We start from the raw sequence: 835,835 nt of genomic DNA, 5'->3' as shown, positions 1-835,835 counted from the left end.
TGGAACCGTAAGTTTAAAAATCTTATATAAAAAAGTGTTGTAATTGGTATACTTTTATATTTGGGTACCCTAATAAACAATATAATTTATTTTTCAAATTATTAACACAACTCCAACTTGAAAAGCTTCGTTGAGAATATATAATTTATTACAAATATGACAAAAATCTTTTTTCTTCGGTAACAAAAATTTGTGCTCCAAGCAGCAAAATCTTATTGCACACAAACAAAAAAACTATGCTTTGTCCTCTTTACTCTAACGCATTTTTGAATACGTTGTCACATTTCAAATAGCACAATGTCTAGAGAAACAATACATTGTTCCGAGTTCCGACCCTTGGAAAAATGTGATTCTTAAGACGAAGTAAATTATTTATTTTTATTTTTGAAAGTCCATTTACATATCCCTGCGCCGCGGCCGGCGCAACTTATTAATATAACGCAGGGAGTGTGTCGGTCTAGGAAGTACAATCTCGCTATGGATGGCAGGATGCAGATGTGCCCGTCATAAGCAACCTCTACTGGTGAAGCGAACCCACCTTCCAAGTTGCCTAATGCCGATGTACGTGCATAAACGTGTAGTGGTTGGCCCGAGATGTACAATGAACTACGAGTCTTAGAAGGAGAACCCATTAGAACACATCTGCCCATCTGCTTGCTATAGACGGGATTTTATAATCCCTGCCCGTCAATGCGTCTGCAGCACTAGTGTGAATCCAATCCAGTACGAAAGTCAGTAAGGAGTCATCGCAATCGTGTCGCTGTCACGCACACATTTTTTGCGTTGAAGGTCGGCTTATGGCTAACAATCCCGAACCCTCATCGCGTCTTTAAGTGTTATGACGCACTCACTGAACGCTTTTAAAGTGTTCCATGGGCGTTGGAAGCCGCTGTCAGCGTCCACCATAGTTTTCACAATGATGGGAAGCTACAGAACCAATCTGATGGTGGCGGTTTGATAAACGAAGACCACCTGGCTTCACTTGTATTATGTAATTTCAATAAATCACAAAAAAATATCTTTGCGCGATTTATAATTAGGACGCAAAGAACAACTTTCTTCATTAAATAACCTAATAATTTTAGAGATATTTTTTGAAGTGAAACTTCTTTAGAATCGTTGTGATTTCAAACCGGATGCAACGAAAAAGCGACAGTAAAAAGAGACAGAAACATTAATTCATATGATTTAACGTGGGAGAAAATGAGATAGATAAACTTCTTTCGAATCGTCGTGATTTCAAACCGGATGCAGCGGTAAAGAGAGACAGAAACATCAATTCATCATATGATTTAACGTGGGAGAAAATGAGATAGCAGGCATTATACAGCCTCTCTTTACTGCCGCTTTTTCATTTGATCGAATTTCAAACTTTCGATGTTTTAGTTTTTCCCAAATTAAAAATTTATATTAAACTTATAAATTAAAATTTATCATTAAAATATACTGTTTTAAAAGAACACACACATTTAGATAATGGAAAATGATTAATTTATATATGATTAATAATAAAAAAAATGTTTTTAAAGGTTTCACTTCTACCATGTGAATTGCACATATGTTTTTTTGTTTTAGAACAAAAAATAATCCTTTTTGAATAATAACATATTACCTATTAGAAAATCTAACGCCTGATGAAATATTCTGTTAACATTCTAGTCTATACATTATTACTTTACAATATTATAAAGAGGAAAGATTTGTATGTAAGCATCTTTGTAAGGAATTGGATCAAAAAGTACTGGAGCAATTAAAAAAAAATTCACCTTTTGAATGCTACATTATTACTGATTAATAAACTTGTAAAATAAGGTATCATACTAAATCTACAATAATGTTAAAATACTGATGATAGAACAAAAAAATCTTCCATAATATTTAAAAAAAACGTATGCATATCTAAAAAATGTTTAAAAAATAAATATCCACCCGTGCGAAGCCGGGACAGGCCGCTAGTATTAATTAAGTGTCGACTCCAAAGAGTTAACTTAACACTTTCTATCATTAATCAGGGATTTCATGAATTGTAATTGGTTTGAAATTCAATTCTAATATGTATTTAAATTACTGAAAACTATTATGTAATGATGTCAGTCGTTGTAAACAAGTGTTTAGAATCAGTCACTTCCTATTTAAGTAGGCACTCACATATTACCAATGTAAACGTGAAATTGGTTCATTGCGTGATCAGGCGTATTCAGTCAGGTTAGTTTCAAAATAACAAATTCAACATCATATATTATATACTCAAACTCAATAATATCTTTATTCATATAGGTAAACATGTACATTTATGAACGTCAAAAAAAAACTAATTAAAATAATTGTAATTTACATTTACAACCAGTTCGCAAGTCAAGGGCGTAGAGCGGGTAAGAAGAACTGGCAAGAAACTTTCCGCCACTCTTTTCAATCGCCAAGTTTTTAATACAAATTGTTTGAACAGGAGCAAATCAATCCCAAGTATTAGGATCATTTAATTCGTCACATTTATAAAAGGCTTTATTAATTAATTTACTTTTAACGAGGGCTTTGAATTTATTTAGTGATAATTGTCTTTTGGAGTTTGTTGTAAAAACGGTTGTTGGTCGCACACTCAAATTAGTTCTATGACGCGTATTATTCTGGTGAAAGTCACCACATACATACATACAACGGCAGATCCTTTCACGTATAAGTTCTTGACTTGACCATGACTATGTGACCCCCTCATGGCGCCAAAGGTGGATCAGCCCTTGCAAAAATACCTTCATTCAAAGGATTTTAATGGCAAATATTGACGGATAGAAATGATTGTGATGCAAAAATATCAATAACTTTATTGAGTTAGCGTTGATTGACTAGCCCCGCTTCAGATGAGAAAATAAGGACAAAATCAGGGTCACCTGATGTTAGTGATACAGGGATACTTCTACTACCAGAAGGACGTAAGTGCGTTGCCGGCCTCTTGTAAATTGTTATACTCTTTTCGTGAAATTAAAATAATGAAACGAAACGAAATACTTCAGTGATCTGATTCCGCATAGTTGTGGTGCACGGTAAAAATATCGTTTTTAAATTGTTATGCTCTTTTCTTAATGTAGGTTGAATCAAATTGGTTCGGAAATACTTCAGTAGGCATCTCGTTCCACATATAGGTGTTGTAAAAACGAAGTTAAAAATGCTCCGTTGTGGAACGATGGACTTCGAGGTAATACTGATTTAGTATTGTCTCTTCTTATTTATATTATATTCTTATTAACATAGCTTTTACACATTTAAAGAAAACACTTTTTTACCGGATAGAAGCTATATATTGTAAAATAGAACGTAATACAAAGGAATAACTTTCAAAATGGTATTCCTAAAATTACATATTTATAAACTATCGTGATTCATGTGCCGTTCCTATCTATATGTGTTTTAGTTGCTGTTTTCAGTTCGCTTCTTGCACATATCTTTTTTGTGTATTGACTGGAAGACATCGTTTGGAAGTGATAATTGTTCTCCTAATAATTAAACATTTCTTATACAATTTATAATTGTACTTGCGTCATTATGATTAACATCGACATAATTTTAAATTAATATTCAATTAAATAAACATTTTGACAAATTAAAAGTAATTTAAATATAAATTGAGTTTATCAAATGAACTTTCCTATACAATTAAATATACTAAATGTTTACTGTCGTTAATAAAATGGGGAGTTTCAAGTTTTCAACTCCTTCAGTCTCTGCCAATTACTGCACAATATGTGTTTTTACCTACTTACGTCCTTAATACGTAGAATATTTTTTTTTCATAGAGATCTACCTGTCACACATAGAGATCTTTTGCCGTGTCGTTTTAGCAACCTTGCAAAAACGACAGTTTTTTACGCCGGATTTTTCTCTCAGCCTACACCTCTGTTCTTTGCCGATGAGTAGGGAAGTCTACCGGTTCAAATTTGACGTGGAATAAGAGATGCCTGTATCTTATATTCCATAGTAAACATAATTTTTGCTTGCGTCGCTTACTATATTGTTAGTTTTAAAAAGTTAGATACAAATGTTTTTGCTCCTTTAGGCGCATGTGGGTAACTTTTTACGGATGAAGTGCACCGCGTTTTTGTCGGAGAAAAGGGAGAGAGCGAATGATACCGATTAAGAGAGAGTGGGAAATGGAGATCGAGAAAAAAATACACGCTGTTGGTTGATGTATTCGTTTAGCACATATTAGAAGTTTAGATGATAATTCTGTCGCATAACGACTTGTGCAGTAAACGTAGATTTTTATTTATTTAAAGTATCATTAGCGCGTAGACAGTGTGAATATAGATATACAAATACATGGAGTGATCATATACTGAGTAATAATTAATTTGCAAAGAAGTTTCACTTCTGACATCTGTACTTTGTACGCACGCACTTTGTTATGTAGGAATCGGTGTGGTATTCGGTGTCGTTCAATCAAGTTTAGTTTAATTAGTAATAACTGTTAAGATTAAATAATGATGTATGATAAATAAAGTAACTTTCATAAGTATCTGATTTTCCTGTTTTTAGCATGTGTGATCTTTAAAATTAAAACAAATGATCTAATTAACTGGATGGAATAATATAATACACATATGCACTTTACATAAAATAGCAAATGGCTCATTTGACACCTACCTTTTAGAGATACTAGAAATCAAGGTACCGACGCGTTCTGTATGCATCCCGGAACTATTTATGATACCTCATAACTACTATGATACTAATACCTAATAACAATGTGTCCCAGAATGCTCCTCTCGCTAGAATGTGCAAATATTATAATGCTGTGTGTACTAAAGTTGATATTTTTCACAATAATATTTGTAAATTTAAAAAGATAGTTCATGGTGAATACTTGCAACATTCATTCAGTTTAATATGTGTGTGTTGTTTGGTTGCAAACGTCATTTAGTTTAATATGTGTATGTTATTTGGATGATATTTAGTGAAAATGCTGTGTACAGATATAATTGGATATCAGATTTTCAAATGTTGTTTAGTGTGTATTAACAATATGTATGTAATCAATCTGTTTTTTTTTTTGTTTTTAAACCTAAAGGTAAAAATAAAATATACAATATATATGAGTGTACATTACAAACGACTAAACCGTAGAGTTGGTCAGGCAAATCCAAACGTTGCTATTTATTCATACAATTACGTAACATGACGTATGAATAGATTTGGGCGTTTTAATTGTCATTTGACGTTTATTGCGCAATTTGCGTAAAGGTTTTTTGTTGTAACAATAGGGCCTCAGAAATTTGTATATGTTAGATGATCATTTATCAATCTAAAATGCAATATGATTAAGCTACAGTGCCTGACACACGCCGTCGACTTTTTGGGTCTAAGGCAAGCCTTCGTTCGAGCTAATGTTAAATGCATACATAGATGGAGAGTCCATTAGTGCACAGAAGGGAATTGACCCTACGCCCTCAGGTATGAGAGTCCCTGAAGCTACTAGCCTAATACGGCTCTTGATTGTTAAGAATAGAAGCAAAAATATAATACAAAATTTAATGTGAGATTTGGTATTATGACAACGATTATATTCTACGGTTTAAGTGATTACTACATCAAACTTTATATTTATAACTTTCATCTAGAATTTATTATTTCATTAGTTGTTCCGGCAAACATTTTACCACACAGTTTATTTCTAGTGAATATTTTGGCATCGTTTATTGCGGTACTTATATGATGTAAAAAATTGGGGTCGGTAGAAGTGTAAAAAATATGATTGTTTTATTCGAATATCTTAAAAAATGTTGACCTCATATAAATAATATGTTAGCCAATTTATGTATATAAGATATTTTATACCAAGAATATTATATACTTGGTAGTTATTTTCGTCCGTCAACACCACGATTTTCTATACAAGTCTTATTCGGGGACTAGCAAACACGATGCTAATGAAAAATTCCCTGCGTCACAGATTAAAATCGAGCTACTACAATATTCTATAATCTATCATACATTATCAATACTAGGCAATGATGCCGAGTCTAAGGACATTCTGCTTTAGCAATCATATTTGTAAACTTTATTTATTGTTTATTATTTTTAATGATGCTGATGATTTTTTTTCTCTTCTTTAAGTACCAACATAAATAAATAAATAAAAACATTCTTGGTAATTTTATTTTATTTTGTTATCTTGTTTATGTTTTTAATTGTATTTTTTTGATTCTTATTTTTAGCAAAACTTATGTTTACATATATTGTCGTACATATTAGATAGAAGATTTTACAAAATTATCAGTAGATTTCGTAATATGTATGATGTTGAAATAAATAAATAAATGATTCGTCCTCTCTTTTAATCACAGCGTAAATACCATTTTGACAGGAATAGACTAAAGAGTACTTTAGTTAAACGAGTGTAGTAAGACTAATTTAGTTAGTCACAAACGTAAAATAAGGCGAAAGATTTATGGAATTTTTTTGGATAGATTTTTATCTTTGTTCGCCAAAGTAGTATAACTTCTAACGTGTGTACATAAATACACACACGTTTTTTTAGATATACTAGTGAAAATTATTTATGCAGTGATATGAGAAAATTACTCCAAAAATAAATTCCAACTAAAAATAAACTTCGCGTTTATACCATTTAATTACTTGTATTCTAGTGCCACACAGGGTCCCCCATATTATTCTGTATTGAATATAGTTTATTATTATTATAAAAAAAATATTTAATCAATTGTCTAGCGACCGCACATCATTTAGTATAACGTAACGGATGTTTCGCTACTAAATATTAATTTATCGAATATTTTAGCATTATCAATGTTTTACGGTCAGTCACTCTTGTTTGAACCTCGTTGAGTGTAACACGTGTTGATTTGAGCGCCATCTCGTGTCGAGTGGATAAAAATTAAGGTATGTTTTAATTTATCAATATATTGTAATGTTTTCGAAACACTTAATTTATTATTTTAAAATCATATAAAATAATTTAATAAATTTTAAATAATTAAATCCTATTTAAATTTGCAAAGGTGGATTATTGCATTAAAACTCGTTCCATATATATACAATTATTTATTTAAATAAAATTTTATTACGACTTAAGAGACTGAATATGTTTATAAAAACTATATTTTTTTAATTTATCTAATACGATACAGATAAAGGAAAATGTGGACATCAGATGATTAATAATATCGATAACATTACTAAACTGATAATGTAAAAAAATCCGCATTGTAAACAATTACACAAAATTAGGCCAAAAGTACAAAGACTTGACCTTTATAATACTAAATTTTTCAAAAAAATGCATTATAGCGAAGGTTTTAATATATTATTCAAATAATTACGCTGAAATTCATTAACCTTTATGTTTAAACAAAACATTAAAATAAATAGCTTATGTCGTAAAGTAACTTCACCAGAAAATGACGGTTAAAATATAACGCGGGGAAATAACCATATGTTTTTATTATATTACATAAATTTTAAAAATATATTTCTCGGTTTAATTATGAAATCTTAGCATAAAAAGTTTTTTCCTTATATCAGTTTCGTCCTTCTTAGAAGTCAAGAAAAAATTATTTGTAAATTTTTTTGTATGTCATGACGCAACTGTTTGCTAGGCTGAGGTTAAATTGTCAACGTTAACATTTGTCATTAACTTGTTAAATATAGGCTTAATCTACATGATTCACATCTTCGTATCTCAAGGTTATATGACCTTAGTATTTAGACGTTTATGACAGGTCAAAGGATTTCATAAGTATCGTTATTCCCGTGCATACGTTAAAAAAATACTTTTCTTATTTCTATTTGCGCCTTTGATAGCTAATCTTATAGCCTATCGCAAATAAACATCATTAGTAATTAGGATTTTTTAGAATTAATTGAATGAATTTTGTAATTGTTTTTTATTTTTACTTTAATTTATCTTAATTTAATTATTTTTTAATGTATAAGCTTCATATAATCAGAGGGTTGTATGCGCCTATAATTGGGGTAGCACTTGGCTTGTGATTGTGTTACATGCACAAACAAAATAGTCAGTGATACATAATCAGTGACTATTTTGTTTGTGCAATAAATAAATAAGTACAAAACGGATATCCAAATAAATTTTTCAAATATCTTCGCCTACGCCAGAATAGCAGGCACTAAAAACTAATCCTTTAAAAAAGTTTTATTAGTCCACAGTATGAAGACAGATGATTCTTTTAGTGTATAAATCGAAAAGAAAGTCTACTTATTAAGTCTTCCTGTGAAACATCATCATTTTTCACAACATTGACAACATAATTTTTCAGTGGTTGTCTGAAAACTGTATCTTACAGATGCGTAAGATACCCCTCGGGCGTAGTATATTGTCAAAACATGTAGTATTTAATGTGAAACCCAATTTAATTTTTTTTAATATATTACGACTACTTGTTATCCGACTGAAATTATTAGCTAAGAAAGTTCTTATCAAATTTCATAAATCGTTGATAACTTTTTAATAGTTCGATGCGTTTATCTAATGTGAACTATAACCGCAATAATTGTAATTATAATATGGTAATTAAATTAGAATTTTAACTAATGCATATTTAATTATATACCCGCGTAATAGGCGGAATACATTGTTGCTTCATTGATTATATTATATTTTTATGTATTCAAAAACGTTATGACATAACTGTTCAGTATACACTTACAAATGTTTCGTTTATTGGGAAACACCATCTTTATACAACGATTTCGCATTTTGGTCAGGATTCGTTAAATTCATTAACACTTCGTTGCAACCTTAGGCAATGTAAGAAAAAGTTTTGTTGTCCTTTTAAATTTACATCCTTGAATTTTGGTAGTGAAAGTACGTAGGTTTACTATTAAAACTGCTTCAGCACAATAACAATTTAAACTCTCCATTGTTTGTAAAATGAATAAGCCGCTGACTTTAGCATCAATACAATAATCACCGTATTTACCATGAAGAGTATTCAGAGGAGTTTGCATTAACGCCAGCTGAGCTTCATCATCGGATGTCAAGGCAGAATATTTATTTTCGGTATCACTACGAAGTCTATCTTCACTATCACGCACCGCTATATGGCACCAGCTGCTCACTGAAGTAGTTTCAATTCATTTTAGGGCACTTTAACAAAGAGAGTAGCAATTCTTAAAAGCCCGGCAACACACTTGCGAGCCTTGTAGGAATGTGTGTCCATGGACGGCGGTATCTGTTAACATTAAATGAGCCTGCCTATATTAAAAAAAAGTAAATTTGTGTGTTGATACTATATAATACGTTCGCATCTGTTTTTATTTGCTTTGCCCTGCTTGTAACATGCAGTGGTTAAATAAATAATAACGAAAATTTCTTCTCTGAGCCATATTTTTAAATAAAATTTATCGGATATAAAAACGACGTTATTTAATTTCTTGCAGTCTCTTATAAATAGGTAATAAACAAATGATAGACGTTAACCATATTTTTAAATAATTCATGTGCACTTTTTACTTTTTGTTTTTTTTATGTATCCTATATCAGTTTAGTTTATTTTTATTTCTTTTTGTTTCTGTTAAGTATGTTTTTTCCTTCTTATTGTAATTGTTATAATATGTATTTTTGCACTTCTTGTATACCTTATCTAATTTACTCACAGTGTTTTTTTCCTTTACCCACAGTGGTTGTCTGGAAGAAATCGCTCTAAAGCGATAAGGCCGCCATTGCCGCCGCTTGCTTTTCATTAAATTATGTTTAATATATTTTATGTAATGCAACGAAGTGTTAATAAATAAATAAATGTAATAACTTAAGACTTAGGTTTCATTTTATATGAAACAATATTGAATATTAAACGTCTGCTATTGTCGGTAATGCAACAATCCGGCGTTGCTTCCAATCAATAATTGCCTGTCGTAATGTATTGCTAAAATGTAAAACGGGTGTACAGGATGGATTTCAATTTTGATATTAAGTGCTGAAACAGAATAGTATTGAAAAGCCTTTGATATTTTACTAAAATTAGCTATTATGATTAACACAAACTTGTGTATCTTTTTGGTCTATTCTACTATAGACCACGGATTTTTTTCTATCTTATATTTCCTAGTAGCTGGAGGAGGCTTTTTGCCGAGAAGAGGTTGCGTTCAATGGTACAGAATGAAGTTAGGATATTATTATAACAAGATGCATGCAACAAGCTAAGATGTATATTCTACTTTTGTAATGATTGGAAATTATCGTCTTGCTTAAAAGACAGTTGTGCCAAAAATAAAATCATAAAGTCATTTGTACATACGCGATGCGGCTACATTGGTATTTTGTTTTAAAATATTCATTGCTTAGCCTGTTCTTTCATTCGCACGTATATTATGTATTCAAAATTATTAACATTTTAGGAACCTCTTTAAATAGTCTTCCTTCAATGCCATTTTCTCTTAAACAACTATCAAGTAATATTCTGAAGATAATATTATGAAGGAATACAATTGTTTTTGATTGAAAACGATACATTCTAATCGAAAATAACAATATGAATATTAATATATAAATACAATTAAAAAAAATACCTGTGCTGACACAGGTATTTTTCCCCAGCTCTTCCATAACAAACATAATTATAAATTCCTTAAAATATATACATACATATATAATACAGTATTATGTAAGATATCATTGACCTTGAAAAGTTCACAGGGCTTTTGTTTCATGTAAATATCTTATCATAATGCAATATGCTATGTCACTGCCCTCGATGCATTGATATACAGAGCGTAATAGACCGGAATTACTGGACTTTGTAAATTCTTTACATCAATCATTTAGTCTGGTAAATTGAGAAATAAAACAACCAATACTAGAGACGATTTAAAAAATTACCGAGAGTTTTTCAAATAAATCAGAAATATCATAAAAAATCACACCTTATAGTAAAAAAAATCAGTGGCGCCGCAACCTCTTTTAGGTCAGGGCCTCAGATTTCTGAATCTGTGTCATGATAATTTTTCAATAAAAAAAGGAACTAGTTAGTTTTTTTAATATTTTTTAAAGTGGACCAAACGAGTTACTAATGGAAAGGATCACCAGGCATTAGGCGTAAGGTGACCCTTAGTCCACTGGTTAAATGACCTGAAAATACCAGCTGGCAAAAATGGGCATCTTTGGAGGAGTCCTTTACGCAAACTGGGGTTCCTGTTAATTCATAAATAAATAATATTTATTAGTAACATAATCTAAGCTAACGTACTAACAAAATCAAGTTTTTTAAGTTACTGTTATATTATAACAACTACCAACAAACAGGAAATAAAAAGGCTTATCATTATTATTAATAGGCAAGTAGGTGAACAGCCTGCTCTGCCGGCAGCTGTTTCTGCGATGTCTTAGACCCAAAAAGTCGATGTCACGATGTTTTCGTTCACCGTTGGAGCGAATGTTAAATGCTCATATAGTAAACAAGTCCATTGGTGCACAACCGGGGATCGAACCTACGCCCTCAGGAATGAGTGTCGCACGCTGAACCCACTAGGGCAACACTGTTCAACAATAAACACTTACAATTCAATTTAGGGATTTATTTATTTAACACGCATCATTACATTTAGCAACATTTAGCATTTAGAATAAGCTACTAACAATAAAACAAAGTAATCATATTTTCATTTATTTTTTGATATAGGTAAGATTTTATTATCATACAATTTTTGTATTTCAGACAAAATGACGCCCTCAGTCCGTGAGTTCTACAGGGACAAATCGATTTTGATAACTGGAGCTACAGGATTTGTTGGAAAGGTTTGTCAAAAAATTTGAAATAACGTCGAGATAAAGTTATATTGAAGTCAATAAAACCCTTTTAATATATGTATTAAAATAAATGTAATTTGTTTTATTTCACTTTACTGGATATGCAGTAAAGTGAAATAAAACAAATTACATGTATCTAAGGGCGTTTTCAAAAACTAAAATAGCTCAAATTAAGATTTATAAATAAACTGTTAATTTATTTATTTAATATTTCACAAATTAATTGCTTATTTAGATTATTTAAACAAAATTTAAAGTTTCCTTTAACCTAACTTTAACCTACAAAGTAATGATTAAAATAAAAATTAATCATTATTAAAAAGAAAATCAAAACAAAGTTTAAAAGTTTGGTCCCTGTGGCAGTGTACCTCAACTGTAAATAATCATATCTTACCCAAAATAACAATTATCATATTCCGAAATCTCAAAGTTCAAGTTAATTTAACAAGAAAACATTTAAAATAAAAACACTTTTTTAACTGATTGAAGTTATGTATTATAATTATTTAAGCAGAATTTTAATTTTTTCCGACGTTTCGCGTGCTTTACAGCGTGCATAATAAAAGACAATACTTAGAAAACATTTTTCACAATCTCACATGCGGCAATAAATTTCGGTACGTATTTTATCGCTGTATGCGAGATTCTTCGTATTTTTATCAAATAACCTCAAGATTATACAGTAAATAAAGTTTCTGTAATAGTGAAAATATTTATTTCCAGGTTCTAGTGGAAAAACTGCTCCGCGACTGTCCAGATCTAAAAGTAATATATATTCTTTTGAGGCAGAAGAAAGGAGTACCAGGGGAGGAGAGACTAAAGGAGTTATGTAGTAATAAGGTAACCCGACAAAACCTCTGGGATTTTTCTTAACATTTTCAATACAGATATTTATATAGTTAAAGTTTTCCTTCACCGTATAAATCACCGTAAAAATGAAGTGTTTCTGCATTTAATGCATAAAAACAAATTTATTCACTAATTTTACTATCATAGTTATACTAACAGCGAGAATATTTAAAAGTTATATTATATTTTCAAATATATTGTATCTTTGAAAATATAATATCTTTAAAAAAAATTCTAGGTTTTTGAATTACTCCAAAACAAGAATCCATCAATCTTCAACAAGCTAAAATTCATTTCTGGTGACATTTTGGAGGAAGAACTGGGCCTCTCAAACGATGACAGGCAAGAGTTGCAGAGGAACTGTCAAATTATATTTCACAGTGCGGCCTGTGTTCGGTAAGAAAAATATAAGATAGTTTAGTTATATTATATTATATTATATTATATTATATTATATTATATTATATTATATTATATTATATTATATTATATTATATTATATTATATTATATTATATTATATTATATTATATTATATTATATTATATTATATTATATTATATTATATTATATTATATTATATTATATTATATTATATTATATTATATTATATTTTCATGTTAAGTTAAAAAACCATATCTTATATCCATCCCTATTTGTATAATTTTCATTATGTATTCGGCCATATCAACCGGGCATTTAAATTATTTATACAAATAAAATATAAAAGGAAGTTTTTCCCACTATTTAATAAAAAAGAGAGACGTCATCTAATCGTTCTATGATATAAAATGTAATTCATTGTTACTCATATTTTAAATTAAGGTCACATGATAAATCGTAGGTATTTTTTAATATTATATAATATTGAAATATGAATTAATATTCCGTATATTTTGTAGATTTGATCAGAAACTGAAAGATGCGGTACATATGAACACCACGGGAACATTGCGAGTGTTAAATTTAGCTGAAACCATGGATAATTTGGAAGTGAGTAAACATATTGTCTGGGAGTGAGTCTGTCATTTTGGATTCATCAGTTTGATTGACAGTTTAATCTCGACTATTTAGGATTGAATTTCGCTTCAGGCTGACGATTTATGTCTACATACATATATACATTTTCAAATTCATATTAGATTTGTTATAAAAATCTACTACCCCAGAATCAGCTATTATTTAGGTTATTGAAACGTATCGAAATTATTATTAAACAAAGTTACGTAATTATTCGAACGCAATGTAGTTTAGTTTTTAATTTATTAATTTTATAATTATACTTTATAGGCTTTCGTTCACCTGTCTACTGCCTACTGCCGTTGTGACCTGGATGAATTGGACGAACGACTTTATCCAGCTGTTCATAAACCTCGGAAAATCATGGATATAGTGGAATGGATGGATGACGAAACCCTTAAACATATAGAGCCGAAGTAAGTTATTTTGGAACACAAACATCATTTATTTATTTGCTTTTTATCTGTAGTTATTTTAATAAGAAGCAATAATTAGTACTTTAGGTACTAGTAATTGACTATTGTCTATTAACATTATGCTTAATATTATCTGTCTACATTTGTGGCACTGTGATCGCACGAGGCGAAATTTTACACAAATATGACTATTATTTATTAAATATATTTTACATTTATTATTATTACGAGTACAGCATCTAGCGCTAATTTGTTTAAAAAATACTCTTACAAAAATTATGCTCCTTTTTGTATGTGTATTTTTTATGAGATAAAATTTACATAATAAAAGGATATATTCTTATTATCTGTTTTTATAGAGATAAGTAAAATTGTAGTATTGTTATACTAGTCGGTTAGTTATTACCATTTCATAAAGTGTTGAGAAAATTGTCGTTTGTAAAAGAAACAATTTTGAATCAGACTACAAGTTCAGTACAAGACCTTCAATAATTGAATTCATTTGGCGCGTTAGGGAAAATTTTACGATACGAACACCGTCAGAGAAAACCGACACCCTGAAGTTACCTATAGTCAACATTTTAGTTTTTTTCTACTGTAAGTGTTGTTTTTTCTACACACGAAGAATAAGGCAAAAATATTTTTATCTTGTTACGTCAAAGAAGTATAACTTCTAACGCGTGTACATAAGTACACAGACGGTTTATTTTAATGAGGCGCTTATGAAGCCTCTTCCATTGACGTCGAGCTTGAAGCGGAAATACCCCGAGACCTAACCCCACTAAAAATATCTCAACCCTTGCATTGTATGTGAAACAGATAAGCTTTATACGTACAAGTCATTCTAAGCGCTGAGTCTATCAGTCACTTTATCTTAGCCGAAAATATTAGTTAGCACATTGAGTGCTACCCAAATTACTGCAATTTACCGAATCGGAACCGAAGCAGACAATTAACAATCATAACACACAAGTCTAACAGGTTTTTGTTAAGTAATTATTAATAGTACATTATTTTTAATGGTTATTCTATTTATTGTGGTTAGATTTTGAACAAAAATATCATTAGTGTACTTTTAACGGGTTTCGTTATAACTATTTAAACCTCTGCTGAATTCATGATAAACTATTCTACTATTGCAACGCACTTGCCTGTTGGCAATGTGAGTGTCCATGGGCGGCGGTATTACTTAACATCACTTAAGCCAGTTTATCTCCTATTACATAAAAAAATATAAAACACATTTTACGCAAACGTTAATTTATAATCTTTTGAGAAACTATTGTTAAAAAATACTTTGTAACCATTATAACCGGCGAACGTAACATAATATATATATTTTTTTTTAGAATAATAGAATCTGAGCCAAACACTTATTCCTACACGAAAGCAATTACAGAAGACCTGGTTGCGGAGTACGGCAGCAAATTTCCGATAGCGATTGGGCGGCCATCTATCGGTAAGGGTTTCACTATTTAGTTCAGCTATGTGTTACTAGGTGGCGTTTAATTAAGGTTATCTAAGATTTATTACCAAAGAAATAAAAGCAAACTACACACATTTAATTATTGCTTAAATGCATGTTATGGGTAGCCCTAGTAATACTAAGTACTAGTGGTTCTGCGGTGTCAAATTGTGATTTTAAACCGTGAGACTTTAGCATAAGTTTCATAGAATTTACATAAAATATAAGTAGATATATAAGAAACATAAGATAAATAAAAATAAGATGGTATTAATTTTAATTAGATAAGTAAGCGTTTGGAGATGGGCTAATGTAAAAAGTTATATTTGTAGGAAATAAAAAGGCTTTTTTTTATATAAGAAACAAAATGTTGCTGCCATACTTTGTAATTAAATTATAAGTTTAATTTAATTAAAATGTTTATTTCAAGACAAATAGCTGGCGACATAATAGTATATTTATGTCGCCTATCTTATTTAGAAATAAACTAGATGTTTTCTATTGCTTTACAGCAGTTGTAATCAGTGAGAGAGATGAATGAACTTTTTGATTTTAATTTTTTAGTTACATCAGCGTGGAAGGAGCCGTTCCCAGGATGGGTGGACAACCTGAATGGTCCTACTGGGCTTCTCATAGGTAGTGGTAAAGGTAGGTTCTACAAATTAAGAATACAGAAAGAGGCTCTAAAATTCCCGATGGCATATTCATATTTCGTGAATAATTCCATTTATTATGCCTATGTTCTGCCTTTCAAACATCAATGTGTGTGTGGTTCATCTATGTCTTATTGCAGGTGTTATTCGAACTATGCACTGCGAACCGTCATATACCGCCGATGCTATACCAGTCGACGTGGTCGCAAACGGCTGTATACTTATTGCTTATGCCACAGCGCTTGACAAGTTAGTATCTACATTGAAAATAGCTGTCAAATTTCTTATTCTTAAATTAGTTTAATGCATTAAACAATTTGACGGAAAGAGACGAAAGAACTTTGTTAAAAGAATGTCTTTTGTTTTTGTTTTAATTTACCTTACTTTAAGCGTTATCAAGGCAACTTACATGACATTATCATTCATTTATAGAGCAAAGGAGGCCCAATTCTTCAATATCACGTTGTCAGATGTTCAAAAAATGACTTGGAAGGAGGTGATTGAGACTGGTAAGTTAAATTTTTATGCGCACATAGACAGAAGGTCATTGCTACACAGCCAGTAAGTGATACGATGACGAATGACAGTCGCACGTAGAAACCACTAGACCAACACCCCAGTGGACGTATATGTAACTATGTATATATAAGAAGGCCCAACAGCCCCTATAGTACAGATACCGGCAGATCTTCTTGAGTATGGAAGTGGGGGAAAGTTTGCGCATCGTATCGCAGCGCGGGACACAAACGTCAACTGATTCACCAATCACGCGATCGACACCCCCTCATAACACTTGTTCAAGATGTTTGCCGGTATCTGTATTTGAACCGGTTTGTGAGATTTTTTATTTCTTTTTAAGTATGATCAAAACCAAATTCTTTCCAGGCGAGAAGTGGGTAAACACGTACCCGTTCCTCATAGCTTTGTGGTACCCTGGAGGTACAATCAAGTCGTATTGGTTCACCCATCAATTGGCCGTCATCTTTTTCCACATCCTACCCGCGTACATATGTGATGGACTTCTCTTTTTACTTGGAAAGAAAACTTTGTAAGTACCTACACTGATGACAGGATAAAGACGTTTAATTATATCAATTTACAGTCAAAATCTGTACTACTCATATTTGGTAGTTTTAACAGCCAGGAACGTTGTTTCTAAATACCTAATACAATAGAATTCAGCCTTTGATTTGGGTCAATATAACCGGTATGTTGTTCTAAACGATGTCGTCGTAAGCGGTTTTGACTGTAGTTGGTTTTTGGAAGCACTGATAGGTACACTGCATCTCTAATTGAATACGCTTTATTATAATTGCATCAACAACAGTTTTTAACACCAAACCACCTTTTAAGTAAGCAACTAGTTTAAGATTAGTTTAGCTCTTATAATTACTATTTATTTATTTTTAAAAATACAGAAATTTATGTGACAAATTTATCCGTCAACCGAAGCGTCGATATAGAAATTAGATGCTTCAAGTTCGTCTCTGACATAAATTATATAAAAAATAAACATAGATCAAAATATGAATATGATTATTAATATTGATTATTATTATATGAACCTCAAAAATATATATATATATATATATATATATTAAATGCTTATTTAGCTCAATCATAACTTTACATAAACGGAAGAGAAGAACTGGCAATCAAATCTCCGCCACTCTTTTTATTCGTCAAGTTTTTTGTTTTACACAATGTTTGTGAGCTGCAACCATTACACCATGTTCCACATGACATCTTAAGTAAATAATAATAAAATAAAAACAAAGACTTGTCCTCTATCAGCAACACATGGTGAGATAGTAGCATGCACATATATTCTCGCGGGAAAAACACGCAAATACATAGTCGAAATAACTAACATCACCGCATACACGAATTCAAGTCCGACCAGTCACCACGTCCATGGACCATAACGCAATACTCCCTCGCAATATTTTTTATAGAAAGACAACCCGACGATATTAGACAATTACCAAAGTTTTAGTTATAAATACAAGCTTGTGGAATTTAATACTTCTTCATGTATAGAACCTTAAATATAATAAGTTCTTACACTGAAAATATGAATAGAATAAGTTCTTACACTAAAAATACTCAATCTCTCTACTTCGCATTTTAGGATTACATTTTCTTAATTAAACTTTGTGTTGTATTTTTAGTATGGTAAACGTTCAGAAGCGTATAAGCCACGGCCTTGGTGTTCTTCAATACTACACAACGAAGCAGTGGTGCTTCAAAAACACTCGTTTCCTCTCGCTCATGAACCGTGTGAGTGAGGAAGAGAGAGAGATATTCTATATAGATGTCAGTAAGTTGGACACACAGGAGTATTTAAAGGACTACGTGCTTGGAGCCAGGCATTTTGTGTGCAAAGAGGATCCTAGCACTCTGCCAAGAGCTAGAAAACTGCATACTATGTACGTATACATTAAGGATCTAAGATTAGTTTTTACATAGTTTGTAAAAAAAAATTAACTTTTTTCTTCAATGCATTGATACATAATAATATCTCAAAGAAAGATTATAAAAGAACTAGAAACATCAAACAGACAACATTATTCCATTTATAATATAATTTTTCTCTTCGACGAAAAAATAGAATACGTGGATAATATTATCCATCAAGGCATGCGTATGAAAGATTACATGGACACACTAGCGTTTCATTTAGTAATATGCCATAATCTTTCAACACCAACTGAAAAAAATACTCTTAATCATTTTAATATAAATACAATTTCCTTTATTCCAGCCGATACGTGGTGGACATCATAACGAAACTCCTCTTGGTGGGACTATTCTGCTATTTTCTTTACTCTTACTCGGACCTGTTCGCATCTCTTATCTCCTACGTAAACTCTTCTCTGAGAGCTGTTTTATCATAGATCAAAGTTCGTTCGATTATGTTTCTTAATAAGTATAAATATATGAATATTTTATGTATAAAAATTCTTAGAAATCTTAGCCTCGCATACAAAATATTAAATAATATAATTTTTATGAAACATATCCATACTTATTTATGGGGAATGTATGCTTTTATAAAAGTTCAGGTCATTTACCTCTTAAATGTCACGAACTTATATCTGACCCATCAGCTGTTTTTTATGTAGCACGCACAAATCAACTTGGCACCTGATTTGGCGATAATGACACTTGGTGAGGTGCCTAGTTAACTTCTGCGTGTAGTAATGACTACGTCCGCGTCAACTTCGTTTTTTACCGTAATTGACTAAAAATTGGCTCTTTTAAAAGGATACCTGGTTGTCTACGGGTACCTAATAGATTTATCTTTAATGTTTTTTGGCTGTTAGCGAATACTTTAACTAGATCAATATTAAATTAATTCCTAGTTTTTGTCGCACGGTCACACCGTTATACCACTATATTAACCATTTTAAAATAAACTATTTTATTAAGGTATAAATGGGTATTTCTTGTAAATATTTATTAAAAAAATATTTTTAATTCTAAGTTTTTATTAATAAAGGTTTTACGCAATATGTTGTCGTGTTTATAATGTAATACAATATGGGACATGAAAGCATTAAAATACCAATGAAAAACATATATACGAGAAGTTTATTTTATTTTATATAAAATTAAAAAAAATGAGGCTTAAGCTTTAATAGTTTACGGCACAATTTGATTTCATAGTTTTTCGAAGACATTTTAACCAGAGAACTAAAATAAATGAAAACTATACATTATTAACACAGTTTATACCTCTCTAATCCACCATAAAAAACTAAAATTTACATTTATACATTTGTTTTGCATTATACAAACATCCTATACAAGACGATACTATTCTATAAATGTGGGTGTCACCTCACTGGTTCCATATGAGAAGACAGAAGAAATCCGTGTGCTGAGCCAGTACAGCATCAGACCCCAAAATAGACACCTCACTATTATATCTACGCACCACATGCTGCAAAATATATTAATAATGTTAATGAGTTTGTACTTAAATGATGTTTTCATTTGATTTAATGGCTTTATTAAGCGGAGTTTAGGATACACCAATTAATGTGTGCGTTTCGTAATGTCTAAGATACAATACACAAGACTTAGCCCGTACATCAAAAATCTATTAGATTCTAACATAAGGTAGTCAAAGTTCAATATTATACATTTTGACGCATTTTTGATAAAATTCTCGGCCCATTTAACGCGCTGTAACGTTTTTCTGTACCCAATAGTAAAACGTTGCCATTTATGTGCTGTTAAGTATCAGAAAGTCGAAAATAATATTAACAATAACGCATAATTCTATCCCCACCCCGCATCGTAACGTTTTAACCCCCCCCCCCTCACAAATTCGTTACGTAATACTTAATGGTACCTAAGTGATAAGGACAGTACATACATAGTCATATGTCTCCTCGCTGCGGGTAGTGTATCATCGGATTCTTTCAATATAAACACGCGAGCAGCTCTGATGCAGTCTTCAAAATATTTTGATATGTCGAGACCTAAAAGAATATTAGCAATTAAATCAAGACGCAGAGATATCTGTACATTTTTTTGCTTCTCGACGTTTCTTGTGGACTAGATTTGTTTTTCTGATAGACTTCAATTAAACAAATATAAATTAAAATCGAAATGGATTAAAAAAAAATCAATGTCATCAATATCTTTCTCGATGCAATTCAGGCCATTTTTGACCCCTCTAAAACTTGTTGTGAATAAAATTAGAAGCCTGTATTTCAGTCCCTGCTTAAGGGACCTTTTGTATTAACACAATGCTTAAACAATTGATATAAGTAATAGCTGGAAACCAAAATGCTTTATGGCGTCTTTTGATTAAGAAATATGTATGTTTATTATTATTTTTATTTTAATATCATTTTTCGGATCCAAGTGGTCGGAATACAGCACATTCAGTGCGCGAATACTCACATCCGAGAGATAGGGATAGCAATTGTTTAAAAATATCAACGGAACGCTCGCACGGATCCGAGTGGACGGCACCGCTACTATGACCCCGCTCCACTCGGATCCGAGAAAAGAGCACTTAATGTGTTAGGTAATTAAATAATTAACAAAGCTAACAACATTATATACTGACTGTAACAATATATAATTTTTTCTGCCATATATTTACACTGAACTTGTGTTGTTATGCGATGTATTTATTTAAAACCTATAATAAATTTGAATATTGATAACAGTAGAGGTGGATAGGTTAGGAGGCGTCCATAAATTACGTGAGGTGTTTTTTTTAATTTTCTGCACCTCCCTCCCCCCCTGGTGAGATGTCGTGAGATTTTATTCAACCCCCTCCCCCATCCCCCAATCTCACGTGAGATTTTTCAAAATGTGAGTTGCGTTGGATTGTTGTTATAAAAAAACAAATTTGCATCGTGCTTATATTTACGACTAGTGATTTTAATCGTATTACGATTACGCTTAAGATTAAATCTTAAGCATGTACAATCTGGATGAAATGGACCAAAATAGTATTATGTTTTTTTGTTTCAATCAGAAAAAAAATTGCGTGATATTTGCCGAGACCCCCCCTTAAACAACTCACGTAATTTATGGACGCCCCCTTAGTAAATAACGTTATAATTAGACAGAAGGTCCCTAAGTTATGAGACAAATTTTTGTTGCAAGTTATGTATTTGATGACATTAAATATTGTGTTAGACTAGATTTGCATTGCGTTCCATCCGGTCGTTTACATGAACTATTCATTACATTTAGAATTTAAAAAAAAACTGTGACTCACCAACAGCGTCCACCTTATAGTCTCGTCTCTCTCTTATGTTGAGTCTCTGTCGCACAGTCTGAGCGATGTCAGATTTGAAATCCCATTGATTGTTTGTGTAATACTCGAAAACGTCAAAACCCTTACTTATGCGTTTGTGTACACGCATTAATCTGAAATGTTAAAAAAAACTCAAATTTCTGTATTTATTAACTACGTCACATTACAATTTCATAAGTAACATAAATTATAAGGAATGCAACGGACCTTACCTCATCGCTGAACAGACAACCTTAAAAAGTAAAACTAAATGCTAAGTGCAAGAATTGCCTCGGTTAATTAACAAAAATATAATTAAAAGTAACTATGAACCAGCTTCGGGCCTCTGGGAAACGGCGGATTAGTGCATCGGCTTAGAAGGGCGAGATTTGCCGCAGTTTGATAGTTTGCGAGTTACCGAGGAAAAAACTAATAATTGGATTTGCATTCCCTAATTGCCAATAAAATATTTAAATCTTATTAAAGGCAAGAGTATAAATGGGGATTTTGGATATTAAATAAAACTTCAAATCTTATAATAATAATAAACAATATAGTTAAGAGGTGTTTATCTAGTAGACTTATAAAATACCTTAAAGACGCAGGCAATCGTATGGAATAGCGGAGCATATTACCTAACTTTATAGATCCTTGCCGAAAAAGAGAACTGTGATATAGAATTCTCAACATACATCTATCAGAGGTGTATTTATAGACACGTGAACAACCATCTGACACATGTCAATAATTTAGGTGTCACAATTAGTGTGTTCAATGCCCTTGACTTGTGAACTGGTAGTAAATATAAATTTACAAGTAATTTAATTTTTTTGACGTTCATAATTGACTTGTTTACCCATATGAATAAAGATATTTTGATTTTGAATTGATTTTGAATGTTTCCCTTCATCAAACGAACGTGTGAGTATAGTTAAAAGTCGAGCAAATAGTCGGCAATATTACCCGTATCGAATTAATGTAGGTTAAATAATTCTAAAAATAATCAATTTTCTTTGAAATGTTTCGTATTACATACGCACGTGCTCGTGCCTTCACGCTTCAGTTGAAGTGAATATGACCAATTTGGTAACTTTCGAACTACGATTTCAAAGTAAAAATGTACTTATTAAAACAAAAGAGCATCAAAGCATTCTGTAACTTTCGGAAACTTGTTCTAGCAGTCAAATTTCATTCTGCATATAAAAATAAATCAGTGGCAGTACAACCTCTTTAGATCCTGGCCTCAGATTTCTAAATGTGTTTCATGATCATTTTTAAATTTAATAGGCAAGTAGGTGATCAGCCTCCAGTGCCTGACATACGTCGTCAACTTTTTGGGTGTAAGACATGTCAGTTTCCTCACAATGTTTTTCTTCACCGTTCGAGCAAATGTTAAATACATAGAAAGAAAGTCCATTGGTGCACTGCCGGGGATCGAACCTACGACCCTAGGTATGAGAGTCGCACGCTGAAGCCACTAGGCCAACACTGCTCTCATTCTATATATAAGCCATAATTTAAAGGTACTTACACTGGTTTGTATCCGAGACAGAAGAGTAAGGTGTCGACGAGTAGCGCGGGCAGCCAGTGGAAGAAGAACGCGCAGATGTTATGGTATAAGCGGGAGTGCTTCATTGAACCACCGGGATACCTAAAATTTTTTTTTTTATAGAACCGGGGGCAAACGGGCAGGAGGCTCACATGATGTTAAGTGATACCGCCGCCCATGGACACTCTCAATGCCAGAGGGCTCGCGAGTGCGTTGCCGACCTTTTAAGAATTGGTACGCTCGTTTCTTGAAGGACCCTAAGTCGAATTGGTTCGGAAATACTTTGCCAACCAAAAGCCATAGGAATTAACATGGATAAATGTGCCGACGCGCCTGGTAGACAGTTTAGAGATAGCTAATATAATAAGAAATGCCAAATGATTGTGGGCTTTGTATGACCTTGGTCAACAAAATCTCCACTCCAATAAGCATTGTGTGGCTTAATTTTCTTTTTATTGGCAGTCAAACGAACATACGGGATAGTAAAAAGCTAAAAACATCACTATCACAGTCCATTTTGTTAATTTGCGCATTGCCGGCCGTATTATTGCGTCCATTTTACCAAATGCAATTTCGCAAAGTTTCGTAAAACGTAAAGTTTCAGTTTTACAATCGTTATTTATGTATTATTGTTAATTGACATTTATTTTCTTATTTATCACAATTAAAACCTTTTTAGCACTATGACTTCTTCTATCTGTCCTGTGATTTTGTCTATGGTGTATATTATTAGTACATAAAAGACTCACCAAACAACACCATTAAGCGGCACTCTGTTCATGATAATGTCTCGTCCAGCGTCAATCATCTCTGTCCATGTCACCTTGATCTCCGCTGATGATGTGAAATTTATCACATTCGACTTTTTATCACTGTAAAAAGAGTATGAGCTGGTTAGTTTAACAAGACTGCTATGGTTACATTAATACAAACCACATTGGTTTTCTAATCTAACATAATGTGATATATTATATTATTTTGTAAAATAATTCTCAGTATCTTCATCTCACTGTTAATTAAATAAAAACGCAGTATTACTAGCACAGCCTATTTCTCTTAACAAAGTATTAATTAATCACAGAACTATATCACATGCCTTTTATACTTCTTAATTTTTAATGTTTAGACCTTACCCATATGACAAATAGTTCCAAGCCATTATCATAATACCATTGATGAATACGTCCACGGGTAAATAGTCAGCATAGCTGTTGCCTTTACAATACATGGTCCGGATCACACCTTTACCCGCACCTGAAATACGAATTTAGTTAATTTTATTACACCTTTTTATCTTTTTTTGCATATATTCGTATTAAAACTTTATCTTTAATGCGTCTTCCGTAAGTCCGTTAAACAGGCTGTATATAAATAAATATATCATCAATAAATCTTACTCAAGCTGTTTTAGATAAATTGTCTTATATAGAAGTCACGCATTCTAAAGAAAAATATGTTGATTAATAAATTTGTCAGTCATTCAGTTTTTATGAATTGGAGGATTTTTTTTACTCTTCTCCCATCGTATCCAGGGACTTTTTCTATCTCACAATTTTTTTTCAAAAAAACAAGAAATATATTTCACTGCGTCCAATATACACTATTTCACAAATGTTACGCGTCGGGAAATACGCCACGGCTACATCGGTAATATTTTTATTAACAATATACATGGGCGAGCCGGGGCGCAATTTCCCGCGAGACCCGCTCTTTCGGTCTTGTTTGCCGCCTTTATATATTTAATATTTTTTTTCGCAGAACCGTTTCAGGCACGGTCTGTGCTTTATTAACATATCTTGAAGGCCGTTACGGCCTCCAGTCATCTGCATTTGTAAAAGATGTACACGTATTTATTTGTATGCTATATAGTAAAATGCTACAGATATAGTACAAAAGTTTTAGTAACGGCTGACAATCGAAAAACAAAGAAATTATAGTAGTTCAGCATGTGTCAGATTCCTAGCAAGAAAAATGGAATCGTATTTGCTTCTGAGTCATACATAATTCTTTATAATACTACGAAGAATGCAATGATTTTCATAAGTATTTTTTTTTTCAAAGATAGCCAGTATCATAGCACTCGGAGTAAATACTTTTTTGATAAAAAAATAATCACCACATTAGGTGTGAATCTTCACACAGACTAAACTCACTTCCGGCGACGTTTGTCATTATAAAAAGATGTTATCTGAGCAGCAATTCTGTGTATCTAACAGCGATCTTAATATTGAGTTTTTGTACTCATAATAAGAGAAATCAGCGCTACGGATATTGACAGATCGATCGTAATTCCACACAAAACAGGACTTACCAATAAGCAGTCCGGTAGGTCCATTTATATTATCAGTCCATCCAGGCACAGGCTCTTGCCAGATCGGGATAACTGCAAGTTTTGACATAAATTTTAAATATTTTTTACCAAATATGCTATAGATTTTTATACAGTTTACAAAATGGAGTTTATAGTAATGTCTAAACACAAACTTTACTAAAATTTTCTGTTCAACAGGATGTCGAATAAATTTACAACGTAATTATCTGCGATATTGTTCAGTTGATGAGGTGAGGAAAAAAATTCATAAAAAATATTAAATTGCAAGTTAAGCCAATTAGTGGAATGGTACAACTACCAATTGGCTAACATAATAATAGAATACCAACGATACCAAATCAAATGATTATTATTTTGATTGTACTCGTAAGTTTATAATATAATGGGTGTCTCTACTTTTTTATTCCGCTAGTGAGCTATCGTTCCGCACTGTGGTAGACTGGTGCTAAGTTAAGTTTTTTTTTTATAGAACCGGGGGCAAACGGGCAGGAGGCTCATCTGATGTTAAGTGATACCGCCGCCCATGGACACTCTCAATGCCAGAGGGCTCGCGAGTGCGTTGCCGACCTTTTAAGAATTGGTACGCTCTTTTCTTGAAGGACCCCAAGTCGAATTGGTAGTAAAGTTGTATGTAAAGTTTTTAATTACCTATAGAAGGCCGCAGTATGATAAGTGGAATATCCTTCATGGCTTCCACTGCTAAGGCTTCTCCTAAAGCCTTTGTGAAAGCGTAAGAGTTTGGCAACTTGCTGAGTAACCTATAATGAATAAATAAATGGATAGAACATGAAATAACACATTTGTTCTTCATAGATTATGTATTAATTAATCTTCTTGAATTATTTATTGTATATTTTTATTCTGTTTATATAAACATGTATTGATAATTATTTGGATAGAAATAGATCTACTAATAATAAACATAATAAATTAAAATTTTAATTTTTACTATTTAGTGATTATAAAAATCATTAATTTGTTTGTATTCAATTATTCATAGACATACTAGCGGATCCGACAGACGTTGTCCTGTCTACACGTCTTTAATTTCAAAATTTCAATTTTTAATAAGCCATTTTGATGAAAATTATTATTCAAATGTTATGACAATAACTAACGATCCAGCTCATGGTCACACACGATATAACACAATGATAACAAAACTTTTTTTAAATTTCGGGACAGACTAAAATTAAAATTCGAATATTATTTAAAATTTGACACTGCGATGGTAGCGCCGTCTGTCGGATCCAATGTAAAACATTCCAAAATCAACAACAACTAATAAATTGAAAATTAATTAAAAAAACATTGTCCAGCGGACAAAATTGTGAATCTAAACCATTCCCAGATCCCCTTGAACACACACAAAAAATTTCGTCTAAATCGGTCCAGTCGTTTAGGAGGAGTTCAGTCACATACACACGCACACAAGAAATATATATATTAAGATGAACTACGGAAGAGTTGACCCATAATTTAGGGATGTCGCAATAAACTTAAGATTGATTCTCTCTCTCTCTCTCTCTTGGACGTTCTGTGTCTCTCTTACAGTCAATCTACATACTTTAATAAAGCCTTACTTTGGAGTTATAGCAGCAATGGTCTCCTCATCCATCCACTGGACAGCTTCAATGACCTTATGAGGGTCAGCTGGTGGTGGGTAAGGACGCTCCTCCAGCAATTTCTCATGCAGGTGGCAATATGCAGTCGATATGTGGAAGTGCAGCTGAAATATTGGCGTTTTGAAGGCAAATACTTTAAAAACCTATGGCACTACAAGGGAACAAATTCGATCATTATATCAGGTCACTTACTTTTAAGTTTTTGCATTGTCTTGCCAACTCCAATACAAGTTTTGTACCGCGAACGTTCAATAGCACTGCTTTTTTCAATTCTTCGTCGAATCTACAATAATTTCACGTATAGTTAGTATTAAAGTATTATATTAGTTAAGTATTACATTCCGATCTATTAATAAAAAGAGCTTGACTTGGCAAAACTAGCCCTAATTATAACTTAAAATGAATAATAATAAAATTTAAATAAAATACAATAAAAAATATAATATAAATTAAAAGAAATACATTGAGTCTAATCTAATTCAATTCAATTATATTATAGCGCTAAGAACGAGTTTTGCTCATAAAACAATACGTTGCCAATGGAAAATTAGTTTTTCATTGCGCCTTTATACCCCCATCTGACATACCTGACAGTAGCAGCAGCATGCACTATCATATCCACTTCATTTATAAGCATCTGTCTGTCTTCTTCACTGATAGCTAGGTCTGGTTCGCTCACATCACCACATACAAGCGCCATTTTGTCGAGCAGAGGTTCTACGCCGCCTTTGAGGTTTCTTACCTTCTCGAAGAGCTGTAAATTATAATAATGCCTTTATATATATAATTCTAGATTCACAAATCAGCCCGGCAGATGGTGCTGCAGCCGGTGTCTCGTACATATATCTATATAGCGAATAAACAGCTGGTATATATAAATATCTTCATCTTATTATCATTTGACGATCCGAAGTAGTAGAGGCCTGATGACCTGTAACACAGGTGCACAACCTTTAGTAGGCATCAGTCTCACATTAATAATAACAATTACTCCAAAGAAGAATGACAATTATTTAGATACATTACTGTAACATATCATGTGTGAAGTTTTGTAAGTTTTTGTGAGAAATAAATAAATATTATTATTATTATATTATCTTCTGTGCAAGTGTTCGTAATTAAACTCCTAAACGGCAAGACGGATTTCGTTGAAATTTTTGTGATTTACATTATTAGATTTTTATTCGTCACACTTGTGATCAAGACAATGTCCGTCGGATGCGTTAGTTTACTATATAATTGTAGATGTTTAAAATATTTTCTTATTTTGGATTATCTGAGAAATATCTTAATGAGCTCCAGGTAGCCGTATGGCATACGCCTTGGCGGTTAGCATACTCTAACATTGAAGTCTTATTTTAGTTCATTGTATCCTATGTTTTGTGGCACGCGGTATTTTTAAGAAGTTTTTAAAATTAAAATTAAATGAACCCGTAAAACCTCATATATTTATATATTAAGTAATCGTCACATCTGAACGTTGTTTAGGGCTGGTTTTTGTGTGTAGAACTAGCTGCCCAATGAATCATTATCTGAATCAATCGACTTAGGGTCCTAAAAGAAAAGAGCGTACAAATTCTTAAAAGCCCGGCAACGCACTCTCAAGCCCTTTGGCATTGAGTGTTCATAAGCGGAATCACTTAACACCCGTTTTGCATGTTCTATAATAAAATTCTATTTAGTAATAGAACACGTATAGATACGTAGTAAATAAGCGTGCAATATGGATATAAGGTTACAGTTGTGTTTGTACGTGCAATAGCCAAGAGGTGTGACGAAAGGATATGTCGCAAAGTTACATACATGACTTGTACTTAGACTAGGGCTAAGTGAATATGATGTTATGTAACTATTGACTACTTATATAAAATAATTTTTATTAGAGATCCGTTCTTAACGTAATGAGCGCACGTTTCACAAGGAAGTATTTTTATGTAATAAAATCAATTGTTGACTTAATATGACACTTCTTCACGCGTTTTTTTTTATTACTTTTTCAACTCAACTCAAGATGTCATGTCGAACATGGTGTAATGGTTGCAGGTTGGTTAATTGAAAAAACTTGGCGATTTAAAAGTGCGGTGGAGAATTTATTGCCAGTTTTTCCCTTCCGTTTTGCGTCCTTGATTTGAGAACTGGCAGTAAATGTAAAATAAGAAGAATTCAATGTAAATTTTGACGTTCATAAGTGTACATTATGTTACCTACATGAATATTTTTTTTTTAATTGATTTGATTTTAATGTAATTCGAATATATATGTTATGCAATCGTGAGGCTTTTCTAATATTAACAAAACTAGATGGTGTAAAATCGTTTTAATTGCAACGAAAAATGCTACAAATAGATGTGGTTTTTATGATAAAGCAACTTGTTGTCTAAAAGAGATCGCTTATTAGCAATAAGGTAACGTAATCCATTTGTTATTTTACATTTTTTTAAATGTCTAAAGCCTTATTAATATCGCCAAAATGTTTCATGTTCCATAGAATATACATGGTTTTGGACGTGCGATCTCATTGTATAGGTTAAATAATAGTGATTAAAATTAAACTTACGGCATCTGCAAATAGTTCTTCAAGACGCTGCTTTGGGGTTTTTCCTTTCTTCGGGCGGATGAGAAGAATTATCTTACGGATATCCGGGCATTTTCTGGAAAGATTAACAAAATAAACAACAATGAATTTAAGTTTGGTGATAATATTTATTATTTAATTGATTCATAAATATTATTTACAAACTATATTCTACAACTATTAAATAATAATAGGAAATTTTCAAAATGTCATATGTTTGTGATCTTTTATTTTATAAAGCAACATGCAACTTTTTATGTATAATTGTATATATATAACTTTTAATGCATTAAGTGATTATCGCATTAAGATATAACCAAAAATGCGTCTTAAACGAGTTTATGCATTTATAAGCTCATAAAATTTTATAAATACGTACCGTAGTAATTTCTCAACAAGCACCTTCCCCATGAAGCCAGTACCACCAGTGATGAAGACTGTCAAGTTCGCGAATGTTTCCGCCAGCCGATCTGGGAGACAGTCCACCTCATTCGCCGATAAACCTTCAGACGACATTGCTCTGCAAAGAAATAGGGTATCTTAAATTGTATTAATTAATTATTCACAAAAATAGATACACCATCATTACAGTACTAAGCCAATACGATAATTTCCACTAAAATTAAATAACACGTGTTTCAAAAGAAAGTTTACATTTAGTTTCAGAGCGTTATATGAAAATGTTAGACGACTTATTGGTGCCTGAACTTCTAAACTTTTCTGGCTATTATCAAAGAACATGAATACAGCAGGACGAAGCAACGACACACAATATGTCTCTGCCACGTTAGTGAAATTTTCTCAGGCAAATTTATCTCTAGTAGAGGTGACATAAACTGGCCAACACGCAGTCCTGTTTTAACATATGATTTTTTCTTATAGGGTTATTTTAAATCTGACGCCAATAAGCCGACCTCCCTGGCGCAATGATCAAAGTATTTAAGTTGTAAAGGTAAGATTTTATTTGAACTCACAAGAGTTACTTTATATGTTTGTGTGAGTAGTATTTATTATGTTGTATTAACAATAATCAGATTGGAATATTTCTCTCTCTTTCTTGCTTCCACTCAATGTGATGAAGTCTCCTTGAAGCGCTTAATATATATAATTATCGTGGTGAGCCTTGAACCTCTCATTTCGACTCCATCTGTTACCTGGCAGAGGCCTTACACTTTGCGAGGCCCTTTGTCCTTTGTGAAAAGAATTCATTTTTTCATATTTGAGCAGAAATGCTAAAGTGATTCAAATAAATAAAATTTGAGTTTTAAAATATTTTACGTTGAAAGGTTTACAAAATTAACAAGTATGTTTAATTTTGAAACTGATGTTTGCGGCTTGCTAAGACTACCTCTAATTAAAGCAATCTAATGAAAAACCTACGTTATTCTCGATTGAATTAATAGCAAATCGGCTGAAAGCCGATCTCGTGTCATCGAGTTTCTCAGATATGTATTAATAAGGTTTGCGCGCGAGGCCCCTGCTGAGGAAACCCTGGGCTATTTCCCTGTTCGCCACCCCCAAGGCCACCCCCAAGGCCACCCCCAAGGCCACCCCCAAGGCCACCCCCAAGGCCACCCCCAAGGCCACCCCCAAGGCCACCGCTGATCTTTTATCTATTGATTCAGGCATCCCGTACTTATTTAAGGGTTTATATATTTACAACTTTTCTGTTAGGGTAAGGCTTAGAAATGCGTAGGGTTGTCAAGTTCTTAGTTCACACCTCCTCATACATTTAGTTATCTAGTGAAGCAGCTGCTGCCCCTAATACATATAAATTTTATACACATCTCACAGTCCACTGGCTGGTTAACTGTAGCTGTGTACATATGTTATGTGTACATATATAATACAAGACGAATCAGTTCGAAGTAGAAAAACTACCTTACATAATACTGACTATATATTAGTTTGTTTTTCGCATTACAAGAAAATAACCAGTTAGTATCTTCCTTATGAGGGGAAAGAGTTATATACATGAAATGCTAGACGATATAAGTATTCTATTCACGATATTCACGTATGACCTTGCTGTCTGTCTGTCTGTAATCATCAAACATCTGTACAAATTTTTAATTGAAACGGACTATAAAAACCCACATTACTCAAGATCAATTAGATTCAACAAAAAAGAGCGTACCAATTCTTAAAAGACCGGCAACGCACTCGCGAGCCGTCTGTCATTGAGAGTGTCCATGGGCGGCGGTATCACTTAACATCAGGTGAGCGTCCTGCCCGCTTGCCCCCTGTTGTATAAAAACATATGTAGGCACTTATATAAAATATATTATTAAATACAATGCCTTCCTCGGGAATATACAACTGGTTTAAAAATTCAGTAAATCAATTATAAATTTTAAGTAATTAAGTTTGTTATGGAAGAGCTGGGAACCCTAAAACAGGTATTTAAAAGGGTTTCCAAATCTTACACTTTGAAAAGAATATGTACTTAAAATGAATGAAGACTTTATTATTATTATTATCAAAAAAAACTTTTAACTGATTTAAGACATTAAAATAACTAATTATTATTGTAGAAGTTCTAATATAGATTGTAATTAACGATTGGAAGCTGATTAAACCGACGTATTGTAATACTTCCGTCGATTACCTACCTACTTTACTTCTTATTATAAAGTTTTGTAATTTATATCAACAAAACAATATAATAAGTTTTTACTACTTTAAACTAACGTATAAATAAATTCAGCCATAGTCAAATAGTTTGTGTAATTGTATATTTATTTATGTCAAAACCAATCTTAATAATGTTTTTTAAATAAAAATAAATCAGTGGAGCTACAACATTTTTAGGACTGAGCCTCAGATATCTGTATCTGATTCATGATCATTTTAATAAGCAATGAGGTGATTACCCTCCTGGTCCTGACGCACGCCGTCGTTTTGGGTCTAAGGTCAGTTTCCTCAGGATGTTTTCCTTCACCGTTCGAGCGTATGTTAAATGCGCATATAAAAAGAAAGTCCATTGCATAGCCGGGAATCGAAAGACCTCAGGGTAAAGAGTAGCACTCGTCCAATAATATTTTTATAAGCTTATATTTATGTAACAGGAATCCTCACCTGATGATACCCAATATAATACCAGAAGGCTCCCGAGTGCGTTTATTTATTTATTTATTTAGTACTCCTACAGCTAACATAAATTATATATAATTAGAAACAAATACACTGAGAATATAGCCAAAGATGGAATACATACATTTTACAACAAAAAGATTTATAAAAGGGAACAAACAAACAAAAAAAAACAACACAAACAAAAAAACTCAGCTTGTCAGCTTTAAAGCCTTTTGTTTTTTCTTTTATTTATCTTATGATGAGATGTCTTTTGTTTATGCCGCCAATTCGGCGGGAATCGAATCACCGAGAGTTAATAAGAGTTACTACACATATGACAGGTAGAAAAATGTCGTAATGCGACCTTTGATGAAAACTCATTGTAAATTACGCATACATTACAAATTTGTGATTTGACAACTTTGCGCAATGGCGGTGTAAGTAGGACAGTACAATTACTATGAATGTCTGTGGTCTTTGATATCTTCGTGCTTAATTTAACGTTAATTAAGCCAGCTGAAGTCGCGACTTTGTTGCGTTATTAACACGCCATAACTTTTATTTATACACCCGGATAACGAGATCTGGAACCTCTGGGCAACAGAGGAATGCAGTAATTAAAATAAATATTTTTTTTCAGTTGAGTCTTTCAATCAATAACTTATTACGCGTTTTTAGTATTAAATAACAATATGATATCATGTGTGTACAAAGGTAAATGGTAGTGAAAAAAGTTATTTAATTGCATAAACGCAGCTTGAACGAGATAAAACTCGTAACAATTTTACAAAGTTATATCACACAATAATTACATTTATAATATGACATTGACATTGCACGGCCCTGACACAATGAATTAAATGTTAAGATTAATTACCATAAGTACCGGAACTTTAATATTTAATTAAATTATTTTGTAACGTTGTATTTTTATTTATAATTTGAGATATTGGAAGAGTCAATGTTGGACTGTTTTCGTACAATTAAAACAAAATCTTAAGTCCTAATGGAGTCAAGAAATATGTAAGATAAACGAACTTGTTCTGTACCTTACAAGCAAAAACCACATAAATACACTATGTATATAATCTATGGAATACTATCCAACATGCTAATGCCATAAGTATTTCGCTGGCTATCGAACCCGCAGCAGTGTTGGACTGGTGGCTTCAGCGTGCGACTCTCATCCTTGAAGTCATAGGGTCGAGCCCCGACTGTGCACCAATGGACTTTATTTCTGTGCGCATTTAACATTCGCTAGAACGGTGAAGGAAAACATCGTGTGGAAACGGACATGTTTTAGACCCAAAAAGTCGACGACGTGTACTTGCCTATAGATTGAAAAATTATCATAATTCAGAAATCTGAGGCCCTGACTAAAGAGGTTTAAGCAAGACTGATTTTTTTAATCGAATCCACCCATATCATTACATTACACCTTATAACCTCTTACTAGTGCTTACAAAAGGAACGCCGGTTCAGCGATTAATGCCTACCGGCCCGAAATAAATGATTAAATTCGTTACTGAGACACGAGTTAACATTTTGCATTCACCATTAAACCAACAATCACTATTTGCAGTAGGTCTCTTGTACTTAAAATATGACTCCGTTATAAGCCTCATTTATTTAATTGTTTAGCGTAAAATTGCATTAAACTCGTAAAGCCATGCATTGCGTGTAGATCGATTTAGCATTGTAATTGTTGCAACATGCAGTTGTTGCAATATTTCACGAAATATCGCTTGCGGAGAATGTCTTGTTCTAATAGTAAAACCTTAATGCGTTAAGGAAGGTTTGAGAAATAGGAATATAGCAATGTTTGTGGTAGTTTTTTATAAAACTACCAATTCCTTTAAGACATACTTATCAGATCATTATTGATGACGTAAGATACAAATCACCGTATAAATAAAGAAAGATTGTCATAAATACGAATAATTATTAAAAGTCTTGATCTATTATTTATAGTTATAATTTTATGTTGTTTCTCAACGTTACATGTCAAAAAAATTTCATGAGAATCTATATAGAAATTTATATAATTAGTTTTAAATGCATAACAAAGTAAAATTAAAGTAATTAGATTTTGTTAAATACTATTTAACACCTGTAATGTCTGCCTGCCTGTAATGGGATAGCACGGCTGGATGTTTTAAATTTAAATCATTTTAATAATATATAAATATACTAATGATTAAAAACATTTTGAACCCGATCCGTTTCGAGTTTGTGTTACCAACAAACAAATATATAAACATTGCAGTTTCCATAGATAATTTCCTAGAGCCATTAAAAAAGACGTATCTCTTACGTAAGTCTATTATCAAAAAAAAGTAAAAATCAAGTAATGTCAACTTACGGTTAAGTATTACAAGGTTAAGTAGCCATTATATAAGTGTACATTACCTATGATTGTACTTTTCTAAATTCCGTTTCGCAAGTTTAAGAGATAATACTGTGTACATTACTGTTTAGTTTGTTACAGTTTCTATAGACGTAGCAATGAGCAAGTTTCAAGCGTGTTATAGTCAACACTAAGATCATACTTTCAAACCCCAGCCTTGCAGTACAGACGCAGAAGACTTATGTAGTTGTCTATCAGAAAATATATAAAAAAGAATCAATGAACGGAAAGAGAGAGAGAGAGATTCGGGAAGTTTGTTCGAACCCTTTATATCCATGTGAAAAATTAATTCATTCACACGAAGAAATAACCTATGTTATGATAATTGTTCAAATAAAAATATCGTAAATGTTACTTCGGTTTTCCAAATCATTAAAGTTTACTCTCGTGAAAATTTAATATTTTCCTACATCTACTTGCGATCAAGTTTTTAATTACTACCTAAGAACGGAACCCATAATTCTGTCTGGGTTATCAATAAAGCCAATGATGAATCGCTTATTTGAGGGATGAGTGATGAAGCTGTAAGCGTGTCATTCTCAACCATACAGTCATACCTTCAATCCTCAAAGTATGCCGTAAAAGTGCAGAATATTACGTACATCTATAAAAATACTAGAAAAGGATACTTTATGAGACTGAGAACCAATACAATATTGCAGTATCTTAATACTGTTTCTAATACCTTTTACGATATTTATCGTGTACAGGGATTTGAAGGCCCTTCGGGGTTGAGTGACACCAACATCTTTGTTTGTACATGTTTTAGAAGGCTCTGTACCATGAGCATAGTGCTCATAGACATAGCTCGGTTCATTATTAATTGAATTCTAGTCATTGCAACACTATCTTTGCTGTGTCGTTCTTACGCATTAATTACAATATACGAAAAAAATGTATGTTTCCTTTGATATCAATAAATGATTTTAAACGCTTTGTAACAGGTTCAGTGTGAGGTGTTAGTACATATGTAGAGAGAATTGTTTACCATATAATTGATGAATTTAATGTGATATTTGCTACAGCGGCAAAATAATTCACAATAACGTAAGAAAATATGTTTCTTGGAAATGATGGTATAATGGTTGGCATTTGACGGGACCACAAAAAATATATATTGTATCAACACACGAAAAAAGAAATTAAAGAAACATCTTACAACCAATATGTGTCCTCGATAATTTATATTCAATAAGTTTACAAATGTAAATATTACAATAAAGATATTAAACTATACAGCAAAAGAACCTAAGAGACTAACAGAATGCCTTTCCTGTAATCGGATAGGCGATCCGAAAAGAGTATGTAGGTCGAGTCAAAGTAAAATGAATGAAGATTCTACCTAATTATTTATTCTACTGGTAGTTCGTTTTATTAGCTAACGCACATTGAATGTAATTTAAAATTAGAATAACTTAACCCTAGTCATTTCCGGTCATGTAATGTATTTGACACAAAGATTGCGTTATGACGTACGAGCATTTCTGAGAAGACGAGACAAAACAATACGTATTGTTATTGTATGACATTAATGACTTGCATCACAGGGCAAGGTGTAACAAAGACAATATGAATTATTATATAAAGAGATTTCGTAATAAATTAAATAAAAGCGGTGTAAGACAAGCGCGCGAATCTCCAGACAGGAACAAACGAGACGTTGTTCGAACCTAGCCCTTTCTAACAATGGCGAAAAGCACCTAAGTTATTATATGTATAATTGTTATATTATAATTGTTTAAATAAAAATATCGTAAATATGACATCGGTTTTCATATTGATCAAAGTTTGCTCTCATAAAAATTTAACATTTTTCAACCCAAGGAAGAAAGAAACCCATAATCCTCTCTGGGTTATCAACGAAGCCAGTGTTGAAATACTTATTTGAGGAACTGGGGATCTCTAAGTTGTATTCTTAACCCTGCAGTCGTACCTTCTAATCCCGACCTTAAAATATACTGTTTAGACGCAGAAGATTTATATACATATCTTTAAAGATACCAGAATAAAATACATTGTGAGACTCAGAATCCATACAAGATTGCAGTGGCTTATTATTATTTAGTCCATTTTACGAAATTTACCGTGCATAGCCCGGATTCGAAGGCATAACCTTGGTTGAGGTTCCTTTATTGTGCGACAAGAATAAATTAATTATTTAAAAATAACATTACAGGTAGTTGGTAAATTTACTTAATAGCTCACTTTATTTATTCCAACTACGTTACATAATTCATGATAATTATATTTTTACTTAATCTACGATATGTTTTTGCACTGGTAATACTATGTTAGTAATGAAAAATTTAACAAAATCTCGAATAGTTACAAAATGTTAACATTAAAAAATACACGTATAATAACGCTATAATAATAAACGTTGATAAAATTTAATAAATAAATCACACTAATTAAACAATCTTAATATGATAAATATACGAAAATACGACGACGAAATACGACGAAAATACTTTACTTTAGGTATGTTACATAGGTATTATCATTAGCAAGGAAATAATAGTTTCGGCTTTAACACAGTTTACGTAATTTGACAAAACGATTGTATGATTACACGAAATACTTTGTTCATTAAAATAGTTACATTGATGTTATGAAATCTACTTGTAACTTAATGTTCCAAGGCCGAATCTATTATAGAGCAGAATTTGTACCATCCCTCGTTGTCTTTTTTGTTTGATAAGTGAAAGTGCAACCTCTGGTGCGTTTTATATACAAGATATATTATAAGCGCTGCTTTTGGAAGCGAGACATTTACATCATTAGTATTCTGTTTTTTTTGACGTGACAACGTCTTATAATTTGATGGAACTGGCTGCACACACGTTTTAAACAATTATTCTTATATTTCTTATTCAAAGCAAAAATAGTACTAGGTAAAGAAATGTTGCATGTTAGATGCTATCGCACGCGTTGAAGTCTTTTCCAAAGATAGATAAATAATTTATCCTTCTGCTTTAGCATGACACTGTAGAAAATATTAATAATTGAGGAATATAGGTAAGCATGATTCTATTTTGTCTAATTACCTTAGTAGCTATACGTACTTAAAAAAATAATCGCAATATAATTTCCTGCGCAAAACTAGAAGATGCTGGGCCAATTTTGAACATTTATTCCTTTAACTAGGAGGAATTTTATAAAGAGATCGTAAAATAGAAAAAACAATGATATCTTAACAGTTTTTATTACGAAAAAGAGAGGAGTCTCTCTAGGAAAAAAAATCCCATTTGTTGATATGTACCTAATTAAAAGGTAGGTTAAGTAAAAAAACATATTAAGCTGAAACTAAGTTCGCGGGGCTAAAATAAAATAAATATTATTTTATATTTCTATAGAGCGAAAGCAGGGTTGGGTTTTCCTTACGCTATTAGATATAAATTGTTAGATATAGGCTCGGTAATCTTTAAGTAAACTATATTGTTTTCACAGTAGTTCATTTTATAAAGTAACATTCATAAACAATTCAAGTTAAAGAATACTTAAAAACAAGTAATTCATTGACCTAATAATTACTTACACAGAATTCTAAGTTATTTCAATACTAAATAAATAAAATATTTGCCCTTGTTTGAATGTTAAAACTCATTTGAAATACTAATTTATTGGGAGTTTAGTTGCGTACAATTAATTGTAATCTTTAATAGAATGAATTACACAATGTAAATTTAGGTAATTATTTATATCAATCCAATTATTTATTTCGCTTTTTAAAATTTAAGATGTTTTGTTCTTAATTCTAAACACAGAGCAATTTTACTCCGTTCGCACACACATTTTTTAAAATAACATATTTTTTCAAATAAATTGCTTAAAATTTTTCAGTATACAAGAGATAAAATCCCATACATATGACAGTTTAGTAAATACTTGTGTATTTTAAATAAAAATACACTTAAAAAAATTGTTGAATAAGATACGGCTTCTAATATGGACTTGACAAACAGATAATGTCGGTCACGTTTTCAAACAAGATTTAGGTAATACGACGATGTAAATGCTTCATCTGATAAAAATAGTTGCATATATAAAGGCGGCAAATAAAACAGAAAGAGCGGGTCTCGCGGGGAATTGCGCCCCGGCTCGCCCATGAATATTGTTAATAAAAATATTACCGATGTAGTCGGGGCGTAATTCCCGACGTGTTAAATAATATCAGTGAAATATAAAGTCCCTGGACACTATGGCAGGGGAGTAGAGTGAAAATTATTTAAAAAAAAAAATGCTTCATCTGTGTAAGTACCGTAGACCTACCCATTTCAACAAAACAACATCAACCTTTGGCCTGTTAAATATTTGAAAGACTACCTCATCTGTAACCCATATATGTATCGCGTTAACCAAGGACAATATTAGAAAAGCCTGAGTTATGCAGAGTGAGAAAAGTCATCCTTGGTTTGAACTTTAAACCAATGGAAATCTGGCAGCAGTAAATAGCTTGAGAAAACCAGCAGCAGAGAATGCAAGTTCCGGCGTGTCAGGCACAGAAAAATGATCACCTACTTGCCTTACCAAAAAACAAATGATCGCGAAACAGAACTCTTAGGTAAAACCTTAAAAGTTTGTTGCGCCATTGCTTTTTGCGAGTTTCACTTACAACTATGAGTTTTCATACAAGTTTTTACAATTACGTAAGCATTTTTAAATTCTAGTAATGTTAACTTAATACGCATTTAAAATTAGTCCTGGCTGTTCAGTTATATTTATAGATAATTTAGCATTCTAATGGTGAAAGAATTTAAGAGTTTCAATTTAAGAAACACAAAAATACAAATTATAAGTCTGATTATCAAGTCTTTTATATTTGTTAACGAATAATATGTTTGTATGTTATATACATTACCGAATTGACTGAGACGTGTAAGTAATACAAATCATAATAATGAGAAACCATATACGTTGAACTATTGAATAATGGCATGTTGAATAAATACTACAGAAAAATATTCGTCGGCATCTGCCGATATTTCATTTTTTATATATCCATATAAAAAATAAAATAAAATACGTTTATTTTGGAACATAAGATCATCATGGTATCACTTATTCCACGTCTTTAAATTCGAGCCTGTTGGCATCCCTAATAATCCATCCATAAAAATTAATCATAAAAATTGTAACTTTATAGATAATGCTAGATTGTTTAAAGTAAGTTATAAGTATAAAATTTGTAAAAATATATTTAATTAGTACTGATTTTGCTTGATATGTATTGTAAAATTACAAAATGTAATACATATCATATATTATAATTTAATGTTTACGATATATAAAATAAAAATTAATCAGAAAATATGTTCCTAAGCGCAAAGTCAAAGACGGTTGTCTAACTTGAGTTTTTTTTTTAATTTACTTCTGGATCTCTGACAAAGGTGTCCAGAGAAAAAATATGATCATAAAAACCATTTTTTTATGATCATATTAAGGCGAATCGATGTTCTATAATATCGATAATATTATTTTTAATGTTTTTAATTTAAATTTAATTTATTTTATTGCATAGAATATTGCACTGTAATTACTGTTCATTTAATTAATATTTTAGTAATCTCATATATCACGCAAAACTGTCTAAAAACATCGTAAAAGAATTCTGTTGCAAATACGTAAATATATTTTTTAAATTTAAAAAATACTCACGAAGATTTTGAAAATCTAAAATTGGAAAAATCACAACACAAAACACGTTTAAATGGGTTAACAGAAAATATTGAACTGCGATCTTAGCTATGCGAATTGCAATGAAGTTTTGCAATGTACTTTGTGTCACTAGCTCACGGACCTCACTGTGTATTTGTGGCGCAAGATAGACACTTTTCTGTGATCGTTTAACAACTCAGTATTTCACACTAACGAAACAACTGTTGGATGTACTTACTGCTGTCCGCAATATTGCTTGACATAGATCTCCCGAAATTCATGTGTGTTCATTATAATCGCAAATTCGAACCAATAACGTTATAGCTAAACAAATCTTGTCGTATACCTTTTAAAATACATATATACTTATTTCCTATAAAAAGCCATTCCTTCTTATTTGACTTAATGTCGTATGGGCAATAGGCATAGTGTCCACAGTGAATCTCCATGGCGTTCGCTCCTGACCCCGTTTGCATCTTAGGGGCATTTTGGTGATTTGTACAATTTTGACTTGTATATATATATTTTCCTTTTTATTATTTCCTTCAATATTATAAATACAAAAACACCATAATACCACTAAGGTATTAAAGTTGCTGCCTGAAGGGCTATACTACAAAACAAATTATTTTTAATTCTTTACAAACTAAAAAGTTTAGACAAAAAAATACAATAATGAAACGAAAACATTAAACAAACAGAGAGATATAAAATATATCTTTAATCTTTTATTGTAAATGTAAATGCTGTCGATTTATTAGTATTAAGTATTTAGGATTCACATCAATAATTACTCATACGTTTTAGTAGATAAAATTGACAAGCTATAACGGAGTGTCCAAAAAAGCATAGCTGGGAATAGCTTGGGACATCATCTGACCCAGATATCGTTGCATAGACACTATAGAAAGATAGTGCGAGATTCAAGTAACCGATTGGCAGTAGCGCAAGATTGTCGATGGTGGCGTTTTTTGTCTTGGAGGCCATGACTAACTGTGGGTTGCGCCATCGGTGTTATTCTGTTTTAAGGAACATGGTGTAAGCACATTAGTGCCATTGTATTTATATATTTCTTATTTTAGAATTATATAATAGTAATAGTAGTAGTAGATTTCAGGTTTCTTTATACCAAAATAGAGACTAGAGCAAGAATAATACTACAGACATTCGTGAACTGTAAAAAAACGTATATGCTCCTATGTACACCGTTAGAAGTGGCGTAATAAAATTTTTTTTTATATATTGCCTTATTCTACGTTTGTAGAAATAACTACACAAACAATAGAAAAAAGTATTTAATACATTATAAGTTTTATTGTTACGCATTATCAGGTTCAATAAAGTTTATTTAAATTATTATTAAAGAAAATAAAAAGAAAAATATTATAATTAAAGAAATTGGCGTTTTTTATTTTAAAATGTTGACTACGCTAACTTCAAGGTGTCGATTTATTGCGACGGTGTGCACGCGCGTCGTAAAAATTTACATTTTTTCTCTAACGCACCAAAACAAGTATATAACTTCAAAAATAGATGACTTCAAGGATGAGAGCAGCAGAGAGCAGAGCAGCAGAGCAGCGCAGCAGCAGAGCGATTTTAATCCGTAAATCTAAAACTATATCTTAAATTTTTTTGATATAATTACAGTCGGTCGGAGTACAAATTACAGAAAAGACCAGATAAAATAAACTGCACCTATAATAAAAACCAGAGCAAATTATAGAAACTTAATACCACGGCAAATATGTTTAATGAAATAAGCAATGATCTATTGTCATACATTTTTGTTATTTCCACAAATTTGCCACAACACTTTAACGTTGTTTTAATTTAAAAAAAATTTAAGATAGTATTGAAATTTTTGTATTTAATGCTTATGTTATGTACAATGTTAGCCCTAGGTTAGGCCGAAACAACGATATGTTTAAATCCAATACATTTCCCACGTACGGTAGTCATTCTAAAAGCTTAAGTAAAAAGTAAAGTAAAAAAGTAGATTTTAGTATCAAGTTTATTGATGTAAGCCTATTGTATGTAAGTAAATAATTTAACTAACCTCACTAATTATAATATATGAATAAAACACATTTTTCTATAAGACTTTGTTATGCATTCTTGCTCTTTACCATATTCCTTTTTTAATTTTTTAACTAGGGTTGCCTAGAAAGATTGCTTGATAGCGATAAGGTCGCCCGTTACATGCCCTATAAGTTTTATGTTTAATGTTATTTATTTTTGTATAAATGTAACAAAAATAAATAAAAAAATGAAACTTATTTCTAAATAATATGCAGCGGTTCTCCTTCCGGCAAATGCTTCTTTCAGCCCAGTGTTCTCTACCCTGATTTAAGCATTAACCTTATAAAAGTAAGCATCAGCGACGACATACTCTGTCATGTTCATGAATCAAATGAATATTATGTCAATTTATTTGTATCACGGACAACTTTAACTCGGAATAACCCTAAGCCAAGATCCGTTTAGGCCCTAGTTATCTAATTAAAACTAGTATAAGATACGTGTTTCTAAACCAGGCGTTATTAAGCAATCGAAAACTGTAATGTTTGCTTTGAGGGAAATGTACAGTAGATATATTACGAAATACTGCTAGTATTAGTTTCATATGTTAAGTGAACAAACATTTCAACAAATACGGTAGGTAACATGTAAACATATACAATTCAATTTCACGTTAATGATATTTGTACTGTTGTTTTGAAGTATTAATTAAGCGTGATAACTCAATTTATTCAATCATTTCTCTAAAGTTCCGTGACAGTTGCGACAGCCGTTTGGGTCAAATTTAAATCTTTCCACAGCTCAAAATATTATTTCAAATACAAACTTTATTGTTCTTAGTTTTCCAACGCTCCTCGAGCCAAAAGTCTAGAGTTGTATTATTATTAGGACCAACTTTGTTGTTTATAATATTTATAATGTAGTTTTTTACCATGAGCTTTTATTTGAACACTAACAATTATAATAAAATAATTAACGGGTGTCACGATGACATCAGGAAATTCTTCATTGGATCCATGGTCTGCCTAAAATTTCGATTCGCTTGTGTATAATATACATATTGGATATCATGGTTTATATTTTCTGAATGTATTACAGGTAGGTATATAATATCGATTTATATTTTTGGTCTATTTTTCTTTTCACTGAATCTTTTCTTTACAAGATCGTACATTGCCGCTATCGACTCTACCGCACTTTCATTTACAAGGGTCTCATAAGTTTCATTCGATTTATAAAACCCTAAGATCTCTGTTTATCACTTTATTGTATTCTCTAGAATATTCTAATATAGGTGTCCCAAAAAGCGTGTCAAGCGGAGGTCCAGAGATTTATCTTTTTGAGGAAATACCCCCATGTATGTTCTACGACTTTTCCTAGTTTAGGAAATATAATTTGTTTTTTTTCTATTTTTTGGTGAATATCCGATTTTTAGATTATTTTTGGGTATTTCGTTAAAAATAATGAAAAAATATAGCTCAAACAAATAGGCTAGATATTTTTATAAAACCTCCAATTGCAAAAAATAAAACATAGATAAACATCAATATTTTATTCAAAAAGGTCGTAAAATGTTATTTTAATTTAAAAGAAATTTAAAAACTTTCTAAGTTTTCATTTTTTATTTAAAAGATTTTTACCTTGTTACATTTCATTTAGGTATCTCTCTTGTATACCTTAATCATTTTTCAATATAAGATCAAAGTAAAACAAATATAATTTTCGTAATAAATAAAAAACAACAAAAATATTTGCAATTGATTTATTAAAATAAAATTACAATTTTTTTCTAAATGACGATCACCATGAACGATTACAAATTCAAATGCGATATCGGGTAAAAAAAGTTCTGGGGTCCAGAACTACGATATACTACTTTTAACTTGCCAAACTCCTTTTTATTTGATTTTTTAAATTTACTTTTTATTTATTTTTTACTTTTTATAAAATTTCCTTTAATAACATTTTAATTCAATTTTAAATAATAATTAAATTAAACAACCTATATAAACTAGGCTTTCGCCCTGAAATATTCTCTGAAAAATGTTGACTTGGTTAAATGTTAAAAGTATAATGTAGATTAAAAGAAATGAAAGAGAGAAAAAGAAAAGAAACTCAGAATTTTTATTAATTTAATGAAAAGCTCATATTTATTTTATGTCGTCTCTGGTACTAGTATAGAGTATAGAGTCATAGAATAATTTACTAAACTCATACCTGGTATGTCAAATCCAGTAATCAAAATTAAAAACCAGAACCAAGTTATATTTTTACCCCTTCTAAACCTGTGGCTCTGTCTACTTTCTGTTTGTCTATCTACAGACTATATACTTAAATTTAGCCTATACTTAGTCTATAGTTTATGGGTCATTAATTTTTTATCGAGACTTCAGACTTGGACATTTTTAGGTTATACCTTGACAAGTCTTGCGGACTGGTCAAAGTTGATCTCTCACAGCAATTTATTTTTTAAAGTTGAATAAAAGTTAACAATTAAAAAAATCCGAAGAAATAACAGTGAACATTTTGTACTAACACTACAGGTATGCTTATTTTAATATGTAATTAACAGCTGTGCTAATTCCAGTTTAGGTTGCTAATTAAAAAAATAACAGTGGTAAATTATTCTGTAACCATTCGTACTTATTAATATCCTGAAACAGCTGCATAGTGTCAAACTGGGAGGTTTGCAAAAAGGTATCATTATGTAAAAGGATACCCTTTGGTGGTGACTGGTCCTTAGCTTGTCCACCCTCAAAAGACTAACTTTCGTTTATATTTTCGACACGTTGTATTACGTATAGGTAATATTTTTCATTCATTTTAGAACAGACAACTGTATTATGTACTTTTTAGGAAAGTAATTTAGCTAAATTGATTGCCATCGTTCGCAATAACCTTTAATATAACGGATTTATTAAGTAACATACATTGTTTTTTGTGTTACAAACTAACATATTTTTGTACTTTCTATACTAATAATCAGGCTTTTAAATTTCCTTTTATATTAAGAAATAATAAGTTATATGTACTTAACTTTCCTGACTGGGATATATTGACATGTGTTAATTTTTTGTTAAAATGCCACATCTGCCTAGCAAATTAAACAATATCAAATTATTCTCAGGTGTTATCAAACCCAATCAAGACTAGTCAGAACATAGAAAATAAACAAAAGTACCTAACTGGAACTAGAAACAAGACTGAAGCTGATGTAAACTTATACTCTTAGTTATTAGTATTTAGATACTTCCCCTGCAAGTATTTACCGCCATTTAGTTGTGATCTTTTATTATAAAGTTAGAAAAAATTCACAAGGTCACAAACAATTAAACCACTCAAGAAAGGAATATTATAACTGCAGTGCTAGCTAAGCTCCCATACATCAATACCAGTGAAGCATCAATCCTGAGGGCATAATGAAGGATATTAATCTTAATAATACTTCAGGTACTGCTTAACATTTTTATGCTTCCATTCTAGAACTCACTTTACATTCACCTTTGTTATTCAATAATGTGAATCAATTTTATGTTATAACTATTCAACAAAGGTAAGCAAGGGTCATAATGTCAAAAAAAACAGAACTCCATAGTATCATAACTTAATGTATACTGCTTTAGATCCTGATCCTGCTAATGGAACTGACATTGTTAAAGAAGATGTAAACCAGAATGAAAAAATAACCACAGAAACTATTAACGAAGACGAAAGTATGGAGCAGAATAACACTAGCCCTGAAGTTAGTGTCAAAGAAACACTAAATGGAAACGATGAGACTGATAATTATGTAGGTGAACAAGATGTTCCTCAATCAGAGGTATCAGAACAGGAGCCTGAAGCGCCAGCCATCACTTTAAAGCATAGTTACAATGCAGGTATGTTATAATTCATAATATACACTGAAGAGGTTTAAGAAATATTTTAAAATCGCTTTCTTTCTCTCAATTATTAATTGACTCCATTTCATATACTTACTTTATATAATATCATTATACCACTAAAGTTAAGATTTGCATGTTTTGCATTTATCTAATAATATATATACTATATATTATTAGATAAATACATATGGTTAGCTCATATTTGTAATTAAAAAGAGTTTCTACCTTGTAATTATAGCACCCAACCATTGAGCCGCATACCACATCTCAAGAAACTGTGATACATGTTTATAATTAGATCTATAGTGCTAGGAATTAATAGTATGTTTGGACTGAATATTTGAAAGTGATAATAAAGTTATCAAAATAAGTAAAGTCAGAATGAAAGTCAGGGTCAACTTATAAATTAACCTTGTCCAATATGTCATATACTGAGTAAGAATAATTTTAAAGTAAGTTAACTCCAAACTATCTGATGTCATATTTGTAGTTCTATTTTTAGAATAAAATACTAATATTGTATTTTCACAGTATTATGTTCATTTATTAAGGGTCTTGAGTCCACCTGGTATTCAGAAATTGGTTAATGTGTAAAATTTATTTATGTTATTTATGCTACCTAATCTGTAGTATATAAACTAAATATTATGGATAGGTAATGGAAAACCTTTTTGCTGAGAAATTACCTAACATATTACAGAACAATGGTCCCCTTTAAATCCAACTGGCAAGAAAGTCTATGATGTTAACCTGCTCAAGGAAATACAAGATGATCCGTTGTGCAAGACTATGCCAAAATCGCCGCTTCTTGAAACATGTAATATCCTGCGGGTAAGTTTATCTAAGTATTATTAAATTGTTTAAATGTCTAAATATATTTAATCATATTGGTATATTACATTCAGTTTTATGAATTTTAACAATTTTGAATGTTTACTGCCAGTTCTCAAATTAATGGTGTGGAACAGACAAGAAATTATTTTTAACTTCCATACTTATATAATAGATTTTATACTAGAAGGAATAAGACTGTTGTCCAGTTATTTTGTGTAAAAATAGTTCTTCTGTTGAATAGTTAAATAAATTCATCAGCTTTTTGTATTATATAATATAAACTCAAGTAATGGGAAGCTGAGATAATCCAATTATTTTTTTCTTTTTAAGTTAGTGTAATCGCTATACTGATTCTCACTCACTTTAGATAGTCTAAGCCTTAAATGATCTAACTAACTTGATTAAAGTATTTCAAAACCAAATCAATAATAGTAAAGATTACCTACTTTGCACAATACCAGATATCCTTGCTGATAATTTTAGAGACAGGAAAATTTATTAAAGATTTCATCATTTTAATTTCAATGTTACAGACAGCCCAGTCACAAGATTCATTGATTGCATTCAATCATATTAATCGCTCCATGAATGACTCATTGTTTCCGACTTTCCTTAAGACGAACTCTGGTAGCATGAGAAACCCTATTCTACGTGATGGCAGAAAGGACAATAGAAGTTCTGGTCAATCTCTAGGTAAGGACACCACACAATAGAAATGAACACTCCAAATACAATATAAAATTTCACACACCCTATGAAGCTTGATTAGAAGAATGATTAGCAATGTTTTACAGTATTATACATTTATTGGCTAATATTATTGTAAATTGTTTTTTTATAAAAATTTCAGTTAAATACTTCTAAGTAAAAAAATTTCATTCGCAATTTGCTTTTTATACAATGTATGAACTTGCAACCATTACATTATCCTGCTTATTATAATTACACACCTTTAAAAAAATTAAGTCAAAACCATTTACGAGTTTTACTATATTATATATTTTTATTTTTACTGCTTATGTTGACCAAAATCAAAGGTTCCGGCTGTATTAGGTTATAAATAACAATGTCATCAGCCAACTATCAGTTTTTATGACCAAGTGTGAGTAGTCCCTTCGATGTAGTTATAACAGATTTTGACTATAATTGTTTCAAATTATTTTGGTTACTCTTTTCACACCCAAAGATATGAATTAATCACTTTATATTTTAAGTGTTGTAATGAAATTATTGTAGGTAGGGGCAGTATGAAATTGAACTCGCCATCAAGGAACAGTGGTGGAAGGAATATTTGCATTTCACTCCGGGAAGAAGTGAAACTTAACGAAACGAAAGATGCTTGGAGACCAGCCAGGCTCAAGAAGGAAAACTTGGACGAAGCAGAGTTGAAGACACAGGTATCTACAATCTGTTTTATAAATTAATTTTACGTTTTCATTATTTTTAGAAATTTCTCCTTTACGAAAATGTATGATTATATTTCTTTCATAAAAGCTCGATTTTTTATAACATTGATGAAAAATTCAGAAGAACAGGAATCTACTCAAACATAAATATTTTAACAAAAACATTAATTTATGGATATTTTAACCAAAATTTTAAATTATGGATATTTTGATAAAAAAATGTAATTATGGATATTTTGACAAAAATTTAAACCCTGAATATTCATTTCAGGAGTTATATAAGAAGTTCCGTGGTATACTGAACAAATTGACTCCCCAAAAGTTCGATACGCTCGTTGATAAGGTGAAGTCGCTCGAAATTGATACTCAAGAACGTCTCGAGGGCGTTATCGATCTCGTTTTCGAGAAAGCTATTGAAGAACCGAATTTCTCCGAGGCATATGCTGCTATGTGTAACAAACTTTCTACCCTAAGGGTAAGTGTATAGCGATGAAAAATTATTTTTTTAACAATTAGTTTAATTTTTAAATTGTACTTTACTCAGTTTAAAATGTTTCAAATTATGCTAAGTAATATTAGTATATATAGTATGCATTTATTATACTAATAATATTTCTTGAAATTGTCAGTGCAAGCAGTACACATATAGTCAGTATTCTATTAATTCAACTATTCATTTCATAAATTTGTGTTATATATATGTATAAATATTAATAAATAAAAGTTAAATGCCATAACTTTTATTCTATGGGGCCATTCAAGTGTTACATAAAAAATTGGGGGAGCGAGTATGATTTTCTTAGGTGATTGCGTCAACAGTAGTTATTTACTTTCTGTACACTATGTACCAACACATTGTGTATACAGGAAAACGAAATGCATTTTAGAGGATTCCTACAAAAAGTTTATGTACTATTATTTTTGAGAGCTCTGCTTACTTTTGCTGACTAGAGGTGGGGGGGGGGAGAGTAAATAGCAGTAAATCTTCTTACGTAATACTTAAGGCTGAAAGTCACGGTCCAAATTATATATGAACTTAGTGTATTAAAAGAAGGCACTGTCGAATAACATGTTAACACACATTTGTTATCCAGGTTCCATCAACAAATTCCCCGAACCAATGTGTTAATTTCCGTGCGATGATCATCACAAAATGTCAAAACCAGTTCATCAAAGAGAAAACAGATGAGAATGTGGTTAAGCTAGAGAAGGAGCTCGCTGAGTGCAATGATGCTGTAAGTAGCTTTATGGCGATTAAAGGTAGTATTTTTCAGTCAACTATTTTTCTTTATAAAAGAAATATGGTTTGGTTTACGCGTGTACACGTAAAGTATGTACGTAAGTACGTACTAGTTTATGAATTAATGAGTTAAAAGTGTGATTGAGTGTTTTTATATATGTAATACAAGGGGAAAAATGTATATTCTATAGAAAACTATAAGTTTTTAAGATTAGTAACACTTTTTACAAATATAGATTTCTTAGGTGGAGATTTGATAAATTTAACAAGCGTACCTTATATAAAAAATCATGTCAATTTGATGGTGTTATTATTAAATGAAATAACTTTTTTTAATGAAATTTCTATATATTTTTATTCAACTCATTAAGAAATACATTACCAGTACAATATATTATCAGCGAAGTAAACATTGTGTCTAAATCTACGTATTTTTTATACAGGCCAAGAAAAAGGAATTGCACGCACTACTAGGAGAAGCTCAGCGTCGCGTCCGCATGCGTTCAGTTGGAAACGTTCGATTTATTGGTATGTTTACCACTTCCCATTTAACCTCCTTTTATTTTTTAATTTAAAAAATAAAAATATTGCCTATATCAGGCAACATTGCTGGAAAGAATTGAAATTATCAAATTACGTACATATTTCTGTGTCTGATATTTTTTTAACTCTACGCTTACCAATCCTTTCAGCTCTAACAACTAAAACACAAATTATAACTTTCAGGTGAGCTATACAAGTTAAACATCTTGATAGCCAAAATCATGGTATATTGTATGAATTATCTCATCGATAAGCCAGAAGAAGAGAAGCTGGAATGCCTTTGCAAGCTGCTGACCACGATTGGGGAACAGGTGGAAAATGAGGCCAAGGAACAGCTGGATGTGATCACTAATAAAATCCAAGATATTGTCAATGATCGTAAGAGTAAGAAAATTAGCAGCCGTGTGCGGTTTATGCTGCAGGTATAAAGTGATATTCATTAGTTAATATAAATTGAAAATATAATTATATAATAACTATATTAGTCATATGGTCACGAGACCATACAAGTTCCATTGAAAGAAAAACAACATAAATTAGACAGTTCCAAATTTTTTATCTATAGTATATTTTATATATTCTACTTACTATAAGGGTATACTTATTAAGCAATACTTTTAAATCATCATACCCTCCATTTGTGACTTTGTAGCTTTTTGTTTGTACCCACATTTATTTCTCAAGTAAATAATTTTTAATTGATGATTTTTTTAATGCAATTATTTCGCAGGGAATAGATGCCATATATTAAATATTCAAATAATTAAAATTTAAAACATTTTTACAGGATGTAATTGAACTGAGAAGACGCAGGTGGGTACCCAAGAGTGTCTTAGATATGCAACCGAAGATGATGGACCAGATCCAAAAGGAAGCTGAACAGAAACAACGGCATATTGAGGTATATTTTAATAATTATTATTATTTATTTATTGCAATAATATGGTACAAAATGTTAAGGTGGTACAATAATAAATCATTGGCATATCAAAGACATGTCTGTTTAAATTAATCGACGATTTAAAAAAAAAATTAGAGCTGTCACGGGACGCCTGGCAGATGTGAAACATCGACATTATTTTGTAAAAGTAATATGCAGAAAAGAACAGATTGTGATAGAAACTAAATATTATGTCATAATGATAAAATAAAATATTACGATTTTTTTCCAGATAACGATGACTATTTGTTGAATAAACTTTATTTTCATTAAATATTTTTAATGTGAAATTTACTACTGCATTTAGACTATATCATATAGCGTGGCGACGCGTCTGAGGTCGTACGTTCAATCCCGGGCTGTGTACCAATAGACTCTTTCTACATTTGCTCGAACGGTGAAGGAAAACATCGTGAGGAAACTGGCATGTCTTAGACCCAAAAAATGACAATGTCAATGACGTATGTCAGGCACTGGAGACTGATCACCTACTTGCCTATTAGATTTAAAAATGATCATGAAATTCAAAAATCTGAGGCCAGGACTTAAAGAGGTTATAGCGACACTGATTTATTTTTTATGTAAAGTAACAAACAGCCATTATTAGTAAAAGATACCAGAGTTGTTAATACCAGGTTTAAGTTACCAAACCACCGTATGTCTCATTATAACATGTTAATGAACGGTCTACAGTTGATGAATTCGCCGGTTGGGGGTGGTTTTCGACGTGACGATGGCAATCGTGGCAAGAAACGTGGCGTCGAAGGGCGGAGGCAAGGAGGCAATAACTTTATGGATAACACTTGGAAGACAACGACGACTAGAAGTAACTACGTCGTGGACACCAGCAAACTCAAGGCCATGCCGCAAAAGGTAAACTTTCGCAAATATATAAAATGGGATTCTGTGGGAAATATATAATCCGGGGTTGGCCTCTAGAATGCAAAAGGGAAGATTTAAAATCTTTGTGTTTTTGGTAGGAAATGGTAGTAATAAATGGTTATTTTTTTGCGAAGTGAAACTTTAGGTGCATGCAGTTAATTTTTTTAGGGATGAAACGTCACGAAGATGTGCAGCGTTTTTGTCGAAGAAAAGGGAGAGAGCGATTGAGAGAGAGTGAGAATGGGAGATCGAGACAAAATACACTCTATTTATGTATTCGTTTAGTAGTTATAGATTAGAACTTTTGGTGGAAATTCTGTCGCATAACATCTTGTGCAGTATACATAGATTTTTTATTTATTCATAATATCATTGGCACGTATACAGTGTGTAAACAGTCTGAATATAGATATACCTATACATCGAGGTTTTTTCCTTAGTAATAAGAAATTTACAAAGAAGTTTCATTTCTGACATGTGTACTTTGTACGCACACACTTTTTTTGTTTGAAGGCAGGAGTGAAATGTTTTTAGTTCTTGACAGAATCTGTTAAGCTGCGTAGATTATAATTTTGTATATTTGTTTATGAAATAACTCTTTTTTTTATTGAAATTTTAATATTGTTTATTTTAAATACATGTGAAAAGATAATTTATAAAAACAATTTAATACAAATAAATTATATTTTATAATACTTTTTAACAGGGGTTTGAATCGTACAATCGCAAATCAAAATTGTCTGATAAGTAATTAAAAATTAATGCTTTCAAACATTTGTTACAACAGTTCTCAAAGGGCGTCTTTTATAGCCAATAACGTTTCAATATCTGTACAGAACCCGAACTTAGGCAGCATAAAACTGGCTCCAGCTCACAGCACATGGAACCAGGGATCTGGAACTAAATCTCAAATAGCCGCTCCAATCAGGAATAAGTTCAGTATTCTGGACAACGTTCAGATCGACCTGACGACACTTACAGGTACTCTACTTAGATAATTTGTTTAGTGTTTTATATACGTAATGCCTTCTTTATTTTCGCATAGACCTCTGAAATAACTTCATTCATATAGGTAAACAAGTATACATATGAATGTCAATACAAAAGATGTTAATTGATTCTAAATTTATTTTTACTACCAGTTCGCAAGTCAAGTGTGTAGCCGACATGAACTGGCAAGAAACGCCAGTATTTTTAATCGTCAAGTTTAGTCATACTAATTGTTTGAAGTAGAACAAATGCATCCAAAGGACTGAGAAATTTAAATAATCTAAGTCATCGTTTGTTTTGATCGTTTATTTTGTAATTACAATAAGGCTTCTCAAAGTGTATGCTGACCAGATAGTGTCATAATATTTAATTCCTTAAGCGAATAACGTAAAAAGATGTCCTGCATTAAGTGAAATAGAAGTGACAATAGGCAGGGCATATAGAGGGAAGCCCCATAGACTTTAAATATGATATAAGGGGACGTAGGAGAAAACGGCGCCCTAGAAAAGAGTGCATAGTAGATATATATGGAGATGTTTTGATGAAGCAAAAGGTGAACACGTGTTCTGATCGTTGGTACTGAAGGTAGTTAGGATGAAGAGCAAAAAAAATTATAATAAACTTATACTGTATTTTGTTAACAATTATAAAGATTGTAAATAAACAGGCTTTGTTATTATGTCTCTTGTCAACTCTAAACCAATGTATTTTGTGTCCATAAAGTATAATTAAATTCATGAAGGTCGGATCTTTAAAATCAATTAAAATTCAGTACCACACATTTAATTAAAACTTTCTTTCTGAAGACATATAAACATTATTTTGTAATCTTATAATAAAATTCAAGCGTACTCTTCCCTTAAATGCCGGCAACGCACCCACTAAAAATGGGTGTCTATGCCCCTTATTATATAAAAATATAAAAAATCTTAGCTTGCTTGCCTTTCAGGAAGTAAAATTAATAGATATATTCCCTTTTACTATGAATAGTGGAACTATATTTTTTACCTTTATTTATAGCCAACAAGGACGCACCTCCCGCTGCCTACCAACAGTCTAAGTCAATAGAGAGGTCCACATTTACACGCAATGATTTCGGTATGTCTTGTAATTTTTTGGAAAAGGTTTCTTTTGAAATAAAATTAGAACTTCAAACACAAAAATAAGCTTTAAGTACATACTGTAATATATTCTGTAAGATTTATAGATACAAAATGTTGACATACAGAAGTTATACTTAGCACCTTTACTCTGATTTTTAATTCCGTAGAATTCTGACAGCTACTATTTTTTGACATGTCAGAGATTGCCGGGATTGACCTTGCCGGGAACATTTTTTTAATTTCTATACGAGTCTGAACATTGAGTCTATACAAACATTTTATTTGTTACTGAATGTAGTGATTTTATTGAGTGCGGTGCTCCACATTAAAAGCGAGTGATAATTACATCCCTTTTCATCACAAACAGTAAAAAACGCAAAAGTAAAGATTACATTTGATTTTATTAAAAAGGTTTACGAAACCTGGAATTAGTAGGCAGTGATGCCAGCTAAAGAATAAAATAAAGTTAATTCGATATATTGTTGGAGATATTGATATCTTTGTTATTTTTGTAGGTAAAACATAAATAATACATAGGATGTTTTTATCCTTAAATGGGTGAAATTTGACTCTTTTCCGTTGCGAACATTTTTAGTAGCAACACTTATGAAATGTCAGAATTCTACGAAATGAAAAATCTGAGTATAGTCTCGCCTTAAAATCTTACTTTTACAAGTGTCATGATAGTAAACAAATTACATTACTTACTCATCAGTCTCCTTCAACTCTTTCTCTCAAATTATGTTTACGCTGTGAAGAAAAGAGACAGATGTATTTTAGTTTGAATAAGGGGAAGAACTACAAAAATTTAACCCTCTATATTTAAAAGACAACCGATTTATTATAAATATTACTATAATTGATATTCATGGCTTCCTCTCAGTCTCTTCGCGCTCCGGTTCAATTGAGAAAACTAAGCCCTCGCCCTCACCAACTGAGGCTCCACCCGCAAAAACGGAAGCACCGGCCGCCCAAGAACCTCTGCCAGACTACCTTAGGAAATCTGTCAAACAATTTATCGATCTCTCGATCATGAATCTCAATGATGAGGAGTTGGTTGATGAGATTAAACTGTTTGGATCGCAGTATCATGCTGCTATGGTTACGGAGATACTCAATGTTGCGCTTGAGAAGTAAGTAGCAATACATATAGATATAATGTTTCTAGTTTTTTTTTCATATAAACAAGTACGCTTATGAACGTCAATAAAAATAAATTAATTGTAAATTTATTAATGAAAAGTTAAGAAAAGAAAAGAAATTTTTTTTAAAGAGATAAGGTATATTTAAGTGTGTAATGTGTGTGTTATTATTGTTTTGGCTTTGTATAATGCTTAGGAGCAGACGCGCTGGTCGTTCTGCCAGTGACCACAATAAGTACCTCGTTTAGTTAATAAAATTAATAATTTAAAATGAACGCAAAGCGACTGTTCTATATAAATTTATTGTTTCTAGACATCTAAAATATGTTTATTAGAATACATTTCTGTTACAGTTAATAACAAAAATCTCTTTTGCATTTTAATTTGTATGCCACTCTTATATAATACATTTTTAATGATAAATTTATTTATTTATTCCACTACATTTTTCTATCTAAACAGTTACTACTAATTCTATAGAACTCCAAAAAAATTCCCACACCAATTATCCTACATAAAAACATTAAAAAATTAAACTTATCTGCCTAAATCTTATAACTAACAATATAGCAAGCAACTCTTGTGAACTCAGCCAGTGTACAAACAAATAGGTCAACCTCAATAGAAATTTTGTTAATTATCTGTATTACTAGCTTGCTAACCAAGTTGGAATGCGCGCGCGGTACATCCAAAAGTTTATATTTAATTTTTATTATTGTGGAAACAGCATATATCTAAATAAACTTCGTATTTTTTTAGGAATGCAAAAGCAATTAGTATTCTGTCGAAATCGGTGATGAAACTAGTCAGTTTGGGAATTTTATCGTGCGAGAACTTCTTGGCGGGAATGGATGAGATCTTTGAGTGTGGCCCGGATCTATATATCGATATACCGATGCTGTATACCTATCTAGGGAAATTCATCGCTCCACTTATTGAAAATAAGGTATTTTTATGTTAGATTTTAAATATATAATGTTCGCATCTATAAAATGGGACTTTGATCAATGGGGCTTCAGCGGGCGACTCTCATACCTGATGTCGTAGGTTCGATCCCCGGCTGTGCACCGCACCAATGGAGTTTCTTTCTATGTGCGCATTTAACATTTGCTCAAACGGTGAAGGAAAACCTCGTGAGGAAACCGACATGTCTTAGACCCAAAAAGTCGACGGCGTGTATCAGGCACTGGAGGCTGATCACCTACTTGCCTATTAGATTTAAAATTGATCATGAAACAGATTCAGATATCAAAGGCCAAGATCTAAAGAGGTTGTAGCGCCACTGATTTATTTGATCGAACTGTGACTCAAAATTAAAATGTTTGTATTTTTGTCTCTACTCTGACCCCATTTACCCTTACTCCAAATTTAAATTTGTCAAAGTTTTGACAACTTGTAGTTAACGTAAGCTTTTTTTTATTGAAATATTAAGATTTGTACTTATAAAATCAATTTACAACAAAATTTATCTATTTTTAGAACTTGACTCTTCAACAAGTCCACAAGGCTGCTGGGTCCCTGGTATCGTCAGGTCATGGTCATCTGTTACTTAAAGCGATTATTACCGAGTTGAAGGACAGTATGGGGCCAACATTCACCAGAACTAAATGGGTGGAATCAGGTCTACAGTTGAAACAATGGATGGAAGATGATAAGGTATAGTATACTATGTAAAATAATTTCCTTTTTATTGAGTTGTTAATGTAACCTGCAACTCTAAAAAATAGTTTAAAACGTAAAACTTTAGAATTATGATAAAAAGAAGCAACAAAAGTCAAAATCTTTAAAATTCATACAACAAATATCGTAAAAAATATCTATGGTCAGACATAAAGTAAATAAGTAAATTTTTGCTCTGTATAGCTCATTAATATATCAATTATTTTTATAGTGCTTTCAAGATTTCTTAATAATTTAATTGTCCTGTAAATTAATGAAATTGCATTTATCATATTCTGACCTATTGCCACAGATATACAATCATGTCGTGTTAATATGGTAAACATTTTTTTTAGGCATCAAACTGGGTATCGGACAACCACTTTGAATTTCTAGAGAGCTCTGAAGATTCATCAAGCGTTGAAGAGAAGCCGAAGTTGCCTCCAAGTGAGGTGCAAAAAAAATTGCTTCAACTGATGAATATTGATGAAAGTTGTGACTGCCTCCGTGGATGGGTCAAGGTAGGTTCCTAAACTTTATAAATTATAACACGGCTGAATAGGTTTTTGTTTCCCTTGAATTTGAATATATTCCGTTTCGAAGGACCAAATCAAGTTAAAAATATTATGTACACAATAATCAATACATTTGTCAAACCATTTCTCATGAATACTCGATAGGAATAGAAATACGTCTAATACTTCACTAATTTTATTTAAGTGTCTTCTGTATTTGTCTAAATAATCATATATATGTTTAGATAATCAGCTTTCTTTTTCTTTTCTTACAATGTTATGCTACAAGTGTTTTGATACAAAGAAGCAAGCCTTGCCCGATTTATTTATTAATTTAGTACTCCTACAGCTTACTTAAATTATATATAATTACAAACAAATATACTGAGAATATAGCAAAAGATGGAATACATGATACATTTAACAACAAAAAGATCTATAATAGGGAACAAACAAACAAAAACTATTTAATACATTTGACTAATTGTGATTTAATTTAAATACACCTATCGGTGCTTGGTGAACTGTTACTAATTTTCACTAAACAGTAACATGAAATTTATTTAATATTGATCATGGCTTCAGGACAATATCGCCTCAACAAAGGAATCGTGGTTCCTCCGTTGCCTTACCCAAGCGATATGCGAGTACGCGTACTCGCCGGAAAGTAGTACGCACTTGAACGTGGATCGTATGAACAAATACTCGTCTCTGATTAGCGAGTATGCTGATGCTCAGCCGGAACGTGAAGCTGACTGTCTCTTCGGTATACAGCTTTTGGTGCATCGGCTTGAACATCCCCAGGGTGAGTTCCACCATATCTTCATATCGGGTACTTTTTTTAAGCATACTCGTATTTGTTAACAATATAATTATTAAACACTAGCTGCTTCCGCGACCTTCGTTTCTCCTTAATGCCTAGCCTACCTTTTTAGTTCATGCCAACATGGAACATTTTTCTATGCTACCCCCTTTTTTATTTTTTGGTTGATTTTTTACACCATGTGTCCGAAAAACCCTAATATCTTACGGAACCCTATTTTTATTCATGGATAATGTAGCTTTCGAATGGTGAAAGAATTTTTAAAATCGGTCCAGTACTTTATGAGCCTATTCATTACAAACAAACAAAGTTTTCCTCTTTATAATATTAGTGTAGATGACTTTAGCAGCGCTGCGTGGCCGTAAAAGTTAGTAAATCTTATTTAAGTTTTGAAATTACTGTATTTCATCAAAATTATATATTTCCAAAGGAATCTGAAGGCAAAACATCAGGACAGTAGATACTTAATGTGTGACCTGAATATATTTATTGGATTTGACGGGAGTCAGTCTCGCATATCTTAATATATATAAATCTCGTGTCACAATGTTCGTCATCAATGGACTCCTAAACCACTTAACCGATTATAATAAAATTCGCACACCATGTGCAGTTCGATCCAACTTGAGAGATAGGATAGTTTAAATCTCAAATTATAGTCGCAATTTATTTGTTTATTATTTGATACAATTCTAACAGATGGCGCTGTGTTACCTTTAACATTACAAGTTCTCCTACCGTTTCCCTTGAATAGTTTACTACTATGTAATACAATAAAAACCTAAGCCACAGCGACGCTTGGCCGAGTCTGCTAGTATGTAGTATATTTGAAGCGATTAATATGAGCCAGTTATTTCTATCGTTGTCCGAAATTTGAATTTTATTTGAAAATAAGTCGGTACTCACGTTGTCACATTGACAATTTACCTGTAAGATTATTGCGTAGTGTTGCCATTAAAAAAAACAAATTAAATCGTGTTTTTTACATAATCTCTGACATACATATATTTACATTAAATGTAGCAATAAATATTGTCCAACAACTCTCGCTAGTTTAAGCTTAATAATGTATAGAATCTTTAAAATATGTTTTGGTCACTAATGTTTTCGGCATCTGTTTAGTTGTTGAATTCATATGTAAGTGGATATTAATAATAATTAATCATAAAATGGTAATTCTTAAATATTTTGGATTTTTCTAGGTTTAACATTGGATATATTCCAATACTTGCATGAGCATTACGTAATATCGGTGGACGGATTTATTGCGTGGGAGACTTCAGAAATGGTACCCGAGGGAAAAGGTAAACTTATATTTCATAATTTCTTAGGACTTTGATTTCTTGAAGACTGTTTAAAGCTCCGGGCGAATTAACAATTTTATAAAAGTCAATTTTAATCTTTTAAACCTATCAGAATTATTTACCACTTATTACGTTTGTTTCAAATGAGTGATGAATACACATATTCATATTTCAAACTACAGAAATGATTAAACTTGGAATGTACGAATAAATAAATCATGGCTGATTTCATATGACTTTTTTCTAGGGAAATTTATTTGTATTTAATCTATTTAGTATTTATATTAGAATCTAATTCATATCACATAACAAACCTTTTTTAAATCGGTGTATGAAACAAATATTTAATGCGTCGTATACGTACGTAGGTACGTATATACGTATACAAATTATTAAGAATAGACATATGTCTATTGTCATTGATATAAGCCAAATATGAATATTTTTGCTTCTTGCAGCGGTAATGCTAAAAGCATTGACATCCTTCATCACAAGTATACGAGAGGCGGACAACGAAGACTCTGGCTCTGAAGCCTGACCGGAAACTTAATCAGCAAATCAACGGCTCTATATAATAAATAAAATCATTGGAACATCAATTTATAACGCCATACAAACCATAAATAAATTTACATACATCGGGTTTTAGACGTGCGCAGTGAAATTTTTTTTTAATAACTCATCATGCGACCTTGGTATTTTTGACTAATATTTAATGTAATTTTCATAATAAAACAATAATAATTCAGTTTTTTTACTAGTTTTTTAAGCATAATCTTGATAGACTTCATTAAAGCTTGATATTCTATTTTATTTTTATATTTTATATTTGTTAAAACTCATACTAAGAATACAGATGTTTGACAACCCATCGGGTCAATTGTCAATTTGTTTCTGAAGTTAGGACTGGAGTGCTAATGGTTTGGGATTTGACATCAAAAATATCTTATAAACGCGTGCAAATAACCTCTTTAGAAAGAGATATTTAAAAAAATACGCGTTCCCATTTCGTGTCAAAACTATTAAAAAAATATTAGTAATTAATTATTTACATCTTTTGGCGTTATTATGAATTCAACAATGGAATCGTACTGTACCATATAATTGGTTGTAAATAATGGATTTAGATTTGTCTAGTTTTTCATTCAAGGTACACAATTAATCGCGTGAATTGTCCACCATATAGGACTTATCGTAAACTTAATGTATATAGTATATTTTTCACGTGATAGATTTAGAAATATATATCGTTTTTCTTTTAGGTATCATTTCAGTATCTATAGCGCCATTTAATATTGTTATGATGTAAAAATAAACTTTTTATCAAATCGGCCTTTTTATTATCCCTTTCATGTGCAAATAATATTGAGGCAGACGCGATCCAGTTTTATCCAGAATTCGTATGCAAATACGAAAATAATAGTTGTTTTGTGTTTGTTTGCTTAAGTATTCCACATTAAATATGGTATATATTTTTTCTGCGTACAGCTTCGGCAAGCTTTTATAAATAAATAGCATGTAAAATAACTTATTTTTGGAATAAAGACAACTATCTGTCCTATGTGCATAGGTGTGTCGATATAGTTAGTTAGTTAGGCAATAAATTCATAGTTTCGCTTGTAATATAGATTTTAGACAGCAAAATTTTTCAAATTACCTTTTCACTTATACATACTTCCAACCTCATCCACGTATCAAGAAAAAAACCACATTTGTATTAAGTATTATATATTTAAGAGATCAATTAACTTAGCAAGATTATATAATACTTCAATAATTGTTGAAAATATTTACACCTGATCACAGCTTTTGATATATTACTGTGAATTATTTATTTATATATAGTCAAGGTAACCGGTAAAAGGTATTTTAACTTTACAATATAATTGATGAGTATTATTAGACTAAGTAATAAATATATTAATGTAAAATTCTTAACTAATTACGTTACTCCTCCTATATATATATATATATATAACAGTGTTATATATATATATGTCTGAAATTTTATTTTACAGACTGAATAAAATTAATACGAGGAAGGAAGTTTTATTCGTTATTAAACAATTTTTTTTATACTTTAAACAAACGTAAACATGGCAGCATTATATGTCTACATATCCTTTAAAATCGAATGACAACAAAAACAAGAAAGGAAATAGGGCTGCCTCCACTCTCGTGATATTTCGGTTTGTGTATGAATTTTATATTAAATTCCTGCATGTGCATTCTCAATATGTAATAGCTTCTGAATTATAAACAGCTCTAATTTTTTGGATAATTTAAGCACACTTCTGTGAATTCCATACGAAGGGCGCAAGTCGTTTATCCTCGGGTAACATCTGGTTTAACTCTTCAACGTCTTGGAGCGACTGAAACAATATTTCAGTATGATACTCTAATTACAAAGAGGAAAGCTTTATTTGAATTCATTCTAAGCATTTTTCTTAACTTGTCTACATAAAGTTACGTTAGGTAGGGTTAGCTACCAAATAAAAATTAAAAAATATTATTAAATTATTTCCGTATATGGAACATTTACTTGGAATTTGAATTTCAGTTTTTCATTATGTTTTGAAATGAAATACTCATTAATTGTATTACTTTATAAGTGAACGATTAAATATTTTAATATTTAGAATTATGTTACATAAAATTTTTAGAAAAAAAATTTTTTTTTGGGGTAAAAAAGGTTGAAAAACACCGCCATAGACTCGTCGCATTTTCTGTACTTCTTAACAAATAATGCTAATTTATCTCTCCATATAAACCTTCCTCATACTTCAAGAATAAATAAACAAAAATACTCCAATTATACATATGTATGTACATATTTCATTATTTATACATTCAAGGCGACAAAAACTTTACTTAATACAACTCCATCCTCAATACCTACTTTTTACTCATTCCATATAATTTAAGATTTTAGCTGATCTACTCCGAACAAATATTGCGACCGGTCTCCAGCAAGACATTCACTATAGTATTTATGCCTTCAGAATTGTGTCTGCCGGCTTTCCCACTCAATAATTTGCGATAAAATATGCTTCATACAAGCAATGCCTTGGAATAAAGTTGGGTTTACTCACCCGTGTTAGCAATGAATTACATCTAGCAAGTTGATGTGATAATTCCCGTACTCTCGCGAGTCGTTCCGCATGTCGTGCGTTGTTTCTTTGTCGTTCTACCGCTTGACTATACAGACGGGACACTTCTGTGTCTATCTAAAAGAAACACAAATAAAATTATCACACTTAAATGTGTGCAGTGGCATAGCTACCCATATAATAACCTTTTCACTGTAAAATAGGATCATACAGCTCATACAGACACCTCAATACAGATTAGTGCACACACAATAGTTATGATTCATACACAAAAAAATACACAATTAAAAATATAAAACAAGATATGCTCACTTGTTTAATTTGTGACGTTAGTAATCCTTGTGTTTGAGCTAAGGGATGTGCGCATGCTGCTAAATGAGCTTGAAGACGGGAACTTAACCGCGCCCATGGGCGGTAGTCTAGACCTGAAATAGAAATATTTTATCTACATTAGGTTTTATTTTCAAATCAACATGTATCTTATAACTCAATAAAGATGTGAAGCCTTTAGTTCAGGTATAAATGATTAGAAATATATTACATTAAAAATGTATAATACCTTCCAAGACTTCTGGATCCCTTGCACCTGGTAGTCCCAATGTTCCCCTCATAATTGGTAGAAAAGTGGGGATTTCCTGAAACCACAATGAATTCATTACTATTTGTATGGATTAAAAGTAAGTAGGCTTTGAGCAAACAGTCTGTTTTGAACTCAGGACTTCTTCCCTACATGTGTTTTAACCACTAAGCAACAAAGGTAGTACAGAACACCTGCAGCCTGCGTATATCTTCATCCAGCTGAGTATCTGTAGCAGCCTTTACAACCACAATATCTCTTGCACGTTGGGATCTCCTAGCTTGCGCCTGAGCCATTTGTCTTCTTTGAAGTGATTTTTTGGCATCACGATTTTTTGCAGTGTTCTTTGGTGAATCTGAACAGACGTTACTTTATTTATTGATGAAATCAAAATGATTTGTCTTTTTATATGTTTTATAGGCATAGGTAACTGAAGTTTATGTGGAAAAACAGTTAAAATAAAAATCATATAACCTTTCTCACAATGGTTTTAAATGCAGAATAAATCTTATAATTTTCACATACAACTTGCATACACCTGAATGCTTAGATATGAATAGTCTTATAATAAAACTTACCACCAATAGGCCTATCTACAGTATATGATATATATGGAAGTTCTGAATCTGAGCACATACTGGCTCCAGGAGAATTGTTGCCACTGGCTGATGCATCCCGTCTTCCTTCTAGAAAAGAGGACAATATAAAGGAAAACCTTTTAATATAATTTTAATCGTATTTTATGATTAAATAAAATATACTATGGTAATCTACCAACAAAACTGGTTCCAGCTATAGTGTATCCTCTTCGCACGGGTGGAGCTCGCTGTGGTTGCTTTTTGGGTGGCATGGACTGCTCAGAACCCATGTTTTAATCTTCTGTAAAATAAATTGATAGCAAGGATGGTCAAATATAGCAGTGTCGAAAATTTTAGTACTAGATTTCGACAGTAAATGAATAAAACAAGATCTTAAATAGGAAATTCGTTTTTGATTATCAATTTCGATACAACTAAAAGCAAATTCTAGTAAGTACTGATTCTCTGAAAATAAATATAATACCTACTCACTTTATTTGAGCGTTATAGCTACTATAAAATATATAGTTATAAATAATAATTATACAATATTTCTAGATGGTTTTAAATTTAATTTTAACTTAACTCCATCCCAAAATATTAAAAACAATCTCTTTATCTTATTTCGATGATAACTAGAATAATTCTAGGCGATTAACTCGATATTATTTGACACTTTACAGATGACAGTTAAGAAAAAAAGAACAAGCCGAAATAGAACTACTTAAATATAATATTTTTGACTACACAGCGTTAAATAAATGAAATATAGGGTATATACTAGTTAAAATAATATGTACCCATGATGAATGCTAAATGCAAGAGTTAAGAAGCGCTATATATATATATATATATATGACTCCCGTGTGTTAAAAACATGTTGGAAATGAGCCGGTCATATTGGCCGCATTCCCTTAATGGGAATGGCCCAGTGGGAAAAAAAAGAGAGGATATCCACCGAAACTTGGAAAGATGAAATAAAAAGAATAGCGGGAAAAATTGGAAAATCGTTGCAAGGAATAGCAACAAATGGAAGAATGTGGAGGAGGCCTTCACTCCGTCGGAGATCGAGTACTAGTGAAAACTTAAATTACTTGGACTTAGTGTAACTTTAGTGTACTCGATTAAAGGCTATTTTTATTTTTTTATTTTATGTTAGAATCGTATGGGATTTGTCATTTTACGGATTGAACAGTAGTGATATTTTGTCTATGGCTGGGACAACGTGTCACTGCGTCAAAATTAATATTATTGACACGAAAATTTAAAAGTTGTTATGATTTCGTAATTTGTTGTCGTGTCATTTAACACTTTTTACCGTGAACCTTAAACAATTATTTAACAGTCTCTAATGAATTGAATTAAACTTTTTAAAATGGTTGACGAAGGAACTAGAAAGACCCTCAGTAGCATCCCTTTACTGAAAACCAAAGCAGGTCCAAGAGATAAAGAGTTATGGACAACTAGGTTAAAAGAAGAATATCAAAGTCTTATCAAGGTATATTTTCCTAAAAATCATAGTATTTCTAAGAAAATGTATGTCTAGAACGAGCAATTTTATTCTGATATGATATTGTAATAATTTTAAATGATTTAAAATTAAATAATGATTGATTGTGTGGGGTACATCTCAGTTAAAGTCCAGTGTCGACTCAAGTAAACTTAGTTTTCCTATCAATTTTTTCATACACTTTCACTCACTTCTCTAGTTGTGCAACCCATAATATTTCTCAACTAAATACTATTTCAAATTTAGTCACAATATTATATAAGAAAGCAAAGATATTTTTAATTTTTCCAGTATGTTCAGAACAACAAAGAAGCAGATAATGACTGGTTTAAACTGGAATCTGATAAAACAGGTACAAAGTGGTTTGGCAAATGTTGGTATATCCATAATCTGTTGAAGTATGAGTTTGATCTTGAATTTGATGTAAGTACAATTATTCTAAATAAGAAAGACAGGAGCACTTTTTGTATTAGTTTCTTTGATATCTTTTTAAGTAAGTGCCTTCTTGTTCATTTAAACATTTCTACCAATCAAATTTATTTAATTATAACACTTACAGATTCCAATTACATACCCAACAACAGCACCAGAGTTAGCACTACCAGGTTTAGATGGTAAAACTGCTAAGATGTACAGAGGTGGTAAAATCTGTCTGACAGACCACTTCAAACCATTATGGGCAAGAAATGTACCACGCTTTGGAATTGCACATGCTATGGCACTTGGAGTATGACTTTTTATATATTTAAATAACTAAATGTTGTCAGATCTTATGTGAATAGATTTCTCAAATGTCTGTGTTTAGGCTTTAGTTCAATAATGGTCATTTTTTTTTGTGACAGACAGAGAGAAATTAAATTTAACACCAATTAATTTCCTACAACAATATCTACTACTTAGATTATGCATGCCAATAATTTTACCGCTTTTTACAGTTAGGACCATGGCTAGCTGTGGAGATACCAGATTTAATTGAAAAAGGAATCATAAAGTATCAAGAGAAGTCCGAAGATTCTAAGTGAATAATATTCCACTCTGTATATATTGTGTATACTAATATTAAATATTTTATACATATTTTGTTATTTATTAAAATTTTAAACTTCCTTTTTTAACTGATACATTTGATAATCTAAACATTTTATTAGGTTTTATGTTTTTAATATCTTATGAGCAACATATGTGTACACATACATTGTTTAAAAAATGAATTACAATATCAATAAAAGTTTATGGCTGCCATTCGAAACAAAATATTGTTGATGCAATTCCATAATATTCAAGATATTACAAGTGAAGTTTAAGTTTAATAAAAATGTTTATTTCATATTGGAAATGTTTGATTTTATTTTCTCTATGTTGGAAATATGGAAATCCAGTGGTTGGTATATCTTTTATTATATTATTTTATGAAAACAATTAATTTAAGTTAAATAATAAATATGTTTGCCCATAGCCATATTAATGGTTTAAAAGGGTTATTACTCTAGAGAGCTGTCCATTAATCGTGATGTTTTTTTTAAATTTTCATTCCGTCCTTACCCCATGCCCATGATGATACGTAGTGAAGTTAAGACTATCCCTCCGCCCCACCAATAATCACGTGTATTTTTCGGTACCTACAAAAATTTATTATGTATTTTTATATATATATATACTTTATACCGGTACCGGTATAAAGTATAATCTAGTCCTATTCTATAAATTTAAGGACTGATTGATTTTCTTCAACACTAACAACTGAATAAGCATCTTGCAAGTCAGTTGTTGGCACTGTACTTTGTTGAAGAGAATCTCTCTCGATCTACCGATCGATCGTTTTTCTAAGCCGCTTCTCAGTATAGAAATCACGCATTTGACGAAAAAAATACACGTGATATCTTATTATACCCCTTCAACCCCATGTGATATTTGGTGATTTTTGCCCCTCCCCCCACCGCTTTCGGACCTCACGTGATTAATGGACAGCCCCTAGACAGTAATTTGGGAGATTTTAGTCCTATCGTAATAAAGAGGTTATTTAACATACTTATATTAAGAAATAACATACCAAAATTTTTTATTAATTATCATTTCGTTTCCAGCCGGTAAGTAGAGTGAACTGAAGTTCACTATTAATTATTCATGTTATGTATATGATTTATTTGACAAGTACTTACATAAACTAAAAATTACATTAGATTACATTAGTTTGATTGAATGCATTAAAAATCAATAAGATTTAATTTTCATAATAAATTCAATTAACTTATCACTATAAATCTATATTCATTCTTTATTTAATTACCATAAACATTTACAGGTGGAAACCGACAAAAAAGAACAAGTAATTATTATTTTTAAAGAATATTATTGCACCGATATCCGCAGGAGGCTCACTCACTCGCTGATGTTAAGTGATAGGTCTACACATTATTAAACTATATTATACCTTACTGAATAACTACCAAAACGAAAATATGTATATAAAATATAATGCTATAAATGTTTTGACTTTTGAATACCAATTATTTATAATTACATCTCCACGTCAGTCATCAGGAGAAGTACGAAGGCGATATCACAATTTCTTCATCGAAATTGTTATTATTATTACATTACTTTTTTTGTGGATATTTATAGTTTCTATATAAAAAAAGTCATTTACACTATAAAACAAATTTTGACACAAACATCTTTCGGTCTTTATAATTTTTTTAATTTTCTGTGGCTTGAATTCTGAATCCGCTCTTGAATTAAATATTTTTGTTGCATGGCAAGATTACTTTTTTATGTGTATACGTTTGCTTCCGTTATTTTTAAATAAATAAAATTGTTTTTCTAGCCTGCTGATAATGTAGATGAAAATGTAAGGTTTATACAATTACTTTTACTATTAAAAAAATTTGCCCATATTCATATCAATAATTACTTTAAAAATATTGTTTTATATCACGATTGTTCACTGTATTTTTACATTTTACCTTTTTCTAGGCTGCGGATAAAGTAGATGACAGTGTAAGGTTCATACAATTGCTTTTAGTTTTATAAATATATCATAAGTACTTGCCCATAATGCGTAAATGTGTAGAATTTACTTTCTTTAGATATCTCACAGGTTGTAATGGCTCAAATGTATAATTACTCTCACCCTATTCTTTTGATTTCTAATATGGGAAATAATAATAACACCTGAAGTGTGTGTTCAGATGCTAAATAGTGCATGATCCTTTAAATATCTGGTCATAGCTATGATTAATAAACGATAAAAATTAAATATGTATTTGAATAAACGTAACATGTGATTTTAGAACACAACTCCAGCTACTGAAAACGTAAGTTTATTTAAATATTTCACAATTTATATTTGAAATAGTTTTAACACATTACTGTCTTACAGTCAGAAAAAGAAGACCCAGGTGGCGAAAATGTAAGCAAATCTAAAGCTTTAATAATATATTAAATAAACATACATTGGAAGTCGACATGCAATGGCAATGTTATAATTTATGAATAACCTCACAATTGATCGATTTTATTGATAAATTTATTTATTTGAAATATATTTACTTATACCATAGAATGGTATAAGTAAATATATTTCAAAGTTCTAAGCATTTTCTCGGTGTAACGAATCGCGTAACCACTGAGCAAAGACAATAAATTAATATGCCAGCAATGTTCCTACAAGAATCAATATACCGAAAATTCTGGTTAGATTGAGATGGCAACACTGCTGGCGTAACCAAAGTGGTAGCGGATAAAAACTTACCCGACAGTCACATTCGAATAAAAAAAAATTAATTCTAATAGTATCACACATTTAGAATGCAAATAAAACTCCTTTTCAGGTCACAGAACCATCAAGTTCCGATAATGTAAGATTTTTTATTTTTTTATTATTCCGATAAATTTTGTATAACATTTTTACTGAGACTATGTTTTATAGGCTACACAAACTGCTGTTGTAAGTATAGTGACATTATTTTTATTTGAAAGCTTAATTATTTCATTAACATAATAAACATTAATTGTTTTTAAATTTTAGCTAACAGTAAGTACATAAATAATAAGTCAGAAATTTGCGAAATTGTTGCGACTTTAACAAGAATAATCGTTATTTTAGTTAGTTATTAACACAAAATGTCAAAAGTTATACACCTAAATCTTAATTAATTACCTATATAAGTCACGCATTAATATACTGTTTTTTTTTGTCTTTACAGCTTGAGGTAATTTAAATTAAACATGTAAATTAGTTTATCAGTTTGTCTCTGGTTCGCTTGGAGGCAAACATATTTCACTTATAAAAATATATATAATATTAACAATATAATTAATTATTGGTTTTCAGCCTGATGCAGTAAGTCAGAATATTAATACGTGATTATTTTTAGTTATATTCAAATAACTCAAGTTAATTTTAATCTCTAATAATTCAAGTTAATTTTGTTTTTATTTTTAGACTACGGTAATTATGTTACAATTTTCTAAATCACCAATATTAATTATTTTATATAATCTTGACTACATAAAAATATCTGTTTTTTTAAGCCTGCGGTATGCTTTTATTTAACGTAATTGAAATATATAAAGTAACAAAATATATAGTAATATTAATATATTTTTTTTACTTTACAGAATGTCGTAAGTGATGCCTTCAATTAAAAATTCGTAATTTCTTATTCCATTTTTACTATAATATCTAAACTGTTTTGCAGTTTACCGTAAGTGTTAAACATATTTAATATTATACTTAAAAATAGAAAAATATATTAAAAATTTAAAACAGTTTTATCTTATAGGATCGCTACGTAAGTATATGTCATATATAGATAATAGACCAAAATAAATAAAATATACCTACTAATTGAGTGGTGTAGAATGATGAATATGGTATTCTAAAGAAAATGGAAGCTTTGTCCTTAAATTTGTGATTTAATTATTAGTTCTACATAGCATCGCTAAAATCAATAAATTTTTATTTACCTACTGAGTTTAATTTAAATATTACTCTCTGATCAGAAAATTAATATAAAAATTTTTTTTTCCATGATTGCACGGACTGCTATACCATAAACGTAAGTTAAAAATTGATTTATGATTCATAAAACATTCATTTGTATTAAAATTAATGTTTGATATAAAATCCTTATCATATACTCTTCTCTCAGCATCGTGTCTTATGCGGCGAACTTTTTTAACGTACCAATGACCATTCCCTAAAAAAATATTAATTTGAATTTGGAACATACACGTAAGAAATAAGTGAACGGTAACAGTAACTAGCGAGCTCTAAATCTAATGCGCTCCGATCGCTAAGGATTTAATATATCCAACGTCTCGACTTCTCGAAGGCCTCTCGGGCTTTCGGGTTTCTCAGACACTCGTCGAAGATCCACTATTTAGGTTGGAGGAAAAGTACACTATGCTTACTTGTGGTTCGATTTGTATTGACCAACATTGTTTTTTTTTTTATTTTACTAATAAAATTTATTTATTTGCAGTTAAAGGGCGTAAGTGCATTATTTTATTTATTTACATATCGCACCTCCGCTCAAATAACGTCACAACTCCAAAAACTACATTTTTCAGGAAAGACATTTAAAGTTTACCCAACTTAATTTGTTTAGTTTTTGGATCATAATTAAAAAGGGAACTATTTTAGAAGAAAACTTTCTTCACCGAGTTATAATGTTTTTTTAAGCTCTATAAATTCATATTATTAGTAATCTGAAAATCCTGAAAAAAACATTGAAATAATCTGGGTTGTGACACTATATGTACAAAAAATACAAAGTTTTATTATAATTTGTTTATTATAATGACACAAGTATTTTTAACTTGTAATGAAATACAATATATTCTTTAATATAACGTGTATTACACACATATTAGACTTTGAAATGCCTTTTTATATAAAGACAATTAAATTTTCAAACTTATAACTGAAAAAAAAACAACTTTCTATCAAAATTAAATAATCTATGTACTTCAAAACGATCAACAGTTTAATTAAAACGAGGGTAGTACACCTCTATAGCATTGAAAAAATAAATCAAATTAAGGAACTTATAATTTACAACGTCTTAACTGAAAAATAAACAATTCACACTCTATCACTATAATATATAAACACTCTATGAAAATTAAATAATCTAGGTATTTCAATACTTATTTAAAATCACAATTTGTAACAGTAAGTCTAAAAATGAACTTCTATCAAAATAAAATACTTTAAGTACTTATAACAATCAGCTGTGCAATAACACGAGAGTAGACAGTGTAATAAAAAATAATTAAACTTATAAACTATTATAAAAGTTGGCATAAAAACTAGGAATGTGGTTGTTAAGAAGTAATGTCATTAAGTCATTCTTTTTCCGTTCCTTAATCTCTATTTTAGCAGCATAAACTTGCTTTAGATCAGGAACTATTATTTTTTTATTTCGAGAAAGTAAATTAGTTTCAGACCATTCAATGTCAGTGTACGACGTTTTGTACTTTAAAATATTTGGTGCGGCTTTGGTAATCATCATCATTTTAACTTCAGAAATCTTTAGCTTATTTAAAGTAGTAATACCTAGATCACTAACTAATCTTTTTAAATTAATAAAATCGGTGTGTGATAGTTCATTAACTCTTAGTGGTTCCCCAGTTTTCTTAGCCTCTTTAATTATTTGTACGTACTGACTTGGCACGTAAATTGGACCAGTTTTCAAGGAACGTTTTATTTGCTTTTCGATTACCGAATGTATGGCATCACCTTCGTTTTGCGTATGTCCGGCTATCAAAAATTTATGAGTAATAGAATTTAAATTACTAAACTTCAATATTGCATACATGTACAATCCAACAATAAACTTATTTTTGTTTTGGCCGCAACAGTTATCCGAATAAAAAACTATATCAGCTAGTTGGTCACCCTCGTAATCATGCAATTCTTTTTCTATATAATATTTAAGCAAACAGCTACCAATCTCATCTGAACCCCGATTACCCTGACCCTCGTGCCAAAAATAACAATCGGTAATACTGTTATTTACAATAGTGTCTCCATTGTAACTATCGTCTTCAGTCTGTTGCCTTTTTTTCTTTTTTCCCGATTCTTCTGCTTTCAATTTGCTTATCGTAAAGTTCATATTATTTAATTTGCTCTTATAATAAAAAACAGAAACATCACCACGAGGTACCTGTAAAACTGCTTGTAAATCGTATACAGATACAATCAGGTTTTTGTTTTCTTTTAGGGCTATTTTATCTCGCTTTTTTTCTTCCCTGGATAAAACCTTGTCCACTAAATGTTCATCATATTTTTTTTTGAGCAACAGTTTACTTTCGGGAACTGCATTTTCATAAGCTACACATAATTCACATCTGTCTTTTTTTGGCACAAAAAATCCTAAATTAAATTCACCGTTAAAAATACGACTGTACATTACGTAGTTTCCAAAGTTGCGTCCATCTTGTTTACATTCATTCACATAATCTCTATGTAAGTCAGATATAGTCTTTCCTCCATCAATGTATTCTCGTGTTGTTTGTGCTCTTAAATAATGACTTTCAATTTTCGGTATACGTTTTATATGATTTCTTATATCATTTTTTATAGTGTCACCTACAGTATAATGTTTACCGTGTTTCCCTCTTTCATCTTCTTTCAAAAATCCTCCAGTAGATTTCTCTGTTACAGTTCTAATTGTTCTATCATTAATATCCAATGTATTTTTAAACATTGTTTTGCAAACCCTTTTTAATGAACCTTCAACCTCAAAGTAAAATGCATAGTTGATTTTTCGATTTTTCTGTGCTTTGGTAGACCGAAACTTTATCTCTATCTGTTGTATGTGTTTGTGAATGAATAGTCTCTGTTTCTCTAAATCTTTCAAAGCCCAATAAGAATCAAAGATTTGAATTCTTATTTCATCGGTAAGAAAATAGCTGCATTTAAGTCTACAACCTTCTCCACAACTTGGTTTCATTTGTTTCTTAGAAATATTTCGTCCGGACTTCGTTTGATAGGGTAATCCAGAGTTTCGTAAAACTTTTGTTATATTCTGCTTCCATTGTGCCTCTCCACGGCGTCTCTTACGTGTATTGAAATTTCCCTGTACTACGGTCTCGTTTGGTATTGGAGAATGAATACTATTTAAGTTAATTTCTTTGGAAGTTGAAGGCAAGCATTCATTGTTGTCTTGATTTGTTTGTTTATTAAGTGACAATAGTACAGAGGTAGATGTTGGAGAATTTCTATTAGACGAAGGAGTATCAGAAGAGGATGAACTAGATGAAGATGAACTAGATGAGGATGAACTAGACGAAGAGGAATTTGTAGATGAAGTACTAGATGATCGCTGACGAGAAACTACTAAATTCTTGCTACGCTTTTTGGAAGACAATTTATAATCACGATCTTTAACAGAATCGTCTGTTTCTTCACCCGTAGATTCGGGTTCTTGCAAATTACAGTCTTCATTCTCTATTCTATTACATTCTACCTGTAAGTTGGGAATGTGTGTAGTAGGTTCATTTATATGATATGTATTCTCTTTATTTGACGTGTCACAATTTTCTTCTACATCTTTTGGTTGCGTATCTTCCGCCACAATAGACAAGTCATCAGTTACTGTGTTATGATGGTCATTGGGTTCCAGACATAATGACAATATTTTTCTGGATCTGGACATAGTTACAAGTGACACCGCCAAACCGAATAACACCTGAGAACAAGATGAACAACACAATTAGTTAAAAACAATTAAATACCTACCTAAACATTTTTTAAGGTTTTAAACTAAAAAAAAAACAACAATGTGGCCTCAGGGAATTAAAAAAAAACATTATGCGTAAACAGTACCTAAAATAATTTTATACTATCACTATACGATAATTTTAAATTAATAAATCTATCACTTTATTAATAATCATAGTCAAAAACACGAGCATAATTGAAGACAAATCAGTTTTCTTGCTGACACATAGTTTTATTTTCAGTCGTTTTATTTATGAATAAAGTCAAAATTCAACATAATTCAGATTTATTATCTAATAAAACATATTGTGCCATCATCCCGATCACATATACTGTCATACATTAGTACAGGTCAGTATTAGTGATAAACAGACATGTTTAATAATATAATTTCAATCACGTATACCGTCGTAACTCTGCATAGGTCAGTATTAGTGATTAACAAATGTGTAAATTGAATTGTTTCAATCCCGTATACCGTCGTTACTCTGCATAGGTCAGTATTAGTGATAAACAAACATGTTTAATAATATAATTTCAATCACGTATACCGCCATAACTCTGCATAGGTCATTATTAGTGATTAACAAATGTGTAAATTGAATTGTTTCAATCACGTATACTGGCATAACTCGACAAGCATCAGTTTAGTTGCAAAAAAGAAAATAAAATGTTACTTACCTCGTTTACAAAGACTGTCTTGATTCGACACAATTCACTTTTACTGAACAACGCCCGTATGACCACCTCGCGCAAGTCGTAACATGACACTGTTTATGTTCGCCGCGGCACAACTTTCGGTAAACAATAGAACGTCACAAGTGCCATCTAGGGACAAATAATTGAACTACGTCTATGACGATTTATGAGCATGAAGTATGTGTTATTCTGATACGAATGGTACAATTAAAGTCATTTGACATTTTATCGAGTTATGACGTTATTTGAGCGGATGTGCGATATCTATTTTTCTATAAAATAATTAATAACATTTGCAATACGTGCGTATGAATGGACCAATGGCACTGTACCTATAAGTATTTAAAAATATTTCTCCCAAACCTGCAATAAGGTGACTAGCCTTTTATCGTCGATTGTGTTTGAGGCACGCGAGTTTCCTTCACCGTACAAGCGAGTTTCCATTGGTGCATAGCCGAGGATCGAACCTACGACCTCAAGGAAGAAACGTTGTGGACCAACACTGTTTAACTGTTTTGAAGATATCGTAAATGTTTTAAAGTAAGTTTTGGTTGTTTTTAAACTTTTATCGATAAGAATAATGTGAATAACTAATTAGAACAGTTTTATACATTTGCAGGCGCCTGTAAGTTGAATTTACTTATTTTAATTGCCTCTTCATCGAATATTGTACACCTAATTATAATATAAACCAAAAGCCCTATACAACGGGCATAACTAGTTAAAAGAATAAAAAAAACTAAACACCTACAGTCTATGAACAGAAAAATTAAAAATGACAGGAGGAGCTACGCTCGCCAAAACAGCGAGATTCCATTAAAAAAAAAGAAAACTCTATGAATACAAACAAAAGTCCCTAACTATAATTAGAACGTAGGAATTGCACAACATCCTTCATCCTCAAATGCATAGCCACACGACTAGTACTGAACAACGATAATTTTATAACTCAAGGCGTAGGTATTATTTTTTGCCATTCACGTATTAAGGATATTTAAACATGTTTATTTCTTATTTCAGGTTAAGGTGAGACGTTAATTGTGCCTTAAAACAATGTTTTAGAAAAATATGAATGAAAACTCCCTTTTTAAAGTGAAACTTTTATAACATCGTCTCAAACTTTTTGGTCTGTGGGGTGCATGTCGCGTGACGGTCGGCCGCGGAGTAGGGATAAAGTGTAAGGCGCTCGTCATAGCAGCCAAGGCCAATAGCGCACATAGTTCGCAGCAGCTGACCGTGTATAGACTATTATTCATTTGTGCCAGTGCTCCACGCTTTTTTAATATGTGTATATAATCTAAATAATTGTTAAGTATTATGTCGTACTCTCTAAGACACAGAATTCAATAAAAATATTAGTCTACTTTTATTAGTCCCATTATCATTCAAATTTTCCAAGTATAAAATTAAGATTGCTAAAGCGATTTTATACCCTGAATGGAATATTATTCCAATTTTTTTTAGTTAAATGCCTATAATGTGAAAAAGTTTCACTTTTACCGTGGTGGCAAAAAACCACCGAACATTTTTTATTTTTTGTTATGTAGTTAATTTTTGTGATATGTTAAAGTATTTATAAAATTTTTAATTTTTAGGGCCAGGTATGGTATGGCTACAATATTATAACTTAAACAGTACTTTGAGCAAAAACGCATTGAATGAAATTATTTCAGGAGACCGTAAGTACTATTATTATTTAATGTAATTATTATAGTTAATATAATATATATAAATAATAATATAAACAATAATTAAATTAAATATGTTTTTATTCCAGTTAAATGTAAGTTACTTTTGATAACATGGGAGAGGAATCTTAACGGAATAAAAATTATTCGATATCATCTAAACTTATAAAATTTATGTCATCTTTTCTAGATAACGGTAAGAAGCATCACGTTTTTATTAATTAAAATCACTTACATCTTAAATAAGTAGCGTGACGTGTTAGGAATCCATGAAAAGTTTTATTTCGTTTTACATTCGTTAAATTAATGACACTGTCTCCATAGACAAACTCTACCATTCCGAATCGATAGTATGGTGTCGGTATCCGATCGCAATTTCGGCGCGAACCGCTATCTTTAAATTAAAAACCAAAGACAACGGAAATGGCTTTCGATAAGAACCTAAATATTTAGTTTAAACCTGTGTGTGTAGTTATATACGTAAGTCTGTATGTTATGTACGGTGCAAAAAACTACTTACATAATATTAATACATGTTACCTAGTCATATATGTACTTTGAAGTTTGAAGTACGTAATTATTTATATACTAAAAAAAATATAATAATTTAAAATATTTCAGTTAGCAGTAAGTACCTACAAACCAATAAATAATAGTTTTAAATATAATTTCATAACTATTACTATTTGGAATAAAACAAATAATTGCCCGAATTAGATACCGTGAATTGGAAGTTCCGTGTTAATTACGATGGTTTCAATTTTATTTTGATATATGTGGAATGGTATTCATAGCAATAAATACTCGTACTACGTCAAATAAAATTCAAAGAGCGTAATTTGACGAGATTTCTCCGATGGACAAGCACCAATCGTATCTCTGAGCGTCGAAAAAATGCAACCGCAGTGTTGTTATACTTGACAATTCATGTAATATATATAATTATAAGGATGACTTGAAACAGTCTTCTTAAAACCTCAGCTAGCATTGGGATACTGGGCATATCAAGTGTCATTCAGTTTCGTGGTTCTTTGGAAGGAAATGCTAAGTCAGCCTCTAAGAAGCTTGGTATGCTCAGCAAGGTGAGACGGTACTTACACCCTGGGCCACCACTTGCAACTCTATTAACTGCAAATTCGGTACTGTTCTCATCTCTGGGTGAGAGGGCATTTTCAACTGCTGACAGCACTTTCGATATTCTAAAATAACTCCTAAATATCTTTTTGTCCGTTGGCCTACTATTCTCATTATTCTATTTAACTTTACAATAATTCTGGCCTTAACATATATTTTTATCCCGCAGGACGGTGGTGTAAGTATTAAATTATGAAAAATTTCATCTATATTAATACTATAAACTGTAAAGTTTGTAAGGTTGTAGGGGAAGTAATCTCTGGACCGACTGTATCAGTTTTGAAAATTATTTTACTTCTAGAAAGACGTTTGGGAGTTGTAGACTACATATAAATCCGAAATTAAAGTAATTGCGTGGTAGCCGGATTAGAAAAGGAATAAGTCGGAGAATAAACAGTCGAACAAAAACTTTTTCTTACGATCAACGATGAGAAATATGTAAATGGGGCCTTAAGAAATGTTGTAGAGCATAGTTAGAAATATGCTATTTTTTCTAACTCTTATACTATGTATATAAAAACAAGTCCCCTTCACATCAATCTAGAATGGTATATGAGGAGGGTTGAAGTATATATTTTTTTCAAGATTTACGAGTAACGTGCGAAACCGGGAAGAGGTCGCTAGTTTATACCAAAATAGGTTGCCTTTAGACAATACGAGCTTTTTAACGGTTTAAGTATAAATTAATTGTTTACTTTGTTTTTGTTATAGCTTTTAGTAAGTTACCATAATTTATATAAATTTAATTCGTTTAATTATGATTACTCGTTTATAATTTTATTATTTTCATTATAGCAAGTGATCGTAAGTTTTTAATTAAATATCACAAAAATTTCCTTTGAATTCGTAACAATTATTTATAATCTTTATATTATTTCAGACTGAGGTAACTATAAAATCTTTAAGTTTACTTAACAGCGAAGGATTGATATAAACAATGAAATAAAATGATAAATGTTTAAAACACTTAACTAATGTTATTTTATATTTGTACTAAAATAAATAAATACTTGCTTTCTTAAATTATTCATGGTTAATTTATGATATCTATTTCTTTACAGAAATGGGTATGTATATCTTGGATTTGAAAATTTTAATGCAAATGATATATGTATATGCAACAATTAATTAAATAAATTACATTTAAATTTCAGATAACAGTAAGTGTATCTAAGAACTCAAGGTCCCCTAGTAAACAAGTAGCGATATTGGAAGTCTTACGTCAAAACTATATTGGTTTGGTCAAACAGCGGACAGGTCGGGACGGCTCTGTCCTATATTAATTAGTACTATTATTAATTATACATTACAACTGCCCACGTCGCGCCGGCGCCGGCGTCGAGTCGCCGCCCCGCCCGCTGTTTGACCAAAATAAATGTATAGGTTGGTTGAAAGGCTCACACAGGAAATAAATAAAATCTTCCACGGAAGTCCTTCTTTGTTTGTAATGCGTATTTTGACTTAACTAACTTTGATTTTTGTTTGCAGTATTACGTAAGTTAAATACCTAAATTATATGATTTAATTTCTTTAAATGAATCATTATTTTATAAATCAAACTCTTTTAGACACGTGTAAGTACATTTTTTTATTCATATACACTATCCTTAAAAGTGGTCGATGTTGTCGGAGACAGCATTCAGTAGGCGCAACGTGTTTGTGGAATGACACATGTGCCAGAATCGATATGTTGAACAGATTCCGGTACCACAAACAACATTGGCGTTAGCCGTTGAAAAAATCTCCTAGGTTTTTAACAAAGAAACCAAGTTCTCGGAGAAAACTTAGGTTGCTCACCATCCAATTAACTTTAAGTATGGCCAACTGAAGGAATTTATTGTACCATTCCCAAGACGAAAGATGTTTATTATATCAACTGTGTTATCCACAAAAAAAACTTAATTCATAACTTTTGTCGTTCAGAAAATGTAACAAAATCTTATTCCCAAATATCATTTCAGCCAAGATCTGTAAGTATAAAAAAAAACTGTAATATGTATATAAAAAAATAGTATATGAAGTAATATCAAATCTAATAAAATATTTTTTTTTTCAAGAAAGTAAGTAGACTTCTGTTTCTTTTTGTCTGTTTAATAATAAGAAAGAGCTTTATTTTAATTTTATATTTTTTATTATAGCCGGGAGTATGTATAAATTTTATTTTTTATCGTAATTTTTTAATTTAATCGATTTAAAGATTAACTTCACGAGATTAAACCTTTAAATTATAAAAATAACAAACACTTTATAACGGGACCTGTTGATGATATTTTCATTTTGCATAGCAGGGGCAATCAGAAAGGAGGCTCACTTGGTGATAAAGTACCGAGTAGATACCGCGACATACTGCCAGAAGGCCCGCCACTGCGTTGCCGGCCTAATAATGTTTAAGACTGCCAACAACAACGACTTTTCCACGACCAGGAGCGATTAAGCACAGATTCGCAGAGTCAATCTATAATCTACTGACATCATGTGTTGTCCTATTTTGGAATGTTTTATTATTATTAGTATAGTATGAACTAAAATTACTAATTAGCCGATAATTTGGGAAGGATATTTTCCTAAATTGTTTTTGCAATTTAAATTTCAGTGTCTGTGTTTAACAAGAGGACCACTGCCGAGATTCAAATTGATTGGAAATATTCACTTCCCAAAAATCAAGGTTAGCCTTACTTAAGAATTACTATTTTTTATCTCTTGATTAGCATAAAAAATAAAGTGTGATTTTGTGAGTAGGTTTGGTTCCCAGACGAGAAAATTTTTTTTTCATGTAACTTTTTTCATCTACGATATTTAAGGTACTTTCCCTTGATGTCCCTGTCTTGGGACGCCCTGTATACAAAATCCCATCTTACTCTGATGACCCGAAAATCGGTATTGAGAGTCGCATAGATGCTCATGCTTGACAGTTTCCAGACTTCTCAAATTACTGAATGCCTGTTACTTTCAGGTGACCCCACCACGGTACGTGACACCTCCAACTGAAGAGACATCAACACTGTGCCCGCCCTGCATCTGCCCTCTGCCTGAAAACGTATTACCGAATGATTAAACAGTTGTGCTTTCTATTATATTTATTTACCTTTCCTCTGATACGCGTCAAATAATGTCGCTAAGAGATTCATAGTTTTTTGGGTTCTTGTAGCAGTCATTTTTGATCACCGGATAAATAATGATTTATGAACAAAGATAATTAAGTAAAATAGACTCAAGTTCGTTGGAAAATACATGACAATGAACCCTAAGAATCTGCTAGCAGACTTTTGAAGCCGAAAGATCGAAAATATATCAACTCGTTATCGCGCCCCTAAAACTAAAATTAAATAAAACAAAATTGAACTTAAAACTTTATTTCACCTAATCCAACCTACAGCGACGTTCTAGAGTCTTTTTTCCTATACGCTCGGTACTCTGAATCGTTACTTGACGAATACACAGTTCCTTTTGACATATGCAACAACTGCAAATCTAATTCCTTTTTTCCTGGATCAGAAAGAGGCACTTTCGATTTCTTATGCATCATCGAGAGAACTTTTTGCACAATGTTCTTCGAAGTCTTACTCGACATAGACGGCGTGGACGGCTTATTTTCCGTCGAGTTAGAAGTAAACGTGTATTTCGAAACATTCTCACCAGCTAAATATATCATTCCACGTTCAGATAAGTATTCATCAAGGGAATCATTTGAGAAATATGCCTGAGCACCTTTTTCTGTTGATTTGGAGATTGTACGACGAGGTTGTTCAGTGACATAACGTGTGTTAATGTTCTGATTGAAGCTCGGAACGTTTGATACGTAGTTGTGACATCGAATCTCTTTTTCAGAAGATCGGTTGACTTCAACTGATTTTTCACTAGTATCCCGTTTCTCTGTGCTTGTTTGAGCATGTTTTATTTCGTCTTCAAACATAACTTTAATTTCTTTATTATCATTCTCGAATCTTTTCATATCATTCTCCGCATCTTCAGGTATCGTATCAGATCTAGTATGTTTCCAATCTCGTCTATTAAGGCATTTGGATAAAATATCATCAGACATGCTAGCTCTGACATTTTCAGTTTCTTTCTGGCATGCTTTATAGCACTTTATTTTTTGATCGACTTTGGATGAATCACTAAGGAATTGATAATCTATTTCCGTATCCATGTTACTTGTGTTTATTAGAGGCGTCGTCACCGTCGCATCTTGTCTGTAGTTGAAAAATTTTCTTACTACTTTCTTTTCTTTAAAACAGGTACAGCTCTTCGCAATACAATAGAGTAGGGCAAAGATCAAACCACATTGTAGAACAACTATAAAACTAAGAATTATCACCGATGAATTATGACCAACGAAGCACTTTCTTACTAACATTTTGAAGTATAAAGTGTCGTCGGCTGGTACATTTCTAGGAGGCGTAATTTTAGGAGGTTTTGCTTCATTATGACTTACGCTTGTTTCATTCATTCTATTTTGTATTATAAGAATATCTTTAGTGTTTCTAACTTTACCATCATTTTGTTTCAAATATTCTATATCGTCATCACTGATAGATTCTTCGACACATTCATTAGAAAGTGGGTTGTAAATAGCAGTATCTTCACATCTCGGTACTTCTACACATCTTTTATATTTAGGATGGTAGAATGGTTTCTTAGTATTATGAAAACTATCACAATCGACCGGTTTGCAGTCATTAAGCGGGTCCTCGTCTGCGTTCTTACATATTTTAATATCATTTGTTTCATTGGCGGTAGTATCGAATTCGATTAAAACTATATCTCGTTTGTTTGTGTGATCTGAAGCTTTCGTGTCAACGAATATTGAACAATAACCATTTCTATGAATCGGGTTAAGTATTGGCGCTATTAAAACCAAAGTTTTTGGGGTTCCTGCAATATAATGTAATAGGATAATCAATATTTACTACTATATTTTTAGGTCGTACCAAATTTAAAGTAGTTAAATCTCACAATTTCAACCCCATCAAATTGCTAGACATTCAAACTAAACCTGCATCATATATAGCTGATAGTAATTGTTCCCTTCGCTAGTAACAGGTTAACAATTATTCATGACAATCTACTCTCAAACTCAGGAATAATGCCGCTTTCCAATGGGGGTTCAGTAGTTCCGGAGATCACTTCCAACAAACTCTAGGTAATGTAATACTTATACTTAGGTAATTTAATCTTATTCTAAACAATCTAACAAAGAATCATACATATAATTGGTCAGAAAAAAACAAAACTAGCAGTTAGCATGATCATTAAAATAGTTTCACAGTTAAAATTATTTCTTATAATTATACACATGTATTTTATTATATTGTCCAATATTATCGTACCATGAGGAATATAATCATAACATCCTCCTACAATCCTGAGCTCGTCACAGTCTTTCTGGCCATCTTCTACCAAGCAACATTGGTCTCCTCTCACTTCGACTGTAGAGTCATCTACATACTCTAACGTTACATAAAACTCTAATCCAATACTGCAAGGTGATATATTTACACCCTTATCAATAACAACATTCTCTATCAAATATAAATTATCCAAAATACACGCCATTAAAATATATTTGTATAAGTTCATGTCAAAATCATGTCTAAGTGACAGATCATTTTAGGGACATAATTGAATATTGGTAACTTCACTGTAATGTATATATATTTTTATAACTTTAGTACTTTAAAGCAAAATATTTCGACACGGATAATGTTAATCGAATTTACAGAATAGTAGTTATATAAGATAGGGATAGTAAATATAAGATAGGGAAGAGACGATTAGATAAAAAGGTTAACAAGAATGAATAAGAATGTAACAATGAAAATAAATATACTTAAGCGGAAATGGGCAGGGTAATAAGTAAGAGAAACAAATACGTATTAAATTGAGACCCAAGGTACAATAATCAGAAAAGAGGAAGACAATATGGAAGGTGGATAGACCAGATTGTGGAAACATCAGATCGTTGCACATTGCAGACAGAAATGCGGGATTTAGTGGTTGTCTCTGCCTAGAATGTGCACACAGATACCTTGTAATGAATGCCATAGAACAACAGTCAAAATCTGTTATAACGACATAGAAGAGGAGAGATATTTGGTCGTAAAAGCTGATGACGTTGTTATTAATTACCTACTAAAATATTATTCAGGAGGGATCTTTGATTTTGGACAATATTAACCGGTATGTAACAAACTAAATGGTGTCGTCGTGAAAAGATTTGACTATATTATTTAAATATACTGTCAATGAAACACGTCATTATTTGAAAACCTTTATTAAATAACCATTACATAAATCTAATCAATATATTTATAAAATATAACATTTAAATAAAACTAGGCCAACCGCACATACGGAGTCGCCAATACGTCAATCGTCGTCGTCATTATTGGACATAATGTTCAAATAAGCCTGATAAGCGAGTACGGCTTCAGAAAATTTGCTTTGGCTATGTCAATTTAAGGAAATATATATGCTAAAACATGTGTCAAATATTAGTTATACAGTTTTGCGCGTGACTAAAAGATTTACTGTGTTCGAGGCGTCTTGCGTCGTGTGTGCGGTCGACCGAGGGCCTAATCAGACTGATCCGAGTTGCAATATTGCACAATATCATTTTAATACATTTCATAAATCAGTCAAAATTAGTTATTATATCTATTTCGGGGTTTTTGGCTTCCAAGAAACTTTTCCACTGCTCTCTGGTGACTTCCTTCAATTCCCATCTTAAACTTCCCTCATCCCCCTTACATAAGTGAACACTGCGAATTGGTATCGGGAGCGGGGGTGAATCCTGGAGGAGGTTCAGCCATATCTCCCACCAATTCTGTGGGGGGTTGTCCAAGGTCTTGTGTCTGGGGAATAATAATGTTATTTTTTACCGTCACATAATATAATATAACTGCATTATGATTACATATATTATATATTCCTGTTTCTCATGGAATATACAGTTTAGATAAATTCATGATTGTCTATATCACAGACCTTTTGCATTAACTCCAAGACAACTTGAAAACGTCTCTTCTTGACATCCTCAGGGTCGGACTCCTGCTCCGGTTCCAGTTCATCACACACCTGACGCATCAATTTTTCTTGTTGGGAGAACCTGAAAATATAATGTGATAATTTTTGATAATGTTCAGTACTTTTGAAATAAAAATAAAAGTTAGATATCATGCTCATGTCGTAACAGGAATTTTTAAAAAGGGAAAAGAATTGAAAAAAAATTAAACAAATAAATAGCCATGTATCTATTATATATTTAACCCATAATATATTTTTATAATTGTGACACACTAGTACATAACTATAGAATTATGTAAATTACAAGGTTTCTTTTAAAAGAGGATGAAGGCTAATTTGATTCGGGATCAAAAATTCTCCTTTTTTCAAAAACTTTCGCCTGGTTAAGTTAATGGTATTGATGTACTCGGGGCGTATTTCCCGACGTAACAAGTCATTTGTAAATTGTGTATTGGAAGTAGTTAAAAATATTAAAAAAAAAAAAATTGTAAGCTAGAAAAAGTCACACGATGGCAGGGGAGTAGAGTTAATAAAAAAAAGTTAATGGTATTTATTTAAATCCTTTTTTAATGTAGCATCTTGTGGTTTTCGTTTTCAGAAAATAAATCGATAACGCAATCTTTCTTTCTCATTCTGTCTTAGTTTTGTATTTAAGACGGTAAACCTATTTTTTTCACTTTTAAGGCGAAATCAGCGTTATGTGGTTAAGTGGTTTCTAGAAATGTTAATAATTAAACAAGACTTGTATAATACTGAGACTGATTTTAAATGATGTCTGTTGAAAATAATGACTATTTATGTGGCAAAGAATATGGATAATTTGTTAATTGAGATGTATATACAATTTCATCGGAGAAAAAACTTTTTTTGTCATTGTTTAGAAGTATATTATATTAATTGAAAGGTGTTTAAATAACTTGTCAGCCAAATAATAATGATGAACTAAATTAACCTACCTTTCATATTCTGCTGGATCCAAGGTGTCTTTGTTATTCCGAAGCCAATCAGGATATTTGTCAACTAGTTCCTTTAGCGAAGGGTAGAGCACCTCCTTTGACAATAATGACTGCATCATTCCTTGCATGAAGGGAATAAAGGCGTTGCCCTCCTGGAAATAAATATCGAAATATATATTTGCAAGTAATCAAACATTTTAAACTATTCCTGTGACACACAGTGTGTGTGTTAGGAGAGTTTTAATTAGATGCCTAAAGTCTTAGTTATATATTAGATCTTCATTTAGATGTCACTTGTTTTTTTTTTATAAAACAGGGGGCAAACGGGCAGGAGGCTCACCTGATGTTAAGTGATACCGCCGCCCATGGACACTCTCCTTTTAATATTTATTAATAATTGGTACGCTCTTTTCTTGAAGGACTAAAATCAAATATGGGTATGTTTGGATTTTTTTTCTATCAAGCAAAGTTATTTAAATAGTGCATCGGTGTATCAAAATGGATACAACGCAACTGAACCATATATTTTTTCTATTAGCCCCACTAAGAAACGAAGGAAACAATGTAATTTTTTGGAGTTTGGCAACCGGATAGGTCCCTAATTAGCATTGTTAATAGTAATCGCCTAGACGCCTAATTACACGGCAATTACTCTTGTTAATACGGTAAAAGAGGCCTCCTATTATCTAAAATCCGCTTAAAAACAATTATTCAATTTAACTTTGACAGCACTTTATACAAAATTATTAACTGAAGCTAAGTAGAAGAATAGGTGCCTAAGGGTCTGTTTCACAATGCATGGATATAGTACCAAATAGCTATGCAACACATAAATTATTCGAAAGATAAAAGTTTCGAATAAAAAACTTCGGGTTTCATGACGAATAGCGCTATCTGACAGCCGTGAAACGCAACAATAGTGTTTATCCTACCAATAAGTAATAAATAGCTTATTTGGAACTTATCCGGACATTGTGAAACAGACCCTAAGTCTCAAAAATCTACAACTGTATTATGCACAGAATACATAAGAAAAGATCATAAAATCAGGCTTTGAAATATTAATTGCATGTTTACCTGACTTCCTTCAGATAAGTTGAATTCCGCAAACATATTTGCAAGGTCAGCGTCTGAGAAAGGTGTTTGTAAGTTTTCTGTATTGCTGTTAAGGTTCTGCAGCGTTTGAGATATTGCTGCTGATACCTGTTAAAATATTAAGATACAAAATGTTAATAAGGAAATTTCTGTAAACATTTACAGTGATATCAAATTTTTTTTAGCCTTAATTTTTTATTTGTCCTACTTCTAAACACATCTTTTTACTAAGGTACAGGTTAAGTTAAATACCATAAATATTTAGATAAGAAAATATTTCAATACCTTTGCATTTATAATATATTATATATAAAATCTTAATTTTTATGATACAGCATACAAAAATACATACTTGAACTCTGAGGTTTATATAGAGAAAAATCACAAAAGCCTAGTCTCTTGGGTAGGATAGCAAAATGTTCCATATTGGTATGTACTAAAGAGTATGTATTAAGGAGAAACGAATTTCGCGAGGGCAGCTAACTACAAATAAGATAATCGTTGCTTAATAAATAAATATTACCAGTCACCGTACAACCTCAATAATGTCCTAGATTCCTGTGTTTTTTTCATGATAGACAATTTCTATAAATAAGCTTAAAAAAGAAACTTACAAACAAGTCACTTCCACATAGTACCAAAAAGTTATCTTACATCATCTATCTTGCCCTGAACAGCAGGATCACCCTGTATAGGTGCATTGTTGCTTTCTCCTTGTGGCTTAAGCACTTGGGCAGCCGCCTCTGAAAATTGACTACTCTTTATTCATTCCATAATGAATATAAGATCTGTTTTAATTCCCAGTATAACAAAGACAGTAAACAATTTCAGAAGAGTGAACATAGAAGTGGGATAGTCTATTATTGTTATTAAATGTTCAGAAATTCATCTACATAGGTAATGGAGATGGGTTGTTAATTAACTAAGCCATAAGAAACTGTAAAAATAAATACTAAAACATTTTTAAAATTTTCCTTCAAGTTATAAATCATATTTGCACAGAATGTCACAAGAGACAGCTAATGTAGCTGCAAGTTCAATAACATATTAATATATAGACATGGTTTTACTACCTTTATTCCTATACAATGTTTTTATATAAAGTGAGCTTAAACTAGATTTTTAGTATTAACAGAAATTAATAATGAAATAATAATAATAAACATACCAGCCATTTTGGAGAATGTTTGTGCTATTTGGTCCTGTGAGATTTGATCCTCTGAAATAATAATGATTAATAATAATTACATTTATCTTAGAAAGCTATGATAAGTATTAATAGAACCCTACCAGGCACACCACTGAAACTGCCAAGTATAGTGGCCATGTTGCTTTCAAATTGTGCAGCAGCTTCCTTTATAAACTCCTCACTCCACATATTTTGACTTTCCCCAGTAGATACCTGGTCTGCAGAAGGTTCTTTCTTTGTCATGTCTTGTAGGGCACCTAAGAATAAAATTATTAATTAAATCTTTTTACAGTGATGTTAAATTGTGTTGTAAATACATGTACTATACATTTCAAATAGTAAATGCAGACCTTTGTGGTAAATGTGATAATCTCATATCAATATCAGTGTAAGTTATAATAAATAGAAATTCTAACTGTCAGAATATTATGTTAATTTTCTTTAAGGATCAACAACTTTAATTATAATTATTACATATCACGTGTATGTGTTTCAATAAAAATAAAATGCAAATTACAGATATATTATTTACATTACATTAATCATTAAAATACTTGAATGACTGTAATTAAATATTATTTGTAAGAGCTATAATTAAATAATGAACATTCTAACTAAAGATATTAAGAATATTCTCTAATTATCCTTGAATTTATCGCGAAATTGTAAAGATTACCTTCAAATGTTGTGTAATAATTGTTTTAGGTTACAGAAATCAAATTATATATAACTTACTGTCCAATAAATCTTCGAGTTCTGGATCGCGATCATCATCCTTTTTGTCCACTTCTTTTTTATCCGCCATTATTTTTTAATTAATTTATTAAAAATAAAATAAAATATTGCCCACTGGAGCTTCAACTTATCAGCGCTGAAAATTTTTGACTGCTTTTGACAGTTCATAGGTCAAGTGATTCTATAAATATTTCAAATGATTACTAATCATGACAATTGACATCGGCAACATTGCACGTTAAAAAAATAAATCACAAGATGTGAGCATAGACACTAGGAGGAGGATAAAAATCATAGATTTGGTTTTTAAATATTTCCATCCGACCATGCATGACCTACATAGTCGCGCACTGTGCCCCCTCCGATATCCACCGGTTACAGGTGCTTCAGTCGCGATTCATGAGAATAGCGACCGGTGAGCTCTTCTACGTGAGAAACGTCGATCTCTACCTCGACCTGGAGCTCCCAACCATAGCCTAATGAATGAAGTTGGCGTTCACACGCCACTTTGACAAGGCTAAACACCATCCCAATCCACTGGTTGTAATTGAAAATTATAATAATAAAAATAAATAACTCTCCCGACAAAAAAGGCTCGAAGGAGGCCTCGGCACGTACTAACGGAAACGGATGATCCAATCATGATAGCCAATTGCAAATTACATACTAATAAAAAAAACATATGTGCAATTCACACATGGTAGAAGTGAAACCTTCAAAAACAATTTTTTTATTATTAATCATATATAAATTAATCATTTTCCATTATCTAAATGTGTGTGTTCTTTTATAACAGTATATTTTAATGATAAATTTTAATTTATAAGTTTAATATAAATTTTTAATTTGGCAAAATCTAAAACATCGAAAGTTTGAAATTCGATCAAATGAAAAAGCGGCAGTAAAGAGAGGCTGTTTAATGCCTGCTATCTCATTTTCTCCCACGGTAAATGTTATGAATTAATGTTTCTGTTTCTTTTTACTGTCGCTTTTTCAATTGCATCCGGTTTGTAATTACGATTCTTAAGAAGTTTATCTATCTATCTCATTTTCTCCCACGTCAAATCTTATGAATATATGTTTCTGTCTCTTTTTACTGTCGCTTTTCCGTTGCATTCAGTTTGAAATCACAACGATTCTAAAGAAGTTTCACTTCAATAGTAGCAGTCAACAGATAAGGGTAAAAACTGCCTTCACCGGGGAAGGCAAGGACCTTTACTGCGTACTTCGCTCACTCCCTTTAGCTTTCGTCCTGTCCTTCAGGCGACTGACCAACCCGCGAAGGCCAAGCCGAGGTTCTAGTCTCACGAGAGACGCCCTTGCGCTAGTCGCGAGAAAACCGAGAATTCAGGCCGAGCTACGCTAGCCAAAACAGCCCGAGCTGAGCTGTACGGGCTCTTAAGGCCAACAGCAAGATTCCATTCCAAAAAAAATTAAATATTCCATTCTTAATAATGTAGTCTGTGTGAAACGAGAACCGTCGCGTCGGAAGGTTTGAGGTCACACCAGTGTTAACTATTACAAAACACTTACTAATATTACTACTAACAAAAAAAAGTGAGATATATAAAGTCCCTGGACACTACCTGGCAGGGGAGTAGAGTAAAAATTAAAAAAAAAAATGTATTACTACTAACAACGACGTTATACCTCCTTGCCGTTATAATACAACGACAGCAATCTTGATGATTAATTAAAAAGTCTATTTGGATCATTTTTATATCATTAGGATCGTTTTTTTCTAAAGAGTTCGAGTATGGTTTCTTCTCATTATTCTTAACACTGAAGGATCAACGTATAATCTACTAAAATAATAATTAATAAAACTACATTGAGAAATCTAAAAATTTATTACGGTCTATAATAAACAATGAACTAGGTTAACTAGATTTATTTTATTATTACATGGTAACTTACAAATGAGGTAAATGAAAATATTATACTTGTGCTACTACTAAGTACATAGCGTTTTACAAAATATATTTTAAAACTCTTAAACAGCTAATTGATGTTGCTATGATAAATGTGAAGTGATATGGAAATGGTAATCATCTATCACAATTTTAACCATTTATTTCTACATCTACAATTAACCTGTCCAATAACAATAAAACTAGATACTAATAATAATAAAACGATAGTACAATAATATCAATAGGTAACATTAAAATTATTTAAAGTATGATTACGCCCAGTTTAATACATAAATGCATTTTATGACATTTACAAATGTAACGTTTTATGCAGTTTGAATAGAATGTGTAATACCTGTGACACCATTTTTGTATATTGAGGTTGTTAAACGAGATACAAGTTATTAAGTTTTTGTAATTTACTATTTTATAGCCTATAGATATGATATAAATATATGATACCACTAAAATTTATGTTCTGGTATTGAACCAGTGTCTGAGTTTTATATGCAACAAACTAAATTTGAATAAAGTTATACTCGTATGTACATAAATTTTATTTTTGTACGGTAATCGTAAAAGGATTCGCTTTCATCTTTGTTCTAGCTTCGATCACATTTTTTATCGATATTGTAAGTCATTGTGACCCTTAATAGGTAAAATATTTGTTGAATGGCAACTCCTAAATTATCTTTAGTCTATGGCATTATATTTGATAGTCAAATGCTTGGTGATCGATGTCAGATGATGAAGTTGACTAGCAGAAAGTCCGTATGACGTAATAGTAGAAGAAGTAAGCTAGTAACCCGTAGACAATAGTCTGCACTAGAAGGTCCAAGTAAAACAATCTGAAATAGACAATATTAAATTATAGATGATGAGAGAAAGAAATTATAAAGATTTTACGTGGTAGGTACAAATATACACAGTTAAAAAAATTTCAGACAATGATTACTTTGTAAGTTTTATGGTGATACCGTGGTGTAGTAACAATGCCTTATTCCAAAGAAACTTATACAGTTAAAATGCCCATATTATATGCCCATACCGCATGACTAATAGACACGAGGGTTGGTTGATGCCGAAATATGAGGTATAAACGCCGTGATTACAGATTAAAGAGTGTGATAGACATAAAAAAAAAGTAATAAAATTACTGTGTGTGTCGGCGACGCGCGGCTGGTAGCGTGCTGGGATCTTCTTTGCAGCAAAACTCGCGGGCACCTTTAATGTAGTTACGGATGTAGGAACTCCATTCAACTATCTATAACAACATACAAACAATTAAAAAATTTGAAAAAAAAAACTTTTTCCGTAATCATATTGGTATTTTTTCTTGATAGGTGCAGACGAAAACGAATATCTAATGATAGATACTGAACATTTCGTTGTAACAGTTGTAGACTGGAATTAATAACTCACATAGACGCTATAGATTCCTTACAATGTAATAAAGATATACAGTTCATTTACAAGCTAATGCTAAAGTAGCAGAGGATCCTATTATATGCACAACAATGGAGGAGGGCCTTATATATATATTTAAATACTAGGTTGGAATTTTTACTTGGGAAATCGTCTAAAAATATCATTATATAAATGTCTATCCTATTAATGTTGACTTGATATGCTATTTCAAATAAAAACGTTACTCGGATATCATAATAACTTTTGACTATGATAATAATCAATAACTACGCGAACAATTATCACGTGCAAGCAGTGGCGTAGCAAAGTGGGGTTTTTGACCTGACACCCATCCGGATTCCGGTCTCTCAACTTTAAGAACAATGGCACAATGTAAAATTTCTTTTTCCGGGATTCCTCCACCAGCACTATGTAGAATTCGGGGATTTCCGCAAAAGAGCAAGTCGCTGTCGTGGGGGATTCCCCGTCCGTTAATCGCGATCTTTTAATAAATGATTCATGTCCTTTACTATATAAAATTTATTGCTTTTTACTTTCGACGGGGTGACACCACCAAATTCAGCACCGGGTGTCACCCAAAGTAGCTACGCCACTGCGTGCGGTTCTGTGCGAAACCGCGAAATGCAGCTAGTATTTAAATAAAGACTAGAAGGGTAATAATTTCTAAAATATTGTTTTATTTAAACATAATATCTCACCCTAAGATCTGTATAGAAGATTTTTCTATCGTTCTCCGAGATGAGGTTCGGTAGGGAACGGTATAATTCATTGTCAAAGAACCATTCCTTGGTAGTGTAATACTGAAGTACTTCAAGACCGTAGTTCACGCGTTTCTGGATCTTTACCATGCTGAAAAAAAATGATGTTTCCCTTTAAATGTTGTGCACACTTGTCGTTGATGCACATGTGTTTAGTTTTTTGTATGTTGTTTGATCTCTGTATCTGTATAATGTTAGTGTGCCTTTTAAAATAAATAAAAACAAATTATACACGTTAATATATGTTAAAATAATTAAATATATGTACGGGTCGGGTGCATAATCCGGATATAATGGAGAAACTGGGTCTACGGGTACCAAGTAGAAACCTGAGGTAAGCCTCGGCGTCTAAGCTTTTGGATGTACCTACCGCGCGCACATTCCAACTTGGTTAGCAAAGCGCCACTCACGCGAGCAATACATATAATTAACAAAATGTCCATTGAGGTTGACCTATTTGTTTGTACACTGGCTGAGTTCACAAGAGTTGCTTGCTATATTGTTAGTTATAAGATTTAGGATAGTATATAAGTTTTTTTTAAATGATTGTATGTAGGTTAGTTGGTGTGGGTAATATAATGGAATTCTATCGCATTAGTTGTAACTGTTAAAATAGGAAAATTTACTGGAATAAATAAATAAATAAAATAAATAAATGTTTTTTAACACTGTATATAACAAATGTATTTTAAATATAGTTCGTAGGAGGACGTCCACAAATACATATCATAGTTTGAAATGCACTAAAGATTAAATTTCTTAAAGAAATATGTGTGCGAAAAAGTTTTCTAAATGCCAGATTTTGTTACTCACAAAGTTTTCTGCCCCATAAGGAACATGAGTAGGTCCACGAGATAAGCGGGCAACATATGTGTGAGCAGAAGAGCAGCCGTGTGATGGGCGCGGGAACTTTTCGCTGATCCTCCAGGGTACCATAAGCATAGAGAGAATGGAAATTCGTGGACGTGAATACGACCTGTTGAAAAGGATTTTGTTATAACACTATTAATATATAATATATATATATATTAAAGATTCGGAGTGTACTCGCCGAAAAGGCAAAACTAAGTAAAATCTAATGTAAAAAAAAAGTAAGCCAACTTTACTATTTAGATTTACGATTGGTATTTAGGTTTAGCTTTTGAGGTACACATGCTTAACCAAAACAAACACTAGGTATTATTGTCTCAAAATTCTCGTGTCACAATGTTAGTTCCCATACTCCTCCGAAACGGCTCGACCGATTCTTATGAAATTTATTATGCATATTATGTTGGTCTAAGAATCGGCTACTATCTTTATTTCGATCCCCCGAACAATTAATTTTTATTTTGTCTAAAACAAATGTTTTTGTTATTATTTTTTATAATAAATACATTTATATAAAAAATACATGCAACCCTTAATTTTCACCCTTTTATTTGTAAATAAAAGCTTATGACATGAACAATGTTTCATATAGAGAAAAATTCACAGAATAACCTAAAAACTTTTCATTCCGGAAAACCGAACAGTCTCTGGGGTAGCAAAATGTTCCATGCTGGAATGTACTAAAAAGGTAGCGAAGTAAAATCACATTAAGGAGAAACGAACTTCTCGGGAGCAGTTAGTATAGATATAAAATACCAGTCCAGAATTCGCGAAAATGCAGTTTCGTTGAGCATTCTCCGAACTACTACCGACTATAAAACTAGGAATATTTTTTTTTTGGATTATGTGTCTGTGGTCGGATAATTTAAATACCTTGGGTATTATTAAATATAGCAATAATCTCTTACCCAAATCCAGGGCTTGTCCCCAAGTAATGGGATTGACTCCAGACTGTGTTACATTACAAACTCGCACCTCCTTTGGTCTAAAATTATCAATATATTAAAATAAAGTTTTAAAGCATTGCTTCGCGTGTTTTCGATGTCTGGAGCTGGTTGCGACGAATACAAGAGATAATCTAATAACGAATCATGTTATAGACTTATTTATTTAATAAATCGAATACACAAAGCAATGACAATCCACTAGTGATTTTTCTTACATTACCTAACTGTATAATATTATTGCATTTTAACTGCGACGATATTTTTAACTAACTTTAAAATAAAATTAAAGTAATTAAAATTATATTTTAATTTTATTTTAAAGAGCACTTGTTCTATATAGATATTATTAAAAATTAGTATCTCCCACATAAAAAATAAATCAGTCTTATTTCTTTAAGTACTCTTTCATTCCTTTCTTACAAATTGTGTCTACGCTGTGATATAAAGAATGAATTTAGGAAAGGAAATGTAGGTAATCAGCATTATATCTGGAAGAAGTTTTGTTTATTTGATTGCCTACAAAAATACAAAATCCCTGTAAGTAATATAGTAAGATGAATTTTACACGATTTATGATTTCTTCATAAGTTACGTGTAGCATAAAATAATTGAAAAGCAAGCAAGTCTTAGGTCTACCCTGCCTATTCCCTTGCTTCCTATAGAGCATAAATGTCATACCTATCTAATGCGGTGAGGTAAGCAAGGACCAGACAAGCATTGACAGCCATGTCCACAGGCATCACGTCAGCTTGGTAGCTATCGTTACAATGCATAGTACGGATCACACCTAGAAGTTAAAAAAGTATAGAATTGACATTTTTTTGACATTCCTTTACCGATCGAGCAAATGTTCCATGCAAATAGATATAAAGACCATTGATGCACGGCCTGGTATCGAACCTACGATCTCTAGATGAGACCAAGCTGAAGCCACTACGCCAACAGCAGCGGAACAAAAACTAAGATTTTTAAAAGCGTTTCAGTTACATACGAAGTTGCACATAGTATTGTCTTTTATTTACATAACTTTTACACATTTAAAGAAAAACACTTTTTTAACGGATTATAGATATGTATTATTATATTTAAACTTATAATTATTTGTACATAATTTTAAATTTAAACCGACGTTTCGCGTGCTTTACAGCGTGCGTGGTCACGGTGACTGAAGACAAAGGTGTTAAATGTCAAAAAGTATTACAGCTGCAGAAATTGCTTTTTTGGACATTTTAATTATACGCAAAGCAGATGGCACACTAGGTCACACAATACACAGAAAGGCAACACACACAGATAGGTACCTCAATGGTGAATCCCACCACCACCCGTCACAACTGCTCTCTGTCGGTAAATGTTTGTTTCAGAGAGCCCAACGTCTTTGTGATGCGGCCCACCTCAAGGAGGAACTACAGCATGTCAAACAGGTGCTACACCGAAACAAGTTGCGCATCCCCCGGCTGCATCACAGAAACAAAAACAAGACACAAACAGTTCCTCGCCAGCCAGCTTACCTGCCATATGTGAAGGGAGTTACAGATAGAATTAGCCGGGTCCTAAAACGAGCTTCCATTAATACAATTTTCAAGCCGCACAAGAAGATTCAGCAATTCCTAAGACCAATCAAAAGTAACACCCCATTGCAAGATGCAGGTATATACAAACTGGATTGCGACTGTGGCCTGTCTTACATAGGGCAAACTAAACGCAATATGTCCAGCAGACTCAAGGAACACATTGCGGACATAAGACATAGACGACACACAAAATCAGCAGTCTGTGAACACACACTAGATAGGCCTAATCACTACATACGCTTTGACCAACCGAAAGTACTTGCGAAAGAAAAAAGATTTTTCCCAAGACTGGTACGCGAAGCCATTGAAATCAAAAAACACGCCAATTTCAATAGAGAGGACGGCCTAAAATTATCAAACACCTGGGATCCAATAATATCCAAATTAAAATCTCAAAATAAACAACCCGCGAAAATGGAGGACACCGTGAGCAATTTCTGCAAAAACCCTACATCTTTTAGTCGATACCAACTCCGGGGAAATAAATACAGATAACACAACATTTTCTGCAGCTGTAATACTTTTTGACATTTAACACCTTTGTCTTCAGTCACCGTGACCACGCACGCTGTAAAGCACGCGAAACGTCGGTTTAAATTTAAAATTATGTACAAATAATTATAAGTTTAAATATAATAATACATATCTATAATCCGTTAAAAAAGTGTTTTTCTTTATACATACGAAGTATTACTAACAATTATATGTCAAAACAAGAATTACAGACAGTTATAAAGACACCTTATACAGAAACTGTGGAAATTCATTTGCGCATCCCCTGACCTAAAACGTTCTAGGGGTATGTGGGACTCGACCCACACCAAAAACTCTGTTATTCAGAGATTGGGTGATCACTACCCACTAAAACCACATCGAAAAGTTCCAAATAGCTGCGTTACAGGGACTCCTACATATTATAGACACTTACTTTTACTAGATGAAATATTAATAAATTATAACACTGAAATTGTAATTGAGTTATTAGGCCAGTTCCATTTTATACAAGCAAAAGGCAAGATATTGACATACCTTTGCCAGCTCCAACAAGCAACCCAGTTGGACCATTCATGTTGTCTACCCATCCTGGTATAGGTTCCTTTAAGGCAGCCATTACTATAATAAATTAATTGTTTAATTTCATAATTCACAACCAAACCCGTATTCCATTTAATACACAAAATAATAATTAAACGTAAATAACTTAAATTGTTTATTTATAACCAACCATATAAAAAAATAATATTATGTGCAGCTGAATTAGTCATGGAGGTATGGTAGATATCACTACTCATCGGCAGAGAAGACAGAGGCTGAGAGAAAAAGCCGACGAAAAAGATTCTAGGTACTCTTTTAAATTAGCAAATCATCAAACAACATTTATTTTAAAACAACCATACACACACCCTATAATTTATCAATCAATCGATCAATACGTAATCTTAATTTGAATTAAAAGACACGTAAAACATACGTACCAATCGAAGGTCTTGCGATGACGATTGGAAATTTGCCCTCATATTGACTAACGAGGTCCTCTGTGAGGTTTTTGGTATACGCGTATGTGTTTGGCTGCGGCTCGATCAATCTATAATAAAAAAAAATGATGTTTATGGAAAGATTATGTTCTATCTCGCTCGCATTCACTTCTGTTTCTCAAAATATCGGACGTAATTCGTTTTATTAAGAGAAATGTAAATACATGCACAAACGAAAATAAGCTCAACAAAGCCTTATACGGTTACTGGGTCACTTCGGGTGCTAATAGAGAATTTAATGTTTACTCCATAATTAACCATTAGCGTACAACAACAGAGCACGCGAAATTGTGGTAATGTTAATTGTATTAATGTATGCAATGTTAAAGAGAATTCCAACATCTGACTTTACTCTCGGGACGTAAAATGCTTGGCTCGTACAAGCCTAATTTATATTAATAATTTAATTGAAAATATTCCTTCGTAACATTCTATAAATATTGCATTATCATGACAAACAATTAATCGACTGGGGAAATAATGAGAGGAACTATTTGAGTATAAAACATAAAGATAGTTATTGAATATTTTGTTAGTTATTTAGTATAAATATCACTAAATAGACAAAACGATTATTAATTGTTTTCTCTGAATTGTGTTTTATTATATAATAATTGTTTCCTCCAAGTATGATTTTGTTCTCTTTGGAGTCTTGGACTGTGATGTTCAAGTGTACAGGTGCCAAATAAAGGCCCAAGCGTAAGTCATACTTAGGCTGTAGGTATGTAAGTAAGTCATCATCCATCCATTTCACAGTATGCACCACATCCTTTGGCGCGTGCTTCGCTGGGTACAAGCGCTCTTCGAGAGTGTGGACTTCACATCGGCAGTATGACGTCGATACATGCTCGAACACCTAAAATATAAATTTGAAAGTAGAGAAGTGCTTTGATTTTAATGTAGCAACTATTTACTAAATGAAATCTGGTTGCCATATAGTCTAGGTGAAATTTAAACAAATTCCTTTTTCTTGTTTTGTATGTAATCTTTCAATGTTTGTGTATCGTATCGTAGTTTCTATCAAAAATAAACGTCTGTTTTATGTACTGATTTTTTGTCTTTTATAACTCTAGATTCTGAGCACAATGAACAAGAGTCCGATATACCTCAAATTTTCTACTACTAGTATGTTAGTTATGTTTTAACTCCAAAACCCGAAAAAAGGAAAAGTATAAAAGAGTTCTTTTGTTTAATTAAATAAAAAATATGAAACTGTCTGACTGAAAATTTTATTTAAATGTGCTATTTATGTAAAATTATAAAATAGTTACAAACCTCTAGATTTTTAATACCCTCCACCAGTTTCAACACTTTCATAGTACCCAGTGTGTTCATATTAACAGCATCACGAATGAACATATCAAATCTGAAATCGTATAAAGTTATATTGTATCAATTCATTAACTTTGCAGCTTTACTAACTTTACACTTCAGATTTAAGTCGATAGTTATGAGGATCTTACTTTAATTAAATCTAGGCTTTAATGTGCCGCAAAGTAACATTAAACCAAAATATGGTAGCGACAGACAATTGGTTGAGGAGATTATAATAATACAGTCAAAATCTGTTATAACAACTTCAAAGCAACTCCTCATATTTGGTCGTAAAAACAGTCGTAACAGCCGAAGACGTTGTTGTTAAGTACCTAATACAATGGAATTCGATCGGGACCTTTGATTTTGGGCAATATAACCGAAATGTTGTTCTAGACGATGTTTACGTAAATGATTTTGACTGTAATAATAATCCAACAGCGCTACATTCATTAATTAGTCTTGGCATCAAATAACATCAAATTATTTGAAAAAAAAATTACTTTTAAGTATGTGATCAGGATTTTATCCGAGCCAAAAAGAATAGAAGAGAATTAGAGAGAATTAGAAAATTTTTGGACAAAAATCTACGACTTCGCTCGCCGAACAACGTCGGTTTTCTCACGTTTCCCTTTTATTATAATTAAATACTTATAAAATTAAAGTCTTTAGATAAATAACCGTTTTATTATGTACAGAAACGAAAAGGCTGAGTATAACGGGCGGCTTTATCGCTTATAAGCGATGTCCGCAAGGCAAGCAGTACTTAAAAGCTATACCTGACACACGCAGCACAATGAAAAACGCATTGCACTTCCTCTTGTATTGTCTGACGATGTTCTTCAGAAATGCCAATGTCCTCTTGCAAGATATCACCCGGTATCACGTGGAGTTTCGAGAAACAATCTGGAGATGTCGCTCGTAAACTCTCGTAGACCTGCAGCAGTTGAAAAATACAATAAAATTACTTTTAAGACCGTGAAAAAATAAGAATAACATTTTTTTATACAACGGGCAAGAGGCTTCTCCAATGTTTAAACATTGCCGCTCATAGAGATTTAATTTGCTAGAAAGCTCGTGAGTGCGTTGTCAGCCTTTAGGAATCTGTTTACTGTTTTCTTGTTTCAGAAATATCTCGATGTCTTATCAATAAATTTCTACCATTTACCAACTTACCTTACAATTAATAAAATCGTGCAGCCGTTCCTTCGTGCTTTGTCCGCGTTTGGGCCGCATTAGCAAGTATATTTTCTTCACATCTGGGCAGCATCTTAGCATCTTCTCTATAAGAACCTTTCCCATAAACCCAGTGGCGCCTGTTATAAATATAGTTTTATTGGCGTAGTACTCCGCCACGCCTATAGATGGCGCCATTTTGACTTTCGCTGCCTGAAACACAATGGTTTTCCATTCAATTTTAAATAAATATATTTTCATAATTACCTAATATTGGTGTTATGTCTTTAAACATTGTTTCATGCCGAATTGACAGTACCCCATAATTACCCAGGCATTGTTTTGTGTTTGTAATGATTTTTGTTTAGGTAAGTATCACTACTACAATATTAACTTCTAAACACCCATATAAGCACCAATTCCAAAAAGTACTTTTCGTTATAAAATACCCTTTATTTTAAATATTTGTTCGAGGAGACAAACACAATGCTCGCAAACCATTGTAACAGATGATGTAAACTTGTATTAGTTCAATGGAGTAACGGATGACGAGATAATAACTGACACCGCAACGCTATTATGCAGCGATGGAAAATCTCGGTTAAACTTTGCATTGCGTTTATTAACACTGATTGTTAGAAAACAATTAATTACGATTTTACGGGAATAATTACTGTTATTCTTGATCAACAAGGATCGTAGAACGAGTACTCTAAACAGTCGTGGTAAGGAAAACTTATAATTTGTACATGTTTTTTACTTATATAAATGCATTGCGTTTATTGCCGCGTCGCGACTTGTTAGTGCTGAAGGGTTATGCGGTTTGCTATTGTGCATGCCCACTAAAACACTAGGTCACCATATCGCTCTAGGTGGGAAAGTCAGTCCTATCCGCTTTCCGACACGCGATATGAAGCTTGTGTCTGCCTCTCTTGGCGATTAAAAAGAGTGGCGGAGAGTTTATTGCCAGTTCTTCTCTTCCGTTCTACGCCTTTGATTTGGGAACTGGCAGCAAATGTAAAATTAAAATCATTTAATGCACTTATATTTCTTTTTTTTTGACGTTCATAAGTGTACAATATGTTACCTATATGAATAAATGATTGATTTGATTGATTGATCTCCACGCCAATTGCCAATCTCAATTAAAACAATTATCAAAACTGTAATTATCTTATTTTCCTGTTGTTTGTATATTGCGATGGTAAAAAAGAACCAGTAAAATCAGATTGATTAATTATAAAAAATCCGCCTTTGTCAAAATATCGACTTTGAAACAAATGGTCTACAGGGTAGAATTCCAACGGCCCGAATACATTTTGAACATTGCTGCGTTATTTGAGGCCTAAACACACATTTAAGTTTATTTATGTGTTTCCAAGTAATATTTTTGTCTAGTGCTATGCCTAAAAAATTAAATTGATAAGGTTTCTTTGACTTTTTTAAAGGCAATTTTGAGTTAATTGGATATGCTATTATTGTAATTGCGAAGTTTTAGTCCGTTTTCTCTTCTTTAAAATAAAGAATCTCAAACTATATTCATAGTCTAATATTCATATAATCCATTCTTGTTTATAGACCTCATCTAGATAAAATGCGAACAAGGTTTATCGGTTTAAACAATCTATATCGTACATTTGTCAAAATTATAACACATTGAATTAGATATATTAATATATTATATCTTTAAACGCTACATTAATGCAAATACTACTTTTTAGAAATAAATTAATATTATTTAAACATATATTTGCAAATAGATAATTTTATACTATTAATTTAAAAAGTTATGGAACGTAGATTGTATTAAATTATTATCAATTTATCGTTTTACTGTAATTGTCAAATTGGGTTGCCATTTTTAGTTTCATTTGGAATCGGATTCAAGACTTCATAGTTTACTTTTTATCTTGATTATTAGGTACTTAGGGTAACATTAGACTTAGCATGACTTGAGTCTCAAATATATACACGTATTTAGAAATTAAAAAAATAAAAGGATGTACAGTTAAAAGACAGTATTTTGCACTGCTAAATAAACAATTGAATGTCATCCCTCTATCTAAATTTGCCTAACTTGGTTCTTTTATTAAATTTAAATAAAATACATAAATCAAACAATAAGAACTAACCTTAAAATGTATTAACTAAAATATATTATTGAAAGGAGTTCCTTTAGGCAAGGTTCCGAAGATACTGGCAGCTTCCCCTTTTGAATTGCTTGACTAATTCTTTGTCTGAGCCAGCTCTTCGGTCTCCAGTGACGTCGACTAACTTTTTTTTATATTTCCTTATATGCAAATATAAGGTCCAACGGTCCACGGACCAAGGGTCTCGACACCGAATGGGACAATTTGGTTTTTATGCATGTCCCTTCTACATGTCTTTTGTATGATAAAAACGATAACACCGAATCTAAATAATTATTACGTAAACGAATTAATTACACATTATCAAAGGTACCTTTTGCGAGTCACGCCGCGGGCGGAAGTATCACTCGTAATGAAATAACTGGCCCGCTTATTAATAAGTGTTTCAAGGTCACTGGTGGTCATATATAGTTGCCAACATGTTTGCATAACCACATCGTGCGAACCTTTTCCATAGTAATTCGAATTCATAAAAACATTCACCAAATCGAGCGACAGGAGCCGTCTTTGCAGTCAACGAATGAGTATCGGAATACAGCGAACACTGCCGCATCAATCAAACTTTTGGAACGAAGTTTCTTATCGCACGATGCGAAAGAAATTAAGACCAAAAGTTGTAACGACACTTTTTGCTATAGTTGTAAGCCTGCGACGTGCGCGTGTGCACAGAGAGCGAGTTCAGTTGGAGTTTTGAACGTGCGGTAGTGTTTTGTTGCGAATTTGCGATGTTGTCGAGTGACACGGGATCAAGTGAAGACAGTGATTATGTATACAGAAAGAAAAAGTACATATTATCTTAAGCATAGAAAAAAACGTGCAAGACGGAGATTTTGGTTATGCCAGCACATTCGAGAAAGAACATTGAAAGGGGAATATAGGCTATTCTACGATTTAGACGATGAAAAATTTAATAACTATTACAGGGTTAGTACTTAGTAGAGAACAATTTCGGGTGATGAAAACCGCGAGCGAGTCCGTTTCAAACTAGTGGGCGAGACCTTGCCACAGCGGACTCGTTTCAATCACTTTTTACTCGTTCGTTCCGTCCCGCTCAGCACTTTCTGTGTGGAAACGCTACTATGTAATTTGTCGCTGCGAGTTGAACGGACTCCGTAATTACTCCGCTCCGCTCCCTAGAACTGAGCGAGTTCCTTTCAACTCTTTCTGCTCGCTCAGTCCTTTCCGCCCGACTATTTGTTGGTGGGAATACAAGTATGCAGTTTACGTTTGCGAGTTAGACCGAGTCCTTAATGGGTCCGTTCCGCTCGCGGTGGAAACCCGGCTTTAGAGGTTAGCTAAGTCCTTCTTGGGCTGTGTGTGCTAAATAATCACAATTGTTTGCAGTGCTTCGAGCGGGACAAATTTACTCACAGAAGAGCTGTTTACGCGTGTCTTGCGCATCCTGAATGTTATTGCATGTGTTTATAGTTATAAAAAGGTTTAGGTTTTATGTTTAAATTATGTTTTTAATTTAAATTTTTGTATTTTAATAAATTTTCTATTGTGAAGTTAGTTACTGTAAAAATAGGAAATAAATTTATAAATCATTTTCATACTGCCAAGGAACTAGACGCACGATGATGAAATTCAGCTAAAGTTCTTAAACCGAACAACTCTTCAAGATGCAGAGACCCACATCTATACGCGACGCCAAACGTTCAATCAGGTCGGAATTTGACTGGTCGTCGTTGATTCGAATCGCTCTTAAAATATTAATAGGTATATACTATTTATTTCCAATAAATATAAAAATAAAATAATTATCATTATCATTATCATTTGTGATCGTCATTTATTAATATTCAAATGACGTCTTTGTTTTTGTTAGTTTAAAACATGTACAGCTATGTATACTGCATCCAAATGCTATGCAAATTTAATATAGTTGTTTGGTTCACAGTTTGTCTTTATCGGCATACAAGTACATATAATTTTGAATAAATACTTATTGACAAAGAAGTGTTGTTTCTCATCGTGACTTTCCGTTATGTACTCATTAATAGTAATATCAACATATGTTTATTGATTTATTTCTTTTTGCAATTGACTACTATTACTGTTAGAAAACCGGCATATGACTTAAGAGTCATATTTACTTAATAATAAAAGAAGGTTACAATTTCAGGTAATTTACATTAAAATACATTTGTATTTCTAGTCAGTCATCAGTCAGATACTTTTTTGGCGTAACAAGATTTTTTTTTTCAAAAAATTTGATCGACGCTTGTTGAAAAAACGATACTATAGAAAATAGGTATTTAATGCATCGCAAGTTTTATTCGCAACCAGGCTCCAGAAGAACTACTCCTTATATGGAAACGTTTTTACAACAAACTCCCGAGCGAAATTAGAGAACTGTCACTAAATAAATTCAAAGCCCTTGTTAAAAGTAAGTTAATTAATAAAGCCTTTTATAAATGTGACGAATACCTAAATGATCCTAATCCTTGGGATTGATGTGCTCCAGTACAAACAATTTGTATTAAAAACTTGGCGATTGAAAAGAGTGGCGGAAAGTTTATTGCCAGTTCTTCTTACCCTACGCCCTGGACTTGCGAACTGGTGGTAAATATAAATTTACGATTAATTTAATTTGTTTTCCTTGACGTTCATAAGTGTACATGTTTACCTAAATGAATAAAGATATTATGACTATGACTATGACTATTATGCATTATCTAGTTAATAAAGATTATTTAAATATCACAAAAAAACTAAATTGTTAATTGTAGCTAACAGGGTGTCGGTTTTTGTGACGGTGTGCACGCGCTTCGTAAAAATTTACGCAGCGCGTGCTTCCTAATTTTCCCTAACACGCCAAAAGAAGTATATAACTTCAAAAAAATTATAAAAAGGACATAGGCATTTGAAAATTACATGAGAACTCAAGAAGGCTAACCATATCCATGCAACTTCCTCGTAATCAAGTAGCCCGCAATATCGCAACACTATATGTTTAATCTTATATCTGTTGTAGATTTTTCTATGAGTAGGTGTGTATTATATATCTGTTGTGGATTTTTTAGCGTTGGGGTGAGCCGTAAAGTCAACTTATTTGGTTAAATAAACAAATAAAGTTCAAGTACGAACTTGGAGAACACACGTCATTTCCCGTAGTGTTCTTTACACTAAAACAAGTATGTAATATTTATTTATTTTAGGCCTTATGTTCTAAGAATAAAATATAGTGATTACATAACCTTCGGATTCGACAATCATACGCACACTAATAGGCTAAAATTTTATTATTATTAACATATTCCTATACTATACGTGGGCTTTAATATTATAATTTATTTCATAGAGAAACTAATAAATATACATATATGGTAATTTGTATATAAATAAGTAAATATCTGTATCTTTTGTCTCTGTAGTTGTATCTTTAGACTATAAACTTGAAGAGAATTCGGTATATTATAAATAGAAAATACGTGTGAAGACTTTTTGTCGACAATCATCCTAAACCAACAAAAAACGTTTTCAATTAATAAAATATGTGAATTTATTGCTCATAATATCATGAATTGACATTAATTGATAAAATTAGTAAAATTATAAATATAAATGTGTGTAGCGATGAATACGATGCATTCCGCGCTACGCAAATCTGACTTCCATACGTCAAAGTAACTAAATTTTATGGTTTTAGATTTTCACTTTTTCTTCAGGGGGCAAACGAGCGAGGTTCGCCTAATTTTAAGTTATACCGTCGCCCATGGATACTCTTAATGCCAGCTTTCAAATATTGGTGCGCTCTTTTCTTGAAGAACCCTAAGTCGAATTGAATTGGAAATACTTCAGTGGGCAGCTGGTTCCACGAAAACTGTCTTGAGAAACGCTCAATTGTAGAACGGTGGACGTCGAGGTGATACAGGTGGAATTTCGTATGCTGCCTCAACGTCCGATGATGAAACTCAGCTGCAGGTGTTAATCATAACAACTCCACTGAACACTCTCCATCATAAATGCGGTAGATGATGCAGAGTGACCCCACATCCCTACGCAACGCGTCCGGTTTCCGAATCTCACACTAAGGGATTGAAATTTGGATAAAATCAATATTAAAGTCGGGATAGCTACAGGAAGTTATAGAGTAACGATGCTTATTCCAAGCCGCTAAACGATTTCGCATATAATCCTAGTAAACAGTTATGCAATAAATATTTTGTGTTTGTCTATAACTGTCGCATACCTAACCATGCTATTATGAATTCCCACAAGTCGCGGAAGATGTCTCACTCGTGATATGAATTTGTAAGCTGTATTTATTTTATTTACAACGGATCATATGGTTTACAAATGATTCGTATCAAAATATTAAACGTTGCCTTTAATTGTAACTGTATTTTTTTTTTGATACATTGTCTTGTTGCTGAGACATAATCTAGCCTAATTTAAGACTAATGAGTAAATGAAGTCTCATTTAATTTGCCAATATGGATATTTAACATTATAATAAACATTCGTTTGTCAAAATTAATTTCGGATTTGTAGTAGTCTTTAATTTGCTTACCCAATTATGCAAATAAAATTTAAAGAAAACAAAAGAAGACTGAATTTATTAATTTTTTTTGCATACGAGGCATCCAAATTATATTTGTCAAAATCTTGTATTTTTGGTCAACCTCGTACATGATTTCTGATCTGATGACAATAATATCGTAGAATATGTTGTCAATATAAGTGCGTAACAATTTTTAAAGCAAAAGTCTAAGAACTATGTCTTTATTTTAATTTACTGTTACAAATTTAATAAATATAATGTAATTAATAGGTATATTTTGATAAATAGTAATACTACTAAATACTACAATTATTTTTAGAAAAAAAAAATCCATAATCACCAAAAATATACTTCTGTACTAAATATTTGAACAGGAAATATTTGATTTCAACCAAATCAATTCTTTTAACAATTTTTTTAATGAATACAAATTAGGCAAATCCATAAAATTTAATGGCGGTGATTCATATTGAACATTAAGAAGTCTCCGATGGAGAATCAAATGACATAATAAATAGCAATGGTTTTTACGCGGATGAGTGACTATATACTAATTTTACATTTAAAACATCGTTAACTTATAATAGTAATACCAATTAACAAAACTCAGACTAGGTACATTAATCAAATCAAAATCAAAATATCTTTATTCATATAGGTAAACTTTTACACTTATGAACGTCAAGAAAAACAAATTAAATTAATCGTAAATTTACATTTACAACCAGTTCGCAAGTCAAGGGCGTAGAGCGGGTAAAAAGAACTAGCAAGAACAAGCAACTGGAGCAAATCAATCCCAATGATTAGGATCATTTAAGTATTCGTCATATTTATAAAAGGCTTAATAAGATCAATTGTCAAACCAGCTGCCTAATAAAAAATATTATAGGGTGCAAAAGTTGGAACCTTATATAAAAGAAAGTACACTACGAATTCTTGATGTGAATTCAAGGGTTAATATTGCTCAAGAGCTTCGTAGATATTCGTTGATATAGCTTTAACAAAATTTATTTTTAAGATAATTGTAATAAGTTCCGGACAGTTATCACCGCTGCGGCAATATAACCTTTTTGCTGTGTAATACATATATAGATATATAAGATTTATAGTCGAGATAAATATTTAATAATATAAATTTTACATATGACTAATATATTTCGCGTATAGTGGTAGCTGGTTTGACAATTGACTTAGATTCAAACGATAGTGTGTTGACAGTTCGCGCCATATGATTATTGTTAAAATAATATTGGCGCGTTCTACTTTGTCCATATTATGTTGTCTGTGGTTTTTTGGACTACACTACTATGGGTTTGATACTCTATATTCAGTTAATTTGCTTTTGATAACTTTGACTGGCTGTAACTATTTTAATCTCTGCTATATTAACAATAAAACTTATTCAAGGAGTAAATGATTATTTAATTACAACCACACTCTGCACACACAACAGTTATAAATGAATAAAACAATGTTACTTCAAATAAATATTATTATAGGCTTTCCTTACATCGAAATAAATAAAAAAACCACCACAGAAACGAAACAATTACAAACACAGGCGGAATGAAATAAAAAGCTTTGATATAAGTGTTTTATATCCAACTTTGATTTTGTTTTCTTTTGTTCGTTTAAAATGACCGCATGGTGACCCCAGAGCTGGTACATTCCTCAGCATAAAAGCAAGTATCCAGGGAAGAAACAATGCCAACATTAAGGGTACGTAACTATTCAGCCAAATTTTTCAACTCTGTCTCACCGAGGCAGAGAGTGGTTAGATTTTGATAGGGAGTTAAAATGAACCATGACGTTGAAAACACGAGGTTCTAGTCCACGTTCCAAAGTTATATGTATACACAGTACCAGTAAACAAGTGTTTAACGCAAACATCGAGTCATATTTGATAGATCGTGTGAAGTAGCGTTTCTTGTATTTACACTTGAATCTTGAAGCCACAATGAGATCATACAAATACATGTTTATTCCTATATTTTGTTTAACTCGACAATAACATGCTATTAAGTTTTTTTACTAATAAAGCTAGCTTTTGTAAATTACTTGACTCAAGGTCCCGAATCCAATTCGAAATGGATTGTTTTTCAAAACAGTTTTGATATAATTGATGTAATATCAATAAGGAAAACCGTGGTTTGATTCGTTTAAAATTTATCAATAACAAACACATTGTTCTCGGATATATTACTAGACATAAAGAAAAGTTATTCTATCCGTTTCAAATTCGAAAGAATTTCTTAAATTTATATTAAGAAATAATTGATCTTTCTTTGTTATATTTAAAAGGATATTTATCGTCTTCCTTTAAGTCAATAAAAAATATTATTATGTTGGTTAATGGCTTACTACATTGACACACTGTCATCTATTTATAATTATGTATTCGTTTTCTGTGAAACTCTTTGTCTCACTTTATATTCTATTTCTTTCTGTTTCGATTAAAGATCTGTTTGTTTCCTGATAAACAAACAATTTATAAAAATACTATTTAGCCTCTGCCTTTACCGCTGATCTTTATAGCCCTTTTCAAAATGAAAAATTAAGAAGGCTGAATCTAGGACTTTTTAAAATATGAACTTTCAAAGGTTTTTTATAATTACAAATATGTATATGAAATGGACGTTTCAACTTCGTAGATAGCTATTTTTATTTAAATAAAAATGCAACGATAAGAAAGTGGTGTAACCGGAATTCAACCTTCACCGACATAACAGCTGATTGTATGAGTTAAGGAATTTAAAAACGTAGTTTTTAATGTGCATGGGAGCCATGTGAACAGATAGAAAAAAAAAACATTTGTCTTTTAAATGGTTTAAAATCAGTTTTAATAAACCAATAGAATGAAGACATCTTAAAATATATATATGAGATCCTAACGAAGATTATAATTCGAGTAAAAAAAGTAATAATTTTATTACAAAATAAATTTCGTTTCGTATTTCGTAATAGATTAATGGATACCCCAAAAAAACCGGATGGTCGTGTGTAGGCCTAATTAGCTTAATATTCTTATTTAACAAGCCGGTATTAATTTTGATTATTTCTTAATGTTAAAAATGTAGATTAGTCCGAACACGATTTGGCATTTCACAAGAATGTTACACTTTAAACATGTTCTTATGTATTTAGTTTAAATTGGTATAAAATAACTAAATGTACATTACTGTAATTTTTCTGTCTTTATTGTCTCATGTCTTTATTTTCGAGAAAGTATTATGTTGATGAAACAGAGATTTATATATAATATATATATTTATATATATTATATATTTATATACCACTCTTTATATGTTTTTAAATTGCATTAAATTTTTATGATTGTTTGAAAGAATTACAATCTAAACGAAAAGTATCTTCATAGTTGCTGTTGCTGTAGTTATACTAACCTAATGAGAAACAAAGCAAAAATTCTAAAATAAAATTACAGTTACGTACTATACATCGCCCAAGGAAGTCAAAAACATTAAAACAGTCGTAATAGTACATGACGACTTTGTTCCCCGAGGCAAGCGATATATCAAAAACGAATTGTATTTTGACATACGCAAGTCATCAAATTCTGTGTCACGTGATCTATCACCGCTTTAGCGAATAATGATTTTGACACAAAAATTAGAAGAATCTTGTTACCGGAGAACACGTGAGGTCACATCATGCCTCGGGTTGTATTAAATGATTTCGTAAGTCATTGAACACGCCTTGGAGGAGCGTGGGGTAACACGGACAATGTTACTACATCGACACACTGACCTTAAGCGACGAAAGGTTCAGACAAGTGTGTCACTGATTAAACCTGACCTCTAACATAACCTGAAATTTGATTAAATCTAATGAAATAGCCAATCAATATATCTAATAGTACCAACCATTGAACTATCATTAAATACATCTTTCACGCATTAGCTGTACGCCTACCTTAACAAAACTTTAAACTTGTACACAGCCGAACGTAGCCAGATTTGCTTCTTGTACTTTACTCAACATTTTTCTTATTTTAGTTTTTCTCTTACTAGGTTTGCCTGGAAGAGATCCCTTGTTAGCGATAAGTTTACTCCTTGCATCCCTTATACATATTTTTTTATTGTGTTATTTATGTTTTATATAATAAATAAATTAAATTAAATAGTTGTTCCAGTCATTCTGAACTGTAATGCACGATAATTATTTCCCGTTAAATATTGGTGCATAAGGTATTTATAGGAAGACATATGCATATGCGTATATGTGGAGTTAGTGTATTTATGATACATAAAGGCATTTTATTACAATAACGAAATTATTCATTCACGCCTCTTTTCCCCTCGCGTGGCGTAATCTATTCGCACACGTTTTTGTATTAGTGCAATATCATTCAGGGAAATATTACCAAATTATATAGTATTGCACACTAGGATTTAGTTGTGTTTAATTCAACTTATATAATTGCTAAAAACTACAATCTCCGTGGCTCAAGTTAATTTTATCAGAATAGTTAATTTAATACATTTTAGTAGACTTTAAAACCTTAATTTTAATGTATGCTCTTCTTATGCTGAACTGACAAATGAACAACAGAAACAGAAAAATTATCTTAGTTGCCTCCGCGAACTTAGTTCTTCTTTAATATTATGCTTTGTTTTTGAAGAATTAATATATATAATGATTTTCTCTCCATAAAAGCTTTTGACAGAATTTAAGGGATTATTAAAAAATGCATTGATAGAGCAGTGTTCGAGATTTTCACTAATAACATAATTTTCGATTAATTTTTATTTACAAAAAATGAAACTGTTACAAATTTATATTTTTAGATTTGATATAGCTGATTTTGCTTGTTATTATTATGTACGACTTTTTATTATTAAAAGAAAATTTGAATGCAGTATATATAGTGGGTTTATTACTAACCAACTAAGTACATAGAAGCACCTGGATGCGATTATTTTATTGTGGTCGTAACACAAACGCAACCTTAACAATAAAAGTATGAACCATTATAGTATTCCTTTCAGAACTAGTGCAGCGTTATTGACCTAACTTGGCTGCGTGCTGGAGGCCAAAATTTTCAGGTAAAACAACCTGAATTATATGATCAGAACAACAGTGAACGAGACTTAAATAATGGAAAAAACAATACTTAAATTAAAATAGCCCAAACGTCACATATACGACGAAGATTAAGAACTGACAATTTCAGGTGTATGAGAAGACGTAAAATGCTGGTGGGTTTCCGTTTTAATGTGGAAAGAATGCATTCTACTTGCTGATTTCTTTTTAAACTACGTGTTTGGAGTAATATAGAATAAGTCGAATATTGAGTTTAATATTTTAAGGAATTCGTGCTATATGATTGTTTCATTAACCACTAAGCCTGTATCTTTTTCGTCAAGTGTTAGTTCAAAACGTAGACAAATTCTCGACTCATACATGACTCATTTGTAGCCATATTTAATGTAGCGGTTTATTTGAAACATTGTTTTTTAAAAACAATTTGTAGGCAGCTCATTACTTACAATCGAATATTTATGATAAAATTTTATTGGCAAATATCATGCAAAATAAGGTAAATAATAATTAAGTGCTATCGAATATTATTTTAACATTTAAACACACACGTAAGCATAAGAATAGTTGGCATTTAAAGAGTTTTAAAATATAAAATTGGATACAATAAAACAAAAAATAACTTTTAAAATATTAATTATAAACTTATTATTACTTTTGCATGTCATACAAAAGAGAATTATTCTCGTGGTTTCACACATTAGGTATAACGCGTTATAAAATTATTAAAATCAAATAATTAATAATTAATAATTTAAGAACGAAAGTTACTGTGGTTTAAACTGATGTTGTTATCTATGTGTATATTTATTGCAATTTTATTACGTTTATTTTTTTATGTTTCAAATAATGATAAATGCGTGACATAGAAACCGGTTGCACATATAGGTAGACAAGGAATTATATATATTAAATTTTCAATATGTTTTAATGGTCAAAATTAACTTGGTTTTCACTTGTGTCATATATCAGATATGTTACAATTCTGACATATTTGGCTATTAACAAAAGACTACAAAATATAAATAAACATTTTGGGCCAAGATTGTTTTGGCACAATTTATTAAATTCAACTATAGTTAATTATTTCATATAATATAACAGTATGATGTAAGTACAATTCTATTGACGGATTGTGCGTCCATAACTCTGGGATGGGGGTTGCACCAAAGTCAAATTATTCATGTCAATATACTAGTTTAATTTAACTTTTTAGTCCCAATCCCTATCCCAAAGTAAACTATGTTTAAGAAGTGTTAATAGTTGCTTCTTTAAGGCAGACAGGGCGTTTCTGTCGAGTATGTCCAGACTTGTGAATTACAATTCCAAGGAGTATTATTCATTTATTTATTTATGTATTGCAGTAACAAAGTAGTCACTGATACATGCATGTAACACAAACACAAACACAAGCCAAGTGCTACCCCAATTATAGGCGCATACAACATTCTAATTATATGAATCTTATACACTAGACAAATCATTTTCTTTCATTTATTGATTTCATTTCTTTCATGAAACAAACGCTGAAATTTATATTTGATATTTTATTGGGAATAGTGTGTACTGGGAATTTTAATAGATAAGTTATTCCAAGATTTGTTCTTTAAGTAACTAGCACTCAAATAAGACCCCTCTTTTCAACATTATGCGAAACATTTATATTTCGAGTAATTATTTATTGTGACGTAATTTAGTTTCATCAAATGTTGGGTAACGTGTGCAGTATTGCGCGTGAGACACTTTCTAAGAGTTGTATAAATTAATATATTAAAAAAAATATAATAATCCCCCGCAGATGAGTTTTAGCGAGCAGAAACGTTTATAATTGCCCAAAAATTCCAATCGATTACTAAATTTGTAGAATATTTTTCCTGTTTTAAAAACATCAGTGCGCCATTGAATCAAAAAATACACTGCATTTATAAGATTGATCAAATCAAAATTATCATCATCATATCAACAACTTGTTATGATAACTTGAACCCTTTGGAGTTTTGCGATCGATATGTATGACGTACTAATTAAATATTTTTGTATATAATGGCAAGTTGCTCCAAAAATGGAAAATAAAAGCTAGTGCCGCGAAGTCAGTAACGTGACTTTCACCCTTTGAAGAGGAGTAGGCCCGGCCCACCTGTAAAGTTGAACCAATGTATTCACAGCGATTGTGTAAGATATCTTGGCTTATATGATGATTGTGGATTAACGTGGAAGAACCCCATCATACGTAAAAAGCAGGTACTACAGCTTAAGTACAACCAATACTGGATGCTAGGAAATTCAAGACTTTATCTAGGCAATAAAACTCCTTACATATCAAGTCATCCAGAACCCTATTTGTGTCCAACTGTGGGGCAGCGCAAGGATACCAAGATGAATATAATCCAGCGACAATAGAACAGGATCCTAAGAGCAATTGCAAAAGTACCATGGTACAAAACCATGGACGGAGTTCACGCACAAATTGAAATGAAATCAAAGAGAAAATTCTTAGAGTGGCAGCTAAATACAAAATAGTTTATCTGTCACACGAGCATGCTCACCAACTAATGCCAGAACAGTATGTGACACGACTATATTCTAGCTAACTGGCAGTAGATGAGTAGATGCTTCCAATGGAAAGCCACTCCACTTGGCAAAGCATAGATTCGCTCATCGCCTTAGGGCTGATGATGACGCACAGAAGAAAAAATATAATGGCTAGTGAACCCTTGCTTCCCCAATATATTTTTGTTTTCTAAAACTTATGTACGGTGTTGATTGATTCGATACAAAAAAATCAATAATTCTAATTGAAAAATTATTCATAGAACTTTCAATTATTTTATTATTAATATTTAAGCTTTTAAACTCACCCCTTTGACTGTAATACGAAACACGCCACAGTAACAACACAATCACAGGCACTTAAATCAGTCAAATTACAAATTAGTTCTGGCAAATTTAGTTTGACGAAATTTTTAAATTAGTTAAGACTAATTTAGTTTGACTAAATTGAAACTAGGCACAGGCTCTCAGGGGCACTCGCACTCTGATACTGACTTTGAGATTACAACCTTCATATGAGAACGCGCGTTGGAATTTACACGTCGCTATAACTTACTGACAGACGATCGTAAGTTATTGTGACGTTTACTACAAAGTATATTTATAGTTTTATATAGAACTCAAGTTGTTGTTGTTAATAATTCTTAAAATAAAAAAAAGAAACTCAGCAGGTTGAATATTTTTTTTAAGTTTTTGTCAATAAATGACAAATGTTATGTCAATTAAATTCATTAAATTACAGTCAAGTATAGTATTGTATTGTAAGATTTTACAATGTACGACCCATATTTACGAGCATGTAAAATATTATTGAACAATAACGAAAAAACAACGCCGTAAGCAAAAAGGTAAAAGCCTGTGCATTAAATGGAATATAAGAATATAAATTCAAGATTATAATTTTTTTTTAAGCAATATTAATTTTTAACATACCTTTCATTGGACTTGAAACGTGTATCTATACATATAAATAGATATATGTATTTTATATTAAATTTTCCATCATAGCTTTTAAGTAAAATTTACTAACATATAGTAAGACCTGTGTTGTCCCACAATATTATTAAATATTTTATAATATTATCTTATATTATTTAATGAAAAAATAAAATATAAAAATATCTATGAATCGACATCTCTACCGTGTTACAAGCCTTTTTTTTCTTTTTTATTTATTCGAGCTGGAATAGTATATTTCATTACAAGTGCGGAAAGCCTGTCATTGCAACGAGTTCCGACGAATGTCTACCCGAGCCGAGGCGCAGCCGAAGGTGAGGGTTGACAGTCGGAACAAGTTGCAATGACGGTACCGCACGTGTACTGAACGACTATTTTTAATACAGTTGCGAAAAAATTAAGCAATTTAATTAAACTATTTGCTTTTTTTCTATTCTCTCTACGGAATAAATTCGTTGCACGTAGATATGTAGCGACTTATATGTTTCCGGTAAATTGTTCTCCGAAGCATTTTATGCAATTATACTGCGTTCGGGTGGTATTCATTCAAATAAAATATCGTCGAAATTACTCATTTTGTGCAACAAATAACTCAACTCGAAAGAACATTTTTGGAAAATGGCGCCAACCGCAAAGAATATGAGCAAAGCTTGTTTTTTCTTTTCTTCACCCATTCTGGGTAGGCAAAGGGAACTTGGCCCATACAGCCAATTCAGTAGACTATTTTTATTGAAAGAAAACCAAATCTAACTCATTGAGTCCAATCATTAAATCTGATATTTAAACAAATAGTAGCTTCTTTTTAAAATATTTGCATGAATCATAAAAACTTCTGTGATTTTTTTTAGTAAAAACTTCATGGTTAGTTTTTTCTTTTTAATATTTTTTTTATTGATATGAAATATAATAAACCTAACCTAACTTATTGAATCCAATTATTAGTTAACTTTTTAATAATACGTATTTGCATATATTATAAAATTCTTTTTAATATTTTTTTAATTGATATGAAATGAAAAGAAACCTAATCGAACTTATTGAATCCAATTATTATAATATTAAGAAATCATATATCATAAAAACTTCTATGAATCTTTTTAATAAAACCTTCGTGGTTGGTTTTTTCTTTTTAATACACATTGTTTTGACAGTTGGCAAAGAAAACGCACGAGTGCGGGAATGGCAAAGAAAAAGCACGAGTGTGTAATAGCCCACTTTCCGAACGCTATACCTCCCTGCAATATGTCACTTTTTGAGCAACTGTATTAAAAATAGATTTACGCATCCCCTGCCCTAAAAAGTTGCAGGGCTATGTGGTACTCGACGCACACCAAAATCTCTGCTATTCAGAGACTGGGTGAACAATGTAACAAGCCTAGAAATGAAACTAAAGTAAGAAAAAAAATATATTTAAAGATATATTTTTTTTGTTTCTGCCTCGGCATTCGTTTCATCCCTTCACTGACCAATAAGTCTATCTAATCAGGACAAAATAACAAAATATTTAGTATTCATAAGACCTGCTTGTAAATCAATGTATGTAATATTTATAAGTTTAAGCAGTAATTAAAATTAATGATCGAATTAATAAGGGCCACATCGTCTCGCCCATTAGTGATTTGTGCAACCATGACTAAACATTTGCACTTTGCATATCTTGATGATGACGCTATTCTTGCTTTTCTTTTATTGTTATACTGTTTTGTTTCAGATTTTTAGAAACAATATAGTTTTAATTATTTTAAGTTACATTACATTGTTATAAAGGCGTAATTATCTGTCTTTTTTATAGTATTTGTCTTTTATTAACATACCTTTTACACATTTAAAGAAAAACACTTTTTTAACGGATTCAAGGATAAATTTAAAATTATGTTTAAATAATTATAAGTTTACAATAATACATAATTTCAATCCGTTAAAAAGGTGTTTTTCTGTCTTTCTTATTTCAATGTGTTAATAGTAAGAATGATCTGTCTAAACTAAACATTACTGGAGCCGTGGCTTCAGTGTGCGACTCACATCCCTGAGGTTGTAGGTTCGATCCCCGGCTGAGGGCCTTTCTAAATATGTGCGCATTTAACATTCGCTCCAACGGCGAAGGAAAACATCGTGAGGAAATCCGCTTGACTCAGACCCAAAAAGTCGACGACGTGTGTCAAGCACAGGAGGCTAATCACCTACTTGCCTTTGATTGAGAAATGATCATGAAACGGATACACAGATAATCATACTTAAAAAGGTTGTATATATTTATTTTTAACGAAACATTCCGTCTACAAGTAAAGTGGACAAAAATATGTACGCTATACTGCAGCTACATGCACACCAAATTCTTCTGCGTATTTAGATGTTTATGTGGGTTATCCAGATAAGCAGTTCATCTGTTCTTCCTGGTAGGAGGTGTAGTTAGACTGTGGCCCAAGGTGAGCTACTAACAGGACTTAAAAAGAAATATTTTGAAATATTTACTGTGTAATATGTACATGTAGGCTGTGGCCATGAAATCTCTTTTACATTAATTATATGATCTGAAACCTGTTGGGTTGAGACATTCGGCCCGGAGTTACCAAATTTATCTGACGAAATGTACCCGTCGGTTACTTTGCGTAAGAATGAACAATTATTGGTAACTACACTCGGCCAAGAGATGGCACTGTACTACGATTAATATAATTAAGATTTTAAACAATTAATATTCAACAATTTACAGAAATGAATATTTAAACAAATAATTTCTGTAGCTATTATGCATTCTTGTTTGAGCGTCATCTATCGTCATATTGCGGAAGTACCACCACAGTACCAGGCTTAACTTTTTAATGAACTCGACTTTTTATATGCCGCTAGATGACGTGATTTGAAATGTCTACAAATTTGTCGATAACGAAGTGAAAATAATAAGTTGTTTAGAAAATGTAATTAAATATTTGAATTAGGGTTTCAATAAATTTAATTATCAACTCTACAACATCATGAAATCATATGTAAAATATTTCATATTCACATGTATTATTATTCTTGCTAGTAATGCTAGCAAGAATACGCATCATGTACAGTAGATTTTTATATAGTTTTCTTTTCTCTCAACTCTTTTGTTTATACTGAATATAGTAATTTTTGACCCTTCAGGTACAAGGTTAAACCTTTTACTCTTTTTTATTTTATGTTATGCTATATAAAAACTACTGTATTTCTATTTTTCTTCTAAAAGAGTACAACGCGCATGCAGCTTGTTATAGCACACAGGTAGAGTAATAGTTGCAGGTTTGAATGTTACAGGGTGCCAGTGAGATACAAAATTATACAGTATCAATCAGTTATTATCATTTAACACACACCTTTACACATATTCACACACACGGGGGGCAGCTCCCCAGTACCAATTCCTTACACTTGACTGTATTCAACGCGCGAGTGATACGTCGACGACCAATCACTTTCCGTGCGATGAGATAAGGAGTCTCCTTGCATGTTCTACCGCATTTACTATGGACAGTGTTCAGAGATGTTAAGTCTAATACCTGCAGCTGAATTTCATTATCGGACGTGAAAGCAAAATATAAAATAATATCCGTCTCATCTCGATGTCCGTCGATCCACAAGTGAATTTTTGCCGCGTACCTCCACTATGTGGAACCAGCTGGCCACAGAATTATTTCCTAACCAATTCGACTTAAGGTCCTTCAAGAAAAGAGGGTACTTATTCTTGAAAGGCCGGCAACGCACTTGAGAGCCTAATGGCAATGTGAGTGTCCATAGTTGGCGGTATCACTTAATATCAACCTCCTATTACCTTAAAAAATACACAACTACTTATGATTTAGTTTTATTTTGTTTCTTAGTAAGTCAAGGTAAAGGTTATATTGTTCTATTATAGGAACCAGCCTCTCACAAAGATGGTAAATAACTGTAGGATTAAAACCTGGATGAGGCGAATACTTACTATTATTACGATAATTTTATGTAAATATTACGTGTTCTTTATAATATATAAAAATAGATACAAAAGAGTTCGAGATATCGAGACAGAGATCGTATTCTAATAAAGATATTATATATTGTATGAGTCAAGTCATTTTGTTCACTGAGGCTTTCTTAGTTTTACGGAAAAGATACAGAAACCTGAGGCTTAAAAACAGACTTAAAAACTTTTAGCGCTAATAATTTATTTTTAATTTTTTTAAATTTGTAGAAAAATATTGTATTGAAACTTCTGCTTATGTTTTCAAAGCACCTATAGTGGTTTCGATGTTAATGTCACTGTACAGTAGTAATAGCTTTTAAATTCAAATATAGGCCGCCCGCTCATCTTCGACTGTATGTAAGTGTGGTCACGTGGTATGCGTGAGTAAACATTGTGACGTCACACGACAGTTAGCGAAGTAGGAAACGAGGCGGGCAGTGAAAGTGGACTTACTGCATTATGCGATAGTGACCGATGTACGTATCGATAGAATAATAATCGATATCGATGAATTAATTTAATGCCGTTGTTGAATATACTCGAATGGAATCAACCATCAAGATTTTTTTTATGGGACAGAAGGCAAAATTCTAAAAAATAATTAATCCTGTAATGGCAGCTGGTTTCAAGAAGTGGTGTTACGTGGCACCAAGACTCAGAACTCAAGTTAAAACGGAAGAAGAAGAATCGGTTTTTGTAATTCCAGATAATTTTTTAAAATCAGACTTTGTTTAACAAAAAATTTTTTTATGGCCGATCTAAGAAATAATGAAAGAAGTGTTATACCACGTTAGAATCCTTATTAAATGCGCAAACTGGAGTAGTACATTTTTTTTTCAGGACGATCAGTTGAAGTAGTGCGAAAATTAATTTTGAAAACTTGGTACGGTGTAAAATGACATTTTCCTAACAGTTGGAGTGATCGGCACAGGGTTTAGGATCATAGGTTACATAAAGCAATATTCGGGATGACGTAAGAGAAAAAAAATTTGGCAAAAAGTAAAGATTTGTAAGAACAGGAATGAAAAAACTGTCACATGGTGTACATTTTCTGGAATAAAAGTAAAATTTCCATAACTTGAAAAATACTTGACTTAATTTTTTTTTTAATTTTTCTGATAACTGGTGTGGCATTACCTATCAGAAAATTTCGACTTGACGTCGACTTTTGGGATAACCTGTATATATATGTATATGTATGGGTTTAATATTATATATGTATGGGTTTAATATTATATATGTATAGGTTTAATATTATATATGTACCTTATTATATTTTATTTAATGTTTCTCGACATTATCGTCTGAATCGTATCGTCGCATAGACTGAATTATGAACGATTTGCTTTTTTAAAAGAGTACCGAAAGTTTTTTACGCCGGCTTTTTCTCTCGGCCTACACCCTCTGACTTCTTTGTTGTTGAGTAGGGATGCCTACAGGTTCAAATAAAGTAATAACGTGGAATAAGTCTGTCTGATGTTCCATAATAACCGTATTTTATTTAAATGAAACTGTATGTTTTTCTGTAATAAATAAAATAAATAAATATTAAGAGCAGTGTTGGCCAAGCTGCTTCAGCATGCGACTGTCATGGAGGACGTCCCTGGAGTTAAATCAAATGAAATCATTAATTCAAACGTCAAATAGAAATACAAATACTTATAATTTTACATTTACTGCCAGTTTCCAAATCAAGGGCGGCGGAAGAGAAGAACTTTCAATAAACTCTCCGCCAAGTTTTCTGTTTTACACAACGTTTGTAAGCTGCAAACCATTGCTCCATGTTCCACATAATCATACTCATACATCTTAAGTAATTTAAAATAATAAAATAAATTAAAAACAAATATTGTACTCTATCAGCAGGAGGCATAGTGAAATATGAGCACGCACTTACATTCTCGTGGCAAGAATACGCAAGTCGTAAGTTTGATCCACAGCTGTGTACCAATGGACTTTCCTACTACATATTTATGCGCATTGAAACTTGTTCAGATGGTGAAGGAAGACATCGTAAGGAAACCCTAGCAGGCCTTAGATCCAAGTCGACGGCATGTGTCAGGCATAGGAGACCCATCACTTAATTATCTATTAGATTGACAAATAATCTTTAACAGATACAGAAATATGAGTCTCAGACCTAAAAATGTTGCTGCGCCACTTATTTCTTTTATTTTATGTTGAATATTACTCAATCGCTGTTTATCGACAATTCCCATCCCTAGCTGGGACCGGTCGGTAAGTAGGCTCGTTACGTCACTAGCACATCCATTCAGCAATCGATATTTAGTTGGAAATTATGAATTTGGATCAAATATTGTGAAGAAACACAAAACCGGCCGGCCGATTTGTTGCCCAACTCGTCTTAGCCTAATCGACCTCCTTTAGCGTTTTTGACCCGGTTCCTATTTTCGAATTACGGATCGTTTAGATGATGTAATGTGCTATAATATTTTACTCAAAACCTCACAAATGGTATTAATGGTATACAAAAAATGGGAACGTAAATAAACTAATTATACAATTATTCGTAGAAAATAATACTTACTGTAATTTTATACAAATCAAAAGTATTAAATTTATTTTAACCCCATCATGATACTTATTGAACCAGCTACATAAAAGTAGCTTAATAACGAAACGATATAAATGCGTGAAAAGTGCGCCAACGCATTTCAAACCCTCTAGTACTGCAATTGTCTATGGTCAACTTAACCAGCAATCACAGGTTGTATATAAACCATAAAAAAATAATGTTACCAGTATTACTAGTATCGGCCTAAGACTAATCTTACGCAAACGTCATATTATGTCAGGTTTATGTTATGTATTTTGTCCTTGTCTACAACTTTCTTTTTTACTCACACACGTTTCGTCCGGTTTTGAGGTCAAAAGTTCGAAAGCATAGTTCAATCGAAAAGCTCCACAGTATAGAATACAATCACTAATTACGTACTTTGTGGAACCAGCTGCCCACTGAAGTATTTCCGAACCAATTCGACTTAGGGTCCTTCAAGAAAAGAGCGTACCAATTCTTAAAAGGCCGGCAACGCACTCGCGAGCCCTCTGGCATTGAGAGTGTCTATGGGCGGCGGTATGACTTAACATCAGGTGAGCCTCCTGCCCGTTTGTTCTATAATTTTTTTTTGTAATACATGGATACGCAATTTAGACATTTAAAAATAATCAAAGTATTCTTTATTTAACTTAATAAACATCGGCCGTCCATTCTGGCAGCTGTTTGAATTCAGATTTACTTGAACCCCTAAATGTCACGTTTAGAGGCCGCCAACGCACTTGCGATCCATCAGGCTATGTGAGTGTCCGTTTGTCTCATAAAATAAAATAAAATAACGTCATCTACCAATAAGCTTTAGTGAGCAAACATTTTCCACTGGATTTTAACTTTAAATTTTACATTTTGAATAATCTTGGAAATATGGCAAATTTTTATCTCTCTATGTTGGATTTATTTGATTTGGCAATCTTACTTTTGGTTCAAAATATTTTTCTTACTATCAAAGTTCATTGTCCTCTGTAAGTGCGCAGGTCAGTTGATCAATGCTTTACTTTAAAAGAATAAAAGTCATCGAAGCTATAAGGAAAACCGAATATTCGCGGATGTGTTGTCGTCGCGTACAGTTACTTCCTCTTCTATTCAGTTAAACTACTTGTTAGTATTTCGCAAAGTTCCGAAAACTCAACGTAACAGCTAATACAAGATTTTACTTACGAAATCCCATTATATTTTATGCGTCTGCGTAAATACAACAATCTGCTCATTTCTGTGCGTTCTATATGTGTATAATAATCACAGTTATAACGTGCCACGTCTTTTATAGCTTAGTGTTTAAGAGATCTTAGATTTGATTATGATAACAACCTAATCTAATTTGTCTTGTCTTGATTTGACAGACAAATATAATTGACTTCGTACAGAAAAAAATAAAGAATCTTGAAGTTAAATTAAAGTTTTTTGTTGGGGTAATATGTCGACTACAAGTAGGCATTATAATTCTTTAAAGAGAAGAACTTAAATTATCTGCTCTTAAACACTTTGCATATAGCACTGAGTCGGTAAGACATCTCCTGAATGTTTAAAGTACCTATTAAATACTATATAAAGGAAAGATTTAGTGTAGATAGTAGTGTAGTCGAGGAATTTAGTTTTTTTTTTAAGAACAAAAGGCAAACGGGCAGGAAGCTCATCTGATGTTAAGTGATATCGCCGCCATGGACACTCAACGCCAAAGTTTGTAACTTTGTAGTAATATTGAACTAATTAAGAATTAATTTGAACTTAAAGTAACTTTAAATTATAGAGTCCAAAACAAGCTATTTTGTTTAAATTTTTCATTACAAAATTTCAAATTTAAAAGATAAGGCAGACTTGCCTGAACTAAATAGAATGTGAACCAATATCGGTGCAGTCAAAGGCATGCAATCACAGACATAGTTAAATTTAAATCAAAGTATAGGATTAATTTAGATACATTTTATAATAATCGAACAAATTTGTCTCAAAAGGAATTCTACAGAAGTTACATACGTTATGAATTGTATCAATTAGTCCATTTTTATATTATTTGTAGTGATAATCTGTCGTTAATATTGTTTTTGACAAAATATTTTTTTTTGTTTTTAATTAAAATTTCCAGAATAATTTTTAGCACAGCTAATTTCACCCCATATCTACTTCGACACCTGTTTATTAACGATGACTTAAAAATGTTTATGTTGTAATATCTGTATAAGATTTTAATCTTCAGTGCTTTAAACCAAAGTTTCGTAAAAGTCCGAAGTCCGAGCGGCTCGCTTGTATTTGTGAGCGTAAATTATGTAAACGTATAGTTATGGAATGTCCTTGTCAAAAACTTTCTATTGAAATATAGCATTTTTTGTACATTTTGTAATCACTTTACATATTCGCGGTAAACTGACCCCGCAAGTCTGCATCCAGTCGGCGGAAAGAGAGATAGTTTTGTACATTTTCCCACACATTTTTTTATCCACAATTCATAATATGTAATTGATTATTGACAATATTCTTAACCTACATAGTAATAATAATACTTATTAATTTCTTTTTTTTATAGAACAGGGGGCAAACGGGCAAGAGGCTCACCTGCTAATATTTATAAACATAAAATTAACACAAATTTAAAGAGCGTGGTCCTTGAGGCATTGTAGCTTTCAGCAGCATTTTCTTGCTGTAATCTTTCAGAACAAGGCCTCCTGTAGTTTTGCGAACGGATGGCGTAGTTTTGCTTTTCGCGAATTTTGTAAACGTTTTTGACTAGACCCAAAAAGTCTACGTCGTGTGTCAGGCACTGGAGGCTGATCACCTACTTGGCTATTAGATTTAAAAATGATCATGAAACAGATTCAAAAATCTGAGGCCAAGACCTAAAGAGGTTGTAGCGCTGATTTTTTCTTTTTATTAATTGGCTAAGATACGGTAAATACTTTCATGTAATGCTGATGTTTACTAAGTTACGCTAGTTAAAGCTTAGTTATCTAACCTGTGTAATCCTTCAGGAGCGGACGGATATCCGTACGCACGTCATTACATTGTTACGCGTTACGACGCACAAAATGTACAGATACGATGGTGAATAATGAACTGAAACGCGCCTCAAACGCCAGTAATATTCGATTGAAATTTTGGTTAAGTGTTATCCCATGACTAAGATATAGTCTCTAATATTTTGAGTTTCAGTAAAACTTGAATCAAGCAGCCTCGTTTCAGCACCGTACGAGCCGTATGAATTCTAAATTTCACCAACATCACCTTGATGGCTGGAAATCTTCCACAGTCCGTTTCACAAGGTATTTTCTTTTGCGAACAAGCGAACTGTGGAATCGACGCCCGGTGGGGGTCTTCCCTGAGAGATACGACCTCCAACTATTCGAAATTCGAGCTTACTTCTCCCTCAAAGCCAAGCAACACCCACTAAAAGTGGGAATCTATGGCCTGCGATGACTGCTCCGTTTTGGGCATCCCGCAGACTCGTTTTCCCCCCTATTATATAAAAAAACATTCAAATTCATACCACTTAAGGCACAAAGTATTGTATGTGCATTTACATTTTTTTATAGACCATTCAATCAATTATATTATTAATACTATGTTGCATTATTAAAACATATTTTAGATTTTAAATAATCATAAAAACAATATTTTCCAAAATAATAACAATGTTTTTCTATGTTTATGGTTTGTTTATAAATTAAAACAGTTACCATTTAAACCTTTGAAGTTACGCGCGAATCAAGTCGCGGCGAACTCTCTCACAATTAACTTACGTGTGTTTTCACACCGTAGTAGCCGGTTACAGGTGCGTTACGTGAGCATCAGTGAAAGCTGCGTCTCGGAGACGCGCGGCTGCGTCAAACATGACTCCAAACTAATTATATCATTAAAACGACGCGAGTGCGATTAGAACGTTTCCCTCTATTTTCTGTAAGTTATGTGAATTATTGTCATAATATCGTGATTTTTTTTTTATATTTATTAAAATATTTTGTGATATTTAATTTCAATATTGGAAAATATTGTAGATATTAATATTGTGGAAGCATCACGCACAGCGGAACAGAACATCAAAATGGATATGTTAATGTGAGTATATTTTATTAGTGCTTGCAATTTTAATATTTATTAAATTTCCCAAACTCTTCTTAAAACTTGTTGCTAACATTGAAGGTACACTGCCAAAAGTACAAAACTTTTTAAACTTTTAATTAAGTATTACATATTGTAAAAAATAAATAAATTGCGAAATTACACAAAAATACAGTTGAACTAATTTTTATTTAATTCAGGAAACATCGGCTAAGACAAATATAGAACTTCTAAATTTTCATAAAACCTTTTCGTGAATCTAAAGATAAATAAAGTAAGACATCTGTTACAGTTAAATGACTCTTATTTAGAAATAATATACAAAAAATATTTTAAAAAACTATTCAAAAAATTAAATCATTGCTATTGCCAGTATATCGCCAGTTTATTATAAATACTTTGTGTTTTCACTAATGAAATTAACTGCAATAATTAAACTGTCTCCTATTCCATATTAAAATAAGCAAGCGCACGTAGCCGTGTTAAACACTTGAATATTTTACTAATATTAAATCATGTTTCAAGTGAAACATTTTAACGTGAAAAATCATTACTTCCGGTGCATTACAAACATTGTTTCATAATTACAGAGTTACCTAATCACTGTTTAAGCATATATACAAACTTTGACCTAATATATAAAAACCAGTGGCGGTGTAGCCTCGAATGTTGGCCTTATTTTTAGGTGTTTCATTGCAGTGATCTTTAAGCAAGTGTTGCAAGCGAGGCAAGTGATAAACACTGTCGTCGCTTTGATTCAGAACACAAGAATAAATAAATAAAAAACACCAAATCTGCCTCGTTGGGGTTCAAACTATCTCAATGTTTAGAATTCGCTTAGCTTAACACAACAGCTATCAACACTATTGACGATTATAATAGTAAAAAACATAGTATAACAGATATTATACCTAAAGATAAATTGGCTTATTTCGATTGAAAACAAAGAAGGCATTTACTTCTAATATTTTAATAGCACAAGAGGCAACGCGGGTCCCGCCGGCCAGCGGCCGACTAGCTCATAAATATCATAGAGATATTTGCGGAGTAGTTGTTGCCCGGGTCCGGCGGGAGACGCCATGCCCACCAGACCTAAGTTTAAGCAAATAAAGTCCCTTTTAATGAAATACTTGACACTTCCCTGCTTTCTCGCCTCTCTGCTACAGATCCGCATTAAATTTTTTTACGTTAATTAAGTTATAGTCTCACGGTTTTATGTTGCAAGCCTCAATTGCTTAAGAATATCACGTTTGTAATATTACAAAATGACATGAAAGTAAAAAGGACATTATAACTCAGTGACCTTGTATAGTTTTTGTTTAAGAGTCTAAAACATTTGGGCCCTTACTCTTTAACTTCCAAGAGAGAAGAGATTTTGATTGACGCTATTCCAAGGTTGCAAATGGTTGAAATTACAAACAAAAGTTCGATGCCGCTGTAGCACTAGCAAGTTTCTAAGTACGGGCGCTGCTGTCATGGCGCAAGTGACATACTTGATACGCACTGTTTTACTTTGAAATTGATTCGGTAGTGTTAATTTAAATACGGTTTGCGACATCCTAACAACACGTAGGTTGTTAATGTTGCATTTTTTATTAACAGGGGGCAAACGGGCAGGCTTACCTGATGTTAAGTGATAATACAGGCTTGTATACTCTCAATCCCAGAGTGTTCGCTATTCTTAAGGGAACTGTCTGTTTGCCTGTTTAAATCGGCAGAAGTAACATAACATATTCTGGACAGGTATGCCCTTTAATAGGCCGCATTTAACTTTAGGTGGATAAAGCTATACGTGAACGTATTTAATAATTAATGATACTATTATAAAGTTAATGCAAATACTCTGTTTCATGTAAATTGACAAAAACGCGTGTGAAAGTGTCTAGTCTTACTCTCTATGGTTCTTTTTTATATTAAACTCCGAAGATATACTTGAACTTTCAAAACAATTTTTTTTCTTTTATCATTTATTCTTTGTTTTATATTTTACTTATTATGTCTTTGTTGTGGTGCCTTATTTCTTTCATGATGGTCTACAAAAGTCCTTACTCGGTAGGTAGCTAACTCTCTTCTCGTATTGAGGCTTTACGCTGATAAATGAGTACGTATATTTCTAAAGCTTGCTTATGCGTAAAGTTGGAGTCTTGATAGGCGCCGTCTTTTCATTAAATATTCATTAATGCCGCCGTTAGGACGCGTTCCTTCATACTATATGAAGTTACTTTAATATGTTCTTTAATCCTACAGCAAAGATGAGGAGTACATAAACGCCAACGATCCGTCCCTCCCAGACATGAATCGGGAGGTGCTCGAAGGTTCCATAGAGGGAATCGCCGATTTCTTCACCAACGCCGTAATTCTGGTCACAGGAGGGACGGGATTTGTCGGGAAAGCGTTGTTGGAAAAGCTGCTACGAAGCTGTCCTGGAATTGACACAGTATACGTGCTCATGAGACCCAAACGAGGACTGAGTGTCGAGCAGAGGTATAAGGAACTGATTAAGAATCAGGTAAGGTACAATCATAATAGATTTTATTTTTATTTAGTCATGCCGTCAAACATGTGCGATTTTAAAGAAGAGACACAGAGAAAATATGGAATAATTCAAGAGAAATAAAGATCAAATTCACATAAGAACTTACGAACCAGAACGACTTCCAAAAGCGATATCAAATTCAATCCTAAGATAGCCACACTATTGAAGGTCGCTGCACCAGATCCATTCAACTCCATTGCCGTACTAATATAATATATACATTACGTCTTGTGCTAATGTATAAGGTATACTTATGGCAGCAGTGTTGACCTAGAGGTCTCAACGTTCGTCTCTCATACTGGTTAGAATCGAATTAACATTTAAAACTCGCTTGTAACGGGGAAGGAAAACATCGTGTCCAGAAGGTAGATCACCTATTTGCCAATTAAAAATCATCACGAAGCAGATAGAGAATCTGAGTCCCAGGATTCAAATGTTTTCTGTAAGGTTCTTAAACAGCTCGGCGCAGAGGTCTATTTAGCAATATAATATGTTGTGCAATATCTGTAGTATCTGTTAAGCCAATTTGTAAAATATTAATAACATTTTAAATGACAATTTTGTAAGGCGTATGTCATGTGTGTATTTTTTTTGAAGTGGAATTTCTTTAGGCTCATGAGGGTAAAATCGTATCGTCACGAAGATGTGCAGCGTTTTTGCCGAAGAAAAGGGAGAGTGTGATGAGACCGATTAAGAGAGAGTGAGAAATGGAGATCGATAAAAAATACACGCTATTGGTTGATGTATTCGTTTATTAGTTACATATTAGAACTTTAGATGGCAATTCTGTCGCATATAGTCTTGTGCAGTAAACGCAGATTGTTTTATTTATATTATCATATACAAATACATGGAGTGATCATGTACTGGTATATGATCATCTATTGGTTACAGTAATAATTAATTTACAAAAAACAGTCACTTCTGATATGTGTACTTTGTACGCAAGCACTTTTTTATAATTAACGTATAACACATTGTAAATGATATTCTCCAATAGGTATTCGATCGTATTAGGGCCAGATATCCACAACGTCTTGAAAAACTACATGCCCTAGCCGGGGACGTATCCGCGCCTCGTTTGGGGCTCACGGATGCGCAGGTGGCTTTAATGGGGCGCGTGAACACAGTGTTTCATTCAGCCGCCACTGTGCGCTTCACGGACCCTTTGAGGAACGCCGCTGCCTTGAACGTAAGAGGAACAGACACGCTCATGAAGCTTGCCAGGGATCATATGCCATTGCTTAAGGTTAGTATTTTTTGTTATATTTTCTTCGTCAAATGTCTATTACCAAAAACAAAAAAAACACATTTATTAATTTATTTGGAATCAAAACAGATACATTTATACAATAAAAAAAAGTTTAAAATAAAGATGTATCCACAAAAGGTTTCACTAATAAAAAATATGATACAGAGCAACGCAAAACAAAACCAAACATGACAACACAAAATTTATAAATCCGGACAACGACAAATACAAGAATTAATTGTTCCCTATGTGATTATTACTAGTACCATTTCATTAGTTAAAAGTTTAAAGATGTTCTAAAAATAAAAATAAAAAAGTAAATTATTAATAATATAATCGACATTACTTGTATTATCCATTATTATAATATGACATTTGAATGTGGCTAATAATTCACTCGTCATTAAATATGACATAGAAACAACACAGAGATTATTATAGTTAAAAAAGTTTACTAAATAAATATAAGGCAAGAGGAAATTCTTGTAACATAAATATTATACATAATTTGCATTAAAATGAAGAATTGCATCGAAACTCTAATTAGCTTGATGTAATTGTCTTAATGTTAGCATTGAATAAAGATAATTAGGGATCTCTAAAATCTTAATATCTCAATAAAGGTTAGATCAATTATCGTAAATAATAGAGCTGATCATTAATTAAGTTCATTTTAACAATGTAATCCTCGTATTCGTAAAACTAAATCTTACTGCATTAACAAAATTTCTCTTTCATCTCTTAGTATTTCTTCCGCATGAGGTTCTTTGTTGTTTTTTTTATATGTTTAGCTCTAAATTTTTTATTGATACACTAATATCTGATTATCCTATGTTCAAGTAAATATTTTTAACAGTTAGAATGTATCAAGAACTAAACTAACTAACAAAGGATCTCCGGTAAAGGATTACTCCAAGGTTTGCCATCTTTCTCTATCCCATATTATATAGTCCCGCAAATTAGCCTGTCCATGTCGTAGGGGATTCTCCGTTCGATACATGCAATCTTTTAATAAATGATCATATAAAATTTTATGCTTTTTACTTTCAATGGGGTGACGCCACCAACTTACGCCGCACCGGGTAGGCCACTCACGGTAGCTACGACACTGACAGTTCCACAGCTTTCACAAGTTCCTTATTTATATATATATTTCATTTTAGGCCGTGGTACATGTGTCAACAGCGTATAGTAATGCACCACGCTCAGAAATCGATGAACGAGTATATGAACCACCTTGCGACCCACAGGCTTTGTTGTCCTGTGCCGACCTCTTGCCACCAGACACTTTGGACCGACTTGCTCCCTCGCTACTCGTAAGAAAATCCACGGGAATAATTTTACTAATCTTAATATATATATTTCTTGTGTGCGTGTGTATGTGACTGAACTCCTCCTAAACGACTGGACCGATTTAGACGAAATTTTTTGTGTGTGTTCAAGGGGATCTGGGAATGGTTTAGATTCACAATTTTGTCCGCTGGACAATGATTTTTTAATTAATTTTCAATTTATTAGTTGTTGTTGATTTTGGAATGTTTTACATTGGATCCGACAGACGGCGCTACCATCGCAGTGTCAAATTTTAAATAATATTCGAATTTTAATTTTAGTCTGTCCCGAAATTTAAAAAACGTTTTGTTTTCATTGTGTTATATCGTGTGTGACCATGTGCTGGATCGTTAGATATTGTCATAACATTTGAATAATAATTTTCATCAAAATGGCTTATTAAAAATTGAAATTTTGAAATTAAAGACGTGTAGACAGGACAACGTCTGTCGGATCCGCTAGTAATCTTTATATAGTTATGAATTTGACAGTTTTGCCGTGTGTAATAAATGGCGGTGACTTCTAATGCCCAAACTCAGTAACCTATCTAAATCCATTTTTGACCATCTGAGATAGACATCTTAATCCAAATATTGATAAAAGTTTGCCAATAACCAAGATACAAGCTATTCATGGTAGGTCGGATTGGTGTATGTGGATAGACCTTTGTATGATGACAGTTCAACTGTGCCAATATCCTATCTTAAGATTTTAATTGACACCAGCATTTATAATAATTAAAAAGCTATTTGATAAGTTTTAAACATAGACAAGTATATTTTAATATCATTTCTACGGTTTTATTTACTTTATTTGGTTTATATATTGAATATCAAATATAAGTGTAAAGTGCGAAGAGTTTGCATTCTATACGTCGCCAAAAATAGTTTGTCTTCGTAGGGTTTGGGTATTAGGATACAGATAGGAGATCGATCGACTGTTACGGTCTGATTTGGATTAATTATTGGGTTCGGGCGTAGACTTGACTCCTTTTGGTCCGGCTTAATGTTTAAAGTCATTATACTTTTTAAGAAATGTAAAAATTGTGAAATTGTGGAAAAATATATTCATTTTCTTACAGGGTGAACATCCGAACCCGTACACACTGACCAAAGCAGTAGCGGAAACCATCGTTCATGGCTACACAGACTTGCCTGTTTGCATCGTTAGGCCTTCCATAGGTAAGCACAGATCACTTCTCTCCCTAAAATATGGCGAGGGGGCCGATGGCTGACCATGCGTCATACTCGAGAACGGGTGCTACTTGCGACTGGCCGAACTTGAATTCGTGTATGCGGTGATTTGTTATTTAGATTATGTATTTGCGTGTTGTTCCCAGGAAAATTTAAGTGCATGCTCCTATTTCACCATGCCTACTGCTGATAGAAGACAAATCTTTGTTTTTAATTACTTAAGATGTCATATGGAACATGGTGTAATGGTTGCAGCTCCTAACAAACATTGTGTAATATAAAAACCTTGGCGATTAAAGAGTGGCGGAGAATTTATTGCCAGTTCTTCTTGTCTGTTCTACGCTCTTGATTTGAGAACTAAGCAATTTAAAATTAGAAGCATTAAGCTTTTGAGTCTTATATATATTTACTGACATTCATAAGTGTACATTGTGTTACCTAGATGAATAAATGAGTTTGAAGTTGTAACAGAATCTATGGATAAATGAACATATATAGATTATACATATTACAGTAGTTATAATAGTTGTACCCTTGTGAATGGTCACAGCTGGGTAACAGGTGTACGTTCCCAAGACGCGATGAAAACTCATTTAGTTCATAAAATATTCATTCACATTCGTAGTTCATGAAAATGGGGCAAATCAGTACAAATTAAACTAGTCTTTTTCATTACTTCGAATTTAATTTCTTATATTTCAATTATTTTCCAACAATCAGTAATATATTATAATTGGTTTTATTAATTTATTTTATATTCTCACACTAACATCTTAGAGAAATAAAACAACACTTTCCTGAAAACGTTATTCAACACTACACTTACTTCTTATGCCTTACTCCATTTGTGACCCTTGATAATGGTTATATATCGATATACCCAAAGGTTAATAACAGCCCACAAGTTCATATAGCGAAGAAGCATTAAAATTTCAATGTTCTGTCGTATTATTTATCGATTTCGATTCTTGTGTCATTCAGAGTTGAGAAATGTTATGTTTTAATACTAAAGGTTATTTACCAAGTATTTAAATATTTTATGTAGACTATTACAACGACCCACAAAAATTTAAGCAGTCAATAATATCTAAACGCAATATTTTGTTGATTGTATTAAATAATTCAAAAGATAAATCTGTATTTTCATTACATTATCCATATCAATTGTCGTTCATATGATACATGCTGTGTAGAAGTTCACACATTTCCTTTTCATATATATATATAATATATGGTGTGTTATTCTTGCAGTGACGGCTGCGTACCAGGAGCCTTTTCCAGGCTGGATAGACAACGTTTATGGAGTTACAGGTTAGTTTAAAAAATATTACGGCTCGAAGAATTTGTTTTATAATAGTCATAGCCCTACCAACTTGAAGCAGCATTTGTTACGGCGCAAACCGCTCTACGTACGACCATAATGTCGGAAGAAAACAAAATAATGGAACAAGAATGCATCCAATGAGGCTTAAATCCACTAATAATACCAATATTATTATTAAATTGACAGCAATTAGGTACAAATTAATTAAAATTACACCCAATTCGCAAATTAATTGTTTCATATTATAATAACAATAATATCGTTATATCCAGGTATAATAATGGAGATCTCTCGGGGAACATACCGATCTGGACTTTGTCGGGAGAGATATGTGGTGGATCTGGTACCAGTAGATGTGCTGGTCAACTGCTGCATACTTGCCGCTTGGAGACAGGCTGGGAAACGGTAACTAGATCCAACCACAGAGTTTAGAGGAAATCCTATCTAATATATTCTCAATACACCTTGAATTATATACAAACTATTGTTTTTGTTCGTCATAGGATAAAAAGTTCAGGGACCACAAGAAATAGGTTCGTTGTGGTGTACCTTCGAATCTGAAAAATTATTTTATTTTATTTACTATATACTTTTACACAAGATTACATTACTTATAATTTTTTCTACTAAATATTAGTTTTATCACATTCCTATTCTTTTTCGCGACTGAGGCGAAAAGCAGAATTATCAGCGCTGAGGAACACTTTGCTTCTCAGCATAATGCTGAGCCAATTACAATTGCACACACGCATTACATACTTAAAACGTACTTTGTTCTTTAAAAAAAAATTACCACCAATTCTTTTTTTTTAAGTTTCTCTTTGATTATTATTATTATTGTGTGTTTTGTTGGTAATAAATGTTATGTCTATCTATGTCTATGTCTATGTCTAATTCTAATCCAATTTATTCGGTTAAATAAGTATTTGGTTTAAGAAAATATAGTGATCGTCTAAACTATGAAGTTGAAAAATTTCTTCTTCTTTTTTTTATTTTCACTACCGTTAGTTCTGAAAAAGTTAATTTAACGAAACCTATCGAGGTTTTCTGAAAAGACAGTTCTTGAATGTACTTTATTTTTCAGAGGTGGCAAATGTCCTGTATACAATGTGACGTCAGGGTCTGTGGCCCCATTGCAGTGGGGTAATTTTACCAGGCTGTGTGTTCGCTGGGCGAGAGAGAATCCAACCAAGTAAGTTTTTATTATTGTGAACTTTTTTTTCCAAGAGCGCATCGTGCAATCAGTCTTCTGACTATGAGCAGATAAGTTGTAGGAGGACTAACGGGTGGAGACATTCCTCAATAGGAATATCTACAATAATAATATTAGCTCAGACAATGTTGCCGAGCTCCAGGGTTCTTCGTCTTTTGAGACGGCTTATACACTCGGGTAGGGTGAGTTGAACACCTAAGTGGTTACGAGATTTTTATTGTGAACTTACGAATACTTGGATAAACTCCAAACCGACCGCCAACCTATTAAGCACTTATATATGCTTATATATTGGGGTAGTTACTTATATAGTTAAAGTTATATGAATTCTTGTAAATAAACTTCTAGCTATCATTAAGTTGATTTTATTATTATTATTTATTTATTAACGATTTTATTTATAGAAATATTTTATTGTATTTAAATAAAAAAGCTATAAAAATAATTGTAACGAAGTGCTGCATATACATGAACGATTCTGTATGATTTTGGTATTTGCTTTATATTCAATTTGTATGCTTACAACTTACGCGGACGAGGTTAAATCACAAAGAATAGTTCTCTTCATAGTTTAATGTGTTTCAGATACGTCATGTGGTACCCGAATTTCTCATTCACGGAGTCAAGAGCGCTAAACACTTTCTGGGAGCTGACTTGTCACTTTTTACCAGCTTTCCTCTACGACCTTGTGTTACGAGCGCAAGGACGAAAACCCATGTATGTATCTTTTTTATTACTTTGCTAAGAATAAATTATAAGGCGCCTTTAATGGAAGGAAAAATCTACCTATTTTATAACTAGCCACAACACGCATAAAATCTTATTACTAAAATTGAATGTTAAAGAGTTCTTTTATCTAGAATGATCTACTTATCTAGTTATACAAACATTAAGTCTTCGATTTTTACTTTTAGGCAAACGTTTAGGACTGAAAAGAATTTTTTTTCAAATCTATACGAATGAAACACAACATACAAAAACTACATTTCATATACGAGTATGTACATCAATGACAAGTATGCACAACATTTAAAGTGTAATATTATAATGGATAAGAGAAAATAAATAATCCAATAAAAATAACAAAAATGAACTAATTAAGAAATACATTTATTAAAGGAAATATGCAGTTCAAATGTTTATTATATTTTTTCTTTGCTATTGTTATTATTATAGATGACAGAATTTGAGACGTATATTCTCAATTTGTTTTATAGCATGATGAAGCTTGCACGTCGTTTTAAACTGGCTGCTGCAACAGGAGAATACTTCGCCAATAACGAATGGCATTTCGGTATCGAAGAACTTACAGCGTTACATATAGATGGCGCTTCAGCCCCAGACGGCGCTATTTTCTCGGCTTGGCCTCAACAGTTCTCGTGGGATTCCTATGTTGGAGCGTATATGCTTGGAATCCGACGATTCATATTAAAGGACACATTGGAATCGCTACCTGAAGCTCGTAGTAAACTCAACAAGTAAGTTACATTAATAAATACGGATTATTATTACTAATGTTAACCTTTTACACGGACTATTATTATTTATGGTGACTTATAGCTACAAGTAACAGATGTCGAATAAATATTGTCACTCCATAGAAGTTGATATCTTCATTAGCGTCGTGTAGTAGTCGTGTATCTTTAAAGGTAGAGCATAACAGATCGTACGTTCAATATTTAATTTAGATTGGTTCCTTTTATCACTACAAATAACACTTGAGCTTAGATTATTTGGTAGGTACTTAATAAGTTATGATTTTAAACTATGAAACAATTAAGAAACAAAACACAACATATTATAATTCTTAGAAATAATAGAAGAAATTTACCAAAGCAACGCTAAATAATTATCATAAATGCATTGATCAGTCATTTAACACAATCATAGCATCATCACATTTCCTGTCATATATATGATAATGAAATATAATTGTTACTCTGTGTGGCTTCAGTGTGCGACTCTCATCCCTGAGGTCGCAGGTTCGATTCTCGGCTGTGCACCAATAGACTTTATTGGTGCGCATTTAAGCATTCGCTCGAATATCGTTACAAAACCACCTTGCTATTGACCCAAAAAGTCCATCGTGTGCCAGGCATAGAAGGCTGATCACCCACTAGGATTTTAGATTGACCAATTATCAAGTGATACAGAAATCTGAGGACCGGATCTAAAAAGGCAATAATCACCACTGATTATTTTTTTTTATAATTGTAAAAAGATCATTAAGGATTTTGACGTACTTAATTGCACGTGATACATATTATCAACAATGAGTTCATCTCTGAAAGAGTGGATTATTTATAACACTTTTACTTTGAGTATATTTTTTCAGATTGTATTGGATACACCGCGTGTGCCAAGCGGCTAGTGGATACTACTTATTCCGATTACTGGCATCTCGTTGGCCTCTCGCCAGCAGTTGGTACCACAGACAATAGAATGGTCATTGTTTTAAACGTTTATCATATGTAAGAAAAAAGCTTAATCGTTGATTTCTTACTGGAGAAGAATCACCTTTTCCATTATTATCAGTGGTCATACTCCTCGACATAATTAGTATTATCTGTGGATATTCCCACCCTTTATGCTAAAAGAGGCTATAGCAAGATTTTTTACAAACCTAAGATACATAAACAGTCATTACACGGAACAGATAATGTAGATGATAATTGTATTAAAAAGAATATCTTGTCTAGTTCTATTATCCTTTTGAAAATCTGTGAAAAATGCTTAGTGTAGTATTATTGCGCGTTTTATATATTACTCTATCATTATTATGTATCCATTATGTTGAAGCCAATTTGACGATGCATGTAAACATTACAAAGATATCAGAAGTGATGTAAATTAATAACGTTTTAGAGATGAAATTTTGCACTGACAGTAGTGGTGATATTATATTCACATGTGTTTGTATCAAAATATTTTATCTGAATTGTAAATTATATTTTAAATGTATAATATTCACGTGAAGGATGATTCAAACTTCGAGATGTCGAGACTTTCCTGATTGTCAAAAGCATATTGGATTTGACATATTCATACTTAGCGCTAAGAATCGACTTTGAATCTGTGGGTTGGGCTGTTCTAACGCAATTTATTATGACTTGAGTGTAGTGTCAGCGAAATTTAGGGAAAAATAAATTAATTCATATAAGTCTTATAGTATAAATTAAAGAGAAACTGTCACACATCTCTAATGTTTATTTTTTTTTATTATATTATTATAAATAAGTATTACGGTATGATGTAATTAAAAAATTAAATTAATTTCTAGTTTTTTTTACCTTTATTATAATCATAATTTAAACTATACTTTTTTAATCATCGACAATATTAACTTTATCTAATACTACGAATTCGTAAAATATATAAATAATTTTTATTTGAAATAGTCTATAATCGATATATATTTTGAAATATATATCGATTATATGTAAGTAATTAATTATTCCTCTCAATTTAAAAGATTCTTCTGTGGCCACGACAGCGCGTCCAAGAATATCAAGAAAGCGGCAGGACCGTAACATTCTTTTCTCGAAGCGACAGGTTCTTCTATCTGAAATCGGTTACCAAGCAAGCATTGCAAAAATACAGTATATTTTTTATTTAATTCCATTAGAACCAAGTTTCTTAATCTTTTCACTTACTGGCTGATCGATCATCAAAACTATTAGGCTAACCTTCAAAATATTTAGATTTTTTTTTACAAGTTATGTTTTTGCTAGCATAATATTACATTATTATTTCCATAAAGATTAGTGCGTTTGGAGTGTTACTAATATGAGCTTTCGAATAGAAGATGTAACGCTGCTTCTGGTCAAAGTATAGAACGTAAGTAAAAGGTATTTAACGTATTTTTGTACGACAACTGAAAATAATTTCTAAAAAAATCCCATTGTTCTCGTTATCTTGCATGTATGTTTTCAAACATCACATTTCGCTAGTCACTACAATTTTACGACTTGAAGTATTAACAAGTTTTTAAAAATAGAATCTCGAATTGCAATTTGGCGCCTTTTTCTAAATTTAAAAAAGATATTTTAAAAGTAACGACTATTTTGTTTTGACACATTTTTATCAGCCAAATGTCACATTGTGATTATGATACAATATTTTATAGAGTATTCTGTGCAACGGTATTAGGTATAGCATTTACATTCACAGTTATTTTGACTAATGTCTTCATTGATATTGATGGGTTGTTATCAAAGAAAGGTTAGTAATGACTAATTAGCGGTAGATATCTACTATTCTAGTTTAATTATTAAATGGGTTTCTTGGTTGAAAGATTAAAGAGATTTCGATATTTTTAAATATTTATAAAAATTGCCAGGATAAATCTTTCCTAAACTATACAAAAAGATACAAAAGAACAAGCTATTCTCGTTAAATTACTAGGAAATTTGCTACTCCATAAACTACTATAGACCTATTTTTTTAAAGTACAATGAGCGTGATAAAAATATTTTTAGTAATTACAGGATTGGTACTAATAGCAATAAATTATTTTGTTTTATCGATAACATATAATTATAGTAAATAATTTAGTTGGTTCCGAGAAGGTGATTTGCGGATAGCAGTTGTCCTGAGTAAAATATTTAGAATGCTTTTTGAATTACAATAATTTTGATTTATTTTAAAGACACCGTCACGGAGTCCACATCCAACTTTGAAAGTTACAGAACAGAAGATGTTAAGAATGATGTTCAATATGATGATGGGAGTGATGACGCAGATCCGTATAGGGGTAAAAGATCAATAGGTTTGTAGTTATTACAGTAAACGCTGGTTTTTCCTACCCACGAACTAAGTTACTATATAATATTACAAAATGGCTATGTTTTCTCTGGTTTGCCATTATTTAAAAATGAAGATAAAAAATTATTTGCCATATAGACATTAAGTAGAAGGGAAAGACGTATTTGTTATTAAAAAAAATATTTCAGAACCCGACAACTTTTTGTTTCAAGTTAAAAACCCAAACATAAAGAAAATGTTAACAAACAAACTAGCAAATTTACTTGAAGAATTGGACGAAGAAGAATCAACGAAAACGAACGGTAATGTTAGACAGCCGAAAGAAGACACAGAAAATATTGATAATAATCAAAAAGATAAAAATACAGAGCAAAATAATGATAACATGCTGCACTTAGCAATGCACAATATTCTTTTACAAGGTATTATTGGTCATATGGATTTAAACAATGTGTACAAAAAGGTGCACCTCCTTGTCAAGAATTTTTACGAACATAACACCGGTAAGTTTAATTTTATTTTAGACTACCAAATGTATATTGAATACTCTATTTTTTGTGTTTGTTGTATGTTTTATTTTAGAAGCGCCTAAGAATGCTATAAAAACTTCAAAGGAAATACCAGAATATACAAAGCAAAATGAAGAAGAAAAGTTTTTTGAAGAGCTCTTGAAATGTAAAACTTTAAAGAACCAAGTCAATGATATAAAAAATAATAGCCAACAAATTAATACACAGAAAGGTGATATGGGTTTCAGTGAATTTTAGCTACGGTGTTGGTTTGACTTATTTAACCACGTCTCTATTTATTTTCAGAACCTAAAGTAGTAATTAAAACAGTTATTGAAATAAATGATAAAGGAAAACTTCAGAGAGACAATAGCTCGTAAGATAGTTTTACATAATATCAACAAGCTAATTTTATTATACTTTAATAATATTTTTTTCATGATTTCAGACACAATAACGATATCATAGGCTTAATTAAACTTATATATAACGGAAAGTCAATAAAAATTGAAAAACTTGAAGATTCATACGTAAAATCGGGCAATGACAATGACGGACAAATGACTTCAAATGCGCAAAAATCAAACAAAAAGTCGACATATTTTACTGGCATTCCTCCTATTCCAGAGAAACAACTGTCTGATCCAAATTGGAATAAAATTATCGAGAATTACCTGAAACAATACCCAGTCGGTAAAGATTTTGTAAAAAATATAGAAAATAAAATAAACCGAAAAAAACGACAAATTAAAATTCATTACCTCGATAGCAAACACGCAACTGATAAACCTAAAACTGCTGAAAAAATTAAAAAAGATGATGAAGAATTATATATTGAAATTGAAACACATTTTGATGGTAAAGGTATTAAAGGGGAAAAGAAAAAGAAGTTAGTTCGAAGTCTTATCGATAAAATTCAAAAGGCAATTCACGATGACGGGCACACTACAACTCATAAGAAGAGTATGTCAAATCACATTAAAATCATGAAGAGGAACCAAGATCCAATCAAAATGAAAAATGACTTTTTCTTAAGCAAAATTGTTCCAGCAATCCGCGATATTGAACATAGACAATTAGATCCTATTAACAATATAATATCTCCTATTTATGATAATTTCAATTATAACAGTGATAGAATTTGGAATTCGAAAGTAGTATCCCCAAAAGTTTACTCAAGACCACCACTAGATGCCGTTGAAATGGGCAACTTTCTAGTGAACTACAATAATAAAATATCTAAAAGGGACCAAAAACCAATAACTATTGAAGAAAACAGATTTAAAAATACAGATAATGATCTAAACAACGTTACATTTTATTTGAAAGATATTGATGGCTCTGGGTTTTCAGTTGGTTTCAATCAATATGTTGATGAGCCACCAGACATGGAAAGCTTAAAACTTTTCAATGGTGTAGAAAATCTTATTCAAGAATATCATAATACTTATGACAACTCTAATAAAGTTGATAAGGTCTCAGTCAACGTAAATAATGAAAAAGTAGAGAAGTATATTGAAAGAGAACAAGAAAGTATATCAAATTCTCATGTTTTTCGGCGATCAGTCAACAATGACCCAAATTTAAATTATTCGTATAAAAAATTTATTAAAAAATTAATCAAACCATTAAATTACTATAAACCCTGGAAATTCAATGGCAAATCATCAAACAGAATATTTAGGAATAGAAAATATAAGACTAGTCGCTCGCCCGGTACAATAAATGTTGTGTCGAAACCAATTAAAATAAATGATTTATCTGTTGCTTTTATAAACAACTATTATAATGAGATACCAAAAAAATATAAAGTGGATTCTTTGGAAAATACATTAAAAAGACGTAAACGATCGGTAAGTGTGAAAAAAATATCAAACCTTAATTCTAAAATTAAATTAAATAGATTTATAAACATCAATCCTAAATTTACTAAAAAAACATTCAAACCTAGTAAAAGGAACAAAAGAGAATTGAATAAAATAAGAATTATAGCTAGAGAACGATCTAAGGGAAAAAAATCAAATGAAGAAAATGTAATTTTATTATCACCAAGTGATGTGTACTCGAAGACCAAAGGAAACATACCAGAAACAGATGCAAGTGATACCCAAAACAGTGACACGGTACCATTTTCTGAATTCCTTAATTTAAACTATCCCAACCAACCATTAATTGATGAATATCGCAATGAACCTCAAACTTTGTCTATGCCTCAATATCCTCATATATTTTTTGAAGAACAGACGTCAAGAGAATATTCGAGAGAGGATATCTCTGTAAAACCTTATAGAATTCAAGCTAAGCCAAATGTCAGACAACTAACCAACCAACCATCTGAAGTTATAACTGAACGATCTTCAGCTGTTTTTTCTAATGTAAAGCTACCAGGTGTTGAAGAAATTGTCAACGCTATTTTACCACCCAAATCCAATTATAAGGTCACTGTTAAAATATCACCGAAAAATACATCTGGTATTCACAATGGTTTCAAGGAAGTTCACACAAGTGTAAATAAAAGTTACGACCGGAACGGTTTCCGTTATTTTTCGTTATTAAATGTATCACAGTTTTCTAAAGTTGAAAATGTTAATGAAAGTAACATCATGCCTGAAAATAGAAGAAACATACCATTCACACCTGTTAATAACGAATTGAAAGAAAAAGAAAAACAAATACAAACTTTATTTCAATTTCATAAAAAGAGAATTGATTCACAGTTAGATAATTTGAAACAAGAAAAAACATTTATAGAAAATATATTACATAAAAAGGAGATATATGAGGACACTACAATTGAAACAAATGAAAATTTTAGAGATCCAGATAACATAATAAATGTAATAAGAAAAATTGAAAAACCACGTACTACCACTCCTAAAACATTTTGCACAGTAACACAAGCTGTTCAAACTAAGGAAAGAAAACAACCCGTTGACCAAGAAAAGAAAATTCTAATAAGCACAATACAAAACAATGAGCAAACTACGAAGGAGATTTTAAAGAAAATCGATATTAATACAGACTTACTGCGACAATTCCTACACAAATTAACTTTACAAACAATATCATCGACGACAGAACATTTTGCTAGAGTATATGAAGTTAATAATTATTACCATCAAAAAGACTTACGGAATAGTTCCGAAAATAAACCAATTTCATTACCACAGAATCATTACGCGGAGGAAATGGTTAAGCATAAATTTTCGACTCAAAAACCGGATTTTCAGATAAGAAACAACCAGTCAAGATTCTTCATAGACGATCTAGAAGATTACAACTCGGTTTCCGCTACTATTAAAATTAATACTACTCGTTTGTAAATATTATATATTAATATAAGGTATCACAATTTTCTTAACCTACAAAGTAATAACATAAATAAATAAAAATAATTAAAAGCCAGCGTTAAAGGTACCAAGCTTTTTAAATTTGTTTTGATTTTCATTTTAATTATTTTTAATTATTTATATTATTGTATATTAAAAATATAAAAATTTCATGTGCCTAAGTTATTTCGTTCCCCAATTGCCCAGATATTTAATTTGATTTAAAAATGCACCAACAATTACAATGGTATATAAATATACATGAGTAATATAAATTTAAGATATATAGATAAAACTATAACAGTAAAAGATAAGAGATCATTTAAGATAAATTTTCAATAATTAAAATACAATTAAAGTGTAATAGTTCATTAAAAACTGTGATTCTTTAGTCGCTTGGTTTCTGTGTAGTGGTATAGTTGTTAAAATGTGGTGTTCAAAAGTAAGTTTTTAATAACTAGATTTTATCCATAGTTATCAGTAAAAGTGCATAATATCTCGTTTTGGCTTATAAATAAAGGAAAAACTTTACTAATCTTAGAGATTTTTCTGGGCTCCGTACCTAGTAAGATCTAGATCGGACCTCAAGGACAAATACACTATTTACAAAATAGAGTCTATAAGAAACAAATATTATGAAATACTTTTATACTATTTCTTCCTAATGACGAATTCCCGAGTTCTAAGTTCAAAACACTTGGAGGATATGGTCCTAAGTTATTCTACTTACTGTTTTCAACTCAGTGTAAAATAAAAATTCCTTATACGTACAATATTCTGAAATAATATTTTGTCTCTTTCGTACGTCATTTCAGGTTCATTTTACTCTTATCCTATTCGAGCTGCATTTTATTGCTTTAGACTGCCATCCAAAGCCAGAGGTAAGATTAATTCTCATATAAGTGAAGACTGTTTCATTTCTACGTAATGTACCTTATAGATTTATACAGTTGTACTACGACTTCGAAAAATTCTAAAAAAAACATTTTACTCACTCTAAAACAATAATTCAGACTCATCAAAGACCAATATTCTAATACCGTACTCAAACATAATATACCTTGTTTCGTATTTTTTTTTTATTAATGTAATCTATTTTGGCTTTGTTTATTGTCTGAGTGTATTCTTTAATTATATGGATATGTTTAGCAGTAAGACTACTCATAAATGTGTTATGTAGATTGAATTAAGCAATACTGTTTAGAAAGTTCAAAAGCAATGTTGTTTTGTGAAAAGGAAAAGACTGGCTGCCCACAACACAGGGAATCCTAGTGTGGGGACAAGTGCTCTCTACTTTATCGAAACATTCCTGTATATTGTGTCTAATAAAGTTCTTTCAAAATAAATAAATTTCAGACCATTATTGGAATTCCTTTTGAAATAAATTATTAATTACAGACAAACAACACTGAAACATTCGAAGTAAAGCAATTACCAGATGAAGTGGTTGAATTCATCAATACAAAACCAGACGAACCATTCATAAGAGAGATATTTTTTTATCATATTGTTGAAAAACCATATTTGAAGAGGGATCACAAGACGGTAAGTACAATTATAATCACTAGCAATGGCTTCTGTGTATTCATTTACAACACATAATAGAAGCATTTACGACAACCACAGCAAAGTTTCTTTTAAAGCGTTCTGTTTCAAAAAATTTATTAGGATGTGTCAAATTTGAAAATCACCTTATAGCTAATGTACTTTTCCATATGGACTTATGTTATTAACGTATCGCACTTTCCGACCTAAAAATAACTGCAAAACCATTGCGTAGGTGCATACTTAATCCGCACTGTATTTTCTCTTCAGTCGCCTGATAATCAAGAGCTTGACTTCGATGAATCCGTCAGACCCTTCACAAATGGTCAAGGTTATCAATTCTTCGACTCGCAGTCAGAGGTAAGTTGTAGTCGTGTGTGACTGACAAATTGTCAATAGTTTGCGAAATAGTCTTTATTATGAATACTTAATATATAATCTTGATCCTATATCTATATACTCTATATCATTGTAAGTTCTAATCTAAGGAGAAATGATCATACCTTTAAATAATCACTTGATTTTATCCGAAAATTACTTGTATCAGATTATAACTAGTCTGGCCATAAATACTGTTACATAAAAACTTTTTAATTATTTTGAATTTCGACCACGTATAACTTGGCGCCAATTCACACATTTTTTCGCGTTAATTATCAAATTACGATATGGAATGGGGTGTTAAAGAAAATAGGATTGCAGCGATCGCCTTGCACAAGGTGGGTATGGAGCCGTCGGCCATATTCTAGAATGTAGATACTTCAAAAGTTTGGTATCAGCCATATGTTCTTATATCCGGAATTGGTCGAAACCCCATTAGGCAGCAAAAATTCTTATGGCGAGGAATGAAGATTCCTGCTAGGACTCTGACGCGTTATAAAACAAGACCTGAAGGTCGGTGCTCATCATCGATTCGTCTCTTAAAAACGCAGTGGCGAAATTTCCCTTGGAAACACTACGTAAATTCATAGATTCTTCCAAAAAGATTAAAGGCCTGTATAAAAGCGAAGGGTGGCCAAAAAACAAAAAAATATTGTATTCAACAATATTTTTTTGTTTTTTGGTGAGACCAATAAATATGTAAATATACATTTTAATAATATTACATTACTTCATTTAACAAAAATGCATATGTAACAGAACTTATGGCTGGACTAGTTATTATAATTAGTTAGTTATTATAATTATTAATTTAATAATTATTATATTTATTATAATTAGTTATTATAATTGTGACATATATGCTACTATACACCATCAATTTGCTTAGGAGCCAACGGAGAAAGATGCTGATGACAAAGATATTAAGATAAGAAGGGATTTTACCATAGATACCAACGACACGTCAATTCCTATACATGTTGGTAACACTAATAAGAATGTTGAACGGTACTTAGACAAGGTATGTATTCAATCGAATTAAATCAATTGTGTTAGCCCACATTTAAATCTAATTTTCTAAATCATATACTTATAACCATATTCCGTCGTCGTCGGTATTTGGCTGTCATCCTACATACAAATTACTATACCACGACGCGTTGCACCGTCGCGCGGCGTCGCACCGCAAGCGGTAAAACGTATACCGCACCGCAACACTCTTATGGCACCCTATGTATCGAAATAATTGCGCACCGTTACCGCATCGTGTGGCTTTTACCTTAGACATTTCCCTTCCTTTTCCATCGTCATATCGTTTACATACAACATCGGATATTTCTATCTAGCAGAGGTTCAAACGCAAAACCTAAGGGTTAATGGTCGTGCGCCAATACAGTTGCTTAGTATATACAAATGTAATGAAATATTTATTTAAAGTTATAAATATTGTATTTCAGAATAAAAAAACTGAAGATGAATCAACCAAAAGAACAGAAAATCTAAAGGTGAGGGTGAAGTTGCAGCTTAAATAAGTTTAAATAATTATATATAATATTATTAGTATACATATTTTTAGGAACAATCCAGCAATAACAGACGAAAACGAGATATTGGGGTAACTTATTTTCGAGTTATTATATGATATACTTCTAAAGATTCCACAAATAACCCAGACTTATTTCAGTATCAACCAGTAATGGACAATCATCGAAATGTTATCTATACAAATTCACCAAAAAACATGTATGCTGAGAATAAACCGTTTAAAAATAAAGTGAAAAATATGTTCAAAAATTTACCAAATGCTAAACAAAGGCATACGTATGGTATGAGTCTGCATAGCGGATTTGGAAATATATGGAATGTAAGTTCTTATGTTTAGGCTACTTCTAATTAATTGCGATATTTGTTTTAAAATAAGTGCTGTTTGATTATTTGCTATTATAAAAGAGTACCGAGAGTTTTGTACGACTGCTTTTTCTCTCGGCCTACACCCTCTGTCTTCTTTGCTGATGAGTAGGGATGTCCATTCAAATTTAATGAAGTGGAATAAGTGATACCTGTATCTTATATTCTACTTTATGGAATACTATCACAGTTGTAGTACCTACATTGAATTACGCCTTACTTTTAAAGTATTTAAAATTATTTTTAAATTATTACTTGAATGATAAGGATACAACATTCAATACTAAAAATTTGTTATTTGTTTGAAAGCCAAAATTGTAGCCATTTAAATTTTCAGAATATACAATCTCTGCCATTTATAAATAAGATTGGATCGCTGTTCACACCGAAGGTTCATAGTGAAATACCAATTAAGAATAAGAAGGATATGGAACCGGTGGTAAAAGAAAATTCCTTACCACCACATATAACAAATCTGGTAAGTGGAGTTTGGATTACCAATAACAATGCGTAATAAGCTTAACATAGTTGTTACTGTTATGCCCGTTGTATCAGTAACAGCAAGACAATACAAAAGAAAGACACCATCGCGAGAGACCTAAGGATGAGCCGTAAGGAAGTAAGCGCACTATGTACCCCACTTTGTACTGGTCTTATTATCTCAGTAAATATGTACAGCCATAATTGTCAATGTACCTTAAAAGAAGGGAAAATCATGGAACATTTTCGTTTAACAAAAAAAAACGTATTTCTCATTTGAAAAGAGAAAAAGTATCCAATACAAACGAACGTGCATTTAAATAATTAAATTTTTATTTAAAAATATAACAATACATTTAATTATTCATAATTATAAGATTGTCATACCATTTACAGGAAATACCACCCACCCCAAAGATTTTGGATTCAACAAATATAAAACCAGATACAAAAAGTAGATCGAATACATCCATGGAAGAGCAATTTTATTTAAGCAATGTATTAAGTAACAATTCGCAAGATTTTTATAAAGATTCGAGTTTGGAACCTGAAGGATTTACGTCAGAAAAAAATGAAATAAATCCAGGAAAGATTTACGTAAATGAAAACCAAAATACATCGAATGATGATAATAATGAGCTGCCAGAAAGCAATGACTTAACTGACGATACAAAAGAGGCTTTTGTCAATGAAAATCATATAAATTTAAGTAATAATAAAAATAAAATTGATGAAGCTCCCAAAGACAACTTGCAGTCAGATGTGGATGAAATAGACATCAATCCAATTCCAATAAAGACAAGTATTGGCAATAACGAACACCGTTCGTTTTATGAGAAACTAAAAAACTCATTCAAAAATCTTTTAAATAAGCTACCATTCAAACGAAATCCATTGCGTGAAAATAATGTTAAGGAAAATATAGGATCTAAAAATGTTCCGACAACATTGAACGAAAATAATTCAGGTACATATGGGATGAGTTTAAAAAATAATGGAGGATTTGTTTGGAATGTAAGTAAACTTAATTACGTTACAGTTTTTGTTTTTTAATTTTTATAATTATATCAAACTATTGCAGTACCTTAAATATCTATTCTAATGATATGAAACTAAATGTTTTCAAATGAGAAATTGTAACCTATAACTGAAACATTATTTTTGTGTTGGATAAAAGGAAGCCTATTTATATATAAGGTTAGGCCAATAGGTTTTTCCTCAAATTAACACGAGTGAAAAACTGGCTCAACTAGTTTCATATTTCCAGCAATCCACTACGTGCCTCTTTCTTTGTCTAATAAAGATAATATGTGTATCTTCTTCTATTGCTTCTTATGTAATTAGTGTTGTATTTTTAGGATTTAGACTCCAAACATGCCACACTCATTAATGTAGGTGAAACACCTTTGGTTGACACAAAAGTAAGTCTATAAACATCTTATTTTACAAATATTTAAAAAATCAAACAACTTAGTGAAATAATTGCAATTTTTCAGAATCATGAACCTACAGAACCAAATGCAGACCCAACAGTCGTCCTAGCACATTTTAAAGATAATATTGTAAAGACAACAAGTTCAACTACCGCAACTAATATACATGCAAACCAACAAATTGATTCAATTGAAACAACTTCTCATATTCCTACCAAGACAGAAAATACGTTTACGACAAAGAATATGGAAACAACTACCATATTAAAGTTTAAAACTACAATAGGTAACAGTCATAAAATTACTGAAACCGATTCCACTACTGCAAGTGATATAACAACACCCAAATTAATAACTACCACAGATACCACACAGACTCACGTTTCAGATACTTCAAAGACAACTGATGCTGTTTTAACAACTACAGAAGTGATAAAAACTACAGCCAAACAATCTACTTTTAATGACACCCAAAATACTACAGATAATAGCGATATCACTACAACCGAATATGGACATACCGTAGCAAATATAACTACTATCGCTACTAAAGAAGCTAATACGAAAATTGCTAATCCAAGCCAAGATATTACAACTCAATCTTCAAGTACAAGTATAGCCACTATTGGACCCGAGGTGTCAAAAAATAATGATATTGAAAGTACCACGACTACAAGTTTAAATAAAAACAGCGACGAAATATCAGTATCGAATGCTAAAAATTCAACAGAATCTTTAAAAAGTAATGTGACTACGACGGAGAGTCCAAAAGTTAATAATAGCTCAATAGAAGCTCAACAACAATCAAAACATTCTGATGATGTACCACAGGTACTTGTCAAGGTTTTTAATTTATAAACATCAGACAATTTAATCAATTAAAAATATACTTTTTTGCTTTTCAGAAAAACGACACAAAAAGTCATTCAAAGGGAGAGTCCATAAAATCAGACTTAAATAAATTATTGGAAAAGGTAACTAATTTACTTAAAAGTATGCATTTAAAATGTCGTTTAATTCTTATAATATTTGAATTAATATTCTATACATGTTTTTTATAGAAAGTGTTTTGGGACTGGCTCACCGCATGGACATCGGTCTATTTTGAAGTTTTAGATGAGGTACGTACCTACATTAAAAAATCAATAATTTGCAACGATGCACTATTTAGTTGCAAACGTACCTACTTCAAAATATAACGTAAACTTATTATTGGTATCGTTTTAAAAGAATAACTATTGGTGGTATAACTGGCAGTTTTTTTGTGAAATTTTAACTATTTTTATTTAAACCAAGATCTCAGAATTCCCTTAACGCGTATTACGGTTCGCGATTATTGATATACAGACGTCAAACTATTTATATTTATCTTGAAACTGTTATCTTTTTATAGAGTGTCAAGGAGCTAGTGAGAGAAGAAGTGGCTTTGGAAGTAAAAAATCTAACCGAATTAGTAAAGAATAAACATAACGACGAAGCTGGTGTATCAACAACAACATCGATACCGGAAATTAATTCTACCAAAACAAACGAAATAAGAAAAAGTCAAAACGACACACATAACCATATAACAACATCAAAACCATCTGCCAACACAAACGATATTGAAACAAACGAAAGCATAAAATCTAAAAATTATAGCAGCGTCAACATAGCTGGAGATACTATAAATGGCAAAAGTGTTGATGTTACCAACATATTTATATTTATGAATGACAACCAGAACAATTCTTTAAAACCAATAGTAAATAAATATTTAAAAGATGTAAACGACACTAATATGAAGATTAGTGAATCTACGGAGAACGTAGCCGTTATTGTAACATCTACATCCAGAACACTTCTGTCCGAAAAAGACAAAGAAAAAACTTTGTCTGAATCAAATGATACTTCTAGCATAACCAATAATAGTCATACAATAGAAAATAATACAGACTCAAGTTTAATAATCTCTGTAACTACCACTTCTGACAATTCTGCATTTACAACAAATAAAATCCCAGCAACAGAAAACTCTACAAACAGTGACAGAACCACAGAAAGAATATTAACAACCATACAACAACCAAACTTAGCAGTAACTATCCCTTCGACACAAATAACTTCCTTTGAGAAATCTGATTTTGTTACATCAGAAAATTTTAATGCATCTACAATTTCTAACAACCTAGCTACAGAAAAGATTTCAACAACTTTAACTACGATTGAAAAAACAAGTACTATTAAATCAACTAGTGTAACTGAACCTTTAATAACAACAAAATCTACAAATATTTCTTTGGAAGTGACTACCTTAACTACTCCCTTGGAAAATACCATGACAACTGCTAAAATATCGCCGATAAACACAGAAAGTCGTATTGTTAATGTAAATACAACAAAAATAACAACTCAACCGGTTTTTCCTAGCAGTCCTACTTCAGAAAATATTGAAGCAACTACCATTTCTTCCAACCTAGCTACAGAAACGACATCCACAACTTTAAGTACGATTGAGAAAACAAGTACAATTAATTCAACCAGTGTAACTGAACCTTTGTTGACAACAAAATCCGCTAATATTTCTACGGTATTGACTACTTTAACTACTCCCCTGGAAAATATTATGACAACTTCTGAAATATTACCGATTACTACTGAAAATGGTATTGGAAATTTAAATACCACAAAAATAACTACTCAAACGATTAGTTCTAGCTCTACTATGTCCACTACCGAAGCACTAAAAGCTGATTCTATCTTAACTACTACAACTACAGACAGTAGTACTACGCCCCTGAATAAAAAGGATTCTAATCTAACAACTACAACAACTCCCGCACTACATACTAACAATAATGAGCAAACTGCTACGCCATTGCATAACACAACCAATTCAACAATGTCTACAACAGAAGGAACGACCACAGTGAGTACATCGTCTCTAGCTACTACAACAACCTCGTCAGAAACCAAAATTGGAGTAAATGTCACTACAGATCCCTCTATCGTTAACGGAACTTTAATGAATTCTAAAATTAAAGAGACAAATTCCAGCGAAAGCAATAAAAAAGATATAAATTTGACAACAGAAGTGACTACGATGAAAGAATCTATAAATAATACCGAAACGCAAACAACATCTTCTGAACCGCAACCAAACACTGAAAGAACTTTGGCAAACAACTCTACTATCAACGATTCTCTACCAAATATAACTACTGTTGTGCCCAACGCAATGAATATAACAGAATCTTATACAGATAGTAAGAAGACTCCAGATACTAAGACGACAAATGCAATAACAGCAAATGCTACCGAACCTACTACAATAAGCACCACAGTACTAGATAAAGCAAATAAAAGTGATACAAACATAACTCCAAATAAGAGATGAAAATAATTTAAAATATGTTTAATATAGGCTAAGCTACAAACAGTTTTAATAAATAACTTATTTTAAGACATTCACCATCAAACGGTTGACACTTTTAATTATTTATTTTAATAAAAAAAAATTCCATGAAATATGTATGGTGGTATAATTTACATTTTACTAGATCACTTATTTTGTTAATAAGATAATTAGGTATAAATAAAACATATATATTATATTGAACACATTTATTTATTCATAACAAATGGCACTTACCAAATTCATTTTAACAATTTGTGCATACATTTTAAAAGTAATAATTTTAAAAACATGCATTATATATGGCAGTATCAATTAATAAATTATATATTTATTATAACTGTTGTAAATAATCTATTAGCTTATTTAAATATGATAATTCGTTTAAAATAAATCAAAACAAAAAAAATTAAAGAGGAAGTATCAGACTCACCTAAAAAAATTTAAATAGTGGTAGAATTTGAGCATGTACTACTGTTTTATCAACAATTGCCTGTGGCCCGTTAGTACACCACAATATTTTGTTCTAGTATTATTTCAGACAAATAAACGCTATTGATTATAAGTTGAATTCGTATCCAACATTAGTTACATGTTATTTATGATAGCTGTTTGCAAGTAGGTCCCCGTTGTAGTTTTTCTAGTCTATGGTGTGGCTACAGAGTACAATTCTCTAAGGTTAACCCTTTCTTGAACAAGTTAATCTTATACTGCGTTAAGATTAGTCCATAGTTCTAGTGATTTTCTTTGTATATTTTTAAAAACATGGCTTTTTATCCTATATCAAAAATATTATGATATAAAATCAATGTTTTTTTTTAATGTGCGTATAGAAATCTGCAGTTACTACTCTGTAGCAGTATCATAATTAAACATATAATCTATACTCTTAAGCTTAACATATTTTAATATAATAATAATATTAATTAAGAAACACTCAAAGAAAATTTCTATTTTTTCTATTATTTGTGCTATTTTTATATTGCTTGATTTTAAATGCGCACAAATTCAATAATTTGCACTTCATACAAAAATAGACATTTCTAACAGAGTAATGATTAATTTTTCTACTTTAAACACTTGAAATCATCATAATCAATAGCGGAAAATTGTAATATAAGTAGTTAGGCTTTAAAAAATATTGCTCTTTTTTTATAAACATGAGTATTCATAAGAGGTAAGGTTTGGCAGAGGATATAGGAACTATTTTTTGTACATTTGTCAGAGAGATATATATTTTAATCATCATATAAAAATATAAGGCAAGACAGTTAAATATTATGATAATTTTTTTCAGTAAACTAAAGTAAATTCTATTTCTAGATTATTCTCCAAATAGTGCTACAAACATGTCGGAACCAGATCTGACAGATTTGTAGCACGATCCCGCTTTCCCGATGAATTACCAATTAAGGTTTATCCACCGTCTAGGTCTAGTTATCTGTAATCCTTAGTTCGGCTAACTCCTTCTCCTCATCCACTTCATCCTCATCATCAGAACCGTGGACTGAAGCGGCTGGTGTAGTGGCTCCTGGAATGTGTAATGTGTAACTTAACTGATATGTAGTAGTAATCAAGGAGTTTAAAACGAAACACCGTAGATAGATGCTTTACACCAAATTCCCACCTGAGAGATCACCAAAACGGTATTTTAATCTCTTTGGTTACAAATTATAAAACAAATACAACATGTAACACTGATACTACATGTTGAAATGAATAAAGCAAATTCCTTGTTTTTTGGGACCAATCTAAAACCTACAATCTTGTAAAGTAAAAACTCTTTCAGATTAAAAGTCCCAAATTGTGCCTTGTTTCCCAAATGTCTACATAAGACCTTCTACCTAAAGACCTCACCAAACAATGTCTAAGAACCTTTAATGCTTGTGTCGGTATTTCTTAAATATTCGTAGCAAACTCGACAAACTATGACTACATTTTGTTCACCAACACGTGCCAAAAACTTCATACTGTGTGATAAAATGTTACACAAAAACCTTCCTAGTACCTCCTAAACAATTTCTATCCAACGCTTTCTGCTAGAAAAATATGAGAAGCAATATTACCCAATTTAATAAGTTCATTTAAGCAACAAATATTATGTGCCTTTCCTATGCCAAACAGTGCTTTACACTCAAATACTATTTACGTACTAATTTTTCTCAACACAATCGTTGAGTTTGGCGATCAGTTGTTCGATTTGTTCAGCAACAGCTGCGTTCAACGGCTCAAACAGGTCTTTGGCGTCAAAATTTTCGTTGACTTCCAGCTCTATCGCCTTCTCGAATCTCACTTCAATATCTTTCGATATTTCTACGTCAGTCACTTCTAGAATTTCTAGTGACTTTTGAAGTCTAACTTTATCCTCCAGATCTAGACTGGTCTGTATTTCTTCGTCTTTTGTATCTTTGTGTTGTTCTATTTCTTTGTGGTAGGATGCGGTCAGCCATGAGCTTTCTTGTCGGCTTTTAATGACTGGTTGCGGAAAGAAATATGTTGGAGATTCAAAATACATATTTTCATTATTAGAATTGACATGTACTCACCTATCTGTACGCATTTTAATATTATATAAGTTAATTTAAAATGAAAGAAGATATTTCTAAAAAAATATTTAAATGTACAATTTTTGGATAAAACCATAAGTTGGTTTGCGGTAAAATATAAAAAACAAATTAACACATAGTTATAATTATGAAATATAAAAGATATATAAATAAAATACGTAAAAATAAATAGTATATTACGATAAATATACATACAATACACACAACATAAATATTATAAAACACCAATAATTTTCAGCACTAAAGTCTTAAACAAATTTTTTAGAAAGTAAATAAAGCGGCTGAACATAATATGATGAAACTCACTGGAATGTGTGGGGCTAGGTGGCTCGGATATTGGGCGTGGGTAGTTAAATCGTTTCCCGAGTTCCATATGCATGTGGTCAACATAATCAGGATATACGATTTTTAGTGCTTCAGCTCTCGCCTGACGATAGTACTGGAATAGCGAAAACATTAAACATAACAGACAACGGTTAGATCTTTTTTTCATTTTAATGATATATCGCTAAAATATACTCAAAAACCTATTTAAAAAGATAGTTATACCGTGCAACAATTCTCTTTACTAGTCTTGGATATATTTTAACGAACATTGGACTCAATGTAAAATTCATCTATAACAGAATTATCTATGGAGCTCCGCCAGGAAGCACATTATGTCCAACATTATTTTTAATATACATAAATGATCAGGGGGAAATATTTTTCATACATATGATACAGCTGTACTTTCCAAAGGGTGTACTTGGACTGTAATTAAAAATAACAACAGTTGTAGGACTGATAACTGGTGCTAAGTGGCTTGAAATAACAAAAGATGTTGACTTTGAAGGTTTTTCTATTTATAAGAATTTCGCAAATCTAATTCTAATTCCTGAAAATCATGTATAGTATAATAACATTTTAAACATTTTTCCGATAAATAATTATTGAGAAGCACGAACACATTTTAAGACACAAAAAAAATTATAAAAATATTTTACTTACAATTCCCAAATTCCTCCAATCGAGAAGATCGCTCAGTCTCTCCGTTCTATTTCTTTGTATTATCCGTTGACGTCTTGTTAATCTGTGGATTAATTTCGACTTTAATAAATGTATTTTCACAGTAGAGTAGTAGCGAAATCTTCAGTCTACGGTTACCATTCACGTGCTAGGTTATTTCGCCCACTTTCTCTTTTTTCTTTTCACGACATCCGAAGACAAGCACTTAGCACAGCTATCTTATTAACATGTATATATATATATCTATCTATAGCTAGCTAGTATATAGCTTATTAATGTGCTAGTGTGTTAACTACATGATAATATTAATCCTTAATATTATGTTTGCCTGTCATACTAGTATTTTTTATTTATGTGTAAAAAAATAACTATTAAAATTTCTAGTGTCCTATGTTTTGATTTATATATCAAAACAAGCTACACTAGCGCCTTCAACGGAAAAAGATGACACTGATCTAGATGATATAACATTTTGTTTAGGAGCACGATTTGCTTTATCGTATTTAAAGAATACGCTCTCTTGAAGTATCATTCAACTCACTTGGTAAAGTCGAACATGTACTGCGCCAATTGTTGTACAGAGCCCTCTAGCGAGATGTAGCGGCGGTCCACGACGTATATGCCGTATGACATCGGATCAGCTATGTGGTCTTGCATGAAGCAACCGAAGCCTGGAAAATAATCAGTTAATAAATAACTTTAACAATTTTTAGAAGACAGCAGGCTACAACCCTTAGTGTACGCTTCAGACGTGTGAGCAAGTAGGTGATAACTTTCTGAACGTCGCCGATTTTTGGGTCTAAGGAATGCTGTTTTCCTGACGATGGTTTTCTTCACTGTACGAGCTTCAATTGCGAATTAAAACAAAAGTCTATTGATGCCATGATGATGAGGGTTGAGGGTCTCTCATGCCAGTAAATCTCACCACTTTGGATATAACATTACAAAACATAACAACGGATTCTAACTATAAATGACTTAGGACAAGGTTTTTACAAGGAAATCCATAACACAAAAGTTATAAAGAAAAATTAGGTAAAAATGAAATTTTATATGCATTTGTAGCGCTCCTAAACAAGAATAGAATGTTACAATTGTCACATACAATCATGATGGTTTTCTAATGTAACATATTATATATACAATATTCCTTTTTTTATATTGTGAAATAATATATACTCTTATAAATATAAGACATAAAGGATAATAGAAGTGCGGTGCATCGCATTAAAAGTAGTTTTACGGTGAGTAATAATTACGTCGTACGGACAAGTAAAGGTAACATCTTATTTTATTAAAAAAGTTTACCAAACCTGGGATTAGAAGCAGTGATGCCAGCTAAAGAATAAAATAAAGTAATAAAAGTTATTTTTTACGTATTGATCGTGATATTGACATATATGTTATTTTTGTATTAGGTCACTTGAGTAGGCAAATATTAAGATTTACTATTTGGTAGGTAAACATTAAAAATACGTAGTATTTCATTTTTTATTGCCCTCAAATGGGTAAAGGTCCCTTTTTTCGGTGGAGATTTTTTTAGTAGCAACACTTATGAAATGTCAGAATTCTTTGTAATAAAAAATCAGTGTATGATTAAACTAATTATTTAATTTAAAAAAATTAACTTCCCATGAATCGTTAAGAAATTAGTAAAAGAAAATATTTTATACTCACCAGACAAATTAGTTGTGACGCTAGGTATACCCATAACTGTGCATTCGGCGGGCGTGTAACCCCATGGCTCGTAATATGAAGGAAAGACGCCAAGATGACAACCTCTGACAAACTCTTCATAGTCCAGACCAAATAAGGGGTTGGTGGAAGACAGGAATTCCGGGTGGAAAATAACCTAGAAGTATATAATTTTTATTCCTCAAGTAAAATAGACTAAGGGTCTGTTTCACAATGCCCGGATAAGTTTCAAATAAGATATTTATTACTTATTGGTAGGATAAATAGTATTTTTGCGTTTCAAGACTGTCAGATAGCGCTATTTGTCATGAAATGCGATGTATCTTATTCGGAATTTTTATCTTTCGAATAATTTGTGTTGCATAGCTATTTTATCCATACATTGTGAAACAGGCCCTTAACATGAAATATATGCAATCGTTTAAAGTACTTAACTGTCCCTTTTATTGACATTGTAAACACCATTTGTCAGTAAGAGACAATCTTATACAATACAAAAGGAACATTAAAATTAAATCCATTTCAGTGTATTAATTTTATTTATTATATATTTTAGCTTCAGAAGGCATATACATAATACATATACAAACAAATAATATTTTATACAAAACATACTCACTTTAACTTTATCGTTCACTGTATTGAAAAGTTCACACCTTCGAATTGAGTTGAGAACCGGATCGCTCCAATCTTCCACCTAACGAATAATCACATTTTTAACCTTCAAAAAAGGAAGTTTAGTTTTATTTTTTAAGCTTACAAACAGTTGAGATTTTTTTGTTTGTCCCATATTGATATCCTTGGTTTAAATCGGGTAGTAGCTTAGGTCCAAGTTTTGTTAATTCTGGAAGATTCTCCCATTTCCAATTAACGAAAGTATTTAAAGTATGTTTATAATTTTTCTAATTGATTCACTAGAACAAGTAAATACATTTTCAGTCAGCCTCCTAAGAAACCCATCAATCCTATTCATATAGAAAAAGGTCAATTAGTAATTACAATATAAATAAATAGTAATAGAGTTTATTTCTGAAATAAAAACAAATGAGCAGCGTTTTTTTTTTATTTGTTTAAAGATTTAGCGTTGAAGACTCAACTGTATCAATAGTATTTTCACTTTTATTTGCATAGCGGAGGCTAACAGGAGAAAACCGGATTTTGGACCAAGACACCAAAGATTCACAGAAGGTTGATCACTTGCTTAAATATAAAAGAGTTATCAAGAAATAGGATGTAATCTGATCCATATAGGGAAGTAGCATTACTGGTTTATTATGTTGATGATACTAACAATATTGTGGGTTGTAACAGGTGGAAGACCGTCGCGTTGCAACGCGTAAATACATCTTTTTAGGCGAACGGTGTCTTCCTTCTGTAGTAGGGCTGATGTGTCGGGTAGATGGCCTCTGAAATTATAAAAAAAATAAAGACGTTTTAAATTAAAATATTATACAAAAAGTAATCCAAGTATAACACGATATTTTGGATCTACGTAATAAGAAACGCCTCGTAGGTGTATTCTCGCATAACGCGCTTGTGTGACCCGTATAACGCATATGTACAATGTTTTTTTTTCGTTTAACTTTTACTCGTTAATGCGAAATGGATGTTAAGAAAAACTATGCTATGAACGAAATAAGTGCGTACAAATCATTACAAATAACGTGTGCAATATCCGCGTTATATGGTAGAATACCCGTGTTATCGAGGATTGACATCGTGTAATATTAAGAGAGAGTACCTTATAATAGTACCATGCTCGAAAGGAGTTTACTGTATTATACAATCTAGCCCAATTTACGGTTTACAATATATGAATTATTATTTAAGTGATAACAATAATTATAAGCCTCAGTTTGTCACAGCCTCAAAATAGGTTTTTACTTAAAATAAATCCTTGACGATAATTAAAATTATAAAGCTATATTCAACATACCTCAAGCATATATCATACATCCTCTTTCCAATCTGCTGTTGAACATCCTGTATAGTGTCTCTAAGGGATTTGGTGACCGCGTGACCTCTTAAACTCTCAACGTTGAAGTTATTCGTCTTAGCGGGAAATATTAGAAATGCTACTACGGTCATTTCTGACCCGGAAGCCTGAAAAAAACCTTGTTTTTATCTTCACCCAGGAATGAGCTGGAAGCTAAGAAATGCCATGAACCAAATCACTACATAGTATAAAACAAACTCGCTTTCTCTGTCCCTATGTAAGGGACATAGGGACAGAGAAAGCGAGTTTGTGGTGCTTAAATCTTTGAAACTACGCAACGGATTTTGATGCGGTTTTTTTTAATAGATAGAGTGATTCAAGAGGAAGTGATGTGATGTAGTTATAGATGTATGTATGTCTATCTCTTATGGATAACCTACATTTTTATATACAATGCTCACAGATTTTCTGTAGTGTATTTAGTATCAGCATTGCACCCGTGCGAAGCCGGGGCGGGTCACTAGTAGATTATAAAAATAAGTTTTTTTTCGATTTGATTTATATAATTTTTTAAGAGCAGAAGGCTAACTCGATATTAAGTGAACGCCCATGGATACTAACAGTTCCAGAATTCTCTTTTCTAACAGCTCCCGATATGTGTTATAAAAATTAATTGTAAATAATGATAAATCTTACCTTCAAGTAATGATAAATCTTACCTTCAAATAATGGTTAAGCCGTGCGAGTGCTTCTATAAAGATATCGGCGCCCTTGTTACCGAACTCATATCGACCAGCGATGAAGAAATATAAAGTTTTGTCCAGATCAAAATTGAAATGCCTGTAAAATATTCGTAGTACGTTAGGCACAGAATAACTTTTTTTGGTATAGAAAAACCTATGAAGAAAATATATCCACAGAACGCGTACTAGAAATCTCATCATAGCTTATCAACTATCCAAAACGCTTTTAGCTACTATTCCAGTTGCGCCTATTAGTATGATAGTAAGAACTGGCTGGAATTTTCTTGAAAAGTTATAATTAGTTTATATTACCCATAGAAATGTCCTCTAGCGAATTCATTGATTTTCTCCTTAGCTAACGCGTGAAGATTCTGAAACTCATGAAGCGCTGAAAATTTCTTAACATTCAAACCATTTGGTGTTATGAAATCCGGCTTTCGTTTGAGAAGGTGTTCCGCTTCGAATCCTGGAAGAAATAAAACGAAAAGTAGAAAAACCTTTAAAAATTGAATTAAAACAAAATAAAATCCGGAATAGATTTCTTTTAAGAAACATTTATTTAAATAATTTCTCTGTTACATCACATGTTTTAACGAGTTTATGCTCAATATATTAAAAAAGGATAAATAATTGTAAATCTTTTTTTGACATATTGTCAATAATAAGAAGATTTTTATATCACTAGAAGTATTCATTAATCTATATTAAAAATTCAAAAACATTTGCAATCGTTTTTTTATAATTTTTATTGAACAAACGGGCAGGACCATCACCCGATGTTTGATGCACATTGACACTCAATGCCGGAGGGCTCTCGAGTGCGTTGCCGCCCTTTAAGAATTGGTAGCCTATATGGTTCGGAAACACTTCAGTGTTCACCGCTGGTTTCACATAGTGGTGGTGCGCAGCAAAAACTGTCTTAAAAACACTTAGGAAGGACGTGGAGTTGATACGTGTGGATAAACTCTGTTGCAGGTTTTAATCCGAACAACTCTTATGCTCCTATGAACAATCTCTATGGTAAATGGGGTAGAAGATGCAGAGTGACCCCACATCTCTACGGGATAAAGTTGATTCAAGAACTTACCACTAACCCTTTGATATAAATCAAAAGCTTCATAAATAATCTCTTACAATACCTGTGATATCGGAGACTGTGGTGAATGTATGCGTCATATGGGCCGCTGCGCGCTCCATACAATATCTGTGGTATATCTGTCTCTTTCCTGCCTCTTCGTCAACTGAGAACTAAAAGATATACATACAAATATATGTATTAAAAACCTGGCGCGACCGCAGAGCAGGAGGAAAATAATAAACCTTCCTCCAACTTTGATTTTGTCCCCTTTGTAGTAGATTCTCTTGGGCCGAGGGATTATAGATTTGGCGTCTGGCAGATAGAATTGGAGAGCCCACAGCTGTTTTCATGGCTTCAACGAATTAGTATTGCAATACAGCTGGGGAATGCTATCAGCATTATAGGTACAATGCCACAGGGACCAAACTTTTTAAATTTGTTTTGCTGTCTTGGTATTCATTAGAAATTATTATTACTATTTATCTATATTTATATCTAACATGGCCCTAATAAAATAAACATTACTTATATATTGACTTTTGTGTTTTTCATAGATTAAAAAATACGTGAATTTATTTTATAATATAATTTAATATTAAGATTTAAGATTTACTATAACGACATATAAAAATGTATTTTAGTATAACAAACCTTATCCAAATTATTGTAGAAATCAGTGTTGCCAGCGCACAAATATCTTCCAAGGAGTGTCGCGTGCGTCGTGAACACCGTCGCTACGTCCACATGACGAACACTGGCAATAAATATATTTAATTAGAAAAAATACTATTGTTTATAGTTATTACTATGTAGTTTAAGTAAATTAGGTTTATGTACAAATATTTTACTTTCTTTTAAATTTTATGTATATAATATGATATTAATTTGCGATATTTGTTTTGTAAAGTTTGATGATTTTGCTATTTTAAAAGAGTACCGAGAGTTTTTCCGCCTGCTTTTTCTCTCGGCCTACACCCTCTGTCTTCTTTGCCGATGACTAGGGATGCCCATTCAAATTTAATGACATGGAATAAGTGATACCTGTATCTTATATTCCAAAATAAACACATTTATTTTTTTTATTTAATGAAATTGGTTTCTGAACTTACCGCAATACAATGAGACCAATTCCCGCCTGCCATTCGTGGAAATGTGCCACAACTCTCGGTGGTGTATCACTGTACTTCTCAGCTGCTTTGCGAAACTAAAAATATTTTATATTAAAGAATATGTAAACCCAACAGCCATATCCCAGACGTTTGTATATCCTCTATTAAAATAATCTAAATATATAAAACAAAGTCGTGTTAGTTCCACTTGTAACTTAAGATCGGCTGGAGCGATGTAAGTTTTTGACTGCTAGTTCTATTACGTCATATGTTCACCTTTTTTTTGTTTGAAATGATTTACACGACTAATATTTCGCTTTTGCTACTAAAATACCTACTATAATACAAAGACGAATCCACCATACCCATCTATACTGTTATATTTCAAAAATTCTTTGACCATCTTTATTTATTTATGAGTTTTAATTTCTAAATAAAAAGAATAGGAATATTATTTACTCATACCTCAGTGATAAACTGCGCAACCATAAAGCCAAGTATAACAGCATCATTGGCTTCCACATCCAGATGTGGTATTCCAATGGAACAGGTGCTCCAGAGTTCCTGCTTGTAGCTGTCCATCTGCCACGCGGCTGATCCGATGTCAAAGAGAATTATTTGAGGGTTGCCATCTACAAGCCAGGTGCCTGTGTGTAACTGGAATCAGCAAATTGTATGTATGTATGCGAAATCTGAAGGTGATAAAATACCATACATTGGATCACCGATTGATATAAAAAAAAATTATTCCTGAAGCTAAGAGACCGTTCAAGTATTACGTAACGAATTTGGGGGAGGTGGTTTGGGGTAAAATGTTACTATGCGGGGCGGGGATTAAGTTATGCGTTATTGTTAATATTATATCCGACCCACCGATACTTTAAACCACTATAATGTCAACTTTTAGGTTTAATGACTCGGTGGTAACGAAACTTTTTCTATTGGTTACGGCGGGTTACATGGGGGAGGGTCAAAAATCTCAAAAAATTTCGTTACGTAATACTTGAACGCTCCAAACTCAATGTAAACTTATTGACGTTAGTAAAAAAATGGTTTTAGTTTACTACACAAGTGAATGCCGAGGCTATTCAACTTCTTGACACCACGGGCCTAGTGTGAAGATCGAAAATTACTAAAATCATTCGAATTTGTGTGAGTGTAGGTTAGTACACAAGAACAGAGTGTCTTCCTCTTAAGAAGACACTCTGTTCTTACTGACACTTTCTTAGGTGATTAGTAAATTAGGTTAGTTTTAAATTATATAGTAATGCTAAGTTAGGATATTGTTATGTTAAATATGTCCTAGTGCAGACGATTTATAAAAAAAAACTACCCGTTCTCAAATCAAGGACGTAAAACGGACTACAAGAAGTGGCAATAAACTCTACGTCATTCTTTGAAACAGGCAATTATGTACCCCATCACTTGTTCAAACAGGTAATTATTACTACCTCTGACTTACTTAGTATTTATAGTATTGTACAAACAAAAACAAAAATACAAAAAATCCCTTAATTAAGTTTCTGGTCTTAAATATACATTTTTGTACATCCCTTTTAAGTTCTATAACCTGTGTCACTCTTTCCTATATGTTGTTTCTTAACAAAAGTCTAATCTAAATAAAAACAATGTTAATAATATAATAAAGTATATCTTCTAATATTGCAAAAATTAAAAATTTATATTGTTGTATTAGTCTGCTACCTAAATGCAACCTTACCAACGAACTGAACCTTCTGTGATGAGAAATGGATTACATCATATAGTAATAATTTCATTTGTATTTATATAACAATAAATTATAAAAAGATTAGTTAAAACATCTAGGCTTATTTATTTTTTAGTTTATAAAAACGATTTTCATTATTTTAAACGCGCTCCTTTCTAATACATTTAAATGAAAGAGATAAAAAATATTTAATTTCTTCACAGTTGGTTTTTAATTTTTTTATTCTAAAAAATTAGTTTTCTAATAAATATCCTTTAAATTAATATTTTGCCTGAGTTCTATATATTTTTACGGAATAACTGTAAACATTGAGCTACCTTATATCCCTGACTTCTCATGGCGTTGACTGCTGTTGTGAGAGGTGAATTTGGTGGGAAGTCCTGTTCTTCCACTTCTTGACGAGCGCAGGTCTCCTTGAAAGGACCTAAAATGCATGATTTTAAAAAGACCAACGAAAAAGAGAACGCAAAATTTTAAATTCGGTTGATTGAAAGAAATTATTTGAGAAATTAATGTCAAAAAAATTTAAAAAACTTGATTTAATATTTATATATTTAGATCATTTATTCACCTGAACAACTAACATCGAACGTACTTGATGTTACTAAATTATCTATCTCTATAAATTATATTCACGATGTTACAGTAATTATTTAATTATACATTTACTGGCATTATAATGACATACATTCATAATTACTTGCTTACAAAGTCGTTCGGGGGACAAACCAGAGAGACTTTTTTCTGACTTTTCTTCTAACAAGACCGCTGTTTGTATTATACAAATATGTAAGAGCGCGAAAAATAAAATTCTTACCTAGTAAACAGTAGTTTTCACCCATCTCCTCAGTAGAAACAAAAGCTTTGGACCGTATCACTGTGTAGATTCCTCCCACTGAAATATAAATACAGTTAAACATTTCTATTCAGTTTCCCTTGCGAGCGTTAGGGTCCGTTCAAGTATTACCTATCTGCTTACTGCAATTAATCCCCTCCCCTTCCTCTCGTCCGCAACACTAATCAAAGCTCTCAAAAATAATTGTACATAAACGTATTATTTTTTTTGTAGGAATCATATGTCAGGATAATACACATGTGTAAAAAGGAAAAACTAAAATCAAAGACATGTGTGTATATAGGACGTATGTGTGACGCTTTATATAAAAAGAATCAATAACTCAATATAACCTTTTTTTCACATTTTTTAAAGTTATTTAATTATCGCTGAATTGTAATTTATAACTTTAATTCATAAAAATATGTTTTCGAACTCAAACAATCATTTCATCTTAAAAAAATGTTAGGACATATAGTTTGAATTTAAAGTTTATTCTCATTAAAAACATACAGGTGATTTGATGAAAGATAATATTTTTTAAAAAATGACGCCGCCAATTACAGCACCAAAGTCCATGGCTGGCTCCAAAATCAGTATTCAGTACCCATAAAAGAACACCACAAAGCAGTAATTTGACACGCATCGTAAGGCAAAATTTAGAAACTATAGGATTTTGACATACGGTTGTCATAGCTAGTAGCAATCGCGTTTTGTTAAGAAGTTTTAAATTTTATTGGATAAAAATTATTTGAAAGGATCATATATATTTTTACTCCTCAAGTATGACGTAGATATTATCTTGTAAATGCAAGAGCAAGGCTCAGACAATGCATCTTTTGTATATATTCAGAGCGAGAACGTAACCGGTTTTAGGTTCAGAATCACTTGCGACTTAAACTAGACTAGAAATTGTGAAATACATGAATATAAAATAGTAAACTGTTTGCCAAGGGCGTGAACCATTGTTTTAAGCGAGTGTTTTTTTTAATTTAGACTGGAGAAATTCTGTGTTCAAAAAGTCTACTACAAAATAACTGCAACGCATAAAAAGGATTACGTCTATTTACTATATTGTGATGTGGATATAATTCAATCTTGATTTGATCTTACTTTTCTGTTACAGGAACTTATTTTAAATAAGGTCCGCGCGAGCATTATTTCATAGCAGCCAGTAACATTTACCTACAATACTCGCGATCGATCTCTTTGGTGCTGGAAACACTGATATTCCAAATTCAAATCTCTTTTGATGAGGGAAGTCAAAAATAGTCAAATCAAATTACAGACCACGGGGAATTTAAGGATCACGTTGATAAAGGGATGGGCTACCAAAACTTTGGCTATATAATAACAATTTAAAATTTTTATTTTAATTCGAGATTTCGTGCGTCATACAGATCCGTACTAATGACAACTTGCGATAGAAAACGACTCATTGTCCAGTCTATAGAGTGCAGTTTTCCAATTAAACAGTTGGTTGACCTTCGTATCCTCTACTATGTATATAGGTAATGAACGAACGCAATGATATATATATCTAATAGTTATCTTTTTGGTTTATTATATTTCTATAGAACAGGGGGCAAGCGTGCAGGCTCACCTGATGCTAAGTGGCACCGTCGCCCATGGGCACTCTCAATGCCAGAGGGCTCGCGAATGCTTTGCGGGCCTTTTAAGAATTGGGACGTTTCTTTTCGAAGGACCCAAGTCGAATAAAGTAAATAAGTCGAAATACTTCAGTGGGCAGCTGGTTCCACATAGCGGTGGTGCGCGGCAAAAACTGTCTTGAAAAACACTCAGTTGTGGAACGGCGAACGTCAAGTGTATCAATAGTAGGTACCTTTATTTGCAGCCTCCCATGCGGTTTCGAAGGTCCATCTATTCTCGTCAATAGCCGCCTGCCCGCGGTCCATGTAGGAGAGGAGATCATGTGTGGACTCGGACCGGTAAAAGCGTCGGGAGGATCTATCTCGAGACATGTTGCCTGAAAATATTAATTAAATTGTAAAGCTAAATACATTATTTACTCTTTAACCTACACAATACATAAGTAAGTGAAAATGGAAGACTAAAATTTTTCTTTTTATAGAACCGGGGCAAACGGGCAGGAGGCTCACCTGATGTTAAGTGATACCGCCGCCCATGAACACTCTCAATGCCAGAGGGCTCGCGAGTGCGTTGCCAACCTTTTAAGAATTGGTACGCTCTTTTCTTGAAGGACCCTAAGTCGAATTGGTTCGGAAATACTTCAGTCGGCAGATAAAATAAAATGTTTGCTCGCCGCAGGTTGTTTTTATACCGCATTTCTTCCGCACTCTTTGAGTGAGAAAAGTACCAGCTTTGGGTTCACTGGTACTAAGTACTAGGCGCCAACTTAAATATTAAATTAGCGCCTGTGCACTTGAACCCCGCGCCCAAGAGCCTCTACTCTAAAGGCAACAAAATCAATGAACAAAATTAAAAAAAAAAATTGGAAGAGAAACTTATATTTTCGTCGTTTATTATTTTCAGTTAGCCTTTTTATAAACATAATTATTGTTTTTAATTATGTAGTATAATGGCTTCTTAAACGTTATGTAAGTCCAAGCTATTAAATGAAACAAAACGGTCATTAACATAACGTTGAAGGTCATTCGAAGCGCTGCCAGTAACTTCGGAACCTTGCCTAAAGGGACTCTTTTAAATAATATATTTTAGTTATTACATTTGAACGTATATTGATTTGATATTATATTAGAATTATATTTATAAATGTTATAAATGAATAAATATATTTTGAAAAACAACCTTTGAACTACTGATTCTTTCAAAAACCAGTTAATTACGAGTATGTATTATATTCGTGTCTTCTAAATGGTTCCTGTATCTCCCAAATCGAAAACGCGTATTCAGTCACATTTATGTTTAATAAGGATATGACATATTTAAAACTTTAACGATTTTAATGTTATGTAAATAAACACCAGAGATACGTCAACTTTGGCAATAATCCAAGGCACATCATCCAGTAATGACTTTGTAAATATGCAAATCTTAATAAATATGCTAATATTGCGTAATGACCGATTAGATCAAGGTCAAACCAAAATTTATTCATATCGGTAACTATGCACGTTTATGAATGTCAATAATAAAAAAGAAAGATCTAAATTAACATATAATATAGTTTATCAATGTAATCTGTTTTAGATTTCTATATTGTCTCAGTGTTATCTTTTTATGGATGTGTAGATTACATTTAATAAATAAACATTTAATACCAGTTCGGAAAAAGGACATAGAGCGTGTCAGAAATCGGAGAAATCATTCCCAACTCTTTCGCCAAATGTTGTACAAGGAACTTGTAAGGAACTGCAACTATTACACCAAACACTTGACAAATTGATAAAAAATCTCATAACAATAACGTAACAAACGCTTAGCATCACCTAGCAATAGCACAAATCCTCACATTAGAGTCAGATCAACACACTAATACGAGTGACTTAATAATTATGAACGACGAAATAACATATCTATTAGAACAGATATATATTTTGTTACTCAAAGTTCAGGAAGATTTAAATAACGTCAACAAAAAAAACTACGAATTGAACTTACAAATGTTTATAAATCTAATTCATGCTGGCTATAATTTTAATACATTCGTCACTCAATCAATCAATCAAGGCAATCGTATCCAGCCGACGTATTTGATTACGTCTAAGTCTAAGTCCCGACTCCGAATCTCTATCTAAATTTTCTTTTAATAACTCAAATAATAAAGTAGGTGATCAACCTTGTGTCTGACACATGTCATCCATTTTTGGATTTGAGGCATCGGTTTCCTCACGCTATTTTTAATTACCGTACAAGTCAGTGTTAGATGCTTACAAAGGCAAAAAGTCCAATGGTGCATAGCCCCCCGGCTGTTCGTACCTACGACCTCAGTCATTAAAATCGCTAGCTGAAGCCACTAACTTAAGCTAGGTAATGAATTATTTCTTCCAGGAACATCTAACACTAACTATAACTAAAATAAAGTACTTAATATCTTAAAAACATCAATAATATAAACAAAAATGTTAAAGCTAATCCAAATGTTAATGAATCACAATCTAATATATAAAACTCTCGTGCAACGGTGTTCGTACTTAAAGTCCGCCGAAATGGCTCAACCGATTTTCGTGAAATTGTGTGTGCATATTGGTTAGATCTGCGAATCGGAAATCTAATTTTTACCCTCTTAAATGTGAAGGGTGGTCGTCAACCCCTCAATTTTTTTTGGGAAACAATTTTTGGTCTTAATTATTTATGATACAGGATATAAAATATGTGGTAGAATAATGATTCCCGGATTAGCTCGGTAATAATACATAATATGTAGAAGAGCTGTTTAGTATTAGTAAACGTTACTAGATGCATATTTAAGTAAAAGTAAAAAGACATTTTAATAATTTGTAACTAAGAATAAAATGTCTATAAAATGATGAATGGTGTTGCTCCAAATAATACATAGCCATTTAATATTTAAAAATAACAAATTTTATTGATTTTATAAGTCTGTGCAAACAATTGATGTTTAATGCCCTAAAGGTCATATCATTTTAACATATATTAATTAAAAAAACCAAGATATATTGTCATGAATTTGTTAGAAATTTCTGAGCAACAGAAGTTGTTACACAAATTATTTTGCAAGCTGCATTAGGATATATGCAGGCCATAATTTTAACTAATACAATATTAGGCTTACCAACAGAAAACCCACAAGTTCAGTGTCAAATTATAAAGTTTGTTCTGTCTAGGATTGTTCTCTAAATCAATTATCTGTCGCTAAACCGTGAGTCTAAGTAAACTAATAAACTCTCATACAAATTCTCTGTGTCAAATTATAGGTATTTAGAATCATTTTGGAATACCTCAACCTAATAATATCTATAATATGCGTTATCACATGGCCCTGACTTTTAACAACAGATAATTGATAATCTATGTTAGTTTTATGTTAATTTCTTATTGTTGAGTACATGTATCCACCATATTGCATTCTCCCTTTTTTTAATAAAAGAAGTATGTATATTGGACTATGGTCAAACTTTATTTTTGTTTTCTATAAGCTCTAACTTAATTCATATATTATACATAGTTTATATGAACTTTTGTAAGTAATAAATTTGAAAAAAAAAGCAATAAAAAAATGTGTTTCATATTTATTTACTTAATCTAAAACTAAAATTACAGTCCTAACATCAAATATGCATTTGAAAAGTATGTTTATGGAAATTTCAAAGCAAGTAAACTCTTGTTGTTTAAAATGAAAAGGAAAATAGAAAATCAAATAAGTATAAATATCACCAAATACTCAAGATTTATTTTTATTAATTTTATCTATTAAATATGAAATAAGTGTAATGGTTCTTTCCAAAGCCAGTTGGGCTTTATTATCAATATAATTATAATTTTAATGAATTTATTTATTCACAGGATAATACTGATATTAATTTATGATCACATTTTATTGATTATTGTTTATACTTGATAAATGATATTATAAAAATTAAATTATTGTCGTTTAACTTTACTACCCTACGTAAATTAATACCGGTCAGCCGGCACTTAATTACATCACACGTGTATGGAAGACGTAATACATATAAATTACATATACTTAATACACGAGCTCATTCAATAACAGGTGATAAAGTTATTTATAGATACTCAATGAAAGACTTGTAAGCCAAGAAAGTAAAAAGTTTAGGTACGTACGATTTTAAAAGAGGAATACGCCGCCGAAGTATTTTTTTATTGGTTTATCACAGAAAACTTCACTTATTACGTGGCACAGTTTGATGTTTAACACAGGAAAATCGCCGTAAAGGGTATTTATGAATTTCTTTTTATAATTAACATGTCTACGCGGGTAGAAAATTCAAATTAGAATAATCTTCATTCTTCAAAGTTTAGAAACGTCAAAATCGTCGACGGACAACTTGTTTTGAAGGTCACCTTCAAGTGACAGATGGGTTTTTAATTTATGACATGACAATAGATACAAGTCTTTCAGAAACGTCATAATAAAAATAGTTTAATATGCACATACTCTGAAGAATGACCTTACTATCAGTACTGAATAGAATTCTACGTTTTAATATGATAAGGATTACGAGTAAATTTTATCGTGGACTGAGTGCATATTTGATAACAATTTGTTTCCATAGCAAAAACTATCATTTCTACTATGTATTACTAGTACTACTCTACTTCTATTATTAGCGGTAATATAATAGTTTAACATTTATGTCATAGCCCAATTTACCTCATAGAATGGTAATTAAATGAAATTAATATTATTAACTAGGAAATATTACTTTTATTAATTTCTCTAACAGGAAACACTTTATTTTATGTGGGAAAAACTAACATCCTTATTTTATAAAACAATTCGACAGTGTTTTTGATGTTTTCCCACACGTAAGAGACCTAGTAAAATCATATATATGTACTTTGATTTGCTGGCACTATATTCCATGGGATTTTGAAACACTTATCAAATATTGTTGTCATAGTGTGATTGATTACGATCGGATACTTAAGGCAAGTTAAAGAAATAATATAAAAACAAATGAAACTTTTTATTTGGTCTTACACAATACATATAAATATAACAATCAAAATCTTTAGATTTAAATATAAAGATAGGTTTTTTATAAATCACAGTTATTGTCTCTAATATTTAATCTAAGCTTAGTGGCGGGCTAGCGTCAAAGTCATCGGCAAAAGGATCGGCTATATTATTTACGTTGTTAACAACATTAAAGTTTAATTTTACAGGATTTACAGTTGGTTTCTTCCCAGATCTTCTAAGTGGCAACACAGGACTTGTCTCTATATTTGAATTTTCTTTATTGAGAATGCTTGATTTTTCTGCACAGGTAACTTGTATATTATTTCGAGTAGTCAACGGACTTTTGAATGCGTTAGCTGCATTTTTTGATCCATTTATTATATTTATGGTACTTAAAGGTGGCGGTTCCCCGTACATTTTCAATTTAGCTATTTTTGCGTTCACTTTTTCCTTACGTAATAGTTCCTGCGGTGCCATATCTTGTGTATCCCTTTGTTTGAAAGTGGACTCAAAATCTAGACCGCTAAGATTAAAATTAGCGTCTTTGGCTATAGGTGAATCTATAAATATCTTGTTTTTGGAAATATTGTAATCGCTATTATTCATCCTGTATGGTGATACATCGTTGCAATGTTTTATGCTAGCAAAATTATTCTTGAAAACTACACAGTCCTCTTGAAATTTTCTTTTATCCAATCCAGAGAAAATTTTTATCAGCTCTTCTGAAACCTCTCTTATACATTTATATTTAGATGTTTTTGTAAAATATGAAAACTCGGTGGCACGATATTGTGGTATACTCTTCATTGTGTTGCCAGATCTCTTTTGCAAATTGATACAAGCAACGATTTGACCTGTATCCAAAATATGTTCGAAGCCAAACTTTTTTATTCCGCCCCAAAAATTGACACAGATTATATTTTTATTTTCATCAGCGAGGAATACGTTTTGATATAACTGTTTTGAGGTTTCGAATTCTCTAATTGAAGGTTCGATTAAAAAAATAAAACCAACTGTATCAATTTCGTTATAGTCTGTGTTTAAAAATGAATTTTTGGTTAAATCTCGAATAGGGTAATATCGTCGCTTCAGCGACTCAATAATTGTATTTTTCGTAAAGTTTTTAACTTCATAATTTTGGAATATCGATTGGCGGCTAGCTGAGAGCTGAATCTCTGAATATCTGTAATTTATTTTACATATTGTTACTGTAAAGATTGAAAAACAAAACAAAAATTGTTTTTATGACTCTAAATATTTTGTTCATAAGAAGTTTTTAATTAATCTTGTAATATTTGTAGGACTAACATATACCTAAGCAGTGTTGGCCTAGTGGCTTCAGTGTGCGACTCTCATACCTGAGGTCGGACAAATGCAAATGAACACTTAAATATGTCCAAATGACAGATGTTGATGAATTTGACAGTTCATACTAAAGCTAAAGGTTAATGTAGCCATGTTGCATTAGTATAGTGGTTCGATCCCGGACTGTGCACCAATGGACTTTCAATCTATGTGTGCATTCAACATTTGTTCGAACGGTGAAGGAAAACATCGTGAGGAAACCGACATGTCTTAGACCCAAAAAGTCGACGACGTGTGTCAGGCACTGGAGGCTGATCACTTACTTGCCTATTAGATTTAAAAATGATCATGAAACAGATTCAGAAATCAGAGGCCAAGACCTAAAGAGGTAGTAGTGCCACTGATTTATTTTAACACATACCTATGAGCTGTGGGAACTACATTATAGACTTGAATCCATTTTCCTTCTGTTATTATTTCCTGTAATTCCTCATTTGGCCGCCATATTGATATCATTCCTGGAAAAGAAACAGAAATTCCGTAATATGTTTATGAGAGTTTGCTTACTTTTGCTGACAAGAGCTAACCTACAAAAGCTTAAGGTAAATTAAAAATTATAATAATACACGCTCTCCCTATATTTTATATACTGTGTATTGTAAAAAAATACCTTTACAAATTTTAAAATCCTCTCCAACGCTGGCAACACGAATTTTCATAAGGGGAACAACATTTCTGGCAACATTTAGGCTGCTAGTTTTTATTTTCTCCCGCACTTTTTTCTGTATACGTTCGATTTGTTTGTCTTTTTGCTTATTTGTATGGTTTTGAAGACTCCGCAGTTGTGATTCTGTTAATGATGCCTGAAAAGATGTCTTGGTTATCATGAAAAAAACATGAATTTTTGATTCCACTAATAAATAATTATTGGCAGAAAGCCTGCCCCCTGCAAGCAATTTTTCTAGCAATTTTTTTTTAAATGATTTAACATCATACATTATATTTCAATCTTAAAAATAATAATTACTCTAAATTCAGCAGGATCAAAGTGTTTTTTCATAGCTCTCGCAATCTGCGATCCTGTTTCTAGTCTTTTATCAACATCTACTCCTTCAGAATCCTGAGACTCCTAAAAATAATTTTAATTAATTTTACGTATTATGAAGATTATATAATATATGAATAAGGTCTATATTATAATAAAAATGTAGGAAAAAAATTGAGTGATTCAAAGACAAATGCAAATGAACACTTAAATATGTCCAAATGTCAGATATGGATGAATTTGACAGTTCATACTAAAGCTAAATGTTAATGTAGCCATGTTGCATTAGTATAGTGTTGTTTGTAAAATGTTTACCTGCTCATAAAATTCTTTCTCAACATCTTCATAAATCTTCTCAAGCAGCATTTGACGTTCGGATTCATACTTCATTTGGTGTAAATTTTCCAACCTCTCTGAGCGAGTAACTTTAAAAAGAATTAAATATTAATAATATTTTACGTAATATATTCTGCGGCCCATTGCAGTAATTCCGCACCAATTTAACTTAGGGTCTTTTCAGAAAAGAGCGTACCAATTCTAAAAGTCCATCAACGCACTCGCGAGACCTCTGGCATTGAGTGTCTATGGGCGGCAGTGTCACTTAACATCAGATGGGCATTCTTGCCGTTTGCCCTGATCTCTCTGCTCTCTGAAAAATCTATTTGCTTTAAACTGATATATGAATAATAATAAAATAAAACGCTTTCAAAAAGTAAAGTTACATTTAGTTACATCAAGAATAGAGAGCCTCTTACCCATGCTACCATCATCAAACTTCTCAACATAAAGCGTAGGATATACGCGCGTAACATACACCCGTAACTTTGATACTTTTCCGCCGTCAGCTTTAACAGCTGACAGTTGTGTTAAGATGGCGGCGTTGCTATGGTAACCCAATCTCGTATCCCAGCGAGCACGGCGTGTCGAGTTACCGAATAATCTTAACCTTACGGAGGATGTGTCCTACACAAATTTTAAAATAAAGATATAAATTAAATTTACACACAACATAGCTAAGGTTTTAAATGTTAAAACATAAACACATGATAATACCGTAATTGAAGATCCCTATTATTAAAAACAAACACAAAAAAATACCTCCCATGGAGAGATTCCTTGGTCGCAATTAATCAATTCCGCACCATTTATTACAAGCTTCGTTCCAACACATATCTTGCCCTGACACACATACTTTGCCAATAGCCTATCTATACATGCCTTTATGCAGTACCAACCATCTGTTAGTAGTAACTCTATGGTGTCGGTTGAGTTGGCAACACTGAAATGAATTTATATTCAGTCCTATATTATAAACCAAATTTATGACTACTATATTTAGTTAATATGAGTATTTATGTACTGAAGAGAAGTATTAATGGCTTAAAAACATGCACAATTAATAGATTACATATATAGACAGACAGAAAGAAAATCATACCTGCTTACATAAACACCATTTATATAGAAACCAACAACACATACAACCATAGTTTTTGTTGGTATGTCATCTCGCTCTAATATCTTTCTAAAGGCAGGTCTTTGAACATTATATAATTCCCGGTCATATCTATATTTAAGTTGTTCCATTACTTTTTTCATTGAACAAGCTTTGTAACAAACATTTGGATATTTAATTTCATATGATACTAACTTCCATATAATCAATTTCAAATGATTTTCAATCCAGCCAGTTGGTATAATTTTTTTATTTACAGATTCTTCAAACATCTCTTTTATACTATTTGTAGTTAATTTTACCCCAGTCCAATCATTTCTCTCACTGCTAAATTCAAATTCCAAAATATTTTCAAAGTTGAAACCAAAAAACTGAGTGTCCATAGTTTTAGATTTATATTTTTCTTCAAACATATTCAAATCTTTGAGACTAAAAACTTTGTGTTTCTTATAATTACTGTCAAAAACAAATGTTGCTTTTCTATTGTTTTGACAGCCATTGGGGTTGATATTCTTTATAACCCTCACTGGTGCTTCAAATCTGCATTTTTTGGCTTTAGGACATTGCAGAATAGGGCTACCAGACCTCTTACATGTTGATGATGTTTCTTTCGAAAAATCCTCAGTGTATAGAGTTTCTTCAAAGTTATTTATGATTTGACTATCTAAAATATTGTTTAAACTGATATCTTTCAGTTGTTCTAAGTATGCTTCATTTTGTTTTGAATCTGCATTGGCATTGATGCTATAAATAGCATTCATAGAAATGTTACTATTTTTATTCTCAGCCATTTGTAAACTTTTACAATAGAGATCAGTATTTAGTTGTTTTTGGCTGGCTACAATTGCTTTTTCAGAAACATTAACTGCTTTGTTATTTGCAGTTTGAAATTGAAATTTTGATTTTATATGTTGCTCTAAGTCTTTAAACTCATTTGATGGTGTTTCAACAATTCCATCAAAAAATTTCTTGGCTTTATTTAAAGTGTGTTTAGATATGTCAATTTTTCTTTTACTAGCAGTTTTAAATCCAACATTTCCCAAACTAACGACATTTCTTACATCTTTGTCTGTTTTAGCATTTATTATTTTTTGACTGGCTTCAAAAGCTTCTTCGGTAACACTAATTGGTTTACTGCTTGCTGTTTGGAAAATGTACTTTTCTGGTTGTAATACGTCCTTATATTCTGGTAACTGTATGTATGTATATGCACATTCATTTTCTTTATTTGCAATTCCTAAATCAATATTGAGCATAAGTTTGTTACTTTTAGCCTTAGAGATTTCTGAGAAACTTATGTTTTCATTATTAACAGTTTTAATTTTAATTAACGGGGGATCTTGCATTTCTTCTTCACTAGGTGATTTTGTATATAGATTTTCATCCATTTCAGTAATATTTACATCAATACCATCAAATACTTTCAAATAACTTGCAAGTTTTTCTTCTGGTACATTAATTTTTTTATTGCTAGCAGTCTGAAAACCTTGAAAACTATAACAATCTCTTAATGTTTCTTTACCTTTTGCTATTGTCTTCGACACATCAACTGTTTTTTGATTTGAATGTAGATGAAATTTAGATTCATAATTGGTTATTTTAGTTACATCTTTAGAAAGATTTTTACTACTTTGATGTTCAACTTTGTGTATGGCATTACTTTCACTTATATCAATGTCTTCAAAAATGTTTTTATATTTATCAATTAATTTTGAAGACACTATTATAGGTTTATTATTTGCAGTGACAAAACCTTGGAGCTCTATTCCTGGTTCATATACCTTATTAGAGGTATTTCTAATATTTTCTATATCTTCTTCCAAGATATTATGAATTATTTTATCACTTCTACATAAGGCTTCTTTAGACACTTCTGTTTTATTATTATTTGCAATTTTGAAGGTTTCAAACATATCTGAGTGTGTTTTGCTTAATCTATCATTGTTTACCGTTACGTCGGAATTTTTAACAATATTCTCAAAAACTACTTTACTTTTTAATAAAGCTTCTTTAGTTACTATTATTTCTTTATTACTTGCTGTTGAAAAACCTTTAAACGTTGGCATTACACATGTCCCAGATTCTTTGTTTTCCATATCTTGAAATGGTTCCAAAACATTTGTGAAATCTATGTTATCTAATATATTTTGATACTTCAATAAAGTTTTTTCCGAAACTGCAATACTTCTGTTACTTGCTGTTTTGAAGCCAGATAATTCAGTAATTGGAGTTGCATTACATGCATTTTTGATCTCAGGGCTATATTGAAACCTTTTGGTTTTTTCTATAACTTTATTTGATATATTTATTAGTTTTGAATTAGGCATTGAGCCTGTCATCCCAATATATTCTTTTGGGTATGACAGTGCATTATTACTTTCTCCCTTTTCAACTAAATTAGTTTCAAACTCCTTTATAATATTATCATCATCTATTTTAACAAATGTGTTTTCTACATCATTGATGATTCTATTAATTTGACATTCAACATTATCCTGTTTTATTATCACCTTACTTGGTAAAGAAGTAGTAGTTTTAATAGTATCTTGAGTATGTTTATGTTTAATGGTTTTAGTAAGATTGCAACTGTGTGCTTCCAAGTGATTTTTATATTTATTATGTGAACTTTCTTGTGATTGTGACATTTTACCATTTGTATCAATATCTTTAAATAGTTCTGCTCCTTTTATTAGTGCATCATGAGATATATCAATTGTTTTACCATTAGCCTTTTGAAAACCAAGAAATATATTTTCACCTAAACTTTGTTTATCAACACGATGGTTATTTGTTGACAAGCTAATATTTGTATGATTCGCCTCTATGTCATTTGTATTGTTTGAACTTCTATAAGAATTGTCGAACATGTAAACAAGGTCTGTGAAATCTAAAGTTTCAAGCTCATGACTATTTAAAAGACTTTGGGCCTTAATAAATGAATCAGAATGTACTTTTATGGTATTGTTGCTGGCAGTCTGAAAACCTACATACATTGTTTTATCTAAAACACCAGTATAGTCATAAAAAGAAGTCTGTAGAGCACTAGTCAAAGGCAAATCTTCACCAGCATTTGTTGAATGGTTATTTTCTTCATCACTGCTAAACAAAATTTCATCTTCACTCATACTTTGCTGAGATTTATGTTCAGACGTGGAGCATATGGGGATATTATAATGTTTTTTAATGTCAATGTTAGATTTTAAAATTGGACTTGTGTTAAGCTTGTGGCTTTTCAAAATTGGATCAACATTTGTCTCAAAAAATAATTCTTTACTTTCAATTTGGGAATCAATGACTTTCTTCGCAACTTTTAAATCAGGATATTGCTCAATTATAGGCAGAGCTAATGCTTCAAACTTTTCAAATGAATCCAATTTACATACTAAGGATTGTGGAGTTTTAATAAAAGAAGGATTAATTTTACTTATTATTGGGCTTTTTTCCAAATCTTCTAATGCTTGATAGTGCTGAAAATCTTCTGAATCTGAAATTTCTTTGCATCCTTCAATTGTACCTTGAACAATATTATCTAGCTTCATGCTTTCTCCATTTTTTACGATTCCATTTAAGCCACTAGAATTATCATTATTAGGTGGGCCATTTTGTCTGGAATCTGTATTACTACTATATAAACATTTAGTGTTATTACTCTTATCAACCTTTTCGGTACACACACGTTCAGAATAATCAGTATGATTAATTTTTTGACAAAATGAAGTATCAAATTCTTTTATTATACCTGTATCAACTTCTTGTGCTTCCACAATTTGTACTATTTCAATTAACTGTGTGTCTGACACACATTGCGTTTCAAATTTGTTTGGTATATTTTCCATTATTGTCTGAAATGCAATAATAAGCAATTAATATAAAAACCCAAGGGAGAAATCTCTTAAGATGTTCTCTTAAGATCAAAAATGTGTGTGGAAAATAACAATATTATGTTAAATTTACCTACCCCCTTTGACAACAAACCATGCCCTGAAGATTTGACATTGTTTATATTATGTTGTTTATTTACACAATCCGCGCTCTGCAAGGCTTTTATTTGTTTTGAAACGCTTAATATCACATCCTCTATTTTATAATTATTTGAAATTAAATTCGTATCTGCTGAATACAAAGTACACTTATTTGAACTCTTATTTTTCAACGCTTGTTCAAACTCCAACATCTGGTCTGCACATTTATCCATCCTAAATCTATTTTATCAAAAATGTAATCTCAAATATTTTTTTCTGATAACATATTTTATGCTTGTTCAAAATTGTGGCTGTGAAGTGTGAATCAAAGAGTAATATAAATATAGGGGAATTGAGATTCGTATTCGTAAACATGTTTCATTGTTTTCCATCATATTTTTCAATTTTTTCATAGATATAAAATAACTCCATGTAGATGTACCACAGAGTACCACAGAACACGTGACTAAATTTTGGTCGTGGCAATGGGGCATGAAATTATTAAAAGCATACAATTTCATTGCAAAACGAGGTTTTGAAAGCATACTTGACAGATATATATATTATCTATTATTGCATTAGTCCCTTACACTTCATTACTAAAGGTATATAATATTATATACCTTTTGGTTATCTTTGTTAAGAAATGCTAACCAAAAAGAAGCCAAGGCCAGAAATCTAGCCAGAGCTTCTAATTCTGTACTTAAATAATAGATAAAGCAGTTTCTAAAGCTTAAAAGTTCGTTAAGAATTATAGAATATATTTATTGAGTTTAATTTAATTATGTAAGACGATGTAGAGTGTTCAATATACATATTATATAATGAAATAAACATATCAATATAATCAACAATCAATTTCAAGTCGGTCCAACAGGCTTTAACTAAAAATAAGATAGATGATAAAATATGGATTTCTTAGCATTCAATATAATGGAGCTCTAAATATAGTAGAGCTATTGTAATATGATTGGCAACTATATCGTTTTATCAGTTAACAGCCAACGAGTTCACCAAGATCGTACGATATTTTTTGAAGCATTCCATCACAATAGGCGCTGGACACAGCTCTACACATTTTTTGTATACTTAGACGACGTAGGCTTTGTCAAGGGCAAAACTGCTAAATTTTTTGAATTATGATACAATAAATGCTGTCAAATGCCAGCCCGCGTGAACGGAGCATGCTTTTGCGTGTTATGAATAAAATTTTATCGCGAATTAAATGATGCGCACTCGATGATCATTAATTAATAATTACAGTGACCGCGGTAATAATATGACGTTTTGATTTGATTTTATTGGCATGCCGTGACATTGATTCAGTAAGACTAAGGGACACTCGCGTAATTATTAGTTGGCGGGAAGACGTGTGTTTTTAAAATTCGAATGGCTGTGTTGTGTTGTGTTTTTGTTATTTAATGTTAAGCATTGCTTTTTTTATTGGAGTTTTCGTTATCTGTTATGCTGTAAAATTTTTCCTTAAGACGGAAGAAATACCAGGTAAATTAATTAAAATAATATAATGAAATAATATTTAAGAATTGTATTAATAACTACAAATAGAAATTGTATTGTATGCAGATATTCTATTATTCTATTATATTATAATTATTGTAGATAATAAATTCTATCACGAATAATATACATATATCTTAAGTGCGATATTGACATTAAAACTACTTTGACAGAATACAAAAACAACTTAGGTATATACAACAAAAAGTTAAGTAATGAAACCCGAGTTAAGGCTATGACTTAGGCAGTTATATCTCTATTTATTTAAGAATTTACATGATTAAATTATGTAAAATTTAATTAAAACTATAAAACTGGTTTAACGTTTCGCGTACATTACAGGCTGTATGGTAAATTGACTTAGGTCTTAAATTACATGGCTGTGCAAAAAGATAGTGAATAAGCTTAATGTAACAGTTACAATTATATATCTTGTAATATAACCAAGATATGAGGAACACACGCAGAGCTCAGCCGATGCTCCATCTAGACTTGGGCGATAATCCTTTAATCTCGGCGTCATCTCAAGGCCTTAATACATAAGTGCATGATAGGAGATACTTAGTATGCTTGTTTTAGCTTCTTTAAGTTTCGTCTTATAAGGGTTTGCAATCTGATGCTCAAATGATGATCAAATCTGCAATCGCTACAGGCTACCTTCTCTATGGTCCCCATACGACCTACAAGGGAATTGCTGAGCGATTATAATGTTATGTCCGAGATATTCATAGACTTAAACTTCAGTTACCAGATCAATACGGGTCCATACAACCCACTAGAAGCGATTTCCCAGAATCGTACCCAATGTAGTCTAGACTCTAGGACGACAGCGGTAGCTAGCTATCTCTTTAATACTGTTACTTTTAAAAACTGGACAATAAATAAAATCCTTCAAAGTTGACGGTTGATACTTTGACCTCTTGACGAGAATTAGAATTCAATGATACATAAATTATATTACTATTGTAGTTACGTGAGCTACATTTGAGGAATAATTTTTTGTTTAGTCATACATACTTCTGCTTTTGAAAACATTTTTATGGCTATCTGTTATTACATAGATAAATATAATGAAATTAGGTCAAATATAAGCCTTCTATTTACCTAATTACATCTCAAACCACAGTCAAATTAGACCATTGTCAAATATGTCAAAGTTCACATAGAAAAAATTTTTTGACAGTTTCACCTAGATTTGAGTTGAAATAATGGCTAAATCTAGTCCATCGGTATATATACAACTTCACTTTCTTCGTTTTGGTACACCAGGGCTTAAACGCGTTAGACAGAATATTAAAACTATTACTATTATTATCACTTAGTAATATAGTTAACGTATACCTTTTGCCCTTAAATCTTTGATAACATATACTAATGAGACATGGTTTCATTATATGTAATATGTTAAGAATTATATATAGACTGTAAAACGGGTATATATAAATTAATTGGTACGCATAAATGGTAATCAAGAATGTTCACCAATGCGGTTACCTACTGTTTAGTTTGTGGGCCAAGGATCCTTGATGATATAAAGATCTAGGGAAAGATTTAGAGTCAAGACTAACTACGCGAACTATTACTTGTGAATCCCGTACGTCAAGATTGTGATAAATTCTGCCAAACGGACTTCATGGAACGCGTTTCAACTTTGATTCTTGCCCATATAGTAATGCACGTCTAGCTGTATCAAAGACTATTATATAGTAGGCTATAAAGTATATAACGGTACATAACCTAAACGTTTTTAATCATGATGTATGAGATAGATTAAAAATATTCATAGCAATGTGAAGGTTTGTTTATACCTTCATAAAATAAAATAATAAACTGTACCCTTGGACAGAACTTGTCTCTTAGTATTGCATCCTGTTCAACTAACTATATTTTTACGAACGAGTAAATAGATGACCCGAAAGTGTTATTTTCAATTTTCTTGATTTTGCGAGGCGAGTAGCATGGGTACTGATCAATATCTGATACCTAGTAAAATGGGTTATAATTTTCTTTCAACACTTTAATGAGTAGTTTTTCTGTCTTTAAATGTTTGAACTGTCAAAAGTTTTTCACTACCACCTTTTTTGACGTATGCCGGAAGCTACGGACTTCGGATAGTAATTTGGACGTAGAAATGTGAATCCTTGGTAGAATAAAAACGTATAATGTAAAATTACATTAAATTAAATAACAAACTCATTTTATAATTTGAATATTTACTTAAACGCTCAGTAATAAAAATAATAATTCTCGTTTAAATTAGTATCTGTTAGCGAAATTCGCGCGAAGCGTATAATTCTCAATTACGACCTTCAAACCGTAATGGTAATTAATAATTACAATATAAAATTATAAATTTACATTATTAAGTACATACAAGTAATCAATTCTTTCTGGATAAATAGAGATGTGTTAGCAGGGTTAACAGTTACTGTAAAATTATAGAGAATAAATATTTTATTCACGTAAGTAAGTACATTGAAGTAAAGATTGAATAATTAATGTCGGAACATCTAGGGATTTTGTCATAATTTGGGTGTTTTGAGCTTTTGTTAACGTTAACAATGACGTGGTTATTAAAACTCAGTAACACTAGGAACTAAAAACTGCTGCATGAATTTTCATAGGAGTCCACAATGAGTGGTTAGATTTCAGAAAATTCTACATTTATTCAACATTTAACACAACTGGGTATTATGAATAATAATTTTAGAATTAATGTTTGTAAATATATAATAACCTCGTCCAACGATAAATATTTTTTTCCCGTCTTAATGGGTACTAAACGATATTATTTAATCTGCATATAATTAAATATGTTTATATACGCAAGATTCACAAAATCAGTCCCCTTATGTAAAACCTATACTTATTTAAAGAACTTGGCAAAACCTGGCAATATCACTTTATATTTAATATATATAAAAAATAAGCAATACGTGGTAGGTACAGTCTTTATATTATTTATTGAAAGTAATGAATAATGAAGGCTGCGTGGTCGCTTAACCGTATGGAATTTTTTGAATACTCGTTTCAAAGGAAATTACTTATTTTTTCAAACAAACAAAATGGCGGAAATTTAAAAATAAACTAAAAATTCTAATTGTCTATGATCTTCGTCATCGTGTTGGAGTTGGTAACCAAAATAAAGATCTTAAGTGTATGAACTAATTCCTTTAGTTTTAGGTACATCTATCGCTGCTAAAATACGCTAACCTGGGCCCATACAACTGTAAACCAGTTCAATATTTAACTAAACGGGTTCCCAGCCTATGAATTTCGATTTTGTTCAAGGTCGTTTGGTCAATATAATCAATTTTGGGACTAGCTCCACCATTTAGTTTTTATGGCATATCAACAAGTATGTATGTGTTGTGGTATTTGAGAGGTAGCTATTTCTTTTAATGGACAATACAAGTACTATAATAAAGTGATTTGGACTCACTCACACTCACTCTGTTGGCTCTGCGCGCCAAAAAGTGCCTCCGAAAACGAGAAAATTACATCGCTCCCTGTCCTGTGCCACTTCCCGGCTTTCAGATTGGTTTCTCAAGAGTCTGTGATTTGTTGTCTTTTTAACATGAAGCTACGTGGTCTTAGGGTAGCCGGTTTCTTCTCGGTATTTTCCCTTTGCGATTTTTAAAATCGCAGATGGACGGAAACTCGGTTCTAGAAAAGAGCGTACCAATTCTTAAAAGGCTGGTAACGCACTTACGAGTCATCTGTCATTGAGAGTGTCCATGGGCGGCGGTATCACTTAACATCAGGGGAGCCTCCTGCCCGTTTAAAAAAATACAAATATTAAAATATGTATAAGCATACAGAATTACGCTTTTGCAATCCCAATCAAAGAATAATATTACAATATTTTTCATACATTTGTATCTTTTCCAATATATTCTAATTTTGTTCTGCATTATGAACAATGTAACTATCACAGATGCATTATCTAGTTAGGTTCAAATGTCAATTAGCTGTACATGAAGGTGAAATAGGACATTTATTATCTTTAGGAAGTTTTCCGTAGAGGTCATTGCGGAGAAATATATTATTGCGCGCTTTTTTTGAAAATGGAATATCTTAATATATATATTTCTTGTGTGCGTGTGTATGTGACTGAACTCCTCCTAAACGACTGGACCGATTTAGACGAAATTTTTTGTGTGTGTTCAAGGGGATCTGGGAATGGTTTAGATTCACAATTTTGTCCGCTGGACAATGTTTTTTTAATTAATTTTCAATTTATTAGTTGTTGTCGATTTTGGAATGTTTTACATTGAATCCGACAGACGGCGCCATCGCAGTGTCAAATTTTAAATAATATTCGAATTGTAATTTTAGTCTGTCCCGAAATTTAAAAAAAGTTTTGTTATCATTGTGTTATATCGTGTGTGACCATGTGCTGGATCGTTAGATATTGTCATAACATTTGAATAATAATTTTCATCAAAATGGCTTATTAAAAATTGAAATTTTGAAATTAAAGACGTGTAGACAGGACAACGTCTGTCGGATCCGCTAGTATATATATATATTTTCTTTAATGATGAAGTGAATACAATTTTGAGGCACATGGCTGGGCAATTATGTAATTAGCCAAGAATACTTACACTGATTGACTGGTAGAATAAATTCTTAAAATGGTGTCTTATAATCTTGTGTTGTATTTAGGTAGGTAAGTAAGAATGTAAGCCGAATGAATGGGAGCAATTCTAAAGGAATTCCTTTTGATCAGACCCATATAAATGAGTCACATTCCACCTTTATTGAATTTCTCGACTATCTTCGCTGTCCGTATTTCAATTACGTTTTATTTTTGCTCTCAAACAACACATGTTAAAACGAGGGAAATCAGATACTTATAAAGATCTAAGAAATCATATACACGTCTGAAAATGACAGAACATGAGAATTCATTATACATATATTTTCAGATAAATTAAGTTTTCGACTTTCTACATACACTACTGGTAATGCAAACTAAACCCAGATCCTTGGTACTTCCAAACAATCGAGTAGCCCATAATATCACACAAGACAAGCAATTTAAAAGATTAAATACGTAAAAAAACGCCTACTAATATAATCATAGCAAAATAGTGTAACTTTAAGAGATAAGATTTATTATTGTAAAGACTGCGCTCTGAGACTGATTATTATGTATATTACTATATACATGAAGGGTTGAGGTTAATTATTCATTGCGCCGCATCGCGTGTTGGGAAGCGGATAAGGCTCTGCTGTTACCGCATCCCGCATAAGGCGATTGTTGGTGGCACCTTGGGGTTTTAGTGGGTATGCACAATGGCGAGTCCCACATAATCCTTCTGCACCAAGCAGTCGCGCCGCGGAAGGGTATGCGCAAAGCATTTCCCCAAGTAAAAAAAAAAAAAATTATTATTCATTGCAGTAGAGACGCACATCAGAAATATTTATTGATAATTTACTTTTAATGTATAATATACGGATTAAAAAACTAATTATGCAAGGATCTGTGGAAGTGGAATTACAATTTAATGTAGAAGTAATATTTCGTTTCAGAAAAGATGGCGGAACAAGAGAAGGAGCAGATACGATGCTCGTCAAGTGAAAGCGAAAACTTTGAGAAGATCGAATCGGAAGAGGCACGTGGCAATTCTAATGTAGGTTTTATTTTTTGTTATTTAAAAGGGATTCATAGGGATTACAATCAAGTATTTACAATTTTCTTAACCTTCAGAGTAATAATTAAAAAGAAATACAAAACAATTTTTTAAAACTTTGCTTGCGATATTATATTGCTTATTCGATCACCGGTACTATTTACAAGGCGCCAACATTATACCTACTATTATTAGATTTACCAAGCGTTTACTTAGAGTGATGTATAAAAATGCTATTAATGTAGCGCAAGTGATTTTAAGTGACTGAATTGGTCACAAACTTAAGCCTGATTTGGATTTCAATTATCAATATTTGGTGCTCAATAGGATTTGTTCATTAAGTAAGCGTTGGCTTCGGCGTGCTTATCTCGTTCCGGGGTTTGAGGGATGTTCGATATCTATGTACCAATGGACTTTCTGTGTCTTCTATGTTCCCATTTAACACTGGCTCATACATTATATAGATTATACACAAAAAGTCGACGTTGTGTGCCTATTAGAAATTGTCACCAACATGAGTACCAGACCTTAAACTTTGTAGCGACATTGGTTATTTATATGTATATATACTGGTATGTTTCTATTTGTAAAAAAAGATTGATCGTACTAATTCTTGAAAAATCGTACTTGCCAACCCTCTGGCAATTCGACTATGGGCGGCGGTATTATTCTGTGAATAATAAAAAATACGATAAAATTTTGCCTACTAACATTAAAATTTAACGTATAAAAACAAAGTAGATATTAAATCACGTGCGTATAAGTGAAAAAATCATCAGTATCTTACGTAAACTTGAAGTGCTGAATTTAAATTAATTACTGTCTTGAAAAATACAACAGTACAGCTATCACTTATAACGGATACTATCAATATTTATATAATAGCGCCTGCCGCAATTCGTTTACACATATAAAATATTTACACTTTATTTTTTTCGCAGGATGAAAACCCTCACTTCAGATTGGGTGATGAAACTCCCTCTGGGGATGAAGGTCCAGCAAATGAGGGAGGAGATTTCTTCCCCAATGCCCCACCACCGAGTATACGTCGGATGTTGACCCCAGCACAGCAACTGGCTCTTGCTGAAAGAAGAAGCAAACTGAGGTAGTTTATTTTATTATTAAATATCACAAAATAAATAGGGGGATAACCCTGACGAAAATAATCTAAATACAAAGTATGAAGGTGTGTTGAGTTGAACGAAGGAGCTGAACCGGCCATATCATTAAGTAACCATATATTTAGCTGCTAAACGCTAATTATTCATCGATCTAATCTATAATATTATATTACATACATAACATATATATATATATATATACATATATTCAAAGCAGACTCGGCCAAGCGTTGCTGTGGTTAAAGTTTTTGTTACAAAGTAGTAAACTATTCAAGGGAAACGGTAGGAGAACTTATGTGAAAGGTAGATAGCTTTGTGAAACGTCAGTACTTTTAACACAGTGCCATCTGTTAAAGTTGTATCAAATAATAAACAAATATTTGCAATAAAATTATATTGCGGATAAAAATTCAGATGTCAGCTATCCTGTCTTTTAAGTTAGATCAAACTGCACACAGTGTACAAATTTGATTAATATCGGTTCAGTAGTTTAGGAGTCCATAGCGGACGAACAACGTGACACGTAATTTATGTATATTAAGATATTACACAAGTATAATGTATATATCTTATTATTATTACCAACAGTATATTTCTATACAGTATTTACAATATTCGAAACCTACTACGAGAAAATGTTGCCAGCGTTGAAGGTATCCCACATATGCCAAATGCCTTTTGTTTTAATAAAAAAAATGTTTATCTTCATTTATTAATTTTTAAGTATCATAATTATTGTTAGACTAAAGTTATATTTTCCTAGAGTAAGGCTTGTCCATGCTATTGCTTAAGACATAGGAACGAAAGAGATTTTTTTAATAAAATTAGCTACCATTACAGATTACTCCAATGCTTACTTTTTTTACAAAACAATATACATATTGGGTATATGTATATTGTTTGGGAAAAACATAACACAATATAAGTAGTTGTAGTAGCAGTAATAGATTAAAGTATTTACAAAAAGACGGACAATTTCTTATAGAATAGTCAATAGACACTCTTTTTTGTCTTTTGTTACACCAAACCGAGATGCAACACAAAGCAGTTAGCACCCTAATACCTAACAAATTCTTGATTTGGACATATTTTAAACTGATAAATCATTTTAAAGTAGACTAAATATAAACATATTGATGGCGTCTTTTCAAGAATGTACTATTGGAACTTTGATTGCTACAATGTATACGTAAGAAGTCTCGTAATATTAAATACGCGTCCATTGGCGGGAAAAATGTGTCTTAAAAAACCAGTTAGACGGTAAATGCCATAGAGGTCGCGCGGTCCTCACGACTCGGTGTGTTTTGGCGCGTAAAGTGACAGTTTACATCAGGATTTTTTTAGTTACCAGAAAGAATTTCTAAAATAATAGTGCTCATTGTCCACACTGTTCGACTATTAATTAAATAATTTATGACGTGTGTAGAATCTGTGATGACGTAATAATCAAGATTAGGCAAACATTAAGCTATATGGTCATTTAATTGGTTATTATTTAGATAATGGTAATGATATTGTGTTAATTATTTTTTAGGCATTCAGGTCACATTGAATGGCGAGTTTTCGTATAAAATTGAGTTGTTCACCTAGAGATCGGCTTAAAGAAAACAAACAACTTATACGGCAGATAAATTATCACTCCTTATTTACTTTTTATTATGCATATATAATAAAAAGTAAATATATATCTATATCTATAACTTATTATATTATAATATATATATATATATATATCTATAACTTATTTGTTTTTTCATATTATATATTATATTTTATTCATTCAGTCATGGTTGAGGGTTATATTTAAGTATTTTCAATGTATTATATCAAGAAACTATATTAAAAACCTATCTTAAGGAATAATATTTATCCTGATCTACACCTTTATTAATATGCTGACATTGAAGAAATTGGGTGTTAGTGATAAGATTTAAATCAAATATAAATTTATGAAACCTATAATTTCACCTTGTGAGTTTGGAGGTTGTTTCCAACAATCAACACAGTTAGTTATTACTAATTATAAATACATGCCTTCTCGCTTAACTCATACATAAACAACCAAGGGCCTTTTAAATTAAAAATATTTAAATCTTAAAAATTAAAGGAGCGTACCAATTCTTAAAAGGCCGGCAACGCACTCGCGAGCCCTCTGGCATTGAGTGTGTCCATGGGCGGCGGTATCACTTAACATCAGATGAGCCTCCTGCCCGTTTGCCCCTGTTCAATAAAACTCTATTAAGTATAAAAAATAATTGTAAATATATATACGCGTTAGCCGCGATTAAACGCAAACGCAAAAATTAAAACACAATTATATGTGTGATTAAAAATGTGACTGGTTCTGCAATCACAGCCCAATGGATTCACATCCATAATAAATTCGTAAAAGATTTACTTCACATTGTAATTCTTCAACCGTAAGCTTTAGTTTGTAGCTTTTAGTTTTTATTATTTATTTTAGATTATGCAGTGTTATTATGTTGAATTGGTTATGCACTTTACGCCTAGTATTTAATTTTTATAGTTGTTCTTTTTACTAGGGTTGCCTGTAAGAGATCGCTTTTTATCAATAAGGCCTTTGCATCCCTTATAATGTTTGTTACTTGCTTTTATTTGTAATGTAACGACGTAAGTTTGCGATAAGAAGTGAGACTCCTCCGTGACTCGAGACTGTCCCAAATTATAAAAACGTTAGTAGCAGCCGTAGCTGCTAGTCAGTGTAGCTATATAGAAAAGGTCTTACAAATAAATGTTTATATATATATACTTGCGTCACATACAAAACATATATCTGATAATGTTAATCATTGTTGACTCCACTTGAACTCAAAAATTTTATCCAAATCTGTCCAGCCGTTTAGCAATTTCATTACGAACACGTGTACGTGCAAATGTATACGTTGTTTATTTGCTGTAGATACCGACAACAGCGCCATCTGCCGGGCAGATTTTCCAGGGCGCCATCCAAACGCATACAATAACAATCATTCAAATCGGTCGAGCCGTTTTATAGATGTTCAGTGACGTAAACATGTATAGTAGAATATATGTAGTATATACATATAGTATTCCAACAAAATACTTTTGCAGAAATTATTTAGATTCCTATTAAACTTAAATGTAATTATCCTTGAGGCGTAAATGGTCAAACCAAGAGGAAAGATAACAAACTAAGGCTTTTCCTTATTTGTCTCCGTTTTAAAATCCCGTATTAGACTTAATCATTATAATAATATCCTTCATGCATTCCAATATACTATTTATTTATTTTGTTTTGTAACTTCGAAACATAAGACTAGATGAATTCATTCTAAGAATGGATTCTGGAACGACGGTCTCAACTAACCAGACTCTGCTAGCTCAAGGACCCAAAAAAAGCCGGTCTATATATAAAACTATTCTTTAACATAATCAGTATTCATAACAATCAAATATACAGTATGTTACTTAACCACTTTCTGAAACAAAATGATTTATTATTATGTATATTGTAAAAAACAGAACCAATAGGTATAGGCGCAACAGGCATAGTAGCTAAAAGTATTACAGAAAACATTTAACAGTTAATGCTTCTGTAGATGTCGCAGTAAAGTAGTTAAATCAGAGATTTAATTTAATCTCTAGACAGTTAATTAAAGATCGATATTCAATTGCGTGGAAATACAGTAATTCTACCACCACCACATTAAAGCAGATACAATAATAATAAATAAAGGGGACGTCAGTGCATTTTCCTCAAGGGGCACTACTAGGTGCAGGTTTTAATAAACTATAGTACTTTATTTCAAGAAGCCTCAATAGGAGTTGCTGTGCAAGATTTGCGTCTTATTAAATACCTTTTTGTTAATCTTCATAGATTCAACGTGCTTAAATTAATTAAATACTGAGATAACTTAATATCTAATGAAACAAATCTAATCAAAATCACCTGATAAATCGTTTATAACAAAACGATTTACAATGATTTCATATGAGATTGATTTATTATTTTAGATTTCAGTAAGCTGATTACTATAAATATATTGACTTTAAGACCAAATAATAAACAGACGTAAAGGTTTAACTTTAGTTAATACGCGACATTCGTAGGTTTATAGATGTATAGATTCTGTATATAGACACATCAACTGCTATTTGTTTGTGTCGCTAAAACTCGGGAATGGCTGGACCGATTTGGCTAATTATGATCAGAAGTGAAGTTCAGAGAAGGTTTAGACAGGGAAAGAAAAACAAAAAAGAAAAAAAGACGAGTATTTTTTTAAACTTATTGTAGCTGGGAAATATTTCATCTAAGTTGTCTTTATAGACAATTAAATAAAAATGGCTGTCATAGTAGCCTATATTTCTAGATCCCTTCAGTTTTATGACAGTTGTATGAGGTTTACTAGGTAGGACTCTTTGGTCTGCTTTCAAAAATAAAAAATAAATTGACCCAAATATATGTAGATGATAATATGAAGTACACAGGGTGGTTTAGTCTTTAATAAATATAATATTTTATAACAGCTGTGGACTGCTATACAATTAAATTGGACATTACAAACACAATGACAACAAGTGTCACCAATATATAAAAATTTCATAAGATCTTGCGTGCGTAAAATCGAATGATGACCAGTTTTTGTATAAACGAAAAAATCAACGTACGATTATAATTTACGTAATACAATCAAGGTTGGAATAATTAAATGGCATTAATTCACATTTGGGCGTTCTTCGCTTTACGTAATTTCTTGCATACTATGGAAAAATAATAGATTTTAGCTTGATTATTGTTAGAAATCTTTATGATCACGTTCCTTAGAAAGTACATATAATAAAGGTACAACTTCTTTCCAGTTAGGAAATTTAAGTTCTTTATTTATAAGTAATCTTACAGTAAGTAACATACATATTATAAAACAAAACACTTAGACAATACACAAAGCCAAAACACGTTTTACTAGAAATTGGTAGTGATTTAGCTTTGATCAAATTTAGTTTACGCCCGAAACCAATAATGAATCCATAATCTGAAGACCGTGACAGTCGGTCGATCTCTTATCTGCATCCCAATAACCAAACCCTACGAAGACCCTCCATTTTTGGCGACGGATAGAATGCAATCTCCTTGCTCTAAACACTCATATTTGATAATCAATATAAACCAAATAAAGTAAATAAAGCCGTACAAATAATAAAATATACACAATATCTATGTTTAAAATATACCTACCTTATAAAATATACATTTTTACCTCTGAGCCACTAAATTGATATAATAAATTTCAAGTAAAGCAGGCGATAGGTATAGCCTTAGTGTAACGAAATTAAATGTGCAATCTAGGAGACTAGAAGACTACTCTAATCTTAGACGACCTAGAAACATAATCAACTTAACCAGGTTTTGCTCAAGTAAGCAATTTTTATATAAAGCTTTGCCTTATGGATTCAATTGAATATTATGTTTCATTTACGCAAACGCAAATTTTGAGTGATTTACGGAAATCGGGGGTTTTTATCTGTGATTTATTTTTATTTTACAAAGCTGTGTTATATGTTTATGTGTATATTAGCATCTATAAATATTACAATTTAAATGCCCGTTTCGTATTATATACTTACACTGGATGAAAATATAACTTTTTATTACGCTATTATATAAATTATTATGTAAGCTAACTTAAGTTATGCCTGACTTTGTGACGTGTCTTAAATATTTACAATTGATCTCCTACGAAGTGGGTGTGTGTTTTTGTTGATTGTATTATTGCAATATCAGATATAAATAATTCGAATCGCACGTGCGTTTTATCTATTAATAACTTCACGTATTTCAAGTAACATCATTGTTGCGAACAGACGTGTGGACATCACTAGCCTTTTGGATGAAATATTCAGAAATACAGTACAATAAATTAACTTATAGTTTTCCTGTAACTAGTTAGTTCGCGTATTGACTTACAGTGTTCGATGTACTTTGTTGTTCGAAATTTAAATTAATTTATTTGTATGAGTGATGTTCGAAATTTGATTAGTGAACAATTTAAATTCGAATTTTAAATAGTGATGCATTTATGAATTTTGCGGTTGAATCCTTCGTATCAATATCAACTAGTGTGGGGAATTTATTCGGGATGATGAAGAGACGAACATCGAAGCGGTTCGTACTTGGTGATACGACCACAGATGATACAAATTATGATGATGAGGCCTTGGATGTGATTCCTAGTGAGATCGTTCAGAAGTTTCAAATGACTCTACAAGCTGATACTGAGGCAAACGATGAGGATGAGGATGAAAAACAAGAACAGGATAATAAATTGCTGAGATTACCAAAGCCCACATTGACGTAAGTATTAACGATATTTTAGTTAACTTTTTTAACCGATATGAAAAACGCGAATATTATAATCCGATGCTTTTTCTACTCCACGCATAAGGTAGTAAGTCAATTAAATTTCTAACTACTTAGCAAAAAAATCTTCATAATAAAATCTTAATTTACATAAATGAAAATAATTACAGTTCTTATAACAAATCAGATTGTAATGTACGGTAATTGTAATAGGTTTTGATTTGGATAAAATGTAGGGTAGGCCTATTGTGCATCACACAAATAATGCTTCATAAATGAGAGAGTAGAGGCAGCGTAACAAGTGTTCTCTGGTACCCTATGTTGGGAAGCTGACGTGACCTGGGGCGTTTCCAAACGACTGTCAGGGGGAACAGGGAGCCAGTAGAAGTAGGTATAAAGGATGATAAAGTACCTGTCTGGATAACTTCAACTTGACTGAAAAAAATATATAAAAAGGGGGTTTTCGGTTCCCTGGCGACATAGAGTTTAATAAAAAAAAATTCAAGATAACTATTTAATAGTAAATAAAATGTTTAATGACTTTTTAGTAATTAGACCTTCACACTGATAAGCAAATCATTTACACTGCGATTTTCTTTATTGACAGTATTGAGAACCGGTTATATAATATTTTATGTCATACTTACTTTGACCTTGGTATTCTTAAGGTATCGAAGATGTGCTAAAATGAAACTACATATAAGTAATATAATTATTTTATTAATATTTAATTCTTTTTATAAAAAATATAATTTGGTTTATTTAAACACAGGTCTAGCGAGGACGAAAAACAGGAAAGTGGATGGTAAACTAATTTTGTTTTGTCATAGCAATATGCCTCATTGAGGAGGTTAATAACAATTATATTTACTAAGATCTTCATAGAATAGACTAATGATAGGATTAGCGTTGCGAAGAGATGTGGGGTCACTCTGCATCTTCTACCGCATTTACGATGGAGAGTGTTCAGAGGAGTTGTTCGGATTAATACCTGCAGCTGAGTTTCATCGAAAAGAGCGTACCAATTCTTAAAAGGCCGGCAACGCACTCGCGAGCCCATCACGATGTTGAAATAACTCTCGTATCTAAATGTCAACCTGAGAGTCGATATGCCACATACTTTTCTTGGCCAATAAGAGCGTCGCCATAGTGGATATAAGTATTGCCAGTAAATAAAAATTACCCACCATAAGGGGAATAATTTGAAGTCAGGCAGGCTTAATACTTTATTGAAATGTCTAAATAAAACAATACATACTAGTATCTAGAAAATAGTTCTAGTCTGAAATAAATGTGACACAAACTTACGAATAGGTAACTAATGTGATAAATTTTGTTACTTGTACTATTAATATAATATCGGTTAGGACACCCAGCTATAAGAACCGTTCGATCATTAAATTTGGACATTCTTATTAATAATGCAACGAATAAAAATAAATACATTTTAGTTGTGTGATTTGGTGGTTTAGTTATATACCTTACCTATACTGGGCCAAAAGAAAAACGAAAAAAAAAACCAAATTAATGACATATAAAAGGCGAGTACCGAAAGCCAGTCAAAAAAAGTCTATGGTATATAAAACTATTGATTTTTCTATTAATTAATAGAGGGAGAAAGTTATAATAGCTCTGGGTCCTTGAACATTCTTTAAGCCGCACATATATAGATATTATTATAAATTACAACATTTTCGCGATCATCATGATACATAGATATTGCTGTATTTTTCCGCACACATACTGATAATACGACAACAATCAATTGAATCAGTAATTTACTTTATAAATGTCATGTATGCTTAACTTAACCCGTTTTGAACGGGTCTGTCCCTTTTTCCAATTACGGGTCCCGTTATGGCAGACGCAAAATTGTGTCGTATTCAGAAACCTCGCAAAAAATTTGAGCAGTAGATAGTGTAAAAAAACGTGCCAAGAGTTTCATTTCTTGAAATCGCCACCAGCTATTTCAAAATTCTTCTGATAAATATAACTAAACATTAAGGGTACCTACCTATATTTTGTGATTCGTAACTTTTAAGCCAACTAAATAAACTTTTAAAATAGTGTTTTTTTTTATTGACTACTTATTATTTGACATAAATTAAACCAGTGTCCCGTTTCAGTGAAATAATAAATGGTCACTTTATGTATCTATGCTTTGTATATCTTGAAATAATAATAAATCCCGGTAGCGCTACAATGCTGTATTGGCTGCACATTGCTTTTTTTTCATAGACAAGGAGATGATTAACCTAAGATTTTTTTATAAACAAGAACTCCTTCATCCTAGCCTAGCAGGCAAGCAATCGGGCAGATATGTGACCGAGTTCCTAAGCACTAAGCAGTATAGGGGAGTGTCGAACCTCCCCTTCCTTAAAAAGGGACATTATTAACTTAAAGACTTGGCGTCAAAAAATTACAAAATTACAAAATCAACACATTCTTATAAAATATCTATAGTATTTCATAAAAAGGTAAATACTTAACTTTTTTAAAATACGTCTTTTGACGTTAAGTTGAGTATTTTTTTTTTATAGATTCTACTACATCTAGGCTTTTCAAAACACTTCACATTGCAGGTAACAATTTTCCACGCACGAACACAGCGCAAAAAAAGTTATAGTTGTAATTATTTCGATGCTTTTAATTTATATAATATTTCTAATATGTATCTAATAAAATAATGTTTGTTAAAAACAGACATTGGTAAGTTGCTAGTAGATTCCATGCGCATTTTCTCACATACTATATTTATATATTTTATTACGCGCGTTTTTGTTATTGTTGCGTGTGAATTATTTATCGATATCGAATTAACCTTAGCTATTGCAATAACACACACTCTGTAATAAATAATACAATCGCTCTTCGCAATATTCAATAAGTACTCGTAATTTCAATTAATATTCCTTTCCAGTTTCCTGCAAACTTAACTAATTTACATCAAGTAGCCTATCTCTTTTATACTTGTACTTTCAAATGATTTTAGAGCAAGAGCGTGAATATATCATACGATTCGTCCTACGATTTTGATTGGAGGGCCTTACGTCTTGTCATATGTCAAATCATATAATAACAAACTGTATTTCCAATCGGCATAGCAATGATCGATGTTTGTTGTTTTTATTATAAATTTAGTTATATTATAGAGTTATATCTTTGATTTGTTATTTATTTAATAAGTGTTAAGTGAAATATGTATTCTAATATGAATGGATTGTATACAGAGAGCGCTTACAGGTTAGAAAATTATTTTTAAAGAAAATTTCCTATATTTTCCATGTATTGAATATTTTATAAATTGACTAAATATTTTCAGTGAACATTTTCAACAGCTAATAATCTTATAGGCATTTTCAATGTGCTGAATATTCTTATATTGCCTAATTCGTAATAAAGTTTTCACTTTTAACTTTCTTTTTTACGTGTTTGTAGAAATCACTCATAAATTAACGGAGGCTTAAAGAAAAAAATATTTTGACTACAAAACTTACCAAGGAATTTTGCCAAGCTCAATAATTCGCAAATTTAAAGTTATTTAAATTGTGTGCTAAATACCGAAATTTCTTACATTTTATATATTTTATATGTGATTTCTGTTTAAAAGTACAATGTCTACAACAATTAAGTTTTTGATGTAATATAATAAATAGTCTGCTTTTATCATTTAAAGATTTCATGGAACTATCTATATAGTAATTATCTCTCATCAATTATATATTATTAATTCAACTGCTGATTTTTATCAAACCAATCAAATTACACAGGTGATATGATAATAATCAAAATAAGATATGCCAATGACTGAATTCTATTTATATCCTTTTTTACATTTCAAGTTCAACCATACTTCAACACAGTTCACCTTCTAACATCTGTCTATATTCTTCATTAACAGAATGAGTTACAGGTATAAATCAGGAATAAATGTTTTAATATATATAACAAATTGCTTTGGCCTAACTTACTATTTTAGGGCATTGTGTCAAAGCTTGAATTTTGATAGTTAGCCCTAAAACTATTGCACAACTTTAAATGTCTCATTATTTCAATATTATATTAATCTTCAAAGTAATTTTCATTGTTTTAATAACTTTTAATTATTTCAAAACACCTATGATTAATAAATTTATAGGTAAGTTAATTAAGTATTAGTTATTTAAAGAACATAACTCTTTCAGGCCGTCAATGTCTCAAGGAACTGTGATTCACAGCCAACGGTTCCAAGAGAAAGACTTCACAGTAGCTACACCAGAGGAGTTTGTAAGAAGATTTCAAGGAACAAAAGCAATAAACAAAGTGAGTCAATATTTATCATCTTATAAGATAACTATAAAAAAATTAATCTGGTTATGAATATTATATAAAATATAACATCAGTGTAGGAGAAGCCCTACCAGCATAAAAGTTGCAACTGTAATAAATAAAGTTAAAAAATTAATCATTAACACATCCATATTACAGGTTCTAATAGCCAACAACGGTATAGGTGCTGTAAAATGTATGAGATCTATACGAAGATGGTCCTACGAAATGTTCAAGAACGAGAGGGCTGTGCGCTTCGTTGTTATGGTAAGTATATATAAGTAAACATATATTCATAGGAAGTGCAATTTATTAAATCATTTGCTTATCTTATGAGATTGTTATCATGATATCTTTATAAAAATGTAGGTTATGATAGAATTTTTAAAATATTGATTAAAGTAAGATAAAAATTGGGGATTACAAGAATCTTCTTGTCTATATGTGTATGCATTGTTTTAAAGGTAACACCAGAAGATTTAAAAGCAAATGCAGAATATATCAAAATGGCTGATCATTATGTACCAGTACCTGGCGGGTCTAATAACAATAACTATGCCAATGTTGAGTTGATAGTTGACATAGCTACTCGGACACAAGTTCAGGTAAATGTTAAAGTTAATATAGAAATACTTTATGGAATTTGACAGTACATGAACTAAAACCCTTTTTTATTTTATTGTGCATGGTTAAAAAATGCTGAAACTTTGAGAAAATTTTGGTAGAAAGCTTGATAGGGAAATAAGATAATCTCTAGAATATATTTTTACGCCAACTATGTATTAAGTGTGGTAATCCGCAACTAACTAGTATAATTATTGGAAAAAATTACCAAACTTTTTGAAATGTCCAACAGATGGCGTTAGTTGTCATCTGAATCGCGGTAATATAGTTATGTATAAATCGTATATAGTGTATTGAGTTTGGTAAAACAGTTAACTTTGCGCAGAGGCAATATCGTAACCAATGAGGTTTATCCGAGGTGCGATTATTGCTAGTTGAAAACTTTACCAATACCCCGCCGTGTGGACGTGAAATACCGTCCGCTATGGCAATTTTTGAACGGCCGTTAAGGCCATATAATATTAATAATGATCAATTAGCTGTTATACGTGAAAATACTTACACAGCGAGAAAACCTCCGCTTATTTGAACTGATTAAAAATAAGGTTTTATTAAATTTCACTAATAATTTGTCAATTATTATTACGTGAACTCGCCATTAACTAAAGGTGAGTCGTACTCGGTTAAAGACAGACCAAGTCTTAGGAGTACAAGTACTTAAAAAAATTAGTTACAAATACTAGTTCCACGAGTATTTAGTAAAATGCGACTGTGTCACCAAAATATAGGTATTACTTACGTAATCTTTGATTACTGGCAGTAACCAAACAACAGTTAAATTGATCTCTGTAGTACAGAGAAAATTACTTAAATAAGCCTAACAAGAATCAATTCAAAGCATAAAATTATTTGTAGTAATTATCACTTTATAGGCAACATATAGAAACGAAAAACTTGTCCAAATTTTATTATAGTCAATATTTGACGTGAACTTAGTAACGCTACAGCACGTTAAACAATATAAGTTGTGAACTTGTACATACAAGTGAACTAATTATTTTAATTATAAACAAATACATTATCAAACAACAATGACTATATGGCTAAAAATTATATTTCTAATTTAGGCCGTCTGGGCTGGTTGGGGCCATGCGTCGGAGAACCCGAAACTTCCCGAACTTCTTCACAGAGCTGGAGTAGTCTTTATAGGTCCACCTGAGAAAGCTATGTGGGCTCTCGGTGATAAGATTGCCTCATCCATAGTAGCTCAAACAGCTAATATACCTACACTGCCATGGAGTGGTAGTGGTGAGTAGTGTTTCTATTTTATTACCCTTACTTCGGAATTACCGACATTTGTCATAGAAAAGCCGAAAAAAATTTGTTTATCTCATATTAAATGTCTGCTATAGACCTTTTAATATTAACAATATATTATTTTTTTTGTTATTGAAGTTTAGTGAAGCTTTGAATTAATCAAAATTAATTTATCTTTCAGAATTGAAAGCCGAATACAACACAAAGAAAATAAAAATTTCGTCAGAATTATTTGCAAGAGGATGTGTGAGTACGCCTGAACAGGGATTACAAGCTGCGACTAAAATCGGTAAGAATTTATCATGAAGGGGAAATAATAATTAATGTATACATAGTTTTTTTAAATAAAAGTTTAATAAAAAGTTAGTAAAAATGACCTGACTTATCTTAACATTGTCAAACACCGAAATTAATTAATAAACTATACAATAAAAATAAAATATATATTTTCTTACACAAAATCTCATTTTCCGTATAAAGTATTAGTTTTAGGATTAAATTTAGTATTAACATAAGTCTTTAACTAAACTTCATGCAAAGAAAATTATCTGGTTTTAGTATTATGATTATTATATTTTATTATTTTATTTATGATTCATTATAAATATATGTTTAGGGTATATATAAGGCTCATGTTTTCAGGATTCCCTGTGATGATTAAGGCATCAGAAGGTGGTGGTGGAAAGGGTATTAGGAAAGTAGAAAACCCAGATGACTTCAACAATATGTTCCGACAGGTTTGAATGAAAATTTTGTTTCTGGCATTTTTTAAATCTTGTTTGATTGACGTACTTGCACTTGTTAGTGACTCCAAATTCTTAATTTATTTTAACACATTTATTATAAAATTGTAAACTACGTCATAATTTTGAAATATATCATATACAAAAATAAAATTGGTAAATAAATTTACGATTTTAAAATTACGAATTAATTTTTTTTTTAAGTCAAAGCATTTTATTAGTATAAGCATATAAAAATAAAACCATTTTTTTAATGTAGGTCCAAGCTGAAGTACCTGGTTCACCAATATTCGTGATGAAGTTGGCGAAGTCAGCTCGTCACTTGGAAGTACAACTACTGGCTGATCAGTATGGTGGGTACATCTTATATAAAGGAGTATACCAGTTTGACATGTATTCATATCTATATGTGTTATTCGAAACACATTCTGAGCCTAGAGTATAAAGAAATAAACTTGTGGCACCCGGGGTCTGCCGCGGTAAAGTTGTTGCATACCAATATTTATCAAGTTGTGGAATTATAGTTATTTATTTTTTATTAATTCTGTATTTTTTTCTTTGATATTAATTCGAACTATCATTTTAATACTCTACCAGACTCAGACTAACACGTCTATATAGTTTGTCTCACTCTAAAGCGTACCTACCCCACTCTTAACGCGCTACGTCACCGATCACGCCAAACCGATGTGAGACGCAGTATGCCTTCTGTCCCACTCCAACGCGTATTTACCTTTATTACGTCATCGTGTGTTAGGTTTATTTTCGTTACGGAATTTCTGGATCCGGTCGCCGTGCTCAAAGCCCGCGATAAAATCTATGCAATAGCTTAATAATAAAACAGTCCGATGGCGACGTACAATTATTATAATAATTAAGTACTCATATAAAAACAATGTATTTAGTTGCAAATATTTATTTACAGGTAACGCGATATCACTATTCGGCCGCGACTGTTCCATACAAAGACGTCATCAGAAGATTATAGAAGAAGCTCCTGCCGCCATTGCTAAGCCAGACGTGTTCATCGAAATGGAAAAGGTATAATAACTAGATGGTCTTTTCCCAAAACCTTTTTGTAGGCATTATCAACATTATAGCATTAAAGAGAAAGCCTATGTCCAACGGTGGACAGACCTAAACCTAACAAGCAATCCTAACTGTGAAAGTATTTTTTTTTTCAATTCAAAATCAATGAAACTTATAATCTATTATAATTAAGTTTTGGAAATAAAGGCTATTACTATTACTATAACTTTAAAACTTAAATATCTCTTATCATTAAGGCTAGGCGCGCACGACCAATTCAATAATTACTAAATTTTATTGAGCGTACCAATTCTTAAAAGGCCGGCAACGCACTCGCGAACCCTCTGGTATTGATAATGTCCATGGGCGTCGGTTTGCCCCCTGTTCTATAAAAAAACTTTATTTTTCGGCATGAAATTTTGCCGCAGGATTTTTTTTGTACTCCTACAGCTAACATAAATTATATATAATAGCAAACAAATACACTGAGAATATAGCCACATATGGAATACATGATACATTATATAACAAAAAGATTTATGAAAGGGAACAAACAAACAAAGTATTTAATACAATTACCTAACTGTGATTAAATTTAATTAATTAAGCCTAAATTAATAAATAAATGTTATTAAGTTTTCAATTTTATTGCAAGCAATTACATTTTATAGACAGACAGTCAAACTAGTGTTGTATGGAAGGAAAGAAACTTCATAAATTCAGAAGATATACTAAAACAATGAACTATTCCCAGGCCGCTGTACGCTTAGCAAAAATGGTGGGTTATGTGAGTGCTGGTACAGTGGAGTACTTATACGACCCAGCAGCGGGTCAATATTACTTCCTGGAGCTGAACCCTCGACTCCAAGTAGAGCATCCTTGCACGGAGATGGTCGCTGATGTCAATCTACCCGCTGCACAGTTACAGGTAAAACAATTCTATTTTTAATATCTAATTATATTTATTTATTTATTCACACTTCTTTGCATTAAAAAACATATAACGTAATATATAAAAATTAATAGGTGGCTCCCTATTTATTATTATTTCATGTTAACTGTTGACTTCCTTATAAGGTTAAATAAGTTAGGGTTATATGAATCAAGCGATCAAAAAGCGATATTTTGCATTAAAATAAAATTGTAATTAATCATTAATTTAACAATATTTTTTACATGTCAGTAGTCACTTGAAACAAAACGGTAACAGATTCGTCGATACGATGATTATAAAATATATATATATATATATAAATGTATATTTTTGTTATTTCAGATTGCTATGGGTCTTCCCCTATACCAGATAAAGGACATTCGTCTCCTATACGGGGAATCCCCATGGGGTAGCTCTCAGATTGATTTCGATGAACCCGTACAAAGACCATCTCCTTGGGGCCACGTCATTGCCGCTAGGATCACTTCTGAGAATCCTGACGAAGGTATTGAAGCCATTTTTTTATTATTTTTTATTAATGCAGTATTTTTTCGTTGATATTAATTAAATAACGCCTATATAGTTTGTTTCTCTCTAACGCGTACCTGCCCCACTCTAACGCGCTACGTCACCGATCACGCCAAACCGATGTGAAACGCAGTATGCCTTCTGTCCCGCTCCAACGCTTTAAATTAATTACGTCATCGCGTGTTAGGTTTATTTTCGTTACGGAATTTCTTGATCCGGTCGCTGTGCTCAAAGCCTGCGATAAAATCTATGCAATAGCTTAATAATAAAACAGTCCGATGGCGACGTACAATTATTATAATAATCCTTGGGGCCACGTCATTGCCGCTAGGATCACTTCTGAGAATCCTGACGAAGGTATTAAAGCCATTTTTTTATTACGGACATTATATTTTTAAATGTTACCTCTTTCAATTTTTAATTCAAGATAATTATTATTTATTTATAATTATATTACTTTGTTTATTATTATACTATAATGGAAGTTTGCCTGACGAATGGTACAGTGTGGTATTGTATGCACCACACAAGAGTAGTAATGACCATAACTTTAAATACCCCAAAATATCGATTAATAACCGGTACAGTTTTTATTATGCTCTAGGTTTGACAGATAATCACAAATAAATATTTTTTTTTAGTTACGGTCTCGCTATGATTTTTGTTATAAGTCTGGTTAGGTTCGAGGCTGAATATAAACTGTGTATAATCGTACATTTTTTTAAGTAATTATTTTTTATTGAAATTTAAAAAATTCCCCTTAAATAAATGTACCTTCTTAAAAACCGCTGGGCTTATTAATTCCCCCAAAATTTATGAAAAACCTCCCAGGTTTGCATCTCTGTCTTAGATCAACTACTCTCTCGATATACCACACTTATATTATAAACATCTTCAATAAAACTTCATAATATGAACGCCTAAACTCTATGGCATTGTTTTGCTTCGTGTTTTACACATGTACAACGCCATCTTTTTTTTAGGTTTCAAACCATCGTCTGGTACAGTCCAAGAGTTGAACTTCCGCTCATCGAAGAACGTGTGGGGCTACTTCAGTGTCGCCGCTTCTGGTGGTCTTCACGAGTTTGCTGATTCCCAATTTGGGCACTGTTTCTCGTGGGGAGAGACAAGAGAACAGGCTAGAGAGTGAGTTTACCTTCTATTTTTGGGATACTGAATTTTTGTGGCAGCCCTAAAAAGGCCCTATGTCCGAATTTTATCTTTTTCAAGGCTATCGTGGATGCAACTCATATAAATAACTACAACTTTGACTTCAGTAACTTTTGTGAAAATTACTAAGAAATAAAAATAATTTTAAGGGTTTAAAATGTTCCAACATTGTTTATAATGCAACATTGACAATATCATTTACAGTTTCCATCGACATCTTTTTATCGCTACTCATAAATAACTACAGAAAACCGGCCTTGCATGTGAATTAGTGCGTTTGGTAGCATGTTTATTGGATACACAATATAACTTCTTTTTATCGTTTTTTTAAATCCTAACAAAATATTAAATTTGATTTGGTGGTTATATTATATACCTTACAAACATAATCGTTTTAAGTATTGGAAACAAAAAAAAATGTCTATCCCTGGGTGAAGTCTAAAGAATTGTATGTTATCTACGCATATAATATTTCGTTCATAACATAGATTTTATTAGTATTCGTTTAAATTTTAACGAGAAAAGTTTACCGCGAAACAATATAATGATAACTGAATAAATTTAAAACTCTCGTTTAATGTAAATTAATTAATGAAGCCTTTTATAAATTTGAAGATTATTTAAATGATCCTAATCCTTGACATTGATTTTCTTCAGTCCAGATGACCAATGAAATTTGATTTGTATGTTCGCAGAAACCTGGTGATAGCTCTAAAAGAGTTGAGCATTCGTGGTGACTTCCGTACTACAGTGGAGTATCTCATCACCCTATTGGAGACGCAGGCTTTTCAGGAAAATAATATTGACACGGCATGGCTGGATGCGTTGATCGCTGAAAGAGTAAGTAAAAAAAGATTTCTCTAGAAAATTAGACGAGGTGAAACGTGGTCAATGGTGTTTGTCAAAATTAATATTTTTTTTAAATTATTAGTTAATACTATCACCGTCGTATATGAAATTTATTTAATAAAAACACCAAAATAATATTTATTTATTCACACTGTTTAATTGTACTGTTACGAAACACGTGTTCTACATATAAAAATACTAGAATATACAAGTTGATAGTTATTTTCCTAGACCTAACTTTACGATGTCCAATTCAGGTGTCGGTGTGCGCGCGCATTGTAAAAGTTCACTCTTATTATTTTTCTCCATCGCGCCAAAAGAAGTATAGCTTCAAAAATAAAATCAACGGTTAATTGAGTCGAGCATAAAATTCCCTGATCATTCCCAAATACGTAATACTTTTGTATCGGAACGAAAAAAAATATCACCTTTACGATGCTCCACATCAAATGCTATGTTTATTAGATAAATATTTATTTATAATATATTTTAAAATCTCATTTTAGGTACAATCTGAAAAGCCTGATGTGATGTTAGGAGTCCTGTGCGGTTCCATACTAATCGCTGACAGCATCATTACTACGCACTTCCAGGAGTTCAAGAGCGCTCTAGAAAAGTGAGACTACTACTATAACCGTTATTTAGTTAAATATTTACTTTTAAGATTTTAGGTGCCAAGTCTGCTTTAATTTTATCACTCGGATACAAACAATGATTATAAACATTAATTTTGTAATATGTTAACTTTCGTACTAGTTTTATTATAGGAGTGCCTTGTCTTCACATATATAATTTAACAAATGTATACAAATATTGTGAATCCTATTTTAACAGAGTAAGAGTTTCTTGCACATTCTTCTTCACACGAAGCTTTTGGAAGGGGCAACTAGAATCGTCTTTAGTGACATTTTAGGTGGTCTCATTGGAATAAACCTTTTGACTTTGAATTTCTGAATATTAATCTTCCACTTACTTACTGTGTACCTTCCGCTATTTAAAAATAATAACGATAGCGCGTTTTATAATTTCGTCAGCGCCATCTAGTGGTGCATTATTTGAACTGATTTAAGTCTTGGTAGTATTTATTTAAGATAGCATTCACTCGTTTTATTCTATACTGATTCTTGTAATTATGTTATTACTAGTATATTTATATTTAAAATGAAAATCCATACCAGTAAAATGTGACCTATTTACAGTAAAGTGGGAAGGTACCATCTTAGCTTGCTTTTCTTTTGTTATACATACGGCCAGTTTTTTCGTTTAGTTTCGTAGTTTACCATTTTGGTAAAATTAAATTAATACGAAATTAATTATCCTAAAAATTATACTATTTTTATTAAGAATTTTTTTCCAGGGGTCAAATTCAGAGTGCGAGCCAGCTTTCAAACACAGTTGAAGTAGAGTTGATCCATAGTGGGAACAAATACAAGGTCCAAGTGACCAAATCGGGTCCGACCAGTTATTTCCTAGCCATTAATGGCAGTTTCAAGGAATTGGAGGTTCATAAATTAGCTGATGGAGGTAATATTTATTATGTTTTTAAATATTTAAATTAATAATACCCATGCAATAAACAATAAAAGATTTTAAAAAAAGTTTGCGTATACGCGTTAGAAGTTAATTATTTCTTTGCCTTAGCAAGATATTTTTTAACCTTTCGCCTTATTCTATAATCTATCCGTTTCCAGAAAAAACAACACTGACAATATAAAACTAAAATTTCGACTATAGTTAACTTCAGGGTGTCGGTTTTTTGTGACGGTTCGCTCGAGCATCGTAAAAGTTTACTGTATTTATTGTACTCGATAACGCTTTTTAAATCCTTGGGGGTTCTATACAAGAAATATTCGATTTCTCCATATTTATTTATATAAAATGCATCAAATAACTGTGTCATTAATAGTTCAGTAAGATTCTCGGTAATTTCTTTTCTTCAGGCACACTTCTTTCCGTTGATGGTGCATCATACACGAGTTACCTCAAAGAAGAAGTCGACAAATACCGTATAGTGATTGGAAATCAGACCGTGGTCTTTGAAAAGGAGAAGGACCCTTCGAAGTTAAGAGCGCCATCTGCAGGGAAACTCATCAATTGCCTGGTGGAAGATGGCGGACATGTGGATAAGGGACAACCTTATGCAGAAATTGAGGTGATTTTAATTCGTAGAATGCGTTTTGTGCTTCATTATCAAATTGATTAAAGTTGATAAATGCGCAATAGACGAATTAGTGTTAGTAAAATTGCTAGTTCAACGTTTGAAACAATGTATTTATCCGTCTCATTCCAACACATGGTATACACAATTTGAGAGAAAGGGACAAAATGCTACTAATAGTACTTTAGTTTAAAAGGTATTATTAAACTGATGTAGTTCTTATGAATAGGAGAAGTATATATGAAAATAAAATAAATATAGAATATTCGAGTACTATGCTAAGGATTCCATTAGTTATATTCTATTATATTTAATATAAGTCCAACAGAGTGTTTAATATGAGTCCTCTCTCCTCGAAATTCTTCAATTTGTCTTCTTCTTTACTATTATGTCTGCTTTATCTTATTTCATCTTACCATCTTTCTGGTGGGCGTTTCTCTATTTTTCCAGCCATTCGAATTAAGGGTATTTTTGATCCATCTGTCATCACACTATAATATACAGTATGTTCTATTCGCGAAGTAAATATGTTTTTAATATAAATTAATTTATCGTTATTTACAATTATACTTGATTATAAAATATTACAAAAACTGTCAAATATATATTCAACTAATTTGAAATGATTAAAGGTAATGAAAATGGTGATGACCCTATCAGCTCCGGAAGCCGGTAACGTCACCTGGTGCATGAGACCTGGTGCTGTACTGGATCAGGGATCACTTATGGGCACTTTGGGTAAGTGTCTCGCTTTTTTGTCTATTTACTGCAAAATATATATATGTGCAATTCCCACGTGATAGAAGTGAAACCTTCAAAAACAAAGTTTTTATAATTAATCATATTTAAATTAAACATTTTTTACTATCTTAATGTATTAAACTTTTCATTAAAAACAGTATATTTTAATGATAAATTTTAATATAAATGTTTAATTTGACAAAAACTAAGACAACGAAAGTTTTAAATTCGATTAAATGAAAAAGCGGCAGTAAAAAGAGGCTGTATAATGCCTCCTATCTCATTTTCTCCCACGTTAAATCTTATGTATATATATTTCTGTCTCTTTTTACTGTCGCTTTTTCCGTTGCATCCGGTTTGAAATCACATCGATTCTAAAGAAGTTTCACTTTAAAAAATTACTAGTATTTTTCTTCATTATTCATATCTAATAATATATCATCATAAGAGTTGCTAGCTATATTGTTAGTTATGGATAGATAGATTTAGGAATATAAGTTAAATTTTTTAATGTTTTTATCTAGAATAGTTGGTGTGGGATTTTGGAATTTTATCGTATTAGTAATTACTGTTATGATAGAAAAATGTAATGAAATAAATATCATAAATAATAATTTCAGAGTTAGATGACCCCTCGCTAGTAACGACGGCCGTCCCCTACAAGGGTCAGTTCCCACTGGGCGATAATACATCTCTGTCTGAGAAATTGAATTATGCGCACATCAAATATAAAGTTATTTTGGAGAACACATTGGCCGGTGAGTAATAACATTTAAAATTACTTATGTTAAATTCGTTCTCGGTTCCCATATTTCTATAGGTAAGAATAAAAAAGGGACTTACGTATACAGTTTTTAAGATTTGAACAACAGCAAAGAGATAAAAGAAATATGTTTTTTACAGGTTTTTGTCTCCCGGATCCATACAACACGCCCCGTTTGAGAGAAGTAGTGGAAAAGTTCATGCAGAGCCTTCGAGATCCTTCTCTACCATTGTTGGAATTACAAGAGGTATTGTAATACATATTTGAAATTTCTAATCAATGACGTTTTAAATACAAGGGTTGTATTTAAAAGAAACGCAAATATTTCAGAAAATTCAATGTCTACACTATTTTTTTTACATATACCAAAATGAAGTAATAATAAAAAGATACCATTTTAATCCTATATCTTTTGATGATTTACCCTAACAAACTAACCGCGAACTATGACTTTCATATATAAAAATTCAATACATTTTCACTTAATTTCTTTCAACTTTGGAAAATTTGACATTGCTAATTCCAGTTAATCAAGCAACGCTCCGTCTTCTTGACTTTTAAAGTACACATATAACATACAAAAATGTTTTTAACATTTTGTATGTTATATGTGTACTAATAAGGTTGTTGTTGTACTACTTGAAGGTTTCACTTAATGTACACATATCAAAGTACAAACAATCAAAATCAAATTTAAAACTGCAATTATGTGTTAGGTGCTATCATCTACTTCCGGTAGAATTCCTCTATCAGTGGAGAAGAAAGTGAGGAAGTTAATGGCGTTGTACGAACGAAATATCACAAGTGTGTTGGCGCAGTTCCCCAGCCAGCAAATCGCTAGCGTCATTGATCAGTGAGTATTTTTTTAAAATTATTAATTAACAGTTATATTATAATAGTGATATATAAATATATTGTGCTCTCAAGAAAGTATTTTTCCCCAGATATCGCTCTTAGTTTTTTCATAATGTTATATATTTTGCTTTTTATAGTATTTTAAACTATTTAAAAATCCTTTAAATTAATAAATATATCACATGGATTGACCAACTTAAATAGTGTATACAATCATTATTGGCATTATTTTTGCTTAAAATAAATATCTGATATGAGCTACAGTGCTTCCCAAAATATTACTAACTATACTATTAAAAATACAGTAATATATAGCATTTACATGACAATTAAAATAAAAAAATTAAGTAAACTTTAAACATTATTTATATCGATGTTTGCTTACAATAGTGGGCACAGGAGACTGTTCAGTGACAGATAACTACTTGGCAAAGCTAAACAAATGATTTTTCTCAGTCATGCTGCATCCCTCACTAAACGCGCAGATCGTGATGTATTCTTCATGAGCACACAGGCTTTAGTTGTGCTCGTACAGAGATATAGGTGAGTAATTTAATATTTGAATTGTATAAATATTGTTTTTTAATCAAAGATATTATTACTTATGTATATTTTTTTTTATTTATGTTTTATTTTATGGCCTGGCCAATTAAGCCAAATTTTGTTGACTATTTTTTTTAATTATGTAATTTCACATTTCTTACATCATCCCCACAGTATTTTTAACGTTACATATGTATTTATATAACTTAAAATTTGCTCTATAACACTTTTTGTTTTTGAGCAAATCACACAACTGGTGGCGGGAACAACTGTACCTAAGTTGTTTGTTTGTTTGAATGGAAGTTTTTAACAATTATACAAAAAAATTATAACTAATACACAGCAAAGAGAGGAAAAAACCATAGATGATCATAAATCTAATTAAACGAACAACTATAAGAAATGGCGCCTTGTGTCCCATTACTTATTTCTTAAATATTTTGTACAATATTTCGTATTTTTATTCAGTACCTTGCGATAACATCTTATTTAGGTTGTTAGTGTGATGTGGTTTTTACGATATTACATAATATATAACGAAATTTAAATAGATGATAATCAAGGGTCATATATATTAAAAGTGTGTTTATTTTATTTTTTACAGAAACGGTATCCGCGGACGTATGAAGGCAGCTGTGCATGATCTATTGAAGCAATACTATCAAGATGAAAGTCACTTCCAACTTGGTAAGAGTTTTAAAAAGAGAGTTATTTCCTTTAAAATAAGTTCGCTGGAAAATATGTTATAATTTTTTATTATAGGCAAAATGACCTTTTGTATGAAGGAGTTTTTAAGAAGCGAATGGGATAAAGATATCATATATATTGTCTTCTTTATATTTCTTTTATTTTTAAAAGAGTAATTGTTTCACATCGATGGAACCATACTCCTTCCTGAATGCCAACGCACCCGCTAATATGAGTGTATACGTACATGGGCTACGAACACTGTTATCTCGTAGGCTCGTTTGGTCGAACGTATAAGAAACCTATTATGATAATAAATTCTTTATGGCATGATTATTTTGTACGTATTTCATTTTTTTCTGGCGAAAATTTTCCACTTATTCTTGCTCGAAAACGAAGGCTTTATTGCAACCTGTTAATGTTCAATGATGTGGAGTCTTCTGATCTTTCTAAAATATCTTAAAGGAGACGCAGAAAGGATAAGGAAGTCTTAATACAAATTATTATTGTTTGTTAAAGGTTCATACGACAAATGCGTGATGGCGCTCCGCGACCGATACAAGGATGACATGCAGGCCGTGGCAAATATTATATTCTCGCACAATCAAGTTGCTAAGAAGAATTTATTGGTAAGAATATAACTTACATTATCAATAAAATAAAAGTATATATGTTTATTTTGGAATATAAAATACAAGTATCACTTATTCCACGTCATTAAATTTGTATCGGTAGACATCACTACTCATCGGCAAAGAAATTTTAAAAACTACTAAAATTAAAAAAAAATCATATTCAGTCGAAAAAAAGGTTTGCGGGTGCAGCTAGTTATTTCTATAATAATGTGTTCCTAATGTGGACGTTTTTATTAAACTTTTTGATTTAATTTGGGGTGTGTTATATTATTCACATACGATTCATAAAAAACATTTCTGTTCATTGCTGGCTGGATTAAATAAATTTGCATTTTTGTACGTATTTATATTTGTACCCAGATTTTTGGATTTATAATCGTTATCTCTGTTGAAAACTATATTAAGTACTATTTTAGGTGACAATGCTGATCGACCATCTCTGGTCCAACGAGCCGGGTTTGACGGACGAACTAGCGGCCACACTCAACGAACTTACTTCGTTACATCGCGCCGAACACAGCCGAGTGGCGCTTAGAGCGAGACAGGTATATTGTCTATGTACTCATATATAAGTGCAATAGTGCTGTTCTTATCGTTCTTGTGTCTAATAGAATCTCAGAAGTCAAATTTTGTATAACCACAAGTTCAGCATTTACATTTTAATATAAGGAACTGGTAACTGGTGGAAGGAACAAGCGAAACTTATCACAACAACTGGAAGTTACTCGCGTTAAAATAGTATAGCATAAATTACATTTTCAAAACAAACTTTATCGCTAGCGCTGAAAATATTTATCGAAATCTCAAAGTACGTAGTACGAACCCTCGAGACGTCAACGTATACTTTACGTACTCGGTCAGTAATTTTTTTGAAATAAATGTCTGCAAAACTAGGCTGGTAATAAATCTAGTTCGAGAATGTTCAAGCAAGGGAAATATCTTTAATTGGTTATTTTTTTTTGTGAGTAAGAATTTCAATTGAAATTTGAGTTTGCTACACTATTCACAATATTATAAAGAAGAATTGGTTGCGTGTTAGTTCGTATTGTATATTACCCAAAGTACTATGTTCATGAACTATGTACATCAAAGTGTGAAAAGCACAAATTAAATCCCTAATCGAAATCTGTGGAAACTATTGACAATAGAGCAGTGGAGTTTTACAGTTTTATATCTATTTTAATATTTATATTTTCATACTTTCCCAGGTCTTAATAGCAGCCCATCAACCGGCGTACGAATTACGTCACAACCAAATGGAGTCCATCTTCTTGTCAGCAGTTGACATGTACGGTCACGACTTCCATCCGGAGAATCTTCAGAAGCTTATACTTTCTGAGACATCCATATTCGATATACTACATGACTTCTTCTACCATACAAACGCTGCGGTAAGTGGATTTATATATTATCAGATCGTGACTTCCGAAGTAAATGTTAAGATTTATTATACAATAAAAAAACATGTGGCACTCGGGGACTGGCTGATTATAATTATTTATTTATATTTTATTAATACAGTATTTTTTCCTTTGATATTAATACAATCTACCACTCTACCAGAGTCACTCTAACGCGTACGCTCCCGTATCGTGTGTTAGGTTTTGATTTTCGTTACGGAATTGCTTGATTCGGTCGCCGTGCTCAAAGCACGCGATAAAATCTATTCAATAGCTTAATAAAAAGTATCCGATAATTATTAATAATTACGTGTAACTGAACAAAGATAGGTGAATACTTCTTTTCTTCTTTTTTCTTCTTCCTTGGTCTTTTGGAGTGCTTTAAATAATAGAGAATTTTAGTTTAACACTTTATTAACCACTTGCGTACAATAGGTATACGCGAAATAATAAAATATTTATTTCTATGAAACGGATTAATGCAATGTAACACGAAGAGAATGCCTACGTCTGACTTTACGGGACGCAAGTCGGACGATTTAAGAAATCGTCACGCTTATTAATCTAAGAAAGCCTGAGTGAGCATAATGTACTAGCCTTGTGTACAACGCGTCTGTAATACAACTTGTATAAGCGTACAGTTAGCGTACTCTCTAATCTCCATTGGAACAGCAATTTTTGTATTCAATATCGGTGTAGTCTCAATACCAGTATACTTTAGTAAAAAAACCGCAACATTGGAATTGCAATCACTATCGCTATAGGGTTTTATTGAAATCCTCGGAACAGTGAGATCGCTCCATGAAGCGAAGTGACCAGAAAACTTCAGTGCTTCTGGAAGGCGACAGGATGGTTTAGTTAGCCAGGACTTTACGCACAACGGAACTAGTGAGAGTCTAAGTGTGGAAACTGAGCCCACCAACCCATACTATACCATAAATGGGTACCATTTATTGAATACCGGTGCCGGTATAGCTTTGCATTTTATAAATTAAAACAAAATTGATGTACATTTTTAATTTCATAAATTAAGATCGCAACAGCGTGTACATTGAATAAGAAGTTTGTAATATCTGAAACAAACAAATTCATATAATCTACATATATTAGTATTGATATAAAATATTTATCTGATATCAAAGTATGCGTATGAAAACGTTCATTAATAAAATGACATGCTTTTATTAATTGGACAGCTAAGTGGATAAAGGGCCGGTCGCTGTATGGCTAAATAGTTCGTAGGTTAACATATAAAACATTTTTTTATTTATTTTCTTAGCCTACGACAACGATACAACGATTATAACGGTAATATAATTTTTCTATTCCATTTTTATAGTACATATCTTTAGCCTAAAAATCAGCGTCAGTTTCGGCGAATTTTTTTTTAATACTAAAAGCGCCATCTATGTGTCAGACTACGAACGTTTCAGCGCACCTGTTCTTATAGAAAATTATCAATTCGTTGCTAAAATTACTGGTTAATGATTTGAAATAAATTTTATAAAATAACATACCGAAACAAAGAGATCCATATCGAATATGAGTTTATTAAAAGCGGTGATCTCTAATGGTATCTGCGCACGCGCAACCATGAAGAGTACCATTTTCCTTATTGGAATGTTGTTTACGTGCTCCCAACCAGAAATGTAGAAAAGTGTTGCCGTTTCCACGGACTAAAAATAAGTTTTTCGTAGATATAATTTTGTTGAATCATCTTGTAATTGTGTGTTTTAAACTGTCTTTGTGAGAGCATAGAAAAATAACTGTGTGTTAATTGTCATACATTATAGCAACATATTAATATAATCATTACAGAAATACTTAATAAACATTATGAGCGTGTAGGATTTTTATAGAAACCCTTCTGTTCCTAAACAACACTAATAAATATACTTTTTCATAGAGGGCGCTATTTCAAATTAAATGTAGTTACAAAAACTTCGGGTAGATGGCAGTCAATGTTGTTCCGCCAATTGTAAAACACGATATTATATTAATTTCGTTTTACCTTATATACTCCAGAGTACATTATTTACGTATCGCTTCTCGGCCTTTTGGCTAAGATCAAAGTGTAGTATCTGTTCTTTTCAGCTTAATATCTGAAAGTTCCCGCATAGCGGGACCAGTATATTAAACTGATTTTTGGAAACTGACGGGATGTTCGGGGCTCGCTCCACTCCTGTCACGGGTCGGCCTGGCATTGCAGTGCCGCCGGGATCGGCCCAATAATTAAAATGAATTACTTTTAAGAATACTTAGGGCCTGTTTCACATTGTGTGGATAAAGTGTCAAATAGCTATGCAACACTTAAATTATTCGAAAGATAAAAGTTCCAAATAAGATACTTCGAATTTCATGACGTATAGACTATCTGAGTTGTGAAACGCAAAAATACTATTTATCCTACGAATAAGTAATAAATAGCTTATTTGGAACTTATCCGGACATTGTGAAACAGGCCCTTAGAGGTATAATTTTGAAAATAAATCATACTAAAAATATAATTATCTCAGGAAATTGTATAATAGTCTGTGAGGTGTGATTGATTGTTTGATTATTTATTCTAGGAAAGAAACTATATAATGATTATTGATTACCATATGTTTTAGCTTTGCGGAATATCGACACGGTAGATATATATGAATGATTGTACCAGTTATGAATATAATATATCGTAGATCCAGTTCATACCCCTGTAACAAAGGAATTTTTAAATATTTCGTTGAGATAGACAATTCTGAGTATGCTAACCGCAAACACTTCATTCTTTAGATAGGCTATTTATATAAAACGAGCAACACACTAACCAGATGTTAACTGTCACCTCCGCCCATGGACACACCCGTCTTGAAGGACTCGAAGTCGTATTGGTTCAGAAATAATTCAATTGATAAGCTAGTTAGCCACATAGTGATGATGCGCGGAAAAACTTTCAGTTGTGGAATCCGTCTTTCACAACTGAAAGTTTTTCCGCGCACAATGTCGGTGCAATGTCGTATTCTGCATCGACGTCCGACTGTGAAACTCCTCTAAAGTGTATGAATTTTATTTACCTCAGTTATATGATACATGCAGTTGCATATTTGAATCATTGTAGCGATCAATATTATGCCAAGCCATACATTGAACGTGTCTTGTATAAGATTCACATACCTTAAAATTTAATGATACTTCTTAATACTTAACTAGTGTTAGATGGGTGCTATACATAAAAAACTTGGCTACTGTCGATGATTATACCGACATCAATATTGAGATTTTGCGACACGTTTAAACTTTAATTAAAAGTATAATGCTGCTACGTCACGATTATTGGGTACAGAGCAGTCTGTAAAATTAGCTAAATAAAATCTCAGTAAGACAAACTTATTTAAAACACAATAACTTAAGATATGGCGTAATGCGTTTTGCAATGAAACATGTTATTTGACAGTATATATAGTAAAATGTTTTTGCCTTTTAAAATAAGAATTTAAATTAAAAATAAAATAAAAAGCAGTAGGGGTTTGAAGTTCAGATTTTTGATAGGACACCATATGAATGTCATAGAAAAAAATTATAGTCCATGATTCCTGTAAAAATATATGCAGATTTGAACAATTACAAATTTAATTGAAATGATAATATATTATGGCTCAGGATATTTTTTCTGTGCCCCACAAAGGGACTGGGTGTTCCTTACATGAGGTAAGTTGATCCGCTGTCAACTCCAATCATTAAAAAGCTTATTTTAGTTGGAAAAAGCATGTATAAACCGAATAACGCACATTAACTGAATTTTTAATAAGTCCTGAATATTCATTTATGAACAGTATATATAAGTATAATTGAAAATATTATTGATACGTCCTATTACTGTCCTTTCCTATGGAGTATTATCTTCTGTGATAATTAAATAATATATGTATTTTAAGATTGATAATTTACACGTAAAAAGGTTGTTAAAGAGAAGGGTTGACAGGCATAGTACATCAGTAGGCAGGGTACATCATAAGGTTAAGCATTTTCGCGAAAGAAGCCTCTTAAGCCTATAGAATCAGATAGCCTATTATTTCCAAATAAGATTAACACTTACTCAAATAGCCGATTCTGTTCTTTAATAACACCTACGATCTTTTCGTACATATCCTCACTTGCCAATGCCTCTTTAAACGCTTGACAATACAGCTGCATCTTCAAACATGCGTGATTAATACACAAGCCAAAGAACCCGTCATAACCAATAAAATTGACGATGTACAGGGAAGCGCAGTATACCATATAAGCGAACATGATTTCGAAGTATGGAGTATCAAACCGTTCCTCGGGCTCCCCATACGGTTTTGGTAGGTCGTGTACCATATATTTAGTTGGTTCGGACTTAAATGTGAAATTGTATACATTCAAAACAGCGGCCATTACAGGAAATATCAGTACGACAAATAGGACTGTTATGGCCCAGGCTTTTTCGCTGTATTTCAGCGAGTTGGCGATGGATGCGTCGATTATATCTTGATACGATGGCGACAGTGTGTTAAAAAGTTCGTAGTCGCGATTCATTTCATTTATTATCTGCATTGCTGTTTTTTCTTTAAAGTGCATTATCATTATCTGAATATTTATCAAAGAAATAAATATTATAACCTTATAAAAACTAAACACCTTATAAAGTAATGGCAATGTAAACTTCTTAAACAGGGCGCTGTCTCTATGGAATGAACTATCTGGTAATGCCTTATCCACGCAAATACTTTTAAAACCAATCAGATTGTTTTTCCATATCCTAATACACACGCATTAACATTGTGCTGCCAGTGTGTGTACTAAATAATAATAATTGTATTTATAAGGAGATTTATTCCGAAACGAATGGCGAGTCTTTATCATTATATATATTATATGAAGTAAAACAAAAGCAGTGTTAAAATTTTACATACAATTCGATACACACAGGTTCAAGTAATTATTTAATTAAGTCCATTTTTAGAATACAAATTCGTTTATTAAATCGTATGAAGATTTTCGAGAATTGCAGCTTTTCAAAGGTTACTTTTATCTATATTTCATTATACGAGCTTATCAATTCATCTCATTAATTCATATTAGTAATTCTACGTCGAGTTGGAGATATACGCCTTGCAGACGTCCAAAGACTATGGGGCATAAATCTTAAAAATCGTAGATAGGATATTCTTTCTTTTATCTTTTGGACATTCAGACATTGCCAGAAGGCTCGCAAGTCAGTTGCCGGCCTTTTAAGAATTGGTACGCTCTTTTCTTGAAGGACCATAAGTCCAATTGGGTCGGAAATACTTCAGTGGGCATATTTTTTTGCTGATTGAAGACTATTTAATTTTGAAAATTGAGAAGTTATTACTGCATTCCATTTTTTTAAATGACTTGTCGTGTAGCTAACAATAGCAATACATGGCATGAGGCTCACGTGGTGTTGCCATTTAAGAATTGGTACACTTATATAATCATTGTATCTTTAAAATCCGAATTACCCACTTAAACGATTACATGTTACACTGTGATATTGAACGTGCTTAAATTAATCATTTTAATATTACAAAGTGATTAATTTATTATTACAAACCTTACAAAATACTCCCAAGAACGGTCCAACTATGGTACAGTGACGAATGACAGTTACGAAGTTCTTGACAAGAATGGACTTGTATATGTCTATGAAGATGAAAATGCATACAGGCGTTACAGAGAGGAGCATAGAAACTATAACAATATAAGATTTTTTTTCAAAAATCTGTTAAACTGTTACAATCTCTTCAAATCAAGGCCACTAAAGATTTCTCTATAAAATATCGTATTAACATACGCACGCCGATCACCAAGATGCATCTACACAAGATGCCAATGGGTATATAGTATTTAACAACTCGAAATTAATAAAATATTGTCTCAATCAGGATTTAAATACATTTTAATTCACAACTAGTTTGAGAAAAATTAATGAATCGAAAAGTGTTGCACTAAACTGACATTGTAAGCCTCGGTTTAAACTTTAAGTTACACTTAAATAAAACGTACCCTAAGAGCACACAGAGCCAGGACTAAACGAATTAAAATATATAATAATTATTAATTGTCTGTAATATGTATATAATATATTTAATTGTGATGTTTTGTCGCATTGGTATAACTTTAAAGATATAATAAATATGTGGGAAAGTAAATAAATAAAATGAATTGGATTCCTGGCTGAAAAATATTCTATTCTAAGGGTCTGTTTCACAATGTATGGATAAAATACCAAATAGCTATGCAACACATAAATTATTCGGAAGATAAAAGTTTCGAAGAAATTTCGCGCTATCTGATAGTCATGAAACGCAACAAAAGCGTTTATCCTACCAATAAGTAATAAATAGCTTATTTGGCAGTTATCCGGACATTGTGAAACAGACCCTAAATATTGTAAATTGGACATCACTTCAAGTGTAGAATGCTTCTGAATTTATTGAAAAGTATTTAAAACTTACATAATGCAATAGCACGCGCTCTGTGTAGCTCGGGTTTTGGATACTGAAAGCCCACCAGCATCATGAAGGTTATAATTTTATATGTGTGTGAAAAATCCGTGTATTTTTTCGCTGAAATATAAAATGTTGATTATTTTTATATTAAACACAGTACCTGGATGACCGAGCTCTGCTTGATATATTTTTTATTTTTTTATAAATTGTTTTTTGGAAATTATTATTTTAGTACGAATTACCTACTAATAAAATGATGAAATATGAATAATATTTTTCGATCTTGCCGATAGAATAATAAAAAATATGAACTATTTATTTAAAGAAAAAAATCATGAGTGTGATAAAACACGAATAAAATAACATTTTCTAGAAATGATTCCTAGCTAGATCGATTTATCGCCCCCGAAACCCCCCGTATGCTAAATTACTGAGATTCCAATTATATACTACTATATATATACAAGAATTGCTCATTTAAAGATATAAGATAAATCAAATCTTCTTAAGTTATTGTTTCTCAATATGCATTCGTGGAGAATAAGTATACTTTTAATGTATTCCTATAATTATGTATATAAAGAATTAAGTACCTATACTTTTCTAAACGACATTATTTGGAGGTTCGTACTTCGATTTCCGTCTATAGAACTTTTAAACTTTCAACCAAACCCTATTTTTGTCAATCTAATACGACACCACGAATCTAATACGATATATCGGATTTTGAGTATATCGTATATCAAATTCTAGAAATTATAGGTTACTATTTAAATCATTTAGAGACTTACACGGATAATTTTTTATTTCCATATTTGATTTTTTAAAAATTCACTTTACGAAATGTGCAAATTTCCTGATTTTTTTCTCATATATAGAGAAATTTTATCATTTTGTAATTATGAAGTAATTACTTACAATTTTAATGTCGTAAGTGAATGTAATTGATAATTACATATTATTTAAACTCAAGAAGCAAGAAATTCCGCAATTTGCCAATAATTGCGATAATTTTATAAGCATCGCCTGGTACTTTAAGGGCATTAATCAAATTCTAATGAACTATATTAAATTATATGATAAGAACAATCTACTCACTACTTTATCTATTCTGTGTTTTTTTAGACTCACAATACTTATTTTTATAATAAAGGCCGGTCTTTACTATAATGTCGTTTACAGCTCCTATCGCCTTTTGTCAAAATATTCGTAAACGTGTTTCTTGTTTGAGAATATTTTACCAGTTACCTAAAAGAATTAGTCTTTTAGGTAATTGCAGACGGATTTAGTGTGTCCTCTAAATTCAGGGAATGGTTACTATATATTAAAAAGCATATTCGTATTTATATATCTATGTATATTTCATAACCTATGTATATAATAATTTTGGACACAAATATACTATTTACTATTTATTATATATCATACAAACTATCTTCAATAGTAGCGTAGGTAGTGTTCATTCTTGTGCCAGCAATGGAATTGTTTAGTCCACAAATTTTGCCCATTTATCTTTGTGCAACCTGCAAACAAACAAACATGTATAATCTAAACTTATCCATCTAAGTATATCATATATTTAAACAAACTAGTAAGAGTATATCAATTTCAGGTTTGCAACGCATCTTTAGAGGTGTACGTTCGTCGTGCGTACACGTCATACGATATTACGTGTCTACAACATTTAGCGTTGTCTGGTGAACTTGGCGTTGTCCACTTCCAGTTTGTGTTACCTACTGGACATCCTAATAGGTGAGAAATAGATATTATAATTAATTTCGACGTTAAATGGATTTGAAATGTTATGTGGGAATATTTTTAACAGAAAATCAAGCCAGCTTCAAATAAGTGGTTGTTTTTTTTATTTTACCAATTTTTATTATGAAAAACTCCGCTTACGTTAATGAAGGTTATTTATTAAGTCGAATTAAATATTATTAAAAAAGATTACCTAAAATAAAATTTGTATTGATGAAAATTTTTTTTTTGATGAAGGATACCGATTAGTCAATCAGAGATCGAGTTATCAGCTGCCCAAGATCAAGAGGGCGTTCCGGCGGAACTTTCGACAGCTGCAATGAGGAAATGTCACCATCGTACTGGTGCTTTGGCGGCGTTCAATTCATTTGAACAGTTCGTGGAGTATTCTGATGAGTTACTGGATCTGGTCCATGATTTTGCCAGCACGGCTACTGTTAGACGAGAGGTTAGTATTGCTAGTGTCTGATATGATTTGTTAGTTATTTATGTATGTAAAATTACCTATAGATAAGTAAATAAATGAATCGTAAATTGATTATGGGCTTATGACTACATCACTTTTCGTCAGGCGTGGCCTAAAGCTAAACGAAGTTTTATAAAAAGACTAGCTTACGTTTTTTTACATAGATCATTTTCATTCGTTTGACGCTAGTTAGTCACGTCTGTTTTTAATTCAGTAGAATATAGGCAGCTATTTTTTGACATGTCAGAGATGGCAAACCTTTTTGGCCGGGCGCATTTATCAATACGAGTTTATTTTAGGTCTATGCATACATTTTTTTGTTAGTGAATGTATCCATTTTGCTAAGGCTCCATATTAAAAGTGGTTTAACGTCGGATGATCATTACGTCCGTTTTCATGACACACAGTAAATATCACAAGCACAAGTAAAGATCACATATTACACCTAGAAAGGTGTACAACCTTTCTGTGAAACCAGGGATTAATAGGCAGTTATGCCGGTTAAAGAAAAAAATAAAGTTATTGAAGTTAATTCGATATATTGTTCGTGATATTGAATTTATTACCTCTTTGTTGGTAAAACATAAAAAATACATAGCATTTTATTTTATCGTCTTCAATTGGGTCAAATTGGTCCCATTTCGGTGGAGAATTTTTTTAGTAGCAACACTTATGAAATATCAGAATTCTACGGAATGAAAAATCAGAGTATTGGTTTTTTTTTATAATACAAGACTCTCCTCAGATTTTCTCTACTAACTAGTAAGAGTACTGGCATAGCCATATTATATTAACGGGAATTTATTAAATAAGTTTAGTAAAATTCGTTAATAAAGTTATTTGTTTGTAGAAAAAAATATTTTTGTATATAGTTTTTTTTCTAAAACGTATTTCGACTTTTAAATTTTAGGATCTTCAAGCGTTACAAGAAGGCAGCGAAAGCCGAGACAGCACTAGTATTAACGTTGGCATGGACTATAAGCAAATCGTTGAAGAGGATGTGGTAAATATGATTTCTCTTAAAATATTATTTTAGCGTCCATCGTTAAAAAAATTATGTGTAAGTAAAGATTTATGATCAACCAGTTTAAAAGAAATTTCATTCTCACATAGTTCGATCAGTATGTGGAAGCAGTTGCCCACTGAAGTAATTCCGAAACAATTCGACTTAAAATACTAGCGTAACAATTTTTAAAAAGCCGGCAGCGCACTTGCCTTGTGGCAGTGTAGAAAATAATATGCCAATGGGCGGCGGTTTCACTTAACATTCATGAGCTTCCTGCCGGTGTGCCTCTTAAAAAAAAAAGGTGATGATACTTTGACATGTCCCACTCATTCCATGAGTTATGAAATAGTCTAGAATTTGCAATTCTCAATCTGGATAATCTAGAAAAAAAAGGTACATATCTTGATGAGTTAAAAGCATAGCAACATAGTTGTGTACATCTCTTGCGTACATAGCCAGTATCTGAAGAAGAAAAAATCTAAAAAATCCTTGCTAAAATAATTTGACTCTTTCAGCCCCTAGAACCGATACATATTCTAATGATTGGTATCCGAGACACCGGTGAAGCCGACGATAGCGCGGTATCGCGTCGTTTTGGACACTTTTGCCGCGCACACGCCAGGGAATTGCACCAGAAACGCATACGACGAATCACTTTTATGTTGTTGATCAAGTAAGGGATTGTTTTTTATGGTTTATTTTATTTATTTAGTTTATGTTAGCTAATTATATAGACGTCCCTGTGTTGTGGTTGATATATAAACAGAGTATCTCTGTCCTCTTCCGGGGTATATATAAATTTTGTATATAAACAAAATGTAAAATTAATTTTAAAACCAAACTAGATTTGTTTATATGTAAAAGAATAACGAAACTATATAAAAATATACAAACTATAAGATACTGTGTGTGTGTTTGTTAATAATATTTTTTTTTTTATATTTTAGATTTTGATTTAGTTTGTTATGCATTTATTGCACTCCACCCTTAGTAGCCTTTTATAGGATTCCCTACTACGGTTGCCTGGAAGAAATCTTTGCTTGTTAACGATAAGCAGGTTGAATTACTTGATCTTGAAAATTAAAGCAAGTAACTTCAACCTGCGGTATTACAGTGAAATGTATTTTATTTTGTTTGTTGAAAAAATAAAAAAATAAAAATTGTGAGATATATAAAGTCCCTGGACACGATGGCAGTAGAGTAAAAATTAAAAAAAAAAAAAACAAAACCTGCGGTATTATCGCTTTCAAGATTATCTGAAATGCGACTAAGGAAAGAACCTCGAACCCTCGAAAGAATCCCTTCGCATGCTGTAAAGTCACTACGCCAACACCGTTCTTTAAATTTCAAACACATACAATACAATTTCAGACGCCAGTTCCCGAAATTCTTTACGTACCGAGCTCGCAATGACTTTAGAGAAGACACAATCTACCGGCATCTGGAACCGGCATCCGCCTTCCAGCTGGAGCTGTACCGCATGAGGAGTTATGACCTGGAAGCGCTGCCCACAAGCAATCAGAAGATGCACCTGTATCTTGGAAAGGCTAAGGTAATGTTAACTTTTTTTTTAACTAACAATTTTTTTTTAAATCTCTCCTATTTCGTGTATATTCTAGATTTGTCGAATGAAATTTCCTTCGTACTAACTGTAATACACCTAAGATCTAAGGCTTTGTGTTCACATAATACTAAAGAGCGCACCAATTTCTAAAAGGCTGGCAACGCAATCGCGAGCCCTCTTGCTTTGAGAGTGTCCATCAGGAGAGCAAAAAAAATTAAAAACAAAACAGAAAACATGATTTGATTCGAAAAAAATATAGTTTATGAAGTCATACATTAAAATGATTTTGTATATTTCTAGGTAAAGAAAGGTCAAGAGGTAACCGACTTTAGATTCTTCATCCGATCCATCATTAGACACCAGGATCTCATCACCAAAGAGGCCAGTTTCGAATATCTCCAAAATGAGGGTGAAAGGTAAATTTATAAGCTTTTTTTCTTTTTTACTTTTGTATGATGTCAAAAAATTATTCACTATTATTAAACTATCATATATAACCTCAGAAGTTTAGTCGTTAACATGGCGAATATTCTGGAGCATTCCAACCTTCGATATCCGGCAAAGAGACGAAAAAATAGAAAGAAAGATAAAAAAGAAAGATAAAAAAGAAATTGACAACGTGTCGGAACATTAAACTAAAAGATTAGCATATTTTTATTCTTATCTCACAATCTCGTCTTGAGCGCTGTCAAATAGGTCAAACTTCTTACAGTGAAATTGTTTTGAAAGCTCTTGAAGCTTTAGAAGAAGGTTTTATTGACAATATAACTTCAGCTTGGGATCAGAAACGAGGGCAATTTTCATACAGATTTGCGTCAATCATAAAAATAGATTGGAAAGAAGAGAAGAGTGAAATCTCTCGATCATTTCATTAGTAAATAATAGAAAAAAAATATAGATTTAATTAAAAAAGTTAAAAATATAATTTTAGTTAATTCTGATATACCTAATAACTAATCTTAAAATTAAATTATTAAAAAATATTATTAAAAGGAGTCCCTTTAGGCAAGGTTCCGAAGATACTGGCAGCGTTCCCCCTTTGTATAGAGAGACTAATTCTTTGTGCGAGGTAGCTGCCAGCTCTTCGTTCTCCTGTGATGTCGACTAACCTTTTTGATATTTCCCTAAAAAGCCTTAACGCGCTAGGACCCCACGGACCAAGGGTCTCGACACCGAATGGGACAAAATCATATTCAGAGCCTAGACCCCTGTATTTGCAGGCTTTAGCTTTTCCAGCCGCATCAGCTCTGTTTTTGGTTCCATGAAGATGGAATAATAATATAATTGATTATATTTCATTAATTTTGATCATAATAGCCATTTTTAAAATGAATTATTGTTATACAGGATGTTGTTAGAAGCAATGGACGAATTGGAAGTGGCCTTTTCACACCCATTGGCGAAGAGGACTGATTGTAACCATATCTTCTTGAACTTCGGACCTACTATTTTGATTGATCCAGCAAAGGTAATAAAAACTATTTTAGTTTGTAAAATTCTATTAAATTTTTCATATATTATATTCAATATAAGTGTTGTGTCTATGTCTATTATATGAATAAATGTCTTTAAACCTAATACTGTATAGTAGAAAATAAATATAATTCTAAATTTTATAAATATATCATTATGTTATTTCAGATAGAGGATTCAGTGCTCGGTATGGTGATGAGATACGGTCCTCGTCTTTGGAAGTTGAGAGTTTTGCAGGCCGAAATCAGATTTACCTTGAGAGTTGGTATGTATATATATATATATATACATATATAGTTCCTAAGCTCTCTTTCCCTGGTGGTTCATTCTTTGTTTTCCGGTTTTCTCATTATTACATTTAATAAAATAAATATATAACTATTTATTTATTTTCTATCACAGGTCCCGGATCACCAACGAAAACAATTCGTCTGTGCCTCTCAAATGGCTCTGGATATTCCCTCGATGTATACAGTTATGAAGAGGTGTCTGACCCAAAGACTGGTGTGGTTAGTATGTCTAGTATAATCATATAACAATACATTGCAATGTATGACTTGGAAACCCTTTTAAGTAAAAAAAAAATTAGGTTTCCCACTTCCCAGCTCTTCAATTACCAAATAAGGAATATTGTAATATATTTAGTTAACATATTATTTTTGTTTAACTACCTATTTACAATAGATATAAAACAAAGTTGTTTTATATCTATTGTAAATAATAATAGCGTTCTAGCGTTATAGTTGTTAGTTACACCACTTATAACGCTAGAACGGGTGGTCCGATGTTAGTTATCTCTTTTTTGGCGGATTGGATGGAGAATAAAAGTTGTATTAATGTAACCTTAATGAAATCCTATATTTAATTTTAAGTTTTTATTTATCCTAAAGTTAACATACTATTAGACTTTTAGGTGGAACAAAGTTAGCCGGGTCAGCTAGTTTAGTATATAGAAGCTATATTTGGTTTATTTTTATAAAATCATAATTTTATAATCAATTAAAATTCGTTCCAAAATTATATTATTTCTTTACAGATAATATTCCAATCTTATGGCCCCAAGCAAGGGCCGATGCATGGTCTTCCGATATCCACGCCTTATGTTACTAAGGATTATCTGCAGCAGAAACGGTTTTTGGTAAGTTCCATATAATTACACACACAAAAATACATACTTAAAGTCTTCATAAAGACTCATTAGTTGATTTAATATACAACATCCGTCACACAGTGTTTTCAAACTTAAGTTGAGTTGGAGTGCGTACTCCTATTTCACCATGCCTCCTGCTGAAAGAGGACCTTTGTTTTTAATTTGTTTTATTATTTATATTACTTAAGATGCCATGTGGAAAATGGTGTAATGGTTGCAGCTCCTTACAAACGTTGTGCAAAACAAAAAACTCGATTAAAAAGAGTAGCGGAGAATTTATTGCCAGTTCTTCTCTTCCTTTCTACGCCCTTGATTTGAGAACTGACAAGTAAATGTTAAATTAGAACTTAAAGCATTCCATGTATATTTATTTTTTGACGTTCAGAAGTGTACATTGTTACCTACATGAATAAATGATTTTTATTAGACTTGAGTGCTTCTATCAAAATCAGAAATCGTAGCGTATACTCTCATTAAGGTCAATACAATAATTACCTGTTCTCAAACCAAGCTCATCAAACGGATAAGAACGTCAATAAACTCGTCACTCACTCTATCTCTATGTCAAGTCAATAAAGCCATGGCAGAGGGCTAGAGAACATGATCTTTCATGTCGCTATCAAAATCAGCACGAAAGTTGCGATAGTTTTGTCAAGCATTGGTATACGTTAATACGATAATTTACGTATTATACGCAAATTGCACGTGCGTGCTTAAACTAAGGATCTATTAATATATCAGAATTTTATTACTGTTTGTCTCGCTTAAACTTGTGAATGGTTGGAATGCAAACGTAAACATTTACAATTTTGTAATACACACTGTTCGTTTGTTTGTAGATACCTCCAGAAATTTGTTTGTTACATAGCTTTAGTATAAGGTCCGATATCCGTCTGTTTTGAAAATGTTGTATTAAGTGTTGACCCAAATGTATGTTCCAAGTTCACATGGTAAACATATAAATGTGTTTTAGGCCACTTCACAAGGAACAACATATGTATACGATATACCGGATATGTTCAGACAAATGGTGGAAAACCAATGGCGGGACTATATCGAAGAAGGATCTGTTGATGGTATGTGTATTTATAAAATAGTACACAAAATTATCATAAACTTTCAAAACCAACGTTTAAAACAATAGGAACAGCTAGAAATTAAGAAAATAATCTGAAAAACAAAAGACGAACAATAATGCGTTTCGCTTGATAGTGATTGGTTAACAGTATCAGCAGTCCTAACACAGGCCCTGCGTGACGCAAATCTTCGTTTGTCAATTCTTTTTGTTATATTTATTTCTATATTTGTCACATCATAATTAAATATGTAAATTGTTTAAAATATTTCAACATTCCGGTAATCATAAATAGAAAATTGCCTTAGGCTTTTTTCTATTTATTATTTAATATGCATATAAATGCAACATTTTTATTTTGATAACTAACTGTTAATTTCTTGTGTCGTTCATGTGTATGTCTTTTTATGGATTAAAATAAAGCTGTGAAATTATTACTATAACTTTTGGAAATCTCTGGTTTCATTTCACAAGTACTTATAACTAATTGTTTCTTTTATGGCAAAATACGGCTGTAAAAAGCGCTTACTATATATAAATCAACTACTTATAGAAACAGTAGCAGGGCTTTGTAGATAATTACTATTATATTTTATGTAGGTCCAAGGCCAGACAACGTGATGAATCTGGTGGAGTTGGTGATGGAGAATGATGGAGAGAGACGCATCATGGAAGTTACCAGATTGCCTGGCCAGAATAATGTAAGTCACGCTTACAAACATTTCGAAACCTGTATGAAAAATTGTACTGTCAAAATAAATGGTTAAATTGTCTTAAATTAAAAAAAAAACATATTCTCGTGCAGAGATCTAACCTCGCTATTATGTTCTTTTTTTGACATTTGTATATGATCTCTGGTCATCTTAGGTCCGGCCACTGGAACGCCTTTAAACTTTTTTCAAAAGCGGTCAAACTAATATATTACTCAAAGTTTGACATGTTTGACAGCGCTGTAAAGTGTAAACGAGATAAGACTTGAGATAGCAATAAGAATATGGAAATTGCACTATTTCCCAGGTCGGTATGGTCGCATGGCGCATAACCCTATTCACCCCGGAGTATCCCGAGGGAAGAGATATTGTCCTCATAGCGAATGACCTCACTTACTACATGGGGTCCTTTGGACCACAAGAAGACTGGGTGTACTTTAGGGCATCGGAATATGCGCGGGAGCACAAAATACCGAGGGTGAGTTAACAATAACTGTGAAATCTTTTCTGTAATATTTGGAACGAATATATTAATTTCATTAAATAAACAATAGTTTATCATTTTCAATCGATATTTTGAAGTAAAACTTATTTATGCGTATAAGGGTAAACATTTTACGGAACGTCACGAAAATGTGCAACGTTTTTGTCGAAGAAAAGGAAGAGAGCGATTGTTCATTACTTTAATCTTGTAGAAATATTTTTTTTTATAATGCTTTATAATAAAACTTTCAATGTATTAAATACCTTTTTCTGTTGTTAGTGTCGATTTTTCTAGAAACGTAAAATCATTTTTTTGAATAGATTTTTATTTTATAACGCCAAAGATAACAGAGTATAACTTCTAACGCGTTTTGTTTTATTACTAAATCCTGCAAATGTATTTTTATCTGAGTTTTATTTTTACTAAATATAATTTTCTATAGGTGTACGTGAGCGTAAATTCAGGTGCGCGTATCGGAGTCGCTGAGGAAGTGAAGTCTGAATTCAAAGTAGCCTGGATTGACGCTGAACACCCCGATCGGGGCTTTAAGTATCTCTATTTGAGCCCCGAAGCCTACTCTCGATTGGGTCCTATGGGTTCTGTGAAGACGACATTGATAGATGATGAAGGGGAGACCAGATATAAGATCACTGATGTTATCGGTAAGTGTTTATGTGTTCGTAGTTTCATAACTAGACGCAACCACCGTTATGTGGAACCAGCTGTCTACTGCAGTATTTCCGAACCAATTCGACTTAGGGTCTTTAAAGAAAATAGTATACCAATTCTAAAAAGGCCGGCAACGCACTTGCGAATCATTTGGCAATGTTAGTGTTATTGGGCGGTGGTCTCATTTGACATCAAGTGAACATCCTGCCCGATTGTTAACTTTCTGAACTTTTTATTCTTTACACGAATTAAGTTTGGTGATGGTTGTTGAATGGACGTTTAAAAAACTTTGTTTGAAGCTAACTCTATCTTTAATGGTTCAGAACAAGATCTTGAAACTAACATAAAATTATGGGCTGGCTAAAAACTGTCATGTATGGATTCTTAAAACTAGTAACACATCTGTTACTTATAACGAATATAAGTGATGTAGATATATTGGACATGATTGAAAAGGAGAATGTTTTATTACAATTTATGAGTGTATGAAAAATTAGAGGGGTCACTTTTTACTACCAAAAGTAACATTTTAGATTTTATTGGTATAGTTAAAGTATTAACATAGACATAATATTTATTACGAACAAAACATACACACATAAACATACAAAACATCAATAATCGAAGAAAAAACAATAAAATAAATAAGAATGAGAGATAACAACTTTGTTTTAAAATAACTAAAATATATATTAACTCACGTGAGAAATGTTCAATTTTCTAGCGATTTCCGTATGTGATTTCTAAAATTATTCACAAAAGGCATTCAAATCAATTCAATTCACACATGTATCTAAAACATAGCATTACTGATTGACAGGCAAAGAAGATGGCCTGGGAGTGGAATGTCTACGGGACGCAGGTTTGATTGCTGGGGAAACAGCACAGGCGTATGAAGACATCGTCACTATCTCCGTTGTTACGTGCAGGGCTATTGGTATAGGATCTTATGTTGTCAGGTTGGTAATATTTGGTGGATTATATTTATATCCTTATATAAATTGATTCATATTGAATAAATTGCATAGACTCTTCGCGCTTTTGCTATATCCAAAATGTCTACATAAAGCTGCTTAGGAAATTTCAGATTGATAAAATTACGATAAATTATACATATATAATTTAAGTCAATAAAGAAAATTGTTGTCTGATGTGAACTATATCCATCCATATTTTAGTTTTTGTTATTTATGTTGTAAATTAATTATTTATTTATTTTATTTATATATCACACCTTTTTCCCGAACGGGACAGAGACCACGGGTCTCCATGCTATGGTCATGACAAACCTCTCTCTTTTCATCCATTTTCGTGACAATCACCATGTATGCTAGCTTGGGTTATTTTTAACTATTCCCTTCTCTAGTACATCATGGATTTAGTTTAGCTATGGCCGACAATGTCTATCCAACCCGACTTCACCAGGGTTGACTTCTATTCTACTTATCATCTGTTCTGCATGACCATAGCACCAAGACATTCCCGTAGATCTGTCTCCAGGATACAAATCCTTGTCATTATGTCCTCTTTTGACCAGTCATACTAGTTTATCAGTAAATTAATTAAAAAAACATTGACTAGTGTTTGCTTAATTAATTACAGATTAGGCCATCGAGTCATCCAAGTAGAATCGTCGTACATAGTTCTAACCGGTTATATGGCGTTGAATAAATTACTGGGCAAACCGGTTTACGCCAGTAATAACCAGTTGGGTGGTATACAGATTATGTACAATAACGGTGTGACACACGCCGTAGCGCCATCAGACCTTGAAGCCATAAGGACCACAGTTAAATGGCTCTCGTACATACCTAAAGTAAGTTGACTTCAAATAATTCTAATATCTGCTCCGCCCTCGCCCCTACAAAAATTTCGTTGAAATTGCACATAAAATAATATTTTTTTGAGCACAAAATTATATACAAACCTAACCTAGTCTAGCAGTAGGACTGATTTGTATAAAATGATTTTTTTGAGTTTTTAACGTTAATTTTGTTAAAATTAGTTTAATATCGCTTTCTATTTTTAAATTTTAAATGTTTATCTTTACATGTAAGTAAGATCCACACCTATTTCCGACTATAAAGACCTTTACTTTATAAACATTGAACATCAATTATTAATTTTATTTTTAGGACAAACTAAGCATAGTGCCAATACTGCGTAGTGCAGATCCAATAGATAGACCAGTAGAATGGGTTCCGCCGAGAGCTGCTCATGACCCACGGTTTATGCTCACGGGCGAAGGAAACCGACTCGGATTCTTCGACGCCGGTTCATTTGATGAGATTATGCGTCCGTGGGCACAGACTGTTATAGCCGGTAAGTTTTAATACAACTAAAATTTATACAAGTCTAATGAAACTGTGAAGCTATTCTGTCTTTGCGTATTATTGAGATTGAACATTTTATAATTCCGGCTTGAAGGACCAAATTCCACAGTTACTATCTTTTTGTGAGGCTGAAATAAGTAATCGTACAATACGGACAAGTTACGATCACCTCTAGCATATGGAAATTATTTACATATGCACAGTTAGAGAGAGAGAGAGATAGAGTAAGCTTTTGTCGAAAATTAAAATTAACATTCTGTTCTAGGTCGTGCCCGTTTGGGTGGTATTCCCGTGGGAGTAATAGCAGTTGAGACTCGTACAGTGGAATTGACCTTACCGGCTGATCCAGCCAACTGGGACTCTGAGGCCAAAACTGTTCAGCAGGCTGGACAGGTTAGTATCAGAGCATTATTTAGCTAAATCTTTAAGGCATAAGGTTTTCTTCGGTAAATTAAAAAAAAATACCAGGATATACCAGCGTTTTAAAATTCGTATTCCCTAAGGCACTAACGTATATAATTTTGATATTTAAACAATTTAATTGTTCACTTAACAAAGTATGATAGGGTTTAGTAAAAAACTACTGGAATTATTAACGAGACAATAAGTAAATTTTCAAAAAAAAACTGAAATTCAAATTCTAAATAATTAAAAAAAGAAATTGTATACCCCTTCTTAACAATCAAATTGAATTTGATTTTTTTTTTCAATTTCAATTTATTATATATAAAAAAAAATACTTTATTTCACAGATAAAAGATTCTTCTATATAGAATTTCTAATATAAAAAACTGTTGATCTTACAAATATGTAATAATAATATATTTTTTCCTCGTCACAGGTCTGGTTCCCAGATTCATCCTACAAGACGGCTCAGGCTATAAATGATTTCACTCGAGAAGGATTGCCCATTATCATATTTGCTAACTGGCGAGGTTTTAGTGGGGGTCAGAAGGGTATGTATTCTAGATTATATATTTTTTAAACACGCCGTTTAAATTATATGTTAGTAACACTGAATATGTTGCCTTTTTTATTACTACATGTAAAAATTTTAATAAATAGGGAGACTTAGGTAATTTTATACATTTATTATTTTTATTTAATTTATAACCCTTTTAGATATGTACGAGCAAATCCTGAAGTTCGGAGCTGAGATAGTCCGAGCATTACGTGGGGCAACGGCCCCAGTTATAGTTTACATTCCTCCAGGGGCGGAGTTAAGGGGCGGGGCTTGGGCGGTCGTTGACCCCAGTGTCAATGGCACTAGGATGGAGATGTACGCTGACAATGATGCCAGGTATGTTATAGTAATATGGTACAAGTTCGCATGGTAACAGTTATTTTTATATGGAAATAACGTAACAGTAGTAGTCAATACGTTGTGTAAATCAATGTTTTATTAAAATTTTCGATTATAATATTATATTTTATTAGTAGAGTGTGTGTAGATTACGGGGAAGTTTTTAATAGAATTGCTTCTACATTTTTGAACAAATTAAAAATAACGCCACAGACTTATTTTACAACCCTTTTTAGGCCTGGGCCTCAGATTTCTTAATCTGTTTCTTGATCATTTGTCAATCTAAAGGGCATGCAGGTGATCAGTCTCCTGTAACTGACACACGATTTTTTTGGGTCTAATACAAGCAAATCCTTCACCGTTCGAGTGAATGTAAAATGTGAGACAGAAAGTTGGGTGTACCTCAGGAGAGTGGCACAGCCAATACTATACTATACTAACTACTACTATACTATCTTAATATATATATTTCTTGTGTGCGTGTGTATGTGACTGAACTCCTCCTAAACGACTGGACCGATTTAGACGAAATTTTTTGTGTGTGTTCAAGGGGATCTGGGAATGGTTTAGATTCACAATTTTGTCCGCTGGACAATGTTTTTTTAATTAATTTTCAATTTATTAGTAGTTGTTGATTTTGGAATGTTTTACATTGGATCCGACAGACGGCGCTACCATCGCAGTGTCAAATTTTAAATAATATTAGAATTTTAATTTTAGTCTGTCCCGAAATTTAAAAAAAGTTTTGTTATCATTGTGTTATATCGTGTGTGACCATGTGCTGGATCGTTAGATATTGTCATAACATTTGAATAATAATTTTCATCAAAATGGCTTATTAAAAATTGAAATTTTGAAATTAAAGACGTGTAGACAGGACAACGTCTACTATATAATAATATGCTCTTTACATAATATCAATCACTTCCGTATATTCAACACTTCCTTCAAATAGATTGGGCAGTAAAAGACAATAAATTTTTCATTAATACAGAATCAGCCCACAATAATACCGTTCTTCGATAGTTTCACATTAATATTTGATCGATATCATGAGTGGTTTTTTTATCCTTTTAGGGGTGGTGTATTAGAACCTGAAGGAATTGTCGAAGTCAAGTTCAAGCAGCGGGATATTGTTAAAACAATGCATCGTTTGGATCCGGAACTGTTGAGATTGGGCGCAAGGATATCTGGTTTGTAGCATACTCGAATCTTACTAAAATTATTAACTGTCTTCAATGCTTTGAACCTTAATATTTGGTAAAACTTCACAAGACGGTCAAAATCTGCTACATATGAGTAGTCACTTTAATGTCGTATCGAAGGGACTACTCATATTTGGTCGTAAAAACCGAAAGTTGTAACAGCCGTTATTAAGAACGTCATATAATAGAGTTTAGCCGGGACCTTTGATTTTGGTCAATATAAGTGGTATGTTTATTTTTTATTGCCACTTTACATCGACATTTTTTTATCGTTACTCGCAAATAACTACAGAAAACGTCTTGCATATTTCTTGTGTACGCAAGAACGCACGTGCGTATATGTGCGTACACGCAGAAGAACGCACGTGCGTATATGTGCGTGCACGCAGGTAACCAGGTGCGCGTAGTGTTATTGAATGCTCATATATGGAATTTTTATATATTTTGTAATAGTATCGAAACATTAAATAAATTAATTAAAATGGTGGGTAATTTATCTACCCCATTATATATGAAAAGTGATTATTGATTTGTTTATTTGATGTTTCAGAGCTGAAAGAACAAATTAAGGATATATCAAAGAATTTGGATCGAAGAGGCTCTGTGGACGAGGTTCTCATTAAGACGGACGTCGGCAGACAAGGTAAACTTAAATTGAAAAGACGAACAAAAAAAATTGTTTTTAGACCTCATATGTTTAAATTAAAAATCATATATAATTTTTCAGCTGAAAGTAAAATAAGAGATTTGGAAAGCGAATTGAGTGCAGGGGAGAAGAATGCCAAAGCCAGGGAAAAGGAGTTGGCCTCTGTATACCACCAGGTTAGTGAAATTAAATATAAGTATTGTACAATGTAGATGCTTAAAAATATTAAAATATTGAAAAAAATGGGATAGATATTTGATCTTCTTTAAATTTATAGATTGCTATCAAATTCGCCGAACTTCACGATACAGCGGAACGTATGCTCGAAAAAGGTTGCATATTCGACATTGTCCCCTGGAAGAACTCGCGGAAGATCCTCTACTGGAGGCTGCGGAGGCTCTTGCACCAGAACCTTCAAGAGAGGAGGGTTCAGAATGCCACGGGGCCGGATAGCATCGACCAGAGGGCCGCAGCCGCTACCTTGAGGAGGTGGTTCACGGAGGACCGAGGGGAGACACAGGTACGTTTGTAGTTAGGCATCTAAGATGGTAAAAAATAAAATACGTTTATTTTGGAACATAAGATCATCTAGGTATCACTTATTCCACGTCAATCAATTCGAACTTGTAGGCATCCCTACTCATCGGCAAAGACAGAGGGTGTAGGCCGAGAGAAAAAGCCGGCGTCAAAAACTCTCGGTACTCTTTTAAAAAAGCAAATCATCAAACAATATTTAAAACAAATATAGCAGATTGATTAGAGGTAGCATGCCCAGCACTAGTCCCAGGCCCTTTTATCAACTAGATAATCACTAACTTTATAGTAAGCCTTTTTACACAGCTTTTCTTTAATACATTTCTTAAATTTATTAAAAGGCAGAGATAAAAGAGCCTCTGGGATTTCATTAAAGAAGGTAACAATGGTAACGCTGCTAATTTTGGTATTATGTTACCACCTTTGAAGACTATGTTGAAACTTTGTATAGAATTATGTTATGTTGGTTTGTGTACCCTTCAAAAATTTGAATTTCAATTTGACAACGCCATCTGTCGGAAGCGAGGAAAACACTCGCTGACAGACGCAATAGTAATGGCGTCACATGAGAAATAATACTCGTTCCCTATTAAATTGTTTATTTACAATAAAATTAGGTATGTTGTGAGTTCCCGAGTCAGCAAACCAAGATAGATATGTAGATATAAAGACTATCTGGGGGTCTAGTCAAGACAGCTTAACAGTAGTGTATGTAGAAAGTCGAAAACTAAATTTGTATGAAAATGACAGCTAGTAGTTGGTACCTGTCTCATATACTAGCTGTCATTTTCATACAAATTTAGTTTTCGACTTTCTACATACACTACTGTTAAGCGTCTTGACTAGACCCCCAGATAGTCTTTAAATCTAGGTACGCAGACAGTGGAAAAACCAAAAATATTATATATCCACAAGTATTGCAAAATTAAACATATATGAAATGTATTCTTTATTTTGAGTCTCATTTCTCAACTATTCGATCGCAATGTGCCACAGCTAGTAATTTCTATAATAAAATAATTATTTTATTATGTATTGACGATTTTTTTCAGAATTTCTCTGATTTTTTTTGCTATTTAGATTAATACTATACACATGTTAATTATTATCAGTGTTTTTTTTATAAACCAATCATTAACTTCCTAACTTTGGTTTATAGTTCATTATAAAGCTTTCTGTTACATAAGTAACATTTTTATTTTGAATAGTGTGTGACTTGATCCAATTTTTTAGTCTCACCAATGGGAGCACGACAACGAAGCGGTTTGTCGGTGGTTGGAACAGCAAGCTTTGGACCAGGATTCGGTTCTCGAGAGAAACCTGAGAGCTATCAAGCAGGATGCTGTACTGCAAAATGTTAATCAGCTTGTCATGGTTAGTAAAATAATTTATATATTTTTTTTAAATGCCTTCGTATAATTTCAAAGTAATCTGCCCCATTTAGTAATAAATTACATAGCTTTTACGTAAAACCAAGTAATTATTATTGTGTGTTTGTGTGAAGTATTTGAGTGTTTTGTATTTTTTTAAATATGCCTGCAGAAATTTATCAGGATATCGTTGGTCTGTTGAAGTTTTGCATTAATTTGAGACAAACATACATAGGTGATGTTAACCGGGTCATTTAGTGTGTATAAAAATTTGTTTTATTGCAACGTTAAAACATTAAAAGCAATGTATATTGCAATGTTTGGTCATTTCTTAGATTTATTGAGTGGGTCTACAACTTGCGGCCTATGACATGGATAATTTTTAACACTTATGCATCAAGTATGACCTGAAAAATATATTTACTGGATTTTTTCACAGGAACTAACTCCGTCCCAACGTGCTGAATTCATGAGAAAATTATCGGCTTTAGAAATAGAACAGGATTACAATAACTAGTCTCTTTCACTGTCCACAGTTGTGAGTGAGATGGCAACACTGTTTTGGTATTTGAATTTATTTGCAGGTTATAAATGATATATAATGAAATGGCCGGGGGATTTTTTATGATTTAGTACTAAATAATCATATTTATTTTAATGTATAAAACCATGACAAAAATAGTAAATTTTATTTATTTCATCAAGTTTCAATAGGCCAAAGGGATTTCTTTTTTGTGATCGAATTATTTGACAGTGAGTTTGGGATTGTTTGGTTGAAATTTAAGCGATTAGTACAATTTAAATAGAGGGTCTAGTATATGAACGTTTATGTCAAATCGTTATTAATAAGATAATAAAAGTTAATATACTATATAGTATATAATATTCAAGTTTTACGGAGGCCGATTTACTCCTTACCTTTACCGGAAGAGATCTCTTGTCGGCAAACGTAAACAAAGCTCTTTAAAATCATTATATATAAACGTCTTAAGTTTTTGTGGGAATCGTCGAAAATACATTTCATTTTCAAGCATAAACAACTGAGGGTAAATAATAAATAGTTACTGTTGAAGTATACTATACGGCCCGTATATATAATAATATATATACTTTATCAGTGTGATATGTGAATGTTTATAAGCTTTGGCACATTGATAGTGTCATAAACACTATATTTCACTTCTTTAATTGTATGTTTGAATTGTGTATTAAAAATATGCAATTTTTAAAGCTAATTTTGGAAACAATAATCATGCTTATTATTTTGTTAATTAGTTTTATACTAAATTTATAAATAGTCTCACTACTCGATTTACGATCATTACAGATGTGTTGAGGCCTATTATTTAAAAAAATGTGTTCGTAGTTATGAATTGTTGAAATTAAATTATTCATCTCGAATTTAAGTGGATTTTTTTTATTTTAGCGAATTATACACGAAGTTTTAATTTTAACTGAAGATTGGATATGCAAATTCTCATTTTTATTAGCACATTCCATTATACGTAGATTTCTACGGATCAGAAATCTCCAGATTATTTAGTTAAATTGGTCGTATCCGATAATTTTTACCCTTAATACAAAAATTTCATGACATTAATAGCTAAACCATAAACAATTACTGAGTGTTTTTGACCATAAATAATTTTCTGTAGATTAAAAAAATTATAATCTGATATGGCCAATTTGTGTGATTGTCACAATTATTGTATAGTACGTGATAAGTATACGTCAAGTGTGATTTCTTAGTTAAAACTAAAAACAAAGATATACATATAATCATTTTATTATAATAAATCTAGATTGAATAAAATAATGTCGATGTATATAATAGTGGTCACGCTTGGCGTAGTCACAAATTTCGCTTGCGGGTATATTTTAGTTAATTTGTGGGACCATATGTATGTTGCTTTGTAAACACAAACATGGTGTTAGGAAAATGTTTTGTATAAATAGTTAATAAATATTTAATAAATTTATGACTTTTTATTTTTATTCTAAACCATGTAGGGCATTATGATTATTTGCCGACTAAGCTTTTTTTTTAAATGAGGTTAAAATACGCATACGCAGGCCCGCGCGTTTTAACCTCTCCCCGTCTACAACTCAAACCCCTCTGCTATTCAGAGGGGTAGCGAGACCTCATCCACTAAAAACACCTCAGCCCTTTACACGCCCTCCGGGTTCGCTAGGGTTTCTACCTAAGGGACCCAGGCATATCCGACATAGTTGCCGATTAATCTACGATGGGTTGTGTTAAGTGCCGCCAACTCAAAAATATTAAGATTCTCTGAATGTAAATTCGGATGTTTACTTTTAGACGCCGCTAAAAGTTAAACACGACTTAAAAAAAAATAGGTAAAAAAACTTTTTAAGTTCGATAATTAGTATATTGTATTGTGCTTGTTGAGCCCTTTCATTTGATACCCATATTGATGGGATTAATAAAACATAAATGATCCGCCATTTTGTAGCGGCGGCCATATTGAATTTATAATGATAATGAATAAACATAATTGTATTGTCACCAAAATCCAAAGTGTATACAAAATTTCAGATTAATCGGTTGACAGGAAGAGGGTGAAATTTGAATTACTAAATTTGACCCAAGAATAATAAATAAAACAAACGGGGTGAGCTAAATAAAACCGTTTAAAAAGGAGCCCAAGTCAATGTGCAATAGAAAGTGAGTTTTGAAAACAAATGTGTCCCGAACATAGAACATGCTCACAGTTCCAAAATATTGTACTTACGATTTTTAAAGTGAAACTTCATTATCGGCATTATTGGAAAAAAAATACCGTCACATTTTTCGGTTACGAGTCACATTTTTCCGTTACCAGCCATCCTTTTCTTGTCACTACCATGGTTGATTCGAAGCCATAAATTACTAAATTATAGACTAACGATAATACTAATTAGTTAATTAATTTACAAAAAATATATTTTATATCAGAATTTATATTTAGTTTTTTTATTTAATTTTGAAATTCTCTAATTTAACTTTATTTAACCTAAGTTAATTTCTGTAAAGTAGATCATTTTTCGAAATATTTGGTCATAAAGTAGTTTCAGTTCTTAGTTCTTACGTGTGTACACTTTTTCTCAATATATATTTTTAGCTCAGGGCAAACGAGCATATTAGAAGCCCAAAACGGGCAGTACTCACCCATGGACAACCATTTTTAGTGGATGCTTTGGCGGCCTTTTTTATGCCACAAATTTTAATGCCTTCCTGGACAACATTATTTTCAATAATTATTTCAGTGAAACATTATTAAATTATAGTAATGTTATAATTAACAACACATTTTAAAGAATATAAAACTTTTATGTTTAACTTGTATATTAAGACCAATTTGCAGCTGTAGCCAGTTCATGAAAAGTAAACGTGAATTTATTAAAAAAATTAAACACACAGATTAATACTACAAGTTGTATTTTAAAGAAAAAACTTTCATTTGGCAATCCATTTTATTTAACAAAATAAATCCGTACCCACAATGTTATTTAATTCGCATATTAAATCAATTTATTTTAATAATATGAATTAGGTAATATAGTAATGTCACAAAATCATATATGTAATTTAATAATTCGACTTCGAATTTCATTCAATTAATGCTTTTTAATACACGTCATGACATAACATTACGATAATAAGAGTATTTAAACGGTATTTAAAAGTTATGCAATATTTAAAAATGAAACTATGGCTATATAAGCATAAAAATTAAATATCTACTCAATTTTACCTAGACTATAATTCGATATATTTTTATATATAAGCCATATATAAAAATATATAGAATAAGTCAAAATATTGTATTCAACTAACTACAATACCCATGGAATGTCATAAAATATCGTTGCTAAACAGTATAGATGTCTTAGACCTTCTCAAAGACCTAAGGTCATTGAACTTCTTACTGATATAAACGGGAATTTATTACCGATATATACGATTCGAGTGTTTTTCTGCAATAATGTATGTAATAAATTCACATTTGTATAAAGATCCAATCTATTATAAAAATAATACGAACGGATAAATTTGCAAATCAATGTTTAATAATAGAAATAAATGTTCCTAAAGGTTTATTATTAATCATTTAATTTTAGCATTTATTAGTCGGATATGATAGCTCATTCAGAGTAGATAAAATAAAATAAATGTCACAAAGTTAAATGTTTACTAATATTTAATAATATTTAGAATACCAATTCATATATACAATTACATATTTTGAGCATTATTCGGTGGTCGATTTTTGGCATCAAATGTCACAATTATAATAATTCATGTTATACCAGACACCCGGTGATTACAAATACAAGATTTTGTTAAATTATCTTGTAATTAAACAATAAAAACAACTATGGTCAGAGACTAAGTATGACTCCAGTATATAAAGTAAGTCATATCTTATGTAACTATTAATTTTAAATAACTATAAGGCTCATTCAGTCATGAGAAATGTTTTTTGTTTACGATATATAGCTCAGATTTCATCAGCGTCAATATAGATAAATGAAATTCTTGAAACAAGAAAATATTAGGGTAGTCTGGATATAAGTAACAATTTAATTATCATCGAAATATACAAAAAAATAATAATTCTGTAATATGAATTACAATACCGGTCACCCATCATACAATTGACCGTTACTCGAGACGTACTCTACTAAACCCTATAAATGCTTAAAATTCACATTAATTTAAAAAAAACAGTAGTAGTAGTAAAGTAAAATAAAGAAATAAACCCGAACGAAGTAGATAAAGTTATTTTGGTAAAAATTAATGTGAAGTAATTATTATTTCTTACAGATCTTAATTCAAACCGCACATGACACTTCAAGGCAATTAATACAACTGAAAAATAATCAAGTTACAATTTTATAATCATCCATAATATTTTTATTAATTATTTAGTACATTTAATGGAATTCAGTAAATAGTTTCTTAAATATTTATATTATTACAGCTATTAATAAGTTGTCGGCATACATACATATGTGTATAATTAGCATTTAAAGTGTCATATGTATGGTATATTTGATTTCCTATATTCCAGTTAACACAAAACTAACTACACTATCCCTGCCCGAAGTACTAAGTATATCTGAAAAGAAACATATTCTAAAGTCTCTAAATGAAATATAAAGGTCAAAGTTTATGGATCTGTTTTGTGATCATTTGTTTCTTCTAATAGGCCGGCAACGCAGTTGTGAGCTTTCTGGCAATATTTGTGTCCATTGGCGGTGGTGTTACCTACCATCAGTTGTCTGACACTAGTCAAGTTTTTGAGTAGCTCAACATGCCGGTTTCCATACGACGTTTTTACTTTAACATACACACATACTGAAAATATATTGCTGCACCGCTGGGGTTTAAACCTTTGGGGAAACCAGAAGTCGACATATATTTCAAATAACAATATTCTGAAGTAAATCATAATATAACAAAATCTAGTCTTATAGTACAAAATCTAAATATACCATCAATATAATTCCTAAATGAGCTATGTACTTTCGGTTCTCGGCGGTTTTAAGGGCGGTGTCTGTACCGTATCCTGAAAAAAAAAAATCATCATATTAGTTTAAACCGGTGATTCCCAAAGTATCGACCCCTAGGGGTCTATGACAACCTGCAAGAGGTCTACGTCAGCGAAAAAAAATTTGGGGATCCATGAAATGAAAATAGGTTCCACGATAGTGGATACACATACACTGGTAGAACCTATTTACTTACATCATACTATTTTATAATATCAAAACAAATACATTATTTATAAAAGTCCTTGTGAAGTAAAAAAAATTATATAAATAAAATAAAATAGTGTAAGTTGTAGGATGTTAGTATTCGCTATGTGGTCGCAAAACATTTTGAACTTGTAAAAACAAAAAACAAAATTAATAAATGTATGAATTAACCTATGCTTTTACTTAAGTTTTTAACACTTAACATCACATACAGTTAGAAATTTACAGGAAATCAATATATGGTAAGTAGGGGTTCTACCTAACACGGAAAAACATGACAAGGGGTCTACGACACAAAAGTTTGGGGAACTCTGATTTAAACAAACTCCAAAATTATAAATATGATTAATACATTTTTTCGCTTCTTGAACTCATATAAAAATGTATAACACTACATGGTACATGATAGAAGATACAGACTAAATAATATGTCATTGATAAGTCAAAGTATGGACTAACGGGTAATGATGATCACGTGACCAAACGCAAGTAAATTTAATTCCCATACAATTTCGTTTTTTTGCCACAGGACATTTGCCTACGATTCTCTGCAGTCTATGCAGTCAATTGAATGTCCCATACATACGATATACCTTTTCTAAGCTCTCCGAAGACGTAAGAACTCCATTTTTAATAGACTCTTTGAGAGTGTCTTCCTCGTCAGACGGAACGTCATAAAATTCTTCACTGTCGAACTCTATATCTGTGCCTGGAAATGATTATTAAATTGATAAAGTTTTTTTATATTTTTAATTTATATTACATATTTTAATAATCTGCTAATATTGTGAAATATATATAACATTTATTACTAACGAAACACACAAAGTGTCTTCACTTATTACCTCTTGCCTTATTCAATGTTTGTAGAAAAAACGACACTATCAATAGAACATTTTTAGGATTTCATTAGTGACACACATAACGTACTTCTATGCAATGTGTTACCAGCCTGTTTAATGCCTTGGTAAATAAAATGAACATTATCCGATTACTATGTATATAGTATTCTTCCAAAAACAGCCTGATAAACAAACGGCAGGTAAATCCATAGTTTGTATTTGTTTTCATTATCACACATGTGCTACTTACCAACGAGTGAATGACAATCGGTATAATATTCAGAATCGGTTGCGTCCCCAGCGGGGGTTACTTCACGACGTACTCGGGGCTTTGCTTTCGCTCGCCGCGCTAGTCTGAAATCATTAACTCCCGTTGTCAAAGACGTACAGCGTCTGACTGACTAACTTTGTGACTACCATTTCTACGAAACACTTGTATATTTGTCCACACTATGTTTTTAATAAGTATAATATAAATCATAAAAAATATCTTAATTTTGTTTAGATTTATAATTGTTTGGTTTACTTTTAAAACTAAAGAAAATGTAACAGATATAATCAATCTATGTTTGCAATAAATGTAATAATGCATAATAAACAAGACTGTTTATAGAGATCATGGTGCTTATTATCATTTTAAGTATATGTATGATACAATTGTATCATTTAATAAAAACTGTACCTAACACGCTGTGAGGACTCGCTCTCATTTCTATTACGTCTTTAACAACAGGAGTAGATAATATTATGTTAAAAAACTTATGTAATATTGTGATAGTAAATTACATCTGTGCTATTTACATTAAACATTGAGATATTCAAAACATATAAGCATGCATTGTGCATAGAACCATACTCTAGCTTATAAATGTCATACTACCATGTGCCAGATATCTGAAACAATCGCAGCATCATGCAGCAGAAATAGTATTTACAATATCATGTGCCAATAGTAGGGATTATTAACATACACAGTTATTAAACATTAAATAATCTCCTACTTAATACAAAGTTATATGTAGTAACAAAAATATGATTTTAATTTATGTAAGTTTAGCAAACACACTTTAATAGTCATGAGAGTAAATAACTGTAATACATACGTTTCTTTCTGTAATTCTCTTAATACTTCCAATTCTGTGCGCATGCTTGATACTTGCTTGTCCAATTTGGCCACTTCACTTACTGAAAATATTTTATATACTATAATTTGCATTTCTTATCATGGAACAAATATCTATGTTTTAAAAATTGTATGACATTAAGTATATTATTGTAATATTTATAAAGAAAAATCACATCATTCAGTATATAAATACTAATTTTACTAATCATCAAAACACTAAAATTAAATAATTGTACATTATTATAAAAAAAAAACTAGCATAATAACATTCTAGTAGTAGTATTGTACCAGTTATAGGTCGCTGGGTGCCTGTATTTTTAAATAACATTGTTTATAAATATCGAAATTACAGGTTAGTCGAAACTTAGGGCTAAGCATGGTCACTGCACAAATCTGGTTTACTTCCTGAAACTAGACCTGAAGTAATTCTGAAGGGAAGATCGTACTTACATAACATAGCTCTCCTTTTCTCAGCATAGACTTGTTCATATAGAAACATTCCAGCAGCGCCCACAAGACCTACGATAGCAGCACCCATCATCAGACGAGGTGATAAATAACTGTTCATTTTGGATTCGATCTTGCTGGTTGGTACAGAATACTTTATCAAATATTAAATAGGGAATATTATGCAAAATCTTCGTGTTATATCCCAATAATTCTCATTTAATGACATACATTGAAATGTTTTCGTGGTGGCAGACAGAAGGTACTATGACAATGGTCGAGCTTAATTTGAAAAGCTTAGTAAATATAGTTAATGATGCAGAGTGATAAATCGGCTTTCTAAATCTTTAAAATATAAAATAATAAATGGAAAAACTTAAACATCCAAATACCAAAGTGAAATTTGAACCCGATCAAAAATCCAAATAATTGTATTAGAAATGTCAGTGTCAACTGTCAATAAATTAACAACTTAAAATTTAGTGGTATTAGTTTGTAAAAGGTATATATTTTAAAACCTAAATAAAAGATAAAATGTACGACAGTTTGGTTGGAACTTCAAGCTTATATGTATGTTATAATATTTTTAATAAACAGTCTTCACGCGTGATACTCACTTTCTATCTTTGTAATTAAGAAATTACAGGTGAATTGTCATAAGCACAGAAGTCAAGTAAAGACGTGATTTGTGACTTTAGATTTCATATCACATTCACATATGTCATAGTTTTGAAAATTTGTGAGCTGTTTAGTAAATAGTAACAATAATTTTTAATATAGAAATAAGAAAACATCTCGTTCCTGCATATTAATTGCTCTTGGTTGCCGTATACAATAATAAGAATCTCTAACTAAAAAAAAATGCGATTTGTCGGTGTTAATTTTATGTCTTTAGTGTAGCCGTATTTTGTAAGGTTCATATTTATTATATTCAAGTAACCTAAAACCAAAATTGTCCGTGTATTGTTATTGTTATGAACAAATTTTATATACTATAAATAAAACTTTTTGAAAATATGGATTCTTCTTCATCAGAAGCTAGCAATGCTAGTAATAATGTTGATATGAACGTTTTATCTAATAGTAGCGAGAATAAAATATCAAGAATTCAATCTCTTGATGTAATAGTTAAGCCTTTGACTTCAATAGAAAATTTGAATGAAAAGCAAACCAACTGTGTTAGCCCAGGTGAAGACATAGAACTAAAATGGTATGATTGCGATGATAATGATGAGCAGAGTGTAGAGGACTTAGCTGATGAAATGGAATTACTGAAAGATTCTGAAGATGAAACTATTTCTAAGAAGGAAAGTCGGCCTAAATTAACCATGACTGACAGTAAAATGCTTAGTGAAAATTCAGTAGCACTAGAGGATTCTGATAATGATATCTTAAATAGCATTGAAATAGAGGAATCAGAATTACTAAAAGATAAACCTTTACTTACTATTGATGATAACTCTGTTTCAGTGAATACAGGAATAATAAAAAAAACTCTTAAAGATCCCAATGTTATGTTGGAAATACCCACATACATAGATATTAGTAACAGTGATTGTCAATTGAATGATACATTTAATATTATGGATTACAATAATGATGAAGATTTAGTAAAAAATAAAAAAAGATCTTCTGAAAATGTTAAAAAAATTGAAGAAGACCCATCTAAATCTAGCCACATAGTGAAATCGCAAAAAAATGAAGAAACAATAGTTGAAATTGAGGCTGATAAAATGAAAAGAATACCATCCAATATAGAAGATGATCTTTTGAAATCCCCTGAAAATGAAGAGAACTTACTTGATGATGAACCAATATTAATTGATTCTGAGGATCCAGAACCTGAAATTATTAATATTATAGAAGATGATGATATATTAGAGCCAACTCCAAGCACATCCAATACTATCTCTGTTCTATCACACCATGAAGATTTGCAAGAAACCCAGAAAAGATTTACAACAGAATTGAATGATCTCAATAGAATGTCTCCTCAGAAATGTGATGCATCAAATGACAGACCTACTTCAGATACTGAAGACCTTGATCAGTCTGATAATAGTTTCTTATCTGATATAGATGTAATTCTGCCAACAGACCCAGAAAATATGACCAAAAATGAAGATACTGTTTTATCGTTAGGAAATATAGCAACCCAAACTAATTTGACAGTTAAATCAATAGGACTACAAGTAACAGCTAAAGAAAATGACAAAGAACCCTCTATTGAATTGCCATCTGATAAATACATAGAAAATGAGTGCATTCTTTCAACCAGTGACATAGGCCATAAAATAGATGAGTGTATGACAACTGTAGCTGAAACCAATAATAAATCAAATATGTGTGTTAGCACTCCTACAACTTTATCATGTCACAATAAAGATCAAATTTTAAACCAAAAACCAAGAGATAATTTAAAAGCAATGCAAGATAATATACAAATATCTAGCGAGAATGTGAAAGATCCATTGTTGTCCAAAGACATACAAAATAATGATAATTTTCATCCACTATCATCAAAAGAAATTGGAAATGATGAAATTTTAAACACCTGTAAAGAAACTATACATAACTGCTTGGACCAAGACAATATTTCTTCATCATCAAAAGATCTAAAACATCAAGATCATAAAACTCCAAGCACATCAATAGACTCTGGGGAAGAGAATTCAAATTTAATTTCTGAGATTGCATTAGAAAATACTAAAGTCGATAATGACAGTACAACAATTCTAAAAGACCTAAGGGTAGACCACCCTGCACTAGATGATACCAAAAAAGAAGAAGCCATGAAACCAGATGATGCCGTTCCAAGTAAACCTAAAGATCTCAAAGATGCAACTTTAAAATTGGATAATGCTGTTCTATCCACATCTAGGAACCTCAATATGACAAATGATGCTATTTTATCCTCATCCAAAGTGTTAATCCAGAAACTAGATACAATTCAACCCATTGAAGACCAAATACAGAAAGTTAAAGAAAGCACAGACCCCATTCCTTCTACCTCAAAAACTGATGAAGATGCACAAGATACATCAGACAGTCTTGGACTCTTGGCTGAATCATCTCATATGATGGAAGACGATGAGGATCAAGAAGAGGACGAAGAGGCTGATAATGGGGATGATGAAGAAGAATTTGATCCAGAATATGGTGAGCACATTTTCACAGTCTTTAATTTATACCAGATAGTCACGCTGAAGTCTTAACATATTTTCCATTTGTGCTATTAACAGAACCCTGGAGTATGTCAGTACAAATCAGGAGGAAACCTGGCATGTCTTAGACCTAAAATCTACATACATTTGTGTACATGTATGTGACTTTAAAATATATATATTTTAAAATCATATATATACATATTTCATTACAGAAAGCAGTAACCAAATGACAGTTGAACAGTCGGAGGATTCAAATACCCGTCAATCAGAATTAGATGGCAAAGAAACCAAAGAGGATGAAAAAATTGCTGACAGGCCGTTTGAGTTTAGTGTGCAGAAGGATGATCAGGTATTCACTAATCTAGCATAAACATAAACTCTAAACAGATCAAAAACATTGTTTTAAAATATTTTCAATGTAGTAGAATGTAGTATATGCGTGTATATTATGTTTGTACAAAAAACTACAAGCCCTTTTTTTCAATCTTACAAGTAAATCACAATATTTGAATTAAAAGAATGTATATAAATATACTTATTGACAGAATATGAAGCATAAAAAAAGTTACTGTTAATAAAAGGAAAATAATTTCAGTTTATACTTGAAATAAATTGTTGCTATGTTATTATTATTTCTAAAACACCTGGATTAGTAAAACAATATTTTGTTTCTTATATTTATATTTATTAAGGGCTAAGAATAAGTATGCCGTCATACATGCATGCAAGTACTTGCATAACGGAAACGCGGCTGTTTTAAGATCTTATTTGTATGTATGTATAATATATCTATATCTAACAATATATATACTATATATTCTTAGATAGATTTACGCAGATTTGCCGGACGGACGTTAGTAAGATTGATTCGCATTGTAAAATAACTTCACTTCGAGTTTCATTTCAAGATTAGCGTCGGTGGTCAGACTTCAGTACAAGACAAACAACATACAGCTATTGGACGCTTATAATATTATGTTTGCAATAAGACCATACATTTAATCCTCCTTAGAGAATCAGAGAATAAACACATAAATTAGTTCAAAGCTCAATATATCAAAATATGCATAGATGTCGCTATTATAAAAGTATAAATATTAAAACTTCCAGCAAGAAGAAAGTACTAATGAGGCTAACGAAAACGAAGATGCCGAGGAAGTGGTATGTAATTGTTGATTGTTACACTTAAATTTTACAGCGTTTTGTCTATGACTTAAATTTAATAATAGATTTATTGAAGTAAATGTGATGTAAAATTCGTGATACACTAATTGTATTTCCTGTTTCTTTGTGGAAATATTTCTTGGAAATCTTAGCAATTATGTTTAAAGAGAACCCATTCTCGAGGTGAAGGCCTCCTCCAATAAGGACCGGGATTTTCCTTTTCCATTAAACATTTACATACTTATTCATATAGGGATATGAAAACCATACTTGTACTGTTATAGTTAGTTAGTTGTTATAGTTTTACAGCTACGGATAGTGCAATCCACGAAGACGAGCCCCACTATTCCTCCTAACCGTTTATAGTATACGTGTGCAAGTTTCCGTCAATGTTTGAGTGTTACGCACACTACAATGAATCGCTGACGGTTCGCAAGTGACGCTCGATGCAAACTCCCCGCACCCCGCGATCCTCTCAACCTAAAATTGGTGGGGCGCGTCTTCATGAATTGTACTATCTAAAAACTGTCTGATTAAATATCCCGTATTTCCTAACTCCTACTCCTCCTACTGAAGTTGTAGGTTCGATCCCCGGCTGTCCACCAATGGACATTTTGTCTATGTAAATATCACATTCGCTCGTACGATGAAGGAAAAACATCGTGAGGAAATCGGCTTATCTTAGACCCAAATAGTCGACGGCGTGTGTCAGGCACAAGTGGCCGATCACCTATTTGCCTATTAGATTGACAAATGATCATGAAACAGATACAGAAGTGTGAGGCTCAGACCTAAAAATGTTAAAGCCGATTTATTTTATTAATATAGGTTTTAGTGTATGGTATTATAATTTTTTTAAATGTTTTACAGACTGTCGAAGCACAGGATTCAATTGACATAGAATCTAAAATATCTGACAATTCTGATGACGAAAATAAATGTAAAGGTACGTTGTTTTTTTTTTAATAAAGTCATGTTTTTATAATCATTTATTTATTATATTAAACATAACCAATAAAAATATAGTGTTTAGTAATAAAAATAATTAAAAATTAATAAAAAATAATTTAAAAATTTGTTGTTAAAAACAAAGGAGAAGAAGTAGAATATCCTTAGATTAATAATAATACCTCTAATTGAATTGTAAAAGATCTTTTATCATTACACCGATCAGATTTACCAGAGGAAAAAACTGAAACATCTCCCAGCGCTGTCAACACAAATGTTGTTGAATTAGATTCCGAGGATGGTAAGTGATTTTATCCTGATACCTAGATAATTGGTTTAAAGACTTTATTTTTTCAAAACAGACAAAAATCTAGATAGATAATAAAAACTGAAAGAAGTACTCTCTGAACTGATATTTTGTAATTAAACCTGTTAAACCTGATTAAAATGGCTGGACTATTTAAATCAGATTTAACAGGAATAATTGAAAGGAATGAAGAGGTATAAAACTGACACTTGGATCACAAGCAAGAGGTTCACCGGATGTTAAGTGATCCGCCCATGGACACTCACATTGCCAGAGGGCTCGCAAGTGCGCTGCCGGCCTTTCAAGAATTGGTACGCTGTTGGAGGTGGCCTAAGGGGCCGTTCAAGTATTACGTAAATACTATTGGGGTATGGGGGTAGGGGGTATTTACTTTTTTACACATATTACCCAAACATTGTCTATTCTGAAAACGAGATACTTTTCTGAGGATTCCAACAAATTTTATACGTTTTTTGTTCCATTATTTTTGGGAGTTTTGCTTATTTTTGCTGACAAGAGGAGGGGAGGGGAGGGAATCTGCTTATGTGCGGATGGTATTTTGTAGTCTGAGTCCTTGACGTCTGATAACGAAACTCAGCTGCAGCTATGTATTATATATGTATTTATATATCATAAATATGAGTTGTTGTTTTTATATAGACTGCATTTGACCTACGTCCGATTATAGAAAATCTACGATATACCAATAGTTACACGAAATAATTATTTGTAATGTTTTATCATTTAGATGTTCAAGAGACAAAAGACGATTCGAATGTGACGTCAGTGAACCTCCCGGCCGGTATAGATGTCATTGCGTCTCACTCTAGCATAGCGAATACCGATATACGAGTGAAAGAGGGGGAGATAGTCATAAGCGGTATACCGAAACCGGCGGCTTGTAAAGTTGTAAGTAAATAGTATAATATGGCTATTCGTAAAATGTTTGAGTGTTGTTTTTCTAAAGACAAAGCAGTTTAATCTGTGTTGTCGGTCAATAAATGTCACTGAGAGTAGAAATCTACACTTAATGAATCCCGTTATCGGTATGTTGCAGCAAACTAGCTTAATTAGCCGTTCAATTAACATCCCAGCCGTTTAACTAACGGCCTGAAAGATATTCTGCCATAGCGTTTATTCTAATTGAGTCAAATTCACATTATTATTGTACTTGTTGTTTTTCATGAAACTTTGTATCACACCATCAAAGTTGTGGTTTGCCGACGCCATATTGACAGTTTGAAGAGTTTTCTTTCGAGTTTGAGAGAAGTAATGTCGTCAATCCAAGTCATTTGCTTAGCTATTTAATCAACTAGCTGAATATCTTTTAGGCCGTTAGTTAAATGGCTAGGCTGTTAATTGAACGGCTAATTAAGCTAGTTGGCTGCGACAGATACATAGGTATCTACGCACGTACTCTGACTCTTTATTGGTCGTTACGATACAAATCTAAAAGTCTACAAATATATGCTTTTTTATTGTGACACTCCGTACTACTTACGTTTCTTTACGCAATACGCAGATTTTTAATTTATACCTATCCCATTATCGATAAGCACCTCTACAATTCTTACGCACCTCATTACACCAAGATATGTAAGTGCGAGCGAGACAAACAGATGCATATCGAACCTTCTTGGTCTTTTATAACAGGAAACTAAATTTTTAGTCTATGGTTACGGCTTTCCTAATATTACATAAATTTACAGGCGAGACTGAATACAGCGGAGGTGTCTATAAAAACGGTAAGTTAATTTTATTGGAGTTAAGTTGTTTAAGAATCCCATAATTTATTTAAATACGTTTTACTTTATGATAATAAGATGTGAGATGGTCTGGTTTGATTTCTTAAAATTGTTGTATTCCGTGATTAAAACGTTTTCCCTCATTTGTCTCGAATGTTTTACATCAGACCATAGTTAATTGCGTAAACCAATGACAATATAGATTTTGATAAATTATTATAGGCTTATGATATTTTAATTCTAAAACTTTCAGACAAAAGTCGCACTATTCGAAGTATTTAATTTGGATTCTGATGAGGACATGGAGGTTGATAAACAAGGTATTTATGATGAACATGAAACAATGCTATTAAACCACAAATTATAGAAAAATAATCGCAACACTTATTACTTGTACGCGTACTTACCTAAATAATATGAATAAATGAGCATAATTATTAAAATTTTGCTTTGAATGAAAGTCTGTTAAGCGCTTTGTAATATCATTGGTGGCATGTTGAAGTTGACGATGTTATGTGACTGTAAAAAGGCTCGCGAGTGCGTTGCTGGCGTTATAGGAATCGTACGTACGGACTTTTTGGCAATTTGTCCATGGTCTTCGGTATCATATTTAGTTTCATCTGGTGATAAGGGTGTAAGGATAATTTAGTATTCTGACTCAACTTTCTCCAAAAGTAAAATAAAATTTTTGATAAGATTTTTCTCTTGTTACACAAATGAAGTATAACTTCTAACCCTTGTACGTAAGTTTTTTGTAAGACATTTTTGGCACCACCACTATGTGGAACCAGCTGCCAACTGAAATATTTCCGAACTAATGCGACCTAGGGTTCTTCAACAGAAGAACGTTCAATTCTTAAAAGACCGGCAACGCACTTCCGAGCCCCTTAACGGAAAGAGCGTCCATGTGCGGCGGTATCACTTAACATAACATGAGTCCCCTGCCCTTTGTCCCTGTTAAATAATACCTAAATTAATACTAAACAGAACCAGATAAACGATCAGTTTCTGCAGTGATTATGTATGTTCTCACGAGTATGTAAGTGCGTGCTCCTATTTCACCATGCCTCCTGCTGATAGAGGACAAGTCTTTGTTTTTTAATTTATTTTTTTATTCTTTATTACTCAACTAGCGACCCGCCCCGGCTTCGCACGGGTGCAATGCTGATACTAACTACACTACAGAAAATCTTTGAACGTTGTATATAAAAATGTGGGTTATCCATAAGAGATAGACATATACCATCAGGGACTTTTCTGTAGACCTTTGCAATGTGTACAATACTTAGTACATTATTTTGATAAAACTTGTAGGGTTCAGCCTGCGTTTGCAATGTAAGCGGAAAAAATGTAATTATTTACGACATCACATTAGAAACCTCAAAAATAACAGTACTTCTTCACTATTTAATGGATGTTATTATACATATAAACCTTCCTCTTGAATCACTCTATCTATTGAAAAAAACCGCATCAAAATCCGTTGCGTAGTTTCAAAGATTTAAGCATACAAAGGGACATAGGGACAGAAAGCGACTTTGTTTTATAATACATAATATGTAGTGATATGTCATATGGAACATGGTGTAGTGGTTGCAGCTCCTTACAAAACATTGTGTAAAAAAAACTTGGCGATTAAAAAGAGTGGCGGAGAGTTTATTGCCAGTTCTTCTCTTCCGTTCTACGCCCTTGATTTGAGAACTGGCAGTAAATGTAAAATTAGATTCATTTAAAAAAATGTTGACATTCCCAAGTGTACATTGTGTTACCTATATGAATAAATGAATTTTGACTTTGACTTATCGAATCCTCTTAAATATCTAGACTATAACTTGTCAAGGGTTCCTTTACAGTTGCCGAAGATAGTACTGAAGATACGTCGGCAGTAAAAGACTCTCAAGCGAAACGTATGAAATGTGTCAACGACGCGTGTCCACACCTGTCGAACGTATTTTATGTGGCGGACAGTAGTGCCTTGTCGTTTTACAACGCAAAGAAATTGCGATATATATGCGAGATATGTGCGGAGGCTGTTGTAAGAAGAAATGAGGTAGGTGTTTTGTATTATTCAAAGCTTTGTGGAAAGTATTTATTTTTATTTAGCAAATATTATACAAACAAACAATTACAATAAAAATATAGCCAGAGATGGAATACGTATTTACGAACAATAAAAAATATTCAATACTAAGTAATACCTAATTTGGCCGTGTTGTGTGATGGTGTAAAAGTATGGGTATGTACATAAATGTTGGTATGTGCTCATGATGCGGGTAATTTTAATCTAGTTTAAAATTCGGCCTTTTAGTTGTAGTTTTAGACTTTAATATGATGGCCTAGTTGCTTCAGCGGGCGACTCTCATCCATGAAGTCATAGCTTTGGTCCCAGGCTAGGCACTAGTAGAATAGAGATAGAGAATAATGGAAGAGATAGCTTATTAGCGATAAGGCATCGTTGCATCCCTTATAAATTTTGTGTTATTTGTTTTTTGAAGTTATACTTCTTATGGCGCGTTAGGAATGATGAGGGTAAATTTCTACTATGCGCGCGCACACCGTCACGAAAAACCGACACCCTGAAGTTAGCTATAGTCAACATTTTGTTTAAAATTATAATAGAAAATAAACTATTCAACTATATATATGCATGCAATGTATTAAATACCTTTTTTCTATTGTTAGTGTCGTTTTTTCGACAAATGTAGAATAAAATTTTTGAAAAGATTTTTATATAATGCGTAGATAAGTAAACACACTTTTCTTTTTAAATATAACAAAGTGTAAATAAATAACTAAAAAAATAGTGTAGGAAAACATCGCGAGGAAACCGGCTTGCCTTAGACATAAACAGGCGACGGCGTGTGTCAGGCACAAAAGGTTGATCACCTTGCCTATTTGACTGACAGATGTTCATGAAACATTACAGTCGTCATTATATTTATAAATTCTTTTCAGAGACTCATTGAGGGTATACGTAACTTCGAAAATCTTGTCCTGCTAGATTTGGGCAAAGATATAAAGGATTCAATAGAAGTTCTGGATTCAGACTCTGATGATGACGTGGATCCCGTGGACTTAGCCAAAGAGGTTGTGGGAGAGGAAGGGGCTAAGTAAGTAGAAATAACAATGTCTGGCTATTTTCTCCAATTCTACTTATAAGTTTTAAAAACATCTATTTATACATATATATTCTTAATGCCAAACAGTTATTTGCTGTCAAAATACATATAAAAAAGTGTTTATTCATTTTAAGCCCCTTTTTCGTGGGCTCCAGAAATATTTCTGATTATTGTGGTGACTCACTTTAAGGACGATGGAGGTCGTAATTTCGAATGTACCAGGGATAATTTTCGCATTCGCATAATAGTAGCTATGTACATACATTAGACTGCATAAGTGTATGTACAAAAGCACTCGTCAATTCATATATCATAGTCATATTCTTTATTACTCAAGATGTCATATGGAACATGGTGTAGTGGTTGGAGCTCCTTACAAACATTGTGTAAAAAAAAACTTGGCGATTAAAAAGAGTGGCGGAGAGTTTATTGCCAGTTCTTCTCTTCCGTTCTACGCCCTTGATTTGAGTACTGGCAGTAAATGTAAAATTAAATTCATTTAATATTTCTTTTTGTTGACGTTAAGTGTACATTGTTACCTACATGAATAAATAAATTTTTAATTTGAATTCATCAAAGTCTATATGACAAAGGCTCATACTAGTTTTAATGTGCTTTCCTGAGAATGTAGGTTTCCTTTACAATTCTCTAAAAATTACAAGGGATTTTTTTAATGTCTACTGTATTTTAGGTTACTTAAAGAACAATTAGCTGATATATTTAACGAGCAATGGGATAAATACAATATGGAAACCAGATTATTGGAAAGTGTTGATAGTTTGAAGACGGAAATGGAGGACCTTGAGAGTAAGTTAAATATTGTATTTCCTTTTGAATTGTATAGACAATATATTGTGTATTATATAGGGATTTTGATTTTTTTTTTATTATCTATGTTGACAAAAAATTATAACTAGCCCTCGCGAACTTCGTGTTTCCTAAATGCCTAGACTAGCTTTTTAGTACCAACATGGAACATTTTGCTATGCTACCCCAGACTGTTTGGTTTTCCGGAATGAAAACTTTTTAGGATTTTCTGTAATTTTTCTCTTTATAAACCTCACCAGTTCAAGTCATAACATCTTAACTAATAAATAAAAAATAAGGGTTGATCGTAGAGGGTAGATGAAAATTAGTATGCTGTATTTTATTATTATTATTGTGTTTATTTATTTTTATAATAAGTAAAAACAAAAAATTTTGTCTAAAAAATTAAATAAATATTTTAGGGTGGCCACTCCTTATCACTTAGGGGTTTGAAATATAGATTGTAGCAGATTCTGAGAATATGCATATAAAAATTCGGGTTGCCTGGAAGAGATCGCTTGTTAGCGATAAGGCCGCCCGTTGCATCCCTTGTAATTTATATATATTGTGTTATTCGTGTTTCTTTCTAGCAACGAAGTGTAAATAAATAAATAAATAAAAATTCATTAGAATCGGTCGAGCCGTTTCGGTGGAGTATGGCAACGAACATTGTGACACAAAAATTTTATATATAGAGATGACACATATCTGCCGATATTAAATCCAAAAATATATTTTTTTAATACCCTATAGGCCCCGCGTTGGCTTAATCCGGCAAAGTCTAAATCATAAACACTATTTTCATGAATCGTGTATTTAAAGTATTTAAATATTTCTCTAGGACAAAGCAAAGAAGTAGACGAAATGCTGAAGCAATGTCAAAAATCGACAGACAATTTTCGTAACGAGTTATATGCCACATTCAAGCCTGACATAAAGCAATTACCACCTCTTAATATATCTGATACGAATCAGGTGAGTGTGCTTCAAATTTCTGTATGTTTCGGGATATTTTGTTTCTAATTTTTTCTATAAAAAAAAATTCTTCCCCCTACTAGACTGTCTAAAGTTAGTAATTCTTTTTTAGGAAAAGGGATACTCTTCTTTAATAAAATCCCAAAGGCTCTTTTATCTCTGCCTTTTATTAAATTTAAGAAATGTATTAAAGAAGCTGTGTAAAAAGGCTTACTATAAAGTTAGTGATTATCTAGTTGATATAAGGGCCTGGGACTAGTGCGGGGCAGGCTACTTCGAAATTAATTGGCTATATTTGTTTTAAATATTGTTGAATTGTTTGATGATTTGCTTTTTTTGAAAAGAGTACCGAGAGTTTTTTACGCCGGGTTTTTTCTCAACACCCTCTGTCTTCTTTCCCGATGAGTAGAGATGTCAACAGGCTCGAATTTAATGACGTGGAATAAGTGATACAATGATGATCCTATGTTTCAAAATAAACGTATTTTTTTTTATTTTTAATAGGCAAGTAAATTTTTCGTACCTGACACACGCCGTCGATTGTGTCTAAGGTATGCTACCTCTGTGGTATGGTTTCCGCTCGATGTTTTCCTTCACCATACGTGATGTATCTGCATATATACACTATACGAGTGTTAAATGCGCACATGGGCAAATAGAGAGTCATCAGGCTAACTGAATATAATGAAAATGAAATTGATGCATGTTGTATACGGAAAAAGTTCCCAGTGAAAATGTAACGGATAATCACTATAACTCTTTAATCTTATCTTATTTTATATCTTTAAACGAGCAATTCTTGTATATATATATATAATTGGAATCTCGGAATCAGCTTCAACGATTTTCATGAAATTTAGTATACAAAGGGTTTCGGGGGCGATAAATCGATTTAGCTAGGTATCATTTCTAGAAAATGTCATTTTATTTGTGTTTTATCAACTTAAACATAGAATTGCTCGTTTAAAGATGTCAGTCAAATAAAAACTTAAATATGAATATAATTATCTTTATTCCATAATTATATTCATATTTCATAATTTTATTAGTAAGTAATTTGTACTTAAATGAAATTTCCAAAAAGCACGATTTATAAAAAAAAATGCCGAGCTAAGCTCGGTCATCCAGGTCCTAATAATTAAATGCAATCCTTGTTTGGATTTGTGCCCAGGTTTCTGTATTTTCTTTATTAGCTCCTTACTCCAAGAAAATTAATTTTGCGTAAGGGTCCTTGGGTAACTTCGCAGTTGAAAAAACGTTCGATGATCTCTGGAGATAATTTGTATTCAAATGAACTTAAATCATCTTCTAATTGGTTGTTTACAGGTTACGTGCCCTGAAACACATAATATGGAGGTATGTTATGGAGTTTATAGATTTTTTTGATTTATGGTTTACTGATTTGGTCACGCATTCTCATTTAATTTAATATTATGAGACACATAGTACATGAACATTAAGTTATATAAGATTTATTCTAAAATGCATCAAAATTACATTGACTTAAAACTATTTAAAACGTTGATTTTATCTATAAATATAGTTTTAGAGATTACGTACGTTTGTATATATACTTCAAACGTACGCAGTTTCTCAGTAAAGACGTACTTAAACACGTGTTGATATTATTAATAATGTCAACTACACGTTCAACCAATAAGATATAGGCGCATTTGATTGTTCTCACAATAATACTTGATATATAGCTTAGGGCAATATATCAAGTTTCTTATTTTATTATTATAACATTTCAAGTGAAACATACGAACGAAGAGTTATGAATATTCAGCTCATTTCGCCCGCTCAATACTCCTCATCTTCACCTTTTTTAATATTATTATTTATTTTCTACTGATTTTTTTATTATTTACCAGACGCGTCTCTCGAAACGGCGTATGGCGTCAAGCGTCGAGACACCCGCGAAACGAAAGGCTGATAGCGAGAAAACTAACAGTGTGAGTTGTTTATTAACAATCTCTAGAAAATGCTTTTTAGAACACTTAGCTTTCTTTCCACCAATTTCCTGGAAGCACTCCTGCTTAGCCTTTATATTAAAAATTTTTGAAGTGGAATGTCTTTAGGCACAAAAGGGTAATTTTTTTATGGAACGTCACGAAAATGTGCAGCGTTTTTGTCGAAGAAAATTGAGAGAGTGAGACCGGTTGAGAGAAAGTCTGAAAGCATTCGCATAACGTTTTGTGCAGTAAACGCATATTTTTATTTATTTATATTATCATCACAGTATACAGTATACGTAATTATCTAATGGTTATCAGACCTTAATATTAATTTAATGGTTTTTTCTTGACAGGATAATACAGGCGTAACCGGTGACAAAGGTGACGACGATGTGAGTAATTCAAATTTAATAAGCTATTTCATAGATGTTATCGCGGGCTTTCATCGCGGCGACCGAATCAAGAAATTCCGTAACGAAAATAAACCTAACATGCGATGACGCTATTGGTGCGGCCAATAGGCCTTAGAGCGGGACAGCATACTGCTTATTCTCACACAAACTATTTTAATTTGATCTTGCTTCGCATGTTCTCATTTAGACTAAAACGACGTGAATGCGCCTTATAAAATTGATAGAGAGGAAATTTCCCACAGAACATGGACATAACAGTAGTACAATTGTCTACGGAGAACGCACCGCCGGATCTGCCACCTGTCGGCGAACTAGAACGAGCACACTTAAGACCTGGAATGCCAGTATATGCCATGAGGAATATGTTTGGGACATGGGGCAAAGCGCATATCGTTGAAGTAATTGGGGCATCGGTGAGTTTAGTTTAATTAATTAATCTTAAAATAGTGAAAGCAAAGTATTTAAAAATGTTTATGAAAGTTCGTATAGTTTAAATGATTTTGGAATCATGGCGGTAACAAAAGTTGTACGTACGTACGTAGGAATACGTGAACTGTAGTTTATACGAAACTTTCGTTGATAGTATTGGTGAGCCATTTGTGTCACTAACAAATACTGTTACGGCAATCGAACCACCGTGTTGGCAAGAAATATCTACTTTTGTTACAGAGTTCGCCATTTTCCATGTGTCGTATCAAATTCGATAAGTCCCAGAAGAATGTGTATAAGACGCTCAGCGCACGAAATTTGGCTTATTGCGAACCAGCCAATGCGAGGATGACTATTGGTAAGTTGAATACTATTTGTATCTATCTGATTCATATTTAAACTTATTGTTAGGAGTAAAGGCATCTAATAAAAAATAAATAAATCAGTTGCGCTACAACCTCTTTAGGTCTTGGCTTCAGATTTCTGAATCTATTCCATGAACATTTTTAAATCTAATAGGCAAGTAGATGATCAGCCTCCAGTGCCTGACACACGTAGTCGACTTTTTGGGTTTAAGGAATGTCGGTTTCCTCACGATGTTTTCCTTCACCGTTCGAGCAAATGTTAAATGCACACATAGAAAGAAAGTCCATTGTCGCAGCCGGGGATCGAACCAACGACCTCAGGTATGAGAGTCGCACGCTGAAGCCACTAGGCCGACACTGCTCCTTCTCAGGCATCTAATAAAACCGAACCTAATACTCTTTGCTAGTGAAAGTAATACTACATTGCCAGAACGAAATATTTAATTCCGTCGTCTGGTTTTGAGGCAGGATACGAAATGCCTGTTCCACAATTAAGAGCTTTTTGAGGCACTTGGGTCGGGAACACTACTGCTAGCTCCTGGCATTGCAGGTCTATGGGCGTCGGCTATCAATTCAAAGTGACCCATACCAATACCTAGCTTGCTCGTTTGCCTCCTGCCCACAAAAACTCTGTTGCTGCACATGAAACGCTGAAAATAATTTTATTTCGATAATTTAAGCCATCTTTAATAGTATTGTTGGCACGTAATTGGTCTATTAGTAGGTATATGCACACATGGATAACATTTTGATAGATAACCAGAGATAATCAAAGTGACATTTGACAACTGACAACTTCAAAAGATCACCACAGACTTTTGTTTTTAACGTATATTAGCGAAGCAGCAGGTTTAACGTGAGTTAAATCTATTGTAGGTACACGGGTCATAGCGCTGTTTCAAGGATCTGTTGAGGTTGGAAAAGACAGTAAGCTACGAGAGAAGTTCTATTCTGGTATTGTGGCTGAAGTCCCTAATCCTGTTAATAGCTTCAGGTAAGAGTTTTAATATCGTCCAATACAGATGCAAGCAATCGTATATTGCTTGCATCTGCATATTTGACTTGTTAGCTTCGAAGAGTGTAGATCTGTGGGAGAAAATTTACTTAAATGAATTAACGAGTCTTTCGCAATAGAAAGACAAATCCAATGATGCAGCCGTGATTTAAACGCACGAACTCGATTAGAGGCTCATACTATGTTTTATATAATATGTTATATACTTTGTATTACATTTATAATTTTAAAAAATAGTATCTGTAAAGTGCTCTTAACTATAAAACTAAATTATCCTTCTTCGAGGTTTATTGGTTTAAATATATTACAGATATTTAATATTCTTTGACGATGGCTACGCCCAATACGCGACCCATGCCGACACGCGTCTGGTCTGTGAATATTCCACTCAAGTGTGGGAGGAAGTTCATCCATTTTCGCGACTCTTTGTGAAGGAGTACCTCTTCAATTACCCCCAAAGGCCGATGGTCAGATTGAAGGCCAACGAGACAATTAAGACTGAGTGGAAGGGTGAGTTACAAAGCATTAATATAGTATACTAGCTGACCTGGCAAACGTCGTTTTGCCATGTATATAATTTATATTTAAAAAATAGGGGTTGATAGTAGTTGAAAATTTAGGGTTGTATGTATTTATTAATGCTGTATCATAAAAAAAATCTAAAAATTAAAAAATAAAAATTGGCTGGACTACCCTTAACATTTAGAGGAATGGAAAAATAGATGTTGACCGATTCTGAGACGTACCCAATAAATTATATAATTAAAAAAACATATGTGCAATTCACACATGGTAGAAGTGAAACCTTCAAAAACATTTTTTTTATTATTAATCATATATAAATTAATCATTTTCCATTATCTAAATGTGTGTGTTCTTTTAAAACAGTATATTTTAATCATAAATTTTAATTTATAAGTTTAATATAAATTTTTAATTTGGGAAAAACTAAAACATCGAAAGTTTGAAATTCGATCAAATGAAAAAGCGGCAGTAAAGAGAGGCTGTATAATGCCTGCTATCTCATTTTCTCCCACGTTAAATCATATGATGAATTGATGTTTCTGTCTCTCTTTACCGCTGCATCCGGTTTGAAATCACGACGATTCGAAAGAAGTTTATCTATCTCATTTTCTCCCACGTTAAATCATATGAATTAATGTTTCTGTCTCTTTTTACTGTCGCTTTTTCGTTGCATCCGGTTTGAAATCAGAACGATTCTAAAGAAGTTTCACTTCAAAAAGTTTTTAAGTGGTTTATTTATAGATTTATTTATAGAATAATATAATTTAAATCATGATTTTGAAAAGTTTGAAAATATTTTAAGTTAATCATAGTTGTGTGGCCCTGGGTATCCGGAAGCTATATACAGGATGATCCCTTCCCTCGGTAAAATAATTTGCGCTGGGCTGTCGCGTGTCAGTACAATAAAAGGAATCCATCAATCGTTAAGACTAAAACTAGCACTAACCATCAACGGTGGCGTGTCACACTCCAAACCCTGGATCCTTAAAAAAATAAATGAATAAAATGCGGTACAGTTTGCGGTCTATATTAAGTGCGCACGCAACGACGGTTAAAATTTAACTAAATCCCTCTCCGGTTCGAAGAACAAAGTCAAAATCGATAATTGTCATCGTTCTTTGACTGACAATGATTTAGCGTGAACAGCAGTCTTGTTTACGTAAAAATAGTTCTTCAACTTACTTTTAATCTTTAATTTAATCTCGTCTTTTTGACATCTAGAAAAAAGTGTTCAATTAATTTTATTTAATTCCTTACAGACAAATGGTGGCCATCAAAGGTTGTCAAAGTAGATGCGTCGCTAGTTCTAGTGCAGTTCCTAATGGGTGAATCTAAGGCTAGGCTGGAATGGATTTATCGTGGTTCCACGAGACTCGAACCCCTTTACCGCGAGATTCAGGCTGCGGGTAGACAGCGGCAGAGAGCTATGCCGCGACCTCAAGCGGTTTCGAGGGTATTTCATCAGTTATTCTATTCTCTTAATTTTCTCAATTTTTTTTTAATTTATGTCATTACTAAACCCTGTTATATACGCTCAGTTGGGGCAATTTCTAAAATTTGTGTCCATAAAAACTACGTTGATTTAATCACTCAATAATATATCAAAAGATATCAGATCTGATTAATACTTAACAGAGCCCTGCTGCTATATTGATTTATTAAATAAATAAAAGTGAAAGATTTTATTATTGTATAATTTTTTTTTCATAATAAATTAATACATTTTTTCCAAATTGTATGAAGTCAAACGAGGCCTGCTTGTAAAAATCCATTTAAAAAATGACAATTATTTTTCGACCGCTACAAATGTATCTAACTTAAAAACTAGTTCTTTTTAATCAAATTCAATTCAATTCGTAATCATTTATTCATATAGGTAACACAATGTACACTTATAAACGTCAAAAAATAAATATTTCTAATTTTACATTTATTGCCAGTTCTCAAATTAAGCACTTAGAATGGAAGAGAAGAACTCTCCGCCACTATATTAAAAACAAAGATTTGTCCTCTACATCACTATTTTAACTGCCTCCAAACTAAGCGTAAGATAACGGGGTCTAGTTATTACGTATACATATACGTAGTACGTATGTCCTTCGGTACTACAATTCGTGACACAATTTTGTTTTTATTCAGAAGAGGTTTTTATACCAGTACTGCTGAATAAAGATATTTTTCCGGGGCTCTCAGCAAAGTTATATTCTAATTACGGATATTTTTAAACGATTTTACGGGTACAGTAATAAAACCCAGGACAGAATCTTTGCCATAATCATGCCTATATAGGTAAATTTAAATATGTTTTATTTTTAGCCAAATATGCCGATTGTGGAATACATGCGGTCTGATGAACAAAAGTCGACGGAGTTGCAGAATATCAAAGATATTAATAATGAGGTATATTGCAGAGCTATTTTAATTTTAAACAAAAAAAATTTTTTTTCTTTATTTTATTTTTATATTATAATTTAGATATATGTATATCAGTGGCGAAGGGTGAAATTTTGGCAAAGGGAAGCCGGTCCAAAAAAATGTTGAACAGCACTCTATATGAATTAAAGCCATAATAACAAACAAAATCCACAGTATTTAACCAAATCTGCGATTAAATTACCTTACAGAATCAGTCACAGTTTAAATAACACAAATATTAAAATATAACAAACGAAATTATCACGCACCAGTGGTATAGGAACACATGTCACATACTAAAAATAATCTATTTTCAACCAAACGAAATGGAACGCGAAAATATGCCAAAATAAAAAGAATATGACTTGCGAAGGATTTCATTATAACGCTAATTCTTTTTAATTTTGTCGTGTTTTCTTTCTCCCGTGCCGTGGTTCAATAACAATAATTTCTTTGTCTCTTTCTAATAGAGGAGAGGAGAGAACTGCAAGCCGGTCGCGATCAGCCTTATCTTTCTTTAAATTTTACGTACAGTTAGCGAGCATTAGAAAGAGATGGTTTGACACGCTCTGTCTCTTTTCGCCTCATAGTAAAACGTTGGCCGAGATAAGCTGTAATTCGTCGAGTTACCTTTAATGTAATTTAGGTACGAAAAATTGACGCGCTGATTAATTTACGACTATAAAATGAAATGTGATACTTAGGGTATTGCTAAGAATTACTATTGCTATTGTAAATCGCGCAGGCATTTAATTAATAATACTTTGTTAATGAAATAGAATGTAAATACTTTTGTATGAATATGGAACTGATTTTTGAAAGGTAACCCGGTGGGAATCGGCTTGTATGGACTCTTCGCCACTGATGTATATATTTTTAATTTGAATTTAATCTATGGGTTTATTAAATGTTTGATTTGACGCAATGGCTAAAAGTTTGTACCTATCCGTATTTAAGCTTTTTTAAACAAATGACACAATTTTTGACAAACACAAAATTTGTAGGAATTACTATTTTATTTTTTAATATCCATATGTTAAATCTTCGTATCTACTGCCACTGATTTAAAGGTGCCATAAATATGTTCACTTGTACTGGAAGCTACCTTCCCTCAGGATCTTCGTCGCCAACGCGCAGTAGCGAAGAAGTCGACAGCCACGCCCACGCCCCCACCAGTGTCGAACCCCACACCCACAAAGCTAGACAGCTTCTATAGTCGAGTCGTGGTAAGCTTATTACTTTAAAAAAACTTGGATTTAAAAAAAAAAAATGACACGTACGTATCAACGTATACGTACTAACTAAAGCGGTTAGTACTTATCAAACTCATGTTAGATCTATTGTTGGATATGAGACCCTATAGTTTTGAGTTAAAGTCCATTTTTAAATGACAGCCTTACATTATTTCCTTTAGTGAAATGAAGCTAGAACGTTATTACAAGGTTCTTAATTATTCATTTTTTATTTAGTATAACTTTTTTGACTTCTTTGTCCAATTTATCCATATTCGTTAAAGAATGCAATAATTTCGAAAAAGGTCCTGACTAAATTCTTATTAGGTTTTTAATAAGAACGTCATCGGTTTTTACGATGAAATATTAGTTGTCCCTTCGTCGTTATAACACTTATGACTGTAGTTCAATTTATTGTATTTCCAGTACTATACTCCAAAAAAAGCAGTGCGTCCATACAAAATATCCGCGAATCACGTCTGTGGACCGAATTGTAAGAGAAAGGATGTCTTGTCGTTGAAGGATCTTCTCACGTACAATCCACTCGCAAAACCACTGCTCAGTGGTTGGGAAAGGTTGGTAGAAATTTTCCTTAGGTAAAGACTCTATTTTATAGTATTTAGTTATTTAAAAAATTAAAAAATACGTTTATTTTGGAACATAAGATCATCCTAGGTATCACTTATTCCACGTCAATCAATTCGAACCTGTAGGCATCCCTACTCATCGGCAAAGAAGACAGAGGGTGTAGGCCGAGAGAAAACAGCCGGCGTAAAAAGAGAATAAATTAAGATAAATATAATTAAGACACAATCACAATTCACAAGGCCCAGAAAGGATTATCTTGATTATTTATCCTATATTTCATATTGTGTACAGGCAAATAGTCCGGTCAAAATACGACAAACGCGTAATGTATCGCGCGCCTTGCGGACGTCGTATACGTAACATGGAGGAACTGTTGCGTTATCTGCAAACGATCAAATCGGATATGGGCGTAGATCTGTTCGACTTTGGACCTAACACACATTGTTTGGCCGAATTTGTTATCAATAAGTACGTCGTTTCTAAGAAGGTGAGTGATGAAAGAAAAAATTGTTTTTTTCTTTCCCTTAATTGTATTGCATTGGTTTTAGATATGATACACTAAAATGGTGTTAAAACTTGTTTATATATCTTAGTAATGCTTGTACTGTAAATTTATTTTTGTTAATTCTAACTAAGATTCTTTTGTAATCGTGATTTCTGCATGCTTTTGATTCTTCGTAAGCAATTTCTCCTAGAAAACTAGAAGCCTAGAAAAAACTTTAGGTAATATCTAATCTGTGAATTGTATGTTTTTGTCATACCCTTCTTGTTGTACGTGTATATAAATAAATTAATATATCATATTATATGCCAAGACTGCATACAGATATACAAGTTTCTACTACAATAAAGTTGAAATAACTACTGATTAATTGGAAAGTACAGTATTTACTTGATACGTATTCTAGGATCTAGCGAATGGCAAAGAGAACGTACCGGTCCCGTGCGTGAATTTCTACGATGGGTCGCTGCCTGAATTCTGTGCGTATAGCACGGAGAGGACCCCGACAGCGGGAGTACCACTTAACTTGGACCCGGAGTTTCTATGTGGTTGTGACTGTGAAGATGATTGTGAGGTACGCATTCATTTAAAAGTTATTCAAGACTAGAAGGATATGCCAATCATTATTAGAAAATTGGGGATGAGTTCGTACCTACGTACAATGTGTACGTACTAGCGTATATCGTATGTAAAATATATGTCGAACAATGAATTTGAAAATGTTTTTTTTTTTCAATTTAACCGACAGAACTTTACTAGATCCAAAGTGTAATGTCTTATTTCATTTTTTAATTTCCTTATCGTTAATATTTTACTGTTCTGTTACGATAACATGTCACATCACTATTGTCAACGATACATTGTATTGTTGACAATAGTGATGTGACTAACTCGTGTAATTTAATTTTTTAATTATATATTTTTTACGTCAGATGTTTCACTTTCTGCTTCATGGTAAGATCGTACGAATGGCCTAAGTATTAGCTAGCCAGTTTATTGCATGCAAACGCTACAGCTAAATATATTTCAGGCGACTAGTTAAACGGCGCTGTTTAGTTGAAAGGCTAGGCAGTTAATTGAATGGCCTATTAATCTAGTTGACTGCGTCATACACACCCGATGACATAATTTTAACACTCCTGTTTAAAGAAATATATATTTGAATGCAAAGTAAATGGTGCTTTATGTATTTTATAACTGTTTTTCAGGACAAAACGAAATGTGCCTGCTGGAAGTTGACACTAGAGGGCGCTAAAACTATCGGAATAGAGGGAGAAGATGTCGGATATGACTACAAACGCTTGCCTGAACCCTTGCGTACAGGCATTTACGAGTGTAACTCTAGGTAATCAGAAAGTGGAACCCATATTTAAAGTGGGATATCTAACATTTCAATTGAAGAATGTCATACTTCAAACAAAATAATAATTCTAAAATTTGTTGTGTATTGCAGATGCAAATGTAAATCGACGTGTTTAAATCGAGTCGTTCAACATCCATTACAATTGAAATTGCAGGTAAGTTAAAGCAAAATATATTAATATTTCATACTGACTGTTTTGGTCCTTCGAAGCAGAATGTTATGCAATTGCAAACCAACTATTCTTATAATGGTTACAACACTTTCTTGAATACTTAATTTTAAGTTTAATGTTATTATCCTTTATAAAAGTGTTATATTAAAAAAATAAACTATACCCATCCTCTACGGGAGGCATGGGTGAGAAACAAGACTTTCAGAAACTTGTAAAATCATGTTCCTCACAGCAGAAGCACATGCTGTGGTTATCAAACTAATTTGCTTTAATAAATTACACATTTTAGGCTAAGATTATGTATGCCGTATGATAGTAAAGTTTGGTAAAGATAATTTAATTTTTTTTCCATATAGGTTTTTAAAACTCCGAATAGAGGATGGGGAATTCGGGCTTTAAATGATGTTCCCAAGGGTTGCTTTATTTGTATTTACGTTGGAAATCTACTTACAGACGCTACTGCCAACCTGGTGAGTAGAACAGATTGATACAGAATTTATAAAATGATAATATGTTAATTAAGAAGAATAATTATCTTTGATTGATTCCCCGACGTCACAAGTTATATAAAAAAAATTGAATGCAGTAATACTTACTTCTAAATTAAAATATAAATATATATATAAAATAAAGGCTTAATAATAATAAAAAAGTGTGTATGTACAAAGTACACATGTCAAAAGTGAAACTTCATTGTCAATTAATTATTCCTATATAAACTGTATACGTGCTAATGATAATATAAATAAATAAAAAATCTGCGTTTGCTGCACAAGACATTATGCGACAGAATTTCCATCTAAATTCTAATTCTTCCAACTAAACGAATACATCAACCAATAGCGTATATTTTCTCGATCTCGCTTTCTCACTCTCTCCTTTTTCTTCGACAAAAACGCTGCACATCTTCGTGACGTTTCAGCCGTAAAAAAATAACCCTCATGCGCCTAAAGAAGTTTCACTTCAATAAGTCACAATTGCCTTATTAGGTATTCCTAAAAATATAACAAATATCATTCTGGAAACTTTGGTAACATTTCTCAAACCAATTAAAAAACTTGTATGGAATTTTTAGGACGGTTTAAACGAGGGCGATGAATACTTGGCCGAGTTGGACTACATAGAGGTCGTGGAGCAGACAAAGGAAGGCTACGAAGAAGACATCCCGGATTCCATTAAGGCTCTAGATAAGGTAATTGTAGATAGCATTTGTTTCTTTGTGTTTTGAAAGCAAAACGTATTAAGCGCCACTTTCGCATTTCGAACTTCATACACAACATTTATATACAAAATATAATTCTTATATATTTCATATAGCTACCCACAAAACGAATTTTTGTGATGAACGCTTTTTCTCCTTCCGAGGCCCATCTTTAACCACTTACTTAAAAATGATATTCTTACTAATTGTATTTTAAAACTCACATTACCTATATAAATATTCTTATTGTTTACAGATAGTTTAATTTTAAATTGTGTTATGTAGAAATTATTGTCAAGTACAGTTAACAAGTCAAAAGTAAAAGAATGGCTGCCCACAACACATGGAATCCTAGTTTGGGAGCTAGTGCACTTTATTTTACTTAAATATCCTGTTATTGTGTATAATAAAGGTTTTTCTTCCTTTAAAAGGCCCAAAACTCACTTGCGAGTATTCTGTCAATGTGTACATGTGCGTATAACTTAATATCTAGTTTTATGTCATCTCCAAAATGCTCTAATAGAAAATCCCGATCTAGTTAAGATAGTTTTTATCGATAGATAACTATACATTTGATGATTTATCTCTTGATTCGTGCTAACTTTAATCACTATGGTCAGTTTGCGGTTAAATATATAACAGGCATTAAGTCTTCTTTAGTTACGGCAACGTTTTAGTTTAACTGCTATTTTGTCTTTAAAAATACTGGATAGAGAGGTTCAAAAGCTTCCGAAAAAAGTTCCGAAACACTTCTAGAACGTATTTATGTGTCTTCATTCGATCAGTGGTTTCGGGCCCTCTACATGTAATCGTTTGACAACGACAAACAACATTGCTTTATATTTATAAAAAATCAAGCAGAACTTTCAAAAAAATGTCTAAACAAGAATTTCAGTTACTTTCAACTCATTAAAATATTTGCGTTACTTGTAGGCCCGTTATTTTTTTGTTTATTTGCATGGTGTGCCAAAACTTTTGAGATTTTAGGGCTTATATGACAGAACACTTACAGAAAGAAAGTACTAAAACATCAGACGAGAGTGAGACTGAAGAGGAGGAAGAAGAAGAAGAGGAAATGAAGACTCAGAGCGAGGATGAAGAGTTCAAACCTGTTGGCTACTCACCCATACCTGAAGCCGTACAGTTCAAGTAAGTTGTTCGGGATATGTGCAATGGATGGGCTGATTTTAATTTCTTAAATATGCGAAATACTAGTTATAGTAAAAAGTAGTAGTAGTGTGAGTAATGTGGGTAGTGTGAGTGAGTAGCTATATTCTAGAAATTCCACGTTCTATATGGGACCATAATAATAATTACTAGTATCATTAGTAATTAACTATATTTATAACTAGACCAGCATACTACATCAAAAAACTAGTTAAAACAGAAACAAGAAACTGAATATAATATCTGTATATTATATGTTTGCTCTTTATTATATCTGCTGAACGTGCGTATGTATGTCACTGAACTCCTCTTAAACGGTTGGATCGATTTGAATGTTTTTTATATGCGTTTGGGAGACGTTCTGTTTGGTTTAGGCCGGCAGATGGCGTTGCAGTCAGTACTCTCATACTTAGTTTAATATACTAATCGGCAACGTCTGTCAGGTCTGCTAGTTTTTTTTAATATTTTCCTGGTTTCCTCTCGTTAATTCCGCACACAGATAGAAAAATCCAATTCACAATCGTCTCCTCGAGCAAGCACTGCTGTTAATTTTAACTGGCAATAATTTGATTTGTATGAGTTTATTAATTTTCAGTAAGCGTTTAAGAAAACGAAAGATGGAAGAAGAAAACAAATCGATCAAGACTGAATTGAAACAGGATGAGACGGAAAAAGAAGGGAATGGCGAAGATGGATGTATCACAATCAGTGATGATGAGGAAGGTTGGTTGGTTTTAATTGTATTTTTTAGTATTTGTAGTTAATGGCAAGTATATTTTGTATTTTATTATTTAAAATCAATAATATTTTTGATATTTTAAACTTAAGTTATATTATTGAATATTACGCGCTAAAGTGTATCTGGAGTAGTTTGATCTGGAATTCCGGGTTTGATACTCGGGATATATAAAATAAAATATGCTAAAATATAGTTATATGATATTAGTTAGTTTTTTTAATGAATCATATTAATAACTAATTTACAGTTCGTGAGCCGTCTCGCTTCACAGCTGCAGCTGGAATGGGGGACGGTGATTTTGTTTCTAGACATAGGTGAGTAATTATGCGTTTTAATTTCCTATCTTTATATATATAATTCTTCTGTGAGTGTGTATGTCACTGAACTTCTCTCGAACGACTGGACCGATTTTGACGAAATTTTTTGTGTGTGTTCAAGGGGATCTGGGAATGGTTTAGATTCACAATTTTGTCCGCTGGACAATGTTTTTTTAATTAATTTTTAATCTATTAGTAGTTGTTGATTTTGAAATGTTGCATTGGATACGACAGACGGCGCTACCATCGCAGTGTCAAATTTTAAATAATATTCAAATTTTAATTTTAGTCTGTCCCGACAGTTAGCGCTGCGATCAAATTAAAAAATAGTTTTGTTATCATTGTGTTATTGTAGACCATGTGCTGGATCGTTAGATATTGTCATAACATTTGCATAATAAATTTCATCAAAATGGTCCAGAATGTTTTAGCTTATTAAAAAAAGTTTGAAATTTTCAAATTAAAGACGTGTAGACAGGACAACGTCTGTCGGGTCCGCTAGTATACAGTAAAAATCTGTTATAATAACATCGATTACGAGTATCGTAACAGCTGATGACGTTGTTATTAAAAACCTAATACAATAGAATTCAGCCGGGACCTTTGATTTTGGTCAATATAACCGGTATGTTATTCTAAACGATGTCTTCGTAAACGGTTTTGACTGTACATATTTGATTTTTTTTAATTACGATATTTCAAATCTTATAAAAAAATTAATAAAATAAACTAAAAATTAAAAAGCTTATATCTCGGATTCATGAATTGCGAATTGCAAAAGTCATGATTAAGCAAAGGATATGGTTAAGAAATTAATTAATTCCAGTTTCTTTTGCATTTGTTAGCGTTTGCTTTGTAATGGGTATGTCCGGCGGGTGCAATCCACACTAGCAGATCATATGCGGAATCCATTTTTTATTCGGATTCTTTCAGGCACTAATCTAGCACCACGATATAGCTATAAAACTATTTAATCACCTTCATAGAAGTTATGATCACTGCCGTGATTCTTTCATTGGGAAGGTGAATAAATTTTTATAGGCAAGGTGCCTTTATAGCGTAGGCGAGTATTTAGATCATAAGTATGATACCAATCATAAATAACTGATTCTCATGACATCATGTTAATGTTCTTATTATATGACATTGTAATAATTAATCTGACATTTGCATGCCTATCTATATATTATATCTATATATATAATTGTACGACTTTGTATTATCTTAAGAAATAAACCGATTAACAATTGAAACAAAATTGTTTTATAGATCTGTTCGTAAATTATTTGGCGAGGACGAGGCGTGTTACATCATGGACGCTAAGGTGCAAGGCAACATTGGGCGATATCTTAACGTGAGTGAGCTTTTCATATACTAGAAAGCACACAGCTGATATGCAAGTTCTTAAAATATATGTAAAAAGTTACCACAGGATAATCAATTTCATTTATTGAACTGGCTTAAATTTATGTTGTTATAAGTTTGCAGCAAAAAATGGTTGTCTATAACGTCGGTTTTCGGACGATAATTGATTCTATACTTTTATGAATATAATTGAATCACTTATTGAATTATCACTATTTTGTATGGATACAAAGGAGGAGTGGATCCTCGGACGCATAGGTCGATCCAGAGGAAGAGATTAAGCGGAAAATGAGTAAAGGGGACAATGAGCGTAACCGGACAATGAGTCATATATTTTCGTCCGTGCACCCTGCGTTTATCGATTTGTTAGACGTTCTCACGTCTATAATAATTCTTGAACCGTGAAGAATGCGTTTTAATCTTATTAAAAAATAATAGATTGTATTAAATTGCGTCTACGTCGCTAAATAGCCTTTATTCGATGCGATTACACAATTTATAAAATCCTACCGTCATCCTAGAAGACAAATCAAATGGTCAATGGTCAATTTACTTTCTTTTTTCTCGATTATTGTTTTTAATGAGCTAGTTTTTGCACACAGAAAAATCGAATAGTACACAAAGGAGTTTAAATGCACTAGTGAGTAGTAGAAGTGAAGTAATTTTTGTTTCCAGCACTCATGCTGCCCGAACGTATTCGTACAAAACGTGTTCGTTGACACGCACGATCCGCGTTTCCCGTGGGTCGCGTTCTTCGCGAGCACGCACATAAAGGCCGGCAAAGAGCTGACCTGGAACTACAACTATGACATCGGTTCGGTTCCCGGGAAAGTTCTGTACTGCTACTGCGGAGAGACAAATTGTAGAGGACGACTATTGTAGTTGGTATGTATCCATTAGTTTTCAATTAAACTTTCCATCGGTACTTTTTTAGTTTTGTAACTAGAATAAATAATTTTTACAAAGAGGACGTTGAATAATTAAAATATTCCAACTGGAACTAAGATTCATCAAAATCATTTCAGTAGCTTTCGATATGTATAGTTATAGCCGAATATTGTTGACAGTTATTTGAATTATTATTTGCTTGCAACATAAGAGAGAACATTAACACGTAATTAAAAATGGTATTTTTTCTATAATTATTAAGTTATTTCTGACATCAAAGCAAAAAATGTAAAATGTCTTTAGTTTATGATTTAACTAAAAAAAATCCGGCTCGAAGGACCGAGTATATGTAGAAACAAATAAAAACTTATAAATAGACAGAGTTATTCATCGGGGCGACTGAAGTTTAAAAAATAGATAGGAACCGTTATGAAAGGGTTACTAATACAATTCTTTGTTTCAGTATTATCTGCCTTCACTGCCAATATTTGTAATCTTCATATTTGTGTTGTGACGTCATAATTAGTTAATATTTTCGTATCATAATAATTGTATTAGATTTATTTCCCACTTTCTGACTGGAGAGTATAGCAATTTTTCATTTAATACTTATTGTAACTACATAATAAAAAATGTAGTTAATTATCTAACCTTGAGTATTCGAAATACCACAGCCTTTAAGCGAAAATGATGTTACGTTTAACAATTTACGTTAATTTAAAAAATATATAGGGTTCCCATAAGCGCAATATAGAATTTTTGTAAGAAAACGTTTGCAGCGATTATAACATCTTTAAAATATAATTTTGTTTTGACATCTTTTCATCCACGATGGCCGCTTGTTTTAGTTGATTAATTATTTACGTTTATCATCTAAAATTATTAAAAATTATGTTTTTTTTAATCAATTGTAATTATTTGAGTACAGGTTTAAGATATCAATAGTTTTTAATCTGTTTTATGTATATACTCTGCGGTTGCCGCCTGACATAAGTACACTGTAAGAATACATTTTTTATAACCATTAGTTTTCTTAAGTTAATATTTTGTTGTCCATTTATTCAATATTAAAATTGTCATTGATGATGCAATAATCTTTACGTAGGTGAGCTTATTGTAAACTTAAATTAATGTTGGTCTGATTTGACAGACCATTAAAAAAAGCACACTACAGGAAATGTCCTGTAGTAAGTAAAATGTAGTATTCATATAAGAAACAGGTTCTGGTAAATTGAATAGGGTCTGGTCTGATCATGTCATCTTTAACGAAAGTCAATCGTATAGGTTAATAATCATAACTTAGTAGTTAGTAATCTTTGGTTTGTAATTCTTAGAATTGTGATAAATAGTTTAATTATGACTGGAAATTGTATGTTATTGTAATTAACTGAATTGTGAATGAATAAAAAGCATATACTGAATTTTGTTTCCTTACATTTCCTTTTTATTATTCTAATTTTCCCTTATAAGATATATAGAACATACAGAAATTGCATCATATTGATCTAACAGTCGAAAATTAAAAAGTATATATATGTAATACATAACAGCAAAGTGACGTTTAAAACTTTTTTGTTGTTATACTCTGATTTTTAAATATGTAGAATTTTGACAGCTATCATGTTTTGAAAACCATTTTGGCCAGCCATTAGGAGTGAATATCTTCTATACATACATTTTATATACATATAAGTTCGGTACTCCATATTATGCTCTACTTGCGAAATGGTAGTAAATGTTAATTTACAATTAATTTTTTTGACGTTCATAAATGTACTGGTGTACCTAGATGAATAAAGATTTTTGTTGTTGTTGTTATAAGTAGTTAAACGGCGACTGATAAGTACCTCCCTTTTCATCCCTAACAATATAGATAACATTTTTTTTTAAGTTTTACTAAATCTCAAATTAGCAGTGATGCCAGTTAAAGTTGTTTGTGCTATTTATATAGTAGCAACATTTACGGAATGTCAGAATTCTACAGATGGATCTGATGATGATGATGGATATCAGAGTATGTCACAGGTATATCTCAACAGGAAAGTTGATAATAAATTAAAAAGACAATTATCACCTCCCGTTTGTTATTTTGCCTATCAAATTACATAAGGCATTAGGGTTGTGCCTAACCATGGTTAACCTCATGGACAAGTAAGACACTAATTAGTACAAATAAAACACTAAAACTTCTTTAAAAATCTATTGTCAATCTACAATCCAGGCATAATGTATGCGATATTGTGTAAGGTGTCTTGTAAAAGAGCGGCAGGGGGCGCTATAGCCGGAACCGCCCTAGTGACAGCCACCAACGGAACCAGCGAGCACAGAAGTGTGTCCAGCAGAACGGACACAGAACCCGACACGGCAATTTGTCCCTGAAAAAGTTAAAAAGAATTTTTAACCGACTTCAGTACAAAATAATATATTTTTAGAAAATTATAATATTGTAAGTATATTGTTAATAAATGATTTGTCTGTATTAAAATTAAAATTTGCTGAAAATTCACCTTTTTAGCAATATTTAATAGAATAAATATTTTTTCTATTCTATTTATTATATTCTATTTCTGTTTATTACTTAATAGGCTTAGAGTACGAAATTTTTAATTCCAATAAAAAATTTTAGATGAGAAAATAAATGTTAATACTTTTTTATCGACGTCGTTGTATATATTATGATAACGATATGTTAAATTTTCTATAGCGCCCGAAATTACGCAGTCATTTCAGCATCGCTAAAGTTTACACTATATAGAGTAGATACTATGGAGGCTTTAGAGGTTTTTTAAATACCTCATGTTCCTTCAGCCTCTCCCCGATGATGGCCAGACTTTCTCCCAAAAGCCGTAAATGAGCAGCGACCTCTACAGCCCCACAGCCCGTGACCCGGTACATGCCACTGTTATTGGCACCGCTGCTTGTACTAACCGGCTGAAAAAATATTTTTTCCAAAAATAACCAGAAATAACAGATCTCTTCAGTGGCGTACCAGGATGGCACCCGGAGGTTGGTGGTGTCGTCCCATCGAAAGTAAAAAGCAATAAATTTTATATGATAAAGGACATAGATCATTTATTAAAATATCGCGAATATGAGACGGGGAATCCCCCACGACAGCGTCAGGCCCTTTTGCGGGAATCCCCGAATTCTACATAGAGCTGAGCTAGTGCTAGTAGAGGAATCCCTGAAAAAGATATTTTTTGTACATTGTTCTTAAAGTTGAGTACGTTACGCGGTAGTTGTTAATTTACCGCGTAAGTTTAAATCGAGTTATAAATTTATTTTATTTAAATCGCATTTACTATAAAGCAAAGTTTAACCATATATTAAATGTAATAATAAAGTAGCTGTATGTCAGTCAGACCCGAAGTAATCTAAGTGGGTAAAGTTCCCCAAATAAAAAAGGCCACCTCAAAAAACAATACTCACAACAAGCGCCTGCTGCGGTGGCGTAGTGTGAGTGGGTGGCGGCCTATGTTTGGGCGGCCGACCCGGACCCGCGTGACGCACTGGGGTCACACCTGGAAGAATAATGAACCAAATGAGTCTTTAAAATATTCATCATTATAATAAACAAACCAAAAAAATATTTACTCATATTTATTTCCTGGTTAGTAGTGAAAAGGACATGTAGACAAAATTGTAATTAAGAGTAAGAGGCGAGACCCAGAAGCATAACCCCAGTTGCTGGGCCAAATATGTTAAGGTTCTTACGGGCATTAATATTAAATAGTAATGCCTTGGACAAAGGGAAATGATGCTATACAATATTAACAGTGCCTTGGATATATGATAAGATATAAAGGAATGAGGACAAAAGATTAAATAGCTATTAAAAGCACAGTTCAAAAAAAATAAAGCAAATTTTAATATCATATTCATATAATAAGTGGGACAGAACTTACTGGGGTTTGATATGATCTTGGTAACTCCCTGCGTTTCTTGAGATTTCATAATTGCAAAACGTTTTGCCTTTCGTTTCCACAAATAACGCTCATTGTAATTTACCTGCACATTAAAATCAAATATCTTAACTTAAAGCTATTTATTTATTAAATACTTAATGCTTAATCAGTGATAACAGAAAATATTTTAACTTTTTCTATGGTTATTTTAATTTGAACTGTTTTTGAAACCATTAATGGATGTGGTTAGGTTAGGTTAGGTTAGGTTAGATTAATTTAAAACATACATTAGCCCACATTTCTCCCAGTCGTTTTGAAATAGCTGAGAAGTCCATATCAGGATGTTTTCTTAGGAGATCATTACGGGCCTCCTTTGCCCACATCATGTATGCTGTTATACGGGTTTTACCTAAAATTCAGAAGTTTGTGTGTTTTCTTATGTATACACATTAAACACCAAAAAACATTACCTGGATAATAAATAATATTAAAATAAATTGATTTTGCAGATGTAAAAACAAGCAAATTGTTTCATTCCACTTGCTAAATAATAAAAAAGTTTTATTACAATAGATAATTATATAAAAAGTGAATCTATGTTGTTAGCTTGTAATAAGCATAATAAGATGGTTGAATATTAGTGGTTCAACAAAGATACAAGACAAACCAAGCTTATGACTACCATCCATCCAGAATGGCTGTGAAATTTATTTACTAATGTATACAAAAAACATATATTTATAAATCTTTATATTTACCTTTGTCTTTTCTCTGAGCCTTGGCCCTACCAACTACCTTTCCGTCCTTCACAATTAGTTTCTTCTTACTTCCACGCTCCATCATGTACAAGGAATTTGCTGGGGTGCGTGGCGACCCTTCTTCAGACCCAGAACTATCTGTTTCCATACTGAAATATTACTTATATTATATACCAAAGGTGCTTATTTTTTATAAGGAACTTACAAGAATCTGTAATGAATACAGAAAAGCTTTTTATTATATGATAGTAAAAGGCTATTCTGTAATTTATATGTAAATTATTTATAAAATACAAGATTATGTGGATTCAGGACTTTGAATAATTAAAAATACAATGTTACTTATAAAATGTCTACAAATCATTTTTTGCCACAGTTCTGGCTAGAAATTTACAGCATTCACAATATCAGTGTACAAGTATTTACCTATCAGCATTTTCAGCGGTATTTTCATAGTAATCAGACTCGCTGCCAGATGCAGTTCCCTCCTCTACTGGCTTTTGTTGGGCTTCAGGAAATTGCTCTTCCTCTTGTCGAAAACCCGAATAGGATTTTACGGGAGTCTGGCGTCTATACCTCGTCTCAATATCATCGGGCGACTCAAAGTCCATCAACTTAGAGCTTTTCTTCCTAACACGACCGCTTCGAGATACGCCAGTTACTTCTAATGGAAAAATTATATTTAATTTCTAACATAAAGACTAAAAGCAAGCTAAATAAAACCACTACTTACCTTCCTGCATTGTTACAGTTAAACTTGTCTTTAAATACTCAAAAAAGTTGATTTACGTCTATTTGGAAGAGAAACTAAGTGTTTTTACCATCAATTTTGTTTTGCTCACAGGACACAGTTGGAATGGGATTTGACGTTTGTTCAATTTAGCCCATGCGAGCTGCCACAGAATACAGTATCGAAAGACTGAACAGATTAAGTACAATACAGCAAAAAATATTTATTATTAAATAATATTTATATTAAATATATTCATTTCATATTACAATATTTATGTTGAGAATTTAAGGTTTATAGCGTCAATTATACCATTGTCTACTTCCTTCTGACTTATTGCTAATGTTTAAGGCCGGGCCAATTAATGTAGAATATTGTGGAATAGGGCTGTCTTCTATTAAAATAAAAAATAAGGTTTATGAGGCAGGCAACATTCTGCTATGTAAAAGTTTGGCCTAAAGGTAAAACTGGTATTTAGACCAGGCCATAAACTCAAACAAAAAAAAAGTTTGAAAGTGGTTCCATGTGACATCACTTGAGATTGTTCTAAGAATACTAACTACACTTTCTACTTCTACCTATATAGAAAATAAATACTTAATCAATATGAATATTAATTATTAAAAAAAGGTTTTTATATGAAACGATTCAACTTTCGTCAAAATAAAAATTCCGAATTTGTATTTTATACTTATCTTTGAATTGCTGTATTTTGCATAATATTCTTAGTATAGTTAAAAATAAAATACAATTAACAAAGATAATTTATTGTGCTAAATCAAATATAACAAAACAAGCCATAGATATCCTTACATATTAGTACAAAAATAACCCTTTTATAAGTATGTACATAAAAATATAAAATTGTTAGCTGTGTAGTGAAATTTTAGAATCAACCATGTATACTAAATCATATAAGATCTTATCAGATATGTAATAAGTAAATAAGATCATGGATCTTATTTACTTTTACTAACAAGCTTTGATGAATAACGTTACTATCTAGGAAATTCGAATTAATATCATCATAAAACGCGACGCGCTTTTGTCGAAAAAGTGAATTCAAATTCAAAAAAAGTTTTCGTTAATTATTAACTGTTTAGTTGTTACCAAGTTGATTAAAAGTACCGTATTCACCCATGAAAAATTTGTCGCGCAAAAAAGTCTAATACTTTTAAGAAGTTACTATTACTTAGTTTAATTAGTTAAAGAGTACCTGCATAAGCAAAATGCAATATTTATTAATGAAATATTGAAAGCGTAGATTTCTAAATTAAATGCTAAGTGTACACATATGATTACCACATCACATTAAAAATACAGTTCAATTATAAAGTCAGAAAATCGTTTACATTTTTGTCTACTGAATCAACTTACACGGCCAAAAATATTACCGAAAATTACAACTACACACATAAGAATACCAACTGCGGTTAAAATTTGATTTGTTTCCAGAGTGGTAGCTGGAACTACTTTTTCGCGCTCTTTGTCGTCGTCTAAATCTTGGTGAACCACAGATAATGCTTTTGCTAGTTCTGCGTCAGATTTCGCGCTTGTTTGAGCGGAAGCCAGGACTAACTTTTTTAATTCCCTAATTTGAATTTCGAATACATGCTCCTGGTGATGCAGATGATCTGAAAATATATAGCAAGAATTATATGCATGCAAAGAAACAAAAATTACTAACCAAATATTGGCCATTGATTATCTATTCATAAAGCACACTCACAGAAAATACTAAACTAAAAAACACAGAACATGTATGTTTAATTTTTTGCCATTGCAAGTTTGCACACACAAAACATTAAAAAATATCTGACATTCACTTTTTTAATAGTAATTGAAGAATTAATAAAGTAATACCTATTAATGATGCCTGCTTATTGACTAGATTGTTGATGTTATCTTGCATTATAGTTAAATTTTGTGCCAGGTGCTCCTGAAACATTGAGAACAGATATTAAATACATTTTCTTATCAATACATTACTAATAACTTAATAAATGACTTCTTAAATTAAATGCTGAGTTTGATGACTTGTGACGATTAAAATAATGTTGAGACCACATAAAATATTTAATGTATCTATTTATGTATATAACAAATAAATATTTGCTTTTTGGTATCCATAGTAACACTGTGCTACATACATGAGTATGCACTTCAGTGTATATACTTTTTATTTATCAAAATTAATCAAATAAATCATGATAAATACCTGATAAGCAAACTCGGTCTTCATAGCTTCAGTGATATCAGTCCGACTTGCTGTTCCACCCCCTGCAATACTATATAATACACTTGCACTTCTTGCCATTTGTTGTTCCATCATATCTTTAAACTCTGCCATCTTTAGTCTGTTGTTTATTGTAGAGCCAGCAATTCCAAGTACAGTGCCTGCAAATATATAATTACTCCTAATAATGTTATACAATTGTATATTGTAGTAGAATAGAAGAATTGAAAATAGTGATTGTGCATGTGTGTGATAGTGTGATTTACTTTCTGAATTAGATTTGTTTTTATAAATTGTTTCTATATATTCTTTTTTTGCATTGGAATGAAATATTGATTACCATATATCTTTTATGATGTTCATAATTATGGAATCTGATTCAAAATATCATCTAAGCAACAATTTAAAGATCAATGCACAATTTAGTACTAAGACTTACCAAATATAGAAGCAACTATATACCAATACTTATTTCTTTCAGCATGAGCCCTCTCTCGTTCGTGTCCCAGTTTAACTGCTGCTGACATAGTCGCAAAGAGTTCTCTTTCCTCTCTCTCTGCTTCTGAGAAGAGAGTGCGGGCAGCACGCTCTTGGATAATTAGCTGTTAGGTACAAGCAAAGAGAATTAACTTAGTAGTAATAATTTTTATGTGAGATGACAGCCCTTATAATGATTAAACTTAGCAGCATTCATTTCTAAGAATGAAGTGAATCATTAAAATAACTAGATAACATATTATGTAATAGACATTATGGAGACTTAGCCACTAATATTTTTAAAATTTCACAATCCTTTTGTAAAATAGAATCCCTTGTCACCTTTGCTGACAGCCTTTTAAACCCTTTGGAATAGGATTCTGACGAAGGGTGCTAGTGTGTCCTTTTTTCGAGTCTGGGTTGTGAGGCTTTAATGGTCATTTTACCTTATGTTCCTCGGTGCACAAATGTAAGTATTTCTCATCACCCTTCATAGTGTTTTGCATTTCAGCATGAAGTTCCTTCAATCTCGCTTCAATTTGTGCCAGCTCACGCCCGAGTTCACGCCGTCTATCTTGGGCTGTCATGAATTTTTCCTGTTATATTTTATGAAAAAAAATGTATTTATTATATATATATTATTTTAAGTTGAGGTTTATAAATATATATATATATTGTGAATCATAGAAGTAAGATGTTGATAAGTAATCAGATGATTTAATTCAGGATTTCATGAAGTTTTTTATTATGGATTATTAGAGGGTAAACCACCTTGAATTTACATATTTTATAATGCGATTTATGAAAAATATTTCACACAAATAAAGCAGTGTGGAACCTATGGTCAGGTTGGTATGAATCATTTAAATTATATGTAATAAGTGAGGGTTTACAGCAAGGAAATAATAATATTTATTTGAAATTTTAAGCAAAGTTATATTAGCATAAAAAATATATAAATTTTATAGTAAAATGTACTCGTTTATTTTTTCACTACCTTTATAAAAAAAATTGCATTAAGATTATCAGTAATCTGACTGTTATGTAAATAAAATGAGACCAACAATAAGAAATATTACATAACTGCATGTTTTTAAGCTAAACTGTAATTCATACTACAATTATGAAGGTGAAAGAGGAATATGATTGAAACAGGGGGGCTTAGATGCCTTAACAGTAGTGTATATACAAAGTCAGAATTATCTTATTTACTAATCTAGTCTGTCATTAATAAATGACAATATTTTTTTTCTGATACCGATAAATTACAAGGATAACGTCAATTATAAAAGATGATCTGCACAAACCTGTGCTTCCACGACCGTGTTCTGAATCGCCATAATTTCGTCGATGCCAGTGAATTTCTCATATCTATTTACAATTTCCTTCACTTTGTTAACGACTGTTTCTTGTTTAAATCTATTAGCCATAGCAGAAACCCTTTCGGCAGGTACATACTTGGAGACCAGTTGATCTACTCTTTCCCGGCTATTTACATTCACTTGTGCAATTTGAACCTTGTCCTTGATCTGTTGTGCGAATCTACGCAGACGATCAGCCATAATTTCATCTTCTATCACTTGCTTTTATTTAGAAAGAATTCAACATTCAGAATTCCAGTTTTTTTGTTGACCAATGATTTCATCTCTGATCTCTTCGCTGATTGAAATTTTGAAGTTTAAAAACTTTTGTGATCTGTCAAATATAATTTGTCAATGTAAGGTGAACTGTGAATTAAGTGTCAACGCCAAATTTTCAACGTAACAGTAAATAGTTCGGAATGCATTTAAATTTATTTTCTAATTCTAAATTAAAAAAACTAGTTTATCATGCATTTGAAATACATCAATCATCCAGGGCGCCACCCAAACACATACAAAATATATTTCAAATCAGTAATACATGTATAGTAGAATTGTATATATATATATAGATATTGTGTATTTTATTTATTTATTTATTAACTCCGTAACATTACAATATAAAAATTTAACATAATTAAATGAAAAGGAGGGCCTGGCGGCCTTATCGCTTTCGAGCGATTTCTTCCAGATAACTACTGTATTTTATTACATGATTTATGTAATGGTGCATACATAGGTTAGTTGTTATGCTTTCACGCTTTACCTAAATTGGTCCGTCAAGAAAAGAGTACGTACCTACCAATTCTTAAAAGACCGGCAACGCACTCGCGAGCCCTCTGGCATTGAGATTGTCCAGGTGGCGGTATCACTTAGCATCAGGTGAGCCTCCTGCCCATTTGCCCCCTGTTCTATAAAAAAATAGATCAATGATTTTTTGAAGGAAAGTTTAGAACATAATTATTCCACTTTATTACTTAATGGTCATGCTTTGAATAAAAATCCGCAAAATTTGACCTCCCACTCGTAGTTGTCCAACGTTGACCTTTGACCCTCTCATGCTGATAATTATGAATACTGTTATTTAAACAATAGGTATTATATAAAAAATATTAAGACAGAAATGGCTCTTACAATATTTTCCATTTACTTATAGTATTGCTCAATAGCAGTCTTGGTCTTGTGGCATTAGAGTGCAATTCTCAGACCTAAGGTCGTAGGTTTAATCCTCGCTGTGCACCAATGGACTTCTTTCTATGTGCGCATTTAACATTCCCTCGAATGGTGAAGGAAAATATCGTAAGAAAACCGGCTTGCTTTAAACCAAAAAGTTGACGGCGCATGTGTCAGGACAGATGATCACCTGCTTGCCTATTAAATTGACAAATGATCATGTAAAAGTTAATTCCAGACGTAAAATGGTCGTATCAGTGTAAAAATATTTCGCTGTTAGTTGCAAGATTTAATTTTAAAAAAACTCGTGATTTTTTATCTACCGATTTTTTTTAACCTGGCCGTACATCTTGCTCACTCAGGCTTTCTTAGTTTTATAAGCACGGCAATTATCTAAAGTTACGCCCCCAAAGTAGGCAGATGCAACCATTCTCTCTGTAGATGACATTGCATTCATAATACTCTTATTTAGTGTAGATACGTCTTAGCACATGCTTATGAACGTCAAAAACGTTTACAAAATTCGTGAATGAGCAAGACACCGAGGCTTAGTTCTGAACTTACAAGAAACTCAGCAAGTTTTATCCTCTCTACATTAAAATTATTCAAAGTAAAGTGTCATAAACCACAACTCCATTAATGTTACATAAGTAACAAAAATCTTTTCTGTGATTTACCACATTGAGCATTTTATATATATTAATAATAAAATTAATTAGCTTAATTAGGGTTAACACCCCTTGCCGGTGCCATACAGCCCCGAAGCAAATTGTTAAGTTTTCATATTTTATTCGTTACAATATAGCAATTAATTATCATCATTTTTTCGCTTATATTTTACTTAAGACGTAGTAATATAAATTATTAAATACGAATAATATATTCTATTTTCTTTGGGAAAACTATTTTTTTGTAATAACTAGCTTTAATTTTCTTTAACATGATGACGAAATTATCTATGATGAATAAAATAGAGAGTTCGTCTTTGTGTCGAGTATAGTAAATCCTTCAATATGTTTTCCGGTATGTTACGTACTGAATATAAGCAGAAGAGATAACGTTATCAAAATGTCACGACATTGACCGCGAATCTAGATCGTTCGTCATATTCAAAGTGGACTTGAGTTATTATAACTTTTTAGCTGTGTGAAAGATAAAAGGTTTCAGGGTGAAACATGATTTTTAACCAGCCACACAATAACAATTAAATAAAAACGTTCGTCACGTATATTAATTCAAATATTGATAAATGTGTGCTAATAACCAATCGACAAATAGTAATAGCCATCTGTCGATACAAGCTATCAATTGCAGATCGCATCGGTGTATGTGGATAGACCTTTGTATGAAAATGACAGTTCCAATATCCTATCTTAAGATTTTACGCCAGTTTTTAAAATAATTAAAAAACTATTTAATATCTTTTAAACATACATATTAGACATGTAAATTTTAATATTATTTGTATGGTTTTATTTACTTTATTTGGTCTATATTGATCATCAAATATGACTGTAAAGAGCGATGAGATTGCATTCTATCCGTCGCCAATAATGGTTTGTCTTCGTAAGGTTTGATTATTTGGATGCAGGTGGGATATCGATCGACTGTCACGGACTGATCTCAGATTGTTTTCAATCGTGAGATTGTGGATTAATTATTGGGTTCAGACTTCAGGCGTAAGATGACTTGAATTATTATAAATTTTAAGGTGAAAGATAGTAGGTTGCAGAGTTAAATATAATTTTTAACCAGCCACACAATAATAAAGACCAGGAATATAATAAAACTAGCTGCCCACGTGACCCTATTTGCTCCTTAATGTGATTTTACTTAGCCTACCTTTTTGTATATATACTAACATGAAATATTTTGCTATGCTACTCCAGAGACTGTTAAGTATGTATGCTGTATCATAAAAAAACAAGAAATGTTGTCTAAAATAAAAATGAAAAATAAATGTTGTCTGAAGCGCAGACCAAACCGATGTACACAAAAAATCACGAAAATTGGTCCCATTTCGGAGGAGTTTAATTACAAACTCCGTATCACGAGAATTTTATCTATGTATGTGTTTACATAGATTAATTTTGGGACCCCGCGGAATAATGTACGTCATGTAAATTTGAAGCTAGAACATTTCGTTCATGGTATCATATTTATTACATCTTAACTAAAAACTTAAACAGGACTTTTACAGAGTTAAAAATGCGTAAAAAGTACATAAAACAAAGGCAATTTCAATATATTTATATATAAAATATATATAAATATATTGAAATTGAAAAATATATATTATATATTATTTATATATATTTCAACTTACGATATTACTCTATTACTGGCAATAAGTCTGGTTTTACATAAAGAAGTAAAAAGCTTTACGTCATGATCTTGCTTGTTTACTTGTATGTAAAACATAAATGTTAAATTGGTCCAACTCCGTGACGTGGTATTAGATAAATATGTACATAGATACATGCGTAATTTTTATCTTAATAACAGTATCTAATATATTAATAACAGCTCTTAGTTAGATTTTTCTTTACTTTTTATAATTTAATTTTCAATGTCTTCATGTATGTCATGTGTATATAAATATGCCTTTTATGTTGGCAATCTTGTATAATATAACAATAAATAATTTAAAAAATAATTATTTTTTGTCTTTAAATTATTATCGTCCTCAGAAAGTACATGAACCTTCTGATAAGCGTACAAGCACCGCCAGCTATGTATCTAAAAGAGCGGTGCTATCACTTGGTTAATATTCTTTTGATTTTTCTTTTCAAGTGCAAGTACATTGTCGGATTTGCAACGCATATTGATTATAGATCGCAGATGGTTTACTTTATGGGGTATTTGTCTCATGTCAAAGTCAAAGTCAAAATAACGTTATTCAGAAAAAAAAATATTTTAATTCTAAATTTAAACCTGCCACATCGCAAGTCAATGGCGTTAAGCAGACTCAAAACTCTCCGCCACTCGTTTTAAAGTATAGTGTAATAAGTATAAATTGTTTTAACTGGAGCAAATCAATCCTAAGGATTAGGATCATTTAAATATTCATCACAATTATAAAAAAATAAATAAGATTTCTCGAGTTTTAATTTATTAAATATCTGTAATTTTGTTCGTTGGAAAAACGAATACAATTTCCAAATGTATGATGTGGGGCAGAGGGCATTTAGCGTAGAACTTAACCCTGATCGATCATGGTCAGTTCTTTTGTCTTCAACCCAGGTCATTTCACCTTCTGCTGCCTCTGCAATGATGCTTCGTTGCCAGGTTTGGTTTATAGGGTCTCGTTTCCGCTTTGGTTATTCTAGTCGAGAGCTTGCTTGGTAATGTGACTTGGATCCTTCCGGAGCGTTTGATCCACTCACTTCTATTGGGAGATTCAGATGTTAATATAGTAATCAAAATGTTCTAAGTGATTAGCCGGCCTTATACATTTAAATTCTACTTACGAGTATATGAATTAAAAGATTACATAAAAGTAAGAGTAAGAAAGAGCTATGTTTAGCACCTAAAGCTTATTAGCTTATATTTTGGTGATGAAGTGTTATTTGTCTGTTGTCGTTGGTTGATAAAACAGGAATAGACAAGAAAAGTGGTGCTGCATAGTTGCATTGTAGTCAAATAATTGGATGCCGGGAAATGAATCAAAATGTATTAAGTTTGATACCTAGCCGATAAAACCATGACTATAACTTAACATTGGTCATGTTTGAATAAATTACGGACGACTTGAATTACGGGAAAATGAGTTTATAATAATTTATTATTGGAAGGAGATAATTTGCATTATTGGCTGGGATTAATGTGTTTTAGTTATGCAAATACCTCTCGATAAGGTCGTTTAAACCTGGCGGTGCATCAATCTGTACATGTGAACATCTAATATCTGTTCATATGGTAGAGGAAAACATCGTAATCGACCCATAAATCAATGATAGTGATTAAAAAAAATTGATGTCAAGCCGAGATCCTTGCGAAACTGGATTAATAAGTATTAAAAGGAATCTTATATTGTAGAATTCATCTTTACTGTTATTGCAATGGAATTATTTTTAAATAAAAAAAAAACAAAGTATGTATTCGTGTACTATAAAAAGGATTACATTAAAAGGAGTACTACGTCGTGTACTCCAAGGGAGTGAAGGCTTCCTCCAAATTCTTCCATTTGTCTCTCATTTTGGTTACTATTTTCCATTCTTTCGTCGCAATACGTTTTATTTTTTATTTTTCATTATATAATTGCCTGATCAAAAGTGTCTGACTTTCTTTTCCTTCATAGCTTCTAGGGCGTGATCTTGAACACGCCGGTAATCTATGAGAGTGAAGATTACAAGCGATTATATAATATGTTACAAAATTAATTTTGATACATTATATACTTAGTGTCTTTTTATATTTTTTTATATTTATTATTCAGCAGAGTTATCATTGGATCTTAATAACATTTACCACTAAAACATCAAGGTTCATAATGTGGGTGTACACCCGTAATTTTTGACACATATTACGTCGGAGTATAATATTATGTCCTTCACAAAAAAGATGTTTAGACGGTGAAAACTCATGTAAGCGTGTAGCCTTTAACCCTGAGCCCAGATGAATGGTAAGCTTCAAGTAAAAGGTCGCAGCGCACTTCGCTGTTAACACGCGCGCGAGAGACGCAGTTGACGTATTCTTTTTTTAAATTTTAATTGTTTAATGTGATTATGGATTGTCTTTGACTGAGTTACAGATAAAGGTAAGTTTTTTTATTTATATTTGTGATTTAATTATTCAACGTAAAAGAGGTAATTTAATTAAAAATATAATAAAACATATAAATATAAATAATTTTATTATCATTGCTGATTTAAAAATATCGGTAATAGTTTATTTTAGAGAAATTTGTCTTAAAAAAGTTATTGTGTCAACTGTTTGATAAAATGTTTATTTAAATTAAATTTATAATACATAATTAACTCTATAATTAATTTAGCTATCTATTTATCTCAATACACAATTTATCACAATCCGTTCAGCAGTTAAGTATACAAATAATTATTATATATATTTCAAGACTGCTGTAAGAAGTTAGTTAAAATTTCCCAAGTTTTAGATTTGAATCATAGTAAATTAATTATTTGTGTAATATAAATGTGCATAAAGATACTTGAAAATTATAAAATATATTTAATCTAACATAATAAGTATCGCTACGCAAATCATGAAAACAAAGCTATATGTTTGTGTTAAATGGGACACGTGTTAATTTTTCTGTTTTTTTCTCTCTATAAGTTGGCTAGTGTGTACCGTTCTCATTTTGTTGCTATTGTCTCACATACTTAGGTACATCTAGGACGCAACAAATGCTTTTCTTCTTGTGATCTGTTCTTTTAGCAAATAAATTTAAAATACAACGTAAATACTACAATTGATTAAAAAACTGTCTCATGTCTGCAAAAAAGCACTCAAAACGTCGAAAAAAAGTTTTATTTAACTATGTATTATCTTCCCGAGCACACCAAGTTATAAATAATTACCAGGTAAATTTTTCAAAACGGATGTTTCTTTTTCACGAATGATTTAAGATTTTTTTGTCTGATTCGCAAAAGCATAAATGTAGATGGCGCAGCTATATTACTATAGAAACTCGTCTCCATATTTGCGACAAATATGGTGTTCATATGTAGATATTTTTTTTTTGGTTTAAAAATTTAATACAATAAAAATAATTAATCACAATGTTATTCTTAATTTGTAATATAAATTGTTGTTTTTAATACGTACTCCATACAATACATTTACTCGATTACATTCCTAACATTTATATATTTTCTTGATTAATTACTGCAACATCTATCGAACAAAACATTAAAATTCAGGAAAAAAGCTCAGTTTTAGAAGATAATTTATATTACAATTATATATATATTTTCTAATAGATTACACAATGTCATTGATGTATGTATATGTTTAGTGACCATGACACCAACATAATATCTTTTTATATGAACTCAAATTAATAAATAACAAAAGGATTATTTTAAAATGCCTATGCTGTTAAAGACTTCCGTAGTATCCCATTGAAGATCTATTAGTTTCCAAGCTTTATCGCAAGCATTTAGATTTAATTGATACTTCAATAAGAAATAAACTACGGTTTTGCTACGGTGCTGTGGTCTCTGGCAGACTGCTCCTCAGCATAATGCTGAGCCAGGGAAAATTACAACCATAACACAAACGCATTACATACTTAAAACTGGTTTGAACTTAAAGGTTCTTTAATAGTAAAAAAAATATCTCTCTTTCTCTTTTTTTTTCTTTGATTATTGTTATTTTGTGTCTGTGTTCGTGTATGTTATCTCTATGTTTTATGATTAATAAAAAATCTTTACTCACAGCTACTAGATTTGTAAACTAACTAATTAAATACAAATCTCCACATCCCCATGTTTGGCCTTCATTTTGGAGCGGCCCACTGAGGTATTTCCGAACTAATTTGACTAAGGGTTCTTCAAGAAAACACCAATTCTTAAAAGTTCGGCAACGAACTTACGCGCCCTCTGCCAATCTAAGTGTCTATGGACTGTTCATCAAAAACGATTTCGGCTATGGACTCTTTGGTAGATCGTAAATTAGTTTATAACATAGACAACATCTTCCTTCCTCTGAACATATGAACCAACAACTTCCATTTTAACCTTTATAGTTAGCGATTCAACTTTATTATATTTTGTAACATTGACCTGTAGTTAATAGCTTTTTCTAGATTTATGTTTCCACACAGTAATTAAGAAATATAGATTCTATCAATAAATGATACGCGGAATATCGTGCGTTATTTCATCATCGTATGACAGTCTTCCTATTTCCCTCAAATATTATAAATAACATAGAATAAAGTTAACATAAAAAATAACCTAATTTTCAGTTAATTAAGTATAAAATAATTTAATGTTTGGTAAATTGAACTACGCATATTAATTGTTTTGACTCTATGTATGATTGTATCAGTTTCCGCACATTTGGTCTATTGTGCGTTAAGTCAAAAAAATTAAACTAGCCCTTCTTCTATGCTGTTTTAACACTCGCAGAAAATCTCTACTTCTTGGGACTCCTTTTTGGGTCTAAGACATGTCGGTTTCCTCATGATGTTTTCCTTCACCGTTTGAGCAAATGTTAAATGCGCACATAGAAAGAAAGTCCATTGTTGCACAGCCGGGGACCGAACCTACGACCTCAGGTATGAGAGTCGCACGCTGAAGCCACTGGGCCAGCACTGCTTATATATCAATTATAGCATCACATGAAGATTTAATTGCGATGTCAATCATAATACAAGTTGGCTTGAGTGAGTATTTAGTCCTTAATAATTAAAAAACGTGTTTAAAGCAAAATTGCAATAAGTTTACCCTGAACTTAGTAACCACAGATTGTAAACCAACATTCACTACATACACTTGGGTAATATCGTAGGGTCGCCATTATTTATTGTTTTGCTAAAAATTATCATAGTAATACTAATTAAATGATTCACAGAACACACAATATAAACATAGTTATTTTAAAAACAACTATGTTGATAAGAATATTTTGTTATACTAGTTTTTGGGTTATTTAAGAATTTGCCTTTTTGGTGTCTAAAATTGCGTGTATCTTTTATCTATTTAATATTAAATTGTATGATAATCAGTGTTTCTAGCTAGTTTAATTTTTGGTGACGGGAAATAGTACTCATTTTATAAAAATAATATTTTTTATATCGCAAGAATATGGTACAAAAATGTTAAAGTGGTACAATCGTTAATCGTTCGTATTTTCCGCCACCCACAATGGCGCGCAAATTTAGAAGCTTAAATACCCATTTCAACTTGATAGAATATTTAAACTAAATAGCCTAACAGTAATATAAGGATTACATTAGTTAATATTATTATTGTATATAATATTAGTATCTACTCGTTCTTCGACAGAGTGAAGGCCATTTAAATTTTCTATTTGTCTCTTCTATTTCTATCTTCTCAATTTAGGTTTCTCGTAGGCATTCTCTCTTTTCCTTCCACTGAACCAATCCAAGTAAGGGTATCTATGATCCAAAACAAAAGAGGGCAAGTACCTTCCACTTTTTTCAAGTATTACACAGTTAATTTTATCTTAAATATTTTTATTCTTCTTAATCTATTCTCTAGGATGAAAATATATCAAGCAATGTATGGTCACCATTATAGAGTTATGGGAGCAATGAACTCACACTCCGCTTAACTTGAAATCCATTAATCGTGTCTAGATTTAGATTATGTACTAGCTTGTATGACAGTACTAGCTTCTACCCCTACTTACGACTTATACCATGTGATATTAATAAATAAACAGAATTCAGTCCGTTTCATTCAAGCAAGGCAAACTTAATCCGAGAATTCTATAGATGATATACTGACGTTCATACCCAATAACCTATCTCAATCCATTTTGACCATCTAAGATAGCCATCGGAATCGAAATATTGATATCGCGCCAATAACCAATCGTCGGCTTGTAATAGCCATCTGTCAATACAAGCTATCAATGGTAGGTCGGAACGGTGTATATAGCTTTGTATGAAAATGACAGTTCAACTGTGCCAATATCCTATCTTCAGATTTTTACTAAGACCATTTTTTAAAATACATAATTAAAAAGCTATTTGATATGATTTAAACATAGACATGTATCTTTTAATATTATTTGTACGGTTTAAGGGAAAGCATTCTAATCATCGCCAAAAAAGGGATTGTCTTCGTAGGGTTTGGTTATTGGGATGCAGATAGGAATTGATCGACTGTCACGGTCTGATCTCAGATGGTTTTCAATCTGAGATTGTAAATTAAATTTTGGGTTCGGGCGTTAATAAATAAGGAGTATTTATTAAGTAATAATATGTATACTTATTATAATTGATACTAAAATTTATGTTTCCAACAATATCACATATATAAAACTGATTTCCTCCGTTTTTCGGTATCGTTATTTAAGGAGCTCCAACGATATGTTTAACCAAATGGGTGACTTTAAACCATTGGAAAAAATCACCATTTTGCAGTATTTATTGCATTTTGAAGAGTAATGCGTCATTATCGTAAATAAAATATAGTCAAACAAAGTCTTTATCAAATATTTTGCTCACTTAAACAAACATTTGAATTGAAGTGTTTTTAACTAAATTAACGTTTTTCAATACCTGTATTTAGAATTGACCAAGTATTTAATGCGGCGTTTATTATATACAAATTGATTTAAGATTAACATCGGAAGTATAATAATAAACGAGATGCCACGAAAAGTACTAAGCAAATAATGTGTTGTGATATTCACTAGACCCTAATATAGCAGAAGACATTAGATAACAGGAAAAAAACAAAATAATAATAAGGGTAAATAATAATAACTAAATTACGTAACTAACGTACGCCAATACGTAATTTATCGTTAAAACTAAACGCAATAAAAATAACTTAGCCTCCGCAAGAACTTTTAATAAAACCTTAGCGATCATAAAATATATAAAAACACATACACTATATTCATATATTAGGAGATAGCGAGGGAACTAAAAGGTGAATTTTTAACGACGCTTCCCGCCCATTGTACGGTTGTCGACTTGAAGACTTACGGCTAATGTATGACCAGACTCCCGCCAAAAAGTATTGGATATTGACATAGGCTTTTGAATCTATGGTAACATTATATTTAAACGAGTCACCTTAGTTAAACTTATTTTGATCACGATCACGATATTACATGATCATTTTTATTTTATGTGTAATATAAAAAAAAATATTCATACCAAAAAAAAAAATATTATTATTAATTATCAACCACTACTTATATTGAATATGTTTCAATGTGTGTATATTATTTCGCACCGATTGAATAGTTAGGTAGATAAAGTTTTATATTGTAAAAAAATTTTTAAGCGATGGAAAGACTTAAATTTTTTGAGCCGCCATTTTTAATTATATCATTATTTAGTATATATCTATAATAAATAATATATATAGTATATATTATAGCTTTGAGGTCGTGTGTTCGAAATCTGGCTGGACCAATGGGCGTTTTTCTATTTCCGAGATTTCCGTATCTGTTTCATGATCGCTTTTATCTAATAGGCAAATAGGTGATATGCATTTTGAGCTTGATTCACGCCGTATTTTTTTTGTATATGGCAAGCCGGTTTCCTCACAATGTTTACCTTGTTATGATGTTAATGTTACACAGATTAATCCATTGGTGGATAGCCGGCGATCGAATTTACGACCTCAAGGATGAGGGTCCCACACTGAAGCCACTAGGCTAACATTGCTCGTACATGGTGAACGGAAATAAATTATTTACACTTTATCTTTGAGTCTAGACAATACAACAAAGGATACCAAAGATCCAAGATATGAAAATACAAATTTACTTTGTTTAAATTTATCCTTTAAATCTATTTTAATTAAGAGAAAGTTAAACTTAAAGAATGCGATTGCACAGCAATTTCTAGCGCCATCTAGGTTTCGTAAAATCGTGAATGTTATCAAAGAACAAAATATCACTTTTATATATAAACTGCTTTTTTTATACTTGGTTATATATAAATCTATCAATTTCTTTTGCTTAGACCAGTGTTTCTCAACGTGGTGCCCACGCCCCACAGGGGGGTAATTTGATGGCTAAGGGGTAACCGAAATCAGCTGGATCTCAACGCGGAGACTTGAGACTGTAACTAACCAAATAACCGAAACTAAAAGTCTTTGTGCATCAAGCAAGCAAGGATGTCTCTGATTTAAAATAATAAAATTAATACAGAAAAATCTTTATTACAATAATTTTGTATTTGAATTTCAGTTTGCATTATGTTTTGAAAATTCATTTTATTGTTTCGTTAACAATTTCCTAGAGATTTCTTCCTATTATTTAAATTTAAATACTTAGTACTTAAGTGGACAATTCATTTTTTTTAAATATATAAATTATGTATGTTACATAGGGGGCATAAGAATTTTAGGTTGGCGACGGTGGGGCATTGCACAAAAAAGGTTGATAAACACTAGCATAGACATAATTAGCGTAATGGTTGCGACATGGTTAACAAGCATGTTGTAGAGCAAAAACTTGGCCATCCACGGGTGGCAAAGAGTTTTTTACAATGTGTCTATTATCTACTCTACACTAAACTCTACTGTAAAAATTTATATACTTGGGTGTTTTGTTATAACTAGTACTTATGTAGCCACGTTAGTTATTTCCATTACTTCGTTCACTGCAGTATGGATTCCTTTTGGATGAAGGCCATCTTTGGGGTCGTTCAAATATTAGGTAAGCACTATAGGGGGGTGGGGGGGTCTTTGATTTTCTTATTTGGTGATTACGTTAGCAATAAATTAATAATTATTTACTTTTTTACACGTTGTTTTAAAACAAATGCATTTTCGAGGATTCCATAAATTGATAGGTTTATGTAATATAAATATCATTATATATATATTTTGCTTTGCTTACTTTTGCTGACAAGACGAATGGGGGTGATAACTTGCTGTAAATCTGCTTACGTAATACCTGAACGGCCTCTTTGGTTCCTCCATCTAGTTTTCCCCAGAAACCTTTATGATATCATCAGCCCATAGCTTTTGTAGTCGTCCCACGTTTCTTTGTCCTGGATCTTTTGTCCGTACGCCTTTGAATATACCCACCTTTTTTCTTTTTTCGTATATAAATAAATCAATGGCGCTACAACCTCTTTAGGTCTTGGCCTCAGATTTCTGAATCTGTTTCGTGATCATTTTTAAATCTAATAGGCAAGTAGATCAGCCTCCAGTGCCTGACACACGTCGTCGACCTTTTGGGTCTAAGACATGTCGGTTTCCTCACGATGTTTTCCTTCACCGTTTGAGCAAATTTTAAATGCGCACATAGAAAGTCCATTGGTCCGTTCCGGGATCGAACCTACGACCTCAGGTATGAGTCGCACGCAGAAGCCACTAGGCCAACACTGCTTTTTTCATATATATTAACTTGAATACACTTAATTATTTTCTTACGATGAATCAATTATTCATGAGCAAAGCAGAGCATAGTAAAACTTAATATAATCCATATAAACCTTGATCTAGCATTAGCTAATAACAGTTAAAGGTCACGTTGTCTACTGCATCTAAAAGTTATCAGTAAAAAATCTACACTTGAGAACACATGTTTTATACATTAAGATAGTGCTAAGTAGTTCAATCAAATCTGATATAATCTAAACTGAAATAGCGTTACTTATCTGTCTGATCGCAGCGTAAAGAAAGAGAAGTCTTCCTGCATCCTAGAAAGAGATTCCTCGATCGGACGAAGTATCAGTCAGGCCAGCCCCAAGACCACACCACTAGGCTTATGCAGGCTTCATATATATGTGGTCGAAAATACTTCTATACCGCCCCCATCGGTTGCGCGCAGCGAGTCGAGTCAATGCCTCCTCGCATGAAGCAGCCCCCACCAAAGGCGATATAATTAGCTCGCCACCGAAAAGCCCTGTATCAGCAGGGTGCGAACCACCGCACCACCCGAAGGGGGCATATGCCCCGTACGGGTTTAGGCATCTCCCTCGCGCGGGAGTATGTAGCAAATACCACGATACCGCGAATCAGGGTATAACATCCTCTCACGGATTTCTGATTACCGCTAGATGCGTAGTACTAAAGCAGTAGCAGAACCTTGCTGTTTTTTTACCTGTAGGTTATCTTTGTATTGTTAGAAGCAGTGTAGTTGAAAGCATTTGTGGTTATTGGGAATGCATCAAGAGCGTGCTGGTAAAGGCACATTAAGACTTCCTTAGAGTTATTAGCTCAGCCTTGTGGAGTCTAAATTTAAATGTTACGTAATGTCAACTGGGTTTTGCCGAGGAAAATCTTCCACATCAGACGGTGTTAACTTTTTCATTGCCGTAATGGACATGTGAAGTCCAAAAGGTCGCCGAAATTGCAATATTAATTCGAATATATAAACAAATATGTAATATTTGGCAGGTTTCTGTTGATTCGAATTTTTTCGATGTCTATTCTCAACCAAGTTAACAATTTAATAACATCAACTCAGCTAGAACGCTGAATTGTCAAGATCGTCACGAATTTAATGTACCAGTTTATCTGTAATATTGTAACGATCACAAAAATTGGATATTTATGAACTGAAATGAATGGAAGAAGCAAAAATGGAAATCCAAATGGAATTTTGTAGAGGAGGCCTTTACCCAAAAGAGATCTATATTAAAATTAGTCTAGATATATGTAACAGCAAAACTAACTTCCACCTCACCCTAGTGGAATACCAAGGGCACAACTTCGAACATCTATTAAACAAACAAACAAACAAACAAACATCGAGGTCCATTCTACCAACGCCTCGGTCTACCGGGTTTTCGTTTACCACCAGGTGGTGATTTCAGTAAGAATATTGGTGTTCTGTTATTCCCCATTTGGTGCACATATCCCAACTTACTTCATTAAAGTCATCGTTATAAACATCTGTTTGAGCAAGCTCGTCCTTCTTGGCCCTGGGCCTTTACCCAGGGTAAAACCACAGGCAAGCACTGGTCTTTTCGTACAAAACAGCAGAGTTTTGTACGGAATCAGTTTGGTATTCTTTCTGAGAAGTCGCGATCGGATAATTACTTAATTTAATATAAAAGAAGGCTTACTCTAAGTAAGAATATTTGCGGCAGGGGTATGTTACGTTAGCGTCTAATACCTTAGCAAACATAGATAGAGCTTCACTCAAAAGCCTTGATGCTCCACGTGAGGGTTCTATAAAATCTAAACTAATATCTCTGTCTCATTCAAGAAGTGTTGAATATAATTCGAATAAATATAACTCGTGTGGTCACTTTGAATGAAGTGATAATCGCTGCCTATTGACAGCTGCAACGGGTGGAGCTAGCACAGGTGTAGCCGATGTTTTAGAGAAGTCGATCAGTTTGTAAATAGCTCTGATGTTTTAGGGAATGATACAGTCAATTTCTAGAAGGCCCCTAAGTCGAACAGTTTAAATAGCTCTACTTTGGATCTACAAAAAGGCGATCTCCAGCAGAATGTGACTTAAAAAGCTCTATGTTCTGAAATACCAGGCTTTGACAATTAGATGATTCAATTTTGCATTGTACCTCGATCTCCGAGGACACGCGTGAACTTGGAGGGATAAGCTGAAAACAAATTCTTAAAAAAGAAACCACGCGCGGCGATTACAAATCCTTTACCAAGTAACATAATATAATACAACAATATTTCGTAAGCTCCACTATGTTTGTGGCTTGCGGTCTTAAATCAATGTCAAGGTTATATCATCTTTGCCTTCAACCGACCTTCTGTGTAATGACATCGTGCGAACATCCAAACTTTAATTGCAGTCTAAATGCAGGCCTTCTATAGAGGGACAATAGGAGAATAGGTTTCAGAACATAATATAAGCCTTTAAATGCACTGTAAGAAGTTATATTTAATTTGAAAGCAAAGTTCCCTTACATTGACGTCGAAGATAGCGCATGAAACTATCTTTGTTGTTTGATAGGTTAAACAGAGGGATTTTGCTTTGAAAGCTTTGAAAGGGATATAATTTTATCCGTTATTGCAACATTTTTATTGATCCCAGTGAATGTTGATGTGAAATAATAAAATCTTGTTTATTTCCATATTTTTGAATTCCATTTCAAATGTTGTTCGTATTTACTTATAGCAACATATAGTAGTTATATATAATAAAACAGTATAATTTCAGATTCTGAAATGGCGGAGGAGGTGCCAACCGTCAATCTGGATGACACAGGATCACAGGCTGCTTCAACTTATGTAGCGGGAAGTAACCGTGATTCGCTTAATAGTTTACTTAACAAACCCAAAGACAACAAAAATTGCCTAAAGGATTGCACTCTAGGAACACAGTACTCTATGACCTGCGAAGATATCAGAAAGGACACTAAAAAAAATAGTTTCTGTTGTAGTAAGTATATTTTATTAAAAACGATAGTTTGATGTAAATATTTTTCATTATACACATTTAATATTGTAAGTCAAATTAGTCTTGCTCAGACGCTAATGGACACTTGGTAGTGTTTTATTTTTAAAATTTTATTCCATCATACGTCCTTTACAAAGCAAGTAACAATTTAATTACAACATACAATAACATTAGTCAGCTAATTTGCTACTAAATGATGGTATTTAAATTATCATTCATCTCGCGTACGCTTATAATAATTTGAATATTCAATGTCAAATACATACAATCGTCTTGGAAACATCTGGTGGTCTAGAAAGCTTTGCAATACAACGCAACACACGCTGATAATACGCAGTTTCCATTAAATGATCCTTATAATAATAATTAATTTTACTCTACATACGCCACAGACATATATAATAAATAATCATTGTAATAATGGATCATTTTCATAGAGACACTGAAACTTAATACGTAAATTGCTTTATAAAACCGCCATAGACTGCTTCCTGCGTGTGTTTGGAAGCCTCTAATAATAAATATTTATATCTGCTCTTGAAAACCAAAACATATTACCTTATTACTAGATCTACGAATCTAGTAGTCAGTAGCTGAGAAACTTAAATTAATACAGGAAAATAAATCTTTTGCTCGATTATAGTAAAAATATTGATACATTCAAGAAAATTTCCCGCCATATTTTCAAAATGTCACTTTCACTATACGTCATTCATAACTGTCACAATCATTATCTATCAGATTTATTGATATTTTAAATAAATAATTTTAACATCTCGTAATTTAATTTATATTCAAACGCTTATAAAACATGACGAAATATTGCATTGAACATGTTTCCTTCACTTTGAATCTTAAACAAGTTAAAATTAACTGTATTTTATCATTCGTTCAAAGAAAGCATAAAGTAATGCCATTTGTAAATGATATTTGTATTTTAATTTATTGTAATCTTTAATGGTCGTAAATATTATGTATATCATTGGTTTTTTAATTATAGGAAAGTATTTAGATTATCCTAGGAAATTATTTAGTTGATTCTTGAATTAAATTATCTATTTTTTTATTTATATTTACATATATTTATTTACCCTTTATCGCCTTATAAAAACACACGTAACAAAAATAAAAAAAACCTGTTACAAAAGGTATAAGGCAAAGGGCGGCCTTTATTAAATACATAAAATAAAATGAATCTAGGAAATTAATGGTTAACAAGCACGTTCTGGACAGACGTGCCCTTCAATAGGCCACATCTTAGATCACACCATCAGATGGGATTGTCGACAAACATCTATCTGGTTCAGTTTATAAAAACAAAATTTACGCTAGTGCTTTAAATTCATTCAATCACAATCAATGGCCAAACAGCCCCTATGAGTCTTAGTTTCTTCAATTATGTTTCGCCATCCCAATCTATCTGATGCTTCTTGCGGCCAGCCTTGAACCCCTATTGTTAGGAGGTACATAACAAATCCATTCCATCAACGCAGGCTCGGTGTACCGGTTTTTCTCTTGCCACCACAAATTACAATTATAGGCATTAATTTTTCTGTATAGATAATAGTCTATGATTCAGATTAAAAAACTAGTTTGCTCTATGAATACAATCGCTTGACCTAATTTACAATAACGTTAAGGACACGATAGAAGTTTACATAGAAAAGTTTTTATTCATAGTTTTGATAGATCTTATGAAACTTTAGAAGATATTTGAAATATATACCGCTATAGTGGTAGCATCTCAAGAATAATTACAAATGAACGACTGGTGACTTTACCCTTGACTGTGGCCTCAAATTCGATGTCTGTTTTGTTCACTGTTTTTTTCTTAATAAACGACGTAATCCGCCTTCTGTATCTAGCATGCAAGCTCCTATGCTTAACTATACGCATTATGGCAATAAAAAAGATAGGTTATTAACATATAAGACTAGAAATATTTTTTCAAGTTTATTTCACAAAGTTTGAATTTGTTACAACAAGATGTTCAAGCTTTGAAGTTCTAACGAAACATGGATTTCCATTATGACCCAAAAACGAAAAAAACTGTCCATAACTAATTGAATCAGAAGGAAAAGTCTATTTGAAATTAGTATACAATATACGCAAACAGCCTTACTGTGCTCATAGTTCCGCTATCCGGCCGTTGAAGTCGGCCGGACCCATTAAACATCCACAATCTCAGATTGAAAACAATCAGCCCGTGCCAGTCGATCAATCTCCTATCTGCATTCCAGTAATCAAACCCTACGAATATTATAGCTCTTTAATCATTTCAAAACCATTCAGTAAAGAACACCGTCCAACGGGCGTTTCTGTATATACGCCTATTCTATGAACTTTTATAATTAATAATAAAATATTCCCACGAATCTGCCATTAAAATTATTGTAGAAGAATGTCTTTGAAATGATAAGGAAAGTATTTGCAAATAATTTTATTGTTAAGAAATTTAATATTTACATCCGAAGGTCTTGGGAAGATTTTCTCACAGATAGAAATCATGTTTCATAATAAATGTGTAATAAACAAATTAGTCAGATTAAATATTAAAGACAATATTCTCTAAGGATGTTCAATAAAAATAAAGACTCAGCAATAATCTTTTACTAAATGTAATAACATTTCTAACGAAATCACTTATCAGGTTTATACACTTTGTATATCTTTCTAAAGCTAAAATTTTGTTTAAGAATCTTTTTTTTTTCAATCGTGTACCGCTGAGACTGCTGCCTCATCATCAACAAATGGCGCCTGAGATGTGACTTTAGCCGCGAAAAATGTTAGAAATCACTAGGAGCTGTATCCGATGAATATGGAAGATGTTCAATAATTCCATGCCTGCGTGATATTATATTGATGAAATAAAACAACTTTAGCAAGTTCGCCACGTTGTTGCTTGTGTTTTTCCTCACGCGTCTTAATTTGTGCATACAAAGCCCCAGTATTAGTAGCTGTATTCGATAATTATCACCCCTTGGGTATACCAGAAGAAACCGTCTCACCCCAGCAGTTGATGGAATCGCCTTAAATTTCTTGGAATTTGAGATGACGGCGTCGGAAGTCATGCACTGTTTTTTTCGTTTTCGGGTCATAATAAAAACGATGTTTCGTTAGAATTTCAAAGTTAACTAGTTGAAAAAGTAGTTATAGTTTCTGCTTTGTATATAAAATATCTATTTCATTGCCATATTTATTACACATTTCTAAGGATACGTTCCGACACTTGAAGACTTTAACAAACAAAAGAATATGTTTCAATATTATATCTAACGATTGGGCTATGACAGAACGAATCGCATTATTTAAAGAACAACCATACCAGGCATCGGGTCCCAGTTCCTTCAGGAAACCACTCTATCACGAGGAACAACATGGCCAGCCCAAATTATCATCGCATATTACCTATCTATCGTAGTTAACATTAAATTTAATATTATAAGCCCATAGCAATATTATAGTCACGTTTTTTTCAGGTACCACATCACAAACAGTTTGGGGAGTGATTCTGATATCTTTATCAATATGTGGATTCATTTATACACCTCAAGACTTAATGCTGCGGGAAAAACTAAATATGAGACCTGGTAAGTATTGAATTTTTAAGGGATCCATCGAATAAATAATGATAATAAGCCTTTATTTTTCCACATCCTATTTACATAAAGTAAATAAAATAGATATGAATACAATTTTAACTGACATGCGGCCCCTGTCCGGGAGAAGGCCTCCTAAATATAAAAATGCTAGAATATACAACTTGAACATAGCTATCGATTTCCATGCCACCTAGACTTAACTTTACGATGTCGAATTTAGGTGTTGGTGTGCGCGCGCATCGTAAAAATTCACTCACGTCATTTTTCTCTATCGCGCAAGAAGAAAACTTAACAAACATTAAAAAACGCTTCTAGTTGCATAGTTTGCAAAGCTGCATTTGCCGTGCGGTTCATTTGATGGTTACTGTCCTGAATGAAAAATGATAACTGACATAGAGAAATAACAATTATATTCAATAGTTCACGATATAAACTTAAATATTAAGGCAAGAGTTTACCATTAATTCTTTATTTTTCAAGATAGTAGTACAATTATCTAATTGAGCGATCTCGCTCAATAACGATAATAATCCGCACAATCAGCCATAGGCAAAGAAAAGTCATTAATTTTTACAATGTCATATAATAAGAACAGTAATGTCATAGTTGATTGAAATTCAAGTCTTGTTTTATTAAAATGTTTCTACGTAAAAATATGCATGTTTCCAAATTATGTTCAGTACAACATTTTTCTACAAATATACGCCAATTTTTTCAGGCCTGCCACCATTTGACTGGTGGTCAGACCCACCTGATCAGGTGAGGATGAGAATGTACGTCTTCAACGTGACCAACCATGATAGATTTCTCTCTGGCGCTGATGACAAAATTAATGTGGAGGAAATTGGACCAATTGTATATTTGTAAGTATAAAATAAAAAAAGTTAATTATACTCATGGTACTTCACTGGTACTGTAAAAAATCTGTTTGATTCTATTGCAATGATATAGAAGTCTAAAAGGGTTTAAACAACTAAAAATACATTCAATTTAAAAAAAAACTTTAATAGCTCTATACAGTTCAAGGGAATCAAACAACAATAAAGTACTGATTTCGGAATCCGTATTTTGATGAACAAATTGCCAGCAGCGGACTTGCGATTCCTCTGGCATTGAGAGTGTCAATGGGCAGCGGTATCACTTAACATCAGCAAGCCTCTATAAAAAACTAATAATAAATGGGCCTTGAAAATACCTTTTAGTTGTATACGGAAATGCGATGATTGCTCATATGCATTACTGTGTGTTAGAAGACTAAACAAATGAAAAAAGCCGACTTTAGTATTTATTTATTTACGATTTACAATTTAAGAAAAGACATATTGAAAATATTTGTTTCAGAGAAAAATTACTGCATTATAATATAACTTTCAATGAAAACGGAACTATGACATACACAGCCAAGCGGTTTCTTATATATCTACCGGAGGAGAATACTATTAACCTCAACTCTACAATAATTGTTCCAAATTTGGCCGTACTGGTAAGTAAACAAGAAAAATATGTCATTCGTAAATTATTTAGAAATAACATTTATAACGTGTTTTTGACTGTTAAATAAGTTATATATAGGGCTTATACAAATGTTTATCGTTTTATTTTGGATTATCTTTATATCTATATAATAATTATATAGTACGTGTGTAGGTATAAAAAAAAAAAAATCCTGGATGGATTCACAAATCAGCCCGGCAGGTGGCGCTGCAGTCGGTCTGCTAGTTTATTATAAATAACAAAACATATCATTACGTCTGGAAATACAATTATGTAAATAATATAATTTCAGCTTTCTTTATCGGATATAAATGCATAAAAATAATACATCACTACATAGTATAAAACAAAGTCGCTTTCTCTGTCCCTATGTCCCTTTGTATGCTTAAATCTTTAAAACTACGCAACGGATTTTTGATGCGGTTTTTTTAATAGATAGAGTGATTCAAGAGAAAGGTTTATATGTATAACATCCTTTAAATAGTGGAGAAGTTCTGTTATTTTTGAGGTTTCTAATGTGATGTCGTAAATAATTAAATTTTTTCCGCTTACATTACAAATGCAGGCTGAACCCTACGAGTTTTATCAAAATAATGTACTAAGTATTGTACACAGTTTTTCTGTAGTGTATTAAAGTATCAGCATTGTACCCGTGCGTTGCCGGGGCGGGTCGCTAGTTTATTATATGCGTGTGTCGTTGATGATACATGTTTTTTGACTAAATACTAAATAACTACTAAATAAGACATTTTAATGTCCAATATTCATTCAGCATAACCTACTCTGACAGTTAAAAATTGGTTAAATAAAGACATACTTAAGTTGTTGAAATTACTAACATCCCGACAAATTGCGAAAATTGTGTTTTTTTACGATTTAATCGCTTAGATGATAAGATTATATTGTAACTACTCTAGAAGTGTAAAATGTTTATGGCCTTTCACCTTGACATCAAATATTAGAAATCTTATGCATACGGTTCTGTTTAATTAGAAATGGAAAGTAGAGAAAAACGTTTAAAGTTTGTTGTGGTAAATTAGTGGTCCCAAAAATAGAATTTATAAATTTTGTCTATGGGCAGGTCCATGGTATTTCTTACTAAATACTAAAACCTTATTATAACAACTAAAAACACATGGGTTTTTGTAATAACATTGGTATACAATAATAGTGAGTGAGTGAATGAGACTGAAGACTGAGAGATCTGCAATATAATGACAATTGGGTAGACCATTTATTGAGGTTAGTTATATAATGTCACACGAGCACGGCTGCATTAACGCGGTTAAACCGGCCAGTACGTAAAAAAATAAGCAACATATAAGTTTAAAAAATAAACGAACCACAATTCAATCTACAAACATTTTGCAGGTGCATCGACTTACAAAAAAAAACAACGAAAACAATAAATTTTTTATGCCGGTTCACTGACATATAAATACAGTAAGTGCCAAAAATAGATCACAATCAGAAATGGTTTTAGCTACATATAAAGTTTTTCATATCTTTATTACGAAAAATCATTTGATTACGTCTAATAAAATATACTGTGTAATAGTGTTGTTTAAAATATTAAGCGAAACTTTCTTATAGTACTTAATTCGTAATTAACAAATTCATTTTACCACCAATCTATATATGCGTAATTAACAAAATCATTTTACCATATCTATATAGACTTTAGGTATTCTATTATTGTATTATATTGTTACGAAGACGGGTCAACTGCAATGTTTTTAGATTTTTCTACTACTTAGAGAACTTTTCAGCAGGCTGAAATATGATTTATGACCGTTTCAGGAGAGGGTCAATCACATATTAGAAAATCGAAATTTACATAATGTTGCCGTAGTTTTCAGGAGGCTGAAACATTTTTTCAGTCGGTTTCAGAACACGTATAGACGAATGGTACACTTTTCAGCAGACCCGTTTTCAGGCGTTTTCAGGCCTGGTTATAGCCCGTCGATGAAGGAATATTCTAGAACGAATTTTCTAGGTGTGGGACAAGCACTGTTTGATACGCGAAAGAGAGAAAAGATAAGAACCTTCTCGAAGCTAGACAGAGAACTCTAGAACGTCGTACGACAAGCACGTAGCAGTGTGCGAAAGAGATAGCAAGTACGCGCGTTCTAGAATTCTACTCAGTAGCGCTCCCGCCTAGAAAGTTCTCGTAAACATCGGAAACATCGTTCGAGATTCTTCCCAGGGATATATAAGCGAGCCAAAACGCGACCACTCAGTTCAGTTTTGAATGCGATTCGAAGCGATAAACACCGAAGAGAAAAAGTGCGAATAAGTGCGAACCAGTGATAAAGTACTGAGTGTTTTAAGTGATTAGTGACAGTGTTTCATTGTGTGTGTTATTAGTGCTTTTCTGTGCGTAATTTCCAGATATTAGTGTTAACGAATTCCTCGTAGATTTTATTGAAATAAACCCTTGAAGAAATCGACGGCAGTTTCTATCCGATCCCCTAGCTCGTAACATTTTGGTGTCAGAATTGGGGATAGAAAAATGCCAATTACTCCAAGGGAGAATCAAGAGGAGTTCGTGACAGTGTCTGCAGCAGATGCGGAGATGCAGACAAAGAAAACGGAGACTCTAATATCAAAGTTTGAAAACCTGGACAGTAGGTTTTCCGAACAGGAGAAACGCTTGCTTGAGTTAGAAAAGGAGGTTCAGTGCCTTAAGATGTCTGGATTTGTGGAATCATCTGGAACGCTGGAAGCACCTACTTTTAATGGTTCTTCTTCTTGGGACGCCTACAAGGTACAGTTTGAGGCTTTATGCAAGATAAACGGTTGGAAAGATAATCAGGCTATGGCTGCCCTTATGTTGGGATTGCGAGGTGAAGCCTTGGGCGTGTTGGAAGTTATGACAGGAGATGTGACGCTAACGCGACTGCTGGATGCCCTGGAGTTACGTTATGGAGACTCACATTTAGAGCCAGTCTACAGGGCTCAATTACGGGAGAGAATGCAGCGACCAAGTGAGAGCTTGCAAGAATGGGGTCTGGAAATAGAGAAGCTGGTAAGGAAAGCTTACGCATCCTTACCAGATGTAGCAGACAAGATATTAGTGCAAACCTTCATAGATGGAATAAGAGATCGTGAAGTCAGGCTGAGAGTGAACCTTGGTCACCACAAGAACCTAAAGGACGCTCTAGCCCATGCGTTGGAGGTAGAGGCGATTCAGAAAGATCCTCGACCTTACCGCATTAGGGCTGTCACGGAAAGAGCTACTGGTCAACGTGGGCCAACCTGTTACATCTGTGGGGAAGTAGGGCACATGAGGTTTTCGTGCCCTAAGAAAGACTTCCGAGGTGATGTAAAGGCTAGACGTGGAAATACCTTAGTCATCGACGGGGAAGTCAATGGAACTAAGTGTGATGTGACACTTGATACTGGAGCTTCACGAACAGTAATCAGACACCAACTTCTGAAGACATTTTCTAGTAGCCCTTCTAGAGGAATTGCACATCTTGTTACAGCTACGGGTCAACGCATAGCCGATCGGGGAGAAGGTATCGCGACCTTCAAGATTGGTGAACGTTTTTACAGACACAAGGTTGTTCTTGCCGACATAGTAGATGACTGTATAATCGGGTTAGACTTTATGAAGTTTTACAAATGTAAAATAGATCTGGAAAAAGGGGTCTTCAAGTGTGGAGAACAGGAAGTCTCCTTAAAAGGCAACTCTTCAACTTGTGGTTATGACGTCTGTAGAGTAATCGATGTGGACGGACAGGCCAGTAAGCAACAAGAGTGGAACGCAGTTCGAACATTTCCGGATAACTATGAGGAAGCCTTGTCAATACACCTATCAAAGGCAGAGGAACAATTAAAGAAATTTTCTGATATGTTATCGATCCATGAAAGAGAGCTAATAAGGAGTTCAGATGATGCGTCTCAAAGGCCAAATGAAAAAGTCACCAAACAGGACGGAAGGGATGGTCACGTGAGGATGCTTAGAACAGATACCATTCGTTCAGATTTCGGTGGTAGATTGATGCAGATAGCACAGCAAGAGGATTGTGACATTAAACCAATTCTGGACTGGATGAAATCTTCAGCTGTCAAGCCACAATGGAGTGAAGTTGCATCTACAAGTAACACTACTAAGAGTTACTGGGCTGAATGGGACAGTTTAGTTCTACATCATGGAGTGTTATGTCGCAAGTTGAAAAATGCTCAAGGCGATCATTTACAGTTAGTGGTGCCAAGATCCAAGGTTCGCGACATACTAGAAATGTGTCATATTGAATTGTCTAGTGGACATTTAGGAGTAAAAGAAACTCTTAGGAAGATTAAAGAAATATTTTACTGGATTAATTATCGTGAAGATGTAGAAGACTGGATCAAGAAATGTAAAGCTTGTGCAGGCGATAAGGATTCGCAGATTCGGTCGCGATGAAAAAGGATAATGATGAAAGGAAGTGATGATGCTCGGGACGAGCATGTCTAAGGAGAGGGTAGTGTTACGAAGACGGGTCAACTGCAATGTTTTTAGATTTTTCTACTACTTAGAGAACTTTTCAGCAGGCTGAAATATGATTTATGACCGTTTCAGGAGAGGGTCAATCACATATTAGAAAATCGAAATTTACATAATGTTGCCGTAGTTTTCAGGAGGCTGAAACATTTTTTCAGTCGGTTTCAGAACACGTATAGACGAATGGTACACTTTTCAGCAGACCCGTTTTCAGGCGTTTTCAGGCCTGGTTATAGCCCGTCGATGAAGGAATATTCTAGAACGAATTTTCTAGGTGTGGGACAAGCACTGTTTGATACGCGAAAGAGAGAAAAGATAAGAACCTTCTCGAAGCTAGACAGAGAACTCTAGAACGTCGTACGACAAGCACGTAGCAGTGTGCGAAAGAGATAGCAAGTACGCGCGTTCTAGAATTCTACTCAGTAGCGCTCCCGCCTAGAAAGTTCTCGTAAACATCGGAAACATCGTTCGAGATTCTTCCCAGGGATATATAAGCGAGCCAAAACGCGACCACTCAGTTCAGTTTTGAATGCGATTCGAAGCGATAAACACCGAAGAGAAAAAGTGCGAATAAGTGCGAACCAGTGATAAAGTACTGAGTGTTTTAAGTGATTAGTGACAGTGTTTCATTGTGTGTGTTATTAGTGCTTTTCTGTGCGTAATTTCCAGATATTAGTGTTAACGAATTCCTCGTAGATTTTATTGAAATAAACCCTTGAAGAAATCGACGGCAGTTTCTATCCGATCCCCTAGCTCGTAACAATATCTTATATTGCGAATTTTACACATTTAACAATGCCAAAGATAAAATAACGATCACGCATTGAAGAATTGACGAAAGGGATTCACGTCAAGCCAGAACATATAACGATAGGATTTAATCTATATTTTTAAAATTATAGAAACGTATAAAATATGGTTTCTCGTTTAAGAGCATATTTTTATCACATATATATAAAATACAATTTGTGTTAGCTGCATATATATTGCATAATGGATTTGGCCTTTTGCCTTGAAGCTGTCAAAATTAAAATATATTTGACAGCTTTATAATACTAACGGGTATGTCTACAATTACTCTCGGTAGCGGGCGCGATTTATTGAAACACAATTTGTTAGAAATAACTTAATAAAATTTCAAAACATAAATAACACTTACCTTTACGGCTGATGGCTTTAAATTACTGAAATATTTAACATCAGGTGAGCCTCCTGCCCGTTTGCCCCCTGTTCTATAAAAAAAAAACATCGATTTTAGGGTTTAAGACGGTTCCTCGTGATATTTAAGTTAACGTCAATCCAGATAAGTCTTTGTTTTTAATTTATATTATTTTTATTTTTTACTTAAGATGTCATGTCGTGGTGTAATGGTTGCAGCTCCTTACAAACGTTGTGTAAAACAATAAAAACTTGGCAATTAAAAAAGTTGCGGAGAGTTCATTGCCAGTTCTTTTCTTCCGTTCTACTCCCTTGATTTGAAAACTGGCTGTTAATGTTAAATTAGAAGCAATTAATGAATATTTCTATTTTTACGTACATAAGTGTAGATTGTACCCATATGAATAGATGAATTTTGACTTTCGACTTTACGGTAAAAACTGATTAATTCAAAATAACATTGAATTCGCAAGAAATGTTGTCCGGTATTTGTTATGAAAGGTTTAGGTTTTTTTCTATTTAAGTACTGTTAAGTTGTTATGGTAAGCAGTACATAAATAAACAAATCTTAATCTGTAACAGCGTTGTGAATGACGTGTGTTCACCCCACTGAGTTTGCTTGCCACAGCTTTTCCGTTGCTTTAGAATATTTAAAAGATAGCTTTTATTTATGTAGGTTTTCTAAAACAATATAAACTTAACACACGTCAAACCTACAACTAATTTAAGGACAAATTTTACAACAATTAGACCAACGGAAGTGCAATTTTTAATGACTGTAATTCAATATCAATTACATATATTAAGCAATTCAACGTCCAATCTTGATAAAATCAAAGTGACGGAGTGATAATCTTTTCATGCGATTGTTTTAAAAAACAATTCATAAAATACTGCCATTATGCTACAGTTTAGATACATAGGTCACGGTAAATAATATAGAGAAAAGAAAAAAAGATATCATAACAAGATGTATTTCAATAAATAAATATCAGTGGTGCTACAACCTTTTTAGGTATTGGCCTCAGATTTCTGAATCTGTTTCATGATCATTTATTAATGTAATGGGCAAGTAGGTGATCAGCCTCCAGCGCCTGACACACGTCGTCGACTTTTTGGGTCTAAGACATGTCATGTCGGTTTCCTCACAATGTTTTCCTTCACCGTTCGAGCAAATGTTAAATGCGCACATAGAAAGAAAGTCTATTGGTACACAGCCGGGGATTGAACCTACGACTGTATGAGAGTCACACGCTGAAGCGACTAGGCCAACACTGCTCCACAAGATATATTTACAGCAATAAAAATTCAGCAAACGGATTCCAAGTATCTTTAAGTAATACAGGTTATGCCAAATTATTTTTTTTAATTTCTGAACTTTACTCCGGAACACCGGTATATTATACTACAATTTTTAAAATCTGTGTTGCTGTAGTATTGTACATATGAATCATGCATTTACCACTGAGCGTGTTCAGAGGAGTAGTTTGGAACTGCAGCTGAGTTTCATCATCGGACGTTGAGGCAGAATACGTAATTCCACTTGTATCCATATGTAGCGTACTTTAAGTAAAGAGCGTACCAATTCCAAAAGATGCCGACTTTATCTCCATCTAGAAATGAGTGTCCCTGGGCGGTATCACTTATCGATTTTCTTCATCGCGCCAAAAGAAGTATAACTTCAGTAATGAAATAATTTTTTGAATATAACGGTTGTAATCAAGATTATTTTAATTTTTTCGTTTATAGTCCAAAGTTTTCTATTACATTTAATTTACAACAATCTTCCAACTAACCATAAATTTGTTTTTCATGCTCTTAATGAGGTTTAACTTCTAAATAGTTTTAGTTATTGTTTTTTATTTTATATATTGTGGTTGCAAGTTCTGATATTGATGTGTATGTCTGTAAGATTTGTGATGTCATATTTTATTGTATAATTTTACAAAACAAATGAACGTGTATGTAAAATTGTTTTAGAAATTATAACAAATAAATTGAATATCGGTTTTTAGGGAATAGCATCCCGAATCCACAACGATAACTTTTTGATACGAGGTGCCTTCTCGCTGATGGTCAGAACACACTCAGCTGAGTTATTTGCGAAGAAAACTATATATCAATTTATGTGGGACAATCAGGAATCAGTGTTGGAAACCACAAAGTTTCTAGCACACCACATGGTGCCAACTACCAATATGGGCGTACTATTTAGTGTAAGTTATATTAAACACCCTTTGTGTTGAAGGCAGATTCTTAGGATTCCCTGCTTTGTACACACGTGTCCATACTAGGACAGTTGCAGGTAAGAAATCATCTTTCGAAACTTTATTACCAACGCATCCGGAGATAATTTGGACATCTAACACGCAGAGATCCAGAAGTTTAAAAAGACCTATCGTGACTGGCTAGAGATCTAACAGGGCAAGAGGTTTCGAGCGCGGTCTTGCTGGACCAAAGTTAAGCCTTCTAAAGTTATTATCATCCCCAGGCCTCTGCGCCTGCTTGATAAAGACAGGGGAAAGTGGAGGGAGTTTTGCAGTGCCACTAATAAAACCTTTCGAATCGAAGAGTCCGGCTGATAAAGAAGATAAATATCGCTTTTTGTTATATTTATTTATTTATTTATTTTATACTCCTACAGCTAACACAAATTACATATAATAGCTAACAAATACACCGAGAACATAGCCACAGATGGAATACATGATACATTATATAACAAAAAGATTTACATAAGGAAACAAAGTATTTAATACAATTAACTAACTGATTAAATTTAATTATATTTATTTTAAAATGCACCTTGTGACGGATTTAAAGTATATTTATTTATTTTTTAATACTTCGTTACATTACAATATAAAAATTGAATATAGTTAAATGAAAAGGAGAGCAACTGGCTACGCTTTCGAGCAATTTCTCCAGGCAACCACTGTGAGTGAAGGAAAATAATGTATTAAATTACATAGGGTAGGCGAGAAGTGCAAAAATACATGTAGTTATTAAGAAGAAACTAAAAAGGAACAAAAAAAATTTTCAGCAAGAGTATGCTGAAATCTTTTATTAAAATGACTTTAAATTTAAAATACCAGTCCAAATTTTATGGAGGAAAGTAAGGCGCTAACGCGCGTAGAAGACTAGTTCTAAAACACTAATTTCTGTTTTTGACACCATTTACGAGTAGGCTGTAGTATTACCTCCTTATAATATGGTCAATAGACTAATATATATATATTATATATTGGTCTGCCTTTCAGATATATACGGACTTTACAGACGATGTGACTGTGAGGATTGGACCTCAATGGGGAAATCACAATTTCTTCAAGATAGATCGGTACGGGCAAAAATCACAGTTAAAGGGATATGATTTAAATGTATGTCAAAGTATACTATTGATTTTATGTAATAAGAGACCCAATATAATTTTGTACTTTATTTACTGAGCTAATTTAAGTATTAGTAGACGAAAATAAATTCACCAGAAATCAAACATAGGATGCCATTTAGGATCCTTCAAGAAAAGAGCTTACCAATTCTTAAAATGCAACAAGTTCGCGAGCCCTCTGGCATTGCCAGTGTTAACATCAGGTGAGCCGCCCGTTCGCCCAATGTTGTATGAAAAAGCCTAGTGAAAAAAGAAAGAAAAGGAACCTTTAACTTTATTTGATTTGATCTATTATACGATACTACTAAATCAAACAAACATATTATACAAACGTAATCACTTTAATCAAAGATGGAAAGAGAAAGAAAAACAACAAATTTTTCAGGCAGTTTATTTATTTATATAGCGTGTTAAAAATTAAGTTATGGTTATACATATCAGATGAGCCCACTGCCTGTTTGCCCCATGTTCTATAAAAAAAAACTTGATGTTAAATAAGGAGTATGTACGCCAATATTAGTTTCTTCGCGAAATTGATATTATTACTGTTAAATAAATTGTGTATTCTTTTTAAGACCTGTCCAGAAACCTTGATCGGGTCCACCGAGGGAGTGATGTATCATCAACGTTTATCAAAAGATGATGTTCTTTTGTACTTGAGGAAGTCTGTATGCCGAGCTATGCCTTTGAGTTTTGATCGTAAGTTAGTTTAAATTTTCTCCATTTACCTATACCGGATTATTGTTATATAAAACAAACATTTTTTTATTACATTAAAGTAATCTCGTATGCTTATTATAAAAACAAATTAATCATCAATATAAATTTTTAATAATTATATTCTTAATAATTTAAGAATAAGCATGTAATATTATTTTGGTTCAAATCCGAGTCAGGTTTTGTGCTAATTGACTGTGTATAATAATGATATATATTATAATACCAATAATTATAATTACATACAAGTATATACGTATCTTTAACGTACAACGGACCTATTGAGCGTCTAAGTGCGGAAACAGAGTCCACATACATACATAATACGTATCTTTATAGAGGAAGTGACCATAGACAACGTGCCCGTGTACAGATACAATCTGTCAGAGCATGCGTTTGATAGAATAAATGGCACAGACTGTTACGATTCCAAACCCTCATTACCGAATGGAATCAGTGATACTTCGAAATGCTACGATGGTAAGTTACTTATACGATATTTCTGATTTTTATTGTATTTCTAAGAGATATTTGATATTTAGTTTTATTTTGGCTGGTAAATGTATAATTAAAGATGTAATTAGATAAGATCAATTGGTAAAAAAATTAAAAAACTCAGAATAATAGCTCGTGAACACTCAAACAATTAGTAACAGCGATTGCGGTGCCTAGAGATCTAATTTAACACTAAAAAAGGTTCTGAATTTCCCTATAATTTCAATATCAGCTTTCTAAATTAGTCGTTAACCCATCAGGCATTAAGTTTTGTAATCACTATATAATATTTATTTATACATCTATTGAATTTAACATTAGTTGCAATCTTATGAGCGTAGACACAACTAAGCGATTCTTAAGGCAATTTCTGCCACGCACCACCACGATGTGGAACCAGCTGCCCACTGAAGTATTTCCGAACCATTTTGGCTTAGGGTCCTTCAAGAGAAGAGTGTAACTATACTTAAAAGACCGGCAGCGCGCTTGTTAGCCTTCTGGCGGTGCGAGTGTCCATGAGCGGCGGTGTCACTTAACATCAGGTGAGCCTCCTGCTCGTCTGCCTCTCGTAACATAAAAAAAACTTAGTCTTGGCTTCAGATGTTTTTATCTGATTCTTGATAATTTTTTGTTAATATGCGATCCGCCTTCTCTTCTTGGATTTGGCTAGGCAAGTAATAAAACGTCACCGATCCAAGTCATTCACATTCAGCTATGCAGCTGTTTGATCAACTGGCTAAACATCTTTCAGGTCATTGGTTAAACGGCGCCGTTCAGTTAAAAGGCTAGGCTGTTAATTGAACGGCTAATTAAGATGGCTGCGAGACAGATAACACTCTTGCAGCCTCGGCCCGCTAATATTTGTGACGAGGCGCCACGTGAGATCCTGCTTAGAGCTCGATCAAGCCACTAGGTCATAGCTGTCCATGCAGCATGCATTGCATGTCCTTCTGAGCTCGTAAATAAATATATACGTTTTATTAAATACTCGTGTATTACAGGTTTGCCAATGGTAGCATCATATCCACATTTCTACACGGGACATCCACGGAAGGACACCTATGTAACTGGCCTTACCCCGGACAAGGAAAGGCATAATTCTTATGTACTTGTTGAACCGGTAAGTAAATAAAGCATGAAAATTAACCGACAAAGCAGTCAGAATTTGTGATAGATAAAATTCAACAAAAAATGAACTACGGGAAATAAAAATAAATTTTGTCTCGAAGGTATAAGTATACTATCTTCTATTTACGAAGAAGAAATTGTTGTTTCGGGTTGGTAAGCACAGAAGGCTGAGCATCAGCAGACAAACGTCTAAAAAAATAGCCTGCGATATCGGACTTTTTATAATATAAAGATTATGTGATTCACATATCAGTATCGCCTTTAAAATCCTGGTAACACACAACCCAGGGATCCAGAGAAGAGTTCTTGTAGTAATGTTACTAAGATGGGTTGAATGAAATGTTTCTTGATTTTTCTACAATTTATAATTAATGTTTTCAGATTGTTTCAAGACAGACTTAGTCAATTATTAGAAAATTTAAATTAAGTTCCCTCGATTTCAGAAGGCTTATTTACTACAGGTTTTAATCTTAGTAGAATCTAAAAAGATGTAATTTTTTTAGCTAACAGGGACACCATTCAGGGCTGTTGCGAGGATGCAATGCAACATTCAAGTGCAAAACTTATCAGCGTTCAGTGATCCAAATTTTCATAAATTCTCCAACCTCATAATTCCTCTTAGCTGGATAGAATATGTAAGTTATATTTTTTATCACGTCTATTAGAGTAAGATGATTTAATTAGACATACGTGATTCATTACCGCTAACTCTCGAATCTTATCTTCTTGGTTTATGAGCTCTTTGATCAAGACTTTCGAGTCGACAAGCCTTTTTTTTTTTTAAAGGCGCTTTTTTCATGGAATGGAAGCATAATTATTAGACTACAAGTTTTGACAAGAATTATAAATATCTTATTTGTTCTTATTAATGACATTTGTATGCCTATTTCAATATGGCTCATTGGTTTTTTATAAGTAATCAATCTAAATATACCACTCTCTTTGCATATAAACGATTTCTTATAAGTAATTATTATTCTCTAATTTGATAAATCAAATAAAATTCGACCTGCATATAGCGAAACACAGAACAGACTTCGAATATATATTAATTAAAACACAAGACTGATTTAATTAATATATACTTATATTTATGACCCTTTTGGTCACAAGCATAAACAATTTGACAGGGGACAAAACAGTACTTTAGTTAAATCTATTATAATCTTAAATTTAAACTTTTTTGTTACAGAGTCAAGAAGGTCTTCCCTGGTATATAAAATACTTTATCTACTTTTTAGTAGTTATTCTACCTCCACTTTCTACGCTACTACTGACAGGGACACTTATTTTAGGTCTATATTTTGTTTTAAAACAAATTTATAGGAAAAAGTGTGTGCGAAGAAAATTAGTTACCAAAGTATTCGAAACAGAGAAATTTCTTAAAGTAACAAACTAATACAATGATCGTAATCCAATCCAACAGAACGAATTTTATCAACAATAATCTTTTGTACTGGTTTTTTAATGAAATTGTAAATATTTATAGAAAAATTGTTTTGTCTATGTTTTTAGTATACGTCGTCTGTGAGTCGACAACATTTTAGTGTACACTAGTAGAATATAGGAATTAAATACTTTAATTGAAAGAGGTTTCCTAATCATATATTTTACGGTTTTTAAGGCTAATAATTTTAAACAGTGGTATTGGAATTGTGTAAGTGTGTACCGCGTAAAGTTTTTAAGTCTTTTAGTTGTATCGGTATGAAATTAATTTAATGATACGTGAAGACAAAACAATAGTTCACCCATTGTTCATTGTGGTCCACGAATCTGTCCAATTCCGATTCTTGAGACGGTATTCCAGAGATGGTGCAAACCTGTCTTAAATATCTAATGAAAAATCTCTGAAGTTATATTTTACGTTGCTATAAATACTGATTTTAGGGAAATAGGACTAAGAGACTGAATTTAAATGTTTTTTGGCTAGATTTTTATACTTTTTTATTTGCAGCAGTTAAGAGTTTATACAATAAATTTTTGGATCTAACTACCTTAGCACGAACATATATAAAACTTAACTGTTAACATAATATGATAGTAACATTTTGTATGGAAAACTTGAACAGCGCCCCGTGGGTGTATTTGGAACTAAATGTGAGAACAAACTTATTTATTGTGGGGTTATAATTTTATGTATATTGCATAAATGTGTGATGGAAAAAAACTAACAAATTTACATCTTCTTGACTAAGGCCAATGATATTATAATTACGTAATATTGTTAAGGTAACAGTTAAAATTGTGCGTACTATTACATTAAATATGTAATTAATTTTATAGACAATGGATACGTAGGATGTGTCAAGAATTGACTTTATCAAAGTGACATATGAACAGAATAGTGAGAGAACTTTAGTTTTATTACATGCCGTAGGTACCTCATGAAACCTAATTGTGATACAATGCGTATTCATTCTACAAAAATGATTTACAAATTTCATACCTGTGATCGTTCCTAATATATTGTAAGTGATAAATAAATATATAGTGCATCCCTTGTTTATTTTCTCCCGTGCAAAGTTTCCGAATCATTTCTCTTGGCAAACGCAACCTTGAAAATAGATAAAATATGCAGGCAAGATTTGATCAGCGTAGTCAGGCGAAAATTTTTGAAGTTTAACAAAAAGAATTTAAAGAAATGATTAGCTAATTACTAATGGATTTATTGGTTCAGAATTGGATTTAGAACTTGTTGTTGAACTTGAAAAAAGTTTTGTTTGTGAGATATTGACACTTTTACGATTGCTTACGTACGATACGACTTTGGCGATTTAGTAAATAATGAAATTAATTTATCTTCTCTCCCTCTCTTCGCTTATCAACTCCACTAAGATACCTGAGCGTGAATCTCGTCGCGTTTCCACTCCCCTTTTAGGACGCGAGTCTCTTACTCTAGACATCTAACTTGAGGTAGTGATATGTCTTGGCTCTAAATTTCTAAAGGTTATGCTTGGTTCTTAAGAGGAGGGACACCAATGAATTATATTATGAAAGCTTGAAATTATACATAGACTTTTTTATTATTTTATCATTAAATTAAATGGAATTAATCATTGTATCGCAGCCTTATCAATTTCAAGCGATCTCTTAAAGACTAGGTGAGCGCAAAAATACATAAGACATTGATGTGGTTAGAACTAATATAAACAAATAATTTAAAACTAATAGTACATAGCAATGCAATTAAATATCATATTAGTGTCATATTAAAAACTAAGGGACAATAAAAATTTGAGTACATTGAGACTTGATTGACGGTAGTCATAAGATTATCGTCGTATAAAGGAAGATGAAAAGTCAAGGTCCGAATCCATCTTTCCACATTTGATAATGTGTTTAATAAAGTAGTGTGTGTATTAAATATTCATGACCAGCGATGGTCTAGTGACTTCAGCGTGCGAATCTTAACCCTACGGTCGTAGGTTCAATCTACGGCTGTGCACCAACGGACTTTCTATGTGCCCATTTAACATTCGCTCGAACAGTGAAGATCGTAAGGTGAGGTGAACATCGCGTAGAATCCGGCTTGCCTTGGAACCATAGTCGAGGTTTTGCGTCAGGCTGATCACCTACTTGCGTATTAGATTAACAAATGATCATGAAACACAATCAGAAATCTAATGTCCAGATCTAAAAAGGTTTAATATGTTGATTTATTTAATAACTATTGCATAGTTCATACTGTTGCAATATACCTAAGCCAAGACTATTAATAATTATATTCGTAACACAAAATAAAACTCCATATTAATAGTAATATTTATTGCATAATGTAATACTTAGTAGCTATACAAAATAATGAAATTTTATTAATTGCTTGGCCAATTCAATTATATATACTTTTTGATTGATATTTAAAAATATAAAAGGTATGTGTCTATCTAAATGTTTTTTTATATAGAACATAAATGAAAACGAAAACCTAAACTAGGATTACATAAATATACATAAGTTTAACCCACGGCAGCTAACAATAACTGCGCTAGGTCCTCTCTCGGCGATCTAGCCACTAACTTCATAGTGACTCCAGCGCTGCTCGAAGCAATTCTTGCCCTGACCAGAACAGGAGCACCGCCCCTAAATATACCCCCACCTCGAATTTCCTTAACTGCATCACCACTAATCGCGTTTTTGGGTAACCCAAGATGGTCACAAACGGCCTTAGCAGCTTCGTTAATATCATGTTGCGGCAAAACGAAGGTATCTGATGCTTCAGGTGCTCTCTCTGCTCTCTCCCAGGCCTGTTCCCAATCATCTAAACCTGCTTTCGCTCGTAATTGGTCTGAACAACCCATGTCAAATTCTTCTAATGGATAGGAATCAGCGTAACCATCTCCCGCATCGGCAACACCAGTGTTTGGATCGTAATCACGAACGACAAACTCCAAAGTGGCTCCAAATGTCCCCAAGCTATCAAAGTACGCCGATGGATATTCCAAAACGAGAAAAACGCTGTCTGGCTTATCGTACACCAATTTCTGACAGGGAACAATTGTTTTTATCTCATAGTCCTGAGGTGGTTCCAATCGAACGTGAACCTGTTCCAAAATTTGGTCATTCAAAGTGTTCGTACATTCAAATTGTAATACAACATGTCGGGCGTAGATGTGTTTGAGTAAACGTACTCTGTACTCTGTTTCCGCTTCAGTCAAATCAAAATGCGGGACAGTTTTGAATAGTGGGCCAAGTCTTTCAATTCCAGGAATCTTCGCCAACTGCTCTGCGTAGACCTCTTCAATAGAGACCTGAACGGGCTTTCTAACCTCAACTTCGACAATGTCCTCTTTAGTTTGTTTCTCTTCTTCGGTTGGTATTGCCATTATATCGAACGATTCCTCTAATTTGGCCTCGATATGGTCACGAAGAGCGCGTTCCAGCAACACTGGATTCGGTTTGTGAATGTTTACAATGTAATCATTGATCAAATTTGGATCTCCACTTTCCAAAATAGCGTTGTAAAGAATAGCCCTATCACGAACTTCATCTTCGTCATCTAATTCACATCTTGATAACAGTACTTTGATGTTTGGCAACAATTCTGGTCTTTGAGCCCCAAACTGAGCTACTGCAGAAACAGCTGCAGCTCTAACAGGGCCAGACTCAAGAATAACCCTATTATATATGAATCGTATATAGCGAGAAGGCTGACGGGATTTAGGTCCTTCACGGCCTAATAAGTGTAAGATTCGAACAGCCAAAGTAGTGTGCTCACAATCCTCAATAAATTCGCACAGGTGTGCCAGCCCCGTCTCCTTAGCATCAGGGTTTTCTTCAACAAGGGCTATAATGGCATCAGCGATCGCTGCTTTGTACTCAAGGCCACCTTCATCTCTTAGCATACCGGCGAGGAAGGCAGCCAGTGATTGATGTTTACGTGGGAACTTAGTGCATAGTCGACGAATGGCTTTAACAACCACAATTTTGAATTCATCTGATATTTCAGAAACAAAAGAGGATATCTGTTTCATTAGCCTATCAATAGAACTTTCAGCACCCGTAGCGAGAAGTGTGGTTACAGCTAAGGTAGCAACAGATCTGTTTGGATCTGAAATTAGATTTTCTAAATCTACAGTGCAAGCAGCTACAGCTGTAGGATGTTTTGCTGTTAGTCTTGCTAATGTTCTGGCACCTGCTAAACGCAATGATGCCTTTGAAGAACCACAGAATAATTGTAACACAGATACTGCTGGTGCCAGGTCTCTATCAGTTTTTCTTAAGTTAACAATAGCATGAGCTGCTTCATAGTTTACCATTTCATATTTATGACGAAGGCAGCATTCAATAAACTCCATGTACGGCTGTGAGGCATCAGAATCATCTTCTTCTACAAGTTGGGCAGCCAGTCTTATAAGAAGACAAAGTGCATATGGGGATTTTATTGGAGACTTAGCCAAACGTGTAACAAGCTTGACAGTAGATAACTTGTCATTTCTTCGAGTTGCTGCTACAAGTCCAAGAGCATGGTAGGATACCATGGCATTGTCAGAATTTATTCCCTCCTGAAAATAAAATATTTAAGGTAAATTAGTACAAAACCAACCTGCTTTAGGAACACTATTGATGCTGTTTCAAAATGAAATATTTTATTATACTAAATAACCAAAGGATTTCTCCTATTTTGTATTATTTAATAAAAATCATGAAATGGTTGGCCACATTCAGAAATAGAAGAAGTATTTACTTAATCATTCAGATAAGGATCATAAAGTCTTTGCTGTCTTAAACTACTTTGCCGTAATTGTGTAAATAATTTATTAATTTAGGTAACTTAATGTACAGTACACGTATGAACAAATAAAAAAAAGAAATATACATTTAATGCTTCTAATTTAACATTCACTGTCAGTTCTCAAATCAAAGGTGTAGAATGGAAGAGAAGAACTGGCAATAAACTCTCCACCACTCTTTTTAATCGCCAAGTTTTTTCACACAATGTTTGTAAGGAGGTGCAACCATTACACCATGTTCCCTATGACATCTTGAGTAATAGAGAATAATAAAATAAATTAAAAACAAAGTTTTGTCCTCTATCAGCAAGAGGCATGGTGAAATAGGAGCACACACTTACATACTCGTGGAAACAACATGCAAATACGCAGTAGAAACAACTAATATCTCCACATACAGGAATTCAAGTATGACCAGTCACCACAAGTAGAACCCGTTCACAAGTATGACGCATGGCCAGCCATCGGCCCCCTCGCATCTCTCCCTAATAGGGATAAATCCCTCCCTAATATAGGGTGAGAGACAACCCGATGTTTATTCAAAAGTTTATTTTAAAGTTCTTTATTTTAACTAATAAACAAATATTAGTGACCGTCTTAAATAGATTGTATGAACACTTCATTTACACAAGATGATTTCTTTAAAAGCAATCTGTAAAACATTAAGGAGCAACCCTAACCATATACTACAATATGCAACACCCTTCAGAGCCATAAATTAAAGGATTATAGTGCACTACACCTACAGCTGTAATAAATTAACTAAAATATGGGGCACATTTCAAAACTCTTGTAAATATAAATTTAATAGCAAATTGGGCTAAAGGTTTATTTAAGATAACAATACATACCTGTGCTTCATTAGCCCAACGTTTTACTAAATCTGGAGCTGTAGAAGAGAGGTGTAGTGCAGAAACTAACGCTGCAGAACTAACAGCAGGATTCTTATCTACAATTGCCTGTTTCATATAGCGTTCAATTGCCTGAAGCATTGTACTATCAGTAATACTGCAAAGTGCTCGAATTGCAGCAGCGCGATACAAATCCTCTTTACCAGTCATATCTTTTGTAAGCGACGATGTGACGATGATCACATCCTGGGCTAACTTACTCAGCTCCTTAATGCAAAGATACACCATACGCCTTAACATTACATCTTTCGATTGAAAAAGCTTTGTAGTTGCGAAAAACGCATCTGTAGCCTCTTGGGTAGTTAATTTTTCCCCTTGATTGAGCAAATAAAGAATTTTCGACAAGATATGGGAACATTTTCGTGGATTTACAGGAGTTTCGTTAAAGTAACGCGCCTCTTGTAAAATTATTGTTTTGTCGAGATTTTGATATGGGTTTCCGCCCGTATCTTCTTCTTCTTTCTTATCACGTTTGAACGAGCTCATTTTGAGCTTTTTCTTTGGCAATAATATGTAACTATTTGGTGCCGACGAATACAGCTTTTCTAATACACTTACACGTCACTTGAGTATGCAATGTCCACTATCAATGTCAAATCAAATGACACTACTGATTTAACCCACAGAATAAAAATATTTACATGGTGGTGGGTTACGCATTTCAATAATTTGCTACTTCTTTGTAATCAATATTTTATGAAAACATCCGCTCAATGACAATACTTACTAATTACGAAACAGTTTTGGTTTATAAAAATTTTGGCTGAATTTTACTTCATACTTCTATCATCAATCTATTTTAATTGATTTTTTTTCGTATCTGACAAGTTATATGCTTTAATATAATGTAAAGTTTTCTAATTTAAAATATAGGGATAAAAACCATTGAGCCTTACGTTAAATTTTTATGTCAAATAAATTTATTGTCCAATTGTTATTGGACAATAATATTGAATTTTCTTTCTTCAAGGTACACAAAGTACCTTGGGGACAGGAGATTTGGGATAAAAAGTTAATTTTAAGAAATCTTGTAGAAGAGAGTAATGAATAAAAAACCAAATATAGAAATATTTACATTGTATTTATTATACTTAGATTGTTAAAACAATCGGTGTTGCAATATTTAAACCAAACAAAAATCAAACAATAAATCTTTTTACAATTCTTAACTACATTTTTTAAATATTGCAACAACCTTAAAATATATGTACATCAGTCGATTAAAAAAAAGTTTATGAAAGACTTGGTTCTAAAACACATTGAAATAATATATTCGTACATCTAATTATAATGACTGTTTTAGTATTAAATTATATCAGCAAGTGTGACATTGTGCTCCATATCAGTTGATGATTGGTTTGATTTACATTCTTACACAAATTTATCTATTATTTAAAATTCATCACTTTTTGGCTATGAGTTACAAAACTAATATTAACATCACTAAAAATACATTACTCTGGATTTCAAATGATTATCAGACTATTTTTTGCTCAGGATATTCTTACTAGTTGAGGGACTACTTTACATGTATGTATGTATAATTACTTTTGGTGTTGGCGGCTTTTATATATAATTCATAATAAAAATCTATATGTATCATTTTCCATTACAGAGCTGTCAAGGTCTGAATTTGCCCCAAAACATTTGGTCTTTAAATTTCATATTTATTAACTGGCTCATTTACATTAGTAAAATAAACACTATCTAAAATGTATGGACATGTATTTTTATAAACCTTAACATCTCATGACATGAATTTTATTATAAAATCACAAACTAAGACTGATGAAGAACCACCAAAGGAATTTTATTGCATCAATTTTTTTTTACAGATACTTAATACACAAAAGGCTTTATGTGCAATCCTAAAACAAAGTAAGAAAAATAAGACTTTCAATTACATTGATGACATTTTGTTTATGTCATAGGAAAACTAAATAATTATTAATAATAATACCTTCAATAAACTTTGATCAAAACCTTCAAACTAAAGTGTTTTTATTTTTGAGTACTTACTGAAAAAACTAAATATCTTTCACAATAAATTGGTTTGCCTAAATAGCTTGATCTACAATTCACTTTGTGTTGCCTTTACTATAATAATTATTATATACACTTTTCTAAACCTGTATATATTATCTTTGAAAATTATATTTGAAATTGTTTTGTCATTCATTCAAAATAAAACTCAATGAACTAAATAAATATATCTATTGCAATATTACTAAAAATATTTGTAACTCTTAAGATGGAATTAAGCATAAATCTTTTAAACTAAACTAGACAACAGTTGATTCTTTTTAAAAGATTTTTTTCTAAAATTTAAAGTTTTCAGGAGTTCATTCAGGATTAGTTCAATTCTACTGCAAAATATTTTATTGATCAGTAACATTTACAGTTTAAGATGTGAATTGCAATTTAAATTGTTATAAATAATAAAAGTGTTCAAAACCATTGCTTTGATATTTATGAACACAATAATTTATTAACGATTATTCAGTTATACTTGGTATATTTACCTTTTATTTACATAAATTTATGTTTGAATCACATCTTAAAAGTTCAATCTGTCAAAGTTGATGACTACCACACTTTTAGTGTAAATAAACTTTGTATCACATAGCACACTATTTACACATATCAGTGATCCTGCAAAAACTTTTAGCACAAACAGACAAGTCACATTAAGCATTAATGTTAGTTCTTGGCAGAAAACATTTAATAGGTGTTAAAAAACAAAAAATAAAACTGCTTTTTTTTAGATTCATGGAGTAAAAAAAATCTATGTGTATTGTATCTATCTGTATTTGCGTTAAAGGTACTGTTTTAATAAATAAATGGTGGTACTAAGAAAATTCAATTTATATTTCAATTAATTTGTTAGAGCTGCTTAAAATGAAAGCCACATGTTACCAGGCAAAGCAATCATATTTAAGCTTTTATACTTAATTGACATAGATGTTTGTTAAAGTAGACATTTAATTAAGCTCGAAACTAGGCTTAAGTTCAGTAAACATTTAGGTTGATTCAAGCTATTTACAAACATTGAAAGTTTGTGTCCGAAAAAAAAGTTGTTTCACAAGATCATTTAACATATTATGTTAATTCTTTTTTATTGTTTTAACAACCCATGACACACACAAAAAAATAATATTGTTTTTTATTTATTCAATCTTTTATCTAATGTTTTAATGCTCTTTGAAACAAATATGTCTTTGAATTACAGGCAACTCCAAGCTATATTTGATGTATCACATACATGACTTTAACATTAAAAAAAAATAAACACCTTTACTCACTTGTATTCAAATATCTGTATGTGCTAACACCAGTATCACACATTTCACTTTCAGTTTTTATTGTATTGTTATATTTTAAAATTTTAATGTTTCTTATAATTCAATTGAAATCCAACATAACCTGAAATTGATATCCATTCCAAACTCCATTTACACTTCACTAAATATAAAAGTCTGTACACTTTACACTTCACTATCACTTAAGTCTCATTCATGTGTGTAGAATATTAGTTGAGGGTTAGAATCGTCCGGCGACATTTCCAACTTGACATATTGAGGTGTTGTTCGGGCTGAATCATATGCCGCCCCACTGTTGCGAGATAAGGAGTTTCTTGATCTAAAAAAAGTACAGATATTAAGCTTAACCTTGGAAATATATTTTAAAGAGATAATGTTATTCACATAAACTTGACAGATGATGCCTTACACAAGTTCCTATGAAGTGAAAACATAAATAATTTTTTATTTGTTAAAAAAATATTATTTTTACATTAAATTTGCAGCTGATTTTTTATGTTTGTTCTAGAATTACTAACCTGTGAAGATCACTTACTTTGCTTTGGCATGGGTCAATATATGCGACTTGAGGTTTGTACTCTGTGCGAACTTTTTATTACACCCGTCGAATGGACACACATATGGTCGATCACCAGTGTGAATGCGGACATGAGTTCTGACAAATGAAAATTTAATGTTATAAATCATAATTATGGTTTTCTTTTCTGCAAATACTACATGCATAAATATATATTCCGTATGTTTGTTTGTGTTAAACTTAAAACTCGACTATTATAATGTTTTTGAGCAGTCTTGGTTGTTGAGAGACATTCCTGTATATTGTAATAAATTTAAGTTAAGATCTGTTATACATTGACATTAATTTATATATAACAAAATATATTAAATATATATATATATATATTTTCTACCTTTCTGAATTAATCAAACAAGTGGTTTTAAATATTTGACAATTGCTTAACATTAGGGCATCAAATATAATGTTACTTTATTAGTCATATTTGTTTTCTATAGACTGTATACAGTGCTGAATATTTGCTTAAACATTCAAACAACAACAGCGATTTGCCTGTCTATGATTATTTTATAACTCCTGATTTATTTTATAGTACCTTAAATTAAAGTCTAGTGAGAATCTCTTTCCACATCCCTCAAAAGTGCATTGAAACGGCTTCTCACCAGTGTGAACCAATTGATGGCGTTTTAACTTCGAGCTTTCTACAAAAGCTTTTCCTGTAAAAAGTTAAATAAAGTTTAAGTAAAGTTCATTAAGAAATAAGTAATTTATTATTTAGCAGAATGATAGCATGAACATATTAAAAATGTACTAAATCTAATAATTATCAGTAACAAAATATAAGTGCAGCAACTAAAGTTTTCTTTAGTACCAGCATCTAGCATCTTTTTTTGTAAGCAACAGTATAGTTAAAATTTTTTGAGTGCTTAAATTATATATAGACCAAGTTACTTTGAAAGCGAAAGTTGGTGCAGTGTACGTACCACATTCTGCACAAACATGTACTCTTGGTCCATGTGTATGTAAATGTTTCCTCATCGCCGAATTGTCTCTGAACATTTTTGCACACCCTTTATGTGGACAAGCTGTAAAAAAAAAAAAAGAATTGTGAAAGAAATTTAAAAAGTGTTAAAAGCCTTTGCATAATGTGTTGGCAATCTAAATTAAATATTAATAAAAAAATATAAATCAATCATTTTTATTTTTTACCTATAGTTCTATCTGACGATTCAGGAGACGGTTTCTTCAGTCTTATTTTGTGTCCAGGTCGAGCAAATTCCGCTAGCTGTTTTGGGTCTGATAAATCTAAACCTAAAAAAAAATTTCAAGACTAGGTGTTACGTAACATTTTATTCTTTTAAATAGATACTATAGAAATTATTAAAGTAGACACAATTTTATACACCTATGTTAATGCAATTAATTATAAAACTATAACTATAAATGATTATTATAAAAATCTATAAATTATTTTAAAAATGTCATAAATATAGAAAACAAGCCTCTAACTGTAAACTTACTAACTTGCCTTAAAAAAATACATAAATGTAATAGTACCTGGCATAGCATCATTTCCTAGTACATTCTTTTTACCAGTCATATATTCTGTGTAATCTGGATCTGGTTCTGGATTTGATCCGTCATCTGAAAAGCGAAATACCTTTAAGATGGATAGATTAAGAAAAACAAATATTATGTCTATGAATACACTATACTAATATTATGGGACTGTCAATATTTATGCAGGACTTTTATGTGACAATTTTCTGATGAAAATCTGGTTGTAAAGTAGGAAAGTACAAGGTATTTAAAAACGCGTTTTTATATTATATGTTCAGTGTAACTGTCAGCTGTCAGATCAATTTGCGCCATAGTAAATCGAACCTTGTGAGTTAATACAAGAATTTTCACGTAGCTGAAATCCTACATATTAAAAAATTGTGCCAATAACAGCCTAGCACTTCATTATTTCATCAGATCTTAAAGAATCTTACCGTCATCTTCGCCAGTTGCCCACATAGTGACAGAGAACTCTCCTTCCATAGTCTTTATTTGAACCTGCTTCTGTTCCCATCTTCTTGCAGTGCCTCTATTAGTTGTTCCATCCATTATACCCATTGGTACTTCACCTGAAAATGAAATTATACAATTTTAATGAACAACTAGTAATTTAGAACAAAAGTATTTATTTACTATAGACCCCAATTACTTTATGGTAAGAGAAATACTTGGATGCTGAGACTTACCTATTGGCATTAAATGCTGAATACTTTGTTGTTGTGTGTGTGGCCGCCCACGATTTGCTCTGAAAATTATAGATTTAGTTTTATTATACAACATAAAATTGCAACTAATAAGAATTTTTGCTTTATTTTAACTAACTTCTGATTATGATGTTGTTTATCATATGGCTCCAAGACAACACAATAGTTACATAAAAATACAAAGATGATACAAGAAATTAAAGCTACTTCACTTCACTTTATACTGCTTATAATATCCATCTCACTAAGATTTAACACAATAAATCAAAATTGATACAAAATCACTTGAAGAGTCAATTTTGTATACTGTAAAATACACCTTAATACTTAAGATCAAGAGAGTTTCAAAATATGAAAAATTGATTAAGACCAACTCGCAAGGTACAGCATATTCAAATACTTTTTTAACAGATAAAAAACTTACCTATTATTATTATTACTTGTAGATGCAGGTGTATATACTGAATCATAGCTAACTTCATTAGCATTATGCAAAGGGTCATCTCCTGCCATCCCTGGCAGGATAACTTCTTCGCTACCAACTGTAATTTTATAATCTAAGAAAAAATATTAAATGAGTAGTGTAATTTATGAATAGATCTGTGAACTTACTCTATTTAAAATAACTGTATAAAGTGAGGTTGTACCCTAAATGTATGACTTATAAGCAAGTGCAACTATACAGCAAGGCTTCTATTCTGTTAAACTAATTTGTAATGCGTAATGACTGGAATTGGCGTTCTTACAAAGTGCTAATGTCAATAATCATAGTATTTATAGTGCTGTTATTGTCTACTTGGTAGTATGTCAGTGTAAAATTATTGCTATTACATTATTATAGATTTAAATATTATTTAGACATTAATATTGTAACTCTCATATTTATAATATCCAACTCAAACTTGATTCAATGGCACTTTTAGTTATGTTTTTAATAATGGAACTTAGAGCAAAGCTCTAACAAGTAACAAGTAACATTAACTTGAATTACAAAACTATGTTACATAGTTTTGTAATTCAAGTTAATGTTACATATCAGTCTATAAGAAATACCTTCTTCCAAATGCTGCATACCAATGACTTGTTCTTCCACTTCCTCATATTGATCATCAGTGATATATTCTTCATATTGACTTGTTTCTATTTCTTCATACTGAAAATATAATAATAAATATAGAGGACCTTTAATTTTTCTTATAAAAGATACTTTATTCAGAGCCATTGTACACACTTATCAGAAAAGCAAGTGCAAGAGAATATAATAAATAACAATAATTAAATAGCCTAAATGAACAGTAGTTAAGTAGTTAAAATTGATACCCTATGATTAATTTACCTTGACACCCACTTGATCATCATTATCAATTTCTACCATTGATCCATGTGAGTTTATCTCTACTTCGCACATAATCTCCTGGTTCATCATTTTTCATTCAATCTGAAATATATATATTTTTTTTATTAATTTATAATAATTTTTCTTTCCTGCTTAGTTAATTAACATTGATTTCATTATCAATACATTTGAAAAGAAGGAACAGCCTGTTATAATGGAATGATTCATGGTCAACGGTCACTAATAGGGTTTTTATAATACATGTATGTAATAATGAAGTATTTATTCCCACAGTGAAAGTTATAAATGTATCTACTTGAAGGATAGCTGCTGCAGAGAAAGATTATTTTAGAACAATTGTTCTTTTAATTGTTCAATTTTCAAACAAATGAAATGCAACCTTAAAACGCAGACTTGAGTGTGGTTAAGAATGCATGTGATTTATTATATTATTAATGTTTGTGAATAATTTATATTTCTCCTTGATTAATACTCACATCACATCAATTAGCAATCTTCTAAAGGAAGATTGCTATACAGTGTACAGAGTAACTTTTTAAATACAACATATAACTTTCTTACAATTTCCTGAAAATACCTACTACAGCAACTTACTATTTATTTATAGTTTATGTTCTCATCCAAACTTTTCTTTGAGTGCAAATAACAGTTTAATCAAAAAAATTGCTTTAAATACACGAATCAAAAAGTAGTTAGTTTCCTATTAGCACTATATGACACAGAAATATAGAATTACCTGACTTCTATGAAATTTGAGATACACAAAATATCAACAGCTCATTTGCATATTATTGTTGTCATGCCGCTTATTTTTACTTAGAGCGGTTTGTTTTTAAAGATATCGTGTAAGTAATAGGCGTAACACTTTATCGCCTTTTACTTCATGATATCCAATTACAAACATACTTAAATGAGTAATTTATCACATCCGAGCTTTACTTTATCTAATTAAACGTAAAACGTTACATAAAAGTAGGTATTTTAAAAGAAAACTGGACAAACTTATAGCAGGTGCAGCGCTACCGGCCGGGTCAATGTAATCAAATGATTTTACAATAATTATATAAAACGACCACGCCACTTAGCGGTGTAACACAGCCTCCGGTCTATGACCTTCCTATACTCATAATAACAAATCACCCAAACACGTAAATACACAGAAATTTGGAAACACTTGTTTGTTATGTCAAAAAGTAAGATTGTTTTCGGTAGAAGAAGTTTACCTTTATTTAGCTTTGCACAAAAGCTGAACGGCCCCCTAAAGACAGTTATGGGCTGCTGCGTAGGCACTGAATTTTTCTAGGTAATTTTCACAATAATTTACTCTACACACTTCAGTGAAAAAAAAAACGATATTTAGTCCTCAAAAATATTTGAAATTTACGCGAAAATGTTTATAAAATATGTCTGACTAAACATGGCGTCCAAAGATGTCCGACCAAATTCAATATGGCGAAACAAAATGGACGCCCGCTCGTACCGCTGCCAGTGCGAAGAAAAAACAAATTTCGCCTTTGAGTTTGAAAGTTGAACTCTTCATATTTTTTAGTGTTACCAGTAACAAAATAAAAAAATATTAATTTCACGAAACCGAAACGGAAAATCCACTAAAACAAGTGGTTTTTACTATATTGAGTGAATATAAATAATATCTTAGTATTCTTCTCTCCAGAAGAAATTAATTAAAACATTGAATCGTACGCACTTTATGTTGCAACTGACAAAAGCTATAACATACTATCAGTTGTCAGTTTTGTTTTGAAGTTGACATTTATTCTTCCTCTTCCTGTGATTATTCAACGAGTAGACTGAAATTCTGCAGAATTTTAAAAATATACATTTATTAAACAGGATGGCTCTCAGATTATTTTCAAAAGTTAAGGTGATCCCGGATCTTCGAAATGTTGCTTTTGCTAGCTCAGCAGCAGCGCCTGCTGAACTATCCGATTTTGATATGCAGCATAAGACCCCAGTTATTCGTAAGCAGCAATTGATCCCAAAGGCCCATTATGGGGGTCGTCATGCTGTTACCATGCTTCCAGGAGGGGGAATAGGCCCCGAATGTATGGGTCACGTACGGGATATTTTTAAGTAAGTTTGACTACATATTATGTATCGTCTTCGTCATATAAAATTAGCCGATCACGTGAGGAATCGTAAGGATACTATCAAATTTCACATCTACTTGTTAATCATACATTTAATAGATATATATATACATATTGCGTTACTAGACTTTTCTTCGTAATAAGAAATTGCTTCATGATACAATTGAATTTATTGTTTAACCCCATGGTATTAAATAAAGAACAAGTAAGTAAAACTAGCACCAATACTTGTGTCTATTAAAAAATTTAGAAATTTTTATGTCGCAAATTAATATATTAGTAATTAAAGATTTCATTGATGAAGATTCATTTGTGTATTCTACATACATGCTTAAAATTCCTTTTATATCCTGTTGGTATAAAAGTTAATTAGTAATATTTTTTTGATCAATTGATTTTACTTTATTGCTTTTCTTTTTAGATATATTGGTGCCCCTGTTGACTTTGAAGTGGTAGATATTGACCCAACAATGGACAATGATGATGATGTTCAATATGCTATTACAACCATTAAAAGAAATGGTGTTGGTCTCAAGGTAAATAATGTCATTATTTGTTTTCATGAATAAGACACAACTTTTTTAAACTTCTTGATGAGACAACTGCAAAAACTTTCATAATTTTTTTTTATATTTTCAACATCAAACAGTCTAATTCTATTATTAGAACATCAGAGAGACTACCCATATTTGTTCATAAAAACCAATAGTTGTAACAGCCGACAACTTTGTTATATTATTGCTTTTATATTTAAAGGGCAACATTGAGACTAAAAGCGAGGCTGCCTATGTGACATCACGGAATGTCGCACTCCGTAATGAGTTAGATATGTATGCATATGTTCTTCACTGCAAGTCTTTTATTGGGGTGCCAACCAGACATAAGGATATTGATATTCATATTATCAGGTAATCATTGTTTTTCAAACTTTTTTGTATGTGAGGTATACAATAAAATATAGTATGTAAAAAAGTTATGCTTCTTATGAGTGAATGTATCTTTTATACATAAAAACTATGTGAAACAATACAAGGAAATAAATAATTTCAGGCAAAACACAGAAGGTGAATATGCAATGTTGGAACATGAGTCAGTTCGAGGAGTTATTGAATCTATGAAAGTAGTAACGGCTAGTAACTCTGAAAGGGTTGCTAGGTTTGCATTTGAATTTGCAAAGAAAAATGGCAGAAAGAAGGTAATTATGAAATATTTTATCAGCATGTATATCATACAATATAAAATGTCGTTTTAGTTAAATCAGAGACAACCCCCTATAGTGCTTACATAATTCTTGAACCACAAATACATATGTATTACCCACACATTGATTAGGCCTAAAAACGAAAAACTTTCAGACGAATAACAGGGCTATCATACATCAAGCTATCATCATATTGAATGCCAAGAGCTAGCTGCGAAATGGAATTGAAAACCCGCGAGCTTCTATGTGTGCGTTGTGTGTACGCGACTCTGTGTGTGTTTAAAGCAACGCAAATCTGTTTCTATGCAGAAGTAAATATATAGTGAACCCGGTAATCTGGCAAACCCTGTTATCCTAACTAATAACATATGTTATATGTTATTGCCTTATTTTGACTTTGAATTAATGAATGGATTACCAGAACTCCACTGTATATTTTTTGCGAAGCAACATTTAAAATGAGAATAACATAGCATATTTCTTTTTAGGTTACAACTGTCCACAAAGCCAATATTATGAAGTTATCTGATGGTCTCTTTTTGGAGACATCAAGACGTATGGCAGAAGAATACCCAGAGATTGAACACAACGACATGATTATTGACAATTGCTGTATGCAGCTTGTGGCTAAGTGAGTAAACATTAAAGTTAGAAATTTAAACTATATGTTAAATATATTTTTTTAATTTCATATGTTTTTATTTTTGTGTTTTGTCTGTTGAGTGTATTGTTCACTTGTGTCAATTTAGGGTCACCTACTGCAGTACAGTACTAACTGCCCTGATGTTCTTTGTAGCCTTTTAGACCTGGGCCTCAGATACAGAATCTGTTTTTTTTTCAATTAGGCAATCTGTTTCTGACACATGCCGTTGACTTTTTGGATGTCGGTTTTAGCAGAGTTGAGATTAGTAGTCGCACTCTGATATTACTATATCAACACTGCTGGTGCAATGACAGTAATAAAATAATATGAACCATTGTTAGTTTAAGATTAAAATCCATTTCAGACCTCACCAATTTGATGTGATGTTAATGACAAACCTCTACGGGTCTATTGTGTCTAATGTGGTGTGTGGTCTTCTGGGCGGGGCCGGTCTACTCTCAGGGAGGAATTATGGCGATCACTATGCGGTATTCGAACCTGGTACTAGGAACACTGGTAAGTTTTAATTACAGTTGAATCCGTTTATAATAACATCGAAAGGTCAGACAATAAGAAAGTAGTAGTTAATGTAATAAACTTTGTATGAATCTCTCGCAGCTTAATTAGCCGTTCAATTAAAATCCTAGACTGTTAACTAAACTGGGCCGTTTGAGTAGCGCTCTGAAAAATATTTAGACAGCTAGGCAAATTACTTGAATGAAATCATCGAAAAAATCGAAAAATTAATTAATTGAATCGAAAATATTTGACAGCTAATTTTCCAATGTTTAATAAAAAACAACAAGTAGAAAGAGTGTAGAGACAAAAATAATGTCAATTTCGCTGTGAATGACTTGAGCAATTAAATTTTATATAAATATTTATTTTAGATGTTTCACCTTTTTTATTATATATGTATATCATAATGTAAATAAACGTGTCTAATCTGTGACATCGTTATCTGTAACGTTAACCATAGATTAGACATGCATGAATTTCAAATATTAAAATACCAGACGAAAAAATTACAGAGTAAGCATTCTTAACAAAAAAAAAACATAAATCCAAAATTCTGGCTGACATTTTTAGTATGTATTCAGTTCAGTTGTACATGAGTTTGACTTTAGCGTATAGAGTTTTTTAAAACACTTTCTGCCGCGCTCCACCTCTTCCTGGGATGCCATCGAGATATTTCCGTATCAATTAAGATCAGATGAGCCTTTTATTCGTTTTTACTATTCTATAAAAATAAAGTTTGCGTTAAATATTTGCATAAGTATTCGTAGTCGTAGCATGGCTACCGCCAGAGGCGCCTTAAATGTTTATTGACAGAGATTGACGGAGAACATTGTTAGGCATTGTTATGGATTTTTAACGATAAATAAAACAAACTGGCAAATATTAGGATATTTATAAAAGCAACCTCAAGCTTAACAAAATACAATCAATGATTAACACAAATTAAACTAATCTTATAACTAAAATTAACCTAAACAAATAACATGTGGGCGCCAGGAGGATTTTTGGCTTATCCTACCAAAGCTATTGTAAGTGGCTATGTTTACCACATAAACATATAGTTAGTTAATTATTGATTAAATGAATATCAAATTTGAGGGCATTTCCCAAAGCCCTCAACACAGTTATAACCGAAGATCTAAAATTTTCTATCACAAAAGATTTTTATTATATTATATTTGATATGTCTCAAACACGTCCAATCATCGGCAATCACCGACCGTGTCTGTCCTTTTGTCCCTACCCTCCTCCTATCACAGCATATTTAAAGCAGAAATAAAGTCTTAATAAATCATTTCAGGCACAGCAATTGCCGGCAAAAACATCGCAAACCCAATCGCAATGATCAACGCATCTATCGACATGCTTGAACATTTGGGACATCACTTCCACGCTGGCTTACTGCGTAGGGCTCTCAATAAGACAGTGAACATCGACAGGGTGTTGACACCAGATGTGGGTGGCAGCAACACTTCGTCGGAGGTCGTGGATTCGATTATAGGTAACATTGGAAAGTCTTAGGTTGGTAGACGGGATGTTGGACGCGGCGAATAATGCTTGATGATATTATATTATTATGTTTTTGTTTTTTTTACATTTTGTTTGGTTTGAAAAGTGGATTAGAATTGCTTTTCAAATATTACAAATTAATTACTTAAAAAAATGTATTTAAATTTCTAAATAATTGTTATCTTAAATAATGTCTTTCAAAATAAATTGTTATTTGCGTTTTCGCTGCGTTCAAATGTAACATCTATTTGCACAACATTTAAAGTGTGTACAATATTGTCTAGTAAATTTTGACGAATCTAAATTATGTAATTACATTTTTTTTATAAAAATTTACATAAATCGCTTTTAATCAGAACTCTTTTGATAGTGGTATATTATGAATTTTTAGATTTTTTTTCTGTGTTTAGTTAAATTGGTTCAATATTTGTTAAAATTAAAGTGTTGTGCCTTTTTAATTGTTTAAAGCCTTAGAAACCCCAGTTGTGTTTTCTTGCTTTTTTATATTATACCATAGACAATGCAAGTATTTGCTTCCTTTTCTTATTGCCAAAATGATATTGGTGTTGCCCAATATAAATAATATTAATAAAAATATCGATACAAGTTATTATTAATTTAATTTTAAAATGGCAACACTGATACAAAAGTTATTAGTGTTCGAAAATGTGAGATAAATTAAGCTGTAAGAAAGTTACCCTCTAAGTATTACCCGTGTAATTTATTTATTTTAGTTAAAATAAAAAGCTAATTTGTAGATGTTGTTTTATTTTCGCTACCTAGTTGCTTGAAGTAATTATTGTCCAATTATACAATTAGTAAAATTGTAGTTATTATATTGCAAAATAGGCGATTAGAGACTGAATGTTTTTTTTAAGTGGCAACACTTAAAAAAAACTTTGTCAATTGTGTTTTATTAGGGTTATAATCTCTTAATAATTTATTTTTAAATATGCCAATTTGTAGTTACCGTAAGTTGTGTTAGTTCAGTAAGCTAGTACTAAAAAATTGTATGCTAGAATCTTAATAAACATAACGATTATTAATAGGTATGACTATATGCTAAATTAAGAAAACCTAATTATAATTAATTAAAAACTTATTATATAGTAGACACTAGTAGAACGTCAGGCATAAGTACTTTAAACAGTAATACATTATTATTTAACGAGTGATCAGTCTAAACATTTCTTACATTTAATGATAAATCAACTAAAAGAGATTACCGAATAATTGTAAAGCATTTATATTTAAAGAAAAACATTTTTTTAAAGGATTGAAGTTATGTATTATTGTAAACTTATGATTATTTAAACATAATTTTAAATTTAACCGACGTTTCGGGTGCTTTACATCGTGCGTGGTCACGGTGACTGAAGACAAAGGTGTTGAATGTCAAAAAAGTATCACAGCTGTAGAAAATGTTGTTATTATCTGTATTTATTTCCCCGGAGTTGATATCGACTAAAAGATGTATATTGTTGATTGGACAGAGATAAAAGCAAACTATATATAATTAACTGCCATGTTTATTTCTTAAGACGGATTTATTCTAGGAACATGTTTCTTTTCCTGTGTTTAAACCGCAGACTTCAACTTGACTACGTTATAATCTTACCTACACAACGTCCTTGTTTAAACTGGAATTATCCATACGACCGGAATAGCAGATGCGCATGGGCGGTGGTTAGCACATCGTTTAAAACTCGCCAGCTCGTATGGCTCCAGTTTAACAGAGTATCTTATACAAACGTTAACAGTAAAGTTTTTCTCGTTACAGATAATGTAGAAAAGGTGGCAGATAGGAACAAGTTGTTTTAGCACAGTTCGAGAATATTCTTCTAGCAAACATCAAAGTGTTAGCAATATTTACTGTACTTTGATGTAACAAATATAATTTAGAATTTGTGTCGAGAAATATTATCCAGTAGTGTTCTGGCCCAGTAGGGGAATTCATAATGATAGTAAAATATATTATTGTTCTGCGTTTATGGTTAGGAGTAACACAAATAGCTGATAGCTCTATTTATAAAAACGTAAATAGATTATTATATTAATCTTACTATGACGTTTTATTTACCTACAAAATATGTGACAATATTATGTAAATTGAATGAAAATTCGTAAAAAAAACGTTTTAAATTTTTGAAATTTAATTAATTCGGATGTTGGGCAAATTTATAATTTCTCTTATTTCTTCATAATGATAGTTCTATTTTCTGTTTCTAACCTGAGCCTTGTTCTAGATAAATATTTTCCATCGTGGGGCACACGCCCCACAGGGAAGCAATTTGATTGTTAAAAGTTAAAATATGTATTTAAAAAATGAAAAATTTTTTTAATTTACTTACTGTGTTTCAGTAACAATTTCCCAGTTTTTATTACTAAAACATATCTTTTGTTTTATCATGTATGTTATATAGTTGCGGGCGGGCAAAAAACTTAGTAAACACTGTTTTAGATAAGAAACAATGCATAGAACAAATCTTTTTGAGAAATAAAAAATAAAAAAAGGGTTAAAGATTTATTGATACATTTTCTTCCACATTGGATATGACATCAAAGGCGCGCTCATCGCATCTTACACAAAAAAATTATAAAAATAAATTATAAATATAAAGTAAATGCGGCGGTTAAATTCTTTTATTTCATCTGTGATTTTGACGCAAACTGGCAACACTGATTATTTTTCCTATAGCGGTTTGATCGATGTGGCTTTACCACCACAAATTTAATAAAATTAATTCAGTCTCGTGACATATTTAGAGAAGTGTATGTTGTAAATTGTATTTATAATGACTAGTCTGTTATTGAGGCTTTGCCGAATTGATCAGTGTTGCTATAATTTTATAATTTGACAAAACTGTACAGTACGAGGGTAATAAATAATTTCTAGATTTTTAAATAATGACAATAACTTTTTTACTATTAAGATTATTTTTTAGGTTTATATTAATTATATTGACCCCATCATTAGAAGTAAGTTTTGACAAATTTCTAATGTGAACATAAAATCAGATCATAACGAAATACTCCGCAAAACATTCCACCCACATTACATTCATTTATAACTTAACAAACATATTAAATGGAAAGTTACATTGGAATCATTGAATGCGACTTGCATTAATTAAAACAATCGGTTATATTAACCACGTCAACAAATGGCAAGAAATAAATGCATTACCTAACAATTTTGGCAATTCCAATATTAATTCAGCACCAACTTTGGCTAAATTTTAAATAATTCAATAATTCGAGAAATACTCATAGTATGTAACTTATGCGATTCAAAGTAATGTCTAATTAATTCAACACATTTTTGAAGTGAAACTTCTTTAGGAGTGTAATTCTTTTACGGATGGAACGCAATATATTAGCGTCACGAATGTGTGCAGCGTTTTTGTCGAAGATAAGGGAGACAGGGATTGAGAGAGTGTCACAGGGCGGACGTAGCTTGAAACAATAGTAGGAAGCAAGCGAGAATGATTGAGAAAGAAAGTGAGATAGAGTGAACGTCGCACCACGCACAGTGCCATGGAGCGAGAGTTGAGAGAGAGCTATAGTGAGAAAGATTGAGGTAGAAAAATTAAAAGAAAGAGTAAGGGAGATCGAGAAAAAATACGGGCTATTGGTTGACGAATTCGTTTAGTAGTTAGAAATTAAGATTCTGTCACACAGCGTCTTGTGCAGTAAACGCAGATTTTTTATTTATTTATATTATCATTAGCACGTATAGGTACAGTGTGTAAACTGTGTGAATTTAGATATACAAATACATAGAATGATCATATACTGGTGTACATGATCATCTATTGGGGCTTTTGCCTTAGTAATAATTAATAAAGAAGTTTCACTTGTGACATGTGTGTTTTGTATGCACGCATTTTTAAGGGTCATTTACTCAACTGTTTTTCCACTAACCTTTATTAGATTTTATTATTTTACTCGGACCCTGAGAACCGCATTAAGTTAATAACCTTTCAATTATGGCATAGAGAATGGGCTCAAAAACGCACTTTTGAGGCAAACAATTTTGAGACTTAAGTATAATAAATATTAAGATTCTTAGTCGTATATGGAAAAACAACAGTGGTGCACGCAACTAATTTGTTAGTCTTGGTACTTGAGTTTCTTAATTTTAATAGATAAAGGTAGCTGTCAACATTGACAGGTAAATTACTCGGTCCATTCTCTATGGACCACAACTGAGGTTCATTTTACGTTGAGATTAAAAATTCATTACTATGTATTAGTGACTTTTAAGCGTTAAGCCGATATAAATAAAAAAATCAATAGAAAATGATGTTCTTAAATATTGTTTTGTTACATTTTGTCGCATGTTTAAATGTTGTGGACATAAAATGATTTCCCTTTAATGTAATTATATAAATCATCTAATTATAAAATTGACATATAAATAGCTATCTAAAGAGTGTACCTAGCATGACATTCATTTGTTCAAATATTAATGTTTAGTTGTAAAAATAAAAAATAAACACAACTCTTTATTTTAATAAGTAATAATTATTCAATAACAAAATAACCTATATATGTTGAGATTAAGTGCATTGAACTACGTCATATTTTTTTCCGTATAAGAAAAACCTGTAAAATATATAAGTATTTAATAAGTAAGAGTGATAAAATCCTCATTTTAAAACACTGGTATTTTGCTTGGCACACACGTGTAATTTGGACCACTAATTTCCACCCTGTTTGACGATCTTCTAACTGAACAAAATACCGCCAAAAATCACTAACACATACACAAGCTAAATTGCATTTAAATCATAAATAAATTAACATTTCACTTAAACTTAAAACACCACTTAAAGGGCTAAACAATGGCATCAAAATCACAGATGAGTAAAACGATAAAACTATCATAAAAATCACATTTATAATTAAATAATATTTAAAAATCACAGGTCTGAGAAAGATCTCTATACTTAAAACTATAAGGAATACAAAATGTATGGGCGAGCTAAACTGTTGCTTTCGACATAAAAAGCAACAATTTAGCGCTCCTACCAAAGACAATTTATCCATAGCATCCCACAGACATACCAAAAATTCCTTACCTATATTTTTCCTCACACACGATGCCATAGAATAAATAATACTGCAAAACAGCTGCCTTATAGAGAGCTTAGAATTAACATGAAACAAATCGCTTAAATTAAGTGTGAGCCGTTTAACAAAACGCGTAAAATCAGTACTTGAAAAAGCGGATAAAATAAACGTATTAACGCTCGAACGGTGCGATGCACGCGCGGTCACTACTCTAATACTAAGACGACACCAACGCCCTAAACGGCGCGTGAAAATGACGCGAAAACGCATTACGTTTAATGAACGCGTTATGTATTGCACTTTAAATGCGAATCTCACAACCCACGTCAAAACGTGCTTAAAGCTTTTACAAGAATTAAAATATTCTGCGTCGTACACACACAATTGTGTCAAAAAGAGGCACACACACATTGTGCGCTGTTTCCTCACATTTGTGCGTAACATTGTTATATAACCTAACTCGAGATTTAAAAGATTAAAACTTTTAATTGAGGTTCTGTTGTATACGCTTTTAGCATAAATGCTCTCATTTTGTAATGCCATTTGACAAGTCACGTGTTGTGATGCTTTACTAACGTGCATTACATTTTGACTACGAGCTAAATACATTAAAGTTAAAAGTGCCACAATTGTGACTTTGAGTGTTCCAATTTTGACTTTGACAATTCGATTAAATGTCAATAATGATATTAAACTAAGTACCACATACTGTGGCATAAGTGTCACATGTAAAAGTGCGTTTTGCGTCAGTTTCACGCGAGGGGGGCTTACGAAAGGGACTAAGAGAGAGAGAAATATCGCGGTAGTGCGCGTGGCCTCCGCTCTTTCACTGTACTGACGTGGCTTTAAAGGTTAAGGGCAATGCTGTTTTTTGGGTTTCTTTAAGTTTTCCTCGTCGTCGCCGGATTTTGGTACCTGCAATTTGTTGAATAAGTTGGGACTGGAAATAAGTCTACCATTGTCTAAGATCGTCCGCAATGAAAACACATTTTTATTAAATGGCTTGATGACGCTTATCTATCTATAGGACAAAAGCTACTAGTTTTACATATATGTATACCAACAAATGTTATATTAATATACTCTTTCCAACATAGTTATGTTATACTTCTTAAATTTCACCCTTTTGTCAGTGTCAATATAATTCAGTTGATTGATGTCATATAATGTCAATCACAGACAAAAAAACATGTTTAATCTGTTTTTTTTACATAGTTTCTATACTATTCACAAATTTTCCATTATGAGAGCAGAAAGAACGCATAAAATGACTCACCTCAGTGTACCTTTCTCCCTTCAAAGAGACAATCTTATTGTCTCTGTATCGGACCATCTTCTTTGGCTCAATTTTAGGAGCCAACGGCTTGTGTTCTTTTGTCTCTGCGTCTTTGTCTACGTAAGAATATCTGAAATTAAATTATTTACATGATATGACATGTACATTTTAAATTTTTTAGTCATGTTTGGTACCAAGTGTGTGTACTACACTTATTATTTTTATTCGATTTTGATAAGATTTAACTCTTAAAAATATATTGATAAAGAAATCTTCTACTAAAATTTTTATAAGTATCGTAATATATATATAAAAAAAATGTGAGCCGTCACTGGACGCCTGGCTGATGTGAAACATCGACATTATTTTGTAAAAGTAATATGCAGAAAAGAACAGACTGTGATAGGAACTAAATATGTATATCATAATGATAAAATAAAATATTACGATTTTTTTCCAGATAACGATGACTATTTGTTGAATAAACATTATTTTTAATTAATATTTTTAATATGAAATTTACTACTGCATTTAGACTGTATATAATATAGCGTGGCGACGCGTCGTGACGTATAGATGTTTCACATCAAAAGCCGCATATTTCGAGAAATTAGCCCAACTTTAAAAAAATATATATTTTGTACAATTACCAAATGTAGGTGTTTTAAGTAAAGCAATGCAAAGTTGAATTTATCTTATCTTAATTTTTTATTGGCATAACGCTTTTTAAAGTTACGGAGACTACTGTCTATTGTCTCCAGTTGCATGCGTCACCTTATAATTATTTTTTATTTATGTATTTTGAATGTAGTATTTTTATAATTACAAATATAAATTAAATGCGGGATTATTTTTTAGTAGGCGATGCGAATGAGCAACTAGTGCTGTCAACAATAATAACACCACGGGTGTCTATTTTTCGTATATATTGTAGGACTTTTAATTTTTTTTTTATAGAACCGGGGGCAAATGGGCAGGAGGCTCACCTGATGTTAAGTGATACCGCCGCCCATGGACACTCTCAATGCCAGAGGGCTCGCGAGTGCGTTGCCGACCTTTTAAAAATTGGTACTTGTAACATTAGGTTGTCATGACATAATTCTTTTTTCAAATAAATTATCTTTTGGGTTTTACTCACCTAGCAATGATTCTATTTTTGATCTCATGGTCGTCGCACAGTGGTTGCTTAGCAGCGGAATGTATGGCAGCAGCAGATAATGCCTGTCCCTGTTCGCGACGGTGTAAAATGGTCGCGGCGGCTCGTTCTGGATCGCCACATGCGATTGAAATGCAGTGTTTTATCTGAAAAATATCCCTATAAAGCTATCTGTCCCCTGTTTGGTGCACCTTATTTGGTCGTAGAATGTTATAGAAGTCTTACTCAATTCGATCAAATTTCCTGAAACGGATAAGAAGCCAGATCATCCGGAAAGGGTAAACTTTTTCCTATTTTTGCAAGTTTAATTGACATTGAGAAGATTCAGTAACTAGACATAGCGGTAAGTCTGACTCCTGTACGTCAAAATCGTATAAGATTTTGACATATGGAAGCCATAGTTAGATGTTACACAGCCTATAATATTTTTTTAATCAGTTATTTCAGAGATAGATTCAAACAAAATATCTAAACTATTTCCTCTTAATCTTAAGCAAAGCAACATTAAGATCATTTAAGTTAAACTCAAAAGCATTCTGTGCCTTCAGTTTTTTTTTAAATAACTTTTAAAGTTATCTTAAATAAATCTTAAAGGCTAGACCTGCTTTCACAGGAATTTAAATGGCGATACAAATATTTTGGAAGACGAAAAAATATCGTAATTTGATTATTCTTTATACTGTTTATAATGTAAAAACTCTTTTCTCTTAAAAATACCTAAAAAATCACAATCACAATAAATTAATATTAACAATAGCTAGATACAAAAATTATACCTCCATAGCACAGGAGTTGGGAAACATCTCAGTGAGAACTCGGCATTGGTCTGCGTATTCTTCATTATATGTGGGCTCAACCGGACGACGTTCCGCGGTTTCAGAACTTTCCGAGTTTGAGTGTGAGCTGAAAAAATAGTAATATTTTTATATAGAAGTACGACGAAGCTTTTCAAAAAGGTCGCATATGATTTTTTAAATTTAAAAACATTTGTTATTTGAAATATGGTTTTCTTTTTTTTCAAATAGCCCTTCTGAACCTGACAGACGTCGTCGTCTTTTTGGGTCTAAGGAATGCCGGTTTCCTCACGATTCTTTCCTTCACCGTACGTAAGTGTTGAGCAGTGGTGGTGGCTTCAGTATGAAGACATTTGTTATTTGAAAATATTCTTCACAACACAAGGGCGACAAAGATATCGTATCATTCTTATGTCTTCTCATATTATTTATTACACAATGAAAGGCTGTAGAACAGTGTTGGCCTAGTGGCTTGAGAATCTAAGATTCTTTCTATTGCACATTTCTCTTAATTGTACCAGTGGCGTTACAACCTGGGCCGTTACAAATTGGGCAAATGAATTTGTGAGAAATCTAAATAAATTTCAGCATTTAAAACTTCTGGTAACTCAAAAGGCCCTATGACTCACACTGTGGTTATTAGGAACGCTTTGGGTACACTAGAATCGTTTTTTGTAATTCCAGAGACATTTTTAAAAACAGACTTTGTTTAACACAATTTTTTATGGCCGATCTAAGAAATAATGAAGTAAGTGTTATACCACGTTAGAATCCTTATTAAATGTGCGAACTTTTAAAGCTGCTTGCCAAACTGGAGTAGTACATTTTTTTTTCAGGACGATCAGTTGAACTAGTGCGAAAAATTAATTTTGAAAACTTGGTACGGTATAATATGACATTTTCCTACAAGTCGGAGTGATCGGCACAGGGTTTAGGATCATAGGTTACATAAAGCACTATTCGGGATGACGTAAGAGAAAAAAATTTGGCAAAAAGTAAATATTTGTAACAACAGGAATGAAAAAACTGTCACATGGTGTACATTTTCTGGAATAAAAGGAAAATTTCCATAACTTCAAAAATACATGACTGAATTTTTTTTAAATTTTTCTGATAACTGGTGTGGCATTACCTATGAGAAAATTTCGACTTGACGTCGACTTTTGGGACACCCTGTATATAATCCCAAAAGTTTATAATTTATTTATGTTTTAACATAAATACATATACATTATCCTTACAAACTATACCATACATACATATGATAATCTTGAGAAAAAATAAAATACATGTAATATAATAAAGTACATGTATAATATACACAATAATATCACTATGTACTGTGAACTCACTGTGGAACATATAAACATGTAAATAATGCCAGATACAGCATTCAGTAGGGGCAACATCTTTGTAAACTGGTTCTGGCCTGTGGTAACCAACCTTGGCCTTAGGAATTTGTGTTTTCCATAGATAAAAAGAAACCTAGAGAATAAGTTTGACTACAAGCATACAATTTAATAAATTGTTTGAATAGCAAATATTTCTGTGAATTTGCATATATTAAGTAGTGTGCCCCTACTTGATTCCTAGTAAATAAAATGAATGAAATAGATGCAAACATATGTTTACAGTAAGTACTGTAAGTTGAAGATTCCAAACAAACATAAATATTCAAGTATGAAACTTACCGATTGGCCTTGGAGCTCGGAGGCAGCATGTCACTTAGATTAAGTAGAGTCAAACTAATTTTGTCACTCCCAGCTGAATCATCTGAAAAATTAATCATAAGAGAATTGAACTTGAATTTTACTCAATTTCAAATGGATTACACAAACCAATAGATTGAAAAAAACATAGGTGCAACAGAAATGCTAAATAGAGTTTTGTATAGTCCAAAGTGGTATATTGCTACAACACTACAATTATTTATTTTGACTGACCATGAGTAGAGTTACTGTCACACTCATCCCGGCGGGAGATCTCAGCTTCTAATTCCAAAACCCAAGCACAGACAACCTCCGTGTTAATATGTTCAAATTCTGGGATATAAGCTGACATGAACTCTATAAAACCTGTAATTATACATTTCTGTTGGAAAATTATATTTTTTTAAGCCACATAGGTTTAAAGCTATTTAAGTATTACCCCTAATATATTATCTGAATTTAATGATAGAGCCCATCAACATTATTTAAATAAAAATAAATAAAGAAGTAAGTACTGATATGTATCTTTTAAAATAGAAAATGAATAAATAACTAGAATTTTTGGCAATAATGAAACAAAGTAAGTTGTCAACAAAATATTATTTACTGTTTACAAATATAGAGTAGTCTAGACTTAATTTTAATATGTATTTTTTAGCAATTTCAACCATAGCATATGTTTAAAATACATACATAAACACATACAGATTTTATTTTATACACTATGTATCACTATACACGCTTAGTATATTAATGAAATGTAATAATTAAAATAATACGCGACTTTTCTTATAAGAGTTAAAGATGGGATATAAAATGTGTCGTACGCGAAAAGTATTGTTTTAATATGGAAACAATTTTATAACTAATAACTTACCTTCTTCGTCAAAACAGGAGTCCTGCGATGCTATTTCTAGAATCGAAATTACGTAGGAGAGAGCAATATCATCTATAACACTTAAATTAGCTGTTGGGACGTTTTTCTTAATAAAATGAAATAAACTCTCCTTAATGAGACTTTCTTGTTGTGCTATGGCACTCATTTTTCCCTAAAACAGTATAGTTTATAGTGTAAATTGGAAATTAATACATTAAATTCATTAAGGCGTTACGACTCGTTAAACAAAGAAAAAGCTGGGTTAATTATTATTTACGGAACAGTTTATTAAGTTCAAAGAAACATATAATACTCACAAACACAACTGGGGCGTTTAAGTTATAAATTAATGAATTTTCATGGAAAAACTAGAACACGGAGTAAAGCTGTGAAAAATCAATACAAAATCACAAACGAAGTTTTAAATAACAATAATGACGTTTTACCACAGATTACTGTTTACACCCCGAGTCTGTAACAACAGGTTCAGCTCTCGCAATATAGACCTATTCTTAATCTGTGGTAGAAATTGTAATCTACTGCAGCTTTAGAGACGGGACTTGAATGAGCTCAGTATTTAAACTAATTGCTCAAATATAGTGGGTCCGGCGACGGAATATTATTCTCTTTTGATCTCAACAACATATTTAGGCACATATAGCTCGATTTTTCAATGTCAATATGTCGCTTACACGGCAGCCGGAGCCGGACCACGGTTAGGAATTAATAAAGTATTCTAGTCGTATCTGAAAGTGCGTCTGTACTGATGGCATTACAAAACAAAACGACGAACAGCAAAATAATACTGCAAAGCCAACATGAAATGGAAGCAATAACCCTGACAAACAGGATAACCCTGGATCTCTCGGCAATAATGCTGCCAACGAGCTTGCAAAGAGGGGATCCAGAATGATTTCGGCTGGTCCATACTCGATCCTTCCCTTAGCCTTCTCGCAAGTGCGAACCTGGATTCGACTTATTCGATTAAGAATATGGCACTACCAGCAGTATACCAGCTAGTGACAATGAGACTTCTTAGCCACAAAAAAATTAATCCCAAAATAATGATAGGGCCAATTACGAGCCACTGTGTCTTTAATAAACATATCATACGTCTTTGGCGCGATACACCGTCCCTTGTGCACTGTTTCAGCGCAGAGGAATCAGTCACCTACGAAGTCCTGGAATGCGTGGCTGTGGCTTCCCAACGAAAATAAATACTCGGAGAAGTGAGGTCGCTACATACATACAATCATACATAGGGTACCACAGAAAGGACATTTTATTAAAACAACTTCATAATGTGGAACTTAAATATTCAAGTTTTTTTTTTCATTTTTTATCAAATATTTTCTTTCTATATAAGGTTGTATTTGATTTTCGTATTTCATAGTTTAAGATATTTTGTTTAAATATGTACAGATTTAATACAAGTTTGACAAATTTATTTGTATCTTTAACAGAATATTACGAATAACTGGACAATTTTAACTCTTGAAGCATATCAAATACGGTCTCCACTAATCGATATTTCATGTTAAAAGTCGTACGACGAGCATCCACTGATCCATACGACATATTTAATGTGAATAGGTCTGGGTAAAACTGAAACAGATATTTTTTTTAAGTTATTCAGAAGTAATAAAATGTTGCAATATATTAAAATGTATTTATTTTTTAAATGTATTTATACCACATCACAACACTAGTAAGTAGTATCGGAAATTCGTTTGAGTAAATTATCTAAACTATAGTAGAATAACATTTTTTTATATAAAATGCATCCGCTTTTCAAGTACCATGTACACTAAGTAGAAAGGTTAGTAAATTCTGAATATTACGAAATTATAAGGTTCTCAACCTCAAAAAAGCGGGAAAGAATCATAACCAGTAGAGTTACAGATTACATGTAGAAGCGTAGATAAGATATACAATTATGACTTCATCGGCGATATGATTCTTAGGACTAGTTTTTAAAATATTATATGAATAGATTGGTTCTGGACATACCTGCATGCCCATAGCTGGGTCAGTATCAAATTCTGATGATAGCTCGTTGCATTTGAGTATTACAGCCTTCTGCGGTGTCGCGTGAAGTAGTTGAAATTTACCCTGAAATTATCATCATGATCAGCCTCTTCAACTTATTTTCCAATACTTCTGTTGGATAGCTATTATTACAGTAAGAAAAACATGGTTTGTTAACTGAATTAAGACGAAATGTCAGTTATATAAATCTAGGCATATGACAAATATCATTTCACTTTTTCTTCTTCTTTATCGCTCAAGACATTGCCTAAACTATTCGATAACAAAGTAAAATAAATCTTTAAAATAATATAAAATAACGAGGAAATCCTTATAATGTTGGGTATGCCATTAACTTGGTACTAAAAAATTCAAATCACAATTGATCTAATATAACATGTACCTAGATATTTTTAAGTATGTTATTAGACCAAATAGAAAGATTATAAGATACAACACCTCTCTCTTCTTATCAACAGCTTCGCGTAATTGCATTATAATGTTTCGACTTCCAGCTGCTTGGTTCCAGCTACAACAAAATAAATATTCAATAATTCCAGTTTTCATTCGTAAAATGACAAATACAAAGTTTTTTAATGCATTCCTTTAACAGTTGGTGTACGAGCCAAGGCTGTATATTTTGCTTACACAGGCTTCCTCAGTTTTATAAGTTGTTGGTGTTACGCCCCGATTATTGCCAGACGTAGGCACTCTCTTCGACTGATACATTGCATTAATTCGTTACGTAGCATAGTACGAGAATAAACATAAATTCCTCTTTTATTTAAGATGTCAAAAACTAATCTATATACATATTTTAAAAATTAAACTACCTTTTGAAATGGAAGGGATATGATATTCTATACATATAATTTACTTATACGAATACTTCGAAAGTGTCGAAAAATCAGTAGGTAGTTTTTGTTCATAACATACGCTCTTGTAAGTCACCAAAATGTTACCGGCTCCATTGAAAATTATAAGCCCTTGATAGAAAGGCCATTGCATGATAATTGTGCCTCTCGGCAACCCATTCCTTTGGGCAAGAGCCTTCTAGATGGTTATGCCCGTCAAAGTCAGGGAAGAAATCGCACGCCGCCTCACGCATAATCTAAAACATTTAAGTTCCATTAGGTAGCTTATTATACTCTTCGCCGGATGCCTTAGTAAAGTATAGAGAGTATGTCAAAGTCAAAGTCAAAATTTATTTATTTATATAGGTAACATATTGTACACTTATGAACGTCAAAAAAATAAATATTAAATGATTCTAATTTTACATTTACTGCCAGTTCTCAAATCAAGGGCGTACAACGGAAGAGAAGAACTGGCAATAAACTCTCCACCACTCTTTTTAATCGCCAATTTTTTACACAATGTTAGTAAGGAGCTACAACTACTACTTATCAGGCCAAAGAGGCGTCGACAAATATTAAAACTGTATTGCTATTTCGTCAACAAATGTAAACAATCATCACACAGTGGAAGACAATATGATCCCCTTAGTTCTTACCACACTCATAAATTGTAATGTCTAATTCTCGTTTCCGATAATGTCAAATGACATAACTATCAATTAGATTTACGAACTAAAAATCAAAGTCAAGGTAGTTTTTAGTAGTGCAACATCGCAACCCTATTACCCCTAATGTTATCCTAGTTATAAGCTCATGTTTTAACCAATTAAACCCAGCTTCAAATAAAGTGTTTCATTCAACATCGAACATCGAACTTAATTCGCGTTAATGACTTTCGACTTCTTTTTAATTGACTTTTTGATTACCACATTAAACTATCATTATCTAATATAAACATAACTATCATAATAACTATCAACGGTCTCCTATACATCGAAAAGGCGAATTGAAACTGCGAAATCTCAATAAAAATCAGCAAATAGTATCAAGAATTTTATTGAGTAAAAAAAATCTCGGTACTCTTTTAAAAAAGCAAATCATCAAACAAAACTTATTTAAAAACAAATATAGCAAATTAATTAGAAGTAGCCTACCCAGCACTAGTCCCAGGCCCTTTTATCAACTAGATAATGGCTAGCATTTATAGTAAAACTTAAAGTATGTATTAATAAGCCTATTAGTAAATACCTGAACCATCTTCTTGACACTATATGGTTTGTTGAAGTGTTGTTTTAGGGCGGATGTTGTCGCGTTGGCAATCCACTGCAATCTGACTGTGTTTCCAATACAAATCCACGTTACGGTTATACAAACACCTGTCACTGTAATTATCACGCCTTTTCTGAAATAGACAACAATTTTATGAATTAAGTATCGAAATTTTTTTTAATAACCTGTGGCAAACGAACAAGAGGTTCACCTGATGTTAAGTGCTACCACCGCCAGTCAGAGATAGATAGTCACTGCCCGAGGGCTCGTTATTATACTACGTTGCCGTCCTTTTTGTAATTGGTACGGTCTTTTCTTAAAAGACCCTAAGTCGAATTGGTTCGGAAATACTTTAGTAGGCAGCTGGTTCCACTAAGCGGTTGATATATATGTAAATGAATGTTAAGAAAAAATACGTTATTTGTATAACGCGATGGACCTCCGCTAAGAAATAATCATATTTAAAAATAAAGAACAGATTTTATTTTATTTTGACGTAGTATACAGGTGACGTAATATACTCAATGAGAGATAATTAATAAAATTTCAAAAATCTTTAATTCCTACATAAAACAAAGCAATACCGTCAAGCATATTCAGAAAATACATACCCATTAGGGTCTGGTCTCATATCCCAACCTTGATAAGGCAAATTCCCATAACGCAGTGTTGCTATACCAATCGGCCCTAAAATACATAATAATTAATTCATCCATGAGTTATGTAAACTACCATTCGTTAAGTTAATTAATGATATAAGTTATAAACATTAAAATCATAAACAAAATGTAAACAATGATCGCACAATCAGAGCCCTTTAATTTTTTACCACACTCATAAATTGTAATTTAACATTCTTGTTTCCGATAATGTCCAATAACATAAGTATCAATAGGAATTACGAAGTTAAGTTAGTTTAGTCCATCGTCGCATCTTGTTCCACGCAAGAAGCAATTAGCTAAATTAAATAAGTTTAGCAATTAAAGTACACAACAACAAAGTGTCGAAATGAAATGAAATCTTATCTTATTTAAACATATATAACCGCCATCGAACTCATGTAACAAATAGGTTAAATAACAACTGTACGAATTATCTTTATAGGTATTTTATTTATTTACTTATGTATTTCCCGAAGGGGTAGAGACCACGCATATTCCCTTTCTACGGTCCTGACTTAGCTCTCTCGTTGCACTTTCATTACATTCATGTATGCGCGACCGTTATGGACACTTGCCCTTTAGATAGGTTCATTATACGCGTAACAAGAGTTTTGGATTTGCCGCAAATTCACAAAAAAGGACAAATTAATGCAATATATACATTAGGTTACCAAACAGTTCTAAAATTGAAATTCAAAGAAGTTTTCATTAGCAATGTTTCTAATTGGCCAATTCTAAACATTTTCAGTGTTACCCACGTATTAAGTGTTGTTCCAGTACTACAAAACTACGTAGCATAGATTTTAAGACTACAGTAATGCTATCTTACACAAAACACCAGTCCTAAATTGTATGGTAAGTTTGTCTTCGTTAAATTTGTAGTCATTAACATAGTTGCTTGTCCAAAGTTTTCTTTGTTCCTGCCATTGGCATATCACCGGTGGTTCCGTCCACATTATATCTTGTGGTAATCTGAAAAAGTATGAATCATACAATGATAATAAATATATTATAAATAATAAATAAATATAATTATAAATAATAAACTACATTGAGACGACGCTGTCAATTCCAGCCAACAAGATGAGTAAGAATGGGGTAAAAGGTCAAAACTCTCAAATGAATCTATTTCATATTCATTTGTCTTATAGCCAAGTAGGTGATCAGCCTCTTGTGCCAGACATACGCCGTTTACTTTTTGGACCAGTCTATTTTAGCTCATGCTTATTCATATGCGAAAGAAAGTCCATTGGTTCTCAGCCGGGATCGAACCTACAACTACACGGATGAGAGTCGCACGTCAAAGCCGCGACTCATCCGCGAGGTAATCATTAGTTTTATATAGTTGTACATTTATTCATTTTGTAAGAAAAACTCTCACTCAAAAAACACTAAAGCCAGTTTCTCGTACTCCGCTTCTATTTTCTTTAATTCAGCCTCTATTTCTTCTGGAGTGCGAGTTACCCCAGGTGCTGGTGGTGACGGTGCCCGATATTGAACTTGATATTTCATCGGTTGTAATTGTTTTGGTAGTTGTACTGTAAAGAGAGTTCGACTCTTAGATTTTATTTACCCTAATAATTACAGTTAATGCAAAGACAATTCTCGTAGATGTAAGACGTCAGTCCTATCTTAAAATTGTATAAAACGAATAAAAATATATCAATCAGTAGCACTAGAAACATTTTAGGTCTCGGCCTCAGATTTCTGTATCTGTTTCGTGATTATGTCTCTTGCTTAATACACGCCGTCGAATGTTTGTTTCTATGGCAAGCCGGTTTCCTCATGATGTTTTCCTTCACCGTTTAAGTGAATGTTAAATGCGCACATAAAAAGATATTCCATGTGCACAGCTAGGAATCGAACCTTCGACTGCTATACTTAGGATTAATGTAGTATTAATAATAAGCTCCTTGGGTAGCCTGGCGAACCCCGATGGGCCATCGTATGGGCTTGTGAAATGCTAAGCCCTACCGTTCGAAATCTATTTTAAATTTATTTTGTAATACATTACAAATATAATAAAGAGTAAAGGAAGTACAATAGTACTGAGTAAGTAAGGAAGTGGTAGTAGGTAAGTTACAAATAAAATAATTAAATTAGCACAGTAAATGTTACGAGTATGAATTGTGGTGGTATATGGTATAATAGTAAATCACCATCACGATCTAAACAATAGGACGAAATGCCTTAAAATCTCTCGCTTCTGTGTCGTTTGGATACTGACTTGAATAAAATCTAAAACATTCATCAATAATATAGACACTGCTATTACGATAAGATATTATAATCGCGAATTTATAAGAGATAACATAATCAATAATTTGTTTTCAGATATAGTGGACCGTGTGTTAAGAAGGATATCTGTCTCAGTTTGTGTTTTTAAAACATAAAATGTGTGAGCCGTTTCGCTCAAGGTTTCATATGGACTCAAAATGATTTTAAAGATTTCGTAAGTGATTTTATAACTAAAATAAACATATATATAAACGTATATAAATGTGGCTCGCTAAATCTTAGAAATTCAAATGTTTTGATTGATTGATTTGATTGGTTTACCTACAATATAATGTTCTATGTAACAACTTGAACGCCAGTCGATATGGAGATTACACTTTGTTATTTATTATTTATTATGCTTACTATATATATATATGATATATATATGAGTACATAAAACACCAAAATCTACTCAGGGGTTTAACCTTGGTGCCTGAAGAGCTACACAACAGTACCAATTTTAATTTCCTTATAAACTTAAGAGAAATACAATTTGTATAAAAAAAGTAACGAAAATAAATGTTTTATTCCATATAGAAAATATTACATTTTTTTTTTTAATTTTCGGATGTTATTGTAAGACATCATTTAATTATCATTTTAATTTTCAGTATAATCTACATATTTCATTTAGGTTTATCACAAGGCACCCGCCTAAATCCCAAAGAATCGCTCTGTCTTACCGGGTATATGACCAACTTGCAGTCCTGGGTCACCAAGGATGGCGAATTGACCGTCAATGGTATGAAAAACAAGCAATTAGACTGTAGGCATTATAAATGTGATTTTAATTTTTTGTAGTATTAAGAAAAATTAGGGGTGTGGGGGTGTGGGGGTTTATATGTATATAAATGTGGTATATATATTCTCTTTGGTTTATTGGAGTTTTCAATAAGATAAAACTACTATTTATTGGAGGAATGGACTTAAATCTACCAACTACACGCCGAAGTTAACTAGGCACCTCGCTGTAATGACGTCATAGTGTCCTAACTCCATTAGTACATTCCCAGTGCCAGTTCCAGTTGAATTGTGCGCGTAGTAGGTACATTACGTAATTTAATAAAGTTAGGTGTTATTTACTCTACATATGAGTACACTTTGGTTAGTCATCATAAAAACATCAGTGGCACTACAAGTTTAGGGCTAGGCCTCAGATTTCTGTATCATTTTCATGATCATTTGTCAATCTAATAGGCAAGTAGGTGATCAGCCTTCTGTGCCTGACGCACGCCGTCGACTTTTTGGGTCTAAAAGCCATAGAAAGACATAGAAAGTCCATTGGTGCACAGCCGGGTCCGAACCTACGAACCCAGGCATCATACGCTAAAGCCACTGCTGCCAACAGTGCTACGTTAATTGTAGTAAGATTAAAATGAAAATACAATTTTCTTTTGACTACATTTAAGGCTCACATACGGTAGATCTATCATACGTACAAAATGTTGCATCTGTCATGGAGGAATATTTGGAGAACTCGAGCCAACGTAAACATGTGGAAACGATAAAATATCTGAGTATAGCCAAAGCTAATTTACAACGAGTTCCAGCGGTGAGTAAGAACTGAACGAATTCTTATTGGAGTTGTTTAGTAAATGCGTTATTTATTTTATTTTCTTTATAGAACAAGGGGCAGACGGGCAGGAGGCTCATCTGATGTTAAGTGATACCGCCGCCCATGGACTCTCCATGCCAGAGGGCTCGCGAGTGCGTTGCCGGCCAGAAGAATTGATTATATTAATATGAGAGACAGAAAACTTTACACGGTGCCTTAAAAAACGATTCAATTTTAAATGTATTAAAAAAAAACATTTTAGATATTTACCTTCCGCGGTAACTTAGAAAAATCCCTATCGGAGACTTTAGAATACGTCACGTTCTATGGAAATGTATTTGGGAGAATTCGGGAGACCGGGGCTTACGAGTCGTCTATTAACGCTACAAATGCAAAGCAATTGTCTCCGGGACCAGCCAGTAATGCAAGTACGTTTTTGTTTTATATAACAGAAGACCATCTGGTGTTAGATGATACCGCCGCCCATGGACCCATTGCCCATCAGGCTCTTATCCTGAAGGACCCTAAGATGACTTCGTTACTCTTAGTAGTCTTTATTCTATATTGTGTATCTAGATAGCAGAGTTGGCTTAGTTGCATCTTTGACGTAGTAGGTTCGATCCCCGGCTGCACACTGATGGATACATCTATGTGCACATTTAACATTTACGCGAACGTGGGAACTAAAACTGTCATTCAACAGAACAGGGAGCAAACGGCGGCTCTGTTGATTTTAAGTGAAACCATCGTCCACTGATAGAATGTTCGCTAGTCCGTGGCCGGCCTTTAAAGTAATCTAGGACAAGTTGTTTACCGTAACTGAGATCTATAAATATCACCCAAACCATACAATACATCAGAATCTTATAACTCACGGATTCTACTTTTATTTAAGGAAAAGAATCATGGTCCTTCGGTCTAAGGAACGTCACATTTAAGAGATTACGGCAATTGGATCTACGAGCATGTAAAATTGATACCCTGGACGCGATCATATTCATGGGAATGCCATCCTTAACTCATTTGTATTTAGGAGAAAATAAGATTACGTTTATTGATGCAAATGCGTTTGGTGGCCTCAGTAGTATAATTCATATTGATCTAAGTAGAAATACATATTTCGATAAGAATGATCCAGTGAAAGCTCTTACATTTGAATCTATGGATACTTTTGCTCAATTAAACCTGATATCACTAGATTTTTCATTTACTCCTTTGAGCACAAGACATATTCCTCTATTAAGTCGACTTGGTAATAAATTGGAGAGTTTATCCATATGCTATACAGAAATATTCAAACTGCGGCCAAATACATTCGGTAGTTCACCACTGAAATATTTAGATATATCGGGCAATAGTGACGTCATATCTGATAATGGAACTCTAAGAGGATTAGAAGATTCACTAAGAGTGCTATATGCACATTCAACTCTTTTAAAATCACTGCACGTGTTCAAAGGTTTTAAAAAATTGGAAATTCTGAAAGTTTCGCACAACGAAATAACCGAGATCCCAAAAACCACGATGGAGACATTGGAAAATTTGCAAGTACTAGATCTGGGGCATAATAGGATTTCCGTTTGGTTTTCGCCTGTCATTTCAAGTATCCCTCGCTTAAAACTCCTGTCTTTGGTAGAAAATAATTTGAACATGATATCTGATCTAATGATATCCGATATAAGCCACATAAAGTACCTGTCTTTATCCAGAAACTCGATGATTTGTCATTGCATTACAAGAGAGATATATGAGATTGGGTATCAAAATGAATTGAAAACGACGCCGACGCTGCTTGAGCAAATTACGAATGAAAATAACATTTTCCACATAGGCTATTTAGAATACAACAACATAATCACGAATAGAAATAATCTAACATCAGCCTGCCTTAAAATGGATGACGAAGACACCATGTCAAATTGTTTCAAGGGGGTTCCGATTAATGGTAGCGGAAATTACTTATTTTTGGATTACAATGAAGACACATATAGCTGTTTATCGTTTCATACGGGAATCAAAATGTTTTTGAATGAAGTACCTACGTGTACAGAGGACATGAGAGACATGCCCGATGATTTGACTGTGGCAACTCAAAGCAATCTCATGCTTCTCTTAATATTATTAGCAATCCTACCTATTTTAGTATTCATCTATACATTCAAACGGAATTTTAGGTACTTCTTGATAACAATGAGGAATTCGGCCATGTTGAGTTTAATCAGTGACAAGGATGTTAATTATGTCGGTGAGAATTATACTATTAATTAATATACGTAATTAGAATTATAACTGTATAAATGATTTGTAATTTCTTCAGATAACAAACTATTCAATTACGATGTATTTGTGTCGTATTGCAATGAAGACAGGGCCTGGGTTCTGGACCAATTGCTGCCTCACGTGGAGATTGACTGCAATATAAGCGTGTGTTTACATGAGAGAGATTTTCAGGTATCTTCTATGTAATTCACTACAGAGTTTTGCTTCAGGAAAATTACTCACTTGTTGTTATTGTTGTCACATTTAAAAAAAAGTAGTTGATCGACCTTCCGCGCTTTTTAAACACTCGTTTTTACAACAAGCCCCCAAGAACTAAATAAATACAAAGCTCTCTTTAAACGAAAATTAATCAATAAAGCTTTTTATGAATTTGACGAATATTTAAATGATCACATTCCCAGGGATTGATTCGCTCCAGTTCAATCAAATAGGCGATTAAAAAAAGTGGAAGAAAGTTTCTTGCGTCTGCTTGTTGCCCCTTGACTTGCTAAACTACTAAATTTACTAACAGTTTTCCTACTACCTTTTTACTTACCACTTTTCTTACGTTCATAAGTTATCTATATGTATAAAATTAAATTGACTTTGACGAAAATTAAAAAGAAAGTAAGTGCGTAACTATGTCTAGACATATCTGTGTCTGTATCAGTCATATTTTTACCGCACCTAGTTAATCTCTGGTTAAACGCAAAACTGTACGTTGTCTTAGCTATAGAAGAGTTAGACGGATCTGATAAATAAGAGAGACAACCAAGAAACTAGAATAGATTGCGAAAAACTTTAACGATCTTTTGTTAGGCCTTCTTGTTTATTTTTATTTGAAATAATTCTCTCATTTGTTATTAATTGTATAAATATATATAATTTTTTTATAATCTTAATTGATTTCTTGAAACCTTTTCAAGCAGATCCTTAAATACAAGAATAAAAGGTAACCTGTAAGGGTTATTGTCAACCGCTTTGTATGTTGATTTTCTTTTTTAAAGGAGTACCGAGAGTTTTTTATGCTGGCTTTTTCTCTCGACCTCTGTCTTCTTTGGCGATGAGTATTGTTTTATTTCTACGAATTCCTCGAACTAAATTGGCCGTTTGAGAATTAAACATAGAACATTCTCCATATTGAACTTGCTGTTTCTTTCAGGTGGGACTCTCAATATTAGAGAACATAGTATCATGTATGGATAAATCCAAGTCTATTATGTTAATTATATCTAGACGATTTCTACTCAGCCAGTGGTGTCAATTTGAAATGCACTTGGCTCAGCATAGGTAAGTATCGTGTGACTATTTGTTTTTATAGTTCAAGTAGGTTTCTGTGTCTGACATGCCACCAAGTAAAGCGGACATAAGTTAGCGTTTAATTTTTAACGCCATAAACTTTTAATTTAGTTAAATGTAGTAAAGAGCGTACCAATTCTTAAAAGGACGTCGGGAGCCCTCTGGCATTGAGAGTGTTCATGGGCGGCGGTATCACTTAACATCAGGTGAGCCTCCTGCCCGTTTGCCCCCTGTTCTATATAAAGAAATATGTTATAATTGTTCAAAGCATTTCAAAGCAAAGCAAGCAAAAAGTTCCTTTATTTTCGATTCACATTCTATAATACTATTATTACTAGATGGATATTCGTACGTCAAAAATGTATTGGATTTCAATATATGGTAGTCATAGTCCGTCCTAAGTCTTGTTTTCAAATCTTATCTTTCAATAAAAGAAAAAGAGAATCTTACCCTTCTAAATTTTGATTACCACAATAATTCAAATACATAGAATTCTCCATTTTTCCAATTCAGAAGATGAATATGTGTAATGTCTATGTTAAATATTTATAAGATATTGTTTTATGTACTAATAACTACTTAAATGATTATAACAGATATGAATATTTACGAATAGAATAAAGGAGCTGAATAGGCCGAATACCGGATAGTAGCCGAATATTCGTTGCAAGTCTAAAAACATTAACATGTCAAATTTACAAGACTAGCCGCCCACACGGAACCCCGGTGTGCAATAGTGTTTCTTTTCTTTTCTTTATTCGGAAGTCAATTACGCTATCTCAGTGCTGAATCAGGGTTAGATTTCATTTTGGAATATCATTTTAATAACAAAAAATATAATATATTAGTTATTTTGTTGACCATGACCTCAGAATTCTAAATACAATTGAATTTAATTATTTATGAATGAATATAGTTATTATAATAACATCTACATATTTATTACTTATTTAACATTAAAATAACATTACCTTAATTTATTGTGTTTGCCCGATTACTTTCCGAATACAATTATTATCGCCCTTTTTATTGACATAGCTTTTACACATTAAAAAAAACACTTTTTTACCGGATTGAAGCTACGTATTATTAAACATATAATGATTTACCATTCTGCATATAAATACAGATCATGTAACTTTTTTTACAGTTGTGGTACTTTTTGACATTCAACACCTTTTGTCTTCAGTCACTGTGACCACGCACGCTGTAACTTATAAGTTAAATTTAAAGGTTTAGTTTAGCTTCAATCAGGTAAAAATTGTTTTCTTCAAAGGTATCTCAAATCGTTAGTTTCTTGAGTTATATTTAAAATATAACAAATAATATAAAATGTTATTGAAAAAATAGACGTTTGGTCATATGATTTTGCTCTTTTATAAATAATTCTTTGTACGCCAAATATCAGGTTACATTATTTGACATTGCTAACCTTCTAAATTTGTTAATTAATTCAGAAGACAGCAACTAATTAGAATTTCCAATATAATTAGCTCTACACACCCACTGTTACAATATAAAATTAAAAATGTTAAAGGACTGGCTTCTAACACTTGAGTTTGTTATGGCTGGGAATCCTGACACAGTATTTTTCTTAATATGGTTCCCAAATGGTAAATATTATAATGCCCTGTTATAGCGAATAAACACATTTTTTAAATTCATTTAATTCGCATGTTTTTGTATATGGGGCCGTGAAAGTATTACGCATATGCATAGTGCATAATATTCTTTCATGTTTCTTTCATAATATTCTTACTGATTTCATTTTTAAATTGGTGATTACGTCAACAGTAATTATTTACTTTTTACACATATCATCCATACATTGTCTATGTTTAATATCAAAATGAAAATCATATTAATTTTATACTAATAGCGCCATCTATGTGTCAGCCTACGAACTTTATAGCCCACCGTTTAATACTCAGGTTATGATAGTGGTAGCTTAACTACTAGAAGTAACGTGTAAATGAAGAACAGTTCCGTCATATTTTTACGTAACGTGCACCATTAACGTTTCAACATAATGTTATACGACATATTGTTTGAACATTAACATCAGAAGTTAACTAAATATTACCAATTTGACTATCCAATACAACATATTTTTTTAGTTCGAATCTGTATTTTCTGGAACAACAAAAGCTTAGGAGATTGAGACACATCGATTGCGGAGAGTTGTAAACAAATATATTATTTGCAGACTGTTAGAGACGAGAAGAGAAGATCTAATTCTAATTCTGATAGAAGAAATTCCACGTCGCCTACGCCCAAATACACTGCACTACCTCATGCTGACTAAGACCTACATCGTCTGGCCGAAAGAAGAATCAGAGAAGAAGGAGTTTTGGAAGAGAATGAAGAAGTCTCTAGTCACACAGAAGTTGAAAAACGTTGAGAATGATTCTTTAGCTTAAGTATATTTGGGATATAAGACAGTAATTTAGTTTATAGTTCCGATCGCTTGATGCTGGATAGTTTGGCGTAGTGGAATAGGTGCAATGCCCACACTTTAGTGGTAAGTTCTTAAAGAGGTAATATTTTTTTATAACACAGGGGGCAAACGGGCAGGAGGCTCACCTGATGTTAAGTGATATCGCCGCCCATGGACACTCTCAATGCCAGAGGGCTCGCGAGTGCGTTGCCGGCGTTTTAATTATACCGGTTATGATCAATACATTCTGGAGCTGTCATGTGATATGACATTTTATCATATATCAACTTTTTATAGATGCTTTTAGTTTAGGCAGGGCCGGCCGGATTCAGGGTCGGGCCCAAAAGAGAAGACAATAGAAAATGTTTTAAATTCCAACTAGTTAACAACGTTTCTTTTGATTTACTTTTATTTAATACTAAAAAAATCTTAAGAGATTTCTTGAATGGAAAAACTCCACTGAAAAAAATGGATTTGGAAATAATTTGGAGCCTACACTCCTTTGTTACATAGAGGCATCCAGACCTCTAAATCTGGCCCTGAGTTTAGACAGAATATAACATTTTATTTAACAGTAAACACGGCCAATATTGATTGCATTTTGTAGAGATATTATTAAATTTATTTAAACTTACGAGCTGTCAAAATAATTCCTCCCTTCATTTGTTTTGGTTGAGGTGGCGTCGTCAGTAGATCCAAATTTAAAACGCCGTTGCAAATTCTGAAATTAATTAAAAATTAAGGTAAACTGCAAAGATATTCATAGATTTTATTAAAGTTCCTAGAAAAGTCTCCGAGGTTAGACAAAGTTAGAGGTTAGTAAAATTGTGGAAACACCACTGGTAGAGGGTTAATTATAAAATAAAATCTATGAGAGAATTTTTTTTTTTTATGATGTGACATAACTTAGAAAAAAAAACGAATAGCAATTTCAGTTTAACTTCTGAAACATTACTAAAAGATGTTTTTGTGCACCATCAGAGTAATCTCTCTATTAAAAATATCATATTTAATGGATGATGATTAAATTCTGTCACGATGTATAAAGTACAAACCTATACTTCCTCAAATTAATTTCGCCCGTTCTTGTACGCGTCATGCACGTCTTCAGGTATTTAGCAAAACGGACCTCTGTAAATATTAATCATACATACAATGTACATAATCTAATATAAAATTTATTTAAACTATATTTTCAATGTTGTTTTAGTTCTGTGCTAGCTGAGCGGTAGCACAGAATCTCCAACCCGACATCCTGATTTGATTTATTATTTTATTTATTAACAATAGCTTGCAAACAATCGGCATATTTACATGTACATGTACAAATGTCTTCTGATTGGTACAAGAAAAATAAAATACAAAAGACTTATAGGAAAACACAACATAAGTACCAGTACAGGGGCCCTAGAATTCTTTAAGTCTGGGCCTCAGATATAATTTTTAATATATAATATGATTTTTAATAGGCAAGAAGGTGGGTCTAAGACATGTTGGTTTCCTCAAGATTTTTCGTTCACCGTTTAGGTGAATGTTAAATGCGCACATAACATAATATAATAAAAAAAAAATCACATGTTTCAAACATGTGAATTTTTGTATGTACAGAAATACAAATATCAGCTATTGTAGTGGTGTTTCAAAGTATATTTATTTGTTTCCTTAAAAATAATATAAATAAATTAACATACCGTTTTGTTCCCCGATATATGTTCTTGGGTCCGGCAAGAATGGTGGCTCAGCCATATTCAAATTATCCAATTCTTCCTTCTCTTTTTCATTTTTTGTGTAACTAATAACAATATATTATGACATTTATAACTTCAAAGAGTCATTATTTAGTCCAAAATATATTTTCATATATCATCTCTCGTATATGTATTATGTATATACATATATATGTCTTATTTAATGAACTTACGCTCAATACACAATTAACAAAAAAAAACTAAGATAAATAACGAGGGGCAGACGGGCAGGAGGCTTATCTTGATGCTAAGTGATACCGCCGCCTAGCGAAACCATATGGCACTCCAACGACGATGGGTTGTTTGATAACACTGGTGAAGCTTCTGTCATAGGTAATGTTCACCAGATTGGGTCATCACTACCCGCAAAAGGTACAATATAAGTTTCTTTATAAAATAATTATTCCAGTCGAAGTAACAACGGATTATCTCAAGACAGATGTTATGTGCTAATAAGTTTAAATGTTCTAGCGCCGGGTACTCCCTGGTATTAGACGTCAGTATTGGGCTTCCGTACACGCTAACGATCTACTTCGAAATTTCGTACAAAAACTGTTGAATATTGAATTAAAATCGCTATTGAAGTTTCAAACAGTTGCCTTGTGAGTCTTAAAATTTGTCAGGAATACGTGTTGAGTACTTACGGATTCGCTTTCAAAAACTTCTCAACTTCTGTTATTTTCTCTTTGATATCTTTGTAAAATGCTGTTCTAATAACATCCTGGTCTTTCTTGATTTTGTATGTTTCTGTATGCTCTTTTACGTTAAATATGAATAGATCTAAAACAATTTGTATAATGAAATCATTGTAAACGTTCAAAATAAATTTAAAATTAAGAAATTCTGCTTCTGCTCCAATTACACTAAATTTAATACGATTGGCTAACTCCTTAACCTTAGAGAGGGTAACCTCTTTTAAAAATATTCTACATAAACACTTTTTAACCTATCTTGCTCAATCATGACTTTTGCTATTCAAGTATTTTCTAATTCTTTCGTATTGGATTTTTAACTGAGATTCAGAAACCGTAACATTACCTTGTTTATTATGTTTTCTTTGATTTTAATTGGTAATTCTATACTTGTCAGTGTAACATGTAATTTTATTGCTTTAGTGTTAATTTGGTTATGCACTACTTTGCACCACACACGCAAGAGATCGCTTATTAGCGATAAGCCCGCCGGTATATCCTTATCAACGTGTCTTCTTTATATAATAAAGATTTAACTAATCAAAATGAATATATAAATTATTAAAATAACAAACATTAACTGTCTATGGCTTCCGAACAGAATACATTTTCAAAAGAACTGAATCTTAGCCCTCACGGGGTTTTGTAAACAAACAATTTAGTAACGCCTACCTAATCTAAAAGTAAAATGTTATAACAACTGAACAAAGAAGTGTATTAAAAATCATACCTTCATATCTATTAGGCATCTCAGCCGCTAAAGCAAAAGATCTAGAACTTTCACTTAAAAGATCTACCATAGACCGGGCTGCACGCACGCACACATTGGAACCGTCTATAATCTTTGGCAACTTGACTCCTACACGTATCGCGGGAAATGTCAACTCAACTGGTTCTCTAAAATATTAATTATTATATATTAATTTAAAAAGTATGTTATATTATATTAAATTTTTAACTAATCTCTCTTTTCATCATAGCGAAAACCCAATTTATTAGAGGAAGACAAAATATCCTTTCGTATGTGGAAAGCATGTGACGTATTTAACCTTTTTCTGATCTAGGTCTCAGATTTCTGTATATAATTCTTGAATTCTAATAGGCAAATAGGTAATACTCCTTCTGTGCCTACCCCATCAATATTTGATTCCGAGGCATAACTGTTTCCTCAGGATGTTTTTCGTACGAGCGAGTGTTCAATTTGCATATAGGTAGTAAGTAAATTGGTTCGATGTTACGCGATTTCAGTCCCTGTCCTTTTAATGGGTTCGTATAACCGCGTTATGCGAGCATACTCCTCCAACACGTTGCTGTACGGAGCCAATCTACCGTGTTATGGAAGGGATGACTGTAATATATTTGGTGAACAATACATGATAAAGCTTTTATGGATGTAGAAAACATACGGATCAGGTTCCACTGGTTTCCGTTTCCTGGTAGGCAAGGGTATGGCAACCCAAATATTTAGCATTAGGCCATTGAACTCTCTTCCATACGTTGCTAGCTGTATGGAGTCCCAGACCAAACAGTGTTCCAAATCCCGTAGGAGGGAATAGGAAGCGCATTGGATAGCTTGGGATAGTTGTTCACGAAGGGCTATTCGCACCTGAATTTGATATTAATATGGTTACAATGTGATTAAAGTGCGATTCTCCGGACGCTGGGCGTTCGAATTGGAAAGATTGTAACCTAACCTAACCTAACCTAACCTAGTAGGATTGAAAAAATAATCGACGATTCAGAAGCACAAAGTATCTTACAGGCATCAGAAAGTCAAAAGTCAAAAATCATTTATTCATATTGGTAACAAAATGTACACTTATCACAACGTCACAAAAAAATGCTTCTTATTTTATATTTATTGCCAGTTTTTAAATCAACTCTCCGCCACTCTTTTTAAGTCTGCGACACCAGATTCGACGTCGAATGGAATAGTTCCATCAAATTAAAGTATTGAATATATCTAAAATAAAGTATTTTCTATAAATAAATTAATAAGAATACTAATCACTCTCTTGGCCATAACACCATTGATTTTTTTAAATAGAACGGGGGACAGACGAATAGGAGTCTTACTTGATGTCCAGCGCCAATGGACACTCAATGCTCGAGGGTTCCGTTCAAATCTGCTAAAGCTATATAATATATAATAAACTATGTACCTCATTATAAGACTGCGCTTGTAGTGCCGTATATTGACGAGAGTTTGCCACAATCTCTTCCAGCATCGCCAGCATCTGAGATAAAAATAATGTTAGGGTTTTTCCCAGTTAAGATATTTAGTTCGGTTCGACCAAACAGCTTGGAATACGAGTAGAGACTGGCGACTAACATATAGCCTAATTCTAAAGCTCTATTAGTCTTTTTCAACATTTAATATAAGCAGCGAACTGCAGGCGCACCCGTATAGCTTCTAGTTTATCTGAGGGTGCTCCTCATCACTGATACTCTGTTACTTCCAGAAGTGACAGCGATCTCCATTTTAAGAATTGATACATCCCCTCTTTTCTTCAAGGACCCTAAGTAGAATTGGTTCAAAAATACTTTAGTGAGCAGCTGGTTCCACATGGTGTGCCTCACCATGAACCTTAAATAAGCGATCTACGTTGTCCTTATCACACACACACACACACACTTAAAGATATAAAAACTCAACAAAACATTACTGAACTAATTGAGGATTATAGAACGTTTATTGATAACGTTTGTTACCGGTAGCGCATCCCTGCATCTGATCTCCAACTCATTATCATCACAGGCTGCCTTCTGCCATAGATGGAGGTACGTATTCATTTGCGTCACAACCCTCGGATCTGGAAGACCGTCACAACGGAGGTATTGTTGCCACTGGAATTAAATATAACTCTCAGTATCTTACATATTATATTATAGGGTTATACGTGTTCCTCGCAGTTCACCAAGGTATTCAAACCAAGGGACTCAACGTTAAAAACCACTCAACTGCTCAATAGTCGCGACTTTGTAGAATAAAGTGATTTGAATTTACTTTCTTTATATTACTGACAGTTAATATCCTTAAAACTATCGGATTACAAAACCTGGAGGCGAAAATGTTGAATGTACGACTTAAAAAATGTTTTAAGCAAAGAACATAACTATAGTTTCGTATAAAATAATGAGATTAAATCGTGTTTAAATTCTCACCTCTGCTTCTAGTTGTTTTTTTCTGGCATAATCAATTTTCTGTTTTTCAAATTCTGAAAATATATATTTTACATGTAGCACGTATCAACCCAATTGGCCAGATCATTTCTTGGTCTAATACACTGATCTTTAGGCAAGGATATTTTTTGTATACAATCATGGTTTCGTTAGGATTAAAATTTGGACCACCAAGCCACCTTGACGTAATAAACGTCGTATTTGTATTTAAATAAATGAGCAGAAACTTAATAAAAAAACAACCGTTCAAAAGACATGTTGCTTGAAAGAGTACCGAGAGTTTTTTACGCCGGCTTTTTCTCTCGGCCTACACCCTCTGTCTTCTTTGCCCATGAGTAGAGATGCCTACAGGTTCAAATTTAATGACGTGGAATAAATGATACCTGTCTTTCCTATGTTCCATAATAAACATATTTTTATTTATTTTTTTTACTTTACATGAAAACAATCTAGCCTATATAATAATTATGGCTATTACGTAATATTATGCCGATTTAATTTTCTACAATACTAATAAAAAGCTTAAACAAATGTTCATTCGTTTTCGTTTTGACATACTGTCAATCTAACAAACATAATTATTTTTAGTTATGGAAGAACTTACTATGAAACAAAACGCACGTCTTTGCCAATAAATCTCTTCTTATCTCCATCTCGGCATTGTCTTTTGCCATCAATTCTGCTCTTTCTCGCGCCAGGGCTAGTCTTTTCTCCTTCGCTCCAGCTAAAATAGCTTGTCTGCAATGTTATTTAAATTCTACTGAGTGACTTTTTACCGGAAACAATTCAACTTTATCAACTAAAATCAAGGCATTCTAAGTAATCTACTGATCTATTATTAGCCACGAATGAGTTATATGAATCATCGTATAGGTAATAACACACGTGCCACCACGATGTTATATAGTTTATATTAAAATCCATGCATTTTTATTCATAGGTGCCACTTTTATTATTAATTACCTACTTAAAATTAATTATAGTAATCAAATTATGATGAATCAGGTTTATAGTAGTTACATTGATATGCTGCGGTTTGAGATGGCCTTAAGAGGATTCGGACTATTAAAAAATAAAACCTAGTGAAGTAAAGGACAAGGTTAACAAACAAAGGCTTTTTTGTTTTAAGTCTACAATCCAACAAAACTAACTTTTCTGCTTCTTTCTCCGCTCTCCATTCTTCTATACGCTGCTGAAGCCATGCGTCCCTCTCCTTCTTATTCATACTTTTCCAATTTTTGGGCTGTCAAGCAACCTTTCTTTACACTTTTCAATACCCTTCTATTTTTACTTTTTATTTGGAGGTAAATAATAAAAATAAAGTAATTTTATTCCGATTTTAACGACTCATAACGACTCAGTACCAGGTTGTAGAACCACAGATAATTTGTTTTAATAACTTATGTTTATTCTTATATAATTTACACACGTAATGCTTTTTCAAGGCGTTTGATTAAAAAATAAATTTGGCTCAAAGCGTTGCTATGGTAAACAAAACAATTCTTCCTGATATTTTATTAACATTATCCACAATAAAAACGAGTTCACTCGACATGAACACCGAACGTGCATGGGTTGTATTTATTATGTCAACGTATATATATAAGTATATATCATATTGAAGTTTTTAAGGCGTAATATTGAGTTGAATATAATTAACTTCTAGTTTAGGTTTGCATTTTAATAAATCAATGAAATTGCTGAGTCTATTTTGATGAAAACCTTTGGATAGTATAGTTCATTGTTCACAATTGACAGGCACCTATGCGTCATAAACATAAAATTAAAGTTTTATATAAGTAGTATTTAGGTGTCTGCGCAAAAATGGATGAACCTTACAAGAGATCCTAATGGAGTGTTCAAGAGGAGACCCTACATACAAAGAAGCTTTATATATATGTGTAATACTTGAATAAATATTTCGAAGTTTATTAAGGTATATTCATTCACGATTGGCCTTATATTCTTTAAATACAGTACCTTTTCAAAGGCGGGAATTTCTTCCACTTCCTTTCCTTTCTTTCCCTTTTTGCCTTTCTTCTTTTTCGTTTCAACTTCCTCCTCTTCAACTTTCTGCTGTTCTTCTGTATTATCAAAATAAATTTAATTCATAGGTGAGTATAGAATTACTAAAACAAATATAACGTTGCCTACTCAGGTACAATTGCCTTGACCAATGCTTTCATTAAATAATGATATTAATTTTAAGTTTTACCTACCCCCAACTAAAGATTCCTCAGACCACTGGAACTGTTCACTGCTTGTTTTTCGAACCACTTCGACCACCTATAATGTTTTTCTTTATTAGTATCAAATTCATTCACAGATAGAACAATAAATAAAAAAATATTTAGATTATTTTGCTAAATAATCAAACTCATTGTCTTACTTCTTCCGCCTTCTTTTTGCCCTTCTTCTTCTTCGGCTTGATCTCTGAAAATAAAGTGACAATCGATAAATAGTAGATACAATTTTTTTAACTTTGTCTCAATGAATAATTTAACAAATATAACCAAATATTATGATTATTAAGGTAATATTTGGAACAACAAAAACCAAATAATTAAGCAATTTAAAGTCACTCAAAGAGTTTTTATTTCCTCTAAGTCATAACGTTGACGGTAACTAAGATATATTGATCAAACAGTATTGTGTGTCGTATAAGACCGATGACGAAGCTATTCTATAGATTGAGGTTTCTGAGGACAAATCTGAAAAGGGTGCACATGATTCACTGTCGGTACTTAACTGACCTTTCTTATTTGAGTGAACTGACAAAAGTGTTATTATCTGTTAGTGCCTATAGTAATTCATATTTTTTTAGTGTTTTTCGTAATTATTTGCTTTTTGCATGTTTGTTTTTTGTTTCGTATATAAATTTTTTTTCATTTGTTATGCATTGTGTTTTCATTATAAATTAATAAATCAATGAATTGTGTATTTATTCGTATAAGTAACTGAAGTTAAATTTCATCATTAGACGTAAAGAGACTGAATGCAACTGTCTGAGTAACGGGGAGTTTATTGCCAGTTCTTCTCGTCCTTTCTACGCATTCATTAGAAGCATTTTATATGTATTGTGTGTGTATGTATATGTATATGTATTATGATTTATTGACGTTCATAAGTGTACATTGTGTTACCTAAATTAATAAATGATTTTGACTTTTAATGAACATTCAACCGGTTCCACCTTGACATCTGGCTTCCATGACAGAGCATTTTTTTTAAGACACTTCTATTCGCCAAAAGTTAATGAACAACCAATGAACGCCAACTACCATTTTATTCCGAAACTTTACTTAACTTAGGGGCCTTCAAAAGAAGAACGTTATACATAGCTTAAATATAAATTATAGTTTAATTATAAAATTTTAATAGCATCGCTTTTTAAAAAGTATTAGAGTATAATTTAAGGAAACATTTACAGTCGAGACTTAGCACGACTTATGACAGCCCCTTTATGACAGACATTAAGGGAGCTTAAAAAGGAATTTCGAAGTTTCTCTCTAATAAGGAAGATTATTTATATTGCCATAAAAAAAGGAAGATTAGCGAGAATATCTTGCAATGTATATAACATATTTAACTTTAAAGGCTTTTTTATCAAACCACGAAAGTAGAATCATGAATAAATCTGCTCTCGAAGCACCATATGTACCTAAGCTAAAAAATATTTTTTTATATAGGAATCCATATAGGACTCCCAATCCGGGTAGTGGCCGACTGGAAAAGGCTTCCGGAAAGTGTAATCAGTGCACCATCATTGAACTCTTTTAAAATAGATTGGATATTTTCTCCAAATCTCAAAATACGCGCGCATCTTATTAAGCTAGTGTGTTTAAATACATAATAATAATAATAATAATCCGCTGTGAGCATCACTTGCGAAACATCATTCCATGAATTGCACATGAACAATTTCACCTTGCCAATCGGCATATTAATATATCTTTCTAAGATATTGTTGGAGCATGAAAAATGTCAAAGTCTGAGAGCTGACAATGAAATTCCGTGAGGCTCATAAATTTTCTAGGAAACGATGTATTGATATGCGAAACATACCCTCAACAACAGGAGGCAGGCTCTCAAACGAAGCGCTGGTGTATGAAGTATCTGTGTACTGAACTTCTTCCGGTTCCGGCTCGAGTTCCGTCGTGAGCACAAGTTCCTCTTGAACTTCGACATCTGGAAAAATTGCAGTGAAAGGTGTTGCAAAACTGGTTACAAACCGTAGTAGTACACACGATAAATGAATGCTACGTTCCGAATTAATTCGAACGCGTGATTTACTTTAAAATATCGAAGTATAATTCAGTGGATCTTCGACATTCTATTTCTGCACCAATTCGACTCAGGGTCCTTCAAAAAGGACCCAATTCTTAAAAGGCCGGCACCGCACTCACAACCCCTTTGGCATTCGTGTCCACACATGCCAAAATACGTAATTATTGAAACAGTATGCAATCCCTTCAAGAAAGTGTTTAATAAAAAATCCATCTTTTTTTTTTTATTTATATTTGTTTAACTTTAACATTTTATTTTATCAGCCTACTGTACACACGTCATCGATTTTTGGGTCAGGAAGCAATCGTGGTTGTGTGTTCATGGGTTAAACCTTTGATCAAATAAGGCTTTGACTAATAATTATATTAGATGATTAATGGTTGTTAATATAACAGAATATAACAGTACCTTGTGGTGGTGGTTCACCCTGAAAAATAAATAGTTTTAAAACAAATTTATTTCATAATTGATCATTTAATAACTATCCTACCTTTTTCTTATCTTTCTTTCCCATTATTTACGAAAAAATGTTTACAATATAAGTAATACCAAAAAATGTCAAAAACGTCATGACAAAACCAAATAAAATTAAAAGCCTAGAGACAAGATGTATAATTGACATACATCTTTACATATACTGTATATGTCATCCTATAAGGTTATATAACAAAATAACAAAAAAAAATCAATAAGTTACCTTAAAATATAATAATTGAAATATATTATTAAAAGGAATCCCTTTAGGCAAAGTTCTGAAGACACTGGCAGCGTTCCCCCTTTGAATAGCTAGATTAATTCTTTCTCGGAGGCTCTTTGGTCTTCTGTGATATCGACGAACCTTTTAACTATTTAACTTACATATCTGTGGTGTGAAGAAAATTTTGACATTGATGACACTTTAAAACATCAATTTTTAGCAACATAGGCATTACTTACTTCATAAAATATGATTAAAACGCAATAAATAGCAGTAGCTATATATACAACAACAAATTGTGGTTGATATTAAAACCATATTGAAAGAAGATAATTGAAATTGAAAATTTAAGTAGAAATGAAGCTAGAGTTGGACTCATCCAAAAAGCGCCTCTAATGTTGAGAAGGCATTTTTTATAACAGAAGGATCATCTGGTGCAGTGTCGTAGCAAAGGGGGCGACCGGGGGACCGGGGACACCGGCTCACCTTTTTTGGGGCGACACCCATTCGGTCTCTTAACTTTCAGAGCAATGTACAAACAAAAAATCGCTAGCATAAAAATTTCTTTATCAGGGATTCCTCCACTAGCACTAGCTCAGCTCTATGTAGAATTCGGGGATTCCCGCAAAAGAGCCTGACACTGTCGTGGGGGATTACCTGTCCCATACTCGCGATCTTTTAATAAATGATCCATGACCTTTATTATATAAAATTTATTGCTTTTACTTTCCATGGGGTGACACTACCAACTTCCACCCAAGCCACCCAAGGTGGCTACGCCACTGATCTGATGTTAAGTGATACCGCTTCCTATGATCACGGACAAAGCCTGAAGGCTCGCTTGTGGGTTGCCGGCCTTCTAATAATTGGCACGCTCTTTCTTGAAGGCATTGTAAAGTTCCTCTTATTACGTATTTTGACATGACTCTGATGTTCTAAAAACTAACGCGACTTTTCTTTGATTATAGAAACTTTTTTACTTTTTATTTAATTTAAAGTTACTTCAATTATGACCTTTATACCATACGCTGTAAATTATTTTAAAATAAAAATTGTGTGCACCAGTTTTCCGTAATATATGCAGATTAACAAGTTAAACACATTACGGGTGCAGAGTAACCTTTGTTTTCAATGATGTTAAGGCTTTGATAAACTGATATAATTTAGAAAGGATTTTCCGAATTTATTCACTCTGATACCGAAAATCTTAATATTTAATATTGGCTATGAGGACAGTAAACTATTTATTATTTTAGAAGTAGTAAAAGAAATCGCGTTCATCAGATACTACACAAAAATGTGTATTTTTTTTTGGATAAAGGCACACAGGCCTATGAGACGCCCAAAAATGAAAGTCGTTTCAGCTCATGGGAACACATTTTAGGAGATGCGTTTTTGTTTTATATTGACGTTTTATCATGTCTGACAGAGTGGAAAGAGACAGTTGTATAGAAGGAATTATTCAAAACTTAGGAAAATTCAATTTATAACGCGTAAGTTTGAGTTCTATTGTCTCATTATCTTTTAACACATGTTAAAATTAACAAATAAAAATATACAAAGAAGTATGTTTTTTTTTAAATCCAGTGTATAATTTCAGTAAATAGTACTTTTAGAGAGATACGTAGATTTAATACACAACACACACACACCACGCTAAAAACTTTGTTGGTATGCAACAAAGTTTATATATACAAAATACATTTTTAAATTGATCCTATAATTTAAATAATATAGTCCAAGCAAGAGCGAAATCTATTCGTAATAAAGGTAGTACGCACTTAATTGTAAGCGGTAGTATGTATGAACCTAACCTTGTGTTCGCAACGACTCGTTCCGATGAATTTTGAAGCAGCCTTAAGCCTTGATTATGTATCCAATGACATGACAATCGATTCAGTGCTTCTAGTGAACCGCGCGCGAACACTCATTATTAATTAGAAATTCAATTGAGTGACTTAACTCTTTTTTAGTCTAATTCAGTGATTTGTAGTTGGTAAGTTTTGTTTGAATGTTTATTTATGAAGTGATAAATTATTTCGTGTAATTTTTAATTCGCTTTTTTTATAACTTGTAAGTAAGGAATCGTAAGTCCCCAAATAATTGTTGCTGTCTCCTTAAAACTATAGTTTTTATTGGTGCTTTTTAATATTATTTTTTAGTTTATATTAAAGTTAATCATTTTAGTATGTAGATGTTGTTTTTAAATACAGCAATTTGTTTTTACAAAATATTATTTGAAGATTATAAATACATATTATCTAATAAAGCTTCTATATATATAAGATTTAATATGTAAGTAAATATTATGTGTTTAACTAGCTTATTCCTTTGTAGCTTTATTTTTTCTCGCGTTAGGTTTCCAAGCTTTTACTTGAAACTGGCATAAAGTTATAACTATTGCCTTTATATATTTAAAAAAAATAAAGTCTGAAAGGAGGTTTTTAACCAAAGAAATTCATGTACAGATTAATAAAATGAACAGCTAATAACAAACATGTGAATAATAATAGTGATAATTATGTTTTAAATTTTCTTCTAGATTGTTCCTATGTTCGTCAGTGCTTGAACATTTTGTTTACGATTATTTTGTCAGGGTTTTGTAACTTTAAAACTCAACATGCAAGATTTTTGCAAGTAATTGAAATTAAATACCACTCGCGATTCTAGGTTGCAATAATTAGTTGATTATACAATAATATGTTATATGAACTTGAACATCACATAATTACTAATTCATTGTAACACAAACGTTAATTATATTAATTCAAATTTATGTAACAAAATCGTTTAACGGTTATACTTGAATTAACACACATAAAATTATGACGATGTTGAATGGTTTCAATCTGGAACATAATCTAAAGGACTAAATTGAGAATCTCCGTTATGCCAATTGTACTGGGAGGAAATCGATGAGATATATAATATGTTGGAGTAGGGATTTTCACTCAAAGATATTTTTAAACAACTAAAACATCGTAGTAAGCAGTGTTGGCCAAGTGGCTTCAGCGTGCGACTCTCATACCTGAGGTCGTAGGTTCGATCCCCGGCTGTGCACCAATGGACGTTTATTCTATTTGCGCATTTAACATTTGCTTGAATGGTGAAGGAAAACATCGTGAGGAATTGTAATTGATACAAATTAAATTAAGTATGATATATCCGATACAGATAGTATAAGTATTGACTCTGACTAATAATATAAATTTATAAATTAAGATAAATTTGCGCGCCACTTGTGGCAGAATCTGCGAACGACGATTCTACCATCTTAACATGTTGTACCATATTCTTGCAATTAATAAATTATTATTATTATAGGTTGATTGTCTGACAAAAACGTAGAAGGTATCATAAGAGGGAGGGTATATACATACATACATATATATATTGCCGTTCGTTTGTCTACGTAAAACTTCCTTCAGAAATTAGTTTAAATTTTTGACACAGTTATATGTAGATTATACGTAGTTTACGGTTAATTTAGTTATTAATAAAGCAGAAAGCGTTTACTACACATTAATTTATAAAAATCTGCGCATACAAATTAATGCTAAAGTCGAGAGGTTAAGAAAGGTGATACATTGAACACGTGAGGTTTTTTTGCACAGTTTGTTATTTGCCAATTTTATAACGATATTGTTAATTGTTGAAAGTCATCGTTTCTTAAAATAATTTGGAAATATATATGAGCATAATGATTGTGTTAGACATTTTGAAATCAGTTGAATAGTTTGTGGGAGTATTCGTTTGTTTGCTTCTTTCTTTTCTAAGGTTCTTCTTTCCTAATTATAACAGATATATCGGATTCAATTACGAACTGTTAGTATTTGATACATACCTTTTTAATTTTATAATTATTTATATTTTAAACCTACTGAGCTGCATTAGCCTAGTGGCTACAGTGTGCGAACCTTATCCCTGAGTTCATCCTCAATCCCGGCTGTGCACCAACGGACTTTCTTTCATTGAACCGTGAAGAAAAACATCGCGAGGAAACGGTACTTACTTGAACAGCCTCTTAACGCTGGCAGCATTATCGGTACCACCAGGCGCCAAATTGAGATTGTTATACATACAATTTTGATGTTACTTTGACTGCACATTCCTTTACCTTTCTTTACGTTTATTAGTAGCTTCACACTTCTAGCGAGTCTAAAGCGAGTGTCTAAGGTCGCACAAATACAATTGTTTACGTGATTTTAAAAGGTATTTTTAGCCAACCGATGTTGTGTTTGCTTGGCTCCATAAATAGATAAATTGGTATGATACTATGTTTAAGGTATAAAAACGAATTTTTACTCTGTTTGTGTTAATGTTTTTGTTACGCTTTTCGTATTCATTGTATTTTTAAATCTTCAGTTTATAGGTAATTTAAAATTTGTACTGTAGTCAAACCCTTTAAGCATGATAAAATTACTTAGTATTTTATTGGTGTACATTAAGTGTATTTAATAACTGAGTATTAGTTAAGACTGTATAAGTGTGTCGCGGTTATGTATCGCATACCTACAGATTACAACATAACCAGCAAATCGATATATTTAATGTGAAAAATTCATAAAAAAATATTTTCAAAACTCAGGTATCTTTTACTAATAATGGCTTTGTTTGTTCATTCATATTAAATATATATTTTAATCTACTAATCAATCAATCTTACAACTGTGCTTTATGTTTTTGTTTCAATGTGTATTCCGTTTTGGCTTTTGTGTGTAATGTAATTGTTTGGATATTGTTTAGTGATTAGATGTAGGAATACATAAATAAATAAAATAAAATAAATAAATAAGAGTGGTATGCAACGACGTGGTAACAAACCAGTCTTTGTCCTTGCTGAAGACGTAAGTGATTTACATAGATTTTTGTTACAGAAAATGGGGTTCCTTGAGGAGCGAGATCTTAGTGATGTGCCCAATATCGGCGAATACTATAAGGGAAAGACTATATTTATTACTGGAGGCTCAGGTATATCTTTCAAATTACTTAGTTTTATGTTAGCTATTATAACTGGTTCGACATTCCGATGTTTTTTTTTTATTGTATTGATCATGAAACAATTTACTCAGAAATCGTAATTGCTTGTCTGTGGAATGGATGCTGACATGAAAAAATCGTAGAAATATCGTCAAAATGTTAAAAGCTATATATATATTCATTCTTAAATTTTATTAAGTTAGTAGTAGAGTTAAATTGCGTAAGAACGGTGATCAACACTCTCTCTCTCTCTTTCGGTAGCTCATGTCTGAGCATCTGGTTGGTGAACGGCGATCTCTTTCCTTCTGTGTTACCAATTACGATCAGTTCCAAGTCCTAATCGCCACTGCATTGTTTAGTCGATACATGATAAAATTCCTTGCTGGTATATGGAAGTCAGCTAAATGGGTATAGATTCCCAGGTCAAAGAGGTCCCATCAGCTGAATTCGTGATACACGAACTGAATCTGATACCATCAGACACGCGGGTAGGCCTTAAGAGAGCTCTTCCGCGCACCACCACTTTGCGGAACCAGCTACCAACTGAAGTATTTCCGAACCAATTAGTAGGGTCCTACAAGAAAAGAGAGTACCAACTCCAAAAAGGCCAGCAAGCGCGAGCCCTCTGGGATTGAGAGTGTTCATGGAACATCAGATGCAAAAAAAAAAAAACAAAAAAAACAAAAAATTACCTTTATTAACTTTCTGGTCTTAAATATACATTTTTGTACATCCCTTTTAAGTTCTGTAACCTGTGTTAGGGATGCACACAAATAGAGGTAGAGATATAAAATTGGCGTGCGAGAAGCTTTACCGTAAACTTAATCAGAATCACAGTCTGCTAGAAAAATTGCAATTGGTTTAAAAACGATATCTGTAGTGGATAGAAAATGAGAAGAAAAAGAGAGAGAGTTGTTTTCCCCGTTTCATTTGATGGGGGAATTTTATTTTAGGTTTCATGGGCAAGGTGCTGCTCGAAAAGCTTCTGTACTCCTGCAGCGACCTAGACCGGATCTATGTACTGTTGAGGAGTAAAAAGGGAGTCAAACCAGAGGATCGTTTGGCAACTCTGTATGCCTCGGAAGTATGTACAAATTTTCATTGTTCAGTTCATTACCAATGTTATGAAACGATGCAATAAAAGAAACATGAATATATTACCTCTTATCATATCATCTTTATAATTATTATTTTATTTACAAAAACACAATCTTGTCTAGATCTTTAATAAAGAATGCAAAATTAAAAAAATCACACATCAAGTAAAAAACAAACATGAGGAATTAATTAGCAAAAACAAGCTAAAGATTTACGTAAGTAATTAAAATTATAAATAATTGTTATAAAATTAAATATTTATTATGGTATATAAGATACAGGTATCATTTATTCCACGTTATTAAATTTGTATCGGTAGACCTCCCTACACATCGGCAAAGAAGACAGAAGCTGTAGGCCGAGAGAAAAGCCGGCGTAATAAACTCTCGGTACTCTGAAGTACTTATCTTAAAGTGCAATTACTTTTAAGATTCAACTTTGCTTTTAGATATTCGGTTGTATATAAAAAAAAATATATGTTAATTTTGTTTAATATATATTTTTATATTGTTATAATAAATTAAAACACATTTCAAAAGCTTGGTCCCAGTGGCATACCTTGCAGTGCATACCTTTAACGCAGGCAGCAGTAAAATACAAACAACATGGTGACTTCTGTGATACTAGTATTTCTTATTCTTTTGTATTGCATCGCAATTCATGAATCCGTGAGATTAACCATTTAGTTTTTTTTGTATTAAGCTATTGCATAGATTTTATCGCAGGCATTGAGCGCGGCGACCGAATCAAGAAATTCCGTAACGATGGTGCGGCCAATATGCGTTAGAGCGGGACAGAACGCATACTGCGTCTCACGTCTCTCTGACGAGATCGTTGACGAAGCGTAAGCGCGGCCGGTTCAGCCCGTGCGCGTTATAGTGAGACAGACTATTTAGGCTTGTTGGTATGAGTCTGGTAGAATGGTAGATTGAATTATGTCAAAGAAAAAAAAAACTGCATAAATAAATAAATTCAATAGCTTTACCGCGGCAGTCCCCGAGTGCCACACGTTTCTTTTTTTAAAAACTAAACTTTTAAAAACTAAATGAATATGTGCACTTCATGCACATATTCATTTAGTTTTTTACCTTATCCAGTTGCCTTGAAGCGATCGCTTGTAATAAGGCCGCCCGTTGTATTATTTAAAATTTTCATGTTATTCTCCTTGTTTCTATAAGTGTATTTTATCTAATAATATAAAAGTTATAAAAAGATACACATATAATGTAAACATTGCATGTGCTTATTCGAGGACCCAAGACGAAAAAAATCTCCAAAACTTGTTTGGGTTTGAAGGTGTATTTCCGCTCCACCTTCCGCCATGTCAAATGATTACGTGCGTAAAATATTGCTTAATTTCGATATTTCTGGATATATATTTAGACTGCGCGGACTATGCATATCGTATAAACCGTCCAAAATCTTTTTTTCGCATATTAGACACGTTACACCATTCTGAAACTTACCTATAATTCATTCTCTGGTACTTTTAATAAGTCTTTATCTTTCTTTATAACATAGTGAAAGACAGAACTTGTAGGGTTTAAACGTTTGAAAGGACGTATTTATTAATTAATTAATTAACTGACAATGTTTTTTAATTAATTTTTAATTTATTAGTAGTTGTTGATTTTGGAATGTTTTACATTGGATCCGACAGACGGCGCTACCATCGCAGTGTCAAATTTTAAATAATATTCGAATTTTAATTTTAGTCTGTCCCGACGGTTAGCGCTGCGATCAAATTAAAAAAAGTTTTGTTATCATTGTGTTATTGTAGACCATGTGCTGGATCGTTAGATATTGTCATAACATTTGAATAATAATTTTCATCAAAATGGTCCAGAATGTTTTAGCTTATTAAAAAAAAGTTTAAAATTTTCAAATTAAAGACGTGTAGACAGGACAACGTGTGTCGGGTCCGCTAGTTTAATATATAGCTCTACATGGCAATTGTCTTACAGTTATTATGTTTATTATGGTGACACTAAGGAGACATTACTTTAGTGATTCTACTCAAGACTTAAAAATTACTGAGACTAAAATTATGTTACTAAAATACGAAGGGAAAAAAAAGTCAAAATTCATTTATTCAGTTGAATCACATCATCACTTAATTGTCCACTCTACCTGTTTCGAATCGCGACCGGAATCGGAATCGTACATTAGGAGAAAGGCAAGAACCTGGGCTAGAATTTTTTTGATCGTCTTAAGTTATTTACATTTATGTTTAACCTGAATTTACTCCCTTAATCAGCTAATTGGAATTCGTCATTTAATACTTACTATTTTGATCCGTCTTTGGTTAATTAGTAAATCTTAAAATACATATCTAAAACTTAAAGTTGATAGTTCTTTAACAAATATAGCGAGGCATTACTATGATTATTAGGTATAGATCTACTTAATCTATATTTCTGTTATTACTTACCCAGTTTTGTATTTTCTGTTATAGAAATATAATAATAAATTTAATTTTTCCTGTCATAAGTTACGCCATTCAACTTACATAGTGAAATGGCCTTCGATCGTGGGAGCTTGAAAACAATGATAGGTAACTCGGTTTCCCTTATTATGAAACCTAACACCTAACTTTATGATTACAAAATTTACAATTTGTTTAATTTTATATGAATTATTGCTGTATGCCTAGCGAAAAAATGGAGCGTGTCAGCGCCAATCACAAGCAAACGAAACACACAATCATTTTGTCTTACATTTTTACCCTGAAAGGGTTATTTTACGCAGTGATAACTTAGGTGTTTCCCCTCAAATTTAGGGAGAATCAACGGGTCCAGGGATTGTTTATTTAAGATTTATTTGTCTTAAAAATACGCACTATACAATTTATTTTAAGCCCCGAAACCAACCAACCAACTTAACCAAATATAAACTCCAAGCGTGGCTATACTCCAAAATTAACAATGGTATCGATTATTATCGTATTTTTAATTCAGAGTTGAATCTACCTCTTCAAAAAAGCGGGGTACAGCCAGTGGACTGTGAAATGTGTGTTTTAATTTATGTCGGGTATACTATATGTAGCGTATGAGCAAGCTTCAAACAAATATGTATATGAGAGGTTTCAATCGATATTTAGGCGTATTTGATGAACATTCTGTATGAGTTGGCATCACTGGTTTTAGCCTTAAAATGTTAAGAATAGGACAGTGAAACCAGTACTTATTTTCTCAACATGATTAGTGATATTGCCTGGTAGTCTAACCTACTGAATTATATTTATTTTAATATTATTATGTAACGTTCCAAAACGTTATGAATATAAATAATTCAAGTTAATAACAAGTGTACAACCTTTTAGTGTAAAGTTCAAAAGTCATATGAATTTGAAATTCATATTACTTGTTAAACTATTTACGGTTTTAAATTCGTCAAAATATTCCAAGAGAATTAATTACATTTAATTTATGGATATAGTCACAAATGCATGGATTTTTATACTAATGAAATACTTTATACTTAGTTTATAGGCCTAAAATCAATTTAATATCTTTGATGTTGGCAACATCAAAAGGATGCATACATAATCTTACAATAAGAGGGAAAGAGTAGAATACTCGTACATCAGCATTTAAGAGCAAAAATTGTTTGTCTTAAATGTCCACCGTTCCACAACTGCGCGTTTTACACAAAGTGGGACCAGCTGAAGTATTTCCGAACCAATTCGACTTAGGGTCCTTCAAGAAAAGAGCGTACCAATTCTTAAAAGGCCGGCAACGCACTCGCGAGCCTTCTGGCATTGAGAGTGTCCATGGGCGGTGGTATCATTTAACATCAGGTGAGCCTCCTACCCGTTTGCCCCTGTTTTATAAAAAAAAAACTTTATATCATCATATGACCCTTTTAAAGTTTTTTGACATTCATAAGTGTACTTGTTTACCTATATGAATAAAGATATTTTTGTTTGTTTGTTTGAACTTGGCTTTTGTTTCAAGCTGCCCTAGTGATTTGGATGATCAATCCAAAACTCATCCCTGAGATCGTAAGTTCAATTCCCAGCGCACGAAAGAACTTTTCTTGTGCACATTCAAAACTCGCTAGCGCTTTTCTTATATATGGAATTAACGTCATGACTTAAACCTACAAAATGCGACTCATTGTTTATTAAGAAAAATAGTTTATGAGAACGTTGTATATATTTTCTACAACTTTGGAACATCGGTCGGTTTCCTCACAATATTTTCCTTCACACGGTGCACAGCCAGCGATCGAACCTAGGACCTCAGGTATGAGAGTCGCACGCTGAAGCCACTAGGCCAATACTGCTCTTTGGAACATATTTTAGTTAGAGATAAACTATCACGATATATGACGATATAATAATTACGAGAGAGTATAGAAAATTCTTAATGCCTTTTTAGTAAAAACTTTTTCTAATTGTACTTTAATTCATTTTCAGTGCTTTAGCCGGCTCCGAAAAGAAAAGCCTGGTCTCTTCGAGTCCAAGGTATTCTTCATAGCCGGAGATTGCAGCGAAATCGGACTTGGTGCGTATATTTTTTATTCCCGCGGTTCCAATGCAACTGTCATAGTTATTTAAAAAAAAACAAGTAAAAGCAGTATTTGTGTGAAGAATGATGACACAATGTAAGTTAAGTTCTAATTAATTTAATTAAACATTTAATTTTAATGCTCTATAGTTTGTTCTAACGATATTAGTTTGACAATTGACAAATGACAATTAAGTATATAAGGTTATTTTATTTATATTTTGCTGTTACCTATTTGTTGGAGGGTCGAGATGCTGTTCACGTATACTTGTGATGACTGCACTGCATTTGAATTATGTCTTTTTTTACTTTTGTCTTGTTTTTTTTTATAAATATACATATACATATTCTTATATACTTGTATATAAGATATAACACAACGTTATCAAGTATTATTTACGTTTTAATAATTTGCTATGGCCGCCAGTCCACCTGATCACTATTTAAGTTATACTCTATTTATTTATTTCGTAATCAGCTAACAAAAATTACATATAATCACAAACAAGTTCACTAAAATATAGCCATAGTTGGAATACATACTATTTACCTAAAAAAAAGTTAAAACATTTACAAAAGGGAAAACAATATAAATTATTCAAAACATAATAAGTACGTAACTAGGCTTTAGTGTGTGATGGTGTGTATATGGTGTGTATGTGATGTGCTCATGATACAGGTAATTTTGCGGTATGCATATTCTTAATACTCATTTTAACATTCCGCTGTAGCGTAAACAAGTCAAGGCTTAAATATTGGTCGTTGTATATCCGGGCTGAACGATACAAAAATTTTGCATAAACAAAGAAAATGTATGAAGGTCTCCTTTTACATGAAAAATAGATTTAAATAAATAACTTTTGTTGTGATACTGATAAATTATCCTAATTATGCGAAATTTATAAGATGTGCTTTTAAATTTTTGCATGTTTGATATTTTATAGCAGGAAACTATAAATATTCTGCGGAAGTACGCGTCAAACTTACCATCTTACCTTGCAGCCAAGGACACACATTTTTATACAGAGAAATATTTAAAATACTTGCGCAAATTTTTGTAACACAAGGCTATGTTTAATTGATGAAGAAGATGAAATGTTTTATAACATTAAAAATTACTTTATTTTTATTTCGAATTTTTTTAAAATAGAATGTTCTAAATGTTCTACGGCACAATATTGATACTTTATCTGTCCATTCTAGGTATGTCCGAAGAAGATAGAGCCTTAATCATCAATCGGACTCATATTGTTTTCCACGTCGCCGCATCTGTCAGGTAATTATTAGGATTATTTAGATTCAACGAAGAGCGATTCGAATCGTCAACGACCAAGTCACTTCGTGCGGCTTGATCGCTTGGCGTTGCGTAGAGATGGGGGAATAAGTCAATCCTGCATCTTCTACCGCGTTTACCATGGAGAGTTAGTTCCGTGTTCTGAACAGAGAACGGAGTTGTTCGGACCTGAAGGCAGAATACAAAATACCATCCGTATCACATTGACGTCCGCTGTTCCACAACTGAGCATCAAGAAAAGAGCGTACCTATTCTTAAAAGGCCTGTAACGCACTTGCGAGCTTTCTAGAAATGTGAGTGTGTATGGGTGGCGGTATCACATAACATCAGATGAGCCTGTCTACTTGCCATACATAAAAAAAGAATGGAGCTCATGAGTCGATGAATCTCTTAACCCAAATAGGAGTTGGGGGCAAATCTGTTTCAATAATTTCATAATGTCGTCATTATTATAATAATGTTACTTATTCCTATATATTATGTTTTTAATTTCCATTGCCATTGCCAAGGGTGCCATTTGAATATGTGTATTAGTATATGACATGTTTATTCTAATTTTGTGGTACAAAAAAAAATAATTTAAAACTAGTTATTGTTTTGGGTATCAAATTCAGAACCGCTATGAACATGCTATGCTACACTTAATTTCTATTATCACAATTCCCGATACCGGTAAAGAACTTGATATTTAAAATGATTGAAAATTGTATAGAAAAACACTTTTTACGGATTATAGTTATGTATTATTGTATTTAAACTTATAAATATTAAAACATAATTATAAATTAAATATATAAATTACATATTAAAACATATTTACAGCGTGCGTGGTCACGGCGACCAAAACAAAAGGTGTTAAATGTCAAAAAGTATCACAGCTGTAGAAAATGTTGTATTATCTGTTTAGGAATATTTGCTTTGGGAGATAGTTGGTTGTAATGAATAAAACTCCCTAATAACTTGTCGAGAAGAGGTTGTAGATGGAACTGAGTATATAAGAATGTATATTGAATATTGAATAACGAATGAATATAGAATGAATGATATTTTACGAAACTAGGTACAACACTGACAAAACTGTTCTTTTCAGAACACATTTGTATCTTACGCAAACGTACAACTGTTCTTTTCAGAACAATTTATTCACGTATCAAACGACATAACGTAAACAGCTAATTTGGTCACCTACATCTGTATTTATTTCCCCGGAGTTGGTATCGACTGCAAAATGTAGGGTTTCTGCAGAAAACATAACTATAATCCGAAAAAGTGTTTTTCTTTAAATGTGTAAAAGTTATGTTAATAAAAGACAATACTATAAAATAATATAATATAATAATAATAAAAAATTGTTGGTAATTTTTAAGGTTCGACGACACTTTAAAAGTAGCCGCGAGACTGAATCTTAGAGGCACAAGGGAAGTGGTGGAGCTCGCTAAAGAAATAAAGAATTTGGAAGTAAGTATTAAGTTCTCGTGGTAGATCTAAATTTAGGGTCATTGCCCTTTCAAAGGTAACTTGACAGCGACATTATCATTGCGCTAACTACAGAGATGCGGTAGTGGTAGAAATGGGATGTTCAAGAAATTAGATATTTATACACTATTTCAATAGCTGTTTTTCTCAAAAGGGAAAGCGCAAATTTATGAAAGTGTATGTCTCTGTTTTTAGCCGGTGACAGCTATGCAATAATTGATTCTTCGGTCATACGGATAATAGTTGAAGATTTTTTTGGAATGCATTTTCAACTTTTTAAAATTAAATGCAAAACATAATTTGACATCTCTAAGTTGGTATTTGCGTCGTAACAGAGATATAATACATCAACACATTACAATCCAGATATCGTGTAATTAACAATCCTGCTACATTACACGTAAAGTACTATAAAAATATATAAAACGGCCACCCTGTGTGATTATTTATTTTTTAACAAGACATTTCTTTTATGTGTAGAGAAGTGTTGACCTAGTGGCTTCAGCGTGCGACTCTCATACCTGAGATCGTAGGCTCGACCCCCGGGCTGTGCACCAATGAACTTTCTTTCTATGTGCGCATTTAACATTTGCTCGAACGGTGAAGGAAAACATCGTGAGGAAACCGACATGTCTTAGACCCAAAAAGTCGACGACGTGTGTCAGGCACTGGAGGCTGATCACCTACTTTCGTAATATATTTAAAAATGATCATGAAACGGATTCAGAAATCTGAGGTCAAGACCTATAGAGGTTGTAGCACCACTGATTATTTATTTATTTTTATTTCTTTTATGTGTAATGTATGTGTAAAGGTCTAGGAAGCGCTGCAACATTATTACAGCGCTAATTCGTCTCTCTTCAATCGGTAGCTCATGTCTGACCGTCGCGAGAAAACCTCTGACACTCTGTTTCCATAGGTACATGATATACAAGTAAAGCAAATAGTAGGTAATCCAGTACTTAAATCTGAATTACGTTAAGCCCAATCTGTTTAACATTTAACTTCCGACGGAGTCAAGTCCTCAAATTCATCATTTTCCAATTCTTTTCCGCTATTAATGTTCCCGGATTTTTGGTGGGCTCTTTTTTCTTCCCACTGGGCCATTTCATTGGTTATATTGACCCATCTGTTATCACAAACGCGGGCAATTTTACATATAGATAGTGGTACAATTCGATAGATAATTATAAAAATCCGCACAATCATATAGGCATGCAAATGTCATATTGATTTTTATAATTTCATATAATAAGAACCTTACTGAAAGACGTTTTATCCTTTTAAATGTTTTAGGTTTTAGTACACGTATCTACGTCATACGCGAACACAAACCGTGAGACTATTGATGAAGTGGTTTACCCACCGCACGCAAATTGGAGAGACACGCTCGAAGTATGTGAGAAGTTGGATGAAGAGACTTTAAAACATTTAACACCTAAGTGAGTATGACGGGGTACTGAGTATATTTTCAAGCAATTAAAGTAAAACTTTTACGGTACGTCACGAAGATGTGCAGCATTTTTTTCGAAGAAAAGGGAGAGAGCGATTGAGAGAGAGTGAGAAAGGGAGATCAAGAAACAATACACGCTATTGGTTGATGAATTCGTTTATTAGTTATAAATCAGATCTTTAGATGGAAATTCTGTCGCATATCGTCTTGTGCAGTAAAGCAGATTTTTTATTCATTTATATTATCATTAGCACGTATACAATGTGTAAACAGTGTGAATATAAATATACAAATGTATGTAGTCATCATACATACATGATCATCTATTGGGGCTTTTACCTTAATTAATTAACAAGGAAGTTTCACTTCTGACATATTGTGTACGCACGCACTTTTATGTACTATTTCTGTATATTATGTTGAAATACCGAACTGTCAAATAACGTACTTCTATTTAACATATATCGTTTTGTGACTGAATTTTAACTGATTACTTACAAGAAGTATATACAAAATGCACATCACAATCAATGCAGTGTTTTCACTGTCACTCATTTGTCTCTTTACATCACGGCGTGCATCTATTTAACAGAAAGAGAGGAAAGAGTGTTTTAATAGATTGCAATAGGATTGAAACAAATCCTATTGAATATGTACTTTTAATCATGGAGTAAATATTCTTTTGAGGAACAATTTTATACTTTCAGGTATCTAGGACAATTACCGAACACATATGTATTTACGAAGCAGTTGGCCGAACATGTCGTGTATGAGCAGAAGGGAAAATTGCCTGTTATTATAGCAAGACCGTCTATAGGTGAGTTTTGGACTATCAATATTTGAATTTATTTTTTTGTAGCTTCAGTGTCTTACCCTTGAAAAAGAGCTTTTCAAGAGTCTCCAAAAATTGCGTGACTTGCGTTTATATTTTTTATTTATTATTATAGTCTTGGAAGTGTTGTGAATGTAATGGAATGTAATGTAATGGTGAATGTGGTAAATCACAGAACAGATTGTATTTTATTTTTACTTATGTAACATAAATGACGTTGTGGTTTATGACATTTTCTTTTGAATTATTGTATGTAAAGGGAGGATAAAACTTGCTGAGTTTCTTGCCCGTTCTTCTCAGAACAAGACCTCCTGGTAGTCTTGCGAACGGATGGCGTAGTTTTGCTCTTTCGCGAATTTTGTAAACGTTTTTGACATTCACAAGCATGCCTTAGGTCGCATCTGGACTGAATAAATGAATTTTGATTTTAATTTTGATTTTGATGATATAAATATTTCTTTTTAATCAATACTTTCTGATTTACAGTAATTTCCGCAGTCGATGAACCAATTCCAGGGTGGATTGAAAACTTTAATGGACCCATTGGAATTCTGATTGCTAGTGGAAAAGGTAAATTTTTAAATAATTTATTTCTTTAAAATTTTTCGTGAAAATGATATATACATGGCAAAACGACGTTTGCCAGGTCAGCAAGTTGATTCTATATAATCTGTCATTTTAGGAATTCTTCGAAGTGTGTACTCCGATCCCGACCTGTCTGCGGATTATATACCAGTAGATATTGCTATTAAGATGTTCATCGCTGGGGCCTGGCTAAGGGGTACCAAGAAGTAAGTATATTTTCATGCTTGTGTTCCTTGATTCATACTAGACATAAGCTAAACAACGTTAATGAACGTCAATAAAGAAATACATATTAAATACTAAACGCTTCTAAATTTTCACTTACTGCCAGTTCTCTAATCAGGGGCGTAGAGTGGTCAAATAGAACTGGCAATAAAGTTAGTAGCTGCAACCACATGACACCTTTAGTAATCTTCTTCAGTAAATCTCCTGTCACTATGTTTGTCCTCGATGAACTCCTAAACTACCGAACCGAATCAAATTTGCACACCGTGTAAAAATTCTAACAGATTGCGCTGTGTTAAAAGCACCAACTTTTCAGTTTTACTACCGTTTCCCTTGAATAGTTTACTAATATGTAATATAACAAAAACCTTAGCCACACCAACGCTTGGCCGAGTCTGCTAGTTAATAATCATAAAATAAATTATACTTAGATTTGTCCTCTACCAGCATTAGGCATAACTAACATATCAGAGAAAACGTGACCATATAGAAAGTTCCTATATTCTTTTTTAAAACAAGCTGACAGAGAATAAAGGTCTATTAATACATTTATTTATATTTATTCATGTAAAGTCAAAGTCAAAGTCAAAAATAATTTATTCATATAGGTAACATAAGGGACACTTATGAACGTCAAAAAAAGGAAAGAAATATAAAATGAAAGGGCGGAACGGAAGAGTAGAACTGGCAATAAAATCTCCGCCACTCTTTTTAATCGCCAAGTTTTTTTTTTACACAATGTTTGTAAGGAGCTGCAACCAATACACCATGTTCCATATGACATCTTGAGTAATAAAGAATAATAAAACAAATTAAAAACAAAGATTTGTCCTATATTAGCAGGAGGCATGGTGAAATAGGAGCACGCACTTACATACTCGTGAGAACAACACGCAAATACGTAGTATGAACAATTAATATCATGTATAATCTTATATTATAATTTCCAGATTAGAAGCGACAGATGAAGTGGAAGTATATCACTGTTCTAGCAGTCACATGGCTACAATGACAGTTGGCGACATTGTTGATAACGGCAAAGCAATCCTTAGAGAAATTCCATTCGATAACGTATTGTGGCCTGGCGATGGTGGGGTTACTAAGTCAAGATTGGATTATAATTTAAGGGTATGAGAGCTTTCTATTTAGCTCCGCATAACTCTGATATTGCCAGGTCAAGTAGACAGAAAAATATTTGATATTATTAGAGCCTAGTCTGTGCTTTTTTTAAAACAGGAGGCAAATGGGCAGGAGGCTCACCTGATAAAGTCATACCGCCGCCCATGGACACTCACAATGCTAGGGACTCGCGAGTGCGTTGCCGGCCTTATTAAGAAGTGGTACGCTCTTTTCTTGAGGGACCCTAAGTCGAATTGGTTCAGAAATAATTCAGTTGGCAGCTGGTTCCAGAAAGTGGTGGTTGGCAGCAAAAACTGCCCATGAAAAACGCGCAGTCGAGGTGATACGGGTGGAATTTCGTATTCTGTATGAACTGTGGAAGGGAATGGAAGGACCAGGGGTTCAATGGGAATTTTTTATTATATATATATATATATATATAAGATTGGAAGGAGATTTCTCCATTTTGAGAGTTTATGGGTTATGGGGCCCATTTTTAAGAATCACCGTCTTTTTTGTCTTTATTGTATATTTCACTCCGTTTTTTTACTATCATTATTTATCATCTTAACATTTTCAGGTACTGTTTTTGCATTTACTTCCGGCCATACTTGTCGACCTGGTGTTGCGAATACTAGGGAAGAAACCTATGTAAGTTATAAAATAAAATATTTATTCCTTACTTATTACTACTTATTATAAGATTGTTTTGTTTTGATTGAGTTTGTTTTTATCAAGATAAAAACAAACTGAACTTATTTTTTACACCTGATTAGAATCCAGAATTATGTCTATAAAATGCCTAGGATATCGCCTCTTTTCATGGGCCTACTAAATCGTACTAGGTACGAACTTAACAAAACAAAATTAGCTACGATTGGTGTCTACTTTTTTCAGGCTTTTCAAAATACAACGACGCATATACACAGCCAACATCGCCCTTCACCCGTATCTGACTCAGCAATGGAAATTCCTTAACAATAATTTACTGGCCTTACGTGACAAAATAAAATTGGAAGATAAAAACATGTTTTACTATGCCATGGAATTGGTAGATCAATTTGAATACTTCAAGACTGGTGCAAAAGCAGGAAAAATTTACTTATTAAAGGAAAAGTTAGAAGACCTGCCGAAAGCAAAAGCGCATTTTAGAAGGTGAGTAATTGTAATTAATTGCAGATAAACTCAAGATAAATAGAAAAATCATACTGTACGTCGTAGCTTAATCTTTGCAGATAGTACAACAATATTCTAAATGTCCACGTCGCTTATAATTCAAATTCTTAAAGTACATAAAAAAAATTAATTAATTTCGCGGTCAGTTATTCCGGCTAGGGCTAATGAAAAATGAAAATGAAAATCTCTAATTTACGCTTAAATTGTTAACCCTAACCAGTTTGAACAAGTTCCACTTACATCATTACTTAAATCGTCAATCAAATTTTTTTTTTTCAGAATGGTGATTTTGGATAAAACATTGAAATTCGCCTTCTACGCTTCGATTGCCTGGTATGTGTACAGCAGAGATATCTTGTTCACAGCATTTAATTTTATATATAACGCACTTATCGGGTTGTAATTGTTGGAAATAAAGGTTTTAAATTATTACTATGTGTTATCACTAGCTGTCCCCGCAAACTTTATTTCTCCTTTATGATTTTACTTGGCCTAAAGTTATACCAATATGGCACATTTTGCTATGCTACACATAAGAACCTATTCCCTAAAAAGGAACAAATATATTAATCAATATAAATTTAAAAGTTTTTTTCATTTTATGTTTCAATTTAAAAGATCCTTCAGCTCAAGGAATGAAGAATAAAATATACTCGATTTGATAATCGTCTTTGAGTTTTGCGCTGAGCAATATATTTTGCGATTCATTTTATTTGTATAGATACTTGTATGATATGAGTGAAATTTCAAACTACCTAACTGCTTAAATATTTAATTTCTAATTTGATCAAAATTTTGAAAAGATAAAATAAAAAGAGTAAGAAGTCTGAAAAGTTCAGCTTAATACAGAAAAAATATAAAAAAAGATATATAAAATCCAAGCGACCACTTGTAGGGTAGTGGAAGCCTGGTGATTAAGCATGCAATTCGTGAGTTAGCGGTCGTGAATTTAAATCCATGAGTTCATCTTTGTACTTGCCTGAACGTTGAAATAAGCATAGTAATCCTTAAATATCTCAAAGAAATTTTTTACAAACCCATAACCGTTGAAACTAGGGCGATAATTATACCTACCTTAAGCGAAAATCGTTTTTTTTTAGAACAGAGGCAAACGGGCAGGAGGCTCACCTGATGTTAAGTGATACCGCCGCCCATGCAAACTCTCAATGCCAGAGGGGTCGCGAGTGCGTTGCCGGCCTTTTAAGAATTGGTACGCTCTTTTCTTGAAGGACCCTACGTCCAATTGGTTCGGAAATACGTAATGAAACCATGGCAACTTTTGCTTGCGGCTAATTTTTTACTGGCAAATATGTTACATTTTTTAAGTAGACAGGAATTTTGTGACTATTAATTTACAAAAATATTCCTGTTTAATACTGACAACCGTAATGTTGAGGCTGACTGGGAGCTGGCATATTTTTTTTTAATTTTCTTTTACTTTGCTGACATAAAATTGATTAAAAAAACATACCTTTTTTCAATTTATATCAGCAAATTGACAATAACTATACAAAAATTAATGAGAGGTAATTGCGGCAACTTTTTTATCCTATCGTTATCTCTCTAACATTTATTTAAAATTAATTGTAATTAAAAGATGAAATAAACAAGTATAGTCTATATAAAATGTATAGTCAATGTGTGGCCTCGATACTAGATGGCGTGATTTTAGTATAGTAAACTTACAAAACATAATAATTACTGAAGGATTACAAACAATTTAATTAATCAAGTCTCATCATTCTCAAATCAATTATACTTATTTTCTATGTTAATCGCTTATACATATAATGAGTATAAAATAGGGATTAAAACACAAAAAAACTTTTGTAATAATTTATTAATATAATACAATAGGAATGTCTAATATTGCAAAATCTAAATAACAGATGGCGCTATTAAAAAGTTATTTCCATCAACGATAGTACTATACAAAACGTAAACGGAATTACAATTTAAACAATTCCGTTATAGTATTTAAATCTACGAGACATAACGTGAATCAAGTGCCTCAAATCAACCGTTTTATTTTATTTATACGTATATTACAACACAGCTGATGTTTGCTAGATTATTAGGTATAGTACGGACGCGGAGCACGAAGAATTTCGTACAATGACCTTTGGGCCTACTGCCAGTGGTTAAAAACATTTTTTTTATAAGTACGAATATTAAAAACGGTAGGTTTGATTTTTATTTAGACTAAACGGCTTGATGGATTTATAAAAAGGAAAAGTTATGATTGCGACTAAGATTTGGTAAAAAAAACAGAAATACTCTTAAAAAAAAACATTTAATTTTAGTCAGAGGCATCTATTTCTGATGAACTATCAGATGTTTCGCCAGATACGTTACTACTTATATACTATACTATAACATATATACTACTTATAACAAAACAAACCAAAGTACATGTGCACCACCGCATGTCTTTATGGTTATGACTTTAGGTTTACAATCTCTTAATACGGCGGTCACTGCATCTGTGTGAGCGCAACGGCAATATGTTTATGCGCGAGCGACAAAGACATAAGATGAGGGGTCATTGTACGAAATTCTTCGTGCTCCGCGTCCGTACTATATTACCTAGCGAGTCAACTTTTGAATCATATGTGATATTTAACTGTCTTATTTTGTATACAACAAGGTATTTTGGCCGATATATAATTTCTATTAGGGCAAATTTAGTCAACCGACCATGTTTTAACTGTAATTGGTTCAGTAACTTTTTTTAAATTCATGTGTGTATACACCTTAACATACATATTATCGATACTAACTATATTATTACATTTAAATTATAAATTCATGTGTTATGGATATGGTTTCCTATATCATAATGAAAATACTCAGATCTTTGTTGAGCCTTATGAATCGAGAATCAGTATATATCTGATCTGATCAATGCATGGAGCAGTAAGTTTTTATTGCTTAAAACACCCCGGAATTAAATCCAGAAAATAGTATGTAGAATTATGTAGTAGCTCTATCCAATTGCGCTAATTGATGCGCCAATCTCTCTTCTCGCGCCCTTCTCGCTTGGCCCAACGCACGTTTCTCAGCAAATTTCATGACAAACGTCTCCACTGATACATTTCCTGAAATTTACAGGATTCCATGAAATTTGTAATCTATATAAATATATTATTTATTTTTAAATATTAAAACACTGAAATTGAAATAAAATCTTTTGGTGGAAGTTGCATTCTAATTAAAAAACCATTAAACTAATAAGCAATAAAAAATATTTTAGAAATATTTATTTATATAAAACATATGCCATTTTTTTAGGCTTTAATGAAAATAAAACTAACAATACAAATTGATATGTAAAGCAGGCAAGACAGCCAAGCCAAGGTCACATTGATTATGTGTTGACATCTAGTGCTGTTACCTTCTTTTTTAAATAATAATTATAAGACTTTTGAAGTACACAGGAAAAATAATTATAGGTGTTTAATTAGATTGCCTTACGTGACAACCTCATTTGACTAATTAATATCACCTTTACATCTATAGAAATGAAAAATAGTTTACCATTCACCATATACAAAGAAGCATTTAAGCAACGTCATTAGCCACAGCTAAAATAAGTTACCTAATAAAAACTGCTCAGCAATAGCTTCAGCATCTTCATCAGCCCGTATTGCAGCATCTTTCAAGCAATCCCTGATATGGTGTGGAGAATATCCCTCACATAACTCTTGGTAACGTTTATTCAGATCTTCATAACTCATCTTCATTTGAACTATTGTTGATATGCCTTCAAGTACCTATTAGAAATTGACAACATTATATTTATTGGACAAATTGTGTTTAGGTGAAAACCAAAAAAAAATTGTTTTGTGCAAAAGCCTCTACAATGTTTCAACTTTAATATATTAAAGTTAAAATATTAATTTATATGAACATTATGTAAGTTTTACACTATGTATGAATATGAACATAATTACAATTATGTTTCTAGAAAGGATTTAAAAATAAGTCTTCAATAAAAATTCCCAGCTTTATTCTACTTCTATACTAGACACGAGACTTCTCAAATAACTTACTTTAGATTTCATATCATCAAGCATCTCCTGCTTTTTGAGATTGTCTTGAGCAATTTCCTCAATACTGTTCATTAACTCTTCTGTTTCCTGATCAATTTCTGCTAATTGTGGATTGTTTTCTAATAATTTGTCCTAGATTGAATATATTTTTAATGGTGATTTAGATAAAAACTAAGCTAACTACTGTAAAGTGTATTGTAAAATAAAGAATCTACATTATAAAATTTATACTTTCGAATCTGAACTTATCTGAATTTTAAACTTACATTTAATGTAAGTTTAACATTCAGATTATAAATTAAATATAAAATCATGGGTTTACTTTATACAATTACAATATAAATACAATTTTATAGGCTAAAATAAGCAGGAGTATAATTGACTTGTTTTATTGATTGAATTATTATCCAAAATAGTACCTGCAAGTCTGGATTTTCTAATATTTCCTGCAATTCTTCAATATTCAATTCACTTAGTTCAGGGAACATCAAAGAATTCACACTTATATGGGACTGAGGACTTGTGTCAGTTGACTTATCTTCATTGGCGATACTTGGGACGGAACGCTGGAACTCTCTTATTATTGCTTGCACTACTCTGCCTGAACAAGAACACAATCAGTTACACCAATATACTCAGACTAATTTACATTTTAAAATCAATTATTACTGTGTTATATTGTCAGTAATATTATCCTTACCTAAGTCAGAATGAACAGTATAATTTAAAAGTCCTGGTGCACCTACAACCTGATTCGAGTTCTCACCTAACCATGGATGGTTAAAAACTGGATTAACAAAAATAGCAGGTTTGTCATTTGGAAATTCTGGACTAAGAACAATATTCAGAACCATATTCCTTGAATTTGCCATAAACTCCACTTTATATTTGGTATGTTCTTTTACCTCCGTAACATTATCATTAAAAACCTTTAGTGCATCTATTTGCCGTTTTCGTAAGTCACGCTCATTATAATACTGTCTAGGTATCATATTTAGATGGACAATAAGGAAAGATATTCGGTATCTTCTGGAAAATAAAGTAATTACTTAGAATTTATAGATCAACTTTAAATATTTATGATATCAGCTCTGGTTATATGTACCCGTGTAAAATAAGACGTACAAAACCTAATGGGTTTAAGAGAAGTATTTTATTGATAAAGATAAAGGTTTTTTATGAGAGTTTGAATACTATCCACTAGTGGATAAATCCAAAAACTTTATAATTACTTAAGTCTTATTTGTTTACTCAGACTTTTAAATTTGTAATTAAACACTTTATTAGATTTTTGAATCGTAACACCAATATTTTAAAAAAATAATGCCATAAAATAGTAAATACTCAACAGTAAATACAAAGCATTATAAAAATATAAAATCAATACTTTTCTATTTCTCCACTTTAAGAATTCAAACTGACAGTAACATCAATTGTCAAGCCTTAGTGACACATTCAGCTTTGATTTTTGTAAATTTGACAGCCTACATACAACACTAATAGGTACTTGTCGATTTTTTTTATATTGGGCTTACCTTAAAAACTTAAATTTAAAACAATATTCTAAGACATATGACGTAATGTAATATTATTTAAATGATACCTACATATTTATTAAAGTTTCAGCAAGCAATAAGAAAAATCCATGCGAATTGGCCACCTTTGGCTTTTATCATTTTGGCTACAAATCTATGGATTTACGAACTAATTAATCCAATGGAAATTTCGACACTGCTCGCATGTAAGATTTTTTAAGTGATTCAATGTCGCCATGTTCTCTAAAACTGACTATAATGAAGTTATAGTTATCACTACTTTTTCACAAAAATGTACTCTTGATAAGCCACGCCCCACCATGAAACGTTGTCATTTTGCTTAAGGTAGTTTTCTTCATGAATATGTTCATCAGTAAAGAGATTATTTCTTTGTTTTTAACCTGAGTAGCGACAGAAGGCATTTTGATCGATCCACTCTCTTTAATTGTAAATATTGATTCATAGTATTTCTTATATATCGACGATAAGCACCGAGCTTCAGGTCTTATATGATATTACGCGACAGAGTCCTAGCAATCTGCATTTATCATTGCTTCCTAATGAGGTTTCGACGAATTCAGGCTTTAACAGCGTTTGTAGTTCTAACAGCTCGCGGCCGTCCCGATCTTTTTTGTAAGGCGTTACCTATTTAGGTTAAGGAGTACCTACCCATCTTGTGAAAGGCGTAATTCCCATAATGTGATTTGAGAATGAACACGAAAAAATATGTGAAATGGCGCAAAACCGAAAGAAGTTTTTTAAATAATATACGTGTTCCAAATTCAAAATACATACTTAATATATATTTTTTTTTTCAATTTATCCCTAATGGGAAAGCCAAAGGACTTTAGTCCATACAGCTACATACTTAATACTTTGACAGACTGTGTGTAATACATATATTTTTTTTTATAGAACAGGGGGCAAACGGGCAGGAGGCTCACCTGATGTTAAGTGATACCGCCGCCCATGGACACACTCAATGCCCGAGGGCTCGCGAGTGCGTTGCCGGCCTTTTAAGAATTAAATAAATGTATATATAATAAATAAATAAATAAAATGCCTTTTATTTCCAGTATTTAAAGTTTACACTTCTTACAATTTATTTTAGTGTTTATTCATGTAGTTTAATCTATGTTAGTATAATAATTTATCTTTCCTTTACTTAATTACCTAAATTTCTATTACTTAAGTACCTAAATTTCTATATATTTTTTACTGGAATCCCAAGTTGGGTGTGGGCCTCCTCCAGTGACGCCCATATATTTTTAAAGGTGATCCTTTAAAAATTTCCTTCAGACCCCAAAATTTGTTCCGTGTTAATTTTATTCTTTTCTCTATTTCTGTATTTTTATTTTTCCGGTGAAAACCTATTGTTTTTCTTTTCTTATTATTTTGCAGGCGCCAACTTCATTATGATAGACACAAGCTTTACCAGTATTAGTATTACAGACATAAAAATGAGTCTGCTGCGTGCCAGCGACGTGGGTATTTAATTCCAAATGGCGCATGCGTTGCCGTATTGCAGAGAAAACACTTAAATTAGGGCATCTTGAGTGGCTAAAAATCTATCGGTCTGACTAGTTTCTGCTCGTGACTTTGCTTGCTAACACATATGGATAAAGTAGTCTGTGACGTCAGTTTTTTTATTTATTTTAACAACTAAATATGTGAAGTTATGAATTAGAAATGGGTGACACGGTAAGTGTTTATTGTAGTTAAGAGTTTAAATCTTGATTAATAATTAAATAAATGTATATTTAGCGTACAAAAGTTTATATTTTATTTTTTTAATTATATTATTGCAGAGATTCGAGAGGTGATGACAGCAATAGAGTAAGTATAATAGTCATAATTATTAAAAACAATAGATAAATATTCAGCGATGATTAAAATGATATTAAAATTTTCTGGGTTGAAAAAAAAAACATAGATATTGCTTTAGATATACTCACTACATTATAATAATGTTTCTCAAGTAATATTGAGTCTTGAGGGCCTTATTAAAAATTAATAGAAAAAATCATATAATATAACGGAATTTGAAGGGTTTTTAAAACTCCATTTCAAAATTAGTAAATATCAACTTCCAAAGTAATCTAAAACATAATAAATTTCATTTTTAATTATGTAATGCAACGCTTTGAACAAATAGGTTACTCATTTGTAATTTTTATTTTTGAAATAAGTCTTTAGCAGTATACGGCGTTAAAAACATCGTGTTTTAGGAAATGAATATAAAATACTTGAAAATCAAACGAAAAGACTGTCTATTTTTTTAAGGAAATCCTACAAATTACTTTTAATAATACCTAATCAGATTCCGCCTAAGAACCGATTTTTACTGAGATCAAACTAGAACACTAACCAGTCACCTATTGGCGACGTACAATAATACTTATCATCTACAAGTACTGTTTCATTCACGTAAGAAATGCCCCAACCCCCACCAAAAAGTGGGGCACACTTAACGAATGTCACTAACAATATCCTCTCTCCATACTGTAAGTAACTTTCGACTAGAGTTGACCATTCGTCACAAAAATTCGCGCCGTAACCTAGAAAAATTGAGATCGTTATTTGCATAATAATAATATACTGAGAGCCCAACGGCGATTTTTATGTAATATGCTGTAATAAACGTTATGCAACTCATTTTGGCCTCATATTTTGGCGACTTACGATAGTCTGCAGTCCGCCATGGCAGTGCGCGCGCTTTTCGTTTGTCAATAGTGATTTTTTTGTGTGTGCCAGTGTAGAGTGACAGGTGCATTTGTTAAAGGAGGATTTATTCAGGTAAGCGAAATAATTATAAACAGCAAAAAATATTATTGTTTTGTGTTTTCCTATTTTTATTATATCACGACGCAAAACATGTATCGTGAAAGTGCTTCCTTTGCGGAAATACGTTGACCGTTTTACTATCTTGAGAAATCCATAGATTGCTTTTCCGGATTAAAAAGAATGTTTAGACATTGCGAAATTATCTGTGCCACTGACCTAGATCGCACGGCTTTTCGATGACATAACATTAATTAACTTAGAATTGTTTTTGATGAAATTAATTTAATAATCAGTGTGGAATTTGTAAATAAATACTTGGAATATATATTTTTAATAACTGTTGTTTAAAAATAATTTAATATGAAATACACATTTAATATCTTTCATTTATGGGCTGTTACAGCTATTGTCATCTCATAAATCTTTAACTATTTAATTTTTATGATTATTTTATTTAATCTACATAATATTTCGTTGGATAAAATTGACGGGAGGAGTGAATAGGATTCTCAAAACTATTTAGTGACGTACACATTATTATGAAATGTGAAAGTCTGCTTAGATTGTATATAGGAATGTTTATTACTCAGTCCCTAACTAAATGCTGAAGCGAAATTATTAATATTATAAATATCTTCGTGAGTAAATACGCCGAGAAAGTAACTCGATGACCTTAAAGGACGTACTTTCTCAATACCTGGGAATGACTTTATTTAGAATGTTTTATACACACGTAACACCTAATGGAGCATCAAGTTTTTGATACAGGCAAGCTTATCAGAGTTCTGGCACAAGATGACGAGTTTTTGGTGTGCTGGTACAGCATCAGTTTTTTACATTGCCTTGGGTTCGAACTCATAATCGCTAGTTTCTACGCTGACAAACCCAAAATTCTTATATTATAACAATTATATGACAACAGCAAAATTGATTTATTCGATATATATTAAAGTAGGTTTTGCATTTTACATATACAGGTCATGATTATATTCTGGTATGTATGTCTCCTTATAGACAAACTAAACCACAGATTTTTTATATTCATGATATTAATTCAATTGTCACGTAGTTAACACGACTAAACAATTGTAATTGATTAGATATAAGAATTAAAAATCTCTTCCGAAGATGTGTGAATTTTACTGAATTGCTTCGTTTTTTTTTAAACTAATGTACTTACACTTAGCGGTAAGCATGACTCTCTTATGACAAACTGGACGATGTATAGTGAGAATCAGAAAAAAGGTTTAGCGCGAGCTATTTTTAAAACAAAATGCAATACGTTTTTGACATACAAGGGTCTTAATTAAGATGCCTTAGATGTAGAAAGTCGAAAACTTAATATATATATATATATATATATATATATACATATATATATAAGCTAACCTTTAGTCTTAGGGTAAGTTGCTTGTATTAGCAGTTGAAATCGAATAAGTCATTCACTTTGATACAACAAAGCAACTAAATCTATTTCCCAGAGGTATTACTATCGCTTTCTATTTGAAACGATGTTTACATACATATTACGTCTTAAATAAATATAACGAAATACCACTGTCGACTAATAATCTCAGTATCTCTTCCGTAGTTGGTGTACCAAATCTTGATAAAGGAATTGGATCTAGGCCTTAGTTTTCTGAATCCGTTTCTTGATCATTTTTTTTAAATAAGCAAGTAGGATCCGCCTGTGTTCGCACGCCGTTTTTTGGGTAAAAATAAAAAATATAATTAATAATTCACGTTAAATGCGCACATATAAAGTCCTTGGGTGCACGAGTTCAAGCCTACGACGTCAGGGATAACAGTGGCACGCTTAGCCAAGCCCAAACTGCTCTACTCAAGTTACATGTGCTGTGGTTCATGTGCAACCTGCTTCATACATTCGTTACACATCTCTGTAAGTTGCGCCTACTGAATGTTGTCTCCGACACTATCGACATATTATGTTCGCAGAGTGAATTCACAGTAGCGATATTGTGTTTAATTTTTATGTACTTTATTAAATGTTTAAGGAAATTATCGTATTGGTATAGGCTGTAAGGATAATGTGTGTATTTCTGAAATAAATAAATATTGTTATTCAGACTTCTATCTACAGGATAATAACGAACTCGAAAAACCAAATTTGGTGCAGTCGTTCACAATGTGCATTGTGCATACACTAATCGATATAAAAATTAATTGCCGTTTGTCGCGCTAAAACTCGAAAATCGCTGGTCCGATTTTGGCTAGTTATTATCTTGAAATATTGGAATTCAGAGAAAGGTTTAAGTAGGTAGGAAATATAAATAAAAAGTAAATAAAAATATAAATGACAGTTGCATTATAAGTTAAGTTAGACTTTATTGTAATGTTCATGATGTCTTAGTGAAAACACATGTCTATAAAAAAATGACAATTGACTTGTCAAATAAAAACTGTTACTGGCTGGCAAATATTTATTGTCTTTATTAGGTTTTGACACAAATATATGTAGGTGATACGATGTTCACCGGTTTATCTAGTTTATTATAAATATATATTATTATGGTGAAAAGTCTACCACTGAGAAATTTAACTAGAACACATAACAGAGTAACGAACTATGTGTCGATAATTTAGGCAATATAACTGTACTACTACACACGAAGTGACCTGCCAATGGACCTACATACAAAAACCTGTGCCAAATATTAAACCGCGTTTGTATGCAAATCGAATAGATTTTCATAGGGTGACGTGTTACATAATAGCCAACTGGATTATTCGTTAATTATTAATTATTAGGTTTATATATTTATAGGTTCAGAGGAGTTGTTCGGATTAATACCTGCAGCTGAGTTTTATCATCGGACGTCGAGGCAGAATACGAAATTCCACTCGTATCACCTCGACGTCCACCGTTCCAGAACTGCGCGTTTTTCGAAGCAGTTTTTGCCGCGCACCACCACTTTGTGGAACCAGCTGCCGACTGAAGTATTTCCGAACCAATTCGACTTAGGGTCCTTCAAGAAAAGAGCGTACCAATTCTTAAAAGGCCGCCAACGCACTCGCGAGCCCTCAGGCATTGAGAGTGTCCATGGGCGGCGGTATCACTTAACATCAGGTGAGCCTCCAGCCCGTTTGCCCCCTGTTCTATAAAAAAAATTATAACGTTCTCTAGTAGTGATTTGATTATGAATAGGAATATTGACCACAGATTGTAAAATCTTGATGTCTGTGTTGCCTTGTATGATGAAAAATGTCTCTGTGGATTTTATCATTAAATAGCCGACCATTGCACAAGATGTTAATAAAAAAAATTATAGTTATATAATCGTGTTACTATATCTTATCTTTGTATATATCAAGTTTGTAACATACTTCCTTAACGGCAGAACCGATTTTTGTTTAATATTCAAATAGTGTACCGGCAACGTCGTTTTATATGTAAATATATAACTATTTTATGTTTTCGTTACCGATTTTACAAATATATTTGGGTTAAACTACTTGTTTTACGATATATAAATAAATTTTACTTAAACTGTTGGATATCATTTACCGTTTTGGTGATAAACAATTTTTTTTTGGTAAATGCAAATCAAAAGGTTGTCACAGACGTAAAAGATTTTTTTAATTATACAAAAATATTATTCGGTAATATAGCAAAAACACATAAAAAATATTTGAGAAAATACGATCGAATTCCTCTATACACTTTGGTACATAGTGCGTAAAAGTAACATCTGACAGGTCAGTGACCTATACTTTGACAGGAAATGATAATAAGGATGTTTCAATTCAGTCAATATACCAGTCCCCGTAAAAATAAACAGTTATAGTTTGCAGTTTGAAATTAATTAAAATCACTAATTATAATAAAATAGATTACATTGTCCATTTTTTCTTACGTGTAAGTTCAATAGAGTATAGACGGATACTGCTGTCAAACAAATACATTTGTTTTACTACCTTCACCACAGATAGCGAAGCATTCGATTCGCAGCAAAGTTTTTCATGAAAAACATGATCTATTTAGGTACAAAATTAAACCTTTATTATATAGCTGAAATTTATAATAACTATCTATTTGAGTGGGTAAATTGCGTCATTCACTTATAATGATAGCTTTAAAATCACTCTTTACGATACGCTATCGTAATAATTAATACTTATAACATCCATGGCAACACGTGACCGATCCGACTTGTTAATACATAAAATCAAAGAATACATTTCATTTTTATCATGTCTATTCATATACCTAATGGGACCTGCCAGGAAACAAACTTTTTAAATTAATTTTAGTTTTATCTTATCCTTTATCAATTATTATTTTTATTACTATGTATTCCTATATATATTAAATTTTATTACGAGTATATGTAATATTGTTTTGGCAAGACTTTTGGGGACCCAATAATAGTCGCTATATTTCAGTCAATTTACGTAAAACCATAATGAATTATTCTCCTAAAAATACCTCGGGAATCAGATTACCCAGTAAAACTATGCAAAATCGGTTTCGTGTCCATCCCATTGATAAAAAGCCAGACGCAGCGGAGGGCCTTATAAAACAAAAGGAAGGAAGGCCAGTATCGGGTGGCTTATAAATATTCAAGTACTAAAATACGCTGACGTAAGATTAAAATGGCAATTTCTTTATTAGCAATATTTCTGCTAAGCAAGCAAGTTTCTAGGTCATTACGGAAAGTTACGATGAGCCAATACGTGATAATATTTTAGTTTACTTTACCTTTGTTTGATTTATTTGTGCGCGATGATTATGTCGTAACTTTATAAGAAATATTAATTTTAATAATGATTTATTGAAACTAAACATAACAATCAAATATGCCTTTATTTTCTTATTTTCCGTGGTAATAATAAAAATATAAAAAGTTTGGTCCCTGTGGCAGTGTAGCTTTATAAGAACGGTTTAATCAAGTCTTCAGAAAACATATATACACTTTACATAAGAAAAAATAATAAAAGTGATATGGAGACATTATAAGAAATTATTATGAACTAGTTGATCCGGCAAACTTCATAAAGTTACAAAACTCCAGTGCCGGATTAGGGTCCCGCGGATTTAAGGGCCCCGCGCTCCAACGTACACGTAATAAAAAAAATATTAATTCACATAGCAGCGTACTGTCTCTTGCATCACTTCCAATTAAAAATCTAAAACTATACAACACGTTAAATCGTAAAAATAATTAGGTTTATTACAATTTTTTTACCGTAATGTTTAATCGATGTATTTAGAGTACCATCTACCTTTCAAGCGGCCAAATTTATTTTTTTATAAGAATGTCTTAATCATCTCACTTTGTGAAATCGATAGATCATGATTTGCTTATTTCAATATTTGCCTATATTAATTACAAAAATATTTATTTGCTACAGGACCCGCGCTGGATTAATTCGACTCTGCAAAACCCATGAACATTTTGTATTGGATTTTCTTTTATTTCATTCGTCAATTTACCAATGATATTAATAATTCTGATATTTGGGACATTATGGAACAAACAGTCGCATGCGAAAAATTAGTGAGAAGGAAAGAAAGACGCAATTACTGCATCATAACTATTGACTCGCTAATCGTAATCAAATCAAAAATATAAAAAAAGCTGCCCACTACTATTCAGAACAAATTCGACTTAAGGTCCTTCATGAAAAGAGCGTACCAATTCCTAAAATACTTTAATCAATTTAACTATAATAATTACGCAAACCTAAAATTTTTTTTAAGAAATGGTACTTGTCTATCAACCAGCATGGGGCTGGTTGATATACAAGTACCATTTCTTGTAGTAAGTAATTGTGTAGTAATTATAATCGCGAGCCCTCCGGCATTGAGTATCTATGGGCGGTGGTATCACTTAACGTGAGGTGAACCCTGTTATTTAAAAACTTCTCAAATTTTTCTTTCGTTGCTATTTGTCAAATGTGATGTTATTTTCTTTATTTGTTTTCAGCCCTATTGGAAAAGTCTTTGTAACAGACGTAGTAATATAATGAATATTAATTGATTTTCTTTACTCATACATAGCGTAAGAGTTGTTAAGCATTGTCACTGTCAAATTATATACTAGGAAGTTTTTACTGTAAATTACCTGTAATCACATAATAAATTAGACATTTTAGTTTTAATATTGACTTGCTACGAAATATTTATAAAATTGAACGCATTTAACATTATTTTGCAAAAACAATAGGATGAAAATAAAAATAAAAATATCTTAATATTTTTACTTCATTAAAAATATTCAGTCAAGTGTTGATTTCTTAATTTCTTCATGTTTTAACTAAAGTAATGGTCTCTTCATCAAATCTACTATTTAATTTTAGTATAATAGGTTGTTATTCATAGATAAAATATATGTAATACTTGTTGGAATCATCAACGATTCCACATAATACCGCAATACGTTGTACACTAATTCAACCACCTTCGTTTTCACTTATTAAAATATAACAGCAAAAAAGTTCACTAGCTCTTAGTCCTCATGCCTATTCACTTTTATCGGAATGCACATTACGACACGAGTGAAATCTGCTGCTCGCACTGAACTTGAGCCGGTTTTATTACCCCAATCGTGGGTATTGGGGTCACTACCATTACGACAGTTCCTATATTCTACCTAATATTCAGATTTTGATCCATTTCTAGAATAGAGTGCGGTATATCGTTATTTGTTTCGTAATAATTTGTTTTTTTAAAAGGCAAGTTAGTCAGCCACCTGTGCCTGACAGACGCCTGGATATAATGCGGTATGCATTATATCCAGAAAATCGCATCTCTCGATGTTTATGAAACCTTTCTACTTAAATACGTTTTCGCTTTATTACTTAATAATAAACGGTATTAAGTACTTACGTATTGATATCAAGTATCGATACGAGTATATACGCGTATCGGCACTCAGTATTGTAAAAAATAACGCCTGTTATATTATTGCAGTCTGTCGTTTGCATTAATATAAAGTTGCCAAAGCATTGATAATAATTATCTTCTTGTATACAAAATCCCAACAATCTTGTAAGGTACATTTGACATTTGCCGCAAATTGAAATGTCAATGCACTATTACAACGTTTAACCGTAAGATAACATTTGACGGAAGTTTGTAATGAAGTAGCACTTGACCGATCACACTTAAAATACATCTTTTATTATACTTGATATTATTGTGTGGTGACATCTACAATCTGCGCTTACAAATCACAGCGATGACGTCATACTTTTGCTTCTAACTCCCCCTTTTTTAGGCCGCCGTCAACTCCTTCTTGGGCTTTTTTCATCACAAAGCCACATTTTATTGCAATAAAAATACAATAAATGAATTAAAATAACATAACACGAACTACAATACATTGACCATTGATTTTCTATAGACAGCATTTATATTTTTGATTATACAGATCTTTGACTAGTAAATAATAATACATAAATTCTTTATTGCCTTGAAATTGGTATTGAAGTACCTTACAATGTCTAATTATCATAAAAACAAATAAATTATTTATTATGTCATGTTATAATCTCAAAATTGAATTCCAGAACACACAGATTATAGTAACTTATTTTATTCCTTGAAAGCAAAGGTTCGAATTTAGGACTTCACATAAAGAAATACTTGTACATAATATTATAAAGCACATAAATGATGCTATAAAATACTGAATTATATAAAAAACACGTTATTTCCTTAATTTCATTTTATCTGATAATCAGATATCAGCCGTAATAATTGCATTGTTGCGCGTATTATTATACTCATACACAACATTGTGTTTATAACAAGTAAATTTTGCGCGTATTTTATAAAGTATCTTAGACAATACTAATACGTAATAAGTTTAAGGAATTTACCTAATATTTTGACACTATGTGGTCAATATATTTTTGAAGCCATCTTGACTGTCCAAAAAAAAAATAAACGATTTTAAAACAAATGGTGACATTCACAAGTGTAATACTCGTAACCGAAGTTATCTTAGCGTACGACCAACTAGGCCTCAGAAGAAAAACACTCCTGGTATGAAAATTGTATTAGTTTTTACAACAAACTCCTAAGCGAAATTAGAGAATTATGACTAAATAAATTTGTGAACCTGATCCTTTCGATTGATTTGCTCCAGTTCTAATAATTATGACTGCTTTGCCTTATAAACAAATTGTATGAATCAAATCTTTGCGGTTAAAAAGGGTGGCGGAGAATTTCTTCCCAGGGGGCTTAGTCAAGATGCCTTTTCAGTAGTGTACGTAGAAAGACAAAAACTAAATTTGTATTAAAATTTATCGACACAAACTGTCAAATCTCATGTCAAGGTACGATCGAAGATTTCTAGCTGGTACTAGTTCGTATGCAAATTGTTAATATATCAAATACAGAACAGTCACATCCTTATTCATTCCCAAGGTTCAAAATCAACAAAGTTTTCTCCTTCAACGTAGTCCAGGCATTCGAATTATTCATTAAATATCAAGATATTTTAAGTAGGTAAATGCACTTTTTACTTAAGTATGGTTCGTGAATTTAAGTATTTATTGTCAACTCGCGTGACAAGAACATTGACCTTGCACCGCTTCTAATACAAACACGCGAAGTAAAATTATTAGGGGCGTAAAGGTGTGGTAATTATAATATTAATTTTATTAATTATTAAGTACAGTGTTTACATAACCCCAGATTAACACGTTCTAATCTAGATAACGTTTTGTAAGGCACTCTTAATTTAACGTGTCGGCCTAACGCACTCCAATAACTTTTGGCAGCATTTGAATCTAGATTTATATGGTTCTACATACAAAATATCAGACAAATATTGGGGACAATAATTGTTTTTACCCTTAAAGAACCAATAAGGAAGTAAACGCGAAAATTTTCCCAATGTATATGTTTTTTTAAACAAACAAACAAAAATATCTTTATTCATATAGGTAAACAAGTACACTTATGAACGTCAAAAGACAGAAAACGGGCGTAGAGCGGGTAAGAAGAACTGGCAAGAAACTTTGCGCCACTCTTTTCAATTGCCAAGTTTTTATACAAATTGTTTGAACTGGAGTAAATAAATCCTACGCATTAGGATCATTTAAGTATTCGTCACATTTATAAAATGCTTTATTAATTAATTTATTTTTAACGATGGCTTTGACTTCGTCACATTTATCACATTTATATTTTAATGCTACTCTCGGACTACATGTCTCTATTTCTCTCTTCGGTTGGTAGCTGTTGCCTGAAAAGATCGCTAAAAAGCGATAAGGCCGCCAGTTGCCGTCCTCATTAATTAATTAAATTGTACTGAATTTTCTGCAATACAGAAGATTAAGAATAATAAAATAAATTGTGAATGTCTGGGGTCGTGATTGGAAATATCTGGAGCGGACTATCTCTTTCTAGTTCGGAATCCGGTTGCAGAATGGTCCGAGGCTCCAAGGTGGGCAAGTGATTTTTTTAATCTTTAAGATATAAATTGTCGTCATGTAGACAATATTTAAATAACAAGTAAACGAAATGTTTTTCCAAAAATCAATTCAAAATAATTTCATTAAAAATACTAGCGGACAATTTTTCATAGGCAACTTGGTATACATTCTCCTAATTATAAATATGTATATGTCACCGGAAAATAACAAGATCCGTAAGTTTATCAATTTACTAGGAAGTTTATAAACTTTCGTAAGATTCTAAACGGGAGATAAATTGTAATATTTTACGTCCACATTTTCGTAAATTGATAAACTTACTGAACTCACTCGTAAAATAATACGTAAGCAGTAACCAAACGCTACGCGCGATCTGATTGGTTGGCGGTCACGTGTCACGTCTCCTTCCTCGCGGCCGCCATTGCTGGCCACGGAACATAAACAAACCGGTTTGCTCGTGCGTTTTTATTAGTTTTGAATGTTGAACTGTGTTGCAACTGTGAAAAATAGCTTTATTTTGTTAAGATTATCTAGCAGTACCCATAATGAGTGACTTACAAGCTGCGGACACCCAAAATGAAGGAGATAGTGTGGTAAATGCTAGAACATTTATTGACGAAGTAAAATTTAACACAGAGCTAAGAAAGTTTTATAGTGGGCATAACCAAAATAGTAAGAAATCGGAATGGACAGACGAAAAAATTAAAAATGTTATTAAAATGATAGAAAATTATAATAAAGCTAAAGTTTTGGGACGTCGGCCCACAGACAAAGAATACTATCACGCCAAAAAGTATGACGTAATGACTTTTAGTGACGAAAAAGTTATGATATTAAAAAGGAAATCTCAGCAGGATCCAGTGATACAAGTAGTTCCAAGCAGTAAGTACTACCGAACAATCCTTGATGCGCATGTTGCTACAGGTCACGGAAGGCGTGACAAAATTATTTACGACTTGAAAGACAAGTACATGGTTCCAGTGTTTGCCATAAATATTTTTCTTCAATTGTGCAAAACTTGCCTTTCCAAGAAAAGTTTTCCTAAAACTGGGATAGTCGTGAAACCACTAATTACAGATGACTTTAATAGAAGAGGACAGGTAGATCTGGTGGATTTTCAATCATCTCCAGATGGAGAGTACAAATGGATGTTACAGTACCAAGATCATTTGACCAAATTTTGTTTTTTGCGGCCACTCAAAAGCAAAGAAGCGAAAGAAGTAGCAATTGAAATTTTAAAGATATTTTTAGAAGTTGGTTGTCCCAATATTCTCCAAAGCGACAATGGACGTGAGTTTACGGCATCAATATTGAAAGAAATTGTGAGCTTATGGCCAGCATGCAAAATTGTTAATGGGAGACCTAGATATCCCCAAAGCCAGGGAAGTGTAGAACGTTCAAACCAAGATGTGAAAAATATGATTCGTGCTTGGATGGTGGATAATAATTCCAATCAATGGTCGATAGGTTGTTACTTTGCTCAGTTCCAAAAAAATTCATCATACCATTCTACGATTGGCAGGACACCGTTTAAATTCCTGTTTGGAGATGATCCAAGATGCGGTCTAACTTCTACATATTTGTCCAAGAATATAATTTCTCAACTTGAAATGGAAGAGGATTTAGAGACGTTTTTAAAATCTGTAAATGACAACGAACATAAGACCGTCAATGACGATGGAAATATAACTTCAGATAAAGAAAACCTTTGTAAAACTCTTGATATTGCCACAGAGTCAATTATTACGACAGATAATATTTCTGAAACTGAGCAAGTCAAAGTACTTGTAGTTGACAGTGAAAGCACGGGCGCAAACACAAACAATATTTGGCAAGACCTTGACAACATTGCAAACTGGAATTGAGACTCCTCAAAAAATTTTCGAATCAGATACGTTGCTTTGTCACATATGCAACAATGAATCATCTGGGGCTCATACATGTATTAAATGTCAACGTATCACACACGTTATCTGTGGAGAACCAACAGAAAATAATGACGAAGGTTATGGTTCGCAGTTAATATGTAAATTGTGCACAAACGAAATAAACATTTTGAGGGAAAGGAAGGACTCGCACTTAAATTTAAAAAGAGCAGCAGAAAAAATGACAGCACATTCTTCTAAAAAGTTCAAAAATATTGATGTTGGTGCTACTGTATTAGTCGAAGTACCGAGAGTAGATAGGGGGCCTCTAGATAGCAAGAATGTAGTCGGCAAAGTAATAGAGAAAAAGAATGAACTTTACAAAGTTGGCACTTCGTTCGGCATCATTAATGACTGGTTGCCTCGAAACGCTGTCCTTTCAACCCCAGGAGAAATTTTGAATGAAAGTCTTCCTGAGGTACAATTTGTACTATTATTCCTACTTATATAAACTTGACTTCCTATTTTTTATGTTCTTTAAGTATGTGTTTTTATTTACAGACTAAGTTACCATTAAGAAAAATATCTGCGATGTCTTCTACATTTGGCGGGCAAGGAATAAAGCAATGCAACTGCAAAAAATATTCTAAGGGACAGTGTTTATCAAATAAGTGCAATTGTAAAAAAGCTAATATATTGTGCAATTCAAGGTGCCATAAATCTTTGACTTGTGCCAATAAGTAGATAATTGGTAATAAGTACTTATATAATTTTTACTTATTTTTACTATATGTTTTTTAAGTCATGGTAAGACTGAATTGAATAATTACGAACGACTTACTAATTATTGAATTATTTAACTACGACTGAGTAGGTGTGTATGACACGGACGAAAAAGCCATAATTCTTTTAGTTTTTTTTTTTTTGCAAAAACTGGTATGTTTTATATTTTTTTGATAATAAATGCCTTTCGTATTACACAATTTCTGTCGTTTTATTTAAATAGAGCAAAGTAGTGTTCATTAGTGTGTTTTATAAGAGTATTCCTGTATTTTAGCAAGTAACTTATTTAACAGTTACTTGCTAAAATACAGGAATACTCTTATTGAAACTGATAATAGAAAACTCAACTCACTACATCCGTGCCAGAGAGGAACCAGGCATTGTTGCTTCCAATTTATAGTTTGTCAAGTCTGATTATTCCAAAGTCTATGGACACAAGCATTGCCACTATGAACATTGACCAATCAGAGAGCAGTGTGTTATTTTACGTATTTCAAAACTCGTATATTTAAAAGAGTTTCTGTGATTGGTCGAACCATATAAAATCTTACGAATAGATATTCGTAAGTTTATAAATTTACCGTATGACGTCGGAAATTGATAAATTTACGAAAATGTGGACGTAAAATATTACAATTTATCTCCCGTTTAGAATCTTACGAAAGTTTATAAACTTCCTAGTAAATTGATAAACTTACGGATCTTGTTATTTTCCGGTGACATATACATTACAAATTGTTTTTAGCAAATAACCGATGAGTGCACTAATCCTGCAGCCGGATCTTAGACTATTCCACCAGTTTCTCTCCAGCGCCTTTGTTATGGCAGTTTTGAGGGCGACGTGTCTTTCACTTGATCGGACTATCTTATTGATGACCACTTGAACCATCTAAGCCATGATCACGTTTCTCCAAATTCTTATCGCCTCTCCATATGTCCGGAATATGAGATAATTCGCTTTCGTATGGTATAGCACCCCATGTAACATTATTATTTTTATTTATTTAAAGGAGATACTAAAACGGCAATTTATTTACTTTAAAATTGACTAGATAATTGAGACTCAGCTATTAAAATATAAAACATTTCTATAGCTGCCTAAGAAATTTGTTGTCAGTATGTTACCTTGTATAATACCAAACAAATTGAGACATAAGAGAAGTGCTATAAATAATAATCGATATTTTTTATTGATAAAAGCTTGCCAACGTTCGGCACACTTTTACATTGGTAAAAGAACCACAATTAAATAAAAAAGAATGGCGAAAAGTTTGTGATTTGAGAACTGGCAGTAAAATATGAAATTAGAGCCATTTAATGTATATTTCTTTTTTTTCGTTCATAAGACGTGTAGGTTCAATGTGTTACCTTATGAATAAATGAGTCTTGACTTTGACTTTGATTTTTAAAAAATGTGACTAGGAAACATGACATACACGAAGAGATAATACAAATATTAAACAAAAAAATTGAAATTACAAAAACTAAACGAAAATCGATTTTAAAGTGTGAGGGGAGCAACTTTGGGATTCTAGACTAACTCGTTTATCTGAATGCTCAATCTGGAGAATCGGATAGTTTTGACCAAAACGTGGTCTTCAGAAATGGGAAAAATAAATGATGTGATGCCTGCCCTTTCATTTGTTGATCGATGAAAGATGTTGTTTGTTGTTGATTTCTTGTGTGAGGCTACTACTACCACAATGGACTTAAAAATTCTTACACCTGTGGCTATCAAACTGTTAAATCACCTTCCTATATATGCTGTGTAATGCTTTCAAGTGGAATGTGATTAATTATTTAATGGCAAGGTGCCTTCATATTGTGGAACTTATACTAGACCATGGACGTAGGCAATAATTATAAATAACCTTTTATTATGTCAGTATTTTGCATGCCTATTTTTATAACACTGATTGTACTATTTTTATTATAATCCAATCTTTTTTTATAATTAATTAATTCATCTGATTACGGCAGCCAATATGCGCTTAATACAAAATTGCGGAGATTAAAAAAGTGTTAGATTTAGTCATTGCTTATGTAACTTAACAAGGATTCAAAGTGGCAACTTATCTATATATATATATTTACGACTTTCGCATGTTCAATACGTTTCTGAGTGAGAATTGAAGTCTGTTTGATATTTCATCATCCATTTTTATGAGACGACGCAAACGAGCAGGATTTGAATAATGGTCACTTTGTATAAAGTGATATCACCCGGCTTTGAATATCTGCAATGCCGAGGGCTTGCGGGAGTGTTTCGTCCTGCCAGACGTCCCGTATTTCCCGGCTTAGTTTAAAATGTCCCGGCGAGACTGCTATATAGTATGTCTGTAGTCTCATAGGGACTCTAAATCCCACACATTCCCAATAAGTGTCCTGATGTGAGAAATAAATAAACCCATAATTTAATAAAAAGCGAGTTTCTAATTAGTACCATTATAATTGTTTTGATAAATATTTAAACCAATAAAAATTGTATGCTCCAAAGAATTTCCAAAAAAATGGTTCTATATAATTTTGTTTTTTAATTGTCATAAAAACTGGCAACAGTAAGTGATACCGAACTTGAATATTATTTAAATTAATTAAAAATGTATAACCAAAAATTAAACATCGAATTGAAATTCTTGGTTTTTTAAGTCAGTTAAAGCATACACCAACATTAATACGGAACCTTAGATGCAAATCTTTATAATTACGAATGAATCGCAAAATAATACGGCTTAGCCATTTCGATAGTTTGATTTTTCTTCTAACTGTGAAGAAAGTTTCTATGGATAGAAAAAAAAATTTGAAATACTAAGTATTTTTCCGTAACAGCTATGGGTAACATAGTAAAATGTTCCATATGTTGGTATGTAGATACTAAAAAGGTAAGGTTGCGACTTGGTAAACATAATAAAATATAGTAAATACAATTTGTTGTCATAAACATACAAGAACAAGTACCATTTGTCTGGCCTTATATACGTTATTAATAATGTCAACGAAGTTATAAAATTTATTACATAACGCATTCCGTTCAAAATGCGTAACATTGCGCTTTGTCATTCACATTGGTAATAAGTTTCGAAACAACACATACAGGCAACACTGAATTAACTTGTCTAAAATTATAACGAATACTTCTAGCGGTATATTACGGCACTATGGATCCATCATATAGACATGCGGTCCTAACATGCCTTTTTTCATCCTCTTTCATGACATGGTGTCATGAAAGTGTACATCAGCGTATCATAAACATGCTCGTATGGGTCCATGGTATGGTAACCATGGATGGGGACATCACCATCCATGGTTGCTGTATACTTAGGGCCTGTTTCACAATGTCCGGATAAGTTCCAAATAAGCTATTTGTTACTTATTGGTAGGATAAATATTATTTTTGCGTTTCACGACTGTCAGATAGCGCTATACGTCATGAAATTCGAAGTATCTAATATTTGGAACTTTTATCTTTCGAATAATTTATGTGTTGCATAGCTATTTGGCACTTTATCCATACATTGTGAAACAGGCCCTTAGTCTGGCCATAAATACTGATACAATTAAAAATGAACAAAATATTACATTTGAATTTGGAATCTGTCATTTTGATATGATTGTTCATTGAGTTTTCTCATTTTGGCGCCAATACCTTGTATAATATTTTGCGATATTAAAATTCAGAGGCGTGATGAAGAGAACCGAATCGTTGTGATTGCATTACACAAAGTAGGTATGGAGCCGAATGCAATTTTTAAAACTCTCCATACGCTTGGTATTAGAAAAATAATTTTAGTCTGGTAGATTGAATTAATGTCAAAGAAAAAAAAATACTGCATAAAAAAAAACAATTATAACCCTGAGTGCCACACGTTTCTTGTTTATTTATTTCAAAAAGATAATAGACACAAATTTGTTTCCAAAAAACAGTGATAATTGGAAAATTCAATAGTAGATTTTCGTATTTTTCTACTTATAATTCATGTTAAAACATTCCCTGAACTTCCAAAAATATTTTAAAATCAGGAGCCAAATCGCTACAGCTATTCTCGAGTTTCAGCGAGACACGAACTGGAATTAATTTGAATATATATATGTAATATATATATAATTTTAATATATACGCATATGAACAAAATACGTCGTCATGATTTTGATTTATAAAAACGACGTTAAAAAGTTCATTCACTATACGTAATTGTAATTATACATAAGTATAAGAATTAATAATATTTAAACATTTTGAAAATGTTTACATATTATTAATTTAAATTAGCGTTAATTGCTCTGCAGATTTTCTCGAGAACTCATTGTTAAGGCAGAGTTCGTAAGGAACATTTTCGTTCGAACCATTTTTTCTTTATTTTTTAATAATTTGCTATATTTGTTTTAAGTATGGTTTAATGATATGCTTTTTTAAAAGGATACCGAGAGTTTTTTACGCTGTCTTCTTTGCCGATGAGTAGGGATGCCTACAGGTTCAAATTTAATGGCATTTAATAAGTGATACCTGTCTATCTTATGTTCCATAATAAACGTTTTATTTTAGCAATCCCAGTAGCACGAAAAAGTATTTTTTTTTTCATGTTAATAAATCTATGACATTGACACTCGCCATAGACCCAAAAACGCCGACGGCGTCTGATAAAGAAATCTGATCTCAGTTTTTATTGTCTACTGTCAAGTTCACATTCCTAAGACTTTCCTCATAGGATCCTTCGAACCTTGTATAAATGAACAATTAATTTTAATATAACACTTTTTACGCATTTCCTATGTTTTTTTTGCAAGAACCGTTATCGTTAAGTATACCAAGTACGCAAATTCCTGATGTTTTAACTCGGAAATGAAACGAGTTTTATAACAATTCATCACACCAAATTTGCCGAAATTTTATTGCTTCATGAATTATTGATCGCATATTACTGTCGTGTCAGGGTTAAAAGTTGTACTTAAAACAAGGAGTAAGGTTAAATCAGGTCATAGTCTGTTATGTATGGATTTAAGAGCCTTATAGAGCCTGCTATGGTAAGGGGTACCGGGTTCGATTCCCGGTACGAGGGTTAGTTTTAAATTTATTCTCGGCCTTTGGTAGGATTGTACGGTACCGGGCGCTTACCCCCAAGGATCAACATCCAATTCCCCTTAATAACGATTAAAAATCCCGAAGGATTTTGTTGTACACTTGGTTTGATTATCTCTCAATAAATAAAATATAAATGACAAGCAAGTATAATTTGTGATATTTCAGTTATAACCACCGGATATGTAACCCAACATAAATATATTTTGGTTAATTATTATTTATTTACTTATTGGCAAACAAAACAGATACATATATACAAAAAAATAAGTTATTAGAAGCGTAAACAAAAAGTAAACCGTTGTCGCACGCTTGAAGCCAATATTGAGGCCTCTAGGTTGGTTTAAGGTTGGTTTAAGATCTGGCTGCAAGATTAGTGCGCTCATCGGTTAAATGCTAAGAACCAAATTTGTATGTAATTCGTTATGAACGTATAAATGTATCGAAATTACACCTGTTTACACCTGGCTGTGAAGAAGTGTGGCCAGGTGATCATGACCCGTGATTTTATCTTTATATAAATTTCCGACATGTTGACGATATTTTATTTAAATAAAACTATATTTTATTTAACGTAATGTTTTCCCAAAAATAAATTCAAAATAATTTTTAACAATAAGTAGCGGCCAAAATTTGATAGGCAACTTGGTAGATATACATTCTCCTAATTATAAATATACATTGTAAGGGACTAAATAAGAACGATGTTTACAGTTCGAAGATACATTTAATACTCCATGCTCTAATACAATACATGTGAATTTATACTAATATTTCATTAATATGATATAAGGCATAGGTACGCCACATGCCCACCCAAAAAAAGGCTTTTGGCAAATAGCCGATGAGCGCACTAATCCTGCAGACGGATCTGATACTGCAAGGGGCTGTTAAAAAATATATTAAAATTATTTGATATTTGATTTCAGTTTTTCAGTATTCTGAAATAATACCTAATGTGTTTCGTTAGCAAGTCCCTAGTAACTTCATAAAACCTATCATTCAAGTTTCTTTATTGAACAGTTTAATATTAAAAATTATCTATTTATTCATATACATAAGAGTTTTAGAAAGACACAAAAATGGGCTGGGGAAATAGTAAAAAATCGCGAAATAACATTAAAATACATAATGGCGTCTCATAAGATATGCTTAACAGCTATATAACAGATATGTATAAAGGTATATAGTTAGCCCTGAAGATGACCAGTTTACCTAAAAGACGATGCAGCAGATCGTCATTTATCATACATTATTACGAGTGCAAGCACGCGAGTGACATTCATTTATTTTGTAAGTATCCCTTCTTTGCATTTGGATTTTTATAGGATCTGTTTGATTGTTTTGGTTATCGGGAATATCAGTGTTGTTACTACAATAACTTAAAGAAGTGACATGAAAAAAAAAAATAAAAATAAAAACATCATAAAAAGTAAAATTTATCACGCCAACGTACGCTGTAATTAGAGTCATCTACCAAAAAAACTTCTCGGGCGTATTTTTGCGATCGAATTCGGTTTTGATTTTAAATAGATATGAACATGATTAGTGTCATGTAGGCCATAAATTTGAAGCTAAATTTAATGCTTGTGTGTATTTTTTTTATCTAAAATGCAAGTTGTACTTTAATATATTTAAACATAAGCTTAAAATGCGTCCTGCATTCCGAATCATCGCCCAAAATCTACACAACACTGCGTTAGTTGTAATTGTTATGCCACAGGAACACATTTCTACAATTTGCGGGAGGTTCTAAATAGATTTTATTTCTTAATGGAATATAACTAAGCCTTTACTACCTAAATATATTAGCAAAAGTAATCTAGAATAGTAACTACTGATTAATAATTGATTTAAATCCTTATTTTTATCGTTTATTATGAAATATCATTTTACGGAGAATTTATCGCCCGATAAATAAATGCTTATGGATAATTTTTAAATTAAATGTTTTCAATAATGAAGAATTAATATTGACACGTAAGATTTTGTTATTGTAAGAAACAAATATTAATAATCGAAATTGATTCACGCCACAAAGAATTCGTGTTTTCAATTTATTCTTATCTATTGAATTCTAAAATCGGAAAGAATAGTTGGCGCTTAGTTTTTTAATTTCACCCATACAGTAGCTATAATGGTTATTACTTCATATAGTTTAAGTTTTTTTTTGGATTGACTTGTTAGAAAATATATAGAGTAATTGTTTTGTTGTCGGACTACAGACTGTATTATAAAATAGTCTTAAATAACTTTGAATATGTTAATTATTTCAACTTTTCGACGTTCTGGTGGACAAAAATGTGTCCAGTTTTTCTTTAACCACACCAACGTCTTTTTGAAATTAAATTATGTATTTGTAATTAAAACTGATTTTTGTAAAATACAGTTCGCAATAATGATATTTATAATTTTTGTCCACAGACATGACATCGGAATAGACAAGCAATATGGCGTCGACAATCCCCGAAGGAATTGCGCGGGAAAACTTTAGAAATCAGAATGGCGTGTGCAAAAATTCTAAAGATGTTGATACAAATAAAAAATACTGCATCGAATGTTCTAGAGATAATGTTGATCAAAATATGAACGAGACACTCCGTATGTCTGAAATTCAGAAGTTTTATGATGGCAAGAATGTGCTCATTACTGGTGCTACAGGTATAATTCATATACATATATTATAATTCATTATAAATAATTCGTTTACTTGCATAGAAAGTGGTACATTCAGATTAAATAAATTATTTAAAAATAAATAAGAAAATTGCTAATCAACGTAAAGAATGAAACTAATTCACGTTAATTTATCATTGCAAAGGTTTTCTCGGAAAAGTTCTGGTGGAAAAGCTGCTTCGAAGTTGTCCGGGGGTTGAAAATCTCTACCTTTTGGTGCGGCAGAAGAGGGGAAAAGACATATATACAAGAATTGAAGAAATTTTCGATGATCCGGTAAGCTTTCTTATATATAATAAATTATTAACACTATTTGCATTGATAGTCTACTTGCTACTTCAACAATATACTTTTCGTTCCTATATAACCATAAATATTTTTTGTTTGTGTAAAGATTATTTAGTGGGGCATGGTGCATACCCAATTTTGCATTTAAATCGTCTATATAACGGCAAGAATCAATCATTATTATGTACTATTTAACCAATACAATTAATTGCGTTTAAATCAGGACTAACGTTTAAATAAGGACTTCCACGTTCCATCAGACAATTTATGGCAATACATTTTTATGATTCACTCCTTGTTTGTCAATATCTGTCTGTAAATCAGTGTGATAAAACTTTTTTTTACTGGAGAAATGCGTTGCGTATTCCATTTCGCGACTGTTTAGTGTGGCAGTATTATGTGGGACTCGGTATTGTGCAACTAGGCGGGATGCGTGACAGCCGCAGCAGTAGTTAGCCGCTCAGTCTTATAAAATTACCAAAATAGATTGTCTCTTTTTACCACAGTATATAATATAAAAATTAAAAAAAAAACCGTGGTTCAGATTTCTGTATCTGTTTTGAGATCATTTGCCAATCTAATAGGCAAGTCTTCTGTAACACGCCGTCGACTTTTTGGGTCTAAGGCAAGCCTTCCTCACGATGATTTCCTTCACAATGTTAAAGTAAAAATAAAATCCATCGGTGCACAACCGGGGATCGAACCTACGACCTGGATGGAGGTCGCAAGCTGTATTAGTAACAACAAGCATGTAGTAGTAGTGATAAGTATAGCCTTGTAGACGAGGTAAAAGTGCGCAAATAATCTGTTGGCAGATCTCAATATTGACAGAAGTAAAACAAACAGACCAAAATAAACAACCTCCATCCTTTATAAATAAATATAGTATTTACACTAAGTATTTTCTTAGGAGCTGATGTTTGAGGAAAACCCTTTAGGAACTTTATATTACATCGCTTTAGACAGTAAATTATTAAAATGTTTGTAGTTTATTTAAAATTAGAGGATTGATCAAGATAAGAATGCTTGGAAATATGCTGGTCCTGCTTCATAGGACAATCATAGAGCCATGACAAAATCAATTGGTTGCGGATGCGTGTTAGAGAAACCATAGTAGACTAAAATTGGAACTGCTAATGGCGACGTGTATCTCTCTTGTATATACATATTATGTTTCGCAAGTAAATAAATTGTTTTTGTAATAAGGAATAAAGTTCATTGAACATCCAAAAGTAAACAGTGATTTAATTGGTAATTGTTTGAACTGTATATTCATTACAAAATTCATTTCATTACAAATAGGTATTTGTATACTTATTATATATTTGTACATAGGTATGTAACAGTAATAGAACAAAGTCCAGAGAGAGAGAGAATAAAAACAGACCCACTAAAAAGCATTTTCACTAATGAATACTTTTTATCAAGTTACCATACAGTTCCGCATAGAACATGGAACGCCATGACAACTGGAAACTTGCAATCAGCATTCTACCAATAGACCTCATGACTATTGCTACCTTCACATTATCCTCTCACCTCCTTAGGTTGATATAACTCGCACGTATTGGGGCATCAAAAACCATTTCCACCTAGGTTTACAAATTAATACCATTTATAAAGGGGTATGCACCGGAATGTTTAACATCTCAAACGATTACCTAATATGTTATTAAACATACAAGCAATAGAGAAAAGAAGGAAAAACATGTTTCTAACCAAAAGAATGCACGTGTCACAAGACATATCGAAGCAATTATTAGAACATTATTTAAACTGTTTTTTGTTGACATCAATCACACTTCAATAATCATTTGTTTCCTTATTAATCACAGACAATGTATTTCTTATTTGCGGATATGTGTGAGTCATTTTAAACAAATAACTTCGCTGCTGATTTTAATGACGCGTTTAGACAAAACTTCTGATTTCCGAAATGCGACAGATATATCAAACGACTCGTAATTAGTTAAGATATTGAGACTGTGTAAGATATTGATATGGTATACAGTATTTGAGATGAATCTTTTCTGATATAATAAATTCTAAAACCGTCTTAAATTAAAATAGGAATTTAACTCCCTTAAAAAAATAAATAAAATATTCAAAGAACTAAAAGTAAAACATAATATAATTATTAAAAATATTTAATATTTTTCCTTATATAAACTTTTTTCTCTTGCTATAATTATTAATGAACAAATTCAAATTCCTAATAAAATCAAACCAAATGTACCAAACATTTTATCATGGAGAGTGTTTAAGGGAGTCGGCAAGGCATTGGCAAGCCACCTGGCATTCAGTGTCCATGGGCGGTGGTATGATTTAATATCACACGAGCCTTCAGCCCGTTTGCTCTAAATTGTTTGTTACGCAAAATCTTGACTTGAAGTCGTAGCTTTTCTAACCTAGAGGAGTTAGAGAGATACTTTTTCACTCTCTATTTACTATATCAATATTTAATCGTGTTTTACGTATACTTAAGTACAGAAGATCGCCTAGACCCATGTTAACTTAAGTATTTGTTAAACATAAACATACGAAGTGCAATATCGTGGAAGACTTAATATTTGTATTGTAAAATAAAATAAGCTAGCATTCGGTTTTACCTCGTAGCATAATTTATCGCGATTTATTAAAATAGTATTAGTATGTTATAAACGATAATGTATTTAAAAGTTACTTCTGTATAAATACAGTATTTACAATATTCTAAACCTATATTAATTAAAAATGGATAGAAAGAAACGAACGAACTGATCATAAAACCAATGATTTATTTATCAATTGATAGGGGATAATTTTTTTTAAAATATTTACTTATATGAAATCAAACAATATTTTTTTAAGAAAAGAATTTCAACAAACGCAAAATTAGGCGGTAAACCCAAACTTGCCGAAAATGTGAAAAATGGTTTGAGGAAGTAAAAAACAGTATATCTTTTTTTTACTATGCTATAGCATATTTTTATAAAATTAAATTGAGATATTTAGTAATTTAAATTAACTTTTTATATTTACTATTAATCATCAGTTTTCTTCTCAAATTAAGTATCAGTTAATCATATTTGTAACATCTGGAGGAACGATGGCGAACATTCCTGTTACCTAAAGACAGAATACAGCAGAACCACATGTATACATGTATACATAATATAAATGTATTTTTTAAAAACCATGACTTAATTAAGATAACATTATTTTAAAAGAAAAATATAATACTTTTCAGTGCGTTTAGTAGACAGCTAAAGGGAACTTATACATCGCCATATTTTCTTTAGTCAACGATGTGTTTTGTAAGTTATTGTTGTCTCATTATTAGAAGCAATATATGAGCCAGTCTGTTGGAAGACCTATTAAACATAAATACATAACAATGAGTCGAGGCTAAAAGTATATCGTTAAAATTTATGTTATTAAGTAGTTATTCGACTAAAACATCTGTTATATTATTAAGTACATACTGAAAATACTAAAAGAATTTCAAGTATAGCAATACATGCGAGGAAATGTATGATGATGATTGGATTTTCGTAAGTTTTCACAGAGACTAATTTATTTATATTTATTTAAGTTTTTTTTTTAATTATCATGAGCCAAGGTTATATTATTTGTTTTTGTTTCTAAGAGAACTTGACAATCTTTAAGTTGGATCTTCTCAAGTTATTTCACAGTTCAGCAAGAGGTCGAGTACGAAGATATCAATGGAACCACCTATGAATTAAATAATGTAGAAAATGTGGTAACTTCAAAATATCTATTTCTTTATTTTCAGATGTTCAAACGCCTAAAGGAGGAGGTTCCGAAGTTTAGACATAAAGTCGTGGTCATCCCGGCTGACTGCGAAGCACCAGGCTTGGGGTTGAGCATACATCATAGGCAGACTATAGTTGAAAAGGTACAAACTTACAATAAATATTTTACTTACATTTATATCGTAAAATATTAATTTATTTCTATACTTTATTACCTTATTCAAAAACATACACAAGAAAAATAAAAAAAAACAGGTTACAAAAGTTATAAGGCAACGGGCGGCCTTATCGCTTACAAGCGATTTCTTCCAGGCAACCCTTTTTTTTTTCTTTTTTTTATAGAACAGGGGGCAAACGGGCAGGAGGCTCACCTGATGTTAAATGATACCGCCGCCCATGGACACTCTCGATGCTAGAGGGCTCGCGAGTGCGTTGCCGGGCTTTAAGACTGTGATGTGAAACAAAGAAAAAGAAACACCAACAGATAGTGGAGTACAATAAATTAACAAAAAAAAACTCAAAATAACACGTTACTATAACTAATATAAAAGAAAGTAAAATCTAAAGAAAATCTTTTTTGAATATATCGAATTAGTCAGTATTTAGTAAAGCAAAAAATACAAAACAGGTACATTACTATCAAAACAATGATCTATAAATATAGAATATTCTTAATTTTTTTTTGCTGTCTCTTACCCGCTTTACGCCTACTTGCGAACTGGTAGTAAATGTAAATTTGATAAATTTAACATATTTTCTGTTGACATTCATAAGTGTACTTATTATACGAATAAAGTTATAATGAGTTTGAGTTTCGTCTCATGGAAAATGAGATACTGCAGTTTGTGTGTACCAAAAACATTTACGCTTTCATCAGGTTCATAAGTATACAGAAACGACTGAAATCTCTTTTAATAATATTTTAAAGTACTGTGCTTGGCTCTAAAACTAGTTTCAAGAGCTGTCTATTTACTCTGAATTATCACGTATTAGAATATGGACCTAAGAGTGCGATTCCTTACGTCAAAAATGTTGTGTATGAGAAACCTTAACCCGTCTGCGATCTGTTATTTAATGATAAAATATTTGTTGATAATAAAGCAGTTACATCGCTGATCCGAACACATGTTTATGCTCTTTAATTGAATATTACGCTATGTCCTTATGATGAACATAATGAACAATAAACGAATGTGGTTTTAGCTCTTAGATTTTTATTTATGTATCTCTTACCAGTAACAAGAGAAAACTATTAGAATAATAATTTCGTGATATTAATTGAACATCAAAATAATTCAAAAGGACATGATGAGAAAGTCATGCTGTTTCGAACTAATGACACGCCCATAAGGCTGTTTCTTAGGAATATATCATATTACAGCTTCTCATAAGATAAAGTCTCATTAGTTAAAATCTGATAAAAGCCAAGAGGCTGATTGTAGATGGATGAAAAAGAATTTTAAAAAAAAAGATATTTTTTTTTCACATCATTTGAAATAGGATATTATTTAGATTAACATTCTAGAACATGGAAATAGGAATCTTTTTAAAAAACATCTCATACTTCCAGGTTCACGTCATCTTCCATTCCGCAGCGACGGTCAAGTTTGATGAGCATCTCCGCGCTGCGTTGGTCACAAATGTGCAGGCGCCGTTGTATTTACTTCAACTGGCCAGGGAAATGAAAGACCTGAAGGTATACTTTTCGTGAAACCAAGGGTTGTTGTCTTCTCTCTTGAGAAACAAAATTAACCTATTAATCGATTATTAAAACATAAATTTATATTTTATTAATGAATGTTAAAAACAAATTGAGTGTGAATTTTCTTCCGTCACTTTCGCAAAAAAAAAAAAGAATGATCTAAAGCAGAGTTCCCCAAACTTTTTTGTATCGTAGACACCTTGCCATGTTTTTCGGTGTTGGGTAGACCGCCTACTTACCTGATATTGATTTCCTGTAAATTTCTAACTGTATTGAAGTTTAGTGTTAAAAACTTAAAGTAAAAACACACGTTAATTTATACATTTATACTAGCTGACCCGGCAAACGTTGTTTTGCCATGTTTTTGTACCAAAAAATTAAAGTTTATAATTAACAAAAAAAAACATAAGGGATGATTGTAGAGGGGTGAAAATGTAGGGTTGCATGTATTTTTGTATTGTGTATCGTAAAAAAATAAAAACGAAAAATTTTATCTAAAAAAATAAATAAATAAACTTAGGGGTTACCCTTAACATTTAGGGGGATGAAAAATAGATGTTGTTCGATTCTCAGACCTACCCAATACGCACACAAAATTTCTACCAACATCCTACAACTTACACAATTTTATATTTTTTTTACTTCATAGGTACTTTTATAAATAATGTATACGTTTTGATATTATAAGATAGTATGATGTAAGTAAATAGGTACAATCAGTGTATGTGTTGTGATCCATTACCATTTTCATTTCATGGGCAGATATTTTTTTTTTCTCTTTTGGCTCTGGCACGGTTTGTGCATTAGCCAGCGTCAAGTATAATTCAGATAATTTTATATCTTCTGAAAATGTTACTTTCAGGTCTTCATGCACATATCCACAGCGTATTCAAACTCTCACCTTTCAAGTATAGAAGAAAAATTTTACCCAATCGAGGCCGACTGCTTACACCTTCAGCAGATGATAGACAAGCTGACAGACAACCAAATCAACGACGCATTGCCACAGTAAGTAAATATACAAATTATACATTTTCAAAGATTATTGAATATAAATCTTTCCAATAGGTGTAGCAAGAGTAGAAAAATAATGTATTCTTTTTGGTTAAAAAACTTTACCTAAAACCTGCCCGTTTGAATCCTGTTTTATACAAAAAATTACGTCATTTAAGTACTAAACTATTTTTATATAAATTAATTAAACGTTTTTTTGACTTAAGGATAAATAATACGAATTCTTAAAGACAATTAATTTGAGCCATGAGCAATAAGTGCCCATGGGCGTATCTCTCAATATCTGACCCGACATAAGAAAGTTTTGTACTATATTAAAATTTTCAGAATCCTCGGAAAATGGCCGAACACGTACACATTCACGAAGGCACTCACCGAGAAGGAGCTGCGAAAATCCTGCGCAGGAGTGCCGCTTGGAATATTCAGGCCCGCTATAGGTAATAATAATAATAATAATAATAGTAGTAATAATAATAATAATAGTCTTTATTCAGATACATTTTATATGATATATTTTATATACATTTAAACAAATTTCCATTTTAATCCAATTCTGGTGGCCTCCTCCAAATCCCGCCATTCCTCTCTGCACTGTGCCACTCTATGCCATGTACCACCTGCTGTTTCTTTAATGTCAATCCACCTATTCAGTTGTCCCCCTCTTTTGCGTTTGCTGTACCTTGGGGGCACCAGTTAAGCAGTTTTTTGCTCCACTTTTCTGTACCTCTTGCGATGTGTCCCACCCATTTCCACTTTAGCTTCTTGATTGTTATTATAACCTTAGTTATTTTCCTTAATACTGTTTTCTTTATTTTGTATATTTTCTATATATAGTATTGTTTAATTACATAAAATACTAGCGGATCTGGTAAAAGCTTTGCCATGTATGTCATTCATAATAAAAAATAGGGGTTGATCGTAGAGGGGTGAAAATTAGAGGTTGTATTTATTTTTTAATGCTTTATCATAATTTTTTTTATCTAATATTGAAAAGAAAAATTTAGGGGTGGATTACGCTTAACATTTAGGGGGATGAAAAATATTGTCCGATTCTCAGACCTACCCAATATGCACACAAAATTTCATGAGAATCGGTCAAGCCGTTTCGGAGGAGTTTAACCAAAAACACCGCGATACGAGAATTTTATGTATTAGATTTATCGTAATAATGTAATGTAAAATGGGAGTAATTTATAAAAAACATATACGTATAAATACTATATAACATATATATAATTTTTTTTTCAGTAACATCAACAGCGAAGGAACCACTCAAATGCTGGTTGGACAATATGTATGGGCCGACCGGTGTCGCTGTCGGTAGTGGTGAGTTGAAATATATACACAAATATATACTTTAAAAGGATTTGTACAATTCGATAATTAGTTTGACGCAATTATCTTTTAGAAATGATATTAATGGTTTGCAATCGATTGGGGCCTCACTCTTGCTGGGGCCTCGCGCAAATTTAAATATTGAGATTTTTAATTTAAAAAAATCAGTGGCACTACAACCACTTTTGGTCTGGCCTTGGCCTCAGATTACTGAATCTGTTTCATGATCATTTTTTAAATCTAATAGGCAAGTAGGTGATCAGTCTCTAGTACCTGACACACGCCGTCGACTTTTTGGGTCTAAGACATGTCGGTTTCCTCACAATGTTTTTCTTCACCGTTCGAGCAAATGTTAAATGCGCACATAGAAAGAAACTCCATTCGTGCACAGCCGGGCATCGAACCTACGACCTCAGGTATGAGAGTCGCACGCTGGAGCTAGTGGCCAACACTTCTCTTTTTAATTACATTTTTTTAAATTTAAAACTGAATTTGATGTTTAATTACTTATTAAGGTTATAAATGACATAATTACATAACGTTTAATTAAAAAAAGTGAATTAACTAATGCATTCACTGAAAACCTAATTGAAAAATTCGTAACATTATTTTCCAAATGTATTTTTCAAAAAAAAAAAAAACATGACAAACATCTGAACCAAACAAACAGAACTACTTTCGCATCACATACTTTTCACAAAAGACAAAGGCTCTCGTAAAGACCTGCCGCCTGGAGCCATTGGTGTCGACGACCAAAAGCTAAATAAATAAAAGGATTATTTATTTATTAGGGCAACTAAACAGTAAAAAAAAAAACAAAAAAAAATGGACATATCCACAAAAAGTTACTTGTCGTATCAAATAGCTTTTTGATTATTTTAAAAACTGGTGTAAGTTAAAATCTTAAGAGGATATTGGAACTGTCATTTTCATACAAAAGTCTGTCAACATACACTGAAGCGACCTACCATGGATTGCTTGTATCGACAGATGGCTATTACAATCCGTTGGTTGGTTATAGGCACATTTTTTTAAATATTTGTATTAAGATGAAGATGGATTGAGAAAAGGTTATTGTGTTTGAGTGTTAGAGAAAGTTTCTCTCGTGGTTGGTAACACAGAAGACAAAAGATTCGTTGCTGTTTATTTAATTTTATAACCACTACTGTGGAACAAATTTAATGCTGTTGTGTTTTTATCTGTAATTATTTTAGTTTTGTTTATTTTTGTTTTTATTGTATGTTTGTGTGCCTATGGACTTGTTAATTATATTAAAAAAAAAAAAGTTTCGTTGCTCGATATGAGCTAAAGACTCAAAAGAGAGAGATTAGACTCAGCTTATCCGGAGCTAAATATAATCCGTAGCAAGCTGATCGGTTTTAGAGACAACATTGTTGGATGCCTTTCTAAAACCTAAAAAAACCTTTTTTTTACATATAAATTCTGGTAATTTTATTTTTAATTTCAATATTTGTAATACTTATGTTTACATCAATTGTCATACATTTTAGATAGATGCTTTTGTTTTTGAGTACGCTCGCCGGTAGTTAATAAAATATATATTGTTTGAAGCTCTTAACAGCCATTTGAAGGTTCATTTTTATAGTGACAGGAATGCTGCGTACGATGCAATGCGACAAAGATGTCACAGCTGACCTGGTTCCTGTGGACTTTGTGGTGAACGGGCTCATTACTGCTTCATACCAAGTGAGCTCGGATTATCAGAGTCGGTAAGGAACACCTTTTTTATAGAAGACTATTAAAAAGGGGGCAAAGGGGGCAAACGGGCAGGAGGGTTCTCTGATCTCTCAATGATAGTGTGTTGCCAGCTTAAAGATAAGGTTTGGTACTAATTCATAATTTATATTTAACATTATAATGATCGTTTTATTATTTTAAGTATTGTTCAGTGTTAATTTGTGTATTTCCGTTTTTTGTGTTTCCTTATCGATATTTTTAAATTACTGTTTTTTTTCTTCTATTTATCTGTTTCTCTAACATGCCTATAGGCACTGTTAATCGCAAATGCATCATTGCTATTTGGTGATGATAAAACAATAGGGCACGCTAATCACTATAATATTTATTACATAGTATAAAACAAAGTCGCTTTCTCTGTCCCTATATCCCTTTGTATGCTTAAATCTTTGAAACTACGCAACGGATTTTGATGCGGTTTTTTTTAATAGATAGAGTGATTCAAGAGGAAGGTTTATATGTCTAATAACATCCATTAAATAGTGGAGAAGTACTGTTATTTTTGAGGTTTCTAATGTGATGTCGTAAATAATTACATTTTTTCCGTTTACATTGCAAACGCAGGCTGAACCCTACGAGTTTTATCTTACGAGTTTTGTATGAGAAGATTTTTGTTAGTAAAGTTTTCATTTACGTTGAATACCTGCCTAATTGCCTGCTTGCCAATAGTTTTTTGTCTATCCCTATCTAATATGAAATATATATATTTAGGTCACCTCCGCCTGAACCCCCGATATTCAACTATGTGAGCTCAGTAGAGAATAGAATCACGTGGGGAGACTTCATGAGACAGAACATGGCAAGGATCGACAGACATCCTCTCTCTAATGCTGTTTGGTAAGTTATTTTAACATAGTATTGTCTTTTATTAACATAACTTTTACACATTTAAAGAAAAACACTTTTTTAACGGATTGAAGTTATGTATTATTGTATTATATATATATCGACTAAAAGATGTAGGGTTTTTGCAGAAATTGCTCACGGTGTCCTCCATTTTCGCGGATTGTCCAATCGATACCGAGGAAATAAATACAGATAATACAACATTTTCTACAGCTGTGATAGATTATAGATTTTGACATTTAACACGCTGTAAAGCACGCGAAACGTCGGTTAAATTTATAATTATGTTTTAATAATTATAAGTTTAAATACAATAATACATAACTATAATCCGTTAAAGTGTTTTACTTTAAGTTATTATAATACTTCTTGTATCATTTGGCAGCAAAAGATAATATTAGTAGTGTTTTTGTCGTTTTTTTATACATTTCATGTTTCTTACCTTTGAAACGTTCTCCGAACGTCTACTAGTATTTCAAAATCAAATTTAGATAAATCGGTCCAGACATTTTCAAGTTTTAGCGAGACAAAAAAACACACTGAGGTTGTAGGTTCGGACCCCGGGTGTGTTGTGTTATATTAAGAAGTTCAGCTGTTAGCGAGTTTAATAAATATTAAACAATTGTAAAGTGTTATATGAAAATTTTCTTATATTTCAGGTACATATCACTAACATTGAACAAGTCAGCGTGGATGAACCAAATATACATATTCTTCTTGCATCTGGTTCCGGCAGCGTTAGTTGACGGCCTTGCGTCTTGTATAGGTCGAAAACCACAGTAAGTAAAATTTTAAAATATAAAAATAATATGTTTTTTTTTATTGATCTTAAAATAAAACATCTCTAACAAGGATTTTCTTGGATAAATTTAATTTGTACATTAAATTAATAGTTACCTATTTGGGCCGGCATAAACTCTTATCCTAATAATAATCGAGCAATTGGCGTAATCATGGTAACTAAGCTAAGTTGTGTATGTCAAAAGTCGAAAAATAAATTTGTATAAAAATAAAAGACACTTATTCATGGCCAAAGCACAAATCTTTCTGTTAAGGCTTTAAACATTCATAATCACAAGAATCCACCAAAACGCTTCACTAAGCCAGAAAGCGTCGCATCCCTATAGACGTACCATGTTTGTAAACATAGTGGTAGCTGTACACACTCGGCGAGACACTCCGAGACAGGCCGAGGGCGAGAGTGTAAAGTAGAGCTCTCGTCTCGCCTCGCTTCCTCGCAGTCGGTCTCGCCTCGCTTCCTCGCAGTCGGTCTCGCCTCGCTTCCTCGCAGTCGGTCTCGCCTCGCTTCCTCGCAGTCGGTCTCGCCTCGCTTCCTGGCAGTCGGTCTCGCCTCTCTCGGTCGCCTGTCGGTTTTTTGCGCACGAGTCAAAGGGTCTCGCGAGTAAAACGAGAGCGACCTGTACACACTCGTTCAATCACTTGCTCGATGACTGTGGTTGTGACAGGACGTATCGCACAATGTGGTCTAACGAACGCGAATTAGAGTTTTTGGTAACACCAAAGGGAATCGTTGTTATGGAACTTTTTGCAGTAAAAATTGAAAGTCGACTAAAGACATTCTTGTAAAATTATCAAATTGGCCAGAGGGTTCTGCCACTAGCTCTGCCAATTGATTTTCCATGGTGCTGCTGAAATAAAGTACAAAATAAATGAATGACATACAAAAGGTAAAACATACATACAAGTAGCAATTTACAATTTTGGATAATATTAAAACTAATACATGTCGAGTTTTAGTGCGTTCCGCACCGGATGTAGCGGCACCCAAGGTTGCAACCGCTTCTCTTCACCACCTAACCAATACCTTCGTATCCTTACGTCCTCTTTTAACCCACGCTTAAGGAACCATCATCTTATTTCCACGGCATTTATTCTACTTTGATTCTTTCTCTGCCATACTTTTATTTTTCATACTGTCAAATAACCTGTTGCGTTTTACATCCCTCGCGCCATCAATAGACGAGGTGGGTATCGCGATCGCTATTAGTTTTTTTTTGTAGCAGGAGGCAAACTGGTAGAAGGCTTCACCTGACGGTGATACCGCCCTTCCGCCCATGGACACTCACATTGCCAGGAGGCTAGCAAGTGCGTTGCCGGCCTTTAAATAGTAGTATCGGCTCTGGGAACATTATAGTCGAATTAGATACTTTCTTTATATATTTATTTATATGAGCAGTGTTAGCCTAGTGGCTTCAGCGTGCGACTTTCATACCTAAGGTCGTAGGTTTGATCCCCGGCTGTGCACCAATGGAATTCTTTCTATGTGCGCATTTAACATTCGCTCGAACGGTGAAGGAAAACATCGTGAGGAAACCGACATGTCTTAGACCCAAATAGTCGACGACGTGTGTCAGGCACTGGAGGCTGACCTACTTGCCAATTAGATTTGAAAATTGATCATGAAACAGATTCAGAAATCTGAGGCTAAGACCTAAAGAGGTTGTAGCGCCACTGATTTATTTTATTTATTATTATTTATTTATTAACACTTTGTCGCATGTAGAGAAATATAATACTATAATTGATGTAATTGGGTCAATCAACTTTTATTTGTCCTGTAAGTACTTTGTTTTGTCCCTGACCAATAATCGCAGTTCTAAAGAAAATTAAGTGGTTTTTTGGCATATGTCGCATTTATCTTATTATTAAGCAAACATACGAGTAATTTTTTTTAAATAAATCACTATTAAACTGGAATTTTAATGGTTGTCCAGGTGACAAAATATCTGGATGTAGCGTTTTTTATTTGTCCCCCAGTAGCTATTTACAATGAAACATTACTTTATACAAAAAAATATTATATGGCAATTAATTACGCTTGTACATAATTATTCATTACAATATTCACTAAGATGCTAGCATATAGATTTTTGTTTGTTTCATAATTTTACCGAATTTTTTGCATGTTCGTTTTGGTCCCTATTATATTTTATTATTCCGACTTCCACCGGACAACGGTAAAAAAGTTCCGAAACCGAAACATAGATGGAATGATCAGTGCCTTGACAATAAGTCAGTCGATTTATTGACAACACTCATCCAACCGTCATTTTGATTTCATCATTGCCGCGGTGTCAGTCGGTCGCGCGCGTTTTGAAAAAGTGCGTGGCTTTTTTGTGTGTCTACCGGACAACCAGCACAAAAACGTTATTTGATATATCATAGTAAATAAAAGTGAAATATATATTATATTTTATTTATATTTTTCACTGTGCGTAAGACGTAATTCAAAATATCATTATTTATTATCAGAAAGCGCAAAGACTGATAAATGTCACTCGGACAACCAGTCACTTAGACAACCAAAACCGTTGTCCGTGGGACATTTTGGTTGCCCATAGGACATTTAATGATAGAATCAGCATAGAGCAATACTTTTCCTTTCAATAATAAAGTCACGTCTGTTATTTATGGAAGACAAATTGAAATCCATCCTATATTAAGTGAGAATAAAGTGACGATTCACAATTATACTGAATTTCAAATGGTTCAGAAGTCTATTTAGTTAGTTGTCCAAGGGACTATTTCGGAGTCAAATTTACTATTTTATTTAAATAAATCGTTCTGCTCTATGTAAATTCTTAAAATATAAATAATTATCTAAAGAAAAATGTTAAAATATAAAAAAAAATCAAATAAAATTATAAAAATAAAATTTATCATTGATGTACACTTAAAAGTTGATTGACCCAATTAAATAAGAAAGAATACAACTGCCTTCATTTTTCTCTTCTGAAAAAAAAAAAGATAATTATCATAATACTAATATTATGTTGACAGCCGCTGAACGTCGCAAAAATGGTGTCACTTAAATTTAATGCTTAAGTATTTTTTTTATATTTATGGCATAACTTTATGCCTCAAGTATTTTTCTTCAAAAGCAGTGTGGGCCTAGTACCTTCAGCGTGAGACTCATCCCACAGTTCGTAGGTTCGATTCCCGACTGTGCACCAATGGATTTTCGATGTCGATTTCGAAGAAGGTTGATTACCTTCTTGCCTTGCCATTTTTTTAGACCCAAAAAGTCGACGACGTGTGTCAGGCACTGGAGGCTGACCTACTTGCCAATTAGATTAACAAATGATCATGAAACACATACAGTTGTAGCGCTATTGATTCATTTTTTTTCTTCAAAAATGTGAACACTTTAAGACAACACTCAAAGACAAATTAAAAATGTTTCAGAGATGTATACAAATGATTTTTACAGAATGCTCAAGGTTTATAAGAAGATACACAAATTCTCTTCAGTTATTTGCTACTTTTCAACGAAAGAGATTTCCTTCTGCAATCGTCGGACCAGGGAACTTTGGGATCAAACTACTGATTTAGATAAACAGGTAACATTACTGGACCCTTGTTAAATACCCTTATTAGTCATAAAATAAAATATGTTGATTATGGAACATCAGATAGACAGGTATCACTTATTCCACATTAAACTTGAACCTGTAGGCATCCTTACTCATCGGCAAAGAAGACAGAGGGTGTAGGCCGAAAGAAAAAGCCGGCGTAAAAAACTCGCGGTTCTCTTTTAAAAAAAAAATAGTTTAGTCTTTATTTGTAATTACAGCTGTGCGCAGAAAAATAAACTATGTTTTAAAATAACACAAAACACAATTATATGCTTCCTCTTGGTCGTATATTTCAGAGGTAATTTTGTGTTTGGATTGATAAAAAGAAATATATGGCATATATTATTTCAATCATAAAGATATGCGGCCATTAAAAATTGTTAACGGGAATTTATTTGACGATAAATTGCCAAAATTGTATGTAAATAATGTAATACATTTTTTTTCGTTAAAAAAAACGAAAATTTGGTAAATCAATGATTTGATATTAAAAAAAAGGTTTTATATAAATACATCCTAAATTAATATTACATTTTATATTATTCATAAGCTCTCACGTAAATGAACGAATAACTTTTATATTAATGCTGAATTATACGAATTGTTGGATTTTAGATATTTCCATTCAGCATGAAGCAAGTAGACTGGGAGGAGTACTTCGACGAGTACTTGGCGGGTATCAGGAGGTACCTCTTCAAAGAGGGCGACGAGACCTTGCCTCAGGCCAGGATTAAGTGGAAAAGGTATTCAAATGGGCAATAGCAGACCTTATTTGTTTTTTAAACTCATTCCGGATTTTCCAATGTGAACTTCATTCAACTCTAACCGAATCTAGTATTGAACTAACAATAACTTTATAATAATAAATAGCTAACACTTTAAATGGGTTATAAGGCGTGGCTGGAAGTTGTCTCTTCTAGATATTCCACCCAGTGGCGTAGCTTGAGTGGCACCCGGTTGGAAGTTGATGATGATCGAAAGTAAAAAGCAATAAATTTTGTATGAGTAGCAGTATGGGACGGGGAAGCCCCCACAACAGCGTCAGGTTCTTTTGCGGGAATCCCCGAATTCTACATACAGCTGAGCTTGTACTAGTAGAGGAATCCCTGATAAAGAATATGGCTAGCGATTTTTTTTTGTTTATACATTGTTCTTAAAGTTGAGAGACCGGGTGGATGTCACCCCAAAACGGTGACACCCGGTGCGGAGCCCCCCCACCCCTTTGCTACACCACTGATTCCACCGAGTGGTTTTTTGGTTATTTAAACTTCTATTGAAAAAGGAAGTTTTTACAACAGCTGTTAAATAAAAGTTAAAAAAACTATTTTCTTATTACAGACTATACTACCTCCATCAGGTAGTGCGGATCTGTTTCTACGCCTTCGTGTTCTACTGTCTATGGACGATGTTGACGAAATTATTTTAATAAATGATCTTCTATAGTTAGCGTCAAATGGTTTGTCCTTGTTTTGGTCTGTAATAATTACCTATTGTTCAAGTGATAGTATTTTTATTACAAGTAAAAATAATCATTTGACATCCCGAAAATATACAGAGACATGCCAAAAAAATATATCAGCATTTTAACGATTTTGATAAAATCCCTGATTTTTTTTTCATTTAACGAAAATATTTATAAACTTTTATTATTAACAGACTTCTTAAATGACTAGGTCCTGCAATGAGTAGATTTTTTTTTATAATTTAAAGGTTCTTAATGTTTTCTACGTTTTTTAGATGTTTAAACTGTTTACAGTAGTTTTGACAGATTAAAATGGACATTAAATTTGATGTTAGTCTATATTGGTGATATAATATATTATCTGTGGGAGACACAAATATCCAAAGGATAAGTAGGAATTAATATATAGGATTTTATTTGTAGATATTAAATTGTGTATGGTAATTTTTTAAACTAAGAATAAGTACATTTAATGATACGGTGAAAAGTTATTCCACAACATGGGAAATGGAAGATCCTGCATGTAGCAGAATAAAATAGCGATCCTATAATAAAATATATTTTGTAAATAACGCCATCTAGGTGTCACCTATACCTTTCCCACCACTTCCATATTTTAACACTGGCAACGTTGTTTAAAACATTCCTTTAAATTGAGTATATAATGTATGAGTTTTATTTGTATAATTTGTACATAGCTAGTCATAAAAATCATGACAAGATTTATTAAAGAAATTACTTCCACTGAATTATATCAAATGTTACCACTTAAAATTATTTTATTATTCGCTAGCTGCTAAAATATTGTTTATAACGAATTATTGTGGTGCTAATAAACATTGTAAATGATGTGTGATTATTTTTTTATTTCTAATACTTTAATAACTTAAAGTGAAACAAAACACTTTTTTTCACATGGTACACATAAATGTCCTATCCTATATATATCTTTAGGGCCTAAAAATGAATAACCAAATTACTGGTTAATTTAATTTATTATTTGTATATAATTAATATATAACTTATATCAGATGACCCTCCTACCCATTTGAACAATTGTTTATAAAAAAAAAACGTGACACTCGCGAACAGCCATGGTAAAGCATAGCATTTATATATATGCAATTATATTTATTTACTATTTATGCAGTATTTTTTTTCTTTGATATTCACTCAATCTACCACTCTACCAGACTCAGACTAACACCTCTATATAGGCAGTCTCACTCTTAACGCGTACCGGCTGCGCCAGCCTTGCTTGCTACGTCACCAATCTCATCAGAGGGATGTGGAGACGCAGTATGCGTTTTGTCCCGCTCTGACGCGTATTGACCGCACCTATATTACGCCACCATGTTAGATTTTTTTTCGTTACGGAATTTCTTGATTTGATTGCCGCGCTCAAAACTATGCATTATCTTAAAAATTATCAGAAAACGACTATGAAATCGACGAAACACGATAAAAAAAGGTTTTTACCTTTAGTTTTGCTTTCTCGGTAAAAGGCGAAATTAATAAAAAGTGACAAAAACAACACTTATTTATCATAATTTATTCATAATAATTATATAAAAATACACATCTTGTTCAACTTAAATTAACAAAAATGATAGTATTGGCACAGAATGTATCTACATAAAGCAAATTCTATTAAAAAAACATGATTGCAAAATTCGGTCACAATATCTTGGCAGTTCACTGACATTAATGACGCCACATGAATATGCGGAAAACTATTTCTAATATATTCTAACGACGTGCAAAGATAAAGTGACGTGAAGATAATATAATGGAAGTAAATATGTTGTATATGTCTCTATTCTATCCGGGATGTGTTAAGGTAAAAACATACGAAATTTTAATACTAAAAGCTTAATTCTTTTCTAAAAGATAACATTTATTTTCCAAACAAAAATATATCTTAAAAGCTGTAAAAAATATAATTATATTTTAATGTACATAAAATACGACCAAGTCGTTTTAAATTAATGAATCTTCTAAATATAAATATATATGAAAACAAAAATATGAAGTATAAGGCAAAATAAAATTAAATTGTTAAAATATAAAGGCACTAGACATCACTCATACAATCATTAAAAGTTGGGAAATTTCTAAAAACTAGCAACACCAATAACGTCAAATTTAAATAATTATTTCAAAATTGGAATGATAATGTCAAATACTTCGATGTGATTAAATGCAAAAATTACAATTAAATGCACTAAGGAATGTTACTTTAAACAAGTAATTAACTAAAAATGATTATTACAAGTTTCATGTATAATGGAATATTTATTAAATTCAGAAATGGCGCCTAAAACTTTTCACCCTAACCTATTATTATTTATATTTGGAACCCATTTCACAACACTTTAAGTCAAACTGTTTATAACTACTTATTAATCTATGGATAGTGTTGCCATCACGTAATAATTACATAAATCCCTTGGGAATATTTTGATTTTCGAATATTTATCTTTTACAATGTTGTTGAAATTGTAAGGGATATGTATTACAAGCTTATTGGCCCGATGATCTAAGTCAATCGACAGACTAGATTTTTGGCACTTTCTAATTATTCCAGAGATAACATTAAACCGTATTATAATATCGCGTCAAATACCTTAATGACGCATTAGAAAGATATATCAGTTCAAAAAGAAATGGAGCTATCAAATTGCATATACTTAATGGTAGTGAAATAGGAATTAATTCATTAAAAAATCACTTTTTACCGAGTGATTCAAAGAAGTTTACGAATTTGTTTACACCAATGTTTTTGGGCAAATCGTCTTCCGGTGGGTCGTTGGCTCTAATCACGTCTTTAGGGTCGGTATTGCTGTTTTGTACCATTTTAATTTCGTTGGACGGACGGGGTTTCTTATCAGTGTTCCCATTTAGTTTATGGTCGTCAACGCCATTCGAGTTCGATTCTTTGTAAATGGTTACTATTTCGCGTACGGATCTAATCTCTTCACCCTCTGAATTCTCAATCAGCTTACTAAGAGAATTCTCTTTAACTTGAACGTTATTTGTGATTTCAGTTCCGTTGTGAGCCAACGCTTCGTCCATAGCACTTTTGATTTCTTCAACCTTTTTCTCGAAATCGGCTAGATTCGTTTTAGTTTCTTCAACAATAATTTTATTTTCAGCCGGTTCGTTATTAACAATTGTTTGAATTACTGTTTCTTGTACTATCACGGGTGTAGAGTCCACGACATCTGTGGCGGCTTGGATTTGGTTAACAACTTGTTCACGTTGTTTGTAGTATTTTGCGTAAATATCATCCCATAAGTCCATTCTGTCTTTATCGGGATTGGTTCCTACAGAAAGCTCATTATTGATGTTGAGATAATACAAATTGTCTTTTGTTACTGGTTTCCAAGTCACCGCCAGGTAGTAGTTGTCTTCGGGGGTTGGATTACTGTAGAGTAAAAATTAAAAAATGTTGGTCTTAGAAACTTTGTAATTAGAACAGAGTTAGCCTAGTGGCAGCGTGCGACATTCATTTCTGAGATCATAGGGTCGTTCCCAGGCTGTAAACGAATGTACTTTGTATCTATATACGCATTAAACATTCGCTCGAACGGTGAAAGAAAACAGCGTGAGAAAACCGGCTTGGCTTAGACCCAAAAAATTGACGGCGTGTGTCAAGAATTAGTTGGCTGATCACCTACTTGCCTATTCGATTTAAAAATGATTATGAAACAGATTCAGAAATCTGAGGCCTAGGATCAGGCTCTTTTCGTTGTAGACCCCTTTTAAAGATATATTTATTACTAAACAAATATCATAAATCCAAAAAAAGAAAAATTAAGTAATTGAAAATTAAATTAAAGGCATATTTAACATTACGCTACACAAAATTAACAGAATAAAATGGCGGAGCAAATATAGTCACAAATGTTGAATTTTTTAAATATAATAAGCATAATGGTATCATAAGACTTACCCAGACTTAGCAAAGTTGGTCCATAGCCTGACCATCCGTTCCCTGATGGTGAGGTCTTGAGGAGTCTGTTCCACGTCCTTCAGCAGATCAATCTTAAACAGGTATCCCAGCTCATCCAAATGTCCAGCATGTTTAACTCCTAAGCTCATTGGGAGCGTATTTGACAAATTCATTTCCCCAACATAATCAAACTTGTAGTAGAAAATTGGCTGATCAGACACTTTTGCCAATTTCGTGACCAATCTATGCGCTCCATAATTAATAAGCAAATCCGATACAAGTGCCGAAGTTTCTTGCAAACCTTCAGAATTTTTGAAGTACAATTCTTTAACTTTAGCTTCAATTGTTTTTACATCAGTTGGATTGGTAACATTCAGTTGATTAGCAAGGAATAGTGGTACATCAACCTTTTCTCCGATACATTCCAGAGTTGTGGTACCGACCATGATAGGAATTTTTGCTACTTTACCAGAAGTAACGATATCTAGATAAGATTCAGTCAAAACCGCCTCCACTCCGGGGAATTCAGTTTCTATAACTGGAGCAAATGTTATGAGTCCCTTTTGGAATAGCTCACTTACAGGATCTAGTTTTGTGTTGGCTTCGACGATGTCTTTAACTGGCGTGGTCAACAAAAACTCTAAAATATCACCCAGTTCAGTCGATTCACAGCCTAGTTCTTTGGCTAATTTCTTTGCATTCATGATTGGATCAACCTGTAGCGACCAATGGCATAATGCCGTTCCGGATTGAGCTATTGCTTTGCTGATTAAATTTTTAGACAAGGGACTAGCGGCCAAGATGGAGGTGATTGCGCCTCCGGCACTTTCACCGAAGAGGGTGATGTTACCAGAATTACCGCCAAAGTTTTTGATATTCTGCTTGACCCACCTAAGGGCTTGGATGACGTCTTTTAATCCAGCATTTCCGGGTACTTCTGGGGTATTTAAACTGAGGAAACCGAGCGCGCCGCATCTGTAATTAACTGTGACAACGACGACATCCTTTTCAATGAGATAGTCGGGACCGAGAAAAGAAGAATTACCGGAACCAAAGAGGAAAGCGCCTCCGTGTACATAAACCATGACTGGCAAGAATTCACCATCTAGGCTTGGGGTGTATACGTTGAGGAAGAGGCAGTTTTCATCGCCAGTGTATGGGGTGCCGAGTAATTGGTCAATTTGGGCGGAGACATTGCCTTCTGCTGTGGCGTCGCGGACTCCCTCCCATGGTTGCAGTGGCTGAGGGGCCTGGAAATAGAAAATGTTCGTAAGACACCTGCTATAAAATTAATCACAGTTTTATTCATAGATTTGTAAAGATATACAGTAGAATCTCTATAGCTCGATAAAAATTGCCATTCTCTTCCGCTGAACCCGAGATACGAGGTTTGAGATACCTCGACTTTGTAACTTGAACAAAATGATCTTTCCCTACGAAGTATTGATAATACACACTCTATAACTAGAATTTCAAAACAGGGACTCCGTAAGCCGTAGTTAGTAAAATATAATGACGTCTTACTTGGAATTCTCTGAAATAATAGCAATAAAATCCAAAATCATATTTTTTTTTAGTGTAACTTAAATTGAATTGTTATTCAATCTCGACTCTACATATCGAAAATACACATAGAAATCGTGCCTCTGTAAGTCGAAATTTCTTTTTGTAGAACAGGGACAAACGGGCAGGAGGCTCACCTGATGTTAAGTGATACCGCCGCCCATGGGCACTCTCAATGCTCTGGTTTTGAGAGTGTCCTCGAGGACAGGACACTCTCTGCGTTGCCGGCCTTTTAAGATTTTAAGTTCTTGTTAGGTCAATGTTTTTTTTAATTCCTCTGGAAATTCGAGTTATCGAGATTCCACTGTATTAGTATCAAATTACACCTGGTGTTAATTAACGTCAAATCCATTATTAGTTTTTTTTTTTTTTTTTTTTTATAGAATAGGGGGCAAACGGGCAGGAGGCTCACCTGATGTTAAGTGATACCGCCGCCCATGGACACCCTCAATGCCAGAGGGCTCGCGAGTGCGTTGCCGGCCTTTTAAGAATTGGTACGCTCTTTTCTTGAAGGACCCTAAGTCGAATTGGTTCGGAAATACTTCAGTTGGCAGCTGGTTCCACAGAGTGGTGGTGCGCGGCAAAAACTGCCTGGAAAAACGCGCAGTTGTGGAACGGCGGACGTCGAGGTGATACGGGTGGAATTTCGTATTCTGCCTCGACGTCCGATGATGAAACTCAGCTGCAGGTATTAATCCGAACAACTCCTCTGAACACTCTCCATGGTAAATGCGGTAGAAGATGCAGAGAGACCCCACATCTCTACGCAACGCCAAAGGATCAAGCCGCTTGGAGAGATTTTGGTCGTCAACGATTCGAACCGCTCTTCGTTGAATACGGTCAAGTGGAAGAAGCTGGTACTGGGGAGCACCCGCCCAAAGGTGGGAACAGTACTCCATGTGGGGCCGAATTTGCGCTTTATATAGTTGCAAGCGGTGGCCCGGAGTGAAGTACCGTCTCGCCCTGCTGAGCACACCGAGCTTTTTGGAGGCTAATTTTGCCTTTCCCTCCAAGTGACCGCGAAACTGAACGTCGTTCGATATGTCAACGCCAAGTATTCCAATGCTGGCTGTGGCTTTAAGGAGAGTGTTTTCGAAAAGAGGAGTAGCGACAAAGGGTGTTTTTTTAGCGGAAAACGCGCAAACTTGTGTCTTTTTGGGGTTAAATTGGACTAGGTTTAGTCTGCCCCAGTCAGAGACTCCACGTAGTAGGGTTTCTACTTCAGACACAAGTTTGTTCCGGTACTCATCGACATCTGCCCGAGAAATACTTGCCCGGCCAGTGTAAAGAGTGTCCCCAGTGCTGTCATCCGCATAGCAGTGAATGTTGCTAAGTTGCAACATATCATTGATATGCAGAAGAAACAGGGTCGGGGATAAAACACAGCCTTGTGGGACCCCAGCGTTCACGGGTTTAAGGTCGGAACATGCTCCGTCGATGACGACCTTGATGCTCCGATCGGCCAGAAAGCTGGAGATCCAATCGCATAATTTCTCGGGAAGCCCATAGGCTGGAAGCTTCGAGAGCAGTGCTCTGTGCCACACCCGATCGAAAGCTTTCGCTATGTCCAAACTAACCGCTAGAGCCTCCCCCTTGGACTCAATTGCCTCCGCCCATCTATGCGTAAGGTATACAAGAAGGTCACCAGCCGAACGACCACGACGAAAGCCGTACTGAGAGTCACTTATCAGCTGGTGGCCCTCCAGATACTCCAGGAGCTGGCAATTAATAATGGATTCCATTATTTTGGAGAACAAGGAGGTTATCGCTATTGGGCGATAGTTGGACGGATCGGAGCGATCGCCTTTTTTAGGGATCGGATGTATCGATGCGATCTTCCAGCACTCCGGGACAGTGCCAAGCGAGTACAGGTACCGGAAAAGGCGCGTTAAGACCGGAGCCAACTCAGGAGCACAAGTACGCAGCACAATTGGAGGAATACCATCCGGCCCGCTCGACTTATGTATGTCCAAGGAAGATAATGCTTTACGGACAGCACGTTGCCGGAATGTAACTTCCGGCATCGAAGAATCACACCATGAAATGCTCGGTGGTGATCTCCCTCGGTCATCCAAAGTCGAGTTGGACGCGAAGAGACAGCCTAAAAGGTCGGCCTTCTCCTTCGCAGTGTGGGCCAGCGAGTCATCCTCCCTGTGCAATGGTGGAATGGAGGGCTGACAAAAATTCCCTTGGACAGCTTTGGCTAGAGACCAGAAGGCTCGAGTCCCCGAAGGGAGTTGGGCCAATCTCTCGCCAAATCTGGCAATGTGCTCTGACTTTGCTTTAGTGATTTCCCGTTTGAAGGACCTGGAGGCTGAGTTATATGCTTTTTTGAGTTCGCTGGTATTAGCATCACGAGATTTCGCCGCTTCTGCCCATGCCTTAAAGCATTCTCGCTTTCGACGCGAGGCTGTCTTGCAAGAACGCTTAAACCAGGGCTGAGACTTGCCACCGATCGGCACCGCAGAAAAAGGAATAAAGAGTTCCATTCCCTGCAGAACCACTTCGGCGACAGAGGCAGCGACGGAATCTGGAGCTTCAGACGAAAAGCAAATAGGCCCCCAAGGGTAGGACGCAAAGAAAGACCGCATCCCGTCCCAATCTGCTGACTTGTAGTGCCAAATACGGCGAAAACCCAAAAAGCGCGACCGCGAAGGGCGCGTAGATGGCACAGTACTCCGGACCACACAATGATCCGATGAACCCAATGGCGGGTCAACGGAGACTTGATAGTTCTCCGGATGCGAAGTCAGCAGAAGGTCCAACAAAGAGGGTTTATGACCGTCCACATCTGGTATTCGCGTAATCGCAGGGACCATTTGTGTCAGGTCGTAGGCTAAAGCAAAGTCGTGAAAGGATCTTCCCGCGTGATCGGTGGTTTCAGAGCCGAGCCAATCGGCATGGTGGGCGTTAAAATCGCCAAGTATCACGATTTCGGCGGTAGGAACCCTTTCAAGCAGGGAATCTGTAGCCATTTGGATGTGCTCGATGAGTCGGTCAGTTTCGTCATTTCCGCTATGGGACCTATACAGGCACGCATAGAATCGCGGATGGTCATCGCAGTCTATGCGGAGCCAGAGGTTAGATAGGTCCCTTCCTTCAAGCGTCCCGAGGCGACGAGAACAGATATCCTCTCTGACGTACACGCAAACTCCCGCCCGCGGCACAAATGAATGTTCCAATTTGTACCCCGGGTAGGAGAGGTAAGAAGTATCAGCCGGGGAGGATATCTGAGTCTCAGTGAGGAAGAATAAGGCCGGCTTCGCAGATTCAAGGTGAAAGTGAACCGCGCTTAGGTTTGAGTTGAGCCCCCTAACATTGGTGAAGTCCACTGTGAGCGTGGAAGGGGTTGCCTTCGGCGAATTCTTCCGTTTGCCCCGAGATCGAAACCTGAAACTAGAACTGGATGTTTTGTTTAGAGCGCAGTTTTTGCCCACCCCAGAATACGAAGGGCAGCCTGTGCATCCACCACCGGATACTGATTGTTCCGATGATGGACGCCCAGAGGGGGATTCTCCACGTGTGGTACCCCCCTGGGGTAATCTTTCTTTAAACTGCACCGTCATACTCTGGGGAAGGGGGGGGGGATGGGCTCCGGGAGTCTCACTCACCGAACGAAACGCGAGTACAATAAGATAAACCTATTGCATCACTTCACGCCGGTTTTCTGTGAGACAGTGGTACTGCCCCGGTCGTGCCTGCCCATTTGGCTGAAGCCCGAAAGCAACAGCATGGCACTCCCACTAGGAAGGGGGTTGACTGATTGCACTGGTGAAATAACCTCTTTCACAGGTTATTTCACCAGTGGGCGATGGGGTCGTCAGGTCCCTACGCCAAAAAGTTGTTGTCAAACGCCAAGTTGAAGTCAAACGGACCTGTAGGTAAATTATATAAATATATTCAGGTAGTTCATGAACCCAAAGTTTTTATTTTCTATTCCACAAATACGTCAATCTTAAGCCGCTTATCAGATGTCAGGTTTGTGTTTATCATTTATCATTGTGATATATCGCTATCGCATTTTTCACACACAGCACCAATCGAGTTTCAAGTGGACTATTTTTATTGAACCTATTAGATTGGGGGAGATCATTTTTCTTTCGTAATTACCCAAATATAAGCAAAAACCGTTAACGACAACATCGTTTAAAAAAAAATACCGGTTATATTGACCAAAATCAAAGGCTGATTCTATTGTATTAGGTATTTAACAACAAAGTCATCGGGTATTATGACTATCGGTTTTTACGACCAAATATGATTAGTCCCTTACATGTCGATATAACAGATTTATATACAAATTACTATCTCTCCCATATGCGTTTTACATCTATTGATAAAAGCTTGTCACCACCACACCACAAATACAAATTTTAATGTGACAATCATTTCTAGGCAAACATGATAGATATACCTACACCCTAATAAAACAATTACAAAAACTAAACGAAAATAATAGCAGTGTGAGGAGCAACTATGGATATCTCTCCTTATAATATTGACAAGCCTGTGCAAATAAAAAAATGATAATATAGTCTTCAATCTGGGGTTCAAAAACATAAATATTGTACACGTAATAAATCATGGCTAGTTAGAATATTTCGCGTTTACATGCTCCTCCATTGAGGCATGATTTTAACAATAAACACAACGAAACAATAAAAATGTATTCAACATTTAAAATACATTTGTTATCAAGATCACTAGTTACAGTTTACTCGTGATCTTTAAATGTATTTTAATGTAATCTCACAATAAACGTTTTGCGGATATATGCGAGTGGACCATATTTTCTCCGTTCAAAGCAATACGATCCCCTAGAATACAGATGAATAATTGTTTCATAGTATTTGTGTTTCCGGCTAATCCATAGATTATAGAACACCAAACACAAGTCTTTTCTCCAAATTACGTGTATATTATTAGACGTAGTGAAAACTTACAAATCACGCTAGTTCAATGTGAGAGAGGCCATGTCACTGCATTAATACGACTTAGAACACTGAATTTATTCTAAAATACTAACACTTGCCCCTGCTTTGGCCAAACTATAGGTATTTACGTAAATTCCTTTAAAACATATGCCGAAACCTCAAAATGCTTTAAATATCTGTCCAACTCACGCTACTTGAAGACCTTTGTATGTACTTTTGTTCAATAAACGATTGACAAATGTGGATTAAACAAGTTTAACGCAATTAATCTGATTTAAGTCCTAATCTAAAGTTGTATTGAAGCCATGTTTACGCAATATATATCAAGCGATATTTTAAATATTAGATAAAATAATGTTATTAATATACTACATTCGTTTATATCATTAAATATATAAAAAATGAATAAAATAATGTTTTCTTTTTATAAACAAATCTATGTATAGTTTAGGTATTTTAAAGTGGTTTCAAGTCATAATATCACTTAAATATACAGTAACTCAAAAAAAGAACGAGTGTGCTTATGACCACACGACTGAAGTGAAACTTCTTTCGCTCCATCTATATGTATGTATATATATGTGTGTGTCAGCTTACTCCCCAATTCAAGCGTGCGTAAAGAAATTTCAATAATGATGAAGACTGTTCGGGTTTCGATCTGGAGCTCATCATTAAGAAGTCTTTACCAAACTTTAAACCTTAATTGCTGTAATGAACCTAAATAAATTATTTAGTTCAGAATGCCATCATTACATTTGAATCTTTACAATCAACATAGGAATAATATTAATAATTAAAAAATACACGCAATTATTACACTTGGGGTCTGTTTCACACAGCTATTTATTACTTATAGGTAGGATAAACAGTATTTTTGCGTTAAACTTCTAACCTCGGTCACTCGCTAACCACGACTACTACATAGCATTCAAAACGAGTTATAGTTTTACTCCTAATCCAAGCTCCGTGTAGCTGTCACAGCCAACTAACTACGTCCTACGCGCATACTAGCGGCCTGAAAGATATTCCGCCAGTTGATCAAACTACTAGGCAAATGAGTTGGATGGATGACGTTTGCATTTTGTTTAATAATGTGAAATTAGCTGAGATTGGCTCAATGAATTTAATTTTTAAAAAAATATTTTTTGTGTCAAATGTTTCATCTTTATTTCTATCGCACGCATAGCTCTATGAGAATGAGAAATTTCAATATTGATTCAATGTTATGTAAGCAAGTTTTAAGAAATCTTATGTGAGAAAATTCACTAAAGAATATATTACATAAGACTGCAGCTACTGGAACCAACCCAAGTAACACTGGCATCATATCAAATAACAATATATGAACTGAAGTGGCCTCTACTACATTATTTATGCGATTACATAAAGGATCTTTGCGCATTTTCTGTGACAAATGTCGCCTCTTTAAATCCATTTCACACAAGAATAAATGGAGAGGCTCGCATTAATTATACAAATCACTTATTATATGGCTACGTCTCAGACTACTAGCTTAACAAGCCGTTTAATTAACAGCCTATAGATAGTGCAATTCGCGAAGACGCGCCCCACCAATTCTTGGTTGAGGGGATGGCGGGGTACGGGGAGTTTACTCCGAGCGTTAGTAACGATCCGTTAGCGGTTTATTGTAGTGTGCGTGTGTACCGATAACACTCTTCATTGACGGAAGCTTGCACACATATACTATAAACGGTTAAGAGGAATAGTGGGGCGCGTCTTCGTGGATTGCATTATCTGCTTAATCGTATTCCGTTCCGATTTTGTGTGCACAGCTTCCTTAAATGCGACCTCAATTAAAAGTATCATAAACTACGTGTCCTTACATTGAAGCACCCACCTTAAACCTCAAAGATCCGAGCGGTGGTGCAGCATAAGGAATACCCTGGAAGCTGTAGAACCCTTTTCCCGAGGGTCCATTGACTAGCTTGCCCTGCAGCTGGCCGTGCTCCACTCGAACTATTGGCGTGTCAACCATTCTACCGCCGCTGGAACATAAAATTATAATTAAATCGCTTGAATAATTACTCTGCCGCAAAATTAGTGATCATATCTCCAAATGGGCTTTAGCATGACTTTATACTATTTTAATTAAATTCTAAATCTTCTTCGAATTAGCGTCAAACATACACCTGAGTAGGAAATAGAATATAAAACTAGATGCGGCACATCCGCACGGGCATTCAACTTTAAAATGATATAGATTATGTAATAGTGAAGTAAGGCAATTGAATTATAGTGAATCAATTGTTTGTTTAATTAATTAATGGGGTGTTTAATTTCCTACCCATAATCTAGTCCTTATTAACACTTTGTGTAAACAATACAAATCTAATAAATAGCGACGATGATCACTTGGTCGAGGAAGTAATCTATGTTTTATTATTAAGAAAACCAGTTAAACAGAAGCAGAAAAACGAGAAACTAAATTTCAATTAACGTTATCGTTAAATAAAAGTATTACAACAGACCAACTATTCCCAATATTACTTGTTCTAAAGTAACAACAAATTATTACAATACTACTTTACAAAAAAATCTTTGGCGCTACAACCTTTTTAGGTCTACACCTCAGATTTCTGTATCGTTTCATGGACATTTTTCAATCTAATAGGCAAGTGGTGTAATAGGGGGTTTGGTAGAGGTATAACTAGAGAGGTATTACACTTTAATGTATAATTTCTAATGTTTCGATATTTGTAAATATGTTAGGAACATGTATAATAACAATAATAGATCTGTATAGTAGTTTTACATTATCTTCACATATTATTTAAATAATGTATACAAATATTGTAAATTATATTTAAAAGAGTGTGGAGTTTCTTGCCCATTCTTCTCCACACGAAACTACCCTTTGGAAGAGGCAATTAGAATCATCTTTATATTTTATTTAACATTCAACAGTGCCATTAAATTTGGGCTAATTGGAATAAATGATTTGACTTTGACCATTCGACTTAGGGCCGCCAACACACTCGTGACCCTTCTGGCAATGTGAGTGTCTATGGGCATATCACAAAACATTAAATGAGCCTCCTATTACATAAATAAATAAAATAAAATTTAAATTCGGCTTTTGTAAGTCCATTCAAATCAATCAAATACCTATCTTACTAACGAAGCAATTATGTCATTTACTGATAAAAATTCTATTAACAAGAATAGATAAAATTTTAATTGTGACAATGACACGTTGCCACTATATTTTCACGTGTTTTATTATACATAATTATACATTACTATAGATAATAGTACTATTAAGACATATCATAGATTATACAAAATAGGAATGTTTTCGCGAATTACTTCGTAGTTTAAGAATATATACACAATTATAGTGTATTGTCATTTCATTCATTCATGTCGTTCTTACCCAAAAACAAATCAGGATATTAAAAAAAGATTTTGATATCTTCGCAAATAGTATCTGTTCCATAAAGCATTGTTTTTCTCTTTAGCTTAAACATAAGAGAAAGAAACAAATTCATTTACACTTGAATAGGTACAAACTTTAATTCAATAAGATAAAATATAGACATTACATCATGACTAGAGCTATCATTTTTTATCTGTAGATAAATTCGAGTTCGAAGTTTAAAATCGTTAATGTAAAAACACTTTTTGTAACCGGAACTTATTAAAATCATAAACTCTAAATATTGAGCAAATTTCAAAAATGGAATTCACGTTTTATGCCGTTTCCGTTCAATCGTAAAACTTTAAATAGATTTCACATTCACATAATATTAATAGTGTTGGCCTAGTGGTTCCAGTGAGCGACTCTTATCCCTGATGTCGGAGGTTCGAACCCCGGCTGATTACCAATGGACTTTCTTTCTTTCATTAAAAATTCGAAAACATCACCAGGAAACGCCTTAGACTCAAAAAGTCAACCACGGCAAGGCACAGGAAACATAGATTGACAAATGATTATGAAACAAAAACAGAAATCTGAAGCCCAGACCTAAATAGTTTTTAAAATACACATTCACTAATTCACTGCCATATTACGTAACCACTTTTCTCACTTAACAGACAAATTTCATTATTAGATTTGAAAAAAATGAGAAAATATTAAAAATACCGTAAGTACTTCACGCAACTCACCTAGGTTACACCTTAACGAATACTGACTTGGTCACGAGCCTGATAAGATTATAAGCCGTCGTCACATAGTTTTATAAAAATAACATCTTTTGTAACTATCGATTGAGAATGAGTAATACACGCCAATTTTTATCACAAACGCTACTTAGGCCATGATTCGGGACATTTTTTCAAATTAAATACATCACAATATGTTAATTATGTAGCATTCTTATGCCACTAGGCCAACACTGATCATAATATGTGAATGTGAAATCTATTTAAACGTTTTACGATTGAACGGCAACTGCTTATTCCATTTTCGAATTTTACTCAATATTCCGGAAGTTCATAATTTTAATAAGTTCCGCTCCCGACGAGTGTTTTTAAATTTATGATTTCAAAGTTCGAACTCCAATTTATGTATGGATAAAAACATGCAAAATTACATCTTATCTATATGTTACATGTATACATAGAAATCGAAATTGGATGAATTATTGGAGTAGTTATTGAATTATTTTGGAATCGTTAAATTTATTTAGATGAGTGGAAAATTTAAGAACTTGTTTCAGTCTCTGTCAGCAATAACAAAAATAAATGCGCTCGCTAAAACAGAATTTTGTAAGCCTCCTTGACTATAAAGCACTTAGCCATCGGGTTATATAAATAATATATTTCGCATTTTAAAAATGATTAATTTTAATATTAGTTTATTTGTACCTAGTACGATTTATTAAAACAGTTTTAAAAATGAAGGCCAGAACTGATTTACTAACTAATTAGTCAAAATCCCTCTCACTCGCACACATATAAACACACACGTAGGTACACGTTCATGGTAATTCATTGTTAATTATTATACATTTGATTTTGTAATTTTATAAAATCTGTTGGCTACCTGAATAAAAAAATATAGAACTGTAAAAAGGGTCTTCACATTCCTCCAAATCGCCAAAAGTACTCTAGATATGGGTCACGAATTTTGACTGAGAGAGGAGAGTCTATAGCCGAGTATATATACCTATTCAATTACACGCGACAAAATATTTGTTGCTAAGAAACATGCCCTACAACTGGAGATGGGCAGGACACCTAGCCCATTCTACAGATGACAGACGGTCTAAAACAGTAACCGAAGGTACTGTTCCAAAAACAACAAGGGCACGCGATGGGCAGACGTGATCGAAAGGGTAGCTGGAAAAATGGTTGACGAAACAAAATTAAATATGGTGGAAGATGGAGAAGGCCTTCTCCCACTTTTTATTTATATCTATTTTTGTTGAATTTATGTCAGTAATATGTTGATTACTAATGGCTTATTATTATTTTAATATTTATATATACCTATATTTGGTAATATACAATTGGACAATTTGGAAAAAAACTAGAGTTCAGACATTTGAATTTTTTAGGCTTTTTAGATTAGATTTTGATGGTGCCAATACAAAATTTCTTACTTCTCCTTTTGTGCCAGCATTGCGGACATTTTGTTCGTGTTTAAATAATAATACAGACTTTTTAGATTTTCATAGTGATTACGTATCAGAAATCAGGTAATATTATCAAAATATCTTCGTCATCGTCATATACCAGGTATCAAATTTAATAAGCATTATAAATTCTTATCTAATTCTAGTGAAGTTATTTAAAATAACAAAATGCGGAAATAGTTTTAATGTAGGTATATATTTTTTAAATTGTCACTATTAATACGTATTTAGTTTTACTGATACATTTTTTTATGTATCAATAAAACGTATCTTCTAATATTAATGTGTGAGTGTATTTGTAGTGTCATTCTAAGAATCTTGTTTTAGGACTTGTCAAATATGACATTTACATAATAATACAGCGCCAGATACTATTTGGCCGTTTTGAAATGTCAGACTGACATTGTCAGCTCTCAATTTAGGTGCGTACAATAAATAATTGTGCAATCTATCAACATCTAATAAAAATACAACTGAAATGTATGTATTCTTCTTTCTTGCATTATTAATTACAACGGCAACGTTTTAATTATCGAATTTTTATGATTGCTAGGTATCTTAAAACCTATCATATTAGTTTTATTAAGACATTTCAATAAATTATTAAGTAAGTGTGACATCAAATTATTCCCCTAATAATGGTTCATTTTATTTGCTGGCAATACTAATATCTATGACAGTGACATTCTTACAGGCCAAGAAAAGTATGAGTATGTGGATGTTGCGAATACCATGAACCACAAGAACCAATTAGTCCGTTCTAAACCAACTAAAGATACCACCACAAGACTGCCAACTCTACAAATGGGTTCTTAGCTACTTTAACCATATTGCCAGGAGAGAACCGAATACTCCCAACAAATTTGCAGAAGTCGGAGTCCATCGTCTACCCTTCGGCCTGACCAAATTAAGACTATTATGGTACCCATCATTCCTAATGCCATCAGAATTAAGATAAGCTTCTGATAAAGCGGTGTGGAGGTAGCAATCGTATTAGTTTTTAATATAGACATAAACTTCAGTAATTAAAACAAAAAAAATGCATATGCGAACGTCTGTTTATTTCTGCGTAAAGTATTAAATTCAGGTGTTCTACACAATGATTCTCCGATGCCATATTTACGTTTTAAAGTGAAATGTTAGGAAAATTACTAATAACATCCGATACCACAGAACAGCTCACGCGTGACAAAATATTAAGTGAGCGTTTCACGTCATTAGTCTCACTCATACATGTAACGCTTACACGAGTTTATTAAGATAAGTGTATTAAATATACAGAGTACATGAGAAGTGCAGAGTCTAGCGGCATGAGATTTCCATCCCTGACATCGAAGGTTCGAAGCACGGTGCTCAAGACTTTATATGTGCGCCTTCAACTTGCCCGTTCGGTAAAGGAAAACCTTCTAAAGGCTACAGGAATCTAAGCCCAAGATCAAAGATCGTAGCTTATTTTTAACACGATGATATTTTAATTTTTTCTAGGCAGTTTTTGCCGCGCACCACCACTTTGTGGAACCAGCTGCCCACTGAAATATTTCCGAATCAATCCGACTTAGGGTCCTTCAAGAAAAGGGCGTACCAATTCTTGAAAGGCCGGCATCGCACTCGCGAGCCCTCTGGCATTGAGAGTGTCCATGGGCGGCGGTATCACTTAATTTAAAAAGCGAAGTATGTATGATTTAAGTCAACCCTTGTTCTTGGGTTTCTGAATGTTTCTTGATCATTTTTTTTAGTTTAGTGATCAGCCTTCTGTACCTGCCACGGGGTGTAGGGTCTGATACATGCCAAATCGCGTGAAATTTTGACTGTAATCTCACACTTAGCTTAGGCAAACATACATAATTTTATTTACCCGTTAAATAATAATAATATGTGATTAAACGTTGTTACTTGCATCAATATTAAAAAAAAATATAAACAAACAGGCAAGAGGCTTAGAAAAAACATGCCAGGACTTGCAAGTGTGTTTCAAAATTGATATGTTTTTTTTCTTGCACGACCCTACCTCGAATGCTTATATTTCAAAATACATATAACTGTTGCAGTTGTAAAATAAACTTGTTATTATTAATTAACACTTATGACACTTACCAATTCATCATCTTAGGTATGACAACATAGCCGGCGGGAAAACAAAATTTATGTTCCATTTTATAACTGGACTCATGTTTGAATAATGGCAACACTTCGATGTTCTTTATTATATCATCATTAAGTGTATCCATATTGACTTTATGCTCTGTATTCGTTTTTATGACATTGGCAATTTTTTTTATCCGCGTTTTATGGGTAGTTAAATTAGACTGACGGGCTAAGAGGTATCGTAAAAATGTTCTTTTAAAAATATACAGATCTTCCAGGTTTCTAGCCATAAACACTATTATCACAGAGTCTATTCTAAATAGTACTATAAACCGACTTTAATTAAATAAATAATCATGTTTTTGAAAAAAGAACACAGACTAGAATAAATAAAACGTCAAAAAATTCCACTTCAATTTTAAAAAGAGAACACGAAATTAAACAGTCTAATATTGTTTTTAAATAAAAAAACTCAAAATCGATTCGAAATTCAAATAACCATCCGAACCGTAAAGTACTATTTTAGAATTACACACATTATTCCCGAAAATTAACTTTTCGCGCCTATTTTCCTTACAATGCGCTTACTCCAAATAGCGCAAATACGTACTGATTCAGTTTTTGTTTTTGGTGTGTGATTATTAAATTAACAAGTAAACATCGTGACATACTGTATTTACTTAGGTGGCATCAAGGAACTGTACCTAACGTTTTAGTTATATATACATCAAATTAAAACTGTATTACCTAAATAAGTTGTTAGTTGTTAGTTGTTAAATTCATGCCTTAAGCTATATTTTGTATTGTACATTTATTAATGTTTAACACATGTATTAATGTGTGTGGTTAGTTTAGTATTCAAACTAACTCACCGTAAGTCGTCTAAAAACTCGTTCACTATATCTATGGTATTCATTTTCTCACTGAAAAGAAAAACAAATCTTATAAATGTGATTTAACAATAAGCTCTATTTGTTTTTTTATAATAATAACATTTTCATCTCATTGTCCAGTTCACCAATGCAAATAACGTGACCCTTAACAGGTAAAATGGCGCCAATAATATAGACTATAGAGGTCACAGATAAATGCAATGACGCAGCACAGACAATAGCATTCCCATATATTACAACAATGGGTGCTATTTAAACATTTTGGAGTTCTAATAAATAATATTGTTTGATAATACTGGGTGGTTTATTGGCGTGCGAAGGCCTCTTCTGCTAGGGCTGCCAAAATATATACAAAATAGCGTCTATTTTGTAATCTTTACAAGTACTGTACCTATATATAGGTAAAACTACTTTTGTATATATAATTGGGTTCTTTAACGTAACCTTCTAAGCTATAATTGGTCGAAAGAGTAGTGAGTAAAATTACCATGACAGCAGTATTGTTCATACCAATAAATAACTTCTATATTATAATTAAGCTGATAAACAATTTTAAAATTAAAAATCTAGACTAAAACATATCGTGCATTAGACATTTCAAACGCAACCTTAGCCTGGCAACCTAGGTCAATCCTAGGCTGTATTTAATCCTGTTTGCCAGCGTTTTAACTGTATTTCACTAATTACTAAAATAAATATCACTAACTATCTAACAAAATAATCATTTTTGACAAAACGACATTGTGGTAAGATATAAATTGAATTTCTTTTATTTAACAAAAAACCGGCAAACGGGCAGGAGGCTCATCTACGTGATACGCTCATGGACACTCTCAAGGTCAGATGCGATGCCGGCCTTATAAGAATTGGTACGTTATTTACATGAAACCGAATTGGTCTGGAAATACTTCAATGGGCAGCTGGTTCCTCATAGTGTTGCTGCGCGGTGGTAACGGCCTTGACAAACGATTAGAGTTGTGGAATAGCGGACATCGAGGTGATAAGGGTAGAATTTCGTATTCTGCCTCGACGTTCGTGTAATGTCAAAGTAAAAAATCATTATTTCATATAGGTAACACAATGTAAGTACACTTATGAATGTCAAAAAAATCTAATTTTACATTTACTGCCAGTTGTCAAATCAAGGGCGTAAGAACGTAGGAGAAGAACTGGCAATAAACTTTCCGCCACTTTTTTTAATCTCCAAGTTTTTTTTACACTACGTTTACATCAATTACAACCATTAGACCAATATATATGCTTCGAATATAGTTTCTAATAAATAGTAGAACAACATTTAAGTATACAGAGATAGATAGATAGAGTATATATTTATATAAGAGTCAAATGAGCAGAAGGTTCATCTGATGTTAAGTGAAACCGCCACCCATAGCCACTCACATATCCAAAGGGCTTGTAAGTGCGTTGCCGGCCTTTATACTTAACTGGAACCAATGTGAAGCAAAGTGAACTCGCTCAAAATATATAAAGCACATGCATGATTGTTTATTATGCAAGACGCTTCTGCAAGAACTGGGGCATGTCTACAACCTTGAGGGTACCTATGCCAAAATAGGCCTATGATATAAATCGGGCTACGTAATTTGTAAGTGTACTCATACATGACATCACCGACTCTCACTTTATGCGGGACCGCAACTCTTCAATTACAGGCCGCTGGTTGCGCCTAGTGTTTTTTGTGAAAACCTACAAAACGGAAACTCTCAATAAAGGCTCTTTTATCAGTTTTATGTATTTTCTTAATTTTGCGCTTCTCATATTCACCGTTGGTATTTTGCTTTCCATGAAAAATGAAACCATTTTTTTTGAATCCGGTATTAATATTTTAATAAAGGTTTCAGTAATTGTATACTTATACATAATCCTAACTTTTGTAAACCCATTAGCTGAAACTGCCAAGTAGTCTTATTAATGAACTAATTTCCAGATAAAAGTACACCATTTCAGCTATCCTAACATCTGGAGCGGATGTGACGTTAGTTTCATTAATGTTGGTCATGAGTTCTATATTGTATACTTTTCATAATTCAGATTTCAAAAATAATATATTTTTTATCTTTAGAAGCGCATAATCTACGAGATAAGGCATTTGAATTTCGAATACAGAACGCGGGCGTTTTCAAAATAAATGCAAAAAAAAATTATAGACTAGAAATTACACAGTTCCAAATTGTTTTATTTTTAATTCGTTAAAAAACACTGGCCGGTAAGAAAAAAATAGTTGCCAACATTATCAACACTATTGCCATGGGAGAAATCACGCTGAGTCATATATGAACGCGTCACTTACGAATAGCTTAGTCACAAATCGGATATCCTTTGGCATGACAGCCTTTGTCAAGGCCCTATGAACTTGTTTCGTATGACTGCGATGAAAGTCAAATATAAACAAACTAGTTTTATACAATTGTGTATTTTTTACTTTATAAAAAAAATCATATGTCAATTATAATGTTTATAATTTCAAGAAATAGTTTATGAATGAATTTAAAAATTAACAAACAATTTCACGACTAAACATTTTAAATTATAAGTAAGTATTTTAAACTGTTCACAAGGTAGAACTCACATAAGTCGTTTTTCTAATGACCTTAAAACTTAATGATACGTGGAAGTGTTTTTTCTGAACAAAATTGACGTATTACTTCATACGTAGTTAAATTACATACACGAAAAATATTGTATATGCGGTAATATTTTTCGAAAATTAGGTTAGGGCGTTGTAATATATATATATATATATATACAGCATAGTAGATGGTTCTACATTATTGTCTATTTATTTGCAAATACAACCTTAGGTCTTATACCTTTTTTATAGCACAAACAGGCAGGAGGCTCACCTGATGTTAAGTGATACCGACGATGACACTATCAATACCAGAGGAGAGAGAGTGCGTTGCGGCCTTTTTAGAATTGGTACGGTCTTTTCTTGAAGGAGAGGAGGTCGAATTGGTTCGGAAATACTTCAGGGGGCAGCTGCTTCCATATAGTGGTTGTGTGCAGCAAAAGCTGCCTTAAAAAACACGCTGTTGAGGAACGACTGACATCGAGGTAAATTGTGGCCTTCTTGGTCACAATTTTCGTATCCGAAGAGTCATAGTATTCAAACAGAAGACCTCAAGGTTTTTAATACAACAGACAGGAGGCTCACCCGATCTTAACTAACCCTACCAGAAGACTCGTAAGTGCGTCGACTTTTAGGAATTGGTACGCTGATTTTCGTCAACGTCATTCTATAGAATTTTGCGCGGTAAAGAGTACATTGAATGCCGCATTTGTGAAACGTTGAACGTCGAGGTGATATGAGATTTGGCACCTTATCTACTAGACTAACACTGCTATCGTTATAGAATTGCTCAATATATAAAACCTCTGATAATATAACATATTTAATTACAAATCGTCTTATATTCATAAAACAAAGTCCTGCCCTTGAAACAGAGTCTTCTTTTAGCTCATCTGCTTTTGTTGATCGGTCGGTCGGATTGTCTTTTATCGTGTTAGAATTACTTTGTTGTATAACGTAACTGTTTGACGATGGATCCAACAAGTGTACGAGTTACAAAAATTCATTCAACTTGAAGGTTCACACTGAATATAGAACCCGTATAATGACGAAACCTTCCTTTACATTACATATAACATATAATAGATAATCATGCATTAAAATATCTATTTTTCATCCCCCTAAAAGATAGGGATGGACTACCCTTAACTTTTAGGGGGATGAAAAATAGATGTTGTCCGATTCTCAGACATACCAAATACACACACAAAATTCCATGAGAATCGGTCAAGACGTTTCGGAGGAGTTTAACCACAAACACCGCGATATGAGAATTTTATAGTATATTTAAGATTTTAAGTATTATTCTTGTCCATTCTTCTCCATATGAACTTTCTGCAAGAGGCAACTAGACAATATTTTTTGTAAAACGTATAATTCTTAATGAATTATATAGTACATTTATCAAGAGTTATTCAATGCGAATTATCTAAACTCAGCCTTGAGTCTATTTACAATTGCACACTTTCAACTGTACCTTATCACGCGACACTGTAATTAAAAGCATCATTACTTTCTTTATGTTTAGGCTAGCAAAATTACAAAATATAAAATAAAATATCTATATTACCATATTCCACGTGATTAAATTCAAAAATGTAGGCATCCCTACTCTTCGGCAAAGAAGACAGAGAGAAAAATATCCTTGTATCTAGTAGAGTACTAGTCGAACTGTAAATACATCAGAATCTGTACATGTACTAAATATTACGTTAATATGTATTTGGGGTGCACTGTTGGCCTAGTGTAAGTAAGTACGGCCAGCAAGTGTTTAATCCGGCCCGCCGAGTGTCCATCGACATGGATATATGAAGAAAAAGTAGATTCTACTTAAAATGTTATGATTGAAACCTTTAAGTAAGACAAGCTGTAAAATAAAATCAACCGGCTTGTCGATTAATTATTAGTATTTATTTTTTTATATATATGTACCTAATATGTAAATACAGGAATAAAGGCATAAAGCCTTATTTATGCCTTTATTCCTGTATTTACATATTATTGCCTTTCTTGTATCAAATAATGAATGAAATAATGTGTAAGATTTGGGAACCATTTTAAGTAATAACATAAGAAAAAATTATTCAAGTGCTGGGCTCCCAGCACTTATTTTTTTTCAATTACATTTAGAAAGACAGATTAAATCTATTAAATAACGAGTAACCTCATCTGCGACTGCAGATGCTACTGAAATGTCGACAGACAACAATTCAAATTAACAATTTCAACAACAACAATCTTGCCCACAGTTTATGGTTTTGAAAAAAAAAATTAAGAGAATTGAGGTCACTCGATAATACATACAAAATATTTAACATAAAGTAAATTTTCTATATATCCCTTCTGGTATAGAAACAAAAATGCGTTTATAAGGTTTTCAAGAGGCTCTCAAGCGAAACCCTATTTCTAGACCGTAATTTAAGAACTTTGGGGTGCTTAATAGTTTGCGTGCGAGGATATAATTAGTCGCTACAAATGCCACGCCCTTTATGACATCGTCCTTGTATCAATTCGGCTTAGCATGGTGTATTCTAATTTTGAAAATGGTAACTGAGTTGTGGGTATATTAGATATGTTCGAATGTGAATTAGTTTATTAGCGTATAACTTTAAATTCCCAGTGAAAGAGAACCTAATCCAAAATTATGGGACTATACGTAAATGGTGTGAATATGGCTGGCCTTAGTAATGTCCCCAGTGGAGCTATTACGTCTTATTGTCTTACGCCGTAAGCACAAGAGATGGTCGGTCGAGCAACCGAGACCTCTAAACCGTAAAGAATTAAATGATTTTTATTATATGTATTATAGAATTTGTTAGGTAATACTACTTTTACCTAAGCCTTTCTCATGAATCTATAGCATATGGCATCACTTTAAACAAATCTAGATAAATATAAGTGAGCATTGGATATTTATTTATACTTCGAGGCATAAATAGAAAAAACAAATAACATAAAAATTATAAGGGATGTAATGGGCGGCCTTATAGTTAAGAATCTCATACAGGCAACCCTAGTAAGTAAAAACTAAAAAAAAAAGATTGGTAAAGTGCATGACCAAATAAACAAAAATAAAGTTACAAGTAACACTGATTATAGAATTACTATTATACTTATTTTATTATTAAAAATAAATAATAATAAAATACTTAAACAAAAAAAAAAGTTAATTACACGGATTCATGAATACGCGATGCAATACAAAAGTATTTAATAATAATATAAGTATTATCAATCATATGGAGTCTTGCAGCCAATTCCATAACTTAACGGCCGAGAATCTAAACAAATTGCCTATTTTTATTGTATTTACTTTAAAAAAAAAACTTCTTTTTTTTTAATACAACAAGAGGCTGGCTAACAAGTGCGATGCCGGCCTTTTAAATTTCTTAAAAGGCTTCGCTCATTTCTTGAAGTACGCTTAGTCAAATCGGAAATACTTGTATTTATTACATGTAACGTAAATGTTTATACAGTGCAAGAGAAACTTTGATCATACATGTCTTCAGTCAATTGCTGAGCGTGTGAGCCTTTCTCTGTGAGCTAATTAAATCAATATCATGTTTATTAATAACCGAACTCATATAATCGCCTAATCACCTTCATAGCTTACTTGATCACGCACAGAACATTAACCACTCACCGGACAAAGGTTTTATTAATAGAAATTTCTGAATTTTTTTGTTAATTAAAAATATTATACATATTTAAATATTTTTAAGTGTTTTCTGTTCTTAAAAATAATTAAAAGTAATTTATACGTTGCTGCAATTATTGCAACCCACAATTTTTTTTGTACCATCTGAAATTTTGACCAAATATTTAACATAAGTCAATTATATGCAAAATGGCCTGATCATGCAGTAATTACTCTGTACTTTGTGGTATTAATAAGGTAGAAGATATTGATTCCATAAGACTAGATTACTGGTTACGGAAACAAGTAATCCAGTCTGAGTATTATATTTTATTGACACATCTTTATCAAAATAATTTCATAAGTATATTTTGTGGACTATTCGAATATAGCATTTTGCAAAGAAGTACCCATGATCGTGTAAAATATTTACCCAAAAAGTTTTAGACAATTTAACAATAATTATTATTTTTCTCTTGTTAATTTTAAATTTGGAACGTAAAGAATCGTGCTAGGATGCTTTAAGTAACATGTCAATACATTCCCAAATTATAAAAAACCTCCTTGTATGTTCATTGTCAGAGAGAATTTTTTTTCTTTTTGCCACAGAGTGTACCTCTCGTCTCACTTTCTTAATCAATACAATATCTGTTTTGAATTTCGCTATAAACTACAAACTTAAATGAACTCTTTTCTCTGCGACTTAAAATAAAAAAAAACAGGTTTATCGTTCACCGTCACATGCAAAATGTGTAAAATAAGACTATCTCTGTCTTACGTAATCCTGAAAAAACTATGTTTGTTTAATGTTTAACCGCATTATAATTGCCTGGAATGCAAGATAATTATGCGGTAGATTATTTTATGATACTATTTCCCAATCTGTAAGATTTGGGAACCATTTTAAGTAAAAATTACCTATATCAGGATTCTCAGCTCTTCCATAACACAGGTCATAAAATTAAAAAAAAACATCCATAACAGACAAAATAGGTAGGTACTTAATTACCTAACAGTTTTTTTTTACCAGCAATATAAAGGGTATTTGGGCTGGCATTGGCAAACTGTCGAGTGCGGGAAATTTGTTGTGTACCTACAAATAGACATTTAATATTTTCTGTCTGCATATATCGCAATTATGTTTTGAAATCAACCGAGTTAATAATTACAATAATGTCTAATAATAGTCCTAGGTATTTAGTGAAACAATTATTTCCTTCCTTAAATAGTATGTTTTTCCAATGTTTTAGCTTCCTTATACAAATTATCGGATGTACATTTTTTGAACTATAATCTAATGCAGCAGCAGCAGTGTTGGTCTAGTGGCTTCGGCGTGTGGCTCTCATCCCTAAGGTCGAAGGTTCGATATACGCCTGTGCACCAATGGACTTTCTTTCTATGGGCGTAACACAACAACAAAACGTGGACGGTGGCAGACACAGGAGGCTGATCACCTACTTGCCTATTAGATTGACAAATGATTATAAGACAGATACAGAAATCTGAGGCCAAAACCTAAAATTGTTGTAGTACCGCCAAAAATACTGAGAACTTGAATCCAGTACCCGCTATACACATTGCTAAACCTATATTTGTTTACATAAAAACAAATTATAGAACATCCTAGTCAATTTCGAAATTAGAAAAATTATCAAATTATCCTTCTGGAACAAACACGTTAACTGTTTTCCCGCTAATAGAATCAAGGTATCCGCGTTAATAAAGCTTAAGGCTTTTTAGAAAGTAAAACTTAATTCATTACATATTTAGTATGTCGGCCAAAATGTGAACACGGAATTACTTAAGAGGGAGAAAGTGAAATGAAATCGAAACTTATATTGATTTAACGGAATTTTATAATACTTCGAACTTCGATCTTTTAAACCATAAATTTACCGATGGTAAGATATCGATTCTACTAGCAGTTATACAATTAGTAACATGTGTCCCCTATACAAGAGGCCTTTAATATCACCCTAAAATAATTATAGTTTCACCATTAATCGAATTCAATACTTCTAATTAAGGACAAATAATACATATGCTATTCCGAATTCATGGAACAGTTATATACAATGCCATTATATTTTATTTTTATTTTACAATAAAGTGGTAATTTAATCACCCTAATTACAACAAATAAAATATGCCTACTAAACTCTATTTCTTATTCTGTGTCCTAGCCTTAAGTCAAAAGCCTTGCCACGACCTTCACTTGTTTAAACAAAACTCGTTTATAATTGCTTTTGTGTAGTGCAAAATTTTACTTTTTATCAATTGTAATGGGTCATTGTCTACAATGCATTAGTGTGTGATATCATTTGTTATACATTGTACATGTATACACAATATGGAAACAAATTTGTTTTGGTTTGAACTGAATAGAAAATCTATATATATAAAAGAAAGTCGTGTTAGTTACACCACTTATAACTCAAGAACGAAAGAACAGATTTGAGTGAAAATTGGTATGGAGGTAGCTTAGAGCCAGGAGACGGACATAGGATACTTTTTATCCCGTTCGACAGCGTTCCCGTGGGACTTGACATGAAACGTCAGTCACTATAAAAAGTGGTATAACAAATAAGAATCAGACTTGGAATAATAAAACGCAAATGATAGCTATGTAATTGACGTATAATGACAGCTATGTAATGACGTATATATGACAATTTGATATTTGTAAGAAATCAATATTCAAAATATTTCTATTAAATAAATACGTTTAATTATTTTTACAATTTACAATTTAATTATAATGATAGTGCTATTGCCCATTCGTATAAACAGTGAAGAGAACTATAAAACTCGGTATTGTCGTATGTATACAGTTCATCCAAAGAATGATGAATGTTTCTATTTGTTGTTGTTGTCGAATGACGCATTTAATCGAGTATTGGAACGGGAACGTGAATATGATCACCAGGAATTAAATTTAGTAGTTCAAACGAATGTACCCCTGTTGAAATACCAACAAAAGGAAGTTTATGATACTTTAATGAAGGCAAACGATGATGAAAATGGTGGTTTATATTTCCTAGATGCCCTTGGTGGAACTGGCAAGACATTCCTCATGTCATTAGTTTTAGCAACTGTTCGGGCGAGATCCAACATAGCGGTTGCAGTTGCTTCTTCTGAAATAGCAGCCACATTGTTAGAAGGATGCCGTACGGCTCATTCAGAATTAAAATTACCGTTAAATCTTCAAACTATTGGAGAACCAACGTGTAATATTGCAAAACACTCAGCAATGGCCAAAGTTTTAGCGGCATCGAAAATCATCATCTGGGACGAATGCACAATGGCGCATAAACGTGCATTGGAAGCACTTAACCGAACATTAAAAGATTTACGCAATGAATCGAGATGTTTTGGAGGAGCAATGATTTTACTGTCTGGCGATTTCCGCCAAATACTGCCAGTAATTCCAAGATCTACGGCTGTCGACGAAATAAACGCTTGCCTCAAATCGTCAAATCTATGGCGCTATGTGACGAAACTGCAGCTGACAACAAACATGAGAGTTACATTGCTTACTGATAAAAAAGAAGAAAAAGAATAAAGATGTAGATGACCTGAACTACATAATGGTATGCGTTTGGTGGTTAGAAAATTGAAGAACAATGTAATTTACGCTACGATAATGATAGGAAAATTCAAAGGTGAGGAAGTTCTTATTCCGAGGATCCCGATGATCCCAACCGATATGCCGTTTGAATTTAAAATCCGATACGTCTTGCATTTGCCATGACCATCAACAAATCACAAGGCCAATCCTTAAAAGTTTGTGGTTTAAATCTAGAACATTCATGTTTTTCCCATGGTCAATTATACGTGGCATGTTCACGGGTCGGAAGACCATCAGCGTTGTTTGTTTTTGCGCCTGATAATAAAACAAAAAATGAAAAAATGTGTATCACAAGGTACTTAAGGGAAGAGCAACCTATGTACTAAAATACAGAAATAATAATGAATGATTAATGTAGGTATTTAATTTTTTTGTATTTTTTCCAATAAAAAAACCCAAACTGCTTATTTATTGCCATTAAGGCGGAACAAAGTTCGCCAGGTCAGCTAGTAAATAATATAAATAAAATAAAATAAAATAAATAAATAATAGTCTATATAAATTAATAGACTAAAAGACATGTTAAAATGTAGTTAAGGGCCACCATGCACATATTGTTAAATTAAAAAAAGGGACAATGAGACGAAAATTATAAAATTAAAAGTACTTGATAGCCATGGGGATATTATTGACAAACTCTACATATATATTAAAAATCTTCAAAATATGTGAAACAAATATAATGAAGATTGTATTTAAAATTCTAATATGAAATTTTTGTAAGAGCAGTAGTAGTTATGCCTATAAGAATTAGTCATACTCTGACATCACTATTATTAAAATGCTATTGAATTGCCTTGGCTATATTTGGAAGTAAAATTAAAAATGAGGATATACCTAATAACATTACTAAATGAATAACACTAAGCCTGATTCCCCTTAAAAATTATTATGTATATCAATAAATTTTCATTTTTTAATATACTTCTGCTTGTTTTTCCTTATTAATTTCTTATGTTTCAACATATTGTGTGTCATTTTATAGTATATTTTCATTCTTGTTTATTTAGGGTTTCCTGTGTTTTTTTATAAAAAAATAAATATCATTGAGAGTTTAAATTGAGTGTTTAGAATATAAATAAGGTAACAAATAAATCAAACATTACAAAAACGACAATTAAATTAATTAGCGACGTCGATACAATATTCCGCAAATAGAAAAAGATTACAATATGTAATTTATGTTTCCTTATATGTCGATAAACCACGTAGTGTTTCAATAATTGCACATTATATGTAATGTATTTATATTTTATGGGTTTATTGACATAATTTTTATCAAAACAATTTTAATAAACATTCACTAGCTGTAATTAAAAAAAATATTTTAATATACTTAGTATACGTGATTAATCATACTACAAAACATTGATTTTTTTGTTTTGAACACACCAGCTGTCGGTATAAATTTCCAGCTAGACAAGCTGTTTATAGTCGAGGTTATGCTACCTGCAGTCTTAAGTTGGTAAAACAAAAGGTATGCGAGAACCTGTTTTGCAAAACTTATAAGATTTTGCACGCCCGGCTTTTAATATAGTCAATATTTCTGTATCTTAACATAATATGTGAGAGGAAATGTGGCTACTAGGTGTTGAAAAATATAATTAATGACGATAACGATGTACTCACCTGTTTATCAATGGCACAAATAAATCCGTAATACTAAGAAAATTCACAAATTATGACTCAATTGCAACTTATAACGCACTCGTGACTAGCCGGGCATTAGCACTGCAATGCATCCAACATTGAGTATTTTTACCTCAATGACAGCCGATTGTCAATTGACATTGGTGTCAGTTGAATTTCTTAATGTTGGTAAATAAAGAGCATGAAGTGACCATCGAAAAAAATACAAATTTAATGGAGTAACAGAAAAAATATTTTCTTTAAATTGAAAGATAACTAACTAATCTTAATAATTACTTTTTGTTTATATAAAGTTTTATATTATCTTTAGAGCACTCTATTTTGCCATGCTTTCTTATGACATAGAGGATAGCAACACTGGACAGAAGGTCACAAAATGACAATAGACATAACGTCCGATTCAAATTTGAAAAATAAAACGTTCGTGTTGTTTTGTTTTTTATTTGAAAAGTATAGTAACCGTCGAGTCGCATTGTTTGTGTCAAAAAGATTTATAAATAATTATTTATTTCTTTCGTTATTTAAGACTTATATACGATTCATAAGGAGGAGGTGGATTTGAGCACTATTTAAGAATTCAAAGTAAGTACTTATTTTTCTAATAGGTGCAAATTTGTTGTGATTTTACGCAATTCTTCTATGCATAGCTGGTGTGAATTACCATGACATGTGGTTGAATCAACATAAGTTTGGATATAGGTAGTAGTTTTGTATAAAATAATAGGTAGACATTAAAAAGTTAAGATAAATCATTTCCAATTCTGATGGGACGTTTCTAAGGAATACAGTATGTATACCTGCTCCTAATTGATTCCCGCCTAAATCATAATATCTCGACTACGAATTTCATACTATGATACAGCAAGCATTTTGAAATATAAACTGGTAACTACTTCCCCAATGTATGTAGTTTACCACCTCTGACAACAAAATAAATGATATACTCTATTTCTCTCGTTGTATACCTAATTGTATTAATACAAAATATCACTCCAATTGGATTAACATGAACACCCAAAATAAACATAATAGCGGAAAGTCAAACATGATATAACATATACATTAAGCTGATAGTATTTCAATTTTTTTATTGTTTTATATGTGCCAGTAACAAATATTTTATATTATGCTGTAATGAAGTATTTTCAAAGATACTACTTTTACTTACAGATGGCTTCAAATGATTTTAATAAAAAAATAAGAGAAGATAGAGAGGCAAGAGTTCAGGCTCGAATTCAGAAGGTATACACATTTTCTATACATACTTCTAATTGTTCTTTGCCTAAAATTTTTCAGTTCTTTCTAATGTAACTGGTGTTATAGATCCTTAGATATTGCAATGGCTGTTTATTTTCTCAGATGGCTAAAGCAGAACCTGCCTATTATTATTGTATTACCTATTATGTTATTTAAATAAAAATTGATTTTCAGTTAAGAGAATTGAATCTTAAAAAATATGGACAAAGCGAAACAAATAGAAACAATACTCCAAGATCAGCTTCAGAAAATGCTGTATGTCCAAAAAATAAACCAAATTTTATAAATAATTTAAAATCAGATAAAAACTTAAATTCGCTCAAGAAACCAACAACCATTTCTAATGTACTTCCCAAAAAAACTGAATATCCTAGTGGTATACCTAAAAAAACACAACCTCATATCAAAAATATTGTTAAGGACCTCAAAAAGCCAGAAGCAAAAGATATCCAAACAAATATAAATGGTGTTGTTAAGAAGGATATAAAGAGTAACCAAAAGCATGTCAATTGGGATATTAAGAAGGCGGAAACAAACAATTTGGATAGAAATAAAATTGTACGATTACCGCTCAATGGGAGTATTAAGGCTAAAGAAAATGCTAATTTAAGAAAATCCGTTATTCCAACGAAACCTCCACTTAATAATAGAAAGAGTTTCATACCCACTAATACAGCAGTAGCTAAAAAATCTACTACTACTACCAAAATTGAAAGTACATTGGGAAAGAGAGAATCTGTTTTTGAACGACTCTATAAACCGAAAACTGTTTATACAGAGCATAATATTAAACATCACATAAAACCCATTGCTCCTCCAATAGTAAACAGACGAAATACTACATTTGACCAAAGCCAGAGGGCTAAGCCCCCAGTTCGTAGATCTATATCTGCTGTACACTTTAAGAAAATTGACAAAGGGCAACTTAAAAACTGCATACACAGATGGGCGTCCATTGGAGAGAAAATAAACAAAGTGTCATTGCATAACATTAATGAAGATGAAAACATCCAAGAAATGGTATCAGCAGTGAAGAGCGAACAGAAAAAAGTAAAATTCCAAACACCAATGACAAATCCAGATGAAATGAGATTGAAATTAGTGAAATGGTTGGAAAAACGCGGAAAAACTATTGATACATACCAGCATTTACACTGTTTTGGCATTCAACGAGCATTTGATATTCCAAAGTTTGATTATGGCGATGAAGATAAGGAAAACCAGCCGTTAGAAAATGATAGTGATAATGAATCATTTACTGAGTTGAATGGACAGCTAATTAATAAATGGAGGAGTCCTAGTAATATGGACAGTGTGGAATTCAATGAAAGCTATGAAACAGCAATCATTTCTGACCCATCACCAATGGTGGATGATGCATTGTTGGGTGCTCTGAAAGATTTGACGGATATATTAAGACATGTAAGTATAATGCTAATAAATTATATCTACCAAATATTATTAATTTGTTTACAATTATTTAATTTTATTCCCATAAAATTAAAATAAACATCTCATAAATAGTTAAGTGAAAATAAAAATATGTTGTTTGGTCAAAGTCAAAGTCGAAATTTATTTATTCATATACATAACATAATGTACACAATTGAATTTACTGCCAGTTCTCAAATCAAGGGCGTAGAACGAAAGAGAAGAACTGGCAATAAACTCTCCGCCACTCTTTTTATGAAACCACGTTAAAAGTGAAACTTTTTAACTAAAAAATTTTGGAATTATATTACATTAAAGGTATAAAATCGCTTTATTAATCTTAATTTTATAGTTGGAAAATATGAATGATAATGGGACTAATAAAAGTAGACTCCATCTAAAGTCTCCATCTAATATTTTTATTGAATTCTTTGTCCTAGAGAGTACGACATACATAATACTTAACAATTATTTAGACTATATACGCATATTAAAAAACGTGGAGAACTGGCAGAAATGAATATGCAGCAGCAGCTGACCTTGTAATGTATGTCTATACATTACAAGGTCTGTCAAAACTGCTCCGAGCTATGTGCGCCGCCATATTGGCCTTGGCTGCTATGACGAGCGCCTTTCACTTTATCCCTACTCCGCGGCCGACCGTCACGCGACATGCGCCACACAGACCAAAAAGTTTAAGACGATGTAATGAAGTTTCACTTTAAAAAATAGTACAATTTATTTTTAGGGATATAGCTGGGAGGAAGGGGCTCGTTGGCTCCGTGCAATAAGAGATACATACAGTGATGCCCAAGAAACGGCCACATATTGGGAATGTAGAGCCGCCTTAGAGGAAGCCCGAGGGGACATGCCAGCTTCCATGCAGTGCTGGGAACAAGCGCTGGCTAAGGGAACCAATGTAAGATTATTTAAAATTTTAACTGACTGAAAATGTGTATGATTGCGGATATTGTTGGAATTGACTTACAGTGTAGTGGTTGTGTAACGGTACTGAAGGGACTATGCATGTTATGTCGTTAAACAGAGTTATCGTTAATCAGAGAGAAGAAAAATCAGAATAAGAAAAAGAATAATTTTATATCAGACTAGTGTTAGTAGACATAAAAAAGAATCTTATTGGAATGCTATTGCGTATACTCTGTTTTGTCTGACGTTTTTTGCTGCACCAGTAATTTTGTTGTACTGACTTGTTTTATTCATATCTTGCGATATTGAGGTATCTTGGTGGTAGGGGAAGTATTTTTACAATAATATAGCTGCTGCCAGAGGTTCTTTAATGCTCGGCGGAGGCTCAGGCTGATCCGTCTTATCTTCTTCATCTCCTTGTTCATCATCTTCGTGATTTTTACTGAACCCAAAACTTATTTGTTATAATAAGTAGGAGTCATCATTTTCTTTAAATGTGTAAAAGTTATGTTAGTAAAAGTAATACTATAAAAAATTACAGCGGACAGTAGCAGAAGAAAACATTGACCAGTTGCTAGCCAAGTTTATGCAGTTGAAGATTAACCCTGGTTCCGAGAAGAAAGTGGATCCAAAGTTGGTTGACGCAAAAAATGTCTTTAAAAGTACATTGCTTAGATTTGCTGTGCAGGAAAATAAGTAAGTATTTAAAGTAATATTTAAATATACAAATATAGAGTAGTTTTTATAATACAATAAAAACAGGATTTAATATTTGTTACATAAATCGATGTTTTGAAGGGCGTATCAACTATTATGTGGATTTGTTGTTAGAAAAATTCATATAATATTTACATGAAACTACTGTGTGATAGTTGTATGATATATTTTGGTAAAATATGGCATATATATGCTGTAAATAAATATTATTGTCATATTATAAAGGGAAAAAAAAAAGAAAAAAGCGTACCAATTCTTAATAGGCTGGCAACGCACTTGCGAGCCCTCCGGTATTGAGACAGCGGTATCGCTTAAAATTAGGTGAGACTCCTACCCGTTTGCCCCCTATTCTATAAAAAAAAATATTTCATGAAAATATGATTTTTTACTTTGGAAGCTTGCTTGATTTATAAGCATATTCAAATAAACATCCTGTCACAGGTCCTTGACTCACGTCTTAAATACAAAAAAATACCTAATTATGTAAATGAACCGCGACACTTGAACACTCAAAAAAAATTCATTAAAATCTGTCCACTTGTTTAGGATATTTATACTCACCAGATTTATATATATTCCAGCTCTTTATTTACTGTATAGATAATAATATTGATACCAACTGGAACGCCATCTGCCGGGCTGGTTAGTGTATTTAAACTCTTCATGCCGCCAACCAAATGAATACAAAAATTCATTCAAATCGGTCCAGTCGTTATAAATATATACAGATATATATTTTAATTTTTCAATTGACTTTACGTATTGCATTAATAAATAAAATAAATATTCCAAAGGACGATTATTATATAATCTTATTATTAAGACAGAAAAAGCAGTGTTTGCCAACATTTTTTTTCCACGCAGGGGCGTGTCTCTCTTTCCAAATACATAATACCCCTATGTAGCATACATAGTTTTTAAACTAAACAATTCAATTATTCACTTAAGTAACTAAAATGATAGCTTTTAGAAATTGTTAACGGAACATAGTAAGTAAATTTTCAGTTAAGGAAACACTGAAATAAAATTCCAAAAATAAAAAAAACAATCCCCTTAATAATCACATTGCCCGCCCCCCTCTCCGGGGGGTTACACTTTGGGAAACACTGGTTTAGATACATATTTTTTTCAGTAAACAAATAACTCCAACAGTGACACCCGTTCGACGAAGTGCGAGGCTTAATGACAGGAAAACTCCACTAAAACTATTCAGCACTGTGCAACAAGCACTAGACACGGAAAACGCCGAATTCAGGCCTAATAGAGCTATTGCTCCCACACCTTAGCTTTATACGATGATTAACACGTCCAAAATTATTCAAGCAAATGTATAGGCATATATAAGTTGTTAGTTCTCATGCAATGTCTTGTTATCAAAAACTCATTACATATAATCGTTACTTAAAAATGGCCTGTTTTCTCAGGGAATGATAGTCACGTGATCATTCCCATACAAAAGGGTTTGGTGTTAGTAAGGTGTCGTTAGAAGTGTTTTTGTATCTGTCGTGAAATCTACTTGTTTATTTTTTTTATAACTTAATATACGGCAATAAGACTTTAGTCGCAAGTGAAGGGATGAAATCTAAGATAATCAAGAAGCTAAGCTAATATTATTATTCTTGGCACAACTCATAAAATCGAAATTTGTTTATTTTTTTTATACTTTAGCGACTAACTTCGGTTAATTGAATTTTGATCCACCTTTCGCAACTAAATTCTGTTATTCAATACCGACTAATACTGAGGCCAGAACGTTATTTAAACTTAAAAAGTTTAAAAAGCTGTTTTTCTCTATGAAGTTTGACATATGACAGCGCTCAAGTGGAGATGCGACTTGAGATAGGTTTCAGAATGTAAAATGTTGAAAAAATTGCGTACAACAAATTTTGATGCTTGGTAAACACGTTTACTAAGCTGTAGAAGTAAAAGTTTGCTTTTCATTCGTATTCAAAGATCATTAGGGTAAAATTTTACTATCAAATTGTACCAAATTTAACGGCATTTTTTAAAATTTTTCTTACCGGAAATATTGCCATGAACAACTCTACGATATCGTTGCCAGTAATACTTTTTAAAATTCTCTATTACCGAATGACTCGCGACAATGGTACAAGTAAAAGCGGCATGAGCAGTGGATGACCTGAAGATACGCTGTCTGACAGGGTTGTGTGTAACTGAAGGTTGCAAAAGTAATCGATACTGGCGCCATCAAACGGTTAATTATTCAATATGTCAAATCAAATACCGACTTTAATGTATCTCCCATTTGAAGCGACAACAATGAAAATATACGGTAATAGTCTTAATTACTAATATTTTTCTGTTTGTTTTTACGAAATTTTTTGGATATTGTACAGGTGTTTCTACCTAGTACTCGAATGTTTTTGAATGCGAATATGAATGTATCCCCCATTTAAAGTGACAATAAAGAAAATTTACGGTAATAGTCTTAATTACTAATATTTTTCTGTTTGTTTTTACGATTTTTTTTGGATATTGTACAGCTGTTTCTACCTAGTAGGTACTCGACTGTTTTTGAATGCGAATAAGAATGTATCTCCCATTTAAAGTGACAATAATGAAAGTATATGGTAATAGTCTTAATTACTAATATTTTTCTGATTTTTTTTTACGAAAAGATTTTGCATAATGTACAGGTGTTTCTACCTAGTACTCGAATGTTTTTGAATGCGAATAAGAATGTATCTCCCATTTAAAGTGACTATAATGAAAGTATACGAGAGTGAACGGATGACTTTTTTGGGTCTATTTGGCCTAAATTACTAATTGTGCACCGAAATAGTTGTGGTCGACTTATGATTAAATGATTTTTGGAACGCTTATGTAAAGCTATCACTGTTTTTGTGCTTTTTATGACCTTATGTTTTATATTAAAATCATGAATTGTTTAACTTTCGTTTATAACCATGTACGTTTACTTAAATAACTAGTGTATTTCTACAGATATATGTAAAATAGTACCTTCGCATGACATTTACTAATATTTTACAATACATTTATTAAGGTTATCAATATCTTAGATGCGTTAGTGGAATTAGTAACACAAAAAGTTCATTAAAAAGTTAACGTCGCAACCCTAATGATATCTCACCATAGTACTGATTATGGACAAACCAAAGCATGTTTTGGTTTGTCGATTTAAAATTTAGCTTAAAAAAAGGGTTTAGACTGTATTAGCCAAAACATATGTATATAGGTTATATTTTTTTGTATTCTTTAAACACTCTTATATGGCGCTGGTTAAGATTTGCCGTGTGTGGTCCGTAAGACTTGTTTTGTGTCATAAATAAATTGTAAATATTTTTTGTTGTTTTTTTTATAACCTTGACCCTCAAAACCAATCATCAGTAATCCAACATCAATGTGTCATTCACGTTTATTACATATGCACTCCCTTTGCCCCACATAAGAAATCCCTGTTCCCTCTGACGCTATACCAGTACAAAAGGACGCGGACAACAGGTACCAACAGCTGGGCTTCCGTCCCTTCAGGCGATTGACAACCTCGCGACGGCCCAAGCCGAGGTTGTAGTTTCAGAAAACCCTTGTGCCAGTCGCGGAAAAACGCCCATTCAGGCGGAGCTCCGCTCGCCGAAACAGCCCAAACTGAGCTGTAAAGGCCGGTGAGGCCAACGAAAAAAAAAATACGATACCTTTTGATTGGATACCTCACATTGGACCCGTCAATTGTCAACTAGTAATAAGTATAATATGGTTATTGATCGAGCACCTCATATCGGGCCAATACAATTTTCATATTTAGTTAAGTCTCAATTATTGTGTAATAAAAGTAATTTAAAAAATTTAATTTTTGTGTTTTACCGCTGGCCCTCAGTTAGTTATTTTGTTGATCTCTAAAATTACGCTGTGGAAATTTTAACAAGATTAAGTTACGTTTAACTAGTTTTGGTAACTATTTACTTACATATAACGCAGAATCTAGAAGTAAATAGTAATTTACATGGTATGAAATTGGTTTTAGTCACTATTGAACTTAACAGTATATTCTTACACGAACTCCGGTTTTGTAAAAATGCCAAACGGAAAATCTAAACTAGTTATGAAGGATAACTATACAAGTCTTTTAACTCGTAATTATAATTAAGTGCTCCAAGCACAAGTGTGAACGCTAAAAGGTGTTCTCTTGTGAATGGCATGACCATCATGGTCGAGTATGAAGAGTGGGTGTATTCCTGGATTATAAATGTGCATTAAAGATTTACGAACAGTAACTGATTGACTCTGATGGCTTCAGAGGCTAAGACGATGTCTAGATATTATATATTAGAATAGGTTTTTTTAGGTATTTTCTCTACCGCGTTTTTATTTATTTATTTATATGTATATACATTCTAAAACAATGTGTATGCCTAAAAAATACAAGAAAATATGACATCACAAATTTAATACACACATACACATCAGGGTGTCACGTCATCTTACTAGTGTACTAATGATTTTTTTAAATCACAAAACATTGGGGTTCTCCATATTATGACTACTAGTTATTAACTACAGTGGTGTGTATACAAAGTACACAACACTAGTATATATTATACACCCTCACATCGAGGAAAATGGTAAATAAAACGACATAATGATTGATAATTATTATTTACACTTATTTGAATATAACTATCTACTTTCTTTGGACATTTTCTCGAGTTCTTCTCTTAACATTGAAGCTTCGCTTCTCATCTCTGATAGAGTACGTGGAGGCTTCGCCGGGTGTTTTGATGTAAATCTAGAAAAGAAGTTCAAAACTTTCAAAAATACATTCTTTAGTAGTATTTTATTTAGAAAAATAAAAATTTTTAATGCTAAATTTCTTAGTTAAAATATTAAAAGAGGTTAGCACTAGGTTTATTTAAACTTTTAATCTTAGGCTTGATATTAGGAGAAACAAATTAAAAAAAAAACATCTTTAATTCGTCCGCATACAGCAGAAACGATAGTTTTTAAATAATAAATACAATACTACAAAGTTGACAGTTAGGCTAGTAAAAGAATGTTTTAAATCGGTCTAGTATTTTTTAAGGTAATAACAAACAAATTGATACAACATATGAATGTACTCACTGATCATGTTTCGCTAACTCCAAGTATATTAAGTCATTGTCTATGAAGTCTCCCTTTTTCCTTGGTAATATGTGGCAGTGTAGATGCTGAAAAAATATTTATTAATATATATTTCATTTCTCTGCCTAAAAAAATGGCGAGGGCTGATGCCTGGCCAGTGGCCATGCGTCATACTCGTGAACGGGTGCTACTTGTGGTGAATGGTCGTACTTGAATTCGTGTATGCGGTGATTTTAGTTTTATACTACGTATTTGCGTGTTGTTCTCACGAGTATGTAAGTGCGTGCTCCTATTTCACCATGCCTCTTGCTGATAGAGGACAAAACTTTGTTTTTAATTTGTTTTATTATTCTTTATTACTCAAGATGTCATATAGAACATGGGGTAATGGTTGCACCTCCTTACAAACATTGTGTGAAAAAACTTGGCGATTAAAAACAGTGGCGGAGAATTTATTGCCAGTTCTTCTCTTCCGTCTACGCCCTTGATTTGAGAATTGGCATTAGAAGCATTTAATGTATTTTTCTTTTCGACATTCATATGTGTGTTATCTAAATGTATAAATAATTTTGCTTTGATACCGTTAAAACTATGTCAACAATTAGCATCAGCCTGCACTTCAGTCAATACCAGTTATTTGTTTCAATTTTTTCTTGACTATTCTCTCCTGGCAAGAATGACAAAATTATTTCGCAAGTCACGCCCGGGTTGGCAATTCAATTCATTGATAAAAACAATCCAACCAAACTCCAAGATTATCAATTGCAATATCTATCTTGAAGTTGGTTAAAATGATTAAGGGCCTGTTTCACAATGTATGGATAAAGTGCCAAATAGCTATGCAACACATAAATTATTCGAAAGATAAAAGTTCCGAATAAGATACTTCGAATTTCATGACGAATAGCGCTATCTGACAATCGTGAAACGCAAAAATACCATTTATCCTACCAATAAGTAATAAATAGCTTATTTGGAACTTATCCGGACATTGTGAAACAGGCCCTAATTGTATCAACATACCTTGACAGTTTGTCCCGCATCAGGTCCATCTTGTATCGTCACAGTGCACGAGCGAGTATTGTGAACTTTTTCCATAAGCTGAAATTACATATTCATGAAATTTATGGATCAGTCTAACGATCGAAGTAATAACAAGTGCGTCGCTGGCTTTTAAGTACGCTTTAGACTAGCGAATCACATAAAAATACTAGCGGCCAAATTTTGATCGGCAACTTAGTAGATATACATTCTCCTTATTAGATATAATTATACATAACAACAACGTATAATTATAATTATACGCACCGTTTGTGTCACCGTTTTGGGGACACCCACCCGGTCTCTCAACTTTAAGAAAAGTTTCCAAAAAAAAAATCGCTAGCATAAAAATTTCATAAAATTTTCAATGTAGAATTCGGGGATTCCCGCAAAAGAGCCTGACGCTGTCGTTGGGGGATTCCCCGTCCCATACTTGGGATCTTTTAATGAATGATCATGTCCTTTATCATATAAAATTTATGGCATTTTACTTTCGATGGGGTGACACCACCAACTTCCGCACCGGGTACACCCAAGGTACCTACGCCACTGCATATTACATTGAAAGCGTTTTTTCATTACTATTACCAGCTCCAGTCAATCCGCTACCGAGGACGCACTATATTAATGTTAGAGATAAAAATAATTAATTATTTTTTATATAATTCAAACGTACCTTTTGTACAAGTCGTATGGTTTTATAAAAATCCGTAGCCTCCTCTTCGCTTAAGTCCTGATTTCTTTCCGCCACCCTCAAAGGTGCTATCAACACGTGCCCCGGGATCACACATCTGTAAAATGATTGTTTTTTTACAGATTTCCAATCAAACACATTCCTTGGTATGGAGAACATTTGTGTCAAAAAGCGGTCACGCCTTCCTCGACAAATGGGCTATACAAAAAAAAAACAACATTTCAAAGAAAGCAAGCAATAAATGTATGAATAGAAGTATGGAGATGGAGTTTACTGATTGGTCTGATGGCCCCAGTGGTTAAGATCGGGACGTTGTATATATCTTTATCAGCGAGAAGTATGTATTAGATTGCGATAGTTCGGAAAAACTCATTTAAATTTTGTACTGAATATTTTTTTTGACGTGACAACGTCTAATGAATGACGATCGCCGGCTGTACGCTCGAAAAAGCATGACTCATTGTCCCGTTACGCTCATTGTACGCTTGCGCCGAATCTATCTCTTTTCCACTCGATTGTCCTATGCGTCCGTTTCGTCGATTGTTTATAGAGTGAAGTTAATGTGGTTTAAATTGTGTATTACAACAGCAATTGCGTCAGTAAAAATCTGATTACTATTATAATTTTAGGTATTTATTAGCAAATAAAAGTTAATTTATCAATGAAACGAGATTTCATTTCACTCCTTTGTATCCATACAAAATAGTCCTAAATAAATAAAAATGATTCCATTTTATTCATAAAAGTGTGCAATAATTTCATTAATACGTTAGTAAAGTATACGTTGTCACGTTAAACTATCGTCCGAAAACCGACTTTGTAAAGTCGGTTTTCGGACGATAGTATAAATAGTATAAATAAATAGGGGTTGTCTGTAGACAACCATTATTGTTGATGTTGGTCAATGGAAGGATGCTGACTAAATTGATGGTAGTCCATTATGGCTAGGAAAAACACATTGTAACATAATTCAATGTCATAATCACTAACCTTAAATTAACAAACGCGTACGTCAACTTTGACTTATAAAAAACACAGCTGTCAGGCACTTTAACATGTCCAAATGTGTTCATTGGTTCATTTTCACAGGTATCAGAAGTTTGACTTTCGGCTGATAACTTCTTTGTTGAATGCTCTGGTAATAGACACTTACGTACACTTAACGCGTATAGGGAATATACATCTGGCCTGAAAATATATGTATATTATTATATTATATGTTGAGTCTTCCCATCAACTTTGGTTTTGTTCCCTTTAAAAAAATCAATAGCGTAAGATTTTTAAATTTCTTGATATGAAGAAATTACATCTACTATCTAAGAATATTATAGCGCAACATACATATATACATATAACATACCTTCTATGTTGAAACACTGGCATATTTTTTCTAACATCCCTACTATCTCCGATTTCCACTACCTTATAGCACGGTGACTCCTCTTCGCAATCCGCTAGGACTTCGCCCCAGGGGCTTACGCAAAGCGCGTGCCCGTAGGAGCGCCGCTTAGCATTATGTTGACCTGTTTGAGCAGCTGCGATTATATAGCATTGGTTCTCTATGGCTCTTGCCCTGAAATAGTATACATATTTCATTACAAGTGTGGAAAGCCTGTCATTGCAAAGAGTTCCAACGAATGTCTACCCAGCCGAGGCGCAGCCGAAGGTGAGGGTTGACAGTAGGAACAAGTTGCAATGACGGTTCCGCACGTGTACTGAACGACTATTTTTAATACAGTTGCGAAAAAATTAAGCAATTTAATTAAACTATTTGCTTTAAAAAAAAGCAAAATATTAATTGTGACTTATTAAACACTGCATTAGCGTTTATATATTTTTTTTTATTTTACATGATTTTTTTTATGTTAGAGGTACTGGTATTATTTATGCACTTGTACACTTGTGGTGGTGCTTATTATTTATCCTTCCATACTAGGGTTGCCTGGAAGAATTCGCTTGTTATAGATAATGCCGGCCGTTGCCTAACGACTAATGTTACCTGCTTTTTTATATGTATTACTAATAGTATTTACGAAGTGTAAATAAATACATATATTTTTTTAAACAAACATATGTTCAGTGCAGTCATTTTTTGGCATCAGTAAAGGATAGACTATAAAGAAATGAATAAAAGGCCGGCACCGCAGTTGCGAACTTTCCGGCAGTGTCACTTCACTTCAATCCACGTCCGGCGGTATCACTTAACATCATGTTAACCTCCTGTTCTATAAGACAAACTAAACTGCACCACGATAATGGTTTATTAACATGCAACTTATTATTTACTAATTAATTAAGTAATTATTTACCTTAATAATGTATGCCAATGAGCAGCTCCAGTCGCGTAGGTAAAGGCCGATGGGAAAGTCAAGATCTCAGCGTTGAGTATACTCAGTGTCGTACTGAGCTCAGGAAATCGCATGTCATAGCATATTGACATACCTGAATAAAAACTGGTTGTATTGTCACTCAATAAATATAATGTATTTTCATTTAAATTTACGAATATAAATATATGAATTGCAGTTTTGGTCTATCCAAGATGTATTTAAATAAACAGGAATTTTAGTAAAGAAATGTACCGTTTATATATATTATAGGCGGTTATAGGCCTGTATAGCTTTATTTATTTGAAGTCATTAATAAAAAAAATATAAATTTATAATAGATGCGGCGCAAGCGTACAATAAACGCAACGGGACAATGAGCGTTACGGGACAGTGGGTCATGCATGTGGTGCATGCTGCCGGCGTTCATCAATTTATTAGTTGTTGTAGCGTCAAAAACGTTAGGTTAGCTTACAGTTAAGTTATTCTACATTTACAATATGGGTAAATGCTGATTGATTATTGTTTAATATTGATACAAAAATGACCATATTACACATATTATAATTAATAATTGAGTCACATAAAGAAAACAAAAAAATACCAATTTTCCCCACAGGACTTTCAATTGGTGATACAATATGCCCTCCTGGTGAACAGAAGTCACTCTCTTTTAATCTTATATTCTTCTCTGGTATTTCCACATCAAATAAATGCAGCTTTCTATAGGTTTGTACTATATCTCCATTGTTGTCAATTATTAGGTGTGTATTAAAGATTTTTGTTGGATCTGTGTCATTCTAAAAAGAAACTAAGACATAACAACTTAGGTAGCTCTTGGATATGACACAAAAATAGGCTTAAAATAAATCCTAACGTTTAGGGTATGTATAAATATGAACATTAAGTATATCCAACTTAAATAAAAAAGTTGAATTATCTCACCTTTTCATGTACACCTCCCATAGATAACCACACATTATGCTTTGATGCTAATGCTCGGTACTGCTTAATTGTATTACCAGATAAAATTGATTCTGCAGAACTCAGTGTATCTTTTTTATTATCACAGATGAAATCACAGGCTTCAGGGAAGAAAATCATCTGAAATGACAATACAAAAATTAAGGTATATAAATGTAATATTCATAAAGGCAGTAAACACCTGTATGTCAGAATGTTGAAAAATGCTTTTTTTCCACAAAACATTCTATATTTAAGGCTTAAGGAAATGTATATTAATTTTAATAATTAGCATTGCATTCCAAACAAATGATTATTTAAAATGTCTCTTCCAGCATCAAACTGGATTACCTCTTAAATACCAGAACAGCATAATATTTTATTAATTACTTGAGCATCATGGTTAGCAGCATTATTAACTAGTTGTGATACAACTTTCATATTCTGTGTCTTGTCCCCCACTGATGTCATTTGGCATACAGCAACACGCTTTGCACTCATTGTAGTATATTTCTTGTATTCTATGCTTAGTATTCGTTTAATGAGTGATGTGGTCCAAAACTATAAGACAAAAACCTTATTAATACTATATCTAACAAAATTATATACACACTATGCATATTATATTTCTATGCAATTAATTAATTAATTGAATTCTATTGGAGCAGCCAAGTAGGAGTATATGTCTAAAAAGATCAAGAAAACTGATGTTTTTGAATTGTAAAATCAGCAATCAAAATTAGTAAATTAACACTACTGGAGGATGCTTGACATTCAATTTTTGCTAAGAAAACAATGTTACTGTATTACTATGTATTTGCTAAATGATACGTATATAACTGAGTTATGTGACTTTGTTTTACATATTATCATATAATATATAAGATAAGAAATAATTATTCCTAATTTATTACAATTTTATGAGCTGCGATTATAAATATAACGTAATAGACTCATTTACTTACTCTCATATTCCAAACTATAGGTAATATAAAAGGATAATTCTTAAAATTGTAAACTTAATTGCGTAAAAAACTGCCCGTTTAAAAAAATAATACTTATTATGTATTTATTATTAATGCGATAGAGATGAGTGAACATGAGCAATGCAACAGCTGATAATTAAGTTCTATGATTTAACAGAAGCAAATTTTTGGTGCAAACTGCTAGCTGTCAATATCATAAAAATGGACAAGTTTAAAATAACCTCAGTATTACAGTTTAGTTTGCATTATTACCATAATTAACCTTTGTTTCCAAGCAAATAATTTTAGGAGAATTAATAACTGCTACATATTTTCAATGTAGTTGAAATTCATATGATACTGCACTTCATAATTAAAATGTTAATTAAAATTTATATTAGAGACTATATTCATCTATTACATATCTGTGGTTCACCGTTCAGTGTTAACAATATTTCAGAAAACAGACAACAGTTGTCAGAAAGCCAGCGAAAGATAAAGTTTGGAAATCACTAGAAAAATCCAACTATTTTTAGAAAAGCGAAACTTAAGTCGATTGTCTAGTAAGAATTGGAATAAAAAATGGGAGATTGCAAACATAACTCAGCTACTGAGGTTGGTAAACTGTAAAATAGGACAGTTTTGGGTTATTGTAAATTCTATTTGTATCCTGACGACATACTTTCTTTGTATCGCTTAAAAATTACCAAAATTTGTTATTAACTTTCATATATAGCTTAGTAGACCAGAACTAATGCAATTTTTAATAATCAAATTCAAAAAAGAAAAGTTTTACAGTATGATATTGAAGATGCTCCCCAACTAAAAATAAATACTTAGAAATATTTAATTTTTCAGATAGCAAAACCAAAGATTAAACATGATTGGTATCAAACAGAGTCACAGGTGGTTATTACAATACTTATTAAAAATGCTCAAAGCGATAAAATAAAAGCAAATTATGGTGAGCGGAGTGTAAGTACTTAAAACTTATAATACATAAGTAATAATTATAAATAAAGTAACAAAAGGAACTTTGTCACACTGTCAAGTTTTAAAATTATTTAACAAACCATAGTTTTATAAGCATCTTAAAGACTTCACTATTTACACATAATGCTACATAATTCAGTTGCTTGTACCACAGTCATTATTACACAAATATTTAAAAAAATTGACTTATTACTGTTGTATCTATTCCTGTCTCAATCTTTAACTACATTTAATTTTCTTTAACTATATTCAACAGCTCTCAGTATCTATTGCAATGCCAAACACAGAAATGGAGTATAGTTTAGAATTACAGTTAGCTCATGAAATAGTACCTACAATGTGTTCATATATTGTCAGTCCCTCTAAAGTGGAGATTAAGTTAAGAAAAAAGGAGGGAATAAGATGGACCAATCTGGAAGGAGAAGGCAAGGAAGAGACAGTAAAAACAATACCCCTAGGTAAGGATTGCTTCAGTGCATATTTCAAACAAAACTAAAAAATATTGGTTTAAAAGTTTAATCTTGTATCTATGGTTGCAATAAAAATATCTAGTATTTCTATGGACAATTCCTTAAAGAAGCAGATGTTTTTATTGATATGATAAAAATTGTCTTTTGGGGCTTAACACAACTAATGTGTTTTATGTTTATGCAGCACAGCTCTGTTCTAGAGAAAATATCTAAAACAGAGTCATTCACTTTTTAAGCCTCACTTACCACATGATGCATTCAAACATAAATATGTTTACTTTTAGCTGCCGTGGATGCACCTCTGCAGCAGCCACCTAAACTATTCAAAAAAGACTGGGATAAAATTGAAAAAGATATTAAAAAAATGGTAAATATATTGAATATTTATAAACATTCTTGAAATTAATAGAAAAACTACAACTGTAATTGTTGCAATTCCATTAAAACATTTAAACAAAAACATAAGGACACTCTAAATTGTCTGCCATAGTCAGATTGCATCTCCCTGAACTTAGAAACCTGTTCATAATTACCTTTGTAATGAATTGTTATAATTTAAATTTTTCTTTACGTATAATAATAAGTCATGTTCATTAAACAAAAGCCCTTCTTATATATTGGTATTCTTCTGCAACATACTTGTATATGAATCAGATCATGACTATACTTACAAAATATACAGTGCATATATATAAGAAAATTATGTTTGTTGCTAATGCCATTGTTGCGCTTAGAAAAACTTAAAAACTAAAGCTCTTTAGGCAGGATGAGATTTTGATTTTTCTGTTGTTGCATTGTTAAAAGTGTCACCCAGCAACATGTACATGCTATATTCCTTTTTAAAACCAAGATAAATCTATGTTTAGATTTTTAATAGAATCTTTTTTTAATTAAATCTATTAAATTTAGGAGGAAGAGGAAAAGCCTGAAGGTGATGCAGCATTGAATGCACTGTTTCAAAAGATATATGGAGAAGGCTCTGACGAAGTGAGACGAGCTATGAATAAGAGCTTTGTAAGTAAAATCACTACAGCTTTCAATACTGTGACAATAATGTAAAATTATGCAGGAATCTGTTTAGCACATGGTGCATAGAAGAGATTGTTTACAAGCGTTGATGCATGTTGTCTATGGATTTACTGTTGAGATTTTTATTTAAAAGACATTGTGGGACAATGGTTCTTTAATCATACAAGTAAGTATATACATATACATATGAATATATTTTTCAGATGGAATCAGGAGGAACCGTATTAAGCACAAACTGGAACCAAGTAGGACAGGAAAAGGTGGATGCTAAACCCCCAGATGGTCTTGAATTCAGGAAATGGGATAGTTAAATTTCAATACATTGTTTAAATATTTATCCTTGTTACACTATTTTGATGCGTACTAAAGTATTTTTTTTTGAAGTAAACGTATATGGTCCATTACAAAATGTATAAACTTTAAGAAAAATTGAGGTCCATATTGTAATTTGTGCCTCAAGGCATAATTTCACCTAAAGCGCTGTCAAATATGTCAAACGTCATAGAAATTGGTTTGACAGCTCAGCAGCATAACATTCTACGATACGGGCCTAAGTCGGCTGCTCAATCGATGTGTGTTAAAATTTAAGTTTGTGTTTGAGATTTTTTGACACTATTTTACAGGTTAATCGATTGTTTATGTGTTCCAATGACATTTACGAATGACGTGAACAGAGTACTATTTAAAACAGTGTAATAAGATTACTTTTTATAATATTCATAGTCTGTGCATTATAATATAAATTCGGCTTAGCAGGAACTTTTCGATAGTATCATCGAGAAAAAAAATGGTTGTCTGTGAAGTGGGTTTACGCACAACAATGAACGTGACAACGTCATAACAAAACATTGATTAAATGTTTACCAAAAAAATTTACTCATTTTTATTGAATTATCACTATTTGCTAATAAATTAATACATCCTTTAAATAATAGTACTTGTCAGATTCTTAAATGCAAGAATAATTAACCTTTATTGCCTCAATTGTTGCTGTGTGCTGCCCCTGTCTTTCTTCTACTCGCACGCATAGGCCAATCAAGTGGAAGAGAGAGATGCGAAACGGGATAATGAGTCTTGCTTTATGTGCGTGCCACCGGCTTTCATCGGTTTTATAATTGAGCTATTCCTTTATTGATAATTGTATTATAATTGACGGAGAAAATAAAATGACAGAGTGACAGCACAGTTTTTTTTTTTCCCCTTTGGCTCTAACACTGTTTGTGCATTAGTGTTCTTTTTTATTAGCTGCGTAAAATAGATTTATCCCCTCTGAGTGGCTGGCATATGTTTGTGTATATATGCATTGGTTGGTCAACATGGCTTATCTTGACTTGGCAGGATGTGACTGGTGATGTCACGTCAAAAATATTAGAATACTGTCTCGCCTTGCTGTGCACACCAAGCTTCTTAGAGGCTATCTTAGCCTTTCCATCCAAATGACCGCGAAACTGAACGTCATTCGATATGTCAACGCCCAATATCCCAATAGTTAAACGATACGTTAGTAACTGTACGCCAGTTTCAAGTAAAAGGTAGGGAAACTACAAAAAAATAAAGAAACACATCAAAAGGAAACAAATAAACTGGTCAAAAACATAATATTTACATAAATATTAAATCTTAATATTATTATTGAAACAAAAAAAATCGCTAGCATAAAAATTTCTTTTTAATAGCACTAGCTCAGCTCTGTAGAATTCGGGGATTCCCGCAAAAGAGCCTGACACTGTCGTGGGGGATTCCCCGTCCCATACTCGCGATCTTTTACTAAACAGCCCATTTTATAGACTAGACTAGATAGACTACCACGAGATCGGTATCAATGTGAGTGAAACAACGGAACATTGCTACTAGTAGTATTTTATATAAGCAAGGACTTCCTTGATTCCCCTTCGATTAATTTACAGAAAAGCTTTCATAGTAAATTGCTAATACTGAAACTTCTTACCCTAAATTAAATAATTACTATTATGTTGAAAACACATTTTATTTACAATTAATTTATTAAACTTATATCTTACTGTAACAAGAAGACTTGCGTATATAGGATAACAGTTTTCATAGAAAGTAGAAGTCTTAGTTGGAGAGATGTACGTAGTACGAACTTCACGATTACTTTTTAGCAGGAACTATAATATTATGTAACTCAAATCCTACATGCCCACTAAGTTATTAATATTTTCCACTTATAAAACGTGGATTAAGAGTAGTTATCGTTTTCTAAACAATTTTTATGTGTGGAAATTAATAAAATAATGTTTTGTATGGAAAAGCTGTCAAAATAAACATATTGACGTATGCTTGTCAACTATCGTGAAGTGCGCTGTGTTATCATATTATGATAGCACAAACTTAGGATAACAATTTTAATACAGTTTTATGTATAATTAATGTTTAATCGTAAGTAGAATTAATTGGAATGCAAAAAGTAAATTGATAGCGTTTTACTATAAATATATCAACTAATTGATTATTTCTAAGGCTGAGACGTATATAGCTATAGAATAACTATTATATATTTAATTTTAATTAATGAAGAACAGGTTTCACGATTGTGTTTTCTTTAGCAACTTCTCGTAAAGCACAGCTCTTATACTATTGATTTTCTCAAACTGTGGCCTTTCGGTGGATAACGGTGAGTTTGCTATGTAGAAATCAACGAATTCTTGATATTCCTTTAAAAATATTCAAATTATATACATTTAGTTGAGATACGTAGCCATCAAGTTGTATCTTTTAACTAAAAATAACCTAAAAATTCGTGTTAGAATCTGTGTAAAAATTGTCTTTGAAAGTATTAGCGTAAATCAACAACAACAAACAACAAAATGCGAAATATAAGAAAAAAGCACCTCCATAGTCGTAGCTTCTAATCCAATTTGAAAGATGTGATCTAAGAATTCTGCGGGTGTAAGTGGAGTTATGTTCAATCTGAAATAGAACAGCGGTTTATACTATAAGATTTATAAATTACCTAATAAAGTTCATATGTTGAGTTGAAAGCTCATAAAAAGCTCAAAAAAGGACTCATAAATTTATCGATAGGTCGATAGGTCGATTCGAAGTTTAGATAATCTACTTCTAATAAGTTCACCTTATTTATGTGAGTGATAATCACGTAGGTACCTAGTACAAAGACTAAATAATTGCGAAATAACCTTTCAGCTTTTCATACTTTAACGTGATAAGTCTATCCAATTTGATTTAAATCTATGTAACCCGATTGGTGTTTTTGTATATACCTAATTTCGTATAATTATAAATAAATTTGTCTTTTACTAAGATAACTTTTACATATTTGAAGAAAACACTTTTTCAACGGATTGAAGCTATATTATAACTATAGAACTTATTTTACATAATTTTAAATTTTTCCCTTCGTTTCGCATGCTTTATAGCGTGCGTGGTCACTGTGACCAGGTGAAAAAGTGTTTTCTATAAATGAGTTTTCTTAAGTAACATTTCTCATGAAAGAGCAAAAGGAGAAGTTATTTTTTTCTCCTAAAACCAAACTTTTCCACGGTACCAAAAATCAGGTTACCTTACGATTCTCTCAGCAGTTAGTACTTTATTATAAACTTCAACTATGACCCCGAACCCATATCCTTGTAACACTTGAGCCAACGCCTGCACGCAGTAGTCACGAGGCATACTATGAATCCTGTATAAAAACTATTTTAAAACCATTTACGTTCATTTCTTCAAATATATAACTCCTTTGTTATTGCGGATCGTTGTTTCTATAGTCTGTGGATGTTTTCTATTCTACAAACAAACGTGGTATGAAGTCTACTAAATTAAGATTTCGATGTAAATACATATTTCCAATAAAGTTTTGAGATATAAAAAGGGTAATGTAACAATGTTTGGGTGTACTTCAAGTTCAATAATTCTAAGTGAACGTTTAGCAAGAAGCTTTTTCTGCACATCCAGTTGAGAGCTGCTTATATGGCGCTATACGATTTCAGAAAGATGACAGTTGACAGATGTCAAAACTTTTCTTCACGTTTATTTGGACTAGTTTTTATTTGGTTACTTTATTCAACAAATAACGTTCTAACGTTTGCCTGATGACGATTTTTACGAGGCGCATGATAATGTATTATGAATGAAACATACGTATATCCTTATTATAAAAAAAAACAGTTATAACTCTATCTTTTACAGTTAAGTACCTACTTTAAATTAATTATGGACTATTTTGTTTCGTTTCAAAAATGACTATCAAGTCCCTGTGTGTGTGTTTATCCGATAATTATTCCACGACCAGTGTTGCCACTTTGTATTTTGAAATTACCTTTAATTATTAGATTATATACTACTCAAATTTATTATCCTGCATTAAAACTAAATACTAACATTTGTAATCGGTCGTAGAAAAATGTCCGTAGGCTGTTATAGTCCGTTCTAGGTACTAAAATAATTTCGTCAAATAGAGACACCATGGGTTTTGTTTGTGCGATCAAAGGGCTAGAGCATGTAGCTGAAACAATCACATAACATAACATTGTGGTTGAGATGTATGCATCATAATTTTCCGCTACGCCGCCTCATATCAAAATTTAAAGAGTCGGTATCGCTTCGATGTTACACCTGCGCAGGTGTGTACGATGATCTATCAATATAAATTTTAATGGCAGCACTAAGTTAGCGGTGTTAAAACATAGCTTGGAATATTTATGCAAGCTTTCAACAGCTTAATAGTGATTGAAATAAATAACCATTACCACGAATCCAATTTCAAATCAAAATTTATCAATCAAATCGGTGATTATGTACATTTATGAACTTATGAAAAAAATTAGAAGATTTAAATTTTCATTTAGTACCAGTTCCCAAATCAAATGCATTTTCCGGCTGAGAAGAGCTGAAAAGAAATTCTCCCACATCTTTTTCGCTTTAACTCACCAATAAATATAATTTTGTCATTAGGTATCATTTGTTTGATTAATTTACTAAGCGGACCTGCCATCGCTTTTGCTTGTAGGTATTTGTCTTCCGGTGCCACCTGTGACAATAATAATAGTAGTGCTATTTATTTCATCTCAATATCTTAAGAAAATAAAAGTAAAATTACCTTTTTACAAAAGACCCGCTCAATATTCCTCATATAGATGACAGTCGGTTGAAAAACTTTTGCCGCCAAAAACACTTCTGTCAAAGCCTTTGCCGGTCTGTCAACGTGCGCACTAAATGCCTCCGGTGTTATATCAATTTTTACTGCGTCTAAAGAAACGTATAGACAATTATAATTTAATCTGTTCTACGGTCTTAGTCACTACATCCACATCATCCCCAAGTATTCACAGCATTTAATGGATAATATGCACAGTTTTCTTATGCTTGGTCCTATCTAGGCCCCAAAAAAAGATAGATGAAATAAAAGCGTAAGCAGTAAGCGAATGGAGATAGGAAGCCATAGATAGGGACATTTGAAAAAAGCTGGATATAGGACACAGAGTATCAAATGTATATATCAAATCTAAGCTGTATATTATTATCTTTGGTAAAGATTGGAAATAAAACGGGCTTTTATTATTTTTGAGAATTTAACCACAAAGATATATAACATCGTATTCGCAATACTTACAAGTTCTTCAATATCCTATATATTACTAAATTTGTTGTGTTTATCAGGATCATCCAACACGAAAATGTAAATGTAGCGAATCGAATGTGCGTATGCCTTAGTAGTTATAAACAATATCTATGAAATATTCACTTACTTAGTTCGCCACAAACTGTATCTACCAAAAATGACTTTCCATTACGTTGTGGTCCCAATAGCATTACAGCTTTATTTCGAGTCGCTCCTGGTTCGATTCCAGAACCGTAAACACACGATAATGTTAGCCGTCTACGTATATCACCGTATGCTGGTGGGGGAAATCTAAAAATATGTAATACTAATGTTTTTTTTTTATAAAACTATCGAACAATTTATACACTACAAAGTTTGTATCAAACTTAATTACGTACTAATTATTTTAAATCGAAATTTCCGAACATAAAAGATAAGATCTCAGTACTTTCTGTACATGAAAACAGGGCCAGATTTAGAGGACTGAAGACTTTGGGGCAACAAAGGAGGAAGGAGGGAGTGGCCCCAAATTTATTTTTCAAATAAAATTATAAAAATTCGGCCGAATTTTCCAAAAAATTCTGATAAAACCAAGAAAATTCTTTGAGTATTAAACAAACGTATACAAATATATAAAAAGACACGTTGTTTACTAGCGGGAATATAAAACTATTTTTTCCGAAGCATCTTTTGTGAAGGCACTTTTGTTATGTGGTGGAGGCCCTGTATGCCTCGAAAGCCCCAAAAATCCGACCCTGTACAACAAGATTTTGAAACCTGATACATTTGTGAAAAATCTATAACTTTTTTTTCATATAAAATAGTATTCAATCCATTGTAGTTACTACCTCTTACTATTGAAAGTTTTTGGGAGACAAGCATATATAACAAGTATTTTAAAACTCCCGCTACAAAATAATACAGCGCAAACCACAGAATAAATATTATAAATATTTACTTGGCATTTGGATCCCGTATGTTAACATCATAAGCGTAATAATTCAAATCGCCAATTATTTCCTTTATTTTATTAGTCGGTTTCGAAACAAGGCCAAGGTCGAATATTTTCTGTTAAGATAATAAAATAATTATGTTTTTAGTTAGTGATTATCAAAATTACTGGTAAAACTTAATGGTATGTCTTTTGCCTTGAGAGTGCCTTGGCCGCTCCACTAGAGATTGCCACAAGCCATCTTTAGGTTCGCGGCAATCTTTAGGTTCGCGGCAATCTTTAGGTTCGCGGCAACATTTAGGTTCGTGGCAATCTTTAGGTTCGTGGCAATCTTTATGTAGGGGAGAATCTGAATATAATTCCCTATTTGCATCAGTGGCGAAGAGGTTGTAGTTTAATGAAGATTTTGAATTATTTTTCATTCATATACACTATAATATATACACGTGTTGATGGAAATATGACCAACACAGTTCGAAATGGTACGTACATGAAACCTTTCTAAAAGATCATCGTTGATTTTCAACGGTTTTGGCACTGGTGGCGCCTTCGGTTTCTTCCTTGTGGGCATTTTTGGAAACTTCCAACCGACAGATTTGTACATTTTTTGGTGTGCCTTTATCAGTAACTTCAGATCTAACCTGTATTTATTTTTATAATAAGGTTTATAGAACTGTTATAATATTTAACACGGATGTAATTACATACAGAGATTTTATATTTATTTTCAGCCTCAAGTCTTCACGTTATGTTATATCTAGCAGATTTCGATTGCCCCTTTAACAATTAAATTGCCCCCATGTGGAGCTGTTCAAATACTACGTAAGCATATTTACTGCAATTTATCCCCCACTACCGTCAGAAAAAGTAAGTACTCAAAAATAATAGTACGAAAACGTATTAATTTCTTGTAGGAACCCTTGAAAATACATTTTATTTTCAAGCATAGACAATGTGTGTGTGATATGTGTAAAAAAAAATAACTCTTGACGTGATCACAAAATAAGAAAATCAAAGATTGTATTTTGATACATCATCGTACAAAGGTGATTAAATAAAAACTTAATAATACGTACAAACAGATAAAAATCATAATATTTTGAGGGTAGATTCAATTTATGGGTTAAGGGTTGCCAGTTTACATTTTAAGTTACCAACCACGTAAACTATTTAGGGTAAATTTTAATTTTCATTCATTTTAAAGTTATGTTTACTCTACCTGACTTACCTCATTAGCTCGTCCACGTACTTTCTGCAGTCTAAATGTATTTGACCCATTATATCCTCTGTTAGTATCTTTTGCATATAACCGAAGAAAGCTTCAGGATATTCGTTAGGAGGGAACTCGTCATATATGGACCAAGCAGCTTGATATTTCTGAAGAACCTGTCAATAAATAATTTGAAAATAAATAAATCAAATGCGCTATTTAGGTCTTGGCCTCAGATTTTTTAATCTGTTTCATGATAATTTTTTAAATCTAATAGGCAAGTAGGTGGTCAGTCTCCGGTGCCTGACACACGTCTTCGACTTTTTGGGTCTAAGACATGTCGGTTTCCTCACGATGTTTTCCTTCACCGTTCGAGCAAATGTTAAATGCGCACATTGAAAGAAATGCCATTGGTGCACAGCCGAGGATCGAACTTACGAACTCAGGGATGAGAGTCGCATGCTGAAGCCACTAGGCCAACACTGCTCTTTTTTTATGTAAAACTTAAAAAATACTTAGCATTTTATTTTTGTTGCTTGTAGCTAATATAATCTAATCGTGAAGACTGGTTCAAATGAGGATCAACTAATAAATAAGCAGTGAATGTTTGGCATATGCAGATGACATTAAAGTCTTCAGACGTATATCCGATGAAAGAGATTGTGAGACCTTACAATTGGATATTAATACTATCTCTGCTTGGTGCGATGAAAACTTTATAAATATAATGTTAAGGGTATTCTAGTTGATAGAGTTGAGGTGATTCGTGACTTGGGAGTGCTATTTGACTCTGCTATGTCTTTTAGACCTCATTACAATGATATATGTAGTAGAGCTAACCGGATGCTATCGTTTATCCTTAGAACTGCTAAACCATTCAGGCGAGCCGACTCCTTGATTATCTTATACAGCTCTCTCGTGAGAACCATAGTTGAGTATTGTTCGGCGGTATGGACCCCGATATACCAAACTCATATAGATAGATTGGAGGCTATACAAAGGCGGTTTGTCAGAGCATTGTGCTATAAGTATGGTCTTAGGCGAAAAATAAACCAATATGACCAGCGTCTTGCCCACTTTCAAATGGTTAGTCTTGAAAGGAGGAGGTGGGTGAGCGACCTGTGCACTTTGCATAAAATAGCAAATGGCTCATCTGACACCTGCCTTTTGGAGAGGCTGGAGATCAAGGTGCCGACGCGTTCTGTGCGCATCCAGGAATTATTTGTTATACCTATGACTGATAACAATGTTTCCCAGAATGCTCCGCTCGTAAGAATGTGCAAATATTATAATGCTGTGTGTGCTGAGGTTGATATTTTTCACAATTTAGTATAATTATAGCTTAAAGTTACTATAGCATACAAACATACACATTTTTGTAATAAAATGTACAAAATATACAAACTAAAAATATATCTAATAACTAACCTTAAAATTTAATTATTAAAAAATATTATTAAAAGGAGTCCCTTTAGGCAAGGTTCCGAAGATACTAGCAGCGTTCCCCCTTTGAATAGCTAATTCACAATAATATTTGTAAATTTAAAAAGATAGTTCATAGTAAATACTTGTAACCTTAATTACTAATTTAATTGATTAATGTATATGTATATACATGTGTGTGTGTGTATGTATATATATATTTTTTCCTTTATTTTTTATTTTTTTGTCATTCGGTTTGATATGTGTATGTTGTTTAGTTGATATTTAGTGTAAATGCTGTGTACAGATATAACTGGAAGTCAGATTCTTAAATGTTGTTTAGTATGTAATAATTTTATGTATGTAGTCAGTCTGTTTTCTGTTTTTGTACCTTAATGTGAAAATAAATAAAATAAATAAACTCCATGTCTTTCAATTATCCTCCGAATTTATGATCCAATATACACTTGCGAACCAATCAACCAGATTGCTGATCCAGAAATGGGAAGTCTTCAGTCTACGTTTAATAAAAACGAATTGGTTTAAAAAGTTTACCTCTACAATGTCCCCCATAACTTGGGATGTCTGTGGTTGGTAGCCAGGGTCTGAGAGAGGGTTACAGCGTAGACGAAACAGCTGCTCTGCTTCTCTTTTCTTCTGCTCTTTAGCCGCCAACTCTTTTTGTATGGCATCTAATTTCGCTTGCTTGGCTTCAGCTTTTAACTATAAAAAGTATGGAGATAATGAATATACAACATCATTGCATCTGCACAAAAATTTTAATTTTATCTAATATATGGATATCAATAGTATATCGGGGTTTTTTTTTTGTGTTTGTTATGTTGTCAAAGTGTTGGTCACAATAAATCTTGTATTTTATTTTTTCTTATATACTTACGAATGTATCAGTGTTCCGAGTGTTGGGAAAGTTTGGTAAATAAATTAAATAAGTATAGAAACTAAATTTGATATTTATTAATTGTGTTCTTACCATCTCTTTTGTCTTCCCTTTCATACTCGCTAGATATCGTTCATCATCTTCTTTCTTCTCTTGAATCGTTGGGTACTGTCCACGTATCACCATTACTGTACCACCTTCAATTTCGTAAGGATACTCTGGGAAGAAACCATATCCATAAAACCTGAAATAGTGATATCCATTGAGCCAGGCATTTTCTGTCACTGATTCTTCATCAACATCTTCTTCTTACGGGTCGTTGAAGCACTATGTATAACACAGCATTCCCCTATAGGAGAAGTGTTTGATCTGCTTATTTGGTGATTAGATCAGTAGTAATTATTTACTTTTTTATACATATTACCCACACATTAAAAAAAGTACATTTTTGAGGGTCCTACAAAAAAATAATAACGTTCATATACTATTAATTTTGAGCTTTGCTTATTTTTGCTGTCAGGATAAAGGCCCCCCCCCCCCCTTTAAATTAAAAAAGGTTTAAATTGCAGTTAATCTGCTGACGGCTCAACGGCTCCTACTTCTAGAATTTCCATTAAAACTAATTTAAATAAATATGAGGACTACTTCCTCGCAATTTTCCGCTTTCAGAAGCAATCCTGGTCATAGAATTTAAAAAAAATACTTTTATCCCTAATTTTTCTACTCACTCATCAGACAGTACGAATCTCCTACCATTCTTTAAACCAAGTCCTGACATGGTCTGTTATATCATCGATTTGGTCATCCTTTTTATAGACCACAAGTCTTGTATTCTCCTTTTCATATGCAGTTTTATATGTCTCCATCAGCTTCGAGCGTATGTTTCTCTTTCTTAAATACATCTGGAAATTGTGAATTTCTTGAATATTTTTTTTATTTGTTTGCCAAAATTCTTTGACGCATGTAATAACTTTTTTAACAGGGGAAAAACAGGCTTATCTAATGCCCACAGGGCTCGGAAGTGCGTTGCCGGCCTTTTGAGAATTGGTATCCTCTTTTCTTGAAGGACCTTAAGTCGAATTGGTTCGGAAATACTTCAGTGGGCAGCCGATTCTTCGTAGTGGTGGTGCGCAGCAATAACTACCTCAAAAAACGCTCAGTTTTGGAACGACGAATGAAAAGGTAATACTTTAAGAACTCAAATAGAATCTATACATATTTAAAACTAGCGACCATGCAGCTTACAAAATATATAGCCGCTTAGAAATAATGACTTTCTTATAGTTAGATTTTTTTTAATCAGTCGTTCGCTCCCCACAGTCAACACTCTAAAACGTCGAAATCAACTGGCTCTGGTTGGTTTAGCTTGTCTTTTATACGATGATACACTCTACATAGCATTACACCCAGTATTAATAATATATAACAATGGAGTAAATAAGTATTTTTTAGGTTGATAGAATAAGTAAAAACTGCGCAGCTGTATACGTCCTTTTGTCACTGTATTATCCAAGCCCGAGCAATAAACTCGACTGTTGGCATCATGCATACGAACTTTCTTTTGTTTACACATTGGGATTGCTTGCACTAGTAGACTACGTTATCGTATAGATAATCCATGACTCCTACTAATTAGTATTACAAATATACTTTGGATTCAGTGAGAAACACAGAGGATCCAGAACAAGGAGATGAAGAAGATGAGACGGATGAGCCGGAGCCTCCGCCCGGCATTAAAGAAGCTCTGGCAGCAGCTTAGTTATTGGAAAAATACTTCTTTTATTAACAGCATGCGTCAATATACCATATGAATAAAATAAGTAAAACAATAAAAAAATACTGGTTCAGCAAACGACGTCAAACAAAACATTCAAAGATTCTTTAATTGTACATAACTACTAACGTTTCTTTTTCTTCTATCCATTTAACGAATCGTCTCTATAAGACTATAAAAAAACACAGTCTCTTCATTATGGTTATATAGAGCTTACACTGTAATCTGTATTATCCCCTAGAGACATTAACATTACGTCTTTATAGTATTAGATCATCATTAATGACGCATTATGGCTGTGTGCTGTGAAGAAATCCAGTTAGCCAAAGAAAATTGTATGTACCTTATTATTTTCATCTTCATAATTTAGTCCCTTTCTGAAAGGATCTGGTATAAGACCCAATAACACATCTCTCTTTGTATCCAGCACACGCTTTCTCTTTACTTGCATATATCTCCTAAAACAACAACTTCTTAACCCATATTCATCACATCAGAACTATGGATATTGAGAGAACTATAGTCTGCATTTTATTTCCGTAGAATTCTGACAGATATCATTTTTGACATGTCCGAGATTACAAAGGGGGCAACCCCTTTCGGTGGAGAATTTTTAATGTCAACACTTATGAAATGTATGAATGAAAAATATGAGTATAAATAAAATTCAATATTCATTAGAAATAACACAGATCGACTGAAATCTTATCCTTAGTATTTTAGCTGGGCGTCTACCTGTAAACCTTCTGAATCAAAATAGCTGCTTGTGTTCTTAAATATAAAGGTGCTTCTCTTACATTCTCGGCGAAATACAATCTCTTCCTTCTGCACTTAGCTTTAAAGTCCTCGTTGAAGAATTGTCTGAAATCATTATAAATTCCTTTCTTTAATCTATAATGCTCTAAAAAATCTTAATAACAACAATTCTTGTGTTGAAACAATAATTAATCTATTTACTACGTATGAAGATCCTTTAACCCTATTTTTGGTAGCCAATATGATATTTTACATAATATCTGATTACAAAACCCTTCTAAGGAACCCCTTAGCGGCAAATTCGTTTCATTTTACACATCATTCGCTCATTAGTTCTATTATTCTGTCCACGAAGAAGAACTATGATGATATAATATATTTTTGTGACTAAAAACAAAAAGTACACGTGTTTTTATTGAATGTGTAATTTGTGTGCGCTGTGCCTGTAATTGGCCCTGGCCTCAGTATTATGCTGAGGACCAGAATCTTCCACAGCGCTGGCCGTTCTGCCTGAGACCTCAGCAGCTAGTTTGCCCCTCAGTCGCAAAAAGAAAGGAAAGGAGTGTATTTATACTTATAAAATAATAATAAATAAATAATTGTTAAAAACATTTTTATTTCTTTTGGATGGATAAAAATCTAGATTTAATGGGATTTTTATTGAGTTCATAAATCAATCAAAATACAAATGTATCTGAATGTCAGCGTGTTTATGATAACAAAAATATATCTATAGTCTGACTAGTAGACTTTTCAATACCACGAGCTTTGCTTATAAAGTAATAAAAAGTGAGACTGATAACTTTCATATTAGCGAACATCAGATAATATGAAGAAGAATATAAATTAACAAATTGCTAACCGAAATCTTTCTTGGCGTTGTATTACAATAGCCTGTAGATATGCATCTGAATATATCGTGTGTTCGCTGATCTCTGAAATATCAATAAGAGGCTGGATCCACGCTATATAAGTTCGATCGAATTAATTTAGTTAAGTTGTATTCTAATTAAAATTATACACAAATTTTGATTCGACTAATTAATTATTCGAATTAAAATATTTTACCAGACCGAACTCAACGGCATAATATGGATCCAGCCATTATCCTGCATATTTTATTATAAACCTGTCATACTAAAGATTGACCAAGACTTGATGAATAAAAGTAAAAAAAATACATGATGTTATAATAATGCAGATGGTGAATTCGATTTAGAAATTTGGTTATACCTTTAACAAATTGTTGCTCCGATACGAATTGGTGTGCAGGCGCGGGAAAACCGATGTCATCATCGAATACATTTTTCGATTCGATTTTCTAAAAAAAACCATAGACAACCAAAGAAGTTTTTTTATACGTCGTTGCTTGGGTAAGAATCTCAGTCAAGACTATGCGCAAAATCCAAAAGTATCATATATAATGCATTTTCTACAGTATAAGTAACTATCTATCTAAGTAAACATAAACTATATAAGAACTTATAAAAAAATAAACCAACTTACAAAAAAAAAACACATTTTAGTTGTTACTATTTAAAAATACCTATTCGCCTAATAATTATTTGTTTTTTTTTTAATTTTATAGCAATACTCGTAGGTATAATTTTATGTACTTATTTGGTTTACAAGGCGGATTGGGTACCCGATGGCGTTATCAACCCACTATCGAACATATTAAGCTTTGAATAGCTTTTTATTTTATTTTTTAGTAGCTTTTATTCTGATGTATTAAGAAATAGCAGTTTACAGCTAAGAACAAGCAGGTCACCCTGAGTTACCTAAGAACAGACTCCCAGACATTTAAATTATTGTGCTTTATTAACAAAACTATTAATACCCTAATGTCTCGGCCTATACCTTAGGTGGTGGAGCATTTTTCCTTGAAATGGAATCAGCCCACATCTTTTGCAAGAGGTGTTCCATAGAGTCGTCTCTGCATTCCAAAGGTAAGTGATATGGTATTATTATCTGAAAAATATACGTATAATAGTTTCTAAGTGTCTTTTGAATAACACGATATCTTTAATAATAATTTAATAACTATTTGCATCTCTTTCAATAATATATGTAATAATATTGCTCGTGATTTTTTTAGTTACTTTTTTTAATTATTTAACGCGTGAAAAAGCAAAAGAAAAAGGGTATAGGTACAGATTACAGAACATATCAAGGTATTCTTAGATTATACATAATTTGTGATGTAAACATGTGGTACCTATATTATTGTCATTGTTCTTTCAATTTACGCGCCTTTTCTTTAAATTTTCTATAATTATATAAATATATATAACGAATGTAAACATGATTTTATTTTTCACACAATAAAAAATTTACTTTGTGGTTTAAATTTGTAAAGAAAATTTAGATGTGTATGTATATTGTACGGAAAAATACCTGAATATCGAATGGAGTTCTTCTGGTCTGTATTAAGCCATCATCAACGTAAATATAATCATTCACTATTAAATGTACTAATTCATTACGTAACTCGTACATACTGAAACGTAGACAAATATGCATTTTAATCATTGTATAATATAATGCATAACATGATTACATGCATGATTGCTTAAAACCTCATGAAATGTATATTTAACGAATATAACTTTAGTTTATAGAATATTTATAGTATAGTTTTGTTAATAAATTTGAATCGCAGTTTGAAATCATTTACTTTTCTAAGTAGGAAATGATCAGGTTCATTCGACGTAGTCCTTAGGGGTTAACTGACATGCAGACTATATTTATCCATTAACATGTGGAATAGAATAATTTTAGTTATTCGGCACTGTTTTTTTTATAAATAAAAACTTGCCATCGCTCAGCAAAAATCGCTTCTGCGCGGGAAAGGAGATTTGTCCGGGATCTGTATCTAAAGGATTATTACGAAATTATTTAATAGATAAAATGCAAACGATACATCAATTACTTTCCTACGATTGTCCAATGACATCAATTGACACTCAATGAAATCTATATTTTAATTAATCTAATTATTTTTTTCGTGGTGTTAGACAAATTAGTACTTACCGTTTCATAAAAACACTTATCAAAGGTTTTATGTAGGGCGCTCTCTGTAGATGTGTGCTATTAAGATATGCGTCATACATTCGGTTAATTAGACTGCAGTATTCAGAATACATGGTTCCTAAGACTTCTGGTGGCACGCGACGCTCCTTCAGCCAAAGGCCCTTTGCAGCCTTTTCCTAAACAATTATATTTTGCAAAGTAATGCTTGGTCTACGTTGAAAGGTAAAAATTACCTTCACAACATACCTATAGAGTATAGATTTATCTATCGATAACGTACTCAAGAATGAAAGGTTTGAGAATTACTCACTATGGCGGGGTTAATTTTAATTCTCAAAAGGTTTCTGTTAACTTTGACTTAAAATATATGACGAGTTAAAAAGTGTATATTATATAAAGAAGAATTGTTATTATTGGTTTGTGCCTGAGTTAAAAAAGGGGAAATGTTTAATAGACCTGTAAGTCCATATCATTTTCAAGCAGCGTCTGAGCGTCATGAATAGTTGTTACCCATTGTTTATGAGCATCGAGCACTATAGGTAAAGTCGAGGGGCACTTTAAAGACATGACTTTAAATGTCTTTTACAATACGAAAATTTTGATTCAACACTAGAATTTAGATCATTTCCACGAAGTTACTTAAAATGCAACAGGAATTTTGACATTCTTCTGTCAACGTTTATATTCATGGTATAATCTGTTCCATTTTATAGATTACTTGCAAATGCAGACGCGACAGTGTCCTGCACACTCGTCTAAACTAAACAAAACAGTTAGGTATTGTAAATCTAAACCGTCCACCAATGCTCTCGCGCACACAAAAAAATTGATCACTATTAATATTTATCCCATTATATATATTATTAGGTTTCCCGTTACTTTCTGCTCCTTCTGCATCCGGCGCAGGACGAGACGCGTTTCAGGAAACTGACGGCCAACCTCCAGTAATTAATGAAAAATGAAGCACTTGAAGAAGAATAATAATATTCTGAAAGCTGAATTACTGTTTAGTGTAGTCTAAAAAAAACAAGTGGTAAAATCCAATAATATATTATATAATCATTTTTTCTTAATACAAGTACATAGTGTATAAAATTTGACTAGAAAAATTAAAACAAAACAATTTTATGTAAAAAGTTCAAAAATTCATTCCAATCACAAAATCCGTCATCATTTGCCTTGCAGTTTTTCAATTCCAATAATTGAAACATAGGTGGATTGTTTTTTGATAAAACTGTACCTTTTCTAATTTGTTCAATGGACTGGTATACATAGTCTATTTTGAGCAAAAACTTTTTACTATTTAAGTCTTTCCACTTTTGAAACACTAATTTACCACCAATAGGGGTAGGCACAAATTCATTTTTCAATATAAAAGGCTTGAATTCCATTGCATTTAACAGTACATTTATGTTTGCATCATGTCCCATTAAGAGTGTGACTGTTGGGTAATTTTGAATGAATAAATTAGAGAGGTATTTCAAAAGAGGTTTGGCAATATCTTTGGCAACATGAGTTGTGTTAAAAGTGACATTATGATAACCATATGTCAGGGGTAAGATTTGATTCCAATCTGTCATATCACTTAACTTACCCCAAGCAATATCATCTATTGGTAGGCCACCATAATACTCCATGAAAAATGCATCTATTGCCATGTTACACAATTTTATTGGGCCCATTATAGATGGTTTTTTTCCTACTGTAATATTAATCAAGTTTTTTTCTGTGATCATATCACATTTTTTATTCATTTTACATAGTTCAGATGCTTGATAATCAAGAATGTTTTCCATAAAATTGTATGCAGATTTTAAATTTAAAGATTCTAATACAGAATCCATTTCTTCTATTGCTATATTTCTAAAATTATCTGTGTTATTATGTATAAAGGGACTAAATACTGGATCATATTTTTTTGCACTCTGGTGTATTGTTATCTCACAACCAGGAAATGCTTTTGTTATGAACGCTTTAGAAGACATAAGAGTTCTTTGCATATTATTACTGTAGACATAAAATTCATCTTTTTTCGGGCAACTATTCAGTAAAAGGTCATAGCTATTCAGCCAGTATTTAAAAAATGAACCCATATAACCTTCTAAGACAAAACCTTTTTCTGTCAAATATCCAGGTTCTTCCTTCCATTTCGGCCAACTAAGAGGAGTAATTTTATCTAGGTCCTTAGACAAAGGTGTTCTTAAGTTGTGTCTGCTTAAAATTATTACCTTTTCTAACTGGTATTGATTCACTGGGCGGTCCAAAATTATTAAAACACTAAAGAGACACAATGTGAAACAAAGAAAAAGACCGATACTCAAACAAAGATTTTGACGAGCAGACATTGTGTATACTAAATACAAAACAGAGTTGATAACTGGCTGATAAAAAATGTAAACTTACTAAGGTCAGTGAATGTATGCTTTGAATAAGGCTGTAAGCCTGTGACCTCTGACATAACATACTTTTAAAGATACATCGTAGAGTCGCTTGAATAAAACTATTTACTTGTACTACGAGACATCATAAATATTGAATGACAACATAAGTCTTTACTGATCATTCTTAAAACTTATTAAATTATTATTAATATAATTTTGATTTTGCTGATCAAAAACAACAACAATATTACAATAATATAGGCATTTGGTAAGTTAGTAACTACTGTCATAAGTCATCAGTCAATAATCATCTGCCTGCTAAGTGCTATGTGTTATATTTGAAAATTGACATTCGATTTTTCATTCTATTTATTTTATAATCCGTAGACAATTTGTAGCGAAAAGTGTAGCTTTGAAATATTATAATGGAAGACAAATTAGGCATCTCACATGATTTTGATGACAAGCTTGCTTATATTGAGCTAAGATTTACTTAGAATTTAGATTAGATTAGTTGAATTGAATTTCGCGTAGGTTAGCGTGCCTCCTCTATCACGCATGAATTAGGTAAAAATATACATATAAAACACATCGTTTTTATGGGGTGTTAATGTCCATGATATATTTAGTTAATAAATATATCGTAGTATTTAAAAATGTATTTCTTCTAAATAATTAATTTATTTGCATTATAAAAATATTATTTTACAGGCATCACAGCGGAAGATGCAAGACCGCAAGTGCACCATTAATTTTTAAATGCTTCATACATATTATAAATTAAAAATTAGCTGAACATAAAGTAAAGCATAAGTATAAGTTTTTTCTTCATATTTCATATTTTAAGGCATCGTTTTTCAACTATTTTTATGTCGCGACCCACGAAAAAGTCAAAAACTTAAGTACAACTGAATTGCGACTTCTTCACTCTAAAATCATAATTTAGTTTTATAAGACTAAACTGTAATTCTTTTAATAAATGAATCTTTCGAACATATTTGAAGTTTTTATTTATTATTTTTCAACAGACTGCTATATTTTAAGGTGTAAAATATATTGTCTTCTCTGCATCTCCTACCATGGAGAGTGTTAGTCTACAAAGGAGTTGTTCGGATTAATACCTGCAACTGAGTTTCATCATCGGTCGGTCAACAATTATTGAGCGTTTTTCAAAGCAGATTTTGCCGCACACTACCACTGTGGAACCAGCTGTCCACTGAAGTATTTCCGAGCCAAACGACTTAGGGCCCTTTAAGAGATGAAACGAACCCATTCTTAAAAGGCCGGCAACGCATTCGCGAGCGCTCTGGCGTTGGACACTCAATGCGCGTCACGCGGTGTCACTTAGCATCAGATGAGCATCCTTCCCGTTTGCTTGTTATTTAAAATAATATTCTTCTATACTCATCTTGAAGTAATGTAATATAGAAAACGCTCCAACCCTTTTATTATATATATGTTTAAAGAATAATAATAGATAATTAATGATACTGATGGTCATCTATACAAAAAACTTCTGAAGTCGGCTAAGAATGAAATGACGTCACGTAATTTCATCTGAACGCCAGCAAATGCAATTATTACTAGAGTCTCTCTTGAATTGAATTACGAGACGGAAAATACTAGGACGCGTGTGGCTCGTTCGGATAGAAAAATAAGGTTTAATGCGTTAGTAATATAATAAAGAGATAATCACATTTGTTAATCTGCATCTCATTCTCGTTATTATCATAATGTTTAATCAACTTACTTTAATGTTTGATCTACTTACTTAACGATTTGGGTATATTTTGTCTTACGTTACGTTTAAGCCAACTAACTTATTCTCGATATAAATAACTTTAATAAAGATTTTTTATACCTAAATTAAACCACTTTCCCGTCAAAGAATAAATGGTCACTTTAGTCATGACTCCATATTTACATTGACTTATTTATTTGAATCATTAATTACATTCGGGCGTGTTACAATATACCTTTTATATAGACGTTCTTTTTTCCTTCACACTTCCATCAACTAATGTATTGGATTTCATATACGATAATCACAAATCGCTAAGCCGTGAGAAAGCACGAGACGCTGAATCGTACAGTCGCGGCATCTATTGTATCATAGATTAAAGAACAATAAGACGCCAGGGCCACAGGCTATATTAAAAAGTTTCGAATTTTAAGACGCACTAAGTTGTAAGGAGCTATAACGTGGGAGTGTTGAGGCGCTGTATAATTTTATATTTTCATTCCTCAATCACAAATCTTCACGCACTACTATGTTCTTGTGTTTTATATTTTTTTATTTATTATCTTTGTCTCCTATAGCTTAAATATATAATAAAATATAGAATGCAAATTTCACATTGAAGAAAACATGCGCCTGAAGTATTTCAGATCCCGGAGGCATGTCCTGCTGTCTGAGTGCAGCTCACGAACTTTACTCCACCAGCAGTAACCAATTCCGCTTATAATTATGTTTTTATTATTTATATATATATATATATATATATATATATATATATATAAATAATAAAGAAATGCATATATTTGTATCATGTTTGAGAAGCCTGAGAGATTAATATAAGTTGATTTTGTTTTTAAGTAGACAAAATTAATAAACAAACATTATATAATCTATATATATATATAATGAAAATGGTCTTCGTTTGAGGCTCAATCACGCCTAAACCACTGATCGTATCGACGTGAAACTACCACTATTTTTCCTAGATGGTTTATGGCTATTTATTTTTCGAATTCTAACGTTTCTTCATTTTTTTATTACTGTTTTACTTTTATGAACATTTATCCCGTTAATTGCAAGCGTTTTCTCTTGATTTTTTTGTTTCCATGGCAACGGAGTTTACTAAACTGATAATGTTCTTTTACATTCAGCTAAGAATTCCAATTTCTATAGTTACTCAACACGAAATCTCGGGAACTATAGGACTTAGAAATGTGAAACTTGGTAGGAATATTACTTTCGTTATGTAGAGGTCAACTAAAAACAGATTTTAAGAAATTCATCCCCCCATGGGGATTGCGGGGGCGTTAACAATGAACAATTCCCGTTTTTAAACTATAGCTCCTATAAATTCCAAATTTGGTAGGAAGAATTTTAGTGATTAATGAAAATTTGCCTATCACCGATTGTACTGGCGTGAGTTTTCTCTGTGGTTTCTCATGTCACTGTGTTCCGCCTGGAACTTAATATAATAATTTTTTATTTTACTTTTTGAAGGTGCTGATGGTTCGCGCGGTCTGCCAGTATGGTCAGAGCTTTGATGTCGGTCAAAATTACTCGCCGTTTGAATTTCGAGTTTTCAGTTTCTTAAATAATAATTTATTATATCAATAAATTTTATTTAAGTGAATTTGACTCTTCTTTGAAAAATATTGTAATTAAAAAAAAAAAATTAACAAAAAAAGCAAAAAAAATGAATAAAATTTACTTTATTTCCTTTGAAAATTCGACCAGCGAAGCGGGCGGGGCCGGCTAGTATATATATATAAATAATAAAGAAATGCATAGGTATATTTGTATCATGTTTGAGAAGCCTGAGAGATTAATATAAGTTGATTTTGTTTTTAAGTAGACAAAATTAATAAACAAACATTATATAATAAATATTTATTAAGAAAACATATATTAGCGTGTGGTGCACGATAAGCAGGTTACTTTTAGTATAATAACTTTTTAGTCTTATATGCCACGGGAGTCACGGAGTACGGCTCAATAACTAATAAATTTATCTCATAACTGATGCATGAAGTATTAGAGAAAATTCTGTATCGGATAATAAAACTGATTCAGACAGGGAAAATCTCATTAGGCCGGCGTAATAGAATGACAGACAAACAGATTTACGTCCCTACATAATAGATTCGATTTACGCATTTTAACTTTATTGTTAGTCATTTTATTACTTATGTTCTAACGTTTAGTAAGTATTTCTTTCACCTGATGCCTTAATACGAACAAGTTTAGATTTCATAATAGAAAAGTAACTATAGGTGTTGTATGGAAATCGTATGAAGCGCTTCGTTGACGTATTTGGTACTAAATAGAAGCACAAATAACTGTTTGTAAAATAGTAAAGGAACTATCAGACACACGTTCGATTTCCTTAGAACAAAACAAACACATATGAGCGCCATTGCTGAAAAGCACACAAAACATTAAAACATAACTTAGATTAAATACAATCCATGTACCTACAACGGTAACTTCATATCCGTTTATTTGCGTTGAAGAAAATTGTATATAAATTTGTAGTACGTGCGTAAGCCAAGGAAAGTATTATAATGTTATACATACTTGCAGTTAATTAAGTATTATAATAGTATTATAATATATCAGTATAATAAAGTAATAATAATTAAAGTGTGGAGGTAAGAGTTACAGAAATTATTGTCAATAACGTAGGTTTGTTCGTCAGCCATTCAATTACGTATTGGATGTTGACATAACGGTCCCCTTTTGGCTGACTTTGGTATGGAATATGACAATGTACAATCCGCCATATTGAAAAAAAATTTTGATTGTGCTAATATTAGATTATACCACTTAATTTACATGTTAATTAGTCTAAAAATATTAATACGCCTTTATTGACTTTAAAAGTAACGAAAAAAGGAAAACTTAAAAGGTTACTCAAGGATTGTCTAAAGTAGAATGGGCAGAGCTAAAATTAGAACGTGTAACTTGAAGTCATTACAGTTAAACCAACAGATGTATTATTTTAGAATTATATACTCGAAGTACCATATTGTCTAAGATAATAAGGATTGTAAGACTGAGTGTTATGTTATCATTATGAAGCAATTTTAACTCATATAAAATAACTTTTGTGGGGATGATCAAAATTGGAATGTACAGAATTAATTTTATTTATTAAAAACCTCGTTACAGTACCAAAAAAAAAAATAACGAACGGGAGGCATTCTCGAAAACAATCGATCTATTCCCGGTAATCTTAGTAAGAAATAACAAGTGCAAGAAATTAACCTAAATAAATTATAATGAAAAGCTGTACAAATACCAATATTAATACAAACTAAAATCTAACTCAGAGCAGTGTTGGCCTAGTGGCTTCAGCGTGCGACTCTCATATCGTCGGTCGTAGGTTCGATCCCCGGCTGTGCACCAATGGACTTTGTTTCTATGTGTGCATTTAACATTTGCTCGAACGGTGAAGGAAAACATCGTGAGGAAACCAAAATATCTTAGATCCAAAAAGTCGACGACGTGTGTCAGGCACTGGCTGATCACCTACTTGCCTATTAGATTTAAAAATGATCATGAAATAGATTCAGAAATCTGAGGCCAAGACCTAAAGAGACCATCACACCACCATAGCACCATTGTTTTTTTTAATCTAACTCATGAATCACAATTGAAATTCAAAACAAAAGAACAGTAATATAATATGTATGTATTACAAAAATCACAATTGTGCAGGATTTCGTTAAGAAGTCTTTAAGTAGATGACATTTAAAAGTGTCTTTATATATGTTGTACACTCAAAACTTCCATATTTATTTCTATGCTCCTAATAAAAGATTTAAACAGACACATGGATGACGGTACAGGTGACGCCAGGGATGGTGCTTTTCTTTTCTTTTCTTTTCTTTTCTTTTCTTTTCTTCTCTTCTTACACGTTAAGCATAATATTTTTTTATTTTTGAATTTCTTTTTGTAATTGTTCTAACCGAACAATTTTTTCTTGAGAATAACGTTTCACGATACTTTCTAATGTAATGAAACTGACTCCAAGGTTATTCAACAGAATGAAATCGAACTTTGTGTATGAGTATATACATTTTGTCTACATTGGCCAATTTACACACAAATCTATTCTCATAGCGACAAACTTGCCACGTTCGGCACTTAAATACAAAAGAGGGATTGAGTTTTGTGTAGATAAAATTGTTGGCTATTCGTATTAAAGACTTCTTTGCCTCCGTCAATAGACAATATATAATATGGTACTGGGTTTTATTTCACAGTAAAACAATTTGTATCTGCCAAACAGATAAGGAAGCTTAGGGCTTCATCACTTGTTATAGTGTCAATTGTTAATGCGTGAAAATGACTATTAGTTTTTTAATTATATCAGGTTATATATATTTACTACCACTATGTAGAACAAAACAAAACAAAAATATCTTTATTCATATAGGTAAACAAGTACACTTATGAACGTCCAAAAATTAAATTAATTGTGAATTTACATTTACTGCTTTAGTTCTCAAATCAAGGGCGTAGAACGGAAGAGAAGAACTGGCAATAAACCAGCTGAAGTATTTCCGAACCAATTCTGCTTAGGGTCCTTCAAGAAAAGAGCGAACCAGAGAAAAGAGATTGTCCATGGGGGTTGTACTTAGCATCAGGTTCGTGTCCGTTTGTTTGTTCTATAAAAAAATATTTTAACTTATATATTTAAAAAAATGACGTGTTTATAACTGACGCAAGAAATTTCAAAACAAAACAAAAAATTAAAAAACAGTAAATAATTAATAATAAATAGATGTTTGTTGTTTTTTTCAATTAAAATATTTAAATCAAAATATGATTTATTTTAATATCTCGCTTATCGCTTTACCGTATAGTTTTCGTATTCCCGTACGAGCCTTATTATCCTTCTACCAGTGCCGCGGCAGCTTTCCCGAGGAAAGGTTGCGTTTTGAGCGTCCGTTATAATTACGTAAAGTTGAGTGACAGTGGTTTGTGTGTGTGCTTGATATGGGAAAGGAGTGAACAGGTAGGTGGTTTTTAAATAGAGAACAAACAGCGGAAACGGAAGCTTTGTGCGTATCCAAAAATTTTTTCTAATATTCATGTATATGTAAAGATATATTGTTAATCCTTTACATAACGTTTCATTTAATCCGATTTGAAAGCGAGATAATACATTCAACAAGAAATGTCTTTCACTCGGGATTAGGTTATTACAGTAATGTTTTATTTGTAAATTAACCAATGATTTAAAATAATACCATGTTGTTGAAATGTTTAAAAAAAATTTAAACTGGGAATTTAAATTATGACTAAGTGCGTGTGACTATGCCTTTTTTATAATAATTAATAGGAATTAATATCGATCATATGAATACAACTGAGTGCTTAATATGTCATTTAATTTGTTTTTTACTAACATAACTTTTACACACTTAAAGAAAACACTTTTTCTTATGTATTATAAATTTATAATTGCTTTACATTAATAAGTGCTTTACAGCTTGCGTGCGTGGTCACGGTGATCCGCGAAACGTCGGAAAATTTAAAAATTGTGTATACTAATAATAAAACACAGGGAATCCTAGTGTGGGGGCCAGTGCACTCTACTTTACCGAAACCTTCTTGTATATTGTGTCTAATAAAGAATAAAGAATAAAAAATAATAATAATTTCTTGCAATCATCCGTGATCTGTCTGGCTACTTATAGATACTTAGTAGTCTTTATATATTTATGTAAATGTACATAATACAGATTTTTAAAATTATTTTTAAACAATTGTAAATATACACAGACCCGGCAACATATAAAATTAATATTGCATAGCATTAAATATTGAAAATTAACTTAATTTTTATTTGCAGACCGCTTGAGACAAAAGTCGGGAATAAACGCGATACATTTCTCAACACTTTAAAACATGGCTAAACATTGATTAAACTCATCGTGTATCAGTCACAATTTTATAGATTAGGTGTAGAACAGACCGGAGGCTCATCAGATGTTAGATGAAAAAGCCATAGACACTATATAGCCATAGACAACGCAAGAGCGTTGTCTTTTAATCTTTGGTGCGCTCTTTTCTTGAATGACGTTGCGTGAAATTGGTTCGAAAATACTTCAGTGGGCAGCTCGTAATACTTAAATGTTTCTTATGAGTTGTATTGTAAATAATGAGGCCGGTGTGGCTTTAGCGTGCGAATCTCATACCTGAGGTGGTAGGTTCGATCACCGGCTGTGCACCAATGGACTTTCTTTCTATGTGCGCATTTAACATTCCCTCGAACGGCGAATACATAGTGAGGAAACCGAAATGACTGACCCAACAAGTTGATAACGAGATAGGACAGGGCTGATCACCTACTTGCCTATTAAATTGAAGTAACAGATTCAGAAATCTGAGGCGCAGACCGAAATAATTTGTAGCGGCATTGATTTATGTATTTGCATTATTCCTTTCTAAGAATAAAAGCGGTGTATGTCAGAGATTCGAATTCCCGGAAAAAAACCACTGTGAGCACAATATAAAGGTTTCTGTTGTGAACATATATTTTTGAAGTTATAATTCTTTTGGCGCGTTAGGGAAAATGATGAGAGTAAATTTTAGGATCCCGCGCACACCGTCACTCAAAACTGACACCCCGAAGATAGCTACAACATTTTAGTATTTTCTATTGTTAGTGTCGTTTTTTTTACAAACGTAGAATAAGGCAAAAGAAAACATTTTTAAAAAGATTTTTATTTTCTTACGTTAAATAATGTTATTTTTTGTATAAGTGGTAGCATTATATGCTATATACCTATTTATACTAATAATATATATACTAATTGCTACATATGAAGTAAAATCTATTGGCGATCCTCCTTATTATCCTCATTCTTCAAAACTAAATTATTCAGCGCATTCTTTTGTCTCTTTTCGTCAAATTGGGGAATACTGTAATGAAAAGAGACAGTACTTTTGCAAAGAGCGGAATTAAACTGATTTATTTTCCCTGAATAATGTGTCTTTTCGTAATAGGCATGATATATGCAACACATAATTAATCTACTATCAATTAAGCTAATGCTTTGAACAGAGAATCGATCGCCAGTGACCTAATAGTTTGTTTACAAGTCGGTTCTATACCTCTTAGACATTAATAATCCTCAATAGGGTTGTACCTTTGTAAAAACTTAAGTATCGTCTAAAGAAGGTCTGAGGGTTTTTAAATTGTTTTTAATAAAGTAAAGGTTTAAAAGGAGGTACTTATTTTAAATATTAATGGAAATACGAAACCTTATATCAATAGACTTAATGTCTATTAGAAATTCGGAAACCATGTCCCCTTGCGCCTTATTAATGGATAATGGGTTAGTTCTCTGCAGTCTATGCTTTATATTATATATAACCAGGGTATATAATATCGAAAGATTAGAGTAGCAAACTGAGGAGTCTAGCTTCAGCGAGCGAATCTCATTTCTGAGGTCGTCAATTCGATCCCTGGTTGTGACTTTCTATTTTTTTTATAGAACAGGGGGCAAACGGGCAGGAGGTTCACCAGATGTTAAGTGATACCGCCGTCCACGGACACTCTCAATGCCAGAGGGCTCGCGAGTGCGTTGCCGGTCTTTTAAGAATTGGTACGCTCTATTCTTGAAGGACCCAAAGGGGAATTGGTTCAGAAATACTTCAGTGGGCTGCTGGTTCCACAAAGTGGTACACCCATAATCGACGGTGTGTGTCGGGCACAAAAGGTTGATTACTTACTTGCCTGTCAATAACAATCAGACATAGACATATTATTTATTACAAACAAAACACACACACATAAATACACAACACAGCAGTAATCAAAGAGAAAAAATTAATAAAAGATATAAAGAGAGAAAGATATATTAACACTCAGTAAGAAATGATAATAATAAATTAATAACATTATTGAAACTTAGCGATATCGGTAACAAAGTCTTGTGTAATATGGTGTGAAGTAAATAGGTAAAATTGAAGGTTAAAATAAGAATAATTGTTAAGTTTTATTATTATTATTTTTTTTTTTTTGGGTGGATTAAAAACTAGATTTCGTGGGATTTTGTTGAGTTAATAGATAAATTTTATAGCTGCGACTAAAATTAGACGTTAATTTAAGACTCTTCAGCATATTTAAAACTTCCACGAAATGAAGCTGTCCGATGCTGGGGAATGGCGAGCTCCTGAGTGCACAAAATAGAATCAAAAACAGATACCGAAATCTGAGTTTTGTATGTAACAGACGAAATAATGGTTATGTTAAATCTGTTCTTCCTTTGCCTAGATATATATGTATATCCTTATGGATATGTCACAATAGTGTTGATAGTATATAAGATATTTTATTCCACTAGAAATTCTACACTTAGCCGGTGAACGTAATAGGAATTGTGCTACAAAGCGTTATCTAACGTAGCAAAGTTAGAGCCGCTACGACGTTTAAGATAAAAAAAAACATATTAGCAATTCACACGTGGTAGAAGTGAAACCTTCAAAAACAATTTTTTTATATAGTATTGTCTTTTATTAACATAGCTTTTACACAATTAAAGAAAACACTCTTTTACCGGATTGAAGCTATGTATTATTGTAAACTTATAATTATTTAACATAATTTTAAATTTATCCGACGTTTCGCGTGTTTTACATCGTGCGTGGTCACGGTGACTGAAGACAAAGGTGTTGAATGTCAGAAAAGTATCGCAGCTGTAGAAAAAGTTGTATTCTCTGTATTTATTTCTACAGCGTGATACTTTATTGACTTTATGTTTTGCTGTTGCATCCGCAACGGAAAAATCGACACAAACATAAATCAGATTCTAAATAAGTTTCACTTCAAAAAGTCAAATTATTGCAAATGCTACGAAAAATAAAGTAAATGATTAAAATCTAAACCGGGGATTCTTAGTTTATTTATATATTGCGGTTTTCGTAGGCTATTATTGTTCGGTATTTAAGATGTTACCTTTGAACTAAGTTTCTTTGAAAGTTATTAAAAGAGGCCTTTATATCAGAGGTTTGAATATTCAAATAATTATTAATCCGTGCGAAATGTATTAAAGATATTGTTTCCTGTCAACAGAGATTTAATTAAAAAGGTTTACTACAGTAGTACATTGCAAAAATTACTTTTACGAGGTTGTTTTTCGTTGGTATTTGAGATAACATAGAGTACTTAAAAAGTTTTCTGTTGTTCTCCGGGAATAAAAACTTAGGGATAAAAACGCTTCTACGCTTGGTTTTTATTTATATAACACGGGCAAATGGGCAGGAAGCTCACGTGATGTTAAGTAATATATGCCCTAGGACACTCGAACAGCCAGAAGGCTCTAGAACGACCCTCATTCAAAAATTCGGAAATACTAAAGTGGCAGCTGGTTCCACATGGTGGTCATATTCACAAATGAAATAGCTACCACAAGAAATATGCATTAAATGAAATTAAAGTCAAAACAATAAATAAACTATAAGTTACTTGACAGTTTTCTCCTGCATTACTCGACTACCAGCTAATATCTATTGACACTAGCCATGTCTATAGGAGATACATACAATACAATACAAGGCGTATTGGAGGAGCAAAAGACATCTATCCCATCGAAATCCGTGGACGACAATTGTGGAGAAGAGAGAGACTCTCTCTTATGCGTGATGACTATAAAGCTGCAGGCCTTTCAGAAGAGTTGTTCGGAGTAATATCTGCGGCTGAGTTTCCTCAAGGCAGAAATTCAACCCGTCTCACTTTGACATCCGTCGTTCCACATCTTCAGACATTTTTGCAACTTGCACTTTGTGGAATCAGCTGCCCACTGAAGTATTCCGAACCAATTCGATTTATGTCCTCCAAGAAAGACATTCCCAATCTTAAAAGACTTTCTGGCAGTGACTGCGGTATTACTTAACAGGTGAGCTTCCTGCCCATTGCGTTTTTCAAGACAGTTTTTGCCGCGCACCACCACCTTGTGGAACCAGCTGCCCACTAAAGTATTTCCGAATCAATTCGACTTAGGGTCCTTCAAGAAACGAGCGTACAAATTCTTAAAAGGTCGGCAACGCACTCGCGAGCCCTCTAGCATCGAGAGTGTCCGTGGGCGGCGTGGTAACATCAGGTGAGCCTCCTGCCCGTTTGCCCCTGTTCTATATAAAAATCACATACTAATGAATAATAGTTAAAAGCCTATTAAATATACATAAGCTTAAATATGACCCAGGGCACTACTTCTCTTTCAAATCGGGTAAACCGAATACATAATAAGGTCAATTCACTCCCAAACTCTTTCCACGACCTCATTAGATATTTAAGCCCTCGAGAGGGTCGAACTTTCTCGACAAAGTAGCAAATGATATATAGATATATAGATACGAATATTGTCTTTAAAGTTATTTTGCAGCTTCGTTGCCTTCAGTTCTTGCTTATATTACTTGCTGGTTTGAGTTGATAGTTGTATAATACACTGTTTATAGACTGACAACACCTAGAGCCAGTAGGTATTGTCAGTGTAATACAAGATACGAAAAAAAATATGGTTAGCAATTGTGGACAACCTAACCTAAACCTTTTTGGCTTCTAAATTGGTTTAAAAAAAAAGTGATTTTTTATATTTAATCATCAAGAACTTACAGCATTTGAGATGTGGTGCTGAAGGAGAATGATGAAGATAAGCTGGACCGAAAAGAAGACCAATGAAGAGGTGCTGGGTATTGGCGGAGAAAAATGAAATCTGCTGAGTACCATAGGAAACCAGGTGGCTGATCACCTACTTGGCTATCAGACTTATGAACATGATTATTTATTTATTTTTTTAAGTCACATTTGCGTTTTTATTAAAGTTTCGAGTATGTACGACTTCATTGGAGGTTCTTGTTTCAGAATTGCTTTCTTTTAGTCGTACGCGTGGCTTAAACAAGTAAGAATATTTTGATGAAAATTCTGAATTTTGTAAACATATGTATATTTGTAATCATTAACTGTTTTGATATCGTAATAAAGCTTAACCATCCAAAATTAATTTATTAAAACATCTGCCTTTCATTTCCTTCTTCATTGCCTTCCCTTTTTGAGAAAAAAAGAAATAAAATACGTTTATTTTGGAACATCAGATCATCATTTATTCCACGTCATAAAATTTGAACCTGTAGGAATCCCTACTCATCGGCAAAGAAGACAGAGGGTGTAGGCCGAAAGAAAAAGCCGACGTAAATAACTATTGGTACTCTTTTAAAAAAGCAACGTAACTTATTTTAAAAGAAATATTGCAAATTAATTAGAAGTAGCCTGCCCCGCACTAGTCCAAGGTCTTTTTATCAACTAGATAAGCACTAACTAAACTAAATACTATAAAAGTAAGCCTTATTACACAACTTTGTTTAATAAAAATTTTAAATTTATAAAAAGGCAGAGATAAGAGAGCATCTGGGATTTTATTTAAGAAGAGTATCCCTTTTCCCAAAAAATAAAAACTAACTTTGTAACGTAAATAATGTATTGTGATAACAGTGATACGTTATCTGGTCCAGGCTGATAAGGCCAAATTTTGGCGGCAGTCTACAGAAGAAGTTGTATCACAGAGAATGCATCAAGAAGGCGTTAAAAAAAAATGTTTAACTGTAGAAGTTATCTGAAAAGATGGCAAGCCTGTAGATAATGGTAAAATTATGGTTGATATAGGCCTCTCTATATCAAAAGGTACTCTGCCCACAAAACTATTTTATTGCAATTTTTCTTTATTTGTAAATGGTTAGTGAACAAAGTTAGTGGCTAAATGATTATTATTTATAGTAAAAAAGATTATGTATTTTACTTATAACAAACTAAACAAGTTAAAACATAGTGGCTTTCTTTTGCAGTTTTAAACGACTTTATAATGAGTTTGTTCTCCATTACACAAAAACATGTTGCTTGTAGCAGCAAATTGTCCTTTCTGTGAACGCGGTGAACTTGTAAACTACATTAACACAATATCCAATACAGTTTAGCCGATTTCGTTGATGTCGTTGCGCGATTTTAGACGTTATCAAACTATATATTTATTTCTTACCTATCCTTGTCATGCCAAAAACATATTGATTTGACTGCAGCTATAGGCGTACCATTGCTAAAGTGCAGAAATTTGCCGAAGACAGAGGATAATAGGGAAAGATGTGCGGTGATTAACAGATCCTTCAGAAATGAACAGTGCGACTGAAGAAATGCTTATTAGTGAAAAAAGGCAGAAATGTGTGAGATATTATAAAACGATTACGAATTAACACTTTCAATTAATAGTCTACTGAAAAATAATAAATTAGCTACTCATAATCAGAATACCTTAAACAGTTTTGCTTAATGATGTTTAGCAATAGACCATTGAAAATAGAGAGCTGTTGGTCTCTGATACCACAAGAGCTAGGCGTAGATAAAAGGATAGATCGCGGGTCCTTCACGAAAAGTATACACAAAATATTTAAATTAAAGTGTTAAATGCGTCCATACAAAGAAGTCCTTTGCACTAGCCGGGGATCGAACCAACAACCTCAAGGATGGGAGTCGCACGCCAACTGCCCTGCATATAAATACACACTTTAAACACAGAAGCAACAGCCAGATCCATGGGGACTACGTGACAAATATACAATTTACATAACATTTGTCACGTCAAAAGCGATTCCACTTTCCCAAGAGATTATAATAAAGCTACTGTTGAGTAATTTGAAAACGTGTGGGCTTTTTGTATCTTTATTTGTCCAATTTACATAAAATTTAAGGATTATCAAAGCTTCGCCGTATCTTTTACATAAGGGCTTTCGTTGTCGTGTAACGTTGATTAAAATTGTTTTGTGGAGTTGAATTTTTAATTTGGCATCGATCTGTTTCTCTTTATCTGTCGTTTTCTCTCTTCTATTTATCAGGAGGCTGACATGATTTTAAGTTCTGGTCATTGGACTTAAGGTTGCAAGTGCGTTGGTGGTTTTTTAAGAATCGATACACTTTTGAAGGACCCTAGTCGAATTGGCTCGGTAACACTTCAGTCTTCTCGGCAGCTGGTTTATACTTCTTTCAATTCATTCAAATCGAGGCTTGGTGAATATGTTAAACAAAATTACTTTTAATTTTGTCATTCGCTGTTTACCTGTTGTCTTGGAAAAAATCTACAGCAACGCCCTCGAAACAGGATCCTGCACACCAGGACAATGCATATAATTTCTGGCTATGTCGAGATACAGTCCTGACCTGGCATCCTACGACTTTCTAAGAACTAAAAATAAAATTCGAGGTATTCGTTTTATGAGCCTTGACAGTGCGGTGAAAGTGGACGAAAATGCCATTGAAAAGACCCTAATGAAGATTGGGCCCAGTGCTTTTGTTAGTGGTTCCATCGAATGTGACGATATGTAGAGAGGAACGAAAATTACTTAAAAAAGCTTATAAAATATTGGCAACTTTCTACATTAAGCCGTTTTTCATTTTCTAAACATTTTCAGAGTTACCTGGTTAAAAGATTTGAAATTAAATCTTAATTGTAAGGGCGAAGATTAAAATTGCTAATTAAAATGTTTAATATACAAATTCGTAGTCAATTTAATGAGTTAGTTTCTCAATTAAATATTGAGCGAATGAAGCATAATACTCAATTCTCTCATTTTCATACATCCTTTGAGATCCTGTAAGCCACCATACATACTGGAAATTATTATTATTAGATCATCTAATTGTCTCCAATTATATTACCACAATTGAATTTGAGGCTTTCGACCCAACTAATTGGACTTCATTCTACGAAGCCTATAACCATTTAGTACAAAGCAATAGCTCGATTTCAAATTCTTAAAAGGTGTTCTATGAGGGCAAATAATAGGGCAGGTACTTACGGAGATCGTCGTCTTAAATCCAATGGCAAATAATTATTATTCAATTTATTAAAGTTAAAGTCAAAGTATAAATTTATTTATTAATATAGGTAACATAATGTAAATTAAATGTATCTAATTTTACATTTACTGCCAGTTCTCAAATCAAGGGCATAGAACGGAAGAGAAGAACTGACAATAAACTCTCCGCCACTCTTTAAACCTCAATTGAATTAAGACATACAGTCTCATGGCTTTTATTATTTAGATAATATTTTAACATTAAATCATTAAAAAGTTCTTCTACAGAGGGCTTAAATAGTTGTCTTGATCATTTTGTTACATCTATTGGAGATTTCGAAAAACTAGAAAAAAAAATGTTTTATCGTTGTCAAATTAAATTGAATTAATATCAAATTCTATCGAAACAACATTTTTTCTTTGTCAGCCTACGAACATTTAAGCCCACCTATATGTAGTCTTTCTAACATACATTTCTTGTTATGCTAGATACTCATTTTCATAGTAAATTGGACGTCCATTTGCACGGATTGGAAGATATGAATGAGAATAGATCATTGCTATTCATAGCGGAGATAAAGCTTGTTATACATCCAGTTTAAAAGTCCCTTTTTAAATCTATCATTATTATTTATAAGAAATGTATTTATAGATTATTATTCTACAGTGCTTCTAATAGACAATGACGAATTTTTACATTGTATAATTATTTATATTTTATATGTTTAAGTACTTTACTGGAAGCAGTGTTAATCCAGTGGCTTTAGCGTGTGATTCTCATCCCTGAGGTCGTAGGTTCAATCCCCGGCCGTGCACCAATGAACTTTCTTTCTATGTGCGCATTTAACATTCACTCGAACGGTAAGAGAAATCATCGCTTGCTTTAGACCTAAAAAGTCAACGGTGGCATAGAAGGCTGATCACCTACTTAGCTATGAGATTGTTAAATGATCATGAAACAGATACAGAAATCTGAGGACAAGACCCAAAAAGTTTGTAGCGCCACTAATTTATTTAATTTCTTAATGTTTTTTTTAATATACTTATTTTTTCTGTTTAATTTTTTTTTCAATGTATTTTTTTTGTATATTCTCTAAATGTTTACTTCTATAATTTGGATATATAGCTATTAGATTACTTATATATAAATAAATAATCAGAATTAGTACATGTATACCTTAAGTAAAAACTTGAAATGTAAATTTATTATTATTTATTGCTAAAATATTATTACTTATTTAAGTTGTATATTTAAATGATTATAAAAAAATCGTACTTTTTTACGAACTCTGCTCTTAGCTACTAAACTGAAAGTATTGCTTTATAACTTCTAATAGTGATAATAACAGCGATTTGATCTGAATAACGAGTTCTTGTACGTGATTCAAGTTTGCGACATCAGCCCTACGGATATTGCGAACACTTCATTGATATTGCCTTCAAAATATCGGGCATGATGTCGGAATTGGAAGTTACAGAGTACGATGCATTACAAAATACCACGTCAAAATATTTCAAACACATTAATAATGATAATAATAATTTTAATTCAATGTTTCAAAATTACATATCAAATGGGTGTTAGTTTTGTTATTTTACTCTTAGTCTAGTCATGTGCTCTCAGCCTTACTACATTCAACAGAATGAGCGAGAATGCATTTTTAGTTCGCTGTAATTTTCCAACTGTTTCATTGCTATCAAAGGGAAGGTGATTAAATTTTTAAACGCTTTATAATGTAGGAAAGTATGTGGGCCATGTGTTTGACAACAAGTATTGAGAGTGTCCATGGGCGGCGGTATCACTTAAAATCAGGTGAGCCTCCTGCCCGTTTGCCTCCTGTTCTATAAAAAAAAGTATCAATAACTTAACTTATTATTATGACATAAAATTTATATGGCTGATTTTGCGGATTTTTATAATTAATCGATCAGAATATACCAGTTTCTTTGCCAATAAACTATTTATTAATTTATTTTAATTATTGTATAATGTTTACTGTTATTTTTTTCAACTTACGCGTCAAATTCTAAATCTGAGTTTATAATCTATTATTATGTCCAAGTAAACAATACAAAAAAATCATAATATAAATATGTGACACTAAATTGACAATTTTTTATTTCAAGAATTTTAGTTTTTTTCAAGTATTTAATTCTTCCCTGAACTTCCACAAATATCTATACATTCACATTGTTTACACACTGTATAAGTGCAAATGATAATATGGGTGACATTTTGCGACAGAATTTCCATCTAAAGTTCTGATATGTAACTAATAACGAATATCGATCTCCCTTTCTCACTCTCTCTCAATCCATTTCAATCGATCTCAATCGTTCTCTCCCTTTTTTTCTACAGAAACGCTGAACAACTACATGACGTTTCATCCATAAAAAAATTACCTCATGCACCTAAAGAAGTTTCACAACAATACAAGATATGACGTCACAAATTACTTCCACACTTAAATTATATCAGAACATTTATAAACGCACAAGGAAAAACACACGCAATCAATGAAAACTAAAACTAAATCATTAAAAGCGTAATAAAAATTGCGGTAAGCAGGTAGATTGTTGTAAAATAAATCAATATTTCAATAATATTTTTTGTAACAGCATATTCACAGGCGCATTAAGGTTAAAAAAACGATTTAAAAAAAAAACAAAAATTGCGTGTCCATTGGTTGCGACGAGTGCCTTTTGGGCGTCCCACAGGCTCGTTCCGTTTTAATAGGGGTATTATATGAAAAAAAATCTGGGACAAAGTAAAATTTTGCAAGACATTAATATCATAGTTCGCCTGTTGTCTCATGGTGCAAGCGAGGTCAATAGACAAAACAGGGTTTTTACTACGATTATCACAACAATGTCAGGCATCAAATAATAGCTATTACATATATCACGCGAGTTGGCGTCCACTTAGTTAATGAATATTGGTTTTCTGTTATCAGTTGCTGATAGTGATATCGATTTCACCTGTTTTCAATACGAAATATATTTTTCCAATATTAGAATTGCTTCTAAATTACAGCTACTGTTTTTGTCTATAAATTACAAGCTTTTGTACGGTTCACGGGTTACGTTAGACCTTATGGTTTGACATATATACGCATATAAAACAGGACCAGGAACAGGATGTTTACTTATTTTTTTTTATTTGGGGCATTGCATTGCGCATACCCTTCCGCGCCGCAACAGCTTGGTGGGAAGGGTTTTGTGGGACTTGCTGTTGTGCATACCCTTTAAAACCCCAAGTATATAAATCATACGAATTATGTATTAATAATTAAATACTAATGTGTAAAAATAATTCTTATGTAGTAACTAACCTTAAAATGAGACGAAATTATAATCGAAGCTTAGATCCCTGTATTTGCAGGCTTGAGCTCTTTCAGCCGCTTCAAAAGCCACATCAGCTCTGTTGTTGGTTCCATGTAGATGAGTAGGTGCCAGCGTATTTGAACAGGTTGCAAGCCATACCAGCACCAATCCCATCTTTCATGGATTTAAACTGATACCACCCGGTGTCTTACCATCGTCTCTTGCATCCAGTCGGCTCAAGTAGACTTGGTGCGTTGATGGTGGCAAGGGACAGGCCTATAAATTTGTTAAGTCAAGTTTAGAGAAACAGCCTGCACTTTTTAGAATGACAGTGTGTGACATCCTAGCCTATCGACATCACTGCCACAAGGACATTTATTTACTGATTTAATTGATAGAATATGTGATCTGAAATGCGAAGATGAAGTTGCGAATGCAATATCTATTTCATAGAAGCAAACGCGCTACTATGAAATAGATGTTGGAGCTTAGGGCATTTACAAATATGCAAAAATGAAAGAAAAATGGGAGCGAAAATTCGCAGAAATTCAGCTTTCATGTAGGACATTTTTGCAATTAAATTTCTGTGCAATTTTGTGTTTTTTTTGCTGAAATTCTGTCATGAGTCTCTCACGGAATGCGAATTGAATATGAGATGCTGTTATTAGTTAACTAGATGTCCAAGCGTTTTACGTATCATCTACATATATTTGTAACATAATAACATAAATCTAATACACATATAAAAATCAAATTTCTGGAGGCCTCTTTAAATATATGACTACAAATTTTAGGTAACATGTAAAGAAATAATTATATTTCTTGAATTAAAATCAAATCTAATCAAAAATCATTTATTCATTAGTTGGTAACATAATGTACACCTATGAACGTCAAAATAAACAAATTTAATTTATTTAAATGATTCTAATTTTACATTTACTGCCAGTTCTCAAATCAAGGGCGTAGAACGGAAGAGAAGAACTGGTGATAAACTCTCCGCTACTCTTTTTAATCGCCAAGTTTTTTTTACACAACGTTTGTAAGGAGCTGCAACCATTACACCATGTTCCATATGACATCTTGCGTAATCAAAAATAATAAAAATAAATTGAAAACAAAGATTTGTCCTCTATCAGCAGGAGGCATGGGGAAATAGGAGCACGTACATACATACTCGTGAGAACTACGTAGTAGAAACAACTAATATCACCGCTTACACGGATTCAAGTATTTTTATACTGTATAATTATACTTTGAGTTAACAGATGTTTCATTTAATTTGTTACTCTGTGGAAAAGACGCTAGTTTTGTTCGTCTATGTATGTGTAAATCATTTCAATTTGAACACAAAGATTTTTTGTTCGGATTGATTATAAAAGAAATAGGATAAAAGTGATTGTCTTAAAGTACATGTGGCGAGAGGTTAATTTATGATAAAACAACATTTGCTTTCATTCATTAATTTAAATACATTAAATTTTTATATATAATTAATTATAATAAATATATATTTTTTATTTTTTTTTGCGACTGAGGCGCAAACGGACCGAAGGGGAAAGGGAAAAAATAATATACCTCTCTTTATATCTTTTATTTAATTTTTTCTCTTTGATTACTGCTGTGTTGTGTATTTATGTGTGTGTGTTTTGTTTGTAATAAATAATATGTCTATGTCTATAAATAAAGAAATTGAATGTATTTAAATGCTTCTAATTTTACATTTACTGCCAGTTCTCAAATCATGGGCTTAGAACGGAAGAGAAGAATAAATATAAATATAAAGGGAATATATTCATTCATCATATTATATATAATTTATAAACATTCGATATATAGTTAACAATTAATTTTTATTACACCCTAGATGGTGATATTGTAAAACATACACAAAATTTGTTGATAACATGTTTAAATGTTATCAATAAATTATGTATATAATGGCAATTTGGGTCTTTATAGAAATAGTGGTTTCCTCTAACTGCATTTTCTTTTCTCTCTAGTTGCCTTTATTAACAATAAAAACGTGTTGTATAATTTATTACATCTGAAGCAATTATTAACTGTATAAATCCATTTAATATTCAGAATAGCATAACCTAGAAAAACTTCGTTATAATACTTGCAATAACTTTGATAGGTCAGAGGAATTTTTAACTAGGTTCAAAGCCACTTTTCTAAGAATGGTTAAAGTTAAATTCTTTTTGCTCGTAAAAGGACGGGGATGCTAACATAATACACAAACTATCTTATCTTTATAAAAATCTCCTGTCACGATGTTTGTCCACGATGGACTCGTAAACTACTTAACCGATTTTAAATTAAATTGGCACACCGTGAGCAGTCTGGTCCAACTTAAGAGATAGGATAGCTTAGGTCTTTAATTATAGTCGAAATTTTATTTTATTGAAAATTATTGATACAATTCTAACAGATGGCGTGTGCTAAATGTACAAACGTTTCACAGCACACACGCTATCTACCTTTCACATGAGTTCTCCTACCGTTTCCCTTGAATAGTTTACTACTATGTAATATAACAAAAACCTAACCACAGCAACGCCGAGTCTGCTAGTAATATAATACACTTTTAAACGTATTCCTACTAAAGCATATATATGCAAACTATTGGCATAGGTCATATACTGCATACAACCAGCATATAATAAAAATAAATATACAACGATAAGGCGGTACATATACGCAATAGTACCATCATAAATTACTTCGATTCGTAACTTTACCAGGTATACACACCTTGTTCCTATACCTCACAATCGACGGCTTCCCTGTTTATCTGTTGAAGTTTGCGACAGTTTATCTAACTGGGATAAATCCAAGTCAATTAACTCAGGAGGAAATTAAAAAAGTTTGGCGCGATGGGTTATAGTTGCGATCTTGTGGAGTCGGCTTTTATTTTTATTTTATTTTTTATTTTGACATTTAGGCACAAAAACAGAAAACAGATTGATTACATACATACAGTTATTACATACTAAACAACAAGGAAATCGAAAAGAGCGTACCAATTCTTAAAAGGCCGGCGACGCACTCGCGAGCCCTCTGGCAATGAGAGTGTCCATGGGCGGCGGTATCACTTAATATCAGGTGAGCCTCCTGCCCGTTTGCCCCCTGTTCTATGTAAAAAAACCATTTGAAAATCTGGTATCCAATTATATCTGTACACAGCATTTTACACTAAATATCAACCAAACAACATATACATATTAAACTGAATTACAAAAAAAGAAGAAAAAAAAAAGATGTATATTACTTAATTCAAATTAGTAATTTAGGTTGCAAGTATTCACCATGAACTATCAATATATTTTATTGAACACTTCATTTCAAAGCAGTACAAAATAAGATATTACATAATATAGACGATATCGAAAAATATATTCGAAATTAGTAATAAAATACATGAAATAAACTTGTGGAAAGTGGGATCGTTACATTCAAGTTGAATAGCCGATACATTAGGATATGAAATTGAAAAAAAAGTAATGTTTATTCAAAACCAAGGCGGCTATAACCTTTAAAGGTCTGGGCCTGAGATATCTATCTGTATCTGTTTCATGATCTGTGGTATTCTAACAAGTCTTTTATGGTCTAAGGCATGCTGGTTTTCGAACCATGTTTTCCTTTACAAAACGATGGATTGTTAAAGAATTCCCAGTTGTGTCCGAAAGGGTTCAAACCTACGACCTCAGAGTTGAAAGTTGCACACTGCTTTAAAAACCAACTTCAAATAGGACATTATCAGTTGAACCTATATGTTGCAATAGATTGATATTTGAACATTTATTTAGTTGATGTTAGAGAAATCCGCATGCCGATATCTTAATGCTAGAGAGCTTGCTGATACGTTGCCGACCCATAATTGATATGAAGCGACGCTCTTCTCCTGAAGGATTCTTCTTTATTTACAAATAAAGTGAAAATAAACGGTTTTTTTAAATAAATTTACAATTTTATTTTAAAAATCATTGAATTTTTCTAATGAACTGTAACAAGAGCAACTTAAAAACGATGAGAATAAAAAAAACTAATTTATGAGACAATAGACGCCAATGACGAATCCTAACAATCCCACCCTACTTCTAAGGATTCTAGGATAATTTTCCCAATTCCTGCTCTATCATAATCTTTTTAGACATAATATAGCTATAGTTATGAATTATAATAAAATAATTGGAATAACAAATTAAGCACTTAGTAAATTGTGTCACGTAATGTGTTCATATTACACACCTAGGGTTGTCAGTATGTTACACTTTAATTAATCTTATATACCCTCACAGCCTAGTGAGATGCTCAGCCCTATCAATATTTAAGGATCCTTGTGAGGGAACTGACCCGAAGGTCCCAGTGGTTAAGGTTGGGAATCCTTATTTTTAGAACAGGGGCAAACGAGCTGGTTGTTAAGTGATATGTACATGGATACTCCATAGCAGAGGGCTCGCGAGTGCGTTGCCGGCCTTTAAAGAATTGCACGTTCTTTTCTTGAAGGAAATGTCATAAGGCATCTCAATAAACGGCATACCGCTTGTAGAATGTACATGAGAAATGTATCTACATATTATTGCCTATTGCAAGAGCAAAGCGTTATTTTATATTTTGAAGCATCTTCATAATGTTTTAGTTTTCTGTAATAGACATCGGGTTCAGCGCAGTGATTACGTATAGCAGAGACGGCCGAAGTGAGTTTTCAGAACACACAATCATTTGACATTTACATAATCGCCCTACAGTTAACATTTAAGCTGGAGACATAAATGGTGAGCCATTATAGCTTTGACCGAATTGGCTTTACTCACGCTGGTGAGCCCTGGCCTACGAAGCTAAATGGTTAATGGTCGGTGGACTTAAATGTCCGCACTGAAACTCTATTTAGGTCTGTTGTGCGTAAAGTTCTGACTTGACTCTTTTTCTAGAAACATAGAAGTCTCCTGATCGCTTAGCAGGCTTTACGGAGCGACCTGAATACTCCAAGCATTTCCGTACGTTGGTTAGCCACAATCACGCATCCCAGGATAACGTGGGCGATTGATTCCCCTGAGCTTAAGGAGACAGTGGCCCGAATAGTTCCTATCATTGTTTTGAGATAAGTTCTGTTAAGGCTTAGAAGTCACTTTGTCACTATCGGATTAACTGCTAGCAGATACATTTTGGACTGTTAGCAGTCCGCATTTCGCGACCATCATTGATGTTGGAGTTCTGTAAACCTTTACGAGGAGGACAATGGAAGAGATACGGGACAGTTGTTTACATTACTGAGCTTCTCCTCAGAAGTTTGCCAAGAATCATAGCTGACATCCACTGCGTCCTTATATCCACTGTAGTAGTAATCCTAGGTCAATGTTATTGCCAATACTGTGTTGTGACACTTCAATATCAGTATCGGTCGGGCACTTGGAGCGTTTTCAAATGTCCTGGAGAACTATCTTGTAACTAGTGTTAGACAGTCAAATCGAAAACTTACCAAAGATAGGGGATAATGGGGGGAGTTCTGCGGCGCCACTAACACCTTCAGTAATGAAGATGTGACTGAAAATGAAAGACGGGAAACAGTACCAGTTGCTTGTGGCAACCCTATAATTCCTTCATCATTTGAATGCACGTCACAGCATGAATTAGCATGTTAAGACATACGTTGAAAACATGAATTTACCAGACTGAAAATGAAATGGGTCATTAATCAGTTTTATACACAATTATAAAAATAATTATTCATTAGAGTGTTGGCATAGTGGCTTCAGTGTGCCAAATTAACCCTGAATCGTAGTTTCACTCTCCGGCTGTGCGCCCATGGACTTTCTTTCAATGTGCAATCGCAACGGGGAACGAAAACATGGCGAGGAAACCGGGGTGCCTGACCCAAAACGTTGACCACGTGTGACACAGGAGGCTGGTAACCTACTTGCCTATTAGATCGACAAATGATCAAGAAATCAGAGGCTCAGACAAAAAGGTTGAAGCGCAACTGATTTATATATATGTCGCAGTAAAGTAGTAAAATTAGAGAGTTAATTGAATCTCTAGACAGTTAATAATCTATTCAATGGCTTGGCAGCCATTGTTAAAAATCTTGGTGGAACTCCAGCCTTTTAAAATCCGTCTAATGATCATTCTTCCACATGTTTATTGTTTATTAAAGACTCCAATGAAACCAATATATACACACAAAAAGCAATACAACATTAAACAGTAATTTAAATATAATAATTTTTTAATGTATCTGTCTATTAATGTACTTAGGGGGCAAACGGGCAGGAGGCTCACCTGATGTTAAATGATACCGCCACCCATGGACACTCTCGATGCTAGAGGGCTCGCGAGTGCGTTGCCGGCCTTTTAAGAATTTGTACGCTCTATTTTTGAAGTACCCTAAGTGGAATTGGTTCGGAAATACTTCGGTGGGCAGCTAGTTCCACAAAGTGGTGGCGGTCTATTTCTTATTTAGTTCATCTATGTAATCTGTTTTGGCTTTCTGTATTGTCTTATGTCGTATATAAGCTGTAAATGTACTAATAATTAAATTAATTAATTAATTACGGCATAAAACTCTTGAACATAAGATTCTTATTCGTTCGAAGTAAACAACTTTGCGTTTGTGTAATTCAGAACGTTTTCATTGAATTCATTTGATGTGGGACTGTCGGATTGTCACGTGATGAAGGGTTCTTACTGTGAAAGGGTTCAAAGTCCGCCCTAAATAGCTTCCAAGCTTTGAATAGACGAATGATGAATTATATTGCTTTATATACAACTTACGTAACAACTTACAAGAAACGCAAACGGCCAGGCTTAGTGGTTAAAACTAACTTTTAAGCCTTTACTGCGTTCAAGTACCGGATTAATAGTTTGTTCTATGTGCTCCATAAATAGTTGCACTTAAATACTTCTAATTAATTTGCGATATTAGTTTTATAAGTGTTGTTTGATGATTTGCTATTTTAAAAGAGTACCGAGAGTTTTTTGCGCCGGTTTTTTCTCTCGGCCTACACACTCTGTCTTCTTTGCCGATGTAGGGATGCCTACCGATTCAAATTGGATGACGTGGAATAAGTGATACCTGTATCTTATATTCCAAAATAAACATATCTATTTTTTATTTAAATATAAAATTCTCGTGTCACGTGTTGCGTGTCATCTTCGTAACCATACTCCTCCGAAACGGCTCGACCGATTCTTATGATTTTTTATGTATATTCTGTAAGTCTGAGAATCGGCTACTATCTATTTTTCAAACCCTTAAGTAATAAGGGGTGTCCGCCCCAAAAAAAATATTTTTAGACAATATTTTTTTTATTTTTATGAAACCGCATAAAAATATGCTATCCCAAATTTTCACCCCTCTACGATCAAATACTGTTTTTATATATAGTTCTTTTGAACAAAAAAATTTTTCCTAGAAATAATATACCTACATGGCAAAACAAAACGAAAGAACCTCGAGTACTAAAACACGCATTTTATCAATTTCCGTTTTTATAGTAATATTATTGTAACCATGGCAACACAGCGCTCTCTACTTAAATTTTATATAGGCGTATTGTGAGCTTGTCAAAAAAGTTTGATTTTAATTAGCGAGTATTAACGATTTAAAAAAAATATAGACAATCTAAAACAATGTACTGACACAATTTTAAAACATAGTATTGATTTTTTAAAAGGAAAATTCACAAAAATGGTATTTCATGAAGCTTTACGCCAATCCAGTCATAAACGATGGCCGACACGCGACAGTTTCAGAGTACAGTGACGAACTTGGCATAAATATGATTTTATTGGGGCCCTTAGCTGAATAGTAAATATGTACAAGAAAATATAATAATATTTTTTTTATTAAGATGGGGCAAACGGGCAGGATCAACAGGGCTCACCTGATGTTAAGTGATACCGCCGCCCACGGACTCTCAATGCCAGAGGGTTCGCGAGTGCGTTGCCGGCCTTTTAAGAATTAACATACTTATTTTTTTAACTAGCTAACTCTTAAGCCATGCGTATTGAGAAAAACTAATAGTAACTAAAACAAGAAATAGTTTTAAACATTTAGGTAACTATTATAACGTACTTGTATTAATTAACATTTATTTATGAATTAGTGAATAGGTCTAAGGTTAAGTAATAATTTATTGATATTATTGGGAGCAGAAATAATTTCTGACTGAAACTGGTAAACGTACTTAAAACGCAGAGACAATGATGAGATGATTATGGAGTGGTAGTTTCTAAAAACAAAAATTAGATAAACAAAATATAATGTATTTAAAAGGTTTATGTCAAATAATATGGTTCTGGCTCCAACTTCTTATTCTTAGGTACCAAGTAACATACATAAGTGACAGGTTACGATGGATTCTTGTCGTATCTTCATGATTAGACATAGTGCTGCCTGTCCTTGTAGGAATAGGTACAGCTGTTACATGTCCTCTCCAATGTATGGATACGACAGGTATAACACTAAACAAACCATGGGAATAGAATAAAAGTTCACAGACGCACTTAAAAGAAATAATGTTCAACAATAGGTTAGACATTCTGGAATTTTCTGTAAATGTTTTACAAAAATTTGTTAAAAGAAATCAGCTTTATCTCCAGCTTAGCAATACCATTTACTTAAGTTTTACATATAGGTAACTTATTTAATACCTCCCATTACAACATAGTCGGGAAATTTGCCAGAAAATATATTTAATAAATGTATTCAATAAATTTCAGGGCCCAGGGCTCTTGAGCCCTATATTAATACTATCCTGCACTCGTACCAGGGCTCATATTTCAAAAACACCGTGACAAATGTCGGGCCAAAACTCATTAGCTGTTTCCTAAACGGATTTTATCCGGTTATAACAGGCACTAACCGGATATAGCGGGTTAATATCGTTTATACGGTTGTGAAACAAAGAGTTTATTGTTATGTCGTGGGCCTAGTACAATAATGTTGTATAGGGGGAAAAAGTAATTGTATTGATGTTAGATTAGAAAGTGGTGTATGTCGTGGTTAAATATAATATATTCACTATGTTACTATTTTACATATTCAAATACAATGTTAATAAAATAACGTAAATTCTTTGTTGAGAAAAATAAGCTTTCCGGTCGTGGGTTCACATTGTCGTAATATTTTTTTATACATAATTAAAAAGTAAGCAAAATAACATAAAATTAAGGAACAAATGTAGCCATTGGTAATGGGTATTTTAGTTTAAAAATATTAATTTAGTAAAGAACAAACTTTTTAAAATGAATCGTGAAATAGGTTCCTAAGCGCAAAACTCTAAGACGTGTGAAACAATTTCAGTATTTTTTTCCCTTGAAAGTTTCGTATGGAGCGAAAACTTCCATGGAAAACCCTAAAAACCATTTTTCTAAGAAAATCATATAAAGGCGGAACGAAGTTCGCGGCATTAATAAAAATATAACTAGATCCCGTTAGTCAAAGAAATTTTCCAAACTGTGTGAAAAAAGGCGAAAAATATTTTTCATCTGGCGTAGAACAGCCTACGGCGTTTGAGTGCGTAACGGTGTTAACATGACAAATGGTCGGATGTGTACAATTGTAAAAACCTCTTGGGTGGCCCTTTACCCATGTCAAAAGGAGAATTCTTTTCATATTATTTACCTTTTATTAAATCAATAGCTTCATGTATGTGTAGTTACCTAAAGAAGTATGCACTTAGTTTAATAACGTTAGTTATCCGCACACAGTTTTCCATAGAATATTTTAAAAGGAATTAATAATTCAGTAACGCTTAACGTGAACGTAACCTTTTTTAGGTTAGGGCATCAGATTTCTTTATCATTTTTCAATTTAATAGGCAAGTAAGTGATCAGCTGTGCCAAACCAGTTTCCCTACCTTATTTTCCTTCGTTGAATGTTAAATGCGCACATATAAAGAAATTCCATTGGTGCATCCGGGGAATGAATTGAAATTGCACTTATGCAGGCCTCCATCAAGAATATCGAGCTTGACACCGGGACTGTGGGGCTGGGTTAAAACTCAAACGAGACCCCACCCACTAAAAACAAATCAGCCTATCACACGCCCTTAAAATAGGCCCTCGGGGTTCGCTAGGCAATCTACCCAAAAAGAGGAATGTTGAAATACTGACCACTGCAATTACCATCCTTGGCCTAGAACGTATTGCTACGTTCTAAACCTACACAGTCTCCTTTCTACAGTTCGATGTCCTCTGCATACTGTAGAAATTCAACCATGCCCGCCACGTACGGTTTAAGCACTGGCCCAGTACCGTTCAACCCTACCAAAGGCCGAGAATAAATTGAAAACGTACTCTCGAACCGGGAATCGAACCCAGTACCCCTCACCATTGCAGCCACATACAAAGGCCGCTAGGCTATGAGGCCCTTACATTGAAGCCACTAGGTCAACAGTGCTCTGGTAATATTGTACCAACATTAGAAAAATAATAATAAAATAACCACACAGAACAAATGAAAAAGTTAAGCGAAGGTGAAGTTGCGAAACGAATTTCACGGCGTTATGATGTCCTTATTTAATATCCAAATATTCGCACATTCGCTTCCAAAAGTACGACGTCCCAGGAAATTCACATTCCTTCTAAAATGTGTAAAATTCTATGTACTTGTTAACTAATACTCATTACAAAATAATATTCTGTTATTAAGTTAGAAATAGCTAACAAGCGATCTCTTCCAGGCAACCCTAGTAAAGGAAAAAACAACAAAGCAATATGATGAGTAAAGTGCAAAAAGTGCATAACCAAATGCTGTATAAAAAGTATACAACCTTAATCTAAAGTAATAAAAAAAAGAAACTAAAAAAATCATACGGATTTATGAATGGCGATTCAATACAAAAGATAAAATACAAAAATTACATAATTCACGATTGACTCAGGATAAGTTAAGGTTAAGAAATGTTTATGTGTATTTATGCAGAAGAGTTTTAAAAGAATATAGGTATATTAACATTAACAATTTAACATGTTTTTTTTGATTGCATTATTTATTAATCAGTAAGAACACTTGGTATTGCGTCGTCTCTTTCTGTCAAATTGTGTTTCCCTGCCATAAAAAGAGACGGATATATTTTTATTATCACCGTTATTTTGAGGTCTGTTCTGTATTGGAATATATCCACTTTGTTTAATAACAGTGTAATGTGCTATAAAGTATACATGATTAGAACCTAGGCAATATTGATAAACGATAAACAAATTTCATTTAATAAAATATATTTTCTAGGAAAACTTTTCGTTTATCGTCGAACTAGAAACAACAAAGTGATAAATCAATGGGAATAGTTTGTTCGCTCAGTTACAACTACAGGATTTTGTAAGCAAATATTATCATCGAGAAAAAGAAGAACATTAGTATGAGCCTCATAATATTCTCGTGTCGCGGTGTGTGTGGTTGAACTCCTCCGAAACGGCTTGACCGATTCTCATGAAATTTTGTATGCATATTGGATAGGTCTGAGAATCGGACAACATCTATTTTTCACCCCCCTAAATGTTAAGAGTAATCCACCACTATTTTTTTTTTCAATTTTAGATTAAAAAAATTGTTTTATTTTTATGATACAGCATTAGTAAATACATATAACCCTGAGTTTTCAACCCTTTACAATTAACCCCTACTTTTTATTTGATAGTGAAGGATTTAGGCATGAAGGAGTAAGTAACGAAGTTTCCGGGGGCAGCTAGTTCTCTATATTTATGTGGAAATAAATATGTTTGATGTATGAAATATACTGATTAATTAATCTTGATTCAAGGGTTTGGTAATTCTTTGAAATTTATGAAGGTTCACTAAATCGTATACAGTGTATCAGACATGATGTGCCGTATTTGTAAGAAACCTTTCAAAACTTGGTTTTCATTTAAGTTTGAATTTGGAATGTGCTTTTCCTAATTAAAAAGTTATCTCCTTTTCAATCTTTGGAAAGATCTTTATGAATAAACATACAAATGTCATCTGAATTAATGTTAAAATACATAAAGCAGGTTAATGGAAACTGATGAGCCATTCCTTATAATAGCATTTAGGGTGGTTATACAAGAGCGTTTTCCTAAAATTACCAATAAAATAATTAAAACACAACACAACACATCATTCAAAGGAATTTGTTTTAAAATAAGTGCCAATTTGAAACAAGCTTTCTAGTTGCGCTGCTTTTAAGTGTCTTGCTTTCTTTGAACTAGTCTCGTTTCATATACTCATACATCGTTCGCTTCTGTAAGGTAGATACTGACAGAAATATTCTATTAACCCTAAGCCTCACTATATTTTCCATTACAATTAAAACCGTGTATGGGTTTTTACGGCTTTAATCTTCATTTACACGGCCATAAATTATACTGTATTTGTTTTACTATTTGAAACGTTACCATGGTTACCAATCCGGTGCTATAATTAATCTTTCGGTGGCGGTGATTACGTAAAGTTAGTATACTTATTTAGAGATTGATAAGAACAATCACAAATGAGTGTGTTCAAAGGAGTTTTTCGGATTAATACCTGCAGCTGAGTTCATTATCGTCGAGGCAGAATACGACATTCCACCTGCATCACCTCTATATCCGTCGTTCCACAACTGAGCGTTTTTAAGGCAGTTTTTGCTGCGCTCTATGTTGAACCAGCTCCACCGAAGTATTTTCAAGATAAGCTTACCAATTCTTAAAAGGCCAGAAACGCACTTGCGAGCCCTCTGCCAATATGAGTATCACTTAACATAAGGTGAGTTTCGGGCCCATGTTGCATAAAAAATATTTTATGTATATCAAGATTATTATATAAAACGCTAGTGTATAACCTGCTTTTATCCTTTCAGGCGGTTCCCTTTTACACACGAATGACTAATTACATTAACTTTTTTGTACCGTTGACCTATTTCATGGTAATTAAGGTATATTTAGGTGATTACTAGGGTTTAAAGAATTTCGCATGACCTTTGAGTTTAAAATCATTTAATTATTAGAAGCTTTTAGTATTACTATATAAAATTAATGAACATTAAGCATTTGTATAAATACATAACATGCATTTTAGTTTAAAATAATTAACTTCAATCCCACACTTAGTATAACACACACATAAACATACACAAGAATATACGCACACAATATATGTACATATATTCTTCCTTTTGTTAGGGTTACAAGCTTCTATCATCGTTGTTTATTATCTATTTTTTAATATCTTCTGTCGATCCGAAGTGGTGGTGGCCTGATGACCACAGGTGCTCTTACCTTCAGCAGGCATCAGTCTCAATTAAACAATAATTTACCTCAAAAGAAGAATGACAATTATTTATTTATATTAATAAATTGTTGTAACTTTTTTTTTAATAATAATAATAATTATTTATTTATTTTTCTCCCTTAAACATTAACAATAATAATGAATAATACAGTGACAGTATTGGGAGACTGGTTTCCAAACTAGGTAAGAACCTGTGATATGGATAACCAGGCTTCCATTCCATAGCAAGTCATATACATAACAAAATGGAAGTTTGTAAGGGATTGTGTATGTGAGTGTGTGTGTATTTGTGTGTGATAGTGGGGATGTGTGTCATATTATGTTCGAAGTTTTGTGAGAAATAAAGTTTATTATTATATGATATACATCTACCTAAAATCACATCTAAATACGGACGAAAAAATAGAAGCTATTTCGGAGCAAGTCTGAACAGATTGCCTGAGATACAGGAAATAGTAGCAGAGATCACATTTCGAATACGGCTGTGAATTAATTGTTTGGTAGATCGACTCTGATGCAATAACAGAATGACGATGGCTTTATGGTTTTAATATTAATATTTATTCAAACGTAATATAGAGGCAAAATTCTATATAATATTTATTCAACACACCCACGATGGAAAGAAATGATGAAAATTAATAAATTGCACATATTAATACTTTTAATAAGGATTTTTCAAACTTTAAACATTATTACTAGGTGCCGCGTACACATTTTATCTAGATAATAAGATCATAAATATAGATTTAAAACAACAACAAATTTAAATTATTTGTATACCACAACAACAAATACCTATTAAGTCTAATTAAACCCACACAAGTGTAATTTTGACTTTTTGAAAGTCAAAAAATGTATACCTACAATTAATGATATTACTTCATAAAAATGCACTTTAATTTGTAACAGAACTTATGGTTGGATAGGTAAATATTAATTCAGAACTTCATTATTAAAACGATACTAATAAGGCATACAAAGACGCTATAAATCTTATATATTAAAGTTTAATCGCATTGTTACTCAACTATTCATGTGAACAAAAGAGGGTATTGCAATATTAATTTCGGCCCTTAATTAATATTTTAAGTACCAATTTCCATGGAAACAAAGTTTATACTTGGTCGTTTAATTATGTAAAAAACTTTCATGTAGAGTTAGAAATTCTAATTTTGAACAGAACAATTTTCGGGATATACTCGGCAATGTATACATACTTCATTAAAAGTGTAGCGTGTTGTTAATAATTTCACAAATACATTGTCAAATGCAAGGATATTCTGTGATCTGTCTACATTCTGTCGTAAACCCTTGAGCTGTCATATACGTCAAAATTCAAACCGTAAAACTTTGACAGCTCTTGAAACTATGTTTACAGTGCCACATACTCAATATAAACATACACATAATATAAATTTGAATTACAGCGAGGTTATTCTGCCAGCTGTAAGGTTTAAAATTTACCTATTCTTAAATAATATAAATCTAATAATATAAAGATCTCCTAAATAGATGTCCTTTACTTAAACTTTACATAATATTATATAAAAATAAGCATAAAATATATACAATAATTATTATATTTTATTTCATAAATGATAAACATATTTTGAAACAACAAAAATACCAAAAAATATTCATTCGAAACAGGTCTGTCAATTTATTATTTAAGAGAAAGGAAACTACTTTAATATGCAGACGTACGGGCAAGCGAATGTAAAAATGTACAATAAAATGTTTTGAACAATTTACAGTGTGGGAAGTTATAACGTCGACAAAAACGTCCCCTTGCGGTCAGGCTTAGGGTTTTCGCCCATTCGACCATATTGCCTTGTCCATCCTATTTTGGATTAAGATTTATATTTGTTTTAATAAATTATAATAAAGTAATATTAATGTCTATTAATATATACAATTTGGTTATATGCTGTAATAATTGATACATTTTATATCGAGCAAATTCGACAGTAGGGCAAAAATAAAAGCAACACAGATTGTAAATAACTCTTTTGGAATTTTCGATGATAAAATTTTATCGCTGAAGTTTATGAATCGATTTTATCTGATCCTTAATACAAGTCGGTCAAGGTTTCGTACAATAGAGTTCATGCTAACTATTAGATAGTATAAAAAGTTTTTAAAATTTTATTGCTTGATTGCTTTAATAATTCAAATGTATTAAGTATCACTGTTAAGTGACCTATGATGCAATGACTATAAACTAGTACATTTTTCTAGAAATGAGTATTAAATCATTCATTTTCGCCCATCTCAGTGATATAGGAACAATACCCTAGGCCGACACAGTGGGCTTAGTCAAGATGCCTTAGGAGTAGTGTACGTAGAACGACAAACTCAATTTGTATGAAACTGACCGTTCGTGTCGACAAATTTTCATACAAATTAAATTTTCGACTTCATACATACACTACCCTTAAGGAATCATGTCTATGCCCCCTGATTACTAACAGCGGTTCCTATATACCCATAATTAGAACCGGTATTATAATTAAGATTAAAATAGTTAGTTATTAAAAAACTTTTGATATAGTTTGTAAAGAAAGAACTGCGTATGTCCAAATTGACGCATAATTTACGATGTCACTTTTTCCTTCCGCACGATCGATTTCGACCTTCGACCTTCATCGACCTCAAAACGGGGCATAGAAATGTATGTGTTGACAATGTAAAAATCGATCCTAAATATATGAATGAATGTAATATATAATATTGATAATATATATTATTATATGCGACAATATTTTAAAAAATTCTGGGAAAGATGGATTTTTCGTCTGTGATAAAAAATTATTATCAAAAAATCCTCAAGAGATAATTGTAATCAACTACTAGTAATAATTGACTGGAAAAACCTTTTACTCCACCAAGTGAATTTTCCATTTTAAAAGACAGTGTTTTGGCTTAATCCCTACAAAGACCAGTTTTAACAATCTGATTAACGAAATGGGTTGATGGCCACAGTTTCTCCCCTCCAAGTTTGAAATGACTTTTTCTTTAGATTTTATAATTTATTTTTGTAAAAAAGAGAAAATAAAAACAATATAATCACAATTTCAATACATTCAAATGTTTGAAAGATTACACTAATTTAACATTTTGTGTTGCATTTAGTAAATGTTTTTAACATTTTCACCGCAAACCACTAAGATACAGGCCAGCGATTATGGATTATGGCGAATTAAATGAAAACAAAGGTTTTATTAATCCATTCACGTTCATATTGAAAACAGAATTAATCTCGAGTTAAATCATAATCCTTTCTCTTTGTGTTCGTTATTTTATAAAAGAGAATTAATAAGTTGCGATTTTGCTTATGTTACTTGTATATATGAACAATCTATGTACTTATATGCAATTATAACTTTTTAAAGTCTAATTGAATTTCAAATACTAATTTAATTTCAAATAAAGGTGTAGTCAAATCATTTATTTCAATAAGGCCTATTAAAGAGTTACTTGGAAAAGTCAAAATTACAGTTAAAAATATAACAAAAATTGCTTTAGTTGCTCATTCTGAAAGGAAGTTTCATATGAGGAAGAAAGGGCAAGCAGTCCTATACTCTTTTAAAATTGTTATTACAATTTTTTGATTTAATATTTATAATTATATGTGAAAACCATATCGAGAATAAAAAAAACTACTTAATAAAGAAGGTGCATCATGTTTAATAACAAAACAGCAGATATCTAAATTATTATGCAGGTGCTCACATATTCATAAATATGGAACCTATCTAATGATATGTTCCATATTTATATAATCTAATGATTAGCGACTAACGCAAAACTCCTGGTTCGATTTTTGGTTAAATAATTAACATTTCAGTAACTTTTAGTAAGCAACATTAAGATCATATCCCATAGCGTATATAAATTCCTTCGATAATCGTTTAAAAGTAAAATATTCACAACAAAAAGCCACTATATTTCAGGATACCCTATATTATTCTACCATGTCCTGACATAGTTGGGGTAGAGTATGTCGAAGGAAATTTGAATTTTATTGATATTGTCTTGTGAAATAGACCGATACGTTTGTGAAATGATCTACTAACCTCTTTAACGTGAAATAACATAATATTATTTCAAGAACAATCTCAGATTTCTGTATCCGTTTCGTGATCACTCATTCTCTTAAAAGGCAAGTAGGTGATCACTGATCAGCCCTCTGTGACAGATACGCACCATCAACTATGATGTTAGGATCGGGTTCATTTCCATCTCCTCATTCCTCCTGACCCTGCAGCCTGCATCTTCCAATACTGTGCTTTACAGAAATAATAAGAACATATCCCGGATTCCTGACGTTGATCTGGATTTCAGGACGTGAGCTTTCACTTACGAACGAAGACGTCTCTATATCAATATTATCTGAATATTTAAATAAAAATCTGTTAGGGCAATACAAAGACGTAAAATGAATAACAAAGACCCAAGGTCGCAATTAAAACAAAGGCTTTCTTTATAATTATCTTAATTACAGGGTCTACCCAATGTTTAATTAATAACTTGGAGGCCAGTTGCGCAACACGTCTTGTATTACTAATGGGAAGGTTTTTAAAGATATACGTGGATAGGGAAAAGGAATAGGCCAGAAACGCACTCGCCAGCCCTCTGGCATTGAGAGTGTCCATGGGCGGCGGTATCACTTAACGTCAGGTGAGCCTCCTGCCCGTTTGCAACCTGTTCTATAAAAAGAAGCTCTGTACCCAGAATTCACGCTTACGAATCATGACCGTACACCAATAGAGTTTTCTTTCCGCAATGAACACTTTCTTCGACTTGCTTGAAAAATAGACGGCATGTGTTGAACACTGGAAGTGTAGGAGGACGGCTGAAAACCTCCTCCGAAGAAAAATATCGCGAAACGGATACTTCTGAATATGAAAACCTAGTATTTAAATTCGTATTCAAACGCTTGATTTTCAAAAAAACATTTAACAAAATTATTTTACAGCACAATTCCATAAAAACAACCTAAAACGAGGCTTCATTACCATGTTTTACACGACTTGAACTTTGAGCAGGCCCTAAATCTAATTGACTTGTTTATATAAAAGATTCTAAGAATTTGGGGCAAGAATTTAGATAACTTTCCATTCTTTCACGACGCTATTGACATAGGAAATCTTGCTTTTGATAAGAAAATTATTTGCCTTTTGATAGATATAAATGTACATTGACATCCTTGTGAAGAAGTGCAATGTTGGCAAGTGAATCTCATCGCTGATGTTTTAGGATTGATCACCAGATGTGCACCAATAGACTGCCTGTCTATGTGCGCATTTAACACTTGCTGGTACGGTGAAGCAAAACACTGTGAGAAAACCAAAAAGTCAACGGTGTGATGATTCTTCCTTCCTTCCTTTTTGACTTCTTTCCTTCCTTATGTTGCTATTAAATTGACAAATTATCATAAGCACGATACAGAAATCTGAGGCCTAGACTAGTGCATACCCACTAAAACCCCACGGGGCCACCAATAATCGCCCGAGGCAGGACACGGTAACAGCTCAATCTAGTGGTAGTGCGCGGCAAAAACTGCTCAATGCGCCATGACAGACGTCGAGGCGCATTGGGCAGTTAGGTATTTCGTATTCTGCTTCTGACATGATGAAACTCAGCATGCAACGGCAGTGGCCCGTAATGACTGTTTCGTTATTCCAAGATTAGTTCTGTTGAGATTTGCTTTGCTACTAGCGGGTTTACGCTAGCAAATGGCTGGTATCACAGGTTAGCGTCCTATCCACAGCACCCAAAATCTCTAGCCATATTTAACAATATAATAAATATTCATGTTTTTTGGTTTTGACCTTTGATAATAAGCGTGGGCCTTGATAGCCCATAGCAATGTTTATCAAAGTCTCATTAAAATATCGCGTCGACAAAAGCTGACTAGCTTTGTACTGTTAAAAGTAATTATAAGTTTACAGTGCTTACTGAAAGTTCACTGTGGGGAGCTTTGTGCATAATGACTGTGATCATTTAACTTGTAACTTTATATCGTGTTTAAACATCACTAGAGAGGTTTTACAATTAGATTAAGTTAAATGGCGACATGGTACTTGCGTATGAAATTTATATTTCATCTTCGAAAACACATATACTTTAAAACACTTATATATCATACAAAACTCATAATATTTTAATCGTTATTAATAAATTGGAAGTTTAAATTAGATGGGGTTTGTGGAACGAATTCTGAGTACTTTAACTTTACATAGCTAAAGTAAGACATAATTCAAAATTCAATGTAATTAAAATAAAAACAAATTGACTGAATCCGAATATTTTTTTTATTAATCTAGGAACATTAGATCCTACTACAGACTAGGCATGAATAACTCAAAATTTAAATGAAATGATGGAATGGGTTTAAGATGGATCATCGTATTTCCCACAGCTTTTAGTTTCCGAAAAACATGCACACGAAACACATACACATAGTGAAATAGATCATTAGACTATGGTTTAGTATTTTTAGAGATCAGTCTATTTTCCTTTATTTTCTTTTAAGTCTATATTCTTATAATAAGTCTGTGGATTAAGAACGTACATTCCTTGTTGCCATGGGTTCTCTTTTCTTACCAACCTACAAGGAAAAATCAATTAAAATATTTCTACTTTATCTACGCCAAGCCTATGTTACAAGGAAAATCGGAATCATTTCTTTGTTCCCTGTGGCATTATACTAATGTTGATGGCATTTCCTTGCCGAATATCTTTACCTATTTATAATATACACTTGTAGTCCATATCTGAGATGCTTACTGTTTTGTGCTTACTGTGGAGATTACAGTACATATTATAAACTATGACGATTGATGTGCGTCTAACCCTGTAATAGTTGACTTTTAAATGATATAGGTAGGTAGATTTGGTTACTTTTTCCTCTTCGCAGACCTCAATAGTATGATCACTGGATAATATTAAGTTGATGAAGAGCTACCTAAACCAAAGCTATTTTAAGGCTACAGAAAAATCATACTATAAAAATGGTATTGATGACAGATGTCCTGCGGCACTTTTGAACAATCAAGTCGAATTCTATGTAAAAAATTTTTTAGCCTACGATCATTTTAGCCAACCTTTACGTATATTATACTAATTTGTTTCTATGGCTTTATTATTTATCAATGTAGTTATAGTTACTTAGTGTATATATTTGTGTTAAAAGTTGTACGTAACTGAACTCCTGTTAAACGGCTGAAACCGATTTGAAAGATTTTTTGTATGCGTTTGGGTGGCGCCCTCAATGGTTTAGATTCACAAATCAGCTTGGCAGATAGTGTAATCTTATATGCTTGTGTTTTTAATTAAACTCCTAAACGGCTAGACAAGTTTTGATGAAAGTTTCGTGTGTTCATGGGAGTCGGGAATGATTAACGTCAGTGGGATCCTAATTTTTCCATAATTCTGGATTTCCGTCGACAATGATACGACACTACGATATTTCGAAAAGCATTTAAGTGTGTTATGTAGTAAATACCTACATTTAAATCCGTCAAAGTTTTATTTAAGAGGTAAATAATAAATTAATCAGTGAGTTTTGGCTTTGAATATGAACAATTAAAAACAATTATTAGTTCCGTAGCTTAAAGTACGTGCATTGGTTTTCGTTGCGCAGAATTTGTAAGAAGCAGTTGTTTTAATTACATTACTACTCGATTCCTGAAAAGAAAACGATATAATCGATACAATTTGTTACTGGCCCTTACGTGACCCGAATTTCAAACTGCAGATAAATATTTTAGCGTCCCAGTATAGGACCTTTTTACAATTTCTCCAACTTATGGAGTAGAACGTGGAAATAGGACATGTGGAAGGTTCTATCAGCACAGGTCTAAGTTATATAAGGTATATACGTGGGTAACTCTGAAAATGCATAGAACTGGCCAGTCAGAAACATTGCTATTGAAAAGTTTTTGAATTTTAATTTTAGAACTCTCTCGTAACCTAATGTAGTATATGTATAGCATTCATTTTTCATTTGTTTTTGTGAAATGGCGGCAAATCTAAAACTCTTATTACACGTCAAAATGAAGCTAGCTGATTTATTATGACTTTCGTTGTGGGCTTACAAAGCTGTGATAGGATGCGATTAGTATTTCTGAATATTTTATAATTGTCTATACTTTATTTTGTCTATGTTCAGTAAAAAAAGGAAAATAACATTTTAATAAAAAAAAAACGGAGCCAAGATTCTTATAAGATACAATTTTATTCATAAAAAAATCGATCACGCGGTTTTAACTAAAGTACTCAACGCACTAAGTACTAACCCAACAGACAGAAACACTCCTTTTTATTGTCTTATTAATACATTTAGTTATATATTATTATTATATATAGTTATAAATATTTGAATTTATAACTATATATAATTTCATATCTTTTGTAAAATGTATTTACCTGAAATATCTAAATAATAATATCTAATAAACTAAAAAAAATAGTCTTTTAAAAAAATGAAAAGTAATTAATATAAACCTGTTACATCAGACTATGCCATCAATGCCACATCTAGTAATAAACCCAATCCCAACATCTATGCTTTTCCTTGGTTGACCGTCGAGTTTATTATGTCTACCTACATTTTTGTTTTGTAAATTTTATATACGTACCTACATCTGTGCGTTCTAATAATAATTGTTATTAATCTTAGTTTATAATATTTTTTCAGTAAGCGAATTTTTGTACATAATTCATATGAGAAATAAAGTTATTCTTACCTTTTTATCAACTTATAGGACAGACAAGTTCATATGAAATGAAGTAAATCAACGTAACCTTTATAAAGTACATTAAATGTACCCCTCAGTCCCATGCGTGAGTAATGGGCTGAAAATAAACATTGATAATAATCTAATATAGCTCTTAATAGGCAGGTAAATAAGACTAATAAGGTCACACAATTAGATCTAAGAAAATAGTCTCTTAATATCTATTTTATAGCAGTTTTCCCAGGGTAACATTATAATTTCTCATTGCATTGGAAAAAAAAAACATGTCTTTTTATACGCCTTTATAAGAAAGTTTTTTTACATTAACTAGCATATGAATTTCGTGTATATGTAGTTTGTAATAATGTATGAAAGTAACGTGGCAATATTTTTAGCGACCTTATTTTTATTATTGTATAATGTTCGTATTACGGTGAAAATTGTAATTTAAGAAGCTTCATCTCTCCCTCTTTAATTATTATGTAAAGTGTTTTAAAACACATTTTTTCCTTTCAGGTAAGAGGAGTTGTTCAGAAAATGTGGAATTAATTAAACTGGCCATCCACAGGAGGTACAAATATTATAGTGGTTCAAAACGTGCAAAATGACGTATGCTTTTATATCAATAAAGTATTATGAAATGGAAAGTCACTGATTATTTTTATAAACACAACATATTATTAGTATGAATTTAGCACAAATGTTTATTTGAATCTAAAATCAACCTGTTTTAGCAACCATTAACAAAATTAATACAGTTTAATAATTGATATTCGGCAAATTGCGATAAGAATTTTTTTAAATTGTGTTTAAAAGAACGAAGTGCATTTCGTCTAGTAAGTAAGTCATATCATACGTATATTATGAATTTATTCATAAAATCTAATCGGTCTTATTGAACATGGGCAAACAGGCAGGAGCATTACCTGTTGTTACGTCCTAATACCGCTGCCCATGGACACTCTCAATGCCAGAGGGTTGGGAGTGCCTTCCAGCCTTTAAGGTATTGGTACACTCTTTTTTTCGAAAAACCCTGGATTGAATTGGTTTGAAAATACTTCTGTGGCTAAATCAGTCAGTTCAGCAAGAACTGTCTTAAATATTGCTTTGCCGTTGACGACGAGGTAATTCGAAAATATAGCTTGGCTAACAGAAAAGAAAGATTTAAAATAGGGTCTTCTTTTCTCAGCCGTATATTTTATTGCTAATGTCACTGTAACGGTAAAACAGCTTTCCTTATCAAATGTCACACCAGCGGCCCCACGGCGTTTTCCCATCCACCTAGACGAACCAGCTTGGGCGGGTTATCTGATTCAAAGAAAGTATTCAACTGACTTTGCTTAAGTTTGGTATGAAAACGAATTGAACAACTACATATTGTTCGTAATACTGTGTTACGTAAGTTTTTGCTCTGAAGTATAATTTGGGGCTTGAGATCCCCTTTTTGTGAAATAAAGGAGATTGAAAACCCTCAGAAAGTTTTTATACCTTAATAACTTTTGATGATGCCACATAATTATTCTTGTGTATGAACTGGGAAAGAAATTCACTTTACCGTTTCTTTTCGGTACTAGAATTATCACTTAATCTATTTCTTTCAGTTTCAAGCTTTTTTTTAAAGAATAGGGGATGACCTTATGTTAAGTGGTACCGCCGCCCAAGGAATCAATGCCATATGGCTCGTGAGTGCGTTACCGGCCCTTTAAGAATTGGTACGCCTCTTGAAGGACCCGCCTAACGAAGGCACCTACACTAAAGTATGTGACTGAATTTGTGCATTCCTTTCCAATCCATTTTTGGCTATAACAATAAATTATTACACCGTATGACCTCTGTCTTAAGAGGTTTCTGTATTTGTGAAACAAAGTACTAATGTAACCTTAATGAACATTAAATTACCCACGATATTAATAGACTTTTAGAGCAGTGCTGGCCTAGTGGCTTTGGCGTGCGACTCTCATACCAGAGGTCATAGGTTCGATCCCCGGCTGTGCACCAATGGACTTTCCATGTGCTCATTTAACATTTGCTCGAACGGTGAAGGAAAACATCGTGAGGAAACCGACATGTCTTAGACCCAAACAGTCGACGACGTGTGTCAGGCACTGGAGATTGGTCACCTACTTGCCAATTAGATTTAAAAATTGATCATGAAACAGATTCAAAAATCTGAGAGAACATTAAAAGAGGCCAAGTTAAAGAGGTTGTAGCGCCACAGATTTTTTTTAGGCGGAACGAAGTTCGCAGGGTCAGCTAGTATATAAATACAAGTTGACGAATACATAGAAAGCTTTAATTTATTTTGTTTTTAACTCAAAAACGAATGTAAAAATACTCGACGGAGGACTACGGAGTTGCTGAAAATATACACCGCATCATTTTTCATCACACTTTTATTATAAACCCGACGAATTAACACCATTAAACGATGAGCAAGAAGATGAGACAGGCGTAAAAAATGCATATTTGTTTTAGTCAACCATACGGGTTTCTACGTTGTGTGATAGAAAAAGATTTTGAAGTGAAACTTCTTTGTCGGCGTTGGGAAAAAATTTACCGTCTCAGTTTTCGGTTACGCGTCATATTTTTCGGTTACGCGTCACATTTTCGGTTACGTGTCACATTTTTCCGTTACGCGTCATTTTCTTGTCATTTCCAGCCCCCCTAGACAAGTGGCATTCGTTATCAAACGTTTCGCAATCGAATAATACGCACGATCTGTCGTGAACGCAAATCGATGCCTAGCCAAACGGACCTAAGTTCGGTTAACGTTGCATCGTTTTCCATTTGCGTTAGATATGCGATAGATATGTGAAAAAAACCACAATATTGTATGTGGTATAGCGCGCGCTGTCAGTTCATTTTGATAGCTGTTGACAAGCACAATCTTGGTGTTGCTATTATTACGACAATTGCTATATATGTGATAATTTTTAACTAATGACTAATGTGTAGTTTCTGTTGTTATTACCCGACTACGGCAAAAGCCAAAAAGAAGAGTAATGATTTTAGCCGTCTATGTTTCTATGTATATTTATATTTGTTATTTAAATTGTATTTGTTGTATTTATTTTTACAAACGAAATATTTTTTTTTAATCGGACGATTTTACAGTAATTGTTATGGCAACCCATCAGGTTTTGGCGCTAAATAGGTTAAAATACATATGAATGATTTGATTTTGAAAAAGAAACGATTTTAGGTATTATTTAGTCTTATGTATTATGTACAAATTCTTTAAAATAATAAAGAGATGATTTGATTTTGGAAAAACATTTTTTTTATTTATTATTTACTCTTGAATGTACCTACCACGAAGGTACCTATAAATTCTTAAAAATAAATATAAAGAGATAGTTTGGTTTACCAATAATATATATACAGCTGACTAAATAACCGCCATTTTTGTGGTTATCTACAGGGTCCTAGCGTACGATTTGCCATCGCTTAAACGATACGATTGATGCTTACATTACCTGTCAAAATGTGCCACTTGGCTACCAATTGTATGGCGTAGCGACGACGCGTTTCGTTTATCCAATGCGATAATCGAATCATGACGGAACTATGCCACTTGCCTGCGAAATTAAACGATCGCTGTATTTGCGATAAGGTAGATGACGTGCATTTGTCACGTCATTCCCATACATTTTAATTCTATTCTACTTTCGTTTACGATATTAGATGTCCATTTGTCTAGGCCTGCAGGTTTGTTTCGAAGCCGTTATTAACAAAAATATATAATAACGATAACAATGATAGTAATAATTCTATAAATATTAATGAAATTATAATTCTGTAAAAATTTGTTACTTCATTTACATAAAATATACGTAAATATATTTCAGAATTTATATTTAGTTTTTTCTTTTCTCTAATTTTCTCATTTAACTAGTCTTTATTTATCCAATTTCTGTAAAGTTGCATGTAGTAGATCATTTCTCGAAAAATAAGGTCATAGATAAGTTTCACTTCTTACGTGTGTGCACGCACATATATTTTTTTAAACATGCACCAGGCACCTATGTATCTCGAGAAGCTGTAATCTAGTTATGGGGCTCCCTATGTCAGCTCCCTTAAGATTAAATTATTTGTATCTAAGTATATAAAGCTTAGAGTAATAACCATTCACACAACAGGAATATATCTAAAGATCGGTTAGTGGTAATCAATATACATACATATCAATCATGTCAAGCTGTTAATTCACATAGCACTTACCGCTTACCGAATATTACATGAAATTTATCATGTCATATTAGTGTGATTGATTACTGTCGACATATACTAGTTTTCAATTGTTCTACCTTTCATAATACAGTTTATAACACCTGCGTTAAATATTTGAAATATAATAATAATATAATTTTTGAAGTTATACTTCTTTTGGCGCGATGGAGAAAAATTATGAGAGTGAATTTTTACGATGCGCGCGCACACCGACACCTTAATTCGACATCGTAAAGTTAGGTCTAGTTGGCATGAAAATCGATAACTATGTTCAAGTTGTATATTCTGGTAATTTCTTATTTAGAACTCGTGTTTCGTAACAGTACAATTAAACAGTGTGAATAAATAAATATTATTTTGGTGTTTTTAAATCAATTTGATATACGACAGTGATAGTATTTACTAATAATATACTTATTTGAATAAAATATTTTTGATTAATTTTATTATTTATCGTTAATAACTACTGTATTTTAGTTATTTTTTTCCATACGCCAAAGAAGTAAGTATCTAACGCGTGTACATAAGTACACACTACACACACTCTTTTTTTTTCAGAAATTGGTTCATTCAGTTTCATTGATAGGAAATAACTGCACGATCAGCCATATAAAAATAGGCATGTCATATTAAATATCGTAATGTTATAATAATAAGTTATTTAAAATTGTCGTCAAAACTTATGATAATATATGACTTATGCCTGTCACAGCTTAGCACGGGTAGACATTTAAAGCATTATTGTAGATATTGATATGTTCTTTAATATTGTGGAAGATTTTTTGTTCTACTATCAATGGTTTTCGCAGCGTATGCAATTAAATATATTTTATAGGCATTTTTTTACACCTTGGGTAACATTATTGTAATTTTTGTAGGGATCCTTATTTTTTTCTTACAATAAATATAGTTTATATTAATCTCTGATAATTTAGCAGTCGAACATCAACAAAATCATATAAAATTGTTCACAAATCTAATAATTAAATACAATTATAATAATGTTTAATTTATTATTATGGCACTGTGTTGATTGTCAAATTGTGCAGATTTTTATAACTGTTCGATCTAAAGAAGAAAGAAGTGATATACTTCTTGCAAATAAACGATTTATTTTTATTTATTATTAACACTTCTATTGTATCGTAATTGCATTATTAAAACGTGTTTCCTTTCTCATGTGCTAAAGCAATAACCGCACCTGTTTCCCCACAACAATATAGAGTTCACGCTTCATATATAAGTTTTGTGGCAGCAAAGGGGCTACTAATGAAATTAAAGATTGTGGGAATATATTTTTAATAACACTTACGTCACAGACGTGTATTTATTAATTATGTAAATAAAATTCACCACAAATTGTTCACATAAACAGCAGTGGCGTTATGACCTTCTAGGTCTGTCTGGGCATCAGACTTCTGTATTTTTTTTTTAAGCCTTCCGTGACTGACACACGCCGACGATTTTTTGTATCTAAGGCATGCTGGTGTTGTCAGGATGTTAATCCCGAGTGTTGAATAAATTTTAGATATACACACAGTACAAATAAACGTGGTATAAAATGTTATACCAAGAATAAACTAAGAATAAGCTAATTGTCATCTAATAAACCCGGAATAACTTAAACCTAGTATAGCGTCGGCGTAACTGTTCTTACTAGCAGTTTTCCAAGCTTCATACCAGTTTAACTCTGACATAACCTATTTATTATATATTATCAGTGTTTATTGTATTGTATTTTGCCTAATTAATTCATATTTTCTAAATTATATAGTGGATATAAAAGCGAAGAAATTTAAAAATTAAATAATTTAATAAGTCAAATGGCCAGGTAGAACTTGGTGGAACCAGCTGCCGACTGAAGTATTTCCGAACCAATTCGACTTAGGGTCCTTTAAGAAAAGATCGTACCAATTCTTAAAAGGCCGGCAACGCACTCAATCAAACAAATCTTTTACAATACATATTCAGTGAATTCTATCAAAATCTGCTCGAATTGTAACAATTTGTCGGATGTTAATTGGACCATTCTGTAGTTCGTTAGTATGGGCAATTTAGTTTGATAAATTGATTTTATTTAAATGCTTCGCTTTACATTCTTAAAAGGAGAATTGGTAAAGCCAATTTAATGGGCCTTTTGGTAAAAATCATACTTCCTTATGACATCCGAATCCCCACTCCTCCTCTCCTCTCTCACTCTTCCTCAATCGGTCCCAATCGCTCTCTCCCTTTTCTTCGACAAAAACGCTGCACATCTTCGTGACGTACATTTTAACTAGCCTCCCTCGTTTGGACATTATTTTATAATTTGGAAAAATATTATTAAATTCGTCTTTATGATTTAATTGACATGATGAAGATTTACTTGTTTGTGTGATTTCAGATTACCAATGGAATAAAAGTCTCATAAGTGCAGTATAATATGTTTTGGATTTTTTAATTTATTTAAACAATTACCGTATGAAATTCGCAATATTGGCGCGTTTAACAAATTCAAAAAAGGCATTAAAGATGTATGTTACAGTGAAGATAGTAGACTACAATTGGGACGGCTAATGGCGACGTGTATCTCGCTCGTATATACATATTAAGTTTCTCATGTAAATAACATACATTTTTTTAATGAGAAATAAAGTTCTTTAAACATTAGATCAAGAATGAGTTACACATGTAGGGAATTAATTTCGGGACACCTAGTTAATTCATCACGTGGGCATCGTATATTTGTACCCTCGAGCAAACCACTGCTCAGTCGTATAAATAATTTACGAATTTTTTCGTTGATTAATAATGTATTACAGCGCCATCTTGTTTCATAAAATATGCATTGACCGGGGCGCACATGTTTGGTTTTCCTTTTGAAAACCACAAGATATTCTCAGAAAGTAGAATATAAATCTGTACACGATATGGAGGTCTATATTTAACTAACGTGTACACGTAAGATATTTCGAGGGAGGAGAATAATATTCGGTAGGTATCGAATATGTTCGGAATCTTGAACATTCGTCTCTTTTAAATACATGTTGATGTGATTAAAAATATACTTCGACAACAAGTATTTATTATGAATAGAAACAATCGTATTTCTTAAAATTTATTTTAATTATATATTTTGTGTTAGTCATTTAATTTTGAATACGATGTTTTGTTAGTACATTTTGGATTGATTATAAAATAAATAGAATAAAAGTGATTTTCAAGTGAAATAACAAAAAATACTATTTATTTTTAGATAAGAAAAAATTGTTATATCAAGGAAAAAATCTAAATTCAGCTAAATCCTTATAAATTTACTACACCATACTGTACAAAATAAACGTTTATCTCGGTGAATTATTTGAAGGCTGTGTTCTAATTTTAAAGGAGCCATTAATCTTCCAAATGACTTTACGGAGGCCCAAGTTAAAAACGCTAGATGGAGCCAGTGTAGCTGAGGCGATAGCGTTTTGAAATTTTGTATATTAATTACTGTCAATACCAAAACCAGGGTTTAAAAAAATAGTCACGCTACAACCTTTTTGGTTTCGGCCTCAGATTTTTGTTTTATGATCAATCTCTAGATGAGAGTGGCAAGCTGACACCAACACTGCGTATCAAATCAAATCAAAATATCTTTATTCATATAGGTAAACATGTACACTTATGAACGTCAAGAAAAACAAATAATAAATAAATTAGCTGTAAATTTACATTTACAACCAGTTCGCAAGTCAAGGGCGTAGAGCGGGTAAGAAGAACGGTATGGTTTTAGTACATCAGAAAGGTATGACAAAAGCGAGTCTGTAGTAAGTACTCTAAACTATATATAACTAGTGGCCCGCCCCAGCTTCGCACGGGTGCAATGCTGATGAAAAGCAGGTTTTTCTTATGTATAGTGTATTTTCCGTCGCTGGAAAGCTCCGATAATATACGCGTTTGATCGCTGCTAAATAAGCTGTAATGGGCTGTATAGATCTATATTAAATGAACAATGTATTCAAGGTACATATATAATTGGTTAAGTATTGATGCTGTAATTGTTAAAATCGCTTCGAAAATTAGCCATTATTTGTCGTAAAAAGTAAATGACAAAAAAAGTTATTGTGGGTTATTTTATTTTTCACATTTAGGTACAAAAACAGAAAACAGATTAATTACATACATAAAATTATTACACACTAAACAACATTTAAAAATCTGACTTCCAGTTATATCTGTACACAGCATTTACACTAAATATCAACTAAACAACATACACATATCAAACCGAATGACAAGAAATAAAAAATAAGAGAAAAAATATATCTATACATACACACACACACATGTTTATATACATATACGTTAATCAATTAAATTAGTAATTAAGGTTGCAAGTATTTACTATGAACTATCTTTTTAAATTTACAAATATTATTGTGAAAAATATCAACCTCAGCACACACAGCATTATAATATTTGCACATTCTTACAAGCGGAGCATTCTGGGAAACATTGTTATCAGTCATAGGTATAACAAATAATTCCTGGATGCGCACAGAACGCGTCGGTACCTTGATCTCCAGCCTCTCCAAAAGGCAGGTGTCAAATGAGCCATTTGCTATTTTATGCAAAGTGCACAGGTCGCTCATCCACCTCCTCCTTTCAAGACTTACCATTTGAAAGTGGGCAAGACGCTGGTCATATTGTTTTATTTTTCGCCTAAGACCATACTTATAGCACAATGCTCTGACAAACCGCCTTTGTATAGCCTCCAATCTATCTATATGAGTTTGGTATATCGGAGTCCATACCGCCGAACAATACTCAACCATGGTTCTCACGAGAGAGCTGTATAAGATAATTAAGGAGTCGGCTCGCCTGAATGGTTTAGCAGTTCTAAGAATGAAGGACAGCATCCGGCCAGCTCTGCTACATATATCATTATAATGAGGTCTAAAAGACATAGCAGAGTCAAATAGCACTCCCAAGTCGCGAATCACCTCAACTCTATCAACTAGAATACCCTTAACATTATATTTATACTGGATAGGGTTCCTACTTTTTGTAAATGTTATAACTCGGCACTTCTCAATATTCAGAACCATAAAGTTTTCATCGCACCAAGCAGAGATAGTATTAATATCCAATTGTAAGGTCTCACAATCTCTTTCATCAGATATACGTCTGAATTATCCATAAGAGATAGACATATATCATCACGGGCTTTTCTGTAGACCTTTTCAATGTGGACAATACTTAGTACATGTACATTATTTTGATAAAACTCGTAGGAGTTACAAAAATAACAGTACTTCTCCACTATTTAATGGATGTTATTATACATATAAACCGCTTTAAAATCCGTTGCGTAGTTTCAAAGATTTAAGCATACAAAGGGACATAGGGACAGAGAAAGCGACTTTGTTTTATAATATGTAGTGATGATGTAAAATTTTACCGGCTAGCCTGAAACATTAATATCTTCTATTTGTAAACAATCACAGTAAACTGAGCAACAAAAAACTGGCAAAAGATGAATGTCCAAAGGTAAATTTGAAATACCGATTGTACTAAAATTACTATGGTGATTGAACTTTAAAAAAAGTTCTATATTAATCAATAGTTTACCTACATAAGACACTACACTTGCTAAATTTAAAAATTTATTAAAAAAATACTTGTTAAATACGTAGAACTATTTACGTAAATTAATTATATTAATATAACCTTATTTAATAATTTATAAGCTATGTTTATATAAGTGGTTGCCAGGGCATGGTTGAAATGAAAATATAACTTTTTATGAATAAATATAAATACATACATAAGGATCGATTCTACTTTTAACACATTCATTAATTTTGAAACTATAAAAATGACAAATAATTATTTAAATTTCGTCCGTAAAAAAAAACCAAAAATCTTTGCCCAACTGTTTGATAAAGGATAACGACCAATTAATGATTATCAAATTTATTATCAATTAACGACCCACCGGCATTAAATTAAAAGGTACTTTACTGTTTCCTGTTTTCATGGTTTCAGGTAAAACGAAGAAAAAGCCGTAAATACGAGTTAAAATTATGTTTTTATATAGAAACTACTGGAGCAGTGTTGGCCTAGTGGCTTCAGCGTGCGACTCTCATACCTGAGGTCGTACGTTTGATCCCCGGCTGTGCACCAATGGACTTTCCTTCTATGTGCGCATTTAACATTTGATCGAACGGTGAAGGAAAACATCGTGAGGAAACCGGCATGTCTTAGACCCAAAAAGTCGACGACGTGTGTCAGGCACTGGAGGCTGATCGCCTACTTGCCTATTAGATTTAAAAATGATCATGAAACAGATTCAGGTGTCTATCTTAGATGTTCAAAAAAAAATTAAATATTGATAAAAGTATGCCAATAAACAATCTACGGATTGTAATAGCCATCTGTCGATACAAGCTATCCGGTTAAGGTAAGTCGGATCGCTGTATGGGGATAGATATTTGTATGAAAATGACAGTTCAACTGTGCCAATATCTTACGATTTTTACTTATACCAGTTTTTAAAATAATAAGAAAGCTTTTTATATATTTTAAACATGGACATTTATATTTTAATATTATTTGTACGGTTTTATTTACTTTATTAGGTTGGTATTGATTATCAAATATGAGTGTAAAGAGGGAAGAGATTGCATTTTATTTGTCGATAAAAATGGACTGTCTTCGTAGGGTTTGGTTATTGGGATGTAGATAGGTGATCGATCGACTGTCACGGTCTGATCTAAACACTAAATAAATGCAGAATAGCTACAGCTAAATACATAAAAAAACAGAAAAAGGCTCATTATTGTTATGTAAATACATTTCTCCTAATTAGACTAACTCTATAATCCCTTTCATTCACCCTTATCAACACAAGCTGAGCGCAACATGAAACCATTAAGCTGATAATCCGACCTATTTACTAGCCATTTCGGGAAGTCGCACTTCTATAGCGAGAGGGAAATGGGACGATCTGGATATATTCAAGCAACTATACGCAACAAATACAATCTTATAAATAAAAATCTCGTGTCACGGTGTTTGTTGTGTTGTATGAATTTTTGTGTGCATATTGGGTATGCCTGAGAATCGGGCAATTTCTATTTTTCATCACCCTAAATGTTAAGGGTAGTCCACCCTAATTATTATTTTTTTAATTTTTAGATAAATTTTTATTTTTTTATCAACTGTATCAACAGCATTAAAACATACTTACAACCCTAAATTTTCAACCCTATACGATCAACCCTATTTTTTATTATAAATAATATAAATGGCAAAACAACGTTTGCCAGGTCAGCTAGTTTGTTATAAAACAAGAAGCAAATTCAAATTACGGTTAAATACAAAATGCGGTTCTTACCGCATGAAACCTTTTTAAATCAACCAAAATATCTTTATATTATTGTGTTATTTATTTTTGCGAATCAATTTTAGAGAGGTCCTCTCTTTCTTTTCCCAGAAAGAAAAAATAGAAATATAGTATATTTGAACGGAAGTGGCCTAAGTGATGACAATTAATTAGAAGGAAATGAACATTGTCTAATAAATGTGGAAATCAGTATTTATTTGCAAACATAAAAATAACTTAAAACTTGTGAATAGAATTTCATCATAAAAACAGAAACGACCCGTTTACCAACCAATAATACATTTACTATACACATTTACAGCACTGTCATCTGTCAAATAGGCATATGTCAACTTCAACGTCCTCAGTAGTCACATACGATAAAAATAAATAACTTGTCATGAAATTCAAATTTATATTTGTATAAAAAATATAGTATAACACGGGTACACTAGCATAGGTTGTCAGTTACTATTTTATGTAACTTTATAAACTATTATGGTTTAGATCGAGACAAAATTTTTTTTTTTAAACAAATTGTATCGTAGACATCCCTACTCAGCGGCAAAGAAGACAGAGTGTGTTGGCTGAGAGAAAAAAACGGCGTAAAAAACGATCGGTACACTTTTAAAATAGCAAATCATTAACCATAAATTTTCGAACAAATATTGCAGATTAATTAGAAGTAGCCTGCCTAGCACTAGTCCCAGACCCTTTTATCAATTAAATAAACGTTAACTATATAGTAAGCCTTTTTTACATACCGTTTCTTTAATACATTTGTTAAATTTTTAAAAGGCAGAGATAAAAGAGCCTCTAGCATTTTATTAAATAAAAGTATCCATTTTCCCCAAAAAGAATTATTAACTTTTAACGTATTGGGCTGTCATATGTCACTGTCATTGATATAAATAAATAAGAGGCTCAGTCAAGATGTCTTGACATGTAAAGAGTCAAAAACTAAATTTATATGAAAGTGACAGTTTGAGAAGAAGATTGTCTTATTTGAGAAGTTGTAAAATGGCGGCGTGTCATTTGTCTATTGCGTTCAGATATTTCTATTAAATGATGATCTAAATAGATTATATTCAAGGCAAAAATAGCGGAGACATTTTCCACTATAGCCTGCACGTTCTTAGTAGGATTCAAACGCCCAAATGCAACCTGAAAAATTAATATCCAACTGTCGTAGAATTTCCATTGTCTTATTTCCGTACCAAGCCTTAATATTTTGTTGAAATCTCATTTCTTGGATAAAAACGTCTTGATCGGTGCACACGGACATTTTATCTTTAAATTGATCAAAGCTCTTAATGGCAAAATGTTGAAAGCTCCAAAATATTAAATTATTTTATCGAATCTGAGATTGATGGAATTCAATTTTGTTTAAGTGTAATTCAAGTTATTAATGATGAATTAGCGTGACGGAACTCAAATTATATTTCGATAAATGGAATTATTGTTTTACATTTTTTTATAATGTAGCCTAAAATTATTACCACATTGAATGCCTTGAAAATCACTTACATCAAGTGTGCCTCCTGCCCGTTTGCCCCCTGTGCTGTATATAAAAAACCAATAGATAGAAAATAATAGCCGAAAACCTAAACTTTTTACTTTTATGATTATTTATTTATTTATTGATAAAAAGCTTGCCAACGCTTGTCACACTGTTACATCGCTAAAAAAATCACAAAATACAATTTTTGACGTAAAGACAAAGTTTGTAATGTTTAATGACAAGCTTATAGGCAAACATGACATACACGAAGAGATCTAATAATAAAACAACATAATAAAACAAAACAACTATTTGACAAAGAAAACTTACTAGTAAAAAAATAAACCGAATACGCTTGCAAAAATACAAGCTATTTCAGCTATGACAACAGCTTGCCTACTGAGATAAGGGAAATATTGCTGTGGACCAGTTTCGAATACGCCTGCGAAGTTTTGTGGTAAATATTGTGAGAGAAGGCTAATTCCAGCCTTAAAGTAAAATTATCTATTAAAACAGTAGCACAAATGTATATTTACTACGCCATAAACCATCGCTAGGAGAGTTTCTTCTCAATACTTACGTGAAATTACGTGAATAAAAACCCAACGTAATAATAAAACGGAAAATCGTGGAACCGAAAAATTCGCCCCATTTCCACGAAAGGAAATGAAGGTTTTTACTGACCGAAAACGAGGGTTGGCTAGGTTTTGCGAGTTCCAAACTTTTCAGGGGTTTCAGAAATTCATGAAGAAATTGTCAAACAAAAATGAATTTTGGCTAAACGTTCGTGTTCATAGTTAAAAAAAGACATGCTGTAATGGCGTAGTGTGCTTTCATTAAACTGGCAAATTAATTGTAAAAAATATATTTACATAAGGATCAATACAAAAACTATTTAAATATAACATTAAAAACCACCAAAGCAAAACACACGTAAATAATCGAATTAAATTAAAATAGGAAATTTTTAAAGATCTACAAAGAATGGAGGATAGGATAAGAAAATAATCATAAAGTGTATTTTAAACGTAAGCCACTCTATTTTTTTTAATTCATTAAGCGAAAAATATAATACTAAACCAAGGCTGTGCATTTTGCTTACTCAGGTTTTCTTAGTTAGTTTAGCCCCGGGAGTATGGCCAGATGCAGGCACCGTCTTCAACTGTTACTTTGCATTCATCCGTCTCAGAGCAATTAACTAAATCATGGGAGTTACGCCCCGAAACTATAGCCAGACGTAGGCAATCTCTTCGACTGTTACATTGCATTCATTCAATAAAATAAAATAAAATAAAATACGTTTATTTTGGAACATAAGATCATCTAGGTATCACTTATTCCACGTCAATCAATTCGAACCTGTATGCATCCCTACTCATCGGCAAAGAAGACAGAGGGTGTAGGCCGAGAGAAAAAGTCGGCGTAAAAAACTCTCGGTACTATTTTAAAAAGCAAATCATCAAACAATATTTAAAACAAATATATCAAATTAATTAGAGCTAGATTCGTTACATAGCAATGAACATTTCATTATTACTCTTATTTTAGTACGCGAGTGGTTAATATGGAGTAAAACTAAAATCCTATATTATTTAACGCACCCCAACAAAGGAACCGGATAATACTTTTCGATTACAGCGCCTTTACGTCCGTACTGAAATGCGCGTAATATAACAAGTGAAAAGTGTCTCAAAATATTGTACCTATCAACCTATAAAGTTAAAGGATTGAATCAGTTAGAATAGCAAAATATACTTACATTACTTTAACGGCTAGCACTAAAGCACAGTAGTAAAATCTTAATTATCACTTAAGTTCATTGCAATGTAAATCTTTATGCTTTGAAGTTAATAACCTGTTAACATTTTATGGACGTCAACACAATATTCTGTTAGTATAATAATGGGAGTATGAACTCCCATTATTATTATATGAATACGATATGAATATTTCCCCTTCAATAACATAGTTGTTTTATTCGAGGTGGAAAATGGTAGGTATTTGACAGAGTGGTCGTGATCGCTATGTAGATCTGTAGTAGTGATAATAGAAGTGGCAGATGTGATGCGCTTCACAATTTTCCACCATCGTTGCTTATTAGAGGTCATCCTGCTGCACTGATTCAGTGATCTTCCTACAGCAGAACTTCTGGACAGAAGTTTCTTAATCCAAGAGATGATATGATACTTCTTAAGCTGCTATATTTCGAGTTATTCTATCTATAGTACCTTATATTTAATAACACAGATATTTATTTACAATATATTATGTAAATAGTAAGAATAATAATTTAAAATTGATAAATTGTAAAAAAAAAAGTTTAAAGTCATTTAAAGTTCGCAGTAATTCCTCGCTTTATTCCGATACTTATTGAACGAGGAAAGCACCAGATTCTGGGTCCCAGGTACTAGACATTACCAGGTACCAGCCACCTAAAAAATATTTAATTAGTACCTGTGCTCTTAAACCCCACGGCCCAAGAGTGTCTATCCTATAAATAAATAAATCAGTGGCGCTACAACCTCTTTAAATCTTGGCCTCAGATTTATGAATATGCTTCATGATCATATTTAAATCTAATAGGCAAGTAGTTGATCAGCCTCCAGTGCCTGACACACGTTGTCGACTTTTTGGGTCTATGACATGTCGGTTTCCTCACGATGTTTTCCTTCACCGTTCGAGTAAATATTAAATGAGCACATAGAAAAAAGTGCATTGGTGCACAGCCGGCGATCGAACCTACGACCTCAGGGATGAGAGTCGCACGCTGAAGCCACTAGGCCAACACTGATCTTCTCTATCCTATACGAAATCAAATATAATATAAGATTATAGCCGTTAATTATATTTTAATGTCCATTTCATGTCATATGCAAAAAGATATGAGATGAAAAATTATTTCTCAGATTCCATTCGATACAGTTCCTTTGCAAAATATTGTATTTGAAATGAACAAATTTTCCAATAAAATGTCATCTGCAGACGTCGTTTCCCCGTTGTACGATACTGTCACGTATTTCAATACCTACGGCGTGTTCGTTGAAATAATGTGAGATTTTTTATGAAACAGCAATATTGACATTTAAACTATATCTATTACTATCTATGTGATAAAAAACAAATCAACATTTTCCGAGTACAAATAGGAAAAATTCTTCTTTGTCCCAAATTGACTGACAGCGAGAACCATTCAAAAGCGGGAACGATTGAAATGCAGACAATTCAGGCTTTATTTCAGATATCGGTATTAATTTGGAACGGCGTGAAAGTAACATAAAGTTAGTTTTGTTTAGTAAGATCTGATCTTAAGTGATTCCGCCCACCCATGGACACTATGCCAGAGGCCTAGCAAGTGCTCTTTTAAGAATTAGTACTATACGCAGAAGTCACCTAGGCACCTCGTCAAGTGTCATTATCGTAAGTTGATTTGTGCGTGGTACCAAAGGATTTTTGAAGTGCGCAAATAATGCTCGTAGTTACTGGAAAACTTCGTCTACAATTTAAATATCGAAGGCCTGCTTTTAATGAAACGTAATTTTTTTACCGGTGCCCCATCGACATCATTTGATGATTATCAATAACTGAATTTTCGTCTCCAAGGACCGTTACTAATAACTTCTGTTCTTTGTTCGTTTCTTGATTATAAATGACTATCGTAAATTGCTAAGGGTATATAATATATAAATCGTTAACATATCAAAGAGCGAATTGGGATGTAATCAAGCCCCTTCTAGCATTAAATAGCTATTTGATATTCATCTACTACGTTTGAGACCGCCATTGTCACTCATCTGAAACATTTGGTTAGTCAAAATTAAAACATTCTTATTTGCAATTTTTTTTTCTTATTTAATACTAAATAAAGGTAAATTCTTAAGCGGCTAAAGCTTGGACAATTTAAGAAGACACCCGCCGGCAATTAGAAGAATTTGAGATGTGGTGCTATTGTCACATGCTTGGTATAAGAGGTATATCCAGAAGGTCTCTAACGAGACGGTTTTGAAACAAGTTGGCACGTCAAAAAACGGAATGTTATTAACGTCAAAATGTTGCGTACCTGGATCACGTGCTGTGCCATGACCGCTACCACCTTCTTCAAATAATGGGTAAAATCTAGGGTAATCGGCTTGTTGGTAGTAGGAACTATATATATGTATATGACTCGCTTCGCAAAGATAGGGAGTGAAAGTTATTGCAACTGCGGAAGAGTTGCTACATCTGGCACAGGACAAGATACGCTGGAAGAGACTGATGGCGAACCTCCAGCAGGGACGCACTAAAATAAGAAGAAATTCTTAAGTGCCTTTTTTTGTTTGTTTGATTTGTATAGTGTCTATAAGATTTAAGAATGGAGCATGAGATAGCAATACACTATGTCGATGCATGAAATAAATAAATCTACACAGAGATAGAAAAAGCGAAAGACGTTGAATATATGCAATTATTTACGAGATACGATAACTATTAAATGTCTCCTCTTTATATTTTTGTAGAGATTAATAATTTTCCTCTTTATAATTTGTTTTTATTGCGTACCGCCCTTTTGAGCGGACAATTGTGTGTCTATAAAATAATAAAACAATGAAATTGAATATCGCCCTGGGCCCCTCGCCCAGTAAATCAGGCTAACCATCAAAATCTATCGATTTTTATTCCATTCACTTAGATATCTGGACCACCTTGCATGAGATATCTTTAGTTAACAAGTAAATCAGTCCGGGCCTCCGCTTGCAACCATATTAAATTAAAACCTACAGCTGTGTTTCATCATCAGACGTCGAGGCAGAAAACGAAATTCCACCCCTAAAACCTCGACATCCGCCGTTCCACAACTACGCGTTTTTCAAGGCAGTTTTTGCCGCGCACCACCACTTTGTGGAACCAGCTGCCCACTGAAGTACTTCTGAAATTACGGTCTTCCAAGAAAAGAGCGTACCAATTCTTAAAAGGCCGGCAACGCACTCGCGAGGCATCTGGCATTGAGAGTGTCCATGGTCGGCTGTATCACTTAACATCTGGTGAGCCTCCTGCCTGTTTGCCCCCTGTTCTATAAAAAGCAAAATCATTGGCGATAAAGCGAATATTATATGCGCACATAGATATAATATGCACAGCCGGGGATCGAGCCTACTCTCGATGATGAGAGTCGCTCGTTAAAGCCACTAGGCCACTTGTCCTAAGCTAACACTGCTCAAAAATTGTGCTTACATTGTGATAAAAAAGAGACACTTTAAAGTGTATATACAAGAGATACATTTCAAAACCTTTGTTAAGATAAAGCCCTTGAGAATGGATTTTAACAATACAAGCAAAATTTGGGCCTGATAAGTTAACAACAGTTTGGCTAAATAGATCTCTAATGATACTCTGGGGTCTGACAACGATACTGTCAACAAACAGTGAAACCTTCCTTCGAGATATAAGCAATATTTGAAATAATTAAACAAAAGACGTTTAGTGGTAGTCGGATTTAAGTAACAGAATGGTCAAACGAAAACGTTTCCTTACACTCGCTATGATAAGAGATATGTTTGAGTTCTAGAGAGAATAGTGGATTTTTAACTTACAAAAAAATAACATAAAAACAGAATAAGTTTTCTTAATATATTTTATATACGCGTCACGTTGTTTGTCCGCTATACTCCTAAACTACTTAACCGATTTAAATCAAATTTGTACACTGTGTGCAGTTTGAACTAACTTAAAAGATAGGATATAGCTTACATATATATAATTCTACTGTTCGTGTATACGTCACTTAACCTCTTAGACGGCTACTAGATTGATTTTTATGTTTCTCTTGTATTTGAGTTTTTGATTGAAGTATGAATGTTTGATAATATTATATATATATTTTTCGGATCCGAGTGGTCGGCATACAGCTAATTGGGTGCCGAATACTCGGATTCAATAGCTAGGGATGGATTAAAAAAATGAACGGGACGCTAGCACGGATCCGAGTGGCCGGCACCGCTTTTTATTTTTCATTTTTTTTACTCCACTCGGATCCGAGAAAAGAGCACTTAATGTGTTAAATTAAATATTTTTACTTTAATTTATATTAAAAAAAAAACTTTAGTATGTATATAACACCTAGATACCTTCTATATATATAAGAGCACTCTAGACTCTAAGTCACTTATAATATCAATTTGCGCTTAATGGAGGCTGTGTAGGAGCTGATTGGCTGTAATTGAGTTCCTCAAGTAAGCCGCACTGTGCGGCGTTGCTCGCTAATTCGGTTTTGAAGTTAGAACTATGCGATCGTGGTAAGATTTAATCATGGATTTGGTAAACCTATGGCACACTTGAGCGAATATTACATTATACTAGTTGATCCGGGAAACGTTGTTAACCATATTACTTCCGGGAAACATTTTTTTAGTTCAATAAATATAACTGTCTATTATAAAAAATATAGATCGTAGACGGGTGAAAATTAATTATCTTAATTAAAATAATAGCATCTTGTTGTATGCTGTATCATAAATAATAAAAACAAAATATTTGTCTAAAAATATAAATAAAATTTAGTTAACTTGACCTAAGAGATGTGCATACCAAATTTTATGAAAATCGGTGGAGCCATTTGAGAGGAGTTTCATTACAAAACACCGTTTTTTTTTTCATCTGATGTTAAGTAATACCGCCGCCCATGGAAACTCTCAATGCCAGAGGGCTCGCCAGTGCGTTACCGGCCTTTTAAGAATTGGTACGCTCTTTTACACCGTGACGCGAGAATTTAAAATTTTTTGTATGCTGTATAATCAACAAAATATTTGTCTAAAAAATTAAATTTAGTTTACCTGACCTAAGAGATATGCATACTAAGTTTTACGAAAAGCTGTCAAGCCATTTCGGAGGAGCTTAATTACCGTGACTCAAGAATTTTGATTTTGAGAGCACTAGACCATTTAAGGATCTTTCATACCACCTACTGCTGATTAAATTTAGATAATCGAAATTTAAAATAAAAAATTCTATTGTTGCATTATTTCACAGATGCTAGGTTTCATTACAAGAATGAAACAGAACCTTTTTTGTCTTGGTCACTCGATTAATTTCTATTTATAGCAGACTCATTTTCGTAAATATTACAACAAATTAAATTAACAAATCTATTTGCTATTAAGTCCACCGAACATTTTACGTGTAAGTTCAAATGTCCTTGAGCAACGACCCTAATGGACAGGAACAAATTTGTCATTGGCGGTTGCCAAAATTAACTTGACAAATTTGACGCATAATTTTCCCTCGCTTCCCAGCTTGTTAGGTATTCTTTGTTCTTTTATTAAAATTAACATTTCCTGTAATAAATTACTGATTAACATTTTTTGTTAGACTAATTATTTCTTTTTCCAGTAATATTAAACAGTACAAATCTGTCAACATCTTATACATTAATAATAATACCAGAAAATATTTTTTTTTATAGAACAGGGGGCAAACGGGCAGGAGGCTCACTTGATGTTAAGTAATACCGCCGCCCATGGACACTCTCAATGCCAGAGGGCTCACGAGTGCGTTGCCGGCCTTTTAAGAATTGTTACGCTCTTTTCTTGAAGGACCCTAAGGTTTGAATTGGTTCGGAAATACTTCAGTTGGCAGCTGGTTCCACAGAGTGGTGGTGCGCGGCAAAAACTGCCTAGAAAAACGCGCAGTTGTGGAACTGTGGACGTCGAGGTGATACGGGTGGAATTTCGTATTCTGCCTCGACGTCCGATGATAAAACTCAGCTGCAGCTATATATAATATATTTGTAAGATGGAGGATCAATTGTAAAAATCCGCTGAATCGTCCATATAAAAAATAGCACACAAATTCATATTAATTTTCATTAAGTCATGTAATAAGAACATCATTGTCTAAGATCCGGCTGCAGGATTATTGCGCTCATCGGTAATTTGCTAAAAACCTTATTTATTTATAATTAGAATAATGTATATCTAACAAGTTGCTTTTCAAAATTTGGCCGCTACTGTTTGTAATGAAATTATTTTTGGGAAAATATTTCATTCATTTCTTATTTAAATAAAATATCGTCTCTATAACGGCAATTTAAATAAAGATTTCAAAAAATCACGTGTGCCGTTGTTCGTGTCCGCACTTCTTCGCAGCCAGGTGTGAACAGGTATGATTTCGATACAATCTAATTCAAGATCAGTCTCACGTCAATTAATAACGTCGATTCCATAATAATTGTGCAACGGAGTGTTAATAAATAACTATACATGAAATGTGAAGTATTGTTATGTTTTCAATTTAAATTTACATAAAATGGCGTCGTAGGTGATGGATTCTAGACATGACGGTCCCTCAGGATATTTTCCTTTGTACTAGCGTTAAGCGACTACAAAGTCTCAAAATAGTTCATTTTAGAACCTGGACGAGAAAGAATTTAAAGGTTTGAATGTATTAATTGTACTTGCATAACAATAAAACAGCCATATATAAGGTTGTTATCGCTAGCGATCTCATCTCTTCTCGAAAAAATAGAAGTATATTATGATGCAAGATGGGTGAGACTACAGATAACCAGAAACTTATAAAAATACAAAATAAGTATAGATTACATAAGCAGCAGTGTTGGCCTAGTGGCTCCTCATTCCTGAGGCCGTAGTTTCTATCCCCGGCTGTGCACCAATAGTCTTTGTATGTCACATTTAACAGTCGTTCACATCATTTAAGCGTCGTGAGGATACTTGCCTTAAATCCAAAATTTCGACGGCGTGTGCACAGGAGGCTGATCACCCACTTGCCTATTAGATTTAGAAATGATCATGAAACATATTCAGAAATCTGAGGCCCAGATCTAAAGAGCTACTAGAGCCTGAGAAAATTTTATCTGAGTTATTAAAATGCGTTAGATCCAGATGACATTTTAAATAGAGTTATAAAAATCCTAAATAAGCAATCATAATAATTGCTTGTCTGAGTAAAAAGAATTCGTAATTTATTCGAATCTCCAAGTCAATTCGGAATATTACGAATACAAATTCCGAGAGGGAAGAATTCATTAAGATTTTGTATTTGAATATTAGTACAATTCGTAGATATGTGTTAATTAAGTTGTCGTGGTTTATTCGATTCGCACCCTTATTTTTTTATATTCGAACCATTATTAGTGCAAGGTTCTTTGTATATTTGGTAGGTTTCTATCTAATACTAAATCCTGTTATTTCTGTCAATTTACATACTTTAAAAAAATAATAAAATATGTTTAAAACATTTATTTTAAAACTAATATCGCATATTAAATAGAAGCCTTTTAGCTTTTCTTTAATACTTTCTTAGATTTATTAAAAGGCAGAGATAAAAGAGCTTCTGGGATTTTATTAGGAAAGTAGCCCTTTTCCAAAAAAAAACTTTAGATAGTCAGGAAAATTCCATCCTGTTCAATTCTAAAACTCCTTTCTATTTCAAAATTTTTGGGACCCCATAGCTTACCTTTCACTGTTATGAAAACTAAATCCTTGAATCCTTGTGCTAGATAGGCAGATGAAGTTGTGATGATAGGGTGCGAAAGATAGCTATTATGCGATAAAAGACTGGAGAAAGCAAAATGTAGAAAATTCTGGAACTCCCTGGACCTTTAACCTTCAATAAAACTTGTATTGGGTACATACTGTCAATATCTGTATCTTATATGTATTAGAGAATAAAATAGTTATATTTTTACTAACACAGGTAGCATTATACCAAAAACAAACAATTACACAATTAAAACTGATAATAATCTTCCATTTGGATACTACTTACCATATTCCTACACATAAAATAATTGTGATCCTCAAAACGGTCTACTTGTCGGACCTATGTCCACCGTAAGCCTTCTAAAGGTCCGGGTGGACCTTTGGTAGTGACTTGTCAGTAAACGAGATACACATATATTTTTATTCACGAATTTATAAGTCGATATGGTAGGTTAGTTAAGTAGCAATATTTAGGGTGACTATTATAAAAAAATGTGTTTGGAATACAGGAATATTATATTCTACGTCATTAAATTTGTATCACAGACAACCTCATCGGCAAAGACGACATAGGGTGTAGGCCGAGAGAAAAAGCGGGCGTCATAAACTCTCGGCACTCTTTTAAAAAAGCAAATCATCAAACAACACTCATTTCAAAATTTATTTTATTTGCGGAATTTGTATCGCAAATTTGCTCTCAGGCTCTTTTATCAACCAGATAATTGTTAAATTTATAGTAAGCCTTTTTACACAGCTTTTCTTCAATACTTTTCTTAAATTTACGAAAAAGAGCCTCTAGATTTTATTATTGTAAGTAATAATTAAAGTATCCCATTTACCAAAAAATAATTACTAACTTTACTAGTCTATATAAATCTACATTATGCATATGATGTTATATTCTAGTAAGCTTATCAATAATTTTTTATACATACAAAATATTTTCATAATTTAATTGAGAGGGAATACAGGGTAAGTACATTAAATTTCTTAAATATATCTCTCAAGCATTTCCTACATTTTAAATTATAGATTGCACGAATAGCTCTATTCTGCAGGATGAAAATAGCTTCGACATCAGCAGCATGACCCCATAACGATGAGCCATAAGTCATTTGCTTTGCACCTGTAAAAGTAACTAAAAAAAACAAGTCTAGCTGTATGGACATCAGTTATTCAGCGAATCTTTTTAACCGCGTAAGCTGCAGAACTGAGTCTTTTCGCCAATCCGTTTATAATATCTACCCGATTATTGTCACAATCGGTTAAAGAACTGACTTATGAACACACCATACGTGGAGTTTGAGATGCTCCTGAGACCTAACATGTAGTTACATATTTCACTCACACATGTACTCATGAGTGTTACGCGTTACGTAACGCTTTTTGTTAAAAAAAAAGGTATTTATTAACACAAACAAAAAAAAGGTATGGAATTAACTATTACTATAGGTATTTGAATACGGTTTCCAAATCTTACAAATTATATAAATTAATAAACAATTTTTTTTTTAATTCAGTCAGAACATTAGAACGTTTACAATACAGTATTCTTAACGTGTAGTCTCGCATTTGACCCATGAAATCTTCTATGTTAAACATTCAAAGTAAAATACCCTCGGGAGTAAAACACAAGAGTATACCGCCGTCAATCACCAAATTTAGACAGGATCTTTTGAGATGTGAAAAGTTTCCTAAGAGCTCTCTCTCTTGGGACAAATTGTAGGGAATTTGCATACAAATGTGGCTACAATCTTGAACGCTGCAATTACTTGAAAATGACGGCTTTGTCACTCCGTTTAATTGACATCCCATGTCGAAGGTTCATTCGTAGTTACTACCAGGAGACAGTTAAACTATTTAAGGCCTTATCCCCAGCACGAATTACTATGACAGTGTCTCGGGTGGACTGCGGTGCGTAATAACAATTAGTTGTATAAACATTTTTTTTTAAATGGATTACTTTGGTTGCGTTAAAATATTTCGTGTAAATTTTAAAATCATGTTCTATATCAATTTTCGCCATAAAATTAATTAAAAGTGTAAAAATTGTTTAATTTTTTTTCTATCGAGTGAAGTTATTTAAATTGTGTATTGATCTTTCAAAATGATACAATAACTACTCAACTCCACCATACATTCTTTCCATTTGCCCTACTAGAAGCGATGACAAAAAATGGAAAGAAACAATGTACTTTTTTAAAATTACAAATAAAATACAGTATTTGAGGACTCAATATTGTTATATTCAGAATAAGATCAAAATTATAGATACGTTACAAATTGGTATGCCTTTGATTACTTAAACTTTATAAAGAACTCAAATAAGCCATACAGACTTGTTCATTCGGTAAGTTGTATTCCTATGAAACGTATATTCAAAACAAATTACTTACAGTGAGGAATGAAAAATTATTGTATACCAACATCTCAAGCACCTCCAACATTGGCAATAAATGAGATTTTTATTAATGGGATCTGCCACTAGGCAGCCACTTCCCAATGTGGAAGTGGATAAACCTTCAGAATATAATATGAGACCTTGAGTTATTGTCTTCTTATGGAGAAATAATCTTCTCATAACAGCAATTACTTATTTGTGAACTTGTCCTTTTCTAATTTATACAAATAACTTGTATTTATTTAGAAGAAAAATGTAATTCATTACTTCATAAATTGTGTAACTTTAATTTTAAATCTAAATATATTCAGTAGTATATATAACATACAGTATATATAGAGACAAGTATTATAAACTTACACCGATATTCATAAAAATCTGTGTATTGCACTATCTTAACACAACTATTATTTTTCTCTTTTTGTCACAATGTGTTAATGTTATGATATTAATATAAGGATAAACACTTTAGTTAAAACTGTACATATACACTGATTTTGTTGTTAATAATTTTATAATTGTACTTATTATATAAAATAATTGTAATTCCAATGAATTTCTAAAAAAAGGAAGTTCTAACGACCCTACAATTGATAGAGTTTTTACTTGGTTACTAAATTTTGTGGAATGTAAACTTATTTCATATTTGAGTTACCCTAAGCCGTTAATAACAAAATCATATAATAACAATAACAATGATAGTGATAATTCTATTACAATTAATTAAATTCCATAATAATCTTAGTAGTAATAAGGTAAGATTAAATAATTGTATTATTTGTATTCATGTCTATCAGAATAAAAGCCTTTTGTTAAACTTTATTTAATTTAATTTAATTTAACTAATTTCTGTAAAGTTGCATATTATGTTGATCATTTTTCTAAAAAAAAGGCCATACGCATACATTTTTTTTATTATAAATCACTACACTGTCACCATATAAGTATTAAGGTCTAGTAGAGGAATGATAACCTAATGTACGCAAGTTATTTATCTGTTATTCTATAACAAAAAGGTTTTGACAAAATTGTACAGATTTTGCATTAAAAGTAATATTTTCTTACACAACACTTTAAATGTTTGAGAATAACCCATGAAATAAAGAAAATAAAACTGTATCCAGTATTTTTATTCATTAAGATTATAATATCCCTTCTTCATAATTAATATAAACTATATTAGTCTAATTGAACTGTAAGAAATAAAGTTCTTATATTATGTCTTCTTACATCATAGCGAAAACACAATTTGGAGGGCTAAAGTTAGGGAAGGGCAACCAGGGTAAAGGCCCGGGGCCTCAACAAGAGATTGACTTATTATTATATATTATATATTGTGATACTTCACAATAGATAAACTAACAAACAAAAAAAAAACGTTATCTCTAATAAATATATAATTTCCATAGCATATATACATTATACATAACCATTTAAAATATTTTTTTATATGAAGTTATCCTTCTGTGTCTTCTGTCTCCATCTGTATATCCTCAAGTAACAATAGCATCTTAATCCTAAACTTGCGCATTTGCTCCTCCGTCAACTTCTCCACATCAGGTAAGAGACTTAGTAAAAACATTTTCCTAGGATTTTCATTTCTAATATTTTTAATCCAGGAGAAATCAGGTCGTTCTAATTTATACTTTTTTATTTTCCGTCTTTTGAAATTAGAAATTGTTGCCGACGGTTTTTCTATACGTAGTGGCTCTACCTCAATTTCCACAGGTTCGTCATCTGATTTGGGATTTGTTTTCTCTGGAACAAGCGTCTTGAGAAACGGAACGATGAACTGCATTTCATCGTGTAAGTGATATAACTTTTTCTGTTTACCATGAGGTATAGATTTGAGACTTCGAACGAAACCATTCCTTATATTTCTCCATTTAACTTGACATTCAGGTACTGAAATTAAACGTACTTATTGCAGACTACATAGAAACTAGTATAGGGAAAAGTACAGCAAGCGGCATCTATTGTGTTGCGTAATTACATAAACTTTGTTACATAAACGTTTTACTCAACATAATATATGGTGTGCAAATGTCAAAAAACAGAGCGAACTAGTAAAAAATCCATTCAAGAGCCTATGTGTTATTATTATTAGTTATTATTAATATTATCTTCCATAGAACATTGGAATTGACGCTACACCTTTAAGTTTTATATATAGGTATTCTAACTATTTATTATGCATTGAAAATCAATTTGAATCAACCAGATTCGATCGAAGTGATTTTTTTTATATTAACCTCTCAAAGTCAGCTAGCTTATTGGCAGTATTATTATAATTCTTTTTTCTATTAAACTACACGAATATTTATTATATGATGTTATATTAACGGTGATGTGTCACCACCAAAGAAAAAAGCACCTCTTACAACCTAGTTCAATTTCCAGCGAAACATAAATTGTGAAAATAACTAATAATATATTACCCCTCTTCTATTTTTTTTTCATTTTAGACCATATAATAAAAGTGTTGCACTTTATCGTACTTTGTGCGCAAGAATATTTGACAGTTGACATAGGTACTTGATTTTAAATTTCGCGCCGTACAATAGCGTTTCTGCATCACCGCAATAAACAAATGACTCACCAGATGTGTTCGTTAAATGTGAAACTTCGCTCCAGGCTTGATCCGTGACATCTTTTCTAGAATACTCCGCTAGTGTGTAATTGTATAAACAAGGATACTGTTCAATAATACGAACAAAATCAACGGCACAGAACGCCATCTTGCTTTGCGTCGTGCATGAGCAATGAATGCCGCGCGTCTCGGCGTCACACGTGCCGCTTGCGAGGTTGCCGCTCCGTGCAAACCGCGTGCCGTATTCGTCATGAGCGTTATATGATTACATTGCATTGCAGTGAAATTGATAGAGATTATTGTTTCACATCACAATCGCAAACCAGATACATATTTAAATGAAACAACTAAACACTTTATTATACTAAATAAATGTGTTAATATTATATAAAATAAAAAATTAATTACTTACCGCGTATTGATTGCATTACACTGCTTTTTTTTTCGTTAAATTATTTTATTGTATTACTAGCGACCCGCCCCGGCTTCGCACGGGTGCAATGCTGATACTAAATACATTACAGAAAATCTGTGAACATTGTATATAAAAATGTGGGTTATCCAAATACCATCACGGAACCTACTCTTGAATCACTCTATCTATTAAAAAAACCGCATGAAAGTCCGTTGCGTAGTTTCAAAGATTTAAGCATACAAAGGGACATAGGGACAGAGAAAGCGACTTTGTGTTATACTATGTAGTGATAAAGCCCGTGCCTAAAAATATGTATATAAATTATAATCAGCACGGGCGTTTTTATGCCTAACTTCTGATCTTTATTCTTTTATTACTATTGACTTAAAGCAGATATTGTTTTTAAAAATTTAAGTTTCCTAACTTTATATTAATTGATTATAAAAAATCCAAAAGACATTCGTCTTTGTAACTTTTTAATGATATAAAACGCTATGTCTACAAAAGGTTGTATGAAAAATTAATTAAAAATAATGAAGAATTGCCAGTTACGAAAATCAATGAAACTTTTTGTAATTAGGTCCTACGAATATAATATATGTATAGGTAAGTAGGTTTGATTGAACTGGTCTGCTCGTCATCCTTTCATAATAATATCGTCTGTGAACCAATTTCTCCTATGAGTAATAGAAAATATGAGGGCCTAGGGAAATAGGAATAGACGAAGTATTTATATATGAAAATGTAACTTAACACAAACTATACTACAAATCACCTAACCAATTTTGGCAATTTTGGAAAAAAATTCTCCTCAAAATCATATTTTAGTCAATTTAAAAAACATTGAATAATGAATTATTTAATTAGTTACTTGGGTCTGAGAGTTTATACCTATATTTTATTTAGTTATACCATTTTACCTTCTTTACAAATAATTGTCGGGCTCGTAGCTTGTTTTAAAACTTTTTTTTCACTTCATAAAAGCAATGCTGTGTAATAGTAAACTTATAGTTTCAGTTTTTAAAAGTATCCCGCGGTGTTAACTAAAGTTATTTTACGACAATGCAGTTGCCATTTTACTTGTTATAAATGAGATGAAGAACTGGCCAGTTAGAAACATTGCTAATAAAAACTTTTTTGAATTTCAAGTTTAGAACTCTTTAGTAACCTAATGGAGTACCTATATTGCATTAGGTATAACATTATTTTTGTAGATACGTTCTATAATACTGTACAACATCTTTTATTATATATTCATCAATAGCTGCCGTAGTGCACGCTATGGCAGATTTTTTATGTATAATTTTTCACACCTTATATGTCTGTGTCAGTCAGTGTGGATGCAACTTTGTAATGGTGAAAGAATTTTGGAAATCGGTCCGGTAGCTTTTATGTGAAAATATTAGAGAAATACATACAAAACACATTTATTTCCTTTTAATAATATAAGCTTTAATTCACGTCATATCATGTCATTATAGTCGAATCAAAAAAAAAAGTTTAAATTGTTATAATTTATACGTATAGACCATACAAGACCATGAAAAAAATGAACCTGTGAAATAAACCAATGTGAATAAAGCATCTGTGATTTATGACATTTTCCATTGAAAATTTGTAATGTAGAGGGAGGGTAAAACTTGCTGAGTTTCTTGCCCGTTCTTCTCAGAACAAGGCCTCCGGTAGTTTTGCGAACGGATGGCGTAGTCTTGCTCTTTTGCGAATTTTGAAAAAAATCTTAACATTCATTAGCCTGCCATAAGACGCATATAAACAGAATAAACGTAATTTGATTTGATTCTACATAAGGATTTACACAAATGCCCTACAAAAATACATGACCTATAATGCCTCTGCAATTATCGGCCAATAAAAGATTAGCACTGACTTTCGGCACCACCAATTTAGTATGGCACTAGGATTTTGACATGCCATTTTAATCTATACACTATAACTGAGCCGTATAATTAGTCGTAATTTCTCATTTGTACCTGAGAAATTCCATACATTTACGTATTCACCTGTACCGCTTACAAATGCCGGCTCAGAGTTATTTTCTGATATAGTAACAGCCTTCTAAGCGTTATTCAAGTTAGTTTATTTCACAGGTTTCCATGGGCTTGTAGTCTAGTATATTCACGCCTATTTCTGGAAGGGTAAAATGTATTTGTAACAATCCTGACATATATACATATGTATCTCACTCCCTTCGTCCTCTTTCCTGACATTTACTATGCATGCTCCTTAGTTATGGGTTTGGATTTGTCCCTTCTCCAGTATATCCTGGATTTGGACGAGGCAAGTACAACTCAAGTCGACTACCATCTTCAGTTGCATATACCACTGATTAATCCTTATTATAATTTTTGTTAAATAACGCCATCTAGAATCCGTGGCTACAAACTGCATGATGTGTTGACAGTTCCAATTTTATTTTTTTGCTTAATGACGTTTATATTATTATTATTATATTATAATATAAACGTCATTAAGCAAAAAATATATATACACTAAATATAGATAATAATTGATTTTGTTATATGTATCTTTGGGGTTTACAGTTGTAATGCCGTGCTTTGTTTGAACGACTGCCTTCAACTGGAATACATTATTTATTTATTTTCTTATTAGTATTCCTACAGCTACTTCATTATACATTATCTCAGCAATTACATTATACACAAAAGCAAAAAATGGAATACAGACTAAAACAGGTAATAAACATAAAACACGGTTTAAAATTGTATTACCTACTTCTACAAAAAAAATATATCTAAAGTATAAAAGAGGGAAAACAAAGCCATTATATATAATAATCCTTTATTATTTATAGATAATTCAGTTTTGTATAATATTTTTTAAACATTTTTTTAGTTATATTAAATATATCTATTCGCTTGTAATTTGTGTTATAATCTGAAGGTATACGATACATGACTGAGTTACGTAAATCGTTTGTTTTATACCGAGGGATTTGAAATAGTATAAGCGACAATAAGACAGGACAGTCAATTCAAAAGGAAAAGTCAATATAACATACGTTTCATGTGTCTAATGAAAATGAATTTATGTGTCTAACACCTGGTGACTTAATGGTATATGCAAGTGTCATAGATGTTCCGTCTGCAATTACCAGACTAGCAGTTTAGTTCAGACTAGAGTTTTGAGTTTTTTTATTCCTATTGGCGTTTGTGTGTGTGTGTGCTAAACTGTTCCTTCGCAGAAGGATCGTTGTAGCTTGTATTTCTATATTTTATTTATTTACAATACAAGTTTTTTAATTGTTATAAGTCATACAACAAGTAATGATATTAATAAGTGAAACTCTTTCTACTCGCTCAATATAAGCTAGTTCACTGGAACAAGTAAACGCACTAGGATCGATCGACCTTACGTCGCATTGACGCAGAAACTGTCAGGCCCTCTTTGAACTACCACTCAGCTTTGTTTCGGTAACAATAGCCTTTGTGTCCAAAACAATTTTTAAATTATGTTTTTGAGACCCTATTCCTAACGAAAATTGCTCAAAACAAAGTATTAAATGAAGAGACGCCAAATCCCTGCCAGTTGGAAGTATGACAGTTTTTTTATGTGAGCCAAAAGGATTCATTTTAGTTAAATGCATACCACCGCCCATGGACACCTGCCACATGACATCCACGTTCGTAGCTTTAATGTCTTGCTCACGCTCTTTGGAAGGCTCTGAAAGGGTTCTAAGTCGTAACTGTTGGTAGTATTTTTAGGTAAAACAACAGACGTCCAGGGAGTACGGTATGTTTACCTAGCTTTCAGTTTCTGGATTGTCAATAGCCTGAACAACTGGCATTACTGAAAAACAAAGGTTATAATTTAATTAAGATCTAATCAATTCAAATTGTTAAAGTATTGATTAAATTTAAACTTTTGCTTGAATGCCAGAAATACTTAAAAGCTTTCAAAATGTAGTTAAATACTTCCAAAAGTTATATAAGTTCGACAAGTCTGTTAACTGAGGTGACGTAGGTACGCAAAAAGATATTTGATATTTGATTAAATGGAGATGTTTTTACTTAAATTATGGTCTTTTGTTGGACATATAAATCACTCTATATGATGAGATTATAGAAGTTAGTTACAGTGTATGTCCCCGAAGTCATGCTCCGAGCTGGCCATCTTCGCTTTTATAAAGTAATAACATTAGTTAATGGCCTATCTTGTCGCTAAACTATAAATAAGTACTTTGTTTTTTTCCATTTTTTGTCATCGTTTCTAAAAGTAAGAAAAATGGAAGAAATATATGCTGGAGTTGAGTAGTTTATGCATCTTGCTTGAAATGGCCCAGTGGGAAGAAAAGGCGTCATATCATTAGCAACCAGGCAACATTGTGTTCTAGAAGATAGGCTTAACAGGTATTTATAAAAGACAAAATCACCCTTAGTAAAGGGAAAGGTTGTAAAATTGTTAGTTATTGTTTGCGTTGGCAAAATGCCAGACCGAAGCAAGCAATGATAATTGTTTGAGAACATTTACATTATGGTAACGAATTAAAATCTATTTACCCAATACCCAATGTTTTTTTTAATATGTGCCATATCTGTAAAAAAACTAACGGTATTAACGATTAGAATACAAAGAAGTATATAGATTTATGTTTCCTCAAACGTACAAATCAATATCACAGTTCGCTAGGTTTTGACTTTTAGGAAAATAATCAATTGAATTAAGCCTATTACTAACCTAACCTCCCGTATGCGAATCCAAAATGATTTTTATATACGGGAATCCTACAGATTTTTATATTACTATTAAGATAGCTGACATAATATATGGTTGCGATGACACTCGGGGACTGCTGTGGTAAAGCTATTATTAAAGCTTGCATTGCCTTCAATCTACCACACTACAGTCACGCCTGTATAGTCTGTCTCACTCTAACGCACCTGCGCGACGTCACCCATCACGCTAGACCGAGGTGAGATGCAGTACGCATTCTTTGCCGCTCTAACGCGTATTGGCCGCACTTATATTACGTCATCGTGTGTTAGGTTTATTCTCGTTACGGAATTTCTTGATTGGGCCGTCGCACTCACAGCCCGCGGTAAAATCTATGATATACATTTTATTATAAAGGTGTCCCTTACACCTAAATGCATAAAAGCGTTGCCCATACAGTCGGGCATTGCGTCGGGAATAAAACAATATATATTTTAAGAATAACAACGTCATGGCCATTTTTTACCAACTCGCATTATTATTATAATATTTATTGTATTGTATTTATTTATTGTTTACATAATCTTAAATAGAAGAAGTTGGTGTGGTGGAAACACAAACTTGACACAGTTTTTCTGTCCACCAGGACGTCGAAAATATTTAGATAATTAACTTATATATATACTAAGGCCAGTGACATAATATACAATAAATAAAACCTGTTCATACATTCTAGTACTTAAAACTTTACTATAAAAATATTTATTCATAAGAAAATGCAAATTTACTTGGCCGAGACCTCGGAGAATCGAAAGAAATTGTTTTTGTCTACCTCTAACTGTGTAATTTGTTATCAATTTGAATTTATTACTTCACGACGGTTCGAGCCAAATGCGATATTCGGAATAAAATATTTATTTTGGAGAACAGCGTTATGGGACGGACACAGTTCTGCGACTATTTTATTGATTTTGTTGAAGGCCAGAATGTGATCACTATTCGAATTAATAATTTTATGCTATGTTACTAAGCGAGGTGGTATTCTAAGTTAACATTTAAGTGCTGTTCTTCGAGGGCCATAGTAGCGGTACTGCCCACTCGGATCCGTGCGAGCGTCCTTTTAATTTTTTCAAACCATTGCCATCACTAGCTCTCGGATCCGAGTAGTCAGCACACAGCACATTGGGTGCCGAATACTCGGATCCAAAAAATGTTTTTTTTTTAATAAAACTAATAATATACATTCATACATATTTTCAAACATTCATATTTACCTACTTAATCAACATTTGCCATAAAAACTTTTGGTTTCCTGCTATTACTTTGTTTCCATTGTTTAAGCATTCAATCTGTTAAAGCATTCAAATGTTTGCTGCTGCATGATGCATTGCTCCGGAACACGACTAACTCCAATGCAGACATCGACCTCGCAACTCGCTCGCAAGGCCGGCAACGCACTCGCTAACCTACACTTCTACGCTCTTTTATTGAACCGTAAGGCGTATTGGTACAAAATGACTTGTACAGTTAGATTATATCGCTATTATCGATCGACACATATAAATGGCCATCCTTAATTTTCTCTATTCTTTTCTTCCCTATCATAGATAACGATGCATCGATCTTTTACACACCCGCGCCTAAGTTTGAGTTCCATATGTAAGTATAGGTAGTATACAAGTATTGAAAAGCTTTATTTCAATTACCATGCTCGTTTTCTTATTCATGACTTCTTTTAGTTCCCAGAAGCTTCCAAACTTGTGCAATCTTGTGTCTCTTAGTATTATATCGGTTATAGATATATTATATAGTATTCCACTAGATATTTTATAATACTATTATTTAGTATATAAATATTATTTTCCTTCTGGTATTATTACTTTGCTTTTCTCGGCGTTTATTCTAAGATCGACGCCTGCTTTCCAAGTCAAGGTCTGTCACCATCTTCTTCAGTTCATCGATAATTAAAGATATAGATTATGTTAAAGTACTTTTCATTGCATATGTTCTCTGGTCAATTTACTTTGCTGCTGTGTAGAGGCCACACCTCGGTATAGATTATGCGCAAACAAATTTCCTGAATTTCCATGTCGAGAGTCAAGATAATTGAATGACTGCAAAATGTGGTCGAAATATCGAAATATTCAGTGAATTGGCTTGTTAGCGCCTATTGAATCGATATAATAGGGACAAGTTTCTCTCGGTTGGTACCGGGATATCAGCAAAAAAAATTGTGTTCTATATAATATATAATATTTATAAAAATGGAAAATGTGAAATATGCACATAAAAACTGGTGCTACAACGTCTGGGCCTCAGTTTTCATGATCAATGGTCAATCTAACAGACAACTAATATTATAGTAAGCAAGTATTATTTGTTATTTTGTTTGTAGGTATTGCTTCTATATTTTAATTAAGTAAACGTGATACAAGTATGTTTTTTCATGACATGCATGGACAAATTTTACTAATTATTATTATTATATAATAGTACCTGGATGGCCGAGCTTTGCTCGGTATTTTTAATTTTTTATAAATTGTGTTTTTTGGAAGTTATATTTAAGTACGAATTACATACTAATAAAATGATGAAATATGAACAATATAGAATATATATGCTGGAATAGCTTTAGTGTTGTTGTGTCGTTAAAGCAATTTAAAAAAATAGTATTATTATTCGCCGATAGATGTCAGGAAGATTCATTTTTCAGTTTAAATTGAGACTACTCAAACACCACCTTTTTGTTATTTAGTATCATTTATTCCTAGCTAGATCGATTTATCGCCCCCAAAACCCCCCGTATACTAAATTTCATGAAAATCGTTGGAGCCAATCCCGAGATTCCAATTATATATATATATACAAGAATTGCTCGTTTAAAGATATAAGATAAAAAAAAAAAAAAAAAAAAAGTATTTTATTGAATCACAAACATTAACATACATGTAAAATTGAGGTAGCCCCAGTAAGTTAAATAATACTTGTGATGGAGCAACCTCGCAACTTCCCTTAAATTATAGATTACAATGTTTGGACCAAAACAACTGAAATATGACTTGACAAACTTAGTTACAAAATATATTATTTTTCTATTTATTTATTTTTGAATTAAAAACTAACTAAATTAAACAAATAATAACGCACGGTCTTTGCGTGCATGCGTGTGAGTGCGTGCATGTGTGTTTGTGTGTGTGTGTGTGTGTGTGTGTGTTTGTGTGTTTGTGTGTGCGCGCGCGCGCGTGTGTGTGTGTGTGTGTGTGTGCGTGCGTGCGTGCGTGCGTGTGTGTGTGTGTGTGTGTGTGTGTGTGTGTTTATCTGATTCTCGTCAAAATTAATTCTGTTTCTTCATATGTGATAGTTTTCAACCACCCAATTACGGTATTCTTACAATTATATAATAACATCGGATATATATTTAATTTCTGATTCAGTTTATTATAGATGTAGGCAGCCTGTGTAGTATATTGACGTTGAGCAAAAACTGTGTGCACGCGTGGGGCGTATGCTACAATATCTTTACGTCTCTTCTTTAGTTTACCTGGACTAAATGGTAGTGTTTTGTGCATACGTAGGGTGATATGCAAAATGTATAATTTTCTAACGCTCAATAAGCCACTATTTCTGTAAAGGTCATCGGTAGAGTATCTATATGGTTTGTAGTTCATTACTTTAATAAGGGCCCTTTGAGATCTCTCTAAATCTAAAAACTTAGTTTTAGTTGCTCCTCCCCATACGGGAATGCAGTATATTATAATAGATTGAGCCAGGGCTAGATAAACTTTATTAAGCAATGACGCGGGCATGACGTAGCGTAAGTTTTTAAATATCCAAATAAGTTTTCTAACCCGGGCCATAATTGTTTCGATGTGTAAGTGCCATGATAACCTTTGGTCCACTGTAACTCCAAGATATTTGGTAGAGTTGACACGTTCTATGGTCTGACACAAGACATAAGATAATACAACTAAGTGATTTTTATAAAAATCCGAGTTTTTTTTTTCAAAACACAGTATATAACTCCCATACGCTTCACTTAAAAGTTAAAGTACCCGGCGAAGAGTCGAGAAACCTATTAAGATGCGAGAGTAAGCTAGGAATAGGAGGTTGTTGACAAAAGGTTATCATATGTGTCTATTATCACATCTTAACAATATTAACGAATTGCGGTCTTTCTGGTCATACGCCACGCTGTCTCCTGGCTTAAGGAGTTGGAGCCGTAAGTACCTTATCCAATTCATTCAAGTCCCTTCAACAAGTTCACAAATAACGTTTTTAAAATAATAAAAAATTAAAAAAAACTTAGTGTCAGATTTCGGTATCGGTGTCGGTTTCAGTCTTCAGCCTACTTTCAAGAAAACAGCGTACCAATTCTTAAAAGGCCGGCAATGCACTTGCGAGCCCTCTGGCATTAAGTGTCCATGGGCGGTGGTATCACTAAACATCAGGTGAGCCTCCTGCCTGTTTGCCCCCTGTTCTATAAAAAAAACTGTCGAGTTTTCAAAGCGGAATTCGTCTCGATGTTTTCCTTCGCCGTATGAGCAAGTGCACATAGAAAGTTGTGCACAGACGGGTTGCGAACCAAAGATACGTCTCAATCTCAGTCTCAATCTCAGTCTCAATCTCAGTCTCAATCTCAGTCTCAATCTCAGTCTCAATCTCAGTCTCAATCTCAGTCTCAATCTCAGTCTCAATCTCAGTCTCAATCTCAGTCTCAATCTCAGTCTCAATCTCAGTCTCAATCTCAGTCTCAATCTCAGTCTCAATGTGATCCAATGTCTGATGCGAGTCGTACGCTGAAGCAAGGCCAGCACTGCTCAAAATAATAAATACACAAAAGACTTACTCAACGGTACTCTAGAATATTTAATTAAACACTCAAACATTTTAAATATGAAATCCCTGGCGTGCTTCCAGTCTGTCTGTTACATAAAAGGCACTGATATCTTAAATCTTTTAAGCCCCTACCACTTGTTTCGTATATTCTGAATCGAGACTTATTGTCATAAAAGTGAGACAAACTTTTTTTTCGTCTAACATCGATAGCTACGTATATTGTGAAACTCCCAATGGTTGTATCAGGCTTACAGAACACGACGACGGAGTAGAGATTTTATAACAGAAAATATTTATTTATATTATGCCTTTTTCATAGACCACGAATCTCCATTTTCTATGGTCCTGACATACCTTTCTCGCTTCATCCACTTTTTAGAAATTCACGATGTCCCTGTCAATTACATGTTCTGAATACTGCTTCCATATGTCTAGCATGGTATCCACCTTGGTCAAGAATTCACGAAACTTAAAGAAAACATGTTACAGAAATATACGAATTTCATTTTATATTCACAGCTCGTACAGCTCAACATTGAAGTCAGGAAGTCGAAATCTTGTTAAAGCCTTTAAATAAAACAAGTGAGAAGAGCATATCTCACAAGTGAGAAGAGAATCTCCTCTCTCTTATGTCAGCTGAACAGTTAGATCACCAATTTTAGTGTACAATTTGGAGGACAATAAATCATTGACTTGATTAGTCTATCTCATTGGCAATCGTCGACGGGATCTCTTGCCTTCGGTGTTCCGAATCACTTCTCTAAGTTTCCATCGCCTAAATGCATTGTGTAACTAAAGTATGAAATAATTGGTAGCATTGATACTAACCTTTCATGTGCATTGGTAGGGGATATCATCAAATGCACGAAGATTTTTATCAAAATATATATAAATATACATTATAGAAATAGCAAATAATATGTATTATGTTTGTTGTTGTTCATTGAATCGTATCACGTTAATATAATATACACAATTGATTACAATAGCAATATGTTTTTTATAGATCAGGGGCAAACGGGCAGGAGGTTCACCTGGTGTTAAGTGATACCGCCGCCCATGGACACTCTCAATGCCATATTATTTCAACTGTTTTCATATTATAATACATTATTACAGAATTTTAATAAATCGTTTTATTAAAAAAAAAACATTTGTGAAATAAAACAATTAGAAAAGGAAGAAGAAATATATGTTTAGTTATTGACTATTAGGTAATATTTGGCTGACATTGGCTAGAGTCTAGACTAGTGTTTTCCAACGTGGACCCACAGGGGGAAGATTCTATTGTAAAGGGGGCTAATTGATTTATAATTGGAATTTCATGTTCAATTTTTAATTTTTTTGTTTTTACTTACTATTTAACATAAACTACTTCCTAGTAATATCTTCCTAAACCCTATAATTTAAGTTTATTAAGTGAACTCCTATTACATAAAAAATACATACCGCATAAAATAGGTTTTATAATTTACATGAACTAGAAATGAGGTATATCGCTAATTCTGACTTCTGTACATCAATAATGTTTCGAATTTTTATATCCGTTTCTCAAAAATTAGTCTGCACTAAGTCCAGAATCTAAAGTTGAGATGTGTGTGGGTCAGAAATGGTCCAAAACGTTATTAGCTCTGAGTCGCGTTTCTGACTCTTACTGCCAACATCTAGCTTCCAAATCCGCTCGTTAGAATGTGAAAATATTATAATGCTGTGTGTTCTGATATTTTTAACAATAGTATTTGTAAATTTAAAAAGATAGTTCACGGTGAATACTTGCAACCTAAATTACTTATTTGAATTAATTAATATATATATATATATTTTTTTTCTTTTTTGTCATTCAGTTGAATATGTGGTTGTTGTTTGGTTGATATTTAGTGTAAATGCTGTGTATAATTGGATATCAGATTTTCAAATGTTGTTTAGTGTGTAATAACTGTATGTATCTAATCAGTCTGTTTTCTGCTTTTGTACCTAAATGTAAAAAAAAAATCAACTGAAAGGTCCACTGCATTACGAAAATGAAATACAAATAAATATTTCATAGAATATTTAAACAAAAAGCTATTAATTTGTTTTTCTTTCTGTAATATATAGTATAATGAGCCTCAAAAAGTCTATATTATATGCACAAACAAAATTTAAGATCAAACACTCCTTATGCGTCCTCGACTCTTTACAAAAAGTTCACTCTCATGCATAATTGAGAACGATTTCAAATATCGTTCACTCATTCATTCACATCACGTTCAGTCAATACGTGTTCTGAGTCTGGAGTGAATTAAACCATTAGGTTTCAAAGGTATTTAGGAAAACTAGCTTTAGTGGAAAAACATTTTCCATCAGTTGGATATATGGGATTTATTGGTAAATAAAAAATCGTAAAAAGCTGAAATATGCATAGAGTTTAATGAATGTTTTAATACAATAAAATATTTAGTTATTTCATTTGTATTAATAATTGTGTTCCATATCAACATTATTTACTTAGGTATAAAAGTATTATGTACTCTTTCTAGAAATGAAAATTTGCATGCTTCAAAACTTCAAGCCAATTTTGATTATTAGAATATTCTTTATATACCTGAATTAAATTAAATGAACCTATGTATTTTAGTTATCGGGAAATTATTTAGGCAAAGATACATATATGTGTGAAATTTAATACGTTGAAACCTAGATTATCATACTTACTAATTTTAAAATTTCAATAATATAACATACATTTAAAACAAAATGCATTGAAATAGTAAAACTAATCTGTAAAAAGATTAACTTTATCGTATTATCTCAATATCTAGGCAATGAATTGTTTAAAGGCTTTGGCCTAGTGACTTTAGTGTGGCACTCTTATGTGGGTCGTAGGTTTGATCCCCAGCTGTGCACGAATGGCCTTATTGCGAATTGCGCTTTAAAAAATCGCATGTATGCAAAATTCATGAGATTATCGACATATATCAAATTAAAATCAATGATCAAATAAGCCGATGCAATCTGATGCCAAGAATCATAGTTATATATATATATATATATATATATAAGAGTATAAAGTTATAGCGCCACTGTATTATTACTATCTCAATATCTTGCAAAACGAATTGATGACGTAGAGATTAAATATGTAAAAACCTCTTTTAAGATTAAAGATGTTTTTGAATTATATTATTTCGTGTTATATTTGTAACTGAAAAGAAAGAAAACGTAAGTCAACATAATACTACCGAAAATTCAGAACACACATTAGGCGTTCTGAAGCTCGCTTGAGCTTTCTATCAACGATACCAACACTTAGAGGTGTGTGAAGTTTAATAACTTTTAGTGATTCACGTCTTTGTCATCATGAACTTATGGAATCATGTGTGACTGCGTGTCATAAATATTGTGTCACACAGATTCTTATAAGTTATGTAACCTAATTAGTAAATAATTCAAAGTGCAAACGAAATGTTAACAATCAATTGACACTTGTAGCAAAACGTCAGATTTGGTAGTAATGTTAAGTAGTAAAAGTATTATTACATAAATTGTAATATAACTTTCTCATTTCCGAGAGTGAACAGTTCGATATCACTTATATCTTTGATAGCTAAGAGTTTTTTCACTTAGTTTTGTGAACCCATAAACAAGTGACATTACAGTTTTTTGTTTTGTTGCAATCCTTGTAGGGATTACGACAAAACCCTTAATTTTTTATCTATTAAACACAGCTAGACAGTTGACTTTTAGTTTGGACCAAGGTCTTTATTTCACGATCCCTCCAATAATCGATACCGAACATAACTCTCGATTAGATTGATCAAACGCTCGAATAATTTGTGTATATATAATAACATCAGTTTTGTATATTATATCGAAATTAACTGACCCGGTAAACGTTGAAAACAACATTTGGCAAAAGCCTTGTTAATTATTCCTAGGAAACATTTAGAAATATAGAAAAAAAGATTTTGTCTAAAGTGAAAAATAAAATATAAAGGGTGGCACCCTAAACCTTTTGGGGGGTTTAAAAATAGATATCCTATTCCCATATCGGTCTAGACATTTTGGAGGAGTTTAATTACAATCACCGTGACCCGAGACTTTTATATATTAGATGTCATTTAAAGTATTATAATCTTATTAAAATTGCTTGACTTTTAATCTTCTTGTCAAAACTTTTACTTAAACTTACAAAACTCGTAGGTGAACAATTCGAACTTCACAAAGCTTTTTAATGTGGATTATTTTTAAATTAACCTTTCTCTTTGTTTCAGACAAAATGAAAGTGCGTGACGTCATATTAGTATCGATATTGTGTATCGGTCTGGCGGCCATCTTGTTTGCGATCGCTGCGTACTTGTACATCAGGAGTAGGAGGAGGAAACGGGAGGATGATGAAGAGGGGACCAGCTGTGCAATCAGGTAATTGTAGAATTCCTGCCTGATCACTGAATCAAAGTATTTCTTTCTTTTTGTCATACCCTTGCGCTGAATCTGTTAAATTGAAAGTTGAATCTTTACTCTAGCTCCTGAATAATTAATAGATATTTTTCTTTTTGAAAGTAGGTGATCAGCTGTAAGTCAATGTTTTAGTACACATAACAGTTCTCATAATTAAAGAAAACACTTTTTTAACGGATTAAAGTCATGTATTATTGTAAACTTATAATTAAACGAAACGTCGGTTAAATTTAAATTATGTTTAAATAATTATAAGTTTACAAAATACATGACTTTAATCCGTTAAAAAAGTGTTTTCTTTAAATGTGTAAAAGTTATGTCAATAAAAGACAATAGGTACTAAGTTCTCATAATGTTTTCATTCACAAGTAAATATCAAGAAGAGCATCGAGTTTGCAAGAACCATCTGCTCGAGTGTCATACAATTATAAATAAATATCAACACATACAACCCCAGTTTTAATTCACTTACAATATTTGTACTAGAGAACCCTTTGGCCGATGGTAATATATAATTAACGACTCAGACGTGCTTAGTTCAGTTTTAATTGCCTAAAGTTGGACTACAGACGAAACAAGAAAACTCTTTTCAATGCTACATGTCACACAGGTTTTAGGGACACATCTTTGGCGTATAGGTTACATAAAATTCAAAATCATTTATTCATATAGGTAACAAAATGTACACTTATGAACATAAATATATGAAAAGTTATCAAGGGCGTAGAACAGAAGAGAAGAACTGGAAATCAACTCTCTGCCACACTTAATTAATCGACAAGTTTGTTGTGTTATACAACGTTTGTAAGGAGTTGCAACCATTACACCATATTTCATATGTCACCTTAAGTAATAAAGAATAATAAAATAAATTTAAAACAAAGATGTCGTCTATATTAAGAGTGTCCTCTATAATTATATAGGAATGGTGAAATAGTAGCACGCACTTACATTCTCGTGGGGACAAGAAGCAAACACGTAGTCGATATAACTAACATCATTGCATACTCGAATTAAAGTCCGACCAGTCACCATACACTTGAAAGGTATTCAGTTCAGGAGATAGAAATCTTATATTAAACGTTTTCGCGGATCGTGATAAAATCCTGCGGCGTCGTTAATCTTTAATAACGTACCAGTATTCTTCATAAAAAGAAACCGTTTTAACCGTTTGAAACATCGAGAAGAAACCGGCTTGCCAAATCAAAAAAAACGACGACGTGTGTCCCCAAATGAAATCCCTTCTTGGTATAGGCCTCCTCCAGGTTCTTCCAAATAAATCTATGCATGGCTTTCTTTCTCAATTCGCTTCCTGCTAACTCTTCTATATCTTCTATCCAACTTTATAGGGCGCCCTCTTCTTCTTTCCTTTCCGTATAGTTGTCTTAAAATCAACATGCTATTTTCTCCTTTATGAATAAATCGTACTCATTTATAAAACTAAAATTTAGTGCAACGGAAGACCAGATATTCCGTGCTCAGAATTAAATTAACAAATTTAATCTTAATATCAAACATTATTGTACGATGTAATACTGAATCATTCGTATTTGCAGTAAATGTACTAGTTATGTCATTTTTTTCTGGTATCAAATTGCAATTGTTTTGTTCAATGGAAACATCGAGAAAACTCCAAAGGAAAACAGTTTTATGACGTCATAAACATCTCGACTTTGTCCTCGAATTGTTTGTACAACGACGCTCTATGTTTATTTTCTGGCTTAGATAAAGTTTTCTCTTATATTTCTTAAACGGATTTGAACAGAGATTTAATCTATAAAATATATGAAAGGACAGACGGAGAGTATATCTTAATATATATAAATTATGTGTCACGTTGTTTGTCCGCTGTGAGCTCCTAAACTACTTAACCGATTTCAATCACGGTATACAACGTTCAAGATAGTATAGCTTACATATATATTATGTCACAAAAAGTCCTCTTAAACGGCTGGATTGATTTGAATGTTGCTTTTTGTATGCGTTTGGGTGGAGATCTGGGTCGTTAAGATTCTAAAATCAGCCTGATAGACGGCGCTGCAGTCGGTACTAATCATACTTATCATATATATTATTAATTCAAATATAATTATTTATTTATTTATTTATTAATAATATATATGATGTAGCCCGTGAACCTAGCCCTAAAACGTATCTTTCAATAATATATCATAATTTGATGTGATAGACATATGGGATGACATATCATGTCTCTACTTACAAGATGGCCAAAAGTTACCTAATAAAATGGTATCTACATACTTTAGTTAAATGTAAGTAAACTATATTAAAAACGTTATAAATTTTCTTAAAAAATGCGAAGAAACTTTTTCCCCAACCTATTATTGTAAATGAAATATTGAGATAGAGAAAAATATCATCAAAGGAGTTATATCTGTTACATCTAAGCTCTAAAATGAATATTTTCATATTTGCTCCGATTCAAACTAAGCTTAATGGCATTCCTTATAATCCTGATAGCTTTTTGTTCGTAACATTTCATTAAAATGACAACGTGATTTACACGTAATATTAAATTTCGAACAAAATAATTGATATGAAATTCGATACAAATGTCGTCTAAGATTTTCGTACTCAGGCCGCTGTTTTGTTAAAAATAAACGATGCAGCTCTCGGCTCAAGGGCCGGTATTCATCTGAATTGAGGTCAATTTGGGTCAAAATAGTTCTGAGGTAAGTTTAGATGATGATCTATTATAGACTCATAATCTTTTCTTAATATACAGCAACAAGGTGTGTAAATTTGGACTTTGGATGACTTTGTGTCAAGCACTTTTCTCTGATCTAAGCACGTATATTTACAATAATGTCAGTAATGCCCCTTATACCATGGTAGATTGGTTTTACTATATATATCATAAATTTCTATAAATGTTATATTTCTCTACTGAGAAATTCCCGCTTTATATCGCGTATTATGAAAATGTGTTACAAGAGTTCCTGAGTTGTCTTCTTCCTAATATGAATTAAAAAGGTATAGTTTTTTTCTTATACCCAAGCACAGATATTTTACATTATTTACCAAGCACGAGGTTTTGACTTATTTGCAAATCGTGGTCAGCTAGAGACTGTCACATAAAGAACTTTTTAATATTATGATTAAAATATTCCCATATTAACGCCATCTTTTTCATCAACCGATGAATTTTATGCTAAAATTTATCTGACAAATTTATGAATGCTTCTATTTCCTCGTTTTAAATACATAATAATGTTTTCAATATTAATAATATTGTGTTAACTGAAACTTCATTTAATTTGTTTGTGAGTCTGTGGAAAGTGTGTTTTAGTGTGTCATTTAAATTTAATTCAAATATTTTTGTTAGAGCATTTTGGATTATAAAGGAAATACGATAAAAGTGATTGTTTTTAAGTAAAATAGAAATGTTTTCCATTATGTTCAGTTTAACTCATTATGTATATACAGTGTATATTACGAAAACATCATTATTAGTTCATTTGGATTACCCATTCTATGAAAACGAAACCGCTTCAATCAACTATTGCGTCTAATGCGCTAATGTCAGGTCCCATTTGTTTCTAACGAGCTAATATTGACATAATGACCTAATGCTCTTCATACGAAACGTCAAATAAACCTAAACGTTTGGGCATCATGCTGCAAATTGGACAAAAGTAATTATTTTATTGGAAAATGTACTTTATAAGTTTGAAATAGGATTGTAATTCCTTTGATTCAAAACCACGATAGATTTCGATACATAAGTGCCATCTACACAAATAAAGCTAATTTCGCGGATTTGTTCTACTTTGAGCTTATGAATAGAGTCGGTAATTACTTTTATGAACGAGGTCCTTCGACCGCATTTGTCTGTATGACTGTATGACATAACACTCACAAAAATACAGTTTTGACGCATAGCTGATATTGATGACACTGATGAAAAATAATGATCGATTATTTAAATTTTCCCAAAATTTTTGTTATGATAAAAATGAGAATCTTTTACATTTATTTACCGGTTTATGTTTAGATAAAGCTAAGTAGTAAGTGCTATTTTTTTTTAGAACAGGGGGCAATCGGGCAGGAGGCTCACCTGATGTTAAGTGATACTGCCGCCCATGAACACTCTCAATGCCAGAGGGCTCGCAAGTGTGTTGCCGGCCTTTTAAGAATTGGTACGCTCTTTTCTTGAAGGACCCTAAGTCGAATTGGTTCGGAAATACTTCAGTCGGCAATTGCAAACAGATACCAATAAAGTTTCACTAAGAATCGAACTTAGACTCGCGTTACACTTAGATACATATTGTTTCTCTACAAGTTAAAACTAAGATATATACATATTGTAAAAGTTTGGATTAACAATATTAGTACATATACTTTTTACGTAGAAAAATTATAAAACCTGCGGGAAAGATGTACCACAAAAATAATTATTATTTATACTAAATTAAGCTTTATTTTTGTATATCTATGTATATTATTTATTGATTTTCTTAAATAAATAAATAAATATTTTATTCAAAGATTTAAAAAATATTTTCTTGACTGATATTGAGAAAATGTGACTATTCGTAGAAATGAGCTACGCCGTAGCACTTAATCCTTCAAAATTTATTTTAAACATAAAACACTGCGATTTTTGTTTTTGGCATTCACCCAACCCTTGGGATATTCATAAAATCTTATCTAATATGTCTATATGCTTATAAATCAGAAGGTTCTTTAAGAAAATGTTTTTCTTGTAATATAAAAAGCTGTCGCAATAAACAACTAGCAAACACAATATTTCCTTGTTACAAGAGACTTATATTTCAATGGAGTCAACGGCGTCAAGTAGAAAACACTTTTCTTTATTCAATGTTGTTTTGCCAATCCACAACGAACTCTATGTTTAATACAATAAGTACGAAGCTATCAGGTCTAGAGTTAAGGGTTGGTTAAAGCATGGCTTGTTAAGTGAATTTGTGTTTTATCGCGTTGGTAATAGAGATAGCTTTACATTGAACACACATGTGGAAGAACGAATGCTTGAACTGACGAAATTCAGTCTATACGTGAAATTGGTGGATTAAAGTTGTTCTACCTATTTATTCAGTATTGTTCCAAATTCAAATCTCGTGTGGATGTGTTCTAAGTTTGAAAGTTTGAAAATCGAATTATTCGAATTTCGGGGTTTGTCGCAGCGTGGCGCAATGTAAATAAGCCGGTGCAGCAACTGTGATAATTTATGAGTTTCCAAATTTGAATTCTCGGTATGAGTTTGAGAAGGTAATTCATATTAAATACATAACTGAAATACGTACAATAACTTACAGCCAATACTAACATATAAATAAATGTGTTTTAATACGTAATTACTAGCCATTACCATAAACTAGCTATAATATTATATAGACCGGTATAAATAAAGCCATTAAAGGCTTTATAGGGCAATAACTATTAATAGCAGTCTTGTGATACAATTTTTTTAAAACACTAACTCTATTACTCGTATTACGTATACGTATTTTGTCATATCTAGTACTAGTAGTAGTTACTGTTTTTAGCCTCTATTAGTAAGCCTTAGAAATATATTTTCATAGGGAAGCAAGTAAGCCTTCTGTGCCTGACACGTCAATTGTCTAGGATATGCAGGTTTCTTGGCGATGTTTGCGCCTGTGCCGTACGAGCTAGAATTAATTGCGAACATAGAAATATGGGTATTTTATCTAGCCAGAGCTTCAACGCCCTTCAAACTTTAAATTAATATCTCTGTTTTTAACCTAAAGAAGTTCTATAATTAAAATAATGTATTTACCAATACATAAATTTAAAAAAAGCACACATACATACCAAGCGCAACTTTGCGAAAGCCGTTTTGTTAAATAAGTAAACTAATAAAAATCATCAGACCCAGGATAAATAATTATAATATTTGCAAATGTTAATAACCTATTTTGATCATTTTTTTTATAGTAATTAGTTACGACTTACAGATTAATTGTGTCTGAATTAACCTTTGGACAAACTCTAACATTGCGTCTAGATACACATTACTATTTTTCTTCTCATTTTAATTTAGTTATAGTTACATGTTATTTTGAGTTATTTTTTGTAATTATGCATTTCTTGTACTTTACCTTCTGTAGGTGTTTTTTTATTGTTCCATAGGGTTGCCTGGAAGAATTCGCTTGTAAGCAATAAGGCCCGTTGCCCAATGACTTATGTAACCTGTTTTTTATTATATGTATGATTTTGTATATTACGTAGTAACGAAGCTAGTTAGTAGTATTTTGTAGTAACGAATTGTAAATAAATAAATATATAAACATTCTCTATTTACTAGTTAGCACATATGTTAAAAACCGAAGGAATCTTTAATCTCAGGCGACTAAGAAAGGCATGACACGGTGTTTAAAAAAAATATAAGCTTCTATTTTTTTTAATACACTGTAAACTTATATTCTATTTAAACCCGAGACAAATTAAATATTCATTGTATGTGCATTTGATTACTTATATTTTGTCGTGCTATTGACGTTTATCAATGTCCGTTAATAATTAGTTATCTGTACCACCCGCTGTGCGTTTGTGACACCCTGGAACCTGTGGCGTTGTAATTAAAAGAATGAAGATGTTAACAAGCGTTTCTCGTTAGTTTTCTGTGTCTAGACTTGTTTTTTCATTTGATGCCAGGTGGTTTTTACCAACTTTCTGATTTTCGTATATCATCTTGTCTAATGATTCTTGCTACGAGCAAGGTATGTTGGCTTTATAAGAGCCATCTATATTACTGAGTGTATAGTTGAGGCTGGAATATTTTGCAAATCATGCGTTATTCTCGCTGAATTCTAAAACCCAGTGCGTGATCTAAGCCATATAAGGTATCCTGAATGATTAAAAGTTGAAATTGTATATAAAAGTACGTTGTCGTCCAAAAATAGAAAATACACTTTTAGGGATGGCTAATTAAGTTTCTTGAAATAACATTTAGTAAAATTTTATTCTATTTATCTTGATAATAGTAAAATAATACTTACCTTTTAATTTAAATCTGTTATAAAAATATTAATGTTATAGTAACTAATTAACAAAGAAAAGATAAAGCTAAAATATATATAAAACGAAATTATAATGCACTAGTACAATAAGGTTTTAAAACAAAAGAACTAGGTATTATATAAAACCCCTAGTTTTAAGCACAATGGTACAAAAACGCTTTTACAATTTTGATTCGCCTTATCGTAGAACACAGCAATAATATGCTACGAAAGTTTACATGTACTGCTACGTGCTACTTCTACGAGCTTTTCTACGAAGATGTGATCATAATACAAGTATGCCTCAGCATAAACAATACCAAAAAACGAACACCTATTGGAATAGAAAAGTAAGGATATATTTTTGTTTGAAAAAGTATGACTCTCCGTGTTTAGAAACGTTCAAATAGAATACGTAAAAATTTAAAAATATAATAAATGTTTGAAAAGGTTTATCGAGCTATCGAAAGTTGAATTTTATTCAGAGGGCTTCTTTGTTTATTGATTCCGCCCATGGACACTCAATACCAGAAGGCGCGAGTGCGTTAAGTGAGGACCTTCTAATGAAGGCCCTCACATAACGCACTCGCGGCAATCGCGCAATCATATTATCGTATATTCAAATTCTAAAATTCTAATATAATTTATTTATGTAGGTAACATAAGGTACACTTATGAACATCAAATTAAATGCTTCTAATTTTACATTTACCGCCAGTTTTCAAATCAAGGGCTTAGAACGGAAGAGAAGAACTGGCTTTAAACTCTCCGTCACTTTTTTTAATCGCAAGTTTTTTTTTTACACAACGTTTGTCCTCTATCAGCAGGAGGCATGGTGAAATAGGAACACGCACTTACATACTCGTGGGAACAACACGATAATACATAATCTAAATAACAAATCACCGCATACACGAATTAAAGTTCGGCCAGTCGCAAGTAGCACCCGTTCTCGAGTATGACGCATGGCCAGCCATCGGCCCCCTCGCCGAATTTTTGGGAGAGAGAACCCGACGCATGGACGCCTACGTTTATTGTGTCTAACAGATACACCATACATTATACCGTAAAACTATTGTTAACGAAAAAAATCTTACAAACCATAAATATTTAGTAAACCACAGATAGGTGATGAAGTTATTTTAATAATTTTAATAAAGAATGTTACTAAATATTATTATGAAACTGTGTCTCTTTATAGCTTGAAGCTTATTTATAAATATGAAATAAAAAGAATTCTACTGTATTTTATGACTGTTTTTAAATCGAGTTTTTTAATTGGTTTTAGACTATATGTAAAATAATGCTAAATTCTAATGGTAGAATGCAATAATTCACTTTATTTAACTGCAAAAAATCAATTGATTAAACTATCCTTAAGTTTGTTCAATATTTAATAGTTTCGATTATAATTAAAGTATGAATTATTATAATTATAATTAAAGTTGAATATCTAGTAGCTTTATACAAGATAAGAATTACCGTCGAAGTTACGCCGTAAGCTAAATATATATTTCAGTTATGAAGAAAATTATAGCGACATAAAAAATACAATTTTATGAATATTTTAGATAATAATTATCGATATTACCGCCACATGCGTGGTCACATCAACGCTACGAGGTCGGCGTTATTTGCCTGTGACGACACGCTCGCACGCAGACATAACACGTGTTCATAAAATTAATCAATTTTATATATATATATACCATTTTTAATTTTATTATATATATATTATTATATATATATATATATACCATTTTTAATTTTATTTTTATGTTTTAGGAATATTCAACTGAAACGTCAACGCTTTCTTTTGTTTATTAATTTTATTTGCATTTATTTCTGCTTATAAACTGTGATTACTAAACATAAATGACGCTTTTCATAAACATAATTAAACTAAATTACTACACAGATTTATTATTTTCTACAATAATTTAAGAAACTCGAAATAATTTGTATAATTGATTGTAAAAGTAATTATTCTCGAATACGGTAATTTGTATTGTAATTTTCCTCGACCTGATTCATAATAGCAAGCCTTCTTTGACAAATGAACTGAACTAAAATGAAAGGTTTCTTCGATTAAAAGACTCATTATAGTGTGTTTGTTACAGGGCAGATTCATCAGCTACGGATGGCGGTAGTATGCGGGAAAAGGGGATGAGTAGGCTCAATGGGTTCCTGAACTTAAAGACACCTCTTATAAGTACGAAAACATTAGGGTAAGTGTATTAATTTGTATGTATGCTCGAACATGGGCTGTTCAATCTAAAAAACAAATTGTTTAGTTCCTATCTGATACATAATCCGCTGTTTTACTAGTATCTGAAATTGGTAGTGTAATATTTTTATTTTTTAATTGTTTGTGATATTAAATTTTACTATAATTGCCATAATATATTATGTATTTTAGGAAATATAGAAATATAGCTTTTAACATATACTACAGATAGCATTATATTATGTGATCTGGTGAAATTTAATAGCACAAGTAACAATCAGCTCATCCTCACATAACATCGCTTCAGTGAAACTAAAAAAGTTAATTTTTTAGTCACAACTTTAACACTACGCCATCTATTGACCTTCCTTTAAACTAAGCAAAGGGTGTAAAAATATTTTGATGATAAGGAATCGTTTTAAGACTGTGAATGTACTAGTAATTAAATTTGTATGTTTAATTAAGTTCAGTTGCTCTTTTCTTATAAATATACTTGTTGTGACGAATTGGTGATAAGAGCCATCTTTTGACGAATTACAATACTAACTTTATGAACACGATAAACACGTTAACTTATGATGACGCTAGATGGCAATATTATCAATATTTTTTTTCGAAACTCAAGTAATATGTATTGTATTTATATTTAGTAGATTTAATAAAGGTATAAAGTAATGATTGTCTTAATGTTTCTTGATGTTTTCCTTTCTTCCTTCTAAAATTTTCAGTGCTTTTATATAAAAAAACTGAGCCTACTTTCATAACATTTCCCTAAAGTGCACTTTACGGCTGATGCATTTTCGTAAATGCATCTGGGTGCATTAAATTTTAAAGGTATTATTCCCGAATAATGTACCTCCGTCATACTCCCTAAAGATTGTTGCAGGTAGAAATTTCTTAGGCTGTTTTACCGCAGAATTTAAAATGAACAATCTACGTGTTAATATCACTATTAAAGTCCCTTTAAATCTTCCTTATTACTGATTTACATGGCAACAGCATTATACTTTAACCATATCTAAGTTATTAATTTACGGCATCATATTATATTTTTTGACACATCAGGCTCATCTGTTGCTAAGTGATAGCATAGCCCGCAGATACTCATATTGCCAGAGTGCGTTGCCGGCTTTTTCAGAATTGGTACGCTCTTCTGTTATGATTATAAGTCAAATTGGTTCTTAAATACATCGGTGGACAGCGGTTCAACATAATGATGTTGCGCGGCGGAAACTGCGTTTTTTCAGTTGAACGGACGGACGTCTAGATGACACGGGTGAAATTATATTATTCTGCTTTGACGTTCGATGATGAAACTGTCAATTAGAATTGAAACGATTCTCCTTCCTCCTACTCCTAACTGTCTAAAAGGGCGTTTATCTATACTAACATTTACAATAGGAGTGGTTTGTATTTTTAGATTAATTCCAGATTTTTCTTGAATATTAATGACGCTTTCCAAAATGTTTTCAAAATCATGTTTAGTGCAAAGTAGGCGCAGTATGGTAACACTAATAATCTAACCTTTTTATATACCTTACAGTTGGTATATACATAGTCTTTAATTTTTAAACTAACAACATTTCGTTTCATTTTTAATTATGAAATCGATGTATTAGTAATAATATATTTACTAAAATACGTATTATTAAAATAAAAATTACTACACTACAACTGTTTTTTTCTAATAAGCTAGTGGAATATCAGCTTTCAGCGCCTGGATGTCTGAAGCATGTCGGTTTCCCACCATGATTTCCTTTACCTTCCTTACAAGTTTAGTGGCACAAAAAGACCCTTGGCAGATATCGAACCTGCGACCTCAGTGATCAGACTCACGTTCGCATGTAACGTTACACTTTGTGCGTTCCATCAATTTAAGAGGCGTTTATAGGTAAGAGATATTTGGGTTATGTTTAATTAATGTTATCCTGTTATTTAGTGTAATACTGGGTTTCACAAATAGTTCGTTTGTAAACCCGATGCCTGGAGATACGAATTGTAAGCTAAGATAATGTTTGGGACACACTGCTAGATACATATTATATTTTAAGGAAATAATAATTTATTGTACTAAAAGTATATTTTATTTTATTTTATGGATTTAATATCTTGTTTGATTTAGGCATGCGTGCTTTGCACAGATTCATTTTTATTTCACATAGACATTTAACACTCTTAAATGTCTAAGGCACAAAAATCCACATCATGAACGACTAAAAACTTGGCAATTGAAAATAGTGGCGGAGACTTTATTGCCAGATCTTCTCTTCCGTCCTACGCCCTTGATTTGAAAACAGTAAATGTAAAATTAGAAGCATATTTTAATGTATATTTGTTTTTTGACGTTTATAAGTGTGCATTATGTTACGTTGAATAAATGATTTTTGACTTTGACTATGGTTTAAGCCACAACAAGTTAAGTAACAACGAATACAAAATTTTCTTTGTCAAAACCTTTTGACCATTTTGTGGGGAATATTTAGTAAACTAAACCAAACTTTGAAGTCATAACTTTATACAAGTTACTTGACTTATTCAGAAGTTACATTTCTCAAACGATGTTTAAACAACAATTTGAAGTGGTCAAACAATAACTTCTGGTGAATTTATAAACAGGTTTATGATTGTGGTTTAGAATTATGAGATAAATAACATATACACATATATACTGCATACTTATATTATTAAGACCACGATTAGTTAAGCTAAATATTATTTAGTAATTTTAATATCTTTTATGCGTTTTTAAATTATTTAAGTACATTACTTTCATTGATTATATTATGGTATTGATGTATTAATTTATCGTGTAGAATGCGATATGTATAGAAAATTACAGTTTATTTTTTTATCAAACAAAATAAACAATGCCCCACCTTATGTTTAATGCACCCATGGACAATCTGAATGCTAGAGGGTTCGTGGACGAGTGCGTTGCCGGACTTTCAATTTCAATTGGTACGCTTTTTTCTTGAAGGATCCTAAATCGTTAAAATTCGGAAATACGTCAGTAAGAATAAAAATAATTAAAATTTCTGTAAGATAAATCTATCGTTAATATTAAATAATGCTGGTAAAAAGACATCCCAAAATGGCACTGAAATAAAACAGTTTATGATATATATTTACATATAAAACAATCCCATTATATCACAGATCTTATTAATAAAAAAACATCTAAACTACCCCTGACGCAACGCTAATTTCTAGATTCGCCCCTGCGCAAGAATGAGGAAGAAATTGAGTATTTGGAAATTACAATGTTTGTACTATCCAGGTTAAGATGTATGTATGTCTCGAATCTCATCACGATCCGTCTTAGTTACCGTCAAAGCTGACGTTCCGCAAATGGGAGCTCAGTACAGATTCCAGTACCTCTATGCTTTTAACGGATAACGGATTGAGCATCGAAAAGATTAAGATTTATTTATTGGCTAGTTTCGGATTGCTTATCTGTTTGGTGATATTTCTTATATTTTCTCAAGATTAAAATTATGTTTAGTATAAATATAACATCACAGAGTGTCCCTTAAAATTGTTAAATATATTACGGCTGGACCATTACTTAAACCAGAATTTAGCTAGAATGTTCAGAGATGAGAAAGAAATATGAAAAAATGCTCAATGATGTTTCAGTCCAGAGACTATATATAAATAAAAAAAAAATAATGTTGACATATATAATAATTTCGTATAGTAATAGTAGCAACTAGCTCCCCGTCCCGGCTTCGCACGGGTGGACATTTATTTTTGCAACATTTTTGTATATCGGCATCAGCTGTAATACAATATTGTTATTCAGATAAACTAGATATTATAGTATCAGCATTCGCTGGACTCCTAGTCGCTTATGTCAAACATGCAACTATACTACCAATTACTGAATATCTTCACGATAGTATTGCTAAATATTCAATGAATTCTTGGCCTCAAACTACTGTGTTTAGTCATATTATTAATTATAGACAAGTAATCATACAATCGCAAAGAGGACGTAAAAACCAGTAATATTCAACCAAATTTTAAGTACTAATATAAATATTTAATACCTTAAAAGTAAGAATGCTCTTTTCTTAATATATATATTGTACAAATCAAATAAGCAACCTATTTGTTTATAACAACTATGAAAATATATAAAATGTTTATGAAACTTAACTTACTAACTAACTTAACATAATATATTTAATGAAAATCGCCCACATGAGGTTGTTAACGCCTGGTGTTATATGAAATGGAAATCTATTTGCAGTAAACAAATAATTGTTCTGTCCAAGGTAAGAGATTTTAGAGTACTAGAAAATTAGGTAAACCCTCACTTTTATTCCAATTCCATAAACATTCACTTAGGTAATTAGAACTTAAACACTAATTTTACTACCAACGTCAACAACAAATAAACAATGAAATAAATAACCTATGCTAGTCGATTCTGGGAATTGTCTCACACTGCGTAAAAGCGATACCATTTGTAGGGGTTTGAGTAGAATACAGTTAGATTGACGTACCATAATATAAGAGTATAAGGGTCTGTCAGTCAAATTAATTAATTGTTTGTTTAATTTGATAACTATCAAAAGGGCAGGGTACAAATTAGTTAATAGTTAAGTTAACATCCTCATCAGTACCACACACTTTGTATTATTAGCGTACAATTGGTAGCGTCATTCGTTTTGCCCGCGCGCAGTAAAAACCGGATAAGTTCCAAATAAGCTATTTATTACTTATTGGTAGGATAAACAGTATTTTTGCATTTCACGAATGTCAGATAGCGCTATTCGTGATGAAACGCGAAGTAAAAGTAAAGTCTTATTCGGAACTTTTATCTTTCGAATAATTTATGTGTAGCATCGTTATTTGGTACTTTATACCAAATAGCTATGCAACACAATCGTAATAATCGTAAATCGTAGTAATCGTAATAAATGCTTAAGATGCATTTATTACGAGAGTATTCAGAGGATACCTGTTGGATAGTTTCATCATGACATACATTGTGTAAATAGGCCCTAAGTGTTCCATTATATGATATATTTTTATATATAAATTTATTTAACACATCTCTTAAATCTTTTCACTCGTACCATGCGATAAAACCATGAAAAACCGGAGTGTATTTGTCCCCGCGTAGAATTCACAGGTTTTACTGCGAGCCACACGAATGGATATCCATTTAATAATATCTTATTGTGTGCCACGGGTTTGACCCTTTGAAGACCTTGACATGTTTGGAATATTTGTTCTATATAACAGATTTTTAAGATTTAAAATTAACTAAGCCTTAATATATCTTTATTAATCTAGGCTTAGACTTTCGTTCGGCCTCAGTTTACGCTTAATCAGGCTTTATTAGTTTTCTGTTCTCGAACCTTTTTTCATTCATATATTAAATGTATAAATTTCCAACTTATAACAAATAATTTCCAAAATAGATGGCGGCGCTTTGCCAACTTTTTAGTCAATGACAATTAACATAATTCGTGATACAGTTCGTAAAATGTACGACAAGTTTTTAATATATTACTTGAAAGGAATATTGTTTATTTTAATTAATGTAATTTTAAAGATATGTCTCCGTAATTAAAAAATATATACTGAAAAGTATATTCTAATTGAAATAAATATTTAGGCAAATCTCTCACTAAATGAAATGTAGGCTATATATTATTCAGACCTGGCCACAGCACACTAGTACTGAAATAGGAAGAGGTTATATAACTCGGGTTACATTGTTAAAATAATGGCCGCTTTAACCGCAGTAGGTTAAAATTCCACATTGTATATTAACTATGGGCTCGAACAAAAGATGCGACTCACACGAAGCGTAATTCAAAACTTGCCTGTCCTGTACTGTTCGCAAAAAAAAATATTATGTTATTTATACTATTGAAATTATATAATGTTCTAGTTATAATATATTCGCATCAATTTACATGTGGAATCAGAATCTCGTCGTGGGCATTGTCAAATATGTAAAATTTAATATAGAAATTATGATTTGACAAGTCTTAAAATTAGGTTTCACCTTGGGATCTGGTGCAAACCTGGTGGAACAACAGAGCATTTTTAAAAACACATTAGAGAACCTGCTGTCATTTTAGGTACTTCCGAACCATTCAGGCTTGAAAGAAGAAACCCGTTCTAGGAAACGTCGTGGTATCGCAGATGCCCATGGGCGGCTTTAGCTCTTGGTGCGTGCTCTTGGGCTTGTTTGCCTCCTGTCCTATAAAAAGATAGATTGACATACTACATTAAGAATCTGACAGTAAAATTAATTCATTGTTTATTAATGTCATTAAAAGGGCAGGGTACAGATTAGTTAACAGTTGAATTGCTACCCTTGTCAGATTTTCATTTAAATTTACGAATTTACTTTAATTTACTCTATTCATAATATCAATTACTTTGTCAACTTTCGAAGTCCGAAAAGCAATCGAATCGTCGAGTTAGTCAATTCAGGTAAATAAGTTTGATTTTAGTTAGTATATATTAAAATCATTACTAAGCTATTGTTGATCAACTAAGCCTGATGATACAAAAGCTTTTTTAAAGAAGAAGAAACTTTTTATATAAAGAAATAAATTGTTTCTTACGATAGCAAGGTTATTATATAAAAGCGCACAGTAGCGTATTCCATTTTCAAATCGTTTCAGTTTCTAAGAGCTTTTCGACAAAATAGATTTTACTTTTCAAACGGAATGGCTGCAGTTTATTGTCGTTTAAAAAAAGTTTAGTAAAAACAATTTAGAGTAAGTAAATACAAAAACTATTTTTTTAACTTTTGGTATATGAAACGCAGAGTTATGTGTTATATATATGTATTTCAGTTTGTTCAGAAAGAAGAATCTCACCACTGAACTAATTGCAACAAACTTTCACCATAAGAATGCTATCTGAGTAAGCTACAAGCTTTATTTAACTATGGCGTTTAAAAAAATTGTAAAACCATGAGTAGTACTAAAATATTATTTATATCCTAATAACACATAAATTAAATAATCTTCCAATTGTTTAAGTATTAAGTATTACCCTATTCCATGCGTATTTACGAATTCTACTTTTTATACGTATTAAAATAACATGTAAGTACATATTTCTCGACAGTATAGATATTTAGAACAATGATTTACCACGTATATTACTATATATTAGTACTTTAATTTTTAACCAAGACAAAAATATTAACTGATCTTTTCACTGAGAATTTCTTGAGTATCAAAGTAGACCTGTAGAACTGTCATAGTCCATAGAGAAAAGCTGCTTTGGCAGGTGTTAACACTTAGATTTAGAATAATCCACTAGAAATACACAACGACAGATGGACAAAACTTTAAAATTTGTTATGCATGTAAGAAAAGTCTACGTTTGTCGTGCAAAGTACATTTGACTGTAAAGTTTTGCTACTTTAAGTCCACTAACGGTAAAGTTTTAAAACTATTTCAAAGTTTACATAAATGATTTGTCTATGGATTAAAGTATTAAATCTAGTACAAAAAAATAATATAATAAATTTGGACCTTTAAAATAAAATACATCAGTGGTTCTACAACCTTTTTAGGTGTTGGCCTGAGATTTATGTATCTGATAATTTGTTAATCTAAGAGGCAAGTAAGTGATCAGCCCACCTGAATCTTTTCTTTGACCGTTCGAATGTTTAACGTTGCGTATACAGATACAGTCCATTGGTGCACAGCCAGGGGTCAAACCTACGACCTCAAGGAGGTGAGAAGAAAATATCATACCATGTAGTGTATTTATTCCATACATTGTAATTGTAATTATTTAAATGATATTATATAAAAATATGAGTCTTCGTAGCTTCTACGATATTGTTACAGTAGTAGTGACGTTTGTTCAGTATATTATGTACAAGCGTTATGTAAGGAATTACCCCCTTATCCGTAACTTAATGTACTCGTTAAACTAAGTTACTTGTCTCTTTCTAACAAATTCAGTTTACGTTGCATTGAAAAGAGTAAGGTGAGTTCTTAAGTTGAAACGTTTCAATTAGACGGGTGGGTTTTCTGTCAGTTTTTAAATTGTACTTTGGACGAAAATACCGTATCATTTCATGTACATGTGTACTTGTGAGACCTCTGACATTTAGTGTCCATGGGCGGTATCACTTAACATCAGGTACCCGCGTAGAAGAACAGATCATCAACAACGTCTATAAATTAAATTGTATTATAATTTGTGTTTGCTGGCTGTACCATATGACGTCATTGTATCCAGTACTGAATATTTGAGGCCGTAATTACAGGCCTTTCTGGATCGCTTCATTTGAGCTTATAAAGGGAAAACGGTTAAACGGATATTTATTTTATTATATTTGGTTTTGGTCATATTCAAAATTCTGATTAATTGTCTGCATTTAATTTAAGTACCATTCTTATTTCCGAGTTGTCTGAAAGATAATGCTTATGGTAAAATATTGTCTATTATGATCGTATTAATCAAAGACCTCGACAATTTACAAGAGTGACGGAAAGACTAATGCCAGTTCTTCTTGTCCGTTCTACGACCTTGATTTGAGAACTGGCCGTAATTCAGATAGTTTAATGGATCACTTTGAGTATAAGAATTTAAGCAGTACGTTCACACAAAGAAAATTAATTTTCATACTGCACCTCAAAGACACATGCCAAGTAGTTAGCCTAGCCCAGACCGGAATTCTAGGTATTCAGTATTCAGACTGTGTACGTGCGCTGGACGGAATGCAAGCTCAACTAAAGGTATTTGTGGTTTAATGAAAAGATAATAAAACCTTTCTATTTTATTTTTTGTGTCACAACCTGAAGCCAGACCAGTGCTGTAAAATTATCGTACATTCTAATGTACGATATCATACATATTATCTTAATATATATATTTCTTGTGTGCGTGTGTATGTGACTGAACTCCTCCTAAACGACTGGACCGATTTAGACGAAATTTTTTGTGTGTGTTCAAGGGGATCTGGGAATGGTTTAGATTCACAATTTTGTCCGCTGGACAATGTTTTTTTAATTTATTTTCAATTTATTAGTTGTTGTTGATTTTGGAATGTTTTACATTGGATCCGACAGACTACCATCGCAGTGTCAAATTTTAAATAATATTCGAATTTTAATTTTAGTCTGTCCCGAAATTTAAAAAAAAGTTTTGTTATCATTGTGTTATATCGTGTGTGACCATGTGCTGGATCGTTAGATATTGTCATAACATTTGAATAATAATTTTCATCAAAATGGCTTATTAAAAATTGAAATTTTGAAATTAAAGACGTGTAGACAGGACAACGTCTGTCGGATCCGCTAGTATATATATATATACCATCTTTCTTTTGAACTCCTGGGCATCTGCTCACCCGCTTGGAATTTATAGGTGGCGAGGCTTTAGAGACCGCGTCGCGAATTCACACGAGCCTGCAGTTTTTTTTCACCATCGCGGATTTGTTTCGGGATAAAGCTCCCTGGTTTTTTCCGCCTGTTTACCACGGGCTGTCATTTCCCGCGCAAGTAATTTAAGTCTTACCTAATTTACGGATATTTATTATACGTGTTCAATGACACTACTCACAGACTCTGGGAGTATACTTTATTCTTTCACTTACCACTGTTTGGCACTTAAGACTAACACAACCACTACTTTACTAATTGGAACGACTTTGTCCTTTTCAATCTCTTAACCAGGCCCAGGTATCAAGATTCAATACCATGAAAAGCCTCAACAGATGGTGGAGTCTTTGGTCGTGAGCACCAGTAATCTTTTGAGTTATGGCGACAACTTCATTTAAGTCCCAACGAACGTCGTCATTGATATTGTCATTGTATATAAATTTACTTAAAGTACGAGATCTAAGTATTAAATACATTTTATGTGCATATATCTATAGAATCAACTGACGCATTACCCTGTGGCGGAATTCACTTTGTTCGTAGTATGACCTCAATATGAGATAAAAACCTCGGGACGAACTTATAATATGAAACAATAAACTTTTCAAATCTAAAAGCGAGACTTAAAAAATACTCGTTGAGAGACAGAAACTTTGAATACTTTGAACAACATTGAATGATTATACTTTACATGCAATATTTGTAACGACATGGCATAGTGGTTTATGCTTAAGATGCATTTATTACGAGAGTATTCAGAGGATACCTGTTGGATAGTTTCATCATGACGTCAACGCACTACGAAATTCCTATCACCCGTATCACCGCGACGTCAATCGTTCCACAACTGAGCCTTTTTAAGGCCGTGCACCACCACTTCACTGCCCGCTGAAGTATTTTCAAACCAATTTTACTTAGGCTTCTTCAAGAAATGAACTCCAAAAAGGCTTGCAACGCACTCGCGAATCCTTCTTGAGAGTGTCTTAACATCAGGTAAGTCTCCTGCGTGTTTGGTCTAAAAAAAGGTTCTGGTATCGTTTACCTTGTATGTTGACATTGTAGTTTAAAAAAATCAATTATATACCAATTCACAACAATGGGTAAATATTTAACTATTTGCAGAGAATGCCCGAAATTTCTGTAAATGTGTGATGAAGATAGAATTGGAGTGAGTAAGAGAGTGTGTTCTGAGTAAGTCTCCATCAACCATAAATTAAACCAAAATTCACAAATTGGTTCATCATCATTATTTAGCTTGATTGTCTTACAGTAAGTAGTAATATACATAATATACGTTGCTGATTTCCATAAGCTGCGTAATACATAAGCTTTTTGCTAAGCTTCGCGTTGTCATTTCCGTGCGAATATCTTTTAAGTCGATAACTAGGTACATATTAACTCGGCGCTTCCCACGTAAATAACAGGGAAGCTGGGATAAGCTTCTCGTCTGTAACTTCGAATATCGATGTTTGGCTTTGAAACGTGCGATTTTTGTTTTTTAAACTTGGGCTTAACTCGATTGCAGTAAATGAATTTTTAATTGAATTTTTTTCAATCTCCCATCTAAAGATGTATTAGCCAAGTTGTTAAGGGACTCGTTTGAACCCTTGGAATCAATTGTTAATTACACATACAAAATATACATTGAAAAGGAAGGGAAATATATTATCCTAACAAAGAGAAAATCAAAGTATTTAATCCAATTAAATTGATGTTCTACGCTTCAATTGAGGTATTAATACATAATATTAATGCCAGTGACATCGTAAATAATTATATTTTAATATGTTCGACGCCCTGGTGGACAGGAAAACTGTGTCCAGTTTGTGTTTCCACCACACCAACTTCTTTCTATTTAAGATTATCTATACAGTAAATAAATAAATAAAACTAAATTATTAAGTAATTATTCTATTTAAAATGTGAATAGCTCTTTATCATCACAGCCGTAATAACGTTAGAAAGCTAAAGCTAAGCTGTTATTTTAAAAGCACACAGGTTTTAGTAGGCTGTTCCTAAAAGGAAATAGAGATGATGTCGCCGTATAGACCGTAAGGACTGACTTAGCCAGATGCAATATGCGGGCTTGTTTTATCTATAATAGAATAGGCTTCCTCATATGACACACAACCTTCCTAATATAGAACATACCTTAAGCGGTTTTGGAGGTGCTCCTGAACCTAAATATGTGACATATTTCATTCACTCACTCACTCACTCACTCACATCACGCATGCATGCACACAATAACTCATTCTCTCAGCAGTTGATATAGTTGAAAAATTTATCAAAAATATGTAATTAAATAATATATGTATATTTGTTATGGAAGGGCTGGGAACCCTGACAGGTGTTTTTCTACTTAAAAGGGTTCTCAAACCTTACACACTATAATAAATTAAAAAACACATTTTATTTTATTTTTCACTAAATATTAATAACAACTATACAACTACTGTGAATTGTGTAAATACAATGGCTTTGACGTGAACACGCAATTATATAGACATTTCAGTTCATGCCGATCATATTAAGATTACAGACAATTATTGGTAATGAGAGTTGCTATGATATAATGATGTAAGCATGATGTGCGAATTGATTACTTCATATTATTTTAATAGTACATGTCTATTAATAACTGTATTACTAATAGTCCTAGTGTAATTATTTGCAAGTGTTTCATTGCTAAAAATCATTGACAAACAGACGCGAAAATGAAATGCATGGTGCAGCCTTCTTTACCTGTTTTATTTTTTTTAACAATAATTTTATTGTTCGCTAGTTTATTTAAGCTAAGAAAAAGTTATAGTTTAACAATTATTACTGTTTTTTTTATCGAACAGCGGGCAAACGGGCAGGAGGCTCACCTGATGTTAAGTGATACCGCCGCCCATAGACACTCTCGATGCCAGAGGGCTAGCGAGTGCGTTGCTGGCCTTTTAAGAATTTGTACGCTCTTTTCTTTTCTTGGTTTATTGTATAAATCTACTACACTCAAATACATGCTGATTTCGTCACGACGTTTCTTACGACGTACAATCATCGTAAATTCCGCGCATATAAATAAAATGCCATCCTAGAATACATAATTTTATGTGTTACGCGTAAAACAGTAGTTGCAATGGTCTTAACTAAATTAAATGATCCAACCGAAGCGGATGCAAAACCATTTTCACTTGCATTAAAACTTTAATGCATACTGTTTTATCTTTATAATTTTCTCTCAGTTTATTTGCGTATAATTGTTTTTAATCGGTTAAATCATTTGATATTTTTGTTAATGCTTTTAATATTTTTACCAAATGAATTTCAAGCATTTTGATACCTATGAAATTTCTAATATAGGAATCAATGTTGAAGTTTGTATAACCTGATCTATATATCTCTATAGGTTTTTCCTTTTTTTTCATCAACATTTTTTATAGAAAATTACTAAGACGAAAGTAAAATTCGTATGAACATAAAGTTCTAAAACAATCATCTTATATGTATATATAACAAAAAAAATTAGTTATATATAACTTGGCATCTTATATTACTCATATGAATGTAAAGATCATGTTGTAAACTGTAATACTTAAATAAAACATTTCATGTTAAACATTGTATTCAATCTATCTACAACGTAGTATTTACAAAACAAAATGAAATAAACATATAAAGTTTTCGCCCAAATAGCATCCTGGGTCATTTGCGCAGCTCGTAGCGCCCTTCGTAGAGCTTCGTAGCCAGTCTAGCAACGTTACGCGCGCGTAGCGCCCGCCTTTCGGTTTTCCTTCTTCAAAGTGATCTTTCCTAAGCAATATTAGTGTTAAGTGTTTTATTTCTATCTTTTCGTCTTCCTTAAGGTTCGTTTTGCCTAAGAGTGTATTTTTATATACGTAAGTATGTAAAAATGAGCTGATTACATAAATGTAAATATTTATAATCGGTATAAAGATAATATTTAAATTGAAATTAATTGGTCATGTTGGTTGATAATACTGTCGGTCGTTATATAACAGGGTGATTAGTATCCGTTGTCAAGGTAGTTCGATGTTCCATTGTTTCAAATTTTGAGGGTGCAAAAATAGCCGAATTTGTGCTGAATGAAAGAAAGAAGCTTTACGAATATTTAGCATTGTATCACAGAAAAAATGGCTCGTTTTAATATTGTACACAATGCCAGCAGACAAAAGCTGATTTACAAATATGTTCACAAAACAATCATGAATTCATATAACATTTTTTTCTAAGAAATAATGAAACCGTATTTTGCGAATTATAAAAGCTCTACCCAACTTGAAAACTCAAGGATTTAAAATTAAGTTATAAAATATTTTAGCAAAATCTTTATTACAAGTATTTTTAAAGTATCATGTAAATGATATGTAATTTAATTAAATACTTTTCTTACGTAAAAAATTACAATATTAATCAACATATATAACATAATAATGAAACTATATTAGGTTTATATTACATTTGATATTTTAATGCATATGTTTCTAGTCTGAGTCTCTATAACCGACTAGACACTTTTGTCTTTAATTCAAGAAATATATTTCTGTGCATGTCGGATATAGTATGCCGATATACTGACGTCTATTGCGAAATGATATGAAAATCTACATAGCGATTCTTTCCAATAGTAAATCATTTAAATTGTGATGAAAGTAACAAAAAATGTGTTTCTTGCGGCGCGTAAAGTATGCGTACGCAAAAGCTCATATATCTTGGAAGATATAACCTTGTTTGTAATTCGATTCAAGTTCATTCGGTTCAAGGGAAAACATGAACATTTTATGATTGAGGAAAATGGATCTAAGCGTGTATCGTACATAATTTTCCCATTTTATGACAGTAAGCCAAATGATTCAAATGATGAAATAACTTCTATTTCAATTAAGGAATCCATAGAAAGGTCAAGGTCAATTGACCCTAAGTCAATTCGACTTAGGGTTCTTCAAGAAAAGAGCGTATCAATTCTTAAAACGGCAACGCACTCGCGAGCCCTCTGGCATTGAGAGTGTCCATGGGCGGCGGTATCACTTAACATCAGGTGAGCCTCCTGCCCGTTTGCCCCCTGTTCTATATATAAAAAAAAGGTCGTTTGTCATAGTATATTTTAATACTATCCGTCTCATAAAACTTGAGAACTTGGAGAAACTGATCGTGGTTGGTAACAAAGAAGGCAAAAGATTACGTGGCCGTTCACCAACCAGATGGATCGATCAAGTGAAAGACTCATAGTCTTCAAAACTGGACATGTCATAGGAGAAGCGCTAGACAGAAACCGATGGAAGCAGATAGTCCGCTCTAGATGCTTCGTTGCTGACCACGACGCTCAGACATGAGCTGTCGATTAAAGAGAGAGAGAGGTCTCATAAATAAACCTTAGAGTTGCAACTTTCAACCCGGAAGCATTTAATTCCATAGTTTTCATTATTAGTAGTTACCGTTATGCAAATATATCGTACGAAAAACTACTCATCACCGCATTTGGAAGTCATGGATCATCTCAGTACTAGACTGCGTAAGTTAAAAGATGAGTGATTCTAGTATTGGACTACAACTCAACATTTTTTTATTTTCTAACTGGTTTACATTACAAACAAAATATAATAATAATAATAAAAGACCTTTATTCGCTGATCATTTAGCTTAAATGCTATTCTTATGAAACAGTAATATTCTTAAATCCAATTATATAGCGAAAATAATAATTTATTCTCAACCGCTTTGGCCAGGTTGTCTCTCGACATAGGCCTCCCTCAATTGTTTCCATGTATCTCTATCCTTGGCAGACCTTCTCCATCCTTTTGGTAGATCGTCCTCCCATCTTTTAATTTGACCTCCTCGTTTTCTTTTCCCGTTCCTCGGAACAAAATATAGACAGCATTAAAACATTGTTTTAATACAAGATCAAAAATCCTTATTTACAAATAGGTTATTATAGTGGTTGACTCAGGTTATTAATATGGCGAATTATTTTAACTACAGGCGATTAGGTGAAAGTATTTGTATGTCTGTGACAGCAGCATTAGTAATATATAATAACTTAATACTCAGCAGACTTACTACTTAATTATTAATTAATATATTATTTGAGATGATTTGAAAAAAATTCTTCTATGTTGTTAAATGTTCTTTTTATAAAAACTTCTATGTTCCTCATAGCCAAGTTCTTACTCAAACCTATATATACCTTTTAGAGTGCCATTTGTATGGTCGTCATAGGGAGAGAGACTTTTACACCATTTCACTTCAAAACCTTCTTGTTTTATGCTATTATTTTAATTTTAAACTTTATCATCTAACCGTCTTACCTATATTTTTATAGTCTCTCAAAATTCTATTTATAACCATTGTTAAAATTCAGACCGTCATAAATTCATTGATTTTGTTTAATGTTCGAGGTATTAATTTCAAATCCTATTGTGTGGATTTGTTCAAGACAGTCATTCAAATTGCTTTAGTTGTCACTTAAAACATCAATAAAGTAAGCACAATCATAAACAAAGCCGTAGCCAAGAATGTCATTACCCTTAACAATGAAATCTGTGTAAAATTCCTTTTACTCCGAGTACCCTTTCTTCCCTTCATACCCTGAATAATTACATTAAGGATTCTATGATGGACTTCTGTGGAGGTTTTATTTACTAACTGTAATTGTTATTGACGAATACACGGAGAAATTTCCAGGATTTCTGTCATTGTAAGATTTTTGATTCAAACTCGAGGTTTTTACTTTTTATAAGTTCTTCGTTCAGTAGAATGATGCCTGTTGTCGATTTCTAATCATATAAATAATAGTATTATCATTTATTTATTTTTTTGCTTATCAGTATTTCAGTTACTTATTATACAATATCTAAAGAATAAGATATAAATATTATTACTTAAGTAGGGTACTTCATCACTACATATTATAAAACAAAGTCGCTTTCTCTGTCCCTATGTCCCTTTGTATGCTTAAATCTTTGAAACTACGGATTTTCATGCGGTTTTTTTTAATAGATAGAGTGATTCAAGAGTAAGGTTTGTAAGTATTATAACATCCATTAAATAATGGAGAAGTACTGTTATTTTTGAGGTTTCTAATGTGGTGTCGTAAATAATTACATTTTTTCCGCTTACATTGCAAACGCAGGCTGAACCCTACGAGTTTTATCAAAATAATGTACTAAGTATTGTACACATTGAAAAGGTCTACAGAAAAGTCCGTGATGGTATATGTCTATCTCTTATGGATAACCCACATTTTTATATACAACGTTCACAGATTTTCTGTAGTGTATTTAGTATCAGCATTACACCCGTGCGAAGCCCGGGCGGGTCGCTAGTCTTATATAAAAATAGTACCTATATATGAATTGACGATCATTAATTAAAAGAGGCATAACAAAGCCATTATGTTTAATAGGAATAACAGAGTGTTTTTATATTATTTAGTTATATTAAATAATATATTTATAATCTATCTAATATAACGAAATAATTATAAAATTAAATATATATAAAATAGATAAATAAATAATTTAAATTCTAATATAGTAGTTTAAATAGTCGAAAACAAAACAGATATTGTTTCGTAGACAATGGGATATAAACAGACAATGTATATAATGTATAAATAAATTTATTGGTTTTCGGGAAGGATTCATTGCTCAAGTATAATTTAAACTTTCCACAGTGAATTACGTGATATTACCTACAACATTGCGGAAGCTGTTGTACATGTTTTTGACTCCCATTAAAATTACATAAAACTCCGAAGTCTAATCTCAGTTTTACTTTTACGGGCCCTAAAACGAACATTAAAACCTACCCTCGTACTAGCCTTTTACGTTGCCTTTGGACGTAATGTAAACTAGTCAAATTAAAATATGAAAATACTACGGCTTCACATTAAATTAAGAACTAGGTACTTCGCTGTATTTATTGTGGACACTTTGGGGGCTGTAGGCTGTCATATGACCCAGAATTTGATGAATTATTAAATAGTTTCCGAATATTTATAGCCCCGAAGACTGGACGCTTAACTATAGAGACATTTATGAACTGAATGCTATATACCGGTATATACGGTCAAGGTCAAGTTTTTAAAATATATTAAAGGCTCTCCTAAACAACTGTCTAATTCATGCTTAGTTATGGTTAATTATGTATCATAAATAAATGTTAGTCGATTTTTATAATCGTCGGATTATTTCATGACACTAACTTGTTGTTAATGTGAGAAGTGAAATTTGCATCTCTGTTTAGATATATTCTAAAGGAAACTACAATTAAAATTACTACAGATGAATTAAAACATGATAAATACATGCTGCGCGATTATAATGTTTATTATAATATTTAGCTAAATATGTAAAATAATATGTAGAATGGTTCATAAATTCTATATTAATGGTATAAAGATCTGTTTAAAATCCTATTTTTTTTCATTGAATAAACTTGTAAACACTCTAAAATTAGTTCCATTTTGACATAATCTTATAGATGAAAATTTAAATTCAATCCTAACTACAGGCATTTAAAATAATCCAAAGAGTATAAATTTTTGACTGAAAATCGAGCATTTTTGTATTCGACAAATATATATATACTAATAAATAAAATAAATACAGGGGTATAGGCTCTGATTATGATTTTGTCCCATTCGGTGTCGAGAGTGTTCATCCTTGGGGTCCTAGCGCTATAAGGTTTTTTAGGGAATTATCAAAAAGGTTAGTCGACATCACAGGAAAACGAAGAGCTGGCAGCTACCTCGCACAAAGAATAGCTAGCTATTCAAAGGGGGAACGCTGCCTGTATCTTCGGAACCTTGCCTAAAGGGACTCCTTTTAATAACATATTTTAATTATTAAATTTTAAGGTTAGTTATTAGGTATATTAGAATTATCAACAATTATATCTATTTTATTAGAGATAATATATCTACTATAGTAAATAAAAACAGTATGTAAAGATTAACTAATAAGTACAGTTCGTTCAAGGTAGGTCAGATTTGACTAAAATGTAAATAGAAGACGGAACTTTACGTATACCTTAGAATATATGACATTGACTCGGTGAATCAAAGGTGCATAACGAGTAGAGTGGTACACTATTGCAACTCTACATAAAGGACTTACTTCGCTGTGAAAAGCTTTCGACCCAGTTCAAATTCATTCCGAGTCGATTTTCTTGTTGAGTTTTCTCAATAAATTTGTCATTAGAAATTTAGATTATTAGGTCACATCCGAGTTAAGATAGTTATGGTGTGATGGACTTTTCTCTACTTATATGTTTTTGCCGCGCACTTGTGGAAGCAGCTGCCCACTGCCCAAATTCTTAAAAGGCCGGCAACGCATTCGCGAGCCCTCTGGCATTGAGAGTGTCCATGAGTGGCGGTATCACTTATCATCAGGTGAGACTCCTGCCCGTTTGCCCCCTGTTCTATTAAAAAAAATGTATTGCTCTCTTAAGAATGAACGGCTGTGCAGCGATAAGGTTCTGTCTATGTGCGCATTTAACTTTCGCTTGAAAGGTGAAGGAAAACATCGTGAGAAAACTGGCCTGCTGAAGATCCAAAAGAACACCCGAAGGCGGTTGGTACTACCAGCCTATTAGATTGACGAATGAACATGAAACAGATACAGAAATCTAAGATCCGGATGTAAAAATGTTGACACTGATTTATTTAATTTACAATCTTCGTCTTACCGATAGAATTGAAGATAGCCTTCGATCTCATATGCAAGAGAAGACGGCATAAATGGTATATTTGTTTTTAGATAAGTTCGTTGTTGACGATATTCTTTAATAATAATAATATCAATTTATTTAAATTTTGTTTCATAGGAAAAACTTATATCAAAATTGCGCTAGTTATATGAACAGAAATAGTCAGGTTAATCTGACGCTGAGGTGTGAACCTGTATTTCAGAATACAGCGCCTAACCTCTTAAATATATCAGTAAAAAAAAATCTAGCATCAAGTACATAACTAATTGGAAAAATGTTCTTATGATGTACAATCTATTTAATAAGTAGTTATAGTATGGTGAGTTTTCAAGTATTCTCCCTGTGAGTAAAATGTATATGTGTGTGGAAGAGTGTAATACTTATATATATTAATATATTATACCTGTACCTAAATAATATAATAAAACCTATCAATTTTAAATTTTATTTGTAAGGGAACATCGTTTTAATTAAGTGCATAATAACTGAGACATATTGACCCTAGACAGTACTAAATAGTGTATCTATCAAATGAAAACATGGCCAACTCGCGTGTTAAGTCTAGTTGTCATGTAATAGCCTGTATTTTATGAAGTCTTGGCAGCTACACTCCCGCTTAGTGCCAAGATACGTTCATGAAATAAACTGTACTGAATATTCGTTTAATTAAAAATACTTACGATGTTTGTGAGCGATGTAATTAGGATTTTTGGTGAATGCATTTGCCGTGTTAGAGATCGAAAAATTCAATTAGGCTTGTCTATGGAAGCTATCGAATTAATTTTAACACCCTGTGTCTAGATACGAAAATTCGAAAGTTTAATATTTTTTTTGACTTAATAATAATAATATGCCTTTTTATTTTCTGTTTTACAATAGTTGGTAGTTGTTATATTATAGCAACATTTTTTTTTTAAATTATATAATTAAAATTAGCGATATTATATTGGAGAATATTTGTTTCTACACAAACTTCTCTAAAGCCAGAAGTTAGTTCGAGATGATTTAATTTTATATATATTCCAACTTAGCAATAGAACCGTCAAAATTAGTTTATTAGTTTTTGACATGTCGATACTGAGGTAAATAATTTAATTTAAACTTGTATGAAAGTTAGTGATTAATTAAATAAAGCACATCTCGGACTTTTAAAAAGCATTGGTGCCTATCTCGAAATTAATCCGCTGTTTTGTTCTGTTTTTTTTATACTTTTTGTGCTTAACAAAAAATTCTGACATTTTATTTTAACTAGTATATGTTTTGTTTTTTTTTGTATACCTTCACTGTCATATATTTTAGATAAAATAGTTTGCAACATATACCGTAGTAGGTACTATGTATGATGTATAAAGAAAACATTTTTTTACCGGGTTGAATCTATGTATTATTGTAAGCTTATAATTAATTAACATAATTTTAAATTTATCCGACGTTTCGCGTGCTTTACAGCGTGCGTCACGGTGACTGAAGAAAAAGTAGTATTATCTGTATTTATTATCCTGGAGTTGGTATCCACTAAAAGATGAAGGGTTTCTGCAGAAATAGCTCACGGTGTCTTCTATTTTTGCGGATTGTTTGTATTGAGTTTTTAATGTGGATGTTATCCCAGGTGTTTGATTATTTGAGGCCGTCTTCTCTATTGAAACATGTTAAATAAGTTAACAATAATACATAGCGTCAATCTGGTAAAAAGTGTTTTCTTTAAATGTGTAAAAGCTATGTTGATAAAAATACTATGTATGATGTGGTAAACTTTTTTAAATATATAAACATCAGATGGGATTGTGGGTAAACGTCTGTCCATAAAAAAGGCTTTTAATAATGTTAATACATAAACTGCAGAAAAGTGTTTTGTTACCATTAATTAAACGAGGCCTGATGTCTTTGAAACAGTTTTTTATAAAGCCCTCAACGTTTAATTAAAAATACGTTAAATTGTTCAGTTTCAATTACAAGTTTCATGCAGTTCACTAGTTATTAAACGAGTAAGCTGATCCGGCTTGTGCATTATTTTTCTGATTACACAACACTTTTGTTTTGTGCTTATAACGCATACTTTTTAATATGAAAAAAAAAACAAAAAAATCTGTAATAAACATCTTGATGGAAATCTCCCACAGTGCGTTTCACAAGGCATTTTCTTTTGAGAACTAAGGAGCTGTGGATTCGACTTTCGGTCAAACTACCCTGAGAGATATGACCAAAAATTCAAATTTCGATCGTACTCTTCCCTCAAAGGCTGACAACGCACCCACTAACAAAGATTGTCTATGAGCTGCGATGACTGGGCGTCCCACAGGCTCGTTTGCCCCCCTGTTATATAACAAACAAAAAAATCTTTTACGATCATAGAATGTTAACAAAAGAGTAGTGTTGGCCTCTCTCTCTGTCTCTCCTCTGGCCACTCTCAACCCTGAGGTCGTAGGTTTATGCCCCAATCAACTTTCTGTGTGCGCATTAAATATTCGCTCTAACGGTAAAGGATAACATCGTGAGGAAACCCGTTTGCATTAGACCCGGTTTGCATTGACAGGAGGCTGATCACCTACTTGCCTATTAGATTGACAAATGATCATTAAACAGAACATAAATCTGAGTCCCCGAACTAAAGAGGTTCGAACGCCACTGTTACAGATACTATACTGAATAACGTATTGTATATAAGAAGAATGTGCAACGTCGATAAATTAGGGTTATAATAATCTGGGTCAACCTTATATGGGCAGATTGCATCCATTTCATCGAAAATTTTCTGTGTCTGAAACGTGTATTAATTCTTGCGATATATCGGTTTCCTCACAATGTTTGCCTTCACCATAGGAGTAAGTAATCAAATGTAGTACCTCTAGGTTGGATTCTCGAGCTTTCACCACTGGGCCTCTTGGTGGTGTTTGTTGATATCCGAGTAATAAGGCTTTTGCGCGTTTTGCAGCACTGAAAATACGCTGTACACTCACTTGAGAGTGAAGCAAACCCACGAAAATCACCACATACTACCATTTTTTTCTCAAAAGCTCCTGGATTTACATTAATTAATTACAGCCCATAACTATATGGGCTGTAGAAGAGCTTGTGAAAAAAAATATATAAGTACTAGCAAGATCATGATTTGAATTAAATCCTAAAATGTGGTAGTGAACAATAATATGGTATTTATAAAGGTTAATTAGATCTTCCTATAAGTATTTTAATTCCAATATCTATGTGAACTTATTCGTTACAAAGGCTGTAGTAATAGTGTAACCACACCCCCAATCTGTGCCTCCGAATTACTACGATGACGTCATACCCTGAAACGCGCTAACGAAGCGATTCCGACCGCAAAGGATATATACAACTTCTCGGCATAAGCCACTGGGGCAGTATATTCAGTAGTTATACTAGTCGAGGGAGAAACCTTTAGTTTGGATGATTTGTTCTAGATTGTTCCTCCACAGTAGTATACAATATAGCGTTATTAATATATTTACTCATAAAGTATTTTAAATTTCAATCTCCAAGACTCCAACGGAATGACTTGAAAGTATAACATTATGACATATATTATTCAAAAATATATAAAGGAATAAACTCGTAAACTTTACAATGTAAAAAGATACGTTTTGATATTTATGTAGTAAACAAAAACCTATCAAAAACTAATGTTTGGTATCCATGTAAACAAATACTTAAGAAAACTATCGTTGAAATTTTAATACATATACCATAAATCCGAACTATTAATCACCAAAGTGATTTTGTGTAAAAGTACTAACAATCTCGAGAGTGCGGCAGCTGGCTTCAGAGCCGCCAGTTAATCTAATTATAAATTCATCTAATATTTTCTAATTGTAGAACAAATATAATTGAATAAGAAAATAAAGCTACGATATTTTAATTGGCCGATTTAACTAATTTAGGAAAGCTTAATCTGCAGTCGTACAGCTTCTAATAAGACAAATAAATAAATTAAATGATTTTAAGTCAAAGTTAATAACGACTCGAAGTCGAAAGCCAATTTTGAATGGTTGGCTTTTGGAGACAAAATTCATGAAATATACGAAAAATATGCAAAATAATTCAAAGCATTTGAATATTATATGAAAGAATATGCATAATTCTTTATTTACATTTTTCGTTTTCGTTATTTTTATCAATAAAAAGGGTTTATCTGCTTCCGTCCTATCATTATGTGAATCAATACCTGTTATTCTTAGTTTAAAACGAAGTAACACGTGAAGCTACAGTTAATACCTTTTCAATGCATTTAATATATTATACATGGTTTAATATTTTTATGACTTTTCACCAATATAAGGAGAGTATTAGTTAACTGAGACTAAGTGGAAAAGCAAATCAAAGTCCATTCCAATAACCAACCTTGAGTGATTAGACGGTTTATTCAATAGCACATATGTGTTGTGATTGACATACAATTTCAAGTTTTAAGCCTTTATTTCAGCTAGTACAACAGAAAGTTTATAAAAATATATATGTATACTAGCGGGCCCGACAGACGTTGTCCTGCATGATATTTCAAGCGATACAAAATATTAAAATCCGATATCAGCGCCATTAGCCGGGCTGATTTGTAAATCTTAATAATCCATCCAAGGCATACAAAAAACATTCAAATCGGTTCAGCCGTTTAAGAGGAGTTCAGTGACATACACACGTACCGTAGAGTTATATATATAAATATATATAAGCTCCTATCTTGTAAGTTAGGTCAAATTGCATATGGTGTGCAAATTTGATTGAAATCAACTCATCAACTACTAAACCAGTAGTTTATGAGTCCATAGCGGACAAATAACGTGACGCGTAATTGATATATTTATTAAGATAAAAAGTTCTATAAGTAGGTTTTGCTGCACAACTGTCCTGTTGCTTGTCTTCGTGGCACAATGGCCTCCAGCTGCTGCAAGTTCTTCCTGTCCCTGACAAGTCTTTGCCATAGAGCACCAGTGGCTTTTTGAAAGTCTTCTCTCCGCTTGGTGTTGTAGCGAGGTGTCCATAAAGTAACTTTTTTGAACCATTTTGCTCTATGGCCTCTCAGCAGGTGTCCTGTCTATCTGCAATTAAGTCTTTTCGCTTTGTCCATTACGCCTTCGCATTTGGTGATCCTTCGAAGATCTCTGACTGATTTATTTGCTCATATATATTATTAGTAGGTGCAATATTGCTGTATAGTAATTTCTTTTGATTACCAAATGTGATTGCTTAGGAAATTTTATGATAAGTGTATTTGGATAAATTATACCCTTGCTAAGTATGAATATCTATTGATGTCCTTATTTACGGGTTAAATTTGTCAACTATTCTTGATGAACTATTATTGTGTCATTTCCAACACACAAATCTGTCTCTTTTGACCGTGTCTTTTGCCTTTTATCGACTTTCAAATCACAAGGATGCAAATAATGCTAAAGACTTACTATTTTGATAACTACATTATTTATACAACAACTGATAAGTCGTGTATTATATAAAGCTTTAAAAAAAACACTCATAGACAAAAGAAACCTTAAGGAATATTTTATGTTGTTTAATAGATTAAAATGAAAAGCATCGATTAAGTACTGTGATAAAAGAAACAGAGAGAATTTTTTGATTATTTTGTTATTGTTGAAATATCTACGCGTGTTACTGTTGCCAAATTAATGTGTTGTTGGAAAAAGTAAGTTTCGAGTTTTTTGGTTCGATTTTTTCGTTCGACCGTGTCTATAATTAATGGTTTTTTAGTGTCGTCACAAGAGTCAACGATGACGAAGAATTTTTTGACCGTCACAAATATTGTCAATGAAGGCATCAAGGGGAGCAAAATCACCAAACTGGGACTATCCAAATATCTGTCACAATCACTGTAAGTGTTCTAGATTTAGTAATACTAGAATATAGGTTAAGATAGATAGATAGTCATGTAGTCCTGGAATATCGCTTTCCAACGAACAGAAATCCTCGGTGCATTGAGGTCGCTGTGAAGCGTGCCCTGGAAAGTTCTGGAAGTTGCTGGCTTAATTAAGCAGGACTCTACGCACAACGGCCAAATGGACGTCTTAGTGCGGAAACTGAGTTATATACATACAAAGGTTAAGATGAAATAACAAAGCTAATTTTATGAGATTTTTACTACAACCAATAGATTATGTTTGTGAAACTATACAGTATTTACAATATGCTTAATCTATTTACTAATAATAATAATTGGATATATAGGCAACTAAAATAAATTTTAAACAATTTGGTGGGTGTATATTAATTATGGTTTACCGATTCGTTGAGCGAGGAAAAGACCAGCTCTGGGGTCACTGTACTATCTACCAGCTAATTCAAATCTTTAATTAGCGCCCTTGGAACCCCACGGTAATTAATGATTTTATGCTAAAAAATAATAAATGTTAATATTTTTAATTTATAAAGTTGTTCCTCTATAATAATGACTAGATTATTTCTCCGTTATTTGCAATAAAATGTAATCAACTTCATTTGATTTTCATAACTCTAAAGTTTTTTATGCAATTTAGTTGTTTTGCGAAATAATTAAGATAAATACTGTTCCACACGTGAGTGTTTTTAAGGCAGTTTCTGCCGTGCACCACCTCTATGTAGAACCAGCTCAACCAATTCAACTTAGGGCCAAGAAAATAGCGTAAAAAAGGCCGGCAACACACTCACGAGCCCTCTAGCATTGAAAGTGTCCATATATCGCTTGCCGAAGACGGGATAATGAAGGAAGTTGTGTGGCGCCACTAATAATATGACCTTCAGAAATGTACAGTGCTACTGAAGAAGTTAAAACATTCAGTACATGGAAACATGACCAGGCTTATATACACTAATATTATAAAGAGGAAAACTTTGTTTGTTTGATTGTAATGAATAGGCTCATAAACTACTGGACCAATTTTAAAAATTCTTTCACCATTCGAAAGCTACATTATCCACGAGTAATATAGGCTATATTTAATTTTGACTTTTTTGACAGATTTTTTGACAAAAATAGGGTTCCGTAAGATATTAGGGTTTTTCGGACACAAGGGGTAAAAATCAACCAAAAAAGTTACTTATTTTGCGTACCCTGCCTAAACTATTAAAGATAGAACCATGAAATGTTCTAAGTAATTTTAGATCTTATAAATATCTACAAAATAGACACACTATACCGATCTATGTCGAGTGAGGCACAATAACCATAAATGATATATGCACATGGCAAAACGATGTTTGCCAGGTCAGCTAGTATGAAATAAAGACTTATATTTGAATGTTACCATGGCTACCAATTTTCACACCAATAACCGTTACCATGGTAACAAGAATTATATTCTGATACTTTTAATAGTCCATTGAATAGACTATCTCGCTCTTATAACTTGATTACTAACATCGATGAAAATATTGATGTGTTTTACAACAGTCTGCCAATGCAAAATTTATCATACTCTTAATTAGGTTTAAGTTTTCATGTATTTTTGGTTATTAGTGTTATTTTTTATCTTCCAAGTTTTAGTTTTTTATATTTTTTTATTGTTTGGTTGCTTGTTTTATTGCTTCCTTTGATAGTAGTGCTTATGTTATAATATAATTGATGTGTATGTGTGTTAAATTTGTGATGTCATATTTTCTTTTATTTTTAAGCATACGTATAAAAAAAATCAGTGGCGCTACAACCTTTTTAGGTCTAGGCCTCAGATTTCTGAATCTGTTTCATGATCCATTTTTAAATCTAATAGGCAAGTAGATGATCAGCCTCCAGTGCCTTTCCTCACGATGTTTTCCTTCACCGTTCGAGCAAATGTAAATGCGCACATAAAAAGAAACTCCATTGGTGCACAGCCGGGGATCGAACCTACGACCTCAGGTATGAGAATCGCACGCTGACGCCACTAGGCTAACACTGCTCTCGTAGATATTGGAACGTATAATTAAATAAATATATGTTTAGTCTGTGTTTTGTATAATCCAGATCCCATTTGTATGCGAAAAATCTCATCTTTACCGAAATTTCCGCAAGTCCTAAATAATTATTAATCTTTACTATAAATTAAAAATTGCCTTCATATGCCTTTTACATAACATTAACCCCGTTACAAACGGTTTCTTCATGGTTAATAGTGGCATTGTGCCAATGCCAACAAGTTGCAAATTCACTTTTTAATACCCAATAGCTTGAAGATTTTTTTATAAGCCATAAGTAAGTGCATGTTTCATATGAGCCTATTACTTTAACAATAATTATTATCATTCGTATTGTTTTGCTCATGAGGCTTATGAGGTCTGCAAGCCTTGGGGCAACAATACAGTGCAGGCTCCAAATTACTCCACAATTTTTTTTTTATAAATTTTAATCCATCTGCAACCAGTTTCTTGACTTTTATCAGATTTAATTTGAATTTATGGCAATTAGCTAACGCAAATTTAACAAATTTTTTTATTCCCTCCGTCAGTACTTCACAATTAAATCGAACAATTTCTTTCCGTCTATTTTTCAATCAATTATTGTGAAACCCAGTAGATTATTTTAGTATTTAACAAACATATATAAATATCGTAGTAAAGTTGTTAATACTAGTGTTTACTACTTTCCTCTTTCTCGTAAATCCGGCTCTGAGGTTTGCTTGTAAAAGAACCCTGGAATCGGCTTTAAAGAACCAATAGGAACCACAATCCTTGGCTTTGGGTTCTTCTGGTGTTTTTTGATAGTCAATTATTATCTAATAGGAAAGTAGGTGATCAGCTATTTTGTAGGCAGGAGGATCACCTAATGTTAAGTGGAACAGCCGCCCATGGACGCTCTTAATACCAGATGGCTCGCGAGTGCGTCGCCGGTTTTTAAGAACTGGTACGCTTATTATCTTCAGTGTTTGTATCACGTTATATACAACGTTGATGATAGAAATACTGAAAACTTAGAAGAGGTTAAATTTTTTTAATATCATCTTGAAACATTTTCAGCTTTCTAATACACGTAAAAGTTCTTTAAAAGGTAGAACAATGCTTCTAAAACACACAAAAACATTGTCCACATGATACAAGGCACCTCACACAGACAAAGCCTTTGCGCAATGCCTTTGTTCAGAAGAAGTAATTGCAGACTGTTGTTTTATTAGAAAATGGTAGTTTTTAATAACAGATATCGTGGGACATTTTGGCAAACTATTTAGCAAATTCAACGTCAGGAGCTGGAGAATCTACAAAATCTTAAAAACGTGTGGCACTCGGGGCCTGCAGCGGTAAAGCTTGCATTTTTTAATCAACTTATACAATTATTTATTTATTTTTTATTCATATCGTTATTTATTACTTTGATATTAATTCAATCCACCACTCTACCTGACTCAGACTAACACCTCTATATAGTCTGTCTCACTCTAACGCGTATCAGCTGCACCTGCCGCGCATACGCTACGTCACCATTCTCGTCAGAGGGATGTGAAAAAGCAGTATGCGTTTTGTCCCGCTCTGACGCGTATTAGCCGCACCTGTATTACGTCATCGTGTGTTAGGATAAACAAAAGACAACAATAATACCACGATAACAAAATACAACAACATCCAATCCAAATCGCACAATAATTAAAATTATGCGCTTTCTTCCAAAACCAGTCAGTTGATATAATGAGAATAAACAGAGAAAAAGGAAAATGGATAAATATGGAGCAATCAGCAGGCAATAATAGACCATAAAAAAACTAAATTAATCTTTTAGAACTTACACTAACACAACGAAAACTTTTACTAAAACCAATTTCTGTATAGATTCATCATAAAATTAGATTAATACTGAAGAATTCATAATAATCTAGATTTCGTTTATATTTTTTTATGTATGAAGTTTTGTAAGTTTTTGTGAGAAAATAAATAAATATTATTATTATTAAGTTTTTATAAAAAAAAAGGTTGCGTGGAAGAGATCGCTTTAAAAGTATGCCGCCCGTTGGCCTTCTTTTATGTGTTAGCACTAGTTTTGTAATGCCTTAAAATGTTAAATAAAAAAAACTCGCTGACATATTAGCAATGTTTAATTATCTTACACTCGTAGATATGGTTCAGAAGAGCACAATTTATTGAATGTGTTAAAAAAGCCGGCAACTCAATGTCTGAGAGCAGCATTTTCAAATACATAGATTATTTCCATTTAAAATGATGTGTTGGCCTAGTGGCTTCCGCGTTCGACTTCTCCTCCGTGAGGTCGTAGGTTCGATCCCCGAATAGCACCAATGGAGTTTCTGTCTATGTCCGCATTAAACATTTGCTAGCACGATGAAGGAATATATTGAACCCAAAAAGATGACGTGTGTCAGACAAAGGTGGCTGATCACCTACTTGCCTATTAGATTGCCAAATGAAAATGGCATTCACAAAAGGTTGTAGACACTATTTTATTTTTATTTGAGATAACTGATTGACATTGGATAATACATAGACCAGTGTCGATAATTTTTGAAACCAAAAAAAATTACAGTAGGATGAAACCCATTAGAAATGCAGGGGAATATGATCAAAATGAAAGGAAAAATAAATTACGATCGATCCGAGTTCGGGAAGTGGGAGGGGGGTGACTTTTAAAGGGGAAAAATTGTTTATCTTGATTTCCGGCGAAACTACCAGTTCTATGGAAAAAAGTTAAATGGCAAAGTTGTAGGTCATAAAAAGATCTACAACTTTGGTATTGACAATTTTTTCACATAACCTCAAAATTTAGGTGAAAAATTCAAAAAACCAAGTTTCTAGTTTTTTATTTATATTTTTTTTTTAAGTTTTTTTTTTCTACGAAATTTGGTGAAAACTTACCTTATTATGTCCCAAATATACTGTAATTTATTTGATTAAAAATATTTATTTTTTCGCCTCATTTTAACTTAATATCAAAAAAGCACCCTAATTTTCAATCGAAAATTCTGACGTCAAAATTTCAGCTTTTTTCAAAAAGTTTGGGGGCTTTTTGTTCGTTGAAATATCTACTTTCTGATGGTGTAAAAAAAATATACATTACTATAGGAAATATTATTAGAAAATGCAAAAAATTGAAAAAACCTCAAATTCGCAAATTTTCTTTTAATTATGTACAATTTTGAGGTATTTATTAAAATTTACACTTTAATTACTCAGAAAACGTAAGATTTCATGCTTCATTGATAAACGAAAAAATTGCAAATTAAAATATACTTCTATAATTAACAAACAAATAAGTTAATAAAGTTAATATTTAATAAGACATCTACAATATTTGAAAAAGTTGTAGAATCTTCTGTAAATAATATTTGTAGATGCCTATTTATTGCTGTTTTAAGATAATTTATATACCTGAGTGACCTTCGGTGAATTTTGAATTTTTCTTTGAATAAAGTAAATTTCTCACAAATCACTTAGAGTAACTCAGCCTGCAGGTGTATTTTTAAAAACGATGTTGTACACTACTCTGTATCTCGAATACTGGCTAACGGTTTTTACAGCTGCTACGAAATAGCAGGTATGTAGTAAGGCCCAGACCCTCCTAGGTCCAGCCCCACTTCTCAATGAAATAACTTACACTGGGCTAAAATTCACCGAAGGTCACTCAGGTATATAAATTATCTTAAAACAGCAATAAATAGGCATCTACAAATATTATTTACAGAAGATTCTACAACTTTTTCAAATATTGTAGATGTCTTATTAAATATTAACTTTATTAACTTATTTGTTTGTTAATTATAGAAGTATATTTTAATTTGCAATTTTTTCGTTTATCAATGAAGCATGAAATCTTACGTTTTCTGAGTAATTAAAGTGTAAATTTTAATAAATACCTCAAAATTGTACATAATTAAAAGAAAATTTGCGAATTTGAGGTTTTTTCAATTTTTTGCATTTTCTAATAATATTTCCTATAGTAATGTATATTTTTTTTACACCATCAGAAAGTAGATATTTCAACGAACAAAAAGCCCCCAAACTTTTTGAAAAAAGCTGAAATTTTGACGTCAGAATTTTCGATTGAAAATTAGGGTGCTTTTTTGATATTAAGTTAAAATGAGGCGAAAAAATAAATATTTTTAATCAAATAAATTACAGTATATTTGGGACATAATAAGGTAAGTTTTCACCAAATTTCGTAGAAAAAAAAAACTTAAAAAAAAAATATAAATAAAAAACTAAAAACTTGGTTTTTTGAATTTTTCACCTAAATTTTGAGGTTATGTGAAAAAATTGTCAATACCAAAGTTGTAGATCTTTTTATGACCTACAACTTTGCCATTTAACTTTTTTCCATAGGACTGGTAGTTTCGCCAGAAATCAAGATAAACAATTTTTCCCCCTTAAAAGTCACCCCCCTCCCACTTCCCGAACTCGGATCGACCGTAATTTATTTTTCCTTTCATTTTGATCATATTCCCCTGCATTTCTAATGGGTTTCATCCTACTGTAATTTTTTTCGTTTTTTACTATTTTTGAAGGCTTCGGCACTGGTCTAACAAAGCAATAACATCTTTTGAAGTATATTAAAATTAACACCGCTATAATATTAACGGAATTTTCCTAGAAAATTTAATAAAAGCCTCCGTAACAATATCTCCTTTATCGTCAGGCTTCAATTAATATGTAGCTAATATCATGATAAATTGATATCAATTGCAATTATGTTGATATTAAAATGTTCCCAAGCTTACCTTGAGAATATCATACACGTCTAAATGAACGCATTTTTATCACTAGTAAAGAATATTCGATTAATTTGTGAGAGTGTATAAGATATTTTGGCTACTCGACTCCATACAATTGGCTTTTAAAAGTTTTCTGCATAAATACTTAACCATTTTTTCATGAATCCGTGAGATAATCTTTTTAGTATTGTTTTATTGTTTGTTTTATCTTGCTTTGTAGTTGTTTTATCTTATTTATTTATTTATCTTTTTGTATTATTTTAGATTAAGTTTCTATAACGCATTTATTAGAGCACACCTATTAGAGCCTGGAAAAAAATCGCGTGTTTAGCCCAGTTTAAATGAAACGAAGTGTGAATTAATAAACAAATAATCTCCCTCATTATTAATTCATATGTTTTATTACCTCATTATTAACCTATCTGTTTTCGACACAGCGAAAATTGATCATATTTTTCTATTGAGAAAGACGATCACGAGACCAATCTAGAAAGCTTAGGACTAGGGATTGCAGTGGTATTTTTTTTTTTTTAGTAAATATAAATTCATACTGATTTAAATTCTATTTTAATCTAGCACTCGCGTTTAGCTAAGATTGTACTCATTTTTCCATATACGGCCTATAATTATGTGTATCTTGGTCCATTTTCAACCTAGCCACATAGACCCTCAAATATGAATTGTCAAATTCACAACGAGTAATCAATTTCAATTCAACATAAATTAGTGATACAATTTTGCTTAGTATTTGCGGTTCGCCCCACTTATTAATCAAATGGAACATTTACCGATATATCGTAATTTCAAGTAATTTCGTTCACATATGAATTATGGTAATAATTGCAAGCACTGCTGATGTTTTAATGCGTGGCTCATATATCATATATTAAAATCCCGTACGTTAGGATTAATATTATATTTCGTTGCAATTACATAAACGATGACGAAACATGCCTAAGATGCCTAAGATGTCATTACTTCAACATTAATTATATACTTTTTTACACTTATAAGCCACACATTGTCTGTGCTTTAAAACAAAATGCATGCGAGGATTCCTACAAAAAAAATATACTTTTATGTACTGTAGGGATGCCAAAGGGTTCGAATTTAATGACGTGGAATAAGTGATACTATGGTGATCTTATGTTCCAAATAAACGTATTTCATTTCATTTTATTACTATTATATATTTTTGAAAGCTATGCTTTCTTTTACTGACAAGACCAAAAAATAATTTGTAGTAATAATACTATAGTAACTGTAGTAACAATAAATTGCAGTAAATCTACTGACATAATAATTGAACTGCCCCTAAGACCTAAAAGTTGAAATTCACAGGCACAAAAGATTTTATACTAGCTAACCAGTCTAAGTGGTCGTATAATAAAATATCATTGTTGTACTAATATCGCCTTACAAAATGGGTAGGTAAAACGATCGATTTTTACCTTACAAAACTTTCGCAAGAGATAGATCACAATTATGCCAATTTTTAAAGAAAATTATCAAATCAATTCAAAATCATTTATTCATTAAGGCAACACAATGTACTTATGAACGTCAAAAAGAAACAGTGACGTCACAGATTCAAATCTCTAAAGTCCACTCTTAATATTTTTCGCGTTTATAAGACTTATTAACGGTCATAAATAAAATCCATTTAAAACTCCCTTACAATTTAAACAAATTTAGAGTACTCGGCACAAAAAAGCGCTCTCCATTCAAGTAGCCGTAATTTAATTAAGTCAAGTTTCTTTGATTTACTCTCAACCACTTTGCGTTGAAATAACTTAATGCTTATTCATTATTGATAACGGGAGGTCGAGTGTCCGGGGAAACAGCCGGGCCTGGAGTAATCTTCGGTAATTTCATCGATGATTATTTGCGGGACTTCTGTGTTTCATAAATGGCCCGTTTTTTATACAATAAGACCAGAAACGTGAGTAAAAAGTGATTACGATATTTTATTGAATGACAGTTTTATATACCCCGTATTGCCTAACCGCGCATTTCACATATCTGTGTATCATATGTGCCGCTTCCGGGTCGACATTTATGACTGACTGACGGACTGATATTTTAGATTGGAAATCTTTGTTAGGTATATACGTTTTTCCTGTTTCAAATAAGGTAGGGATATATTTATTGCAATAATACCTAAACATCAATCAACGGCGTGGCACAAAAACAGCACTCATGCAATGCAGCAATGGAGGATGGCCTCCATTTCCAAAAGAGTGCTGTTTTTGTGTGTGTGTCCAAAAGAGTGGTGTTCAAGGTACTTCAAAGCCACTGGAACACTTATCGGGAGTACAGGCTAAGCAGAGGCTGATAGCAATGCGTTTCTGGCAACTGTTAAATCCGCAATCTCATAGTTTGTAGAATAAAATCTAAGAATATTTCACACCATACTGCTAGATTTGAGAGCAGATGATAATTTTTTTTTTACAGATCAGGGGGCAAACGGGCAGGAGGCTCATCTGATGTTAAGTGATACTGCCGCCCATGGACACTCTCAATGCCAGAGGGATTGCGAGTGCATAGCAGGCCTTTTAAGAATTGGTACGCTCTTTTCTTGAAGGACCCTAAGTCGAATTGGTTCGGAAATACTTCGATGTGATATACTAGTATATTTGTATTACCTTGTTTATAAAAAAATATATATTACAAGGATTGTAGCAGATGGCGTTGCTATGTTTGAATCTCAGCGAAACAAATGTTTTTGTCTTAAATATTAAGGAAATATTCGCAAGCTTCGTGTTATATATTTTTTGATTACCGTTTTAGTACAAGTAAATACTTTTCGTCACTCTCTATACATATCATATGATTCCCTTAAGCTCCATTAAGTACAACTGACCTTATCAAATCCCTTCCGTCACTCAATGACCACGACGCTCATAAATTTTCATTGTATGTCATAAATATAAATGGTTGGTTTATGGCTTACGTCTGTATGGAGCGATTATGAAAGCTTTAAGCTGTGGACAGAACCTTATGCTATACTCGCTTCAGACATCGGCTTTCCGATCTTAAAATAAATATTGGCTGACCAGAATCGTTAGCGTTGTATAAAGGTGGTATTCTCTAGTGTCCGAAGGGGACTGGGTCAACAGCGAAGTGGCTATCTAGTGATTGTGGATTCCACCACCAGCTCTTCCTTGTGCTTAATAAACTGACATGTTTTAAATATCAACTTGCCATAGACATAGTTATTAGCTGGCCTAGTGAACTTCGTATTACCTACATGTAAAATGCCTATGAAACAGAGAAATTTCAAAACGAAACCTTGACAACCAGGTGACATTTTTTTTTTCTAAAACAAAAAACACTTATAAAAAAGCCAAAAAAATAATTTGGGTCCATTAACTTTTTTTGTTTACGTTTGGGTCGAGCCCTGTATGTTTTAGATTAATAAATCAGCCCAGCAGATGACACTGCAGTCGTGACAACGTCTTTCGGGCCCGATATGTGTTACCTCAACAATAAATTTTGTATATCAGAAAGTGCATTATTGTATCGCAAAATTAGCGCGAGAAGAGGCCTAATGTCTAAACTGCCATTCTACTTACGTAATGGCAAGCAATAAAACATTTTATTATTTAGAAAAAAAGTTGAATTAGGGTCTGTTTTACAATGTCCGGATAAGTTCCAAATAAACTATTTATTGCTTATTGGTAGGATAAACACTATTGTTGCGTTTCACGACTGTCACATATCGCTAATTGTCATGAAAAGCGAAGAATCTTATTTGGAACTTTATCCATACATTGTGAAACAGGCCCTTAATCACTTATTACCTTAATACTAAAATAAGTTTAACCAGTTTAACAAGTTTAAAAGTACCAACGATATTATTAGACAGTAAGGCGGAACAAAGTTAGCCGGGTCAGCCAGTTATTGATATTTTACGACGAAAGTAGAAAAACAATATAAATGTTACGTGTAAGCCGAGATATACAATTTAGTTACATTCAAATATTTAATAAAATGAATTAAAAAACATTGAAAAACAAATTTAAAACATTACAAAACACAAATGCTTTTGTATCGTAGGTATAGGATTACGTTCATATTTGGGGACGCTGTTGTTTTATAGATACTTTATTTTATTATCAATATTCCTATACCTATACCAAATTATTACACCTATACCTCATGGTTAAAGCCGCCTTGCGGTCCACACTACTATCAGTGCCCGAATAAAAAAACTACTTCTTGTTATAGAACTAGCAAACTGGCATAGCCTAGGAGATGGTGACACAAAATAATTGGTCATTTGTACCAGTATGCCGGGTTTTTCTGGGGTCTTATTACGAAAATAAAAAAATAAAAATGATGGTCATAGCGCTGGTACCGGCTGACCGGCGTACCGTCTGGACCCACTATTTTGTGTCACTATCTCCCGGCCTAGCAGGAGCCTCACCTGATGTTAAGTGAATCCGCCGCCTCTGGACACTTCCAATGCCAGGGTTGTCGGGAGCGTTGTCGGCCTTTTAAGAATTGGCACGCTCTTCTTTCAAAGGACCCTTAGTCGAATTGGTTCCGAAATACTTGAATGGGCAGCTGTTTCCACAAAGTGCGCGGAAAAAAGTGAATGATGCTCAGAGATGCGGAGTTTTGTATTCTGCCTCGACGTCCAATAATTTTAATAGTCAACTCAATTAACAAATAAGTGCATTGTGCATCGTAAGATTTCTATTTTTATAATAACAAAAGTTATTCAATCGTTTATTGCAATGAGCTTTTGCTTATACAATGCAAGTAATTAAGGAACAGATGTTTCATGAAAAACAGCTCTTAAACTTGCAAGATTTGTCAAAACTGGCGCAGACTCCGAACTAAGCGATGGAAAATTGCACTCGCAACTCTTGAATGATCTGTGTAATTAGGGGCAGGGCAATTTAATGCAATATTTTAAGTTTGTTCAGCGTTTGAATTCTTGAAAAATATTAACCTATTTAATGGATGCCTAAAATGAATTAAATAGATACAAATACTAAATTATTGAAAAATATGATGTAAATAATTAAATTAGTTAAACATTTTTAAATTGATTTATAAGGAAATACTCATATCAGCTGGAATTCAAAAGCACTTAATGATGCAATTAGAAATGTAATTAAAAATACAATTAAATGAAATTGTATTTTGCATCTGAGCAACGAAGGCGATTCTATGAAAACCCATTTTCCGACTGGAAAATCCCATTTAGTTCAGACATGAAAATGCTCAAGTTAAATATCCAAGTATAAAATCTCTTGTTATTAAACAGAAAACATAAAAACATTTTAAATAAGATATTTTTCCGACATTTTGTGAAACAATAGCTCAATCTCAGCTTTTTTAATTAAAAGTAGTGTTTCATGACTTTTGTAAATTAATTCGGAATAACGATTCAAACAACTGGTTTCATATAAAATTCATGTTTTATTTGAAAGTTCAACTAGGCTTACGCGACACTAGATATAAAATGAAAAAGTGGGGCTACAACCTTTTTAGGTCTGGGCTTCAGATTTCTGTATATGTTTAATGATCATTTGTCTCATAAGCAAGTAGGTGATCAGTCTTTTACGCCATCGACTTATTGGGTGTAAGGTATGGTATACAGAACAAGATGGGAAAAAGAAATAAAACTAGTAACACGCAGGGTATAGTTGACTATACCATACCTTGCAGGGTATATCACTCCACTCTTGAGAGTGGGGCAAAGGGGCAGAATGAAAGGATCTGAAAAATGCCTTTGTCGAAATCGGCAAATGGACTTAAGCTTATTTATTTCGCTTATTATGTGTAAAAAAGGCACTTTTCCGAAATAAAGGCTATTTCATTTTTATACAAGTTCCATATGAGTTAGAGGCTTTTGTTGATAGTAGAAACCTAACTTACTTGTCTATTACGACCGTAAAACACAAGTAACACAAACTTTTGTACTTACATGTCAAGGCCTAGGGTGAGTTTATGTACAGTGCGAGTTTAAGAGAACATGGAACTAACATACAAAAACTTCATGGTCAGAGACGCTTTCGATATTGCAAGTTACATAGTGGGACGCTGTACTGTCAGGCCTTTTATAGACAAGGTGTCAGCCGTTTGTGCCTGACACACGCTGATAATTTCGGCAATGAGAGCGGGCCACTCGCATAGAAAACTACAGTTGGACAAGCAGAAGATCAAGCAAGATGGAAAATCCAAGCGAAAAAGATTTCGCAATAAAAGAATTTGACGAAGATTGGAAGTTAAATGCTCAAGATAGAGCCTAGGAAATTCTTATACTTAGTTGTTGTGTAAGATATATGTTTATTTTTTAATAGCATTTTATTATTTATTTCTTCTAAAATATACTTTATTATGTTATGTTAGTCCACGTAATTTATGAAGTGATTTAAATCAGAAATATTCTTCGAAGAATAGTTCAACAACATTAAAATATCCATACATTGATCCATAATAATATTAAATACCTACTTAATTAAGTCTTTGAAACATTTATCCATCTTTGCAATAGACCAATTTATACAGAAATATTTTCTTTTAATCATACCATGATCTACAAGTAGGTATGACATGTCTTTGAAGCAGGCTTAATTTGTTTAGATCTTTGCTATGGATTAATTTGCAACTACTTCCACCGGTACTTCCACCATACTAGGAAACGTACGAATATATAATGGCTGAAAAGTAAATCAAATCAAAATAATTTATTTAAATTAGACCTAAAATGGCACTTGTGAAAGTTAAATTAAATATAAAGATGATACTAGTTGCCTCTTCCAAAAAGTAGTTTCGCGTGGAGAAGAATGCACACACACATCCACACTTACTCTATTAAAATAGAATTCACAATATATGTATACATTAGTTAAACAACTATATGTAAAGACAATGTACTCCCAAAATAAAATAACTATACAGGTTTATTATTGTATTGTTATTATACATATTCCTGACATATTTACAAATATCAAAACCATAGAATATTACACATTAAAGAGTAATAAAACAGTGTGAGAGATAAACATAAAATAATGCATTTCTAGTATTATACAAAAAAACAATATGTTTAATATCCTGAAATTAATACGTGTGCAAAAGATTATTCAAGATTTACTGGCTTCAGAGAAAAATGTGTTCGCTTCAGATAAAACATTTTAGATCTTAGAACAAAGTGTCCAATAACGCTGCCCAGCAATAAATATATCACTTTGAGCTACGTATAAATCTTATTCAGACTACCTTTCGTGGTAAGCTTGACCTGTTAACCTATCTCGAATGCCGGTATTAACACTGTGTATATAAAACCAGTGGTGGGTTTTAAGTCTAATCTGTATCTCAGCATTAGTTTTGTGATTATTTATTCTTTCTATACAAATAGGTGATAGCCCAGTAGCGTTGCTACCTTGGGTGGCACCTGGTGCGGAAGTTGGTGGTCTCACACAGACGAAAGTAAAAAGTAATAAATTTTATATGATAAAGGATATGGATTATTAATTAAAAGATCGCGAGTGTTGGACGGAAACGACAGCTCTTTCCATAATCCCCGAATTCTACAGGACTCGCAAGTGCGTTTTGGCTTTTTATGAAGGAGGCTTTTTTATGAGGTAGTCTTGATGGACCCTAAGTATAATTGGTTTAGACATACTCCAGTGGTAAACTGGTTCCACATAGCAGTACGAAAACGCTGGCTTGAATAACGTTCAGTTGTCGAACGATGGACATCGAGGTGATACGGGTGGAATTTTGTATTCTGCCTCGATGACCGACGACGAAATTGTACAGCTAATTTCCAAAAGCAAAGTATGTTATAGGATAACGACATAATCCTGTTCCTAACCCCCGTTAGGATAAGTTTATGTATGGATTACGGGATATCAAACGACAGGATAATGTATATGTTAATGTAATTTTTTCTTGTTTCAGGTAAGTCTTGGACGCGACTAAAGGTAGACAATAGACATATTATAAGTAAGCGTACAGATTAAATTGAAATTTGTCTTTGGAAACCTTCCTAATTAATTTTATAATTAACGTATTTACTCAAAAAGGCCTATTTTTTCAAACTTATTAATTTAACTATTACAGTTAACGAATAAACATATATATTTTATTCAACACCATAACTGTCAGGACGTTTAATTGACAGTTCCAAGTCAAATCATTTATTTTCATTAGAACTATAACAAGGCAATTTTGAAAATCAAAATAAGTTAAATAAATACTAGGCAACTAATAATGTTTTTTAACTTATTACAACAAAAGGAATTTCATATTTAATCTTTTAAAATAGTTTTTACATCATTTTTATACATTGATTTGTTAATATATGTGAAGACCACGAATTATAAAAATAATATATTATTATGCAGATACATGTTGCTCACATATTTACAAAATATTTTACATTACTCTTCATAAAAAAATAACATACAATGAAACAGTATCTAAATGTTAAATGTACTTTGATATGGGAGCAAATAAATTTATTCAGACGCATTGAATACATGTTTAAATATTTTATTTTCAATAGAATCTTTATATAATCACATTTACATATTTTCATTCCATTATATTGTCAACGAGGTTTCAAGTCTAACCGTAATTCAGATTTTAACTAGGTGAGAACATTAATCACCCAAGGCACTTAGGCTACGCTAAAATTACTTCTTGACGCCAGTCTCTGGGGAGTGCTTTCTAAGATTGAGTTTGGTACACTTCATGCAATATCCACGAGATAGTCTTTATTATATTTGAATAAACAAATGAACATACACTTTAAGAGGCTCAGGGTCTGTTTCACAATGTCCGGATAAGTTCTAAATAAGCTATTCATTACTTATTGGTAGGATTAACAGCATTTTTGCGTTTCACGACTATCAGATACCGCTATTCGTCATGAAACGCGAATTATCTTATTCGGAACTTTTATCTTTCGAATAACTTATGTGTTGCCTATTTGGTACTTTATCCATACATTGTGAAACAGGCCCTCAGAGTCTTTAATGGTTACTGAACTTACGGTTTCGATCCAATGAGGCTTTGTCGCCAGGTCTGTAGGGCGGTCACATTTCCTTGAGAATTTCAGCCGAGGGCTTGCTTGGCACTGGGATTTGGATCCCTCCAGAGCGTATGGCCCACCTAATATCAGATCTTAACTCACCTTAACTAAACCAAGCCGATGCCGATGCGATAGTGTATAAAAACAAACCCAAAATTAGCAGTATACTGAAAAAAACAGAGTAGAATCAAATCAGACTGACCTTGTACTAACGATTGACGGAATGCTAAATCTCTCTCTCTTCTGTCCAGTGTCTCTCTTATGACATTGACAGTGTGAAGGACGATGGCTTTTTTTTATAGAACAGGGGCAAACGGGCAGGAGGCTCACCTGATGTTAAGTGATACCGCCGCCCATGGACACTCTCAATGCCAGAGGGCTTGTGAGTGCGTTGCTGGCCTTTTAAGAATTATTTGCTTTCTATTCTATTAGTTGTCAATCTTTGTAACTAACTACGATCAGTTTCTGCAAGTTCTCAAGTATTTCGCCGAAATATGATACAATTCGTAGTCGGTATATGTGAGGCGGAGTTGGGTTAGGATTGATGAATTAATGTGATTTAATTTGAATGGTTAAACTAATTTGCTTAAATATAACAGATATCTAAGCTTTCAATGAATGAAATAGACACAAAGTTTGTAACAATTACTTTTAGACTTTTAATATTATTGAAACCGTGAAGTCAAACTACCAATTAATTTAACTTTCATTCGCATAGTTCAAGAAAATTAGTTCCGTAAAATGCTTTTAAGTCATCCACAGGCGATAGGAAAATCGAAGCCAAGGAAAGCTCATTTTAAACTCTCCGCGGTATGGACTTTTACTAATGGCAAATGGTTTACGTAGAGTGAAAACGTATATTATCTATGGTGGGGACATGAGTTTTGACGTGGACACCAAGTAGTACAGGTGTCTGGAAACACTAGATATGTTCCGCTAAAAAATAAAAAACTAAGATACGTTTATTTTGCTTATGTTCCAAATCATCCATCCATCCATCATGGTATCACTTATTCCACGTCATTATATTCGAGCCTGTTGGCATCCCTTCTCATTGGCAAAGAAGACAGAGGCCAGTTATCACCTTCTCCTTGCTTGGTGAGTATGAGTAATGCTCCCGACCTTATTGTGTCAGATCACAAAACTACTGCTTCTATCTCTGTCGATCTCCAGCTTGGTGAAAGCTTGGTGATGAGCCTAGTGCGGTGAAGGAGGCTTACCTGAGCCGGCCTAGTGATCGACAGAGTGGAGTGGGAGCTGCTGCATCTGAAAGCTAGAAATTGGAGACAGGTGGCACAAGACTGGAAGTGCTGGGTTCTCATTTTAGAGGCCAAGACAGTTTTTGGCTCGCAGAGCCAGCCGAGTGAGTGATATGAAATTATAATTCTGAACCAATTTGACAGTCTATTTATTTATTTATTTATTTATTGGGAAACCAAACAGAGACATCCTTAATAAAAAAAAATAAAAAAAAAGTCAAAAAAATAAAACAGACCTTCAAGAAAAGGACATAACCATTATTAAAAGGCCGACAACGCACTCGCGAGCCTTCTGGAAATGTAAGTATCCACAGGCGCATCACTTTATATCAGGTGAGTCTTTTACCCGTTGTCTCCACGATAAAAACACAAACGGCCTATAAAGACAGTCTAACTAAATAGTATTTACCAACCTTACTTAAACGCCGTTCACCTGTCAAAATTCACACTCAAATAAGGCGAGGTAAACACCGATATGTGAAATAAAGCCTGAATTGTCCGCATTTCATTCGTTCCCGCTTTTGAATGGTTCTCGATGTCACTCAATTTGGGAGAACGGTGAATTTTTTCATAATTGTACTTGGAAAATGTTGGTTTTTATCATACATATAGATTATAATAATAATATAATTCCTTTAGCGAATACCTTTTAAAGCAATGTCATATTTCAAGCCTTTGTGGCTCCAGGAGTGAATGTCACACGCTGAAGTTGTAGGTTCGATCCCTGACTGTGCAACAATGGACATTCTTTCTATGACCACATTTAACATTCGCTGGAACGGTGACACGCAAACAGTCGAAGACGAGTATCACAGAAGGTCGTGATCACATACTTGCCTATTAGATAACAAATGATCATGAAACAGATACAAAAATCTGTGGGCCAGACTTAAAACACTTAACATTTTTTCATTACGAGGCTTCTGATGTTCAAAGATACCGCCGCCCATATACTATTACCAGAGGACTCGGAAATGCGTTGCCGACCATTTAAGCAAATGAAATTATCATTTACTAGGTACGTAAATGATACAGACTGTACGATATTATAGCCTATTGATAAGAATCTATTGAATATACCAGAATGCTAATCCATGATTTTAAAATTACTTACTTAGTGTTTGAACCTCTCGGAAGTTTCTCTGCAAGGCGTCATCCTAGTGATATCTGGTGCGTCGTGTGGTCAGCAGCCTGTAATGCTTTTGTCTTCTCTTAATCACTTACTGTGCGAACTCCAGTGAATTAGCGGCTTTTGCTTACCTCATTTTCTGACTTTCCAGTCTGTCTTAGGCACTCTTACAAGCCACGGAAAATTGACATTATTTTGTAAAAAAAAAGTAATAGCTTTTTCTCGTTTCATCTGTATTCTTAATATACAATGGTTTACTGTATTTTTACCACGTTAACACTATACATATTTATTCAATCCCTTATAAAATATTGACAGTCAGCTAAAGGACAAAGTAAACAGTATTAGTATGCCACCCGAGGACTCTGGGAGGAGTGTGATCGAGTTATCTTGTAACGAATTATGATGTAACACCTCAACTGTATTATGAAAACAATTTCAGTAAATCAATATTAAATGGGTATGCTTTGGATTAACAGTATTGAATGAAAATGATGGCTACAGTATGCGACTTTCATCCCAGAGACCTTAGGTTTAACCCAGCTGTGCACCAATGAACAATCTATGTTTAATATTTACTGGAATAAAATAAATAAATGTTTGACACCGTACGGTGAAGATAAACGTCCAGACCTACAAAGATTGAAGCGCCACTGGATTTTTTGTGGTAGCTTACTACTTGTAACACTCGTGGTTCTACATTCACACCCCAGCGAAATAATAAATAGAAATAAGTTGCGCCAGCTAAAAGAAACGGTCCAGTGGTAAACATTTTAATTAATTCACATATTTCGTGAAAGAAAACTCACCGTATTTAAAGTCTTTGGATCAACCTTACACATTAATGTTGAACCAGAAATAAAGAAAATACTAGTAAATACGTTTATTTATTTATTCACTTACAGACCATACATGGCCAAACTCATACTAAATATAGACCAAAATAAATATACAATATTAATTATAAAATAACATAATACTCAGTAGATGCTAACCTCCAATACCCTCCAAGTATAAAGATAGTCATAATTTTATCTTGCTCTGGGAGTTTATCTATCCTTAGATTAAGTTGATATTGAGATATTCAAAACCTCACTTATACAAGATAAATTTTATCTTAAAATTCCTTCTAAGGTCCCCGTTATCAAAGAAACTTTCACAGGAATTTTCGAGAAAACTCCACACAAGAAAATTATAATACATTAAGATGAGGTCGCAAGAAATTATATGGAACCGTACTTAAAGTAGATTTTTTTAATCAACATGTGAAGATAAAAAGTTTATAACAGTAGTAAAATATATAGTTAAATAAGTGCGTACGTACAAAGTACATATTATATCAAAAGTGTCACTTCTTTGTAAGTTAATTATTACTAAGGTAAAAGCCCCAATAGATGATCATGTACCAGCATATGTATATGTATATCACTCCATCTATTTGAATATCTATATTCACACTATATACGTGCTTATAATTATTTAATAAATCAGGGGTTACTGCACAAGACATTTATGCGACAGAATTGCCATCTAAAGTTCTAATATGTAAGAACTAAACGAATTGATCAACCAAAGCCAAATGGTTTCACTCGCTCTCTCCCTTTAATCATAATCGCTGCTCATCTTAGTGACGTCCCGTAAAAAATGTTTACACTGATGCGCCTAAAGAAGTTTCACTTCAAAAATACTACCAGCAACCACTGCACTTGATGTCGAGTGTAGCCGTCACAAGAACTGCGTTGACGTCATATCCTGAAACGCGCAAACAAAGTTATTTCGATAAGGATGTATACAAAATTCTGGACCAGCCAGACCAGACCAGACCTACCATTTGGGGTCTTTGGACCAGCCAGTGGTTAGACTGGTCCTACCTTTAGGTCGGAGACCACACACAATTGAGATTTGGAGATCACTTGTTATCCGCTGCTTGCTAACTGCAAATTAAACGCGTTCAATGTTATTTTTAACATTTTAGTTATATTTGTGGTTAAGGTAGACAATTCGTTAAAGAAAAAAAATTAGGCAAGTCTACAGTGCCTGACACACGTCGTCGATTTTTTGGATCGAAGACATGTCGGTTTCTTCACGATGTTTTCCTTTATCGTTCGAGCGAATATTAAATGCGCACATAGAAAGAAAGTCCATTGGTGCACAGCCCGGGATCGAACCTACGACCTCAGGTATGAGAGTCGCACACTGAAGCTACTCGGCCAACACTGCTGTAATTCGTAAATTCCTTAGAGAAACTTGTTTTAAATTTTACCGTTACCTAAATAAAATAGATTATAATAATTATTATGTTTAACGATAACATGGCGGTGATGTCACAATCTTAACAAGATTAGGGTAGGTTTTAAATTTGACACGCGTAATTCTCATTTTTCAAAGTTTTCCTCAAATCGCTGACAGCGCTCGTTAGTAGGCAAGGCTTAATTGCACATTTCATCGGGTCTCTTCACACGACTTGTGGAAATGGAAAAACACGAAAATTACCGACGATTTAAAATATTAAAATTGCGTGCTTGTTATGTGCCCCATTATATTTGGGATTCGTTGGACATTGTTTTGAATGATTCTCGAAATAATTAGAGCCTTCAAGTTGGCCTTATATCTAAATTGAATCTGTTTTATTTAAATGATATAAATTATTATTAATACTTAGGAATAATGAATTATAGTGCTCCTTGGATTGTTTCTTGCCGCTCTACAATCTCGACTTGCGAACTAGTAGTAAAAGTAATTTTTACATCATTTCTGATGACTTTTATACGTGTACTAAGTTACCTATATGATTGAGTTATTTGAGTTAGAAATTCACACACAAATCTTACCTCATTATAAGAAAAAACATATTGGTAACTTATAATCACTTATGAACATTAAAATAGATTAAAATTTACTTCACGAAGAACTGGCAAGAAAGTCTCTATGATTTATTGAAAGTAATAAACTAAGCATTAGCTTGCTAAATATTACTAGAAACATTTTTTCGCATGCCGGATCCGGATGTTCTTTTAACATGGATTGCCTTAGATAACCTTGATATTATCATGTTCCTGTACGTACCCTGCATATGAATAGGTATTTAAGTTAAATCATGTTAGAATATTATTGCACTGAATAATGTTGTATAATCGATATATTTGCGTAATTTTTATCTTACAATCAACAATGTTTTGCATATTTTATCGCTTCTGAATATGCAGGTTCATAGTTTGTGCTTCAGCGTGCGTCTTTCATCTCTGAGGTCGTAGGTTCGATCATTATGTACCAATGGACTTTACATTTAACAATCGCTGAAACGGTGAAGGAAAGCATTGCGAAGAAATCGGCTTGCCTTAGAAACGAAAAGTCGACGATATGTACTTCAAGTATTTTGTCTTAAATATTCCAGTGAATATACTGCTCATACGAAAACAGTGTTCGAATGTCAAAAACATTTTTAAATTTCGAATCACATGCACAGATGTCATGGGTACGTCGCAATGACCTACTTCAGAAAAAAGAAAATGACAGTGACGTTAAATTATGATGGCTCCCGTTTTCCCGCCATTATTCACCTCGCGTGACGTAACGCGCATTGAAGAAATGCGGTCTCGTTGCGGTTAACGTATTTGATATTAATAAATGTACATATTAATTTGCTTTATTGTTGCGAATTAAATGCGAATGTTTTAACGAATTGAAATTTAAATTGATATTCATAATATTATTACGTGATTGTGAGAACACATGAACCAGAAATTTGTACGCTTTCAACTAAGGATTATTTTAGTCACCCAGTTTAAAAAAAGACTTATCGCCGATTTGACAAAATGTTTAGTGTTGATTTGAACCCCCATTAACAATCTTTTTTCTGCTACTAAATTATCAATAGTATATATCGTATATCCTCGGTTATGTCATGTACCTTTAAGTAGAATTTTATGTGATTTTAAGGTAATATAAGCGTATGCTTACATACTTTTTAATTAATAAACTATGATATTTTTATAGTTTAGTCTTCAAAAATAAGTCGCAAATGAATTGATACATCTGTGTTGTTTATGTATGGTAGTAAAAATTTAAAAAAGCCAAAACAACGCAAGAAAAGAGCATACCAATTCTGAAAAAGCAAAAGCAAAAGCCTAGTCGCGAAACATTTGATATTGAGTGTCCGTGGCCATATCTCTTAACATCAGATGAGTCTCCTTCCCGCTAAACCAAAGTGAGAAAAGACCGTGCTAATTCTCAAAAGGCCGACAACACACTCGCAATCCCTGTTGTTTTGATAGGGTCCATGGGCATATCACATATCAGGTGAACCTGCTGCCTGGTCTATAAAAAAAGGATACCAAATATTAACTACTAATAAAGTAACTTTTATCCATTGTTCCTTTTATTTATTTATTTAATAACATTATCACTACATTAATATTTAAAATAAATTTTGACGATAGAACGAAACATATTTATTATTTTCCATCCACCGTAACGTCTACATACATTACTTATTTATTCTAAATCTACATCTAATAACATACATATAATCTACATTGTAATAATATAACGATCTGTTCTCATAGCATTCGATAATTAATCCAATGCTATCATTAATCACGTGTGTGAGAATAGATGCTCCATCTCCAAGACGTGAGCGATGGAATTTTATCGTTTAGAAACTGCAAGTCACTTTCAATACTTTACTGCTTCAGACAATTTGAATATTCTACTGAAATCCATTTATTTTCATTCCACTCTGTTTGAGATGAACATTTCTGAATGCACTACGAAGGACAAAACTGTACAAAGCATATTAATTAAAGAAACCACGGCTACAACTTCCATCTTGGCTTCAGATTTCTGTATTTGTTTCTTAATTAACTTTACGTTATAAATAGGGGGTGAAGTTTTGGCTTCACGAATTTCATATTTCGTATGAGTCTTCACTTCACAACGAAGGCGTCCAATCGTTCACAGTCGTGAATCGAATGCACGCCAATGCCACACTATTTATACAAACACAAAAAAAATCTACACTTACTCTTTCCCAGTGAATATCTGAAAAACTACTAAATGGATTTTGATGATTTAGGCATCATAGTTTTGTATAATAAGCAACATATATAACGCTGATGTTTTTGCTATTCTATTTGTAGCTACCAGTATATTAATTGGTACATTCGTAATACAGATCAGGGTTGGCCTAGTGGCTTCAGCGTGCGACTGTCATTCCTCTGGTCGTAGGTTCGATCCCCGGCTGTGCAACAATGGACTTTCTTTCGATGTGCGCATTTAACATTTGCTCGAACGGGGAAGGAAAACATCGTGAGGAAACCGATATGTCTTGGACAGTCGACGATGTGTATCAGGCACTGGAGGCTGATCACCTACTTGCCTAATAGATTTAAAAATGATCATGAAACAGATTCAGAAATATGAGGCCAAGTCCTATAGAGGGTGTAGCGCCTTAATTTAGAGGACGTCGCCACATGCAAAGACTTCTGAAGCCAACGCACATAGGATCCATCATCACACGAATGTCAGGCTATTCAACACCTTGACACCACAGTCCTAATGAGAAGACGACAAACACAGAACAAGTGTACTAATTTAAACATATATATTTTTTATTATTCTTGCGTGTTATTAATCCCAATTTCAAACTTAGAATGTCCCATAAAAACTTTTTGAAGTATGTTAACCGAAATAGACAATAAAAGTGTACAATTCAAAAGTTTAAACGACTTCCGTTCGGTAATGGCGTACTTCCGTCACATCGTTATAATACATTCAAAAACGTTCGATTCTTGAATAACGATTGTGAAAATATTCTTTGTATCGAAGTTTATATTAGTACTCTTACATAGGAGAGTGTCTTCAATGTATCTTCTTGTTTAATAAAAAAACATACACAAGAACATGAATATCTAGAATCATTGATTCAGTAGTTTTATTTAAAAGGGTTAAACTACTTAATACAAAGTAAATAGCTTCAAAATACCAAAGAATGTGTTACGATACACACAATAGAGACAAAAAAATAAAAAAGCAGACACCTATTATCCCAGTTATACTGATTAAAATAGATAGATGTTTCCTTATAATTTTTCTCTCATATTTTCAATTAAAAAATATCAGTGACGGTACAACCTTTTTTAGTTCTAGGTCTCATATTTCTATCAGTTTTATGATCATTTGTCAATCTAATATGCAAGTAGGTGATCAGCCCCCTGTGCCTGACACACGTCGTCGACTTGAGCGTTGGAGCGAATGTTAAATACACATAGAAATAAAGGGAATACGAGTCACACGCAAAATTAATACAAAAATGTTAACACATTTAGTGCTCTTTTCTCGGATCCGAGTGGAGCGGGCTTATAGTAGCGGTGCCGTCCACTCGGATCCGTGCGAACGTCTCGTTCATTTGTGCTGTGTACTGACTACTCGGATCCGAAAAATGTTTTTATTAATAATAATATACATTTGTGCACATTTTCAAACATTCATATTTACATAATCAACATTCGTCAAGAAAAATTTTGCTTTTCGGCTATTACTTTGTATGTATTGTTTAAGTATTGTATATTAACTAAATGATGCTTATAGTGAACAAGTGCAGTTTTAGTATTGAAAACGACAACGCCCGAGTGAATACGAGTTTTCACGAAATAAAATCAATAGATGTATTTCAGTTATTTGGAATTGAAAATAGGTATAAAGTCGCTGGCTCACATTTATATTATTAATCTATGGCCGCGATTATCTCAGGAAGTGTGGGTTCTATCCTATATCGATATATATGTGATATCAGGCAAACTTTTTGTAAACATAATAAGAAAAAAAAGTAAAACTGTATGAGATATAAAGCCTTTTTTCTCTGACGGTTGTTAATGACAATGCTACAAACAACTGGTAAAAAAATAAAAAACCTTTTTTGTGGTCGTTTTTCGACATAAGATTTACTTACATAGACAAACGAAACATAGACAATCAAATGGACACATGAATCTGGATAATGACTAAATTAGTACAATAAAAATATTCATATTACAATGTAATTTATTGATTAAAATTCTATGTATAAAAAAAATGCTTCTTCTCTGTTTTTATTCTGAGCTTATTCTTATTCTGGATTTAATTCATAAAAAAATAGTTGTCTCGCTTTACTTGATAACTCAAAGAAATCCAAAAATACATTAGTAAATTTGACTCATGAGCGCCAAATTTGTATCTACATATCATCAATACTCGGCAATGGTTTACCTTGCAAAAATGTGGTGGCGTATTTATATAATTTTTAAATTAATGAGGTAATGACCAAAGCCTCCTCAATATTACTAGGAGTACACACAAGTTGTAAGTACGATTGTAACAAATTTGGAGCTGTGATTGGAAAAATTTAACTAAACATTTAAACAATAATATCAGCGTTACAAGATCTCGTAGACACTATTCAATGCTAATCATTATACCTAATTGATTTTCCCAGGAACAGAACCCAACTATCGTATTGTAGTAGTAATGTATTGTGTACTTAGGCAAAGCCGTATTCCAATATATGAGTCAAATTTATTTTATTTGAAATAACATTTTATTTAATTTTCCAGATAACTTTCGACAATAAAAAGCGAAGTAACAACGTCTAGAGTCTAGACAAACTAAGATATATTTAGAGTAATTGAAAAGATTTGATAAAATCTCTGCTGGCTTTTTGTACACTAAAAGTAAGTTTAATTAAAGAAAAAAGCTCTAGGATCCCCTGTTTCGTGGGCAGTTAAACTATTTGAGATTCGGTTAAAATCTTGTCAAAATGAAATGGAAAGGATGGAATATTTGGTCGTAAAAATCGATTGTCTGATGACGTTGTTAAGAACCTAATACAATACAACCGTCTGTTGATCTAAACGACGCCGTCGTAAACGGTTTTGACTGTATTAATTTCTGCATAACACGACATTGTCTGTGTTGTGTTTGTTTAAGCCAAAAACTTACTTAATCAATCATAAAGCCAAAAAAATACTCAGGGATTGATCTTTCTAAATGGGAACCCCAGGCATCCCATCATTCCATTTGTTCCTCCTTTCCGGAAAAAGTGTTTTCGTCACCGATGTCCAGACTGATCATTCTGATAAATGACCTAGGTCTGGATATACATAGTTGCTTGTGACATTAAATTTTTATATTGTAGTTCTTTTACCAATGTATCAGTGTGCCGAGTTGTAAATGTGAAATAAAATTATGTATAGAAAATACTTACAATTTGTGCTTACCACAAACGTCATTCGAAGTCATTGCACTTAAGAGATTTACAATTTAAGAAGAAGATTCCACAAGAAAATTCCACTTTTGATTATCGGGATGTATGACGTACATCCCTTCCTAATAAGTAGTATTTAGTAGTGACTTAATATTAATTTAATAACGTCATCATATATTTCAATAATTTATGATGTAGTGATAAAATATTACAAGGATTGACTATAATAATATGACTCATATGTAATATATATGTAAAATTCAATTAAAGACAAATTTGCACGCCATTGTATGTGTATAAGAATATGCGAACATTAGATTGTATCACCAAAACATTATTGTATCATATTCTTGCAAATAAATATATTATTATTATTATTAAAAATCCTTTTTAATTTTTAAACGTACCTATATAAAAATATACTTAAAGGACTATATTATTAGAAGTTTTATTTATATGTGTAGTATACAGTGTCAGGAAGAAACTGTATTTAGCAGTATGTCCGCCCATTGCATTTTTATCGTCATTTATTTAATCTTATTTTTCTTCCGTTTTGTGTCATTATGACGACAATTAAGTGTTACTATTCTTATAGTGCCTATTCTATTTTAAAGCACACGGAGCAAGTGGGTAGGGTCATATGATGTAACGCGGTTCAATATCACAGGGTTTTAACGAATTTGTCTGTTGAATTTTTCTTCGAAAATAGAATAGTTCTACATAGTGGTGGTAGAAATGCTGCCTTAAGAAATGCTTGGTTGTGGAACGACGGACGTCCAGGTTATACGTTTTCTGCCTCTACGCCCGATAATGAAATTATTCCATGTCAGTAATAACTGATATATATTTTTAAGTACTTAGTCCCCAGTTCTATAAAAATAAAATCTCCTAAATAAAATCTGCTTACGCTCCGAAGAGACAGATAGTACAAAATAGAATGAGAATAGCAAAACGTTTTTAACGACTCTTTTCACTCGCCCGTATCGTCCACGCTATATTTTTAAAACAATGTGTCCGAACTAATCCATATAATGCGGCCAGGGAATGTGTTATTCTAAGCGAAGATGAAGCGTGAGCGTTTTTTATAATTCGGTTTCTGATATACTGCAAATAATAATTTTGATCATAGAAATTTGGTCAGGCATTCAGTATACGGAATGTCTAGTCCAGGTGCATTTAGGGCATAAAATAATATGTGCTAAATATATTAAGGCCGCCAGTTGCTTTTCATTAAATTATGTTTAATTTTTTTTCTTTTATGTAATGCAACGAAGTGTTAATAATAAATAAATAGCATAAATTTCAAAATTAGTAATTAAAAAATAAAATTAAATTTGTAAAATAAAACTTTTGCTTATTTTCTTAAACTATCATTACAAGTAAAAAAATCAAGAGATCAGCCTCCTCAGCCGTCATGTCGTCGACTTTTTGGGTCTAAGGCAAGCCGATTTCGTTACGATGTTTTCGTGCTCAAAAGTCCACTGATACACCAGCCCGGGATCAAACGTACGACCTCTAGTATGAGAGTCGCACGCTGAAGCCACTAGGCCAACACTGTTCTATTATAAAATATAAGAACAAAATTAATTCAATCGCTTACCATTGAACTCATGTTTTATACAGTAAATAACTATGTATTCAATGAATTATTTATCGGCGCGCATTTAATGGCTCCAAAGCGAACTTTTCCAGCTCAAAGTTAAATACAGCGGTCTTTTCATTGCCATTTCACTGAAAGCCTTTTTCTTTTCACATTTTTCACCACAACTGTTGCAATTAGTCTTTCCCACGGCGAGAGTGACTTAATGAATATGAGCTTTTTCAACTTAGCCCATCAGACAGTAGTGGATATAAACTATTGGCCAAGGTTCCCATTACTGTTTTATTTATTTATTTACACTTCGCCTCATGCACATAAATATAATACAATTATCTTAATGAATTAAAAAGGAGGGCAACCAGCGGCTTTATCGCTTTCAAGCGATCTCTTCCAGGCAACCAATGTAGACTATATGGACAAAACTAATGGGACAAAACAAAGCAATTCGAGCAATTAACAGTTAACAGGATACATGAAAAAACGTGCGTGTATATAAAATACACATATCAGAAGTGAAACTTTTTTGTAAATTTTTTTGTAAATTTACTACTGTGAAAGACCCATTATGTGATCATGTACCAGTATGATCACTTCATGTATTTATATATCTATATTCAAACTGTTAACATACTATATACCGACGTGCTAATAATATAAATGAATACTGCACAAGATGTTATGCGACAGAATTGCCATCTAAAGTTCTAATATGTAACTACTAAACTAATACTCTCCCGGTCTCCCTTTCTCACTCAATCGGTTAAAATCGCTCTCTCCCTTTTCTTTTTACGAAAACGCTGCACATCTTTGTGACGTTTTATTCGTAAAAATTTCACCCTCATGCGCCTAAATACTTTACTTCAAAAAGTGCACATGACAACAATGGTATGAGCCTCTGTCCATACCTAATCGTAACTTGTGTAATTCTTGTATTTCTTTTTCTTTTGTATTGCATCGCTATTCGCTATTCATGAATCCGTAAGATTATCTTTTAAGTTTTTAGTTTGTTAATAATTTTTTGTATTACTTCAGATTAAAGTTCTAAATTTTTTATATAATAGTTTTTTTTTCATTTAGTTATGCACTTCTTGAACTCATCATTTTTTTTTAGTTATTCTCTTACTAGTGTTGCCTGGAAGGGACCGCTTATAAGCGATGAGGCCGCACGTTGCATTCCCTGTAATTTTTATGTATTGTGTAATTTTTTTAACCGGGAAGTGTGAATAAATATAGGTACTTTTTCCGTTTATTTTCTGCTGGCTGATGACAGCTTATATTATTACTGATAGGTATTTAAAGCATACGAAAACACAAGTGCACTTGCAATTTCATAACATAACTACTACAAAGGTCCGGATGTTTGACAAAACATCATATGGTGCATATTGCATATGCATAACGGGCTTTATGCGATCATCCAAGGAACAGTGTTTGAACCAACAAAGTTCACCAGTCTTAGGATATTAAATTTTATTTAAAGTCTTATGATACAATGATCACAATTTGAACAAGCGAAATTATAATCTTCATGATGGTATCTACAGTTACATTAAAATTATAATTCAGAGGGTATTTAAATAATTTACTGAGTATCCTAACTAGCCCAAAAGATATAACAATAAAGATAAAAACATAAATTTGCTAGGACCCTGTAAACTTTCATTTGTATTCCGAAATCGTTTGTTATCGAGTTAGCTTCAAGTTAAATAAGATCACATGATAAATGAGTTTATGTTTTAACTGTTATTTGTGTTCTTGTATATAAACATTTCTTATTAATATTAATAATAATTTATTTATTGCAAGAATATGGTACAAAATGTTAAGGTGGTACAATAAGTAATACGTAAGTCGTTCGCATATTCTGACACACACAGTGGCGCGCAAATTTATCTTAGTTTAGATTTTACAATTATAGTCGGATTCAATTCTTACATTATCTGTATCGTATATTAATATCATATACATATGCCCGGCGTATGTAAAACGTGAATCAACTGTACGATATTCTTTTTTAAGTAAAAGTAACGTTAAAGTTTTAAGCAAAACCATAGAAAAAAAACTATAGAAAACATAACACTCTAATCTTTAAATAACCTAAAATTATTGCTTAATAAACTGTAACAGTGATGAATAAATTTAAAAAAAATTGGTGCTATGACAGAGTGCCCTCTTTAACCCCATCGTATTAGAGATAACCATACAAAGATTTGACTTAGAGTCCTTCAAGAAAAGAGCGTACCAGTTCCTGAAGGGCTAGCAACGCACTTGCGAGCCTTCTAGCAATTTCAGTGCCCATGAGCGGACGTATCAGTTAACAGCAGATGACCTTCCTGCCCGTTTGCTTTGTTGTAATGCCTCCTATTACATAAAAAAATACCTTTTGAAATATCTTGCGTGCGCTGCTGGCCTTTTTAAATTTGATACGCTCTACCCTAAGTCGAATTAGTTCGGAAAAACGTCAGTGTCAAATATGCGTACACCTAAGACGACCTTATATATTAACTATACGTACATTGAGTGACCACTAAGTTATATCTTTGGAGGATATATATAATTATTAGACCGAGTACAACTTTGCATTTGTTATAAGATAGCTTGCACACTACATACATCTCTCCTAATTTAAACAAAGGTAACTCATATGTGTAATTTAGAAAGCAATGCAGTGTTCCTTTTAGCTTAAACGTTTCATTCCAGTCCTTAAACACATGACACACTCATTCACACACTCACAACCACTCATGTTTTTGTTTTATTGAGTTTGTTACTTTAGTTTAGTCATAATAAGTCATCTCTTTTTTTATTGATCAAATTTTGCCAACGCTCGGCACACTGTTACATTGGTAAAATAACCATAACTATTTTTAAAGTGACTTATAGGTAAACATGACATACGCGAAGAGATCATACAAATATTAAACAAAATAAGTATTTAACAAAACAAAATAATTTTCTTAAATACTTGTTTTTAATTCTTAAGGCCGGCAACGCACTCGCCAGCCCTCTGGCATTGACAGTGTCCATGGGCGGTGGTATCACTTAACATCAGGTGAGCCTCCTGTCCGTTTGTCCCCTGTTCTATATAAAACAAAAACAACAAAAAATTACTAATAAAAAAATACAATAAACTAAACAAAAATCGATTTTTATGTTTAAAGTAGCTTTGTATATTTTCTGCCCGCGGATGGCTTACCAGTACTACAGAGGTTCAACAGTCCTACGCACAAACCTATCAAAGATTAAATACTTGCAGTATGCAAACATATAAAATTCATTATTATGAAGAGGGAAATGAACTTAATTATTATAATTAAATTATTCGTTCAATCGTTCACCACTCGTAGTATATGATACTTAATATATTTTAGGAAGAGGCTGTATTCCACGTTAAGGTAATTACGGAAGTGAGTGAAACGGAAGTGGGCGCGTCGCGAGCGAGGAACCTTATTTCCGGTGGCGTTATATAGATTTATTACTTTCATAAAAATATAAATGTATAAGAAATGCTTAAGAAAGTTATTAGATAAATAAAAATTATGATACATGTGTTTTCTGTACTTTGTTTTTAAATTTCTGAAATAGTATTTTCCTACCTATACATTTTATCTGCCGACACATTTAACACCACTTCTTAAAAAGTACTCGCGAGCCCTCTGGCATTGAGAGTGTCCATGGGCGGAGGTATAACTTAACTATGAGCCTCCTACCCCTATCCTATAAAAAAAAAGAAAAAAAGGAAAATAAAAAGCTCTTAAGTTCAATAAATAAATCGTTTATTAGGTATAATTAGAATTACTATATGTGCACGTTGTTCAAATATATAATATTATAAATCGTTTATATGGAAATGCTGCATTGTCATAGACATTACCGCTCTAGTACCACCTTAGTAATACAAGGGCCTTGCTAAATTGTTTTGGCAAAGTGAGATATTTAAATAAAATTCTCCCGAGGGTTAGCACTCAAATCGCACGAGAGAAAATGAATAACTCGGTAAACATAATGTATTAAATTAAATTTAAAAATACAATAGCACTGCAGCCTTTGTAGGTGTGGGCTTTGTTTGTGTGTGATCAGTATCTGTTTCAAGACCTAAGTTGGATTATCGCATGCCATTACGCCATCGAATTTTTAAGTCTAAGGCAAACCGGTTTCCTCACAATGTTCGAACGAAATGCGCACATAGAAAGAAGGTTCATTGGTGCACAGCCGGGAATCGAACCTACGACCTCAGGGATGAAAGTCGAATGCCGAAGCCACTAGACCTACTACTAATAACATATTGTATACAGTAAAATAAACGTTAATTAACGGTATAATGAAACTGTAAACGATTCTTCTCAGTGGAGTGTAAAATGAATTAAATCTTCACATTAATTCCGAACTAATTACGAGCTGACATTGATTTATTAACATGTCACGCGTATTAAAGATTTTAATTAACGCTTTTTGGTTTAGTGGTTTACGGTTCTGTTTTAACTATGAATATTCTTAGCAAAAAAAATAGTTGTGTTTGTCACACTTATACTACATTTAAGTATATGTATAATAAGTGTCCCTAAATGAAAATTCTTTTAGCAATATAAAGTATATCTTGAAGAATTCAAATACCTTTTCGTGTTAATCGGAATACATTGGAGAATAAACTTTCGAACAAAAACGTTTCTTATGAACGCTGCCTAAACGTATGTTATACTCTAGAGAAAAGTTGCTTATAAACAAGTCCGCTGCCGCGATAAACGAAATAACTACTGCAAGAAATTTACTCTAAAATTTTCACTAATATCGAGATGAATTCATGAAGAATGTTGATGTATATAGTTTACTGGTTACATGAGGAAGCTAAACTTGATAATGTATCATTATGAGGATACAATAAATCATGGGAACAACGTTCCTATATATAGGTTTTATGTAAACAAAAAAACAGTAAAGATTTTAGACTAAACACCAAAAACCTCCATAGGATGAAGTTCCCTTGTGGAACTTTTAAACAGATCTTAAATGCACAAAGGATTTCAAACGGTCACCCATAAACGTTATCGCTCTCTTGCTGTTCCGACCTTTAGTTAGGATGCGCATGCTTCAACAATTACGAGAGATTTATTTACTTTACATTAAAATACAGATTTCTCCTATGCGGTAAAAATTCACTCTCATCATTTTTTTTCCATTGCGCCAAAAGAAGTATAACTTCATTAATCTTTACCTAGGTAGTAATAATAATAATGATAAAAATCGATAAATAGAAAACATTTTAAACAGTTTCCTCGGTGTATTGCGATACTTATTCGTTGAGTGAGGAAAGCACAGTCATTACTATTATTCAAAGTTGAACAAAAAACTCCTTTTTTATTTTTTTAAATCTTTTACATTGAGTATGGTCACCCTTCTCGAAGCGTATTAGTGGTGTCAGCAGTTTTCATGAGTTTCCATGGCGTCGCGTTTATTGGACTATAAAACTACGAATAACATTATTAGCATCGAACAGAACACTTCGATGATGTACAACGAGATATAATAGAAATATAAAGACATTATTTTATATACCATTTCTGGAATTTCATTATCTGGAATCCGCTACCCACCATTGTATTGCCGAATCAATTTGACATAGGGTCCTGCAAGAAAGAGCCTAAAAGGTTGGTTACGCACTAGCGAGCCCTCTGGTAGTGTGAGCTTCCATAGGAGACGGTATTTTTTTTTCATGGGGAAATGCGTTACGCATACCCTCCCGCGGCACGGTTGCCTGTGAAGGGTTATGTGGGACTCACTGTGCATACCCACTGAAACCCCACGGAGCCACCAAAGCCACCAACAATCGCCAATCAGCTGTTAAAAGTGACGGTCCTCTGCGGCCATGAATGATGTCGAATGGACCTTGGTTCAGCAAGGGCCATTCACACCGGCGAATTTGCCCTGCTTAATGAAGCTGTACAATGCTTGCAGGGATACGTCAGCATCCTCTCTTTTAGACGCATGAGACCCTGTTCCCCCGCTGAAGCGACTGAAAGAAACGGTATCACTCAACATCAGGTTAGCCTCCTTTGGCACAGTAACATAAAAATAGATTTATTAAAAAATTATGACCTATCCTATAAACAATACTTTGATATTGGTAGAAACAAACTCAGCTATTATAGAATAACACTTTCATGTACTCTCAGGAAATGCTTTCAGAATCACAGTTATTGCCAAAATGCTTGAAAAAGTTCATTTCTATCAATAAAACAGTAATTTTGAGATACGAAATGTTTTTCCTTGCTTCCATTACATTTTTCTGTGTCATTTAGTATCCACTCGGTCCACTATTCGGCAGTCAGATACTGCAGCTCTTTAAATGCACTGAGTAACAATTTTATAATTTCAGCTCATACTTTAAATCCTGTACTGAAGTAGAAGAAGTTACGATCTTCTCATGGCCTTTAAACATCACATTCTTTTTCTTGAATGACATTTTGACCTTCGTTTAAAACTTATAACAGTTATGATATATATATTCTAAAACTAGTATGTTAAACTGACCATTAAATAATGACCGTTCTGCCAACCCTGGGTATACCATACCGACTTTGACAAGCCAAGTAATAAACTCCACTTGACATGACATATTGCACGCCGCTTGGCACAATGATTAATGATCCGACAGATTCATGAGGCAACATATATGTAAATAATATTTCAATAGCTTTAAATAAGCTCCGTTGATCTAGTTTTATTAAAAGCTTAATCTAGATACGTAATGCGGCAAAGAAATCTGATCTAAATTTAAGGAATGTATATTATGTCATCTGATTTATGTGGAAGCCTTCGGTTAAAAGTGTGTTGTTCTAGTGGATTCAGTTCTTCTTCTTCGACTGAGGTCGATGAATCGCACCCCGGCTGCGCACCAATATACTTTTTATGTGCGCATTTAACGGTGTGGTGATGAAAAACATTATGAAGAAATCGGCATGCTCACGACCCAGTTAACAGCGTGGGTCAGGCACACAAGGCTAATTACTTGGCTGATACTTCAATCTGAGGCCCAGACCTCAACTCAACTCAAATTCAACTCAAATCTTTATTGCATTACTTACGCTAATATTTTACACGTGACACGTTATAATTTATTACAATAAGGACCTTAGTTAGGCACAGCCAAGTTTTGAGAGGGCTCCACCATAGTTAATACATTTATATTCCTACTAGATACATTATTCATTTTCTTTGGCTTCACATTGCCAAAAGAAAATGTACTTAACATTATTAATAAAATTAACTTTTATAAAATAAATTAAAGTTAGTCAGATATTCTGTAACTGTATAATAATATTTCTTTTACAGTAATTTATTTAAAAGGTGAAGTTTTTAGTTTGTTTGTAGTCTGACTAAATTCGCTAGAATTCCTCGTTTAGTTATATCCAAAAAGATACAATAAATACATTATTAGATAATTATGTGGAAATAATCTTAATATATAGTGTCACGAAAGACGAAAGTGTTTCAAAACGTTATTTTATCAATTATCTAAAGCCAGACTGTACCGCAATTTATTTTTCTTTTTATACGAACACCTAAAACTTGAAGCTATGACGAAGGAAACAAGCCTTCATGGATATGAAGAATAGATCATATGTTTTTTTTTTACAGAACAGGGGGCAAACGGGCCTGATTACACCATACCATGGACACTCTCGATGCTATAGGGCTCGCGTTGCCGGCCTTTTAAGAATTTGTACGCTCTTTTCTTGAAGGACCCTATCGAATTGTCTGCCTAGTTTTATTGCATATCAGTAAATTAAAACTTAGCTCAGTTCAAAGAATGTGGATATTTCAAACAGGACTAACTTCTTTGAACCATAGCCAAATTCTCACTCGATCAAGTACTTTTTTAACAATTTATCCATTTTGCAGCGCAAATGGGGTGATTTATATAGTTATACTAATATTTAAAACTATAAAAGCTCCATATAATGTTTATATCAAGTACTACTTAAGAAATAAAAAAAGATTAGTATTATACGTTTCTTACAAAAATATACTAAAAACTAAACGTAGAGGTTATGATTATTGTTTAATTAAGTAACATATAATCGATAGATTTGCGTCTCAAAGATAATTAACATTTATAATGCAATTAAATTGTTTCAAAGTGTATTATTTCAATTAACTTTGTCAATAAATTACAAAAGTATTGACACAGAATAACAAAATGTAAACAAAGAGAATCACAAAACAATCACTCTTTCTACTTCATTTGATACGTTCCCCTCTGAAACTGACTCATTTAATTAACTTCTAATAGAAACAAAACACAGCGAATTACGTGATGATTGATTAAATCATACGATCAATTGTATTTATTCCATTGTTTTTTGTTAAAGGATGATTTTATTCACACAAATGGTTTTTTAAGCCAAAATATTTTAGACTACTTAACGAAAGGGATACTTTTACTGACCCGCACCACACCTATTGGCCTTCTGCATTAGCTTTAAGGGTTACATTCAGACTCCAGACTTAGCATGAATTATGCGTATATCAATATCCAATTCCTTTTGACATTTGGGCTATCTCTCTCTTCATAGCCATAGTTCGTACCTCTTGGCCCGTTCACTTAAGTATAGACAATATTTTACAATTTAAATCTGCTGTAATTCTTTACGCTTTTTGAATTTTGTACGAACCAGTATTGTATAATTTGGTTCATATTTACTTGCACTCTAGCTGAATTTACAAGAATTGCATGTTTTGTAATCTAATATCTAAAATTCTCGAGTCAGTGTTTGTAGTTAACTCCTCCGAAATAGCTCGATCGATTTTCGTGAACTTTGTGTGCAATTCGGTTAGGTAAAAAATAGATGTTGTCCAATCGGACAACATCTATTTTTTAGCCCCGTAAATGTTTAGGGTTTTAGGGGATATTAAGATATATATATACTGATAAACAAAGACTGTTCAATAGTGCAAAACTTTACTTGAAACTGACACAAAATACACACGTGTGTTAAGCACAATCGTGGGGAGCGGACTGTGTGCCGCATTAACATCAATGTGCATTATACATTATACATAATAAATTGCCGCATCAGCAGCGTACCTACAATATTCCTCCCCTTTTTAAAAATAAAAAAAATGATACACAGACATGGATAGAGAATACAAATTAAAAAAAAAGCAATATTACATTTCATTACTCTGAATATTATTAAATACTAAGTTACACAAAACTCCAACAAAAGTATGACGTAGCATTCGGTATTTAGTATCCGTATACAATTACAACATAGGTACATCTGTGAACGATAATGATGAGTTTAATTCTCCATAAACACTGGGTGGTAAAGTATCATGAGAATGAAATGTGACACCTTATTATACATACATATAACTAATAACAAAGGTTTACCTATAGAGCAACGTTAATACAATGGAATATACGAGACCATACATTCTGAATAAGTTCACACAATAATACTAGTAATACTTAATACAATTTAAGTACAGGATTCACTTTACACGTATGGAACAGATTCTGGTTGCTGCGAGGTTTTGCTAGCTTGACTCAGTGCCACTGCTGAGATAAGTTCCTTCCGGGCCCATTTCCGTGCGCCTTTATCACACTTTTTGCATGCGAAAACAGTCGCTACCATCAGAATGATGACGAATAAGCATGCCATTACGATCCCATAGATCTCTAATTTTAGTTCCAACGAGCTTTGATTAGCGTTATTGGCGCCATTTTGAGCAATAACTATATCCTCTTGCTTATTATAAGACTGGCCCATATTGAGTTGATAAAATAAATTAAACAAATCACTGGCAGAAAAGTAAAAGTAAACTGTACAAAGTTTATATTGTAAATGAGTAAATTTGCCAAAAAGACTAAAATATATAGAAAAATATATATAAATCTGCTTACAATCTAACCTACATATTTATAATACAAAGAATTGGTCACAGTGTTACGCGATGCGATACTATGTTACATGCGTTGTGATATTTACAAGTTAGTAATAAGATAATGCGTTTGAAATTCGCATCGCTTAGCATTGTACTCGCTCCCAGTGGATGCAGTCCTGTTACATAAACCTTACAGGGCGTTTAATTACTCGACCAGAACGTGTAGTGCTGGGAATGTTTATAGATACCGTTGGTCCGGTAGTAGGTTCGATTTCTGCCTGGGGCATGTTTCTATCTGAAATGTCTGTACTAACGTTACCGTTTACAGGTTCGTCATAGTTTAGTATATATGCTGGTTTTAATCGGTCAATGGAAATGCTAGCTTTTCTACTGGGCAACTGAACGATGTAGACCTTTGACCTTCTCTCTAAAACGCGGTATGGTCCGTCGTAAGGAGGCTTGAGAGGTCTACGCACGGTGTCGTCCCTAACGAATACATAGTCAACCTTACTCAGGTCTGGGTGCACAAAACAAGTACGTGAGTTAGTATGTGGTCCTGGCACAGGTCTCAAAGATTGTATATGCTCTCGGATCTGTTCTACTAGGCTATAAGGTTCTAAAAAACCTACTTTAGTAGCGTCGTAGAAATCTCCGGGTAAACGTAAAGTGCGACCAAACGTTAATTCTGCTGCGGAAATGCCGTTATCACTACGACATGCTGCTCGTAGTCCTAACATAACCGTTGGTAATTCATCAACCCATGACTTGGCTGTTAAACGTGCCATAAGGGCGGCTTTTAAAGTTCTGTGCCAACGCTCTACCACCCCGTTAGCTTGTGGGTGGTACGATGTGGTGCGTATGCGATTTATGCCCAGTAACTTCATAAGTTCTTGGAATAGTGCACTTTCGAATTGGCGACCTTGATCGCTAGTGAGCCTTACCGGTGAACCATAGCGACAGATCCAATTAGTATATAAAATGTTCGCGACTGTCTCGGCGTTAATATCTCGTACGGGCAAAGCTTCAGGCCACCGTGTATACCGATCAATTATTGTTACGCAATACCTATACCCATCTGGCGATATCGGCAGAGGGCCAATTATATCTATATGAATATGCTCAAACCTATCAACTAACGGAAACTGATTTAAGTTTGAAGTAGTATGTTGATCAATTTTACATTTTTGGCAGTTTAGACACGTTCTAGACCATCTATTGCTGTCATTGTTGATTTCCGGCCAGAAAAACTTTTTTGTTAATAGTTTCCGGGTAGTGCGTATACCTGGATGACTTATATTGTGAATACTGTTAAATGCTTCCCGTCTGAATTCTGGGGGTATATATGGTCTTACATTTTTTGTGGAAAAATCGCAATAAACGGGCTTTTCACAATTGGGTAAGAAAATTTTCTTGAGAACAATACACGTGTTGTTGTTCGTGCTTGACATTATGTGTTTAATGTAGTCATCGTTTTCTTGAGCTTGTGCAATTTTTATGTAATCGAGTGTCGTAGGACAATAAATTGTGTCGACACGTGATAGTGAATCGGCTACTATGTTGCTATGCCCGCTAATATGACGAATGTCTGTAGTGAATTCACTAATGTATAATAAATGTCGAATTCTTCTAGGTGTTTCGTCAGACTCTTTACCTAATTTACTAAATGCAAATGTTAATGGTTTATGGTCAGTGTATACGGTGATTTGACGACCTTCAAACAGTTTTCGAAAATATTTTATAGACATGTAAATGGCCAATAGCTCACGATCGTAGGCAGAGTACTTTTGCTGAGCTGATGATATTTTTTTTGAAAAATATCCTAACGGCTCCCACGCACCATTGATCTCCTGCTGCAAAACTGCGCCTACGCAAGAGTCAGAAGCATCGGTCATTAGTGCAAGGGTCGTATCAGTCCGTGGGTGTGACAATGTAGCGGCCTGTTTAAGACCTGCCTTACATTGTTCGAAAGCGTTAGTTGCTTGCTCTGACCACTGAATTTTCGTTTTATCTTTTTTTTAGAGCTACCGAGATATTGATTAAATAGGGACTGATACGACGCTGCGTTGGGCAAATGCGCACGGTAAAAGTTTATCATACCTGTAAAACGACGTAGCTGTTCAACCGTCTCGGGTTTCGGGTAGTCTATGATGGCCTTGACTTTATCTTCTGATGGCCGTATGCCTTCTGAAGTAACATCGAAACCTAGATATTCTAATTTAGTTTGCCCGAAAACGCACTTGGATAAATTAATCGTTATGCCATATTGGCTAAACCGTTGGAAGACGGTCTCTAGATGCTTTTCGTGTGCAGACTCATTATCGCTGACGATTAAGGTGTCATCAATATAGTTAAAAACAAAATCTAGCCCTTGTAGAACGGTGTCCATAAAACGTTGGAAGGTTTGCGCGGCGTTACGAAGCCCAAATGTCATTCGTGGAAACTCGAAAAGACCAAAAGGGGTAATAATGGCTGTCTTTTCTATGTCGTTAGGCGCGGTTTCTATAACATGGTAAGCTCTATTAATATCAATTTTGGAGAATATTTTCTTATCAGCTATGATGTATGTAAAGTCTTGTAATCGCGGAATGGGGTACCTATCGGGTTTTGTAATTGCATTAAGGCGGCGATAGTCCCCGCATGGCCTAATATCACCGTTCTTTTTTTGAACTACATGTAAAGGGCTTGCCCACGCGCTCTTAGAAGGACGACATATACCCAATTCTTGCATTTTTTGGAATTCAGCTTTTACTTGTTTATAACGTGCAGGTGGTAGAGGTCTGGCTCGTGCGAATACTGGAGGACCAGTAGTCTCTATGCAGTGTTGTACCGTACTTGGCGACGTTTCCAAAAATGACATAGGTTTAGTAACGCCTGGGAATTTGGATAGTAAACCGTGAAAAGGGTGATCAATGCTAACAGTTAGTACAAACGGTTCATCGACATTTACAATAGATGCTACAACATTTATATTTGTTACCGAATCGATGAGTTTGTGTGAGCTGACATCAACTAGAAGCTTATGGTGACTTAAAAAATCGGCACCTAAAATAGGTTGTTTTACGTCAGCAATAACAAAATCCCAGCGATACGGTCGGCGTAATTTAAAATTTAATATTAATGACTTTTGACCATATGTTTTTATTTCCGTACCGTTGGCAGCAAAAAGTTTATACTCACTGCACTCGCGAGTCTTGCACTTTCTTTTCACAGGTAACACTGAAATATTAGCACCAGTATCCACAAGGAAGGTAAGTCCACTATTAATATCCGTAATTTTAAGGCGGCGTCCTGGGAAGATGGTGCAGAGCTCCGCCACTGGCTGCACCTTACTTAGTTTCCCTGACGCGAGGCTTTCCATGAACAAGGTTCTACGCATTTCTTAGCCTTATCTTGAAAACGGTTATGATAAAAACAAAATCCATCTGAGTTCTCAGGGTGGCGATAACGAGACGAAGAACGGGGCCTATAATTATTATTGTTCCACCGACGTTGATACCTTGGACGACTTCTCTCCAGTTCCTCGACCTTGACGGTCAGTTTTGCAATCTCGGCCAATATGGTTGTGGTATCTTGATTCATCGTAGACTGCTGTGGTTGGGACATCTCGTTTATTTGATGTGTAGCGCGTGTGCTTTCGAACACGTTATCAGCGATAGTCGCAAGCTTTTCTAGGTCCCTGACCTCCGCAACTGTCAAAACTGCCTGAATCGTGTTAGGTAGATGCCCTTGCCACATCATCTTAAGGGTATCGTCTGGGAATTTACCTTTAGCAAGCTCTTTCATGCGCCGCAGGAGCTGCGACGGTTTCTGGTCCCCTAGCTCCATTTCACTTACTAGTTTTTGTAGTTGCCGGTTCTGTGATTCTTCGTAAATTTGTAACAAACGTTCTTTAAGGGTAGCGAACTTATTAGTAGGTGGCGGGTCCATCAATATATCAGTTACTTGTTGAATAGCGTCTTTGCCTAATTTGGACACTGCCATATCGAACCTGGCCTCGTCCGACAGCTTTTGTGGCGCTAGCATAGATTCGAGTCGAAAGAACCAAACTCTGGCTTGATCCGTCCAAAAATCGGGAATTTTGGAGCTCAAGGTGATAGCAGCCAACTCTGATGCGGATGGAGTAGTCATTTTGAGTAGCACTGAGTCCGTAAAGTTCAAGGTTGCCTTAGTTCACTAGTTCACGGGGTCACCACTTTAGGGGATATTAAGATATATATATACTGATAAACAAAGACTGTTCAATAGTGCAAAACTTTACTTGAAACTGACACAAAATACACACGTGTGTTAAGCACAATCGTGGGGAGCGGACTGTGTGCCGCATTAACATCAATGTGCATTATACATTATACATAATAAATTGCCGCATCAGCAGCGTACCTACAGGGTGTTCCACCCCTAAAATTGTATTTTTAATTTATTTTTTCTTGGAATTTGTTTATGATATAACATACAAAAATACATACAACTCTTAATTTCTAACCCTCTACGATCAACCCTTATTTTCATTTCATGATTAAAACTTATTAGTCGAACTGTGAGGTTTATATAGAGAAAATTTCACAGAAAAACCTGAACAGTTTTAATTCCGGAAAACTGAACAGTCTCTAAGGCAGCATAACAAAATGTTCCATGTTGGTATGTACAAAAAAGGCTAAGTAAAAACATCAAGGAGAACCGAAGTTCGGGGGCATCTAGTTATAAAAAGGTTTAGGTTGTTGTTTTTAGTTTAATATATATTAATAACATTTCTATTGTGTCAGTATTAAGTTAATGTAAAGATAGAAATGATTGAAATATATCAACTTTTGTTAAAATTCGGGTCGTGTTGTCTCGTCATTGTGTCACGATCCTCTTCCACTTTGTCTGTTTTACCCTCTCTTCCCGTCGATATTCTTTGTCATTCATTCATTCATTATAAAGTTTACTATAATATGATATATATCTATGATATTTATAAGACTGTTTCCCGTAAGCTCTTGTAGCTTAGTGCCTGATAATCTTACATTTGTTTGCATTCTGAGACATGTATATCTATATAGTTTTACCAGTTTGATAACTTACAATGGCAAGTAATTTTTGCATAGTTTAAAGTAGTCTAGTAGTCTGTACGCTTAGATTTTTAACTAAGTAGCTTTGATACGCGGAAAGACAATATCCTGTCGTGGAAAAAGAATTCTTATTATAAATTAATTTTCCATTGCATAATTCAACAGAAAATTGGAATAAAGCCATCTTATCAACACTTCTGCAGGTTAAATATTTACCGGATAATGGGTCATTATTTACTCGGCCGGATATCCGGACAACTGGGTAAACGGATAATGAATTGATAATGATAGATAATTACGGGTAACGTTGACTTCATAATTTGTTGGTTTTTGTTGAATAACTAAAATCGATTTAATGGTGTCTGTTTTTATTATTTTTCTTTTATGCTTGACATAAAACATATTTTGTAGGACTTTCTTCGACATACGTGAAAGTATGTTCACATTTCTGGATGGCCGGCAACGCACTTGCGAGCCTTCTAGCAATGAGTTTTTCTTGGGCAGCGGTATCACAACAATAAGTGATGGCTGCCTATTTGCCTCATAATACTGAAAAAAAACATGTGTGAACTTATGTTCACGCGTTAGAAGTTATACTTCTTGGGCATAACAAGATAAAAATCTTAAAAAGAAAAAAAAAGAAAATTTTTTGTGTCGCCTTATTCTACGTTTATAGAAAAAAACTACACTAACAATAAGAAGAGGTATTTAATACAATGAAAGGTTTATTTTAACGTATTATCTAATAAAATACAGTTAATTTCAAAATACAGAAGAACTAAAATGTTGACTATAGCTAACTTCATGGTATCGGATTTTTGGGATTAAATTTTTCCACGTTTTTTTCATTCATTAAAAGTTTCTTTGCGCATGTAGGAAGAAAACTCCAGCCAGGCTGTAAACGCATAGAGATGCAACCCATGCTCTGCTGAAAAATATTACATATATGCTAAACTTTCATCATCAGGTGAGCCTGATGCAGCGATGAGCAGAAGGTCTGCCATAAAACAAAAAAAAATCTTTACTTATTTCTGATATAATTCTTTGTGATATTATGCATACATACATAAGACATGCATCAGATATGAGGACATGAGTGTCCCCGCTTCGTAGTACCATTTCTATAATTCTTAAAAAACCCACTTCTACGTATGCACCCCACTGAAAGTCACATATAAAAATTTGAATACAAAGACCGTCTTTCTTTTCAAGTTTCTTTATTCAAAAACCTTCAAAATTCATAAACTCCACCATATCTCATTCCACTTGAGGAGTTCCTTAAACGTGAGCTGAAAGAGTGAATGAAATGAATGATGAATGAGTCTCGAGGCTTTTCTTTTGTAAGTCTAAAACGTATATGGCTCATTAGTGCACTACTTCTTGGTTTTGATTGCTTGGAAATTGTTTGACATAATATGACAGTTGTCAACTTTTTGGGAAGTTAATGTTATGTTTTGGGTTTTGTTCAAATTCCATTTGACCAGCTGCTGACACGGCTCTGGTGTCACGTCATTTTAAGAGCTGAAGATTAGATTGCTTTGAAATTGTTTGAAATATGACAGTTGTCAACATTTTGGGAAGTCAATGTTATGTTTTGGGTTTTGTTCAAATTCCATTTGCTACTGTCACGGCTCATGTGTCACGTCATTTTAACAGCTAAAGAAGCGTTGCATCTCACAAGATAAATATTATATGTCAGAATAGGTGTAAGTAATGAATAAGATATTATTTTATAATAATAATTCGGATTTGAAAATTGATGAACTATCTTATTAATGCCTTGCTTCCTCTCAAAATATCGACTTTTTCCAGCCCTTTATTACCCTTGTACCTTTGATCCTACCCGTAGGTATCTGCCTGTTACCATAGGTCTCTTAGTGCAGACATGCCGTACTTATTTATATATTCACTATTTATTGTAAGTCTGGTGCGTTCTTACATATCACCCTCTAATATATTTAGTTATCTAGTAATGCTTGCTCATACATACACTACACATACTATATAGATGCTCCTGACATTTAATACATATTAATTTAACCATACATTTCACAGTCCACTGGCTGGCAAGCCGTGTTCATATGCTAAATATTCATAATGATTTCAAGGGGATGGAGAATAAATGCTTATAGACAAGGTGCCTTTATAGCGTGGGCGAGTATTCAGATTATAAATTTGACAACAATTTTAAGTAATTTATTATATGACCTAATATTCCATATTTTTATATGGCTGATTATATGTAAATTGTTAATAACTAATAAATCTGAATGTTCCACTTTCCTTGTAATTAAACGATTTATTTATATATTTTTTTTTTTAATTCTGTATAGCAAATCAACTGTGGTCAACTCTACTTTGACTTACTGTTTCTTGAGACATTTTTTTTTCTATAGTAAAGTACAGAATGTGACGCGAATTACAATAATAATTATAGTATATACGGGATAAGGATAGTATTGTTGTAATCTTTATATTTTGAATATTATGGCTTTAAGATGATGCTTTAGATGTTAAGCGATACCCCGAATTTGCGTGGGAGTGTATTTTTTATTGATCAAATTATACGCTTTTTAAATCACATTATTGTCAATATTTTATCGTTCATCATATTTAATCAACTGTATCCATATAAAAATTGTATTTTCGCTTTGAATTCTCTTTTTGAACTTATCTGTGTTATGCCATATTTGCTCGGGTTGCCCGGAAGAGATCGCTTACAATCGATAGAACCAAACACTGCACTGGGTTATGTAATCAATAAAATGTGAGAAGTTTATATTGCAGCTATTATTATTTTATCCAACTTTGCTTCATATATTTTATGAATTCCATCTTCAAGAGGTTTTTATAGATCAACAAACGATGTTTTTTTTCCCTGCTTTAAGTACCAAAATTCTTGGCAATTTCATTTTATTGTGTATTTTTCTTGTTTATGATTTTAATTGTATTTTTTTTAAAACCTAATTTTTGCAAAACTTAATATGTATGATGTTGTAGACTTAATAAATTAATTAAAAAAATGGATAGGAGGTTCCTGGAATGATACGGCCTATAGACAATCAGAAGGCTCGACAGCTGCCGCTAATTTATCGGTGTCCTCATAGGATAGCGTACTGTTTCTATGCAGGCTGCATTTGAAATTAATTTCTATAAGCATTAATTTACACGAAAGTTTTCTAAAAACACAATATACTAAATACAGATAATACAACTTTTTCTACAGCTGTTATACTTTTTTGACATTCAACACCTTTGTCTTCAGTCACCGTGACCATGTACGCTGTAAAGCACGCCAAACGTTGGATACATTTAAAATTATGTTAAATAATTATACCTTTACATTAATACATAGCTCCAAATCCGGTAAAGTGTTTTCTTTAACTGTGTAAAAGCTATGTTAGTAAAAGACAATACTACGTTTTCTAAAGCTGTATTTTCTAGCTATTCATAAAATAACTTGCCACTGAACTATACCAAAGTTAACAAGTTTCCAATCATTGTATTTAGTCATGTGTACAGTTACCGCAAAACGCGAATATTGAACCAAGTTCTGCCTTTGGAAATTGATTGGAATCGGATTAAATTTTGTTTCCCTTAAAAAGCGGAAATATCTATTTATTGATCACTTTTACAATGCACATTCGTTTTAAATGTTTGAGCACTTATTATTTTGTTTTATTCCGATTAAATAGTTTTAAAATTATTATAAAAATTGTATTAATATTTCTAAAAGAAACATATATTCACTCACCACACATTGATAACAGCCAAAAAAGTAACTAAGTATTTATTTTCATCGCGAAAATATACAGTATTTACTATATTCTAACATACATATATATAAATAATTGTATATTTTTGTAATATGGAATATGGTGTAATGGTTACAGCTCCTTACAAACGTTGTGTAAAAGAAAAAAACTCGGCGATTAAAAAGAGTGGCGGAGAGTTTATTGCCAGTTCTTCTCTTCCGTTCTTCGCCCTCGAGAACCGGCAGTAAATATAAAATAGGAAGCATTTCATGTATATTTCTTCTTTTGACGTTCATAAGTGTACATTAAGTTACCTAAATTAATAAATGATTTTGAATTAAATTCAATTATAAATAAACATGAATTTTGCTTATTTTCAATTTATCAAATTTCAGTTGAAATAATATGTTTTGTTTATATTATTTTATTTTGACACAAACAAAAACACCGTAACCGGTATTTTTTACAATTGGTGCTGTTAAAATAAATAAAGGTGATATACCGAAGATGCCTAAACGTTAGATGTATACGATTAAAATATCTAACCAGATATACATTTAATTTCTTATTAAACAATTCTATGAACTATCGACCAAGTGCAAAGTTATCGCTCGAGTCTGGGTGAAATTGAATGCAATTGCCAATTACATTGTGGCATCAGATGTTACACAATTATATCGATCTCCAAACGTTCGGCTTAACATTCGTAATTGCTACGAGTCGTTTTTTGGTTTATTGAAAAGTTTTCAAAGTTTCTGTTAGACGTTCCATTATTTTTTCTAAATAAGTTAAATTTATAAATTTTAATTGTTTATAGATAAATTACGATTTGAGAATTTATCGTCAATAATTATTTATGAATAAACATGACAGTTAATTTTTTTTTTCAAGTTAAATAATAATTAGCAAAATCAAATACTGTTCATTGAATTATTTCTTGGATAGATGGCATTAATTAAGTTTTAAGTGGCGTTTATTCAGATATAAATCTGTGAAGTATATTGTTCCTACAAAGTAAAAATATTATACTTGCATGGTACACTTTGAACATTTTGTATTTGATTTTTTTACGTTCTTGTCGTCAGTCTTCCTACGTATTTTTTATAGTACCGAGTTATATGTGTGCGAACGAAGCCGACTATGTTTCATACATTAAGATTGCGTCGTGTAATTTAATATTCTTTATAAATTTACTGGCAACATGAGAAGGGCAGTTGTTCAAACATATCCTTTGAAGCACGACAAAAAATATATGTGGTTTCCAATCCCTTTGAAAATCGATCACAACTGCCAATTACGTTCAGGGATTTTGTACAATTACACGATTCCCTTTTGGTCAATTTTCGATGTCCCTTTAAATCCCATTCATATTCGTGATTATAGGCTTTATTGTTGCCTCTATTAATATGTATTATATATAATATATACAAAATCAAATAAGTTTAATTGATTGGTGGATCTACATAAATTAACGACTGGTTGATAATAAAAGTTTCTCCATAGTCATTGTTATTATTAAACGAATCCTGTCATAATAATGAATCTTTGAAACTTAAACATAATGAAAATAAAACTAATATTTGACTGACATTTCACTGTTTAAACGCTTTAGGTTCGGTTGTAGGATAAGTGCGAAAATGTCACAAAACTTGTTCATCTCAAATTCGGGTTGCATATGCAGGCACTGGTTGGTATGTCCCTCATCCGACAAAAATGTTCTATGTTAATAAAAGACAACACTACTTTCCTGCACGATTTATTAGGTGTTGGTTTATATATACAAAATGTAATTTTGCCGAAAAACGAAAGGAAAGTTTACTTTATTTGGACAGTTACATAACTATTTACAATGTAATAAATAGACTGGTTACTTGTTTGATCGTCTACAACCCTTTCACTAATTTAAGTTTAAATAGAAGACAAACGACTACTAAAACTACGTTCACTAATTAAACCATTGTTTTAACGATAGTTTTGGTACTTGGAGCTCAACTCGTCAAATAGTACATGTATTCGAAATTTAAATTTATAAGCTCTATTTCATTGCTTCTGTTATAATGATAACCATCATTAAAACATTTTAAGTTTAAAATTCGAACGTATTTGGACCAAGTTAGCAGGTGCCTCGTTCGAATGACTACATAAATGCTGACGGTTCTGCTTTGGACTTCAAGATATTCGATAATATCGGACACACCCGTGCCGTCTATATGTTATGAGAGAGAATGCAGCTGTTGCATACATACTTGGGCGTAGTAATCTTGCATCTATCTCAGCATCTCAAAATTAAATACGCGTAAAATTACAAATCTAAAACAAAAAATTATTTTCTATAACCATTTTATCAATTATATTTTGTGCTATTTTAGATATATCTTATTTTTGAAGTGAAACTTCTTTATCGACGTATGGGAGAAATTTTGTAAAAGAAGGTCACGTTTTTCGGTTACGCGCCATGTTGTTTTTTTATCGAAGTTTAGTATGTATAGTGACGTAAAGAATATAATGTAATATATGATAATAATAACAACAATATATTAGCTTTGAAGTTTGGTTTGAAATAAGAATAAAAATATATAAATTTGAAAGTGATAAAATAAAAAGACTTGTTCAAATTTAAGTGAATTTACAAGAAAGGTGAGAGTGATTATACATTTCGTTATATAAATTCAACACGTATGAGCATGATTTTAATATTTATTTGAGGTTAACCTCACTTTTTGATTGTAAGTATCAGTGAATGTATTCTGTTAAAATTAGCAAGTATTAATAAATAAGCCTTATCTACTCCATTTTCGTGAAGTTGCAAATAGTAGAAAAATTATATGTTGTAAAGAAGTTTCACTTCTTACCTGTGTACTCTAGTACACACACATATTTTTTAAATTAAAAATTTTTGCAAATGCATGCCGAAATTTTAATTTCAACATCTTTTGTTTGTTGATGTAAAATTTTATTGGAACTGTGTCTATAAATAAATAAAAAGTCAGTATTAGGCCCAGATGTTCCATCTGATAACAAATGTATCGTGCGTGTATCTTGTGTCAAGAAGTTTTTTACTCAATTTCAGGAACTTCCAAGACAAAAGCTTTGTCAAACTGTTCGGAGGAGTCATAATTCTCAGCTCTGTGTACTAAGAGCAGTAAACAACCATGCATGTTTACTCGCTTGTTCCTTGTTTAGTTCCTGGTTCAGTCTATGAATTTATAGGCTCCACTTGTTGCCTTGGCTATATATAATGTTATGTTTATGTTTAAAAAACTTTATTTCTTATTACAAAAATGTATTTCGTTTACATGAGAAATTTAATATGTAATGTTAAGCCATTATCAGTCCCAATTTTAGTCTACTATGTTCACTCTAACATATATATTTAATGCCTTTTTGAATTTGTTAAACGCGTTAATATTTAAAAAGTTAGACGGTAATTGATTAAATAATTGCACACCCACATACCTAATTGACTTCTTCAAATAATTTGTACGCGGCTTCGCCAATGCAAACCCGATCGACGAGAATTGCGTGTAGTTGAGTATTTTCTTTAATGATAAGCTACTATGGGGAGAGTTAGTTAATTTTTTTAAAATTAATATACAGTTGCTATAAACATGGTATTTGGTAGAGTTTATTAGTCTGTATTAATTTTTTTATCTAAATAGTGCTTTTATTAATTGATTTTGTAGTGTTTATAAGTTAATGTTATATTAGTGTGAGCGATAATCGTTTACTTATTTATTTACATTTTGTTACCTTATAAAAAATATATTAAATAAACAGGTTACATAAGTTATTGAGCGGGCGGCCTTATCGCTAACAAGGTATTTATTTATTCAGGAAGTGTATAATTAATTTACTAAGAAACGTAGTATAATAATAATAATGATAATTTTAAGAAAAGTCTCAATTATATATAGTATAACTGCCTGAATATCTTTGAGGCCCCGAGTTAAACGGCGCTGCTTATTTAAGAGGCAAGGCTTTTGATTGATCGGCTGATTAATTTAGTTGGCTGCGACATATACACAACACATGCTTTTATAACTTTTCAAGGGTATTTTTCTTTATTAAATGATGCACCAATATAGTTATAGGAGATATGAACCTTTCATTACATATGAATGTGCTAGGTCATTTTATTATTGTATTTATAAACGACCTGTGTCAGCAGATGTGGCACTGTACGCAAAGCTTCGCTATAGGTGAGATTTACGCCGAGGGTTAAGATTTCACTTGTTGTTTTTGTCGAAGTTAATCGCTTGTAAATTTTTTATCTCATTAAAAATACGAGAAATAAACAAATGAATTCATCTTTTGTTTTCTTGAAGACTTTTAGACGCTACGGTCAGGTGCCAACTTGAATGTTTAATTTGCGTTTGTGCACTTGTGCCACGTCTCGTAAAACTATTCCAATGGAAACAAAATTGTCGTAAAAATATATGTATCGTACGTCTATAGAGGATACCTTTGTCTCTTTCTGCCTTTTCCAATAACTATAAAACAACGAATTGTTAACGTCTTTCTTTGCCTCATGTATAACAATTTTCACCTCCAAGTACGCAATACTGGCTACTAACTTTTGAATAAAAAAGAATATATTCTTGTTTAATTGTCAATTGTGTTTTAAAAGATATTTTGTTTTTATAGTCCTGGTAAGTTTCTAAGCACTTGTCGAAAATATACAATGTTTTAGTGTATATAAGTACGCTAAACATACTGTGACGATAATTTAAATAAACAAGTGTAACATTAGAATAACATTGGAAACTACATTTATTTATTTATATATACATTCTAAAACAATGTGTATGCCTAAAAAAATACAAAAAAACATGACATCACAAATTTAACACACACATATACATCAATTACATTAGAACATGAGCAATATATCAAAGGAAAAAAACTATAGAAACGGCGACAAAATAAAAAAAAAACAAATTATGAATAATAAGTAATAATATAAATAATAAGTGAAATATAAAAATAACAGTAATAAACAAACAAAATTAAAAGTTAAACCACGTTAAGATTTAAAAATAGTATTAAAAAATAAGACGGTCAATTAATGGTATTTCTAAAACACTTCTTAAGAAGATACTACTCAAAGACAGTTCAATTCCAACCAGTCTTTTTCATGATTTCGTAGACATATTGACTTTACAAGCTACATGTCGTTTGAAAAAGGAATTTTCCTTTGTAGTAAGAACAAACTACATTTTCTCACAAGACGTCTTATAATTCCTACGTTTCGCGAGACGTGAGAAGCATTAACTAACGCCATATTGTGTAGGTTTGTTTGTGACGTGTTTAATTTAAGTTAAACCAAGGTTAATCCAAGCATATTTCCAGGAATACATTTTATTATTTATATGTGAAATTCTTTAGTTTTAAACAGTAACGTTTGAAATTCTTTCCAATATTAGTTTTAAGTCATTAGAATGTCGAAGACTCCGCAAGGCATTATTTTTGCAGGATATTGTCGGATAGAAAGCACCTATTTTCTGTCGTTAATTTCTGTAAGTATCCCTTCACTGTATGCGATAAGATACTGCGAGTATCTTATCGCATACATGCATATATCCATGTCCCTCGTATTACCTGAATAATTCTCCAATGTTTCAGGTTCTATGTTAATATTTTCCACCTCACGAAAGATGTGAGGAAATATTTACAAGGCGGGAAGGTTTTGACTTTGTTTAGCTATAACAATTAAGTTCTTTCTTTAAAATATTAGTAATCATATTCGTTTGTTTAATCAGTTTTCTTTTTGCCTAATGTACTTATGTTTTCAGTTTGATATATTTTTTATCTATACGTATTTTTAATAATAGTGTACGTTAGCTACTAACTAATCATTAAATATTTTTGTTAATATCTTTCTTTACCTTTACAAGGTAAGTACTTAAAGATTCGTTTAATATTACTTTTCTTATACATCGAAGTTTTTCTTCAAACTCTTTATCGTAGAGCCTTTATTACTTTTCCTTAAAGGTTAACTAGGTCGCGTGTTGCCTTTCTAATTACTTAACTTTTCTTATGACTTAGTATTGAAATAGCAAAAAGGTTAGTCGACGTCACAAAAGACCGAAAGCTGGCAACTATCTCGGATAAAGAATTAGTCTAGCTATTCAAAGGGCCCTGCCACTAACTGCGGAACCTTTCTTAAAGGGACTTCTTTTAATGAAGCATTTTAGTTTTTAAATGTCAATTAATATACTTGCAAAAATACCAGTAACATAATGTCATTTATAAGTTGATTTAGTCATAATACATTTTATAGAATGATATATAGAAATGAAAAAAAATAGTCATAAATTGGATGTTTTTGTGATAAAAGTAATATTGACTGACGAATAGTACTGTTTATTTCTTGACTATTAGCTGAGTAAAGATGTCAGTAGGTCCTTATTATACAATAAAGCGATATTAATTCACTGACAAATAAATGTTCAGATAAGATTCACCCCTATACCAAACCTTAAAAATATACCTTTTGAAATAAGAATAATCTCATGATTGTATCTTATGTTAAAAGGTATATTTTATTTGTATTTGTATTGTCCTAAAATATGGGTACGATAATATATATTCACATAGTAAGTTTTATATACGTACACAAGTACGACCACAAGATTATCTTCAGCTTTCCGTCGTTTATTACGAAAGTTAGACGGCGTTCGAGCTTTTGTTTAAGAATATCTCAATTTAGTAAAATATTTTATACAATACGAGCATGTAGCTGGAATTTTAAGTATTCCGCTACGTAGTGCATACGAGTTATCGGCAGATCTGCTACGCGGGGTATGTTCGCTACGAAATGTGGATTTCACTCCATTGTGCTACGAATCGTAGCCGTCGCGTAGAGCTGCATCGAATTCGAAATGTTTTGTAGAATGAATATCTGGGTGCAAAATGTCAAAGATATTTACTTTGTGGTTGAAGCACACTTCAAAGGTTTAAAATTCCAATATTTTGCTTTTGAAATAACTTGAAAAATCGATACTCTCGAAGTTTATAAAGTAGTTTTGTTTCAGCACTATAAACTACCAGTTGAGTGTTTTTCGTGTCAATTGAGATGAACATCGTATATATTATGTATTATCATATTTATTACAAATACATAAGTGAGTGTATGTATCTAATATACTGTAATATTTAAACTCTATTTAAAATTAATCCGTTTGCATATGAAACATTTATTTCACTTGTTTATTTTAGAGTTTATCACTGATGTGTGGTCTCCTTTTTATAAACCCAACTGCAAAATATTTAGCTAGCGTTAAGATTTAAATATTTTAATTGAGATATTCCTAAACAAAAGCTCGAGCGCCGTCTAACTTTCGTAATAAACGACAGAACGCTGAAGATAATCTTGTGGTAGATGTTTTAATTATGTAGTACTAATTCTGTTCTTTAACATATGCTGTGTTTATTAAGTAAATAAGACATTACTAAATGAATATGACATGACCATTTATAGTTCAACAGATCTACTCCTAATATAAGGCCATCAAAGATAAATTATTGTTTAATTCATTAAGTAGTAAGAATAATTTTCTTTACATTAATTTAAAAATTATTACACAATTATATATCATATGTATAGTGAAGATATGTATATTCCAACCTCTAAAAATAAAAAAAGCAGTGGCACTACAACCTCTTTAGGTGTTGGCCCCAGATTTCTGAATTTGTTTCATGATCATTTTTCAAATCGAATAGGCAAGTAGGTGATCAGCCTCCAGTACCTGACACACGTCATCGACTTTTTGGGTCAAGACATGACGGTTTCCTCGCGATGTTTTCAAAAATGAAAGTCAATTGGTGCATAGCCGAGGATCGAATCTACGACCTCAGGTATCAGAGTCGCACGCTGGAGCCAATAGGCCAACACTGCTCTTATATTCCAACTTCTAGTTGCATTTACATCCTATTTCACTTAGTCTTGAGCATTCAAGAATTTTTGCTTTATGCCTTCGAATAAACTGCGCGGAATCTGCAAGTCAAAAATCTCATTAAAAATATGCAAAAACAGCAAACCGTGACTCAGCATACAATTAATTTGCCAAAGTTACGTAATTAAATGTCAAAGTATCGTTAATTTATTGGTCCATTGAGAAAAGTTCTCCTTTTATGTTCGGAAATACACTTGTTATAATAATTTAACGAGACATAATTAACTTCAATTGGGTACGCCTTAGTTCATTGTTATATATAAATATATATTATTAATTTAGTGCCACTAAAACCTTTTTAGGTCATATTTCTGAGTCTGTTTTATGATAATTTGTCAATGTAATAGGCTAGTAGATGATTGTGACGAATTGTGTTGTTTGTGAATTGTGAGAACATGGCAGCGAATCACGTGTTGGGTGCTAGAAATTGAAACCCTACTGTAAAGACTTCTATGGCGATGTCAATGTAATGGAAGATGATTGCTGCAGCAGCCAGTCACGGGGTCTCTTGGTAGAATGCTTACGCGACGCCAAGCTATCCCAACAGTGACGTGATTGGTGGGAGGGGTTTAGTGGGTAGGGCTTTTAGAGCGAGTCCCACACTTTGTGCGGAAATGCATTCCCCTCAAAAAAATAAAAAAAGGCAGCTCATGACCAGATCCTGTGCTAGACACACGCCGTTGATTGTTTGGGTCTAAGGCAAGCCGGTTTCCTCACGATGTTTCCTTCACCGTTCAACCAAATGTTAAATGCGCTCATAGAATAAAGTCTATTGGCGCACCGCTAAGGATCGAACCTATAACCTCAGGGGTGAGAGTCGCACTCTGAAGCCACTAGGCCAACACTACTCTAGTTCATTGAATACTGCTTAAATAATAATACTCACTTCATATATTTCACCATCATTTTTGAAAGTATACTCCTTTTGGCACGTTAGGGAAAAATTATGAGAGTACTTTTTACGATCCTTGCGCAGACCGTCACAAAAAACCGACACCCTAAAGTTAGCTATAGTCAACATTATAGTTTTGTTGTGATATTTAAATAAACATTTTTAATTAGATAATGCGATATAATAAACACCTTTTTTTAAAAATTAGTTAATGTCGTTTTTCTACAAACGTAGAATAAAATGTTTGAAAGATTTTTTTATTGTTACGCTAAAGAAGTATAACTTCTAACGCGTGTACATAAGTACACAAACGTTTTTATAAACGGACGGCTGTTATAAACCTTTAGGTTTTCGCATTACGTACCTATTATATTAAATTACTGTAAAGAATCAGACTGATATTAACTATAATGGGTGTAATTCTTAATAAATAAAAAAATAAAACTTTTTAGTTTAAGTATTAACTTTTTAGTTTATTTTATTAACTTTCTTTGTATTAATTTAGGTTGGTGGTTCTTTAATTATTATTTTTTATTATTATTGTATTGATAAATTTTATTTAATTTTATTTATTTAAGTATTCCTACAGCTAATACATTAAACAATAACCAAACAATTACATTACACACAAAAGCCAAAACGGAATACACATATAAACAGAAATATAACATAACAGTTTTACAAAGCACAGATTCGAGATCGGTAAATCAAAACATATATTCAACATGAAACAACAAACAAAGCCATTATTGGTAAAAGTTACCTGAATTTTTTAAAATATTTTTTTAAGAATTTTTTAGTCACATTAAATATATCGATTTGCTGGTAATTTATGTTGTAATAGATGTATTATAGATTTATTAATGCACTTCTTGTACTTTATCATATTTATTTTTCTAGTTTTTTTCTTTAAATGATAACACTTGTTAGCAGTAAGGCCACTCTTTACATTCCTTATAATTTTTATCAATTACGTTATTTGTTTTTCTATAACTGTAACGAATTGTAACTAAATAAGTAAATGAATATATATTAAGAAAATTATGATTACAAAGCCAAAGATATTTAGCATTCTGCATCAGTATCATATATTATTGGTATTTACAGTATGTGGTTTTATTACACATCACCTTTTTGTATATAATCTGTCAGGTTGTTTAAAATTTACTCTTTCCCGTATAAGCAAGTATTAATTTAATACATGGAATGGAAAATAACTGCACATGATCATTATGCGTGGTTTATTAGCTCTGTATTGTTATGTCTAGTTTAGATTGTATGATAAAAATACTATTATTTTAACATTGTATTTTTATTTTAAAATCTTAAAAATGACAGAGAGAAAAATTCTTGAAAATTTATAGAAATAATCCAATCTTAAATCAGATTGCGAAATCTAATCCGCGAGAGAGTGTTCAATAATTCGGTTAGGTCCATCCCGCTGGCCGGATGTCGGCGCCATCTTGAAACGCCATTTCCGCTGAACTCTGATATTGTCACTTAGACGCTTCTTCGGTATCTTAAGTACCTAGGTATATTTTTATCAGTTTCAAAACTATTGTAAACCTACTGGAAAATCCTTCAACTAAAAAAATGTTCGTTATTATATTTAGTGACTTTTACTGTATATTGTATACCGTAGTAAACAAGTAAAAAAGTATGTACACTAAATTAAAATATAAACTCTTTTGAAAAACCTACGAAAACCAGAATCTAAGGTCGATTTTAGTTACTTAAATGTTACTTTCCGAGAAAGTCAGTGTCCTTATAATTATTTAAATTAACACGTTATTTCAATTCTTAACAAATTAATAAAAAAATACATATCTTATATTTACAATTGTTATTTAATTTTTGGATAATTTGCAAATGGTTGTCTCGACTTATAACAAGTGTTGATAATAGTTAGTTTTAAAATTCACATTAAATGTCACGCCTTTGCAATATGCAATAAACGCAAATTTTACTAGAATTCCTGTGGTTCGTTTGGCCTTATTATATTTTTTTTACTTACATTTTTAATAACTACATACCAAAATAAAGAGTTTCACACTGTGCTACCCCATTGAGCCTGTTCACTTTTCTGAAAAACCTAAGTAATATATAAAACAATTTTTTTTTCTTTCTATAAAATCTTTTCTCAGAGTTCAAAGAATATATTATGTAAAAAAACTCAAATTGATTTGCCGTCTTCGAGTTTTGCGCTTGGCAACATATATATAGAGACTCAGGTATAAACTTCTCATAGCAGCATTAGCATTTTGTAGTTAGATAAAACCGCGCCCTAAAATTGCATCGCTTAATGTACATAATGAAGCCTACGGAGGCTTTTAAGGCATTTCTGTTTAATTACAGAGACGCTTTTGATTGTGCGCATTTTAAAGCTTTTTGTTTAGGTGTACAGAATATAATATATTAAACGTGAAGACTGTATTGTTTTTAATAATAATAATACAATAACTTTATTCATAATAGAAATGTGTTTGTGACAAAATTGATCTAACGCCAGTCCTCATAATCCCCAGTTCATCCCAAGGTAGATTACACTAGATTACAATTATTCCGTGGTACATTTGTTAATATGTTATAACAATTTCTATTTCATACCTTATGTATGTAAATGGGTGTGTGCGTGTACTCTGTATTTGAGTGTGGCTAAGAGTTGTTATAAGCATGCACTATCTCGGTGTTAACCTTGGAACCAGAGTCATGCCAAAATATATTATGACGTTTATATCATCGTGTAGATGTAACAAGTAATTTAAATGTTCTTTTAAATGCCAACACATATGCTGGAATTAAAACCTCAAGCTTGGGTACAAAATTAAAAAAAAATCTGTTGTTGCATTATTTTACAGACGCTGAACATGCACTAGAACATTCCTGAGTTGTCAGTGATCAGACAATCAACAAATAAAGGTAGAATTAAATAACAAACGAATAGCAAAATATAATAATAAAATTTGGGTGTGCGTGATTTGTTAATGAATATACATAGCTCTTGATCACTTAGATTAAAATATAATTTTACCATATATTTATTCATTTTCATATCTACATTAATATATTATATACAGTATTTATGAGAAATCATTTTTAACATACATATCATATAACTTTTTATCTTTAAGAAAAGGCTTAAGTTTCACAAGCTCACATCAACTGCTCAAGTTATACTTAAGTATTTGTCAAGTGTCAAGAGTTCGTTTCAAAGTTAAAGACACGTGCGAAAAATCAGAGAGATGTGAACTTATAAGCTTGTATAACAACTCTTTTATTTAATATAAAACACGATTTAATAAAAATATACCATTTAGTTGGTCTTATACTCTTGATGTTTCTGTATGCCATTTATATGAGCTCCAATTCCTGTACTGATATGACAATCTTAGTATAAAAACGCATAATTAACGTTTATAAATTATTAGTATTTATTATTTCTTCGTTTCCTATTTTTACAGTAACTTATTACTAATACAATAAAAAATTGGTGCGGAAGACACACGTCAAGACATATATTTATTTCTCATTAAGAACAATTCCACTTCCTATGAATAATATAGGGTCGAAGGAATAAAGGAATAAAGAGCGTTCGTATTCTTAAACGGCCGGCAACGCACTTGCGAGCCCTGTGGCATTGAGAGTGTCCATGGGCGGCGGTATCACTTAACATCAGGTTAGCCTTTTGCTCGTTTGCCCCCTGTTCTGTAAAAAAAAATACAATACGCTTATTAATTAATTGTAAATTATAATTGTTAAAATATAGCAGCAGGTAAGAAACAAGTAAAAGTAGATAAGATTACAGCAATAAAAATTTTAACAGTTACACAACATAGGAAAGAAAACTAGACAAAAGAATACAATAATGAATAACAAATCTACACGTAAATTTTTTGATAGATAGTTGATGTCGGGATCGCTATCGTAGAACTGCGTGCCAGGGTGAGTGTGAGAGTGTGTTTCAAGTAAAAATTTTAATTAAACAAAACACGATACACGATATTTCGTTTTTTGTTTTACATTTTTAAAGTGTAACCACTGTACTAATAAATCACTGAGTAGAATTTTTTGATAGATTTAAAACAATACAATCGTTACAAAAAATAATTTATTCGGGGGCAAGGTTCTAAATGAAGGCTTTTACACACTTCTTAGATACAAAACTAAATACTCTAATTCTAAATCTAAGCCATTCTCTTATTCACTTGAACACATAAATTTGGTGCAGCTGTTTAGGTGACAGAAATTGTTTATATTAACAGTGTTAATTAGTATGAAGCTTAGTAAATATGTTCTATATATACAAATCAATTTTCGGCGTATGTTTATATGCTTAATGTGAACGAAGTCCCGCAATAGACAAAATAGTTGACCTTTTCCCTGATCTTTTGTGTAAATAAGTTTGAAAAACCCTCGGGAAATCGGAGAAATTGTGATGAAAAGCTTCACGCTTTTGTTATGGAAGCCGAGGATAACGATAACAGTTTCAGAGATAAAATATTTTTTCTCGTATTCTTGTATTTCTTATCAATTTTACATAAGAACTTGAATGAATTTTTGGTGCCTTGGGTATTACTTATATACAATATCAAACAAGTAATAAAATTTAGATTTTTTTTTAAGGATTTTACTTTAGTAAAATATCATTGTATGTATTAAAAACAAGTGGAATAATAAAATAATTTAATCTTTTTATAAAATCTCAAATTTGTTACTACTTCTCTTGCTACGTTACATCATAAAAATAAAATAATGGTAGGTCAAAGGTTGGTCTATAGCGCCATCTGTTCGTATCAAGTGTATACGTTTAAGAAGACTTGTCTAGTTTTTATTTCAGCGCCCTCTATCGATTTATTTAAACTCTTTAATAACCTTTTAATGAAAAATTAATTTTTTGCCTATGTCTTACTGCCCTCTAACGGCCTTTAAGCTAAAACAACTTTCTGAAGAGGAGTCTGCTGTCTTTCGCACTGCACCCGTGGGTGGCGCCGGGAGCCCTGTTAAATGACTTGACTTTCTGAAGGGTCATTATGGACAACACATAGATGTCACTGAAAATATAATTTCAAAACAATAACATTAACTTTGATATTTTGAATAACTCTAAAGATAACTCTTATAACTGTATAAGATTAGGTAGGGTTTTCTTTTGTCTACCACAAGAATCTGTTCTTTTAGTTAATCTTTCCTGATACATATTATGCTGAAATAATATATCTTCGGCTGCCCAGGCTGATGATGGAACTATCGTTGAAACATTTGTCTAACGCTATAGCGTCGAGCGATATTCAATCTAAAAGGGAATCCGGTTGAACGCCTAAATTGGACTAGGAACTGTTGGATTGGGGCGATGCAAACCCAGTTCAATTTAACATGTCAAAACCCAGACCACTTTAATGAGATGCAAAAAGAGTGCTTTTGGAAATAGCCGAACATCACAAGTCGCATGGAGTTACCCTGGCTTAATTTATTCTAAAGCCCAGGTGCCAGCTAAAAACCTTGATATTCTGACAAAAGACCAACAGTTCTTTGATATTCTGACAAAAGACACGGGAATAGCTCCGCTCAGCTCCATATCTATATATAATAAATAAATAAATAAATAAATCTTTATTTAGCTCAAGTGTGTCCATGTTTACAGTCACCTCTAGGCTGGTATTTCAAGCGATGTCACTCGATGAATATCAAGTATTAACTATTACTGATCAGTTTGCCTTTTTGTTTTCTGGACATGTTATCAAAGGCTACTTACTTCAAAGGCTTAAGCGGAGGCTAATGGCAATGCAAGTGATTCAGGGTTTTCAGGGGCCAGTGTTTGGCGAAGGATTAGGATTAAAACAATGACCAGGTTCCCTAGACTCTTACCCGCTCTACGCCCTTGACTTGCGAACTGGTTGTAAATGTAAATTTAATTTGTTTTTTTTTGACGTTCATAAGTGTAACTATATGAATAAAGATATTTTGATTTTGAGTTTGAGTTTAGACTATACTGCTACCAAACTTGCGTGGTCTGTAAAAAGTAGAAAAAGAGTGTCTTAGAGACTGTAAGTAGTGATATTGGACGGTTTCTGATGTTAAAAACCCTTATTAGTAAATTAGGTCTGTCTTAAATTACTAGTCTAACGTTAGGCTAGATGATAATGTCTTTGTAAAGACACATAAAAATACCAGATCATAGATCGATGTCAACCCAAATAAAAGTTTAGATTTTTGAGTTTACGGCACATAGGCACTTCTGGAAAGTTTTTTCCTCGTGTAACTACATTATGAATTCCCTTTAGTCACATCGACGTATGAAAAAGGGAATTTTTGAGCAGATAGGTTAATTTTTAATCAGTGCAGGCAACCTTAACGAAGGACATAATTCTTATTTACGCTTTTTGATTAAGATTAAATAACTGTATAATTGTGGATTCATTCAATTAAAAAATCTCTTTCGTCTCAGTCTACAAAATTATGTTACCACTGATGATAAGAGATAGTCGAGTAGTTTAGTTGTGTACCTTTACTTTCTAAATCTAATTTAATAAGTTATATAAGTTATATTACCGAAAGCCGCGTACAAATTATTTGAAGAAATCTATTAGGTATGAAGGTGTGCAATTATTTAACCAATTACCATCTCAAATTCGCAATATTGGAGTGTTTGACAAATTCAAAAAGGCATTAAAGATGCATGTTAGAATGAACATAGCTGACTAAAATTGTTACGGCTAATGGCGACGGGTATCTCGCTCGTATATAATATATACATATTAATATTAAGTTTCTCATGTAAATAAAATATTTCTGTTTTGTGATGAGAAATAAAGTTCTTTAAACATTAAACATTATATGAGCTGGTATCAACTGCCACTATCGTCGTTGGTCGTAATTAAACTTAGCACATTGATTTGGAATCGTTTATTAGGAGTATTTAGATAACTTTCTTTCAAGAACCTAGAATTTATAACGAACTAACTCCGTACGTACGTCGTCATACGAGTCGTAGTTAGTAAGTCTTATTTCTGAATCCTTGTATGGCTGGTATGTGCATACTCGTGAACGGGTGCTACTTGTGGTGACTGGTCGTACTTGAATTCGTGTATGCGGTGATATTAGTTGTTTCTACTATGTATTTGCGTGTTGTTCCCACAAGAATGTAAGTGCGTGCTCCTATTTCACCATGCCTCCTGCTCCATGCTGATAGAGGACAAATCTTTGTTTTTAATTTAATTTATTATTCTTTATTACTCAAGTTGTCATATGGAACATGGTTTAGTGGTTGCAGCTCTTTACAAACATTGTGTAAAAAAAACTTGGCGATTAAAAAGACTGGCGGAGAGTTTATTCAGTCTTCTCTTCCGTTCTACGCCCTTGATTTTAGGACTGGCAGTAAATGTAAAATTAGAAGTATTGCAATGTATATTTCTTTTTATTAACGTTCATAAGTGTACATTATGTTACATACATGAATAAATGATTTTTGAATTTGAATTTGTAACAATATTAAATATACAAAGGGCGAAGGTGACGACACTGTAGTCGCAAAGTACTTAAGTAATTATATCTTTAATGGGTAGTTTACAAACTGTGTTAGGCTCTCCTGGTGTGTCAGGGGATTGCATTAGGGACGCATTTATTTAATCATAAAATGCGATCATAAAACTACATTGTAAGTCAAATAGATCAATATATGTACCGCTTTCGCAATTAAGAAATGGCTGTAGGTATTGATAAAAATATGCCTTCTGGTTTAACTTTTTTTAGGTTACTTAAAATTATTATCAAGGCATTTAACATTAAAAAATATTATTAAGGCTTGATTTTTATGTTTTCTAGAATTTTATTTTTAACTTGTGGTGGGCAGGAGGCTCACTTGATGTTAAATGATATACGCCGCCCGTAAACACTGTCAATGCCATAAGGCGCGCGAGTGCGTTGCCGGCCTTTTAAGAATTGGTACGCTCTTTTTTTATATATAGGGGGCGAGCTTGCGACGCCCAAAAAGGCAGTCATCGCAGCTGATAGACACCCATTTTTAGTGGTTGCGTTGCCGGCCTTTGGGGCAGGAGAATGCTCTAAATAGTGGTGGTACAAAAACACATAAATTACTCGTATCTATGTTTTGATTGGACAGGCACTGAGTGTCAATGGGTGGTACCACTTATATCAATAATCCTCCTGCCGTTTGACTATGTTGAATTATATTTTGCTGTAAAATGATACTAAAACATAATGCGTCTTTTGTTGAATTTAGGTCAAATCACTATTTCAGTACGGGATAGTGTGAACGGGAAATTTCTAATTGCACTGTTAATTATTTATGTCACTATCATTTTGGGGATGCGGTGTAATTTAGCCACGGATTAACGAACACAAACCTCACTTCACTTTACTGCTTCAATATGCTGTGCTTGCAAGCGGATTAACGTCCCAATATTTAATCTGCAATCTCTTTTTTGACCATCTCCATCATAGAAATCTATTAAGATTGGATTTGGATTACCAAATGTTGTAAAAAGTGCGCCAAGAACCAATGGACGGATTGTAATAGCCATCTGTCGATACAAGCTATCTATAGGAGTTTGGATCGGTGTATGTGGATAGACCTTTATCCTATTTTAAAATTTAAACTTACACCAGTTTTTATATGTATAAAAAGCTATTTGATATGTTTTAAACATAGACATGTATAGTTTAATGTTATTTGTACGGTTTAATTTACTTTATTTGGTTTATGTTGATTTACAAATTTGAGTGTAAAGAGATTGCTTTCTATCTGGCAAAAATAGATTGTCTTCAATCTGAGATTGTGGATTAATTAAAGGGTTCGGGCGTTAATGTTGGATATAGAAACATATTTAGCAAATTAAAATGTTATCAATTGTACTTTGTTTTAATAAATATTGTAATTAAATACAACAAAAGTTAATTTTATGGAAAAAATGTAATTTCTAAACTTATGTTTATTATAGGGAAATTCGCTTCCAAAATATAAGTTTAAGTATTCGTGCTTTGTTTCATATTCCTCATATGGCCACCAACTATGCAAAAACTTTGTATCGCGCAGCCCGGACATGCAACGACCAATATTTGACTTGTAGAAGCTATGTTTAAAATAAGGATTAAGAATATCCATAATGCAAAATCTCCTGCATCGTGAACACACCCCATACACACTATCATACAACACAAATTAGGTATTACTTATTTAAATGTTTTGAATAATTTTGAACATTTTTTTCTTTTTGGAAATATTCGAATCTTTTTGTAGGTATTATGTAATTGTTTATTATTGTATATTTTTGTTAGCTATATTATTACGAAATAAATAAAACATTTGAAAGAAATATGAAGCTCGGATATGATCGTTAAAAGCATCTCTTTATTAAATCGGTCAAAAGCCATCTTTCTAGGACAATACCAACAAAGACTATGATTGATACATTTGACAGCAGAATAATAAGCCCTAGAGTGAGACAGAGATTGCGTTTTTGCCTGTGTTAGAATAGGATCGGTGTATGGTAGGGTCTCAATCGATCAGGTTACCATGGTAACCACTCTAACCAGAGCTGTATAGGTTTTAAAGTTGCGATAAGTATGCTAGATGCTTCCGTGGTGTAATTTAAAACGCAAGATTTATAATTAATATATCTTGACAATTATAAATATATCGACAATACATATATGTTGCATAATGCCTTTTCTAAAATATTTTCAATGATAAACTAAATAAAAATGAAAAAACTAAAATTACATTATAAATGTATATATTCGACATCGGACGTCAAGGCAGAAAACGAAATACTATCAATATCACCTCGACGTCCGTTTTTGAAAACTGTTTTAATTTTTTTTGAACTTTTTAAAATTGTTTTAATTTTCTTTGTATTAATTTTATTATTACCACAAATTATTTTTTTTTTTCCATCATGAATAAAAATATTTTATATATTTTTTATATATATTTATTTTTATTTTTATACATATTTTAAAAAAGTTTTACGTGTGATTAATTTTTACATAATATGTGTATGCATTAAAAATTAAACTATGTATTTATCCTTAAATTTAAATTCCAAGTACCATATATACCAATTTCCTATTAAGAATATTTACTTCTTCTCTTCTTTTCTTAATTTTAATTGTATCTGATTCGTATTGTGGCCTGGCGGTACTTTAAACCAGTGTCTTATCACCATTGCGATAAAGAAACAAAAGCTGAGCGCTCCAAATGACACTTAATCTTCAGTATTATACATCAGGCTCTGTGGAATAAAAGTTTTGTTTGTTCACGAATGTACATTACATGTTTGCAGCCCGTCCGTTTTTGAAGTTTCATTTATATTGGGCAAACAGATCAGATGTTTTCAAGGCCGGCAACGCACTCGCGAGCACTCTGTCACTTAACATCAGGTGAGCCTCCTCCCGTTTGCCCCCTGTGCTATAAAAAAATATTAAGTGATTCCGCCGCCTATGGACACTCGCAATGACAAAGGACTCGCGAGACTATCTGCTGCTGATAGAGGACAAATCATTGATTTTAATCTATTTTATTATCATTAATAAACTATTAGTTACTTAAGATGTCATGTGGAACATGGTGTAATAGTTGCAGCTCTTTACAAACATTGTGTAAAACAAAAAAAACTTGGCGATTAAAAAGAGTGGCGGAGAGTTTATTGTCGATAGTTATATTCCGTTCTACTAGAATTGGCAGTAAATTTAAAATTGGAAGCATTTAATATTATATATATTTTATTTACGTTCATAAGTGTACATTACCTACATATATATGAATGATTCTGATTTTTTGTTTACTTCTTTTCTTATTTATATGCTTATCAGTATTTCTACAGCTAAATTATACAATTAGGTTACATAATATAAATTGTAGAATGCATTGATCATTAAAATATATGTAATTTTAAATAGGAACAACAAATCCATTATTAGTAAAGGATACCAGAGATTTTATATTATTTTTAAGCAATTTTTTAGTTATACTAAATATATATCTATTTGCTGTAGATACGAATACGATACATGACTGAGTTACGTAAATAGTTTGGATTAGACCGAAGAATTTGAAATAGTTGGGTTTGCCTTGTATTGTATTAAGGGTTGTGAAATATTAACAGCGAAAATAAGTCAGGGCTGTCAATTAAACATGCAGGGATTCCAGGGACTCAATTATTATTATTATTAAGCCTTTATTGCTGACACCCAGTGTAATGTACTAACACTTATTAAGGCATAAAGAACATAATTCTAATACACAAATAAAACTTAATCTAATACACTGCTTGACCTACCATAGGCCTCTTCCAGGTGCTTCCATTCTTTCCTGTTAGCTCTTCTTGCCCAATTTGTGCCTCCTATCCTCTTTATATCGTCTGCCCATCTCTTCCTCTGCTTTCATTTCCATCGCATGATTGCCATTGTGTATTTTTGTCCATTTCAATCTCTCTCGTCATATTGTGTTCGGTCCAGGGATGGAATACTTAAATATATAATAGTTTTAAGTTATTTCGCCAACAACCCCACTCCACCAGATAATATTATAAAGACTTTATTAGGAAAATAGAACTGAGTTGGCTTCATTCAGTTTGAATTACTTACTGCAACGAGTCACCTACTTGCATCTCTTTAGCTTACTTTGAAAGATAAGACGCGAAGTTTCTTGAATCACAAGCAGTGGCGTAGCTAGGGGGACAAGGGCCCTGGTGCATAGGGGAAAGAATCGGGCCCTTCTCCCCTCTTTCCGCGCATTTTGAACTCATATTGGCCTTCAAAATTATTGATAAGAATAAGAATAGAAAACAGTAAGTGAACTTATCCCTAGTAGGCTAAATCCATACGTCGTCTCTTAGAATCTCCATGTGTTTAATAGAAGAAAAAGGGAATAAATAAACAACGACGCACATGACAATATAGAATATTTATTATACAAATGAGATTAATTAATGGAAAAAACGATTTTCAACAGAATTCCCCGCCCAATTCGAGTGGCACGTTGCCACAGCAGATACAACTGCAGCCCTTAGTTTAGTGTTATGACGATACCTATGGTTTTGACACTGGGGAACGTCTCTCAAAAACGGGATTGAAACCAAATACTTACTTAATAACGCCCAAATCTCAGTTTGTCCTAACTGCAAGACGCGAGAGTATTGCAGGCTTAAGTATTGTCTTGCTCAAGTCTTGCAGGCTTCAGTCTTGGTATTGGTCTTGCTACGATAAGGCGGTCTTGGTCTTGCAAAAATGCAAGAACAAGACCAAGACTGCAAGACCAAGACCGATTTTGGGCAACACTACTGATAACGTCACTAACCGTATAAAGAACAGTGAAACAACCGTGCCACTGTAAAATTAAATGAATCGCTCTGTAGTCAATACTGTAACAACTAACACTGTAACCATTGCTGCTGCGTACAGTATGAAAATCGGTGAAGTCATCTAATTTTGACAGTTTTACTGGAAACATTGATGAATTTAGTGTATCGAACTGTTAACAATCCAGTGTAACTGTTAAAATCTCAGTTTGGACAGGAAAATTCTCTGTTCCACTGTAAAATGAAGTGGGTACCCCGTTGTTTAAGCAGTTTACACTGCGATATTTACTGTTTCTTTTTTTTCGTGTAGTAGCTCATTGTTTTCAAAGCTGAGGTTTGAGGGCCCCCTGAGCTCCGGGGCCCTGGTGCACTGCACCACCTGGCCATATGATAGCTACGCCACTGATCACAAGCGCCGTTCATTTGATACACACTTCTGTGACTATTCTATTACTGTTAGAGAATATTTAAGTTTATATTTTTATTCATGCAAAGCCACTTTATACAGTATACTACTATAGCTACTTTATATAAAACTAGCGGACCCGGCAGACGTTGTCCTGTCTACACGTATTTAATTTGAAAATTTCAATTTTTTTTTAATAAGCTAAAACGTTCTGGACTATTTTGATGAAAATTATTATTCAAATGTTATGACAATATCTAACGATCCAGCACATGGTCTACAATAACACAATTATAACAAAACTTTTTTTTTATTTAAAATTTGACACTGCGATGGTAGCGCCGTCTGTCAGATCCAATGTAAAACATTCCAAAATCAACAACTACTAATAAATTAAAAATTAATTAAAAAAACATTGTCCAGCGGACAAAATTGAGAATCTAAAACATTCCCAGATCCCCTTGAACACACACAAAAAATTTCGTCAAAATCGGTCCAGTCGTTTGAGAGAAGTTCAGTGTCATACACACTCACAGAAGAATTGTATATACAAAGATTTAAGTTTATATTTTTATTGATGCAAAGTCACTTTATACAGTATACTACTATAGCAACTTTATATAAAATTTACCTACCTCAAAGAGTTACAGTCAATCTTTAGACTACATTTTGTGCTATAAATATTTGGTTTACTGTATGCTGATGTGATATTCATGAAGTCAAACATTTTGTACTTTTCCTCAACTCTTTGGGCTCAAAGATATAGAGAAGTGATCGTAAGGTTGGCAGAATTTGAATTTACCAGCACGTATTATCGGTCAGTAATTATCGGTCCAGCCTTAGTATGAGCCGGAAACAGATTCATTGTACGACAAAAGCCTGACATGGCTCTTCCACTGTCCGTTTCACAAGGTATTTTCTTTTTGCGAAATAGCAAACTGTGGAATCGACTCCCGGTGGGGGTCTTTCCTGAGAGATACGTCATCCAAATGTTTAAAATTCGGGCATACTCAAACTCCCGCAAAAGCCGGCAACTCACCCACAAAAAATAGGTGTCTATAGGCTGCGATGAGTAAGACACCCGGTTTTTGGGCGTCCCACAGGCTCGTTTCTCTCACTCTATTATATAAAAAAATATATTAAGTTTTGAATGTATCCTGTTTTATATCCGAGGTGGAAATGTGTTTGCTCATCCCTTGTACCTGAATGTAGCAGGGGTCTAAATTGGCCGAAGGAGTCATAAATCCATTCTGCCTCCTTCTCTTGAAGTTGCAGAGTAGTTGGTACACTGCTTCACATTCTCGCAACCCATACGAAAATGTCAGCAGAGTTTATTTATATTAAATACCTAGAGTAGTTACTAAAAGGCTACTAAAAAGTGACAGTATAATATTTAGACAATTATGAGGATGATAGAATACTTATAATATTTTTTTTAATTTATTAAATGTGTCCGAAAAAGTAATCGATTTATAGTAATAACACCGTATTTTTCGCATCTCTAAAGAGAGTTATAGTAGCACTAGTCATGTCTAATACAGACTGGTTTAGTGCATAGACAATTAACAAAAACCTGCCTGTAACAATTACTTAGACGTAGATCGAACAGTGATCAATCAATGTTTATTGCGTAATTTCGTTGATGTACTCCATTATAGCTACATCATACCACAAACAATTATTAATTAAGATAACGTGTGGTTAACCTTATTAATGTTTTGGTCGAGAAATGATATAATCAATGTCAATAGGTTTTAGGTGTCTATAATAATATAAAGGTGTGTGTAAAGAAACCCTGAAACGCGCCAACGTACAACTTCTTGACTAGCCACTAGGACTTTTAGACCAGCTAGTTATAATCTAAAGATACGATATTTGACTGAATTACGTAAATAGTTTGTATAAGGCCGAAGAATTTGAATTAGTTGGGTTTGCCTTGTATTGAAAAAGGGGTTGTGAAATAGTAAAAGCGATAATAATTATACAATTAAAATAATTATGCAGCCAATTATACAATTAAAACATCCGGTCGTATTGTTTACTTCTACATTCTAGGGATACATTCTTTAGCTAAAACGATAGTATATTTTATTAACGGGGGAAATTGTTTTTAGTAATAATGGCCCACCAAAAATCCCACTCCACCAGATAATTAGGTATATTATTATAAAGTGGTGGTTTGACTGGTCGAGAATTCTCCCTTTAGGTAAGAGCAGGGCGTATCTCTAGGTCTGGTAAAGTTATTTCAAAAAATATTTTACCAATAGAAAGCCACATTATTTGTAAGTATCACAGGATATTATTATTATACATTTATTTCCATTGTTAAAAATACGTGTTTTAAATCCAAAAACCGATGACACGTACAGGCTGATCGTATGTTCATAAAATAATGAACTAGTTTTAATCCGAAGCCATGACTAATCGCGCCGCTAGCAAATATCAATTTACGTAAATCTAGATTTTATTATTTTATATTCCGCAAGTGTTCTTGTGTTCAAAAGTATCTATTGATATAAATTACAGTGACATAATCTTAAACTAATATTAAATAAAAGAGATATATTTCGTTAAAATTTATTATTTGAATACTATATAATTCAATCGTTAACAAATCCGTGAAAATCCAACAAATGATCTTATATAAAGAATGCATATTTTAACGAAATAATGAAAATTCAATGTTACAACTATTCGATCACAAAGCGCCACTAAAACCAACTGTGGCTTCTAGTACAAAAGATGCGATAAGCTTATGAATTTTCACCCCTGCACGGCCAGTTTCCGTTGACCCCTGGTCGCTGTAACCGAGCCTCGATTACATACAAAAATCTAGTACCCAGATCAAAATCAGAGGTCCTATACTCTGGTCGCTCAGACTATAATTTTCTAGGGAGCATGCGCGCGGTTATCCTGTCGTCAGTCTCAGATTACCGGTCGTTCGGAATATACGCTTTTCGAAATTTGAATTTTTAAATATGGAATTCTAAGTGTTCGGTACTTGTAATTTGAACTGAGACGCTGTCGATAAGAGCAATTGTTTTTTGTGTTCGTTTTTTAATTGTTTAACCTGTTGTTCAACTGCGTAGCTGGTGTAGTACGTAATATTTAGGGTTGTCAAATATTTTGTGTAAAACCAAAACATTCGCAAATATAAAATATTAATGAATTCCTTAATAAAGTCAATAGTGATATAAAAACCTTAATATTCTTCACTTTCAAATATATACATTAAATATCCTTTCTAATAATGAGACCACTATATTATCTTTTCTAAAAACAGAAGTATTATCTTGAATATTAAATATTACTAAATAATCGTTATTTGAAAATAAACAATAAATAAAAATAAAATATCCTCGTGTAAGAAATAAATATTTTTTAATTCAAATATATATTACAATATGTTTGTAGCACAAAGTTTTTAGCAAAACCCTATTTAGTATACTCATAATATCCTTTGTGTAAAAGATCTGTATAGACGCGTGCAAAAGCCGTTATTGTAGCTTACACGTAGGTACAGTCGGTTACGGAAATTAATAACTTGTACTTTATAACTTAGTAATGTCACGTACAATGTTTTATTGTTTAAAACTGCTTAAGTACAGTCGCAGCCAACATTAACAATTACGTCCCGAATGTATATTACAAAATTACACTAATTTCTGTTTTTTAATTTCAATTGTTTCGATGTGATTATGCGTTCGTCTCATTTATATAGAAAAGGCCTAAGTTGAATTGCATATATTTGGTGTATAGCCAGGGTATTTATATAGAAGTGTCAGTGTGTGATTATGTCAATAAATGTCTGACGGCCCGTCAGGGTTACCTCCGCCGCCACTGTCAAAATGCAAAACGCACGAAATGTGGGCGGCTATGACTCGGTCAATTGAAATCCTAGTGGCATTCTTCGAGTACTATGCACAAAGGTAAGGAGAAAATGCTTAGTAAGAGTTTTCAGAGACTGGTTTTTGAGGTGCACAAAATTTCTGGAGAATTTTTATTTTATTTACAGCAATAATTTTAATGCAAGCCTAGTGGCTTTATGCGACTTTTATCCTTCAGGTCGTATGCAACCGTCGGCTATTTATCAATGAGCATTCTATGTACACGCTTGTACCTTTAAAAGAAACACTGTTAGATGTTCCTTCTTCGTCCTTACATCCAAAAAGTCAATGACGTAGGTATATGACAAAAGGCTGATCAGGTGATCTACAAGTAGGTACTTGTATATTAAAAAACAAATGATCTCGAAAAAACATGTGAGTCCCAGACCTCAAAATTTTCTAGCTTTTTTTTATGGGTGCAAACGGGCAGGAGGCTCATTTGATGTTAAGTGATACCGCTGCCAATGGTGAATGGATACTCAATGCCAAAATGTTTGCGTGTGCTCTTTGACCGAGGAGCTCCGATCCAAGGGTGAAAACAGTACTCCATGTGGAGACGAATTTGCGCTTTATACAGTTGCATGCGGTCATTAACGGTACATTAGTACCGTCTTCACTTGCTGACCAGAACAAGTTTTTTGGAGAACAATTTAGTAACATACACTAATTTATATACTACTAGCGGATCCGACAGACGTTGTCCTGTCTACACGTCTTTAATTTCAAAATTTCAATTTTTAATAAGCCATTTTGATGAAAATTATTATTCAAATGTTATGACAATATCTAACGATCCAGCACATGGTCACACACGATATAACACAATGATAACAAAACTTTTTTTAAATTTCGGGACAGACTAAAATTAAAATTCGAATATTATTTAAAATTTGACACTGCGATGGTAGCGCCGTCTGTCGGATCCAATGTAAAACATTCCAAAATCAACAACAACTAATAAATTGAAAATTAATTAAAAAAACATTGTCCAGCGGACAAAATTGTGAATCTAAACCATTCCCAGATCCCCTTGAACACACACAAAAAATTTCGTCTAAATCGGTCCAGTCGTTTAGGAGGAGTTCAGTCACATACACACGCACACAAGAAATATATATATTAAGATATACCTATACTGACAATTTTTAATGCTATTTTTTTATTTGTTCTCCTTAATGCCTAGTCTACCTTATTATTACATACCAACATGGAAAATGTTGATATGCTACCCCAAAAAATGTTCGGTTTTCCGGAATAGAAACTTTTTAGATTTTTCTGTGATTTATCTCTACATAAACCTCAGAGTTCAAGTTATAAATATTATATTCTTAAGAACTAGTTATATATTAGTTAACTAGCAAACAAAAATTGAGATTTATCGTAAAGGGTAGATGAAAAATTAAGGGTTGCATGTATTTTTGTGTTGTGTCACAAAAAAACTACATTTTTATCTGAAATAAAAAAAATATATTTTTCGGTTATATTAAACAGAAATACCAATTATATAAAAAGGAAGATATAAACCTATATAAATATTTGCTATGTTTTTATTACTAATAGCTCTCAAGTTAAATAATGTTATAGAATCATTCTTAGTACTGAAACAACATTAACATACATTATCTAATTGATTAACTTGATTGAATTGGGGTAGAAGTGTAACAATAAAACATAACATGCCTTTCAGGATAATTGCACTTTACGTCTATACAATGAAATCCCTACCGACTCTCCGTAAATATATTCAAATCACAGGTGGAACTGAAGCTGCTTGCAAAGGCTTTATTGAAAATTCCCGTGTCACCAACCAAACTCCTACGAAACGATTTGTATGAAGTTGGTTGGGTATATACGACGTCAAAAATAAATTGAGGGTAGTCCAATTTTTTTTTCTTCAAATTCTTATGTTTTAAAAATAATTAGATCATTTAATAAGGCTTCGGTGTCAACTTCCTGGGTCCAAAAGTAGCGGAGTAAGAATAAGCTTTGCGGTTAGCTATTTCATACAGTCCCCGATGACCCCGGCTGCGTTAGAGATAGTGGGGAGCCAGGAAAGGCCTTTAAGGAGTTCAAATCAAATCAAAAGTCGTTTATTCAGTTTAGATGCGTCTTAGGGCATGCTTATGAATGTCATAAACGTTTACAAAAATCACGAAAGAGCAAAACAACGCCATCCGTTCGCAAAACTACCCGGAGGCCTTGTTCTGAGAAGAACGGGCAAGACACTCAGCAAGTTTTACCCTCCCTCTACATTACAACGTACGGAAATTGTATTCGTTTTTACAACAAACTCCCAAGCGAAATTAGAGAACTGTCACTAAATAAATTCAAAGCCCTTGTTAAAAGTAAATTAATTAATAAAGCCTTTTATAAATGTGACGAATACTTAAGTGATCCTAATCCTTGGGATTGATTTGCTCCAGTCCAAACAATTTGTATTAAAAACTTGGCGATTGAAAAGAGTGGCAGAAAGTTTCTTACCAGTTTTTCTTACCCGCTCTACGCCCTTGACTTGCGAACTGGTGGTAAATGTAAATTTACGATTAATTTAATTTGTTTTTCTTGACGTTCATAAGTGTACATGTTTACCTAAATGAAAAAAGATATTTTGATTTGATTTGACTTGATTTTACAATTATTCAAAGGAAAATGACATAAATCACAACGTCATTAAAATTACATAAATAAAAAATAAAATAAAAATCTGTTCTGTTATTTACCACATTCACCATTACCTACATATTACAACACTTCCAAGATAAAACATAAATAAGATAGAACATAAATTATAACTATATAATTAGAACTATTGCCAAGCGTTTTTATCTTCTAGGTAGTCATTAACTGTGTAGTAACGATAGTAGGTAGTCCTTTTACTTAAAGGAGGATAATGCTTGCTCAACTACGTACTAATGTATATTAGTCAGTAAGGTAGGAAATGGAAAACCACCACAAAATAACCCGATTGTAAGAGGAAGAAGAATATTTAACCACCCCTAACTCCAATTTTCCATTTCCAGATTGCTATTAAAGTAAAACAAAGTCAGTATTGTTTCGAAATATCATTCGTTACTTACTGAATAGACACACAAATGGATTAAAAGCTTTTTACATTTATTTGTTATAATACAGAAGTCAAACAAGCTTGCTTCAATAAGTTTTTTTCGCTCTACTTGATTTGGAAACTAAATTTTCAAATCTTTTTTTTTTAATACTGACGTTCATAAGTTATTAATACATTTTGGTTTTGATTTGATTTGATCCAGTTTTAACTGCCGATAAGACTTTTGTATACATATTTTTTAATACTTGTTAATCCACATACAGCGCTGTTTGCACTCCAACTTTCAACTGTACGTGCAAAAGCGAATTATCTATGCTGTAGCACCAGTGTTTAGAGAAAACTCGACATGATACATCATGATGGAAATTCTCACTCACCACCTAGATTTTCAGGTCTGGTTTTCAGATTACTGTAGAGATTTCTCAAATGTCTTATAGGCAAGTAGGTGATCAGCCACCTGTGCCTGACACATCGTCGTCACACGTCGATTTTTTGGGCCTAAGGCAAGGTGGTTTCTTTACAATGTTTTCCTTCACCGTCCGGTTCGTTAACGCATATAGAAAGTCGATTCGGGCACAGTCGGGGATTGAACATATGACCTCAGGGATGAGAATCACACGATTAAGTCCCTAGGCCAACACTGCTCTCATTCTTTATTTTATTAGTATTTTTATTTTCGATTAAAATTTAAATTTTCAGTGTTTAAAAGTTCAGTTTATTATTGATTTTCATTTAGAATGTATGAATTTTTTTTCTAATCTAACGAAGTTTAAAATTTTTTCTAAAGTAACTTACTGCTGCTGAAAATAAACCTATATTACCTTCTAAAGAATACCTTTACGTCAAATTTAATCATCTGTATTCGTAGTCAAAACCCCGAACAAAATTTACGACCGCCGAGGAAAAATGGAAAAATTTTTCTACAATAATTTATATTTCGAGATCGTGAGACAGATGTCGGGGGAAATTGATTTATTTTCACGAAAATCGCCTGTATATGTCCGATGTAATTGATACTGAATATTTATAAAATACGATTAGATGAATGGCTCTGAGGTGGGATTTAGTAATCCAGTGGCTCTGCAAAGCTACATGGGTTATGTCATATATAAGATTCCATCCGATTCTTTGAACTAACTTAAAGTATATTTCCTTCAATTTTCAATTAAAATATCAAAAAAAGAATTACTTAAGTGGTCCCTTTCAAGGACCATGGGGAGAAAAATGGACAAGAAACTTCATACTTACTGTTTTAAAATAGTTTTTACAATATTGAGTATTCATTGATTTGATGATATTATAAGTCAAGACCGAGAAAAAAAACTACTGTACTTAACAAAAGTTGTGGTGTTATAACAATGCAGCAGATAACTAAATTATTATGTACATGGTGCTTACATATTTACAAATATAATACAAATTGCAACTATAGATTTTACAGTATTATTTATAAATAATACAGTCAAACAGTTTGAGAATTACGTTAAATTTGATTTCTTAAAAAAAAAGAAAAGGAAATGTAAACCTATATAACTAGAATTCTAACCAGTTGATTTTGTACAGTTTTTTTGCCCAATTAGGCAGCACCAGTATTTTTTTCTTTTATTATGTCTACGAAGTGTATTTTTAAAAAAAGTTTTATATTTATTTCGTTAAGTTTTTTTTTTATATCACAAGGTAGAATGGTATAACATTTAACACAGTACCTAACAAACTATGTTACTACTTTGACTTATTTAAAAGACGGTTGAGCAATTTATTTATTTTACAAATGAATTGTCAAGGCTCTGTAATATTTTTTTAAATATGTCCCTAAGAGATTCGCGACGACGTTGATTATAAATTGCTCTGACAAGTCTCATTTTGAATCTCTGTCTGACACAACTCGTCAATTAGGCTTCAGACAGGAACCGCCTCACTCCGTTTGCCTTCACGCCAGTATAACGCGATTATTGTAATACAAAGAGTAATCCATATAATCAGTAGTAATTTGAAACTTCGACCTAAGACTTGTGAGTCGCACGCTTGATCCACTAGGCCAACGGTTTTACCGCTGAATTATGGAAAACAGAGATTTGTGGGTCAGGATTGCCGGTTACCTTTCGGTGTCCTCATGCTGTCCTTCCAGAGACTTTGAAGAGAGAGAGAGAGCCAGAAGAAGCTTTTAACCTTGGCTTGTATGAATAACATCTAAATTTTGGAGTGTATTTTATTTGATATCATAGAAAACAAAAGATGTCGCTATAAAATACGTCGTTCTTACTAGCGGACTAGTTGAATGTTTTTCTTATTATTTATTTTAGTCATTTTATTACTCCATTTAATGGCGAAAGATTTTGACAGTAAATTTAAATTTAGTAATGAGTAAATTTAATAATTATTTGTTTAAAACCATACAAAAATACTATTATTATATTTCCTCTCTATAATCTCGTATCAGTACAGGACTATCTCTCAAATATCTCTGCTAATATTTCATACGCGATTGATAACTCTAAAATCAATATATTTAATGGCAAAAAGTGCCTAAAAGTACCGTAAAGATAACATTTCCTCTATCATAAAATTTTATTATATTTAAGAACCTTCATAAAATTTATCGAAATATATCCTTGTTTAAGTTAATGATGGATAAGGCTTCCTTATGAGGTTTTTATTTAAACCTCAGTTATAGGATTATCTTCTCCCTCAAAATATCACGATCTACCCGATCAGGCACTTTCTGTTTTAGTGTAATTAATCACTTTGTAAGCCTACTGTGCCTGTCAGCTTTGGAACTATTATGTTTTGCCGAGAAAAAGCAATTAAGAAAATTATGGTACTTCAGACAGTTTTTTTTATAGAATAGGAGGCAAACGGGCAGGAGGCTCACCTGATGTTAAGTGATACCGCCGCCCATGGCCACTCTCGATACTAGATGCTAGTTATCTTTATTTTTAATTACATTAATGCTGAGTGTTCATTGAAGTTGTTCGGATTAATACTGCATCAGATGACGAGGCTGAATACGGAATTCCACCCGTATCACCTCGACGTCCGTTGTTCAACATGTCAACGTTCTTAAGAATGGTTTGGGCATCACCTCTATGTGGAACCACACGTTGAAGTATTTCCGAACCAATTCGTCTTAAGGTACTTCAAAGAGAGCGTACTAATTTTAAAGGGCTGACACTCTCGAGCGCTCTGGCATTGAGAGTGACCATGGGCGGCGGTATTACTTAACATCAGATGAGTCTATTTACCGTTTGCCCCATTGATGAAAAGAAACCAGAAAAATGTCATATACTTATACCATGACAAAACGGGTCGGGATAATGGAAAGGCGGTTTGAAAAATTATCTAACTTTGACTATCGTCATTTAGAAGTTTTAATGTAAACTGTCTAGAGGAACAGAATATATAATAATGTGGCGAAAACTTTTTAGATATAATAGCACTTATGCTGGAGATGACTACAATTTTTACGAGGTTTTATTTATATTAAATTTAGTGAATCTCTCTTATCGTAATTGTCATAAGGTTAATGAACCCAACATTAAACGTCGTAACTGTTTATGATTTTTAGTTCGTCTTTGTGTCTAAGTCATTTGTCTATACTTTTGGCAGCTTATTTTTTTATTCGCTTAGTTACGTTTTTTTGAGACTGCGACACCTGCTGTAGTCTATGTCAAATCAAAAAGCTTTTAACAGTCCAGTTAACTCGAAAGTCGCCATTAAATCTTATGCTAAGTAGAGAGCGTAAGAAAGGCAAATATGCATGAGTACAATGTTTTGAAAATAGTAAAGGCAGCCTGGAAAATTGTATCTTATTGTATGTACATACAAAGGTCTATGAATTTCAAGATATGTTGTGCTTTTTTGTTTTGTTTTTTTTAAAGAATTTTTGTTAACTATGTTTATTTATAAAACGAACCACAGACACACGAATAATTAACGTTATATGTATTAACAATGTAAAATATATATGTAATTTTTTTCGTTACAGGTAAGTCATTTATTGATTGCTGTGGTAATGTATGAGCTTCAAGAGATGGAGAAGTCCATATGTTTAGATTCTTTTATTTTTCTATTTCTTAAAGTATACTTCTATTGTATACTTTTCAAAGATCCTGTTAAAATATTTTCTGTGAACAGTTTATATTCTCAAACCATACCCTGCAAACTAACCCCATATAAATTATTTCAATTAGTGACATTCTGACCTTTTTGTAGGCATTATCATCCCCACAACTTTTCTCGTTAGAAATGTTTTCGTTCGACTGTTTTTTTCCTCATTTTGCAAACCCACCGCAAAAGACTGAATTTTTCGGGTCAATATGCCCATGACACTTATAAATAAGGTTTCTATTGATAAAAGAATGTTTAAAATCAAAAACTACAACCAAAAGTTTACCTCTTTGTAATATTGAGTGTAGATAAGAATATTTATATATAGTCCAGTTTTTTTTGTTGACTTCGGATAATGCATCATGCCGTACCACGATGACACTGGTTAGTGCGGGAGGGTTTTGTGGGATTCACGATTGTGCATACCACTAAAACCCAAAGGCGCCACCAACAATCGTCTTAGGCGGGATGCGGAACCGCCTCCTGACATGAAATGCCTCTCTACCTTCATTGTTAGTTTCTGTAGATACTTGACACAACAAGTATCCTTCATAGAACACTTTTAGAAATAGCTGGGGGAGATCTAAGACAGTTTGGGTTGAAGTATTTCCGAAGCAATTTGACATAGAGTCCTTCAAGAAATGAGCGTACCAATTCCAGAAAGGCCGGCAATGCACCGAGCCTGGCAATGGTCCATGGGCCGTGGTATCACGTAACATCAGATGAGCCTCTTGCCTGTTTGTCTCCTATAACTAAAAACTAAAAAACATCGGGTCATCGGTCTATTCTTGCCACCTAAATTGTCAATGGGAATCAGCAGCTAGCATCACCTAAAGCCATATTACTAACATTACGATAATATCCTTAAAAATGTTAATTTTCTATACAATTTGTTTAGTTCGTATTCTATTTGGATGTCGATTTCGTTTCAAAATACGCCCAGGGCGCGTTTCTTTTGTTTTGTTATGTAACACGAGTACAAAACTAATAAGGTCCCCACAACATTACATAATGAACATAAAAACAAGTCTTAAACTATACAAATAGTTACTATATGTTCGAGCAAAGGTCTAGTTTTGAATCGTGAATTGGCTTGGTATAAATTCTCACAGATCTTAGGTGTAAAATGTCATAATACACTTATCGATATTCAATCAGTGCTGACCCGTGCTAAACGGTTCAACGCTTTAACTGATTTATACGTGGTTTTAACTCTATTACCATCCCTTATTTGATTTATTTCAATATTTCGATGGCCTGAACAGAAATTTAAATAATACTTGCCTAAGATAATTAAACACGAATTTTCCTATCGAATGGTGATTCTGGTATTGGGGTACAGTATTTTAGTTTAGTCACCTATACCCAATCAATCAATCAAAATACCTATATTCGTATAGGTAAACAAGTACACTTATGAACGTCAAAAAATTAAATTAGTTGTAACTTTACATTTACTATCATTTCGCAAGTCAAGGGCGTAGAACGGGCAAGAAGAACTGGCAAGAAACTTTACGCCACTCTTTTCTATCGCCAAGTTTTTAATACAAATTGTTTGAACTGCAACAAATAATTCCCAAGGATTAGGATCATTTAAAATCGTCACATTTATAATAAGTTTTATTGATTAATTTACTTTTGAGTTAATTTACTTGAGAGTTTGTTGTAAAAACGAATACAATTCCATATACGGGCTGGTTTATATTTTGGCCGATATATATGTCGGTTAAATATCGTCACTCCATCGATATGAACATGGTCATTAGGGGTTTTAGTGGGCGTCATGTGGGCATATTTCGAGCACAAAAGACGCAACTAGTACAATATGTCATTAGCTAAAATGTTAGCTAGTTTAGTTAGCGGGTTCGAGGCACCGATCTCACTTTTACACACAATCTTCTAGAGCCCACTCGGTCCAATGTCTCATTACTCAATTCTCCACATACTCCTCAAAGTCCTGTCCAAAGTCAAGATAACGCCTTGCCCCATTCGGGGCATCTACTCTGCTCTGATTGGACGTAAAATCGTACTTTAATTAATTAAGTAATGATGCTTCTAAACTATGAAACAGCCGGGATGATATAAATATTTTTTTTTCTTTTATGGAGGTAATACGTGCTTTTAATAAGCGTTTGTAATTACAAATTCTAATTATGTTTCTCAAAAAAGACAAAAATGCCACTTACATACGAAACAATGCTTCAGGTAAACATAACACATAATCTATATCACAGAAACTTACACAGAAATTTACACATAATCACAACAAACCCAGAAGTAAAAGTAACCAAATTAAAAAACCAATTATAAGAAAATGAAATTAAATGTAATTTGGTTTGACATATTCTAAAAAAAAAAAATATTCACCCAGCCTCGATTTGAATGCATTGAAAGAAGTAATATTTTTTATATCGTTTATTATACAGTTTATTATAAAATATCATTTTTGATAACACACTTGTAAAGCCAAACTAACTTCAATTATACGCTAAATTGGGTTTAATTCATCTAACGAATATTGGTTTGATACTTTCAATATTCATAGACAACATTGCACAACTGAATATTGGAATCATTGGAAGTTGTAGCCTAAACGAACCTATCTTGTTACTCAGTATGACAAACAATGCAAGTGATACGCCATGAACCATTTATCAGAGTGATATTAATGACTCAAACCAGACTTTGATCTAGTTACGAACTAACCCTGCAAGTGCAAACTCATATGAATGTTATTATTAAGGTCAATTAATAATAATAATAATAATAATAATAGCCTTTATTTCCAAAAAACTTTAAAATTAGGGGACAATAAAACGTCATTCACTTAAGTTTTGGTTTGTCCACCGTTGGACATAGGCCTCCTCCTTCCGGTTCCACTCGCGTCTGTCGCGGGCCAGGCGCGGCCAGGTAACCCCGGCGACTGCGATGATGTCATCTGCCCAGCGTCGGCGTGGGCGCCCCTGCGGCCGGCTCGTGCCGCGCGGGTACCAGTGCAGCACTCTCTCGCTCCATCTGTTGTCACATGTTCTTGCTGTGTGCCCTGCCCAACGCCATTTCAGGCGGCACACCATTTTTGCCGCGTCTATTATTTTTGTTCTTTGTCGTATCGCTGTACTCTTTACCCTGTTTCTGAGACTTAAGCCTAACATGCTCCTTTCGGCTGACCGTTGAAATATTTGAATTTTCTTTATTAATTCAACTGTGATAGGCCATGATTGGCAGCCGTACAACAGTGTAGGTGTCACAACTGAGTCCATCACTTTTTTCTTCAGTGATAGACTCATTTGAGACTTGAAAATATGCTTGTGTGACCAATATGAAATAATATTAAGGTCAATTACATCATATTAAATACATTTATGGAATACAAGTAATCTTAATAACAGGACAATAAAAGTTATTACATACATTTGTATTTTGCCTATTTTTCATGGTTCGTTGGAGGTTCTATTTTCATAATATAAAAAGTTGAATTGTACACTATACAAATTTAAAAGTTTTTTTTATTGAACAGGGGACAAATGGGCACGAGGCTCATCTGATGATATGGACATGCCGCGCATGGACACTCTCGATGCCAGAGGGCTCACGAGTGCGTTGCCGGCCTTTTAAGAATTTGTACGCTCTTTTCTTCAAGAACCCTAAGTTGAATTGGTTCGGTAATACTTCTATTTGAAAGTAGTTTTAAAACTTGTAATGTAAAGATGAAATTCAAATTCCAAATAATTTAAATAAATTCTGGAAGTACCCTTAACAATCAAATGGCCCTTGTGGGGCGTGGGGCACGTTGGGAAACACTGCTCTAAATGGTTGCACGGGTCGTTACGGTGTCATGCGATGGGCTGGCATAGGGCCGACCAGAGAATACCCGCTATTATCCACTATTATACACCACGTTATACCTACATAAGATGCAGTGGCGTAGCAAGGAGGGGGCGGCGTGGGCGAACCGCACACATTTTTTAGGGTGACACACACTCAGTCTTTTAACTTTAAGAACAATTTTCAAACAAATAAAAATCGCTAGGATATTATTATTAGGCGATTTATTTTTCAGGTATTCCTCCACTAGCACTAGCTCAGTACTATGTAGAATTCGGGGATTCCCGCAAAAGAGCTGACGCTGTCGTGGGGGATTTCCCGTCCCATACTCTCGGTCTTTAATAAATGATCCATGTCCTTTATCATATACAATTTATTCCTTTTTATTTTCGATTGGATGACACCACCAACTTCCGCACCGGGAGTCACCCAAGGTAGCTAAGCCACTATAAGATGTAGGAAGCAAATTATAATAATAAAAGCCTTTTATTCAGATCAATTAGGTACATAGATTTGTTAAGCTGACATTAAATTCTAAAGCTTTATAGATTATGCTTAAATTTAGTGTAATATTTGTTGTTTGGTTTTCTCTAACCTTTTCATTCCTTTCTTTCTTGAGCCACTCAGCAGGAAGCAAATTACAGTAAACAAATTACAACACTACAAAAACCCACGTCTCGAATTAAAAGTATACGCACTTCATAGTATTTATACTTACAAGATACTCTATGTATTGAAAAATTCCGTATCTTTCCTAATGACTTCTAGTTCAAAGCTATTCAGATCACGTCACTCTCTCGATAGATCTTATCATAAACTGCTAAGCAAGAGATAATCTATTTTAAATGATTTCTTCACGGCATAATGTCTTTTCTGTCAGCGAAGATAAAATACCGTTTAAATAATTTATGTGGAAATAATAAATTGCAGTATAATGGACATTGTATGATTTATATATTTAGATACTTGACTAAGCAGAGGTTATAGGTTCGAACCCCGGTTGAAACTTTGAGAAAAAGTCTGTATGTAAACAATTTTATATTCGTTTACGTAAAGGAATACAAAAGGAAACCTAAAATATGTTTTATGCTATGAAATATTTATAAAAAAGTGTTATATGCTATAAATCCTTCTAAAAACAATCCTCCTCTGTTATCGGATCGGATAATTTAATTGCCCAGAATCGAATAGCGGGTTATATGAACCACGACGCCATGGTGGTATCGAGCCTCCTGCCCGCCCCGTTTGACCCCTGTTCTAAAAAAAATTAAAGAATTTTTTTAAATACGAACAAGTTTCGCAGAATACGCTAAGTTGAAAATCTTTATAGAAATTTCATTCTGTATTTCCAAAGAAAACTTTGCTTTTAAAATATAACAGGAAAATTTATTAAACCTAAAAGATTGCAATACTTAGAAAAGTTTTTTTTTTCTTAAAACTCAAATTAAAAGAAATATTTATCTAATACCAAAGATAAATACTGTACTAATATCGCTTTTACAAAACCAGGGCTGGTAAAATTGGTGATAAAACTGGTGATATTTAAGGGTTTAAGTAATGCCGAATTAAAGAAATACAAAAATTGGGGTAAGCCACCCCTTATATAAATGACTCAGAATAGTTATTGTTCAAAAAAAACATCTTTTTGATAATAAGCAAAGTTTTCTGCTAAATGATACCACCGGCCAACGACTCTCAATACAGTAGGGGTCGCTTGTGCGTTGCCGGCCTTCAATATTCAAGATTATAACCCCAAAAACTACTGGACCTATGTCAATTTTTACTCCAATAGAACGCCAATATCTGTGTGTTTATATTTTCAAAATATCACATGTTAGTATCATTAACTTGTGTAGAAATACTCATATATTTTAAAATAAATATACCCCAGGTAGAATAACCTACATTGATAAAGTATGATTTATGTATTGCTACCATTAGTTGATTGTATTTTTAATACTGCTAAGGCTATGTTAGAAAATTATGATTCAACATGACTTCCATACAATTTTTTGTAAACTTATCCTCGTCCGTCATTAAATAATGCTCAGTAGTGGAACGGACGTTGTGATGATACGAATTTCGTATTCTGCCTCGATGTCCGATGATGGAATTTGACTATGGGTGTTGACTTGAAAACAGGTGAGCATTCTACCCATTTGCCGCATGTTCTATCAAAAAAATGCAACATAACCAAAGATGTTCTGAGAGCAAATTTGAGTTGAGTATCTATGGGCGGCGATATCACTTAACATCAGGTGTGCCTCCTTCTAGTTTGCCCCCTGTTCTATAAAAAAAAACCTACAAAGAGATATTAAGAAATATAATTATTTATATATTAATAACAAACGTATCGCCATCATTTTAATGGTCACAATTTCCATATTTCGCTGTAATTCGGGGAATCCGTTTATTTTGCAAATATAACTAGCAGACAAACTTTCCCCATTCACTGTTTAAAATTTCACGGCATTTAGCTCCATTTGCATGATACTCTTGGTTCGCTACCTCGATTAGAAATAATGTTCATTTAAACAATATTCTCGATTTATATATTCCAGGTAAACGAAGACTACTTGGTTATTTTTATTATTTATTTTGTTAAAAAAAAGTTTTTCCTGTAATCTTTATTTTCATATTAGTGTAATATACAAACTTATTCAAGGGTTAAAAAATATATCGAACTATTAAAGAATTTTACAAATATAATAAGACTATATCTTATTTATAACGAATATGTTGGTGGCACCAGAAATAAATCTGATTATTCGTTAATTCGTTTACTATATTATTATTGTCCTAAGCTGCAGATGATTTCGCCCGTAGTTTGCTGATAGTTATAGTTGCACGTATTTCTCTTTGTCAGTGGGATAAAATTGTTTAAGGGTCTTTATATTTTGTATTTTTATGCTGAATATTCCTCAAATGGGTGTTAATATGTATTGTCTATGTTAATAGTTTTTAGTGTTTATTCAGTATTAATAAATAAACCCATAGAGGTAGGCGACTCTTTTGATCAGATGTGACATGATAACCTTTGCTGACTGCCATAGTTTTTTTGTTTGTCTGTTCTGCCAAATAGTGATCTTTGTAATTTTCAATTACAATCTTTATAACATTGTTGCAGATGTTTTTATTTAAAAGAACCAACTTAAACAACTTAACTGATCACGATTTGATTTTTATAAAATAAAATATAACTGATTTTAATACATTCCCCTAAAATCATGTTTAATCTTTAATAAGGGTTTTTTTAAATTAATATTTTACTCTACAGCCATCGTTTCCAGGGACTTTACTTATATATCTCAATTTTTTTTTCAACAAACAAAAAATACATTTCATTGCTACTATTTGTGAAATAGTGTAGTGTTACGCGCCGGGAAATACGCCCCGACTACATCGGTAATATTTTTATTAACAATATTCATGGGCGAGCCGGGGCGCAATTCCTCGCGAGACCCGCTCTTTCTGTCTTGTTTGCCGCCTTTATATATACAATGATTTTTTTTAATAAGCATTTAGCATCTTTAATCTTTAAGTTTCTAAAAATAAAGCGACAAACATAGACATTTACAAAAGAAACAATGGAAGCTTTTATGAAAATACGCGAATGTAAAAAAATAGTGCTTTTACGAACGCACGTATGATCCTTGATTTTTCCCCTCGAGGCTTACGAACATACAACAAACAGAATGAAATATACAAACAGTGTTTGTTTTGTTATCGGTATGAAGAATAACATTTTTATTTTTTTACGGTGGAACAGTTTTAAAAACTGTAACAAAAACATAAAGCAAATACATCAAATTTAAGACAAATTGATAATTTTATGTCATTACTACATTATTATTATTATATATATTTTTTATACATTTATAAATAACTTTAGTACACATGGTAGGTAGGTCATTTTCTGCAATTAGACTCAAATTTGGTCAGCTTATATATGTAATGTTTGAGACCAAAAATAAAGTCCCAAACCCCGTATTTCACTCTCTGGTCTATCTCTATTCTTTATAGATGTAATTGACGATATTGTATTCAATACCTTGGAAATTGGAGTTTCGTCTAAAATTTACTCGACTGTTAACTAAGGCACGTCGGTTGCGATTTGAAACTGTATATTGCGAGATAGAACGAGGGAGAGAAGTGGAAAGTTTGATTTTTATCCAATACTCTGTGCACTCGAAATATTTTCATACATAAATTCCAATTTGCAGCGTCATATATCATTTATACAGTCGCTACGTATTAAATCAACATTAAGTCCACTAGAACAAAATTATTACAATTTTAGTTCGTGGTGGAGTTTCGTGGTAATGATTTAGCTTTTTAAAAGTGTTTTAAAATGGTATTAGTGGAGATTATGCCGTACGATGCTTCAGTCCTTCATTACAATTACGTCATAAAAATTAAATATTATTATGTTGTTTCCGATTTACACACATTTAATGCTGTCTGATCTGATGTTTTCCTAACAAACGAGTAGCAAAATACTGCGAGGAAATTGTACTAGCGTTAAAGGTACACTACCACCGGGACCAAATAAGCGAAATATTATGTATTATCAATTACGAAAGGTTTAAAGAAAACACTTCTTTACCGGATTAAAGCTATGTATTATTGTAAAATTATAATTAATTATTTAACAGAATTTTTAATTTATCCGACGTTTCAGTGTTTTCTTTAAATGTGTAAATGCTATGTTAGTAAAAAGACAATTATATAAGAAAGGTTTACTTCAGGTTTACTTTAGGTTAATTTGTGATGATAATACAATAATAATAATAAAAAGTAATGAGCAAATTGCAGCTTCTTCTGTGTTTCTAGAAGGTTCTGTTCACTGATACAAGCTGGAATTGTGCCTACACACACATATATATATATATATTTCATAGGAGAGTGGGGTAATATGCAGTGGCTAGCTTTTATTATTATATCTGGATATATATCCACAACTTGTTCAATTTCTTTAGTATCTATGCTTTTCGTTACATTTTCTCTTTTCAATTTGTGTTCTGTTAGTAATTGTCCGATTTCTCTTTAAAAGATATCCAATTCGCTTTTATAGTTTTGTATATCCTGTATTCCATGTTCTCTTGAATGGAGGGCCTTCTGATTTTGTCAATTTTATTTTGATTAGTTAGTAGAAGATTTAGTTTTGGTATAAAGGAAAAGAAAATATTAAAGTAGTTGTTTACTACGTTTTGCGACAAAGGAGAGTTTCCATAAAGCCGGAAATCATAAATCTGGTTTATAAGACGTAACGATGACTTGAAAAGAATGAAATTTTCCTATATGCATCAAGGCTACAATAATTAATACAACAGTCGATAAATGTTTATTGCATATACAAAAACGCAAATTTGCGCATTGACGTGCTATTTCGATAGCATTTCGATGTTAAGTGATACCGCCGCCCATGGACACTCTCAATGCCAGAGGGCTCGCGAGTGCGTTGCCGGCCTGTTAAGAATTGGTACGCTCTTTTCTTGAAAAAACCTACATTAAAAACCTACGGCTGGAATATAAATTTTATCGAGTAGTTCACTTGTTAACGTATATAAATATATCCTATCGATTAAGTCTAATAATACTTGGGTAAATGACACATTGACACTTGTTTAGGTTATAGAAAACGCCTAAAATTTTAAGTCTACTGAAAATACAAAAAAAAACGATTAATTATTTATCCAGTATTGAATATATGATAATTCTTTACTACTGTCTTCTCACGTTTTCAATATTGACGTGAAAACATCTTATAAATCGATGAACGCTGGCTGCACGCACGAAAAAACACTTCATTGTCCTTATACGCTCATTGTCCCGGTACGCTCTTTGTACGCTGTGCTCGATATCTCTTCCACTCGATTGGCCTATGCATTGAAAAATCACTCCTTCTTTGCATCCACACAAAATAGTGATAATTCAATTGTATTGTAAAAGTATGCAATCATTTCATCAATATTTTGTTATGACGTTGTCATGTTAAATTATCGCCCATAAACTTAACAAACAACTATTTTTCTATTACCTATATATACTAACTTATATAATTTCTATGTTGTTAACATCAAGTATGCATAATCCTGGGAACTCCCGTTAATACATAAAATTGCCCTTGTTAACAAGTTCAATTCAAAAGTCCTCATAAAATTACTGGACATTAAAATTTCATTTTTTCTCGATAGCACTTCGATCTAAGTGCTTTTCGAACACAATAGAGCCTTAAGAGTGATCATAAAAATTGATTTTCTGTTTGCTGAATAGGTTTTTTTGAAAGAGTGGTAAAATATCGTTGTAAATATAAGTACAAAGTAATTATTTTTAAATTTTTATTTCAAATATCACACATATTAAAATGAGGACAATCATTTATCAAAATATATTATTGAGACGATATATACGTGTGAAAATGACATGAGAACTGAAGACGCCAACTTGCAACTTTCTCGCAATCGAGTAGCCAAACCATTTATGCTAGATACATTCACAGTAAAATAAAAAATAAAAATTAACATTATTAAAACATAAAATTGTTTTATATAATTACGTAATAGCAGTGTCCAGCCCGACAAACCATAACTTCAAGTAACTTTTTCTAATTATACCCCTGGCTATAATTTATACGTAATATAACTGGTGGGGTAAGTTGACCATTATCCTCCAAAAAATCGCTACATCAAAACCCATTCGTTAATTATAATTGCGTTATTATGCGAAATTAAAACGAACATACCACATAAATTTGTCGTAACCTGGTCTAATTACGTTTGGTAAAGAGTACTGAAACTTTATATTATACTACAAAGTTATAGTTGATAAAAGGGTCTGGGACTAGTGCAGGCTACTTCTAATTCTTTTGCGATATTTGTTTTAAAATAAGTATTGTTCGATGGTTTGCTATTTTAAAGGAGTACCGAGAGATTTTTAAAAATAAATAAAACAGTGGCGCTACAACCTCTTTAGGTCTTGGCCTCAGATTTCTAAATCTGTTTCATGATCATTTTTTTCATTTTTTTTTAAATCTAATAGGCAAGTAGGTGATCAGCCTCTAGAACCTGACACACGTTGTCGACTTTTTGGGTCTAAGACATGTCGGTTTCAGAGCAAATGTTAAATGTGCACATAGAAAGAAACTCCATTGGTGCACAGCCGGGGATCGAGCCTACGACCTCAGGTATGAGAGTCGCACGCTGAAGCTACTAGGCCAACACTGCTCTAGATCCGAGATATTTTTAAGCTGGCTTTTTCTCTCGGACTACGCCCTCTGTCTTCTTTGCCGATGAGTTAGGCCCATTCAAATTTAATGACGTGGTAGTGGCCAACTGGATTCTGGAAAGTGTAATCAGTGCACCATCATTGAACTCTTTTAAAAATATATTGGATATTTTCCCCAAATTTCAAAATACGCGCGCATCAGCTTATTAAGCTGCTAGTGTGTGTATATTTAGATGTTTTCGCATTTTTTTTTCACTATTTTACATTGTATTATGTATTGTGGCTGTAAGCGTACATTTCGTATATTCGTAATTACAGGAAGCGGTTCATACCGGAACCGGATGGAGGCTTTTCTTCGCGAATAAAACATTTGAACATTTAGAGTACTTTAGCTTTTCGTAGATTCAAAAAATTTAAACTTTGTGAACTTGGCCTAATTTTGATGCGCAACGTAAGTAATAGCCAAAAAATATTGTTTATTTTTGCGCTAACTACTTGCTCAGACAGTGAAAGAAAACCAATCCAATGTAGGCGGTATTTAATTCTGGTATATATAATTATTGCCATTTATATTATTTATGAATATATAGGGAATTGAAATACCATTCGTTAAGGTTATTTGACTTAAAATTATGAATTTTATATGCCATATTTGCTTAGCAATAGCTAATATGACATTATCTATAATCTGAATTCTAGCTGAAGTCTGTTATAAGATAATATTTAAAGGCCAGAAGCGAATGTATTTAAACAAAAGCAAATTGCTTTCTTAGTTCTTTTTTACCATGGAGAGTGGTCAGAGGAGTTGTTCGTACCTGCAGCTGAGTTTCATCATCGGACGTCAAGGCAGAATACAAAATACCATCCGTATCACATTGACGTCCGTCGTTCCACAACTAAGCGATTCTTAAGGCAATTTCTGCCACGCACCACTACAATGTGGAACCATTTCTTGTAAAATGCATAATGTTCTAACAAAAAAATCTGCCAATTTCAATTTAAATTACATTAATCTAGCGTTTTTTTCCACATACAGAAATTTAATGAAACATCAGTTAACACATAATAAATAATCTAATGTATCAAATCTAAGAAATATAATTATTTATTACATATATATTTTATAGTTAACTTAATGGTTCATAATCGAAATTTCACAGTTCTTTAATTTACAAGTTTTTTCTTGATGTATTAGATCAGCCTCGACAGATCGGTCAAGAAGTGCGTTAAAACGCTTGAGGGATTGACAGACTTGGAAAAGCAGATATTGATGCGGTGTTTCAAAACAATAATAATAATAATTTTGTTGTTTTAACAGGAGTTCAATGGAACCTCCAAAATTTCATGCTAGCAAACAAACAAACAACCGAACAAAAAATGTGAGCCGTCACGGGACGCCTGGCAGATGTGAAACATCGACATTATTTTGTAAAAGTAATATGCAGAAAAGAACAAACTGTGATAGGAACTAAATATGTTATAATGATAAAATAAAATATTATTCCAGATAACGATGACTATTTGTTGAATAAACATTATTTTCATTAAATATTTTTAATGTGAAATTTACTACTTCATTTAGACTGTATATCATATTATAGTGTGGCGACGCGTCGCCACGGCATGCGTCGCCACGCCAGAAATCGGTTTTACGTGCGGCTATAGATGTTTCACATCAAAATATCTTTATTCATATAGCTAAACATGTACATTTATGAACGTCAAAAAAATTAAATTAATAGTTAATTTACATTTACTACCAGTTCGCAAGTCAAGGGCGTAGAGCGGACAAGAAAAACTGGCAAGAAGCGATGAGAGATCTATGTATTATGATTCCGATTACTCTAAGACCAATCTGATGGGGACAGTAACCCATTCTGCCTTATAATCAGACTGACACGCGCTAGTAATGGATACCATATTGATACAAAAATAAATGGAAAATAGGCGCCACGTGTACAATATGCTTTGTGTCATCTGTCAATTCTGACACACATTGTGTTTGCTTCTTTTGTCTCAAATGCATAGAAAACGCCGTAAAGTTAGCTGGAGTAATATTGTTTAGTTCATGTAGGTCAAGGAAAATGAAATGTCTTTTATTACGTTTATAAAAACTTTTCTCTGAATTAATAATAATAATCAGTGGCGCTACAACCTCTTTAGGTCTTGGCCTCAGATTTTTTAAATCTGTTTCATGATCATTTTATAAATCTAATAGGGAAGTAGGTGATCAGCCTCCAGAGCCTGAGCCATGTAGTCGTACGCCTATGTCGACAGACAACCTGACCGAAGTGGCTGCTTATAAATTTATTTTTTTGCTATATGAATTAGATTTAATACTACTGTTTTATAAAAATAGCATGTAAGCTAAAAGGTCAGAAAGGATTTTTATTATATACCATAGTTTAAGTTTGAAATTTAATGAACTCTTAATAAAGAAAATAATAACGTAATTCAGAGAAAAGAGCAGTGTTGGCCTAGTGGCTTCAGCGTGCGACTCTCTTATCTGAGATGGAATTTCTTTCTACGTGCGCATTTGACATTTGCTCGCACGGTGAAGGAAAACATCGTGAGGAAACCGACACGTCTTAGACCCAAAAAGTCGATGTGTATAAGGCACTGGAGGCTGATCACCTACTTGCCTATTAGATTTAAAAATGATCATGAAACAAATTCAGAAATCTGAGGCCAATACCTAAAGAGGTTGCCAGCGCCACTGTTTTTTTTAAGATAACTTAACTATGGTAGTGACGTTTTAATACATATTTTTTTTGTCAACTTAAAATGCTTCTTGAAATGACAGAATGGAAAATAGCACATATTCAAAGCAATATAATATGCAAATAGCTGTATTTTGTCGCGAGTTTTATAGTTTAATTATTCTTGCGTGCTTAGAAGTAGAGTGACCTCGGCTGTATTAATAATTTTTATTGATTTTCTAATTGTACATTGACTTGCCGTCTGGTTTTCCCGTATTGAGTGGATTTCCCGTGGCAATATTTCTGGATTGTCATTTCAAAGGCCTAGTGTCTTCAGCGTGTGATTAATCCCTGAGGTCTTAGGTTCGATCCCCAGCTGTGCATTAATGGACTTGTCAAAATGGTCAACCTAATAGAATTTGAATTACAGTATGTTTAATTTGGAACATTTTGAACATCGGTCTGTAAGCCCGATATGGTTCTGGTAAAAGTTTTTGGCAACGCACTCGCGAGTTTCCTAGCATTAAGAGTGCCCATGGGCGGTCGTATCACTTAACATTAGGCTCTGCAAAAACTATGCCGGCATGTATTTAGTGCTAGACAATTTGTGTGTAACTTCTAAACAATGTAAAAATAAAATAAAAAAATAAAAATAGCCTTTATTACTGATTAACCTGATACAAATATACATTAGATTTATTTCAATTTTCGGTATCAGTTTGCCTTTTGGCATAGGCCTCCCCTAGGCTTTCCCATCCTTGAAGAATTTAGGTTTATTTGACAATATGAAATCTATCTCATTTTTCACGTTCCCGTCTGGAGAAATCAGGTCCATTTTTTATTTTTGTTTTTCTTATATAAACTATTTAATATCCTAAGGTTATGTGCCTGTGCCAGGTGTATTAGTCTTTGTCCGTTATCATTTCTTTTTCCTGTGCTGAATTGGCCTAGTATGTTATTTTCGTTTGTTAATCTTTTACCAATCTGGCCATTGAAATCTCCCATCAGTATGATTGCCTTGTGTGCATATGTATGTATGTTGTGTTTTTTGGGAGGGGGCAATCCTAGGGGGTATTGGTCTCTTGCCCCACGGTGACCAGCCGGGTTGGGGCGATTTTCCTTTTTCAAATGTTCTGTGCTTGTAATTGTTGTTTTTGTCCGGTTACCGATGTCTCGAGATTGCTAAGCTTTTGGTTTTGTTGTTTCAGTCAAAGAATGTGATCTAGACCTCATGCATGCGAATGGGTCAGTTCTAAACAATGTACTTAATATTTTTTATAATACTTTAAAATTTAATCGACAAATGGGCGACTGTAACCAATTAATAACTTAATTTCATTATAGAGAGTTACAGAATACGGCGACAAATCAATCTCTGATTGTCTTTTGTGTTATAAAAAAACATTTGGGTCGTCTGACCTCTATTATAAACATTCTTGCAAAACCTCATTATTTTAAATTATAAATCAGAAATAAAAGGTTCTCTAGAGAGACGCGTATATATTAATATGATTTACAAATTACAGTATATTTTAGTTAAAATTATGATGATACCAGATGTTGCATGTTATAATTTGTTTTTAAAAAAATCTTTCGTTATAAAAAACCAAGGTTTTGTTTTCATTGAGCAAGGGGCTAAAGGGCAGGTTAAAGGCGCCCATGGATACACGCCTGAGGGTAGTGAGTGCGATGCCTGCCTTTAAGTAAGTCGATACGTTTTATAAATACTATGATTTTACAGTTCAGGCACGAAGGTTCGGTGGGTTTTTTATTCTTGTATAGCGTTTTTAACTGTATAACAAGTAAAAAACATAGTCTCAAAATATAATAGAGACTATAACATTTTTTTTAATTTACGTATTATTAATATCTGTTATAATTAAATTTTGTAGTCGATTAGTAAGGATTTATGGTGTATAGTGCAATATCTCGTTAAATTTAATTTGGTAATCTTAAAATATTACGTTCATTTCAAGGCTATAAAAGCAGTATAAAGTATTACTTTAATAAGTGGAAGATGGCGTCATAGTTTTAGTCCTTACAATTTCCTTAATAGAAAGCTTTAATATTTAAAACAGTGACGTAGTCTCTTGCCAGATCTTCTCGTCCGCTTTGGACCTGGTTATAAATGTATTCCATACATATTTTCAATATTCATTTATAAGTCTATACATTTGAATAAATAAACTTTGATTGGAACTTGTTACGAAAATCAAAAACCTTTAAATCTGCTTTGATTATTACGAAATTTATTGAATGTATTAGTTTTTAATAAAATGTACAGCGGATGTAATTAAGTTAATAAAGATATAGTAAAAGTAGCGAGGAAGATTTTCCTTTTATTTGAAGATTTTAAAGTGTGGCGTTAAACCAATTCTTGATATGATAAATGAAACTCCAATGTGTTGCTAAAATAATTATAGATCTATGCTAATCTCAGTTTAAAACAAAAATCCTTTAAAACTAATAAATAACCAATAAGTAAATTCACGTCAAGATAAGTAAACTGATTAATAATTAATGAATTACCTGAAATAGTTATAGAAACAACATTTGGAGTTTATTTCATAATTCAAATTCCCAATTAAAATTCGAAAATATTCTTAAAAAAACGCTTCTTATCAAAATTTAAGTCACAAGCTAAGACATATTTTTACACATACTAACAAAATCTCAAATAAACAAAACGTTTGATAACAGATAATTAATATTTTCAAATAAAAATAATACTATGCTTCGTCATCATCTGTTTAACACGCCGCCATCTTGGCACATTGTCTTTCGCCGTACGGAAATTTAAAATGTGCACATAGAAAGTTAATGCACATCTTCGTACCTCAGGGATCATTCGTACACTGGAGTCACAAGACAAACACAGTGTTTATTCTCGCCTATACTTGCACAAATGAATATTTATATCACCCGCAGCCATTTCGTTCCAAGTTTTATTAGATACATTAACATAAAATGTAACATATTCTGTGTAAATAAAACATAATTTTAACGTAGTGACGCAGTTTATGCGTGTATATGTCATTAACATATACAACAATAATCCCACGTCCTATGTCAAACAATATTAAACTTTTAACTAACCAAAAAAGGTATGTTTCGCGGAGTTCATCTAGAATATCATTAAAACTTCGCACACTTATGCCTTTGTTCCGTTTAAAAATTATATATAATATGGTCTTGATATACAATTCTAGAGAATCTACTTGGTTTATTATTCACTAAGTATATAAATAAAAATTAATATTCTTTTAATATGCGCTATGATAAAATATGTAAATATTAAGATATTTTTTGATTATTTTGTGATGTTGAGTGATTTTGACGTCTGGTCTTCAACAACATCGCTTTTAAGGCACGTTTGGCATCACCATTCTACTGAAACATCACCATTTTAGCTCATTGGGAACTGAAACTATAGGCCTGCAACATATTCGATACCGTTGACGGCCTGTAATGCACTAGAAAGTGCAAATTTGTCAAAATATTGAACTTTTTTAAAGGATTTAAATTTATAGAGCAAATTTAATAAGTAGAATATATAAGACAACCATGGATAATGAAGTCAGATTGGGTTGGCCTTATCGTACAAACCTGGATTAAATCCAGGAGGTATTAAAGAAAGGACTAATTAAAACTACCCATAAGTGACGAGTGCATGGTCAAAATTGAAGGGGTACGTAGACAGAAGCCAGTGAAGGCCCGTGGTCTGTGCCTACCGGTTTGGAAAAAAGTCGTAATGATATTAATAAATAATATAAATTTTAAATTCCAAATTCCCAACAATTGGTTTACAACCAGCTCTGTCCTCAAAGGCCATTTATAAACAAGCAGTCTTATAAAAATATTACATGTTTTTAAGGCGTTTCAAAATGACGAGGCCAGTGTTGTGAATTTTTTAAACCAATTCGCGGTTACTTGTTATGCTTTGGGAAATATTTAACTCGACCGCTGGACGTACGAGAATTGTAACGTTGCCATATTTAAAAAAAATAAACTTTCTTGTTGGACTGATACCGCGTACCTTGGGGCGATTAAATTACATCGGCCCTTTCTTAAAACACATTGTTTCCTTGAGACTTAAACCAGGAATATTTCGTGCACTCTTCAGGGTTTTTATTCGAGTAATACTCTAAGCATTTATCATTGTAGATAAATGATTTAAAGGTGATATATATACGTACGTATAAAGTACATGTGAACAATACTTGCACCGTTTGGAGGATTCGTGATTTTATTAAAGTAACATCGATTTAACATAACATATGGTCCGATCCTTTAAGTCTGTTTTACAAATCTTTAGGTACTGACACAAATATTTTTCCGTGATACGAAGTTCTAGTCATCTAGTTGCTTATAAAACTAAGAAACACTGTGTGAGCAAAATACACCCTTGGCTCGTACAGAAACATTTTATATAAACGATATTTTACCTAAAAAAACAAGAGTTTTAATAAAACCAGTGGATATTTACTGAGCTTGATTAAATGGGGATACAAAATATAAATCAGATTAGGGCAAAACAAATTAAATCATTAGCAGGGTTGCCACCTACCGGAAAATTTGTTATCTACACAAATCCATCAATTTATTTGGGCATCAGCTATTTGAATATAAAATTATCTTCTGCTAAATGTTATGTCGTGCTTGGTAAATTAACACTTAATATACGTAAACTGAATAATATTTATATGAATATTGTAGAATGGTTTCCAATTATATTCTATCGTGGGAATGAAATACCGAGGAAGGAACATTGCGATGCGATGGTATATGGTATGGGCGATGATTATCGACCGAAGATAAGACCTTAAATCTTGGACGCGTATCCTTTGTGCACCAGTAATTCCCTGCGTTCGTTCTTCGTAGTCTCGGTCATTCCCTTCGTTCGTTCTTCGTAGTCTCGGTCATTCCCTTCATTCGTTCTTCGTAGTCTCGGTCATTCCCTTCGTTCGTTCTCCGTAGTCTGGGTCTTTCGCTCTTAGACTTCTTCACTCTTTATTAACAAAGAAATAGATAAAAGGGGTCTTATTAATAATTAATTTATACATTAATTTTCATTCAGTCATTAGTAAAATATGTAACTTGTTATTTCTATTGAGACAATTGTTTTAATTTGTAACCATTTCATTGTATTGTCATTTATTAATGCAAAAAATCATCGTTGTTAACCAACATCATAACAAAAAAAACCTTTATTTACCAGTTTCCCACTGAAGTATCTGAAATCCACTTAGGGAGAAGGAAAGAGCGTACCAATTCTAAAAAGGCAGGCAGTGCACTCGCGGCATTTAGAGTGTTCATGGGCATTTAACATACTGTACTGTAACTACAAAAAAAACAAACAAAAATACGCCAGAACGCCAACGCACACTTAAGTACAACTGTGCTCTTTGACATTCCCAATTTTATTTCGACTTTCTATGCCCTTTCAATTAGTTTGTATAGAATCCAAAATAATTGAAAAAGCTAAACAAATCCACAGCTTTCATAAAGTGTCCCCTACAGAGGCCATATTTTTCCTGTCCTTTGTTAAGCCCACATCACCATTGTTTGTGGGCGTATGTTTAATTGTTCTAAGTTACCGCATAATTTATATGCAGAGCTCTCGTATAGCAAACAATACGAGTTGAAAATACGAATTCTTCTCTGAATATCTTAAAAATTGTCTATACTACGTGACATTGCATTTATTGACTTGGGGCCAGTTCTAATGTATGGTACTTTTAACTGTAACGAACTAAATATTCAAGTGTCCAAAGTTAAAATGAAGTCTTTATTGCATTCCTTATTAACAATTTACACGTGACACGTTATAATTTATTACAATAAGGACCTTAGTTAGGCCCAGCAATGTTGTGAGAGTTAATTCTATTCTTATAAGATTATAGTACCTGGATGACCGAGCCTTGCTCGGTATCTTTCCTATCGGTTTTTTGGAAATTATATATAAGTACGAATTACACACTAATAAAATGATGAAATATGAATAATATTTTTCGATCTTGCCGACAGAATAATAAAAAATAAAACACGTTTTCTAGAAATGATTCCTAGCTAGATCGATTTATCGCCACCGAAACCCCTTTACATTCTTGTGTATATATATATATATATATATACACAAGAATTGCTCGTTTAAAGATATAAGATTATATACGAAATTTTATTTGTTATATTTGTGTAGGCGTGAAGTTGCGAAGTTGACAAGGAGAATTTAGGTACTTACCATTATTAATAAACTAAAGTTTTATAAAGAAATTAAAGTCTATCAGTCCTTAACAACTTGGTAAAACTCAATTTCTTTTGCGGAGGTCAATGGCCCTGAAGTAATTCAGTCAAGATGTATGTGAAATCAGTTTTATACATTTCTTTTTATATAAGTTTTAATTGCTTTGTTTTTTTCCTATTAGTTTTTTGAAATAAGTACATGTCTTATGTATTTATGCACTTCTTGCTTACCTTATCTTTTCTCACTGGTTGCCTGAAAGAGATTGCTCGAAGGCGATATTGCTGGCCTCCTTTTTAATAAGTACTACTTGTATAATAGTTTTATTATTATAACATAATGCGACCGACGTCATACCTGAGGTCGTAGGTTCGAGCCCCGGCTGTGCACCAATGGACTTTCAATGTGCGCGTTTAACATTCGAACGGTGAAGGAAAACATCGTGAGGAAACCTGAAACCTTAGACCCAAAAATCGACGGCGTGTGTCAGGCACAGGAGGCTGATCACCTGATGACTAACTTGTCTATTAGAATGACAAAAGATCATAAAACAGGTAGAGAAATCTGAGACCCAGTCATAACAAGGTTGTAGCGCCACTGATTTTTTTTATTGGAAGTTACAAGCGGTGATATTTGACAGTTGACAGATGAAATTTGACAATTGACTGATTGACTGGCGCAGAAGCAAATCTACTAAGCCAGTAATAACATTTGTTCGAATTCTCCCCATAATCCATACGTTAAATAAATTAAATATTCGACCCTGCAAACCCAATTATGCGTATGTCAATGAAGTTTCATAAATTTCGGGGCCAAATTGGTTGTTGGTTCGTTAGAATGACTAAGTAATATTCATTTTAATAGTACGTAGTTTTTGCCTGCGTATTTGCTTGCTATATACATTGCGACAATTTTGATATAGGTTATAAAGAATAAAACAAATTACCAGCAAATAGATAATTATATGAAAATGTTTGAACAATTATTTATTTATTAAGTTTAGGAGATCATACATAGTCTAAATCTACGGATTATTTTACAAAATCTTCCATCTAAAATGTATAACAATTGAAGTAAACGTAAGTTAAAATTTTAAAAAAGTAATCATTTAAAAAGTTCTGGTAAATTTTATTAATAATGGTTGGGTTATTCTTCCTATACAGTAAATATATCTATGTTGTCATGATTAATCTTATCTTAAAAAACTTATATAGATAGTCTTGGCCTCAGATTTCTGAATCAGTTCCATGATCATTTTTAAGTTAAGTAGGTGATCAGCCTCCAGTACCTGACACACGTCGTCGACTTCTTGGGTCTAAGACATGTCGGTTTCTCTTCGGTATTATATTTAAATTTATATCAAATTTCTTAATATAAAAACGAGACAATTCGATAACAAGTATAGTTCATCATAAAACAACATCGGAACAACTCGGAAACCCGAAGCCGAGAAAATTTAAAATCTTTCTTTCAAAGCGCGAGCCAAGTAGCGGACTGTTTTCCGGTTTTCAAAGCATATTGCAATCAGGCACACACGTGCTTTGTAAACTGATGTCTGGGACGGACTAGGCATTTAAAATTTTGAATTAAATATTTATTTGCTCTTTAGTATTCAGCTACATATACAGTAACTAATTGAATCCCAAAAAAACTAATAACAATTTATTTAAATTACTTTAATTACAATAATTTAACTTAATTAGGATAATTTAAACGGCCTGATATAAGTAGCACTCAATTATCTATATTTTAGACTTGATGCTATTTTGAGGATTTGGCCGGTCCGATATGAAATATCCGATAAGTAGTCGATGTCTGTCATATTAATTATGCGGTACAAAGGGAGTGCAATGGATATGTAGCAAATATCTAAATAATTACAACAGAATACAAATATAAACATAAAACATACTCTATATCAGGTAAGCCTTCTTCTCGTCTGCCTCCTGTAACATAAAAAAAACCTTCTTTTACAATATACATATATAACCTAGACCAAACGGCGGAATCAGGGGGAGGGTCATGGGGGTCTTGACCCCCCTCCCTTAGCTGGTTCCCGGACTTCGGTGGGCCACTAATTGAACAAAATGATTTTATTTCAACATTTTGTCACCATACAGGTTTTATGTAACTACATACCTTCAATATTATATTATACATATAATAATTTTGTATGATGGAAAACGTATAAACTCTTAAATTGACCACGACAATGTGATCATCTCCTGGCACCAAAGCTGGATCCGCCCTTGCCTAGACTAGCCATAAGATCTGTTACAAATGATGCATTTTTAATGAAGTGAATAATTATTTAAAGCACCAAATTCCATATTGTAATTCGATAATGAACACGAAAAATATATGAAATGGCGCGAAATCGAAAGAATGTTTAGAATATACATGTTCCAAATACAAAATAATTAAAAAGTTGAAGAACAGAAAAGTTTTTATGCAAAAGTATTCGTAGCTAGACTTGTTACATTAATTTCTCCGTTACAAATAATAAATTATATGGTATTAATAAATTCGTGCCTGTTCGGCCATTCAGTTCGTAGCATTTAAAATAAATGGAAAAGGCAATTTAACTCAAGTACTAGGAATTTAATCAGACTTTTTGTGCCACATACTGGAATTTTTAATTATTGGCATTGTATGGTAATTTACGAGTACATTGCTGGTTTTACAACCTTTTAGGTAACGGTCTTAGATTTCTGTATCTATATCAACCGTTTGTGAAACCGTTCAACTACTAGACGAACACTGCTCATGGCTAGTTATTAGAACGAGAAAAAACCAAGTTGAGTCTTATAACAGGTGGATTATTTCTATTATTTAAACCACTTGGAACGTTTACTTTTTAAAAAAATACATTTATTAACACTTAATCGCATACAGAAATATAATTGACATAATTGAATGAAAAAGAGGCATCGACAGCAAATTAATATTTTTTTTAACTACGAATTCATTAGTACTTCTAAGCTGACACTATTACTTAGCTATTGCTTGTTAGTGTCAGGCATGTTAGTGCCACGTTTAACTTGTATCAGTGTTAATGTAAACTTGACTCGCGTTAATTAACGTAATTTATTATAAACTATTTTTTAAGTACTTCAAAATATCGCTTGCAGTGTAAATTTGGAATATTCAAATACTTTAAAATGTATAGTTGCAAGTAGCTACATTGCGTGAACACTTTGGTACTGTAACAGTCATAAGTTTACAAGGGTACACAAATTTGTCTCAACATGGGAATTCTTGTGAACACAAATCTTGTCCCTGACATAAGATGCCATCTTATACGCGTTCCTCGAATAAATGCTATTTCTAGTGATGTACTGTTTGGTCGATATTCACGCTTTGTTATTACTATTTCGTTATCGAAATACCAAAAAGGTTTTATCTTAAAAGATAATAAAGTATGTGCAAATATTAGCTGTATTTTTTAACTTTATATTAATAACTGAACTGGTCGACAACCAATCCATTTCCAAGCGGATCTTTTGTGTTGCGTAAAGATGTAGGGTTATTCTGTTTTCTACCGCTTTACCATGGAGTGTGTTCAGAGTTGTTGTTGTAATACCTGTTGATGAGTATCATCATCGAACTTCGAAGCAGTATACGAAATATTAAGGATACGGATGACGGTCCACCCGTATCCTTAATATTTCGTAATCATCATTATCATCATCATCATCATCATCTCGACGTCCGTCGTTCTACAATTGCGTTTTTTTAGTGCGGCGCACCACCACTATGAGGAACTGTCTACTGAAGTATTTCCGAACCAATACAATTACTTAAGGAATTATTGAATATAAATGAATTAAATTACTCGTTTTTCATTTGTTTTTCACTAAAAGGTCGAGTAACTTTTTGACACTTAAGGTTATTTCCCGCTAGCTAAGCGATTAATTATTCATATTTCATGTCATAACGATAACAGTATTCCAATCACTTACCAGACTATGAATATTTAATGAACAAAATCGATACATTATTCGTCATCGTTCTAAATTACACTATTTATATTACTATTAACAATTAAGGTGACGTAAACTTTTTAAAAAGACTTTTGAACTTGACGCACGCCTAAAAATATTTTGTCACATTTATTTAAAATTGATTCTAAAAACACATCTAAAATTTAAGAAGCCCAATTAACAGAATTTATGTTTAAAAAATTATTCATTTGGGGAATCGATAAAGTGTATACTAATGTTAAATGAATCAACCTATTCTTTATACTAATTGACAGAGAAGATGGTGGATGTTAGTGATCAGCTGGGTTTATCATTTATTTAATATTGCTTTAATAATATTTATATGAATTAACATCACAATAATAAAAAAGATCACGAACAAAAGCTATACCGTAAAGTAAATTTCGAGGCTATTCAACTTCTCGACACCACTGGGTTTGTGAGAAGATTGAGAAGGACAAAACCATTTAAATTAGTGTTAGCGCACGTAAGTCTTAAGTGCTAAACATTGGTATGTGAAAAAATTGAACACATATAAGGCTTCCTATCTCATTTTCTCCCATGTGAAATGTTCAGAATTTTTGTGTCTGTCTCTTTTTACTGACGGTTTTTCGTTTAATTGACTTGTGACGATTCTTAAGAAGTTTCCATTCAAAAATGGGTTAGTTTTAGTTACAGAACTGTGTTACTTAAAAAATTGTCATTTTTTGACGTGACAACGTCTTATAATTCGATAGAGCCGGCGGCACGCATGAAAAATCATGACTCATGCAGTTATGACATATGCGTTACCTCGCGGCCCGGCGTTACCTCACGGCGCGTCGTTACTTCTGATGCGTTCCATTCAAAGCTTATTACGCGTATTTATGCGTACAAATAAATATAACTTGATCAATTCAATTGTGATTTCCATTTACCTTCTTCTATATTATGGTATCTCCTCATTCTTTATATATACAAAATATCTATCAAACACATAAAATTTAAATTTTCTTTTGAAAAATGCAACCATTCTATGAGTATTTTCATATGACGTTGTCACGTTCAACTATCGTCAGTAAACCGACTTTACAGAGAACCGATTTCTAATAATGATTTTGTTAATATTATTTTTGCTAATATCCTTTTCTCACTTCAAACTTGGCAAAATTAAACACAAGAAAGCTGAAACTGAAGTATAGTATTGTAATTTTATCAAAGATATCATCTTTAATTTCAATTTGAAATCTCTTAAACATTTCAGTTCAAAGCATTCATTATTCTAAGTTTGATTGAACGTATTAAAACCGCACTCAGAGTTCGTCACTAAGAGCTTGACACTCGGAGTGCTAAAATTTTGGCTTAATAGAATGCTTTTAGCTAAGAATGAGTAATTGAATAATTTATTTTTGTCATTTAACTTAATCATATTTAACTCCATATTATATACGACGAAAGTATAATATTAAGTTATATAATATTAATGAACTGTATATTAAAAAAGGGCAACTCGCTCGTAATTATTGGGAAATGTATAATTGCGTCCAATTCTTTTATCAGTCTTTAACCGACTTTTAAAAAAAATATGTACATTTTGAATCGAACATTCATTTTTGAACTTTATATAAATGATATTCTTTCAAATGCGTAATATATAGTTTACATATAATTTTTCGAAACTGAATATAATACTTTCGTCTCTTTCTTACAAACAATCTTTACGCTGCCATTAAATGTCTCAGAATCTGACGGAGCGTGAGTAGGGAGCAAGCAAGTGAGAAAGTACGAAAGAGAGAGGTAGATAGAGTGAACATCTCCACATGGAGTGTCATGGAGCGAGAGGTGCGTGAGCTTTAGTGAGAAAGATTGAGAGATAGAGAAAGAGAGATCTAGAAAAAATATATGCTATTGGTTGATGCATTCTGTCTCATAACGTCTTGTGCAGTAAACGCAGATTTTTATATTACTATTTTATGAGACAAATTTCCCTATAATGTATTAATAGTATAGTTCTCTGTTTTTTTAATCTTGCGTTTGGAGATGTTAGTGTTACCATTTTTAACCGGGTTGCCTGTCCCAATAATTTAGACATCCTTTAAAGGCTAGGGTCACCTCGGTTAAATGATTTTGTTATGAATGACTTTAAAACTTACCAAAAACAATACCATAATACTTAAGCAAGATTCTGTAACTTCCCAAGTTAGTTTCTATTTCAAATTACAGGGGAATAGTATGATTTCTAAATTCAAGTGTACTTATCGATAAAACGTTTTCTCTGCACATCACTATAACAAAATATAGCCGAGTGAAATCATCCATGAAATAAGGGCCGCGTATGTCAGCTGTCACTTTGACATTACCTATCGTTGCATATTCTTTATACGCTAATAAAACATGTAACTTAGAAGTCGTTTATTTATTTGTTGGCATTATACATACCAACACTTACAAAGTAATATTACACTAAAATAGATATACAAAGAGAGATACAATAATAATTAGAAATAGAGATAAACAATGATAATTACGAATGTAATCAAAAATGTGAAAAAAAAGTTTTAAAATTCTTTAAATAGTCTTTAATAAAATTCTTTGGTCTCCAATTTCCTATCTGTTTCTTACCTTAAGGGCAAGGGCATACAGGGTTTCTTATGACTTTCTTTCCTGCTGAAAAAAATGCATTTTACAACACAGAGTGCATAATTATTAATTAAACAAAGACTTATTTAAATCTTTTAGGCCGGCAACTTACTCGCGCGTCCTCTGGCATGAGGGCACGTCCGCCCCCTGTTCTATAAAAAAAGACATTAGCAAAATCATTAGAGATACAAACCTAATAAAAGCTAGTTGCATAACCGGTATCTCTAGTATCTCTAACAATCATACCATCTTTTACTCCCTCTGCGACTCAAAATGTATCTTGGCCTCCAGAAAGAGAAACATCCACCGACTCCTGTTCTGTGCCACTTCCCACCAACTGTCGATCCACATTTTTTTAATAATTTAAAGCATGCTGTTTCATTCAATGAAACAATTCAACTTAGGGTCCTTTATAAAAAGAGAGTACCAATTCTTGAAAGGCTGGCAATGCCCTTGCCTTCTGGCAATGTGTCCATGGGCGGAGGAGGAAAAAAATAAGACAACATTGAATTGAATTGATCCTACCGTTTAACGCAAGCCCGAATAAAAGCAAGAATGTTTCAGAATGTACGCTTAAAAAGGTTAGATAAAAATAGCGTTTCATGTTATAATTTAAGAAAACGAGTGTCGTTTACGAAAATTAGAGCGATTACGTTAAAAAAACCGCAATCTTTAGCAATAATCATAAATGAGATGTTTGCAACACCCGTTTTATACAACCTGAAATATATTTTACTGTAAATATTAGACTAGCGGCCCGAGCCGGCTTTTCACTGGTTATTTATTTTTATAACACATGGACATATCATAATAATAATCTATTTAGCAGTAGTGCATCGCTGATAACAGAATGAATAACATCACCAGGTCAATTTTTAAAACATTTCAATGAGTTTTTTTTTAAATATATATTAATCAGTGATCATGTATTTTTAAATTTTTAAAATCCGTCCAGTACTTTTTGAGCCAATTTGTTACAAACATACTTATATACAAATCCTATCGGATATATACGAAGTCGTAAATGCGAAGCGATTATTATCCAAATAGTTATCACTGTCGTCATCTTACCACTGTGATTTTATTTTAAAATAAATCAGAGCTTATGCCATCTCCCATATATTTATATTTATTTTTCATAGTACGTAATAGCTTTTGAACTAATTATATGTATTAATTATAATATTTCTTAACTTTAGTTTTTATTAAATTTTTGGCATATGTTTTTTGACATTTCGTCATTTTCTTTTTAAATGTAACTGTTTAGAGATTTTTGTACTTTCTATCCGTTGAGCTTTTTTGTCGTATTTGGACTATAATTTATATTATAAATAATTATAGTCTAAATATATAAATACATTTTATAATATAAAATTTATATTGCAATTTTCTTTTTCTTAATACAAATAGTATAGAAAATTGCACGATAATATTGCGTGGTGTTTCTATTACGATTAGATATATGACATCGTGTTCTCTTTGCTCTTTATCTAACAAATATAACTAATTAGTATTTTTTGTTTCATGTACTATCACAGGGCGCAACTCGAGTAAGTATTAACCTTAACTTTAGATTAATAAATGACGAGATAGAATGATATTTATGATACCAAAATAATTTGTTTATATTGGAATTATTTGTAATAATTGCAATATCTAAATAGCCTTGACTTTTGCGTAAGCAAGTCTGCGTATCACGTGTATAGTCTCACTCACTCACTCATTCACTCTCTCACACATTTACACCCACACAAATACTCATGCACTCAGGTGTGATGTGTGTCAAAAAAGAAAAATAAAAAGGAAACGGTAATGGAAGAGCTGGGAACCCTAACACAGGTATTTTTGACTTAAAAGGGTTTCCAAATCTTACACTTTAAAAAGAAAATGTACTTAAAATGAATAAAGACTTTTTATTATTATTATTATTATAAAGTGTTAATTGTCCAGAACCACATCGACAAGTTCACCACAAGCCAAATCGCCAGCCGGCAGTAGCGCCGGGGCTGTCGCCAGTGCATCCACTGCGCAGGGAGAACGTACACCAACAGTCCACAATAAACAGCTCCAGAATGTCAAGGGACAGGACCATCCAACGCATCCATCTGTAAGTTATCCATTCCCATTAATCACAAACTTTCCGCATAGAGAATGAAGTGTCGTAAATAAGACAGAAGATGTCCCGTTTCTACCAAGATCTTTCTCTTTCTCTTTACTTGGCTTGCTTCGTTCTCTATTACATAGACTTTTTCAAAATTCTAAAATGCACTTCAATTTAAAAACACTAAATAATTAATTGGCAAATGTAAGTATAATTGTTGGTTAAACTGTTTGTTAGTTAGACTGGGTATGTTTGTTACAACAGTTTGGATGACTAGACATTTTTTACAAGGCAATTTGAATATTTTTACAAATTACGATGTAAAAACTTTTTACTCATCTATAACTGGTATTTAAATGTTCTCTTTATCTGTGCTGTCAATGTTCTGAGAAATATTTCTGTGGGATGTCTAACAAACTTTGAAATAGTGTCTGAATGCGTGTTAGATTATGATTGGGAGTAAATACAATCCTAGCTATTGACTTGTATCAATGTTTTGTATGCATTCTTCTAAACGTTATATGTTGGGTTTATGTTTGACAAATTGGACTACGAGAATTATCTCATAAAAAATCTATTGTATTTAATAAGAATTTACAATACAGTAGATTATTCAATCTGCTTCAGAATGCTTGGCACATACAAATAATCTGTATTAAAAAAATGGATCCTTAGGCGGAAATTAACGTGATATAATAAACAAAATTTGTTATAAATCCATAGCACCATTAAGAATAGACAATTACACATATAATTTACATAGACAATAACTATATATCGCTAATCACGAATGAAATGAATTTAATAGCTTATGAATAAAGGAACTTTGTTGTAAGAAAATCCAAAGCACCATTCAAATTCAAATTCAATAATCATTTATTTATGTAGGTAACATAATGTGCGCTTATGAACGTCAAAAAAGAAATATATATATATTAAAAGCTTTTAATTTAACATTTACTGCCAGTTCTCAAATCAAGGGTGTATTATTTAAGGGATTAATCAAGATAAGGGGTATTAATCAAGGGATTGGAAGACAAGAACTGGCAAACTCTCCGCCAATCTTTTTAATCGCTATTTTTTTTTTCAAGAATTACATTTTACAATAAGAACCAACGTATAGTGTATATAGACAGTAACATATATTATTATACATTAATCATACCTACACTATAATAATAATATATTGATATTTAGATTTCCTTAGATTACCTTCACTAAGTCGTGTTCGCTAAGTTGATAATATTCAATATTTTCTTGTTAACGGGAAAACGCGATAAATAATATTGATGAATTTACCGATTCCGAATTTATCAGAAGATTTTGACCTTCAGACCGACCCAAAGGCCCCAATGGCTTAGGCCGAGAAGTTGTAAGTGCTAAGCGCTAAAGCTAAGTCCAGTAGTGCTGAATATTTATGTAAACACACTGATAAGCCATCTTTACTTAGGCAACACGATAACGAAGAACATGCAATTAAAATATCTACGACTTTGTTTACTTTGGAGTAGTACTCTTGGGTTTAAGAGCACAGGCGCTAATTAAACATTTCAGTTGGCCCCGGATAGAACCGGTTACCCCAGAGGGGGCTTTCCTCGCTCAACGAAGGAGTATCTCAATACAGCGAGGATATGCTCCCAGCGATAAAGGCACACTGATACAGGGACTAAACTCTTTGAATTTTTTTTATTATAACTATGTGGGTTAGTAAAATTGTAAATACAATATATTATTATATATGTACTAAATACTGCTTGATTGTAATAATAAAAACTTTTTCTTAAATATCAAATGGTCTGAGCTAAACGCGCCGTGAATCCTTATATCAATAATCAAGCTTTATTGTTATTTTACTGTCCTGGGCTTTCCTGAAATAGCAATAAACATTTTTTTTACGAAGGATTTTCTTAACTCATATTTGTATGAGTTTTTCAAACTTCTTTTTTCTAAGATAGTACGAATTCTGATTTTGAATGTTGGGCCTGCTTTTGTCTCTGCCTCATCAACGATGATTAGTTTAATCATAGCCCATTATCGAATTTACTGCATCCCCTCGAAGTGAGCAAATTAACCTTCAAGTTACCAATTATAGTCCTAAATACACTGAACTATAATTTTATTATACAAATTCCTATCGAGTTTTAGGGCGTAAAGGTCCATAAAAGTTAATTACAAATAGTTGAAAACTTATACATTTTGGGAAATCGTTATCAATTTAAGTAATATTTTTTATTAAATTAATATACAGCATCGAGTGCTGAATACTCGGATCCGAGTGCAAGGGATGGCTTTAAAAAATGAACGAGACGCTCGCACGGATCCGAGAAAAGAGCACTGAATGTGTTAATAAGATCGTCCTCATCTAGGAATTATCTATACGCTATCGCATTCTTTAAAAAATAAGTAAAAAATTCCTTCGTAAAATGGTAATTGTGTGCCAATTTCCTTTATCACCATAATGGATAAAGTTTTATTAGTTTTTTACTTTTTCTGTCTTCGCTTCGAGAATTCAATGTTTAAGAAGTTATTATTACCTAACAATGACTCGGAAAAATCGTCTTTTTAATTATGTCTTGGTAAACATTAATAATAATAATGTCGGTAGAACTCTTGGGTCTATCCCTTTAGCCGTTGTTTATAGAACTACCAGCCTTCTGTGCCTGTCACATTGTGCACAGTGTTAAGTAACAATCCTAATAAATTAGAGGTGTCTGCTCCAAGCCCTATTCTACGGGATATTAAAAACTACACAAATGTATTCTTTATATACATACATATTTTCTCGTATTTTTAATTTTCTGGATAGTATATTTTATTTTTAATTAAAATACTGGTCTTTTCTGAAGACGGATTTTTGATCATCTCAGCCCCAATGTTAGATAAATATCTATGGTAATGGCTATATATGAAACTCGTTTGTGTTATAAATACTATTATAAGTACACTATTATAGTATTATAGGTACTTATGGCTCAGGGTTTAGTACCCCAGTTTAAGTACCCACTAAACAACCAGTAACCTCACAGCCATTTAGGTCTGGGCATGGGATTTCTCTACCTATTTCGTTATCGTCATTGTTTTTAACACTTAATGCTTAAATTGATACAAAGTAGCCGGAAACCAAATCTTTTTATGGCAAATTTTGATGCAGTAAATATGAATGTATATTATTATTTTTATTAAAAGAAAAAAAAATCGGATCCGAGAGGTCGGCACACAAGAGCTAGGGAGTGCAATGGTTTAACAAAATGAACAGGTCCCGAGTTGGCGGCACCACTACTATGAGCCCGCTCCACTCGGATCCGAGAAGAGAGCTCTTACTGTAAAAGGCAAGTTTTATTTCCAAACCAATTCGACTTAGGGTTCTTTACAAAAAGAGCGTACCAATTCTTAAAAACACGCAACGAGCGAGCCTTCCAGTAATGTAAGAGTTCATGAGTAGCGCTTTCACTTCACAACTGATGAGTCTCCTGCCCGTTTGCACCCTGTTATATCTAAAAAAACAGCCTTTTGTACCCGACACACCACGCAACTTTTTTGGGTCTGAAGCAAGCCGGTTTCCACACGATGTTTTCCTTCACCGACACCTCTTAATTACCTGCTGCAAACTATAATATTACTAGCAGACTCGGCCAAGGATTGCTGTGGCTGAGGTTTTTGTTGTATTACATAGTATTTAACTATTCAAGGAAAACGGTACGAGAACTTATGTGAAACGTTGGCACTTTTAACACAGCGCCATCTGTTACAGTTGTATCAAATAATAAACAAAAATATTTGCAAAAAATAATATTGCGGGAATAAATTGAGATGTAAGCTATCCTATCTTTTAAGTTAGAGCAATCTGCATACGGTGTGCAAATTTGATTGATATCGGTTCGGGAGTTTAGGAGTCCATCGCGGACAAACAACGTGACATGTGATTTATATATATATGTATATATTAAGATTGTTTATAGGGAATTCAATTCTTATTTCTCCAATCGAATTAAACGTATCATTTACCGTAAAAACGTCGAGACCAAATTGACGCGGGATAATTAATATTATGAATGATTAATGTCTGTTTGGAATTACATCGAATTCCACTAATGTAAGCCATAAATCAATGTTGGGTACTTGAACTTGTTGGAATGGACTGAAATATAAAGCCTTTAATTTTATCTAAATATCAGAGATATATCGTCACTCTGATATTGACATCGTCATTAGTAGGCTTAGAGGGGTAATGTGTGTAAATTGCGAGCACAAAATACGCGAATAATTATCGTATAGTATTTATTAGATTGATTCATTCTAACACAACAAATAATACAATATAAATAAATAAATAAATTAGCTTAAATGCAGCGGGGTGCATAGCCACTCACTTTAAATCACAATTTATTTATTTGTTAAGTAATTCAAACAATGAAATGAAATCAAAATAAAACAAATTAAATTTTGATTCTTTATATATGATCATTGAGATACCTTCTTTAAATTAATAGAAGGTATCTCAATGATTAACGAAAGTAACAATAAAAACCAATATCTATCATAACATTTCATAACATATATATTATAAAGAGTAATATACAATTAATATAAAGAGTTTTCTCCAGTCACAGATCAACGCTGCCAAATATGTCAAATTGATACAGAAGAAATGGCTTGACAGCTCTTGAAACTAGATTTAAGAATGATTGACGTTGAATCTCACTCTGATGATTACTAAATTGGAATATATGAAACCAATATATTGTGACTTATGACTAAAGAGAAATTGTGAAATTATTAACTTTTTCACGCTAATTTTTTTATTTTATTTCACAGCATTATTCTATCTTAACAGTTTTATAATTGGATAGAACGACACATTTTATGACTAACCCACACGAATTATCCATTATAAAAAACATTAAAAATATATTTATATCACTAAAATCTTATGACATTGTTAATATAGTTAGCAACTCTTGTGAAATCAGCCAGTGTACAAACAAATTGGTCAATAAAAATTTTGTTTATTATTTGTAATAATAATAATAAATGCCCGTATAATTTCCAACAGTGGAATATACAGCTAACATTTGTATTCTTGTTTTTCTATGTATCCTGTATCTAGCTACCGTCAGTAACGTCGATTGAAACCCTCTTCTTTCCCTTCTTTCTCTTGGCCCTTTCCATATTAATGTCCAACTGTGAATATGCCCCTCCCATTATCACAGATATATCAAACTTTTAATCTCCTATTTGAAAAATTTAAATACATAAAAAAATATTGTACGGAACAAGATTCTTGCTAGTCCATTCTCACACTACCCTTTTATTAGAATTTATGGCCCATGACAACCCTTTATCAGAAATATTATTACAAACATTGTTAGGAAAATAATCTTCCTTTGTATCGAGAAATAGATAACGTACAACATTTATGACTAAGTATCTTAACAGTTCAATTCTAATTAATATCTATCTATTTATATATTATTATACTTCCCTTTCCCCGTAGGGTTAGGTAGACGGATCTACACTTGCTTTGTTACTCACATACTTATATTGCTTTATCTATTTTTTATATACGTAATATATTTTAATATTATTCACCTTTTTGAAGTGAAACTTTTTTGAAGTGAAAAAAAGAATCGTTGTAATTTCAAAACGGAAGCAACGGATAAAGCGACGGTAAAAAGAGACAGAAACATAAATTCATAAGATTTGACGTGGGAGAAAATGAGATAGGAGGCATTATGCAGCCTCTTTTTACTGCCACTTTTTAATTTTATAGAATTTCAAACTTTCATTGTTTTATTTTTTGCAAAATTAAAGATTTATATTAAACTTTCAAATTAAAAAAATATCATTAAAATATAGTGTTTTTAAAGAAAAGATTAATACATTTAGATAGCGAAAATGTTTAATTTATATATGATTAATTATAAAAACTTTGTTTCTGAAGGGTTCATTTATACCACTGTGAGTTGCACTTATGTTTTTTTTTCTCTCTCTCAAACGCTCCTCAGATACTGAACCAGATAGATACGGCTTAATGACGATGTTGAGGTCACAAAAGTGTGTCTATATTCTTTTGTGGATGTCAATCGGTACTTTAGATAAGGGTACCAGTAACGTAGGAAAAATTGATAAGCTTACTGGTAGGGCTTTGCTTGAGCTTTTAACGCTTGGTTTGGGTCGCTTTATTAAGGTATATCAGAAAATTCTGATGTACTTGGAGGCATAATGATTAATAATTTAGTTCGAAATACATATTTTTATTTCCATGATCGATAATATTTTTTAATCGGCTGATCGTCACATGGTTTTTTCCAACTATATATACATCTGTTGCAGGCGGCCCATCTTTTAAACTAAATGGTGCCGTTTAACAGCCTAAAAGAATGCCTGTGTGTCTGAAAACTGAACTCTTAAACGGCCGGACCGATTTGAATGACTTTTTGCATGCGTTTAGGCGACGCACTGGATTTTAGATTCATCAGCCTGGCAGATGGCGCTGCAGACGGTACCTGGCTTATTTTAACTTATCTATATATAGCATATATATATATATATATATATATATATATATAAATCTTAAATGCCTGTATTCGTAATCAAACACCTAAACGGCTGGACAGACTTTGATGAAATGTTATGTATTCAAATGAAGTCGAGAATTATTTATATTTATTTTGTGTGAAAAGGACAAGGTCTGTCGGATCCGCTAGTTTTAATATAAAATTGTGTATCAACGGGACCGGTCTGTGTGGTAAAATAAATACATGAACTAGAATAATATTCAAATAAATGCAGTATCCAGCCATTTATAAGTTCCATCGTTCTTTAGAAAGAGATACTCGTTTAGCTTCGACTTCGTATAGCGCTGACTATGTCACCCTTGTCATCCGCAATACATACCGGACTATTAATGTTTCGTGTGGCAGAGATGATGCTCTACAAAGCGAGTATCTCTTTCTACACCACAATGCGACTTACAAATGGCCTGGGACTGTAGTTGCATGTATGCAAATGCTTGAAAAAAGGATTTAAACCCGAACCCAATAATAAATCCACAATCTGATATTGAACACAATCCGAGATCAGACCATAACATTCGATCGATGTCCTATCTGTATCCCAATAACTAATCCCTACGAAGACAATCCATTTTTGGCGACGGATAGAATGCAATCTCTTCGCTCTGAACACTCATATTTGATGATCAATATAAACCAAATAAATTAAATAAAATAGAAAAACCGTTGTACGGTTAATAATATCAAAATATACAGGTCTAAGTTTAAAACATATAAAATCTTAAAATAGGATATTGGAACAGATGAACTGTCTTTTTTATACAAAGGTCTATCCACATCGACCCATCCGACCTAATATGTCTATATAGCTTGTATCGATAGATGGCTATTACAATTCGTCGATTGGCTATTGCCACACTTTTATCAATATTTGGATTAAGATCTCAGATGGTTGAGATAGGTTATTGGGTTTGGGCGTTAGAGAAAGGATAGTTAAAATTATTTGTATAATTTTCTGTTTTTAATTAAGATACTGTAAACAGTAAGTATTTGAACGATTTTATACAGAAACTATAAAGATCTATTGAAACAATTTCAATTGAAAAGTTTGCCTGCCCCACCCGCGATCAACTCATTATTTATCGTAATGCTGTGCAGGTCAAATCCATGTCTGATTATATAACCAATTTTCTACAATGTTTTGTTATGTTCAAAAAACAAAACACAATAATTTGTTTGTTTGTTGTGTCTGTATTATTTGAAATATTTGTGGCAGCCCTACACACGTCACACTAGAGGTATTTCAGAATATCACGTTCTATGAAAATATTGTTGAAATTCAAACCATTTTCAATTAGAATCCAACTGGCCAAGGCACTTTTCAAATTGAAAGAAAATTTCTTTCACAATGCGCAATACTGCTCTTGAGTCTTTTGTTATAAAGAATAGATAGTAAATCTAAATTGTTACATAACTAATCGTTAGATAGAAAAGCAATATTCCATTCACAGGTAATCCTTCTTAGGCAATTCGTTTAGGATATCCGCCATTAAGTTGTTCGGATTAATACCTACAGCTGACTTTCATCATCGCACGTCGAGTCTTTCTCGACGAAAATCCATGTTTACATTTTTTAAAGATTTGTTTATGTATTTCTTGTACTTGATATCATAAAGTATTTTTTCTGTTTCTTTTTCTTATATGGTATCTGGTAGAGATCGCTGGCCCGCGCCCGTTGCATATGTTATAATTTTTGTGTGTTTTGTTATTTGTTCTAAAAATGTTACGAATTGTAACAAATATTATAAATGAAACATAAATCAACACTTGTGATACCAAGGTACACTTTGTCTTGTATCATCATTTAACGTCACTTTCTATTAATACTAGTAGTCTGTGCATTCAATTCTTCAATTTTAAATCGTACTTTCCAGTGCTATATATATACCTAATACCTACAATTTATCGTTCTCTTATAATATGTGACAGTAAATTGAATGGAGTTTTCTTCATAGAATTTTGTTATTTTTATAAAATTGTCCACCTAACAATACAAATATCGGGCAACAATATCTTGTGTCAATTCTTCTAAATTGAAAGAAAACACGCCTTTGAAAATATTTTCTAAAATATCAGAGTTTCTGTTACATTAATTGGATTTTAAGAGGAAGGTAAAAATGGATTGTTTACACCTGGATACCATATTTCCAACTCAAACTCAAATCTTTATTGCATTCCTTATGTAAATATTTTACACGTGACACGTACTTTATTACAATAAGGACCTTGGTTAGGTACAGTAATGTTGTGAGAGGCCTCCACCATAGTTCATATAATTCTATTCCTACTAAATACATTATTTATTTGCTTTGGCTTCACATTGCGAAAAGAAGAATATACTTAACATTATTAATAAACTTAACTTTTTTAAAAGAAATTAAAGTCTTTCTAGTCAAATACTCAGTGTAATAACACTTCTATTATATAAATTCTTTAAAGATTTTATAAATCTCAAATTATTTGCCCCACTTTTCAAACTTTCCGGTAATTTGTTTTATATATTTATTGAGGAGGTTAATGGTCCTGATTGATGCAATCCCAATCTGGACATAAGTAGAACCAGTTGGCCTTTTACAAGAAGGTTTCAAAGAGTGAAGGACTTTTGTATCTTCCCTCTTTTTGACTCCCTCTCTTTAACAGTCAACTTATTGGCAACACACGATTCGTAGGAGTTACTAGTATTCGCTTGATGGAAAAGGTAGGCGTTTGAGTCTTAAAGAAATAAAAAACTGAATATTAAAGTAAATGATACAAGTCTTACAATTGAGGTCCGAGTTTTTTTTAAGGCCTGACTTTTAAGATTTCTATAATTCTATGTATATATATTTCTTAATAGGCCGTCTATTTTTTCGGTCTAAGACATACGATTCCTTCCGATTCTTTGTTTTATCGTAGGAAGTAAATAATGCAGTAATTTGAAGATTTAACCTCAGAGAGACACGCTCAAGCCACTAGGCTAACACTGCACACTATTTGAGCAAAGAGTTATATGTAATATGCTAACAATTATCAATAATATCACAACACATCCAATAAGACTATTTCTGTTCGGTGTGATTATAAAACGTGGATTTAAAATTAAAGTATGCACGGATCCTTCGTGCGAAGATATTTTAGTTTAAATCTACCAAGAGAATATAGCATGCAATGCAAATCATAGAACAGTACTAGTAGATAAATATTTTTTATTTCGCAACCAAATTGTTCCCATTTTTCAAGTTGTACTTGTAAAATTAACGCTGACTCAGCAATTATACAACTATCACTATTCACAAGAGGATCGTTAATTTAAACCGACTTTTTTAATAGTTACGTCTAGTAATTTAGACCTACTCGTTCTTGTATTAATTCCAAGTACGTGTCAAATGTCAGCTGTCAATTTGACAGCTCGAACTATAGTTCTAACTATAGTCAGTACATACAATTTGTGCCCTACCTATGTACATTCTATTAGCACGATGTATATGATAACTAAAGTTTAGCATACAAAAATCTATAGTCATTTTTCTATTTCAATTTATTCCTGATAACTCAGTCAACAGATTTATTTAGGGGTTTTAGAGGGACCTTTTTTTCAAACGCTCGTTCTATAAAATTTACAATAATCCTCGAACCGAACCAACAAACGAAACCATATGTAAACTCAAAGCTTGGCCATAAACAATAGCCCAGGTTATTTTGTTTTTTATATATAGAAATAATCATTAATGAATACACCTAAATGTGTAAAATGTGCATATCTACAACATATATTTTATTCTACTGGAATGTATTTTTAATTTATTGTATTTATCATTTTTAGGGATATTTGGAAGTTGGTCCTAGAGGGAACATGAGTTGGCATTATTGGCTGCCATTTTATTTTAATAACGCTCACGAAGAGCAATTAAAGTGTTGCATACATGCATCATAGAGGCCCCCTGATGCAAAGTGATACCGCTGCCGATGGACACTCTCTATGCCAGAAGTCCCGCGAGTGCGTTTCCGGCCTTTTAAGAATTGAAACGAAATAGCACTATAACAGAATTAAAAAAATATTTAATATAAAATCATTTAATTTTTTCCAATATTACAATGTAAAATTTCACCTATATATATGTTCAAATGCAGGAATATTTACAGGGTTCAAAGATTTTTTTTCATAATCTCGAAAGTTTTGCATGAATATAAAATCTCAACAAACAAAAAAGGTTTGTATTATTCAAAGGGTACTCATACTTGAAATCTTTTTTCTGACCTCGTGATAAATAATTCATCGTTTCCTCAATAAGCTAGTCACTTGAGCTGAAGGTTCTAAATATAACACGTACGTTGACAGGGTAATATTAAAATATTACTTTTCAAAGCCTGATATTAAAAGATTTTGTCTCAATACTAATCGTTACAAGTTCGTAGGCGAATTGAATTCTTTTGAAGTGAAATTTATGGTAATGGTATGGTAATTTTCTTACGGAAGCAACGTCACGAAGATGTGCAGCGTTTTTAACGAAGAAAAAGAAGAGAGTGATTGAGACCTATTGAGAGAAAGGGAGGGAGATCGAAAAAAAAACATGCTATTCGTTGATGTATAAGTGTGAACGTCAAGAAATAAATACATATTAAATCCTTCTAATTCTACATTTACTGCCAGCGTATAAGGGAAGAGAAGAAACTCTCTGCCACTCTTTTTAATCGCTTAGTTTTTTTGTTTTACAGAATGTTTGTTAGGAGCTTCAACTATTACGCCACGTTCCACGTGACATCTTTAAGTAATTAATAGTTAAATGATAATAATAAATAAAAGAATTGCCTTCTATTAGAAGTAGGCATGGTGAAATACCAGGCACTAACATTACGCGTTCTCATATAAGAATGATTTATTTTCTCAATAAGTACGGTGTTAATCCATACAACGTCATTATGAGTAATGCAAGCAAAACCAGGCCATACCCAAAGAATTGAACCATCACGAAATCATTGAGTATTATTCACGCGTTCAGACAGTGTTTAGTGGTTGCAAATATTATCTGCATAATTCTAAATTATGGACCCTCTTTCCATGCTTCCTTCAAAAATGGTAGGTAGAAGAGGTTGTATATGAACAATTAGATTTATTTTTAAAAATGGCGACATTAACGCTTCAATATAAAGTAGTCACTAAAAATAGTTTAGTTTTAGATTAGCACTAATCACAGTTATTAATCGATATTTGCAGTCATTTTTTGTGTGTGTAATGCCGCATTTTTAATTCACGTTTGAGTGATGAATTATCTTCGAAGGTAAGTAGTTTTTAACAATTATATCGGCTTAAATGTTGGCTTCGCACAAATGTATAGAGCATATGTGACAACTAATTAAACTAATACCGGGTTGTATTACTTGACAATTACAATATGTTATTTGTCTCACGATTTTAAAATTTATTTGATCGAGAAAACAGTGTGAAATACAAACTGTTATGAAAATTGTATATTTTTCTGGTTACTGAGTGAATAATAATTGTAATAATAATATAGTTTAAATGGAAGAAATAAAATCACACGAAACGAAATAAGATGACGTTTTTGTGTAATTAATACATTTGTAAATAATATTGTACATATTGTTATATTATCTTCAAATAATTTCATAACACATGTATATAACTAACCTACTCTAAATTTTCTCGCTAAGCAAATTTAATTCTATGAGAAATAAAGTATCTTTGAACCGAACTTGGATTTAGTAAAACCTGTTGTTTGGGTGCGTTTTTATATATTTTATATACATATACTTTAAGCCTATATAATGATATAAGAATTTTAGAAATAGCTTCTTAGAGCACGCTTTCAGTTTGCTATATTACTAATACAGAATTAATTTATTTTAAATAACTTGCCACAATATGCAATTAATATACAAACAACTAACAGCCATTTCATTAAACACTTTATTGTTTGACATTAAATTGTTGTAATGTTATTTTTTGTATTAATATTTTCGTTTGTGTAAATAGGTGGCTTACTAATTAATTAGTATGTAGGCCTTCGCAACATTAGACCAACGACCTGATAGCCGAGTTTAAGATGCTAATTATGATTCATTACCATTTTCGGTTTATAACCGTTATGTAAGTGTGGACTCGAAAGATTTCGCATTTTTTATGCGATAACTCAGGTAAAGAGTTGGATAAGCGGGACCGATTAGTTCTTTAAAAGTGCTTTTTCATTAAAGCTCTTAAAATTATATATAGATCGTATAAATAGATCATAACAGTGGGTAACAGGTCACAATGTTTTATGATCGATAATTAAATTAAAAAGGAAATTGATTTCCTTCAAAGGAATAAGATATAATCGATCTAACATAGAATTGAGCGTAAATAAATTATATGAATGTAATTGGGACTTTTAAACTTTAATCTTCTGTCTCCTAGCATCACAGCGTAAACACAATAAGTCAGAAAGGTACGAAGACGACAGAGTTGTCAATAAATTTAGCGTTATACCCAATATTTTATTGTAGACAACCTCTCATAACTTAGTTTTCATTTAAAAATATATGAAGTTTGTACAGTTTCAAAGATATTTATCGACTTGTTTTGATCGTTTAGTCTTTGACAACTTACTAGAACCTCCACTAACTGTTTGATATAATTTATGTTTCATCTCTGTTAGGGTTTCTCAACACAAGATTGGTTTTTTCCTTAATTGTGATCTAGCCCAATCACTTACACACACACATTGCGATGTCCAAATAAATTTCATATTTTATTGTTTAATTATTATGCCACTAGGATAATTTATTACTATTACGTATATAGTAATAACACGAGTTTTATTTGATTATTAATTCAACACTATGAGTTCACTAATAAACATACTATACTTACACTTTCAGAATTGATTTTTAAAGTATTAGTATTACGTTTTACATACGAGTATCACTTAACACACACAGGATTTTATCAGATTTTTTAAATAATTCCATGCCTACGCTTTTGGCACGCAACAAACGGGAATGGAAAAAAAGAAACAAACGTTTAATTTGAATTGGTGACACGGAATGTCGAGTTTCTACGATTGTACGAGACATTGACCAATCATAATCGAACGAATTGAACGAACGAACGATGACGTGTGACATTTGACATTATTGGAAACCTACCCAAATATCACGCACGTTCTTCCCCCAACGCTTTTTCTCTTACTTTAGCCCACTTCAACTACTTTTTTCACATTTCACAAACAAAATTTACGGTCTCAATTCAAAACTATACTCACTAACAATCTTAAGAAATCTTCTAAAGCTTAAATCGAAATTATACAAAATTAATATATGTAGTATTCATTCCTGCTAGAACTAATCATTTTACAAATGGCAGAGACTAGCTGCTAGACAAGATGTAAATTTTATTACAGTTTTTAATTATATATAATAAAGTTTTCTTTCTATTGTGATTGATCATAGCAACGTTTCACTTCTCGTTTAACATTTCCATTTCCTTTACAATGTTATAGAATGAAATTCAGAAAACGTAACGGAAAATGATGATACTGTTATTCATACATAAAAGGAAATTGATTTATATTTTCTTTCATATGGTATTATTAATATAATTTGTTATAATTGAGAGGTAATCATTCTTGAATCATTGAGTAATGTGGGCCCATTTTGTAGAGATATTAGGCATGTGTTTAGATTATATATTATGATGAACCATAATAGAAGGGAAATTGCTGTAAATGTTATTATTAATATACTGAAATAGCCTGCTAAAGCCTGTCTAATTTCAACTGAGGTAGCTCTGTCATAGGACGATGTTAAAGAAGTTTATTCTCATAAACATTTCACTTACAAAAATAAAAATATCAAAAGTAAAATATGACGCAACCGTTGCTGTCACTGCATCAAAATGCATCAACCAAAAACTTCGCAAGCGTATTTGAAGCGGGTCCACTATTATTTCCCGTATCTCAGGAGGCAAGCTATTGTAACTCGCTCGGAAAAAGGTTATATTTTGCGCCTGTTTTCGATTCTGGTTTTAGGCAGATGTGCCAGTTTATTGTTTACTTATATTCGAAGATTTTTTCAAGTGAATTTAGTATTTATTTATATATTAAAGTACTTACGCCATTTTTCTACTTGTATGGAATTTTATGCTTTTCTATGCGTTCTATTCTTAGGCTTTTCTATTATATAGACAAACAAATAGAGATTTTTCATAAATAAATAGTTTTGTCTGCTTTTAAACACAGCTTCAGACACCATGTTTGTAAGTAAATTAGTTTATTTTTTGTGTATATTAGATGTATAGAGTAGTATTAGACTTTTATCTTAAATATTTAGCTAATTAATTTGTTGAATAATTCAAGATTAATCAAGGCAATCATTGCAACACGACGAAAAAAAATCGACTCCCAAAAAGGTTTTACTTTTTAGTGTAATTTTTTTTAATATTTTCACATAGTCAAGAGTAACTTTACAAACTTACAAAATAAGTTTTATTTTTATTCAACAACATACATTTTTCGTTTACTTTAACATTATTTTCCAGTTTTATGTGTGGGCAACACAGCACCATATTTAGTTTAGAGAAATTTTTAGGAATTTTCGTTCAACGGAGTACTGATTCCCAAGTATGCGATACGATAAATGTATGCAACTAAGTTTCCCAATACGATAGTTATGTTAACTATGAGGATGCACTACTTTGATATTATTAGGAATGTTATATGAAGTTGACAAGTTAACATAGACTAAGCATAATATAAGCGTTGCTTTTAAAACATGTCAAAGGGGAACTTTATTGTATAAGAGAGAGAAAAACATAGCCTACGCCTCAAAATCTTTTCTACTTAGGCTACAAAAAGTATAACTTCTGTAACCAGAGTGCCTAATCTAGTGAAAATACAGGTCGAGTAGACTAGAATATGAATTTTAATCAAACCCCACTTTTGAAGCGTAAATTATAAATGACTTTATATATCGCATACTTGAGAATCAGTGCACCGTATTGCCGATACAAATCGTGCACACGTACTGACAGATGGCGTTCCTGCAGAATCGCTCTATATCCCTGGTGGACATGTATATCGATAACACGGAGCCCTCAGAGAATGTGGGGCAGATTCACTTCTCGCTGGAGTACGACTTTCAGAATACAACCCTGATTTTGAAGATTATACAGGTAAAAATCTCTCTCCACAGATAAAGAAGAAAGCGGAAAAAATCAATAGAATGTACTAAATGGTAAAGAAAATCTTTTATTTATTTAATTTAAACAATCCCTCGTTAATACATACATGTCATAAATATAAAACTACAATCAAGTCAGTCAGTTTTTATTAATAAACGTTTTTTAACAAAATAAATGGATAAATTAAATTATGACGGACAAGATTGTAATAATTTCTTTGTTTAACAAACTTAATACGTTTATATTATAAGTTCAGCTAATATACAGATATATTTTGTTTAAACAATAGGTATATTACAGGATCACGACATCTTTGTTTTGTGTTATATAATATTGATAATACCATTTTATTTCTCTTGTAGTAGTCTTATTAATCTTTGCGTTACTTTTGGTCCCAAACGTCAATTTCGCAATTAGCAAAAAACCCAACCATTTTCCTTAGTTATATTTTATTTAAGACCATTTATCATTGCCCATTTGAAGATAAAACTTTACGTAGACAAGGCTTTTATGTTATTGTGTATTACGTGTATTGTGTATTTGTTTAAAAGATATCTATGCTAAAATATTATTAATAATTTTTGCTAATAACTATTAAATAATATAATAATAATAAAAGCCTTTTGCTGTATTTACATATTAACATAAAAGTGTGGAATACTAAAAAAATAACACTAAAAATAAATACTAATGATAAATCGGATACAACTTGTCCCTGGACATAGGCCTCCTCTAAAGACTTCCACTCTTCTCTGTTTCGAGGTTTATGCATCCATTGAGGGCCAACTACTCTTCGCAAATCACCTTCCTTCTTCGTTTTAAAATAGTAATTCGAATTAGAGGAAAATTTATCAATATAATTCAGGGTAAGGAGCTCCCAGCCAAGGATCTTAGCGGAACATCCGATCCCTACGTGCGTGTCACCCTTCTACCTGACAAGAAACATCGCTTGGAGACAAAGATCAAACGACGTACCCTGAACCCGCGATGGAATGAAACGTTCTACTTCGAGGGATTTCCAATACAGAAGCTACAGGCCAGGGTAAGATTGCCTTTGTTCTACAAGGTTGCATACTGTCACAAATTTTTTTCATTATTGTATTAAAACGTGTTATAAAATAAAAAATCAGTGGTGCTACAACCTTTTTAGGTCTAGGCCTCAGATTTTGGAATCTGTTGATTGTCTAAATAGAAAAGATGGTGATCAGCCTTCTGTGTTTGACACGCCATAGACTTTTTGGGTCTAAGGCAAGCCGGATAATTAAAGATCTAGGCTATCCTATCTCTTAAGTTGGACCAGACTACTTACGGTGTGCCTATTTAATTCAAAATCGGTTAAGTAGTTTAGGAGTCCATCGCGGACAAACATCGTGACAGGAGATTTATATATATTAAGATTTAATTATAACATGTATTGAATAAAATGTCTGGTCCTGTAACTAGCGGTAAAATTTTCTAAACCCTCAAAACGCGGTCAAAACTTAAACTAGTTGAAGCAAGATTTTCAAGTTAACTCGTCTGCGAAACGGAAAAGGTCCAGCTTGCTCAAACTTTACGATGAAGTTGAGTTTTTAACGTTTCAAAGGGAAAGTTTAAATGCTTTGTGTTTCATGTTCATACGGAAATCAGGTGTCACCCTCTCTGAGTTAAACGGAAATTTGAATTTTCTTGAAGCTGCTTGAATTGTTATTAAAGAAATATCTTATTTCATTTTAAGAATTAGTCGCCGGTCAATGTCATTTTTTTAATAGTTCTGTCTATCAATATTTATATTAATATCAATGTTCTGTCTTCATTTCGATCACTTTGCCTATTAAGAAAAAAACCAACACAGAAATTTGACATCAAGTTCTGACAGTATAAAGCACAAGTTATTGTTATTTCTAGATTAAAACTATCGAACACAAAGAATACTTACAATTTAATCGTTACTGATATAAGCTATCAGAACAGTGTTGGCCAAGTGGTTTCAGCGTGCGACCTCTCTCCTGAGGTCGTAGGTTCGATCCCCGGCTGAGCACCAATGGACTTTCTGTCTATGTGCGCATTTAGCATTCTCTAAAGTGAAGGAAAACATCGTGAGGCCGTCATGTCTTAGACCGAAAATGTCGATTGTCGACAGCGTGTGTGAGGCACAGTAGGTGATCTACTTAGATTGAAAAATGATCATTGTAGCAGATGCAAGAAAGTTGAGACCCAGACTTAAGGAGGTTGTAGCGCCACTGATTTTTATTTCGTTTAATTGCTATAAGATTACTTATTTATATCGTGTATTCCAACATTTTGTGCCACGCCTATTCTAAAATTTTTATGGCCAGAAACATTATTTTTTCGCTAATGTCTTATTGCCTTATTTATACATACGTTAAATTAAAAGAAGTAAATAAGTCAAGGTAGCAGTCCCTCATATACATCATTATTTATATTAAAAAGTTGAATTGTTTACTTAAGAGACATAATTGATTTTGGGAAGAAATTACTAGGAACGTAGTAAATTTTCAAAACATAATGAAAGAACTGTAATGAAAATCACAAGTAATTTTACTAAATTTTTGAATAGCCCCTTAATAATCAAATAGCCCCCCTGTGGGGCGTGGGCTTCATGTTGGGAAACACTAATTTAGATGCTGATACATAATATTTTATAATACAAACTAGCGGATCCGACAGACATTGTCCTGTCTACACGTCTTTAATTTCAAAATTTCAATTTTTAATAAGCCATTTTTATAAAAATTATTATTCAAATGTTCTGACAATATCTAACGATCCAGCACATGGTCACACACGATATAACACAATGATAACAAAACTTTTTTTAAATTTCGGGACAGACTAAAATAAAAATTCGAATATTATTTAAAATTTGACACTGCGATGGTAGCGCCGTCTGTCGGATCCAATGTAAAACATTCCAAAATCAACAACAACTAATAAATTGAAAATTAATTAAAAAAACATTGTCCAGCGGACAAAATTGTGAATCTAAACCATTCCCATAAAGATCCCCTTGAACACACACAAAAAATTTCGTCTAAATCGGTCCAGTCGTTTAGGAGGAGTTCAGTCACATACACACGCACACAAGAAATATATATATTAAGATAATATTAAGTCGTCCCTTCCAATCATATTTCAGGTTTTACACCTACACGTCTTCGACTACGATCGCTTCTCACGGGACGACTCCATTGGCGAGGTCTTCCTTCCTCTTTGTCAGGTAAGTTTCAAGTCCCAGGACCAGGAGCCATGTTCTAATGCCCCACTGGGCATAAGCGTAAAATTCAGAAACGAAATTTAGCTAGTGATTTTACTCTTAAATATTTGTTTCTGAATTTCGCACTCATATACTCTATTATTGAAGTTGTATCTGCAGATCATTGCACCACCTGTCATGTGTGGGACACATTTCTGCTTATGTACTATTGAATGATTTTATTCAATATTACTATAACTGGCACGACTGTAACAGCTCTCTGTTTCTGACAGCTCGAATATAAATGTTATTCTAACAATATACCGCTAGCTTTTATACAAAAAATGTTACAATTTGGTATTATTACTTTCACTATTTTTAGAGTGTATTTTCGAGATTCAACTCTGATTAAAATCCAAAATAAATACCCTTAATACTGCTGAGTAAATTGAATATATAACCTTATTTTATTGAGTTATCTCAACAAACAACTTTGACAAACTTTAAATGCCTGTGAAAATTGATGAGCAAAACAACGCAGGTCTAATTACATTGACAGGTTTAGAAAGTTCAGCCAAAGTTTAAGTCTTATGTTTACGTGAATAACTTACTTGAACAAAGTTGAAGTATAATATATATTAATATTATCCATTTTATTTATTTATTACAGAAATACATACAATAGTATTACAGCCAACACGATAATGTCGAGAAAAATTACATAAAACATAATAAAGCATATAATACTAAACACATAATAGACACAATATCGCTACTGTGAATTCGCTCTGCCAACATATAAATATCTCGATAATGTCGAAGACAGTATTCAGTATAGGTCTTTGATAACAGGGATCTATGCAACAGACTGGTTTTTGCCCTTGCTATCGCAAATAACCTAGGCCTTCGCTGACGCACATATTCTATAGCTACAAAGAAGACACTGTACATAGTAGGCCATCTGTAAGTCCCATCTGGTGTTCAATATATTGTACCCCACAAATAAGACAAATAATGTTGGATACATTATTATAATATGTGTTAAGTCGACGTATAGAGAATCAAAATTATAAAAAAATATTTTGGGTTATAGATAGAATACCTAATGGCGAGAAATTAAAATGCGTAAGTGACGCTTCACAGACTATGAATTATTTCGAAACGTCAAAGGTCCGTGTTGTCAAGCAGAAATAAACATTTTAAGAATGTAAAAATGTAACTCTTGATAAACATTAATTAAACATTTTGGCTTAATTTGACTGTATATATATATATATATATATATATATATACAGTCAAATTAAGCCAAATATTTATAAGGCTATATATATATATATATATATATATATATATATAGCCTTATAAATGATTTTGGTTTGTTTTTATGTACATATATATATATATGTACATAAAAACAAACCAAAATCATTCGACAGAAGAATTTAGAAGAAAAGAAGAATTAAGAATATTAAGTTTTGTTGTCTACGTTGGTTGGTTTACGGATGATCATACGATGTTATTATAGGATATTTTATATAAATTTAATCGAACATTAATTGTTAAGTAACATTTGCTACGCAATTTTTAACAGGCCTTAGGCTTACAATAAATGATCTGGGAATGCAAATAAGTTTTTCCCGACATCGTATTTCTATGAATCGTATAACAGTAAAATTCCGAAGATCACACAGAAAAAAAAAATTGTCCTTATGTACTCTTACTCCCAAACTATAAGACATCATTACAAGACGTGGACTGGCGTTTAAATAATATTTGTTACAACGGCTGTCTTAACACAGAAATAACATTGTTTTATAATGCAAATTGAAAATGTTAAAAAATATCGATTTATGTATGTATGTATAGAGTTAAAATCATTAATAAGCTACAGAAAAAAACTTGCTATACAATCTATTTTTTTACTGTTTCAATAGTTGCATCCAAGAGATCGCTTAGGCATTCTTTTTATAGTTTATTGTAAATAATTTAGTTCTGATGCAAACAATGTAAATAAATAAAAACACCTTTGATACTTAAATCACGGACTAAATTTTCAGGTTGACTTCAGCGAAAAGCCTTCTTTCTGGAAGGCATTAAAACCTCCAGCCAAAGACAAGTGTGGTGAGCTGCTGACGTCATTGTGTTACCATCCCAGCAACAGCGTCCTAACTCTGACACTGCTTAAAGCTCGTAATCTCAAGGCGAAGGATATCAATGGAAAATCTGGTGAGTCTGATATCCGCTCTATTTGCCTTTGCTATTGGACCTTTGATTTCATCGAACTCACAACCCTGAGAGTTCGTTAGATTCTTAAATTAATAATTATTTCTAAGTACGCAATTAGGGTGAAATCTTCTAAGATTTCCGGAATTAGACCCCCAACAATCATATGTGTCAGGCACAGAAGGCTGAAATACAAATATTATAAATTCTGTTTGAAAAAAGTTTTTAAAGTTGAGAGACCAATGAAGTTCAAAGTAAAAATTCAGACAAAGTCAGCCCAAAAAGGTGACACCCGGTGCCTTTTGCTACGCCGTTAAGCCCAATACTATGCCTCCTCACATGCAGAAGTAAATTCATCAATGTTACCAATGTACATTAGGAATATGTCTAATAAATCAATTTCCGACCTTTGCATAACTTGATATCCGTTCGTAATTAATGGCTTTCCGTCCAGTTACGCGATTAATTTGATCTTAATGAACCAAGATATTCGATGCGTGATAACTTTTAACATAAAACATGTTTTTTACTTTTAAATATACTAACATAACATTTTTTTTTGAATCTTTGTGGTCAAATAATGAAATTCGTATATTTAAACATCCTACATATTTGATGGTAATTTAGGTATTCAAGTTGTGTTGAGGTAAGTTTAGATAGGTTTGGGGCACGGGTTAAGAGAAACTTTGCACCGTGCATCACCTTGTGTAATCCTGTGCACGCAGACGCTTCTGCGAGGTAAAAGGGATTAATGCGTCCAAAAGAAAACTTCTTCAAATGATCCTGATGATGAAATCCTTGCAAGCATTCTATTCAACCTCCCCTTCCCCTTTGCCGATGGGCACACATCATTCTTGGCTATAGTGATTTAAACGGCTGATCGCGTGGCGAGATTTGAACTACGCTGTTAACGTCCTGCCTCGGGTGTTTGCTGTAAGCTATCCCCAAATTAACCTTCACCTGATGAGATAACCGTACCGCGAGATTATATGTAACGCGTTTCCCCATAAAAATATGCATTAAGAGAAACCCTGGATGAAATCCAAAGCAAACAGATGGTAGTAAACGACCGTCACCCACGTCTAAGAAGTTACCCGGATCGGCTGCAAATTAATTTCCCAAAAAACTTTGGTTTAGGTAGGATTCTTCTTCAATCAAACATTTAAGATGCAGAGATCTGCTGCTAAAGAGCTCTCTGAGAACCATGAACGTTGATGGCGTTGTGGGGTTTTAGTAGGATGCATACTAACCACATCCGTCTGCCCCAAGCAGTCTCACTGTGTTGAGTAATGCATATCCCCACTTAAAGTGTCTTACCATATATTTCCCTAGAAAATTCCACAAACTCGTACGGTGTAATTTAGCAATGCAATAAACGACTTAGCCGTCCAACTTGTTACAAACATTTTAATGTATGGAGAAACAATTTTGCACCTACGCCATCATCAAGACGTGTGTGAACATAGATTATATTTTTTAGTGTTAATCTCCGGAATGTTTTTTAAATTTAATAACTGCGTGTATTTTTTTTTATTTAGGCCAGAAGGCCCAAATTTGCGCACGGCCCTTTTGACCACAGATTTGAACTTCTAAATTCAAAATCGTTTCTGTTTCCAAAATATATAGAAAAATTATATGCGTTGTTTCGTTACTAACAGTCTTCAAAAGACATTATACGAGTGGGAAGAACTGGCATTAGTCTCCGTCTCTCTTAATTTCTCTCTTAATCATTTTTTAATTAGAGGAGCTTAGCTGTAGTACTACAATGACTACACTTCTTTTTTTAAATATTGACGTTCATAGATAAATAAAAATTGATTAAGATATTTGCTGGCATGAACAAAAATAATAGTAAAACTGTAAATCTCTAATAAAACAATGGAAGCGGTAGAAGATGCAGAGAGAACACATTTCTACGATTCGCCTTTAGGAAGATGTTTTACGAGATTAAGATAATTTAAAAAGTTTGTTCTTTTAATCGTCGCTAGAATAAAATTGCTAAGACGATAAATTAGCGTGAGGATTCTTATTTCCCCGAAGTCTTAATTTGCCTGTGAAATATGGACGTTGCTTATCACACTGCCACAGGACAAATTAAACAGTTGGGTATCTGTAAAAGACGTATGTATACAGTTAGACTCTTATACGATATATTTTGCATATATATTTACCTGTACTAACATATGGACCATAAACTTTCTCGACCACTTAAAGGCAGCATACAAAGCTACAGGTATTTCAAGGAGAATACATCATCAAGAAGAATAAGAAAGGTAGCAGCGCGCACATGAGTAGAGGAACAGAATAGTGGTGCAAGAAAATACTAAACTTGTGTCCAAGGTGGATAGACCAGATAGATTAAGGAAACAGCTCAGTCTGGACAGAAAATGCGGTATTTGGAGAAGGCCAAAAAAGGGCACACCCTAAAATAATGAGATGATAGAATTATAATTGCGTTTAATTATTATTATATGTATACGAAAACTGTTATTGCGCAGATGATTTTATTTAAAAATATCGATTTCAAAATTTAAATAAACTTATACATAAAAATATTTTACTTTTAAAATTAAAATAACATATAAACTATGATAACCTTAAAAATAACACCAATAACATTTTCAAAATCAACTGTTTTCAATAAACTGTGCCACAATCTAATTGGTATCAAATTTCCTCGACTGCTTGATTTATAAACTTTTTTTAATGGAGTAGCTACAACTTCGTAGAACTCTTTTAATTTAAAGTGAAAAATTAGGTTAATAATTTCCCTTTTTATTAAAAATATTGAATTTAATCAAAATTGACTAGATACTTTATATTTATAATGATATCAAAACTATAACAAGCAAAAATATGTTTATTTCTTTTATTTTTTTCCCTTTGGAGTGCTATTGAGCCATGGGGTTCAAGTACAGGAGCGCTAAAATAAACATTTAAAACAGCCTGGTAGATTGTATGATTGTGATTGATTCAATAAATGATTATTTCCGTGAGACACTATAGTTGATATAAATTTAATTATGTATAATATGATATATATAATATATACGTTACAAACAATATAATAATTGACCAATTCATATAACAAATAATGTAAAATGTAAAATTCCTTTAGGGACAAATTTTGCGAGCCACTGTGTGGAAGAATATGAGAAGTAACGATTGTACCACCTTACACATTTTTCTACCATATTCTTGCAATAACTTATAATTATTAATAATGTTAATGATATTAATATCAAAACATCATTATTTTAATTAAAATATAGATATGTAGATAATTTAAGAAGGTCTAATTACTTGGGCGTACGACTCTCATCGCTAAAGACCCCAGCTGTGCACCAATGGACTTTTTAATTGGGCTCTTAACACTGGCTCGCACTGTGAATGAATTGTGAGGACTTCTAGACTTTTGTTTAAATCCGTGTCAAATCCGAAAGTTATGTGACCAGGTCAGGATTTACTAAATATTTACTTAATTTTTCAGACCCGTACGTGAAGGTGTGGCTCCAATTCGGGGACAAGCGTATAGAGAAACGCAAAACTGCAGTATTTAAATGCACACTCAACCCAGTGTTCAACGACTCCTTCTCCTTCAATGTACCCTGGGAGAAGATCAGGGAATGTTCTCTGGACGTCCAGGTTATGGACTTCGATAATATTGGCAGGAATGAGTTGATTGGACGAATATTGTTAGCTGGTATGTACACCTTTCTGTAATTCATATAGGATCTTACCTCGGGCTTTGACCGCGGCGGTTAAATCAAGAAATTTCGTAACGAAAATAAACCTAACACACGATTTCGTAATATAAGGTGCGGCCAATACGTGTTAGAGCGGGACAGAACGCATATTACGTTTTCACATCTCTCTGGCGAGCCGCTGGTGCATCCGGTAGAGTGCAAGAGTAGATTGAATACTGTCACGTCTGTCTTGATGCTTGTTACACCGAGGGAGTATCGCGAATGATGAGCAGCATCACAACTCAAGAGAGTACTCTTTGTATTGAAGTTGCATGAGTCCGCCAACCATCCGCGAATATACAATGTAAATACATAATTATTTAGGAAAATATTAATAATAACAAATAATTAAAAGTCTCGGCAAAAAGTCTCCATGGGGTTAATGAAAACGTCTACTGAGTCACTTTTCATCAGAATTTTATTTGTTGCATTTACGGAAGGCACTGTTTACAATGTCATTGCAAAAATTTTTCAGGGAAAAACGGTTCTGGAGCGACAGAAACAAAACATTGGCAGGATATGATCACGAAGCCACGACAAACCATAGTGCAGTGGCATCGCTTGAAACCAGAATAAATTGTTAAAAATTTAAAAAAAACGTCATAAGACTGAACGGTTAAATATGAATTTCACTTCTTGAATTTCCAATGTCGGAATGGATGTGCCAAATTTTTAATATCCTTTTCTATAAACTGAGTACATGAATTGCTACGCTATCTAGTTTTTAATTTTTAGATATTGTCGTTTGAAGTTTGCCTTCAAGATTTTCCTTCATGAACAAATTGCTTTATTTGTATTAATGTTTTATCAATTTTCATAAATATGTTGCCACATCCATTTCAGACATTATCTTCATGATCATGACACTAGTGCTGTGCTACGCAAATAACAGTTCTATACAATCACTGCTAGTCTGTGATTTTCAGGGTTGCTTAAAAATGGAATAATAAATATTTTTAGTATAATCACGTTAATCTTATAAGATTTTTTTAGAAAAAAGTATTTATACTAAAATATGAAAAACCGAATTGTATCTGTATATTTAAATAACCCTGACTAGCACAATACTCAAACACTAATAATGTAGTAATATGTCAATTCAGTTATTTGACGCAGAGCACTAAACGTTACATTGCTATGACACTAATCTTGCAGACTTTAGAAATCCTCAACGAACGCGTCGCAAGTCTTTTACGTGAGAAGGCATCATGCCTTGTGGAGTTTTATATTTTACGATAAATTGGTATATAAGTAGAAATAGTCTGTACATTGCTTAAATATAACTACAATAACAAAAAAAGCATCTTTGACTAAGATTAGTTTTACATTACTTTGATTTATTTGTGTCAGCCCTCAAAGGCGACTAAATAAAAAATTAGTAAAAAATCCAGTTATTATTTCTAAATATACACTATATACGTCTATTAATCTTACTCGAAGAGCAAATCGATAAAATATAAGGCTCCCATATTAATCGACTTAAGTTTAATTGTTCCAAACTCTAACAAACATACAATGACGTGATGATATTACTCCCTGGGCTTGAGACAAAATTATTTATGACTTGCGTAGATCACCAACAAACTAATGTATATGAAAACAGTCCCGTGACAAATTGAGAGCGATTGACATTTCAATTTCGCGTTATTATGTGGCAGCTGTCAAAAATGATTTCATCACAAGACTTTTGAAAGCTATCCCAACACTATTAACTTAAATCGATTAATACCTTACCTTTCATACTCTTCTCTAAATTTGACGTTTTAATATAAGAGTTGAATTGAGTCAATGTTAAATTATAATTAGAATTGTCTATTGTTACGGTAGGTATTGTAAAATGAAAGTCGAGTTCGTATCGCACAAAATGAGTAGTTTTGACGTTTCGTCATGTTATGTAGAAACGTCGATGTCAGTTCCGTTTGACAGTCGGTGTTATCAGAACTTTTTACAATAAATTAATGGCCCATGTCTATTTTATTATAAGAATTTACTGTACTTGATACAAAAATAAATAGTTTATATTGAATTTTAAATAACTGTTTTAGTGAAACTTCTAATTTGACTTCCAACAAGGTTGCGTTAAACGTATAACACTCCTGAGATGGGGGCTAGAAAGAGACAGAGCGAGAGTGTATGCTTCCTTTTCATTTACACGTTACAAAGTTTCACTTCTTCGGCGTAGAGAGTTTCCACGCACAATTTTTTTCATGTTTTAGTATTAATTAAACAGAAATAAATCAGCACTGATTATATTTTGTATATCCTCAATAAATTAATACCAAAATCATACTTAAAGTTTTGATAACACAGACAATTTATTTATTCGTTGCAAATAGTCTTTAGAAATGTGGTTTAATATAGAAATGTAGATTTGTAGTAAGTTACCGTAATGTTAATTTTTAATTACAGGATTTATAATTTTATTAATACTATTTGGAATGTTAATATTAAAGTAATAGTGAGATTCTTTATTGTTAAAGTTATTTTAATCATTGATGTTTGGATTTTCTAAAGTTTTATAGTAGTAAACAATTTATATTTTTTTCTATTTTGACACTTACACGAATAGAAACTCAAACTTTTTTGTGTCAAAAATAGAAAAAAAATATAAATTTGCATTATTAATAATATAACAATATTGTTGTTATAGTTAGATTAGTATTTGTGTAAAAACAAGTTTAAATCCACTGCAATTATGATATCTGTAGTGCGTTATAATGTTGCCATATAAAATTTTATAATAAATACTTTTTAAATCGACTTAGTAGCTAAGTATTTATTTTTTTTTATTTTTTTAGATTGCAGTGGAAATAAAATGTGAATAATATTGAGCTTCAAATAATAACTAAATTGTTGACGTCATTTTCAATAACTATCATAATCATGGATACGAAATCTCGTTACATATAATATATCAGTCAAAGTCTATAAAATGTCATCGCAAGGGCAAGAAATCAATTTCCATACAAACTTGGCAGGAGCGTAAAGTACTTAGACATCAAAACCTTTTTATTGAGATTGGCGAGACCCAGATGTTATTGAAAACGACAAAATGTAGACTTATTCTAGATAGTACGGGCCTTATTGCGTCACCTTCTAGTTATATCTCTGTCTATTACATAATTTTAGATAAAGACAACATTAGTCGCAATGACTAGGTTGAATCTAGAACAGAAAGCATATTTGGGAACTAGATTGGCTCAGGTTCGTAGGGCTGTCCAATTTACATTTGACAATGAATCGTAAAAGGATGAAGTTGTCAACAATTTATATTAGTTAATTACTGTTTTCGTACAGCATCTGTATTTTTTGTGTTTATGAGGATCTGTATTTTTGTGAAAAAAGATGAGCAGCGTGCAACTCTCAACCCTGAGGTAGATTCGAAACATGGCTTCGGTTGGAACACATCATGAGGAAACCGGTTTGCCTTAGATCCAAAAAGTCGATGGCGTGTGTCAGGCACAGGAGACTGATCATACTTGCCTGTTATATTGACAAATTATCATGAAACAGCTTCATAAATCTGAGGCAAAGATCTAAAAAGTGTTTTGATGGATTTATTTTTTATTTAAAGAATATAATTTTTTTATTTTGTTACAAATGACGATAAAACAGACATTTGCATGACTTATAATATAGGATTTATTATTGTTTTGTTTTACACTAATTTTACTATGATACTCCTAGTCTGTGGCAATATTGTGGCAAATAAATTACACATGAACGTCATTTTGTTTTTGGACAGCCCTATCGTTTAAATAAGTAGTACATACTGAAGTACTATATTTTTTACCGTCGGGTTTATCATGTTTTGAGAGCTCCTGTATAGAGAATGCTTTTGAATTATTTTTGCTACGCATTTTGGGAGAGATTATTTTTGTGTATGTATGCTATCGCTTAAAACGGTGTGAAGGGACTTCTTTAAAACAAATCTTAATCATATTTTAAATATAAATACTTTAAACGTACTATATATAATTATTGGTGGCAGGAAATGGGAACCGAAATAAATGTAAAACCAAACAAACTGGTTTGTCGAATGACATATGACACATGAAAGCACTTATTTTAACAAAAAATAATAAAAAATGGTAAAAATTGCAAGACCACTCAATGAGTCAAACCCAATGTTCGCAAAGTGGGGCCAAAGCGAATCTTAAGCTTAAGAACGACACAAGCAAAAAGTATTTTTATTTGTTGTTCTGATTCCGCACACTTTTCCTCATACAGTGATTATATAATGCTGTTTTTGCAAAATTTCATAAACCCTTAGTATTAATTCAGTCAAATAGTCTCATATAATTGAACAGTGGCTCGTGGATTTAGCGTACGGTTATCATCTCTGAATATGTAATTTTTATGTGCACATTTAATCGTACAGTGAAGGACAATATTGTGAAGAATCCGACCTTAGACTCAAAAAATCGATAGTGACGAGGCAGACGGAATTACGAAACCACTGGTTACTAATTTCTTCACTTACTATTTTTTTAATTACTAATTAATACAGATAATTAACTGTTCACGGAAGGTATAAAGCTTGGTTTCCCAATCTAAAAAACACCTTCGTTTTAAATAATAACTTATTAAAACCTTTTTGCGTTATAAAGAAGTTGCTTCGCGCCAAAATAACTTCATGGGCATATCTCGTATAGAATTTTTAGTGTAAGTATAATTGAAAGGTCAAAATGAGAGGAATTAAATTAAATGTACATATATAGATCTTAAACGTCATTGACATACTTCCGGATTCACTACCTCTTTTGTTTATGCATATTATTTTGAACCATAGATTATGGATTATGATTACCATAATTATTTATAGTACCTACGTATCTATGGAAGAAATTGCCTCCTGAAGCGCGATTAGCATTTACTTGAACCTGATAGGCGGATCTCTCGTAGTTAGCTGATTTGGAATCCCGTGGAATACTCAATGTTGGAATTGGATGAGAGGTTAGGTTATTATTTTATAAATAAAATTATATATATATTAAAATGAATATTTTTGAACTGTTTCTCATTTGGGCATATTTTACCCAGAAGGAATGGTTGGCATAATCAGGACCTGAGTATACATTATTGATGCATAAAGTAATGCTAAATAAATATATTTCTTTTAAAGCTTTTTGTAGCTTTGGAGAGCCTTGGCACTTGCAGTAAAATATTATTAAAACCAGGCATAGAATACTGAAAATAATTCTGATTGATATTTAGTTATGGTAACTGTAGTCGTGTATTATATTTTTATTCCGATTTAAACCTATTTAGTAAATACATATCATTAAAATCTCTTTTCTTTATAACACATTATTTTTATAACAAATATTGAAAATCTCGATTACTTATATACACTTATTTTTGTATTCTCATCGACATTTTTGCTCTGTACAAAGCATTTTTGTTAAACTGTCACTCGTGTCAAATTTCGCGCGCTGTTCGATACCGCCTTTTGACATTTGACGCTTTACCATGAAAAATCAGCTCAAAATGTCGTTTGCATTTGGTGTCTATTCTGTGCAATATCTGTGGTCTCGTTTTAGTTTAATATGTATTGTGATAATTTATAGAATACTTGGAGACATAGTTACAACAAAATTAACTAGTTAAGCTGGTTTATTGATTGTTAAGTATGTATAACTTTATTAATATGTTGAATGCTGTGTGTTTAATAAATTATATTTTATGAAAGTAGTATAAAGTACGTTTTCATTGTCAAGACGCGGTTAATTAGTTACAGACCATGACTCGTGACAAGTGCTTGTACTAGTAATAGTTACAAAAGCACGCTAATTTTAAAATGATTACTAATATAATTATAGGCGTTTTAATTCTGGAAACAGTATTTTATCTATAACATCCCTTTCTTTCGCATCTGCAGTCACGACTGACTGGCAACAATTACAAAAAAAGTTGCATTTTTAAAAAGAGAATAAAATAAGTTTTTTTCAACACGCATAGCCATTACAAATATTATTTTGAATATCTATGAAGTTAGTGACAAAAGCCATTATCACAGATTATTATTCTAAAACGAGTTCGCAACTAATATTAAATGTTATATTAGAAGAATTGTGATTTTAACACTATATTTAAATTTATCGTAAGATCAATGTTTAGATATAGTTGACAATGTTAAAAGTGTATTTATAGACTGTTAATCGCTTTGAAGATTTTTTATGGTCTGTACGCATTATACTGTAAAAGTGTTGCTAATAAAAAGAATAAAAAAGCAGTGTTGGCCTAGTGGCTTCAACGTGCGACTCTCATACCTGAGATCATATTCGTTCGATCCCCGGCTGTGCACCAATGGACTTTCTTTATAAGTGCGCATTTAACATTTGCTCGAACAGTGAAGGAAAATATCGTGAGGAAACCGACATGTCTTAGACCCAAAAAGTCGACGATGTGTGTCAGGCACTGGAGGCTACCTACTTGCCTATTTGATTGGAAAATGATCATGAAATCTGAGGGCAAGACCTAAAGAGATTGTAGCGCCATTAATTTTTTTTTAATGAAAAAAAAATGCACTAAATGAATCAGGTTTTCCTGCTCGAACCTATTCCTTTTAACTCTAAACAGTGCCACTGTTTAGGCTCTCCATATATATTTTAAAATGTCAGTTTTACTATTAAAAGTGCCGGTATTACATTTGTGTAAACTAAGAGTAGTACCGGCACTTTATATATGCCTTGAAGCGTCCGCATTTTCGTATAAAATATTTAATATTGACGCGCGAATACCGCGGGCCCAGCTTGGTACAAAGATGTCAGAATTACTCATCAGGAAAACTAAATATCGAATATTTTTTTCCCTTAAATCATGTTGTTTGCCCTGGCCAGTGACAAGCACAATATATTGCACACTTGAATCATTTCATTTTTCATATTTAAATTCTCTAAACAGTAACTAGATCGAAGGCTGGATCATCTACTCGGAAATTTAATTCAGTATAATGTGAACATACCTTTAGCATATTTCGTTTCTCACGGTGAATTAGAATATTATTTAATATTAAACTTTATTTATATTTGTATAGATAAATGTTCGTATTATACAAGTACGTAAGTGTTGACAATTATAATGATATATTCTGTATAATTATATGCGATTCATTATTCTCAAATAAAATATTGAGTTAAAGGGTTTTTTATTTAAAAGGATTCATCAAGGTATCCTGACCTTATATGAGAAAAAATGTGAATTTAATCATCTGTCAAGTTATGTGCCACCTTTCTTTTTTCCACATACGATTTACTTTATTATTCTTTATCAAGATGTCATATGAAACAGGGTGTAATGGTTGCAGCTCCTTACAAACATTGTGTAAAAAAAATTTGGCGATTAAAAACAGTGGCGGAGAGTTTATTGCCAGTTCTTCTATTCCGTTCTACGCCCTTGATTTGAGAACTGGCATTAAATGTAAGATTAGATTCATGTATGTCATATCATGTTTTTTCAATTGAAGTTTCTAAAACGCATTAGGAACGGATGTCAGAATTGACAGTTGACAGTATTAACGCGGGGGCTTTTGTCAATTATTAAATTAATTTTAGAATTTCGAAAAAATTTACGAAATTTTGCCGCGTTCCTATCTAAGTATTAATTTAGGCACTCTTTTTGTCCTCCTTCTTTTCTTCTGGGGGAGGAGTTGGGAGTTCAGGGTACTCTAATTTGACGCCATCCTCGCAGGTGAATTGTGGACAACAGCCGGGGAATGGAGCTGTCTTGTTTGTTTTTTCTGCGGAAGGAGAAATTTCAATCAGTTTTAAACTGAAAATTATAATATTTAATTAATAAAAATGCGCCTGTATCCAAAGCAATAATTTTGTTACCGATAATCGAACTTTTCGACATTAATTTCTCACGTTAATGTTCGACAAATCCTTATATTTTTCTTGGAATCTCCAAAAGTATATAAGTGTTTTAATTAAGGATCAATATTCAATTTAAACGAACCAGTATCAAGTTTGCACTTGGGGTTGGCCAATGGCAGAGGTCCACAGTCCTCGACAAGCTCCAACAGCCTTGGGGGCTCGTCTTCGCTGATGACGCAGCTGCTGCGGCCACAGAATGGAGCCAGGTCCCAGGAGTTACCAGGTTCGACGGTCGCGCAACGAGTTGACGCGAAGCAGAGACCGGGAAAATCTGTTGAGAGAACAATAATTATTATTTATTAACATTATTGACTTGAAATAATCCGAATAAAATGTCTTACATTACAAACTATCAATGTTACATTTATTTATTTTACCAACAAATATAGCTTGTATAAATACTCCATTGATCGTGCTTGTATAATATATATGTATAACTAAACTTTGATCATTAGATAATTAATAGCCTATTTTATATATAAAAGCCTATTTTACGTACTGCTTTAAGTCTAAACAAGTTGGCCCTGATCTAGTTTTAAAGATCAAACAATTACTAAAGACAGAAATGTCAATAATATAGTAATTTACTATGCCTTGAAGCGTCCGCATTTTCGTATAAAATATTTAATATTGACGCGCGAATACCGCGGGCCCAGCTTGGTACAAAGATGTCAGAATTACTCATCAGGAAAACTAAATATCGAATATTTTTTTCCCTTAAATCATGTTGTTTGCCCTGGCCAGTGACAAGCACAATATATTGCACACTTGAATCATTTCATTTTTCATATTTAAATTCTCTAAACAGTAACTAGATCGAAGGCTGGATCATCTACTCGGAAATTTAATTCAGTATAATGTGAACATACCTTTAGCATATTTCGTTTCTCACGGTGAATTAGAATATTATTTAATATTAAACTTTATTTATATTTGTATAGATAAATGTTCGTATTATACAAGTACGTAAGTGTTGACAATTATAATGATATATTCTGTATAATTATATGCGATTCATTATTCTCAAATAAAATATTGAGTTAAAGGGTTTTTTATTTAAAAGGATTCATCAAGGTATCCTGACCTTATATGAGAAAAAATGTGAATTTAATCATCTGTCAAGTTATGTGCCACCTTTCTTTTTTCCACATACGATTTACTTTATTATTCTTTATCAAGATGTCATATGAAACAGGGTGTAATGGTTGCAGCTCCTTACAAACATTGTGTAAAAAAAATTTGGCGATTAAAAACAGTGGCGGAGAGTTTATTGCCAGTTCTTCTATTCCGTTCTACGCCCTTGATTTGAGAACTGGCATTAAATGTAAGATTAGATTCATGTAATGTATTTTTCCTTTTTTTTGACGTTCATAAGTGTACATTATATTACCTATATGAATAAATGATTTTTAACTTTGACTTTGACGAGGGCTTAGTCAAGATACCTGAAGTTACCCTATGTATAAAGTCGAAAACTAATGTTATAAGCGAAAATTATTGAAATCAATCACATGGAATGAATAATTTCAAGATTAATATCATCAACTAAAGTCAATTTTACCTAATAAAACGTTTATTGTCTACACTAATGTATATTAAAGCCAAAAAGTCGTCGATCCAACGCAACTAGAGGTTAGATGGGGTCATCAGTTGTAAAAAAATGTTCTACAGGTGGTCCATCAGCTCAACCCCTGCAGTGTTATAAATTATATAAGGATTTAATAAGAAAATTGGCTTTTTTACTAATTCTTATTAGAATTCGAAAAAATCTACACCCTGTATCTTTTTCATAATATCCACTAGATTGGTACTGATGAGACCCTTGTGTTAGACATGCTATTTATGGTTGTTTATTGAGATATTAGAGCCACTCATCACCGGGGATCGAATCTGCGACAACATCAATGGACTTTCTTTCTATGTGCGTGTATTTAACATTCGATCGAACGGTGAAGGTCAATTTGCATAATAAGTAAGTTCTTAAGAGAATTGTCATTTTGTTAGTGAAAATAAAAGTCTCAGGAAAAGAAAACACCGTGTTAGAAATTTTGTATTTTTTATTGAATAACTTTTCTATTAATATCAATATCACATTCACTTATAACAGGCAGGTATTCAAGTAAAAAAAGGCCGATTAACTTCTAAAAAATAAAACTAATGGTTCTGAAAGAACAGGAAAAGGATGTGTCCGGATTTCAATTGTTCATTGTGCATAGAAACTAGAAAGCGGAAAGTTTTTTCAATTGAAGTTTCTAAAACGCATTAGGAACGGATGTCAGAATTGACAGTTGACAGTATTAACGCGGGGGCTTTTGTCAATTATTAAATTAATTTTCGAATTTCGAAAAAATTTACGAAATTTTGCCGCGTTCCTATCTAAGTATTAATTTAGGCACTCTTTTTGTCCTCCTTCTTTTCTTCTGGGGGAGGAGTTGGGAGTTCAGGGTACTCTAATTTGACGCCATCCTCGCAGGTGAATTGTGGACAACAGCCGGGGAATGGAGCTGTCTTGTTTGTTTTTTCTGCGGAAGGAGAAATTTCAATCAGTTTTAAACTGAAAATTATAATATTTAATTAATAAAAATGCGCCTGTATCCAAAGCAATAATTGTGTTACCGATAATCGAACTTTTCGACATTAATTTCTCACGTCAATGTTCGACAAATCCTTATATTTTTCTTGGAATCTCCAAAAGTATATAAGTTTTTTGATTAAGGATCAATATTCAATTTAAACGAACCAGTATCAAGTTTGCACTTGGGGTTGGCCAATGGCAGAGGTCCACAGTCCTCGACAAGCTCCAACAGCCTTGGGGGCTCGTCTTCGCTGATGACGCAGCTGCTGCGGCCACAGAATGGAGCCAGGTCCCAGGAGTTACCAGGTTCGACGGTCGCGCAACGGGTTGACGCGAAGCAGAGACCGGGAAAATCTGTTGAGAGAACAATAATTATTATTTATTAACATTATTGACTTGAAATAATACGAATAAAACGTCTTACATTACAAACTATCAATGTTACATTTATTTATTTTACCAACAAATATATCTTGTATAAATACTCCATTGATCGTGCTTGTATAATATATTATGTATAACTAAACTTTGATCATTAGATCATTAATAGCCTATTTTATATATAAAAGCCTATTTTACGTACTGCTTTAAGTCTAAACAAGTTGGCCCTGATCTAGTTTTAAAGATCAAACAATTACTAAAGACAGAAATGTCAATAATATAGTAATTTACTATGTTTAGTTAAATACGGAATGTTAAATTTTTAGATAATACTTATATTTTAAATATTTTTATAAGATATAAATTTTATTAATATATATATTTATTTTTAATATTTATACGGTCAAACATGTTATATTTCGTCTTTACTAACCCACTCAATAAGCTTACACTTTCGCTTAGTTTTGTACCAACAGAATCTCTTTTACGTCTACAGTCACTTAAATATTTAATTTAAATTTATTACTGCATTAAAAGACGCACTTATAATCGATAATTAAAAGTTGTCGTTATTTACTTTCTATATTTAAATATCCGTAAAAAATATAAGTTTAATGTATGTTTAACAATAGTTTTTAATTTATTCAGAGAATTATCTAGCTCGGAAGTTTGTTGTAAAAACGAATACAATTTCCATATAAATAATGGTTTATCTTCTGCCTGGTTGGTAGTACTGGGCAAACTTTAATAACTCGGTTCGAATGATGTCAAAAACTTTCTGATTTCCCTCATTATTTTGTGACTGTTGTAATCGGATCATCGCCTGAAACATAACCCACCATAATGCCGCTGACCTACTTGGAACAATGTGGGAGGTAAGTGACCAATTACACAGTATCAGGTTTTGTGAACGACAATGGTTGGAGTCCACACATGTTGCAAAACAAGTAGGTCTCGCATTCGCCTTAATTAGTTTATGATTAAATAACAACTGAAATTTGACACATGATTTGGTCTTCAGATTTCTGTTTAACTTAAAAATTATTAATAACTTTATTTTGATGTGTAGCAATCATACATAATACATAAAATATTGCGTAGTGAGATTGCGTTTAATGTTTTTTGTTGGTGCTACATATATATTAGGCATTGCGAAAATTGTTACACAAAGTAAATCTCAGTATATACTATATATATCTGTAAATAAATTAATAACTGTTAAAATTTTCTATTCTATTTGGCTCGGTATTAAAACCCCCAAATGTATATGTATGTATTGTTATATTTTATTTTGAGGGTTAAAATCCGATATTTTTTGTACAAACCTTAGATTACTGTAAAATTATATCGATGTATCGGAAATTCAGAACGTATTGCAGTTGTATTGCTATTTAGAACACTTTCTTTACTTACGTAACGTCGCTTTTACTGTAAGTGAAACTGATTTATAAGTGAGCATTGCGATATCGATAAATATAACATAAGATTTTTTAATTATTGATTAAATTTTGCGCTGTTGAATCGCCCAAGCCTATTTTGAGGCTAACAAATTGCACCTACTATAAAAATTGGGCCGCTGGAATAGTGTATCGATCTCGAAGGCAACATATTAAATTAAAAAAGAAACCAAATTCTTTCTTAATTCTATGCTAGCCTTTTCAGTCCATCTAATATCAATAATATATTTTTAACGACCATCACGGATTCTTCTTTTTGTGGTGTCACTAAGTTTTAAATAGCTGCTTGTGAAGTACTGGATTATGATAATTATTATACGAATTAATTTACGACTATACTGTTTCCTATTTGTGTGGGAGTTTAGTTACACATACTGTAGTTCGTAAACTTATTTTTTTCGGAAAACTAATATCAATTAACAAAATATTCGAAATTTAAAAATTAAGAATTTATTTGACACAATTGAGATTTTTATGTAGGTTACACATGCAAAATCAAATCAAATTATTCAAAAATCAATATAAAAAATACTTTTAACTACTAAAGTAAAAAAAAAACATCTTCTAAACCCATGCTGAAATGGAGCTTCTACTCGTGCAACAGTAGTTTAATTATAAAATTGTTATAAAGAATATATTAAATAATATAACAAATGGGAGAAACTAGCTGCCCACGACAGGGAATCCTAGTTTGTCCCTCCACTTTATTTGTAAGGCATTTTGCTTGTTGTATCGACGATTTAAAATACAGTGTAATTCTCAATTTGGAATTATATTAAGAAAATCAAAACAGGATGCAGTAGAGACAAAAATATGTTTTATAAACTAATTTCCAATTCTTATGTTTACTAACAGTGTAAGAAGAAAAAAAAGTTTGGTACTCTTATCAGTCTGGTTTACCAAATAAGCCAAGACCGATCCGAAATCTGTCAAACAAACACATGTTATTATACTTTCATTAAATCAGTTTCTAGAAAAACACGAGGCTATCAAGATTGTGACTCATTCTATATACCTTTTACTATTAAGGACACCAGGAAGCATGACAAATATCAATGCTTTGTGAATGCAATTATGTGAATTAACAAATATAATTTAATTGTTATTTTTTAAGCGATCGATCACAGTTTTACATCAATCAAGAAGCTTTGTAAGTTACCATAGTAATTTCTAAGTTAAACCAGATTTTACATTCACAACATTTCCTTTTAGATAACGGTATAAGTATAGCATTTGAGGTTTCTAAAGGAGAATTATAATTAAATTTTAATATATTCTGGTAAAAATGTCTAACTACATATAAATTAAAATTGATATATGGGTGAGCTGGTGTTTTCCTCGTTCAATAAGTATCGCAATACAGCGAGGGAATCTGCCGGCGTCAAAGTTACTGCCACAAGAACCAAACTTTTTAAATTTGTTTTAATTTTTTTGTTTAAATTTTAAATTATTTTTATCATTACTACGTAAGTTAAGAAAACCGTAAATAGTGTGTATTTGCTTGTGATAACTTATAAACTTTATTTACTTAGATTAGTCATCCAGTTAAATATCAAAAATCATAGTTTAAACTAAATTTATAAATTATGGAACTACCTTAAAAACTGCTTGCATGCTTTTAATAATGACTCTATTACATTTCTGTTCCCATTTACAGTAACAGAATAAAAATCAACAATGCAACATAATTTCCCAAGCGGTTACCCATCATGCTTGCAACATCCGATGACGAAAGATACGTTGAACGAATGTTTTAACAGAATTTGGTTCAATTACTTTTTGACGTAATTTACAGACGGACCTATGACTCCTGTATGAAAATAATGTATTAGATTTTGACTTTTGGTTCGCTTTGTATTGTTTTTGAAGGCCTATTTTGTTTATTTGTCCTTCATTTCCATTTAAAATTGTTTGTGACATCTAAATTTGTAGTAAAATGTTAATCTGTGACCGCACTTGGGTATAGGACTTTTTTTTAACGTCAGAAAATACTTTTACGCATATCCCTGCGGTATTTTACTCCAGCAGGGATGTAAGACTCGAAACCCTGGCCACTAAAACCTAACGGATGCCTTCAGATCGCCAAAGCTTGGGTATAGGCCTTCCAACCGTTTTCAGTTGACCATATTTGCTAATAGTCTGCCAGTCTTTTCCTACTATTTCTATTTAGTCATCAGCCCACTCTTCTTTTCCCTTCTATTGTGTTGTCTTTAATGTTGTATCCATATAATCCTTTATTTATAAATGACATATATGAGACTTAAGGCACATTTTTTACCACCACTACGTGGAACCAGCTGCCCACTGATGTATTTTCTCAGGGTCCTTCACGAAGAGCGTACCAATATTTAAAAGGCGGTATTACTCATGAAGCCCAAAACCAACTTCCGACGGAAATGGAAATCGGATCACTTAAGCGCAATAAAGATTGACCGATACGGAACCAAAAAACACTTTTCGTGATTTATAACAGTAAAATCAATCTTATAATAGAAAGTAAGCCTTATAAAAACGAACATCAAATAGCGCGCTGCAACCTTGTTTCGCCTGAAAATAATTGTATTTAAACTACATTTTTAGTAGCAACAAAAATATGGAATATTTTGCTATGCACCATAAAGACGCTTTTCCGGAAGAATTCTACTCAGAGTTCTGCTGTCGACTTAGTCATCCAGTTCAAGTATAATTATTACGTTTACCTTTTTATCTAATTTGTAATGGTTATTGTTTGTTCGTGGTCTTGACAATTTGTGGTTTGAACGATTCAGTGTCAAGGTGGTGTTCTATTATATCACAGAATTAAAATTTTATTGGTTAATTTAGAATGGGTTGAGTTGATTCGAAAAGACATTAACAATTAATAAAAACATAAACAATTTTTTTTGCGTTCTATTAGTTTTATCTTATCGTACAAACAGAATTTTAATTTATTTAATTTTTTATATAATATGTAGATATACATATACTAATCATGATAGTGTTAAGACTTTTATACTAGTTTTACAACACAGGACCATCATTATTACAGTATACATTAATCTGTGGTAGATAAAAAAGTACAGCGCGTTACCACTTCTTTGTTTCTGGACAAGCGCCACAACCCGTCACTAGCACAATTCTACCCAAATTTTAAATTTAGATTTTTTTTCAAACAGTTGAAACTTTTTTCTCATGTTGTTATTTGTTTATTATTCGTGGCCAGTATCAAGGGTTAATTATTTGAATGAGTGCTCAATTAAAACCTTTTTGATTATTTATTTATTTAATGTATTGTTCTTTTATCATTTAAGTAATAAGATAAAACCTGTAGTTTATATTATATGTCAAATTAAAGACCAAACGTTGAATGAAGGTTAAACGAACGTTAGTAACGCGGAGCTCCTGGGTTCGATTCCTAGCAAAACTAAAATTAATTCGGTTCGTCAAATAAAATGTGAATCAATTATAAAGCCTTAATTTGGAATAGATTTAAAAAGATTTCCGTTTAAATTAAACTCCATTACATCGATAATTTTATACTTACATAACTGGTAACACTGGTTTGGTAAACAGGATTAAATCTAGTTCACAAACCAGACTTACTTTTAATCGTTGATATAACAGTGTTATGCAATTATAAGCACAGACTACGTTTAATATTTTTTGACGTATTTATGCCAGAAAATCAACAAAAAATTTTAGTCTGTTTAAAACTAACAATGGCTGGATAAAAACATCACGGAAATGTATGCAATATGCAAATAATAGAAGTAACGAGCTAAAATAGTCTATTACAATATTAATTACAGCAATTGTATCACGCAAGAGACTAATTATCATTAACCAGATTTCTCCATTAAGTGATATTGTCTATGAACTGATACAAGTGGGCTGACTAAATCATATATTTTGATTTAACGATTAGTTGACACTTTCCTTTTCTTTTCAGCGTAAGATTCGAAAACGAAGCGTTAAGTGTAAAAGTAAAAACTTAAGTAAGTTAACTAGTTAGTTAGTTAGTTCGTTTCTGAATATCAAACCTAAATATGTCTGGAAGATGGTTAACCATAAAGCCGTAAAAATGTTTTCTTTAGTTTTTAAATATTTGAATTTAAAACAAATTATCGTAAATATACCTAAAGATGTGAAAATTAACAAAAAATAGACAATTTTATTTTTTTTATTTAAATAAGACATTTATTAATTTAAATTAAATTAAAAAATGCAAAAAGAATTTTTTTTCTTTAAAATTAATTTCTTAATTTAAATTAAATTAATATAATAATTAATGACATTCATACGAATATTTTAATGTAAATTAGCTTATTCAATGTGCCTATACATAGCATAAATCATTTGACAATGAACTTTCCAGAGATTTATATTTTACTTTTACTTTCACTCAATTTAACGAAAAAATCTAGTTTTACTCAAATTAATTTAATCTGTGTAATATTAGTGTAGTAAAACTTATGTTTACATAATATATTGTCGTACATATTAGATCTTAAAAAATTACCAGTAGATTTCGTAATATGTATGATGTAGACTTAATAAATAAATAAATAACGAACCTCTCAAAACATCAGCAGGGATCAGCCGTTTGAAAGTCTTTGATTCATCGTCTTCTTTCTTCTCTTCAGCGGCAAAAGCCAAGGCGATAACAGCCAAAACAACAAAGTACTTCATTTTAAAACCTTACGAGCGCCACGCGTCAAAAAAAAAGTAATATGTCAAATTTACGCGCGCTTTTCGTCTGACAGCTCCGTGTTGGGCGACTGAGTTGCGCGAACACCTTTCGCTGGGTTTTATTCGGAACTATCAAGAGGGGAGTGAATGTTAGCAAAATGGCGGTTTGCAGGTATTATTTTTATTTTACAACGTTTCAGGGTTGGCTTTGTTGCAAAATCCGTGCATCGTGTGAATGACACATGGTTTTTTATGTTTCTAGAAGTTTATTATCTAACCGATTACATATAAGTGTATTTTTGTGAAGAGTTACAACATTTACATTAATCTTCTTCCATCTTAAATTGATATACTACCTATTTAATCATATAATCTTAAGTAAAACCAAAGTTATTAATATACGTTAATGAATGCGTAGAAATTGACAATACCCTAGAGTCCCTAAGCGTAACTTTCTATTAGCACGTACTTTGACGTTAATTAAAAGTTATTCAAGTCATAATTGGGAAGTAAAAATAGCCCCCGCCATAATTTATGGTTTCATTTTATTAGATTCTGACATTCATACATTTCGACTCGACAAGAATAGGGATGTAACTTCTCGGGAGGTACAAATTACATTATTCAGAACACATAGCACCTTTTAAGCCAAACGACAAACATGTAATGCTCTTCGAGTGCAAACAATGTTGCTGGGAGCGCTAGCTGAAACAATTTTGCAGATCTGTCCCGATTTACTATAGGCATTGATCACAGGAGCAGTGGTGCTACACATCTTGTACCTGAGAAGCCCAATCGACTTGAGCAGCAGATATCAAAACCTGATGCAGTGACTGGTTCAGGCTCGATCCAGCCTTTTTGCACAAAGGTGGGACTTCTGACTTGACAGCAACAAAGCCTGTGCCTACTCACGAATAATATTACGTTCAATATATATACACTCGTTATATCAAGAATATTCACAGATATAGCTCTGGTTAGAATAGTTCTTCAACTGTTAAGGCAAAGAATGTAATGGAAAATAAAACTTGGAAACAGAGTTGTTTTATGTTGTAATATATTTATACATGGGTACCACTTAAGTTAATAGGTTTCACTAATATTACCTAGATTAGCATATTTCAATAGCGAAAGAGTTTTTGTATTTCACAATATGTCTTGAAATATACAATAAACGTACCTTATATGCTATAAGATTAAATTTTCAGAGTACTTATTAAAAACGCAACCTTTCGTATCATGTATTTGTTTATGTTCATTTGTTCTATTTTTTAACATATTAGTATAAAAATTAAACTAAAAACATAATATACGCGTTACGAAAATATAGAACCTAAACCTCTTAATAATAATTATAAATAATGCAATTCTTGTGAATTCAGCCAATGCAACTAAATATATCCGTCTCACATGCAATAATATTCAGGGTGCACAAGACACGCGCGAATGGCGCTTCTCTGAGTAAATTATTACGCGCTCGATTCACTGCGACCGCTTACCATGCCAACTGTGGTTATTTAGCAGACGCAGCCCCAGTCTCTCCAACATTTTCAAGATATATATTATACTTCTGTATATAGTATATTATACAAATAGATGATCAAAAGCAGTAACCGAATGGACTGGTCTAAAACGAACAAGGAACAAAGGAAGACCAATAGAGCGATGGGCCGACCGTATCGAGGGTAGCTGGAAGAAATTGGATGATGATGGCACATAAATTAGGGTGGAAAAAGGTGGAGGAAAAAGCCGCATCTTAGTTAAAATTGTATTTATAATATCTATTTTATTAAATTAATGTAAATAGAATGTGGAAGAATAAAGGCTTATTATTATTGTTATATTTTACTTCTAAGAACATTAAAAACTATAAATAAGATCCCTCCTTACCTCTAATATGTTATATCATATCCAAGATAAACAAAGTCAGATACATTGCTAGGTAGAATGGGCAAATCAATTTATTATCTTTGATTTCCGCAAGACATTTAAATAAGACTACAACGAAAACAAATTAAATCGACATAGTGAATGCTTTATAAAAGTCAAAGCAATTAGTCTGGACCTCCTATCTGTATGTTTCATGATCTTGTCAATCTAATAATGAAACATATCATTACTATGTTCCATGTAAAGTAATAGAAATATAATGGCTCTATTGAGGCGATCCAAACCTTGTCAAACACGAAATCCACGCCTACCAGGCGTGAACCAATAAATGTTACTTAACTGTTTAATTATTTGTGTGGTCTTTAATTTATTCAATTCGAGAGTTAAAGTTAAAGCTCACTTGTCACTACAATTAATAATCCATAGACTTCAATTAACATAGTAGTGTTATATATTTTATCTATGACATGACAAATTGCGCGCGAATGTACTTTCACGAAAGCGTCAGCATAGATAAAAAATTGTAATTTTATGTGGTATACTGTTTATAGACTGTTTTTTCTTGACGTACATTTGGTGTGCTTTGGTTTCTATGACAATTAAATGAATCTGTATCGCTTTATAAACTCATTTTATTACATCTCTGGCTCAGGAAGTAATAACTATAAAATAAAGTATGTTTATTATGGAACTTAAGATAGACAGGTATCACTAATTTCACGTCATTAAATTTGAACCTGTAAGTATCCCTACTCATCGGCAAAAACAGAGGGTGTAGGCCATAATATATGAAAAAAAAATTATAATATTAACCTGCTGACCGTACTCCTTATAATAAAGTCCTTTCTCTTAGTACGTCATTGATTCACAGATAAGCTTTCATAACTAATGCTTAAATATACGTATTTATAAAAATTTATTCTATCGTTTACATATAAAAATGTATTAAAGTATTTTTAAATTAGTAATTACATATTTACAGGATGATTATCCTTACGATTAAAATAAAAAAAAACTGTGGGGCAACCTTTTTAGGTATTGAACAATGATTACTGAATCTGTTTTATGATCATTTGCCTAGTAGCTTCAACGTGCGACTCATCCCTGAGTGCATGAGAGTTCACATAAAATTGTGCAGTAGTTTCTGAGTTCATGGCTAAGTGGCTGAAGACTTAGTTTTCTAATATGTAGTAATGCTCTTAACACACTAAAATATAATAATAAATAATTACTTATCCTTAAGATAACGAAATGTATAAAAATATGTAAAGCCTCGAGAATCGAACAAAACCTCTAGGATATAAAATAATAGAATTATCCTGTTATATATTTTAAGGTAACAAATTACACTAAATTTTATATGTACTAAGTAATATATATTTTCAAGAACCGCAGGTCCACCTCCAAAGATGTTCAGCTATCTCTGTCATGGGCAAGCTGCAGATCAAGCCAGCCGTTTTGATAATGTCGTCCGCCAACCTTGTTAGCTGTCTTCTTCTGTATCGTTTCCCAATAAGGCCTCCCCACCACCCCAGCTGTTTATTTTGTTTGTTTGCGGGACCCCTACATCCTAGCCTATCAGGCACGCAATCAGGCAGATATGTGACCGAGTGGCTAAGCAGCAGGGGAGTATCGAAATCCCCCCTTTCCTAAAAAGGGACATTATTAACATAGAGACGGCGTCTCCCGCCGGACCCGGGCGACAACTACTCCGGAAACATTGTCATAATTGGGCGAGTTGGGGCCCGCTATCCGGCGCCACCCGCGCAACGTCTCGTGCTATTTTTGTCAGTGACATGTCTACCTCAGCTGTTAGATATACATATGTACATTATATTATGTAATAAGATCCCTTTCTCTTAAACTTTACATTGTCAATGATGCTCTAGAAGCTTTCAACTCTTGCGCAATGAATCCTTTCAATTTTAAATTGGTACTATCAGCAAAATCATCCTTTAATAAGTAAGTATATTCTTTAAGTTTCTCGAAACCAGCCATATACATAAAGAAAAAGTTGCTACCTCTTTCCTTACCATTTACCCTACGGATGATGTGACGTATAGATTTAGCTTTGATCAAATTTGGTTTAAGCATTATGACGAAAAGGAAAGCGTTTTGCTGGGAGAGATTATGAAACGTTCCGAACAATTATCTCTCCGGAAACATAAGCTTTTTGCTGTGTTTTTGACTTGCACTGTCCAGTGTCAAAAAGCTCAAATTTATTACTTACTTTCACAGCTTAATAATTCTCTCTCTCTATTCGCCATAGAGCAACCTTTATAAAAATCCCTTAATTTGTGATGTTGAAATTTTTCTCTTTCTATTCGATTTTGTGTTGAAAAATTGAAAATCTCACAGATTGATACCACATTAATAAGCACGTAGAACAATGACTACAATTATTGCAGTTAAATGTACAATGGTTTTATTTACAATCTAAAAAGTGTAAGGTTAACGTACTCGTCTCTCATTTTTAAATAATTTTAATAATTATATGTCATAGTAAACACAAGTGGATCAAAATGAACTAAACCGCCCGCCATGACTAACCGACCGTATAAATATCATTCAGTCTCATTCAACTGACTCTCATTCAGACGTTCACTGATTGCAAAAAGTATTGTTTATTTATTAGACACGGAATTGGTGAAATAAATGCATGCATATTTCAGTCACATTTAAAAAAATATAATATTAAATAAGACTCATTCTAAAAGCAGAATAAAACAGAGAAGTGAAAATATACAGCGTGACATATCGAACGATGTTCAGTTTTGCGGTAATTTGGAGGAAGAGGTTGAAGTAGTCTCTAAGTAGCTTGGTGTGCTCAGCACGGCAAGATGGTACCTCACTCTGAGCCATTGCTTGCAACTGTATAAAGCGAGAATGCGGCCCAACGTGGATTGCTGTTCTCACATCTGGGCGGGAGCTCCTCAGCTCCTTCCACTCGTCGACGGCCAATCCTTTTCTGAGCGGTTGACGTCCTTTGGCATTACTTAGACATGAGGGGTCACTCTATAATATGTTCTACCACATTTACCACCGAGAATGTTTAGAGCAGTTGTTCGGATGAATTCCTGTAGCTAAGTTTCATCATCGGACGTCGAGGCGGAATATGAAATTCCACCCGAATTACCTCGGCATCTGCGTTCTTAACTCAATTTCTGCTACGCACCACCACTCTCAGAACCACCAACCAACCTGCTGCCCACTGAAGTATTTCAGGAATAATTTGAGTTAAAGTCGAATCGATTGAAGACTTTAATCAAGGATTGTAGCAATTCTTAAAAGGCCGGCAACGCATTCGCGACGCCTTAAAGTGTCTCTACGCCTAGCATTTAAAGTGTATTTTTAACATCAAGTTATATAAAAAAAAGCTTCCTAAAAAAATTTGTGTTCATACAAAAAAAAATATTACGTAGGTAACAAAATGTACACTTATGAACGTCAAAAATGCTTCTAATTTTACATTTACTGCAAATAATTTTACATTCTCAAATCAAGGGCGTAGAACGGAAGAGAGGAACTGGCAATAATCTCTCTGTCACTCTTTTTAATCGCCAAGTTTTTTTTTCTACACAACATTTGTAAACTGTAAACATTACACCGTATTCCATATGACATCTGAAGTAATTAATAGCTAGAGATAATCTCCTTCGAATAATCCTACTGTGACGTGGCCAGTCTGGCGTGGTCAGTGGCTACTGGCATTGACCAGGTCAATGAATAATCAGTGTTAAATAATTTAACGCTTGGCTACTTCCTCTTGTAGTCATCAAAGATTATCATGGTCAACTTGGCACATGATGACAGTTGTTAAAACAATTGAAAATTAATTTTATTCTTTTTCAAATATTAACATCAAACAAGTACATTAGTTTAAAGAGTTGAAGAAACTAATGCATAATAATATCAGGATCGTTATCGCTATTTGGAGTTACCGTTGCTGTCTTTAATTTATTTTCTGTAAGAGCTTTTTATATTTTTACTGTTTCTTAGAAAAAGGAAAATATTAATTCAAGCTGAATATTAGTTCATTAAGGCCATAGGCCATAATGAGCTTTTTGTTTATTTGCACTTTCAAGATGGGGTATTGCGTCATTGAGCTTTCTATGGCTAAACCACTGTTATAAATTGCAACACAATTGTACACCTTACAACATGAAACATAGAGTGTTGGCCTAGTGTCTTCACCGTGCGAATCTTATCGATGAGGTCGTATGATTCCTGGCTGTGCAATGGACTTTATATGGGCTTTTAACATACGCTCGAACGGTGAAGGAAAAATCGTGAGGAAACCGGCTTGCCTTATAGAGGTTATTTACCTACTTGCCTATTTGATTGACAATTGATCGTGAAACAGATACTGAAGCCCAACCCTAAAAAATTGTAGCGCCACTTATAAAGAAACGTAACAGATAAAAAAAGTAAGAAAAAAAAATGATAAAAAATACATAAATAAATTTAATAAAATTTTCCATCAGGCATCAACGCTAACCATTACTTCCTGGAATAATAATCCAAATAAAAGGTCGTTATGACTGCAGACCCTTGTTTACATTCTCGTGTACCCTTGGCTTAGCATTGATACATTTAACGCAATGAACAAAAAATTCATTGTCAAAATAAAGAGCAAACATCGTTGCATCATGACCTAGAAAATGTAACATTCTTTGTTAATTCAATTAGTATTTTTACTCATGTATAGCCGAACTAATTTTCGACTTAGGATCTTTCAAGAAAAGAGCGTACCAATGCTCAAAAGGCTGGCAACGCACTCACGAGCACACCGGCATTGAGTGGCCATGGGCGGCGGACACAATCACTTAACAACCTGCTCGTTTCGTTTTTGTTAATAAAAAAAGATATCTTTACTTGAATTATACTTTTTATTTATTTATATCAATATAAACATGTATATTTATATCACGATCATATAGATAGTAACGTATTTTGAATATTCTTTACTTTAGTAATAATAATTAAATATAGATAAATAGACACCTTTTAACGCCGGGAACACTTCGAGTATTGCGATACTGAGGCACCAGCTCTGGGTTGGTACTCGTACTCGGGTGGGTACTCGACCCACGGCCCATATGTCAACTCCAACTGCAGATCATGAGGAAATTCAGGAAACATCTGAGTTTCTGGATGAAGGCTGGCTTAATTAGGCTAGCTGACCAAATAAGTTCATACTACTAGTTAGTAGCAAACATATTTTGGAGAAGATATTCGTTGAATGCATATATGATTTTATGTAACTGAATACATCTAAATTCGTGACTAATTTAAGCATTTGAGGTCACGGGAAGCTGCGAGATTTTAATGATAAAATACATTGTTTAGAGTTCAGCGAATGTCATTGTTATTATTCTTTTGTGATTTTAATTTGGTAATTTTGTAAATGTGATACTCGCAGGGTAGAGGAATGTGTTGGATCATTTGCTTAAACAAGTTTATCTATGGTTTTTTACAAATACTCTTTATATATAAAAAAATCAGAAACATTCAAAATAGTACTATACAATAGTAATAAAGTGAAAAAAAAATAATGTTGTATATACCTGCCCGACCTAAAGCATGATGCATGTCAGGTACAGAAGGCTGATAACTAGGGGATATATAATGGGGTAACATACACAACTAAATAAACATTTAACCAGTACGAAATTCTGTAAATTTTAATAATATGTTAAATTTGTTAAGAATAGCGGCCCGAGAGTTCTACCTTGTTGAACCCTAATATTAATTTTATTATGTTAATTTGGTCATGTACCCACGGTATAACAATGTTAACAAACGGTGCTTTATTCCTAACGTTAACCGCAACATTCTTTTGTTTTTACCATATTATATTACAGACAAGGTTTTTGTTTAATTGATACGTTTATTATAAGATTAATAATGGAGAACACGAGATGGATTGGAGATCTGATGAGGAGCTTGATGGTAGCAGAAGATTACTAATATTTTGTAGAAAAAAGCTTCAGTGATTTAAAACAGTAATTTGTTGCTAGTTCTTTTCGTACGTTCTACATTGATTTGAGAAGTGTCAGTTCAATCATGAAGGTTAGACGAAAATGTACATTTAGAATATATACATTTTCGTCTAACCTTCATGATGATTTTTGTGAAATATCTTCTACCAAGAGGGGTCCAGGTGACTAACATATTACGGCTTTAGTTGAATAAATGATAATTTTATGTTAAGTCTCTGGATCTAATCCAAAGTTGTAACAGCGTCTGTGAGAGTATTTAGTTAAGCGGAAGGACGGAATTCATATGAGAACGTATAAAATCATCCATGTTAAGAAACAAGAGAAATCACGTGCTGCTACCGACCTACTTTTGTATATAAATACATGAACTACAAATATTAGTTCTAGATTTACAACAATCAGATCGTATATTATGTTTTTATTCTAAAATGTATACCAATGTTTCTGCAATTTAATTTATTTAATACAACGCCACGTTAAACAACTACCACGGACATCAAACTACATCAAATGATTAATTAACAAATATAAATGAGAAACAATTTTAGCTTCCTGAATTCTTAACATAATTTAGACATTTGTTTCGTAATTACACGTTAATTTAGTTGTTTATTTAATTACGAAAAAGTAATATCTTATTTTGCGTTAAGTTACGAGAACCACAATGAGTGACGTAATAAAACGCTTTATTTAATTCCAAAAATACACACAAGACTTTCACGTTCTATTTATTTCATATGGTAAAAGGAATTTAAAGAATTTACTCTATTTCTGTTTACAATCATATTTCCCCAGCAGACATCAATGTCTCTCTGTTCATCAGTCTTTCTACACACCTTTTTTATATTTATAGAACAGGAGGGGGCAAACGGGCTCATCTGATGTTAAGTGAAACCACCGCCAATAGACACTCTCAATGCGAAAGGGCTCGCTAGTGCATTACCGGCCTTTTGAGGATTGGTGTGTTCTGTTCTCAACCCTAAGTCAAATTGGTTAGGAAATGGTTTAACTCAGTTGTGGAACTACGGACGTCGAGGTGATACACCTATCGTTTTTGGACTTGGTGACATGTCTAGCCCACTGTCATGTTCTTCGTACTTAAAAATATGTCTACTATCTTCCCTGTAACCAAATGTATTTATTTTCCATACAGGATGCTCCAACGAAATAGGGAAACATAAATATTGTATAATGATAGCATCATTATTGATTCAGCGCACTTCAGGGTGGATGAACATTTGGCACGCTAAACAGGTGTTTAATTAAGCGAAATTAAAAAATGTCACGTAAAATCTAATTCTTACTGATAAAATTGTTGTTTTTAAGTTATATACTAAACTAATTTTGCTACTAAGTTTTAACAGTATTAAATAAATAACACATAACTTTCTTCTTTCGCAGTAATCTAATACTGGCTGCAGATTTATAATTTAAATAAATTTGCTTTGTACTATATCTGTAAATTAGTTATTTTTGACGTAAATTTTACTTCAAAAAAACTCAATTATGAGTTTATTACAAGGACGGCGTGCATTTTTGTGTGTTAAATTTACCTTATTTATTATCTGTGCTTTTCTCGCTTTCAGTTTGCGTATATAAAACTAACTTAACCGAAAATTTACAGAGGAAATTATAATCCAACGCTTAAAACTTAAAAATATAAATCATAGGAACGGTGCACAAGGATTGTGGTGTATCTATGTACGCAGTGGATCGGAAAAAGCCGCGAAATTGCATAATATTGACGATCGAAGCGTAACACGCTGTCAAACGAGTAAATACTCGTAGGTACAACAGATGGCGAACGACACGCATTGTAATTTGATTTCACATTTTGTATGAATGCTTTAAGCTTTAGCTGTACTTGAATACGTGTATGCGGTGATATTAGTTGTTTCTACTACATATTTGTGTGTTGTTCCAACGAGTATGAAAGTGCGTGCTCCTATTTCACCATGCCTTCTGCTGATAGAAAACAAATTTTTGTTTTTAATTTATTTTATTATTCTTTTTACTCAAAATGTCATATGGAACCTGGTGTAATGGTTGCAGGTCCCTACAAACGTTGTGTAAAAGAAAAAACTTGGCGATTAAAAAGAGTGCGGAGAGTTTATTGTCAGTTCTTCTCTTCCGTTCTACGTCCTTGATTGTATGTGGTAGTAAATGTAAAATTAGAAGCATTCAATGTATATTTATTTTTCTGATGTTCAGAAGTGTACATTTTGTTACCTATATGAATAAATGATTTTTTAAATTCGAATTAAATTTATTTCCAACACAGTATATATAATATTATTAACATACATAATAATAATGGTTATATATTAATAAAAATACAATTTGTGGTCACTGTGGCAGTGTACCAATAATGCTGGCAGTATTTCTTCGTATTACGATACTTATTTATTTATTAACACTTCGTTACATTACAATATAAAAATTATTCGTTAAGCGTAGAAAGTATCCCAAAATGTCGTAGTGTGTGGCGAGAATAAATTAATTTTATAGCAGCCTATATTCGAAAATAAGGATTATATTAAGTTTAGATTATTTTTTTATATATTATATTTAATGACCTCCCCCGAATTCTTTCATTTGTTTCTCCTTCTCCGCTATCTCTTTTCTTTCCTCTTACTAGGTTTTGTTGCAAGTCCTCTATTTTTTAAAAGGTGTGGTAAAAGGCCACCTTGGAAATTTTATCAACTTACTCTAATTCACTTTAATGGCAATAAATAACAAACAAAATATTTATAAAACAACCTGGTACCCTGGTCCAGGGTAAACGGCGTGTTAATTGGAAGAGTTGCTGCATCTGGACAAGACATGCTTCAAGAGGCTCAAGGCCTCACTAATGGGGAGGCACTTAAAGAACCAAGACCTTATACAATGCATAAAGGGATGTACAAATTAAAAATTGTAATTAGGCGGCAATTAAAATTTAAAATGCGTTTCAATTATAACACATTAAGGACGTCCTGATTTATGGCAGAAGGTTAATGTAGAAAAATCAAAATTGTTGAGACATTGGGATATGTTATATACAGATTAAATCTATCATAAGCTTTATTACATATTTAAAAACACTATATATTTAATTTAAAAAAATAGTGGCCAACCACAACCAAGTTTGGGCCTCAGATTTCTGTATCTGTATCATGATCATTTAATCTAATTGGCAAGTAGGTGATCAGCCTACTGTCTCTCTCTGACAACATTCTGTAACCATACGAGCGAGTGCGCACATAGAAAGTCTATTGGTGCACAGCCGGGGATTGAACTTACGACCTCGGGGAGGAGAGAAGTCAGCGAAAGCATGTACAAAATGATTATTTTATAACACAGCTCGCTTGTTTACATGTCTCTTCCATAATATTTATGATCTGCCAACAATTTTACTAGTTAGATTATATTTATTAGATTAAATTAACGTTTCATTAAAAACACTTATTGTTTAAATAAAAACATTAGAACATACACTGCTACGAGGAACGACGAACTTTTACAATTTTTTTGATTTTCTAATTATTATTTTTTAATAAATATTAGCATGTAGGTTAAGAATATTGTAAAAGCTGTATATTTGTGTGGAAATATATACTTTTTATCTCTAAAAGTTAAGGTAGATTATGTTGAAAACGACTTAGTATTAAATTGCCCAAGAGTCGCAGACATGACGTCTGTACTTTGTGGCCATTAAAACCTGTCACACATAGCGATGCGAATCGCGTTTTAAAGAACTTTCCAGTTCGTAGACTACAACGTTCGGCAGATTTCTACGTAATTTGATATTTTAGATTCGCTATTCGTGTGTATGTTATTTACTACAAGTAAGCATAGTTAGGTACAAAATTGGATTGGAATTTCCAACATAAAAATTCACTATAGACACTTTTCAATTTATATGGTTTTTATTATTGATACAAAATGCTAAAAATAAATAGTTTCTTTAAATTTCTAGATATTTGTATAATTCTATCAGTTTCTAGGGATTCAGTTTATATTGATAACTATGTCTATGTGCGTGTGGGTGTTATAAACAGTAGATTGTTTTTCAAAACTATTTAGATTTACAATTGTTCGGTATAGAATCATTTTTAGTTTAAAAAATTAATTGAGGGCCATGAGGGTGGTCCTAAAAATATTTTCAACTCGGCTGATCCGCGCATTCGCATTGTGAACGTGTCGTGGTTGAACATTCGTTGCGTACAGTTAGATGCAATTTTATAGTGTTTTTTTGTGCATCTCTTGTCAATAGTTACGTCCTCCATTTAGACTATTATAGTGAGTGTTTTTGTGCGTATTCGTGAACTATTATTGTAAGGCAAGGTACAGCATCAGTCCTAACATTTCTTGTTCCCAAAACTAACAATCTATCCATCCTTACGGCTGACGTGTTTTTTTTTTGTGCCTTTCGCCCTAACAAGGAGCAACCTTGAGGTATGTACTCAGGACTTATTTTAGTATAAGATTACGTATCGACGGCCACCGAACCGTTCTTTGTGATACATAATTTTTTGGTAGCAGAGCGTGGTTTCATTTTAGTTAATGATTTTTCGGTATATAAGTCCTGGGTTCATAACTTATTAATGCATATATCTTGTTATGTTTGTAGGGATTATAGTGTTTTGATAGTGTTATAAATCGTTTTTTGTAGTAAGTTATTAGCCGCTTATTATAATTTGCTTTTTCTTTGATTTTTGTGCTATTGTTTGTTCTTTTATACTTTTATATAATGGCGGTTTCGCACAAGGCACAAATAGCTGGTGTATTGCGGTGGCTAGGATCGGCCGTTTTAAATATTTCGCGAAAAGATCGCGTTCAGGCCCTTCTATCAAGAAGTGACGCGTTAGAGGATAGGATGAAAGATTTATATAAATCGTATCAGGCATTACTTGAATTGGGTTTGGAACCGGAGGTGATGGACAAGGTTTGTGCAGACATGGATCAGGCTGAGGATTTGGCTGATCAAATCAGGGAAGCCGTTGGTATTATTAAATTAAATTCGGCTACTCAGTCAAATAACCTTCAATCGAAGGATAGTTTAACTTTTTCAAGTGGTATTATAGGTAGGTTACCCAAATTAGATTTGCCCCATTTTAGTGGCGACTTAAGCCAATGGGTGGCGTTTATACATTTATTCGATAGTTTAGTGCACTCAAGGGGTGATTTAACATCTGCGCAAAAGTTGGCATATTTGTTGGCTAGTCTCACCGGGGAGGCTAAAGGGTTAGTCCAACATTTAGCACTTGTGGACAACAACTATGATATAGCCAGAGATTTACTAATGAGGCGGTATCAAAATATACGTAGGCTAGCGGATAGCCACGTAAATGTCATTTTAAATTTACATAGTAATGTGCAGAGCCACAACTTAAGAATTCAAGTTTTAAATCCTTTATTAGTGGCAATTAATGGCTTAAGGGGTTTAAATTTGCCTGTAGATAGTTGGTCTTTTATTTTGTTGCATATTACATTACAAAAACTAAATTTAGATATGCGCACCCGATTTGAACAGGCGTATGGTGGAGATTCAACCACTCATCTTCCCACGTTTGATGAATTGATCTTGTTTTTAGAGGATGAGTGTCGCAGACAGGATAATGTTCCAGCGCCGTCCACGACGCCGGCCCCAATTTCTACTAGGCTGCGACAACAGCATATGCGCTTAATGCGACGCCCTGACCAGCGAGTTTATAACGTGGCAACTCAACATTCAGGCAAATGTTGAGTTTATTGTCGAGTCCCTGATCACACCGTAGTGTCATGTCAAAAGTTTTTAGCATTACGTTTTCAAGCACGGCGAAATATTGCCCGACAGCGGAAGTGGTGTTATGGTTGTTTAGGTAAGCACCTGGCATCACAATGCCAAGTGTCACGACCATGCAAACAATGTAATGGCAATCATCACATTATACTTTGTGGTAATATGAATGGTTCACCCCAATCAGCTGCACCGGCACGGGAGTTTGTTGAAGATATGCAAAATACAGGTGATCAGTGGAATGGTGGTGTGAAGGTTAGACACTGTAGTTTTGGTCATGCTTCCAGGCACCGTACAGGATCAGGTTATTATGATTATCATCGGAGGCAGCCACCACCCTGCAGGGGCGGGGGAAACTTAAGGTCTCATGACAGGACTCGTGTCACCTCTGATCAGCAACAACTTCCTAAGAGCAAAGATAATTATGACTCTTGTGCATTACCTGCTATTGAACAGCAACGTCGTGATTTTGTTAGGCCTTTGCCCTTTTCTGAGTGGCCTCGTTTAGGCCAGCGGGTCCCTGAACCAGAAGGATATTGACTAGGTCACGTCCCTACTAGAACTCCTACATCTCCTATTACTGTTTTGTTTCCCACCGCACAGATTTGTGTTGGTTCTCCATCAGGTGAGCAGGTAACCACGCGTGCGATTTTGGATTCTGGAGCACAGGGAAGTTTGGTGTCAATGGATTTGGTGGATAGGTTACAGTTGCGTATTTTCCCTGCTAGCGGGAGTATATTTGGTGTAGGTGGCTCTAAGGTTGCTGGTTTGCGGGGACAAGTTACACTTACTTTTTCTCCTGTTCAATGCTCTCAGCCACAGATTACAATTTCTACCATAATTTTAGATAATGTTATGGGCAGACACCCACTTGTTAAATTACCATCGGAGATATAACCTCCCACCGCGGAACACGTAGTTCCGCGGGGTCCAGCCTTGTCGTGGCGGGAGGGCTCAGTACCGGCAGCACGGGGCTTATACCTGAACGTGCTGCTGGAAAGCAAATGGGACCACCACGACGTAATTAGCCGCTCCCGACAGGTTCTCATTAGAAGAACCATGTGAGATGCGGCCGGATAGATGGCGCTTTAGGTGCCTGGGCACTTTAGCGATCTGTGTTTTGTCTTGTTCGTGTCTCAACGTGCTTCCAGCACTTCAACAGACTGATTTGCGGAGTGTTGTGTGCGTGCTCACTTATTGTATCCCGCTTCCCTTATCCGGGAGCGGCGTTTACTTGTGTTGGTGTTATGTGTGTTTCCTACTCCCTTAAAGGGGATTGGGGAGAGTGGTGTTTCACGTCCGTCTGTATAAATGTTCTTGTGTTGCTTCGGTACATGCGAGGCCAAGGTGGAGGACAAGCGGTTATTCATTCCGTGCGTCCTATGCGCGGCTGTCTCTTTCTCGGCCTACATTGGTCCGCCGTACCCGCGCTATCTCTAATTCTTATTACTACAACGTGTACTATTCATGTATACTTTGTCCGTATACAGGTCACCTGAATCCCAAGTTTCGGTTCCCGGCGATGGGATGCATGACCGGGGGGGCTTAAACCCGGTCACTAGGGCACCAGGGAGGGGAGCTACCCCTCCTTAAATTAAAAGCACCACAAAGCATGGAAAGTAACGGAAAAGATAATAATACCCCAGGAGGGTCAAATCCCTCCCATGACCAAGAGGTCATGGCATCCGGTCCGCATCGTATTCTGGGGGCGGACCACGACCATGCGACAGAACCCAAAAACTCACGACCTGGCAATAATACGGAAATACTGATCAAGCTTACGGATCGTAGCGGGCCGTTGGAGGGGTGCTCAGGCGCCTCTAAAACGCCCTCTACACAAGGAGAGATCGCAAAAAGGGAGAACAATGAGACCGTCCAGCGCACTCGATGTCAATCACCGGTGCAAAGTGCAACCTGGTCCTACGCGATGGCTGACGATATGGGCTCAGACTCAACCGGCTCCATGTTGAGCATAAGCTCGACACACACTCAACAGCGTCCTCGAGGCTTAGGTGAGGCCCCTTGCACCCCAGGGGAGAAGTCGCGCTTTTGGCGTCCCCGAAAGAGAACGAGACAGGACGACGAGGAGAGTAGCTGCAGCGACACCCCTACTCTTTTGCGTGAACGCACGAAACCGGGGTACCAAAGAGCCCGAAGAGTGGAGAGAGAAAGTGAAGCCGAGGCGGAACTCGCGGTTCTTAACGAGAAACCCACCGAGACGGGTACGGTCGGAAACGCCAGAAAACGCATCGAAGAAAACCTGGCTGCCGTAGATAAAGTGGCCAGGTGTTCTATGAACCTAAAAGGTACCTTTGTCGCCGCTCTCAAAAAGGCAGTTGCAGCAATCAGAAAGGATGCTGACAGTCTGGCGGAGAAAACGCTTTCGGATGAAACTCGAGCTTTGCAGCTAGAAAATGAACGCCTCCGTGCACAACTTAATTTACTACAAGGCGAGATGCGCGAGTTGAGGCTGATCTTGAAGGGGGCCCCGAAGGACCACCCAACTGTCAATGTAGAAGAAATGGAGGCTCGTATCCTCCGCCAGGTAGGTGAGCATATTAATGCTCAACTAAAGGATCTCGGCTCAATACCTAACCTGGAGCCGCCACTCCTTCCCCTTCCAACTGTAGATAGTAAAAAAAGCAAAAAAGGGAAGCCCCCTCTCAAATCACCGAGGTCAAGGGATCCCCTCACTTCCTCAGCAGCACCGAAGACAAAGCGGAAGAAGGCAACCGTGCAGACGCAAGCTACTAGAAAGGAAGAGCAAAACAGCTTGGCAAAAGTGCCGAGAAAGGAAATGTTTGGAGGAAATACCCCTGCCTCCTCTCCTGCAAGTGCCATTGTATTACCACCCACTCGACCCTCTTTGGCTACCAACAATGAAGAAGGTTGGACGATGGTTACCAAAAAAAGGCGGAAACCGGCAACGGTAACACAAAAAAATGTGACAGCTTCAAAGTCTGAAAAGCCCCCGGCCAGGTCGCTGCCCAAGCTTAAAGTACCTCGCACCGCTGCAATTGTGCTGACTCTGCCTAAAGACGCCGAAGCTAAGGGTGTAACCTATGCCGCTGCCCTTAAAGAAGCGCGCGCTCAAATAGATCTGAAGGAGGCTGGCATTGAGGGTGTTAAGTTTCGCCGAGCGGCAACCGGAGCCACTATAATTCAGATCCCTGGAGCTGGTAGCGGGGAAAAGGCTGACATTCTTGCCAAGCGCCTCAAAACAGTACTGAGTGACAGTGGAGTCAAGATTAGTCGGCCCATCCGATGCGCCGATGTCCGAATCTCTGGCCTGGACGACTCTATCACAGCGGACGAACTGCGCGAAGCGATTGCGGCAAAAGGAAAGTGCCTGGCTGATCAAATTAGGATCAGCAACATACGGCAGGACAGATCGGGTCTTGGTGCAGCCTGGGTTAACTGCCCGATAACGGCCACTAAGAAACTCTTAGAGGGGAGATTCCTCGTCGGCTGGGTGGCGGCAAATATTAGTGTTGCAAAGCCAAGAGAGCTACGGTGCTATCGATGCCTACAAGTCGGGCACGTAGCTAGCCGCTGCATGTCCGACACTGATCGTAGCCAACTATGTTTTCGCTGCGGTCAAGCAGACCATAGAGCAGCCTCCTGCAGTGCAAAACCCAAGTGCCTACTCTGCGACGAGGCCGGTAGGAAAGCGGATCACAGGCTAGGGGGAAATAGTTGCACGGCTCCCAGTGTGAAATTTTCCAGACGCCACCCTTCACTTAAAAAGAAGTCGCCCGCAAAGTCTCCGCGTAACAATGCGCGCATGGAGGTTATTTAAACCGCAGTAAATTATCATGGCCTTACGGATTCTCCAGAGCAACTTAAACCATTGCGCTGCTGCGCAAGACCTACTGTACCAGAGTCTGGCGCAGTGGAACATCAACATTGGCATTATTTCCGAGCCTTACTCAATACCCGAAAAAACGAACTGCATTGGCGACCTCGACGGTCTGGCCGCAATTATCGTTACTCCGGCAGACAGCTCGCCCTACATTGGCCCAGTCCGAAAAGGCCACGGCTATGTGGCAGCAAAGTTGGGTAGCGACATGTGTATCGTGAGCACTTACTTCTCCCCCAATCGCTCCCTAGCTGAATTTGAGGCCTTCCTAAACGAACTGGAAACCCTGGTGCAATGGAGTCACCCGAGACATTTAGTCATCGCTGGGGATCTGAACGCGAAGTCCGCGGCCTGGGGTTCGCCGGTGACCAGGCCACGGGGAAATGCGTTGATGGATTGGGCAGCAGCGCACTGTATGGTAGTGGCTAACAAAGGCTCTGATGCTACGTGTGTTCGAGCAAATGGTGAGTCGATTGTGGATGTCACGTTCACGAGCACCCAACTCTCATGCTGTATCCAGGACTGGGAGGTCCTGACGGAGGTTGAGACGCTTTCGGACCACCGGTATATCCGTTTCTGCATCCTCCCTCCGTCGGCAAATCCTGTTCCGGTTTCGACAGAACTGGGCCCAAAATGGGCACTTAAGAGTCTGAACAAGGAGCAGGCGGAGTTGGCAACGATTGTGCAGGCCTGGTGCCCCAGCCCAGCCTCCGTAGAGCCTGAAAAAGAAGCAGAGTGGTTTCGTGGCGCACTGACGAACATCGCGGATGCTGCGATGCGAAGAAGCCGCCCTGGACCTCACCGGACCAGTGTATTCTGGTGGTCGGCAGAACTCGCCCAGTTGCGGTTTGCTTGTGTTGCAGCTCGCCGAGGCTACACGAGGACTCGCAGAAGGCGACCCATTCGCGCAGTAGAGGAACGGCAAGCATATAGCGCATACCGAGCTGCAAAACTGGCGCTGCGAACAGGTATCGCCGAAGCAAAAAAGAAAGCATGGCAAGAACTGCTGGACACTCTCGAGCGGGATCCATGGGGGCGCCCGTACCAAATAGTTACAAACAAGCTACGCTCGCGAGCCCCACCCCTCACGACACACATGGAGCCGGAACTGCTCAGTACAGTGGTGACAGAACTCTTTCCTAAACGTGACGCCTCGAGCACCCCACATGATACGACTTTGGACCACGGAGAAATAGTGTCTGAAGTGTCTCCTTCGGAGCTTAAGACGGCAATAGCACGCATGTCCTCTAAGAAGACCGCACCCGGCCCCGATGGCATGCACGGACGAGTGTTGGCTCTGGCCCTCGACGCTGGTCTTGACATGCGCTTTCGAAACCTCCTCACGGAATGTCTTAAAAGGGGCCTTTTTCCGTCGACATGGAAGACAGGTCTGTTAGTTCTTCTAAAAAAGGGTGGAAAACCTCCGGAGTCACCATCAGCGTATCGTCCTATAGTTCTTCTAGATGAAGCCGGTAAGCTTTTCGAGCGTATCATTGCCGGCCGAATTTATAACCATTTGGAAACTATAGGACCGAACATACATGAGGCTCAATTCGGTTTCCGAAAAAACAGGTCAACGATCGATGCAATTGCGCAACTGCGAGGAGTGTGCGAGGAGCAGGTGTCACGGGGCAGAGTAGTTCTAGCGGTGTCGTTAGACATTGCGAACGCCTTCAATTCCTTACCCTGGGACTGTATCCTGGATGGCCTGCGCCACCACGGCTTACCGGCCCATATAAGAAGATGTGTAGCATCGTACCTTAACGGCCGTCGTGTCATCTTCCCGAAACAAAATAGCATAGGGAGCCACCTCATCAAGTGCGGCGTTCCACAAGGTTCGGTTCTTGGCCCCCTCCTTTGGAACATAGGTTACGATAGAGTGCTGCGAGGGGAACTGGTTCCGGGAGTGTCAACGATATGCTATGCAGACGACACCCTCGTGGTGCGCCTGCGGCTAAGTAAAAGCACACTTTTACAACCAGCGGGTTTAGTAGCAGTCACAACTGATTTTGGTGATGTCATTATGGGTCCTGTGTTTCCAATAAAATCTCTTAGCGTTGAAGATGGTAACTTGTGTGTGGGACTCTCACTTGCTGAAGCCATTCAACGGTTTTGGGAAGTCGAAGAGCCTCCCACAGCGGCTCGTGAAAATCCGGAGCACCAAGAATGTGAATTGTTTTTTCAGAATAACACTGGTCGTCTCCGTTCGGGTAGGTTTGTCACGAGGTTACCTTTTTTACCATCCCGACCACCTTTGGGTCACTCCAGGTCTTTAGCTGAGAAAAGGTTAACATCCATGGAGAGACGAATGAAAAGAGATTCTACTTTTCGTGCTAAGTATATAGAGTTTATGGACGAGTACTTTAAGCTCGGACATATGTCAGTTTCTGATTATGATTGGCGTACACAGGAGCACTACTTCATTCCACATCAGGCTGTGTTTAAAGGTGGTAAAATAAGAGTGGTTTTTGATGGCTCAGCGCCTACTTCCAATGGAGTTTCTTTAAATCAATGTTTGCATTCGGGCCCAAAGTTACATCGTGACATTGGTGATATTTTAACAAATTTTAGAAGACATCAGATTGTATTTGTTGCAGATATTAAAATGATGTTTAGGCAAACCGTAATTCATACTGATGACCGTTGCTATCAACTTATCTTGTGGCGTGAGAAGGAATCCGATCCAGTTACAGTATTTGAATTAAATACCAATACATACGGACTCAGATCAAGTCCTTATATTGCTATTCGTACATTGTTAGAATTGGCTGAGCGAGAACGTTTGCAATTTCCAAGAGCAGCTGATGTTTTGAATAGTGATGTTTTCGTTGATGACATTTGCACTGGAGCTGCAAATGAGAAAGAAGCCTTGATACTACGCGATGAGCTAATTGGGATTCTTAAGGCTGGTGGATATGAGTTAAGGAAATGGGTGTCTAACTCACAAGCTGTTCTTGCTGGTTTACCCGAGGATCATCAACAACATCCTTATATTTTTCAGAACGTGGACAACCCTGACGCTGTTGCAGTATTAGGTATTCAGTATCAACCGTTAGGTGATATATTTACCTTTCGAGTGCAAGACATAGATGTAATTAAATCTTGGACAAAGCGTGTAGTACTTTCAACTGTAGCCAGGATATACGATCCTAATGGATGGTTAGCTCCAGTTGTTTTTTGGGCAAAATGTTTTATACAAAAGCTTTGGTTACAAGGATTAACATGGGATGCCCCTTTAGTTGGTGAATTGTTAAGTGTTTGGGTTAGGTTTGTTTCGTCGCTTCCTGAAATTCAATTGATTAAAATTGATAGGTCTTTATTGCCACCAGGGAAATGCATAGTGGATATTCATGGTTTTTGTGATGCATCGGAAAGTGGTTATGCTGCTGCAGTTTATATTCGTTCTGTCAATCAATCTGGTGTTGTAACGGTTAAACTAGTTATGGCAAAGAGTAAGGTTGCACCGGTAAGAACACGCTTAACAATTCCTAAATTAGAGTTATCAGGTGCTGTTCTATTGACACGTTTGATAAACCATGTTAAATCCATTTTTGGCCAAAAAATGAATATTCAGAAGTGTTTTGCTTGGACTGATAGTCAGATAGTTCTTGCATGGCTGCAAGCGTCAGTTCATGTTTTGGAAGTATTTGTGGCCAATAGGGTTTGTCAAATTCAGCAATCTGTCGTGACCTTGGATTGGAGGCATGTACCGGGAGAATTTAATCCGGCAGACTGTGCATCTCGAGGTTGTGAGGCTCCAGTAATATTAGACCATCCCTTATGGTGGGCTCCAGGTTGGCTGTACCAACCCGAAAATTGTTGGCCTCGCATTAAAACGGAACTTGTTGAGCCTCTTCCGGGTTTAAGAGTTATTTCTCTTGTCGTTCAGGAATCGATAGAAAACTTAGACCCGTTACTCGCAAGGTTTAGTTCATTAGACAAATTGATTGGAGTGACCGCCTGGATTAGGAGGTTTATTTATAATTCAAGGAATCCAACAATTAAGAATATGTCAAATGTATTATCACCAGATGAAAGAAATGAATTCTTATTATTCTGGGTTCGTTATATCCAAGCTAAGCATTTTGAAACAGTCTTTGCTACTCTAAAAGGACAAGGTAAATTAAAGGGATCTGTTGCTCGGCTGAATCCATTTATTGATGATAAGGGTTTGTTACGCGTAGGTGGGAGATTACGCCATTCAGAATTACCTTATAATCATAAACATCCGCTTCTCCTTCCTAATCGAACTCCATTGGGAGATTTGATAATTACTGACAGACACGAAAAGAATGCACATGTTGGCTTAAATACACTTTTGGCTATTATTCATCAACAATTTTGGATTTTGTCAGCCAGGAGGGCTATTCGAAATGTTATTTTTAAGTGTATTCCTTGTTATCGACTTAAAGCATCCTTGACTCAACCACAAATGGGAGATTTGCCTCCAGATCGCATTACTGCTGCTAGACCCTTCTCTGGTGTAGGCACCGATTTTGCTGGGCCATTTTCCATCAAGGTTTCATCATTGCGAAACGCCAAGATCGTAAAAGGGTACCTCTGTGTCTTTGTCTGTCTTGTTACAAAATCCGTACACCTGGAGGTGGTGTCATCACTTAGTACTGAAGCTTTTATCGCTTGTTTGTCTCGTTTTGTTAGTCGTCGAGGATTACCAAACTTGATTCGCTCCGACTGTGGGACAAATTTTAAGGGCAGTGAACGTTACCTCGGAGAAGTTTATAAGTTTTTGACTGAAAACCAACTGCCTATCGAAAGTTCACTTTCTCGTCGTGGAATTAAATGGAAATTTAGTCCGGCTGGATATCCATCTTGGGGTGGAATATTTGAGGCTGTAGTGAAGGTGGCCAAAACACATATACGACGAATTATAGGAGAATCAGTTCTTACATATGAAGAACTAGCCACAGTCTTTTGTAACATTGAATCTGTTTTGAACTCACGACCACTTTGTCCTATATCTTCGGACCCAAATGATCTAGAAGCTTTAACTCCTGGACATTTTTTGATTGGGGCTCCTCTCAATGCGTTACCTGAATATCCATTTGTGGACACACCAATAAATCGGCTCTCACGTTTCCAACTGCTACAACAATTATCTCAGAGTTTTTGGAAACGTTTTAATATAGAATATCTCCATTTATTGCAGCAACGAGTTCGTTGGATAGATAAAACAGATCCGCCTAAGGTTGGGGACTTGGTTCTTATCAAAGAACCAAATATGCCACCATTATCTTGGAGACGCGGTCGCATTATTAAACTATTCCCGGGTGCAGATGGTACCCCACGAGTCGCCGAGGTCCGCGTTGGGGAATCGGTTTTAAAAAGAGCCGTGGCCTGCTTGTCACGTCTTCCAGTGGCATAACCTTTGCTACCAGCCTCTGGTTTTAGACTCAGTCATGTTAAGCCTGACTGGGACGGGGGACTGTTCGGTATAGAATCATTTTTAGTTTAAAAAATTAATTGAGGGCCATGAGGGTGGTCCTAAAAATATTTTCAACTCGGCTGATCCGCGCATTCGCATTGTGAACGTGTCGTGGTTGAACATTCGTTGCGTACAGTTAGATGCAATTTTATAGTGTTTTTTTGTGCATCTCTTGTCAATAGTTACGTCCTCCATTTAGACTATTATAGTGAGTGTTTTTGTGCGTATTCGTGAACTATTATTGTAAGGCAAGGTACAGCATCAGTCCTAACATTTCTTGTTCCCAAAACTAACAATCTATCCATCCTTACGGCTGACGTGTTTTTTTTTTGTGCCTTTCGCCCTAACAAGGAGCAACCTTGAGGTATGTACTCAGGACTTATTTTAGTATAAGATTACGTATCGACGGCCACCGAACCGTTCTTTGTGATACAACAATCATCTTATACTTCTTTTTGCAATCTTACTGCTAAACGATTTGCTGTTAAATGATTAGACAAGGAATTTTGACTTTATATTATTGTATTTATTACCCTACAAATACATTAAGCGTGGTTATTCTAAGGCCACAATTTTTGCATCACACTGGTTGAGAGGCCAGGCCATAATAATATTATTGATAACTTTTTTAAATGTGTTACATGATAAGTCCAGTTCCGCATATAAAGCTTTTTTTTAAATTTGAATGTTATTTAAATGATCCTTACCTTTGGGATAGATTTGCTCCGGATCAAATAATTTGTATGGCGCAAAACTTGACGTTTAAAAAGAGTGACGGAAATGTTTCTTATCAGTTCTTCTTTCCCACTCTACGCCCTTGACTTGTGAACTGGTATTAAATGTAAATTTAGAATCAATTTAACATCTTTTCTCATAGCTTACTATAAATTTAAGTTTGAGTTTATAGTTTAATAGACCTTCCGTTGTTTAAAAACGCTTAAGCCTAGCTTATTTCTCGCTTTTCTATCGACCACAATGAGTCACGTCAGTGAAAGTGACCGTCGATGACGTCATATGGCTCATATCCCGATACAAATGTCACAAGATTATTACCCTGCTATACAGTCTGTATAATCAATAAGAAGTGTAAAACCTAAGCGTGGATATTTATTTCGAAGGAATAGTGGAATATAATAAATAAATACATTTTAGAGAATTTAATTTTACTTATAGATATTCCTAACCATTTTTTTGTCATGCCCCACGTTAGCCTATCTATAATTCTTATGACCCCTATGGAACATACATAATTTTTAATATCTTAAATTGGATTGCTAAAAAATAAATCCAGATAATTTAAGATACTTAGATGATAGGATTATATTTAAATAATTTTTAAACGTAATGATTATTTTAAAAAATTTATAAATTTACAAACAAATCTTAGCAATCGATTTGCCCCCTGGACCCACTGGACGCTTTGGGAACAATGTTTTAGATAGTTGTGCATCAGACATCACTGTCTCATTGAACTTTCAAATGATTAGTCGTTTCAACTTTAAAAAAAACAAGTCTAGGTTACGAATTTATCGCATGGACAGCCATGGACACGTTTGAGCGCGTTTGAGATACGTCGGGTAACACTAAAAATGTATAGATAATGAAAAACGGCTTTATGTAGAATGTTACCAATAATTTTATTGTTTTTCGAAGTAAACAGTAAAAAAGTAGATGGAACCATTGAGATAGGCAGTGGGCCAATTCTTCCTTAGTAGTCTCTTCCATGGCATTTTCATACGCTTTCACCGCATCTTCAGGGCTCGTAAAGCGAATACCTCAAAGTTCTTAACATACGTGAACAAGTAGATTTATAAAAAGGACTATAACCATTTTCAGTGTTGGGCTCAGATTTCTGAACCTGTTTCATGATCATTTGTCGATCTAAATGTCAAGTAGGTGAAGTAGTTTCTGTGCCTGACAAGATCCGTCGACTTTTTGGATTTAAAGCCAGCTGGCCATCTTCAACATATTCTCTAAAGGCTCAGTCTAACGTAACTTAATCTACGATTAAAGTTTAGTAGTATTTTTCCATGTCTGCTTTCTAACCTTACACAATCAGTGCAAACGCTCAATTATGGAGATTAATTAGCTTGCTCTACATAGACAGTAATGTAATACAATCTTCTAGATTATTCTAACTTATAAGGTCTGTTATATTTAAAAAATGCTCTTTTATTGATTTATTATAATACTTCAGAGCAGAAATCTGACAATTCACATAATTTAAGAAAAAGGGCAACTGGCGTATTTATCGATTTCGAGCGAGTTCTTCCAGGCAACCACTGTTGGAGAAAAAAATTAAAAGCAAGCAAGAAGTGCATACATAAGACATAGTTATTTAAGCAACACTAATGGAACAAAACAAAGTAAAAAAAACTAATGTAAACAGTCACTAAGACAGTATTTAAAGTTCCTGCGTACAAAGTACACATATCAGAAGTGATACTTCTTTGTCAATTAATTATTACTAAGGTAAAACATCATATAATCACTCTATGTATTTTTATATCTATATTCACACTGTTTACACACAAAAAATCTGCGTATACTGCACAAGACGTTATGCGACAGAATTGCCATCTACAGTTCTATTATGTAACTCAATACGAATATATCAACTAATAGTTTGAATTTTTCCTCCATCTCCCTTTCTCACTCTCTCTCAATCACTCTGTTCCTTTTCTTCAACAAAAACGCTGCACATCTTCGTGACTCTCCGTAAAAAAATTTACCCACATGCACCTTAAGAAGATTCACATCAAAAAGGACGCATAAAAAAGACTTTATTTTTCGTGTGAACTTTTACATAAATTACGATAATTTTAGTTCAGTTTTACATCACTCACACCGAAAAAGGAAAAATAGAGAAGGAGCTAAGCTAATAGGGCCGGGGAGTGAATTCCATAGCCTCATAGCCGTAGAGACCTTACAGGATTCGCCAAGAAAGAAAGAGTTATATGATGGGATTTCAAGGATATAGTTTTAGAAAGAGAGTAAGCTATGGGAACGGGAAGGTGGTTTAAGCGCTATCCTCCTTTTCATTAACACTTACACTGCCAAGTGGCTCACGAGTTCGTTGCTGGCATTTTAAAATATTTTTTAATAGTTTAATGTCCTATATTTATAAATTAATAATATCATGTACAGAACTTCTTGAGCATTCATCAAGGGAGTGGGGGAAGTTTTCGCATCGTATCGCAGCGCGGGACACAAACGTCAACTAATTTACCAATCACGCAATCGACACGTCACTCCCAGTGATTTTAACTTTTGTTCAATATGTTTGCCGGTATCTGTAGTCAACTTTAATAAATAAACAGAAACCTATAAAGCGTCTTGGCTACACTTAATGAAGGAAGCTAAAATTTAGTAAATATTTATTGTATATGTAATATTTAATGTTGGCTGCTTTGACCAACTTTTTATTTAGAAAAAGCCTTGTGATTACATTAAGAATTGTGAAACTTTGGTCATACTTATTAAATAACAAAGTCAAGATTATTATAATTCATGGAGATTCAACAAGCGTAAAGTTACGACATTGTCTTTTAAATTCATAGGTACCTACTTCCGATGAAGGGTCCGAGGACAATGTTGTAAATTTAATGCACACTATGATACATAAGATATCATGTCAGTATATCAATATAATATCATAGTGCATGTTTTGCTTATAGCGAAATCCCCCTATCCTTTAACTTTGTGCAGCTATGCAAAGATGTTTTCGGCGGTTCATCAAACGGTGTTTTACTCCTATGTGACTATTTGTCACATGTCTATAAACTTTAAACCCGTATGAATGACATAATATTTAAGTCCATATTGCAAAATAAAACAATCAAAACGTGCGTGTTTTGCATGTCGCACTACACCTTCAAGTTCGCAGCTAAAATTAATTTGCTTTCTATATTTTGTAAGGTTATGTTGATAGTGTCATTCGAATAATTTTATACTTAGATTTTAATTTTAAACCATCGTTTGTGGTAAAATAGGATTTCAGGTAAGATTAGTGTTGTCCTCAACTGAAATCTGATGATCGCACTGTCCATTAGACGGTCTGATTACGCCTATTTCCTTGCTACAAACTACCGCACCGGTTTCCGATTCTAATAAATGTATATTTGCAACAAGTTAATCAGAGCCCGCACTGATAAGCAAGTCCCGGGGTGGAAAAATGAACTAAATTTGACAAATCAGCCATGTTGTGTCTGACATTACAAATGTCTGTGGCGCGTGGTAGAAGTGCAGTGCAATTTTATTAAACTTAGTAGTTAATAGTTATAGAAATATTGTTTACGATAAAGTCTTTATGTGAAATATTTTTGTGAAGCTGATAAAAATCTGGAAGCGTTCTGATCTCGCTAAATATTCGAGCTCGAGTTATACCCGTGACAGGCAAAATTTTAGGGTTGCTATTATATAGATTTTTACCCACACTCTATATTTCAATTTATTGTCAAACTTTTATTAATCTATAATTTAGAGATATTAATTGTGTTGGCAACATTTTGCTATACGCTAACTGCGTCGCGTCAAGCTTTGTTTGGTGGTGCTAACTCTATTTATAAATTTATCTACAACACAGAAATAACATCTACTGGAATATATAGTCATTGTAGCGCCATCTTTGTGAGATACAGAAATCATATCAAAACGTTTACATTCTACACTTAATTTAATTGTGATAATTAAAAATATTTATAGTATTAAATGAAATTATTTATTAAATGTGTATAAAAATAATAATAAATAATTTATTATTGATTTATATTGTATTGACATTGACATAATTTAGATAGCATGAAGACTTGTCATGTGTCATTTTCCATTTACATTTTACGCTGCCAATCGTATTCTGAAATTTCGTAAAACTGAAATTGCCTAACGCTGTGTAAGGTTAAAGTTTCGAAGTTTATTATATACAATAATAATTTAATAAACAAAGGTCACCGTGTTTGCAATTTTTGTACTCTTGGATGCCGCGAAAATTATGTATAAAGCATTATTGTGAGTGTTTTAATAAGTGTTCTGTGTTGCAAACAAATTTTGGATAAGATGAATTTTCCTAAAACTCCTAAAACCACTCCTATTACGGATGACTATGATATTTCCTCTACAGTCCTCGGCCTTGGAATCAACGGAAAGGTAGGTGTTATTCATTATTTTGCTATATATAATTTTTTCAGTCTTAATGTTTACAATGCATGACGTAAAGATCAAAAATATACCTACCTACCTAACGAAATCTTATGCCGCAACAATCGTAAAAAAACTTACAATGTCGTAAGGAATTACACATAATCTTTTCTTTTTTAGTAATTTGCAAAGTTTCTTATGACTCATGTCATAAGAAACTTTGCAGTAAACTAAAAAAATATGTGTCTGATTCATGTTCACTATTATAAATCCTTTTTATCATTAAATAATATTATAGAAACTGAACTATGTACATATTTTCATTAGTGATGCAATTATTAAAATTCAATAACAATCAGAGTATGCTATAACAAAATCATCTAGGCCTACTGAATTACTAGTCCGTTGTGTAAATGTAAGAAAAGAAGAAACAATAATTAACAAATAATAATAGCTAATAAAATAAATACATCTAGTGTAGGCATTCCAGTTAATAAGTCTACACCCTGTGCAAATGTTTGTTATGTAAATCAAATATCTATAAGTAGCTATTTTTCCTGCAGTGTACTTTTCACCTGAGCAGCTGCTTATCAGTTTCGTAATATTAACATTATAATACATTATCTAAAGATAACATGATAAATTGGTACTGTTTAGCCTATGAATGAAATTTGCGTGATGCACAGATGTGCCAGTTATTTGTGACAATTAATGCCATGTGTTTTTTTAGAAAAAGAATTGTTTTTCAAAAGATTCAACTGAATAGTATGTTCCAATACACTTTAAGAAAAAAGGATAACATTATAGTTATTAAAAAACCATTATGAACTAACCAAAACGAAACTATGAATATATACATTAATAGTCAAGTTCAATGACATGATAAAGTACTGACTCATTTGACAATGACTTTTATATATCACATATATGAAAATTACAATAATTTGTTCAAATTTGTGGCTATACATTTATAGTAGTGGTTATATAATTAGAAGCACTACCAACGGTCCTTGACAGTATGAATATTATATTTTTATATATGTATTTTTAATTATTAGAAAAACAATTTAAATCCCATTAAACAAGTGCAGTTTCTATATTGACAAACATTTAAATAACTTATATGAACAATAATGGTCAACTAATAAGAAACAACAACAAAGAAGTATTAAAACTATGCTGTTAAAGTATTAGTAATCAGTATTGTTATTCATTAAATGGCTACTATCCACAGCCTACAAATAATTATATTTAATATTTAATATGTACCTTATTTTCATTAAAATTGCTACTACATTGATTCAATGACTTTCATATATTTTTCTAGGGGGATTTTTAACAAATTGTGTGTTTAAAAATTGTTAAATTTGTTTGAAACTTTCTTTTTCTTTAAATCAGGACAATTTTCTAGCAAATCTCAAATGCACATATGCTATTCGCTAAGAAAACATTTGATTTTTGCCCATTTAGAACAACATAAAATTATGAATTGCCAATAAAATAATAGCAAAAGCCCAGAAAGAAATGTTATTCTTCAATTTTGAAAAAAGAATGAGCTATGGATGCATTTTTGGAAATGTTTCCAATTACACATCCGAACGGCCAGCAACAGATAATAAATTCCTACTTGTGTAAGACTCATTTTTATTTGAGTGGCTATATTATTGCATGATTTTTAATATTAAATTTGTATATATTTGTATGTTGAATTTATACTTTCTTTATTCATAAGAAGTGTTTTAATTATCAGACCACCCCTGTATTATCTGTGTTATATATAAGCATGCTTATCTTTAATGGATGTGTGGTTTGAATCTATAAGGTACTATTCTGATTTGAATTAATTTTTTGTATCTGTTTTAGCTAAACATGCAATGTATAAAGGATTTATGTATTTGATGTCTTAAATTGTAACTAGTTACGGTTAAATTCCTATAACTCCATGTTTCTAGTGGAACCAAGGGTAAGAGATAGTTACATGAAGGATCATTGTTATTTATTCAATCCATAAATCTTAATCTAATCTATAAGTTACCAATTCCACACCATAGATTCCAAACTACATGCCAAATCAGAAAGCTTAAGGCAAAACAGTCAAATGGAATAAATACATAATACATATTTTGAGATTAAAATGGCATAACAAAACTGAGTCACTTTATATGACGTCAGGTTATTATCAATCTAACGTGACGTCAGAAAGTAACGTATATGACGTCACAGAATGTTTTGAAAGCTGATTTAAAATCACCAAAATTCTTTGACCATAATTCTAGGTAAATTCTACAGTTTACCTTGTTAACCAATAATAATTATTATTATAGGTTTGTCAAGCCTAGGAGACACTAATACACTATTTGTCAAATTAGTTTTTAGAATAAAGACATCATAAGGCAATAAATAAGATGTTCTATATTAGCTGGACCATGCTAAAATTTAAACAAAACATAAGATTAATAATTTTTATTACTACTTATATACATATTTGTAACTCTATGTGTTTTATAAATGTATGTTTACAATTTACTTATAAGTTTATTATCATACTAATAGATATGTATATCAATATTAAGTAATACCAACTTCTACTAATTAAGATTATTTATACAATAAAGAAAGAAAGAAAGATGAGTCATATCCGATAACTTATATCAATTTTATAATAGCGTGGTAAGATGTAGGGCATTTTATGGGGTAAGTGGGAAAATATTTCTTATAATTAAGTAAGTGGCACAATTCAACATTTTCTTTTGTAGGTATGCTCCTTGATTAGCCACTCTTAGATACACAACCAAAGCATTATTAACTGTCACAGTATAAATGTATGGAAGTGCTATCATCTCACTCTCGTCTTTTACTCTACAAGTTTTTATAAGGGGATAATAGCTGGCAAATTTTTTCTAAGATTCTCAGAACCTTTTGAATGTAGGAAGCCTACTTTAGCTTTTTCTTTTTGTCAATTACCTTACTACAGAAGCGAAGTTTAAATGCTACCCACACATACTTTTTTAGTAAATAATGACATATTAATATTAATAGAATTAAATCTAAGTATAGTTTCTTGTACATTGGTATTGACAAAGCTGGAGACCGCAAAAAAGTTGCTCCTTCTGTTTTAACTACATACTCCACCCAAAAGACCAGCTCTTCACCTGGGGTTTGATGTCGGGTGTGAAATGCCTCTGATAGTGCTTTGGCTTTCATTTTATATCTGCAAAATATGAATATAGACTATCATATATCTATCATATATCTGCAATATATGAGATATGGACACAGCATGTGACTATGGACATTACCAGTGTTGGCTGTTGTATTTTATTAGCAATACTGTTTGTAATGCTTTCCAGTATTTTATATAATCTCCATTGTTGTTTAGGAAAATAATAGGGCCTTTTACAGCCATTCTACATTGACTTACTTTGGATTAGCGTTCATGGTATTTATCGCTGCTAGAAGATCAGATGCCAATCTGGTCTCACTTAAGTCCACTGATAAGCCATAGCCTTTATTCTTCAAGGTCACAGAGTTGACCATCTGGTCGCCACACACCGGTATACTTATGATTGGTACACCGAAATGTATGGCTTCTATCGTTGACAGCTGACCACCATGGCTGATGAAGAGTTTCAAGTTTGGGTGCGCTTAAATTGAAAAATACTATTATTGATGATTAATCATTAGTTTATATTATATGTAGATTTAATTATTTACCTAAAATACTCTGCTGTGGCGCCCATTTTACCAAGTGCACGTTACTTGGAATGTTATCCCAATCACTCTCATATTTCCATATTACAGTTTCGTTCAATTGTCCAAACATATTCATTATCGATGTTTTCATAAAGGCAGTCATGTCCATGCTTCGCAAATTTGAGCCCATGCTGAAGTATATAACCCCGTGTTTAGCGTTGTCCATGATTTTTTGGAATTCCTGTAGGTATTGGCAAAGTAATCTTAACTGTTATTTCTACAGAGCTATGTATGTGCTTATTGTCCTATTAACATACTTTAAAATGGGGGTAAATCGACGAAACTGTCGGAAGAAAGCCATAAGTGAGGAAGACTTCCTTGAACGAATTTTTATCATTTACTTGAAGCAACTAGAGAACACAAAAATAGAAGTCAACACATATCGTCGAACGAAGAAGAAGAACCCATCAAAAACTTATAGATATAGTTACATCGATCATGCCTATAAGTAAAGGCGTAATATTGCAACACATTAAAACCCCTAACTAACGAAGACCTAAAAATTTAACATGGTAATAGACCGCTGCAAAACTAGAAAAAAAAATCATCAAACACTAGACGGAAAACAAAATTCACATGAATAAGACAAAACCAAGAATTTTATCCAATAGTTGTGCCAACCAATAGAATATGTTAATAACTATGTATAGTTCGGAAAACAAGTCTCTTTCGACAAGAACAGCAGTGAAAACGAAGTCGATAGAAAAATAAATGCGCCAAAAATCGTAAAACACAAGAAGATAATTATGATCACAGGGCGCTATTTTTAAACGAATCTTTTTGTCTGTATTACTTGTTTTTCAACAGACTACGAACTCTCGCTTAAGCGGTTAAGCGAGGGGTCTAAATTTCTTAAGAAACGATGCTGTAGGGAAAAAAGGAAATGTGTTTATCAAACTTACCTTAGGTAGTGGTGGTATATATTCACTAATGTGATAACCGGCTATGCACTTAGCGTTGGGTGGCAGCTTGAAAGGTGTTCCAAGAGTAGGGTGCGTATTAAGGAACATTAGTGATGCGTTGTAGTGGGCATCTTCGTATGCAGGCAATACAACACCACGTTTCTCTGCCATTGCTCCAAATTGTTTGTAGTAACTGGCTTTTTCATTTGGAGTTATCCAGAGGCTGGAATTTGGATAGTTTTCTTTTATTAATTACATTAAAACCTTATAAGTAATCATACTTTAAGCATCATTTATTCCTTGAAACAGTCATCTATCTTCACGAAATGTACACACTTAAAATCCTCTAATGGAGTATAGGCTTCCTTCAATTGGCTCTTGATTATTTTTTCCCAATCTTCTCACCCAACGGCTTTAAGCTCTGCAGCCCTCTCTCTTCCTTTTCCCTGTTGGCTCTTTCTACCCTGATACCCTGTCTATCTGCCATTGTTCATACTAGCAGTGTGGCCCGCCCATTTCCACTCTTTGCAATGGGATATGGCAGTGACTATTGTTTTCTTTCATACATTTTCGCTATTTTATTTATTTTATACTCTTATGTTTTGTTATAAGTACCTTATAGGAAATATAAGAGTATAAATTGTATATATTATATGTCTCTCGTCTCTGATTTTAAGCAGAGAAAATGAATCATGATAGCATGGTTAATATGGCCGGAGCTGGAACGCTCTCTATTATCGTAGTCTAACTACCAGTTTAACACACTACTCTTAGGGTTAAAGTTATCAGCTCCTACGTCTAAGGAAGCCCAAGTGCCCAACCTACCTTTTAAAAATACATCTTTCTATGACACTGTAAAGTTCCTTTGCTCTATGCCAGAAGCTTAACGGTGGGACATTATTTGAGTACAGGTCAATGTAAACAGCTGGATTTGGAATTTCATCTATCAATTGCAGTATTTCCCAGTAGGTGTCAGTTGTTGCCAGCCAGATTAGATGAGTCTGGAGCAATGGAGCAATCCTGCAAAGAGAGAAAAAAATACGTTTATTTTGGAACATAAGATCATAAAGGTATCACTTATCCCACGTCATTAAATTCGAACCTGTAGGCATCCCTAATCATCGGATAAGGATGAAGCTTAGCTTAGCTTAGCTTTTACCCACCAGTCTCACTAGGGTAAAAGGTACACTAGCTGAGTTCACAAGAGTTGCTTGTTATGTCATTAGTTGTACGATTAGGTAGTTATGTTTATATTTTTAAATGTATGTAAGACATACACCGATAATTCTAAAATCTGGATAGTTCTATCGTAGTAGTTGTTATTGTCAAGAGAGAATAATTTTGTTCCAAATCAACTAACTTTAAGCGTCTGATAAAAGATCACCTAATATGTTGATGCATTTTTTTTTTAATATTTATATAATAGACCATAACGACTCTTTGATCTTTACTTTTTGGTCCTTTTGTATTAATACTCGCAGGTATTTGACTTATATAATAAAAATATAATATCATTGTAGTAACATACCCCATGATGTAATCCGAGTAGACCCAATCTGCGATGACAGCGTCGAACCTCTCATTTGGGTCGCTCAAGAGTTCTATAACTTCTGGTTGATCTAATGTTCGTCTGTGGGATTCATAAGCGAAGAAAAGTGCGTCCCTGGAGCCAAGCTTTCGTGTTATTTGTGATGCGATTGTGTAGCCCTCATCTGAACAAGTAATAATCATTGATTAATAGACTTGAATATTAAACCCGCTTTAAATAGCTGTTAACTGAAATCGAATAAATGCGAATCCATCCGGAAAATTGTTTGAACGAACGAATTTGCACACGAAACAACGAAGAAAAGGTTCCTTTCCTTCTTCCTATGAATAATATATAAGCATAGAATATTCTCGTGATATTTCACATACAAGGCAAGTGTCTGATGTTAACGTTAGGAGGTGTCACCCACCGCCGTTACTATTCCTAGGGACACTAAGCGAAAACAAAAATTCATAGGCACGAGACGCTAGGTGTGACTTAACTACAATATGTTTTAGATTGATGACATATAGAATTCTAAAGATTATCAATAAACCCCTGTAGGAGAAGGAAATTCATACGAAACCAGAAACGGGGCGACGATTGATAGCTGAATCGTACCAGCGAGTTTGGTAACGCCTTTAGAGGTAGGCCAGAAAGCCTACCAAAGAGGTAGAACAGAAACCCTGAGTGAGCAAAATGTACATGTAATGCCTTGTACACGAAGACCAAGACTTATTTTGGGCTGCAGATCCAATATGCACGTTTTAAATAAATTCATTATATTTTGAAATAAAATACTTACTGTTGTTCAATGTAGCTAATTTTGCTTGTCGAACAACTTCTGATACATCGATCACTCTTGTGTAATTTGGATTAAGGGTTTCCCTAGGGAATGAGGTTATATGCACCACCTGGAAATCAAATTTAAGAGGCTGTAATGCATTACGAGTAATCGACAAACAACAGTTTCTCTTTCAATCAAATTTTATTTACGCTGTGGTAAAAAGAGACAGAACGATGTTTAAGAAATAAGGCTGATTCAGCTTGTATGAATATGTATGTTGCTTGTATGTTATGTCCAGTTTATCTTTATCTCCATATACTTAAAAAAAAATGTTTTCACTAAGAAAATTTGTTGATAATAATTATTCTGTAACAATAAGTCGCAAGAACTCAGGGTTCTTAATGGGTATTGCCCACCCGGTTCTGTGACTTCACCGAGATCAACACCAGACGAAGCAAGTGTCAAGACTACACACTAACTTCTAGGGAAAGAAAAAGTTACCTCATGACCAGCTTTCAGTAGATGGTCCACTGCAGCATACCCCAATAAGCTGTGACTTTTTGATGAAATAGGAAAGAAGACTAGAATCCGGAAAGCGTCATTAAATTTCAATATCCCAACAATGAATGCTAGAAGTAAACTGTGTCGCATCTGAGAAGAATAAATTATATTATTTGGATAATTGCTGGTACAAATACTTGACCTGTGTCCTAGCTTCAGCATGCGACTCCCAACCTTGATATCGTGGTTTCGTTCCCCGGCTGTGCATCAATGGACTTTCTATGATTGCATTTGACATTCGCTCGAAAAGTTTTTTTAATGTAATAGGAGACAAACGGGCAGGTGACCTGATGTTAAGTGTTACCGCCCCACATGGACGCTACCATTGCCAAAGGCTCGCAAGTGCGTTGCCGGCCTTTTTAGAATTGGTATGTTTTTTTTCGAAATACCCTAAGTTGAATGGTAGCTTACGGCATGTGTCAGGCGCAGGAGGTTGACTTGACTGACGTGCCTATTAGACTGACAGACGATGAAACAGATACAGAAATCTGAAACCTGAAGAGGTTTTAGCGCCACTGATTTATTTTTTTATTATAAACATATTATACAAGCGTCATGGTCGAATTGAGTTTGGAAATTGCTAATGCGTTGGAACCTTGTCACATCCAAATATAATGCTAAGAAAAATATTAATTTGTAGTTTAATTTCAGTTTTCTTTTTTTTTATGTAATCTGTATTGGCTTTAGTATATTGTCCAAGGCTATCAAACTATTTTACGACCTTCCCAGAAGTTATAGACCACTGCCGTGTAAGCTCTCAAGGGAAGGTTGATTAAATTTTGAATGCAATGTGCCTTTATTTAGCGTGGGAGAGAAATAAGACCATACATATTTAATATGGCTGTGCGTTTTTCTAATAATTAATCAATGTACCGCTTTCTTTGCAATGAAACGTTTTATTGTTTTTATTATTATTCAGTGGTTTCTTTTATTAGAAATTTATATAGCAGTAAAAGTATAACCAGAAAGACTACAAAATTAATTTACTAACCTTAAAATTTTCAAGTGTTCTTTCGAAGAATGTTACCGTTTCAAAAACAACTACATTAATGAATATATGTTAAATAACTTAATTACATAACTCATCAATATAACCATTATGTATGGGACGTTGTTATTTATACAGTGTGTTTAAAAATAACTATGATAAGGAATTTTTAAGCAAATACTAAAACTTGTCACTGAAATGTAATCGGTTTTCTATGAGTCATCATTTTTATGATAAATATTTTTCCTCCTTATATGTGTGATAGCAGATCTAAATACAACGTAGTTATGATGAGGTAGATCAGGCACCGAATGTTTTTTTACAGAACATTGACACCGCCGCCCATGGACACTCAATGCCGGAGGGCTCACGAGTGCGTTGCCGGCCTTTTAAGAATTCGCACTTGCCAGAATTGATAGTTTTCATGAGCACTGAGTGTCAAGTAACCTTTAGGCCTATAAAAAAATTGTGCATTGAAATCGTCAAACTATCTAAATATTCGCATAGTTTAGTTTGGTTTTAAGATCTGTGTATTTGAACATGATTTGTCGTCATTTATTTTATTTTTCTCCAGTTTTGTGATGTAAATTAAGTGTTATAACTGAAGGTTTTATTTAAATGTGTAGTGTAATTATAACAATTATAATATATTTAAAATTAAAACTTTTTCGATTATCTTAATTTTACAATTTATTTTGAATCATTTAATTTAGTACAAATCTCTAGCTACACACGGCAATTGTGAGTGAGTATAAGTTTGACAAGGTTCTATCATTTTTTTTACGCATACAGATTAATTTAGTACTAAATGTAATATAACGCGTTAGAATAAAACACTTTTTTACGGATTATAGTTATGTATTATTGTATTTAAACTTATAATTATTTGGACATCATTTTAAATTTAAACCGACGTTTCGCGTGCTTTACAGCGTGCGTGGTCACGGTGACCATACAATAATACATAACTATAATCCGTAATAAAAGTGTTTTATTAAATGTGTAAAAGTTATGTTAATAAAAGACAATACAACGCGTTAGAAGTTATATTTCTCTGGTGTCACAAAATTTTATCTTTCGCCTTATTCTACATTTGAAGAAAAAACGACACAAGAAAAACCTGAAAAGTTCACTATAGATAACTTCAGAGTGTCGGTTTTTTGTGACAGTGTGCGTGCGCATCTTAAAAATTTACTCTCATAATTTTTCCTTAAAATGCCAAAATAAATATAGCTTCAAATTTTACAATTTTGACTACAGCTAACTTCGGGGCGTCGGTTATTAGTGACGGTGTGTGCGCGAATCGTCAAAAAATACTAATCCTTATTTTTCCCTATAGCACCAAAAGAAGTATAACTTCAAAATATATGTGACGCGTTTACATTACAATAGATTTATATTAATTAGTCTGACTAGATGTACATTATTTTTTTGTTGATTTCTAGAAGTTTCTGTGAAACAATTGACAGTCGCTTTAATTAAAAATATAATTTTGAACACCTTTTTAAATATAACGTCATTCAAGGCCTTGATTGTCATTTGCGAACACCTAGATCAACATAACAATTATTATAATCGTTACTATACGAGCCAAGGCTGTACATTTTGCGCACTTGTGCCCAAATTCAATAACCTATCCCAATCCATTTTTGACCATCTGAGATAGACGTCTTAATCCAAATCAATATTTTATCAAAAAAGTGTGCGAATAACCAATCGACGGATTGAAATAGCCATCTGTCGATACAAGCTATCCATGGTAGGTCGGATCGGTGTATGTGGATAGACCTTTGTATGAAAATGTCAGTTCATATCAACTGTGCGATAACCTATCTAAAATTTCAACTTACATCAGCTTTTAAAAAAATTAAAAAGCTATTTATAGTTTAAACATAGACATGTATATTTATTATTGATTGTACGGTTTTATTTCCTTTATATGGTTTATATTGATTATCAAATATGAGTGTAAAGAGCGCAGAGATTGCATTCTATGTTTAGTTATAGGGATGCTGATAGGAGATCGATCGGCTGTCACGGTCTTACGGTAGATTTTGGATTGATTATTGGGTTCGGGCGTTCGTCTTTCTTAGTTTTATAAGTGTGGCGAATTCCTTAATCGTAGGAGTTACGCCCCGAGAGTATAGTCAGACGCAAGCACTCTCATCAACTGTTACATTGCAGTCATTCGTTACATAGTAAATTAACATTTTATTATTTCATATTCTATTTTTGTACGCGAGTGGTAAGTATAGAGTAAAAATAAAATACTCTGTCATTTCATCACGATGACAAAGCAACGGTACATTTAAAATTAATATTGACGTTTATTGGAAATATGATTTATTAGATTTGATTTTCGTATAATTTCCACTATTTTTGATCAATTTGACACGATAATCAAAACACCATTCAGAGCAGTTCTAGTTATTATTTATAACTGTATCAGATAATGAATTCTAAAAAATAAATTAAATAAAAACAATTTTTTCTTAATTGATCAGCCCCCACCGAATATATCAAGCGCTCTCAAGATATCGATAATACACAATTTAATATATTTACGTACTAATTTACGTGGATACTTTTTATGAAACAATTGACGTAGATATTTTTTTACACTTATAGGCGGTCGTTTACATAGGTTTTGTTTTTTATCTTTAACCTTGGTTCACATGATGACAAATCGATTATCGGGGTTAACTGACGTGTAAGTTACCCGTTTTAACTTGTCTGTCCACAACGTTAAAAAAAATACAGGACACGAAATTTTTGTTATATATATATTTTTTGTTAAATCTTTGTAAATGCAACATTTTTGTATTGTCTTTTATTAACATTTAAAGAAAACACTTTTTTAACGGATTAAAGTTTTGTACATATGTATATGTAACACCTTTATCTTCTGTCACCGTGACCACGCACGCTGTAAAGCACGCGAAACGTCGGTAAAATTTACAATTATGTTTAAATAATTATAAGTTTACAATAATACATAACTTTAATCCGTTAAAAAAGTGTTTTCTTTAAATGCAAGATTTTTGTTCTATATCCCATTGTATATGTTGCCTTATGTTCTCGATCTCCAACAGTCTGTGACTGATTTGGGTATACGTCCCATGAGCAATGGAGCGTTATATCCCTGACATTTTAATAATCTAAAAATAGGGCTACGACATTTGTAGGGCGGAATAATTTACAATGATAGGCTTACAGGCTGGAAAATTACAAATAAGTATGGCACAGGCACTGTATTACCTGTATTAGCAAGTGGTATTATCGATAAATAAATAAAAATGAAATAGAACAAAGGCTATATATATATTCTAAGGCTATATGAAACTTTTTATTATACAAAATGTGTCGTTACACCGTCATTGTAAATAGTGGATTGCGTAAAACGTTTTGCTATCTGTTTCGAGTTATCGGTGTTTAAACATATATGTATGTTATCAGTTGTAGCGAATACAACTGATCGTAAGGGTGATCACTTCATGATAAAAAATGTATATTCAGATACTTAGGAAATATACAGACAGGACCGTTTACGATGACCGAACGCCATCGGCTGTTACGACTATCAGTTTTTACGACCAAATATGAGTAGTCCCTTCGAAGGTTTATGACATGTTCCTTTGAAAAATTGTAATGTAGAGAGAGGCTAAAACTTGCTGAGTTTCTTGCCCGTTCTTAGAACAAGGCCTACTGGTGGTTTTGCGAACGGATGGCGTAGTCTTGCTCTTCGAAGACGCATCTAAACTGAATAAACGTATTTTGATGTCGTTTTAGTAGATTTTGGCTGTATATTAATAACATTGTAATGATTACTTCTAAGCTAACATAATTTTGGATGCTGGATTTAATTTTTATTTAAAAAGATGTCGTCAAGTTTCGTCAAGTTTTTACATGTTAACTATCATTCTTATTACACATATTTTACATATTATGTAACGATCAAATGATCGATGAAATGAGAAATAAACTTAGGCCATTACTACGATAAGACAGGCAAAGACTATATTTTATAAGCCTCGTGATCGTCGATTAGACAATCTTAGTATAATTAGATTAGATTAGACCTATGGGATATGTGGACAGCGAAGGCCTAGAATATTAGCGATACCAAGGGACTGAACCAGTCTGTTGCAGACAGCTCCCCGTTATCAAAGATGTTGAACCTACTGAATGCTGTTTTCGAAATTATCGACATAATATATATATGTTGGCAGAGTGAATTCACAGTAGCGATATTGTGTATATTATGTATTTAATATTACAGATACCGGCAAACTAATTATTTATTATTTTCTCGAATTCAGTTTTGTTGTTATTAAAAACCTAATACAATGGAATTCAGACGAGACCTTTAATTTTGGTCAATATCTATATAGTTTTGACTGTATTTACATAAATATAATATTTTAATTTTTCGTTTCGGAGGCATAAAACATTTTCATCATAGAGACATGTCGCACAGTCGGGTTACTGAATAAAGTGTAGGTACAGTATCAGTTCAGTTAAATGATTTACATTCAGTAACGCAGGAAAAAAAGCAATTTTGTAATTATAAAAATGAATAAGGCCTTAGTTTATAATTGAAGTACTATAACTAAGTCTAACAAGCCTACATTTTATTTAAATATTTACAGTGACAACCTTCAAATAGATAAAGCAAGAAATTAATTAAAAATAATTTTACTGTATTTGATATTTTGTTAACGATAACAATATTGGTGATTTACACCAAAGAGTGGCAAAGTTGAGAAAAACAAGAGACTTACAGAGCACGAAACATATTTTTCTGAACCGCCAAAATATTAATATTATCGATTAATTACATCCTTTGTATACAAGTATTGTATACAATTCTTGTTACATATATGTAACGAGAATACTTGTGAAATTTTCTAGAAGCATATACATGACGTAAATTATTCTGTTTTGCTTTATATCAAATGATTCAAGGATCTTAGCGTTAAATCATTTTCAAAGAAACCCAATTTCTCGCGAAATCAAATGTTTACAAATCTATTTCAAACATTGCATCTGTAATATGAGTCATTTAAACTCTTTGGGCGATTCGTTCGTTCATTCGATCGGACCTCACATTTCTGAATATGTTTCATCATGATTTGTCAATCTAAGAGGCAAGTTTGCCAGACCCACGTTTTTTCCACTGTTCAAGCGAATCCCTGAGGTCTTAGGTTCGATCCCCGACTGTGCACCAATGGATTCTTTCTATGAGCGAATTTAACAGCGCTCGAACGATGAAGGAAAACATCGTGACGAAACCAAAAAGTTAAGGGAGTGCGTCTGGCACAGAGGGCTGATCACCTACTTGCCTATTAGAATAGCAAATGATCATGAAACAGATACAGAAATCTGAGGCCCGGACCTAAAAAGGTTGTAGCGCCATTGATTTTTTTACATATCGATTACTATAAGATCTGTATTGTGATTCAGACATTACATAAAATCCATTTCGCATACTATTTTATCATAGTTTAAACAATCAGTATTTTGATACCGTTTCTGCTTGACAAATGAGCTGTCAAGCTATTTTCATCTTGCGGAGTTACTAATTGTACGCGTACACGAGTAATTGGTTTATTATAAACTCAAAAAAATTCATTCCATACGGGTCAGCCGTACCGCCGTTCAGTGACATACACGTACAGTAGAAATATATATATATATACAGGATGTCCCAAAAGTCGACGTCAAGACGAAACTTTCTCATAGGTAATGCCACACCAGTTATCAGAAAAATTAAAAAAAAAAATAAGTCATGTATTTTTGAAGTTATGGATATTTTTTTGTTTTTTCATTCCTGTTGTTACAAATATTTACTTTTTGCCAATTTTTTTTCTCTTACGTCATCCCGAATAGTGTTTTATGTAACCTATGATCCTAAACTCTGTGCTGATCACTCTACCTTTTAGGAAAATGTCATTTTATACCGTACCAAGTTTTCAAAATTAATTTTCGCACTACTTCAACTGATCGTCCTGAAAAAAAAATTTACTACTCCAGTTTGGCAAGTAGCTTTAAAAGTTAGCGCATTTAATAAGGATTCTACAGTGGTATCGTGGCGTCCTGCCAGTTTGCCCACTATTCTAGAAACAAACATATCTGTATCGGATGTCCAGAACTAAGGCACTACGTACGTTAATTGAATAATATTTATTCCAGGTTGTTGAATGCAAGGAAAAGAAAACTGGTATGCGCCGGGCATTGAAGGTGTTACATGACAGCCCGAAAGCCAGGCGAGAGGTTGATCTCCATTGGACTGGAAGTGGGTGTATGCATATCGTAGAAGTAAGTAGAAGCGTGGTGCTGCTACCCTCAATTACTATATTTGCTTTAACATGATGGAGGAGCGTGGATATGTTCAGATATATGTTAAATGAAGACATTGTTAAAGCTGGGTAACAACTATAATAAATAATAATCAAAACATCAATAAAACTGAAATGTTGACTATAGCTAACTTCAGGGTGTCGGTTTTTAGTGACGGTGTGCGCGCGCATAATAAAAAATTATTCTTGTCATTTTTTCCTAACGTGCCAAACGAAGTATGTATAACTTCAACAAAAAACTAACTTGACTTATTGATATATATAGATATAAAGAACATATTTTAAAGAACGACTATATTAGCTGATGACCCCATTTAACCCCTACTTGCGTTAGATCCACGACTTTATGTGCATCCTGTATATAGATGAATACAATCCTCACACAGATTTGTAGCGGTGGGTAAGACAAGAAGATGGTTGCATCTTTTCAAATTAGCTATTGGTTTCAGATCATTGATGCATACGATAATACGTATGGTGGGAAACGGTGTCTGCTAGTAGTGATGGAATGTATGGATGGAGGGGAACTGTTCCAGAGAATCCAGGATAATCGGGAAGGAGCATTTACAGAGAGGCAGGCAGCTGAGGTAAAGATGTACAGTGTACACTCTTTATAACGTTATTCGTTATAAAGAGTATAGAGTTTAGAACTCTATGAGTGTAGAATATATAATTTGGTTAGTTTAACACAAAACCCAAACATTAATTCACTCTTTTTAACGGTTCTCTCAATTACGAAGAAATATTTTCATATTTAGACATCAATAACAATACTTTAGCGTAATGGTTTTTATAATCAGATTACAAAACCAACTTATTGATGTGCCGAAATTTCTAAAAAGGCACGTGAGATCATAAGCAGCCTGGGTTATTGTTAATTGCATTAACACGTGTGACATTATTCTTAGATTACATTGCCTGTAGGAAATTTTGTTTCCAGTTACTAAACGCATCATTGTCACCTGTCTATTATATATATACCTTTTTTGTAATTGATTAAAAGTTGGTTTTCCCTGTCCCTCTATAACGAAACTCTTAATAACGTTGTGATCAGTTCTTAGAAATTCGTTATCAAGAGTTTAGACTGTAATTGAATTTTGAAAGACGGTAACCTAAATTCCTGCCAGCTGTAACTCTCTCTGATAAATTTTGGTAGATCTGTGGTTTCTTTACAACGGTGTATAATTTTGAAGACGACGAGTCTGTGACTCGATTAGTCCATCTCGTTGGAACGTTACGCAATCTTTTGGCCGGCACGCACCAACTAAAACCGGTGTCCATGGGCTGCGATGAAAGTATGCTGCTCTTTTTGGCCTGTAGACAATTAGAATCTGATATTTAGGCCTTGGTGAGCCTATGCGATTGCTTGTGTGATTTACAGTTTCATTACTTAATTTAAAAAATAATATGGTTGATAAACCCTACTGAGTATCTTGGCTGTACATAAATCTCAGCTGGTAATTCGATATACCGCTAATTAAATTATTATCATTGTTTTCTATATCGAAAGATTTTGCTTTAAATTGGTTGTATGTCTATCCGGCTGTGCTGTATCCAGGATGTCGTAAGCTGTATCCAGGATACTCTGACGACGTTCTGATGACGTTCGCGTGTCATACATACTAAAAGCAGATCAGACTAAGACTTGCATCATCAGTGGTGTGTCCTACTCCAAGCAGTGGATTCTTAACAATTGTAGGTTCGAAATCCAACTGCGTATCCTTGCGCCTTTACGCCATAACACCACCTGCCATTTCCGGTTCGTGTGTCATAGTCAAAATCTAACTGTCATCCTATTTTGAATTACTCCAATTTGCCGTACACTGTAGTATTATGTATGTGATTGTAAAGCAATTTTGACATTTCAGCCGCAGCCGCAGCCTATTTTAATTTAAAATAAATTCTTTTCAGATTATGCACTCTATATGCGTAGCAGTACGCTACCTACACGACGCGAATATTGCACATCGGGACATCAAACCCGAGAACCTGCTCTACACAACCACAGAGCCGAACGCCATACTGAAACTCACGGATTTTGGCTTCGCGAAACAAACGACGAATCACACAGACACATTACAAACACCTTGTTATACACCATACTATGTTGCGCCGGAGGTATGTTAAGACGAATATGATAAGGCTAATTTAAAGTAACTATATCAAATCAAATCAAAATTCATTTATTCAATTTAGATGCGTCTTAGGGCGTGCTTATGAATGTCAAAAACATTTACAAAATTCGCGAAAGAGCAAAACTACGCCATCCGTTCGCAAAACTACCAGGAGGTCTTGTTCTTAGAAGAACGGGCAAGAAACTCAGCCAGTTTTACCCTCCCTCTGCATAACAATAATTCAAAGGAAAATGTATACTTAAACTTGCATAAACTCTTACATAACATATGACTCTATGTCAAAAACTACTTAGTATATCTTTGACATAACAGAAAAGGTCTGAATTTTATATACCTTTAAATTACTTACAAAATAAATTATTAATAGGCAAAGCGATGATACGCTCTCGGTTTTTAGATCTATACTCTGAATTTAATTCCGTAGAATTCTGACAGCTATCATTTTTTGACATGTCAGAGATGGCCAATTTCTTTTTCAAATTATTTTCAATTTCAATACGAATCTGAGCAACTAAGTCTATACATTTTATTTGTTAGTTGTTATTTTTAAGTACGGTACTTCATATTAAAAGTGGTTAGACGGCGGGTGATAATTACTTCCCCATTACAAACAGTAAAAAACACAAATGTTAAGATAACATTTAATTTTTAAAAAATAAAATAAACTAATTAAAGTAAATTCGATATATTGTTCGTTTTATTATTATTTTAATTTGTATTAGGTAGCTCGAGTAAATAAATATTTAGATTTTTGAGATAAAACATAAAAAATCGTAGCATTTTATTTTTATAGCCCGCATATGAGTCAAATTCGTCCCTTTTTCGGTGGAGAACTTTTTTAGTAGCAACACTTATGAAATGTTACAATTCTACGGAATTAAAAATCTGAGTTTAGGTTCCTCGCGATGTTATGTAATGATATCTGTATATGGTTCGGATACACGGCCTAAGAGTTGAAAATCGCTTATAGATCAAACGGCCGCCCACCAATGGCGCTAGAATTTTTGTTCTTGTCTTCAGATTTCTGACATCGTAATATATTTTAAGATGTGTGTGTGTGTTTAATGTGTTTGTTAAATGCAAACAGAGTCCATTGGTGTACAAATAGAGTTCTATGAAACTACTAGGAGACTTCTCTTACCGCCTCAAAATTTTCAGGTCCTGGGTCCAGAGAAATACGACAAATCGTGCGACATTTGGTCGTTAGGCGTAGTGATGTATATATTACTGTGCGGGTTCCCACCTTTCTACTCGAATCATGGTCTTGCCATTTCACCAGGAATGAAAAAGGTAACTAACTAAGTACTATAATCTTATTGACATAGACAATACATATACATATGTTACAGATGCAAAATTTATAAACAACGTAATTTTGTTCACACATATAATATTATTTTGATTAATATAGATTAAGTGATTTTACTGTAACATTTTTTTCTTCCTTATTCACAAGGATCATCGGTCATTCTTATGTCATTTTATGTTTCCGATAAATTTACGAAACACACGACGAAATACAAACGACACTTACGAAATTTACATACCTGCTTGAAAGCCTAAACTAAAGTATCACACTAAAACACATTTTTTTAATATGGGTCAAACTTATTGAATAAAAGAAACCGTGGCGCTACAACCTTTTTAGTTCTGGGCCTCAGATTTCAGTGATGAAATAACAGTAAAAAAAGTGTAAGAGAGACACTTTTTAATATATTAATTCAGGTAGACGTATTATATTTTTGTAGGAATTCTCGAAAATGCATTTCCTTTTCATGCATAGACAATGTACTTATGGGTAATATGTGTAAATAAGTACTGGGGGTCTAGTCAAGACGGCTTAACAGTAGTGTGTGTAGAAAGTCGAAAACTAAATTTGTATTTACGTATAACTAAAACTGTTAACGTAATCACCAAATAATAAAATCATAGAACCGCCCCCTCCCCCCTATAGTGCTAACGTAATACTGGAACTGCCCCAAATCGATCAAAACTGACATTATAATATAGCACCAATTTATAGTCTGTGAATTGAGCTCTGTTTTGATTTGTCTATGAAATATTTTCAGCGGATAAGACTAGGTCAGTACGACTTTCCGGAGCCTGAATGGTCGAACGTGTCTTCAGACGCCAAGAACCTTATACGAGGAATGTTGTCTGTGGACCCGGCAAAGCGGCTGACAATACAACAGGTAACTTTATTATATTTCTTGTATAATTTTGTGTATATGTGTCAGTAAAGTAGTTAGCGAGTTAATTAAATCTCTAGACAGTTAATTAAAAATCGATATTTAATGAAGTCAAAGCGTCTGACTATACAACAGGTAAGTTTATTATATTTCTTGTATAATTTTATGTATATGTGTCAGTAAAGTAGTTAGCGAGTTAATTGAATCTCTAGACAGTTAATTAAAGATCGATATTTAATGAAGTCAAAGCGGCTGACAATACAACAGGTAAGTTTATTATATTTCTTGTATAATTTTATGTATATGTGTCAGTAAAGTAGTTAGCGAGTTAATTGAATCTCTAGACAGTTAATTAAAGATCGATATTTAATTAAGGCTAAAGTTCCGTCAGTCAAGTGAACGAAACGTTTAACGAGTTTCCTAAACGTTCCTAGGCAACAAGACTAACCTAACCTCACCATTTACAAGAAAACAAAACACGGAATTTCCACAAAGTCGACTCGGCTATAATTATTTCGTCTGTTATTGTCATATAGTCGATAACATGTTTACAATTTCACCAAAGACCACAATTTGAAACAAAAACCACTCACATAACAAACCTACGTTGCCTAACGTTTGTCAAAAGAAAGCCCGCCATCTTGTTTTACATTATTAATCAACACGCTGGCTTTCGATCAGACAGATAGTTAAACGTTTTCGTCGTTGCTTTATTTAAATAAATCTAAAGGGTATACTTGGAGAGTATTAGGGGTTAGAATAAACTGTGTTTTATGTTATTTTAATTAATTTTGTATTGTATATATTGTAGTCTAATTTGTTGTAAGTTTAGCCATGTCTGTAATTAATAAATAAATAAAATAAATCTTTAATTAACTGTCTAGAGATTCAATTAACTATCTGATTTAACTACTTTACTCCGACACATACATGTTGTTTTAGAACTTATTAATTAAAATGTCAAAATAAAGGTACTTTATAATGTCACTATCGCAGTTGACAGTTATCACAGACCCTAAACAAATGCAATAGACCAATATTGACAAAATTAAACTAGAAACGTTCTTTAAGTAGTAGATATTAATAAATTCTTAGTATTATTTGTTGCTTTTTTTAAATTTTGCAGTTTTTAATTTTATTCTTTTGTTTTTCTTTTAAATGTCACTTTGTCTTTTAATGCTTGTTTTCTGTTTTTTTTTAATCTGTGTAATCTGTTTTGGCTCTGTGTATTGTATTTGTGTTTTGTATAATAATATGTGTTAAGTAGCTGTTGGGTTACTTATTATTAAATAAATAAATATAATAAATAAATATAATAAATAAATTAAATTAATTATATAAAAATTTCAGGTGATGGCCAGCCCTTGGGTCCGTCAGTACACCCAAGTGCCCCAAACTCCACTGTACACGGACTCAGTACTGCGGGACACGAATGAGGCATGGGCCGAAGTGCAGGACGAGATGACCAGGTCGTTGGCCACGATGCGAGTCGATTATGACCAGGTAATAGTTATCGTTTAATATCGTCCAAAAATTATTTATTTTTATTTATTTATTTATTTAGTTGGAAACTTATTCTTAAATTTTTTTTATTCATTTAACAACTATATGATCAGATAAGTCTAGCTGTACATGGTATGATGTGCTTATTATGCACTGTTTAACCGATATCAGAAAAACTTGGAAGTATTATTAGGATTTGGACTTAAGGTACATCAAGAAAAGAGCGTATTAATTATAAAAAGGCCGGCAATGCACTCTTAATGCCAGAATTGAGTGTCCATGGGCGGTATCACTTAACATCAGGGGAGCCTCTAACCCCGTTTGCCCCTGTCCATCGCGCACAAACACCGTGACAGGAGATTTATATATATTAAGATGTACTATTAGGAGGACAAGAGGAGCTGAGCTTGTACCGCCCCTTTATATATATATATATATTATATTAATATTTGTTATGAACGTGTGTATGTCACTGAACTTCTCTTCGGCTGGACCGATTTGAATGTTTTTTGAATATGTTTGGGTTGCGCCGTGGATGGTTTAGATTCACAAATCAGGCTGGCAGATGGCGCTGCAATTGCTATAAAGGTTATTTAATTGTAGAGCTCCTGGCGCGTAACCAAACGATCTGGGTTCGATTCCCAGTCTGAGCCGTCCATTATTAATGAGTATATTATTTTACCAGATACCTGTGCCGGCAAATATCTTCTAGCTTATATATAAAATATAATTAGGCAATTATTAATTAGTTATATCTATTTTCAGGTGCAAATAAAATCCTTGGAGCAAAGCAATAACTCACTACTCAACAAGCGGAGGAATAAAGTTGGTGCCTAAAAGTACTTATATGACGCAAAAATTACTATATATTTCTGTCTCCCTCACATTGTATCCATATGAAGGAGAGAATACTAGGTATTTATTTGTATGATTTAGTCAATTAAACTTAAATATATTGCCATCTCACTCACGTATTTACAAAGCAATAGATGAGAACGATTATGAATTTTGTTGCCTCGCTCACATTGATTTAAAATGCGCGTTTATACAAATGTTTTTTATAGTTAGTTCAGTGTTGCCATCCCGCTATTACGAAAATTTGATTGTAGTTTTAACACGTAATTATACCTTTTGTATATTTGCTTAAAATTACGAAATTTTTAAACAAATCTTACCAAATTAATCGGTAATTGGTAATGAGTGATGGCAACACATATAAGTACACAATACGCTCAAATTGTATTTAACTGTCAATTTAACTAATTAAAATAGACTATAACTGCTTTCATAATGCCCTGTTAATTAACTTCTATTCAAGTTACTCTCAAAAATTATATACGATTCGTAGTAATTACCATTGGTATGTTAAAGAACTCGAAAGGTATATACTTTGGTATAGTTGTATTGAAAAACTGTACTGCCCTTAAATCAATTAATAATTTAAAAAAAAAAGTACTTATGTACACACGTTAGAAGTTATACTTCTTTGGTGTATGGAAAAAATAACTAAAATGCAGTAGTGATTAACGATAAATATTAAAATTAATCAAAAAAAATTTATTTAAATAAATATATTATTAGTAAATACTATCACCGTATATGAAATTGATTTAAAAACACCAAAATAATATTTATTATTTTTAATATTAATAAAAAAATATTAAATAATATTTATTACATATTATATTATTAAAATTCACTCTCATCATTTTTCTCCATCGCGCCAAAAGAAGTATAACTTCAAAAATATTGAATCCATTGCTTTAATGACGTCACTCAAGCTAATGTTTTTGACATGAGAAACGTTTAATTGTCAGCAATAACATAAACAAGAAGTAATGACAATTTGGAGAGGAATAAATATTGTTTCCGTCCCAATATAAAAATATATGCCAATATTATATATGCATTAAAATTGATTAGTTTTTTAATTAGTATTCAATGTTATAATAAAACAGTTTTGCTCATAAATTTATGTGGGTTTTGAATTTCTTTTGTTTACGAGATACGTATAGACATACATACACGATATATGAAAGTGGTTATTTTCTGCTAATATTTTTTTTATTATAATATTTGCTATTGCATGAATATGGTATATTTTTGATGAGAATATACATTTATCATTAAGTTAAGTTCATAGTTAAATCTTTAGAATTAGACCGCTTCGTCATCTGTCATGTTTGACTTGAGATGCCAGCTGTCAAAATGACATTTGTTGAATGATTTATTTCGTAGGTTAATTATTGAAATCGGCAGTCATTTGACATATCTGGATAATGAACTGAATACTAAAACTATTGCAGGCGGGAAAAATTCGCGCCGCCATTTTGTATTTTCTGTTGTATTTAAAAAGTATTGTAAGTAGTTAATGACAGGTCGAAAAACGTGAAAAATTTCGCGTTGCCATGGTTACGGTTTAACTATACCATCTTGTCTTTGTTAACGTATAGTACTTGTAATTACGTAATAAAGTTTACTATACCGTATACTACGATTTATATAGAAAAATGTCATTGCTATCCGATTTTTGATTCCGATTATATCTGAGCTAAGGTAGATAAATATAATTTTTGGTCGGTGAATGCATTTCGTACTGTTATTGCAATTAAACTAATTACTGTTATTAAAATTAGTTAATCATTTTGAGATTGCGGGCTTATACATTTTACAGTGTATTTTAAACTCAATTTGTTTATACAGTCAAAATCTGTTGTAACAGATATACAGAGATACATATTACCATATTTGGTCGTAATAACCGATAGTCGTAACAGCAACGTTTTTTTAAGTACTTAATTCATAGAATTTGCAGGGACCTTTGATTTTGGTCAATATAACCGGTATGTTGTTCTAAACGATCTCGTTGTATACGGTTTTGACTGTATTTGTACATTTTGATTTAACAAATTTAGTTACAACACTTACATAGACGACATAAAGACAACTTCTATTCTTGCTATTTCTATAGGAAATAAATAATTAAAAAAACTGTGATGGGTTTTTCACTACGGGTTGACAAAAACATCAGTGATTTGTGACGATTTTTTATTAATAAACAGAATTATTTGAAAGAGTCGATATCGCGTAAGTTTGGCGTGGTATGGGCTCCCATATGTCAAAACGTTATGGATTTGACATACGGAAGTAGTACTTAGCGCCTAAGCGCGACTGAATCTTATCTATTTATTTGACCGTCCAACATTGTATTTTTGTATTTAGAAAAAGCAGTATTTTATCAGTCGCAAAACATAATATTAGATTTATTTTCGCAAATCAGGGGCGTAGAGCGGCCAAGACGAACTGGCAAGAAACTCTTGCCACTCTTTTTAATCGCCAATTTTCGAGTCATACAGATCTGGTCTGGACAAATCAATCACAAGTATTAGGATCGTTTAAATATTCGTCAATAATAAGCTTTATTGATTAATTTACGTTTAATAAGATTTTTAAAGACATACATACATGGCATATATTTATTTCATAAATTTTCTGGGATCCTACCTACGCTATCATCTGATTTGTAGTTAATTTCTGTGACTATAAATTAAGGACTAGGACAAAAAAATTAAACCATTAACAAGTAATTTGAAGTTGCCATTAATTTATATAAAAAATACGTTTTGTAACAGTTCTTAAATATCACGCGATGTACAGTCACGTGGAAATGTGTTTAGTTATTTTGATTGTTGTGGGTGTTAAAATTATGTATTAATTTTAGAAAAAGCCTTTATTGTTTATAATTACTTGAAGTTTTTGAATCGTTAAATAACATCACATTATTTGGTATTATTTTTTTACCTAAAAGTTGAAATAAGTATTAAAAAGATTATGTTGCTGACTGTACGCTAATGTACTTATAACTACATCACTTTTGCCAAAATGTTCTTTGTTGTATTAATATAAGAATAAATAGTTTTAATATTTTTTTGTTTTATTATACCCTTTGTCTGTACAAAGCGTGCGTATGGTTCATTGTTCCATGTGCACTTATAATATAAAATGGAAAGATTATTTGTTTGTTTGGCTCTAAAACTACTGGAAAGTTTAGATAAATTCTTACACCATTAACATCCCAGGTTAAACATGATGAACATAAGCTGTGGTATATTTTTAAAAACATTATAGAAATTAACGAAACTTCGACAATGTAATGTGTTAAAAAACATTTCTTAAAATAAAGGCAGTGTTTAACGTTATTTCTGTCTGGAAATTCCACTGCCACAGTCTTTTAATTTTTCAGAATAACTCTCTCACGTTCAAATCAGTGGCTTTATATTTGTAAATAATTTTCAAATGGTTCAGTAAATCCAGAGATACCCCCTAAAATCATTAAACAAATCAGTGGGGCTACAACATTTAGGTCTGGGCCTCAGATTTCTGTTTCATGATCATATGGCAATCTAATATGTAAGCCTAGTGCCTGACACGCTGTCAAACTACGGTCTAAAGCAAACCGGCTTCCTCACGATGTTTTCCTTCACATTTTGATCGTTAATTTCGACTACCCACATAGAAAGTTAATTTGCGCATAGCCTGGGATCGAACCTATGACCTCAAGGATGAGAGCCGCATGCATAATCTACTAGAACACTGCACATAAAACCTTATAAACAATATTATGAGTATAGTTGTAAGAATAAAATAAAGTCTTGCTAATAGATGATATTTTCGAGTTCTTGTTTCATTATATTTCAATGCGAGAGCTATGTATAGGTTATTTTCCACTTTGCCACATAATGCAGTAGAATCCTGACTGTCGGCTTATATGACACAATACAAAACAATATTTTTTTTTATTGATAAAAAACCTTGCCAACGCTTGGCACACACTTGGCATAATCCAGAAACTATAAATTGGGACCAAAGTGTGCAGTTTTAAGCCAGTATTTCTTTAAAAAATCTCGTTCTCTATTACTCTGCTATCACGTTGAGGAATTGAATGACTCAATGGTATGGACACACGAAAGACCCATGGTGGCTTATCAAATATACTTGCATTATATAAGCGTTCTTGGATAGGGAATACATTTCGATAAATAACTGAAATGTATGCAAAAAAGTCGGTCTATCGCAAGCGCAGTCGCACACGGAAGCTAGTCTTGCGAGTAACAGGAAATAACGCTTAACAGGTTTTTGTCAACCAACGTCATCTCGGGTCATAACCTGTATAAAAAATATATTCGTATTTCAGTAAATGACTGCAAAAAGTTGGTAATTCTTGTCAGATTTGAAGAAAAATGGGAAAACTTTTGTGGAAAAAAAATGTTGACATTTCCCACAAGGCTATTTATGTCCGTTGTATTGTTAGGTTTAAAGACGTTTTTTATATATTATTATTGAAGTGCTGTGTTCAGTGTTTCGTGTAATATGATTCTATTACCTCGTACATTATATATATATTTATAACATTATTTAGAGTGAAAAACTAAATCACTATAACTACTTATATAAAATTTGTTTTTATTTTAGTTTTCTTCAGTTTTTTTTAATCAGCAAACGGGTAGGCTTATATGATTCTATTACCTACCTCGTACATTATACATATTATATTTATAACATTATTTAGAGTGAAAAACTAAATCACTATAACTACCTTTATAAAATTTGTTTTTATTTTAGTCAGTACTTTTTAATCAGCAAACGGGTAGGAGGCGTTACTATTATTAAATGGAACGCTCTTTTCTTAATGAACCCTAACTCGAATTGGTTCGGAAATATTTTAAAAGGTAGCTGGCTCCTATATAGTGGCGGTGTGCTGCAAAATCTGCATTAAGAAACGCCCATTTGTGGAACAACGGTCGTTGATGGAATTTTGGTATTCTGATTTCTTATCTTTCTTTCTTATATTTGAGATTCCTTGTTGATTGATCTCTTTGATGATGATAAAGCTCAGCTGCCGGTATTAATCCAAACAACTCCTCTGAAATCACTCCATTGCTGGTTTAGCCTTTCCATTCGGTGGAACGCAAAAGAGCTACCAATCCATACCAATCTGCTGACTTATACACATATACACTTATAGTGCTACAGAGAGTCCAACAAAGTTGGGCTTATGACCATCCTCATGTGGCAATCACTTAATAGCAGAGACCATTTCCAGAAATGAATTCTCATCAGAACACACATCGTCTCTGACGTAAACGCAAACTCAATGGCACTGAGGAATTTTCAAATTTGTACCTAGGGTAGGGGAGGTAGGAATTATCAGCCGGTGATACTACTACCAACGTGTCTCTGTAAGTAAGAAAAAAGCAGGTTCTAAATGATAGCGGACATTGTGGATGGTGGAATTGAGCCCCCTGACATTTGTAAATTCCAAATGTGGAAGGGGGTGCCTAAGTAAGTTTTCTTCGTTGGCCCCAATATAGATACATAACTTATGATAGAAGTTATAGTGTAAACCTGCAATAACTTCACTTTTCTGTGAGGCAATGGAAGTGCCTCGCTCATGCCTGATCTGGGTGAACCCAGAAAGCAACAGCATGGCACTCCTACTAGGAAGGGAGAGACTGATTATACTTGTGATACCTTTTGGGTTGTTTTACCAATGGGCCATGGGGACGTCACGTCCCGACGCTGAAAAAATTTGATAAAATAATTGCGTATTGCGTCTCCTTCCAGAATGGGTAACGGGATGTCAAACGATGCAACTGCTAGAACAAAGCCGTGATTCATAACACGTGCGACAAATCAACAAGACAACGCACTCGCGAGCCCTCTGGCATTGAGGGTGTCCATGGGCGGCGGTATCACTTAACATCAGGTGAGCCTCCTGCCCGTTTGCCCCCTGTTCTATTAAAAAAAAAAAAAAAATCCTCCTGATCTTTAATTCCTAATAATTTTAAATATCAACGACGTAATAAATGATTTAACAAAAACTTAATGAAGTGTTAACACTCATTTTCGAACTTGTTATTATATTAATGATTAATTTTAAATTGCAATTAGCATTTAATTCCTCAACGATTTTATTTCTTTTAAGTTTTTATTATAATTTTTATTACTATCAAAGATTGTATAGATCTAAAATATCCCAGGGCAGAGACTTATAACCAACATAAATATAGGAAACAAAAAAAATACAGTCGAGACTTCATCATTCCTGTATCAAATATATTTGGCTTTTGGCATACATGAGTTATACTTCGTAAGTCGCTTATCCTATTCCTCATCATCATCATCAGTGGACCTTAGAGTCCACATAGGCCCACATAGTCAATAGGAAATATACTTGCGAAGGCTAACCTTCGCCAGTATATTTCGCCAACACACCGACTTCCACTTATTGTTTCGAGATGCTTGCCAACTCCATCTTAGCAACGCTGCCTCGGTCCAGGATTTCTCTTGGCACCTGGTTATGAGTTCAGTTAGGACGTGAGGTCGTCCGCCATTCTCATTCCTAGTTCGCGCTAGCTCTTAAATATATAATTTGTTATTATATTTTAAATTAGCTGCTACTCTAAAGCAACAATTGAACATTACAGTATCAGTTTTTTGCGGTGTTTTAGCGTTTTTTAAACATTTATCATCATTATATCTACTTAACAGCTTATCTACATTTATGAATAAAACTTTGTAAACAATACGTATTTAAGTCCGAGAATATCATTAGAAAATAAGGGGGGCGGAAACGCTATTTCACCAAATTTATGAAAGCCGTCCAGATAAAGAGGGGAGGTTGACTTTGAGCATCAAAGGAGTGGAGGGTCCCTGGAATCAAATTATGTATTTCTAAAAAAACTGAAAAAATCAGTACAGTTTTTCAATCATGAATTGAACTTTTAAATCTTTACATCATAACTTTAATATAAATTACGATTAATTCAAATTATTTAAATACCAAAATAATGATAGGGTGGTCTAGTGACTATAGCAATTAAATAAAACGTTAGTAATTCTTGTAACATTGTGTTTACTTGTATAAGAGAAAATATATAATCATTCTATAAATGACAACACACATCAAAAGTAAAGAAAACAATCCAACTTAATGCATCATAGACAATATGTGGACATCACCTGCCAACAAATAATACTGTTTCCAAAAGTAATAAATTTAGGTTTTTACAGACGTATGTATGGCCTAATTTTAACTAAAAATATTGCCATATAAAATTACCAGAAAATCCATTACTAAACGTTATTTTTTTAAGCACAAGATTTAAAATGCCATTATATTATGATACACACACAATAAGCTTTCCGGCGAGAAACTTATTAATCTGCAAGTGTAAGCGGGTATGTCATATGCCGTCAACGAATTTATTTATTTATTTATTGATTCGGAAACCAAACAGAAACATCCATATAATAAAAACAAAGTCAAAAATAAAACACAAAACAAACACACCAGATGCATCCACAATAGGTTACACTTATACAACCATATGATACAAAAAAAAAAACATGACAAAACACACATAATAATAGAGTTAAGACACTAACACTTGCTTTATTTTATCCTTAAACAAAGCAGTAGTGGATTAATATAATTATATCATATATCCATACACTGGGTAAACGCGAGAACTTGGAGAATCTGATCGTAGTTGGTAACACAGACGGCAAAGGATCACGGGGCCAACCAGATGGACCGATCAAGTTAAAGACTGTTTGTCCACAAAATACACTATTATCAGAGAGGTGCTGGACCGGTGGTAGCAGATTGTCCGTTCCTGGCGTTTCCTATCTGACTTCTCCTCAGACATGAGCTCACGACTAAAGATAGACTAGGTTATGTTATATCTAGATCTTGGCTAGTTGTCAGTACTTACTGTTTAAATTCAAATTCAAAGTCATTTATTCAGATGGGAGTATATACTTCAATGTACACTTATGAACGTCAAAAACAGAAATGCTTCTAATTTTACATTTACTGCCAGTTATCAAAGGGCGTAGAACAGAAGAGACGAACTCTCCGCCACTCTTATAATCGCCAAGTTTTTTGTTTTATACAACGTTTGTAAGGAGCTGCAACCGTTACACAATGTTCCTCGTGACATCTTAAGTAATTAATAATAATAAAAGAAATTAAAAATAAAGATTTGTAGTGTGCTTTACCCCAGGATTATTAAATTATTGGCCATAGGACCAAGGCTTCCAGGGAAATTCAGTAACTTAACGAACTATGACTTCCATATTATGTAAATATATTTGATTTCGACAAATTGCTGTTTTTAATATAGAACTGTTATATAAGTGATACCCATGGACACTCAATGCCAGAGGGCTCAAGAGTGCGTTGCCGGTCTTTAACTAATATGATACCTCGTAGTCTCAAATCTTTCTTGATTAAACTAAGCAAAGCCATGGGAAACAGCTAGTTAATTACTTACATAAGCTTGTGTTATTATAGGTCATGAGTTATTTGCCCCTTGAAAAAAATATATAATTATGAAAATGACATAATTGTTATACCTCCGTCAAAGGTGTCAATGCGATATAATCTATTCAAAATAATTAAGTGTAATAAACACAATGCATAGTTGTGCCTAGCGGAAATTCATGTTTTTTATGGTATTTTTCTTATGATGAAGATATGAAACACAAGACACCCTCTGCTCTGTACAATAAGACTCCAGGTTTCAAAATAAAATATAAAATAAAATACATTTATTTTGGAACATAGGATCATCATGGTATCACTTATTCCACGTCATTAAATTCGAGATTTCTCTATACAAGTAGAGAGATCTCTGTTCTATCTTATTGCCAGATTAAATAGACAGCAGAGTGAGATGCGAAACAAAAGAAAAAGCATCATCCCTTGGATAAGAGATGTGACGTCACATCTTCTACCGCATTTAGAGTGGAATTGTTCGGATTAATACCTGCAGCTCTGTTTTATCATCGCCCATGGAGACAGAATACTAAATTCATCACGTGTCACCTCGACGTCTAGGGTCCACAGCAATGGCAGTTTCTTCAGCATCCTTCAAGACAAGAGCTTACCGATTCTGGAAAGGCCAGCAACGCGCTCGCGATCCCGCAGGCATTACATGGTATCACTTAAGGAGAGGACTTTTGCCTGTTTGTCTCCTGTTCTATAAAAATATCTATCTTTTGCGTCGCAGAGACAGCGGAGTATATCCAGTAAAATACGGATGCAATATCATGTTTAAATCACTTGAATCGTGTTAAATTTCATCTACACTTTGGGCTTTTGTTACAAACCGTTTCTCTAATATGTTTATAATATATTGCAGCGTGTCATTTAACGTGACAAAAATGTAATAGACTGTGCACGTCATTATGTTTACAGCGGATAATTATTTTACAGTTCAATACTTTGTAATGGCTTAAGTGATGTTTATGAGGCCATTTAAAAAAAAGTCGAGATGTTTTATAGAATAGAAGGCTACCCGGCAGGAGACCCACAAGATGTGATACTGCCGCCCATGGACACAATGCCAGAGGGCTCGCGAGTGCGTTGATGGCCTGTTAAGATTTTTTTATAGAACAGGAGGCAAACGGGCAGGAGGTTCACCTGATGTAAAGTGATACCGCCGCCCATGGACACTCGATGCTAGAGGGCTCGCGAGTGCGTTGCCGACTTTTTAAGAATCTGTACGCTTTTTTCTGTGGGCAACTGGGAATATCGTATTCTACCTTGAAGTCCGATGACAAAACTCAACTGCAGGTCATCCGAACAACTCCCCTTAACACTCACCATGGTAAATGCGGTAGAAGATGCAGAGTGACCCCACATCTCTTGGAGTGAACTTTACTATAACTTGTAACTTATAGTAAAGTTCACTCTATAGAACTGTACACGAAATTTACAGAAAATGATTAACAAATACTCCCAAAATAGGGAAGAAAATGTGACTAAAATTGAAGTTGTTAACTTTGTAATAACACGCCAAATACGTCTTAGGTACACGATAGCTTTTTTTTTAAATTGATTGATAGTTCATTCATAACCTCTGACCACAAATATAACCGAATTTGACAATGATAAAAACTGGCCAAACTCGATTTTGTATATTTATGTGTCTAAAATCCGGAGTCGAATTACCAAGTGTATAGGTGTTAAGGAAAACCTTAACTCGATAGGCAGACATTTGTTTGTAATAAATGTTATATCTGTCTGTCTGTTAGATAGTGGAACCCAATACTAATTCAGATATTAATATATTAAACCTTACTTTTTATCAAGAAAAAATGTCACTAATTGCTCCTATGGAATCACAAGATGTAATAAAAGACGTACAATTACAAAATCCAGTTTTTGTGATCGCCAGAGATAATAAAATTAAATCATTAATTAACATTTTATTATTTTAATATAAAATTTTCGAGACAACTTAATGCACGCCTTATATTATACTAATATTTCCGACAATTTAAATAGTAGTTTAATTTGGAACTATATATAATATTTAGAACTATATAAATCAAAAGGAGTAGCTCTAACACTGCCCAGCCTAGTATGTAATTATACACTATTTATTCACTCACACACTCACTTATGCACTCAGGCGTGTTGATAAAAGTTAAAAAATAAATAAAATAAGGTGTATATTTAATATTTATAATTATTTTACGTAATTTAGAATTTAGTTTGTTTATGGAAGAGCTGGGAAACCTGACACATGTATTTTTTACTTAAAAGGGTTTCCAAATCTTACACATTTAAATGAATAAACACTTTTATTTATTTTATTTAATACCGGTAACCCCACAGCTGTTGCCTTTCTCGTTCAACGAATAGGTATGGCAATACAGTAAGGAAATGCTGGCAGCATTAAAGGTACACTGCAACAGGGACAAAACTTTTTAAATTTGTTTTAATTTAACTTTGTTTTTACTATTACTTTATAGGTAACCCTACTACTGCTGAATACTGTATATTTGATTGATTACTATAAAGTAAAACATAAAATAAATACTTCTTTTTTAACACGCTTTATTCGGGCCATTGATGCGGCATTTTTAGTGGGCTTTAGCTTTCCATCCCCTTCCTGCTGCATTCCATTCGCTTCCTGCTGTCACCTTTATAACTACTATCCTGCACCCTGACTACGAAGTCAGGCTGCCAGAGAGGACTCTGTCCATTCCATATCTGTCTATCTTTATGTTCTGCGCACTGCTTTTTAAGTGTAAATGCACAAATTAGTTTTTCGTTTCATTATTTGGCTTTTTTATTCTTGTATTTTACTTAGTTTTAGTTCACATATTTCCATTGTTTTTTGTCATTCTACCAGTTTATACTAAATGTAGACTAGCCCCTAATTAATCTCAGAATTTAGAAATATATTTAATTATTAATTAATTTCGGTGTCTTTGCGTGTTATGTTACTTAAACTTCTCGTCAGTAAAAACAGTGAATATTGCACTATTGGCTTAAGAATTGGGTAAATATTTTCTGAGAACTATATTTAATTTAAATTCAATATATTCAATTTTTAAATCAGTTTTTATCAGGCTTCATAAGAATGTTGCTTATCTCGTTTTAAGAAAAATGTATTAATAAAATTCAAAGACAAAATTTAAATAATCTCTGTAGCAGTTTCCGTGTTACGTAATAAAAGTATAACTTATGATATGAATTGGGAAATATTTAAATGTACATAATAACAAATATTTGGCCTGGTTTTTATTATGACATACGCGTTTAACATTTGTAATGCAAATAATATAGTCCTACTAAATCAAAGGTTGTTTTCGCTGACAATCAAGAACACATATGCGTGTTATATGCTACGAAGGTTGTTTTGGTAATATGTTTACACGAACTATAATAATAATATATATGTAAATAAATATATTCATGCAATGAAATCCCTGAGGGATTACCGGGACTTCAATGGTATGGGCCTGTTTGATGTGGTCGTTGTTTACGTGGGTTTATTGGGTATAGCTCAACCGGTTCTGAGTAGCAAAATACCTGGTTACTCCAGATGAGTCCAGAGGGATGCGTCACTATTTTCTTTTCTTTCAATATTTTCTTTCATGTATCTTTACACTTGACTTGAATTATATGAATAAACGTCATTTTATAACATTGACTTTTAAAGTTTTAGTTAAGTAAACGATGTCCAACAAAAAAGAAATTAAGGTTTTATTTTGATAATGTATTTTATAGCCATTAGATATTAAAATTTATTATAACGACTTTAATTGATTATCTGTTAACTGAAATGTCCATCTCTGAAAACACGCTGTATCAAGACTGATGAAACTCGAAAGAACCCTAAATTAAATGATATAACATCTTTATATGATTTTAATGGAAATATTTGTGGACATATATTTACATTATATATCCACATGGATCGTCATACTCAAATAGGTCAAGCGTTTTTGGAAATAGTAATAACATAAATATAGTTAATAGTATGTAATAATATCTTTAAAGATTATAGATATGTCACCATGTTAAGTTGATATTTCAATAATCACTATGTGTAGACAAACATAATTGTACACGACAAAACCTACACCGGTTTATTATCGAAACTAAATAAAAATATATTTTAAATATTAATAAAATATTTTTCTAAAAGTTTCTGGCCTTGCTTCAGCGTGACCCTCATCCCTAAAGTTTTTTTTATAGAACAGGGGGCAAACGGGCAGGAGGCTCACCTGATGTTAAGTGATACCGCCGCCCATGGACACTGTCAATGCCAGAGGGCTCGCGAGTGCGTTGCCGGCCTTTTAAGTTGTAGGGATCAAATATCCCTGGCCGTGCTAATGTATTTTCTGTCTATATATAAACATTCTGAAGTCTAACATCGTGAAGGAACCTGCATTAGAATTAACAAAGACGACAGTGCCTTCATCCATTTTAAGTTTACTTTCAACAATGGACCCACATATATATAAACTTTTAGCAGCATTATCTTAAGTAATCATATAAAAATTTAGATCATATAAATGTGTATATATGTAAATATCTTTTCAGGAGTGTATCCTTTTTATCTATCTCTATAAGAATTGATCTTTTATTTTATAGATTATTTTCCATTTCTTAATTCCGTTCCATCCGATAATTTTATTTGTTTAGTCCGTTTCCCTGTTTTGACCCTGGGCCATGAATTAAAAAAAAGACGACGGTATTTCAGGCACCGAAGGTTGATCACATATATGGCTATTAGAAATGATCACGGAAAAGATACAGAAATCTGAGGTATATATACTCAAAGGTATGTATTTTTCTCTCATGTAAATTGCAACCTATTTAGTGCTTAGTGATTTCGTTTTAAGATTCGATAAAAATTAAGACGTATTCTGTGCAATACCGGTAAAAAATCGAGAAGATTACATATTAAACCGGTTAATATTTAGACTGTAATTATCGTAAATTCCCTTTAATGGGTTAAGGTCAACGTTTTGGTATCTCTGAAGTCCACGGTCAAGCAATGGTGAGAAACTAAGGTCAAATGTTCACGAATTGATGGATGTGAGACAACTTTTACCATTATAGATATAGTTTTGTATTATTCATGGGATTCAATTTAGAATAACGCCATCAGCATTTTTCATAGAACAGGGGGCAAACGGGCAGGAGTCCATCTGATGTTAAGCGATTGCGCCGCCCATAGACACTGGTATTGCCAGCTTTTTAAAAATTGGTACGCTCTTTTCTTGAAGGACCATAAGTCGAATTGGTTCGGAAATACTTCAGTGGGCAGCTGGTTCCACAAAGTGGTGGTGCGTAGCAAAACTGCCTTAAAAACGCTCAGTTGTGAAGATGTTCTTTGATTAAAACTATGTGTATTGCAACTTTTTTTTAATAACAGGACAATGCGAAAGGGAGTAAAAGTCAAATCATATAAAATTTACCTTAAATATATTTGGTTAGGAATACCAAATTTTGTGGAAAGACGTCGAGGTGATACTGATATAGGTATTTTGCCTCTACGTCCGCTGCTGAAAACTTAGCTACAGATGATAACAACTCTCCATAGTAAATGCAGAGTAACCCCACATCTCATCGCCACGCCAAAGCATCAGGGCCGCTAAGAAAGCATAGCAAAGCGTACGACCACTCCTGATGTTCAATCTGCGTTTGACACTCGACTATGCATTTTATATATTATACACTTAGCCATTCCTGGAAATATTGCCCTAAATACTTCTAACGTCCATATCATTCCTAACTGATAAGGATAAATAAATACAGCTTTATGATAAGAGTTAATATTAAAATAACGCTTAGGACATGTTTAATGAATTTGGGGATTTATTGTTTGATATTCCGTGAAACATTTCTTTCACATCCATCAACTTCTTTGATGGATGTGAAAGAAATGTTAACTTAACTATTCAAACAAATCACGTTTTTAAGCCGCATCATAATAGGTATATTCGTTTAGGTGAAAAATCAAATTGTTAAAAACTGTAAAATAAAAAAAATGTAGCTTATTTATAAAGTTAACTATTTAGCTGTTTATTTATCTATATAACAAAAAACACAATACCTACATATTCTGTGTGCGTAATTAAACTTCCAAATGGCTGCACTGATTTTAATGTTCTTTTTGTGTGTAAAAGTGGAGTCGAGAATGGTTTACATTATTAGATTTTTATTATGTAAGATGTGTGTAATTTATATATTTCTAGCTATAATTAAAACGTTTTATTGAAATTGATAGTTGTAATTCGGCTCACATATGTTTGAAAACTTGAATGTATAATATACTCTAAATTGTATAAATATATATATATTACGCAAAATCTTTGAAATAACAAGAC

At 32.7% G+C, this 835,835-nt stretch overlaps 43 protein-coding genes, 6 long non-coding RNA genes and 2 other non-coding genes across 75 annotated transcripts; 23 read left to right on the top strand and 28 right to left on the bottom strand.

Moving 5' to 3' along the window:
- Positions 1 to 6,771: 6,771 nt before the first annotated feature.
- On the top strand, positions 6,772 to 19,423 carry LOC110997873 (putative fatty acyl-CoA reductase CG5065). The gene is made up of 13 exons (XM_022266267.2): positions 6,772 to 6,891; positions 11,685 to 11,764; positions 12,500 to 12,616; positions 12,864 to 13,021; positions 13,527 to 13,617; positions 13,915 to 14,060; positions 15,410 to 15,519; positions 16,090 to 16,173; positions 16,319 to 16,427; positions 16,611 to 16,687; positions 17,064 to 17,226; positions 18,350 to 18,607; positions 18,943 to 19,423. Exons 2-13 carry the CDS (start codon positions 11,690 to 11,692, stop codon positions 19,073 to 19,075), a joined length of 1,521 nt encoding a protein of 506 aa, XP_022121959.2. The 5' UTR covers positions 6,772 to 6,891; positions 11,685 to 11,689; the 3' UTR covers positions 19,076 to 19,423.
- A 377-nt stretch (positions 19,424 to 19,800) lies between these two features.
- LOC110999066 (putative fatty acyl-CoA reductase CG5065) lies at positions 19,801 to 41,317 on the bottom strand. The gene is made up of 14 exons (XM_022267995.2): positions 41,167 to 41,317; positions 30,406 to 30,546; positions 30,009 to 30,102; positions 28,039 to 28,205; positions 27,644 to 27,734; positions 27,410 to 27,555; positions 26,475 to 26,584; positions 25,806 to 25,877; positions 24,628 to 24,748; positions 24,244 to 24,366; positions 23,477 to 23,596; positions 21,928 to 22,079; positions 20,563 to 20,668; positions 19,801 to 20,124 (listed from the first exon to the last, which is right to left on the bottom strand). The coding sequence occupies exons 2-14, from the start codon at positions 30,540 to 30,542 to the stop codon at positions 19,998 to 20,000; spliced, it is 1,566 nt and encodes a 521-aa protein (XP_022123687.2). The 5' UTR covers positions 30,543 to 30,546; positions 41,167 to 41,317; the 3' UTR covers positions 19,801 to 19,997.
- A 4,265-nt stretch (positions 41,318 to 45,582) lies between these two features.
- Positions 45,583 to 61,778, top strand: LOC110998902 (eukaryotic translation initiation factor 4 gamma 3). Its single transcript, XM_022267750.2, has 21 exons — positions 45,583 to 45,728; positions 46,313 to 46,635; positions 46,809 to 47,063; positions 47,770 to 47,900; positions 48,437 to 48,596; positions 49,140 to 49,300; positions 49,581 to 49,784; positions 50,404 to 50,544; positions 50,993 to 51,077; positions 51,276 to 51,514; positions 51,880 to 51,993; positions 52,726 to 52,905; positions 53,751 to 53,895; positions 54,925 to 55,002; positions 55,891 to 56,140; positions 56,909 to 57,095; positions 57,629 to 57,805; positions 58,165 to 58,329; positions 58,909 to 59,128; positions 60,349 to 60,450; positions 60,909 to 61,778. The coding sequence occupies exons 2-21, from the start codon at positions 46,605 to 46,607 to the stop codon at positions 60,986 to 60,988; spliced, it is 3,105 nt and encodes a 1,034-aa protein (XP_022123442.2). The 5' UTR covers positions 45,583 to 45,728; positions 46,313 to 46,604; the 3' UTR covers positions 60,989 to 61,778.
- An 811-nt stretch (positions 61,779 to 62,589) lies between these two features.
- On the bottom strand, positions 62,590 to 65,362 carry LOC110999313 (BLOC-1-related complex subunit 5). The gene is made up of 8 exons (XM_022268358.2): positions 65,208 to 65,362; positions 64,912 to 65,016; positions 64,716 to 64,823; positions 64,332 to 64,492; positions 64,120 to 64,195; positions 63,873 to 63,985; positions 63,543 to 63,677; positions 62,590 to 62,822 (listed from the first exon to the last, which is right to left on the bottom strand). The coding sequence occupies exons 2-8, from the start codon at positions 65,003 to 65,005 to the stop codon at positions 62,733 to 62,735; spliced, it is 777 nt and encodes a 258-aa protein (XP_022124050.1). The 5' UTR covers positions 65,006 to 65,016; positions 65,208 to 65,362; the 3' UTR covers positions 62,590 to 62,732.
- Positions 65,363 to 65,962: 600 nt separating this feature from the next.
- LOC110999459 (ubiquitin-fold modifier-conjugating enzyme 1) lies at positions 65,963 to 67,302 on the top strand. The gene is made up of 4 exons (XM_022268555.2): positions 65,963 to 66,213; positions 66,517 to 66,648; positions 66,785 to 66,952; positions 67,161 to 67,302. The coding sequence occupies exons 1-4, from the start codon at positions 66,091 to 66,093 to the stop codon at positions 67,245 to 67,247; spliced, it is 510 nt and encodes a 169-aa protein (XP_022124247.2). The 5' UTR covers positions 65,963 to 66,090; the 3' UTR covers positions 67,248 to 67,302.
- A 2,188-nt stretch (positions 67,303 to 69,490) lies between these two features.
- On the top strand, positions 69,491 to 70,612 carry LOC123689822. The gene is made up of 7 exons (XR_006750701.1): positions 69,491 to 69,539; positions 69,605 to 69,634; positions 70,056 to 70,082; positions 70,154 to 70,171; positions 70,253 to 70,258; positions 70,431 to 70,436; positions 70,559 to 70,612. It is a non-coding gene; the product is annotated as an uncharacterized LOC123689822 (long non-coding RNA).
- A 601-nt stretch (positions 70,613 to 71,213) lies between these two features.
- Positions 71,214 to 76,695, top strand: LOC123689803. Its single transcript, XR_006750685.1, has 4 exons — positions 71,214 to 71,285; positions 71,712 to 71,720; positions 76,275 to 76,280; positions 76,676 to 76,695. It is a non-coding gene; the product is annotated as an uncharacterized LOC123689803 (long non-coding RNA).
- LOC123689802 lies at positions 72,369 to 75,921 on the bottom strand. Its single transcript, XM_045631423.1, has 2 exons — positions 75,638 to 75,921; positions 72,369 to 74,924 (listed from the first exon to the last, which is right to left on the bottom strand). Exon 2 carries the CDS (start codon positions 74,889 to 74,891, stop codon positions 72,510 to 72,512), a length of 2,382 nt encoding a protein of 793 aa, XP_045487379.1. The 5' UTR covers positions 74,892 to 74,924; positions 75,638 to 75,921; the 3' UTR covers positions 72,369 to 72,509.
- Positions 76,696 to 80,628: 3,933 nt separating the features above from the next.
- Positions 80,629 to 81,548, top strand: LOC123689796. The gene is made up of 2 exons (XR_006750683.1): positions 80,629 to 81,142; positions 81,431 to 81,548. It is a non-coding gene; the product is annotated as an uncharacterized LOC123689796 (long non-coding RNA).
- Positions 81,549 to 81,841: 293 nt separating this feature from the next.
- On the bottom strand, positions 81,842 to 84,186 carry LOC110998993. Its single transcript, XM_022267873.2, has 2 exons — positions 83,808 to 84,186; positions 81,842 to 83,352 (listed from the first exon to the last, which is right to left on the bottom strand). The coding sequence occupies exons 1-2, from the start codon at positions 84,055 to 84,057 to the stop codon at positions 81,848 to 81,850; spliced, it is 1,755 nt and encodes a 584-aa protein (XP_022123565.2). The 5' UTR covers positions 84,058 to 84,186; the 3' UTR covers positions 81,842 to 81,847.
- Positions 84,187 to 84,743: 557 nt separating this feature from the next.
- Positions 84,744 to 89,644, bottom strand: LOC110999234 (peroxisomal biogenesis factor 19). Its single transcript, XM_022268238.2, has 8 exons — positions 89,479 to 89,644; positions 88,845 to 89,000; positions 88,723 to 88,773; positions 88,209 to 88,297; positions 87,537 to 87,662; positions 86,460 to 86,611; positions 85,465 to 85,585; positions 84,744 to 85,331 (listed from the first exon to the last, which is right to left on the bottom strand). The coding sequence occupies exons 1-8, from the start codon at positions 89,546 to 89,548 to the stop codon at positions 85,224 to 85,226; spliced, it is 873 nt and encodes a 290-aa protein (XP_022123930.2). The 5' UTR covers positions 89,549 to 89,644; the 3' UTR covers positions 84,744 to 85,223.
- A 1,705-nt stretch (positions 89,645 to 91,349) lies between these two features.
- On the bottom strand, positions 91,350 to 115,757 carry LOC110999151 (putative fatty acyl-CoA reductase CG5065). Of its 2 annotated transcripts, XM_022268116.2 has the most exons (13): positions 115,567 to 115,757; positions 100,994 to 101,206; positions 100,597 to 100,754; positions 99,779 to 99,869; positions 99,214 to 99,359; positions 98,444 to 98,553; positions 97,998 to 98,081; positions 96,073 to 96,181; positions 95,356 to 95,432; positions 94,391 to 94,553; positions 93,518 to 93,668; positions 92,549 to 92,655; positions 91,351 to 92,239 (listed from the first exon to the last, which is right to left on the bottom strand). In XM_022268116.2, the coding sequence occupies exons 2-13, from the start codon at positions 101,189 to 101,191 to the stop codon at positions 92,149 to 92,151; spliced, it is 1,485 nt and encodes a 494-aa protein (XP_022123808.2). In that variant the 5' UTR covers positions 101,192 to 101,206; positions 115,567 to 115,757; the 3' UTR covers positions 91,351 to 92,148. The 2 variants fall into 2 exon arrangements, with proteins under 2 accessions (XP_045487415.1, XP_022123808.2); XM_045631459.1 differs by lacking the exon at positions 115,567 to 115,757 and having other exon boundaries at positions 91,350 to 92,239; positions 100,994 to 101,201.
- A 10,789-nt stretch (positions 115,758 to 126,546) lies between these two features.
- Positions 126,547 to 138,127, top strand: LOC110999614 (putative fatty acyl-CoA reductase CG5065). Its single transcript, XM_022268806.2, has 12 exons — positions 126,547 to 126,645; positions 126,744 to 126,804; positions 129,055 to 129,316; positions 130,344 to 130,592; positions 131,759 to 131,911; positions 133,009 to 133,108; positions 134,372 to 134,431; positions 134,717 to 134,849; positions 135,529 to 135,636; positions 136,243 to 136,374; positions 136,875 to 137,135; positions 137,993 to 138,127. The coding sequence occupies exons 2-12, from the start codon at positions 126,791 to 126,793 to the stop codon at positions 138,096 to 138,098; spliced, it is 1,578 nt and encodes a 525-aa protein (XP_022124498.1). The 5' UTR covers positions 126,547 to 126,645; positions 126,744 to 126,790; the 3' UTR covers positions 138,099 to 138,127.
- Positions 138,128 to 139,670: 1,543 nt separating this feature from the next.
- LOC123689833 (MATH and LRR domain-containing protein PFE0570w-like) lies at positions 139,671 to 144,260 on the top strand. The gene is made up of 6 exons (XM_045631509.1): positions 139,671 to 139,878; positions 140,306 to 140,425; positions 140,610 to 140,924; positions 141,004 to 141,162; positions 141,237 to 141,306; positions 141,379 to 144,260. Exons 1-6 carry the CDS (start codon positions 139,749 to 139,751, stop codon positions 144,251 to 144,253), a joined length of 3,669 nt encoding a protein of 1,222 aa, XP_045487465.1. The 5' UTR covers positions 139,671 to 139,748; the 3' UTR covers positions 144,254 to 144,260.
- A 1,827-nt stretch (positions 144,261 to 146,087) lies between these two features.
- On the top strand, positions 146,088 to 147,800 carry LOC123689816. The gene is made up of 4 exons (XR_006750696.1): positions 146,088 to 146,164; positions 147,075 to 147,206; positions 147,643 to 147,690; positions 147,762 to 147,800. It is a non-coding gene; the product is annotated as an uncharacterized LOC123689816 (long non-coding RNA).
- Positions 147,801 to 147,878: 78 nt separating this feature from the next.
- LOC110995627 (serine-rich adhesin for platelets-like) lies at positions 147,879 to 153,468 on the top strand. The gene is made up of 8 exons (XM_022262921.2): positions 147,879 to 148,049; positions 148,431 to 148,571; positions 148,970 to 149,587; positions 149,932 to 149,994; positions 150,070 to 150,837; positions 150,912 to 150,980; positions 151,068 to 151,127; positions 151,400 to 153,468. The coding sequence occupies exons 1-8, from the start codon at positions 147,882 to 147,884 to the stop codon at positions 153,380 to 153,382; spliced, it is 3,870 nt and encodes a 1,289-aa protein (XP_022118613.2). The 5' UTR covers positions 147,879 to 147,881; the 3' UTR covers positions 153,383 to 153,468.
- Positions 153,469 to 153,594: 126 nt separating this feature from the next.
- LOC110996075 (glycogen [starch] synthase) lies at positions 153,595 to 172,048 on the bottom strand. The gene is made up of 18 exons (XM_022263625.2): positions 171,852 to 172,048; positions 167,944 to 168,087; positions 166,083 to 166,160; positions 165,583 to 165,689; positions 164,002 to 164,193; positions 163,537 to 163,631; positions 163,079 to 163,181; positions 162,489 to 162,597; positions 161,662 to 161,815; positions 161,326 to 161,446; positions 160,607 to 160,773; positions 159,962 to 160,076; positions 159,290 to 159,367; positions 158,653 to 158,827; positions 157,517 to 157,646; positions 156,958 to 157,039; positions 156,274 to 156,406; positions 153,595 to 154,931 (listed from the first exon to the last, which is right to left on the bottom strand). Exons 2-18 carry the CDS (start codon positions 168,080 to 168,082, stop codon positions 154,834 to 154,836), a joined length of 2,076 nt encoding a protein of 691 aa, XP_022119317.1. The 5' UTR covers positions 168,083 to 168,087; positions 171,852 to 172,048; the 3' UTR covers positions 153,595 to 154,833.
- On the bottom strand, positions 154,940 to 155,951 carry LOC110996159. Its single transcript, XM_022263745.2, has one exon. The coding sequence runs from the start codon at positions 155,913 to 155,915 to the stop codon at positions 155,553 to 155,555; it is 363 nt and encodes a 120-aa protein (XP_022119437.2). The 5' UTR covers positions 155,916 to 155,951; the 3' UTR covers positions 154,940 to 155,552.
- A 650-nt stretch (positions 172,049 to 172,698) lies between the features above and the next one.
- LOC110996495 (breast cancer type 2 susceptibility protein homolog) lies at positions 172,699 to 180,858 on the bottom strand. 2 transcript variants are annotated; one of them, XM_022264227.2, is made up of 9 exons: positions 180,475 to 180,858; positions 176,499 to 180,358; positions 176,159 to 176,339; positions 175,816 to 176,023; positions 175,376 to 175,485; positions 175,043 to 175,144; positions 174,686 to 174,878; positions 174,437 to 174,533; positions 172,699 to 173,893 (listed from the first exon to the last, which is right to left on the bottom strand). In XM_022264227.2, exons 1-9 carry the CDS (start codon positions 180,709 to 180,711, stop codon positions 172,819 to 172,821), a joined length of 6,063 nt encoding a protein of 2,020 aa, XP_022119919.2. In that variant the 5' UTR covers positions 180,712 to 180,858; the 3' UTR covers positions 172,699 to 172,818. The 2 variants fall into 2 exon arrangements, with proteins under 2 accessions (XP_022119919.2, XP_022119997.2); XM_022264305.2 differs by having other exon boundaries at positions 180,471 to 180,590.
- Positions 180,859 to 181,640: 782 nt separating this feature from the next.
- Positions 181,641 to 240,527, top strand: LOC110994707 (acetyl-CoA carboxylase). 5 transcript variants are annotated; one of them, XM_022261720.2, is made up of 53 exons: positions 181,641 to 181,981; positions 187,540 to 187,635; positions 188,577 to 188,740; positions 199,281 to 199,398; positions 199,564 to 199,671; positions 199,869 to 200,009; positions 201,096 to 201,276; positions 201,467 to 201,574; positions 201,928 to 202,022; positions 202,288 to 202,381; positions 202,954 to 203,069; positions 203,812 to 203,985; positions 204,334 to 204,496; positions 205,503 to 205,665; positions 206,385 to 206,529; positions 207,045 to 207,154; positions 207,896 to 208,062; positions 208,479 to 208,690; positions 209,329 to 209,434; positions 210,058 to 210,195; positions 210,341 to 210,447; positions 210,917 to 211,053; positions 211,512 to 211,598; positions 212,203 to 212,285; positions 212,805 to 212,914; positions 213,337 to 213,465; positions 214,129 to 214,311; positions 222,412 to 222,551; positions 222,795 to 223,005; positions 223,934 to 224,026; positions 224,545 to 224,702; positions 225,401 to 225,581; positions 225,894 to 226,009; positions 226,941 to 227,061; positions 227,235 to 227,331; positions 227,469 to 227,575; positions 228,103 to 228,204; positions 229,190 to 229,292; positions 229,892 to 229,992; positions 230,309 to 230,479; positions 230,928 to 231,147; positions 231,975 to 232,113; positions 232,757 to 232,970; positions 233,290 to 233,476; positions 233,753 to 233,880; positions 234,329 to 234,443; positions 234,610 to 234,787; positions 235,868 to 235,983; positions 236,546 to 236,638; positions 236,723 to 236,817; positions 236,919 to 237,161; positions 238,409 to 238,549; positions 238,985 to 240,527. In XM_022261720.2, the coding sequence occupies exons 2-53, from the start codon at positions 187,540 to 187,542 to the stop codon at positions 239,060 to 239,062; spliced, it is 7,083 nt and encodes a 2,360-aa protein (XP_022117412.2). In that variant the 5' UTR covers positions 181,641 to 181,981; the 3' UTR covers positions 239,063 to 240,527. The 5 variants fall into 5 exon arrangements, with proteins under 5 accessions (XP_022117412.2, XP_022117245.2, XP_022117330.2 ...); XM_022261553.2 differs by having other exon boundaries at positions 187,535 to 187,635; XM_022261638.2 differs by lacking the exons at positions 181,641 to 181,981; positions 187,540 to 187,635; positions 188,577 to 188,740 and adding an exon at positions 194,598 to 195,090.
- LOC123689849 lies at positions 200,342 to 200,480 on the top strand. Its single transcript, XR_006750722.1, has one exon. It is a non-coding gene; the product is annotated as a U4 spliceosomal RNA (small nuclear RNA).
- On the bottom strand, positions 215,163 to 218,595 carry LOC123689785 (odorant receptor 13a-like). The gene is made up of 4 exons (XM_045631379.1): positions 218,399 to 218,595; positions 217,377 to 217,476; positions 215,838 to 215,996; positions 215,163 to 215,393 (listed from the first exon to the last, which is right to left on the bottom strand). Exons 1-4 carry the CDS (start codon positions 218,593 to 218,595, stop codon positions 215,349 to 215,351), a joined length of 501 nt encoding a protein of 166 aa, XP_045487335.1. The 3' UTR covers positions 215,163 to 215,348.
- On the top strand, positions 216,362 to 216,554 carry LOC123689847. The gene has a single exon (XR_006750720.1). It is a non-coding gene; the product is annotated as a U2 spliceosomal RNA (small nuclear RNA).
- A 2,067-nt stretch (positions 240,528 to 242,594) lies between the features above and the next one.
- On the bottom strand, positions 242,595 to 247,156 carry LOC110998127. Of its 2 annotated transcripts, XM_045631279.1 has the most exons (7): positions 246,727 to 247,156; positions 246,254 to 246,335; positions 245,833 to 245,871; positions 245,401 to 245,504; positions 244,902 to 245,017; positions 244,045 to 244,118; positions 242,595 to 243,668 (listed from the first exon to the last, which is right to left on the bottom strand). In XM_045631279.1, the coding sequence occupies exons 1-6, from the start codon at positions 246,842 to 246,844 to the stop codon at positions 244,068 to 244,070; spliced, it is 510 nt and encodes a 169-aa protein (XP_045487235.1). In that variant the 5' UTR covers positions 246,845 to 247,156; the 3' UTR covers positions 242,595 to 243,668; positions 244,045 to 244,067. The 2 variants fall into 2 exon arrangements, with proteins under 2 accessions (XP_045487235.1, XP_045487236.1); XM_045631280.1 differs by lacking the exon at positions 245,833 to 245,871.
- A 280-nt stretch (positions 247,157 to 247,436) lies between these two features.
- LOC110997400 (histone-lysine N-methyltransferase eggless) lies at positions 247,437 to 277,030 on the top strand. The gene is made up of 35 exons (XM_045631278.1): positions 247,437 to 249,882; positions 250,103 to 250,239; positions 251,001 to 251,051; positions 251,925 to 252,000; positions 252,229 to 252,303; positions 253,058 to 253,218; positions 254,019 to 254,054; positions 254,308 to 254,374; positions 255,908 to 256,104; positions 257,010 to 257,164; positions 257,865 to 257,980; positions 258,822 to 258,955; positions 260,282 to 260,311; positions 260,830 to 260,910; positions 261,267 to 261,305; positions 261,569 to 261,739; positions 261,996 to 262,113; positions 262,997 to 263,114; positions 263,446 to 263,645; positions 264,920 to 265,113; positions 265,977 to 266,060; positions 267,191 to 267,301; positions 267,734 to 267,882; positions 268,187 to 268,382; positions 268,804 to 268,971; positions 269,606 to 269,742; positions 269,851 to 269,914; positions 270,289 to 270,402; positions 271,008 to 271,124; positions 272,146 to 272,282; positions 272,896 to 273,023; positions 273,287 to 273,353; positions 274,626 to 274,710; positions 275,397 to 275,606; positions 276,073 to 277,030. Exons 1-34 carry the CDS (start codon positions 247,740 to 247,742, stop codon positions 275,601 to 275,603), a joined length of 6,063 nt encoding a protein of 2,020 aa, XP_045487234.1. The 5' UTR covers positions 247,437 to 247,739; the 3' UTR covers positions 275,604 to 275,606; positions 276,073 to 277,030.
- Positions 277,031 to 277,795: 765 nt separating this feature from the next.
- On the bottom strand, positions 277,796 to 281,140 carry LOC123689829 (HMG box-containing protein 4-like). The gene is made up of 8 exons (XM_045631483.1): positions 281,006 to 281,140; positions 280,699 to 280,936; positions 280,273 to 280,421; positions 279,802 to 279,923; positions 279,515 to 279,617; positions 279,039 to 279,130; positions 278,403 to 278,540; positions 277,796 to 277,984 (listed from the first exon to the last, which is right to left on the bottom strand). The coding sequence occupies exons 1-8, from the start codon at positions 281,013 to 281,015 to the stop codon at positions 277,820 to 277,822; spliced, it is 1,017 nt and encodes a 338-aa protein (XP_045487439.1). The 5' UTR covers positions 281,016 to 281,140; the 3' UTR covers positions 277,796 to 277,819.
- Positions 281,141 to 281,753: 613 nt separating this feature from the next.
- LOC110996917 (mitochondrial potassium channel) lies at positions 281,754 to 285,381 on the bottom strand. The gene is made up of 6 exons (XM_022264857.2): positions 285,023 to 285,381; positions 284,162 to 284,311; positions 283,678 to 283,840; positions 283,221 to 283,399; positions 282,866 to 282,941; positions 281,754 to 282,636 (listed from the first exon to the last, which is right to left on the bottom strand). The coding sequence occupies exons 1-6, from the start codon at positions 285,275 to 285,277 to the stop codon at positions 282,371 to 282,373; spliced, it is 1,089 nt and encodes a 362-aa protein (XP_022120549.2). The 5' UTR covers positions 285,278 to 285,381; the 3' UTR covers positions 281,754 to 282,370.
- Positions 285,382 to 290,854: 5,473 nt separating this feature from the next.
- Positions 290,855 to 320,232, top strand: LOC110999541 (lysosome membrane protein 2). Of its 2 annotated transcripts, none has more exons than XM_045631457.1 (12): positions 290,855 to 291,008; positions 301,022 to 301,243; positions 304,741 to 304,851; positions 305,582 to 305,726; positions 306,205 to 306,346; positions 314,020 to 314,220; positions 315,265 to 315,384; positions 315,971 to 316,094; positions 316,452 to 316,592; positions 317,609 to 317,727; positions 318,239 to 318,370; positions 318,928 to 320,232. In XM_045631457.1, the coding sequence occupies exons 2-12, from the start codon at positions 301,030 to 301,032 to the stop codon at positions 319,132 to 319,134; spliced, it is 1,656 nt and encodes a 551-aa protein (XP_045487413.1). In that variant the 5' UTR covers positions 290,855 to 291,008; positions 301,022 to 301,029; the 3' UTR covers positions 319,135 to 320,232. The 2 variants fall into 2 exon arrangements, with proteins under 2 accessions (XP_045487413.1, XP_045487414.1); XM_045631458.1 differs by having other exon boundaries at positions 290,867 to 291,008; positions 301,011 to 301,243.
- Positions 320,233 to 321,586: 1,354 nt separating this feature from the next.
- On the bottom strand, positions 321,587 to 325,460 carry LOC110994555 (coatomer subunit gamma). Its single transcript, XM_022261298.2, has 2 exons — positions 324,817 to 325,460; positions 321,587 to 323,737 (listed from the first exon to the last, which is right to left on the bottom strand). Exons 1-2 carry the CDS (start codon positions 325,360 to 325,362, stop codon positions 321,692 to 321,694), a joined length of 2,592 nt encoding a protein of 863 aa, XP_022116990.1. The 5' UTR covers positions 325,363 to 325,460; the 3' UTR covers positions 321,587 to 321,691.
- A 478-nt stretch (positions 325,461 to 325,938) lies between these two features.
- Positions 325,939 to 333,830, bottom strand: LOC110997486 (transcriptional repressor protein YY1). Of its 2 annotated transcripts, none has more exons than XM_022265704.2 (12): positions 333,558 to 333,830; positions 332,314 to 332,415; positions 332,031 to 332,130; positions 331,402 to 331,534; positions 330,960 to 331,018; positions 330,708 to 330,842; positions 330,271 to 330,357; positions 329,923 to 330,024; positions 329,697 to 329,798; positions 329,309 to 329,429; positions 328,732 to 328,851; positions 325,939 to 328,515 (listed from the first exon to the last, which is right to left on the bottom strand). In XM_022265704.2, exons 2-12 carry the CDS (start codon positions 332,401 to 332,403, stop codon positions 328,386 to 328,388), a joined length of 1,179 nt encoding a protein of 392 aa, XP_022121396.1. In that variant the 5' UTR covers positions 332,404 to 332,415; positions 333,558 to 333,830; the 3' UTR covers positions 325,939 to 328,385. The 2 variants fall into 2 exon arrangements, with proteins under 2 accessions (XP_022121396.1, XP_022121483.1); XM_022265791.2 differs by having other exon boundaries at positions 331,402 to 331,519.
- Positions 333,831 to 334,102: 272 nt separating this feature from the next.
- LOC110996836 (isocitrate dehydrogenase [NAD] subunit gamma, mitochondrial) lies at positions 334,103 to 339,071 on the top strand. The gene is made up of 7 exons (XM_022264737.2): positions 334,103 to 334,425; positions 334,864 to 334,978; positions 335,199 to 335,350; positions 335,493 to 335,637; positions 336,132 to 336,274; positions 336,651 to 336,802; positions 338,106 to 339,071. The coding sequence occupies exons 1-7, from the start codon at positions 334,187 to 334,189 to the stop codon at positions 338,324 to 338,326; spliced, it is 1,167 nt and encodes a 388-aa protein (XP_022120429.1). The 5' UTR covers positions 334,103 to 334,186; the 3' UTR covers positions 338,327 to 339,071.
- A 1,754-nt stretch (positions 339,072 to 340,825) lies between these two features.
- On the bottom strand, positions 340,826 to 349,852 carry LOC110999783 (CUE domain-containing protein 2). The gene is made up of 8 exons (XM_022269046.2): positions 349,520 to 349,852; positions 349,203 to 349,374; positions 348,560 to 348,691; positions 348,308 to 348,389; positions 346,599 to 346,725; positions 345,805 to 345,968; positions 344,667 to 344,796; positions 340,826 to 344,305 (listed from the first exon to the last, which is right to left on the bottom strand). The coding sequence occupies exons 2-8, from the start codon at positions 349,366 to 349,368 to the stop codon at positions 344,243 to 344,245; spliced, it is 864 nt and encodes a 287-aa protein (XP_022124738.1). The 5' UTR covers positions 349,369 to 349,374; positions 349,520 to 349,852; the 3' UTR covers positions 340,826 to 344,242.
- Positions 349,853 to 350,612: 760 nt separating this feature from the next.
- On the bottom strand, positions 350,613 to 356,220 carry LOC123689780 (dynein axonemal intermediate chain 7-like). The gene is made up of 9 exons (XM_045631358.1): positions 356,178 to 356,220; positions 355,400 to 355,556; positions 354,848 to 354,990; positions 353,968 to 354,043; positions 353,336 to 353,489; positions 352,193 to 352,341; positions 351,690 to 351,759; positions 351,213 to 351,314; positions 350,613 to 350,807 (listed from the first exon to the last, which is right to left on the bottom strand). The coding sequence occupies exons 2-9, from the start codon at positions 355,528 to 355,530 to the stop codon at positions 350,670 to 350,672; spliced, it is 963 nt and encodes a 320-aa protein (XP_045487314.1). The 5' UTR covers positions 355,531 to 355,556; positions 356,178 to 356,220; the 3' UTR covers positions 350,613 to 350,669.
- A 130-nt stretch (positions 356,221 to 356,350) lies between these two features.
- On the top strand, positions 356,351 to 365,040 carry LOC110994622 (toll-like receptor Tollo). Of its 2 annotated transcripts, XM_022261434.2 has the most exons (8): positions 356,351 to 356,470; positions 356,910 to 357,040; positions 357,708 to 357,850; positions 358,116 to 358,281; positions 358,749 to 360,098; positions 360,171 to 360,304; positions 361,275 to 361,402; positions 363,618 to 365,040. In XM_022261434.2, the coding sequence occupies exons 1-8, from the start codon at positions 356,454 to 356,456 to the stop codon at positions 363,829 to 363,831; spliced, it is 2,283 nt and encodes a 760-aa protein (XP_022117126.2). In that variant the 5' UTR covers positions 356,351 to 356,453; the 3' UTR covers positions 363,832 to 365,040. The 2 variants fall into 2 exon arrangements, with proteins under 2 accessions (XP_022117126.2, XP_045487313.1); XM_045631357.1 differs by lacking the exon at positions 363,618 to 365,040 and having other exon boundaries at positions 356,357 to 356,470; positions 358,749 to 360,094.
- Positions 364,550 to 371,921, bottom strand: LOC110995714 (dynein axonemal intermediate chain 7). Its single transcript, XM_045631508.1, has 13 exons — positions 371,861 to 371,921; positions 371,691 to 371,757; positions 371,452 to 371,555; positions 370,623 to 370,714; positions 370,076 to 370,209; positions 369,454 to 369,506; positions 369,001 to 369,135; positions 368,451 to 368,525; positions 367,695 to 367,894; positions 367,019 to 367,185; positions 366,241 to 366,376; positions 365,540 to 365,640; positions 364,550 to 364,569 (listed from the first exon to the last, which is right to left on the bottom strand). Exons 4-13 carry the CDS (start codon positions 370,694 to 370,696, stop codon positions 364,550 to 364,552), a joined length of 1,095 nt encoding a protein of 364 aa, XP_045487464.1. The 5' UTR covers positions 370,697 to 370,714; positions 371,452 to 371,555; positions 371,691 to 371,757; positions 371,861 to 371,921.
- A 4,418-nt stretch (positions 371,922 to 376,339) lies between these two features.
- LOC110997184 (putative fatty acyl-CoA reductase CG5065) lies at positions 376,340 to 393,636 on the top strand. Its single transcript, XM_022265264.2, has 14 exons — positions 376,340 to 376,451; positions 379,333 to 379,426; positions 380,389 to 380,519; positions 384,954 to 385,041; positions 386,248 to 386,320; positions 387,706 to 387,796; positions 389,111 to 389,256; positions 389,975 to 390,084; positions 390,586 to 390,669; positions 390,782 to 390,890; positions 391,860 to 392,037; positions 392,609 to 392,679; positions 392,926 to 393,183; positions 393,484 to 393,636. Exons 2-14 carry the CDS (start codon positions 379,336 to 379,338, stop codon positions 393,605 to 393,607), a joined length of 1,554 nt encoding a protein of 517 aa, XP_022120956.1. The 5' UTR covers positions 376,340 to 376,451; positions 379,333 to 379,335; the 3' UTR covers positions 393,608 to 393,636.
- Positions 393,637 to 395,782: 2,146 nt separating this feature from the next.
- Positions 395,783 to 398,661, bottom strand: LOC110997274 (vacuolar protein sorting-associated protein 37A). 3 transcript variants are annotated; one of them, XM_045631270.1, is made up of 6 exons: positions 398,644 to 398,661; positions 397,957 to 398,285; positions 397,676 to 397,857; positions 397,257 to 397,388; positions 396,803 to 396,977; positions 395,783 to 396,302 (listed from the first exon to the last, which is right to left on the bottom strand). In XM_045631270.1, the coding sequence occupies exons 2-6, from the start codon at positions 398,246 to 398,248 to the stop codon at positions 396,178 to 396,180; spliced, it is 906 nt and encodes a 301-aa protein (XP_045487226.1). In that variant the 5' UTR covers positions 398,249 to 398,285; positions 398,644 to 398,661; the 3' UTR covers positions 395,783 to 396,177. The 3 variants fall into 3 exon arrangements, with proteins under 3 accessions (XP_045487226.1, XP_022121160.2, XP_022121076.2); XM_022265468.2 differs by lacking the exon at positions 398,644 to 398,661 and adding an exon at positions 398,606 to 398,626; XM_022265384.2 differs by lacking the exon at positions 398,644 to 398,661 and adding an exon at positions 398,362 to 398,556.
- A 1,746-nt stretch (positions 398,662 to 400,407) lies between these two features.
- On the top strand, positions 400,408 to 438,774 carry LOC110997059 (fatty acyl-CoA reductase wat). Of its 3 annotated transcripts, XM_045631269.1 has the most exons (15): positions 400,408 to 400,492; positions 400,600 to 400,627; positions 421,136 to 421,372; positions 421,533 to 421,663; positions 425,451 to 425,573; positions 427,001 to 427,126; positions 427,995 to 428,140; positions 428,474 to 428,583; positions 429,395 to 429,472; positions 431,088 to 431,211; positions 431,951 to 432,076; positions 432,745 to 432,864; positions 436,317 to 436,446; positions 437,077 to 437,204; positions 437,800 to 438,774. In XM_045631269.1, the coding sequence occupies exons 3-15, from the start codon at positions 421,162 to 421,164 to the stop codon at positions 437,885 to 437,887; spliced, it is 1,641 nt and encodes a 546-aa protein (XP_045487225.1). In that variant the 5' UTR covers positions 400,408 to 400,492; positions 400,600 to 400,627; positions 421,136 to 421,161; the 3' UTR covers positions 437,888 to 438,774. The 3 variants fall into 3 exon arrangements, with proteins under 3 accessions (XP_045487225.1, XP_022120755.2, XP_045487224.1); XM_022265063.2 differs by lacking the exons at positions 400,408 to 400,492; positions 400,600 to 400,627 and adding an exon at positions 401,291 to 401,587; XM_045631268.1 differs by lacking the exons at positions 400,408 to 400,492; positions 400,600 to 400,627 and adding an exon at positions 419,907 to 420,004.
- A 686-nt stretch (positions 438,775 to 439,460) lies between these two features.
- LOC110998340 (juvenile hormone esterase) lies at positions 439,461 to 468,586 on the bottom strand. 3 transcript variants are annotated; one of them, XM_022266960.2, is made up of 5 exons: positions 468,438 to 468,569; positions 456,933 to 456,983; positions 450,234 to 450,381; positions 441,879 to 443,128; positions 439,461 to 441,350 (listed from the first exon to the last, which is right to left on the bottom strand). In XM_022266960.2, the coding sequence occupies exons 2-5, from the start codon at positions 456,974 to 456,976 to the stop codon at positions 440,651 to 440,653; spliced, it is 2,142 nt and encodes a 713-aa protein (XP_022122652.2). In that variant the 5' UTR covers positions 456,977 to 456,983; positions 468,438 to 468,569; the 3' UTR covers positions 439,461 to 440,650. The 3 variants fall into 3 exon arrangements, with proteins under 3 accessions (XP_022122652.2, XP_022122744.2, XP_022122821.2); XM_022267052.2 differs by lacking the exon at positions 456,933 to 456,983 and having other exon boundaries at positions 468,438 to 468,586; XM_022267129.2 differs by lacking the exons at positions 456,933 to 456,983; positions 468,438 to 468,569 and adding an exon at positions 452,504 to 452,525.
- On the bottom strand, positions 451,687 to 452,262 carry LOC123689773. The gene is made up of 2 exons (XR_006750659.1): positions 451,939 to 452,262; positions 451,687 to 451,854 (listed from the first exon to the last, which is right to left on the bottom strand). It is a non-coding gene; the product is annotated as an uncharacterized LOC123689773 (long non-coding RNA).
- Positions 468,587 to 468,909: 323 nt separating the features above from the next.
- On the top strand, positions 468,910 to 479,945 carry LOC110999954. 3 transcript variants are annotated; one of them, XR_006750668.1, is made up of 7 exons: positions 468,910 to 469,040; positions 469,629 to 469,700; positions 469,890 to 471,137; positions 471,895 to 472,065; positions 472,615 to 472,769; positions 473,923 to 474,588; positions 474,634 to 476,114. XR_006750668.1 is itself a non-coding variant. In XM_045631305.1 (6 exons), the coding sequence occupies exons 2-6, from the start codon at positions 469,629 to 469,631 to the stop codon at positions 479,872 to 479,874; spliced, it is 1,773 nt and encodes a 590-aa protein (XP_045487261.1). In that variant the 5' UTR covers positions 468,910 to 469,040; the 3' UTR covers positions 479,875 to 479,945. The 3 variants fall into 3 exon arrangements, 2 of the variants coding, with proteins under 2 accessions (XP_045487261.1, XP_022124981.2); XM_045631305.1 differs by lacking the exons at positions 473,923 to 474,588; positions 474,634 to 476,114 and adding an exon at positions 479,748 to 479,945; XM_022269289.2 differs by having other exon boundaries at positions 473,923 to 476,114.
- On the bottom strand, positions 477,410 to 484,048 carry LOC110995066 (nitrilase and fragile histidine triad fusion protein NitFhit). Of its 2 annotated transcripts, XM_045631306.1 has the most exons (11): positions 483,881 to 484,048; positions 483,306 to 483,476; positions 482,898 to 483,056; positions 482,557 to 482,752; positions 481,935 to 482,067; positions 480,986 to 481,198; positions 480,616 to 480,813; positions 479,608 to 479,722; positions 478,914 to 478,991; positions 477,891 to 477,976; positions 477,410 to 477,555 (listed from the first exon to the last, which is right to left on the bottom strand). In XM_045631306.1, the coding sequence occupies exons 1-11, from the start codon at positions 483,884 to 483,886 to the stop codon at positions 477,447 to 477,449; spliced, it is 1,464 nt and encodes a 487-aa protein (XP_045487262.1). In that variant the 5' UTR covers positions 483,887 to 484,048; the 3' UTR covers positions 477,410 to 477,446. The 2 variants fall into 2 exon arrangements, with proteins under 2 accessions (XP_045487262.1, XP_045487263.1); XM_045631307.1 differs by lacking the exon at positions 483,881 to 484,048 and having other exon boundaries at positions 483,267 to 483,400.
- A 286-nt stretch (positions 484,049 to 484,334) lies between these two features.
- Positions 484,335 to 487,526, top strand: LOC110995067 (protein SGT1 homolog). Its single transcript, XM_022262039.2, has 6 exons — positions 484,335 to 484,495; positions 484,739 to 484,855; positions 485,130 to 485,331; positions 485,628 to 485,710; positions 486,253 to 486,357; positions 486,576 to 487,526. The coding sequence occupies exons 1-6, from the start codon at positions 484,463 to 484,465 to the stop codon at positions 486,681 to 486,683; spliced, it is 648 nt and encodes a 215-aa protein (XP_022117731.2). The 5' UTR covers positions 484,335 to 484,462; the 3' UTR covers positions 486,684 to 487,526.
- A 905-nt stretch (positions 487,527 to 488,431) lies between these two features.
- LOC110995065 (IQ and AAA domain-containing protein 1-like) lies at positions 488,432 to 500,641 on the bottom strand. Its single transcript, XM_045631507.1, has 18 exons — positions 500,600 to 500,641; positions 500,199 to 500,286; positions 499,828 to 499,900; positions 498,945 to 499,070; positions 498,553 to 498,667; positions 497,189 to 497,337; positions 496,529 to 496,679; positions 496,093 to 496,260; positions 494,134 to 494,291; positions 493,396 to 493,546; positions 492,912 to 493,021; positions 492,099 to 492,262; positions 491,450 to 491,598; positions 491,281 to 491,380; positions 490,732 to 490,855; positions 489,914 to 490,033; positions 489,225 to 489,303; positions 488,432 to 489,047 (listed from the first exon to the last, which is right to left on the bottom strand). The coding sequence occupies exons 1-18, from the start codon at positions 500,639 to 500,641 to the stop codon at positions 488,919 to 488,921; spliced, it is 2,196 nt and encodes a 731-aa protein (XP_045487463.1). The 3' UTR covers positions 488,432 to 488,918.
- Positions 500,642 to 500,831: 190 nt separating this feature from the next.
- Positions 500,832 to 502,162, bottom strand: LOC123689807. The gene is made up of 3 exons (XR_006750689.1): positions 501,999 to 502,162; positions 501,363 to 501,465; positions 500,832 to 500,936 (listed from the first exon to the last, which is right to left on the bottom strand). It is a non-coding gene; the product is annotated as an uncharacterized LOC123689807 (long non-coding RNA).
- An 870-nt stretch (positions 502,163 to 503,032) lies between these two features.
- Positions 503,033 to 504,637, bottom strand: LOC110995068 (glucose-1-phosphatase-like). The gene has a single exon (XM_022262040.2). The coding sequence runs from the start codon at positions 504,341 to 504,343 to the stop codon at positions 503,108 to 503,110; it is 1,236 nt and encodes a 411-aa protein (XP_022117732.2). The 5' UTR covers positions 504,344 to 504,637; the 3' UTR covers positions 503,033 to 503,107.
- Positions 504,638 to 511,040: 6,403 nt separating this feature from the next.
- LOC110995071 (synaptotagmin-7) lies at positions 511,041 to 760,577 on the top strand. 4 transcript variants are annotated; one of them, XM_045631353.1, is made up of 12 exons: positions 511,041 to 511,137; positions 587,040 to 587,187; positions 596,351 to 596,458; positions 728,920 to 728,931; positions 729,332 to 729,488; positions 741,118 to 741,126; positions 745,080 to 745,205; positions 746,080 to 746,256; positions 748,354 to 748,434; positions 750,468 to 750,636; positions 754,124 to 754,336; positions 754,855 to 760,577. In XM_045631353.1, the coding sequence occupies exons 2-12, from the start codon at positions 587,045 to 587,047 to the stop codon at positions 754,953 to 754,955; spliced, it is 1,296 nt and encodes a 431-aa protein (XP_045487309.1). In that variant the 5' UTR covers positions 511,041 to 511,137; positions 587,040 to 587,044; the 3' UTR covers positions 754,956 to 760,577. The 4 variants fall into 4 exon arrangements, with proteins under 4 accessions (XP_045487309.1, XP_045487310.1, XP_045487312.1 ...); XM_045631354.1 differs by lacking the exons at positions 511,041 to 511,137; positions 587,040 to 587,187; positions 596,351 to 596,458; positions 741,118 to 741,126 and adding an exon at positions 693,448 to 693,658 and having other exon boundaries at positions 745,065 to 745,205; XM_045631356.1 differs by lacking the exons at positions 511,041 to 511,137; positions 587,040 to 587,187; positions 596,351 to 596,458; ... (1 more) ...; positions 729,332 to 729,488; positions 741,118 to 741,126 and adding an exon at positions 740,985 to 741,113.
- Positions 571,414 to 573,076, bottom strand: LOC110995070. The gene is made up of 2 exons (XM_022262042.2): positions 572,853 to 573,076; positions 571,414 to 572,158 (listed from the first exon to the last, which is right to left on the bottom strand). The coding sequence occupies exons 1-2, from the start codon at positions 572,989 to 572,991 to the stop codon at positions 571,710 to 571,712; spliced, it is 588 nt and encodes a 195-aa protein (XP_022117734.2). The 5' UTR covers positions 572,992 to 573,076; the 3' UTR covers positions 571,414 to 571,709.
- Positions 760,578 to 761,934: 1,357 nt separating the features above from the next.
- On the bottom strand, positions 761,935 to 771,450 carry LOC110995069. Of its 2 annotated transcripts, none has more exons than XM_045631468.1 (3): positions 771,223 to 771,450; positions 762,339 to 762,527; positions 761,935 to 762,120 (listed from the first exon to the last, which is right to left on the bottom strand). In XM_045631468.1, exons 1-3 carry the CDS (start codon positions 771,335 to 771,337, stop codon positions 761,987 to 761,989), a joined length of 438 nt encoding a protein of 145 aa, XP_045487424.1. In that variant the 5' UTR covers positions 771,338 to 771,450; the 3' UTR covers positions 761,935 to 761,986. The 2 variants fall into 2 exon arrangements, with proteins under 2 accessions (XP_045487424.1, XP_022117733.1); XM_022262041.2 differs by lacking the exons at positions 761,935 to 762,120; positions 762,339 to 762,527 and adding exons at positions 764,296 to 764,778; positions 764,997 to 765,185 and having other exon boundaries at positions 771,223 to 771,448.
- Positions 771,451 to 799,132: 27,682 nt separating this feature from the next.
- LOC110997980 (MAP kinase-activated protein kinase 2) lies at positions 799,133 to 821,653 on the top strand. Of its 2 annotated transcripts, none has more exons than XM_045631348.1 (8): positions 799,133 to 799,437; positions 814,140 to 814,265; positions 814,756 to 814,893; positions 816,218 to 816,424; positions 817,600 to 817,731; positions 818,511 to 818,633; positions 819,981 to 820,136; positions 820,899 to 821,653. In XM_045631348.1, the coding sequence occupies exons 1-8, from the start codon at positions 799,348 to 799,350 to the stop codon at positions 820,968 to 820,970; spliced, it is 1,044 nt and encodes a 347-aa protein (XP_045487304.1). In that variant the 5' UTR covers positions 799,133 to 799,347; the 3' UTR covers positions 820,971 to 821,653. The 2 variants fall into 2 exon arrangements, with proteins under 2 accessions (XP_045487304.1, XP_045487305.1); XM_045631349.1 differs by having other exon boundaries at positions 799,134 to 799,437; positions 819,981 to 820,133; positions 820,899 to 821,652.
- Positions 802,186 to 808,048, bottom strand: LOC110995072 (UDP-glucosyltransferase 2). The gene is made up of 9 exons (XM_022262044.2): positions 807,951 to 808,048; positions 806,900 to 807,049; positions 806,417 to 806,525; positions 805,612 to 805,795; positions 804,909 to 805,103; positions 804,084 to 804,306; positions 803,143 to 803,362; positions 802,850 to 803,072; positions 802,186 to 802,639 (listed from the first exon to the last, which is right to left on the bottom strand). Exons 2-9 carry the CDS (start codon positions 807,047 to 807,049, stop codon positions 802,363 to 802,365), a joined length of 1,581 nt encoding a protein of 526 aa, XP_022117736.2. The 5' UTR covers positions 807,951 to 808,048; the 3' UTR covers positions 802,186 to 802,362.
- Positions 821,654 to 835,835: the final 14,182 nt, after the last annotated feature.

This window comes from Pieris rapae, chromosome 15 (genome assembly GCF_905147795.1).
Source record: "Pieris rapae chromosome 15, ilPieRapa1.1, whole genome shotgun sequence".
Lineage (NCBI taxonomy): Eukaryota > Metazoa > Arthropoda > Insecta > Lepidoptera > Pieridae > Pieris > Pieris rapae.
This window is presented reverse-complemented; position numbering and strand designations above follow the sequence as displayed.

Coding starts and splice junctions, on each gene's coding strand:
- LOC110997873 (XM_022266267.2), top strand. CDS start 11,690: ATGACGCCCTCAGTCCGTGAGTTCTACAGGGACAAATCGATTTTGATA. Junction 11,765..12,499: donor CTACAGGATTTGTTGGAAAG/GTTTGTCAAAAA, acceptor ATTTATTTCCAG/GTTCTAGTGGAAAAACTGCT. Junction 15,520..16,089: donor GATTGGGCGGCCATCTATCG/GTAAGGGTTTCA, acceptor TTAATTTTTTAG/TTACATCAGCGTGGAAGGAG.
- LOC110999066 (XM_022267995.2), bottom strand. CDS start 30,542: ATGTCGTCTGAAGGTTTATCGGCGAATGAGGTGGACTGTCTCCCAGAT. Junction 26,585..27,409: donor ATTGCTGCTATAACTCCAAA/GTAAGGCTTTAT, acceptor TATTCATTATAG/GTTACTCAGCAAGTTGCCAA. Junction 24,367..24,627: donor TGGAACTATTTGTCATATGG/GTAAGGTCTAAA, acceptor CTCTTTTTACAG/TGATAAAAAGTCGAATGTGA.
- LOC110998902 (XM_022267750.2), top strand. CDS start 46,605: ATGAAGGATATTAATCTTAATAATACTTCAG. Junction 47,064..47,769: donor AAAGCATAGTTACAATGCAG/GTATGTTATAAT, acceptor AACATATTACAG/AACAATGGTCCCCTTTAAAT. Junction 51,515..51,879: donor GTGTGCGGTTTATGCTGCAG/GTATAAAGTGAT, acceptor ACATTTTTACAG/GATGTAATTGAACTGAGAAG.
- LOC110999313 (XM_022268358.2), bottom strand. CDS start 65,005: ATGGGTTCTGAGCAGTCCATGCCACCCAAAAAGCAACCACAGCGAGCT. Junction 63,986..64,119: donor GGATCCAGAAGTCTTGGAAG/GTATTATACATT, acceptor TTTCTATTTCAG/GTCTAGACTACCGCCCATGG. Junction 62,823..63,542: donor GTAATTCATTGCTAACACGG/GTGAGTAAACCC, acceptor ATATTGTTTCAG/TCGCTCCAAGACGTTGAAGA.
- LOC110999459 (XM_022268555.2), top strand. CDS start 66,091: ATGGTTGACGAAGGAACTAGAAAGACCCTCAGTAGCATCCCTTTACTG. Junction 66,214..66,516: donor AATATCAAAGTCTTATCAAG/GTATATTTTCCT, acceptor TAATTTTTCCAG/TATGTTCAGAACAACAAAGA. Junction 66,649..66,784: donor AGTTTGATCTTGAATTTGAT/GTAAGTACAATT, acceptor TAACACTTACAG/ATTCCAATTACATACCCAAC.
- LOC123689802 (XM_045631423.1), bottom strand. CDS start 74,891: ATGTCCAGATCCAGAAAAATATTGTCATTATGTCTGGAACCCAATGAC.
- LOC110998993 (XM_022267873.2), bottom strand. CDS start 84,057: ATGAACTTATACAAATATATTTTAATGGCGTGTATTTTGGATAATTTA. Junction 83,353..83,807: donor TTATGATTATATTCCTCATG/GTACGATAATAT, acceptor ATTATATTGCAG/GAACCCCAAAAACTTTGGTT.
- LOC110999234 (XM_022268238.2), bottom strand. CDS start 89,548: ATGGCGGATAAAAAAGAAGTGGACAAAAAGGATGATGATCGCGATCCA. Junction 86,612..87,536: donor ACTTATCTGAAGGAAGTCAG/GTAAACATGCAA, acceptor ATTTATTTCCAG/GAGGGCAACGCCTTTATTCC. Junction 85,586..86,459: donor GATCCAGCAGAATATGAAAG/GTAGGTTAATTT, acceptor TTATATTTTCAG/GTTCTCCCAACAAGAAAAAT.
- LOC110999151 (XM_022268116.2), bottom strand. CDS start 101,191: ATGGCGCCATCTATAGGCGTGGCGGAGTACTACGCCAATAAAACTATA. Junction 99,870..100,596: donor CATTGTGCTGCGTGTGTCAG/GTATAGCTTTTA, acceptor ATACGATTTCAG/ATTTGATATGTTCATTCGTG. Junction 93,669..94,390: donor CTTATGGGGCAGAAAACTTT/GTGAGTAACAAA, acceptor ATTTTTTTTCAG/CATGGTAAAGATCCAGAAAC.
- LOC110999614 (XM_022268806.2), top strand. Junction 134,432..134,716: donor CAACGTTTATGGAGTTACAG/GTTAGTTTAAAA, acceptor CGTTATATCCAG/GTATAATAATGGAGATCTCT. Junction 135,637..136,242: donor GCGAGAGAGAATCCAACCAA/GTAAGTTTTTAT, acceptor AATGTGTTTCAG/ATACGTCATGTGGTACCCGA.
- LOC123689833 (XM_045631509.1), top strand. CDS start 139,749: ATGTCACATTGTGATTATGATACAATATTTTATAGAGTATTCTGTGCA. Junction 140,426..140,609: donor TAGGGGTAAAAGATCAATAG/GTTTGTAGTTAT, acceptor AAAATATTTCAG/AACCCGACAACTTTTTGTTT. Junction 141,163..141,236: donor ACAAATTAATACACAGAAAG/GTGATATGGGTT, acceptor ATTTATTTTCAG/AACCTAAAGTAGTAATTAAA.
- LOC110995627 (XM_022262921.2), top strand. CDS start 147,882: ATGGACAATCATCGAAATGTTATCTATACAAATTCACCAAAAAACATG. Junction 150,838..150,911: donor ATTCTGATGATGTACCACAG/GTACTTGTCAAG, acceptor TTTGCTTTTCAG/AAAAACGACACAAAAAGTCA. Junction 151,128..151,399: donor ATTTTGAAGTTTTAGATGAG/GTACGTACCTAC, acceptor ATCTTTTTATAG/AGTGTCAAGGAGCTAGTGAG.
- LOC110996159 (XM_022263745.2), bottom strand. CDS start 155,915: ATGTATTTTGAATCTCCAACATATTTCTTTCCGCAACCAGTCATTAAA.
- LOC110996075 (XM_022263625.2), bottom strand. CDS start 168,082: ATGTCTCGAGATAGATCCTCCCGACGCTTTTACCGGTCCGAGTCCACA. Junction 164,194..165,582: donor TGAGAAGTCAGGGATATAAG/GTAGCTCAATGT, acceptor TGCTGATTCCAG/TTACACACAGGCACCTGGCT. Junction 157,040..157,516: donor TACATGTTCGACTTTACCAA/GTGAGTTGAATG, acceptor ATTAATCCACAG/ATTAACAAGACGTCAACGGA.
- LOC110996495 (XM_022264227.2), bottom strand. CDS start 180,711: ATGGATAAATGTGCAGACCAGATGTTGGAGTTTGAACAAGCGTTGAAA. Junction 176,024..176,158: donor AAGGAATCTCTCCATGGGAG/GTATTTTTTTGT, acceptor AAATTTGTGTAG/GACACATCCTCCGTAAGGTT. Junction 174,879..175,042: donor TTGATCCTGCTGAATTTAGA/GTAATTATTATT, acceptor ACATCTTTTCAG/GCATCATTAACAGAATCACA.
- LOC110994707 (XM_022261553.2), top strand. CDS start 181,900: ATGTTAAGCATTGCTTTTTTTATTGGAGTTTTCGTTATCTGTTATGCT. Junction 210,196..210,340: donor TTTGGAGAACACATTGGCCG/GTGAGTAATAAC, acceptor TGTTTTTTACAG/GTTTTTGTCTCCCGGATCCA. Junction 237,162..238,408: donor AGGACCGAGGGGAGACACAG/GTACGTTTGTAG, acceptor CCAATTTTTTAG/TCTCACCAATGGGAGCACGA.
- LOC123689785 (XM_045631379.1), bottom strand. CDS start 218,595: ATGTTCGCTTATATGGTATACTGCGCTTCCCTGTACATCGTCAATTTT. Junction 215,997..217,376: donor GCATGTATCATATAACTGAG/GTAAATAAAATT, acceptor ACTTATTTTTAG/TCCGTGGAAACGGCAACACT. Junction 215,394..215,837: donor ATATGGATCTCTTTGTTTCG/GTATGTTATTTT, acceptor TGTTTGTTTCAG/ATATTACAAACTTCTTATTC.
- LOC110998127 (XM_045631279.1), bottom strand. CDS start 246,844: ATGAACAGTTATTTATCACCTCGTCTGATGATGGGTGCTGCTATCGTA. Junction 246,336..246,726: donor GAAAAGGAGAGCTATGTTAT/GTAAGTACGATC, acceptor AAATATTTTCAG/TAAGTGAAGTGGCCAAATTG. Junction 245,505..245,832: donor GAGTCCTCACAGCGTGTTAG/GTACAGTTTTTA, acceptor TAATGATTTCAG/ACTAGCGCGGCGAGCGAAAG.
- LOC110997400 (XM_045631278.1), top strand. CDS start 247,740: ATGGATTCTTCTTCATCAGAAGCTAGCAATGCTAGTAATAATGTTGAT. Junction 269,743..269,850: donor ATTTACGAGTGTAACTCTAG/GTAATCAGAAAG, acceptor TGTGTATTGCAG/ATGCAAATGTAAATCGACGT. Junction 269,915..270,288: donor CATTACAATTGAAATTGCAG/GTAAGTTAAAGC, acceptor TTTTCCATATAG/GTTTTTAAAACTCCGAATAG.
- LOC123689829 (XM_045631483.1), bottom strand. Junction 279,924..280,272: donor GGCTCAGAGAAAAGACAAAG/GTAAATATAAAG, acceptor TCTGAATTTTAG/GTAAAACCCGTATAACAGCA. Junction 278,541..279,038: donor CACCGCAGCAGGCGCTTGTT/GTGAGTATTGTT, acceptor ATATTTTTTCAG/CCGGTTAGTACAAGCAGCGG.
- LOC110996917 (XM_022264857.2), bottom strand. CDS start 285,277: ATGGCTGATCGTCTGCGTAGATTCGCACAACAGATCAAGGACAAGGTT. Junction 283,400..283,677: donor TATAGTTGCTTCTATATTTG/GTAAGTCTTAGT, acceptor ATATATTTGCAG/GCACTGTACTTGGAATTGCT. Junction 282,942..283,220: donor AGACCGAGTTTGCTTATCAG/GTATTTATCATG, acceptor TCAATGTTTCAG/GAGCACCTGGCACAAAATTT.
- LOC110999541 (XM_045631457.1), top strand. CDS start 301,030: ATGGCGGAGGAGGTGCCAACCGTCAATCTGGATGACACAGGATCACAG. Junction 301,244..304,740: donor AAAAAATAGTTTCTGTTGTA/GTAAGTATATTT, acceptor CGTTTTTTTCAG/GTACCACATCACAAACAGTT. Junction 316,095..316,451: donor TATGCCTTTGAGTTTTGATC/GTAAGTTAGTTT, acceptor GTATCTTTATAG/AGGAAGTGACCATAGACAAC.
- LOC110994555 (XM_022261298.2), bottom strand. CDS start 325,362: ATGAGCTCGTTCAAACGTGATAAGAAAGAAGAAGAAGATACGGGCGGA. Junction 323,738..324,816: donor GTTGGGCTAATGAAGCACAG/GTATGTATTGTT, acceptor TTTTATTTTCAG/GAGGGAATAAATTCTGACAA.
- LOC110997486 (XM_022265704.2), bottom strand. CDS start 332,403: ATGATGAACCAGGAGATTATGTGCGAAGTAGAGATAAACTCACATGGA. Junction 330,025..330,270: donor AGGAAATGATGCTATGCCAG/GTACTATTACAT, acceptor ATTTTTTTTTAG/GTTTAGATTTATCAGACCCA. Junction 328,852..329,308: donor TCACTAGACTTTAATTTAAG/GTACTATAAAAT, acceptor TTCATTTGTCAG/AACTCATGTCCGCATTCACA.
- LOC110996836 (XM_022264737.2), top strand. CDS start 334,187: ATGGCTCTCAGATTATTTTCAAAAGTTAAGGTGATCCCGGATCTTCGA. Junction 334,426..334,863: donor CACGTACGGGATATTTTTAA/GTAAGTTTGACT, acceptor TTTTCTTTTTAG/ATATATTGGTGCCCCTGTTG. Junction 336,803..338,105: donor ACCTGGTACTAGGAACACTG/GTAAGTTTTAAT, acceptor AAATCATTTCAG/GCACAGCAATTGCCGGCAAA.
- LOC110999783 (XM_022269046.2), bottom strand. CDS start 349,368: ATGAGTGCCATAGCACAACAAGAAAGTCTCATTAAGGAGAGTTTATTT. Junction 348,390..348,559: donor TGACAGTAACTCTACTCATG/GTCAGTCAAAAT, acceptor TTAATTTTTCAG/ATGATTCAGCTGGGAGTGAC. Junction 344,797..345,804: donor AAAAATAGAATCATTGCTAG/GTGAGTAAAACC, acceptor ATTTAATTTCAG/ATATTCTTACGTAGACAAAG.
- LOC123689780 (XM_045631358.1), bottom strand. CDS start 355,530: ATGAAATATCAAGTTCAATATCGGGCACCGTCACCACCAGCACCTGGG. Junction 354,991..355,399: donor CTGGCTTTAGTGTTTTTTGA/GTGAGAGTTTTT, acceptor ATACTTTTTCAG/ATTACCACAAGATATAATGT. Junction 351,315..351,689: donor CTGTTGATAAGAAGAGAGAG/GTGTTGTATCTT, acceptor TGATAATTTCAG/GGTAAATTTCAACTACTTCA.
- LOC110994622 (XM_022261434.2), top strand. Junction 358,282..358,748: donor GGGACCAGCCAGTAATGCAA/GTACGTTTTTGT, acceptor CTTTTATTTAAG/GAAAAGAATCATGGTCCTTC. Junction 361,403..363,617: donor ATGCACTTGGCTCAGCATAG/GTAAGTATCGTG, acceptor TATTATTTGCAG/ACTGTTAGAGACGAGAAGAG.
- LOC110995714 (XM_045631508.1), bottom strand. CDS start 370,696: ATGAATAAGAAGGAGAGGGACGCATGGCTTCAGCAGCGTATAGAAGAA. Junction 369,136..369,453: donor AAAAACAACTAGAAGCAGAG/GTGAGAATTTAA, acceptor ATTTAATTCCAG/TGGCAACAATACCTCCGTTG. Junction 364,570..365,539: donor ATATATCGGGGAACAAAACG/GTATGTTAATTT, acceptor AATTAATTTCAG/AATTTGCAACGGCGTTTTAA.
- LOC110997184 (XM_022265264.2), top strand. CDS start 379,336: ATGGGGTTCCTTGAGGAGCGAGATCTTAGTGATGTGCCCAATATCGGC. Junction 379,427..380,388: donor ATTTATTACTGGAGGCTCAG/GTATATCTTTCA, acceptor ATTTTATTTTAG/GTTTCATGGGCAAGGTGCTG. Junction 386,321..387,705: donor CACGTCGCCGCATCTGTCAG/GTAATTATTAGG, acceptor GTAATTTTTAAG/GTTCGACGACACTTTAAAAG.
- LOC110997274 (XM_045631270.1), bottom strand. CDS start 398,248: ATGATACCTAGACAGTATTATAATGAGCGTGACTTACGAAAACGGCAA. Junction 396,978..397,256: donor TTGATGATATGAAATCTAAA/GTAAGTTATTTG, acceptor AATTTCTAATAG/GTACTTGAAGGCATATCAAC. Junction 396,303..396,802: donor TGCTGAGCAGTTTTTATTAG/GTAACTTATTTT, acceptor TGTAAATTTCAG/GAAATGTATCAGTGGAGACG.
- LOC110997059 (XM_045631269.1), top strand. CDS start 421,162: ATGGCGTCGACAATCCCCGAAGGAATTGCGCGGGAAAACTTTAGAAAT. Junction 421,373..421,532: donor GCTCATTACTGGTGCTACAG/GTATAATTCATA, acceptor ATCATTGCAAAG/GTTTTCTCGGAAAAGTTCTG. Junction 429,473..431,087: donor CGGTGTCGCTGTCGGTAGTG/GTGAGTTGAAAT, acceptor TCATTTTTATAG/TGACAGGAATGCTGCGTACG.
- LOC110998340 (XM_022266960.2), bottom strand. CDS start 456,976: ATGAATACCATAGATATAGTGAACGAGTTTTTAGACGACTTACG. Junction 450,382..456,932: donor GAGTTTTTAGACGACTTACG/GTGAGTTAGTTT, acceptor TTTATGTTCCAG/CGGCGGTAGAATGGTTGACA. Junction 443,129..450,233: donor TCGGATCTTTGAGGTTTAAG/GTGGGTGCTTCA, acceptor TTCTATTTCCAG/GCCCCTCAGCCACTGCAACC.
- LOC110999954 (XM_022269289.2), top strand. CDS start 469,629: ATGGCTTCAAATGATTTTAATAAAAAAATAAGAGAAGATAGAGAGGCA. Junction 471,138..471,894: donor TGACGGATATATTAAGACAT/GTAAGTATAATG, acceptor ATTTATTTTTAG/GGATATAGCTGGGAGGAAGG. Junction 472,770..473,922: donor TTTGCTGTGCAGGAAAATAA/GTAAGTATTTAA, acceptor TATTTTTTTCAG/TAAACAAATAACTCCAACAG.
- LOC110995066 (XM_045631306.1), bottom strand. Junction 479,723..480,615: donor TACGCGTTTGTTAATTTAAG/GTTAGTGATTAT, acceptor ATCATTTTACAG/ATGTGTGATCCCGGGGCACG. Junction 477,556..477,890: donor GAGTTAGCGAAACATGATCA/GTGAGTACATTC, acceptor CTTCTTTTCTAG/ATTTACATCAAAACACCCGG.
- LOC110995067 (XM_022262039.2), top strand. CDS start 484,463: ATGGGAGATTGCAAACATAACTCAGCTACTGAG. Junction 485,711..486,252: donor AAAAAGATATTAAAAAAATG/GTAAATATATTG, acceptor TATTAAATTTAG/GAGGAAGAGGAAAAGCCTGA. Junction 486,358..486,575: donor GAGCTATGAATAAGAGCTTT/GTAAGTAAAATC, acceptor TATATTTTTCAG/ATGGAATCAGGAGGAACCGT.
- LOC110995065 (XM_045631507.1), bottom strand. CDS start 500,641: ATGTTCGATAGTGGGTTGATAACGCCATCGGGTACCCAATCC. Junction 493,022..493,395: donor ATCTTTTAGAAAGGTTTCAT/GTACGTACCATT, acceptor TTATCTTAACAG/AAAATATTCGACCTTGGCCT. Junction 489,304..489,913: donor ACTGCTGAGAGAATCGTAAG/GTAACCTGATTT, acceptor GTTCTATTTCAG/ATTGAACATAACTCCACTTA.
- LOC110995068 (XM_022262040.2), bottom strand. CDS start 504,343: ATGTCTGCTCGTCAAAATCTTTGTTTGAGTATCGGTCTTTTTCTTTGT.
- LOC110995070 (XM_022262042.2), bottom strand. CDS start 572,991: ATGGCGTTCTGTGCCGTTGATTTTGTTCGTATTATTGAACAGTATCCT. Junction 572,159..572,852: donor ACATTTAACGAACACATCTG/GTGAGTCATTTG, acceptor GTTTAATTTCAG/TACCTGAATGTCAAGTTAAA.
- LOC110995071 (XM_045631353.1), top strand. CDS start 587,045: ATGAAAGTGCGTGACGTCATATTAGTATCGATATTGTGTATCGGTCTG. Junction 587,188..596,350: donor GGGACCAGCTGTGCAATCAG/GTAATTGTAGAA, acceptor TGTTTGTTACAG/GGCAGATTCATCAGCTACGG. Junction 745,206..746,079: donor TGATTTTGAAGATTATACAG/GTAAAAATCTCT, acceptor AATATAATTCAG/GGTAAGGAGCTCCCAGCCAA.
- LOC110995069 (XM_045631468.1), bottom strand. CDS start 771,337: ATGAAGTACTTTGTTGTTTTGGCTGTTATCGCCTTGGCTTTTGCCGCT. Junction 762,528..771,222: donor CCCTGCTGATGTTTTGAGAG/GTTCGTTATTTA, acceptor TTCTCTCAACAG/ATTTTCCCGGTCTCTGCTTC. Junction 762,121..762,338: donor CAAGTGCAAACTTGATACTG/GTTCGTTTAAAT, acceptor CTCCTTCCGCAG/AAAAAACAAACAAGACAGCT.
- LOC110997980 (XM_045631348.1), top strand. CDS start 799,348: ATGAATTTTCCTAAAACTCCTAAAACCACTCCTATTACGGATGACTAT. Junction 814,266..814,755: donor GGTGTATGCATATCGTAGAA/GTAAGTAGAAGC, acceptor TATTGGTTTCAG/ATCATTGATGCATACGATAA. Junction 814,894..816,217: donor CAGAGAGGCAGGCAGCTGAG/GTAAAGATGTAC, acceptor AATTCTTTTCAG/ATTATGCACTCTATATGCGT.
- LOC110995072 (XM_022262044.2), bottom strand. CDS start 807,049: ATGCGACACAGTTTACTTCTAGCATTCATTGTTGGGATATTGAAATTT. Junction 806,526..806,899: donor TACTGAAAGCTGGTCATGAG/GTAACTTTTTCT, acceptor TTTGATTTCCAG/GTGGTGCATATAACCTCATT. Junction 804,307..804,908: donor GAAAGATGTATTTTTAAAAG/GTAGGTTGGGCA, acceptor TCCAAATTCCAG/CCTCTGGATAACTCCAAATG.